Source organism: Marmota flaviventris, chromosome 4 (genome assembly GCF_047511675.1).
Source record: "Marmota flaviventris isolate mMarFla1 chromosome 4, mMarFla1.hap1, whole genome shotgun sequence".
In the NCBI taxonomy this organism is placed as follows: Eukaryota; Metazoa; Chordata; class Mammalia; order Rodentia; family Sciuridae; genus Marmota; species Marmota flaviventris.
Window position 1 is genome coordinate 23,101,003 of NC_092501.1, and position 1,153,433 is coordinate 24,254,435.

The 1,153,433-nt window shown below is 41.5% G+C and overlaps 7 protein-coding genes and 3 pseudogenes across 10 annotated transcripts; 4 read left to right on the top strand and 6 right to left on the bottom strand.

Moving 5' to 3' along the window:
- Positions 1-107,733: 107,733 nt before the first annotated feature.
- Positions 107,734-686,962, bottom strand: Sorcs3 (sortilin related VPS10 domain containing receptor 3). Its single transcript, XM_027930160.2, has 27 exons — positions 686,351-686,962; positions 511,892-511,959; positions 428,370-428,469; positions 380,227-380,385; positions 318,505-318,578; positions 274,394-274,458; positions 252,874-252,992; positions 223,268-223,357; positions 212,780-212,959; positions 204,328-204,474; positions 202,694-202,796; positions 197,115-197,191; positions 194,067-194,158; positions 184,793-184,900; positions 161,928-162,045; positions 160,787-160,920; positions 147,292-147,405; positions 144,392-144,563; positions 141,651-141,837; positions 136,979-137,112; positions 123,373-123,496; positions 121,877-121,989; positions 116,808-116,939; positions 114,904-115,003; positions 113,861-113,966; positions 108,570-108,730; positions 107,734-107,798 (listed from the first exon to the last, which is right to left on the bottom strand). The coding sequence occupies exons 1-27, from the start codon at positions 686,960-686,962 to the stop codon at positions 107,734-107,736; spliced, it is 3,654 nt and encodes a 1,217-aa protein (XP_027785961.2).
- Positions 686,963-817,161: 130,199 nt separating this feature from the next.
- Positions 817,162-821,245, top strand: LOC139705471 (large ribosomal subunit protein eL8 pseudogene; annotated as a pseudogene).
- A 19,911-nt stretch (positions 821,246-841,156) lies between these two features.
- Positions 841,157-969,064, bottom strand: Cfap58 (cilia and flagella associated protein 58). Its single transcript, XM_071611701.1, has 20 exons — positions 969,028-969,064; positions 952,129-952,360; positions 951,793-951,970; positions 935,172-935,453; positions 932,959-933,107; positions 931,195-931,351; positions 929,971-930,165; positions 926,993-927,130; positions 924,819-924,978; positions 915,107-915,189; positions 911,607-911,798; positions 901,039-901,200; positions 900,284-900,430; positions 894,292-894,432; positions 893,116-893,339; positions 890,243-890,354; positions 888,077-888,181; positions 847,533-847,652; positions 844,939-845,072; positions 841,157-841,268 (listed from the first exon to the last, which is right to left on the bottom strand). The coding sequence occupies exons 1-20, from the start codon at positions 969,062-969,064 to the stop codon at positions 841,157-841,159; spliced, it is 3,060 nt and encodes a 1,019-aa protein (XP_071467802.1).
- Itprip (inositol 1,4,5-trisphosphate receptor interacting protein) lies at positions 951,803-976,396 on the top strand. 3 transcript variants are annotated; one of them, XM_027930064.2, is made up of 3 exons: positions 951,803-951,985; positions 953,392-953,486; positions 972,616-976,396. In XM_027930064.2, the coding sequence occupies exon 3, from the start codon at positions 972,629-972,631 to the stop codon at positions 974,297-974,299; it is 1,671 nt and encodes a 556-aa protein (XP_027785865.2). In that variant the 5' UTR covers positions 951,803-951,985; positions 953,392-953,486; positions 972,616-972,628; the 3' UTR covers positions 974,300-976,396. The 3 variants fall into 3 exon arrangements, with proteins under 3 accessions (XP_027785865.2, XP_027785866.2, XP_071467037.1); XM_027930065.2 differs by lacking the exon at positions 953,392-953,486; XM_071610936.1 differs by lacking the exons at positions 951,803-951,985; positions 953,392-953,486 and adding an exon at positions 971,574-971,970.
- Positions 976,397-984,357: 7,961 nt separating this feature from the next.
- On the bottom strand, positions 984,358-1,001,362 carry Gsto2 (glutathione S-transferase omega 2). Its single transcript, XM_027930342.3, has 6 exons — positions 1,001,277-1,001,362; positions 1,000,915-1,001,023; positions 998,607-998,829; positions 997,590-997,691; positions 986,398-986,504; positions 984,358-984,605 (listed from the first exon to the last, which is right to left on the bottom strand). The coding sequence occupies exons 1-6, from the start codon at positions 1,001,308-1,001,310 to the stop codon at positions 984,446-984,448; spliced, it is 735 nt and encodes a 244-aa protein (XP_027786143.2). The 5' UTR covers positions 1,001,311-1,001,362; the 3' UTR covers positions 984,358-984,445.
- Positions 1,001,363-1,008,308: 6,946 nt separating this feature from the next.
- Gsto1 (glutathione S-transferase omega 1) lies at positions 1,008,309-1,018,894 on the bottom strand. The gene is made up of 6 exons (XM_027930344.2): positions 1,018,754-1,018,894; positions 1,018,440-1,018,548; positions 1,014,989-1,015,211; positions 1,011,968-1,012,066; positions 1,009,323-1,009,429; positions 1,008,309-1,008,548 (listed from the first exon to the last, which is right to left on the bottom strand). Exons 1-6 carry the CDS (start codon positions 1,018,785-1,018,787, stop codon positions 1,008,395-1,008,397), a joined length of 726 nt encoding a protein of 241 aa, XP_027786145.1. The 5' UTR covers positions 1,018,788-1,018,894; the 3' UTR covers positions 1,008,309-1,008,394.
- Positions 1,018,895-1,034,673: 15,779 nt separating this feature from the next.
- On the top strand, positions 1,034,674-1,123,175 carry Cfap43 (cilia and flagella associated protein 43). The gene is made up of 38 exons (XM_027929930.3): positions 1,034,674-1,034,804; positions 1,036,181-1,036,434; positions 1,040,383-1,040,479; positions 1,048,800-1,048,967; positions 1,051,036-1,051,186; positions 1,055,831-1,055,990; positions 1,059,175-1,059,239; positions 1,061,257-1,061,388; positions 1,064,986-1,065,102; positions 1,069,862-1,069,942; positions 1,072,891-1,073,039; positions 1,074,550-1,074,653; positions 1,078,375-1,078,515; positions 1,079,916-1,080,088; positions 1,081,475-1,081,624; positions 1,083,594-1,083,724; positions 1,085,970-1,086,114; positions 1,087,761-1,087,859; positions 1,088,588-1,088,665; positions 1,092,179-1,092,304; positions 1,094,101-1,094,205; positions 1,096,034-1,096,150; positions 1,097,270-1,097,500; positions 1,099,048-1,099,254; positions 1,100,871-1,100,960; positions 1,101,215-1,101,295; positions 1,102,012-1,102,137; positions 1,110,322-1,110,441; positions 1,112,027-1,112,134; positions 1,113,718-1,113,804; positions 1,114,472-1,114,560; positions 1,116,079-1,116,292; positions 1,117,249-1,117,361; positions 1,119,762-1,119,921; positions 1,120,158-1,120,322; positions 1,121,807-1,121,887; positions 1,122,602-1,122,755; positions 1,122,930-1,123,175. The coding sequence occupies exons 1-38, from the start codon at positions 1,034,731-1,034,733 to the stop codon at positions 1,123,094-1,123,096; spliced, it is 5,010 nt and encodes a 1,669-aa protein (XP_027785731.2). The 5' UTR covers positions 1,034,674-1,034,730; the 3' UTR covers positions 1,123,097-1,123,175.
- On the bottom strand, positions 1,102,321-1,104,947 carry LOC114088386 (serine/threonine-protein phosphatase PP1-beta catalytic subunit pseudogene; annotated as a pseudogene).
- On the top strand, positions 1,106,103-1,108,231 carry LOC114088497 (pre-mRNA-splicing factor SLU7-like; annotated as a pseudogene).
- Positions 1,116,296-1,130,191, bottom strand: Sfr1 (SWI5 dependent homologous recombination repair protein 1). 2 transcript variants are annotated; one of them, XM_027929931.2, is made up of 6 exons: positions 1,130,106-1,130,191; positions 1,129,780-1,129,945; positions 1,128,575-1,128,684; positions 1,127,593-1,127,964; positions 1,126,394-1,126,574; positions 1,116,296-1,118,600 (listed from the first exon to the last, which is right to left on the bottom strand). In XM_027929931.2, exons 2-6 carry the CDS (start codon positions 1,129,868-1,129,870, stop codon positions 1,118,452-1,118,454), a joined length of 903 nt encoding a protein of 300 aa, XP_027785732.2. In that variant the 5' UTR covers positions 1,129,871-1,129,945; positions 1,130,106-1,130,191; the 3' UTR covers positions 1,116,296-1,118,451. The 2 variants fall into 2 exon arrangements, with proteins under 2 accessions (XP_027785732.2, XP_027785733.2); XM_027929932.2 differs by lacking the exon at positions 1,116,296-1,118,600 and having other exon boundaries at positions 1,126,386-1,126,574.
- Between the last annotated feature and the right edge of the window lie 23,242 nt (positions 1,130,192-1,153,433).

Below are 1,153,433 nucleotides of genomic sequence, written 5' to 3' on the forward strand. Positions count from 1 at the left end.
TTAATGTGTACATATTTTGAGATTGTTCGGTTATTTTTTATTGATTTCCAGCTTAATTTCATTGTGTTCTAAGAAAAGACCTTTCATGATTTCTATCTTTTTGATTTGTGAAGGTGTCTTTTATGGCCCAGAATGTAGACTGTCTTGGTGACTGCTCCATGTGAGCTGGAGAAGCATGTGTACTCTGCCATTATTAGATGAACTTAGCTATAGACACCAATTATATCCAGGAGATTGATGGCTCTATTGAGTTCATCTATGTCCTTAATGATTTTCTGCCTGTTGGTTCTGCCCATTTCTAATACAAGGTTTGATGACTTCAACTATGGTAGTGGATTTATCTTTTACTCTTTGCAGTTCTATCAGTTTTGCTTGACATACTTTGATGCTCTGTTCTTAGGTGCATGTACATTAAGGATCATTATGTCTTATTGTAGAGTTTACCCCTTTATCACTGTGTAATGTCCTTCTTTATCCCTGCTAACTTTCCTTGCTCTGATGTGTGCCTTGTCCAAAATTGACAGAAAAACTTTTGCTTTCTTTTGATTAGGGTTATTATGGTATATTTTCTCCATCCATTTACTTTCACTCTATATATGTATTTATATTCAAAATGAGTTTCTCATAGACACTGCATGGTTGTTCTTGCTCTTTCATGCACTCTAACAACTCTGTGTTTTAACTGGTGCACTTAAACCACCAACATTCAAAGTTATTACGAACATAGTTGTATTAATATCTGCTGTACTTGTTGGCCTGTTCTTTTCCTATTTTTGTCTTCCATTTTTTCCTACCCTTTATGGTTTTTTTTTAAGAGAGAGAATTTTTTAATATTTATTTTTTAGTTTTCGGCGGACACAACATCTTTGTTTGTATGTGGTGCTGAAGATCGAACCCTGGCCGCACGCATGCCAGGCGAGCGCGCTACCGCTTGAGCCACATCCCCAGCTCCCCCTTTATGGTTTTTAACTGATTATTTTTTGGATTCCATTTTCTCTCCTTTCCTGGTATATAAGTACATATGTATTAAAATTGTCCTAAAATTTGCAATATATACAACTAATTCAAATCTAATTTAAAATAACACCCACCACTTCATGGATAGAGTACCTACCTTAAAATAACAAAACATTCATAATACCTCTCCCTCAATCATTGTCACATTTATGTGGCTCATTTCCCTAATATTTAAGTGTATATATATGTGTAATGCATACGAATATAAAGTGTATTCATAATTTAACACATTTTTGCTACTCTTATTTTGAACAAACTGCTATCTATTGAATCAATGAAATCTGGAAAATGAACATTTTTATTTAACCCTTACTTATCTTTTCAGTGCTCTTTCTTCCTTTAAGTAGATCTAAGACTCGAGGCCTAAGTCAACTTTCTTCTCTCTGAAGAACTTTTATTAGCCATTCTTGCAAGGTATATTAGCAACACATTTCCCCAATCTTTGTTTGTCTGAGAAAGACCTCATTTCTCCTTTACTTCTGAAGGAATTTCACTTAGGGTGCAGAATTCTATATCAGCAGTTTTACTCTCTTAATACTTTATATATGTCATTCTGCTTTCTACTTGAGTGCATGTTTCCTGAGAGGAAAGTGGACGCCACTGTTTTCTTCACCCTTCTCTTGGGTTCTTTCAGGATTCTTCTCTTTGTCTTTGATTTTCTGTGGCTTAAAAAAATGATATACCTACACACACTTTTCTTTTTCCTGACATTTATTCTGTATGGTGTTTTCTGAACGTCCTCAATCTTGGTGTCTCACACTGATTTGGAGAAATTCTCAGTTGTTCGTATTTCAAATATTTTATCTTTCTTCTCTTCTGGTATTCCCATCACAGGTATATTTACCTTTTGTGCTTGTTCCACTGTCCTTGGAGATGTGATCTGGTTGTTTTTGTTTTCCTTCAAGCATGACTTTTCAGTTTTGCTGGAATATCCTCAAGTTCATTGTGTATTTGGTTGGCTATTTCCAGTCTACTAATAAGCCCATCAAAGGCATCATTCATTTCTATTGCAGTGTTTTTGATCACAAAAATTTATTTTTCCATAGGATTTCTGTCTCTCTGATTACATTGTCCATCTGTTCTTATATGGCATCTTCTTTATCCATTAGCTCCCTTAGCATATTAATCTTATATGTTTTAAAATTTCACACTTGATAATGACAGACCATGCCAGGTCTGGTTCTGATGCTTGTTCTGTCCCTTCAATATTTTTTTTCTTTTTGTAATTTTATTTTCTTGTTAGTCAGGCCTGTGATACCAGGCAAAGGGAACTGCTGGAAATAGGTCTTTAGTGATGAGTTTTAGAAAGAGGAGAAATACTCTATAGTCCTATTATTAGGTCTCAGTCTTCTCATGTGTCTGTGCCTATGGACTTGAAGTTCACAAGTGCTTTTCAGTTTCCACCCACCACTTCAGGTCAAGTGTGACAGGATGGCTAGAGTAGACTGGAGCTGCATATTTTCCTTCCCCAGGTCAGCTAGGAACTGTTAATACACAATATATTGGAATATGGTTACCTGATCTTTCCTGAAATTGAGTCTTATTAAGATCAACAGAATTCTCTGATATATTTCATAAGAATTCTCTCTCTTTTCCCACTGATGGAAGCTGGGGGTTTCTTCCTCTGGTATTTACTATGAAAACCTGGTTGAACTCCTAGAGGTAACTCTTACAGAAGTGTGGGGCCCCTATGACTGGACCCCCTGGGGTATTAACATAGAGTTGTCCACACTGAGCCAGGTCCTCAATCACAGCGGATATTTCCTACCCCAGCACTGAATCCCTTGGCAATTTCCTCTCCTTAGTCTCTGCTTCTCGTATTTGCCTGTTACTCCTACATGGGGAATGTGGTTTACCCTGAACTCTCAACCCTCACTCACCAAGAATAGGTGTTGATTTTTCAGTCTGTTCATCTTCTTATTTGTTGTTAGGATGGTGTGGTGACTGCCAAGCTTTTAAAATATGGAACCAGAAATAGGAAGACAACTTGCATTTACTGTTACTTAGTTACAATAATGGTCATTGCTCTTTGCTTACTATTCTCCCAAGAAAACAGGCAGCTTTGGGCACTAGGTCGTATCTTACTTTTGTCTTCTGAATCTTGGACACATTTCAAGATTGTTTTGCTGTTTGTTCACTCTCCTTCCTCAACGAATCCCCATTTTCTATCTTCCTCAACTGATTTTATGTTAAAATAAATATTTATTGTTTCCCCTTTTAAACAAATGGATGCTGATATCCTTTTCTATTTTTATAAACTAATATTTTATAATATTGGTAAGTGAATTCATGGGCTACCTACCTCTGGGAATACCCATTTGTTTTGCTCCCAACAGACACCTCCTCCTTAGTTCATAGTAGAAAAGATATTTATTTTTCCTTTTCTTATAACTAGCTCTTTAACCTAAAGAATCATAGTTAGAGAGATGATTTGTAAGGACAGCCTAGTCTTTAGAAACTCACTTCCACACACAGAATAGGTAACTGCCCAGAACCAATTCATTTTTCATTATCTGTCATCACCGCTCTTAAATGGGCTAAGCTATCCTGCGTGTGTACAAAGTATCAGCTGACAGAGTCAGGAAATAGACCTGACTTCCCAGAATTGCCATGTGGAGGGCAGATAAAGGACTCAGATCCCTGGTCCAACTCTATCCCCTTCATCCTGGCAGTGACCTTGTCTTGGCTGTTTGCCATCATAGAGGGTCAGAAGCTAAAGTTAGCTCCTAAGTATGATGCCTGTGCTCAGTTTATAACATTTCACTTACCGTGACAAATGGAGCCTCTTAGCCTGTCTGTGTGCTGAACCATTCCTGGTAGGTTTCATCATTGTGTTCTTGGACCAAACGGGCAACTCTAAGTATATATCTGTCAGTACACATTCCTACAAAGGCACAGAAAATTTCACCCTAAGTTAGATACCTACAAGAAATGAACTAATAATATGAACTAATAATAAAACCCATTTTATAGGGTTATAGTCTAACTTTTTTCCCTTTCAAATGAAATTTTGGCTTGTTGATCTATAAGTGTTATATCATGCTTCTCAGATTGTTCTGGGTTTCTTCAATGATTTCCTCAATCCACACTTCATTAATATAGGCCTTTTTTTTTCCTTTTGTATATTTTACATCTGTCTTCCTGTATTAGAAGCTATTCTACTCCAGAATTCCATCTTAATTGACAGCCCTATGCTTTCTGGCACTCATCTTTAAACAACAACTATACAACTATATATATATATATATATATATATATACACACACACACACATACATACACACACACACACATATACACACACACACCTTTATTCTTTATTTTATTTATTTATTTTTATGTGGTGCTGAGGATCGAATCCAGCGCCTCGCACGTGCTAGGTGAGGGCTCTATGGCTGAGCCACAACCCCAGCCCTCTGGCACTCATCTTAAGCCTCTATCTTTTCTTCTGCTTTATCTTTTGAAAAAATGTCTTTTTAAAAAAATTCTTCCATTCAATAAGTATAAACTGATCATGTCTTTTTTTTCAAGTGAAAGTACTTCAAATTTTTTTTTAAAAAAATTACTTTTGTTGTTCTCATGACTCACAAGAGGTCATAGAATAGCTTCATATGTGGATATACCTGCAGTTTGGGTGAGAGGATTATAATGACCGTTTCTTGTGTGTTTGTCTCACTTTAACTCTGTCCCTTCTAATCCCTCATTGAGATTATAGATTTTGTTTGTTTTGAGTAATGGCCTCAAGGACTTATTAAAGATGGCTTTCTATGTGCAAGAGGGGGAAATATCCATAATTTTCAATGTTCTTCTATAAAGCTTTGTATTCTTAGAATAAGATAACATTTCTCCCACAGCTCTCTCAAAAAGGTCTTAGGGAGGATTCTGTTTAACCAGCTTCATGTTATGCTCATCACCAAATTAAGAGGGTTCAACATCAGACACACCAGAATCATATAGAAGTCCCACGTGGCTCCTGAAATAAATTATTCTCTTCAACACACTACAAGTGGGACAGTCATCAGATTAGACACTGGGAATACAGAGGTGAAAGACATGCCTATTAGGAGGCAGACCAAAGATAATTCTAATTCAGTGTGACAAATATTTAATATCCTTACACCCAGGGTGTTCTGGAAACACAGATGATACAAGCCAGAGAGGGGTTACAAAAGGGTTTCCTGGAGGAGCTAAGTCTTGCAGAGTGCTTATGGGCTTGCAAATTATGAAGATTGATAAGAAAGTTGCAAATAATTGTAAGGACATGAGGAAAATACTGCACACAAGAGAGACTTATGTAGTTTAGGATATATATGTAGTTTTTAGGGAGTAAGAAGAAGAACAAAGAGAAAATAGAGAGATGAGACTGAAGAGTCCAACTAAAGTTAGATCCCTGAGACTAAAACTTAAGGATCAAAACCTGATATGTTAGAGGAAACCACTAAAATTTACAACGTAATGCACGGGGCATGGTGGTGAACAGCAGTAATCCCAGCTACTACTCAGAGGCTGAGGCAGGAGGATAACAAGTGCAAGGCCAGCCTGGACAATGTAGCAAGACCCTGCCTCAAAAAAAAAAAAAAATCGGGGGTGGGGAGACCTGGGCATATAGCTCAGTGCTAAAGTGCCCCTAGATTTATTCTCCAGTACTGCCAAAAACAATTTATAATGTAATTGTATTTGTGTATTACTTAAAAATAAGTCTAGGAACAGTGGGAAGAATGATCCTGGAGCTGGCACAAAAGAGAGGCAGAGAAAACTGTCAAAGAGCATCTTCTCTGATCTCATGAGGGTTGAGAGGTAAAGGGAGGGAATGGGAATGGAAGGGCCACAGAGGAGTGCAAGGGGACAATGCTGTGTGACAAATTGGACAGGTCAGAAGAATGGCTAGATTTGTTTCCATCTTTCTGACCCAGTATACAGGGACAATAGGATGAAATCAAGATATGAAAGTCTGGAAAAGAACCAATCTTGACCAATTCTTTACTGTAAGTGTACTCTACAACCCACTCACCTCAAACATTGCTGTTCAAAGGTCCTCTACTTTAGGTAGTTAATATCCCATTTTTTTCTTCCTCTTCTAGAAATTTACTGAAATTCAATATTTTTGAGTCTAGGAGAAAGTCAATTTCACCTGATTTAATCTAAACCTGAAGCCATGGTTGGATCCGACAGTCAGTGCCACCCAAAGTGGTATGATTTGTAGGTGGATTTAATCCTGGGTATGATGTAGTCCTCTAACAGAGATTTCCACACACAAACAAGGACATCAAAGAATGCAAGTGGTCAGCAGAAGAGACTGTGCACTTTCGGTTGGCTTATAGCCAAAGATGCAGAATGGTGGCTGATGGTTTACAAAAGCAATCAGAAAAATGTAAAGCAGTCCAGCTTAAATTGTAGATTTTCTCATTAATTCATTTTTCTTTTATATGCATTTCACTCTTTCTTCTTTCCAAACTCTTCCTTCCATTTCAAAATGTCCTATTCCAAAATGTCAGGTTTCTGAGGAAAACTGAACACGAGACATCCACTTCTGATTCAGTTCCCGTTATTTAAAAAAAAAAAAAAAAAAGTTTCAATAAATGACGCCAAGAGTCTCTTTAACTTTACTTTTTTTCGTTTTTTCTCATTGTTTTTATTCCTGCTTCTCTTGTCCTTTTCTCAATTTTCCTCTCTGTCTTCTTGGTTCTTAGTCTACTTTGTGGCACCATAACAAAAAAGATGCTTATTTGGCTCATGGTTTGTAGAGCTGGAAAGTTCAAACAGCATGTCCCTAGCACCTGACTGTAGGACACCATGGCAAAGAAAAGGAACCGGCTGCGTGCAGAAGGCACATATGTGTAAATGAAGAAGCAAGAGAAGAGGTCAGGCTCTCTCTTTTAAGAAAAATCACTTTTGTGCGAACTAAACTGGTCCTGAGAAAACTACACTAATTGCTTCTAAGGGTGGTATCCCTAGGAGCTAATCATCTCCTAAAGCACCCCCCCACACACACACACACACATTGATACCATTACACTGGGAAACAAACTTTTACACATGAAACTTTGGGGACAAACCATATCCAAGCCATAAAATCCATCAAGATATTTGCTTTCTTTACAGAGTAAACAACTGAAATCCTCATAGTCTGACATCCATCCTTGACATTCTGTTGAAAAAGTAGTCTATAAATCATGAAGTAGAGTTATCCGAGCTGCTTCTCAAAGGTGAGCAAGAGAAAAAGGAAAGATTTTTAAGATGTTAGATCATTGTCATTTATCCCTGTCTGTGGGGACAGAGGACCCTACCACTCATGTGGGATATCATTGCAAAGGTAGCCAGGATAAGATTAACCTAATCTTCAGCTGACATTCTCAGAGTGAAAACTAATAACACTAGGGGGAAAACAGCATCCTCAGCCCCAGTGGTCCAGAATAGTCTCCCTTCCTCCAGATCCTAGACTTTCTTATCCATATTCTGTCTGATGTACTTCATTCATCCTCAGCTTCTCTTGGGGTGTTCACATACTCAGTCTTCTTCCCTTTGATTATTCCAACAGAGTTCCTTTTTCCTGCCATATGCTTTGATCAAGCCAAGCTCAATGTGCAGGCAATATTCCCTGATCAACTTAACCCCTACAGAATTTTTCCAAGTTAATACCTTGCGTTCTTATGTACGAAACCACAACTTTCTATATATAAATGTTTGTCTAGTATTCTGCATTATTTTTGTAGCTCTTCATTCAACAGCCATTAAATAAAGCATTGGTATATGTACAGCAGACCTCTGTGACTCACAAGTGTTTCAAAACTCAAGGGATTCACAGCCTAGTGAGGGAGACACTGAGCAAATCAACAGTATCTATATAACAAGATTAATTCTAGCTGAGGATTTGTACAAGATGCTATGAGTGCATAGAAGAGAGGAATGGATTACAGACTGGGGAGTAAAGAGAGGCTTCCCGGAAGATATGGTGCCTTAGCCAAGTTTATGAGGAATATGAAGTGCTAGCTACATGGGAGAAAAGGGTGGAACATTCCAGAATATTTGAAACAGCCAAAGATATTGAGGGAATTGTAAAGAGTTTGACATGCCTGCAGCAGACAATACATACAATCAATAGGGAGAAAGAGGCCAGGAAAAAATCTCACATAGAAAGTCTCAAAAAATTTTAGTGGTTTATTTTTTATTTTTTATTTTTTTGAGAGAGAGAGAAAGAATTTTAATATTAAATTTATTTATTTATTTTTTTAGTTTTCAGCGGACACAACATCTTTGTTTGTATGTGGTGCTGAGGATCGAACCCGGGCCACACACATGCCAGGCGAGCGCGCTACCGCTTGAGCCACATCCCCAGCCCAAATTTTAGTGGTTTTATTAGGCATTATAGTTATACCTGATAGTGGGGTTCAGCGTGACATAGTCATATATGCATGTGACTTGAAATTTTGAAGTGCATCATCTAGAGAATTACTATGAAATACATCCCTGACCAGGTCCAGGAAACACAATTTAATGGGGTTCAGTAATCTACATGTGTAATAAACTCTCTTTATGAGTCATTGTTCTGGATCTTGAAAAGTCTTGAATAGAGAACAAAGATTTCTGAAATGGATGCTGAATGAGTAAATCTACAACTTAAGCTAGACTGCTTTACATTTTACTGATTACCACAAAGTAGACCAAGAACCCATGGAAGGCTTCTAAGTAGAAGGACAAGATTCGGCCATTAAGAAGTTGACCCAGAGGGGAATAAGATTGGAGACTGTTCCAAAGGCAATTTCAGTGTTCCTTTTAATAACATCTATGCACACTAGAGAGTATATCTTTTTGTTCGGTTGGTTTTTCTTTCAATCCCCCAGAGGAATATTTCTAAATTATTATATTACAAAGACCTGGGATATTCAAAAATAGAAATTCCTGGGCCTCATTCCTTCCATATCAGAAATGCCTAGGTGAGACCCAGTGATCTGCATTTTATCAAGTTTCTGAAATGAGTGTCATGTGCAACAAGTATCTCCAGAGTACACTAAGAGGGCTGGTGCATTTCAGACCAACCCTGTAACTGACCCTGGCGGGCTCCAAACTGAACACTCTCTTACAGCTGAAAGATGCAATTCAATGCTGCTGCATCATCCTGAAAAATCCCTGCACCATGATATTCTGTCAGTGCATTAGTCTCTCTCTCAACACAACAAAAAAGCCATCCTGCAAACTTCCTAGGATCAGGGTAAAAGAACAACAGTTTCTAAAAGTTAGCTGGAAATAACCACATATTAAGATGTGTCTTTGAAAAAAAGCTGCCAAAGCTTCTGTGAAGCTTAAGGAGCTTTTCACTAAAAAGAAACCAGGTAATTCGTTTTGAATTAAAGTTAAGCACTTGGCTTAGTTCTCTTTCATTTTTCTTCTTGTAAATCTCTGACTAAATTAATTAAGTGGGTATTTAAAACTGGCAGCCATCCTGACACGGGAGGTCATGCAGCAAGTCAGTTTTGACAGTGAAATTAGAACAAAAGTTGGAATCTGCAGCTTGCAAAGAGCTTTCCTCTTTTCCCCTGCTTACCCCCTGCTCAACATGCACATAACTGGCTGCCACCACCTCCCTTGTGAAATGCTTCTTCCCTGAGTCCCACAGCTGACTCATTTTCTTTTCCATTATAGATAAACTATGACAAATGCATAGACAATAAAAAAGGAAGCTCTGCCATTTTCCATGCATAAGCTTAACCGAACAACAATCACCAGTGATCCTGCAGTCAAATGCTAGATCAAGGGAGAACATTCAGGCCACTGACAGCACTGACAGCGGACAGCCTGGCCACTGCAGAATAGCAGGTGGTTCTGGGATTCTACCAATACCAGGCGCTAAGTCAAAATGCATGTGCTAAAATTGATCTATTTTCCCTTTTCCGGTCTTCCCTTTCTCCCTCCTTTCCTTCTTTCAATGTAGGCAAAATCTCTGCCTCCCAGCGGAGTTTGCATTTTATTTAAGAAAACAAATCATATGTAATTTTTAGAACAATTAATGAGCAGAACCACAGATTGGAATACATATTATAAAGTAACAAAAGGGATGTTGTTGAGGACCTTTGAGATGGAGAGGATACTTTTGAACTGAGACAGAAAGCATGAGAAGGAGCCAAGAATACTGGAGGAAAAGGGTTCTGGCACATGCTCTGAGGATTTGGGTGGAACTTAGTTGTCCCGAAAAGACCTCCCTCCTCCATTGGTTTTAATTCTCAGGAAATCACAGCTTTTAATTCTAAGTGGAAATTTTGCAAGGATATGCAAGGGAATCTCTACAATGAAGAAGTTGCTATCCTAGTCCATCCTCTGCTTCCAAGTTTAAGACACGACTAACTTCAATGCATGAGGATAAAGGACCCACCCTAAAAAAAATAACAACAATAAAAATACCAATGGAAGAAAACTTGGGAAAAGCAGAGCTGCTCCATTTCCACAGAGCCCCTTTATTCTAAGTTCTGCATTCTGCACAATTCCTCCTAGGATTGACTACCAGAAAGAGGAAGGCCATCCTAACATCTGCGGCAATTATTTGGAACTCTTGAGATTTATTTTACCTGAAGATTAAGACAATTTTAAGCATACACTGTTTTGGTTCTGGGATAGAGGGGTGGTGGTCCTAGATAAAATACTAGATGGACACTGGTCCTTTGCGGCTCCGATTCACACCTGTCACGGCAGTGCAAGGTGATATGATTTGACACCAATTAGCTGGCATGCACAAAAGTTGTCCCTTTCTCCAGTTAGCAGTAACTGTAAAGTGTCATGCACCTCTTCAAACATGACAAGCAGCATACAAGCCATTGCCTTCATTAATGCACATCAGGGTTGACAGGCAGTGAGTTACTGGGAGATATGGTAGACAGAAGCGGAAAATGTGATTGGCCACAAAGAAAATCAGGAAGGATGAAACCTCCTGATGTCTGGACCAGATAAAATAACCAAGCAGAATTTAAGTTTATCATTGCCCCAAAGCATGAATTTGTACAGTGTCTGCAAACATCCTGAACCTCTCAGGGGACTCTTCAGTCCAGGAAGAGAAAAGATGCTTCCCAGCAGATTTCCCAGACTGAACTTTCACACAGAGAACACTGACATGTGAGCTGACTTCCTAGGAACAGCAAACTTGCAAACTTCAAATACTTTTAAAAATGGACAGCATTCTCCAAACAACCATGACCAACAACAACAAAAATACAGAAATCAAAGAATGACTTTGGCCATTACTTTAGAATTTATAAAGGTATTTGTGTAAAACATGACCCATAGTGCAGAAAGGCCTGACTATGTATTAGAAACATTATCTCATTGTTTTTCCTCACTGCTAGAGTTGGTTGAAAACTCTGCTGCTTCTTATTTTTTCCTGGCCTAGAAACTATTGCTTGTTCCCAATTACTATAAAATCCCCAAATTCCTCATTCCAGAATTCTTTTCACTTCTCGCCTCCCTATGCAAACTTTTCTTTATGAAATCACCCCTTAAAGTTATACTGTTCTTCTTTTTTGTCTATAAAATAACATCTCTTATGAAATTTTATATAGTTTTAAATGGAATATCTGTGTGTGTGTGTGTGTGTGTGTGTGTGTGTGTATGTGTATGAAAGACACTGAAAGATCCCAAGGAGACACTTAAAAGTTTAAAAAAAAAAGGTGTGTGTGTGTGGGTGGGGGGCGGTCCAGGTGTAGAACAGCAATGTGATATCCTGTTTTTATTTTGAATACATATTCTGTTCATGGTATAAACAGAAATTTTCCAAATTTGGACTTTGAACAATTAGCTTGTATATAGATTCACTGAGGATCTTAACTTGGATGGTGTATTTCAGAAAGAGGAAGAACTCAGGAGCAATAATGTGTCTCCAAGGTTCATAAGGAAGTCTGCATTTTGCCTGTTCATTGTTCTAGCTAAATGAACCAAAGCCAATGAGACACAAAACTGAGCAAAATGGGACACAGGGAAGAAGAGAGTGTCAGGTGTTGCCAGTGTAAGGTTCATAAGCCCCCAGAAAAGTCCCAGAGATCCAGTGCCTAGGGAAAAAAAATTATTTGCATTTCCAATCCAAAGCAGTGTGTTGGTTTTAAGAGAGTCTATTCAATGGCATGGCCCCCCTGCCCCTTAAATATCTACAGGAGAATGTCCATCCTTTATTCCAACCAGGCTAAGCAAGGGTGTATTTATATGAAGTTAGACCAGCAGTGTTCCAACTCTTAAATTCAAATTCAAAAGCTGTTGATAGCAAAGATATTTATGATAGATTGCCTGAAGGAATGGCAGTTCTACCATCTGCTTCAACCAGTGGTTCCTAAGTGTGTCTTTTGGGACATAAATTCTACAGGAAGTCTGATGAAGAAGAATTCCTTGAGATTTTGTTAACTTAAAATTTCCCGAGCCTCTTTGGTAAAGAACTATCTTTTTTCAAGATCCTAAGAAACGTAGTCAGAAAACTGTTCTAGTCAGTTTCAAAGGTACTCCTAGTTTACACCCCCAAAATATCAAACTCAGTCCTCATTGCTCCTCCCGTACTCCCTGCAACTCTGAGGGAATGGAAATCACTGGACTGACCTCTGCTTGATGCTCTCTACCTCTTTATGGAGTTTGCAACTCATTATTTTGATTACTGGGGACAATTTTTACTTGCACTAAAAATAAAGAGCCACTAGTATTTAGCTAGGTCTGTGAATAGGCACAATGCTGAGTATCATTCATGGATCATCAACAGTAATCCCCCCAATCCTACAAACCGAACACTGTTGTTCCCAATTATTGATAAGGAAAAGGACCCCAAGGAGGCCAGAGAGCCTTGGTCAAAATAACACCGTGAACAAATCGCCAAGCTTGGATTCAGACCTGAGCTCCTGGGCTCACATACGTAGCCACCATAATAAGGTCTATGTGCAAGACAATCCATGGAGAATAGTTCCTAGTGTTTTCTCTACCACAAATCATTTGAATGCCAAACACTGCTTTTCGATTTTTTATGGTAACGGTTTGTTCACTTATGTGCTGTGAAATGGATCTATTTCCCTATTCCCGTTAGTTTCCAAATACCTACAGACCAAAGTGTGCCCTTCCAGACTTTCAGGAGTTCAAGGCAGGTGTGTGATAGACCATCCTTACATTGGCTCCCTCTGAAATTTCCATTCTTATTTATCATCTCCCTCAATGAAATTTTGCTTCATTTGGTGTCTCATCATCTTTAATTCTTTTGCTATCATCGTTACATTATGCAGAGGATGTACAAGTACAAGTTGGCAAGGTAGAAAAATACTGCGTCTTTTGCATTTCCTCTACATCCCCTCATGGTCACAAGCCTCTTTTCTCTGGCTGCATCTTCATAAAATATCATTATGAAAATGAGCTGGAATTGAGTTCCAGTAAAAAACACCACTTTCTTTACTGGAGAGCTTTAACACAAGACATTCATTTAGCATACAGTTTGTCGCACTGGAGAAAAAAAAAAAATTGTCAAGAGCTCAGTTTGTCATCTACAGATAAGTAAAAGGTGGTTAATGTAAATTGTATTTCCAGAACTCATTGCCCTAAGCACAACAGTTCAGGAAGGACCTTGAGACTGTACTGTGAAGATTGCAAGGAGAGGGACGTGGCAGCACTTTGCATTTATGTGAGCATCTTTCTCCAGAGAGCACTTTGCAGTTGTCCTATTTCCTCCTCCTCGTCACACTTGTTTGGTTGCTCTGATGTGTCACAGACAAGAGCACGGAAACCAGAGCAACCTTAGCTACAGCTCCCCAGAGCACGTAGCTTAGACTGTGCTGAGAGACAACTCAAACCAGGCTCATACAGAGCTCGCTTGCCCCCATGTAAGGACAGGCCCCCATTTCAAAGTTGGCTGATCATGTCAGAAGCTGGATTTATTCACCCAGGGTAGCAACATACCTGATGACCACATGGCTCATCTGTTTTAGTTATTGTGATAACCAAGGCAAAGATCAGAATTAAGGTTCAGATATTCACACTGTTAGTTTTAAAACAATGTAAAAAAATTTATAAAGACTTGAAACAAACCTGGCGTGGTGGCACACATCTGTACCCCAGAGGCTTGGGAGGCTGAGGCAGGAGGATCCCAAGTTCAAACCAACCTCAGCAACTTAGCAAGATCCTGTCTCAAAATATAAAGAGTTGGGGATGTGGCTCAGTGGTAAAGTACCCCTTCTTTTTCAATCCCCAGTCCCTTCTCACCCCAAAGACAAAGCAATATGAAAAGTTTCATTACAGAAAACACTTAAAATACAGATGTTCAAAAAGAAAATTCAGGCTGGGGTTGTAGTTCATTGGTAGAGCACTTGCCTCATGTGTGTGAGGTCCTGGTTTTAATCCTCAGCACCACATAAAAATAAATAAATAGTGTGCCCATTTACAACTAAAAAATATTTAAAAAAGAAAATCATAGCATCAAAATGATCCTTTGGACCATGGTAATATGAGCAAATTATTTCTGGATTTGTATATGTGTGTGTGTGTGTGTGTGTGTGTGTGTGTGTGTGTGTATGTGTATATATATATAACACACACATATGTTGGTGGTTTTACAAATCAGGCCAAGCAGTCAGGATTCTAAACTTCCACTTACATACCTGGCATGCTATGACTATTTATTCACATGAGGAAACTGTTGGGAGACACTCCCAAATGGAGATGAGAAGAGCTTATTCATGACTCACCACATTCTTTTTTTTCCTTTTCCACAACAATTGCTCTGTCATCCTAGAGGTCAAAATGATGACAAAGATGACACAGTTTCAGGACACCCAGCTGACCTTTTGTGGACTTATATAGTGAGAAAGAAAGAAATATATTCTTTAAAATCACTGATAATGGGTGAGGTAGTGCATGCCTGTAATCCCAGGCACTCAAGAGGCTAAGACAGGAGGATCAAGGGTTCAAAGCCAGTATCAGCAACTTAGCCAGGCACTAAGCAACTCCATGGGACCCTGTCTCTAAATAAAATACAAAAAAGGGCTGGGGATGTTGCTCAGTGGTCGAGTGCACCTGAGTTCAATCACTGGTACATCCCCCCAAAAGAAAAACAAAATAAAACACTGGGGTTTGGGAGTTGTGATCACAGCATGATCTAGCCCATGCCACCACACTACCTTAAAATAAAGCAGTAAAAATCTACTCTGGGTGGTCAGGTCCTAGCTCAGCCCTTTCAGTCCTTCAATTGGGAGTCCTCAAAAAAAATCCAAAGAGCCAGAAAGCCATCTTTAGATCCCTTTGCAATTCTAGTCTGCAAAATAATTGAAGCACACTGTTTGTATGCATTTGGCCTATGTGTGAGCAGTCTTTCTGATAAACAAAACTATATTAAATATTAAAGAGTTGAACAGAAAAATATTTATAAAGATGTGTCCTACTTAGCATAACTATTCACATCTCTCTGTATGTACATGTGACATCACATGGTTGGAATCAGGGTTTACATAATTGTGTGACATTTTTTATTAATGTCTTTTATAAGTGTTTTTCATGCTTTTATAGTTTTTATGTTTTTCATTTTTATGGCTATAAACTACTAGTAGATATATTATCATCATTTAATTCTTAGCTAAAAATAATACATACATACATACACACACACACACACACACACACACATGACCCATAAATTTTCCTACTACAAATTGGTTCCAGAACCCTTCTCAGTGTATTTCATGGTTCTGAGCCACTTGTAACCTCTTTAAATAAAAATGAAATTTAAGGACAAATTATCTTCTAAGCTGTTTTTATATATTCCTGACATTCAAAGTAGTTTTCCTCCCTAACTCCCTAATTTAGAAAAAGTTTTTATTTTTACTAACTGCAACTTCATCTAACTTACTCCATTAGCTTTTCTAGCTTATTGCTAAAACCCCTACTGTGTCTTTTCCCCTCTCATTAATCTTGACTCTTTCTTTGGTTCCATTTTCATGACACTGAAAGCCCGGGACAGCTCATACACTTGATTGTATTTCCTCATGCCTTTGTAGTTTGATTCTGTTCCTCTAGGGCCTGAATTTTGCTTAGACTTTTTCCTTTTGAAAAATAAGCATGGTTGCTGTTTCTTTTTATTTTATTTCTCTATTTTTTTTAAAGCAGAATTAGGGTAGATTGCCCTTTAAAGAGAATTTGGAACATCTGGGAAATTTTAAAAAGGTAATAAATATGGAGTGCCACTCCCTAACTAAACCTGGATTTAATTTGTTAGTGTAGAGTCACCCTTTTCTATGCATGAATTTCTCCTAGCTGTAATCATATTACCTTTTGAATTTTATATCACATTCCCATGTACACCATGACCTAATAGGTACTTTTTATACTATTACAATTTTTTCATAACCAGTGTTTTTAATGGCTACATAAAATTCCACTGATTGGTGATATTGCAGTTCTGTTAACCAATTCCATATCACCTTTTCTAAATTTGCATGGAAATTTGCAAGAAGCAGAGAACATCTTTACAGACTCTTACATCAGGCTTTCTATTGTCTCCCCTGTTGATGCTGTGTTTCAAGTGTTGGCAACTTATTTACTAGACAGCATTTTCACCTTCTCCCAGCTATTCCTCTTCTCGCATGCCCTTTCTGCCTTCCAACAGAGCTTGGAATTCCCTGTGACAAGCATTTGATTTGATTTTCCCCTTGTTACAAAGCACCTTCTAATCTGTCAGGAAAGCTCAAACCTTACATTGCTTATTCCATGAGCCGAAGCCTAGGAAGGCATCAATGATTGTCAAACACATCATAAGCCATGTAAAGATGAGCCCACAGGGCCTTCATTCAGAGAGAGAGGAGGGGGAGAAAGAGGGCAGGTGCACCTCCTCAGTGAGAGAGGGAAAGAGTGATGATAAAGAGAAGCGGAAGGGCAGCTTTGGTTTCTAGAAGAAACATTCTGCAATGAGAAATGCCTAGGAATGAAATTGACTTCCAAGATGGATTATTACACGTTGATAAGGGAGACCTGGAAATGGCATCAGTTAAACACCACTATCCATTCAGTGCATTAATGAGACAGCTTTCAGAATTCACTTGTACAAAGAGGGCTATCAATATTGAAGAAGTCCAGAGGTACTGTGGCAGATTGGAGCAGGATGAATGTTTGCCAAGGGGACGGGGATTTTTCATACTGTTCCTCATTTTCCAGGATACCACCATCAAAAGTCGGCAAAGCTTAGAACTCTGAGTAATCCAACCTCATGCTTTTAATAACTGTATGATAATTTCCTTATACCAAACATGAAAAACACCAGGGAGCATTCATTCTGCTCAGATCCTAAAGCTAACTTGACATTCTTGTGACACAGGCTCCAGAAAGCCCTGAGAGCCAAGACATTTACTGCTCAGATGTTCAAAGACCACACTGAATTTGATGAAAAACCTTTTCATTTTGTTTTGTTTTGTTGTTCCTTTCTTTTTGCTTTTGGTACTTGGGATTGAATGCAGAGGTGCTTTACCACTAAGCTACATCCTCGGCCCTTTTAAATTTCTTGTCTTGAAACAGGGTCTCACCCTGTCCTCAAAATTGCAATCTTTACTCCTCAGCCTCCCAAGTGGTGTCACTGGGATTATAAGCATAAACCACCTTGCACATTGGAAAACTTTATTTCAATTGCTGATGAACGATAATAAACAACAGGCATTCATTTATTGTTCATTGATTCATTCATTTACATATACTCTACTACAAATTCCACAAAGGATTTGAGGCAGTTATTATACTACTATTAGAGAACTCAGTAAACTGAGTAAAACTCAGTTTTCTCAACAGAGTAAAAACAAAACAAGACCATATTGAAATTGTACTCACTGTGATCAGATGCATTTTATTGATAGTGATCACTGTGTTTCTTCTACCAGGTTAAAATAGATCCTATTATATATATCATAAAAGTAAATTCTTCTATCAGATCAATGTGTATGTTACTGGCTATTTATGAAACAGTTACCAATTAAGAAATAAGAGAAGTTTAAAGACTTGTAATTGCACATTGGCAATTACATCTATGGAGTAATATTTCTACTATCATGAAACCCCACCAAACATGAGAAAATAAATTAAAAACTTAGCCCAAAATGCAAAATATTTCAGAAAATTTTGGAATATTTTAACCCACCATGTCCCATTATCCCATTTATGGAACACCTAAAACACTTAAGTAGAACAATAAATATAACACTTACACAATAAATATCTACGTTTATAGAGTTCTATTCTTTTTATAAAATTAACAAGTGAATGATTAGTGACAATATTTGTACTATTAATGCTATCACTAATATTACTAATGATAATAAGATATGTGATAACTTCTAGATTGTGATTTTCAACCTGTTTTAATGCACCTATTTCAATTTCATTGAAATATTTTCAGAATCAAAAACTTGGAATTTAATAGTTTATTTACGTGGATGAGGATATTCACTTTTCTAAGTCTAAAACCTAAAGGAAGGCATCCAGAAAGGACCACATCAATTAAAACTCTGGAACTATGGGGCATCAGTACCACTGAAGGTAGGTAACTGTGAATCTCTAGAATTAACAAAAGTAGGGGACATTGATAGCTCCACTCTCTATTCCACCTATCAGTCAGTCAACCTCACCTTGTCTACCCTAACATGAGGTTTATCTGTAAAGAATTTAAGTCATTGAGGTTCCATTTCAGGGGACACTTGCCACCGTAGACAGTGAGCCCAAGATGGTATGGTAAAACCAAGGAGGTTATCCCAGCCATCATCTACAAATTATTTCTAAAAATTCTTAGAGTGACTCCCATACCTAATAATCACTACCCACCCAAAACTTGGGGCCTGGCCTTGGCTAAAGATAAAACTTTTCTTTCACAAAAAAAGAAAAAAAAAAGAATACATGAGAAAAAAGAAAGTCTATCAGACACAGCCACTGAGGATATCCACAGTGCAGTTTCCAGAGCTCGTATCAATCACTAAGTCCCACGCACATACCAGAGCTTCCCATCTATTATTAAGTGCTCAGTTCCTAATATAAATTTTTGAACACCAAGGATAAAAATAAGTTCCTAAAATATCTCTAAGAGCAAACAAAAAAAAAGCAAACAAGGCCAAACACAAAAGAACAGGTATAAGACTGACGTACGATTTTTCAATGGCAATGCTAAAGGCTGAATGGAAATGAAGCAATATTTTCAGAATTCCAGGGGAGAATTGTTTCTGACATGTGGCTATACCTGGTGAGACTGTCAATCAAGTGTGAGGACAGCACATAAGAAATGCAAGACCTCAAGATTCCCTCTCACGCATCATTCTCAGAAATCTCTTGAATGTGTGCTCCTCTAAAACTAGGCCATCGACCCACAAAGACAAAAAAAGCACTTCCTCAGGAAACATGGGACCCATAGGTTAGTTGTGTGGCTCAGATGCAACCAGTTTAGAGGAATGGTGGAGGATGGATGGGCCTGAGTGGAGGACTGTTTCGAAGAGAAAAAAGAAAGTAGCTCAGCTGCTATAGATAAAAGATTCTACCCTTCTTTAGTATAATTTGGTGGCTAAGTGATATATTGAAAACTAAGCAAATTTTTGTATGCTAGAACTTTAATATAAAAAGGGATACCAGGAGGAATATATTATCATAGCACTCCCCTGTTGAACAATGCCTATGTAGTCATGTAATGTGACAAATAAATATAAATTGAGCTAAAATGGTTTACAATTATGGTTTATAAATGGAAGGAAGAAAGTAGGTGTGCAGAGAAGGATGAGGCCATAAGTAAGGGTACTGATTCCTTATTCATCACGGTATGATATGATGGGGAGCCCAGGTCAGCAAATACTAATTGGAGCCTATTATTTAGAAAAATGGAAATACATGATAGATGGATAGATAGATAACTGATTCTGATGAGCAAGATTCAGGGATAAGTGTAAGTAAAAGGGAAAACTGTGTTTCATGGAAGCTTTGTAATATTTACTATTTAATTCTTACTCTGCACGTTCTTTCATGAATAATTTTTGGAAAAAAACAAAACTTGTTTTTTTTTTAAATGGGGCTGATACATTTAGATAAAAGACTAGTAAAACAGACATTTGTGCTGGTTACACTATTCCTGTGCAATTCTGATTGTTTGAAGTTTATTGAAACTTTAAGAGTTATAGGGGAGTTCTGCGAGAACTCATTGACAATTTGTATGAATTGTTTAGAGAAAAGGAAATAAACAAGTTCCTCATTATGAGGGCAGAAATAATGTGTAGAAAGAATTAAATGTATGAAAAAATTCAAGTGATGCATTTGTCAGGCCCTTTTTGAAAGTTTCTTTTTAATTTTAAGGTTTCAAGTCTTTTCCACTTGGCCTAAGAAACATACCTTAACAAAGATGGTGCACAACTCAACACAACTTTCCATTCTTCTTTAAAAAAATAGGACCTTTCTTGTCTATGCCTCCCTTCAGAATTGAACAATTTGATTTTTCTTGATTATTCACATGAATAGGGTATACACACAGGAACCCACATACATGCCTGCTGATGTTCCAGGTGCAGATTTAGACACATTAAACTTGTACTCTGAAGCTTCAAATGATAGTAACTGGAAGTTTTATCTTTCTCCATAGAGTATTGAAATAACAAAACAGAAAATAGCCCTGGCCGCCAGGGCTGGTTAATACTTAAGCTCATTGTTTCTAGAAGCTGGCTTGATACAGATGGACCATGTTATTCTCCTATAAAACAAACAATCTCACACAGCATTCACATCAGACAAAATCACTCAGACCAAGGCAAAGCAAGACCACTTCATAACTCTAGCCATTTCATAATTTTGTCTAAGCAAAGATCAAATCACAAAGATCAGATCATTAAACAACCCAAAACATGACACACATTCCCCCATTCCAGCTTATCTGAGCAGCAGACACTTCTTAATTCAGTTACATATTTGTCTTTGCTTTAGTTTGCTTTCCCCAAAGATTAAATTTTCATAGTGTTTCCCCCCACTTCCTTAAAGCATTCAATTTAGAGTAAATTCTTGCTTCTTGAAATTCTTTACAAAATTGCTCAACCAAAGGTCAAATCTCTTAACAGATTATTTTTAATACCATTTTACTGAGACAACCTACATTTCCCCATGGTATCTGCTGTCTATCACTAAGACATGTAATATCAACTACCAGTGTGCTCTGAGTGGGCTTTGGCTGGCAGGCATTGATGCTGTGGTGTTTGTGCATTTCTTAGACTTGGTAGAGAAGAACAAGTTTCCATGTGAACAAGAATCACTTTTCTCCTATTACATAGTATGACTTGGGTGAGGAGTGTTTCAGCCCCAAAACATGTCCAACAACATGAAGATATACTTGTTTCTTCCATAATACTTAGGAACTTGGTTTCTGGATTCAGATTGTCAGGATTTAATACCTCATTCGCCCCCACACCTACTATGTGGTAGGCACTATGTGCCCTAATTCCATCTTGGACGAATACCTTTCACAGGCTTTCAACTTTGTTCTATTATTGTTGTGTAAGACCAAGCCATAAGTTTAAAGGATTTAAATTTATCTATTTTTTTTTCTAATTACTTCATCTCCCTGTAGTTGTCTCATCCTTCATCCGTGCAGAGTTGCCATGACAACCAAAGAGATGATGGTCATTAAAGGACCCAGCACATTGTCAGCCACATTTCAGTTTTCAACAAATATTTATAATTATTAACATCACCCTTTGCATTCAATAGAATTATCTTGCATAAAGGCAGTTTAAAGGGGAGAGAGAGGAAGGGAAGGGGTCTGGGGGTAGGAAAGATGGTAGAATTAGATGGACATCATTATCCTAAGTACATGTATGAAGACATGAATGGTGTGACTCTACTTTGTGTACAACCAGAGAAATGAAAATTTGTGCTCTATATGTGTAGTACGAATTGAAATTAATTGTGTTGTTATGTATAACAAAATAGAATAAATAAATTTGAAAAAAAAAGATTGTGTAGAGGATAAGTTTAGGACTCTTAAGAGTACCTAGCACATAGTAGGCATTCAATAAATATTTTGAATGCATGCATGAGTAACACTGTTTTTTTTCATCATTTTGCTTATTGAGTTTGGTATCAATTCAGTTTTTAAAAGATGAAAACATACCAGGCATATTCAAAACCATCTTGTGGCCTATTGCTAGTCACTATGAATAAGTAACATTTTTTATTTATTTTTAAACTTGATGTTTTCTTCACAAGGAGTGTATCTATAGTATTGTCAACCACTGAATTTTTTTAGAGAATGAAGCATCAACAAATGACTTTTATTGAAAAAAAATATATTTTTTGCTTAAAACAGGAATAAAAATATTCACCCTGATGATATGCCACAATTGTTTTTAATGATGAAACTCCCAAAAAGATTCTTCATGGATCTTACCAGTAGGTGGAATATTTTCACACATGTCCACCCACAAAAGTGTCACTTGTTTCTAAATAAATTCCATGTTTACATTTTGAAAAGAATGTGTCCATCTATCATTCTTTTGAGATTTGGGGAGAAAGATGCAAAAGTCAGCAAGATCCACCCCTGGCAGCCATGATTTAGAACATATTGGAACAATCAGATTTGACATTGTTAACAATCTATCTGGCTCAACCTTAATTCTGATATACTGACAAGTAAAAATCTGGTGATGCGGAAACACGGTGAGCAGATTCCCTAATGTTTCAAATGCTCAGTGAAGCTTCTTTCCAAACTATTTCAGCGTCAATCTGCACCCTAACTCCATTTTGGAATAATATTTTTCACAGGTTTTCAACTTTGTTATTGTGGTACCCAACCAAGCCAGGAGTTAAAAGGATTTAAATTGATCTATATGTCTGTATGTGTGTACATATCTATGTTTGCTTTTTTTTATGTCAAAATATCTCTAATAAAATCTCAATGATTTAATATTTTAAAATTATGATTTGTACAGTGTCTTGGTTAAAATTCTACTTTTGATTTATGGATGAGAAAAATTCCAACCAAATTAATCTTCCAAAGTGAATCTTTTCCATGTAGTAAAATAAGCTACAGAGTTTTAAAGTTCTCATGCTGAGGCTGTACTCTGTTCCAATTAATCCCTTGCAATGGAAACCAATCATCCTATTTTTGGAAGGCCCCTCCCAAGTTGATTCCAATGTGCAGCCAAGTTTGGGATTGGTGGCCTAAACGGGCTACTCACAGAAGGGTTCTTCGGTTAACAATACAGGGACACCAGAGAGTTTGTCAAATAGGCAAAGTCTCAGGTCCTTGGCTTGACCTACTAATTCATAAACTGCTGTAGACCAATAATTTCCAAACTTTAATGTGTCTTCTAAAGACCTAAAGTTTCTTACAAAATGTACATTTGAATTAAGCTGTTTGGCTGTGGGGCCTGACACCCAATCTCTAATGAGTTGTTTGAGGATTACCTAAGCAACTGGCACAAAGACTCTAGTGATGAGAATCTAGCTACTGTAGGAGGAGTAATTCTCCTTGGAGCAGAGTGACAGGAATGTTCTGATCCAAGGACAATCATCATATTCTCCTGTTTAACAAGAATAATAACAAATACTACTCTTACACCAACTGCTGCATGACAATAGGCTAAGAGCTTTCCCTACAACTTCTATGAGGAAACACTGTAATAAACCATTTTAAAAAATAAATTGATGTTCAGAGGGGAGAGTGGTACATCTCAGAGCTGAGACCCCAGTTCTGGAACTTTGATGTTTTCTCTGATATATTAAAGGATCTGAGACTTCATGGTGATTGTAAATCAGTGGATGTGCCCATTCCATGCAGAATTAGGAGACATTGTGATTGCATGTGGTTGAGATGAATATTATCACCCCAAGAGATGATTCGATTCCCTTCTTACATTTCAGATAGTGAAATCAAAGCAACGGTTTAATTCTATGAATGTGCCAGATTCAATGAATGTGCCAGATTCACTCAGAAGATTCCTACCTAGAAACATCTATTATTTGGTTATTATATCATTATTACTGTGCACTGAAAGTAACAAGACAAACTACCAAAATACATTTTTTCGAAGGATGAGATTTTTAAGTTTTTAATAAATAGTAAGACACCATCACGGTGCTACCACTCTGGGATATAAAAAAATAAATAAAATATACAGCTCATCCATGAAAGCTACTTTTTGAGGAGACAGATATAAAACCATGAATTAGTTAAACAGTAACACAAGGTGGCATATGCTGGATGCCAAATGAGCAACACAGGCAGTGCTCATAATGATAGTAGCTCCCACTTATTGAATGCCTATTATGCAGCAGATGCTTTATATAAAGTGCCTCATTCGATTGTAACAGTCTATGTAGGTTATAATTAATATTCCTATTTTATGGATCAAAGAAAGAGAAGCTTAAGAAGCTAAGTGACTTCCCAAGGACTCGTTGGTATTAAATACTAATTCGGTGTTCTGAGCCCAGGTTGTGTGATTCCAGATGTGGTGCTCCTTCCCTATCACCTCACTGTCTTTTCTGCATTGCCAGCTCCTCTGTATTCTTAGAGGTCAATGAAGGAAAACACTCAGTGATGGAGAAGCCTTCATGGGGAGATTTTACAAGAGCTATTTGCATAAAGACTGCTGGGATTTAGGTAAGTGGAGAAGGGACAGGGAGAAAAATAAAATCAGGAGAGAAAATGAGCAGGGCGTAGCATCTGGAAGCATGCGGTGTTCAAGGTTGATGGCCATAACTTATTTAGGGGAGAAGTGAGGGGTGGAAAGTCAGTTGTTAAAGACCTTAAAAATCAATCTCAGGGATATTGGTCTAAGGACGATGTGGTTTCACAGAGATTTCTGGAGAGGGAGAGAAATAATAACTAGGGTTTTTTTAAAAAAATGTTTAAAACTCCAAGGTCATGAGTAGTTTGTAGAATGGAACAGGATGGAGTTTGTGAAGTATTCTCCTTGAAGCTCTGAGGTCCTAGTCTGAGACAGTGGCAACAGGGCAGGAAATAAAGAGGCAGGCATAAGGGAGACCTCAAATATAGAAATTGTGAGGAAAATGTCACCAATGATATTGGGTGAATCTGATATGTTTCATACTCTCCTGTTCAACACATGAGTTTACCTTCCACTGCACCAGGGACTATGATAGGTTCCAAACACACATGTGCAGGTACATGCACACACATACACAATATAGAACATAACAGTTAAAATAATGGGCCAGATGTACACAAAACAGTGCAAATGAACCTTTAAAGGATTCTAAAGTGGGGAAAATTAAAATACAATAATAATTTGTAATATAATACTCTATTTATGTAAACTAAGAATGCATGTCGATTTTTCAAAATCACACAAAACAAAGGTAAAAATATCCAATATATGAGTTAGAGTTGCTGTGTATGGAAGGTGGAAGAAAAACATAAATGGAGTGGGGGATGGGCATCCAAGGGAATTAATAGAGAAAGGCCTTACACAGACAACTAATGATACACCATGAACCAAAGAGCATGATTAATTTATCCCTTGGTCCCACTAGAGTCCAATCTCTACTCCCCAATGGGTAAGATTTTGATCACATGTTTAAAGCGTTCATAGTCTGCAGTAGAAAAAGAAATGCTCATCCATTCAATAGACATAATTAACTGCTTCCTATTTTGCCAAAAAAAATCTCTGCAGGATTCTGGATATTCAATGACAGGATAAAGAAGCACAGAGTCATGATAAAATGTGAAAAACGATAATATTCATTTATCACTCACTCATGATGTCACAGAAGAGAGTCACCTGAAAAAGCCTTCCAAGAACAGTTACTCTTGAACCCAGTTTTTAAAAGAACACATTTGTTTCCTAGGGCTGCCATAACAAAGTATCACAGACTAATGATTAAACAAAAAAAAATATCTGTTTTCTCACAATTCTTGAGGCTATAAGTCTGAGATCAAAATATCAGCACCTCATTGGTATCTTCTGAGGCCCCTCTCCTGGTCTTCTAGATGTCCGTCTTCTCTTCAGGGCTTCCCATGGTCTTCTCTTTGTGAGAGTCTATATCCTCATCTTCTTCTTCTAAGGACACCAGGGATTAGGGCCTGTCCTGACAACCTCATATTAACTAAGTTGCCACTTACAACACTCCTAGTTCACATTCTGAGGATCTGGGGGTTAGTATTTCAATGTATGAATTTTGGGGAACACATTGAAGTCAATAACAGATGAGTAGGAATTCACAGTTTACTAGAAAGCTTGAAGTGGGATAGATCATTAAGACTCAGGAAGCTGGGTTTGGAGCAAGGGCAGCAATATTGAAGGCAAATATGGAAAGGGCTCTTGAGGATGCAGAACAGGAGTTCTGGGATCTGAGTGTTTAAAATTAGTGGATGAAAAAAAGAACAAATGGAATCAGTGAAAAAAAAGAAAATAGATGACTGGAGAAATTCAAGCTCCATTTGACTGCATTAAGATATGTCATGTTACAGAAACCTGGAAGTTTTACTAAAAAGATTTTTGACCAAAGAAGCAAAGATGATATGAAATATATATTAAAATGGTGTATCATAAATTCAAAGGGCATAATAAGGAGGAGGACATCTGAAACCAACAAAAGAGAGAAAATTTTGTTGAAAGGATTTGATGCAGTAAGAACTTAAAAGTATGTTTGCAGAATGTTTGGAATGAGCTTTTTTTTCAGTACTAGAAACTTTTGGAAATTTGCATTCCCCATAACTGCCTCCAAAGTTGAATTGACTCAATTAGGCTGAGGTATGTAGAGACAGAAAAATATCCCTGACACCTTGTATCAAAAGAATTAGTTGTGACTTAATCTTACATGTATTCGAATATTCATTTTGATTAATTACTCTCAATTTACATGTTTCTGTGTGAGTCCATGAAATAGGGAAATTTCAGAATTTAGTGGCATCAAACTTGAATAAGATGGTTTGCAGAGGTATTCTGCATCTATGGTTATTGTTGCTGCAGAGAACATTGGTCCCATCCTAAAACTAAGGGAGGGGGACGTAGATATTTGCAGACATAATTTTTTAGCCCATCAGAAAGTTGAGTCCAAAGACGTCAAGACCCACTGAGGAGATATGGGACACACAAACTCTTTTAGTTTTAGCAGAAAATGCAACAGCCACCAAAAAGACTAAAAACAAAAATAGTATTGGTATCTGATAGACCTGATAAGCTCACTCCCTACCTGAATATGTTTGCACTCTAATACCCAGATTAGTTTACATGTCAAATGAGAATTACGGTTGCAGATGAAATCAAGATTACTAATCAGTTGACTTTGACATGAGATTATCCTGCATTATGTGGTAGTCCCAAGTGTCGTAATTGGAAGAGTAAGGCAGAAGAGTCAAGGTCAGAGAGAGGGATTAGAAGATGTTACTGACCTGGACAAGAAGATTGATGGGCAAAGACAATAAATGAATTCTTACTTAAGAACTCCAAAAGGATATAGCCCTGATAACCTCTTGATTTTAAGGAAGTGAGACACATTTCAGACGTCTTATCCTCAGAACTGTAAGATATTAAATTTGCATTGTTTAAAAGTACTATGTTTGGGTATTTTTTTGCAGCAACAATAACAATAGTAAACTAATAGGCCCACTACAGGTTGGTATGACAGGACAGACTCTTAGAATCTCAAACCTAAGGAGAGTCCATACCCACTTACCAGTTATTTCCATAGACCTCCACTGCATTTTCCTATGAAATATTAGAGACATGTAGGAGGGCTGCAAAAACCTCCTTGTGTAGGTTTTCACCAGGTTTGTGGCATAGTAGAAATGGAGAAACTCCATTGTACCCAGGACTTGTATGGGTTCAAAGTAGTGATGGGCTATTGCTGAGGATAGATACAAAACATGAACTATCCCTGGCCATCACAAATGCCTGTGTGTCGTGGGAATAGAGAAAGTCCTGATAGTACTATGGATTTAAGTCCACTTTGACACAAAGAAAAAGTATTCATTGGTGGGGACAGGGTAGAAAAATCCTCCTGTCCTCAATCCAGGTAGAGTTGGCTGCTACTAGGGGCAAGACAAAAAATACCACCCAACACCCTACATCAACACTAGGGAAAAAAAAATCTCAGTCAGTAGAGAGAGAGAGAGAGATAGGAAAGTGACACATGCCCAGAATCCTTCTCTGAGAAAATGAGGTCTGCTACTGTTGAGGAAGGCCAAGAATCTTATTATCCCCCTCATCCTTCCAACAACAGGAGGCAGAGTTTCACTGTCACAAAGAACATAAAGAACCTTTTCTGTGCTGTACAGCCTGAAATCATTTGGGAAAGAGGCTGTAATATTGAGAAAGTCCCACTCCTAAGAGTTAGGCACATAGAGCCTACCTAGGAAAGAGGCCAACTACAGAGACAATCAAGAAAACTTTGCTTCCTGTTAGGAGGTTTTCACTGAGAGATAATTAACTGCAGATTACCACTGGAGGGTTAGCAAAAGCTTCCAAAGAGACAGAGTCTACTGGAAGCTGAGCATAGAGAAGGAACACAAAGAAAAAATTTTAGCACTTTAGATCCCAAATGAAGATGTTAGCTTGTATTACTCTCCAACTAGAGGAACTGGAAACCTGAGAAGCACTGAAGACAACTGAAGCAACCACAAAACCCAAACATGATCCAACTACCAATTGGATTGCCTCAAACACTGTACTAATAATCAAAGAAAAAGCATGATAATTTTATCACTTCTGAATGTAAGTAAAATTTAACTCAGTTTTTTTTTCTATTGTTTTAGAAAACAATGTCTGTTTTAGAAACAATTTTTGGCCTTCAATAAAATGTTGACACATGACATACACCAACTCAAAAATTCCCATTGCAAAGAAATAAAGCACTTGACATCTCTCAGACTCAGAGATGGTATAGTTGTTCCAATTATTGGAAAGAGATTTTTTTTTATTTTTATGATTAATATTATAATAAATATGATTAAAGGATGTAGTGGGAGAAGTAGGCAAGGGGAAATTTACCAGATAAATAAAAAGTATATATTTTTAAAAAGAGTTAAATGGTTAAATTTAAATTCTTGGAAATGAAAATTATTATCTTTATGACAATGAGTATAACAATTTAGAAAATATTTTTAAAAACTTTCTTTAAAGACATAAACTAACAAAGCTAACTCCAGAAGAATTTGATAACATAAATAGTCCTATGTCTATTTAAGAAATGGAATTTATTGTGAAAAATCTTCCCATAAAGAAAACTGTAAGCCCAAATGGCTTCATTGGTGAAAAGACAAGCATTTGGTTAAGAAACAACCCAGGCTTCACTCAAGCATTCTACAAAACTGAAAAGGAAGAAAGGCATCCAATTCATTTTACTGGGCCACTATTGCCTTGATATAAAATGTAAATATCACTTGAAAAAAGAAAATTACAGAACAATATTCTCTATAAATGAAGATTTAAAAATCTCTATAAAGCTTTTAGCAAGTTGAATGTAATAATACATAAAAAGAAGCATTCATCATGATCAAGTGGACTTCCTTATAATAATATGAGATTGCTTCCTCATTTAAAATCAAACATGTCTTTCTCTGTATGTGCAAACTGAACAGAAAATGTGTCAAATAAACAGAGGGCAAATTAGCACATGAAAGAGGCTAATCATCTGATTAACCAGGAAAAGTCAAATTTAAAGTACAATGAGATTCTGGTTCAGGCCTACAACATGGCTAAGATGAAAGAGATTGAAAACACAAAGGGTTGGCAAGGCTGTGGACCAACTATAACTCTGATACACTGACTTAAAAAAAAAACTCTCTTCTGAAAAGAAGACACAGAAATATACAAAGAACTCAAAAAATTTAACACTCCCCCAAAATAAATAACCCAATCAGTAAGTGGGCTAAGAAATAGGCACTATTCAGAAGAAATAAAATTGATCAACAAATATATGAAAAAAAATGTTCAACATTAGAGAAATGCAAATTAAAACTAGACTGATATTTCATCTCACTCCAGTCAGAATGGCAATTATCAAAAATGCTAGTAACAACAAATGTTGGTGAGGATACGGGGGAAAAATGTACACCCATACATTTCTGGTAGGATTGCAAATTGGTGCAACCACTCTGGAAAGCAATATGGAGATTCCTTAGAAAACATGAAATGGAACCATCATTTGACCCAGTTATCTCACTCCTTGGCACATACCCGAAGGACTTAACGTCAGCATACTATAGTGAAAAGAGCGTATCAATGTTATAGCAGCTCAAGGCACAGTAGCTAAGTGATGGAACCAGCCTAGGTGCCCCTCAATAGATGAATGGATAAAGAAAAGGAGGTATCTATACACAATGGAATATTACTCAGCCATAAAGAAGAATGAAATTATGGCATTTGCCAATACATGGAAGGAACTGGAAGCTATCATGCTAAGTAAAATAAGCCAATCCCCATAAACCAAAGGCCAAATGTTTTCTCTCATATGCGGATTCTGACTCACAATAGGCAGGGGGTAGGGAGGAGTAGAGGTTCACTATATTGAACAAGAGGGATGGGGGAAAAGAGTAGACATGGGAATGGGAAAGACAGTAGAATAAATCAGACATAACTGTCCTATGTCCTACTCTGGAAAAGAGTGAATTTTATTATGTGTTACTTATACCATAATTATACATACATGAATACACAACTGCTCTAACTCCACATCATATACAACCACAAGAATGGGAAATTATACTCTATGTATGTACAATATGTTAAAATACATTCTACTGTCATGTATAGCTAAGAAAAACATATAAAAATGTGAAAACTTTAAAAAATCTGTTTAATTTTGTATTCATACACATAATTCCTTATAAAACAAACATGATTCAGCAATTACACTCCTAGGTATTTATCTAAGACTAATGAAAACATGTTTCTACAAAAAGATATTTACATAAATATTCAGAGCAGCTGTATTTGTAATGGCCAAGAAATAAAAACTCCAATTGTCTATCAATTGGTAGAATATCCATACCGTGGAATACTAATCAGAAAAAAAATTGGTTATTTCCAGAGGATTCTGGTGGGAGGAAAGTGGAAACATTGCACGTGTGAAATGCAGTGATTGTTATATAGTTGTACACATTTGTCAAAACAGATGGAGCTCTACTCTGGAAAAGAGTGAATTTTATTATGTGTGATTTATACCACAATTATAAAATAATAAACATACATTGGCTGAATGGCATTTTATGTTTTAAGGCAAATTATTTTCCTGCCTCTGTTTTCTGAAGTGTAGAAATTGCGGATCAGATAAAGAAAATGGATGTTATAGGCATCTATTAATCAACCACCTACAACATGCCAGTCACCTTGCTGGATTTGTGGATGCCATGGTGTGTGACAGATAAGTTCAGATTCCCAAAACACATTCACAAACATGGTGGCATCTAGTTAGTGCAATTTACTCAACAAGAGGGTCGGTCACTCTGCTGTCAAGTGATGGACAAAGGTTCCAAGTAAAAGTGGAAAGATTTGGGGGGTGAGGGAGTTGCTAGGGATGAAATTCAGTACCTCAAATATGCTAAGCACACACTCTATCCCTGAGTTACAATCCTAGCCCCAAAGTGGAAGTTTGTTTTTGTTTTTTTCTTTTGGTACTGGGGATTGGACCCAGAGGGGCTTAACCACTGAGCCATATCCATTTCCCCAGGCCATTTTTTAATATTTTATTTAGGGTCTTGCTAAGTTGTTTGGGGCCTCACTAAGTTGCTGAGATTGAATTTGAACTTGTGATTCTCCAACGTCAGCCTCCTGAGCTGCTGGGATTACTGGCATGTGCCACTGTGCCTGGCCCAAAGTCCAAAGATTTTTAAGTGGAGAAGGGCAAAGCGCGGCATTAAGTAGGCCTAACATAAACAAGGTATACCGTTGGAAACTGACGAAGTTGTTTTTGAGAACAGTGAAACTAAAAATTTTCTGGGGCAGAGCGTTTCTTTATAGAAACTAGAAATGTAAAGCTGTAAGTTTTGATAGATCCAAACTGAGGAGAGCTATGGGATTTGGAACTTTCTCCAGGAAACAGAAAGCCATTATGAAGATCAGTCTAAAAAAGTGAAGAAACAAGTGTGCTGAGGGGAAAAGCTAGATCTTGAAATGTGACAAGCAATGAAAATGGGAATATGAGTCAGAGGAACCTAGAAGTGAAGTTAAGAGGTGACCGACTGGACTTTTGGCAGTCACAGAGAAGGCGCAAAAGAAGGTATCCCTGGGAGAATGGGTTTGATTCGTTATTTACTTGTACTTAAAATCTAGACTTTGAATTTAAATACAAAGGACACTCTACCACCCAGGACATATTTTCCTTTATATATATATAAATAATTCAATGTAACAATAGTAATAATGTGTTTGGACACATTCTAGCTTTCTATGTATATGTTTCATTGTGTAATTCAGATGATTCTAACATAAATCGCCTCATTGAAATCTCACTTACCTAGGAAGGAGTCAGGGTAGTATAGTTTGCTCATGAGGAAGATGAGACAGAGAGAGGTGTAGCTCTTTACCCAAGGTCACTCAGTGGAAAAGCAGTCAAATCAGAGTTAGTCCCATGCATCAATTCCGAAGTTCAAGTCTGGTCTCCTAGAGCCAGACACTGGAGGCAGGGAGAGGCAGGAGGAGACAGGAGGGGCAGTGCTGCCTAGGGATGAGCACACCAATTTCTTTAACAATGTGTCATTCCTTCAATCAGTCCATTACATACAAGGCAATTCAGTACAATGGGGGAATGACTTTGCAGTTTAATTGTTATTAGTCCTAAATTACTAAATTTCCTGAGGCACTTATTAGTTTCCATGAAAGTGAAGAAATTGGGAGGAATGTGACTTGGAGAAAAGTGTGGCTTTTTTTTTTTTTTTTTTTTTTTTTGCTTTGCTTTTTGCAGTGAGGTTGGGTGTGTCTTAGTGTGGAATCTCTTTGCAAGAATCAATGACCTGTTAATTACTAATTTCCAAAGCTCCCAGGCACTATCAGGCCTCAGGTACAGAAGCCAGGCATCAAGGGCCATGTCATTCTCCCCCAGAATTTTCTTTGAAGTTTCTTAGTCTCCAACTGGGTGGAGAGACAGAGAGCATCTTAAGATTTCATATGTCTCTGCTGACATCCAATATTATTTTTTCTGGAAGAAAAAAAAAAAGGTGGAATATCAGGAGACCTGAATACATTAGTCTATACTTGCCCATAAATTGTTTATATCTAGAGCTTGTCATTTAATCACACTGTGCCTCAGTTTCTCACCTATCAACTGAGAATAAAGACATTAATTTCTAAATATATTCAATGATTCATTGAATGAACTGAATACCTTACTACATACCAGGAGCCAATGTTGATCTGCCATTATGATACTGCAAATCCAAACCACAATGAGATATCACCTCACACCTATTCCTGTAGATATAATTAAAAGACGGACAGTAATTCTGAAAAAAAGTTTCACATTTTAGTGAAACCAAACAAAATCTATGAGGTTTTTCTATATGGAACAAAACTCAGTTATACAACATTTATTCTAACTCTTTCGCTATTTGTAATAGTAGGTGATGTGATGGCTAATTTTATGTGTCAACTTGACTAGATACTGGTGCCCAGTTGTTGGGGCAAACACCAGGCAAGGTACCCCTCCTGTGAAGGATCAATTTTTTTTTTAATCTGTTTGCCATGATTAACATTTAAATCAGTAGATTTTGAGTAGAACAGATTATCCTACATAAACCAAGTGGGCTTCACACAATGAGTTCAAGGTCTAAGAACAAAGGCTGAGAGTTCCTGAGGAAGGAAGCATTCAGCCTCAACATTACAACCATCACCCGAACCTTGCACTGCCAGTACTCTCGTCCTGCCCTGTGGATTTTGGACTCTGCAGCCCTCATGATAAGCTGGAGCCCACTGGTTCTGTTTCCCTGGTGACCCTGATTAATGCAGGAGGCAAATCCTGAATGTGACTCCAACTCTGATGGCCAAGGTCAGCTCTTTCCTGGATGGTGTATTCCCTCGAAGGTCAAGTGTGTCCAATTCGTGTGACCCTCTTTCACCAATTGGTTTAAAAAACAAACAAATGTTTCACTGAACAAGGCAATGGAGTCCAGATGGAAAGAGCCCCTACTGTAGGTCTTTCCTCTTCCTCGTCCAGAATGTTCCTTCCCCGAGGACTCTGTCCTGGTGAGCAGGGCCACATCTGACAAGCCATATTTCTTTCATAATGGAGAGAAAAGTTTAAAATGAGATCCGAGACTTTCATTAGTTTTTGTGCTGCCCTAATTTCTTTTTCTCTTTGCTTTCACACCAGCTGCAGACTTTAATTAAACTGTGGCAAGTCTCCTACACTTGGCGGGCTTTCCAGAGAAAACAAGGACATCTCCTCCCGGGGCAGATTTTTCCCGAGACCTCCAGCTTGCATTTATTTATTTATCCCAACTATCTGAATCAGTGGCCGGACACCTTGCACGTTCCCAAAGGCGCATTTCCTCTGCCCCTTTGTTCTCTTCCACCTCAGAGCTCTCACTGTAAGTTTCCGATCCGTGTGCTACTGCCATGACTAATTCGAAGTAATATTTCATTGCTGTAATTACGGTAAATTACTACACTGGTTTATCATTTTGCTTTTTCATTGTAAAGTACCATTCATAGCCACGGGATAAAACGATCTATCTGTATTTATGGATTAAATTAATGCATCCCTTTATGATAGACAGTGATAAAATGAAAGGTGAAAAGAAAGTGTAATCTTATTAGGCTGTAGACAATGACAAATAAATTACGGAGCATCTCAAAATGCTCCTGGAACCCAGTGTGGCTCAGCGCACTGGGCTGTTTTCTCCACCTGTGTTCTCGTGGTCAAGCTGTGCAATACAAACAGCCCAGACTCACAGGTAACCGCCACGCTGTTTGTGTGATGGCGTTATTTAAACAAACCAGTATCTTGTCTTTGATTAAAAGATTATTTTCTGCTGCAAGTGGTATCATTGTCTCCCTTACACCTTTAAATAATTTGAACCAGTTTTAGGAGAATCACAGAAAATGATGATGCAAAGACAACATGAGCTGAATAAATAAGGAGGAAGACAGGGGAAGAAATCAAGACGCAGAAGCTAGGGGTGAATACGTCCATATGGATGACTGAGGAGTCACCATCAAGGAGAGAGCACTAGAAGCCAAAGGATACTGGGAAATGATGGCCAAAAACCAGGTTTGCAACCCAAAAAGGTGAGATTCATAAGCTCCAGAAAAACAAGCAAGAGGAGAAATGAAGACTAAAGCTTCTGAAACCCATCCTGGATTTGCCTGTACCAAAGGCTGTTTTTACCAAAAACTCTGCTGCAAGTAGTTGGTGCAAACCTAGCCTAAAGCACACTGGGCACTGTATGTAATTAATTCAATAAATATTTTCGAAAAGTGATCGTCTATCAGGCCCTTAACTAGGGCCCAGAGTATGGCTAAGAATGAGAGAGCTGCAGCCTGCCTGACTCATGTTTAAATAGCTCCCGGTTTTTAGAACCAAGTTCTAGAAAAGGAGAACTATGGACGGTCAGGAAAGCACATCACAGAATGGAGGCTGTTCTAGCTCAGGGAAAACTCCCTAGAAGTGACAATTTCAAGTCAGACTATGTATGAGTCAGGCTTCGGACAGGCTGATCCCCTTGCCTGGAACTCCTCCGTTCCCTTCACCTGGCCAAGGATCTACAGTGGAAAGAAACTTGGGGTCAGAATGAGGAGCAGCCACGTGGAAGACATGAGCGAGAAGACAAGGGGCTCAGGGCCCAGGTCCAGGGGGCCAGGGGAAGACCGGGGCAGGGATTCACGGACCACATGAAGACTTGGAACTTTAGTTTTTTGGAACAAAGACAAGCCACTGAAACAATTTAAGCAGAGAAACAGCATGACTGGGTTTGCATTTTAAAAGACGTCTTCTTCTGAGAACCAGACACTGGTAGAAGAGCAGGTTGGGGGGCGGTTTGAAGATAACCTCAGTCACCAGCTTGTCTGGAGAGCCTATTGTGCAACGGGTGAGGCACTTCATGGACATGAGCTCACTTCACCTCTGCCTCCGCTCTGTGCAGCATATTCAAGGCAGGTTTCAAGGGCTGGCTTGCTACCAGCTCAGCTGCTAGGTGTGTGTACTCTGAGGGCCTCAAACCTGGGGCTTAAGGCCCTGCGATCTCTGTCTTGAAACTCGTAATAATTTGATTGTTGGCTATGCTTTATAAACTGTGCTAGATGGAAAGCAAAGTGCGCTCTGGGTTCTACCTCCCCTGGCCTGCCCACCTCCCTGGGATGGTTCTCAGCTGACCATTCCCAGGCACCCCAGGCACGTGGCATCCTCAGCCCACCCATCCTCCTCTGCTGCACCCCTGCCCCATGACCACTGCTTCTCTGCCCTGGGTAATGAAGGAGTCACTTGCTGGGAAAGGCTTGCATTCCATGGTCACCCTGTGCCCCAAGAACACCCTCTACATCAGTAAGTATAAAATAGAGGCCAGGCTTATGGGGCAGCCCCTGCCTGGAGTCAGCAGCACCATAATGTGTTGGTGGGTGACTTTTCTGGACTAGTCTCTCTCCTACCTTGATCTAGATGTCATGCATACCTTGGCACTAAGGTTGAAAACCCTTGGGGGGTCACCCATTTGGTGTGGGGTGGGGTAGCAGAACCCCAGACAAGGGGAACAACTTCTCTGACTTGGGCAGGTTGTGGAGTCCTGCTGTGGAAGATGGATGACCATCTGCACCTGATACTGCAGGGTGACACCTCTGGGCACCTGAGAGAGCACTTCCACACTAAGGCAGTATGCCATTGAAAACCAAGCAATGACAGAGACACTGGAAAAGTTTATGTTTTAGGGCCATAAATGATGCCTTTATTCTGCATTTTGACCAAGGGGCCTTGAAGTCCACCTTTTACTAGACTCCACGAATTATATGGCCTGCCCTGCATGTTATTGTCACTTTATTTTATGGCTATGAAAACTATTCTGTATGGCTGAGTGACACCAGTCATTTAAAATCTCAGGCTTTTAGCTACCATGAACAACTCCCTTTCTAGAAAGGATAGTTTTAGCTGTGTTTATTTAAGGTGCTATGGAAGCATCTAAGTGGAAATGACATATAAATATAAATATGCCATGTGTACAGAAGAATGTGTGTGCATATATATGCACACACATTTTAATTTTTTTTCTCAATATGAAATTTAGATTTATAATTCTATATGTGGCTTTTTCCTTGATATATGCAAGAATGAAGCTCTGTAAGCAATCAAAGGACTGAGCCTCACCCTTTCCTGAGGCAGACAGTTTCAGGATGCAATGCAGCAAGAGCAAAGGTCCTGAGGCAGAAGCTTATTTGTCATATGCAAGGAACAGCAAGGATGCCAGGGTGGCTGGAGCCGAGTGAGCAGGTGGAAGAGGAGGAGGACTGGAGCCAGACAAGCCGTGGCAGGGGCACAAGGAAATCACACAAGGTCAAAGCAAGGACTTTGCCTTGTACTCTGAGAGAAAATCATCCAAAGGTTTCAAGCAGAGAGTCATGGTTGAACTTGCATCTTTACGGGCTCACTCTGGCCTCTGTGCAGCAAATGGATTGAACTGAGCTGCAAGATCATAGAGGGAGAGGAAGGGAAGCCAGCTAAGAACAAGCCAGGATGAAACGGTGGCAGCTTGGCCCAGAGAGGTGGTGTTGGGGGTGGTAACAAGGGGACAGGTTGGAGTACATTTTGAAGATGGAGCCACAAGGATTTGCTCACAGAATGGTTGTGAGAAGTATGAGAATGACTCTCACTTCAGGACTTGGGGCCTGAGCCATCCACAGTGACAAAAAAGATGAGTGAACGAGCAGATTTGGGAACAGAATGCCAGGAGCTCATTTGTACACATGTTAAATTTGAGATGCCTGCTAGGCATTGAGCAGGAGTTATGGAGGAGACAGGTTTATATATAGTTTGGGTTGAAGTGGGGGGGGGTCCTTACTATAGCTAAAAATTTGTAGACTTTAGCATATTGGTAGTTATTTAAAGTCACACCTCTGGGATGAAATGTCCTAGGGAAAGTATACAGAGAAAGAAAATATAATTAAAATAGGAATAGCACACAATATGAATAATATACATTAGTTTAAGGAATTTTTTGTTATCTCAGCATGATGGATGGCACTAGTCTTATTTCACAGGTAGGAAATACAGGAAGATTACATGGCTTTACCTAACTCAATTCAAGGAGGAAATGACAGAGCAGGTCCCCAAGTCAACACACCTGGTTTCAAACCACACTCAGCGCTACTGCTTTGATTCTGCGTGCTCTGGCCACACGATTTTTCCAAAGTGTATGTTCTTTTCTGTCTCAGAGATGGAAGTGTTTATAGGCACCTCTGGTGTGTAGAGCCTCCAGGAGAGGCTGGGAAGGATAATGACTTCTGTTTCAACATCCTCAGTCCTCTTTATGGGCAGAGTTAGTTGCCTTCAGCTCGAGTCTCCTGCCTTGCAAAGTATCCCAGAGTGACTTAGAGAAAGGAGGCCACAGGACTCAAGTGAGTTTGGTGCAGGACTGAGGAGTTATATGCGTACTCCAAACATCAACGTTTCCAAAGTTTGTAGCAGATGCTAGGACTGGCTCGCCTTAGAGGCTGCTGTGAGAACAGGAATGAGGCTGGTAGGAGCTTGTAGGACAATCAGTGCCCATTTGAGGCAGGACACCATCCAACCAAAAGTCTCCAGGGGTGGCTCCCTGTGCCTCCTAACCAAGAAAGCCTTATGAGATTTTTTTGCATTTGGTTATTTTTAACTGCTCGTCTCTCTCTTTCCTGAATGCACCAGTTTTTGCAGTGTTCACCAGTGTTAATTAATATAGACCTCAATCCCTGAACAGCCACTGGCATCTTTAGTGAAGTTATGGATTTTCTTTCTCAATTGCTCTGGAGTCACCCTGAGGCTATTAATTTGGGCTATTAGCCATGGGTGATTTCAAAATCCATATTGATAAGTCCAAGGCTGTGCTGGCCGCCTGCTGCATGGGCTGTAAGTAAACATGTGGTAGCCTCTGTTATTTCAGCTGCAGGCTGTGTCTTCAAGGATGCTATATAGAAGCTAAGGGGGCTCAGGTCACTACTGTAGAAATCCTGTTTGGGCAGTAGGCTTGGAGACATTGACTGACTTTCATGCTGGTAAAAATTATAATAATAATAATGATGATAAGTAATTATATTAAATTAAAAATACTTATATGATTGTTAAAATTAATTAAAAAATTGATGCTGATGTCAAAGAAAAACAATTTTGATTAATAAAAATGATAATTTGCTATTATAACTAATTTATTAAGTTTTTCAAGGCACCCTACAAAGCAATTTTTTAAATTGAATCCTCACCCTTTCCCAATAAGAGTTTCTGTTAATATCACCATTTTACAGATGCAAAATCTAAAGTTTGTAACTATATGTAAGTTCTCCCATTCTTTAGTAAATGCTCAAGAATAAAACCTTTATCTGAATTCCAAGATAACACTTTTAACCCATGGTTTCAAATATTAGTCTTAAGATTGGACAATCCCCAAACACTTGGAGGCACAGATTCATTACCATAGAGATGATCGAAGTCCAATCTAGACCCTGGGTCAGACCCCAAAATGATGGTAGGAACAAAGTCCCCAAATGACACTGATGGGTAGCCCAGGCTGGAAACCAGTGTCACTGCTCAGCCACCACATTTTATGAATGTGAATTTTGAACCTGCACCACCCATGAATGGACCTACATCCATCACTTATTTCTTAAGTAGCATTGGCGTTTACTGAATCTGTGCTGTATCTCAGTTTCCTCATTTGCTAAGGAAGAATAATACTAAACCCCACTTCAAAATGTTATCCACTGCCCAATTTATGAGCACATTTTAGGTGCCAGGCTGGATGTGGTCAGGAAGAAGTAAACGACACAGCATCAGGCATATGACAAGTCTTTGCTGTCAATACACCAGACTCTGGGGATCCAAGGGTAGAGCAGGGTGTGGGCCTAAACACATGCCTTTGTATTTCTAATCCTTAACCATAGTTTCAAAAGTGGGCACCATCAATGCCTTCTACCTTGATCATTGAGTAGGATTTCAAGTTGAAAGCAGAGCAGACTCCCCTATGTAGGATGTCTGTGCCCTTCTGATGCAAGGCCTGCTCTAATGGCTTCAGAACCCAGTAGGCTGAATGTATTATTGGGAGGGAAGGTGCAATTTCTGGTTAGAATGTAAACAACAGGCATCTCTCACACCTGAGCGCCTGCTTACTGACGTGTACCAACACGGGCGTGGATTGCTGGAAGGTTCAGATTCAACTTCCACCCAATTTACTTATCTTAGATCACAGAGGGCCTATCAGTGTAGACGGCATGCAGAGAGGCACAGTCACAGTCTCCAAGGAGAGTTGCGCAGTAAATAATGTGCTCCACGTTTTAAAAGCAAGAAGTCAAATGTCCCATTTTTTCCCCCTTATTTGCTTTTCAAAATGATTATGCTCTTTATTTGTGCAAAAGAATTCCTAAGTGTTCATTAGTTTTGTTGTTGTTTTCACTTGGTTTGTTGTTAGGGCATGCCTGGTGTGGAAGTTGATAAATGGGATTATGGAAAATCTAAACAAAGGAAGTCAAACACATCCATAAAGCGGCACCCACAGATCAAGCATATTGATGTATTTTCTTTCGAATATTTTCTGTGACAGCTTTTTGTGATGCCTAATGCTTTGTTCCTCATATTTCACTTGATATTCGTATCATAAACTTTCCCCCATGTTATTCCAACACATCACTTTATTGACATTCACCATATAGATGTGCTATAATTTACTCAAAACAACCTGCTATTATTTGACATTTCAATGATTTTGAATTTTCACTCATTGTAAAAATGGTTGCATTGTGTGTAATAATATATGGGTCTTTACTTTTATCTGCATTTCTGATTATAGTATTTACCTAGAAAAGATTCGTCTAAATGGGATGATCAGGTCCCACTTCTTTAAGGGCACGGATATTCCCAGGCTATTTCCTAAGAAGGCAGCACCAATAGCCAGTCCACCAGCAGTCTATTAAAGGGCTCAGTCAGTCCTACCCTTCAGGAAACCTTCTTTTTATAAACATTGAAAAGGTCAGGATCATCATGCATTTTGGACTAGCAAATTGGAAATTAATTGTGTTATATATTTGTTGTCTGGTTACATATTATGCACATTGCCCAGTTTAATTCTAATCCCAGGCACAGATTTGAGGTTAGAAATAAATGACTATGAGAATCAGACTGAAATACCTCCACGTTCTCCTGTCTGGAGGCTATCCAAACCACCTGATTTTTATTGGTTCTTTGCTAATACCACACATTAATCCATTCACTTATTCCATAAATATTTAATGAGCACCTACTAGAAGCACCTGCTGATTCAGTAAATAATTATAGGCATCTTGCTGTCAACGAGATTCTAACTTAACATGGAAAAGCTTCTGGGTACTGAAACCAAAGGTACTGAACAAGTAATACTAAGTATGGTAAATGTCAGGCAAGTTAAAGACAGTATGCGCCCAGAACTTTAAATGGGGCCATCAAATCTATCTGAGATATGAAGGATGAGTGATAGTGAGATACTGGAAAAGGAGGCAGAGGAGCCTATTCCATGAAGAGGGAACAGCCTATGCAGAGAACTTGGGAAAGAAAGGCCCATGACACACTTGGGGAACTGAAAGAACACCAATGTGGTTAGACCCAGGCAGAGGAAAGGGCTGGGATGAACAGAAAGGATATTGGCATAGTCAGATTCTGTGAGCTGTTGATAACTCAATCTGCCACCTAAACTCTGAAAATAATCAGAGTTTAGGGTTTTAAGAAAAGAAATGAAATGAAATGACCACATTTCATTGTCAAAAGACAATTCTCCCTGCGTAGAGAACCGGAAAAGAGAAAAGGCAGAAAACTAGAGGCCAGTTAGCAGGTTATGGAAGTCCAAGAGAGAGACAGTGTCACCTTGGATTCCAGGAAGTGGAAATGATGATGGAGAAGTGGGAATGTTAATCTTAATAACTATAGTGGCAAAGCTTGTGGTCATTTGAATTCCTTAGACACTTACTTGCTGAAGAAATCTTTCTTGTCTCTTGCTCAGTGAGGATAAAAGATTGCTGGTTGCCATTAATTCTGTAAGATCTTTCTCCACATTAGACCATATAAATTTTCTGCTCTTGTTTTTTTTTTCCTCCTCTGGCTAAATAATTATATTTTTATCTTAAATCTCAAGGTACACCAATTCAAGTGTTTTCCCCAGTGCTGGGGATTGCATCTACGGCTTTGTGCAGGGTGGGCAAGTGCTCTACCTCTGAGCTATCTCCCCAGCCCTCTAGTAGAAATTATTTAAATGGCTGCTAAAAATTATTTTGGAGGAATGGGAAAAGGAAAACCCCAAAGCTTTAAGAGGCAAATGTGTATTTGCATTTCCCTATTAGACTAAAGGTACTTATAGGATATTTTCCTTGGTTATTGTAGAAATGTTGCATCTACTTAATAATCTATGCATGAAATAGTAGTGTGTTATTGTTTATAACACAGTATTGGAAGGAGTATTTGAAATTCTATTTGCCACAATTTGAAAAAAATAAAATAAAATAAACTCTTATGGGAGAGGAGAAAGATGCCTATAAATACATTTCTTTTGAGGTAGGAACACGGGAGTTCCTGTAGGTGGGGATGGAAGAGAGAAAACCCATCCACTTGTTTTTTGCTCTGATGTTAGGGACAGTGATAGGTCCTCAGACACTTCCAGTGCCTTGATCTTCAATACGATGGCCCATTTCTGCCAGTTACCTCATCTCACATGAGAGAGAACTAAGGATTAAGGAAACTCCCTGGGTAACTTTATGTAGCTCCTCAAAATAGCAGGGATATATATAAATTCAATGCATTATGAATCTGATTATATTTGTATTCATGATTTTTTTGCAAGCATTGACTTAGCCTCAAAAGCTTCTTGTTTTCTAATTCTGCATTAGGATAATAATCTAGTATCAACCCCCCTGGCAAGATGTTTTTGTTAGACTAGAAGTAACAGGAGGCAGGAAGCCTTCATTCATGATTTATCTTTTCAACAGCCAATTCCTTTCTCTTTTACCAAAATGTCAATCTCCATGTCTTGCTCTCATCTCAGGCAGACACAGCTCAGCCTCTTAGTGGCTTCACAAAGTAATTGTGTAACTCTTAGCCATCCCTTTATGCCCTCCCTTGATCCACGCCCTATAGTTAGCTTTGACTCTCTCAATTACATACGAGCTTGTGTATTAAGAGAAGCAGATGCAATGAAAACCAAAGGGAAGGGTTTTATTTCCACCACTTGCCCCATGCATTTGTACACTGACCCCTTATCACAGACTCCTGTACTGTGTCTGATATGGTCTGTTATGTTACTTTTGATGGAAGTTCCCGGCTGAGGGTGACATTCAGCCCACCTACACCAGGCAGGTAGGTACAGCATGAGGTTGTTTCCTACAATTTCACAAAGACACCTCAACTCTGATCTTTAATTGGTTCTTCAGTCCTCAGAACAAATACCTATAATTTATGACAATTATTAAAATGCCCAAGACCCAGGGATTTTGTCAGACTCAAAGAGGATCCAAACACGCCTCATGCGCTTCTCTCTAAACTGTTGGCAAGATTTTCAATGCTGCCCAACATAAGACCATGGAGAAACCAGGAGCAGGTGGGGGGGGGGATGAAACTGAGCTTCTCCAATATCCCTGCCTTGAGTAGCATTTATACCTGTAATGATGAGGCCGGCCAGAGTTCTGCAAACCTGCAGCCACTTGTGTCACCTCCTGTGACCTGCACCGCAGCTTGAACTCTACTTGTTCATCCTCCTGCATGAAACTCTTGTGTGTTTATTTATTTGTGATTTATAAAATTGCACTTTTGGCAAACTGCTGGCTTTGGGGAGCAAGCAGACACACTGCTGGAACCAGACAGTAAGTCACATAAAGACCTGTACAGCAATCAACTGCCGCTGTCAGCAGGAACTAACTTAATGACCCCACTTCCTCCGCACCAATCAGGACTGGACCACTCACCAAGATGGGGCCTCCTCTAAACCCTGAGAGGAGGGAGGTCAGGCTTGCTTCTCTTAAGGCTCACAAATCCTCTTACAGCAATTCTGTGTTCTTTGTCCTCCTGAGACTTAATTCTTGACAGCCAAGAGAGGAAATGCTCTTCCTAAAATGTCTGGGAAAAATCTCTTAAACTCTGCACAACCTTGTTAATAAAGAGTCTCCTGTGCCTAGCCCAGTGTGGGGAATGGGGCAGAGGTGCATTTTTAACTCTTATTGAATCAGCATCTTCTGAGTAAAGAATAGAAATGACATCTCCTTCTAAACCTTGTGTCAAGGACGTGAAAAGGGCAGTTCCCCTGGCCTCTTTTGCTGTAAAGATGCAGGAGCAGGGGAACCAGCCCCAATCAGGCAATCAGCTTTGTGAATGAAGGAAAATAGCAAGGCTGTTGCCAGAGGAAGGGTGGTTAGGGAATCCATGACATTTTCAGAATGTGCTTTTGCTCTGCTCTTTGTTTAAAGAACACTACACAAAAGCTGGCTTACGATAAGCCCCCTCTGTATGTGTTTTCCATCATGATTGTCATTAGGGCTGAAGAGTGGCCATGGACACCCCCTCTTCCTGATTTAGCTTCCCAGCCTCACCAGCCACACACACACTGTCTCTTATCATTCTCCTCTTTAAAGTTGAGGATGATGGGATCAAGTATATGTTTAGAGCCAGGTACCCCATTAATTCAAGTCTAGACTTCCTACCTCTCTGGCTCTGTGCTTTTCAACATTTCTTTGAGGCATGTAAGGGGTCTGATGAATAAAGAATGGTGATAGATAGCTCTTGCTGTTCTTATTATGGATACGACATTCTCTGCACCTTGGGTTCCTCATCTGTAAAAAATAGGTTTAAAAATTAGCATGTAGGAGACGTATGAAGGTTAAATAAAATAAACTACGTGACTTTCCTTATTTCCTCAGAACTACATGGCAAGGCACCCACTTCATGCATCCTCATAAACCCCTCTCCCAGTGATAGTTATTTCCATTTTTTTCTTATTGTTATCCACAAACTTTTGATCTCAACCATGAGACTAGGCTCCCCAAGGGCAGGGGATTTGGGTGTTTTTCAACTGGACTCTCAGATATTCAAAAATATTTGAGGAATGAGTGGGTGGATGGGTGGGTGGATGAGCTGGTGGGTGGATGGATGAATGGCTGGGTGGGTAAATGGATGCGTGGGTGGGTGAATGGGTGGGTGGATAGATGGGTGAATGCATGGGTGGATAGATGAATAGGTGGATCAAGAAGGAATAGATGTATGGATGGACTGACAGATGAGGAACCAGTAAACTGACACTTAACACAATTGGAATAAATCATGTTCCAGTCTTCCCTTTTAACGTTTTCCCAGGAACTCCATAAATGAGCTCACACTATTTTCTTGCACAGGGCTCCATTTTTGTTCCTGTCTTTCTCTTTCTCACAGTCATCAGACCTGATATGTACCTTATTACTAATAGAAAGCTAATGGCATTTATCTAGCTGTCTAGGTGGAGAAATAATAGCAATCACGTAATCACATTAGCACTAAATCACTAATGACCAGCACAGTTTAATCTATTTCCCCATTTGGAAATATTTGCATTTTAATGAGCTACAGTGCCATAGCTGAAAAAGGGTACACAAAAGTGGCTTTTCAGAACTGGGAGCATTTAGAAGTTAGAACTTTCTGTAGTATCCAGCAGTCACAACCATCCACCCACCTATATGTGAGACATTCAAATATAAAGTTAGCTATGAACAAAAACACCCATAAAAAGTCTCCTTTATTCCTCCCTCGATCAAAAAGAAACCTGTCACCAAGCTGTAGCACACCCCTGCTAACTTGAAATGTGCCACACTGAGATGGATTTGAATTTTGCCCATATAAGGGAAGGCTGGGGGGAGCCCTCCCTCCTGGTTCTCCATTCCTGCAGTCAAACTTTCAGCCCTACCCTGACCAGGATCAGCCTAGCTGCGATGGTGCATTCACTATAACTGTGAGCATGGCAGGACCCAAGCCAGGCCACATGGTTTGACAAGTAGAAGCAGACTTACAGGACATAGAAATGGGGTAGTTAACATCCAGACTTCCCTGGTAGATGTTGAATGTGCAATTCTTGCCTGTGTGTGTGTGTGTGTGTGTGTGTGTGTGTGTGTGTATAAAGAGACTGCCTTACCCCTACCTGTTCAGCTCCTGGAAAGACATCTCTTTGTGTGCAATCAGCCCACAGAGAGGCTTAGTATGCAAACGCATCTTCTTACTCACAGATATCAGTAAATATCTCAGCAAAGGTCACTTAACAAAGGCATGTTCTTCCCCCAACCATGCTGAAGGAGGGAAAGAGAATTTTCAAATATTCAAGAGTGGTTTTATCTTCATAGTCCATCAGTAAGTGATTTGTCCAAGGACACTCATCTAAAGTCCTCTGTTAACGCTTTTAAAGTGTGTACATGGCTTTGCCTTTAAAAATACTTATTACATTGGATCATGAACACATTTAAAACACAAGGCAGGGCAAAGGCATACCTTCCAGTTTATATGTACATTATATATAAAATGAGGATCAGGGTGACTATCACATAGAAGGCACTGATGAATCCAATGCAGAAATGTTACCCTGGCTGCCAATTCGCTGGGGGTTTTGTGGGTTTTCTGGTTTCTTTGTTTAATTGCTTATTTGTTTCTATCATTTCACACACCACATTCTCTCCTCTTTTTGAAAGAAGCGTGGGGCATCAGTGAGTCATGAGCTGACACATCAGAGCTGCTCCCTCTGCCAGTGTTACCAACATCTCCATTGGTGGCTCTGGGCTCAGACTCTCCATCTCAACATGGGGATCAGAGAGCAGGGATGGAGAAGTCAGGCCACACAGTACATGGTCTCCAAGAAACTCCCCAGCATCCTTTAAAGAGCTGCCTCAACTCTTGGTTCAGACTTGTTGCTAGGCAATGCTCAGGCAGTGAAATTATGCAGGGATCTGCCCACAGCCCTCCCAGGGCTCTGAGGTCTGTGCCTTCCTTTCTGGTCCCAGCAGACAGAAGGCAAAGGACTCACCATCACAGCTCCAACTTCCCAATGAAGTGTTCTTTATTTTTGCTTCGGATGCCCAAAATGATCCTATCAAGAAGTCGCCACAAAATCATTTCCCAAAATTGCAGGTGCTTTAGTAAACTGATTAAAAATATGGGTCCAGAGTGGCACAGGCCTGGAATTGAGTCCTAGGCTTCCTAAAATCTGAGTGGCCTCTAAGTTGCAGTATTAGAGTAGCACTAGTACTAGTAATCAGAAACTGAGACCTGGAGCATTTAACTTCCCTTCACAGCTAAGATCAGGCCAAAGCTCAGTACTTTGGTACAATAAGAGTATAGAATATTAAATATAAGGGTAATAGGGAGAGAGATAGAAAGGAGCATATTCAATGTTATAATTATAACTAGATTATAATTTATTATTAGAAAATATACATTTTTATAAATATATAATAGAAGGAAAAACTCTGCCAAATGTTTGTATTTTCTTCGGATAAGGGCACCAATCAGATTTTGCAAAAGGGAAGGAGTTTGCTGTGTTTTTCGGATATTAGCATCAAGTTTCAAAACTGAGCTACCAAGGGTGGCTTTGCCACTATGGGGCCTTTCACAAGCTGCTTCACCTCTGTGGCCTGTTACCTCCCTTGCGAAATGAGCACTTGTACTCTGGCCTTGCAGAACAGGGAGGGGAGGGGAGGAAGATATGGGAGGCGAAGTACCAGGTGGGAAAGGTGCTGCTCATGGTCCCCCTCCCAGGCTGAGGGCTCAGCACCCCTGGCTGCCTTCACATTCGCCCCTGCCCCCTACCCCCGCCCAGCCTGCTTGCCTCCTACCACTGGTGTTCTGGCTGCCCAGACAGAGGAGGTGCTGCTAATTGCTGCCTGTCTTACTTCTTCCCGAAGCAGGCACCAGGGATGCCTGCTTCCAAGCTCTGACCTTGCTCTGGCAGCCTGCGTTTTCTCAAGCCTGGCTGAGAACAGCACCCCTCATCTCAGAAATTTTTGACCTTTTCCCAATGTCTCTTTGTTGGTTGCCTCTGTCCTTTCTAAAAGCTTCATATTGATGTTTGGCCCTAATAGAGAAACGTAAACAAGAGATAGATAAAGGTTAACAATACCCAATCAATGCTGCAGAGAGAGGAGGCACAGGAGGGGGACACATTGAAAGGCCAAATGTAAGCAGAGCTCTATTGACAGTTTAATTGCATTTATCCCTCTTCGCCTGTATGTTGAATGAATAACAGCACTGCCCAGAGTCTTTCATTTCAGCTATGGTGGTTTTTTTTTTTTTTTCTTTTCTTTTCTTTTCTTTGTCTTTTAACTAGATGGGAAGAAACACATGTGAATAGATACGGTATTGTTTTCTGTGGTCTCCCCATCTCTCATCTCCTCTTCTGTTAGAGTCTCCAGCTGAGCAACACCAACCCCTGCAGCCTTCCCTATGAAGCATTCATGGAGGCCCTGATTTGCAAGGGCTACCCTTTCCTCTAATTCCAGCCAGCCTATAGGAGCCTCTTTGACATCTGTCTCTCTCAAGCCAAAATTCTCACCCAAACTCATAATATATGCAAGGGAGATATTATTAAACCATTGAGAGGCGAGGGAACTGAGATTGAAAGGAATTACAAGCATTTCCTGTGGTTATATAAAATGTCACAAGATTTGGAGTTAGATGTTAGTCTTAAGATCTAAATCCTACTTCATTTTTCTAATGCTTTAAGTTCTTCATTTAGTTTATTACACAAACAGCTTCAAATGAATTACCCAGTAGACATTACATTTCTTTAATCCCCCCTATCCCCCCAAAAAAATGTTTTTTAAAGGGGAGGGAGGGAGGGAGGAAGGAAGGAATGAAAAGGAGGGAGGAAGAAAAGAAAGGAGGGAGGAAGGAGGAAATCTCTCCATAACAATGAATCAATCAATCATTGGCAAAATCCTATGGATGAGGATGAAACTTTTCTAATTCATTACAATATTACTTTTTATTTGTAATAATTTATTTTACCCCATCCCTTGTTTTCCCATGTCTGCTACTTTGTACCCAGCTTATAGCATTCCAGAAACAATATATGAACATTTTCTTCCTTATAACCATCTAGTAGATAAAAACCTGCAATTAAAGAAGAAACTGTGAGCAGCAACAGGAGTATCACCTAGCAGCACAAAACAAAATTTATGTCTAAATATTTCCTCTTTTGTTCTCTATTTATATTATTGAAATTCCCAACATTTGATTTGTCAATTTCAATTATACAAACACCTATTTTGTAAAACAATCAGATTGTCTGGACAGGAAGGAAGGAAAGAAAGAAAAAAAAAGAAAACTCTGTCTGTTCTTTCTACCTCATCCATCATGAGCTTACACATTTTTGTATGAAGTGAAAATAAAATAATGCAGTCTAAGAGTTGCAGACCCATATTTTATATTATTTTTTTTACACATCCATAAAATAAAGGCTGCATTTGAGCAGAGATTCTGCAAACCAGTAGCTTCCTGGTTCTTTCCAAATGTGGAAAGAGGGAAACTAACACCTCTGTTCCCTTCAAAGTTGATGAAGAAGGCAGAGGGTGCCAACAACTAGAAAGGCAACCCACATTCTGTGTTCACCTCCATTTATATACTCAGAGAAAGAAACAGGGAAATACTGTTGCATCAAAGAAAATTGCATCAATTTTTAATTATGCACTTAATCATTGTCTTCCAGAAGGGCAAGCTGTCTTTCCTGACATTTTTACATATTTGAAGGCAGCACTGTGTGAACACAGGGCACAATGTTTGTTTTATTAGATGTCACAGACAATTTCTACTGACACTGATAAGTTGATTCAAGGAACATGAGCCTTATAAGGACCCGGAGAGTCAGATACAAAAGAGCCATGTCCAGTCTCAGAACATTTTTCCTTTCATTTATTCACTCAATAAATTTGCTAAGAAATTTTCTGAGGTATATATCCAAAGTGGTAAAATGTAGACATGATAATACCTATTCTGAAAGAAATCACAGTGTAACTGTTGAAGTAAGAATGCCAACATCTAAATTAATAAGTACTAAGATAAGAGCAATATATTAGCCGAGGTTCAGGGCCGGTTGCCATTGTCTTAATCCAGGGGAAGTAACTGTGAGGATTTCTGACTTACCAGTAAATATGTGAAATATTCTGAACACAGTTTTGACAGATAAATCTGTGCATGGAAAACAGGTGGTATTGCATTATTTCTGTGTTTCTGGGGGTCCATTCAAATGCCCAAGGATACAGTTTCAAAGAAAAGTAGGTGACTTCCAGTTAGAACAATAACTGAAAGGATCTGAAAGTATTTTATAATCTAACATATACTTTTCATGGAAGGAGTGACCAATGACAGACACAGCATATAAATGTTGAATATTTTGTCCATTTTTCTGTCAACACAGGGTCTTTGTTTCTGCAATGCAACTGAATACAATTGAGGTAAGTTCTTGGGGATGAAGCTGGAATTTTTGTGGTTGATGTGGATTTGATTCTCGAAGTGTATTGAATTCTTAAAGTGCCTTAACTTCTTTTTTGTTCCTAGATTGTCTTTACTTTTTAAACTGTAGCCAAATATGGACCATATGAAACAATTTTAAGTATACAATTCGGTGCCTTTAAGTATATTCACATTGCTGTTCTACCGACACCACCATCAACCACACAACCCTTCTCATCTTGCAAAATTGAAATTTTGTACCCAGAAAAACAACAACTCCTCAATAACTTTCTTCCAGGTTGCTGGAAGCCACCATTCTACCTTCTTTCTCTATGAATGTGACTATTCCAGGTGCCCTAGATATGTAAAATTTTATAATATTTACCCTTTTATAACTATCTTTTTAAAATTTAGCACAATATCCTCTAGGCTTATTAATGTGGTACTATGTATCATATTATCCTTTCTTTTAAGGATGAGTAGTACTGCATTGTACAGATACTCTACAGTTTGGTTGTTCACTTATCCATTGATGGACACACAGGTCACTTCTATATTTTGACTACTGTGAACAATACCGCTATGAACTTAGGTGTTAGAATTTCTCTTCAAGACTCTGCCATTGATTCTTTGCGGGTATATACTCAGAATTGAATTTGCTGGATTATATGGTTCTGTGTAACAGTAGACCTTAGTGTACATCTAAGATAGCTAAATGGAGAAAAATCTTAATATCCAACTCAGGAAACATAAATTCTTATCCAATTTGTGTCAACATCCCACATAAACTCAAGTCACTCTACCTCTTTAGACTTAGCTTCCTTATTTGATAAAAGAGTAAGTTATGCTAAATATTGTCTGAATCCATTTTAGCACTCACATTCCATAGTTCTAGGTTGTTGGTATTGGGTTTCTGTTTGGTTGATTGGTTTTGTTTTGCAATGCTGCTGATCAAACCCAAATCTTTACACATGCTAGGTAAGCCCTGAACCACTGAGCCATATCCCCAGCCCTCCATGGTTGGGTGCACGTGGTATCTGTGTCTCCCCTTAAGCTGCTAAACAAACTGAACCCAGTTTACCTATTATGATTACACTGCACACTCACCCTCCACTTCATCCTTGGTAAGGTAGAATAGCACAGAGTCTGATGGTTCAGGAAGGCAAGTATCATGAACAGTCTATTTAGAAACACAAATATTTTAACATGCCATACATTGTGTTGCCATATATTATGTAATCAGGTTATGGGTTCTGGACCCTGCAGACCCTGGAACATTGACCTTGGTTCAAAGTACAGCTTCTGGAACCAGGTCACTGGGTCTGAATTCTAGACTTCCACTGACTGCCTATATGACCGGAGCCAAGTCATTTAATCACCCTATGTCTCAGTTTCCCAGTACAAAGAACAATAATCCAAGGTATTATTTTCAGTGTTAAATAAAAGAAAGCACCTAGAAAATGAAATGCCTGCCTCTTGATTATGTTCTGCTTTTTGGCCTTGTTCATGCTTCTCACTTCTTATCTTAACCCTTCTTCTCTTGCAAATAATAAAAGCTAGGAAATTGTATTCTGGAACACTCAGATTCTTTGCTTTTGCCTTTATTTCAACCTCAATTTCTTGTCCTCTTGCTCCCTAATATTTCCCCCTCACTCCTCTCATGTTTTTCAACATTCATGTTATTTTTTTAGGTAGTTTTGTCTCCTCACTTCTCCACTCCTTCTTCCCACCCCTCCTGTCACCTTCTGGTCTTTCTCCCATTTTCTTTATCTTTCTTCTGGCTCCAACAGTGAGATAAGCTCTTCTCTACAGGTAAAGCATTTAAGATTCTCAAATAAAATGTGGTTACAGATAAGATGCTGGCTCCTATAAAGGCCCAGGATACTCAGTGGGATTTCTTTGGGGTCTTGAGGAAAGGGCAGGAGAAGCTTAATTCTAAAATAGCTCCAACCGCTTCTCAAATCCTGTATCACTCAATTTTACTTTTATCAATTTAGTCTCTTGAGTTTTTAAAAAAATAATAAAAAAGTGTGCTTTATTCAAGGCTTCCCTTTTTCCCAAAAGAAAGATTTTATTATGTAACTACAAGGCCATTTTTAAACCCAATAGCATTAGCAGTTGTGTTAGTCGACTTTTTGTCACTGTGACCAAAATGCCCGACATGAGCAACTTAGAGGAGGAAAAGTTTATTTTGGAGAGTTCTCAGTCCATGATTGTTCAACTCCATTGCTCTGGGCCTCAGGCAAGGCTGAGCATCATGGCAGAAGGGTGTGTCAGGAAAACTGCTCAGCTCATGACAGACAGGAAGCAGAAAGTCAGGAAACAGCCAGGGACAGGTAGTCCCCAGTGCCACAGCCTCAAAGACCTACATCCTCCAGCCACACCCAACCTACCTACCATTACCATCCAGTTGTCTATTCATATTATTAATCCATCAAATGGATTAATCCACTGATGAGGATATAGCCCTCCTGATCCAATCATTTTCTAAAAGCCCCACCTCTAAACCTTGCTCTACTGGGGACCATGATTTCAACATGTGAGTTTTTGAGGGGCGAGCCTAGATCCAAACAAAACAGTAGCATTTTTAAAGTATCATTTACTATCCATGGTTATCCATGGCTGCTTACACAATGTCTTTTTTTTTTTTTTTCAAGTGATCAGTTCAATTGGTAAGAAGAGTTTCATCATCGCAAGCGGTTGTTGTGTCTCTAAAATCTCTTTTAGCCACTTTGAATCTAAAACAATCCCTCTTTGCTATTCTGTTTTCACATTCATTGTGTGTTGGATAAATTGGATTAGCTGTCTTAGAGTAAGTTTTACATCCTTCATGTAGTTAATTATTTCCTTATAGTGTCATTTATATGTCCCTCTATCTCCTTTGTTTACTACATGGATTATAGACTGTAAATTTATCCTAAAGGCTTCATCAGATTCAGGTTAAATGATTTTAGCAAGAATTTTGGCAAGTGGGGCTGTGTAGTTGGGATTACATCACAGCGGGTATGCGTGATGTCTATCTCACTTAGGGACACGGCGATGGATCAATGGGTTCAGATGGTGGCAGCCAGATCTCTGCCTTGTTCTGTGATTTTTGCCCACAGAGCTTCGATTAAGCCATTTATATAGGTACCATGGACAGGGCCCTGCCTAGCCTTCATGTGGATTTTCAAAAACCTGGGTAGCTGAAGAAACAAATACCTCTCTCCTGCAGCTGGCCGTCTCCTTAGATATTCACAATGATGCCATCATTTACTGAGAGTGGACAATTGCCAGGGTCTGTTCTCAATGCTTTATTAATCTTAACCCATTTATTCTCAGAGTAGTGATCTACATTTTACAGATGAGATATCTGAGCTACAGAAAAAGTTAAAAGTTAATTAACTTGCCAAGGTCACATCACTGAAAAGTGGCAGTGATAAAGTTTAAATCCAAGCTGTCTGGCCTCAAAACCACACTCATCCACTCCTCCCACCTCCTTTTCTCGCACAGGTCACCTCAAATCTCACTTTTTTCAAGAAACCATCCTTGACAACACCAATCCTTTTCTGTGTCCCCTATGACATAATGTGGCACCTAAATCATGGAAGTTTCTCTACTCTGTATTCATATGTAGCAGTGAGCACCAGCCACCTGAACCCTTGTAATGGGGACCCAGGAGAAAAACGTTATTTCAGGCTCTCTCTTTCTAGCCATTTATCTTGGGGCAACTTAACTTCCTTTGGTATAGTTTCCAACCCTAACAATATTTTTCCTTGAAGTTCTTATGAAGATTCAATGAAAAATATATAAAAGGACTTTGGAAATGTAAGGCACCATCCTAATATTTTTCTTTCTTTTAACAGAATATTTGTGTGTGTGTGTGTGTGTGTGGTGTGTGTGTGTGTGTGTGTGTCTGTGTGTGTGTGTATACTTTGGAAAAGTGGTCTTGACCCAGTTTTTAGCCCTAGTCCTAATATATTTCACTCCTCTCATTCAGGTATTCATGTTTTTTATTGAGTTTTTTTTTTTTTAAATGACAGAATGCATTACAATTCTTATTACACATCTACAGCACGATTTTTCATATCTCTGGTTGTACATAAAGTATGTTGACACCAATTCGTGTCTTCATACATGTACTTTGGGTAATGATGTCAATCACATTTCACCATCCTTGCTAATCCCCTACCCCTTTCCTGACCTCCCACCCCTCTTCCCTATCTAGAATTCCTCTATTTCTCCCATGCTTCCCCTCCCTACCCCATTATGACTCAGCTTCCTTATATCAGAGAAAACATTTGGCATTTTTTTAATTTTTGTATTCATTAATATTCTGTGTGTGTGTGTGTCATATACACACACATACATGCACACACGGGTGCCCACACATTTTCCATAAATAGTTTGTATCATTCTCAAAGTCAGGGAATCTTTTCCTTTTTATCTACCACAACTTTCAGGATCTATTTGCTTAGGAATTTTGCTTGCACATCACTTGGTAACCATATTTGCTGAATACTGAAATAGCCACACTTCTTGTCCTTATTAACTACCAAAGTCTTATTTTCAAGTAGACTCCCAGCCAAAGATGACTTAGGAACCCAACAGGTCTTTTGATCCTGGGGTATTGCCAAGTCTTGTATTCTGACAGCATTACATAGGAGGCAAAGAACATCATTTACATTAAAGTCACATTGATTTAGATTCTATTTACTGACATCATTCAGACATGGCAAATGTGCTTCTAATTCAGAACCAGCCATGGACAACATGATGAGATTGCTGGACCCTTTAGTGTCTAAATTTCATTCCTCCCTCTCCAAATCCACATGTAGAACTCTCTTGATCTTCTTTACCATGAATTAGTCTTTTGATGTGTGTGTATTACTATAAAATGTAGGTTTATGTTTTATTTATCCCTAATGAGGATGATTGATTTAGCAGAGATCTTTGAATGACTATAATCTTCCATAAGAGAGTTTAGTGGGGTGTGATGGAGCATGCCTTTAATCCCGGTAATTCAGGAGGCTGAGGCAAAAGGAGGCTCACAAATTTGAGGCCAGCCTGGGCAACTTAACAAAACCTTGTCTCAAAATAAAAAGGACTGGGGATGTAGGGCAATGGCAGAGCTTCCCTGGGTTCAACCCCGAGTATTAGAAAAGAAGAAAAAGAAAAAGGAAACCAGATAAAAAAAAAAATAAAACGTTTACTAGTATAAATTTTAGGCAAGCTATTGGTGTTAAGGTTATATGAGAAACTTTAAGAGTTTTAGACATGTAGACATTTCAGAACTCGTCAAAATGGCTAAGAAACAGATGACATGTATTCTACTTGTCTCTAAGGAAAATCTATTCTTCATGTAAAGATTGCATCCTGAATAATTATATCTCTTACAAATTTTCAGGGATTGTCTACCCAATGAACTGATTACAATCCAAAGTTCATTGTTGTATTTTGATTTGGATAAAGTTTCTAGTTTAGTGTTTTTGTCTTCACCTTGCAACATGACACACCAAATTGCTATTGGTTCCCTAGAGTCGAGTTAATAAGGCTTCATTGAACATCTACTCAATACAGTAGGTCATTTCACTTGACAAAGATATTAGTTACCTCCCCCTAAATACATATATGGAGTGCCTTACAGAGAAATTGGTATAGACAAAGTTCAGATTCTGGCATTGAAATTCACTAATTAAGAGCACACTTAACAACTTACACCTCAAAGCTTCTTTTAAAACAGGAAAAAGTAAAATATCCCAGATATTCTGTTTTTTTGAGTATCTTAAGAAGCAATCTAAGAAGGTACCTGGCATGGCATGATCTCTCAACAAATACTGGTTCTTTCTCTGTCTATGATATAATGTAGACTGTGGTAAGTTTCATGACATAAGTGCAAAGTACCACGAGCCTATGGGGGACAGATTAATTCTGGCTGAAAGATTTTTTATCATCAGGTTGTATCATATGTCTCCTGGGGTTTGTATTACATTATGCTTTTTAAAACTCACTTTATTTTCTGGTATCTATTAAGCTTTTAATTTCAAATGCATAGAGTGTAGTTTTTGAAAATTATCTTCAAAAGAAAAAAGGAAGTTCTAATTCAAAATAACAGGTCAGAGAATCTCACATTGGCTCGGGAAATGGAGTTTTTCCCAATCAGCATTATCTCTTTTTCTCTCAATCATTCCATTTCTCAGCCATAGGTAGCTAGAATGATGGGCTCTCTGGGAATTCCTAAATGCTATCATGTATCTGCCACAATTAAAGCCTCTGAAGCTTTATGGACTAGCTTCATTTCAAAGAAAGGACTACACACACACACACACACACACACACACACAATTTCTAAGAAGATTTGTTATTTGTCTTACTTTGGGAACAGTAATCCCTAAGTCCCGAGTTCTCAGTTGGTTAATATTTGGAAAATAGCGTAAGTCTTGTATTAACCTCACACACATTCTTCCTTATGCTTTTGTGCATTACAAACTGTAATTCCTGTCTAACTTATATTTTTGTCTTTTCCCCCCTTACTTCTGCTTTTTCTTTTCCTTTTTGATTAAACTCTCTCCCTGAATATCTGCATTCTTCTCTTGAGTTTCAGATCAATGAACGAATGGCTGGTTGAAGTGGAGGTTGGTGCAGACGTCAACAAGAAAGATTCCAAAGCTTACAAGGATGCTCAGAGCCAAAGTTACACTACTAGAAAAGGCCCACCTGCATTCTGTCATGCACACAGATGTTTATTTGTTCCTTATAAAAACAAGGTAAGTGAGTGAACATTTGGTTTCCTGGCACAGATGCAAACACTTGATGGCCAACTCTGCATTGCAGATGGGTCCTAGGGAGAGATCTAAGCATGTCCCATGAACAGACTTTTGCCATTTTGAAAAGTTTTGCAGTGCAGATCAGAATTTATAATTATGTGCCTTGAAAAAAAAATGAATCAGGGTAATTGTTTTCACTTTTGCCCCCAGTGCCAGAATTTATTTAACACTTAACCTATGCATGGTTTGTTTTTTGTTGTGTGTGTGAATACAAATTTGATTTTTGCACATAAAACCTTGGACCGAACAATTTGAAATACAATTTTCTACATTTTTTTAAAATTTTGCTTCCTATTTACTAATTGGTTAACTGATTGCTTCATAAATAGATATGCAGTATAGAATTTTAAAAAATATTGTCTTTTTGTATGTTATTTTAACCTCATTACCAACCAGTTACCCCTTCATCAGCTGCAACCCTAAAGGAACAATCAGGCTATGATGATACAGAGTGAGTAAAATATTTTCTTAGTGTCTGTTGACTTTCTGTGTGGGAACCTGTACAGTCAGAGGAGATATGAGGCCAGGTAATACACTTTAAATCCTTGAGCAATAATGTATTCTTCTGTGCAGTGGGGACAATTATTTGGAACCCTCTGCGTTAGAATGAGGACTTATAGATTTTTGTAAATCCACAAATTATGTAAATTCATCAATGTTGACATTTTCTTTCTCACCTTATTCTTTACTTATTCATCTTTTAAAGGCCCAGACCTGAAGACTTTTCAAATCTGTTTTTTTTGTTGTTTTTTGTTTGTTTGTTTTTTTAATGAATGCCACAACCACATTCTTTAGTTTTCATGGTCTGAAAAAATGTGCAAACTGTAATTTCTGTCTAACTTATTTTTGGTTGCAAGCAAAAAAGATGTTTTCAAAGAAGTTTAAGCAAATAATGAGGTATGTGTTTGTGTGCCTAGGTTTTTAAGATAAAGTGACTATCTCACAAAGCCCAAGGGCAGAGAGGGTTGCAGGACTTAGCAAAGGACAGAAGCCAGGAATGAAAAGATTTCAGAAACAAGCCTGAGGCCTCTTAGCTTTGCTCTTGGATCTCTGGTTTCTGCTTCTCTGTGTGTGTCTACTGCTTTTTTCTCCCCTCTTCTTCAAGCCTATGCTGGAAGATAATGCTTCATAATTCCAAACTACATTTAACCACCATGGAAACAAGTACATTTCAAAATTCCACGGGGATTTATTCTGACTGAGCTTGGGCCAGATATCCCTTATATGTGGCTTCCCCTGATGATCCTTGCTGGTGGGTAGGGTAGATGTGGTGTACCATTCTTTCCAGAAGATGGCTTCTGTATGTTAGATAAATACTTCAAAAGTTGTCTTGCACAGTTACATTCTCTTCTATAATATTTTAGAGTTACTTTTAGTTCCCAGAGATATTGTGAGTTTGTACAGCACCACGTGTGACTAGTCAATAAACCTGTATCTCTGGCTTATGTGAACTCTACACCTACCACAACACATACAAGTAGTGGAGAAATATTTCCTTATTTAATGAAAACTCTGCATGTTAAAAAGACACGACTAGTATGCACGTTTGTGTGTGTATACGTATGTATATATGAAACTAGATATATATTAACATTTTTATATAGCTATATTAATACATAGTAGTGTGTATACACACATAATATTGTATATATAACATATATACAATATTTTATAGTTAAGCCAAGACATAAATGGAAGTAAACCATGAATTATTTACTTATTAGTATTTTTGAAAAGAGGGAGGAAGATTCATGTGAGGGTCCTGATGAAAAGGGTCAGGGAAACATAGTGGATGACTTTCAATGGACCACATGTGAAACTCCTTATATAGTGTGTTTTATCATGATAAGTCCTTAGATTGGGAAGAATTTAAGATCAAAGCACTGCTTCTACCTAGGAAAATGAGGAATCCTGAACTAAGGCGAAGGGAGACAAAGATTTGGAGAGAGGATGTGATTTCATTTTTTTTTAATCAATTTTCCAAAGAAAAACATATCACTCCAAAGGGAAATTGTAAATACTTCAGTTTTGCTCTTCATTTTAATTGACTTGGGAATCTGTCATGATACATTTATAAGACTTTAAATATTTAGCATCATAACCCATGCCTTAAAGAAGCATTATTATTTTTTAACTAACATTAAAGTTTAAAAACTAAATAAAAGCTTTGCTCTATGATTGACCAGATTTTCTCTCAGAACAAAGCAATGTAAGAACAAATCATGTAGCAAGACTTAGAGCTCATGGGGGACACACTTTACATTACTTCTTTCAAGAGAGTATTTGTATTTCTGTTTCTCTACACTAGAAGCAAGTTCTGTTCTAGGTTTTATAGTTAGCTACCTTTGGGATATTTAAGTTCCAGGAATGGGAAACCACCTGCAAATGAAATCAGATTGCTATCTACTAGCTCTTGGATGAAGTCAAATGTGCATAGTGTTGGCTTATTCTGCATCTTTAAAAACTGAAATTTTTCCTTTAAAATTTTTCTGCTCACCATGATTATTCTGAGTGGTGAAAGTACTGATGATGTTTTTATTCACAATTTTTTGAATTTTCTAAGTTTGTTTAATGAATATCATTAGGTTAATATTTTATGTGAAGGAAATAGAACCTTGTAAAAATTTAAAAATTGGAATTGTCAATATTTAAAAATCATGCATCATTAATTTTTTGATTTCTTGCTTTTTATTAAAAATACAAGAGATCCTATGCAACAATTTGTTGAATTAAGAAGAATTTATTCTCTTTAGTTTTCCTACATTCTATCATCAGAGTTCCAGATCTCTGTGGTCTTGGGAACATTGAGATTGCATGCCAGGGATCATTCGATGGATGTCACATTCTTTTTGTTTTTATTATGGTGCTATTAAGATAAAGGTGGTTTTGATCATGTTACAGCACTCTATTCAAAGAAAGTAGTCCTTCAAAGGAAGGACTAAGACACTACACATTTCAATGAAGGTGTAAGAGTGCAGAGGTCTTTGTGGAAATAAAGAACACTCTTCCATATGTATACAAGGACATAAGGCAAGAACATAAGATAATTTAAATTCCCCCTGATAAAATATAGGAAAACTGGTTCATTCACTTTTTATTAAACACCCATAGGGTAAGGTATTTAATTTATGGACTTACTAAGTCTGTTTTTGTTCTAATATGCTATTTTACCATTCTAAATATTTAAGACACCATTTAGACAGATGTAGCAAAATAATTTCCATATGGACATATGAAAATGAATAGTAGGGAAAAAGATAATAGGACTGTATGAAAAGAAGAGAAAACTAGAGATTGGAACCCAAGGCTGGAACTCAGATAACCTGGATCACAGCCCAGGACTCTTTTTTGCATAATAGCTCTTAGACTTAGCAACCAACTGTATTACTGAGATCTGCGAGTCTCCAAGTCTCTTAACTTAAAAAAAAAAAAAAAGTACTAATCTCATGAACTTCACAGAAATCTCTTTCATTTTATTTCATGACTTTGCATTTTGTAATGAGCACATTTATTTTTTCCTCTCCTCAACAAACATTTATCAAATTCTTTTGGAACAACCTTCTTTCTCTTGAGCCCTTACAGTATTTAATTTCTACTGTCACCAAAACTAGAAATGAATACGTTCTTACTGTACCAATAGGGTGGGCTTGGTTTCCAAGACACATAGTAATAGCATTTGGTGCAAAATTGCCTACTGCATTGTGACCTTAGCATTTCATGATTTTTTTTTTTTTTTTTTTTTATAATTCCTCTGCCTAATGTCAAATTTTAGACTTTCCAGGAAAGTCAAGAGCTTCCTCTTTTCCAGTTTGGAGAAATTACTTAGGTAGTACACACAGCGACTCATAGTTCACCAGTGTCATGAATGAACAGAAGAGTGTACATTTTAGAAGTAAGGTATTTGAAGAACTCAAGGGAACGTTCTAGAAAGTGTTCGTTCTCTCTCTCTCTCTCTCTCTCTCTCTCTCTGTGTGTGTGTGTGTGTGAGAGAGAGAGAGAGAGAGAGAGAGAGAGAGAGAGAGAGAGAGACAGCTCAGAATGAGGCTCCCCGAGAGAAGAAAACACTGAAAGTTTAGTGCAACAAGAGCCCATCCTCAGTTTCATATTGTAATGATGCTTTGTGAAACAGGATGACAGTGTAAGAAACACTTTAAGAAATCCTGATCAATTTGCTCTAGATCTTCAGACAGCAATTACTAAAAGGTTCTCAAAAACTAAGTGTGGAACTAAAAAATGCAATAAAAGAAAAAAAAAAAAAAAACAGATTCCTGTCCGAATTTTCTTTAAGTCTTCATGCATTTGTAGAAGGAAAGCAAAGTTGAACAGAGCCCAAAATCTTAGTGCTGCTACAGAAAATGTACCTTATTTCTTCCAGAGGGACAATTAATAAAAGGCATGTGATTTCATTTACAGTTTAAGTGAAAAATTCCATTTCTCAAAATAAACACATTATTCAAGTGAAGGGTATGGTGTTTCAAAAGCCAGGTGAAATTTTAAGAATACTGTATATTTAGCATATTTAATAAATAAAAACCCATGAGTCAATAATAATAATAATAATAGAGAAAAACTCACTACCTTTGGAGGCTATGATTATACCAATGAAGAATAATCTGTTCAACAACCATGTAAAGGGAATAATAATAAAAATCATTACATAAAAGTTGATACAGAACAGGATATTTGAAGTTTAGATGTCTCATTCCAAAGATGTATTCATTTTCTAAAGCTATAAAACTAATTAGCACAAATTTGGTGGCTTATAATGGCTTACGACATATAACACAGAGCCTCACAAGAGTGCAGTCTAGATGTCTGCTAGGTTCCAAACTGTCAGAAGCCACCTGCAAGCCATTAAAACCTGCTCACAAAATGGTGGTTTATTTGCAAATACAGCAAGGAGCTAGGGGAAGGGAGAAGTGAAGAGTTGCTGCCCAATAGATATAGAGTTTCAATTTTGCAAGATGGAAAAGTTCTGGGGATAGGTGTATTCACATGGTTGTGCAACCTAACACAACTCTATTCTTAAAATGGTTATGATGGCCAGGCGCCATGGAGCATGTCTGTAATCCCAGTAACTCAGGAGCCTGAGGAAGGAGGTTCACAGGTTCAAAGCCAGCCTCAGCAACTTTGCATGGCCCCAAGCAACTTAGCAAGAACCTGTTTCAAAAAAAAAAAAAAAATAGAAAGGGATGAGGATGTGACTCTGTGGCTAAGCACCTCTGGGTTCAGTTCCCAGTACCCCCCCCCCAAAAAAAAAAAAGAAAAGAAAAAGTAATGGTCATGATGGTAAATTTTGCATTACTTGTTTTTTTATCACAATTTTTTAAAAATCATAAAGGGAGGAAACACAAAACACCTTTTGATTTGTGGGATTGGCATTATAGAAATCAATTAATACCAGTCCTGGAAACATTAGCTCTTGGCAGTCTATGTTGCAACTGGTGGCTCAGTTCTAAAATACATTCAAAGATGCTGACCATTCAGGGAAGAAGATGGTTTCTATATTTTAAATAATCACAATTGCTGAGAAGTAGAAAATCTCTCCTGTGAAAGAGCTTTCCTTACCGCTGACCATGTCCAAGAACAGGTAGAAATGACTTAGGCTGGCACTCTACAACATTTAATATGTGTAAATTCACATGGGGTCTTGTTAAACTGCTGATTTGAATACAGGAAATATGGGATGGGAACTGAGGTTCCACAGTTTTAACACTCCTGGGTGATGTGGATGCTACTGATTCAAAGACGACACTTTGCGTAGCAAGAACTTCAAGAGATTCAAATAACCAGCAAAAGCTAGCTATGCAGCATTTAGCAGTTTCATCTGTCAAGAGATTCACCTGGCACTCTTTTTCATAATAATATCCAGGGCCCTTCCCTGGATAGTATGCTTAATTGTTCTTCAAGGCAAGTCTAGAATCTTTTTGTTTTTTGCTTCCTTTGAGATATACATGACACTAGAGTGTACTCTGACATAGTATACATAAATGGAGTATAATTTTTCATTCTTGTGGTTGTGCATGAGAAGTTTCACTAGTCATATGTTCATATATGAACATAGTAGAATGATTGGACATAACTTTCCTGTTTTTTTTTTTTTAATCTCATCTCCTCTCCTTTTCCTTCATTCCCCTTTGTCTAATCCAGTGAACTTCTATTCCTCCTCCCTTATTTTGTGTTAGTATTTGCATATCAGAGAACAGTCAGCTGTTGGTTTTGGGGGATTGTCTTATTTCATTTAGCATGATAGTCTCTAGTTCCATCCATTTACCAGCAAAGGCTGAGTCTTATTTATGGCTGAGTAATATTCCATGTGTACATATACCACATTTTCTTTATTTATCCATTCATCTGTTGAAGGTCATCTAGGTTGGTTCCATAGCTTAGCTTTTGTGCCTTGAGTTGCTATAAACATTGATATGGCCACATCACTATAATATGCTGATTTTAAATCTTTTGGGTTAATGCCAAGGAGTGGGATAACTGGATCAAATTATGGTTCCATTCCAAGTTATTTGTGTGTGTGTGTGTGTGTAATCTCCATACTTCTTTCCAGAATGGTTGCACCAATTTTTAGTCCTACCAGCAAAATATGAGTGCACTTTTCCCTCACATCCTCACCAACATTTATTGTCCCTTGTATTCTTAATAATTGCCAAGGGATCTGTATTTTTAACCTGATAATTATAACAATCACCCCATTTTGGGAAACACTAAGTGAATGATCTGCAAGACAGTTTTCAAAGTTGATTTTCCATGATTCTGATGTGCATGCACACACATATATATGAAAAGGCATGTCCTACTCACTGATAGAAAAAAACTGTTACACATGGATTTTGAAATATCAGAAGAGTATATTATGTCAGTTTTATAAAAGAGTTCATATAGAATATTATTCTAAATTTATACATTCAGGGCCCATGTGATTCTATTCATAAGAAACCATGTTTAAAAGCCCTTCATACAAAAAATTAATCATAAACTAATTTAATTTTTTAACATTCGTAGATTATGAAGGTGAATTATAGTATGGTTAATGTTTGAAAAATCCCCCCTTTCATTCCCTCTTCAATATATTACTATTCAAAACAAACTAACCATTTTGGCTTTTTGCCTAATCTTCTACCTCAAAAATCCTAAAAATTGATCTGGCACCATAGAGTTCTTCAGATGGTTAAATTAAAAAAAAAAAAAAAAAAAAAAAAAAAAAAAGACTTGGGACTTGGCACACTAGGCCACCTATTTCAAGAAAAGAGAAAGCCTGGGATTATCATAGATTATAGTTCACTTTTCCCATCACAAGTCTTGCTGAGTCTGCATTGAGTATTCAAGACTGATGGTGCTCAGGGCTCTACCTGTCATATTGCCAGTGAAAGGGGACACCGGGAAAGGCCCTCAATGGAATTGAATGGGGGGCAAGCTAGCCCACAAAGCTTATTTAATTTTGAGTTCAGAAACATCTAGAAAGAATGACATTAAAAACCCTTTTTAAAACTTGTAGGTTTTGAGCTGTCTTTCCCTTCCCTTTATCTTGCACTCATTAATTCACTTGGAATGTTGTGTTCACTATCGAGGAAGTTAAGTAACATGCTTAGTAAGTAACATGCTTAGTCCTTGATGTCACCGGCTCTTGTCAATAATGGGTCTGAGGTCCTTTGTTTCCCACCCAGTCTTCTAGCAGCCACATTACTAGTCCTCCTTCACTACTTAGCCTGATTCTTTGAATAGTCCCTTGCAAGAATTAAGAGCCTTGTGAATGACAAGTAATTATATCATCTTTGTTTTGTTTTTAAGCTGCTACTTAATTTTTGTTTCTATCCTTGCGACCACTTTTTGATTTATTAACATATGCTTATCAGTATTCCCAGAGGCAAATGCTGATTATTGCTTGGAATTACAACTGTTTAAATTCTAAAAGGGCCCAATTAAGCCTCATGCAAAAGTCTGAGCACAGGGCTCATCCCTGGGCGGGATTCTGTATGTTGCTGGGCTCACCAGCCATTCTGGTTTTCCTTGGACAAAGTATGTGTGTGTGCAAGAAGGAGGATTGTGGCTTGAGGGACCTTCTGGGATAAATCCAGGACAATCCTAGTTAAAGGGGTATGGTTGGCCACCATGTCAGTTGGATTTCCATCACTATGATAAAACAACTGATGAAAACAACTTAGAGGAGGAAATATTTATTTTGGCTCAGGTTTTCAGAGGTTTCTGTCAGTGGTGGATTGACTCCATTGCTTTAGGCATGAGGTGAGTCAGAGCATCATGACAGAAGAGCATGGTAAAGAAAAGCTGCTCACTCCCTGGAAGCCAAGTAGCAGAGACAGGGGAAGGTTGGGTGTGGCAGAGGTGCTGAGAAGACAGATCCTTCAAGGACTTGCCCAGTACCTACCTCTTCCAATTAGGCGCCATCTCTTAACATTTCTACTACCTTCCAATAGTTCCACAAGCAAGGTACCAAGTCTTTAACACATGAGATCTGGGGGGACCCTCCAGATCCAGTCTATAAGAGTTGCATGTAATTGGCTGCAATCATTCATCCCAAAGAGCCCTGGCATTTTGCTGCCCTGCCCAGCATTCATGTTCTTGGGAAGGGGAGGTTGTGTTCTCGAACGTCTTGGTTGTGATTTCTATTCTTGAATGGCTACTGTGGATCAGAAGGGATCTGTTCTCAAAACCTGCTGGGCCTGTAATAGAGGGACCTTGCTTTTTGTTTATAGGTCCTTGAGATATACAAGCTAGATTCTCATTTACACAGAGAAATTCATGAGAGAGGAAAACACCAGGGAGCTAGAGTGCCAACTACATCAGAAACACGGTCCACATTGTTGAATAGAGGGTTACAGGGCAGTCCCATGGCTTTGCCAGAGGTGAGGTATGAACTCAGGGAAATATGAACTCAGCAGATCATAGAGCCCATTGGTTTACCTTTTTGAACTTGAGATGGGTTCTGTGCCCTCTCATAGGTAGGCAGGTTATAGATTCAGGTCTTAAGAAGCTAGACAAAAGATCTGAGACTTAGTCTTAACTTTGTGTCTATTTGGATGATTTAGAATAACTAAATTCTTTCTGGGCATCTATAGCTGCACTTGTCAAATGAAGATATCAGAGCAGGCCATGCTGAGTTCACCTCAACTCTAGAGTTATACAAGAGCTGATCATGTGACCAGTATCAATTTCATCATTTTTCAGATTTTCATTCATGTGATGCTTTGCACAGCTCTCCAAGGGAGTTATTAGCATCATCCCCATCTGCAGATGTGTGCTTGTAGTTCTAGATCCACTGTCTATTAGCCCCATCCTGCTGTAACACTTAGAAAATGTTCCTTCTGTCTGGTTTCTCTTCAGTTATTCCAATGAGGAGCAGAAAACTGGAAAAAAAAGGTTAGGAATGAGTTGGAGCTTATTCTCCAGCTCCCATCCCATGAGGTTCCTTTGCATGGATGTATGTACACTTGATGGAAGCCTGTAGCATCTGCAAGGCAGCCCTGGCCACACAGCTCTCCCTTTTTCTATGAGGTCTAACATCCTCCACTGGCCTTTTTAGCCTGTAGGAAGTAACAGCTCCTTGCACTTGGTATTCTTGTTAGGGAGTACCAAGAATTTCCTTGTCTTGAGGAATCTGTCCATCAACTTACTAAACATTCCTCAAATTGTGTATCATTTTTTTCCTAACAAAAACCAAACAATACAATGGGGAAACAGACTCTGATGAAATATCATGCTTATAGCACAGAGCCAGCAAGTGGCTGAACTAGGATTCAATATCACAAGGATGGATTTCAGAGCTTGGGTTGATAACCCCTATATTGTGCTGCCCTACAAAGTCAGTAAGAACTTGATTTAGAATTAAGCTTGACTCACATCTTATACACTACACTCTGCTCTCACATTTTGATACTTCTGGGAATTGATTAAGTCCTACCAATGAACAATGTATGCAGGCGATGGGAAGTTTTGGGCTTCGGAATCAGATAAACCTGAATCCCAACCCTAGACTCATTCTCTAGCAGTGAGACCATGAGAAAGTTAGTTAATGTGATTAAGCTTTTCCACATTAAAAACCATGTGAAGTTAGTTTCATAAATGGAAATATTATGCTGTTAGTAAAGCATTCACCACAGTGACTGAGACAGAGTTGGGGCTCATCTGATTTTAATCACTTCCTGCCTAAACTTTAATTCTAGAATTTCTTCATAGGTCATGGTGGCATGATTGTGACCTGTTTACATTTTATCTACCCTCACCAAATTTAAGATTTTGTACAAGCCATTTGTCAACCAATATGAAGACACATACCATACACCTAGTAGTTCTCAAACACAACTTGCTCAGTGAATAATGAAATCGTGGCATGGTTTTAGATCAGGATCTAGATTTCAAATGCTTCCTAGGTCTTCTGCTATTCCACAAGGAATCGTTTTCAAACAATGGTCACTGATAAATACTTCTCAACTTTTATCTCCCTCTGGGTATTGCCACTGCCACCATAGACAGAAAATATTCTCTTAACAAAATATTGACATGAAACCCTAACTTACTCATCTCCCAATAGGCATTTCTACCTTTTTATAAACAAAATGATTCTAGAGATCGATAATAAAAGCCGAGTTAGATAGATATGGAACTTTGAGTCACATCATCTGGGGTGACCATCAACCTCCTGTACATCCTCTTGCCTGGAAAAGGCACAAAGAAGATCACAATTTCATGAATGTAGCTTTCTCATCTCATATCTGTTGGGGATGACACTGATGGGCCCTTCAAAAGCCCTGGTCTTTTCCCAACTATTATCTTAAATGGGAATTGCACATCTTATTTTCCTATTAAATAGTTAGATTACTTCAGAGGTTTCTCACTTGACACTGTGTAAGTCCACCAAGTCTGTGTTGCTATAAAGGCAACTGAACTGACAAAGATGATATAAAAGTGAAAAGAAAAAAATAATAAAGTGGACAACTATATCACTTTTCTATGGTGAATATGGGATAGTGAGGCAACTGAAAGCAATAAGATAAATATTTCCTGATTTACATTCAGTGTGACAGCATGATAGGTAAATTACCTTCTCTGAACCTCAGTTTCCCTCTTTATAAAAATGCAAGAGTTGGGCTGGGGATGTATCTCAAGCGGTAGCGCGCTCGCCTAGCACGCGTGCGGCCTAGGTTCGATCCTCAGCACCACATACAAACAAAGATGTGTCCGCCGATAACTGAAAAATAAATATTAAAAAGAAATTCTCTCTCTCTCTCTCTCTCTCAAAAAAAAAAAATACAAGAGTTGTGTTCTATAGCATCTTCCCTGACTCCCATTTGGGAGTACATGATTCTTGCAGATGCAGCCTGATGAATTGTTAGAATACCATAAAATAGGCACAATACAGGCCCTCCCACCAGCTTGCTCTGAAGATTAAAAGAACTTCAGCAGTAACTTTCCTCAAAAATGTTGCACATTTAAAATCACTACTCTTGTGAGGAAAGTTATGTGGATTGTGATCAGAGGCTGGAGGAAAGACTCTAGACCCCCTGCAAACTGTCCTCTGCAAGAGAAAACTCACAGGTGTTAGGCTGAAATCATCTCCACGGTCCCACTCTTAAGACGCTCCCCGAGTGTTGAGACCTGGCTAGTACATTTAAAGGACCCTCTTGTTCTCCTCTGGCTCCTTCTCCTCCCTCACCTCTATACTTCTCACACTGGAGTTTCCAATGACAAAATTAATGTCATTACAAGGTGGTGTCATCTCACATCCAAAGGTTCCACTGAGGATGTATTTCCAAATCTCTTACAACCTAAGGGAGTGGTGGGTAATTGTTGCTACAAAGCAAGGCACTGCTATAACCTTGGGAATTTGAAATCACTACAGGAAATTGAAGAGTAAATTCCTCTTAATAAAGCAATGCACAGCAAGATGCCGAGGAACAAGAAATTAACTCACGAAGCAGTTGTTGCTTAGCAGGGGAGAGAGATCTCCAGCTGCAAGAACCAATCAGGGCAGGCTTGAAATACTTCTTTTACCAATAGTCCCCTGGCCTGTTCCAGAAGTGGGCATAATACATTCTGGGTGAAGAATTTAGATAAGAATTATTTCTCTGCCTTAAGCAGAAGAGGCAGCAAGGTAGGCAGAATAAAGACTCAGAAGCCGAGTCTAGCCTAGGGTTATTCTCAGTGGCTTGCCCATGGATGTTGAGGTCTCAGATCACATACCACCAGCCTCGGTTTCCCCAGAAGGGTCTAACATTAAAGGGCATGGTGATTTTCCTCCCAGCTCCTGGAGAAAAAGATAATGCCTGCCATGCTATGTGTGTGAAGTGTACATGAGGGAAAATGCATACACCTTTGTCAGGGAAGCACTACATCAGTACGCACTGCAATGTCGGTGTGATAGCTCTGCTGTTGGAAGCACTTTGTATGTGTCCTATTCGTCCTTAATGATTTTTTTTTCCATTAAAAACTGAGAGCAGACAACCTGTCTAGTTAAAAGAAGGTGAACACAGCACTCAAGCAGAGTGGTATCTCCCTGAAAGGAAAAGGACATCCTGGATGCATTTGTCCAAGAATTTTTTGATATATTGTGGGTAAAGATTCACTACCAGGGAACACGGACATTGGCAGATTGTGTGGCCCTTGCTCTGTAGGGACTGTCACACTCTTGATTATTCCACTGACTTCATCTAGTCAAACCAGACCTGGGTCTGCACACTCTGCATTACTGGATACTGTCAATCTTTCTCCCTGAGCAAATGGCACTTTTTTTCCCAGCCCCAGCGTCCTTTTTCCTGCAGCTCCAACCCCTTGAATTTTACTTTCTCTATGCTTTAAGAGCCAACAGAGAGTGGGCTCTCAGCATAGACTCTGCAGATAAGCCCCCTGCTGCTGAGTCTTAGATCTACTATGTACAAGCGAGTAATTTGATTTTCCCCACCCTTAGTCTTTTCATCTTTACGTTGGGAACAGGATTACTAGAAATATTAAATAAGACCAAGTATTTCAAGCATATAATAGAGTGGCTGGCGTACAATAAGATCAAAACTCTTATCTATGATTCTTTTTTTTTAAGATAACTATTTGGACTTTTTTCTTATTTGCTTTCTAAAATATTCCCTAAAGACTTGACATTTTTACTCCTCCTTTCTTGATTTTTCCAACAAGTTCTTCACTCTGAAGTTATTTGATGTGGAAGACCTCTCTTTTCTCATCTATACAATGGGAAACAATAGCAATTATTTCTCCAAAGCTTCCTCTTGCTGTGTTCAGTGGGGTCATCCAACACCTCCATGCCGCACCAGTGCCATGTCACCTCTCCTAAGAGAGTCCAAACGCAAAACAGATCGTCAGCTACCCTGAATCTTGAATTCTGTAAACAACTTTGTTGTTTTTATCCATTTAATTTTTGACTGCTCTTCACATGGAATTATTCCTAATTATTTCCCATCCTTAGATGACTTGGTTGGTCTGTGTGTAGCATTTCTATAAGGTACCAAAGGCACATATAATTGTGTCTTAGCCTGTTTCACTCTCCTGTAAGAAAAACGCCATAGACTGCAGAATTCATAAATGGCAGAAATATGTTGCTCCTAGTTCTGGAGAGTGGAAAGTCCAAAATCAAAACATCAGCAGATACAGTGAGTAGTGAGGGCCTGTTGCTCATGGATGGGTGCTTCCTATGTATATTTACATGGCCGAAGGAGCAAATAGGCTCACTCAAAAACCTGTTTCATAAGGGTGTTAATCCCATTCACAAGGGCAGAGCCCTCAGGACCTATTCACCTCCTAAAGTCTCACCTCTTAACACTACTGCATTGAAGAAAAGTTCCAACATATAATGAGCTGATGCAAACTCTCAGACCATAGCAAATACATCTTTCCCATAAATGACCAGCCTAGGTAAAGCAACACGGTCTCCTAGCAGCTGTTCCTAAATGTTCTCCTTGCACCCAGTTCTACACATCTCATGAAGCATTGATGCCATTAAGGTTTTTAGATGCCATCGTTGCTTCATTTTAAGTTTCTACTCACAAATATTCTTAAAGGAAAATGTTAAGTTTTATCTTCCCAGTTCTGGATTTGTGCAGTCGAAGATTTCAATTTAACCTCATTAAATTTTATATTGCTGGATTCAGACCTTCATTTCAGTTGGTGGGGATTTTGTGAATACTGATTTTTTTTTTCAATCAATGAATTAGCTCCCCTCTCCATACTTTTTAAACCATAAGTATAACGAAGCTTCCTTGTCTACATCCATTTAGGTCTACTGACTAACTATTGTAGATAGAACCAAGGACAGAGCACTGAGTCATGCTATTAGGAAACTTCCTCCTATTGGTCAGCTCTCAAACAATCCTGTTAGGGTCTGTTTGTTCAGACAGTTATCAATCTACCTGTTCGCCTTTACATTTTGCTAACATTTTTCCATCATAGCCCCATTAGGATATTAGACAACTTGTTATAACTCTGGTTCTTTGTACATCATGCCTACATGTTTCCCTAAGGTGGTAATCCACAATTTTATAAAACTGAGTACTTGAATAGACAGACTTGTCTTCAACTCAGAGGATGCTGAATGCTCCATCCAAGGAAGAAACAGACGTTTAATAATAGGAGCCCCTTTGTAGGGCTACTACGGTTTATGTGTAGATGTAACGTGGTGAAGCATATCACAGACTTACAAGAAACTACTTGCACATAATAAGGCCTCAATAGATATTAACTCTTTATATGCAAAAACATTATTAGTGCATGCAAGAGAAAGAAAAACCAAGGTCACATGGACACATTGTTGCTGACTTCTATGGCTCTTTTGCTATTTTTTTCTAATATCTTTGTTCCTTCACTTCATGGTTTTTATCTCTAATTGTAATCACATATTCATTGTTGTGACTATTTAATTAAAATTATCTCCTTCACTGAATCATAAGCTCCATGGGGACAACATCTATGTCAACTTTAGCTCATCACTGCCTCTCCAATACCCTGCATAATGCCAAGAAGCTCCTCATAACATATTTCTGAAATAAACAAACAAATGCTCTCCATGGACTTGTACTAATAATTACTCAGACACAAGAAAAACCATTGAAAAACCATTATTAAACTAATAAAGAAGACTAATTTCCCCACTTCCCAAACCCCACCATGTGACTCTATAAAGAACAGCTGGTTCTGATTGTAGAATAGTCAAGGGAATAAATTTTACTGCAGTGCTAAAGGGCACAAGATTGGGAACCTTACTATATCACACTTTGGATTTTTCTCCAGATTGAGGGGAATGTAGATATTTGTGAAGACCAGAGACAGTGGGTTGAGCAACTCTGAATCTGACCCTGGTCAAAGTAGAGCTGATCTTCAGTGCTAGAAGGCCTGGAGGGTGCAGGTACTAAACTGACAGCACAAAATTCTGCACAGAAGACATAAATGAAGACATGAAGGAGAGAAAAGCAGACACTTCCCACACTCTGCCAGCCCTGAGCCACCCCACCCCACACACACCTGAGGCGGTACCTGCAGGCATCCCATGTCTCCCAGACCATGCTTTGGACTGAGACAAAAGCCAAATACCAATTCCACAATGAACTCCACCTCTGAGACCTTGACCAAATCTTTTGTCCACCGTCAACATCTGCTTTCTAGTCCCCACAAAGAGGGAGCAAATATAAACCTCATAGAGTTGTGTAAATAAATTATCAGTTCACTGAATCCCTTACCCCCAGATAATAAAATGATGATAGCAGATTCATACATTGAGTGCTTATTTTTAAAAATAAGAGGGAAACATTTACCTCTTATAATAATCTTACTGTCTCTGGGATCAGTGAAAATACAAAGAAAGAAAAAATTAAAAGAACAAATATCAGCCAAAAACATCATTTTTTGGGGAAAAAAGTAATTAAAAGTTTTTGTTTTATAGGAGATAGTTCCATGATTCTGTTTTTCTCTATCATAAAGATCATCTAGTTAGTCTTTCCCAGATTATACCTTATTTTAAGAATATTTTTGCTAAACACACAATTTCTAGACTTTCTCCCAAGATCAACTGAATCACAGACTTCAGGGGACACACCCAGAGAATTGTATTCATAAGGATACCAGATGAGTCTTAGAACCAAAGTGGAAAAACCTTGTTCTAGTTCAAGCTCCTCTAATACCTGAGAGCCCTCAGGGGCAGTCAATGTGCTGGCACATCACCACCACCTGGACAGTGTGGAACTTGACTCTCAGCCTACTCCATGGGTCTGCAGACCACGCTTTAAAAACTGCTGCAGTGATTTGCCCCCGAGGACATCTTTCCCCTTCCCCCAGATCCTCTTTTTTATTTTCGAGAGTTAAACTCTTTGCCTTGTCTTGGTGTCTAGCATCTTTCCTTTCTCCATAATTTGACCATAATAGGGTTTATTAAATGTTCTGATCAGTATCAAATGATCTTTGCATCCATGACACCCTTCAGGAGCTCAATAATCCATTACTTTTATAATTGCACTAAAGTTTCACCTACAACGATTGAATAATCTAATGTGAAAGCTGTCAGTAACCTAAAAATGAAAGACATTTCTAGAAATGTAATGAGTTTGTAATGTTTTACTATTATCCCTATGTATCAGATAGGGTCCTTCCATGAAAAGGGAAATCACTTTAGGTATTTAGAATTTTAATAGGGGCAGTTAATGGCAAAGGTGACATCGAAATTAGAGTCACGTGGAACAGTGGGACCACCTGGACTTTAGTAGAGAAAAAAGCCTTGACCAGAGTACAAGGGGAACATAGGGAGCTGGTATTGCCCTTTTCTGGGGCTGACGCTATCCAGTGAAAATGGAAAGTGTAGCAGACCTTTACAACACAGGCCAGCAAGAGCAGGGAGATACAGTCCCCGCCAGAGGCACTGACCAAACAATAGTCAATAAAATAGAAAAGTCATACCAAGAAGAAGTAGAAATAATCAACAGAATAAAATTAGTTTGGCTCTGAAGTTAACTATCCATAGCAGAAATTTCCTGAACTATAACTGAGAGAAACAGGCTCAATTGAGTGAATAGGTAAGAGAGAAAACAAGTCAAGGATTGGCACATCTTAGCTGTGGTGTAATAAAAGTGTAGAAGGATGCCATTCATTAATTTGTCAATGAGTTTATTGAGTTTTCCATGTGTTGACCCCTGTTCTGGTGAGAGAGATAAGTGGTGAGCAAGACAAGAAGATTATGACATGGAGTTGATATTCTAATGAGTAAAGACAGACAAATGACAAATCTACAAGTGAAAGTAACATTAGTTATGCAAAATTAAAACAGGATGATCCAATAGTGATCACATGACTCAGATCTTGCCTATGTGGGGTAGACACAGAAGACAGTATTTAAAGTAAGATAATGACAACAAGAGAGGCCAGACCTGCGAAGACATGAGCCTGGAACCTTTCAGATGACAAAGGTAGAAGTAAGTTTGACGTGTTAGGGAACAGAAGGTAGCCCGCATAGCAAGATTTGTGGGTAGAAAGGAGAGTAAGGGGGAGAGATAGAAAGAAGCCCGTTTGTATATGGGTTTATAGGTCTAAAAGGCTTCCATTCTAGAGTTGTAATAATTTGCCTTTATTCTAAATGCAATGAAATGTCACTGAGGGTTTCTGCCTGGGAACAACATGACATGACTTATTTTAAAATCTCTGTGGGTGACAAGTGTGAAAGAGAGAGTGAAGCAGATTCTGCACTCAGGGCCTTGGTGTGAGCTGGCCATCCAGGAGGTGGGGCTTGGCCAGATATGGGAAAGGACTGCAGGAAGACCCTGCAGCAACTGCAAGCATGTTCTCCCTGAAAGGTCAGGAGCCTGAGGAATCAAGGTATGGGAGATGGAGGTGGCTGGAATAGTGAGCTCATGCATTCTCGGTGGGGTTGATCTTCCCCCACAGGGAGGTGAAAATGACTTCTTTTTGAGGGTGGCAATCATCTCTCACACTCTTATAAGTGTAAAGCATAGATAGATACACATACAGTAAATTAAGAGGGGTGCAATATATCTCTGGTATTAAGATTTTATAGGGGAAGCCAATTAGGAAAAATAACTCTAAAATTCCCCTTGTGGGTAGATGTGATGATGGAAAGGCAAGTTTAGAAATGCCAGTCTAAGTAGATGATGGCACCACTTCCTGAGATGGGGACACCTGGGCAGAATGGCAGTTCCCCTTTGGACATGGTAAATTTGAGAAGCCTATGAGATATCCATGTGCAGATGCCAAGTATACCATGAGATGTGCATGATGAGTTTTCTCAGGAGAATAAAAGGGTGGATTTTCAGATTTGTGAGATATATGAACAAGGGTGACTAAAGATATGCCACTGAAGCATGAAAAAACTAGGAACAAGAAGCACGCTCAGGCAATATCTGGGAGAGCCTCTAACATTTAGAAGTTAAGGAGAGTTGAAAATATCTCAAGAATGAGGGAGAAATTAAGTTGAATGAGGCAGAGATCAAACAATAACAAAGCATAGAAGGTTCCCGAGCAGTGGCCGTGTGGACATCCAGGCTACTCTGACAATGGCCATCCCACTGTAGTAGGAACTAAAATCTGAGTGCACAGAAGGAGAGAGGGGACATGAAGGGAAAAGACTGAAACAGCGTAAATATGTACATCATTGTAGAACATCACTCTGAATGGGAGCACAGATGGACCTTTAAGCAAAATGAAAGGTAGCATCAAGATTCTTCCTGAATTCTAGGATGGAAGATGCTAGAATAAGTGTGGAGAGTATGTTAAGAATGCTTGAGTAGAGAGAGACATTCAAGATGCAGGAGGAAGAAGGGGAAATGCCCGTTACATTGCAGCTTTTGGTGAGAACAAGACAAAAAAAAAATTAGAAATAGGTGGCCACCATGGGCTGGAAGGATCAAGAGAAAAAGAGGAAATCCACTAGAGGTGCATTGAGATCACTAGTAATAGTCTCAGAAGTAGAGATGGTAAACGTGACAGTGATCCAGGAATGGACACGTTACCAGCAAATGAAGGAGTAAGGGGGTTTCAGCAGGATGTGAGGCAAGGTCCAAGGGCATGAATGCCACTCAAGCAGAGTTTCTGAAGGAGGTAAAAGGTGGTTTGTATGTGGCCATCTTCACATTCTGAGGTTCTTAGGGTAAAACAGAAGTAATGGCACATATACAGCCATCTCTAGTGGAGACAATATGTGATACCCAGATTACTGTTAAGGCAAGTTTAGAGAAAGGGACCCAGATATTTGGTAGTTCACAGTTAATGGATCATGGATTCAGAGGGCACAAGGGTAAGTTCTGCAGGAAATCAGAAATACCTTGGTGGCCCTAGAAAGTAGTATGAATACAGGGATCATTGGAGTGAATGGTTTGGACCAAAGACAACAGGGATGTGAGGTATGAACTGTGGACTCTGTTGTGGAAACATAGGAACAAGGGCAGGTGGGATATCTACTGGTTATGGATGAGCAGGGGAAATGGCCAGCACAGGGTGAGCCAGAGCCATTCAGGGTGTCTGTTAGCTGTGATAAGGCAGGGAGCACAGAGATGCTGTGGGGCTGGTGCTGTGGGTGCGGTAACTCTGAAGTCCTGGAGTTGTGGCAGCGCACGTTGCTCTAGTGATCTCTCCCTACTAAGAGGTGCTCATGGCAGAAAAACACTGGAAATAAATGAGTGGGCTTCAGGTATTCAGCTATGGAATGCTTTCTCCAAATGGAAGTTGATGCAAAGGCCCAGCACAAAGAAGAGAACAAAACAGGCACCCTGGGACACTGCATGCACGCACATACACACACACACACACACACACACACACACACACACCTACCTCCAGGACTCCAGAGAGAATTCCTCAGATCCTTTGGGGAATCCAAAGGCAGGGTTCACACACCCCTAGACAGTTTGCTCCTTAAACTCCAAACCTCCCATTCAGTGTTGATATCATCTAGGCCATTCTGGCTAGCGTCTGCAGCCATGACACTTGTGGTAAAGCCTCACTAATTTTGAATAATGAGGCTAATATGATTCAGTAACAAGACCAAATTATAGACGTTTTGTTAGCAAAATGCGATTTTATTAGTCTCAAGTAGAGAATATATTATACACTGAGCTATAAATGGATATTATTAAGCTAAATGGAATAAGTTTGTTTAAAATTACAACTCACAATAGACCTACATAATATTGTGATGTATCGCAACCATGTAAATCCTGAAGCATAAGGGAAATAATTGCTGTGCTTGAGAAACTGAGGGAAGAAATTAAAGGGTCTTTAATTTATTGAGCTTCTATTTGTAGTTTAAAATCTGCCTTAGATGGAAGACCCTGAAGAATCAAAGGTAAAGAAATTACTGAAATGTTTACTTGGAAAACAAAATTATTGAGAGTCTCAAGTGAATAGGACTGGAGGTAAGGAAAGACAATTGTATATTTAGGTTTATGTCCTCCATGATATGTTAAGTGCATTAAAGCAGAATTGGCAGATGCCAAGTTAAATAAAAGCAGATAATTTATATGGGTTCGAGGCTCCTTAAAAGTCTGATTTTAAAAAGAGCATATCAAATGTTAATGTGACTATGAATCACCCGGGGACTTTGTAAAAATGCAGATTCTGATGTGTAGGAATAGGGTGGGACCTGTGATTCTGAATTTTCTATGTGACATCAGTGCTGCAGGTGCAGGGACCACACAATGAATGGAAAGGGGCTAAAGTGTAACCAAGCTTTACACAGAAAGGTGAATGGATGTAGTATGGCGTTTTTCATATTGTATATCTTTTACGAGAAGAGAAAGGAAAATTTTAAAAATTATTTTATTGCAAAATTGTGGGATATAATGTACCCTTACTAAGTAGAAGGATCCCTTAATTTCAGCTCCTTGTCTGTTTTTTCATCCACATTTCCCCTAAGGACTTAGTAGGTCTCTCATTATAGGATATTAAGTCAATTACATGGAGAAATCAACTACAGAATTCCATAACCCAGATACTCTAGTGCTGGGATAGGGGCCTTGCAATTGGCTCTTTTTACATTAAAAAAGAAAAGTTCTCTATGTAAGATTATTTCAGTTCACTGAAGTCCTTTAATTAGTGGTTTTAACCAAAAAAAAATGCTTTCACAAAATTAGCGCTTTGGTGTACACAAAATAGGCAAGTATAGAGTTTCTCAACTTTTCTGAGCACACATTCCCTTTTGATCATCATAAATACCTGTATCTATGCGAAATTCCTATAAATAGCATGACATTTAAAAAACAAGCAAGCAAACAAAAAGATTAAAGCCAGTAATTGCTTTCAGTTCACAAACTCATAGAATTTTAGCTATGCCAGTCATTAGGGTGTGTGTCATCCAAAACTCTTGCTTTCCAGTCAAAGAGACAGAGATCCTAGTTATACCTTATGCCTATTATCACAAGAGAAGGTTCTGACAGACCCAGGATTAGCACTGCTGTCTTCAATCCTTCTTTGAAATTGTAAGTAAAAATGTGAGCCCTACTTCCTTGATCATAAACCCAGAGAGTGTTTATCTTGTGGACTTCTGACTAATTAAAATCAGCATATTTATAAATATATTATCAATGTAGAATACTTGAGTTTCATATGCCTGTTTGTGACATTTCCCTTAACTGTTTCCCAGATGCTAAAAAATACATGCCTTGAACTGTGTTAGGATGAGCAGCTCAAAGGTCATTTGCTCTTGGTTGTCCTTGTTCATGATTTGGGACAGGAGCCTTTATTTCCAAACAGCTTTAACCAAATGGCTGTAGCAGCCTAGAAAGAGATGTGTTCAGGGGAGGTGTAATGTAGGAGCAGTATCGCAGACTTACACAGCCTCTGATTATTGTCCACACAGGGCACTGAACGTCCCTAGTAATCTGTGAAATATGCAGAAGCCAAGCTCTCCAGCTTGAGCTGCTTGCCACTTAGCCCTGGTGAGCTGGCTGGGCTCCAGCTCAGGTAATTGCATCCTGTCTGCTCAAATTTCCTTTGCAATTTCAATCAGATATGTTATCCTCCTTAGCGTAGCTGCCCAGAATGATAGTTCAGGATTCCCTTACAGCTGCTAAACAGCTGTTGTGTTCAACCCAAGAGGTGACTACCTTTCAGTAGTGGGTAAAATGATTCCTTGTTATTTTTTTTTTTTTTGCCATCACAGAGGCATTGTGAGGCTTAATTAATTAAAATGTATACAGCTTCCAAGGAGCAAGATAATGGTATAGATAGCAGACATTCACTGTTAAGCATTTTAAAAGAGAGATGCATCCGATTTCATCTGGAAGTGGAGTCTAGGCATAAAATTAGATTATAGAAATGAGAGAGCCCTTAAACCATGGTATAGCCCATTTAAATTTAATAGGAAGTCATTAGAACCTGAAAATGGTTAAATATAATATTTTGCCTCATTTTATCACTCTAAATGAAATTCAGTACTAATGAATCGAGCTTGTACTTAGAACTGCATGAATAAACTTTCCACTGATGGTTTCACCTTACTAATTATAGATACTAGAAAGGTGTTGACCTTTTGTGTATCATTTCCCCAATTCTGCCATATAACTTTCTATGTATGCACCTTGCTCATGGAAATGTGTTAGATAAAAACCTACCCTGAAATCTAACTGCTTAACCCACTTGCCATTTTATTACATCTTGTGATTTTTTTTTGTAGGCCAGGAATTTGGGAATTGCTGGGAAGTTCTCTTTCTCTCCCTGATATTGATGGGGGTTCATTGGTAATGTTCAGCTGGTGACTACACTGGTCTAGAGGATCTAAGACTGGTTTATTTACATGTGCAGTTCCTTGGCAGAGTTATGTGAAAACTGGACACAGTGGAGTCCTTCTTCACTTAGTGTCCAGGCCTGATAACATGAGCTTCTCGGCAGGCAGACTATTACATAGAGATTCAGGACTCTAAGAGCCAAAAGCAGGAGCTGCCTGTTCTCTTAAATGCTGCATCTGGAAAAGCTACTGCATCCCTTTCATTCTATTTCCTAGGAGAAAGCAGTCACAAGCCAGTCCAGATTCAAGGGGAACAACAGGCCTACTTCTTGAGAAGAATGTTCCAGAATTATGAGTCTCTTTCACCCACCATAATAGCCACATTACTAATGTTCTTATCCATGAAAGTTTCAAAGAGATCTGAGTTTTCCACAAGGGCTCCCATGCTTGGAGACAGACTCAATACCATCCTTTTTGCCTTAACATTGGCCTAACATACCTTTGGAAACACAGCAAATTAATTATTTCTTCATCATTGGCACATGCTAAAAGGTGCTAACCACAATAATTTCTACTTCTCTTATCTCAAGGAAAAGTACCAATGCCCCCAAACAATCGCAAATAAAACTGAAAATATTGTTAAGTATTCCAAATACCTGTGAGAGTCTCGAGTGGTTTGATAATATATGGTTTACTCTGCTTAGCCACCGTTACTGGCAAAGGTGCAAGACCAAGCCAGGACTCTTTTTTCTCATCTAAAGAAAAACACATTGCCATAGTTTTTCATTGATGTACTTTTTAAAAAAAAAAAAAAAAACATCACAGAGAAGAAAATTAGAGTTGTGAGAATATTCTTTATCATGATTGTGGTGGTCATCTTATGAATGTATACATTTGTTGAAATTCACTGAACTGCACAATGAAAATGAATATGTTTTATTATTTAAAAGGAAACAAAGAAAATTGCATTATTTGCATTATTTTTTCTCCCTTTCTTTATACTTTGGGTCTTTCTCAACCTTAAAGGGAACCAGAGTTTTCTCAATTCCTTTGAAAGATTCTTCCCACAATTCTAGCCCACATTTGCCTCTTACCATGAACTCAGAATTTTATGGTCTGGAACATGCATTATCAGATAGCCATCATATTTATACTTTCACTCATCAGAAAGGTTTAATCACCAACCCTGTCATATAAGTCTAGGTTAGAACTCACTCTGCTGATATAAAACAAAGCAAATAGGAATTATGCTCTAAAGAATTGACAGCATTTTAAAGGAAATTCACTGAGAAATCACTAAACCATGCACTGTAGGATTCATACTAGGACCTCACACACATGATCTCATTGATACTTCACAGCAATCCCAGAGGACCTTATAGATAGCAAAAGTGAATTCTGCAAGATGAAGTCCCTTGCTCAAGGTCATATCACTAGTGACAGAAACAGAACTTAAGTCCAGATTTGTCTAACTACAAAGGCAAAGTGCTTGTCCATTAGCCCATATTGTGTCTGGACAATTGTATTATATTTATATACTTCTGTGCATGATTATGTGTTTGGCTATAGTCATTCAGGGAGATGCAGTGATATTTATGCTTCAGATCTCACGTATAATGTAAGAAAGGCACAAATAAGGTGCCCAGGGCTGAAATTCTAGAAACAGATGGATGGACAATATGGAGTAGGACTGTAAGTTGAGACCTGCCTTTTAAACTCTTTCCAAAGGAATTATAAGCCTATTACTCATAATATTATCAAGTAAAGCAAGGAATTGGCAGTTTGATTCTATTATATAAATAATTTTTGCTTGTTTGTGGATGGTTTTAAGAGTCCGCTTACTGAACTTTCAATTATAAATAATAATAGTAACCAACATTATTTCATTAGACATTTGTATTAATTACCTGTTGAATTTTAAATAGGCCACAGACTCCATAAAACTGAGAAACATAAGGTAAAAATGTACTGGATATATAGTTGCCTTTCAAAATATTTGCTTAATTTACTAATGAATCCATTCCCTGCCATTCTTCTTCTAGTCTCAGAACCATCCTCTGAGGTGTCTTTACTCAGTTATCAAAGCACCAATAATGATCACAAAATATCAACATTTTCGATAAGTTATTTTAATTCTCAACATGAATAAAATGATTTAAGTACAATTTATGTAAATTAGTATTCCCAGTTGATGCATAAAGAGACAGGCAGAGAAGGTTAAAAAGTTGTTCCAGCTTAAGTATCCATGAGGCAGGGGTCTGGTGCTCTCATTCAGGATGATTATTCTTAAACCTGAGTATATTTAATCAACTGTCTCCCAGTATAGAATCTCTAGTCTTGATTCCCGAGATTCTATGAAGCAAGATATCTTTTCATTAACAGACTCAGAAAGAAAAGACATGGAACACAAAGATAAATTTTAATATTTTTGGATGCCCTAATTTAAATAAGGATATTTGGGATTTACATTGAGGATCTAATTTAAGGACCCTCTGCATTGTAAATTATGAGTTTAAATCTGACTGAGTTCTCCAGAGTTTAGCAAGTTGAATAGCAAAAATGGGAAGGTGAAAACTAGTAGGTGGGAAGAATCCAAACTCTCTAATCCAAAATGAGACTGGCTTTCTAAATCCCCACAGGTTCCCTTCCTCTTAGCAGCTGGCTGCCAGTAACGGAGCGCCTTCACCATAGTCCTGCACAAGATTTAATGGGGTAATTAAGAAGTGTGCTGAGAATTTGGCCCAGGACTTGGTTTTGTTTTTGCTCTGTGGATTTCGTGTTGGTGGAAGCAGCTCAGGCAATCCATCATTTGTGCTTGGCAATGCCAGTGACAAAGTCAGTTCCTGGAATGCAATAAGGGACAATGGTACCAAGTGAGGAGCCAGGGTCTGGCAAGAACCTATGGAGGCTTTAAGGGCCCTTTGGCTATGGTTAGTGTTCTTCTCAGATAACTGTTAGCAGAAAGTGACAGGGGAGAATGTAACAGCTATTCCCCCCAGCTGCACAGTGTGATTGCATATTTTCCCTTTTTTTTTCTGTTTATTCTTTCTATATCTGTATGAAGTCGCACATTTATAAGAAAACTCATGATATTACTAATGTGATATAAAAGTGAGAAATGGTATCTTCAGAGTATGTGAATGCTATGAGTCAGATGGATCACCTTTTCAAACATTGAAGAGCCATTTCTATTTCCTTTTCCATGAATTATCTGTTCATTCTATTAAGTAAAGATCTACAAACTCCTATGGCAAACTAGGAAATGTGTCCATGCATGATGATTGTGGAATTATAAATTCTACAGTGATGTGTCAGTCTCTAGTAAAATTTTAAAGTGATGAATAACAACTATTACACCCCTATGTAGTTATCTTACAGATAACACTGTCATATGTGCAGTACAGCACACTTATAAGATCTTCATTGCAATACTTTAGGTCAAAAATAAGAGACAGCAAAATCACTATTAAAAAGATATCTGGCTAGGGCTGGGGATGTGGCTCAAGCGGTAGTGTGCTCGCCTGGCATGCGTGCGGCCTGGGTTCAATCCTCAGCACCACATACAAACAAAGATGTTGGGTCCGCTGAAAACTAAAAAAAAAAAAAAAAAAAAAAAAATTAAAATTCTCTCTCTTAAAAAAAAAAAAAACAAGATACCTGGCTAAATAAACCATGGAAGAGATCTGCTTCTAGCCACGATGGAGCAACTAAAATGAACCACTTCTCCAACCCTAAATAACTATGGAAGTGGGAAAAATACTTTAGGCAACATTTTTCCACATTGGACAACAGATATCACAAAATGATGATCTCTGAGAGAAAGGAAACTAAAAAGGTGAGACCCATGATTGCTTTGCCTTCTACCTGGGAATAATTATCTGGCCATGGAACAAAGAGCTGGAGTCAAAGCAGGCCACAGCAGTCCTGCCAAGTTGGGGAGGCAGAGGTCAGAATTTTCAGCTGTTAAAGTGGATAGAAACTACAGGATAGGGTATCATAAAGGAAGGAGGAAATACAAAAAGAGGGAGTCCTTGAGAATCTATAAAAAAGCTGCATATCCACCTACACATTCAAGGAATAATTGGGAGCTGAAATTAAAACCACTATCATGTATAAAAGCACAGAAATCTTGAAACATTTAGGTAAAATACTCCAAATATTGAATGTTATAGACACAAATCTAAGAATACTTAGAAAACAAAAAAGATATATCACATTAATATATCAAAGATTAATTTTGTTAAGATGCCATTCTTCCATATTTGAGCAATACATCCAGTGTCATTTCAGTCATGTTAGTATGTGAGCATACTAAAATTTGTATGTAAAAGCAAAGGAAAATAACCTAAACAATTTTGATAAAGAACAAAGTTGGAAGCCTCACACTATCTGGGTTTAAGATTAATATAAAGCTGAAGCCATCAAAATATGAATTAAGGGAACAAAACATGATACATATCTCTCTATGTGTGTATGTACATATATATCACATGTAGATATGATACATGTGTATCATATATAGAGAGATGATATATGGATATACATATATGATCAGTTAACTTTTGATAAAGAGGCTAATATTATCTGATTAAGACATTATGATTATTTTTCAAAAATGATGCTAAAGCAAATTGATGTCCATGTGTAAAGAAATAAAGAAGATAAAATTAAACTGAGCCTATAATTTACATTATTATAAAATTTAATTTAGAGTAAATTATAGGCCTAAATATAATGCTTAAACCATACAACTTTCCATAACAGAAGAAACCTTGGGTTAGGCAAAGATTTCTTAGATGAGAAACAAAAAGCATCAACCTTAATAGAAAAAAAATGATATTTCATCAAAACTTTGAAAAATGTGAAAAAAAATGTAAAGAAGTCAGAGACTAACAAAAACAATATGTGAAAAACATCTGGTAAGTATCTGGCACACAGTATATATATAAGGAACAGTCACAACACAATAATAAGCAAAGATCCTAATTCTATTCAAGAGGAAAATGGAAGTATTTTCAACTAATAGTCCTGGGTCAACTGCATATTGATACAGAAGGGAGCAAAACTTAACTTGAAAGATGCATGGGCCTCATACGTAATATATAAAACTATAGAACTTCTAGAACAAAGCATAGGCAAAAACATCTTTGCAACCTTGAAGAAGATAAATATTTCTTTTTTTTTTTAGAGAGAGAGAGAGAGAATGAGAGAATTTTTTAATATTTATTTTTTAGTTTTCAGCAGACACAACATCTTTGTTTTTGTATGTGGTGCTGAGGATCGAACCCGGGCCACACGCATGCCAGGCGAGTGCGCTACCGCTTGAGCCACATCCCAGCCCCAGATAAGTATTTCCAAGAGCTCAAAAAAGAAAAGTGGTAGTGTTGGAGTCTGTAAACAAGTCAAAATAACACCTGGCATTTTGCCAGGGGAATGTTAGAGTTCGTAAACAAGTCTGGATGGTGCCTGGCAAAATGCCAGAGGGAGTGGTTTGAGAAGTAACAAAAGCGAGCCATTAAGTGTGGAGATTCCTGATTGGTTGACTGCTGTATCTAGTTTATGTTAATTAGATAAGCTGTGTGGAATGTATAAATACTGCTCCTGTCCTGCAATAAATGGCTCCTACTCCTGCTGTATCAATCTACACAAGTTATTCGTCACCCCCCCACCCCCCCCCACCCCCCCCACCCCCCCCCCCCACCCCCCGGTTATTTTGCTGCAGCCGGACTGCGGCAGATGGTGGCCCGTTATGGGGAGCCCCGGGACACTCGGGGGTAAGTGACGAGAAAAAGCTGCCTGTCCATAGATAGGACGGGAGCAATCTGCTCGTCCCTAGGCAGATAGGGCGAGAGGAAAAATGGCCATTTCGAGAAAATGGAGAAGATTGATACAGTATGTTTGTGTCTTGTTTTGTCTTAAAATGTTGTATTGTCTTTGTGATGAAAATATGGAAGGGGTGTTAAGTAAATTACTAAGGGAAGAAGGCACCCCAGTGGAACCAAGAATAGTTAGGGCATGTGTTGATAGAAGCCCAGGAACTCTAGTCAGAAAGAAACACAAAGTTCAGAAGAAGAAAGATTATCAGAGGAGGAAGGATTATCAGGAAAAAAGTTGCAGCAAAAGGCTATTACTGAATACTTTTCGTTACCGGAGGGTGCGTGAAGCGGAGAGGCGGCTGCCGAGTGTGCAAGCTGGTCACAGCACAGCAAGGATTTTCCAAGAGGTGGCGGCGACTGGCCCTTCCCCGCCTCCTGGCCGGGGAGCTGGCTCTTCCACTGCCGCGAGCCCAAATCTAGACCTGACCTGGAGGCACAGTCTCGCAGGCTCTTGCTCCCTGTGCCCAGTAGCAGTTTGAGTCCGGGACACTCCCCAGGGCCATCTGGGGCTGCCCAGGCACTACAGCCAGCAGAAGAAGCTACTGGTGTCCCTGATGTTTGGTCATTTTCAATGCTAATAACTAAGCTACAATGGTTCTCCCACACCTGGAAGCTGATGAGTAATGAGCACTATTAATGCTTATTTCAAATGCAAAAAAACCTTGAGATAATGTACTAAATTGTTCAGAAGGTTGTTTTCTTAGTGGAATACTACAGGATTTTCTTTAGCCATCTGGAGTTCCTGCCTTTGTCCCAGTGCCGGTGAAAACGAAAGTGGAAGAATTTCCAGTGTTGCTGAAAACCGGAGGAGACTTCGGCTGAAAAACAGAGGAGACTTCGGAGCTGTTGCTGTTTCTGCTACTACAGCTTAGGCTAACTGCCTGCAGAACTTACCTGGACTGTGATTTAAGCTAGCTGCCTGCAGAACTTACCTGGACTGTGATTTACCTGGACTGTGAGTTAATCTATTGAGACACTGCTTTACCTGGACTGAGACAACAAACTGTAATCTATAACAAATTGTAACTCGGTATCTTTGCTAACAGTGTCATTGCTGGTATAATTTTTCCAAGGGCTTCTTGCATGGAGCCATCAATTGGCTTGGTATTGTGGCATTTTGTATCCTCCCTTTCTGTTTGTAGCAGGTTATTTATGGTGTTTCTGTAAAAACCACTATGGTCCTTATTTAAATTAAACAAAAGGGGGAAATGTTGGAGTCTGTAAACAAGTCAAAATAACACCTGGCATTTTGCCAGGGGAATGTTAGAGTTCGTAAACAAGTCTGGATGGTGCCTGGCAAAATGCCAGAGGGAGTGGTTTGAGAAGTAACAAAAGTGAGCCATTAAGTGTGGAGATTCCTGATTGGTTGACTGCTGTATCTAGTTTATGTTAATTAGATAAGCTGTGTGGAATGTATAAATACTGCTCCTGTCCTGCAATAAACGGCTCCTACTCCTGCTGTATCAATGCACACAAGTTGTTCGTCACCCCCCGGTTATTTTGCTGCAGCCGGACTGCGGCATGGTAGTTTGGACCTCGTATAGAATATACTTTTCTCTTGGGAAAACTCTGTAGGAAATAGAATTGTAATATCCCTCACCCCCCAAAAGATGTAAAATGGTTTGGCAGTGTATTATAAAGATAAACATACAAGTGCCCTCTTACCCTGATATTTCATTCCTAGGAATGAAATAGGCAATTAAAAATCCATGTCTACACAATATTAGTATACAAATGTTTATGGCAGATTCATGATAGCAAAAACCAATGAAAATCAAGTGCTCATTGACAATTGAATGGTTTAAAAATTATACATAATAAATTATGGCACATAATCCCTATATAACTAATATATATGGTCTATTAATACAATGGGATACTAGTCAAAAACAAAAGAATGGTCTACTAAAACATAGCATCATACTTTTGGGATTAAACTAAGTGAAATAAGCCATACAAAAACCAGCACATAAAAGATTATAGATATGTAAATTTGTATAAAATGCAAATACATCTATATTGATGGAAGTGGGTCAATGGTTGCCTTGCAATGGGGTTGGAGGGAAAGATAAATTAATAGGCATTGTTATTATTAAAGATAATATTAATAGGCATTGTTATTTATTAAAGATAATAAATATGTCTTAATAATTTATCTAAATAGACACAATAGACATTATATAAATGTGAAGATGGCTTCACATTTTTTCACTTTTGAAATTGTAGATCTATATATGTACAGTTTATTGAACTTCAATTATGCCTCCATAAAGTAGTTTAAACAATTATATGCCCTACAAAGAATGCCTTCCAGCCAAGGCCTGGCTATGTTCCAACAGTTTGATTCTCAGATGTCATGATTACCATAAACACCAGAAGGACACCATGAAATAATTAGGATTCGGTCACTGAATGAACCAAGCTGAGGTACCTGAGAGAGACTGAGAGGAAAGGGGGACTTTTCCTTCTTGGTCTTTTGGGACTGAGGAGTTCACCTCTGCAGAACTGCTCTGCTGTGGCTGATGGTATTAATCCATATTGCCATAGGTCATCCAGATCTAATTTCCCAGATCTGAGTCCTGCAAAGCCAAGGGCCCTCTCAGACTCAGGACTCAGTTCCTTCGGATTCAGAAGACTTTCTATTTGGGCCCCTGCCATTATTAGTCACTGCATGGGAGTTTGTTAGGGGTGTCAATAAACAAACAAATCTCAGGATTCCCCTGGTTTAAGGTAAAGTAAATCTCCTGAGGAATATTTTAGCTAGCTCCAGAATAGTGAGATAACTATCATATCTGGGATAGAAGGAAAATGGTTCTAATAGCATTTTTAAAAAAATTTGTAATTCCAGGGTCCACTTAGAGACCTTTTCTGTCTTGGCTTCCTGCCTTGTGGAGCTGGTTTCCCAGCCCAGGGCTTTCATGAAGCCATATCTGATAGCAGGCAGAAATCTAGGAGGTGCCAAAGAAGCAGAGAATCTGCTCCTCCTGATAGAGGAGCACAGCACAGCAATGCAGACTGGCCTCTATCCCTCAGGCAATGTGCCTCAGCCCTGGCACAGAGAATAGCCAGCTGCAGAGGCTTTGACCCTTTCTCTACGGACAGAATCCATGCCAGTTTGTGGAACCAAAGAGGATTTAATCTCCTCTGTCACTGGCAGCCAGATTAGCAGGTACCTCCAATAAAGGTCCTCATGTGACATCATTTGCATTAGCTTCAAGACATCTTCTTAAGAACTGTTATTCTCCAGAAAAAGCATTTCATTGTTACTTAGAACAGGCCATTTAACTTCTCAGTGCCCCATTTTCCAGTGATTCATTCATTTACTCCTTCAATAAACAGTCAATTTTTACCTACTATGTGCAAGTCACTCGCACTCTCAGTAGGAATAAGATTAAATCTAGGTTTGCTAGAGACCAGGACTTTCTTCTTACATTATATAATTTATAATATAAACTATCAGAGATCAGGACGATTCCCTTTTCTTTCTATCATTAGTAATATAAACTATCTTGTTTTGAACCACTATAAAGCATGAACTCCCTCATGTACATCATTCCTTTCCTCAAAAGGCAAATTAGATATTATAATAAGCATTGTACAGTTGCAAAAACAAAGGATAAACCATTTGCCAGAGGCCCTAGCTTCCTAACTGTCCAAGTTGGAATTAGAACACAGTAATACCTCAGACTCAGTCACTTTCTATTCTAGGAGGCAGCTCATAGACACCCCAGGCTGTTTCAGTGATTTTAATATGGTGATTCTTCTCTATTTTAGCACTTCAGCAAACCTGCTTACCTCTCTGGCACGTTTTATAGAAGAATTACAATAGTAGGTGATGTGCGACTACACAGGGCCTTGGTGGATTCTCGGCCTATAGTTTTGGGTTCCTAACCTTAAAGTTCAGAAATCAATTTTAGTTTGTTATCAGAAAACAATTTGCTAAATGCACAGGAACTTGGTCTATGAAGAGGAATTCTACTTCGTCATCTAAAAACCAAAAGAGGCCCACAAAAAAAGAGTTGAATATTGAGCATGATGTTTCATTTACTTCCCAATATTCATTGCTCACTAGGTGCCAGGGTGATTCTAAGCACCAAAGATAAGACTACGGTGAAGATCAGCAGAACTCCAGCTACAATGGTGGTGACACTCTCAGTGCGATGGTTCAGATTGCTAGCTGGAAGGAAAACGAGCACACAAGCCATGAGGCGGTCAGCTTTGGCGACACAGAGTTTGAGGTATCAATGGGCTAATGAAGTGGACGTTTCTAGGAGAAGCAAGGGTATATGGAGCTGGCTCACATTATCTTTGACAAGTCAATCATTTCAATTTTCAGGATTTTCTTGAGTTCCTTGATGTCCGGTTGATAGCTAAAAATTAGCCACAGTTGATACACTTATACCAGTTGAATCAGGACCCTTCATGTCAGGGCTGCTGCTCCTTCTCCCCATCAGAACTGGTTGTTAGAGATTTACCAGAATATCACTAGGTAAAGAAGAGGAATGGGTATGCAGACCAGATAGAAGATTCTGTTTTCCTTCCATTCTAAATCCTGTTTTTAAGGTTGAGGTTATTAGAATACAGATGGTAGTTAATGCCTTGGGATGGATGTGGCAGCCTTGGGGAGAGTGATTAAAGCAGAGAACGAAGAAAAGAGCTTAAAAACATTGGAATAAATCTAGTCTGAAGTACCAGGAAGGAATTTCACAAGAGAAGGGTAATAAGAAATTTCCAGAAAGAAGTATTCTACTTTGCTCTACGAAACCTCAAAAACTTACCTGATATTTTGAAACTGTCTGGGCAAGATCACTGATCTCACTTGGACAAAGCATCTCCTAAGAGTGAGGGGGAATGAAGCCAGAACAGAAAGATGAAGGGTGGGTGGGAACCAAGGTTGAGGAATCAAGGACCAGAGAGCTCACGTCTGCCGATCGGCAATTTCCCTTCAGAAGAGAGGAGAGAGAGGTCTTCTTTTCCCAAGCTTCACCCTTAGATTACGGTTTTCTTTTCTTTGTAAAGGATACACGCTTCTGTTAGCACGTTCCTTTTTCACATAGGAGATGAAGAAGGCAACAGCTTTAGCTCTGCTGAGCAGCCATACTCTCCCGAGATTGATGGCACCCAAATCATTGAACCTGCAAGTTCAACTGCTTATTGTTTAGGATGGGTTTTTCTACAGATGGCTAATTTAATTTCCCACATGTTGGATTTTTCCTAGCTTTCTTCTCTGAAAGCAATCTAAATTTCATGCTTAGGGACTGCCTTACTCTTACCCCATGATCATAGGCTCCATTTGGGAATATTCTCTGCTCCTCTTTAATTCATAAAAGTTACAGCAGTCTTGTAGGAGAGGAGGAAGAAGAAAAGAGTACACAACTCACACTCCCTATCTGTAGTAACTGTCCCATCCCATCTCAGAGAAGCTGCCTCGTCCACAGGCACTCTGAGAGGGTTGGTTAAGCCCTCTACCATGGTTCTCCATCCTCAAGGTATCAGCCAACTGGGCCAGAGATGGGCAAATACTCAATAGATGGTCATTCCATTGGAATAGTCCCTGTTTTACAGAGATTGATTTGCCAGCTCAAATAAAGCTAGAATAATCAGATTCCCAATCCCTTAAAGCTCCCTCAAGAACTCTTAGCTTGAATCCATTTATAGGACTGTGGGCCGAAGGCAAGTAAAAATAGATAGGAGAGTGGACAGAAAGGCATAGGAGAGATGACCACATGGTTCCTGAGAGATGTCAATAGTGTTTGAGGATATAACAGCCTCACAAAAACTGGAACTTCTTTTTCTTTCTTTTGGTACCAGGGATTGAGCCCAGGGGTGCTTTATCATTGGGCCACATTCCCAGCCCTTTTTAAAATATTTTGAGACAGGGCCTTGCTAAGTTGCTGAGGCTGGCTTTCAATTGGCAATTCTCCTGCCTCAACCTCCAGAGCTAGTGCGATTACAGGTGTGCCCCACTAAGCCCAGCAAAAACTGGAACTTTGAAACAGGAAAGTTCTAGGTCTCAAAGTCACAGTTCCTTACAACAACAACAAAGCCCTAATTAGCTCTAATTAACATGGACATGGATTTTATTCAAGAAACTATCTTTTCATTATTATAACTTCATTCCTACTACAAATATTTAACAAATACCTATTCTATACCAGATGGATGAGAATAAAGGGCTTTCTTGTCCTTAAATAGTTCTCTGAGTCAAAAATAGAAGAAAAGATAAGTAAAGGTTCATTGGGAAAAAAGGAAAGTTAGAAACACAGCAAAAGTCACAGTTTGTCGGGGAGCATTTCTGCAGTCATTGTAGGGCAGCTTTACTTTCTGTGAGCACATTGAGAGAAGCTCAGACTCAAATAGCTGACCACAGAATACTCGTAGCTCATCTGTGTTTAGCACCATTGATGCATCTTGTCAGAAAGCCTAGGTGTTTTAGCCTATTTGACAGTCTAGTTGGTTTCTCTCTTCTACAAAGCCACACTCTAAGCATTATTTCTTGATTTTGCCAAGAGGAATGTCTCGAGTTGGCTTGTCTAATTCATAAAAAATGCAAACCTATTTTTCTTTACTGAGAACCCCAAAGCAAGTAACAAGCACAAAGCACCCAGATTAGCATTTGATAAATGGGAGCTGGGCTGGATGCAGGAATTACCTCACATAATCCTCAATTAATACCATGAATAATTAACTATTCTTATTTACAATTTGAGATGAGAGGAAGCTAAGGGTTAGTGATGTTACCTGGTACCAGATGATACCCAATTCTCTTTCCATGATCTTTGTTATTACATGGTGTGGAAGGCATCAAACAGAAGATGTCTTATCCAAATTAACCCATATAATCAACAGCAGCAAGATAATGAACAGGTTAAATTTCACTTTTACTTATCAGCCTCAAGAGTTGTTATGGTCTATAGGAAGAACAGGGCAAATAATAAAATAAAAAGTAACAAAAATGAATATTCAATGTCTTCATCTATTTAACATTAATATACTAGATAACTACGTCTGTACACACACACACACACACAAATGTGGTGTGTGAAAATATATCAGATTTATTAAAAAACAGTAAGAAAGGAAAGGAATAAATCTAAGGACTTACAGCAACAGTTAGGAATGGTGAGCTGATCCTATTAATTAGTAATAATTGAATAAGTTAAAGTGTTAATATTTGGCAAACAGAGATGTCAAAAACTTTTAATTAGCAAGAAATTCTTGCCAGTTGTGGCTCATACCTCCTCCCACCAGGCAAGGCCTCCATAAAACAATTTGCACAGTAATGGAAATACAGAGCTAAATAATGAAGCAGTTCTCCAGCTTTGGGGAGGAAAACAGGGCAGCTTTTAAAGTATTCACTTAGTGTTGACTAGAGGGAGGAAGGAGAAAAAAAAATATATAGGTCTTCCATTCACACACCAGATGCTCCCATTAAACAATGACTTTCAAGAAGGCTTGGCTGTGTGGATGATAATTGTTGTTGAGTTTGGGAGTTTAACAGCCGCAGGAGAAAATTCCTGGGTGAAGGAGAGTTGGCTATTGCTGTGACAGGCTGCCGGGTTCTAGTCCTGGTGGAGCTCCCCTGGGTTGTGGTCTCAAGGGTGACAAGAACCCCCACTGCCCTCCTCTATGCGAAAGAGCTTTGCTCTTGCCCACTCCTGGACAGACCCCGGGACTAGGGAACCCAGGTATACACATTTGTGAGTGGTCAGGGGAACTGACTTGCTTGGTCTTGGAGTCTTTATATGGAGGAAGAAATAGATAGAAGGTAGGTAGGAAGTAGGAAGGCTATCTGCAGGAACGCTTTTAATCACAGGGATGAAAATGTAAACTGACCACCATTGGATGATGTCATAGATCAGGTTTCCTAGAAGCAAGGGCCTGATACAGGGGTCTGGGGCATGTGTGGCATTCATTAAAGGATCTCTCGAAGGGAAAGAGGGAAGGCAGGGAGAAGCCAGAATGTAGTCACAGAGTTCCGATTTGGTTTGGTGGAGGCTGGGGGTGGCACTCTAACAACTTGCCCTATCCAGGGTTTAGGGCATTGCTTCTGGGAGAGATGGGGTCTCCTCTGGGGCAGGAGCTCTGTGAGATCATCAGCCCACTCTCAGAGACTCTGGTATTGGCTGCAGTCAAAGAAGTGTGAACATAGGTGGACAGAGAAGCCAGGAAATTGCCTTCTTCTCTGCTCCTTGTTGTGACAGCTGTGAGCTGGCATATTAAATTTACTGCAGAGTATGTGATCTCATTTGATCCATATAATGACCTGATAAGATAGACAGGACAGACACTATGTTTCTCTGTGCAGACTCCTGTTTTATAGAGGAGTTAATGTGCTCAGAGCGATTTTTTGTTTGTTTGTTTGTTTCCTAGCCTAAGGAAGCCAGATCTGGCTCAGAAATTTGGAACTAGAACTGAAGACACCTTGACTTGAAGTTCCCTATCCTCTCTCCTATCACACTCTTGTCTCTCATCTGGTAAAAGATGAGAAAAAAAAAATCAAATGGTGACAGCAAGCCTAGAAATGGAAGAACCTGCAAACACCATAGAAGGGAGGGAAGGTGAGAGGTGAGCAGGGCTCCTCCAGTAAGGCTCTGGGGGGAACCACACGTGTCCTGGGTCTACTCTGTGGTGGTTTGAATGTAGGTCGATAGGAGGTGAGAACTTTCCAGGCTCAGGTAGATTAGAGACATCTGAGCACGGCAGGCAGAAAGGGGCTGGTTCAGCATAAACAAAGGTAAGCTGTATGTCTGTGCAGGGAAGAAGGTCCTGGACTGTTTCAGCCTGTTTTCTCAGTCATTTCTACATGGGTTTCTCTCCATCTCTCCACTCAAGGCCTCCTCTAGTTTCTAAGTCAGACATCAGTTTCTGGTTGTGTTAACTCTTCTTTCCTCTATTAGATGAAGATCAGTGAAGTCCTTTTAAAGTGAAGATGCATTTTCTATGAAGCAACAGTAGGTTTTCATTGAATGAAGATGGTTTGGGAGAGATCAAGGTATAAAAAATTTCCCAGTCTTATCTTAAATGCCCTTATCCACAGGATTCCCTTGAGATAGTTAGAAAGAAAAAAAAACCACAAATGGCCAATCTCTTGTTCCTAAGACCAGGGTCACAAAAGCTAAAGCAGGATGTTTTAAGAAAACTACATGATTCATGCAGCCCCACCTACATAACTGTGAGGCTTCTTTGCCAATCTCCCCTCTCCTGTAAGCTCTGATAAAAATCACAGGACAGAATGACTCCGTCTATTTCATAACAGAACAGAAAGCTGCAAGAGTGCATCTGAAAGAGAACTGCCTTCTTTTCTGAGGATGGCCCCATCACTAACAGTACAGGGGCCCCAATAACTAGCAAATGAATCCCAGTCCATGTCCTAGAATCCAAGAAATCAGATCACTCTCTTTTTCATTTAGAAGTGGGGGTGGGAGCATTGGTGGAAGATTTCCTATAATAGGCCACTAGGTTTGTGGGATTAAAGAGTTTGTACAATTAAGGCACCCCAAAATAATAATTTATAAAATGAAAAACAGATAGCCCAGATTCACTCTAGTGAGAGGACTGGGAAATAGACCTGGTGTGTTTTATAGGGGAAAAAAATTGTCAAAGAAAACAATGGATCAGGTTCCTGGCTGTGGATGCTGCTAGTTAGGAATGGGGTGGGGGTGGGGGCGATAAATGTCGTGGGCTCTCATACAGGCACTGCTTAACTCAATTTCTAGCCTCTTGTTTTCCTATTTGTTTTGTCTTTTATTTATCAAGTATCGGCTTGCATAGAGAGTTAAAGACAGATATGCCACTCAGAGATGGTGAAAATGGCCGATTTCTTATTTGGAAAAGAATCTTTGCAGATATAATTAAGGACTTGAGCTGAGATTATTGTGGATTAACCGGGTAGACCCTAAATCCAAGATACATGTCCTTAGGAGAGGGAGAACCCACTGAGAAGATGATGCATCGACAACCAAGGAATGCCAAGAATGACCAGCATCAGGCAGAATCTAGGAGAGAGAAACAGAATGGATTTCCCCTCGGAGTCTGCAGAAGGAGCCAAGCCTAGCAACTCCTTAGTGTGGGACTCTTTCCTTTAGCCCTGTGAGAAATAAATGCTTATTGCTTTTATTTTTATTTTTTATGCAGTGCTGAGGATCAAACCCAGTGCCTCTCATGTGCAAGGCAAGCACTCTACTATTATAAGCTATACATGTTAGGTGATTTGTTATATCAGCCTTAAGAAACTAATACAGTCTGTTAGTTCCTTGGAAACAAGATCTGAGAGTAACAGTGTGGAAGTATGAACCACCAGGCTGGCCCCAGCCCAGGTACCTCAGCTATAAGGAAACAAGGCCACCAAACTGCATGCTAGTCTGTGCTGGAACTAGGGAGCTCCCCGTAGTCCCCTGAGACCAGTGACCCCACATAGGAGCTTCTGCCCTGGGCCCATCAGGGGGTATCATAGCTCAAAGACATCCTATTAAGCCCAACTCAAGCCCAACTCAGAACCCCTGGGGAACAAGCTTAAATGACAGAACTACTCTTCTTTTTGGCAAAGGCCTTTTATCTAGCATTACAGGGTATATTTTCAATCATCCCCCTATCACAACAAAGAGACAAACCTGTTAGTGTGTGCTCATTGAGAAATGAAAAAAAAAAAAAGTAAAGAAAGAAGCCAATGTAGAACTCTGTGGCTTGGTGCACCCAGGGACTAACTGAGGCTTTGAGTCTCCATGAATCTTAGCAGTTAGGCAACAAAATGTAATTCAATCTTTTTAACTTCGTGATATATATTTGTGTCGGTGGCTTTAAGATAAGGAAAAGACTTTAGTAAAAAATGAAACTTCTGTTGAATAACTTAGAGAACATTGAATAATATACAAATATTTCTTTCCCCTCTGTCAGAGAGATTCCAAGCCCTGCCATTCTTTCATACAGAAAATAAATTGGAAGGAGGAAAGAAAAAACAGTGAGGCTTGCAGTAGGAAGAGGGAGGAGTGGAAGGGGTGGGGAAAGAGGCCAGGAGGAAAGGAGGGAGGAGAAAAGACCCCAGCATGTAATAATGGAAGGATCCTAAAAGATGCCAGGAAATTGGCACATAGTTGATAATAACCATAATAACAAAGCTAATGATAGGCTCTTGCAGAGGGAGGACCCTGCCTGGTCTTATATTTGTTGTAAAGAAAAGGAGCCGCTCAGCTGGCAGGGTTGGCTGCATTTAGTAATTCAGCATTCATCCTCCAAAAGCCCACCAGCCACGTCACAGGCCTGGCCTCTTGTCTCCTACAGGGTCCCAGCCCTGATTTTGCTTCTACAAAATTATTGGTATTGCAGCTCTTCTCTGAGGCTTGACAAAAGAACAGGTGTAGACATTAGTGGGGTTGTGGGGTTGACTTAGGGGCTGTCTTTTCTATATTTGTCTGTTTCCTCCCAAATGGAGGGGAGGCACAACTGGATTGTTGGAGGGGTTCAAGCAGGGTCCATGTGGCTGAGGAGGCCAAGAGGCAGCCTTGAGATCTGAGCCTTCCTGTGATTCTGCCCTAGCAAGGACTTGCTGTGCTCTTCCATACAGACATTCCAGAAGAACAGACGCAAGGTGGGGCAGAAGCAGTCATGGTGAACCCATCCTACTCTAGACGCCATACGGTTATTATTTTATTTTCTCCATGAAAACAAAAGAGAAAGTTGAGTCTTGGCAGGAGGAAGAGATTTTCCAAAACTCATCCAGCTAATAGATGCAGAAACTGGAATGGATCCAGGTCTGCAGCCCTTTGAAGCTCCAATACTTGTTACAACATCATGCTCCTGCCCCTAAATGAGTCTGGGGTGGGGAGTACCAATATTAATTCCAAGAACTCAGAGAGAGATGTCATTTGAAGGAAAGAAAATTGCCAACACATTAATAAATGCTCATTAAATGTGTATTCTGTAAATGGAAACTTGTTTAGAGAGTATAATCCTTTTGTAAAGCAAGTAGGGCTAGTTTGAGTCTGCTGACCTCCCATTTGGTGTCTTCCCTGGATGATAACCCAGGTCCAAGGGTCCACAGTTCTAAATCACAGTCTCCAGCCTTACATTATATCGGGGCATCAGGTAGGTGCTAAAGCTCAGGGGAGAAGTTTAATGGGAAGTTTTCCTTCTGTCTGCAATGTTTCCTCATCACCAGAAATGCCTTCCTCCAATCTAGGTCCTGCACCTCAGTTCATGCAGAATCTCCTGCCATGTCTGATAACCATTTAAAGCCTTAATTGGTGTTGTTCTGTTCCAACATTTGTTAACAATAGCAAATTACTTATGGACGTGATGTTGCCAACAAAATTGCTAAACAGAAAGTTTTTCTACTTTTGTGAAAAGAATAATACAAAAGAGTAGCAGAGAGCAACATAGGAGCCATATCCTTTGCCAAGAATCTTGAGTAATGATTTCCTGTATCCTTAATACTCATTGTGAAGGACTTAAGTAATTACAGTTTCGTTTTTCATTTATAGAATCCAATAAACTATTCTCTAGCAGATATCATGCTACCACAAGTCTCATTTGAAATTACTGTCCATCTTTGACCTATGGATGTTCCTATTTCAACTATAGTTAATAATCAGTATTGCAGAACAATCTCATTATGTTTTTTTAAAAGTTTATTAAAAAGGACTCTATGGCAATACCCGGAAATCTACTAAGCCTGAGAACCATTATGGACATTTGATGTGAATTTTACTTTTTTTCCCCCCCATAATTATGAAACCAATATGTGCTCATTCTAAAAACTTGAAACAATATATAAAATACAAATGTTATTGCAGACTAGAGGTCACTAAATCCAAAACCTGATTTTAATTTTTTTTATATCATTCATCATCTTTCCAGCTCATTTTTGACCATTTCCCCAGCCTCATCCAACCTCCAGTTCTGCCACTTTCTCCCCTTTCATAATTCCATCATTTGCCTCTGAAAAGGGAAAGGTTCATTCTAGATGAAAAAAAACTAGGAAAGATGCCAACATTTTAATGCCATGTGTAAATATACTGTCCTTTGCAAATTTCTCCTTAACTCTCATTATAACCCTTTCTCTAAAGAAAAAAAAAATTACCTTTTTCCCCTATTCTGTTACCTTTTCCTAAATTATCAAAACACATTGTCCCTTGAAAGAGTAGAAATGTGATAAGGATTGAATACTTAGTTATAAGAATGTTTCTTAAATTATAAATTCCCCAAGGTAGGAATGGGGTCCTACATTCATATCTGAAATTCCAACACCAGCACAGAACCAGACCTTTAGTTCATTTCTTAGTTTAGGCTCAATAAATGTTCAAAGGACAGTAATTTAAAAAAAAAATCCCTTGAATAGTTTCTTTAGCAGACATCCAAGGTTCTACGTCCATTTCATCTTTATAACCACTGACTTATTTTCTTTGGTGTTTTGGGGGGGGTAAATTTCCCCCTAGTTAGTAGTTGTTTTAGTCAGTTGTTTTGCTGCTGCAACTAAAGGACCCAACCAGCAGAATTATAGAGGAGGAAGGGTTTGAGGGCTCACTGTTTCAGAGGCTTTAGTCCATAGAAGGTCGGCTCCAATCCTCGGGGGGCTCAAGGTGAGGCAGAACATCAGGGTGGAAGAGTGTGGTGGAGGGAAGCAGCTCACATAATGATCAGGAAGCAGAGAGACTCCCCTCTCCAGATACAAAATATATACCCCATAGCCACCCCCCAATGAACCATTTCCTTCAGCCACACCCCACCTGCCTCCAGTTAATCCCAGCAGGGATTAATTCATTGATTACGTCAAGGCTATAACCCAATCATTTTTCCTCCAAGCCTTCTGGCATTGTCTCACACATGGGCTTTGGGGGGACACCTCCCATCCAAACCATAACAGTATCTGAAAAGAAAAATACCAGGAAAATATTCCCAATCTTCCCGAGTCCCATCTTTTCAAAACTGACTTAACGCTTGCCTCTTTCATAGCCCGGTTCTGCACACTTGGCTTTACCCCACAAGCTCCTGATAGCCTTCTCATAAATTTCTTTTTGCTTGAATTAGTCAAGGTCAGTGTCTGTTTTCTGCTAGTAAGAACCTTAACGGATATGATATTTTTAAATATCCTTTAAAAACCTATGTGAAGCTATCCTCACTGGTTCTGATGATAGGAGTTCACCACTCCCATAAGAGCCATTCAGATGACATTTAAGCTGATGAAGGAGCCCCACAAACATAGCTGTTGGCCTCAGGGAATTGACCATCCGTTCATGGGCCAGGATTTGAAAAGGGAAAAACAATTCTAGAGTATATGGAGCACAATCTCTGACGTGGACAAATGCTTCCTCTGGGTTTTGAATTACTGACCATATAACCTGTTTGGAACGCTTGAAACGCTCCTTTTATCATGCTAGTTTTCCCAAATCAATTGTTACTAGGGCATTCTGCAGCCCATGGGTGTCCCCTTTAGAAAATAATTTATACGGTTACCCTAGTTTAAGTGTATCTTGTTGATTGATGTATTCCTAAGGTCCAGAATACAACCTAACAAAGAGTAGGTATTTAATAAACATTTGTTTAAAAAAAATAAATGTAGGAGGAAAGAAAGCAACCTTGACCCATTATTAGCTACAGATGCATATTTAATTATTGCTTTTTCTTTAATGTGAGCTAAGAGGTTTGGGAAAGGACGCATCTCACTCTCGACAGCTCCTGTAGAGAGTGGAGATAAGTGTTTGGAGGCCCACCATGCTCCTGTAGTACCCATGTAAATGGTGGCTACCTGTTAAAAGAGGATGAATATCAAGGTAGGGCGTGAAGCCCACTTGTTGTTAGAAAGTCTGCCAAGATCCGAGCTCCACTGGGCTCAGTTCTTTCTCTCCCTACCTGCCCTTCCCATGCCTCTTGCATAGATGAGGCTCCAACTTGATCAGTAAGCAACCAACATACCACTAATTAGGAGTCACAAGGCATAGCTGAGGATGATTAGCTCATGATGAGCACACGCTGCCTCGAGTTGCCTTGTTACCATTATAAATAGATTAGAAATCTGGGGAGCATCTGTATTTTCCCCTCACAGAGGAGACTCTAAAATTGACATGTTGAAATGAGAATGTGTCGAATGGAGCTTTGTAATTGACAAAGATTAACTTTATTTCTCTAGATCCCCCCTCTCCCATGGTCTTTGCTTGCTGCTCCTCCCTTGCAAAGTTCCAGCTGCTGATGGAAGGAACCCAGAAATTCTCTAATTGAACCATAAGATTTTGAAAGGACTGTGAGGAAACCATTTTGGCACCCCAAGGACCAGGTGTGTTGTTTATGGAGGCAATGATATGCTTCCCAGGTGATGATACATAGAAACCAAACAGGACACATTGGTGACAAGAACAATCCTGTTTTCTCTAGTTTGCTGCCCTAGTGGCCTCCTTTCTCTGCTAATCCAGCATGGTTAGACAGAGTGTTAATTGCACCCAGCTCCTGGGACACTGACAGCAACAACCCTTTGCAGATGAGAGGAAGTGAACAACAAAAGATGCTACACCTTAGGAAGAGTCTTCTGGGATGGGCCCTAGGGAGGAGAAGTAGGAGCTTCTTGGTGGTACGAAATCTCTGGAGCCCTACGGCTTTCTGCACATAGGACAATTTGGACACAAGCATTTCAGTGAATGAAATCTCTATTCTTTGGGGGACCAGACAGACATCTGATCTTCTCAGGAGCAAATCACTGAAGGCCCCACTTTATTTGGTTCATTTCCAGTAGAGCTGCAAACAATGTTGTTCCCCAGAGACTAGGCTGTAATGACTGATAGCATGTGTGCCTGTCATGATCAATTTTCCTGTCCTCACTGACATTTTGAAAAGAATCTGCATTTTTCCATGCACTCTCTAGAGCAGATCTCCTTGACTGTGACCAAGCTGAAGGCACTCTGGAACCAGGAATTCAGATCCCCTGAGTGCCTAGCAGGTATATGTCCACAAATAATGTTTTTATCAGATTGTTTTTCATTGAGTGTGCACAAAGGAACCTAAGTCAGTGACTCTCAGAGAAACTCTGTGGGTCTTCAGAACCTGGAAATGCATGTCATCCCAAAAGCATTGTTTGAGAAAGGGGAGTAAATGGGATGCAAGTTAGACTTGAAAACACCTGAGACAAGTTGCCTGGTCAGGCAAAGCCAAACCCATTGGCAAAACTGTATCCAGGGCAGCCCCACGTGGTAAGAGTGAGCAGGTTTCAGAGACTGAGAGCCTCCAGTCTTCGGTTTAATGAGGCATTCCTGGCAGCCCAGAAGATAGGAGCCCATCTCTTGTCCCTTCCTTATAGCCCAAGCAAAATTAGACCAGTTACATTAGGAAAGAAATCAATAAAAGCAGCACTGATGTTTGGGATCCACATGTAAGTAGTACATTTTAACCAAAATGCTCTTCCTTGAAAGGGAGCTGGAATCTCTCTCCAGTCATTCTGATTTATTTTCCTCCATGGAGATACAGCCCTAAGAGAGAGGCTGATTGCATCATTTTTAAACTCGAGGTCAGATACTGTGTTGTATGAACAAGGAGACAGTGCAACCTACAGAGAGCTTTTCAGAACCCATTCATTATTTGTATGTGTTTACCCAAATGGTTTCGTTTAATCCAGGTTCCAACCCTGTGAATTAGATGTCATTATAATCAATTTATAAATAGAGATATGGACCCTGATTATGTCATTGTACCCCTCTGGGACTCAGATAATTGAAAAAGGAGTGAATCCAACTATTATTGAGACTTTAGTTTCCAAATGAATTGAATTCCTTCAGACAGTTTGCACCTTTAAAAAAAAAAATACAATGTTCCATTGTTTCCTCTCTGAATAAACTTGTATCTCATCATGATATATGTTCTGAAAACACAGTGTTAACTCTCCAAAAACAAAAAAAGTAATTGAAGTTTGTTTAGAAGTCACCAAGATGTGGTAGAGCTTTGGGAGGTAATTGTTGGGCCACCTCTGGTCCCCTTTGGCTATACTGTGGGACAGACAGGAGGATTTGGAAAAACCTGATACATGTCAGGATGAGGAAATTCCATTGTGTGCATTTGCTCTCTGGCCATCTTCCCTCTGAACAATGTCAATAGCTTTCAAAGGCGAGCAGCCCTGTCCATGAGCTGGGGCCCAGCAGCTGTCTTTTGAACAGCCTATTTCAGTGCAAAGGGGGAAGAGGGCAATCAGGTCATGGGCTGCAAAGCAGGAAGAGGGCTTTGAGCCACTGAATGATGAGCATACATTGGATGTTACGTTCTTATCCCTTCTGGACATTATAAGTGTGGGAGACATATTGGCACAACCATTGGGCTCTCTAGTGACTCTCAATGACCTGCAGTCAGTTTTGCATTTCTAAAGAGTTATGTGGTAGAAAGAGCCTTGCTTTATCATAAAGAATACATGGATTCTATCTTTAGCTCTGCAGTGATTTGCTGTATAATATCAGGGAAGTCACATTCCTCTCTACGTCTCATTTACCCCTCTGCAGAGGGAGGATGTTCCCCTTAGGACACCTAGTAGCTCTCAATGCTTTTGAAATTGGCAATGTGATTCTCACATCTCTGGAAATCAAAACAGGCCAGTAAGTCAGGCCATAGAGTAAATAGGGTCCAGAACAACTTGCTGAAACTCAGAGAACTCCTAATTCTGGGCTCGATTTTCTTTCCAAGGCATGATCCATCACCTCCTTGACTAGTAGTGTGCTTTTGTCCCAGATAACACAGTTGGGTGACTCTCAAAATTCTGTAGCTATTGCCCAGGAGGAAATGAGCACATCTGGAAGCTGTTCTCACTTCTCCACATGAAAGTGCCTGTCTCATGGTAATAGAGTTGGGGAAGGTGACTTCTGCCCAACCTCTCTTCCTGAGCTATTTTAGTGGTGGATAAAGCAGTTATCCTCAAATTTCCATGCATGTGAGAATCATGGGAGAATCTATTTATGGTGCTGACAAGGTGGCTCCAGCCACAGCGTGTGTCTGCAGGCTTAGTTATCAGGTCTAGAATTGCCTTAGAGAAGGGTCCTCACTGGTGAGAACCCTGCATAGTGAATATACTTTGTATACAACCAGAGATATGAAAAATTGTGCTCTATATGTGTAATATGAATTGTATTGTATTCTGCTGTCATATATAACAAATTAGAATAAAAAATTTAATAAAAAAGAAAAGAAATAGAAACAAAGCCAATCTCTACCCTCTGCCTTTGCCTCTGTCCACTACCGGTAAATATGACAGACTCCTGCTGGTGGTGGACACAGAGTCTATATTCTTAGCCATGACTTGGCTCAAATGATCCAGCTGACTCAGACTGTTCTACTTACTGCTTTATTTCCCTTTCATTATCTTTAATCTGGTGCAGCACCTTTGCCAACCCAGACATTAAATTAGTAGGAGAACTGAGATCCCACTGGGAAGCTAAATCTTATGTACTTAAAAAATTCATCTTTACCTTGAGATAGGAATATTAGATATTTTACATTATTACTTAGGAAATTCCAAATTAAAAATTCATTAAAGTAGTATAGGTACTTTGAGTTATGAATCATTAGACCAAAAAAGTCTACTACATCTTTCTTGAGATATCTAAATAACCTTTTCAATATCTGAGAAAGAAACTTGTAGACTGTAAAAATTTGAAAAGGTGACGATAGCACAAAGAAAGTTAGGCCAAGAATCATCCATAATTTCTATATAATGTCCTAAATGGAAATAAAAATACCTGTTTTATCTTCAGTTTGAGTTTAGAAAACAGGATTCTAGCCTGTAATCCCAGCAGCTCGGGAAGTTGAGGCAGGTGGATCCTGAGTTCAAAGCCAGCCTCAGTAAAAGTGAGGCACTAAGCAAATCAGTGAGATCCTCTCTCTAAATAAAAAATAAAATAGGGATAGGGATGTGGCTCAGTGGTTTAGTCCTTCTCAGTTCAATCTCCAGTAATCCCCCCAGAAAAAAAAAAAAAAGAAAGAAACATTATTCCAGAATAGTTTACTAGTTTCCAAAACATAATATCAAATTATTGAACAAAACTTTCTGGCTTATTGGGTTTCTGGGATCTAAGGACATTTATCATGTATTTTAAACATGAAATGAATAAAAATCATCCAACTTACAGACCTTGTTCTGAACGCTTTGTCCACATCCCCTTACTACCTAGTGTGGAGAGGAGCTGCCCATTCAGCAAAGGCCTAAAGGCGGAGATTTGCTGTTGGTTTTATTCATCAAACAGCAGGAAGAAGAGGGTCAAATTTGTTGGTTTCCTCTCCTGTTTTCATTTCCCCCACTTACATCTTCACTGCCTGAACTGGAGTTCGGTCTCTACCACTCACTGGTAACTGGTACCTGACTCCAAGGCCCTGCAGTTGCCAAGAGTTCTGCTCAGAAAGCCAGGATACACACATTTGGTTGGGAAACTTGGACACTGGTTCAAGTGGGTCATTTATTAAAAACTCTTCCTAGAGCTGTAGAACATGAACAGGTATAATAAGTTGAATTGGGGTTCTCGATTTTTCATGCACTCCATATATTAGGACTATTCATCTCTACCTTTTGCTATGAAATTTTTTAGAAGAATTGTGCCATGCACCAGAGGAGGAAAACCTATTTCCCTAGCTACTGATGTTGGACTTGGCCATGTGATTTTCTTTTGTCAATGTAATGCGAGTAAAGGGAAATGGAATGACTGGGTTGAGCAAGTCTCTTGAGGCCTCAGGGGTTTTGCTGGCCCCATTTGGAACTCTACCATCCATCCTCAGATAGATCCTGGTCCCAGAGTGATGATGACTCATGGACTGAACTCAAACTACCCAAATCCTGAATTCAGGCTGGCCCAGTGAGCCTTACTGAGTTCACCCCAGCCACAGCCAACCTGAGGATGGAATCATGAGTGAAAGATAAATATCTGTTTTTACAAGCCTTTTTTTTTTTTTTTGCATATAACAGTATTGCAGCAATGTTTGTGGACAGAATAGGTAAACTGCCCAAAGAGAGACAGCTCAGTCAAGTGTGTAGCTTTGATGTACAAAAATACATTTATTTTCAACAATTTCAAAACCACTGTCTTTTTTTTTACAGTAGAAATATTCAAATGGAACAATAAAACCAAGAACAGTATATGTACATATACTGTATATATAGATATGACTCATGCATTCGTATTCCAGTGTTTAGTACAAGTATTGCAATTGTCTGCCCATTTAACCCCTGAAACAAAGAAGTGGGATCTTCAGAAGCACTCCCAATACTGATCTGTGCCGTCGCCAGCTGAGATTCTCTATGTTGCATTCTCCCTGTATCTCACAAAGAGAAATGCAAACGACATCCCACAAAAATGAACAGGTATAAAACGTGGCCTTTCCTTCCATATATATATACAGTATATCCTTCTTTAAACAAATGTGCTCAGGCTGAGCCTGAAACTAAAAACAGTCTAACAGCATGGCTTACAGTGACCTACTGAAAAGAACTGGTATGTCGAATGTGTGAAGGGGCTGAGGAGCTGGAAAAGCAAATAGGGGCTTGGAAAGCCGCTCACCCCAGAGGCAAGAACTACCTTAAGGGAACTGAAGGCAGACATTTTAAGGAAGTTGTGTACATCTGACAAGCAAATAGCACAGCTTTGCTAAAATCGTCTTTGACTAATATCATTAAAGGCTAGACCTCTATTTGGCCTGCAGGGTTCGCATGGACTCGGGATTCCACAAACGCTTCCTCCCTTCCAATCTCTCTACTCTCCTCATGCCAAGAGGCACTCACTGGGTTCAATTATTGCCCAGGGGACTTTTCGCAGCCAAGAGTAGCCTGAGGATTTGCCGTAAGCATCATACATTCCATGGGATCTAATGAGAAAACAAGATCCACTGTGTGGCTTCTTTCAAGAGGACCGTTTTCTCAGGCTGATCAATATGCTCAACCTTTTTCTTTTTAGAAAGGAAGCCTCACCATCTGGATCTCGTTTGCAGTCTCTCGTGGACCTCATCTTGCAACTTCTTCCATGTCATTCTTTCATGGTGTCACTAGAGTCCTTCCTTTATCAATTACCCCAAAGAAGCCCTCCCCCCGCCCCCCTTTATATACATAAGTAGAAACCAGCTATGGTGCGGACACGGAGGTGCAAGAGTTAAGTGTGACAGACAGCTGAAGAGCATCCAGAACCCAACACATCGAGCAGGCCTGGGGTGGGGCAGCTCCAAGGGTGAGTGCGTAAGCCAACACGCGCATCTTTCTTTTTTCTGTTTTCTTTTTTACTAAACATTAAATTATTTCTCAGGAAATAAAAAGCTATTTACACTGTATGTTATGTACAATAAGCCATCTGCAGCCTCGCTATGGACATGCACGAGGCAGGGCCTCTTTAGAAAGGTGTGCACGCTTCCTGCAGCTAAGTCCACTCCCCACCAACCTACCTCCTGCAGATCGAACTGGGAAATGATTTGTGTTTTATGAGTGTGTGCCAGGGCATGGGAGTGTTGGTGACCTTGGGGGGGGGGGTAATAGCAGATTAATGAAAAGCCAAAACCCAACTTGAATTTTAAAAAGAGAGCGCGAGAGAGACACCACAAGGAAAAAGAGAGTCTTTGCGTTACAAATGGCAGAATAAAGCGAGGAGGCTGTGGGAAGATGCATCCTTTGCCTTTAGCACAAATACAGCCATTGATTCTTTTTGTCTCGTTTTAATCAGCTAAGAATGCCTTTTTCTCCAAAGCTAAGCATCTGCCTGGGATTTATGAGGGGGCCCTTGGTAAACAAAAGGTAAAAAAGACATTTTTCATTTTTCTATAATAATAGTAATAATAGTCATCAAAAATAAAAAGTCAGAAAGGTGGTTGACCACGTGGCTTGTTGGTGTTAAACACTAGTACAGTTGGGGATCTCCTTTGTGCTTTCGCTGTTCGCAATGGTTGCGATGCCTCCTGCAGGGGAGAGAAGACAGACAGAAAGGATGTAAGTTCAACAAGGGTGGGGACCTTCGTTTTATTCATTATTAAATATTAAGCCACGTGGAATAGGTACTTATTAGGTACTTAATAAACAGGGCTCCTAGATATTCCCCTCAGCTCACCAATTCATCTCATCCATATGTAGTACCCACCACCTCTCACACAATCACAGGGAGAACCCACACATGGGCTGCCATGTTTACGCTCTATGGAGAACAATAGCAATAGGTAGCATGTAGCAACACTCACTGTGGGGCAGTGAGCATTTGACAGCAGCATTTGATGATCACAGCAATCTCAAAATAGATTCTCAGACACTAGATAGAAATTCCATAGAATCTTAGGTCCTGTTATTCCCATTTCACAGTTGAGGAATACGTGGCACAGAGAGGCCCCAGAGATAGTGCAGTGGCAAAGCAAGGGCTATCCGATGTCAGATTCTGCATTCACGTGACTATTAACAAGGACATATAATGCTTTTGCTTTATAGGAAACAAACAAAAAAGTCCAACAGTCATGGATAATTGGCTTTATCCCTGCCCTGCAGCAACCCCAGAACTTCTAATCTTGATTGAATTCTAAGGGGAAAAAGTCTGTCAATTTTATGTGGCCAAAAGTGCCAGACAAATTCTTCTCTAGCCTTCCAGTCCATAGTGTCTAGGGGACAGGTAATATGCACTGGCTGACCAAGTGTTTGGAGGACAGAGGACTCAGGCCCTTGATGGCACAGGGACACATACATACCTAGGACCCGAGTGTCCAACTCTTTTTCCAGCAGTTCCTCGGGCTCAGTGAAGTCACTGAGTGTGATTTTGGGGGCATTTTCACTTTGGCTCACTGACCCGATCATCTCCTGCTCCTTGTCATGTTGGACTTGGGCATAGATGTTAATCCAAGGAATTTTCCTATAAGGGTTAGGAACAAAATCAGAGTAAGATCATAGGCATGCCAAACTTGGGCTATTGTAAATGTTGGGTGATGAAGGAAATGTGAACAGGAAGAGCCAATGTCAGGGAAAAGTACTAGTCACCTAAAGACACTGTGGCCATGAGGCTAAGGATACAAAGCCAGTCAGAGACACAGGTGCCCAGGGAAGATGTAAACCACTGTGCTTTGAGGAATGCATCCTATTCTGGGGCGAAAAGCAAGCAGAGATAAACCAGTTATTCATTTAGACCCTTAAAACGTTTTCTTGTTACTAAGTTTTCAAAAGAGTTGGACTTTGAGACTCTTAAGTTTGTATAGAAAAAGACTTTTTTTTTCTAAAATTGCATTAATTTAACCAATTTGCTTGTTTTATGAATAACTGAGAAATAATAGACTCTTAATCCAACATTACAATTTTCAGAGCAACACTCATTGACCAATCTTCAACATTTGGATAGTTAGTTTCCTCATCTATTCAACAAGGTCAACGATAGCTTCCTTTTATGAGTAGGGCGAATATTAAAGGAAGAATTAAGAGAAGCTAAATAACTTCCTTTAAAAACAGAAATACAAACAAGACCAGTTTGGGGATAGAAGAGTGGGCAGGTCCAGATCTGAATCTTTAGGGGACATTCAAATCCTGACCCTTCTCTGTTATGTCTTGACCCATTGTGCTCTGGAGCCTCCTTCACGTTCCTCTAATCTAGAGCTTCTCAGCTCATAGTGCTCAGGTTCCACCCAAAGCCCTGTAAAATGTCCACTGTGTCTTTATAGGTGTGGATGGGGTGAGATTCCACATTTCTGCCAAGCTCTCAGGTGATGCTCATGTCTTTGGAAAGCTACAAACCCAAACTCTGAACTCCAAGAAACTAATAGAGAAAGCTCTTCCCCATCTGGGGGACTTGGCATTGAACCAACTGTTCCCTCTGTCTGTAGCAGGCCTCCCTCTGCTCCTCTCATGGTGGTTTCTTCCTTGTTCTTCAGAACTTGGCTTATGCACCATCCCTGAGAAACCTCCCCTGTTAAAATCCCATGATTATGGATGATTTCTATAAAAGCAATAAATAAGACTCTGGCTTAGGATGATATAATAGGCAGCATGTATTGACTTGTTTTTGGTCTTTGTCTCCCACTAGACTAAAAGCCCCATGTGGACAAAGTCTATGTTTTCTATATTCACTGCTCTATATCTGACTTAGTAAGTGCTTGACACATGGTTTACATTCACTAAGCCTTTATTGAGTCAATGACTAAATGGTTCAAAGCCTGTTCTCCATCTATTTTTTTAAGTAACAGTCTTCAAAAAAAAGCGACAGTTTTTTCTTGGATTATCATATCCAGAAGATACTCTTCTCACCTGACCAGTTGGCGAGGAAATTAGACTAAAGTCTAGATGCTTTATGAAGCCAATTACTGTGAAATACACCATTAGACTTAGGACATCTAATTCCCACCTTACACAAAATATTCACGCATTTCTAAAAAGAATCTCTCTGTTGTCTAAGTACCAAGCAGTACTATTTTCAAGTTTCTACATTCCCTCCCCTCTTTACCCTCAAATGAGGCACAATGTGGTGGCACTTAGTAAGGTCCTTCTGTAGCTAACACTGAAAGAAAACTCTGAAAATAGGTTTAAAACTTGCAGCGTTTTCTATCTTTTCTTTAAGCTCAGTTTCCATGTCTTTAGTGTTTGTTTTCCATACATTAGGAGAGGTGCCCCCATGACTCCTAAACCAGTTTAATATAATTTACAAGGCCCTAAATGTACAGCAGCTCTGTGAGAACCACAGCCTCTGCAAAGGTGTAGAATCAAAAATTCATGCTGGCTCTTACTTCTTAGCTAAATAGACATGCAGCCTAATGACTTAGATTTCTTCTGATCATAAAACTACATGTTATTCATGAATGTTGGCATCAACTATTATATTGAACTAGGTGCTGGGGGCAGTCATACCCTTCCTGCACTTTGGAGTTGTTAACACAATTCATTGCCTCCCCTCTTGCTTGACAAAAGACCCCCTAAGAGGATTTGGATGAATTAGCCCTTATGATGATTGTTCACTTTATTTCAATCCCTAGAAAAGACATCAGAAAAATAGGCATATTTTCACCATTCCAACTAGATGGTTGTAAGGGACTGACTTTTTTCTAACACAATTTGCAGAATTCTAAAAAGCTGTCAAGTTGCTTTTCATTTCTTAACATATCTGTTTGTAGGACTTTCAAGGATATAAGTTGAATCGGAACCCCGCTTTTGCATAAAGAGATCAAGGGATAGGTCCTGGGCCACACATTCAGACAGGTTTAAAAAGGAGAGTAAGATGGATAAGCCCAAGTCTTCTACAAAAGCAAGCAAACAAATAAAAAAAAACAACTGTGGTTTATATTCATTTGCTCCAGCTATGAAGCACGCTGGAAGCCTCTGAGAGCAAAGTAGACTTTGAACTATAATGAAAGCCCCACCGAAAAAAAAAGATAGGAGCAAATATAAAGGCTCAAACATTTTCTTGGATAACCAGAAAAAGTGTATCTAGAGTTTTTTTTTTTTTTTTAAAGGGGTCTTGTTACGCAGTTTTCAGAAAGCAAAAGCCATCTCACAGTGATTTTTAATTATATTGGTAAGACATATGGCGTTCACTGAGAACAAGATGCAGTGTAAGAGGCAGGGTGATATTTACTTGAAGGAGGTCTGGGGATTGGGGTGATTGTCCTCCTAAGTGACTAGTTGGGACAAGGAGATGGTTTTTCAGTGCTTGGCACATAGTAGGAACTCAATAAATGTTTGTTGAATATTACATGTTTAAATTCATTACAGAGGGGAAGTTTTGGTTCTGAAAACTCAGCATAGCAAATATTCTGGAAACAGAAATAGAATTGCCCTTTACCTAGACTAGGCTGTTCAACAGGATGTTTACTAACCAGGTAAAGCTACTCACATTTCAATTAATTAGACTTAAAATTTAAAATTCAGTTCACAACCACACTAGTGGCCATTAGAGTAGAGCACAGATTACAGAACATTTTCATTGTTGCAGAACATTCTATTAGACAGGGAACCCAGGAGTAAGAACCTGACCTTATTTGCCTGCAAGCTGGGCATCCTCCACATAGCCATCAATGGGGTTCTATATGATGAAGAAGGGGAAAAAGATAAAAAAAAAAATCCAACCAACTCTCAACCAAATGGCTTGAGCCCTAGGAGGAAAACATCCAGTAAAAAGAGGATAGAAAAGTCAAGGTTAACCAGTTACTGGTTACTTGTAGCTGACTCTGCTGTTTATCCAGCTGGACTGGTATGTGTTTCCTGTAGACTTAGCTGCATGATCCACTGTCAGTGACTTAGAAAGGACTGGCCAATAATTGGGAACTACAAAGGGAAAGAGTTCAGAGATGTCATTACCTGGCATGGGCTCATGTATTAAAGTGTGCAAATTTAGAGATGCCTACAGTAATAAGTTGACTGTCTAGGGAGTACAGCCGCATTTATAAAAGAACAGAGGCTTTTTAAATCACAGGGTAAGTCTGGCTTTAATTTGGAGATGCATGCCAGACACAAATGCCTCTTATCAGGACTCCTATTGGCACTTGTCCTCAGCAACCACTGAGGTCTAGGAGGCAGAGGCAATAAATTTGGTTTAGCTGCTCTTCAAATCCCAGCAATCACCAGGCTTCCCCACAATCAAATCCTTGGATGAGTCAAAGTCTTGTTTGCATAGAATGGAAGTAATGCATAAATGGGTAGCTGCCTTCACCAGACCATTTCCATATTGAACCTTTTCTCTTGACTTATGAAGTGCAGGTTTTACCTCTCTTCAAAGGGAACAGGGTACATGGGTTGACCCTTCTCCATCCAGAAGGACATGAACTCACACACAGGTCTATAAACTGACTACCAAGGTAAATTATACTCTGCACTTCTGGTGGGTATGAGTGGGTATTGAAGGCTTCTTGCCAGTGTGGCTAATATTGAGAGGTATATTGATTTTTTTTGAGATAACCACTAGGGGAGGATATGGCGTGAGAAAAGATGTCAGAAGAGGAAAGCACCTTTTCCACTAATCTCTTCCAAAATCTGAAAGTCTACCTCCCAGGTACAATCCTAGAGCAAAGCCAGGCATTCAGAAGTCATGTGATAATAAATGACATTTTCATTTTACCTAGGCTTCATGAGAAGCACATATCCATGCCACAGATATGTTTTTTGAGAGCCTACTGTGTGCCAGTTGATGACACAAGAAGCATCTTTGGAAGACATGCCCTTTGTTATTTACAAGTCCTTAGCCTTCTTTTATAGTAAAATATGCATCAGTTATAGCTATTATTACATGTCAACCATATAGCAAAACCATATTTTACAGATAAGAAAACTAAGGCTTAGAGAGACAAACACAATTGCCCAAGGTTATAAACGGTAAAAGTTGATTATCAGTTTAGAGTTCACACTCTTAACCTATACCCGTCCTAGGAGGAGTATTGCATAACTTGAATATTAGTATAGGTTTGTTAATTTCAATTTCATATTTTCAGTAAGTACCCTGTTATATCTCCCCTCCTGTGGGCTTTAAAAAGGATTTCTGAACACATGCTGAGTTTAGTTTCCCTGATCAATTTCCTTAGAAAAAGGAAGAAGTGAGAAAAGGTTGAAGGCAAATTTAAGTAGAGATATTGGATGGCTACAACCTGAGAAAAGAAAATGAGTGTGTGTCTGTCCATATGCATATCAGATTTCAGCTGCAATGTCTCTTCTTAACCACTCTGAATGGGTGTTGATCTGCATAAAAGGATCTGTTGAGTACTTGGGACCTCACTTGAAAAATCTGTGTGAGGTCTGAAAACTTCTTACACTTTTTCTATTAAGCAGAGTAAATGGATGTCAAGGCTAGCCTTTATTTGCCTAACTCCATATACCTCTAAAGTGGAGAGAAGTCAGATTCTTAAAACCATATAATCCCTCACCCCCAACCATTCCTGTTTTCCCCCAATGTCAGACACTACTTCAAGGAGAATTAAGGACAGACTCTTGAGATGAGTTTAGGAAAGTTGGTTAACAGAAAAATCATCTGCAGTAAACCTGGTCCTGAGATAAAGTGAGTGAAAATCCAACATACCTTTTAAACTTGTAGATCAAAAACACAGCCAGGCCAACAAACACCACTGACAAGAGCATCAACATGGCGGAGCTGCTGTGACCAGCACTGGAATCCACTAGTGGAGCTAGGAGGGAAGAAGAATGCTCAGTTGGAAGTTAGTAACTGGGCAGATGCCAAGCAGCCAACTATCTGCTCTCCACCCTTACGTCCAGTCCCCAATCACCCTGCATGCAATCTGCGTACAGGAAGCCTGGCTTCAAAAATGAGAATGGTACCCTTGATCACAGATTTCAAGGGAAAGTGAACTCCTTGGCTGTGCCTGGGGCACCTTGCCATTCTTGATATAAATTGAGTAAAGTGTGTCCAGATGAGGGAGAAGAAGGACTTGTATGCTTTTTCTTTGCAACAGCCTGTGTGCCAATGCGGCAGTCCACCTGGAACTTTGGCTAAACACTAAAGCCATGTTTCACTCTCTTCCTCTGCAAGGTTCTGGTGAAGCACCCCTGGATGAACACACATGGAGCCTGTACGTTGAGAAGTCTTAGATTAACAAGAGAGCTAGCAGCAAATGCCCACTGTGACATGCTTTTTATTCCTTTCATAAATCAACCAAGTAGAGCTAGTCTCCATTTCTACCAGATTCATACATTTTAAATTGGATGTTTGATGATTCTAAAGTTTTCTAATCTTACATTCCCACTAAAATTCATGGGATCATAGAATCTAAGAAATTAAGGGAGCCCAATGAATATCCATTGCAATCCTAATTGTTGCAAAGAAAAATAATTAAGTAAATACATCAAGTCAAGATCCAAGGAAATCGTATGCTTTCTCCAGTAACAAACAAGATTGATGGCAAAGGCACTCCTAAGAAGGTCTTCCTGCTACCCACTCGGAACTCCTCAAGAGACACATGATTAATCTTTCTGAACTGTCAAATAAGTGCTTCATTACAACACCAAACTTTCAGGCATTTATGGCAAAACTTTTGGGTGATTATCTCTTTCCTTTTCTCTGCATGGTACCCATGTCCCCCTGACTCCCAACAGACACTCACTCACCTAATGTCAGCTGTGTGACATACACAATGACCTGGACCCCTGGTTTCAGCTCAAACTGGACCAAGTTCTGGTTTAGAGCATTAAACAGTATCTCTACAATCTGAAAGAAAGGAGAGAGAGGCTGTAGAGAAAGCTGTGAAATGCAACAATGCTCCTTCATGGGTGAACTGACCAAAAATGACCACGTTCATTCTGGGAACTGGATATAGGAACATCTTTATCAACTTTTTTCTCCAGCCATCAGAGCCCTGTGCAGCCAATGAAGTGAGTGGTATCATTTGCTTATGCTGGAGAGGGGAGAGGCAGAAGGCGGTGTGCCCACGGTCACCCCATGTATTAGAGCCCGGACAGATGGGGGTTTGCCACTCCACTCCTTGCTCAGCGCTCTTTCATCCCTGCCTTCAGAACCAGACCTGTTGAGGGTTCCAATGAAAGAAAGTCAACTCATCATTAGCTCTTTAATCTGATCAAGTAACACGCACAGGGTACCGAGGACCCTGCTGGGATTAAAGCAGGCACGTACATCCCCAGCCCACTCCTCCCTCGTTTCCATCTCAGAGACAATGGGAGGCAAACATCAAAGCAGAAGCTGCCTCGTTTTTATGGGATAATTTTTCCTCTTTACTTTTCTCCAGCAAGTCTCAGAACACATAACATCGATTTAATCACTCTGTAATTCCCACATGAAAGCTGAGGCGGACTTAGGCTGTTGTCCCTAACTCTTATCTCGCTGTATGCGCCTTAATATCACAGCTGCTATTCATCACCGTAATTACCTATTTATCTAAATGGATGGATATTGTAGCTTCCAAATATAGTTCACACATGCCACTTGCTATTTCAGAATAAAGAGGTCTTATAAAAGTGATGTGTGCGTTGAGAAGCTGAATGTATTTCTGGCCAACTTCAACACGCAACCCTGCAACGTAAGGGAACTGTTTCTTCTTCCAGAGAAGTGGACTGTGATGCCATTTATACTGCTCAAGGCTGTGGATGGGTGTAGTGATGGGTGACAGCTGGGCCAGGTGAGTACCTGAGGGACACAGAAGGGTCTGTACAATGGTTACTGCACACAGGAGCAAACGTCGTTTGATTCACACTGACCTTCAGCAGCCTGGTCCTTGCTCTCTTTCACGTCCCCTGATTTAGCACCATGGGAAGGCAGGGAAGGGTGACACAGAGTACAGCCAATGAGACCCCAATAGGAACAGTGAGTGGCGGGAGAAACTCGAGACCTGCCCCTCCTTTGCTCCCAGGATGATGCGTAGATCACAGGACCAAGAGCCCATTTGATAAAGACAGTGTATCACATTCCCTCTTGGAAATACTGCTTCTTTAGTCAAAGTAAGATGAGGCCATCCATCTCTCTCCAAGAGACATGTTTAAAAGCAGTTCATTCTCTCTCCAGAAGGGAAACTTAAATTAACCAGGACCTCCAGAGCCAGCACAGTTTAAAGACAAGAAACATATTTTTCCATGAGCACATAGGGGAACTCAAAGCCCTTTGCCTCTGTACGCCTTTCTCTGTGTATCTTTCTATCTGACTTTCTCTGCCACCGCTCTGCCATACCAGGATGAGTCACTGTAGGGAGATATGAGCAAAGTGCAGGGGCACCATATTGGAAGACTCAGTTCCACCTGACTCATTCACCTTGGTGCCAAGGTCAGTGTCCCTGTTTCAGAGGTGCTGTTCCTTCCGGTGTGGCAGAGTGCTCCGTGCTATTTGCATTTTGCTCATTCTGGGCAAGACTGATGGCTGGTTCTTCCAAACCCTGGGTGTTGGGCAAAGAGCTACACCCTGGTGGGTCAATGGGTGATAGCTTCTCTCCCTTTTTGGCTGGAAACAACTTATGCCCCTCAGAGCTTGGGCTGCAGGCAAGTGTCCCGGCCAAGTTTTCGCTTACTTGTTCTAGGTCTCCTTCGTGGCCTTTCCTCCTCTCTGTCAAGTTCTTGGGTGGGAGGATGAAAAGCTCTGCTGAGGTGGGGAGGCCAGGGAACACAGCAACAAGGACCTGGTCTTCTGGGACACTGGTCACCTGCAAAGTATACAGACCAAAGAGTGAGGTCCTGGGGAGAGACGTGCACAAATAGCAGCCAGAAGCAGAGGACACACAGCTTTGGGGCTTGTACGGATGTTTTAAATTCACCATCTTAGGCTTGCTTTCTCTTTTTCTCTAAAACTGCTAGGTAAAGAGTTATTAGTTTCCCCTCTTGCTATGCTCTTTTTCTTTTCTAACTGAAACTAAAATAGTATTATAAATGATCTTCAAAACATTGCTGGGAGCATTTGCAATCCCATATTTTCCATTTTTTTCTGCACTAAGGACTAGGGCTTCTGGCTAAAACACGAACAGACTGGCTGCAAATGAGGAATAAGCAGTTATACACAAACACGGGAAAATGCAAATTTAAAAAATAGCCGAGCACTACTTGTTTTCACTTCTTAAAGCAGGATTTTAAAAAAGTTTAATGGCTAATGTTGGTGTGGCTGCAGCGGAGGAGGCTGCCTCATTTCTTGCTGGCAGCACTAAAAATTGATACATATCACCAATTTGTTTTCTAAAAGACTCACATTAAGTCCATGAAAACATGCATAACCTTCATCTGGTAGCTTTAACACTTTGTGGGTGAGTCCTGAAGACGTGATCCAGAATGTAGGGAAAGGCCATAGGCAGGAAAAAGTAGTACATTACATCGAATAGTAAATAAAGAGGAAAAACTCAAATATTCAAAAAACATGAAGTAAATTCCAGTACAATCACCTGATACAATATTATTCTAGCTTTAAGATGATAATCAACACCAGGAGGCAACATGGAAAAACACTTCAGATGGCTGCATTTTGGTCTATTTCCTTTGGTTACAAGTCTATAAAAATACAAATGTACTGAAAAAAAAGATCCCGAATACTAAAAGTTAAGAGGCTGAGATGATGAGTGAATTGTTCTATTCCTGAGTGTTTAATAAAAGGATTATATTGTTTTTGTGATAAAAAACTAAACATTAGCTTCTATCTTAAGGCCAATTCCTGGAGACCAAAGAGAAAAGAAAAAAGAAAAAAAAAAGTGAGAACAAACAAATAGTGTGCCCACTGCTATTCTTTCTTTTGTGTCTCTTGAAGGTCATTTTTTTTGGGGGGGTGCATGGAGCGGGTACCAGAGATTGAACTCAGTGACATTCAACCACTGAGTCACATCCCCAGTCCTATTTTGTGTTAATTTAGAAAAAGGGTCTCACTGAGTTGCTTAGCACCTCACTTTTGCTGAGGCTGGCTTTGAATTCTTAATCCTCCTGCCTCAGCCTCCCAAGCCATTGAGATTACAGGCATGTGCCACTGCGCCTGGCTCTTGAAGTTCTTTTGTCCAGAACAACACTGACTGCTTCTTCTAATCATACAATATGAGTGATAATTAGATGCAGCTGAATTACCGCCTTGACAGTTTCCCTTGACTGTATCTGCCTATGATGATTTCCACTTCAGCCTCCCAACCAAGGTCCTTCAAAGACAATTCCCACCCACCCCCCCCCGAAAAAAATGGAGGGACAGTGTAGCTCAGGAGGAAGGAGGGGGAAATTAGCAAACTTTCATTCCTTCCAGGGTTCATCCCCAGCATCTCCACCAAAAGCAAACATTTACCCCTTCCCAACCACAGTGGGTCCTAAACGGGAAGAGGTGATACTGAAATGCTGGGCCTTCGACTCTTACCCTTTCCCATTGCAGATGAGTCCTGGAAGGAGAAAAGCAAATAGTGAAGCTCCAGGTATCAATGGGTCCCAGAGGAAGGAAGATAAGCAGTGAACACCAAGTTCTGAGCTGTTCCCAGTGACAATGAGTTTCAAACTTTTTACAACTGCCTTCCTGAGTTAAAATTTTAACCTGCACAAGTAGGTCCCCGACTGGCCAAACAGCACATATGCAGTCTCCAATGATTAATTCACCCTCATTGTAAAGTATAAAACCCAGACACCTTCTGTAACCTGGGGGCCATTTCTGTATCCAGAAAATGAGCCCTTCCATGCCTGATGGATTGACTTTGCTGCAGAATGAAGAAAAGCTGGCTGATCCATTTGAGATCTGCTTCTGTCCAGGTTATTTGTATTTTCACTATGGTGCTGAAGCCATATTGCCCATCATCATGCCCATCACATTTCAAGAACAGAGACCATGTCCACTGTGGCATGTGATTACATCTATATGGCACAGTGTTGCCCCCGATAGGTTCCTAGTGTGCTGTTGCCCAAACATTCCTGGAGTTCTTTGAGGCTACCTAGCTGCTCTGAAAGATCCCTGACAGAGGAGAAAATCAATTAATAGCTGCTGAATTGAATAGAAGCAGAGGATAGGTCGTTTCCCATTTGCTCAGCTCTGATTCCTATTTGGAACGTGGTTTCCAGATTGGAGTTAACGTTCAGGGTTGTGATAAACAAAAGCAAGAGAGCCAGCCTACAGGAGAGTAAGAAGCAGCACAGAAGCCTAAAAATCCCATCCATCAGAGAAGCATCCACTTGAAATGCCAGATGCCTCACTGTCCTGCTCTGAGGCACGCCCTGGAGTAGCTGGAAGTCTCAGTGACCTAGTATGTTGGGTAGAAGACTTTATCCTAAACAGCCAGGGGTAGCAAGTCTCAGGAGACCAGAAGAAGAAGCAAAATGTTGAGAACCACACAATGGAGTCAAGTGGGAGGAGCCTCTCCATGTCTTGGTTACTATGATGCTTTTGACCCTTTGTCTCTAGGATCAAAACTATGCATCTAGATTCACTGAATCCTGTGTAGAGGGACATGCAAGTGATTTGTCCTCATGAAACTTAAGGGCTAGGCATCAATGACATGGATAATTATTATTATTTAGTAGTAGCACTGTTGTAATTACCAAGTTATTTCTAAAAAATGTGTAAGTTTTTAATAAATGCAACCCTATAAAATGCTGCCCAATTTGGGTGCCTCACAATCAAAAACATATGCTACAATGTGATTGTTTCTCTTCCTATAATTCATATGCTTAAAACCTGGCCACTCCTGTGTTGGAGTAGGAGGTGGGGCCTTTGGAAGGTGATTAAATCATGGGGGTGGTGCCCTTGTGAATAGAGTTAGTGCACTGAGGTCACAAAGAGCTGCTTTGCCTTTTTTCTACCACATGAACCTAGTAAGAAAGTGTCATCTTTGAATCAGGGAACAGGCTCTTACTAGACATCAGATAGGCTGGTGCCTCCATCTTGGACTTTCTGGTCTCCAGAACTGTGAGAAGTAATTTCTGTTGCTTATGAACCATCTAATCTATGGTGCCTCGTTACAGCAACCTGAACAGATGAAGAGAAGACAGCACACATAGCAGTCTCTTTTTCACTTCTTCTTAAGAACAATCTTTTAATAAAAGGTTTAATGTTCCTCTTGTAGTCAGTTCCTACAGGAATGCTTTTATATCCTTCTCATTGATGCAGGCTGCTCCTTTTCCATGTTTTTCCTGGGGTCTTTCATTTCTCCCTTGGGAGCATGAGCAGTCATGACTTCCTTGACCCCCACTCCCCTTAGGCCTCAGCTCCAAAATGTCTGCTTCTGGTATGACCCTCTGCTTGGCTTTCAGACCCCCATTTTCAACTCTCTTGTGCACTTTACGTAAACACTTTTCATGTGCTCCAAACTCATAAAAACATCATTGTTCCCTGAGTATATTTCTCCTAAACAGTCCCTATCTTGGTTAATGCAAGGCCATCTCCTACTTACTCTAGTAACCAAAAGGCTTCTCCCTCTGTTTCATTGCATTTATTAATCAGTAACCCAACTGTTCAACTTCCTAAGTAGGCTTGGACTCCTTTTCGGGATCTTATTATTCCTGGTTGAGGTAACTGAGTACTGCAGTGGCCTTTCAACGGGTCATCTTTGGTGAAATATCTTCCCTACTCTGTACCCTCCCTGATTTCCCAGCAGGCTTTCCTCTGCATTGCCACCAGAAGGGGAGCCTGACATATAAACCTATTGACAGCATCTTGTTACCTAAAGAAAAAAATAATACTTTTCACACTCTCCACTGCCTGAAGAACAGACGGCAACTACCAGTTAGCTTCAGACACTTCACAGTCCATCCTAACCATTTAGCTCAACTTTAGCCAGGCTTGTTCTCTAAGTAATAGACTGAGGACACAAACCCAATGCCATTTCCCAACAGGGCATACTCCTCAGAAGTCCATGGATTTCATGCTACCTGAAAGATGCTTTCCCCTCCCTGTTAACTGACATATATCCTTATATGTATAATAGCTCAAATATCCCCTCCAAAATGATTCCAATAGTTCAGTGAGCTTTTTGTTGAATCACAAATCCATCCATGTCAGGCTTGCACTTTACTGGCTGGTACAAATCACACGTTTCTCTATACTCCATGGAGACTCTGGTTACAAACTACACATCAGACATGTTTTTACATTTGAACTAACCGTGTTTTGTTTGTCAGATTCTAGTACCTAGTTTTGACAGAGGCTAACAGAATTCTTACTTTCTCTAAGGCAATTGTGACCCTGGGATAAATCTTCAGCTCTGTCTCTCTGGTAGAACGCTGTTTCCTGGCCCGTAGTCTCCTGAGAGCCATGAATGGCCAAGGGTGGTCTGGGGATTCTATATATCTGTGAATATCTATTCATGGTCAAAGATATACCTAAGTGCATGCTATTAGTATGGACTCACTAAATGGTCCATCCACTAGTCCTCTAAAAAGGTCAAGCCCCTGTCTCAGAAATGTTTGGATAAGCAGTGGGTCAATTTACATCTTCAAACACTAGACTGAACTCTCTCCTTCTCTCTCCTCTTTTTCTCCCCTCTTTCCTCCTTCCTCCCTGCTACTCCACCCATTCTTTCCCTCTTTCTCTCTTTTCATAGAGAAACAAAACTTATCTATCTGCAGAATAGTGTTTTCAGTTCTTATGGATTCCATCAAGTTCTCTTGTTCACAAACTTAAACAAAGATAAACCCAACTTACTTTAACCAGGGCTTTCTTGATGACATTGCCAATGTCTTGCCTCCACTCGGGAATGTCAGGGTTGTGAAAATCCAGATTGGGAGAGAAGGACAAGAGCTGGGACTGGAAGTATTCTGAGAGGAGAAGAAACACACAAGTGAAGCTGGCAGAGTGAGATGAGAGGGGGTCTGGGGGGTAAGGGGCTCTGCAAGGCTTGGCTCTTCCCTGAGGATTCAACTGTAAATCCTTATTTTTAGTCTATGTCTTGGCTTCTGAAATAAAATGGAATTTGAGAGTTGGAAGTAGCTTTCGGCTTCTGCTGGTATTTTCAGTTCCTAGGATCTTAAGCCTTTCTTCTCGTAAAGAGTAGTAATGAAATGAATCACAAGCATGGGACTCCAGAAAGAGGCTTCTGCTCCTGTAGGTGGTATCTGTCACACAGGGCCAACCAAAGGCACTAACCCTTTGGGCTGGGTTGGGATGGAGGCTAGAAACTGCCTCAGAGGATGAGAGAGTAGGTTGAAATCTTGTCTCTAGGGTGTGTGTAACCTTCAGTGTCTTGACCTGGTTGGGGAGTACAACTGCTTTATTCACTTTGGGGTAATTCATGAAGCTAAACATTTGTGGTCCATATATTTTTTCTGTATACAATTTATACTCCAATAAAAATGTTTACTTAAAAATAAAACTTCTATGTACCCAAAAAAGAGACTGAGCAGCAGATTTGCAGAGAGGTAGGAAAAGCAACTCACCTAGATGAGCCTGAAGAAATATAGTCTGAGTCAGAGGCTCACATACCTTAGAACAACTTTCCATAAAAATACAATGATAGTGGCTATATCCAGGGGACTGCGGGCGGGTTGTGTGATGTGGTAGTGGTAGCATAATCAATTTGATTTAAAAAAATTTAGTGATTAGGAGTGGTTCTGCAAGAATGAGAAGAAAAGGGGGATCCTGTTTATCACTTTCTTCAAGCTTATATTCTTAGCCGTATAATCAAGCCTTTCCAGGCAATATTGTTAGAACCTCCAACAACCTAGAAAACACATCAGTTCTGGGTAGGCCATCTCATTACTGGGGCTATGAGTTCTGCAAGGGGAGGGATAGTGACTCCCCCAGCTTTGGAAATCACTGGTCCCCTCTCACAGACAATGGGTGTTGCATGTGCATTATGGATACCTCAGCAGGACATCAGCACTAGCTCCTTCTATGACAGTCTTCCAGCTGAGCATTCTCTCAACTTATGATACATGAATCTGTCTAATGAGAACCTCAAACAGATTGCAGTGCAGACACACACTGCTGTGGAAAACACATACGTGCCTGTGATCTCCTTCCCTGATAGCCTGAATCCTCTATCTGGGAACAAGTTAGGAGGTAGATCCGAATGCCTCTGTGAACCTCCTTCATTTTCCTTAGGCCTGGGGAGGTTCTAACAGTCAGTGACTGCTACAAGGGTGGGTACAGGGAGTTGGCTGGGCAGGATGGGGCATCCGAAGACAATTCTTAGGGCTTACCATGAACTGCAATATCTTTAGTGTCCTGGATGAGGGCATTCCCGGCAGCCACCTGGACAGTGATGGTGTTGGTTCCCTCTGCCAGGAATGTGAAGGAAGTGCTGCTGTCCAAGGTGATGAGGGGCTGCGGAAAAGAGAAGTAACAGCACCCATTTAATCTCTGTGGGATAGAAGGTTTCCTTCCTTTTCTGTAAATCTCGGAATGACACAGATCTGTACAGCAGACTAGATCCCAGGTGATCCTAACTTGGAAATGGTGGGGTGGGAGGCAGTTTTATACAACTTCCTAAAACTGTAATAATTCTTTCAGGATCCTGGATGAATATTAAGAGACACGAAACACATTATAAAATGTTAATCCAGAGAAATGGGGGTAAGACTGGACACTCATGAGTTCTTACGTCACTCTATTCTTTCTCCTAGGGGAAGGCAGAAGCAGTGTTTGCAATGTGTTTCAAAAGGAAGAGTATCTGCTGTCACTTATGTTTTCATTCTGATTTCCATTGGACTATGTGACCTTTCGGGAGAGTGATCACATTTTACTTATTTGGTATCACCTGCCCTCAGCACCTGTCCTTCATATAACAGGTAAGTTGGATGCATAGTCATGCTATTGACTATTCATTTTATTATATGTATCTTCTATCCTAAGGCAGTAGGTAAGAAAATATATAAACATGCATATCTGTGATCATGTTTTTAATCTTTTATTTTTTCCTTTTGTCTTTCCTGATGATCATCATAGATAGGGACATCTCAAAGATAAAAAGAAAAGTACCATAATTGTGCTTTTTTCCTCTGAGAATTAGGATCTTGATAAGAGCAGGTGCTTTTTGGAGAGAAAAGGCAGATCCTGAGATTGAAGAGTCATTATCCAGTGGTCATCTGAAAGCACAGGCCTCTCTTGTTTGGAAAGTAAGACATAACAGTAGGAGACTGAGCTAAGGCAGCTGATAAATAAAGAGACTCCACAAGCAGAGAGGAGAGGACTTGCTTTTCTTCTCTGTGTGCCAGGACAACTGGATAGAGAATAATAATGTAGATGGTTGGAGAGTGCACAGAGCTGCACTTTAAGGAGTGGACATGGACCAGCACTCACCCAGCATACCCGTGCATGGCTGGATGCCGGCACAGAGCCCCACAGAAGCTTTAAGGTGCAACTTTCAGGTAGTGTTTCCTCTGCAAGGCTTAAATTTCATTCCAGATCACAATTTTTGACTGAGCCCCAGAAACAATAATTTGATTTTTTTCTCTGCTTTAAAATTCTATAGCTCTATTTTATGACCAGGCTTATGGTTAGAGCTGAGCAGAATTAGAGATATTGCCCTAAATTTCTGACACCCTTTCTTCTCCGCTTGCTAAATAATAAGAAGAAAAGAAGCACATAAAGAGGCACATTCTTTTCCTCAATTAAGGGTAAGCCACAGGGTTCAGGTATTCATCCATATTTATGGCTCCCTGATGATGCACACAGGGTATGTCCTGCTGGATTAAATAAGGGATGAGGTGCAAGTAGGTCTGTCATGTGCACCACTGTGACACCATGACTGTTTAAGTCCTGTGAAGTCTAGTTGAGCTATCTCATGGAACAAGAGAATAACATGGGTACCAGATGGTTGCCATCTCTAGTTGACAAGAACAGTGACTTCAAACTCTGGCTCTGTTTAATGTTTAATGAAATGACCTTGGTTAAAATGGTCCCCATTCTCAGCCTTCTTTATCTGTTAAATAAATGGATTGGTTTAAAGATTGGTGATGATTTTTATTCAGCATGCAGAATCTGAGGTTTAGGCAAAATATGTAGTTTCTACTGGTCGTAGCTTATCTATCAGAAGTTGCTTAATTACCTTAGTTACCAACCTTTAAAAACAAGATGGCTCCAAACATTTAGCAGAATGGCTAATATTTTGAAATGATAATAAGGAATAAGGCTGAAGAGGGAAGAGTAAACTAGAACTCTCCTATAACATACAAAGAGTAAGCTAGAATGCTCATACAGAGGAATGCAAAACACTACAACCATGTGGAACAAAGTTAGATTTTTATAAGAATTTGCAAGAACTTTTTTTCAAAGAGGTTGTATCATTTAACATGTTTTGATTTGGCAATTGCCATTCTGGAAATTTCGTGAAGAGAAAACAGATATCCAAAATAATAATTTGAAAAAGTTCACAGCAGCTCATTCATGACAGCTGAAAACTGGGAATAGGCAAGGAATTCCTCCATAGGAAAATAAATGAATCAGAGTACATTCACATAATGAAAAGAACAAATAACGAGGTATTTTATGTATACATGTGTATAAGTGTATTTATATCTACAAGAGAAGGAACGTTTTATTACTCATTTTATGCTCACCTGGGAGAAAGTATGTCAAGAAATCTTGAACTACATTTAACAATTTGCAAGTTGAATCACTTAGGATAAAGTATATAGGTTTCTTACATTTACATTGAAATGAATCAAAAAATCTAGAAACAGAGATGGACGGACAGATTGACATGTGACAAAACAAGCAGACTGTTAATGGCAGACTACAGTAGGTGGTGGATATGTGGATGCTCACTGAAAAATTCTCTTAACTCCATTGTATGTCTGAAATTGTTCATAATAAAATACTAGGAAAAAAAATTATCCAAGGAATATCCATGTGATTTTATTTTCCCTGACTCCTTTGAATGACCCTCTGACCCTGACTGTACTACATTGCCCTTCCATATTGGTTTGCTAAGCTGTCCTTCATCCCACCCCACCTCTCACCACCAGGCGTTTGTCTCTCTTAAGAGATTTTAGGAAACATTCATCCTTCCATGTCATCCTCCTCAGCTCTGAGTGGCGTACATGGCCCTCTTCCCCTTTTCCTGCACACTCTTCTTATCTCAAGACTCAGGTGGTGGTGCTCTGCTAGGCCATGGTACCTACTCTGAGAGGAGTGGAACTCCTCCTGTCCCAGCAGATTTGATCTTGTCTCCATCTGGCTGCTTCCCTAGGAGATGGTTGGCCAAGTGAGTAGGAAGGGCTGCGGGACAGAGGGAATGCCAGCTGAGGTGGGGAGCGCAGGCCATCCTGCCAGCCAGTCAGGGCTCAGAGCCACAGCAAACAAACTGTGCTCAATGCAAACGCTTGGTCTCCGGGTGGCAGGCCGCAGACTTCTGTGCTGGGGAAATGGCAGAAGCTAATTTTGTTTTCCAAATTGCTTTTGTTTTTCATCAGTGGTTATGGCATCATGGCTGAATTCACCTTCCTTACAAAGTAGGAACCCTCCGCAGGATTCTTGAGTTCTTCATTGGTCACTGATATCGGGTGCCCAATGCTAAATTAAATCAAGTATTTTAAGGTTCATTTACTCAAATCTATTAGGCAAGCAGACACATTTATTAAGCCAGACCTCTGCTAATCCTAGCAAATTGGCCATTCAGAGTCCCACAAATCCAGCAGGCAGCCGAATGACTTCTCTTTCTCTGCTTAGTCCAGGCTGCAGGGCCAACTCACAGTGAAACCCCTTAGAATAAAGTCTCATGCCCAGCCTCAGCTGTGGGTCATATCCTCCCTGTGAAGAATCTCTCAGGTGCAACAGGTAACCTGTTATCCTCTGAGTCCAGCAAGAAATCAACAAGGCTCTGAGAAACTATTTAGTTATGAGATTTCCACTTAACTAATGGAAGAGGGAGTCACAGGGAAATATTTCGATGCAGACTACACCAATTTCCCAGAAACAGTAAGTCATATTAATATTGTATATTGCCATCTGGGCGCAGTGGTGCATGCCTGTAATCCCAGTGACTCGGGAGGCTGAGGCAGGAGTATAATGAGTTCAAAGGTAGCCTCAGGAAAAGTGAGGCACTAAGCAACTCAGTGAGACCCTATCTCTAAATAAAATGCAAAAGAAGGCTAGGGATGGTGGTCAAGTGTCCCTGAGTTTAATCCCCAGTATCAAAAACAAACCAAAAAAAATTATTGCATATTGCCAAATTCCCACAGTTCAGAATGTACACCTTGATAAAAGCTGCCTTTCCCAAATCGGAAAGACTATGAAGTCACAATGCTTGCCTTACTTAAAACCCTCAGCAGTTTATATGGCAATGTATGAAGGGGGATTATCTTATGAAGCAAAAAGGCAAAATATATAACACATGCTTAGAACTATGTAAAAATACTTTAATATATGCAAAGATAATGAAGAAATACAGCAAAATAGCCCTTAAAACTGTTAATACTATAGGATAACTGTGAAAACTCTCAGGTAAAAAAATAACTGTCCTGTCCCCCCTTCAAATGCACATGCACAAATATATCCAGAAAAATCTTTGCATAAAGTATCACTGGCAATGTATCTGGTTCTAGCCCTTATCATACTATACTAAATCTGGGTTTCTATGGCAAAATGCATACACTGGTGACATTCAAAGCCATCTATCCTCTCCTCTCATCTTTCAGCTTTTTCCTCCATCTTCCGCCCAATTGAATCTTCCACTTTGGCTGGATTAGCCCACACAGAACACAACCATTCCCAAAGCCTTACCTTTACAAATAGATCCCTCTCCTCTATGCTTCAAATATACTGCTCCTTCAATGCCAGCTTAGGACCAATTTCATACATGACTCACTCCATGACCCACAAAGCCCACATTCATCACTTCCCAGGCTGCTTGACTTGGTCAATAATAGTACATTCCTATTGCCTCGCCTTCTAGTGTCTTTTCTTGGATGTTAACCTCATATTCCCAAATATGTTTCTTGAAGGCAACAAATAGAATTTACACTGTTTTGTATTCCTCACAACATCTAGTGCAAAATACAGTTCCTGAAAAAAAATCCATGTAGGTACTGACGCCAGTTCACCTCCCCCACTGATAGGCCTTTAGGTATGAAATCCAACAGCTGGATTTCAGGAATGCTTGCTCTTTCCTATTTGCTTATACCTCATGCCTGCTCACCAATTACTGAATGCATATTTATCTCACCTTCTCTTCTGGAATGTGATTGCTTTCAAGGTAGGAATAATGTTATATGTGCCCTTCTACCTGACAAGGCATAGTTACAAAGTAGGGGCCAATTCATTCTTAGCAATAGATTTTTAAAATTCCAACCACTTGGTTAAACCTTTCCATTTCACCAAGACAGTCTCTCCCCATGCCCTCTCTCACACATATACAAATATCCATCCATAAACACTACCTTGCAAGGTTATTAGCCTAAGTGTATTTGTGTATTCTCTGTAAAAGGTGATAATTTCTCTTTCATCAGTGAAATTCTGATGCTTAAATAATACGTATTGAGAAGCTAATACAAAGCCAGTACTAGGAATAAACATTTAAAATTAGTATTGGACCCTTTCCTTTCACAAGCCAGTTTACTAGTCAAAGGGAATCAAATAGCTCCAAAGTCACAGCACTCACCAGGACACCCAAGGGCATTCATTTCTTTGCCAGTCAAATATGGTGCTCGCTAGATCAATAATTGAGCACAATACACCGATACCTTGATGTAATTCTGGCACGGTGTTAGATAAAAGCACTGAAAATATACTCCTTTCAAATGGAGCAAATAACCATTTTGTAGACAGGAATATAATCCATATAACCAACTCAGATTTGTCACCTAGATATAGATGCTATTAGTGCCAATGATGAGCACAACCGTGTCTGATATTTCTAACTGCTTAGATGTGTTCAAAATGATTCACATAACAGTATTTACTTAATCCTCACTGCAATAATCAATTACACTTGCTACTGTTATTATTCAAACATTACAATTAATAAAACCAGATTCAAGAAAATTAAATGGTTTGACTAAAGGCATACAGCAAAAAAATAATCTATTTGGACTCCAACCTAAATTTGTCTTATTCTGAAGCTATTTTATTCTACTGCCTATCATGTATCTTGGTTCTTTGAGAACAAAACTGACTATAAAGACATTCAGGGACTGGGTATCTGTGTGGTACTTCATGCTCCAACTTGTAGATTGGAACTTCCTAACCAAAGGATAACTCTGGTCATCAATTACAAAAACAAAACTATAATGCCAACACATAATTTAAAAGTCACCCTCTCATAATAAGGTGTAAGTGTATGGGTGTTTGTGTGTATGAGAGAGTTCAATTAATAACTCAATTAGGTCTATGTATTAGGTGTTAGTATCATTACTTTAGACAAAAGGAAATAGAGATCAAGTGATCTATTCAAGTTGGCACAGATAATTATTAGGGAAATAAAAAGTAGAATCCTCAATCACTTTGTCCATTTGTATGTTTTTTAATCAGATACTTGTTAAACCCTTTATGGCACTTCAGTTCTTAAAATCAGCACTCAAATGAAAAAATGGTACTGTGGAGGAACCTTGTGTCTTCCTTGCCAGTTGCTGAGTACATCACTGTGTTGGTAATAGCCAAGAACTGGGGCCCCTGCACACAGAAGAATCTCAGTAAAGATCACAAGGTAAGTGACCAGAAAAGGATGGAAAAGAATTCCTTGATTTAGAAGCCAAACCCTCACAACCTCAGAAGAAAAATAAGTTTAAATCCTCCTATTTCCAAACTCTTTTCCACAAATGACTTTCAAGTTCCTATTTATTATTTATATCTCTTGCTTTTGAAGCAAGACCTAGTGTTGTAGGAATGGGTCCTGGAACTCAAAGATAGTGCCTGGTGGATGGGAACTATGAGCCCTGGACTTGAGCTATGGCTCTGCAACTAATCACGTGTTTGGACTTTGGTTGCATATCGTGCACAGAGAACTTTACTTCTCTGTTATACTAAACAGGGGTCTTACTAAATGCCCTGCCTATATATTATACTGGGAAATAATAATCCCAGAAATGCAAAGGCATTGGTCATCCACACTAAGAACTTAATTTACACTAAAAAAATAATTTAAAGGCAAAAGACATAATTAATGCAAACTGAAAGAGGCCCCAGGTCCATGAATACTCTTCTTTTATCAACCCATCCTAAAAATAACTTTCAAGAACATAATTAAAATCATGCATTTGCTAAGAACCTAGCATGTACAAGTAAATATATAATCAGAATTTTCACAAAAATCAAGGTGAGATTGGCATTATTCTCTCAAGTTTACAATAAGTGAATGACCTATTGGAAAAAATAACTTGATTGAGTTATACGAATCTTTGATTGGTTCTTAAGATCCATGTTTCCTTCAAACACAATGCTGCCTCCCTAGGAAAGATCAAGGATGAATTGGCCCCACTTTTAATACTCAGGGGTGAGGCTAGGGACAAAGTTCTCTCTGCTCATTACTAACCAATAATTAGATATTTGTTTCCCCTCTTTTTATATCCTGCATCTCAAAATATGATGTGCTGTCTCAGATTATTTTTTACTTATTTTTTTTCTCCCAAATAAGCACTACCAACCACATCATGAGCTTTCAAGAAAAACACAAGTATCAGAATTACAAACTCTAGGGGGATCAGTCAGTCACAGGAGGCCATTATAACTTTTCAAATTTCATAACCACTATAACTTGGAGCTTACCAGGTTCTTCCAATAAATATTAGAAAAAAAATTTCCTTGTGTCAGGGAAAGATAAAAAGAATAATTATTCAATACATCAACATACTCTGACTTTTTTTTTAAAAAAAAGGCCTGCCCTCAAAAGAAACTAGTAAATCAAAGTCTAATCTTCTTGGGTTTTATCATAATCTAATTGCCCTGGGGAAGGGAGATATCCAAATCTAGCTCCCTCTACCCATCCTATCCTTCCTTGGGTAGGGAACCATAAAACACCTGTGAAATGCATAATTCAGAGTCACAGGCTTATTAAAATATTGAGACCTAATTATAGGTCTATAGAAAATATTTCTTTCCACTACACCTTACGACCACATTACTAAAGTCCTATTAATGGCAGATCTTTTCACCCAGTACACCATGTCCAGTTATCAAGAAAGTTACAAAGCATACTAAAAGGCAAACAGTTTGAAGAAACAGAACAAGTATCAGAGACAGATATGGCAGATATGTTAAAATAATCAGACTGGGAATTTAAAACAACCACGATTAATAAACTAAGGGCTCCAACTGATAAAGTAGACAACACGCTGGAAAAGCTGGCTGCTATAAATGGAGAGATAAAAATCCTAAGAAATAACCAAAAAGAATGTCAGAAACACAGTAAAAGAAATGAAGAAGGCCTTTGATGGGCTTGTTAGTAGACTGGACACAGCTCAGGAAAGACCCTAATATCAAGGATATCTCAATAGAAACCTCCAAGATGAAAAGGAAAGAACAAAAAAATGAGAAAAGAAAACAATAACAACCGAGGACATTATCCATATTCACTGTGCCCAATTTCTTGTGAGGACAGGCTTAAAAAAAAAAAGCCAGATGCATGGATGTATTGCAAAATGATTCCTTTTTCTCTTTTCCTGCTCGAGCACAAGAATGTGGGACAATTACAAAAAGTACAGATATGTGTAATGTGAATACCAGAAAGAAAAGAGAGAAAAGAACTGGAGAAATATCTGAAACAGTAATGAGAATCCCTCCAAGGTAAAGTCAGATGAGCCACAGACACAGGAAGCTCAGAGAAATGCTGAAAATTCTACATCGGGGCACATCACTTTCAAACTACAGGAGATCAGATTTTTTTTTTTTTTTTAATCCTGAAAGAAGAACGATGAACCAAACACTTTATCAATGAGAGAAGAAAAGAAACATCCATCCAGTTTCTCCTCAGGAACTATGTGGTTAAGAAGAATGGACAGTGCTGAGAGAAAACTCCCACAAATCTGTTTTTTTTTTTTTAAGAGGGAAAAAAAACCCACTAAGCTTCTAACTCTGTACCTTAAAAAATTATCCTTCAAAACTGAAGGAAAAAAAAAAAACTTTCTCAAATAAACATAGGTGGAATTTGTTGTCAGAACATCTATCCTGCAAGATTTGTTAAAAGAAGTTCTTCAGAGAGAAGGAAAATGATGTAGGTCAGAAACTGAACCACAGAAAGAATTCAACAACACCAAAGAAAGAGTGCATGAAGGTAAAATAATGATGATGTTTCTTGTTTTAATTATTAAATATTATTTTAATTATTAAACAGATAACAATTTATTCAAAACAATAATAGCAACAATGTATTTGATTAAACATGCTTACTCAAATAACTTATATACTTACACACACCTAAGAGAAATGACTGACACTGGTGACACAAGAAGCAGAAGGGAGGAATTATGATTTTTTTTATTATTAAGTATTCAGACTAACCATGGAAACATACAATGTTACTTATTATAAGTTTGGATTAATTGTAAAAGTGTATTTCAATTCTAGGGTTACCACTAAATAAAGCTTAAATAAATAAATAAGAAATAGGGCTAAGAATGGAGGAAATCAATAAGGACATAGTTGAACTCAAGACTCTCATCAATCAACTGTATGTAGCTGACATCTACAGATTACTTAATCAAAAAACAGCAGAATACACATTATTCTCAAATCCATACAGAACATTCACCAAGGTAGACCACATTCTGAGCCATAAAACACACTCTAACAAACTAAAAGGATAAAATCATCTAATGTCTTCTTTCAAACTACAATGAAATTAAATTATAAATCAATAGCAGAAAGATATCTGGAAAATGCCAAAATATGTGAATTTTAAACAACACACTTCTTTCTAAATAGCACGAATCAAAAATAAATCTCGGGTGATATTAAAAAGTATTTTGAAAAAAATAAAAATGAAAACACAACTTATCAAAATGTACAGGATGCAGTAAAAGCATGCTTGGAGGAAAATTTATAGCATTGAGGACATATATTAGAAAACAAGAAAGAATTAAAATTGATCATATAGGCTTCTGCCTTAGGAAACTAGACAAAGAACAAATTAAGTTCAAGGCAACCAGAAGAAAAATAAAATAAAATTTGAACAGGAGTCAATGAAATTGAAAATAGGAAATCAATAAACAAAATCAATAAAACTAAAAGCTAGTACTTTAAAAAAAAATCAATAAAGTTGATATGCTTTTAGTTAGGCTAAGAAAGGAGAGAGGATACACAAACAAATCAATCTCCCTAAAGAAGGACAAGACTTCACTACAGATCCCCTGAATATCAAAAGGTCAATAAAGGAGTTCAATGAACAATTCTAAGCATATAAATTTAATAACCTAAATACAATGAATCAATTCCTTGAAAGATGTAATCTGCAAAAACTCACACAAAATGTAACCTAAAATCCAAATGAGTCTATATCTCTAAAGATATAGAGAATCAGTAATTAATCACCTTGTAACAGAGAAAGCAAAGGTTCAGATGGTTTTACAGATAGATTCTACCAAACATTTAAGGAAGAAATTGTGCTAATTCTCAACATCCAAAAAAAGAAAAGAAATGCCACAAAATCCAAAGTATTAACAGGAAATAAACTCCTGTGACGAATAATTGGTTATAGTAAGGTTTCAGTATACAAAGTTAACATGCAAATTTAATCATTTTTATTTATATCAGTAACGAACAAGTGGGATTTGAATTAAAAACCCCAAATCATTTATGTTACCATTACCAAAAATAAAAATCTTATGTATAGCCCTAAAAAGTATGTGCAAGATCTATATAAGGAACATTATAAAACTTTGTTGAAAGAAAGTAAGGAATATATAAATAAATTGATAGATATTCTATATTCATTGAGAGAAAGCCTTAATATTGTCAACATGTCAGATCTTACCAACTTGATCTATAAATCTGATTCATTCCCAATAACTTGTCAAATTATTCTCAGTTTATATGGAGAGACAAAAGACTCAGAATACTCAATACAGTGTTAAAAAAGAACAATGTTGAATGACTAAATATAACTGACTTCAAGATATATTATTAAACTACAGTAATCAAGGCAGTGTGACACCGGTGCCAAGGACCTGAACAGACACTTCTCAGAAGAGGATACACAATCAACAAATATATGAAAAAATGTTCAACATCTCTAGCAATTAGAGAAATGCAAATCAAAACTACTCTAAGATTTCATCTCACTCCAGAATGGCAGCTATTAAGAATACAAACAACAATAAGTGTGGGTGAGGATGTAGGGAAAAAGGTACACTCTTACATTGCTGGTGGGGCTGCAAATTGGTGCAGCCAATATGGAAAGCAGTATGGAGAATCCTTGGAAAAATGGGAATGCAACCATCATTTGACCCAGCTCCCACTCCTTGGTCTTTACCCAAAGGACTTAAAAACAGCATTCTACTGTGACACAGCCACATCAATGTTTATAGCAGCACAATTCATAACAGTTAAACTGTGGAACCAACCTAGATGCCCTTTAGTAGATGAATGGATAAAGAAAATGTGGTATATATACACAATGGAATATTACTCAGCATTAAAAGAGAATAAAATAATGGCATTTCCAGGCAAATGGATGGAGCTGGAGAATAAAATGCTAAGTGAAATTAGCCAATCCTCAAAAAACAAATGCTGAATGATTTCTCAGATTTAAGGATGCTGATTCACAATATGCTGGGGGGAATGGGAGGATGAAATGAACTCTAGATAAGGCAAAGCGGAAAAGGGGAGAGAAGGTTAGGTAGGGGGCATGGGGTAGAAAAGACAGTGGAATGCGATGGTCATCATTACCCTAAGTACATGTATGAAGACATGAAGGATGTGACTCTACTTTGTGTACTACCAGAGATATGAAAAATTGTGCTCTATATATGTAATATGATTTGTAATGCATTCTGTTTGTTGTCATCTATAACAAATTAAAATTTAAAAAGAATGAACTATTGAAAAAAAAAGAAAGAAAAGAATGTACCCATCTGATCTTCAACAATGGAGCAAAGGCAACACTACAGAACAAAGATACTTCTTTCATAAAATGGTGCTGGATATCTAGACATCCACATGCAAGAGAATGAATCTAGCTCTTAAAGACCCTTCATCAAAGATGATGTATAACTGACAAATGAGAATATGACATATTCTCCATATGCTATGTCATCAGGGAAATGGAACGTCAAACAATGAGTTTCCACCAAATGCCTATAAAAATGGCCAAAATACAGAAGGTGAGGCCACAGAACACTGAGGAGCATCTCTCACGTGCATTCCTAGTGGGAATGCAAAATGTTCCAAACCTGGAAAACAGTTTGGTAGTTTCTTTCTTTTTTAAAACATGTTTTTTAGTTGTAGTTGGACACAATACCTTTATTTCACTTATTTATTTTTATGCGGTGCTGAGGATTGAACCCAGGGTCTCGCACGTGTCGGGCGAGCTCTGTATTGCTGAGCCACAACCCCAGCTCCTGGCTTGGTAATTTCTTAAAAAAAAAAAAAAATATGCTATTATCATATGAACTGGCAATCATGCTCTTGGTATTTATCAACTTATGTCTATATAAAAACCTGAACATGGATGTCTATAACCCTTCTACTTATATTGTCAAGACTTGGAAGTGACCCAGATGTCCTTCAGTGAGTGAATAGATAAGTAAACTGTGGTACTTCCAGATAGTGAAATATTATTGTGCACTAAAAAGCAATGAGCTATGAAGCCATGAAAAGACAGGAAGGAAACTTGAGTGACAAAAGTCCATCTGTAAAGCTATGTACAGCTATGTGCTATGGAATTCCAACCACATGACATTCTGGAAGAGGTGAAATATAGAGACAGTAAAAAGATCAGTGACTAGAAATTACAAGGGAAGGAAGGAAGAGGAGGAGGACTAGGTAGCAGTTAAACTGTTTTGTCTTACATTACAATGGTAGATACATATCATCATATATTTTTCCAAACCCCCAGAATGTGTTCATCAAGAGTGAATCCCAATGAAAACTAGGTATTCTGGGTGGTGATGGATCAGTATAGGTTTATCAGTTGTAACAAATGCACCAGAATGGTAGGGATATTGATGATGAGGGAGGCTATGCATTTCTTGGGGACAGGGATATATGGGAAATCTCTGTAGTGTCCTCTCTATTCTGCTGAGAACCTAAAAGTGCTCTAAAAAAAAGTTAAGGGAAGAGAAAACTAGGAATAGAGAAGAACATCAAGAAGATTAGTTCAATCAAGGAGTCTTCAGCCTGATTACTTCCAGCTTCTATCATACAGTTGTGGTAATTCTTCCTCACCAGTTGCTGGGAGTAAAAAGTTATCTGTAAAGTTCAGATTTGCCCATTAATTTCTTACTTTGAGACATGGTGATCTCAGTACCTTGCCTAAGAAGGTTAGGAGTGCAGAACAAACATCTAGTAGGAGTTGAAGAGGATTCTTTTACATGTGTCATCCCACTTAATTTCCATATATGTACTTGGGTTATAGTTCACATCCAACAGTTGAGACCACATATCTCAGAGAGGCTGAGTAACTTCCTCGGTATTATATAGTTGGTGAGTGGAAAGGCCAGAATTAAAGCAGAATGGAGCACTCTTTCTTAGAATTAAACTTTCCTTGTGAAAATAATGAACTTGGTGTGGGAGGTATGTTTTATTCAAATCTGGGTTCTCAGTCCATGAAGTACTTCTCATTACTGCACCCCCAGTGACCCCAGTTCCTCTGCAGAAGCTGGAGCCCAGAAGCACTTGGCACATGTCTCATTTGATACTGATCAGGAAGAGCCAAACCTTTGTGCTGTTGCCGAACCACCAGAAATAGGTAAGTGTCCCCAGTTGACTGGGCCACACAACGGCACTGATGTTGACCTCTTTATTTCTTATGGCAACAAATGGAACTCGGAGGTGAACATGCTCCACAGGACCTAAAGGAACAGGAGGAAAAGAGTTAGTTTTTATATTCATAGAAGAAACCATCAAACTTTATCACACTCCTAGATTCTTTTTTAAGGCATTTTTTTATATTTATTTTTTAGTTATAGGTAGACATAATAGGTAGATAAAATAATTTTTAAATTATTTTTATATGGTGCCGAGGATCGAACCCAGTGCCTCATACATGCTAGGCAAACACTCTACCTCTCAGCTACAACCCCAGCCCTTAGATTCTTAACCTTAATCCCTATCAAGCATTCCCTATGATAAAGCAATAATCACAACCCACAAATGTTGGGAAGGGTCTCTACACTTGAACTGAAGTACCTGGTAAAACAGGGAACTTAACTCAGGTTTCAGATTTCTTGAGTGATAACCAAATTGAATTTACATCTGATAAACACAACTTATGAAACAAATGCTTATGAATTTCCAATCCAAGGACAAAGCTAGTTTACTACACACTTGGCCATTGAAAAGGAAGATAAACAGCAGTCTGTTTCATTTCTAACGATTAGCATGTTTTGTGATTTGGGGTCAATGCATTATATGGAGGGCTCTCCCATTATCCTCAATTGTTAATTGGTTTCCATCTTCTTCAACAATGGGCCATTGTGTCTCATCATCTGTAGGACACAGTGAGTGTCGGAAGCTGGCAAGGCCTTTTACAAAGAGAGAAAAGTACATCTCCCTAATTTGAAGGAGAAACAAATGCCAGGTTCTCAAATAATAAAAATGCTGTATTTCTCCTTTTTTTTTCCAGAAAACTGGTATAACCAGCATTGAGCTCTATATTAGCAAATAAAAAAATATACGCAGACACGCCCTAGGCAGGAGATGTGAGGAAGTTAATGCATTCATTTCCAAAAAAAAAAAAAGAAGAAGAGAAAAAACACTGATGAAAAATTATTAATACATTAGTGATGTATTGTACGGGGGCGGGTAGATTCATTATTTTTCAACTCCGTGGCATTTTCTCCTCCTTTCATTTCTGACAACATGGACCACCCAGAGAGCATTGCATTAAGTGAAAGAAATCCAAGCACAGAACAATTTCTATCAGATGATCCCATTTATATGTGAAATCTTAAACTGTTAGAAATTACAGAAGCAGAGGGTACCTTCGTGGTTGACAAGGGATGGCAGAAGTGGGGTGGGGTAGATGCTGATCAAAGAAAACCAAGTGTGCAGAAGATAGGAGGAAGAAAGTCAAGAGGTCTATTGTACCATGGTGACTATGGTTAATAAGATTGCATTGGATTTTGAAAATCACTAGAACAATAGATATAAGTGTTCTTACCACAAAAACTAAGTTGGTGAGGTGATGCCTATGATAATTGGTCTGATTGAGCCATTCCACAGTGAATGTTTATTTCAAAACATCATGTTGTACATGATAAACTTGTATAATTTTTGTCAGGTTAAAAAATTAATGAAGAAAAAAAAATAGAGGAATCTGTGTATGTGCAGTCTGAAAATGTTTTCTGCCTACAGTTCTATGCCCTGACTCCAGGCATATGGCACTGCAAGATTTTTTCTAGCAAATAATTTCAACCTTGTCACTTCATGTGCACATTTGGCTGAACATTTAATTATTTTAAATAAGCAAATCTGTATTATTTCTGTATGGTTTGCTCAATGTCAGTCAAAGAACACAAGAGTGGGGAAACAATATTGGCTACTTCTGTTTATTTACTCATTTTCCTAGGAGCTTACCTGACTAATGTCTTTAGCTCTTGAGCTTTACTGGTCAACAAGGATACAGAAGCTGGGGCCAGGGGCCCCTGCTATCCCCTCCCAGGCAGAAGATGAAGACTGGCTTCCCCCTTCCTGCATTGACACTGAGGTCTTTCCCAACCTGGGTTCCAATGACTTATTCTTCCATCAATGGGGGGAAAAAATTCTTTTTCATCACTGAGTTTGCTCCAACACCTACTTCACCAAATAGAGTGAAACCCTTCCCCAAGATGCCTCATGGGAACCCTGGGCTTTCCCACAGCTCAGCATTGTGCACAATGCCTTAAGAACCTGGAAATTCTCAGCTTTCTGTCACTTGAGAAACTTGGTTTAGTCAGGGTAGATGCTGAAGGTTACTGTGATGCCCAAAATCATAAAGGAAGATCTCCTTCACCTTGAACTCACTCCAGAAACAAAAGGGGGTGGAGCTTACATAATTGGAATACCACCCAACATGGTTACATTTATTACAGTTTTGGATCAAGAATATTTAGTTAAAAACAATCTTAAGAAACAATACCATGTAGGAGACAAAACATGGGTCAGTGAGGAGAGAAGAGAAGGGAGGGATTGAGGAGGAACACAGAAAAGTTCCAATATCCTCACTGTCAAATAGTGACCTTTCTGATAAAAATCTAATAATCTGTGTGAAGTTGACTATTATGGGTGAGTAGCAATACTTTTGTTAGTTAAAGGCCCAGGGTGGGGCCAAGAGCAGGTTCCACTGGTAAATATGGCCATGATTGATTTGGAGGGAATTAGGAGCTGATAAAAGTTTCAAGAAATATTTCCGTTTTCATGCACATAACCCACAGCACAAACCTGGCCCTTGCTATCATGTTTTTGGCACTAAGATATGGTGGTCTTCACACCTGCAGTCAAGGCTCACCCTTGGCAGAATCAGGAACAACCTGGGTGGGGCAAGTTCTTGGAACAGAGGAATGTAAAGTTATTTTTCTTTCTTTGTCTTCATTTTGGAAGACAGCAGAAGTGTCAGGGAGGAAGCTAACAGGAAATCCTAGTAATTGCTATAATAACAGGTAACATTCATCATGTGCCAAGCTGGGTGCAAAGCAGCATTCTGCCCACTGCAGAAGACAGAACTGAAACTGCTATCATTTAGAAAGGTCTATGGTGCAAGGCTGGCCCTTGGCCAGTGTCTGGGAACTTGGCTCTGGGAGTGTTCCCAATCAACAGTTAACTAACTAGGAGGAGTGGTTCACTTTGCCTAAATTGGCTTTGCAAACAGTGTGGATTTTTGTGAACACCCACTTTCCACAGGGAGTTGGGAGGTTTGGAATATGCCAGGCTGACCGTGCTCATGTGATCAGCTTCCAATAAAAACTACGGGCACTGAGCCCCTAATGAGTTTCTCTGGCAGACAGCCTTTATGTTGTTACCTCCCACCCCAAGAGGAATCGGCACATCCTGTGTGATTCCACAGGGAAAGGGCCTGTGGGAGTTGATGCCTGGTTTTCTCTGGGCTTTGTCCCCTGCAACCTTTTCTTGATTTTGCTTTGTATCTTTTTGCTGGAATAAATCATAGCCATGGATGAGGATGAAGCTACATGCTGAGTCCTAAGAGTTTCCCCAGTTTATCATCAAGCCTTGGGGTGGTCTTGGGGCCCCGACACACACACACACACACACACACACACACACACACACTATCCAATGACTCTCTCAGATTCCTTATGAACTTTGTTTTAAAGATGAGGAATCAGAGGTTTAAAAGGTGAAAAAGTTGACCTAAGTTAGACATTTCACAAAGAAATAGGATGGATTCAAGTGCAGGTCTCCCTTGCTCTAAAAACTGCACTCATAAATACTGTGCACACTAACCCACCTATTCAGGCTCCTGCCTTGGTGTTTCCAGTCCAGAGTGATTATAGTCCATATCTGTTTTACCAAAAAAGGCCCATTTCTTGCTTCACCTCCCCTTCCTCAACAGATGTAAATCCTGCAGAGCAAGACCATATTGTGGTCTGCCCAGTGCCTGGCAGAATGTCTTGTATGTATTAAGAACTCAGCAAATACTTGTTGAATGAACCAATAAATGACTAGGTGCTTTATTTATTTTTTTCATTTGTACTATTGTAAGAACCCTATGAGGTAAAGTAGCAGAATTAAACCATTGTAAAATGGGAATTTTAAATTAAATTATACCATTTTAAAAAGTGTAGAAAGCCCCAAAAAGAAATCATTTATCTCAGTGTCACATGTTTTTAGGGACATAATTGCTCTACAGTCCAGGTCTCCACCTACATGCTCCACATTCCTCACTGTTGCTCCTTGTACTAGGGGACTAGGTCGCTTCCTGTTAATCAGGGACCTCTTAGATGTGGATTGCTTATACAGTGGAAATCATACCATCATTGTGTTGTTAATACACAATGAATACAGGGAGTTCCTTGTATTCACTTCAACACTTTGAAAACTCGTAATTTCCACCTAAATGACATGTAATGTGAAAACTATCATGGGGTATAAAGTGGTCCCTGCTTATCCACAGTTTGCTTTCTGCTATTTTATGACCCACAGGCAATGGTACTCTGAAACTCTTAAAGGGAAAATTCCATAAATAAACAACTCATAAATTTTAAATTGCATGTCATTCTGAGTAGCATTACAAGTAGCATTACAAGTCTCTAAATTCCACATGGGTAGACGCCTCAATCTTCTGGTTTGAATCACTATTAGACATATGGAACCCAGTCTCAGCTCTGAATTCCAGGAAGAAGGAGTTGCCACCGGGAGGAAAGAGAGAAAGGGGCTGGCTCATGCCACTTACAAACCACATGCAGGAAGAGGACGGCTGTGTCGGAGCCAAGGCTGTTCTCTGCATAGGCCGTCACCTGGAAGATCCCTGCACTCTTGTACACGTGCTTGATGCCATCTTCAATTGGGCTGAAGTTAGCATAGGACACGGCAATGCCATCCCCAAAGTCAAGCTGGATGTTTGTCCTTTGGAGATCACCCTGCAAGGGAAGAGCCATCGGCCTGGGTCCATTCACATAGTCCTGCCTGACTTCCAATGCGATGCTTCCTCCTGTTGATCCTTCAGCATCACCTTCTTAAGACCTATAGTCTTTCCCAGGAGGCAGAATCACCTTACTACAACCATCAGACTCCTCTCTGGAAGCCACTAGGCACTGTGGGCAGGCACTGTGGACCTATTGTCCCTGTATGTGCAACCTTGGGACAGCCGGAATTGCTGTGATACTGGCCACAGTGGGCAAGGTACAGCCTTTCTGAACTCTGAAGTAGGGAAGCCAAGGGCTTTCCTAATCCCTCACACATGGTTTAATTCTTCATAAAAATAATAGCAATAATAGGAACAGCTAGCACCAAGGTTTGTATCAGTGCCAAGCAATTAATCTCCTCATAACCCTGTATTGTAGAAAGTATCATTGTCCCCATTTGTAAATGAGGACAAAATCATCAGACTAATGTCACATAGGCAATAGTGGAAGACTCAAGTTTTGAAAGCAGTCTAACTTTAATGCTAATACTCCCAACCACAATTCTATAGCTATCATTGTTTCTATTTCTGAGCATTTATTGTTGCATTCTAAAAGCTAGGTTAATCACTTACACATCTCCTATAATGCCATCTTCAAAATTACAATATAAGGTAAGATGATCATTCCCATCCAGATGAATACTCCATACTATTCTAAATTACATATGTGTTCCCTTGTCCTTGGAATTCTTGAAAACTACCTAAGCCCCCTGTTCTCTGAAGCCTCTACTGAATATCGTGGCTCACAGGTATCTCTGCCTCTTGGAAGGCTAAGAGCATCTTGGGTGCTGGCTGGTGATGTGATGTTGATGGTTCAGGTGTGTACCTGGTACCCTCTTAAGCCAGCACTTATCTTCTTGAGGAATGATGCTGAACCCCACCCTTCCTGTCTTACCCTTTGGATAAATGTAGTCAACCTGAGTCCCGAGCAGAGATGCTGGATAAAGAAGAACAGGGTACTTCTGTTCATATTCAAAGATGGATGATGGAATAAAAAGAGAAATACATCATTTTGGAATAATGAGCCAATATTCTGCCCAGTATTTGTGAACTGGCCACAGGTTCACTTTCCATCTTCCTCCATGGCAACTTAGATGTGAGTGAAATATTGATAGTTGCTCTCTTGACCCCTACACAATGTCAACTACCCTTGAGTTTATAAATATAAATTAAAGTGGAAATGAATCCAAGGTAATTCAAATGGATAAGATCATGGCTCTTCAAGTCCATTCAAGAAAAGGTTTTTATAGCTCTATTCCTGAAAACTCCCTAATGAAAATGTAATAATGACCTCCTCTGAATCTTAAAGTCCTTTAATTCAAGCAACTGGTGTGGAAGAGGCCAAGGAATCTGTCAACCTAGGATAAGAAACCTTCACCATAAAGTCTAGTGTGGTCCTGACTTTAAAGACTCTAAAATGCTCATACATGTGAAAAAAAAAAAAAAAACAAAACCCCTCCTGGCTGGCTTTGCTCTCTTTCCATGCTATCAAGAGCACAGAGCAATTTGCATGTAAATTTAGAGGGCTTTGTCAATCAGGGAACCTTCCTGCTCCACCACCTCAGCAGAGTGCCTGAGAAGGCCCTGGTTTGGGAAGAAGCTAAACAGCCCCCACAGAGAACAAGAAGCAGACAGCAGTGCTTCTTCTACCCTAGAATGAATACACGCATCTGATTTTACTGCTCGGGTTGCAAAAGACACTAAAAATCTAATGGTGCAGGTAGCTGATGTGAAAGCAACTAATAAAATATTCTTTACAAAGGTAAGTCTAAGGCATTTCAATCATCTTTCCACTCACATACTTCTAAGACTCTCAAAGCGTTGTGGGCTTTTCTAATCAGCTAAGGGTGCACTGACCACAGGTTCACTTTCCATCTTCCTCCACGGAAACTTAGATGTGAGTAGTGTTAGTTAATGCTACATCAATCTATGCTTGGTGCTTGGTCATTTATTATAGATCCAGTGGCAGGAAGAATTACCATAGTGATTTGTATAACAATATGTTGTTTATTAATAAAGTTATATTGCAAGGCACATTCTAGTTTAGTTGTTTCTCATAAATTTGTCAGGGTGATATGATAGCATTCTTTGAAAAAAAAGGCTATTATCTGTTTCTTTAGTTTCTGCTTTTTCCAGATAATATTTCCTCTATTATGTAAAAAGAGACTCCTAAAAGCAATGGATGCATTTGAATTTCCTTTTCCTGGCAGTTTACAGTTTATGACCTACTGGTGATAAACATTTCCTAAGCAGACCCTAAGGAGGACCCTGAAAATATTTCCAGAGCTGCAGGCTTCAGAGGCAAGTGGGGTCCCACTGCAGACAGGTCTTCATTGTGGAATGAAAGGAAATGGATCTCAAAACACCCCAAGCTTTCTTTCCGGCCACTCTCTTCTGCAGAAGTCTCTGATTCACACTCTAGACTGTGGTACAGGAGCCTCTGGAAATGGCAGGTCTTTGTTTTCTTCCCTTTCCGAGTTTAGACCTCAGAGACCCCGGTAGGCTCCTACCTCTTCCATGAGGATGATGAAGGTTGCATTGTGTCCCTGCTCTGCCACCAGGCGCCCATCAGTCGTCACCACATGGAGGCCCCGAGGGGCTTTTCCAGGACACAACTGGGCCTTGGCGGAGTATTTGTCCCTTACTCCATCAGTGCAGTTATTGGACACAATCCTCCGGTACCTAAGAGGAATTGACAATTGACAGTACTGAGCTTTGTGTCAAGCATGTGAGCAAGTGTGCACATTAGAAAGAGAGCTAAAGCAAGAGAGATGCTCCCCGCAGCTGCCCCTAAAACCAAGTCTCCAAAAAAGACAGCCATTTATGAAGATAAACAAACGTGGAGGAACTGCTATCCTTCCATCTCCGGGAGAGTAGCTCCTTAAACATTACTATTGATCCTACCCGGTGAGCTGCGGATCGGATCAGTGTCTGAACCAGCCAAGAAAAATCAATGTCTGACTCACATACAGCAGTAGAGGAGGCAGACCATTGGACAAGAGAAGCAGGAAAAGTCAGTGCATCTGTCTGTCAGGGAAGAGCCAGCTGTATTTACCCAAGCCACCTCCAGCTTTCCCCATACCAGAGAGCAGCTAGAACATCAGACTTCAAACTCTCATTAATCAGGAGGCCTCTTCCTGCCTTCCTTTCATGTCCCAGATGACATTTCTTCTCCTAATACCTATGGCTCTTACTCTGGAGCCAACTGAGCTATTTCATAGCATATTTTCTCTCTTTGATAATATTTCATTTCCTACTCAACACAAATGTCAGATTAGAAGCACAGGTTTAAGACACCGGTTTAATCCTGGTAAATTTACCTCAAGGAAGAGAAAACTTCCCTACAAAAACAATCAGTGTTCTGACAAAACCACATTACATAAATGTACCTCCATCACCAACCACCACCATCACCATTATCGTTACCACCACATCTTAGCTTCTTTCACCCTCTCTGTCAGGAATAATTAACCACTCCATCCATGTTGCCGTCTTCTGGCAGTCTCAAATACAGGGGAATACAAATTCTTCTGGAGTGATATTGGTCCTCCATTAGACCTGACTTTCCCCATAGGTTCTCCACTACTGCACTACCTACTGCATAGCCCATCCAGAGATCTCAAGGAGACGTTAAGCAAATGTTTTCCATAGTTGTTTTCTCAGATGAGAAGACAATGCACCCTCTTGCAAATGTGCATCATTATTGTTCACTGTCAATTGAGCTCATGCCAGGAGTTCTGCTTCCCAGCACGGCAGTCGCTTTCTACAGGTGACTACTGTGCACTTGAAGTGTGGTTAATGTGGCATATTGCAATGATAATTTTTATATATCAGGTTAAATTATACATATTATCAAAATTAATTTTACTTTTTAAAAAACTTTAATGTGTGACTATTAGAAAATTTTTAACTACATAGCTGGTTCACACTATTGTTCTTTTGGTCATTACTGATCAAGATAATCAAATATTCTAATCATATTAGACTTTCTCTCTGATCTTTAGTCACAAGATATTTAATTTTTACTCTTAATACATATTTCAGTAGTCTTAACTCAAGTCTTAACTCAAACTTGCTATCATCTATCCTCCCTCTTTAACCTCAACTAGCCATCAGCTCAAGCTGGTTGGTGATTTGTAATATCAGCCAACACTAAAGAAACTCGAAGAGTGAATCCCTGAGGGGAGGGTGCAAATAGACTTTCCCTTTCATTTGTGTGATTTATTTGGTTAGCTATTTGTTGTTTTGCTCACCAGAATTACTTAAATTGGACCTACTTACACCCAACACATGTATATTAAGACATACAAGATGTCCTAATGCGATTATTTTCTAGTGATGTGTAAAGAATGGTGTGGTTGTCAGTTGGATGGTCCACCTGATTCTTTGTAACTATATAGTCCCCTTCCTTAAACTTCCTAGAGTTTTGTTCTCTGACACCACATCTCCTTAAATGCAAGCTGTTGGATTTGCAGTTTCAGTGGCTTAAATCCCTAATCCAGGCTCTTATAATAGCCTAACATCAAAGACTCTCCAGACTGGAATCCAGAAATAGCCCTCTCAAATCTTTAGAAGAGGTGATAATTGAGAGGACACCTTAGACTTTTGACACTCATAGCGTCTTCTGGAGACCAACATCATTCACATCAGGCAGGATACACTTAAAAATGAAGGGTCTCTACCTTACCCCGGATCTCTCAAATCAAGTTGCATTTAATCAAGATTATCAGATGCTATGTAGCCACATTGGAATGTGAGAAGTGCTATCAGTGCATCCATGTACTTGACAAAATCTCTTCTGCATCATAGAGGCAGCAAAAAAAGGCCAGACAACAAATCTCCAAGGAAATTGTTTTCAAGCATCTGAGAGATAACTAATAAGTGAGCAAAGAGAGAAACACACATCTAATTGGAGAATTCCCAAGAGTGGAACATGACCTTCTTATCCCAGGAGCTCCTAGGATGAGACTTAGGAATTCTCATTTGAAGTTTTCAGCATTGATGTATGAGAACATCCATTTCCCCTCTCCCCCGAGAGCACTGTAATAGCTGCACATCGCCTGTATCAATTTATTTTACTGGAGGCCCAAGGTACAAGGCAGCATCCCTTTCCAGAAGAGATATTTTGACCAAATAACAAGGAGGGTCTGCCAGAGGGAAATGGTAGCCAGTACTGAAGTGTGGGTGATCACAAATCTCTTCTGAGGCTTTCAAAAAGAAGCACTCTTAGCTAAATCACTCTTTTGTTTCCCTTACCTACTTGGCTAAAAACAAAACAAACAAACAAACAACAACAACAACAAAAAAACAACTCTATATTCTCTCTTCCCCAACAGCCAGGCATTCCCTTTGATGCCACCATCAAAGTAAGGGGAAAACAATGAATCCAGTCTTCAGGTGTTTGACTTACCCAGTGCTGTTCAGGTAGCTCTGGCCAAGACTGCAGTCCTTTGATGGGGATGCTGGATTGTACCAGAAAGCTGGGACACACTGGCTTTCCCCATGTCTCTCATAGCCATAGTCGCTGTGGGGAGAATGAATATTACAGAATGATGCGCATGTATAAATGCGACAACACCACAGACCCATAAAAACATACATATGTCCTAATGCTATCTAAAAAGTCACAACATGTGGTTTTAAGCATTTCCAGTGAAGGCAGATACTCATACTTTCAAATGGAGTTTTAGATTTAGAAATAGTTCTGAGTCATTTGGAGTTGGTCAAGAGGGAGAAAAATGTGGATAATCCAATGGAAATTCTAGGTTAGAAAGGTATGGATTTAAATGATGTGACAGGTACACTGATTTGGAGGTGGATGGAGGATGATATATATACACACACACATACATACATACATATTTGGATCCAGAGATTGAATCCAGGGACACTTAACCACTGAGCCACATGCTTATCCCCCCGCCTTTTTTTTTTTCTTTTAAATTTTGAGACAGGGTCTCACTAAGTTGATTAGGGCCTTGCTAAGATGCTGAGGCTATTTAAATTTAAAAGTATATTTGGGTCACAGTAGAATGAATCAGATAGGTAGATGACAACCAAGATGACATTAAAGATCAAGTTTTATGCTGTGATTTAATATATGCTGTTCCAAAATAAGTTTCATTGATTTTCATTTTTTCCTGAAAATTCAGTCTTTCTCAAATACTACATGTGCATTCACATATATACACATAGCCATTTAAATTTTCCTGATTCAATATTTAAAGGCTTTCACATTTCCCTAAAAATATAAGTGTAGTTCTTTCCATGTTACTATAAAATTTCAGTAAGAATAAAGTGAAGAAAGTCAGGTATGATTTCCTTCCTTTCTCCCATGTGCAAAATGAGGAAGTAAAAGACCATTGCAGGAGGGGAAGGCCAAAGGCTATCTCCCTGCTTCTTGGTGTTTCATAAGGTTCCCAGGTGTGTAAATGTCAAAGTAAAAGGAGAGCAATGAAGTAGGTAAATGTGATCATTGCTCTCGTAACGAGCCAGAGGTCACTGAGGGTGGCTCCTCTTGGCAGCAGAATTTATGCTTCCAAGTGCAGCATCCAAGGGTGTCCTGAAGCCCACAGACTGGACAGCACAATCTGGGCATTTGAATATTGATCCACTGAGTGTTAAGAAAACATAGAAGAGCAAGGAAAGACACTGTCTCTGCACTGCCCCTGCTTTCTGCTGCTCTTATATTCTTTGAGCCAAAACTTTGTCAAATTTTAATGAAAACACAGGCAAATGATCTGTGTGTATCTATGGAGAGGTGAGAGGAACACCAACGTAATTCCACACTTATCACCCAATGTATGCCCTGACCTTTAGAATAAATATAACAAGTCTGTCCTCAATTGATTTTCAGTCCTCTGGGGAGAGAGACACAACATACCCCAAATCCAGTTAAAGAGTAAATTAACAGCAAGAGACCAAGCACAAACTCATACAGTTCAGAAGTGGTAACTGACCAATGAGATCTCGTACACTATCTGCCCACCTCATCCCATGTTCTTACCCATCTTCTTCCCCCAAACCCATAACTGGACACTTCTGGTCCTCTTTATCTTTGTGTTTATGCTTTGTTTGAAGCACTCTATCCTTTGCCTGTGTTTTGTGGTTTCCTACTTCTTCTTTAATATCTAGGCTGTATGAGTCTGTCTCTACTTCCCTAGACAAAAATCTTTGGAAACTGAAATGGAAACTACAAAAGAGCAAGGATCTTTGTCATTGTTTTCCACCAATTTGAGAGTCAACAACCAGCAGTACCTAGAAACTTCAGGTATTGAATAAATGCACATTATGTGAATGAATATGCCAACCACCTCATAAATTACACCATTGAGTTGCATCTATTTCTGCAGGAAGATTGTGAGTCCACATGGATATTCTGGTATTAACCACAGAGAGTACCCTGAGTGCTCAGGAGGTAACTGTGGAGTGAATGTGAGTAGAAGATCTCTGCATGGAAAGGTAGAACTCAACATCAGCTTTGGCTGAAACTGGAAGGAAGGATAAAGGAACATCTCTGACAAGTAAATCCTTTGCTAAGCATCCTCACCGACTATTATACATAACCCAACACACAATTTATTAATTGCTTCACTTCATTCTATTGCTACTATCTATGATATCACTATCTATGATATATACTGCTAGGAAACTCTATAGTAACATATTTGATGTGATTTTTTATTTGGGCAGTAGGGGCTGGACCCAGGTTGCTATACCACTGAGCTATCTGCCCCCAGTTCTTTTTATTTTATTTGATACAGGGTTTCACTAAGTTACTTAGGGTCTTGCTGAGTTGCTCAGGCTGGCCTCAAACTTGCAATCCTTCTGCATCAGCCTCCTGAATGGCTGGAATTGTAGGCCTGAAACACTGTGCCTGGTTTGTCAATGTCCTTAAAGTCATTTGTATCTATTTGTAAGTATGGTAGTAATTATCTACAATAGAGATCCACTACCTCTCTCTTCCTATTCTACATTCACTGATGTCATGTTGGTGGCTTTCAACCTGCCGTGGTGGCAATATATACAACAATCAGTATTTGTTAGTTCCCAGAGAGCTGGGAGTTAAATATTTAACAGCACACCACCGAATATCTGATGCTAAGCATTATTTATGTGTGACTACACTGGGCTGTAGTATGGCTGTACTACGTCTAGAAAATTCTGCAACTGCTTTTTAAGGTGAAGCTATTGGCATGTCCAGCTAACCCTAGGAAATATTAGTAATCTGTAAAGGAAGGATGCTCTCTTAAGCAGCTCTGGGAAGGAGAGAGATGTTTTAATACTCTTTGCTAAATGTAACCATCTCTGGCAGTTCTGTTCAGCTCTGATACCTGTTAGTGATGCAGTAATTAAAGAAAGGTGCATCAGGCTTGCTGCTTTGCCCCAAAGAGCAAGAGCACCTCATTAATATTTAACAACTTTAGCAGAAACTGGCTGCCCCCAAGCTGTGGACTTCTTCATTAATTTCTGCTAAATGTATATTAAAATCTCCCATACTGTCCAACCTCCCTCCCCGCGCAGGAGTCTGCATGATTTAGACAAACAAGCAGCTCCAGCAGCTACTCCAGCTTCCTGGGGAAAGGTGTTCTGTTAAATTGTGAGGTTTGGACAGAATGCACCAGAAAGTTGGATTTGCCTCAGGGAAGTGTGCTGCCGCAGATTCTGCAAACACACAAGCAGTTTCCTTCAAGAAATAAGTCACGTATGTGTCCTTCTTGATTATAAAAGGGTTCGAACATCTCTGAGTTTAGGAAAAAATTTCCTCATTTCCAGGAACCTATATATCTTCCTTTGATTCTGAAAGAGGACCAGCTGGGATGGTCCAGAAATCCCAAACCCTCTGCCTATCAGAACAGGAAGGGATGCCCAGGCAGGCCCCATCCCCTCAGTTGGTGGATTGGAAAGGAAAACTTAAAAGTAACCAAAAAATGCCAAAGATTGTACGTAACTGGGCATGGCAGATAGAGCTGACAATCAAGACTCTTGATCCCTGTTGAACATTAGAATGATCCTAGGTGACACCCCTTTAATCATCAGGCAGGGTCCCTGGTCCCCAAGAATGATGTTGTGAAACTCTTGGAACCAGTCAAATAGGCATGGTCTCTTCTACACAAGCTCCAAGCATCGTCCAAGCCTCAGACGATGAAGCGCTGTCGTTTCCTCCTGGACCCCTCCCTTCCGTCCTCTGTACCCTCATCTAGCAGTTGAGATTCAAGGGCTAATGTCCTACCGGCACATCTATCCCATTTTAGTTATTAGTGTAATAATGAGGATTTGGGATCTGGCAATTCTTACCAGGCACAGAGCAAGCACCCACAAAACAGACACAGAAAACCATCACCATCAAAACAAAGTATTAATTAATGTTGCGATCGTTTAGCTGAGGCAGATGCTTAAGTATGGCCATAGAGAAAGATAGACAATTATATCCAAGCCAATGCAGAAATTATGTGCAAGACTCAACAAATCATTCCTCAAACATCTCTCCTGATCAAATCTCACTCTATCCATCTGCCTTATCCCCCTGCTTACCAACAACCTTATCCTCTCTCTGCTCTGTCAGTTCCTTATTCCCATCTTTGAAAGTCTGGTTATTTTTATTTAGCTCTTCAACAGCAAGTGCTTATGGCTCCACCTCTGCCTCTTGCAGAGAGCTTTCCTGGATTATGTCAGCCTTCCATGGTCTCTTCCAACATCCCTAGCAGGTGTAGTCAGAACCAGTGCTGACTTTTCTCCAATGTACGCTTTTGGCACCTTTGTCAAATATAAGATGACTGTAATTATGTGGGTTAGTCTCTGTGTCTTCTGTTCTGTGCCATTAGTCTACCAGTCTATTTTGCTGCCAATACCATGCTGTTTTTGTTACTATTGCTCTGTAGTATAGTTTAAGGTTGTATACTGATGCCACCTGCTTCACTCTTCTTGCTAAGGATTGCTTTGGCTATTCTGGGTCTCTTATTTTTTCAGATGAATTTCATGACTGCTTTTTCTATTTCTATGAGAAATTCCATTGGGATTTTGATTGGAATTGCATTAAATCTGTATAGTGCTTTTGGTAGTATGGTCATTTTGACAATATTAATTCTGCCTATCCAAGAATAAGGGAGATCTTTCCATCTTCTAAGGTCTTCTTTCTTTAGCATTCTGTAGTTTTCATTGTAGAGGTCTTTCAATTCTTTCATTAAGTTGATTCTCAAGTATATTTTTTATGCTATTTTAAATGGGGTAGTTTTCTTCATTTCCCTTTCAGAGGATTTGTCACTGATATACAGAAATGCCTTTGCTTTATGGGTGTTGATTTTGTAACCTGCTATTTTGCTGAATTCATTTACTAGTGCTAAAAGTTTTCTGGTGGAATTTTTTTGGGTCTTTTAGGTATAGAATCATATCATCAGCAAATAGTGCTAATTTGAGTTCTTCTTTACCTAACTGTATCCCTATAATTTCTTTCATCTCTCTAATTGCTCTGACCAGTGTTTCAAGAACTATGTTAAATAGAAGTGGTGAAAGAGGGCATCCCTGTCTTGTTCCAGTTTTTAGAGGGAATGCTTTCAATTTTTTCTCCATTTAGAATGATGTTGGCCTTGGGCCTAGCTTTTACCATGTTGAGATATGTTCCTGTTATCCTCAAAGTGGATCAAGGACCTAGGAATTAAACCAGAGACACTGCCCATCTATTAAAAGAAAAAGTAGGCTCAAATCTCCATCATGTCGGATTAGGCCCCAACTTCCTTAATAAGACTCCTATAGTGTAAGAATTAATATCAAGAATCAATAAATAGGATGGATTCAAACTAAAAAGCTTCTTCTCAGTACAAGAAACAATCAGTGAGGTGAATAGAGAGCATACTAATCGGTAACAAATTCTTACCACATGCATGTCAGATATAATACTAATCTCTAGAAAATATAAAGAACTCAAAAATCTTAACACCAAAAAACAAAATAAAAATAAAAATAACCCAAACAATAAATAGCCAAGGAACTGAATATACACTTCTCAGAAGAGGATATGCAATCAATCAACAAATATATGAAAAAATGTTCAACATCTCTATCAATTAGAGAAATGCAAATCAAAACTACTCTAAGATTTTATTTCACTCCAGTCAGAATGAGAGCTATTAAGAATACAAAGGGCAATAAGTATGGGCGAGGTTGTGGGGGAAAAGGCACACTCATAATTTGCTAGTGGGACTGCAAATTGGTGCAGCCAATATGAAAAGCAATCTGGAGATTCCTTGGAAATATGGGAATGGAACCACCATTTGACCTAGCTTTCCCTCTCCTTGGTCTATACCCAAAGGACTTAAAAACAGCATATTACAGGGACACAACCACATCAGTATAGATGAAAAAAATTGTGCTTTATAGCAGTACGATTCACAATAGCTAAACTGTGGAACCAATCTAGATGCCTTTCAGTAGATGAATGGAAAAGAAACTGTGGTATATATACACAATGGAATATTACTCAGCATTAAAAGAAAAGAAAATCATGGTATTTGCAGGTAAATGGATGGAGCTGGAGAATAAAATGCTAGGTGAAATTAGCCAATCCCCCAAAAACAAATGCTAAATGATTTCTCTGATTTAAGGATGCTGATCCATAATATGCTGTGAGTAGTGGGGGGGGGATGGGAGGATTAAATGAACTCTAGGTAGGGCAAAGGGGAAAAGTGGAGGGAGGGGAAGGGAGTGGACACAGGGGTGGGAAAGATGGTGGAATGCTATGCTCATCCTTACCCTAAGCACATGTATGAAGACACGAAGGATGTGACTCTACTTTGTGTACAACCAGAGATTTGAAAAATTGTGCTCTATATGTGTAATATGAATTGTAATAAATCCTACTGTCATATGTAACAAATTAAAATTAAAAATAAAAATAAATAAATAAAGAACCATTGCTCTACAATAGATCTTGCTACAAAAATGGAAATGTTTTATAGCTATGCTGTTCAATATGGTAGACACTAACCAGTATAACAATGGAATTTATTTTTAAATTTGATTTCATTTTAATGTGAATCATCACGTGACTAGTGATTACTATAATGGGCACTGTCGTTTTGGCCCACAAAATTTAGCTCTCAATGATATGCTTTATTATTCTCTGTTATGCCTTCTTTTAGTATAATAACTCTTGTTTATGCATTGTTTATTGTCTTATTTATACTTTGGCTTGTCCACTATAGAAAAATCATTCTTGCTTGTGCTTCATATGTATAATACTGAAGGTTGAATAATTTTAGACCCACCTGAATTTATGTGGCCCACCAAAATCTCTTTCCCTCTGTCTTCTACATCAACACTGGGCAACCTTGCTCCGAGGATTTGGCCCCATACTAGATAAGAAAAGTAGCCACCACAACATACTAAGACTCAGGATCTGAAGTCATATTATTATCTTGAGTGAATTAACCTCTCTGTTCATGTCCATTATAAAATGCCCATAATAGCAAACTCTCTTCCCAGGAGTTGGTTGAGATGATTAAGAAAGAAAATGGATGCATAAGACTTGGTGCAACACCTGGTACATAGTAGGTGCTCAGCAAAAGTTCTTGTCAAGTAAGCAGATGGGTAAATAGGAAAGAAGAGGACTACATACCATAACCTGGTTTATGGGTCTAACCTGGTTTCTCACTGAAAAAATACATTTGGGTCTCCCAGAGGGCTGCTTACAAGGGAGCCCTCATTTCAGAGCAAGCCCCTTATGCTCCCCTTTCTAACTACCTGCTAGTCTCTAACACCCCTAATTCTCAGTGAGAATTTGGTCCTGGCTCATCACCTGCATCATGATGGAGGTTGCTGCAGAACTGCTCTCTAGAGTAAGTTCAAGGCAGGGGGAGTTATGAGGCTCTTATTTTGAAACATCCATATTGGTGCCATGTTCATGCTTATTATTGACACCTGCTTGGCTGCAAGTTGTGAAAGTCAATGATGCCCTACAAATAAAGCTCCTCTCTTCAAGAAGAGGGGGGACACAGGTAGAAACTACCTTCCCTTTGTGAATCCAGGTTGTGTTCCTCAACTCTTCCACACAGTGAAGATAATCAACCTGCTCTCTCCAGCCTCCAACCCAACTAAACTAAGTTACATCCTCTTCCTGCTGTCTCTGAGAATTACACTGTGCCTGGACCAACCAAATGACTATGTCCTGATTTGGTTTGGGGAAACAACTAAATGGAAAGTGCATAATTGCTTCTGCTAACCAAGCTGGGCACTTCACATTCCTTAGCTAATCATACTTCCTGGTAGGGGGTACCATTGAGAAGGAGACAAAGCTATGAAATGGTTGCCTTGCACTGATCTCTAGCATCACCTTAAACACAAAGAGTCAAACTACATTTGTTGAAAAAACTAAATTTCAAAACCTGACCTATGTTAATTGAAAATGACTTAAAGACACAGAAGATAATTTCAAATATTCAGACCTAGTGTTTCCCCAAACCACTGTAAATAACCCAGAACTTTCAGAAATCAAAAAACTACTTCTCCCACACACAGAAATGGTGGAAAGCATACTTTTTAGTCATATTACATATTGTTACTATTCTCTGATTATGAAGGATGTCGAACATTTTTTCAACGTTTGTTGGCCATTTTTTTTGCGAAGTGTCTATTTAAATTATTGCTATTTACTGATGACATTATCTCTTATATAGAAGACTCCCAAAACTTCACCAGAATACTTCTAGAGCTAATAAACAAATTTAGCAAAAGGAGCAGGATACAAGATCAACATACATAAATCAATCACTTTGCTATAATCCAATAATGAATGTGCTGAGAAAGAAATCAGGTAGACTGTCCCATTCATAGTAACTTCAAAAAAGAAAAAAAAATATCTAAGAATAAATGTAATCAAAAAGGTGAAAACCTTCATAACGAAAACTAGAACACTGAAGAAAGACATCAAATATCTTAGAAGACGAGAAGACATCCCATGTTCTTGGATAGGCAGAATTAATACATCAAAATAGCCACGTACCAAAAGTGTTTCACAGATTCAATGCAATCACCATCAAAATACCAATGACATTCTTCACAGAACTAGAAAAAATAGTACTAAAATTGTTTGAAAGAGTAAGAGGCCCAGAATTGTTATGGGATATATATATATATATATATATATATATATATATATATATTTACATGTCTGTGGTCAATCATACTTCATATTAAAAAAGTAGAAGAATGGTGTCAATCTCAAGCAATGTAAACAAGCATCCAAGACTTGATGCTCTTAATGATAATAATCATCAATCATATCTCATATAAAAAAACTGTAGTGAGATGAAATCTCAATGTAGTTTTTATTTGCATTTTCATCTCATTCCAGTCAGAATGGCAATCATCAAGAACACAAATAATAAAAAATGCTGATGAGGATGTGTGTCAAAAGGCACTCCCATCATCATTGGTGGTACTGAAAATTAGTACAACCACTTTGGAAAGCAGCCTGGAGATTCCTAAAAAGACTAGGAATGGAATCACCATATTACCCAGCTTTCCTACTCCTTGGTATTTATTCTAAAGAACTAAAATCAATGTGATACAAGCACATCAATGTTTATAGCAGTGCAATTTACAATAGCCAAGTTATGGAACCAGCCCTCATGCCCATCAATGGATGAATGAATAAAGAAGATTATACACACACACACACACACAAACACACAAACACACACAAACACAAATGGAGTTTTACTCAGTAATAAAGAAGAATTAAATTATGGCATTTGTTGCTAAAAGGATAGAACTAGAGAACATCATGCTAAGTGAAATAAACCAGACTCAGGAAGTCAAGGGTTGACTGTTTTCTCATATGCAGAAGCTAGAGCAAAATAAGGGAATATAAAAGGTGGAATCCTGTGGAAATAAAAGGTAGATCAGTGGATCACAGGAAGGTGATTGAGGGGGAGAGACCAGGGAAAGGAAAAAGAGGTAGAATGAAATTGACCAAATTATGCTATGTACATATATGATATCGATATACCAGAGTGAACTTCACATTTATGTATATCTACAAAGTACTAATTAAAATAAAACTCTAAATAAATTGAAGACAGACAGTAAGGTAGAGGAAGGGGCATAGGGGTAGGGAAGTGGGAAGAGAAAGGGGAAATTGGGGGGCTAAAGAGGAACAAATTATATTCCACGCTTTTATGATTGTGTCAGAATGAACCCCAATATTATATATGACTATAACACAATAATAAAAACATAAAAATGAAATAAACAAAAAAGAAAAAGAAATAAGTGATAGAGGCTTCTTGGAGACCATATACCTCTTAAAATTCTATCACTAAAGGTCAAAACTACTGTATTTGAAATTGTTTTACAATTAATGAAACATTCCATAAGAACTTTCATCAAGAGTGGTAAACCTAGGTTGCTTGGAGATGAATTTTGATTTTAGAGTAGCTGAACATGGATACCCTGTTTCTTCTGAAACCTAAAGTAAATATGAAAGAATAAGACTTGTTTGATTTCTTGAGAAATGGTTGAAATAGAGGCAAGAACAAGAGATTTAGCTAGTCCTGCATTATTTGAAGCCCAGCTATGTAAGCTTGGTCAAGTAACTTATGGTCAAGATGCTTAATCTCTCCTCATTAAAAGCCAATAGTGAAGGTCCTGATGATACAGGGCCTTGGATCCAGGTGGAATTTCTATGCAAAGGTGAGAACCACAGGATGCCTTGCAAGAGCTGCCCTCCCCACCCACCAGACTTCATTTAGAGATGGATTATGACAGTAATCTCTAAATAATGATTTAGAAACAATGCCACCAGCATTAAAATAAATAGGTAATACCCAAAAGTACTACTCTGAAGACTGTGTTTAAGTGGATGTGTAAGCTCTAGCTCAGTTGCTAAGGATACAACAGGGACCACTTAACCCTGGGGTCGGTCCAAGATTCACAACAGCAGCAGCACCACCAATAGCAACTATGTGTTGTATGGTCATCACTTGGATGAATGCCTTATCTATATTCATGATGCATATTTATCCATCCATCCATTCATTCATTCAGTTCTCCCTAGGACCCAATGGGTCCTACATATAATCTATTTTTATTTTGTGCTAGGAGACAAAGACACAGAGATTAAGAAAAAAAAAATCCCAAGATCAGCACTGGAATTTTTATCCACACCAATAAATGTTAATGGAATTACTAATGGAAATATATGTTAGAGTTCTTGTTCCTTCTCACTTCTGTGGCCTCCCAACAATGGGTGAGCATCTATTGTGTCTGGAGAGATACAGGATATAAATATGGAATACATCTCTATAGGTTGAGGCAGAGATAGGGTGCTTCAATGGAACTAGTTTGCAGAAAGACAAAAGTTGCCCGAAACATTCGGTTGCTGATTATTCAAGTTGACATCAATCTGTCACAAGCCATAATTCTGAGTGAACTACAGTACACACTGCTTTGACTGTTTTAATTGATTGTGGTTAATAATTAAAATTATTTATTCTAACTGTGAAAAATAGTCTTTCTTCCCAAAGGATCAAAATTGCCACAGAAGGGACCCAGCTACTGAAGTTTAAATTCTGTTTAGTACCTTCCATTTGATAAAATCTCACTAAAGTCAAGCTTTCTAAAGAACGAAAGCAGGTAGGGAGAAGTCAGTCACCCACTTGGCTTGCACTTGTCAGTTATTTTCCTAGTAGAAAGTGGGAAACAGAGCAAGCTTCTTGTTTCAAATCCGTGAGGACAGAAGGAGGAAGGCTATTGGTCAGGGGCAGCTGTTCTGCACCCATGGATTGACAGTTAAATCCCTTGTTCTCTACATCATCCATTTCTCTGGACTGACCTTTGTTATTCAGCTCAGAAAAGCCCCAATGCAACTGTATCATTGTTCAGCCCCTTCCATGTTCATAGGCTCACGCTTGAGCCCTTAGCTTTGTCTTTTAACCTGGGATGAGCTATAATCAAATAAAACACTAGCTTTTGACTTGGACACAAAGGAAGAATTCATCCAACTGGGATCAGAGGGATATCCACACATTCCCAGCTCTGGAGAGGTTTTTGACCCTTCTGAAAAGAACATTCAGAAACATGTTACAACTCTTCACCGACTGTTTACTGTGTGCTAGACACTGAATTCCACAATGAGGAAAGTCAAAAGTTCCTGCATTCAGAGCACTTGCATTCTACTGGGGAAAGATGGGTGATAATAAAACATTCAAAAACATGATCATTTCAAATGGTGTTTAATAATAAGGAGACATCGAAATACAACAATGTGTTAGAGAGTGCTAGGGCACAGGTGAGATTAGGTGGTCTCAGAAGACATTTCTGAGAAGCTGATAATTTTGCTGAGACATGACATATTCAAAGGTGCCAGCCATCATGAGATTTGGGAAAAATTCGTATACTTCTTGTTCCTTCTTCTATGAATGAGTCTGGATTAATTAAGTTCAAGGAAATGGTATGACTGCAATGCAGGGAAAGAGGGAAGTATAGTAAGAAATATCGACCCAGGTAAGCCAAAGCCAAATGACCTACAACAGAGCAGGCCAGAAGAAGACTGGATTATAATTTAAGGAGGGAGGGAAACCATTGGAGCACTTTAGTCATAGGAGTTATGAGATCTGACTTGGATTTATTCAAGTATAATTTGATAAATGGATTTTAGGGTGGCAATGCTGGAGGGAGAAAGAGAGTAACTCTTGGAAGCATCCATATTTTTGGAGACGGTGGAAGAACTTTGGGACATAGTGCATTGTGGACATAGAACTTCAAGGACTCAGTGTCCTGGGTCTGAGGATGAGGAGAAGGAGATTTTTACTTCAGCTTCTGAGTGGATAGCTGTGTGCTCTATCAAGACTGGAAACACTGAACAGGAACTTCTTCCACTAAGAGGATTTAAGAACAGTTTTCCTTGGGCCACATCAAGTTTGACTTCCCTCACTTTTTTTTGGGGGGGGGATGGGGTATTACCAGGAATGTAACTCACTCTGCCACTGAGCCACATCCCCAGCTCCATTTTGTATTTTATTAGAGACAGGGTTTCACTGAGTTGCTTAGCACCTCGCTTTTGCTGAGGCTGGCTCTGAACTCACAATCCTCCTGCCTCAATCTCCTGAACCACTGGGATTACAGGCATGTGCCACCGTTCCCAGCTTGACTTTCCTCTTAAAAACTAAAGAGATGTATGCTGAGGAGATAGCTAGAGACATATCTGTCCAAAAGGAGAGGGAGGCCAGGTCTGGAGGTAAGTGTTTAAATATTTGGGAGTCATGGGCTGTAGGGTGAGGATGCGATCTGAACAGGTGAGATTAAAAGTTATTCTTTGTCATTGTCATTGGAGAATTACAGTCTACAACATTTTATTCAATATTTCAAAATAACTAGAAGAGTCCAAAGACTCCCAACCCAAACTATGATCAATGTTTGAGCAGAAGGAAGTGCTAATTATCCTGAGTTGATCATCATCTATTGCATACACATGCACATTATCACACTGCACCCTATAAATGTATACAAATATTATATATCAATGAAAATGAAAAGCAAAGGAAAGCATGGCAGACAGTTCACATGAAGCACAGTTTGAGGAAACAGGCCTGCAGGCCAACATCCAAGGCTCTCTAAGCTCCCTCTGTGCCCAGTCCAACCCCTCTATGACTGTCCAATACATCTGCTCACTGAAGATGAGGGAAGCCTTGGAGATGCTGCTCTGATACAGCAGTGACCATCCCTGTTAAAATGCCTTGGCCTGCCTTCTTCCCAGCAGCGCAGCGCTCCCACATGGCTTCATAACCTGACCAGGGGACATACATCCTGTCTCTGGAACATGCCTTTTTCTCCTACCTCCTTCTTCAACCCCATTCCACAGACAGGTAAAAATCAGGTTGTAATTGGTGATAAAATGCCAAAGGACTCACCACTCGAAGTCCCAATCGGCACAGACACAGGGTTCTGAGACCACTGACCCCGAGTAGTCTCGGCCCAGGGCACACTGAGCTCCTGGCTTGCGTTTCTTGAATATTTTTCTTTCTCCCATGACGCAAGGCTCTCCCTTAGAGAGAAAGTCCATAGTGAGAGAGGCAGAAAAATATAAAGGAGCTGAAATAAGCCAGCTTCTCAGCAAGAGACACTGGCCTTGTCCTTCTCTGCTCTACCTTTTGTGCTACTCAGTATAGCAAATCTATCCTCAGGAACCATCCAGTAATTTCAAGAATAAACTGCTACCCCACAAAAGGATCACTGTGGGAGGCTGGCCCACGCCATCCCTCCACCCACCCCATCCCTCCATCCACCCCATCCCCTGATATCCACATCACCCTGTTTCTTCTCCTTGTCTATAGAGACTGCAAAGACTCCTGGCATCCCCGTGAACCACCAGGGCACAAGCCATGTGGCTTCAGCAGAATATCAGGTGGAACGAAGCCCACATGTGGCACGCAATATCCTGTCATCTTCACAGTAAAATTGAAGTTGACCCCCAAATTCCCTCCATCTGCCAAATGACAGTACCCAACTCCTAATTCTTAAGCTAGAGATTAAAAGAGAAGTTGCTACAAGTTACATAGCCACAGGGTTCTAAAGAGTGCAGACACCTGCCCCTATTACACAGTAACGGGTATCAGTCATCGGCAGACCCATCCACCTTGCACTCTGTGATCCTCTTCCTGACACCCCAGGGCCCTTACTTCAGTCTGGCCTAAGATATATTCTCACTCTCCACAGTGGCAGGGCAGATGAGCAAGCCAAAGGAGGGCCTCCTAGTGAATATGCCTGATGCTCACTTCTCTGCACATAGAGATAAATCCCCAGGTTATCATCACCTCCTCTCCCCAGGTAGCTGAGACATCTCAATGATCACATACATAGGATCCCAGGGGCCAAATGGTCCCTAAATATCTTGTACCCGTGCTAGGCCTGGTATGTCCCCTGAACCCACACCCACTGCTCAGATATCCTGCTACCTTCCTCCTCTGATAGGAAGGCCCCAGGCTAAATACTGACCCAAGCTTGCAGGAGCTCCTCTCCCTAGAGGCCAGCATGCCCCACCCTCGGCTGTACCTGATTGAGCAGGTGCCAGGTCTGATAGTCCTCCTTGGTGCAGCGCCGGCTGAAGATAGACTTGTAGTCCACTTTCACTAACTGCCATTCAGAGCGGAGGCTGAAGTGGCCAAAGACTCTAAGTGTTTGGGGAAGGGCAGGAAAGACAAGCAGAGAAGGCCCATTGTCAGTAATGCACCAGAACTAAGGATAGAGGACTGGACCGCAGCCTGGACTTTTCCTGTCCTTCCAAAATGAACTCTTGGAAGGCCACTGAAGGAGTCCACTGTCCTCAGAGTTCCAGCTAATCAGCATGGCATTCCCAGTGAGTTTAACATTAAACATTTTTTCCTAATTGCAAAAGTCATATATGTGCTTTCCAGGAAGATTTAAAATGTAGAAAAGTTGTACAACAATCCAAACCCCAGGTAAAACCATTGTTCACATTTGGAACTATAGCCTTCCCATTTCTCCTTAATGCAAACACTGGGATTTCACCTATCCATGTGCATTGACAGGGACTCAGTTTCCTCATCTGTAAATTGGTGTGTGTGTGTGTGTGTGTATGTGTGTGTATTGAAAGAGGAGTGGATTAGCTAATCTAAAGTATGACTGCCATTCCTCAAATTCTGTGACTGTATCTAAATGTGTTGTAGGTGAAATTTCTATTGCCTAACTCACATGAATGCCCTCTCCCCTCTCCTCCTCTGAAAAATCATAGCAGTCTCATAAAAGGAACTCATATTTATGTATAGTAAAGAAGCACACCATCAGCATGACTTAGATAATCAATACTGACCTTTTCAAAGCCCAGCAGTTGAGAGCCCTATGAATGATCAATCATCTCTAGAAAAATAGGGGGAAAAAAAGACGGATCATCCATACTCAACTCGGGTGGCACGTCTTGCAATTACAAAGCAAGACATCTATCACCTTGATGTAAAGGGTGACTAATCATGCCAGGAGCTTAGAACAAGTCTGAAGGAACTGGAGTCCTTCAGACACTGGATGGTTTCCATTTCTTGAAACTAAGTCACACTACAGCCCTGGAATGTCCTCTGCCCAGGCTCACATACTGTCATGATGAAAACTAAGAGAATAACTCTCTCATAGGACAGTTCCTTCAGTGGTTTGAAAGACAAGGAGAAATGGGATTTAAAAACAATTGTGAAATGGGGAAAGAAACAGGATTATCTTTGTAGATCATAAACTGAAAATATATCTCAAGAAACAACTTTGAATGTGTTATCAGATAAAACTAAAATAAAAACTTTATGTCAAGTAAGATTAAACAGACTTCGAGGGAGCAACTGAGGGGTCTCTCCTTTAGTAAAACTGTAGAGTCTTTGTACGAGTATCAGCATCTGCTCAGCTTTGGGTAGAAGCCCTGAGCCTAGAACACTCTGCATATATGGTACACCCTGTGGGGAGTGAACTTGACTGTCTCTCCTGGTTCTTGGTTTTGTTGCATTCTTGCTAGATCCAGTGGTTTCCAGATCCCACACATCAATGCCAGGCCATCCACCAAGGTATTTCTATCTTTTCATTCTGAATTCATTCAGAGGTTACAAATCTCTACATTTCAAATCTTTAACAAAACAGCTTTCTCCTATCATAAATGTCTACTTGTTTGAAGAGAGATGAATTCAACTGATAACTCATCAAGAAAAAAATGAAAGGATGTGAGAGGACCTTGACAAATGTCTCCTTCCTTCTCTATCCAGCCTATCAAAATTCTCCCACATTCAAAAGACACCTCCTCTTGTGAGTCCTCCCTGATTGGAGCTCTCTGAGTTGCAGGATGTTTGTGATGCTAAACCGAAAACTTCTGCCTACTCCAAAGAGTTTAGTAATTTCATGGATCACAAAATACATCACCATGGATTAATCTCATGCCTTTCTATGAAACGTTGGCTAGGCAGACAGAAGAGGGAAATATGAAGCACACGATTTACCTGGATGTCAGCAGGGTAACTGGCAGGGCTGCCATAGCAATTAAAAAAAAATGAAAAGCAAAAAAAGAGTCAGGTGCTAGTAAAATTATGAGGCTGAACAACACCTAATTAGAGTATTAAAAATAACCAGGAGGGAGGTATAAATAGTTAGCTGTAAGTTTCTATTGTCTATTGTCTTGTTCATCATTTTTTATTAATGATTTGAAGACATGGAAATAATGGTCATCAATGAAAACTGAACTTTCTGATGATATAATGCTGGAAGAAACAGTCGATATGCTTGCTGGAAGAATCGGACCCAATAAGGTCCTGACAGTCTAAGGAGATAGGCTGAATTTAATAAGATGTGACGCAACCATGAGAAATGTCAGTTTCTCCTCCTGGTAATGACATAAGTATCGGATAAAAGAAACAGGCTTGGTACAGCTGAGGTTGAATAGCAATAACAGCAGCTCAAGAGTTTCTATATACAATGTGATCAATACCAACAAACACTTCAGGGAGAGAAGTAAAAGACTCAAGATGATCTTAAAATGAGTTAACAAAATTGTACACATTATCTAGAACAAAAAAGGGGCAATATCAGGGGCTATTTACATTAGCCAGATAACAAAGAAAACCTGTGGTTAATGTTGGATGTTACCATTCAGAAATTGTATTTCAACCTATAGTACACATTTGGGCTTTGGTGTTGGTGGTGGATTTTGAATTCCTTGAAATTTTAAACAGAAATTCATATTCATTGGAACATGTATATTTATCTATAAATAAATTTCATATATTTTATCAAGTTATTCAGGGTGATTCACAGTCCTCGAAGTTTAAGACATGGAAATAGAATGGCTGATGGTACACTGGGTTGAAAGGTGGCTTCCAATACGATATGATCATGCCCCATTCTCTGGAACTACAAACATTACCTCATTTGGGAAATAGGTCTTTGCAGATATAGATAAGTTATTATTCCAAAGATGAGATGGTTCTGGATTGGTTATGAGGTGTCCCCCACTCCCAGAGCTCACGTAATAGACAATGCAGGAATGTTCATAGGTAAAGTGCTTACGTTAGGAGAGCTGTAGCCTAATCAGTGGACTAGTTCATTTAATCAACTAAAAATTTGAATGGACTATTGGATAGTAACTAAGCAGCTTTCCTCCACTGCACTCTTCTCCCAGGATGCTCCGCCTCACCTCTGGCTCAGAGCAATGGTGTCAGTCAGCCATGGACTGAACCTCCGAAACTGAAACCTTGAGCCCCAAATAAACCTTTCCTTCTCTGAGTTGCTCTTGTCAGATATTTTGGTCACAGCAATTACAAGGTGACTAACAAAAGAGATCCCCCTGGATTATCAAGATGGGCCCTAAATCCAATGACAAGTATCCTTGTAACTGACACAAAGAAGAGGGACATGCAGTGAGAAGAAGGCTGTGAAGACAAACAGAAATTGGAGTTATGTAGCCACAAGCCAAGAAATGCCTGGAGCCATTGGAAGAAGGAAGAAGAAAGGGATAAATTCTCCTCTAAAGACCCAAAGGGAGCTCCGTCCTGCTGACCCTTTGATTTCAAATTCTGTCCTCCAAAACTATAAAAGAATTCATTTCCGTTCTTGTAAGTCATCCAATTTATGGTAATTTGTTACAGAAGCAACAGGAAACTAACACAGATGACCATATGACTCAAAAGCATTCTTCATCTCCCTGTCCAAGAAGTGGTTCCACAAATAGTAAACCTGAACATATATCAGGAAGGGATGGGGAGAGAAGAGTAACTGGCAGACATTCTAGGGGTCTCTGACATGTGAATCTCTAAAAGCTGTGAGATAACTTTCTCACAGACAAAGTTGTCCAGAAGGCAAGGGATGCTCTAGGGTTAGGAAGAACAGAACTCCACCCTCAGGCTTGATTGTTCCCCGGGGGCTAGAGTAAACTGGATGCAAGGATGATCTAGGTTCACAGTCCAGCTGATTACAGATGTCCACTACAATTGAGCCACTACAGATGTCCATGTTGGTCTTCCCAACTCTTTGGGATGTCTGTTTCTTTAACTCAGAGTGCTCATTTCAGGATTGAACACAAGATTATATGCTCAGTTAGAACTTGTGGACCGGTGTAGATTCTTCTCTTCTGCAATCTTGGCAGGTATATTCCTTTCATCTCATTTCTTTGGCTTCTATCCCAGATTTCTTTATACTATGATTCCTAAGTTTTTCCCCAAACTGTAAATTGATAAACACTAATATTTTCACTTGGGAGTATGCTAGTCTGATTTCCCATGAGGTTATTTTCATATGCCAGACAGAAAATTATAATCACTTAAATTGCTGGTAGGATTATAAGCTTTGTTCTGCTCTCGATGGGCCCCAACTCAGATCAGTGGGGTAAACCCCATTAACCACTTTCAGACATTAACACATTCCCCATGCTTCCAATCAGTCTCATTCTGGGAAGATCACAGTTCACTGTGAGTCCCCTCCTGTGATGTATTAGTGGCTCAGACATTTGCTTTTGTTTCTGCATGGATGTGGCTTTCCTAATTCTGTTCAACATCACATTCTTTTTCTGCTCATCTGATTAGAGCTGCAGACGCTGAAGAAATGACAAACAGCAAGCATAACAAAATAAACAGGAGATAAAATAAGGACTAATTCATATTCAAATATTTCTCTTCCCATTTCATAAACACAAATGGGAGAGATGTTGAAATTCATAATATGATCTGTGGAAATGAGACTCCAACAGAGAAATCAGGATGACCATCAACAGAAAATAGGTGCTTCATTGGGGATGACAAACATGGAAAAGGTCCTCTTGGTCATGAACTGGAAAAAAAAAAAAGAAATCCCAGACTGCTTCTAATAAATAATAATGAGAAACAAACATCAAGGGCAGGGTTTCTTAACAGCTGTAAATATTCTTCTAAAGTCAAGGAGCCCACTGCCAACAAAGTGGATGCAACTTCTTCATACTGGTATCATTTTTTAGAAGAATAAAGTGTATATCAATTCAATTAGTATATCAGTTGAAGACAGACTACCAAGAGATGGGTAAGGTGAAGGAGCGAAAGGTGTGGGAAATCTTTCAAAGGATAATGTGATTCCTAAACCATGTGCTATTTCTTTCAGAAAATCTGTGATATTTCTGGCAACACTGAGCTCTCTTACGTAAGAAGTTCAAGTGTGCCTGTTACCAGAGGTGCCTTTAGAGGGCTTATTACACATAGATTTTTCTCACACAGAAAGCTTCTCATTTGTACATGTGGGGTGCCTGATTATTTGCATTTCTCATAAGTTCCAGGTGAATTTGATGTTACTGACCCCAGGACCACACATTGAGCAGCATTGCTCCAAACCACTGATCCAGAACTTCTTAATTTTCTTGTATCTTTGATTAATTTTTTTCATTATTCAATCAGAAATCTCCTTAAGTACAATTCTTGTACTTCTTTGTGTCCTATAAAGAAGAGTAATACCTAGCCATGGTAGTTGTGTAGCAGAGAATGGCTAATTGATCACTGTGGGCCAATGGAAGGAACAAAAGAATTTGAGAGGGTGGAGTTTTAATTCTCCGTCTGTGGCAAAGAGGAGCTAGTTCTTGCAGGGCAAGTCCTCTGTTACCAACAGTCCCATTTGCTTACAATTGCCAAGTTGAACTGTTTTGCTCTCCTCCTTGAAAAATGTAACCCTATCCCTCTTTCTTAATGCAAAGAAATATAATCACTAATGTAATCAAAACTCCACCAAGTGAGATAATGTAGCATGTGAAAAATCTTTTTAAATCCCTACAGACAACCAATGTTCATTGCCATCATTGCCACCATCATCATTGTCATTGTTGGAATCCCTGCAGGCCCATCCAATCCTTTTCTCATCAAGGACTTTCAATAGATTTGGCTGAAATCCCTTTTCAAAGTACTTAATAACCCCCAGTGCTCTAGTGAGTCTCTCTCTCTCTCTCTCTCTCTCTCTCTCTCTCTCTCTCTCTCTCTGTGTGTGTGTGTGAAGAGAGACAGAGACAGAGACAGACACAGAGAGAGATATCTCCCTCTTGAGCCTTGGAGAAAGTGAACACCTCCTTCATCAACATAGATGACTGCTGTCTGGAAATGGGTAGCCTACCCTTTGGTTTCTCAGAGGAAGTAACTCCTAACCACAGGAACAAAATAAATGAATTCTCTAAGTCATTTCTCACTATATGGATTTTCAGGAAAAAAAATCAATTAGAATTTATTACTTCTGTTTTTCTTTTTCCTTTTACTTTGCCACATGGATTTTTTTCATGAGAGTCTTTGTCTCCACTTCAGATTCATCTTCTTGGATTCTATATACCTACGGAGCCATCTCTCTCTTTCTTTTGTTTTTTAAACCTCCTCCAGTGCTAAGTGTCCACACTGCTAATGTGACTCTGGTCACAGATAGTCCTCTTGTGGTCTGTGTTGTTGTTTAATGTGCAGGTGGTCTGGACATAGTGGCAAGAACTATGCAGGGAAGTAGAAGGTTTGGCTTTTCCTATTTCTCCTCTGCCACAAAATTAGTTAGGTGACCTTGAACAAATTACTTCCCTCAAGCCTTTAGTTTTCTGATAAAAGGTACTTTATAATCAGTGAAATATGCTAAAAAAATGAGATGCAGAAAATGGCCCTTTTAGAAAGACAGCTTCTAGGTTTATTTTCTTTTATTCCCCATGTCTACCTTCAGGGGTACAAGTTAACTATTTTCTGGCGACCCTCCACACGAAGGATTTATGTATCTCAGTCACTCATCTTTTTCTCCATGGGCACTTCTTTCATATAACAGTTGCTCAGTCAATATAGGTCTGAGTTGATTAATACAGAGACTTGATCTAACAAAAGAATTCACTTCTTCCAAAATTGGGGTAATGGCTTTATGTGCCTTTTTTTTTGGGGGGGGGGCTTCAAGAACGTGGCAAGAAGGGTGTTTAGAAAGCTAAAAGCAATCTCGAGGGACGGTGGATGAGGAAAAGCAGCAGCTCTGTCCCTTGTCATCCTGGACTGTGCTAGGATTTCCATAGACAAATGTGATTTCCTGGGATGCTAAAGAACACACCTCTAATCCACTATTCAGACCTGAGTAAGTCTTTCTGGAAAGAGAGTGATTAATTTGAGGGAGGGAGGTGGCTCACAAAAATAAAAGACTTCATTAGAATTCCATCTACAGAAAGGGTTAGCTACTCATTAATTAAATGATTTCAAATGGGATCTCGGTATATAATTGCTATAATTTAGGTGGAAACAATGCCACCCTAAATGTAATTAGAGAAGTAGGCTCTGTAAAGATGTTTACCTCTTTCTAGGAGCAAAGCTCTGGGTCACCTAACTCCCCCGCCACCCCGGTCACTTGATTCTTTTTCCTACCCCAAGTTATACCAGCTTTACAGATAGCTATGAAAGCTGAAAGCTGCTTCAAAGAAATATGGTTGACCATGATCCTTTAAGAAGAGAAAGGACAAAGAGTCATTCCAGGAAGCTACTATAAATATCAAAAAGGAAGAATAAACAATTCTTGGGAGACAAATTAGGTGGACTTTGCTACAGAATGACTTCGGAAGGAACTTTTGAATGAACTCAACTAAGACAAGATCAGGTTGTCACAACTTAACACCAGGACATTCCCTTTCCCTTCCTCAGTGACTTCACCTGCATCTTGAACTTTTCCAGCCACCAACTCCCATTGTAATCTGCCCAAATGACATCTTCAGAAGCAAAGCAAGGCCAAAGCTGACTCTGTTAGCTCCTTCCAGACTTTCTTCTTTCTCAAATGCCTCCACTGAATTGCCCAACTGCATTAGGACCCCCTTCCATGCCCTGATAATGAAAATGGCCACCAGTCTTATTCACTTCTGCAACTTCAGCCGCTGTGTTGAAGATATCCAAGGTGTCTTCTCTTGTTCCTGAACTGTCACAAGACCTAGTCATGAATATCATGTAAAGAACTTGGAACGTGAGCTCCCTGAATTAGCTTTTCATTTCCCTCTGTGTGTTGTATCATCTCTCACAACTTTAAGTTAAAACAAAATTCCATTGATTTCCAATAACAGAAGCATGATTTCCGGTTTCTGCCTTTCTTCTGTTTGGCATGGCTTTCCACACACCTTGTCTTATCCAACTCCTACTCATTCCACAAGCCTCAAATAATAGACTGTACTTGGCTGGGGAAGAATGGGGCAGAAGGAAATCTTTCCAACTGAAATATTTCACAGTGACCATTATGATTGCCTCTTTAAGAAACTAAACTACTCCTAAATAACTCATGGTTTTGTTTCCAAACATATGTATTTATATTTACTTTCCTTATGATTCTTTAATTTAAAATATTTTATTTAATTGCAATGCATAGAGAGAACATAGCCTTAGTGATATCAGTCTTCCAAAAGTAGTTTAGACTTTATATGTGGCGTAATGAATGATTAATCTTAAAAAATATTAAGTGTTTGCTTGGAAAGAACGTTCATTCTCGGTTGTTATGTGGAGGGTTCTATGTAGGACCTTTAAATGAAGCTTTCTAATAATGTTATTCATATTCAAAATCATACTAACTTTGTGACTACTTAATCTATTGGTTTCTAATTGAGGTTTATTAACATATTTTCCTGATTGCAAATATTCCATTTCTCCTTGTGTTTTTGAAAGTTTGCATATGACATAATTACAAAACAGGTTTTGAAATTATTCAGTCCTTCTTAAGTAATTTTCCTTCTAATTGTAATTCAAATGGTAACTTCTTCTGTTTTGTCCTCCACTATCTTCCATCTTCCTTGCTTTATTTCCTTCTTGGGAAGAAAACACTCACTCCTCTGAATTTCCACAGCACTTTATCTGTATTTGGGGTAGGACTGGTAGCAAGTGCATATCAAAACTCACGGGATGTTCCGGTGTCCTACCCGCTTTGCTAGAGTAAACAATCATGGGAGTTGGCAACTCATGGAAGCAGCACATAAATAGCATATAGTCATCATCTCAAAGGTATGGAATGGAGTAGGGAAGCGCAAGGGTGTTCACATCAGGCCAGGATGTGAGCCCAGTCTCGTGGACCCCTGGAGAATTCCTCACAGGTATTAAGACATCAGTTTCCTCACATTCAAAATGAGGATAATGGCAGTGTTTAACACAGTTCTGAGGTCAAAATGTACTGTATATTTAGCATAAATCAAAAAGTCTGTACTTTTAAACTATTATATTGGTACCTAACAGTATTTAATTATAATTATTTACTTTGTATATTTTGTCAGATGCCTGAGAATTTTAGGACAGTGAGAATGTTTTTGTACTCCCATGATTTCTGCTACAAGACTTTGCCAAAGATGGGCACTCGGTAGAAGCTAATCAAGTAAGACAATATTAATTAATAATACCCATATCAGGGAGAACTTATTGAACTCTGAGAGCATGCTAACCATTTCACACAGATTTCACTTATTATCATTATTTCTTTTATTGTTCCCATTTAACAGGAGAGGAAACTGAAGCTAAAGAAGTTACATGATGCATCCAACAAGGTGACACAGCAAGGAAATGAGGAAGTCAGGAGTCAAATAGAGGCAGCTGTGGCCACTCTTCTAACAAAATTGGCAGCACTGTGCTTTTAGCAAGCCTCATAGTCCTTTCTAAGTGTTTCAAGATTCATTTGCAATCATTGAACACACAGTTTGTTACTGAGGCTCAGACATAAGCAGTTCTCTTACCTCCAGCTCTATATAGCCTGTTTGGACAAAATTAGCAAAAACAACATGAAATATATGAAACTAGAGGAAGAAAGGAGAAATCTGGGGAGAAGTTATAACCAGAATGTTTCAATTATGTCCTATTTGTCTCAAGATCTACAGCATCTACTATCTGGAGAGTTATGCATTTGACCCTGAACAGTCTTTGTGGCTTGGTCTACAGTCAGGAATTCCTATGGCATGAAAGAGAACAAACAGGATTATAAAGACTTAGTGCTGGAAGGGTCTTTAGGGATGAGATTTGGCCTAATTCCTTCATATGCTAGCTATAAACCAAGGTCCAGATAAAATACTGAGTGCTCGAGAACACAAAGCACTGGAACCCAAGTTTCCTGACACCCAGTTTTCATCCGTGCTGACAGCTTTTCAGGGGAAACTTGTTCATCTTGCAGGTTGAGTCACAGAGTGCCACATGCCCCATGAATACTTGCTTGCTTGAGACACACAGTAATGATCTCATCCAGTGCTGCTGTAAACTAGGGAGGGCTCCAGCCAAGACCTCCTTTCCAGATTTTACTTGCTTTCCTTCCAAACTCCAGTGTCCACAGGGTCCCCTGAGTTTTCTAAATTCTAGCCTGCCACCCTGGAAGTACAGCTGTAGGCTATCAGTCTCTTCTGAGACAGAGGATCTCCTTTGGTGTGCTGTAAATGGGGCATTCCTCTGCACTGCCCGGTCTTCCTCCTCACTTTATTGGAGCGAGTTAATCAGCAGAATGCACAGACCATGATAATAGTCAGCTTTCTGTGGAAAGAATCTGCTCCCACAGAGATAGCTTAGCTGTTCTCCGTGAGCTTCTGAGGTCAGGGAAAGTCAGAGATACAAGAGTGATGGAATTGAACTTAGGCGTTGCAGGTTGCCAGCAAGCTTGGGGGTAGGCATAGACTTGATTTACAAATAAAGGAGAACCTCTGTGGTGTCCAGGAAGGAAGGGGAGTTCTGTCATTGATCCAGGTGTCACATCACATTCACATATAGTTAAATGTGCCCTAAACCAACTGCTCTGCAATGACCTAGTCTGGCTACATGCAATTTCTCCCTATTGACACACTGGATATATTTCTCATTCCTCTAAGTAAATACTTAAACCTGCTGTGCATTCAGGAAAGTCACACACCATCTTCTCTGATACCTCCTTCCAGGACTCCGAATGAGCTATTGCTAGGAAACCACAATTCCAATGCAATCCTTTTACCCAACCTCAACTCCTTCACTGGCTGGATAACATTAATTTGAGAGCAAATTATTAGAATCCTGGAAAACAGTTCTGAAATGCCTGCAGATTTATGATGAAGTCATTTCACAAAAGGTCACAGGCAACCCTGCCATAATTAAATCTTTCATTAATTTTTAAAATACACAATAACTTACAAATGCAGCATAAATTAACCACATGACCTTGAAGAAATTATTGAGAGTGCTGCTTCATCCAAAGTCACTATCTAGCAATTTTCTTCAATTTTTATTTTGTGAGTAGGATTTGCCCATTTCCCATTCTTATCTTTCATAGCTTCCAGTAGTATGTTTATCTGAAATGATGTAGTATTAAGATACTCAGGGCATTGGTTACCGCTGGGAAGTGATGGTGGATAGCAAGACTCTCTTCTGCTAGGTCACAAGCTCAAAGGTGGAGTAAGTGTGACCCACACAACCCCCAGCACAAATTTACACGCAGACCCTCCCTTGTTTTTTTTTTTAATCAGGAAGATGATTTTTTTATGTGTACATTTTGATAAATGATTTTCATTTTGCTCATTATAAAAGGAATGAATTCTCATTATAAATAATTTGAAAACAACAAAAAATATCTATAAATGAATTACTGTTTTTAATAGTCTGTGATATTCCTTTCCATTTCATTACAGTGTTATTCTTTCTCATACGAGATGATAAGCAATAATCAGAAACTTCAGCCAGGATTAGAACCTTGGGGGTTAGAGGTACCCTGAACTCTAGGCAATATCTAAAGATCTATCTCCAAAACTTTCTCTCTCTCTCCTATGCACATATACATACACACCCACCACCACTATGAATGTTCAGAATCGAATTAAAGAACAGATAACCAAAAACATTAGAGCTGAAATAAGCCTCTTAAAAAACTGATTTTCCCTCCACAATGGACGGAAAAAGCTTTTAGAATACAAACCTCCTCTCAGTAGAAATCTTGGCTATTTGTTCATGCCCCAGCCAGCTTCTAGAACTCTTAGAACACTGCCTATTCTGTAGCTAGCTATCAGTACACATTGTCAAATAAAGAAATAATAAAAGTTCTTGTAATAGCAACTCCCAAGTCCTCTATTTAATGTTCCTGCAAGAGTTCGATTCCCTCTGAAAGACCTGGGCACCCCAGGCCTCCTCTTGCCTCTGCCTCAAGAAGCCCCCTGCAACCTTGCACCCTGATCCCTGTTTCCATGGAGGAATCTGCTAAGAATAGATTTCAAATCAAAGCAGAAAGACCAGTGTTCTGGCAAGTCCAGCCATCGGCAGACAGCAGTAGTTGGTCTCTAGAAATTCAGGCCACATCCCTGGCTACTGGTGGGCATCCATACCACCTGATTGTTTTCCCATTAGGGAGTAATGGGATTAGCAGTAAAAGAGGTCAGTGGCCACAACAGAAATTGCATCCAGCAAAGGCAAGACATGAGCTAGATGTTAATAGAAATAGGCAGGGGATCAACAGCAAGAATCCTGCAAGTGGAACTGGTGTTAGTCGCAAGACATGGTGAATGATAAGAGGTGGAAAGAAGTAGGGGTTACAAAAGGTTTGAAAATAAACATAGGGAAAGTAAGAGAGCAAAAGAAAGATAGAGAAAGAGATTAAAATTAGTGGAAGTGAAGAGATAAAAGAAAGCTGACTTTTTTTCAATGAATTTACAGAAGTCATTTTCATGCCAAACAATGTCAATTCTTTTCTCAAAAATGACAAAGTCCTGTTAATGGGTTTGAAAGTTTAAAGTTTATTGTGGTGAATCAGAAAATGTGATCTCTAAACCTCTAGAAGACAAGCTGGGGATTGAGTGAGGAAGGATAAACCTCCAAGATGGAATTGAGGGAGAAGATGGATTTTGAGGTGAGATTTAAGAGAGGAACAAAGGCAAAAAAATACTAAAAAGATAGTATAAGAGATGGAGGGGAAGGGGCCCCATGCTTTCCCTATGTCCTTATAATGCCATCACATTTTCCCTCTTCTTGTGACAAATCCTGAGTCAAGAAAGAAAAAGAAAAAGTGTAAAAATCAGCGCCTGTTCTTAAATAGCCTTCAGTCCAATCCAATAGCATTACTCATACCACGCATCTGCTGAGCACCAGTTACTCACAAGCACAATCATGTTCAGTGCTGTGGAGGAGGAGAAGGCATAGCTGTGAACATTCTGGCTCATAGAAACCATAAGAGGACCTCATACCTTAACTGCAAAGATGGCTGATGAATAAAGAATTAGAAAATAGTGCAAGAATTATTATTGCATTATTGCTGTGGGTTTTTTTAAACAATGCATTATTGGTGATAGTGCTAATTCATCATGACTCCAAAATTCCATTTTCAGGTATGAAGTTCATAGAACTTCCATGTATTTAGCTAGAGGCACATGCAAAGATAAGCTAAAACTGTGGTAATAGTGTAAAACTAGAAATAACCTAAATACCTATTGAAATTCTAGAGAATGGATAAATAAATTGTGCTTGTTCATTTCATGACAGAAGGCCATGTAGCACTAAAAGTGCCTGGACCAAATGAATATGTCCCAAGTTAGATACTGAGTTAAAGAAGCATGTAAAAGAAGGACACAATTTAAATAAATTATACATTTCAAAAACACAATGTAACACAAGATGTGGTGGAGCACATCTGTAATCCCAGTGACTCAGGAGGCTGAGGCAAGAGTATTGCAAGTTTAAGGCTAGCCTCAGCAATTTAGTGAAGTCCTAAACAACAAAGCAAGACCCTGTCTCAAAATAAAAAATAAAAAGATCAGGGATGTAGGGCAGTGGTAAAGCACCTCTGGGTTCAATTTCCAGTACCAAAACAAAAACAAAACAGAAAACAATATCACATGTATTTGTATGAATGACTAAATACTAATAGAGTCAATATCTATTTCAAAAGGCTCTGTGAAAAGAGTTAGGGGAATGGGTTTGAGATGGAAAATAATGAGAAGATCAGCTCTGTCTTAGATGCCCTATATATTTCATTTAAAAATCTGAATCCAAAATGAAAGTATGTAAATTTTTATTAATTTCAGGTAGTGGGTACCCAGATATTGATGACATTCTCTGTACTTTTCTGTATTTTTAAATGCCAAACTGTAAGAAAATAAAATGGTTATAAAACTATGGATATGGAATCTAAATTGGGGAATTGAAATTTTCAAAATTCTTACCAGAGGCAGGAGTGTCCCTCTGATGAACAAAGGTGAACTGCAACATCTGGAATGAACATGTGTATATCAGGTGAAGAGTGGAGCAGAAAATTAACATGCTCTGTTTATAATGGGTTCCATGTGGCTCCAGAAAATTGTTGGAGTGTATAGGCATTTGGGTTTTATGCTACCAAGCATTTCTGATTGTGCAATTTTGATTCATGAGAAAAAGTGCAGACCAAATTAAATAGATTTGTGAGTCAAACAATATAGCTCACAGAAGAAACTCAATAAAAGGAAATGAATAAGAAGTCACTGAGTAGGGCTTCCTAAAAGAGGTGAGATTTTTTGGATGTGGAATTTGGATAAAAAATGAAGAGACTTGAAAAAGAATTAAATGTACCACTTATGACCACACTGATAAACTTAGGGGACATTCTAGTCAGTGATATTTGTATGTTATTTATGCCCCAGTAAAACTTTTTAAAAATGAGGAAACATCTAAGCCATATCATGGAAAATATTTCACAAGGGCGTGCAATTGGAGAGGTAATTCATAGGTTGAGGCAGTGCAGAAACTGCATCCAAAACCCAGGTGATATTCGTAACATAGCTGTGAAGGATTAAGTCCTGTGCACACTTTTGTTCAGGGTCAAATTCCAAGCCAGGGACCAAGTCTGAAGCTCTACCTGTTTCAGATGGCCCACAAGATAATAATTGTCTTTAAATTATAAATGGAGAGAAAAAGCAAATGAAGACCTGGATTTTCTGACATGTGAAAACTGCATAAAATTTGAATTTGCACCCATAATAAAATTTTATTGGAATGCACAGGCATTCATTGGTCTGTATATTGTCTTTGGCTTTCACACCCTTGATTGGGATGGCTGAGCGGTTGCAGTGGAAACCCTGTGGCCAGCAAAGCCTCAAATCACTGTATGGACCTTTACAGTGAGTTTTTTTGGCTCCTGCTCTAGTTAGCCAAAATTCTTCCCTGCAGGTGGCCAATTTCTTGATGACTGGACCCTGGAGAATAAAAACATCTCTAATGCCCATCAATGCTTCACTTTATCTTTTCATCCAGGTGAGTAATCTGGAGCTTAGAGGGAGCTTAAGCAAGGTAGCTAAAGTCACATAGATGGTGAGTGGTCAGCTGAATGCTGACATGGAGAAGGGACTTCCAAAACTCATCATCTCAGCCATGGCATGGCCCGACTCCTGAGCCTACAGCATGATCTGTTGGTCAAAATAAGCCTTTCCTTCCAGGTTGTGACCAGCACCCCCCACCCGCCCCTGCCTCAGTATATCTCAGCATCATCCAAAAGGCCCTCTGAGCGCATGTGTTTTACTTTCAGGTTCCTTGGTGCAAATGAGAGTGTGTCTTGAGTGCAGAGCAAACTTGATGACAAGCAGAAAGTTATGAATCAGGCAGTCAGCCCGGGAGGCGATGACTTTAGAGTTCCACTGGATTTGCCGATTACTCAAATGACTTACTTTGGGCAAAGTAAAATCAGGCTCTTCCAGCAAACAACAGAAAATTGAAAAACAGATCAATGGAAGCAGCTCTGGTTCATTTCCAACGACTTTATCGGATGCAGTTACTAGAAGCTAAACAATGCATTTGAGCTTAGGCTGGGACTCTGAGTTGTGCTGAGGCTGAACTTAAAAGGATGCTCCCTGCTAAGCACATGGTCACAGTCTCTTAAGTGGAAAGAAGGTCTTCACTTTTTTTTCTTTTTGTTTTTAGAAACCTCTGCAGCTTTGGGGTTTGCATAATTTTCTAGACAAAATGTTATCTCGCCTCTTCACTTTGACTATTAGTTCTGCTTGTGGAACAATGGATCAGAGATTTACGCCAATTAGAATGGGATTTATAAAGGGAGCCAGTAAGACAATTGCTCTGTCCAATTTGCTGAAGGCATCCCCATCCTTGCCCACTCTCACTCTCTTCTCTCCAGGCCAGGCACATTCCTACCATCCATTCTCTCACATTGTGCCATCCACCTGGAATGACCTCTTTCCCTCTTCTCTGTATAACCATTATACCCCTTTTAGCTACTCTGTCCTTAATCACTTCTTTCATATCCAATGGCAGCTATAATTTGTTCCATATCTTACCATTTAATTCTTCCTTATTTCTTTCATGTCTTTATCATATTTTTTCAGATTGTGAACTGCAATCCTGGGATGGGTCTGTTGTGACTATGTAACTCTGTGGTCATGCACCCAGTGGGCACTCATCAATACACAGGGGATTAACAAATATCCTGCTGTTCTTTCCCTACATTCCTTCATGGTTCTTTATTGAACAAACTTTGGAGGGTTCTAGAACCTTTCCTTAAATTTTAGCTCACATTTCTTACTCTTATCTTGCCTCCTTCTAAACATGTAGGCTGAACATTTAATTTCTCTGAGTCTTGGCATCTTCACCCACCCAATGGTGATAATCCTATGTAGCTTGCAGGGTTGTTGGGAGATTCCAAGGAAATAAAGTTTGAGAATCTTCTTGGCTTTAGAAGAGGATGAAAGGACACAAACTGACTGTAAAATCTTCCCTGGTTTTCTGCAGATCAGATTGAGCTCTCCTAAGAGATTTTGTTGCTCATTCTTCAAAGTTATCTGCTTTTTTAAGGAAAGCTGTCCTTCCTTCTGGATTTTTTTTTCCTCTAAGAAGCTACTTGGTTCTCTCTGACTCTTGTAAAGGATCAGATAAATCTCAAGCAATTGATTTGAAAATTGCATATTAGAAAAGTATTGTTAACAGAGTTTTGAGGATGTAGGAAAGCGGTTTACATTGGATTCTACATCTGAGTTAAGCAAAACCAACAACAACAACAAAAAAAACCCTCTACTTAAATAGCTACTTTAGAGACAAACAATATTTCAAGAAATAGTGGACCAAAGGGGTCCAAATGCTCTGCAGCCACAGGCAGTTCATCAGTCGAAGAGCCACAGTCTGAGACTCACAATAGGCCCTCTGGCTTGTCAATCATCCAGCATTGTCCTTAGCTTTAAGTAATAAGAATGGTCACATTTCATTGTGAATTAGGCTACACTAGATGGTTCCTCTCAAGGTTACCAAGGAGACGTTGAAATAATAACATTTGAAAAGACTGTTTAAAAAAAAAAAAGAGCAATAAAAGCAAGCAAATATCAGACCTCCAAGCTGGGCACTGTCTCTATCATGTATATCCCTCTGCATAGCTACAGTGAGACGCTGGGCAGATTTGTTTTGTGTGGCAGGATGAGGAAATCAGAAGTCATTCCCAGAAGGACCCTCATTCTATAGCTATCCTTCTGTGCCCACATAGCATTCTGCTCCCATGCTTTATAACCTCTGTGTTCACACCTCTGCACAGAGATACCCTTTTCTCTGATACTCTGACTGTGAACTGCAATCCTGCATCCTTTCTCCTCTCCTCATAACTTGCAACTATTGGATTCTGATCATGGAATTTTAGAATCTCTGTGGATCTAGAATCAATTTCCTAAAATGCTGGAGCTATGAGCCAGAGCATAAATGAAAATCATGAAACAGATATTATTCTTAGAATTCACAAGATCATTACTTATTCATTTAATTATTCCTTCATCCAATACATGTATGCTGTCAAATTCTGTGTTAACACAAGCTTGGTAAATATGTGGCATTCAACAGATAAGAAACAAAAAGATCTTCCCTTTGGGGAACTTAAACCTATATGTGAGTATAGCTGGACATAATGTACACATGTATGCCTCTGTCTGTCATAAGGGTGAATAAAAGTGTGTGGGGGGGCTATTAATGGCATGAGGACTGAAAGTTCAAAGCTAGCCTCAGCAACTTAGTGAGACCCTGTCTCAAAATTAAAAAGAAAAAGAGCTGCAACATGTATGGTTGCACAAATGGTATGACTCTACTTTGTGTACAACCAAAGAAGTAAAAAATTATGCCCCATTTGTGTACAATTAATCAAAAAGCTTTCTGCTGTCATCTATAATGGATTAAAATGAATAAAAATAAATTAAAAAAAAGAGTTGGAGATGTGGCTCAGTGATTAAGTGCCCCTGGGTTCAATTCCCAGTACGAAAACAAAAACATCCCTCGGGATACAGTTCAAATTCCTAAACATGACCTGCAGCCCTTTATAGTCTCACCCCTTAACACCAAGCCAAGGTCTTTCCTGGTTCTTGCCTTTGTGTTCTTTCCTTTATCTTGAAATCCTTCTATCCCTCCTACTGACTTACTATGTGCCAGTCACTTTTGGGGGGAAGAGTTTCTATTAGTGAATAAACTGTCAAAAATCTCTGTTTTCTTGAAAGCTATATTTTATTGTCTATTATTTGGTTTTCTCCTCTTGAAATTTCCAAACTCAATTTTCACCTGCTGCATGTATGAAGTCCTCACTTCCTTCTGTCATCTCCTGACTGTGGAAGGAGGGCTTCTTGACGGGTACTGTTTCCCTATGTAGCAACCCTCCACTTAGGTCTGAGGGCTCCTTAAAGGGAAATAATTGTATTCGCCTCTTCAGTACCTGTGAAGATCTAGCAGGGTCTGATGCATTTAAGAAGCTCATGACATAGTTTTACATGAATGAACTAATAAATATTAATTCTTCAAATCAAGGTGACAAGATAAGATAATAGGACTTTACTGTGGTCCCATTTTTCCCCTGGCCACAGCTAAGCCCAAGAGAAAATTATGAGTAAGAGTAAATTCACTTAATTCAAATATCCCACTTTATTAATGAGTTCTCAGTTCAATAGCAATGCTAAGCCTCCATGTCCCCACATAGACACCCTCTTCTCATAGCACCTAAGAAATACGCATGCTTTCTTGAATCCCTGCTTCAAAAGAAAAACACTGATCAACCCTAGTTGACTACTTAGGCTTAAAATCCTTTCAAGTCTAGAATGCAGATAGAAATTGTCTCTTGGCAACCTTTCCAGGGGTCATCTTTCTGGTTGTCTGGAGTCCCCACAAAACTCTTGTTTTCATACAAGAAAAAGTCTGATTTAATAAAAATGAAACACAAGAAAAATAAATTGTTTATATTTATTTTGATGAATGCTTCCAAGACTCATATTAATTTCATAAAAAGGCAAATCTCTCTTCCCCCGACCCCTGAACCCTTACCTAAAATAATTATACTGTATTCTTTAGAGTATCTCTATAAGCAAGATAGAGGAGGTACAGAAGTTCTGGAAGCTCTTGTGAGTTCTAGTGGGAAGGAAAGGGAAACTGAAGTGCTATCTCATCTCTTCAATAAATGGGTTGGCCCTGAGGTCAATCTCCCTCATACTCATGTGGCCAGCTAAACTCCATACGAAGCTGAGAAAAAAATTATTACCATTTAAGATTAGATGAAAACAGATTTTAAACCATGGCCTTAAACTTTCCAGGGAATGCCAGGTCATGCAGAGATTAGTGTGCATGTAGTATTGTTCAGAGTAATGCCCAACAGAAGCATGCAAGGAGTTCAAATTGGCCTCACACAAGAGAATGCAGAGTAAATCAGGCTCTGAGATGAGGCGAAGAAGGAGGCAGTCTAGGAAGTCTCTTTGGTAAATTGGGCATGGCTGATGTTGGGACCATTGCCCACGATTCTAGGGCCATGTCAGGTTTGGATGGTATAGGCACCTACATCTGGCTTGAATATATGTACCTCTTGAATTTATAAAAACTTCTTGCATCTACCTTTTAGAATTCAGAACTCAATAATTAAAACTCTTTCGTGGCCATATCAGAGAAAATCCTAGAAAGGTAGAAGCTTTTCCTCTTGTGTATAGTAAATAAGTGAAGGATGGGAAATAATTTGAAAAAGTCAGCTCATGGACAGAGAATCTCATGGAAAAGATGGTATGGTTCCTAGTATTCTATTCACTTCCTGGAATTCATAAGAAAAATTTGAATCTCTTGGCAGAGTATTCTGGGTCCCAAGGCAAAATAATTTGCTTCCTATGTTTATCTAATGTAGTAGCATACAGATTCCCAAGGGAAGGGGTTCCTTTCTGGTTTATCCATCTGGAACAGTACCTGGCATACAGCAGACACCACTAAAAACCCTCCTGTTATCATGTAACTATGCAAAGATATTGCAAGGAACCTAGAATCTAGAAGTTTCTAACTCTATTGTATCTAATTTCATGTGTGTGCACGTACATGTGTGTATATAATTTCATGTGTGTGCATGTACATGTGTGTATATATAGATAAGCAAATATGTGTATATATGTCTATATATACATGCACTGTGCACACACACACTATACGTATCTACAAATTTACCAACTTATTCGTAATTCAGAAATAAAATTTATACTACAATACCATCTTTGAACATCGAGGACTTTTATCAATGCTACATATGGTTGGTGTACAGCCAAAAAATGATGAAGCCTTAGACCCTACACATTCATAACATTCTCCATTTTAAATAGTGTTTAAAACAAAACTTAAAGCAAAACTTTCCTACCATGTTGTTGACCCTAAATTAGCAAAATAATTTAACAGCCTAACAAGAGAACCTATTTTGTTAACATGGGAACATTAATTGGAAATTTGGATTGTGAGCTAATTCTGTTTGAGGGTTTAAGAGAGTAAAAGAAATTACTGGACAAAACTGAACTCAGAGACTTACCTCCTGAGCAACACATTATAGGGGATATCCTCATTGATGTTTGACAGCAGATGTGGATAGAAAAGTCCTATCATATACCATCAGTTCACATCTAAAGTCATCAGGTATGGATATGGCATACTGCTAGTGTAGACTGTAGCAGCTCTTCATAAGGTTTGACATCTTGTCTTTCAATCTCTGACTAGAGTACTGGGGTCCAGCCCAGTGCCTAACACAAAGTAGATGCTGATACATAAGTGTTAAGTCCTTTAAAGACATAGTTCATTGCCCTTGGAGATGGAGAAAAGACTTCACTAGCAATTGGAAAATTCAGAAAGAATTAAGAAAATTTAAAATCACTCCTTTTGGTGCCTGTCCCAAGAAACTCTAAAGTTGTTCTTTGGACTCTCCCAATTTTTCTGTTATGAATATTTTTCAATAGCAATATACTGGGAATCCGCGGACTCTTTTGAAAGACCCTATATAAATTCTATAGCCACCAGACTCCTTTGCAGTGCTTCTGCTGAATTTCCAAATAAGGGAGAGATTTTTAGAATAACAACATTTTATTAAGAAGGAGGAGATTTGGGTTTACAAATGAAGAAGTGGAGGTCCCGCTAAGTGAGCTACTAGACAGGCATTCCACAGCCATAGGACTATACAGTAGCCTAACTCAGCTCCCCTAGTCCCAATACTGAGATCCTGCAATTTTTAATCTGTCTCTTTTGTTTTTCCCTAGTTCCTGCACCATCTCCATTTTTTATCATGTCTGGGTCCTTTCTCAGAAAGTGCAGAGGAGCAGCCAGTCTACCTTCTGGAGGTAAGGATGGATAAAGATGGGTGGAGCATGGCAAAGTTGTCTAGTCTGGGGCCAGACTACAAGACCTGATCAGATTGCATAGCTGCAGTTAGAGAGGATTTTCCACATCTGATCACCCTGAGAAAGACAGAACACAGCAACTAGCTATTTGTCCTCATTGAAGTTCCTTGAAGTCTATCAGTGTTGGGAAAAGACTCACTCCAACTACAGAGAAATCCACAAGTATAAAAGTTTGAAAAGCAGTGTACCTTAGAATTAGAAGACCATACTTTCCCCAGCACAGACACATGCTCTTATTTCTTCTGTGTTGCTACTGATAGGATGCAAAGTGTCCCTCAAAGGCCTAAAGAAGGTGGTAAAACCTTAAAGAAGTGGAGCCTCATGATGGGAAGTTGGGTTTCTGGGGTGTACTCTCAGAGGAAATTGTGGAACTACATCCTGTCTTCATACTGTCTTTGTTTTCTGGCTGCCATAGGCCCAAAGTAATAGGGCCAACTGACCATGGACTGAAACTTCTGAAACCATGAGCCAAAACAAACCCTTTATCTTTTTAAGTTAATCATCTCAAGCATTTTTTATAGTAATGGAAAACTAACTAATATACATTCCAACCCCACAAAAGAGTAAATGCTCCCCAATCCTGCTTAACAGGCTACCTTTGAAGATGTAAGGTATTTCAGTTAACTGGGACATGGGCAGATATGAGCAGTACTGGCTGGAGAAGAATTATCAAAATCACCCACCCCTACACACATAAACATCAATTTTTTGATCAATTTTTGAAGCATTGTTAATATTTTATATACATTTTTAAAAAACAGTAGAAAATTATTATTATTTTCTTTAATATTCAGAAAGTACTCTAGGGATTCTTATAGCTTTAAGGCTTATATCCCAATCCTCTACTCTCATTTTAAAACAGTGTGCAAAATCTTTTTTCAGCAAATTAATATGAAGTACAGCAACAAGAAATGTGTGTGGGGTGTGTATGTGTGTGTGTTTGTGTGTGTGTGTGTTTGTGGGAGAGATGAGACTCTGGAAGTTTCTCTTGAAGCAGTCCCTGATTACGGTTTGTTGACTGCTCTATTCCTCCAATTTCTACACCCTGCCTCTTTCTAGACCGCTTTGGAAAGAGAAAAGGCATAGCCAATGATTTAAATTTCTGCTTTCTTGGGTTGGAATAAATGAGTATGTGTTCTGATATTTTAAATTCCATAGAAACCTTGACTGTTGAATCCTGTTGGTTGCTTTTTGAGTTGGGGTGGTGTAAATGTAAATACTTCCATTTTATAGATGAGGAAACTTTGACCCACAGATGAAATACTTTGGTGAAGTGTTCCCAGAAAAACTCAGAGGCACCAGTAAAAGTAGAACCAAGGTCTCGGGCCTCTATTCCATCAGCAAAAGAGATACTCACGTCATGATGTGGGTCTCTACTCCTGCCTCCACCAGAGCCCCATCCACGAAGAGAGGAAGCAAAGTGAAGCTATACTTGTCCCAGGAGTGGCCCTCGTCAAAACTCACCCTGGGGTGGAAACAAATGCAGGGAAGAGTCAGCTGGAAATAAAGCCATGCTCTTTGCCAACCATTTTTCAAGTTATTAAATTTTCTTCTCTATCTCGCTGTCTGGCAGTTTGGATTATCAATAGGTATTAATCTTCAACATCTCCCCATATTATTAGGAGATTTGATCAAAACTGCATTTCCCATCCCAGGGAGAGACAGCACCAGAGCTGCAGAAATATTTCAACACATTAGAATTGAAAAAGCAACCCAAGCAGGAGGGCTTGGTGGAGGAATGTCACGTTTCAAGTGCTCAGAATGAAACCTGAGGTTCAATTCACAGCACAATCAATTCGCCCTCAGAGTTTCTGACACAGATAAATTGAGTAGTGCGGGGTGCACCCTATGAGAAGGGGGGTGTGTGTCTTTCAGATCAAACTTTTTAAAAAAGCAATTTCCTACTTGTTCAGAATGGATGTTGGGATGATTTCCCCTCCCCAATGTCACTCTAGGGGCCTTTTAGGAACAGCTACTGAGTATCTGAGGTGTTCTGAGCAAGACTGCTCCATCTTGCACCTAGTGGCAGGAGGGAAGGTCTGATCCCTGGTGGACGTGGAACTGCCCCTCTTTAAAGGATGAACCAGTGCAGGAAACCAGAGCAATGCTGATGCTTGCTTCCTTCCCTTTCTTGAGGGCACCCAGTACCTCTCTGCCCCTTGATTTAACAAGGGGACACAGCCCAAAGACTGCCTCCTCTGAGAAGCTTTTCCAGGCACCTCTTCTTTGCCAGTGAAGCTTTGCTTTCTTCAACTTCTGTGATCCTTCTTGTCCTGTCTGATTCTTAATCCTTCTCCAACTCCACACTTCAGGGTTTGGAATCCCTCCTCAATGTTCCTATCACAAATAGGGCTTCTCCTGTTGCAGTCCTGAGCAGTGACTTCCTACCTCATCTTGACCCTCTCAGTTCAGGATTAAAGACCTCAGGAGTATGCATGTTTTATTCATTAAATGGCCCTGTAACATCACATGTGGATCTTTATTACAAGCCTTTATATATATATATATATATATATATATATATATATATATATATTTTTTTTTTTTTTTTTTTTAGAAAATATGACTCCTGCTAAAATAGAAGATGTTTGAGGTCAAGGACCATATGGTTGATTTTTATATTCTTAATACTTAGCAGAATACCTGACCATAGTTGTTACTATATCAGTGGTAAATGAATAAATGAATGAAAAAAGTAAAGAATGATGAAGGGCCCTCTTGTAATTCATTCATTCAATCACTTTTTCACGTATGACTTGGGTAAGCATCCAGAAACTGTAGGAGCCAATTGCTCAGTCCAGTCTCAACTATCTCTCTGTTTGACTCTGCCTTCTCTTTCCTAATATATAGATTTTAAAAAGTCAATCTCTTTACTCAGCTAGGGTAACATAGGGCAACAAATCTCTCAGAAAACAATTTTTGCATTTATGCTATACCTGGATCCCTGACCATAAATGAAAAGCAGACTACCATAAAAGCCTTTATGAGTTCCTAAGTTGTCAGCATCTGTCTTGAATTTTAAGGGTTTGGTCATTTCATCCTTTTTAAAAATAAGCTGAAGGCTAAGTAATCATTTAAGATTGTATAATGAAAGTTGGGAAGATCTGAATTGCTTTTCATAGAAATGGGTTTCTCCTTGTTTTAAAAGTGAAAACAAAAGCATGATTGGAAACAGAATTTTGCCCATCTTGCTCTATACCCCATTGGTCCCTAAAATAACCGTAGTTGTTTCAGCATACACCATGGCCACTAACTAGTTAAATGTATCTGCTAAGTCCAGGAGATATGGAAGTATTAGTTTAGGGTTTTGTTGCAGAAGCTACAAGGCCTTTCCCCTAGTCTCATTCTCATAGTCTTCTTAGTGATAAAGGTCATTTATTAGCATTAGCAGAGGAAGCTGCAGTATCCCAGGGAAGGCGAGTCCTTTAACCCACTGTCCTTAGTAGAGGGCATGTGACAGACATCTTCGTACTATACAATGAGGAGAAGACACCACAAAGTAGACAATGAGGGCCCATCAGAGCCATCTAGTATCAAGCTAGGAGTTCCAAGGGAGAGAAATTGTAGGACCAGAGCCTCTATTGGAAAGGGGTCCATATGGAAGTTACAGAATCCTAGGCCAGAGGGAAGAATGGGACCAGCAGATGCCTAAGAGATGTTGAGACAGGCCAAAGTCAAGATAGGAAAGGTAGCTATGTCACCGAAGTTCAAGGATGGCAATAAGCACAAGCAAGTGGGCAGATCTCCAGAGCCAGGATGAGGAATGAATCCTGTTGCCTTTGTGGTCAATGGTCCACATGAAAGCTCAGGATGGTACTATCAAGGGTGACCCTCTGAGATAATCAGTTTCTAAAACTTGACTCTCTCAAGCTAAGGCAGTTACTAAGAAACAAAGAGCCTTAAAGAAGCTTCCCAAAATACGTGTTTAATAAATGTATTAATACATGTTCTAGAACAATCTCTTGGTTATTGCTATTTGGGTCTGGTTGGTCTGCCATTTGTGAGTGCTATTCTTTTTCATTACTAGGGCTTTAAAAATGATCTGAGGTAACTATATTGAATGGTATTCCCAAGGGATCCATATTCTCCTCCTCAGGTCAATAGCTCATTAATGACCAAGCTAAAGAAATCGGGAATTCCTCACTAGGTCTATAGGTGAAATTGAAATCAGTACGATTGCCAATACTCCAGGAGACAGGAATAAAATTCCAGTTGACCTCCAAGTAGCATGTACAAGACTAAAGAATCCAAATAAAATGAACTTGAATTCTCAAGCATTTATATGCCTACTATGTTCTTGACCTAAGAGTGGCATTAGTTCTAGGGGCAGAAGGAACAAGAAAGGAGAATCCCTTGCTGCAATGAAACTTACATTCTAGTTTGAAAAGGCAAAAACATGCAAATGAATTGATACAAGTTTAAGAGAAATAATAATCAGACCCAAAGAGATGATTTGGGGCTGGGAGTAAGCTTTGGAAATTATAAAAGACCAAGTAAAAGATGGGGGTTAGATGAAAGACTTAGGATAGTTTTAGAAGTGATGTCAATATGATTTGGTGATGGAATGTATCTTGGATACATAAGCAATAGAAAAAATATTGTAGAAAACATTGATTAAGGTGTTAAGCAATTGATGGAAATGCAGAAGAAGCAACACTTTTTATTTATCTATTTGTTTCTGTTTTGTTCCATGTCAAAATTTAGATTCTTTTTGGGGTTTCCATATGTGACATGTCAAGAAGACATTTGATGGATGGATCTGGATTCCTGATCATAATTGCAGATATAGATTTGGAAGTCACTTAACAAGCTAGGGTCAATATAAAGCAGAATGCTTAATAGGAAAATAAAGCACTTCAGATGAGGAAAGGAGAAGATTAACTAATGAAATGAGAAGTTCAAGCCCAAAAGGAACTGGTGTCATTGTGAATCACAAGTTAAATATTTTCTGACAATGGTATTCCTGTGAGTGCTAATTAAACCAGTCTGAGTCTGGTACATGGTTACAGATAGGTTACATGTATAAGAAAAGAAATCATCTTTTAGCCAGATCCTAAATACTATGTTCAATTTCCATCATTGTGATTTAAAGTAAAAAACAAATTGTCGTAGAAACAGGTTTTATAAATTTTAAACAGCTTACTTGGGGAAAAGAAGACTAAGAACTCAATTAATTACTTTGAACATTGCTTTTAGTGAGGGGGTTTCCAAATACTAAAACAATAATAACAACAAGAAAAACCATTTTTTTAAACAACCAAAATGGGGTAAAAAAAGCTTGTGAATGAAATTGGGGGGAAATGTAGTTAGATACACAGAACTATCAATTTCTTTAAAATGCAGGCAGAATAAAGGAGAAAATATTTCCATTTTTTTTGTGATTCTTCTAAAGAGAATAATCAAATACTTGTGCATAAGAATGTAAGCTTTCAAATTCATTGTCCTGCTCAACATATCCCAGCCCCTATGCTAATACTGGAAAAATAGTACAGGCTAAATATGTGCGGAAATAGTGATCAAATAGATAAAAGCTGTTTTGAATTGCATATCTGATCATTTCCCAGAACTTAGGAAGGCTAGATAAAGAAATATCTTGAGGTTCTTTCCAGTTACACAATTCTAAAACTCACATACAATTCTGGTAGACGTATTCTGCACACAGGAGTCAGTAGGCAGAAATTATAAGTAGATTCATTATTGCTCAGCACGAACAACAATTTTTACAACAACTAAAGCTATTATACAAGATGAGACTCTGTTGTGGGAATTTGCAAGCTTCAGTGAAGCAGGGTGACCCTTGGAGGTATCACAAAAGTACCTACTATACCAAGCGTGACACCAAATTACATGACCTCTAGGACCCTTCCTATTCCACTTATCTACGACTTTATGATACTGAGATGAGAGAAATAAAATGAATAGAATATTTCAAGAACAAACAGAGCCCTTCCCAAAAGTATCTGGCACAAAAATAGAAAGTTATAATGTACGTTGAGAATCATTATAAATTCCCCTGGTGAGGTGGAACCCCTGTGTCCCTCTCTTCTCTCTCTCTCTCTCTCTCTCTCTCTCTTGCTCTCTCTCTCGCTCTCAGTCTCACTCTTGCTCTCTCGATTCTTTTTAGTTATATAAAATGTTAGGATACATTTTGACACAATCACAAAAATATGGAATCTAATTTGTTCTAATTCAATCTCCATCACTTCCCCCTGCCCCCCCCCCCATTTACTTTAATCCAAATGGCAGGTGGTGGCTAAACCGTGGAAGTTATTCAGAGTAGCACTTTCCCTTCTTGGAGGTTTGCATTGGGTGGAACTATTGTTTTCACAGGAATGTTTCTCTGAACAAAACAAACTCGAGTACCCACAACTATTTATGGTTGAACAAAGGAAAACAAAGACCAGGGGATGTTTTCCTTTTTGTTTCCAAGAACATCCCATTGAAAGGAGATGCTGACAGCTTGTCAGGGAGAAGCAGTTGTAGCCCACTCTACCTGCAGATGAGGCACTCTGTCTACTGTGAAGTTTCATTAAAGGTCTATATTCCATGGGGCTCTATTGTTCTTTTCCCTCTAAAGCTTCCTAGGTACAAAGGTAATAGTCGGGGGAGGGCTTACCTGCAAGAGCACTTAGGTGCTAATCTCTATGCATTCAAATGTACACAGTCACAAATGGATGGGTTCATTTGTATCCTTTTTTATCCTCAGGCCTATCTAGCATTTCAATTTGTAGGAAACAGCACGCCTTGTTAGCCTAGCTAAAGTCTCCCCAACTTTTCAATTATGACTCCTATTTCTCTGAAAAGTAATGTAACTATTATTTAAATATGAGAGCCACTATACCCTTGTGTGAGAGTGAATAAGCTGGTGTCTTTTTTTTTGAGCATATATACACCTAAACACCCACACACAAATATATATAAACATATATATACAGATATACATATACACAGAAATACATATACAATTATATATACAAAATAATGTCATATGAGATCTACAACAGAAAATAACAGTGAACTGATTATTTAACTTTTTCCTCTTAAAATTACCTATCTGTTTACCTTGAATGTTGTGACTTAATTAGAAGCTACTAGGAATAAAGAAACTGTGTTTGAGTTCAAGAAGCTTGCACATAAGCAGGAGACAAAACCAATCAGCCATTTCATAAGAAAACACTGATGATAATTACATGGTCAAGCCCTTACAAAGCGTTCACTTAGCCTTTGACAGAGAAGCACTAAGAATTCCTGAAGGTTGCTCGTTGGTGGTGCTGCTAACAAACATACTAAATTTCTGCCATTTAACCATTCACAGGGATTGATTCTGAAACTAGCATTGATACACTAGCAGGTAAACATAAACCACATTTCTATTTGATTGACACACAAAATTTGTATGATTTATGAGGCACAATGTGATGTTTTGTTTCATGTATACACTGGGAGGTGATCTATTCAGGGCAATTATCATATACATCATCAATTCTTAACAGTGAGTACATTAAAATTCCTCTCTTCAAACCATATATATATAAGATTCATTGTTGGTAATCATATTTTTCACCAGGAAAAAAATATTTTATGGAACAAGGAAAAACTCAAATTTTGTGTTGATTACTTTAGCAGAATGATTTGGTCCTACCTAGATATCCTTGTGTGGCTATTGAATAATTTTGCCTACCTGGATAGTCTCCCAGGCTTACCAGACATGTGTTCTTTATGAAAAGGTACAAAGAAGACTCTGGAGAGAAACCACTGTAGATCAGACTGAATGGCCAGATGTCTTTCTGTCCATGAACTCCTTCTACACCAAACATACTCTTTTCTACCACCAACAGGAAACACAACAAACTCTTCCTTTACTCGACACAAGGAAACTTTTCTGCAGAAAGTTCTAAAAGCAGCCAGTAAGTAAGTATTAGATTCTGACCATACCAAAGGAGAAAGAGCAAGAGGATGGTGGCCAAGTGCAAGGTGGGGTTGCTACTCTCTTCTCTCAGAGGAAGGGAAAAGACCTGTCCAGCTATGTCTCTTTACAAGGCATACATCAATCATCTTATTGAGATTTAGATGGAGGCCCCTAGACAATAATGACAAGGGCTAAGAAAGGTTGCTTTTCTTAGAAAACAAGCTTGTTTCAAGACTCGTCCTCAGCAAAAGTCCTACTCAGTCCTCCACAGGGAATGAATCTTGGTAACCAGCTCAAGCTTAACCTCAAAATCTGGCATTCAACTTCTTCTTGGTCCTACCTGCCTTCACATACACATATTCTTGGCTCTAATCAAATATAGGTTTATGACACTGCCTACATTTCCTGAATTTCAGGCTTTGGTCAGTTTTCTTTTTTCTTGGCTTGTCCTCCTGCAACATTCAACATCATCCTTTCTTCAAAGATCAACCCTCATGCAACCTGCTACAGGAGGATCCCTTTTTAATAACACATAAAACCAACATACTGTAGCATGCATTGCTTTGATTTTTGGTGATAAATGCACTGTCTAAACTCTTTATCTTGACTCTGCTCTAACTCTGCAAGGACCATGACAAAAGCCTCTGTGTGCTCCTTACAGTATCTAGAACATTGGCAGGTAAAAACAGGATCACCCTTGACAGGGACCCAGCTTAGCACTTTCAAATATGAGCAGTGTATCCTTGAACAAAGTATTTAATATGGTTGCATTTCAATGTTGTTATGAAATGGGTGATAAGAAAACGTATCCATGTACACAGGGTTGGTTTAAGAATTAAATTAGCCAGACGCAGTGGCAGATGCCTGTAATCCCAGCAGTTCAGTAGGCTGAGACAGGAGGATCATGAGTTCAAAGCCAGTCTCAGCAAAAAGCAAGGCATAAGCAACTCAATAAGACTCTGTCTCTAAATAAAATACAAAATAGGGCTGGGGATATAGCTCAGTGGTAGAGTGCCCCTAAGTTCAATCCCTGGTATCCTCCCTAAAAATAATTAAATTAGATAATTCATTTAAGTGGTTTAAATCAGAACCTGCAATAAAATAATTATAGCATTACTATAATGATAGTAATGCTATCATTACTATTAAGTAATTCCAGTCTTCTGATACTACCTAAAATTACAAACTGTTTGTAAAAGAATAATAAGGAATTATATTGAAAAATTTTACCAGCTCATCCTTGGACTAGTAAAGTAATTGCCTTACAAATGGCTTCATGTGCCTTTGCAAATTTTATTTTCATAATCTGTCTACAAAATGATATAGTGATAAGTATAACTATTATACTTTTTACTAGACTGATCTCAAAGAAGCTGACATTTGACCATTTTATAGCTTAAAAATGTCAATTTCCTGTGAATTAATCTAAAACAATCAAACTGAGAGAAACTCTTCACTGATATGGCAGACATTTGGATTTGGCACAGAAAACCCTAAGCCTTTTGCTGATGACAATCTGATGCTTCCTGGTAAGACTCTCACGATGAAAGCATGTGTCTCCCCATAACAAGGGTCTGCTGTTAAAGCCAGGATTCATTTTCCTGCCCATGCCAAATCCCACAAACTGTACTATAGACAGCACACCCTCCGCCTCCAAATATTTGCTCTTGAAAGTGATCACTTCAATGAATCTGAAGACTGAAATTCTTTTCCTTCAGGATATAAGCACACAAGAGGCTCATCTCTGCCAAAAACATTAACAAAACAATATCAACAAATCTTCATCATCCTTACAAACACCATCATAATATATTCTTACTCAGCTCCATTCCATAATTTACTTTGTTGAAAAGAACATACTGTCTATTCTTCATTTCATTGTCTATCACTCAGTCATTCATTCACTTATAAAGCTACGGCAATCTCACTTCCAATTCCACCTTTGTTTTAAATCTACTCTGATGAAGATCCTGACTTCTAATATCACATAATCTAGTATTACCACACTGGTTTTCACTGCATAACTGACCTGATCTGATTAGAACCAGATGCTAATGACCACCCTTTCCTTTGGCATCCAAGAAAACATGGTCCCCGGGTTTCCATCTTTCTGGCTATTTTCTTTCCTCCGTTGCATAGTTTCTTCTTCCATTCTGAATACTGGTTTTTACCAATTCTCCACAGGGATCCTTTGTTCCTCCTCACAATACCCACTCTGAAGCATTGATCCCACAGCCCTGGCTTCAACTAGTTCCTAATTCTTAATGGCTACAAATCTAGTGTGTCATCCCAGACCTCTCCCCTGATCTTCAGATGAATACACCTGACAACTAATGGTTATTTCTGATAGAATACCACAAATCAACTTACCTAAAACTGAACTCAGGATCTGTTATATGAATCTAACCATCCTTTGGTAGTAATTTCCATCTCTTATTTTTGGATTCCTAATTTTTGCAGGGTAAACTTGCAGGTCCTTCCTGTTCTCTTCCACCTTAAGAAACCACCCATGCCTACTAACCATCCCATTCATCACACTTCCTCATCTCAACTATTGGGCCTATTATTCCTGCTATAAGCTAGATGAAGTAAAGGGTCAATGGATGGACTGATGAATATATGGATGAAGAAATGGATAAATGAGTACAAAACCATGCAGAATAACTTGTCCCAACCTCTTACTAATAATCTGCTCATTAATAGGGTAGGGAGCTGTCCTTACCACAAATGCCTGACTGGCAGAGGTGTGTGTTTCATGGCTACGAGGGCGCCACCCCAGTCTAGGAACCAGACATTGTACTCTTCATCAAAGATCTGGAACAACAACAACAACAACAACAATCATAGCAACACCTTACATTTGCATTGTGCTGAACAGTTTACACTCTTTCACATACATTGTTTCATCTCCATTCTGAGCCTTCCATCTTCCCTGTCTCATAGCTTGGAAAGTGTTATTCCCATTGGATAGATGAGGAATTGGGCTCATAGAGAACAAAAAACTCACCTCTGGGCCACTTGAATGGCCCTTCCAGTAGCATGAACCAGGGGGCCGCAGGGAGGTGAGACAGTAAGAGGCATGCTCAACTAGACAACCCAGAGAAAAGTAGGACTTCAAAGGAACTCCCCCATCTTTTCATCTTAGTCAGTTACTACACAGCTCTTTCTTTCTCCTCATTCATTCAGATGTTTGCTAGTTTGTCCATGTTCTGTGTTGCACACTGTGATTCATAATTTACCTAGAAACTTCAAAGGCAATTTCCCTAGACACTAGGATAACTGAGTACTTAGATATAGCCATTGCATCCTAGACTGTCCCACAAGCTGGATGAAGACCTAACTTTGGGTCCTGTGAACCCCCCACGCTACATATCCGTTAGAACTCAGTACTTTGTGGGACTTAAAACAAATCATTCTTTGATTCATTTATCTATAACCTATTCATCCACCCACTCACTCATTCACCCATTCAGTGATCCATCCATCCATCTACTCACAGAGATTTTCTAAACACCGTCTCCAATACAAGGCTCTGAACTAAGAGTGCTTCAGAACTAACACCACATAAATCAATGCCTATGCCATGTATGACTCCAGCCTCAGAAAGGAAAAACAGTTCTCCAGCCTCAACTTTAGAACTTCCAGAGGAATTTGGCTTAGGAACTTCCTTGAGCACTTTACCCCTGATGGTTCCTGTTGCCGCCTGGATGGAGAGACTAGGAGGGTGGTTAAGTAAAGAGGGCTGGGAGCAAGTAAGGAGGGAGAGGCAGACTTAACAGGGGAATGAGCAGGAGGAGCAGAGCTTCCTGTACATATGCCTCACTGAACACTATTGAGAGAAAGTAAACAGCATCTCAGCCCTCCGCTTCCTAATAATTTCCTGTTTCACATTTAAATAAAAAGAAAGCTATCCCTACTAACAGTGACTCCTAACACAGAAGGGGCCAAGGGAAATCCACTGATATTTCTGATACGGACATAGCAATGCTCGGCTTTTCTCTCCAGACCGTAAAGGATGGCTCTGTGATAAGCCACATACTAGCGATGCAGGATTGAAGCGTGAGAATGAGGAAGGTAGGAAGAGACCAGGTGCTGGAGAGGTTGGAGAAGCTATCCTCACACTTTCCTCTCTACACTCTCATTCCGGCCACTGATAACTGTTGTTCTGTCCAGCACTAGAGTGTGAAGTGGAAGTATTGGCTCTTTGGGAAAAGGAAACCAAAGTAGTGATAACCCGGGGAAAGAATGTTGCAGTGGTCACCTGGCCAGGTGAGCTATTTCTTGAGGTAGACAGAATTCTATCAGAAATTTAGTTCCAAATGAGTTTGTATTCCAGTTTCCACCATCTTTTGGTACTTGCGACAGATTATTTTATATTTTGAAGGCATGATCTTATTTGTGGGTCTGCTCCCCATTCACCCGATCATGGTCTTCTGAGTGGGAAGCTTGATTTATCCTTCACTGTATGCCTTATGCTATTTAAGACTGCTGTTCCACCTGTTAGGTGTGTGGTGATGTGAATGATGGTTATAGTGACAGAGGTGGCAATGGGGGTGATGATGATACTTGTGATGGTGATGAAAATTTTGGCTAGGTCATCCAAATAGGAACTTGTTCAACTAGACCAAAGGTGGGGCCTTCACCTTTATTAACAATATATCCATGGGGCTGTGGTTGTGGCTCAGCGTTAGAGCACTTGCCTAGCACATACGAGGCCCTGGGTTTTATCCTCAGCACCACATAAAAAATAAACAAATAAAATAAAGATATTTTATAAAAATTAAAAAAAAAAAACAACATATTCAGTGTTCTTCCCTCTACTTCTCCAGGTAGAAACATTCTCACCTCCAAGACTGAGTGAAACATCATCTCCTCTTCTGAAGTCTGTCCTAGTTCCCCAATGGAATCAACCTTCCCCTTTCCTTTGCATGCCAATAAATGCCACTAAAATAATACAATCACCCTGGACTATAATCAGTTTGTTGTGAACCTGTTACCTGTATTTAATTTTCAGCTTTTTGAGGAAAGAAATTGCAAATACTGAGGCTTCTGCCTACTTGATATTGGATAAATCTGTGTTGTAGCCCCATGAGACTACTCACATTTGAACTATTTAAAATAATAAAGAAGTCACCTCCTCTGTCACACTAGCCACAACTAAGTGCCCAGGACCCATGCGAGACAGCATAGATTCAGCACACTTCCTCCACTGCTGAAAGTTCTATTAGGCAGTATTGCTGTTTGTAAAACTGAATTAATTTTTCATGTAGTCATGTATTTATTATTCTTTCTTATATTTACTGAGAGATGGGTCTACACAATACTTAAACAACCACTGACTTCTACTACTGTGTCAGTTTTAAATTGCTAATCTTTCACTTTGTAGATAAAAAAACAACAACAATAATAAATGGATGCAGAAAGGTGAAGAGACCTGCTTGCCAAGATCCCTTGGCACATTAATGAGAGGAATAGTTTTGTTGGTTGTATCCCCACAACCAGCATAGTGGTTAGCATCCACTGGCAACTACATACATACTGCAGAAGGAAAGAATGAACCAGCCTGGAAAGTGCTAGTTCTTCCCAATCCCTGCCCAATGCTCTTCCAACTGCCCCCTAAACTTCCAGCTACATTGACCAAACTAAAGAGCGACTTCATTTTTTTTTTTCAACCTCAAAGTCAAACAAACCTGAGGATCAGTAGGAAGGGGTGATATTGGTAGAACTCACCCTACAGGCCTCTTCCCTCTTCCTGAATCATCCCAGTTACCTGTCTCCATGTGTTGCCCCCGTCAGAGGAGATGAACACACCGATATCAGTATAGGAGAGCTCTGGGCCAATGTTGCCTGAAATACAAGCAGATCGCAGATCATTTGAAATTGCCAGGCAGTTTACAGATGAAGTGTGCTCAGGAGTGGAGGAGGGAGTATCAGAGGGTAAAGCTGTCCTAAGTGACGCTTGCAGTTGATTTGTGCAGGCTACCCTGATGTCATATCAAAAACCCAGCAGGAAGAAAAACCCAATATGGGGGATAAAGTAAATAGTATGACAGGAGTTCATCTTTAAATGGTGAGACTCAAGACTGAAAATTGATCAGGGTGGGTCTCTTGAATTATTTATTCCATACACCAATGCTGTTGTAAATTGCTCTTGACAGGTGTCCTCTGAAGTTGGCAACAAGAGTAAATATGCATGGAGAGGCTGGCATAGTGGTCCCTCAGATATAATTTTATCCTAAGAAAAACTGGTATGTTTGAGTGTGTGTGTGTGTGTGTGTGTGTTATGGACATGTGTGTTTGTATGTATATTTCCAACATATATTTCCAGCATGTCTCTTAGGTGCCAGGCAGTTGAGTGACCCAATGGTATAGACTACATGAGCTAAATCAGAAATTTCCCACAATACGATGACCACACTCAGCATGCATGGCCTTTGACCCTGGATCAGTTAGCATCCACCTTTATAGATGTCTGGACGAACCACATTTACTGCTTTTACCCACCATATTCTCTTCTCTCTGCCCATTTTTATCTTCCCCTTGTGTTCCATCACCTTGTATATTAATTGAAAAAACAATAATCAATATTTTCTACTCTGCCTGTCTTGCCCTGGTCTCCCCAGTGGATAGTCCTTATCTCAAAGCCTAGAACAAGACTCCAAACTTAGTAGCTAGTGCTCATTTAAAAACTGTGGGGGAAAAAAAAAGCATGATTTAAATAAATGATTGAATGGTGTTCTCATGTTGATGTGCACTTGGGGACATATTGAAAAACAGAAAGGTACCCTAAACATGTAAGAATTTTTCACATTGGCTGGTATTTTTTTCCTTTAAAAATAGCAGGAAGGGAATGTTAGCTCCCACACATCTGTAGCCTAAATAAGAGCACAATAAAAATGCAATAATGAAAATGTTAATTGAGCTCCTGACATTTAATGCTTCAAAATGAGAAATTAAAGCCAGGCTACAGCTTGTCAAGCTCCCGTCAGCTTTAGGGAGCACACCGCTAGGCAACTTGTTTTGACACTCAGGGTTCCAAAAATAACCCCAGGGCTCAGGGCTCAGGCGGTAGGTGTTAGAAGAGTGGGGAGAGGCTCTTGGGAGATCTGTCTAGAATTTGGAATTCAACTCTCCAAATACAGGTAAAGAAGATATAGATGGCAAAAGTAAAGAGGGCTGGGACAGAGCATGTCAGCTAGAGTTTGGTGGTGGCTTCCTGGAATTGTTGGGAGAGAAACAACAACAAAAAAGGATTGGGAACTCTATGTGATTCCCACAGAATACAGTGTGGTGATCCGTTAGTAATACTGAGCAAGGACCTCAGAGAGGCCGGTGGGGTGCAGCAACAGCAGAGTTGCACTAGAGCCACATACCTGCCATCCCTGGAGTGGCTTCTTAGGATCTGATCCCCCAGAAGCTGGTTCTGCTAACATTTTCAGCTTCTCTTTCAAAGCCTGACTAGACTAATTTGGAGGCTTCCTGGTGGCAAGAACCCCAGGTTCCTAGTGAGGTCTCTTTTTGGAAATATGTTCTGTCAATCTACGGGCACCGTCAAAGATATGCTGGTGATCCCAGGGACCAGAAAGTTGGTTCCCAGATGAAGGGACAGAAAAGATGTATCCTGGATAGTTTGATCTTTGAACTTGTTCAGTGGCTCTGTGGCCCTGTGGGCAATCTCTGATAGGAAGAGCTTAGGTGATGGTGTCCGAGAAGGAAGATTTGAATAACGAGCCTCATGGGATAACACGGAACTGGGGAGGCCCAACAAAAGTAGCCAAGGGGAAGGTTGGAAGGAGGGAGCTATAGCCACTTGGGTTGTGTGGCAGGAGACAGGGAGGAGGATTGGGTGTAGGTCACCGAGCTTTTCTCACCAACAGCCCAGGTGATAAATGAGAAGGGTTCCATGGCCCTTTCTGGAATCATTAAACAACTTGCTTTTACACCTATCTCATCCCTGTGATACCCCTCTATGCTTCTTAGAGAGAGGGAGAGAGGGAATACTCTGGAGACTTCTGGAGTTAGAGAGGTTTCTTTCTTATCACTACTGATATCAGAATGAGAACCTGCCCATACAGGGAGCTTGGGGCCCACTGGAGAAAGGACATATGGTGGACAGTGAGACGCAGTAGGTGAAGATTCTCCAGGGAAGGGAGTAACATGAGGTGAGGACACTCTGAGTTTATAGGAAGCAGGGCAGAGACAAGTTAGCTGTGGAAGAGGCACGTGTGGCTAGATGGCTACAGGATCAAGCACTATCCTGCAGTCAGAGGGAGAGTAGGCTTGGGCATAAAACTTGTCCCCACCTGCCCTATGTCTCTTCATCTATAAATTGGCGAGAATTGTGGCTGCCTTTTCTATATCACAGGGTCCCTGTGCACCTAAGGGCATGGAGGTGCTTTGTACACAGTAGGGCACCATGAGGACGTGAAGTCTTTACTACTAGCTGGAAAGTAGTGCTCAGGACAGTGGCCACCCTAGTTGCCAAACTCCAGCCTGGAATTCAATCTGCCTTCTGAGATGTCCTCATTGAGAGCCAGAAATTAAGCCCAGGACACACATTCATACACACAGCCTCCCTGAGACCATTTCTCAAGGCAACGTGGGAAATGGGAGTGAGAAGGGAGAATGAAAGAGAGAGGTCCAAGGGCCCCTGAAAGGAGGTAGGGGAATGAATGTAGGAAAGGTCCTACAGGTCACTGAAGGCATACTTGAGTGATGTCCTAGTTATTTTCCTGATGGCACAAAACCTTGCAGAGAGACCAGGTGTGCAGGGTGAGGAAAGGCTGAGCACGAAGAGCCATGTGCCAGTGATTCAGCTCTAGCTTTCCAGCAGGATCTTGTCAGCAGTGCTATAACCCTTCCAATACCCCAAGTGTGTGGTTTGCATCTGGAATGTCCCCCAAAGGCTCTTGTATTGAAGGCTTGGTTCCCAGTATAGCAGTGTTGGAAGGTGGGGATTTGGGAAAGTGATTGCATCACTAGGGTCTGACCTCATCATTGGATTAATCCATTGAGCTGAGTAGTTTTCCTTGGCCACACCCCTCTGTCATGATGTTCCGCTCACCTCAGGCCCAAAGCAATGGTTGGAGCCAGCCAACCATGAACTGAAACCTCTGAAACCATGAGCCTCAATAAACCCTTCCTCCTTTAAATTCTTTTTCTTAGGTATTTGTCACAGATGAAATGGTGACTACTACACCAGGGCTGGCAGAAAGCCTCAGAAGTTACACGGGAGAGGGAAAAGGAATTCACCAATTTTGATGTATAAGGACAAAAAAAAAGTTCAAGAACAAATCTTTAATGTCTGCATGTTAGTTAATTCACAAGAATTAACAGACCAATTTAGAAGCTATACAGTTCGCAGATAATAACAGCTAGAACTAACCCCACCTCAATAAGCTCTGAGCACTCTGTCCAGTCCTGTCGACACGCTATCCCATCTCTAATCCTCACAACGCCCTTGCAAGGTAGAAAATATCCCTGTTTTACAGATGAGGGAAACGAAGCTCAGATGTTAAAACCTATGCCAACTTCACAAGCCCAGTAAGTGTCAGAGCTAAGCTTAGAAAGAAGGGCGACAGGGTTCCTGAGTTTCATTTTATGCATAATGTGTGCATATTATTTATGGATTCTATTGAAGGAGATGAACAAATTGTATTCTTCTGAATGTGAGAAGAACAGCCTTAGCTTCTATAATACTAATGCCAATGACAGGTAGCATGTACCGAGCATTCTGTATGTGCTGAGCACAGTCCTCAGCATTTGAAACTCGTCGCTTCATTTAATCCTGCATTTCTATCATGTCAGTACTATTATTCTCACTTTGCCAATGAAAACACTGAAGTTCAGAGTGGTTATACCACATTGAACAATGCCTGGCTACCTCATAAGCATTCAAATAATATTAACTTTTGTTACTGATTGCTGTTTTCCAGTGATGCTTCTACTTCAGCTCTGGGACTCCTGCAGCCCTTGAGGAGAGGCAGGAGTAGCAGCTCCTGAGTTAGAAGGACCAATTCACATGGGTTATGGAGTGCGGGGATCATTCCTCAAGTCAGGAACACAACAACAGAGCCTGCCTTCATCTCTCACTGTCCTGGGCTCCTAAGGCCAGCAGTGAATCCTGTCTATATCTAGTTGAAAGGACCTGATTGAGAAGCCAGCAGGCTACCCTAAGCTGTCAATGTGATTAAAGTGGTGGTATTCAAAGTTGACTCAGTTGGAGGATTAGAGAAAGCAGCCAGATCTAGTATTGCAGGAAATCTAGAGGCCAGAACTTTGGGCTGATGAGAGAAAACAGAATGTACCTACCTCCTCAGAAAGTCACTGTGAATTCACCAGCTTTCATTAGGAAAAAAGCTGCCTGACACCAGAGCTCTACCTTCCAAGATTAGAAACCTAACTTGCATTACGCCATCAATGTATTCCTGAAAAGGTGTATGCAAATCAAATGCATGCTAATCAGCACACTCCCCGGAGACTTTCGTTTTCATTTCAGAGTTGCTTTATCTTCATTTCTGATTGATGCTCAGTGGACAGTAGTTCCAGCAACACAACCTCAAGTTTTTCTGCCCTTTCCCCCAGGCTCTCAGCTAAGTGTTTAATCATGTGTAAATAAACCTTTACATGCACCAGAGACCTCCTGATTAAAAACAGCTCTGGGGTGAAACCCTTTGTAAAGTATCCTCCGTGTAAAGAGAAAACTGCCCCAACTTTTATTTGGAGAGCTCGGAAGTTCATACATCATGTTTTCTTAAAGTGAGAATTCCCTTTTATAAACAACCTTTCTGACCAGTCTCTTTAACAGGAATTTTGGCCTCTTGCTAAACACAGGGGACCGCTCTGTTACTGGGAGAGGATGCATTAACCTAGAAGTCACAAAATACAATGATTCAGCTCTGGCTTTCCAACAGAATCTTGTCAGCAGTGTTATATCCCTCCCAACATCTCAGCTGTTATGGTTTGGATCTGAAATATCTACCAAAGCTTCGTGTATTGAGGTTTCATTCCCAATACAGCAATGTTCAGAGGAGAGGATTTGGGGAAGGAATTGTATCATGAGGATTCTGCCCACATCAGTGGATTAATCCATTGAGTTGAGCAGCTTTTCCCCACCACACTTTTCTTCCTAATGTTCTGCTTTCCTTCAGGCCCAAAGCAATAGAGCCCGGTCTTTGCACCCTAGACTCTTAAGATGAGCTTTGAGGATCCAAGAATCCTGCATATTTTCTGGGGAGGGTTCCAATAGCTTTCATCTAATGCCCAAATGTGTCCATGATCCAACAATAGACGGCAAACTTATTCCAAAAGCCTGTGGTGAGGAAAAAGCACAGGGAATGTTTTCCTTACCTGTGGCCACCACCAGTCCTGGGGCTGTCTCCTTACTTGAGATTCTGCCTGAGGAATATGGATTCTCTGAGAGCTGCAAGTGCAGGTGTAAGGAACAGAAGGGCTGAAATGAAGAAGAAGAAGAAGAAGAAGAGAGCTTTATCCAGGGACTCCTGACCTACACACTCCCCTGCAGAGATGTGGCCTCCAGAAATGGAAAGGTAGTGAATGACGAGCCCCATGCTTAGTTTTGGGCGGGAGTCATGTCTCACTGCCAAGGTCAGCATTTCACATTAGAGCTGCCTTGAGCCCTTTCATAGTCCCTTTCCACCTCTGTGCCCACCCACAGTCCCACACATTCTCCTTTCTTCCTCACTGATACGTCACCCATCCATCAAGGTCCAGCTCATGGGTCACTTTAGGAAGCCTACCTCCCCATCCCTTCCCTTCCCACAGGATGACAGTGACCTCCCGTGTCTGATTTTGACCATGGAACTCTGATTCTTAGAGCTCTAAGGGGCCACCAGGAGCAGTGAAGAGGAGAACCTAAGTGAATCCAGGCCCTCTATCCTTGTCCTTCAACTGGACTGTCTTTGTTTCTGTCTTATTTATTTTTGTTCCTGTCATAATTTTACTTAAAATATTTGGTGTTATTATATGAAACTCATATATATTTATATTCTCCATTTATTTACTTATGTATCCCCATGGGGGCATTTTTAAAAGGACATGGAAATTTATAGAGATATATCCTATACAAATAACTACAAATAAGACAATGAAGTTAAAGAAATGAAATTTAAAAAAAAATAAAGTGAAGCTATAGGTAAGATGTGAGGGGAAAAAACATGCTGTGATCTGTTCTCAGAGTTGGGCAGCCATTTGTCTCTGACCTTCCTGCTACTCAAAGCAAAGCAGAGCAAAAAAAAGCCAAAAACATTAGACTGGAAACTATAAAAGGATCAGGACCCTATCTGTCCTATCTTCCATTCTAGACTCAGTTTTTAACACAATATAGACTATGACAAATGGTTAATAAACCTTTCTTAGTATGTGGTGAAAGTCAACTCTCTGCTCGGAACAAAAAAAAATCACTTCTCAGAACTTGGAATAATTTCTGGTACAGGTCCCCATTAAGAGGGCATTGAAGGTCACAAGTGTTATTGAAAGTTAACTGTCTTCCTTGCCACCCGGGATGGCAGCACCTAGAAGCAGAGATGTCCTCCATGGTGCCTACCCAGTGTTCCTTACAGAAGGTAGCTGGGAAAGCCGATGGGTTAACTGCTATCCCACGAAGACATACCAATCTCACTTTTCCTTGCTTCAAAGGCAACTTTTGCTTATCTTGTCATCTATGAGCACTCACTAACCTGCATCTTATATTGTACTGGTCAACAGGTGTGTTAGTTCTACTGCCTGTAACTTGTTTCTTTATTTTACTATGAGCTGGGGCACACGTGGATTCTCAGTAATAGAATATACAATTCAACTGAGGCTTCCACCCAAGTGGTGTGGCCATCTGAGCCTAAGGGAACAATTCCTGAGAGTTGTAGGGCACTGATGCTCAATACCAGCCAAGCTCCCAAGACACCTTCATGGAAGAAAGCCCTCGACACAGGTTCCACAGGAAACTGGCCTGCCCAGGGATGACTGACCAGCAAGCAGTGCACTGGGCTTCCTCTCAGGTCCACATCCGGAGCTTGCAGTAGGCGCCAATCTCTGCCTTTGTTGTAAGTGATGTAAGTCTTCACCTGGTCATCCACCTTCTTGTTTGCCAGGAATATCCCTTTGATACCTGCTACCTAGGAAAAAAGGTGAGAGATGGAGAACTGTGTTGGGCCAAAATGCCTGTACTCTTGAAGAAGCCCTGCATGAGGCCCCAGCACTCTTTATGGAGTGTTAGGGATACAGAAGAGAGGAGGAAGAACCTGGTGAGAAATGGTATAGGCCCTGTGGTCTCTGAAAGAAGTTGAAGTTCATCTTTGCACTCTACACTCGCTCCTCAGATGCTCTATCCCCTACTTACTCAGTTGCTTTCCCCATCTTATGTTGCTCCATACTTTGTTCCATAGGACCTTACCTTTCATTAACTTTTAACAGTCTCTGGTAACAAGTGAAGAGTTGCATCTTCCAGAGAACACATGCTTCAGCTCAAGTGGGACTTACAGATGAATTTTTAAGGCATCAAAGGACAATCTTTAATGCAGAAGTCCAGGAATCCCAATTAGTAGTAAGGTAGACGCTTTTGGTATTGGTATTGATTTCTGTCTATGCCACTAGCTCCCCCCTGTGACTTTGGACAACTCACATACCATCTTTGGGTCTCAGGCAATGGTCATTTTTAAATTGGTGGAATAACCCTGGTTTCCTCTTCCTTTCCCCAGTTGGCTGGCAAAGGCTCCATGAGATAGATAATGCAGAGCACTCTTGCCAGAGTTCCTGATGTGTTGGAATTTGCCTGACCTTGATATTTTGAAGGGAAAAGAGCATCAGTGCAAGGCAAGTGGCTGAAGTAATAAAGGAGATGTGTCACACCAGAAGGGTTCTAGGCTAACCAAAACTCTACTCCTTCTATTTGATGTGCTAGATAAGAGCAAATATTTAGAATAATAATGTTCTGAACCCAAGAAAGATTCCTGTTACCTTATGTGTAAGTTTCAGCATTTTCAAAGGTCAAAAGGTAATTCCAATAGTATAAATACATGTAAACAAGAGGTCGAACGGCAAGTTTGCTGGAAAATACTGAGGTCCATCAAAATTTCAGTTCCATTTATCCCTTATACTTTGAGGATGGCTAATTGGGGTTCTTTGTCTCTCTGGAAGAATATCAATGGGAAAAGCTTCACAGGAGGTTTCCTCCCTATACTACATGACAAACTTTAGTTGACGAAACAAGAAATATTTTTGTTGCTGTTGTTCATTTGTTTTTGTAGTAACCTGACTGGCCTTGAACGAGAATGTCAGCCCAAATAAAATAAACAAAATAAAACACACAAAATAATAAAACAAATGGACAGAGAATGTCATAGAATAGAATTATCAGGGAAGGACATTGCTTGGGGAATTTGAGAAATGGCCAGCAATAAAATTGATTAGATTCCTACCTTGAACAGAGGGGTGGGCAAAGAGAGAAGCCCGAGCCAGGGAGGAGCCGTTGACCAGATTCACCCTGCCCAGAGTCAGTGCCATTTTAGGAAAGCTGCTCACCTAGAGACCCCTTTAAAGACCCCCATTAGTCTCAGTTTTTAAGATCAAGTACAGTGGTATTGGACATGGGTATTGGTTCAGCATGATTGCCAATTATTTCTCACAGAGAATGGAATGTGGGTTTCTCTTCTGCCAGATGGAATCCCTTTTTCTGGTGTTCTCTTTGGCCACAGAGCTGGTGCCTTTGTTGAGGGACCATCAGTGAACCCTCTCTCCTAAATCAATTGGAACACCCCCAACATATACCTAGGGCCTTCCAATTTACTTCCTAGGAGAAAAATATGCAGGTCAGCCTCCGATTTCTGGGCCCATGACCAGTATTCCTGAGAGGCTCCTGTCACCTGACCCCTGCTTCCTTGCTGGGTACATTAGAGCAGGAATATGTACTTTCAGATGAGCAGGTTCAGCAAATGGAATGGTCATTAACCAATTTTCCCACTGAGAGTTCTGCTACTCAGAGGAACATTTTCTGTGCATCCCACAGAAACTTTGTGATGGAAAAATCAGGAAAAGGGGGTTCTGAAAAGATGAAGAGAAGATATTCCATGGAATTCATGGTAGCTCTGAAGGCATTTCTTCTGCACTTGAACATAATGCCACAGCCACCTCCCTCCTCTCTGAAAGAATCAGAACACTTCCCATTTGTATTTGGACAGTTCAGAGCCCTTGCATTATTACTAAATCGCTTCTTGGCTCCATGTCTTATACAAATGGACTGTAAGTTGAGAGGGCACTTTGATTTTGTGTATTCCAGGCCAAGGGCTTTCACTTTTTCATTGTAATGCAAGTTAGAAATATGCTTGGGTTGCAACCTAGTAGACTCATGGTCATGAGTGTCCATATATGTGCACATGTATGGACACGTGTTTCTGACATAAGGGTACCACGGAGTATGGCTCAGCCTCACTACCCAAGATGTAAGGAAAAGAGAGAGAAACACACATTTTTAGTCCTCTTCATCCAAGGAAGTAATTAACATTTAATAAACTTTAAACACACTTTTGTCCTTGCCTGAACTTGAACAGTGACTGCTGCTGATAGTTCCAAGCAGTCTAGGGAAAGGGGTACTAGCTTTCAATGATACTCAAAAAGAAGGTACAAGGTATCAGGTCTGAGTGGCCCATTTTTCCCTTGGGAAGCAATTTGAGGTGCAGAGGGAAACTGACAGCAGGCCGCTTGGCAGAGCACTGTGTCCAGGTGGCATGGTCATCTGTTGGTCACATTCTTGAGACCTCAGGACAAAGAAGCCAAGGTTCTGCTGAGAAAAGCAATTACCATAATCTGCCTTAGGCTGTCCCTAGAGTCGGACCTGTGGTGAGGGTCTGATGAAGGTCAGTTCAGGAAAAATGTCCCTGTGGAGCTTATAAAGCAGCTGTCCATCTGGCCCAAGAAGGATCACTGAAGGTCATGATAAAGCAGAGGGTGGAAGGCAGACACTAAGGACAGAGAAAGCAAGGAAACGTCAATAAGATGAGCAGAGACCAGAACACTGAGGCCAGAGAGTTTCATTTTATCCATCCAAGTATAGTGGGGTCAACACAGTCACTAGAGAGATCCACACTAAGCCCATAATGAAGTATCACTAGGTACTCATCAGAATGGTTCAACACACACATGCACAAACATACTCTCCAAAGTGGATAGTAAGGCACGTTATTGAAGATGTGAAGCAACTGCCACACACACCTTGCTGTGAGGGTGCAAAATAGAATTTCCACCATGGAAACATTTTGATGGCTTCTGAAAAACATATCCTGATGTTCAACCCAGAAATCCTACTCCTAGATATTCATCCATGCGAAATAAAAATTTATGTTCATGTGAATGTTTGCCGACATTTTTTTCATAATCACACAAAACTGTAAATGTTTCTTCCAACTGGTGAATAATAAATATTCATGCAATAGAAGAGTACTCAGCCACCAAAAAAGAGTATCTATTGATATGTTCAACAAGGTGGACAGGTCTTCTAAGTGGATGAAAGTCAGACCTCAAAGATTACCTATTAAATAATTCTATTTATGTAAACCAGTGAAAAGGCAAGGAGAAGTCAGGTGGATGCTGTCATGATAATGAGTGGGATAGGGGGTGACTACAAAAGGGCTGTAAGAGGGAATATTCTGAGGAACTGAGCTCTTCTGTATCAATTGTGGTGGTAACACACAACTGTATGTACCTATCAAAATTAGAACCATATGCCCAAAAGGGTAAGTCTTACTGCACATGGGTTATTTCAAATATAAAAGCACAGTTCATTAACCATGTCATCTGAGTCATGTTACTGACTCCTATGACTTTATAGGCACAAAGGGAAATTATGCTTTTCATACAGAAATAATGTGAGAGATAATAAGAAATAGTACTTAAGTTATTTTGGTCTATCCAATCCAAGATGGTAACCACTTGGATGGCAACATATAGCTACAAGAAATATGACTAGTGAGATGAAGAAACTGATTTTTAATTTTATTTAATTTTAACCAATACAAACTTAAATTTAAGAACTGAAATTCAATTTTGTTGGAAGTACATGACATGTGAATTTCCTTTTTTCACACTGGAGATTTTATGAAATGTAACTACTGATCAAGTATTTCAGTTGAAAATTTAGCACATGAGTGCAAATGTGGGGGAAATGTAATATATATCCAGGATTCTGCAGACTTCATATAGGAAAAATACAAAATATCTTATTAGTTACTTTTCATATTGAGCACATACTAAAATGATAATATTTTACATATATCATTTAAATAAAAATATTGTCATAATTAATTTTGTCTGTTCTTTACTTTTTAAAATGAGTGTAGCAAAAATGTATCAGTATATATGTAGCTCACGTTACATATTTTTGATATTTGACAGTGCTGGTCGAAAGCATTGTTGCTAAGCTGTTGTTCCTGTAAGAAGTTACAACTGGAATGCTTAATATCCAGTAGAGCACTGAAGAAAATTCATCAGACCTGCAGCTCAGAGCATGTTTCTATAGAATAACTGTGGGTGTTGAAAAGAATATCTGTTTCTTGATTTATTAGTGCAAGGTAACGAAAAAGAAATGTAGTTTATTGTCAGAGATGTGGAAAGAAAACCCACAAGAGTTCTGTATGAAAAAAAACTGTCATAAGAATAATGGTAAGCACACACAATAGACTATTTTCACTGTCAACACCAGCCTTGTTTTGAAGGAGCAGGCTTCTGACACCTTAAGAAGAGATCAATTATTATTTGGCCTTCTAGTGCTATTTTCTCTCCTAATTATGTAATTACAGCCATGACAATATTGTACTTTGAAGTAGGGATTAGACAATGAACAAGCCAGAGAATCTCTCCACAGCAGGAGAATTCTCCAATAGATTAGAGACAGAAATTGTCTCGGCCTTATAAGATTTGGGGGAATTCAGTAGGGTTGATCTACTTCACTCTCCAAGGACTGTCAGAGCTGAGGCTTGCAAGTTGAATTCCTGAGTAAGCTCTAGCTTTCTTTGTCTCCTTTCCATTGTCAGTAAGAGGCTTGAGAAGATGTGGAAATGGACAGATACACCAGCAGCCTGAAGTGGTCAAAATCAACCCAAGCCACAGACAGCTGACTATTACCTAGGGGTCCCTGACCTTTCAGACAAGGGAAATTGGTATAATGTCATATTACATTATGAAGTTATAAATTATCCCAGGACTGTGGATGACATTACACATGCAAAAATTATTTCCTGGGTATGCAAAGGTGGGTGAGGAGAGAGAAACACTAACCCACAGAATGAACGCCCGACTCTCCCGTCAAGTTCTTCTGCAGTATCTTCACAATCTTCATCTCTGCCACTCAGCATTCTGTGAGCACAGGCCTCTACTCATCTGACTCTGTTCTCTTTTCCCCACCTCCAGCAGTGAGTTATCTAAGCAGCTCATCTATAAGGTTCCCCCATTCCTTAAGTTAGAGTTAATTTTTCTCTTTTGTGATCACGCAACATGGTAGAATTGAACTTCTAATGCCAGTTGGACTGTGATCACTACCCTCACAGGATCACGTATCTGTTTCCAGTAGATTTTGTGTCTCACACAACAGTCCTCCCATCACCAAACAAAATGTCCTGTGAAAGTGTGTGAACTCAGCTGAGTGGCATGTGAAAACTTAATGAATTTTCCCAGTCATGTTACTCAAAAGCACTTGGAGTCCAGAATAATTGGAGTCTCTTTGCTAACTGGCCATCTGGCACATAATCTCAATTTGTATGAGAATCTCCAGTTAAGAAGGATAAATTCTAATGACCCCTAGAGACCAATTAAACTGAGCTCTCTCTCCAAACCACAGAATGTATATGTGTCCAGGTGCAAAACAGTATCACTCACTAAACATCTTCAATATGTCATGGTCTAGATGATGTCAGCTTGCAATTTAGTTACTTTATTAAATGCCTTCTAGAATCTGAAACCTAGCTACTTATCCAGTCCTCATTCTTGTACCTGAAAAGCATCCATTTTATATCATTAGACTGGCTAGCTTACTTCCTCCAAAATCTACACCATCTGCTTAGTCCTTGGTTCATGCCATTCTTAATATTTGGGATGACTCTCATTTTTCACTTCTTCCATCCCAGTGCAAAAGGACTGATAATAAGATCAGGAACTTTGAGAAAAAGAGCTGGGCATGTACAGCTTATTCCCAACTCCCCTGTTTTGTGTTCCTCCTGAATAAATCACATGTTCTTATACCTCAATATTGTGTTTTTAGAGGAAAAAGCTTCTAAAGGAGAATGTTTGATTAATCATGTCTGCCTATGACTAAATGGATGAATCCATCTCCAAATCATAGGATTAGCACCCTACTTTCTCTTATGTAATTATTAAAGTGATAAAGTTGTGTTTGATATCCATTTGTCTCACTCTTTCTCTCTGTCTCAATTGGTTACAGCTTTGGGTGGGTAAAAAAAGCAACAGTGATATTGACCTCTTAAACTCAACAAGCTAGGTTATAAGCTCCCAGACAACAAGAACCAGAGATCTCTACAGACTACCTGTGGGCTTAAACACAGTGTTTGTGCACAAACAACTCTGGTAAATTAGAATGGAGATAGGCTCACAGAGCGGGCTTTAAAGAAGTTGCCCTGACTGGTATGTCTTGCTTCTCTATAATGCAATGATACCATACATACCTTACTTTTTTTTTTTCCTCCCAAGCAAGACTGAAAACACAAGACTGACTTCAGCAGGAAGAAAAAAAATTACATGTATCTGGCACATTCTTTATATTGATTCATGTTCCAATTCAGGTCGCAGTGTCTCAAGGTTCTAAATGACCTGGAGTTGCCAGCTCTCTTTCTTATGAAAGAAACAACACAGCGGCAAACTCACCCGATGTGTCAAGGAGGCCAGAGATACAAGGACTCCTTGATTTCTGGACTGGAAGTTCACCTACAGCACTTACTCTCTCCTCTTTGGGTCTGACCACGGAGGCATGAATAATCAATCACCTTATCCCTATAGATCTACATATGCAAATAGTACTTGAATGGCCTCATTTTGGCAATAGGCATCCAAACATGACTTACTGCCACTAACAAAGGTGTATTTCTGCCTCCTGTTTGATTATGAGCATGGGAATGCAAGTCACCAGAGTTATTCACACCCCTTAATTATCTATGCCAGACTTCTCAACTCTGGGAAGAAATCTGGAACATTTCCCCAACTGAGACTTTGTTAAGAGAATCATTTCAGCACTTGTCAGTTATACTATAGAGACATGGGGTATTTCTACTGATTTTGCTTTCTACCTAATGACATCTATTCTTCTTTGTAAAAGGCAGGTACTTCCATGTTCCCCATGTCTTTGTGTGTTCTTCTTTCTTCCTAACAGAAACAGCAAGTTGTTTCTACCCCTCTCAGTAATTGAGTAGTCTACTTTGATATCACTGTAAGGATGCCTCAGAGGAGACCACTCTAAATCAGAAGCCCATGTATGGCTTCTCTGTTCTAAAAGCCACTACCACTCCACAAAGAGGAAAATACACAAGGGAACATCTCACCCGGGGCATCAGGGGTCACCATCCAGAATAAATAATTTATCTTTCCATGAATAAATAATCTTGATCATCACAACCTGTATGGGCTTCACTACCAGCCACTGGTTAATGTTGGATAGTAAGACACACTTTCCTTGCTTAAATCAATCCATCACATATCCATGTGCTCAGTCATCTCTTCACTGACACCAGGACTGTCCATGGTTACACACTGTCACTAGAGGTATAAAAAAGCATCACATCTTTAGAGTCACTGAAATTAGTTTATTCTCTGGTTCCTATATGGAATCACTTGGTTTCCTTTGGAAATTATTTCTTATCTGGTGACCACATTTAAAAAGAAAACCTGCATCATGAGTGCCATACTCATGTCAAGGCCAATTCTTCACCCTGCATAGATGTAAACATCTGGTGGCATCTTAATAAAAACCTCACTGTTATGAGTGATAATTGCTTTTTCATTTCATATAAAACATTTTATAAACATGATTTTTCCAGATACCTTAAGCAATAACTAACCAGTACTACTCTTTCTACCTAGGAATAATAAGAAAAACTAGAGTTTAAAAAGCTACTTAAGAGATTACTTGAGCCATGTACCTTCATTTCTGGCTTGTAATCAGGCTAATACGTACAAGAATGTGAATTCTACTGAGGCAGCCACCACACTAAATGCATTACATACACTATCTCTCATCTCCCTATAATTTCATTGGGTAAATTTATCTCTAATTTCCTGGAGTCAAGATATATCCCTTTCCCCAAGTCACAACTGCTAATTGACACACTGAGATCTCAACCCAGGACCCTAATACTTGCTTTTATACCACTGAGATTCATGAAAAAGAGAAGTCAGGCCAGGAGAGGGGCAATTTTGGCTACATACCTCATACAATTCAATAATGATGTTTCCCATTAGACCTCGGCTGCTTTTAATGTTCTCCATAGCCAGGGTAAAGTAGATCCCACGTGTGTCTGAGATGTAGAGGTTGTAGGTGTCATTCTGGTTCCACTCTTGGACGGCTGCAAACACTTGGTTCTCATCTGTACTGATGATGTGCATGTCCTGTAAGAAGATGGAAAGCCTGTAAAGCAGTAGATCTCCATCTCTCTCTGCCCAGTGGGAACCCCAGTAATTACCATGACTTATGAAATGGTTGAGAAAAAGCTTGAGTTATAGGCAATGTTAACCAATTCTATGTTGGACCAAGGCAATAAATTACACACTTCATGATTTCTGTTCCTTACTTAGTGACAGCAAGATAGGTGTAAGGGGCTTTGGTGGATATCATTCTCCATGGCTTTGAGGAATTCACCTACTTTCATTTTTTTTATTTTTAAATCTGAAAGTTAGTGTTAATGCTAACAGGGAGTTGTGCAGCTTACAAGAAGAAGCTCACACATGCAAAGAAGCAGGACCTATCCTATCAATTGTCCTTCACATATGTTTTTAAATTTTGTAGTATAGTGGCTCACATACTTTTCTCTAGAGTCTACAGCATCCAGAAGAGTGACTTGGAGGGCATAGCCAATGCAGGCTCTAGGCCTTCAATTCTGCTTTAACCATAGAAACCATCACTAGAATCCATTACACATACAGGAGTTTTGTGCAGTTTTTAAAAAGTAAAGTATAAGAGAAGATCTCCTTCTAATAAAGCAGAATTATATTTGAAAATCACCAGTAGATAAAAAAGAACGCTCAACCTAGAATTTAGTGCTCTGGATCCTAATAGAAGCTCTGTTATGTCAGTTATATTATTGTTGAATGTGTCAGTCTCCCTGTATTTCATTTTCTGTACTAAATATTGAAAAAAGGTAGAATACCAAGAAAAACACTCAGTACTTGGTCACTATTTTAAGTTGTCTAAATATATTTTTAAAATTGAAAATCAAAGTTATTCTGTGATGGAGGTAGTAGGACTATTTCCATTTTACTGAAGAGTAAACTAAGGCACAGTGGGGTTCAACAATTTGCTTTAGTTTACATAGCTACTAAAGTACACAACTAGGTTCTTAAATCCTGAGGTTTGATTCTAAGCTGGGGATTGGATTCTAAACACTGCATAGGTAGCCTCAAATCAGGGTTTTCAAACTGATGATTGGTGAAGTGAACAATGACCATAAATGCTCATTTTGGCCATATCCTCTATTAAATATCTGAATTTCTGGCCATTAGATGAAGTTGGCATCTTTCAACCTCAGTCCTGCACACCTCCACATTCTTAAGAGCTACCACTGACATACTGGCATTAATTTCCTGGTCCCTGAGATCACTTTAGTTTATAATTCTTTAGTATGGATAATTTCTAAAATCACAATTCAAAATAATTTACAAAATTCAGTTTGCATATATGTTTAGACACGATACCAAGATTACCACAAGTTCAAGACCTTATCAAGGGAACTCATATTGTCAGGAAGACATGATGGCATGGAAAAATCTGTTAAAATAGCTGTTCTTTATGCATGTACACATAGCTGGGTACAGTGTTACATGTCTGCAATCCCAGGTATTTGGGTGGCTGAAGTAGGAGGATTTCAAGGCCAGACTTGGCAACTTAAGCAAGATCCTGTCTCAAAATTTTTAAAAAATTAACAAAGTACTAAGGGTCCAGTTGTAGAGTGCTCCTAGGTTAAATTTCCAGTACTGGAAAACAAAAACAAAACAAAATCCCCCCAAATTTATCAATCAATCTACAATTGTGTTGTCAAAATGTAATAGCAGAGGGAGAATCATCCTTGTACCTGTGGTGGAATGTGCTCACAATAGGATCTTGAACAATTGGAGATGACAATAATAATCAGACTGGGTCTAATTTTTCCTTATGTGACCAACCTATCCCCAAAACTGTTCAAGTAAAAAGTGGCAGCAGTATCTTCAACATTAGCACCATGGACAGGTCCTTCAAGATGAACAAGTCCATTTGATTTGGACTACTGGGAGATGGGAGGAGTAGGAAAAGAAATTCTGGATCTTTTTTGGAGATCTTTTGTCCCAAACTTCCTGGCCTTGAACCCTCTGGGTCACCTTGACTAAAACCTCACTTTCTCATTTGTGCTTATGTATTTTGTAGAATTATAGGTTCTTGCTGAGCTGCTTGAAAATAGAAAGAATCTTCCTCTTAAAAACCATGTGATGGAATTGTTTTGTGTTGGTATGGAATGAATACCCAAGAACCCAGTAGGGGGGGAAAGAGCAGCTGCAGGAAATACAGATTAAATTCACTTATCCTGTTAAAAATGCAATAGAAATTCCAGGTTTTTCCCAGATGTTTTGGTCATAAAAATGAATGAGCTAACTTATTTTAGAGAAAGTTAATGTAAAAGAAGTGGGAACAAAACAACGTAAAACACCAGGGCATGGTCAGGATTAGAGGCAGCCAACTTTACTGCAAGTACATGTTAGGTAAATACTATTCTGGGAATAGGTAGCGAGTCGCTGGGGTGAGAGACTTCTCTCTAGTATCTAGGATTCAGGGATGTCTGCCTGAAAATATCCTTTATCCAAAGTTACACAGCTAACAAATGGCATCACTAATATTTAAACTCAAGATTTTCTTAACCAAGAAGATAACATTTTAAACAATTTTATCAGTGAGGATATAATTTCAGTATGCATCCAAATGACTTGGAGATCTTGGTCAGTTTCTTTTTATTCTTTTCTTTTTAAGAGATGGGTTTTGCTAATTGTTCAGATTGGCTTCAAATTTCTGGGCTCAAGCAATCTTACTGCCTTGGTCTCTCAAGTAGCCAGGGTTACAGGCAGGCACCACAGGGATCAACTAAATCTGGAGATCTCAATAACATGCAGATCATGGGAACCACCAACTGAGCTCATGATTCAGTGTGTCTGGTATACAGCCTTATATTTTACCAGCAGATAAAACCCTCCAAATGATTCTTGTGCTTCTAAGTCTGAAGAATCATTCTTCAAAAATTGTGAACTTTGTGACCTCTCTCCAAATAAATCTTATGATTAAATTGGGGTCAACCAATAATAACCAGAATATCAAATCTTCAAGAAAAAAAATAGAACTATTATGAATTTAAATTGGTCCAATAGAGTTCTAGACAATAACAGCTTTTGCTTAAATCCAATTATTTCAATCAAACTCCAGAGCATGTGCCCCTTCCTTATATGCTGGTCTTGAGAATGTGCAGAAAGAAATTTGGTGATGAAGAGAGAAGATGGAGGAAGAAAATATTAAGTAAAACTATATCCAGATTGATACTCTACCACAGTTGGAATTCAAAGAGCATCAGACATACTACATAGATGCTTCTATTTGTAAAACAAATAGAAGTGATAAATAACACTCCTCCTCTGCCCTCCCAACAATGATTTAGGAGATTCAAAATTGATTTTTGAAAAAACAAAACCTATGACTTCTATGTGAACAATGTTGTAATACTTTCTTGCTCTTGAAATATTTTCTTATAATCTGGGCCTGCCATAATTATATAATCACCTATATCATCAAAAATTTGCCATGTACAAGATACTGTGTGTGTGTGTGTGTGTGTGTGTGAGAGAGAGAGAGAGAGAGAGAGAGAGAGAGAGAGAGAGAGAGAGAGAACCTGGCCCCAAGGAGATGCCTCCTGATGATGGAGATAGTACATATCTTGTGGTCTTTTTTGACTAAATGCTATAATAGAGGCACAGAATGTAGTGACTGGAATACAAGGCTTACAGACAGGGGGTACATTCAAGGAAATAAATGTGTGTAACTCAGTACAGTTTGAAGTGCAGCTTCCTCTGCAGGAGGTGAGTGTATAGGGGCCACATCACAATGGGATCTATGTGGCATACCTAACCTTTAGTTAGGTAGCACAGAGCTCCCACAAGGTTTCAAGTGGGAGAAAGGCAGTTATTTGGTTGGAGAGAATCAGGTCCCTGTGTGATCAAATGCACCGTGGAATCAGTGTGAAGGGTGGATGGATTTAAGTGGGGTAATGCTAGAGGCAAGGGAGTAAGGCTTAAAAGGTCACTTCAGTCATCTAGAAAGAATGTCAGAGAGCCTCAACTAAGGAAGTAGGTCTTTCTGAAGGCTACTATGAAATAGACTGGTAAGATGTTAAGGAGGCAAAATTTATAGGGCACAGGGAAAAGTACCCATCTACAAAGCTTCAGATATCTGACTTACAAACTCTCTGCTTTTCCTTTCCATCATTCATTACAGTCATACTTTTGATTTTTTTGTGTGTGATGTCTTTCACTCACATTTGATGTCTTTGAAATTCTAGAGAGCAGAAAATGTCTTTCTTATCACTCTGTCTCCAGTACTTATCAGATTGTCTAGCACATGGTACACATCCAACCAAAGCTTACTGCATAAATAAATGGAGTATGCAAATATATATCAGAGAAGGGTGAGACACAAGAAATACAAGGTGTAGACAGGAGCTCCGGTATGGACTAAATACATGGGTCTTTAAGAGCATGTACTTCAAACTACATGGTTTAGAGTTCTAAGTGTAGGGGTGGTATGAGGTTTGGTATGTAGGTAGACACTGGTAACAAGACCTGCAGGATTTTTAGTGAAACCATGGATAGCTGGACATGAAGGCAGAGGGCAACTAGCACTGAGATGAAGAACAAACAGGAAGTAAGAACAGATTACAATTACAGTTGATAGCGGAGAAGGATAAATCAGGAATTTCAGAAATGTACAAACTAAGGAGACCAAAGGTTAATATCATTTTCACTATTATTATAAAACATTTTATAAGACGTATCACTTTCTTCTATTATTCAAAATAGGATTCACTATATTCTATTGTCAAAGAGCAACAAACCCAGACCTGGGCAGAAGGAGACTATTGAAGGGAGAATATCCTGACTATGATATTTGCAAGCATCTCAGAAAGAAAGCAGAAAAATAATTATTTTTATAAGCAAAGTAAAATAATCCTAGGAAGAACTGGGCATGGGGAGTCTCGTAAGCAGGTGGCTTGATGGAACAAATCAAATGACTTGAAGTCAAGTGATCCTTAGAAGGCCTGTGAAGGAGGACTGTTTCTCCCTTGCACTGTTTGCTGAAGCATCCAGTGCTTGCACAAACTCAAGAGTAGGGCAAAGTTCAAGGACTGAGGGGAGGGGAAAAGTCACATTTAATTTTGGTCAACACAAATTTTCAGGTATTTTGTCCAGATTAGCCAATAGAACAAAAGTTCAGCTATTCATTTATAAGACAAAAAAAGAGACTGCTCTTGTTGTAGGTAAACAAGGCAGACATCTAAGTCTTATCAAGTCATGGGGGTAGATAGCAGCAAACCACTTCCCAAACACAAAACAGTGGGTAATTTCTTTTTTTTTTTGGACTAAATTCATTTTTTTAATTTATTTTTTTTATTGTTGGCTGTTCAAAACATTACATAGTTCTTGATATATCATATTTCACACTTTGATTCAAGTGGGTTATGAGCTCCCATTTTTACCCCATATACAGATTGCAGAATCACATCAGTTACACATCCATTGATTTACATATTGCCATACTAGTGTCTGTTGTGTTCTGCTGCCTTTCCCCTCCTCTACTATCCCCCCTCCCCTCCCCTCCCCTCCCCTCTTCTCTCTCTGCCCCCTCTACTGACATTCATTTGTCCCCCTTGTATTATTTTTCCCTTTCCCCTCACTTCCTCTTGTATGTACTTTTGTATAACTCTGAGGGTCTCCTTGCATTTCCATGCAATTTCCCTTCTCTCTCCCTTTCCCTCCCACCTCTCATCCCTGTTTAATGTTAATCTTCTTCTCCTGCTCTTCGACCCTACTCTGTTCTTAGTTACTCTCCTTATATCAAAGAAGACATTTGGCATTTGTTTTTTAGGGATTGGCTAGCTTCACTTAGCATAATCTGCTCTAATGCCATCCATTTCCCTGTAAATTCTATGATTTTGTCATTTTTTAATGCAGAGTAATACTCCATTGTGTATAAATGCCACATTTTTTTTATCCATTCATCTATTGAAGGGCATCTAGGTTGGTTCCACAGTCTTGCTATTGTGAATTGTGCTGCTATGAACATCGATGTAGCAGTGTCCCTGTAGCATGCTCTTTTTAGGTCTTTAGGGAATAGACCGAGAAGGGGAATAGCTGGGTCAAATGGTGGCTCCATTCCCAGCTTTCCAAGAAATCTCCATACTGCTTTCCAAATTGGCTGCACCAATTTGCAGTCCCACCAGCAATGTACAAGTGTACCCTTTTCCCCACATCCTCGCCAGCACTTGTTGTTTGACTTCATAATGGCTGCCAATCTAACTGGAGTGAGATGGTATCTTAGGGTGGTTTTGATTTGCATTTCTCTGACTGCTAGAGATAGTGAGCATTTTTTCATGTACTTGTTGATTGATTGTATGTCCTCCTCTGAGAAGTGTCTGTTCAGGTCAGGTCTATAGGTTTAATGCAATGCCAATCAAAATCCCAACGGCATTTCTTGTAGAAATAGAGAAAGCAATCATGAAATTCATATGGAAAAATAAACGACCCAGAATAGCAAAAACAACTCTAAGCAGGAAGTGTGAATCAGGCGGTATAGCGATGCCAGACTTCAAACTATACTACAGAGCAATAGTAACAAAAACAGCATGGTACTGGTACCAAAACAGGCGGGTGGACCAATGGTACAGAATAGAGGACACAGAAACCAATCCAAAAAACTACAACTACCTTATATTTGATAAAGTGGCTAAAAGCATGCAATGGAGGAAGGATAGCATCTTCAACAAATGGTGCTGGGAAAACTGGAAATCCATATGCAACAAAATGAAACTGAATCCCTTTCTCTCGCCATGCACAAAAGTGAATTCAAAATGGATCAAGGAGCTTGATATCAAATCAGAGATACGCCGTCTGATAGAAGAAAAAGTTGGCTACGATCTACATACTGTGGGGTCGGGCTCCAAATTCCTCAATAGGACACCCATAGCACAAAAGTTAATAACTAGAATCAACAAATGGGACTTACTCAAACTAAAAAGTTTTTTCTCAGCAAAAGAAACAATAAGAGAGGTAAATAGAGAGCCTACATCCTGGGAACAAATCTTTACTCCTCACACTTCAGATAGAGCCCTAATATCCATAGTATACAAAGAACTCAAAAAATTAGACAATAAGAGAACAAACAACCCAATCAACAAATGGGCCAAGGACCTGAACAGACACTTCTCAGAGGAGGGTAATTTCTTAACCTTGGCCATTTTTCCAGGAACATGGGGCTCAGGCAAAGTTCAACACACTACCAACCTGAATCCCCTACTGAAAAAGAAAAAACCCAAAATTTTTCTGTTGTAGAAATGATTAGTAGAATAGCAAGTTAAAAATGAATGCAGAATCTAAGTGCTGGGAAATGATATTGGCCAAATGTATTGTTATAGCATATACTTGTGTGAATATATAACAATAAATCTTACCATTATGTACAACTATAATGCACAATGAAATTTTTTAAAAAAAAAAAAATAATGTAGAATCTAAGAGACAAAACAGGGTATATCAGACCCAGAGTGGTAAAGTGGGAGCCTTAGGCAATATGGAGCCCAAAGTCAACTGAGATGTGTTCCCCTCAGAATCTCCATGCCAGGAAAATTAAGACATCAGTATTATTTCCTTTTGAATCAGAATCATTCTTGAGATATATCAAGCATTTTCTACTGGACCAGCAGAAAAGCATTCATTGAATCATCACAACCTTGTCCATTTCACAGACAAGAAGATTAGGTAAGTGGCAGAGCCAGAATGAAAGTTCAGGGTCTCTACTCATAAGCTCAACTGGCTTTTCTCTAGGACACCATGCTCCCCATCATCTGCCACCATGCTTTCCACTGGCACATGCTCTTCATACCTAGAGACTGAAAGTGCCAATCCAATGCCCAGGGACTGAGTTATGTTGGGTCCAGCACAAGCTACTTCTCCTTATAATGCTACATATCCTAATGACACTAATTTTACACTGCAAAACACTCCAAAACGTGGAGTGCATATTCTGAGCAGACAGGCTGGGATCAGAAATACAAGGGCATTGGTGACAGGGAGCTTTCCCATGCTTTTATTCTTAAGTAAGACTCCTAAGGGGGACCACAGTGACGCCATATGGAACAGAAAGACTTGCTTAAAATCCATTTCCATTTTCAAACAATGGAAAGAACCAGTCTCCCTTTCCCCCTCTGTTCCTACCTCCTTATCCCTGACTCTGAAAATCTGGGCCAACACCAGCTAATAAAGGGGGTCGATAACCATCCAGTTACTTTCACAGCAGCCCGCATATCAATGAGAAGCAACTCCAGGTGAAGTTCTATAAGGGGGCTGCATGGATCAACTGATATGCCCCCACAATACTATGTCACTGGCTTACAAATCATTAATGGAGCTCTTAGGTGGTAATCAATTCGAGGCCTCATTTTTTTCCCACCTGCAGCCACATTGCTCAGGGTAGTAAACTATTTGTTTTCCTAAGAAGGTTAAAAATACATAAAATTCACACATCTACCGAGATGGAAGGAGCCTATGTTGAAGTGATGGTTTGGAAAGTTTCTGGAACTCATTTATTAGGCCAATAGATGAGGACCTTCTGGCTACTATGAGGAAAGCATTCTCCTTTAGGAAGAGCATGATTATGAATTTTCCCTTTCCAATCTTCTCTAGGCCAGGATAACTCTACTCTGCTTGGGTTTAGAATATCTGATGGGCATGTCTTGCAGTCACAATCCTAGACAATGGCCCTATGAAGGCCAGTCATCGTTAAGGTAGGGGAGATGAAAAATCAGTTCTCACTGCCCTGTAGGGTATTTAGTATGGGCCCTACCCATCTCCTCAGCCCCAATCGCTCTCTGCAGTCTTGTCTTTTAAGATGGCTTTTTAGTTAGTAAAATGAACCATGCTTTCTCTTAAAATAAGGACCATGCACATCAGTTAGCCTTCCAGATCCATGGGTTCCATGGATTCGACTAGCTACAAACTGTAGTTAGGCCTGCATCTGTACCACACAAATACAAATTTTTTGTTCTTGTCATTATTCTCTGAACAATACAGTACAACAACAACTTATACAGCATTTACATTGCATTAGGTATTATAAGTAGTTTACAGATGATTTAAAGTTTATGGGAGAAAGTGCACATGCAAACACCATGCCATTTTACATAAGGAACTTGAGTATCCATGAAGTTTGGGATCTGTGAGGATCCTGAAACCAATCCCCTACAGATCACAAGGAACAACTATATTTTCTATCAGCTTTTCTTTACCCGTGTGTTAGTTTATACTTCACTTCCTCTAGGAAACTGCTCTTTCCACTCATATTCATCTATCTTCACCTCCCTGAACTCTGAATCCCCTACACTACACCTACAATTGGTTGCTTAATGCCTCTATTCTCTACCAGACCCTATGATTCAGGAAAGTAGGATCATTTGTGTTTTAATCACTACTCTACCCATAGAGTTTAGTTCAGTGTTTGGTGTGGAATAACCATTTATGTGGAAGAAAAAACAGCTAAAGGGAAATATCAAAAGAAGAACCAAATGGATGGATGGATGGATGCAAGAAAACCAGAATGAATAGAAACACAAGTGGATAGGAGATTATCCACCTTTTTATACCATAATTCTCCATCTCTGCACTCATTTAGTCTTTCAGCATTTCTACTGCTAGCTTAGAGGCCCATGTCTTTGCCACATTACACAAGCTGGAGACTTGCCTCTCTGCAGCCTCATTAAGTGATGCAATTATACCCTGTCCTTGTTCAAACTAAGGTTGTAAGACCCATTTCCCCACAGAAGCCAGTGTTCACAAGAAATGGGGTTCACGGAGTAAGTTTTATGATTTTCAAAAGATGAGTTAAAATGTCACCATTTGATGCTAACATTCCAGCAGGTGACCCCATTTTAATTACTCAGAGTGGCTGAGAAGAGTGGAAATATGGAAGTCCCTTTATATTTAGCCTTAAAATGTAAAGAGAAGCAAGAAAACCACCAGACTTATCTGTGCACTTTAATGCACACACACACGTAGCATCTGTGCTCCTGCCTGAACTTGACCTTCTACTTGGCAATAAGGACTTTGCAAAAGGGAAAGGCCTCAGAAGAGATTTCAAAGCCAGTGCTCCTTTCATTATCACCCCTGGGAAATGACCCAAGGTTACACCAGATGTTTGAGTCACAGGAAATCAAAGTTCAGGCCTGGCAACCTGCTCAGAATGGGAATATAGAACCCAGGTTTGGGAACATCAGCAGTGGCCAAACCACCCAGGGCTAAGTGAGGCCAATGACCCGTGGGCCTCCCAGTCGAGGTCAGACCTCTGAGCAGCCTGGCAAGGCAGCCTCTCCAGCCCTCACTTTGTCTGGTGGGTCTCAGGACAGCAGGTGGTATGTGCTGTACCTTCGGCAAGGAGTACTTGGGCAGCTTGATCTGAGCAAAGGCCTCTCTTCGATAGGATACATAGTAGCTGGCTCTTCCACCCGTTGTTACCTGGATTGGGGAAAACATAAAAGAGATCAGATGGGATCACAAATCATGGCACAATTGGAAAGTACTAGCCTCTCCATTGACAACCACAATAGGTTTATAATTACCTTTTAAAGACTACCTTGCTGGCTCTGAGTGTCCAACCCCACCACACCCTGAGCTGCTCCCATGTCGTGGTACTTAGACAATAAATGGGCAATTAAAGCCATTGTTCCCATTACCTGACAGCTGCTGTGAGAGCAGGGACTGATTCTGTATTTGGTTACTGTGTTCTGCACCAGGTACATATCTAATAAGTACTTTTAACTGAAAACAGAGACACCATCTATCAACATAGACTTCACTCATAACATACTTGTTCTGCCTTTTTTTTTTTTTATTTCCAGCAGTTTATTACTCCTCTGAAACCACGACACAATTGTCAAAAGTATATGTTCTTTATGGATTGGAATAATTACTCTTGCTCAAAACTCATTACTTTAAAATTTAATTTTACTTCTGATCTGAGCACATTTCATTTTTTACCTTCACATTTACAAATCTAGGTGTTCAGCAGATCTTTATTGATTCTTTCCATTACCAGTTGATTAAAGGTATCCAAAGTTAGAGGGAAAACTCCAAATCCAAAATTCAGAAATCCTAGGTTTAAGTCCCATTTCTGCTATCTCATAGCTGGTGGGGAGTCAGGGTCAGGGAGAAGCCCTGTCACCTCGCTTGGGAAAGAACGGACTCTTCGCTGGATGACTTGGACACCACTCCAAGAAAATGGTCCTCTGGCCTGGGTTTGTTGAAAAGTCCTGCCAACATGGCACAGCCCTGCTGATGGCTGCTCTCAGCCCAATTATCGTAGCTCAGGGGAAATTAATATTCACAGGAGAAGATAACATGGCCTGTTCAGAGAAAATAGCAGGACAACAATAGCAACCAGACTGCTGTGCTGAGGAGGCAATTATTCGAGGCACATGTTCCATTCTCCGCTAAGGTCCAAGCACATGCTGGAGGCCTGCCAGTCCTCCCACTTTCGCTCAAACCTGGCGCCCATCCATAGCAACTGCTGGGAGCAGAAGGGGCGGAACATCTCTATTGAAAGCCACCCATCACTCCTCACTCCAAGAGATAGCCTCTCCCATGGCTCCCCCTTGCTCCACATAGATCAGAAGCCCACATAGCATGTACCCAAGCTGCCAGGTGAAGCAGATGTCAGAATCAGCATGAAGGCAGAACCTTGCAAAAAAATTTTGGGGCAGAGGCTCAGGCTGTGAATCTTTCTGCCTGATATTCAGCACTATCCTGGGTCTCTATTTTCCAATTAGAAGCACTCTTGTGTTTTAAAACTTCTATTTCTATTCTGGTAAGACACCTGTTATGAATCCATATTGTTCTGTGTTGGCCAAGGGGTGGGTATCGGCATACTCAGATCAATGGGTTGCTTAAAGTCTTTTTTTTTTCTTTTAAAAAGGAAACTCAAATGCATAGAATCAGATTAAAATATAATCCCTGAACCTGGACACAGAGTCACTCTTAGTTCTTGCATGATCCTACTTATGTATTTGTTTAATTTGGTTTTATTTTTAATTATAAAATCAACACATACAAATGTCTCTACCAATCCAAGAACTGGATCAATAGTTTTAAATTTTAGCAGCCATCAGGATCACCTGGAAAGCTTAGTAGAGCTCAAACTGCTGGTCACTTATCTCTGATTCAACAGAGCCAGGTTGGGGTTTAAGAATTTTCTTTCTAGTAGTTTCCAGGTGAGGCTGATGCTGCTAGTCCAGGGACTACACTTTGAACACAATGGGTTTATACCTTTTAACAACAATTTACACCCACCTTCTGCTCCTCACATGTCCTGGCCCCTGCCTCCTTCCCAGAGTCTGTGTTTACAATGGTGACAGAGACCTTTTTTTTAAAAAATTAAGGTGAAATTCACGTAACTAAATCATAACCATTTAAAATTGTATTATTCAATAGCACTTAGTACATTTACAATGTTGTCCGATCATCTTCTCTATTTTGTTCTAAAATATTTTAATTTTCCCAAAAGGAGAAATAAAATAAAGATATTATGTCCATCTACAACTACAAAATTTTTTTTTTTTTAAATCTAGTTCTTTACAGGACACTCTGAACATCACCAAACACACTCTTCGAAAGTATACCAGCATTGTATTTCAAACCACATACCTTGTTTGATTTCACAAGCTCACAGCTGGAGAGCGATTTCTCTGAGGATGAATCATAACTTGGGTCTCACCATATCTGACTAAATGATATTATATAAAACTTCAGGCTTAAGACTTTACAGTTGATGTTGGCACAGGACTTTGGGTGCTTTGAGGATAGAATGCATATATTTTGTATGTGAGGATGATAGAAACTTTGGAGAGCCAGTGGTGGAACCCTGTGGTGAAAATGTTTGTATTTTCTCCAAATTCATGTTGAAACTAAATCCCCAATGCAACAATATTAAAAGGTAGGGGCTTTTAGGAAATGATTGGAACAGGAGGGCTACTCCCTCATGAAAGGATCAGTGGAAGAGCTGGAAGGAGCTACCTAGACCCCTTCTTTCCTTCCTGCCTTGTGAGGATACAGTGTTCAAGGCACCATCTTGGAATTAAGAGACCAGGGCCCTCACCAGACATCAGCCCTGCCCAGGCCCTGCCTTGATCTTGGACTTCCTCATCTATACAATTGGGAAAAATAAATTTCTGCTATTTATAAACTATTTAACCTAAGGTATTTTGTTACTGAAGGAGAAATAGATTGAGACAGCTCATCTCCTGGCAGATGGTTAGTGGGTACACAAAAATAATAACACAACTAACATTTGTAGAGTTCACGTTCCATGATGCAGAACTACCCAATAGCCCACATGTAAACTATCTAGTTGATCCTCATGGCAACCCTACAGAGGCTACAGGGTACTAAGTGACTTGCCCAAGACAAAACTGAATTCAGAAATTTTGACTCTAAACCTGTATTCCTACTCCTGTGGTAGACTTAGAAGAGTCCTCTATCCATCTTACTCCTCTCACCTTGACTACACATTTCCTTGATTTTGACACCTTTTGAAAAAGCATTTATGAAGCCTTGTAATTGGGCATGTGTACATATGTTTATTTGCATTCCCAGAAAAATCTATTATGATGTTGATATTGCATTTCAAAAACAATGTCTTCTTAGAAGAGGCAAAGTAATACAAACAAGAGTAATAACTACTCCCATGCAGTGAGTGTCTATTACATAAAATATAGTATGATACATAGTTTATATAGCACACCTTATTTGATTTTACATATATCTCTGTGTGAGGGAGATAGATAGATAGATAGATAGAAAGAAAGAATATCTATATCTATATCTATATCACATATATACTTCCAAATCTACAGGTTTACAGGTCAGAAAAATGAGGCTGAGAAAAAATGAGGCTGAGAGAGATTGACCAAACTTGCCCAACATTACACAGCCTTTCACTGTTACTGCTCTAAAATGAAGTTGGACCTTGTTAATCCTGCTCATGCCTGAACCCTTAACTAGCAATAAGCACACCCCCATAGAGCAAGGAGTCAATACCTAGTGACTAACTGAATAATGGGTCATTGGGATCAATCTGCTGAACTGAAGAGATTTTGAGTTTGGGACTCTCCATTGTTTCCTGATTAAATAATGGATGGGATGCCGAGCTCTCCATTTCTGCCCAGTCCCTGGATGGCTGGATGAGCATCCTTCCAGCCAGAAGCTTCCCCTGGTGGTGGGCGGTACCAGGCCAATGCATTTGCTGCTTCTCCACAATCATTTGTGTGGCTCTCTGGCAACCACACAAGTAAGGAATACAGTTTAGTGACTATTAATCTATTTTGATGAACTTTTCTCTTCCTTACAAGCAAATTCACTGGCATTGTAAATCCCAGAGATTATTACCACTTTCCCTTTCAGTGACACCTTTTATTTTACGTTTGATGAATGTCATCCAATTATTTGCTCTGGGCCCATCCGTCATGCTAAACACAGAATTAGCTGGGTCTTTTCCTTACTAATGACTGGCTCGTTAATCTGATTTTCTGTATTTCCATTTTACAGGTTTAATTGGGCTCCTGGCCAGTGAAAATGATTCCTTTGGACAAATGCATTGACCATTAAACACATCTGTCTCTTCTGACTTGTTCTCGCTTTCACCGTGACCAAGTCTAACCTGACATAGCCTTTATTTTTTTTTTCATTCATCCTATTTCTGAATGATGGCTCACCATGGAAAATAAAGAAAAATATGCCTGAAAACTGAAACCAAAGGCCTTAGGTCACTTCCTAGCCCTGTTGGAGATTCAGAAGTTGAGTCTTTTTTTGCCATAGATAAAAGAAAAGCAGCAGTGTCTCTAGAATTTATAAGTAGACATAAGGAACCCAAGAAGAGGGACAGAAACCAACATTTTTGAGTATCTATTTTATGTTGAGTGCTGTGCTTCCATGGTATTATTTCATATCCACAATAATAATTGTGGTATTATTATTGTTATTGCTAATAATATTCCTAGCATCCTGTTAAGTAAAAATGTTAACAGCAGATAAAATTTTTGAGTACTTCATACACCAAGCACCATTCCTGTGCACCCACTAGCCTTCTATTTTATGTTCAGAGTTCATATTAGGAAATTGACACATAGGGAAGTCACACAACATACTCAAGAGACACACAGCGAGAAAACAGTAGAGCCAGAATTTGAACCCGAACTTATTTGTTTTCACAGCTTATGTAGGGTCCTCAGGCTGTGTGAGAGAGGTATGGATTCCATGTCACTCAGCTCCCAATTTCCTAGATAAGATGCCTACCAACAAGGCAGATCTTTCTACAGGAGGGCTCCTGTCAATTTCTCAGTCCTGAGAAATCAATGCCCTATTGTTGCACGGGAGTGAATAGTGCTGCTGTTGGAGTTCGTGAATAAGAAGGACTATAATGGAAATAAATTCAGCTTGTCCAAGAGCTGTTGCCTTCATAGGGAATGACATTTAGAAGCATTTCCATTTAGAGACCCAAGCAGGGTCCAACACAATGTGGATAATCTCTCTAAGCCAAGAAAAAATGGCCACCTTTGAAGCATACCTGAGTTACCTCTCACATAGCCTTCGCTCTGTTTCCCCCACCCAGACTCTTAAAGAGGTGAAAACAACAGCCAAGCTGTTATGATGCACAATTAACTTTCCAATTTCCTTGCTCATTAATTCTATTCAGATTATTTAAAATAAATCTTGATGCTGTTAGGCTTTTCTCGCCCTCTCCACCTACATAATTCCTTCAAAGATCACGTTTCTCTTTTAAGAACAAAGAAACAGGCTAATGACTACTGTGCCACAAGAGTAAATACACTTGTGCACCTGTAGTCCCAGCTACTTTTCAGGGTAAAGCCTGGAGACCACTTGATCCCAGAAGTTCAAGGACAGCCTGTGCAACATAGGGACACCCTAGATAGAAAAACACCAGCCATAGGTCTCATGAGGAAGTTACTATAATTTCTGGAAGGTCAAGAGGCCCTGGTGACATTGTTATGGAAAGTTAGATTGCCTTTGCCAACTTGAGCTCATCATCCAAAACTGCTTTGCTGAGGTACCACACCATGCATCTGAACCAAAACTGTGGTGAAGCATTTGGAAAAACATGGTATGCTATCACCAAGCTGTCTCCTGTGCTAGGCTGTTTGACTTTGAATTTAGTGTCTATCTAACTGATATTTGCTCATTTTATGTCCTGGAGGCTCTGTGATATTAATGTAATATGCAGTTTTATCTTCCTGTGTCTAGAAACAGTGGGTCTATTACCTTACACAGAGCATTGCACTAAGGCTGGACCTCCTTTGAAACAGATTTGCACATAAAATGTTTTATTGGTACCCAAACATAATAGCCAACAAATAGCATCACCAAGAATAGATCTGGGATAAAAGAGTTGATATTGAAGCCAATATTGCACATACTTTCTCTTTCTCTTTGTGTGTGTGTGTTCTCCCGCATGTGCAGGGGAGATGTTGTAGGGAAGACACATACTGAGATTGCTGGTGCACTCACTGGCCAAAAAAAATACTAATGAAGCAGCTGGCACCATCATAGCTCTGCCAAGCAACTCATTGTGTCCTTCATTGCCTTTTGGAAATGTCAGTGAGGCAGAGATAAGGTGACAAGTTAGAAAACCACGGGGCAATGAGTTTATGGCTAGACCACACATGGCTAAACCAAGAATTAGTATACCTAACTCCTGACTGCATTTCTTCAAATACAAAAAGGCATTTTATCAATTTCCAATTATATATTTCTATAGATACATATATATAATGAATATATATCATATATGCTACATATACTATATATTATATATATAAATATAATATAATATATATCAATATATAAATATACTATGAATATACATTTTTTTTCAAAGAAGACTCCTTATCTGATTTTTAAGCACTTAAATACATTAGTTGGGATCTCAGAACTGTATTTGACTCTGGCTTCTACCTCTTGCTGGCTTGGTGACTTTGGACAGGTAATTTAACCTTCTTACTTTCCTCTTCTAGAAAACAGAGATAGTACTACTACCTGTGGACAAGCTGATCATGAGGATTAAGTGATACAGCGTTAAGGAGCAGCTGATGCTCAGTAAGTTGCTCACTGTGTATCACCCATGGCTGCAGAGCAAGAGGCCAAGATGCCTGCCACCGTGTCCACTGGAAAATAACAGACTGGGGACAGAGGTTTGAAACTCTTCTTGCCCTCAGCCAGGATGACTTCCTGGAGCAAACCACGTACAGAGACCAAAAGCCCAAGTGATTTCTGGGAGAGATTTACCACTAATGCCAGCAAGCCTGACCTTTGGGTGCTGGCTTCCATGACACAGATGAAAGGGAAGTACTAGGGATGCTGCCTGACTTCTCGAAATGGAAGGTCCTTGCTGCAAATCCTCTCTTAGGTTTTGTCTTGTGTGTGTGTGTGTGTGTGTGTGTGTGTGTGAGAGAGAGAGAGAGAGAGAGAGAGAGAGAGAGAGAGAGAGATAAGTGCAAAAATAAAAATAGAACACACCAGTCACAGATTTGAATAACTTCCTAGAATCCATTATTTATTAGCACCTGAATACTCTCAAATAATAATACCTAAAACAACTCTATTTTAGTGTCATAGAAGGATTACAGAGCTTCAAACACACACACCACCGCCACTGCTATCACCACATATACCACCTATGAAACCTCTAGGAGCAAAATTGCTATCACAATACTTCCATTCTGCTCTCAAAAACTGTTCTATTCCTTGTGAAGTGAGGGTTCAAATGGTTTTGTAAAAGATGGGACTGAGGGGGGTTAGATATTATATTACAAGGGGTCTAGCTTATACGGTGTTTCTTACATATTTTCTATACAACTTAATATATTTACATATTTAGATTATCTTCTTTTTTACCAGTGGGCATTATTAGGTCAATTATTTGAGTGAAATCTTCCTAAGCTAGATGCTAGTCACTCTCATTTCTACAAAATCTCAGAACTTCAGAAAATAAAAAGTGAAATGTTGGGAGAGAAGAAAGAAGGAAGGAGCCTGCTTCTGTCACATCTGTGGCTTGATTTTAAGCTCAGCCATTTAATTGTCATGCCATTTTAGGCCTGGTCACTATTCTCTTAGAGCTTAACATATAATATTTATCCTCTGTCACAGGTTCTTGTGATAAACGAAATTAGATAATAAAATGCTTTCATGAAACTATAAAATGCTCTAAAAATGGAATGATTAGGATGTTATGATAGTCCTGTGGTGCACACCCAGGAACCTGCAGCTTTGGGAAGTGTCTTCACTGACAAGTCCAGTGTTTGATCCAGGTGTGTCCATGCTGAGTTGAGAGGCACTGCCGTCTGCCAGGGAGGCTACCCAGAGGCACAGAATGAAGGGCCAGAGACCACAGGGAGGGGAGCCAGAAGTGGATGGGCACAAGTACCTAACACAAGGGTCTTTCACCACAGGGATGACGAGCAGGCGCCTACAGCTGCCTACAGAAGAACTTATTGGTATTTTCAAGATATTCTAAATATCCTGAAAGGGCAAGGCAAACAAAATCATTAATTTTCTGGAGAAGTAGAGATGCTTCCACGAGATGTGGGCTTTCCAGATGGCTTGGAGATCCATGTGGCTTGCTAGATAGGACAGCAGAGCTTCGCCAACATGGGGTTTGCCTGCCTCGTGAGTGAATTTCAGGACAGCGTACATGGATTTAAACCATCTGTCGAGCTCTTTCTCCAGCAGCACTGTCACCTCCCCAGGAGGGTCCTGGATATTAGTGAAATGCCAACTGCTGCTTCTTGGAGCTCCCCCACTATACTCCCTGTGTCAGCACCCCACCGCCCGCTCAATCCCCATCCTCCACCAGCACAAGCATCAACACTGGATGTGCTTTACATGTGCTGTCTGTGACCCACAATGGCCCTGTGGAAGAGGGACTGCTAGGCAGCTCTGCTTTACTGACAAGTTAACTGATGTGCAGAAGGCTTTCAGCTCCAAAGTGGCAGAGCCCAGATTTAAACTTGGTTTTCTAAATTTCAACCAAGTCCATTACACTGTGCAGCCTGAATGAGTCTAAAGTGTCCACTCCAGAGCTTTTTCAAAGAATGATTAGTTTTGGACAAGTTTTCTAAACCCAGATCCAGCATCAAATTCACAGTGGCTTGCATAAAAAGCTACCTCCTTGGGCTGAGGATAACACTCACTGGTGGAGTATTGCCCAGCAAGTAAAGGGACCTAGGTTTGATCCTCATCGCTATAATTAAAAACAACAACAAGAAAATTACACTCCACCTCCCAATGAATTTCCTATGGAATTCATCTTTTTTTTTTTCCTCTGAATCTCAGAGCCTCCTGTTTCGTGTGCTAGTTGATGTCTTAAATTACACGAAATGGGTATATCTTGGGTTTCTTGCTACATTGTAATGATTTTGAGGGTTGATAATGTGTCTTGTTTTTAATCCTCTCTTAGTGGCCAGCACCCATGTTTTAGCAACTAGTATCTGTGCACTACTCTATTCTATTAGTTTTACTGTTGCACTTAATCTCATTTGATCTGAGCACAATCTTGCAAGTTAGATCTAATTACAACCTCATTTTGGCATCAAAGGGCCTGAGGCCCAGATAGGCCACTTGAGGTCACTCTGTTACTTAGAGGTGAGATGCACAGTTGACCTCAGAATTTAGAACTCGTACTCCCAGGGTCTTTTCACTTTGTGAGGCTTCTAAAATTGGTGCTTTCGGGGCTGGGGATGTGGCTCAAGCGGTAGCGCGCTTGCCTGGCATGCGTGCGGCCTGGGTTCGATACTCAGCACCACATACAAACAAAGATGTTGTGTCCGCCGATAACTAAAAAATATTTAAAAATTCTCTCTCTCTCTCTCTCTCTTTAAAAAAAATAAAAAAATAAAATTGGTGCTTTCTCAGAATCAGAAAAACATAAAGGGGAGATAATTTCATAGATGTTTATAAGTGAGTAGTCACATTACATCAAATAAGTGGTTGACAGGACTGTAACACGGAAAACATGGGGATCTGAGAGAGCTGCTCACCTTCTGGTGGGAAACAGAGAAGAAGATTACAAGATGTTCTGCCCCCACCCACTGTTGAATCCACATGTTAATTAAAGGTAGAGTCGAATTCACATCATCCCCTGCACATTCATCATGCTTAAACATCTCATATAGTCACGGCCCCGATTCCACTCTCTGGTACATTCATCATCTGACAAGAACTTATTCAGCATTTCTGTGCCCAGGCTGTGTCAGGCACTGTGGAGTCACAGGGCTGTGACCCTAAGGAGTTCATCATCTCTATGGGAAAACAAACCTAAGATACAAGATATATGAATGACAATGTAAGACCAGCAATAATGCCATGGTCCCCTGAGCAGAGAGGAGGCCGGGTGCCATCAGATCCCCTCCTCAGAGCCAACAAAGTTCACTCAACCTGTTCTCATGTTCATTCTACGATTATAATAAAATCAGTGCTGGGCACAGTGCAGTCCACACCCATCCTGTCTGCATTTTGCAGATGAGATAATGAAGGCATATCTGGCAAAGGGCTGAGATGGAATTGACACTCATGTTTGTCAGTCCAGTGACCATGGGCAGAACCCCTCTCTTCCATTGTTCTCCGCAGTGACACACACACAGGCACAGGCATGTGGGGACACACGGTGTCACATGAACTATACCAACAGGTGCAACCTGTATTTCCACTATCTTGAGAGGAGAAGAGGTCCTCAATGCCAAAGGTCATTTTGCTTGCTGAATGTCAGGATGGACTTGAGGATGGAAGACTATGGAAATCGCAACAGGCTGATGCCCAACATGGTAAAGAGAGAGCTGGCCAGGAAAGCGGGGGTGGGGGGGCATGGAGCTTGGAGGAAGAAAAGCTCCCCAACAAAGCTGGAGAGGATGCAAGAAGGGAGAACCACAAAGTGAGTCACTAGTTGCTGGTTTGAGAAGACATAGTTTTGGGTGGTGGAAAGAAATAGCGGATATGTGTAAAAGACTCAGATTTTTTTTTTTCTGTGAAAAGCATGGCAAAGACACTACTTCATTGCTATTTGGCATCTTTAATAAAAAGTCTATACTACACTGCTCAATAATCTTATTGTAATTTTATTTATTGGTTTATTTACTTTTGCAGAGGTGGTCCATATCACAAATGAAGTTCTGCTTTAAGAAAATGCTCTAGAAATTCCAGTAGGGATCCCAGGATTTCTCTTTGTGCACCCTTTAGGCTACTTATATAGTTCTTTGTGGTGAAAATTAACAGAAACTTGGAACTAAGCTTACAATGGATTCCAAATCTCCTCTGCCCCTATTGGCTATTTTGTCCTTGGGAAAAGCACTTAGGCTTCAGTTTCATCTTAAAATAGACAGCCACCCTCACTATGTGAGGCCTAACACATGGCTCATGCAAAGGAGGTACTAAAGATATCCCACCCCCTGTGTGACACACTCCTTCACTTGCTCAGCGTGAAGTTCTTCTTCAACCACAATATCTTAAATTCTGTGCTTCTATTTTCTTTTGTGGCCATTCAATGGCTCAACAAACATGTTTTAAGCACCCATTCTGTGTAAAAGCTTTGTGTTCTTATTCACTGTCTCTTACACAGTTCTTGACCCAATTTAACTCAAGCAAATAAAATTTAGGTTGTGGTGACTCTCATTTAAGGAGCTGAACCTTGTAGTGGTTGAAAAGAAGGATTGGTGCATCTAAACTCTTGGGTCAAACTTTTCACACCACAGTTAGCAGTAGGCTGTGTGACCTTGGGAAATGGTTGACCTTTTTGAGCCTTTTCTTCAAAATGGAAGAGCCATACTTAATTCATAGGGTGTCATTGCAATTAAATTTATTCACATATAAGCCTAGTTCATGCTCCCCTTCCCATGAGCATTAGTTATTACTATTATAGGCAATAGATTCTCCAAGAAGCACAGAGTATTCAGTAATAAAGAAAATTAGCCAGGCTGTAAAAACTATGGAAGGAAGCTGAGGAGAAATCTTTTGGAAATAAAATGCTGATAAGTATATTTTGTCTTCTATGGAAGAGTGATGTCTGATCAACTGGACAAGGACTCGTATCAGTGAATGAAGCAGTCATTCCTTCCATCTCTTCCCTCCCACACATCCCAAGAACACCTCAGAAGCAATTACACTACACAATGAAATAATAAATACAATCATATTAAGAACACTGTGGTTATTTCTCCACACTGCAATCTAGACACAACTGCCACCTGGTGTAGGCGGCAAGACTGCGAGTGTTTATCCCAGAGAAGTGGACAGAAGGCCTTGGGTAGGGCAGACTGTTCTAATTGTGTTCTATGGAATTAGCACTGCCCATCATTCCAAGGTGTGCATCCCTTCTGTAAACATTTTTCACAGAAGAAACCGGAAGCAATCATGCCTGGCCTTGAGGGTAATGAGGCTCCTGGAGAGGTAGAAATGTCTAATTTCATGTTCCTATTAAACCACAAGCTGAATTAGAAGAAAATAAGGAAGGAGGAGATGAGAATGGAGATGAAAGAATCAGACCATTTTGAAGCCCAAGAAGCTCAGAGAGGGAACAGTCAATCTTTTTTTTTTTTTTTTTTTTTTTTTTTTTTTTGGTAACAGATGTTTCGCTTGCAGTTCCCAAATCTAACAGCAGTTGATACTGTAAAGATTAAATACTAAGAAGAAGAAAAAGAGATAGCTAAGAGGGGAGGGAAGGAGTCAGGTTGTCCAAATACTAATCCCCATGCTGGCTCCTGCACTGTTCATTGTGTTACATCCATTGCTGGGATCGGTGGTGTGCCCTAGGACCCTGCGCTCCTGGGTTCTGGTTCTTGCTTACAGCAGCCTCCTGTCTGCAAACACTCCTCCCCAGAAAAGCAGGGGTAATCAGGCCCATCCTTTAAACATCTTCATTCTATTACTTTCATAATCAGCTTCTAATGTCCTGCTCAATAGACGTGGGACCGACAGGACCAAGTGCTTGAACAGCTGCCTGGGACCAGGAGCTATTCTCTGTGCCATTGATCACAAAGACAAAAATCAATCCTGGCTAAGGAGAAAGAAGTTAAAAATAAATTGCAGGGATTGATTTCTGTACAGACCTTCTGACTCCCAGTTTAGGAAGGGGGTGGGGGAAAGAGTATGTGCATCCAGCAGTCAAGGAATGCTTCATGTGTCCAAGTCTCAAAAGCACAATCTGGAGATAGTGTATACACACATGCACACACCTGCTTTTCTTTTAATGTAGGCTTTTTATATTATTTATCTTTACATTCCAATAACTATCAGAAATGAGGATTCATCTAAAGCACAAGTTCCCATTAGAGGAGAAGTGAGGTTTACCTGATTCCGCTAACAAAAATCTCCAATGGGTGGCCCCATGCTTTGTAGTAGTAGGAACTCCAGAAATATTTGTGGAGGGACTTACTGAATAAATGAATAAAATCCTATTATTGTCTCTCACCATTATGTATGTTTGCTCCTAGATTTATCACAACATGCAATTACTGTTCTTATTTATTGCTTTGCTAGTGAATTCTCTCTCTCTCCCCAGACTATAAACCCTCCTATGGCAGGAACTCCATTTTTCTTATTTGCATATTTATTTCTTAGATATGTTTCATCTCCAGGGATCATAACCTTCTTATTTGCTTTTTTTGGCTTTTTATTTCTTATTTACTGCATGCTCTCCCCATTATGTCCCCAGAAGATGCAGGTAGAACTAGGAAGGAAGGAGGAGTCCGCAATGTTGCAGAGGATATAACTACATCCCAAGTTACCTTTTTCAAAAGCATCGTTCTGCCATGGAAGAAGTGAGTTGTAGCAATACCTCTGAATAACAGCCCCCTTTTCTTCTCTGACTAAATGGAGTGGCCTGAAGAGTGATCTGACTTGTGGAACTGCAGAGTTAGAAACTTCTAGAAGGGAATTCCTGCAGTTATATATCCTACTTCTTTTCAGGCTGGATTCCCTGGGGCTCTAAGTTCTACAGAGGTGTGGTCAGCAGTGTCCATAGGGAAATGAAGAGGCTGGCTGGGTGCTGAGGTAGTCAGCCCCTCACTTCTAAATAGGCTCCCATCCACCTGGATTGGATGTGTCTGCTGGAATTCCTTCAGCCACTGTGTCTGAAAGGCAGTTCTCAGTCCACAACGGGAGATTTGTGAGCCCTTCTTGAATGCAGCCCTTTCCTTCTGTAATAAAGTAACTGAGCATTGGGGAGGAAAGGATCATGGCCCAAGACTGCAGAATGAGCCAAGACTTAAACCCGGGAGTGCTGTCCCCTTACCTGCCCCTTCTACCTGTGGCACACTGTCTACTGCCACCTAGGGGGCTCTTGGCCTGGAGCTCTGGCTGGTCCTCAAATGGACCCCTCATGTAAATCCTTGTGGATCTCCCCCAGTCCGGAAAGCAGTCTGTCCCTCAGAGACTAGAGCTTCTGTTTTTGAGTACTACTCAATGTTTCTGAGTACCACTGAAGGACGGTATCAGACCAAAGAGTTCCATCTCCTCATCAAGATTGAACACAAAATGAGAAGAACCACTTTGTCAGTCCTGTTTACCATCATGGGACCTTTTCTCCACACAGAGCATAAGCATTAAGTGCTCAATAAATGACCATTAAATGAATGGATAAATGAGTGAGGGAATCAATCAATCAATCAATCAATCAAACAGTACTTCTGTCTCACACTGAAACTCTCACAGCTCTGGGTATATAGAAGGTCCTCAATTAAAGGCAGTTGATTGATAAATCAATGTCTCTGCTACTATAGAGTGTCAAGAAGTTCTTATTTGGGTTGACCATGAGGGGTTTCAAAGTCAAATCCTTAAAAGCAGCTTGCGGAAATCCAATATGTTTGTTTACCCCGTTAACTATGTAGGGAGTTAACAGGCAGAGTGATTAAAATTTTAAAAGCTGAAACTCTGAAATTAATAGACAGATATACCCTAGTTAGAATGGCAATGAGAAGAGAACTGGACTTAATAGTCTACTTCTCAGTCAACAACCAACTGCCTTCATTATCAGTGCTGCTGCTTTTATGGCAATATAATTATCTATAATAGGAGGAGGCTCCAGAAAAGAGGCTCTCTGGGGAGCTGGGTATAGCAGAGTGGGTGTCACAGACTAGCAGGGACATGGCAAGGAAGTGGAGTGAGAACACACACAGCCAAGTCACAAGAGCTCCTCTGTGTCCTGGAATAGGGCTCTAAATGAGCCCCTCTCCTGCCCCAAATGTATCACAGAAATTGGATAATGTGTAAAAAGAGATACAAGAAAAGGGATGAAGAGCTGGAGAAGAGCAGAGATGTGGATGATAGTGACAGTGACCCACGCTGCCCCTCTGTCCCCACCTGGCACCCCAATGATGTGTGTTTGAGTCAATCTTCACAGTGCATCTGAGGGGCAGCTCTCAGAGGTACGGGCATGACTGCACTACATTGAATCCCATTAAACCTTTCTTGGGTTAATGATGCAGAAAGTTTCTGATATGAAACAAAATTGAAAGAGAGCTTGATAAAAAGTCCACTTGTCAGGGAGTGGAAGAGGTTCCCCTGCCTCACCATCTACCAAAATTGGGCAATGTCCCTCTATTTTGCTCTTACGCTCATCCTGGAAAGTGTCCGCAATTCAGTACTCATGTGAAAAAAGATACAATAAGCAGCAGACCATTGCCCGTTTTTTGTCATTGTTTAGGAACCCAGACATCCTTGAAGTCACATCCTCGACCCTGCCATTTCCTGAGATATAGAACAAAGGGTAACTCTGAACAGTACTGAAGTGGTTTCCTCCACGGAAAAATAAAGAAGATAATATCTACCACATGGAGATCACAATTTTATTAAATAAAATAAAATGCACAGGTGCTAAGACATTTTATTTAGTAGCACTAAATAAAAATTCAGACCTTTCCCTATGGGGATAAAAATTCTTTTAATCTGCTGATGGTTGGGTAGAACTGGTGGTGTGGCCAGGTGGAAAAAACATTCTGAAGGATCATCATTTTAGAAAGACAAAATTGTAGATTTCCAAACAGTAGAAGAGATTGAGAGTTGTGTAGCCTCTGAGCTGACAAGAGAAATATTTGTGGTCCTCTGTATAATACATCTTCCTTCCTGATGAGGGCTCAGAGGCTGCTTCTAACAATATGAGGCTCCTGGATAATTAAACACCATCAGTACTTACTTTTCCTGCAAGATGCATGGCACAGCATATCTAAACCCAAGACTCCCTCTCAGGTGCATGGAGACACTACTAACTAGCAGTAGCAGCTTTCCTACCAAACCGCAATAATGCAGGTTCTATGTAGCTATTATCAATTAGAGGTAAAACACAAAATGAAAACAATATAAAGTCCACATACTACTTGAAAGACAAATTTTATATCCTGTAATGAAATGCAGAATCATTTTCTGAGATTAAAGGAAAACACCCCTCGCTATGCTGGCTTGGTAAACAACAGGTATTGTAACTTGCATGGAGCCTCATTAGACCTGTCAGCGAAGAAACAAGTCTGAATAATTTACTAGGGACTTGCAACAGTGAAGTTCTGAATGGAGTGAGGAGATCGCCATGTCTACAGGATTGATGGGCTCCCTGAGAATAAACAGCCTCCCTGGAGCCTCTCTGTCTCTGCATTATGCTGAGAGGAGCAAGAGACACAGGAGAGTCACGGGCATGTGGATGGTAATTGACACTGCCAGAGGAGATGGAATGGGATTGCTTAGGGTAGGAAGCGAACAGAGAAAAGGAACAAGAAGGCCACTGAGAACACCCAGGCGTAAATGAAGGGCAGAGGAAGAGGCAACTCCGTGGGCCAGCAGGACAGCCCTGGAGAGGTAGTGTGGCCAGAGAAATGACAGGATGAGAGTGCTCCGGGACAGAGGGGCAGTCAAGAGATCCGAGTGCTGCAGACAGGTCAACTAAGCTAATTATTGAGAGGCGTAGTCTGGATATAATTCAAAGACATCAGTGATGAACTCAGCAAAAGCAATTTCAGTGGAGTGGCAGAGGCAGAAGTCAGTCTCAAGTGGGTTAGAGAGAGAGGGAAATGAGAAGATGGGGAAGGATACCGATGGCACTCGAGAAATTGGTTGTGAATGAAAGATGGGACATTTAGAGATAAGAGTGGTGGGGAGCTCCAAAGAGAGTTCTGTTTTGCTTTGTTTTGTTCTGTTAGTTAAGGAGGGTATAAGTCTTAAATATGTAAAGGTGGATGGAAAGTCATGAGTAAAAAGGTACAGGGGAAAAGAGGGTGATCAATAAGCCTCCTCTCTGAAAGGATGGGAGGAATGGGAACCAATTGCTTAGATTGAGAAGCAGATGCCTCTGCTTTTTTTGCACAGTTCACTGTAGCCCTAGTACTGATACATAGTAAGAGACTGTGCATTTTTGAGTCTTTCAAGTTTGCTTTGAGATGAGTTGCCCCCAAACAGAGCCCAAATAAGGACTTTTATACAGGTGATTTTTGTTATTTGTTTGCAAGAAAATATCCGGGAATAGAGTGGCACAATTAGGAAGTAGGAAATGGGGAGGCAGAAGAAGCCATCCCCAGGATGCGTTGCTGAACCAACTACTACTATAAGTACCTGGGGCTCATCACACTGAGGTGCCCATGAGAACATACAGAATGGGGCCTGGAACTTTCCGCCTGACACAGGAAGCGAAGAGCACTAATCTTACTGGTCAGGACCTGGAGGCCCTGGACGTCCTCAAAATTTGTATCTGCATCAGAATGGCCAGGGGGTCTCCTGTGAGAATCCCAATTGGGGATAAATCATGGCCAGAACAAAGAGCAAGAGATCCGCAGTGCAGCTGAGGCCAAATGATTGCCAGCTGCCTCTTAGCACGGCCAGTTTCTGAGGCAAACGTGAGCTGGAAAGATGTGAGTTGGAACTCCTGAGATGTTGTGCACAAAGGTCAACAAAACATCATCATTTCACAACCAACTCACTAATTTATTCATGGAAGTATTCCAGATACTAATAGCAACACCAAGCCACTAAAATCACCACGGGTATAGGAGACTCAACCCAGCAGCATGGTATGTGAACAATCTCTATTTGTATGGCTGTTGAAAAGGTTTTAAGATTCTGAAAGTGTTGGAAGAATGCACACCTGAAGATGTCTTTATTGGATTTCTTTTAAAGATTGTCTCTATAATGCTTTCATTTTCCTTTCAACTTCTGTGTTGTAATTGTGTCCCTAATGATGAAATTGATATTTATTTAACATTCGAAATCTCTCCCATTAAGAACAAATTAACATCATTTAAAATATTCCCCAATAGTTTTTCTTTGAATAATTACACTTGATTAATTTCTGCCTCAGGGCTTTTTTCTTTCAGAAAGATAACAATTTATTAGGGATACAGTAGCCACACCACAGAGACTTCTCTATAGACCTCCCAGGATGGTGCATAAATCAGAATCTTCAATGAAGTACCAATATCCAGGTGAGGTGGGGACCAAGAGGCTACAAGTCTGGAAGGATAATTAAACTCCTCTATATCTACAGTCCCATAAAGATCATGAGAAGCTGATTTCTTTGATAACTAGCACAATGTAGGAAGGCTTTATCATGCACATACGTTAATCTATGAATTGAAGCCTTGAATAATTAAAAAATGAATTTGGAGCAGAGATTTAGTAATCTTTTATGTGACAGGCTTATAAAAATGCTTAAAAGAGGATGTGAATGCACAAAATATTGAGGCTGATTTTTGCTTGTGGATTAGTTCTTGCATTTTGTAGGGCTTTGGAGTTTTCAAAGCATTTCAAAGCCATTATTATCTCCCTTGATCCTCGCCACAACCTTCCAATTTGCACAGGGCAAGTATCGTGATTCTATTCTACAGAGATGAAGAAATTAGTGCTCTGAGAGTCTACATGATTTGTCCAGTGTTCCCTGGTTGGTGGGTGGTAGATCCCAGATTACAGCCCACGTCTTAAACTAAGGACTCTTTCCCCAACATCAGAACATGAGCTACTTGCAGTGCAGACTGTTTGAGAACAGGGACAATGTCTTCCGTCATCTCCTACTGCACCTGCCAAACTTCTACGGCTAAACAAATACCTGTTAATCCACTGTGCACACTCATTAATTGCTAGTAACATTTTCTGTAACAGTACTAGTTTTCTATGTTTATATACAGAACTCTTAAAAACTAATAGCGATTTGTATGCAAGCTGCCAACTGGCTTCATTGTGGCACTGAAATCATCCTAGAACCATTTTGTGGATGCTATTGCCCCATCCTCAGAAGTCCTGATTAGAGAAGGGGCTTCCCTCCTGATTACATCCATGGAATGTTCCTAGGAGTTGGAAGCAGCACTGGGTATTGGATGGATCTGCACAGGGTTACCCGTCCCATTGGCAATTTTGCAAAAGTTTGCAAAGGGTCAGGGAGAGACTACCTGTTCCAGATTTAGTGTGAGTGATTAAACAATACTACAGGTTCTGGGGCCTGAATCTGTGCAGTCTTCCAAGCTCAAGGGCCAGGTATATTTTTAGAATTCCTGCCCTGACCCTGTGTTCAGAACAAAAAAACAAACAACAACAACAACAAAAACCACTTCTTTTTCTGAGTATTCAAGCTGCTGTGTGTCTCCTCCCAGGGCAATATAAGGCTCACAAAAAAAAAAAAAAAAAGTGAGAGCAAACTTTCCCTGTGCTGAGGCTACAAGGACAAAAGGGGGAATTGGACAAGGATTTGGCAGAGTCAGGATGACCTTCCTTGCTCCAAACTGCCATTCTCTCTGCCTCTTGAGTACTTTATGGGTTTCTTAATTAGGATCTGATTTTTTTTTCTGTTGTATTTATAATGTATGAAGATAAGTTGGCATCACATCCTTGTGTAGTGCACAGAGTTGCACTCACAAGGAAACTTGATTCAAGGAGTGAATGAACGCTTTCTGCACAGAGGCTATCTCACGTGCCACCATGAGAGGAGGGAACTGGGCGCCCTGTAATCTAACTCGGACACACACACCTATGGTAATGGCTTCCTCAGGTCCTGCTCTTGTTTCTTCATCACACTCCCCAGGAGCCAAGCCCTGCAGAAGTACTGCAGAAGGAGTTTCACCCCAACTCCTGCGGCACCACCTACTCCCTAGGAGGATCATTAGGAAAGCTACTCCATAAAGGAGAAAAGGTAGGATTTTCAACCACCTTGCTTCAAAAGGTAGAAATCCACTTAGTGCTCTCTCCTGCCCTACAAAGGAAAGCCTATTTCTCTTTTATCCATGTGGAACGGAAGCATTTCAGGCAGACACTTTCCCATTAAGACAAGGCTCTTCTGGGAAGGATTAGCTCCTTTTGATTTCACCATGAAACCCCAGACCCCCTGCACAGAAGAGGCACTGACAGATTAACAAATTTCACAGCTTTCTGTACATCTCCAGTCTCACCTGCTCAACAGCAGGCTATCAAACTTGAGGTCCCTGCAAGCAAAACCATCAAGATGGGGACCTGCACCTCTTTGTCAAAAGGAAAACCAAAGGTTAGGTAGAATCCTTGGGGCTTCTCTAAATTGCAGGATCTGTGTGGGTACTTTATAGACCCTCCTACCACACACAGCATATAGGATTAAAATTAATATATCCAGTAAATGCGAACCATAGAGGGCAACTTTAGAGGGCAAATGAGAAGGGATGAGATTTTCATGCAAAATTAATATTCATCAGGAGAAGCTTAATTAATTTGAATTAATGAATATCGTTATTTAGAGGTTTCTGCTTAAACTATATGGTCAAATGCATATACACTTATAAATGATGACATGTTCATAGGTACATCATGAGCAAATAATTAAGAATAAATACATACATTGTGCTTATTCATTATTCAGAGAAAAGACACAGGCCTGAATATCACCTGCATTCCTTGTGGTTTTAGTGACCACACATGAAGAAGTCTGACCTCTGACCCACGGATCCAGCAGTTCTACAAAAGGTCAGTGATTTTCAAACATTTATTAGCATTAGAATCCTCTTGTCAAATGAAAGAGTATTAAGAAACCCAATAGATTGAACAAATAAAACCAGAGTTGCTCTGTTAAAGGAAGTCCTAAGAAGATGGCAGACCCACCCTCCTAGGCATCCTCATCCATTTTTTCAAAACTTACTAATTTTAAAAAAATTATATATAAAGGGGCTGGGGCTGTAACTCAGTGGTAAAGCGCTTGCCTCACATGTGTGAGGCACTGGGTTCGATCCTCAGCACCACATAAAAATAAATAAAGATACTGGGTGTTCATCTACAGCTAAGTAAATGTTTTAAAAGTTATACATAAAAACATAAAAATTACACATATTTATGGTATAGCAAGTGATATTTCACTACATATACATGTATGTGTATGTGTGTGTTTGTGTGTGTGTGTGTGTGTGTTTGCATGTATAGTAGGCTGTTCAAATCAGAGTACCATATCTGCCTCCTCAAGCATTTGTCATTTCTCTATGGTAGAATATTCAAAGTATTCCCTCCACATTTTGGAACATATACTACCTTATTACTATATCACCTTACAGTGCAAGAGCAACAAGAACTTCTTATTCCTATCTACCTATAACTTAGTTCCCGTCACTCCATCTCTCCACAGTTTCCTCTTCCCTATTCTCTCCAGCCTCTGGTCACCATTGTGTATGAGATCAATGTTCTATTATATATTTATTTAGTCTTCAAATCTTTTGTCCATTTTATTTTTAGTTCAATAATATTTTTTAAAAAGTTATTTATATATTTTGAAAAGAGTCATCAAATATATTTATATATTTTGGTCAGATGTATTTATTGTAGTATATTTACCAGTCGTGGCTGACGTCTTTCTCATTTCTAAAAAGGATTTTATGGGTGCATTACAATTATAGGTAGTAGTGGGATTAACGGTGACATAGTCACACATTCTCATAAAGATCATTTTTTTAGGTTCTACTTATGAATGAGATCATGTAGTGCTTGCTTTTCTGTGCCTGGGTACTTTCACTTAACATAATGATCTCCAGCTATATCCACATTAGTGCAAATGATGAATTCCATTATTTTTTTATGACTGAATAGTACTCTGCTCCAATCATAGGCACAAAAGAAGACAGCCCCCATCTACAAGGTTCCCCTTTCAAAACTGAACTCCTGAGGAACAGAAGACACCCTCCAGGGGAATGCTTAATCCCCAGGGTCCAGCTCTGCCTTCCAGACACTCCCTGGAGACACTGATCTCAAGCTTTAGTGCCCTATGTAGCTTCTCCCATGATTTTCTTTGTAGACTGAAAGTCAGGGTCAATGGATTGCTACCCACCTTGATGCCCTGATGTTAGAGGTATATGTGTTTAAACTCTGGAAGAGAAGGTGCTCTGCTGGTTTGTGAGTTTTTAGCTTTGACCAAACCTTCTGAATCAGCTTTATTTCAATGAACAGAATGAAGAATCTTGCCCTTTCCTTTCTGTAGAGGCAGAAACTGATCGCCAAAGTACAAATCTGACTTCTCCATAAATCCTATCCCGATCATCATTTCAAATTTCAAAACTCATACTTTCCCAAAAGATAAAACCCCACAAATGTTTCAGTAAATGCTTTGGGATGGCTCCCAAATATTTTTTTTTAATAGACACATACAAAATAAGGAGCAATAATGAAAATTAAAAAAAAAAAAACTAGCTGAGAGGTTACTATGGACCAATGGTACAGGAGAAAGAGGTAGAAAGAATACCCACGCCAGGAAGCTTAAAGCAGAGAGTTGCTAAAATTGACCCCAAAATTAGTTCTGAGCTTCTCACAATCATAAAGAGAGGAACAAAAAACTATCCAGACTTAATGAAAGTGTTTACCTCTCCAGGAAAAAATTCCTAGCTTATGCCACTGCACGTCATCCCACCACTAGAGATTTCCTTGGGTAGAGAGGTCCTGGTGCCCTCTTGCTGCCTTCACCTCATCCATGCCGTCCCCTCTGTGCAGAACACCCTTGTTTCCCTGTTTCCATTGTCCTCACTGCCACCCCTTAGGACTTCCGGGCTGACCCTCCTACCAGGGCAGGGTGAAGAGCTCTTCTTCCTGCAGCTAAGGGCGACATATGCTTCCACTAATACAGCTCTCATCACGCTGCATTATAATTGTTTAGTCGTCTGTGTGCCCCACTGGGATGAATGTATTTTAATATATTTAAATGAATGAATATAAAAAGGGCACTGAATAATACACTGGGTAATTCCTGGATGGCAGATATAGAAAAAACACAGAGACATTCTACACACGGGCATTTCTTATGCAGTGAGCAATTGCCAATTACCCTAAGTTGTCTTATATTGTTAGCTGCAAAAACAAGATTTCCTTGCTTGAAAAAGATAACTAGCTACACTCCCTGAAAATAAGGGTGGTGTCTTATCTTCTCAGTTCAGTTCAGCTCAACAAACATTTATTGAGTACCAGTCATTACACTAAGTGCAGGGGAAACAATGATAAATAAGACATAGTCCTGTTCCTCTTAGATTTTACAGACCTGGCTGGGGAGACCTCATACAAATGGATAAGTCGTCAGTCAGTGCTGGAACTTGATCCAGTCCCCACAGAGGATGTCAGAGAAGACTGGCTAGGGGTGCAGCCTAAACTCAAATGATAAAGGGACACCCCAAGCAGAAAGAAACATAAGAAAGGCCTCGGAGGCAAGAAATGGCATGCTATATGCAAGGAGACTAGAGAAGACTAGGTTTATTGAAGAGTAAATTGAAACAAGGAAGGTAGGTGGGAAGCGGCAATGGGTTTGGAATCCACAGGAGGCTGATGGGTTTGGCAGGATCTGGACTGCAGAGGTTCTTGTAAGCAATGCTAAGGAGTTAGATTTCATCCTATAGAGGATGAGCCATCACTCAAGATAGGAACATTGATTTGAATTTTAACTAAATGACCTTGGAGACAGCAGTGTGATTGGGCAGGGGATCGGTGTGAAATCAGTTAGCAAACTATTGCAATATTTCAGAACATGCATGATATAAATATATAAATATATAAAAGCTAAGTAAGGCAAGTGCTTCCTCTTTTTCCACTCATAAGTCACTCCAAAGCAATAAGGAAAACAAAAAGGAGAAATACACTCTCTATACTTAATGAATATTTAATCCAGAAATACAGTATTTGTGGAAAAGAAGTCATATTGATCACATTCCAAGTGGTTCCCACTTACGAGAAGAACTCAGAAAAATATACCAGTGTTACAGGGAACGGCACTGAGAACCAAGGAGGGGCACTGATAAGCAGAGACAGAGCCATGATCTATCACCAAAAAGACCTCCTCAAACAGTATATGAAGGCAGAGATCAGATCATTAAAAAATTAGCCATGGTCAGTAGCCAAGCTTTGGAACCAACCTAGCTAAGAGCCCTTCCACTGATGAATGGATAAAGAAAATGTGATATATGTACACAATTGAACATTACTCAGCCATAAAGAAGAATGAAATTAAGACATTTGCTGGTAAATGAATGTAATTGGAGACCTTCATGCTAAGTGAAATAAGCCAATCCCCAAACACCAAATGTCCTCTCAGATATGCAGATGCTAACACACAATAAAGGGAGGGGGAGGGAAGAATAGAAGTTCATTGAATTAGATAAAGGGGAATAAAGGAAAGGGTGAGGGGATGGACATAGTAAAGACAGTAGAATGAACTGCACCTAACTTTCCTAAGTTCATCTATGAATACACAACCAGTGTAGCTCCACATCATGTACATCCATAAGAATGGGATCCTAATTAGAATAAGTTATACTCCATATATGCCTAATATGTCAAAATACAGTCTACTTTCATGTATATCTAAAGAGAACAAAAACAAATAAATAAATAAATAAATTGTAGAAGCCTCAAAAACAAATTCGGAAAAAAAAATTTAAAAAAGAGAAGGAGCATGGAAAAAAGATAGCAGACATAGAACAAAATGCAATTCTTCAGAGCAAATGAAAACTGTTCCACATTGCTACAGTTAAAAATTACCTGTATCGGGGGACTGCCTATAAGAGTTTAAAACAGAAATACATGAACCCAGGGAAGATATATTGAGACAACGGGAAGGGATACAAGATAAAATAAAAGCTGGCAAATGTCAGGAAGGAAGTTAAAACAGAAAAAGAAGTCAAAAGCAAGCAGCCTGAACATGGCCAAACACTCATTCAAGGACTGTTTTTATCTCGTTTCGGTCAGTTTTCTCAAATTGGGGATGGAATGAAATAATGTCTCTCTTTTTGTCTTTCTTGTCTCTTATACATTCTGGGTTCTGAATGAAGAGCACCAACACAATGAAACTGAAATAAAACATGTTTCAAGAGATGTCACAGGAAATTTTGAGAAATTAAAAAAGAAGGAGAAATAATCTACTGAATGACAGACTCATGTTCCTAGCAGAAGTAATAACACAGGATGCCAAGCATAAGGTACACACTAATAAGAAACTGGCATTCAAATGTAGAGGGGAAAGGACTTTTTGTTATCAAAAGTAACGAAAATAGCAACACCTCCCCCCACACACCAACACCCCCTCAAAAAGAAAAGACCGAACAAGACATCTAAAGAAGGAAATCTCAGACTGGCCTGACACTGTAACTTTCAGGAAGTTAATGGAGCCACATTCTCACAGTAAAAAATAGCACGTCAATTTTAGCCCCTGAGAAATTATATGCAGGCATAGAGGGCTAAACACCTTCCCAATATTCAAGGGTTAGCTAGCCCTGAAGACATTACTAAAGGACAAACAAACTTCAGACAACCAAGAGCTAAATGGTGGGGACAGTTGCCCACACACATCTGTAAAACTAAGATCAAAATATAAGATAAATGCAGGGCTAACGGGCAGAGCAGAATGCACGTGCTCTAAATGTCTTAGCTGATGGAGAAGCGCTGGGAAAGGGAGCAGGGCGGAGGTCACAAAGGTTCATGATGTTTTTTCACCTTTCTTCAGCAATGCTTCATAAAATATTTAGGTCTAAAAGAATTATATTTTAAGATAGTAAGGCAAACACCAGGAAATAATACAGTCAGTCAAAACTGGGTAGTGGAAGAATTAAACAGAGGGAAGGAAACACACTAATTGTCTAATTGCTCACAGGAGGAAATCAATAGATGTACAAAAATAGAAGATTCAGTATGTTATACATTTGGTTCTTAAAGTGAAGCAGTTAGAAGAAACACGCAGATATTCGACATCACCAAAGGAACACAGGCAAAGCAAAGAGAACAGACTGTATAATAATAGTTAAAGAAAAAGTTTTTGTAATTGAACATTAAACACACATGATCAGAACCAAGGTACAGGTGTCCTAGCTACCAACGCAAATGCCAAACTCACCTGTGAGGAGGGAAGGGCTGATTCAACACCAGTGGCTAACTAGTCTTATTTGTGCCTATTTATCTGCAATCCTCTGCTATTGTTTCATTCAATGCCAATCTTGGGTATTTGATCGTTGCAAATAATAGTATTTAATTTGTGTTTATTTGGTGATTAATAAAACCTGGAGTGTATTTTTTGCACTATTTTAGGCATAATTAATCCTTGCTTTCCTATTTTATTGATAGTAAAACCTGAAGTCCTTAAGACAGGCTTCAAGGGCCTGTGGGATCCAGCACCCCACCACCTTTCTGACCTTATCTCTCAATGCTCAGTTAGGGTCTCATTTGCTGGCTCCTACTCATCTCCCCAAACCCTTCATACAGGATGCCCCAGGGGCCCAGTGCTGGTATTGTTTCTCTTTTCTGTCTATAGGAAAGTCCCTTGATGACTTCCGTATGCTGACAACCTTCCAGTTTATACAGTCAGCCACGACCTCCCGGACCACCCTTGCTCTTGAATGCAGCCTCTCATCTCTAACTGCTCAATCCACATGCCCATGAGGGCTCAAGGGAGCTCCGGCCCAACACACTTGGCTCCCTGCTGACTGTACTGTCGTCTGCTACCCCATTCCTTGTTCCCAATTGATAAGGCCTCCTTAGTCCTCCTAATAAAATGGCAAGACCTTTTGGGGCCCCAACATTTGTACTATGTGATTTATTTTTATCCACAACACTTGTCATCACCGGATATATTCTGTGGGTAGATAAATAGATAATAGTAAAGGAGAGAGATAGAGAGCAAATGTTCATATGATAGAATCTTTGGAGTGCTGGACACTCGAAAGTAAGTGACAAAAGAAATCCTCCCGGCAATCTATGAAGGAGGTGCTGCAAGTATCTTCTTTTTATAGATAAGTGAAGTGCAGCTCAAGGTCACACAGCTGAGTGTGGCAAGCCACAGGCTCAAGAGCTGCTGGTCATCAGGCTCTGCCCAACATGCCCCGATTAGCATTACACTTCACAGCTTTTCATATCTCTGTGTGTGTATGTGTGTGTATGTGTGTGTATTTTTTTTCCCCTGATCCCCACTAGACTTAGTTTTACTAAGGCAAGAACTTTCTCACGTTCACTATCCTAACCACTGCTCATAGAACAGGGGCTTCACAGATACCAGGTAAGGAACCCCATATCCCTTTTAAACAAAATGAAAATGATGCTGATTGAAAAAAATAACACCTCTACTTGCTTCCAGTATAATAAATGAAATAAAAATTTTTCAGGGGAATTATTTTTTAAAATATTAGTTATCTGCCCGTAGAGTTATTGAAAACTTCACACCACACAAGGAAAACAAATATTGGAGATTTAAAATTTTAAGTCATGTTTCCCAGAAATAATTCTGCCATGTTCATCATTATATACAGCTTTAGCATTGAGGAAGGGGCAATCAAATTGGTAAATTCATAAATCATTCCTGCGCTTCTATTAAAAAAAAAAAAAAAACCTTCTCTAAAGAGGATAAGAAAATAGCCTTATGTGGTATTTTAGTCAGCTTTGCATTGCCATAACCAATAGACCTGAGGAAAAGGTTATTTTGGTTCAAAGTTTCAGAGGTTTAGTCCTGGGTTGGCCAAAACCACGTCTCTGGGTCTGAGATGAGGCAGAACATCATGGTGGAAGTATGCAATCAAGGAAAGCAGCTCAGAATATGGCAATCAGGAAGTAGAGAGCTCCTGCTCACCAGGGATGAAATATAAACCCTAAAGGCACAGACATACTTCCTCTTGCCTCACCCTTCCTGCCTAGAGTTACCACCTAGTTAATCCATATCAGTGGATTAATCCACTGATGAGGTTACAGCTCTCATAATCATTTCACCTCTGAGCATTTTTGCATTGTCTCACACATGAGCTTTGCGGGGGACACCTCATATCTAACTATAACACATGGGGACCATAACAATGGGAATGGAATGAAAAGAAACATCTGAGAAATAACTGAGTGGAACCAGCAGAGGCAGTGGATTCACTCAATTTTACAACATATTCGTGGGTTTCTACTTTGAGTGACCTAGTAGAAGATCATGTCAGGGGGTCAAGTTGGTTTTACATTCCTGTGGAATATACAGATTTGGATATTGAGGTGGCTATTAGATATTGATGTCTACAGTGCATGAGACTCACTGAGTTGAAAGTCATCCAAACCATGAGACTGCTCAGGCAGAGAATCCTGGGTGCAAAGGGAAACAGGCCAGAGGTAGAAGTCTGGGGAGCAGTGAATAGCATTGTGTATTTTGCAGTGTACGTGTTCAATAAACAACTGTGATTAAGATAATGAGAGTGATAATGATCTGCCAGGATTTAGAGAAATGATCCTGAGATTCTGGTTTTTAAATCAAGCTGAGACACAGGGATTTTTTTTTTCCCCTTGAAGTCACACAGACTTCCGCTTTCATTCCTTCCTTCAAATTGGTTTCTGAGTGTTTGGATACTTTTTGTGTATTTTACTAGACCTTAAAAAAAAAATCCACGCAACTAATTTGTAGGATGGAGTAACTGCTGCACCAAAAATCTATCTACATGACAAGTGTTCGATGAGCAATGAGTACCCTGATTTGCAAAGACATCCTGGTAGGGCCAAGAGCGAAGAATAAAATGTCGTGTAAAATACTCCCTGCCCTAAGTGTAAAAAGCAATTTGGAAAGAAGGAAACAAATACATTCTGATTTAGGAAGCAATGGCTCCAAATGGCATGTGTGCTAGAGAGACCACAGCACTGCAAGAGTGGGCAGGAGGGAGGAAAGTTCATAGAAAGTCTCAGGGGAGAAAGTGTGGGCTGCACTTTCAGGTCAGGAGACAGAAAAAGAAAGCCATTCAGATGCTTAGGTCTGAGCAAACACAGGGAGCTGCCAAAGTTCAGGTTTCCTGTGGGAAATAGTTTACAGAACAACTGAGAGGAGAATGATGGAGAAATGCAAGGTGGTTATCAAAGCCCAGGTTTGATCTGTCACATGCACAGTGTCAGTCATCAGGTGGAGCATCACGTGTAATTCTCCCTCATTCTTGTTCTACTTTGTACTTCCTTCAGTACATAGTAAAACTCAAAGCACAAAACAAAGATTCCTTTGCATGTCTGATATTGTGAGTTCCACCTGGTTTTCTCTATGGGATCTGGGACTTGGATGTTTGCAAGGGTAGTAAACAGTGGGAAGAGAGGGGGAAATTTAGTGAGTTCTTGATTTTTCCAGAAAGAAAATCCTAGAGAGGCTAAATGTACTGTGGATTTTCATTCCCAAGTTTGACAAGTCACTTTGGACAGAAATAGAATGCAACACTGATAAATTACTTAAAGTCAAAACCCATTAGACATTTGACTTTAAATAACCTCAAACCCCAGCCCAAGACCTAATCATTTCAAGAAAATTCTGTTAGCATGAAATGTCAATCCAACCAAGGGTTTTAGTGGGCCCCTTAAATACCTTGGGCTATGTAATATCTTTGTCTTGCATCAGAGGCCTGGAATATTTCAAGGGGGCTTGGGCCCCTCAGTGAAGGAGGGATAATGGCCTAACTCCCACATCCTCACAACCTCATTTCCCAGCCAGCAGCCAGCTTCTCTCACATAGTCTCTTCCTATGTGGCTGCACTATCTGTACTCACCTGAATGAAGATATATTCGTCCTGGACAACCAGAGAGCTGATGTCAATGGAGCGGGCAAAGGGACCACTCCGAGTTGTCTCTGCACATTCCTGGATCCTGCAGGTGAGGTAGTGAGCATCTGAAACAGGAGGACAGAGCAATGCTTAGACACAGGGAGAAATGGTGAGCTGAGCTCCCATCAGCACTCCAAGCTCTACTTCATGGGAATCCATGATGTAAGTTAAAATAACCGTGAGTGCATAAAATTTGAAATTATTTTTTAAAAATGTCAATACCTAGAGTGGGGAAAGAGTTAATCACATAGTCTACTGGCAAAAGAGTAAATTGGTATAGTTTTTGGAAGAATGAATTTGAAGTACCTATTAGAATTTTACATGTCCATATTTTATGCCAGCAATTCTAATTCAAGGGATTTTCTTTTTCTACAGAAATATTCATATATTTTCACAGAGAGGAAGGGCAAAGATGTTCATTGTGGCATTATTCAGAGAAGGGAAAATTGAAAACAGGCTAAATATCTATGAATTAAAAAACATTTAAATAAACTAAGTTGCATACATATGACAGAGTGCCAGGGGGAAATTGAAAGATTAGGCTGATACACATGCACCCACATGCACTTCTCCAAGATGCACCTGTCTGCAATCTTTTGAGAAACTATTTAGCATTATATTTAGCATGATCCCACTTATGGTTTTAAAAAAACTCTTGTCTTCATAGATATATACTTCTATGCTATAAATGCATAGAAAAAAATTTAAATGGTACATATAAAAATTAACTATGGTTACTTTGGGGAAAAGAATGGACTTAAGGAAATAGAACTAGAGTGGGGACTTGATTTTCACCTTGTGCACACCTTTATTATTTTTATAGAAAGAATGCAATCCTTATTTCTTATGTAAAATCCTTAAATCTTATGTAATTACCCACAAAATCTTCTATAGATCTCACAGCTGATCACTTTCAATCCCCTCATGGTGGCAGTGGTAGCTGAATAGGAAAGCCTGGACCTCAAAGGTGTTCTGTTATGACAAAAGGGTTGCCCCCGAAAGACAATCCATTGGGTTATTTGGTCCCTAAGAAACACTACAGATGATTCTCTGTGAAAAAATACTGTGTAAATTTGCTTTAAAAGTGATTATTGCTCATTTCCTGGAATTTAGAAGCAGATGGTCCAAATGAAACATAGAGATCATTTGAAGATTGAAAGTGAGGAAATCTTTATCATCTAAAGATAAAAATGCACATGCATTATTGTATGCATCTATCTAATGCAACTGGTTCCTTGGATGTATGTATTTGATTGTGTAAGTGTCAGAGGCTACAATTCAGGGGCTGGTAGGCAGTAGAGACAAAGAGCAAAGGCTTGAATAAGAAAAAAATTGCAGTTATTGAGTTAAAATAAGGGTAGATTAAATTATTCCTGTTTAACTATAATTAATTAATTAAATGAATAATTATTTCTTGTGCACATACTATGTACTAGGCATCACTGACATACTAGGAATATATTAATTAATGAGACAGATTTTTCTATTCTAAGAAAGCCTGGTATCTAGTAAGGGGCTTACTTCTATTTATGTTGCTAGCTATTACACATATTAATTTATAAACGTGATACTAATTTAACAAATAAACATTTTGGTGGGAAATGCTACATAATATGCTATGCATTCCTGCTTCTTGAGGGTTCTTATTTGAGCAAAGTCTATTTGCTTTGGTAGTCACAATCCAAATATGTCTAACTAACATTTATTTCATTCTCTCCATCAGCAGACCTACCATCTGCCAGTAACCTTAGCCCCTTAACTTTTCTTTCTTTCACATTCCCTATAATACAATTGGTTCTGAAGCCTGGGCAGTCAGGCCTCTGAAGCATGTCCAGATTATCTCCCCTTCAGTTTATTATCTGTGCCTCTTGCTGAGAACACACTCTTCTCACCTGTGTTGCCTAGTGTCCTCATGACAAGGGTTCATGTGGATGTGTGCTTGGAAGCCAGAAGGGCCAGGGAGGACCAGCTAAAGTCACCTTTAAAACCTAAGCCTCAGTTAATGTTTCCCATTGCCAAAATCACCAAAAGTTCTGAGAACCACAGGACAAGACCTAGATATCTTTCTATGAAAACAGAAGGCCTTTGATAACTACTCTAATAAATGCAAATGCCCAAGGTGCCAAGCAAATTATGTGTAAGAGATGAGCCACAGTAAGCTAAACCATGGTGGCTGGTTCATGGTTTGGCTTGAGGAACACTAAGGCACAGAAAGGATCACCATGAAAGGATAAATACTTGCTCATTAAGGGACAGCTCCAGTTCATCATTGACATGCAGGTATAAAACCTTCTGAGTTTTACAAGTGAAGATAAGTATCTCTGTTTTTAATGCAAAATTTACTGATTTCAAAAAGTTAGCCAGGCCTGGTGGTGTACGCCTGTAATCCCTGCTTGCTCCAGAGGCTGAGGCAGAAGGATTGAGAGTTCAAAGCCAGTCTCATCAAAAGTTGGGCACTAAGCAATTCAGTGAGACCCCGTTTCTACATAAAATACAAAATATGGCTGGGGATGTGGCTCAGTGGTCGAGTGCCTCGAGTTCAATCCAAGTATGAAAAGCAAAAAAAAAAAAAAAAAAAAGATAGTGTGTTAGAAAATTTCAGTTTACTCATTACCCTTTATGCTACATGCATTTCATTTAACTTTGCTGTAACACATATTGTATATATACTGGTCAAAGGAGCTCTAATTTTATAATATCTATTCTGTATATATTAAAGAGGTTGCCCATGTAGGACAAAAATAGAGTTAGTAAACTAACACATTTTGAATATTTTGTGTTAAAATTCATGGAAAGGCAATCTTCTGAAAAGGATTTTTGGAAGCGATATTGTAATATCATATCTGAGTGACACATGTTCCTGTATCACATGTGAAATAGGCGGGAAGGAAATGGAAGAAGATTCTAGGCTAGAATGATCTTACTTATAAGACACTTTCATATATAACACTCATTACACATGTGTAGTGTATTCAGCACTCCTATGTACAAACTTAAGTCCTTATTTGGAACATCTTAATCTTTTAGATGTTTAGAAATGCACAAAGTATGTTAAAATTAGAGGCAGAAAATTAAAAAAAAATTGTAGGAAATTGACAGCTAATTTGCATTTTCAGTATGGCGCAAGACAACACCATAAGGCCAAACAAACAAGTCTATAGTCCAAATGAGACTCAGGGATCCACTTATTTCCAACCTCTCAGTAATTTGATCCCAATCTATCTCTCCAGGGAAGAGAAGACCTTCTTAAGCATTCTCCAACCCTGCAGCAAGAACAGCATGCCCAACATTCTCTAAGTATGGCAGGCAGGTGTCTCTTTCTTTGTTTTTGTGCACAGAGAAAGCTAAGAGTGGCCTGGCTTTCCACCCTGGCTGAGAGGAGAGAGAAGGCAGGGAGCCCAGGCTCTGCTTTGGAGCACACTGCCTGCCCACCAGGGATATTCTTGGACCTGCACAGCCCTACTAATTTGCTCCTAGAATAAAGCACCAAAGCACAACAAAACACTGCAGTAAATACGTGTAAAGAAACCACAGATGTTGACATGACAACCTGTGTCCTTGTTGTCATTGTCTCAGAAAGCTTCTTAAACTGGTAATCAAAGGTGCACACAAGGACACAAGGGGACACCTGCTTATTCCCCACACACGGGCTCATTCTCCACATGGCTATTTCCTATTGTGTCTCTCATTTGCACACTTTGAAAAAAGAATGAGGGGTATTCAAGACCACCCCAAACAAAATCAAATCCTACCTAAACTTTGGCTCATGGCAAGTGGGATCTTGTGCCCAACTCATCCTATTTCTTGGCATTCTCTCAGTCTGCCACTGCCCAGCATGGAATTAAAAGTCCAATTTAACAGGAAAGCAGCACTAAAATGGTTTCTGAAATCTACTTAAAATTCAGGGGCCATGCAGTCTTTAGCTGGACTCAAATATTCAAAGTCTCAATGTTTTTATTTTTCAAAACACAGAGATATGATAATAAGTACCATGGTGCCCACTGCCTGATGAGAACCCAGAGTCGGGGCAGAGTGAGTTACCAGGCAGACTTTTCTAGCAAGTTAAAGTGGCTGAGGGTGATGGGGGATGTGGGAGTCAAAGGTGAGCAGGGGACACCACTTGGCTCAAGCTCTACATTTCTTAAAAGATCTCAAATCTGAGCTATAGACCTTATCTCCAAATGAGGCTGGATACATTTGTAAGGATTCCATGATGAAACTCCAGACAGATATTTATTACATAATTATCTTGAAATCCCCAAACAGATTTCTACCAAGTATGGCCTTTGGGTTTGGTTTTAATAATACCAATAAAATAATACCAGATAAAATAGAAGTGACCTAGATATCTTGAGTATATTGTACTTGAGAGAAAAACCTCTGAAGCTGGAATGTACTGAGTTCAAATCCTGGCCTGACTCTGTGTTGACTGCCCTTGGCTGAGTAGCAGCACAACTTTTCATCTGTGAGGTGTAGACAATTTAGTATGTGCCTCTGAGAGCTGTTGTCAGGATTAAATAAATTTATGCATGAAAAATGCTTAGCAAATTGCTGAATACATTTAAAGGATCAATGAATGTTAGCTCTTTTTTTTTTTTACTTATAAATAGAGAAGGAAAAGAGACTTAACTCTTAGCATCCCTTTATATTAAGTTAAATAGTTTTGTTATTAGGAATCAAAAGTTTATGCTATTACAGGTCCTATTATAAAGTCATATTCTGAGTTCATATCACTGCTTACTTTCCTTAAGTGCTATGGGTATTCAGAAAAGAAAAAAAAAAACCACAATGGTCTGAGCTGGAAAAATCAAGAAGTCTTCAGGGAAGAGGCAGCCCTTGAGAATTTAGCCTGGATGGACAATTGTGCCTGGTGAGAAAACAATTAAAGCTTTTTTTTTTTTTTCCTTAATGGTACCAGGGATTGAACCCAGATATGCTTTACCACTGAGCTACATCCCCAGCCCTTTTTTAATTATTTATTTTTATTTTAAGACAGAGTCTTGCTAAATTGCTGAGGCCAGCCTCAAACTTGCAATTCTCCTGCCTCAATATCAGTTCTGGGATTGTAGGCTTGCACAATCCGCTCCTAGCTAAGAAGGGAATTCTTGAACTAGAGAGTGAAAGAAAAAAAAAAAAAAAACTAAACATGAATTTTTATGAGGCAGAGCTCATAGAACATACTACATAATTATGTATTAAAGGACTGACTTTGTGTAATCATTATTTTTGAACTTTTATTTTCCATTCAATCCTCTGAAACATCCTCAAAAAACTAGGTAGACCAAACTATAGAAGATCTCATTTAGATGTTCCCATGGGAAAGCCACAGTGATTTCCTAAATGGTTAATCCTTATGACTCATACATTTATAATTGTAAAAAGTCTTCCTCATACATTTCTAGGAGCTGGTGTGGTGACTACTCCACTTACAAAAACTGGGAGTGAAAAGCTTTGTCCCTGCAACAGGAATGGATGGATCTGCTCGGTCACTTGGAAATAGCAGGCCCTGTTTCAAAAGCAGCTCTACAGTAGCAGGATATTTAGGGAAGGCAGTAGTATGTCCCACTTGGGGCCAGCCTCCATGCCTTCTTACCCTAGAGATGATAGACCAAGGCTCTGGTAAGGTGAGCAGGGCTGCTTCAAATATACCGATTCACTTCTTTTGTATTAGATCAAGGGGCCTAGAGAGGCTGCAGGTGTCCGACACTCCCTGCCATTCTAGGAAACAGAGAACATAAAATGAATTCTTTTCTCAGAAGATTTTGGACCCATGACAGCACACTCACAAATGAATTTCCTTGAGATCCATGCTGGGTACAGCACACTCAAAGCATCAGGGAATGGGGACAGAGAGACCCAGACAGTCGAATGCACTTCACCTTCATTTCTTCTAAAGGGGTTTCACTCCTGCCAAGAGTTTTGCAGGACTCAGGGAAGCAGCTTTTAATTCTTCAGCTTCTAATCCTAATCATTCCACAAGGAAATATTTTCATCTGTATCAACAATTTTCACCCTAAAGTCCCGTTTGGGCCTCACCAAACCTTTCCAAAAGAATTACCTACTTGCTAGCAGGAATAAAGTCTTAACCATCATTTTCTCTCCTCAAAAGCTGGTTTTATCAAGCCCCAGTAAATGCTAGTTAACCTGAATTGAATTCCATTAAAAGCCTAGACATTTTGGTTATGTTGAATTATATGGTGACTTGCGATCATGTTTTACCTCTGAGATCACTAAATATTCAAACCTCCTAGGCATCATGTTTTTTGCCACCTCAGAGGAAAGAATTTTCCATGATTCGCTCAACTGCCATCCCTCTGGGTAATATGCACATCGTCAGAAATTGAAAAAGAGAATTAAAACTGTGAACAAAAAGCGAATTCAGCTCTTCAGGTCTGTTCTTAGAGAAATACCCAGGAGCTGTTTATTTTAAATAACAACATTAACTTCCAAATGTGAATAGGTAAAAGCAAAAGATACAAAGGAACTCTGAAAAGTTACTTAGCCTCCCTAAGCCCCTTCTTGAATGGGGAATGAGGTGACCTATCTGCAGACACAGGGCAAAAAAAGATGACAGTGCTGCCGATGCCTAATGCAGCACTTAAATTGTAGTGGATCCTAAAAATAAACAAAATCAACAAGCACAAATAAAAGGAAAGAAAAAGGGGAAAAAAAGGCAGTTTTCACTCCTTCCCCTTATGGACTCAAAGTGTTGGTGACACTTCTAATATCTCATAGGAAAATCCCCACATTCTCCATCTTCTTAAAGCACAAGAGACAGTCTGGCAAAATTAGGGACATTCAGAATTCAAAATTAGGGACATTCAGGACTCCTTCCATTCCACCTGCCAAACGTATTATCTGCCCCTGACTGTGATGACCATATGATAATGCGGATGGTGACAAAGATGACAACAGTGACAGTTTTGAGAGGCCACTCTGTTCCCTAGTGTTCTAAGAACTACAGGCATCCAGTTGTTTAGTCCCTGAAGCAATCCAGTGAGAAATTACAATCATTCTCAACCCCATGTTATAAATGATGAAATTGAGGAAGCCGAGACACAGGATGATTAACAAATTTGCCTAAGATCCTGAGCTTAAGGAAGTAGCAGAGCTGAGATTTGAACTCAGGAAATTTGGTACAAGAACCTGTGATCCTAATCACTATGCATTTGAAATACAGAAGGAAATCAGGCTGTAAATTAGATAAGAACCCACATTCAGGTTCGGTTCCTGTCACTGGCTGACTATGTCACCTCAGGCATGTTCTCACACATGTTGACCTTTTTTTGAAGAAAATGCAATTTGAAAAACTTTTATCTGTTCCAAAAGAAAAAAAAATCTGGAATCTTTTTATCAAAGATGATCTTATCCCCTTAATACACAGAGTTTCCTGCACATGCTGTACTTGAAGGGAAGGCAACAGTCCTTAGTTCCACTGCTCAGCGCCCTCTTGATCTTGGCCTCTGAGTTCTGAGCTGCTAGAACTCTGAGTTACACAGTCTGAAAATTGTTGAACTAATCAATAATCCAAGGGCCTTTACAAGTCAATAATCTACATTTCTGGAGCCTGGAGTTCGGTTCTGCAGGGCTAATCATTTTACCTGCATGGCAGGCCCATTTGCTTACTTACACCTGCCTGGACATTCTGTTAAGAAGAATCGGGTGTCGTCTTGACTTAGCAAGAAAGTAGAGCGATTGACTAATGAGGATTGAGGAGGGCACAAGGACAAGGAATGGTGGCACATGTATTAGGGGTTTTGATTCTAGAAAATTCAGGAATATCCGGATGTTTTAAAACTTGCCCACATCCAGGTTCACTTACCACAGTGTCCCTAGAAGACATCCATCTGACTTGCGCTTGGGGAATTTCCAGTGAAGAAGAGCTCACAGTATTCCAAAGCAGCCTGTGTCAGTTTTAGTTTTTCTTAATTATGAATCTTTTGTTTATGAACTGAAATCTCCCTTGCTGTAATTTTTTTCTATAATAAGACTTTTGTTATGAAAGTGATGAAAAAAATATATTATAAAAATAATTCTTATATTTGTTAGTATTTTTCAAATAGGAAAACACTAAATGAGGGATTGTGGAAAAGCTAAGAGATGTGTCCAAGGTCAAATAACTTCTAAGGAAGAGTTCATTCTCCGACTCTACTCATGTCACCAAGTGATTGCTCTTTCTACTTACACTCAATTGCCTCTTGGATGGATTGTGTGTGTGTGCTCGTGTGTGTGTGTGTGTGTGTGTGTCTGTGACTGAATAAATGAGTGTCAGAAAAAGAAGAATGCACAAGAGACATTCAGAGAAAGATGGTTTTCAGAAGAGAATGAAGGGAAAGGCCATTTCAATACTGAATCTCATGGCAGAAACAGATTTATACTGTTGTTAACCAAACTAGTTGGCTTTGCCCTGTTTAAACTCTGCCAGGGCAAGGGATAATTCAATGGTTTTAGCTTCATCTGGAAGTCTGACTCCCATTGAGGCGGGCCAGGACTGGGACAGAGTGGAGATTGGTGTATCTAAACAAGGACAGGCACAGCTCATGCCAGGTTTGCTCCAGACTGTGGGAGTCAGGCATTAGGACAGGGTTGTCAGTGCTGCTCTGCTGGCTGGAGTTGCTGCTCCAGGATTCGTGGGTCTAGAGCAGCACTGTCCAACAGACATATGATGAGTCACAAGGGACCTTTTAAACTTGCCTGTAGCCATGTTTAAAAGTAAATATAGGATGCTGCAGGAAGCCACTGCCCCAGACACCGCTGCCATGCCTGGACGTCTCTTCTCTGGGCAAGGCCTGGTTACCTCAGATGCAAATTCCAAGGCTACCTCTGTGGTCGCTGCAACTGAACTGGAAGTCTCCTGTCAATCAACTGCTGCCTGCACCGCTATCGCCATGGCTGCTGCCTCTGATTCCTCTGCTGCCAGCCTGAGATCTCCTGGAGGTCTTCTTTCTGGATGCTGCTGCCACTGAAGAAACCATTGTCCTGGATGCAACTGAAGCCAACACTGCTGGTGATCGCTGGAGATCGCCTGGTGACGCTGCCCCAACAGCTGCAGTTGCAGCCGCCTTTACTGCTGCTAACCTGCTGCCTGCTGCCAACAACTACCACCACTACCGCTGCTACCACAGCCCAGAGGACTGCTTCAGAGGGGACTCCAGGTTTGGTTGCACATGGCTGCACTCATTTGGGGACACCAGCCAGGGCCTGGGGCCTGGGTGTCAGCAGGTTTACCACCACAAGAGCCTCTGTATGGGGACTCCAGCTGGAACCTACAGGTCTGGTGTGGGTGTGCCTTTAGGTTTGGAGGAGCCTGGGGTCTTCCTGCTGAGAGTGCTGGTGGCCCTTGTCTTGCTGCTGCATTTGGAGGTTGCTCCTTTGCATGAGTGTATCCCAGGTGGTCTCTCTACAAGTAGGAGCAGCATTGAGATCTTGGGACTGCAGCGTGGCCAAGCCTTAGATATCTGAAGCCCAGATCGGTGGATAGAGACTGGGTTCGCGAGGGCTGATCTGGGTTTGGTGATCCAAAAAGATGTCAGAGACATCTGAGAAACTGTTGAACACTGACAGAGACAGTTCAACTTTCCATCAAGACTTATTTTATTTTATTTTTTGGTTCACTAATCTCTGTACCATATTTGGAACAGGGTGTTTTCTATGCATCAGTGTCAGACAATGATATTCATGAATGGTGTTTTGTATTTTTGTTGTATTCTTATGTCTTTAATTTTTTTCTCTTTTTCTTATTTTTCCTCTCTTGTCTACTTTCTTGGATATTCTTTCCAACTTTTCTCCAACCCATAGCAATCTCTGTTGGCTCCTCTTCCACTCTTCCTGTGAATTTTTACTTCTAGCTCTCTCTTCCTCCCTCGCAAATATTGCATATTACACTACCTCTGTTCTCTCATCTACCATTTGAAATTGTAAATTGTTTTAACAAATATTCTGTTTGTACTATGGATAGTTATTGAACTCATTATTTTGATTTAATGTGAGAAAGCAGCAGATGCCCTAGTGGGAGCTATTAGGTTTAAGGCTATATATTGTGTACACTGTATGCTGTTGATATTGGTCCCACCAGTAAAGGCGAAGCTCTGGAAACCTTCAGGGACACTATAGGTCTACAGGATAAAATTTATCCTGTCTTGAATCCATACTTTTAGATGGAAAAACACACTAACAAAATGAAAAAAAAGGGGGAATAAAACACCCCAAACAAACCAAGATGCTTCAACAACAGAAGCCACCGATTACACAGTACAAGAAATGTCCAAGAAGGAGTTCAGATTGTATATAGTTACACTGATATGTGAAGTAAAGGATAGTATAAGGAGTGAAATCAAAGAAAAAAATGCAGGAAGTGAAAGATCACTTCTATGAAGAGTTAAAGATAGTTAAGAATAAAAAAATAAAAAACAAGCAGAAATCCTTGAAATGAAGGAATCAGTACACCAAATTATAAAACCAATAGAAAGCATCACCAACAGACTAGACCACTTGGAAGACAGAACCTCAGACAATGAGGACAAAATATAAAATATTGTAAGTAGAATTTAACTTGTGGAGAAGATGGTAAGAAACCATGAACAGAACATCCAAGAATTATGGGATAACATGAAAAGACCAAGTTTAAGAGTCATCAGAATAGATGAAGGAGCAGAGATACAAACCAAAGGAATAAATTTCCCAAACCTAAAGTATGGAATAGAAAATCAAATACAAGAGGCTTACAGGACCCCTAATGTACAAAATTACAGCAGACCCACACCAAGACACATTTTAATGAGTATGACTAATACACAGAATAAAGATAAAATTTTAAAGGCTGTGAGAGGAAAAAAATCAAATTACACATAGGGGGAAACCAATTCAGATTTCAATTGTTTTCTCAGCCCAGACCCTCAAAAGCTAAGAGGTCCTAGAATACTATATTTCAAGCTCTGAAAAAAAAATGGATGCCAACCAAGAATTTTATGTCCAGCAAAATTAAGTATCAGATTTTAAGATGAAATTAAAACATTCCATGATAAGCAAAAGTAAAATAAGTCACTACTAGTAAGCCTACACTACAGAGCATTCTCAACGAAATATTCCATGAGGATTAAATGGGAAAAAAGTGAAAACCGGCAAAAGAAATATCTGCACTAAAGGGAAATTCAACCAAATGAGAAACTAAGACAAACCCAAACCCAGAAATAAATCAAAATGACAGAGAATACAAATCATAACTCAATAGTAACCTTGAATGTTAACAGCCTAAACTCATCAATCCAAAGAGACAGACTGGCAGATTGGATTGAAAGCAAGACCCAATAATATGTTGTCTTCAAGAGACTCACCTCATGGGCAAAGACATCCACAGGCTGAAGGTGAAAGGATAGGAAAAAACTTATCACTCATACAGATTGTGAAACAAGCAGGGGTTTCCATTCTCATTTCATATAAAGTAGATTTCAAGCCAAAGTTAATCAGAAGAGACAAATAAGGACATTTCATACTCCTTAAGGGAAGCATATGTAAGCAGGACATAACAATTATAAATATTTATGCTCCAAACAATGGAGCATCTATGTACATTAAACAAACCCTTCTCATCAAACAGACCACAATACAATAATACTGGGTGACTTTAACACACCTCTCATAATGGACAAGTCTTCCAAACAAAACCTAAACAAGGAAACTATAGAACTAAATAATACAATCAATAATTTAGACTTAACAGATATATATCGAATATTTCATCCATCAACAAGCAAATATTATTTCTTCTCAGTAGCACATGGCTCCTTCTCTAAAATAGACCATATCTTGTCCCACAAAGCAACTCTTAGTAAATACAAAAAAAAAAAAAAAAACAGAGATAATACTCTACGCACTATGAGACCACAATGGAATGAAATTAGAAATCAACAATAAAATAAAAAATAGAAGATACTGCAACAAATGGAGATTAAATAATACACAATTGAATGATGAATGGATACTAGAAGAAATTAAAGATGAAATAAAAAATTCTTAGAGGTAAATGAGAACACTGATACAACATATCAAAATCTCTGGGACACTATGAAAGCTGTACTAAGAGGAAAGTTTATTGTATTGAGTGCATTCATTGAAAGCATAAAAAGTCAACAAATAAATAACCTAACACTACATCTCAAAGCCCTAGAAAAAGAAAAACAAATCAACACCAAAAACAGTAGAAAACAGGAAATAAATAAAAACAAAGCTGAAATTAATGAAATCAAAACAAAAAAAAAACAATTGAAAATATTGATAAAACAAAAAGTTATTTATTTGAACAAATAAATAAAATAGATAAACCCCTGGCCATGCTAATGAAGTGAAAAAGAGAGAAAACTCAAATTACTAAAATACAAGATGAAGAAGGAAATATCACAATGGACATGTCTGAAATACAGAAGGTAATTAGAAACTATTTTGAAAATTTATGCTTTAATAAAATAGAAAATATCAAAACATTGACAAATTCCTAGAGTCATATGACCTACCCCAACTGAAAGAGGAGGTCATGTATGCTTTCAACAAATCAATTTCAAGTAATGAAATTAAAAAGGATATCAAAAGCCTACCAACCAAGAAAAGCCCAGGACCAGATGGATTCTCAGCCAAGTTCCACAAGACTTGCAAAGAAGAATTAACACCAATGCTCCTCAAAGTATTCCATGAATTAGAAAAGAAGGAAACCCTTCCAAACCCGTTCTATGGGGCTAATATCACCCTGATACCAAAGCCAGACAAAGACATATCAAGGAAAGAAAACTTCAGACCAATATCTCTGATGAACCTAAATGCAAAAATTTTCAATAAAATTCTAGCAAATCCCATACAAAAACATATTAAAAAGATAGTACACTACAATCAAGTGGGATTCATTCTAGGGATTCAGGGTTGGTTCAACATACAGAAATCAATAAATGTAATGCATTTTAATAATAAACTTAAAAACAAAAATTCTATTATCATCTCAATAGATGCAGAAAAAACATTTAACAAAATATATCACACCTTCATTTCAAAAGACTAGAAAAACTAGGGATAGTAGGAACATAACTAAAATTGTAAAAGGTATATATGGTAAACCCAAGGCCAACATCATTCTAAATGGAGAAAAATTGAAAGCATTCTTGCTAAAAACTGGAACAAGACAAGGATATCCTCTTTCACCACTTCTATTCAACATCATCCTTGAAACTCTAGCCAGAGAAATTAGACAAAAGAACAAAATTAAAGGGATACAAATAGGTAAAGAAAAACTCAAACTATCACTATTTGTGGATTACATGATTCTATATATAGAAGATCCAAAAAAAATTCCACCAGAAAGCTTCTAGAACTCCTACATGAATTCAGCAAAGTAGCAGGATATAAAATCTAAGACCCATAAATCAAACACATTTCTTTAAATCAGCAATGAATCCACTGAAAGAGAAATTAGGAAAACTACTCATTCACAATAGCTTAAAATATATATATAGGAATCAATCTAACAAAAGAGGTGAAAAACCTCTACAGTGATAACAACAGAATACTAAAGAAAGAAATTGAAGAAAACTTCAGAAGATGGAAAGATGTCCCATGCTCCTGGATAGGCAGAATTAATATTGTCAAGATGGCCATACTACCAAAAGTGTTATACATATTTAATACAATTCCTATTAAAATGCCAATGACATTCTTAATAGAAATAGCAAAAGCAATCATGAAATTTATTTGGAAAAATAAGAGACCCAGAATAGCTAAATCCTTAGCAAGAAAAGTGAAGCAGGAAGCATCACAATACCAGACCTTAAACTATACTACAGAGCTATAGTATACTACAGAGCTATAGTAACAAAAATGGCATGGTATTGTCACCAAAATAAACTGTAGGCCAATGGAACAGAATAGAGGACACCGAGACCAACCCACGTAAATATGGTTATCTCATACTAGACAAGGGTGCCAAAAACATTCACTGGAGAAAAGATAGCCTATTTAACAAATGGTGCTGGCAAAACTGGAAATCCATATGTAGCAAAATAAAACTAAACCTGTATCTCTCACCCTACACAAAAATCAACTAATGGTGGATCCAAGACTTAGGCACTAGAACAGAGACCCGGAGCCTAACAGAAGAGAAAATAAACCCAAATCTTCACCACGTCGGCCTAGGATCTGATTTCCTTAATAAGACTCTTAAAGCGCAAGAAGTAAAATCAAGAATCAATAAATTGGATGGATTCAAATTAAAAGCTATTTCTCAGCAAATGAAACAATTAATAACATGAAAACACATCAAGGAGAGAGCCTACAGATTGGGAGAAAATCTTTGCCACATGCACCTCCAATAAAGCATTAATCTCTAGAATATATAAAGAACTCAAAAAACTTAACACCAAAAAACCCAAATAACCTAATTAAAAAATGAACAATAAAGGAACTGAACAGACACTCCACTGAAGAAATACGATTGATCAACAAATATATGAAAAAGTGTTCAACATCTCTAGCAATTAGAGAAATGCAAGTCAAAACCACTCTAAGATTTCATCTCACTCCTGTCCAAATGGCAATCATCAAGAATACAGGCAACAATAATGTTGGAAAGGATGTGGTAAAAGAGGTACACTCATACATTTGCTGGTGGGACTGCAAATTGGTGTAACCACTATGGAAAACAGTATGGAGATTCCTCAGAAAATTGGGAATGGAACCACCATTTGACCCAACTATCCCACCCTTGGTTTATACCCAAAGGACTTAAAATCAGCATGCTACAGTGATGTAGCCACATCAATATTTATAGTAGCTCAATTCACAATAGCTAGACTATGGAACCAACCTAGGTGTCCCTCAATAGATGAATGGATAAAGAAAATATGGTATATACATTCAATGGAATATTACTCAGCTTTAAAGAAGAGTAAAATTATGGCATTTGCCATAAATGGTTGGAGAATACCATGCTAAGCAAAATAAGCCAATCCTACAAAACCAAAGGCCGAATGTTTTCTCAAATATGCGAATGCTAATTCACAATAAGGTGGGGGGGCGCATTAGGGAAAAATAGCATTACCTTAGATTAGGTAGAGAGAAGTGATGGGAGGGGAGGGGAGAGGATGTGGGGATAGGAAAGATAGTAGAATGAAACAGACATTATTACTGTATGTAAGTATGTGACTACATGACCAATATGATTCTGCAACATGTACACTAGAAAAGTGAGAAATTATATACCATCTTTGTATGAGATATCAAAGTGCGTAAATGCATTCTACTCTCATGTATAACTAATTAAAACAAATTAAAAAATTAAAAAAAAAACAGAAAAGAAACCAACTCTTAAAATGGCAAAAAAGAGTAAACACTAAAGTGAACTTTAATGTTTTGCTTAACTTAATATACCCCCAGATATAATCATTGCATGATGTCCTCAATATAAAAATTATTAAGAAGCTATTTTTCATTCTTTGATTCATAGTAAGTCTTTGAAACCTGGTACCTATTTTTTGCTTAGAGCATACCTCCATTTGGACAACACATTTCAAGACTCCATAACCACGTATGACTAAAGGGCTCTCCTGTTGGACAGAGCAGGTCTAGTGTAGTTCTCCCACTCTCACTTTCTCCCTGAGAATCTCATTCAAGCCATAAGAAGACTTCCTAAGAAGTCTTCTTCTCTAAAGCCTTCCATCACCGGCAGACGAACAAGCTTTCCTTCCAATTCCCATAGCACTCTGTCCATGAGACTCACATCAGAGTCTCTGTGGAACTCAGCACATTAGGTCACAGCAGTGATCTATGCATGCATCTGGGTCTCCCATCAGCTTGGAGCTCCTTGATGCTCATCATGTCCTGTTTATCTATATATCCCCCTTAACACAGCCCAGCATACTGCTGGTCAAATTGTGGTCCCTGGACCCTAAGAAGCACCTGAGAGCTTGTCAGAAATATGGAATGTATTTTTTCACAAGTTCTGATGGAGCATGAGCAGGAGCTTGTTAAAGTTTGAGAAGTTCAGATCTAGTGCAGTCATTCTCACTCCTGTACTTTAGAATCACCAGGACAATTGTAGAGGGCCAATTTCCAGAAACTTTCCCTAGGAATTTCTCACTCATTGATTTGTGGAGGGGCTGTGTGTGTCTGTGTGTGTGTGTGTGAGAGAGAGAGAGAGAGAGAGAAATAGAGAATAAGTTCCTCCAGTCAGTATAAGGCTTAATCTGAGAATCATTTGTCTTCCTTACCTAGAAAGTGTTTCAGCACAGTGGAGAGAATTGAGAGGGGAGGAATAAATACAGGGGAAACACCAATTTCTATATTGATATTCACATGGACTCCAGTATCCCTGCCTTGCTCTGGGAACTATAAAGAGCAACATTTAATTGTCCTTTTGAGAGCATATCTTGTTTTCTGTTCCCCGAACAAATAAATAAATCATTAATTCTGTTTCATTTTACAGTAAGGGAAAAGGAATCTAGACAGGTTTAGTTGCTTCTCTGGACCACATGGCCTTTCAATGGGAAAACGAAAATTATAGGTTTCCACGCTTCCAGTCTTCCTGCTTATACACACCTAAAAGATCACTTCTCCCCACTCCTCAAAAAAAAAATACACACAAACTTCAAATGTGGCTCTCATTTTGATGAAGCAGGAGAGGTGTGCAGAACAGCAGCAGGTGCCTACCCTGGGTCCAAAGCAATCTAACCCTCCACCAGGCCCTGGAGAATCTGCTTATTACAGCCCTTCTGCTGTGTGTCTTGGCAGATAACACAGGTGCACTCAGCAAGTCCAGTGTGGCCTACAAGTTCTCACTGAGTCCTCCCAACCCTCTCTACTGGCTCTGTCTCCCTTCATTCTGCCCCAAGTCATAACTTACAGCCTTGCACACACTACCTCTCCTAATTCTGGGAACTTGTGAGGTTCTTCTCTCCATCCAAATGCTCTAATAAATTCCTACTAATCTCTTCAGCATCAAATCAAACATGCATTCTTTCTGAGAAGTGTTCCCCCAATTTACTTAGGTTAACAGTCATGATCTCATTTATGATTCAATGTAATATATGCCCAACTCTATTAAAGACTTTGAAGCAAAGCATGCTAGAATCATTTAAATACTTGTCCATCTCCCCAATAAATCTAAGCTTCTTGATGAGAGGGATGCTATCATATACACGTGAATGTCCCCTCAGTACCTCTCATATGTCAATTTTAAATAAGTAGTGATAATATTGATTAGATAAAAGAGGAATCAGATGGATGGATGAATGAATGAGAAAGGTAGGAAGCTAAGAACTCTGCCTTCTATTCCTTTTTCACCACGGATTTTTAATTTCAGTATTATTTTTTAGTGCAGTCTTAATTTTCCAATGTATACATAATGAGTCTTTTGGTATACAGTTCTATAAGTATGAGCAAATGTGTATATTTATGTGACTACCACCACAATCAGGTCACAGAACAGTTACATCATCTTGTAAAATACTCCCATGAAGGCCTTTCTGGTCAAACACTTTCTCTACCCTGGAAACCACATATATTCTCCATATCTTTAGCTTGTCTATCCCATAAGATCATACACATGGAATTATACAATATGTAACTCTTTGAAACCAGCTTATTTCACTCAGCATAATGTCTTTGAAATTCATCTGTGTTGTTGCAAATATCAATAGTACTGAGTAATATTCTATATTATGGATGGAACACAGCTTGTTAATCCATTAATCACTGAAGCATAATTAGGTTTGTTTCCAGTTTCTGGAGATCATTAATAAATCTGCTACTGACATTTGTGTACAGGCATTGTGTGAATATAATTTCTCATTTCTCTAGGTTAAGTATGTAGGAGTGGAACTGATGAATAATAAAGTGTGTGCAACTTATAAGAAACTATATGCCAAAATATTTTTTTTCCAGAATGATTGTACCATTTTACATTCCTGGAAACAATGGTATGAGAGTGTTATTTGCTTACATGCTTGCCAGCAATTGGTGTTGTCAATTTTCCTAATGTTAGTGATTCTTATGGGTATGTGGTGACATATGTTTTGGTTGTTGTGGGGTTTTTTGCTATTGTTGTTGTTTTGTACCAGAGATTAAATCCAGCGGTGCTTAACCACTGAGCCACATCCCCAGCCCTTCTTTATATTTTATTTATAGAAAGAGACTAGCTAAGTTGCCGAGGGTCTTACTAAGTTGTTGAGGCTACCTTTGAACTCAAGATCCTCCTGCCTCAACCTCTGGTGCTGCTGTGATTACAGGTGTGTGCCACCATGCCCTGCTCATGTGGTAATTTACATTTCCCTAAGGTCTAATGATGTTGAACATTGTTTCATGTGCTTATCTGTCATCCTTTATCTTCTCTACTAAATGATATGCTCAAATGTTAGCCAATTGTTTAAAAAGTGGTGTTTTGTTTACTTTTTATTCTTATGTTTCGAGAATTCTTGGTATGTCTGGCTATAAGTTCTTTGTTGGATATATATTTGCAAATATTTTTATTCCAGTGTTTTAATGGTTAATTTTTAAGAGCAAACATTTCTAATTTTGATGAAGCCATTTTTTTATGATGTATTTTATCTATTTTGTTCTTAGCATCTTATCTATACTGGACTCTTTGCCTAATCCAAGGAAATGAAGATTTTTTTTTTCCTCCTGTTTTCTTCTAAAATTTTTGTAATTTTATGTTTTATACTTAGATCTATTTTCCATTCTGAGTTAAATTTTGTATAAATTGTAATCATTGTTGAAGTTAATTTTTTCCCTGGATGGTGCCATAATTGTTCCAATACCATTTGCTGGAAATAATAGCCTTTCTCCACTTAAGTAACTATATAATGCAACCTTGCTTAACTCAATTATTAGTTCTAAGAGGGTTTTGTGTAGATTCCATGGTTTTTTTTTTATAAAAACTATCATCTCTTTGAGAATAACAAGCTTTATTTTTCCCTTTGCAATCGAGATGATTTGCATTTCATTTTTCTTGCTTTATTGCAGTGGCTAGAACTTTCATCATATGGTCGAACAGGAGTGGTAAGAGTGACTATCCCCATCTTTTTCCTGCTCTTTGGTATCTTATCATTAAGTATGAAGCTATTATAGATCTTTTGTAGAGGACCTTGATCCGAAGTTTCCTTCTATTCCAAGTTTTATTTAAGAAGTTTTTGCTCCAGACATGTCCCCCCATCAAAAACTAGCTGTGTGAATTTCAGAAACTTTGAATTTAAACTCCTTTGTCACATCCTTTCTGTTATGATGAGGTATTGTATATGTATGACTTCATGAGTGTGAGAAAGCATTCAGTACATGCCCCAAAGGAATGAGATAATGCATTTCCTTAGGGGAGGTAAAATAAAATATCTTTGTAAAATAAAATATTTTTTTTGGAAAATATCTAAAAACTGTAATTTTTCTATGTGTATTTTCTAAATAAAGCTGGGAGAGAGACAACTCAGTAGGATGAGAGAAATTCTTTTATCTATTGAAAACCTTACTTTTAAAATCTAAAAAAAAAAAATGGAACAGAACAAAGTGTAATACCTGATATTTATTCCCATTATATTTCTGACTGATTTTTTTTTTCAATTCATGACTTCTAACAATAGGCCAGGCAATGTTCTAAGTGTTCTGAATTTTTTGTCTCACAAAATTTTACAGAGATTCTACACCATAGGCCTTGTGCCCATTTGAACCAGAATTCTTGAATTTCAGAAAATAAATTTGAGCGTCATGTAAGAAATTACTTTTTCAAATAAACAATAAATAAATGAGCTGCCCAGCAGTAGAAAAGGATGGTTCTTAAGTCTCAAGGAACCTGAAAACACATGGGAAGTTTTGGGAGAAGTTTCCCCCAACTCTGAAAATATGATGACTGCTGTACATCACATATATGTGACATATGTGGCTTAAAGGTTGACACAGAAAGCAAAGCCAAGATAAGAGTGCACCCAAAAATGGCCTGTGGGTCTTCTCCTGAGACCAACACTCTGCTCTCTGCTTTCCTGATGGACTCCTCCAACCCCACAGCTCAATCATACTCCTCCATTACTTTCTCAGCAGCAGGAGTCAAATTATACAATTTTTGAATCCAGGCTTTTCTACTCTCACAATAATTGGCTTTAAGTATGTGACCTTATCTTTTTATATCTAAAGAGCTCTGCTGTTGAAAAAAACAAGTTAAAAAGAGTTTGGGTCATAGCTGCCTACCTTAAAGACTATACTTATTTAAGGATTAAAAGACAGAAAGGAAAGTGGAAGGGAGGGAGAATGGGAGATAGGCAGAGTGTCAGATACATAGTAACAGGTACTGATTTCCTTCAGACTCTGAAAAGAAAAGAAAAAAAAAAGCATATGCAACATATTTGCCAAATGTCTGTTTTGGGCATGCATCTATGGTTGGCCTGGAATGGAATTCTTCTGGAGGGAGCACACATGGTTTTACTTAATGTATTCTGAATGATACAGCAACACCCACAGCCAGGTCAAAGCAGAAATCTTCTTACAAGATTTGTACGTTTCCTAGTTTCTCTTAAAAGTCCTTTTCTATTTAGTCAACCCAGAACCTTGTGAGCTGAATTGGGCTAAAGGAATGTTCTCAGATCACAGAGGAAGTTACAGCCCAGAGAGGTTAGGGAATTTTCTCCTGGTCTCAACAGCTACAAAGTGGCAAAGCCCACTTATTAGATTATTTGATTCTATTTTTATCCTTGGAGATGCTAATTATATTTTCATATATTTTTTTAAGTTGGTTTTATTTTTCCTTTGATAATGAAGAGTCCTACAATTATGATCATTTCCAGGAGGAGTGAAATGTTGGTACAAAATAATGCTTTTTCAGCTAAATTCTGTGTAAGAAGTCTACAGCCACACAAGACAGCAAGGAGGTCATTTGTTTGAAATCTCAGTGTTCCATGGCTAGAAAAGAGATCTTTATCTGTAGGGACAATACAAGCCTTGCTTACCTCTGTGTCTCCAGGGCCTAGAGCAATGCCTGACACATAGTAGGTCATCCCTAAAAATCTGCTGCATGGATGAAAGAGCCCTTTTGCAAATAATTGCTTGGTTACTTTTTCTGGTAAGCCTGACCCCCTAAAAGGAATTGTTTATTTAAATCAAGCAGCCCCTGCAATTCACCATGTGGATGTAAAATACCTGTAATGAGCTACAGACATCTCTGTTCAAATTACACTAAAAGATGCCAAGGAAATTACTAACAGGAGTCTCAAAATTCATCACATTAACTCACATCCCCAGAAAATTCATTCCTGAGGGTTTATTTCAATGAAATGTCTCCCTTGGGACTGGAAGTCTCTTCCCCCACTGTGGGAAATAAGGATGGATGTGGCATTAATGGAGCTAGGGGCTTTTCATCTTCCCAAACCATTAAAATGCAAATTGGGGGAGGAGAGAGACCTGCAGGCAGATCTGGGGGTGGGGGGGGGGCTAGCCTGAGCTGCAGGGCACTCACATCCGTCAGCAGTCCGCACCTCCATGTGCACCAGGTCCGCCTCCTTATCCAGTCCAGCCACCGACCTGGGGAAGGAAGGGAGAGATAGAGGCTCAGTAAGGATGGGGACAGCAGCCGACAAAGTGGAAGTACCTGGGGTCCTTACTTGGCATTCGGCTCTCTCAAACAGGACTGTCCTGCACCATGGGAGCTCAGGCAACACAGCAGTGTGGCTGGCCTTAGAAACTTGTCACCTGTAATGGTCATAATGCCTGAGTCCTAGGTAGTGTTAGTGAGTTAAAAACTCAAGGAAACAAAAAAAGAAGAAGGAGGAGGTGGTGATGATGATGATGATGGAGGAGGAGGAGGAGGAGGAGGAGGAGGAGGAGGAGGAGGAGGAGGAGGAGACGACAGACTCCACTGATGGTGGTCTAAACCTCTGTCCTTGGCCCTTCTCCACCACCCACCCCCTTCTGTGAGGTCCTCTTTTCTCCTTGGTCTTGACACTCCTGATTACCTCCACACTGTTTCCTGCCCTGTTCTGTGGGTTTCAATGTGTGCCCTCCTGATTTGATCCCATTTACCCTTCCTCTCTCCTTTCTTGCAAACAACAACATTTAAACCTGGTCTGGCAGAGACAGAATTCTCCCAGTAACTGGATTGAGAAAACTTAGTGATCTCTGGCCAATAGCTAGAAGAAGGAAGGCTGAGAATCCCTACAAATAACCTTGTGGATCTCTAAACTTCCCCATTAAAAGCCCAAGTAGCTGTCTCCCACCTTAGGTATGCAGCCACAGTGAGGCCCAGAAAGTCAACTAAAAGTGCCCACAGGCATTACCCCATCGTGTGCTAAAGAGCACATTCTCTCCAGCAAGCTCAGCTCATAGTCTATTTATTCCTATTTTAAACACCATCTTAAGATTGGTTTCCTGGATTGCCAGAACTCAGTAGGTAGAAAACAGCAAGTTAGAAATCAAGTAGATTAATGGTGAGAATCAACAACTGATACCTAGGTGGCAAGACAAATAGAAAATAGATGAGAAACAGACCTAAGAACTCCAAGCCCAATCTTCCACACCATAAACACCTACACTTCTCAATAGCCCTGGGCATTACTATATTAGAGCATGGTTCAGGGTCTGACATCTATGGCAAGGAATTGAAGGCACAGAGAAAAAAGGAGTGGGGGCTAGCGATATCCACCCATGCTCTCTGTTTAAGAAACCAGGTTGGCGAATGATATCTTTTAAAGGGAAAAAAATCATTTTCTGTTAAAATGACGATGTCTTGAAAGATCATACTTCAGTCATCTAAAAAGTTTACTTATACAAATTACTTTTTTCTGGGCTGGGATGTGGCTCAAGCGGTAGCGCGCTCGCCTGGCATGCGTGCGGCCCAGGTTCAATCCTCAGCACCACATACAAACAAAGATGTTGTGTCTGCAAAAAACTAAACAAATAAATAAATTCTTTCTCTCTTAAAAAAAAAAAACAAATTACTTTTTTCCCCTAAAGAAGCTGAATAAATGAGGCGTTACTCTAATGGGTTATTTTTCCCAATGGTCATTGACACACTATCTTTTTGTTTTTCTTTACCTCATTGGATCCTAACAGCAAACCCCTAAGGTAAGGAGAGCAGGTATCATTAGACATATTTGACTGGAGGAGAAACTGAGGCGTGGAGAAGTTTATGTTTGTCTAATGTCACACGGAGATTAGTTCAGAAATAGACAGATGTCTTGACTTCCTGTCCCAGAGCAGCTCTGATGTGCGCCTTATCTTACCATCTCCTTCCTGCTTTTCTCCAGCCAAGTCTCAGATCTCCTTCTGAGCAAGCCCGGCCTCACCCCTGCAGCAGTCCTGCCTTCCCTCATCTCACTCACGAGCCTTTCTCTGCGAAACCATGGCATCCTTACCTCAGTGGTCCTCCCACTTGGCTGCCCATGAGAACCACTAGTAGGGGGGCTTTGAAATATACTGATGCCTGGTCCGCCTCCCTAGACCAAGAAAGCTAGAACCTGTGAGGACAGAGCCAGGCCATCAGTGTTCTTTTAAATCTCCATGGGAATTTCCATGTGCAGCCAAGTTTGAGGATCTTTGTTTGCATAAGTCAATCATATCCCTTATGTTATTACCATTTCTGTCTTTCCTACTTAGATATAAATCTTAAAGAGGTAGGACCCTGGCTTATTTATCTTGGAAACATTGACACTAACATGCCTTGTACCTATTATGTGCTCCCTGTGTTGACTAATGTAACAACTCAGTCTCCCTGTGTCGAGGCCAAAATTCCTATGTGAAACTCACTTGAGGTCAGACACACAGGGACAGAGGGCACCAGAAAGGACTATACTGACACTTCCTCTGCTCAGCAGTCTCCTGTTTCTTTATGATAGAGTTGGTATTCTCAGGATTACAGGCTTCTCGGTTGTCATTCTTCTACCCTTTCCCCATGACCACAGGCAGGGTGGCATGGACACAGTTGGAACCATAATGGCTCAGCCTGACTGTGGTCATCAAATGCTGTGCTCTGCTAATAAAGGAAGAAAGTCCTTGCCTCTGCAGAGCTTGAAAAAAGGCAAATAAACCAGAGAAGTGGTTCTCTTATTCAGGTCTTCTCACTCCCTCCCATCTAACTAAATCCTACTCAACCTCAAGTCTGTACCAAGAATCAAGTTCTCCTGGAAGCTCTCCTAGATGACAACAGCTCACGTTCACCTCTCTCCTTCACACATGCAGAGAACTCAGAGTCTTGATGGTGCACCCTCCCACAGTTACACGGTGATGAAACTGGTCTCCCTTTGAGCTGAGCTTGGCTCACTAGAATGAACACCTGTGGTTTTGTTGGCTCAATGCCCTTTCCCTCCCATCCTGTATGTTCTACCCACTCAATCTGTGCTTTGGCTAGTTTGGCCTAGCTCAGTGGCCCAACCCTCTGCACCCCTAGGATGTCCTGTGATTCCTCATGACCATGAGGTAGGTGGGCTTGAGAAATCAGGACATGTCAGGAAAACTGAGATCTCCATGGGATTCCTCCAATTGCAGGAGAGAGGAAAGAATTCTATTTCTTCTCTGGTTACCCCGACAAATGTTTCCAGTCCAATAGGAAGACCAAGTCTAAAAGAATGATGTGGACATACAGGGACAAAGAGAATGGACAGTGGGTAAGAGACAGGGAGAGGAGATGAAATGAGGACTGTGGTCAAGACAAGAAGTAGAGAAACAAAAACACAAACCAAGATACAGAAAGAAACAGAACAGTACATAGGTACATACACACACACACACCTTAGAGATCACACAAATGGAAGCATGCTGAGAAATAGATGGATATACAGGTAGGTACCATCGAGAGCCTTCAGATCTGAATCCATTCATGTCCAGCCCACCCAGATGGAGCAGCTTGCTTGGACACAAGAGTCAACAGGCTGCTTTATGGATGAGGGTGTTAGTGCATTTATTTGTTTACACCATCAGTTGCAAATATAATAGCTCATTGATATGCAGTCCATTAGACAGTAAGCTTCCTGAAGGCAGGGAGTATATTTCTCCAACGGTTGCTACATCACACAGCTCAAGATTAGGCATTTCTTTGGATTGAATGATAGGAGTAAGAAATCTCAAAGCAATTCTGTCCCTGGGTCCACAGGGGAAGAAATATGCCAATCAGAGAGGTAACAAAATAACTTAGATATCTAGGGAAGGAGAACATTCTTCCCCATACTCAGAGCTGTGGCCCACAGACCCTCATCCAGCACAGAGATGGCACTGCCCACTTGGAAGTACTGGCAGCAGTAGCCTTGAGTTATCAATGTTATCACTGTTGACATTTTTGCCCAGATAATTCTTCCTTGTTGGGGCTGTTCTGTGCATCACAAAATATTTAGCAGTAACCCAGGTCTCTACTAGATATAGTAGCATTCTTGCAGTCATGACAACCTGAAGTGCCTCTAGACATTGCTAAGTATCTCCTATTGGGGGAAAAAATCACAGCTTTACCTGGATACATTTAATCACTTCCTGGACTCTATGCAGTCCCTGCTAACAAGGTAGCAAATAAGCATTCAGAAACTGCACTTCCTCTCCCAGTATAAACACCAACGCTGCAGAGAAGCCCATCAACTACTGATTTTCTGGACCACACTATGGTATCAAGAAACTACCTGACACTCATCAAGCAGAAACAATCAGGTCCAAAACCTTAAAGCCCTTAATTCTGGAAACTTACTGTAAGAAATATGCACACACACACAGACCAATCAAAGAAACACACGATAGAAATATTTGGTGGGTTTTTGTGGGGTGGGGAAGGGGAGAAGTTAGAAGGGATACACTTGTAGAAATGTTTGGGAAAGTGCATATAATAATGATGACAAATGCTAATGGGTATTGAGACCATTTCTGTGTCAGGCATTGTGTTTAGTATTTATAAGCATTATCTTAATTAATCCTCAAAATGAGTTTTTAAGGAAGGTACCATTTATCTAATTTTCCTCCTTGGTAAAATGAGGATAATAAGAGAGATTAAGTAATGTGCCTAAAGCCACATGATAATAACAGTTCTCAGATACTGAGAGTACACCATGTTCCAAGGCACTATTTTACATACAGATGCTGATCTCTTTTAATCCTTACATCAACTATGAGTTAGAAATCAATCTTTCCCCCTATTTTAAAAGGGCATAATCAGCCATAGAGAGCTTAAGCTACTTGCTCAAAGTCACGTAGCTAAGAAGCAGTAAAATTAGGATTTGAACAGAGTGGGTGGCTTGGAGCCAGGTGCTTAACTTTCCCTGTAAACTGTCCCACCCATGATGAAGAATTGGATTTGGGTCCATACATCCTTCCCAGAGTTGAGGATCCCATCAACATGCCTCTTGTCCGCTTCCCTCAAACCAAAGTCCCTCATAGCAGCACCGTAAGGAATACGAGGGCATTTTGTACATGTTTTCAAAATCACGGAACATCTTGGTTCTCACTACAGCAATTGAGAGTCACTCATATTGGTGATAATTGGTGAAAAGGGAAAGTTGGGAATAGAAAAAGAGATTGGGTCAATGGTAAAAGAGTAGTGAGTAGAGATTTTTGCAAAGAAAGATAAAAACCATTCAGGAAAAAGGAATTTTGGGGCTTGAGCTTGACTCTTGAGATCTGTGAGGGTGGAAGGAGCTGAGATGTGTAAGAGGGGATGGAGAATTGCCAAGGCTGGTGGGAAGGAGATGAGAGGCTGGCTTAGGTGTGCCAAGAAGCACCTTCATGAATGCCTTGGCACCTCTTCCATCTCAAGCATTCACCTATTTTAGGGCTAACATTAGACCAGGATGGAGCAGATGGCCAGTAGCAGTATCCAATGTATAACCAAACATAGGACAGGTAAGGCTCCCTGTGGTAGTGTGTGCAACAAAGAAAAGGTGTATTTATATGCATCCCATTGAAAAATGCATGGAAGAGAGCTTCTAGAAAGTATCAGATGGTGCAGAGAAATTGTGTCCACATGCTACTGCTGATACAAAATGTAAGCTGTCCTCCATGGTGCCTGTTTTGGATGTGCTATATTTCTGGTTTTAATTAAGCGATTTTAAAACAAAGTTTTGTGGGAAGAAATAGAGTTAAGATATTACAATCAGACATCAGTCTAAGAAAACCCTTATGAACATTTTTAAATTCCTCCATCACGAATTCTTCTACCACAGGGATTTCCTGAACACTAATTGTGGAAAAACTAATGTTTCCTAGTAGATTTTACCAGGCTTCTTCAAGAAAGAAATAGTCAGGGCCTTTATTAAAAACTCCCAATCACAGTTTAGCTATTGTATAAATTAAAAATATAAATAAATAAATAAAACTCCCAATCACATTTTACACATATGTGCCAACAAAAGTTCTTAGTTTCTACATCTGTCAAACAGGAGGAGCATAATACCTACTTCATAGAGTAACGAGAGTTGAATGAGCTGAGCGGTAGACACTTTGAACAGTTCTTGGCACAAAGGAAGAGTTCTGTACATTTTAGCTATCATTAGCTTTAATTTGAAGGGCAAGATAGGCTGATCCATCCTCCTGACTGCCTTCCTCTCTCCCACATCTCAGTCCCACACTGGGTGAGGCCTACTGATGACCATGTGACTCTAGATGCTGGGTACTGAACTCCATGCCCCAATAGGGTTCAGTTCAGATGCCTTCTCCCTCTCTAGACTGATTGTACACCACAAATCCCAGGAAGGAGCTCTTGATAAGGTCTCCAGTGACACCCTGTTCTCCTCTGCAGTGCAGAAATCATGCCTGTGTTGAAATCATCTTCTTTCCCCTATTAGATGTGATCCTTGACCTCAGGGGGCTTTTATAGGATAATATATCAGTTTATTCAATCACAGTGTTTGGCAAATGATGAAAACACTTTCATTCAGTTGGACAAATTTCACATGCCTACAGCATTTCAGAATGCCTACAGCATTCTGGGGTCCTAAAGAGATTTAACAGGCCTTCTTATGCTCCAGATGATGTTTATATTGTGGACTTCTCACCTGGTGTGGAGAAAGGAGAGGGAAAAGAACTACCCAGAGCTGAATGATGTGTGGGATAGTCTTCACTTGGGGGAATTTATTGTTGCTAATTTGATAACAATTAATGAGCCCAATAATAGCACAAGGATCATCTGAAACCTTGAAGAGGGAAAGGACATTGGTTATTCTTCAAAATAGGGAGCACCTCTGAGTTCTGAGACCAAGGGCATAGGGAACAAAGGGAAATAGAGAACCATCATCAAACCTCCAGGGAAGAAACTAGAATCCCCTCCTAGAACCACACACTCACAGATGTTACTGACAGGAGAACATGAAAAAGGTGGAGTGGTTTCCAGCTTATTTTTGGCAACCATGCCCTCTGTACAAACAGTCTTCAAGTCCTGTCACGTAAAATAGGTCAGACAGGGACTTCTCAGGAACCAAGACAGCTCGCTCAGACCCGACAGTCCCCAAGGCAGCCAGATACAGAAACTTTTGAAACATTATCATTTCATCCAAGCCCTTCACTTCCAAAATCAGAAAACTGAGCCTCTGCAACTGCCCAGAGATATGGCTTGTCTGTGTCAAGTGGCCCTAGAATCTAACTTGGAACTTCAGTCCCGGCCTCTTCAGAACACACTCAGCTGTCAGGAGGGAGTGGAAGGGCCAAATCCAGTGCATTTCCTCTGTGTGGATGTGGATTCCAGGGTAAAAACTGGGTAAGGGGAGGAAGATACTGTGAGTAAGCTACAATAAAGTCAAAGTACTCAACCAACTAGTCAGCTAGGCATGGTAACCACAAAATAATCTTTTTAAATGAATATAATTTTAATTGATGAGTCAAACATGTATACATTAATGGGGTATAATGTAATGTTTTGATATATGTACACAATGTGGGATGATTTAAATCAAGTTAATTACCATATCACCCACCCATCATTTCTGTGTTGTGGTGATCATTTTCTCTTTGTTATTTTGGAATATATAATACACTGTTGTTGACTGGTGTCACCCTGTCGTACCTCAACACATCTCTCCAATTCATCCTACAAGTTGTCCTTCCACTGGGGATATCCATTCCAATTCCCTCTGCATTGGCCTTGCTATGGTTCCACTCAGCTTAGGACCCACTTCCCAAGAAAGCTTCTTACCCTGGCTGAACATTAGAATTTCTTTAGGAAAGAAAGTCTCTAAAATATTAAATACCAATGTGTAGGCCCTCCTTCCAAGAATTCTGGTTTAACTGATCTGGAGTAACAGTCCTTTCATTCCCATAGTGATTTTAGTACAACAGAATCTCCTGGCATGCTTGTTAAGACAGGGATAGATGCTGGGATGTATCTCCAGCACCATTCATTTGATAGGTCTGGGTGGGGGCCAAGAACATGCATGGATCTTAGGAAATATTCAGATGACATAATGATGATGGTTACGAGTCACACTTGTAGAACTGCCAGCTGGGAGTGAAGCCCGCACAGGATTCAGCACCTTGTAGATAGTCAGAATGGAGAATCACTTCTCAAAGCCCAAAACATAACCTCAGACCACAATGGCATCTCCTCCCAGGCACCAGAGATACAAGGAAGAGCATAAATTCTGCTGCTAGAAGCTAGGTCAGGGGCTTGGCTCCATCCCTCACTAACTGTGGGATCATGAGCAATTTACTTCACCATTCCATGCCTCAAACTCTTTCATCTGCACAACAGGGAGATAATAATAGCACTCTTGTCATTATTTTTTATGAGAAGTAAGTGAATTAAATATATTTAAAATATTTAGACAAGAGAGGCATGTGTTAACACTTTATATGATGTTATGTGTTCATGTTATCTTAAATGCAATTAATATTCATTGAACACCTCTGCTGTACCAAGGTTTTAAATATCAGTTTAAACATATTAACGCACTTAATCCTAAGCAAACTTTGAGATCAACAAAGCATAATCTTTTTTGTTTTCTCTTTTCAAAAGAGAAAAAAGGAGGTGTTCAGTTATCAGATTGTCCAATCGTTGAGTGAGAAATGAGGACACAGAGAGGGAATCTGGATTTTGTACATCTAAATTTTTCCTCCTTCTTGATTATGTTCTCCTTAAAGACAGACTCTAGATCCAATTAAACTCTTCCTTCGGCTAGTGCCAAGCAACATGTCTTACACTGCATCTATTAAATATCTGTTGAGTAGATGAATAAATACATGAATGCAAATAATAATAATAATAACCCTGGCAGTACGTGTAGGATAAATGTTGAAAATATTTCTAGAATATAATGAAACAGATTTTATTCATTTAATTAATCTCTAGGCAATTAAGTGAATAAAGTCTTCATTTTATATTATTATGCAGCTATTTCCCCCATTTATCCTCAAAGCAATATTGGGCCTGTCAAACACAGTCATTTGTGATTTGCCTGACAAATGTGATCCTCCTGTGAAAATGCTGGGGCAGCAAAACCTCGGGGATGCCATCCAGCTCAAGTGCGCAGGGCTCCTCTGGCGGCCACTTCGAGAGTGTCTCTTCCAAATCGCACACATGCCGGCCACCACTATCAAATGCCCACTAGTTCCAGATTACAGATTTTAGGTGCAGACTTCCACATCCTGTCTGTACTGTGTGTACCTGCCCCTCCCTGTCCACAGCTGAACAGATCAGGGCTAGCATCCCCCCAAACTGGGTCAAGGGGATTCGTTTTGCAGACTTTGGGATTGGTCTGAGAGACTGTAACATGAGACTTGGAGGAACCTGTCTTGGATACTTTGAGCTGGTCTGCCAGAGACAAGAGAGGAGAGGCAAATAGAGGACAGAGGAGATTCTGGGATAGGGTTCTTCCTGAGGTCTAACTGCATTTCTTCTCTTGTTTGTCTTGCTCTTTAACTAAGTGACATTTGGGTAGCCAAAGAGTCATTACTAATACACCTACAGTGAGGTTGCTCTGCATGAACTGGGCCTTCTCATGGGACCTGGATAACTATTGTCCCTTCAACCTCTGGTTCTCCCTGCAAAGGGCTACTAATACGAACAACGTTTTGCAAGCTATATAGTTCAAACTATATATTTAGTGGATCAGAGCAAAAATTCTTCTCATAAAATGGAAGACACTGGAAAAGAAAGCATCAGACTACAGTTTGCATGGCAGACTAAAGTATTTCTCACGTAACTTTTGCTTAAGTTATATATATAAAACATGTAGGTTTATACTGGTTCACAAGTGTGATGTAATGCTACCAGGGAAGCAGTTAGAAAAAGAAAGAAACAGTATGTTCTAATTTAATATAGCACGTTTTCAAGCTCTGGATGGTTGGAATCAAATCGAGCAGCCACATGAAATATTTCCAGGACAAACCATACATATACATCGGGAGGTCCCTCCCAATGATAAGGAAGTTCTTCAGCTGAAGAACTTCAGTGAATAGGAGCCAAGACAGTTTTAATGTTAAGCTGAGCTTTGGTCACTGGGATTTCATGATTGTGTTAACGCAGAGAATCCATGAAAACTTACCTAAAGACAATGGAATGACTGCTCAACTAGGAATCAGACCAGCAATCCCTTGGCAACTAACTACTGAATACCTACTATGTGTGAGTTGCTAGACAGCCACCATGTGGCAAATTTGTTTACTACATACATGTGGGTTACAGCCTGTCATCGCTCCTGTGAACGCTTCCATATTTCTAAACAAGACCTTGTTACATAACACACCCTACAAAAGACAGTTGGCACATAGAAGATGCATTAATCCTATTAAACAGACCAAGCACATTGCAGCATTTGAAGAATGGTAGCACAGAACTGGCACAGTCCTTGTTAGGAGCCATTTGATTTGGGAGTATTTCAGTTCCCATTATCTCCCTCCTGAGCATGCACTGTCCCTTTAATAGACATTTTTGAGGCCACAGGTAGAGAGGCTTTCAAAAAGCCTGTAGTCTTGTTGGATCAGGAAGGGCTTCACAGAGATGGGAAGACCGGGGCTAGGCTTGAAGAATGCATGGGATCAGAGAATCAGGATGGCAGAGGGTGATAGGATCTAAGGGATGTGGTATGATGGGCAGGCTGCAGGGCAGGATATTTGGGCAGAAGCCATAAGGATCACTCTAGAGACAGAGGAAGCAAGAATAAAGAGATAATGAAAAGCCACTATTGGTTGCTGAAAATTTTACATTGTCCCTTCCATTCTGCTTGTACCATTAGACAAATTTATCTGTTTCTGAATATGTATTCATCCTGTTTCTTTAGAAACAAATTTATGTAAAGATAACCTTTATTGTACAGTCATTTAGAAAGTCTATGATTTTTTAAAATTATATATGTGTGTGTGTGTGTGTGTATACATAAAAGTCACAGTCTGGAGCTCATGTGACTCCTAAACAGCACTGCTTTATGGAGGTACTCTCACACTGTTGTTCACCTAGTGTCTCTTCATGGCCACTCACGCAGGATAAAGCCAAAGGACAAGAATATGACTCAGGACAAAGCAGTACCCACTAAAATGTCCTAAAGTCTTACACATAAGAGGAACCGAGGGAGACATTTAGATTGGCAAGACGTTCTGCAAGAGCTTGAATGGAGAAGGAGGTCTCCCAATCATCCCCCTCATCACAATGCTGTATCTCTCCTGGACAGATCAGCACTAACTGCCCACCAACTAAACAATTCATCTCACTTACTCATATACAGGTACTTAGCATCTAATATTTGTCCAGTACCAAAAGGGAAACCAGGAGAGAAAAAACCAGGATGGGTAAGAGCATGTTCCAGCTCTCTAGAAGTGCTCAGACTGGTATGGTAACCAGCTCTGCAGGGAAGATACTGGTAAGAAAATGTGGCATGCACTCCAACAGTGGACATACTGCTCAGAGTGCAGTGGAGTCCTCAAAAGTGGGTGTGTCTTCAATGGTGAGTAGAAAAGAGGAATATGTGGATGAGGCACAGTGAATCCTGTGGGCACAGTGGTTTGGCCCTGTGGCTCCTAAAACAAGTATTTCCCAAGAGTTGCCTGTGCATCCACATAAAGACTAGAAATAAGATAAATATCAGGATGCCAGAGGTGGTGGAGGGATTACTAAAGTTAGGTAGGATGCAATCTGAGAAAGAAGCAGGTTCATAAATGGAGAGATATTCTCAATAGTGTGAGAATATCTCCATAAATGTAGTGAGAGTTATGTTCATCCTCAGTTGTTCAGGAAAACAACTGGGGATGAACAGAACTCTCACTGCCCATCATCTTTTGAGCTTGGGCTTGGGGTGATACACTTAGTCTTTTTGAGATCTCACTTATCACACTGGGGACTGTTTTTGGCTCAGAATGAATTTTTTAGACAATATTTTTGTCTCTTACAGAGTTGGTTAAGAGAGAAGCCAGGAGTCCTGGGTCCTAGATCCTAACTTTGATTCTATACTTAATGTGTGACCTTGGGCAAATTAGTTCTCTAAACCTCCAAATTTTCATAACGTTCAGAACTTCCTCTCTTGATCTTGGGGAGTGTGTTATGTTAGTATAACAAACACCTGAGATTATCAACCATAAGGAGGTAAAGCTTATTCTGTTTTGAAGGTTTCAGTCTATGGTCAGCCCCATTGCTTTTTGAGATACGGCAGGAGAGCACATCTTGGCTGAAGCAGGTGGCAAAGCAAAACCACTCGCTATGTGGTTGGAAACAGAGAGAGCAAGAGAAACTGGCTAGAGTTCCACAATCCCTGTTCAGAACATGCCCCAATGACTTGAAGACCTCCCAATAGGGCCAGCCTCTTCATGTTTCCACCACCTCTCAGCAGCACCACCCTGAGATCCCAGCCTGGAACACAAGTGCCTTTGGGAGACAAGTAAGGTCCAAACCACAGCAAGCAAGATGGAATGAAAAGATACAGGCCACACTTAATGAACATGCACCTAGGCTTCCAGAACTTTATGGGGCATACAGAAACACATCTGCATGCACACACACATTTATTTCAATATATAGATTATTTAGAATGTGTCCAATACAAACTTGTGTTGTAATGTAGTAGAAAGAGCACTGGATTGAGATGAAGACCTTGATTCTAATCACAATGACTAGCTGTGGTGGCCTAAACTAGGCCACTTGACCTTTCTGGGCACAGTATCTTCCTCTGCAAATTGAAGAGTGTGCCAGGGCTGGTGATCTGGGGGAGATAGGGACCCTTTCCATTTCTGGACTCTGATGTTTGTTAACTCCACAGCTGTGGAAGAAGAAGGCCTCGTGAGCTCCCATCTGCTCTGACAATCCCTTCAATTCTGATTGTCAAGGATCCTCCTATGCTGCCCCACCTTGACCTTAATCAAGTGATTGCATGAGAAGGCAGAGGAACTTCCCAGTAGTGAGGGCCCCAAGGCGTCTGTTACCACCTGCATGGCCTGCTCCCTGCAGGACAGGGCTTCTCTTAGAGTTGCCAGAACCTGCCTACAGCTGCACCTCAGCAAGGACCAGAGACAGAATAGGTCACAGGCAGATGAAGGAGCTGCTGGAAGGAAACAGGCAGGAGACCTCAGCACTTAGTGGTTTGCACACATCGTTGTCTAATTTTAAGGGCCTCAGCCTCAGACTTGGGGGTAGACATCATTGTTGCCATTCCACAGAAGGACACACTCAGAAAGCTGAGGTCACTAAAGATCCTCCAGTAGTTAAGGCAGAGCTAGAACTCATGCTCGGTTCTGCTGACACTGAGCCTGGTGCTCTCAGTACTGCAGACTTCTACTGCTCCCTCTCAGATCAGCCACGAGGCCACAAGTAATTAGATGCAAGATTATGTGGTACCATTTGGAAGTGCTAGAAGAATTCAGAGAGTTAATTAAAAAGGCAAAGGGCATTAAGGAGACAGCTTGGGAGGATGGGGAGGACATTTGTGGAAGTTCTAGAGAAGAAAGAGAGAGAGAGGAACCAGGTGTATTTATAGACTAATAATGTGCAAAAGGGGGAAAATGTGCTGCCTCGGGCAATTCTCATCAAGTTAATGGATGTTGCCAATTACCGTGGTAACATTTTTAATTGTATCTCTGCTCTGAAGAGAATAAAATCAGAATTTCCTAGTCTTTGCCTCAGGACTATTAGGGACACACATTCTGCTGCATTATTCCAGAGTAGATATAACCCATCCCGAGTCTACACTGACGGACTACTCACAGCTATCTCAGACCCTAATTGGGGTTGGAATAAGTGGTTGCAAAAAGGGCATCTTATGAGTTCAGGTGTAGAAATGAGCCTGGAAAACAACAGGCCCATGTCTAGGAACAGACTGTAGCCACATGGGACCCATGAAGAAGACAGCAACCACTGCACCCCCTTTGGTAATCTAATGATACCTGGTATCTGTGAACTATTTCAGGGTGAGTTGTCCCCTATAATAATATAATCTCTGGGCATGTCTCCTTATTTGACACTCATAACAACTCATGTATTTGAACAATGATGCCTCACCTCTACATTGTAAGTTTCTTGAAAGGAGGGGTCATGCTTGCTGGGCCCAACCTGGTAACTCCACTTCCTAGCACAAGCCTGGCACTTAATGATGCCATCAGAAAAATGATGAAAACTTCTACAAGGAAGGTACAGTTTTGTGTGCATTTTGCCAACAAGGAACTGGAGGTTCCGACAAACTAGGGAACTTGTGTAAGTCACCACAGCTAATAAACAGCAGCTACCCATTCAAACTCTGGTCAGATGGACTTGGCTTCAGAGTAGACCCTGAAAGACACAGTCTAGGCCACCCTTGTAGAGTAGAAAAGGAAGAGAGGGAAGGACTGGCCAATCTGTGTCCATCACAGACTGTGCCAGGCACCTGTTCCTTTATATCTTTTAATCCTGAGAGGGAATCTATGAGGTAGGTTTTGGCCATAGACTGAAAATGTAGAAAAAGAGGTCCTGACTAAAGGAGAGCTGAAGTGACTCACTTAATGTTCCTCGTGTAGCAAAGAGAAGTGATGGAATTCAGACGACTATGATTCGGTAACCCAACTTTGACAGAGCTCACCTTGACGTCATGGCTTCTTGGAGAACGATACATAGATCAAAACTACAACATGGAAACACAAGGCTTTGAGGAGAAGAAAATAAAAGTGCTAGTTCTCTGTTCCCTCAATCAAATCCTTTAGGGACAACTTGGGGACAAATTGTGACATAGTTATCCTTCTCTGATGCTCCCTCCACCCCAAGCCCGGGCCCCGTCTCTCCTAGTACTTACCTCTCTGGTTGCTACATCCCGTGGTCTCATGCTTCTCACCCTTATGCCTCCACCTCCTGCCCCAGCACCCAAGACAGCCCCCCACATAGTCTGGCCCTTGCCAGCTGATATTCTAGGCTCTAGAAGCAACCAGCAGCAGCCTGAGGGAATGCCAAGGCCTTTAACCAACAGGAGCCAAAGAAAAGTACTGGAATGAATGAGAAGATCTCCTTCAGTGGCAAGCAAGGGCATTTTGGGGATGTGCAATGCAGACGAATGTCAACCAGCCATAACTCCTATACATGGACCAGTCACTCAATATTTTGTGCCTAGCCTCACTAACAGGGGACATGTGGGAGAAATACCCGCTTTGCCAAAGTCTGGAAAGGATCACAGTCCAAGTGAACACAGGTGTGAAAAATGCTCTCGGGATCTCCACACTTAGGATCTGCAGATAGCTCATGCCCAAGTCCAAGTTCCCCAGTGTAGAAAGCCAACCGTGTTTCAGTTCAAAGCCAGCACAGTTCCCCTCCTTTCTCTTCCTCCCTCCCACCTTGTTCAGTACATTGGTTTATGAGGTGGTGGTAGCCTACCGTGGAGTAAACCATGGATTTTACACTCAGAGACCTGAGTTCAAACCCCAGTCCCACCACCAACGGTGACATGGCCCTCACGTGCTCTGACAACTCTGAAACTTAGAATCTTCATCTCTGAAAAGAGAATAAAGGTAATACTTTTTCACACAGTTGTCATGAGAATTAACCCAGATAATGGTGTGACATTCATAATACAGGCTAAGGAGCATCCATATATGTCAGCCATGTACAGTCTTCGTGAGGGAACATCAGTCCTTGACCCCCATTGCTGTTACATACCCTTCACCCCAGTTTACCTGCACATACACTGCTGTTGATACATCTCTTGGCTAAGGGAATAAATAGGCAAATTCACCAGATCCATTCTACAGGTAAAGCCTGTGACCTGTCCCTTACCCCCCATAAGAGCTTTCCACCAAAGCCCCAGCATATCCAGAGGCAATTTGTAAAACATCCCAGGCCCTGAGAAATCTAGTGTAGGATGAACATGCACAGCCCTGGCACAGAGCAGCTGTCTCCCGTGAGAGACTGCTCACACCTGCATGCATCAGCCTGGGAAGGGCTGCCCAGGGGAAGAGCAAGAAGTCAGACCCTCTGGGACAATTAAAATTAAACTGAACCAGACACTCTGGAATTGTCTCTTGGGAGCCATTCTGCCTAGTCCGGGGCTGGGGCAAGATCACTTAATAGGCCCTTTTTCATCTTTAATTTCTCTGATTCAGAAAGTTTACAAGATCAATTGCTAAGAGGGCTAATGTGAGGAGATGAGGCAGCAAGTTGCTCAGGGCCCAGAGTCAGCTAATTCCTTAGCTTCTAACTAGAGCCCACAGGGACCCACTTATATAAAGCCTGAGAGCTCATCGCCTCGCTCCATCACCCCTCCCATCCCCAACACCCTCTAAATAAAGGATTTGAATTGCAACCCAGCAAGAATAGCACATCAACCTCAAGCCAGCCAGCACATGCCAGGAATCTGTCATATCTTGCTTAATACTTTTATACTTTCACCCAGGGCAGGACTCATGAGTTCAGAGTCTTTTCTGCTCAGTCTTCACACCAAGGAACCCAGGGACCTTGCATCTTCAAAGACTATTTGAAGTGATGCAACCTCATGATCAAATTAGAGGGTTCTCAGAATATGTGGATTGAAATTCTACCTCTTTCTAGCTATATGACTTTGGGCAAGTTACATAAACCTAAGCATGGGTTTCTTTATCAATAGATGGGGCAATATAAAGCTTCCTGAGCATGTAATTAAAGAATGTCAGTAATATGCTTAGCATGTCATTTGCATTCAGAAAATACTACCTGTCATTTGCTGCTCATTATGCTTGGGTCTCTGGATCAAATTTTATGGATAGTGAAGGATTAGGGATCAAGGATTAATTTAAGATGGACCAACACTATGAAGCTCTTGGGTATCATGTGAAAAACAGGGGCACACCCACACTTCATCTTTATACTGTCCTAGTCGCTTTTGCATCCTTTGAGAGAAGACACAGCCTCTTCATTTTGCTATTCTTCTCACTGTCTCCTTGGTTCCTGTAGGATGTTAAATCCCCACCCTCACTCCCCGCCCCTTGCTACACAGGAAGCCACAGGAACAATGATGGCTGATCACAGTTTTACCAAATAGCTTCAGTAAACAGCATGAAAAAGTTACCTCCCATGCAGGAGACTTACATTCTCCAAATGGAAACAAAACCCAGAAAGGGAATAGCACACTCCAATTGCCCTGGACAATGCATCCCCCAGGATGCCTCAATGACCATAGCAGGACATTGGCTTGTTCTCGTCCCCATCATTATCTGCATGTTTTCCTTAATGATGGAAGAATTAAACTGAACTCCTGCACAACTGGCTCTAGGGGATTCTGGAAAGCCTAGAAAAGAAGTTTCAATTTATTCACTTGCTGAGAATGAATTCTGCCTCATATAACTCCTGACAAATTGCCATTTTTAAAGGGTTTGTTAATTTCCAATGAGCAAATGGCACATCAGATATCTTGTTTATTCAACAGATGCTCCTGAACTAAACAAATGCTTCTTGTTTAACAAACATGGAAACATCTTGTCAGCTTTGCCGAGATCATCCTGTTTAACTATCAAGGGAAGGTCCTGTGGTTTCATGAGAAAATATGAGCAGCCTCCCTCCCTTGTAGGTTCCCCCAAAAGGCCTGGGGATGGTGATTCCATTGAAAGAAATGGTGTGAAGCTCCTAAGTCCCAGACTGGGGGGCAGCTCTTAGATAAAGGACCTGGAATCATTCCTTTGTCTGATTCAGGTCTACTTTATCCAGAAATCTCCTTGATGCTGAATCTGAACTGAGCATCGAAGGAGACACTATCTGAGACACAGAGGTGGTGTGAAAGTGTGATTAAAATCAATTTCAGGGTAAGCCTGGGTCAGATCCTAGCTCTGCCATTCGCTACCTCTGTGAACTTGAACTGGTTACTTAAACGCTCACAACTTAAGTTTCCTCAGCTAAGTTACAGGTCTACTAATGACATGAAGGGCAAAGAAGCTGATGGTAGCAATATATGCTCATACTCTTCATCCTAATTATATTTCAGGGTATTTTAAATGGAGCTGAACCTAGGAATGAGTCTCAGGAGCAGAGAGAGAGGGTCTTGGAAAGAGCCCCATTCCTATGTCCTCCATTATTCGGAAGAAGTGAATGTGACATGTTTGATAATGTGATGGCTCAGCGACTCCAGTCGGAAATGAACCTGAACAGACAGTGGAGCCCTTCCAAGCCTCACAACTTCAGCCTGATATCATAATTACTTTTAGCCAGCGGGCTAAAGATCTGGCTAGACTGCGAGGTGGGGTGGGGTGGGGAGGGCTGGAAAGAAAGGAAGGAGGCCAGCTTGCCGGGAGCACATAAGGACACATGGAGAGAGAGGATGGCTGACCTCTGTCAAGTCTGAATGTGTGGTGATAAATCCATCTGCCGATGGGTGCAACAGTACAATGTATTAATTATATGAGGGAATGCATCTCAAAGCCTCCCTGCTGGAAAGCATCACAGAGAATTACCTTGGGACAATATCTAACTCACTGAAAATTAATTTACTCCACGATTTAGATGCTTGGAAGGGGTGCAAAGAGAAGCTGACCCCAGCTGAGCATGACACCGTCTGAAGGAGCTGCAGACTTATCTGAACTGGTGGAAGGGCTGCGGAAGACCTCCCACCCAGGCACGGCTCATTTTCTGATGGAATCTTCTTAGCAACCGCATGAGGTGGACAGCATTATTATCACCATTAGGCTGATGAGGACACGGAGGCTTAGAAAATCTGCCCAGAATGTTAGCACTTTTAATAAAAGAGCCAAGAGGTCTGTCTCCAGAAATGTGCCCTTAGCCACTAGGAAAGAGTACGAGAGAGGGTTCAGGGAGCTTCAAAAGTGGGTAATTTCTGAGCAGAACTTCAAAAGATAATAAATTGATTGCCTGGAATTGCTCAGAATTGCATGCCCTGCCTCTCTCACCTGGCAACAGATGGTGTGATGGAAGACCTGGAGATACACAGCGCCTGTGCCTATTTATTCCCTTAGCCAAGAGATGATCAGGATAGGGTGTGGGTGGAGAAAAAAGGATCAGAAGATGTCTGTGATTTCCCAGCACTCTGGTGTAAGAAAGCACTTCCTGCCATGCTCAGGGGGTAGGACTTTCATCTTAAGTATGTTTTTTTTTTTTTAATCAATCTTGGATCCCCTGAAAAAATCCATGGTAGGTGCTATTCACATGTAAGACTCAATCGGTGGGCAAACCCCAAATTTGAGCCAATTCCAAATGATCTTTAACAAAAATTCTGCAGATCAATGGTTTACATTCACCACCTCTCTTTATGGTCTCTCTGAAAAGGCAGCTTAATGTGGTCAGTAAGAGATGGAGATAAGAGGCTGGGGACACATTCATGGCCGTTCCATTGATTTCTGTTCATTTAGAAATACAGATATGTAAGTGACATAATTTTACTGACAACCTTGAATTGCCTCAAAATTACCAAAAAATTAAAAAAAAATTACAAAAGAAGGGAGATAACTCATCAAGAGCCATTCTTTATTACTGGCCACAAAATTTCTGTGACATCTTCACAAGTAATCATGGCTCACCAGCATGTCATTATTCTTTTATTTAAAATAGTTGATAGTTCTCTCTTGATTTCAGCTGCAGCCATTTTGACAAAAGACTAACCTCATTTAACCCGAGTTTCAGAAAACCAACAAGGCAATACAGAGCTGCTTCAATGGGGACAACCTAGAGGCTGAAAGACAAGAGAGGGAACTGGTCCAAGAGAGGATGAGGAGGACCTGGTTGAAGGAGGAGCCTAGGGGGACAACAAAGGTGCATCTGGAGCAGTGCTTTTGCAGGAGATAAGCAGGCAGGGGAGCTAGGCCTGTTGGAGTAGATGGTGAGCAGTTCAGAGCAATTTGACTCTTGTAGGTCAGAGAAGTAGATGGATGGTGGGAAGGTTAACTAAGTTCATCAGAGAAATAAATTTACCAGTTTGGGGAAAGATCATACTGTTTCCATACATTTGGGAAATAGCAATATATTCAGTTAAGAATAGTTTAGGGTTTTTTTTTTTTTCCATTTAAATTTTTATTCTTTTGATAACAACATTACAGAATAGAGAACAGCTTCATGGCTGCCTGTGGGGAGTCTGGCCAGGACAAGGGGAGGCAGGAGGGGCTTGGTATCAGAGCAACTGCAAGTCCTTGTGTCTCAATATTATCAATGTCAAGATCCTAGCTCTGATCCTGCACTAGTTTTCTAAGATGTTACCATTGGGGGAATAGGTTTTGAGTATGAAAAAAAAAAAAAAAAATCACAGGGGAGCTATTTGGCAGTTGCTGAACAGTATCAGAATATTAGAATAGAGGTGGTGAGTGGGGCTTGGGACATGAGTGTCTGAAATTCTGGAAAGAGGTAAGACATAGGGCTTCCTTATTTTTAGAGGAACTAGATATGCTGTGTGTGTGGGGGGGTGTATGTGTGCTTGTGTAAATAACTTTGTTGGGGTGATGGGGCTTCATGCATTGGGCACCTAAGGCCTGATGCATGGGTTACTTGGGACCTCAGGTATGCTAGGCAAGCACTCTACCACTCAGTAAGTTTCCCCGTTCAAGAGAAGTTATGTTTTATTGGGAAAGTGTGTCTCCTTTTGCAAACAAAGGGAAAGATGAAGGATAAAACTGTATATATTTCCTGTGTACATCATGATGTTTTGAAGTACATATGTACAAACTGTGGAATGGCCTTTTCCCTTTCCTTTTCAAGGTAAGTGAGAACTGGTGCTGTTTTTAGTGAAAGGGAATACAGAGTTTGCTGATACCAAGCCAAGGAAGAATAAATAATGAAGCTAAATCCCTAAAGTCGGATAGGGACAGGATCAAAAGCACAACTGGAAATTTAAGAAAGTACCACTATTCTTCCAACATGGCAAAGAAATGTGGGGAAAGAGAAAGAACTTGGAGAGGTGAAGGGGAAAGAAAAGTCAGACGCACATATACACTGAAGTCTATTTGAGAGGGAACATGAGAGCCTCTGTGACTGCCTAAAGTCAAAGGCAGGAAGGGACAGGGGCTAAGGTGAGTGGTAAACATGGGGTAATGGTGTGGAGGGGCCCCTGTAAGGGACAGGAGGGGAGGCCCACTAGGATAACTCTAGATAACAAAAGCAAATGTTGCTTGGCTAATCAAGGGGGGAAGTGAGCAGGTGTGGCTGCTGCTGACCTGTTATGGCATGGTATGCAGTGGGTGTCTAACAAGTTCATGGCCAGCAGTGATGAAAAATACAATCAGGCCTGTGGATGTAATCATCCAAATGCTGTGCAGCAATCCCGCCACTCCATGACAGCTCTGCTACTTGCAAGGTATAAGGAGCCCTTTGCCGCCAGTAGGTGGTAGCCCAGCCTGTCTCTAATCCATATTCAGCTTGTCCAAAACCAGCCCTCCCACCTCTAAGCTGAGATCCCTCTCCACCCATCCATTCTGCACCGCCTCAAATCTACTGTTTGCTAGCAAGATATATGTGCACCTTGAAAGTCATAAGAGGAAGAGCCACATCTCAGGGAATGATTTCATTGCTATGGAACATGGGAGGGTCCCTTCTTAATGTTAATGCAGCTCTTTTGTGCAACAGGGTCACAAAATGTCAGCTATGGAGTGTTCCACAGAATGGCTCATGAATTAAAATTAATTTTTAATGACTCTTTCCGAGTATGAGCTGCTTGTAAAGCACATGTTGATCCAGGGGGGTCATCGATAACAGGAGTCAAACAGGCACACTCCAAATCATTGTGTTTCTGGGGTCTTGGGAAAGAGAAAGCCTTTAAGGACTTTTTCTGTGCTTCGTGGAACTATCTTTCAAAATTCAAATCATTTATATTTCAGACTCGTCACTTCGTAAATTTAATTCATAAATCAAAGTAGTGTTTGAGCAATTTGATGGGAGTGAACTGGATTATACATTGGATCATTGGAGTTTATTGGATTTTTCTTTCTGTTTTCTTTTACCTTTTTAAGAAAGATATCCTGAGTTAGGTCTGGTCTCTACAGTTTTTGCCTGGAGATCAGATTTTTTGCTAAGAAGGACACAGGGTGGTTGTGTTCTCAGAATCATCAACTCCTGACTCTGTTAGTATAATGAGTTCTGTCCTAGAAGCGGGCTGACAAAAGGGTTCTGAGTTAACATCTAGATTTCTCTCTAGAATAACATCTAATTTATAGCCATTCAGCTCCAAGCTTGAGAGCTCACATTGGGTATTTCTTAACACCGCTCTAGAAGTTTTTTCCTTTATCCAGTTGGAATCAGAGTCAGACCTCTGCAAAATTTCTCAGAGGTGATACTGTACAGCTGGTTTTCAAGCTGAGATGAATTAATTTTCCCAAAACATCACAGACTTACATTTTGTTAAAATATTCCTTGTTTAAAAATCTGCTAAATGCAATAAAACAGCAGAGAATGTCAAACTGCTATACAAATTTCTGAACACTCCATGGATGCTGGTCTATGTATTTATTGCAGATCACCGGCGGTTTGTGGGTCAGCCCCAGTTCTCCGACTGCTCTGTGAGTAGCAAACTTCCCATTCTCCAGGGGAGGAAGCAGGAGTGCAGGGAGGAGCCAGTCAACCACAAGCAGTGTGGTAGATCAGTTAGGACGACTGATGCCAGCCACCACTACTGCCATACTCACATAAGCATGGACTAAGACAGACGTGAAGATGCCTCATTCCCTGCTCCCTACAGTTTGCACTTTATTAAAGACCCTGGTGTATTTGTCTGGGACAGGACTGTTGTGACATATACACTATCAATTCAGGCAATTCAGGTTTCCAGAATATGCCAGATTCCTTGATTTTATACTCAACGTGGCAAAGTTCAATGATCTTAAATGGCTCTATCCATAGGTAGTACTTACTTTTTTGTTTGAAAATGATTTAATGACTGTTTTCCCTGTTGCACAGTAGGTGCCAAGAGGGCAGAGGCCTCTTAGTTCTGTTTTGTCCATCATTGCATCCTCGTGCCTAATACAGTGCCTGGCTCCTAGTAGAGCTTCAATAAATATTCTGAGAAAGAATTAATGAATGGAGAAGTGACACTCTGGGGCCATCTGCAGGTCCTTTGGGGAGCCAGCAGCAGGTTCAGAGGCCATGCTACAGAGCCACGCCTGGGTTCACAGGCCACAGGCAGACTTGCTAAATTCTCTTTCGGGCAGCTCTGCCACACAAGCCTAGCAACTCCTCCAGGCTTATATCATGTAGCCCTTTATCAGTACAATAGGCACAAGAGTTCTTCTCTCCTGTCTTCCTTCCCTACCTCCCTTTCTTCCACCAAGTATTTATCTACTTAATACCGTGTGAGGTAATATATACAGAGATAATCTGGCAGGATTTCTGCCTAGAAAGAGCTTATAATCTAGTTAGGGAGAGAGATAAGTACACTGAGCAGTTAATAAGGGAAGTCAGCAAAACTAACCGTGAAGACAGCACGAGCTCCGGGAGGTTTGACTCACTCCCCTGCCTGGATTTTCAGCAGCTCCCAATCAGATAGCCTCCTACCTGGCTACGGCTTACCCAGCATGCATCAGAAAGCCCACCCTCCTCCGTACCTCCAGATCATCACGCTCTTTTCTGCCTCTGAGCCTTCAGCTCCTGCTGCTTCTCTGATAGAAACATTCCCTCCCTCCTTTTGGCTAAGTGAAATCTCACTTTGCTACACCTAGCTCAAGTGCCACCACTGTTGGGACACCCATGACACAAGCCATCAGTATTCTTCTAGGACAAAAGTGATCTGTATCACAGAGGGGGACACTGGGGCATGTGACACCTGATGAGCACTCCCCACTGGATTACAAGCTCCTTGAAGGAGGGACTGTGGCTGGGGCCCACACAGTGTGCCCAAAGTGCTCCTGGTGTGCAGTTGCAAACGTTCTCTGGGAAACACACTGCAAGGCCCAAACCATTCACTAGGCCATCTACTACTTCAAACCCCGTGCAGAATGTGTAGAAGCAAACGCAGGACAACAACCACAAACAGGTGTCGCTGAAAAACACCACATCTTATCTCAGAAGTGGTCATGTTTGGGGTTATGTATAAAAGAGTTTTCTAAGATTTGATTTGCCTTTTCTTGAAAGGGGACAGTAAGAATGGCTGAGAATAACAGGAAAAATATACAATTAATAGTAACAGCAGCATGACAGATACAGTACTGCCACTCTGTCTACACGGTGATCCTGGTGAAGTCATGTTCCCTCTCTGGGCCTGTTTCCTTATCTCTAAAATGAGAGTTCAGGGTTTGTTTCCTCAAGATTCCCTTTTGACTCTAATTGTCCAGGTGTCTCTTAGAAACCAGCGTATTTCTTGGGTTCCCAGGGTCAATGGCTGTTCCAGAAATGGCTGCAGGTTTCCTGTGAGCAGCTGGAAGGAAAGGTTCTTATTCATTACATCGCCTCATAAATCATCTGGAGTCCATAGGATGTTTAATACGGAATCACTTAATTTAATAGTCATTTTGACATAAGGAATTGTTTTCTTAAAGCTAGAACTGGCTGTAAAACCTCAAGTGATATTTTATGGCTGCCATATAATAAAATCATTCAGTAATTAGTGATTAATGACATACAACAGTAAGTTTCTCCATGGCCACCTTCCCCAGCTGCTCTGTCTCTCTGGTTTCATTCACTTCCCAGTTCAGCAATCACACCTGCAGGTGACGAGGCTCTCTATAGAACCAGGGTAGATATCTGAGCCTAAAAGACCATCACTTCCATCAAACAGTGTCTGATGGAGCCAGGTACTGAGATGGAACTATATGAAAGTACTTAAGTAAGTGCAATCCATGGCACAGAGGAAAGTCCAAAACTCCATGGCAGGGAGCTTCTTGGACAAAACACGGATGGTGGTGTCAGTACAAAGGGGATGAAGTGCTGACTGGCTGGGCTTTGTCCTTTTTATGAGAGGGTTAGCCCTCGCTGGCAAAGGCATATAAACCCCGTGTGCGGGCCTGACGGTCTCCACCCCCTCCTGCCTGTTCCCTTCTGTCCTTCATTGAATTTTCAGCCTTGATTTCTCTTGCCTCCGAGTCTCTGAAATGACTGACACCCTCTCACAGAGCAGGGTCCCTTATGTGGTGTCTTGCTCTTGCCTAACCTCCCACCAGTACCAGCAATTAGACTCGACAACATGAACTTTGAAATCAAAGAAAACAACAAAACACCAGCCTTCAATCTCCTAGTCCAAAAGCCAGCTGCACTCTCTTCTGATCTGCACGATATTCACACAACCTTTATGAGATCCATCGTAGAAGAGGGCCCAAGATCACACAGCTAATAAGCAGTACCACCTTGTTGGCCAAACCCATTCATGATGCCACAACATTATTCTGCCTCATGTGTGTGAAAAAGACAATTGCAGTGACACATACCTTTGACTTGGCACATGGTCTGAGAGAGAGCAGCCCTCAACAAGCACCTCCATGCCACCTGCACCCCCACTCTAGGTATTCACTCCTCGATGTTGAGGGGTGAAAGGCTGATGACACCCTCGGGTTTATCAGCTGATGACATCCATCCCACTAAGGTCTCACTCTTTCCTGTGGTGACCACATTTGTGGCTGGTCAATGTGGAGGTATAAAGACCTAAACCCTCTGAAGGGCCATCCTAGCTACAAGCTTCCAGAAAACCAGCTGCTACAACTTCATAGTAGCCCAACTTCTCCCTGGGTCCCAAACTGCCTCCCCCACCCCTCAAAGGTGCTGGTGTTCCTTAGAGCCCCCTAGTAAACCTCCTGCATACCACACTCTATTTCAAAGTTTATTGACCAAGGGAAAAATGCCTACATCACCCACTCCACCCCAAAAAGCAAACAGATAAAAACCACTCAGAGAACTTTCTTCAGTCCTTTCTACCCTGGGGGGAATTACACTTGCATCCAGAGCACACTTTCCAAGAGGTGTGTAAATAACATGCTGAATTTGAACCCTTATTTTAAAAATTCATCTGTAAAGACTATAAATCTGTGGTCACTACAACTTGTTGATTTCTTTCCTCGTGGACATAATACACTCTAGGCAATAACAGTTTGAGATTGGAGAAGGACTTAGATTTATTTTCTATTCCTTAAGATGTCCTTTCACTTTTCTAATTGCAAAGTGCATTTTCTAGAATTTCCCAGAGTTCCAGCCCCTCTTTCCAGGACTCACTGCCCGCCAGTAATGGCCTTTGAATCAGCCACTTCAAACTCTTCTTTCTATGGTTTGTCCTTCACCCAGCTGCAAGAATGCCTTTCTAAAGGCCAGTCCCGAGCATGCTTCACCCCTGAGTAGAACCCTTCAAGGGTACACACTGGATTATTGTCAAAATAGTCAACCTAGAATTTGACACTGCAGAATTATCATTTTCGTCTTCTTTTTAGGCTTACCAGCTTCTCTCCCCCCAGGCACAGACCCTAGGTTTCATGATAAACTGATCTAACACACCTCATGGCTCTCCAATCTTTGAGCTCTTTTCCTTCTTCCTCTGTATGAGATGTTGCCACTGTTGGCCACACTAGTGGACCACCCCCACCCCCCGCCCTGGCACACATACACACACACACAGGCCCTGCCTATTGCAACTGAAACCATTTTTCAGAGAAATCGACACTAAAATGCCGACTTGGAAGACTTTCCTGATGCTGACTCCCCACATCTTCCCTCCCAGGCTGTACCTGTATCCTGAATGTCACCGTCACCCTTTGCCTCAAATTCTCTTTATCCTACTGTATATCCGTATAGCGTTTGCTGCATAAGAAACCATGCCACGACTCAGTGGTTTAAAACAGCAGTTGTTTGTTTTGCTGTCACATCTAAGAGCCAGCTGAGGACAAGTTCCTGTGGCCTGGGCTTGAGGGGAGGCTCCACTTTACTCTGATTCCAGCAGAGCAAGGCTGTTCACAGAGGTGCAGCTCAGGTGGGCTCTATAGTTCCTTATGGGGCTTGGGGTGTGAGGGTTGCAGCTTCAATGCAATGATAGAGGCAAGAGAGGTGGGCCCAACTGTGCACACATATTAGAAGCAGTTGCTTGTGTCAAGTTGCTAAACTTGGTCAAAACAAGCCACAGGAATCATCAGTCAAGGGGTTGAGTTAAGTGCCCAATGAGTAGAGTGGAAAGGCATAAATCAGGAAGCCATGTGGCAATGTGTTTGGATGGATGATTCTAATGCTTCAGACAGAGACAGGAGCTACAACAACAGCCCACCTAAAGGTCTACTGCCCTTTAGACTGCTTTGCATATATGCACTATTCACTGAAGGGGGGGGCTCAAAACTGCTTCTGGAATGGAAATCCTCAGTAAGTACATCAAAACAGACATGGATAAAAACAATAAGTTTGTTCATGCTATGAGTTCATAAAAACTACAGACATTATTTTAATAGATGTAAGTGGCTTATATCTTTACAACATTTTATAGTTACAAAGCATTTTAATAACCCTTTGCAACTTTTGAAGCACACTAAAATATACTATCTCATTTAGCAATAATGTATGCATTTTAAAAAGATGTCTGGAGGTGGCAATGTCTTCATTGGTTGGAAGAACTCATTTTAGTATGATCTCAAGTACTGTTGGGAAGGAGAGGGATTTGGTTAGAGAGTTTGGTTAGTCTGGTTAGTGCCTGGTAGCATATTATCTTGTTCCTGATTTTCAAAACTACCTCCACATCACCTCCCTTGACTCAGAAATCTAACCTGCTACAGAATTGCTGTGACAGCATATTAAAAATGCAGATTCCTGAAGCCAAGGTCCAGAGATCCACCTTGGGCATTTCCTGGTGGAGCCCAAGATTCTGCAAACAGAAATCTGATTTTTACGAGCACCTCAGGTCAAATGCACTGCACCTCTGCCTTGGCCATCATCTGAGAACAAGGTCCCCTCTGACTGTTGAAGGCCTGGACAAGAATTCCTGTACCATCATCATCAGACATTGGAGATCAACACCCAGTCTGCACAGAACCAGAGACTTCTAGGATGTAATCATAAGAGCAGAGCTCCGATACCTTCTAGTCAGTCCTTTGAATTGTACAGATGAGGACGCAGAAAGCCAGGGAAATCCTATGAGCACCCAAAGGCCCTGCTGATATTTCACTAGCAGAAGTAAAATTAGCAGCAAGGAGCCTTGACTCCCATTCAAATGTTGCTCCCGCTACACTTCCGAGGACATGGATTTTTTTTCTTCTTGGGTTTCAATTCTGGAAAAATCCTAATAAATCTCACATTACATAGAAAATAGAAAAGAAACAAACAAACAAACAAAAAAAAAAAAACAAGGAGGAAGGCATGTCTCCCCCAGTCATGTAATCTTTGTACCAAATCTCCTCTTCCACCAAAGTGAGAAAAAGTCATGAAACCCATCTCTGTTCATACCATAGTTGGCGCTCCATATCCACAGGCTCTGCATTTACAGATTCAATCAACTTCAGGTTGAAAATATTTGAGGGGAAATAACTGTGTCTGTTCTGAATATGTGCAAACATTTTTCCTTGTCATTATTCCCTAAACAATACAATAACTATTTATATTGTCTTAGGTGTAAGTAATCTAGAGGTGATTTGAAGTATACAGGAGTGTGTCATTATGTGCATTTTATATACAGGTCTTGAGCATCCTCAGATATGAGCATCCTCAGTAGTCATTGCAGGTACTGAGGAACAACTGTCTTTCACTGTTACTTCTTTTAATGACACTTGCTAAGACATGTATAAAACAGAACCTTGGAGCTCTCATTCCCAGCATCACTTGAAAAAAAAGCATGAACATCCCACTTTAAAATCCCGGTGCTTTGGGTCCACTCTGACAACTACTGCACACTTTGGAGCCTTTTATAGATCAGACTGGTTCCAGGGTATGACCTTTTCAATTCTTTCATCTCCTTACATCTACCCAAATTGCTGAGTTGGCAGGGCTGGAATCCCCCAGAGGCCCCCTCTCTCTCTCCTCTCTGCATCCATTGTACCCAGTGCTGCCCAAATTACTTGACAGCTCTCCAGAACACTGTTAGGAAAAAAGGTTGGAGCATGTCTAACTATGACAGGACTGGCCATCAGGCACAGAAGAGGGGGCTGGGCAAGTCCTTAATCCATCATCTGGGCTGTCTTTTCAAGCAGCCGATGTGGATGAGATACCTAAAGGAGGAGACTGTGTTCTGATTTGCAGAGAAGCACCATGGATTCCCAAATTGAATTTTTTTTTCCCTGATTGTAGGCAGAAGTGGTCAAACTGATAGAACCTGCCAGTTGCTAGACATGTACATACACAAACATGCAAAGAGAAGGAAAACTGTTGTGTTTGAAAAGCAATGTGCTGGCAGCTGAAAAACCTGAAGGAATCTCCTGTTTGAGGTGTTCCTATAAAAACAGCACAAGCTAGAATGACTCAAAGATGCTGGGGCCATTTGCCAGCAAGTAAATGAAAAGGCCCATTTCCTCTAATCCAACCACCATACATAGCCTTTCATCCTGTGTCAGCCTTGGATCTACAGATTAGTGCTAACCTTGCCCAAACCATGTCAATGTAAGTGTGGGCAGTTATCTTCTCAACAAATCCTGGGAGTCCATTGGTAGAAGCGTGGATCACTGGGTAGTGTCCTTCCTACACAATGGGGTAGGTAGTTTAGCAAAGACTTCAACCATTCAAGCAGCATCTATGCTGCAAAATCAGACAATGCATGTATGAAAGGGCTAAGGAAGACAGCCTAGAGACCGCTGTACCTGTATGCAGCTTCTAGAAAAACTAAATGACTTGCTTAAATCAATGGATGTTTTAAATATTTTCATTGTTTTTTAATGAATGGACCTCTGTGTTTGAAAGAAAGCTCATGCAGAAACCTAAAATACAAGATGAATAAAATACAAACTTGAGTTGATCTGGCTGGAGCAAAAAAAAAGGGGCGGGGGAACAAGGACCTAATCACTAAGCAACCCACAGGCATCTGTGCACCTCATGTAGCCCCTAAAGGCATTTATCATTTATCAGACCCCACAGAGAGCTTCCAAGAACACTGCTGGAGAAATCATTAGAGCAGAAAATCTCCCTGGGTCCTTCCCACTTTCACCCTGCCATCATTCTTTAGTGTAAACAAGAATACATCAACTCGGTGGACTATTCTGCCACCATCAAAACCATCTTTAGAATACTGTGTACAGGTATAGAAAATTGTTTAGAGTAAGATTTTAAAAAGATATGAATAGGCACAATCATTTATAATTTGGTGAAAAATTATTTTCATGTATACAAAATAATTGAAAGAGAATAAAAAAGTGTTGTGTTAAAATGACTGGTTTAATAAAAACCTTTGATGCTTTATCAAATAAACTGTAATCAAAAATGTGTTATTTTTAAAAAAGTATATTTGAAATACAGAAAGTCTACAACTGTGCAATTTTTTGATGAAGAATGGAACTGGGATCAGGATGCTTCTGATGATTTGCACATGTCCTGAGGAAAACTGGGAGGTTTTATTGACAGAGACTTGGACAAAGCTGTACTTAAGCATCTCAAGAAAGTGCCAAGTGCTAATAAATCTTCATAAAACATGAATATCATGCCATTCCATAGCACAAAAGACGAATGTTCCCAATTAACGAGGGAGACACATCCATACCATTATCTGGTGTTTGGGATACTTCACAATTCAGATCTGGTCTATGTCTCTAGTTTGATTTCTCACTGCCCATCAACATAAACTCTTTTTTTCTAACACATTAACTATAACACAATGACAGACTAGGAGCAGGGAGGGAAAATATTTTGCCTCTCAAGAGAAAATTTAGCAATGACTGGATATATTATTGGATTGTCACGACTGGAGGGGTGCAGCCTGCACTTAGGTAGCAACCATGGATCTGAGCAAACGACTTATAATGCACAGGGCAAGTAAGCACCCCAAAAGGTCAATGTGTGGAGGCTAAGAAACTGTAGCCTAGTGGACCTACTGGCAGCTCTCCAACACACCATGATTGCCCCTTGTTCCAATTATTCTCTCTTCCCAGGGAAATCTTCCTCTTTATCTTACTTGACAAACCTATTCCAGGATTTTTCAATTCTAACCCCTCTAAGGAGCCTTCCCTGGGTACACCAGGCTAAATTGAGCCCTTCAACCCTTGAACAATCATAACAGTTCCTCAGATATTCTCTTGGTGCTCCCCTGTCTGGCCCTGGTCCTTGGGCACTCTGTAAGCTTTTGTCTCAACATTTGTATCATAACTGCTAAAAGTTCATGCCATCTGATATCACACAAGCTTCAATATGATTTTCTGGGCTTTGTTACTTTATTAACATCAAGCCAAAAATAATTTCCTCTAAAAACAGTAGCTTTAAAAGTATCATAATAAGCCATATGCTGATCACTGGAAAAACAGGTCAGAAATACAAACTCTATTTGGCAATAAGTTTTGAAGGATTTTGAATGTTGGGGGGAAAAATACTGGAAGTACCCTAACTTACTTAGCTTCAAGGAGATGCTGAGTACAATTTGTCAGCAAATTAACGAGGGTGACAGTTTCTTCCAATTACCCTCTCATGTTTTAATTTGTTTTATTATTAATTTTATAGCTCATACTTATGGAGCATTTGTGTGCCAAGCTGAGAAGACTGACATTCAGGCAGGAGGCCACAGCTGGATGTACCAGCTGGTGTCCTTTCTGACTAGTGGTGTACTGGTCACAGAGGTCAAGTGCAACTGTCCAATGACACACAGCTACTAAAGACAGCACTCTCTTCCTATTTAGAGCCCAAGTATCCCCACAGGTGAATGTCTTCCCACATCACACTCTCTGAGTCACTTAATGTCCTAGCAATATATTTCTTTACCATGGGAAGAAACTTAGGGCATCAACTACATATGAACATAAGCAAATTACAGATATGCCTCATGGTTACTTAGTTTGGTCATGCCAATCAGAATAAAGAGGCTATGTGCAAAATATCTTTATTTATAATAAACAAAGGTGAATATAGCTAAGAATAACGTTAACTAAAAATGCATAGGGCTAATATAAAGGAACCTATACAACTTTATTGAAGAACCCACAGAAATGAAATAAAAGAGACAAATTGGGTGATCAAAAATGAAGGCTGGATATTGAAAATAGCTTCAATTCCTTCCAAATGATTCACTGCAATTCTAATCAATAGTCTAATCAATTGCTTTATTGAGGGAATTTGGAACATGACAAGGTGCTTCCAAATTCATTTAGATGAATAAATGAGTAAGATAAGCAGTGAATATTTTGAAAAGGAAAAAAGGCTCTATTTTTGTTTTGTTTGTTATGTTTTGTAGGAGAGTTCTGCCAAGCTAGACACTACATTCATTATGAGCAATAATTAAATTCAGTGTGGTCTGACCACAGGGCACATAGGACTGACCAACCTAGTAGAATAAAAGATGACAAATGCCACCAACCTCAAGAGTCCCTATGGCTAGTTTCCTCTACAAGAAAACATCAGTCAAATTAAATGGGAAGGCATTCATCATACTTCATTTTACTTAACAAAATAGAAATGTTATAAATCTTAAAAATATCCCTCAATAGGGAAAATTATTAAATTATTAAAATGATTAAATGAGTATATAGACAAAGGATGAAACAGATAACTATTCAGATCGTTATCTAAAGCATGTCTTATGTATTATCAAATATATATTATATAATATATAAAATATATATATATATACCATTTAATAAAGCAGCATTACAAATGAAAACACTTTAGTTAATAATTATATGACCACAATTTAAAGGCATTATCTAAAAATAAAGTAATGGAAAAAAATTATACTTGAAAAAAATAAAGATTTGAGAACATGACTTTTTCAATTTAAAAAAGTATGTTAAAATCATGATGTAATTAAAAATCAAAGAATAAACTTGGGATAATATTGAAACAAAGTGACAGACTGTAAAAAGAACCCAGTAAAAAGAGAACAAAAACAAATGGTCACATAAAAGATATACAGTGGCTAATAAATATATGAAATGTCTAAATTCATGGTATAATAAGAAATGCAAATTAAAACAAAGAAAAAAATCCATCTTTTCATATTAAATAAGATGACTTTCTTAAATTTGTATAAGATGTAAGAAAAAAGCATTTTAGAATAGAAACAGATATGAATTTCCTGGAGAACAATTTGGTGTGTGTGTGTGTGTGTGTGTGTATTCCTTAAAATATTGCAATATCATTTTGGACAAATAAGTAAAATATTGCAATATCATTTTGGACAAATAAGTAACATTTTCAAAACAATATGACAATGCCTTCTTTAGTAGTAAAACTTTAAAAGAAAAATCAATGTCAAATAACAAAAGATGGTTAAATTATTATATTGTCATCAGTTAGAATACAATGTGAGTAATGTGAATTTTAAATCATGTTTAGGAAGAATAAAGGTTGGCACAGCACAATGTTCAATTTCATTTTTATAAGATGTAAAATTTTGTAAATAGCATGACCTCAATTCTGATTAAAAATTTTTAAATGCTTTAAACTATATTATATTATTATAGGAAAAAAATGTCTATTTAAAAATACTTGACTTTTCCCCAAGAGGTATTTTCTGAACAGTAAAATTATAGGCAATAATTTTCCTTTTATTTTTCTGCCTTTCCTTGAGTGTCATCAACAAACTGTACCATGCCTACAACCAGGTTTAAAATGGTTAAAATGCATTTGTGTCTTTTAAAAATTATATTTGTAGTTCTGGCATTGTTCCTCTGTCTTTTCCTATATGATTTTGCAATTTCTGCCCTGGGATTTTTCTCTTTTTTTTTAATTTGTTGGTTTTAGATATACATAACAGTAGAATATATTTTAACAATCTATACATACATGGAGTATAACCCATTCCAAATAGGATCCTGTTCTTTTGGATGTACATAATATGGAATTGCACTGGTTATGTATCCATATACAAACATAGGAAAGTTACGTCTGATTCATTGTATTGTATTTCCTATTCTCATCCCCACTCCCTTCCCTTCATTCCCCTTTTTCTAATACAATAAAATTCTATTCTTCTCTCCCCCACATCCTATTGTGTGTTAGTGTCTGTATATCAGAGAGAACATTTGGTTTGGGGGGACTGACTTATTGAACTTAGCATGATAGTCTCTAATTTCATCCATTTACCAGCAAATGCTGTAATTTCATTCTTCTTTATGTCTGAGTAACAGCCCATTGTGTATATATATCACATCTTCTTCATCCATTCATCTGTTAAGGGCACCTAGGTTGGTTCCATATTTTAGCTATTGTGAATTAAGCTGCTATAAACATTGATGTGGCTGCATCACTTTAGTATGCTGATTTTAAGTTCTTTGGATATAAACCAAGAAGTTGGATAACTGGGTCAAATGATGGTTTTATTCCCAGTTTTCCATAGTGGTTGCACCAAATTTCAGCATATGAGTGAATCTTTTGCCCATATCCTCACCAACATTTATTGTTACTCGTATTCTTGATAATTGTCATTTTAATTGGAGTGAGATGGAATCTCAGTGTAGTTTTAATTTGCATTTCTCTAATTGCTAGAGATGTTGAACATTTTTTCATATACTTTTTGATAATTCATATTTCTTTTTCTGTGAAGCAACTGTTCAGTTTCTTTGCCCATTTAGTAATTGAGTTATTTGATTTTTGTGTGTGTTAAGGTTTTGAGTTCTTTGTATATCCTGGATTATTAATGCTCTATATAACATTCAGGTGGCAAAAACTTTTCTCCCTTTCTGTATGCTCTCTGTTCACATTCTTGATTGTTCCCTTTGCTGTGAAGAACCTTTTTAGTTTGACACAATCCCATTTATTGATTATTGATTGTCTTTCTTGCACTTTAGGAGTCTTACTGAGGAAGTTGGTTCCCAAGCTGACATGATGGAAAGTTGGGCCTACTTTTTCTTCTAGTAGGTACAGGGTCTCTGGTCTAATGTTTAGGTCCTTCATGGATTTTGAGTTGAATTTTGTGTAGAGTGAGAGATAGGGGTCTAACTTAATTTTGTTAAATACAAATTTCCAATTTTCTCAGCACAATTTGTTGAAGAGGCTATCTTTCTGATGTCTTTGTCAAGTATGAGACAACTGTATTTATGTAGCTATGTCTCTGTGTCTTCTATTCCATTCCATTGGTCTTCATGTCTGTTTTTGCCAATACTGTGTTGTTTTTGTTACTATGGCTCTGTAGTATAGTTTAAAGTCTGATATTGTGATGCCGCCTCATCACTGTTCTCACAGGATTGTTTTGGCTATTCTGAGCCTCTTATTTTTCCAAATGAACCTCATGATTGCTTTTTCTATTTCTATGAAGAATATCATTGTGATTTTAATAGGAATTTCATTAAATCTGTATAATGCTTTTGGTAGTATGGCCATTTTGACAATATTAATTTTGCCTATCCAGGAGCATGGGAGATCTTTCCATCTTCTGAGGTTTTCTTGAATTTCTTTCTTTAGTGTTCTGTAGTTTTCATTGTAGAGGTCTTTCACTTGTTTTGTTAGATTGATTCCCAGGGTTTTGTTGTTATTGTTGTTGTTTGGGGGGTTTTGAGGCTATTTTGAATGAAGTAGTTTTCCTAATTTGTCTTTCAGTGGATTCACCGCTAATGTATAAGAATGTATTTGATTTGGGGCGTTGATTTTATATCCTGCTACTTTGCTGAATTCATTTATGAGTTCTAGAAGCTTTCTGGTGGAGTTTTTCAGGTCTTCTAAATATAGAATCATGTCTTTGGCAAATAGACACAGTTTGAACTCTTCTTTTCCTTTTTGTATCCCTTTAATTTCTTTCTTTTTTCTAATTTATCTGGCTAAGGTTTCAAGGACTATGTTGAATAGGAATGGTAAAAGAAGGCATCCCTGTCTTGTTCCAGTTTTTAGAAGGAATGCTTTCAATTTTTCTCCGTTTAGAATGATATTGACCTTGGGTTTAACATATATAGTTTTTAAAATGTTGAGCTATGTTTCTACTAACCCTAGTTTTTTAGTGTTTTAAGTATGAATAGATGTTGAATTTTTCAAGTGCTTTTTCTGCATCTGTTGAGATAATCATGTGGTTCTTGTCTTTAAGTCTATTAATGTGATGCATTATGTTAATTGATTTCTGTATGTTGAAACAACCTTGCATCCTGGAATGAACCCCACTTGATCAGGGTGCACTCTCATTTTAATGTGTTTTTATATGTGGTTTGCCAGTATTTCATTTAGAAGTTTTGCATCTGTGCTCATCAGGGATATTGGTCTGAAGTTTTCTTACTCTGATGTGTCTTTGTGTAGTTTTGGTGTCAGAGTGATACTAGCTTCATAGAATGAGTTTGATAGGGTTCCCTCCTTTTCTATTTCATGGAATAATTTAAAGAGTATTGGTATAAATTCTTCTCTGAAGGTCTGGTAAAAGTAGGTTGAGAATCCATCTGGTCCTGGACTTTTCTTTGTTGATGAATGTTTCTTTAGAAAATTTGCATTCCTTCCCAGGCAGAGGGTCTTCCTTCCCTAGTCCCTTCCTATTTTACATCCTTTTATGAACTGAATTGTGTCTCCCTAAAATAAATATGTTGAAGCCTTACCTTCCAATGTGATAGCATTTGCTGATGAACCTTTTAAGAGGTAATTAGGTTTTAATGAGGGTGGGGTGCTCAAAATGGGATTAGTGCCCTTACCAGAAGGGATATCAGAGAGCTTATGCTCCCTCTACACCATCTTAATCAGAAACCCACCATGTTGGATACCTGATTTGAGATTTCCAGCTTCTAGAACTGTGAGAAAGTAAGTTTCTGCTGTTTAAACCACATAGTCTATAGTGTTTTATAAGAACAGCCTAAGCAGACACTGCATAGCCCTAGACCACACAAGAGCAGGACACTCAGATTTTCTTAGTGGCAAGAAGTGTGATCCCTCCTGCCTGTACCCTGGTTTCCAACCTGCATTTTAAACACTCTCCAAGTCATCACTTTGTACTTGCTTCTTGAGCTTCTCATCTTAACATCTTCCTTTTCTTTCCTCTCTAAAATTCACATAGTCCCTACTCATGAGACTAGAGATCAACTCATTACTATCAGTATATTCAGCCCTCCTCACTTCTTTGTGTACCATGCAATCACTAAATAAGCAATCTGAGTTTTCCAGGAAGCCATCAGGGGTCAAAAGCACTCTACTCTTTGCAGTGGCTTTCTTCACCACTGCCCTTATAGGACAATAACAGGTTCAAGTATTCCCAACTGTGAGAATAATCAAATTTTCTTCCCTATGAACATTTATTATCAGTGGGATTCCAGTATCTCTGAGCAAAAAGAGTATTTCTCCTGTCCTCTGCAGAAATGTCTGAGTGTAATAAGAATTTGGAAGCCATGCATCTATAACTCTGGAGACACTGGCCACTGATAAAGATTAAGTGAGTGGATGTGACTGTCTTTTGAGATCCATATTTAACCATGTCACTCTTTCCAAGGAAGGGTGAAACATGAACTCAGATGCACTGATCATGGTATTAGGAACCCAACACATCTTAATTTCATCCTAAGAGTTGAGCATGCTCTCTTGCTTGGTGCATTGGTGATTACCATGAACATCCTCTGAACACCACATTTTGTCTACCTCTTCCATAGCCAAGATTTACCGGCCATACAGCTTGGGTGGCCCCAATCAGCAAAGTAAAACTCAGTTTGTTTGCAAGCTGAGCTTTCACTTCTCCCCTCCTGACCTTGCATGTATTATTTTGAATGTAATGTATTTTTAAATTGCTGCACCACTTTAAATATGTAAGGTAAAGAGGAATTAAATATTATTTGTGGCATACCCTGGTTTGCAAAGGGCCTCTAAATCTGATCCCTTATATCAGGTTGATGCCTAAATCCCATTACTTGAGATTGTAAATGACTATGTTTGCAAAATTGTGGATGCACATTTGGAGACAGCATCAAAAATTCAGCGCATAATGTTAACTTTGTTTGAAAAGATCTTGATTTTTCCAGGAAGCAATCTCAAGCCATTCTGCCTGTTCCTTAACTTCTGTCTCTGTTGTAGATAATGCATTAATAGTCAAAGGATGAGTTGGCAATTGGTTCTTCAGGAACTGTCATCTAGAATCAAAGTGAGTTCTTGGCTCAGTCAAAAGAGACCAACCTTCCCCCTCCCCACTTAAGCAAAACACAGGAAAAATTCCAGAAAATTTGAGTCCCACAAAGTTCAAGTTCAGGTGAGACGTACCAGAGAATTCACTCCAGCTACATTACTACAAGGTAATTACTCCCTATTTTCACTTCCACCCTATATCTTCCACACCCACAGATGCTACCTGGCCAAGATGGGTGTCCAGGACAGAGATATATGAGATTCTTCTTATACTTTAAGTGAAATTGGCACTTCTCTGAAAACACATGTGTGTACCCATGGTTCATGTGTATGTGTGCACACATACACATTCACATACACACACCCACTCACAATCTACAATATTCTTAGAAAATGCAGTCCTATCCAAATGCTATCAAAATATAAAATAAAATAACACAGAACAAGGCAAGAAAACCTTACTGCATTGAATGAGCCTCACTCAAGCTAAGGATATGGCTCTTAGGTCTGTAATCAATCACTAAATCCCATAGAGTCTGAGGATTGGGTGGCCAGAAATTCCAAAGCACAGTGATATTTCTCTACAACAAGGGTAGACCCAAACAAGAGGTAAAACACAACACAAGGGCTTGATGGCAATGATGAGAAAACAGAAGAAGTATGTATAGATAGGAGGTTGTGTGTAGACAGAAGAAGAGCTTTAAATTCTAAAACCCATCATCAAGAAATAAGAGATCAGAAGGAAGTGTATTGGTTTTCTATTTCTGTGTAACAAGTTGCCACAAAATGTAGGAGCTAAAAACCAATAAATATTTACCTCTCTATCTCTGGGAGTAAGGATCTGGGCCCAAACAAAGGGTGCCTCTGTGATCAGAGCCTCTCATAAGGCTTCTCTCAAAGTGTTCTCAGGGCTGCGGCCACATACAAAGGCTTGGCTGGGGAAGGATCTGTTTCCAGACCCAGCTCACTCACACGACTGATGGTAGGAGTCAGTTCCTCACTGAAGCTAAACTGCTAAACTGAGGCCTCTGCTCCTTTTGACTAGAGATATCCCTGGCACAGGGGCCTCTCCATAGCACAGCTGATAACATGACAGCCTACTCTTCACAAGTAAACAAGATGGTACACCCATGACAAAAATCATTGTCTTCTTATAACTAAACCTCCCAAGTGAAATCTCATTACCTCTTTCTCATTCTCTTCAAGAATAGCAAGCCACTAAATCCAGCCTGCTCTCATGGAAAAGGGGACTATAGAATGTCATCATTTCCAGAAGGTAGACATCATTGGAGGCCATCTTGAAGACTTTCTACCACAAGAAGAAACTGTATATTAAGTATAAAAGGGCTGGTACTGTCATATACTATAGATTGGAAGAGACAATAACAGGTGATTTCTGTGACAGATTTTAAGATACTTCAAATGTACAATTTTTGATGTAACAACTTCTCTTCTAGTCATAATTAAACCAGGAATATTAAACTCTATTACCAATATCTCACCCCCTATATCCCAAGGAATATGCATATAAGGAATATTATATTGATTTTCTGGGGATGGGTGAGTGTGATAAATGGGGAGTAAAGGAGAGATGGAAGGTGGTTCTATATTTAAAAAGCTATGATACTTGAGGGAAAGGACATAGGTGTACTAGGAACTCTGGAAGGGAATAGACAGTAGACAATAAAACCCTATAACAAAATTGTGTTAGAGCCCATGAAAAATGGTGAGAAGGTAACTCTTAATGACAATAGGACATAGAAGAGATAGATGTGGATGGAGGAGTTTCAGGAAGAGTCATGAATTGTGTGATATCATGTTTTTTTGCAACTCCCTAAAGAAAATATTCAGTAAAAACTACATTACTCAGAAATTCTTTCAGTGTTGAATGTAGAGACCGCACCAATGGAATCTAATACTCTGCTGATGCTAGGAAAAACACAATCAAGTTTTTATTTGGGCTACCTAGGAGAGTGGCCCAAGAAAGCAATTCTAGATAAGAAAGAACTATGCATAAAAATATCCATGAAACCATTACTTATGATAATGAAAACTGAGAATTTTCAGTGTCCAATAAAAATAAGCCAGAGTAATAAAGGATGTATCTTTGCATCATGAAATGTTGCACGGATAATTAAAAGTGATGATTATAAAGATTTTATAAGGACATAAAATCACTGTAATAGAAGATTAAGAGGGGAAAGGCAGATTGTACAAGTTCACATGTAATAGTATTATGCACATAAAAAGGAGACTTGGAAAATAAAAACAATGTAAGATAAGACTTCTGCTATATACTTTTATTCCAGGCCACCCCTTTCTCTGTTAAAGGACTTTTTCCAGGACCTCCTGTCTACACACACCAAGATGGACACACTTTGCCTTTCTGTTCTTACCATTGACTCTGTAGCCTTTCTTAAAGAGCAGATTAGAAGCTGTTGATCCAACCACCACTAGAAATCTACAATTCTGCAGGCTGGCCTTGAGAAAAGTACAACAGAGACCGAGAGCCCATTCTGAATGTCACTACACATCAGCCACTCTATAGTAGTGATATAGCCTCAGAGCAGATCAAAGAGCAGTCTTCAAGACACCCTTGTCCTACATCTTCTAACATGTCAGATCTGGAACTTCTACACCCCTTGACATTTTAGAGGGTTTCTAACTCTCAAGACTATCCATGTTGCAATCCAAGTGCCCCAGAAATTAGGTAAGGGGGGTAAAAATTGAAGTTCCTGACATCAGAGGGGATATTACTTTATCAAAACACTTTCTTGTAATAATGATAAGAAGGATCTCCTCCCCTTTCAGTAGAGAGAATAATTAAGAAGAGATTGAAAATAACTATCTTTGCAAAAGAGAACACTTGAGATATTCTTTTTCCCATTTCACAATTCTATAGTAATGAATGCCATTAGAAATCAGAGGCACTAGGAGGAAATTCCAGTTTTATAGGGACTTCAAGAAGACCTGATCTCTCTGTGATGTAATTGAAAAGAATTCCCAAAGAGGGCAAACACCTGGGAAGAGTGCAGGACAATAGGGGTAAAGCTGTGAGCCACAATTGTTCAGATTGGATGTGCAGAGAAAACACTCTCCACTTGCAGAGTGTGCCTGCCTGGTAAAGATCTTCCAAGGGAAAGGTGGGAATATTATTCATTTGCAGCTCAGTAGGATTATAAAGAGGGGGGGAGAACAGAATACCCCTCCCCATGACTACCACTCTACCCAAGCAAAGTATAGCAAGAGTGAAGGGGAAATGTTAGGATATTTATTCTACTCACATGCTCTCCCTACAAATTCTTACTTCTGAAGCAATTGGGGTAATGAATGGGAGTACGTGCTAACCCAGTACCAGGTGTGTGGAAGGATCACACATAAACTAGGAACTTTTAGGTCAGCTGTCCCTTTTCCTGAGACATGAGATTGATGGCTGAGTCATTTCAGGGTGAAAGAGTCCTAGGTGACCTCTGGATGGTGTTAGAACGGTTAGAATTCATAAAAACAAAATATTTTCTACAGATGAAGCTTTTATTACTGATGTTGATGGATACCATACCCCACACCCTGCCTACCCCATAAGCACTCTGGGGCACAAACAAAAAGTGAAAAAAAAATAATGATAATGATAATGATGATAGCACCTCTCTATTCCCAATGTATTTCCATTACATTGTATATTACAGCAATTACCACAACAGACAAGAGATTAGAGAACAACGTTAGGGTGAGGTGTAGATTCTTGACAATAAATTAGACCCATTCAGAAGTTATCAGGGGTCCACAGGCACATTGCCCAACCATGTGAATGCCATTCACATTTGTGGCCCAGAAAAAGATTCATTTATAAGTTATGTTCTTAAGGATTGCTAATCAACATAGTACTTCAAGTACTTCAAGTACTTCAGTACAGCATACTTAAAGACCTATAATTTACAGATTGTAAGTCTAAAGTAGAGAAGTGAAATTGCCAAGTCTCCAATTGATCACATCTGATTCTGTCAAAAACCTTATGCAATTGATGGAAAAGCATTATTCCCATTACAGAATGAGGAAAACATAGGTTAAATAAGTTCCACTGAAGCTGAACTTTGCTCTACCCTCAGATAGATGGACATTTTGTCTTTACTTAAGGTGATATAAAACATATCCCTAATGTACAGCACCATGTCTTCACTGCATAAATGGTTTAGAACTTTAGACAACCCTGGATTCTGTCTTTGGGGAAAAAAAAAAAACAAACAGATTACATAAAATAAGTTCTTCCTCTGTGACTCCTATGACACCTAAAAGAATAATCTCAGCAATTATACATCAGAAAGAGAGAAGTGATAATTACAAAAATGGGATGTTCAGCTACCCCTTGGCTAGCCAGCACGGGCACTAACTTTTATATTTCCCCATGGGGCATATATGAAAGAATCACAGAGTGGAGGAGAGATGAAATACAATTATCAGGACCTGGGGATTTATTCTTCCTGCTACACAAAGAAAGGGGGTGGGGCAGGGGGCAACAGCTGCAGCATTCTCATCTTGTTCTTTGCAAAAGATAGGAAAATGCAGCCCTTCATCCACTTAATCTAATTTCCTTTAGAAATGATGACAAGGCTCATGCAGTCTACTGTGCTTTCCTTCTCCATCAACTTGACTCCCGAGTTGGCCGACTGCCTTATCATCAGAAGAGTTTGTTCCAGAAACAGCAGAAGCCCTTTTCCTCTATTTGGAGGGAATTTTGAGCACACTGAGAATGGCACAATGAGAAATTGGTCCATCTCAGCTGAGCAAAGGCTATAGTTAGTTGTCTGGTATATCAGAAAAACAAATATTACCTTATTCTGCCTTAGTCTATTGAAAAATCTGGAGTACCAAACATGGACCAAATAATAGCTATAATAAGAGTTATAGATAAAATAATAGTTGGCCCATAGGAACAAAAGTACTGAGAATAGACCAGGTGTTGAGTGGAGAGCAATACTCCCAGATTCTCTTTCTCTTCCAGGCACTCTGAACTGTGTACTATAAAACAGTTGATTTTTACAGTAGGCATAGGCAATCACCATTTATAATTATGGACATAGTTCTGTGGATGCAGAGGGGACCAGGTGAAACCACTGCTTCCAAAGATGTGAGGGTGAATGTATATGTACACAAGATACTTGTCACCATTGTCCCCCAGCATACACACATAACAGCCCTATGTTGTGCAAGGCATAAATAGCTATTGTGTGATTTTTTTAAGGGAATAGAAATAAGCTGTTTGAAAAATGCATTAATAGGTGTTACTTTCAGACATGGTAAATTTTGGGTTTGAATTAAATGTATAATTAAGTATAGTAGATACTTTGGTCTGTGATTTATCCTATCCCTTTGTCTGTTCCTTTTTCTGCTGAAATGAAAGCAAGATACAGGTGAGAAGCATTTTCACAGTAGAGCAAGGATTTGCACAAGACAAATTTATAGTGAACTTGTTATAACCAAGGTAAAAAGCAATCGTAGGCACCTAAGAATTGATGCACCTATTAATGAAAACACTTTCTGATTAAGAGGAAGGGCTAATTTTTCATTGGAAACATGGAGTCACACTTATAAAAATGTGTTTTCAAATGCTGCACCATGGAGGTAGTTCTGAGGAATTATCAGGTGTGACGGGAGGGCAGGATTGTATGCAATGAATTCAAGAATCGGTGATGCCAGGTTGGCAGGCTTCTTTCCTCATGCTCCTCCAGTGTCTTTAATGTCCTAATATGAATTGTGAGTCTCCAGGAATGTAGACCTGGGTAATCATGACCTAAATTTATTTGACCACAAAATCTCCTATGAAAGGAGAAGACTTTAGTATGATTACTATTCTTCAATGTACATTTGGGGAAATACTGGTTATTTTAAGAATAGGTACATAAAATATATGCTTTTTGAAAAAGAAGGGAGCTTAGAATGTCCCTAACAGCACCCGATCTTGACCCTTTTCTAATCTAGAACTTCTCAAATTTTCATGGGCACAAGAATCCTCAAGGGATCATATTAAATGCCGATTTCAGTTCCACAAATCTCAATGCAGCCTGTGATTCTGCACTTCTAACAAGTTCCCCAGTGATGCTGTTGCTGCTGATCCATGAATTCCTCTTTGAGTACCAAAGGGCTAGAACACATTTGATTTCAAGTGCTAAAGGTGTCCAGGGCTACCCACAGTACTCTGCTCTCTCATAGTTCTTTACCAAGAGTGTGACGCGTGTGGGGAAGTGGCTTACCAGTAAAACCTGTTGGGTGTGATGCGCTCATGCATGAGCTGCCACCGTCTTCCAAAGTCCATGGAGCTGTAGAGCTGCAAAACAATGAAATGAGGAGAAGGTAAGCACCACTGTTAAACAGGAACACAGGTGTCCTCCCCGGACCATCCCAACACCAAAGTGCTAACACCCAAGCTAGCATCCACTGTACCCAACTAAAACCCCAGAATATGACCTGCTGAGAGCCACGGCTGAGTATTGATTGACAGGCGCCTCTGCCTGTCCGCCTCTGCCGCAACTTTTGAGTTCTCGCACTATTTTGGAGTTCTCGTGGGGATTTCCGGGGATTCCCCGAGAGTTCCCATTGGTTGGGGAAGTGCAGGAGGAGGGATTTCCGGGAGATATAGTTCCGGCTGGGGGTTCCTGGACAAGCCTCGTGGCGTGTTCGGGAGGATTTCCCCGGGAGCTGTGTGAAGTGTTTTTCTGCGTTTTAAAAATAAAGTTTGTTCCTGCTTCAGTGGCTCGTGATTTGTGCCCAGCCAGACTGTGGCATTTGGTGGCCCGTACGGGGAACGTCTGAAGCTTCGGGGTAAGTGAAATTGATTGCCCCTAAGGGAAGGCGAGAGAATGGGTGACCATTTTAAAAAACAATGTGTTCTTGTTTTGATTTGTTTTGTGTTTGTTTCAAGCTGCCTATCCCTAGAATTTTATCAGGCAGATTGGGAAAAATGGTTGGCTCAAGGTTTGAAGTTGTTCGCCCCTGAGGAAGAGATAGAAATAGACCACAAATGCACATATCAAGAAAATAGGAAAATTGATACAACGATTTTTTGTTCCGTTTTTGTTTCATTCTGTTTCGGTTTTGTTTTGTGTTATCTTATTGGGTTGCGTTATCTTTATAACAGATTAGAAATTAGTAAAAAACAAACTGAAAGAGTGTTAAGTAAATTGTTAGAGGTTCAGACCATGGAGAAAGACATTTTAGATCAAGCAAAAGAGAAGGTCTCTCAAGCTAGTCAGACAGAGGAAGAAAATTTAAAGGAAGAAAGCTTAGAGGAGAAACAGGTATTAGGGAAAAAGCTACAACAGGAGGCTGACGCCTAAAGGTCAGTTTTCCGATGACGGGTAAGAACCATATGTTGAATTGGACAACCTACCAGGCACGGTCCTTAAGCCACATTAACCTCACTCCCCCACTGGCACCAAGGCCAAATTTGGGGGCCAACAGAGGTGAGGCAAAGAACCTCACCCCCCCACTGGTGCATAGACCTATCCACAAGTATGGCTGTATGCTGGACCGGTAGTCAGTGACGGGTATGATCCAATTGCAGTGGTACCAACCTAAGACAGGAGGCTGACGCCTAGAGGTCAGTTCATCCGATGACGGGTAAGGACCATATGTTGAATTGGACTGCCTAACAGGCACGGTCCCTAAGCCACATTGCTTGTTGTTTAATTAAACAAAAAGGGGGAGATGCTGAGAGCCACGGCTGAGTATTGATTGACAGGCGCCTCTGCCTGTCCGCCTCTGCCGCAACTTTTGAGTTCTCGCACTATTTTGGAGTTCTCGTGGGGATTTCCGGGGATTCCCCGAGAGTTCCCATTGGTTGGGGAAGTGCAGGAGGAGGGATTTCCGGGAGATATAGTTCCGGCTGGGGGTTCCTGGACAAGCCTCGTGGCGTGTTCGGGAGGATTTCCCCGGGAGCTGTGTGAAGTGTTTTTCTGCGTTTTAAAAATAAAGTTTGTTCCTGCTTCAGTGGCTCGTGATTTGTGCCCAGCCAGACTGTGGCAATGACCAACTAAAAATGCAGCCATGTTTGGCTATCTTAGCAAAGAAGATGCCAGATCAACGAGTGTTTCTGAGCTGGGTATAAATCCACTTCCAATGGCCATCACTGCCTGTTTTAGGGATAAATCCCTTCATAAAATTATGTCTTTTTTTCTTCAAACTCCATGTAGTCTCTAGTTACACTTCAAACAATCCAGCAACATTTACTAAAAAGCAATTTACTGAACAACTCCTACACACAAGATACTCTGAGGGACATGAAGATAAAGAAAAGTCAGATTCCTTACTCCCAGGAAAAGCAGAACATATGTGTAAAAATGTTCACTAGCTAATATCTGAGCCAATATTAAATGCAAAATGTTGTGCTCTTTCACTGTTTTCTATTACTGCTTTGCTATGGATGATGCAAAATGGAATGCCTCAATGCCACCAGAGACATCAGGCTCATTTATACTCCCACATCTTTGCAAGACAGCAAGGATAGGCCACCCTTATGTTTAAATAAAATTTACCCACCCATGAAAGCGAGCGCAAATCTGGCCTTCACAAAAAGCATTTTCTAAGCACTCCAGCCCACTCATCTCTCATCTTTCTCATCTTTTGATTCTACCGAGCACTGAACATGGTGTGATATATGAGGATGTCTTTCAAATTTGTCTGTTGTTTAGTTGTGTCTACATTCCTTGAATACATACAACGCGTTCATGAAATATCTGTCTCATAAATATCTGTAATTAAAAATAAACAGGTCAGGATGGATCGCAACTCATGGGATGAGAAAAAATTCCAGAGAATACCTTGGACTCTGGGAAAATTAAAGAGAACCTTCTGGATAACTGATGGAGTCTGAATCCATGTTCACTTATTTTAAGGAGGTAGATTCTAACCCCTTTATATCCAGGACAGGACAACAACTTGTAAGAGACTAAGAAGGGATTTCTTTCATTTACATAAGTGAACTGAAGTATAATATCTGAATCAAACTACAATTAAATAATAATAATAATAATTATATTATTAATTAATTAATATATATATTATATAATATATATAATAATATATTATTAATTAATATAATTAATAATAATTATATTATTAATTATTAATAATTATATAATTAATTTAATAAAATAATATTAACAATTATTATTAATAATAATAATTGTTAGTATTATTTTATAATATATAATAATAATTTATTACTATAAAAATAATAATAATTATTATTATTCTGACTTGTGGCTTATTCACATACATTTGAAACTTACAATAATCCAGAAAGGAAAGTAGGGTGGCCATTACTAACTTAAACACATGCCCTTAAGCAACCTCTGATCTTTGTAGGCAGAGTTGATCCATGCCTGATTCACCTTTGTGTATCAGTGGTTGGCATATAACAGGTGAGCACACCCACCTCCTATTTCATGAAACTCAGTTTTGGAGAAGTTAAGTTTTGACCAAAGGAACTAGGATTTCGGTTTTCTGATGCTTGGTTCAAGTCTCCTTCCATGGAACTGGTGCTAGCATATCATGATAATCCCCCCATGTTTACGTTTCTTTTCCACAAACGTTTACAGGTTGTGAAATAAACGAAGCCAGAAATAAAGGGTGCTTAAGTTCATAGAAAGAGGGCAGGTAAAGTATAGTCCTGAAATAACCTTCCCAGTATCTCTTAACTGTAGGGCTGTGCTCTCCCGAACATCACCATTTGTGAAGTTCTAAGTCATAAAAGTTCCAACCTTACAATTCAGAGAAAAATCCTTTTCTGTATGACCTTCTGAAAATCTCAAAGTTTTACAGAGCTTGCATAAACTTTGATGCATTTCAATTTAATCCAGCAATTTTTAAAATTCTGGCAGCATGAAAAATCATCTCTTTGTATAGTAAGTGACATTTATATAGATAGGTATATAGATACACAATCATATACAGAAAGTTAGTAAGTTATGCATTTACATGCATGTACATGTGAGGAGAGAGAGAAAGGGAGAGAGAGAGAGAATCAATTTGAACCATTTCTTTCAGTCTTCAATATAGCCTATAAGATAGTGAAGTGTACACATAAATTAGTATTTGCATTTGAAGGCATCAACTATTGGTGCTGAAAAGTGTCAATAGGAACTATCTGCAAAATCAGGATGCCAATCACAAGTTTCTACCATCACACATAAACTCTACCATCACACATAAACACATAAAGTCTCAAACTATCTATGCAAACTGGGTTCTCACTTTCATAAATAAGACTAACTTCTATGTGTGTCCAACTCTGAACATGAGGAAAACAGACAAAACTATCCCCCAATTGTCTCCAAGTCCCTTTCTTTATTTACCAACTTAGTGAATAAGGCAATACTGGCTCTAAACCCAATAAGTTATGTACGTACAAGACCACTTCTAATTATTTTAAAATGAAAAATAATAACTAGATATTATATTTATGAAGTATAATGTGATGTCTTGACATATGCTTCGGAATATATTTTGGAATGACTAAATCATGTTCATTAACAAATCCATCACCTCACATAACTTATCTTTTTGTATGTGGTGAAATACTTGTCTATTCTTTTAGAAATTTTGAAATATATGATGAATTTATTATAGTTAACCATTCTGTGAAATGGAACACAGGGCTTATTCTTCCTGTATAACTGAAACATTGTACTGTATGATTAACATCTCCCTTTTTCCAATTCTTTCAACCCTAAACTATATTCTTCAGACCCCAAACCCAATCATCTACTCTTAACTTCTATGAGGTTCACTTTTTCTAGATCTCACATACATGTGAGTCATGTTCGATTTGTCTTTCTGTGCTTCACATCTAGTTTTTTAGAAAGAGACCAGTGTAACTTTTCCCTGACCTTCAGATACACATACAGAGAAGCCACATCAAGGGGGCAACAGAGTAAAAGTTGATATTCTGGAAAGACTGATGGGTAGAAATAGAACAATAAGGTTTCCTGAGAAATATGTCTTGAGCAAAGCCCTTAGAGCTAGGTGGTGTGGATAGGAGAGAAGGTGTGTGGAGACTTACTGGGTGGAAAACGCAGTAAGAGCAAAGGTGACAATGTGGCCAATGTCTTGAGCTTGGATGCTGGGAGAGCGCCTAGGAGGAAGCTGGGATATGACGACTATTGCTGGTCAAAGGAGGAAGAGACTGACCACCTGTCCATCTATCTATGTATCTATTTGTGAATGTCTGTCTATATATACTTACATGTATATTTACACTGGCGGGGAGAGGAAAGAGAGACTTTGCAAGGACCATATCATACCACTTGGAAGAATACATCCATACATTTAATTGCAAGGACTGAGTTATCCATGTAGAGTTTAAAGAAATGGTTCCCTCTCCTTCCCATGGCAGGTGTCTGAGAGACAGATGCTCAGACTTAAGGCACATGTTTTCCAATTCATGTAGAAGAAACTTTGGAACCTCCTATAACTCAAAAGATCTCTCTGTCAACCCTGATTTCAAACGTAGCAAGTCGAGGCCCCCAAATTCCTTCAAATAAAACCCAACAGGATTGCATCTTCTTCTGCTTCAAACAGGCCAAAACCATGAGGGTCACAAAACACTGTTGGGGTCCCTGTCCTCTAGGAAAGCGATCAGTCCTTCCACCAGGGAGAGTGCTTCCTGGGCCCACCCCTGGGGGAAGCATAGATCCTCTCATCCTAGGCTCTTCCCAACACAGAAAGGATGGTGCTGATCTCATACAAGCCTGTTCCACCTGCTGCCTCCCTTGTCTTTGGTTTTGCTTTTTCAGCTCTTCGGTTTGACTGATGGGGAAAAAATTAAATTGAATTCTCTGCCTAGAGGCTGATTCAGACGAACAGAAAGAGCAAGCTGCAATTCATTAAGGGCCTTGGGTTAGCTACCTTGTCTCTCAATCTATAGCAAGTTGCTGAGTCTGAAATGTATTTTTATTCTCCCACAAGCTAGATTTTGCAGTCTCTTAACTTACAACATTTGTTCTTCCCCTTCATTTAAATGTTCATTCAGTCATTCATGCGTTCATTCATTCACTAAAAGTTAAACAGTCACCAGACTCTTGGCACGAAACTAAATGCTAGGGTTATAAAAATAAATAAATAAATAAGCCCAGGTCAGTGGAAGATAGCAATGCCTATATTTACCCAACAATGCATTTGTGCCATGATATTAATATGATTTATGACTATAATGGAAAAACTGTGGGCAACCAGTATTTCCTTCTTTTGTTCATCAAGATTTTTAAAAATTATTATGTACATGTATTACTTTTGTAACTAAAATATTAAAGTTTGAACATTCAGATGAAAATGAAACACATACTGAACATTCAGTAGTAAGATTTAGAAGATGATTTAATGGTATGAAAATGCTCATGATATATTTATTGTTCATTTAAATTACAAATATATCTATTGTCATCAATTTTACTTAGATATTATAAAAATTTCTTGAAACATATTAGAAGGGACTATGTCCAAATATTAGCAGTGGTTATCTCTGAATTGTAAGATTATGAGTAATTTACAGGTTTTTAAAAGAGTTTCATCATTTCCAGATTTTATAGTGAATATGTATTATAATTTGATGGTAATATAAACTAACATTTTATTGTATTTATATGCTTATTATTTTATTGTAAGTTTCTGATTATAATGTATATGTTACTATATTTTCTCTCAAGTCACTTCTTAAAAGGTTGGAAATGGAAGAAACTGAGGAATAAAATTGACAAAATTATGCTATGTTCATACTTAACTGTATCACAATAAATTTTATTTTATGTATAATTTTAATGCACTAACTAAAATTTTTAAAAATTTAAAGGCCAAGAATTAAAACTTCAAAATTTTGATGAGGTGACTAGAATTAGACAAAGAAAATGAGATTTTCCATGGAACAGTAGCATATCACAGAAACTGTCATGGACACTGGTGAATCCTTCCTTGGACAGGTACTGTGTGGGTGCCCATGATGCTTATAATATATCCCTTCATACCTTCAACCCAATGCATTTATTGTGCCTTCCAAACAATAAACATCTTTAAAAATGCCCCTTTTTTATACAAAGCTTCCTATATGAGGCCATATTCTGCTCCACATCCTGCCTCATGATGCCCATCCCTGCAAAGACATCATCCCTGAACATTACCAGAGAACAAACCAGATCACAGCCCTCATATCCTTAACAAGCTCATATGCAGCAGCAACACACATGGAGAATCCTAAATGAATCATCAGAACAAGTGGAAAATATGAAAGAACCTGATCTTTTCCTTATTGATTCAGTTATTAGTTCCCTAATTACATCAGCCTGCCAGGGGGAAAGCATCTGATAGCTGGCGAACTAAAAAGGCAATTTAATCAATGGCATATTCTACAGAAAGAACAAGGGATTGTACCTGGAAAGTTTAAGTACAAAAAAATAATATGAGGTCATTAGGAGCATTGGGCACTGCTATGAGGTCAATATACATCTTGCCGACAAGCCATGCTGAAGTCCAAACTCCCCACATTTCTCAATGTGATCTTACAGAGATATTTGAGAAATAGTGTCGTTGCAAATATAATCAGGCTAAGATGAGGTCATTAGGGTGGACCTTAGTTCATATGATTGCCGTCCTTATAAGGAGACAGGCAGCCACCAAGGAAAGACAAGGTGAAGACACACAGGGAGAAGGTCATGTGAAAACAGAGGATTGGAGATTCACCTACACACAAACAGGATGTCTCAGATTGATGCAACCCACCAGACGCCAGGGAGAGGCCAGGAAGGAATCCTCCACGAGTCTCAGAGGAAGTCTGGCTCTCCCAACATCTTGGTTTTATCTTTCCAGCCTCCAGGACTGTGAAACAATAACTTTCTGTTGTTAAGTCAGCTGGTATAGGGCACTTTGTCATCCCAGCCCCAGGAAACCACAGGCATCCCATACCCACCACAGGGAGCAGGCAGCTGGAGCCAGCTGATGGTGACAGATCTTGCTTCGTTTCTCTGTTGCTTCCCTGTCTTTACCTAGGTATTTCATTGTAAGGCCAGAAGTCCAGCTCAGGGCCAGATTGTTGAATCTGTGGTTCAAAGTCAAACCTTCATCTGCTTATATTTCTCTGTCCTATATACCCCACCCCCCAAAGATACTGTCTAAGAAATAGAAATGCATAATAATCTTACAGAGATAATAAGACAGAGTCAGAAAAGACAGCAAAATACACACTTTGCTGGTGTCTTACATTTAGGGGATCTTTTAGTACTCAGGTCAGATACCCTTGAGTCATCCCATCTCCATCTTAGAAAGGAAGGAGGAGTGGGAATACATTTATATAAAAGCTCTTCCCTGTAGGAAAGCTCCAACTTGATGTATAACTCCCTGAGTTTTTCTAAAAAAATCTATAGGTTTCCAGGTAGCATTTTGCTGAATTATGCTCATGATGGTTGTTGACTTCAAATAAAATGACGCCGACTGCGGGTGTAGCTCACGGGTAGAGCACTTCCCTGGTATGTGCAAGGCCCTGAGTTTCATTTCCAGTGCTGCAAATCAAGGAAGCAAACAAAACAAAACAAAGAAAGCAGGGAAAAGCCCACGGATTGTAGCAGTGCTCACAAGAGAGAAAAGAGAAACCAGGGCCACACAGCAGCAACATCTGTGTGGGTTCCTTCCTCTGGCATTCTCTAAAGATTCCCTTTCTTCATTACTGGGGAGGACACACCCACCCACTATTACCCTGTGTTCTGAGGACTCAGACAAGAGCTTTGTCCCTCAGCTGCCATCTTCCTTGACCTTGGGAAATAGATAGAAGAGAGCTACACCATAAAGACATTTATTTTTTAAAGACACACTATTCACCTAGTTCTGCCATTCTTTTTCAGACAGCAGCATGTTTCCTTCTTTTTTGAAGATATCTATCCATTGAGTTCATTCATTTCTCTCTCTCTCTCTCTCAGCTTATTCATGTTCAATTTAACAAATATTGATCACATGCTCATTAAGAACCAAGTGCTGTTCTATGGGCTTAGGATCCATCAGTGGACAGACACAGACAGAAAGTGTCTGCCTTCAAGGATCTCACATTCTAGTGAAGATCAAGAACTCAAATCCTCCAAGACCATGGTAGGAAAACTTGAGGGAAGTGTAAGAATAGTAAACATTATTTGTATTCTTTAGATGCAGGTTCATTTTGCAAGCACTTAACACAGGTAGAAAGATTAGTGAGATTTTCTCCCCATTTTTATTGAAACACTTGATCCTCTAGGGATATCTTTTGTTTTCCTGTTTTTGACAGAGACAAAACTTCAAAAAATGTTTCACTTTCCTCTCAGCTCTAAGAAACCAGAGTACAAATGTGAGGATGCTTAACAGGTGGCATTTCACCATAGTGAGGGGGAGAAAGAAGAGACTCAGGGAGTTCATGCTCCAGCTAAAAGGGGCCTAAGCTATTCCACAGATAGAGAGCAGAGCTGATCCAGTGTCATCAGATTTTATCATTTTTCAAGGGAACTTGAAAATTCAGATTTTTCTGTGAAATCTGTACATTTTTCATTTTGGTAACAAATTCAAAATACACTTCAGATGAGATATACAAGGTATATCTTGATCCAGATCACCAGATGATCTATAAGGACCAAGACTTAATGTCCTATCTCTCAGTGTAGATGTACACCTGCCTCAAGAAGAGAGTAGGGCTATTTGACATTGAAATAGCATTGCTAGATTTAGCAAATAAAAATACATAATTCCAAACTAATTTGTATTTCACGAAAAAAAATTAATAACGTTTTGTATGTCTCATGCAATATTAAGGACACACAGATTCTATTTTTTAATTTAAAAATCAAATTTAACTAGGAATCCTGTATTTTATCTGGAAACCCTACCTTGAAGTCACTTCCATTCCATTTCTAAAACTCTGCATTATGAAATGCAACAACTTATATTCTGAGTTTTTGATCTCTGGCATTAGACTTGTTCTTTGGCCAAATGAATAAAAGAATCTTGGAACTATAAATTACTCCTTGTAGTCAGTGAACTGAAATAATTTCATTCATTCATTAATTCAGTATTAAGTGAGCACCTAGCATATGCTAGCCTCAGTGTTATGAATTATAACAAAGAAGAATAACACAATCTTCCCTGATTGGCAGAAACTCAAGGCCTCCCTAGGAATAGATATATGTCGAGAGATAAGCACAACACACGAGGTCCATGCCAATGGAGGCAGAGCTGGAATGCTGAGCGTCCACAGGAAGGAGTCACCAGTTCTGTTGTCTTGGGTAGGGTCCATTGGCTAAGTCAAAATGGATGAGTAGAAGCTGGCCTGAAGAATAAGTTCCACCCCCAAATTGTAGATATCCAAGATGAAAAATTATGGTCATTACAAAAGATGTTGGAGATAAACAGAAAACATTATTTCATCTTCCTTCAAGAGTGCTCTTCACTTGGCCCTAGATTACTGCTCTTTGGTGTAACTGGGCACAATGGAAAAGAGGATAAGGCAGAGTCGGAAAGGGTTCCAAACAAGGAAATCTCAAGGATTCAAGAGGAAGGAAGAGACACTCCCACAAGAAGGTAGATAAAACAAAAACTTGAAGATTGGCAAAGTGGAGGCTACAAAAGCAGAATAATGTACATAGATATATATTGTTTATGAAATTTCAAAACACTTCCCCTTGAAACCTAAAAGAGGAAAGTTCCAACACACACACACACACACATACACAAAAAAAAAAAAAACCTTTCCCCAAATTCTCCTTTTACAGCAAATTCATGAAATTCATTATGAAGTTGATACAAAAAAAAACAGGTGTCCTATAAACAGTATCAAAAAAAAAGAAGATGACAAAAAAAATTTAAAAAAAAACAATTTAAGACCTACTGCTTCTCAAAGATTTCCATCAAAGCATGTGCAATTGCCAAAGGGAATCAAACACCCCTCTAGAAATCTGGAGATTTGACCTTAAGCAGTGTGATATGAGGGCAGGTATGTTTCACCTGTTTAATTCTCATCTTAAAATTCCATAGATATTTTGTAGTCTTCTCTAAAATAAATCTGCTTAAAATAAATGATGCCCTTCTTCCAAATTCTTTAAGTGAAGTGGACTCTCCATAAAAATACTCTGTATCTATCCTGCTTCATTTTCAACCCCATACAGTGCAGTGGGAGTCCTAATTTGAGGAAGAGGGAGCAAGAATGCCTGACATATAATTCAGGGCTGGATGCAATTGCTGGGGTCAACATTTAATTGTCTCAAGTGTTTTTTGTGCTGGGTGACTGCAAGGGGGGACTGGGGATCATTCCTTGATACTGATGTCTATGAAGATTGGAATCCTAGACTTCGTATAAGGAGACATCCAAGGTCAGGGTTTTCATTTAGTGTTCCTTAAATATAATGAACAAAGGAAAGGGAAACATGTAGTCTTGGATGTGTTACACTTGCAAGAAAGCAATTCAAGCAGACTGTGACAGCTGACATATTTTTGTCATAGTTCTGTATGACCTTCAGACTTAGCCCTATAACTATGCCTCCGATTCCATACACTTCATGTTTACCTTTGGATGATCAAAGCTCTATTTCCCGACACAGTGTCCTACTCCCTGGGAGAGATGCTTGTGCCTCTAAAGGCCCATTTGAGGACACAAAGCTTAGATGAGGCTAGCCCCATAACCCAATGTCCACCCTATGGTATAGAGTGCCCTTCTCCAATGGAGCAGGCAGAAACTGGCTCATACTGACACTGATGTCTACATTTTGGCAATTAGTAACATCAAGTTCATTTTCCATCTGCCTTTGCCCTTAGGAGTCTCCCCTCTCCCCTTATTTTCCAAATCCCATTCACATTAGCTCCCTTTTGGTTTCTCAAACATGCCATGGACCTCTCTGGTCTCAGGGTCATTCCACATGATGCCCCTCTCTACCCAGAACACTCTTCTTCCGCTCCACATGTCTCCTTCTTTCCCTTCATGTACTTAGATTCTACTCACACTTCAGGCATCAGCAGAAATAGTACATCTTAAGAGAAGCACCAAATCCAATGTCACTTCCTTTTGGGGCTCTCTCTTCTTTTATTTCATAACAGTCATCAAAGTATGAAAATACTTGTACAGTTACATTAACAACATCTAGCTTCCTTTCTTTAATAGTGCTTATCAAGTGTCAGGTGTAAGAAAGTAAATGCTCAATGAATATTTGTGAATGAACTCATGACTAGCTCTTTTCAGGTCTTTTGAAGTACAATCCTCTCTTACCTTCCCAAGTTTGCCTAAATTCTACTCTTATTTCAACATCAGCTCTAATTCTCTTTCCTTGAAGCCATCCTTGGCCGCACTTGGCTCAATGAGGCAAGCTTACAAAACTAAAAATTTGGAATTACTTTTAAAAGGAAACTCATAAAATGCCCTACTATAAGAAACTGATGAGAAAAAGAGTATTCTGCATGATATCTCTCTTTTTGCATATTTAACACCAGCATACAGTCAACTCCTAATAGGTTTCACTTATATCTCTTTAAATGTATTTGTTTAATCCTTCCAAACATTGGTTCATTTAGTTATGCCCCCAAACTTCAAGTTGTCTTATCAAACATATAGAAAGTCCTGGAAGAGAGGAACCCCATCCAAAATCCTTAGTTGTTGGCACAAACTACCACTGGGCTTCCCGACCACATAGGATCACAGAATCATGTTTTCATCACTGAAAGTATCCTCAGGGATCATCTGGGCAGTTCTCTGAGGCTCACAGAACCTAGGAGAATTGCTAGTAGCACACAGGTAGTTGGTCATGAAGCTGGAAGTCAAGCCCAGGGGCCTCAACTCCAACTCAATGCTATTTTCACTAAACTCTGCTGCAGTTTTTGTTAGCTGCTTGATTTTAAAAGAAAAACAAGTTAATATAACCTCACAGGAATAATGGCTCATTTGGATATGCTGTGCATGAATGACACTCTACTTTGAGTTTGTCTAGCACCTTTTATTTACAAATCATTTTCATGATTCATTTTATCCTCTTTTATACCGGAAAGTATTTTCTGAACTAATAGTAACATAAGACAATCTGACAAACAATTTGCATAGTATTTACTAAAATCCATTCCTTTGTCTCCACAGTCCTATTTCCTTGACCGTTTTCCTCTGCAATCAGAGTCTATTCATTTCCGTACACGATGCTTCAGAAAAGTCTCATATTGAGCTCTTCCCTCTGAACAAAACCCAGGTTCCCGTGGGAGCTGACTTCATGTGTTCTGATCCATGTGACCCCACCCTTCACCTGTGATGGCTCTGGCTTCACATCACATCCTATTGTGAACATCCCCCACCTTCTTGGCCTTTCGCTATGTCCAATTTGTCCCTAACTCTTTTCCAAGTTCAGGTTTGGTTTTTTCCCCTTACAAAGGTCTGCATCTAAAAGAGGTGAGAAGAGCTTATCTCCCTTAGTGTTGGTGGTTTATTCAATCTAAATTTACTCTCTCTGCATATTAAAACAATAATAGCAACCTTTAATTGGGAAGAAATGAAGACTTTGCTATTCCTGCCATAGGAAACATCCTTTGAAACATATTTCCACATAAAAATACGAAAATTTGTATGTGCTCATGATCTTAGTATTAAGAGTAGGCCAGAAAAAATCTAAGAGTTCTTTCAAACTCCTAAAGTCAAAGAAAAAAATAATGTGTACCTCAAAGTCATTCTTTCATAAGAAAAAGAAAGGAACAAAATTAACATGTATGGAGGGTTGGCCCCTGACAGACCTTCCTGGATATGTTGTCTGGTTTAATTAACACAAAATAAACTTTAATGACGATTTCTGTCCAGGCTTCCTGAAGCAGAACATCAAAGCTCAAGATACCTGAGCAAATCTCAGAGCACCTGAGTCCAAAACTGGGCTGCCACGCAGACGTGTTTTCAAGGAAGAAGAGGAATTGTGAGGGAGCTCAAAACTGTATCCTGGAGGAAAACAGTGCAGAAACTTGGGATGGAAAATTGACCCATGAAAAAAGAGGTTTATACCTGTTTTCAAATGTGAGAAAAGGTTGCTTGGGGCGGCAGAGGGTGGCAATGAGACTATCTTCTGTACAGCATCAGAGGGCAGAAGCGGGACCAAAAGCTGAAATCAAGGCAGAAGCTAATTCTGGCTTTATATTAGAAATAACATTCTAATGATAACAACTCTCTGAGGCTGGAAGGAGCTGCTTCAGATCACGGCAAGCTCTCCAGGGAGTTACGTGATGTGTTTGAGCAGAAGATGGATGCACACTTTGATTAAGGTGATATTATCAGGAAATTAAAGTGTCAGATGAGGTTTAAACTTGATGAGTTCTTTGGTCCCTTCAGATACAGGATTTTTGATTTTTTCATCCAAGAGCAATGATCCTAGGAATAGAATCCGAGGGAATATTCACTACAGGTGCCCCCTAACCATCTGTAAAAGACTTTTGTAAAGGCATTCAAGTGTCCTGCACAGGGCAGTCTTCTCAGAGTCAGCCTCCCTGTTTCTACGACTGCTGTGAGGAGATTTTTCAGCACCTGTCGGGTGAGTAGAGAGAGAATTCATTTCCTCATCTCTGAATCTAGGAGTCTTTGTTCCTTGTTCTCGCACCAGAATGCGGTGTAAGAGACAGTGTCCCCCACTCTTTGTAGTCCCTGAGAAGCCTTGGACACTCCCAATCCTTCAAAATACTGTCACCACCAGTACAGCATACCAGTGGTCACCTGCCACAGGGAAAAGACCATCTAAAGAGAACCTAAGCACAGGAGCAAATCCAGCTGAGATCTGGAAAATCATCCAGTTGAACCACACAGCTCTGAATGCTAATGAATGTACCGTTTTCTAAGGCCCCTAAGTTTGGGGAAATTGGTTACACAGCATTAACTAGCTGATACACAGACCTAGATTCAAGTGCTAGTTCCATCAGTAGCCCATCTGTAATACATAAAGGAATACTTTAAATTCCTCAGTTTTCTTATATAAGAAAGAATGAAGGGCTAGCTCTCGAATAGAGGCTCTCAGATTTTAGATTTTTTCCAGATACCTGGTTAAATATGTAAATTCCAGTCCCCGCTCCAGATATTCTAATTTAGCAAGCAAGGCCCATAACTCAGAAGTCTATAATTTAATTAGCTCCCATATGAGTCTAATGTGAATGCAGAGGAACCACACAGTAAGAAACTCTGATCATTCTTGAGTAAACTTGACAGACAAAACCAAGCACTTCCACTATCTCTAGCCACCTATACCCACATCTCAGGTGGATGATGGCCAGTTGAATATTCGGAGCTCCTTACAGATGGGAGTGTCTCATGCTTTTTCTAGTACCTTTTGAGAGTCAGAGACTTGACCTTAAGCCAAAGATCTTCTGATCCCGGGGACCCACTCCTAGCTCTACAAGAGAAGCCAGGACCTTGAGCAAGGAGAGGGACAGACAGCTTCTGCTCAGAACCATTCTGTCCACCCACCAATGCTGGAACATAGTGAGACAGCAAAAGCACAGCCTTGGCTAAATACAGAGCAACAGCTGGACGGTATGCCCGGGAAGCACAACCTATTCATTACACAGATAATCAGCTTCCCTCCAGATACAAAAGTGATATGGTCTGTGCATTAAACAAAGGGAACTCACTGCAGTCTGGCAATCCCTGCCCGAAAGCCTCAAATGGTGCTGATCCCTGAATTCGAAAATGGGCTGAGGAAGGAGCTGAGGTCGGGGCAGGAAGACAGCATATGCTTACAGGTTCTCCTGTTCATGGCTATGATGATCCAAATCAGTGGCTCTCAACTCTGTGTTCAGGTACTGGAAGTTTAAACAATCCTGATGCTTGAACCCCATACCCAAAAAAATAAAGTTAGAAGCTCTGGGAAGAGAGCACCTGGGCACAGGTGTCTCTAATGTTCCCAGTTAATCCTAATGCAGAGGCAGTATTGAGCAGCATTGGTCTAGAGCAGTGGTTGACAAACTATGACCCAGCTGTTTCTGTAAATAAAGGTTGATGGAAACAACCACACTCATTTGTTTAAAGTTAAATTGTTGGAAGAGGAATCACATAGCCAGGAAAATATAAAATATTTGGTGCCTGGTCCTTTGCAGAAAAAAGCTGGCTGAGCACTGCTCTTAGGTGCTGATCTTGAGCCCTGGATAAGGGCTTCTGATGAAGGGATTTTAATCTTAAATGTCTCCTGGGTTTGACATCCCTTTCACCTGTTTCTCTGCATTAGGAACCCAAAGCACAATAACAATAAGATCTGCCATCCTAAAAGCACGTTTGCATTCAACTCTTGGTTACATGGTTCCATCATTTCCTTTAACCCTCAAAACCACCCTGCAGAGGTCGTCTAGTTAAATTCATTTTAAGGAACAAATAAATAAATAAATAAATAAAGGTTTGGAGAAGAGCAAGTCACCTTTCCTAAAACAAAGAGTCTTACACTACAAAGAGTAAGTGTGGCTGGGACTCAAATCAGGCTGTCTGACTTCCCAGCTCAAGTGCTCAAAGCCACACTGACCAAGGTTCATATCGTGGATATATGGAGCTTCTGAGCCAGAATTAGTGTGAGCTTGACTGGATCATGTCAAGGGGGTAGGGAGCTGCTGATGATCCCAACCTCACAGGGCCACAGCAAGAGGAGGGAATGCCATGATGCCTAGTGACATGAAATTCCCTGGAAGATGGAAACTTATTTTGTTGGGATTTTTCCCATGAGACATTCTGGACTCGATTTCACTTATTTATCTATTTAATCATTCAGTTATTTAGTGAGCACCTTCCATCAGCAAGGCCTGGTTCCAGATCACACAGATCATGATCCCTGGCTCTTTGGAGCTAATGTGGCAGTGGGGGAATGAGTAACAGTCAAATATATTTTTATATAGACATGAGTAAGCAAACACGCAAACAGAGTTGACCTTTGTTTCTCATGACAGTAGGGTTCTATAAAATCGCCATAAATAACGGATGTAGGTAATAATGATACACTGATTTTAGAGGAAATACAGGGTTAAGTTCTGGGAGTCTCTGGTCACAACATTTTCATCTAACAATAAGCATAGCACCTTTTTTTTCCAGGTGTGTTCCTATTAAAAGACACCTGTTTAAGATACATTGCTGATGCATTAATACTGGAGTCAAGGCCAACAGCTCTGTAACACATGCTTCAGGAAGGCCTCCCCAACATGGTTTTTCCATAAAGCACATCAAGGTCTTCTTGTGCTTAGATGGCCCTTCAGCACTACGCCTGGGGGTCATGTTGAACACAAAAATTACGAAGGAAAAGTAAAAAAATTTGGAAAATGTGGCATAAAATAGACCATAGAAAGAACCCTTGTTTATAGCCCAAGAGCTGAGACCAAAACACAGAGCTTGGCCTCTTTGCACCTCAGCTGGAATTAAGCACATCAGGTGACACTTTTGCCACTCTTTGCATGACCACAAAAACACTGTGAGTATTGTTTTGGGGATTACAAATATATTTTAGCAAGTCAGCAAACTGGTAAATATGAATCTGTGAATAATGAAGATCAACTGCACAACACCATGCAGAGAGCACTGCTGAGAAGAATATGAAAGCAGGACCCGGGGACGGGGCTTACATGGTACTCTTTTTGTTAAGGTGGCCAGGGAAGACCTTTCTGAGGAGCGAACATCTGAACAGAAATCTGAGTGAAATGAAAGAGCAAGAGACGTGAGCATCTGAAAAAAACAGCCATTCAGGAGGTAAGAACAGCAAGAGGGAGGCCCTGAAGCAGGTGTTTCTATGGTGCTCTTAAGGAACACTGAAGATCCAAGATCCAGGAGGTGACAGTGACATTACAGAGAAAACTAGGGACAAGATCATGCAGAAGGCGTATTTTCCCTTGTATTCCATCCTTGCACTGTGGGAATCTTCCTAGGGCTTTGGAGGACAAGGCTGTGGTTGCAGGTGTAACAATCAGTGCTTCCTCTGTGAGGGCAAAACATGGGGACCCATGGGGTTTGCAGCCAGATTGGAGAAGCAGTGACCACATTCACCCAGGGAAGACAGAGGAGATGACCTGCACTAGTGTATTAGTGGGAAGTTAGGGAGGGACTGCAGAACACTCTGGAAGGAACACCCCCAAGACTTGGTAAGAGGAAAGGACAGCTGTGAGCCACAGACAGCTCTGAGATTTGGGCCCCATCCATGGAGTCGTGGAGGGGATGAGGGAACTGACCATATTGGCCATGTATTTTGAAAGTAATAGTAGTGAGACTTCCTGCTGCACTGCCCCACCGTGGGGTTGGAGAGAAAGTGACCACTCAGGGTTAGGACTCCAGGATTCTGAGCCTATGAGAAGTGTTGCTGCTCCCCTACCAATCAGGGAAAGGAATAAGTCTCTGGGTGTCACCAGTTGCTTGAATTAACTTATTTTTCAGATATGTGTGTTTGTGTGTGTGTGTGTGTGTGTGTGTAGAGAAAAACATAAAGAAGTATCGGGTAGTCAACCACTATGTGTAAATTTTCTATCTTGCGTGCTCTGCCAAGTGCTAAAGAAAGGCAGAAACAAAACCCAGCCTCCCTGCAGGCGTGTGGGGTCTACTGGGGGAAACAGACATGGAAACAGGTGGCTTTTCAAAGAAAAAAAAATGTCAAAACAAGTTCTAAAGCCAGAAAATTTCAGGCAGTGCTCAAGCCTGTATGGAAAGAACACTGCAGTGACACCCCAAAGTTCCAGTTGTCTGCTCTCCGCTTCTCTAAAGGAAAACCTGAGAAAGTGTAACTTTGCTGGCCTCAGAAATGCACAGCCAAATGTGTCCAGCTCAGATGGTCTGGAGGATAATGAAATGGCTTGTAGGATCTCCATGGGAAAACAGGCTTAGGAAAAAGCCAACCTGGCAGGCCAATAGCCACCATAAAATTAAGTGCCACATGAATCTCTCCTTGCTCAAAGGACAGCCCGCAGCTATTACTGCCAGAGTTCCAGATTCACCCAACCTGCAGATCTTGCCTCCAGATGTACCTGTTGTTTTTAAGAATAATCAAGAGTCACTCTGGGGGAGAGATGCCAACAAAGCTCCAAGCCAATCTGCAAGGAGGATCGTCTCCACACACACAAAAAAATCACAACTCCTGCCAAGGATTAGCAAGGAAAAAACAGCTCTCTGGAGGAATATCTCTGTTGAAGGCATGGTACTTTTTCCTCTACCTTTCTCTCTGGTCCCAGCACTGACAGACAAAAGTGAGAAATGAGACCCAATCCCCTCCATTAGTCCCCTCAGTGTGGCTGTTAGAGGCTAGCATTTTCAAAAAGAACTTATTCTAGAAATCCAACAGGGGAATAAACAAAGAAGATATAAAAACTGTGAAGTCATTGTGCTCACAAAGCAAGGGTTCCTGATCCTACAATAGCTAAGAATGTTGCTTACTAGGCACACAGGCCCTGTTTCATTGCACATTTTCTCTGAAAGTCCCACATTCAGAAACTCTGAGGCAGTCAGGTGACATGCATAAGCATGGCATGGCTGCCTCTTTTCTGGATGTTGTCTGGATTGAAAAGCCCAATACAATGGCTGCTTTGGAGAAAAATGAGTAGGTGTCTGGGTTTTTTAAGTCCCTCTTGGCAAACAGAGCATGACTCAGATTCCTTCAAAGCAAAGACGGGGTCAAGCAAAGACCTGACTTTCTCTCCTTTACTCTCCTGCCTCTATTCCATCCAAAGTTCATGAAATCTTTGCATTTCTGGGGCTGGGAGAGTCCCAGGAAATCAATGCTGGATTTCCCTCTGAACACAATACCTTGACAGATGGACTGTAAAGTGTTCCCATGCCCCTCCAGTGTGACAGCGTATACCCAAAGAACAGTGAGAGATGAAAGTCAAATGCATTTCCTACTGATTTAGTCAATACAAGAACAGGAACGGAACGTATGCACAACCCTTTGAGGAAAACCAATAAGCTCACCCACAGTTTAACCACTGTTGTATTTTCAATGTCCCTTCTCTAACCTCTCGATGTCCCAAAATGATAGTCTGGGTAAAATCTGTAAGATGTCACCTTTTGACTACTGGAATTTTCTATATTTATATTGCCTTAATTACCAAAATTAAGGATTTCTATTTTTTAAAATAGGCTTTTATAGAGAGGTTTTCAGTTTACAAAAAAAGAAGAAGAATACAATAAAATAAAATAGTATATAAAGAAAGGGTTCCCATGTACCCTCTCACCTCTCACAGAATTTATCAACATCTTGCAACAGAATTTACTCTCACCTAGAGCTTTGCTCTGTTTGACTTCATATCATACATGGAGTGGGTATCACATGTAGATACAGGTGCTTCCTGCCACCATTTTGGTTTGGGGGACTTTAACGTTATTGTACAAAGAACACGAAATCCTGACAATGTTTTCATGAGAGAACCAAATACAAAGACCAAATAAGGGGAGGCTGGCTTCTCTTTAAGTCAGTGCCTTCCTTTCTCCTGACCTGCACAGGTAGGGGATTGGAACTCCTCTGCATGTGAGCTTGCCCTCCTGTTTCCAACTGGATCATAAACACATCTCAATAATTTCTTATTCTTTGTCTCCTCACCATCTTCTCCCCACCTAGAGCTTATAATTTTGCCAGAAAACTGAAGACTTTATTTTCTATTTCTTCCTCAGTGCATTGCTCAGCAACCACAGAGAGATGCCTCGACTGATTTTCTAATACCCCCTACTGCTGTCCCCAGGCAAGAGACACAAGTTTCTATTGGACCCAACATTTGGACGTGCTCACTCTCTGTGGCATGATTTATAGAAAGGCAGCCTCAATTATGATTTCTCTTACTCCTTGCATTGACTAAAATGCTGAAAATACAGAATTTCCAAGATGGCATGGTACACAGCCTCCAACTCAAACAGCTTTTGTGCAGACAGCCCCGGGCACAAAAAGAACTGAACTGCCAAAAACAATGACTCAATCCATCAGTGCCAGAGATGGGAAGACCGGGTCTGCTTTCCTAAGTGGGCCCCCACCACAGCGCCCTTCTCTCCCCTCTGTACTGGGAACCCCGCTCTTTCTTCTGCCTGGGAGCTCAGGCAGTCAGCGTTATGGGCCAAGCAATTGCAGGAAGAGCAGCCAGCAGACAGGAATTGGGGGATTAAAAACTAAATCTGCATATGTGCTTCTATTTGCAGTCCTTGTTTACGCACAGTAATAAAAAAAATGAAACCAGTAACTGAAATGAAAATAAATAGACCTATTTATCTGCTGGCTTAGGTTTCAGTTTTCTACTGTGGATTTGAGACTGGTGAGAATTTCAAAGCCATGTTCCACCCAACAGAGGAGTCCATAGAAGTCGCTTTGCCCCAAGGCATAGCCAAGTTCTCCTATCAGGAGTGAGACTGGGGAGGAGACAGGCAGAGGACAGGGACCTAAACATGTCACTGGTGGTAGAAGAGGGAGCACATGAAAAACCAGGCCACCCTTGGACTACCTCACCACAGATCTCCTGATCTTACCGTCAAATCCCTTTTCTTCTAATGTCTTGTTTATCACTAGCTTAATGATTATCATGGCACCTTAGAAGGTGTTGTTTCAAAAGGCCCAAGTTTGGAACAGGTGCTCAGAGGGAGTAACCATCATGTTTGGCCTATCCATCTACTTCTGATCAGTTTAGCCACTGTTGTATTTTCAGTGACCTTTCTCTAATCTCTCACTGTCCCAAAATAAGAGTCTGGGTAAAATCTCTGAGATGTCATCTTTTGACCATTGGAATTTTCTGTATTTATATTACCTTAATTACCAAAATTAAGAATTTCTATTTTTTAAAATAGTCTTTTGTAGCAAGGTTTTCAATTGACAAAAAAAAAAAAGTAGTATATAAAGAAAGAGTTCCCATGTACCCTTTCACCTCCCACAGCATTATCAACATCTTGCAACAATGAGTACATTTGATATAATTGATGAACCAATATTGATAATTGTGACTGCAGCCTACAGTTTGCGTTAGTCCACTCCTTGTACAAAGACATGCTTCCACCATTGTACTATGAAACGAAGCAATTTCACTGACCTAAAAATCTGTGCTCTGTTTCTTTCTCATTTCCCCAACCCCTGATTACCATTGATCTTTTTACTGTCCCCACCATTTTGCCTTTTCCAAAATGTCATATATTTGGAATTATAAATTATATAGCTTTCTCAGAATGACTTCTTTCACTAAGAAATCAACATTGGAAGTTTCTTCTGGGTCTCTTCATGGAAGAATTACTTTCTGTTTCTTTGCTTGGTGGTTAGAACTAGATGCTTGTAAACACAAGGCTGGAATAACAGTTTGTAAAATTGGAAAATGTCTCCCCCAACTTTCCCCTCTCTTGACTGCATTCTCTGAAGCAGAACAGGGACATCATGAAAAATCACTCAGACAGACAAACGTTTGGAGCTTCCTAACACTTGTAAGGGTAAAACTACGAAGATGAATTTTATATTACCCAGCATGTGTTTATAGATGGGCCCAGTGAGTGAACCAAAATTATCCCATCTTGGGGAATTACTAGCTATTAAAATTATTCATTATTAAAATTGGAATGAGTCAGAGTTCAAAAGGGTTAAAAAAAAAAAAGAGTACTGAATCCTAAAACAGACCAGAAGAGGTATTCATTCAATTGACTGGTTAATTCCATTTTAGCATGTGTTTTGAGTTTGAAAATGTCCCCCAAAATCGTGTGTTGATGATGTAGTAATCTCCCATGCAACAGAGTTGAGAGCTGGGGGCCTAATGAAAGGTATTTAGGTTAAGAGGCCTCCACCCTCATGAATGGAGTAATGCTCATCACAGAAGAACTTCAAGTTTCAACTTCCGGTCCCTTGTGCTCTCTCTCCCCTCACTTTGCCCTTCTGCTATGGGATGACAAAGCAAGAAGGTGCTCACCAAATGCTGGCTCCTCAGTCTTAAGACTTCCTAGCCTCTAGAACCACAAGCCAATAAACTTTTGTTCATAATAAATCACCCAGGCTCAGATATTGTTATAGCAGCACAAAACACAGTGTGGCTCAAGTGGTAGCGCGCTCGCCTCGCATGCGCGCGACCCGGGTTCGATCCTCAGCACCACATACAAACAAAGATGTTGTGTCTGCCGATAACTAAAAAATAAATATTAAAATTCTCTCTCTCTCTCTCTCTCTCTCTCTCTCTCTCTCTCTCTCTAAAAAAACAACAACAACAACAACAAAAAAAAAAAAAAACAGATGCCTGTGTTATACACAGATGATATGGATCAAGCGCCAGCCAATGGGTGTCATCTGAGAATCTAGGAATGGCAAAGTTTTGTGCAATGTACCTTGGCCATGTGGATACATGAGACACACATCCTGAATATTAAGTATGTGATCTCCAGGAGGAGCGTGGTGCTTAATAACTACAATGTTAGACATTATGGGTTAGACCAATGAGGTACAGATAGGTGTCATGGGAACTTCGAAAAGGAAGGGAAACCCTTGTGCCTGGGTGATATGTAATGTGGTGGCTCATCATAGATAGAAGAAAGTCCCCCACAAACAGTGGCAGGACAGCCTACAGTCAAGGGATGTGACAATGAAAGCCAAGTGCCCTGCCACAGGTGCAGGGTTTTCAACTTTGTGATGCATGGCCAAGTCCAGAATTTATTATTTGTCTCTGGTATTTGGGGGGAGGAGAAAAGAGAGATTTTTGTTTTGCTTTGTTTTGCTTGTTAACACATTTGTAATGAGTTTCAATGTCTTGAGGCAGGACATGTGCTCTCCAATTTACCATAGTACAAAATATTCCTATTTATATGATCTGCCTATGCTCAAAGTTAATCTAAGGTAAACCCAGAGGACATAGTTTGCATAGAGAATCAGGTGGTGATACATTTATGGTACAAACTGTGGAAGATGTTGAATTGTATGTTTATAAGCTTGCAGTTTATCCTGACAGCAATGGAGAGCCAATGAAGATGTAGTAACTTCATTTGCAAGAAACTATTTTATATGGCCAGTATTTATGAAGCCCTTGACATAAAGACTCTCTTCCCATAAATAACAAATCCCAGGTCTTGAATGTTCAGTGACAAATAAATGTTGATAGCCAATAGCAGAGCCAGGAAGTTTCTCAGTGTAGCAACAAGACCAAAGCCCACTGGGATTTAGAAACAAGACACTGTATTCCTAGAGAGAGCAAACTTGGGTGCTGGTTTAGTCACCTGGATTAAGTAAGCTATAAAGCATTGGAACTCCAAGATGTCAAAATTCAAATGTTAGTGGCTGAAACTTCTATAAACTTCAGGAAAGGGAAGAAAAGATCAAGGAATGCATTTCTATGGTAATGGGTACACTTGTGATATGCAATAGAAAAAATCATCTATAACTTTAACTTTAGGAAATGTGAGCCCCTGTATCCAGTTGATCTTTAATTCAATAATACATCCATTTCTTCTTTTCCCTATTTATTCACCATCTCAACAAATGCCTATTCATGGGTCTTATGTGAGCAGGGCATTGTATTGGGTGAGGAAATGGTCACTAAATTTAAGACATCTTCTTTACAACGTGGTTGTAGGTGCAAAAAGAGAGTGTGCATCACAGAACAAAGCAGATGATTTGTATACCAGAGGTAGATTAATAGTACACACTTGATAAATGCTACTCTCGACATTCCTGAGTTGAAAGGAAGAAATGTTGAGGGATGTAATCAAATTTGTTGGATGACTAAAGGAAGCATCATGGAAAAGCATCATTTGATTATGAAATGATATTAGCATGAGGGCCGGGGAGATAAGAAATGGAAGGAGGAAATACATGTTCCAAAAGGGACATATTCAAACATGTCTACAACATAAAGCATATGAAGAGAAGTAGCAATGGCAGGTGGCATCTAGCCTGGAAGACCGGATGGCAATCTTGAAATATGAGCAATGGAGAACAGCTGGGCTTTCTTCTTTAAGGGAACAGCACACTACATTGTATAGAAATCTACACACCGATTTAATGACCTTAATCTCTCTTCAGTTTCATCATCTGTAAAATGAAAAATTAGTAGAGATGATTTCCAAAGAATGAGCAGATATATCATTCTGTAGGATCCTTAATCTGGTATCAGCATATGGGAAGTGTAAGGAAGAGGCAAGGAGAGCTTTAGCTAATGAAGCGTTTATTGGGCACTGCAAGTAATATGTAAGATGACCTCAACACCGGTCCTGCTAATCAGGGATCTCATGATTTCAAGTAGCAAACAAGAGTAAGCCTAGAACCAACAAAAATGCAAACAATGTTCAAGGGGACAAAAGGGGATGTGAAAAGAGAAGGAGTCTTCCTTGCAGAGCAAATGAAAAGTGAGAACTATAGCCCTTTAAAATGCAGCATTTATAAAACAACATTCTATGTATAGAACTTCTTGCATTTACTATCTCTGTATTCTGTTCTCAATCATAATAATATTAATAACAGACATAAAGCCCATGACTGCCCAGGTTTTTTTTAAGACTGTTCTGTGTAATCTAAAAGTTCATGCTTCAACCATATGCTCTACTGCTAGCAAACCCTTGCCCACTGGCTGACCCAACTCAATGTTGCAGATACTTGATCCTCTTTTGTATCCCTGAAACTGCGGAGAAGACTCTTTATTCGCTTGATACCAGTTGGAAGTGGGAGCTAACGTCCCGTACATTGTTTGCCTCTTGGAGTTCTGTGAATCAATTAAACAAAACTACCCCTGTAAGGAAGAATATTGTCACTGCTGCCACCATAACTGTGGTAGACCCACCCGAGCCACACACACCCTCACAACACAGCCACACAGAGAGCAGCAGAGAAGCAGATGGCTCCCTCCAAATATCCCCTTCATTACAACAACAAATAGCCTTGATAATTACCCGAAGTCGCAGAAGAAAATATTACTAGCACGGGAGAACAAGCAAAACTTAATCTTTAAATGAGACGTAACAGAGATCTTGCACTGCATCACAGTCACAGTTAAAAATGCTGTCCTCCAAAGGAGAACACTGCTCTCCAGATTCCAAGAGGCAAATCAGTTTAAACACATCTTTCCCCCAAGGCGGTTTTCAAGATTAATAATATAGCATACGTTGTTTTAGGATAGAGGTGTTCTTTTTTTTTTCGCCACATCTCTGTCTCTCTGCAACTCGAAATAACATTTATTTTGTGAGTTTCCAGCACACCAGCCATCCATTCCCCATAGACACGGTGAGTGGAGAGAGAAAGCAAACTTTGCCAGGAACAAGAAGAGACTGGAAACAGCATGCAGAGACCCCTGTCTGCAGACAAGCTCCCCCTTCTAGCCAACATGAGCATCCTCCGCAGCCTTCATCTTCTATGAGAAACTTTTATATAAGAAGGAGCACAAAACCGTGATCACCATTTGAAAAAGTAGTTACGGTTATTAAAGCGATAGCTGGTATTGTGTTGTTGGGCTATAAGACTATAGATGTGGTTGCTGACCCCTGCTACCTCTACAATTACTGCAGTGCCATGCTTCAGCTTTTATAAAGATCCCTGTAATATTTTATGTTTAGGAAACATATGTGTAATATTTGTCATATTCAGTAGACAGCATGACTTTTAAGTGCAAAGCACAGCAAAAGAATCAGTTGTGACGCCACCACCAACCTTTAAGAAATAGAAACCCGCCTCTTTCATCACAGGTATCTCGGCCACTCTTTCCAAAGCCAAAAGGTAAGGATTCACCAGAATTTGGTGTATTTACAATCAACCTGCTTTTAAAAAGAATTTGAGCTCCAAATAATGTCAGGCATTGATAAAAATGTCATCAGACTCTATAAAGTCTATTTTAATATGATTTTTTTCCCCATCCAAGATTATTTTTCTAAGATCTAGTCTTGGTATTCAATGCAGTTTCACTTCATTAATTTTCATGGCTGCATAGCATTCCACTATGTCAATGTAGCACAATGTACCTATTCTCTTATCAATGGAGATCTGAGTTCTTCCACCTTGTTTGGTGAATATATGAACATTCATCCATACATACATCTTCTGGCAAGTGTTTTCCTGAATCTATATTCAGGAGAAGGTTGTCCAGTTTTAAGAATGGCCCTTATTTGGCATTAAAGGTACTGCTAGCTTGTTTCTCAAATGGTTGTTTGAATTTACATTGCTACTCTCTGAAGTTCCCACTGAACTTCAACGTCCACACTGAAATTACCAAGTTCCTAATTTTTCCAGACTAGGGCATAATATGGTACCGCCCTATAATCTTAATTGGCATTGCATTGGTTACAAATGAGGTACAGCATTTATTTAAAATGTTTATTTTCTTACTCTTTTTTTGGTTGTTACCATAAAATATAATGAATGCTGTAGTTTATAAATAATAGACATTTATTTCCCACAGTTCTGGAGACTGGGAAGTCCAACTGCAAGTCACCGACAGATTTGGGGTTTGGTGAGGATCCACACTCTGGTTAACAGATGGCACCTTTGAGCTGTGTCCTCAAAGTGGAAGAAAAGCACTTCAGCCAAGTTCAGTCCTTTAGGCATTAATGACATTGATGAGGCTCCAACCCTGAGCAAATCATCTCTCAATGTCCCCACCTCCCTAGCACCAGCACATTAGAAATTTGGGTTAAAAATATGAATCTGGGGAACACAAAAATTCAGACCACAGCACTTTCCAATTACTATTTCCAATGGAATATCTTTCCACTTTGAAAATTATTTTGACTGTTTACTTAACTTTTCGCTTATAATTTTTTCATATTTTTATATTAAATAGATCCTATCCTTTCATAGGGACAAGTGTTGCAAATATCATCTTCAAGTTTGTGGCTTATATTTTACATACCATTTGGGGCATGTTTTTGTGAACAACTATTCTTTATTATTATGAACATTAATTAATACGACCTATTTATCCACCTTGTAGTTGGGATTTTTTCACATCTTAATGCAGACACTCTTGTCATAAGGTATAGTCTGCCAACATTTTCTTCTTAAAGGTTAATATTTGTGTTAACTATTAAATATTAAGTATTAAATCGACATAGAATTTTATTTTTATGTGTAATAAGAAGTTCAGATTCACATTTATGTCTTCCCTGTGCATAACTAATTATCCCAACAAAATAATTAATCTATCCCATATCCACTGTTTCGCTATGTCAAATTTTGTTATATCAAGTTGTCAGACACGTTTTATGTGGATCTGTTCTGGACTCTCCATTCTGCACCACTCTTCAATTTGTCCATTCCTGTGTGTGTGTGTGTGTGTGTGTGTGTGTGTGTTTTCAATTGAATGAGAGTATAAAATAAAACTATCACTTCTGATATTTGACTCATCCCAGCCCAACAACAAATACATCATTACCCTTGAGGTGAGTCTGGCTTGGTTTGGGACATTTTGCTGTATGTCATACATTAGAAAATCAGATGGATAAGTTCCTAGATGCACCTTTTGCCATTTTGATTGAATTGTATTGAAACAGAGAAATCTGTAGAGAATTGATGTTTTCATGCTCTTGAGGACTCCAGCAAATACACATGGTGAATTTCTCCATTGAATTTGGTTTTCTTTGGTGTTCTTTCATAAAGTTTCAAATTTTCTCCCTACATGTCTTATACAATTTTCATTGTATCTATTCTTGTTGGACATTGGAACAAGATACATGGAATAAATTATATTGTAATTGGCTTTGGAACTCATTATTGCTGGAGAATAAATTACAATTTTATTTTGTTTATAAAAACTTAAAATTATTAAGTTTAATAACTTATCTGTACTTTATTTTGAGTTTATATATAGAAAATCATATTATCTATGGAGAATGATCTTTTTTTCCTTTATTCATTGTCATGAGTAAGAATCCCAGTGTAATGTTGACTGGAAGCTATTAGTATAGTAGTGAGTGTCCTTGTCTTACTCCTGATTTTAAATAAAATGCCACTGATATTTTATATGAAAACTATGTTCATTGTATTTTTAGTGGATAATCTTAGTTTAAGAAGCACTTATCTCCTAATTTTCTAAGATTTAAAAAAAAATTTTAATTTGTTTTGTTTTCCTATTTTTATTTTGTAAGTCATTAGGGGTTATTGAGTTTCATACAATAATTTTATGAGTCAATTGAAATGTTCATGTAGAATTTCACTTTTAGATTTTTCTTATATCAAACTATCATGCATTCTAGAAATAAATCTACTCAATCAAAATGCCTTCCCTTTTGTGGACATTGCTGAGGTCAGTTTATCACCCTTAGTATTCACATTATGAAGCAGGTGCTTCACAGTCTCTGTACAGATTGTCATTGAGTGGTGATATGACCAGGAGCAGAGACAGAGGGGGCTTCTTACTCCCTTTTCATCTAGGCTTAAGGTCATTTGCTGTCAGATCTGCTTGCACAAGCCCACCTCCACATAATTTCATATTTCCCTGTCAGGACTCTTGTTTTGTCAATCACTCAACAGGAAACATCAGGGCAGAGACTATTCACCTGAAAAAAAAAATTGCCAACCCCTCACCTAATCATCCACGTCAAGAAGTCCATTTGGATTTCCCCCCTCAGCATGACTTCCCTTCACTTTCAACATGTTTTCTCAGCCTGCTCCAGTTTCTCTGCATGCTTTTGTAAATGCAGTCACCAAAACCAAATACTTAAGAGAACTTAAATGAACCAGAGAGAATACACAGCACTAGGGAGACATAAGCCCTGGGAAACTCAAGGATGCCTTTCAGGAGGTGCACTCATTCTGTGCTGGTAAAAGCTGGCCATATTCAAGAAATCATGATGCAAATATCAATGTTATGATGGAGACCCAGAGAACTTGCCAAGACTCTACTTTGGAACTCTGCTCCCCTGGAATGTCACTGTCTTGATGAGGCTTTTCCTGAGCACCAAGCTAAGGTACAGTTTTCTTATCTTGGCTTTTCCTATTTTGCTTTCTTCATTTATTTTCGTTTCAGTATTCATGACAGACTAACAAAGTGTGTTGTTGTTAGACCAACTATAACGATACTTGGACAATTACATACGACCAACCATAATAAGAAATGTTATAATTTATTTATTTGACAGCCATAGCAAATTTCACCATAGGAGGGATTTTTGTTATTTGCTGATGTCTCCCAAGTGCTGAGAGCAGTATCTAGCACATTTTCCATGTTCAATAAATATTGATGAGAAGAGGAATGAGGCAAACAGAGGCCACCCTCAGTCTCTGACTGTGCAACCCACTGGGAAATGCTGATCACTGCTGGTTACTACAGCAGCCCCTGTACCCCCAAAATATGGTGACAAATTACCTCAGCTCAGATATGCACAGAAACCAGGTACAGAAACCAGCAATAAGAGCCATGCCATCAAGTATTGTGCTTTACCTTAAAACATCCCAGCCTACTTGGTAATGAAAAAGAACAAACTGCTGGCATGCACCAAATAGGGAGGAGTCCGAGAATCACTGCTTGGTGGAAAAAGACGGACACACAAAAGAAATGCATATTGTATAGTTTGTAGAAAATGCAAAGCATTCTACAGGGACAAAAGGCAGACTGGTGAGAGTCTGAGGCCAGAGGTGGACAGAGGGGTGAACACAGTGGGGTCTGAGAAGCCTTTGGTAAAAGTGACAGAAATGATCTGCATCTTGGTGGTCTGACAGGTGTTTATGACTATCAAAACTCACTGAGCTCTACATTTTAAATAAATGCAGTTTATTATATGTAAATTACTTTAAATAAAGTTATAAGAAAAAAATACAATCCAAGGCACAAAGAGGGACAGATAGACTCATCTGCCTGGTTTCTTACCAACCGAAGGGACAACCACAGTCAGGCTTTTCATAAAGCCCTTCGGCTGCTGGCTGACAAAGTACAGTGTCAACCTGGATGTAAGTTGATTTTCTCTGCCTTTCTCCTTCCTCCAGCCATTCCTCCTCCTCCTGAGACTAAGAAATCCTCTGACAGCATCTGATGCACACACCAGCTGCATTCATCAGCCTCACTTTGTGGTCGCATTAGATGCTGTTTGTATCGCCAGTCACTATATGAGGTTTAACTAATACTCCATCTCGGCCAATGCGGCCATAACCTCCATTATGTCCCTGGAGAATCTCACCCTGACCCTAGCCTGCCCTGCATTTCCATGAGAAGTGTTTAACCATCAGAAAAGTACCACGGAAGAGAAAAAAAAAAGAAGAAACTGTACTTCCAATGGAAAGATTTTTCATTTAAATGCACTTTATTGTGTGATGTATTCCTTTAATTAAAGCGTGTGTCTGGGTGCATTGGTTGCTATTACAGTGCAATTCCTCATGTTTATTGAATGCAAGAGTAGCTGGGGCCAGGCAGTGGAAACTCACATAATAGCCAGAGCACGACTTAAAGCTATAGTTTCCTGATCTTTGGAGCTTCTAAGGAGCAGATAATATTCAGGGTGATTTTGGTTAATGGCCAAAAGTGATGAGATGCCCTCTGTCAATTTGAGTAGGTCTGGTCTCAAAACCAGATTCTTATTTCCAAATGAGCTCATATGGCGATGCTGTCTAACTCAGAGTGCAGCTTTTACTTCCAGCCAAAACGTAGAGGTGGACAGAGGAACATCACATCCTACAATGACCAATGCCTTCAAGGTGGTGTGAACAGGGCCCTGCCATTCACGCTACTTTATGTCTTACAAAGCACTTTTATGTTTCTTCATAGGCTCCTCTTAAGCGACCTATAAAATATTACACCCCCTATCCTGATCCAGGAACTGAGACTCAGTAAGTGAGGTAACCGAGGTGCACAGAAGCAGTAGAGCTGTGCTTGGGGGACATCTCTGAGTCTCAGCCTGTACTCCTTCCACTGACTCAGTGCAGGGGAAAAGGAGTCTTCTGAGTGTTCCACAAGTTACAATGACTTAGGGACAAATCCTAGAACCAAAGGTTTTAGTCTCCTCATCTGTAAAACGAGGAGATATTTTAACATTCCTTCAATTGCCAAATTCTGAGAGTCTAGATATTTCTATAAGCTGAGAAGTGAGAAGTCAGGGAAAGGGAGCTTCACTCCATGGCCATTCAGGAAAATGGTTAATTTTCTTTCTAGCCAAGGCCCTGAAGTGCTGCAATGAGAAGCTAGCCTTTCCTTTGTTTATTACTCCTGTCTTTTTCCTCCAAGTTTCTGAAAAAAAAATCATCATAAAATATAAGATGTAAAATATAGTCAATCATTAATCAATAATTCTGATAGATAAACTGTCTTCATTTCCCTGTGACCTCTGCCAGGCAGGGCTAATACAATCATGCATTTTTTACATGTGATGTATTATCCCTCTGCAGTTTCTCACAAGGAAAAAGGTCCCACCTTTTGTTGTTCTTCTCTCCAAATAAATGTCCCTAAATCTCTGGGATACCCTTTCTCTCCAACTAGATTATTGAAGGCAAGGACCCAAAATAACACCCCTTCGGATGTGGCTCAGCATTTAGTGTTTACTGCTAGGATATAATATCATTGAAAGTGTTTTCACTGTTAATCACGTTGAAAGCATATGCCTCTGCCTCTTGGATTCTTCCCTCAACAATTTAAGCTCTTCAGTCTTTTCCAGATTCTTCTAAAAAAAAATTAAAGTCTCATTTGGCTCTAGCACATACTGGCTCCTTATAATGGCATAAATCACTGACTTCTCAATGCCACGTTTTAAATTCTTCCACTTGAACATTAAAAAAAGAACCAAACTCACTAGGGGTATTGTGATATAAAAAGGGACAATGCACATGTTTAAAACACTTAGCACAAAGTCTGGCATTCACCCTGTTCAATACAATGCATTAGACCTGAGAATCTGAAAACTATATCTATATGCATAGTTCTCCTTCCAGTTAAAGGGGAAGAAAGGAAGATAACATGCAGGCAAAATTCAACTCCATCTTACCCTCTCAAAACTACCTTCGTTTTTCTTTTAGTAACGTTCAGTTGGATGGATGGCACCCTTTAAATACACTGTGGCTAGGAAGTACTTCACCACAGACCTCTTCTCATGAGTCAGTATAATGAAAACCATAGCCCAGGCACCAAATGATAGCTTAAAGCCACTTCAGGATGACAGATGCATACAGAATGGTGCTACAGCCTTCAAGTTCTTCCAGGTTGGAATGCATTTTCTTGGTTAGAGACTGTTAAAATGAAAGAGATCCCTTCATGGGGAATTTCTACAGATATCAGTGAAATGCAGAACTCCATCCAAGAGCTGATTACTGGATATTCACTATGTGATGGGTACTAGGGATTCACAGAAGAGACAAGATGTCTTCTCCACTGTTGATCGCAATCTTGTGAAAAAAAAAAAAAAAAAAATGACTGCCTGGTAGAGACCAAAAGACTTCCCAAGATATATAAACCAAGTGAAAAGTGCTAAACAGAAATAAAACTATGCAAACAGAGTTATGCTTTGCCAAGTAATTTCTCTGTTCTTTATTTCTCATTCCTCTTGAACTACATGAAAACATTTCCCATCTTTTGGGTCAAAGGTAAGACTTCCTCCTTCTTTGTGATATATCAAAAAATTCCAGCCCAGAGGGACTTCTTCCTTGGATGGAGATTCCCATACTTCCCATTCTCCAGCTAATGTCCTGATTTCTAATTTTTAAACTTCAACTTTCTGAGCTCCTAAAAGTCAGGGAATGCTTGGAACTGTTCATCATTTTATACCCAGCACAAAGCACCAATCCCGGTACCTAGTAACAACACTCCTAATAAATACACCACCAATGAACAATCATCTCAACCATTATTTGTGTTATGATGATTCAGAAGCCATGGTCTATAACTATTGCCCTGAGTGTCATAGTGTCCAGCTTCTGCCACTTCATTCACTTTCCCTACCCTCACTAACTCACACTCACCTTGGAAAAGTTAGCTATCTTCTCTAGACCTACTTTACTCCTTTGTTTCTTTGAGGTGAGGACCACCAGAGTTGGGGATAACAATGGTTATTTCTCATAGTATTAAAAGGATTCAATGACACTCTGAATGCAAAAATTTGATGAAGTGCCTGGAACTTAACTATTGATATTACTGCCGATGCCGTGTATTGTTAATTACTGTGTGCGTGCATGCGTGCGTGCATGCGTTCGTGCGTGTGTGTATGTGTGCGTGTGTGTGTGTGTGTGTGTGTGTGTTTCACCTCAATTAGACTATAAAGATCCTTTTTATGTCTCATAACAACCAACACAGAACTGCACAGAAGGCAGATTCCTAACAAATGCTAACTGACCAACTGGTTAGAATACCCAACCTCTATCTGGGATTTCAGGAGGAAAGGAAGCCACAGATCCTCCACTGGATTGAGTCCCTTCCTTCTTTGGGGAAGGAGCTTTCAAGGATAAGTCATAATCTGAGGAAGGATCTAAGGCTAAGATTATTTCACGCTCACTCACCTATTGATCCACAGGTGAGTCTACATACAGCACCTGTCCTACATAGCCAAAGATGACAGAGACAAAGTTCTCATCTTCATAGATCTTTAATTCTAGTGGAAAAGACAGGAAATAGATAAAAATTGATACGCTGGATGGTTGTAAATTTTTGTGAAGAAAAATAAAGCAGGATAAATGGTTACCAGGAGTGGTAGGGAGGAAGCTGAATTTTTCAGAGTAGTTAGGGAAGGCATTTCTAAAATGATGGGATTTGAGCAGAGTACAGTCAGCTAGAACCGGAGCCTGGTGTATAACCTGCATGCCCAATGGAGTGCAAGATAAAGAAGGACTGAGCCAGGACTACATTTGGAAATTGGAAGCATAGCAAAAACTGAGTTGTGGGAGCACCACCAGTGAGTGGAAGAATAGTGGGAAATGACTTAAAAGAAGTGACAAGGGTAGAGAGAGCTAGAAAGATTGTGCATGATACATGAGCCATGGAAGACTTTCGGTTTTGTTCTGAGTGAGATGGGACGACTAGATGTTTTTAAGCAGAGATGACACAATGTGACTTACATGTTAGTGAACTACTCTGGCTGCATGATAGGTGGATGAAGGAGGAAGAGGATGTTACAATAACCTGTGTCTGTGTGTGTCTGTGTGTGTGTGTGTGTGTGTGTGTGTGTGTGTGTGTGTGATTCTGGGAGTCTAGGACATGTTTTAAGAATACAGCCAAAATGACTTTCTTAGGAACTGATCATAGAGTATGAAATAAGAGAAGAGCCAAGACTCCAAAGCATTTGCCCTGAAATATTCAAAGAATTGTAAGAGGAACAAATTTACGAACAGAATGAATAGAAACCAGATGCTTCATTTTAGAATGGAATATTTGGCATATTTATGAAATATTCATGTTAGGATATCGAGTAGCAATTTGATGGATAAGTGCAGTATACAAGGGAGCGATCTGGGCTAATGATTAGGACAAATACGTGGTATTGAAAAGCAGGAGCCTTGATGAGATCAGGAAGGGAGTGAGGACAGGTGGAAGAACTATTCCCAAGGGCTCTGTAATATTTGGAGAGATCAGAAAGATGAAGTAGAGCCATGAAAGGCTTCTGAGAAAGAGCAGCCAATGAGGGAAAAGACCCAAACCATGGGGTTCCATGGTCCACACAGTTCTACTTCTCCTCTCCCCATTCCGTTCCCCAGACTTCTCTTCCTCCTCATTTCCCCTGCTTCTTCTTCCTCCTCCTCTTCTCTCTACTGCCACTGATTTCCCTCTCTCTGGCTTTTTTGACTAGATTCTCCTCCTTCTCCAAGCCTCAGCCTTTGTACTTCTTCAGGGAGAACTTCCCTGATCCCCAACATAAACTTCAAAGTAAGGGTCCTGTCTAAGTCCATTCACCTCAGGGTCCCTTTGATCCTTAAGTGCAAGAATGATGTTTTAGTTAGCTTTTCAATCACTGTGATCAAAAGACCTGACAAGACCAATTAAGAGGAGGAAAAGTTTATTTTGGTGCACCATTTCAAAGGTGTATTCCATGGTCCGCTGAGGTGAGACAGAACATGATGGCAGAAGGGCAGGGCAGAGGAGAGCAGCTGAGGACATGGCAGCAGGAAGCAGAAAGAGCTCTGCTCATCAGGGACAAAATATAAACCCCAAAGGTATATCCCAAGGGGCCTATCTCCTCTAGCCACACCCTATCTACCTACAGTTACCACCCAGTTAATACATATCAGTGGGTTAATCCAGTGACCCTGGTCATACCTCCTAATCCTGCATGGTCTTGCACATGAGCTCAGTGGGACACCTCACATCTAAATCATAGCAAACAAACACCAGGTCCAGGCCTAGGCAAATTACACCCATTATCTAATTTCAACGTAAATGCAATTCTTTGATGTTTGTAGAATCAGTCCCACTTTACATACGAAAACTGAGGATGAGAAAGTTTGAGTAACTGGTCGAAGGCCATCTAGCTAATAAGCAATGACACCAGGACTGAATAGAAAACCCAAATCTGTCTAATTCAAAGCAGACGCCCTTTCCATATTCCCTGTCACCCCTACACAGTGATGGTTCAGTAAATATTTGAAGCTGGTCTGTTTAGAGGACTGCCACTGAATCCTTCTCCCATGATGGGAGGGGTGGTAGCGCTTGATCAGACTGAACCTCCTCTCTTGGTGCACGCCCCGCCTCTCCCACTTTCTTACCCCTTAGTCCATTACCTCCCATCCACATCTGTCTGTGCAGCATAGTGCCCATCTGTCCTTACTCATTAGCCCATTTTCTCCCCTTCTCTTCCCTACTCTATGCCCTTGCAGGGCTTGTCCATAGACCTGCAGGATCCATGTGGCTTCCTTGTCTCTTGCCTTCTAACTACAGTCAGCCAAAAGAAGGCAGTAGCAGGAGTTTGGTGGCTGAGAAGAGGGAAGGGTCAAGGTTTGCCTTCCCCACTCCCCCACTTCCCACCATATTTCAGCTATCAGTGCCCCTTAATCCCACTACTCTAGCTCTCTCCAGATCTCAGGAGAATGGTATCCTCGACTACCCAGCCAGTCTCCAGATTCAGATAGCTTCCTACTGCTGCTATCTCTGGAGCCTTGACACACTGGATTAACTCCTCTCTGTAAAGAGTTCCTTCACTCAGTTATCATGGAATTCCAGCTCAGGCCAACCCTCTTCTCCTCGCCGAAGCCCAGCTTATACAGCATCAAAGGCAACCCCTCTCTGCACCATCCTGCTCTGGCCTCAGCCCCTCCTGGCTCCCTGCACAATCCATGCTGTCAAGTAGATGACTGTACTGTGCCCACTGTGATTTTACAGCTCTCCACCCTCCCATAAAAATCAATGGAACAAAAACCCAGATAATCTTTATCACACCTGAGAAATTCCCATTAACTGCGCTCAAGTTGTCCTGAATTTTCTGAGGTATAACTTGAGAAAAAAGTAAAATGGGGGTTGGGGGGAGAAGGAGGTTTGACATCCAGGTGTTAACTAGTGGTAATTTCTATCTTTTTCCCTGACTTCATAAAACATGAAGCGCCCGCAAGGAGCTCACCCTGTCTGAAGACACAGATAACACCTCGTAAGCCTCCAATTCTTAGGATTGTTTGCATAAACATTTTCAAAATCCTAGTTCCCAAGTGAATGGAAGACAGCCCACAGCATAAATCAAAACCAGGTGGGAAGGCAAAGTTAGGGAGACAGGTGCCCACATCAAGTTCTCTGCCTCAACACACTCATGCCAGCGGGCTGGATAAGCACAATTAATGACAAAATGGTTTGTACAGTTTGTGTAAACATATTAAACACCTTGCTCTGCACATTTATCTGACATTAAGTGATTAACCAATTGCATAAGCTAATATTTATACATGACTTATAATTGTGCAATGCAAATTAGGCCCCATTTATCATGGAATCAGAGACTCTGGAAAAGTAAACAGCCCAGGGACTTTCTACCTCAATCCCCACATTAAAGACCAGGAAACTAAGTCAGAGAAAGGAAGTAGCATATCCAAGGTTAAAAAAAGAAAAAAGAGCAAGGGAAAAGGGGGCTGTCTGTCGCTGCAATTCTTTTCTGCCATACTTTGATATTTTCCATCAACTAAGAGGAAGTGTGTACTTCTCCTGGATTTAAGAAGAGAATAAAAATAAGGGTATCTCTAGCTTCCTTAAAGACTAGAATAATAATAACTAACCTTTCTTGAACTCCATGCCAACAAAGATCCTAGTATAGTAAGTGATTTAATTTTCCCCACATCACTCTAACATTTACGCCATTATTAGGAATTATATAGACGGAGAGTCCTAATTCTTGATTCCACCTGCCTGGGTTTACAGTCCAGAAGCAACATTAACTAGCTACAGGAACTTCTCTGTTCCTGTATCTACATGTATGCAGAGGGGATAATAATAGCACTTACCATGGAGGAAGGTTGTAAATACTACATTAATTAATGCAAATAAAGTCATTACACTGGTGCCAGGGACATAGTAAGTGCCCTGTAAGATGTTGCCTTGTGCTGTTCCAATTATGCTCCCTATTTTGTTCATAAGAGAAGGAATGCAGAGAGATGTCAAAGGACTTGCTCAAGTGTGCACAAATACACAGATGCTAAGGGACTGAGCCAGGCTCCAACCTGGGCCTTTTGGCCAACACTCCCTGTCACTGTCATTATCTACTAGGACTTTCTTCAGTGATGGAAAGGGTCTCCACCTGTGCAACCCAGTAGAGTAGAAACCAGCCCCATGTGGCTGTGAAGCCCGTGAAATGTGGCTAGGTGGCATGGAGGAATGGAATTCTTAAATGTTGTTTACTTTTAATTGATTAAATTTGATTTATAGCCACGTATGGGTAATAGTTACTGACTTGGTCAGCTCAGTTCTTCACTACCTCATTCCTTCTGTGATCCTTACACCCAGCTCAGTGTGGGATGGAGGTGTAGACACTTTGTGTCATTCTCTGAGATATTAATCCTTCTTCTCTCTGAAGTTATTCCCATCATAAGTCTATCCTCAGTAAAGAGTATTTCTTCTAAAATGAACCCTTAAGTGTTTATAAGAAGAATGAATAAATAAAGGACTGAACCTGTCACCTTCACCTAGGTTGAGGATTGGCCTCCTATGCAACAAGGTGGGTACCCAGGCGGCACTCCTGTATCCTCATGCAGATGCCCCTTCTCCAGCCTGTATATGTCCTTAAAGAGAGATGATGAGCCCAAATCAGAGGCTATCAAGATCCTTAATGTTCCATTGCCTGGGTTCCCCTGGACACACAACGTCTGGAAGAGAATTTGGAACACACTGCCCCAAAATGTCATTTTGATTCTGGCAGTCACATTCCTCTGTGTGTCCAGAGAAATTTCAAGTACCTCTTACAACTGATCCCACTCTGGGATTAAAGAATTAAGATGCTTTGCTATAGAGACAGATAAGCCTGTGGATCTCAATGGTGTCATTTCTAGCTCTGGTAACCTGGGCCACTTAGATGCTCTAAAACTCTTGGCTTCTTGTCTCTATAATGGAAATAACAGTACACTTTTCCAAAGGATGGAAAGGGAGTGTAGTAGTCAGTTTTTTTGCTGCTGTGACCAAAGATCTGACAAGAATTTTATAGGGTAAATGTTTATTTGAGGCTGATGGGTTCAGAGGTCTTAGTCCATCAATAGCCAGCTCCATTCCTCAGGGCCTGAGATGAGTCTGAACATCATGGCAGAAGTGTGTGGTGCACAGAAGCAGCTCACACACATGATGATCAGAGCAGAGAAAGAGAGAGACTAAACTCAGCTCACCAAATACATATATATCCTAAAGGCATGCCTCCAGGGACCCACCTCCTCCAGCCACACCCTACCAGCCTACAGTCACCATTCAGTTAATCCCTACCAGGGGATTAATTCACTGATTAGATTAAGGCTCTCATAACCCAATTATGTCATCTCTGAATGTTCTTGTGTTGTCTCATACATGAGCTAATATCTAAAACATAACAGAGATGCTGTGTCTGAAGAGCTTAGTACCTTTCACAATAAATTGTACATTATGAGAATTGTACATTCTAAAAGAATGTCCCACCTCTTCCTTCAAGAGCTGAACTTCTAATTGGCCTGTCACTAACAGATAATCCCTTTCTGTGTTTTTTTTTCCTAAGGAGGTCCTACAGACATCTTCCCAGAGGATAAGTGTAAGCACTAAGCTGGATGTGGTCCCACATTTTTGCATAAATTTTCCAAGTGGGAAGTGCTACATGAAGAATTTTTGGATAACCACCATCACCATCAAAAACCACTTAAGTATATATTTGCAAGTGCTTCTAAAAGCAGCAGACAGGACAACACAATCCCCATCCTCCAGGCACTCTTCAAAGAATCACTTAGATACAATCTGTTCTCTTTAGAAAATTGCCAAACCCCATGATTTTCTCAGTTTGCCCCTCTAAAGCAGTTAATTCTTGTCCAAATTTCAAACAACTTTCTTCCCCTAAATTTCATGGCATTGTTTATTCCTGGTTTTCTTCCTGCTTCCAGGAACATTCTTCCTCTGTCCCTATTGTTGGTTCCAGTGTATCTCTGCTCTACCACTTACTGGCTGTGTGACCTCCGAAAGCTCAACCATCCTGAACCTTGGTATCATTAACCCTAAAGTCAGGCTGATGCTAACCTACTTTATATGGTTAGTTTGAAGGTTATGTAGGAGAAAGAGGAGAGCCACATTTCCAACTGGCTGGGATTGCTCCTCCCAACAATTTAATATTACAGACAAAACATAATTTTAAAATCTTTCATAATTTCTAACCGTGGAATTAAATCTTTCAAAGTCAAACTCAGAACCCAAAACCTCCATGGTTTGTGGGAGCTGACTCAGTAATGATCCCTCGTGTTTGGGGAAGCAAATATAGGCTCTGGAAACTTAGAGGTGGGTTACAACACTACACAAGAAAAATACACTTGCCTTTGTGCTTTATGCAGTCAATAGCTGTAAATAGTCTAATATTTAAAAGTGGAAGTATCATGTGATATGTGATTCTTTTGAATTGAGTTGGCCACTATGTGGGCAAGCAGTGATAAGCTGTCTTCTGATAAGCCTTGGGTTGGGATTTGGGAAGTGTTACAGTTTGGATATAGAAAGTCCCTTAAAGACTTACGTGTGAAGAGCTTGGTCCCCAAAGCAGCCATGTATAAAGGTGGGGCTGTTAGGAAATGATTGAATCATGAGGACACTGAGCTCATCAAAGGATTAATCCATCGTGGCTGAATGGATGACAGGGAGTTGCAAGAAACTGTAGGAGGTAGGACCTAGTTGGTGGAAATAGATCACTGGGAAGGGTTTATCTTGACCCTGGTGTCTCTCTCCCCCTCTCTCTCTCCCTTTCTCTCAGGGAAAATGGGCTCAGTCACCTAAAACAAAACAAAACCCCAGTGTAGCTTCAGCCGTGGATATGAAATTTGAATTCACATAACCTGCACAATGGATGTAGGAATCCCCAGTAGGTAAATACAAATAAAATGGTCCCTGTCCATTGATGTTTTCAGGCCTCCAGTTGAAGCAAATGAAAACCACCTTTGAGGGATATTTTATAATCCAAGGTACCTTCTGACAAAACAGGACAGGTGTCCCTATAAAGATAAGCTAATACTTAAAACACGTACATAACCGCAACACACATACACAAACACACGCTTAGATGCTCTCACACACTAACACACACAAATAAACCACTGCAAGGTTTGGAATTAATGAACAGAGACAACTAGAAAATTATATTTTACAGCAAAATGCAACCCTTATTACAGTGCTTAGCATATATTAGGAAGAATTTAAAAGTTTCTATTCCTATCTTTTTTTTCTATACCCTACGTAAGTTCCAAGATTCTGTTCTCTCTTTGGTGGTTTGGGACTTTCGCTTTTGTTTTTTGTATTTTAATCATAGCAAGGGAGAGTGCATAACCACAGCTGAGCATTAGAAAGAGAGTATTTTATGCTAACACTGTACTGAATTGCTCACCATTAAAAAAGACAAAGAGGAACTAAGAGAACAAAAGGCAAAGATGAAGGATCAGCAAGAGGCAGAAGTTCCAGCAAGAGAAGTCATCTGCCCACTGTAAGAGGAGGCCAAGTGGCAACATGTGGCATAAGGAACTAGTAGAATAGAACAGAGAAACCACTTTGGAGTCTCCAGTCACTGATGAGCTCTAGTAGGCTGGACCATGACTTAAACCCAGAGAAAAAATATGGGGCTTTGTTCCAAATTCTCTGTGTGTGCCTGCAAGGCCCATAGGTGGAGCACTGAGACAGGAGCCCTCTCCTTCCCCTTATGCAGTACAGCTGTGGTCCAGGGCTTTCAGAAGTGACCCCGTGGAGCTGAGATGTTCATCCTGGAGAGGACAAGTAGAGCAGAACAGATGTGGAAGCCATGTCACCCCTATGAATGGCCTCCATATGGGGGTGTGGGGGCTGCTGTTTATAGATTCAGAAGAACAAATTAATATTTGAACAAGGTAGTGAATAAAGAAAAATTATTTGCAGTAGGCAGAAGAGTAAGGAATACATCTTATTTTATTGTGATAAGGCCTTAGATAATAGCTAGAGTTCTCTAAAACTGGAATTGTCTGCTTTCTGAGGAACTGAGCTCTCTGGAACTGGAAGTATGTAAATCACAGCAATGTGTTAGCTACTTAGAGCTGATATATGAAGGATATGGGATTGGATCACAGAGCTGTCCAGCTCCTTTTGTAAGGGTTAATTAAGAAAAGGAAAAGTAGGGATCAGATTAAAAACAATAGCAAAACAATGAGAGTATATGAAATGAGTTCCACACCTAGAAACATTTATAAAAATGAAAAGGAATTTTGTGAATAAATAATTATACATATTTTTCTCTTCCCCTTTCCAGTTTTATTATAGAACATGGGTATGTGCAAACACACAAGCAATCCAAAGGAACATCACTAAGTGTCATTGGCACCATTAAAATGCTAAAAATGTAGTTTGCACATGGTCATAACTTCACCCTCTGCATTTCCATTGCACAAAGAGCTGGATAATCTGAGTTTTCCTGTCTTCCTCTCTGTAATTAAAGAACATGGGTCCTAATGAATTGCAAATGGAGTTAGACCCCCAGTTTGTGATTTAATGGATAAAGATGAGCCAGTCACAGACATCCACACTCCATATTAATCAAGGGCTGATGATTCTCCCATGGGAAAATGTCCTCGGTGATGTATGGTCCCATTAACCTACTATTACCTAGTCGACCTCCTTTGCCTGAGACCCCTGGCCTTTCTAGTTGCTAATCTGAACAACTAGGTATTAAGGCAACTGATGGTCCAAAAAAATCTTAGCAGATGGCTTAAGAAGATGCACACCCTGACGTCTTAACAAAGTGATAGTTCAAAGTAGCAAGAGAAGAAGAGATGCACACGTAAATAATTGCTCTAAAGGAGAAGAAAATCTGAGTTACCTCAGCCAATTCAGAGGTCAAATCATACGAAAATCTGGGTTGTCTGCTTAGCTGTGAGGCCTCATAGCAAAAGTTTGCACAGCTGGTTTATGGCCAAGTAAAGATCTCATAACAAAAAGATCTCAGTACACCTCTGCACCTTCTCCCACAGGATTCTCAACACACCTGTCAGCTTCCCATCATTGCTGTCATAGTACAGAATGAAAAGGTTCAGAGAGGTTAAGCCATCCACCCCATGTAATACAACTGGAAAAAAAACAGATTCAGGGATTATTCAAAGCTTCTCAATGTGAGGCTGATTTTCTCTTCAGAGCTTGGCACTGCCTCTTTCACAGAAGTTCACTTTCAGCTTGTTATTACCATAGGTTTTCCTTAAGTTACATATGCTTAACTGAGCCTCTTCTTCTGTGAGTATCATCACATATGTGTTGAGCACCTAATGAATACTGGGTAGGTCACTTTCCCTATTGAAATCCTCTTAGCCTCCCACATCCAGCTCATCCTCTCCCCATTCTGTCCTATCTACAAAGACCCTGACTTGCTGATGACCTCAGAGTCACCATATCCCTAAGGCTCCTAGGGCATCATATGTGATTAACAGTTCATTATTTTTCCCTCCTCCCAGATTGGGGTGAATGTAATTTACCATTACATTCACCCAAGCACTGTGTACAATTATTTAAACATCATCAAACATTTAGTAAAATTTTGCTGAATGAAAAAGGAGGCTTTGGCATGAGGAAATTTGTCTTATTACAGAGCTATGAAATACACAGAAACAAACAGTGAAGAACAGAAGACTAGTGAAGACTATACTGGATGTTGCATAATTTAAAGACTATAGAGATAATCTGAAGGGACAGAAGGCAAGACAACAAAATATACACCTATCCGTCTTTCTCGCCCTCAGTCCTTGATGTGCCCTCTCTTTTTCCCAAGGACTGGAAACATCTACAAAGAGATGTTCTCTATGACTAACTGTAACAGCAGAGGTGTTGGAGTCAGTATTGCTTGCAGTACTTTTGATTTCCTAATTGTGGTATCAATGGAAAACGGTATCAATGGAAAAGTCAAGTCCAGCACAACGGAAACTCTGTCAGAGAGAAACTTTCACACCCAACGTTCCAAAACAAGTGAAGAATTCACATGAAAGAAATGAAAAGTAAAAGTGAAGATGCCCTTTAGGTATTCAAGGATGAGTTCATGGGAAATAAATTATTTACTCAAATAGCCCTTGGTATTTTAATGTAGAGTTCCTAACTTCCAGGTGGACCATTTTAAGAGAAATGTTTAAGGAAATGGAAACATTTAAAACCCTAATTTGACCTTTACACACTGTGCACATGTATCGAATTATCATACTTTGCCCTTTGTACAATTGCAATAATAACTAATTTTAAAAATCAAAAAAAGAACTATTTGCCATCTCTGTAAAACAAAGCACATTTTCCCCAGAATAGTGCCCAAATACCCATCATCAGACTGTCAGATATCTCAGACTCTCTGACCACATTTTGCTTTTACCATCATGTACTTTGTGCCAAAGTAAACTACTTGCTAATCTAAGGATACCAGTTTTTCTCACTTGGGCTATGTGCACTGCCAGAATATCTTTGTTATGTGCTAATTTGACTTTGTCCAGGGATAAGCTAAAAGAGTTTTAAAAAGTTGAGTTTTTTTGGATACATACCTAGGAGTAGGATAGCTGGGTCATATGGTGGTTCCATTCCTAGTTTTTTGAGGAATTTCCATATTTCTTTCTAATGTGGTTATACTAATTTACAGACTCATTAACAATGTATGAGTATGACTTTTTCTACACATCCTTGCCAATATTTATTATTCGTATTCTTGATAATTGTTTCTAACTGGAATGAATGAAACCTCAGTGTAATTTTGATTTGCAGTTCCCTGATTGCTAGGGACGTTGAACACTTTTTCATATATTTGTTGGCCATTTGTGTTTCTTCTTTTGATAATGTCAATTTAGCTCTTTTGCACATTTATTGATTGGGTTACTTGGGTTTTTTGGTGTTAAGCTTCTTGGGTTCTTCATATATTCTGCATATTAATCCCCCGTCAGAGTACTAGCTGCTAAATATTTTCTCCCATTCTGAAGAATCTTTCTTCATGCTCTTCATCATTTCCTTTTCTGTGCAGAAATTTTTTTATTAAATGCCCTCTTACTTATTGATTCTTAGTTTTATTTCTTGAGTTTTCAGGGTCTTGTGGAAGAAGTTGGTGCCTGCACAATATGTTACATAGTGTTGCAAAGTTTTTTTCTAGTAGTCACATAGTTTCTGCTGCCATTCCTACATCTTTGATTAATTTTGATTTGACTTTTGTACAGGGTGAGAGACAGGAATTCCATTCTTCTACATATGATTATCAGTTTTCCCAGTACTATTTGTTAAAAAGACTGTCTTTTCCCCAACATATGTGTGTGTGTGTATATATATATGTGTGTGTGTGTGTGTGTATGTGTATATATATGTGTGTGTATGTGTATATATATGTGTGTGTATGTGTATATATATGTATGTGTGTGTATATATATGTATGTGTGTGTGTGTGTGTGTGTGTATATATATATATATATATATATATATATATATATATATATAATGTATATGTGTGTGTATACATATTTATACTGGCTTCATAGAATATATACATATACATATGTTTGTGTGTGTATATATATATATACACACACACACACATATATATATATGTATATTTGGCATCTTTGTCAAATATCAGATGGGTTTGTTTCTATGTCCTCTATTATGCTGCACTGGTCTTCATGTCTATTTTTTATTAATTAATTTATTTATTTATCCTAATTAGTTATTTATGACAGAATAATGCATTTTGATTCATTGTACACAATTGCAGCACAACTTTTCATTTCTCTGATTATATATGATGTAGCGTCACACTATATGTGCAGTCATACATGTATCTAGGGTAATAATGTCCATCTCATGAGACTTGCAAAAATGAGATGGACATTATTACCCTAGGTACATGTATGACTGCACATATAATGTGACGCTACATCATATACAATCCTGCCCCTATACCCCCTCACCTTTGTCTAATCAAAGTTCCTCCATTTTTCCCATGCCTCACCCCCTGCTCCTATCATGGATCAGCATCCACCTGTCAGAAAGAACATTCAGCCTTTGGTTTTTTGGGATTGGCTTACTTCACTTAACATACTATTCTCCAACTCCATCCATTTACCTGCAAATGCCATAATTTTATTCTCTTTTAAGGTTGAGTACTATCCCATTGTGTATATATACCACAGTTTCTTTATCCATTCATTTATTAAAAGGATGTGGTTGCTTCCACAGTTTTGATGCCATTACCATGCTGATTTTGTTACTTTAGTTCTAGAGTGTATTTTGAGATTGTGTATTGTGATGCGTCCAATATCACTCTTCTTGTTCAAGATGGCTTTGCTATTTGGGATCTTTTTTTCCTCTGAATGAATTTTAGGATCCTTTTTTCTAGTTCTCTGAAGAATGTTATTGGCATTTTAGTGGAGATTGTATTGAATCTGTGCAATGCTTTTGGAAGTATGTCCATTTTAACAATATTGATTCTGCCTAGCCAAGAACATGGGAGGTCTTTCTATCTTCTAAGGTTTTCTTTAATTTCTTCAGTGTTCTGTAGTTTTTATTGTAAAGATCTTTTATCTACTTAGTTAGACTAATTTCCAAGTATTTTATTTCATTGTATCAGGCTTTTGTGAATGGAATGGTTTTCCTGATTTCTTTCTTAGCAGAATCACTATTGGAGTATAGGAAAGCTTGATTTGTGAATATCTGTCTTCTATCCTGCTATTTCGGTGAACTTGCCTATCAGCTTTAGAAGTCTTCTAGTGGAGTTTTGGGGTCTTCTAGATATAGGATCATGTCATTAGCAAATGGATAAGTAAACATCTTCCTTTCCTTTTTGTATCCTTTATTTCCTTCTCTTGCCTGATTGCTCTGGCTAGTCTCAAGGACTATATTGAATAGGAGTTGTGAGAGTGGACATCCTTATCTTCTTCCTGATTTTAGAAAAAAATTTGCTTTCAGTTTTTCTCCAGTATAACATTGGCTGTGGGCTTCCATATATAACCTTCATTATGTTGAGGTTAGCTCTTCCTATGCCTGGTTTCTCCATTGTTTTTAACATAAATGAATGCTGGATTTTATCAGAGGTCTTTCTTCATCTATTGAGATAATCATATGAATCTTGTCCTTAATTCTAATTACTTAGAGAATGATATTTATTGATGTGAATATTTTGAACCAACCTTGCATCCCTGGGAAGAACCTCACTTGATCATGGTGTATTATCTTCTTGAGCTGTTTTTGAATGTAGTTTGCTAATATTTTATTAAGGAAGGAGAGCAGAATAAAATAGACATTATTATTGCTGTATGTATATACGTGACTGCATGACCAATGTGATTCTGCAACCTGTACACTCAGAAAAATGAGAAATTATACCCCATCTGATTCAAATGTATGATACGTCAAGATCATTGTACTGGCATGTGTAACTAATTAAACAAATATTTTAAAAAAAAAAATGCTAGAGAGCAGGAAAAAAAAGAATGTTTTTATTTAGGTTCATAAAGAATCCTGTAGGTTTTATTCCTTAATTCCTTTTATTTTTTTAATCTGGTTTTTGTATCAAGGTTATAGTGGCTTCATAGAATTTATTGTGGAGTGTTATCTTCCTTTTAATTTTATGGAATAATTTTAGTAAGACTGGTGATATTTCTTCTTTAAAGGTTTGGTAGAATTCATCTGAGAATCCATCCAGTCCTAGTCTTTTCTTTTTTTGAAGGTTTTTAATTGCTGTTTTAATTTCATTTTGTTTTATATTCTTTGATATTGGTCTGTTTAGGTTCTCTATGTATTCCTGGTTCAATTTGGGCAGGTCATGTATGTCTACAGATTTGTCAATATCTTCTAGATTTTCCAGTTTATCAGAGTAAATGCAAGTCTTAGCAAATACCAAGAATTGATATAATCCCATGAATTATATAAGATAATAATGAAATAAACTAGAATTAATTAGCAAGAAAAAAGATAGAAATTACATAAACATGTGAAGACTGAATAATACCCTTAAATGAGAAATTGGTCAAAGAAGAAATGAGAGGAGAAATTAAGAAGTACTTAGAAACAAATGCGAACAGAGATACAACATATCAAAATCTCTGAGACAGCATGAAGGCAGTTTTAAGAGGAAAATTTATAGTGTTGAGTGCCTACATTAAAAAAAAATAGATCTCAAAAAATCTAATGCCAAACCTCAAAACCTTAGTAAAGGAAGAGCAAACTAATGGCAAAATCAGTAGAAGGCGGGAAATAATTAAGATGAGAGCTTAACTTAATGAAATTCAGAATAAAAAATATATATACAGGGGGATGGAGTTATGGCTCAGTGGTAGAGTGCTTGCCTAGCATGTGTGAGGCACTGGGTTTAATTCCCAGCATCACATAAAAAACTAAATAAACACAATAAAGGTATAAAGGTATTGTGTCCATCTACAACTAAAAATATTATATATATATATATATATATATATATATATATATATATATATATATGTGTGTGTGTGTATGTGTGTGAATGAAAATTAAAACCATATTAAAATTAAAACCACACACATATATATGTATATAAATATATAATCATATATATATATATAATCATATATATATATATATATATATATATATATATATATATATATAATCATATATATATATAAAATCAATGCAACAAAGAGTTGGTTCTTTGGACAGATAAAAACGATTGATAAACTCCTAGCCAAACCAATCAAAAGAAAGTTAACAAAATCCCAGATCAACAAAATTTGAGATGAAAAAGGAAATAACACCATAGTCACTTCTGAAATCCAGAGGATCATTAGAAATTATTTTGAAGTAAACTTTTTCTCTTCAATGGAATGGGAAATCATAGGTCTTTAGAACTGAAGTCACATTTTGGTAGTAAATATTCTTTTCTGTGCTTAATTCTTATCTGTCAAAATACCTCTATCAGCTTCAAAATAGTTTCTCACATATCAGATAATTTCCACACATCTCTGAAATTAGTAAAATCATTCTCTTTTACAACTTAAGAGATATAATATTTGTACTGAGTCACAAGTGTTCAGAATATGGCCTATCTTGGTAAATGTTCCCAAAGCTTTAGGAAGTAAGTGTGCTCTGTTGCTGGAGGTGTTCTAGAGAAAACGTTTAAGTCAAGCTAGTTCACTACATCGTACAATTCTCTTATATCATTATTGACTTTTCTTTCTATTTGTTATATGTACTAGCAACAAAAAAAAATCAGGACCTTTTAAAATTATCACTCAAAAAATCAAATTTGTGAAATGCTTAGGGATAAATCTGGCAAAAGAGGTACAAGATCTATAAAGTGAAAAGAATAAAATATTACTGTGTAATATTTCTTAGTAATAAACTGAAGGAAACCTAAACAAAGAGGAAGATAAACTGTGTTCATAGATCAGATGACTTCATAACTTTAAAATGTCAGTTCCTCTCAAATTGGTCTATATACTTAATGCAATCCAAATAAAAATTTCAGGATGCTTTTGGTGGTAACAGAAATTGAAAAATTGATTCCCAAATTCATTTGAAAATGCAAATTACCACAATGGCCAAGAAATCAAGATAATGTGACACTGGTGTCAAGCTAAGCAAATAGATCAATGGAAGAGAATAGAGTCCAGAAATAGTTCTTCAAATATATGGCCAATTGATTTTTTGACAAAAGTATAGAAGTTATTCAATGATGAAAGAATAGTCTTTTCAAGAAATGATGTTGGAACAATTTGCTATCCATATGCAATAATAATAATAAACCTCGATCCATACTTCACATCATATATAAAATGGATAATAGATATAAATATAAACATGAAACTATAGCAGTATCTAGTAAAAAGCAAAAAAGAAAATCTCTATGACAGTAAATTAGTAAAGTATTTTTCAAATCTAACACCAAAAATATGAACCAAAAAATTGACAATTTGTACTTTATGACATTGAAATACTCTCTTAAGAGAATCAGAAGACAAGCTGTGATACTGGAGAAAATATTGTATACTACATATTTGGTAAAAGACTTTTATCTAGAATAAAGAAAGACTCTCAATACTCAATAAGAATACCAGCAACCCAATTTTAAATTGGGCAAAATCTTCACTAAAGGAAGTATATAAATAGCAAATAAACACATGATTCTCAAATAAACACATGATTTTCAAGGTCTTCAGTCAGTGGGAGAATGAAAATTAAAACCACAATGAGATATCACTACTATATTAGAAAGGTTCAAATTATAAAGATTAGCATTCCAAGCATTGGTGAGGATATACAAAAACTGCATCTCTCACACACTCCTGGTAGAAATGAAAAGTGTACAACCACTTTAGAATACAGTATAAACTTTTGTTAAAAATTCGTAACTACATCTAGCATACAGTCCAGTCATTCCACTACACCAACTTGCCTTAGACAAATAAAAACATAAGCCCATACAAGAACCTGTTCATGAATTTTTCATAGCAACTTTATTTTTAATAGCCAAAACTTAGATTCAATTCAAATATTCTCTCACACGTGACTAGATAAACCAATTGTAGTATATCTGTGCAATTTAATACTACCAAAAAAATAAAAATAAAAGAAACTATTGATATGCATGACATAGACGAATCTCAAAATAATTATAAGAAAAAGAAAACACGCAGGAATACAGTGCCTGTATGTAAAATTCTAGAGAATGCAAACTGGCTTCTAGTGCCTGAAATTAAATCCCCAACTGTGAATATGGTGAGGGGATAGAGAAGGGGGAGGAAAGAACCAGGAAGGAGCACAAGGAAACTTTGGGGTGACAGATTTGCTCACATTCTTTAATGCAATGATGACCTCACGTAAGCATTCGTGTCAAGACTTTATCAAATTTGTATACTATAACTTGTGCAGTCTCGGGATGCTAATTAGATTTCAATAAAATTGTTTATAAGAATCTGAAGTCAACTCATAAAGTGACCCTTGTTTTATTTTAATCAATATTTATAAGACTCAAACTGTGTAGCTCCAAGAGAATACCTTTATTCTTTGATACAGTAATTAGAGCAAACATTTTTTAAGCTAGGTCAGACCTACTCCCCAATGCACACAGATAATCCATCCTTCTATTTGGTGGCACTTATCCCAATTGCCATCATTGGCTCACATGATGGGGCTTTCTCTTTGCACTAATGCACTGATGAGTATCAGTATCCATTACTGCACATTATCTCCTGGTATATGGTTAGTGCTTGATACGTTTTTGTTGAATACAATATTCACTTGGTATGTAGGTAACAAAGGATAAGGGCTCTTTTTGTTTTGTTTTGGTGCTGGGTATCAAACCCAATGCCTCTGCATGCTAAGCACACACTCTGTCACTGAGCCTCACCTCTAGCCAAGGGCAAGTTTTTGACACTCTCAATGCTATGTAACAAAAAGTAGGAGATGGGTTTTGCTTTCTATTTTTCTTTCTTCTTTATTCCATGTATTTTACTAATATTCACTCAGAGAAAAAAAAAATCTTTTGAGGTTTTAATGTAAATATTTGTTAGGATTTGTTAGACTCTGATAATGAGAAGTGAGTTACTTGGGGGGAAATGTGGCATGATTTTCGGTTATTTTGAGTGATTACACTGGAACATCTGTAAAAAGAATTAAATGAATGATATCAGCTTTTTACCTGCTGATTAACCTCACATTTTCAGCATCATGAAAGGGAAAGTGACTGTCTGAACCTTAGGGCATGTAGATCAGAGTAATGATCTACTGGTAAAACCTGGATGCTTCCTTCAGGGACTGGATTCTTGGAGCCATAATGCCCAGGAGACCATCCAGGCTAAGATCAATGAGAGAAAGAGTGGACTTCTCAGCCACCTTTCAGCATCTTAATTATGAAAACATTCAAGCCCAATATTAGCACAACAGTGTTGAAGAAAGAAAAGTTAATATATCTTTTTTTCCCCCTCACTCACTCCCCAGCCACCTATTACAAAGCTTCTAGATTACAACCCTGGTATCTCTAGCAACTACTTCAAATTAAAAAGTCTTCATTTTAAAAAGCCTTGTTTCAATAACTTACTTAGACAGCCACTGCTGGCTGCTGCCTCCGGCACTTGGAGCAGCCAAGGGTGGCGTGGGGCAAAATGTCAGGAAAGCAGCTAACGGAAAAGCAGCCACAAAAAGGATTATCCCCTCTCTAGTACACCCTGGCAACAGGCCTACCAGGGCTTGCCCTCAACCACTCAGTGCATGTGGGAAATAAGCAACTCTTCTGTCGGTAAAGAAATGGGCCATGGGCAGAGCCCCGGGCCATAGGCAATCAGACTGTGCGATCAATGGTATCCTTCTGGGTTTTGTCACAGTCAGGGTTAGTAGTTGCCTCCCCTCCTCTGGGACTTCTGGGCAATCGAGAAATCTGATTCTATTTTCAAATCACTCTAAGGTTTCTCCCTTTGCTTTTCAACCCGACAATTATTACCTTTATCTCTTGCCCAGGGACAATTTAAGATCTTTAGATGCCCTAAACAGAGAAAAATCTCGTTGCCTCTAATGTACTTAAAAAATAATAATAATAAAAGGTAAAACTACAAAACAAAAATTTTCTGAGTATGCTAAAAAGGAAAATAGCTTCTTTCTAAATTTTCTTTTTTAAATATAAGAAGTGTAGTTAAGGTTCCATAGAGTTTGCCTAGGTAAATTTTTCTCTAGAAAGTCTTATTTGCTTTGAGTTATGAAAGGCAAATAGGGTTAGCCAGATGAAGAGGGGGAAAGGACTGCCTAAGGGAAGCATTTACGCCAGGGCGTTTCAGTGCCAAACAGGAAGACATAGTCCTTCTCCTATGAGTGAAATGAGTACTTGAGAAGAGGAGGTAGAAAGTTAGGATCCAAGCTACAACCGTCTATGTGCTGAGCTGTAGGTTTTCACTTCATCCTGCAAGTTAAGGGGAAGCCAATGATGCCAAAGACTGAGCCAATGATTAAGAAGACCTGGAACACGATCAAGTCAATCGAACTTTTTCCTGTAACTTCTGGCACATCTGAGATCTTACTGACATTTTCAAATGCAAAGGAACGACAAAAATAAAACACAAAAAAATCAAAACAAATCTAGTTTCTAAAATCAAATAGTCAGGCAAAAATAAGTTGCCGTCTGAGTCTTCTTTTAGGTTCTTTCTATTCCCTCAAAGTCCTTTCCAGTGGCCTCCGTGGTTTGGGTGGCATCTTTTCTCTTGTGCCACCCTGTCCCCTGATTTCAGAGTTATCCCACACAAGAGCGAGGGAGCTGGGGTATTTACACACCAAATTCTGTTAGACATTTGTTAAGGGCTGTTCCCAGATGTTAATTCCCTGGCACATCTAAAGCTTGCTGTACAGAGGGATGGAGAAGCTTCAAGAGGCTTTGGGGAAAGAAGTGCAAATATTGGCAATCAGAAGTCCCTGGGAGCACACAAGAGTGAAAATACCAAATGGATATAAGCAGAGCATTAATATTGTCTGCTAAAATTGGATTTCTGATGGAAGTCAGTGATATGGCTGAGTATTACATCTTTGTTGATGTAGGGCCAAAAAAAGCCATAAATATGAGGCAACAGCTGACATCTGGATAAACATCAATGGAACACCACCCCATATCTTATGCCCACAGAACTGCCACTATTACCACCCATCCCATAGCCTCTTCGATGGAAACACTGGCCTTGAACTCCCTGCTATCTGGTCCCAGTGTAGGATTTCTGTGATTCCTCCTGCAGCATTTCCCTAGGCGGAAGCCAGTTTCCTCCCTCTCTCCCACTTTTACCACATTTTCCTTAGACAGAACAACAATCTGCACTTCTACACATCTCTATTGCTCTTTTGAGTAGATGAAAATATATTGGATGGAGTTTCTCTCCACCTACTACCTCCTCCCTTGATTAAAAAAGAATCACAAAAAGAGAAATCCCCAACTGTTATTTTCTCCTTTTATTCCACTCCTATTCCTTTGCGAGGTCCTCCCCCTCCCTTCCCAGCCACAAATCAAACAATTCTGGACATCCCACGTCAAAATTCACGAGAACAATGTGCATGCGGGTACTGTTAAATAAGGAGTCAATGTTCTATAATTTAATTTTCTCCTCTCACATTAAACCTGCCATTCTTTGCATAATCAGAGTGATAAATGCAGAGTCAGACTTCGTCTTCCTGACATTAATACCCATCAGTACTTCACATGCAAACAATTGTGACTTTCGACTTTATAAAAATTACCAAGAGCACAAACTCTGCTTAATTAAACCATTTAAAAGTTGCTTTTGTTACATTTAATGAATGATATATTATACTGCAATGAAACATGCAGCAATACAAATACTTCACAATGCTTCCAATTAAGACTCACTTCACTTATGCCAATTGACAACACTAGTGTTCCACACTTCATTCAGTTTGTGCATTTTAAATGAACTGGTTAGTGAGAAGGGTGCTTCTTTGCTAATGAGTTTTGTAATCAAGGCATCTATTTTAATTTCAAATTGGCTAGATTGGGGGAAATTGCTAGACTAAATGACTGGTACTAATTAGGATTATAAAAATATTCATCATGCCATGGAATTAACATGGGGGTCTGATTTTCTTACATTTGCATATTGCTTGAGTTTTGAGGGAAAAAAATCTTGACAAATTGTCTTCTCTTTAGCAAATTGAACAAACACTATATCTGTTTTAGTCCTTCTTTTCATTTAAAGCATAATACATATTCATGATTTGTAAATGAAGTTAAATGATTTCAACTTCTATCTTCATTACCATATTAAAGATGTTGTCTCCATAAGCTTCCTTAAAAAACTTCAGATCATAGTATTACCTTTTTAAATGACAAATGCTTTGGTTTAATCTATATAATAACCCAAAGACTGGAGCAAATTAATGGGAAGAAACACAACTGCCGTGATGTGGATTTTTTTTGTTTTTTTTTTGCCCTAGGAAGAATTAACTAGTCCTATGCCTTGTCATCGGTCAGCCATCTGGTAGGTTCTCTCCTCAAGGTTCCATCCAGACAACATCAGTTGAGAAGTGAGCCAAATGAACACTGCGTTCATTGGAAGGTTTGATTGGGGGCCTGGCTGATTTTATTGTGTGGCTATAGCAATGCTTCCCAGGTCTGTGATTCAGTATAAAGGGGCCCATAGAGGTCGGTTCCAAGGCAACTGCAAGGCTGTCTATCTACCAGGGAGAGCGGTGTGGTGGTCACAACACAGCCACACCCAGGAGAGAGAGCAGAGAGCAGGCCAGGCCTCTCACCTGGCTGTGTGTCCTTGAGCAAGTTAGCATCACCTTTTAGAGTCATCTGTTCATCTGTAACTTGGAAATAATATCCACCTTGCTGACACCTAGGAGAATTCAATGTAATAATGTATATGAAAACACTTCAGCACTCACAAAACAGAAGGTACTTAAGGACATATATCTCATTTCCAAGAAAAACCTATATGCCCAACTCTGCATAATGCAACACAGGGCAGGTGCAGCTATAAGGTACAAGCCTCAACTCACTGGCTGTGTCTACACCCCTTGGCTGCCACAGTATATTCCCGTTACACCTGTCACATCCAATAAGCAAACGCTAATTCAATTTTGGGATACAGCTGGAAAATTCATCTGAAAAACCTCCAAAATAAATCACTTCCTTAACATCTATCTATACTGGGTGCCTTGTAAATAATAAAACGTGTATCTATTGCTGAGTTGTAAATAATACAGATGGAGGTTATAACCAACAAAAGCATACTCTTTGTTAGGAGGGGGAAAAAAACTCCTATAGTTTCATAGTTCTAAAGGGACCATAGTAAAAAACAAAGAGGAGGAAAAGATATACCCCAGACTTGGTATATTCCAACTTCAGGGAAATCTTCCTCTACAACATGCTGCCTCTTGAGATGGGATTTCAATAATGAGTTCAAATGATTTTACCCAAATCAATCCTATTCACACCTAAAATCTTCTGAAGAGCACAGCTTTATAATTAGAACGAATATAAACTATTCATGGTAGATTAGATTGTAGATTTTTTAAAATTATAAATGCAATCTAATGAAATCAAAGAAAATTTGAAAACAAATAGTATGAAAAAATTCACGAATTTAATTCCATCACCCTAATAAATCCAATTAATACTTGAATATTTCCTTACTTTTAAAAAATTCTTTCCTTCCTTCTTTTGTCTTATTTTTTTTATTTGTACACTTGTATTCAAAGAGTACTTCTTACTTACTATTTATTATTTATGCATTTGTACATATCATGGATGTAATATGAAACATGTATATATTTAATAGGTATTAATACACGTCCATGTTGATACATGGTCATCGTGACCACTGTTTTAATGTCATGTTCCATGATTTAAATTCCTTCAATAGTGAGCATTCAGTTAAAAGTCCCTTAGTTGTTCCCATTATAAATGACTGTGATAAGCATCATTATTCCTAGAGCTTCAGGGTATTATTCCACAGGTATAGTCTCAGAAGTGAGTAACTGAACCAATGGATCAAGTTATGAATATGTACATCTTCTGATACACCTTGCCAAGATATTTTCCAGGAAGGAAAACTAATTTGCATGCCCATCAATACTATTTCAGAACATGAGTTTCACCAAAATTTTGCCAAAACTGGTATAAAAAAAGAACACATTTTTAAAAATTAAATCTGTTAAATTAATTTCAAATGGATAATTTTGAAAGTTTTCTTATAAATTTTCTAATTAGCTAAGCTAATCTGCATTTGGCTTAAACAAATTCTCTAATGTTTAATGTTTAATGCTTTTCAGTTGAAACATTTCTTCTTTTCAATTTGCCTTACTTGCTACTTTCTAACCTTTATTCTGAGGAATTGATCTTATCTGTTCCCTTGCCAGATTAGCCAGTCATAAGTCATATGCATGAAATTAAACATGACCCTAATTGATGGTGGCTCCAGTAAGGTCGAGATTTTGACGATGTGAGAAGCAACAGGGAGTTCAGAAAGTTTCTTGCTCAGGTAGCTAGTTTCCTCAGGCTCATGGTAATACATTCACTTTTCTGCACTTACACTACAACTTGCTATAAAAAGCTTAAAACATAACCCAGACTCCAACCAGCTGCTACCCCAACAGAGTGAGAGGTAAAAATGCTTCAGAGAATGGAGGCCAAAAAAAAAAAAAGAAAGAATAAAAATTAAAAGACATTTCCTGTAGATAGAATAGAGCCTAAGGCCAGAAACATTTGCAAAGGAAGGGGCTAGCAAAACAATTCCTGAGTCCAACTAGAAAACCAGAAATCTGGAGTCAGGATTTGGCCAAAGAAGTGGGAGTTAGGGTGGTGGAATGAGCACAAAGAGGCTGCACACACAATTAAACAAAGTCAGGGTGGAAGCAGGTGGGTGACAAGGAGAAACCATGACGCCACACTGCTCTACTTCTGGACCTACCTGTGGCTGTAGCTCCCTGTCCCAAAACTCTGCCATGGTTGAATTTCTATCCTGAGAGCATTAGGAGGCAGAAGGTCATTGGGGATGACACTTTTTTCGCTCTCTGCTTCCTTGTTACCATGTCCTGAGCCTTCTTCCTCTGTGGTGCCCTTGCGCCATGATGTTCTGCCTCACCTTGGCCCCAGAGCTAGAGTCAACTGACCATGGACTAAATCTCTGAAACCAAGAGGCCCTAAATAAACTTTTCCTCTGTTAAGTTGTTATTGTTGGGTCCTTGGGTTTTCAAAGAATGGAAGAGGACCTCAGGAAAATGCAATGTTTTGTTTTGTTTTTGTTTTTGTTTTTGTTTCCAATTAAAGGTGCCCTTCCATTCTATCCCTACCCCAAGAATGACAAGTTCCAAACCTATGATCATCCCTAGTTAATCCCCAACAGCTTTGTCTCCAACAGGTAGGGAGAGACAAAGCCTATTTCCGCGAGTAGCTACCAAGAAAGTTATCATCACATACCAATCCAGGAGCATCTGACTACAATTATTAGTCTGACTGTTGAGAATGAGAATATAAATGAAAGGCACAGCTTCACCTGTGTCCAGCATTCCAGAAGGACAATTTTGAATTCTGAGGCCCTTCACAAGACACATACACTCTTGTTCACCAGTGCCTTGCTCAGGTATGGTCCAATCAGCAAAGCCTGCGCTGGACCATCCACCTCTCTCTGCTGGGCCCAGCACTGCCAGTCACCATCCTAAAAACCATACATCAGCTTCTTAGCCAGCTTGTCAATCCACCAGCTACTATTGAATTTGGCTAGTGATCAGCAAAAAATCCCAGAGTTCACAAAGAAATGAGAAATTATCAAAGTGATGGCTATGCTAATTGCCTTGATTTGATCATGACACAATGTATACACGAATAGAGACATTACACTGTACCAAATAAACATGCGCGATTATGAAAGGTCAATCAAAAATAAATTTGTATTTTAAAATACCCTGAGCTGCATGCACCACCCCCCACAACTCCTATAAAAGCAACCCTTCATTATACATGCTGGTGTTTCAGAAAGTGTGTTTGGCCATTGAAATGATGGGCTGTTCTAGAGCAGTCTAGACCAGAAGGGCCTGCAAACAATGGAACCTGGAATCCCATTGAGTTCCTCACCTCTGACCTCCAAAATCTGCTGTATTGGTAAAAATATCATTTTGTCAAGAAGATAAATGATAACAATTGCTTTGAAATCCCACCTTTCATGCAGAAAAATAGCTATTTTCAACTCTTTATCCTTGGAAGGCCCCTTGTACTAGAATGTATACATCTGTGAATACAGGAGCGTGTACCCTTTGAAAAAAAAAAAAACTGCACCACATCCCTTATTAAAAGGAGGAGTATTTAAACAATCAGCCTTCTATAGCAATGAAAATAGAAACTATCTTTTCTAGGATTTCTTTGTCTTCAAAACTCATCTCAAAATCTTTCAAAACAATCTGTTTTTAATAAGATCATTGGGTCCTCCAGATAATCCAAAACATCACAATGTAAGCTGTTTTAGTTATCAATGAGGACAGAGGCTGATGGAAACAATGGAGTAACCCACCTCTTAAATAACTGATAGATGCACAACAGTCTTTAGGAAAAAAAAAAAGTTAGCTTTGATTCCAAAATTAGGGGAGAAGGGTCGCTTTTCTTATATCATTTCCAATTCGGTCAACAATAGCCTTCCACTGCTTTTTCCTTTTAGAGCGCAAAGATTCTTATAAAACATCTCCAAAGATTCCTGTAGCCAAGAAGCCAAGAATAAATGTCTTGTCTTCACTAAGTAAAGAATTTGATGGGCAGAGCAGGAACTGGCACAGAAATTAACAGGAAATGGAAAGCTCATGAAGATGGCCAGAAAGGAAGGAACTAATCAAAGGCCCAAGTCAAACTGGTCAGGAAAGACAGGACTTTGGAAGGTTGGGATGCATCAAGAGTTAGAGGCAAGCCCCTCCTGTGGGGTCAGATGCAAAGCATCTTTGCCCCCCACTCCAATCTCATACCCCCATACCCCTCAACTGGCATCCTAAGACCCGCTTAACTCACAACCTACCACCCAGCACTTCAATTAACAGACCATTATGGGCATCTCTCAGTTTCTAGCTGCAATTCTGCCTTATCCAGAAGATAGTCCCTTAATTTTCCAGCAGTGTCTTTTCTGAGCGAGATCTACTGGCAAGTCTCCTGCAGCTTTGGGGTAGCAGTTTGAAAAGTAAAGCAATTGGATATTATCCCTTTAAAAATATCATTCAATTAGGTCTTTTGTAATACATACAACATAACGAGATAGCCTTGCCGATTCTAAAGAAATTGCTAGTGCATTTCATCAAAGGCACAATAATGGAAACATCGATTCACTCCTCACCACAAACATCTTCCTTTGATGCTGCAGTTACCTTAATACTAGCACTTTTCATTTTCCCAAGAAGAAAACAGCTGCCTAGATACATGCACATCAGAGAAGGCTCTAGTCTGAAATAACACATTTGTATATCAATCTCAACTACACTTACATCTTCATTTGCTGCTGCATAACATCACTCTCCTTGACTCTAAACCACTAAATTACTCCCAGAATAAAGAAAAACTCCTCTGCAACCTGGATAGTTGGGGCTAGGTGTTTTATGCCATCTCTGCAAACATTGCCAGGGACTTCGTCTCCCTCCTCACACAATTTATTTAAAAGAAGAATGGGCAGGCACTGGCTAGAAACTTTATGGATCTGAAGAACATTCAGCCACTTTTAGCAAAAGATGTCAACAAGAAAGAGTACCGAAGGAATAATATATTTGAAAATGTGCAGTGTGATTAGGAAAATCCATCAACACCCACGGCCACATTTCCAAATATTTTTACTAAGTGAAAAAGGAGCCATCAAGTCTGAAAGGATTTTGAAGGCATTATATCCACAAGGGTACTTCATGAGCGATGGTCCAGAAGTTCTTGGTGCTGTGGAAATGGAGGAAAAGGATATGCCTGGATATACATGAGGCACTGCATTTGGATTATCAATCACTTGGTATGAGAGTTCTATTGCCCCTAATCTAGCTTGTCCTTAGAAAAAAAAATATGGTTCTGAGCTAAGAGTTCTGAGCTTCATCTAAATACATTATCATCCAACCATTTAATAGCATCCAAATAATTTACTTTTTTTTTCAATATAGCTTCAAAATTTCTGGCTCTACTAAGCATCTAAACCCACAGACTATCTGACATTTGGCTAAGTCTTTCATACAATATCCACTTGATGCCATGAAAGAAGTGTATTTGCAATGGCTTTTGCTCTGCAAATGTCATGTGGGTGTCCTTAGGGGATTGCCTTAAGCACCTGATGCCCACCATGAGGCTCTATTAATGAGAGATATAAAGGTTATGTTGAAATTATTGTTTAAAGGTCCTGACATATCACACCCACACAAACACACACACACACACACAAATTCACAATCACAATCACATATTCAAATACACACTGAAGAATAACTATTTTAGGATTTGAGAGTGCAGAAAGAAGCTATTTCAACCAAGGTGATTCTGTGGATATCTCTATGCAAGACAGTGCTTGTATTTATCTCTTCCCTTTCACTAATTGATTCTGCAAAATTATTACATAAAAGCTTGGCATCTGTACGAAGGTTCTGGAGACAGCAGGAAATACAATGAAGAATAATCTAAAGTCCCTGTTCTTGTGCTTCTTACATGCTAGCTTCTCCAGCTACACAACTGAGATTTTGGAACAAACTCCTTTGCCTTACTGCACCTCTGTTGACCATAGTCAAAATCAAACTATTATAATAACATATCTCCTACACAGAGCTAGTTGAAATAAGGTCAAATTAGTATATTTTAGAGAAAATCATTTTACAACTGTGAAATTATTTTAAAAAAGCATTGCCAATATACAAAATATAATAATCTGCATATTTTGATATTTAAGACTAGAAAGGAAGGTTGTTTGCTGCAGACAAAATCAACTTGATTGGAATGGAGAAATGTCATTGACTCCTCTCCAAAATCTGAATTGAGCCAACAAGTGCTTTTCACAGGGTGAGACCCGGGTGACAAGATGAGAATGAAAACAGTATTTGTTCACCTTTTGATCCAAACTGTAGGCCAGCACCCAGTCCTCTTGCTTGGGATGAAAGAGCAGGCTCTGGATGTAGAAGGTGAGGCGGTACTTTTGATACGTGGCCCCTTCGTCTGAGCTGATCAATATGCTGCTTTCCATTTCAGGATCACTAAGAAGCATGATCTGATGAAAGGACAGAGGACAAAATACAGATAGAATTCATAGGACGGAATAAGTACAAGATTAAATAAATATAAAATACATCTGTATTGGCATATCAAAGCACATAAAGGGGCACCTGAGCCTCTATAGGAAATATGGGTCCTTTTTTATTTCCAGTTTTAGTTTTTCTTTAGTGATGAATTGGGCTGAAATAGGGTACAAGGCTAAATCTGTTTACGAAGATAGGCCTTATGCTTGCTTTTTTCTTTTTCTTTTTCTTTTTTTGGGTGCTGGGGATAGATAGAACCTAGGGGTGGTTTACCACTGAGCTGCATTACCAGTAGTTTTTATTTTTAATTTTGAAACAGGGTATTGCTAAATTGCTAAAGTTGGCCTCAAATTTATGATCCTCCTGCCTTAGCCTCCTCCATTGCTGGGATTATAGGTAGCACCATTACTCCTGGCTGGGAAGTTTTGGTTTTTGAAGTCTACCACCAAATCTCTGAGCGAATATTATGGTCCTCTGTCCCCTGATCTAGGGATACTCTACCAAAACTCTCAGTCTTTCTGTCTCTGTCTTCATCTTGCTGTTACTTCTTATTATAGTATTATTCTTTAGTCATGGAAAGAACCCCGCTCCTAGGATACAGTTATGTATTCTGTTCTTTCTGAATTGATTTAACTGGTTGTATGACCCCTTTTTATTTTCTAAAGCATATATTCCCAAAGGTTTCTAGGCAAAAACCATTTCCACCTAAGGTTTTCTATCCCCAAACCACGAGGACAGAAGTGGTGTGTTAAAAAGGCTTTGGAATCAGAGCAGGTTCACATCTCAATAGTTCTCTCTTCTCTATTTGGAAAGTTACTTAAACCACCACTAGGGTCTGAATCTACCCAAGCTGGATTTGAGCCTATGGCATAACATGTTCTAGAATACTGTTGAAATTTCACCCTTCACCTGATGCAACCAGGCATCCACTCATAGTACCTCAATAACAATGGTGCCACCAATGGATGATCAGCTTTCCAGTATTTAACACAACAGACACAGCCTTGGATACAATGAGCTACTCCATCCTTCTTGAAGCCTTCTCTTCTGGTTTTTTTTTTTTTTCATAATATCATACTCATATGGTTTTCCTTTTCATCTCTTTTGGATACTCACACTTTCTTTGATTTTCTTTAAATATGACCATTCCTGAACCCTCCATTTGGACCTTCTGTTTTCACTCACCAAATTGTTACTCAGTGACTCCTTTCGATTCTGATTTATGTTTTTTTAATCACCATCTGAGACAACTCAAAATTTAAATCCCCAAATGAACCCATTTGCCTCCAAAGATTCAGACTTGAAATTTCAACTATTGGGATTCTTCCACTTGGATGTTCCACCTAAAACACAAGATGCCCCATAGTGCTGCCTTATCCCGGCCCTGTTAGTCCCCAATTGTTCCCCAACTCAGTGAGTGTTTCCATTTACTAATAATATGAAACAAAATGCCCATGATTCATTTTTGAATTTGCTTTCTCCCTCACCTCTGTAAATCCCTTCAACTCTGAAGCCTGTGTATTTACCTCCTAATTCACTCCAAAATCAAGTCCCTTCTATCTGTTGTGATTGCCTTAGTCCAAACACGGTCCTCTCTCTACTGGGTTACTACTGTAATACACCTAATCCCTTGTAGCCATGTGGGCCTTGTCCCTCCAATCCACTTTGCACACTTGCCCAGAACAATCATCCTCTAACACAAACCTGATTCAGACATTCTCCCACCTAAAACCATGTTACCACTAATCATCATAACATCACCATGACATCTCCATACTCCAAAACCCTTAAAATCCTGCCCCCTTTTTTATTTTGAGCTTCATCTGCAGCCCATATGCAGCCCGATTCAACAACTTTTGAGTTCTGGAATGTTATCAAAGTGACTGAAGGAACAAGTGAGTTTATTTCCTATTGTAGTTCTTCCTGTCTTTAGAGATACTGATGTCAAATTATAAGGATAACTTCTATCACATGTTCTGAACCACAGGGCCTGAAGCAAAAAAATGAAATAAATAAACAAACAACTCCACACATTTATAAAATAAAACTATTATCAAGCAAGATTTTAAAAATGCTACCCAGAGCATATATTAGTACTATAAAGTCAGCTTTAAAACAAATTTAGGCCTGTTAACTGCCAAGATTCATAGTTCTTTCTCATTTATTCCCTCACAGCTTCCCAGGCAAGCTTACTTTCTTCCTTCAAATATTTGCTTTGGCTTCATTGAAATAAGTCATCATTAGTTATCAGAACAGTTTTAAGAAATGGATGCAGTATAATAATTTTATTCATTCATGTGTGAATAACCCAGGGAAAAGCTCTTATGTGAGTTATTTGTAGACAAAGAATAACCTCCTCCTCCCCTGGCACAGTGAAGGGATGAGGGAACCAGAGGAAGCACCCAGCTGCCCTTGAGAAGACCTCAGGGGAGGTATCCGTGGGGCTTGCAGACATTGAAAGCACAAATATACTGGGTAAGAATGAAGCTCTCATAACCAGCCTCGCCTGCTCCACACTATGCACCGACAGGCTACATAACAGGCAATGAAATCGTTTTTCCCCTGGTGCAGAGAAATTAAACTGCTTATTTTATGCAGGTATAAAGAAGCTTCATGGCTATGATTTTAATTAGAAGATAAGACCAACATCATAAATGGACTTTATTTTATATACCACGAGTTACAATATACTGAAGAAGGGTTACCATCAAATATGTATACAATGTGTTCTCTTCCTCTAGCCGTTTATTTCAGACTTGCATACACCACTTGCATATACCAACCCACTAATCCACACACAAACACCACATGGATATGTGTGCACACATGCATTAACATGAACACAGATGCCTCATGTATGTGTAGGCACACATACAGAAATGAATTAATATATAGTAAGGCATGTTGACATTGTGTGGCCGTTTCATGGAGCTATTGTTTGCGAGAGTAGATTTTTTATTGCAACCTTTCTCTGACATTCTCATTGGAAATCCTTTTATATACTTTGATATCCCTGGCAATGTCTCTACTCAATCCTACTTTCTAAGCAGAAGGAAAAGAAGAGAAACAGACACCTACATATTCTGGGTTTCTAACCTATGCAAGGTACTTTCCCTGATATTTTATATAAACCTCATACAAATCATGTAAAGTATCATTATTTGCATTTTATAGATAAGGAAACTAAGGCTCCGGAGGAAAGCAATTTGCCTAATACTCCTCTGATTGATTCAAAACCTACCTAAATTCCCACTGGCTACACACACACACACACACACACACACACACACACACAGTCAGATGCCTTTTTAAAGTACCTCTAAGAAATCCATCCAAGAAAAAATAATAGCTTTAAGAAAGCTCTTTTCTTCCTCTGACTACCTCTGACCAAGAATCTACTTCTGACCAAAAGAATATCAAGAATTAAATGAATAGGAATCAAAGAGGGAACTACAATTTAACTGCTAATGTTAAAAAAGGAGGGTACCATAATATCAATGTAAACATTATAAGAAAATGCTTTGTCACAAGTTAAGCCTCAAAGCAAACTATGTCCTGTATATTAATATACCAAACATATAAAGAAAATCATCTTATGCCTGCCCAAATATTTATTAAGCCAGGATTTTCATTTGAATGCTTACAGGGACAAAGCAGGTAAAATCAAACGAGTGAAGCAGAAAAGACAAAGTAAGAAGTGGGAAAGACTGCACCAAACTGGAGAATACATATTGTTTAAAATATTTAAAATTGTATTGTAGAAACATTAGGCCTCAATGAAATATATCTGTGGATTAGGCATTATGGACTAGGCATGTGACTCTTGGTAAAAAATACAATAGGTTGTTTCTAAAAAACAAGGAAATTTACAAGCTTTATCTTTCAGTTTTAATTGTCAGCATACAGGTGCATAATTTATGGCAATGGCTATTCAGATGTTTGTGAGTTCTGCATTTACATGATCTGACAATCAATAGGGCAGAGATCGCACTGGAGATTTTTGTTTTCTCTTTACTTCATTCTACTTTGATTTTTTTTTATCCAGCTTGTCCTTATGTAAGATGTGCAATAGGCACAGATGTGTCCAGGAAGGGGAGTATTTCAAATATAGTCTAGTGGGTTACCAACAGTGAAGATGCTGGATGCAGGTGTCCTGGGTTCAAATCTTCAGGCAGCTTCTTTATGTGTAAGCAAAAGGAAGTGAGTCAGCATGCCCAAGTCTGTTATCTAAGCTGTAGAAGAAGACAAGCAACTGCACCTCCTCCCTCAGTTTTGTTCAAAGGGGTAAATGAGATAATGATTAGGGGGCTTGTGATAGTGCCAGCTGCACACCTGCTAAGTACAGGTTGACCTTCATCTCTAAATCACCCAGAAAAGCCAAGCAAAGCCAGAAGTGGGGCCAGGCAGGGTGGAGATAAACGGAGGTGATTTGATTCCCTTTGCTCCTGACCTGAGTGGATAAAAACCAAAGGGTAGAGGTAGAGAAACCAGGGAATTGCTTTCCAATAAGTAAAGTTACTGTCCTACATGGTAAGAATGCTCCAGAGATATGGTGAACAGCAGTGAGCACACACTTAACAATACTGGTTTGTATAATTGGAATTTTAAGATCTCATGGGGTATGTGTATGTGTGTGTTCACCATATTTAAAAAAAAAATAAAATAAAAAGTAAAAGGGTCAGGGAGAAAAATACTACATTTCATATTCATTTACATGCATTTTGCATTCCTGGTAGTATTGTAAGACAAACATACCCTATTAGCAAATATCAGCATTGCCACAGTGAACACCAGTCAGTAGGCAATTGTCAATTTGCTAAATATAGTTTGCTGCTTAGTTGCAGTCATCTGTTCAATGGGAAATTCCGGACCAGGATAGAAGGAGCATGCTGCTGCCTTAGGGGTGAGACTCTCACACAACCAGTCTCTAAGAATGTGGCCAGTCACAGTCAATGAATTATCTCAGATTAGAAATGGATAAGCTTTAGAGTTTACCAACAAATGAATGGCATAATCTCTTTTCTTTTTTTTTTCATTTTTTATTTTTATTTATTTTTTGTTTGCTTGTTTCAATGCCTTCTTTGGTGAATCCCTGGTAAAAATAAATAATAACAGCAGTCCTAATTTTAGGGTGTAAAGCACAATGCAAGTTAGGAACCAGGCAGGGATTCTGCTTGGTCAGCTTGCTTTCAAAATCCTTTTAGCTTCTCTACATCTAAGCCAGTCAGAATTAGCATTGGAAATGTCAATATCCTACCCAGAAATCTTTCCAGAGTACCCCCTCTCCTGGTGTTGGATGAGCCTAATGATATCATTGATGAATAAGTTACTTTGTTTCATTACTTATTCTCTCTGTTTCTCCTTGCAATCTATCAACATGAGGGAAAAGTTAAAGGTTTCTTAGTCTCTAGCTCTGTCAGAGATCCCAGAAAGGCAAGGAAATAAACTCTAGCCCAATGAATAGAAAAGGAGAAATGCTATAATTCACCATGTAATTGAGTCCTAATGGTACACCCTTAGCACAGTTAGTGTTCAATAAGAAAAAGCGATAATATCAATATAGATTTTCAAAGAGTATAACAGATGCCAGCATGGCCGGCCCCTAAACCAATGGATATAATTGATATGTTGTTGAATATTGACTTCCACGCAAATGGGGCCTGCTATAGGTAAGGCTTTTAATCTCAATATACTAGTACATTCTCTCTCTCTCTCTCTCTCTCTCATCCCTCCTTCCCCCTCCCTCCCTCCCTCCTTTCCTCCTTCCCTCTCTCTTTATCATCTCTTTCTCCTTCTTTCTTTCTATCCATTTATCATCACCTCTTCTAACAGTGGGCAAGAAGAAGTTGTCTCAAGGGGATAATTTACAATGCATGTAAACATTTTAAGTGTCACAATTTGGACAGAGGAGTGAGTTCCTGGAATCCAGAAAATAGAGGCCAGGGATTCAGCTAAGCATGTGGCATTGTACAGGAAAGAACCCCCTAAAAAAGAATTATTCAACACAAAATATCAATGGTGCCACTGTCAAGTATTGAGAAATAATATATATATATATATATACACATACACATATATGATACATGCCCTATATATATTTACTTAGGGCTAAAATATGTAAAACACATCTAAATTTTAAAGATAGAACACCAATAAACATTTATGATTATGCGCATGTTCTCTATCACTGCTGCTATTATACATGCCACTCTCTTTGTGCAGATGAAATTCCCCACCTCTCTATCTATCCCAACACACTCTACTAAGCTCCTTCCTACTTGTCCTTCAGGATTTCACATAAGCATCAACAAGAAAGCAATATTCACTGAGGCAAGTCAGGATAAAAAAAATAAAAAGTGCAAACAACTCAGCATTTAAACAAACATCCCTCTTTAAAAAAAAAAAAATAGGCAAAGGACATTGTATAGACATTTCTCTAAACAATAAATACCAATGGCCAATAAACACATGAATAAGATGTTCAACATTACTATCCTCATTAATGGTTAAACAAATATACAAACAAAAAACCACAATGAGATACTATCTCACACCCATAAATTCTGTTAAAGAAAAATGACAAGTGTTGGCAAGGATGTGGAGAAATGAACCCTTTTGCACTGTGGCTGGAAATGTAAAATGTGCAGCCACTATGAAAAGCAATATGGTGGTTTACCAAGTTATTAAAAATAGAATTACTATGTGGTCCAGTAATTTCATTTGTGGGGGTTTATCCCAAAGAACTGAAGCAGAATCTCAAATACATACATATAAGCTAACATTTGCAGCAGTATTTTTTTTTTACAATATTCAAAAGGAGAAAGCAACCAAAGTGCCCATCAATGGATGAACGAATGAACAGCAGCACATGTATGCACATACAGTGGAACATTATTCAGCTATAAATGGAAGAAAATTCTGACACATACTACAGCATGAATGAACTTTGAAGATATTATACAAAGTGAAATATGCAAGTCACTAAAAGAGAAATACTATATAATTCTATTTATAATTCTATTTATAGCTGATACAGACAGAAAGTACAGTGATCATTGCCAGGACTGCAGGTAGGGAAGAATGAGGAGTTACATGTTATTAGGTTTAGTGTTTAGTTTTACAAAATAAAAGGACTTCTAGAGGTTGGTTGTGCAATAATGTGAATATACTTACTGCTGAACTATATACAGAAAGATGGCTAAGATGGCAAGTTCCATTTTATGTCTATATCACCACAACTATTAGAAAACACAAAAACAATATACAAAACTAGACATGAGATTGGAGATAAAATAATGTGTTGAAGAAATTTCCAAACACCATTTATTCATCCAAGCAATATTAGCTGGGTTTTGATGACGTTCCAGGTTCAATTCAAAGGATTTGGACAAGAGCAATAATCAAAGCAGAATGAAAATCCCTTTCCTCATAGAGCTTCCACTTCTGTGAGAAAAGAGTAAACAATAAACCAACACATGAGAAAAGTATGTGGTCTAATAAATCCTTTAGACTGAAGGTAAACAGAAGAGGAAATACAAGTGCTAAGAGGAAACAAGACACTGGCTTTATCCTAAGTGATGTGGAAGCATCTGGTACACACAATGACTGGGCACTGGTAGGCTAGGGCTTATATTTTAATCACTTCACTCTGAGAGCCATGGAAAGTATCAGGGAGACCAGGTGGAGGCCAGAAGGGACAGACTGATGGTCTATACCAAACGGAGCACTGGTGTGCTAAGAGGTGGCCAGTTTCTGGGTATATTCTGAAATAAAAAAAAAAAAAGGTCTGCTTATAGACTATATGGTGGGTGTCAGAGAAAGTGAGGTGACTCATTACATGGTTTTGTGTCTGTGTGTTCATCTTGGCATTGCTTATGCTAATTCATTATTTAAAATAACCCAAATTGACTGATTTCTGGACTGAATGACCAAAAAAATAGAATCAGCATTTATGAGATAGAAAAAAAAATGAGAGAAGCAGGTTGTGGGATTTGAATATAAGGAATTGATTCCAACATGCCTGATACACATCCAAATGGAGATGTGAGAGGACGGGGGTACAAGGCACATTTTCAGCTGAGGGGGCTGGTCTACAGGTAAGAATTTAGGGGAGGCCAGTGTTTGAATAGCACTAAAAAGTGTGTGTTCATGGTCACCATGACAGAACTGAAGCAGAATCTCAAATACATACATACAAACTAACATAATCTCAAATACATACACATAAACAAACAGAGGTAAGAACTGTCTGGAGAACTCTTCTCTAGAAATGGAGTTCTAGAGCACCATTTAAGGGTCAAAGAGATAAGGAGGCACAAAAGAAGACTGAGTAGCAGGTGCCTGAGAAGCAAGAAAACTCAAAGAATGAGGTATCTTTGAAGCCAAGGAGAATGCAGGGAAGAGAGTATCCTACTACATCAGAGGCAGTCGATGGTCAGTAAGATGATTATAGTCATCACCCCTAGCCCTCAATTTCACTTTCCACAATTTCAGCTGTAGTCAACAAAGGTCCAAAAATATTAAATGGAAAAATCCAGAAATAAACAACTTGCAAGTTTTAAATACCATTCTGAGTAGCATGATGAAATCTCACACTGTCTGGCTTCATCCCACCCAGAATGTGAGTCATCCTTTTGTCCAAAGTATCCACGCTGTATACACTACCCACTCATTAGTCACAGAATTCAGCCTCAGAATTCAGACTACTAGGGGCTTGTGTTTAAGTAACCTTGATTTTACTTAATAATGACCCCAAACACAAGAATAATATTGCAGTATATTGTTACAATTGTTCTATTTTATTTTTATTATTATTTTTATCCTCTTACTATGCCTCATTTATAAATTAAACCTTATTATAAGTATAGGTATAAGTAAAAACATGTATATAGAGAGTTTGATACTATCTGCAGCTTCAGATTTCCACTGGGTGGTCTTGGAAATTTACCGCCTCATATAAGAGGGAAATCCTATGGAGAACTGACCACTTAAATTAGAAACAGAGGATGATAGTGACCACAGAAAAGGCTGTGGAGTGAAGCAGGCAGACATTCAGTGTTGATGCAAGTATAAATTGGCATGATCACTTTGGAAAGCAACATTGTAATACAGAACAAGACTCATAAATATTCATATTTTTGACCTTGTAAATTCTCTTCTAGGAATTGGTCCAAGGAAGCCATCAGGGACCCAATAAAAGGTTTATGCACCTGTATGTCCATCTTGTGTTATTTATAATAATACAAAATTGGAAATAACCCAAATATCTGATAGCAGAATGATTAAGTAGACTAAATACATTTAATGGAATATTACGCAGCTATTAAACATAAATTCAAATAGTTTCTTGACACATGAAAAATAATCATATGCCTGAACAGTGCATTAAAAGCAGGCTGGACACTCTTGAGGCATAAACTTAATTTTGTTAAAAATTGCTTACATTTCATTCTAGTATTTATGCATTAATATCTTGAGACACACATGTTAACAGTGGTTATTCCTGAATAGCAACATCATGAGTGTTTTTCATTTTCTTCTCCCACTTCTGTTTTTCCTAAATATTCTGAAATGAGCATATATTACCTTGATCATCACAAATCATTCTCTGTCTCCACACACACTCACACATACACACACCCTTTCCCAACACTGGCCCTTTTTCAAGAATGTCAGTAAGACAGAGCTACTACTTCCCGCTCTTAGAAAACTCCACAGGTGAGATTATGACCTATCCACAACCAAGGGCAGTAGTCAGAGTGTGGGACAGGGGTGGCGTGAGGCTGGGGTAGTGATGTGTCCAGCCACCGGAGCACTTTCCAACTCAGGGGAGTCACATTCCTGATTTCCTCTTGGGAATCAGAGTCTTCTGCCTTGACCTCTAATTCTCTGAACTTTCCCATCACCAATGGCTGTTCTCCAGTCCAGCTCTGACCATGGCATCTCCTTCTATGTGTGGTAAGAATCATACCTGGCACCTCAGATACTTCCCAAGTGGGTCCCCCAGGTTGTTCTCAGGCTCAACTTTTTCAGCATAACAACCTGCTAGAGCTGAGCAGCACCTCTGGGTGTTTTAATGACTATGATTCTTCTAACATGTCTATTTTTTGCTTTTAATCAAGTGGATGCTAGCAACTTGAATGCCTGAAATAGCCAACACCTTATGTGACCTTGAGTCAACTGGTTTGATAGTTCTCAAAACCAGCATTCTTCCAGCCTTCCTTCAAGGCCCAATTGAATTCCCTCCCCTCTGTGACACCTCTCAAATTCTCCAGAAGAATGATCTCTGCTTTGATGAACCACACCAGCAAATCTGCTATCACATTGAGCTCTAATTTTCTGTTTAAATATATTTGAAAATATTGATGCATCGATCAATATATCTTAAGATATCAGTTATCTCGCATTTCACTTGCATTTGCCTTCTTTGTCACTGCGATCCCTAGAGGCAGGGAGCTTTGGTTCTATCGCTCTCTGGTCCCCTTTGCTGCAGGGAGTGAAGCACGTGCTCCATCAACACATGACGCCTGACAGAGTGAAGGCCACTTTAGGGTTTCTCAGTTTGCTTGACCAAATAGGACATTCTATTTGTGGCTTACCAGTGTTCTGGACAGGGAGCTAGTTCCTTCTCCATAAGAGAAGTCAGCAAAACCCTGACCACAGGCATGGCTCCTCTGCCAGCCCAGCCGTCACCAGCTCACTGGCACTAACTGTCACTTGGCAGTACTTCTCTGCCACCTCCCGTTCCTCTTTTGTAAAAGGACAAATTTAACCAATTTGGTGGTCATATGATTTCTCAGTAAGATGCTTACTTCCAGTATTTAAAAAAGAAAAAAGGCAAGCGTATCCATAAGAGAGAAGGAGAAATGAAGCTTCATTGTTTTAAAAACTTGCAAGGACTGGGGATGTGGCTCAAGTGGTAGCATGCTTGCCTGGCATGCGTGGGGCACTGGGTTCGATCCTCAGCACCACATAAAATAAAATGAAGATGTTGTGTCCACCGAAAACTAAAAAATAAATATTTAAAAATTCTCTCTCTCTCTCTCTCTCTCTCTCTCTCTCTCTCTCTCTCTTAAAAAAAAAAAAAAAAAAAAAAAAAACTTGCAAGACACAGGACTGGGTTGGAAGGAATCTTGCTTATTTTTGATGTTTTGTCATGGTTTGATTTGAGGCTTTTGTTTGTTTGATGTGACTTTCTCCAGGTTAGGTGACCGAAGGAAGATGCAAACCCAGACAGGTGTTTCTGTGAGCAGATTCAGGACCTGAGATACAGCTTAGGCAGGTTGAAAGCATGTGGCTTTTGGCACAACCTTGTGGTAGGCACAGGTATGTGACCAGGTGTGTTTGGTGTTGAGAAATATCTAATCAGTGAAATCAAGATCATCCAAGGTGTTGGCTTTCTCAGGCATCCAAGCTGCCACACACACGTCTGGGACCCCAGCAGGAGCCCAGAGTCGAGAACACTGTTTCAAAGCTGAAAATCAAAAAGGCAATGATGATATGGAAAGATCAAGAAAAAAGAAAATGCTATTATCTACCACAAAACAAATTTAATTTATAAGCATCTTGTTGAAGCTGTGTGGGAGGAAGATCCTGAAAAGATTTGAGTGCACGAGGGATGGTAAGCGGAAATTAATTGCATAGTACCCATTATGACTAATTTAAGAATTGCAGATTGTCACCGATACAGTATTTATTTAGTGTGCTATCTTTAGGGGTTCCTCTAGTGAACATTATAAAAAGAAAAAAAGAAAAGAGCTTTCATAGGTTCACCTGCTAACCCTATTTTTCTCATTGGATCTTAAGTTCTCTGTAGGAGAAGACTCCAATTGAGGCTGTTTTCAGGGACTTAACTCTAAATATTTAGGAAAGATTATTGTATTGAGGAGAGGCAAGGTAAGTTTTAGGGAGAACAATCAGGGGAACACATGTGCTTGGCTTATCCTATGTCCAGGGCTAGTTGAGCAAGTCTATGACACCAAGAGCTTCATTAGTGTTGGTCACAATGTCACTGAATCCTGGGGGCACCGCCTTGCCCAGCAAGAGTGAGCATCGCACGAATGTGCATTAGAGCTCAACTACACATCGCCAGCAAGTGCCCTCAAGACTGAGGGCAAGGACAGGCCCCCTACAGCCACATGCCAGATCTGGTGAACCCAGAGCCACAGCAACTTCCAGCTGCTGCCATGACTCCCATCAGCCCACATAAAAGAAGAGGCTGATAGAGCCATGGGACCTTGGGGTCCTTTCACCAGTGCAGGAACTGTCGTGATAATGGGACAAATAAGCTGCAGGGGAGAGACATTTAGATCCCAGAAAGAGTGAAATAAAAAGGACACAGACCACACAGGGAGCTGGGTGGATGCTTGCAGCGCTGGGGGGCTGTGCTTCCTAACCCCAGCTCAAGATACAGGCTCTGCGCACCCTCACACAGGTCACGTGAAATACTTACTACCAAAGCCTTTGAGCTGTGCTGCCTTTGACAGTTTACCAAGTCCTTCCACAGCTCTCTCCTCCTGGGGTCCTCCCTCCACTCTGTGAGGGAGGCAGGACAGGCATTATTACTCCTGTCTTAGCCCATTCAGACCCTACCACAAAATGCCCCAGGCTGGACGGCTTGCAACCAACAAGCATTTATTTCTCACAGTTCTGGAAGCGGGAAGTCCAAGACGGAGGTGTGCAGGTTCTCTGGGGTCCCTCACATGAGGACACTCATCCTATTTGTTAGTGTGCCACCTACATTATCTGATCACCTCTCAAAGACCTCGCCTCCTAGTGCTATCGCATTGGGGGTTAGGATTCCAAATATGAACTTTTGGGGGAAGGGAGGCACACAAACATTTACGAGCCTCTTATATTAGACTCCTGCTGTTGCCATAATAAGTTGCCATCAATGTCATGGCTTAAATAACGTGATTTTATTATCTTACATATTTGGACTTCAGAGACCCCCAAATGGGTTTTACTTGGCTAAACTCAAGGTGTTCACAGGGCTGTGATCCTTTCTGAAGGATCCAAGTGAGGATCTGTGCTCTTTCTTGTCTTTTTCAGGTTCATAGGTTGCCCACGTTGGTGTTGTTTGGTTTGGTTTGGCTCCTGATTCTTTTCCATCTTCAAATACAGGCACAGCCCGTCCAAGTCTCTGTCCTAGGACATCATCACACTGCCCTTCTTCCTCTCTCTTTCCCATTTTTAAGGACCCTTATGATCACAGCTCAATCATCCAGGGTACCCTCTTTATTTTTAGGTCAGCTGACTTACATAGGAATTCCATCCAGAACTAGAATTCTCCTTTGCCTCATAACCTAACAAACTTGCAGATTCTGGGGATTGGAATATCTTTGAACCGTCATTGTTCTGCCAGCCAAGATCCCACTCTGCAGCGAAGGAAACCCAGGGCTCAGAGACTTGCTGGAGGTTACAACTGGTTTCCAAGGGTTAAACTAGCGCCCCAGCTCTGAACTTTACCTCCCAAGTTGGGTGTTTTTTCTCTCATGCCGAGCTCTGTATTGGTGAGTCGGTGAAGGAGAAAGAGGACACAGCAAGGCCGTGAGGAGTTCCTGCAGACAGAGGCAGGAGACAGCCAGGGGGGAGAGGAGCATGGCTTTTACTCCAAGCCCTTTCTCCATGGGTGTGCTCTGGTCCTGCCCTACCCTACCCGCTACCATCCCACCTCTGTGGGATCATCCCTTCGGCAGCAAATTGAACCCCAAACCAAACAGCCTGTGACGGTCTGTGTGATTCTTTCATGCTGGGATTTTACAGTGTTGGTGTTGTTTGGTTTTGCTTCCTCTTTCTCAACGTGAAGCAGAAGGGGAGGGGACAGAGAGGTAGCAATTTTGCCAGGCAGGTACTCGCTGTAATGATCCACCATCCCATGCTAGGTGGTCCCGAGACCAGCAGGGAAGAAAAAACCACAATAACAGTAATAAAAGGAGAAAAGGACCTTCCAGGTAACGACATAATGAGGATCCCCAGCTGCTTCTGCCAGGGAGGGTGGGAAGAGGCAGGAGAGCAGAGACCAGAGGGGTAGAGATGGAAGTGCCCAAAGGTTGCAAATCTATATTCTGCCACTGTGACTGCTCTGAGTGTGTGTTCCTATTTGTGTGTGTGTGTGTTTCCTTTCCTCATTGCACAAAGAAAGAAAACGACACATGCACACCCCCGCTAACTTTTTGTTGTTGTTAAGGGGAGAGCAGCACATTTGTCAAAAAGGTCCAACTGCCACTTCTGATTCCAGAGCTCTGCAAAGGATCCACCCTACGGTGATTTAGATTAATCGCTTCTCATTAAGAGCCAATAAACACACTGTATTCGGAGAGCTCCTTGCTGCCACAACCCACTGTCACCATGCATAACTGCCGAAAGGGAAAGCAGAGGCACACCAGAGAGTTGTCAAACGTAATTTATAGGTTTTTAAGATCTAATCATTTTCTATAATATTAGATTAAATGACAGTCTATATTGAAGAGGAAATTGCATTTCACCTGGCTTTCTTCCCCTTTCCCCCTTTTACTAACTAGGGTTTAAGAAAAGCTCTAATCCCATAGCAAAAGGCCAGAGAATGTCCTTGATAACGTGCTTGGGAAGAATCACCCAAGGGACTCCTTTGCACCCAGCAGGCTGCCCCGAGAAGCCGGGGAGAGATAAGTGGACGATTCTCTCAGCTGAGCCAACTCCATCCAGGAGCCCCTGGGAGTCAGCCCTTCTCTTTCCAAACACAGCTGCTTTATCATACCCTGACACAACATCCACAGCTCCAGGGTATTTATTTTGGAGTTTGTGATGGCAGAGAGCCCTGGAGAAAAGGAAGTCTTACAGAATCTCATCACCTTTGGATCTGGAATCACACAGGCCTGGTTTTGGCAGCTGGTGGTTCAGCCGTAAGTGGGTCCTTCACCTGCACTCAGTTATTACAGGTCTAACTGTGATGGGAGTCTGGGATAAAAAGATAATGAGGCAATAGTCAAAACCCTCCTCCCTCATTTATTGCTCCTTGTCTTTGGAGCTTTGGTTTTTCTCAACTGTAAAATCCAAAGCAGCTTCTACCACCACCACCACCACCGTGGTGGGGCTGGGAGGAGAGGAGAAAGAGAAATAGCACTTGGCAACCTCTTGACACATGCTGCATTCACAAACTCCAGGCTTTGCTTTCCCTTCTGCACCTACTGGGTTTCCAAATAGGTTTTCTCAATTGAGATGTGGGCAAAAAGTAGAAACCAGTTTGTATAAGAAGCATTATCACTGGGATTGCACAATTAAGAACAAAAGTGTAAAGTCTGATAACTATAGTAGAAGGATATGCATGATCCCCAAAGCACAAGAAAGGAGTGGTCGGTGGTAACCCACTACTGTGCTTTACATTCAGCACCTCAGATGACAGAAAACCAACTCTTCCATCTGGAGCTCACAAACCTTTCCTCGCTGATTCCAACAGAACTTTCCATTCCCATGCCCCTGGAGTGCCTATATTGCTAGAAAGAATCACCCAGTTCAATGACCCAAATATCCCACTTTTCCACCTGAATGTCAATGCTGAGGTTATTTCTCTTCCTGGAATGACTTTTTATTAATTTTTTTTCTTTCCATATTGTCTTGTTGGTGCATTGTAGTTGTACATAATGGTGGAATTCATTTTTACATATTCATCTATGCACACAATGTAACAGTAAGATTTGGCCAATAGCACTCCCCAATATTTCCCCTTTCCTTTCCTTCCTCTCTCTCCCTGGTTCCTTTCCTCTACTCTACTGATTTCCCTTCAAGTTTCTTGAGATGCCCCCACACAACTTTCTTTTTCTATTTTCTCTCCAGCTTCCGTGTCTGAGAAAAAAACATACAACCCTTGACTTTCTGAGGTTGGCTTATTTTGCTTAGCATAATGGTCTCAAGTTCCATCCATTTTCCTGCAAACAACATAATCTAATTCTTCTTTATGACCGAATAAAGTCCATTGTGTAGATGTACCACATTTTTCTCTATCCCATTCATCCACCGATGGGTACCTAGGCCGGTTCCATAGTTTGACTATTGTGGATTATGTTGCTATAAACATGGGTACGCATTAGAATGCTTTGGAACCAACTAGAACACTACTCACAACATGTAGCCCAAACAACTATTTCTACTATCATTATAGTGTTTAAACTTTAACTAAAGTAAATACTGAGGAGTGATGTGGCTGGGTCCTGTGGTGGTTCCATGCCTAGCTTTCTGAGAAGCACCCCCATACTGATTTCCATAGTGGTTGTACTAATCCCATCAACAGTGTAAAAGTGTTCCTTTCCCCTACATTCTCTCCAGCATCTATTGTTATCTTTATTCTGGATGACTGCCATTCTAACTGGAGTGAGATGAAATCTCAGTGTAGTTTTGATTTGCATTTTCCTAATTATTAAAGATGTTGAATGTCTTCAAATATTTATTGGCCACTTGCATTTCTTCTTTTAAGAAGTGTTTGTTCAGTTCATTTGCCTATTGATTTCTAGGATTTTATTTATCTATTGGGTTATTTGCTTTTTTTCTTTTTTGGTGTTAAATGTTTACATAGGAAATGTTCCTCTTTATACTCCATATCCTTAAACTCATATCACTCCCTCAAGTCCATCCCTAAATGCAACCATCTCCAAGAAAGCTCCGTGGACTCTCCCTCAGGATTCTCAGTACTTTGTAGAGCTTACAAGACCTGCTTAATTTAACAGTAAAATTCTAAGCTCTTTTGTGGCAAGGAGATTTCCCATCATCCTATGTCCCCCACCCCCACATAAAGCCCAATTTAGTGCTTTTAAATGGAGACTCAAAAGACCTATGGCTCTGCTTCCTGGTGGCTGCATTCATGGTGCCATCCTGAAGGAGAAGTCCTGCCTTCCCTGCAGGACTCTTGGATGAGGGAGAGGAGTAACAGTAAAACCTGAAGGTGGCTTCTATGGTTTCCGATCATAAGAGACACCACTCATCTCCACTCTCACTACATTCACTGGCCAAAGTCATTCATGCAGCCAACCCTGTTCCTGTTGAGGGTGAGGTGTCAATCTTCTCAAAGGGAGAATCACAGTGGCAAGGAATATTTTTGTACAATTTATACACATGAATTCCACTCTTTCCTATACAAACCCAATCAAAACCAGATAAACAAATACATGTGCACTTATTCATAGCAACACTACTCACAACATGTAGCCCAAACATGTGGAAACAGCACAGGTGTCATCAATGGATGAGTGGGTAAACAAATTTTGGTACCCACAACGGGACATTATTCAACCATAAAGAGAAATGAAGTACTGACACATGCTACAATACAGAGGAAGCTTAAAAACATTATGTTCAATGGAAAGAAGCCAAACACCAAAGGTCACATATTATATGGCCCCATTTATATGAAATATCAAGAATAGATAAATGCACAGAGACATAATGCAGATTGGTATTTGCCAGAAAAATGATGATATCAATAATGGGAAGTGACTGCTTAATGGTTTCAGAATTTCTTAGGGGGGAGTTGATGACAAAAAATTTTGGAAATAGGTAGAGGTGGTGGTTGCACAACACTGGACATGTACTAAGTGCCCCTGAATTGTTCACTTCAAAAAGTGTTAATTTTATGTTACATAAATTTTTTTTAAAAAAGCAAAAGAACTGGGGCTAACACCAGTTGGCTCCAGCCTCTCTCTTGTTTTGCAAGAAAACCCAGGATGATTATGTTAAGTTAAAGATACCAGTTAACACAAAACTGCCTTCTGACTAGTTTTCTAATACATCCCCCAGCTTACTGGAAAATAAGAATAATAATACAGTTGACCTAAGCAGATAGCAAGTACCGACCAACATCAGGACAGTCTGAGCTGTGGTACTAACCCTGTGTCAACTACTCTTGTTAGGGTCTGCTTTCTTCTCGTGGTGCCCAATTCTGACTCAGGCTAAGGTATCCTGCTGATGTAAGCCACAGTTCCAGGTGGGTTGCTCTTTCTAGGAACAAATCCTACTCTAATTGCCTTAAGCCTCTTCGTATTTCTTAAAAACTACCATTACCAACAGGTTTAATTAACAAGCAGGGCCCCTCATACCTAAATGCTGAGCTTGAATGCTTTCATTTTAAAAGAATGGTGTACTAGCACTTACTTTATACAGCTTTATGAAGCATGTGTTATAAAAGTATCTCACCCATACGGCTCTTTAATACCATGGCAGTCCATTGAATTCAATCCCATAAAATCCCAGCAATATGTAAGTGTTAAAGGTGACTTTCACTATGATATTTATTATTGGATCATGAAAAATGGGACAGATAGCCTTCAAAACCCCAGGCAATGGAGTGAGCCACATCTTTTCTAAGCTTTTAATAACAGGACCACCATATTTCCTGGAAATGATACAGATCACCAGAGTCACTTTTGAGATTCCCTCTTGGAAGCATGATTTTTTTTTTAAATTTTTGCTTCTTAGTGACCAAACCTCATATCAGTTCATGGAAAGTTAGTTGATAGAATAATTGTATCTGACATCTCCATCAGACTGAAAATATTCTTATGATAACCTTTGACCTCCCCCTCTGATCTAGAGACCCTAAGATCCTTAGTTCCCCTTCCTCTAGAGATCCCTATAGAACCTAAATAAAAAGCTATCAGAACTCAGTGAGAATATACTCCCTGCCACTTGTCCCATCGCATCCTGTGTCCTATTGCTGTTTTACCAGCCAGCAAGCTCAGTGCCATTTATTGCTCTGTATATTTGTGTCTTCAGCAGACTGTGATATCTGTGAAAACAGTGACTGTGTCTGATTTATCTTTTATATCCCCAGCATCCAGCACAATGTCTGCTACATTGTAGGTGTTCACACATACATCTGAGTGAAATAATAATTAACTAGTTCTGAGAAAACTACTACAGAATTAAAGGGAACTCCAAGGTCATATATTCCAACATCTCAATATACAGTGGAGGGCACATGAGAGATTCAATCACCTCCATAATTGTTAGCCAATGGTAGCACCTTGGAGGAGACCATCAGTATCATCCAAAATGCTTGTTAAACATTGCATTTTTCCTGGATCTTTCCACAACCTAAATTGGAATTTCTGACTCAGGGAGCAGGGCCCAGCATCTGCCTTTTAACAAGCAATCCGATTATTCTAATGTAACCAGAAGAGCAAGCACCACCAATTTGAGTGTCTGCAGCAAGGAAATGATTCTTGCTTCCAGCTTTTTGCAAAATAGAAGCAAACTTCCAGTGCCTAATAGCCCCCTGTCAAGGATGTGGTTACCAAGAGTCCAGAGGACTCGTACTAATTAAAATGAAGTGTTGAATGCAGATTCAGCCTTCATCAGAATAAGCCACTGTCTTTCACCCAATGAGAGGTCAAGGGCTGCTGGAGAACATGATTATGGTATCAAGGCAAAAAAAAAAAATTACATAGGAATCAGGACACCATTTGGTCAACTGTCCTTCTGTGAGTGACCTTTGATTCCCCAGTGCTCTGTCAGAGGTGGGGTCCTAGATCTTTTTTGTAACTTCACTGCATAATAACCTCCCAGAAGGTGACTGTCTTTCCCTCTGAAGAACCCACATTTTAAGTTTTCTGAACACCCCCTAGGCTGTATAACACGGTTGGGAAGTAATTAGTATCAGCTATGGAACAAGGAGCTGCTTCTTTCAGGTCCTACATTAGTTTCTAGAATAGAAATGAGTAGGAATTAGCCATTCTTTTCCCTCATTTATAGGCAATTGTTACCATTCCTGCTAGTTTACAACATGTTGATACAACTCCATCTACTCCCTTGCTATTGTGCCTGATTTAAGGTGACCTCAAAGGAGAACAAAGAAAATCATTTGGGCTGGAAAAGCAAACATGTGGAGAAGGAAACTGGAATCAAATTGAAAAAGAGTGGGCACAGCTCTCAACTTGAGCACAAGGTTTAGCAGATGCAAGGACCTCCAGCATTTGTTCCTGAGAGATGAAAACTCCAAGTATCCTGGACAGTGAGACTAGGAAAAGTCAATTTAAGACAGTGAATACCAGTACTTTTCTACCTGAAATATGTGCCTGAATCAATGAAGATCTTAGAAAACACAGATCTGATTCAGTGTGTATGGAGAAGGATATGAGATTCTGCATTTCCAACAGCCTCCCAAGTCAAGCCAATGCCTCTGGTTGTGCTAAATACTTCATGTGCATCATCTCCTTTCCCTTGTACCAAAACCAGTGAACTAACCAATAGATACCATCTCTTACTTAAGTCTTCACTACGCAAAGCATGATCATGCTTAAGTAAGAAATATTAGAAACAGCAGGTGTAGTACAAATTTTAGTCTGCGTCAGAATCTGAAGGGTTGGCTTAACCACACATTGCCATATTCCACCCAAGGGGTCTAGTTTAGAAATTCTGAGGACAATTTGAGAATGTGCATTTCCAACAAGGTACATAGGATGCTGATGCACCCAGTCCAGGAACCACACCTCAGAATGACTGGCATAGCCAACACTAGACTTGGAAACAGGGGAATCTGGACTTGCGACCTCACTTTGTCGCTAACTTGCTCAATGAATTGGGCAAGCCAACTCAGCTCTCTGAATCTAAATAATGGGAATGATAATATCTGTTAGTTAGTTCACTAGTTTGGTAAAAGTGAAAAAAGATGAGGTATGTGAAGTATTTAGCACAATCCTTAAAAGTAGCCTTTATTGAGATTCCTTCCTATAGTTATATTACCCAAATGAAGAACGGCTGAATGGTAAGAATGCTCTGGTATTAGAATTCATTATAATAGACTTCACATCAAAAGCCAGTTTGGTTCAGGATTTAAGATAATCACAATAAGTCTAGCGTTTGGTACATCCACCACTTGAGTCTTCCAGTGAGCATGGCCTGGGACTGGGAATTGAGCAACCCCTAGTTTCTTGTCCTCAAGAAACTTACAATATAGTTAGGGGAGGGGAAATTCTGTCCCAATTAGCATGCATTTAAGGGCCTTCTGTGTGCTAGAAAATTCACAGGGAACATATAAAACAGAATATACACATAATACTTTTCATTAGAGAAAATTAAGTAAATAATCTGTAAAGTAAAGATAAACAGAAAATTAAATATATTGCTAATGTCCACTTTAGATACCTAAAAGAGTAGGTATAAGAATAATTATTCCTCTAGCAGACATGCAACTCAAAATCAATCGTAGACTTGCTTCAGAACAACATTCAACTTAAAGTGCTCCTGCTGATAAAATTACTTTGCTGAAATAATTCGCATCTAGGACTCAGTCTATCAGTTGGAACACACAGAGGCAACAGCCAGTTACATATAAGCTTGTGGGTTTCAACTTTAGCATGCATAAGAATCACCTAGACATTTGATAGAACACTCAGAATTATTGCCATGTGCTCCAGAGACTAAAAATGTACCCTTCCCCCCTTTTTAAGAGAAATCGTCCCCAGTCTGTGTTGGAGGAGCTTGTGGCTTCCCTCCAAGCCACTTGTGCTAACACTTCTATTCAAATGCAAATTTCCAGTGGTTTTTCTCCAACATCAATTTATAAACCAGTCTATTTTTTTGTAACTGAACTAGATCCATAAAAACAGCCCTAAAATAATAATCACGATCATAACAGCTAATATTCCCTACATTTGCTATGTGCTAAGCTGAAGGCTAAGAATATTTTTAGATGCATTACTTCATTTAACCCTCACAAAGACCCTATGTGGTTAACCACAGTTTTCTAAAAAAACTCCAGAGAGGTTGACTAGCATATCAATGATCATACATATAGTAAGTAACATTACAGGATTTTCCTAACCCCAAAATTTACTATCATGTACTGTCCTGAAATTAGAAAAATTTTGCCAAAAGTCAATAGGCAATAATAACTCATTGGTTATGGGCACTGATCACATGTGGCTTCATTTCAGAGGGTGACATTTTGAAAAGGACCTTGATTGGGACAGAAGGTTAACAGAAAATAGAGCAGAAGGGTGTTGCAAAGAGAAGAACCAAAATGTCAAGATAGAAAAGCTCAGAAGAATCCTGATCTCGACTCTGCTTGCTGCTTTGCTCCATTTTTTTTTTTCCACAACTCCATCTTAACGCTGGTTATGCTGGCTTCAGTTGTAAGTCTGGGATTGATGCTGCTTGTGACTCGCCTGACACCTGGATAGGTGGGCTCATGTGGCTTAAACGGAAACTGCACTTCTGTAAATCGAATCTTAGTCCTCCATTAACTCATTACCGTTTCCCTTTAAATTGATATTCAATGTGCAATTTAAAGTTTCTGCTCTCAGTTCTCTGCCAAGTGGCTAATGATCTGCAACTGCATGTGAAATACACCAAGGAACTGACCAATAAATTTGCTATTTTATCTACTCCTCCCTCCTCTATCCACACAGAAACTCGAAACCTACATACTTTACAAATCAAAATGTTTAGGTAGGGGTTCTGTTACAGGAAATCATACACTTGGTTCCACTCAAAAAGTCACATTGAACAAAGACCCAAACCTAGTTTAAGTACAGTGGCTGCTCTATGGTTGTTTTTATTATCTATCTTGGCTTAAGGAAAAGAGAACGTCCTTATGAGAAGCTATAAGGAGTTCCAAGAGATGGCATCAAATTCCGTCAGAAGTAGAAGATGGAAGTCATATTTCACTTCTTTTCTTAATACTACAGACTTTGAGCCTCTTTAAAAAAAATGCCTTCTCTGTTAAAGTGTTTTACTCTTTTACTGGGAAAAAAACACTTCAGTTCATCTATCATTCTCTTGAACTGCCAATTCAAACCCAAAGTCTGAATTCCCAGGCTCAAGCCACTTTCAACACTATTTCTCTTTTCCCATGGCATAAAAGCAAACGTTCCTTCCATCACCCATGTCTCCCCACTGATGTCCAAATGCAAACATAGTATCTGGGAGAAACATTGCAATTTAAAAGCAAAACAAACATAGCAATTTTAAATAAAGCTAACTTTCAATTTTCTGCCTCTGGAGTGGGGTGGGAATTACGTGTGCTGTAGGCACCTACTGATTTAAAAAAAAAAAAAAAAAAACAGAAGAAAAAAACCAACATGTCTGTTACTGTCAAAGCTTGGTTAGTCCTACAATGGGGAAGACCTGGAGGGTTGTAATCCCAAATGGTGACTAATCAAAGCCTTTGTTTTCTATATGTTCTGGAGGGTGTCTTTTCGGCAACCAATTAGCTTGAGTTAGGTTGGGTTACTATTAGCATGAATTTGTTGTATTCCTTGACAAACTATTATTTAGTGGGTAGCGGGGAAGAACAAGGGTGGTGGCAAAGAGACTGAGAGATCCAGTTGCCTATAATTAAATACTTCCCCTAGAAACCCTACTGGGAATAATTAACAGGGGGGTGATGGTGGGCATGCTGTGTTCAATAACCCCCAAGAAGAGGCAAATCCAATGTTCATTCATTCACTTTTTCAGGTTTCTTCCCTTGAAGACTCTTCTTTGGACACACAATGGATGTATGGGCCAAAAAAAAGAAAGACATTGACAGATATCTAACTAGAATGCTCGCTCCATGGAGTAGACCTCTATTTGGGTTTAAGCACTGTATCTTCAGGGTCTAGTGTCCCTGAAGATGCTATGAAGCTAGTTAATCCATTTGCAAATTCAGTTCTCAAAGCTGAACCACTTCTTGATAAATTCCTCAACCCATTCCAATTAACCTCCACGCTGACTCTTCTTACCTATTTTTCTAAAATCACCCCCATGCCTAACCAGTTTTCTCAGTTGCATGTCTAATGAGAAGCCCATGTGATGTCTGAGTCTGGCCCCTTGATGCTCCTTCTACATCAGGCTTGAGGTAGCCATATGGAAGTATCTTGTCAATGACCCACTAAGAAGGTGCAGCCATCACGTGCACAATTTGCATGCTGCCTTTTGTTGCTTCTGTCAGGTGCAGTGTTAACAGTGAATAAACTGAAAAGGTGATTGGGCACAGCTGATACTCCTCTGAGGTCAGCAGGATCCAGGGAAATCAAGTCATGGCCAGGGAGGCACCAGTATCCATGAAGTCTGGGTCAGACAGAGAGATGGATAATGTAGAATTGGGGAAAGGCATGAGGTTGCAATCAATTCTAGGTCCACTCTTGTGCTTTTACCATGACAAAAAGAGTGCTGGTGTCCAGAGAGAAGCAGTCTTGTTTCAGAATACATAAGCCCAAGATCTTTCAAAACCATAGACCAGTGTTGAGTGATGGGGTCAATCTGTTAAGCACTGCTGTTGTAGCTGATGTATTCCAGCAGGGCAGGGCAGTCTCCCAGTCCATGGAGGGACCCCACCTGTATGTTCAGAGAGCCTTTATGGTTTTGTACATGCTGCGATACCTCAAAAGGAAAAAGAATAAAGATCTTTTCTTTAAATCCAAGCACTTCCTGAGCCTCCCTCTGCCCCAGGTGAAGGATAGTTTTTCCTAAAGATCCTTCTTTCTGATAACCAGAAAGAAGGGGAAATCTCCCTCTGCCTACAGAAACCACAGCATCCAGGGACCCTATTGCCTTTCACTGACATGGAAACTTCTTTGTTTGAAGTGAACCTCTCTCCAATAGAGCCCTTCCTGGGCTGATCACATCCCTTCTCCCCACAAGAAGGAGAAAGGGAAGAGCACTTTATATTATATGTGAGCAAAAGAAAAATCGAGGGGGCAGTGAGGGTGGAATAGCAGATTAGATCAGGTATGAGTGCTGATGTCAATATGTGGTTAAGATAGGCCTAGACCTCAGGTCTTCATGAAATCAGGGTGGGAGCTCTTAATCATATGAGGTGCCACCTACACTCTCAACCTCCCAAGCTGGGGACTGCAACAACCCCGAGCTGCCCCACTCAGAGTCAGGTTTAGTCTGAGCACAGACTCATCTTCCCTGCCATCCTCATTTCCATTGCATTTCCACACTGACAAACCAAAGGCACAGGCCAGGAACTCAGAGAGTAGGGGCTCTCTAGGCTTGGAAATCCCACTAAGGAAATATAAACCTATTGACTCCAAGGAAAGAGAAGCATGTTCTGATGCCTGCACTCCCTTGGGCCACAAGTGATGGCCTTTTATGCAGAAGGAGAGGAGGGAAAGAATATCAGTTAACTTCACACCCAAGGGCAAGGGAGGGCAGGGGTGCAGAGATGAGTGACTCCGGGTATGGGAACACTCTCTGCTGCTAGAAACAGCTTCTGGTTTCACTTGAAACCCTGCGGTGGGTTGAGTGCCTACCTCCATATCAAAGCTCCTGTGCTAGTCTGGCCATGACAGAGGGCTGATCAAATAATTTTGGCTTCTGCTGGCAACAGAGAATCAGTCCAGTTCCCCAGCATTTCCACACATGGCATGCAAGGGAGAGGAGTGAGAGACTGGAGAGCAGCAAGGCACAGACTGCTGGGACTCACAGAGCAAATAAAACAGCAGGGGAGGAGGGTGAAGAAGTGTCCCTAAGGAATTGGCAAGGGACGATGCCAAAAGAAGAAACAGATTGGCAGTCCTACACTTGTGACTCTATTGGCAACACCTATAGGGCTCTTAAACTGTCCTTCACCCCCTCTATAATTATTACTAATTGTAATAGCTGTCACCACCACCACTACCAAACCTTCCATCTATTGTGCTACTTGATATGGCTGACACTGAGCTAAGGACTCTCACAGATATGTCACTCAACATCCAGCCAGGTAAGAATTAGTATTTTCCCCATTTTACCAGAAAAAAAAAAAAAAAAAAGATAAGCTGATCATTGAACTCAAACTACTCACCCAAAACAAATGTCAATATGTGGTTAAGCTAGGACTAGAACTCAGGTCTTCATGAAATCAGGGTGGGAGCTCTTAATTATATCAATAGCAACCACATGAATCAGAGTCCAACCCCACAGCATCTTGAGGTATCCACTAAAACACCTCAACCTCCCCAATGTGGAGACAAGTCCACTATGGGGCAGACACAATTCTAAAAATCATTTTGGTATGTATCTTTGTGCATGGTTTTGTCCAAAAGTTTATGCTGCTAAACAGAGCAGTTATATGCTTTTTGAATTGACATACATCCTTAGCATTAAAAATATAAAATAGCTTAAGGTAAACATTGTATTAAAGTCAACAAACCTAAAGTGCACTAATCAGAATGGTATAGCTTAATGGATTTTCACAGGTGAATTTCTTTGTGTATTCCGTCTAGTAACATTGATTAGTTTTGACTACTTTTAAATGTTAGACAAACAGGGTCATATCATATGTTTTCTTTTTCTGTCTCAATGCTATAACTTTTTATGGCTCAGTACTCCATGAAATTAATCCACTTTGTTTCTTGCTCAAAGTGATAATACACTCATTCTCATTAACGTGTGGTATTCCATTGTATGAATATTCCAGGATTTGTCTATTCTACTGTTGATGGATGCTGGGGTTCCTAATTTGTGACTTCTATTGCTATAAAAATTTTTACACAATTCATTTGGTGCCCATGTTGCCTGCATTTCTGTATGATTCAAAGCTAAGGGTAGAATCAGTTGGTTCATAGGTTGTTGTGTAGATTCAGAATTAGTAGATACTTCCTGTTTTCCAAAGAGGTTATAATCATTTACATTCTTCTCAGCAGTGCTTGAAACTTCCAGGTTCACATTCTTGTCAACACCAAGTACAATACAACATTTCACCATTAAGTGTGATGTTTACTGTAGGATTTTTTAAAGTATTTTATTTCATTTTAGTCTTTCCATTTTGGCTAATATCTTAGTTACATAAAGCCATTTCAAAGTAGTTTCATTTTGCATTTCCTAATAACCAGTGAAACTGATCACCATTCATTACTCTATTCATTATTTTATTGGCCAAAATTCAGATATCTTCTTTGGGGAAAGATCAGTTCTAGGCCTCTTTGTTTTTGTGTTGTTTTCTTAATCAGTAATTTGTGAGGAGTTATTCATAAACCCTAGGCAGGTGTCCTTTGCCAGATATACACACAACTCTCCTGTCTTATTAAATGGCTTATCTTATTGCTCTTTTACAATGCTTTTGCTGAACGTTTCTTCATTTCATTTAAGTCCAACGTATTGATTTTTTTTTCCTTTACAGTTCAAACTTTTAGTGGCCTGCATGAGAAATCATTGCTGATACAGAAGTCAGAAGGATAATAGCTTATGCTCTTGTTAAGATGCTTTATGCCTTCAACTTTCATATTGATATCTGCAATCTATCAGCAATGGGTTTGTGAGAGTAAGATAAGATTCTTTTTTTCTAATATTAGTATATTCAGTAAACAAGGTTGATTTGGTTTTTCCTAGTATATTCAATAATGCAAGTTTATTGGGTAGGTAATTACATTTGTACACTTTTATCACTGTGTTTCTATGTTACTGTTTGTTATAGATCATACTTGTATGTACTTCTGTTTCTATTTCTAGAACTCTAATCTGTCCCACTGGTCTACACTTCTGTCTTTGGGCTAATGCCATGCTGTTTTAATTACTGCACCTTTCCAAGTCTTGATATCTAGAATGCAATTCCTCCAACTCTTTTTCCAAGATTGTCTATTACCAGGGTTTGTAGCTCAGTGGTAGAGCACATACTTAGCATTCAAGTGGCCCTAGGTTCTATCCCCAGTACCAAAACCAAAACCAAAACATTGTCATCTATCCTTGACCCCTCACATTTCTCTATAAATTTTAGAGTCGGCTTTCAAATTCCAAAGATAAAGTCCACTGGAATTTCTATTGGGATTGTTTTGAATCAACAGATGAGTTTGGAGAAAAATTATTAAGTTTACAAGGCTAAGTCTTTCTACCTGTAAACATGACTTTCTCTCCATTTAGACCTTCTTTAATTTCTCCCCACAGCATTTTGTAGTCTTTTATAGTGAGGTCTTGATTGCCATTCATTACTCTATTCATTATTTTATCATATTATTTCCATATTTAATCATGTAATATTTGATATCACCATAAACAGGACCATTTCATATTTGTTTGTTACCATCATATAGAATTTTTTTCTCATATGTTATCATGGTATCCAGTATCTTCATATTCTTTTATTAATTCCAGTGAATTGTTTATATGCTCTTTAATTTTTTCCGTAAAAACAGTATGTTACCATTTCTTTCTTACCAATCCTTATACATTTTATTTATTACTTGCCTTTTGCAAGGGTGAATAAAAGAGGTGGGTACCCTTATCCGGTTCCTGATCCTAGGAGGAAACTTTCTAAATTTCACCACAAACTGAGATGTTTGCTGTAGGTTTCAGAAAATATTTTATCTCATTAAAATAACTGTCTTCTAGCTGGCTAGGATTTATTATCACAAATGTGAATTGAGCATTATCAAATACTAGTTCTGCATCAATTGAGATAATCATGATTTCCTCCTTTATTACATAATTGTTGTCAATTACATTCGATATTTAAATGTTAAAGTAATCTTGTCTTCCTGGAATAAACTCCAATTGGTCATAATATCCTATCCTCTTTTAATATATTGGTGGGTTTAATTAGCTAATGCTTTGTTAAGTATTTTGCATCTGTATTTATGAAAGAATTAATATTTAATTTTTATTTCTTTTAATGTCATTCTCAGGTTTTGGTGTCAAGGTTAAACTGTCCTCGTGATAAGCTGGAAAAATCTCTCTTTTTCTATTCTGAAAGAACTTTGGGAGGATCCATGTTACTTTTCTTTAACATTTGGAAGAATTCACTGGTGAGGCCATCTGGGCCTGGTGATTTCTTGGTAGGAAGAGTTTTAATCACAGATTCACTTCAGCTAATAAATACTGGACTACAAATTATCAGTATTCCAAAATACTTAAGCAGTTCCTCCAGGAAACTGTGGTGTTTGACTTTGAAAAGTCCATGGAAAATGCTGCAAACCACATCACTGGTCAGATTCCGTCTACGTGCCTCCTCCCAAAGCCCTGGCCTTTCACAGCCAGGTCTCCTGGATCCTCCCTGTCAACACGTAGCCTCTCCAATGAACACAAGATGGTTCTGGAGAAAAGAAACAAAATGAAAAGAAAACCCCTGTCCCTATAGCAGGGTGATTTGCAGAGAATTTAACACAGAGGATACCTAGTAAGACATTACACTTTTTTTTTCTTCGTATGCCAGATTCATCAAGGCAAAATAAAAGTGAAGTCTCAATTCTCCACATAATCCTTCTAAACCCACAGCCAAGCTTTGTTTCCAAGGCCTGGGCTCTCTCCCCCATGGGGATTTAGCCTTTTTGTTACTTGGAGTCAGGGCCAGAAAAGAAGAGAAATAGGCTTTCCAGTGCTGCAATCATCATTGCTTCTCCACAGTCTAGACCCATCCAGGGAATGTAGCCAGACAGTCCAAATTTGGTACTGTGGTTGAAAAGAAGAGTCCAAATCCTTAAACTTTCAGTTGTAGTTCTCTAAGAAGGAAAAACAGCATCTGGATGGCAGAAACTCAAAAGGGGGTGCCTCTGCAAATAGAGTAGTGGCCTTGGGAACCTGGAGGAGCTGTGCACAGCCCAGCTCAACACTGAGGGGTAATGTGCTTGTAATTCTAGCCACTAAGGAGGCTGGAGCAGGAGGATCACAAGTTCAAAGCCAGCCTCAGCAATAGTGAGGATCTAAAGCAATTTAGTGAGATCCCCAACTCAAAATAAAAAATAAAAGGGGTTTGGGATGTAGCTCAGGGGTAAAGGGCCCTAGTTCAATCCCTAGGAAAGAGAGAGAGAGAGAGAGAGAGAGAGAGAGAGATGTCTTCAGCATCACCCACCTCTGACAGGACCAGATAGTCACTTGGAAAGGCCAAGTTCAGCAAAGACCTTCCCCAAATTAAGTCAAAGCCCATTCTTCACCAGATTGGATAAAAAATCCAGCAATTGTACACGACCCAGGAGCATAGGGAAGTGAGGCAGAAAGAATAACTGATATAAAATAAATCAATATGTTGGTGATTAAGGGCTCAAGCTCCCAATTTCTTGTCTCAGTTTTCATTTAAAAAATACATCTATGTGGCCTATCTTTTATACCCTGAAAGTTGTAGCACAAGAGAAAATCATGCCCAAATCGTTTATAGTCTATCTTTGGGCTATTTAGAATAATATCACTCTGAAATCTACCAGAAAACTAACTTTCTGCATAGGCCTTTGGAGAGAGTTGTTGCTTGACAGAGTCTTGGAGACAATCTGGCCTGTTTTGACAATGTTTTTCCCCCGTATCACAATTGCAAGAACTGAAAATGTATAGGAGCTTCAGGGCCAATCAGACACCCAAAGATTTTAAGAAGAGCACATAATCTGAAGGCACACAACATGGGGTTGAGATGGTTACCTGCTTTGATTGGGCACGTTGGGGCTGTTCCCACTTTGTAATTGCTTATCGATTTCAACTTAGTTGAAATGAATATCAACCCAGTGCCAAGCACTGTGTTAGGTACCAGGGAGTCAGGGCAGATGATGCATGGTCCTTGCCCCAGGGCACTCACTGTTTAGCAAGGGAGACAGAGAAATAAATGGCTTAACTGCAGGGAGACACACGCTAGGGCAGGAGATAAACGCAGTACTATGAAAGCTCCACGGGGGAAGTAATCAATTCCAGCATAAATGTCCCTCTGCCTGTCCCTCCCCCAGCAAAAGGAACTAGGCTCTGGATCCTGGCAGAGGATGCTATAGGAAGACTATAAGCTGTCACAGCTGGAAGCCATTAGTCCTGCTGCAGTGATAGGAGAGGCCAGCAGAATGCTGAACACAGAAGGTGAGTTCAGGACAGAGCCGCCAAGCCCAGGTGCCATCTGGACCAGGAAAGCAGATCTGGCAAGCAGGGATAAAGCCTGAAGCAAAACCTCCTGCGTCCGTGAGCCTTTCACAGGCCTTGCCTGGGGAAAGCTTGAGAACCATCCACAGGTGGCGATGATCCAGCCATCCTGGAACTGCCTTGAACACCTGCATCACCCCCTCCTTACCCAGGACAGCAAGAAGAATGCTGGGCTCTAGACCCTGCAAGACCTCATGCCAGGTGCTATGACGGGTACAAGAATGGAAGAAACCCAGTGCCTTCCACAAAAGAGCTCCAGCCATAATAATTATATAAATGGAAATGTTGCAAGATAATACATAAAGTAGAAAAGCCAGCAAATGTGGGAAGGAACACTGAGTCCAGGTGATGAGGAAGACCCTCATGGGAGAGGTGACTTCTGCACAGGACTTTGAAGAGGGTTAGAATTTCAGAAAGTGGAGAGAGGACAGAGAGGTACAATCTGAGGACAGAGAAGTGCAATAGGGGAAGATACCAGGGCCATAAGTCAGAGTTGTAGGGAAAATGGAGGAAGATGGCTCAGACAGTCCAAATTCAAAAAGGATAGAAGAATGTGAGTGAGATAAGGCAGGAGAAACTGGCTGTCACAGGCTATGGGGGACAGTCAGTTCCACACAATGAAGTTTGCCCTGAATCCTGCAGGTGATGGGTATTGCTGCCAGACTTTAAGCAGGGTAGGGACTAAATAAAAGCAAATGCTCTCACATAACACTTCTCCTGATGAAGGCCGTTCAATTGGAAGATGTCAAAGCACAGCCTAGTCCCAGGTTATAAATTTACTTGCCAACTACTGAGAGGCATATCAGCTTGAGAAGCTTTGGGTCTCTCTGCTATATTTATTTCCCAGTCAAAACTTTCAGGCACGAACAACAACAGAGGAAAAGGCAAGCTGAGGTTGAATGGGTTCCTGATGCATAGGGAGTCCTGGAAGTGCACAAAACGTATTAAGCTGCCACAGAATCAAAGGGTGATCCTGGAGTCTAACCTCTGCCAATCAGTCATCTTTCACCACCAGGTCAAGCATCTACCACTTGGCTGACTTCCATCCCCACTGGCACCTGAATCCAAACCACTAAACACTGCTGTGCCTCGTAATTAAACGTAAAAGTACACTACAGTGCTGCCAAAGGAGAAAGGCCAAACGTGGAGAAGCGGCTCTGGGAAGTGCCCATCAGTGTGGGGAGGGACATACAGCCATAGGATTCTGGCACAACTTTGCTGAGTGACCTTCAACAAGCCCCCTTGGGGTAAGCACCCACCCACCCATTCCTATTGTCTAAGAAGCCCTGGAGATGGACATCTGCCTGGAGTCTGGGGGAGGGCATCCTTCCAAGACCCAAGCTTGACTTGTCCACTGTAGCTTAAAGGAAAACACTGTGTCCTTCTTGACTCTGATTTCAATGTTGCCTTGCCTTCTGGAGAGCGAAGGTAATCTGAGCTTCCAGTCAAGCTGGAAGTGAACTTGAACTGACTTACAAAACCCTTCTTCAGTGTTAGTTAGCTCTTATCATAAAACTGTTTGGATTTTATAGTGAACTCTTCCAAGGAATTTAATGTTTGGCTTCCTGGCATTGAAATTAATGCCATGTTTTCCGAAGGAAGTTTGATGTCTAAGACGAAATCCAACTGCAAGTGCGATGCATAAAAATCATTGGTCCACCTGGCAAAAACTCCAGTTCATCTTTTGAAGCCTGGTCACACTTCAAAAGAGTGTGTCCTCCTCTAACCATTTATGCTACAATGAACCACTCCTCTGCTACATTTTGTTTCCTTGGACACAGTCGGAGTCTTGTTCCTCTTTGGATTCCAGTGCCTGGGACCATGCTGACCACAGAGTAAGTTTTCAATAAATGTTTGCTGGATTGGTAGCAAGCTGGGCTTATTTGCACTTGATCCCATGTTCAACAACAAGAATCCCAAACAGCTTTCATGGTTAAATTTGTCTTTGTTTGCCAAGGAGACTTATGTGTGCTCTTAAGCTCAAGCCAGTCTCCTAAGATCTAGACCATAAATCCAGCTGCCAGACGGTCTTCTCACCTGAATGAGATGCCCCAAACAGACTGATTATCTTTTGTCAAAAATCTCTACTTTCTCTGCAGTTCATCTATGCCTTATTGACACACCCAGTTCCCCCTTCCCCACTCACGTGCCAGCTTAAAGCCTAGAAGCCACCCTAACATTTTTTTTTCTTATCAGGAAAAAAAAATTCCAACTTCCAACCCAGTACATAGCCCAGGAGACCCTCACTCATGTGACCCCTCACCACCTCTTTCCTCCTGAGCCACCACCTCACACATGATTTTGCTCTACTCCCACCAAACTTGTTAGGGTTCCCTGAGCCCATCTCACTGTCTCTCAACTCTATGCAGGGAAGATATCACCCACATACTCCACCCTTAGTCCCCAGCAACACCCTAATAATGTGCCACCACAGCTTGAATATCAGCTTCCCCCTGAGCTTCCAGGACCTGCCAGGCAGAATCAACACCCCCTTCCTTCCTTCTAGGACCTGGGGCACCCGTCACTCTTCTGCCTCATGATAGCAAAGGCCCATGACACAAGAGACATCAAAAAATATTAAATGGATGAGTGAATTTTTCTTCACCCCAACTAGTCTAGTGTTCTCGATACTGGCAAAACAACAGAATCATTCTGAAACCTTTAAAAAATTACAGGTTATGTATCCCTGACACAAACATCTAAAATCTGAAATGCTCCAAAATCCAAAATTTTTTGAGGGTTGATGTGACACCACGAGTGGAAAATTCCACACCAACCTCCTGTCATGGTCAGCACACAGGCACATGGTAATTATTGTATAGACTTCCTTCAGGCAGTATGTATAAGATATACATACAACACAATTTTTTTTGTTTAGAATTAGGTCCCATTCCCAAAATAATTCATCATGTAATAAATAAACAAATACCTCAAAACCAGAAAGAAACCTGAAATCCAAATATTTTGGACAAGGGATACTCAACCTGTGTAAATCCAGGGCCCCAGCGTAGGTCTATTTAAACAGTTCCTTAGGCGAGGCCTAGTGGGTATGTTTTAAAATTCCTCCAGGTAATCCTGAAGGGCAGCCAGAGTTGAGAATCAATAAAATCAATTCCAAGCCCTTTGAAAATAGTGATACATGTTTTCCAGAACTCAGTAGAGTACTATGGGTCCTGGTAAAGAATCTGAGTCAAACTTCATTTCAAACTTAGGTCACCAACTTTCCCTCCGCCTCAATTCACACAACTGCAAAATGGGGGTAATCATAGTATTAGCTAATAAAGATCAAAGGACTATGTTAAGAGTTAATCATATAATTAGCCCTGCCCTGGTACATAGTAAGCATGTTATGGGCTGTTACTTATTATTTCTTGTTAGTGCCCTTCAGTACCCAGATCATTTTCCATAGGCACAGAGAATGCTCTGCTCATAGACCAGCTGAATGTTCTGCTGCTCAGAATATCCATTGGCTCCCTGCAATTCTAACTGGAAGTGCTGTGACATACTGCTAATATCATACTAGTAGAAAGATAAAGGTACAAAAAATGTGCTTTCAAGGTCTTGGCGGCTTTCAGGGTTATATGAAGTTGATTTTGACCTCTTCCATTTCTACAAGCTGAAAAGAAACCACACTCAGGCCTTCAGAAATGCTAACTATCAAAGCAGGATGCAAATGCCAGTCCACAAACCTGGAAAAGAGGCATATCCACCTCTTTGGCAGGAATTAACAGAAGGGTAAGCCAGCAAACTTCTTTTGGTTTTTAGGTTTTAGAGAGGTATAGACAGAATGAGTGTGTTTACCTGCATGATCCCTGCCCCCACCCCCAAAAAAGTGGGAAAATTTTAAAATATTCTCTCATTCAAAAGACTCATTAAAACACAATCATTTTCAAACTACTGATACCATATATATGTCCAGGCTGTGTGTTAGGCAACACTCAGGGACCCCCCAAAATAGTCCCAGTTCCACACTGAAGGACTTGGAAAGCTATCCATTATCTGAAGGAAGTGATGAAGGCCAGAGGTTAGTTCTAGATATTATTCCAAACCTAACTGTCCATCAGGAATGCTTAGGAGACCTCCTGTCTAGCACATATCCCAAGTCTTCTCTAGCCATATAGAACCAAGATAAGAGTTCTGTTAGGAAGAAAGAGGAGCATGGGGTAAGTAAAGTCTGGGATCCAGTATTTTTTCAAGTTCCCTTAGGTTATTTAATGCTATATAGGCTGCTGTAGAGTTTCACAAACTGGGAGAAGATGCTCCATTTAGGAATTTTTTAAAGTGAGGCATTAAGATATTGGAGTGGAAAGCTCCATGGAAAAAGGAAGACTGAAACCCAATGTTGAAAGAAGAATAAGATTTAATACATGGAGTGCACATTTACCCATGAGAGGCAAGACACAAAGACAGGAAATAGGAAAGATACTAACATTTACAGGATTTGCATGGCTTATCTCACTGATGCTCAAAAGACCCCAGGAGGCCGTCTGGCAGGCTTCATTAGTTGCCAACACAATTTCTATTTGCGTCACTCCTTTTTCCTTCCTAACAATACTTACTTTGTTGCAGTATCCCACTCCGTGTGGACATGTGTGTGGCCCACACTGACTCCCCAGCCTGCATGGCAAGTCCTAGCCTGGGCATGAGGCACTGCTGGGAACTGTGGGCTTCTGGAAAGCCCTTCTTTATTTGAAACTAAGCTGTCTCATTATTCCAGATGTTTTCATTTCTGGGTAGGATGCTAGATCCTCTGCAACAATCCCATACACCCATAACATATCCATTGTATGGAAATCAGCCTGAGGACAAGGACCAAAGAGTAAAAGGAGTCAAAGAACGATGTCCTTGACAATGACACTGAACCAAAGAATTATCCACCTGCAGCTACCTGCCTTTCAACTTTATCATGAAAAGTAACATATTTCCCCTGCTTCTGCCAGGTACAGCAGGGTTTTCTGTATGACTTAGCATCAAAGCATCTCAGCTGGTATTAGGAGGTATCATCCCCTTTGAAAGAAAAATGGCCAAAGATTTGGAGCAATTAAAACTTGTCCATTGCCCCGAAGTGATGCTATTGAGAAGGTCAAACAAAATCCTGGACAGGTAAGCTCAGGACCACATGCTCTACCAGACAAATCATGCAGATTTTCTCCCATAGACACTGGGGAGTGTTGCAAGGTACCTAAGTAAGGACTGACATGATCAAAGTGACAATTCTTGAAGATAAATGAAATGTTCTGACTGTATCATTTTTAAAAGAATAACTGGGTGGCAGCCCACCTCCTCGTCCTTCCTTTCTCCTCATTTCCAGGGGTTGAGGGTTCAGGCCCTAAATACCCGCCCTGAGACTCCACGGTAAACTCAACATGCATAGATCCAAGTGCAAGCAGCTGGGAGACTGTAACGATTCCGACAGCCACTCAAGAGAAGAGCATGGCGCAGATGCCCCAAACCATTTACAATATGGCTTAGGGTCCAGCTGAAGCCAGATGAGTTTTCCAAACAGCCATGTCAAGAAGCCATTAATGCCAAGAAATCTCAGAGAAATAACTTTTTACAGCCTTATGTCTACAAGGCAGGTCTCCCTTGAGCTCTGAAATGCTAATGCTCTATGATCTGCAATCAAGGTGGGGCAACTGAGATCAGGAAGCCAGCAGTTCCATTTTTTCCAAGTCCAGTTTCCAGAACTAATCTGTGTGCTAAGTTTCTCCTCCATTATCAGTTCCCTCCTCTCCAAAGGTCCAGAGTGGAGTCAGGGAATCTTGTGTGTGTGTGTGTGTGTGTGTGTGTGTGTGTGTGTGTGTGTGTGTTCTGCTGCTTCCTCTGAGATGATTGAAGAGCTAAGATTCAGGCCAAAGACCACTTTGGATAATTGCATCCCATCTCTCCACTACTCTTCCTATGTGACTGTCCTTCTTGTCTGGTCCCACCTGGCTGTTTTAATCAGTCAAGTGCCTCTCTGCTACCATCCTCCAAAAGCAAAAGGTGCCAGTGACCTCAGTCTCAGTCCTGAGCCCTGGCCTGGGCCTGCCTTGATCTCTCCCTGACATGGTTCCCATCCCAGCAGTCTCTTACCTTCAGGCTGGTCTTCCTGTTTGGGGCCTTTTATCTCACCCTTTGCATGTAAACAGACCCTCTCCAATTTGGATATTCTCTCCATCTTCAACCTTGACTCCGACTTTCTTTATATCTTGCTGCCTATGGCTGCTCTGAGTCCACTTTGACTTTGGGGACCTTATTTATCCATGATTCCATGTCCATGGGTAGGTTCCCCAACAGGGCTAACCCAATGCAAAAGCTTGACCTGGCCTCTTCTAATTCCATTGTCCTGGAAACTCTAGGCTTACTGGACAACATAAGGAGCACATCAAAGCTTCTAGCTGTGACTGCCTTCTGCCCAGGTTTGCCTATGCTGTGCGGTGCCTTTCTGTGTGATTTCATAGGAAGAGGCCTAAGCTTGAAAGCAGAAATCTGATTTCCAAAACCACAGTTATACCCTTAAGTGGCTCTGAAACCTTGATAAGTGGCTCCCCCAACTGGGACATGATCTCTTCATCTGTGAAAGATGGGAGATTTGAACCCAACAGGCTTGGAGTCATCTGCTTGCTCCATATTCCTCCAGGCAGACCACTGGATGCCAAGAGAGGGTCACAAGTGCCCAGGCTGAGTGTCTATCCCAAATGAGCAGATCCAACGTGAAATGATTCTTCTTCATAGTGGCTTGTTGTCTTTTGAGATTACTTACGATGTAGATAAAAGTGATATTAAGGAGTATTTACTAGCTGGGTACCACGGTCATCATGGCTAAGCACTTGCAAATACTTCTCATTTAATCCTCCCACCAGCCTGAGGTGGCTACTAGTATCATCTTGATTGCACAGATGAGGAAGAGAAGCTTGGGAATACTTAATAATGTGCCCAGGCCACACCTTCTGAAAGGCAGAGCGAGGATCTCTACACAGTAGCCTCCTGACCAAGTGGAAAGGGACCCTCCAGAACCCAGCCAGCCCCCTCCCTGTAGGGCTAACAAATAGAAATGCCAGAGCATGGCATTCACTCTTACCAGTTACCGAAAGCTGAGGCTTTCCCCACAGGCTATTTACTACTCCTGTTCACCACACTCAATTGTTTGTCCTATGATTCAGAAAACTCAGCAGCACTTTGGACATCTTTTCTCAGCAAGGAACATTTTTCATAACTTCACAGCACAGGATCATAACGTTATTGGACTAGAAGGAAGCGCATCCCTTCCCATATCTAACCTCCTTTTATAGATACATAAAGAGGCTCTGGAAGGTCAGGGTACCCATCTATGTCATAGGAGGCCAAGAAGACACAGTCTTCAGAACATACTGCTCCAAAGATAGGCAATCAGCATGGGTGTCCTGGCCTGCTGCTGCCCAGCTGGGAGGGCTGAGTCTTCTTGCTTCCATGGGTCTCTTTCTCTCTCTGGTTCTTCTATCTCTGTCTCTTTCTCTTTCTCTCTTGTATAACAAGGAGAGCAGCATTTACCTATATGCTTTTTGTATGGGAAAAGTGTTCAATATATGCGAGCAACTATTGATCTTTCTCATGTCTGACTAGGTATGAGTCCTGGTCCCCATGTCTGGTCAGTCGTTGCTGCCATAACTGCAGGTCCCTCAGAGTCTCCAGCCACCACCTCTCTCCTAGCTCTCACTCCCAAATGAACATCCAGTTAAATATGTCTTCCAGTGCAGGGTCCGGCCTTAAATGCCTGCACGGTGCCCTCCACCCCACAAGAAGATCCATGAATGTGTGCTGTCAAGGAGGCTAATCTACACCAAGAAGTAGCAATGAACCTGAGGTGACTCCTCATGTGGAGGTGGGGTGTCATGGGTATTCGATGGTGGAGGGACTGTCTGCTTTCTGGAGCAGACAGACCTGGATGGGAGTTCTTGTCCTACCAGCTCTACCTGCCTCATGGAGCTTGGGAGAATATGGGTGGAAACTTGCTGGTTTTGCAGACTGAGACACATACTGCACAGGGCTTGGCAACCATCTTTTTAAATTAAATGAGATATAAACTATTAATAGATTCCTGAGAAGGGTGGATAGAGACCTAAATAAAAAGATGCAGAGGGGGCAATTTTCATTTGGAAAAACTTTGCCTGATGCTGATTTGAGGGAGAAGATAGACAGGTATGAGGTGCCTGGAAATGAAGACATCGTTCAGCAGAGGAAAAAGCCAGAGAGGTGCATTTAACTGGGGGAAAGGAAGTCAGATTGCTGAGCACCTCCTCTGTGTCAGGCCTTCTGTCTGCATTGCATTATTTAATTCTTAAAACTGTTTTAAAATAATAGTAGTAATAATCCCATTTGCAGCCAAGAAAGACTAAGGCTTAGACAAGTTAAATAATAGTTTCAAGGTCACACAGTGAGGTATGGGATGCCCTGTGAAGCTCTTTCTTCCACATCCTTCTACCTCGCTGGGCACTAGCGAGGAACCAGAAATGGCTATCAAGTTCTAAACTGACCACCACTCTTTCCCATCTTTGGCAGCCCAGCAGGGGAGATAATCATGTGCATTTCTCATACTTTCATCCTCTCTAGATCATTTCTTTCCTCTGTTTGGTCATCACAAGACAGTCGGAGCCATTTCTCTGAGTTAAACTCGTGTTGTGGAATGTCAGGGCTGACTGTCCGCATCTGCTCTCAGGAGGCCCTCCACATGGGACTGCTGGCACCAACTCAGGCCTCCATTCATCACGGAGGCCAGTGTCACAGTCTGCAAAACCAGCCCAGACCCCAGTGTGGAGGAAAGAGCCTCACTGGCTCCAAATCTGCCTCCGAGCCATTTGGCAGACCTGTGGCTCCCAGGATGCTTGCCCCTCATTACCCAGAAATGCTCCCCAGCAGCATGTGTGCTGAGAGCTGACTTCCATCATTCTGACCTTGGACCCGTAATGGGGGGACGGGCCAGGGGCAAAATGTGCTTGCCAGTAGCAATCTCTCTGCTTGGTTGAGCTCACCAAGGAAGAAAAAAATAGAGTCATTTCTTTCTCTGGTGGTGGTGGTTGTTATCGTTACAGCGAGATCTACCTCAGGGGCAGTGAGTTCCATTTGCTATATAAGTGAGCGCCGGAACATTAGGAAGAACACAACACTCTGCCTTCTCAAGCTCTGTGCTAAAATTGCTCCAGTCTGTGATGCTCAGAAAACATGCCCGGAAGGTCCAGCAAGGCTGGGGTGGAATGCTTCACTAGGGTTCTTCCCAGCCCAGGAGGCTGTCGGCGGCCTTCCTGACACAAGGTTCTGGTGCTATGAAGCCCCTCCTTTGAAGCCCACTTCGGCTCCCATGCCTTCTTCCCTGAGTACCAACTCCAGCTCTGAGCTTTAGGTGACCTACACTGTCTAGCCCTGCTGCATCTCTCTTCCAACTTGTAATTGTCAACCCCAACATGCGCACTAAAACTCCCCTGCCTTCATTTATCTATGGGATCATTCTTTCTTCTCCCTCCTTCTCCAAATCCCAGACTTCCTTTCAAAGTCTGCTCAATTTTTACCTCGGCCTTTCAAAGGCTCTGACTATGCTCAGTGCCACATCCATTCTTTCAGATGGAGGTGTGCTACCTTCCTGCCTTCGGAGTATGGAATTCCCATGATCTCTACTGGTGATCAGGTGTGCTTTGCTATCTTCTCCCTCAACTGCAGTACAACGTCCTCTCCTTTGGGTAGTTTCTTCATCTTCCTGCTCCTACTACCAGCTCTGTCCTAGTCCCTGTGCCCCAGACTGACATCTAACCCAGAACAGAATCCCTTTTCCTAGGACATTGAGCAATGAAGTCCATTAAATGACCCCATCAGTGAAATGGGACTAGCATCCCAGGTGCCAGCAAATGTTTTCTACATTCTTGCTTCAGCTCAAACCAGAGTTTAGAAGGGGTTTTCTTTCCTTACTTTTTAGCTCTGATGCTTCCATAATATTCTTTATGGAAAAATCTTCTATACACATGCATACCGACACACATAAAACCTCAAATCAATAAAAAACCAATTAAAAAAATATGTTGGACAAACAAACTTCTAAAAAGTATAGTAAGTGGTTAATTTTTATTATTCCTCTTAAACGCATGGATAATCTTAGTGCAAATTCTATCTTTATTTTTAAAAATATGATATACTCGATGCAAATCCTAAAGGGCACTTTGGAGAAAAGCCAGGCTATAGGTTTATATTCTCCCCATTTTCAAATAAAATGCAAAAGAAAAAACTAGTAATCATTTTAATGAGCCTTTAAATAAATTCTTGGCTAGCGCATGCTGCAGTAATTTATACAGGGAACCACATACATATATTTGCTGAGAAAGGGACTTTGTGACTAAAGAGTGAATTTCCAAGAATTACTCTAGATTCCTTTTCCTTTAAGTGATTAGTTTGAATCGAACCAGGCTTCATGGCCTCTCCATCACTGGGTCACACTCGCAAAGGCAGATGGAAACTTCTGAACCAAGTGTCTTTCCCTCATTGATTCTCCTTTCTTCTGACTTCTTAGCCCCTGATGAGGTCTGATTCTTTCCCTTTTGGGGAACAAGGGAGGTGGTGGACATGCCAAGAAGAAAAACATTGGGGCTAGGAATCGGTAAACAAAGGAGGTTTGATCCAAGTATAATTTGTTTATTTCTTCCGTTCTTCTTTTCACACATTTTCCTCTAAACACATCTCCTGACACGTTGCTCTAGCCTCTTGTATAACTATGTTAATTTATGAGGCAAGAAAAGCGAGATGGCTGTGAATTAACAAGAGTGGGACCATTTCTCTCCATCAGTGGAACAATCAATCTCTGAGGCAGGCAGCAGGTTTCGTTTTAAGAGACAGGGAAGAAGATGGAAAAAGAGGAGGTGGCAGCGTGCCTCCCGGGCGAGGCAGGATGAGAGGCTCCTGAAAGTCCAAAGGCTCTTGGAGCCACATCCTCCCCACCAACGTCTGGAAGCAGGCAGCTGGGCAGCAGAGGCCAAGCCCCCTGTGGTCAGCACCAGAGGCAGAGTCAGGTAAGGCTCATGGGGAGCCTGGATTCTAATCTATAATCAGGATGCCAGCAAGTAGGCCAATCAGCACTGGTCCCCAGCAAGCAAGTCTATGCAGTGTTATCCTTTGGCCCTAAAGAACACTTTTGCAAATACCAAACTTTCACCCATAGACCGACTTATTACCCAGAATATGGGATCAAAGTAGATCTGATATAGGCTTCCAGACCCAAACCCTGATCTCCACATCCTAATCTATTGAAAATATTTCAAAATACAGAAATTTTTTTTAATCAAAATCTACATAGAAAAATCTCTTATTAAAATTAGAATATAATAAGGATGTCCAATAAAACTGGCTACCCCAGGGCCTCATTTTCACATCATGGCTATCTGGAACTTTATGGTGGAAGGGCTTTATGGAAGGGCTTCCCGAGCCCCTGCCTGGCCCACATCCTCCCTGGTAGTACCCTCTGGCCCCTGCATGCGCGGAACTTGAAGTTGCGGGTCTACGTATGTAATCATTTTACCATGTGCATTTTGTCTGCCCAGGTAGATTGCACATTTCTGAAAGCTGGAACCTCCCCCTCAAAACACTTTGCTCAGAGTTACACACTTAACAGATTGCTTAACAGCCTCAAATTACCTTTCCATGTACAGTTTTTTTCCCCTGCATTGACTTGCATAAGAGACTTCAATATCTGTGGGTGGAAGGAGTACTAGCCTGCTGTTTACTCTCCCCGACCCTCCAACAATCCTGGGAAACATGGATCAGAGAAAGCGGGAGTCCAACACTTTAAAATTCTGCGTTATGTTTTGTTCAGAGGTTTCCCTGAGGTGTTAAAGAGAGCTCAGGTTTTCACTGCCGTACCTGGAGAACCACACAGGCAACAACCAGCACCGACCCCACACGCAGCACTCCGTCAACAGCTTGACAGAGGAGGCTTGCTCATGGAAGAAATCTGACTGGTAATTCCCACTGTATTTCTGCAGGGTAGCCTGGAAGTAATTATCCTTCTCATGGCAAATCAATTAGGAATGGAGGATCTCACACTCCCTCCTCCTCTGAGAAGCTGCTAATCCTCTATCACTAATGAGCAGAAGATGCCAGGCAATAGGTGACTCCTAATAGCAGGATGACTACAACTCACCTGCTCTTGGTACCTGTGCTGTGGCAGCTAGCTTCTACAGTCAGTGATGAATGAGGATCCTGGACCCCCATTTGACTAAGAGTTTTACAAAAAGCAAGTGGGCTACCTGTTGAGCCTCAGTATCCTCATCTGTCAAAGGAAGATGAAGCTACAGGCTCAAGGAACTCACAGTGAAATTTAAGAGTATATAGTGGGGCTGGGGTTGTGGCTCAGTGGTAGAGTGCTTGCCTAGCGTGCATGAGGGACTGGGTTCAATCCTCAGCACCACATAAACGTAAAATAAAGATACTGTGTCTACCTAAAACTAAGAAATAAAATAAATATTATTTTTTAAAAAATAGTATATAGTAGTGACAATTTAAAAAAAAAAAAAGAGTATAGATTAGTGAACTTAGCACTATGTCTGGAACATATCAGAGCTCAGCCAAAAGAAGGCATCATTCTAATCTGATGGCACACCATGCAGTCCCCACCGCACATACCCAGAGGCAACACACTTCTACTCTGCCACACTCCACTCACATTCCTTGGCAGTCAGACCTGTGCATTCTCTCTGCCATTTCCAACGCATTGTTTCCAAAGCTGCAGATGGCAGTCACCTTTGAGCCAGAGCAAATAGACCACAACATGCCTTCATTTCCCTGCCCACTCATGGATTCTTTCTCAAAAAGATTCACTCCTGGGAATCAAGCCCCTCCATGGTAGAGGCCACAGTCCTCACCCTGACTGTACAAACCACAACTCTGGTCATCACAGACTTGACGTTGACACTTGCCATTCTGCAGGAGCTTGAGGACAAGACTCAAACGGGAGTAATGAATTCTTTGGACCCAGGGATGTTTATCTCCTTCAAAGAGAAGAAACCGGTCAGCCCCGATCAAAACAGGGTCCTTCCTCCAGGAGGCAAACCCTACACGCTCCTGCTTCCAGAACTAATACACTGCTCTTCATCTTTAAAGTGCCAAGCTCAGAAACATCCAGAAATGCTGGGCTCTCTTAACAAAGTTGGGCTCAAACCCAGGTGATGAGCTAATAGGCTGATGACCAGAGAAAGGCAACAAGCCAGGGTTGCAGAATTCACGTCAAATACAGTCAGGCCAGGTCAAGGTCATTAAAATAAAGCTGATGCCACCACACTATGAGATGGTCTAGAACAACTCCAACTGGAGCAGCTCTGAGCATTTCATATCAATACCCTCATTTAGAAATATGATAATATAGCATGCTCATTGCCTGTGAGAAAGACAGTAGCCACTAGCCCACACCCCGATTCCCATAAGGAAGCCCAGCGTTACAGAATGTATCTTGATTAATTTGTCCCGCCCCAAAAAAACGCCACTGGGAAAGCTTGTTTCAAATCCATCGTGTATGGTAATAGGGCCCAGGACTAATTTACTGGAGTCCATTTCCTTATCGAGCCTGCTTTCTAAAGTGGATGAGAGATTAGAGAACAATGTAGCTAAACCTCCTAAAAAGGAGTTTAGTGAAGTAGGTGCTCTTATTGCTAACTGAAAGTATTACTGGTGGAAAGAAACTACATGAATGTAAACACTTCTGTTCCTACCTAATGGCTTATTAGCTATCTGTATTTGGAGATTTTATGTTGTCAAAAAAAAAAAGTGTTAAGAAAGTCAACAGTTAGCTTTGGGAGCAACTATATAAATACAAGCACAATTTACTGTTTTGCCAGGGGCAACAGATCTCATCTGATGTATTCATAGCCTCCAAGGAAAGCAGCAGCCATCTGTTAAATAAATAACTCATTAGGTGAAAAGCAACTGCTTCCACAAGATTAACTGAAAAATCTGCTGGAGTCCACTGCCATTAGCGGCTGGTGAACATGGGGAGCTAAAGATAATGTGGGTACTGAAAGAATCAAAAGAATCCAGGTGACCACAGTTTACCCTTCCAGATAAATATAAGAAGGATTTTTTTTAAAGTGCACTGTAAAGTCATAATGATGCAAAGCTCTCGATTAATAAATGAGAACATTTTCATTTCTATCAACCTGTCATTTTGCCTAAGAGGGTGGAGAAAGGGGAGTTCTGCTAAACCCAACACTCTAAGACAAAGCTATCATGTAGATTGTATGTGTCATTCTCATCCTGAGTCTCCAAATACGATCTAAGCTACTTGGTGCAATGAAACAGATCTAATTTCATCTTTCCTTGGATGATTCAGAAAATACTTTAGTATCACACAGGGTCCTTATGAACATCAATATATATAGCATTTGTCTTTTCCCAATCTGAGAGTGTGTGTGTGTGTGTGTGTATACTTTCAACTTTCTGGGTGGCAGTGTCTCCTAGGTGGCAGTTCGCTGTACTTTAGTGATGTTGCTCAGATTAGATGAATAAAATAGACCTGAATTCTGTTTACTGGGCAATAATCCCTGTGAGAAATTGCTTCAGAAAGCCCATTGCCTGGTTGTCACTTTGAAGAAGGACAAATGGGGACTGCATTTCTGTGCTGGTCATTTCCAGACCACAGCACCAGACTTTACTTGTCCTTCCTCTCTCTCACTTCTAAGAACTTCTAAGTTGCACTAAGGAGAGTTGACAGTCGGGAGCAGAAGAAAAGAGCAAAAGACCAAAAGAGGCATCAGTATGATTGTTTCCAAGAGGCGACACACAGGACAGATGGAAACTAAACTAGATGTAAGCAGGAGTGACCCTACCTGTGTCACAGAGAAACATCCTCCAAAAACAGCTCATCTGTCACCTCCATGAAAATATGACTGGCCTTTCTGTTGTCCAGATAGAGGTTAGAGATCAGGGCTAATGGGCATCACCATGTACCAAACACCCAGTTCCTGCTCCCTGAGAAAGGTACACTCCCCCTGGGGCTCCATTTGACCCCAAGTCACTCATGAAAAGATGGGAAGAAAAACAGAGTGGGAGTCATGAGATGAGCTGCCACTAATGAGTTGAGTAACCTGGGTGGACCTCAGCTTCCTCCTCATTGAGGAGATGAGGGTGGAGGGAGAATTAATACAGATTATCACTGACTCTATTCAGTCAACTTTCATCATGTGTCCATCATAAACTAGTACCAGCTGCTAGTTCTAGATCACAGAGCAATTTTGACCCCTTGGGTCAAAAGAAAGAAAAGGTGAAAAGTATAGGCTTATGTGAATAACTCTTTGCTGAGAATCAAGAGTTTTGAGTTCAGATACTGGTTCTTTTTTCTACCTAGACACATGGGCATTCTGGATTTAGTTTTCTCATCTGTAAAATGAGGCTGTTATTATAGACAAATGATTCTTTTTTTTTTTTCTTTTGGTACTGGGGATTTAACCTAGAGGTACTTTACCACTGAGCCATATCCCTGGCCCCACCTACCCCACCCCCTTTTTTTTTTCCATTATGAGACAGGGTCTCCCTAAGTCATGTAGGGCCTTAGTAAGTTGCTGAGGCTGTCTTGAACTTGTGATCCTCCTGCCTCAGCCTCTCGAGCTGCAGAGATTACAGGTGTTCACCACCATGCCCAGCCTAGATAGGTGATCCTTAACCAAGACTCCATTGACATCTTGGACTCTTGGTTGGGATTTGGGGTGTTCACAAACTCCTCATTATATATGAAAACTTGTGTGGCAGAGACAAGTTTCTAAGAGGAGGCCTAGAACTTGACTCACATTTGTAACATGGTCACAGTTCACAAACGAATAGATGAAATGTATAATCCCTCCCAGCTCTAAATCCTGTAACTCAAATAACAATACTGAAAATGTAAACATGACAACCCTTTGAGACCCGGAAAACTAACTGCTCAACTAAACCCAGTAACAGGGGTCTCCACAGCCATCCTAATAATCAAGGCTTTGGTATTTGGCCAATGGCATAGTCTGGGGGTCTGGGAAGCCCTGAAGCTGGCTGGACCTTTAGGCTAATCCATCATTGGTGTTGAACCAGGAGCCAGCAATTCTGCTTCCTCTCCTTGCTGTGGGGATGTAGGGGGCACTGAGGGGAGAAGAGATGGGATGTATGTTAAGATGCTAAGGGTTGGAGTCAGAGCTGCTCTGTGTTGAACTGCATAAGTAATCATTCTCAGCCACAGTCTGGACTCTTCCATGTTGGAATCAGGGGTCAGATATATGTGCACTGTGTGAGGAAGTTCACTCCTGAGCTGACCTAGATGAAGGAAGGGTTTGCAAAACTACTGAGAAATGAGATTGAACTGCAAGAGGAAAGCCTGAAAGTGTAATTATTTTTTTAGCTTTTTAGAAAAATTGAAATAACCTTTAAATGGCCATTTTGGTGCAGGTTTGCCTAAATTTCTAAACAGGAGAGCTTTCCTAGCTGGGAAAGATTACATTTACCCAAATTCAATACATGGTACAGTGTTTGTTTGCTATAACCAACCATTGCTCCATGGAATCCAGGCCTCCTCCTCCTAGTAGGTCCCCATGGCCAAGGCCTGACCTTAGATGATGTCACCCTGCTTGCTAGTCCCAAAGAAAGAAAGAAGCAAAGGATCCAGAGAACCAGCACTGCCCTCTGGCTCAGAACTAACTCAGGATAAAGTTGCAGATCCAAAAGTCACCTCTCCTTCCCCTGGCAAGAAGGGGCTCCCTATGAATAAGTTTCTTTCAGAAACTAGACCAAGGTGGAGGCTGTGCAAAGACTCAATCAGAATCCAGCAGACCCATGCTTGAATTCTAGGTCTGCTGCTTAGTACTGTCTGATTCAAGCTGGAGTATTACTTAGTGTCTCTGAGCTTCAGCTTCTTTACCTGTGAAGTGGGATAAGAATCACGTCTTCTCCATAGATTCCTTGTTAGCATAAATGAGGTAAGACATGCAAAGCACTCAGCAGTGAGCCTGGCACAGGGGAACCCTTTACATGCTATATAATTTCACAGGTGGCTGTTCTGCTGCTGTTGATATTATTATTATTGTTCCTCTCCAGGCTGTTAGAATTACACTGTACGTGAAGTTCTGGGCATATAAATCAGGCACTCTGTAAGTGACTCCATGATTACTGGGCTTTTTCTAAACTCCTGGCCCTAAGCAGCCCTGCAACTCAGCAGGAGAGTCCAGGGCCTCCTGACCCTGCCTCTTACCTTCCTTTTGTTGGTGGGATTGACGTAGAGGTAACTGAGGACAGTCTTTAAACCCACTTTGTCATTCAGCTTTTCATAGGTGGTGCCGTAATCTGTTGACCTGCAGTAAAAGAGAGAAAAAGAGAGAGAGAGAGATTGTTTTATCAAATGGGGTTTGTGTTTAAAGGGGAGCCAGGCTGTCCCCTGACCTGTATCTTTGTTCCCAAATCACATGAGTGCTTAAAAGTGTTCTTTAGAGATAAAAAGCCCCATTAATTTGAGAAGAGCAATTAGACTAATGCACCTGCTTACTACCTGAGCCTGCTCCCCTTCACTCCTAGTCTTTCAGAGAGACCTACTTTTTTGCCCTTTGTGAAGTTGTACGATAAAAGGAGCCACTGGAGACTGCCTGCCTCCCATGAGGCTCACTCTGTGGCTCTCTATAGGGTGCTGAGCAGGGGCATAAATTCCCTCCAACCAGCCCCCATACAAGGATGGGGAGTGAAAACCATAGGGAAAGAGGCCAGACTGTCTCCTGAGGTCACAGAGTGCAAACAACTTTACACCTCCTCTACCAATCCTGAAATAAGGGGTCCCTCATAGAAACAGGAAGTGCTCGCTCAAGACTCTGTGCAGTCCAATGGCCCAATAAGACCCTGCTGGGCAGAAGGTCCGATGCTTTAGAGACCTTTAGGAACAATGGTCCATGGTGGTCCACAGTGAAAAGTCAATGGCATGGAATTGCTTCTAGCAGTTCATCATCCTAGCCCAGTTATCCTTTGGGCTACCTGCTCCTCCTTTAAGCCTAATTTCTAGTGGATCGGCCTCACTGCTGAAAACATAGGTAAAGGCTCAAGGAGTAAAGGCAGGCAAACCTCTGTTGGCTCTTTCTCTCCCATGGTGGAGAAAGGAGAAAAGGTGGCAAACAGTGGGATGTGACTGGCCACCGATCCAGCCACACTTTCCACCTAGTCCTGCTCCCACCCACCACACGCCTCCCTCTTCCCAGACCACCCATGTCTTCAGTTTCCCACCTCCTTTGACTCAACTTGACACACTTCTCCAACTCAGGCTTTAGCGATCCACTTAGTTTTTCTGGAATCAAATGACCATGTGACCATCTGCATCGTGCCTCTCTTTCAGTTCCTGACTCTGGCTCTGAGCCTCCCCTGATGTTGGCTCCACCTGATGTTGGAACCACCCACTCCTGCCCTTTCTTTGAGACTTTATCCACCTTACCTCTCTACTGTGATCCCGCTTTAGGCCACGGTTAGCTGGAGAAGACTAGTTAGCAGAATTACATGATGACTTATCTCCACCTCCATGCAACCTGGCGGATTCCTTGTCTTCAAGCATGAAGCTAAAGTGCCCACCTTCACCTTCCCTGCTGAGGAAGGCTTCCCTAGCCCTCTTCCCATACCATTCACCTCTCTCCTGTACCAGCACACATTTCCCCCATCCTTCTGCGTCTTTGCTAACTCTGCAACAGGGTCATGATCATTTCCTTTACTTTCTGTTTCCCCAACCACAAGGTAGACTCCTCAAGGATAAGGAGCATCACTGAGGACTAGGATAAGGAGGAATGTGAATGTCGGCTACAGCAAATCTATTTCATTCCTAGAGCTGCAGCTCTCTTCTCATGACCAGATGCAAGTTACTTAACCTGCTGGCGCCTCAGGTTACCTGAAAGATGGGAATACTTTAATCTCACATGACACTCATAAGGATGCAAAAAAAATAAATAAATACGTACATAAATAAATAATTCTTAAAAAATTTTGAAAGGATAAAAAATAAAACAAACACCACACATGACAAAGCTCCTAACAGGATGCAGATAAATGGAAATGACTGAAATGTTAAAATAATAAATGAAAATTAAAAGGCACTTGTTCATTTCTTTTTTTTCCCCAAAAGGTACAGAAGGCCTTATGCATCACACACAGCCAGCTCACTCACTGAATAAACAAATTTCAGGATCTCCAATTCCTTCCTTAAGCTACTGGTTCCACAGGGGCATCAGTTCTGCTAATAATCAGACCCCCAAAAGCTGAATCCTCATGCTCTGTCTCCTGCATACATCAGGCACAGGGCTCTGGGAACCACTCCCAATCTTGCTTTTTGCCTTTATCTCTCAAAACCAGCTCAGACTCTGACTCTTAAAGCTTCTGTCTTCTAAATAACTTCAGTCCCTAGTGTCCTTTCCATTTTCATGCCATTGGTCTTGCAACAACCCCCAACTCAGGTGTTCTCCCTCTCCATCCTCATGCTGTGAACAGGTTGTATTTCAATGGCCCAGATCTGTCCACCCTGCTTCGTGGGAGTAATCAACTACTACATGTGTGCAGTCCAGCTTCATCTTACAAGCACTGTCGTGTAAAATTTGGCTTTGACCTCTCTCACTAGACCCATTTCCAGCCACCTGCTTCTCTACATCTCTCTCAGAAGCCTCACTAAACTCTTCTAAACATGTCCTGTGTTTCCACTGCCCTCCACCTCTGCACCTCTCATTCCCTTTGCCGGAACCAGCCATCCCCCCACTTCCTCTTCTTGGCAAATTTCTCTCCAGCTTTCAACATCTAACTCTAACCCTGTGGCCCTTCTCACTTTCCTCCTAGGAGCTTAAACACAATTTCCTGTGTGTTCTCATGGCCCTTGGCACATATTTCTATTTTAGCACTTATCCTGTCATTTGAGTGGCACTATCTTTATTCTGAGACCTCCCCCTTGACTGTGACTCCCTTACATGCAAAGAAAATACAAAATAAGTTGGCTTTTGTATTGTTTGCTTAGTCTTTGTTTATGAGAGCAAATAAATGAATGAATGAAGTTTTCCAAACATACTCACAAGTTTTAACCCAACTACTAAAGTTAGTGGTAACTCAACAAATAGCCACACCTAGGAAACACACTTGATACTTTGGATGCTGGCACAACTGGTGCAGAATGGTACAATCCAGCAGTGTCTACTGCCAAGGAAGGCTCTATAATTCACTCATACTAGAATTAATGTTAAATGACCAATCAACCACCGCCCCGGGGCAAATGGTGTTCGCCGCGGCAGTGCAGGAGACAAACCATAATCTTTAGAGGCTGTCAGTTGCATACTTTTATTAATCCAAATAAAATCTTTTATAGAATGAATTATTTTTTGATTTATGTTCCTTAAGGCATAAAGACAGCAAGTATGGAGAAGGAACATGGAACATTAAATCTGAAAATCCGACTCTAGGGCTGATTCTAAAATGACTCAAAGTGTCTCCCTGGACAAGCCCCTTCTCTAAACCTGTAGAAGAAAAAATTATTCTGACATTGTTAAAATGGTAAGGTAGGCTTCATTCAAGACCACTGCAACACGTATAAGGCCCACTGCAATGGGGTTTTGCAGTAGAGGAGAGAGATTGGACTCAACTCTAAATACAACAAGGAAAAGTGAAATTTATAGTCAAGGAATGGGGGGCAGAAAATTACGGACAGGGTGGGGTACTTCTTTGTTAATAATCCTAATAGGATTCTTGTTAAACACAAGCCAGGGTGATCAGATGTTACCTGGGGGACAGTGGAGGATGAGGACTTTGATCAGATATCAAGGCTAGGGGATTCTCAGACAAACCTGACTTAGCAGGATTCTTGCTAAAATTGGGCTCTTGAGAACATGCCCAAGGTTGGGGCCTCATTAAAAAAAGAGCTCAGAAGAGCCTGACCAGAATTTGGAGGAGAGAATCTTTGTCAAGTCCCATTCTATCATTACTGCAGGAGGTTTAACTCAGATAATCATACAGCCCCTTCGGTACCTTAAATTTTATTATCTCACCAACAGAGTGCTAAGCTGTTTTCCAATGAAGAGACTTTCCTCATACTATCTATAGCAAACATCTTGTAAGAGCTAAATTCTCAGGGCTCCCTGCATGACTGATGTCACAACAAACTTTCTTCTAGAATCTAAATAACCCTCATCAAAGGAAGTATGCTTAGCACCAAGTGTATGCTCTCTCTTGCTGCAAGCTGCACGACAGACTCACACTGACTTTGCTATTTTCCAAAAGTGGCTGCTGAGAGTCGGGACTTCCCAATAAAGGAAGCTCTCTCTGTCTCAGCCTCCTCCAGGCCTCCGGCAGTTTCTGCTCATTCATTCTGACAGAAGCAAGTGCTGTTCACTGAACCCACCTCAAGGAGCCAGTGAGCCTGTGGAATCAAAGGTGCCCTTGACTCTGTCCTTTCCAGCACGGACACCACACAGCGCTTTGACCACAGCGTCCTGTGGACCCACTTGGCCTGAGGTGAGGGGCAGATGGCAGAGAGGTGTGGCCTCATAGCCAGAGACAACTGTACCTGCAGAATTCACCCTAACAAAAAAAAGCAAACTATCCTCTACTTGGGGATCCAGGCATCTGCCAGGAAAAGGGGGTCACTTAGAGAAGAAATAGCTCATCCTGCCTATTGTAAAACTACAGCCTCACAAACCTTGACAGTAGGTTCATAAACCTGAAATGTTCAGATGGCTAAATCCGTGACACACATGCATAGGGCACCCCCCACCCCATGAGCCCGGCACTATGCCAGGTTCCATTTTGAATTGCTCAGTGCACACAGGTGACCTGGAAGACAGTGCGAGATGCACACAGACACAGGGCTCTGGCTTCTGAGCTTTGGCTCTGATTCCTCCAGCTCCGTTCCACTGCCCTGCGTGCCTGTGCACGTACACGTGTGTCCCCCTCTCTCTTTCTTTCTGTATTTTTTATGAATTATTTCAAACACACAGAAAAGCACAATGAGTTGGCAATTACATGGCATTGACAAGATTTAACAATTGATTGTGTTCACCTGAAAAATAACCTTTCTGAGTACTTTTACATTTTCGTAAGTGATATTGCATAGGATCTATGTGCTGCAGCGCGGTCGTTTAACCCAACATTCAATATTTGCAATTCACCCATGTTGACACACCTAACAATAATTCATTCATTTAAACTCCTGTATAGCATTTCAGCTTGTGAATAAACTGTCTACTTCTCCATTCAACCACTTAGAAATGTTTTGGTTTTTTTTTTTTCCTTTTTAAAATTTGCTATTATATGGACATGGGAGAGTTATGTCAGATTCATTCCACTGTTTTTCCTTTTTCCATACCTAAAAAAAGGCGCTGGGGTAGTGGCTCAGCGATAGAGCGCTTGCCTAGCACGTGCAAGGCCCTGGGTTTGATCCTCAGCACCACATAAAAATAACTAAATAAATAAATAGAGGTATTGTGTCCAACTATAACTGAAAAATAAGTATTTTAAAAAGAAAGAAGAACCAATGAAAAAATAAATAAATAAAATTAAAAAATAAAAATTTCTGAAAAAATTTGCTATTACAAATGATGTTACAATGAACATCATGGCTACACAAGACTTCTTATGCGTTTGTGTAAATAAGTTTTTCTGAGGAGACACCTTCATGTGAAATCATGGTGTCACACTGAATGTGAAACTACTCCCCTGCTGGTTATCGACAACATTTTCTCCAAAAGAGGTGGCAACTCCAAAGAGACAATTCTCCTCCTTGGCTCCTTTCCCTGCTCAGGGGCCTGTGTATCTTCTGGCTGATCACTCACACTATTCAGGGACTTGACATTGCCCCGTGGATGGGATGTCCGTCCACCCACCTCTCCAACTTTTCAGGGATGCATGGGGCTATTCTGGGATCCTGGCTCCTAGTCTGAGCCACCTAAGCCCTTGTCTCCTCCTGACAGGCATTCAGAAGGCCTCAGCACTTGTCAGTCTACAATGGCCCTGCCCAGCCCCTGGTTCCTCTACTAGGCTCCCAGTGACATTAGCAGAAATTGAGGTATGAACATGGGCTACTTTTTATCTACCCAGCAAGCTCCCACTCCCCTTATGAACTTCTGATGAAGATGGTGGGCTGGCAACCAGCATATGGCTGCTATTTAAAACAAGAAAAACTTTCTGCCTTTGTACCCCAGTCAGCCTGTTGATGGAGCTGAGCTGCAGCCCAGCACCCCTGCTCCCAGTGCCACGTTCCTGCCAGAGGTGAGAGGGCTCTGGAAGGCTCTCTGCCAGTTCTCAGGGGGCTGCCAGATGTTCTGCATCGGAGTGAGCACACTGTTCCTCAGAACCCGTTATCACTCTCCTTGCTTACATCTGAGCCCTTCAGCCCCCTTCTCTCTCTCCTCCTCTTGACCCTGAACTCTGGAAAACTAAGTCATCCTCACCGCTTAAGTCTCTTATTAGTCTCTTTGCTTCTTCTATTGGACTCCTTTCTGTGTGATGGACTCTAAAACTAGCAAGTGACCACAGCCGTGATAGTTCCCCTTCCTGTTAGCATTTTTTTTTTGTTCATTTTGTGCATTTGTTATCTCATATCTATCAGTTAAAACAACTACCACATACTAGGCTTCTCCTTTCTGGTATTTATGAGTAGATGTAACTCAGGTTGGCAAAGATTTTTTTTTTTTTTTCTGTAAAAGAACCAGATTGTAAATATTTTAGGTTTTGTAAACCTCTGCCACAACTACAGTGGTCCCTGGCTTACAATGATTTGATTTACTATTTTTTTACTTCACAATGGAGCAAAAGAGACTCACATTTAAAAGAACCCTTACTTAGAGTTGAAATCTGACCTATTCCCAGCCATGTGCTCACATACTCTCTCCTGGGGCTGAGCACTAGCAGCCAGCTATGGCACCCAGTCCTCACAAGGGGAAACAAATGGCATTGTGTCCCACCACTTTTTGGAGATTTCATTTGTGTTTTGCATGCCATCCTATATACAACATACCTATCTGTGCCTCCTGCATTTGGTGTATTCAATGAACTTTTTGCTTATGACATTTTCCACTTACAATGAATTTATCATGATGTGACCCCATGGTAAACTGAGAAGCTTTTATCCTCAACTGTATCTTGTAACCCAAAACAAACGTAACATAATTCATGAGTGAACAGGTATGGCTGTGTTCCAGGGAGACTGCATGTGCAAGAACAGAGAGGTATGATTTGACAGCCACCACTCTAGCTGACTGCAATGACAGCCCCTACCTCTATCCAGCCCCAGCAGGGCCCCAACACTGCTTTGACTCTAAGACAAATTCCCAAGAGTCTTTCCAGGATCACTGAGGCCCTAGTTCTTCCATCCCTGCCTGGATACCACATCAGGTCAAATGCCTGTCCTGCCTAGTGTTCGAGACTACCATGGTCTGTCTGCCTTCTCTGCCTCCCATTTCCCTCTCTCATGGAGGCTATTGTCAGGACTTTCTCCTTTATGACTCCCAACACCAGCACTGATTGCATTGTGAAGACTCTTCCTACAACTCCAGCCCACATCCTCTTTTGCATTTATATCAACAGCACCTAGGAGTTCCCTATTTATTCTCTGAAAATGTGTTGAGTGCTTCTGCTCTTTTCTGCAATTTTAAAAGCAAAATAAGAAATGAAATTCTTTTAGGGTCTGGGACTACAGGGCTCTAAGAAGAGAAAGCAAGACTGGAGTGGACTCACAACTGTGCACATCTCTGAACCTCAACTCAGACATCAAAGTTGCAGCTCGTATTCAATAGTGAGGAGTCAGACACCTCACCTTGCATCTGTCAAAAGCCCCATTCCATAAATCCCTATGGCTGTCATTTTTATGAATACCTCAGATTATATTATTCTTAGGGCAATCACCTTGTTTTCTTTTTCTGATTTATTATACTCCTTATACTTAATCAGAGGTTAGGCACATGGATGCTCAATAAATCATTAGAGGACTGTTGGCCACTGTTTCCAATTGTGAACATGAAAGAACAATATGGTCCAGCTCCTGGGAATCAAGACAGAATAATGCTTAAAAGTACCAGGTCTTGAGAAGCAGCCCCCAGCCACTCTGCTGTGTGCACTGCACTAAGATACAACAATCCAAGCCCACAGTCAATTAGGGGCTCCAGTGTGTGGCAAGCCACAGCCCACTCCAAGGTCAGGGTCAAGAGTATCCACAGCATAGTGCCAGACAAACACTGCCCAGAGATTATTTGTGATGGAAAACCACTGATACTTCCCTCTGGCCTGCTCCCTCTCCATCTGAGGGCCAGTGCCCAAAGCCACATTCAACTGTATCTTTGCAATGGCAGAAGCCCAGCTTGACCACAGATAACTAATTCCAGACCTCAAGCCAAAAGCAAGCGATTGAAACAGCTTCATTCCCCAAATGTGTACTAGTCCCACTCTGCTTTAGAAAAACCACAGGCGGGCTGTTGCCAGGACAGAGCTCACACAGCTCCCAGGAACCTCCTCTCACGTAGGACTCCATGGCCGCATTATCTAGTCTCACAAAGAGCAGCACAATGATATAAGATAATTAATTCACCTCTATTTCCTCCTGCCCCAGCTAGTGGAATGAGAGCCATCACCATGTTCTAAATGAAGAAAATTGGAGGTTAGCCTTCTAGAATCCTGCAGAATTCCTGGTTTAGATCAGATAAAATGTGGACCCAACAGTAGCACCATCACAGATTGTACCTCATCTGTAACAGAAGACAGAGGTCTATGGGGTGAGACCAACATGTAGATCCCTGTGTGAACCCATCCAAACTCACTAAAGCAGCTTAGTTCAGAAAACAGGCTTCCTGGGTTGTTATATTTCATAGGATTCAAGAAGGTCAAAAGAACCCAACCTGGAAGCCAAGAGGCCTGTCTATATCATATAGGGAAGGAAGGAATCCCTACTGTAGAGAGAAAAAGAAAGAAAGAAACTGACTTCTAAGAAGGCATGACATCCTATAAATCACTACAGGTTTGTTCATGTGAAATGGAATGAAAGTCATTAGGGGAAAGACCAGATAAAATCTATTGTGTGTGCACAGACATACACACACACACACACACACACTATATATATATATATATATATATATATATATATATCTTAGCATTCAAGAATACGGTAAATACCAAAGTTACTAAGTTACTGACCTGGAAAAAACCCAAAGATATATTCTTAAAATTTTCAAAAAGCCTCCTGAAGAAGAATAATATATTGAGCACATACACAGTATATTTGGATGTGACAAAACAACATATTTCCACTAAGTATTATGTAGGTGTACATAAAAATGCATATAAAAATCTAGATAAAAACACAAATAATAGAGAACTGGGTTGGGGTGGCTATAAGAACTTGAGTTTGTTTGTAACATCGAAATGTTTTAAAACAAAAATGTATCCATGTAACACTGGTGTAGTTAAAAATCACAGCAATAAAGCGATTGTTACTGAGTAGTCACAATGCAGATCAGTAAATTAACACATCTGCAAGGGAATCCTATTATAGATAAGCATTTGGATTCAAAAAGGCAGAGCAACATAATCATAAGAGGATTCATTTCAGAGTCAAGCAGATTTGGTTTCAAATCCAGCCTGTGGAACCTCAGGCTAATTACATAAGTCTCATGTTTCATATCTGCTCAAAGGGAATATAAATATTGTTCCATAGGATTTCTGTGATGCTTAAATAGCCCTAATATCAGGGAATTCATTTCACTGTCAGTTGTTGGGAGACCCCTGATCGACCAACAATATCATCACCAGAGGACAATGTCCATGCATTTCCGGGCAGACAGCAGCTGCATTATAGACACATAACCACCAGTGGACAGGCATCCACCATCTCATTCCCCAAGGCATCAGCAACAAGCTTCCAAAAGGCACAGGAGGGGGAGAAGGATTGCAAGCTACACATAATCAAAGACAGCCTCCAGCAGGTGGTCGGCACTTACAAATTAAAGTCTAGGGAAAATGGACTCAACTTTATTCACCAAGTTTTCCTGAGGAAAAAAATAATGAGGCTCACACTAGAAGGTTCCAGACAGTTTCAGGAAGGCATCCCTGTCTAGAGAGTAGATGTTTACCATTTTCCTCTAAGAATCCCTGCAGCCAGCCGGGGCCCTAGACCACATGTGTAATTATGTCTGTGTGCACATCCAGAAGCCTCCAGGACAAAAGGCAGAGCTTCCTCCCTCATAGAGGAACAGGAATGGAGGCAGTCTTCACATCACCTCCCTACCAACCCTCTGTCCCATTCATTTTTCAGTATTTTTCTCCTTGGTGATAAGCAAAATGTCTTGCACACACTTGGTGCTTTCATAAATTACGTGATGCACTGATGCAAGCCCCTCCCTTCCCAAAGCAGCCAGCCCTGCGGAGAAGAGTGTCTCTGTTCATTGTGCCCTCCTCCATGAGGCCTCTGTCCCTCCAGCCTGTGGTTTCCCAGCTCCCAGCAGGCCCTGTGTGTCACTCTCACAGAGCACTGTATCTGTTCTTTGGAGACATAATCTCTTCTGCCGTTGTCTTATGCCATTATTTAGCTTCGTGTATGCAGGCTTCTTTCTAGAGTCTTCTGAGGCCAAGGGACTAAGTTGGATGTCTATTTTAAGTCCTCCAATGTGCCAAGTAATGCCATGTAGGGTTGATACTAAGCTGAGACATGCATTTCAGGAACTGAGAGAGTCACACAGACAGATTCCCTTCTGACTGCGAAAATGCTCCAGAGACTAAGAGAAAAGCAGATGTTCCTCTCTGCTGGGCCAATTCTATCAGAATCCTACTGGTCAACAAGGGGAGAACAAAGACTGAGGGCTTCAATACCTGACTCCTCCTAACCCAGGAGGGAAGCAGTGGAAAGCCCCCCGCACAAGAGTGAACTGTTGCTGCTCCCCTTTGTGAGGCTGAAATACCCCTGTTGTTCCATCTCTTTATGGACCTGAAGCCCCAAGTTTCATTCATCCCGTCCTTTAAAAGAATTATTGAGTGACTGCCATGTCCCCTGCACTGTGTCAGTTACACGACATTATTTAAATAAACAATTACCCTGTTGGACCCTATGTTCCTCACTCCAGATGCTCTTGACAATGGATTATAGCTGTAAAGCATGAAAAAACAATCTCAGTTTTTAAAAGCTTTCCTTGGAAAGGCTAAGCAAGAAAAAGATATTAGCTAAAAAGTGGATTTATTCTCAAGTCACAGAGGATTCCTTAAACCAACACTGTGGCCCATAGAGAACGTTCCCCTCCAGGATCAGAAGCAGCGCTCACCCGAGCCCAGGTGACCTGGCTGGTTCAGTAGATGGATTCCCATGGCCTTGTTTAAAAGGAATGTCATACCCTAGGGTCTTTTTGAAAAACTAAAGTACTGAAAATTTATAGCAGCAACATCTTAAAATACAGAAAAATAATAATAATGATGTGCAACACAGATGTCAGCTATGAGTGCACCATCCAGAGAAAATCTTGGTTAACATTTGGTATGTTTTCTCTCTTAATCTGTATGTGTTTACAAAATTTGAGATCATTCTTTGTATGTAGTTTGGGTCCAGCTTTTCCACTTAACATAATATTATAAGCATTCCCCCCATGATGCTCTCTTATTTTTCAAAAATATCATTTCAAAAATATGACAACACTCCAGGGTATGAATGCATCATAATTTACTCTAACTATCCTCTTTGGCTAGTTGGTCAATTTCTGGCCAAAATTTTACATTAAATAACTTTAATGAGCATTGCTGTAAATAAATCTTTGTGGGTATCTTTGTTTGTTTCCTTGGACTAGATTCACATAAGTGCAATTACTAGTTCAAAGGGTAAAAATTATCATTAAGGCTCTTGTTATTAACTGCCCTATAGAAAGACATATTCTGGTCAGTCTACAATTTCCACTAATAATGTATATAAGTACCAGTTTCACTGCACACTTGCCAATACTGTTTTATCATTTTGGAGTTCCTAGACATGGGTAGTTTAAGACACCAAAGGGAAATGCACTTTTGATGCCAAAGCATAATAAAAATCTGTGAGACCTTTACTATGTCTTCACATAGAATATACATTACGAACTTTTATGACTTGGGACTCCTTTGTACTTTTAAAAGCTACTGAAAACCCCAAGGGGTTTAATTCACATGAGTTATATCTAATAATATGTGTCATATTAGGAATTACCTCTGAGAAAATTCCATGTTACTTCTAAATTTATTTTAAAATAACAATAATAACCCTACTAAGTGTTAACATAAATAATGTCATTTTATGAAGAACACCAACATTCCCCAAAGAAAATCAAGGTAATAAAAGAAAACTTGGATTCTCTTACATTTTTTATTTGTGTATACAAAAGCTCTTTAACATCTGGCTTCATAAAAGACAACTAGATTCTCCTATCTGTTTCAGCATTCAATCTGTTATGAGAATACATGTGTCATGTAGCTTCCAAAAAACTAAACTGTATGCTACTTGTGAGAAAATGAGAGTTAAAGTGAAAAATCACATTTTATTACTAGAAAAATAATTTTTTTCTTCATAATCTCCTGAAAAGAGTCACGGAGACTCCCAGGTATCCCAGAGTAGATCACAATGTGGGAACTAATGCTCTATGCTCATCCACCTCCAGGACCCGAGAAAAATGGAACTTAGTCTTTTTTTCTTTAATCTATGGAATTCTCACAAATCTCCCCTCACTTCAAATATTCTTCTCCAGACCCTTTAAAGTCCATCTGCAGCATCCTGCATGAAGCTTTGAATCTACCCTGCCCTCAAGGGACCTTTGCTTTCTCTGATTCCCTTGGTCTCTTCTATCTCTGCAGAACACTTAGGCCTGTACCCTCTGATTTCCACAGTCTCTTGCCCCCACCCAAATTGTCAGCTTCTTGAAGTCAAGGGTCAAGATTCTGGCACATACTCAGACTAAGTAAATGATTGCCCAGAAGATGGTCACCCTAAATCACGGTGGCATTTAAGTAACTAACATTTGCATAGTGTTTTACACAGAACACTTTCTCTGGAAATATTTCACTTTATTCTCAGAATGACCCTCTGACATAGGTATTTCATCTCTGTCATAAAAGTGAAAAAAATAGAGACTCAAAGAGGCTAAGTGGCAGTGCTAGAACCTGAATCCAGGTCATCTGATTTTAAATCCCACATGCTCTACTTCAATATTTGGTCATTGGTATAAGCAGCAGCCATTGAGCATCTGTTTCACAAGATATCACAAAATAGGGTTTCATTGACTCTCTGTTTAGGGCACCTACATGGGGCATTTCCTATAAGGTGGCATGTCACAGGTAGTACAAAGAGAACATCCAGAGTCAAAATTAGGATAGAATTCCTACTCTCACACTTAGTAGCAACATGACACCAGGAACATCGACTGACTGTCTTTTCTGAGCCTCAGTTTCCCTAGCTGTAATAGGGATGATAATTGCCACCCAGCAGGGTTATTAGGAGGAGTACATTGGAAAATCCACACAATGTAAAGTTCAAGAGCCGGTGTAGTTCCAGGCTCTATTTCCATTCCTTCCAATGCCTGTCTTGCCTCATCCTCTATTTATCCTGTCTCCCCAGGGAAACAAGAATGGTTTGATGAAATGTAGAATGGCATTACCTAGAGTCTGAACAATCTTACCATTAAATAGAAATATTTTATCCCAGGTACCTGAATCTGGTACCTTTGGAACATAGATACTATGGAAGTCCAAGCGAAAAGTATAATTGGAAAAATAGGATGAATATTTTTACCTAAAGACCTTCACTGCAAAGCTGTACAAAAGCCTGCAGGGGCCTTGACACTGAAAGCCGGTCTTCACAGCCACTCTCCTGGACACTCACAGAGTCACTGGAACTCAGCACCTATCATGATAGTACGGACTGGTCCCCTGAGGGAAGGTTGTACTAAATCAGGCAAGTCAAGGGGCTGAGAGGGATCAGAGGCCTCAAAAACAGAGTTCCTCTCAGATAGTTAACACAGCAGGGATGGCAGGAATGTGACCCTATTGTGATCCTATTCCCTAGAGAGCCTGGTGGTGAGGGTGCAGCATGGAGAGGAAGATGGGCAAAGGAGCTCAAGAATGCTATGAAACAAAACTCTAACTTGAGCATTCTGAAGCCCCATTAAGTTCCGTTCTATTAGGTTTTGGGAGTCTTGTTACAGACCCTCTTTTGTTTCCAACTAAAAACAATGCTTCACGGTTTCTCATTCCAATGAGAGGTTTGGAATCAATGACCTCAAAAGTTCCTGCCATCCCAACACTCTGTGCATCTAATTCAACTCCAAATGGCTTCTGGCTAATTCCAAAATGCAGAGTTATGCTCCCACAATGCAGACCCCTCATTACTGAGAGGCTACCAAGGTACTGCAAAAACTGTATAAGCTAGAGTAATGTTTCTGGAGTAAGCACACAGCTGCCCAAAGGTTGGCCAGCCTGGGGACCATATAATCTAGACACCAACAGGAACACTGTCAGAAAGAATCACAAGGTTTGGGGGAGACATGGCCATTTCTCATTAAATAGCTAGAAAGCAGGACACGAGCGAGTCCTGAAGGCCAAGGGCTAAAACACATCATTCAAAACCCCCAAACTGGGGCACCAGGAAATGGTGCTCAAAATGACATAGCACATCAGTGACATTTTGATGTAGCCTTTCCCTGGAGAGCCTGGAGGTGAGGGAGCAGCGTGGAGAGGAAGATGGGGAAGGGAGCTCAAGAATGCTATTAAACAAAACTCTGTGAGGACAAGAACCCTAGGAAGTCTCCACTGCTTACTCCCTGGCACATGGCAGGAATTCAATCACTATTTTAAAATAAATAAACACTAGATAAGTAGGAAGCCATTAGACCAACTGCAGTAGACTAGTAGTTAACAAGTTTTAAAGTCGAAGACAGGATTTCAAGACCTGGATCCACCCTTTACTAGTCTTGTGGTCACTTAACCTCTTCAAACTTCAGTGTTCTCAACTGTAAAGTGTGCACAGCTGCCTAAACTAAGCACCACATGAGGCTGTTGGAGAATTCAGTGAGGACATGCATACAAAGCAATTATCTCCACGTCAGGCATATCACAGGTACTTCATAAGTAGTGGCCATTATGAAGATGAGGACAATGACGGCCACAGAGCCAATGGTAAAGGTGATGACAACAATTATTAGCAACAGAGAAGATTAAAGGAAAGAAAATGAAGAGGTGGGCTTTGAAGAAAAGCCTGATTATTAGAAAGCCAAAGGAAGACAACGAATGTGTCCAAAGGCTTGGAACCTGGAAAATGCAAATATTTTCAGGAGATAATTAAGGAAAATGGCCAGATCTGAATGAAATGTTCTTACATAGGGGAAATAAGTTCAGATAAGCGGAAAAGACTAGGTGGAAGCTCTCAAATGCCTGCTAATGAGTGTGAGCTATAAAAAATGAAGACCTCAAAGCTCTTTCCTAAATTTTGTATTGGTATATCATAATTATACATAATGGCTAGATTTATTATACAGTATTTGTACATGCAAATAACACAATTTGATCAACTTCATTCCCCTCTATATTCTTTTTGCCTCCCCTCCTCTCTCTCTCCCCTGATCCACTTGCTTGGCTCTATTGATCTTTTTTATTATTATCATTATCATTATTTTACTTAGTGCATTATAATTCTGCGTAAAGTGAGATCCATTGTGGTATATTTGTACATAAACAAAGAACTTAGAAGATGGAAAGACATTCCATTTTCTTGGATACACAGAATCAATATTATCAACATGGCCATATTACCAAAAACCAATATACACATTCAATGCAATCCTCATTGAAATATCAAAGATATTCTCCACAGAACTAGAAAAAAAAATCTGTCTTAAAATTTATATGGGAGAATAAAAGACTCAGAATAGACAAAATGATTATTAAGCAGTAAGAGTGATGCTGGAGGTATCTCAATAACTGCTCTCAAATTATATTACAGAGCTACTGTAATAAAAACAGCATGATATTAGCATAAAAACAGACAAAAAGACAAATAGAGTAGAATAGATGACACAGAGACAAATCCACATAATTACAATTATCTGATCCTTGAGAAAGGTGTCAACAACATATGTTAGATAAAAGATAGCTTCTGAAACACATGGTGCTATCCATACGTAGAAGAACAATACTAGATCCCTATCTCACTCTGCACAAAAATCAACTCAAAGTGGATCAAAGACCTAGGAATTAGGCATCAACTTCCTTAATAAGATCTCAAAATGTCTTGAATAGGGAACACAGAACCTGTGTGGAAAGACTAACCTGTCGAAGGTGTGTATGATGGTTTGGTGATGCATGTCCTCCCGGAAGTAGAAAGATTGGTCAGGGATACATCTCATTAGCCCAAGAAACAATAGATTGTAAGAAATGAAAATGCATGAGAGAGAAGAAATGCCATCTGTTCACTAGACTTGGGCAGAGATGAAGGAGGAGGGGGAAAATAATTTCCAGAAGCCAAGCCCGAGTGCCTGGGAGAACAGTGTCACCATTAACAGAAACAAGAGTGGAGCCAACATCTTGGTGGCTGATGATAAACTGACTTTGAGGACAGAGAAAAATGTCCTGGGCTGGGATTCCTAAAATCAAAGGCTGAGTCTGAGATTGGGAAGCTCAAGAATCACTGATGGAGTACTCTCAGGCAGAAGCTACAAGGAGAGAGGGAGGCAAGACAGGGAGGCCACATGGATGTGGCTTCCTGTAAAGTCATGCCCACAGGGAACTCAGGGCATATAGCCTCCCCACACGCTTCTCCCACTGCAAGGAGAGGGGCCCAGGGCTTTTGTGGCTCATTTCAACTACTGATTGGTCATCCTAGATAGAGGAAAGTGGTGACCTCTGGAGAAGGTCACAGCACTCACAGCAGCTGACAGATGAGTAAAGAGAACATTAACCTAAGGCAGTGCAACTAAAACACAACATGATTCTATTGTTATTATGACGGTCAGCATTAGGATGATGGCGAGATGTTCCAAGATACTGGATGGATGGAAGAAATCAACTGTGGGCAACTACAGTTCTCAGCTGCGGTACAACCTCTGTCCAGGAGTGTAATTCCCTGCCCCTCCATTTCCTGACCTACTTTGTAGAAGCAGCCGAAAGCTAAGTAGTTGTCATTTTCTGGGTTATCAACATGGGCCATGCAATTCATCAGAGGTGCAAGAGCATAAAAGAAAAGTTAGGTGAGGCTTTCTAAAAATGGGAAAAGTTAGGCAGTTTCTATATTAAGCACTTGAATATGGATGAGAAAACCTGGAACGGATGCTCCATTTCTTCCGGCTCCTAACATTCACTGCTAACTCATGTATCCCTGGACTGGGCCCCTCTCTACCCGATGTGGCCTACCTGAAATGCTATTCTAACATATCTAGGATGAGATGAGTCAAGGCTTCCTTATTATATGGCAGGAGTCTCCCTCAAAATGCATATGTAAATCTGCAAGTTTTAATGTGCCAGGTAAGCTGCACTATCTATTTAAGAGCTAAATACTAAAACCCATAATAAAGAATCACATCCCAACGTGCATTTCCTCTGAAATATCAGGCCTGTGCCACATAAAACATGCTTATATTTTATTTTATTTTATACATGCTTTGACCCAAAAATCCATCAACAGATGTTTAGTGAGTGTCTACAGTGTGAAGGGCACTATGCTAGATGCTAGAAAAATTCAGCACATCTTGAGAATAGTAAATAGACATTCTGGCTTGAGAACGAGGTGAAGGCAGGAGGGGGACTGCAAGTGCATTTCAGAGACTGGGTGCGTTTCACTGGGGTAGCTAACTGCAGTAGCCAACACCACCAGCACTTCAGTGGCCTAGCGCCATGTTGGCGTGTTTTTCACATTTAATACGGGCCAGTGGGGCAAGGGGAGCAGAGAGAGGCATGATGCCATGCAGCGCTTCAGAGACCCAGGCTCCTTTCTTAATCAGGGTTCTGTCTGCTTCCACTAGATCTGAGGAATTCCCAGCTGGAATTGTGGATGGGAAAATAAGTGAACATGAAGAATGATAAAGTGTTAGGGCCAGGTATAAAAGTGGCATCGATCAGGTTGAGCCTCCTTCCATCAGCCAGATTTCAGTCACATGGCCACACCTAAGTCAAGGAGGCTGACAAACAAGTCTAGTTGTTTTCCCTGAGTGAAGGGGAAACAGGTTTAGGGATTATCTTGATGGGTCTCCACCACAGGAACATATTGTTAAGATTCCAGAATTTTGAAGTTAGAATTTTGTATTACACATAATAAAGCAGCTCATGATTTACTGTCCCCCAAGAGATTTTGAAATAATACAAGACACCCGGAAATACATCCCACCCACCAATAGAAGAGAAACTATGATCTGTGGAATATATACAACTCATTCATTCACTAAATATTTATGCAGTGCCTGCAAATTGCCTTATACTACTCTGTTTAATTTTTTTTTAGTTGTAGATGGATGCAATCCTCTTATTTTATTTATTTATTTTTATGTAGCACTGAGGATCGAACCCAGTGTTTCACATGTGCTAAGCAAGCACTCTACCACTGAGCCACAACCCCAGCACCCTGACACTATTCTTGATGTTCAGAATGCCACCCTAAAAGAAAACAAAGAATGTCTTGGGCACTTTGTATTAAGTATTTTTACTTTTATCTCAATATTTCAAGTAAAGAACTGGGTCAGAGAGGCCAAGTGATGTGCTAAGGTTTACTTATTCATAAAGGCCAAAATGAGTGTCTGAAACCAGGTCTCCTTGCCTTCAGAACTCAGTCAGACATACTGACTCTCAGGAAATTCTTTACAGAGCCAGCAAGACTGGCTGCCTGAAAGAAAGAACAACAACCCAGCACTAAGGCAGGCTCTTAATGGAGCTAAGAAGCAGAAGTACAACTAAGGAGATGGACCCTCTGATTCCCTCCTGTACCAGAAGCCTCACATGGGACTAAGGGAGTATGAGAAGTCAGCATGGGCTACAGATCCCTGCACCCCTGCTCTCAGTGGCTGAGGAACCATTCAAATCACAGGGGCCAGAGCAAACCTTGCTCAAAGCACTCCATTACCTCAACCTTGTCGCCTGCAAGGAACATCATGTTCTGCACTCACAGAGGAAGATAAAACAGAGTGCTCTCTCTAGCTCTGTCACCAACCTCTAAAATTACCCTGTTGTTCCATAATTCACCAAACCATAAATGGATGAGAAAGTCATTTGGTTGGATATACAGGATTAGTTCCAAAGCAATTAAAATCCTAGATGAAAATACATCTATTCAATGTGAAAATTCTCTTGCCCTTCTATTTTTTTAATTGATTTTATTTTTTAAATACATGACAGCAGAATGCATTGCAATTCTTATTATACATATAGAGCACAATTTTTCATATCTCTGTATATAAAGTATGTTCACATCAATTCATGTCTTCATACATGTACTTTAGATAATGATATCCATCACATTCCACCATCATTGCTAAATCCCTGCCCCCTCTCTTCCCCTCCCACCCCTCTACCCTATCTAGAGTTTGTCTATTATATATACACAATGGAATATTACTCAGCAATAAAAGAGAATAAAATTATGGCATTTGCAGGTAAATGGTTGGAGTTGTAGAAGATAATGCTAAGTGAAGTTAGCCAATCCCCAAAAGACAAATGTTTTCTCTGATATAAGGTGACTGACTCATAGTGGGGTAGGAGGGGAAGCATGGGAAGAATAGACAAACTCTCTTGCCCTTCTAGAAAAAAAATACCTTTATAACTTCAGGTCTTTGTGAATAGCCTTTTGAAGCATTTAGTAGAGCTGTTCTTAATGGATAGATATGCTAAAGTTTCTGATCTCAAAAATGTTCCCCAATAGCCTGTCAGGGCCCCAAACTTCTTGTCTAAATATTCATTCCTTCCAGTTAAGCAATATGCATTCCTTGAACTCATTATTGTTACCATTTTGGTGGCAAACCCCCAGAAGGAAGTTAAATGTTCAATGCCTTCATGTGAATTATTTTATTAGAGAACTGTTTTATATGAGGACAGGAACTTAGAATGGAATGCAATATGATAGACTCAGACTTTTCCATCTTGGACAAACTGTCTGAAAGAGTTAATTTATTCCTGTTCCTAAGGCCCAACAAAGCTGTGAGTGCTTTGACGTCCTCAGGAATGAGAGTTCAGCTCAGCTTTGCACATTAAATGTACCAGCCAGCCTTTAATTGGCCTCACTGTGTGGGCAGCATCCAATAAAGAGCCCTGCATACTACAGAGCCCAGTGCTAAACCATCACCTCCCGTAAACTTGCTTTTCATAATTGCAGGCATAATCCCTGGTACCTCAGACCAGGGTAGAATAAACCTTTTCTGTACAGGGCAGATAGTGCACTTTTAGGCTCTGTGGGGTCTATGGTCTCTGTGAGAGGAATTCAGCTCTGCCACTGTAGCACAAAAGCAGCCATAGACAAATGTAAACAAAGGAGGATGGCTGAGTTTCAACCCAAGTTTGAGCTCATCTTCATTTTAAAGTGTTACAATGTACTATTCGCGTATTATTCCAACCATTTAAAAACATGAAAACTATTCTGAGCCCACTGGGGGATACATAAACAAGAGTTAGGCTAGAGTTGGCCTCTGGGCCACAGTCTGCTGAAGCCTGCCTTCAGGCCCTGCCTACTTGCTTCATCCCTGAGATGGGCTCCCATTACCTCTTGGATCACACAACTGCTCTCACTGAAGTGGCAGCACCAACACTCCACTTTCCTCTTAGACCAAAATCTGCGCTCACACATGCTCACAGACTTCTGTCTTCCTAAAGCTGCCTCTCCCCTCAGCCCAGGGCCTTTATCCTGCTTGGCATCTGTCCTTGGTGGCTGGCATGCTCCCTTGATTTAGTGGCAGTACATCAAACAAAAGAGCTGCCAAATGCTGTGACTCTTCATGCCTTAAAAGATCTGCAGCGTAAGGATGGCCAAGCTGCACTTACCCAATAGCTGAGCACTCCAACTCCCACATGGATGATACCCAAGCTGGGCTTCTTCCAGAAGAGGATGGGAAGGATCCACCACTTTATTTCCATTGCCACAGACCAGTGAGGTACCATGTGTCCTACAAAGAAGAGACTAACACCCCCAGCAGGGGAAGAGGCACCAAATCCATCCAGTCAGTGCAATCTGGCGAGGCCCAGGGGGTTATAATCATGCTGCCTAAAGCAACAGTTTACCTCCAGGTTGGAAAATGGCAACAATTTTAAAAAAAGAAAAGAAAGAAAAAATGAGATCCCACTAGATAGATGACTCCCAGCATAAAGGGATTCTATTTAAGGGGAAATGGAAGAAAAAATACTTATGTATTATATAGAGAGATATTATCTTCTTCTCCATCACATATTTTGAAGTTACCCATCTATGGGTTCTATTTATTCCCATTGGAGGAAAAAACAAAAACCACTGAGATTGATGAGCAGTGTTGTTTATTTATAATCCAGGAACTCTCCTCATACCATATGGTTGGGAAATTTACAGAGAGACAAAGTGAGAGGAAATTGCCTGCTTAATTCAATGGCCTTGGTAAAGCTAGCAGGCAGGAAAAGCACCCAAATTCTGCCCCCGACACATGTGTAAGCCTGTCCAGAGTTGGAGGCATGCTCACAGAGGAGCAGAGGGAGCCCCTGTCTGGGCAGCAAAGCCACAGCTCAGTGCAATGGAATGAGAACAGCAATAAGTCCAGTGGAGGGGTCTGTGTCTTTGCTCAGCACGGAGATGCAGACACAGAGAAACAGAATGGAATGGAGAGTGGAGCTGAAAACTGCCCAAACAGTAATGTTCAGGCCAGTAAGCAAGACACACAAGGTTTGAGAACTCACAGGAAGGAAGCTCACACCAGTCTCGCAAATACCTTTGCTTCATTTTCTCATCCCAGTGTCAAAGGGAAGTAGAAAGGAGTTTCTGAGTCAGTCTCCATTGCCCAGTCTTGGAGCTTTGCAAACACAGGCTACTACTCACTGCCCTTAAGGGGACAAATACATACAAGTACATACTGGGTGGTCACTTTCTTCTGTTAATTTCAGTTTAATGACGAATGGGAAGGAAGGAAAACGCTGGGATTAAAGACTATAAATCAAATGAAAACAGTGTCCCGATGTGGAAATGGAGAAGAATCAAACAATAAAAATGACACCATGGAGCTGGAGATGCAGCCCAGTGGTAGAACCCTTGCTTAGCACCTGTGAGGCCCTGGGTCACATCTCCAGCACTGGGGGGAAATGGCATGGTTCGTCAAAGTAGAGGGAAGCCCCAGCCCAAGTACAACCTCTTTGAGGAAGCCCTCCCTGACAGCTCCTGTGCAAGAAGTTCCACCATGCCCTAAGTATCCAGAGCCCAGGGGACGATCCATGCCACATCCAGGTCCTGAAACTGCTGCCTATGGAGTTAGTTACCTTTTATTGCTGTTTTTTGTTTTTGTTTTTTTTCTCTTTTTTTTCTTTTTGATTGTTTTTGGTTTTGCCTTTGGGGTTTGGGGCTTGTTTGTTTGTTTTGAGATGGGATCTCATGTTACCCAGGCTGATCTGGAGCTTCTAGGATCAAGTTATCATCTTGCCTCAGTCTCCCAAGTAGCTGGGACCACTGGCCTGTGCCACCACATCAAGCTGCCTTTTAATATGCATGTGGCTGCCCCTCTGTTTCACCTCCCAAAATATGTGGATGACTCCCAGAATTTATCCAGCCCTAGCCTTTCCATGAGCTACAGTCCTACATTTCCAAATACTATACAATGAACTGCTGCTGTTTCAATTCCAGGATGCTCAAACAGAGCTCATCACTTCTCCCATCACAGCTCTCTGGCAACTTCTTCCCCCTCCCTTCCTCCCTCTTCCTCTTCCACTCCCTACTTCTGATAATGGGGCCAAACCCTACATTTCCCTCTAGTACAAAGCATTAGAATTATCATGACTATTCTCCTCTCCCTTACCTCTGATATCTTCCAAATCCTCTTAGCTGTCAAACTAAAATACCTTGTGCATTGGTCTTTCTCTGTCCCCCACACAGCCCAAGTTCAGTACGACTGGCTGTGGGACAGGCTGTCTTGGAATGCTCTGATGCTCCCCTCACTTGTTGTCCCATCCTTGAACATCCTCCTCCTCAGTGCAGGCTTCGCCGTGGTGCCAAATCTGCCTTCCTAAAGCACAGCTATGAGCAGAAAGTCATTTTCCAGCTCAAGAATTTTCATGGTTCCATATTTCCTGTAAAATATAACCCTGTGAAGCAATACCCTGGCTTTCCTCTCCATCACCACCTCTCATTCCCAGCCCAGGATGCTGCACACAGCTGAATCTCACCCACCGTTAAGTGACTAAAGGAATGGTGGATGAGAGTAGTGAGAAGAGCCATGCTTTTATTCTTTTCTTCTATGGCTTTTTGAGAGAAACACTGCAATCGAGAGGAAGCTGTGGGCTTATAAAACTGACCTGATTTGACAGTTACAAGTGTGTAAAACAATGATAAGAAAGCAAGAGGTAGAGGGAAGAAAGATTACACCAGAGTTCATTGAGAAAAGAGAAGAAGCCCTATAAGTCAGCAATCATAATAATTAAGAGCAACTTCCCCAAAAAGTCTATGGACAGAATGGGCAAGTTGTGCAGAAGTAATTTATGGACAGGGAGTAGACACAGCTAAACAATGAAATGAACTCGTCGGTTAGGAGTGTTGCAGAAAGGGAGGAGGGAACAGGTGCTGGAGAGAGGCATAAATTTGCTACAGGAGAAAACCCAGGTCCTTATCAGAACGGATGAGGAAGAATCTCAGAAGAGCAGAAGGCTGACCAGACTACTAAGTGTGGCAGGGCTTGCCTGAAAAGGAAATAATTGGAAAAGCAAGGAGCTGCTCATCCTGCCATTGAGACTTCCTTTCAAAATGCAGAGCAGGTACAGCAAGGAGCCTTAGGCATCTAGAAAGAAAGGAGCCCTAATTCATAAAAGCAGACTCTCCAAGAGTACCAGTTAAAGGTCCCACATCAGAGGACTGGTAACCAAAATCAGTCAAGGCACAAAAGAGAGTAAGTAGGACAAAAGATGTTGGAAACAGCAGCACGTGCCATTGATATAATAGTTCCGAAGTCAGAAAATCATACTACAAGTTGTATCAAATTGCAGTGAACAGGGGTGATTGTTCTGATCATCAAAGGTGACAAGGCAGACAGCATGAGGATTGGATGGAAGAAGACATTGTCATGTACCATGCCATGCCCAGAATGAGGTTATCCTTTGTACTTAGCAATGCTCAAGAGGCTGACTCACTGCCCTTGATGAGTATTTCCATCAGTCTTGGGTTATGAAACTATCTTATCAATGTGAATCCCAGCAAGTGTAAACTGAATACCTGCCCATTGTTCTTGGGACCCAAATCAACTCGTCCATGAGTGATGAAGCAAACAAAGTCCAGGCTCTGATGAGACTCACATTGAAAAGTAGGAGATAGACAATGAACTAGTGCACTAATAAGTGAGTTCAAATCCTAGAAGCACAATGAAGGAAGTAAGCAGGAATTCTGATGGGCTCCTTTCTTTCCAGGAATTATGATGGAGACAAGGAGAGGGCCACTTCTTCTAAGAAGAGAAGCCTTCCAGGCTGGACCTGAGAAACGGAATCCTGCAGAGAGTGAATCAAAGAGCTCTGCAGTGGGAAAGGTGTGTGGAAGGGTCCTGAAACAGGAAAGAGGTCTCCTGGATTAAAGGAAGGCAGAAAGGCTGGGTGTAGTGTCGGACACCTGTAATCCCAATAACTCATGAGGCTGAGGCATTAGGATCACAAGTTCAAAACCAGCCTCAGCACATTCCACTGATATAATAGTACTGAGAAAAGCCATGATTCCAAAAGATGTGTGTGTGTGTGCAGGGGTAGGGGAGGGCGGTTGGAGGTGTATCTCAGTTGAAGAATGCCCTGGGTTCAATTCCCAGTCTCTCAAAAAATGCATGAATGGAAGGCAGGTAAGAAGGTAGGCAGGAAGGCTGGTTACAGGGATCAAGGTGGAGGGAGGCAAGTGATGAGAACTCACTATGTGGCACAGCCTGGAGTTCTGAAACAGGAGAACACAAATCAGGAGGAAGGAACTGGCATGTACAAGGTGACTTCTTTGTCTCAAGCATTTGGAGAGATACTTTTCAATCACAGCCTCTGTCTTGGCCTACAGAAGATTACAGAAAGAACTAACATGCATGAAACAGAATATTCAGTCATGGTGGAGATTGAGTTTATTTTTCTTTGTTTACTTTTTTTACATTTTTATTGATGTATTTTATATATATATATATATATATATATATATATGTGTGTGTGTGTGTGTGTGTGTGTGTGTGTGTGTGTGTAAAGTTGTTACCTGTTCATAATATACACAATATAATTCGGCCAGTATCACTCCCCAGCACTTCCCCCCTCCTTCCCACCTCCCATTGCCAGGTCCCTTTCCTCTAGTGATCTCCTTTGATTTTCATTAGATTACCCCCTCTCATCTTTCTTTTCATTTTTTCCTCTCTATCTTCCACACATGAGAGAAAACATACGATCCCTGATCTGACTTTGGAGTATTTCACTTAACACAATGCTCTCAAGTTCCATTCATTTTCCTGCAAATGACATAATTCCATTCTTCTTTATGGATAAATAAAACTTCATTGTGTACATATACCACATTTTTTTTAATCCATCAATCTGTTGATGGATATCTAGGCTGGTTCCATTTGGCTACTGTGAATTGTGCTGCTATAAACATCAATATGCATATATCATTATAGTATTGTGACTTTAATTCTTTGCGATAAATACCAAGGAATGGTATAAGTGGGTCATATGGTGGTTCCATCTCTAGTCTTTTAAGGAGTCGCCATACAGATTTCCATAGGGGTTGTCTAATTTACAATCCTACCCAACAGTTTAAAAGAGTTGCTTTTTCCTCCACATCCTCTTTATCCAGAAGAAATGGAGATAATTTTCTTGGTCTTGGTTTGGTAAGAATTTGGGGATAAGGTACAATTTCACTTTGCAACCTCAGCCAAAATAATATCTAATCCCACTACCCTGGTGCATCTCCCTGAACAGCTGCACTGAGCTGACTCACTGTTACCAAGTTCCTGGTATACTTAAACTCTAGGTTTCAGGACTGTACAGTTGGGCAGGACCTTGAAGGGATATTTTTAACCAAACTGGATTTCTCTTAAAGGGATACACCAATAACTCAGTACCTTTTTAAAACTTTAAACAATACAAAGTTGTAAAACTGAAAATAAGAATCTTCACAAATATTCATGTAGACACTCTGCATCTTCTTTCCAGGGTTTACCACCCCATGTACCCCCCACCAAAAAAATGTATTTAACAAATAAGGATGAAGAGAAGAGGCAGGAATTCCCTGAGATTCTTCCTTGTATGATTTAAATCCTGCCTTTGACAACCCAAGAGTCTAATCATGACCTTTGTTTTGTTTGTTATAATTTTACTAATTTCTTTCATAAAACATTTGTTCACACACTGATAGGTGTTCTGAAATGACAATTCTGAAAGTCCTTCTAATTAGAACATTTTCTAACATTTCCTTCTTGGTCTCTTGGATTTTAATTTCATCTGAATTCTTACAGACTTTATGTGCAACAAATATAATTTTGACAGTCTTGCTTTTTAAAACATGCTTTTATTAGTGCTTTACAGTTATACCTAAAAGTTGAGTTCATTTTGATCTAATCATACATGGAATAGTACCTTTGGGGGTAGGAATCTCCGAGTGTGATATGACTGAAAATACCCCAAGATGGAAAAAAGAGATATGGAGCCTATTGCCAGTTCTGTCATTAATATGTTCAAGTAAGTTTTAGGTATTACAATCACCCTTCTTGACCTTGGTTTTATCAGTATGAAATAAGGCATAGTTATTTCTGATTCTATACAAGATGGAGACTGAATTTACCTTCCCACATGAAACAACATCAGATAAAGTATATGAAACAATAATTTTTGGGTCTTTAAGCAACAGGCAATCAAAGAGAGGGACTTCCAGGGATGGGAAATAAAAGAAGTAGGCCTTAGTGCCCCAGACCACTGCATGGAGCAGGTTTTTAGGCTGCAAGCATGGAAAGAAAATTAAGTAAAACCCTATAATCTCTCCAAGTGCAGTAGACGGTACAGAGAAGACTGGGCAGGAAAAGGTAACAGTTTGCAAAGGCAAATAAGTTTTCAAGAAATAGCACCAGAGAAGAGACAACAGCAAAAGTGCAGAGAACTCTGCACACATGAGAAGATCCCCCCCCATAAGTTTCCAGCTGAGTATTAATCAATGCATGCATATGAAAATTACCCAAGGTCAGGGCAGAGGGTCACTTGAAAAAATTAAAGAGAACAACTGAAGAAGCTCACACAGGGCCAATAACAGTTACTGTTTCCATCAACCAGAATGGTAACCCTCATAAATCATGGTGAATCAGAGAGAAAACCTCAGGAAAGTTCTGTCTGTGGGGTAAAATTAACCCTAAACAAAAAATACTTTCCTGATGCCACTTTTAAATCGCTTAACATAACACCTAAAAGAACTCAACTATTTCCAAGTTGTTTAACTTGTAACTTAACAAAATCAATTAACTTTATATCACAGAGCAAAGCTAATCATATTTATAAGAATTCAAAAATGTCCAGTATCTACCAAGATATTTAATCACATTTAATAAAAAAAAAATTATATGGCATGCACAGAAACAGAAAAATTCAAGCATAATGAGAAGAAAAATCAATCAATCTAAACCAGTAATTCTCAACTGAGGCTAATTTTCCACCACCTCTAACCTAGGAACATTAGTCAAATTCTGGAGAAACTTTTAATTGTCATGACAGAAGATGCTACTGTATCTAGTGGGTGGAAGTTAGAAATTTTACTAAGTATCCTATAATTAGTCATTCCAAAATGTCAGTATTTCCACTGCTGAAAAATCTTATTCTAAACCAATTAAGAAATGATACAGGTCATTAGTTTAAAAAAATAAAAGTTATCATAAATTTATATGCTCCAGAAGAATACACATATGTTCAAGATATAGAACATATTTATGTTTGAGGACCTAGAGAAAAAGTATACATGTTAAGTAGAGATATGAAAAATATAAAAAGGACACAAACCCAACTTCCAGAGGTAAAAATTATAATGCATGAGATGAAAAATACACTAAATGGGATTAATGGCAAATTGGACATTGCAGAAGAAAGTTAAGAGAAATGAAAGCAAAGCAATAAAAACTATCCAAAATGGAACATAGGAAAAAAAATGGGAAAGAATTAACAAAAGTTAAATGTGCTGTAGAACAACATCAAGAGTAATCAGAGTCTCCAAAAGAGGGAGGAGGGAAAACAGAAAAAATATACGAAGGAAATAATGGTTGATCATTTTCAAAATACAGTGAAAACAATAAGATGAAGTCCAATAAGTACAAAAAAAATTCCAAGCACAAGAATCATGAATAAAACATCAAAGCACATCATAATCAAATTTCTTAACACCCGTGATAAAGACATAAAGATGCAGGAAAAAAAAAGATATGTTACATAGAGTGGAACAAAGATAAGATGACAGCAAGAAATAATGCAAATGAAAAGAAAGAACATTTTTTAAATAGTGAAAGGAAAGAAAAACTGTCTATCAAATTCTATACCTAGCAAAAATCTCTTTGATAAACAAAGGCAAAATCAAGGCTTTCTCAAAAATAGCTGAATTTACCACGTGCATACCTACACTACAAGAAGTTTAAAAGAAGTCCTTCAGACAGAAGTAGAATGGAGGCAGATAAAAATCTGGATCTAAACAAAGGGAAGAAAAGCACCAGAAATGGTAACTGCATGGGTAAACAGAAGTTTTTCTTTAAAAGAAAAACAATGGTTTAAATAAAAAGTAATAACAATGTTTGTGAGGTTTGATATGCATGGAAACAAAGTGCATGCCTATAATGGCCCAAGGACTGGAAAGGGAAAATGTCAATATATTTTCCAAGGTCCCTGTACCATATGAGAGGTGGTAAATGTGATGTGAATCTAATCTATGACAAGTTAAAAATAAGTCTCACAAACCTGAAAGCAACCCCTAAACTAATATAATAAAGTTATATTCCAGTAAGCCAAAAAGTAGAATGGAATAACAAAAATATTCTATTCAAAAAGAAGGCAGAAAAAAATGAAATATAAAAATAAAGAAAAAGGCAATATACTTGAATCCAAACCCATCAATAATCAAATTATATATAAATGGTCTCAACATTTCAATTAAAAGGCAAAGACTGTCAGTTTGGAGAAAAAGGAATGACCCAATTATATGGTGTTTACAAGAAGCACACTTGAAATATAAAAAACACAAATAGGTTAAAAGCAAAAGAATGGAAAAAGATGTACCTATCAAAAAAAAAAAAAAAAGCCATAGTGGCTATACCAATATCAAGAAAGAGTTCATGATGATAACATGTTCAATTTGTACAGAAGACATAAACTTAACATGAATGCATCATCTACTAACAGATCTTCAGAAAACATGAAGTAGAATCAGGCAGAGGCAAGGTGAATATTCAGCCATAATCATTTTAAATAATTGAGTTTGGCAAATGGCTATTGTTTCAAGGCCCTCAAATGTCTCCCAGATGATCTCAGTAACTCCCTCCAAATTTTCCCAAAACTCGGAAGCTGAAATCTAGCACCTATACATACTGAGCCTCTGACACTGTTCTTATCCTTTAACTATTCACTGCTTTGATTGATTGGTATGATACCATACATATGGTTCAGTTTTTAAATATAACTTCTGGGTTTAGATGAATGTAATGTCCAGGTTTCCTTCCATTTCCAAGGTTTTATCATAGCGTTTATTCCAGTTGGCTCAACATAGGAAAAAAAAATTGTGTACTAAGTGGAGATGGTTAAAAATAAATAAGAACAAATAACATCCTTCCATTGGTAGTACATGTAGAAAACATGGGCCTCTTGCAATGGAACTCGTGGCATTTCTTATTGCACACCAAATTCTAATGTTTGGCAGAGAAACAGAATTAAGCTCAGTTCTTGGCATCAGCCAGCATGTGAGTCTCTTAGTCCAACTACTTGGCCAGTCACTTTGTTCCAGTGGTAGGTTGGGATTTATGGATTTGATTTCAACGTTTAATTTTCAGTTTTATTCTCAGCAGCAGGGGAATAAAAGTCAAAGTAAAAGCATTTAAAAGAGGTTAACTGTTACAATTGTATGAGACTCTAAAAAGTGAAAGTAAGGGGACTGGTTTTTACAATGCTCACTAAAAGAAATCTATGATGTCTCAATGCTGCAAGCAAGAGGAAAAGAGGTCCCAGGGGAGAGCCCAGTTTCCCAGCTGCCTTCAAACCAGCAGACCATCAACCTGCTCTCTTAGAAGCACTCTCACTCATCTCACACTGTCTCCATGGTCTTGGGCTCCCCATCCCCCTGGAAGGCACAGGGGATAAGGAAGGTAGCTGGCCTTGGGGTGAAATGTACCAGCATCTGCCCTTGGACACTTGGTACAGATGTGGCCATTGCAAATCATGACAGATGTGGCAGAGCTTAAAACATCCTCAGAAGCATGAGCAAAAGAATAAAGGAACAATAATGAGAAATTAGTGAGCATAATTCTCAAAAGTTTGGTACAAGGTGGGAGCAATCCAGCTCTCTGTGAGATCCAGTTGCAATTTTGGAGAGAACTGCCACCACCAGCCCTTGGGATCTGAGGCAGACAGGATCCCAGAGTGAGCATCAACCCTGATTCAGCATGGCAATTCCACACTTACCTACACTGGACTCTTGTCTGGGGGCTGCAGTCTCTGCAAATGCTCAAATAAGAAACTCTAAACCCTCAAGGGAATCTTTAAAGCCCTCTGACATCTCCGTTTTCCCACCTCCATGCCAGTAACTGCGCTTTTGACTATTCCTCTGCACTTCCTGCTTATTTCTGACCTCAAGTCTTGGCTCGTCATTTCTCCTTCTAGAATTTCCTCCATGCCTGCTCTATGTCCAGCTCTTTCCTATCCATCCTTTCAGGCTTAGTTCAAACTACCTGTATCCAAGGATCCACCTAGCCATTTCATCTCACAATTATCATTTTTTATACTGAGGTCTTTTCACAGTTACGAACTAAAAAGTGGCTATGCCAATTGTGCACAAAGAGTTTTAAATTTTCATATAAGCACCACTTATGCGAATCTTTTGTCTCCCCAACTAAATCATAAATTCATGTAAAAGAGACACTCTAAAAATGAGTTATTTTCCCTACTATGTCGAGCAAGGTATTCACTAAATTACTTGCTGAATGATAAAATGTGAATCCCTAAGAAACCCAAATACTCCCACATAAATATTCCTTTTGGAAAACTTTCTTGCAACTAGTACTGCAACTGAGCTCACAGATAGGAAAGTGAATAACTTGCATATGTTCCAATGAGATTACTCAAAAGAGTGGAACCAAGAAGTTGGTGAGGAAACTGGGAAAAAAGAAAAATGTATCAAAGCCTGAAAACTGTCACCATCGATAAAAGAAAAGCATTTTATTCAGGAAGTCTATGGACAAATATTTTCCCTGCTTTCTTATAAATTTTACATATTAATTTAAATGAATAATAAGATGGCAAGCAGGTTCTGCCTTGCAAGACGTTTCCCATTAATGTGCTGGTGACTTTGAAAAAGAAAGAGTCTAATTCCACATCTGTGTTTAGGAGGGAATATTTATATGTATATAAATATACAGATGTATATGTATACATAGCAATGTGAATATGCATATAGTTAAATATTATTACATATTATGTGCCTACTGTATATACTATTGTATAAACTGCTTGTTATATGTATACATATAAATTTTTATGATTTATTTATAATGCTTACGTGACATCAAGAGAAATTCCATGCATCTGCCTATTCTGAACACATATGAACATATATAAAACTGTCCATGGGTTTACCGTTATTCTTATGATAAAGATATTCAAATGCAATTTCTAGGAGATTTGAAGAGATAAACATGCCTTAAATAAGAAAATTTCAGAATGTCTGCTGAGAGTTAAGAGATCAAATAGATTCTCCTGTTTCTGTTCATGGATGACCAATCATTGTGTCTGACACTCTCCCAAATAACAGCCTCCATCCTCATCACCTTGAAAAAAGCCATTGACCAAGTTAGTCTTACTAGAAAAAAATATTAAAGGTGAGTTTAAAGATCAAGGAACATGGAACCAAGAGGTACAAATTCTAATCCTGACTCAGACACTGTCCAGCCATATATCTATCACCTGACACTTCTGGTACCCCAGTTTTCCAATCTGTCAAAAGGAATAGCTACAATGTCTTTTCTGGCTCTGATATTCTTGCTGTACTCTGAGTATCACCAAATCCTCACTAATAAAGAACATACTAAACTATGTTGTCTCTTTATTTCTTTCCCTCCACCATTCCGTTGACATTGCTGGCTTTATTGTTCAGCTTCAGATCATGTGAATGGACAGAAATTCTCCAAACTAATAAGAAAAAAGTAGAAATCCTAAAAAATTCAGATAGTATTTATGTGCACCCACACCTTTCCTAGGAAAATGATATACTCATCATATGCACGTTCTACTGGGGGCACAGTCATGTGCTTTAGAGTAAGTGCTTCACACAAGCAGGATGGTATAGGTAGAAAAGTTGAACAAAACAAAAAAGATTTTCTTGGTTATACATTTTACCAGATTCTCTGAGTGAGAATCTTTTTGTCCTAAGGCTCAGTGATACCCTGCAAGCATTTTAAAAGATTATGACAAATTCCACTGGTATTTACAACTATAATGCACCCATAAAAAATATGAAAAAAAAAAAGATCATGACCATTAACATTACTCTAATCCTAACAAATTTAAAGACATGCTTTAAAAGTACTTAAGACCATATTGCCACAAGGAGCCCCTACACAGCAGGGTCCCTGGGATGGAAAGGAATATTTTAAGCATTCTTAAAGTACTTCTCACCTACTTGAAACACAAGTTCGTATGTTCTCTAAAGTCTACTAACTCTTCCTGACAACATAAACTGAAATCTGCTGTTCTTGAGATCTCTGTTGACAAGGCCTCAATAAAGGGAAAGCTTGCAATTCCAGAAAGTTCAGGAGAGGTACTGTTGACATAGGAGGCAGTGCTCCACTTGGCTGTGACCATGTGGATCGTCAAGAGGTCCCTGAGATGATGTCTCCAGCACAGCTGAGCAGCAGCACAATCCCTCTTCCATCATCTTGGCTTCCGGGCAGAGATCAGCCTGTCCGCTGTATTTCTAGCCCTTGGCATGATGCCTGGCACTTGGTGGATTCTCAGGAACTCTGTTAAACACTGAATTGGGAATTTACTGCTAGTCCACCCACACTTTCCTGACTTCCTATCAGCTTCAATGCAGCAAAAGAAATGGCTTAGGAAACAATCTGGAAGCAAGAATATAAAAAACAATCTGGGCAGAAGAATAACTAGTCTAGGTTACTAGAACTGGTAGTACACAACCCTGGAGGGACATGGAATGAGGAAAAGCTAGGACAGTTCAGAGGACCAGAGCTGTGCTTTTTCACCCAGATAGCTACCTGTAGGAACTGAAAACTTCATTTGGAAATGTCTTTTCTTCCCTTAAACTCAAGTGTTGTATTAAGTGAAATGGCTTTGTATCCATAATCTCTCTCAAAAAAGGTCAACTCCTGTCTTTACCTAGTGGAACCTGGTCCCTCCTCTCTAGACCAAACTGTCCCACACATCTCATGCAGCATACCCTGATTGTTCTTCCGGAATGCTCAGACACTCAGCTCAAAGCCTTCAGCAACTCCCCATGGTCGGCTGATTGCTTCCGCTACCAACGCCTAAAGCCCACTATCCTATGTTCTCCCTGAACTTTACAGTATCACATTTAAAGATCTCTAATAGAACATACTGATTTTTATATCGCATACCCTCGGTGTTTGGTTGCTTTATAGCACTAGTTAGTTCCTATTTTTCTTTCTGCCTCCTCTAGGGTAACCTGGCAACTGGCAGTCCTTCCCTATTTGAGGAATGAATGAATGAAGAATGAGTGAAGTGACAAAAGCATATGCTAAATATTTCCTCTCTTCTCCAAAGACATGTATCACTTGTAGGGCTGCAAACTAGGAAGTGATGGGGAAAGTCCTTCCAAAAAACATTTGATGGGGCCTGCCAAAAGATATTTTAAATTTTGAATCCAAATTACTTCTGAGAGGGATACAAATGTTTCTATTAACCCATAAGCCAACCCCTCTCTACTCCCTTCCCTGATTCAGTATTGTACTTGACTCTGTTTATCTGATCCTGCATTCCCTGAATTCAAATTTATACACAATTGAATCTTAATAGTAATTGACTTTTGTTAAATGTTAACTTTGAGCCAGAATTCATTCCAGGTACTTTACATGTACTATCCCCTTATACATGTTCCTGCTCAAAAGGAAGGGCCTGGTGTTCCTAGTCTAAAGGTGTCAACCATTATCACCAGCAACTGATAGTAGGATCCACAGAAGTAGAGAGCCCTGTTTCCCCTGTGGTTTGCATACAGAAAGAATGAAAGGTGAAGTTGTTAGATCCATACCTCTGTAAGAACTCCATGAAAGTCCTGAGAAAGGTAGAGTATCAGACTCAGGATACTCTAACAAATCCATCCCCAGACTCCTTGGAGGACAAGAAGGTGAACTGGCCCAATCCAACTCACTAAGACTTAAGGCACTCCAAATAAAAAGACCCCCACTTCCTTCCAGAGATCAGAAAAGCTTTGAAGGGGCACAGAGTAAGACCATCGATAAGAAACAAGACATTCCTGCTAGACACTAGCCCTGGTTAGTTGTTTCATGCAATATCCTAAAGACTTGACCCACAGGGGTATTTATCTTAGCTCAGACTCTCCACCAAGCTTTTTATCATGCTAATAAATGAGGCAAAGTCTAAGGTTTTTGCCTTTAAAAATACACATTTTGGAGTTTGCTTTATCTTTCCTCCATTCTCAGTGAATCACTCACAGTCCTTTCTTAGCCACTGAGCAAAGGCACTTAATCTTCTCATCTAATGACACCATCTATGGAAAGAAGCCGCAGTGTCTCCATTCACCAATAGCCAGATCAATCATGTGTCTCTAAGAAAATGAAGTCATACCAAGCTGGGTTTTAACATTACTGAGGGGTGTCGTTAAGACCTCAGGGACTCTTGCTGCTGAAGGGCTCTGAGAGATGGTGATTAATTGAGCAGTCCTTTCCCGTAGACTCTCTGCCTCTGCTGTCAAACCCGCTCGCCCCAACTCAGAGACTCCTGGGCTCCTCCGACCCTGTAGCAACCAGCTTGAATGAAGTTCAAGAACCTTTTCCACACCCACTGCTCTGCTCGGGAATAGAAAAATGAAGGTCTACTCTCTATGGAGAATTGATGCTGGTCTCCTGAGACAGGGATGCCTTCTCCTACATCTCACTGTGAATCAGCAGCCATTTCCCTGAATTCCAAGGTCAAGAGAGAAAACACAGTATAGTGATGAAATGGGGGATTAGCATTCCTTTCTCCAGTTTAAATGTTCACTAGCTTTTTGGACACCTGCAAGGATTCTCATCCCAAGCTGTGGCTGGAAGGGGATGCTGGGATGGGGAGGTTGGAATAGGCAAGGGGTCTGGGTGGCATCAAGTTGGAATGTCATCCAAGGTAATAAGAAATCATAGGGTCCCTTATGGGCCAATGAGTGGCCATATGGATGGTTCTTCCTCAAATAGGAGTGTTGGGTCAAATTTGTGAACTCATTCTCATTCATTCTCATATTCTCTCTCTCTCTCTCTCTCTCTCTCTCTCTCTCTCTCTCTCTCTCTCTCTCTCTCTCTCTCTCTCTCCCCCTCCCTTCCCGCCCCCCTCTCAAATTCTGTGATTCCAAGCAGCCATGCTCCTTCCTTTTTCCTCATCACACATGATAAGCAACTTCTTGGGGTTACCCTTCAACACCTTAACCATCCTAGGATACCTGCTTCCTAAGCACATGCACTTATAGTCATTTTTCCTTGCTTCTTCCAAATACTGAGTCTGCCTTAAAAATGTCTGGAGCCAGGAGATTTCTTTCAACCAAGAAAATACTCACTTGTTTTATCATGTATCAAAGTCAAATCACACCCCACCCCCAAATGTAACTTGGGAACTATATTTTTTTTAAAAAATCGATATTTCAAAAGCAACTAAATGGTTCACTGCCAGATGAGTCAAGAACAAAAGGTATCAGGTAAATCAGGTGGATCTTTACCCACAATTTTTTGCCAAAAGAAAATTCAGATCTGTCCTCCAAAGAACTGAGGTATGGAGCAGTGGTTGGTGAGAAAATGGACAGAATCAAAACAGAGTTGATTATGTCAAATTCTAACAAGTGGTAGGCAGGAGACCATGAAGGTATGGGGTAGAGTTTCAAAAATATTTTCCTAATAATAAGAACCATCACAAAGACTCAGCCAAAACCATAACCTTACACAAAGTCGACTGCAACCTTGCACAAAAACAATGCTTCTACGTGCACACAATTCTGGCAGATGCCCATTCAACTTTGTTGTACCTTGTAGCCAGTGATAATCACTTCGGAACAACCTGTGTAATTTTCTTCATTTTATCTTTATTTTTTTTTATAACTTTTTATTTTTTTTTTAATTTTTTATTGTTGGTTGTTCAAAACATTACAAATTTCTTGACATATCATATTCCACACTTTGATTCAAGTGGGTTATGAACTCCCACCTTCACCCCATACACAGATTGCAGAATCACATCAGTTACACATCCATTGATTTACATATTGCCATACTAGTGTCTGTTGTGCTCCGCTGCCTTTCCCATCCTCCACCCTCCCCCCTCCCCACCTCTCCCCTCCCCTCCCCTCCTCTCTCTCTACCCCCTCCACTGTATAACCCTGAGGGTCTCCTTCCATTTCCATGCAATTTCCCTTCTCTCTCCCCTTCCCTCCCACCTCTCATCCTGTTAAATGTTAATCTTCTTCTCATGCTCTTCGTCCCTACTCTGTTCTTAGTTACTCTCCTTATATCAAAGAAGACATTTGGCATTTGTTTTTTAGGGATTGGCTAGCTTCACTTAGCATAATCTGCTCTAATGCCATCCATTTCCCTGTAAATTCTATGATTTTGTCATTTTTTAATGCAGAGTAATACTCCATTGTGTATAAATGCCACATTTTTTTTATCCATTCGTCTATTGAAGGGCATCTAGGTTGGTTCCACAGTCTTGCTATTGTGAATTGTGCTGCTATGAACATCGATGTAGCAGTGTCCCTGTAGCATGCTCTTTTTAGGTCTTTAGGGAATAGACCTAGAAGGGGAATAGCTGGGTCAAATGGTGGCTCCATTCCCAGCTTTCCAAGAAATCTCCATACTGCTTTCCAAATTGGCTGCACCAATTTGTAGTCCCACCAGCAATGTACAAGTGTACCCTTTTCCCCACATCCTCGCCAGCACTTGTTGTTGTTTGACTTCATAATGGCTGCCAATCTTACTGGAGTGAGATGGTATCTTAGGGTGGTTTTGATTTGCATTTCTCTGACAGCTAGAGATGTTGAGCATTTTTTCATATACTTGTTGATTGACTGTATGTCCTCCTCTGAGAAGTGTCTGTTCAGGTCCTTGGCCCATTTGTTGATTGGGTTGTTTGTTCTCTTATTGTCTAATTTTTTGAGTTCTTTGTATACTCTGGATATTAGGGCTCTATCTGAAGTGTGAGGAGTAAAGATTTGTTCCCAGGGTGTAGGCTCCCTATTTACCTCTCTTATTGTTTCTTTTGCTTAGAAAAAACTTTTTAGTTTGAGTAATTCCCATTTGTTGATTCTAGTTATTAACTTTTGTGCTATGGGTGTCCTATTGAGGAATTTGGAGCCAAACCCCACCGAATGTAGATCGTAGCCAACTTTTTCTTCTGTCAGACGGCGTGTCTCTGATTTGATATCAAGCTCCTTGATCCATTTCGAATTAACTTTTGTGCATGGCGAGAGAAAGGGATTCAGTTTCATTTTGTTGCATATGGATTTCCAGTTTTCCCAGCACCATTTGTTGAAGATGCTATCCTTCCTCCATTGCATGCTTTTAGCCCCTTTATCAAATATAAGATAATTGTAGTTTTGTGGACTGGTTTCTGTGTCCTCTATTCTGTACCATTGGTCCACCCGCCTGTTTTGGTACCAGTACCATGCTGTTTTTGTTACTATTCCTCTGTAGTATAGTTTGAAGTCTGGTATCGCTATACCGCCTGATTCACACTTCCTGCTTAGCATTGTTTTTGCTATTCTGGGTCTTTTATTTTTCCATATGAATTTCATGATGGCTTTCTCTATTTCTACAAGAAATGCCGTTGGGATTTTGATTGGCATTGCATTAAACCTATAGAGAACTTTTGGTAATATCGCCACTTTGATGATGTTAGTTCTGCCTATCCATGAACAGGGTATATTTTTCCATCTTCTAAGATCTTCTCCTATTTCTCTCTTTAGGTTTCTGTAGTTTTCATTGTATAAGTCTTTCACCTCTTTTGTTAGGTTGATTCCCAAGTATTTTATTTTTTTTGAAGATATTGTGAATGGAGTGGTTGTCCTCATTTCCATTTCAGAGGATTTGTCGCTGATATACAGGAATGCCTTTGATTTATGCGTGTTGATTTTATATCCTGCCACTTTTCTGAATTCATTTATTAGCTCTAATAGTTTCTTTGTAGACCCTTTTGGGTCTGCTAGGTATAGAATCATGTCACCTGCAAATAGTGATAATTTAAGTTCTTCTTTTCCTATTTTTCTGCCTTTAATTTCTTTCATCTGTCTAATTGCTCTGGCCAGTGTTTCGAGAACTATGTTGAACAGAAGTGGAGAGAGAGGGCATCCCTGTCTTGTTCCAGATTTTAGAGGGAATGCCTTCAGTTTTTCTCCATTCAGAATGATGCTAGCCTGAGTCTTAGCATAGATTGCTTTTACAATATTGAGGTATGTTCCTGTTATCCCTAGTTTTTCTAGAGTTTTGAACATAAAGGGATGCTGTACTTTGTCGAATGCTTTTTCCGCATCTATCGAGATGATCATATGGTTCTTATTTTTAAGTCTATTGATGTGGTGAATAACATTTATTGATTTCCGTATATTGAACCAGCCTTGCATCCCAGGGATGATTCCTACTTGATCATGGTGCACAATTTTTTTGATATGTTTTTGTATCCGATTCGCCAGAATTTTATTGAGGATTTTTGCATCTAGGTTCATTAGAGATATTGGTCTGTAGTTTTCTTTCTTTGAAGTGTCTTTGTCTGGTTTAGGTATCAGGGTGATGTTGGCCTCATAGAATGAATTTGGAAGTTCTCCCTCTTTTTCTATTTCCTGAAGTAGCTTGAAAAGTATTGGTTTTAGTTCCTCTTTAAAGGTTTTGTAAAACTCTGCTGTATACCCATCCGGTCCTGGGCTTTTCTTAGTTGGTAGTCTTTTTATGGTTTCTTCTATTTCCTCAATTGATATTGGTCTGTTTAGGTTGTCTATATCCTCCTGACTCAATCTGGGCAGATCATATGACTTAAGAAATTTATCTATGCCTTCACTATCTTCTAATTTATTGGAGTATAAGGATTCAAAATAGTTTTTGATTATCTTCTGTATTTCTGAAGTGTCTGTTGTGATATTGCCTTTTTCATCCTGTATGCTAGTAATTTGAGTTCTCTCTCTTCTTCTCTTCGCTAGCATGGCTAAGGGTCTGTCAATTTTGTTTATTTTTTCAAAGAACCAACTTTTAGTTTTGTCAATTTTTTCAATTGTTTCTTTTGTTTCAATTTCATTAATTTCAGCTCTGATTTTAATTATTTCTTGTCTTCTACTTCTTTTGCTGTTGTTTTGCTCTTCTTTTTCTAGGATTTTGAGATGAAGTATGAGATCATTTATTTGTTGGTTTTTTCTTTTTTTAAGGAATGAACTCCAAGCATTGAATTTTCCTCTTAGAACTGCTTTCAATGTGTCCCATAGATTCCGATATGTTGTGTCTGTGTTTTCATTTATCTCTAAGAATTTTTTAATTTCCTCCTTGATGTCTTCTATAACCCATTGATCATTCAGTAACCTATTGTTCATTCTCCAAGTGATGTATGCTTTTTCCTTCCTTCTTTTATCATTGATTTTCAGTTTCATTCCATTATGATCAGATAAGATGCATGGTATTATCTCTACTCCTTTATATTGTCTAAGAGTTGCCCTGTGACATAATATATGATCTATTTTTGAGAAGGATCCATGTGCTGCTGAGAAAAAAGTGTAACTGCTTGATGTTGGGTGGTATATTCTATATATGTCAATTAAGTCTAGGTTATTAATTGTGTTATTGAGTTCTATAGTTTCCTTATTCAACTTTTGTTTGGAAGATCTATCCAGTGGCGAGAGAGGTGTGTTGAAGTCTCCCATGATTATTGTATGGTGGTCTATTAGACTCTTGAACTTGAGAAGAGTTTGTTTGATGAACATAGCTGCACCATTGTTTGGGGCATATATATTTATGATTGTTATGTCTTGTTGGTGTATGGTTCCCTTAAGCAGTATGTAGTGTCCCTCTTTATCCCTTTTGATTAACTTTGGCTTGAAATCTATTTTATTTGATATGAGTATGGACACTCCTGCTTGTTTCCGAAGTCCATATGAGTGATATGATTTTTCCCAACCTTTCACCTTCAGCCTATGTATGTCTTTTCCTATCAAATGTGTCTCCTGTAGGCAGCATATTGTTGGGTCTTGTTTTGTGATCCATTCTACTAGCCTGTGTCTCTTAATTGGTGAGTTTGAGCCATTAACATTTAGGGTTATTATTGAGATATGGGTTGTTCTTCCAGCCATATTTGTTTATTTATGTTACTAAACATGGTTTGTTTTCCTCTTTGATTATTTTCCCCCCCTTTACTGTCCTACCTCCCACTGTTGGTTTTCATTCTTATTTTCCATTTCCTCTTCCTGTAATGTTTTGCTGAGGATGTTTTGAAGAGATGGTTTTCTAGCTGCGAATTCTTTAAACTTTTGTTTATCGTGGAAGGTTTTAATTTCATCTTCCATCCTGAAGCTTAATTTTGCTGGATACACAATTCTTGGTTGGAACCCATTTTGTTTTAGTGTTTGAAATATGTTATTCCAGGATCTTCTAGCTTTCAGAGTCTGTGTTGAAAGATCAGCTGTTATCCTGATTGGCTTACCCCTAAATGTAATCTGCTTCATTTCTCTTGTAGCTTTTAAAATTCTCTCCTTATTCTGTATGTTGGGCATCTTCATTATAATGTGTCTGGGTGTGGATCTCTTATGATTTTGCACATTCGGCGTCCTGTAGGCTTCTAGGATTTGGGATTCTGTCTCATTCTTCAAGTCTGGGAAGTTTTCTCGTATTATTTCATTGAATAGACTGCTCATTCCTTTGGTTTGGAGTTCTGTACCTTCCTGTATCCCAATGACTCTTAAGTTTGGTCTCTTAATGTTATCCCATATTTCTTGGATGTTCTGCTCATGGTTTCTTAACAGTCTTGCTGAGCTGTCTATGTTCTTTTCAAGTTGAAATACTTTGTCTTCATTGTCTGATGTTCTATCTTCTAAGTGTTCTACTCTGCTGGTAGTATTCTCCATTGAGTTTTTAAGTTGGTTTATTGCTTCCTGCATTTCTAGGATTTCTATTTGTTTGTTTTTTATAACCTCTATCTCCCTGTATGGTTGATCCTTTGCTTCCTGGATTTGTTTGCATAATTCATTGTCGAAGTGATCTTTCATTGTCTGATTTTGCTGTTTAATGTCTTCCTTGATACTCCAGATCATCTGAAGCATGTATATCCTGAATTCTTTATCTGACATTCCATCTGCTGCAGCTGTTACCTCTTCTAAAGTTGCGTTGACCTGCATTGCTTGTGGTCCTTTCTTTCCTTGTCTTTTCATACTGCTTGCGTTTCTTTCCTGCAGGCGCGGGCGGCGGCTCTGCTCTCTCCTTATTCCAATTGGGGTGTCGTGACTACCACACTGGCAGGTCACTGGGCCTGTTCTGGGCGCTGGCGGCGGCTCTGTTCTGCCCCTACTCCAATTGGGGTGACGAGTGTACCACGCCGGGAGGCCACCGGGCCTGATCCGCCGGTCTGTCGCAGGTTTGCCTACCCTGCAGGCGCGAGCGGCGGCTCTGCTCTGCCCCTACTCCAAATGGGGTGATGTGTCTGTCGTACCGGCAGGCCACTGGGCCTGTCCCGCTGGTCGGTGGCACGTCTGCCCACCTTTCGGGCACGGGTGGTGGCTCTGCTCTGCCCCTACTCCAATTGGGGTGTCGTGACTACCCCGCCGGCAGGTCGCTGGGCCTGTTCCTGGCACGGGCAGCGACTCTGCTCTGCCCCTACTCCAATTAGGGTGATGTGTGTACCACACCAGCAGGCTCCTGGGCCTGATCCGCCGGTCTGTCGCAGGTCTGCCTACCTTGCAGGCGCGGGCGGCGGCTCTGCCCTGCCCCTCCTACCACGCCTGCGGACCACTGGGCCTGATCTGCAGGTTGGTCACAGGTCTGCTCACCCTGCGGGCACGGGTGGCAGTTCCGCTCCGCCCCCACTCCAATTGGGGTCACGTGACCACCACACTGGCAGGGCCTGATCTGGGCGCGGGCGAAGGCTCTGCTCTGCCCCTACTCCAGTTGGGTGACGTGTGTACCACGCTGGCAGGCCGCTGGGCCTGACCCGCCAGTCTGTCACAAGTCTGCTTACCTTGCCGGCGCGGGCGGCGGCTCTGCCCTGCCCCTCCTACCACGCCCGTGTATCCCTGGGTCGCGGGTCTGCCCACCTTGTGGGCACGGGTGGCAGCTCCGCTCCGCCCCCTCTCCAATTGGGGTCACGCGATCACCACGCCGGCGAGCCTCTGGGCCTGCTCCGGGTGCTGGTAGCGGCCCGGCTCCTCCCCTTCATTTTATCTTTAAAACACCCTTGTCTTCTTTCATCTTCCTGGATGTGCCTACAGTCTACCACAGTACACATATCCCAGATGGCAATCCCTCCCTGTCCTTATTGAAGACAATCTTTGTTTTGGAGAGTCATTCTCTCTGCCATTCATTTCAGGTGGACAAGTCAAGGGTCAAAATCCTTCAAAAAAAAAAAAAAATCTTCCCTCTAAATTGTAGTCTGTATCCACTGATTTGCTCTTCACCTTGCCTTCTGATCCCACTTGGGGATTTCTTCTTTTCCAGTGAGGAGTAGAGATGCCCATCAACAGCTGAAGATACAAAGAGCTTTCATCCCATTCAATCCACTTGAAAACCATGTGATTCCTTAAGATGAGAGTCACTGCCTCTGTTTGACTAGTGGGAAAAACTGAGTCTAAGATAGTAAAGTGGCTTGTCAAGGTCCCATGGCTAGTCAGGGATGGAGCTGACATCTACAGCTGATATCACACTATATTCCATATGATCTGTCACACCATAAGATCATAGGTCACACCACATGATCTTTCTCTTCTGCTATTCTGCATCTTTTTTTCCAAGTAATAATATAGGTTTATTAAAATATTCACTTGCACACATACATACCAACCCTATTTTTAATAAAGAGATTTATTTTCTGCTTCATTTTTGATACAAACAACTACACTTCTGCACCCATCAGTAGATCAAAGCCTCTGTGTTTATAACTGTCAATGTGTGCATTTATCTATATTTAAATATAAGACACTGAGAAATGAACAGTGCCCTCCCTCCCATTTTTAATATGAGGTTCCTTAGTCTGTTACTTTTTTCTGTATCAAAAGAATTCTCTTTAATCAAGGGGAAAAGGCTCAGACTCTATGTGCATGTTGTAGGTTTCCTCCCAAGCTAGGTCTTGGCAATTGAATATTTCCATTTAAATGCTCCATCAATTCAATCAAAATGTTAATATTCTGATTACAAAGCATTGCTCTATGCATTACTAACACATTTCCTTCCTACCGCTTTCCCCAGCAAAGCTCTGAGCTGGAGTTCACAAATAGGCAGGCCATTTTGATTTAAAGAGGACAATTGCATACCACAATGCTACAGTAATTGATCAGCAGAAATATTTCAGGAGATTAAACTACAATCTATATGCACTCACCCATATTTGTATCTCTTATTGTACTGTGCACATAGCTCTCGCACAGCTGCTAAACCTCTGTGTGTTTGTAATAATCAGGGGGACCAGTAAACTAGCAGCTGTCTTTTAAAATCTGCATTAAATTTGGATTTAGTGATGTTATCGAGTAGCATAACTCTTTTTTCATACTTTGCTGCATAAATGATGCTGAAGTTGTAGCAAATAAATAACCATGGTTTCAACTTCAAGGCATTATCTCTCAGGCTTCAGAGATTATATATTTTAACAAGTCGGATACACAGAACCATCTCAGGAATTTTGAAATATTAATCTCTCTCCCGCCTGGATGTGGAGTGACAAACATGTGGTTTTGAAATCCAATTGTGACTCACATCATGACATTCCCACCGTAAAATGGATGGCTTGTGAAGCAGGATCAGCCCAGTAATGACCCCATCAACATGCGCTACCTATGTGCTTCCCTGCATTGTAATACTATAGAGAAAAGGGAGGCCAGGCTTAGGGGGAGCAGAATTTCTAATCTGGGGCTGGAGAATGTGCTTGGAATGTTCTGCAGAATGGCTCTTCCCAGAGGAGGCAGAAGGAGGGTCCTCTGGAGGCACCCATGGAGGAGAGGCCAAGAGAGGATGTGAGAGGTACCAAGCAAGCCTCTGACCCCAATATGCTTCTACCAACTCAGATAATTCCTTTAACACCACACACAGACTTTAAATCCTATAACTAGGGAACAAAGGCATGTATAGTGGTAAACTCTTGACCATGGAGACTAGCTAGCAGACTCTTTTTTTTTTCAGTGTTGGGGATCAAACCCAGGTTCTTACACATGTGAGGCATGTGCTCTATCATGGAGCTGTGTTCCCAGCCCTTGACTAGAAGATTTTGACAAAGGAATGGAAAGGCACAGAGTACAGAGCAGCCAAATGGGAAGAACAGAGGTCCCATGGAGGAAAGGATTGTTTAAGGAATGGGGAGACAGAAAGGAAAATAAGCTTTTTTTGTTGCTACTTTTTCCTCTGTACTGCTATAGTAGCAAGATAATGATGGCTTGCATTGTTAAATCTCAAAAGGCTTTTACAACTCCCATCACACTTTATTTCAGTCCTTGGTTCATTAATGCCAAACATGTCATAAAGCATTTTATAATGAGCTATAAGGAACATAAGAGGAAGACAGTGTAGGAAGATGGCCTGTAGGGTAGCCTGGTCAGAGGGGAAGGCATGTATGTAAAAGCATGAATTAAAGTATGAGTAAGTGAGTCCAGGTAGCTTTATCCTGGGGATGGGAATAGAGCTATGAAAGTCGCCTATCCAAGGTGTCACTCAGATGTACCATCACAGCCATATCCTGAGAAAGAGATGACATTCACTGGACTTCTATACTCCTCTTCTACATGTTTCCACCATTCGACTCCACCCAAGCCCTCCATGTAATATTCTGCAGGTCATGGCACCCAGCCAAGGAAGAGGGGATCTGAAACCCAGCCTCTATACTAGTAAAAAGGCAACTCATGGTGGCATCTGCCCAGAGGAAGAGATGCTGTTGTGGTTTAGATATGAGGCGTTCCCCAAAAGCTCATGTGTGAGGCAATACAAGAAGGTTTAAAGGTGAAATGATTGGGTTATGAGAGTTTTAACTTAATTGGTGCAGTAATCCCTTGATAGGGATTAAGGTGGCAACTGTAGACAGGTAAGGTGTGACTAGAGTAGGTGAGTCACTGGAGCGTGCCTTGGGGGTATATATTTTGTCCTTGGTGAGAGAAGTCTCTCTATTTCTTAAGTGGTCATGTCTGAGCTGCTTTCCTCCACCACACTCTTCCACCATGATGTTCTGCCTCACCTTGGGCCCATAGCAATGGAGCCAGCCATTTATAGGCTGAAACTTCTGAAAATGTGAGCCCCTAAATAAACTTTTCTTTCTTCTAAAATTGTTCTTGTCAGGTCTTTTGGTCACAATAATGAAAAAGCTGACTAAAAGCATCCCTTTTCAGTGCAGTCTCCATCTGTTCACCAAAGGACTATGTTCAACCAGAAGAACTCCTTTGTCTAGCTTGCACAAAGGTAATCAGTGGGCTAGTGGTGCCCAGACCCACTGCCTTTATGAATTATAATCCCAAAAGGTGTTCACACCCTAATCTCTACAACCTGCAAATACATCACATGTCAGAGGGAATTTGCAGAAGTGTTTGAGAGTATAGACACTGAGATGGGGAGATTATTATGGGCTACACAGCTGGGCCTAATGTAATCGTATGAGAAATCAGAGAACTTTTCCCTGCTGCAGGTCAGAGAGGTAGTAAATGAGAAGGACATGACCAGCCATCACTGCCTTCCAATACAGAGAAAGGCATCATAAGCCAAGAGAAGCAAGCAGCCTTCAGAAGCCAGAAAAAGGAGGAAACAAATTACCCCTTAGTGATGCTGTCGCCATTAGCCTAGTCAAACTTGCGTCCTCAGACTTTAAACCTACAAAATTTCAATATAATAAACTTGTGTTGTTTTAAGCCACTAAGATTGTGGTGATTTGTCAGGATATTAATAGAAAACTAAAATGTATGTGATCCATCATAGTCTATCCATCCTAAAGAGCCCCTGAACTAAATCCATTAGGACACTGCAGGCTGGCGTAGATGGCAGTATCCAAGACCTCTCTTCCCCAGCACATCCAACAGGATGTGCTAGTTCTTCTAATCCACTGCATTAAAACCCTCTACGCTTAGAAAACAGACTGTGTTCCCCAGAGACTGAAACATGACTGATATGGTTTAGTTCTATGTATTAATATTTTAATTTTATTTTATTTTGGGGGGATACCAGGGATTGAATTTCAGGGTTACTCTACCACAGAGCCACATCCCCAGCCCTATTTTGTATTTTATTTAGAGACAGTATCTCACTGAATTGCTTAGCACCTCACTTTTGCTAAGGCTGGCTTTGAACTCACAATCCTCCTGCCTTACCTTCCCAAGCTACCGGGATTACAGGTGTATCCCACTGTGGCTGTCTGTATTCATATTTTAAGCCACATAATTTTATTACTTTTTCACACAAGTATTAGATCACGGTATTTAAAAAGCTTTTGTAAAACCATTTACATGCTCACAAAGTATTTCATCATAAAAATAAGTTACTTAACCCCAGGTGAAAAATTCCTTTTTACTCCTGTCAACATGTTTTCATAAATAATACACACACCTGTGTTCCCATGCACATACACATGCATACACACTTATAAAGACGAAAAATTCAGAAAGCAATGGCTCAAATTCTGTGCCATTTTATGTAAATCTTCTGGATCATCAAGTCCCTTCCATAACCCATCAAGCCCTTTCCCAGAAATGTTCAACTAATGGAGTTTCCCACAGCCCCGCTCCTCCTCCTCCTTTCCCTATCACAACATCTTTTTATTTCCTTCATAACATTTATTACCAGCTACAATTCTGTTGCTTATTAGTTTATGTGACTGTTTGTTACCTGCTTTCCCACTAGCAGCTTGTCAGCTTGGCAAGGTCTGGGACATGACTGTCGTCAAGGGCTTACATAGCACAGCCTCTGGACTGGAGTATGGATTTGGCAAATATTTGTGGACCGATTGAATATAGTTCCCTGTGAAAATCTCCAAGGCTATTCCCTTATTCCTGAGCTACTGCTCAATAAAAGGACAAGAGAACTTCATGAACAAATGTGGCTGAACAACCTGTGTATTGTTTGCTAAAAACTGGACTCAACATACGCCGTGGGATGAGAGTCAAATTATTCAGAAAAGCCTCACCTGAAATCCTTTCTGGAAATGGATATGGTATTACATGTGAATAAGTTTTTAAAAAAAATATCTCAAAATATAAATGCTGCTCCCAAAGAGTCTCCATAATAAAACTACTTTTATAATGCAAAGACTAGAGAAGACTTTCAAAGTCATAATGTTAAAGACACAATTTTCTATGGTTTGAACTAGAGAAAACTGAAGATAAGAGTAGAGAGGAACACCCTATATGGTATCTTGATTCCTTCTCTGGAGACCTTTGCCTTTATCACTCTGTTCATTAACCTTTCCTCTCCTATCTTGGCTTGTTTTCTGACTCTCCTAAGGCATTTGCTTAAATGGCCTTGAACTGAAATTAATCTTGTACACCCTTCCTTATTTGATTCTGAGCCTCTTGAGGCTATGGCCAGGACCCAGATTCACAGGACTTAAAGGAGTAAATGACAAGGAGGAACATGAATAGTGGTGGGAAGTTCTATTTGTGGATAAGATACCTTTGTACTGGCTAATTGAATTCTCAAGAAAATTATTGTGATTGTATTCAATTTTCAGACAAGGAAACCATTTCCAAGGGGTAAATAAGATTGCACAAGATCACACCAATCATCAGGGGCTGGAAGGAATGGGTACTGAAAGGTGATGAAAGTTAAAATGCAAAGAAAAGGATGAGAAGAGAGGCGTTTAAGAGCCAATAATACCGTGGGAAACTAGAGGGCGTGCGGGATGGTAGTGGGTGGATTCACCAATATGGGTCACAGGTACTGAGAAACAGTAGGTGAGGGAATAAAATGAGATTCAGATCAGCATGTGGTACACATGATGTGCTGGCATTTGACGTCTGTGAGAAGTTGAGGAGGCAAGAAAAGGAGGTGTCCCACCATCCCACAGTCAACAAGGGTCAGGGCCATGCAAAATCCTATCCCAAACTTCTAACATCCAACACAGACTCCTTCTTTTATATCATACTAAAGTAGTAATAGTTGCAGGAAGGATCAGAAAGCCTACGGAGGTCTCTGGCACTGTGCTCATGTAGCAGATCTATATATTCTGTACCATCTCTATGCTTCTACCAATTAATATGGAAGCTGTGTATCCACAAAATATTTTGGAACCTGGCTCGCATTGCTAATTGGTTAAAAGAAAAGGAGAAATCCAACATGAGGATGATCATATTAAAATAAGCAGCATCCTCCAAAAGCCAGAAAAATCAAGGCAAGTAATTAGCATCTGATGACAGGTTTATCCAACACAAACTGGCTGCAAGAGGAAATGTCTGCAGCCCTCTGAATGCAATTCCTTTCAGGAATGTTTATTGCTCTTAGTGACTCACAACATTAAAGTCATACACACACACACACTCTCCTTGTCAGCAGGCTTTGCTGTTTTCCTTGAGAAATGTCAAGTCCAACAACTGCACCAAGGTGAGAAATATGATTTGCTACTTATTGGCATTTGACCTTGATGTATGGAGTAATAGTAACTGGGGAGAAAAGACAAGGTTCAGAAACTCCCAAATAAACTTTAAGAGCCTGCGGATTCATGTCTGGCAGTGTTGTGTGAAAAAGAGTCACTTTATTTTTGCCATGTGAATCTATTCAGCCATTCTAAGGCCTGCCCACCAGTGTGATGGGGTCTAGAGATTCAAAAACATGAATAATTATATCCATTGTAAAGCTTTGCATTGACCATCAGCTTGGCACTTATTCAGCCAAGACAGGTGTGCAGATTTTACAATTTAGAAACATTTTCAATATGCATCATTGAGCCTGTGAGACCACCCATTTTTTCATAGACAGGGGCAGGCCAGTGGCAACAACTAATCAGGAATTTCATTAAAGCATCTGGGTCTCGCCCACAATTTCTAGACTCAAAGTCTCATTGCTTCATAGCTGAACTTAGCAATTCAAAAGTTCATCTTAAACAAATACTGATCTGAAACTTTAGCAAGTCAATGACTCCTGATAGTACTAATTACCAACTGTTGTTCAAGACCTCATTAAGCTCCAGGTATATATGCTAATCATTTTATAAATATTATCACAGTTACTTAATAAGTTGGACCCTGTCATTATGCTCCACTTTGCAGATGACAAAATTCAAACCAAGAGAAGTAACTTGCCTGAGATCACACAGCTATTTAGTGACACAGCCAGGACTCGAATTCAAGATAAACTTTTCATGTAAACCACCCGTGTAAAACCAAAGCACAAATAATGGCACACATCCCAAGACGGCATCCTTGATCCAATGCATCTCTCAAGACCTAAACCAGGGTACAATTTTCTTCTTGATTGACTAAACACTCTTTCTTGACTTGGAAACATCTACCATCTGGCAAATATTCACCAAGCATCTCTATTTCTGTAAAAGGTTTGCTTTCTTGACTTTGAAGGACACACCATTTTTTAAGGAAGATAAGACATGTGTCTTGAGGACTTGTGAGTAGGGGTAAAGTGGAAAACTGCAAGACATCATGTACTCAAAAATACAAATTCAGCAAATATAAGAGCGTGAGAAAATTAGATCAGAGAATGTGATTAGATCGGGGAATCTCAGGGTTTAAGTTATACAGGTGAGGTAGTTCCAAAGGATGAGAAAGTCAAAGACTTAGTAATGCAGGCGATTGCAGAATAGAACCGAAGACTATGAGATCAGAGTATTAAAGGCATCTTCTAATACTGATGGAGAGGTTATCAAGAAGGATAACAGAGGACACGAGACAGAAGAAAGCTAGAAGCTGGAGACATGGTAAAGAACAGAGCAGAAGAACTTGAGGCACTCACGGAACAAACAGTCCTTGGGACAATAGTTGTCCCCCTTCATGAGATCGTCTCAGGGCTGGAATACACTGCCAATTTCATTCATCCAAATTACAAAGAAAGTTTACCGCCATTTACTTTAAAACAAAAAATCCTCTTAGGAGTTTTGAGAGGGGCCTCCATGATTCAGATATCCTGAAACTTGGTGCACTATTCAGTAAGCACAAATCAGAAGGTGCAAAAGACAAACCACAGAAAAACAGCAGCATATACAACTCCGAGGGCAATAAGGCCTGGAAAATATTTCCTACAACATTCAAAAACTAGCTCTTGGCAGCGGATATTCCTAATGTCAACCAGAATGGCAACGTGTGCTAGAAACAAGATAGCAAAGAAAAAACAGAGGTAAAAGAGAAACCCTGCTGGCTGACTGTGCCTCTTCCTGGCAGATATCTAAAACCCAACCAAAGACTATCTGGAAATGCCCACTATTTTGCCATTTATCAAAATGTGTCAGCAGGACCAAATCCTCTCACTCAAACAAAGGAGGGGGAGTGTGAAGGAAGCAAACAAGATAAGTACACTGCATTTTCACCCCTATTAATGGGATTTCGTTGCTTGGCCATGTTCAGGATAAGCTCCCTTAACTGTGTTAGCCTCACCATGGCAGTGAATTTTTAATGGAAATCAACTGTCTAACAGTATTTGTATTACAATAATAACCTGGGAGAACTTGTTTAATATCAGAAGACTTAGTGGAGCAGATGAATAGTTTCAACATGATATCCATGGGATAGAAATTCAATTAAAACCTGCAAGTAGTGCTGGAGAAAGGTAGTTATTGTTCAGCACATACCACGGGGCCCTTTGCCGAAGCACGGCTATTAGCTGGACTGGTTGAGAAATTCTGTTTTCCTTTATGGCAATCTGTTAGCTTGTATAAAGTTAAATTAATAAAAAACACCAAGCTGCCTCTATGGTGGGAGAGCAGAATGAGGCCAAAGGCTAGTTGCATATTTTATAATTATGGATTAAGTGCATTATGCCAAGCAAATTAAAGATATGCCACAATTATAATAAAAATGAGAGACTGCGCATCTCCAAACAGTGATTGTATGACTACTGCATCCAAAAGAGAATTCTGGTGCTCTGCCTCAAAAGGCAATTGTTTCCACCATAAAAAAAAAAGAAGAAGAAGAGGAAATTACCTGTCACATTTACACATTCCTTCTGAACAGGTAGAACAGTACTTCTTCTACAGTCAGCTGAAAACTGAATGGGGCTGTTGACTCTCTGTGCTCAGTGCTCAGAACTGGACCCATGGCTCAAGAATGGTGCACATTCGAAGGCGGAGTACTTTGGAGCAGGGGGAAGCTGCCGTGCCTATTTAGGAACAAATGTTCCCCAGCAAGGAGGAATCTCATCAGCCACTAAGGAAGAATGCAAAACCAGTGAAAATCCTACTGGCTGACGAAAAGGGAAGTAGGTCCCAGATGAGGAAATCCAGCATCCTGTACCCCTTACTGCACTCTGATTTGGAAGCCTTTGCTATGTTTCTATTTTCTGCTGGTTCTGCAGATAGGAAACAAAAACCCTTCTTGTGAAAATGACTGACACATTGGCTGCCCTGCTTTGTGTTGCAGAAAGGGCAGGGATTCTTCATATCTTTCTTTGCCCTTTTCTTAACACAATTATTGTAAGAACTCATGCGTGTATGTGCGTGCATTTGTGTGTGTGTATATGTGTGTCTGTGTACATGATTATAAATCATGCCCTGCAAATGGAATATCCATCCTTCCAGCCATAAGCTTTCACGCATAGCAAATGATGATGCTTTCAGCACATAACACAATTTCCCTTCTGCCAAGACTCCAGCATATTGTGCTTTTCAGAAAACAAACTTTTCAACCCATATTGTTTGTAATGGTGCGTGGGAGTGGGCAGGAGCGTGCACATTTGGGCAAGCTCTCCAGACACACAGGAGGAAAGAGCGCTAAAGAAAGGGAGCTCATCAAAAACCCAGAACCCCAAAGGAGGGGTCATTGCAAGGGGCTCTTTCCTTCACTCTCCTTTGATATTCATCTCTATTTCAGGGGTTTCTAAATTATAGTTCAAGGACTAACTGCTTCAGAATCTCTTTGGTGGCTGAAAATAAAAACTGAGTATCCTGAAGCCCAATCTCTAACTTCCTTTACCAAGTTCCCTAGAGAATGGGACCCAAAACCTGGCATTTGAGCAGAACTGCGGTCTGTTGTAGACATGTTATTCTGAGGCACACTGAAATTGAGACAGAGCCCTCTATTCCCTTCCCCTGGCCAAAGACTCCAGCATGCAAATGGGTTCTCAAAAACACTAGTCAGACACAACCCCCTCAGATTCCTGACAATGAAGCTAAAAGCCAGGAAGCAAAACCAACCTGCCAAAGGTCACCCAGGAGTTGCTGCTGCAATTCAACCCAGGCTTATGGCAGTGCCCGCCATTTATGATTTAAAATTTAAAATTCAAAAGCATATCCCCAATAAGTATCTGGTGCATTCCTCACAGGATACAGTTGGGTCCTCTGTATCTGTGGGTTCTGCATCCTTCCATTCAACTGAACACATATCCAAAGCAGTCACAAAAAAATAAAGAAAGAAAAAAAAAAGAAGAAGAAGAAGTCTGTACTGAACAGACTTTGTCCTTGCCATTATTACCTAAAAAAAAAAAAAAAAAAAAAAACTGAAGAGCAACTATCTACATAGCATTTATAAAGTGTTAGGTATCATAAGTAATCTAGTGATCATTTAACCTATTTAGGTGCATATGAATGGGTAGGTTATATGAAAATACCATACCATTTTATATGAGACTTTAGCATCCACAGATATAAATATCTGTGGGGGTCCTGGAACCAATTCCCCATGGATACTGAGGGACAACAGTGTCACAAGCTTCATGCAACAGCTATTGCTACACTTACATTTCTGTCTTGGGCATAGAGGAATGGAGTAGGATTTGGTTGACAGGATGAAAGCTTTGTGTGCTTTATTCAGCCACGTCGATGTGAATCAGGCTACATTTGTGACTGGCTGATGGTAGAGCCGAGCAGACTGGGTAGGAGACAGAGTAGAAGTCACCTCTGCATAAAGTACAACTGGGCTCCAATCAGTTCAATAGCAGAAATAAGATGCAGAGGAGTGAAATCAAGACCTCTCAGTGCAAGCACACCCCACAGTCCAGGGCCTGCCATTGTCCAGGGAACTCCTTGTTCTCACTTCAACATGTTTCCAGGAAGGACCCCAACAAGGCCCTGGGTTCTAATCCCCAGCACCAAAAAAAAAAAAATCCAACAAGACAACTCCAAGAAAAACGGATTGAGGATTCAAAACCAATTACAAAAACATAATCTCACTCAGACGGGCACGCTAAGAATAATTACTCTCCATAAGAAAAATGTCTGTTGTAGACATGTTGCAGAAGCCTGCTTAATTAAATACAGCTGCCAATTCTCATTCATCTTTCTGTCAATTTGCATTTGAGGGTCCACCTGGATTGCCAAAGGTACACACAGTGGGGCTGAAAGCCAAGGGCTCAAGATTTCTAAAGTAATAGAATTCTAATAAAGATGCTGCACCGTTGATGGATCCCAACTCTTACAGTTGGTTTGCACCCTGAGTTTACTTCAGAAGGGACCACGTGCCTTTCTTCCTCTCCTTCTTGCTCTTGATATAACTAAACCCTGGGCTTCCTTCCAGGCCTGATTCACAACGAATCCCTTTTTGAAGACTTCTTTTTTTGTCTCAACTCCTTCATCTGCAAAACAGGGATAATTATCCACCTCTTTGGATTGCCATGAGAATTTATGAAGTTAATTCATGTGGAATTCAAACAACGCATGGGATATAGTAATCTCTTGATAGACATATAATATTACTTTATCTTCTGGCTCCTCTGGCCAACTCTGGTTTGCTTCTTCTCCAGTTGGTCCTATCCTCAAGTACAGGGTCACCCCTGCTCCCCATGAGTACACAGGGCTGTTCTGTCCACTGTTTTTCATGCTTCCTGTGCTCTGCACTCTCCTAGGCTCCTTGAGGGCTAACAGCTTTAAATCATTTGGTCTCCAACTATAAAAGATGTTCAAGTGACTGGTTAAGAATATAAAGATGTCTCAGAGATGGACTCGTTGTAAGAGGCCTTCCAAGGAGGACATCAAAGTGCAGTAACAGCATATAGGAGCAATCATGGAAAAAATAAAAATATGATTTTGTTTATATACATATTAGCCACATGATAAAAATACAATAAAATGTGCACCATCTTTAAAGAGCTATTAACACTTACAATGTGCATTAATTTGTGAGAACAGAAATATGATAATGATGGTGGCCATGATCACAATGATAAAAACAGAGAGCATTTCTAGACTTCTTATGATATGGCAGACAGTATTCCAAGAACTCTCTGTGCATGAGCTCATTTACTCCTCACAACTCTATGTGAGAGATGCCATCACACATTACAGTGGGGAAATGAAAGGAGAGGGGAAATTTGGATGGACTATGCCATTCAAATCTGTCTGGGCACAGGCCCTGTGGGCTCACTATCACTTCAAGGGAATCTCCAACCCATGGCCAGCCTCTCCCTTACTAGGGGAGCTTGTATCTCATTTCTGCACTCCCCTGATCACCCTGAAGCCTACCCTCCCAGACAACCTGCCCTTTGCCCTTTGCTGTCCTCAGGCCCGAGATAATCTGAGCCCTAATACCTTCCACAGAGCCCCTCAAAATAATCTCTCACAGAGGTGTCAGGAGTCAATGGCAATTTTAGGTGTTACCTTTCTTGGAAGCAATACAACAGTTTTCAATAAGAACAAAAACATTGATTAAACAGAATATAGATATGTCAGTTTCATGAAGGGCTGGCAAAGATCCTGCACAAAGTGGGATCAATAAATATCTATTGAATAAGCATATGCAGGAATGGATGGACTACTCTCCACTTACTGCCACTTACTTAAAGTGTCTCAGTTTCTCCTTCCTAAGGATTTAGACTGGCCCAGAGGGGCAGTACTAGTGTATAGGGGTAATAATGAAAAATAAATAAATATTAATTTAAACGTGTGTTTTTTTGTGTACATACATTTCATCTGAAGAATAAAAAAATACAGTGAAATGTGCACCCTCTTATAATAGCTGTGAACACTTATAATATGCATTAATTTGTGAGAACAGAAACATGGTGGTGGTGATGATGACCAGGATCATGATGATAGCAACAAAGCATTTCCAGAGCTCTCATGATATGACAGACGTTATTCTGAGAACTTTCTGTGTATGAGCTCATTTACTCCTGGCAATTCTATGTGAGAGAGAGCATCATTACATTCATTTTGAAGATGACAAAACCAAGGTCCAGTGATGGCAAGTCATGTGACACAGGTAACAATGATGAAGGCAGTAAGAGAAAAAAACAGGTGCTGCAATCACATTCTAGCACAGCCACTGATTCCTGACTTCCAACATTTAATCTAGCACATTTAAATACAGTGCACAGTGAACTGTTTTGGTTTGACAAGACATGGTTGGTGGCTGTACTAGAAGATGATTGATTCTATAATGCTTAATTTTATGTCTACCTGTGATAAAATATTTAGGCCATGGGATGCCTAAGTATTGGATTAAATAGTCTTTCTGGGTGTGTATATAAGGGTATTTCCAGAAAAGATTAGCATTTTAAGTTGTTATGATTTGGATCTAAAATGTCCCACAAAAACCATGTGCTAAAGGCTTAGTCATCCGCCTGCTGTGCTATTGGGAGGTGGTGAAAATTTGAGGAGGTGAGAATGCCCTGGAAGAATATATCTTACCACTGGCCTCTCTCACTTGCTCTTTGTTTCCTGGCTACCATGAAGTCAGCAGCTTTGTTCTGCCACACCCTCCCTCCCATGATGTTCCACCTCACCAGAGGCCCCAAAACAATGAAACCAAGTGAGCAAGGACTAAAACCTCTGAAACTGTGAGCCAAAATTAATCTTTTATTCTTTAATTTGTTTTTCTTGGGTATTTTGTCACAGTGGTGGAAAGCTAACACTGAATTTGGTACTAAGTGAAATGGATGGTGTGACTTTATCTCTGACTAAGTGGTTCAGAAGCCTTTGGAACTGATTTTCAGGAGGAGCTTGGAAAGGTTTAAAGATGCAGGCTGGAGAAGGCTTAAAATGTTGTGTAGAACTTAAGGAATGAATCTTGTGTGATCCCAAAAGATTGGAAGGCTAATAGGAATGCAGGCGGTAAAGACAGTGCTCTTGAGTTTTCAGATGGGAATGAGGACTATACTGGAAATTGGAGTGGCAAACGTTACCTTCTGGCAAAGAACATGACTACATTTTTGCCCATGCCCTGAGACTTTGTGTGAGTCTCAGTATAAAAGTGATGGACTAATTAATATGGCATCCACAGCATTCAGGTGGTGGCATGAGTATTACTGGCTGATTATATCCAGGTTTAACGTGAGAATTGAGAACAAATAACAGAACAGAAAGATCTGGAAACCTTGAAATTTGGTCAGAAAAGGAGCTTACTTAAAGGAAGGAAGGTGTGACTGCTGAAGAGAGTAGAAAAGAAGCCAAGGACAATAGGAGAGACACCTTGAGGGAATCTCAGGAATTGTCTAGACTCCACCAATAACAGGCTTAATGGTATACAAGTGAAAACTTGTTTGAAAGACTTTGCTTTGAGAAGAAAGTGCTGGGTGCCCAGCTTCCACAGGACCTCTAGGAATTTGCTTCCTCCAAGATTTGCTTCACTATACTCAGCCATCCAGGCACTCAGAGACTGTCCAAGTGACCCCAGATACTGCTCAAGCTGGTAGCAGATATGGACATCCTAAACATGGTGCTGCTGTTCCAGGCATGAAGAAATATAAGAGTTACGAGGTCATGGAGACTTCTACTGAGAACTTCAAAGGAAGGCCTCGGTAATGTGTGGCAGGGTCAAAATCCCTGTGGGAAGTCCCTGAGATGGCATATATGAAGCTGTGGGAGTGAAGCCAAAGCTACAGTGGAAATCCAAGAAAGTTAGAGATGCCAGGAATTGGGAATGTCTGTTGAAAAAAGTCACAGGCAATGAGCAAAGCTAGCCTAAGGGAGGGGCCATATGGGCTGCAACCATCAAGGCGAATGGAGGGATAATGGAATGGGGCTGCCCAAGACCTTTGAAGTTCACATCAAAGCACCAAATGCCCTGGATGTCTGGACATGGAGCTGCAGGATTTAATATTTGCACTGTTGAGTTTCTGTCTTGCTTTGGTCAAATTTCTTCTTTCTGGTCTCCTATTCTTCCATTTTGGAAGGAAATGTGTTCATAATGTGTTTATACTGTTATGTTGGAAGTATATATTTTCTTTATAGGAGCTCACAGCTAAGAGTTTGCCTTGAATCTCAGAAGAGACTTTGGTCTTGCACTTTTTTGGCAATGCTAGAACATTTAAGACTTTGGGAACTTTTGGAAATGGAATGACTACACTTTGCATTGGGAGACGGACATGAGCCTTTGGGAAACAGGGGTAGAATGCTATGGACTGGATCTAAAATGTCTCCCAAAGGCCATGTGCTAAAGGTTTGATTGTCACCCTGTGATGCTATTGGGAGGTGGTGAAAACTTTATGATATATCAGGAGGATATATGAGGTACAGCCCACTGGCTCTAATTCTCTAGAGAACACTGACTCATACTAATATTTTGGTACCAGAGATACAGTCATTCTAGAAGAACTGAATCTTAAGGATTAATTTTCTGAATTGATTCTGAAGTTCCTGAAATTTGCTCTCTAATCAGATTAGATTTAAAGGGGTTACTATATCTATCACCAGTAGTAAAGAGAGCACTGATACTCCATGACATGAACTAGTAATAGAGATACGCAAAATATCTTCATTATATCCTCTTAACCAACCATATTATAAGAAGCACAGAGCTTGGTGATAACTTCAAAGATTTTTGGAAAACTAATGAATATAATGAGGTTGACTAGTTGTTCCTAATGTTGCTAGACAATGGGTGACAGAAAGAATGAGTTCAAGAATCTGAATTCCCAGATAAGTGCAGTTTGCCTTCAAGGTGTCTGTGTTTGACCTTAAAGAGGAACTTATCTCTGATAGTCATAAGGGCTGAGCCTGCTGAAAATCACACACAGAATCTTATCCTGCAACTGGCTGAGATGCTATTATGAAAACAGCATGGATAAATATCATTGGACTAGTTAGACAAAGTCCAGCCTGAAAGCCATGAATGCTGGCTAGCTAGATTGAGGAATCCTCTATCTAAAATGAAAGATGTGAGTATCCCTGGAAAACTACATGAAGCATAGCAGGTGGTTGGTGTCATGAGAACACAGCTTTACAATAGAACAAGATTCTGCCAGGCAACCTCTCCTGCAGTCCACACTAGAAAGAGCAATATATCCATCATATACTGCTCAGGAGTCAGAACTTTGCCCATAGTTTTGAAACTTTTAAAATGTGATATTTTTAATCACATGTTAATATCATTGATATGCTTTTAATTAATGGTTATAGTTTTATGTGTTATTTAAAAAAAAAAGACACCCCCCCCCACTCCCACCCCAGGAAGGCAGTCAAGAAGCCCAAAAGCTTTCTGATGTTAGAGGAAAGGAGGAAATAGAACCACCTGAGCTGAACCACAAGGCTCCTTGGCCACTAAAAACAACTGAATGTGAAAATATGAAGCAAGTATGGGGGGTTGTGTTTCTAAGAACAACAGAGTAAGATTCCTGCATGCTAATGAATACAGAAAAGCTCAGGGTTGTAAAATAAGATGAATACCACCCCTCATTAGTGCTGCATTTGATAGCTGTGTAAAAGGAAGAAAATGATCCACTTAAAAGGGTCTTTAACATTGATGGGTCAATTTTGGCAATTACAGGATTTATGCAGATATCTTTGCTCCACATTGAAATGAGGCACAGCAAACACAATCTTCACTTTTTAGCTGATGCCCAAGCAGCTCTTTGAAGCTCTGGATCCGCTTTATCTTTAAGGCCCCAGCTTAGATGTCACCTTCCAGGTGACAGGAGGGGCTGAAGCTAAGATGAAGCAGGCAGGCAAGGCATCTAGGATGCAAAATTGAGGGGCACCTAGAGGACCCTAAGCATGAACGCTTCCTTACACTGGTGTGTCGCTTGCCTCACTAGAGGCCCAGACCTGCTTCCAGCCAGGTATCCCCTAACCACTTGAAGAAAAGCACCCCCCTTCACCTCTCCTCTCCCATGTCCACCTAGTTCCTGTCGAACCACACTGAGGCTCTGCACACATTGTTTCACTTGGTTTGTTGTGTGCTTATCAATGGTCTCTTGTCCCCACTGATTTGTCTACTCCCTGAGACAGAGAGATGATCTCCCTGGCCCTCATGCCCCTAGTGACTCACATGGCGTCTAGCCCACATCAGGCTCCCAGAAATCTATCTGTTGGATGACAGTGAAACAAAGATGGGAAAGCCTCCCTTGAGAATGGTATTCAATGGCTCTAGACAATCCAAGAAAATCCTCCTGAATGTTCATGTTAAAGTATACAAAACTAGTGTTGTGGCTGAATAGTCAGAATTTAAGAAACCCTAACAGAGACTTCAGGCAAAAGGAAAGCACCTGAGTTGGTAAAGAGTAAACCAGAAATATGAACTTCACAAGTATCCAGGACACCTTAAGTCACTGAGAGAAAAAAGAAATGAGCAAAGTATATTCACATAAAATAGTATTTCCAGATAAATTTTAATTAACTTCCGCTTTAACCCTCTGAAGTAAACTTTGTTCCCATTTTCCAAATGAAGACATTAACATGAGGATTAAAGAAGTTACATAATTTGCATATGAATTTACCATGAATAATGGAGGCAACTAATGTTCAAACCCAGGTCTCTCCAGGCAGCAATATTATTCCATTACATGGCCTAACAAAGCACCTAGATTTATTAACTTGACTCAGAGTATAAACATAACAATTACTGATGGTTCTGACTAATCCTCCCAACTCTGGTTATTCTAAAAAAAAAAAAAAAAAAAAAAAAAAAAAAGTCCTATATCAACAAATCCCAGTAAGTCTGTTTCTCAGAATAGTCAACATAATTAGAAAATTCGCTTTTTCAGAAATACATATCTTTTTATATATTCATCCTATTTTCCACCATAATAGTCCTAACTTCTGTTACATAAACCTCTCTCTTGCCTGAATCTGTATTTATTTCTTCTTGTTCAGAATAAATCCCTGAATGCAAAAATTAAGTCCACCTTCAGCTCATTTCCTCAACAATCACACAGATCCTGTCCCTATTTGCTCTTCGACTTTTTTTCTAATTCTTTGGTCCACTTTGTTTAGCTCTGTTCTAAATGTGCTTCCTCTTTCCCTCCCTTTCTAAATTCCAAGGATAATACAGAGGAGATGTCAAACCCAAGCTAATGCACCTTGGAATTCAACAGAGAACTGTTCCCTGTCCTCTACACACCTCCCTCTCATGACAACTCATAAACAAGGACAGAAGCACTGAAAAGTCAGCCTCTGGGTGTAGAGCACTGTCCTGCGCATATAGGACCTAAAGCATGAGTCTTCCCCTCACCCCGCCCTTGGAGGCACAGCCCAGTTTTCATTGTCAGATGCACTGCATTCAACTTATAGCTTCACCTTGAAAATAAAAAGTCCTTTCCAGGTCCTGCCTGGAGAATGGCTTTGCAGATTCACAAATTTCTCCTGGTGTAAGCCCAGCATTTGATTGTCTTCAAACCTTAAGTCTCCTACCTCCTCTATTCTTCTTCTAAAAAGCAAAAGGTTTAGTTGCAAATCCCTGAAGATTGGACTTGAGATCTTCCTGGGTTGTCCATCTTCCTGTCTGAAAAAATGTGCTATTTTTTTTTTTGTTGTTGTTGTTGTTTTGGTTCAAACTCTTTTCCTAGCCAAGAAATATTGAGCAAGACATTTCCATTCTCCAAGTCTCACTCTCTTCATCCCTAAAATCTTTACGGAAGGCTTGGTAATCTACATTTCTTCTAGCATCCAATATCAGCCATCTAGCTGAGAACTTTAAAAAGGAGAAATTTACAAGGTGTCAGGTGAAGATCTGCCATCCTGGAAATTGGGAGTCTCACCTGAAGCATGTCTTTCCACCCGCCCTGACTCCTGCCTATGGAGTTCCTGCTGGATCTTCCTGCTTTCCTGTCTTCCTTCCTCCTTTCCTTCCACTGCACGGATCCTACCATTGCCAAGCACAGCACATGGCGGTGAGGAATCAGAGTGGGGCAAACACAGTCCCCACTCTCAATGAATCTATGTTTAGTGGGAACGGTAAAACAGTAGGGAAAAAAAAATCCTGAATAAGTCATAAAATAAAATGATTGCAAGTTGTACAATTATAAGTGCTCACTAAGGGACTGAGACCATCACAGAAACCTCTCTTAGACAGGATGCCAGATGTCCAGGTGATGTCTCTCTGGAGAAGGGATAAAAGGTAAAAAATAAATAAAATTAAATTAAAAAAAAAAAACAACACTAAGCTTCTGAAAAAAAAAAATATAATTGGAGGTTGAGGGAGAAAGGAGGTAAGCGGTAAGGAGAAGAATTAGAATGTTCCGGTCAGGTATAAAACCTGCAGGCAAGAAAGTGTGGTTTGTTCCACAGACACTGAAAGAGCCCCTATTTGCCTTTGGTGATCTGAATTCTCCCAGTATCTCACATTCTCACCCTATTACTTGCTCTTCTGGTCTATGCAAACTTGGCATGTTCACCTCATCACTTATACCTTAATAGTGGACAATGAGGAGTAGCTACAAGGCTGTGGGGAACCGTGGCAGAGCACTCACTCATGTATGCTGCCTGTAACAGCACACCAAACAGCCATAAAAGGAAGGTAGAATCCCACTGAGAGCTTCATGAACACTTTTTTGACATTAAGTGCCAGGCACTGCCCCAGGTGTGCACTGGAAGTAGGAGTGAGCTGAATCCTGAGGGACTGAGAGTGGCTTTGGTTCCAGTGTACAAAAGGTTCTCAGAAAAGATATCCATTCAATCAACAAATATAGGAAAAAATGTTTCGGGCTGGGGATGTGGCTCAAGCGGTAGCGCACTCGCCTGGCATGCGTGTGGCCCGGGTTCGATCCTCAGCATCACATACAAACAAAAATGTTGTGTCCACCGAAAACTAAAATAATAATAATAATAATAATAAATATTAAAAATTCTCTTTCTCTCTCTCTCTATAAAAAAATGTTCAACATCTCTAGTAATTAGAGAAATGGAAATCAAAACTACTCTAAGATTTCATCTCACACCAGTTAGAATGGCAGTTATCAAGAATACAGATAACAATAAATGTTGGCAAGGATGTGAGGGAAAAGGCACATGCATACATTGCTGGTGGGACTGCAAATTGGTGCACCCAATCTGGAAAGCAGTATGGAGATTCCTTGGAAAACCTGGAATGGAACCACCATTTGACCTAGCGATCCCACTCCTCAGTTTATACCCAAAGTACTTAAAAATCAGCATTCTACTGTGACACAGCCACATCAATGTTTATAGCAGCTCAATTCAATATAGCTAAACTGTGGAAGCAAACTAGATGCCCTTCAGTAGATGAATGGATAAAGAAACTGTGGTATATACACACAATGGAATATTATTCAGATTTAAAAGAGAATAAAATTATGCCATTTGCCGGTAAGTAGATAGAGTTAGAGAATATCATGCTACGTGAAATAAGCCAATCCTGAAAAACCAAAGGTCAAATGTTCTCTCTGATAAGCAGATGCTGATCCATAATGGTGGGGAGTGGGGCATGGGAAAAATTGAGAAACTCTGATGGAGCAAAGGGGAGAGAAGAATGGGGAGGGGTGCAGGGGCAGGAAAGATGGTGGAATGAGATGGACATCATTACCCTAGGTACATGTATGACTGCACATATGGTGTGATGCTACATCATGTACAACCATAGAAATGTGAAGTTGTTCTGCAATTGTGTTCAATGAATCAAAATGCATTCTGCTGTCATATATGTTTAATTAAAATAAATCTTTAAAAAAGACTCAATATGGCCTCCTAACATGCCCAAGGCTAGATAGGTCCTTCTGTGACTGCATTCATTCAGTGATCCCAGGGAGGCCATGCTCATTGGAGAACTGGGGCCATGGATACACTAACACTAATCTCTTCCCAACCCCCAGGAGTTTCTAGCACAGAAAAATCTTTTAAATTTTTTTAATTAACATTTTTATTGACATATAACAATTGCTGACAACTTTAGGCAAGGTAAAGCCAGAAAGATATACAATAGTCCCATACAGTCACAATATCATGCTCAGCTCATACCATACCACTTTTCCAAACATCTTTCCCATTAGGATGTTTAGATTAGAGATAATAGTGAAAAGTAACTATTTCTGGCACATACTAGCTGTTCAATATATGTTAGAAATTATGATAACTCTCCTCAAACACACATTGCCCCTACTTATCCTCTGATCTCTTGGAAATGTCCCTTTTGTCAACTACGATAAGCAATCTGGCAACTGCCTCAAAACAGCCAGTGAGTTTTGATAACTGTGGCATTCTGTATGTGCCACTCTCAGTCATCAGCTGGCTGGCTCCTGACATATGCCATCACTCCAAAATGTCCATTTAGCCCATCGTACTCCATCCAGCTGTGACAGAATGCATGCTACCAAGCAGGAAACATTGTCACTGCAAAACTAGTGACAGGAGCAGAAAGGGCACCAAGAACCAAGTGTCCATAGGAGTCTGCCCAAGACTTAGTGCACCTGCAAGGCTTGCCAGCCAGGTTCTCAACAACCCCCAACATCAAGCAAGGAGATTCAAATTCATCCTGCTCCTCTGTCTACTGAAAAGACATTTACAGAGCACAGAGCCAGGTTGGGTGACTCCAAGAAGCTCCCCATGTTCAGACCAAGAAGCAGAAGAGTGGGTATAAAAGCAGATTCTAAGGGACCCAAAAGAAATAAAAAGAGAGAGAGTGGTGGGCTGGGGTGTTCAAGAAAGGTTGTCACTGGAGGAAAGAATACATTCTGGGCCCTAAAATGAGTGGAAGGAGAGAAGAAATTCCAGAATGCAATGTGGCATCAGTAAAGGCAGAGATGATGGAAAAGGAGGCAGTAGCCTGGCTAGAATGGCTCCGGGTAAGCATCTCCTCTACCAAGAATTTCCTAGTCTCTATCTGAGAAGTGGGTACCAAGCTCTAAAGTGACAGAATGGAGTGGAAGTCACTCAAGAAACCAACAAACGTTTCCAGCTGAGAAATCCCTCGGTTTTAAGTCATGGGTCTGCCATCTGCATTAATAGCTCAAATTTAACCTATGTGACCTTCAGAAGATTAGCCGTTTTATTAAAATCTCAGCCTGCCCATCTGCAAAGTGGAAGAGTATACTACCTACTTCTTAAGTTTCAGGGAACTATTCGATGAGATAATTCAGCAAGGAACAAGCAGATGTTTCCCCCAAGCGAATGTCACTGCTCACTTGACAATTGTTGGCACACATTTTCCATAAAAGCAAAAATATATTTTCTGATAATAAGTGTACGTAAAAGGTGACAACTCTTCAAATTTAAATAAGACTAAAAAATGTATTTTTCAAGATAAAATTTGTATATTTGATTATTTGCATAAGGTAAAACTCCTACATTATGAAAAACAAAACTATGTTAACAGATACAAAACAGAATGGGGAAAATATTGGCATCCAACTCAACAACGTTTCCAGTTTACATATTACATTTAAAAATGTGTACAAAATGATAAGGAAATCACCAACAGATAAATGTAAGAAATGCATATAAAGAAAAAGCATGCGAAGAAATAGAACACAGAGGGGGAAATGTTCTATTCTCAATAATAAAGATCAATGATAAAAATAAATAAAATTTCAACAATTATGAATCTCTGAAACATTCATTAAATGATGTCACTTCTCTACTTAAGGTCCTTTAATTATTTCCCCTTATGCTCAAGTTAAAACCAAAATTGGCTGTGTGTGGTGGTATATACCTATAATCTCAGTGGCTCTAGAGGCTAAAGCAGGAGAATTTGAGTTCAAAGGCAGCCTCAGCAATTTAGCAAGGTCCTAACCAACTCAGCAAGACCTTGTAAAATATAAAAAAACAAAATATAAAAAAGACTGGGGATATGGCTCAGTGTTCGAGCTGGTAGCCCCTAGGTTCAATCCCTAGTACCAAAGAAACACATAAAAATAATTGCTGGTAATGGCTGGCAAGAAACCGCAGGGCTTGCCATCTGGCCCTTCTCCCATCCCTATGGACCCCTCTCTTTTCACCCAGTGACTCAGTCTAGCTCTTATAACAGCAAGCTTCCAGGTGCCACAAGATCTTTGCACAGCCCTGCCTAAAATCCTTTCCTTCTCTTTTCTCCAACACTTGGCTCCTGCTAACTCTCCTTCATCCATCAATCACAGTTTTGGGAACTTCACCAATGCAATATTGCAGCACGAGTTATGTCTCTGAAAAGCATTCATATGTCGAAGCCTTTTATTCCAGAACCTCAGAATTGACCTTATTTGGAAACAAAGTTGCTGCAAATGCATTAGTTAGGATGAGGGCTTACTGTAACAGGGCAGCTCCCAATCCAATAAGATTGCTGTAAGAGGGAAATTCGGACACAGATACACACAAAGAGAACATGGTGGGAAAAAGAAGGCAAAGATGGGCAATGCTTCTATAAGCCAAGGAAGGCCAAGGACTGCAGCAAGCCGTGAGAGGCTGGTGGCATGGGATTATCCTCAGGAGGAAGCAACCCTGCTGATACCTTAGCCTTGGACTTCCAGCCTCCAGAACTATGAAACACACATTTCTGTTGTTGAAGTCCAGTTTACAGGACTATGCTACAGAAGCCCTAATACACTTATGTCCCAGGAAAGTCCTCCCTGATCCCGCCTTGTTACTCTCAGGAAGCCTGTGCCTTCCCCGCAGCCCCTTCAGAGGGCACCTGAGTAATGGCTGCCTCTGCTGTGCATTGAAGCACTGAAGAAGCAGGCACAAGAGGGGCACTCTGTGAGTGTCCATAATGTCAAGAAAACATGGGGATAACCCCCACAGGTATGCAACCTGATTAGAGGGATGAGCACTGAAGGCAGAGTAATTCTGACAGACATTGAAGCAAACCCTAAGAGAGCACATATTTATGTGAACCTGCACCACCCCTATTACCACCATTAACACAGGGTATCCTCTCAGCTTCCCAGGTAGGTACCATCCTCATCCACCCTTCAGCTATGAGAAAGTGGGCCCAGAGGAGTTACTGCTCAAAGCTCTGTCCAAAGTGACACAGTTAGGATTTGAACCCAGGCAATATGCACCAGAGCACCTGCATTTAACCTCTCTGAACATGACTCTCAAGAGTGCACAGGTAAGCAGTCCAGGTAACAGGTAAGACAGGTACTTGTTCCACAAATACCTCTGTAGTTATTAAAAGAATTAAGAAGTTAAGATCAACTCTAAATCTTTAAGGAGAAAAAAAAGAGGCCAGACCCTCCGTGGGCCACCCCTTGATAGTAACATAACACACAGTGCCTTGAATTGGAGGAGACATAGCTCTAACACAGGAAAGATTTCACTGACATCTTAGTCCTTCACCTGTTATTGTACCAGGGCCTCACACTAAGGGGATTATAGATTTTGGACTCTCAGGAATCCCAATGACAACTTCCACCATAGGTGAGGCCTTACTCAAGGAGTATCTAGAATAAGGTCAAGTGCATAATCAGAGGGCTTAGATCAAATCCCAGCTTTACCACCTACTAAGTGCATATCCTCTGGAAGTTATTTAAACTCTCTGGTCCAACTGTTAAATGGGGATGATAGTAGTGTTTGCCCAACTGGCCTCATAAAGATAAGTTAAACATATGTAAGGCACTTCAAATAGCACCTGGCACATAGTTATTGTTCAATAAGTTTTAGCAACTATTATCATTGTTGTGGATCTCATTTTACAGATCAGATGAGCCCAGATATTCTCAGTAGACAGGAGATATGTATGCTCTTCTTTGAATCTGGGGATGCATCATTTTAAGGGATCTGATTATCTAAGTCTCAGGCCAATAATCTTGCAAAACTTTTAGATATATCAATTACCCTAAAGCATGTAAATGCATAGGAACTACATACACACGTCCCATGCATATGTACACACAGCAAACTATGTCTACACTTCTCCTTAAATCTCAGAGTTTGGCTTTTTAAGCATAAGAGTTTCAGAAATATACCTTTCTCATTATCAACTTGATGATGCATGCTAAGAGTCTTAAATTCCTCCTCTGGAAGCCTATCCTAAGGAAAGACTCAAAATGCAGATAAAAACAAGGATTTATGTATCTAGATATGCAATACAACATTTTTAAATAGTGAAAAAAAAGTAAAGTGATCTAGACTTCAAAAACAGAGGAATAAATTGTTGAGTAAATTATGGAACAGCAATGTAATACACTATTATGCCAACATTACAATTATGTTTGCAAAACATTTTGAATAACGTAGAAGGATGCTTAGTGGAACTTTATATGAAATGGGAAAGAAAATTGGTTAAACAAGTGGATCTCAATTATGTAAAGATGTACAAGTTAAAAAAATATGTAGGTATGCATATACTAAAACTTCACAATGTTTTTTAATAAGATTTAGATGATTGGTATTCTTAAGAATACTCTTCATTTTTCAAACTTTGAGAAATTATTTCTACTAGTGAAGTTATTATATAAAAACTAAATATGAAAAAAATATTTAAATCTTAGGAAACTCATTGATTCTTTCAGGATAGCCAGATGAAACCTTGTAAAGCATTCTAATACGTCTTAATTCTCAAGTCTTAGGAAATGCAGGTTAGATGTGTTTCAATAAGATGACAATATGAAACCTCAAAACACCTCAGAGTTAGGTCCAATCCCAAATTCTCCAGTTTGCACGGTAACTACCACCCCACTGCCTATATCTCCACAGGAAGCACATGTTGAGGGATGCAATGGAGGACATTAAAGCAGACACATCACTTCCTTTATCCTCTGCCTTGTGTCCCCCAGAGGGTCCCACACGTAGGCTTCCAGAATGTTGAAGTCTGACCTTTTTCTGAGTTCAGCAAACCCATAAAGCCTGGACCCTAACTACGCTTCCAGGTAGAACTCACTGAGGCCAGTCAGCTCACCTAGTCCCGAGGGGTACAACCCATGTTTACACAGCTGAAATTCAAGGGGAAGAAAAGTCAGTATCTGGTTTCCCTCAACACAAAGGCTTCAAACTTAGGCTTTCTGCCTTCCTCATACTGGATGAATTAGAGATCAGGTCACTGGACATTCTGCAGGGATTAGCAGATAAATAAACAAAGCAAAGGAATCAATGAATAAGTAAGAAGAGAAAAGCAGTAAGGCTGTCATAGTCTCCAACTGTTCCTTTCTGCCTATAATTTCTCCCACATTAAATCACCCTTGGTAAACACATCTTTTAAAAATATGTTTTATTCTACAATCTGTTCACAAACCATTGTTCCTTCCTCTTTACCCCATCCAAAATGTTCCAAACTGTTCCACCTGGCATCAAAGTCTTTCCCAATATGACTTTCATTTTCTGTCCAGTTACCTCCTTTGTCACCTTCACTGAATTGCACGCACACTTCAACTCCATTGTCTCATACCATTTTCTGAATATTCTCTGGTCCTTCTCACCTCCTGGGTTTAATCTATTTAACTAGCAAGTCTGTCCCCTCAAAATGGCCAACAAATTCCTTCCCTCCCTTCCAGGCCCACTTCTTACCTAAGCACCCTCCAATTTCCCAAGTCAGAATCAATATCTTCATTTTAAACTTATAATAATAATCATTCTTACAGAATATCATATGAAAGATTCCTATTCTCTATTTTTCTTTCTTTAGTGCCCCCTTCTCTTCCTTTATCTCTCTCAGTCTTCCTATCTCTATCTTCATTTCTCACTCCTCATTAAAGGTTCTTGGACAAGAAAATCTTTTCTGTGTCCTTGAATGGCTCACAGTGCCTTGCACAGGTATTGTACAATGTAGGTCTCATTGAATGAATTGAGTCAATACATGGGCCTAGTGGAGTAAAATCTCCTATATTCAGAGACTTCATTCAGGAAACTCACTCTGTTCCAGGATAAATTACAAAAGTACTTATCTTAGTGCTGTGTCCACAATAAGCATTTAAAGGCAAATACAAAGTTAATTGAGAAAAATCACAGCATACAAGATCATCAACAACAGAAATCTCACATATATTTCTATTCAATGAAAATAAACATATGAAAACTGAAATTAAAAATAATATTTCAGAATTGCTTCAAAGAAAATGAAATACTGAAGTATACTTAACAAAACATGCATAGATTTTATATGATGAAAATTACAAAATTCTGATGAAAGAAAATGAAGACCTAAATAAATGAAAGAGATGTCCCATGTTCATGAATCCAAAGCCTTAACATATTAAAGATGTTAATCCTCCACATATGTATCTATAGTTTTAACATAAATCTTTTCAAAATATCAGTAAGGTTTTTTTTGTATTATTTTTTTTTATTTGTTTTTTGTTTTGGCAAACCAAAGTAAGCTTATTCATCTAAAATACATATGCAAAAGTATAGATCATAGAATAACTTTTTAAAATGTTAACAGAAGAATTAAATGGGGAATAAATATTCTACCTAATACTAAGACTAAATCACTATAGTATTAAGAGTATGATATTAGCAGAGAGATGGATGAAGTCCAGTGGAACAGAGCCCAGAAATAGTTCCATATAAATATGTTCAACAAATTGTTGATAAAGGGTCAGAAATTATTCAATGTAGGAAGAAGAGACTTTTCAAAAAATGGTGCTGGAGCTACTGGACATGCATAGGCAAAGAGATGAATCTCAACATACACGTTATGCCTTAGACAAAAATGAACTCAAAATGGACCAAAGTCTTAAATGTAAACCATAAAACTATAAAATACTTAGAAAAAAAAAATAAGAGAAAAATCTTTGAAATCTAGGACGATACAAGAAGTTCTTAGACTTGATCCAAAAACATAAAACATAAAAGGACATTTTACAAAGTGGACCTCATCAAAATTAAAAGTTTGCTCTACAAAAGCCCATAAGAAGAGGATAAAAGTACAAGCTAAAGTTTGGAAGGAAATAATTACCAACTGATCCAACAAAGACTAGCATCTGGGGTACACAAAGAGTTCTTAAAACTCTGTGGTAAAAAAAAAAAAAAAATCCAATTTGAAAATGGGCAAAAGACATGAACAAGACAAGACTATGAGAACAACAAAGACTGAGAAGCTTGCAAAGAAACCGGATCTCCCGTACATTGCTGGTAGGACTGCAAAACGCTACAGCCACTCTGGAAAACAGTTTGTAAGCTTCTTATAAAACAAAATGGACAACTACCACGTCACCTAAGAATCACATTCTTATATTTTGATTAAAAAAAATGTTTGCACAAAAACCTGTATTCAAGCATTCACAAAAGCATTACTTGCAATAGATGAAAACTGGAAACAACAGAAACAGCCTTTCAAGAAGTAAGCAGGTACACAAACTATGGTGCTTCCATGCCATAGAATACTCTTCAGTCACATTAACAAACTAATTATAAATATGCAAAAACCTGTATGAATCTCCAGGGAATTATGTGAACTAGAAAAGGCCAATTTGAAATGTTACACACTGTATGATTCCATTTCTCAATAACATTTTTTAAATAACAACATTTTAGAAATGAAGACCAGATGAGTGGTTTCCAGCTTATTGCAACTAAGGTTAGAGGTAAGGGAGGTAGAGGTAAATAGAGAAAAACAACATGTGAATATGAGACAGCCCTATGGTGATGGGACCACTGGGGGAGTCTGGGTGACGTATACATAGAATCTCCCTGTGCTGTCTTTTGAAACTCCCTACCAATCTTAAATTATGTCATGGAAAACTCATATTAAAAATGTATATGAAATGGCACAGTCTAGATAATAGTTGTGTTAGTCAACTTTTTATCCCTGTGACCAAAATACCTGATCAAAACAACATAGGGGAAGAAAAGTTTAATTCGGGCTCATGATTTCAAAGGCTTCAGTCCATGGAGAGCCAACTCCATTACTCTGGGCTTGAGGTGAAGGAGAAATATGGTGGTGGAAGGGTGTGGTGGCAGAAAGCTGCTTGGCTCAAGGCAGCCAAGAAACAAAGAAAAGGAGAGTATAGGATGAGCCAGGGACAAAATATTGTAATCCCCAAGGGTTATGCTTCCATTGACCTATTCATCTAGCCATGCCCCACCTGCCTACAGTTACCACCCAGTAATCCATTGAAATTATTAACCCATCAAATTAATCAATCCACCAGTGAGATTTTATCTCTCATAATCTAATCATTTCACCTCTGAACATTCTGCATTACCTAATACCTAATATTTTGGGGTACACTTCATATCCAAGCCATAACGATATTCAGTGATCAACAACCACTCTTCAAAAGAGGCATGGAGATAACGTGGATGCCTAAGAGCATTCCTGCATCTCTGGGTAAATGGGGCAGCAAGTGGAGGGGTGTCACAAGAAGAAATAAAAATTTTCAAGAATTTTATATATAAATAAATTCCAGTTTCATTTATCACCTTCATTTATGAAAGTCTTATTAAAACTATGGCACATTGTCTAAGGTGAAGCAAAACAGATGTGGAAATTCAGCATCCAGAACTGAAAAGGTGCTCACTACATTAGGCAGTTATCCATTCACTATAACAAATTACCTTAGATGTTCAATTTATAAAGAGAAAAATGCTTATTTCAGCTTTTAGTATTGGAAACTTTGGTTGGCCTGGTTGCTTGTAGGTTTGTAGCAAGGCAGCACATCATGTCAGAAGCATTTGGCAGAGCAAAATCATTCACCACATAGCCAGGAAGAAAAACAGAGGAAGAAGAAGGTGCCATGGTCCCCCCACCCCCTTCGTGGGCACACCCCCAATGCTCTAAGGAGCTGCTACTGGGCTCTACCTTTTGAGGATTTCACCCCCTTCCAATAGTGCCAGAGGGTAGGGGCCAAGCATTTAACTCATGGGCCTTTGGGGGCCACTTATCAAAAAGATAACCACTAACAAAACCCTGAATTAAAAACTATTTGAGAAAGCCGCAATGACCAAGTGAGACAAGCATGAACTTTGCAGTTTTACAGACCTGAAGCCAAACTTCATCTCTATTTTAGTCAGCTTTTTCATGGCTAGGACAAAAAGATCCAAAATGAATAATTTTAGAGAAGAAAAATTTTATGTGGGGTCTCACTGTTTCAAAGATCTCAGTCCATAGACAGCTATCACCACTCCTCAGGGCTCAAGGTGAGGAAGAACATCGTGGCAAAAGAGTAAGGTGGAGGGAAGTGGCCCAGGACATCACATCAGGAAGCAGAGAGAGACTCTACTATCAGATACAAAATATAAGCCCCAAAGGCATGCCCCCCCTAATGCCCACCTCCTCCAGCCACACCCTACCTGCCTTTCGTTACCACTCAGGTAACCTCCATCTCATAACGTCATTATTTCACCTCTGAATGTTCTTGCAGTGTCTCATACATGAGCTTTTGGAGGACACCTAATTGCTAAACCATAATAATCTCCATTACCCACTGGCTATCAGAATCTCAGGTTCATCATCCACCAATGTGGGACAAAATCCTTGCAAGGTTGTTTATGTAGACAGCTCCTAGTACATTCCTTGACACAAAACATAAGACAACTTTTTAAATCAGTAGTATCATTGAAGGGATGTTCTTTAACATTTTGCATATTTTCAGTCACCTCTGTGTTAGAATCCAAAGGAACCATGCAATCTGCAAAGACTTTTGGTCTGGTATTTCCAGTTTCATTTCTTACCTTTCTTCTGGTGGTTTCAGCCTCTTTGTGCATAGGAATGACCAAGGGAGCTCAGGTAGTCAGAAATGCCCAAACCCTGAACACAGCTGGAGCTTTGGCTACTTGACCCAACTGGTCCCTTCAATTATCTCTGGCAGCAACTTAAACCACAGAGAAGACAGCTGACACCTGCTGTCAATTCATAAGAATAGAGACATGACATCCAGTAGAGCTACTATGGTGCCTGGAGAGACCCAGAATGTTCTTTCTGGAGTTTCATTTTTCATCTCTTCCTCCAAATGCTGAGTTATCTCAGTGTTCTTCTAATGCATCCTATACCTCGCTTAAGATAGTGATGAATTCTGTTACTTGTGACCAAAAATGCTTTATGATGAAAAAAAAAAAAAGCTTTCTGATGTCACCTACAAACCAATTCCCTAATTTCTGTGCTCTGCTACTGTATGGAGCCTAGAATCCCAGCTCCCAATTCAACCCTCAAAGGTTTCTTTCAAGATGGAAAGCAAGATTTTGATTGAATCAAATGTATGGAAGATGATATGTCATGAGCTGTGTAATGTTTTGAACAACCAATAAAAAAAAAAAAAGATGGAAAGCAAGACCTTAGAACCACTATTGTCATAGCACTCTCTAAGATCAATGCTAATTGCCCAATTAGACAGGCCTGATGTTGACATAATGTGAGCTAATTAGTAAGTGCCAGAGCTCATTCTAATTATTAACCTTTATGGTTGTCATTTGTAAAGATGAAGGTGCAGCTACGGAGTTTTGCACGAATGACTGCACTTGTCACTCTGAGTCAGCTGTAAGGAAAATGGGTAGAGGGGAAGGTAGCATGTACCCTTTTCAGGGATCTTTTAGAAGCCCTGGTGGCCATCAAGTCTCAGGTCAGTGTCTATGTCAGAATCAAGAAGGGAGCTCTTTAAAACTGTAAGTTCCTAGCTCTTCATCCCCCAAAATTGATCCAGTAAGGTTTGGAATAAAGCCCAGAAAACTGACTTTTCTTAAATTTCCCAGGTGATTCTCATGATTCACCTGAAGTGAAAACCACTTAGACAAATATCCAAGGAAACCCATTCATAATCACCATAGGAGTCCCTTGGCCATAGATCTCTTATGAAATATGAATGGCTGCTAAGCAAGAGAGGCCAGAAGAGATTGCTAATACAGCTGCTGGGAATCGAGAGACTTAGATTTGGGTCCCAGATCAGAAATCAATCACCACCAATCCACATGGAACCAGAGTTTACCCATCTGTGAAATGGATTAGCCAACTACCCAGGCTTTACCTTTCTCCCAGAAATGACAAGTGCCAAGCATTCATGTGAGCAATGACTACAAACATACAAGGGTAAGACATTAGCATCTTTGAAAGGCCAATGTTTTAAAGATAAACCTTATGGATTGCACTTGAAAACTTGACTCAAACTTGAACTTGGGCACCTCTGGAAGAAACAGCAAGATATAAAATGCTTCCTCCATAAGTTCAGTGATTCCTGGAAGAACCCTCACAGACTCAGGACACAGAAGAGAGGTCTTCTTACCAGTTTATTGCTCCCCAAATAATGTCGATGACAGTGGTGTTTGTGGGGAAGCTGCCAGAAGCCTCCTAATGACAACGTAATTGGCCACCAAATGATGAAAAAGTAACAATGAAAGCTTGACTGCCTAATCTTTATAGTCGTTATCCATATAAGTAGGAATGGGGTACATAAAATCCACTTTCCTATAAATGTGGAAATAAATAGGCTCTCTGTGAATTTAAAAAAAAAATTGGCTTCCAACCACATTCAAAGGGCCCACCTATCATAGTTTTACACATGTGGACATCTGGCAGGGAAAGAAATTAAGGCCTACCTTAGAGAGAAGGGGAATACATCCATTTATAAATGTTATTTTAGAAGGGACTGTCTGGTCCTGTGCACTTATTAACTTCATTAGAAGGCTAATGAATCTACTGCTGGGAAAATGAGAGGGAGCTCAGGCTGCAGAAAGGGATGGGGAGAATTTCACACCCCTTCTCCAACTGGCGGGGTTATTTATGATCGTGATAAAATGGCACTGCATTTGGAGGAAAGGGAAAACAACATAAAATAACAATCAACAGACACAATCCATACAAAAGTGTTACATTCTCTCAGCCACTGGACAAAAATCAAGATTTATGCATGTCGGGGTCCTGTCTAGTGGAAGGGGAAAAAAAAATGACTAGACCATAAAAAGAAACCCTCTTTCCCATAATAAATAGGAGAACATTAAATCTATAATCCAGATCGGCTTTTCCAGCGTTCTCATTTCTCTGTTCTCTAGCAAAGTAAGATGTCTGATGACCTAATATTTAGAGCAAACTCTTTTCTTATTCTATCTTTTAGGAACAAAGACTTTCATAGATTGATGGTCCTTATGTTTAATGAATTTAAACTAAGTAGTCTGGACAGGTGTTCTGGCTAATGCCTTCCAACTGGCTCACACCCCTCAGTGAACAGCAAGTTAACAGAGTATGCTAAGCTGTTGACACTTAGATTGCAACTTCACCACCTATTTTAAGGAGAATGGCAACAATTAGGGTAATGCTGCTAGCTCATAAAATGTTGGGCATCATAATCTGTTGAGCATCATAAATTCTGTCTCTGCTTCCTATTTGATGTGGGAGGGTCTTAGATTCAGAGTCAAAAGAGATTTGAGAGATCATTTCATCTTATATCTTTATTTATGAGGAAAGAGATGGATGCACAGTAATCCAATTAATTACTAACAGAAATGGACCTAAATCCCAAGTATCTGAGTGGTTCCCAATTCTATACAAAAATTGGAAATTATAAATGCCTAAGTAATAAATGCCTTCCTAAGTCAGAGTCTCTTGGGAAGTCCCCAGATATCTGGATTTTTTTAAACATATTCCACAAGTAATTTGGTGGATACACCAAATTTGAAAAACATTAATGACCCCACCCTGATTTGTTAATCGCTTGAGAAGTAGCCAAGCTTTTCAGTGAGTTTAGTTCCCCAAAAAGTGCATTAAGAAAAAACCTGTAAAAGACAAAGTAACTCAGCCCTAGGTTGGAGGAATCGAAAATAAGGTAGTGCTTTGCATCTTACATCAAAAACCATCATCGTTGTCAATGTCATCCTCATTTTGTGATTTTAAAAACCAAGAATTGGGGCTGGGGTTATGGCTCAGTGGTAGAGTGCTCACCTCACATGTGCAAGGCCCTGGGTTCGATCCTCAGCACCACATAAAAATAAATAAAAGTTATTGTGTACAACTACAAAAAAATAAATACTAAAAAAAAGAATTATATTAATCTGTATGTTGTTCCAAAGGAAAAGCCTTTGGAAATACTCAAGTAAAAAATACAGAATTTCTAGGCACTGTGTGTCTAGGAGTCCATATTTGTTCTATATACTACCCTTCTGATGATATGATTGCAGTTGTCATCTGGAACCTGTCAAAACTGCTGGTCTAAGAGGAGATGGATCTACAAACAAAAAATAAGCATTCTTATATTAAGTAACTTGCTAGATTGCTAGCATTCTGCATTCTATGCAGTATCTCACTGAATCTTCACAACCTCTATAAAATAGGTCTAGTTACCATCCCAGTATATAGATAAGCAAACTGAGGCTTCAAGAGATCAAAAGATAGCTTATTCATATAGTGAAGCCAGTAGGCAGCCTAGCTCTGATTCATATCCAGGAAAATTGAACACAGGACTCACCCTTTCTTCATACAGTACATACTTAATCCCATTTGTCACCAGGTATTTCTGAAAACTATGGGAACTATTATCATAGGAAGTATAGTCAGTCCTTCACATCTGTAATTCTACATCTGACAACTCAGCCAAAAGTAAATCAAAGCTATTTGGAAAAAAATGATCACATATGAATTGAACATGTCCAGATTTTTTGTCATTATTCCCTAAATAATATAGTAGAACAACTATTTACACCACACTTTTACTTTGTATTAAGAATTATGAGTAATCTAGAGATAATTTAAAGTATAACAGAAGATGAGTATATGGTCTATACAAAAAGTACACCCTTTTCTATAAGGGATTTAAGCATCCACAGATATGGTATCTATGAGGGATCCAGCATCCAATAAATTCCCCACAGACACCAAGGGATGACTGGGGTCATTCCTCTTAAGAGGCACACATTCTAGTGGAGAAGTAAGATGTGTTGTGTTAAACAAAATGTATGTGCCAGATTAAATGCTTCTCCTACTGTTTCCTAGAACTGTTTTGCATTCTTTATGGAATGAGGTGGGGTGACAATAATAAAAATAGAAGTATCTCTAGACCAGTGCCACTCATGGCAGAATGCACTGCACTTTGCATATATATACATATTCTTGTATACATTTGCTGATGTTTCCCACATACATTAATCTCATCTTTCAGCCAAACTAAGTGTTGCTTGAGGATATCGCTTATGACACACTTATTCTGCACCTCCCAGCCACGAGTGCGAGATGCTCAATTAATATCTGTTCAATTGGCTGTTCTGTTACCCATTCCGTTTTCACTAGATTCATAACCACTGAAAGCAAATAGAAGGTCCCAGTCCTTGAGGGAGGATTGCACAGTCTGTATCAGCCCAGCCTTCGGGACCTCACATGTGAAGAGCCTAGCGGATGGGATGGAAAGCTTTTAATTAACAGCTGAACAAAAAAATGTCATTCCAATCTGCAGTTTTGTTTCCATTAATTCACTCAGATTCAGTAGGAATTCCACTAAGAATTGGGGTGAGCAGCTGTAGAGGGAGGGAAGCACATAAATAAATCATGAGTGTCATTAAAATTTGTAAACTAATAACTTCTGGGAAGTCTTAGCAATTATTATCAGGGTTTTCTTGGCAAACAAAAAATTAATAAATCCAAAAGGTCTCCATTTTCTATTAAAAAAGGCAGCATCCCTGAGAAAGGTCACTGACAGAACAATTAGGGAGAAAATAAATGGTTCAGACAACAGCTTGTGAACCAGATGAAAAGTCAAAGGATTCCCAAGTGGCAGGAGAATAAGACAACTCAATACAATGAAAGGGACAGGGTGAGGCAGGGCTGGTGCTGAGATTGGTTTGGGGATATTGGAAACTTCCATTCAATTCTCTAAACCCTTATGAGATGTAGCCTAAAGGCTAGGCATTGTAGGTCCAGAAACAACTCAGACATGTGGTCCCTAGCTTGAAAAGCTCCCAGGCGGAGAACAAATCTCAACACTGCTTAAGGATGTGAAGCTATGGCTGAGCAGAGAAGGGACATCCCACCTGGGGAGGAGGATCAAAGCAGGCCTCCAACAGCGTGTACCTGGGAATCTGTCTGCTCTAGAAACACCCTAACCAAGAAGGCCCTTTGCTCTGTGGGCTCTGAAGCCAGGAATCCAGAGGAACATCTGTGCAAACTGGATGCTTTGCTTAAATCAGAATGCCTCCCATACTGCTGGGCTAGGGTTAGGGTTAGGGTATACCAAATGAGGGGAACCATTCATTGTGAAGAATTCCTGCTTCCTCTTATGCCTAGATAGTTGCAAATTCATTACCTTTGTGAGGACCCTAATCTAGTAGCCAAAGAAAAGCTCCTGTGGAGACCACACACTCACGCATAGTCTCTTTTGATCTGAAGATGTTCCATTCAGGAACCTCTACTAGAGACAAGCTCTTGTCATGGGGAAGGTGGAAGCTAAAACAATTGCTTGATAACTCATCACTCTCCAGAAAACAATATATTTTTTTTGAGAGAGAGAGAGAGAAAGGTAATGTGTTCATTATCCCAACTGCTAATGTCTAAGGCATAAAGAACTGAGTCCAAGAAATGATTTGCCAGTCAGAAACATAAATCTTGACCATGACTTATGTTCAAGGCTAATACTTCAGCCACAAGCTGTGGATTAACTGGCTTTATTTGAGTTTCCATTTCCCTAATGGAGGACCGTGAATGCCACTAAAGGAGGTGGAGACCCACAGAGCACCATGTGTGCAGAGGGGCATAATAATGGCACCGGAGCAAGGGGGCTGCATGGAGTCTGCACAGAATGCAGCCCTTCCTTGGAGTCCACAGTCCCGGTGCACCACATGACAGTGGCCTATGTTTGGTGAGAATGAAGGAGACGTGAATGGGAAGGTTGTCTCTATTTAGCTGCAGAGTTTTCATTTAGGAGAGTGCAGAATATAGGAGTCTCAGATCACAGCTTGGAAGACCTCATAATCTCTGCCTTATGACCTAAGTAACACAGGGAAGGGCTGGGTCCTTTAGAAAAGCCAGTCCTACCCCCTTAATTCTCTAAACCTGAAAGCCTATGTGTGTAGTATTCTTGGACGAAGGGATGCCACCAGGTGGTTGTGCTAAATGACAAACTTGCACAGCCATCCTGGGTAACAGCGCCAAAGAGTCCCAGAAAGAATGTCACAAGGACACAGAGACTGCCGCACTATTTGATGTCTCAGTCTTTTGTCTATTTAGAAGACCTCTGAATTATTAATCCAGTGAGGCAAATAATTATATCACACTGAAACCTGGCAGGGGGTGTCATCTTGTCATGACAGCTGCTGCTCCGGGGCTTCTCCTGTTGTACAGAAAATTGAAGAAGAATCACCAAGTTCAATTTCAAGTTGGTTAAGCATGTTGGGCCAAATCACAAAGCGAAAGGGGTGCATGTTTAATTCAGCTTCTTTTCTCAGCCCACTGTATTAGGAAGGAAAATCATACTGCTCCAGTGGTAAAATGTCATCGTTATCAGTACAGAAAAAGAGGATGGGAGATAGAGAACTTTAGGGGAAGCATGGGGAAGACAATGAAAAGAAGACTCCCTGTGAGGCCCTAGCAAGGTGGGAAAACCCACAAGATGTAGGAGTAGTCTCTTCCCTCATTCCTACACCCAGAGCCCTTAATCTGGGCTTTATCAGACCCATGAACACCTTCAAACCTAACACAAAACTGCATTCATAGATGACATTTATCCAGAGGCAAAGCCCATAATACCCGCCAGCTTTGCATACCACGTGGAACCTGTTTTCGATAAAGTGCACTTTGAGGACCACCTCTGGCTGGGCCTCTCCTATAAAATGTGGGGTCCCTGCACCCTCCTACCCAGTCCAGCCTTCATCTGCTCTCTACCTCCTCCGTGGCTCCCCTCTCTCTTGCAGGCCAGCACAGTCTGGTCTTTGCCCTGCTGTACTCGGGACAGTTTTCCACTTTTGCCATTTGCCAATCCCTCCCATTATTCAACACCTTTTCAACATAAGGTGTTGACCCAGTAGAAAGTGATATTCCAATTCCCCCCAGGTGGCACAGGGGACAGCATTCTAATTCACCTCCTGCCCTACTTCATCCTCAAAGTCTCTGCTAACTCCCACAGAACACAGAATGTACCTTAGTATCCTCCAGTTTCCCCTCACACAGACCTCTGCAGCAATGGATCCTTAAAAACAAAGTCAATAATGGAACAAAAACCCTATACAAACACCCAGTTTCTAATAAGCATTAATAATTACAATGAAGTAAGCACTTGCTACGTGAGTTACTGTGCTAAGTGTTTTCACATTTATTATTTAATCCTTCTAAGAAGCCATTCATCAAGCAAACACTTATTAAGCACCTCTTGTGTGCCAGCTTCTCTTCTAGGTGCTGAGGGCACAGCATTGAATTAAAATGCAAAAAAAAAAATTCGCTTTCTAGAAGACTTAAATACTGGTGGGTTATAGGTAGACAATAAATAAATCAATAAGTAAAGACCTAGCATGCCAGATGGGGATAAGTACTAAGAAGGGAAACGTAGTCAAGTGATGAACAGTGAAGTCCTGGGGAAAGGTCTCACTGATTAGGAGACCTGTGAGCAGAAGGGAAGGAAGCAAAGTATCTGCCTGAACCCTGGGGGCTCTAGATGGACGGAGATGAGCATAAAGACTCCAGGGAGCAGTATGGTGGGTGCATCAGAAGAATTGCAAGGAAAATATGGCAAAGGCAAAGGTATGTTCTGTGCTATCCCCAATTTACAGACAGGGAAACTAAGGTGTAGAGAGTGAAATGAAAGTTTGGTCTCCCCTAAAAGGTATGACCACACCCCAACCCCCAGAACCTGTAACAGGACCTTATTGAAAAAATGAGTCTTTGAAGATGCCATCAAGTTAAGGATCTCGTAATGAGATCATCCCAGATTATCAGGGTGGGGGGGCTGAGTCCAATGTCAAGTGTCATCATAAGAGACAGAAGAGGGGAAGACACAGAGCAGGTGTTTTAAAATCAAAGGCAGGAAGGGAGGGATGCATTTGCAAGGGCTGCCAGAAGCCACCAGAGGCTGGAAGAGGCCATAGAGGATTCTCCCCGAGAGCCTCCACAGGGATTGTGGCCTCCATAGCACCTTGTCCACAGACTTTGGGACTCCAGAACTCTGAGAGAATAAATATCTGCTGCTTTAAGCCCCCTGGTTTGTGGGACTTTGTTATAGTAGCCCCAGGAAACTAATACAGAGAGGTTAAGTAAAGTGGACAGAGTTACAGAGCTCCTGGGGGGACAAACAGGCACTTGAATCCTGGCTAGTGGACACGGGGAGCCCTGGAGCCACCACACTGCCTACCACGAGTCAGTGAATTCATGGGTCTCTGTGACTGTGGGCACCCCCTTCTCAGCTTCTAGACTAAGGCACACAGCAACTAGTCCAAGATCCCTGTGTTTGCCTGGTTTATTCCCAGAATTGGTTGAACTTCTTCTGAAGCATGGGATGCCAGGACAGCTGTTTTCCAATATAAGGATAGGACTTTCTGGCTTATTTCATGATTTGGCCAAGCAGACTACACAGAAGTGAAGCTTAAAGTATCACACAGCATCACTGGGCATGAGGGAAGGTTTCTGAGCTCTAATTCTCTGGGAAGTACTGTGCGAGTGGAAATAGTCAAGCTTTCCTCTGCTAGAGGCATGCTGGTTACTTACACCTCTGCCCATTTTCACTGAGCAGCAAAATTAGATCCGAGACATCCTGTGCAGAGAGGCAGGCCTCGATCAATATGAGCAGTTAGCCCCCAAATATATAATAGATGCCGTGACTGTCCCCCTTCCTGCGGAGAGAGGCTATTTCTCTGCAAACAAGCAGGTCAGGTGAAGAGGCATCTCGCACCCCAGACCCCTCATATTTAAGACCCAAGGAAATTCTTAGGACGTAGCACAGAGATAAGGAAGCAGCTAGAAAAAAAAAAATGGCCTTTTATGACAGTGTTCTCCAGTGTTAACACCTGAGAGAGAAAACAGGAGAAAATGGTCAACCCCTTGAGTCCCACAGCCATGAGCACAGAGTGTAAAGCACCAAGTCACCCTGGCTGGTGGAACTTGCTGCAGCCCAGTGTGACTGGACATCAGCATGTCTGAGTGTGAATGTAGGTAACCAGGTGTGTAAAGAGGTATATATATGGGCACATAGTTTCCTGGCCAGAGGATCTCCTAGTGTCACAGCTTCATTAAAGTCCTTCTTAACTCACCCATATTGCTCTCTTCCCTCGTCCCCTGGTAGCACTGCTACCAGGGTGGTCTTATCAACTAGGCATAGAAGGTACAGTGTCTAGCAATCACAGTACTTTCAGGGGCCTCAAAATATTTTAAGTTCTTTTGAATTAAAAAGAAAAAAATGAATTTTAGGCTGAAATTTTAATCCACGATATTAAGGTATTTGTCTTGCTACCAATTATTATTAAATTTTATTTTTAATAAAATGATATTATTTTAATATTATTTTATGGGAAAAGGGCCCCTTAAGGTAAAAGTGCCTAGGAACCATGAAAGTGACCACACAGACTTAGATCTGGGTCTCCAGAACCACAACACCTTCCACATGCAAAGGCCTGGACACCGTCCCTAGGCCAAGGCTGACACCCATGGCAAGACTTCCTCGGGCAGCAGAGGGCCCCCTTGTCGAGGGTCTCTACCTGTTGAAGCTGTGGTCATCTGACCTCTCTGGCCAGACCTCTCCTTCTTCAGCAGAATGACACTATAGAAGTGCCAAGGTGCCAAGGTGCGGAGAATGTATGCTGGACTCAGAAGATAGAAACAGAGGGAATTAATTCAGAGGAGGAGGTGCTTGGGTCCGCCCATGCATTAAAATGGGCTTCCAGGAGGAGGCCAATCTTCAGCTCCTTCTGAAACTGGCTTCCCAGCTGTTCAGCCTGCATTTCTCCAGAGCCAAAGCGATGCACCTCCTTAAGAATCTCTAATCCACTTACCGCCAAAGAGAACTCTCAGTCACGCTCCCCAGGTTGAAGTCGTACAGCTTCGTCAGGATCAGTATGACCTGCAAGGGGTGGGATGGGGGCAGAGGAGAGGGACAAAGAGGGACAAAGGAAGCTGACTTTAGTTTGTGTAGCAGTATACAGTGCATCTCCTATCACCCAGAGGAGGGCTTAGTATTTATCCGTTAAGTTGAGGGGATCAAGCAAGGGGGAAAATTATTAATTTAATGCATCTCTGTAACTGGTGGCATATATTTTAATCCTGGAAGTTCTCTGCATTTGAAATAAAACATGCCAACAGGAATTAATTGGGCATTGACAGTTGTTTCTCCACATCTGTCCCCCCTCAAGGTCAGGCCCAGGCCAGCTGGCTTTGTTCAATACCAAGGTCACCCAGAGATCAGGGACAGACTTGCTTTTGATCTCAAGATGACTCTGATGTACAGAACTGGATCTAAAGGGGGAAGAAGGAACTGGGTCTGCTTCTGTCTGTCTACAGAAGGGCTTCAAAGAGACTCTGTGTTTCCATCAGTAGGGCCTTCGCAGGCATAAATACTTGAATGGCAGTAGGCTCAGTCCCCACCATCCTCTGATGCCATTTGCCATTGATCATGTGGCATCTGCCCCACCATGCAGTAAGCAGGTCATTGGACTTCACAGGACTCCAGGACCGCTCCCCTGACTGCAGCTGAAGTGAAAAACCCAGAAGTAGCTCTATGTGCCAGAGAGTTCGACTTAGTGGTGTTCTGAACTACTCTTGGGCTGGTGAGTGTGTTCCTGGGCCCTTTAGTGTCCTCCCGCTGGGACTCAAATATAAGCGATTGCCCTGCCCGCCCCTCAAGTGCCCTGGACAGTGGCTTAGGTACAACCTTCTACCTCTGAGTATGCTAAGTGCCCGCACCTGAGTCTGCTTTAATCAAAACGCAGGTGGGTAATACACAGCGCCTGCCTGCACGCGTGATAATCCAGTTACACATAATCGTGTTTATCTAAATTTAATGCACAACTCATTTCACTCTTCTCAGCTCCTTCCCATTCCACAATTTAACTTCCTCCAGTTCATTTGCACAGAAGCCATTAAACTCTTTCCAAGATAATGAATTTCTGCTACCAAGATGGGACTTTCCCATTCTAGGTATCCATTTAAGATTAAAGAAAAATAATCAGCCATTATATTGAACATTTTTATGGCACTTAACTAACAACAAAATGCTCACTTTTGAGATTTATTCTCATCTCGCACTCCATGGGGTCAATCAGCCCCATTTCTATTTCTCCTATGTAAACTAAGAAAAAGATGCGAGCCTGGGATGGGATCCATTATAGATCAAAAGGAGTCCATGGCAAATTGGGCTTAGGACATTTAACTTTTGTGGGAGGCCATTCCCAGAGGGCTCAGATTTCTCCCCAGATTGTGTCCTATGACTGGAATAACAGGCTGGCGAGAAACATCATCAATGGCATGGCTATCTGCAAAGTAGCAGAATCCACCAAGCTGCCTTATTACTAGAGCACACAGCAAGGAGGGTTTAATCTATGCAGTGAATTATCCTTTTTTGTTTTTTATAATACCAAATATTTGATGTCATATGGATATTCTAAAGTAAGGAATAAATAATTTGTATATGCATAAAAATTAAAAATGTATGATACATTGAGATGCCCTGTTAATATGTAGATTTCAAAGTGATGAATTAGAGCTTCCTATTCATTTCATATGTTCCTATGAAAAATTATGAGATTGTGAAAAACTGGGTATACAGTTTTAATTAGTTGGCTTAGTTGTTGGTGATGGTTCTTTTACAGTTTTTTTTTCTTGTTTTGTTTTGTTCTTTTTAGATGTACATGACAGTAGGGTGTATTTTGACATATTAAACATACTTGGAGTATAGCTTATTCTAATTAGGATCCCATTCTTGTGGTTGTATATAATGTGGAGTTTCACTGGTTTTGTATTTATATATGAACATAGGAAAGCTATGTCCAGTTCATTCTACTGTCTTTCCTATTCCCTTCATTCCCCTTTGTCTAATCCAATGAATCTAATCCATTCCCCTCCCTTCCCTTCATTCCCCTTTGTCTAATCCAATGAATTTCTGTTCTTCCCTCCCTTCCCCTATCATGTGTTAGCATCCACATATCAGGGAGAACATTTGGCTTTTGGTTTGGGGGAATTGGCTTATTTCACTTGCATGGTATTCTCCAGCTCCATCCATTCCCTGGCAAATGCCATAATTTCATGCTATTTTATGGCTCATGGTGTATATTTACCACATTTTCTTTATCCATTCATCTATTGAAGGGAACCTAGGTTGGTTCCATGACTTAGCTATTGTGAACTGAGCTGCTATAAATATTGATGTGGTTGCATCATTATAGTATGCTGATTTTAAGTCGTTTAGGTATAAACTGAGAAGTGGGAAAACCGGGTCAAATGGTGGTTCCATTCCAGATTTTCTAAGGAATCTCCATACATGAAGTGAATTATTCTTATCCATAATCTCCCCAACCATACAGGGAACAACAAGCAGATAATTGTATATACACACAGACAAACAAACAAACAGACCCTTGTACACACATCTAACAGAGTTCTTCTGCCTTTCATTTGGTGACCTTTCATCTACCAAGTCATTCTCAGAGTTACCTTGTAAAAGCTCAGGTATCTGAGTGTAGGACAGCCCAAGTTTTAAAAGAACAAGCTCCAAACTATGCTAATCTATTAGGAATGAGTCAGAACGGTCATCTAGGCCCTTGCAGGAACAAGTCAAATCACTCCATTTTTCTCCAAATATATCAAGCCTTCAGGGACCTCAAACAGTCTCTAAAAAGCACGAAATTCAGGTCAAAAGAGAAGATGTTGGGGATAAGGTTTCCAATTAACCAACAAAGCTTCTAACAACTAGATCTAGAAAATTCTTCTTATCCAAAACCTAAAGCACCCATCTTCTTTCCCTCTCTCCTTTCCTTCTCTCTTCTTTATTGAGTAACTGAAATTCTGGCCACGAGTCTACACACTGGAGATACACAAAGAAAGGATCCGGGTCTTGCCCTTGTAGAGCTCACAGTCTCCTAAGGGTGACTCCACAAATGAGCAGACAATTCCGTGCTCCCAGGCAAGGTTTCCTAATCCAAACTGATACCTAAGAGCAGAAACTACCAAGTCACAGGGGGCTGGGGAAGACCTCTACTTAGAGGCAGCACCACCACAAACACTCAGACATGCTGGAGGCCATCCATCCGAAAGGATGTTATTAGAGTCTCCTTAGTTCGTCCTTCCTCTCAGTGGCTGCCATGAGATTGCATCATGACAATTTCCTGACTGAAGACCACAGCTGTGTGCTCCAAAATTCATTGCTTCCTGTTTGTCAAGTCTGTACCTCCCAAGAGCTGCTTCCAGCTAATGAAGGGATACTAAAGCAGACCATTTCTGGATGACAGGTGACTCCTCGGATGGGTGACAATGACTTGAAGATTCCCTTTCCGTGTTTCTGAACTTCCGGCCTGCTTTCCTGCCTTCCTGCCTGTCTCCTTCACGTGGGGTCAGGCCTGCATCTCGGTCTAGCAGCTGTTCCAATCTCTTCTGGCTCCTTTCCATTCTCATTCACGGGCATATTTTTTCTAATAATTTTCTTGGACATGGGGTCTTATCTTGGTGCCTGCTTCTTGGAGGATCCAGACTAACACATTCTTTCATACTTGTGTGAATATTATTTCTGCCTTCATGACAGATTGTTTCAGTTTTGCCTGTTAATTCATGAATGTTCTCGGTCAGAACCTTTACCGGTGCCTTCTGCTTAAGGAAGAAATCCAGGCCCAGTCATTTTACTAGGATTCAAAATCCTGTCCCTTTGCCTTAAGCAATCTAACTTTCCTTCAGGTTTTCCAAACATACTCATTTCCACTTTCTTCCATGTGGTATTGCCATATCATCACTTTATGTCACCCGCCTGTGCTGACCAGCCTATTGTTCAAAGGCCACCTCTTTCAGGTAGCCTCCCTGAACTACCCCAGCCTTCACAGTGATCTCTTCCTCTGAAGTTCCACTTTTCTAAAACTGAGTCACATAATGTAGCACTTAAGCACGATTTTTAAAGTTTCTGATGTGACCCGAGTTGCTGCCTCAAGCAGACTGTGAACGACTTGAGGGTGGATCGTGTGTTGTTCCTCTGTCTTCTTCACAGACAGACTCAGCATATTGAAGTTTCTTACAAAAGAATCACTTTGGAGTCAATAAAAGATACTGATGATGTTTGGTGGGAACTCACAGACTGCAGCAGGAGGCAGTGTCAAGTTAGTTGACGGCCATCACTTTGGAGATAAGGAAATGAAACAGAGGTGCACAACGGGGTCCTGGTTCAAGGTTAAGTCTCAGCAGTATCTGGCCTTGATTAAGTGCCCCAGTGTCATGTTCTGCTAGTTCCCTGAGTAGGTTGGAGCCGAAAAGTCACTGTAAGGCTGGTTAAGTGCAAGTTCCCTGCACAAGTTGGACTCAGTGGAGCCTGGGCAGAGTCCAGAAATCTTCCTGTGGTGACCAGGGGACCACGCTTTGAGAAAGATTCCATCCCACCACACAATTCTTCTCCTTCCTCTGAGCAATGGCACCCTGGTGAGATCCTGATCTGGCCAAGCACCCCTTCCTCTAACTTTAATGTAATTTTATGAACAAGACAAACGGCTGGGGAGGCCTGAGAAAAATATTTCAGTGAAATCACACCAGCCTTCCCCAGAAGAAAGGTCAAAGTGCTGAGAATTAAGTACCAATGCTTCCTTTCCCGGAGTCCAGTACAGAAGGACGTTAATAGAGTCATGAAGAGATGATAATGTAACCTTTAGGCTTAAGACATTCTGTACTGAGCAAACGAAATCGAGAAGAAAAGAAATCTTGCCCACCCAGCTTCCCTCACCACTCCGAGCCCCCCAAAGGCCATCAGTGAGCCGGGAATTACCAGGGAAGAAAACTAAATGCAGATGTCCCCAAACTCACCTAACAAGGCCCAGACTACTGAGCAAGTACTCAAATCAGAAACAAGAAATGTGGCCCAGGAACACCAGCAGCTGCATGTAGCATGCAGAAAGCGGGAGGGTTGGTCCTGGATCCAGAGCAAAGCCAGGCTGATGTCCCCAGAATGAAAGCAGACAGTAAATTCAAATAAGGAAAAGCAGAGAGCAAATATTAAATGAACCCCTACTATGTGCTAAATACTACATTGAGTAGTGCTCAGTCCTCACAACAAGCCTTTGGAACAGAATAGACACTATATTTTATCTCCATCCTGCAGAGGAGGAAACAGAGGCATGAGGTTAAATAAACTGCACCCAACCAGCAAGAGGCAGAGTCAGCATCCCACCTGGGCTTCTCTGACACGGCCTTGCTGATTTTTCTCCAAACTAGCGCTCCTCTGTGCAGCCAGGTAGGCCTGTGTGCAAGGTAACGAGCATGACGTGGCGAAGAGAAAAACCCCTTGCCGTCAAGGACTTTTTCCTTCTTTCATGAATTCCACAAATATTTACTGAGTGCCACTTATGTGAATTGCAAAGGCCCCTGCTAAACTCTGAGATTTAGGGAAAGATCCAGAGCTCAAGGCCCAGGGATGATGATAACTTTGGTTTTCTTTGTTCTTGGGTAAAGAAACAGAAAACAGAGGTGTCTGGTGAGAAATGAACCAGACAAATTGTTAGGAGACCCAGGTTTGTCAAATAAGCTTTATCAAATAAGTACCTATTGGACCTAACTGGCTGCAGGCCTGGGGGGATTTTAGACAGTAAGAGAAATGAAAATAAATTGGAATAATTCATGAGTAAATAGCACTTCTCTGTTCTCATAGTTCTACACACACATACATACACACGGAATGGGAAAGAAGCCCACGTGTGTGGATATGTGTGTGTCTAAATGCAGTTGGAAAAGCTCATACATATTTACAAAAATATAGACGTAGGCATATACAACCCTATTTTAAATTGGCATCTCACATCTCCTCTAGAATAACACTTCTGGCTCTTATCACTCTGAGTCAATGTGATGCCTCCGTATGACTGTCTTCTCTGTGAGACTGAGACCTCTTTGAGGTCAGAATCAGGTCTCATTCAACTCTGTGTTCCCCATGCCACGCACGGTGCTTCATACACAGCAGGAACTATACAAGGTCTTCAAATGAATTATAAATAGATGACAGTTTTTTAAAAAGGGGGGGATGAGATGATAAGTGCATGAGCGAGGTATAGATGATGTGCCGTATGAGTTGAGAAGAGGAAGCAATTAAGTCCAGAAATGTGATCAGCAGAGTCTTCATGAAGGAGGGGTGTGTGGGCTGGCCTTTGAGCGTGGTCAGAATTTGGATCCGCTGAGACAGAGTTGGCTTGTTCACCAGCCTTATGTATTTTTCTTTCTTTTAAAGTTGGATAGAGGTAAACAGAAAAGAGCAGAGGAAGAAATTCCATTCCAGGAATGAGAAACAGCACAGAGCTGTCCATGCACTGGAGAAGGGAGAGCAATTGTGTGTTGGGTGCTGTCAATCAGGCTGTGCCAAGGTGGGAAGGGAGGCAGAAGGGAAGCAGAAGGGAACCGGTAGAACAGAGGAATCTCCACTTGGTGTGGCCAATTATGGGTTAACAAAAGTTTTAAAATGTAAAGAAGGTGTACAATAAAGGAATGTGAAATGGAGGGATAATTATAAAGTAAGGTGACAATAAAGGACGCAGCTGGCCTCTTACAAAATCAGTTGTCACTATCTATGTTGACCATCCACCTCCAACTGTCTTGTCCCTAAACATCTAGTGTCTTCTGCTGCCCCCAGAGGCTCAGGCCAGCTACAGAGACAATACCAGCAACTAATGCTTTGTTTCTTCTTCCCCTTCTCTCATTCATCTATGTATTCCCTCCCTGTGCCATGCACAATACGTTCTGTACTCAAAAGAGAAAAAGTTCTTGTTGCCATCAAATGTACAGTCAGTCATCTTTCCCTGCTGCCTTTCAGGATCATCGAGGTGGGGAAGAGTGATATTCAGAGGGAGGGGCTTCCTATATGAGGAAATTTCAGTTTCTATTTCACCCAAGAATCCTTCTAAATTTCCCAGTATCTAAGTTCACTGACCCTGTTGGTCCCAGTCCTCTGACTCCTGTTTGGGGCCTGCCCAGCCACATGGAAATAACTTGAACCAGAGGGTTGCATGCAAGACCCAGCCCGATTCCCTGAAAATGGAATAATGATACACTTTATTTGGTGGGAAGGGGAGTCTGTTCCAGAGTTGAAGCTTTGAAAAAAAAATGCCCCTCTGCTCTAGACCCAGCTGCAAAACAGGGGGCTGCAAATCAGAGCTGGTGTGTTCACCAGCTCCACTCAGCTGGGGAAGGAAGGCAGGCAGGAAGCCCGGGGGGATTCCTGTCCTCTGAAAGGATAATGCATAATCTGCAAATTCATAAATCACTAGGATGCTCCTGCCCGTGAGCACATTCAGTGAAGTGAGGACCTTTAAGGCCTGTAAAATTTTACTCTGAAGGAAAATTACTTTAGTTCATTAAACCTTTCTGAAATCTAGGTGCCTTTAAATCCATGGAGCTCTCTGCAATCCCCCTCCAGTTCCCCTTCTCTCTCTCTCTCTCTCTCTCTCTCTCTCTCTCTCTCTCTCTCTCTCGATTAACATACAATAATTGTACATATTTATGGAATACAGCATGGTATTTCAACACATGTGTACAGCACATACTAATCAGGGTAGTAAATATCCTTCTCTTTATCACTTCTCTCTGTGGTAGGCCTTTGAGCTAAAATCCTAGCAGGTCATAGCATGATCAAGGCAATCAGAAAGGAAGGGACACTACCTCCTTGATCCTGCCCCAACTCCACAGTTCTTTGCCCCTTGCCAGTTGACTGGCTTTCTCTATCAAGAGTAGTCAACAATGTAGTGAGGTCCTAAGCAACTTAGTGAAAACCTCTCTCAAAATATAACTAAAAAACAGTCTAGGGATGTAGCTCAGGAGTTAAGTGCCCCTGCATTCAATCCCCAGTATGACAAAAAAAAAAAAATGTCAACAATGGCAACATAAACAAGATGCTAAAATAACATCTCAGCATAGGTCTGTGAATCCTGGTATCCTCTCCCACTTAGGAGCCTCCCCATTGACGGAGTAGTAATTGAACATTTATAATCCCAAGCCCAACTGACTCATGGTACAAAGACGTTTAGGTACCCACTTGGTGTCCAGAATAATCTAAACAGTGCTCCCTGCCCACCCAGACTTTACAGTCCATTGGGGACAAGACATTAAATAGTGGAAAAGATACCAGCTGAAGCAGAGCAGGGGAAGAGTCTTTGGAGGTGAGGTTAAGGAGAGATTGGGAGGTTTCAATCTTGCTGGGCCTTATGTACCACTTTAAGAACCTCGTGGGTTGGAACACAGAAACACCAATGGGGCAGGGTGAATAAAAAGGGTGGGGATCTAAATATATTTGAGGACAAGGCCAAGAAGATTTGCTGATAAACTAGATTCAGGGTGTGAACAGAAGAGAACAGACAAAGATGCTCCTCTGTGTTTCAGCCTAAGAAAGTGGAAACATGGAGCTTCCCCTCCATGAGACGAAGAGGGTAGGAGAAGAGGGTTTTGAGGAAAGATCAGAAGTCGAGCTTTGGACATGATGTCTGAGATGCCTAAGAGATATTCAAATGGACAAGTCAAAGAGTGAGCTAAACTCAGGTCAGGGAAGACAACCTGGGCTAGAACTATCCTTTGAGAGTTTTCAGTGACTAGATGGAATTTAAGGACATGAGACTAGACTCAGTCACTAGGCTTAGAGACAGAGTAAGGACACAGTAGAGATGTGAGGACTGAAACTAGGGGCATTAATGCAGGAAGACAATGTGTTTGGACACTGAAATGGTGCAGTGGGTGTCTGTGTCCTGTGTGGATGCTCCCCAGTGGTATTCATCGCACAGAAAACTCTCAACCAGGTGCTCAAATGGCTTCTTCTCTGGAGGTCCACAGCATCTTTCCCCAGCTACCCCTTGCTTGCTCTGTGGGTTCCTGATGAAGTGGTCATGGTGGCAGAGATGGAGGCTTTGCCTAGGCTCTGTGAGGACACACCTCACCAAAGCTGACATGGATATTATCACTGCTGTGTCCCCAAGCTGCTAACATGAGAAACCAATGGGGGGCCTCAATATGGCACCTGGTGGCAAGGTGGTTATCCTGCACCCCTCCATGTCATAGAAGGAGGAACTTCTTGCTGGAATTGCTTTCTCTGCCCAAATATCTCCATTTCAGAAAGCTTTATTCAGTGCCACAGTGTCCCACCCAACGTCACTTCTGACAAGGAGCTCCTTTTACAGCAGACAAAGTTCAGTAATGGGCATATTCCAGGAATTCAGACCTTCCCAAACCTGATCTCCTAGGAGCAGCTGGCCCGATACAATAGTTGGAGGGATTTTTGAAGACTCCAAAGCAGTACTCGCCTTTGTGGGATTGTAGGAGCTGTCTTCCAGGATGGAGATGTGATCAAAATATGATCAAAACATGAAGGTCTGATTATCCAGGGTCAAAAGTAGGGTTGCTCCTCTCAATGTCATGCCCAATAAGCCATCACAGAATACTGGTGTCAGGACCCCAACTCTGGCCTCTATTGATATAGCAGTTTTGGTTACCAAATAGGAACTGTCACCAGAAGACAAGGCCTCTGTCCCACTGAACTAAAGGCATTCATCTGCTTTTGGCTTCTCATGCTACAAGTGGACAAAGAATAGCGTTCATACTGGCTGGGGTGATTTGTCCCTATTATCAAGAGGACACAGATGGACATATAATGAGGACACACAATGAGGACAGGGAGAATGGTGTTTGAAACCTCTCATTGCTGAACCTCTCATCAATTTCAGGTCATCTTATTATTTTCATGTCCCAAAGTAAAAGTTAATGGAAGACTAAGGAATGCAAAATTATTAGGGACTCAGACCCTTCAGGAATAAAGGTCTGGATTGTTCCATCACACTATCAGATGAAAACCCTCAGCATCTGAGGCACTTGCAAGGGGTATAGGAGATAGGAGATGAGTAGCTCAAAAGAAAGTCAAGCTGGCCTGTCAACTACGGCCTCATGACTAGTATCAGAAATGAGCATACAGCAATTACGCATCTTTTCCTTGTTTGTTTTATGTGTATGTGTAATATACAGATGATAAAGATAGATGTTTGATAGGTAGGTAGGCAGGCAGGCAGGAAGGTAGGTAGGTAGGTAGATGGATAGAAAGAGAGAGAAGGAGAGAGAGAGAGAGAAAAATGATAGGTGGAAACAGAGAATGTACCCATTAATTATTCTCTTTCCTCCTACTCTCCATGCTTTTTATTAAAAAAAAAAATGTTCATGTTGGTTAATTTCACACTAGTTTAGGTTGCAGAATATCTACACAGGACTGTGACAGGACTACAAAAATAATTGCCATCACCCAGAGAAGGTGCAGTGACGAATGAGACCCTGTGTGTCACTTTCTTAGAAGAGAGTGAAAGCATCTTCATTGGATAGGAAGCTGGTCCTTTACATTAGGCAGAACCACAGTGTCAATATGAGCAGAGGGATGGAGAAGATGCTCACAGCAGCCGAAGGGCACCCTGTGCTGTCTGTGGACTCTCAGCCCATGGTCCCTCCTGTGCATGGTAGGTTGCCAGGCCTGCAGGTTGCCTTCGGAGACTCTCCCATAGGCCAGTTTCCAGTTTCTTTCTGCCAAGGAAAGGGATCCATGTGGCCTGTAGAGAGACGCACTCCTTCCCTGGGTCTGGTTTCTGGTGACAGCAAAGAGCAGTGCACAAGAGATGGTGTAAGCAACAGCAGTGGGGGCTCCTGAGTTCCTTGCATGCACCTCAGCACACACAGCAGGAATCTAGGTTGGGGTTCCTGGGTAAGGGAGATCCTTGGCCCTCTGCCCTGTTTGCTCTCCTCCTGTGTGGGGTACCATGTCTCCTGCTGTTACTACTCTCTGAGCAACTTTGCCTTTCTTTTTCTTGTTCCTCTGGCCTTTTGAGTACCCTCATAATTAATTCCTATGTTCAGTCTCTTATTTTAGAAATATCCAGAGTCAGAGACCCTGGTGGACCCAGCAGAGTCTGTGCAATCCGGGGAAGCCCCAGCTGAGTGTGGATTCTAGAAGCCAAGTGAAGAAAGCATTTCAAGAGAAGGGAGTGGCCAGCCGTGTGAGAAGCAGCGATAGCTCACATGCAAGGGAGACTGAGAATGGACCACTGGATTCAGTCGCTAGATGACCTGGAGGCCTTCAAAATAACTCACTTAATTTCTGATCCTCACTCTTTTGTCCTTTCTTACACCAGAATGACCTGTCTACTGTAAAGATCAGTCCAAATATTCTCTAGTGGCTCTTTGCTGCCTTCAGGATCAAAGCCAAATTCCTCAGCATAGCATAAAGTATTTTTTTTTTTTTTCTTTTTCTTTTTTTTTTTTTTTCTTTTTTATTGTTGGCTGTTCAAAACATTACATAGTTCTTGATATATCATATTTCACAATTTGATTCAAGTGGGTTATGAGCTCCCATTTTTACCCCATATACAGATTGCAGAATCACATCAGTTACACATCCATTGATTTACATATTGCCATACTAGTGTCTGTTGTATTCTGCTGTGGGGGGATAGTAGAGGATAGGAAAGACAGCATAAAGTATTTTTTAACCTGGACCCCACTGTCATTTTAAACGTCTTCTAGAGCCACTGTCCCAAAATGACCTCTAAATTCCAGTCACACTGGAATGCCCATTCTTCTCCCAGTTCATCCCCCATTCCCTTGAACACACTCCTCTGAAACCACCCGAGGCTCTCCTTCTCACCCTTCGAGCTCCAGCTCAAAGATTAGCCATGCCCTGTTGTCTCCCGAGACAGGACTGAACTCCCCTTGATCTAAGTTCCCCTAATCTGGAATCAGTTCCAATTATGCTATTCATCATCTTATAATTTTCTACTTGCATCTACATTCCCACCATTAGACAATATGTCCCTTCAGGACAGAAATGCTAAGAGTATTATCATACACTTCCTTGACATGGCACCTGCTAATAAGAGAGACACACGTATTGAATTGAAACAGGTCTCATAGGAGATGATAAACCTGGGCCTGGCTGACCAAGACATCCCAATGGAGGATCAGAAGACATGGGAAAATTTAAATTCTCAGCCCTTTCTTTGCTGGGAATACTGTTTTTCGAGGATGTCTTTTCCTTAGATAAGCTAGTCTGCCTACCCTCTCTAAAAGGGAGGGTTCAAGGTGGCCTATTGAAAGGACTTCAAGAATGTTCACAAGAGGGAAAAAGAAAGATCATACAGGGAAGAAGGGAAAATAAGGACCCATGACTGTATTAAGTTGCAAGGAGTTGTTATTGTCTAGGGACTTCTAGAAAAGACAAAGGTATATACCAGTATTTGATGGGATGTTAAAGAAAACACTAGGTCTCTAGACAAAAGCATGACTTGATAGAAAAGAGTCATTTAGACAAGAGCAGAACAAATACAGAAAGGCTGAACTAACATTTACTAAGCACCCAAAGTGCCAACCACCATGCTTGGTGCTCTATGTGAGCTTGGTGCTCATAGAAAATGCGTGCGTCCATGATAAAAGGTAGCTAGCATTATCAAATACTGCCCAGATGAGAAAAGGTGCACATTTTATAACAGGAAGAATTAGGAGTCAGTACCAAACACAGGTATATCTTTTCCTACATGATTCAAGGAAGGGATAAGAAATATAGAAATTAAGAAGCATTAGTCATCCTTAAAAGCTGAACCTTTGTTAAGAAAGTACTTTTCAGAATTTGGTGACTGATAAAATGCAAGTGACGGATTAAGGAAATGGTGGCTTTGAAACAAGGAGCTTGTGGGAAAATGGATGTTGAATAGTGGCGGGGGTGCTGTTCCGGTTTTGTGTAACAAGCCATTAAAAATGAATTAAAAATCCATTCACTCTCATTCCCCAAGGGACTTAGAAAATGAGAAAGACAGCCATCTCTTGGAAATGATTTAGGTAGCATGCAGCCCAGAAACAGAGGTGAAACAAAATGACCCCAGAATTCCCTGCCACTTTCTATATTCCATGATGATAGCTCACCAGAACATGGGTTAATTAGCTACAAAGGTGGACCGCTAAGCAGGAATCTGAGCTCCTATCCTCCTATCTGCCCATCACTCCCTCCATCTGACCACCTCCTGTACCACCCTGTGGGGAGGCCAAGGGCAGAAACAGGAATGGATGAAACTGTGATTCTGATGCACTAAGTAAAGCTTCCAAAGATAATCATCAATGCAGAAGAAAATACAAGCCACCTGATTCTTTGGGAAAAGAGTAAAAAGCTTTAAACCAGACATTCTTGGTGTGGAATCCAGGCTCTGTCACTTACTCTCTGTGACCTTAGGCCGGAGCTTTACCCTGCAAAGCCTCAGTGGCCTCATCTAGAAAAGGAGGCAGTCTGTCTTCCTCCATTGGGTTGTAGTGAGGACAGGATGAAAGGTCTCTCACTGCAGGGCACACAGAAAGCCCCAGAGTACAAAATATACATAATATGTATCTCTGAGCAGAGCAGGTGATCTGCCACCTGAGGAGGGAAATGCCATGTCCCCAAGAAGGGACATGTCACTTCTTCAGTGATGACAACTTAGAGCTCATAAAACAGAGAGCAGCCTTGCCAGGCTGATGTAGAGATGAAAGCCAAGAATTCCCCATGCGATGATGCTTGCTTTGCAGGGACACGCACTGACAGGCTCTGCAATGGAAGATCACAGTTCCATCCAAGCACACGTTGCCTGGTGTGTGATCCTTCCACATGTCTCTTTTATTTCTGGGGCTCTCTCTGCAGGCACTCATTCCCCTTCCTTCTCCCACTCCATACAGGAGCAGCACTACCTCTTGAGTCCCCAAACCTGAAAGAGCTCTCAGCCAAACACTGTTGGCCACTGATCCCATTGGATTTTCTGGGTATCAGCAATTCCCCAGATTGGAAATGGCTGCTAGTTTGAGATGAGATCAAGGGCAGGGTCTTGGCTAGATTGTAAAATGCCTCAGGGCCAACACCACATCTGTTCCATTTGCTATTATATCTCCTGACCTGAGTCAGTGCCCAGCAGCTTGGGGATCCCTTGTAAACAAAGGTGGAATGAAGGACCATCGCCTACTCTGTGATCTGGCATTGATCACAACCCATCTCTTATTCAATCCTCAAATGACTAGAGTCTTTCTGAGGGGCAGCATACCATGGCAGGCACTGTGGGAGACGTAGATGAGAGACACAAAGTCCTGATCCAATGTACTCTGAGGGCAAGGGTGGAAACCAAAATTCAATAATTTCTACAAGCCATACCAGGATTGGTATGGCTTATGCTCAGTTGGAGACACTGTACCCATGGTTCCATGGTCTCAGGTGAGCCTCACTGGAAGGGCTCAAGGTACACATAGGACAGTAGAAGTGATTTCCTAATTAGGGTGAGGCTAAGCATTTCTCTTCTTGAATATTTCTATGAGAAGTGATATTTGAATTGCTCCTCTTAGTAAATGAAAAAGGATAAAGGCTTTTCTGGCTCAGAATGCAGCATGAGCATAAACAAGGAGGCTAGAATAACCTGATGTGGTCCAGGAGCAGGGAGCAGTCTGCAGAGCCTAGAGCTTCAGATGCACAGAGAAGAGTGAGGTGGACTACAGCCAAATGGTAATGGTTTTAAATACTGGATGTATCAGTGTCTCGTTGCTGCTATAACAGATGACCACAAATTGAAAACAACACAAATGCCCCATCTTATATTTCTGGAGATCAAAAGTCCAAAATGAGCTTCACTGGCTAGAAGGTGTGGAAGGGCTTTGCTCCTACATTCCTGCTGGAGGTCCTAGGGGAGAATCCATTGTCTCAAATTCATAGCTTCTAGAGGCTGCCCCCACTCCTTGTTCATGACCTCCTCTCCATCTTCAAAGCCTGCACTGGCTGGTTGAAGTTTTTTCACCCTGCATACTTCTGTCTATTGGGCCTTCTTCTTCTCCATAAAAGGATAACTAGGATTATAGTGGGCCCAGCCATTTAACTCAGGAGAATCACTTTTCTTAAATTCAGGTGATTACAACCTTACTTCCATTGACTATCTTCATTTTCCTCTGCCATGTGACCTAACATATTCACAGGTCCCAGGGATCAGAGTGTGGGAATCTTTGGGAGACCACTATTCTACCTACATTAGGTTAAAGGGCTTCAGTTTCACTCAACAAATATCATGGAGAGGTCTAGTGTGCTTGAGCAAGTCACTATGGGGAATGCGAAGAGTGCACCATTAAAAACAAAAGCGGGATCTCGTGAGAGGAAGACTGCAATGGTCCAAGAATAAGAGATGTGTGATCTGAACTAAGGCAATTATAGTGGGAAAGGAAGGAAGCAAAAGAAAAAATAAAAAGCCTATGAAAGTGGTTGCTAAAACTTGAAAGTATGGCATAATAGAAAAAAAAAAAAAAAACAGAGCTGCCTCTGAAGTCTCCAGAAGCTTCCTTGCAATCCTAAGGCTGGGCTTGAAATTCAGCTCCAACACTCAGAGGATGCCCATCCACATGTCCCCACAGCCTAACAACCTTAATTTCCAGATCTTCCAGATCCACCTATTGACCTGATCCTATGCTCCCTCCCCTGGAAACCTGCTCATGGCCCCAGGTCTTCCCCTGCCCCATGGCCCAGGGGATGATGGGCATGTTTGTTACTGCGCAGCGGCCCCACCTCCTGGGACCCTCCTTCTCTGGGTTAACATTTCTTGGCCTTGCCCACATGTGTGGTCACATCTTCAACTCCTTTCACAAACGGGCCTGGGTCTCACCTTACCTAGCTAGATTCCATGGTCTCCTCACATCAGCTTTGGTCTAGGTCTTAATGCAGAATGGCAGAGAAATGGACCATGAAGGCCACATCCCAAGTCAAATGGATGAAGGAACACCCACTTGTTTTGGGACAGGTATAGATTTTAATCTGCTCAAGCTCTTAAAAGCCATGCCATACCCTGAGAGGAACATGTCTCCTCCAGTCTTCTATGGAGAAAGCACTCCTCTAGTAGACTGACATAGATTCCCACTAGAAAGCTCCTGGAATTGCCTATAATAACAGGCCTGGGCTTATAACTCCTTGGGAAGGAGGGGAATCTCCAGCAGCTGACGGTGGATGATTTAAGAGTCCTCTCTGGTGTAGCCCAGGACACAATAACAAAGAACACATAATTTATGTGTATTGATTCACCAGCACACACTTGATAATATCTCCTTGTCCTTCTTTTCCTAAGAATCCATGGCCACAGTCCTGAGAAATTCATCTTTTGCAAAATATCTCTGTAAAAATAAGTTCCTCACATATCTTAGCTACCGCGAGAGAGTCCAGGCCAGGGAAACTTGCCAAGAAAAGGAGGAAAGAGACACGGCAGTCCTTCTTGTATGTTGACTCTGGTCTAAACAATCTCCCTCGGTGATGTGACGCAGACAAGGTGTGCTTGGGAATTAACGCCTCAGATCTGAGACCTGGACTGTCAGATACGAAAATGAAAATTTGAGCACAGTGTTGCTGGTCAGATTTTGAGACAAAGAAAAAGAATTAAAAATAGGGGGCAAAAATAAGTTGGGGCCTCATTCTAGACTGGAATGGCGTAAAAATGCCAGGCTTCAGCACTGCTCTCATTCAGCTTCCAATGAGCACAGCCATTCAGGTCATAACCTTGCACCGAGCATCTACTAAGCACCTGGTTCTGCTCTAGAAGCTGGATAGGATAGACCTAGTTTCTTCTCTCCAGAGACTCTCAGTTGAAAGGTGGGTGGGGAGGCAAAAGAGCATAAGTTTTGATTCGATGTGATTTTCACACCAAGAAGGGCACTTCCTATGCTAACTCAAGGACATTGGTGGGTCCTCCCACCCCAGAACACAAAGGGACAAGTCAAGAGAAATGGCTCTAAAATGCAACAGGCCTGATCAGCCTGGGGGACTCAGGGGACTTCACCCCGGGGTTGAGTGTGTTTGTAGAGAGGACATCTGGAAAGGAGTCATTTGCTTTAAAACTGCTGAATGCCTTGGTATTCCCCAAAATTGTGGCAATAACAAACTCCTCTATTCCCTATTCAGCCAACTTTGGCATTAAAAAGGAGACTGATGTAGAAGACCCAAGAAGGAACATAAAAAAGCCCTCCATTCTGACCTGAAGTACGTGGGCATTGCCTTCCTCTCACCCCTCTCTGCCTGCTAGTGTCCAGCCACCCTCTCTCCAACCACAGCTCAAGCCCTGCTCCCAGCAGGAAGTCACCCCCACTGCTCAGGTCCACCCTCTTCTCTCCATCTCCAGTCCACTCTATGTCCCAGTATCCCCCATCCCACATGCTTATCTCACAGTCCAACCTCGACACATTCTTCATCCGGTCAGGGGTTCCATTCATTCCTTCAAAACTGAGCAGATCTCATGACCGTCTCAACCAAAAGAGTCTAGGGAAAGGCTGAAGGGTCACAATGTGGAACCCAACGCAGCCAATACTGCACAAGCCAAAGTACAAATACTAAAGGAATCTAAGAACTTGATGAAATCATGTGAGCTACTGGATCAAGCCTGAACTGAAGGCATAAGTCTCTGTAGTCTTTCCTGTCAAATCAGCCAAAAAATTCTCCCTTTTGTTTGCCTTTAAGCCTCAGATCAAAATTCCTTCCTCTGCAAGGCCTACCCTGATTATACCATGGATTCTGTTGCTCCTTCTCTTATGTGACCCTGGAGGCATCCTAACATTGCAACTCTCTCTTGCACCATGATATTGATATTTTATCTTCTCACAATACTTTGAGATACTAGAAAGCAAGTTTTGAACCTCCATATTTTTTTTTACCAGTAAAAAACAAGCCTGACCTTGTCTAATCCATAAGAGGTGTTTCTAAACTATGCATAAGATGAATAGTAATCAATTGGCACATTCCAGATAAAAGCAACAATGACATAAGACAAAAAAACTCAGCGACTGCATTATCTCCCATAACCCCCATGACAGGCCTATGAAACGTGACTACTGGTATTCCCATTTCTTTCAGAGATGAAGCAGAGTCTTAGATTAAGTAAGCAAAATCCCACAATATGTAAAGGGAAGCATCTAAAATATTCTTACTTTAAAAAGCTGTTTCCTCCCAATGTTTCAAATTCCACCTCCTTCCCGATTCCAAAGCGTCAATTAACTCAGCAATTTCAGCACGGCTGGAGTTACCATAGCAGCTTGGTGTGTGCCAGAGCATCCACTGGCATCTTAAGTTCAAAGAAAACCCAACCTGATCCTCAAGACAGGATCACAACCTCCAGCCAATGTTGTTTTCTAAACCCAGCACATCAAGAGGACAGGAAACCACAGGTCTGATTGATGACTGTAGGAGTGATCTCGGCTCTTTGGGAGTGACAGCATGACATTCTCTTCTGTTTCTCCCCCTTCCTTCCACGCCCCTGAAACCTGAGTCCCAGGTGTTGAGTCACACACAGTTTCTCTTCCTCCAGGCCACCTACCTGGTAGGCCCCAGATAGGGGTTGTTCTCTAACATTAAAACTTTGACTCAAAAAAACTAGGTTCCATGTGAACAGGGGGTGGACCTGGGGGAGGGAGTGTATACCCACTCCTCGGTATACAGAAGGGTCCAAGTGGACAATGTGGGATTTGGTTCATCCAACTTACTCTTAAACACACTGGAGTGCATGCTTCAGGATTCGTAAATGACAATGTTAGAAACTCTTGCAGATCCACAAACTCTTTTTTTTTATTAATTTTTTTATTTGTTTGAGTTAGTTATATAGGACAGTAGAATGCATTTATGCACTTTGATATCTCATACATAGATGGGATATAATTTCTCATTTTTCTGAGCATACATGTTGCAGAATCATATTGGTCATGCAGTCACGTATATACAGACTGTAATAATGTCTGTTTCATTCTACTATCTTTCCTATCCCCACATCCCTTCCCCTCCTTTCCCATCACTTCCCTCTACCTAATCTAATGTCACTCTATTCTTCTCTAGTGCCCCACACCTTACTGTGAATTAGCATCCGCATATTACAGAAAACATTCGGTTTTGTGGGATTGGCTTATTTCACTTAGCATAATATTTTCCAACCATTTACTGGAAAATGCCATAATTTTACTCTTCTTTAAAGCTGGGTAATATTCCATTGAGTGTATATACCACAGTTTCTTTATCCACTCATCTACTGAGGGACACCTAGGTCGGTTCCATGGTTTAGTTATTGTGAATTGAGCTGCTATACATTGATGCAGATCCACAAACTTTTAAATACAAAAAAAGCCTGTCACCTCCTGGCTTTCCAATCACATTCCTACCAAGAATTGGCTCACCACTATCAACTTCCCAATTTGTACACAGTATCTCCAGCTTGGATGGATTTTCTACACAGATACTAAGTTTGAGTTTTGTTTTGTTTCCTTCTATTTTAATCACATCCCAAAAAGCTACCACATAAACATCCACCAGTAGCAAGCCAGAGTCCCCCGTGGCTGTGGATGACCCCCTGAGCCAAGCCCACTGTGGATGTACTCAGAGGTGTGGTCAGATCTCTCACATCAGCAAAACTCCAAATTCAAACACATGATTGTTATTTGGGCAAGCTGAGAAGAATTAGAACACTCCATATTAAATTGATTAATGTCAAGGGCATCATGGGTTAGAATCTTTCTGGAAACATGCAAAGGCCCTGTGGGACCAACATAAACGAGCCCAGAGTACAGGGAAGCAGAGGACACTTTAGAGCCTGCACCTGCGACCCAGGACAAGCCAGGAGTAGGGGCTGGAGCCTGCAGGCATGTCTCTGTTTCATCTTGCTGCTGTTGGAGGGAAGGTCCTGTCCCCCTCCCCACCCCAGACCACATGGTGCCCCTTGGGCCCTCCCACCTCTCCAGGTTCACATGCCCCAGGACCAGCTCCCCACACCATGTGCTCTCTCTTGCTCCCAATCCCCAGTTCCTGGCAAGGGATTCTGATCAGCTTCACTGAGATCAGTCAACCACTTCTGGGGACATAAACCTTTGCCAAGAGGATGGGCCACATGGACAAGCAATTTCCACAAACTCAGCACAGTAATCACAGAAAAGAGACGAGGAAAGAAAAGCCAAAGAAGGTCGCCCACAGGCAGACATCATGGCAGAGGTCCCAACCAACCACCTGTGCCCAGGTGAGCATGCATACACACCCAGGAGGACGGGGGGACCTGCGTGTGCAACATGTTGCATTATCCAAGGTATGAGAAATATAAATATTAAATGTGAGAAATAGTAAATCAATGAAAAAACAAATCTCAAAAAGTTTAGATGGAGGAAGGAGGGACAGAGGCAAAGTGGGGTAACATGTGCTGGAAAGTTCAGGGAAAGCTAAGAGGTGACAAAAGACAACCTCACTGTGGACAATGGTGGCTTGATGGGAAAATGTGGACTTTGGATTCAGATGGACTCAGTTCCAGTCTTAGCCCCATGCTTTCTACTGTGACCAGGGGCAAGACAATTGTCCTCACTGACTGCATTTTATCAAACACTCCTTACTCCTGCCCCCATCCCTCCCCTCCACCCCCCCCCCCTGCAAAAAATGCAAGGAGGATAAGGCACAAGAAAGAGGAAGGAGAGGACAGGCCCGCTGCAATTGCCACCTGGGATTTCACTTCATCCTGGAAAGAGCCCAGGAGCCAAGTGTCACACGGCTCCTCCTGGTCCAGATCTTGCATGAAGTGCACTCAGCAGCAATACTGGCGCCTTGGAGGTGGCAAAGGGACCACTGCTTCCTTCAGTGGATGAAAAGTACTGAGACTGCCCGAGGATCTTGGAAACAGCACGCTCCTTTTGGGTTTGGGTGGACCTGGACAGATGCTGTCCCAGAAGACAGGGAGTTGCCCCCTAAAGGGTTAGAGTGCCTGGGCAAGGTGAAAGCCTAGGGGCCTGGACTGCAGGCTGAGTCTCCCTCCTCACAGGTCCACAGCTGCAGGGTGGACCTATGTCGGAGGTGGCTTCCCCATTACTGCAAAGGGACACTCTCCCTACACAGACCTGAGTCATCCTCAGGCACATTGGCCTTGTGGAAAACTGGATTTGTTTCCAGAAATCCAGTGACTCAAGGCCATCAAGAACTGCACAAGAAGCCTGTGTATGGCGGCGCACACCTGTAATCCCAGTGGCTCTAGACGTTGTGGCAGAAGGATTATGAGTTCAAAGCCAGCCTCAGCAACTTAGCGAGGCTCTAAGCAACACAGTGAGACACTGTTTCTAAATAAAATACAAAAAAAGTGGTAGGGATGTTGCTCAGTGGTTAAGCACCCCTGGGTTCAATCCCTAGGACCCCCCAAAATTTTTTTAAATAATTTTTTTAAAGTGAACCTTACAGGAGTCTCTCCAGAAGTTTGTGGGGGGGGGCAAGGGGAGGCACACTTTCAGAACAAAGCTGACAGAAATGTGGGAGCAGGGTTAGGGCAGCAGGAGCCACACTGTGTCTCCTTATGACCCCCAAATACTTGCATCCAAGATCTGTGGCTCTGCTGGGGCCAGGCAGGCTATATGCATGAGAGCCAAAACTCTCCAATTGCTTCTAATCAGCCCAGCCCTGAGCAGCATGGACTGCAGCACAGAAAAAGCCCCACTTGGGGTGGAATCAACCCCCACCAGGGTGGGTTGGACACCCAGCATGGCACAGCCAAGGGGGCCTGCTGTCACAGCTGAGGACACATTCTTGCAAGGCAGAGAGGACCAGCCTCCTTTCCCTCCTACACTCAACTCCCCCAGACAGCCAATGCCACATAGACAGTGCCCTGGGAGGTGAGGAGCACTGTGGGGTGCCAGCCAGGGCCCTGACCTCCCAGGTTCTCCCATCATCAGGAGGGAGTCAGCAGGAAGCACTCAGTGCCATTCTGCTGTGACCCCATCACCTACATTAGGAACTAGCACCCTGTACCAAGGAGGTGCTCCATAATATCTGCTGGCTGAATGAAATCTACCAAGTGGTTGATGAGCTCCTGGCACATATACTAATTAAAGGATAAGAAATACCCTAAAGGTTAAATATATTGTAGTCAATTAAAAAAAAAAAAATCCCAAGTCACTGACATTACCAGACACTGGCCAGAATTCCAGCACCACCACTTACTGTGTGCCCTCAAGCAAGTGACTTAACCTCCCTAAGCCTCCCTTCTGCCCATGTAAATAGATACACCCACCTCACAGAGCTGTAATGAGGAATAAGGAAGAAAAACATCCTAAACCAGTATTAGCTGGGTTTAGAAGAAGCTCCAAAAGTTTCCATTTATCTTAAAAGGTAGAGAAGAGAAGAAGGGTCAGGTAAGTAGGAGGAGGTGAAGTGTAGGAGAGATCACTCCAAACAGACTGGGTTAGGTTCCAAAGGACCCTCCAAGCTAGAGTCTGTTCTCCCTTTACCAGCTCAGAGAGGCTGAGGCGCTTCCCCAGGTCTCAAGGCACGGGGATAGAAGCCTGGCTCTCTGATGGGTCTAGCCGGCAGGCTGAACAGAAGCCTGTCCCTGACTGGCCCCACAGGAATAGCTAGCAATCCCCTACACCCACAAACTTCCACGCTTGGGTGAATCTGCGAGAGAAATCATTTGTGGAAAGTGAAAGTAGGTTTTGGGGTAAAGGACAAATACAGGAAAACAACTGGTGAAGGGATAAAGCACAGTCTGCTTTTCCTTCTGTCGGAAAGGATGACCATGTGTCCATGCAAGACGCTAAGCCATGCCTACAGGCCCTGAGCGGACAGGGGTGCCTGGAGGAGGAAGAGGACGGGCAGCGCAGACATGTGGAGTACCCAGGAACCAGCCCTGGAAACGTGCCCAGCACCTCGCCTGCAGCAGATTAAAGAAAAGCAAATCAACTCGCTTCTGAAAAGCCAGATACCATTTGAATTAGTGAAAATTAATTCTGAAGTTGTGAGATGTGAGGATATTCTAAAGAAACAGGTATCCTCCTGTCCTCCTGGGGATACTACATGCAGGGCTCAGGCTTGCCGGGGAATGTTCTGGCAAAATGACAAAGCTACTTATGCCCATTAACCGGCTAATTCCATGTTGGGTAATATACTCTTCCATTCCATGGAAATCATTCAAAAGGAAAAAAGAAATAAAGCTATTTTTATGGAAATGTTTATAACAGTACTATCCCTTCTGGGGGGAAAAAAAGCAATTAAACATCCTGTAACACTCAATGGCAGAAAATATTCAAGCAATTAATAGCATATTCTATGATGGATCTCATATTGTTACTAAAAAATTGAACACTGAGACTACATGATCTGTATTAATACAGGGGGAAATGTACAGACATGCTTACTTTACAACTTAGAGCAAAAAGTGTGCCCACTCCTATTCAGGCTGTATGTAAATATATACACATAAACTGACACTGGGTAGTGATGAGTTTATACCCTATAACGTTTTTGTTTTATACAGTGCCGTAACCTAGAGACCTGTCTTTTTAAAAAGGTGCCTGTTTCATATGTAACTGTGGAAATGTAAATACCTAGGTGACAATCAGGACAGAATAATATTTTTAAACAAAGGATTATGGTGAATCTACTCAGTATCTCAATGTCACATCTTATTTACATTTAAATGTGGCAAGAATGTTAAGTTCCCAGGATCCCCACAGCTGACTTTGAAACTGCTCTTCACAGCTGTGGCTAGCGACTAGCACAGGGTCTGGGCTGGGGGATCTGGGATAGTCACACACACGGGGCCCTCTTCCCTCAGACTGCAGGCGCCCTGAGAACAGGGGCTGCCTCTTCCTCTTCCCCTTCCACCCACACAGAGAATATCTGAAGCCCTCATTTCCACAATGGGGCTCAACTAGGATTTGACCGTGAAGATACAGAGAAAAAGAAGATCATGACCCACAACAACTGCAAGATATGATAATGTTGGGAGACTCCAACATCAACAGAGCCACAGTCCAGAGGGAGGAACTCGCAGTGCTTCGTTTTGGTATATCTTGATGCAAATAAAACGCTTTCCAAACACAATTAATTAGCAAGTGGTATTCAGCTTGTCCTATTGGTGCAAAGATAAACGAGGCCCAGGCCTGCCCCGCCCCCAGAGTATTTCATGTTCAGTGAGTTAGATCCATGGAAACATGAGAGTGTTGCTGACAGAGGGGAGAACCTGGTGCTGCTGTCAGGGAACCCAGGGTGGCAATCAAGGCCGGCTTGGGGGAAGGAAGTGACAAGGAGGATGCATAGGGTCTGCCATTGGTGGAGGGATGGGAAGGGGACAGAATTCAGGCAAAGGGGGCAATATCAACAAAGTCACATGGGAAAGGCCAACAGAAAAGACCTGAATCTCAGGCTCAAGTTCAGGTAGCTGAGGTTGGGGGCATAGAAAAGCCTGGCTTTCAAGGACGGTCTGGGAAGGCAGGAAGAATTACAGAAAAGTGCAGCCACTCCCCTCACCAAAGGCTGGGAGAGATCAAGGCAGCAGAAGGCCCATCTCCAAACACCATCTCCAAGGGCTGAGCAGAGCTGACCTCACCAATGGGCTGTGCCTGAGACCCAGAACCCTCGCCCCAAACAGTGGAACACAACTGGCTCCTTGGAAACTGATCTAGTGAGAAATATTCTCTTAGAATCTGTGCATGATTAAAAGAGGAGAGGAAATACCCCACTGGGTAAGCAACAAAGTGACTGCAATAGGGTGAAAAAAAAAATCCTGATTCCATAAACTACTGGTAGAAACCGAAAGAGGAAAAATAAGACTCCCCAAGTATGTTCTCAGTGAGAATGTTTCCTTCCTGCTTGAAGAAATAGCTTTTAGAATTTTACAGGATGATCACAACAATGATTGAAGAAAAACACTTTTCCTTTTCTCAACAAGCCCATGAAAAGGTTGCTGTCCTGGTTGCTATTTTTGTTTCATTGCAGGGATAGAGCAAGACTCTTTTTAGGTCCCAGAGCATCTTCAGTAGAATCTTCTCATTGGAAGCCCACCCAGCCCATGGACAGAGGCCAACAGGTACTGAAGGACTGATGGACACAACCTGGAAGATGGGGGGCCTCTCTGCTCCCCAGATGTATGCTGTGCTTGTACCCAGGCATGCTGCACAGAAGGAATGACTGAGGCTCAGTCTTTCCACAAATACCATTGAAGCCCCTTCTAGGCTCTATCACTGAGCCAGGTGTGTAGGGTAGTATGCTCTAGCACATAAAAAAGGCTGTCCCTGTCATCATGGGATATGAAATCCAGTAATAGCCGTGAGACTTGTAAACTAAACAAGGAAATGAATATATTACTCCTAATTTGAAGGAAGTTCCTGAATTGGAGGACAATAAAGTAGGGATGCCATTCACATAGGGAAGTCAAAAGTCTCCTCTCTCAGTGGTGACAGGTCATGAGAGGTGGCTGGTCACTTGAAGAAGAAGATAGGGAACGTCATTGCATTCACAGGGAATAGTAAAGGTGAAGGCGCTGAGGCTGGAAAGATTGGGGCACATTTTAAAAAGCAAAAGCAAGTCAGGGAGGTTGGGAGGTTGGAGGTCTTAACAAAGGTTAAGACGAAATGGGAAGGAGATGAAGCACGCAGGGGCTTTGCAAGAACTGGAGAAAGAAAACCATGTTAAGATGATTGGGAAGCCGAAGACCAAGGGCCTAAGAAGTAGAGTTAGGGTTGGGGCCAACCACTGTGCTGCAGGAAAGAAACAGGCAGCTTCACTTTCTGGTGCCAGAAATCCACACGCACAGAACACTCTTCATAAACCACCAATGGGGCTGAAACTGGTCCATACTTCTTTCAAATACTATTGTGGTTATCCTCTGAGTACTGCTCCAAGCTCCTCTGCCTTTGCCTTCCCAAGATGAGATTCCTGGGAGCTCGGCAGCCCCGCCTGGACATCTCCTGCCCCAGTTCCTGCTCATAAGCCACTCATGGGCCTGAATTCCATCCAAAGAGCAAGATCTGGTTCAGACACGGAAAGCTTCTGTTGACAGCTGAGACTTCTAGGCCAAAGCATTTCTCCTTCTTATGCACCAGGACTACCACCTGACTTGCCAGAATATTTCAACAATGTAGCATTGTTGTTATTTAAGAAAACAAAGCCTTTTATTTTTGGAAATGCAAGCTGGGAGTAGAGATGGAAAATGAAGAGAAAATGATATTTGACTAGAAGAGGTTCTGTTGATTTGCTTTGCTTTTAACTGAAATAATACAACAAAATCTGGGTCAGAGTGCTTCCACTATTTTATGAATTCATAAGAGAATTTGTATAGCAAACCAAATCTTGCCGTAACTAGGATGGGCCTAACTAGTCCAGAAGTGATCATCGGGCTAAGATGCAATGGCTTCCTGATTCTGACAGCTACTGCTGGAACCAGGACAGGTCTCCAAGGAAGATGGAAGTCTCCACCCACCTCTTATCAAATTCTTTAAGGATGCCACTACCAGATTAATCTTTTCTGACTACACCTCTTGAAAGGCCACTCTTTTGTTCTGAAAACATCAATCATTTCCCTGCCTCCTTACTACAGCCTCTAATCCTTAGTTTGGGATGCATGGCCCTCCCAGGTCTGCTGCCTTCCCCCCTCATCTTTCCTAACCCCTCCCCTAAATGAACCTCTGCTCCATCCAACCGCCCCCCCGCCCCCCCTACCCCAGCCCTAGCTTTTCCCATGAGATGCCTCCTTTTAGTTCCCCCAACTCTATCCATCCTTCGGGTCTCATCCTAAATCCCAGTTCCTCTCTAGAGATCCAGTGACTAGGACACAGATCACAGATCTGGGAGAATCTGTGGCTCTGGTGCTTTTGAGCTGCGTGCCCTTGGGCAAGTCCAGAAACCTCTATAAGCCTCAGTTATCCTCCTAGTCTGAGGCCCCTGCCTTTGCAGGCAATCGTCAGGCATAAATGAGAGAAAGCACTGCTTTCTTTCATGTCTCCTGTCAAACGCCCTCTCTTCCCAGAAGCTGGCCTTACCTCCCCCAGGCCAAGTCTGGTCTCTTGAATGTGCAATTTACAGTAATTATCATGTCAGTGGTTTCTGTTCACTGGTCTGACTCCCCTGACGCTGGGATTTCTTTGAGAGCAGGCACTCTGGCTTTTCATCTTTGTTTTCCCAGGAAATGAACAAATGAATGAATGTGTAAAACACCAGGTCCACTTCTTGCTACAAAATCTGTTTCAATAAACACTTTTCCCTTGCTAGATGTATTTTAATAGGTTGTCCTGCATTGTAATTATTTTTGCATGTTTCATGTCTTTCCCTGGATTTTAAGTTCCTTGGAGCTATGGGTCTGTCTTAGTCATTCTCTTTCTGGTGTATCATTCCATGAGCTTGGACAAATGCAACAAGCTACATAACCACTTGTCTTAGACATTTCTATTCTTCCCGAGGTACTTGATCATTCTGTAAATATTTACCGAATAAACAAATGTATAACAGAATGAAGGAAACAATGAATAGACATATACTTGCTGGAAAAGTTTTCAGAACAGCTGCCTAGATGATTCCAAGTGAAAGAAAATACAGAAAATGAGATTATAACTGCTATACTTCCTTTCCACAGAGCAATTTCTCAATATCTATCAGAAATTGTTAAGAAACGCTTATACCCTCTGGCCAAGTATTTCTACTTCTAAGGTAATATTCACAGGAAACAATCAGGGACTCAGAATGATTTAGGTTCCAGGAAGGTCACAGAGCATTTCTGTAACAGCCAGCCATCAGGAACAACCTAAATGCCCAACAGTGGCCAGATAGATGGGTGGCTCAGGAAACTCTGGTACTTCAATATCGTGAGATTAACATTGTCATATTCTGATTTGATAATATTGAACACAGCAAATAATTGAACAATGTCAACTTTTGATACAACCTATAAAGCCGCATATACATTAACAAAATTTTGAAAAATAAACATGTACCTGCATGTACTTTATGAACACAATGCTAACTGGAAATTTTTTATATAAATTCTTAAACCTAATATTATGAAATAAATGTACTTATATGTTAAGATGATGACAAGTCATTTCTCTTTCCTTCATTATATGTTTTCAGATTTTCTAATTTCTTACAATAGATACTCCACAAAAAATTATAAAAATAGAACTGAAAGGGTTTTTTTTTAATTTTTTTTTTTGCTTTAAAAAAATCTCATAACCTTTATTTCATCTCTAGATGATTCAGTGGTGGCTAAATTTTAACGTTCGAGATGTGGCATATGGCTCTGCTTGCACGAGAACGTGCTTGCTGTCGGAAGCATGTTCAGAAATAATCCATCCCTGGAGGATGACACATTTCATGCAAACCTCCAGGAAGCAGCCCCATCCCAGGGGCGGAGGCTCCAACATGGTGACATCAGGAGAACATCCGGTAAAGGACGCTGAGCAGGGCCCAGGCTCCAAGGGTGGCCATGACTTCACCAGAAGAGGCTCCAAGACTTCCTTAACTTCTGAGGCTGGGACACTTGACTTTCATTTCTGTGTTCCCAACAACTAGCAGAGTGTGCGCCCACAGCAGGCAAGCCAGTAATGCTTGTTGGCCAAGGATGGGTAAGACGAGCAAGGGCTGAATGAGCAAGCACTGGAAGGATTGGAGGGTGTGCGGACAAGCCCGGAACTGTGAAATAGCCCCACTGCCTAAAGGACAAGTGAGGCCAACTGCACCCATGGCCCCAGATGTCACATTTCCCTGTACCCACATTCATTTCCAGTTGTGACTTGAGGCTTTTCTTGTTAAGAGGCACAGTCTATCACCCCCATCTCTGAATCGAGGCTGGCTTTAGTCTTGTTTCACCCTGTAGAATATGACGATGTTGTTCAATGTGTCCATTGCTCAGCCCAGGCCTCCAGAGACCCTGCACGTTTCTACTTGCTTTATGAAACACCACTCAACCACCATGAGAAAAAGCCTTGGCTAGCCTGCTAGAGGATGGGACAGAGGGCCCAAGTGCACTAGCACACAGCAGAGAGAGAGGCGACCCTCAAGAGCAGGGCCACCTATCTGACATGTGCACGACTGATATGAAGAAGCTCAGCCATGACTTTGACAACTGGCCACCTGAACCCAGCCCAAGTTGCAGATTTAACAGGATCCCAAGTCAATTAAATATCATTTTAAGTCACTAACTCTTGGGTGATAAATGGTGAACGGGCTTTTATTCAGTTTTTAAATCTCTATTAGATATCTTCAAGGTATCTAAAACTTAGCACCTTTAAAACTGAACTCCTGTTCTCCCTCCCCAAACCTAAAATGTTCTGTAAATGACATGACTATCCTCCAAGAAGACAAAAATCTAGAAATTATCCTCAACTCCTCATCTGCCTTCCTCCTCATTCTTCTATATCTAATACGTTGTTAGTTTCTGTTGATTTTGTCATCTAATTATTTTTCAAATCCATTTACTTCTACTTCAAAGTTACAGGAATCCATTTCTGCCCTGTGACCTCTGACAAGTCTCTTGACTTCTCTGAGCCTCGGTTTCCTTGAGTGTTAAATGGTGTTAATGTTGGTGTCTGCTTTCCAGTGTTACATACATCAAGTAAGACAGTGTATCAAAAATGCTCAATAGAAGATCAGCTACAGAGTAAATACTTAGTCAATGTTAGTTAATTTTTCTTAATATGATGGCACATACATAAAATATTTATGATGGACCCCAGCTTCTCATCTCCTGACGGTTCCCACCCTCTCCTCACCTGGAAGCAACAGGACACTGCCTTCACCCAGCGTCTCACTCTCCTGATTCCAGGCCTTCACACACACTTTTCCCTCCCTCCATCGGGAAAGTCCTGCCCACCCTCCATTACAGGTGAAGTCCTATCTACCCTCCAAAACCCAAGTTGTATTTTACCTCCATATTTTCACTGTCACTGCTCCCTGTGGCCTGGATATAATGTCAACGTCTCCCTCTTTCATGCTGTCTCTGCGCTGTCTGCACACACATAAGGGGCTGCACATTATCATCCCTCACTTATTTTTATCCATCTTGATTTCACTGTTGGAGCAGAGGCCATGCCTTTATATCACCAGCACCTACAGTACCTCCCAGGACCTTGTACGTGCTCAATAAATGGTTGATAAATGGATAAATGAGTCAAGATCCAGTCTTCTGCCTTCCACCAATTCACAAAGACAGGAACATATCAACACGACCAACCTCCTCTGCTTCCAAAGCCCTCGTTCTTTTGGTGCCAAAGCAACTGGCACTCAATTGGGAAAATATTTGCTATCACTCCCCCACCCAGATTCCAAATTCCAGTTCAAAGCCAAGTGCCTGTCTTCCCGCCAGGGCAGCCCACAGCTTTACTCGGAGTGTTTCCCTCAGCTCTTCCCTGTGCATAACCTTAGCTATATTGTTTACTGCTGGAACACCATAATATACATTTAAATATGCTGGAAAGGTCAGACGGCAGAGCCATGTGCCCTTTCCCAGGAATCCATTTCACACCATGGCAGAGTCGGGCCATGGAAGCGCGGATCTAAAGGTAAATTATGAAGCCTTTCTCTCTGGTGTGAGGACGACCCCATCACGCATCATATTCTATGGAATAATAGCTATAAATCCATCTGTTACAAGCTGGGAAAGCATAAGTGTTGGGAGCCACAGTAGAATCTTAACTTCTGAGCCATCACCCTCATAGTCAGAAAGTTCAGCTGTGAAAATCAGGATCACCTTTCAAAAAAAAAAACACAGAGAAGGAGAGAAATCACTTGGCCAGCAGCTGCAGCTTCCCTGTCATCACCAGGAAATACTCCAAACACAGGATCCTTGAACCTACAGAAAGCTTCCCCATCCCCACTTCTTCAGCTCTCCTTCAAAGTAGTGACCCCTTATCTTCCCTTACCTGGCCACCTTAAATTTAGTGGCTCAAAGAGCTCTTAGAGAAAATCATTAAATGAGAAAGCCTCTCCCCACAGAAGCACACAACACTAGATGTCACATAAAACTTTCTACTCGGTATCAAGATGTTCCTGGATCCCCAAAGTCTCTCCAGGGACCAAGGAACCCTCCCAAAGAATTTGTTCTACATTGTTCCTCAGCTGAGATTGAGAATAAATAGTAGTAGGTGGAAGTCTCCAAAGAATATGACTGAGAAGAGAGCAAAACGCGTGTACACACACACACACACACACACACACACACACGTGCAGGAAATTCAGTGGAGAGATGAAGGAGCAGCCCAGACGGTGGACAAATGCTGATGGGAATGCACACTCAGGATTTTCCCAGGGTCATTTAGGATGCAAGAAGAACAAAAGTTGGGGGTATGCTGGAAAGTGGGCTGTATGTCACCTGTCCTTGCCCAAAAAGCTTCCCAGCGTTCATAGCCATACAAAGTGGAAAGGAACAAACCCTAAGTCAGCAAAGATACTTTGGTTCTCCTCCACATTCCTACATTATGAAAATGATAGAACACCAAAGACTATGTACTGGGGGCGGGGAGTCACCGTGATCACACTAGCCTCTTGCACACTGTTCTTTATGACTTCTTGGCCATGGGATGAAATGTCGGCCTGTGTGCAGGGCTATGATCCAGAGCACAAACCATTCTGAACCAACTCTTGTTTATACCTAACCTATTATAAATATACAAAGTCATCATATTTGATCACTATTCTCATCATAGAACAAGACTTACTATGTTTCCCTCTTTAAAAATATGATCTTTACCATTAACCTCTTTTTAAACAAATCCTTAGGATAAATTCCAAGGCACAACATTACTGAGTGAAAGGTCATGAACAATGCCATGGCTTTGGGTACATCTTGCCATACTGCCATTCAGAGCAGCTGTTCTCCTTTACAATGCCACTAGCATGCTAATTCCAGTTTCACACCAACTGAAGAGGGGTCTAGAGCTGATGGAACCATTAGTCGCATTCAGAGATGTTATGATGCTGTAATCTGAGGTCACTATTTGTACGTAATCTTATGATGTCACCTGTAAGTAGTATTCACACGTCTATTGGCCTAGACTTACTTTCTGGACACAGGACATAAACTCAGAGGAAAATGCTGGAAAGACCTAGTACAGGTATCTAGTCATAAATATCCTGTTTAGTTTCCCGCCTCTACTAATTACTAGCTGTATGGTCTTAGGTCTGTGTGTGTGTTACAACATAGATTGGGGTAATCTGTAGGAAGAAAAGCAAGATATTTGAAACAGAGGTTAAATTTAAAAAAAAAGAAAGATATACCCAAGAAAGGGGGGTTGTTAAGTGGAGAGGGGAATGTGGGAACAGGAGGATAAAATTCTATGAGAGGACGGAGTACGGTGTGGGAAGAGGTGGTCCTGGGATTGCATGGAAAATACGGAACCTGAGAAGTTTGTAAAATGACAGGCATTGAGGGCCAGTGCAGAGGGAAGGGGATCAGGAATGGGTGGTGTCCCCTGGGTTCTGTCTACTTCTAGAAGAAAAGTGGTGCTAACCTATGAGTCCTGAAGCCTCCCAAGTCCAACATCCCCTCCTTCCCCCTGTTCCCTCCCAGGGAGGCCTAATTCCTCAGCGTGAACCTTTAGCCACTCCCAACGTCATGAATGGACCCCAGCCCAGCTTCATTTTAAATGTCTTCCACATCCTTTGGGCCAAAACTGCTTGCAAACAACATGTGACACTTTGAGACATCCTGACCATTCCTTGCATGTTCCACTCTGAGCCTCTGCTCATGTTCCTTCGGTCTCCCTCTCAGAGTCAGCCAAGCTACGTGATGTGGCTCTTCCTCCAGGACAGTTTCCCCAAGTGCCCCTCCTGGAATTACTCTCATCCTGTGTTCTTAAGGCTATTTGTCTCCCTCTCCCCTGCAACCCAAATCATATTCTATTAGATCAGTGTTCCTGTGTCTCTTTCTACTCAAAAGTTAGCAACTGAAGCACAGGGCCAAGCCTTCAGGCCTCAAAGATTCACCCAGGGTGGGCATTCATCAGAGTGGGTGAGCTCTGCAGAGGACTGAATCAGTCTGGTCAATACCTGAGAATCAACCGAGGGCAACACTGGTGAAGCCAGAATTAGACAGGCAGTCAGTGTAGATAGGTAAATCGAGTCAGGTCGGATCGAGGAGGCCAATTTTGAGTGAGTCTGGGAAGTTGAAGACTGCTCCCTGTTATGCAGAACCTGCCCCTGCTCCAACCTGTTTCCAAGGTAACCTGTCCCAGGAATCGCCCCTCCCTACAGGGAGCTATAAGGTTGTTAGTGTGTCCTTGGCTACTCCATCCTGCCCTTCCCCCTTCAGCCCACCTGTGTCCCACCAAGCATTCCTGGGCCTAGTCACTAAGCAGGAAGGAGAAAGATAAGGGGGAAAGGCAGGAGAACAAAGGAATCCTAGGACATATAAAAAGGGCAGAACACCTCGCTTCTGGGGATGTCAGGATACCAGCTATGGCCCCCTTCTCCCTCCCCAGAGAAGTCTATGTTACCCCTTTTTAAATAAACCCTGCTTTATATGCTTGCCTCGGCGTGCTTCTCTAACATTCAAACTTCACCATGTGAGGATGCAGGACTCGTCACCAATAACCAGCGGTATCACTGGTAGCCCATCTTCTCCTGTTAATCAATCAATTACCTAAACCCCACCTGTTTGAATGAATGAATACATACACACACAGATGAGTGAATGAAACTCATGGAGGGCAGGGAGTCCCCTCCTAAGGCACTCGGGAGGTGCAGACCCATCAGCAAGCCATCTCCAGTCTTTCCAGGAGAAACAAAATAACTTTGCTCAACTGGTGATTTGGCACCTACTCTGTTTTTCTGCAATGGCACTAATTCTGCAAGCCTTCTCCTGTCTATGCCAAGGAGCTTTGTTGAGTTCTGAGAACTGAACTGTACATCATTACATTAAATTATTAAGATCCCATTTCCATGATATAAATACATTTTCATCCACCTCTTATCCTCTGTACAATTCAAAAAACCAAGAGTTAATGAAAGAAGAAGTCAGGAGAACTGAGGTCGAATCCTGGTTCGGCTAGTTGGTGGTTATGTGGCCTTGGGCTGGGGTTTCTTGAACCTCAATGAGACCCTGTCTCCCCATCTTTAGAATTTAAATTTAATGGTGCTCATCTCCTGGGTGCTTCTCAGAATCCCAATGAGATGCTCTGTGTGAAAACACTGTGGGAACCGTGAAGCCCCGGGTGATGTCAAGGTATTATTACAAAAATAACAGAAGCCTTTGTGCCTACAAGGTAATTAGATAATTGCAGATAAGTGGGTGATGTACACCCACCAATGTGGGGAATAAAACCCCAAAACAGTTCCCTGGGGTTGAGCTGGGTCCCAGCCTTAGGTGGTAGACAAGGACAGGCTGCTCTCTGAAGCCTGCCGCAGCCTTCAGGGTGGAGCTGGGGAAGATTCTGACAGTGGTAAAGGTAACCCAGGAGAGAGATCTGGAGCCCTGGAGAAGGCAGAGGTCCCTCCCCACCAAGGGAGGGCTGGAGGAGCAAAGGACCAGGAAAAATAGACTGCCTTATGTGAGAATCCAGAGGCAAAAACGGGGTCACTTACTTGAGTGAGTAAATGAGCCTGGGGACTCTCAACAGAAACACTGAACACCTCCTCTCTAAACAGCCGGGAGACACCCAGAGAGGGAAGAAGGATAAAGCAGAGGTAAAGAAGTGCAGGTGAAGGGCTTGTTCAAAGGGCTTACAGTGGTGGTTTTCAAGAGTATTTCAGCCTAGGAAATGTTTCTTTAAAGGAAAGTTATGCAAACCCAATGCAAAAACGCAGAAAAACTCAAGGTGAGCTAGCAGAGGACAGGTCCCAGCCCTGCTCCGCCCCACTGCCTCTCCACTGCCCAGAGGCAGCTTCTGAGAGGAATGGGAGGGACCAGACAGCAGAAGTAGGACACTGACCTGCGAAGGCACAGGATCTGCAACACACCCCAGGTCCCCTTCACTACCCGTCCCCCTTTCTTCCTTTTAAAAATAGAATGACTCCTACCAAGTTTCAGTCTCCTCTCAGCTACAGACTTGTATCCCAACCTCTGGTGAAACTAGAAGTGACCTTGGGACTAAGTTTTGGTCCCCTCCCTACAAAGGAATGTTAGTAGAAATTGTGGATGTAATTTCTGAATTGCTTCCTTAAAAGGAATCTTTCTTAGGGTTGGTGTCTCATATCTGTAACCCCAGCAGCTCCAGAGGCTGAGGCAGGAGGATCACAAGTTCAAGGTCAGCCTCAGCAATCTAGCAGGTTCTAAGCAAATAAGTGAGACCCTGCCTCAAATTTTTAAATATTTTTTTTTTAAAAAAAGGGGGAACTGTGGATGTGACTTAGTGGTAAAGCAGCCCTGGGTTCAATCCCCAGAATCAAAAGAAAAAAAGAATCTTTCTCTTTTACCACCAGCATGCACAGGACAATGACTAGCTTCAAGGACACAGAAAGGACAAACTCAAAGCAGATGAGAAAGGAATCTTCATCTTGTTCAAGCTTCAATACTCTTGGTGTAATGACAACAGACATCTAGCCTCTGTCCCATTCAGGGCTAGGAAAGGGAAAGGGAACAAGTGAAAAAACTCAATTTGGTGCCTCCCACCCTCCCTCCAAGGTCTTCTTCCTTCATTCCTCCTTGGTGCTGGGGACTGTCCCCAGGGCTGTGCCTGCTCATTACATGACCTACATGAAGCTACACTATCAGTCCCCAAGATCTTTCCTGACATCACTCCTAATCCCAATAACAGAATAATGAGCTCTCTTGACCTCCAGAAGCTTTGAATGGTAACAGATTCTGTTTATGCTTCAATTTTCAGGGGGAAAGGATCCTATAGATGCTCAACAGGTCCCAAATGGACCCAAGGACCAAACTGTGACATTATGGGTTTTTTTCTTCCTTTTCTTTCTCTCTGTCCAACCAGGACGCAGGATTTCACAGTCCCGCCAACTCTCCCCTTTCCCAGCAACTCCCAGGAAGTGCCTTCTGGAGGAGACTATGGTCTAGTATCTCCTTTTTAAAATCCCACTGAGATCTATTGGCTCAAGCTGAGAAGTGCTATCTCAATTCCAAAACCTGTTATGTTGGAGAAAAAAAAAAAAACTGCATTAAAGCCATGAGGTTCCACCTTTCCTGTGGCTGTTTTTCAGTTCTTCTCTGCTATCTTCTTAATGTTGGATTTTTTTTTTCATCGTCTAACACAACCAGAATAAGGAGCTATTCGAACCGCCATTCCCATCACCGGTTTTCTTGACTTCAGGGATCCAGAATCTTTACAAAAACCATTGTTAAATACTGAACTAGGCCATTACTGAAAATGATGATGTTGAGGTGTAGAAAAGAAACTTAAGGCCTTGGAACATAAAAGCTATTCTAATCACTACATCTAATTACCAAAAAAGAATGACTCACCAAAATATTTTAAATGTCTTAAAATATAACAAAGTAAAAAAGAGGAAATGTGAGCAATTGCTTAGTGAGCTGGCAATGGGAAGTAGGTCTCAGAGAATACAATTCCCATTTTAACATCAAAGATGCCAGGATCTTTCAAAATCATTGTAAGTTCTATTCTTATCAGTGTTTAAACTTAAGACCTTCAAAAGTGGTAGAACTTTCCACTCTTTTCATGAAATCTGAAGCCTGCCCTTGCTGTCTACTACAATGACAGTTGTGAGCTTTTACATATCTGTAAACTCACGTTAAGATTTTGGTGTTAGAATTAAATGCATCCCTCAATGCTTTAGTTCCTTCTTTTAGGACCTGCTTCAAAACATGCGTGCTTAGATGAAAGCCCAGAGACCTAAAATTTACGTTGGCAACAGATTCATATCTTACCTTCAAAGATCTCACTGGAGCTGAATCATGGCACATAATTTATTCATTCTCATACTTATTGGGTCCTCACTGTGACCTCGGCACGCAGGTGACAATTAAAAAAGGGATGTTCTCACCAATCGGGCATTGCCACGCCTAGCACAGAACTGACCCTCTTGCAGAGATGAAATCCTTCACCCTCCAAATTATACCGAGAGGTAGGCCTTCTTACTTCTATTTTATAAATGAGGAAATTAGGGCTTGAATAATTCTTCCAAGGAGGTAATCAAAGATCTGCTCAGCTACAAAGTCTGTCCATTCCCATAGACCATCTCCCTCTACGGGTGCCGAAGAAATAGAAAGCTAATAAAGGAAATTGTACCCTAACCTGGCAGCTCAAACTTCTCTATGAAATAAGCCCTCTTTACTCCCCTATCTTTACAGATAAGGAAACCTGGACACAGAGAGATTAAATTATATTCTCGAAATTACACCAAGTGGCAAAATGGCATCTGAACTAAAAAATGGCAGAACAGGCTGGGTGAGGTGATATTACCTGTAATCCCTGGGGCTCAGGAAGCGGAGGTAGGAGGATTGCAAGTTCAAAGCCAGCTTCAGCAACTTAGGGAGGCCCTAAGCAACTCAACAAGACCTTGTTTCTAAATAAAATATTTAAAAAGGGGGCTAGGGATGTGGCTCCGTGGTTAAGCACCCCTGGGTTCAATCCCTGATACCAAAAGAAGAAATGGCAGAACAGGGATGAGCTCTTTATCAATACATTGATGCTTTTTCTCTCTACTAGAAGTTAAAATATATGCATGGAAAAATAGCAACAAAATAGTGACTAATTTCTACAAATTTGGGAGTAGGAAGACTCAGTCCTGGCTTGCTGAAAAACGGGACACTTCATAAAGCAGCAATTTGTGGAACTGGTGGCCTAAGGGGAAGGTCAATGCACCATCAAGGGAACCAGGAAAGGAGAAGGTGGGGATGGGAAGGAAATTTATTTGCTCAACATTTTGTGAGCAAGCAACTCATCCTATCCACCAGTTCCCAGCTATCAGTGAGTTTAAGAATCCTTTGTAAGTAAGTGTAAGGCCCTGGCTTCAATTCCCAGTGCCACAAAAAAAAAAAAAATTAAAATTAAAGATGATGAAATAAAATAATAATGAAAAAAAATCCTTTGAGGAGCTTGTTGAAAATATAGGTTCATCCAGATTCATTGGAACTAGAGCTAAACCCTTGAAGCTGAATTTTTGCTTTTTTAAATTATGTCTCAATAGATCTTATTTTTAGAGCAAATTTAGGTTTACAGCAATCCCAAAGAAACCCCCACCCCAACACACAGCCTGCCTCACAATGGCTTCCTTGTAGCACCAGGTGGAACATTGGTTACAATAGATGAGCCCACACACCATTATACCCAAAGCCCATGGCTTACACTGGGACTCACTCTTGGAATTGTACATTGAGTTTTGACAAGTGTGTGATGTGCAGCCCCCATTATAGTATCATACACAATAGATTTTTGCTGCCATAAAAATCATCTGTGTTCTACTTTTTCATCGCTCTCTTCCCCTACCCTCACCAAACCCCTGAAAACCACTGATCCCTTTATTGTCTCCATAGTTTTGCCTTTTCCAGAATGTTGTCTGTATGAAATCATACGATATGTATCCCTTCCCCTACATACTTTCACTAGTATGTATTTAAGGTTTTTTCATACTTTTTCATGGTTTTATTTTTTAACACTGCATAATATTCCACTGGGTGGCTATACCACCGTTTGCCCTTTCACCTAATGAGAGATACCTTGACTGCTTCCAAATTTTGCCAGTTACAAATAAAATTGTTATAAATAGCCATGTACAGGATTTTGTGTCACATACATTTTCAACTCATTTGGTTAAATACCAAAAGAGCACATTTTCTGCATCATGTGATAAGAAGGTGTTTAACTTTGTAGGAAATTGCCAAACTGTCTTCCAAAGTAGCTGTAACGTTTTGCATTTCTACTGGCAATGAATAAGAGTTCCTGACACTACAACCTTGTCAGTATTTGGTGTTGTCCCTTGGTTGGGAATTTTTGCCATTTTGATGTACATGTCGTGCTATTGAAGTTGCATTTTTGAAAAACAGCATCCCTGTGATTTTCATGCACATAATTAGAGCCTTTCAGAATATGGGCCTCATGAAGAGGGGAAGCCAGCCCTAACACCAGCTTGCTGTTTCTCACAGGAGGGTTGCCAAGACTGGCACACAACTGGCATCACCGCTTCAGCCTCAGAAGTTAAAATATTGACATATCCCAATACCTGTTAAGAACAAGCCTCTACTACAAGCCCCACACATGTCCTGGACTGCTAAGCAGCCACAGATCCACTGCTCAGACCTCCAAATTTCCTAGTGTCCTGTCCCTACAGAGGTAAGTCTTGGCACTAAAGGGGTCTCAGGACCCTGCCTTCAGCTATGGCCAGCATCCTTTCTGACTGAGCAGCACCCAGGCCCTTTATTGCTTGTTAAATATTTTAAACATCATCCCTGGAATTACCTTATGGGAATATTCACCATCTCCCAGCCCCCAGATGACCCCAACACTTGCTGGGCTTAACAGATGTGATGGAGCCTCACTCTCAGAAATGCTGTCTGGGTGTGTTCTCTGTTTAGTTCATCATACTTTCAAAGCACCTAACATGCTTTTCTCTTTTTTGTTTTGTTTTCAATCTTCCAAGATTATTCTTTGGGAGCATCTTGCAATTCAGAGAGGGAAATGACATTTCAACTGAGGTTAGAACGATTCTTCTAAGAAAAATGCATTTATGTCCAAAATCAGGGACTGTGGATACAGAGACATCACTCAGAGATGTGAAATGCAAATCCTAGTCCCATTTTATGGGTCACCTGACTTTAGGAAACTGGCATTACCTATTCCTTCTGGAGCTACTATACAGGTTGCTTAGATTAAACACATGCATGAGGCATATAGAAGTTACTCAAATAATTGTAAACAATACTGTAAGCACATAGTACATGCATTCACTATCCCTCAATTAAAAAAAAAAAAAAGCCCTGTTTCAGGATTGTAACTTTGTGTTACAAGGGTGAATGGGTCTGGAGAGCTGATTTACAACTTGAGAACTATAAGTCATCAATTGCTCTGCTTATGGGATTCATACTAAATGAGTGGATTTTAGCTGTTCCTGTCACTGAAACAACAATAAAAACGGTAACTCTGAGATGATGAGCACATTTCTTTGCCTCACTATAGTAACTTTTTTACTGTCTATATGAACCCCATAACATCATGTTGTATATTTTTAAATATACACAATCAAATTTATGTAAAAATAGGGAAAAAAATGTGTTACTTTTTTCAGAGCTACTAAACTGTCCAAGGTTGGTTTAGCAAACGGTTCAGCCCCATCAAACCAATGGCAAATGTGGTTCCTCTGATCTTATCTATTTGGTGAGCAACCAGTCAATATCAATGCTTGCTGGGAAAATCATATTTGGGGGAAAAAGAAACTCCATTCTGATTTAGAAAACATTTAACTCAAACACTATCATTAGTCACTAAAGGTGTCATTTTATAGACCTCTTTCTTCTCTATTTTTGCAACAGCAAATATTCTCAGCCCAGCTCCCTGATTTATTCTAAAGCAGGGGTGTGGGTGGGAAATGCCTGCTTTCGTGGAATGTCACCCCTCCTAAAGGCAGAAGGGTTCTAGGGAATCCTGGCCCACCCCATGTCATTAGGGATGGATGCCACTTTGTCATAAGTGCTAGGCTGCAAAGAGTAGAGAAATGGGTAGATAATGAAATTACTGAACACTCAAAGTGTCAGAGACTGACAGGCTGAGGCTATCCATCAGCGATTACATGAGGCATTAACATGCTCCTTCCCATCCAGGGACAGAGGCAACGAGAATAGTAAATAGTCTGGAGTGGGTCTATGCAAGAAACCAATAATTTAATGAACTGACAACCAGCCAATACCCAGAGTAGGTGGCCTGCCCCTGCCCCACTAGTTGTTTTACACCAGGCACCTGCCCCTTGCATGACACAAAACAGCAACGTCACCCAAACTTCAATCTTTCCCTCACAATCTCCTTTCCTATAACTCCTATACTAAATTTGATGTATTTCTTTTTTTTTTTAGAGAGAGAGAGAGAGAAGAGAGAGAATTTTTTAATATTTATTTTTCAGTTTTTGGTGGACACAACATCTTTATTTTATTTGTATGTGGTGCTGAGGATCAAACCCAGCGCCCCACGCATGCCAGGCGAGCGCATTACCACTTGAGCCACATCCCAGCCCCTAAATTTGATGTATTTCTTTCAACTGCCTCATCTTTTTTTTTTCTAAAATTAGTTGATTTGGAAAGAAAACTAGATATTACTACCAAAATGGAAAATAGTATCACCTGCCATAAATGCAGAGTAATCATAAAAATAATTGCAAAGCAGGGAAAACAAGGCTATTAAAGTGCAGCCAATACTCTACTATGTTCCCTGCTGGGGGCTGGCAGCCTGAGGCCTGCTCTTTCTCTGAAAACAGAAGATTTTCAAGTATTAGAAAGGTGTCAAAGACACACTAGCCCCAAACTGAGGTTCCTCCTTAATGTCCTAAAGGGATCAATTAAAAAAAAAAAAAAGAATTCAATCAGCATATGAGCCATTGTTATTTTATTGTCACATCTATGAACTCCTGCAGTTCTTACACTTGGGAAAATACCATTAAGATCTTTGGTTACAGAGGATATATAGAGCATCGACAGTCTTTTCACAAATACAGAAAAAATTATGGAATTCCCTGGCCCTACTAAACCCAAATGTAAGAAAACCACTGTGCTCCACCAAGCTGAAAGATAGACCACACACAAGATCCCTCTGTGAAGACTCATAGAAGAAACCATTTGGTCCCTTCAAAGGGTTGAATTCAGAGGCACAAGGCTGCTCAGGAAGGTCTCCAGTCCACAGCAGGGCAAGGTGACCTCACGCGATTCAGTGTGGAGAAGGATAAAACTGGTAACTAGAGTCTTGGATCAGAGAGCCAGGACCAAAGAAGTACCATGGTGGCACATGGGACGTGGAATTGGTCAAATCAGTAGGAATCAAATTAGGCTGTGCCAAAGTCTAACCAGCCCCAGGGACAACTCCCCACAGGAACCAAGAACGGACTATAGAGAATAACTGACCCTCTTCTGTTCTTCACATCTCTCGTCTTTTCTGGCCACCATCATCTCTAAAACAGTGTCATCAGAGGGAAAGTTTCAGTCCCTTGGGGAGCATTTTGAGAAAATGTGGTGGGGTAAGGCAATACTGAATTTAGGGCAGGAATGCTGATAATTCCATACTATGCTATACCACGAAAAACTGCCTGACGTCCCACACAACTTGAAGATATCCTACCAGACATTCCCGTAGGAAAGAACCTGTCTGTCGTGAACTATGCCTAGAATCTATATTCATTGTACACAGAAGCATAAAATACATTTTCATGATCTTTGTAGATTCTGACTTTTCTAAGAATGCAGCTACCAAGTAGACTGAGAGGGAAGATTGTCTTTTGTTTTATAAAGAACTTTACAAAAAGTTATTCACCATTTTAGGAAATCACACAATAAATTGCAGTGCCATTCCTAGCATATGAATTTCCAATACCACACACCTGATAGTCTGCCTTTATGGCTGTCTTATTCATAGCGATTCTATGTATAGGAGCGAGCATCTGGCGACTTCATTATACCTTCAACTGCAGTCATACCTGAGCATTTATTGAAATGCATACTATTTTGTTATAAATTATACTCCCTTTATTTCTTCTTTGTATTACAGTTAGGGCATTATGTTGATTTAATTATGTGTGTAGGCAGGTTAGATTACCTCTGAATGTCATTTCGGTATTTTAAAGTAAATATTTCAATTTTTTTAATAAAAAAAGGAAACTGATTCTAACACTCCTAAGAAGACTGTTCTAAAGAGACTACTATGGTGGGTCTCACTATGTTTCCTCATGGAGTTCATCTAGGGTCTTCCTCAGGGTAGAGAAAGGCAGGCTGCTCATCCTCCCCAACCCCTTAGTGTACCTGGCCATGAAGTCCTAAGTAGTGGTGTGTTTTCCAAGGGGCTCATCTCTGATGTATCCCTCCTGCATCTCATTCTTCCTACAGAAATCCCCTTGTCCTGAAAGAAAAACTGGCAAGTAACTGTGGAGGTGTATTGTGTATTATTTATTGAAGTAATTGTCCCTATGTCCTCCTCTTCAACCATGCTGTATAATAATCTATCTCTACTTGTCTGTCCACGTTTTGGTCCATTTATTCTTCCTCTGGGTTCCTGAAAGTCTCTCCATCCCATCCTAAAGGCATCTTCTTTGAGCACCTAAACTTCCTTTATCATGGTTTCCCATCCACAGAACCACTTGGCTCTTTATGGCTTCATGATAGGAAATGGCCCAAGCACCAACCCTTGAAGGAAAACAGGTCCCTGGGTAATGCCTTGGGCTTTACTCTATGGAGCCAAGGATTGTCACACATCCTAGATTTTCCAAACCAAAAGCAGACACAAAGTCTGGCAAAAATATGGACATAAAATCTGACAACAGTACAAAGTATTTGGAGTCATGACTGCTCCAGACATTCAGGGATAAATGACTCCATAATGGTCAACTTAGAACTCTTTGGAAGGAGCTCTCAAAGTGGTTGGATGTGACCTCTCTCTCCCTTGGAAACCGAGAAGAAAGGAAAACCCAGACATTTGCTGACATCGTCTTGGGATTTGCCATTACTGACTGCCTCACTCTGCTCCTTACTTAAATTTTGGTCATTAACAAAGTTCCATCTTCAACCCTCCAAATATAACCCACTCTAACAGCTTTATACCAGTTAAATGCCAATGGACCCCAGCTCTCCCTCTCTAATACAGACCTTCTTCCTGATCTTCAGTCCTATAAAGCTAACTGCCTCTTGGAAGATACCAACCTCCTGAGCTACAGGGATACTTCAGTAACATGTCAAATCATGCTCTTTCTTCTCCCTTCTCACCTGCTAAATAAAGTCGTTGTTCCTCTGTCTTTTTTCCTGTCTTTGCTTCATGGTGAACCTGCCCATCCCAGAATCCCAGAATCCATACCAAAATCCTGAAGGTCTTATTGACCTCATGGTCACCCACAATCATTCTATCACTGTTATATCTTAACAATTCTATCTTTGCAATGGCAATTTGTCGTCCTGCCCTCTGTATACCCACAACTTGAGTCCACATTTCCATCCTCTCCTACCTGGAATATTATAATACCTGGACCTGACCCAATCCCTCCTCCTTCTCACAGCCTCCTACCTATTCCCCAACTTCCTAGCAATGCCATCATGTCAAATCTAACATTTAGCTCCCCAACAAGCTTTCAGTGGTCACTTGTGATGCAGAATATAAATTCCTAAATGTAGCCCCCCTCCATTATTATTACCTTTCAATCAGAAAGGGCTGGAAGCATTTGAATCAGGCAGACCTGAGATTAAATTATAGGTTCACAGATTACTGGCTGCATGACCTTGGACAAGAACAAGAGTATAGGCTCATTATTTTAATTACCCTAATTGTAGAGTCTGTGATTATTGTACATAGAGTTCAAGTTCCTATCCAGCCACTCTATGTAAAAAAAATATTCACCCGTGTGAAATGGGGTCGCACTTTCTGACATTCAAAATAACTCACTTCTAGAGTGGCAAGAATCTCTTTTTCTCAAAATTGGAGATAATGACAATTTACCCCAGCTTTGTTTAAAATGATTTAAACGCGGGAAAAAAAATACAGTTATATACACCGTGTCTGACTCAAGTTCCAATGATCCTCTCCTCCTTTGCCCAGCCCTGGTACGAATGCAATAGAACGCCTTATCAAGGGATAAAATTGGAAAACCAATGACCCCAAAACCACTCAGTCCCAGTAAGGACACAGCCATTATAGAAGACCCCCTTGGGTCCACGTATGTACCTGGAATACAAGAATGGAACACAGTCACAAAGGTGCAGGAATTTAGAGAAGGTGATTCCTTGTAAATCAAGAGTCATTTGACATTTCAGGAAGGAGGCTGCTTTTGAAGACAACAATGATACAAAGAAAAAATTCTAACCACCTTGATACCAAGAATACTTAAAATCACACTTCCCAAAGCAGGAAATGCTCCAAAGACCATAAGGATAAATGTTCCCTGCATTTCTTCCAACCGCCAGGAACCGAGCAAGCACTGTGAGCCATCCAGGGGAATGAGACACTCATGGCCGTGAAGGGCCAAATGGTCTTATCAAGTCATTGACATGCTTAACTAGCGAAGCAAAGCAGAATGGAAAGCAGCCTAAGAGAGGAGCTGACCGGGTGCCACAGGACGATGAGACTAAGTGGCACCGGAGCCGAACTGGATAAGCAGGCCGTGCCCTACCTCAGGTCCTGCACCTCCTCCCCACCCAGCCCTGCTGCTCAGACACCTCTGACCAGAGGCCAACATAATGTTGTGGAGTTTTTCAGATAACTGTGCCTTTTCTGAACCCTGACTTTTTTTAATCCAGGCCAGAACCACCCCCTGAAACAGGACTGTCTACGTTTCAAAGACTGTAGACACTGAGCCAGAGTTCCCTCCATCCTCATGCCTCCAGACCATCCCCCTCCTTTCAAAATACAACAACCCTGCTCTTACCAGGAGACTTCCATCACTGACTTTATGAGGGAAGAATGATGGCAAATGTTAATGTCTGTTTTAACCACGTCTAAAGATTGCTAACTCATAAACAATCGGTCCCGTACTCCCAGAGGGGCAGAGAATGGTAGATGACACAACAGTGCCACTAGAAGTCCTGATTTGCCTATGAATGAAGAGAGCAGAGCTGAGGGGACACCAAGACCTCACCTGAAACACGGGCCCGATTCTGCCAGAATCTTAGGTGGAATGTTCATAAACAGATCCACTAATGGGTCACCACTGGGTTACCAGCAACGACAGAGCTCTCATGGATGGTTTTAGAGCTTCCAACCCCACTGGGCCTCTTGGCGGCACCTGTTAAGTGGAGATAATGGCTTACCTGTGTAAAGGCAGGGGGATGGACCAGATGGCTTCCTAAGTTAACTTTCAGCTTCAACTCCCCCTGTGTGGCAACCAGGAAGGGAAAAGGCTGCTTTCCAAGCTTGACAAGGGATTGACGGAAGCTAAGTTTGCACAGACATATATTTGTTTACAGGGCTTGGAGTCCATAGTCCCTCCAGGAGCCCACAACAAGATAAAGAGGAGGCTGTCCATGACTATGACTTCATCAGTCATCTCAGACCAGCATAGGCCAAGCCTCTCTCATTCCACCATGAGCTTCCTCCCTAGCTCAGGAAACCCTTTTCTCCTTGCTTTCTGACAAGCTCACAACTCGACTGGTCTTGCTTTGAACAACTCCTGCATGCTCTCTCCCTAGCTCCCAGTATCCTCTGGAAGTTGCATTCCCAACTGTGGGGTTCTCCCAGTTCCACTACTTCACCAATTGAGACACTGATCAGGAAATGGTGCTGTTTGGAGACTATAAAACAGAGCAAGAAAGGAGTAGCCTAAGTTTCAGGCCTGGTGCAAGCTAGGAATGTCATCTTCTGAAGGTCAAGTAGCCACTGGACCTCAATTTCCTCATAGTTTAAAACAGGGAAGAGAGGGTTGAGCCAGTTTCATACAGTGGAGATTGCTCTTTTGTTATGCAAAGAACAGTACTTGATTCTGCAAGGTAGATGCCATTAGTACAGAGACCATGTTCTGCTCATCTCAGAATGCCTGGGGAGCACTGAGCTTGGCACATTTGAAACAGTAAGACAGCTGCTGAACTGTCAATCACCAGCATAATCTGTGCCTTTGGGGAGCTTAGACACTTGGGGGGCCATAGACACAAATAATCCTATTAGGGTAGAAAGTCAGCATTAAGAGAAAGACAAGCTGTGTGATGGAGTGAGTCTTAGAGGGGAGCTTTGTTTTGATCTGAGGCATTGGGGAAGGCTCCAGGGAGAAGGGGGGTATTTGAGCCATGAGATGAGATCTATGTGACAGCAGAGGTAGGCGCTTCCAGGGGTCATCAGTTCACATGGAATTCTAACCCAGGCCCGGAGATTTTCCTCTTCACCTTCTAGGAAAAGATGTCCACCTTTCTTCTTCCTTTGCTCTCACCGTCTTTTCAATGCAGCTTATATTTTGCCTCCCCCCACCCCCACCATCTTTCACTTTCCCATCTTCTAAAAACTCCCACCAGGAAATGGTCCTTCCTTTCTTTTTTTGTGTGCCCTAAGTTAACGGGATTTCGGCTAAATACTTGAATTTATGCACCCTACACGGTATTTTCAGCACCGTTTCTGGTAGTTTATAGGAACCGCTGTCTGCTGCGAGGTTATTTTGCTTGGTGGTGGCTTTTAGCTGAAGACTGCACCCAGGTGCTCCGCAGGGGACAGAAGCAATGTCACATGGAACCTAGATGGGCTCTTGCTCTCCTGTTCAGGAAAGGAAACCCCCCATACCCATGAGCTACTGGGCAGAGTTAGGGACGTGTTCACACAGACTCGCCTGAGTCATTCCGACCAAGTTGAGCACTGGGACCGTCAACATCCCTGCTAGTCAAAGAAAGCCAGGTGGGAAAAGCAGTGCCCCGAGAGACACACAGCAAGATACAGATTCTTATTACATGGGGTGGTGGCAGGGAGCTGCAGGGGGACAGACTGTGCTCACCCCCACACACGGCTAGGGTTTCACAAGGCAACCATTTTTTCTGAGTGTGTATCAAGTTCGATCCTCTGAACAGACATTGTGCTAAGGATGGTTCCATTCATTCATCTAATTTTCTCAGCAATTCCAGTTTTTACATTTCCTGTCGGAGAAATATACCCCGGGGAGAGAGCCTCCTGGTGGCCACGCGGTACCCCAGAGATACGCGGGCCTGACCTGAGTTCTCAAAGACAGACCCAAAGCAAGATGTGTTAACCTCTGCCCCGAGAAAGGAGATGAAAACATCTCAGCGCGCTCCAAAGAAGGAGATAAAATGGTTTCTCAGCCCTTTGGGGCAGAATCCCCAGAGATGCAGAGAGCTGGAGCGGCCTCCTGGCTGTCTGGCCAATGCTCCCCATGGGTCCCCAGGACCAACCCAGGATGATGGCTTCTGACTCAAAAAGCACCTGTCGGACACACAGGAGCCCTGTAGATGAAAAGAGGAAGGCAGGACATCAAAGAAAGTTCCTAAAAAGGCGTTGCAGAATACTGCACCTTGACCAAGCTGTGAACCCCAGGTGTTTTCTAAGCTGAAATTGTTTTCAGGAGGGACACATACACACTTGATGTCATAGCCTCCCCACTTCTTTCTCTCTCCTGTTTGGAGTTGCAGGCACTTGCATTAACTCTATGACCCCTGATTCCCAGTCAAGAAATGCTGAGTGTCCCCGAAACCAGACTGCCCACCCTCTACCTGCTGCTGAAGGATAGTAAGATCTCAGCTGAGCAGGCTGGGAGCCCTGGTGGTAGGAGACAATGATGTCATTAGAGGGAGGTTCTAAATCCTAATAGATGGCACAGAAGGAATCGGTGTAGTATAAATGCAATTTATGTGGACCATAATGTACTCCATCCATCCCCATAAATGAAGGTAAAACCGTCCCTCACCTGACAAGTTCTAGTTCATACTTATCATTAGCAGTGATAAATCCCACACAGTAATGGAGCTCCTGGAGTCAACCTTTCATTTCTGGGTAGCTTCAGTGTCACAGTCAAACCACAATTTGCTCATCCATCCAAAAGGAAACCTTGCCGGGCCTGGCTCCATTTGTAACTCATTTTTTAACCTTAAGTGATTTTTGAGAAAGTAAAGTAATCACATAGTAAAAGAGAAAAAAAAGAAAGATAAAAGAAAAACACAAACCTAGAAACACAAAAGGGTTTTCTATAAAAAGCTACCCTACCTTCTCTGTCCCTCAGTCAAGAGCTTTCTTAGCAGTAAATACCATTACAAGTTTCTCATGCACCCTCCTAGAGATCACCAGCCCTGTAGACGCAAGGTACATATCTACACATCATTCTTATTTTTGTGCAAATGAAGGCATACTATGGACTATGCACTGTACATTTTTCCCTCATTTTATATTACACATTCAGATAAGTCCTTATCAGTAGGAATAAATCATTCCTTTTAACAGCTATATAGTATTCCATTTTATAGATGGTCCATTATTGATTTAGTCAGTTCCTAACTGACAGACATTATGGCTATTGTTTCAGTCTTCCATTCCCACAATGTGAAAATAAATGGCCTTTGGTTTCATTTTATTTTGCTTTCAACTCAGCCACTGCCTATTTCAGTTTCTCTGCCTTCCTCACCTAGATTCTGGGACTTACCCTGGGAGACAGAACAAATGTCTCCACAGAGCTGTGGTTCCCGGCAAAATGAAATAAAGTAAAAGCCTCCCTCCCTAGGCCCATCTGGGGGGAGTTGCTATGAGCAGAGTCTATAAGAATAATAAATCTCTCTTGACACGGGAGTTGGAGGAAGCTGCCCAGGACACAGCAATGGGCTTCTCAGTTGGAGATGTCGACAGGCTATATTGAAAGCAGAAAATTGAGCCATATAAATCTGTAATTGTAAACCCCGCTTTCGCAGGCAAAGCGCTGCCTGCTTGTGGCTGGTTCTCATTATCTGCTTACAACTGTAATTTCTGTGTGGTCTTTTCCCTCCACTGCAGTTCTCTGGGGATTCAGAGCTGGGATAGTGGGATGGGCATTTTTTTAAAAGGAAAATGAAAAGGTACCAATTATACGAAAGCGATTTCTTCTTTTGATTCCACCTGCTGTGGACTTCACTGTCCCTCTTCAGGGGAGACTATCACCATCTTGTGCAGACATAAATTGTTTCTGGAAAAAGAAATCCTACCTGCCCACCCTGCTGTATGAAGCGCATCAGACAGACCGGCTGGACTCACAGGTAAGTTCAAAGTTTTCACCAGTGCAAACTAACAGACCAGCTCAGCTTCTCCCCAGACTTCCTGAAGCACGTGTCCTCGTCAGAAGGGAGTTGTTGGATTCTGTAGGAGTCATCGTGGAGCCCAAACAGTGCAGACAGACAGAGGGAACCGTGGCATTCACATGATCCATTGCAAACGTGTTCATCGTTTGGCAAAATTACCACCACTATCCTCAACAGAGGCTCCAGCATCAGGGAACTCCATCAGTGAGGACACAGAGATCAGAAAAATCAGCTGTGTCCCCTACCAGTGTCATTGATGAGACAAGGGTGTGACTGAACTCCCCATGCCAGCTGCCTCCCATCCTCCACCTTCAGTAAAAACATGAAGACAACTGAGGAGTCAGTCCTAAAATCCTGACATGGGGACTGTGTCCTCCTGTTTGTTGCCTAAAATAAAGATGAGAAGTCCTTCAAGCGGCCCACCACTGCGCTGGTCTGTTTGTGCTGCTGAGTACTTTGGATGTAGTTTTAAGTTTAGCCTAACCACCTGATGTCGCTGAAACAGGATGGGCATGTGGGATTTCTGTGATGCTTTGCAGAGAACACTGGAGAGCGGGAATGAGTGGAGCTACTTTGGAATGGTGGAAGGTTCTAGATGGTTTCCTAAAATGCACTTAAAGTGCTTCCCAAGCCAAACTCGAGGTCATGACCAAGTGTCAAACACCAAGGCAGACCCTGCCTGATCCTGCACAGTTTTTTCAATCCCAGCAGGTGGGTTGCAGATGGGGGATCCAGGGCCCACAGAAACAAGGTCCTGGGCCTGAAGGGCTTGCTGTCACCCAAATCATGGTCTGTGCCTGAACCTGAAGCATGCCCCGCGGCCTCTGCCTTCAGGACTCCACTTCCTTCTCTCCTCCCTTTCATTCGTGTGTGTGTGTGTGTGTGTGTGTGTGTGTGTGTGTGTACACGCACGCACCTTCCAATCCCTAGACCCTTTGTCACTAAAAGAAATGAAGACTGTTTTTTTTTACCCCCTTCGACTCCCCGCTGGTCAAAACAGAATGTGACACGCAGAAACTGCATAAATATATGCTGAGTGAATGCACAAATGCACTAAAACACAAGGAGATAACTAATTCATTCACAAGGAGGCACACAGTCATGGCCAAGAACAGTGGTGCTTTGAGGTCAGAGGCTGGGGCGACTCCTTCCCTTGTGCATCCCCATGTGATTCTCCCTGAAGAGTCACCAAAACAATCCCAGCCCTCGAGAGGTGTCCTGCCAATCGGTCAACGGCATGCATTTCTTCTGCAGAAGTTCCATTAGTTTCATCACATTTTCAAAGGGATCCATGGTCCCAAAGAACTTTATGTTCACTGACATGGAGAATCAGAACATCTGAGAACTGGAATGGTCCCCACTGCCCTCCCTGAAATGGAGCAGGATGGAATGGAGGCGGCTGCAGGTGTGAGTTCTGCTGACTAACAAGCATCATTGCTCTGCTTTATGGAGATAGATAAATCACCGAGACTTTAAGAACCCCCCACCCCAGGAATGCTCTCGCGCTTGACAGCAAGCACATTTTTTTCCACACAGTCAACATCATCTACAGAATGAGCAGCAAAGCCCTGTCAGTCCAAGAAAAAGAAAAGAGGCTTGGGGCAAGATTAAAGAAATAAATAAAGCTCCATCTGCAAGCCAGAAAACAGACTCCTCCTCAGATGGTGCTAAACCTCTTGATTCTGGAAAGAGAACACAAGATCGAGGTGATGGACCCGTGGGCCCTGATCCCAGACGCTGGGCAGTGAGAGCAGCCTCTCTTTCCTGCCCACATGGTGGAAGCCAGGGAAACGGAATCTTGCCTCTGAGCATGAAGAACAGCCCATGATTTGTCATGGCTGTGCTCAGGGAGATATTACCTGGGTAAATTCCTCCACATTGTCCAGAAAATCTCTCTCATTATAAAAAGCCTAGCTTGAGCACCTGATTTTGCACGGCTTTGTGCCCTATGTAAACAGATCCTGTGTCTCCCTGTCTCTGGAATAGTTTCTCCACCTCTGTCCTGTGTAGGGGATGGACGGCAGCCTCCCTGGCCCCTACTCAATAGATGTCAGAAGCAATCCCCACCCTAAGCTGTGACAACCAAAAAGGCCTCAAGATTTGGCAAAATGTCCCCAGCTGGGGAGCTAAACTGCTCCTGGGTGAGAACCACAGCTCTGGAAATATCCTAACTGTGCTCCAGGGAACATGGGTTCTAGGGGATTTTAACAGTTATTACTTAGAAGAAAATAGGAGACGGTGGTCCAAGCATCTGGGAAACCCTGGATTAAACAAGGTAAACAGGACTCTTCCCTGATGGATTTCTCAGCACCCAAAATAGATAAGGGTGCACCGTGAATCTCTAAGAGGAAAACATAATACCCAGCATTTTCCCAAAGGCATGTAGCCACAGAATCCTTTTATCTCAGAGCATTTAGGATTAGTATTCTGAGGATTTACTTCTGGAACAACTTCTATAAAATAAAATTGCAAATACACCTCTAAGGCAAACACGACCTGAGAAGAAAGAGATGAAAGATGCCGAGGCACGGTCCCTACATACACGACCTCCTGTGACACAAGTGATCTCAGGACCTGGGACCTCGTCACTAGAGATTCATTTTTTGAGAACATTCGAGGTTCATTTGGGGTTTGGTCTTTCAAGCTTGAGAAGTACAGATACTTGGGAAGATACTAAAACTCAATATCAGTATCAACCAACACTTCAGCCAGGGTAGGGTTATCAGATAACTTCCTCACCGCCAGGGGCCCTGGGATTGTAGCTCAGCGGTAGAGCGCTCACCTAGCACGAGCGGGACCCGGGTTCAATTCTCAGCATCCCATAAAAACAAAGACAATGTATTGTTTCCATCTACACCTAAAAAATAAATATTAAAAAATTTTTTCCTCACTGCGAACACCACCAGGCCCAAGAGTCTATTAAGAATAGAAAATGACAGAAGCACATGAAGTATACAACAAGGTAATCCTGGAGAGAAAATGGAGAAACAGAAAAAGACAACAAAACCAACCTCTCTTTTTTCATTATTTTGGCCAGGGACTGTTGTCATATCCACATACACAATCTGAAGCTCTGGACTTCAGGAAACTTTAAGGACATCAGGAAGGTTGTCTTCCAATTATAATCACTATATGTAAAACTGATTTGAAATATGGTGTTGTTCTACCAACTAGACTGCTGTAATTGCCACAGATTTCAAAGATCATAAATAACTGGAATGGCAAAGAACCTTGAACGACCCAATCCTCCTGTTCTGTGAATTGTTGGACCTACAAAAATCATTGAACGCAAAGCCTAACATGTAAAACAACTGTTTTGTGTCTATTCTCGATACAAATAGTTGTATCTATTCTCATTTACTATGGCTGGATTCCTACCCAACAACACTTGACCTAAGGAACCTTCTAGAAACTCACATCTCCCCAGAGCACCATTTGAAGCCAATCTTCCCATTTCCTTGTGAGAGGAGCTGAACCCCAGAGAGATGATGTGGCTCCCTGAAGTTCCGTGGTTTATCAGTAAGAGATTCAGGAGCAGAAGCCAGGTGCTTAGCCTGATGCACTTCCCATCTCACCACGTGGTGACCAGCCTAATAAGAAGCGTTCTAACCCCACAGTAGATGAGCTGCCTTGGAACAAGGTGATCCCATTCTGCAGGATCCAAGACCTAGCTGACGACCAGTTGTAGGGTGTGGTGACTGCACTGAGGGGAACGATGAACTAGATGTCTTTACAATCTCTTCTTATTTAAAGTCTCACTAGTGAGTCCTTCTTCCAGTTTTCAGTGACGGGATGCTTAGGCACTTCTGCCCTTGGAAAGCCACATAGCCCCTAAGGGTGAACCCCTGTCCATTCCACCAAGTTCCCAAGCTCCCTGCCTTCCCTTGAAGGGAGCAGTTCAGCTGAAATGAACGCCGGCTCAGCATGGGTGAGCAATGCTAGACGGCCAGGTGACATATCCCTAAGCCAAGTCAACAACTCCAGGCTCAGTGTGTATCAGGCAGAAATATGACAGTGACTGTCAGTCACCCAAAGTATCCTAAGGGAGGTTGAGAATACTAAAGCTGCCTCAGAACTGGCAATACAAGTGATCCATGCTCAAGATGGCAGCTCCTGCTCCAGGTTATTGAGTGCGGAGAGCAAATTCAGCCCAAGGGTGCTTGGGAACCTGTCTGTAAGTCACATGAACACCGACACACACACACCCTCACACAGCACCACACCATCAGGGTGTCCGCCAAGCTCCATGACCCCACCTTCCTTCTGTCTCCGTTCTTCATCTGAAGGACCCCCAGGGGCAAATGCCTGCAGGAGAATAGAGAAGTACCCAGGGCAGAGGAAGAGGAAGATGTGCCCGGACACCAAAAGAACAGGACAACTGCAAATGTCCACTTGGGCCTGAGGAACAGTAGGAACTGGGGGCCCTGGATGAACGCCACTCAGTAAGATCTGCTGTCACCTCCCTGGAATACAGAAAAGGACACCTGACATTTGGCAACTAGTAAGGTACAGTGACAAGTTTAAATGTTCATTTCAGCTGCAGACTCCCGTCATTATATTTTTGTTTGCTCCGTGTGGTTTTTCTCTTTGTTTCTGTGTGTGTGTGTGTGTGTGTGTGTGTGTATTCATTTTGTGTGTTCTCTCCCCAGTAGCCAATGCATCCTCCTCAAACATCAGCTAGTGGGTGGTTCCAGTCCTCGTCCTCCATGAGGCCATTGCCTCTGAAATGCCCAGAATAAATCTGACCTACCTTCTATACTCCACCTCTGTAAGGATCAAAGGAGATGAATGATGTAAAAGAGCTTTGAAAACATAAAAAAGCCCGGTGACACACGTACCACATATAGATACGTAACATTCTGTGGGCTAGGCAGCTGCCATGGGGTGGGACAAGTCCTGGCCTTAGCATCACAAGGGGTTTGAGTCTCAGATCTTTCACCTACCAGCTGTGTGACACAAGCAAGCTACTTAACTTCTCTGGGCTTCTGATGACTCACAGTGGAGGCTGCGAAGATCAAATGCGATACAAAGGTGAGATCTGAGCCATCAAGCGTTCTGCAGATGTCAGATATCAGCATTACTACTGCACCTGCCTGCAGAGTTTTCCGCCACCTGTAATCTCCAGTGATACCCATTTTCTGTGCAAAATACGTCTGCAGTGCTTCCCATCCATTACCATTATCAGTCAGTAAAGCAATATAATGAACTCATAACCGTGTCACTCTCCGCTGTTTGAGAATATGGTTCCTAGCAGTGCTGTTGATAGTAAAAATAGCATCCTATAGCTAGTACCTGTGTGTTATTAGTTTTTCTCTAAGACAGTAAAGTCCTAAAGAAAGACCTTATTTGACACTGCCACATCCCCCCAAAGACAAGGAGCATTCAGCAGACATTAAACAAATGTTTGATGGCTGACAAAAGACACAGGTAACTCTTCTGTGATGCACAACTCTCACCTGGCCTCTTTCTAAAGGTAATTCATTGAAGAGCCCTCCTTCAGCATATTCTAGAAGAAACAGTCCTTAGCTATCCTCCCACCCACCCAGAACTCTGATTTCAATGCCTCCCAAAAGGAAAGCATGCTTTTGCATCAGAGACTCCTCCAGATCCAAATAGAGGCAGGAACCAGAACTGGCCTGCCCACTTAACAAAGCAGGCCATGTGGAAATAAGAGCAGTCACCCCAGAGCCCGTGGTGCCAGACCAGTGGGCTCAAAGGTCATCAGAATATGGCCCCCAGGGCTGCTATGAATGGCTCAGTGCTGGAAAGGGAGGAGAACCCTGAGTGTTGTGTCTCCGGTTTATTAATAGCTTCCCTTTCCACCTCCTTCCTCTTCACTGTCTCCTCTCAGGGTGACCTCCGCAAGTCACACCGCGAGAGAACATTTATTATTATTATAATTATAGTGATCATATTGGTATGTATGCTCACAGATGCCTCTGAATGTGTGACGTGCCACTTCTCCTGCATTTCCAATTCGCAGTATCTTGGATCCAAAAATATTCTATCAAATTACCCTCAGTTATTATTATTATTTTTTTTATCTGCCTTTCTCAGGGTAACTCTTTCCAGCCTTCCACGATGCAGCCAGTTCGATTCTCTGTCCCACCCTCAGCCACCCCTGCGTCCACCTCCTACTCCACCCTCCATTTCCTTCCTCTTCCCCATAAATAAAATAGCCACGTGCACAGCATTGAGCCTCCCTTGGGTGAGTGGTGGGTTAATGACGCGCACATATCCTTAAATAATTCACACTTCTAATAAGCATGTCACTCAGCACTTACTCCACCCTCATCAATCCATGGGAGGAAGCACAGGGTGGGGCCGGCAGAGATGGGAATAAAGAGGGGCCTCACCTGCCAGCCTCTGTGCTTAGAGTCTCAGAGGAGGCAAAGCTGATCCTGGGATGTGCCAACCAGTGGCAGGAGCTTCCCATGTGCAGAAAGGAGAGGGCGAGAGACCAGGCTGTAAGATGGGCATGGAAAGGAGCAACGAATCGCTGGGCAAGAGAGAAGCCTGCGTTTCCAGGTGACTGAGTGTATTCACAAGACATCAACTTCAGGCCCCGCAGCCCTGCCACTGGCTCTGTGGAGTTCCCCTCCGTGAACAGCAGCAGTCGAGGAAGATACTCTCAACTTTCTTCTCATCTATTTATCTGGCTTCTTAATGTGAAGTCTCCCAGCTTCTTTCAGCTCTGTGTATGTCTCCTCTAATCGGTTAGAAAGCAGGTGTCTGGCTTCCAGTTACCACGTGGCAATGCCTGGCACAGGGCTCAGAATCTCCAGATATGAGACCACAGGAAGTGTATTAGTTTTCTATAGCTGCTATAACAAAAGACCACAACTCGGAGCTTTAAAACAACTCAGATTTATTTTCTTACTGTTCTAGAAACTGGGAGTCTGAAATGGGTCTTAGGGAGCTGAAACCAAGATGTCAGCAGGGCCTCCTCTTAGAGGCTCCAGGGCAGAATCCCTCTCCTTGTTTGTCCCCCTTCTGGAAATTGGCAGCATTCTCTGGCTCATGAGACCCCTTCCTTGAACCTCTCCAGTAACTGGCTTCCACCGCTACATCTCCCAGTTCTTCTGATCCACTGCCTCCCCATTATGAAGACCCCTGCAATTATACTCGGCCTACACAGATAACCCAGAATAATCTCCCCATCTCAAGATCCTTAACTCCACCACAGCTGCAAAGTCCCTGATGTCATGTGGGTAACCTTCACAGATTCCAGGCATGAGGATGCAGACGTCCCTGGGGTGAGTGCATTAATCTGCCTACCAAAGAGTACCTGCACCTACAATGGGCTCCAGCTCTGGAACAAGGTTGCCATGAAGCTAAAGACACCATAAAAGCTTTTTTAAAGGTGCCTGTAATCTAAGTGGTTGATGGCTATTAGGTCTCACTATTGCCAAACACAGTAGGCTCATCAGACTGGTACGAACACCCACTGCTAACCAGGAGCTGAGCCAGGCTGACGGTGATGGGATCATCCCTCTCTGTAGTTATGAGACAACACAGACTCGAAGAATAACTGAAGTGCCCAAGGTCACACAGAGTTGATAAATGGCAGACCTGCAGTTAACATCCAGATTTATTTGAAAAATCAAATAACAAGTATACAACCAATGCTGCTACTGAATCCATCATTTGCCAAAACAGGCTCAGTGTCAGCATCACCTTCAAGCCAAGTTACAATACAGATTCCCAGGGCTACTCCTGGAGATCTGATTCACTATAAATGAAGTGGGGCCTGGGAATATATCTTTTTTAGCAAGCTAAATATACAATTCAGATGCTTGGGCTGGTTTGGAAAACAGGAACTTAATCCACCTTCAGAATGACATCAATATTCTCACTGTAATCGCAGTCACACTGAACCCTGGTCTCTTTCAAATACCCCCCACCGTGCACGCTCACATGAGGTCCCACAGGCAGTTTCTGACTTCAGCCCTATTGACATTTGGGGCCAACAACTCTTTGCTGCAGGGGCTGTCTTGTGCATTGCGAGACGTGGGCAGCGTTCCTGGCCTCCACCCACTGACACCACAGCACTCCCTTCCCAGTTGTGACAAATATCTCCAGATATTTCTGAATGTCCCCTGAGAAGCAAAAATACTCCTGACCCTGTGACGGGGTAAGAAAGAAGAGGCTTGAAAGCAAAGTCATTGAGTACAGAAGTCTGGGTCCCCATTCAGATCCCACCCTTCCCTGAGCTATAGCCCCTCAAGAGCAGTCAGTGGGAGGTGGACAGCTGGGGACCAAGAGTGCAGAGCCCTCGTCCCACTCAGTGGCAGCCCTGCTTCCTGAGGACCACCACAGAGCCCACGCACAGGCCTTATCTGTGGACAGTGAGCAGCTGCTGAACTTCCCCTTGTCTGGGCCTCAGTTTCCTCATTTGCAAAATGATTAAGTATCTCTGGAGTCACCTTGACCTTCTATGTTCATTACAGGTGAGTCCCTTCCCAGCCAGCTTTTCTAACTATGAGAAGGTACCACCAGAGAGATACTTGCCTCTGGGCTCCCAGAGGGAGGGGACCAGTCAAGACATCTGCAGTTCCCAGGGACTTGGAAATGGGCGTGCCCCCAAGAGCCTGGTCCCAGCACCCTCACCTCCATCCTCAACCCCAGGAGCTTCTCCCTTTCCTGCTCCTCATGCCTTTTCCATCCGTCTTCCTCTCTCCCTGCTGCTGCCTAATGAACAGGAGCTATGCAGGCTTCGGGAGGTTTTATTTATTTTTTCCTTGCTGCTGAATAAGCTCAGGTGTTTTTATCTTTATTAAAGCTGAAACCTTCAGTGAAGATGGTACAGAGAGGTTCTCTGAGTCCTGAGACATAAGATTATTACAATTTTTCCTAACCCGGGTTCTTGGAGGAGGATGAGCTGAAACAGAGCTCTTGTGTGAAGACCCAAGAACAGTATGTAAGGTGGCCCTGAGAGGCAGGCATGAAGGATGTTTGGATTCCGCGTTGCCCTTTAAGAGAAGATAAAAAGACAACCTTCCCTGCAAACTACATTTGATGTAATTATTTGGCAAGGGTGTCCTGCCCAGAACAGACATTTAATTCCATCGGAAATTAATCGTAATTCACTTGCAGAGTGTGACCTGAAAAAAAAAATATTTTTAAAAAGCCAACAACAAAAATACCCAAATATTAAGCATAAATGTCCTGTCCCATTTTCAAAAGGCAAATGTAATTGACTTTCAGATAAGGGCTTCCTGCCAACCCCAACTACCCTTGCAATGTCTGGCAACAGTGGAGCTAGCCTAGCAGAAAGAACTCAAAATAGACCTAAGAACCCTCATCCTTGGGGAGAGTTAGCGAGCCGTGCCATGGCCTGGAGAAGACCCTAACAGCGCAGAGCTCACCTGCCCCAGGTCGCCTGCCCAGACCACCACAGACTCCCCAAAACCCTACTCTTTTGTGCCTTCTTGAGATCACAGGTCCCTCACATTCAGGCAGACTGTTACCCTGTGCCTCTACCCTGTGCCCATACTCTGTTCCAACGTCCCTGGCACACTGACACTTTGATGAGAATACTTGTTTACAAGTCTGCATCCCCAGAACCTTCCAGAGGCAAGTACAGGGTCATTCACTCCAAGACCCTTAACATTGACACCAAGGCCTTGTTATCTGTCTCTTTAATGAAAGAAAAAGAAAGGAAAGAAGGACAAGAGTGAAACTGCCACATGCTCAAGCCCCTGCCAGGGGTCAGAAGCACTTCTGCATCTCCACATCTCCTTCCCGTCCTGCTCTTCAAGGGAGCACAGTCTCCCAGCAAAACAAGAATCCCCCCTTGGCTCCGGGGGCTGTTTCTTGTCATGTGTGGACTCCCAGCCCCATGGTGTAATCCAGCACTGGGACATAAATGATGTGATGTTCTGTCTGGAAGGCTCCGGGGGTGATGCTGCCAACAGGGCATGGTCCCAACGTCATTCCCAAGCCCCGAGCATCACTCAAGTCTGTCTTCTGTTTGAGCTGAACTGGCTCCAGCTGTAGTGTATTTCCATTTCCTGAGAGTCCCTAGGAACCCAGTGGTCACTGGTTTTCTAGCTTAAGATGTTGGGAGATGAGCACTTTCCTGGGCACCTGGCTCATCAGTTCCTTACTGCAGTACCGATGCCTTCTCACAGACGGGGGCTCTGTGGGCTGGTCAGCAGGTGTCTCTCAGGCAGGAGCCTGACCTACACACATCTTCGTATTCCTAGCAGCTAAACAAGTCCTGGTGCCTGGAATAGAACCCTGGGCTTTACATGCCTCAAGCACTGTGTGCTATGGCTTCTACACACATTTCCTCTTTTATTCCACAAAGAGGAGGGGACTCACTCTCTCCCCATTTTACTGATGAATAAACTCAGACTTAAGGGCTCAGGTCACTATATGCCTGAGGTCATGGCTAACAGCAAATCTCAAACTGAGATTCGGCTTTCCATCTCCAAATCCCATATGGCTTCCAGCACACCATGCTTTATCCCAGGAGTGGACATTCAAAAATTGCCAGTTGGGTTAAACCGAATTCCCAGAGCACCATAAAATGGAACATACACATATGAGACTCCTTGTGGCTTAATGCTGCCTGCTAAAATTATTCTTGGCTAACAAGAAATAATTAGAGTCTCTGGAGTACAGTCCATTAGAAATATGTCCTTGGGAATTAGAACATAAAACAAGCACAGATAGGAATGTCCCTACTTGTTGATGAAGTTCATAAAAATCTTCATGGTAAGAGGGATCAGCTAGTCCAAGTCCCTCCTTTCACTGAGAGGCAAACTAAGGCTTAGGTGAAAAATGACTTGCTCAAGGTCACACATCAAGTTTCAGCAATGATGGGACAGGGATCCATGTTGGTCACCCGGTGTCCCCTTCTGGTTCTCAGATCCCAGTTCTAAATGCCCTGCATGTCACTTCTCACTGCGGACAACCCTCAGAGTCAAGGCGCACACAAGACCTCCTGGTCCAATCTCTTTCTTGTCAGGTAATTGAGACTCACGGCCACAGACAGAAACTGCCACATCATCTCAGCATTTAATCACCCGCAAAAGCCATTTCCCGCCTCGTTTGTTCCACTGCCAGAAATATTATCCTTAAATAATCAACACACAGCAGACGCCCTGCAAGGGACAACACAGGCTTCCCTTTTCCTAGGGAAACAGCGATGCTTCCACAGGCTACAGGGAGAAGAAGGGGCAGCTGCTGGGCCTCGAGTGCTCAGAGACATGGGGGTGACAGTGCAGTGCCTCATGTCCAATTCTAAATCCCAGGGAGTCTCCTAAATGAGGCGAACCCTCCTCCTACTGTCCCAGGGAAGGGCTGGGAGTCTGTTCAGTCCAAAGTACAGGCCAATCCCATTGAGGGCCATGAGGAGAGCCAGGGGAAGGGCAGAGGCGACTGCAGTGAACCCCTCCACTACTGGCTGGGTGTATTTACAGGGAGGCACATGTCCCATCTTCTTCCAGAAAGGATAGGAGAGGGCTTGTGCAATTAAATACAGAGAATATCATATTCTATAAGGTGACATTTAAGGCTATTAATTCAATTTAAGGCTAAAAACAATTCAAAAGGAATGGGACTAGGTATTTCTAACTCTCAAGGACCCTTGGGTAACAATTTAAGAGATGGAGGAAAGCCGCGTAGACTGGTTTGTCTGACCTAAGCTGGGCTTTCTCTTGTCATATCCATCTTTTCGAATCTGTCTCAACATCCCATTTGATAAATGAAGGAAATGAGGCTCAGAGAAGCTAAATAACTTGACTGGCAACCCACAGCTAGTGTCCATCTTTCAATTCTGAGTTACCTTCTTCTCTGCTTCCTGCTCCTCATTCCAAGCACTGTGCCAGCAGCTGTGGTGAGCTGGGAAATGTTTAAACACTAGTTCAATGAAGGGAAAAATGAAAAATCCCAGATATATAGCGTTCGCCAATTTCCATGGTGTCAATATTCTCATTGTGGCCCTTTTCTACCAACTGAAATGCATTAACCTGCTCACAATACACCCCCAAATTTACCAACCAGCTCTCAAAGTCACCAGGCACCAGCACAGCACTGCTGTTGGGGAGGGGCTGGAGGCCCCTCTGTGGAGGCCCTGCCTGGCTCATAATATGTGCCAGAATGTGGTTCTGCAAAAACTTGTAGCCTAACCAGGAGGACAAGGACAGATGAAGGCACATATATAAACCAAGAGGATGACATGCTTGCAGGATTTGACTCCTGTCACTCCTCCAGCCTCACTGACCTCCAGCCTTCCCTGAAGTGAGGCCTCCCTGTGAGACACTCCCTGGTACCCTGAGCTCCTTCTTCCAGTGCATTTACACTTGAAATTAACTGGTCATGGTGGTCATGATTTACTCAGAGGATTATCTTCCTCCCTAGACTGAAAGCCAGAGATCATTCCCATCTGGTCCACCTCTGTGTCCTCAGCATCTCTTCAGGCTCATAATATGTGCCAAAAGGTGGGTTCTGAACAACCGACTTACTGCATAGTGCATCAGAAGGCTGGCAGGTCCTAGAATGATCGGGAAAGGCTTCCGAGTAAGGGTGAGAACAGAGCTGAGCTTCCTGGCAGAGGGCAGAGGCAGAAAGAGACGAGGAGCAGGACACTGGGTGAACAGCAGGAGAGGATGGCTCCAAGGGGCAGAGGGTGAGTCCAAGGGAATGGGAGAGAACAATGTTGAGTGGGGCAAGAAGAGAAGCATTGAGAGCAAAAGGAAAGCTTGATGTGGGCTACTGGAAGCCAACAGTCCCCCAAGTGCCCAGCAGACATTGCGGGGAGGGACAAGAGAATGGCTGAGCATCAGACTCCAGGAAATCAGAGATGCCAGAGAAGCAAGAAGGAAGTAGATCTTGGGATCGATGCCACCACCGTGACTCCAAAGGGGCCCCCTGTGGGAGAAAGAACATCTGGGAGTGTGGGAGGAGCAAGGAAGGCAGCTGGGGAGGTGGAAGGAGAGCCTTACAGGCTCTGGATCCTTGTCCCCCATCCTGTTGCAGGACTCGACATTGCAACACCCCCCACTCCTCCTCCACAGGACGCAGTTTCTAAAAGGATGGAAAGAAGATTCTGGAAAGTGAGTGAAAGTGACCAGCAGCAGGAAGGGTTCCTGCAATACCAAAGACATCTACTCTGGGAGTGCCTCTTGCCCCAATCCCCTGGGGGACACAAATCTTAGCCTGGGGGTTAGCTCCTTCCTCCTACCCAAGTCCAAGGAATGAACCTGAGCATACCAGAAAACCTTTGAGAGGACAACAGAAAAAGGCAGCCATCAAATGTGTGACCCCAGAGGAAGCCCCTGCAGCTGGGCCTCTCTGAGAAGAGCAGGGCATCCTGGAGTGAGGAATCAGCCTCTGTCAGTCAGCTCGCCTCCCATCCTCCAAGACACTTCTCATCCCATCAGGCGGGATGCAGGGTGCTCCAAAAGGAGTAAAGGAGCACCTGCTACAGATGTGAGAACCTCAGTGGGTCCTGGCCTAGTCCTTTGCTACCCTGGTGTTACTGCTGCACCCACCATCATCTCCTCCCTCTAGGAGGCATCAGGGCATTTTACATGCAGGGCATAGTGAGTAGAGAGAAAGGTGAGGCCAAACGTGTGCTCAAGGTTCTCTGTCGCCTGGTTGGGCTCAGTCTCAGCAGCAGCCTGCAGTCCTGTAATCATCAGCACATTTAGGTCCAGGGATCAACCCTGGCCAAGATTCAAATTACAACATTCATTACAGTGTGATGTGTCCATCCTCTGCCCAGGGATCCCAGGGCCCCTTTACAGGGTCAGGGGCCATGCATTCATTCCATGAGCCAAACTGCTTCTACTTTTGCACACAGGGACCCCTAGGCCTCACGTCAGCAGTCCTCACTGGTTAACTGCATCCACAAAGAATTTGAGGAATAGGAAATCTTGAAATTGGAAAAAGAGGTCACCTCACATAACATTTCTCAATTTGAATATATGTGCAGAATTCCGTGGGATGGCAGTGACTGCAAATTCTGATTCAGTCAATCAGGGTGGGGCCTGAGATTCTGCATTTCTTACCAGCTCCCAGGCGATGCTGGGTTTTGGACCACACATTAAGTAAAAAAATATCTCACAGATCTGCACTGTCCAATATGGAACCTACCAGCCACATATGGTTCCTGAGCACTTGGATTGTGGCCAGTCCAAATTGAGATGGTCTTCAAAGGCAACTATGCACCAGATTCCAAAGGCTTCATAGAAGAGAGAAAGAATGCACAATATTGCAAGAACAACTTTATATTGACTACATGTTTAGATAATATTTTTATATACTTGGTTAAGTCAAATAAATTATTAAAAGATGCTTTTAACTGCTTACCTTTCACTTGTTTAACATGGTGACCAGAAATGTTCAAGTTTCACTTGTGGTTCACATTGTGATCATTCGGAGCAGCACTGCCACTGAGCCTCCCATGGCAGAGTTCCCTGGATATCCCTCTGTGCCTCAAAACAGGAGCACCCTCCCCCTGGCGGACACAGGAAACTCCATGCTCAACTTTGAAAACACTGGGTTGCTCAGGATCAAGTAGACGCCTTCTCTATCAGATTTCTCAGCATCTTGATCCCTCCCCTGTGCTTTGCGAAGTTCCAGAAAAAAGAGGGCACACAAGGCTCCTAAACTTCTTTGACTTCTCTATTGAAGCACAAAGATCCAGACTTACTGAGGCAAATTCTCGGGCTGTCCCAACCCTGACAAATTATAGTCCCTGGGGACTAGGGTGGAAGCCCACCGATGTAACTTTTCAATAATCAGATGATTTTGAAGAAATTATCTTGGAATCAATTTATATGATTTTTGATAGCTACTTGGATACCTCTACTGATGAGGAGCTCATCCCTTCCTGAGTCAGCCTGTTTCTCTATTGGACGACTATTGTAACTGTTCTCATCATCATCGTTATTCCAAATGGCCCCCAAAAGAGCAGCCATGTGTAAGATCAAGGTGCAGCTTTGGGCTCAGCAATTCCAAACCCTTCATGGTACAGATAAGGAGCCGTCCACACCTTCAGACAGAAGAGACTTAAGCCCCCTATTCAGCGCTGGCCCCTGGCAGTCCCTTCACAGACTCAGAGATAAATGCCTCTGGGCTCTGCCCAGATGTCCAGCCTCCCCATTCTAACAAGTTGTCCTGAAGACTATAGATATCAAAATGGGACCCTGTTAATGCCTATCAGCCTCTTCCATTCAATGCTGTCCTGCACCTGGGTCTCCAGTTCCTTGGCAGGCACCTCCCCACACCTGGACACACTCCCCAGTGCTAGGGCCACATTGGCCTCACTGCAAGGTATAGGAAGGTCCACTAGGGTGCTCAGATAGCTCCCCAGATACTCAGTTTGGAAACTGTCTCCAGAAACAGCCAGCAGCCCTGCTGTGGCTCAGCACCAGAGAGGGGCCCCAGAGCCAGCCCCACGCACTGGCCTCACTGAGGCAGTTGGCTGGCAGGGACCCAACATGCAGCAGTCTAGAGCCCCTGAGAAGGTCAACCTTCCCTCTCTCAGCTCATCCCTGTGTAGTTGTAAGAACCCATAGTCAGGTGACTTCCTCATCCAAGGAGAAACATTTCTCACACCACTACAGGTCCACTACCTTAAAGGAAATAAATGGGTGATTCTCTGACCCTCTCTGCCACTCATAAAAACAGAAGAGCTAAGAGGTTTGGAAAACAAATGGTTGGAAAGAGGAGACACTGAAGCCAGACAGAAACACAGGAAAACTTGGTGTCAATATTCTGCAGACAGGATGCCAAAAGGCAGAGTGACTCTCTCAGGGCATCCAGATTCTGTTTGCATAGCCAGCGCCACATGCTGTCCTGACCCCCGCACCTGCCTGGTTGCCCAGCCTTTGCACACTTGTCCACACTCTCTGTGTGCTCCTCACTATGTCTCCGTGTCAGGTCAGTCCAGTGCCAGACAGAAGGAGAAGCACCTCCAATTAGCAGAGCAAGCAGATGCTTCCAGCATAGAAAATCGGTTGGCAGGAGCAAGGAGTGACCCTTGATTGAGAAGCTCCTGGATAACAAATGCTCCATCAACCAGAGCTCAGTAAACACAGCACGGTGAACAGGCACCACAATAACACAAAACTTCAGTATCTCCTCCTAGAACCAGGGACTTGGGAGAGGTGCTCTGCTTGATGCCAATGGGTACCACACTGTCAAGGAAAATAAAATTTATTACATAAGCAAAAAAAAATTGTTTTTTCTCTATATCAAGAATTCCCTCTCCTCCTTGAGTTTTCCCTGGTCCAATCTCAAGCACAATAATCCTTTAAATATATCTTACATTATAAAATATAATTTGCAGACAGAAAAAGTAAGGTAGTATTTTTTTTAATATAACACACTCAGATTTCTCAAAGACTGCCTATTCTCCACCTCCTCACAACTGAACCATGATGCAGTATGCCTACTTATCTCCTGCTGAAGAAGGAAGAAGGACTTCTCCAGATGTTCTCCAACTTTAACACACACAAGATTCACCAGGGAGCCTGGTGCAGCTTCACAGGAGCTTCTGGATAGACTTGGATTCTATGCACTGACCTTGGAGGTCAGCAAACCTCAGTGAGGTATGGAGGTGATTCTGAGGCTGTTCTGGGAACCACACCTTGGGAAGCTCAGCTGGCACAGGGTTGACCAGGTAAGAAGACACTGAGAGGCTCATTTTCAGAAAGCATTTGACTTAAGTGCTAACTCTGCTTATCCAGTTAAGCAGCTGGGTTCTAGGTCCCTTGGTCTGTCCGACCCTGAAAGCTGATGAACAACGCTAGAAAAATGATTCAGAGAGCGGCACCTACTGGCCATCTTTTATACTAAAGGCTAGCTCTAATAGACTTCAAAATTTTTAGGAGGAAGAGAAGGAGGAGGACAAGGAGGAGGACACCTGAAATTCCAAAAAGAAGTGTTGACATTCACCTTCCAGAATAGAGTCTTTAATCTTGCCTCAGTCAAGTTCTCCCTGGTGGGCATTACCAAAAGGTGTTGCTCCTCGGGCCTGTGAGGTAGGGTTTCACCTCTATCTTTAGCTGGAATGTCACTGAACATGTAGAAGAGAAATCCCCAAGCTCTTTGGTGCTATTCGTTTACTGAGTGATTCAGAATGCAAATCTTGCAACATTCTTGGGAAGTTCATTTTCTCAACCCCTCCAGCACAGGTTAAGTGTACAAACATTGCCCACTAACTCAATAAGTACTCACTGATCATTTTTTCCATGTAAATCCTGAATATAGTCTCAACATCTGGAATCCAGAAAGCCTGGCCAGCCAATTAGAGTTGGTTACTAGATAAATTCGATTTTCCATCCCTTCTCTTCACCATGCTGCCATGGAGTTTAAGAAGACCCCTGCCTTCAAAGGGTGGGAAATCTACTTAAGGAAATGAGTCACATCGTGGGACACAGGAAACAAGTGAAAAATATATCCTTAGAACCTACTGGATGAATCTTAATTAAGTGTTCTGGGGGAAAATTGACCCTTCTACAATGGTCTAGGCAATGCAGAACAATTAACTATGCTCTGAGAAGCTAATAATTCATTACTTTCTAAGCTTAAATGTCTAGAATACTTATGATTTACAAATTACCATGACATGACCCCCAGAACTACCTCATCAAGTAGCTAGGTGCCTTATAATATGCAAAGCATTAAACTCTTTTTACTTGTAGTGGTTTGCAATTTGTTCTGAAATAATTTTTGCAAATAATTTCCTTTGTCATTGTCGTACCCCTACTTTCTTCTGCACATCAATTGGAACCTGACAGCCTTGCTACTCAGTTTGTGGTCTATTAACCAGCAATTCTGGCATCACCTGGAAACTAGCTAGAAATGCAGAATCTCAGGCCCCACCTCAAACCTTTTCAAAAGAATCTGCATTGTAACAGGATCCTCAAGTGATATATATGCATGCTGCCCTACTACCTGTTGAAAAACAGAAGTCTTAAAGGGCATCAGATATGAGAATATGTCTTGTTTTCATCATTATTTATGAGCTTAATATAAGTTTTTGATAGATTTCCTGTGTCAGGTTAAACCAGAAAACTCTATGTAAATATTAATAACTATGAAAATATTAAGGTCTAAAGAAGTTAATTATATACCAGAAGATCATACAGCTTGTAAGTCACAGATCAAGCACAAAAGTCCATGCCTCCTCTACCTGGATACAGAGGGGCCATTATAAAGGCAAATGGACTAATAACAAATTATTCCCAGCCATCAATACATATTTGTTGAATGGATGAAGGAATTTCATCATACTTTGTTTAATGTCAAAGGTGTGTTTCTGCATAGCTGAATGAACATTAAATCTTAGATCCTTGGATATTTGTAACCACATGATTCAATATGCAAGAAGAAATCTCTATTTTAAGGTACTCTGCACTAAATTCTCTCACAAAGAGGTAAAAATAGCTTGCTTCATGAAAATGTACTCCCTTCGAGATTTTTAATCAACAAGTGTTGATTGGGCACAGCTGTGTGCCTATAACTGTCTTTAGTTCTAATAAGGATTCAGAAGATATAAGATAATGGAACTAAAATTTTGTATGCACTAGAATCACCTGAAGGACTTATTAAACCACATACTGCTGGTCTAACCCACTTCTCAAAGTTTCTCCGTCCAGTAGATTTGGAGTGTGGCCAATATTAGCATTTCTACTAAGTCCCAGGATGATCCCAGGAACACACTTTGAGAAGCACTGACAGAAAATATCCTCCCTGTGTCTAAGACAGTGGCTTGCTCCCCTCCACTCACCTGGGAAGCTCCTTAAAAATACTGATGCACATGTCCCTGCCATGACCCACTGAATCAGAATCTCTGGGGGTGGAACATGAGTACTGAGATATTCCACAGGCACTCAGAGGTTTTCCAATATAAAGCCAGAGTTGAGCCCCACTGCAACTTAGATTTTAGTTGGGGAGGTAAGATGGATATGCAAGAAGAGTTCCAGAGCAATACCCACAGCAGTGTACAGCAGACAGCAGGAACCAGCTGGAGAAAGTCAATTGTGCATGTTGCTTCCCAGTTTTGCATTCAGTGACATCATGTTTCTAGCTTGAAATTGACCACAGTAGGAGTATTTACACTACAGAAACTGGTGAATGCTGCAAATCAGAGCTCTTCCTGCTCCACCTAGAAAACTGGTTATTAAATATTACACCAGCACATCACTGAATAGAAAGCAGATGTGTCGAGTAGCAAACAAAAAAGGTCAGGCAAAAAGTGCCAGGAAAGACTAAAAGAAACAGAAATCCCCTGGGACTGAACTCGACAGGGAAGACTTCTCAGAGGAAGCAGGGACAGTGATGGACAGGAAGGATGAACAGGATTTATGTACAAAGAAGGCCATCTTACTGGGAGAAACTATGACTGTATGTGGGAGATGGGACAAGACCAGATGCCTCTGGGCACAGTGAAGAGCCTGAATTCCCATAAAAGAAGAGTTCTCATTGTAGAGGAATTTTTCTATGCAAACTTCATTTCAGAAGTACAGAATATGATAGAATGGGTCTCCACAGAGAAGGACACATGACGGCAGGCCCATATATTGACCAAACTTATCTATAACAATTATTAACAGAGAAACTCAGACCTCTGAACAACTGCAGCTTGCTGATATATTCCAGCCCCATCTGTGCTCCTGGGGGACCTGACTTTGAATAAGACAACAGCTTGCAGGTAGCACCTAAGAGCCACTCTGGACCAGTCCACTTAGCCCCCATTTTCTCATTCTGAAGATGCCAATCTGCTTGAGCCTGTCCACCTTCTCTCAAAAGCCTTTAGGGAGAAGGTCTGCATCTTCAAAATCCTCCCCTAATTCCCAAGGGAAAATGGAGGCGTCAAAACCATCAAGGTCTCAGGTCCTCTGTAAGAAGCAGATGTATCTCAGCTGTCTGGAAAATCAAGATGCCAGGAAAAGGAAAAAAAAAAAAAAACTTAAAAGTTGGAGAGTGGATAGAAGAGCTTTGTTTATCCCTCCCCAAAGGTCAAAGGGAGGCCTGCAGGAGCCATTCTACATACATCCTAAATCAGAACTTTAGGCCTGCATGTCTCTCCCTCCTGTATCTGGGGAGAAAGGAGGCAAGAAAAGGAAAAATACCCATGAATATTTCATGTGGTGCCTCTGCTGACTTCTTCGTTCCCTGAACACCCATTAAAATGCCACTGTAATAATGTCATTGTTTTCTCGTCATTTCCTACCTGGTTCTTAGGGTGGGAAAAGAAAAAAACAGAAATAATAATCCCTTGCTCTGATTGGGAGGTCACAGGAAATCATCCACCACTTGTACTAAGGCTCTTGAAGATCACGGGGCTAAACAATCACATTTTCATTTATTTGGCATCATTCAGGGAGATATAATGCCATAGAAGTACATTTTCCAGATAAATGAAGCTTATCCTAAAGCACTGGATTTGTTTTTGAATTTTAACCATTTCAAATGGAAATTATTATAGAATGGTACCCACTTCCCTGGTTTCTTAGACACAACGATAGAACACAATGTAACCTTGCTCACAGTATTTCAGCATCCCCATTATAAAGAGCCTGTATTTTGACCATGCTATCATGCACCATGGTCTCAGGCTTATTGTGACATTTATAAGACTGCTTGTCTCTGAATGAACAGCCTCACAGGGATGAGCTTGTTGAATTCTTAGCTGTTTTTCACCCTCTCCTATTTACTTTCTTATTGTCATATAATCTGTCTGCCCATGAGTCATGCTATAGAATTGATTCTCCACTTTCCCAGTGTTGATTTGTTGCTCTGAATTTGCGGTGATCTGAGAAAATTAACAACCAAATTCATTACAATAGTATATATTTTTAAAAAAATTGATAGGCTCTGAACAAGGACTAAAGGCAGTATTCCTTAAGAAAAAGGTACAACTTTCAATGAATAAAAACTCTCAGCATTTTGTCTTCGCCTCTCTGAATGGTGTCTGTTTGTTGCTTCTTGATAGCAGAGTTTGCCCAAGAAGCAATTGTTGGTAAACTGGTGCCATTGTTCAATGATGTCTAATTAAAATGTGTACATCCAAGCGCTTATGGTTATTCATGTATACACTAAGCACTGACCCTACGCTAGGTATTATAGTGACAAAGCTTTCAAAATCCTTTCTCCAGAAATCTCACCATCTGGCAGGAAGACAATGCCCATGTGACTCATTCCTTCTCATTTCTCCGACCTCACTCTCATCTCTCCATTGCTGAGCTGCCGTTTTCCAACCACTGCCCGTTCTGTGGCCTCTCTGGTCCTTTGTACTTTGCTCTTGCCTCTCCCTGGGATTCACTTCCTGCATATCTTTGCATGGCTGGCTCCTATTCTTTCCAATTTCAGATTAGCTCTTGCCCCTCCGAGAGGCTTCCTGACCTCTTTATCACCGGCGATCCCCCTACTTCCTCTCTCGTACCTGATCTTATTTTGTTTCTTTCTAGAATTCCATGATCTGAAATTATTCTGTCCACTAACACACTTAATATCCTCTTACCCAACCACTGCACAAGTTCCCCAAGTGCCTATGTGTCAGTCACCACCTCAGATCCCCAGGCAGCAGCAGACCTTCCATGGAACATCTGCTGAACCAACACACAGGTAAATTATAGCAAAGGAGAACAGAAAACACCTATTTAAGATTGGATACAGGAGAAAATATCCAAAGGAGATGAGGCCTGAGCTGGATCTCAAACAATGCCTTAGGCACATGAGTTTAAAAAGCCAGAGTGTTCCAGAAAAAAGGCAGCATCTAATAAATGTTATATATATATATATATATATATATATATATATATATATATATATATATATACACACACATTATATGTATATATAATATATTATATATACATACTATATATTATATATAATGCATGTATATAAAATACTAAAATATATATAATCTTAAAATATTCCTTCACAAAACCTCAGACTAATGATTTAAACATTATTCTTTTTTTTTTTCTGTGAGAATATTTGATGCAAACTACCTTAAAAACAGAGATTTCTTCTTGTATATTGAATCATGTGGTTTAAACACATCCAGTGACCCAAGGTTTCATGTTCATTTAACTATGCTGAAACACACCTTTCACATTAGACAAAGCACACTGCATTGTTGGAATGGCAGTGAGAGAGAAGCTGCTCTTCTGTTCTGTCATCTCCCCTCTCCAGGGGATTATTTTGCCCTCTGCAACTCCTGGAGAACACTCAAAATACTTTCTTTGCAGCCTGTATCTAGTTTGCTAAGACTGTTATAACATAGTACCACAAACTGGGTGGCCTAAACTACAGACATTTGTTATATCTCTGTTCTAGAAGCTAGAAGTCCAAGATCAAGGTGTGAGCAGAGTTGCCCCCGCTTAGGGCTGTGATGGAGAATCTGTTTTGGGCCTCTTCCAATTTCTAGGGGTTTCCTGGCAATCTTGGTTATTCCTTGGCCTGTAGATGCTCCACTCTGACCTCTGCCTTCACATTCAGATGGCATCCATCCGCATATGTCTATCTATGTCCAAATTCTTCCTTTTTATAAGGACACCAGTCATATTGTATCAGGGTCCACTCTACTCCACTATGACCTCAGCTTATCTAATCACATCTGCCATGAACCTGTTTCCAAATAAGGTCACATTCTGAGGTTCTGGAGGTTAGGATTTCAACATTTGAACTTTAGGGAACACAATTCAAGCCATATCTCAGAACCTGAAATTTGAAATCTGTTTTCCTAGCAGGGTAAAGCCATGCCTGGGGTCAGTTTGTGAGTACTGTGGAGGCAGATTAGCCCTGTCAGGTGGTAGGGGTGGGGGGGGGGAGTAGGGCACAAAATACTGGGTCCCTGAGCAGGAAAAGCAACTTAGGAGGAGAACCAGAGGAGAGATGGGAGCCGGTTCCTCCTCAGAGGGGGACCACAACACCCCCAGCACTGGCTGCATTGCCTCATCAGTTCCACAGGTTTCTGGCTATCATTTCAAAGTGGCGAGGCACAGAGCATCCCAGAAATGAGATATCCCAGCCAGAATGTTTAAGAGAACTGGGCCTCACTGCACAGATGAGGAAACCGAGTTTGAGTTTCCTTATCTGCAAAATGAGAGGTCAGACCATGGCCCCCCGCGGATCCTTACTGCCATCAGAATCAATGGTTCCAAGTTGGGTCACACTTCAGAGCTAGTAGCCACTAAAGGAACATGTATCAAGTAACTGAATGAAGTAATAAAGGAGTGAGTCCCCAACCATAGAGGATAAGATTCAAATCCTGCCCCCCACTATTTAAAAGAGGGGCCAGGAAAGAATCTGGGTTAAAGATCTCTGCCCTCAGGAAGTAGTTAAAATGGAATAATATCATAGCCTTTTCAACAGAGCAGTGCAAATACACCAAGGGCCTAATTAGACCTCAGAATACATATGCACACAGGTGCTCCCAGAATTTTCCTTGCTTCAAAACACAGATCTCAGACCTTTTCTCTCCAACAAAGTCCTATCCATTGTCGGGGCTCACTCTCAAAGCATTCCTCAGCATTGAGACTCTCAAACAATCTCCTCCAAGAAGCAATTATTTCTGGAGCTGAGAATTCTCCTGTTTCCACGTGCCAGCCTGATGTGAGTTCCTCCTGCAAAAGGCTGAGATGCTACAGCCAAGAATACAATCAAAGAGAGGGACAACCTATAATCTTGACTTCCCTTTGTACTTCAGACAGCCGCCATCAGCATCAAGGCAGAGGGAGAGAAGCTGCAAGTGGAGAATGAAGCACACACCTGTGCAGTGAGACTTCTCCCAGAGAAAATGAAAACACCTCTTTTTAATGCCAGCGTTGGAAAAATCTCTCCAGAAATAAGAACTCAAAAGAAAGAAAAGAGAAATGGGGAAAGTTCCTGCCCCCCTCCCCCCTCCCCCCCCCCGAACTGAATTTCAAACCTCTATCACAAGCAATATCCAGTTAAGAAAAAGCCTATTCCCCTGACAAGAACGCCACAGTCCTCCAAACAAACAGGAACAGGGACAGCAGGCAGCAGCTCTGTGGTTGAAGTGCAAGGGAGAGTGCAAACTCGCCACAGCACCTTTAAAGAGCAAAAGCAGCCTGAGAATGTGGCCTTGCAAGAGCCAGCTGTGACCCTGGACCTGCCTGTATCTGAAGGACAACATCCCCAGCTCTGCACTGGAGAGCTTTGCAAACAAGATAAAAATCAGCTCGCAGTGAGACTCAGGATGCACTGAGGACAAGAGCTAATGGCAATTATTTAGTTTTAATAACTGGATAATTGCTGACCAGACCAGCAGAAGCCAAAAGGTCAATGTCTTTGCTTTGCCAAGAAAACCAAGGGTTAGGTGTTAACTGCATAAAATTAAGTGGGCTGCTGCCCTGGTCACTTCTAATTGGGTTGTGCTGCCACATGACATGGGAACAGACTATTTGGGTCAGGGGGGTCTCTGGCAGACCACCTGGACAGAGTAAGAATAAACTTTTGTGAGTTGTGATTGGCTAAAAAAAAAAAGAAAAAAAAAAAAAACCCTTAACTTGGATAGTAGCAGCTGGAATGGGTCATGAGTCCAAGGGTAAGAGTTGATTTTGTACATGGACACAGACCTTTCAGTTCCACAAGAAGCCAAGGGATATCTCAAGGGGTCCTGAAAGCAGGTGGAACTGTTAGAAAGTCAAGCCCTTAGCATTCAGTCCTAGAAATCACTGATATGAAAATCAGGACAGTTTCCCCAGGTGCCGGTACAGATCATGAACATCCAGGATCCCAGCCAACATGCTGCCCAGAGCTTAGAAGGAAGGTACCTAAGATCAAAAGCAATTTGTCTGAAATTGTCACCCTCATCACTGTCTGAGGGTCAGTACGACATGAGGGCCACCCCAATTCCACCAGCAGCCTCCATTCTGCAGGCTCATTTCTTTTCCCTTACCTCTGACTGTCTGCTCCTGAGATGCTCTCTCCTCTCCTATTCAAATCCTGCCTAGCACCTTCCAAGTTCAACCTTATCCCCACCTTTACTCTACCAAGAAAAGTAGAGTTCATGAGGAAGCTGCTAAATAAGCATTCCCTGTCCTTCACAATTAGTGACCCCTGCTGAACTCCAAGTTCTGGACCAATTTCAAGTTCAAAGGACCCTTAGCAACCATCAGGTCCAACTTTAAAGATAAAAATAAACCAATGCCTAGGCTGGCTGCAGGGACTATTTGGACATTATTTCTATTGCATGAAGGGAATCTCATGTATCTAGTGTGTTGTACCCATTTGAAAGAGGGCTACTGTATGACCCTCTTTGCTAGTGTTTTGTGTATCCCCAGAATAACTTGACACAGAAGTAAACAGGAGTAGATCCTTAGTAAATATTAGTTCTCCAGTACTGGTCCCTTTTCTCTGTGATCCACTGATGACCTAACTCTAATATCAGTACTTTGGGGCTCAAGGTAACCTCGACTTCCTCTAGCCACACTGATGATGAGTCACATAAAAACCTAATGTTACAGAAGAGCAAACCACTTTGGCTGATGTTGGACATGTAGCAACCAGAAAGGAAAGGAAGCAGGGGTTGGTTCCTCACCCTTTAATCCAGCTGTATCACCATGCAGTCTACACACTAATTGGTTACACATCACTTACCATTTTCGTGTAAATAAGGATGCTCAAAAGTCACAAAAAAAAAGATGGTCCTTTCTCTTAAGGAGTTTCAATATAATGAGGAGGACAGATCATTATATGACTGAGGATGACAAGAATGAATACAGACGAGGCAAAAGGGCACCATGATAGATCCTTATATGAAACTCTGCATCTGATGACTCACCAACATGTTCCCCAGAAACACAATCCAGTCCACTTGGTTATTTTACAAAGCCCCAGCATTCCTTTGCTTCTAGGTTTTGGCTCACATCATTCTTCCTACCTAGAATGTCCCAAATCTTATGTCAATCTAACCACCTTTGAGACTCCAGCTTCAGATCAAATCCTCAGTCTTCAGGATTATTCTTAACAAGTAGTCTCTCTTTAACTACTTTGCCAATTACTTTCTGAAACACTTACTTGATCTGTTACAATGTTTCTTATGTAATCTCAACTCTCACCTAATCTTATTATTGAGCTGAATCTTCAGTTTTTGAATGGTGAGTCCAAGTTTTCTCCTGTAGAAAATTCACACATGAACAAATTCCAGAGGATACACAGCCAATACTCAATATATCTCCCTGCAGAATTAATGTAGGAATGAGTGAATGAATGGATGAATGGGTGGATGAGTGAATGAATGAATGAATGTCATTATTGGTCAGGTTTCAATTATCATTCAATAAGTCCAGATGAATCTATCCTCTGCCCATCTCCTCTCCTCCCCCATACACAAACACACACACACACACAGTAAATTTTCATTCAATCAGAATGAGTTCACCTGGAATGCACTAGCCACAGAGCCCTTCTAAGATTAGCCAGGTTATTTCAATAGCACCTTTTCTAATTTAATTTTTTCTTTGGCATCCTACTCCAACCCACCCTGGCTCCATCTGGATTATTTTAGTGCTTGGGGGAAAGGAGAAAATGAATAAATGAGCTGGCAGGAATGTGGCATAATTCTGTGGTTCAAATTGCCATCCTCTAATAAGTAGAATAAATCTTGATCAATGTTAATAAACAAAATGCCAATATATGGGTACACAGGTCAAGGACCAGCCTGATAGGGCCCCAGCAGGGACTGATTTCTGCAATCAGCTTCATTTTTCTATGAACATCCCAAGTTACAAACAGGCTATATGGGAATAATTTCCTAAGTAAATTCTTGTGTCCTAGAACAAGACACAAGGCCTTAAATCCAAATATTGATTTTGACTGCAAAGCTCAGGGAAGTTTATCTATTTCTCTTGACTTTTCCCAAAATCAAGAGTGTCAAAGTATGCAGTTCCCCCCACCACCACCATTAGTTTAGGCTTTGCCTCTAACATCTGCTGATACCTAGGGGTGGATGGCAAAATTCTTCCCCTTTTCTGGGTTAGAGTCTAAAGCAGGCAATAATGCACAAAGGAGGCCATGATTCCCAAACCTAGTCACATAATCAAATCTTGTGGAGAGCAGACTAGCAGAAGGAGAGATGGGCTTCAGTTTAAGGTGGAGTCTGATAATCTGATGTTTAATAAGGGCCTCCGTAATTTCAATGCAGTAAACTCACATGACAAACTGGTGAACAAAATGGAAATAGCATGTGCATTTGAGACAGGAAAGCTTAGTTGAATCCAAGTTCTGCTATGAACTGCAGAAAGAGTTAACCTCTGGATAAGAAAGCCTTCTTCAATGAGAGGCTGTAGGGATTTAAGCACATAGGGCCCTAGCACAAAACTAGTAGCACAGCGCCTGGTAGAATTTTAGCAATTAGAAACGATCCACAATTAGAGCCCCTGAACTCATATCTGGCCTATTTCCTGACTTAGTCTGAATTCCACTAAATCACATTAGGTCTACTAAATTAAGACCTTTTATTAGGATTTAAGTATCATTTCATCGTTCAGTACATGTAAATTCTCAATTAGGGGGGAAAAAAAGTATATTTGAGGTTTCTGAAAACATGCTTCACCAGAATGATGCCTCAGAATTCCTTAGCTATAAGTGAGCCTTGGATATTTGGGGCATCGATCTCTGAAGAATGTCATGATAACACTGCCTCATTCATAACATGGCACCACAATACAAACCTCAAGGGCAATGTCATGCTAGAAAATAAGATCGTGGATGAGTAAGTCCTTTGAAAAGTCTACTCCAAAGTAATGAAAGTTACTGGATTATCTTTTAAAATGAGGTTTGGAGGGAATAGAGGGGAAATACATCAGAAATTCGCATATCAGGATGCTCCTCTTGTCAAGGACGATCATTCTCGTAGCATTAGAAAATGGGCTTTTGATTAAAAGCTAAGTGTTGCTAACAGCAAACCCTTCATTCTCGTTCTTTCTAGTCTTCCTTTCTTCACACATTTTATATGCAGTATGTCTTTCAGAAGCTAACCTTAATGGAAGCTTTCATGCAGGGTTTCAGCCTATAAGTTCTCCTCTTGATATAACCTGGCCCAATCACTCTACATAAATGTAGATCACTTTCCCTTTTATATTTCTTGGCAAGAAAAATTGCTAGTAAATATCATTTAACCTTTCTCAAACAGTGAAGGTGGCCCTGGTTCTATCCATCAAATGGATTCCTCACTCTTAATTTAAAAAATTAGAAGGTGCTCTAAACCTTTTTCTATGGGAAAGACCCAAGCAAATCTTATTTGGATAGATTCCCCATGGTTGTCAAAAAGTCAATGGCAGATTCTTAAAAGATACCTAGCCAGGTATGACATTTAATTAAAAGAAGTTCAGTCAATAGGGTGGACACACTCTTACCAGAGTGGCTAATTGCTAGAAAGAGTTTTATAAATCATTTTTGAAGCCAAAGTTTCACTCTACATAAAGCATTTTTGTCATTGTTGTTTTGAGTTTTTAATTCCTTTGTTTTTTTCAATATCCACACAAAATTCCACTGGCAAATTCTTCCCAAGGTTATTGAGCAGCCCTGGACGAGTGACTATCTATAAGCATTCAGAATACACAGCAATACTTAAAACTCCCTATTTTTAAGTCCACAGGAACTATCAGAACCCTCACATTAACTTCCATATTATATCCTGCCTCCGATTATAATCCTTCACTTTTAAAATGAAATATTCAAATGAGAGTAATTAATTCCATTTAAAGGAATTAAGTGCTGATGAGAGGAAGTTATATTTCCATGATGGTGCAGAAACACCAACAATCACAATGGGACACATTTAAGATCCTATTCTCGAAGATGTGGAAGAGGAGGTGAAATGAGCCTGTGATCAGACCACAGTGAAACTGAGAAATGATTTCAAGGTGCCCCTGAAGTCCTTGCACTTTTCTTTAGCAAGGTTTCCCCCTTCCACAGTATGCCCCCCCTGTGCCAAATTTGTCAGTGGCAGCAATCCTCCTCAGCTTTGCAACCCAACACTGCCCTACGTGCCAAAAAACATCTTTCTTTTTCTTAACACCAAAGATTTCTTAACACCTTAGGCTTAGCTAGAGCTTCTGGAGGAAACTAATTAGAAAACCTAATTCCTGCTAGAGTTAAACGATGGTTTTGTACGTGTGCCTTCCATTGGCATCTGTACTGTTTAAGCAAGAAGATGAGAACTTAAACTAGATTGAATAAAATCCGAGTGATGAAATTCTAGTCACTGTTAATGTCACCATGAGAGAATATCTCTGGGTAGGAGCCACCTCCATTTCCCTCCTCATGTCACACCATTCAGGTGGGCAGGCACACAGCTATAAATGCATCTTTCCTGAGAAGAAATTATTTTAGCTCATTTCATCACAAAATGTTATGAATGAGAGAAATCCTCAGATTTCACAGTTGAGAAAGTTAAAGACCATAGCCATTTAACAATCTGCCCCAGAAGCACAGCAAGCAGCGGCCATCTCTATTTCATTCTCTGTGCTTTGCAAGGCTTTGGAACAATGGAACTATCCTAGGCTCTTCTGTGTCTACTTAACTCTTCCATCCAATAAGTTTCCAAGTTTTGGTTCACCTGGACTCTAGTAATTGCCTCTTACCTAGTCTCCCTGATTGCAAACTAGCATGTCTCTTACAGGATGGTAAGAACCTCTGTCCTTCATCTGCTCAAAATGTTGAGTCTCCCCACTGAAGGATACATCAGGAATTGACAGGAATGTCATTTGAGGGTCATCTTATGTGGTTCTTCAGCCTACAAAGTCCAGTATCTCCAAGAAAAACTCATCTCATGATTTGACCTTTCTATTAGGAGTTTATCCTTTATTTTACCTGAAAGCTGTCTTCCTGTGGCTGCTGTATACTAGCACCAGTTCTGTAATTTGATACCACGTTAAGCCATCCTAATAACTCTTGTGCATGACACCCCCTCCTATACCAATGTCCCTTCTTTGCTTTCTTTCCTTGCCACAATCCTCCCTCTCTTCTATGTCTTCCAACTTGTGTATGTCCCACTATGAACCCACCAAAGCCAAAAAATTATTCCAAATTAAGATATCACAAACACAAAATTTTAAACTAAAAAGTGCATAATACAGAGAAAGTATCCCCATCCTCATTCTAGAACCTGCATCGATTAACACAGAATAATGCTTCATGAGCTTTCTTGGCTTGTATCACAGAGTTGACTCATAGTGAACCTTGAGCTTACTGCCTCCCAAGCCTTTTAATAATATTTTACTCATGCTACTAATTCTCTGAAACATCTCCCTCATCCTATTTTGTGCAGTTTAATTTTGGGATTTGTAGAATTTTACATTTATCCCTGCTACATTTTGTTCTGTTAGACTTGGCCCAGATCTCTAGTCTATAAATATCATTTTATATCCTGCTTCTATCTTAGTATTCAGTGTCCCTCCTGCCTTTGTATTATTTGCACATCGGATGAATTCGCCATCAATATCTTCCCAACAAGAGACAAGCAATGCCTGCATCTTTTCGGTAGACTGGAGGACAGGACCAAGGACAGCACCTGCAAGTAGGCTACCAGAGGACAATTTCCAGGTTCACTTTCAACCACTGGGCAGGATCCTTTGAGTACAATTGTTTGACCACCTTCAAATCCATTCAGTTTCCCTTAAGTATATTTTCTATTGATCACAAAGATACTACCAGAAAGTTATTCAAGTATGTTGCTGAGATCCTTTCTGCTTGTGTTATTATTATTACATTTTTTTTTTTTTTTGCTCACCTCATTGATGGGTGACCATTTCAAAAGCAGTAAGATTTATGCCATCAGGAATGGCATGTCTCAGACCCTCACTGCATCTCTGTGATCACCGCCTCCTCCTCATTATTTTAACTTCTCCTTCTAAACTCTTTCCCAGTTATTTTCAATCCCACTGTTCCAGCATCATGACATTCATCACCTGACATCTGTCTACCTCATTCTTGGAGGTCCTCTGAGTCCTTATGTCGTCTCCTAGCCAATTCTGTAAGATTGCTGGCATAGTGGAATTAACTTAGATCAACATGATATTCTATCAGAGTCACCCACACGCTTTGTGTGGTTTTTCTCACTTATCCATGTTCATTTGCATAGGTTGAGCCTGAAGATCATCTTCCTTGACACAGAAGATAAATAAGAGTGAGAACTCAGGGGCTCTGCCTCCCTGTCATCCATCACTCTAAAGGAGCTTCTTTGATTTCCTTATTCCAAATATGTATAAAAATTTTTGTTCTTGGTATTATTTTTAATACTATAAAATATTCTTAAATGTTCCCTTCCATATTCTATTCTTGAAGGTAAGTGCCTTCCACTAGCTTATATTGTATACACCTTGTCTGATGCTGATCAAGAAAAAATAAAATTAGTCATTTAATAGTTTAATTTTTATCATTTATTGATTTCCAGAAAACAGTATTGATTTTCATTGTTTGGAAAGGGATATATAACTAAACAGTGTAGACTCAAGAGATTATTGGTTGTGGCTCAGTGGTAGAGCACTTGCCTAGCATGTGTGAGGCACTGCGTTCAATTCTCAGCACCACGTATAATCAAATAAATAATAAAGGTCCATCAATAACTAATAAAAATATTTTTAAAATAAATGAAAATCTTTCCATAAGGAAAGCAAAGAAATAAAATGAAAAATTTAAATATATGAAAAATAAGCAGTGAAAGACTGACTGACAACCTTTAAAGATGAGGGAATGCAGAGATTAAGATATGCAGTTTCATGACCAGCAAGCAGCAGATCCCCACTTGCAACCAAATGTCTTCACAATGCACACGTGGGCCTCCTGCAAGCTCCCTGTGTCCCCATTTGCAGGTAATGTGGTGCATTCATGCAGAGGCAGAGGGAAAACTGTTGTGCAAGAGTTGTTTCATACTTTCCCTGTGCACATGTCCATTCCTTCAACAGATATGTACTGAAGCATCTTCCACAGGAGGAACTAAGAGCTGAGAACTGTTCTAACAGAACCTCCCTACTAAACACAAACCCCCAGGGTTTGGACCCCTAGAGTTACAGGACCTATGAACAGAGTGTGGCATGGTATCTTGAACCATGCTGAAAGACAATGATCTTCAAGATTCAACCTCAGCACCACATAAGGGAAGCATTTCTTAACTCTCTGCAATGCATAGGTTTGATTAGCACCCCTCAGGGACTCTCCAGGAACCCCATGCTTCATTCATAGATCTCTTACAGCATGCTGGAAGTTTATGTATGTCTCCTTTATAAGTATCAGCTATTTGTGCATGTGACTGTGCTATATTAATCTATCTCACTAGAGCTGGGAAGTGTTCCCAACACAGGCAGATGCTTGAACAGTATTTGCTGAAGGGACGCTTGAGTATAACCCATTGGCTCTCAGAAGCCCATTCTTTGAAAACAAAAGTAACAAAGGACAAAGACTTTGAGCATCTGGTTCACTGGCAGAATTGGGTTTGTCCTAAACCAATCTTTCCTCTGGCCTCTACCCATCTTGGAGGCAACCAGTCAGATGACAGTTTCACACCAAGCCACAGGATAATGGAGCAAAGTGCCCTGGAGATCGCGCCCTCTTAGGAGGAAGTGGGCACTCTTAGTGGGCAAGCATGGATTCAAGATCACACAGACTTGGAGATGAATTCCTGCTCTCCACCCAGTAGCTGTGTAACCTTGAGCACATAAACTTTTCTGATCCAGGGTCTTCTTATTTTACTACTAGCTTCAGAGTCGTTCTGAAGATTAAGTGAGGATTACATGAATGCAGGTGTCAGAACATAGTACATTTCAATAAATGTCCCACACCTTAGCTAATGCAACATATGTATTTTAAAAGTATATACAGGTCCTTTTGGCATGGATGCACCTAAATTCTATTCATTGATGGATGAAAGAATAAAGAACATTTCTTGTATGTATATAATGGAATATTCTTCAGTCTTAATGAAGGAAATCCTGCCCCTTGTGATAACATAGATGAACCTGGAAGACATTATACAGAATGAAATAAGACAGACAAAGAAGGACAGATAAGACAGACAAAGAAGGACATGATCTCATTTATATGATGAATCAAAAATAGCCAAATTAAAAGGAGCAGAGAGTGGAATACTGGTTGCCAGGACTCGGGTGAGGAGGCAACAGTGAGGTATCAGTAAAAGGTATCACAAATGTGAGTTAGACAAGATGAGCAATAGAGATCTACTGTTCATCATGTGTCTACACAATACTGTATTATATACTTAAAATTTGGTAAAAGGGTACATCTTACATTGTTATTATAAAATACTAATAATAGTAAATGAAGAGGGCAGGACTTTGGGAGGTGATAGATAGGTCTACAGCATAGATCATGGTAATGATTTCATGAATGTATACTTATTTCCAAATTTAACATACATTAAATGTGTACAGCTTGCTGCATATAAATTATACCTGATTAAATAGTTTCTTTTAAACTATATACTGATCCTTTTATATATTTTGGAGTCTACTTTTCTACTTCCATTTTATCTTGTGCATTGGTATGCTTTTTAATGTAGGTGTGATCAAAGAGAACAGCTGTGAGATACAAATAATTAAGAAAGGAAAGCCACATCTTTAATTGAGGATGAGAGTCTCATTAACTCAGTTTTCGATAAAATCTTGTGTGGGAAAACCCCCTCAAAACCTTCCAATTCACACAGACCTAAGGCTTGCAGCCACATTCCCCATGCAAATGGAACATTGCTCCTTAAACCTCGACTAATTTTATGTTTAACTTTTTTAAACAAACCGTAACAAATACTAAGTGTAGCTAATCATTCCCTGATTCCTTTGGTATTCATTGTAATAGCACTAATTACGATAAACACATTCAGAATTAATGTGCATGTCTTATGCATATATCAATTCCGTTCTAATTTGCCATTGATTAACGCCCGGGAAGTGAACAACGAGTCTTCAGTTTTAATACGCCACTCACATCTTGGGCAGCACAGCCTAAAATGGGTCCCAGGAATGCAACATCAAACCAGCATCCTGCAGAGGCAAAGGAAACTGCAAGAAGATTCAGCCTGTCCATCACCTCTCAGAGTCCATGGTGCAGTCTGAATGTGCATGCTGAGTCCAGATTCTGCAAACCCAGCCTTTGTGTGGGAGAAAACGAGGTTTGGGGGTTAAAAAACGGGGGCTTATGAAATGACCTAGTTTCAAATCCTAGTTCTTCCTAGGTTTGCTGTAGTATTTTAGGCCTGTGACTCAATGACTCTAACCTTCAAATCCTTCATCTGTAGCAGTCGAGATAATAACATGTTCTGATGGGATTGTTGGGAGGATTACAAAAGAGAAAGCAAATACTTTGCTATTCCCTACAAACGGCTCGTATTTTAGTGAAAAATAGCATTATTGTATTGAATAACAATCACTGTTGTTACAATAGAAAAATTACTATCACAAGCTAGAAATCTCACTCAACAGGTTGCACTGTTATAAATATCACCCAAGCAGGCCCTGCCTAACAAAGGGCCAAGAGGGGGAGAAGAGGAGAGGCCAAACAAAGGGATCTTCTGACAGTCTATTAGTTTTTGGTTTTTAGTTTTGATGATGGTGGTTGTTTTATTAAAAGGCTATTTTAGAGGCTTGCGCATTGAGCAAAGCAATGAATGGAAAGGAGAGCTCTGGGAGGAGAAGGCATCATCTTGCTGACAGCCACCATGGGCAGGCCCACCAAGCTTTTATGAGTCCATCGGCTCACTTGCAATATGGAGGTGATAACCCCCTCCCCACAGTGTTGAGGGAATCAAATGAGGTGAGGATCTGGGTAGATGCAAGAGCAACACCAGAGTTTATTTTTTATCAGAATAATTATCATTGTTATTATTCATGAATGAATGTTTAAAGAAGCCCATCTTTGCTATTGCAGCCCTAGCCTCTAAACCGATGCCTGAATAAACCAAGCAGATTCCTCTGTTTCTAGACTCAGCCTAGAATTACACAGAAACATGCTCAATTTCATAATGAGGCTTAGGGAAGGATGTAAGAAAAGTAGTCTGCACGCCATCCTGAAAGTGGGTCAGTAGCACTGATAGATAACTAAAGGGCACCCAGAAACTTACCTCCCTCATCCCCACAATTATTCATCTTATCCAGGAACCCCTAGCAAAAGGCACATGCTTCCAACAGCACATCTTCCCCTTGCCTTCAACTGTAACATGTAAGCATTGAATCTGGCCTGCCACACTGGACCATGAGAACCTGCAGAGGAAAGCTGATTTGAACAAAGAAGAAATGCATTCCCAGCATCAGTTATTGGCATATACTATAGTAGATGCTTAATACATATCTCCTGAATGAGGGACAGTAGCCTGCAAGGGCAGCAATATATTTTCTAAGACATGCAAAAGTATGATTCCATCCCCCTATGGCAAGACAGTCAGCCATCACATGGTGGCTCTGGTATACAGATACAGACACTGAGAATTAGATACCAGGTGCTTATGAGAAGCTTCAAAGACTCTGATACACAGCACAACCCTTGGAAGCATTAGATTTCAAAGTCTGAAGATCCCATTCCAATCCTAACTCCACTGCATGTATCACTTAATCTCTCTGAGCTCCAGTTTCATCCTCAATAAATGGAACAACAATGCAGGTTCTACCTACCTCACAGTGTTATCATGAAATCTTAAAAAGGTAATATATATAAATTCTCTGCATGTGTGTGTATGTATCACTGAGGGGACTTAAGGAGTTGTTAATATTTATTTACATCTAAGCTTCTTACACAAATGGAATTCCTAGAACATGAAGTAAGAAAAAAAAATGAGTCCTCCTGGTCTCTTCATGAATAGACTTATGGAATCAAAGCCTTAAGCCAAATCATGGCAATGGGATAATAGCTCTCTTCCTTCCATTAGACTCAGTGTCACTGACTCCTGAGCCCATGGTATGTCTGTCTCCCTACACTCTCTAAGCTATGCTTCCTGTGTCTGCCTGGTTCCACAGTCTAAAGAATTTTGCATCTACATGTAGTGTCCAGATGCCTGCTAGATGGGGCTCAGATCAGGCCAAGATGCTAATATCTGAGAGCCCAAATCCAGCTGCCTGAGGGCTAGATCTCTGTGTCTTACACATGATCCCCTGACATGGGCCTGCATCAAAATGAGTGTCAGATTTATGGAATCACATCACCAGTATTCATTGCAAAACAACTCTAGTCACGACCTGCTGGCAATGTCCTTTCACCAAATTGCTTAAGGGTCAATGTCAGACTAAATGGAACCTGAATTTTCCATGGCTCCTTCCACTTTCTAATTCAAGGAAACCAGTCCCACGTCTCACGGGTTCACCTTCTATGCTGCCCTCTGGCTTCCACTCAGCACACCACTGACTTGTTTGTCACCAAGCACCACGTGGATTACAAATGCAAACAGGTGCACACCTTTTCAATCAGGAGATGGGAGAAAACAATTTTCCAAGTAAATCTGCGAGAGATGGTTTCAGTCCTTTTGCATGTACTGCTGCCATCCCTTCTCGGGTGTCAATTTGGACTTGTACAGAACCGCACCTGGCAGTAAGGGCAGTAAGGAGATGAAACCTTCCCTCCCCAAAACCTCCATCAGCATAAAATCAGAGAAAGCTTTCTAATACAAAAGATCCATAGAAGATTCAAAATTATATAAGATAGTACCCCAAATGTCCACACTCAGCTTAAAAAAAAAAAATCACATCAAGAACAAATAATGGCCAGGGATGTAGCTTAGCCAAATTTGGTAGGGCACTTGCCTAAGGCTCTGGGTTCAATCACCAGCATGGGACAGGGGACATGACAAACAAGGAGTAAATTTAAATGAAAATTCTTGAATGAAAAATGGTAATACATGCCAACACTGAGATGACACAGATGTTGGAATTATCTAACAAGGAGTTTAACATAACCGTCATTAAAAAAAAATACTTCAATGAGCAATCACAGATACACATGAAACACATGAAGAAATAGAAAAAGATTCAAGAAAAGAATGGGAGATATAAAAAAGAACCAGATGGCAATTTTAGAATCCACAAATACATTAGCCAAAATTAAAAACTCAAGAGCTTGGCTACACAACATATTGGAGAGGAAAGAGGAATGAAAAATGAATTTGAAGATAGAAAAATGAAATTATTCTTCACAAGAGAGGAAAAATAGATTGATGAAAAAACTGACCAGAATATGGTCAGAGATCTATGAAAATATTCAAGTATTCAACAAAAACGTTCTTGAGATCCTAGGAGGAGAAAAAGGAGAAGATGGAGCTGACAAATGATAACTGACATTTTCCAAAATTTGGCAAAAGATACAAACAAGATGTAAGGTTGGCAAATCCCATACAGGATTAAACCCAAAGAAATCTACACCAAGATGTTTTCCAACCAAAATTTTGAAAATCAAAGACAAAAATCTCGGTTTTTGCATAGAAGGGAAAAAACAATTTGAGTAACAGTGAATTTCTCATCGGAAATCTGGGAGGCCAGAAGGAAGAGGAACAACATTTTTCAAGTACTGAAAGGAAATACCTATCAACCCAGAATTTTATATCCAGCCAAGATATCCTTCAGGAATGAAAGAGTATACCAAACATGTTCCAATGAAAGGAAATTTATCTGTTTCTCCTTATCCTAAAGACAAAAGGCAGATCTTGAGGGAAATGACAAAAGAAGGAACCCCGCAAAATCAGGAAGGAAAGCAGACCTGCACTATCAAATGAAGGAAAAAGGAGACTAAATTGAAGCTGCATAGCCAATAAATCAGAAATACAGCATGAATTCAGAGGATATGAGGATCGATAAAAGCGCCTTCTACTATCCCCACAAAGGATGCTCCCCCCACCCCATGCACCAGATTCTCATCTTTTCAAGACATGAGCTACAAGTGCTCTGGAACCACTCATTTGATTTCAGGAATGGTGTTAAATCATGGGCACATCTGGTCCTTTGTTTCCTCTCCTTAAATCCAATAATTCTCCCTTCCCTTGTGATGAGTGCCTCCAAACATAATGTCAGTCCCTGAGGCACAGGCTACCCTGTGTGGTCCCCACTGTTTCTTGGCAGACTATGAGAAGAATGACACTTTCGTCACTAAAACCATACACTTTCATGGAGTCATAAAATATATAAGAAAAAAAATGCTATGTGTTCAAGGGCCACTCATTTCCCTTCCACTCAGCCTTCACTCCGCCCCTATGGCTGAGAACTTTTTTTGGCGGGGAGAATCCCAGAGGCTGAAATTTTACATATAAAGGGAATATCTATAATGTGACTGGCTCCATTTGCCCTCCATTGCAGACAGAGGACAGGACAGTTTTCTAGCCAACACTAGAAATTCCTGAATATTGTAAGGCAACTCTATCTCCCCTGGATGCAGGGATCCCACCCCTCCACTGCATCTGTACTCCATTACAGGCCGCACAAGAGTCAGAGGTGGGAATCACAGGGTTTAAATTCCAAGCGAACATCTTTTCTTGGCATGAATCTGCTGTCTTAGTGGATATGCAGACAGGAACAGGAGTGTGGAGCCCAATGGGGATAAGGCTGGATCCGGACCTCAGAGGCCTCTGCTCTGTGTGACTACAATGGTCTCAGAAAGCACCCACACAACTTCTGTTTCTCCTTGTCTCCAGCACTTGGCAAAAGACTACCAAGTTAATCTTTTCGCTTGTCCTCAGTGTCCTGACATTGCACAAACACAGAGGATTCAGATCAATGTGACCCGGCTGCAGCGGGTAGCTGAGATTGAGGGGCCAGGCCTGTGCTAATCACGCACAGCTGGAGGTTGAGGTTTTGTGTACGTGAGTCTGGATACCACCACAGCCAAAGGCTTCCTCATCCTTCCTAGTGTTATGGGTCAGCCTCTATGGGCAATGACCAAACAGACCCCATCTTACCCTGAGACTCCATATCATGTAAGAAGTGCTTCTCCCATGGGAAAGCCCCTCCTCTGTACCCATTAATAGTTAACAAACCTAGCATAACATACTTGGCAACACAAAATAGCAATTCTTATACAATGTAAAATTGTTCTCTTGGTTTTCCATTTTTCTTGGGCAATGTACCTTGTCAGAGATTGATTGTCTAGAGGTTAGCAACCATTCTCTAACTTGTACTCAACTAGGGTCATTTTTACCCACTTCCCTTCTGCTTGCTTGCTGCTATGCCAACCTGAAAAGTCCTGTGGGAAATACCAATGTACCCATTGCATTGCCTCGCTAACTGCCCAATTCAGCTTCTGTACCTGCTTGCTTATAGCTATGTCAACCCAGATGTGGTTTTTGCCTTTAAATATCCTAAAATGCTCAGGCTTGGGGCAGTTTCTTGCAGAGACAGTTATGGGACCTGCGCAGGGCAGTTGCCAGCTGGCCACCTAAATAAAGACTCTTCAATTTGGACAAAACTGGGACTTGGCGTGTTTTCTGAGCGACCTGCCCCACAACACTAATGACATGTTGTGTCACAGGTGTGAATGACCAAGAGAGGCCACCGGAGAACCTTGAGACATTCATCTCTGCACCTTGTGTCCTGGGTTACCCTGATTTCCCTTCTGGCTGGGAGGATGAGCTGGGATAGTCAGTTCAGTGGTCTGTGGGAGTTTGCAGAGAATTTGCATATTGCCAAGAAAGTTGACCTGTATCTTCAGACCTTGGATTCTGGGCTGTGAGTCTCAGGTAAAATGTGAAGTTACTGCCAGTTCTAAGTAACTGGATCCAAATTTGCAGAAAGTAAGGATTTTCCCAGGCTGTGACCTGAAAGCCATTTCATTTGTCTGTGCCTCTGATGGTCATCCTCTACGTACACTCACAAATGTGTGCGCCTCGGACGGAGCTTTTCCATCCACTCTTCTTCCCCAGATCCCATGAAGACCTGTCACAAGGAAGCAATGGACCTTGAAATTCAGCCGCAGTCCCCACAAGAAGGCCTGCAAATTCTATCCAAACCGAAGAGCAAACAGGAGAAAACTACTGGTTCATCTGTTCCTGAGGTCTTGTGATATTACCAAGTGCTTCTGAGAGGTTATGTCCATGAAATGCTGCTTCAAGAGGAATCAACACCCTATTTCTGGAGAGTGACCCCTGGGTGGGGTCAAGGTGAGAAGTCAGGATGCCCAGGGAAGTTGTGAACAAAGAACAAGCCATTCCATTCAAAATCTCAACTATCAAGCAAGGAAGACAACAAAGAGCCCAATCAAGCTTACGACTGAAAAAGTCAAAGGCTTGGGGACTGAAGCATTTTGAAAAGAAAAGGAAAAGTTCACTTGCCAAGAGTATAAGGCAAACAGACTGTAAAAGGACTCACTCCTCAATGAGAAACCAGCTATCTGAGTAAACCACAAAATCATCAAGGTAATAAGAAATTACCATAACACCATAGATCTTTGGAGATGTGGATGATAATATCCAAAATCACAAATGTTAAATTCATCATTGTCGATTAAAATATATTCCTGAATCTTGACAGATGAATGATGTGTCACTACACTCTAAAAGAGTACTCACATGCAATAAAACACAGGTACACACATTCTTGCTACTTGCATTTTTCTCTCAGGTAGACACTGGACTATTAAGAAAAAAAGATCCCCTTCCACCACCAGAATGTGAAGTCACTTTTTTTTTTGGTACCAGAGATTGAATTCAGGGTCAGTCAACCACTGAGCCACATCCCCAGCCCTATTTTGTATTTTATTTAGAGACAGGGTCTCACTGAGTTGTTTAGCACCTCACCATTGCTGAGGCTGGCTTTGAACTCACAATCCTCCTGCCTCAGCCTCCCAAGCCACTGGGATTACAGGTGTGTGCCACCGTGCCTGGATGAAACCACTTTGATTTTAACCACCTCACTTCCTCCCAAGGCTTTCCAATGCCATCCAATCTATTCCCACAAGGACCTGCCAGAGAGCAAACAACTGGCCAAATTCAAGGATGACACTCAGAGGCCCGAGGCTGAGGAACTCAGAATTAGCACTCAAGAATTAGGACGACAAATTTAGTCTAGTCACAGGAGGACAATTAAGAAGCCTGGCTGGTTTGTTTCATAAGTGGATTCCTGGGCAGCCCAAGTATGACAGCTGTTTAACATCAGCCCAAGGGAAAGAGCCAAGATGAAAGAAAGTGAGTTCACAAGAGCCTTATTCGCTATTAAAAAGAAGAGGAGGAGGAGGAGGAAAAGAGATTCAGACATTTGGCTTCACCTTGGGCTTCTACTGTATTGTGTTGGGAGGGCTAGATTGTTTTCTTGGGAGATGAGGTGGTCAGATTAAAGGGAAAGAGGTCCCATTTTGAAAGAAAAGCAGGTGGGTTATTAGTGAGCAAATCAGAACCAGTTCCAAGAAACCTGAGGCCTGGCTAGACCCCCATGGCATGTGTAATAACTGTATCCCAAACAAAAATCCTTATCGGAATGCTCATCCCCAAAGCCGACTTCAATTGCTGTCTTTTCATCTCAGCAGCCACCAACAGGCCAGAAGCTCAGCAGCAGCCGTCATTAATTTCCGCTATCACTGCTGATCTCCGAGCTTCAGCCAGGAAGGGAGCCAAGGGCTTTGTCTTTTTCATAGGTAATTTACAATTACAAGGGCCAGGTTTCCTTGAACCCTACCGTGGGGCACAGGAGATTGGGGAGCAAGCTTCTTTCTCTCCCAAAGAAACAAAGGGATTGGTTTTAAAAAAGAAAGAAAGAAAGAAAGAAATCAGACAGTGAGAGCTCATGAATACCCAGCTCTGGCTCCAGCCAGAAATAAACATGAAAAATAATGAAAGTCCCGAAAGTGAGCAGCTGAGGACGCATCTCTGGCTGCATTTGGGGGCAGCTCTCAAAAGCCACCTGGAGTTTCCTGAATCCCAAGTAATAACTTTCAAACTATTTCCTAAGCCAATTTTTGAGAGCCCTGAACGGTTGGCATAAGTGCCAAGAACAATGCAGAGGAGCAGCTTCCTCGGGAGCAGCCCGGCCCCCTGCCCGCCAGCATTCACCAGCAGGAGGACCTAGTGAAAGGGAATCCGCGGGGGACATCCCCTCTGGGAGCCCTGCTCTTTCCTGAGGTTCTTCCCCAACTCTTCAATTTACATTTCACTCATCCTAGGGAAAGAATTTCTAAACTAAATACCTTACAGAGTAGATTTTTAAAAATTAATTGCAAAAAAAAAATTTTTTTAAGGAAGAAACAACTAACTTGCCAGGTATATTCAATATATTGTTAATAAGAGATCCTCAAGGATATGGGGGAAAGGGCACACTCTACATTACTGGTGGGACTGAGAAATGATGCAGCCAAAATGGAAAGCAGTATGGAGATTCCTTGGAAAACTTGGAATGGAACCACCATTTGACACAGCTATCCCACTCCTTGGTTTATACCCAAAAGGATTTTAAAACAGCATACTATAGAGACACAGCCATAGCAATGTTTATAGCAGCACAATTCACAATAGCAAAATTGTGGAACCAACATAGATGCCCTTCAGTAGATGAATAGATAAAGAAACTGTGGCATATATACACAATGGAATATTACTCAGCAATAACATAGAACAAAATCATAGCATTTGCAGGTAAATGTATGGAGTTGGAGAATATAATGCTAAGTGAAGTAAGCCAATCCCAAAAAACCAAATGCAGAATGTTTTCTCTGATATGAGGATGCTAATCCATAATAGGGTTGCGGGGGCGGGGGAGCATGGGAGGAATGGAGGAACTTCAAATAGGGCAAAGGGGATGGAGGGGAAGGGAGAGGGTATGCAGGTAGGAAAGATGGTGGAATGAGATAGACATCATTACCCCAAGTACATGTATGAATGCACAAATGGTGTGACTCTACTTTGGGTACAATCAGGGACACAAAAAATTGTGCTCTATATGTGTAATATGAATTGAAATGCATTCTGCTGTCATGTATAACAAATTAGAACTTTTTTAAAAAAGAATAAGAGATCCTGCATACATGTCATCTCATTTAATAGTCCCATTACTAATGGAAGAACAGTTTGGGTTTTAGCACAGGTGATTAGAGGGGGGTTAAATCATTCAGTCAAGACCACAAAGTGCCGAAGCTGAGGGGGACCTCCAGTATTGCTTGCTCTGTCTAAAGCCTGCAGATGTACTTTACACTGCAAGATGTAGCCTCTCCTCCAAGGGAGGGCGATAATGGTGCAGGCTATGGAGAGGGGTTGCAAAGATGAGCCCCTGCCCACCTATGCACCTCTCATGACTCCTTCTGACTGTGATGGTTGCTAAAGCCATCGTGTCCACATGAGACTGTGACCCACAGACAAGTAAGGACAGCATGCAAGGCCCTGCTGAGCTCCCCTGCATGGCCACAGTGTCTTCTGTGCCCTTGGTGCTTAGCAACTGCTTCCAAGGGAGATATGCATCATGCATCTCTGAAACTCTTTGAGTCTACTTGGAAGATAGGAACAAGCTCTTCTCCCAACCAATTGTATAGTAAGTTAGTCTTTGGTTCATGAGCGTTTTCTGTTGCTTTCTCTGCCCTTTCCCCTCTGAGGTCTCCTCTAAGGGCTCCAGCCTCCCTCCCCACCCCCCGCCCCCCACTCTCTCTCTCACTACTGTAATTTCTCCCAGAGCTAAAAGAACAGAACACTGGGTAAATCATACTAAAGTGTATGGAACTACAGATGTCCATACTCTCATTTCTATGAAGTACATTTCTAATGATAAAAATGAGAGCACACTGGACTAGGAAACACGACATATTTCTAAGGACTAGCATCCCTGAAATCAAATCATAAAAGCAGACAAATTTTTTTTTTGCATTTTAGATGAAGCTAACCCAACACACATATGCAAGTATTCTCTCTCTCTCTCTCTCTCACACACACACACACACACACACACACACAAAACCTAAAAATAGTAATATCTCAACAAACCCAACCCAGTTATTGCATGCTGAGTGCCTACTATTGTGTGAATGCAGGAGACCAAAATAAGCAGGACACCATGACCCTTAAGAAACATAAGGCATTCTGAGTCAGACCGGCCTCTAATGGCATCACTGGGGAATACCATAGCCCAGTCTCTAGGTTCCAAAAAATACAGCAGCCCCATGTGAATGGGGGCAGGTTTGCAGGCTTACTCAACAAAGGGGTCCCCTCCTCCTCTTGTACCACAAAACTAGGATTGAGGAAAAATAAAATAAGATCTCTAGGCATTACGGCAATGCACAAAACATGGTGTTTCTCAGAGGAAAAGATGACAAACAAACATCCCAAAGCTACTTTATCGAAACACATAAGCTTTGGATATTATTTTGAAGGCAAGTCTCTGTTTCCTATATTTCTTAAATATAACTCAATGCTTGGCACCAAAAAGTGCCCCAAAATTTGATGATTGAATGAATGAATGAATGTATAAATTAGGGTGAATCAGGTCCAACTCTTTGGGGACTAGCTGGGTGACCTTGTGCATGCCCTGAGCCCTCTGTAATTCTGTTGAGGGAAGAACAGTGCCACCCCCAACACCACCCCTCTAAGTTCCTGGGAGCATCAGAGGAACTCATAGATACAGAACATTTTGAGAAGCATAAAGCAGTCTGCAAGTTCAAGGGCAGTTATTCTTCTTTTGGTGATGCCCATGACAGTCCACAGTTCTGGTAGAGAAACTGAAACCATTCCTGATTCACCAGCCTGTTTCCTGTAGCCTGACTTGCCCTTGCTAGATCGGGGATCCCTTCTCCCCTGTCTGCTTAATGTCTTGACCTTCAGACCCCAGAGCCCAGGAAGAGGACCTGAGGACAGGGCCTGGGTCCACCTCTAGCCCCTCTACCATTTTAAGTATACCAGGCTGTACTCGGTGTACCTACACAAAGCACCCCAGCTAAACTGCTTTTCCAGATGTCAAAGTAGTGCTATAACCCCTGCCTTTCCAAATCTGCTTGTATTCTAGATTATTTTTAAGAGCAGTGAAAAGATACTTCAGCTCCATAATGTGCACATTTTAGCAAAAGATACAGGTTTTGAAACAACAGCAAGAGCGTGCTTGCATGCAAAAGCAGAGTCTGACTCCAGTTATGGAGGCTGAGATGGGATTCATCCTTCTTGTAATTTGCTACTGCCCCCACCCCTTCTGGGGAACCTCAAAGGCACTTGCCATTTGGCATTTTTCTTCCTACAGCACAGCCTGGTTCTGAGTGCTTCTCTCTCACCATCATTTGTGATGATCTTTAAAAGCAGTGTCATCCTAAAGTGACTTTCCTTTCAAACCCAAGCACCACAGTTTAGAACATCATGTCCAGAGACAACAGAGGACACTGGTGTGACAATGGAATTGACCTCATGTTTGTTTCTCTCTTTGTACCCAAAATGTCTCTCAAGCCTCTGTGCTAGCACAGCCTTGTTTTATTGATGTGTCAGGCCTCTCTGCTGAGCCTTCACTTGTCTTCTTTGAATAGGCACATAGATCCTTAATAATAGCCATAAGCACTCAAAACGGATTTATTAAGGGTCAATTTAACAGCAGACCAGTAGTAGTCATACAAGGCAGTGTCCTGTTCTCCTGATATCTACACTAGAACTACTACTATTTTCCGAGGGCTTGCTATTAGTAAGGACATTGCATCCAAAGTCTCATCCAACCTTCCCCAAAACCCTCTGAGATCATTTCCAGAGCTGAAGAAACTGGGTTGAGAGAATTTAATTAATGTGTCCAAGTTAATGGAAGGGCAGGAATTTGAACCCAGGTCTTTGATTGCTAAGCCCACAGCCTGAAGGCAGATCAATAAGTCACCAACATGAAACAAGCAGGAATAGATGAAGGGCTCCATGGTGCCATTTCATCTCATCCATTGATATAGCAGTATTGACTGAGTGAGGGAGGTGGGGTGACACCAGATATCCAGGCACATGCTACAGACAGGTATCCGTGTGCCAGCCCTTCAATTGCTCATAGTTCATTAAAGATGTATAATTAATAATCTAGGCAGATCCAAGGAGCAGGCAGGCTACAAAGCATTTAAGTTCTAGAAGTACAGAACACAGACGAGACCCATGACAGTGGACAAAGCAGCAGGGACTGGATCCTAGAGTGTGGACAAAAGGTGACAGGGAAACTGAGGCTCTTGAGCAAGTTAAAGAGGCCATCAGAGTTGGTTAGGTCATGTTTTCTTCTAGAAAAGAAAACTCTCCAGCAGTGACTCCTGTACTAAGATGATTTAGAACCCTGATCTTTCTCCCAAATGGAACATAACTCAATAAATGAAGATTCCAACAAAGAAAACATTCATTTGCATCCCTGCCCCTGGTTGGGAGCCATTTGAAAGGGTCACCATGATATTCCAGGGGTCATTTCTTACTCTCTATCCTAGAGAAGCAACTGACTGTACAGTAGTGGGGGGTGTTTCTCAGAAGAATCCTCCAGGCCATCTCACCAGGCAGCCACGTCATCAGGAACAAGGGCAAGGGAAACAGGGAGGGGGGATGACACCAGATATCCAGGCAGCTTCAGCTGTCACTGGGAATGCTTTCATTCACTCCACCATCCGCTCACCCTTGGCACCTTGGTCCCTTGGTCCCTTGGCCAGGCCATCCTCAGCATAGACTAGATGCCAATGGTCACTTCTCTCAACCTGAAATGGATGTTGGCAATTGTCCAGCAAAATGCCCTAAGGTCCAGCTGAGGATCACTGGTAGTGAGGGTGGAGAAGGGAACGTAGAGATGTCCCTGCCAGTCAGTGGTAGTACTGCACTCACACTGACATCTGGAGCCCAGTGCAGGTGGATCTCTCCACTTACCACTAACACCTTCCCCTCACCCCTTGCCAATTTGCAAGATCCTTCCAGAATGAAAAGGCTGCAACAGGGTAGTACAGAGAGGCAGAAGATAAGGTTCTAGTTCCAGGTGGGCTGCTGATTAACTGTGGAGCCTTGGCCAAGGCACACCCCCCTGCAGTCTCAGCTCCTTCACCTACAAACTGCTGACAAAAAGATAATACCAACTTCAAAGGACAATTCAGAGGGGTAAATGAGACAATCCACGTGAATTCCCCAGAACAGTGCCTGGTAGATAGTATGCACGTAGTTCACATGCTCCCAAATCTACCTTTCTCCAGACAGCACACCTTCACTTGACCTGCAGATTAACCTTTCCCTGAATCTTATTCATTCCCCGTTAGCAGAGATAACATAAACAAATTCAAGATCTACTGAGTACCAAGTTTAAACAAGAGCCTGTTGCTCAAAGCAATGTCCATAAATTTTATTATCCTCATAGAGCTTGATAAAGTATTATTGCTCCATTTTACTGATGAGTAAACTGAGGTTTGGAAAGATTGAGTACATTCCCCAAGGTGCACACAGCCTGTACTGGCAGATGTGAAAGTTGCCATGTTCTTTCCCCTACCATTGTCAGCCTTTTGTTTTATTTCAGAGTGCTGTGCAGAGAACAAGTCACCTCATTCCAGGTGTGACAGGGAGAAGGACTCTCTCTATCATCCTAGATCCTGTAGTTCCATTCATGCAACCGGACACATACTTCACTTGACACTTAATTTCTTCTGAAATATGAGTAAGCTGAACCTTCCCATTGTGCACTTGAGCAGTTGTTTTATTCTTTTAATGCAAGGATAAAACCTAGCATATGACCCTATTAACCATCATTTTGATAAATTAAATTCGTTTTCTCAAGCCTGAGCTAATCAATTTGGATCTCAATTCTTTCATCCAACATATCCATTATCTCTCCCATCTTCATGTCACCTACATATTTCTTTCTTTGTCATTGATTAAAGGAAATGTTAACAGCGTGGGATCAAGAGTAGAACCTTGTAGTTCTAGAAACCTGACTCTGGCTTAAGAATGCTTCATTAAAAAGTACTCTGGGCATATCATTCCATGAATAACTCATCCAGTCCAAAGCTCTCCACCTTGAGTCCGAGGTTATCCTGAAAGACTTTTCAAACACCTTGTTGAAATTAGGATACACACATCTACCACCCAAAAAGAGGGGGATGGGGGATGGAGCTAGCTGAACTAGCTGACCGAAACTTGCTCCTTTATTTGACCAATGATGATTGCTTATGATTACTATTTGCTCTTCCAAGGTTATACAAACCATCTTTTAAAATCATCTATTTTAGAATCTTGCTCAGGATTTTAAACTGGCTCACAAGCCTGTAGTTCAGAAAACTATTTTGAAAATAGGAACAAGTGTCTGTCTCCAGTCTTCTAAAACAATCCCACTCTGCAACGATATTCTCAAATATTCAGCAATATTATATTATATCAACATGTGACATCTGACCTAGGATGTAACGGTCAAGATCAAGAGACTTTTAATCTGGCTAAAGGAAGATGGAATACTCTTGAAACCAGGTCACCAGACCTGGTCATTTGTACTCATTAGCCCTAAGTCGCCTTGGGTTGTGACCTGCAGAACTAGCCTCCAGGGAGTTTCTGCCATCACTTGCTGAGCTCCAACAAGCTAGAGCTGGGAAAGACCAGCCAGACACTATAATATATCCAGGGCTTCTTCAGAGATGCTCTTTGAGTCTGTAGGTCACAGGGAAGCCCATCACAGAAGACAAACTTCAAGTTATGGAGCACAAGTGTAAAGAAACCTCATGCCTGAAGCAGTATTCATCATTTCCAAGGTCCTCATGTTTAATATGATATATCCCCAAATGCAAGGGTCTTTGTCCTGACATTACCTAGCCTGGCCTTTCACACTGCCCTAACCCAGTACCCAAACACCACCTAGCTTAGATGATCCTCCTAGCACCCTCTCAAGAACACACGGACTCCCAGAATCCAGAGCAACCATAAACCAAGTTCATCCTCAGCCTTGCCTGGATTTTCTCAGCCCTGCAGCAGAACCCAGCCTCCTCAAACCTTCACTTCCCAAGTCTTAGCACAGCACTAGACTTTAATCATGGCTAAAGTCAAGGTCTAAGCAAAGGTTTAGTCAGGAGGATGGCAAGTTCAAAGCTAGCCTCAGCAACTCAGTAAGGTTCTAAGCAACTTAGTGAGAGCCTGCCTCAAAATAAAAAATAAAAAGGGCTGAGGATGTGGTTCAGTTAAGAGCCCCTGTGTTCAAACTCTGGTACCAAAAAAAAAAAAAAAAAAAAAAAGAATTAGGGAAATAATCAGGGATGGAACAAACACAGAACCATGACAGCCAGATCTCTGAACCAAACTTAATGCCCAACAATAGGGGAATGGCTACAAAAGGAACCAAAAGTGGTGGTGTAGCCACAGATTGAATGAGACAGGTCCATAGGCAGGTAGGCAGGTAGATAGATAGGAAGAACTTTCATATAAAGAACATGCATAAGAATATATGTAAATGTGTATATGAAAGATACATAGATATAGATCCCTTTTTATAATTATATACAGCTATATGTACTATAAGACCCAAGTATTTCTTAAAAGATTATAGACATATGGTAATTGGAATAGACAGATGGAAAGGAGGGTGGGAAGATATTGGATAAACAGACACAATATATTAGTACTAGTTACTTTTGGATGGTGTGTACTTTTCCATTTTGTTCCAATTTTGGGGCAAAAGCATAGTTGATTATTTTTTGTAATCAAAGAAAACTAATTAAAATCCATCAGTGTAGTTATGATACATCCTCTCACCACAAGGATATGACCCACTCGTCACTCACTCATGCATCTAAAAAAGATCTGAACGCATGCAAGGCCCTGTGCCAGTGGTCCAAAGAATCCAAAGGGTAACACATGTTCCTTGTCCTCACATTGGTTACACTGTAGATGAGCAAACAGGAAGTGAACACAAACACTATGACAAAAGACAATGTAAATAGTCTGCACCATATGAATGCACAATGAGAGCTATGGCTCAGAAGCCCAGTGGGAATTCAGCAAAAACGAACAAAGTAGCAATGGGTGGATATGGTATGAGACAGGGGTGACTCTCCTGGTTGGCCAAGGACTTACCAGTTTGAGCACCAAGAGTCCTGTGTCCCAGGAAAACTGAGACTGTTGGTCACTCTCTGTGGGAGAAGCTCTAGATTAGAAAAGGCAAAGGCATGGTGATGGGATTGGGCAAAACTTGTCCAATGGAAGGAGGAAGGCAGGTGACCTAGAGGAAATGTAAACGGGAGGCAGATGGCTCCAAAATCAGCCGGGGGGATACCTTCACTCCAGTGGCACAGAGCTACTGGAAATTTAAAAGGAGAAGCAACTTTAAAACATCAATCCATCCTTAGCCTACTTGGCAAACTAGAGGGATATAGAAGAAGAGGTGCCCAGGGGGAGAGCCCCAGGAACAGTGGAGAGGCAGTATGGCACTCAGGCCACTTGGAGCAAAATCCCTGAGAGAAGCTCCATGTCCCACTTGAGGTTACGTCAGATAGACCCACTCTTACTGAGCACAGAGGTTCTCATGTCCACCCACCATCTCACCTCCTCAGCACGACTGCCTAAAGCATGATGTCGTGGTGTAGGTCTGGAACATTCCCCAAATACTCGTGTGTTAGGCAAGGCAGCAAATGTTCAGAGGTGAGGCGATTAGATCATAAGGGCTAAATCCCATCCACGGACTTACCCACTTGATGGATTAATAATTTCAGTGGACTGCTTGGTGGTAACTGTAGGCAGATAGGGAATGGCCAGAGGAAGTTGTTCACTGGGGGCCTGGCCTTGGGAACTAAATCTGTCCCAGAGCCCTCCCTGTCTCTCTTTCTCTGCCTCCTCGCTGCCTGGCCCTTCCAACGTGATGTTTCTGCAATGGAGTCGGCAACTGTGGACTGAGACCTGTGAAACCATGAGCCAAAATAAACCTTTCTTCCTCGAAGTTGTTTTGTCAGATCTTTGAGTCACCGTGGCAAAAAGCTGACTCACACCAGATAAAAAGGCACAGGTTTAAGTCCAAGCAAAAACTGATGGCCTGGCCAAGTAACAACCCCACGCAAGCAAGTGCCTTCATAGCAGTGGGGAAACACAGGCACAGGGATCGCAGGCAAGGATGAGGCCAGATGTTCCCGAGTCTCCCCAGGGAGAGGCCCAGGCTGCACAGATTGGTAGCACACTGCAGTGAGCCTTTTTCTTTTTTATTTTTTTTTTTAGAATTTGAAGCCACCAAACACATGAATAAGGGAAATGCGCCTCTGATGGTTCTAACTGCCAGACTTGTTTACTTTAAAGACCTCTCTGAGCAGAAAGCTCTGCTGGCTAATTGGCTTTCTGACGGCCTTACACACTAAGGGGGGCATCTTTTTCAAACAGCTTTAAGATCCAATTCCATGTTTCCTTCACCCCCACACAGACCTTAACCCCCCCCCCCTCCAAACTCACTGTCAGCATGATCCTCATGAGTATATTTCCCAAGGCTTCCTGCTGTCCACAGGGTCATCTTGATGCCAGGGATCGTACAAAAGTGGGAAGAGGAACCAGCTGATTTCAGGGAACGTAAAATCATAACTACACCTTGCCTGCCATGGGCCCTTGTTTCACCTTTGCAAATGTCCTTTACATCCAGTGTTCCTTCATTCTCATTAAAATCCCGGAGGCTGGTATAAATGAGCCCAATACTCCCATTTAATGAAGAAGGAAACAGTAATGGAGAGGTAAAGTGATCTGGCCTAATGTCAGACAATGACACATAATAATGTCTTTTTGTTGCATCTACCATCTATTCTCCACACCCTGCCAAGGGCCTGAGTCAAGGAATACAGAGGTAAAGGACTGTAGCTCATCCTCAGATTCCTTCCATTCAATTACAGTGGCCAGCCTGCATTCCTGAAACCATTACCCCAATCCGTCCATGAGCACCTAGACGCTAGACATGCAGGCCCAGAAGGGGAAGCAAAACCAGTGAATCCTTATAACAAGGAAAGAATAAAAGAACAAGGATTGTACAGAAGGAAATAGACCTTCTAGGCCTGTGCTGTCCAATATGGTCACCGTTAGCTACACATAACTACCAAGCACTTGAAATGTCACAAGTCAGAAATGAGGTGGTCTATGGATACCACATAGACAACGGAGTTCAGTATGAGAAAAAAATATATATAAATTAATATTTGAATGTGGATTGCATGTTAAAATGGTAACATTTAGGCTGTACTGGGTAACTTAAAATACATCATTAAAACTAATTTTACCTGTTTCTTTTTAAAAATTATTTTTTTAGTTGTAGTTGGACACAATATTTTATTTATTTATTTTTATGTGGTGCTGAGGATCGAACCCAAGGCCTCGCACATGGTAGGCGAGCGCTCTACCGCTGAGCCACAATCCCAGCCCCTGTTTCTTTTTTAACTATAATTTCTGAACTTGGCGTTTAGAAAACTGTAAGTTACATATGGGGCTTCACATTGTATTTCCATTGGACAGTACTGTTCCAGACAATTTTCTAACTTATTTTTATGAAATAAAACCAGAATTTCCTACTTTGCCAATGCTCATAATAATGTTAGGTAAACAGATATTTCCACCATGGGATATTACTGACATTTTCCCCACTTCTCTGAATGTCACCAAGGCTCTTTGGCCTACTTTGTTTATCGTGTCTACCACCTTCCCAGACAATCTGGGTTTCCTTTCGTTATGGTCTTTACTGAAATTCCACACCCAGCCCACCAATTCTTCAAGTGGAAGTCCATTAGTGAAGCCTGCGCCTCCCTTGATGGGCTCGAGATTTCCTTCCTAGGGCAGAAGGTGCTGGGCAGAGCTAGCACAGGGCCAGACTTTTCAGACTCTAATTATACTTTAGAGGCAAACTCCCAAAGTTTTATGCTTTAGTGACATCATTCAGTGTCCCAAGACTTGTGTATCTTAAATTTCATGAGACTGCCCAGCTCCTTTTTCTGCTGCAATAGCTTTCAGTCAACAGTGTGACCATCCCACAAGCCCAATATGCAGACAGTGCCCTCAAGGGCCTCCTCACTGTCCCTGTCCCTGGGTTTGGCATGTGACCATCAGGTAGAAGATGCTCCTAAGCAAAGGAAGCACTGAAAGGAAGAAAAGGACATCTAAAGGGCCCAGTGAGGGGACCAGATCCCAGACAGCAGGCAGCAAAGCTGGGTCAGCAAAGGACTGAAAAGGAAGAAGGTAGGCCCCTGTAAGGGAGAAGACCTGGGGCAGGAGGAAACGGGGGCAAGCCAAGACACCTTCTCTTCCCTTTCATTTTACTGGGTGCTGCATTGTCAGGGCTAGCACATACCTTTTTGGTGGAGGAGGGGATCTTCTCTGACTCCTTATCAGAGAAAACATTTGGCGTTTGATGTTTGGGGATTGACTTACTTCACTTAACATGATATTCTCTAATTACACCCATTTACCCATTATTGCCATAATTTCATTCATCTTTAAGGCCAAGTAGTATTCCATTGTGTATATATAACACATTTTCTTATCCACTCATCTATTGAAAAGCATGTAGGCTGTTTCCACAGTTTAGCTATTGTGAATTGAGCTGCTATAAACATTGAGGTGGCTGCATCTCTGTAGCATGCTGATTTTAAGTCCTTCGGGTATAGACTGAGGAGTGAGATAGCTGGGTCCAATGGTGGTTCCATTCCAAGTTTTCTCAGGTATCTCCATATTGTTTCCCAAAGTGGTTGTACCATTTTGCAATCCCACCAGCAATGAATGAATCAGCGTACCTTTTCCTCCACATCCTCACCAGAACTTACTGTTGCTTGATTTTTTGATAACTGCCATCTGACTGGAGTGAGATGAAATCTTACAGTAGTTTTGATTTGCATTTCTATAATTGCTAGAGATGTTGAACATTTTTTCATAAATTTCTTGGTTGATTGTATGTCTTCTTCTGTGAAGTATTCGCTCATTTCCTTACCCCATTTATTGATGGGGTGGGGAAGATGGTAGAATGATATGGGCATTATCACCCCTATGTATGGGTATGCATACATGAATGAGGCAACTCTACATTCTGTACAACCAGAGAAATGAAAAGTTGTGCTCCATTTGTGTAAAGAAATTAAAATTATTTAAAAAGAAAAGAAGTTGAAAAAGTAAAGGTATAGAAATAAATGTATAACTGGTTAAAAAAAAAAAATGACTCCTCTCCCAATGGCAGGGAGGGTTTCAAGTGCTTTCTCCTTTCCAGTACTCAGACGGTAGTGTCAACTGACTTATCACTCATCGAAAGAAACTGTCCAATAAAAATGACGATGGTCACGGTACAGAGGGTAGCTGGGGGAACTCGCTCCACTGACCTGAGACTTAACTTTAGAGAACTTGGGTGAGCTAAGTAACCCCAAACTTATTCCCAAACACCCCCAGAGAATAGATTTCAAAGACCCCAAAGGAATGAAGATGACATCTTGTCCCCAAAGGACTACCTAGTGCCTGTGTGTCCACTCTTGGCTCTCCTTCACCCTGATGATTTAAGTTCGGGAGAGAACATAGGCACTAAGAGCTCTGGTTTTGCGTGGTATGAGAAGGGAAGCCAGAGGAAGAGGTGACATGGCCTGACTGTGTGCAGCAGGGTCACCTGGTGTGGTCACACTGAGAAGAGGATGAAAGTAGGGAGAATGGATTTGAGACTATTGCAATAACCCTAGTGAGAGATCCTGGTGACTCGACTGAGGTTTCAGCAGCAGAGGTGATAAGAACTAGCTTTTATCTGCTTTATCGTTCTATACTGGTATGTTCCATTTATCTAAAAATATCTGCCAAAATAGAAACAGAGAAAGGATGAGTTTCAAAAACAAAGATAGAAGATCTAACATTTTGTTCTATCCATCCAGTGGAATGCCGTGTCCCCTTTCTGAGAAACAGAATCAGTGGAATATACCAAGATGTGGAAGAGGAGATTTATTATGAGAATTAACTCATACAATCATGAAGACCACAAAGTCCAGAGATCTGCCACTTTCAAGCTAGAGAACCAATAAAGCTTGAGGTACAATTCAGTTCAAGTCCAGGGGAGAACCAGAGGAGCCAATAGAATAACTCCAGGAGCCCAAAGCTAAAGATTCAGAAGCTCCAATGTCCAAGGAAAGGAATAAAAGGAAGTCCCGTTTCAAGAAGAGAGGGCATGTTTCCAATCTTCCTCTGCCTTTTCCTTTATTAGTATCCTCAGCGCAACTGGATGAGGACCACCAGTATTAATGAGAGCAGATCTTCCTTACTCAGCCTACTGATTGAAATGCTAATCTCTTCCAGGCATATCCTCACAAACACACACAGAAATAATGTTTTGCTAGCTATCTGGGCGTCCTTTAGCCCAGTCAAGATGACACATAAAATTAACCATCATACCTACTTTGGAACATGCTGGTGTAGATGACACAAAATTATGTGTGAAAACCCCAAAGTACAAGTGTGAGAACACAGAATAAGTTTAATGACATGGGCTCCTCCCATCCACAATCCTTATGTACCTAGGCCTAGGACCCATCACCCAACTCCTTCCTGGCCTCCTAACTGGTCTTCCCAATGCTGTCTGTAAGATGGTTGCTTATCTGATTAAAAGTTACCCTAATGTGACTCAGCCATTCTAGGAGCTTCTCTCCTGGGAAGGCACCAACTTCTGGGCTGGGAGGGAAAGTGAAGAAATTGCCAGTTTGGGCCTAACTTTAAAACTGACATCACACTCCACCCAATAACAGCTGACACATTCTTTCCCAGCTGGCAGTGCACATTTGCCAAGATGGAACACATTTCATCGACCTTAACCATTTTAATGTACCTTAATTCATGCTCCTCAACAAATTTCAAAAAGCTAAAATTAGAAATCATACAAAGTATCTTCTCAAACCACATGGAATCAGACTACAAAACACTAACAACAACAACAACAAAAAAGATGACTGAAAGAATTCCCAACTAGCTGTAAATTAAACAACATACTTTTAAATAACACTGGATTCAAAATGAAGAATTAATACATATTTAAATATTTCTAACTAAATTAAAATGGCAATATAACTTTTAAAAATTTATCCAATGAAACCAAAGTTGTGCTTCAAGGGAAATTTACAGCATTAAATGTCTATGTTTGAAAACAGAAAAGACCTAAAATCAATAATCTAAGTTTATATCTGATGAAACTAGGGAAAGAGCGAGTTTTAAACAAGCAGGAAACAAGGAAATAAAAATTAGAACAGAAATCAATGAACAGGAAAAAAAAAAACAGAAAATTAAACCTGATTCTTTAAAAAGTCAATAAAAATTATAAACTTTTAGTGAGGAGAGCCAAATAGTAAAAGAAAAACCACAAATGACCATATGAAAAATAAAACAGTGGTCAGTGATCACTACTGATCCTACTGACATTAAGAAAATAATACACAAATATTAAAAATAACTCTATGTCCACAAATTTGACATTTAATATAAATGGACTCATCCCTGAAAAGACACAAACTAGCAATTTCCCAAAAAACTTAAAAATAACACTGGGTCAAATATGATTGGTCAACAAATATATGAAAAAATGTTCAACATCTCTAGCAATTAGAGAAATACAAATTAAAACTACACAGAGATTTCATCTCATTCCTGTCAAATGGCAATTACCAAGCACAGACATAACAATAAAGGTTGGCAAGGATGTGGGGGGGAAATGTACACTCATACCCTGCTGGTGGGACTGCAAATTGGTGCAACCACTCTGGAAAGCAATATGGAGATTCCCCAGAAAACTTGAAATAGAACCACCATTTGATCCAGTTATCCCACTTCTAGGCTTATACCCAAAGGACTTAAAATCAGCATACTATAGTAATGCAGCCACATCAATGTTTATAGTAGCTCAATTCACAATAGCTAAACTATGAAACCAGCATAGGTATCCTCCAACAAATGAACGGATAAAGAAAATGTGGTATATATACACACAATGGAATATTACTCAACCTTAAAGAAAAATGAAATTATGGCATTTGCCAGTAAATGAATGGAACTGAAGACTATCATGCTAAGTGAAATAAGCCAGTCCCCAAAAAAACAAAGGCCAAATTTTCTCTCTGATATATGGATACTGATTCGCAATAAGCTCAGGGGCAGGGAGGGGGTGTGTCACCGGATTGGACAGGGCAGAGTGCGGGGAAGGGAGGGAGGAATGGAAACGGGATAAACAGTAAAATTAAACAGACATAACTTTCCTGTGTTCCTCTAAGAACACACGACAGTGTAACTCCACATCACGTACAACCACAAAAATGGAAGTTATACTCCATGTATGTATATATCTCAAAATATATTCTACTGTCATGTATAAGTAAACAGAACAAATTTTTAAAAATTAAAAAAAAAAACACTGAGTCAAAAATGAAGACTAGGAAAACTCACGCAAGGACAAATAAGTCACTTAGCAGTGTTTCTATTAAATAAATTAGATCAATAATTAATAACCTTCTAACAAAGAAATCACCAAACCTGGAGGTTTCACCAGTGAATTCTACCAGTCATGTAAGGAAGAAATGAAACCAGTTCTCTGCAATCTCTCCCTGAAAACAATCTATGAGACCACAATTCCCCTAGTGTCCCAAACCAGACATTACAACAAAGGAAAATGACAGACTGTTCCTCTCATGAGCACAGAGGCAAAAGCTCTCAGTGAATCCAACAATGTATAAAAAGAATTATACAATGCACCACATGGGATCTGTCTCATGTATGTAAGACTCATTCGATATGAGACCATCAATCAACGTAAGCTATTACAGCAATATAGAAAGAAGAAAAATCCTCTGATCAAATCGATCGATGAGGAAAAAGCATTTGACAAAGGCCAACATCTATTCCTGATTAAGAAAAAAAAAAAAGCCCTCAGCAACCTGGAAATAGAGGGGAACTTCCTCAATTTAATAAAGACTATCTACCCCCCAAAAGCCTACAACCAACATGGTGCTATGAGCTACAGTGAAGAGACAGAAAGCTGTCCCATGAGAAAGGACAAACGTGAAAGCTGCTTTTCCCCTCAGGTTTGAAGAGGGTTACAGAGGCTGAGCAGGTACCTTCCTTGGTATCCTTGCAAGGAAGATAATGCCCTTGTTGGTTTAGGATAGGGCTGAGAGTCAGAAAAGAAAAAAAAAAAAAAGGTGTCAGAACACTTGCCTGGGTCAAAGCTCTCTTGTGGCTTTGAAATTTTTATTTTACACAAGCTCACACATGTTAGCCTGTTAACATGACTACAGCTAAGTCAAGCTGACCCCCTTTCTGCCCAGACACCTTACCCTGCTCCCCCTCCCCTTCCCTTCTCCTGCAAGAGCCCACTCACCCAGAGGCTGACACCTCCACCCACCTGCACCCCGACCACAGCGCTCAGAGTTTCTGAGTACAGACAGGGGCCTGCCAATTCCCGGAGCCCGTGGCAATGTGCCTGCTCCTCCTGCCCACTGCCCTTTGTGTTTCTTGAGGTTTTGAAGCTTGCTCTCCACCTGCCAGAGCAAGGGCTAAGCCCACCCTCAATGCATAACCCTGGCTCTAACTTATAAAAGTTTACTTCAGAGAAGTCTGCTGCTGTTCTCTCTGCACAGAAGAATCCTTGTCAGATTTCCTGACAATAAACTTGCTTCTGCTTAGCCTAGGTGTGTGAGAGTGATTTCATCCTACGCCACTTTCCTAACAGCACACATACACTCACACTCCCAGGGAAGGCTTGGAAGGCACAGCTCAAGGAAGGCACAGCTCTGTCTGCCCCTGTGCAGGTTTTAGTGGTAGGTTTTTGTTTTGTTTTTTAACTGAATGTGCATCTTGGAAAATAAATAAAATCCTGCCAAGCTACTGTGAACCCAGTATAAACTGCAAACCCACCCATAGCTCATTCCCATACCCTTTCTGGGTTTTTTTTTTTTTTTCCTGCCTGGCACTTTCTAACATGATGTTTAATTCACTTTGTTTACTGATTCTCACCCAATAGAAAGGAAACTCCCTGAAGCCAGGGGTTATTACCTGCTGAATCCCGACACACTATAGGGGGATATTAACACCTGTAAATTCTCCTTGACTGGATGATGCAGTTTGTCTTCATGGAGACAAACTGCTTAGGGCAAGACTGCTGGTATAGAGGGTCACAGTGCTGGGAACTGTTAAGTCAACAACTATCCTTTAACTGTGGGCATTTTCCAAAAAAGAGGAGCACTTACTACTACATGACGGAGGCGCCCTCTGTCTCCTTCCCCAGACCCACTCACCCTGCAAGGGACATGCAGCCAGGCTCCAGGATTTCTAAGTGGCTCACCTGTGACAAGAAAGAAAACCCTCCTCCGCCTCCGCGGCCCTCCCCAAACCTGGAGTGGCTTTCTGAGCCAAGATACCCATATGTGAGGATGGCTCAGAAAATAGCATCGTGCAAATGTTTTCATTCAACAGCAATATCATTTGATTTCACTCAAGCTTGTCTTTACGAGGGCAACTGAAGCCAGCTTGACAGAGAGTCCTTAAATAGACTAATTAGGAGATGATTTGGAGAGGCAGTGCAGAATGGGGCAGAGTCAAGTAACTGGGATTGGGGTCTGGCACTATAACTCAGTAACTGTGTGACTTGAGGCAGGACAAGGAATTTCTCTGAGCCACCAATTAGTTGCCCAAAATAATGATCTTTCATAAGACTATGTTGATCCAAGAAAATGATAAATGTGAAGTGGGAAGAATTATCCAAATCTATTAGTATTACTGTGCTTTTAATAGTAGTAGGAGTAGTATTTGGAAGAATCACAAGAGTAGGAAAGGGGAGAAACTCATGAATAGAAGATACAGTAGAAGGGGAGAAGTCTACATTCATTATATGAACCAAACCACAGAAACATCAAGAAGTACAGAAAAACAGGGCGAGCAGTGGAGATTAATGTGCCTAAACTAACTAGCTCCTTTCTGTGTCCTTCCCAATTCTTCTGAGCACAGAATTAATATCTCACTACCCTTACCTCCAATATCCTCATCTCTGAACTGCACTCATGGTATCCCAGAGCCAAACTGCCCTGTCACAGTAGCCTGTGACACTCCCCCAAATCATGCCAGCACAACTCAACCATCATCCCAACAGGCTTGGACCTCAGTGTCTGAAGAAACTCAAGGGCTAAACAGGCACAGCTTGATACTCCGGAATTACCAAAGGCTGGTGCTAGAGCTGGTTCTCTCTGCACCCAAGAAGAGCTGTTACGCGAGGGCCAGCTTAGCCACACTGTTAAGAACACAACTTTCTGGTGGAAAGAATGTTTCATGTTAGATTCTGAGCTCTGCAGCTAGTTGACTATGTGACTCCAGGAAGATGCCTGACATCTCTGAGCCTCCTTTTCTCATATGAGGATGACAGCACTTAGCCCACAACTCCTACCACAGTATTCCGCCTGCAGAAAGCTGTAGATATTCACTCTGGGGCTACTTGGATTTACATCTTGGACCGGAAGTCAATGTGCAACCCTGGGCCAATGACCAACTTCACTGTGCTTCTGTTTCCTCAATCATGAAATGTGGACAATGAAAAGGACCCATTTCTTAGGCGCGGTGTGAGAATTCAATTACTCCATGTGAAGTGTTCAGAACGATACCTGGCCTACTGTAAATGCTCCGTGATAATGAAAGCTAATATTTATTTATTAATAAATGGTAATAATAAAGTACTGCTGCAGGGGCTAGAATACCAAAGCAATCCCACACCTACCCCACAGCCTCTAGCACAAAACATGAAAAAAACAAATATTTATAGTGAATGATCTGGAAAACCTCCATCTAATCTCTCAACATTCAAATTCTGCTTCTTGGCCAACAGAGGTAGCAAGTACAAACCCAAATTGCTGTCACCCCTTCAAATGTACTTCACATATTCCCTACTCATGTCTATTTCCTCAATAGACTTCTTAGTGATGGGGAGATAGAATACACATTCTCCAAAGGAGCTCCCACGACTTGTGAGCATGGACAGAGAGCTCCAGAGCATTTAGTTCAGGTCAGTTCACTGTGCCAAATACTGTGGGCATGGGGTGATTTGGTCTGAAGCATCAACTCCCAGGTCTGCTGTTCCCTCTGGCTACAATGCTTTTCCTTATTTCCTTTGGGCTTTTCTCAACTATTACATCCTCAGAGAAACTCTCTCAAAAGCATCCCCAACATTTTATATCCATTATCCTGCTTGGCCTTTCTTCATCAGATTTTATGCTGCACTTGTTCATTAGTTGATCATCTGCCTCCCCTAGCAGAACAGCACAGAGACTTGTCTGTTTTGTTCCCTCCTGAACCAGAACAGTGCCCTGGACCTGCATGACAGACACCCAAGACATATTTGACAAATGAATAAACGAAACCAACAGAGGTCTCCCCTGGCAAAGGTGACGGCCAGCAGTTCAGCTGTCTTGCAGGTTTGACACTTCTCTGCCGAATGACTTTTTTCAAGCCCAGGAGGATGGGCCGGGCTGGGTTATAGTGCAAAAGGGAAACAACAAACCCACATCCCAGCTCTGTTCTTTCTGATGGATGGCAAGACTTCAGCTGCCTTTTATCTGTAAAACACACTCAGTGACATTCCATCATTCAATTAGAATGTTAAAGAGTTACAACAAAATTAATTTGCTATCACCAGGGAAATTAAAATGTCTGCAAATAAATTCTACCCCTGCAGCCCAATTTCAGGTGGTTGATACATCTGATGTGTTGGCAGCAGTGAGAACCAAGAGGGGAGTGTTGGGAAAACTAGTTTCTAGCTGCAAGGGAAAATTCAGCAAAGGTAAGAACAAAACACTATACACACACACACACACACACACACTGCTGCCTGAGTCTGTTTTTAATGCCTTCTCCAAAATGAGCAGGTGATTTAAAGAACTAAAATACAGACTACACAGATAACATCTCACACTTGAGCAAGATTTAAATCCAGGGTTTAATCCCCAAAGGACTGGAGTCCTGCACCTTAGCACAGGGTGTGAGAGTGTGGGCTTTGCAATTGAATAAATCTCAGTTTGGACTCCATCTCTGTCACTTTCTAGCTGTATGACCTTGAAATATTTGCCAACTTCTCTGAATCTGAGTTCCTCATCTGTAAAATGGGAATCATAAGATTAAATCTCATTTATTGTTAAAAGGATGTGTCATTACAACATCAAAGTAAGTGTTCAATATAGGAAATACATTTTTATTCTGTTACCAATGCTAAATAATAGTAATGTAAAAATTATGCTAATAATAAACATAAAAATAATGTATGCCATGTTTATAAAGGAATGGTATTAAATAAATAAAAAAATAGAAGAACTGACTTCTATTGCTCTGGGTCTTTTCTCAAAGAGCTTCTGTTCAAGATCCAAGATGACATTCCTATTCTATGTAGGGACAAAGTGAAATGACTCCCAAGAACTGAAAGAATTCCATATGACCCATTTATATACCCAAAAGCCCAGCTCAAATCTCCCTTCTACTCAGCCTTTTCAAACTCACTCTCCTTCCAACACAATAGGAGAAAGGGAAGGTTACACAATAAGGAAAGCTAGGAAGAGTGTGCAAACCTGCAGAATAAGAGTGGGACTGGAGAGGTGGACAAGACTGCTATCAAACCCAAAGCTAAAGTGAGGGGACAGACCAGAAGGCCAAGCAGAGGAAGTAGCTGCGGTGAGCACCACTGCATACTAAGGAGTCTCTATGGGGAACAATAGCACGAATGCACAAGCCCACTTGACACTCTCTCTTTGGTACTGTTTCTCCATCTGTTTCCCTGGAGTCATCAGCGATTACACAAACAACCCAGATACCTCAAAAGGGTGATGTGATGGCCTGAGAGACAGAAGTCAAGAATGAGCTGGAAAAGACACCCTATTCAGCCAGGTATCCAAAAGAAATAAAATTCTAAGGAAAAAGAGATTCATATGTGGCTGCTGTAGGGAAATCCAACTCAATGCCAGGAACAAAAATAAATTGATGACAGGGACAAAAAAAAAAAAAAAAAAGTGAGTGCAGAGTCAGCAAGTTTTAGAGGATTTATAGAAAAACAGGATATATAACTCAACTCCTTTTTTCCCCATCCCAGAATCCAACATGAATTTTTGCTGGCTATGTGCACCAAACAAGTTGTCATGAGCAATTTAGCAATGGGCTAAGCCAGCGTAAGTGGACTTACTCTCCCTTTACCAAATTCTCTGGCCCAGTATCTCTCCCTTTACAATGACCACAAGGAACCTCATTTGCTTTGCTACTCTGTATACCCTGGGAGGAAGAAGGGCCAGCACATGGGCTGGTAAAGTCTGAGCTTAATTGCAAGGCTGTAGTAGCATGCAGTATCATCAGGAAGGCTGCACCAGGTGACACTTGTGCAGTCCATATTCATTCACAGCTGCAGGCGGGTTGATCCAGGGCACCAATTATCTAATTGCTGCTAATGTTCCATATATTTACTCAGCTGCAAATTTGCAAGATGGGACCTGACTCACAAGAAGAGTATAATAATGGAAGATATATTTCCATTTGAAATTTCATGAATAAACAACGAGAGCCCCGATTATAAAAATTCAGATGCAGATAAACAATGAGTATAGTTCCAGGAATAATTGCAGGGTTTTCACAGTTACAGAAAACCAGGCCTTTTGTCAACACTCCATTGTTCTATTTATACCTTAGGAGATATTGCACCAAGCTTCTATAAATACAATGGAAACTCATTCATCTAACCGTTCTCACATGTCAAGTCCCAACCTTCTCTGCAATAAAAGAGCCACATCCCGAGTGTATCTGACAGGAGGTCTCAAGACTGTCATGGGCGAATCCTTCCTAATATAAGGGATAAAAAGAACAGGCTTGGATTGGGCTGGGCAGGGGGAAGAGGGAGCAACAGGCATTCTATTCTGGTTTCTAGAATAAGTATGGAGCAGCTACATTGTAGCAAGGTCTCAGCCCCTGAGTTTTAGGAATCTCAGCGATTAAAAGCAGATGAAACAAACTGCCCCAGGTGTCTGGACCCCTGCAAGGCATGGGATTTCATCCGTGATATTCATTTAGATATTTTCTTTGAATGTGACTCACATCCCCCTCTACAGATCTTAGGCCCCTCTCTCCTATCATATTGCAAACCTATATCCTGACAATCATAAATCTACTACTTTGATCTCCCCATCCCCAAATGACTTAGCACTACACTTTGTACTTCCTCCGCTCTATCAGATAGCCTGATTCATAGAACCAATGAGCCCCCAAAGAGTGCCCCCAAAGCAGGCTCCCTGTGTTATTTCCAGATACAATTAATATTTATAGGGATATCACATTCTTATGCATTTTACTGTGTGGCAGGCACCGTGTGAATTTCATTCCATATAAAAATTTAATCATCACACCAGCTCTGTGAAGGAGACCCTGTTACCCCTACACACACACACACACACACACACACACACACTTTTATTTATAAACCAAAACATGAAGGAGTAAGTTTCCCAGACACATAGCTAGTGAGTAGCAAGGCCAGAACTAGAACTCAGAACTATCTAAATATAAATATAAAATTTTAGCATCTACATCACCACATTTTTCTGCCTCTTGGACCCAATTCCATATTGCTGTTTTGTGGACAGGTTGGTCCCCAAGTGTCTTGTCTCTGCACCATGGCTCAGACAGAATTGGCTTCTCTCTGTGAACTCATTACCTGAACCACCCTGCATGTACGCATGATGTGCTTTAGTCTCTGTCTCTCCACAGTCTCTAGAGTTCATAAGAGCTGAGAGTTTTAGTCAACTTTTTTGCTGCTGTGACAAAAAGATCTGACCAGAACAATTTTAGGGAAGAAAAGTTTATTTGAGGGCTCATGGTTTCAGAGGTCTTAGCTCATAGAAGACCAGCTCCTTCCTCAGGGCTTGAGGTAAAGCAGAACTTCAAGGCAGAAGATTGGGGTGGAGAGAAGCAGCTCACATGATGATCAGGAAGCAGAGAGACCCTACTCTCCAGATACAAAGTACATACCCCATGGCCGTGCCCCCAATTAATCACTTTCTCCAGTCACACCCCACCTGCTTCCAATTGCCACTCAGTTAATCCCACCAGGGATTAATTCACTGATTAGATTAAGGTGATAATCCAATCATTTCTCCTCCAGACCTTCTTGCATTGTCTCACACCTGAGTTTTGCGGGACGCCACATCTAAACCCTCCATCCACAACAATCTTTCCTGTGATCACACTTTATCTCTGGTTTAGAAGGAAAATACCATCATAGATATATAGCTTATATACATATATATACACATGTGCATGTATATGTATGTTTATGTATATATTTGTGTATATTTGTAGGAATATATATGTATTTGTGCATGTATATATATAAGCTTCTTGTCACTGCCTCCTTACAGGTAAGATAAAAAATATCCACAGGGAAGTAAGACAATATCCGAAACAGGCCCTGGGTATGTGTGTAACACTCTCACCAGCTGACATTCCATATGCTGCTGTGGAATCAGATTCATCAAAGGGCTTCATACATACTGAATTTTAATACAAATGGCTTCCTTCAGTGGTGTATCTCTCCAGAAACTCTAGTCCGTGAGAATTCTTGGTTTCAGAGCCAAAAGGGAAGGGACTGAAACAAGAAGCAGTGGCAGGGAGGATACCCAGGGAGAAAAGAGCATTTTACAACTTCACTCATCAGCCACAGCTGGCAGGCTCATTCCGGAAAACTGTGCACTGTTCATGGGAGGGAGATTTCTCTTCACGGTATGTGGCAGATGATAGTAAAAAGTCTAGCCTTTTGATTTGGACCCAGCATCCCTACAGATAGAAGAGGTGGTCATTTATGAGTTGGAATACTGGTGATCCTGAAAGTGATAGCACCAAAAGTTTCTCTCTTTCACTTCCTGGATGGTTCATGCATCTCTTTAACATATAGTTAAACAGACAATAGTTAAACTGAGTATGTGTTCCCTTAACAGAACCTTGCTCAGCTGACCTGCTAGATTACCTGGTGTTCTCCATCATTTCTGATGCCCACCTCATGCTACTCCTACCAACTGGGTCACCTGTTACTCTACTATCTATATCCAACCATTGGTCCTCCCAACAGGTGAGTTATGTGTTTATAAGAACCAACTGTGTTTGTTCTCAAAGCAATTTATGGTCATCAGCTTTGTTATTATAATCACATTATTTAATTCAGTTGTGTATCAATCAATAATACAAAAAGGTCCATGTTTCTATAAAAGCTTAGTCATATGTTTTACAAAGACTTGATAAAAAGAGTCATTTTTAAAAATGCAGTTGAATTAGGTATGAATGGGAAAAGTACAAAATCCTGGGAAAGGAGAAGTATTCAGAACCTTTGAATTGCATTTCCAGTGCTTTCTACTTTACACACAAACACAAAGAAAAAAATCAGGAATCGAAAATTATAAATCATGTGTTTGAGGTGTGATAAAACATAATAAGTAATCTGGAACTCCAATCAGCAGATCATTATGCACAGAAAAGAACTAGATCATGCCGTATCCAAAGAGGGATAAATACATATACCTCCAAGTCTGAAGTTAAAATAATCTGTTCAGGTTATTACATATTTTCTTCATGATCCACCCAAATTTCAGAAAAACTTTTTGATTACCGACAACTGGTCTCCATTGTGATACCAACCCAAATAAGTAAGTCATGGGGTGTCCAAAAATACATCTGTAGGGTGGGGGTGGGGAGAGGGGAAAGGTGGAGCACTGGAATCAGACTTCTTGTGAGGGAAGAGAAGGAGGAGGAGAGGAAAAACCTTGCAGAAGGAGGGGATATCTGTGTACATTCTCACAGTAAGAGCTAGCAAGTCGAAGTAGGGGTGCAGGAAATGCCAGGCACTAAAAAAGTTCCAGCACACTAATTGGTATGGCTGAACCCTGAACATATGATGGCAAAGGTGACCCTTTCCACCATTATCTACACATCTGCTGATGTCAGGCACCACAGAAAGATCTGCACTGATAGGGTACACATTCCCTAGAGCACTAAAAAAGTTAGCCCAGGACACTCTGCAAAGCCTTTTCATGTTTATTCTCCAGAAAGACTCCCTCAGAAGTCTGTAAGCTATGGGGTAAAAATGGGAGTTCATAACCCACTTGAATCAAAGTGTGAAATATGATATATCAAGAACTATGTAATGTTTTGAACAACCAACAATAAAAAATTAAAAAAAAAGAAGTCTGTAAGCAAGTCTCCCCTGCCTCCTTCCTACCCTACCCCAAGTTTCTAGTCCCTCATAGGACCTAAAGTTACAGATTAGTGAATATCACTGAAGTTAACTGAGATGGGCTGTCTGATCTGACAGAAAAGAAATTCACCACTGGCCCAGAGACCTCAAGAGTTTCCAATTACCACATCATTTTCCTTCCTGTATGGTGATATTTCCTTACACAATGCAATGCTTCTCCAGCCCCCTAAATGCCACTGAAGTAGGTGATAGATTGGATTACCTGATCCACTTCTACACCTTCCAAGAAATTTCCTAGTAATCACAGGAGCTGCCATTTGTTCCAGCTGGTTGCTGACAACATTTCAAAATGAATCCTCCTACACTCTTATTTTTACCCTTGACTAGCTGACTTTAATGGTAATCTCCTTAGGTTTGGAGTCTAGATGGCATTGAAAAATCTTTCATTTCTTTCAGAAGGAAATTTTTGAAGGAAAGCAGTTCCATCAGTCCACTCTCTTTGCAGTGCTGGAAATTGAACCCGTGGGAGCTCTACCATTGAACTACATCCCCAGAACTATTTTATTTTTTATTTTGAGACAGAATCTCACTAAATGGCCAAGGCTGGCCTTGAACTTGTGATCCTCATGCCTCATACCTCTGAGTTGCTCGGATTACAGGCATGTACCACCGTGCCTGTCCAGCCACCCTGAAGCTTTGTTTTCATCTGCTCCCTGCCCCAACCCCTAAGCCTTATCATTTTACTATCCAATTAGCTTTCTTGAGAGGTTAACTCCTTAATAAAGAGGTCAAAGCATCCCTTGGACTTTAGGATAATCTTTGCCTTAAAAGGTCAGGAAAAATTCATGTCTTGTATAATTGATTGATATGAAGCTTTCTCTCCCTTACATTAATGAATATAATCCCCTGAAGATAAGCTTCATGAGGGTAGGTCTTTCCCTTTCTTTCACCATTCTATCCCCAATGGCTAGCAAAGGACATGGTACGGAGTAAGTTCTCACTAAGGCCAGAATGAACAAATGACCCTCCCAACAACGCCGTGGGCGGAGAGGGGTGACATTCTCACAGTTGAGGGCCTACTCAGTAAGGTTAAGTAGTTTGCTCAGCCATGCAGTCGAGTACTCCATTGTCATTTGTCTAGTACCATTCCACTAGACCGTGTACCTGAACTCCCAGCACTGGAGCAGAAAGGCTCTGCAAAACTAAAATCAGGCACTTGAGCCAGAACAAAGTCCATATATTTCTTAGAATAGAAATGCAGTCATTGGAAATGAGAAATATATAGAAACTTCACTTGAAAATTAAATCTTATAAAAGTTATGCAAGGAAAGGGGAGAGAACAGAAAGGAGGCTAGGAAACACTGGGGAAACAATGAGTTGCGGCTGTGGCCAATGTATTCAGACTCCAGAAAACTACACACCAAGGGTCTCTAAATACTGCCCATGGGCCAAATCTGGCCCTCCGCCTGTTTTACAAATAAAGTTTTATTGGAACATAGGTTTGGATTACCTTTTTAATCCCTAAATAATATTTTATTTACTGCTTATTGACAGTGCACATTCAAAATATTCTTAAGGGAATAGAAGAGATAGAAACAAAACATTGTGTTCAGAACACAGAGTAACACCTTTTCAGATGGACAATATTCGTCCATATTCTAGGACCAGTATTCTAGGACCATACTGGTATGGCTGTCTTTGCAGAACAGCAGAGTCTAGTAGTTCACTCTATGGCCCATAAAACCTATAATATTTACTATTTCACAAAATAAAGGGGTCCCTGTCCCTTTACAAAAGAAGTCTGCCAGCTCCTGGTGTAGTGTCATGTAATAACCACATCAACAATAGCAAGAGAAATGAAGCAAAATACTACTGGTATTCAAAGAGCTAGGAAGGATAATTTCTCTACCCCATACCAAAAAAAAAAAATAATCACAAAACCAATTACCTCAGCACTTGATACCTGCTTAGCAGCCTCTTGTCAATAATATCTACTCTTGCCTGAACTCTTGAACTAGTCTGCTACTTCCTTCATTACTGCTACATTTAGAATTAGCAATCAGTGGAAAAGCTACAGAAAACAAACTCTTTTTTTTTTACTCTCTTTTAAAAGAAAAATCAGAGAAATGCACATTTAATGTAGTGCTACAATAAAACTCAGCATGTCTTGTAAAATGGTCTAGATCTCATTAAATGATTTCTTGGTTATTATCCTTTGGGCTCACCAATGGATTTGAATGGACTTTTCAGTGAAAGTGAATGTTTAAGGTGCTATTCTTTTGAAAGGAAATAGCACACTGGAATAAGAAAAAGATGAAGACCAGTGTTACAAAAACTGATTTGAAATTAAGGGTGCCATTTTCTGTCTTTGGGCTTTACCACTAATATTCCCTTACAAGTCTCTTAACCATCCCTGAGTCTTACTTCCTAAATGTACTAAATGCAGAAAATCATATCCATCTCTCATCCCTTCTCCCTCTGCTCCAAACTAGTGATATGGAAAGCATACATTTTTAAGAGACCCTCATAGGTAAATGCCAAATACCACTTAAATATATTTTCTCCAAGTCCAGATTGCTTTCCAGGGAAGCAGAAACCACAGTAAATAGGAACATGTTGCTGTAGAACAGAAGTCAGAGATTCAAGGGCAAAGGATCTATTAACTCCTATGACAGCCTTACTCCAGTGCAGGATAGGAAATTCTCCATGGATTAAACAGTGGTAAGTTTTAAGAGAAGAAATTCAGCATCATCTTCCTATGAAGGCTAAGAAAGTGTAGCCTTCTTCTGGTCTGAACAACTCAAATTTAGGATGAAATTTCAAAGAATTAAGTCATGTTCTCCAGTCTTAACGATCTTGAGTTGGAGTTGGATGCAAGATGCAATTGGTTCCTGTCTCTAATAGTCACATCCTTTGTTGTCATCCAGCTGAAGTTAAGTCTTTGCCTTTTATTCTAGGCATCAGTACCATATGGGTCCAACCCAAGCCAGCCAGTATGACCTGGTATCACTTTGATCTGCCCTTACCCCTTACCTTCTCCCACTCCATTATATTCTGTTGTGTTTTTGTGTGGGGGGGGGGGGGGGCGGTTACTAGGGATTGAACTCAGGGGCATTCGGCCACTAAGCCACATCCCCAGCCTTATTTTGTATTTTATTTAGAGACAGGGTCTCAGTCATTTATTTAGCACCTGGCTTTTACAGTGGCTGGCTTTGAACTCAAAATCCTCCTGCCTCAGCCTCCCAAGCCACTGGGATTATAGGTGTGTGCCACCTCCCACTCCATTATATTCTGATGAGGCTGTCAATCAGAGAATTCTGCCTCCTCAAGTTGACCAATTAGTCCAGGGTTATGGACACATGAACCTAGGAGGGGCAAAGTTTTCAGGGACAAACCTGGAAATAGGGAAAGGTAAAGGAAATGGAGAGAGAGAGAGAAAAAGGACATCTGATTCCCCTTTGATTCATACAAGATCAAATCACCAGCAGTCACTCTTCCCACCACACAGAGCTCAATAGAAAACAAAGCTAACAAGGAAAGCAAAGCTGGAACTAGAAAGAGACAAGAGAGACTCCTAACCACACTGACCCTCCGGATCCAGCCATAATTGAAGCTACTTCTATTCTGGACTTCTTAGTTTTTAGTTTAGTTAACTTTTGGCTTGAGCCAGTTTGAGTTTTTGTTCACTTGCCACCCAAACCTTCTTAACCAATACAGGAAACAGATAGCTCAAGCCATCTTACTGACTTTAACAAAGTGATCAAGGGACAGAAATTGATGGCTCAGGGAAAACCACCCCACCCCTAAAATCACAGTTCAGCACATGCAACCCCTCAAGAATGTGAGGCACAACTTTAGGCAATGCTTCAACTTATCCGTGCTCGGTGGTATTCGCAATTTGTCATCAGCTCCCTTGGATGGGTATTTATTATAGTTTTTTAAATATTTTTATAACAGCATCATAATTATACATAGTAATTAGGTTCATTTTCACAAAATCATACGTGCAAGGAATTTGATTTCAAGTCCCATCTCCCCATTTCCTCCTCTCTTCCCCCACCCTATTCTCCATCCTCTACTCTATTGAACTTCCTTTCTTCTACATATACATAGAAGCAAAATTACCTTTGGTATCTTTATATATGACTATAACATGATTTTGTTAAATCCATTCCATTTATCTTCTCCTTTCCCTTTCTTCCTCCGTCTCATTCTCCTACATCTATTCCACTGATTTTCCCTATATCTTTATGATACCTGATCCCCTCCCCCACTGCCTTCTTTCCCTTATTTTGCTCTAGCTTCCACATGTAAGAAAAAGCATTCACCCTTTGGTTTTCTGAATCCGGCTTATTTCACTTAGAATGATTGTCTCCATTTCTGTCCGTTTATCACTCTTCTTTATGGCTGAGTAAAATTCCCTTGGTTGTATATATACCACATTTTCTTAATTCATCCACCTATTGATGGGCATCTGGGTTGATTCCATAATTTGGCTATTAATTGTGCTGTTATAAACGTTGTAGTGACTGGGTCACTATAGTATGCTGATTTTAGATCTTTTGGATAAACACTGAGGAATGGGTCAGCTGAGTCATACAGTGGTTCCATTCCTAGTTTTTGGAGGACTCTCCACATTGCTCTCCAGAGTGGTTGTACTAACTTTCAGTCTCACCAACAATGTATGAGTGTACCTTTTTCCCCACATTCTCACCAGCATTTATTATTATTTGTGTTCTTGATAATTGCCATTCTGACTAGAGTGACATAGAATCTTAGTGTAGTTTTGATTTGTATTTCCCTAATTGCTAGAGATGCTGAACATTTTTTCATATATTTCTTGGCCATTTATGTTTCTTCTTTGAAAATGTTTCTGCTTGGTTGTTGGTTTTTTTGGGGGGGCAATTTATTGATTGGGATATTGGAGGGCGGGTGTTTGTTTTGGCTTTTGGCATTAAGTTTTTTGAGGTCTTTATATATCCTGGATATTAGTCCCCTGTCAGAAGGGCAGCTGGTAAATATTTTCTCCCATTCCATAGGCTCTCTCTTCACTGTCTTAATCATTTCCTTTAATGCACAGAAGCAGCTTTTTAATTTGATGGCAATTATTTATTCTTAGTTCTATTTCTTGAGCTTCAGGAGTCTTTTTGAGGAAGCTGATGCCTGCATCTGTAGAATAGAGTTCTGACCCTGTGTTTTCTTCTAACAGTTTCAAGGTTTCTGCTCTACTTTCTAAGTCTTTGAACAATTTTGATTTCACTTTTGTGCACGGTGAAATATAGGGATCTAAATTCATTGTTCTACACATGGATATCCAGTTTTTCCAGCACCATTTGTTAAAAAGGCTGTCTTTTCTCCAGTATATATCTTTTGCACCTCTGCCCAGTATCAGATAGCTGTATAAAAATGGGTTTGTGTCTGTGTCTTCTATTCTATTGGACTTCATGTCTACTTTGATGCCAATATCATGCTGTTTTTGCTACTATAGTTTTTGCTACTTAGCTCTGTAGTATAATTTGAGATTGGGTACTGTGATGCTTCCTACATTACATGCTCGGAATTGCTGTGGCTATTCTGGGTCTCTCATTCTTCAGATAAATCTTAGGATTGTTTTTTCTAGTTCTGAGAAGATTGTCATTGGTATTTTGATGAGGATTGCATTAAATATATACATTGCTTTTGGTAAGTATAGCCATTTTGACAATGTTTTTTTCCTGCCTATCAAAGAACATGGGAGGTCTTTCCATCTGATGAGGTCTTCTTCAACCTCTTTCTTCAGTGCTCTATAGTTTTCACAATAGAGATCTTTCACCTCCTTGATTATATTAATTTCCAGGTTGTTGTTGTTTTGTTTTGTTTTTGAGACTATCGTGAAGACATGGTTTTCCTGATTTCTCTCACAGCTGAATCCCTATTGGAGTATAGAAAAGCAATTGACTTATGAGTGTTGACTTTGTATCCTGCTACTTTGCTAAATTCATTTATCAGCTCTAGAAGTCTTCTAGTGGAGCTTTTTGGGTCTTCTAGATATAGGATCATGAATAAGCAAAAGGTAATAGTTTGACTTCTTCTTTTCCAATTTGTATCCCTTTAACTTCTTCCTCTTGACTAATTGCCCCAGCTAGCATTTCAAGAACTATATTGAATAGAAGTGGTGAAAGTGGACATTCTTGTGTTGTTCCTGATTTTAGAGAAAAAGTTTCAGTTTTTCTCCACTCTGTATGATGTTGGCTATGGGTTTGTCATATATAGTCTTTATTATGTTGAGGTAAATGAACTCCTTCTATCCCTAATTTCTCTAGTGTTTTTTAATACCATTATTTTATTTATTTCTTTTTATTTGGTGCTAAGGCTCGAACCCAGTGCTTCACACATGCTAGGCAAGTGCTCTACTACTGAGCTAGACCCCCAGCCCCTCTCCAGTGTTTTTAATATGAGGGGTTGCTGTATTTTACCAGCATTTTTGAGATGATTGTATGATTCCAGTTCTTAATTATATTTCAGTGGTTAATTAAATTTATTGATTTGTAAATGTTGAACCAGCCTTGCATCCCTGGGATGAAGTCCACTTGATCATGGTGTATTATCTCTTAATATGTTCTTGGATGTGGTCTTTAAATATTTTATTGAGGATTTTTGTATCTGTGTTCATCAGGGATATTGGTCTTTAGATTTTTTCCTATATATATGGTCTTTGTCTGGTTTTGATATCAGGATTATACTGGATTCATAGAATGCATTTGGCAGTGTTTCTTCCTTTTTAATTTCATGGACTAATTTAAGGAAGACTGGATTTAGATCATCTTTGAAAGTCTGGTAGAACTCTGCTGAAAATCTATCTGGTCCTAAGCTTTTCATAGTTGTTAGGCTTTTAATTGTTGTTTCAATTTCATTACTTGAGATTAGTCTCTTTAGGCTATCTTCCTAGTTCAGGTTGGGCAAGTCCAATGTATCTTGAAAACTTCCAGATTTTTCAGTTTATTGTAGTATAAATTTTCAAAATAGTTTCTAATAATCCTCTGGATTTCAGAAGTGTCTGAAATAATAAATTCTTTTCACCTCTAATTGTTGATTTGGGTCTTCTCTCTTTTTCTTTTGGTTAATTTGGCTAAGGGTTTTTCAATATTATTTATCTTCCCAAAGAATGTTCATCCTGTGTATTCTTTTATTCTTAATTTCATTAATTTTGGCTCTGCTTATTACTTCTTGTCTTAAACTGACTTTGGAGTTATTATGTTCTTTTTTTTAAGGCTTTGAGATGGAGCATACATTGATTTATTTGGAATCTCTATTTTTAATGCAGGCACTCAAAGCAATGACATTTCCCTCTGTACTGCTTTCACACTGTTCCAGAGATTTTAATATGTTGTACCTTTGTTGTCATTTATCTCTAAGAATTTCTTGATTTATTTTCTCATTTCTTCTTTGACCCATTCTTCATTTTTTAAAATATTGTTTAATTGCCAAGTGTTTATATGGTTTCTATTTTTTTTCTTACTGTTGATTTCTAGTTTCATTCTGTTTGATCCAATAAATGCATGGGATCATATTGATCTTTTTGTATATGCTAAGATTTGTATTGTGACCTAGAATATGATCTATTTTGGAAAAGTTTCCATGAGCTGCTGAGAAGAAAGTGAATAAATTCATTTTTGGATGAAATACTCTGTAAATGTCTATTATGTGCATTTGATTTATAGTATTATTTAGGTTGGCTATATCTTTACTGATAGTATGCTTTGATGCACTTTCTATAGGTGATTAGGGTGTGTAGAAATCACCAAGTATGATTGTTTCTGGATCTATTTGGGATTGGATGTCAAAGCATATTTTTTAAAATGAAACTGGGTACATTGATATTTGGGGCATATATATTTGCTATCTTTATATCTTCTTGATGGACTGTTCCCCCTACCAGGATATAATGACTTTCTTTGTCTCTTTTGATTATTTTTTGAAGTCAGCTTTGTCAGATAGGAGAATAGCTACTCCGGCTTGTTTTCAGAGTCCATTTGCATGGAATACTTTTTTTCCATCCTTTCACCTTCTGCCTGTGAGCATCTTGGCCTATGAGATCAGTCTCTTGCAAATAGCATGTAGCTGGATCTTAGTTTTGATCCATTCTGCTAGCCATGTCTTTTAATTGGAGAATTCAGATCATTTATAGTCATTGTGATTATGGATATGTGTTTGTGGTTTGCTGCCATCTGGGTTTTTTATTATGTTTAATTCTGTCTTGAGTCTCATTTAGCTGATTAGTCTTCTATTGAATGTCACTTATTTGAGAGTTTGAGATTTTATTTTTGGATTCCTCTGTGTGCAATTTATCTTTGAGCATTCTTTGTAGTGCTGGCTTGGTTGTCATGTATTCTTTTAATTTATCTTTGTCATGGAAATCTTTATTTTTCCATCAATTCTGAAAGAGAGTTTTGCTGGGTATAGCAACCTTGGTTGCCAGTTGTTTTCCTTGATTTTAGTGTCTGTATTGTAAAGTCAGAAGTGAGACTTTCTGGTTTGCCTCTAAATGTGACCTCATGTTTCTCTCTTGCAGCTTTTAATATTCTTTATTTTCTACATTAATCATTTTGATTAAGATTTATCTTGGAGAACTTCTTTTTTGGTCCAGTCTATTTGGGGTCCTGTATGGCTTCTATATGTGGATGTCTTTCTCATTTCTGAGGCTTGGAAAAAATTTTGCAACAAACTTATTGAAAATGTTCTTAATGCCCTTAGCTTATATCTCCATGTTCTCTTCCATCCCAATGATTATCAGGTTTGGGCTCTTGAATTTCTCCCAGATTTCATGTATATTCTGATCATGTTCTATTTTTCCCCTTTATTGTATCCCATATACTCAAACTTATGCATTCTCTCTTCAAGGTATGAGGTTCTGTCTTCGAGGACTGAAATTCTGTATTCTATACAATCTAATCTTTGGGTGATGCTTTCAAGTGAATTTTTAATTTGATTCTTTGTGTCTTTCATTTCCAGTATTTTTCTCACTGGTTTCTTTTCACTTTTTCTATTTCTTTACGAAAATAGTTTTTAATTTCCTGAATTGCTTTCTTAATTTATTCTTTAGATCTTCTTTTAGTTCATTGAAAATTTTAATAATCAGTTTTTTTTGTAATCTTTCTCTGGAATCACATCAACTTCTGTATCTGTAGGATCCTTTGTTTGAGATCTTTATCTGTAGAATCCTGAGTTTTGAGAAGAGATTTGTTTGCCTGTTTCCTCATATTTTCAGAGGTCCTGGACTTGCACATCAATTGAAGTGGATTCTCCTTCCTCTTTAATTCACATGTCCTTACATATGTAGCTGTTTGTTTGTTTGTTTGTTTCAGAATTTCTATTTTTGATGGATGTGTGCTTTGATGTATGTGTCAAAGGGGGCAGGAACTGAAGTTCCCTTCTGGTTGTTTCTCCATATAGCCTGTTCTTGGTTTTTGCAATTTTGTCTCCCCACTTCCATGTGTTGAATTTATGCTCAGGCTCGTTTGAGGTTAGATCTTGTGTGAGGTGAGACTCATTATTGTTTGGCTAGATTATAATAATTTCTAGCATCAGGCTCTATTCTGTAGGCTTGAATTACCCCAGTCACTTTCCAGCCCTTCTTAGAGGGAAGGGTATCTAGGAATAGAACTAACATCAATAACTGATGTATGAAGATAAATGTCCAGAGTCTACTTTGACGTCTGCAACATTAATTGTCATTACTGAGATTTCCTCTTGCTTCGTGGGTCTGATGTTAAGGAACTGCTATGAGATGCTTCTTTCCTCTGAACTGCCATCTTCTCCACTCTTATTACATTTTTATTTAGGACTGGGTAAGAAAATAATTTTGATTATCCCAGAATGCACTGCTACTAAAAGCTCACATTGCATCCAGATGCAACTAACCTAATGGGTAACAGAAAATCATCCACCTTTTATAATTATATGTATTTATAAAAAATCTATTAGCACCTATTATTTTCTGAAAATCAAGAATTTCCTAATGATGGCTTTTTAACACTTTCTGTCTAAATTTTCAGAGGCTTTAAAGTGACATTGAAGATCCCTGTATTAGAACACTTTTCTCCTCCTTCTACCCAATTGCATGCAACTACTCACCTCCCCCAAAAAACTTGGCAACTCTTTCCTAAACATGTCATTACATTGCCACTTCTGTACATTTCCACAGGTAGTTCTCTTGACCTCTTCACTCATCTAGCAATCTCAATCCTAGATACTCTTTGTAGGCCAGTGGGTCCCATCTGTTCTTTGAAGCCATCCTAGATCTCTTACCCAAAGTTAACTCTCCTCTGTGAGCTGTGAGCTGTTTGCCAGTTGATATATATTCGGTGGAAGAGTGATCCATATGGAGGATAGTTTTGTATTCTTGAGGAGGCTCCCTGAAGAGAAGTCTTCCAACACCCTGGCAAACCCCATCAAGTGCTCTGCACACATGTCCAATGGTGATAATGACAAAAGGGCTGACACAGTGATGGTGACCAAGTAATCAGGTACTCTTTGAGCTAAAGCCCAAAGAATTAAATCTGCAAGTTATTTCAGTGGTCCAAGCTTTTACCTTTTATACCTACACACTTTGGCCTTTTCTGTGCAAAGGAAAACAGTGATTCAGGCACCCCATTAGCTCCCCTGGAAGCCAATAGACATGATATGACATGATATGAAGCAACTGCTTATGGCTGCCTGGACATTTCCTCGATGAAACCCAGACGTGTAGAGATCATTGTATGTGAGAATAGCCTTCCCTTTCCCTTTCCCTAAGACCATCCTGCTGTAAATGCAGGGATGTGTGCTGCTTCCCAGACTCCTCCATCCCATAGTGACCCTACTTTCTCCAAAATCCTAGAGAAGAAAAGGCTCCCATGGCTTCTGACGAACAGCTGGCTTCACATTTTGCCTGTGTTTTTAAATCATGTCTTCCAGACTCCCCAACAAGACTGCAAACTGCTCAGGGCAGGGATAATTCTTTGCATAGCTCTGTCCTTTTCTGTGTCCACCCCTGACTTGCACAGGATAAGCATTCAATATCCATTTATTTAATGAGGGGTCAAATTGTGTTCCTTTATAATGAAATTTCTCTTCTTTATTCCAAGACATTTTAATTTGCAAGAGCTGGTACACATTTGTGTGTATACATATCTCTGCTAAAGAGAATGGTTAGAAATGGGCTAAAACGCAGGTGCGGCCGTTAAAACACTATTCAATATCAAAAGCAAAACAAAATCTCAATAATTCTCCTCCACAAACTTGCACATATTAAACGTGTTTTGTGCAGAGGGATGGGTATAATTGTATGCAGTCTTGTGTGCACACTACTTTGATTTGTCCGATGGGTTGCTATTCACAGAAAAGAGAGTCGCGACTGCAAAACAGGAAATCTGCTCTTAGGTCCCAGACCTGTTACCAGCCCAGTGTGACTTTGCACAAACTGCTAAACTCTGATCCTCAGGATTCAGATCTGTAAAACGGGGCTTCTAAGGTCTGCCCTACTTCATAAGTGTTGTACAAAAGAAATAAGGAAATGCCTAATGGCCTCGCATGGACCACAACTTCCTAGAAAATAATTGTTCCAATTAATGGCCCTCAGAAAAACCTCTTCCTCTGAACATGCAGTAATGAGGTATGAAAAAACTTAAAAAGTCACCCATGGATAAGGCACAATGTGAACCAGCAGCACTGAGCATGCTCATCCTGCCTGGATTCCTGGATGGTGGAACTAAATCATAGGCAGGACCATGAATATCCCGAACAGCATCATTAAAGCAGACCCTTCACTTAGGTGCATTAATGGTGCTGTAGATCAACCACGATGTCACATAGTGTGTTCTGGATGCATTTTAAAATTAATTATTTATCCAATACATATTTACATGTTGGAGGCTCAGCACCCGGCAGTGCCACCTGTTGTCTTGGAATAGGCCCCTTGTCACGTAAAGCCTGAATCACCTGTGAACATTTTAACTGGCTGGAGTGATAACCTTGTGATAATCCATGAGTGCACTCAAATCAAAACCAGAGCCTAAAACTACAGGAAGAAAACACTGGTTGTGCTAAGCATTGGTGTGCAGGCAAATCCTGCTATACAGGAAAGGCTCCCTCTGTGACATGAAGAACGGCCAGGAGGACCAGTAACTTGATAATCAGGAGAAGAGACATTCTCCCCCAGGAGAACTTCAGCACACCAGAGCCTTTCCTTGTCCAAATCTATGTATATTGGTCAATCTTTCCTGAGAAATGAGTGCCTGTTTGTGGGCAAAAAGAGCTATGCCCTTGGACTCTCTCATCAAGCTGCACTTGGCCTTCCATTCAGTTCAACAGTTATTGATCCAGGCCCTAGTCAAGAGTCATGTATTTAAACACACAATGGGTGTGTGAACGGAGTTATTCACTGCACCAACATTTACTAAACAGAAAAGCTGGAAACAACCTGGATACCCATCACAGAGTAGTTTATTGATCTTAAAATAGTTTATTGAAAAAGATTGAATATACTCAAGAGGCACAATGTAATGATTTGACATATGTAGACTTTGCATAATGATTAACTAAATCAAATTAGATACATCCCTCACCACTCACGCGGTACATTGGATCCTCAAAACTTGTTCATCTTGTTCACTGAAAGCTTGGACCCTGGGACCAACAGCTTTCCATTTCCTCCCACTCTCCAGCCCCTGGCAACTGGTGTTCGACTCTCTGCTCTGTGAGTTCCACTTTTTTATATTCTCTCTATAAGTGAGATCATCTTTCTGCACCTGGCTTATTTCACTTAACAATGTCCTCCAGATTCATCCATCTTGTCACAGGTGGCAGGATTTCCTTCTATGTTATGGCTGGATAGTATTTCCTTCTATGTTATGGCTGGATAGTATATACAGTGGATATTCCACTGTATATATGTACCCCATTCTCTTTATCCATTCTCATCTGTTAACCAACACTTCAACTGCTTCTGTATCTTATCAATGGTGAATAAAGCAATGGTGGTCATTTTAACTCGAGTACAGCCTTTCACGGAATATTATGAACAAATATTAAGAAGAATGAAGTAGATTTGTATATGCATATACACATGGAAAGATGTTCAATTAAAGTAAGTGGAAAGAAATAAGTCACACAGAAGGTGTGATAGGATCCCATTAATTTAAATACACACACACATACACTTGATGTATGTGATCATACATGTATAAAGAAACACTGAGGAAGATAGACACTAAATTTGTGAATGTAGTCGCCTCTGAGGAATGGAATTTATGTTGGGAAGTACGGATGGAGAACGGCCTTTTGCTTTTGCTGTTATACATTTCAGTGATATATGAATTTCTTCCTATTCCTTTCCTGTTTCTTATAAGCACCTACAAAATATGTGATTTTAAAATGTTGTACAAGACCCCCTTCCTTTAATAGATCCTCCAGTATCCTAACCAGTCCCACTGGGAACTAGTAGCTAAGCTCCTTAATGCTCCAGCAAATAAGAAACCACAAACACATTCTTAGACACACACACACACACACACACACAGACTAGGTGTGAGCCATGCCACTGCATTCACAACTTTTCTCTCATTAATTCTTCACCCAAAGATCAAGCATGTTTAATCTCTTCCTATAAGTGACAATGTCTTTGGGAAGATTTTCCTTCCCAGGGTATATGATTTCTTGTAAAATAGAAAAAAAAATCACCATGATTAAATTCCATTACACAAAGCCTGTCTGAATGTCCCGAACCACTTCTGATAAAGAAGTTTGACATGAATCAATAGGTCTTCCTTCACAGAGCCAAAGAATTCCTATTTTCACTGAAATTTATTGAGCTCTGACTACGACTGCATACTCAATATTTTCTCAAAAATACAGAAAAAAGCTGCTTGCTCCAAGAGTTCCTATGAGATTTTTAAAGCAGATAAAACACAAGCCATGTATACAGAGTACAGGACAGTCAGTTTTCCAAGCAGGATGCCAGATACATACATCAATGGTCTCATTTACTCATCACAAAACCCTGTAGATGAGATGTCTCAGGATGGGTCCCCAGGACTGGGATAAGCTCTGCACAGAGGCCACTGGCTGATGTGGAGCACCTAAGCATGAGCATCTGTGGGGCAGCGAGGTCGCAGGACTGCACAGAGGAGGTGCACTGGGACGCAACCGGATCAGAGTGCCACCCACCCTTGGGGTGTCTGGGTTACCCTGCCCTAAGGCAAGATGGCCACTATACCCTGGCGTGGACTCGGGCTGCCCCAGGAGGCGGGCATGACCATAAGAAAGGCAGTTTTCTTAGGCAAGGGCAAATCTTCAAGAGCAACTCAGGTACCAACACTCCCAGCAACCAGAAAAATGAAAGTTCATCCTAAAGGGGGGGGGGGGTCTTGGGTGTGCTATGCAGGGTCTACCACACCCACAGTTCTGTTTCCCACAAAATAAGAGTGAGGACACAGCCCAAGGTACACTGGAGAGACACAATTTGAACACATACTTCCAAAGTTCCTTCTCTAATGCCCCAATCCAAATGCCCACTCAGGGAGCCCACCTGGAGTACCACATCTCACTCTTAAAACTTAACTCTTAAATTTCTATTTGTTCATCCAGAGAAAGGGGAGTGAAGAACTTCTGGATCTAATTTAATTTTAAAGGAATCTATCAAGCAGAAGGCATCCATCGCAAACACAGAAGAGGGACTTTGCTAACAACCACACTGATAATCAGGGCTCTGCTGTTTCGTAATCACTTCAACTATCCAGTGCCCTGCACACAGAAACCTCCACTCATCCTGTGGTCTTACTGATGAGAGGTTTAGTTTCAAATGGATGCTTTGAAAAACTTATTTATTCTATTCCATTTCCACACTCCATGTCCTATAATAAACTACCAAAAATAGAAGCAATATAGGATACATGGGATGAGAGAGAAATGCACATTTTGTCACATAGGGAAAGAGAACAAGAAAGAGGAGAGCGGAGGGGTAAATCAAAGAATCTCCTCATCGCATGACATTTCAAACCTAGGGCCTGGCGTCCAATCTGGGATCCACCTATTACCAGCACAAAACCACTGGACACTTTCACACCTGTTTCCTCAGCTGTTAATGGGAAGGATCATGAGGAAGAGATGGGATCATGAGCATTCAGTGCTCAGGACTGTGCAAGTACAGAGTGGGGGCTTCATAAACGTCAGCTCTCTTTGTTACTAACAGAGATGCCATCACAATCATTAATACCCACACCCCAGCAGCCACCTGCAGTTGGAAAAGTCAGAATGAAAAAGTGCCAAACAGGGGTTTTTTCTGCAAAGTAGGTTGCCTTATAAATGGTCTTGCTCTCCTAATCTTAAAGACACCCTCTAAAAGAGCAAGTTCCCCCCAATATTTTCTATCCTTTCTTGCATGCTGCAGCTTCCATTGTGTCTGCTGGAAATGGCCGCAGCTCACCCTCTTCATCTGCAAGCCTCCCCTCCCACTCCACACACTGGAGCTCAGCAGCCTGCCTCACCTCCTGCTCCCCAGTGACTGATAAAGAAGGACTGCACTGATGCTTTCTGCTCTGCTGGGGAAGGCGAGGGTCCTGATCCATCTTACCGTTTGTTAAAACTATTTGTGAATCCCCTAAGAATACCAAGCCCTGAAGCTCATGTGGCCCAGAGAGGCATCACTGAATGAGGACTGTCCCTGGTGTGCACTCCCCGCCGAGTTCCACCACAATCTGGGGAACTTGTTAAAAATGCTGATTCCCAGGACTGATGCATCAGAATCTTAGGGGTGGCCCTCAGAAGCTTCATGTTTTAAAAGATTTCCAGATAATTCTGATTTAACTAGAGTCTGAGAGTCCCAGGGATACACAGTTGTCTCACTGGACTACAATGACAGCCCTGCTTGGAGAATAGAGCGGGGCTTTCTTTATAGCCTAGACCACCAGCCTTGGTAATCACAACTTTTTTTAACTTCCTTGGTCCCAACTCCTGCCCCTATGTGCCCCAATTCAGTGGCCATTAACTCTGTGTTTTATACATGGAAATACATAGCCTATTAATGTTCCTGGAGTTTGATGATCCATGGAGAAATGTTCCATTTTCCCAGTCAGACTGTACACTGAGCAAGGACAAGAATAATGACTCATTCAGCAATATAGAACACCTACTGTATGCCCATCCCTGTGCAGGTGCTGTGGAGGATTGAGATGTATAAGTCACAGCCCAATGTTACAGGACCTTACTGTATAAACACACAGGAAACCCAAGCCATCTTGTGCCTAATAGCCTCAGAAACATTCTGCATCTTAAGCTGTCTTTACCACTGAGACACCTGTGGTTCAAGCACATGACTAGAAAGCTGAAATCCAGTGTTATTTCTCTGCTGCTTCAGGTACAGATCCTCCCCAGCCAACCTCCCCTCCATATTTCTCCCTAAGGCTTCCCATACCCTCCGTCCTCCTGACCTTCCCTAACTAAGGAAAATAAAAGCTCAACTCCTTCCCCAGATGAAAAGAGATGCTCCCATCTCATAAAGATTCCCAGGTTATTAAAACACACACACACACACGCACTGCATAATACCCAGTTACCTGACCCTAAATCAACGACTGATCAGCTCATGAATATCGGTATGTATCAAAATGCAGGGCAGAAAATTAAAAAAAAAAAAAAAAACAGACACTTGTCTGGGATGGAAATAAAACATAAAAAAGAAAGCAAATACACACCATGGTCCATTTACTTCACCAAAATGGACCCACATGGACACAATCAGAAGCCACACACAATGGAGGACACAAGTAGTAAGGGACAGAGCAGTGATCATAATTTTAGCATCAATTCCATCTCTTCAGTCAGCAAATGCAGCAGAAAACAACAAAGGAGCAAAAACCAGGAGTGAGTGTTGTGCACAAAGCCAGGGTCAGATGCTCCAGGCCCAACCAGGAATGGAAACCCCAGAGGGCTCAGGCAGGGGACATGAATCAGAAGACACCTCCCAGAGGCGGCGAGACCAGGCCTGATATTTTTCTTTTATTGATATTTATCCAGGGGAGAATTCTCCATTTGTTTCTTTTAATGATTTTTTTTTTTTTTTTAGTTTTCCAAACCCACACAAATAACTTCTTCCAACCCTCCCACTCCAGTCTTTTCAGCCCCCTCCCATCGCCACCCCCATCACCAGGAGCACAGTCTGGTTGCTAATGCAGTGGGCCAGCCCGCATCTGATAGGTCCAGGGGTCCCCTTGTCACCATGTGGATGGAATTCCTCCATTTGGTTGCTATGACACCATGGCGCTAGGGCTCTCTAGCCTTGTTACCATGGAATTCTTCCTTCCCCGTCCCTCACTGCAAGTCAGGAGGGCAATGACTCTGCAGGGCAAGCTGCCCACAGGATACTGGCCAAGCTCATCTCCCTGGACACCGCCCTAGAGGAGGCAACAGTGCGAGCCAGCTGCAATCACACACCTGGACCAAGGAGGTCTGCAGAAGTTTTCCAGTGGACCTCTCCAAAGGTTAAATACATAGAAACAGACTTTTAAAATCCATATCTGGAAAAAAACAAAGTGCTCTGAACACACGTGGGTGCTCTCTTCCATAAAGGAATCACTGGCTGTTATTACAGAGGGGAGCCCCCAGCAGTCGTGGCTGGTCCCTGGAGGTGCAGCCAGGGGTCAGCAGTGCCCTTTTAGACCATGGATCAGTGGGAAGAACCTATTGTCCTCTACCCTGGAACCCAAGACCTTGTCCTTATTAATTCAATGTCCTCGTGATGATGAACACAGAGAGACAAGAGGGGCTGTGAAGAAGGAAAGATGTATCTTTGTACACAGAAAGTAAATGTTAAGTTTGCTGTGGCACCAAAGTCCACATCTCTGAGTTAACACTCTGTTACATCAGAGTCCCACTGTAATTAAGGGCGCGGTACCCAGATAAGGTAGCAGGGGACCTGAGTGCCAGTTCTGCCTCAACCCTGTGACTTTGGACAAAGGACTTCTTATGCAGGAGCCTTGACTTCCTCTTCTGAATAGTATGGTGCTCTGAGCAGATAATCTCACCAGGCTTTTCCCAAACTGACATTCTTCACCTTTTAAGGGGTACTCCAGGGGACTTCTGAGTCAGCCTTTCTGTGAGGAGCAGGGCAGCAGAACCAGGCCACTAAGGACTGAGGTGTCCTGTGCCCCTGACTGGAGACATTCCAAGGTCCACAGAAAATGCTTCAGCTCCAAAAATTTAGGCCCCTGTGGGTGCTGCCACCCAGGAGCCCCCAAGGATACAGAACTCAGACCTGACTCGGTTGCTGTAGCTGTCCTTCCTCAAACATTCCATGCTTTCAGAAAATGAACTTCCTGTTGGCTAGACGGCAAGCAAACCTAAACAGATACACATTAAAACTAAAACGTGCAAAAGGAGAGGCGGGTGATGCCGCAGAGCAGAGGTATCTGCTCTCTGATGATGCCACCATCTTGATGGGATCCTGCTGGGTTCAGAGAAATCAGTCCATACATCCCCACTTCCCCACCAACCCCACCTAGGGAATCCTAGGCTGGAATTCCCTTTCTCCAGGCCTCAGTGTGCATGCTCCCCATGCCTCACTGTCCAGCCATCAGCAATGACGGTCGGCTTGGTGGGGGGGATACAACGTTGGAGCAGCTGAGAGGGCCCTTGTCTCATAGATTTTACTGTCCAGAGGGGAAGCCTGCACACTGTAACAAAGCACCAAGAAATCCAGCAAGGTCCTGCAATAAGTAAATGATTGTCCATGAGTCAGGGGAGTTTGAGAAGTTCCAGCTGAGAGGGCATATTTAGCTGAGATCTCATGAGCAATGAGAGGATGAGGGTGTTCCATGAAGAGCCAGCAGCATGTGCAAAGGTCCTAGGGCAGAAATTAAAGATAAAATTCCAGGAACTTCTGGTCTGTATAAAGAGACAGATGTGAAAACAAACAACCATATGTCCATAAGGTGTGGTGGGGCCAGGTGGCAACATGGACAGAGTGGGCAGATCGCAGGACAAAGAGGCCAAGTTGGCCAAGACTGGCAATGGGGGTCGGGGGTCCCTTTAAGATGAGTGGATCTTGTTAAGGCAGGAGAAACGCAGAACATACAAAGGTTTGAGGGCGTCGGGGACACAGAGCTTTTTAGAATCAGGAGCAGCTCCATTTACCTGGAACTTCAGGTGGGAGGTGCAGACTGATGAAGCTCGAGCATGAAGGGAATAAGGAGAAAAAATGAGAGGGACCTTGTGTACCAAGGCAGGAAAAATGGGCAGCTGGAGTTTCCATCCCCTCAGGAGGTGAAGCACAGAGTGTTCCCTGGACAGAGGCCACTCCCAGCTGCCCTCAAGCCCATGGCACTTCTAATGACGCTGCCCCTCCTGCTCCCACAGGTCACGCAGCACACTCTGGGCACATCCTCACCCCTGGGGACTCGAGGCCTTGTGGCCAAGGACTGGCCATGCTGAGGAGGCTCCTGGGAGAGGTCAGGAGCCTGTGGTAGTGACCAGCAGGTGACCAAGGACTCATCAGAATCCCACCGGGACCAGCGCCCTGGGAAAGGCTGGCACGAAGGGGATTCGAGGGAGAGGAAGAGGAAAGAGAAAGAGACAGGAGAAGAGGAAGAAAAAAGGGAAGAGAGCAGGAAAAAAGAAGAGGAACAAGGAAAACTGGAGTTGAGGCCCAGACGCAGCCGGGGATGGGAGAGCCCTGAGCTACGTGGGAGGTTTCTTTCAGGAAGGAAACAGGAGCTGTCCTGCGGCTGTTCCCCTGCCACCAGGAACCGCGGTGTGGCAGGTGTCCGCACACTTTGCCACTCTGCCCACGGCCAGCTGTCAGGAGCTGGAGTCTGCTGCTGATTCACAAGCCCCTCTGCCTGCGCCACGTCCCTGCTGCTGTGCCAGGGAGCTCCCCACACACAGCCTCTGCCTGGACGCGTCCCTGCCCGCCCCCCCCTCCAGCTTCCAGCCTGCAGGCTGCTGGGCAGGTGATGGGCCAGGCGGCTTCCCTGTGACGTCCCCCACCACTTCTGTGATTGTCCTACTTGGAACCAAGATGGGGGAGGCGATGGGGCCAGAGACTGATGAGGCTTAAGAGGCAAAGTACAAGGCACCCAGTTAAGTTCGAATTTCAGACAGACAAATCCACTGCCTTTTTTTGTTGTTGTATGTTTCTATTTTTGCTGAATCTGGCAGTGCTGTGACTGGTGGTCCCTGCCTTTGGTTCTAAGTCTCCCTCATGAAACTGCAGACAAGAAAGAGGACGATCACCAATATTTTTGAGCTGTTACATAGGTACCAGGTCCTGTGCAACAAAGTACCTGCCTTAGGTCATCAAGTTCTGCCAACGCCACATGGCATCATTGTGATTATACCCTCAGAACTTGTCTGAGGACACACAGCTAGGAAGTGAGGGGCTGAGATGGGATACAGAGTCAGACTCCAGAGCCTGTGCCCTCCAGCCCCAAGCTCCCCATACCCTCTTGAGACAGGCGGTGGGTGAAGGTAACAGTGAGCCAGAGAGGGCACATGCTCAAATTATTAGCAGGGAAGCCTCTCCCACCTGTCCTTAGTGTCCAGCCACACTGGGGAGAACTTCATAGAGACCCTGCACAACTCAATGTGTATTTACATTGGGGGTGGCCTCTCTTGGGCATTTGAATGTGGGATTATTACAGAGAGTAAAGGTATTGGTCATCATCAAAGGAACCTCAGCCACTGGTATTTGCTTTTGAGAAAGAGCTTTTCCAATTACCCCACTCCCTGATGCCTACAGGCATCAAAACAAGGTAAGGGACCCCAAGAGGAGTTACCAAGTATGTCAGGCAGCAGCCCACTCCACAGGCCAGATGGGCTGAGGGACTTTTACGGCCTTGGGAACTTACAATAGAGCTGGGAAGGAGAAGCTGTCTTGGTGGAAGGACTCAAGGCCAGGATGGGATGGATGGGTATCCATGGGGGGACGCATGGATGGGTGAATAGAGAGGCCACAAGGCAGGCCAAGAGAGACCACTGACTACCTGGAGCTCCTAGCAGGTGCCTGGGTCTTTTCCATCATGTGCAGGTCCCTGAATTCTGGGCAGTTACACCAGCATTGACACTGCCTGTGGGGACATTTTCCCAGAGGCAGACAGAGGCTCTGTAGAAGTGCTCTGGTGTCTCAGTTTGGGGAAGGGGTATTTCTGGATGAGGAGGGATGACAGGAGCAGTGGTGAGCAGTCGGTCGGAAGGGAACCACCAACTGCTGCAGACTCCGACTGCGGTGACTTCAGCCTCCTGACTCACTCCTGCACCAGCCTCCTGGATAAATAAAATGACAAATAACATTGTCGTGAGCTCTGGAACACCCACGACTGGTAAACCATGGAGAAGAAAATCCTTTGCCACAAAGATTGGCCTCGCTTCCCAAAGAGCTAATCATGCCCTGACTGAAAAACACTGGCAAGAGCCAGGCTTATTTCAAGGCATATATATGCATTTTTTTAAAAAAAAAAACTTAGTGGTGGTATGGTGGCCAGGGCTTGAGCCAGCAGACTAAGGAAATCCAATGAACTTGGAGGCACTGCTGGACCAAGGGACTTAGCAGAGGTGACAGATATGATATGGGTAAGGATGTGCCACTGTGCCTTGAGCAGGTGACCCTTGCAGCTGCTGCCTCTGGCTGGGCAAAGAGAGACAACCCCAGGCTGAGAGCACCATGATCTCACTCCAGAAGAGCACTGTTGGATGGCCCTAGACGCCTCTCTGTTCATTACGAGGATTCCCTTGGGGTCAGGTGGTGGCAGCCTGAGTGATAGAAGCAGCCCCAGGAGGAACCGTGAGCTCATCCTTGGGCAGCTGAGAGCACTTTCTTTGCCCTCCACCATGCAGATGGGTCCTGCTGGCATGATGCTTGCTTCAGTCCTCTTTCAGAGCTTCATGCACAGCATGCCCACTATCTATTCCCTAGTACATCACTCCACCTGTTTGTCATCGTTAACATCTATTGAGGGTTTTCAAAACAAATGCCTGGCACGCTGCTCTTTACATGTGGGAGCTCATTCAACCCCCCAACTACCTCAGATGATTTGTATTATCATCACCATCATTTTTCAGATCAGACACCTAAGGAACAAAATAGGTTAAAAAAAAAAAAAAAGAAAAACTATAGAGCGGTCCCTCAGGTGACCAGTGGTGGAGGAGCCCAGGCATCCTGAGTCCAGAAAGGAACCTCTGTGCCCCTCCACAGCCCACACCAGGGTGCGAGGTGAAGATCCAACATGATTTGCTTTGTGTCCCTGTGGTGGCTCCTGTGCCTGGCACATAGTGGGTGCCCAATAAATGATGCTCAAATAGAACAAATGAATCAGTGAGCATCACTGATGCCATGTGTCACTGTTCCAAAGAAGACAGGCATGTCACCACCCTAAGATAGGAAAAAGAAATGCAGGAATAAGAAGTGTTTCTCAAAGGAAACACCTTACCAATGTCACCATCTTTAATCCTCACAGCCCCCCTGTGAGGTGGGCACCATGACTCATGGGCTACAGCTGAGCATGAGGCTCACAATTCTTCATTTTTCTAGGATCATCCCCCTGGAGAATGGCAGGACCAGGCTCCCTGGCCCAATAGCAGGTCCTGGACCACTGTGAAAGAACCACTGTGACTCCTGCAGCCTTCCAGACCCAATCCCTGCATCCCCACTCCAGTGAACGTCCAGTGCCTGGCCGTGTCTCTTCTGCTCCCACAGGACCCTCAATAAGAGGCCCCATCATAAACTTCACAGGCTTTCCAAGGCACTCCTTCAGACTACTGTATCCCAACGAGAAAGCCAGCATCTTCCCATCATGCCTTCCCACACAGAGCCCTGAGCCCAGCATGGGATGATGTACCCTGGACACATGCTCATGAGGTAAGCCAACTGTCAAGCAGGACACTAAGACTGCTCCAGAAGGTAGAAGGGCCATCTCAGGCCTTGCTGGCCACTGGCATTGCCTAGCCTGTCGCTTCTGAATTCTGAGGCCAGCACAGCCCAGAAGTACCATATCTAGCTTCCCCCATCACCCTCCAAACTGCTGAGACAAAGAGTCAGGTGACAAACAGCAGCTGGCACTAAATATTACCCACAGCATCAATACAATGAGCCATCCTCCTGATAGTATCAAGGCAAAAGGGTGGAAATATTTTTCTCTTCTACTCGTTCCTCCCTTACTCCATCTTCACACTGAGGGCAAAAATCATCCTGAAGTTGCATGGCCCCCCGGATGGCTCTTGTCCAGCCCCTTCAGCTCCATATTCCCCATAAAGAGCAAGGGTGAGGACCAGCAGTGGCCAGGCAGCTAGGACTCATTTCCAAACCTCTGCTTTTTCTGAATTTGAAGCATTGAGAATCCTGGGCATTCTGGCTCTGAGAAGTATATTCTGTCTTTAAGGCCAAGAGGCAAACACAGACTTATTCTCAGACTTACTATTTGAGTACAGTGTCTCAAATAAAAAGATTCTCTCTTTACAAGTCTTCCTTGACTTCTTGGACTCTTCAAGACCCCAATTCAAAGTCAATCTATTGTAGGAGGTAGCAGAGATGCCTTAGGTATAAAGCAACTGTCCCTACCCCTAGGACATTTAAGGCCTTCCTCTCAGCTCCGTGAGAACTGGGCTGAGAACTGTGGCAGAGCCCCCAGAATGCTTGTGGAAAGCCAACAGCCCCAAACTGGCAACCATGCCAAGGAGGATCTGAATTATTAGATAAGACCCTGGACCAGGACTAAGCTAGCCTCAGGAATAGAAAGCAGAAATCTCCCTGGGCTGCTCTGTCTGCCTCAAAAGCAGCTCATGGCTTGCTTCAGTGACCAGAATCAGGTCCCTCCATCCCAAACTCCCTTCTGGTACCAAACAGAGGTCATCCGAGTTTCCTAACTCAAGTGTCATTTTGAAATTTTATTTTTCTGCCTGGATACCCATTTTCCAAAGATTTGCAGTAACATAAAAATGCCGATGAAAGGTTCATCTCATGCAATTTGTCCAAAAGTCCCCATCCTCCACCGGGGCAACCTCAGGAGGAAGGATACACTAACCATACCATTGCCCATGGGAGTTATGTCTTGAGGGCTTGACCCAAGTTCCATGGGAGGTATCCCCCTGCCTGGAACTGGAGCTGAAAGCATTTCTAAAAAGAAGAGCTAACCTGATGAGAGCTTACAAGATTCAGGCCTGTTGAGAGCCACAGCCGAAGGGGCCCCAGCAAACTTCCAGCTGCCGGCTGATGATTGGCTCACAGCGGCCCCAGCAACATCTAGCTGATTGGCTCCTCTTCGGTGATGCTCATTGGGCTGTTTCCCTGCCCTTTCAGACCACGGAGCTGCTCATTGGGGGACTTTTTTGGCTCTGCCCACGCGACCCAGCCAATTGGCCTCAAGAGCAGGAGGATTGTGGGAGGTGGAGAGGCTTGGGGTTGAGGGAGAGGCTTGTGGGAAGCCGGTGGTGGCAGTTGGGCTCTGAGGGTTTTTCCTGAGAGGCTGTTTTGTTTGGCGTGTGGGGTTCTAAAAATAAAGTTCGTTTCTTTTGACAAGTGGCTCCTGAATCGTGCCCAGCCAGACTGCGGCACAGGCCTTCTTCAGATTTGCACGGACTCCTACAAGCACCTCTCAAGGTAGTTACACAGTTGTCCCCTTTTTACAGGAAAGAGAATTACAGGCAGAGAAGGTACTGGCCCACTTCACTGAGTTGATACACCATGGGACCCCTGGCCTCACTTCCATTCATTCACCAAATAATCATCGGGTACTTACTTCCAGCCAGATAATGCAAGGTGAGATGCTCGTGAACCACATGAGGGCTTCTTCAAATAAACTACCTTCAGGGTAGGCCATTTCTTCTCACAGCTCTAGAGATAGGGGAAACCCAGGGGCTTGAGATCCCAAAGTGTCTCCATGCCCTAATTTTGCCAAGTTTCCCTACCTTTATCACACACCTAGTATCCGCCATAACCTATGGGGGCTGGAAACAGAATAGACAAAATATCTTCATGGAGCTTGCAATCTCATAAGGGAACAGATGGTAAATAAGTAGTAAAATGTATAAAGTAAAAGATACCTAAAGGAAGAAATTTAAAGCATGGAAAGAAGCCCACGTAGTTTTAATCTGGGTAGCCAAACCAGCCTCACTGAGAAGGGAAATTTAAGGTAAGCCAATGAACCATGCATCTATCTGGCAAGGAGCATCCCAGAGAGAGGGAGCAATCATTGAAAGGCCCCAAGGCAGGGCCTTGGCTTTGCTGGTTTGTTGGGGAACAAAGAGGCTGGACAGTGGGCTGAGTGAACCAGGGAGATGAGGGGAAGATAGTAACTTGGATTATGGGGCCTTGCTGATCAGAGCCTAGACTGGCTTTCACTCTGACTGGTCCCCTCGTGATGGATGGGGAACCCTCAAGCTCGAAAATTCAGTAAATGCCACCCAGAGAGGGAGTTTAAACCAATGCCCTGAAACATCAACCTGAGCATTCATCAGATCAAGCAGAACCCTGGGGCCTTTCCTCCTGCCCAGCCCCTGACAACCCCATCCATCTCAGACTTAAAACAGCTATGTGCAAACTGACGCAAAAAGGCAAGTATTGGCGGCTTTCAGCTCAGCAGCCCCCACGATGCAGTCAGGGACGGGGGAGGATGACGGAGATGCCTTCTGGCACCAGGAAAGGTTCGCCAGAGTGCCAGGAACCCAGCGGCATGGTAAGCCCCCTCCACTCGCCTTCATCTCTCTGGCTGTAAAAAGCAACCGCCCTTCCAGGAAGTGGGTTGGTTTACTTGGAGCAAGTCCCCTGTGCTGGTTCATGAGTGTCTCCCCATGTGTGCGCTACAGATAAGTAACTCGCATTTCCCATTTTAAAGTGGGAAACACGACCCACGGAGTGTGGCATGTGTTACACCCACACGTGAGCACGTCTTCTTCCCTAGAGAGAAGGGATTGCAGGAGGATCCAGGGCAAGGATTCGGGGCGGGGACTCGGAGGCTGGTCTTCTGGAAGACACATATTAAGTCTTTACCTCTTGCTGGTCCTTGAGAATGGCTCTCAGGACCAGTTCAGACTTCCCAAAGGGCTCACCTGCAGCTCACCTGCAGGACCAGTTCAGACTCTCAACAAAGGCTCACCTGCAGCTCACCTGCTTCCTCATGGAGCAAAACCTCCCAAGGTCCTTCCAGAGGACCGGGGACTACAAAAGTGAAAAGCGCCAGGAAGTCATGAACCAAAACCTCAAGGCAAATGACATGATAGCTGGTATAGCTCCCCTTCAACCCTTCCTTTCTAGGGCCAGGCACAGCTCTCAGTCTGCCCATGCATTAGCTAGGTTAGCCCCCAAAACCACCCTCTGAGGAAGCTTCTGTGATTATCTCCATTTGACAGATAAGGAAGTGAGGCAGAGGGAGGTGAAATGACCCCCAAGGTCATGCAGCTGTAAGTGTCTTGAACCTAAGTGTCTTGATTTCCACAGTCTACATTCTACACAGCCTCTCCAGGACAAGGTTGAGGGTCCACCCCATTCTGGGGCACACCCAGAGATGAGGCTCACTAGACTGAAAAAAAGATGCATTCAGGTCAGGACCCCCTTAACTACTAGTCCTGATGGAGACCACCACCTCTACAGCACCACTCTACCACCCCGAAGGTGACTCCCGCCCCCTGCCAGTGCTGTGTCGACCTGTTTTTGCTGTGTGACTCTGGCATGGCTAATTCATGCATCTGTCTCATCCATCACTAGACCCTGAGCTCCTTGGGCTCCCTGTTATAGTCCAACTGTTTCTCTCTGAGAGGTTCTACAGGAGCTCACAGTAGCAATCAATAAATATGTGCCAGGTGAATTAATAAATGCATTTGTGAACAAATGAAAGACTCTGGCCAGTTCAGATGTTTTAGGTGTCTCCTCGTCTCCTTTACAAACTTAATATTCAGGTAATCTTAATATCCAGGTCAACATTTCCTATATGTCTCTCACAAATCCCAGGGCAGGTCTGAAATATACATTTTATAAAGATCCATTTTATGTATTACTATATAGACATGTGTGTGTGTGTGTGTGTGTGTGTGTGTAGTCTATTCCTTTTATTGAACTTAATGCCATGTTTCAGTTTAATTTTAAAAAGCACAGTAGCTTAAAATGCTGGATATTCATGCACTATGTGATTCATGAATATTTATCAATCTAGGCTGTATAAAATTGAATAATTATTAGCAATTAAAAGAAGGTCAAAAGAAGGCTTTCTAGAACCCTCTACCAAAGGGAAAAGGTAGATATGAAATCCTGCCAATCCAGAGCCCTCAGCAAGGATTCTGCAGAAAACAGAAGAAAGTACTACCAAAACCCTGTGCTTAAAAGGCTGTTCAAGCCCCTGAAGAAAGTTCCAAAGGTTTTGAAGCAGGGATGTTCTACCCAAGAGTCATTTATTTTAATGGGAGAAAAACAGACTTGATGTGAACAGAATGTGATGAACAACTCAGGATTCTCAGAGACAATCATACAAAGAAAAGATGAGCTTGGTCAAGTTCCTCTACCTGAGTGAGTATGTTTCCTTCACTACTCACCTTACAGTGTCATGAGACAAGGCACGTCAAGAAAGCAATGCTCCTGACACATCCTACATGCTCAATAAGTGATGAGATCCTATTTTCCTCTTTCTAGATGACAAGGTTCCCAGCAGCCCTACTGGGCCTACACAGGCCATCCAACAGGTTTTACTTCTCTCCCCGTAAAAACAAGTTTTTACGGTTCTCATCTCACTTAATCCTGCACACATTAACTCCTCAACAACCATCCCAAAGGGACCCCCAAGACTGTGAATACTTTTTCCCATTGCAAATTTCTCCTTAACAAAAGTCAGCCTTCTGCTATTTCTAACCCCATCTGGCTTTTGTCCTCTTAAGACCACAGAGAACAAGTCTCATCCTTCTATATACAGGCCTTCTAAATATTTAGACTTCTTATACCCAAAGACTCGTCTTCTCTAAACAAAATGAACCTACATTTTTAATGTGTGTGTGTGTTTGTTTGTTTGTCCTGTGTCCTTCCTTGTCCTCATCTCCCACATCAAATGATTTCTCATTTGTCTTGAGCTCCCAGATCTGCACACTGCAGACAGGGCAAAGAAGGTATGACATGAACACATTGCTGTTATGTCTTCAAACTTCAGATCATGTTAACTTTGGGGGATACACGACTCATTAGGAGTTCATTTTTGAACACATCATTTAATTGTTTCAACACTATATTTTGAGCAGATTGTATTCCATAGGCCCTCGGGAGGCTAACACTGGGGACAGCAATCCTGAGCATGTCACCAAGAGGTTAGAACCAACGAAGACATCAAAGGGGCAGGAAAAATACTTAAAAGCAAGCGGTCACACTCGGTCTCCCTTACTTTCCAGCAACGGACACTTCCTTTCATCTTATATAGTGTCCTGGCCTCCAAATCCTGACCACAGGGATATGGTTACCAGGCACAGATGTTATTTGTTAATTTTCACTTGGTTTTCCATCAGTCATCCTATTCCTACTATTAGTGGAACACTTGCTATGTGCCAGGTACATGCAAGCGCTTCACATGTATGAACTCATTTAAGAGCTGCCTTTGCAACTCAGAACCCTGTGAAAGTCACTCACACAGACGAGGTCTGGTCTACACAACCAGTCAACCACGAGTAATGGGAACCTCATCACTCGGACAGGGTTTTCTATTACTAAAGTCTCCTGCCATCGTCACACATCACCATCCTGAACTCAATCCGCTGAGGACAGACTGCAGGAAGACACGGAAGGCTGAGATCCCTTCCATGCTTATTTTCAAACTGCACTCTATTTTTTGATTGAAGGGGTCTACATCCAGTTAAGAAATTTAAATCTGGAATTCTTGCAATTGCTTAGTTGTTTGAAAACCATGCACATGAGTGTGCAGCATTTACATTGGTTCTATCACTACTAGAATTCAAGCTCCTAGGAACTGGGAGTGCCCACTGCCTAAACACCATCCCTCATACTGTAAAATGTTGCATAAGGAGAAAAATTGAAAATATCAGAAATTTTGGTGTTCATGCACCCATGAATGTACATACACACACACACACACACACACACACACACACACGCACACTGAATGATTTGTTTCAGGGAATAGGATGGATCATTCTGAATCACACTTTCTCAAAGAGTCATATTCAATAGACAACTGGCTACACTGGGGGTACTGGCAGGTAGTGGCACTGACCTGAGGTGGTATAAAAGTTACTGTCTTATAGAACAATTGATAATGCAGATAATGGCCTCAGTCTCACCACATTTCACCTTCTGAGCCCACCCCTCTGATTGCCAGCCCAGGAGACCAGAGGGTGTTTAATATTTCAATAATGAAGGTGACAGGCTCAGAAGCCCTTGGACAGGCAACTTCTCAGCCCAAACTTCAGCCTTTTCCTCAACAAACTTTTTTGCCACAGAACAAATGAACCAGGTTCCTAGGCAGGATGTGACAGATGGGCTAGTGTTAAAGGAGCATCCAGAATATATTAAAACCCTGCAAAATTTGCATTCATCTTTCAGAGAGCAAAACACCTTCTTTATTCTGTTTTTTCTTCAGTTCTTTTTCATGGTTGTTTTGTTGTTGTTGTTTTATCCCCACCTTAAATGAAACCATCCTAATTCAGTCAGGACTAGAAAGCCAAATAATAGCCTCAGGATAGATTGGAAAAAGAGCAAGAAAAATAACACAGGAATTGGTCCAGCTGCAGCAAGCTCAGACAGCACAGAACGGCCTCCCTTCTAAACACTCCCAGGTTGGGTCCACAAGAGTCCTCAGACATGGGTGATAACCTTGGCTTATCATCACAAAAGCTTGGGTTCTCTGGGGTGAGGAAGAGCGGTTACAGCTTTCTCTCTAGACTCACCTCTCTTATTCCATGTGTACCCAATGACTGTTGGACAGCCATGATTTGCAGAGAGCTGACACCCCAAGACACCAAGGAGAATCCAGATGTGACCATTCATTTCATGCCCCCATCATTGTGATCTGACCAGTAACCAGGTCAACTAGCATTATGTAATGGGTGTCTCAAAAGCTGAATTAAAATAGAGGCATCCCAGAGCAAAGGAGCCTCATATGATCTGGGTGAAGCAGGAAGAAGGCATGCACCACCATTCTGCTACTGCAAAGAGAATGAGATCAAGGTAGAATCCAAAGTCAAGGTCAAGACCTAAATGGAAACAGATTAAGAAAGGGAAAGAAATAAAGACTGAGACAGCCTGAAAAGGAATGCATCCTCCTAAGCTTTTATGTTCTCTTCCTTACAGATCTTCCCTGTTGTTTATTCTTCCTGGGAGCAGAGTAGAAAGAATAAGGTCCTGGTTCCCAGCAGAACTGGGCTCTCAAGCAGTCTCTAGCCCCCCAGCCACATGCCCTATCTCGGGTTACCTCATCTCTCAGAGTGTCTGGAACACAAGAGACATCTGAGAAACTCTTCTTTTTCTCTCATTCTTAGCACACTCCTTCACTTTTTACTCCCCTTCCTCTCTTATTCTTATGCATGGTATCATTATGATTCCTTCTATATATTCATTTTTACTTTTTCCATACAGAGACAATCATCAAACATTAGGCCTGAAAAAAAGGCTTTTATCCCTAGCCACACAAAAGGTATCTATAACCACCTATAGTGAACGTGACGATTCACAGGGAAATGCTGAATGTTTTCCCCTGAACTCGGGAACAAGAGAAAAATGCCCAGGATTATTGCTTCTATTCAATACTGTGAGAGGGTCATAACCTGTGCAATAAGGCAAGAAAATGAAATAAAAGGTCTAAAGGAAAGAAAGGCACAAAACATCATTCATTATTCACAGATGACATGATGATATGCAAAAAAAAAAAAAAAATCCAGAGGAATCTAAAGATAATTTTAGCAACAAAAACTAGAGAATAAATTTTTTTAATTTCCACTTTAAAAGACATCAAAGAGTCTCAAATTTCTAGGAATAAATCTATTGAAATATTTTTAAGACCTTTACAATGAAAACTATGGAACTCTGCTGAAAGAAACTGAGAAAAACTAAGATATATCAGTTTCCCCAAAACTGACTGATTTATATAATGCACTTACAACCTAAAATCCTAACAGGCTTTTTTTGTGGAAATTGGCAAGCTGATTCTAAAATGTATGTGTAAATGCAAAAGATCAAAAAGAGCCAAGACAATCAGGAAGGGAAAAATAAAAATTAAAATGACAAGGCTGACAAATTACCATGTAATTACATCCATTACAAAGCTACAATATTAAAACAGTATGGGATTGGTGTTACAAAAGAAAAACAAGTCAATGGGGCCAAGAAGAAAATTCACTAACAGACACAAACAAGTAAAGATACCCAGCTTGCAGTAGAGATTTTCTTTAAGAGATGGTGCTGGATCATCTGGAGTTCTATAGGAGAAAAGAAAAACTGACTCCCTTCCTGGCATCAGAAACTCAACACATTAAAAAAGAAATGCAAAATGGATCATGAGCCTAAATGTAAAAGTTAAAACAATAAAACTTCTAGAATAAAACATGAGGAGAAACAACGGGCAAAAATTTTATAACTTTAAAAGAAATAATAAATTTTATTTCATTAAAATTAAGAACATCCCTTTATAAAAATATACTACTAATAGAAGGTGCATATTTTAAGATGATATCTACAATAAATACATATGGCAATGAACTTAACTCCAGAATCTAAAAACTCTTACCAAATCTAGTTTGAAAAATAGAAATGCAATATAAAATGGTCAAAATACTTGAAAAACAAGCATTTTGTTAAAGAGGATATCCAAATGGACATTAAGCATATTCAACAATGCTCAACATCCATCAATTATCAAACTAAAAATCTCAAGGGGATATATTACCACATCTACCAAAAGGACTTAAAATGAAAAAAAAAATAGAATATTAGGTATTGACAAGAAAAGTGGTATAACTGGACATCTACTACATTTCTGGAAGGAGTATAACTGATACAACCACTTTGGAAAATTAGTATCTACTAAAATCTACTCTACGGCCCAGCTACTAGGAATATATTCAAGAGAAATGAGTAACATATGTCCAAAAATGTTCTGCTTAATCAGAGCAAGTAAGAAGGGCCAGAGAGAAAGAAAGCAAAATAAAAACCAAAGTCTGTTTTTGTAACCTAACCTTGGAAATGAAAGCCCACCACTTTTGCCATATGGTACCAGAATATTCATATAGCCAAAAAAACAAAACTACCCTGATGTCCACCAATTATTGAATGGATAGACAATTTGGGTGTATTCCTATACTAAAATATTATACAGAAATAAAAACAAAGTAAAGCTACCTGCTAAAGGGATAAATTTCACAGATACAATGTTAATTTAGGGTGGGACAGGGAGACACACAAAAGAAAACACATCATGCATATCAGTTAGCTATTGCTGTATAACAAAGTACTCCAAAATTAAGTGCCTTAAAGTAACAGAACTTTATTGTCTCACAAACTTCTGTGAATCAGAAATCTAAGCACAGTGTATTTGAGTCTCCCAGCTCAGGGTTTCTCACAAGGCTTCTCTCAAGGTATCAGTCAGGCTACAATAATCTCAAGGTTCAACTGCAAGAAGATTTGCTTCCAAGCCCACTCATATGTCTATTGGGCAAGGGCCTCAATTCTTTATTGGATGTTGCCAATAGGAAATCTCAAAACCTTGCAGCAGTCTTCATCAGAGCAAGCAAGAAGAGCCAGAGAGAAAGAAAACAAAATAAAACCAAAGTCTTTTGTTGTAACCTAACCTTGGAAATGAAAGCCCACCACTTTGGCCATATTGTGCTTTCTATAAGCAGGTCAATGGGTCCAGTTAACACCTAAGGGGAGAAGATTTTAAAAGGGCATGAATATCAGGAGTCAGATACTGTTAGAGTCCTGTGTAGTCACTGCCCACCACACCTTATTATTCCATTTATATGAATCTCATAAACTGACAAAACTTAATAGAAGTCAAAATATTGATTACTTCTGGGGGAGAGGCTACTGATGTGAGGGGGCATGAAGGAGCCTAGTGGGGTGCTATGAAAGTTCTGCATGTAATACTTATGTAGGGCATGTTGTAACATCAGTATATCCAAGTATAAAAACTTTGCAGATATGCACACTTAAAATCTGTACACCTTAGCTAATGCATTTTAAAGAATTATTAATTTCCTCTGGCAGGGGGTCACACAACATGTAAAAGTTAGAGTTTTGTGACATCGACAACCAAAATGGCTAGAGATGGAGCAGTTAAAGGAGCAGAGTTTTTGTATGTTATTGAAGTTAAGCTGATATAAATTCAAGTTAAGAGTATTATAACTTTAGAATATTAAGAACACTCTGTCTGCATGGTAACCACAAATAAAAACTGCTACAGAATTCAGATTGCGTATCCATCCCTTGTATAAAGTGCTTGGGACCAGAACATTTGTTTTCAGATTTTGGAATATTTGCATGTACGTAATGAGATGTCTTGGAGATGGTTCCCAAGTCTAAACATGAAATTTATGTATGTTTCTTATGTACCTTATACACATACCCTGGAGAGTAAAAATACAATATTTTTAAATAATTTTGTGCATGGAACAAAGTTTCATGATGTGGCAACATGTCCACATTCAGAGAGTTTAGGATTTTGGAGCATTTTGGATTTCAGATAGATGGCAGTCATGATTTCACAATATTACGAATAAATTTAATATCACCAAACTGTACACTAAATAAGCTTTTAAATCTTTGCACTCCAGTACATACATATTATATATCAATTAAAATGTTGAGGGGAGAAAAGGATGTAGTGGCCACCATCCTCTCCTCTCCTATATCTAGCAGATGGGGGCCAAAAAAAATGAACCAGCTTTCAGAAGGTCACAGAGCCCATTATGATGGCAGGGCTGGCTTGTATCATTTGTCTCTGCTTCACGGAGCTGCGTCCCTCACGCAGTCAGTGTGTGGGCATGTCAGCTCACACACATCTGGCTGAGTCTCCCCTCTGCAGTAATATCTGAAGAGGACTGTGTGCTCTTAGAGGCATGGGGTTACATGCGCTTGATTTGCTTACACTTCTAAGGTCAGGATCACACTTGAAAAAAATATCTCTAATATCTGACAAAGCTCTCAGAAATCAATTTTATACTAGGAGTGAGTCTTCCTTGACCCCTTTACCTAGGGTGACTCTAAATGAGGAACAATTAAAACGCCAATTATTCTGATCCTTCTAATTCAAATTAGAGAAAATTTTGATATAATGTCTGTTATCATTGAAGTTTTGCACTCAGTTCAAAGGGTTTTCCTTAAGTTTGGGGGGTGGATACAAATAGCACATTTGGCCCATTTTATAGTTAACTTTGATGAGAAGACATCACAATGAGACTTTACAGGCGAGTCTCACTGAATCTGAACACCACTGTTATGGAGTGCATACCAAGACTCATGGCCTTCTTGTAAATAAAGACATGGAAATATAGAGAATATCGCTTGCCAAGATCAGATAGCTATGAGAGGCTCAAACCCTGTTTACTTCACACAAATCCTGTGATCTTAAATTCACATTCTATGATACATCCCCCCATGCATTATTTTTTTTATAAAAGAAAAAGCCACTCAGTAGTTCTGGGTGTGCCTGTCATAAATGGTTCTGATAGACTCAATAAAGCAGGTCCAGAAGGGCCCCTCAGCTGCCGAATTGAGTTACTCTAGGTCCTAGGCAAAAACAAGCAGGGGTGGCAAATGCATTTAATTTGGCTTACTAATTAGAAGGTGCACATGTGCCCAGACACACACACACACACACACACACACACACAAACACACACACACACAATGCACCCAACACAATAAAGTGCAACAGCAGAGCTCCAACCAGTAAGGTGCTTAGCTGAGTGATGTAGCAGCACTTTGGAGAGCAAATAGAGACCTGTCCACTCTAAGTCCCAGGAGTGCAATACAGGGGCCTTGAACTCAAAGCAGCAAACACTCCTGAAACCCAGAAGAGTCACAGAGAGCTCAGCAAGGCAACACAAATGGAGAGAAGCAGGCTTCCTTAGACCCAACCACTGCCAGGTGGAACAGCAGGTAGGGCACCAGGACAGCAGCTCCCAGAAGTGCTTGGTAGCAAAAGACAAGCAGCTCTTAGAATCCTGTGAAGCACCATGCTAAAGGATGCCATCCCACAGACTGGAGAAAACGGGGTTTGATCACACGAATTCAACATGGAAGCACAATCCAAGCAAGCCCATGCAGAGTGATGGCAAATAAGCTCTGCACACCCACGATATGAGCCTCTCGCTCTGGGCTGGGTTTGCCTTGGGTTTTTGGTGTTTGGGTTTGTAGTTTATATTAATGCTCAGTTGTTACTTGTTCATTTATAAACCAAGGTTTGTTAAGGAAAGTCTATGACAACATTTTTAACTATGAAAAAAAATAAGCTCTTAAATTTTTTTTTCCTGTAAAAAGAGACAATTCATTTATTTTACAGCAGACCTTCAAGCCTTGGATAAACTTGATTCTTGACTAAGTTACAAGATATAAAAACAGATGTGGGTTGAGGGTGTAGCTCAGTGGTGGAGAGCTTTCCTAGCATGCACCAAGCCCTGGGTTCAATCCTCAGCACCACACACACATAAAAAAGAAAGAAGTAGAGGAGAATGTCCTCTCTCAAAGGCTTATAGTCTAGAGGAAGAGAGGTGGGGGTCACTCAGGAAGAACCTAAATGGAAGGAAGAGGACTGGCAGCAAGAGCTTGGGAGGAGGGACCAGAGGGCACAGCAAGATAAGATCCAGGCAGAGGCAAAGTGGCAGGGGAAAGGGGTGCTAATGGCAGGGCCCAGCAGGGGAACTCTGGCAGATGGTGCATGTATGACCACAGAGCAGGGACTTATAAGCGCACACCTCCTGTCAGAGCTGGGTTCCAAAGTATTCTGTTCACTCTCCAGCCAGTCTCACGGATGCACCATGTGGATCCTCTTCATGACACCCACCACAGTCTTAACTATGTATATTCTATTTGATAACTGCCTCCAAAACACACACACACACACACACACTGTAACCTGCACAAAAGGACAGTTCACATCTCATGCTCCTGATTCCCTGCTCAGCCATTCTTCAGCTGTGTAACCTCAGGCAGGTTATTTAACCTCCCTGATTCAATAGTTCATAGAGATTTTATGAGGATCAAGTGAGAAATATAAAATAGAGGATAGCTCTCATTAAAATCATTCCAGTTCCTCTGATCAAAACTGAGTAAGAATAAAGAATTCAGGCTCCACAATCCATGAAAGCTCTTCTTTCTTATCCTCGGTCAGGTTTATTCAAGCAGTCCATGCTTAGGCTCTCCACTCGAGGATCCTACTAGGAAAATCCTATCTTTCTCCCGTTGGTGGCTATCTTACTGGCCTTTCATCTCTCCAGGCAGTTTCAGTCCTTTCCTATCCTCTCCTCCTCCCGCTGCCTGATCCTATGATGCCACAATCCAGTCTCTGTGACTCGGGGGAAATGTTTCCATGGTGATGAGCAGTGATGTCATAAAAGGGGGATTGTTACAGGATTGAATGAAATCTGGCACCAGATGCGCCCTGCCTCCTTATATAAGAGGGGGCGGGAAACGAGCCATGTGGGCACAACCAGAAAATGGGAAACCGAATCACTCAAGGGATGACAAGGAATGACCAGAAGGAGGGAAAGTTCCAGTCCGTTCCACCATACACTAGCAGCCCCATTTGGAAAAGAACAGATTTAATGGACCTCACCAAGACTAGGATCGTTTTTCACCAAAGGAAATCCGAGCCACGAGCAAGAAGCAGTGGCTCCTGGAGACTCCACCTTCTGGTCTAAGAAGACACCAGCAGACTATGGCTTCATCCACCAAAGCCCAAAAGATCAGATACTTATTGAATAAAAAGCCATGGACTCTTCCTTACCAGACCCTTAGATAGCAATGTGTGTCTGACTGTTCAAAACACAGATTGTTGTGATTTGGGACCCACAATGCATTTAGAGTAACATGTCTTACCAGAAAAATAGCAGCTAGCCCTAGCTTAATTCGTAAAAGTCAAACCACCTTGTTAAAATTCCTAGAGAGCACATGGTGCACACCTCTAATCCCAACAGCTCAGGAGGCTGAGGCAGGAGAATCACAAGTTTAAAGCCAGCCCTCAGCAAAAGCAAGGCAGTAAGCATCTCAGTGAGACTCTGTCTCTAAATAAAATACAAAATAGGGCTAGGGATGTGGCTCAGTGGTTGAGTGCCCCTGAATTCAATCCCTGATACCCAGGAAAAAAAAATTCCCAGAGATTTCATATTAGCAAGCACTGCATAATGCCATTTTCCATCTGTGGGCACTCGAAAAGGCAAGCCCAGCCTTGGGAAAAGAATGCCTGCCATCAGGTCAATCTGGCTGGATGGCTGGGGAAGAAGAACTTGTCACTGACTGGGAAGAACTTGACCCTGACAGGGAAGCTCAGAAATAAAGATGTGCTTGTTGCAGCAGCAAGGCCTGGTCAGGGAGATCCTTATCACCGTCTGGTTCTTTCTGTGTCCCTTGACATTGCAAAGTAATTGACTGCCACATTGCAAACACCAAGCAATGGGTCCCTTTCCCTACAAGGTTTCCCTTGGACCCACAGGAAGCTCTTGGGGCTGGGGCTTTACACAACACATGGTGCCTCTGTCTCTCTTAGGCAGCTGGCTCTCCTGAAGGCTCCACTCCCAAAGAGTGACGATCCACAGCAATAGCCAGGTACGCGTGCAATGTACGTACTTCATGGCCTTTGTTGCTATTTATGAACTGACTTCAAAAGGAAATAATTTCCACCCAGGAAACCTGACTTATGCTTGCCCATACTCAGACATGCACAGAGATAAGATAACTGCTTGCTTACGATTCCAGACAGCAGGAGGCAGTATCTTCAGATGTCAGGATGAGCTGTACCAAATCATCTACCATGTATCAGAGAAAAGCCAAGATGGCCTGAAGGCTCCATCCTCAGGCCAATCTCGAGCCCCTAACATGCCACCACCTTGCATGCCTCCTTACCTTGGCCCACACTGCCCCTTTGGCCTGGAATGTGCCCCCCCACCTTCCCACCCCACAGCTCCTTCACCATAAGAACTGAGCCCAGGTCAGGAAGCCCAGATCCACCTCTGAAGGCTTCCTTCCTGTTTCCTTCTCCTCTACCACAGTGAGAATTTTGAGGACAAGGGATCATTCCTTATTCACATTTGAACCTCGGGCCAGGCACATGCCCCTAGCAAAACACATATGCCAAGGTGAGGGACAGAAGCCAAGATCCTTGAGCTCCGCCAGTCTTCAGTACCAACTTCAACTATTACAAATAAAGGTTGATTTTTAAAAGTAATTTTGAGTGAGTGACTCAAGCAACTAACTTTCTGACCAAGGATCCCATGATAAGATCTAAAAGGAGCAATGTGACAAAATGAGGCACCTGGGACTCTGAAGAGTCCACTTCCCCGTCTATAAAAGCAGAAAAGGAGTCGGGGTTCCAGGTCCAGGTCTAACATTAACTTTCTAACTGCAGCATCCCCACATCCTTCACGTGGAGCACGGTTACCCTTCAAAGAGGAGTCCTCAAGGCTCTCTGTTGCCCTCCCCAATTGAAACTGTCCCTTTCAGTCTCACCTTAAAAATCCCCCCTCCTGCCGATTGTTCCAGATGCTCTGGAGGCTGAGACACACTGCAAAGACAAAGGGAACCAACCACTACCTAGTCAGGCTGCACTGGTTAATGCCATGTAACCTGAGGACACCTGACCCCTCTTTCCAAATACCTCTGAGCCCACCCTTTGCCAGGCCCCTGAAACAGCAAGCTTCTTCCCAAGTCCTGCCTCCCCGAGACTAATTTCACTATTTTGCAAATGCATCTCTGTGTACCTGTAAATTCCATCACTCTCTTTGTCCATGACAAATGCCTAGCATAAATTTACCTTGGGAAATGTTTTAAGGCAGACAGCAAGCACATTCAGAGAGGCCTGGGGAAGGTGAGAAGGCTGGGGAGTGCTGGAGATGTTCTTCATTACTGCACACCCATAAAAATAAAAGGAGAAAAGCAGGGAAGCCCAGAGTGAAGGGAAAAACGACTGGTTCATTCAGCAGCAGATGCATGTGTTGAAAGTCTATCCGAGTTGCTCAGCAACCAAGAGAAAGCATTTCAGAGAGCAAGGGGCTAATTGGACAAATGAATTAATTAGACATTTCCGGAGTCGTAGCTATAAATGACAATAGGCTTGGGTGGCCGGTTTTTTTGCTAGTGAAAGTGTCTTCCCATCCCTACCTGATCTTTGGTCCCGCAAATCTGAAGAGCTGGGGACGGTGGAGAGATGGGGAGCCATGTAACTAGGTGTCAGAGATACTGGGAGTGCAGGCAGTGAAGGGGACCCTGCCTTGGTGGAGAAGTTGAACTAAATGACCTTAAAGGTCTCTTTCAACTCTTAACATTTGATTGGTTTTGCACTGCAGGGTAGGGAGGACAAGAAAGGAGTAAGTCCCCCTCTCTGGCAGCCTGAAGGTAACTTAATAACCTGCTTTCCCCCACCATCTGTGGGGTTTCCCTTTGCTGTATTTAAAGCAAGCAGCTTCCCATGAAAGCAGATAGATGGCAGTTGTTAGGGAGTTTGTGTGGGAAATAAGATGTTTTGTTGGTGGTTGCTTTTTTCCCTTGCTCTGCTTTGCTTCCCCCGTTGGCTTCCTTTAATTACAGCAGAACCCCACTGGTTGCTCTAATGATGGAGAGGACCGCTACTGTGAAGATCATGGTGGAGAGGAGAGAGCAGGCAAGAGCCACTGCTGATGGAAAGGGAACAGGCAGAGGGAGAGGAAGGCAGCCAGCATCTGCCGAGCTGGAAGGAGAGGCAGCAGGGTGGGCTTCTGCTCCCAGTTGCAATTTGCTGGGTGTCCCTGAGTAAGTTGCCTCACCTCTCTGAGTCTTTGTTTCTCCTCTTCCAAAGTAGGGAGAATGAGTTTGCCAATGTTTTGAGAATGATTGACACCACTGCTAGTGACATGTTCCCCCTTGCTCAAAATTACTAACAGCTACCCATTGCCAACAAAATAAAACACAAGTTAGCCTGTTGGTCGTACAATGCCTCTGTAACCCGGCCACATCTAATCTCTGCCTCTCCCAGTTCCCAGACACACCTGGTTTCTCCTCCCCTGTGCCCTTTATTCAACCTGCTCCTTGTCTAGAAACACCAAAACTCAAGTGTGATCCTGGCAATCTAAACTCTCTTGCTCAGGGTTTCCTCACCTGTAAAATAGGGTTAATAACAAACCCAATTCCTAAAGGTGCAAAGAGGGGAAATGCAAAGCTCCCATGGTGGTACTGGCACACAGCAGGCCTTCAGTAGATGTGACACCCCGTCCCCAGAGGCTTCACTGTGGTTCCAATGTCAGGGTGAATCTCCATCCTTCTCTCTGCACATACTTCTCTCAGGTCTCAAGTTCCCAAAACTCCAAGTCTGAATGGCTCTTCATTCAGCTTCTATCCCAGTACTGAGGCACAATCAAGTATCTGTCCCCATGTTAAAGATCACTCCTCACAGGGGGACATGGGCAGGACAGGCGCCTAAACTATAAGGGCGTAGCTCCTCCTTCATGGCTCTTCATGACCACAACAATACTGAACATAGGAAATACCATCTCAAGTGAGGACCATGTTTGTTGCAGACCTCAGCTATCCAGGAGCCATCTCATCCCCAAGTCCAGGGGACCTCTGATCCAGGAAGAATGGGGAAAAGAGATGGAACCGGAGAAGGCAGAAGAGAAGGAAGAACTGGAAGTGCCCATACTTGCTCAGACACTGAAGAAGTGAAGCCAAATGTCTACAGAACAGAGCTGTGGGCAGTCACATGGCCAAGAGCTTCAGAATCCCACAGCAATGACTGCAAACAACTTCATCTACGGATAGAGCAGCTCTGCTTAGAAGCTTAGAGGTATGCACATCGGTGGCCTGCCCACTATTTTCTCTCCTTATCTCAGCTCCTGAACAGGCCTTGCTCACCAGACATGCTTCCTTCAACATCCCTCAATCAGCTCCTGTAAACTGACTGGGCTGAAGCAGTGGCTCATCCAGGAACCTGAGTTGTTTTGTTGTTGTTGTTGTTTTTCTGCTGCCTATGTTCAGTTACAGGTTGTAACGATGATGTTTCATACAATACAATCAACTCTGCCCCACCCATACCATTGCCTAAAAAATTCATAAGTGCACAAGAAAGGAAGGAAAACACAAAACAAAACCAGAAGGGGGGGAAAGGCAATCTTGAAATGAATTCGACTGCAGAAGCTTATGTTCCTGCAGGCACAGTAGATATTAATAATTCAACAAAATATTACAGTAATTACTATACTTTGCAAAATCACAACAGTGCACTTTAGCACAACTCCTACCAATCTCCCTGCAACTGCCATTAATAAATAAAACACAATTCCCTATATTAAATTTGTTGTTTAAAAGCTAAATATTTTATCAGAACTAAGATATTTTAAATAATCAGTCAAGACCAAGGAAATCCCTGGCCCTGCATTTCTCCCCCCTTTTAAGTGAAATTCCATCTTCCCAGTTAGAGCAAAAATTGACTTCAACTCTCACAAGAAAATACTGAGTATTAGGGCTTGAAGGCCCCTATTGAGAGACCTGAGGACCACTCAGCTTCAGTGCTCAGCAGGAATCCGATTAGGCTGCAGGGGAGAAAAAGTGAGAGGGGAAAAAGAGGGGAGGATTAATTCCTTTAGACCACAGATCTGATCTACCTCATTCAGAAAAAGCAGCCATGAATTGTAAGGAGAAGGGAGTGGCAGGCAATCACCAAAGGGACACACCTGAGGATAACCCTGAGTTTGTATATACGGTTAATGACCTTGAAACAGAGGTGAGCCTCGCTTTACACAGTAATTACATTCCCCCCAAATATGCTACACCCCATCTCTCAAGTTCTGTTGGTTTCACCTACTATCTCAGTTAGCTTTTGCTGCAAAAATGCTACAGAATCATCAACCCAAATCTCAATCAGTTCTGATTCTCACAATCATCACTTATTCTCACAAAGATTCAGGGCATCCAGGGGAGCTGGCTGATCACAGCTGGGCTCAGCTGGGTGGCTGTACCACTCCCAGCTGGGCTGAGCTGATCTGGGCTGGGCTTGCCTGGGAATGGCTATATACTCTTTGTCTCTTATCCTCCCCTGGAAACCAGTGGGCTAGCCTGGGCACGTTTTTCTCTTGTCCACTACAGAGGTGCAACACAGAGTACGAAACACACAATGCCTCTGGATCACTAAGCTTACAACTGACAGTGTCCCTTTTGCCTCGTCTCCTGTTAAAGCAAACTGCACTGCCAAACACAAAGTTAGCCAGTGGAGAAGACCCCTGCTCACCCAGAGAAGGCACTGCACAGGCCCAGTATGCAGGAGATTGCAGCAAGGAGTGGAGAACAGGGGCCACATGGGATCAGCTACAGCCCTTGCCAAGTAATCCCTCAGTGGGCTCCTTCCCGCCCACACCCACTTCCACCACCCAAGCCATCACCCTTTCCAGCTTCAGTATCAGTCCAGCCTCCCAGCCTCCATCCTTCTCTCCCTCCAACCCACAGGGCAGCCTTGGTGATTCTTTTTTATGTAAATGTATCACTCTCTTACTTTGAACCTTTTTACAACTTACCCCTTTGCCCATTAGGGCAAAGAACAAACCCATAAGCCCTGCTTGGTCCTACCTGTACCTGCCTGGCTGGCTGCACCTTTCAGTCCCCAGCCCCCACACTGTCCTTCTTTCTATCCCCTTCAGAGACTTTGCTCCCTCCTGCCACTGAAGTCTAGAACGCTCTGCTCTCTCCACTTCACCCAACAGGCACATCTTTTGGGATCTCAGTGCACCTGCTGCTTCCTCTACGCCTTCCCTAAGTTAGATGGCCCTTGTGCAATCTCTGACAGTATCACGGACCTCTCCTCCAGTAGGACCTCAGACACCAGCAGCACTGGTCACACAGAAGGCACTCCACAAACACATGTCTAGTATTGAGTACTGGCGTAGTTATAAATAAAAACAAATAACTAAAAGTATCTGACTACCTTTAATATAAAATTCAGCCAGAAAACCTTTAACAAATGTCAATGACAGATTGTTCGATTTCACCCCCCCACAACATATTGCAGATTTTGTTTCAACCTGGATTGAATGCTTCCGGGTTTCTTAAAGGAATGCACCTCACCCATTTGAACATCACAGGCTTCCCAGGTCAGGCACCCGCTTTCCTCACCCTCATCAGTCCCTGAGCAGGAAGGGAGACACACATAATCCAAAAATAGTAAATGGTACAAAACCAGCAAATCCAAGTAATTCACACATTCAAGGGAATTTTTTTTTTTTAAACCTGGATTCCTATGTCCATGGAGCCAGTATGAGAGCAAAGTAAGATTTTAGACAAGCTGAGAATGTTTTTTCCTAATGTATCTCCTAAGTTCTAGGTTTCTCTGTGATTTATCCTCCAAGCCAGAATCTTTTGAGAGTTAAAAGAAATCTATGTGTATTACATGGGGACAATAGATACAAACAAGGACAGTCCCATGTACTCTGTGAAGATGACGACTGAGGATGTAACACACAAAAATGCAAAACCCGCCCAACAGAGGAAGGGACGCCAAGAAACAGAAGCACAAAGCCAGGAGTGAAATAAATGGAAATCTCAAGAGGACAGAAGGGAAACAGACCTAGAAAGAAAGAAATCCGTAAAATTAGAATATCAACTAAAAAAGTCTTGAGTACTATGGTAAAAAGGCAGATGCTTCCTCTGCCTGTATAGAAAATAAGACAAGTAGAAACACAAAATTAAACAAAAAGCACTATGAGAAAGTTATAGGCCAAACCAAACTGGCAGAATTCTCAATAATTACCAGAGCACAGGATAAGCTATTTGACCTCAAAGGTCAGAACGTGTGTTGTCAAGTGTCCTGGGTTTAGTGGTACAGGTAACATCTATTTCCAATCACAGGACTAGATTTTGTTGCAGATAATAAAAACAACCACACTATTGTTAATATTTTTATTGCTTTTCATTCAACTATGGTTGAAATTCAATTTATTTCCTAAATATGTTTTAAAAGAGCATGTATTTTAGGCTGTCTTGCTCTGTCCTCTACAAAGCTGTCCAATATGTTTCCCAGGCATAAAACTGTAAGCTTTGGGATGTCCAGAGGCATCATATGGTTTTTCATATATGCTGCAATACCAGGCACATAGGAGGTACTCCCCAAATAAGTCGCATTATCTGAAAGGAATAAGGCAAAAACAATCAATACAGGTCAAGTTCTGGAACAAAATCTTTTTAAACATCAAATTCCACTCCCATCTGGGAATTTTATTATATTAGATGTGACTTGAAATAAATTGTACACCATGCCTGGAATAAGAAGTTGGGGCTTTTAATACTACTGCATGTGTGTTAACAGAAGTTTTTCATGTGTACTGAGAGAAGGCAAAAGAAGACAGGTGGTACATGTGGTCTCGAATCTGTCACCGAGGGAACCTCCAGCTCCTTAAGGAATAAAGGAGAGATCAAGTCAATGAACAAACACCTTGAGTTCATATCACCCCCGTTATTTTCAAAATGTTTCCAGGTGCACCATTTCATTATTTAACTGTGATACAAAGGGAGCAAATAGGATTGTCCCAAATTCACACATGCATAAATAACTAACCTGATATCATATCAAGTTTGTGATGAGATGGACTTGCATGAACCTAGACAACTCTTTCTTCTTAGAGACAGGGAAACTAAATCCCAGAAAATCCAAATAACTTAATTAGCACTGCCCTAAGCCAATGAATTATTGAATGAATCAGTTTATTTTTCCCCAAAACAACCAGTGTAATAACTTTATTTTTTCAGGCCAGAAAAATGTTCACTAAACTGTCACAAAGAAATAATGTGCATCCATTTGAACTAATATATATATATATATATATATATATATATATATATATATATATCTCCCATGCATCCTAATCTTGCACCAAAGACAGTGTAGTGATATATTATTTTTAAGTAATACTGGCATAATTTTTTAAAAAAACTTTATATAATAGATGGGTCCATTTGTTTGCAAATATATATATATATGTATATATATATATATATATGTATATATATATATATGTATATATATGTATATATACATATATATATGTATATATATATATATGTATATATATATATATATATATATATACATATATATATATATAAAACAACTATGTGGTAAAATATGGCATCCTAAAATTCATGTGAAAATTCAAGGGATTCAGAATGGCCAGAGCATTCTTTAAAAAGAAAAACAAATTTGGAGAATTCACACTTCCCAATTTCAAAAGCTACAAAAAAGCTACCACAAAGCTAAAAGACAGACATACAGATATGTGGGAGAGAACTGACAGTCTGGAAATAAACTGATATTTGTGATCCATTGATTTTTACAAGGATGCCAAAATAGTTCAATGGGGGAAGAATCTGTGTTTTAAACAAACAGGCAGAGATAGTGGGACATCCACATGCAGAAGAATGACACTAGAACCATCCAACCTCACATCATATACAAAAATTAATTCAAAGTCGACCAAAGACCTAAAGAGAAGAACTAAAACTATAAATCTCTTACAAAGAAATCATGCATGAATCTTATGACGTTGAATTAGGCAAGAGTTTCTTAACTATGACACCAAAAGCAAAAGCAACAACAAAAAACAGATAAACTTGGCTTCCCCAAAATTAAAACCTTTTGAACTTTAAAGGACACCATCAAAAAAAAATGGATCAGTTTTTTTAAGGAATGAAAATACATCTACTTAAGGTAAGAAAACACCTATACATGCTGGAAAGAAGTATTTTCCAATTTTTTTCATCACAATTCCAGATCTTCTTCTCACTAATAATGTACCCAAAATAACACACACTTGCAACTCTTCCTCATTTCTTTTCCATCTTCTCTACCTGGAAGGGTCTTCATTTCCTTACACCTAAGAAACAGTTAACTTGCTGAAGACATTTCATGTAAACCAAGAACACAGCTCAAGAAATTCCCAATCCCAGAACCAATATTCTTTCCAACATAATATGATGCCCCTCAAGGATGTTATCTTAGACCCATTTCCTTCTCCATTCCTAGTATTTACTATGGCAAGGCCCATAACAGGTTTTTAATATAATATTACAAAGGACTGAGGATATAGCTCAGTGGCAGAGTACTTGCCCGGCATGCAAGAGGCCCTGGGTTCCATGCCCAGCATCAAAAGAAAAGAGAGAGAGAGAAATTCCTGACTTGGTGTGATGGATAACTGGGTCATAGGGCACCCAGATATTTGGTTGAACATTCTTCTGTCTGTGTCTGTGTGTTTCTGGATAACATTTGAGCCAGTAGACTAAACAAAGTAGAATGCCCTCCCCAATATAGATGGGCCTCATCCAATCCTTTGAAGATTCAAATGGAATAAAAGGTTAAGTAAGAAAGAATCATTTCTGTCTGCCTCAATGTCATTAAGCTGGGATATTCATCTTCTCCTGCCCCTGGACTAGGACCCAGCCTAGAATTTACACCATTGTCTCTCCTGCTCCTCAGATCTTCTGACTCAGACTAGAATTATACTATGGGTTCTCTTTGGACTCCAGCTTGCCAACTACAGATCCTTGGTTTCTTAGTTACCATAATTGCATGAGCCAATCTCTTAGAGTAATCTATACCTACACACTATTGGTTCTTTTTCTCTAGAGAAACCAAACCAATACACTTGGAAATAACTAAGGATCTTAGTTGAGGTTCCTTCAGGAGCATACCCTGAAACAAAGATTAGCATTTACATAGTTTATATGGGGAGTCCACGGAAATACTCACAGGGAAGTGGAAAAATGAAATAGGGACAGAAGGCAGACATAAAAGCAAGCAAATTACCATGGTAAGCAAATGGGTCTTAATCTCAGACACAGTTTTGAAGACCAACCTCAGGTTCTGTTCACTCCAAAGGACAAGGGAGCTGGATACTTATCCACCAACTTCCCTCAGTCATTGATAAGTGGCTTCTCCCTTCTCTTTGAAAGGCACTGACTCTTCCAACCTGTGTGTTGTATAATCAAGTCAGCACACGGAGAAATGGAAAGTGTTTGGGAAATGGGCAGAGTGCCTAGAGGTCTGCTGGGAAAGAAGACATCCCAGCCTACCCCATCTCCCATCTGAGCACTCATATCCCCACGCAATAGTCTACTGTGCTAGTTAGACCCTTTATGTGTATCATTTCTGAAATTCACAACAATCTTACAAGTATTATTCAGTATTATTCTCATTTTGTAGGCAATGAAACTACGTTGTAGAGACTTGTTCAAGGTCATTGCTGTTCATGGGAACTTCTCATAAGAAAAAAAGACACTTTGGAGTTTTCAAAAATTTTCCAATAAAAAGTTTGCTTTCCAATTTTAAGCAAAAAAAAAAAAAAAAAAGATGCAATGTTGAAGGCATCACAATACCTAGCTCCAAATTATACTATAGAGATAGAGTAACAAAAATTGCATAGGACTGGCATAAAAAAAACATAGACTGATGATACAGAACAGAAAACACAGAAACAAACCCTCACATCTACAGTCATCTGATCTTTGACAAAGATGTCAACAATGTACACTGGAAAAAAAGACAGTCTTTTTAACAAACACTGCTGGGAAAACTGGTTATCCATATGTAGAAGAATGAAACCAAACCCTTATCTCTCACCCTGTACAAAAGTCAACTCAAAATAGATCAAAGACCTAGGAATTATCCCCAAAACTATGCAACTCCTGGAATAAAACATAGGGTCAACACTCCAATACACAGGTACAGGCAATAACTTTCTCTTTAGGAAAAGCTCAGGAAGTAATGCCAAGAGTTAATAAACGGGATGGCATCAAATTAAAAAGCTTCTGCACAGCAAAAGGAACAATTAGGAATGTAAAGAGAGAACCTATAATATGGGAGAAACTCTTTGCTAGCCACTCTTCTGAAAGAGTATTAATATCTAAAATGCATTTTAAAAAACTCAAAAAACCTAACACCAATAAACCCATTAATAAATGGGCAAATGAATTAAAGAAACTTCTCAAAACAAGAAATAAAAACAGCCAACAAATATATGAAAAAATGTTCACCATCATTAGCAATTAGGGAAATGCAAGTCAAAAATTACACTGAGATTTCATCTCACACCAGTCAGAATGGTAGTCATCAAGAATACAAATAATAACAAACACTGGAGAGGATGTAGAGAAAAAGGAACACTTTTACACTGTTGTAAATCAGTACAACCACTATGGAAATCAGTATGGAGGTTCTTAAAGGCCAGGCATGGAACCCCCGTATGACCCAGCTATAGCACTCTCGGGCATTTACCTAAAGAATTAAAGTCAACATACTAGAGTGCTACATGCATATCCATGTTTATAGCAGCACAATTCACAATAGCCAAACCATAGAACCAGACTAGGTATCCATCACTGGAAGAAAGGATAAAGAAAATGTGTTATATATACACAATGGAGTTTTATTCAGCCATAAAGAAAAATAAAATTGTGTCATTCATAGAAAACTAGATGGAACTTGAGACCATTATGTTAGGCAAAATAAGCCAAACTCAGAAAGTCAATGGTAGTACATTTTTCTCATATATGGAAGCTAGAAAGGAAAAAGAAAAAGAAAGGTGTGGGAGATCAGTAGAGGAAAGGGACAAGGGGGTGGGAGGCAGGGAAGAGAAGAAGGGCTAGAAGTGAATGATACTGGCCAAATTATATTGTTACATTGTGTGCATGTATGAATATGTAATAATAAATCCTATCGTTATGTACAACTATAACTCATCAATAAAAAATGTGAAGACAAAAATAAATAAAATTGGGGGTGGGGGGGGAGTTTGCTTTCCAGCCTGGCTAGTGCTAAAAGCAACACCTGAGATGAGCAACTCTTTCCTTCATTTCTAAGGATCCTCCCCCTTTCCACCATCACCCTAAAAACAAGCTTCTCTATATCCCCAATTTCAGGGACTCAAAACTCTTAGTGTAGCCAGGTTCCCCTACCTATCTAATCAATTAATTTGTTTTGTTTTTCTGGTGCTGGGGATTGAACCCAGGGCCTTGTACATGTGAGGCAAGCACTCTCCCAAATGAGCTATATCCCCAGCCCCAAACATTTTTATTTATTTTAGTTTTAGACAGACATGATAACTCTATTTTACCTATTTGTTTTTATGTGGTGCTGAGGATCAAATCCAGTGTCTCACATATATAAGGCAAACGCTCTACCAACTGAGCTAGAACCCCAGCCCCTGAGGTCTGACTTTTAAAGAATAGGCTCATTTCTCATGCAGTGTAATCTTTAACCTGGTTCTAACCATCCAGATGAGAAACTGCCAAGCTCACCATAGAGGTGAGAGGACCAGGTCAGACATGTGGGACCTAAGAAATGAAGAATGAAACACCTGTGATGTTTCAGTCGGTACAGACCCTAGGGACAGCTGGAGCAGACCAGACCTTCTGATCCACAAAACATTCTTCACCCCTACAGTGTTAGGCACTTAAGAAAGTACATATCCCATTCAACTGAATAGACTTCTATTGACCAACCACCAAACAAGAGAATGACGGGGGCATAAAAAAAGAATATGCAGAAGAGACAGAGGAACCAGCTGCACGTGATTTCTAGACGAATCTATTTGTAGGATATTAGTTCAGTCATTCATAGGTTGAATATCCCATCGCTGACTGGATGTAACTTGTACAACCTTTTTTTCTGCAGGAAGAGGAAGATTAGTCAACCCAGGCCTGATCCGCCCTCTTACCAACCAATCATTCATTGCCGAGTTGCCAAACAGCCCTCCACACAATGCATTTACAAGTTACTTTTTCTCATTTTCTCTCCTTTGGAACAATTCCTGGAACATTTTTTTTTCATGATTTCATCCTATTTATTTTCCTGTCTTTCCCAAGGCAACACTCCCTCTAGTGTCTGTGTATTCATCTCAGGTTCCATTCTTGGTGCACAGGGTGAAGGCCAAAAGGGAACCAAGCCTGAAACTCGGTGGGCGTGGGAGTAGATCACTGCAAAATAATTTGGCCACTGTGAACCTTCTGAGAAAGAGGCTGCAGATATGCTGCAGAGTTCCAGTCACGGATATTTACTATTCACACCAGACACAAACACACAGCTAGGAGCTCGGGAAGAAAAACAGCATCAAGGTCCATCCCATGACTTTGATGAAGGTTGAGTCCTGGGTACTGTGGGCTCTGCTTGCCTGGCCCCCAGTCATTCACTTGTAGATCTCTTCACTGTCCATCTCAGCACTACACAAAAGACAGACTCCCCTGACTGTGAACAGGGACCATAGGGATGTGTGAAATCAGCATCCTGATGATGTGTGGGTACCAAAATGGCCTTGACATCAGCTCACTGGGCAACTTTGGGCATGTAGCTCCTTCCTCTGTTGCAATATTTGAAAATAAAGAGAAGGCCCCTTCCAGACGTAAAAATAATAACTAAACCAACATACAAATTGGGCACTTCTTTTAAATACTATACAGTGTATAATCTCATTTAATCCTCACAGCTACCCAAGATAGGAGGTACTATTATCATCACCCCTTTTTACAGATGAAAAGATAGCAAAGAGAGAGTAAAAACATGCTCAGTGTCACACAGCTACTCAGAGATAGTGGGAGGATTTGAATCCAGGCCTCTGGCTCCAGACTCCACTGTCCTATTTAGTATGTGACCTTGTTCCATGTTCTCTGTCTATCCATTCTCAATAAATCCTGAACAGAACAGCATTCAGGATGTAAACCCTCTGCAAGTAAGAATTCACCCCTGCCATATATCCTGTCATACTATAAACCCATGCTCAATAATCCCACAATCCAAAGCCTAATAGGGTGCTTGCTTATCCTACATAATTCTATTTCTAGTTTTCCCCTTAAATAAGGTTTTCTCCAGAGTATGCCAAGTAACAGGCCCCTACTTAGCCATGGTACAGTTGTATTGACCAACATCCCTGAATGGTCAGTCCCTCTGTGCTCTCAGTCCCTCCCATCTCAGTCAAGAAGGAATGGTTTCCTCTGCTCCCTAACACAGACTTAATAGCAGAAATCTATCACGCAATCCTGAAGTTCTTAGACTCCATTACCTTTTACAAATTTACTATAGCACATTTATTAGTGTACCATAGAGAACAATGTTTCCATAAATAATTAAACTACACTGATCAAAATAAATAAGGAAAATGTTCTTGGTCATGTAACCGGACTTGATTTCCTCAGTAATTCAAATAATCAGGTGATTTACAGAGGTCCCCGTCAACAACGGTTAGCAAGACAGAGCTCACCCAACATTAAGGAGCTTGCTATTTATTGCCTGGAGTCACTGTGGTGGGTTGGATGGGTGGCTATGGGGCTCAACCCTGGAACAGGAGGAAGGAAGCTACTCCTAAGCCACTCTGGCTAGCCTTATGTACACCCATCCTGAGTCTTAATCTACTCTACCTGTAACTGGGCAGCACCCTACATGACAGAGTTAAAGAATATGAACCCTCTTGGAAGGAAAATGCTGTTAAGGAGAAAATAGGTATGAACAGGAGAGGGCTATTCTGAGAGAAAAGAGCAGCTGGGGTCCGGCTGTGGGGTGGCATGTTACTGCCTGAGCCTCACAGCCCTCCTCTATGCTGATGGTTTGATGAAGGCAACTCCCAAATGCACTTCCAGCCCCGACAATCTGAGTCTGAGGCCCACAGTGATCTCCTCTCCTCGGAGCTCACAGCCTCAAACGATCACTTGACAATTAACCACATATCACCCCATGGCATCTGTCTTGTTGTCATGTGTTATTTAACTTTACAGAACATCAGCCTCACATTCAAAGCACATTAGAAGCACCTGAGGCAAACACTGTCGTTTTCTTGGTTGTCTCCCCTCCATCACAACCTGCAGCCCCAGAACAACGCCACATACACAAGAAACGCCCGCCCAAAGGCTATCTTATGAGTATCCATCTGATCTCTGATGTGCATGAGAAGAAGCCAGGATCACTGCCTAGTCCTTATGTCTATCCTCCTGTTTAGTGGGATAAGGGTCTCTCTGAATCTTATGAATCTTATGTTAAAATAATAAACCAGGTGCATAAATTCAATGCTATTAAGAGATAGTGTTAAACTATTTGCCACCTAAGGCAGAAATGATCTCCCCTTCCCTCCCCTGCTCCACAGCTAAGGCAGGTCCTGCTGCCCAGGCTAGTGCAGTGTTCCTGAGCCAGGTCTCCCTCTCTGGGCCTCACTCCACAGGGTATCCATGAGAAGAGCAGAGGCCACATGGGGGGGGTGCTCATTTAAATATTTCATCCCTTGCCCTCAAAGTACTAAATAATATGGGATTAAAGTTACCAAATAGTAAACTAAAAATGACCAGACTTGTGTTACCATCTGTAAATTCCACAAACGACTAGAAAAATAAATGCTTCTCGGGAAGGTTTCATAGAGGCCTGTGTTGGAGACATGAACAGAGCTGTGAGTACTGGGTGCATCTTGATGGAGGAGGAAGGATGTCTCAACTGGAGGAGACTCAGGAGCAAAGGCCTGGAGACAAGCAGGGGCTCGAGACAACAAAGAGGCTGCCCTGGTGACAGTGGAGGACTGGATCAAGTGGAGGACCAGATCCAAAGCTGGAGAAGCAAACCCAGGACACATAAAATGAAAGGCCCTGAATGCAAGGACAAAGGACTCTGGATTTGAATTCAAGAAGCCATAGGCCCTCAAGCCAAAATGCAGACATCCCCGATGAAATATTTCTCATCACAGTAGCTATCAAGTGATGAAATCACCAATATCCCAAGCAACGACTTCCAATTCCTTTGTAGCCTCTGTGCTCCACGAAACAGGACTGTCACTCGTTCACGCACCTAGACAAACATTACTAAGTACCAGACCTCTCTCCCAACCATCAACACACCAGGGGGATAAACATGGTTAGCCTAATTCCATTCATCCCACAGAGCCAGTTCTGCTTACCAAAGGTGGCCTACTAGGCACTCACATTCTGTATTTTCTAGCTCCTCCACCACAAGACCTCTTTTCTCCCAAACCTGCTGCAGAATCATCCTTTGGCATTTTCTCCCTGTAAAGGTAGTGTCTCAAGCCAGTTGAGAACCCAAGGAACGCAGAAAGCAGGAAACCAACAGGAGGTCAAGCCACAGACCTCAAATGACTTGCCCATGTGCACCTCACCTTGGATGAGCCACCAGCCTTCAGAAAGACCTGCTCTCCCATGTCTCCCACCTCTGCTCCTCATGGGATGATTCAGGGCCCACAGATCATCCTGTTCCAGAACTCCCCCAGTGACAACAACAGATTTACAGAGCCCAAGGCAAGAGCCTCCCAAGACTTCTTCCCACTGGAGCCCCAACCCCCCTTCCCTTAAACCCTATGCAACAGGAGAAGCCACTTCCCAGTGTTCCAACCACTGCATCTCTGCAATCATTAAATCAGGCCTCCCAATTAAGGAGTTTGCAACTTCTGCTCACCTTGGAAATCACTGCAGGATCTGAGAAGCAAATCAGAGCCTGTAAGCCAGCTGTCAGAGGAAACACAGAGCAGACAAATAATCTCATCCAGCCCCCCCTTTCCTCACCATCCCCTGGCTGACAGTGACCAGGAGCAATTAGTGCTGTTATGTCCCAGTGCATTTCCCAGCTACATCTCAACTGAGATGGCTCTCCTTGTAATATTAATTAAAAACAGATTTTTTTTTTTGGCAAACCCCTGAAGAATGGCTTCTGTGGCAGGCTTCTTTATTAAGCCTCTGAGAAGGCAAAATGCATTAAGAAATTGTGACACAGGGGACTGTGAGTTGGGATGAGAAAGGCTGGGTGAGCCAGCCAAAAGCTATTTGAAAAATCTGTTTGGGAGCCACTATCAGATGCTTTAGTGAGTGAAATACAATTAATCTGACCAAATCTGTCACTATTTTGCACATTAGGAGTAAATATTTTAGAATACAGTTCAGCTACATTAGTTAAGGGTAGGAAATCTTGCCCTGGGGAATCTGAGTACTACACCTCCTAGCACATTCTGGAAAGGTGATCTGGCAAAGACCTGGAATGATAAGCATCTCCCCATTTCTCCCCACTGAGATACAATGTTGGGCACATTTATTCAAAACTACCTGGTAAGTCATTCCAAGCAGGCACACTGCAGGGACAGCAGCCTGCAAATTGCTGTCACTGAGAGTGAGTGGCTGGAAAGAAATGGAACCCATTCTCACCTCAGCACCAGGAATGAGGGACCCCCATCAAGGGGTTCACCCAAGAAGGAGAGGGCTCTCCAGAGCAATTGGCCATCTCACTGAAAAAGCAGGGAGGCTTCTTCCTTCATTGGAAGGGAAAGGACAGAATAATGTGTTTTTCTGTTCCTCTGTAAGCCACAGGGACTGTGCTCCCCCTGGGTGTTTGTGAAACACTCTCTAACCCATTAATCACCAGGATCCCAGCTGGAGACGAATGGTAAGAAAGAACAACAACAGCAAATCACTCCTCCAGAGTAAAGGTTCCAAGGCCAAGTCCACTCATCTCCCTCCACCTGGAACATCTAGCAGAGTGACATGGTCAGAGGTGGGACCCAGACTCCCTCCCCTTCCTGCTTCCTTCACCTCCAGCCTGCTGGGGACCTCCTCCTTTGTTCATCAAGCCATGCCATTCCAACCCTGGGACCAAAGCAAACACCTGCTCCAAGCCTCGGAGGAGGTTCTCCTCCTGCCTCTAAGGTCCTGGGGTGGGTGCTGCATTAGTTAAGGGTAGGAGATCTTGCCCTTAACTCTGTGGTGGGGTGAAGGCCCTTCTCTATGTCCAGCTCCACATCATGGCTGTAAACTACCAGAGTGGAATTCAATTTTCAGTTATATGAGTGACTAAAAACTCTCCCCATAGGGGGACTCTTGGGAAGTAACAAAGTTTGTCAAAGGCACCTGGGAGAAAAGCAGGAAAGCCCTAATTGTCCTAAAACTGAAACTGCTGTTCTTCCTGAAGGAGGACACACTTAATACCCCAGAAGCCAGAGGGAAAGATGGAATCATCTCTCCAAGCCAAAAGAGCCTGCTAGACCCCAAGGTCTCTGCCTTGTGACATCTCCTTCCATCCTGAAACAATGAAGGAATTCCTGAGGCTTCCTCATCCCCACAGCGACTCTTTTCTTCCCAGGGAACCCACCTGGGGAATGGTTTCCCAGCTCTTCTCACAGAGGGTGTTTCCTCAGAGTGTCTCAAAGACAATTTCCCCTTCTTCTTAAACAGCATCACAGACCTGATAATCAAGGACACCTTTCTCTCTGGTACTGCCAGCAAAATGTGGTCAGAAAAGGCAGGCACAGCATAGGGGATAATCATGTGGTTCCCTCTCCAGACTGGGGAGGGGACAGGATGGGCCCTGTGCTCACCCGGGCTGCCTTGCCTTTGCTGGGGTGGTGAAGTAGCCAAAAGCACAACCAATAAAGTCTCCAGGGGCTGCTCATGATGGCTTAAATCTCATCACTGTTACTAAGGCCTTCCAAACCCAACGGTCCACTGCCTAGACCCTTTGGCCCTGTTTGATTTCCCTAGGGGCAAAGGCCAGGCTGCCCCTTGCTTCCTTTGCTGCTCAATTGCCCCTAGGATAGGCAGAGAAGGCCATGCACATTTAACTATTTGCAAGAAGCATTTTCTCTCTAAAGTCTCATCTCCCGAGGCTTTGTCAGCACTCAAAAAATGAACCTTTAAAGCAGAAACATATGAAAACTCTATAGGCAGAATGAATTTATATTGTCTAAATATGGCAGTAATAAAGCCTCAGATATGCCAGGACATGGCCCCCTCTTCCTAGGATACATTTACTTCCATGCAGCCTACCCATCTTCCTCACCTAGTTAAAATGTGAACACACAATTCTTAATTACCAAACTAAAATGAAGTTAAGATTACAAGCCCTGCTGTTAGAGAATTCTCTCTCCACCTTCCCTACCTCTCACTTCCTCCCCCTTCTCCTTTTCTCTTTCTCTCCCCTTCCCTCTTTAACTTTCTCCCTCTCTTTCCCTTTTTCCCTCTAACACTCACACATATGTCCTCGGGGACTGGGAAATCTTCAATCACCCAGCCCAGCACAAGCACACCTTGCTCAACCAGAAAGCCCAGAACTGTCCAGCAGGAGGCTTTGGGGTGTTCATCCAAAGTAGATGAAACCAGCTACCGAGCTGCCCTGAACTGGACTCCACTTGTTCTTGGAACCCAGCATCTGGTATAGAGGCTGGGCTCCCTGCCCTGTGTTGGGCATCACTGAGAACCAGGAAATCTGCGCTGCTCTGCGGTACCCTGGCTTTCCTGTTACTACCCATTCCTGTGACACCCACAAGCTCTGTTAAAATAAGGAGAATATTTCCCAAGAAAATCTTTTCACACGCCAGTCAAGACGGGAAATACAAACGGGGGAGATGGGCAGCTTTTCCATCAAGTGATTTCCCCACAGCTGCTTGTACAGACATCCATCACCCCACGCCTGGAGTCCAGCTCTACCCCATGCCAAGTTCTCATCTGAACCGAGAACCAGACAAGAGCAAACGATTTGGATGGAGTGGGAAAGACTGTGAGATGAGTCCTTTGCCCTTCTTTGATTCGGCTCCCGGGCACCGGGTGGCAGTGAGGTGGGGAGAGCCCCTCGGGCAAGCGCTGCGGGCTGCTGCAGCTGCCCCGGCAGGCGATGCCCAGCACCGGAGCCCCAGTCCTGAGTGCAGGGGCCGCCAGAGTGGGCTCCACGGCGCCACCTCTCGGTACAGCAGCGTTCAGGGGACCTGGAGGGTGGAAAGGTGAACAGAAAGCAAAGGACCCAGCTTGACTCCGGGAGCAGGTCGCAGAGGTGAAAGCGAATCTTGTGCTAGGCCACTTGTGCGAGCTTGTGCAGGAGTGAGGGCGAGAGAGGTGGAGATTATGCTGATTTCTCTTCACGCTTTAAACTTTTTCTACTGCCTCTCCCATAGCCTTCCAGGGCAGTTGTCTGGGCTTTGAAGACGAAACTGGGTTTTCCTGAAGGCCAAGGATTGAGCTGACTTGGACAAGCCTCGCGCCTGGACCAGTAGCAGACCATGAGCCTAGAGCGAAGAGCAGCGACCCCAAAGCGAGCAGGAGTCTGGAAGTCCGAGCGGCATCAATCTCCCGGGTTCCCTTTCTCGTGATGGGTGCGGGCGGTTGGGTGTGGGGGAATTCGTTAGTCTATCCAGCCGCTTCTTCACATCAGCCCGTGTCCTCACCCACGAAGTCAAGCACCCCACAAACAGGAAAACTGACTCCAAGCGGAGTATGGGAGAAAGTGACCACAGATCCCTGCCCTGCTCATCTTTAAGACACCCACTGCTCCTCTCCTCTCCTCTCCGGACGGCCCCAGTCCTAGGGTCTCCAGTAAACAAATGCACACACCATCTTACAACAAACTCCGCTAACCTGTTGGGGGCAGGACAAACCTTCTCTAGAAGTCCAGGTGCTCCCCCATTTGTATGGACCCCCGAGCAACTACCTACCCCTCGCTCCTGTCCCCCATTCCCCCATGCTGTCAGGAGACAGATTCGCCGCCAGGTGGGTACTCACACTGCTGTTGTGTCCGGACCAGTGCACCATTGCTTGATTGTGGGCCGAGTCCCCGGTCAGCGCGAAAGAAGTGCTAGGCAGTCGGAGCTCTTCAGCCACTGATCCCCCAGTCCGAGGGGCCTTCACCTCCTCCCGGGAACCTTTAGCCAGAGGGCGGCTTCCTTTGGAACCTTCGGCAGAAGCCGTAGCCCGGGCGTCCCCGCGCTCCAGGGCGCTGGGGGGCTGTGCCCGGCGACTCCTCCTCGTGCCGCCAGGCTTGCCAGGAGCCGGGATGCCCTGGACCCACCGCTCGCCTTCAGGCGACGTACCCTCGGCTCCAACCTGCATCTCAATGCCCCGAGACTGGGGCGGCAGCTCTGGTCTGGGCCGGCGCCCCAGCGCGGCGGGTCTCCGTGCCGTCGCCAGCTCCTCCGGCCACTGGTTCGCCACTGCCCGCGGCAACAGAGGAGACAACGCCGGTGACCGAGAAGCCGTGAGGCGCCCGGGACCGCCCGTTGAGCCCCAAGTGATCTCGGCACCTGCCAGGACCCACGTTGACAGGAGTAGAAGCCCTGTCCGGGCGAGGGGCGCCCCTGGCCAGCCTGTGGGGCGCTCCGTGCGCGCCGCCTCCATCCCGCTGCGGCTACAGTGGCTCGGGCTGCCGAGTGTGTGGCGCCCGCCGAGGTGCGGGTCCGGCGCGGGGGGTGTGCGCGCGCCGGCGAGCGAGCGTGTCGGGGGAGTGGGGAGGGGGCGGCCGAGAAGGAGGTGGTTCAGGCTGGCGCGCCTCGCCGGTCCTCTGCACTCTTCTTCCCACCCCCAGCTCGCTTACTCGGTCTCTCGTCCAGAGGGGGACTCCAAATCCCAAGGAAAATTAATAAATGCTCCTTCAGTGCTTTTGTTGTTGTTAAAATAAGATCTCCTAAAATCGTTCCCCCTGAGCTCCTCCAGAAATTGTATAAAAATGAGTGTTCAAAGGTAATAAGAAAATCCTCTTTTTAAATATGAAAATCAAGCCGGATCCAGAGGGACTGGCAACGGATCCCAGTCCTGAGTCTCTGCGAAATCCAGCCTCCAACCTGCTCCGGGTGAAGAGTTGGGTGCCGCTTCTCGTCGCGTTTGGGGGTTTACTCTTCGGCCTGTTCCAGGAGCGGGAGATGGCGCACGGGGAGGTATAAGGGTCTCGGGGGAGGAGGAGGAGGAGTAAAGTGTTTTCAGCGCCAACTGTTCGCGTTTGATAGCTTAGGGGGAGCCCAGAGCCTCCGCGCAGGGAGGCAGCGCGCGGAAGCCAAGCGCGGGATGGACCCACCACTCTGCTCACGGCTCCCCGCCCCGCGAGGCCTGCGCCCCCGCCCGGTGCGGGGGCGCGAGGAGTGCGTGCGTGCGCGTGCGTGAGCGCTGGAGGGCGGGAGTGAGGCTAGGGGTGCGCCGGGGCTGGCGGGAGGGCGCCGCAGGGTGGGGGGGTACCTGACTGGGCTGATTAGGGGGCCGGCTGGGTGAGCGGGGGCGCGCGGCTCCGTGCGTGCGCGTTTACACAAGCTTGGGTGCGTGTGTGAGCAGCAGGGCTGGGCTAGGGGTGCGCTCGAGCCGTGGGCGCTCGCGCATCACGCACGGGCTGTGTTTGCATTTCCAGGAGCCTGTGAGTCGTCAGAAAGGCAATGTCGGGAACAAGGCAGGCTGCTCTCGGCAGCCCCCTCTCCCTCGCGCCGGGGGCACCCACGGCCCCCAGTCGCCCGCAGATGTAACCTGATTAAGCTTCTTAGGGGGCTAGGAAGGAGAACCGGAAAGCGTCGGCAGCGGGGGTAGGGATTGCCAGCTCCTCCAGTTCAGGGGCTCTCCTTCCTGGGACCCTCGGCCCAAAGTGGAGAGAGGAAATAAGTAGAGACCGTCAGCTTCCACGGGAAGATACAGGCCCCATCTTGTTGCCTAGGACTGCCGAGTCTTGCCCTCCCTTTCCCTACATCGGTTTCTGAGCCGGCTCAGTTGTTTCAAAGTGTCCGCCCAGTTGGAAGGTCCCGGCCCAGCGCTGCTTTGGGCTTATCGTGTCCCCAGGACCCCGCTGCAGGAGGGCAGCCTGGACACTTGGTGCTTCTGGGATCCCTCGTGACCACTAGAAGACGGAGAGTTCGGGTGATTTGGAGAGAGGGAGCTAAACCTGAGGATGATGCCGAGCCGCCGTTCATGGGCACATGGACAGGTGTAGCCGGCCGTCTCTGAGAATCTCTGGGATTTTTAGGGTGGGAAGTCCCAGAGATCGGAGGAGCAGGAGGAGGGACTACTGGGAAAGGAGTAGGATGGTGGGAGGGGGCTTGGCGAGGAAGAAGGCTCCCAGGCTCTTCCTTTCCTTTTGGGAACTGAAGAGTCCCTTTGGAGGAGGTGGTTAAAGCGGAACAAGAGAAAGGAAAATAAGCAAGAGGGCAGGAAAGAATTGTGACATAAGGTAAAAGAGAAAGGGAGAAGAGAGATGGCGAGGTGGAGAGAAGGATGCGAAAGAAAGAGGGAGATAGAAAGGGCGAAAAAGCGCCGGGGAAGAGCCAAGAGGGATGGAGGAAGCCGAGGACTCGCCCGGGAATCTGAGACCCCTGAGGAAGGGGGACAACCAGCGATTCCCAGAGCCCCTACCCTCGTGAACTTGCTTCCCCACCGAGCCAAAATGGAAATTGGAGGAGGAGGCTGGGCCGGAAAAAAAAGCCAGTGACAATGTCTGACCCAGAATGAAATGGTTCTTGGCGTCTTGTGGAGTCTTTTCCAGCCTCCGCAAGAAAAGTTCCAGCGCCGTGGGCCCAGGTGGGCACAGGATTCCGCGCGGTGTAGGAGCCGGCCATCTGCGTGTGCCCAGCGCCCCTGGCGGAGAAGGCCGGGTGCTGCAGCCTGAGCCGAAGCTCGGCGTTCTGGAGCTGAGAGGCACTTATTCACTCTCTGGAATATGCCTTCTGCACAATTTCCATCATGGTTTGATTTTAATGTCAGCTCCTCCATGAAGCCTTCCTCCACAACCTCATGGTACCTGATACCCTATCCATTATTATCCTCATCATCATCAAAGTTTTTGTCTTCTGCTGTAGGTTGGGAGCTGTTCATATCAATTTGGAATTTCAAAAAGAGCCAAGGTTAGAAGGAATTCCCATTTCCATTTCTGTTACTTCACCTGGGACAGGCCGGTTAAGGACTAGGATTAGCCCTCACTGTGTCCCCAGGGGAAAATAAAGAAGGTCATTTTCCTACCAGGGCTTCTGTCCCTGTTACAAACAACTGGAGAAAGCAAACTATATGTAATCCATGAGATTACACTAAATGTCACCAAATAAATCTTCTTTCGTGTGGTTGTTGTTTCTTAACCATCATAATGAAATAACACTTTAGGAAATTGTACTGCTTCTCCTACCACTGTATACATAACATAAATACACACATGCACTCACACACACACACCCTTCGAAACCCTTAATTGTCTGACAAATATCTTGCCATCAGCACCCATGGCAGATATATATAGGGAAGCATCCCAATTATGCCTATTTCCTGTATTTTATAAAATATCCATCACTCCTTATATGAAGACCAAAAGACAAATTCCTTAAAAAACTTGGAGCCAGGGAAAGGCAGATTTCTCCTGCAAAACCAACATCCTTTTGTAAAGGCTTTCTTTTTTTTATTAGTTGTTCAAAACATTGCAAAGCTCTTGACATATCATATTTCATACATTTGATTCAAGTGGGTTATGAACTCCCATTTTTACCACATATACAGATTGCAGAATCACATCGGTTACACATCCACGTTTATACATACTGTGTAAAAGCTTTCTTAAACTGGCTTTGTCTTCTCATTTTGCATTCTTCTTGTCTCAGTAGTTGAGCTGAGCACCTGGTTTACTTGCTTTAATGGTCTTTAGGACAAGACATAGCTTCTGCTTACTTTTTACTCAACACTGTTTATTTTCATCTTTTGATAGTCTGATCTTACTGTATCTATGCATTTTTGATAAGCCACTTTACAACCTTTGTAGAACTAAATAGGAAATTAATTAATTGATTAGTGTCAAAACAGCAGTCCACACTGCAATTCTCTGAATTTCTACAGAGGCCAAGGTTTATAATACAAAACCTGAAATGTCAGCAAGTTCAGCCAGGACTCCCTTCCACTGTGTGTCCATGAAGGTGAGAAGAATCTATTTTGCTCCATACTGTATCCTCAGCATCTGGCCTGATGCGTAGCACAGAATTGACCCTCTATAAATGTACAGTAAAAGACAAAACAGAAAAATGCAAATAGTCAAACTTCTGCTGCAACCACTAGCCACCTGTTCTTTCAAGCATAAAAATACTTTCAAAAGAGACAATCAAGCTAGTATTTGATTGATATTATCTTCCACCACACCTTGTTTTGTGGTATCAGTCAGTATTTGTATTGTAAGCAACAGAAAGCAATTCTATTTTAATCCAAAAATTATTTTAAGAAAGATATTAATCAATATTTCAGGGAGGACCTGAGAACTAAATTCAGGGGGTCTACAGGCAGAATGACACCTGAAATCACATTGTAAAATAGATCTTTTAGGGACGCTTTACCAGCATCACCAAGCCTGAGATGCTACAGCTTTGACCAATGCCACCAGAGTTGAATGCTGGATGTTCCTGCCAACAGCTGTCTCTGCTTCCTTTGGAATCTGAATGTGGCCACCTTCTCTATTACCACAAATTAACTTTCCATTTGTCTCTTTGTATCACTCACATTGATTGGCCAAGACATGCAATAAAAAGCCAGATCTACCTCCTAAGGTAGGAAATTCTCCAATACACAGGAAGAGAGGTCAGATGCTGGACAGTCACAAAAAGGAAACAAGATAAATGTCCGCTACAATCATTACCAAAAAATATTTCTTAGAGGAAAAAAAGAGAATCTGTTCAACCTCATTATGAACTTAGAGTGGACAAAACGGAAACAAATCCTGAGTAGATAACATTTTAAGCAGCCCTTATGTGGAATTCATGATTAACCAGCAAAACCCTTCTTCCCTACAAAAACCACAGGTTTTGGTAAGCATAGGTGGTATCATTACAAATCCCAACCACCAAATCACCCAAGAAGTCAAGTTGGAAAAAAAATAGGAGAGAAAGAGAAAAAGGTAGAAGAAATGAAGGAAGAGCAAAAAATAACTATCTAAAAACAGACATCTAAGAAGGGCTTCCTATAAGTCAAATACTATGTCTTTTATGGTCATTGCTTCATATTATTTGGACAAAGTGAATTTCTTGGTTTCAGTCAATAGATGGAGAAACAAAGGTATGTGCAGGTGAAGCAGTGGTGACTGGGGAGATGATGTTAAAGATAAGGATGAGTGTTTACATATGCAGTGCACTATCTCTGGGCAAGTCAGCCTAGCAGATTGAGAGTCCATACTTTGAAGCAAAATTACCTAAGTTCAAAACCCAACTCTACCAACCCACCAGCTCTGTGGACTTAAACAAATTATTTACTTGTGCTTCCAATTCCTCCTTTGCAAATGGAGATGGTGATAAAATGTATCACATAAGGTCACAGTAAAAGTTAAATGAATTAATGAATGTAAAGTACCTGGAACGGGGTCTGGTTTATACGCTAGGTACATTTGATCATACATGTTCTTACTATTCTTAATAGTCCTATGGAGGCCAGCACTTTATCCACATTTTACAGAATAGGAAATCTGACTCTGACAGGTTGGCCTTCTTCGCTTGTGAGGGACAGAACTAAAGGTTTGAATCTGGGTCTGTCTGACATTCCAGCTAAGTTCTAAGGTGCAGTCTAAACTGTTCTCCTACCCACATCACACAACACAACCCTGGGCAATATGGGCAATTAGATCTATCTGCTGTCCACCTGTCTTTCCTGGGGGAAAGGCACATGCCATGAGAACTAACATTGGTGACTAGTCCCCACTGGACATGTGGCTCTACTACATGCCTTACAATTTGAGAAGAGGATGGTGATTTAGTTGGTGACATCCTCATTTTTAGATGGCATAACCTCCCTTATAAGGGAGAGAAAATTGTGGCCACCAACTCCAAGCCTGTGTATAGGTAGCAAATTCAAGTTGAAAAAGCCAAGTCAAAAATGGAAACTTAAACTCTGGAAAGAACATGCTCATTAAGTTGCTGAGAGTCATCAGCAATTTTGTCAATATTTTTCTTTTAGTCATATTTCCAAAAAGAAAGGAGGGCATCCACCTAATGAGATGAATGCCATTGGAAAAGAAGTTTTGCAGGAAAATAGGTTTCGTTTTTACTCTTCTCTCTAATGATTCACAATGCAAAGCTGCATTTAGAGAAAAGGTTGTCTTTTCACAGTATGGGAACTGGAAGCATCCAACTGAGACCCTTCACGAGGGTGATAGGATGGGCGAGGAAAGATAAAACTCAGGAGGGCCAGCTTGAGAGGTAGGAGGAGAGCCAGAAAAGTATAGGGTCCCAGGAACAGGGAGACATGTATTTGTAAAGGAGGAGTGAACAGTGTGGTCATCCCACAAATGCCCACGCTCAGAAAAACAGGTTGCAACATCATCCCCAGAGAAGAGAGCCTTCTCTCTATCTTGGTCTCTTTACTCAAAGGCCATAAGTGGATTTTAAAATAAAATTAAAGAAGGAAGGAAGGGAGGGAGGGAGGGAAGAGGGGAAAAAAAGGCGTGGTTAATCTAGTTCCTCCGAGAAGCAGACACCCAGAAAGATGAGAAAAGGATGGTGAGGTATGAAGGTAAGTGTCCTATTAGTGGAAATGGGTAGGAGCAGGAGTGCTGGGAGAGCCGTCATGCTGAGACACGGAGCTGACTCTTGTGGAGGAGAGGGAAATAAGGAAGGAAATTTGGATAGAAGTGTCTTAGATGACCATGGCTTGTCATGTAGTTCTAAGAAAGTTTGGCAAGGCCAAGGCAGAGTCCTCCAGTCAGTCACCATGCAAGGAGTCCTCTGTCTCCCAGGAATGAGCCTGCATGGCCTTAGTGCTAACACATGATGGACCCTGAGCGCCACAGCAGGGGATATTGACCAACCAGGCAGAAAGAGACACATCATCCCCTTTTCCCATCTTAAAAGGAAGTATTCTAAAATCTTCCTCAAAGGATTGTTCTGAGAAGAAAAAAAAAAATGGAAGAATGTATGTAAAAGTTTAACCTGATCCCAGATCCCCCATAAATGTTTGTCAAGTAAATGAAAGAGTAATGGAATGAATGAAACTTTTCAGCAGACAGAAAGATTTGGGCAATTTGATTCAAATATCTTACAACAAAAACAGCAGGGGATTGTCTAGAAGAAGTAGATAGGAGGATAAGAGAGGATTGAAAGTCTAGTCCTGGCTTTGCCAGTGCTGGTTGAGAGATTCTGACAAGGCTCATGGTGGCCACAGGGTTATAACTGGTCCTGAGGATTAAAGAAGACATTTTGCAAGGAGACACTAAGCAAAATTTGAAGGGCTACACAAAAGCAAAGGCACAGGCTTGTTGATTTACTTGACATCAGTATTGTTACAGATCTCATCTTCTCATCTCCTTGGATATGGCATCATCTTGACCCAGGCAACTTGCGATTCTGATTTCTAGACTCCGGTGTATGTTAAGAGACAATCGTTGTTGCCCACAGCCTCCCTTTTCTGTTTTCCACTCCTTGTTCTGTGCTTCCCCAGCAAGCATTTCACACAGGAGTGTATCCAATTCATGCCTAACAGGTGACACCTAATGCACACCTTCCCAGGAGTACGACATTAACATTTAAAAAGGCACACTAGGCTGTTTCACCTGGTTAAACAGGGGGATTAGACAACCATGGGAAATGTGGGCAGGCTGATGCCATGACAGCGAGAGCCTCCCAGAGCTGCCCTGTTTCTCAGGGGTGCCAATGGCAGGTTAAACTGTAGGTAATAGAAAACAAAATGGGTCTGGGATAAAAAATAGTTAAAGAAGAGGGAAGGGAGAAGAGAGATGTAGTGGGGAGTAGGGATGTTGGGGACAAAAAAGAGAAGAGTGATGTGCTTTACTGGAATGGGAAATGGTCCCCCATCTCCAGAGACGCTGCACAGAATCCACACAGCGATGCTGGATTCCGATGGTGGAAGCTCTCCGTTAGATGGGTGGAATCTTAGGCAAGGTGCCTGGCCCTTCTGAGCTTCCGATTTAACATCTATTAAAATGAATATATTAATATCCATCTCTCAAAGAGTTTTGTGAGCATCCAGCGAGATAATGTTGGAAGCCTGGCACATAATAAGAACATAATAAATCACTCTTAGACCCCCTTTACCCCCTCTCTTCCCATCTCTCCTCCTCTTTTTACCACCACAGCCAAAGAAATATTATCTTCCATGTCCTGTGTTGCCTGGATTTCCTTCATGGCAGCTCAAAACTTTTAATTCCCCAAAACTAGATTAGATTTAAAGAGTAAATAACCTCACAGAAATAGCCTTGGTGGCAGACCTCAAGGCTATGACTCTGAATAGCTGTCCAAGAGTCAGAGTCTGCAAGTTACACACCCAGACCCTGGATGCTCAGAGAGAGCTTAACCCACAGTCCAAGGTGAGTAAGGGGAAGTGGGGAGGAGGTCCCAGGAGCAAGTTGGATTCCAGGAGGAACCTGGGTGGTGAAAGAGTGGAAGGAGCAAACTCCCCAGAGGGCAGGGATAGCCCAGTAAGGATGAGGCTACAGCTGCGAAGAGGTGACTTGCTGGGCAGAGGGTATGGGAAAACCCTCATGAACAGCCGGAGGCTGCTGAAGCTGCTATTAGATCATGGATGTGCCTGTGATCATCCACCCCTTCACTCAGGGAAGGGGACCCATTCATTCCAAACCAGAGTCAGAATCAAGAGCACTACAGGGGACTGAAGAGAGCTGGAATTCTTGGGAAATTGTTGAAGCATGGCAGAGAGAGCAAAGCAGGGAACTAAATATAGCCTTCAAACAAACATGCAGTCCACAACCTAACCCCGCTATCAGGGTGCAGGAGGAAGGGAGCTCGCAGATTAGAGCCAGAGAGGCCTCGCCTGCAGCCCAAGTGCTCCTACAGGCGGAGCAGAACTGGGAGCAGCCTGCACACTCAGCCTCACAGGGCTCCAGGTTCCCTCCATATCGCCATCTATCCTAGCTGGGTTCACAAAATCTATTCCAATAACTTAAGAAAATGACAAAGAAAGCACGCAAGCACACATAAGTACCTTTTCAATAATCCGGGGACAGCTCTGTGACCTTAAGGGTCTGTGGATAGAGAGCAAGCCACTCAGAATTCTTTATTCTTATATTGAAGACATTCATCAGGACTTAAAGATGTGTTCATCCAAGGCAGCTCCAACACCTCCAGCCAGGGGTCTTGGTCCTATTCTCTACCCTTCCCTGCCTGCCCAGTGAACTCTCACTCTTCCTTCTGATCCTAGGTCTACCTGCTCCTCCTGCAGTGAGCCTCCTTTGACCTCGCTCACCAGGTCCAGATATATCTCCCTTCATTATTAGGGTGACCCTACATCCCAGTGTAAACATTTCCCTGCTGTGATTACTAATAACACCTCCGTTGGTTCTCAGATGCGTTCCTATTTCAAACAATACGTTATGCATTCACCTCGTCCGCTGTATGTTCTCCTAGGACTATATACACCTCTTCTTTGAAACATTATAGTTGAATTTTTATGTATGTGTAGATGTTTAATTAATGATCCACTGGCTTATAAACTCCATCAGCAAAGGGATCACGTCTATTTTTAATTAAACTTTTTATGTTAAGATCATTGTAAATGCACATGCAGTTCTAAGAAATGACGTGAACAGATACCATTGTGTACCTTTTTACCCTGTTTTCCCCAATGCTACTATCTTGCAGAAGTACAGAACAATACCACAGTACACTGACATCAAGCTACAGTGCCTTTTCATCACCACCTGCTCCCCACAGGCTGTCTATAGCCACACCCACTTTCAGCCTGTCCACAATTGTGAATTGTGCTGCAATAAACATTGATGTGGCTGTGTCCCTGTAGTATGCTGTTTTTAAGTCCTTCTTATCCCCTGGCAACATCACTGCTCTCCATTTCTATAATTTTGCCATGTCGACGATGTTACAGGAATAGAATCACACAGTCTATAACTTTTAGGATTGGTTCTCACTCAACACGGTCCTCTAGAGATCCACGCAGGTTGTTGTGTGTATCAATAGTCCTGTTCTCCTTTTATTCCTGAATTATATTCTGTGGTATGGATGAAGCAGAGTTGGTTTGGCCTGTTGGAGGACATGTGGTATGTTTACAGTTTGGGGTCCACTCTGAATAAAGCTGCCATAAATGTTCATATATAGATTTTCATTTCTCTGGGATAAGTGCCCATAAGTGAATGCTGGGTCATACTGTATGGAGTTGAATGTTCTGTTTTTTGTTTTATTTTTGTTTTTGTTTTTAACAAACCACCCAACTGTTTTCCAGAATGGTGTACTATTTTACGTTTCTACCAGCAATATATGAGTGGTGGATTTTCTCTGAATCTAACGCAGCATTTATGTTATCACTATTTTTTATTTTACATTCTGGTGGGTGTGTAGTGAAATTGAAATGTGGCTTTAATTTGCATTTTCCTGATGGCTAATGATATTGAACATGTTTCTATGTTCTGTTATCCATCTATCCTCTGTATGAAATATCTCTTCATTCACTTCTTATACCATTGATTTTTTTAATCACTTTAATGATTTACTTAACAGAATACAATGAAGAATTTCTTAAATAGCAAAATACAATGTAATCTTCATCTGCAAATAAAATCATGTTTTTAAAATATTTTTATTCTAGATTTGTTATATATGACAGCAGAATGCATTGCAATTGACATTACACACATAGAGCGCAAATTTTCATACCTCTGGTTGTATACAAAGTATATTCACACCATTCATGTCTTCATACATGAACTTAGGGTAATGATGTCCATCTCATTCCACCATCTTTTATACACCCCTTGCCCTCTCCCTCCCCGCCCCGCCCCTTTGCCCTATCTAGAGTTCATCTAATCTTTCCATGCTTCCCCTCCTAACCTCACTATCAATCAGCCTCCTTATATCAGAGAAAACATTCGGCATTTGGTTTCTTGGGATTGACTAGCATTATATTCTCCAACTCCATCCATTTACCTGCAAATATCATGATTTTATTCTCTTTTATTGCTAAGTAATATTCTATTGTGTATATATACCATGTTTTTAATCCATTCATCTACTGACAGGCATCTAGGTTGGTTCCACAGTTTAGCTATTGTGAATTGTGCTGCAATAAATATTGATGTGGCTGTGTCTCTGTAGTATGCTGTTTTTAAGTCCTTTGGGTATAGATTGAGGAGTGAGATAGCTGGGTCAAATGGTGGTTCCATTCCCAGTTTTCCAAGGAATCTCCATACTGCTTTCCATATTGGCTGCACCATTTTGCAGTCCCACCAACAATGTATGAGTGTGCCTTTTTCCCCCACATCCTCACCAATGCTTATTGTTTGTATTCTTAATAGCTGCCATTCTGACTGGAGTGAGATGAAATCATAGAGTAGTTTTGATTTGCATTTCTCTAATAGCTAGAGATGTTGAACATTTTTTCATATATTTGTTGATTGATTGTATATATCACCTTCTGAGAAGGTCAGTTCAGTTCCTTGGCCAATTTATTGATTGGTTAATTTGTTATTTTGGTGTTTAGCTTTTTGAGTTCTTCAATATACCGTAGAGATTAGTGCTCTATCTGATGTTCAAGTGGTAAAAATTTGCTCCCAAGTGGTAGGCTCCCTATTCACCTAACTGATTGTTTCTTTTGCTGAGAAGTTTGAAACCATTCATTGTTAATTTATTAATTTATTTTAATTCTTGCACTATAACTGCTTATTAAGGAAGTAGGGGCCTAATCTGATACATTGGAGATTAGGGCCTACTTTTTCTTCTATTAGACACAGGGTCTCTGGTTTAATTCCCAGGTTCTTGATCCATTTTGAGTTAAGTTTTGTGCATGGTAAGAGATAGGGGCTTAATTTCATTTTGTTGCATATGGATTTCCAGTTTTCCCAGCACCATTTATTGAAGAGGCTATCTTTTCTTGTACACATTGGCATTGGTGGTAGAATGGCAGGCATAGCTGTTTTCCAATCCGTATGCCTTTTATTTTTTTTTCTTGCCTTTTCTACTGGCTAGAACTTCTAGCATTGTGTTGAATAAAACTGGGAGTGAACACCCTTGTTTCTGATCTTAGGGGGAAAGAACTCAGACTTTCGCCATTAAGTATAATGTACAGGTTTTTGTGGGTATTCTTAAGTAAAGAAAGCTCCCCTCAATTTCCATTTTTCAGAATTTTTATCCTAAAATGGTATAAACTTTTGTCAAATTCTTTTTCTGCATCCATTGACATGATCAGATTTAATTCTTCTTTAAACATTTATAGAATTCTCCAGTAAAACAATCTGGGCCTGAAATTTTCTTTTGGGGGGATTTTTTAAATTATGAATTTGACTTCCTTAAAAATCCTAGGGCTATTCAAACCATATATTTCATATTGGGTAAATTGTGATAATCAGTGTTTTTACAATTGTTTTGAAAAATCATTTCGTCAAAATTGAAAAATTGATGTGTGAAAATGTTAGTAGTGTTAATTTATTTATTTGTTTGTTTTTTATGTCTGAAGAATCTGTAGTTATTTCCCTCCTTCTTGGCATTGCTCTTTCTTTTTACTTTGTCAGTCTTAGAAGTTGGTTGACTTTATTGCTCTTTTCAAAAAGCCAGCACTTTGCTTTGTTAATTTTCTCTATTTTTCTGTTTGGGATATAACTGATTTCTTCTCTTTAGGTTTATTTTGCTTTTTTCCCCCTAGGTTCTTAAGGCAGTTCAAGTTATTAACTTGAGATTTTTTCCCCTCTTTTCTAATATTTGCAGTTGATGCTATAAATTGCCCTTTCAGCATTATTTTAGCGGTATCTCACCAATTATCATCTGTTATGTTTTATTTTCATTTGATTCAATTTTTTTTTTTAGTCTCCCTTGAAACTTCCTCTTTGGCCTGTGGATTCTTCAGGAGAATTCTTCTTTTGTTTCCAAGTATTTGGAGATTTTCCTCTCACCTGTTATGGATTCCTAGAATGGTTCCATTGTAGTGGACATTCTAGATGACTTCAATTTTCTCAAACATTTTGAGGTTTTTCCCTGACACCCAGGATGTGGTCTACCAAGTGAACACTGTAAAAAAAGTGTAGGCCATCATCACTGGGTGGAGTGTTCTAGAAACATCAACCAGAACCTGCTGGCTGATGACCTTGTGTTCTTCCATGGCCTTGGGGACTTTGGTCTTATTTTTCTATCAATTGTAGAAAGAGGAGTGTTGAAGTGTCTAACTATACTTGTGAATTTGTCTGATTCTCCCTTCACTTTTATTTGGTTTTACCTCATAAATTTGCAGCTTTATTGATTGATGCCTAAACACTTAAGATTTCTATGTCTTCTTGAAAAATTGATCCTTTCGGCATATATTTTTTTTTTATTTTTTGCAGTTTCTTTTGTTCTGAAGCCTACTTTATCTGCTATTAATAAAGCTTCTCCTGTTTTCTTTTGATTAATATTTGTGTAATGTATTTTCTAATTCATTTATAGTTACATTTAAAGTGAGTCTCTTTTAACCAGCATAGAGTTGGTTTGTGTTTCTTAATCTACTTTGCCAATCCCTATCTTTTGTTGTATATTTACAGTTAACATAATTAGTGATATATTTAAGTTTACCATTTTTGTTTATTTATTTTCTGTTGTTCTCTCTGTTTTTTATTTCTTTGTTGGGTTTTTCCTGCCCTCCTGTGGGTTACAATCATTTTTTTTTTAAATTCCATTTTGACTTATTGATAGTATTTCTTAATGTATCTCCTTGTACACCTTTTTTAGTGGTTACTGTAGGTATTGTATAAAATATACATCACATTTCATTGCTTGCTGGGCTTTTATTCTACCAGTTTCAGTGAAATACAGAAATCCTACCTTTATTTATAGCCCTTTGCTCTCCTCCATTTATGATTATCTTACTTTCTATACATACACTCAGAATCACATGAGACACTGTAATAACTTTTGCTTCAGCCATACAACAAGTTTGCAAAACTGAAGAGAAATATGAAAGTTTGTTTTATTTACCCTTATTTCTGTTTACCGTGTTCTTTCTTTCTTCCTGGTGTTCCAATGTTCCTTCCTTTATCATTTCTTTCCTTTTTAAAATACTTCCTGTAGCTATTCATTTAGGGTAGGTCTGCTGGTAGCAAATCTTGTTAGTTTCTCTTCACCCTTGAATGTCCTGATTTCTTCTTCATTCTTGAAGCATATTTTCCCTGACTATGGGATTTGGAGTTGGCATTTCTTTACTCTCAGCACTTGAAAAGCACTGTGCCAACTCCTGATGACCTCCATGGTTTTTGAGGAGAAATTGGTTGTCATTTGAATTGTTTTCCCCCTTACATAATGTGTTGTTTCTCTCTTGCTGCATTCAGGACATTTCTGTCTTCCGTTTTCAGAAATTTGATTGTGATTAGTCCCGTTGTCGATTTCTTTGAGTTCATTCTGTTTGGGCTTTGTGCAGCTTCTTGAATATGTAGTCTTTTATTCTTTCTTTTTCATCATCCTTTGAAATATATTTGACAAAAACTGTATATATTTAAGGTATATAATTTGACCATATGATACATACATATTATGAAATAATTACCTCAACTAATTTAATATCCATCACAGCAGATAATTATTACATTTTTGTAAGTACATCTTTTGTCAGATTTAGAAAATTTTCATCCATTATTTGTTTTATAAATACTTTTCCACCCTGTTCTTTTTCTCCTTTTCTTTTGTGACTCTGAGTTCATGAGTGTTAGATATTTTGCTGTAGTCCTGTGAGCCCTGAAACTCTGATCATTTTTTCCAGGGTATTTTCTCTCTGTTGTTCAGATTGGAAAATTTATGCTCTTCTGTCTTTAAGTTCAAGGATTATTTCCTCTGTCCCCTCTATTCTGCTGTTAAATCTATTCTGTGAGCTTTTTATTTTTAGTTATTATGGTTTCCAGTTCTAAAATCGCCATCTGGTTCTTCTTTGTATCTTATTTTTTTCGAGAGAACTTTCTCTATGTTCACTTATTTCAGGCATGTTTTTAATTATTTGTTGAAGTGTTTTGGTAATGACAGCTTTAATGTCTCTATCAGATAATCCTAACGTCAACATTGTCATCCCAGTGTTGGCATCTGTGATCACATTTTCACTTTCAGGTTGAGATCTAGCTGGTGTTTGGCATGACAAATGGTTTTGATTGACACCTGGGTATTTGGGGTATTATTTTATGAGACTGAGCCCTATTTGAACCCTCTGTTTTAGCTGGCTTCTTCTGATATAGCTCTGGCAAGAGAAAGTGGGGGGTGCCACCCCATTACTGCCAGGAGAGACTCTGAGCCCCTTTCCCTCTGAGCCTCCATCAACACTGGGGAAGTGAGACTGGGAAGAAGTAAAAGTTCTGCTGGACAAAAGTGAGAGTCTTCTGTCCCCACAAAGTCCCTGGCTGGAAGGGGCAGGAATGTGCCTCATCCCTGCCTCTCTGGTGACCTCCACCGATACAAAGTGAGATTCAGTTTCCTTACTACTGGGCAGTGGTGAAAGTCCTCACTGTCTGCTGTGCCCTCTGATGTCACCGCGGCAATGGGGAGAGGAATGTCTTCACTACTGCCAAGAGCTTTCTCCTGACACCACAGGTGGGGATCAGGGTGCTCATCACTGCCTGGAGCAAAGGGAAGTCTTGACTCCCTATTGGTCTCTTTAACACCCAACAGCACAGCACCTTGTCCAGCCTCAGGAGGCAGGAGCCTGGCTTACCCAAGCAACTTTGGGTAGGGTGAAGCCACAGTCTTCTCTGTGGTGTTGGCTGAAGTACAGACAGACACTACTGTCTAAAATCTTCTGTCTCGCTAGGCTGCACTTTCTTGATCCTTTGACTAGAGACAACAGAATTTTTATTTTCTGTGCCTACTGGTGTGTCTCCCAAGTCTGGGATATATGAGATGAAAGGAAAACCCAAATAACTCACCATTGCATCACTTTTTGGGCCCTAGGGTCTCTAGCCAATCTGCCTTCTTTCTATCTTTCAGAATTTTCTTTATTTTACATGTAATTTCTAGGGATTGTGTTTGTTTGTTTGTTTGTTTTGTATATAGTAGGAAGAATAAGGAAAAGTACATCTTCTCCATCTTCCCAGAAGCTGATCATACCTATTTTTGCTCACCACTGAATCTTCAACATTAAATCCAGTTTCTGGCACAAAGAAGACCTTATTTGAATAGTTGTTCAGTGACTGGATGAGTACTACTAAGTCAAATTCAAGTACGCCCCTCCCGTCTGTAAGCTTTGCAGTGGGTCTGTATTCTCCCAGGTTATATAGAGGCTTCCTTAAGAAGCAGGTGACCTTTCCCTATCTGTAGTGGGTGCGTCCCTGAAGAGTTGAGGATCTGTAAAGTTGTGAAAATCGTAGAATCAATCTTGTAGGTTGTAGTAAGGATTAAATGAGAAAAGCACTTAGAAACACCTCTGTCAAGTTGTAAGCTCTCAATACACACTATTATTGTGCAAAAAAAAAAACAAAACTGAATTTTTGTCTGTTAGATTCCATTTCTTACTGATTTGCCTTATCATTTCAGAGGTGATGTCACTTCATTTCTGATTCTTTTACAACCTGACAACGGTCCCCCATGCTTTGTTTCTCAGCCTCCCTCCCAGCCTTTATGACAAGCCATCAGTAATCTACAAATGGACTGACTGTCGGTGCAGCCAAGGGTCTGTAGGATTCATTGAATTCTGGTGTTCCTTCTTTTATCCAGCACTTACATCACCCTGTAGCTCACATGTTGGTTTCTTTAACTCTGTGTACTTGAATTCCAGCAAAATTAGCTCTCACATCTGCATGCTATCCTTTATGGGGATTTTCCACTGGACCCTCATGTGTGGCCCCGCCCCAGGGCTCTTGCCCAGGGAATGGGGTCCACCTTCTCCAGCAGCAATCACCACCTCGCTCTTCAACCCTAACAGGGGCTTCCTCTTTGGGGAAGTAAAGCAGTTTAAATTCCAAACAAACCTGGCTTATGGAAATGAAAAATTCAAACAGACTAACAGGAGGAGGTCTGAGTTCTGCTTAATTGACCCTGTATAATTATTTCCATTGAATTGCTCTACATCTGGGGATGGATATTTACCAAGCAGACTGGCCCAGTGGTTCCCTTCAGCACCTGCTTTAGTCTGGAGGAAGTTAATTGCATGGAAAGTTCTCACCTAAATCACTGAGTTGCTTATTCCTGCCAAAGCCAGAAACACATACATGTACACACACACACACACACACACACACACACACACATACACACACAGTGTCAAAGGGCTTTGCTAGAAGGACTTACCCTTTAGCTCAGAGCCTGTTTCTGAATGCGAAACTCAGCCTATTTGGAGGGTCTTGTTAACACAGTTTTTCCAAACATCCAGAACAGGATTCTCTGCACTACAGAGACTAAAGAGGAGTGAGCTTTGTGTCCCAATCCAAAGACCCCCGCCCCATCCCCCAAAAAGAAACAAACCAGGAATAGGAGGCAGGGAAACTACCCTTGGTCAATGTTGCATTTTTCTTCTTTATGAATTATCATTTTATAAAAAGAAGATAAATTACAGCTTCTGTTAGTAACATAATTACTTTAATTAAAATTTAGGTGGTCGGAAAGGCCAGTTCTGAATGTCAGATTTCCAATGATGTGTGTTAAGCCTGGGAGAACAGAAATACAACCCTGTAAATAACTAACATATTACAATTGGAGCAGCATGTGGTGCTGTGTTGGCTTAGTTAGGAGAGCAATTAAATGATAACCAGGACTCCATTCTCTACCCTCCCTGTCTCTGCCGTCCATTCACACTCAGGTAATCATTATACACACAAGATTGTGGTGGCTTTTCCCATGCCCCATCCAAGCAACAGTCACCCTCCAAGGCTCGGCTCAAATTCTTCCTTGAGACCTTTCCCCAAACCTCTGTCCCACATAAATCCTCCAGTCCTAATGAGCCACATGCTTGTTTTCTACACCAAGTGTTTTCTCTTTTAATTGAATTAATTTGGGCTTTGTGCTGAAGTCTTTCATACACAGACATCTAATTGTGTCATGCCTCCCTAACAAGATGATAAGCTCTCAGGAGGCACCAAACATGTCATGTGAAACCACAGACATTTAGAGCTGGAGGGATCTCAGAGACCACAGCATGAGAAAACAAGTCACAGAGCTGGGCAGAGGCTGGGCCAGAACTGACTCAAGGATTCGAACTCCTCGTTCAATGTGGATTCCAGCATGCCCAAGATCTGAGTGAGTTTCCAGCAAATATCATGAGGGAAAAGATATGGGAGGTGTGGTGGGGGGGACTTCCCCGATACCTGTTTAAGTAACACCTGTTTAAGTAACCTGGGTCCAATTTCCATTCCAGGGGACTAGTGCCATTGAATGGGATGGTAGGAAGGTGTGTCCACAGAAAGCAGGTTAGACAGAAGGTTGGGGAGAGAACCCCAGTCCAGATCAGTACAATGCTTTAGATCTGAAATGTTTTATTGAAGGCTTAGCCCCCAGTGCAGCCATGTCAAGACATAGGTCTTTGGGGAAGCAAATGGATCAGGAGGGCTCTGATCTCATCAGTAGATTAACCCATTTGATATATTAATAATTTGAATGGACTACTGGGAGGTGGTAAAAATGATAGGCAAGTTGGACATGGTTGGAGGAAGTAGGTCATTGTGAATGTGACTTTGGGGACTATATCTTGTTCTTCCCACACACGTTCCTCTCAGGATGCCAGATGCACACTCTTCCACCATGATGTTTTGCCTCACCTTGGGCCCTGAACAATGGAGCCAGCCAATGATGAACCAACATCTCTGAAACTATGAGCCAAAATAAACTTTTCCAAGTTGTCTGTGTCCTATATTTTGGTCACACTGATGAAAAACTAAATCAGTATGCTCATGGCTGAGGAATGACTAGCCAGCTGCTGTCACTTGGGGAGGGGAAAGGGTCCACTCTAAAGGACAATGAGAATCATCAGCCTGCCTCAGCGTCCCTGTCTCCCTTTGATCTGGCAAAGAACGGAGCTTGTCCTGAAGAGGACTCTTCAGTTCCCCGCTGCTTCTTTCCCATCCCAGGTGTCTCAACTCAGGTTCTCCAACAGCAGACTCTGAAGCCCAGGCACCCAGAGAAACCTGCAAGGGAGACAGGGAAGCAGGAGGACGGTGGGTTGGAAGCCAAGCAAAGGTGCAGTTCCAGGAAGAGTCCTACAGAGGGCTGCTTTGCTACCCTCAGAGTTGAAGACCTGGGTTCCCAGTTCCCTTATCTTCTCATACAGCTGGTGGAGTGGGCTCCACGTGCCCAAGGGCATGCCTTGGAAAAGCAGCTACTGGTGCTGACTGCTAGGAAATGCTGAAGGGGAGGCATGTAAAATGGATGAAAAGGAAACCAAGGACATCCAGACAAAACACCTGATGTCAGTCTCACTGAGATATTTTTAGTCAACATGCAACTTGGAAACTTAATAAACAAGTATCTGTGGCCTTTGCTTTCTGGTTTCATAAATTGGTGAATCATGTCTCATTATCTGGACCAGAAGAGGTAGGGAGCAGCCAGGGTCTTCCTGAGAGAAAGACCCTCGGGGCACAAGTGAAGGATGTGATGGTTTAAGGAGAAAAAGCATGCTGATTAATCCTTTGAAAAATTCTCCCACCACACTTAGTATGCATGGTAATGAGGGAGTCACTGAGAAGACTGGCTGACAGGCTTCCAGAAACTTCCCAAGGTAGCATTTATCTTGGTGCATCAGGAGGCATACTGTTTAAGAATGCCCATTAGTTTCCAAAAAACCAATCCTACAACTAGATGACTATAAGTCCCTGGAGAGATTATTTAAACTCTCTGAGCCTCAGTTTCATCATCTTTAAAAATGGGGAATTAGAAGAATTATCTTATGGATTTATTTTGAGGAATAAATAATGAGAGAGAGAGAGAGAGAAAGAGAGAGAGAGAGAGAGAGAGAGAGATTTGCAGCAGAGTGTATTTTGCAAAGAAAGCCACCCTTTATCTCCCATCCCACATGCTTTTGGGAACACTAGTGTTTTCTCATCAAGAAGTGGGTGCTATTTGCCCTCCCCTTGAGTATGGCTGGCCCAGGACTCAGTTGTAACAAATGCAAGGCAGTGGAAGTGACATGACTTCTGAGGCTAAATCAGAAAAGTTGATACAACTTACACCTGGTTCACTGGGAATCTTGGTTTTGGAGTCCTGGGTGACCATATGGTAAGCAGTCTTAATTAGTACACATGGAAAAAAACAAACAAAAATGCCATGTCTACATGAAGACAGATGCCAATCTTCCCTCAGCTGCTTCAATCATTTACCACAATCCAAGCCAGAGCTGTTTAGTCACACCCTCCCCAAATTCAGGGTGCACAGAAACAGTGGGAAATAATAAAATGATTGTTTTTGATTTAAGTTTCTAAGTGGTGATTTACTACAGACAATAGAAACAGTGCTTTATAAATGCCAGTTATTGCATTGCTATTCACCACAGTATTGGAATCTCACCCACAGCCTTGCAAGTTCTGAAATATGATTTTGTTTTATTCCACTAAGACTGAATTAGTATCTCAGCGATGAGGTCTCACTAATCAAGGTTACAGGGGACTGATATACAGCCCAGAATGCCAATTTACTACCATAATAGAATGGCAAGGGGGTTAAATAACCTATCCTCAGACCAGATTATTTCCTTCATATAAAAAAATTTACTTGGGAAACCAAATGAGAATTATATAGTTTGTCTAGGGAGCATAAAGTGAGAGCAAGAGAAATTAGTTGTCCAACTCAAATGATTTGATGGTAGCAGGTCAAGGGAGCATGCTGTGTTTATCTCCCTGGATGGATCCACCTGCTATCAGGACTCAGTAGCCCAGACCTCAGGTGAAGATGTCACCTCCTTCAAATGGCCCTTGGATAGAAATTGAAGCATTAGTCTCTCTGATTTTCCAGCTTCAATACAGACTAATGCCCCTTCTAATTAGCACAGTATTTCTTTAATTCAGCAATTATTGATAGTGTTCCATGAAAAATAAAGTCAGATAAGTTAGAGAAATCCTGGATTCAGAAAAGTGGAAGAAAAAGTTTTATTATTACAAATGTATCCTTGGCTGTCCTGGGTTTCCAGTTTGCCTACTGAAGATTTTAGAACTTCCCAGCCTCCATAGTTTTGTGTGTGTGTGTGTGTGTGTGTGTGTGTGTGTGTGTTGATACTTAATCAGTTGATACTTCTCAGGTTCTTGAATAGGCTAACTCCTGATGCAAACCTCCAAAAGGAAGATATAATAGAATAATAAATTCTCCCATACAAATATATCTCCCTTACCTCTGGATTACAGTGTGATGAGAGTTGCTCTGACAGAGTTGCTCTCCGAACCAGGAATCATTGTGACTACTAACATTGTCTTTACATATGACTTTTCTGGACCCTCAGGTTGATTTCATAAGTTAATTGTCAGAAGATTCATCTAATTTGCCTTTTGTCCAAAATCTCTTGACTACTATGTTCTCTTGCTCTTAAGGAGTTCTGGTCTAGGGGGAGGAAGGAAGGTCTAACTCAGGGGAGGTACTAAGATAGACATTCTTTAGTATTGTGATATCTACTGGAAATACCAGAAATGACTAGAGAAACATAGCACTCCAGGTGGGCTTTGAGGTCAGAATAGGAATTCAACCAGAACTCAACAAGCAGAGAAGAAGAAAAAAGTACCTCTGGCTGGAGAAGTAGGACGAGCAGGGACTTGGAAAGGAGTAGGGAACAGAATATTCAAGAAGTTGGGCAGAGCACACAATGAAGCTGGCCAGCAAGAGGAGTCTGCGAAGCCCTGTCAAAGAGCTCAGGCTTCAGATGAGGGTAGAGGGACCCAGAAATGAACTGTAAAAAATGAGGGGTGACATGAGAAGGCTCAGGTGAGCTGGGAGAAGAGCCAAAGGCACAGGTAAGTCAAGTGTGGGAGGTCAGTTAGGAAGTTCCTGCTGAATCCCCCAGGGACGTCAGCTGATACCCAGAAATGTGTGGCGGCTCCACAATTTCCTTGTACTTCTCCAGGCAATAGGAGACTGAGTACTAAAACATCTGCTCTTGGGAAAAAAATTAACAACCAAGCTCTGTGCAGAAGGCTTTTGGAAAGATCATCGTCAGATCATTTCAGGCATCGACTTCACATGATGACAAGGCAAAGAGAAAGTGTTTCGTGATGACAGCACATAAGCAAACCAGCCAGGATGGAAGAAGGGACTCATCCCGGCTCTCAATACAGGGAGACGTGAGATGTGACGGTTTATCCTATGTGTCAACTTGACTGGGCCACAGGGTGTCCACCCAAGTTCTATAATCCCGTAGGGCATCTGACTAGCACTATTCAGAAGCACCAGCATTCTTGTACATCCTAAATTTTTAGAGAGAAATCCTCTTGTCCTCTGCTCTCACTGAATACACCAGGTGATCCTGGTCCAAGCTAGACTAGTCATCCAAGGGGCAAATCCAGGCTTGAGCCCAAGATCTTCCATCACAAGAACAAAGTACCCAGCCTCCCAGGAATCTGTAAGCCACCTCACAGAAGTCCCAAAGTGGGGAGTGGAGCTGCTCCCCTTATAGGACCCGCAAAAAAAAACAGTCCTCTAGCTGCTTCTGAACCCTCTTCCCAAAGCACCAATTTAGCCCTGATTTACCTTTTAAAGGAGACAGCACCATTGCTAGCACTGCAAATGTGGGAAAGTATTGACTAAACATTTAATTTTCTGGGAAAGGCCTGAAATCTGGGTTTGTATGTAGGAATGCTTCCATTTTTTAACCTTAGCAAATATCAGACTTAAATTCTGTACTAAAACCATTCAGACCAAACCAGATTCTTTTCTTCATTGGCTTCATCCTGGGCTGTTTGTATGAGGCACCTCTATCTAGTCTGTTTCCCCTTTCACAGAACCTGAGCTTTCAAAAACAAAATACGGGTCTGCTTTATTTTATGGCACACAATGAGAAGTGATGTGATGTTATGAGATTGGGAGGCAGAAGAGGGGCAGTCAGGGCACTGCTCCCCATCTCTCTGCTTTAATTGGCATCTCCTCCGTGGTCCTGCCTAACATAGTAGGCAGTCTCTGTTACAGATCCAGCTCCTGCTGGCAAGTGACTCCTACATTGTCCTTCATTAGGCAATTATAGCCCAAACCCTATAGTTAGGCACATGACCAGATAGTCCAGTCAAAGAGTAACACACTCATGGCCACTTGTACAGGAATGAGCACATGACCTGATCCAAGCCAATCGGGTCAAGCAGAGCTAGCCCTGAGACTTTTGCAAGTAAGCATTGTATTTTTCTCAGGGGTTGGAGCTGTGAAGATATCATTCTGGAAATCCTACATGGAGGGAGACTGCTGCAGAGCCAAATCGGAGGGAAATAACACTGCAGAGAGATGAACAGAGACAGAATCAAAGTCCTAATGGCTTCATTTGAATTTCTACAGCTAGCAGAGTCTGAAGCTTGTCTGGCATTGAATCATTTCATGATATATTTCTTTTTTAAAAAAAAAAATGTTTTGTGGGTTTGAGTTGCACTTCTGTCCCTTACTAATATGCCTATAGCAAATAAGACATTGTCAAGCACTGAGCAAGTTCCCAAGTAGTTCAGAGAGTAAAGAATGGATCCATTACTTGAAGCAGATGGTATAGGAGACTAGGAGACAGGAAAAAAGCATAATAACTCCACTTCTGTTTTGCTTCCACCTTTTCAGGGAAAATAATCTTCATATGCAGAGAGTAGAACAAATGTTTTTTTTCAGGGTTCAGAAATCTGAGATAAATGAGGAGATAGAGGAAAGCTCATTGCTGCTTTGAGTCAGTCCAAATCGCTTGTCCCAACTGAGGCACCTTGAAGTGTACTTAAAGGATTTTAAAATGAGAATGCCAAGCCACTGTGGGGTACACTTTGAAGGATTGTGGGAAATTGGAAAATCATCTGGATTTTTAAAAATGGATTTTGTTATTTATAACCCAAAGAGATGTATGTAATCCTTGGAAAATTAAGCAGTTGGTTTTTGAAGACATTAGAGCAGGGCAAAACATGGATTCAAAAAGAATAATTCATCCCCAAATTACCCCCAATCTCTTTTATTTAATAGAATTATGAAATGGACATAAATAGAGATGTGACAGACATCATGTATCTAAATGGTGAAATGATTGACAGTCCTGTTTTTTGTTTTGAAAATTCTTGCATTCAAATGGAGAAAAAAAGACACATGAAAGTATAGCTTAGATGATTAATTGATCAGAGCCGAAGAGTGTTTGATCAATGGAGTAATGAAACGTGGAGGGTGGACCCAGGGAAATGCTATGAGGCTGTATCCTCACAGCAATATGTACTAGCATTATAATACCTATTGATTTTAAAACTACATACATCTGGGGGCTGGGGTTATGGCTCAGCAGTAGCGCACTTGCCAGGCATGTGTGAGGCACTGGGTTCGATTCTCAGCACCACATATAAATAAATAAAATAAAGGTATATCAACAACTAAAAAAGTAAAACAAAAACAAAACTTCGTACATCTGGAAGAAACATTCTGATAAAATCAAGATTGAAAAAATTTATTACAAGCTCTTATAATTTACCTTAAAAGCAACTAGATAATTTCTAATAATAAAACAGAGTTCTGTATTTACATTTTGAAAAATAACTTACAGAAATACAGGATGAAGAAGAACTGGCTCAACTGCACATTATACATAAAAAAAATAAAAATAAAAAAAAGATTAGATGTTTCACTTGACTGCAAAAATATGATGCGATGCCACACGATGAAAGATAATGTCAGAGATTTACTGATGTGGGGAAAATGCCTATAACACTGTGTTAAGTGGATAAAAACCAGTTTACAGAGCACACACACACACAGACACACACAGAGACACAGATATTAATAGAGAAGAGAGCAGAAGGATGGTAGTGGTTAGTTCTCAGTGGTGAGCATTCTAGCAAAATCATTTTTCACTTTGTATTGTTCCATCATTTACATGTTCTGCACTTATTTAGTATAATTAAAATGTCATTCAGGCTCAATGTGGATTAAAAATATAACATGCTTGATTTTTTAAAAAAGGAGTGCAGTGTTAGGCTGTACACACAGGATTAAATTTTCCAGAAAAGGGATATTGATAAATCCACTGCACTCTGCTCAGGAACAACCATGTCTGGAATCATGAATCAAACCCTGAATGCCATGTGTGAAGCAGGACCTCGGCAATGGGGGCTGGAGATGGGATTTTGGAAAGATGTGAATGATGTGAAGGTTAAAGGTACTGGTAAGGAGGACATGTTTAAAAAAAAAAAAGATACAATGGTGAATGTTTGTTTGTTTCCTTCATATGCATTAAAGGCTCTCTCATATGGAAGGAGCAGTATATTTATGATAGGTTACAGATACCCACAAATTTTTTGACACTCATTCCACCGAGAGGGAAAAGTCTCAATCTTTTGAAGGTGTATGGTCTCTAATACACTGAATGCAGCACAAGGGACACTGTACCATTTCTAGGACCAGGCTTTAAGAGGCTGGCAACTTCTGTTTCCTGTCCCTGGAACATCAGCTCTGATGAACACGGTGGCCATGTCAGAAGGCTGTCTGCACTGGGAGCATAGTGCACACCAGTGAAGAGACTGGGCAAAGAGAGACAGGTCTGAGCAGCCCCAGCTGATCCAGCCAACCCAGTCCAGGCACCAGATGGGGGAGTGAAGAATCTTCCAGATGATCTCTTCTGGCTGTATCCATACGAGGAAGCCGGACATCCAGATGAGTCCACCAAACCCTGAATCACTAGAGATATCGTAAATTGTTATTTGAAGTTTCTGAATACGGGGAGAGTTTGTTACCCAGCAATAAAAATTGGAACACTTGTTATATTTAGCCTGATAGCCAGTAGTGAGGGCCATGGAGGGATTTTTGCATTAAGAGAACAATATCATTGCTCTTTACGATAAGGACTCTCAGCATGCAGTGCAGGATGGATGAGGGGTGTGTGGTACCTGAAGCAAGTTCAGGGATGACACCTCAAAGCTTTGTAACTGTTAGCTGTGAGGTGAAAACAAACTATTGGGGACACTGGATCGAGTTCAGGGGCATTCTCTGTTGCATACATGAAAGAGTTCTGAATTAGTATCAAAGAAGAGAGAGAAGAACTCTGTAATTCCACAGCATCTTAACCTTAACAATCCCAAAAGAAAAGTCTAGAATGCTTTCTAGAGTTTTCCCTAGAATGTATTACTTATATACACTCAAAAATCCTTTCAATAAATCCTCTCAGAAAACTCGCCACAGGGTCATGGTATATTTCACTGCTAGGTCCACTAGTAGATCATCCAGAGGCAGCACCTACTTCAGCAGAGGGTCAGCTAAGAACTACTGGTGTAAGTTTGGGGGAATTACTGATGTCCGACTTCTCATCCATGAAATGAGGCCTTCCGGTGGATTTACCAGGTAACACCATGTGATCACTCTATACTTTGCTTTTGAAACATCCCTACTTTTTCTCTTCCAGGTATTGATCACAATGTGAAAAAAATATGCCTATATCTTTCTTGCTCTGCAACTGGCTTTTGCCCCACTAGCCAGTAGGTGTGTTAGGACAGGGGTTCTCTCCTCTTCACCATTATATTCTCAGCACCTCCCAATACACAGTTAAAACACTCACAAGTATTTGCTAATTAAATTAATAACTAAGGTGTGTTTTTTTTTTTTTTTTACCTCTGCCCACCTTTGAGTCCAGGATTCATTTACCGGGTACATATTTGAGAAACTTTCCACACACACATCAAGCTCAGAGGGAAGGGAGAAATAATAGAATGGCAAAAAACTAATTATCAAATATTCAGCGTTTTGGCTTGATACATATTCACAAATAACTAAGGGACAGCGCAGTGTTGTGGATTAAAAATAAATCGCTTTCACATGATGAATGTTGCTATCATTCCAAACATTGTCATTTAGTCTCTTTTGACAGGACATCATCAAGCAGAGAAGAATGCTATGACAACTGTTGTGGTTGGACAAAACATAACAAAGTTACAATTCTTTTGAGCTCTGAATATTTGTGTTCTCGGAATTCATATTTAAATCAGATTCTGAGGAGATGAAAGGAATGCACAAGAAGTCAGCTTGAGAAGAGAGACAGGCATTTTTGCCCCCTGGAAAACAGCCAGGTCTGTGGCAGATGCCAGTACTTTGGGAAAGTGGGGTGGGGGGGCGGCTGGCAAGACGGTGGGGAAAATAAGCTGTCATCCTGTGTACCACTTTCAGATCAACAGTAAGTACGATTCTGTGGCTTATTACAGCCTGGAGGAGTCAGGGATCTTGAAATGAAGATTTCCATATGGTGATGCAAATTAGGACCCCACTGCAGAGGTGTCTGAAAAGAACCAATAACCTGGGGAAATGTTTGGAAGCAGCTTGGAGAAAGGAAAGTTTGGAGAAGGAAGGAGGCAGAGTGTTTTTGCCTAAAAGGAAGTTGCTGTGGTTGATGGCCTTGTTGTTTTATTATTTGGGGGTTTGTCCACACTGCTGCTGCTGCTGAAGCCGTTTGATTAACATTGTGTTCTCTAAAGTCATGATCACAGATAATATTGAGCTGAGTCTGTTGCCTTTATCATTTAACACATTCAGCACTAAAAGAAATGTTCTCCTCTTGCACTCTGGTTTGAAGACCTCACCTGATTTCCCTTGCATCTCAAAGCTCACAGTTCTACTTTTAACCCCTCGCTGCCAGTGCATGGATCTCTACTCTGCACCTCTGAAGATACAACTTGCACAGTGATTTACAGTTGGACAAGCACAACCACATAATTTGTCTCACCAGATCTTCATGATAATCCTTTGAGGAACTCAATAAAGTAAGAGGGAAAACCATCTGTATCTACTATAGGTACGAGCACTGAAGCTCAACAGAACTGAGTTTGAGTATTGACTCTCAGTTCTCAGCTTTGTGGCTTCAGCAAGTTAGTTAACCTTTCTGTACTTCACTTTCAGCATCTGAGGCTGACTTAGTCAAGGAGGCATATAGAGTTTGGCTAAGAGCTTAGACCTGGGTGCCTGACTTCATGGGCAAAATCACTACCATTGACCAGCCGTGTGACCCTGGGCAAGTTAGTTCAGTTTCTGTGCCTCAGTGTTGACATCCAGAAACCTAGGATAATGACTGCATCCCCTTCTCAGAGGGTTGTCGTAAGGACTAAAGAACTTCAAACATGCAATGCATGTAAAACAAAGCCTGGTGTAACAGTGAACACTTGCAAACTTTACTGTGATTATCTTATTATTTTAAAAATATATGCATATTTTTAACCTGCTTATAAAATTAACACATTGGTGTTATAAAAATCCTGGAGAATTTCTATGTAGTTCTGCCTACCTAATGTTTTTTTTCAGATGTTCACTGAAATATATTCAGCCAATCCCTCCTCCCTGTGATACCATCCTCCCTTCCACTTGGCTGTAGTAAAATTATAACTGAGTTGGAGCCCGGGGATGAGGACACAGGGCAGTGCCATACTTCTCCATCAATCACTTTCCTCTTCCCCTGACAACAATAAACCACCACCATAGAACAGGACTGAAATTAAGGCCAGAAGTTTTTTCTTTAAGACTCTATGCTTATTTCATATAAGAGTTTTGTTGTTGTCATTTTAACCTGGCATCTCAGCATCATTCTCTCTCTAATAAGCAGCCAGCCGCTCGCTTTCAGAATCTAAGAAAATGGCAAAGTTCCCAGAATGTGTGCTGACCTGGAAAAGGAGAAGAAAGAATAAGCACCCACCTACACCTTTTCCAGGAGATGGAAATGTTCCCTCTGTGGCCGTCCCTCCTGAGACCTCTCTGGCAAGACCAGAATTCCCCTCACCTTCTCTATCCAATAAGATGACAGACCCCCCTTCTCAAATGCTACCCATGGCCAAATGGTACTTTTAGCTACACTTGAGCAAGGCAGCGTGTTTTTCCTAAGTAGGTCAAGGATTGGGAATCATACAATTTCACATCTAGCTCAGGACTGTTTTAAAGTGAAAGGGGGTACAGTTAAAAGCACCAAGATGGCTATTAACCAAGCACAGAGTGGGATGGGTGGCCACCTTACAAGCAAACATGGCCACTTACCTGTCAGCTACTCACTAGCTGCATGCCTGAGACCTCTTCCCAAGGCCTCTGACCCTGAGGCCAAGTCTCCTTTATAGGATTCAAGCCACCTTTGTCTCTTCTCCAGATTTTTTGTACATTACAGCGTTCTGACCAGGAGAGAAGAAGTAAATATTCCTCCCAAACAGAAAAGATGTGCATGCCTCCTCATCAGGAAAGAAGAGGTTTCATTCTAGCACCAGGCCCACACTCAGCTCAGGTTTCACAAAGATTCAATGAATGAGTGCTGTTCTTAGGATAGTAAGATGGATAGTGATGACTGAGTTCTCTCTGTGTGACAGGCATGACGCAAAATACTTTGCATGTGTTCTCTCATTTAATCCTCATAATAACCCTAGGAGGTAAGAGCTATCCCCAAATAGCAGATGAAGATGAAGAGGCTTAGAAAAGGTGAGTGGTTGTCTAAGGTCACAAACCTGATAGCAATTGGCAGAACCAAGATTCGAATCTAGATCTTTCTGCATTGAAGTCCACTCTCTTCATTATAACAGACAATAATTATGATAATGTTGATACTAATAAAATAAACTATGTACAAGGCACAGTTATAAGCATTTCACACACACACACACACACACACACACACACACACACACACACATTATTCCTAGGACATTCAAGTTATCATTATGCCCTTCTTACAGGTGAGGGACTACAACACAGAGAGGCTAAATGATATGTCTAAGGTCACATAGCTCTTAAAGTGCCTGAACTAGAAACACAAAGCCAAGAAGTGGGTTTTAAGGCCCCGTTATTCACCATTAATCTGCTGTCTATTTCTGCTCCATTACTTAGGATGACCCAAGGCAGCATTGTTAGGGGGGAAATTTTTCTCTGGGACTCTGAGAAAATTAAGATCCAGGTAGACTTTCAGCATGGTATGGCTGTAGACTGCACTGTTATTTATTTGACCCATAATTTCCTAGGAACTGTCAGGGGCATAGAAGAAAACAAATATATGCCTTAGCCATCAAGAACTTTGAGGTCCATTCAGGGCTGAGATAGCATCAGTGCTAGGAATCTACTCAGCTGGGCAGGAGCACCCTGCCAGGGCCTTTTGCATTCTCTGCTTCTCTTGTTCTACACAAACATCCTGGGATGAAAGCACTGTTTTCCCCCATTTCACAAATGAAGAAAGAGTGACTTTCAGGAGAGAAAAGGATCTTTAAGCTGTCAGCTCTGCTTCCACCTGAGCTTGAGTTCTCCTGGGCCTCGTCTTTGGATCAACCAGCTTCACATATCCTTGCAGCACTCACATCTAATTTTTTTCCTTAATATTCTGTGTGCATGCACACACGCACACGCACACACACACACACACACTCACTCACACACACAGAGGCCAGCTTTTAGGAACTAAATATAGAACTGATTGCTGGGTTCAGTGTTTATTCTAATCTGTGCAGGTTCATAAAGTCCACTTTAGACAAAAATAAGGCTGATGTGCATATGTAAAAGAAAATCAGTTCATATTTACAAGCCCCATAAAACCTGCTGCAAATACTTAGGTAGAAAGATACAGCAAATGCATTTACAACTTTACCCAAATGTCTCACTATCAGTGAGCTGGAGGAGGTTCAGAGAGGGCTGGAAACCCAGGGCTCTAGTAATCTATGAGGATAATATATTCTAATTACTAAATGAACAGGGTAATCTGAGAATATTGGATTCAAATGGATTTTCTTGTGTTTGCAAAACCACTGTAGAACATACCATAAATGGGGCTTATTACATATTTAGAGGGCCAGATTCATGACTACACACACACACACACACACACACACGGAGGAACAGAGGATATGCCCTCCTTGCTTGAATGTTCCAGCAATTTTGACATGTCTAGGGATAAATACACTCCCTGTGCCCAGCCTATGCTGCTAGGCTCGTAATTCCTTAAACCAATAGCTACTCTGCCTCCTGCCCTATTCTTTGCATTCAGAGGGAGATAAAAAAGCAAATGTGGTCGCACCCCAATTCTTGTCATGTGATCCCAGTAGATTTAAAGAAGAAAACAGTTGGGACCTATTGACAGGCACCAGGGCCCACTTAAAACAACTCTAGGAGAAAGGAGATTGTCATCAGGAAAAACAGAATGTTGAGGGACCCAAGTGCTGAGTGCATAGCCAGACTTCTATCAATTTCTCCTCTCCAGGACCACCTGATCTCACTCCCTCATCTCCACTCACTCTGAGGCTTCTCTCACCTCTTTGTTCTCTCTTCACCAGCCTCCTCTGCCTCCACTCATCAAATTATATATAGAGGGGCAAGTGCCCTTGATTTGACAACTAACCCCTGCTGCAAAGAAATCAGGAGACTGCTTAATGTTGAAAAATACTGAGCGCCTCTCAGAATCATGGTATCAGAGAGGAGGAGGTGCCACCATGGAGACTCTTTACTCCATTGGCTGTGCCTTCCAAGGAGGAAGCCGACTGGCTCATTTTGCATAGTCTTTGAAGTTAGCACCCCAATCTAATTCCTTCTTGGGAGAAGCCACTTCTATAAAAGAGTCACTTATGGAGATGTCCCACACCTATGGAGACTGGAGCTCCAGCAACTACACCTCCTAGGACACAGAAGGGAGAGAAACTTCCTAGGGCCTGAGTCCCTGAGCCTGCAGGAGCAAATGCAGAGCTATTTCATGGCTGCCTCAGGGACTAACAGATCAGCTTACATGCTACACTAGCGTCCACTCTACAAGCACTAATGGACCACCCCAGCAGCCTTCTGCTTGACACACGGATACGCAGGACTGGGAAATGCACTCATCAACCTCAAAATCCTACCCAGTGTCCCTCAGCAACACTGATGCAAGGCTGAGGCTGAACATGCCTCCAGATGAAGGGAAGAAGCTAGCTTGTCAACGACAGCCCTGTGCAGGCTCTTGAGCCTCACACTCTCCCTGCAAGTCAGGTGTTAATGCAGATGGGGAAACTCAGACTTAGGCAGGCTGAGGACCTTGTCCTAGCTATACTGTTAGGTAAAGAACCTGGAGCCTGCTCTTCCTGTGATGGTAAGTGGCTTGTTCCCAAAGCAATGCATTTCCTAATAGAGATAGAGAAGGCCTAGAGAATGTGAAGGTGAAAGGGGTGGCTCCCAAGGGGAGCATGCAAGACTGCTTGGCCTAAGACCACATTGCTGAGATTTTCCACAACTGGTTTGGAAAAACTGTTATGCAAAGTTAAAGGACTAACATGCTCTCCCAGTTAACAGTGTAAGGAAATAGATGTTGGAAGATTTGTTTGAGGCAGACACAATAAGCTATTAATGAAGATGAAGACAGCCTAAGATATACTAAGACCCCCAAAACAGCACTAAACAGGGCCACTTAGTGTAGGAGCAAATAGACCTCTACCCTCAACCAGCCCTCTATGACAATGTTATTTGAATTAGAACTCCTAATGATATCTCTGAATTATCAGGAAGTGAATAAATTACACTCACATACTGTCTAAGGTAAGTAGATTGTGCAGTTTGTACTCTACTTATTGAGACTGAGTGTGCCTTGGGCTAGCTGTGTGATCTTGGACAAATCAATCAACTCCTCTGGATCTCATCATCTCATGGGTAAAATGAGAAGTGAGCAACTCAAAATTTAAACAAGGTGATCCTAGGGAGAAATTATTCCTGCCCATCCCATTCCCACCATGCCAGCAGCCCTGGAGAGGTGACCCTGCTCTTCTGCCTTCTGTACCAGAGATTGTGAGGTGGAATGAGGCCTGGCCAGTCCACTTCTACTCTTCTGGGAGCCTTGGCAATGATGGGAGGGCCTGGGGTTTATTTTATTGCCTGTCCCAGTTGCCCTACCTCATGGTCAAATGCCAGAGCCAGACTAGATCAGGGAATGTGAGCTGAAGCCTCCAGCCCCCTGTTCGGTCCAAGGAGGGTACTTGAAGTGGCAACATCAGCACATCCTCGGAGCCTTGGGTTTCTTTAACCTCCGGAGCACACTGTTTAAACCAAATACCTCTGAGGGAGGTGAGACTTTAATCCAGGGATGATAAAAAGGCTTTATCCCAAGTACCAACTTTGATCAATTGGTAATGGCTATCTGGAGCATTGTACTGAGATTCTTAAACTGTACCCCAGGGTGATATTCAAAATATTTAAGAATCCACCAATCAACATGAACACAATCAGTAGACTGAAGCAAGGCTCTCAGACTCCCCCCAACCTCACCCTTCTAAGCTCTTCCAGGCCACCTGTTGATTTGGGGGTTAACCCATTAGTTTCTGGGTCACTCTGGGGAAGTCCAAGGGCAGGCTTCAAGTCCCCAGCTATTTACCAATTGATGCAGGAATGATTCCTTGTTTAAATCCTTGGATTCTAAGTTGAATATCAACTCCAGCTATCCCCTGGATTCTGGAGAAGTGGCAATAATGAAGCCGCATCAGCCTTAGGTGGGAGACAAAAAAGAGTACAGACCCTTGTCAAGTATTTTTCTGTCACTTTTACCTCCTGTAGTATCCATGTTTTCCTCAGTGGGTCATAGGACCAGACACTAGTCTGTATGGGCCTTGTGAATCTGTACTGCATACAACTAGAGCTTTGGAAGGGATGAAACTTAGACAAACACACTAGGCATGGGGTCCATTGACTTATTTTTCTACTGTTAGGAAGCTTCTTGTAGACATGAAACCAAAGTTGTCATTAGTCATGATGAAATTTTAGTGAAAGTAACCTTCTAAAGTTAAAATTCATAGAATTGTTTCTATTCAACATCAATCAAAAGTTAGGATAGGATCAAGCCTATTAGTCTAACACAGATGATGACTTTCAGATCCTAGGAACCCCAGAAAGGTGGTCAAGTTCTCCTGGACCTCTGTGGATGCTCACTAATTAAGGCTCTTAGGCAGAGGAGAGGGCAGCCCGGGTTTGCTTGGATGTCAAACACCACTACCCAGGTATAGCAGCTCACTACCCAGCCTTGTAAGACTCCTGAGTACAAAGGTCTAAGTCTCTCTGTACTTCAGTGTATACCAGACCACCTAGAGAGTGTATTAAAAAGCAGAGTCAGGGGCCCCACCCTAAGACTCTAGCAGCATAAATGTTCGTTTTAACAACTTTCCAAATTAACTATTATTCAGGTTGTGGATCCCACTTTGGGAAACCTTAGTCAGCAAGAATGAAAAAATCCAAGAGGCTTCTGGAGAAGATGGAAGCAGACCCTAAAATGGAAAAAGAGAACTCAGGGAGGACACAGGGGCATCTGATGAAAACACAACCACATCTAACTTCCTAAGGGGTAGCCAAGTTCTGCCTTCATCAAAATAATGAATTAGGTTCCTTCATTGACGCAAAGTGACTGGTGCTTGATTCATCTCACACAGTGGCATCCACCTTCCAAGTTGAGCACTGCTGTTATGTTTATTTTAAAATAAGGAAACTGAGGCCCAGGATCACCAAGCTTGAAGGTGATGAAGCCAGGATTTGATCAATCAGCCTGACACTGAAGCCCAGATACTTAATATTAGCCTGCTCTGCTCACATAGAAGAATAATTACAATATATATGAGGCTCCTACTCTAAACTAGCTAGACTATAAAACAACTATCAGATCTTATTCAATTTATAATGAATATTACTGGTGGAAAATAAAGAACGGAAAATAAAATTAACAATGGCTAAAAGTGCACATAATAAAATTTCATTATAATCAAAACTTGACTAAAGAATCATAGCTCTTTGAAAAATATTGACTTTCAAAATTAAACCTTAGAAAACTGAACCCCCCCCCCAAAAAAACAGTCATCCAAAAGCCAAAATTTGAAATGCTTCAAAATGGAACAAAATTGATAATGATGGCTGGATTCTATTGTATGCTTAAAGAAAAACTAGCAATCCTTCTCAAACTCTTGCAAAAAAAAAAAAATTGAAAAAGGAGAATGCTTTCAAAATCATTTTCTAACACTACCATCACTCTGGCACCAAACTCAGAAAAAGACTACAAGGAAAGAAAATTATAAGCTGATATCACTGATAATTGTAAATGCAAACGTACTGGCAAAATATTAGCAAGCTTAATTTAACAGCACATTAAAGACATCATCTTTACATCACCATGATCAAAGGGTGATGTAAAGAAGGCTCAACATATGCAAATCTATAAATGTGATGTACCATTTTGACAGAATGAAGCCCAAAACTTTATGGTCATCTGAATAGATTTTTTAAAAAACCCAACTGACAAAATTCAACATCTTTTCATGATAAAAACTCTCAAAAATTTAGGTATAGAAGGAATGTACCTCAATACAATAAATACCTTATAGGACAACCCCCTCCCCCAAAGCCATACTCAATAGCCAAAAGTTGAAAGCCTTTCCTCTACAATGGAACAAGACAACGATGCCTTCTCTATTGAGCACAATACTAGAAGTCCTAACCAGAACAATTAGGGAAGAAAAAGAAATAACAGGCACCCAAAATGGGAAAAGAAGAAATTAAACTGTTTCCGTTTGCAGATGACATGATCTTATATATAGAAAACCCTAAAAATTCTACCCAAACACTGTTAGAACTAAGAAACAAATTCACTAAAATTGCAGAATACAAAATGAACATACAAAAATCAGTAGTATTTCTGTACAGGAATAATGAGCTATTATTTTAAAAGCCAAGAAAATAATGCCAATTATAATAGCTGCAAAAAATACTTTAAATAAATTTAACCAAGGAGATGAAAGATTTGTCCATTGAAAACTATAACACATTAACAAAACAAATTAAAGGTACAAATAAATAAAAAGTTATTCCATGTTCATAGATTGGAAAAATTAGTATTATTAAAATGTCCATACTACACAAAGCTATATACAGATGTGAAGTAATCCTGTCAAAATTCCATTAACATTTTTTCTCAGAAATAAAAAAAGAAACTGTAAAATGTTTATGGAACCCTGAATAGCAAAAGCAATCTTGAGCAAAAGAAACAAAGCTGGAGGCATCATAGTATATAATTTTTAAATATACAATAAAGTGATAGTAACCAAAATGCATGGTACCGACATGAAAACAGATAAATAGACCCATGGAACAGAAGAGGGAGCCCAGAAATAAATGCATACATTTAGAGTCCATTGATTGTCAACAGGCATCAAGAACAGTCTCTTCAGTAATGGTGTTGAGATAACTGGATATCCACATGCAGAAGAATGAAATTAGACCCTTATCTCATACCACATACAAAAAATCAACCTGGAATTCAGTAAAGACTTAACTGTAAAACCAGAAACTGCAAATCTACCAGAAGAAAATATAGGAGGAAAACTTTATGGCATTGGTTTGGGCAATAATTTTTTGGATATAGTCCTCAAAGCATAGACAATGGAAGCAAATTTGACAAGTGGGATTATAACTACCTAAAGAGCTTTTACTCATCATGGGCTAGGGTTGTGGCTCAGTGGTAGAGCACTTGCCTGGCACATGTGAGGCACTGGGTTTGATTCTCAGCACTACTGAAAAATAAAACAAAGGTATTGTGTCCATCTACAACCAAATATATATATATATATATATATATATATATATATATATATATATATATATATATATATATATGGCTTTTACACATCAAAGGAAACAATCCACTGAGGAGATGACCTCAGTGAAAAAATATTTGCATACATCTGATAAAGAACTGGCATCCAAATGCATGCGGAACCCAAACAATTCAATAGTAAGACAACAAATGACCCAGTTGAAAAATGGGCAAAGGAGCCAGGCACAATGGCGTGTGCCTATAATCTCAGCTACTCAGAAGCCTGAGGCAGGGAGATTGCAAGTTTGAGGGCACCCTGGTCAACATAGCAAGACTCTGTCTCAAAAACTAAATAAATATGCTAGAGATTAATGCTTTATCGGAGGTGCATGTGGTGAAGATTTTCTCCCAATCTGTAGGCTCTCTCCTCACTTTATTAATTGTTTTCTTTGCTAAAAAAAAAAAAAGCTTTTTAATTTGAATCCATCCCATATATTAATTCTTGATTTTTACTTCTTGAGCTTTAGGAGTCTTGTTAAGGAAGTCAGAAGTAAGATCCTAGGCCGATGTGGTGAAGATTTAGGCCTATATTCTCTTCTATTAGGCAAAGGGTCTCTATTCTAGTGCCTAAGTCTTGGATCCACTTTGAGTTGATTTTTGTGCAGGGTAAGAGACAGAGGTTTAATTTCATTTTGTTACATATGGATTTCCAGTTTTGCCAGCTCCACTTGTTGAATAGGCTATCTTTTCTCCAGTGAATGTTTTTGGCACCTTTGTCTAGTATCAAATAACCATTTTATGTGGGTTTGTCTCTGTGTCCTCTATTCTGTACCATTGGTCTATAAGTCTATTTTGGTGCCAATATCATGCTGTTTTTATTACTGTAGCTCTGTAGTAGAGTTTAAGGTCTTGTATTGTGATGCTTCCTGCTTCACTTCTCTTGCTAAGTATTGCTTTAGCTATTCTAGGTCTCTTATTTTTCCAAATAAATTTCATGATTGCTTTTTCTATTTCTATGAAGAATGTAATTGGGATTTATAGGAATTGCATTAAATATGTATAATGCTTTTGGTAGTATGGCCATTTTGACAATATTAATTCTGCCTATCTTGGAGCATGGGAGATATTTCCATCTTCTGAGGTTTTTTTCAATTTCTTTCTTTAGTGTTCTATAATTTTCATTGTAGAGGTTTTTCACCTCTTTTGTTAGATTGATTCCCAGGTGTTTTTTTGTTGTTGTTTGTTTGTTTGTTTGTTTTGAGGCTATTGTGAATGGAGTAGTTTTCCCAATTTCTCTTTCAGTGGATTTATTGCTGATTTATAGGAATGTGTTTGATTTATGGATGTTGATTTTATATTCTGCTAATTTGCTGAATTCATTTAGAAGTTTTCTTGTGGAATTTTTTGGATCTTCTAGTCATAGAATCATGTCATTAACAAATAGTGATAATTTGAGTTCTTCTTTATCTATTTGTATCTCTTTAATTTCTTTCTTTTGTCTAATTGCTCTGGTTAGAGTTTCAAGGATGAAGCTGAATACAAGTAGTGAAAGAGGCCATCCTTGTCTTGTTCCAGTTTTTAGTGGGAAAGCTTTTAATTTTTCTCCATTTAGAATGATGCCGGCCTTGGGTTTGGTATATATAGCTTTTACAATGTTGAGGTATGTTCCTACTATCCCTAGTTTTTCTAGTGTTTTGAATATGAAGGTATGCTGTATTTTGTTAAATGTTTTTTCTGCATCTATTGAAATGGTCATATGATTCTTATAAAGCATTAATCTCTAGGATATATAAAGAACTCAAACAACTTAACACCAAAAAAAAAAAAAAAAACCAATCAATAAATGGGCTAAGGAACTGAAAAGACCCTTCACAGAAGAAGAAATAAAATTGATCAGATTATGCTAAGTGAAGCTAGCCAATCCCTAAAAAGCAAATGCAAAATGTCTTCTTTGATATAAGGAGAGTAACTAAGAACAGAGTAGGGACGAAGAGCATGAGAAGAAGATTAACATTAAACAGAGATGAGAGGTGGGAGGGAAAGGGAGAGAAAAAGGAAATTGCATGGAAATGGAAGGAGACCCTCAGGGTTATACAAAAGAACATACAAGAGGAAATGAGGGGAGAGGGAAAAATAATACAAGGGGGAGAAATGAAGGTCAGTAGAGGGGGTAGAGAGAGAAGAGGGGTGGGGAGGGGAGGGGAGGGGGGATAGTAGAGGATAGGAAATGTAGCAGAATACAACAGACACTAGTATGGCAATATGTAAATCAATGGATGTGTAATTGATGTGATTCTGCAATCTGTATATGGGCTAAAAATGGGAGTTCATAACCCACTTGAAGAAAAGTGTGAAAGATGATATATCAAGAACTATGTAATGTTTTGAACAACCAACAATAAAAAAAAATAAATAAATAAATAAATTAAAAAAAAAAAAAAAAAAAAAAAAAAAACAAATATATGAAAAGTGTTCAACATCTCTAGCAATTACAGAAATGCAAATCAAAATTACTCTAAGATTTCATCTCACTCCAGTCAGAATGGCAATCATCAAGAATAAAGGCAACAGTAAATGTTGGCAAGGATATGATGAAAAAGGTATGCTCATACATTGCTGGTGGGACTGCAAACTGGTACAACCACTATAGAAAGCAGTATGGAGATTCCTCAGAAAATTGGGAATGGAACCACCATTTGACCCAGCTATTCCACTCCTTGGTTTATACCCAAAGGACTTAAAATCAGGATACTGTGGTGATGCAGCCACATCAATGTTTATAGCAGTTCAATTCACAATAGCTAAACTATGGAACCAACCTAGGTGTCCCTCAATAGATGAGTAGATAAAGAAAATGTGGTATATATACTCAATGGAATATTACTCAGCTTTAAAGAAGAGTAAAATTATGGCATTTGCCAGTAAATGGTTGGAGCTGAAGAATATCATGCTAAGGGAAATAAGCCAATCCCACAAACCCAAAGGATGAATGTTTTCTCTAATATGCAGATACTAATTCACAATAAGGTGGGGGGCACTAGGGAAGAATAGCATTACCTTAGATTAGGTAGAGGGAAGTGATGGGAAGGGAGGGGAGAGGATGTGGGGATAGGAAAGACAGTAGAATGAAACAGACATTATTACTATATGTATATATGGGACTGCATGACCAATATGACTCTGCGACCTGTACACTCAGAAAAATGAGAAATTATATCCCATCTATGTATGAGATATCAAAGTGCATAAATCTATTCTACTGTCATGTATAACTAATTAAAATAAATTTTAAAAATTAAAAATAACTAAACAAATAGAGAAAGAAAAAGACAAAGGATCTAAATAGACATTTCTCAGAAGACATACAAATGGTCAATAGGTATATGAAAAAATGCTCAACATTAAAAAATAAATTTAATTTAAATTTTAAAAATTCCCAAGATCATTAATCATCAAAGAAAGGCAAATTAAATCCACTAATGAGTTATTGCCTCACTCTAGTTAGAAGTCTTTTTACTAAAAAGACAAAAGGTAACTAATGTCATAGAGGATGTAAGAAAAGGAAACACTTGTTCATGATTGGTGGGAATGTAAATTGGTGCAGCCATTGCAGAAAGAAGGGCGGCAGCCTCTTTAAAAATGAAAAACAGAACTGTTATGTGGTCTAGGACTCCACTTCTGGAAATGGAGTCCGTGTGCTGAGATATTTGCACACCCACATTCCCACAGTGCTGTAGCATTCTTCACAATAGCCGAGAAATGAAGTCAGCCTAAGTATCCATCAATGGGAGAATGGATAAAGAAAATGTGGTGTGTATGCACAGAGGAATACTATACAGTCTTTAAAAGAGGAAATTCTATCACTTGTAATAACATGGGTGTATCTGGAGGACACTTTATTTAATGAAACAAGCCAAGCACAGACAGACAGATACCACATGATCACACTTATTGTTGTGGAATCAAAAATGTCGGACTCATAAAAGAAGAGAGTAGAATGATAGTTACCAGGGGCTGAGAAAGGGGCCAGTTTGGGAAGATGTTAAACAAAGGATACGACATTTCAATTTGATAGGAATAGAAAGTTGAGGAGCTCAATTGTGTATCTTGTTGACTATGGTTAATCACTCTATGTTGTATTCTTGAAAAATGCCAAAAGAGTATATTTTAAATGTTCTCATCACAAAAAAAATACAAAGTATATGAGGCAATGCATACATTATTAGCTTGATTTAGTTATCCCACAATGTATGCATATTTCAAAATATATTATAAATGATAAACATATAAAATTTCATTGGTTAATTAAACATAAATCCATTTTAAAACTAAAGTCTGAGTGATAAATTAAATATTTATTGTAAAACATATGGGATAGAATTTATTAAAAAAAAGGAAATGAAAATCAAAATGAATGGAAATTTTTTTGCACCGGATAGAAGTTGAGCAAAAAAGTTAAATTTACTTAATAGAGTGCTCTATAAAATAATTTTTTACAAACAACTAGTGTCTTTATTATTCTAATAAAATTACTTTATGAACATGGAATCAAAATGTCCTTGGGGGTCAAAATAGCAAAGAAGAAACCCTCAGTACAGTGAACCAGCTGCACTTACAAATGCTTCCTGTTGCTTTGACCACGGATCCTAGGTCCTCATTCAGAGTTAGAATCTGTGTCATAAGGACACCATACACTCACATGGCAGTGGGTGGGGTACATGGCCCCCACATCCCTCCAGCAATACTGTGCTACTTCAGGGGAATCCCGCTGGGAACTGCTTCTGAACTGATAGACAATTGATTTTCCTATTAGGGCTCGAAAAAATGTTTGAGAAATATTGCTTTAAACATTGAGATCCTCCTTTATCTCCCATGCCAGGCTGTCCCCAAGCACGGTCCCCTGCTCCGCAGTCTATGCCATCGCCATCCTCACATGGACCACGGCGGGTGGTCCTCACCAGATGTCCTGCTTCTACTCCTGCCTCCTGGCCATCATTCTTCATTCTTCAGAAACCATGTTTCTCTCCCGAAAATCATTCATTGTTTTCCTATTGCACTTAGAACGAAGTATAAAAGCCTCCTCCTGGTCTGTGAAACCCTCCACAATCTGACTCCAGTCTACTTTGCTGGAGGTCTCGGACCCTCCTCTTGCCTCTCAGCTCTCTTCTCCAGCACGGCCTCGCTCTCCTTCCTGATCCCACCCAGACCCTGGGTGCTGGTAGATTCCTCTGCATGGAGCTCCCTCCCCTATCTTGTCCTGGTTGGCTACTCCTGGACTTTCATTGCTTGGCTTAAACACCAGCTCCTCAGAGAGATCTTTGTTCACCACTGCCTCCAGATCAAAGAAACCATTACGACTTCCTCCTATTTTGATTCTCTTTATAACACAGCATCTCATATTTTTGTTTGTTCAGTTTTAGTTCGATCCTCCATTACCATGATAAGCTCTACAAGAGCAGGGAATAATTTATCCTGTTCACTATTTGTAAGCACCCAGTACACATTCATGAATGGATAGATGAAGGAATGACTGAATGGGCAAATGTGAAGTAACCTGTGACCCACTGAAATTGTTGGAGCCACTGTGCTTGGAATATCAACAAGAAAAGAAAAGAAGCTCACTTTCTCTCTCTCAACGCAAGATCCTCCTCAAATTCTCCTTTCTCTTGGATCTTTACCCCATCCACAGAGGCTTGGCTTTGCTCTTAGTTTCCATAGGGTAGTTTACATTTGCAATTAACCCTTTATTCCACAGTGTTAGCGTTTTCCCCACTATATTGCATTATCTTCCCTATTATATTGCTCTGATTCTGTCCTGGTTTGGGTTTCACCAACAACAGTAATCACCTTGCGAGTCTGAGCTATGATTTTTTTTTTTTTGTCACCTGTAGCACCTAGTAGGCACCCAATAAATAATTCAAAAGTAATAGAAGTTCAGGGTTGGAACTAATCTCAGGGATCTCTTTCTTGAAACTCCCATCATAGAGATAGAAGAGCACTGAGACCTAGAGGCATGAAGGGACTTTCCTAAGCCTGGGAGACATCTATGCATAAGGCTGGTCCACAAGGACCTGGATTTCCTGTTCCCTGGCTAGTTCTCTTCTTACTATACCAGTGGAGAGGCCTTGTTAGAAATGCAGATGCTTCAGCACCTCTTGGACCTGGGATAATAATTGGAATCAGTGCCCTAAGACAGCGCTGCTTCTGTAACCTCATGATGGGTTGAGACACACAAAATCGCTGACATTCTGCAGTTTTTGACATTCAAAAACCACCATTTCATGTGGTCCAGCTTAATAATAATCTCTTGGGTATAAAGTGTTAAGTGTGAAAGAGGAAAAGTCTCAGTAAAGAGAGGATAGAACTCTGAGAGAAAAAATTGAAAATCTGAAAAGAAAAATGATAAGCAGGCCCCCCAGCCGAATGTTACAAAGACAGATAGAACTTCCTTGCTGGACAAAAGCTGCCCTGAGTTTATAGCATACAACTAACCATACTAAGGCCTTTGTCACTGGAAAAATTATAGCGGTAATGAGTTTTGCCCTTTATTGGGGGTTGCTCTTTACAGGACCACTTTAGCACAAGTGTTAACTATTCTTATAGCAATCCCATTCGGTAGATGCTCTCAGTGTTCCCACTTTACATATAAGGAAACTGAGGCAGGGAGAGGGCTGGGTACCAGGCTGTGGTTTGGAAAGTGGTCTAGACCAGGCCTATACCCTCCTCACTATTTCAAAGATGTTTTAGGGAAATTTGGATGATCGTTCAGCAGGGACCTTAAAAGGTTGTCACCTGCATGAAGTGGATAATTGAATAAAAGTCCTTTAAGGAAACTTATGACTCAGGGTTTTAGGATTCTAGTGTTAGGGGGGATTCTGGTGGAGGGATGCCTCCTCACCGTGGATGTTTTATTCCCAGAACACTCTGCTCCCCACCTTCCTCTTCCTCTCCTCTTGTTCTAGCACATGGAGTTCCTGGGAAGAACCAGGAATACAGGGTTAGGAATTCTTATTTATTATATGCCTCCTGTGTGCCAGGCATCTTCTATCCACATAAGATATTGTGTCTGAGAGAGTCTCCCTAACACCTTCCAAGTAGATATTTGCCCCCATTTTACAGATGAGGAGACTAAAGCATAGGACAGGGGCCTGGCTTGAGTTCATCAGTGACAGAGCACAGATGGGAACCCATGGCTGTGTGATTCTAGAAGTCGTTAACTTCCAATGCCTGCAGAATGTGGCTGCAGAAAAGAGCTGTATCTTTCTTCCCTATTCTTTCAGATGCTGTGGGGCCTGAGAGCAAGGGAAGCGACAGGGTAGGAAGGGAGTTTTAAAATGATCTGTCTGGCTGCAACAGGCCTACCCTCCTGCAGCCTCAGCCTGATCACATAAGCTGGCCACCCAGAGAAGCTTAGCCCAGGCTGTTTCCACGTACCGCATCCTATCAGAAGCCATAAGATGGGATACTCAAGGTGTGTCTCCTAACCTTAAATGATCCACCGCTTGGAAAACTGCAAGAGACTGTCCAGGCAATCCAGCCACACAAAAAAGAGAATCAAGACGCTCATTAAAGATTTAAAATCTAGACCTCACCCAGCCCTCAGGAACAATCCTCCTCATCAGGTGAGCTCAGTGGGGCCTTGGCGGAGCCGCGGCTCCCCTCTCCTGGGTGAGCTGTCCTGCATGGTCCAGGGAGCAGCCCCCTCCCCAGAATCCTAATGCTTGCTCCTGCCACAGCAGGGACAGATGCTGTTTCCTTTACTTGCCTGATAATGATATCATTTACCTTGCGGGTTCCTTTGGCTGGTTTTGTTTTATATGCTGCAGGAGTTCTCAATTAGCCTCACTCCTCCACCATCTGCTGGTGAGAATGATGGAGCGCTTGAAAAGCGGCCACACCCCCTCCTTCCTCTCTCTATGGGGAACCAAGGAGAAGGGGATGCAGGGCAGACCACAGTCACTGCTTCGCCATTAGGTGCTGGGGGTGGGGGCAGGGGAGGTAGGCAGAGAGGACCCAGAAGGTTAGAGTCTGAGGTTCTATTATTAGAGGGTGATCCAACCAGAGTGGTCACCTGCTCCAACTGGGACTTGTCCCTCTCTGACCGCCCAGCTCCTGAGGACCTGCCAAGGACCTGCTGAGGACCTGCCCAGCTCCTGAGGACCGCTCTGCCTAGTACACCCAGAATCACTCCACTCGCTTTCCTAAATGCCAGACTAGCTAGGGCCTGGTCCAGTGACCTCAACTTTGCCCCTAGTGAGCACAGCAGGGATAGCAGCCTAAATGATGCTGACCAGCCCAGCATGTAAGCCAAGTTTCTCAGACTGTATTTTTATGAATATTCATAAACACACGTTCAATTTAAGTGTCCCTTGATCAAACTGAATCAAATAATTCCAGCCCTAGGTGTTTACCCATGAGAAATGAAAACAGACATAACACAGGCACTTGGATGCAAATGCATAGAAGTTTTATTCTTAACTACCTAAAAATAAAACAATCCAAGTTGGCAACAGCTGAGGAGTGGATAAACAGTGGTACGTCCATACAGTGGAATATTACACTAAGAGGAACAAATTCCTGATAGGACATGACTGACTTCAAAAAACACTAGGTAAAGAGAAGGGAATCAGGGACCCAAAATCTACTTACGGTGACTCCATTTTTGTGAAATTCTAGAAAAGGTAAAACTCTAGTTACAGGAAGCCAAGCAGTGGTTGGCAGGGTTTGGTATTTGGTAAAGAAGACTGACTACAAAGGGTCATGAGGGAACTTTTTTTGGGAGGATGGAAATGTCCTGTTCATTCCATGAGTGTATACACCTGTCAATCCTCAATGAACTGCACCCTTAAAAATGAGTTAATCGTATTGTATATAAACCATGTCTCAAGAAGACTATTATTTTTAAAAAGTCAAACAGGTTAAAAAAAAAGAAAGACCCACAGGACTTTTCAAAGTCCTTAATATGCTAATGTGCATTTTAAGTCTTCAAGAAAGAACTTGTAATGTCCAAGGTTTCCCAAGTTCACTTGACAAAGGATTGAATAAAAATTTTTACAGAACATCAATTAAAATCTTGAGGAAACAGGTAGAGAAAATTTCATTAGAGAATTAGCAATCTGGATAAAGCAATGCTCTCTTCAGCAGCTTCTTTTAAAATTCAAGCACCCTTGAGAAAGGAAGTGTGTTCAGCTTGACATCTCCCTGGGAGCTGCTGTAGTAGGCAATTTCCTGCAGATTGGAGGGCCCGGTGTGAGCCTGAGTACACCAGGGCAGGAAGGGGGCATTGGGAAGGGAAGCAGCTCCCCGTAAGCTGTGGCCATTGTCCATTCATCCAACTGACCGTTCATCCTGCTCTGCCAAGTGCCAAAGAAGCAAGGCATGTTTGGACCCTGTCCTCCCTGAACTCACAACCTTGCTCATTCTAGTAAACAACTGTTCTGTTCCAGGGCTCCACTGGTCACCCCCACATCTGTGGTTTTCTTCTCTGGCTTCTCAATCCCTTTTCCTAGCAGGAGAAGAGGGTGATTCTCTGATGTTTGGCTTCTGCACATTTTTGCATCCCTCCAGCCAGAGTGGTCACCTGCTCTAACCAGGATTTGTCCCCAGGCTCATTCATTGATCAACAGAAAGGATTCAGATCTGACCTGAGGAGTTTGGGCACATAGCAGCAAAGGGAGAATCTTCCATCTCATCTCATCTCGAGCCACATCCAAATTCTCCCTACCCCTGCAGGGGCCTGCCCTGCTGCTCAGAGTCACGGAAAAAACAGACAAAACAGAGCATCGAAGAGGCGGCTGCGTGCAACATGCTCGCTTTGCTACGTGGATGAAGTCCTGGTCCCAGCAGCTCTGCTCCCTCTGCCTGTCTCCTTTTGCTTTTCACGCGGCTCCCTGACATGACCACCTGGCTCCTGTCCAAAAACCGCAATCTCCAGAGAAGCAGAGCACAGACCCGGCCTGTCTGATTCCAGAAACTGAGCTCTTAATTGCAGCACTGAACTGTTAAGCTTCTTCCTCCCTTTCACTAGGCAAGGAGGCAGGGCCTGTCACGTAGCAGACTCTCCTCTCCTCTTCTGTATTCCACGCATCTTGCCTGTCATCAAGCCACAAAAGGTCCCTAAGCCTCCAAGGCTTAAAAACAAAAGTGCACTGAAGACTGAGCCAGAATTGCTAACACACGCCTGCCCTCTATTGCTAGCTCCCCTGAGTTCTCAAGGGATGTGTTTAGAGAAGGCAACCAGAGCCCAGAGGAGTCCGAAGAAAGATGCCATGGTGCAGGGAACTTCATCGGCAGGTTCTCTGACTGCCCTTCACTCTCTCTATACACGGGGGTCTTGGTGTGAGACGGCGCCCACCTCCCTCTAACGTGTGAGCCCAAATGGTCACACTGGCTCCAGAGGCTCCACGGCTGCTGGGCCTTGGATGCAGAATCCAGACTCCACAATGGTGTGGTGTGTCCACTCCAGACCTCAGAGAGGAGCTGGGAACCCCAAGAACCAGGGATGGCAGAGAGCCTGACCACAGCAGCCTCCGCCAGTTTCTAGGGCAGCAAGTGCCTGCAGCAGTGGTGGACTGAACATCTTGGCATCCCATGGTAGCAGAGACAGGGGGTCCTCACCAGGCTGGCTCTGTGCCTCTTGCAGTAACTGAGCCCCCAGCTTCCCTTGATCCTGCTAGTTTTTGAAGGCTAGTTTTCTAGGGACTTCCTACAATTGTTCCCCTGATATCCTTTTAATAAATCCCATTGCTATTGGGAACGCTGACCAAGTGCACACTAATGACCCTAAACCAGCAGCTGTCAAGCATTTTTGTCTGAAGATTCTGTACACCTTAAAAATTAAAGACCCTGAAGAGTTTTTATTTATGTTGGTTATACTTTTTTTTTTTTTTTCAGTACTGAGGATTAAACCCTGGGGGTGCTCTAACACATCTCTAGCCCTCTTTCTTATTTTGAGAGAGGGTCTTGCTAAATTGCCCAGGCTGGTCTTGAACTTGCTCCTCCCACCTCAGCTTCCTGAGTAGATATTTACCACATTAGAAATTAAAACTGATATTTTAAAAGACATTAATTTATTTAAAAATAATAATGAACTTTTACGCCTTAACATAAGCTCATAACATGTTAACATAAATTAGGTGTTTTATGAATAATATAACCAAAATTGTTTTTAAATACAGAACCCAGGTACAGTGGCACATGTCTTTAATCCCAGTTACTCACAAAATGGGTCAGGAGGATCATAAATTCGAGGTCAGCCTAGGAAACTTAGTGAGATCCTGTCATAAAATAAAAGAAATAAAAAGGGCTGAGGATGTCGCTCAATGTTAGAGTGCTTGCCTAGCATGTGTGAGCTCCTAGGTTCAACCCCTAGTACTGAGATTTTAAAAAAAAGAAATGAGCAGCATTGTTTTGTATGTTTGCAAATCTGTTCAATAGCTAGCTTAATCAAAGACAGTTGGATTCACGTGTCTGCTCCTACATTCAATCTCTCTTTTTAAAAATATTTAGTTTTTTTTTTTTTTTTAGTTTTAGGTGGACACAATATCTTTATTTTATATTTATGTAATGCTGAGGATTGAACCCAGTGCCTCACACATGACAGGTAAGCACTCCACCACTGAGCCACAACCCCAGTCCCTCAATCTCTTTTAAAATCACGTATATCATGTAGCCTTTGGATAATTCTGCCATATATTCATGACAGAGATTTAAAAAGAGAACAAATGTTTCAGTGTATAAAAAATACATTTGGCCTCACGTACCCTTGTAAAGGTCTTGGAAATCCACAGGAGTGTCCAGGCCACACTTGGAGGAGCACTGATCAAAACCTTCCAAACTTGTTTGTGGGGTCAACAGGCTGGCAAAGGATTGGGGCTTGAGCTTGTGGAGGGACAAACAGCCTTGACACTCCTGCATTGCTGAAGGGAGTGGGACGCCAGTAGCAGACCAGTCAGACTGAAGGCAGAAGCAGTCACCACCCCGTCCCCCAGGACGGCAAATCCCACGGGGGCAGCTTATTGGTTCTGTTCACTGCTCCACTCCTAGAGCCTGGATTCCTAGTAGGGGCTTAAAAAATGGCATTAATTAATGAAGGAAGTGCATGAACATCTATGTGTATATGTACATATATATATGTGTATGTATATATGCATATGCGCTTAAAGGACTATTAAAATGTTTTACTGTTTTTAAGAAAGAAGAAATAAGGAAGAAAAGCACAGATGTCTCAGGTGATAAACCATACAAGGAGAACTCCCAGCTGTTCAGAAGAAGAACGGGGCAAGGATCATCTCAATGGCTGCGCTCCTCAGGGACTCAGAAAGAGCTCACCACCTTTAATCAGTTCTCTGGATGGTTGCAGAGCTAAGAGATGGGTTGTACTGACCACCGCCTGAGTTTGTTGTGAATATTGTATCCTTGTGATGCTTTCCCCAAGAATCTCCTGGAGGCAGATTCTTTAAAGCCACAAAATCTGTGAGGAGGCCAAGGCATTTTCCAGTTATTTCCAATGTCTTTATTCACAATTGAATCATTATTTCAAAAAGACTCCTAGGCCGCACAAGGCAGGAGAAGGGGTGTTGCTCCAGATAAGGCTGGAGGGGAGTCCAGAAGTTGGGGGAATGAACATCTGCTTATCTGCTCCTCTATTTACCTCCATGTAGCATACATCCCAGGAGATGTCGGTGGCCACAGCCTGCCCCAGGCACACCCAGGACATACCATGATTCTATACAGCATTGAGCTTCTACTTCCAAGTGAGCTAAGGTTCAACCTCATGCTCATCTCTGATGTGAGTGAGACGCCCCTTGCATTCTTAATCATTTTCTATTTGTTGCCTAGGCCAGTTTGAGGAAGGCTTTTGTCATTTGCAGCTCAAGTGGCTTACCTTGGTTAGTCTATCTACTGAGGTTGCTCTCACAGGCACCCGTACACCTATGCCTCTTCCCAGCATTTTCCCACGTGGGCCCAGTTGGGAGCCCACAGACTGAGGATGGAGAAGCAGCCGGCCATAACCTTCTAGAACTTTCTAGCTGACCAGCACATTTCCAGCCTACAGGGTGGGGGAACTTCACACTAGATGAAATCAAAGTTAATCCCCTTACCTTTCTTGTAGCGATTGAAAGAGGTGGGAGAAAATACTTGCATTGTTAGCAGGATCTAAATGCAATTATAGCTCAGTGGATTCATGAGAAAATTGACAAGAGCCAATCCTTTGCACAAGGCATGCTCTGATTTCATGCCATGAAATTATTTTTAAAGGGCATTAATATCACAAGCTGATGACTTTTAGCCCTGAGCAAATGATGCATTTTAATGTTTCTTTACACATAGCTCTCAGCCTGAGTGAAGCTGTCTTCAGCAAAGCATTAGCAAACATTTACATTTCAAAACTCAACAGAAGGGTTGTTGTTGGGTTTTTCTTTCTATTTTTTTCATATATGCCCAGGCAGATAAATCATATTTCACATGTTAAGTGGTGTGTAGCATTCCATTCCTAACCCCTGGCATACCTTTAGAAGATAGTGGCACCTGGTTCTCAAGCCTAGAATCTAAAGATTGATTATGAAAGGGAGAAAGAAATACAGTAGCATCATCAAACACCGTGACTTTTGTGGCAGGCCTGATCTTTCTGAAAGGTGATGTATTTTCAGGTTTTTTTATTCCTCTGCACGGGGAAGGGCACCTGATACCTTGTGCTGTGGGAGGGTTAGAGCAGGATCCTCTGAGCAAACCAAGCCCATTGGTTAGTGTTTATTTTTCCAGGTAGAAACAAAGTCAAAATGATCGTAAAGCCAGGGGGAGGTGAGAATTAGGATCCACGGCAGGTAGAGGAGGTAAGGACACATTTTCCATCTTAATAAGCTCAAAATTGATTAAGAGTCACAAAATTAGAGATCTTGGGCTTGCAGCCAGGATTTGCTGCATTTTTAAGTCCCTTCGAGGCCAAGACTGACTAAGATCTCCAAATGCTTCCTAGTGTAGTAGTTCACACATACAAACTCTGCAGTTAGAAAGGTATGGGTTCAAATCCCAGCTCAGCAACTTCCTAGGAGTAAAACCTTATACACGCTTCTCAGCTTCTATGAGTTTCAGCTTCTCCATCTGTAAAATGGGAATAAGATGATTGCCTGTCATGATGAGTTACTGATTTTTTCCAATATTTTTAATTGGTGCATTCTAAGTATATATAATAGGGGGATTTGTTATGCCGTATTCATACATGCACAAAACCTAATTAGATCAATCTCATTCCCTTCCCCTCTTCCCTGATCTACTTGTTCTGCTCTACTGATCTTCCTTCTATTATTATTTTAATTAGTACATTATAAATATACATACAGGATTCATTGTGGGGTATTCATACATAGCATTATTTGGTAGATTTTGCTCTCCAGTACTTCCCCATCCCTTCCTCTCCTCCCTCCCTTAGGTTACTGTTAAAAATAAATTTGATGATCCCTGGAACACAATTGGCATGGCCCCTGGCTTATTGTGTCTACACAGGGCAAATTGCCAACTGCTGTCCTTCCTTCCTAAAGGAAACTTCCCATCCAGGCTGCTCCACTATCCCCACTTTTTAGGTTTTTGAGATTCCTTTATTCCTCTGTGGAGAAGGGCACCTGGTACCTTGCGCTGTGTGAGAGTCAGAGCAGGATCCTCTGAGCAAACCAAACCCAAGATTGGCTATATATCCTCTACTACACTTTTTAATTCCTTCCAAGGAGCATTCAGCTAAATATGTAGAGAAACAGAATAATCAGTGGTATCCATGAGGATCTGGTTCCAACCCCCCACAAATACCAACATTTGCGATGTTCAAATTCCTTATATAAAATGACATAGTGTTTGCATGTAACCTATAACACATCCTCCTGTTTAAGTCATCTCTAAATTACTTAGAGTACCTAACACAATATCAAGGCTATGCAAATAGTTGTTATACTATACTGCTCACAGATTAAGGACAAGAAAACAAAGTGTGTACGTGTTCAGTACAGATGCAATTTTTTTTCTGAATATTTTCTCCCTGTGGTTGGTTGAATCTGTGGATGCAGGATTCACAGGATTTGGAATGCTCATCATACATTTACTGAAACTCATTGAATTGCACATGCACAGTGGATGAATTTATGGTATGTGAATTATATCTCACCAAAAATGTTAAAAATAGGCAAGAAATGAGACAGACATTATTACCCTATATACATGTATGATTACACTATTGGTGTGACTCTGCACCAGGTAGAGCCAGAAGAAGAAGAAGTTGTGCTCCATTTGTGTACAATGTGTCAAAATGCATTCTACTGTAATGTACAACTAATTAGAACAAATTAAAAAATTATATGAAAGAAAAAAAATAGACAAGTTGGGAAAGTTACAAAGATTCTAAAATGTGAGTTGATAAAAATGAACAAGTGGATTAACATCTTCCAAATTTCTGAGCAACAGTCTAGAGCAAATGTTCTTAATCCTCATATCTTTTAAAGACCACTTGACATGTTTGTTCCTCCCCTGGCCCCTACCCCTCTGCTCTGTGTCCCATGGTTGGGACCATTGTTCTAGACCCTGAAGGTAGGAGTTCCATCCCTTTTCCTTCCCTAGAGAATAGCTCTCCTGCTTTATCCCACCTTTCCCTTCCCAACTGACACTGATTAGGAAGAACTCTGAATGGTGTAGGGAGTCTCCACGATGCTTGCCCTGAATCCCACCCAGCCCAAGAGCCATCCTGCTACTGAACCTGTGAGAGCTACCAGGAAAAAGCAATCCTTTCCCCGGTGCTCACTGGCTCTGACAGCTCCTGCCTCCCACACATGCATCCCTCCAAATATTTCTCTCTCTTGCATCCTCTCAAGGTGCACAATGGAGATGGCTGTCATGAAGATAACATTGCCCTGGAAAATGCCTTTTGTGAGCTGGCTGTGCTCTTGTTATTTGGGGAGAGGCAGACTTTGGGCTGGGGGTGCAGCATAGCTCCTGAGGGTCCCCAGGACGTCCTTCAGGGCAATTTTTCTGCGCCCTCTTCCTCTGCATTCTCTGACCCACTGAGGTGGGCACAATTCAGCCTGTATCAAGGCGACTGTAAAACAAAGGAGGGGCACCCCTCAAGTGTCTGCAGAGCACACACCACCTTGTTCACCTTTTTAGAAGCTGCCTGTGACCCTACCTTCTCCTCGGGAACCCCTGCTCCTGTTCCTCTTCTTGGCGTGGAATTGCACCTTGGACCCCCCTCCCCACAGTTTCGCTCCTCATTTATTTGTGCTCTCAGGATAAACAGAGCGCAGTTTCTGGCTGTGGTTTTTCTAACAGTCTCTCTGCAAATTTAACATGAGGCAAAAGAAAAACACAAGTGAGAATCCCTCTGCAACCCCAGGAGAGGACGCGAGATGGGCAGATTGTAATTACCCTTGCTGGACTCGGGCCAGCGCTTGGGCCAGTGCCACCAACATGGATGATTAAACCAGTTCAGTGCTCCAAGGGCCACTCAAGGCCCAGGCTCCCACTGGGGACCTTGTTTTTATCTCTTACCCCAAATACATTAAGGAACTTGAGGACTTGGCCAGCAAGCTACAGCACAAGTGAAGAGTGACCGGGTATCCACCACGGACAGGGCAGCAGGCACCCAAGAGGAGCCCAGGGAAGTCCATGGCTATGACCCACCCAATCATCAGATAGGTTTTACAGGGACCAGTTTTAACAACCCCCGCTAACCTGCCGGTCCCCAAAAAGTCCACCACCAATTTCCTTTGCAGAATTTTTCACAATTCTGTGCCAGTTTGTTGAAGCCACTCTGCAAACCTCTGGGCCCAGAAATCACTCCTGGCTTCCTGCTCTCAGCCCTCAGGTGTTCTCTGAACCTGTTGTTCTGAAGCACATGCAGGTCTGGGGCTTCAAGACCAGCTCCATCCTTACAGCGTACCCCACTGACACCAGCCCCCTCATGCTTCAGGCTGCCTGCTACTGTCTAACACAGAGCAGGTGCACACCCCAGCTTCCTGGCTCCTCCTTAAGAGCCCACATACTTGATAACTGTGCTCCATTTTAGAAGCAGACAGAGATGGGAAAGGCCAACACTGGAAGTAGAAAGGACCATGGAAGCTGGCCTTGGATTCTAGCTGTCCAAACTCCTTTTCTGGGTGACCTCTTTATGAAATGACACCTAGCTATAGTACAGAGCTCTGCCCAGCAGCCCTCTCCTCCCTCAAGCCAGGTCTCTGCTCTCAACAAAACCCCTTGTTCAACAAATTGTCAGCCCATAGAGTGCCTAATGAGTTTCTGACTTCTGTGCCACTGACCAGGTCCACCCTGCCTTTGTTGACATCTACACCCCAAACTTGTGCCCCCATTTCCCAGAATCCTCTGACCAAGGAGCTTAGACATGTCCACGAATCACCCCTGGAACTTGGCATAAAACCCACACCCCCTCCAATGATCCACATCATCCTCCTGGGGTCCAACCAGACTTCAGACCTGGTGCCTACTACCTGCCCAGTGGTCAATATACATTAACCCCCATCTTCTTGTACTTCTTAAGGAAAGGTTCAAAACATTCACATGGAGCCTCTGGGTCATTCTGAGAGCCACCAGAAACCTACCCCACCCCAGAGCACTTTCCAACCTTCCCAACCAAAGTAAAAATTAGGGGCATCAGTTCCACGGTCTAATCACAGTTTTCAACCTAGGGGTGAAATCGTTTTCCGTCATATATATATTTTTTCTTTCGGTGTTGGCACTCTAACTCAGGCTTCACACATTGTAGGAAAGCGTTGTACCACTGAGCCACATCCTCAGCCCTCCATCATCCCTTCTAAATTCACAGTTCACAGTCTTTTCATTGTTTACCAATTTTCTACACAACCGAAAAAGCCAGCCAGCAAAGCCAGGCACCCAGAAGTAATGGAAACTCTTTGGTGCCCCCTTGTGGCCATGTCTAATCAGCCAGCTGAGAAGTGTCAGGGCCCCCAGAATTGCCTGCTTTTCTTGCAGCTTTGAAGGTGAAGGCAGCACCCAGGACTGTGCAAAGGGGAGCCTGAGGCTGGAAAGAGAAGTGCTTCAGGTGCCAATCTTAGAGATACTCCCACCCCTGGGAGAGGAATCCAGATTAAAATGCATACCAGCAAATACTTGGAGTCTCAGATTCCCATTTGTTAAATTGGGCAAAATCCCTCCTTGGCTGTCCTTCAGGGTATGGCAAAGTTGCTCCCAGATGAGGTGAAGTTACACCAAGACCATATGCACTTTGGGGGATTGCCTTTAAAACGGTGTATTCTGGTAACTCAATCTTGATCAAAGCCACATTGTATCTGCCCCTGCAGCCTGGACTATTCCTATGAACTTTCTGTAACCACCACATGAGTCAGGCAGGATGGAAATAAGGTGGATTTGAGATAATGTGTGTCTAACAAAGAGGTACCCATATGCCACTCATCATCATACAAAAATGTACTGGAGAAAATGTCAGTGACAAGAGTTTGCAAGTTGTGAAGCAGGAAGATGGGGGTGTTGTCATCTCTCCCAGAGGAACTCAAAGGCAGATGCTGGGTTCTGGCATTTGCAAAGGAACAGGAACCCAGGTCAAAAGGCACGTGTCTATGAGTAAGAGAACAAACCCTAACCTCTTATGTTTCCAAGCCTTTTGAAGGTCCTGCCTAAAAGATACTAATCTACATTTCTGGGCCTATTAAAGGGCTGGGCACTGAATTGGGTACTTAGTGAGTAGGCAATCTTGAAGGAGTTAATAAATGAACTTGATTTTGAAGAAACATTTGCAAGGTTGACAGCCTCACTCTGAAGCTGCTGGCTTGCTGGTCCTACCCAGGCTTGAGGACCCTGCTCCTGACTCCTGAAAGCCCCAGGTCTTCTCTCTTATTTTGAGTAGAGTGGAAACAGGAGCATAGCTAACTTCCTCATAAATCCTGCAGCCTCCCTCCCTATGCACAGCTCATTTTGCTTGGTCTGCCTATCACATCGTCTGAGTCTGATTAAAGAAATCTACCTAATTCTAATGGTAAAAAAAAAAAAAAAAAAAAAACGGACAAATTTTTCCTCTAAATCAGTAGTTCTTAACTCTGGCTGAACATTAACCTGGGAGGCTTGTATACATGCACGCTCGCACGCACCTACACACATCAGCATGCAGGTCCCATTCCAGGCCAATTAAATTCTTTAGGGATCAGAGCCTGGATATGAGTATTTTTTTTAAAGTTCCCCAGCTCGTTCTAATATGCATCTCTAGTTAAGAACCATGGCTATGAGCTGAGCTGGACCTTGCCCAGAGAACAGAGATCACTCACTATAAATGAAGCCAAAGCAAGAGCCTCTGTTGCTTCCCAGCACTCTCTTAAGACCCAGGCCAGAAAGAAGGGGAAGCTGTCAAGCCAGGAATGACGGAGAGATCACTTTCACTCTTTCTTGAGAACTTCAAATGTCAGTGGCCAAGAAGGGGATGGGACCCTAAAAAGCAGTGACACTGGGCTGGAGGAAGAGCCATGATGATGAAGGATGGGGTGTGGGGTGTGGCTTTCTCCCTTTTATGGCCCTAACTGGGAGGAAACAGAGCTTTTAATGCAAATAGATATTCAGGGGATGATGCCTGGGCCCTCCATTCACTTTCAATCATGTTTTCAAAAGCCACTCATATATTTCAAACACAGCACATGAGCCTAAATTCAATCTGCCACATTGTAATTTCTTGCTTTTAATTTAAGACCTCCAGGCTTCAACTAATTTAAGGGACAATCTGGTGATGAAAAGGAGAGCATCTTCATTCAAAAATGTCATTAACATAAAGCAAGGCTTCCCAAATTCCGTGCACAATTGAGACTTTCCAAATCGTACGTACACTTTGGGAGTCTTTTGAGCTATACACCGGAGCCCATAAAATAAAATAGCCTGTCTACTGGGTAGCAAATCATGCCTGTGCCCATCTCTTCTATTCTCTACCAAACCATTTGATCATTTAATATTTCAGTGCTCTTAACCATGAGATGTCTGCCTTTGAAATTCATCACTTTGCCATGTTCAAACAGTGATCCGACCAGGGTCCTGCTGGCTCTTGGTGAGATCAGCAGTCATCAGGTTCATCAACAAGCCCCAAGCTGAGATCAGAAGTCCCAGCCCAGCTCGGGGCACCAGCAGCTCATCACTGATGAATGGAAGCATCAGAAGATGGATAATGGAAACACGCTTGGAAGAGAGCTGTGTTTTAGGGCCCTTTGTAGGCAGCACTGGTTGACAGGCCCAGGGAACTGGGGGCACTAGCTCAAAAGCAGAGAATGCAGATTGGCATTTTCTTAATTGCATCTGCTAGATCCAAGCAGGTGCTCTGAGCTTGACACCCTGGGGTGTCCCACACAGAGCCTGGCCTCAAAGGAACTTTGTTCACAGCAGAAAGTAAGTTACAGCCACTGATGTTGACTTTGAGATCTCATCTCTGGGATCTGCAGCAATAAAAGCTTATGTTTTCAAAAGTCTTGACTTCCTCTGCCTCACCCTCCACCCACCTTCCTCACCTGCTTCCCACTCTGTCCTTATAAAGTACTTGCAGCAAGGGGTCACTCAGAGGATATTTATAGTAATGTTCCCAAAGAGCAAATAAGCAACCTCCCATTAAAAAGCTAATCCATAAGACAAGGAAATCCATGATATATTCTCTTTTATGAAAATTTTTGTTCAGAACTCTTCCACTTGTAACAATCTTAGAGCACTCAATCTTCACCCATCCTAAACTCCCCAAAGAGGGCAGAAAACAGAAGGTATTACTGAAAGGAGAATTAGATTTCTTCAGCATACCCTACTCTTTGGCAGAAAAGGCAATTGAAAGCCAGAGAATTATCAGGACTTACACTGACAAAGCTTGCAGTAAATGTTGGTTCAGTGGATAACTCAACAGCTGTAAGGCCCATGCCAACGTCTTGGTCCGCAAGCTCCCCATCTGTGCTCAGTCCAGCGTGCAATCCTGCAGGGAAGCAGGGCAGGGTGCAGTCTAACCCTCCTTCCTATTCCAGCACACTGGGAAACACGCTTGGGAGAGGGCTGTGTTTTAGGGCCCTTTGTAGGCAGCACTGGTTGACAAGCCCAGGAAACTGGGGGCACTGGCTCAAATGCAGAGAATGCAGATTGGCATTTTCTTAATTGCATCTGCTAGATCCAAGCAGGTGCTCTGAGCTCGACACCCTGGGGTGTCCCACACAGAGCCTGGCCTCAAAGGAACTTTGTTCCCAGCAGAAAGTAAGTCACAGCCTATGGGTGTCCACTGGAGCCACTTCTAATTCCCCCTCTGGAGCCTCAGCAGCTGTTCAGCCTTGATCGGGCAACGCCTCCAGCAGCTACACATAATGTTGCCAGTGGGGAAGCTGAGAGTGCCGAGTGCCGGGCATTTGAAAAGGGGGAAAGGGAACTAGTCCCCAGATTGGCCTGTGCTTGAAGAGGGTTGCTGCCTGAGAGGAAAAAGAAGGGACAGTTGATGAAGGGGAGAGGGCAGGAGTGCCAGTGAGCCATGAAATGCAAACTGAATGGTGGACCGGAAGGAGCTGGGACATGGGACCCTCCCGCCTCCAGCACTTACTACCCGAGTGACGCTGGGCACTTTAGAGCACTCCTTGTGGGTGGTGGAAATTTCCTGTGTGATTTTTCCAGGAAACCCTGCACTTCCTGGTCTTCTCCTGGGATGAGAGAGTCACAGCACATCTTGATATGACAAAGGCTCTGAGCATTTCTGCAGCAAGGGAGCCTGACTCACCCAGCATTGCCCACCCTTGGGTGACCACTCAACTCTTCTTCTGGGATCTCTAGGAATTAGATCTGTGGCAAACCAGTTTGGGGGTAATCCCTCCATCCCCAGGGAAACATTGAGTGATGTCCGGATACATTTGGGGCTGTCACACCTGGGGGTGGAGTCCTGCCGGATCTAATGAACAAAGGCCAGGGATGTGGTCAAACACCCCATGCCCAAGACAGCCCCCCACAACCAAGAATTGTCAAGTCCAAAATATCAACAGTGGTGAGTTTCGGGAATCCTGGTATAAGGTCATTTCTACACGTCCTCACCACGGACTCTCTCCTTCATCCCTGGTGACTGTCCCTGTTTGATCCCTCCATCCACCCACACGCCATCTTACCATACACACCCTGAAGCCTTCTCCCATTTTTCACCGATCTCCTGGTTCTTTAATCTCTCTGGTTTTCCTCCCTCCATGGGACATATCTGTCCCCCACAAAGCAACTTTCCCCACCTCTCTTATGACTCTGACTTTCCCTGGAGACTGCATCCCTCGTGACCACAAGATCCACCGACGGCTTCCACAAGGCCAGTGCTTTAGAGAACAGGGACCCAAAGATGGACGCGGGATCTGCTTTGGGAAAACTGATCTGGAAAAGAGGAAGACAGGCGTTTGTCTATTTCAATAAAGTACCTACTTAGTGTCTACTGGGTGCCAAGCACAAAAATAGACATGGTCTCTGCCCAGATGGGATTTAGAATCTAGTGGAAGACATGGGGGAAAATTGCTTTTCAGTTAAATGCTTCAAGGGAGAGCTTCCTGAAGTGCCTCTGACAGGGAGCTAGGATCTGGTCAGGCAAGTGACACTTGATTTATTGTCTGAAAGGATGAAGCAGAGATGACCTGGTGACGAGGGAAAGAGACACCGTTCCAGGTGGTGGGAATAGAATATGCAAAAACCCAACAGCAAGAAGGAGAGGCAGAGGAAGTCCAGGGCCACTAGAGCTGGGAGCATGGGGTGGGCGGGTCATGCCAGTGAGGCGGGAAAGCTCCTGAGATCCATATCTTGAAGAGCCCCATAGGTCCTGTAAAAGCAGATTGGAATTTTACCCTAAGTGGATCCATTTAGGGTTTTAATGTGGGCAAGGTGGAGAAATTAGGGGATGGGGATGACCTGGGCAGACGGTTTTGAGAGAGATCACTCTGTTGCTTACAGACTAGGTAGAAAGAGGCCACAGCAATGAGGGGTCCGTTAACACAGAAGAGGGAGCTGAGCATTTATGCAATCACTGAAGCTGACGGTCACACACACGTCATCGGCATTGTCCTCAAGAAATCCTTATGGAACCATGAAAAGTCAGTTCAGCCACAGATCCCAGTAAGCCCAGCCCGGGCAACATTGAAATCGATCCCCGACTCCTTGATGGAGCCTCAGATGAAGGAGTTGGCAGTGGTTAATGTTTTAAGAAATAGATCGGACAAGCCAGCTTCGCTAAACTTCAAATACTCGATTCTCATCTGGCCCATTCTTGGACGCCTGGGTGAACGGATCTGAACAGGAAATCGCAGATTGCCACCATCCCACACTGAATTCTGGGCTCACTCTGGCGGAATGTGGGGCCTGCTCAGGCTGCCATAGCCAAAGACCAAGACGGGGCGGTTCAGATAACAGACAATTTATTCCCTCCCAGTTCTAAAGGATGGAAGCCCAAGAACACAGTGGAGGCAGGGTCTGTTTCTCCTGAGGCCTCTTTCCTGGGCTGAACAATGTCTGTCTTCTCAGCGTGTCCCCACATGGTCTCTTCTCTGGGCATGTGCATCCCTGGTATCTCTCCACATTGCCAGTCAAACTGGATTAAGGTCTGCCCTAACATCCTCATTCTAACTTCAGTAGCTCTCTAAAGGCCCCATATGCAGACACAATCACATCCTGAAGTACTGGGGGTTGGGGGGTTCAACTTGGGAATGTGGGAGAGATGGGTGAATTCTCTGCATCCCTCTTCTGCCCTTTGTAGCAGACAGTGTCGAGTTTTCATAAGATCAATGCATACCCAGTAAACAGGAGCTGTTTTAAGGCACAGGATCCATGCTAAGTAGGTGGCAGGTTCAGTAAAGGGCTCAATTCAGAGGACAGTGAGTGTGGAGAGAACTGAGAAGTTCTACTGGTAGGAAAATGGGAGGTGTGACTTCTGAGGGCGCTTGTGGACCGGTTCCCGGGAAGGAAGCAGGTGTCTAACAAAGGGAAGTACAAAGAGAAGCACAAATGCCAATGGGGTCATGATGTGCCCAGTCATGTGCCACAGTGGCAGAGGGTTCAAACCTTAAAGGTGGGGAAAGAATGGGCCAGAGGTGAAGTCACATTGGATCAAAATCTTGGAGGGTATGTCAGTCAGCCTTTTGTTGCTGTGACAAAATACCTGAGGTAAACAACTGAAAAGAGGGAATAAAGATTTATTTGGGCTCTTGATTTCAGAGGTGTCAGTCACTTGATGCAGTCACTTGGCCCCATTGCTGGGGGCTAGGGGTGAGGAGAAGCATCATGGTGGGGAGGGTGCGGCAGAGAAAATCTGCTCACCTCATGGCAGTCAGGAAGTGGGGGTGGGGGTGGGAGCTGGAAACATGATAAAGTCCCCAAGAGCACTCCCCTAAGGACTTACGTACGCCCTTCAACTCCCACCTCCTATAGTTTCCACCACCTCCCAATAGTCCACTTAGCTATGAATCCTTCAATGGATTAATCCACTGATGAGGGCAGAGCCCTTATGATCCAGTCACTTCCCAAAAGCCCCACCTCTGAAAATTGCTGCACTGGGGACTAAGCCTTCAATATATGAAGTCTTTTGGGGAGAAAGACTCATGTGTTTGACCCAAACATAAGCAGAGCATCCTCAATGCTAAAACAATGAGTATAGAGTTTACCTTATAGGTGTTGTAAATCCATTCAGAACCTCACAACCTAGAAATGGTCCAGTGAGGGAGGCACGGGGGCTGCTCAACAGGAGAGATCAACCAGAGGAATCATAAGATTGCAAATAACCAGAGGCTTGGGGTGACATAAGGTTTCCCGAAATATTCTGCTCAAAGTCAAGGTCAGAAACAGCTATTATGATCTCAGTCTGACTACCTTGCCCCCAAATACCAGAACCCTCACATGACTCTCCATCTCCAAGCCACTAATCAAAGTACAAAAAAAGCCAACCTCATGCCTACAAAAATCAATTTCTGTTTCACCCTTTGCTTTATGAACGGGCTAGATTTTCCAAGTGCAGTAGAAGAAATAAGGTAACTTTTCCAATAAGATTACTTCATGCAAGAAACAGTCTCCTTTTCAATAAATAGTTTTAAGCCATTCTCCCTGGCTTCTGAATCACAGTACTCTCTGAAGATATATAAATATCAGGTAGCAGTTTTATTTCCTGTGAGTGGGGAGCTTCGGTTTAATAAGGAGAGAGGCAGGGGGATAGACTTCTGGAGACGGAGCGAGATCTATTAGATCATCTCAGCCATTTCGCTGCGAGCCTCCAAGATTGCTCCCAGCTGTGTTGGCCTCGTCACTACTGCCCAGGCTAGTCCAGTCTTAAATGATTTAAGGATCATATATTAAGTGCCCGTGACTTGCTAAGAAGAAGTGCTGTTTCCTGAGACATCAGCAAATGTCTGGCTGCAATTGTAGAAGGATACTCCTCCTCCTACCAAAAGGTGGTACTGGCACCTTGCTTTCCTCCAGCTAGTACCACACCAGGGTCAAGGAAGTCACACCTGTCTGGACAGTGGTCAGCACCCAAGGAAAAGAACAATAGCCAGGTGCATTTACCAAAGCCTGAAAGCAACCAGGGGTTAGGCTGTTGAAGAAAAAAAAACCAACTGCATTCTCGGCAGGGCATGGGGGTGCATTCCTGCAATCCCAGCAGCCTGAGAGGCTGAGGCAAGAGGATCTCAAGTTCCACATTAGCCTCAGCAAATTAAAGTGACCCTGTCTCAAAATTCAAAAGTGTGACTCAGTGGTGAAGCACCCCTAAGTTCAGTATCACAAAAATAAAACTGCCTCCTGAACATACCCAGCTCTCAGCGCTGAGATGGACATTCCTTCTTTGAAGCCTGCTTTGGTACAAGGAGAAGCTTGCCTTGAGCAGCTGGGCCTAGTCTTGGGATAGCAGGGAGGAGTGGGGCAGATGTCATGCCTCCTCTTCACCATGAAGTGTGTCTCACTGGGCCCTGGGGGTGACCTATCACAGGCCTGGGGTCTTCAGAACCAGGCAGATCAAGTGTCTCTCACATCCCCTCCCCACCTTGAGCTCACAGAATCAAAATGCTGTGAGCTTTTGCATTTGAGAGCCTTGGTGGCATGGTCCAGGTTTAGAAATAGAGGAGCAAGCAAAAAGAAATGGGGTCCCTCAACCAAGGGACCAGTGGCCATCAATAGTCTCTAAAAAAGACTTAGATTACAGTAATAACCACTATGTTTGTCAAGCTCTTGTTACACACCAGATACATACAATTTCTCCTTTATGGGTAGCATCCTTAGGTACTCACTATTATCAGCTAGGGAAGGTGAGATTTGGGGCAGTTAATTGATCTATCCCTATTTTCATAGCCCTGCCCCAATCCCCAAGTGGCAGTAGTTAGTCCCTCATAGATTTACTGTCACTACTGTCCTCTGGGATCACTGAGGCATTAGCCTCCCACGATATGCACACTAGAGAGGAGTGGGCTCCCTGCTGTGCGATTACTGACTGTGGGAACAGGAGATGTTACAAGTCACATCTTTCACTGATTGCAATAAGGCCTTCCCTCTGGTAACTATAGGAGCAAGTTCTTGGCAGCCTTTGTGAGGCAGATACAGCTGCATATCTACTGAGAAGTGGCCATTATATCCAGACCCTACAGAACATACAACTGATGATATTTCCCTTTTTGCATTTGCATTTGTGAAGCTGAGGGATGAATTTCTATCCCCCTCTAGCAAAGCATACAAGACATTGTACTATGAACTTGGCATGTAACAAAATAAAAAAGAAACAAGTTTTGTTTATTCTTTAGGGATAAATTTTCATGGTTTTGGATTTAGCAATAGTTTCTTAAATAGGACACTAAAAGTATGATCAAAAAAATAGATAAACCACAATCCATCAGAATTAAGAAGTTTTGTGCCTCAAAAGACATTATAGAGAAATAAAAAAACAACTTACAGAATGGGAGAAAATATTTTTAAATCATACTCTAAAGGAGATGTAGTATATAGAGCATGTAAAAAACTCTTACAGCTCAACCGCAAAAAGACAAAGAATCCAATTTTTTTAAATGGGCAAAAGATTTGAATAGATATTTCTCTAAAGATGATACACAAATAGCTAAAAAGTACATTAAAAGATGCTCACTATCACTAGTTATTAAGGAAATACAAATAAAAACCACAATGAGATATCACTTTGTATCCATTAAGATGACTGTAATTAAAAAATAATAATAATTTAAGAAGGGAAAATTACAAGTATTGGTGAAGATATAGACAAATTAGAACTCTTAAACATCGCTATTGGGAATGTAAAATGTTCAGTGACTGTGGAAAACAATTTGGCAGTTCCTCAAAAAGTTAAGTATAGAGATACTGTTAAGACCCAACAATCCTGCTCCTAGGTATATATCCAAAATAATTGAAAATAAGTACTCAGACAAACATGTATGTATGCATGGCCATAGCAGCTCTATGTCATAACACCCAAAAATAGTACCCCAAGAGTTCTTCAGGGGTTGCATGGATAAGCAATTGTGACATTTATATATGATAGTATATTATTAAATATACATACATATATATGGAAAGAAAGGAAATATTGACACATTTGCATTAGTCAGCTTTCCATTGCTGTGAAAAAATATCAGAGATAAATAACTTATAAGGAGGAAAGATTAATAGGAGCTTATAGTTTCAGGAGTTTTGGTCCACACGTGGTTGGTCCTGTGACTAGGCAGCACATCATGGTAGAAGAATGTGACCAGGGCCACTTGCTTCACTCATGAGAACTAAGAAGCAAAAAGAGATAGAGAAGAAGGGGCTGGAGCCCTAATATGCCCTTGAAGGGCACACCCTTGGTGACCTAACTTCTTCTACTAGACCCCACCTCCCTAAGGTTCTATTACCTCCCAGGAGGGGCAAGCCTGGCAACCAAGCCTTCAGCACATGGGCCTTTAGGAAATATTGAAGATCCAAACCACAACCGCGCTACATCTCGGATGAGCCTCTAAAACATGCCAAGTGCAAGAAACCAGATAGAAAACTCCACATATCATGTGACTCTATTTATGTGAAATGCCTGAACGGGTAAGCCATAGCATCAGAAAGCAGGTTGGTGGTTGCCAGGGTCTCCTGGGAGGGAGTAATAGGGTGTAACTGCTTTTTGGTTGGGGAGAAGGTGAAAATTTTTAGAACCAAATAGATGTGGTGGTTGTACCACATTGTGAATGCACTAACTGGCATTGTTCACTTTAAAACACTTACTTTTGTTTTATGTGAACATCACCTCAATGAAGAGGAAATCGAGTAAAACAGATAAGGCAACTTTTAAAAGTTTGTGAAAATAAAACAAAGCTACCCAAAAGTAGATATCAAGTCTCATTCATCTTATGTGATCTTTAGCACAGACTGGCACAGAGAGAGAGAGAGAGAGAGAGAGAGAGAGAGAGAGAGAGGACAGTGTTTGCCTGAATAAATGAATCGTTTAAAGAAAGGCCATATGTAAGTTTAGGGGATTCTGATGTCCTATAGGATACGTCTTTTTTTATCTGTTTGTTTGGGTGTCTCCTTAAATTTTCATTTCCAACTTCAAAAGCAAGACCCACAAGAAGCTACAAGCAGCAGAGGGACAAAGAAAGAATTCCCACCATCTGCCCACCCCATCCCCAAACACCATGCCTCTGTACTCACTAGATTCCTGATGTTAACAGATTAACCGTATGTTATGTGTCTTTCCACCACTTTCTTGTGCTTATTCAAATATCCCCCAAATGATGAAAGCAATCCTCCTCTTGTTTATTATCCCAGAATTAGTATTCTGAGGGCAAGTGGCTCTTGTGTGCTTTTATTCCCTCATCTCCTCCCCCGAGATGCTGGAAGCCAGAAGGAAATGATTAGGAAGCATTTTCCCGGGTCAAAGGACTGACATTTCCATTGCTACATGCGCTGTCTAATTACACAAAGTAGGAGTTTGATTTGAAACTTAAAACGAAGAAGCTTAAGTGGGTGAGACATTTGGCAACACCCTTTCTCCCACCCCTACGGCTGTGCATTATTCTGTAACCATCCCCATTCATCAGTAGCGACCGTCCACCTGGAGCATAGATTTTACTGGAAAGCATTCCGACTTGTAGTTGAAGATGGAATTTCATCACTTTCAAACATTTACTCATTTATTTACTCATTTTGTTCACCGTCTACCTCCCTCATTAGCCTGTTACCTCCACTGGGCAGAGACCTTAGTCTGTTCCCCTCACTGACAGATAACCAGCACCTACAATTCTGCCTGGCACATGGTACGTGGTTTGAGATATTTATTGAATGAAATTCTGGGTAATCTCATCTTGGGGCCTCTTGGGAAGGTCACTGCCTTCTAGAAAAAGTCAGGGCAGAAGTCTGGAACATTTCCTCTCCTCTCCTTCCTGGTTTCCCACGGAGATGGCACTTGCACGTGGCAATGGGGGCTGGTTGAGGCTCTGGCTGGTCTTGCCCCAGCTTCTCACCTTGTTAGATCCCCAGTAGAGGTCAGAGAGGCCCACCATGTGCATCGCCCTGTGAGAGTCCCTGAGCCTCACCACACAATCTCATCAGGTCCTTAGCCTCCTTTGGGAGAGGTGGGAGAAGGCTGTCCCATTTCACAGACGGACACTCAGGAGTTGACTCAGTGACAGGAGGGAGCTGATAGGAGAATCCAGATGCCCACCTTCCTGCTCAGGCTGATCTGCATCTCCATGGTCAAGGAGAAGCAGCTTTTCTCTCCTACAGGGCTGAATTTTGAAACTCCAATTCAGTGCCCCATTTTTCTTCCCCACCAGGGAGTCTCCTCCAGAAATATCCTGAGACCAATAAGATACAAAAGCAGAGGCTCAAATTGTCTTCAGAAAGTCTCGATTGATCCTCTGTTTTGTTGAATATCCCTCGATTTGGGTTTGTCTGATGTTTTGTCGTGATCTGACTGAGGTGATGCGTTTTGGGGAAAACTTCATCTTGATGAAGTTCTGTTCTTGGTGCAATACTCTTTAAAAGTATCAAGGTTGTAAAAGACAAGGAGAGAGTAAGGAATTGTTAGAGACTGCAGAAGAGGAGGGAGAATAATGAAAGGCAATATGAGATCTTGGACAGGATCCCCAGGACAGGGAAAGAACACCTGTGGACAGGCATTCAGAGGTGTGTGGTTTAGTTGACATACTGTGCCAATGTCAATTTCTTAGTCTTGATAATTGTGCAATGGCTGTGGAGGTGAATACGGGGAAGCTGGGAGAGGGTTCAGGGAGATAGTACTGTCTTGCAACTTTTTCTGTAAGACTAAAATTAGTTTGGAATAAAAGGCTTTAAAAAAAATGGATTTGGTCAGTCCTTGTTCTCCCCAAAGGGTTTGCCTGGAAAGAAAGGAAAAGACACCTGATCTTTCCAGCTGGTTTAGGGTCACAAAAATAGATGCACCTAGGTCCAAAGCAGAGACTCCAGATTGCTCCTGGACCCAGAATGGATGACCAGCAGGGAATGAGCTCCTCCCAGCGACCCAGGTGCCCCATCCCCCACAATTTGCTGGAATCTGTGTTCCTGCAGCTTAGTTATATCCTAAAGAGACCGAATTTATTTATTTATTTGTTTGTTTGTTTTGGCACCAGGGATTGAACCAAGGGGTGCTTAATCACTGAGCCACATCTCCAGCCCTTTTATATTTTTTTTTAGAGACAGGGTCTTGCTGAGTTACTTAGGGCCTGGCTAAGTTGCTCAGGCTGGCTTTGAACTCACGATCCTCTGGCCTCAGCCTCCCAAACCACTGGGATCACAGGCGTGTGCCAGTGCACCTGGCTAATAGTCCAACTCTTTACCCATGTGGAACACACCTGCTGCCCTGTCCGTCCACCTGCTCTTCTTCTCGTGGGCAAGCAGTTCTTGGCATCTTAAAAGCTTATTCCCCCTTACCTGTCCTCACACTAACTCTGCCATAACTTAAGGTTGACATTTTCTTCCACCATCCCAGCTATCAGTGGACTACTCTGTGTGTGTCTGTGAGTCTGTTATGGTTGAACTAGGTGGTATCCCCCAAAAGCACATGTGTGAAACAAAACAAGAAAGTTTAGAGGTAAAGTGATTGGGTTATGAGAGCCTAACCTAATCAGTGCATTAAGCCACCTGAATGGATTAACTGTGTGGTAGCTGTAGGCCCGTAGGGTGCGGCTGGAGGAGATGTGTCCCTGGGGGTGTGCCTTTGGAGTATATATGATTTTACCTGGTGAATGGAGCGCTCTCACTCTCTCTCTCCCTCTCCTCCCTCCTTCCCTCCCTCCCTCCCCCCTCTCTCCTTCCTGGTGCCATGTCCTGAGCTGCTTTCCTCTGCCATACCGTTCCTCCATGCTGTTCTGCCTCACCTCTAGGCCAGATCTATAGAATCCGCCATCTGTAGACTGAGACCTGTGCCACCTCTAAAATTGTTCTTGTCAGGTCTTTTGATTACAGTGACCAAAAAAAGCTGCCTACATCAGTGTTTATGTGTCTGTGTGTGAGCCTGTGTGTGTCTCTGGGTTTGTGTCTATGTGTGTCCCTGTGTGTCTCTGTGTGTGCCAATATGAGTAATTTTCTACTTCCACTATATAATTTCCATGCCAACAAGCCATACTTGGATTAATATTTTAGTAGTTTTTTGAAGTTGAAGTCGAATCAATTCTTAAGAGCAAAACAAGGTATTTCCAACAAACTCTGCCTACCACATCTCATTTATTCATTAAATACGTGTTGGAAACCTTCGAGTCAGGAGCTGCAGGGCATGGGCGTGACATTCCCAAGCCTGCTTTCCACAGCATAGAGCGTGAACCTCTTTGACCAGCCTGAGGCCATCTGTGACATCAAGAGGTCAAGTTTAGTCTGGACCCTGCAATGAGTGTGCCCACCGACAGAGAGAGCAAAGCACAGGATCCCCGTGCTAGACGTTTTCCAGGAATGAGCAAAGACACTTATTATTCATCGCTAACTCTTTTTAAAGGGCTCAGGCCAGCTTCTAGCAGGAGTCTCTTATCAACCAACCTCAGTGCCTATTTCTTCCTATAGTAGATTAAGTCCTGGGTTCATAAGCGGCAATGAAAAATAGGAATGACTTGAGTCCAGCCTGGGTTCTGGGGTTCTGGATCCCCCATAGGGCAGCAGAGGGAAGAACCCACGGACACACAGAAAACTGTCAGGCCCAGCCCACCTTTGCAGATATGAGCAGTGGTTCTTCAGAGGCCACTGACCACACACCCCCCAGCCCCTTATCCACTGTCACCCAGACCACAAGGCCTGCTGAGCTGGGGAGGTGACGCCACAAGAGTGCTCCAAACTACCTTCTCTGCCTGCTGAGAGGAGCCGCTTCTCATTTAGTCCCTTAAATGTCTCCCAGCGTGAGCGAGATGCGGCCAGATACCTTGTTGCCCCACACTTCGGGGAAGTGAGGCTGCCCCACATCTGCTCAGCCTGTATTTTTAATTGCTTAATAACACTGAGTGGGCTTCCCTCCTTCCCTCCAGCTCAGCAGCGTGGGGGGCTTTGACATTCAGGGCCTGGTGTGTGGGCAGGAAACACAGATGAGGCAGGGAAAATGTCAACCTCCTACAGCTTCTCTCCCAATTAATCACCACGCCATCTGACAGGGCACACCTCATCTGAGGAGCACTGGGCTGGCAGTCCGGAGAGCTGGGCTCCCACTCCAGCTCCACTACTAAATTAATTGTGTGACATGGAGCAAGTAGCTCACCCTCTGGGAGCCTCATGTTCCTAACGTTTTGCAACATTTTCAAGGCAATGGGAATTAGTCACGAGCATATTTAAGGGATTGTTTTATGGAATAGGGATAAGAGTATGGGCTTAGGATCTAGAGCATCGGGGGCCACTCCAGAACCCACCATTTGCCAATAGTAAGATCCTAAGAAAGTTAATTCACCTATCTGTGCCACGATTCTCTCAAGTGCAAAGTGAGCAGGAGGGTACCTATACGAGGTCACTGGAAGGGCTTGGAGCAATGCAGAGCAGGTTCGTGCACTCAGGAAACGGTCGTCCTGATTACTGCGACTCCAGTCATTTAATTTAATTGACTATTTAAAGTTCCAAGGGAAGTATTTTCGAAGATAAATAAAACATGGAGTTTGTCCCCCAGATACTTACAATCTTAAGAGGAAGATAAATAAATACGTGCATAAAACCACGGGGGAAGGTGTGGACTGCCTGCAATGTGGCCTGTGGCGGAAGTAAGTGATAACACCATGTGCCAGGAACCATGTTGAACGCCCTGCCCGAATGGCTCCCATGTAATCCTCACTCCCTGCCCTACCCCCAGACCTGTGAGGCTGGTCCCATTATATACAGTAGAAAGCAGTCACAGAGAAGTCAAATAACTTGCCTTAGGTCACACAGCTTCTAAGTGGCAAAAACAGGATTCAGACCTGGGTCTGAAGTTGCTGCTCTTCACTGTATCTCTGGGCACTGGTGGGGTGGGAGAAAGTTGCAGAGGAAAGGGTGTTTGAGCAGCCCTGGCCCCCACTCTTGTCATTAGGAAGAGGCAGGATTTCTAGAGCAGCTCTCAGCCAAGCTTATTTCTGAGCTCTGTGGGTGAGTTTGGTTAACTGATCCTCTGAGCCCCCATTTCTTCATTTTTGAATAATAATAGTGCCCTCTCTAGAGCTTCTGGGTGGTGCATAGAAAGCTCTTCACAAAGCATCTGGCACATGGCACACTTAATAGATGCTGGCTTGTATCGTCACAATCTTTGTCATCATTGTCGTCATCGTCATCATCTATGCTCAGTCCCCCATCAACTGACAGTGAAGATCACTGATGGTTAAAAAACAACCTCCGTTTTCAAAACGGGTTCTCAAGACCATTTCCAAACTACTTCCTAGCAGGTGCTTGAAAATATGACAATCAGCCACTTATTCCTCTGGTTAGGCATCTGTCTTATCCTGGACTCTCCTCCTGCACACAAAGCCACCGAGAGGAATGAGTAACACAGGCAGTTCCATATAGTGATCAGCTAGTTGAGAAAAGAATTTGTGCACCCATCAAGGGTAGGGCAAGGCAAGACTAGGAAGATGAAGCAGAGGAAGAGAAAAGCCATGACACTTGGGGACTAGAAAGTAGGGACTGGGAATGCTGAACACTGTCTTCTTTGCAAATCCTCCAAGGGATCCTTGTCCCTAACTGTGGAGAGGCTGAGCACCGGCCTCTGGGTAAGGGTGGTATAGGAGCTGCACCCTCATTAGCATGTGCCACTGGAGCTCAGTGGGTGAGTGATAGCTCCCCCAGGACTGAGGCGTGTTTGATGTTGGCTTGTCAGCTCTGCCATCCTTCACTGGGACCTGGGACCAAGATTCATATCCTCTGTCAGAGGCTCATCCAACACCCCGAGCGAGCCTCCACCACGGTCCAATTTTTATACTCTCTCCCTGAGGATGGCAGGCAATCTTTCAGTTCTTGGAGATGGAGAAACACACAATGATACTCCATTTTTTCCTGGGAATTTCTTAAGGATTGGAGTCAAGAAAAGCCAAGAGGAGGAAGAAGAGGAAGAGGATTCGAGGAATGTATTTAATTGAAGCTTTTTACGTGATTCCTGCCATTATTGCTCATGCCCTCACTCCCCCAGCTGATTCCAGGTTTTTCAGGCACTATCACCCTGCGTACTGGTTTATTATTCAGAATCCGTTCAGGATACTACTCTGTCACAACAGAGAGAAAATGAAGCCATGACATGCCAAGGTCAGATTCATCGGAGAAATAAAATTCTCAAATCAAGATGAAACTGTTTGAATATTTTAGTGGATGGTCTGTACTGCTTCTCCTCCATTCTGTGCCTCACTCAGGGTGCCATGTTTTAATCCAAGTCATTAAGTCCCCAGTGGGTGCTGAGGAGAGTGTTGGGGGCCAGGAGACGCTGGGCAATGAGTTTGGCCGGTCCCTCCTCCAGGCACTCACAGCCTTCAGTGAGTGGCAAGCCAGGGCAGGAACTAGGTCTTGTGTCCCTCGCTCTTTCCCGTGGCTTCCACAGTGACTGGCACATAGAAGGTGCTCAAGAGTTGCCTCTTCAGTGCTAAATTTCAGTAGCATCTTTCCCAGAAAAATGATGCAGAAACCAACAATAGTGAGATTTAATATTATTTTCCTTTATCTGATCTGTTCCAGGGGAAAGAGTGTTTTCCTCATTTTTCATTAAGATTGGACAACAGAAGAGATGCTACAAAAATTGATACCACACTCTCCGGCAATATCAGCCTTTGGTTTGTGTGGTCCTGGCAGAAAGAATCCTGGGCCAGAGCCCTATAGCTAATGCTGGCTCTGCCCTCATGTCGCCTTGGAACTGTGAAGCCCCTGGACTTGCCTGGGCCTCGTACCATGTTAGGTTCATGCTTCTTCTACTTCATAGATCAGGATGTGGGAGGCAACAGGAGCTTGGTGGCACTATCAAATAGGAGCCTGAGCTGGGTCTGTGGGTTCATTCTCACAGCCTACAGCTAAAGAAACAAAATAGTAGGCCCTGATGCGGTATTTTGGCCCATGCGGGGCTTTAAAGAAAATTAAATTCATTCCAGCATTTAAAAAATCAGGAAACTCTATATTTTAGAATCTAGATTTGAAGCTGCCCTTGAAAAATATCAGAAACACCAGACCAGAAGCTGAATATGAGAAGAGGCTTTTGTAGTTGAAGGTCAGGTTAGCTACATCCTTGAGAATGGACCTGTGCTCCCTGGGTCCCCACTGTCCCTACTCCAAGAGGCTTCTCTCTTTTGGGCCACCTCCTTAGACCCCATGGGCATCTGGTTGATTAATAAACCTGACCAGATTAACCAGTTGTCCAAGACTGCAAGTAATCCAGGGATTTAGAGATACCAGAACAAGTTCCTCCCAAAAATTCAGAGGAAAGAGAGCCCCAGGGTGTTGGGAAGTGGTCAAGGAACTGAAGCTGACTGAAATCAGGGTCGGGGGCTCTGAACTGGGAACAAATTGCTCCTACTGATAAAGGAAGCTGAAAGCCTGCAACCCCACCTTGACAGGCACCAAAGAAGCTGGGGGCAGAGAGCATCCCCTCCTTTGGCCTGTCTAACCAGGCATCTAAATCTTCATATATGTATTTCCTGCCCTTTGTCTGATTTCCCTGCCACTCCCTCTTCTCCCCCATCTCCTCTCCTTTAAAAGTTCTGCTCAATTTCAGGAAGTTTGAAGATAGAACCTTTGAAACAATTAAGTTGCTTCTAGCATCCTTCAAAGCTGGCTTAGAATAAAACCTATTTTCCTACCAATTTGATTCCAAGTATTTCTGGAGCAGCAAGCAGTGTAGCCCAGCCTCTTCCTTCCAGGGTGAAATTAGAGGCACGAGGTGACAGAACGTGTGCATGGTCCTATTGGATGGGGGTCCATAAGTAAATCATTCTGGTCAGAGTAGGGGTCTGTGCAGAAGAACAGGGAAGGGTGGGGGAACGTGGCTGAGAATGGTAAGTTGAGCCCACATTGTGGAAATGAGGGAAAGTAATATTATTCTCAGCTCTTCCTGCCCGAAACTCCAGATCTAATGTGGAACTGAGGGGCCAAGGTTGCCAAGCTCACCCCTGCACACCCTTCCGCCCTCACCTTCATGACAACAGTTGAAGTGGGAGTCCAGGCCTCAGGACACACAAGGCTGAATACACAGTTCTGAGAACCACCCCTTAGCCTTGCAAGCTCCTCCTTCTGCAGGTTTCCTAAGGCAGCGGGCAAAGACCCAGCCGTAGCAGGAGGCCCACATGCAGGTTGAGTCTTCCCAAAGCGCATCAGGGGTAAGAAGGGGAGAAAGAGAGACGGGGAAAACCTCCTTTCAGCCTCATTAGAGCCCCTGCTTAACTGAGCTAAAAATAAAACTAATTGCTTTTGCTATTCTAATGTGAAAAATCAGTTTTTAAAGGATCAAGATTCTCTCCCTGGCTGGAGAAATCATTGAATCTGTAATAGACTGACTGCCAATGAATTATGAATATCGTAATCAAGTCTTCTTGGAAGGCCAAAGTCTTGGTTACAAATGGGCACTATAATTAGAAATGTGCTGAAGCTGCCTAAAGCAGACCTCCTTTGTCTTTTTTTTCAGTTTGTTTTTTTTTCTTTTTTAAGAGGGAAGAGGCAGGGACCGCTCGCCATGAAGTATGTGGCTATTTGGCTTGTTCTTGAACTCTACCTTGTTCTCACCACTTAAGGAGACATTGACACGAAAGAGCTCAGGAACACCATCCCATTCCCCTTCCCTTCTAAAAATTCCCACCAGTGTCCCCCAACAGGAATTGGTAGAAAGCTTCAACTTGCTCCATCTCTCACTTGGGAATGCTATAAATGGAAGAGATATGAGGAGAGAAAGCAGCTCTTCAAATCCCAGAAGACTCGGATAGTGTCAGGGGTGTCATTCAGTCACAGCCTAATGGGAATTAGATGGGTTCGACCCTTTTGTCTGCACTAGCTGAGCTCTGCAGGGCTGGGAACTAGAGGGAATGGTGCATGGCCATCAATCAGGGAGGAAAATGAGAAAAGGAGGCCAACATGGACTGGTGAGGCTCAAGGGAGGATAAATGTGAATAGGGCTGCCTCTCAGCTCCAAGCCTTCAGTCAGGAAGGAGGAGCAGTCTCCGCCCACCCACCCCCAAATCCAGACAATGCAAAAAGCCGATGAAGATTGATAGAACTGATACTAACAGTAATATTCTTCTAAGAAATTCTCATGCCTAAAAATGGGTTATCTTACCTCATTTTTTGGAGGTTAGGTGGTTTTGAGCAAAAAATGCCCAGGAGTCGCTGTCTTTTCTCAAATGTTTGCCTCTAGAGATGGACTCGGCTATAATCAGAGAACTCCTTCAATAGGAGCTACTTCCAAGAACTTCCCTTACCTCGGCCCTGGGGTGGCCAGTTGGGAACAGGTCAGGGCTCTGTTTCTCTCTGAGTCCCCGATTGAAGGAGAACCAAGCTGCTCAATCTTTGTCCCCATTGGCTTAAGTGACTGATTTTCAGCCCTGAGTACATATTAGATTCTCCTGGGAGATTTTAAAATGTTGGTACTCCATCATTTCCAGAGACAAATTAAATGGAACATCTAGGGGTGGCTTTGAGCAACACCATTCATAAAAACATTCTAGTCATTATGAAGCACAGACATGGCTGGAAACCTCTTAGTTAATCATTCAATTCCTGCACCTGTTCTCTGATGTCTGCCTCTCCCCTCATTTCCCAGAGGCTGAGGGCATGAGAGGCTCTGGAGGCAGCCATGACTTCATCTCTTAGGTTCAGGGGCCTCTCTGTACCCAACCTCCACGTCATTCCATTAGAAAATCCCTTAGGGCACATCTTATCCAGGGTAACAAATACAACCCATATTTCCAGCCAACGCCGTTGGACCAGAGAAGCAGTTCTCTAGGGAACTCTACAGAGAAATCCTTCCCAACAGGATATGACCAACCTCTTATAAGAAAGAACACCATGATCAACTATGAATGTCAGCAAAAGGAGCAGGGGAAATGACACAAAAGCCTAGTGATTGTCAAGCCTCAAAAAATGGTCCCATCTAGCCTCTGGGAAAAGAGAGAGACAGACAAAGAACGAGGTATGCCCATTCAATAAATCAGGCCAGTTTTAAGCTTTTAAAGATTGGCTTTGCGTCCAATACTGCAGAATCTTCTTGCTCTAAGTGAGGTCCACAGACCAACAGCCATCGGCACCTACTGGAAGACCATGACAAATGCAGATTCTTGGGCTCCACTTGAGACTTACTGGATCCACATCTGCTCTTAAACAGGTTCACCAGGTAATTCATTCTCATAATGAATTTGGGAAAAAAAATTGCTAGGAAAGAGATAGAAGATGGCATACAGTGAGTTTGGTCCCAGTCTGGCTAAGGACAACTGGGGGAATAAAATCAAGTCAAGAACAATGATTGGAAGTGTAAGAGAAATGCTGTGTGAGCCCAGGGACTGAAGGGATTCATATGCAAAAGCAGAGAAGGCTTCTGAGAGTAGGACATGTTGGGGCCAGGTCCTAAATGGTGGGTAGATTTAAATAGGCAGGAAGGCACCTGCCACCCTCCGGCAGCTCTCTTGTCACTTCTGGACCCTCCATCTCTCATCGTTTCCCCTGCCATAGCTCTGGATATGAACCAGTTGTTTCTGGTGTGGGCCTTCTCTCCCTAACAGGCTTCGGAGCTTCTTGAGGCCAGGGATGGTGTGTGTCCCTCTGCCCAACCTGTCTCCTGTACACATCCACTTGGGATGAGGCTCATAAGGACAAGTTACATTTTTGAGGGCATACATTAGTAACAACAAACAAAGGACTGAAGTCGGGTTCACAGGGACACAGAGCCTGGCTCCATTCTATCTTGCCCTATTACCATCATCCCACAATGACCCAGTGGAATTCGAACTGTTGCCCCAAATTATTAGACTATGACTTTTAAAAATAAAAACTTCACCTAAAACTCCCAAGCTCTGGTGTTATTGCTAATTCACTGGGTCCTTTCATTCTTCAAGTGACCTCTCCAAACTCTGAGGTTCCCAACATTCTTGCTAAATCCCAGAGAGAGGCTTGAGAAGGGTGGAGGAGCCCTGCCTACAGTTTTATGGGAGGGTCAGCTCTCCCGTATTCAGAAGGTTTCTTCGGATACAGTAGGGCTCAAAGGGCCCCTCAGGTCAGTCCTGCAGACCTCACCTACCCCACCCATGCCATCCACAAGGTCAGCACATGTGGAAGGGCTATGTAAAGAGATATGCTATGTAAAGTATCATCATTGCTGTATGATGGGAAACTCAAATCAAATCTTAGAGTCACAGGTATTTTTCACACCTTTATTTATTCACATAGCCATGCACTTGTGAACTCTTTGGAAGAAAACTGTGCAGACTCTGGGGTGACACTACTTGTGCTTGAATCCTAACACTGGCATTTTTTTAAATGTGTGACCTTAAGAAAGTTGTTTAACTTCTGTCTGGCTCAGGATTCTCACCAATAAAATGAAGATAACAGTAATAAAAGCTACCTCACAGTAGTGCTCTGGGGATTACATGAGCTCTTGCAGATATATGTATGTGGCTTAATTCCTGGAACACACTACATATTCAGCAAATGGTAGCAATCACTCACCTGACCTTACAGGGTTCACCCTCACCAATTACCACCCATCTTACAACGCCATCCCATTACTCCTCTCTGCCTCGTGTCTTCTCTGTTAAGGCTGTTGCTGGTGGCCCAGGTCCTCCCACGGGTCCCACCCAATTCTGGTGTAGGGCAGTATCTCAGGCTTCAAAGGAATCAGAACCTTCTAACATTTGCACAATCTCTGTTCTCTCAGGGTCTGCTCAGCAAACTGGAAAGAAAGTATTTGATAATGTAATTGATGTGTTATAGACCTATAGGTGTTTACGGTCCTGTAAAGGCTTATGATACCTGCTTTTAAAAAGGAACCTAAAGATAGCAATGCCTCAACCAAAAGGGATGGAGCCGCCACTACTGAAATTTCAGGCACAGTCACAGATCGGGTGGGCAGGTGTTTTTAAGCTGAATGAGGAGAGAAACCTGAAAGCTCAATTGTGTGGACAATCCTTTTCCTAACATGATATCAGAAGACAAGAAGGCCCTAGGAAGAATTGCAAGGTAAATGAATGATTTGATTGATTTGCGTGGTTCCTGAATTTGGGATCATCCTGTTTTAGATAAGAATATAGGGAGACATCTGTGTCTATGTTATCCCCACCAACAGACCACCCTCCTACAACCACAGACTGCAGAAACTACCTCGGCCACTAATGTCAAAGTCCCCACTCTGGGAAAGTGAGTCCTAGGAGCTGATTCTCCTGAGCACTCTTCAAGCATAATCCAGAGAAACCTCTGCCATTTTCTCATCTCCATCCAAGGAAACCACCTTCCCTGAAGGTAGGACATGGGGCTAGGGCAGAAAGGCGGAACAGTGCTGGTCTCACCTTTTCTAGGGCAGATGGAGTGCATCAGCAAGCTGAGGAGGGAACACCTGGATGGGCAGAGAATGTGGTCCAGGAGTGGTTGCTGGGAACTTTCTCTACATTAGCAACTCAGGCTTCATTTAAGAGTTTTATAGGAGTCCAAAGGGAAGAGTTGGGACTTTATTTTCTAATTCTACTTTGCAGTTGGCATCTGAAGCTCTGGCATCACTTCCCCACTCCATCACATCAATGTTAGGATTCTTGCCATTTTTTACTTTATCCTGAGCCTCTTTATCCTGCAGCAGTAAAGTCTTGGTTATGTGCCTGCTTCCAGTCTTCCTGGCACTGTTGCCAATATGATTCCTGCTAGAGCGCAGCCTTTGCCCCTCCTCTGACAACAGACCAGCCCTCTTGGCTGCCTCTTCTCCCCAGTAGTAAAGGCCTGTTTGCCATCTGCAGATGTCCACAGTCGAGAAGCCTCTGTCCTGGTTAGAACATGCTAACAGTTCTGAGGGGTGGTCTTCACTTACATAGTCATACCTACCTACCGTTGGAGAAGAGGAGATGGCATAAATAGGAGGGGACTAGATCCTAACTCTCAGCCACCAACCATCCTCAAAAGAACAGCCAGAAGCCTCCACGTGTCCCTATATTTAAACATTCATCCTGTGCACAATCTACAAAAAGTCAAGACTGTTTAGGAGAAAGAATTCGTGATACAGGAAGAAAAATAGTGGAGTCTTATCTCAAATGTTGTCTCATTCGTATCCTCTATTAGTATCATCTGTGTTCCTGATGAGTGTGTCACTTGCATGCACAGATGCACCTTGACTTAGGATGTGGTTACATCCCAATAAACCCATTGCAAGTTGCAAATATTGTCAGTTGGAAATGCACTTAATAAATCTAACCTATCAAACATCAGAGCTCAGCAATACAGCACACTCCAGAGTGTCGCTGTTTACTTTGGTCATTACATGGCTGCCTGGGAGGTTCGGCTCACGGTGGGATGATGCTGCCGACCTGGGAACAGGCAAAGATTCAAAATCCAACTTACACTTTCTACTGAATGCCTTTTGCTTTTGCACCATTGTAAACAAACAAACAAAAAAAAAAACACCTAAGTTGAACCACTGTAAATTGGGGACCGTTTGCACTGTTCATTTTCTTTTCTATATAAAAAGAGAGTCACATACTCAAGAAGGAAACAAAGGTGGAGCTTAGAGGATGAAGTGGAAGAAATTGCTTCCATCCAGTGTTTAAATGCTGCCTAAGAAACAAAATGAGGGTTTCCTTTCAGACTGGAGAAAGAGAAGATGCAATAACTGAGCACTTAGGAAGGCTAGAATCTCACTTGGTAGTTGGCTGTTGAAGCCGGATGCTGAATGACAGGAAAGCTTACAGTAACAAAGAAAGAAAGAGTTTTGGAATCAGAGAGAGCCAGGTTTGAATTCCAGTCCCTCTGCTTTCTGTGTATCCTTGGACGAGGTTCTTAAACTGTGTGGAACTTTAAAATGGCATCATAAAATGTGACACATAGGACTGCTATTAAGATTAAGTGGGCCACTGAGTGTCAAGCCCCTGGAATTAAATAGACACTCAGTAAAAGGGGAAAGTGCATTGACTTTTCAGTTTTCCATAAGGATTTTCAATCTCTCCCAAATAAGAGTTGGCATGTTTTACTGAAGTGACTTTCAAATTTTTTAGAGAGAAAAATATTTTCTTCAAAATAAACCAAACAAATATAATTGGAACTCCTATGATCCCATCAAACCCCTCTCCTCCATAAGGATCCCCTGAGACACTACCCTACACCCTTACGAAACTAGGGGCAAAAGATGATCCAGGTAGAAATTGGAAGACCAGGATTCTGATACATGTTATGCCACTAACTTCCAGAGACACCTTGGACAAGACACTTTCCCTCCCTAAACCTCAGCTCCCTCATTGTTAAGATGAAAAATTTTGAGTATATTATCACTAAGGATTCTCTGATTTCTAGAACCCAAGGAAGACATTGATTAATGCATCTGATAATTGTTTTTTCTGTTTTTCCATATGCCTACTCCAAATTGTTACAATAAATATTTATGGGTGTTCTATGAGACAGCTATGTCTCATCACTAGAGTCTACCTATTTCTACTTAATGCAGCAATATTATCATGTGTTGTCTCACTCCACACCTGAGCATTTGCATGTGGCAGAATATGACATGCAACTACCATAATGAGAGTAAGCTAAAGGCTCTAGGGATGAGGCTGTGGCTTTGGTTGAAGAGGAAAAAGAAGCAAAAAGAGATAGATATGAAGACCCTGAAGTATCCTCCAGAGTGGGAAATCAGGAGCTGCAGTTCCACAGGATTTTTAAGACTACACCATTTCTCTTCAAAAGGGAATGCACTTAACCTCAGGACCTAAAAGGCAAGTTGCCCTGTGCTGAGTCAATAGCAAGAACTTGAACAGAAATCATGTGAAGGCTGGTTCTTAGTGGGAGACAGGCAGGAAAAGGGATTAGTGGAAGGACCTGGCTCAGGCAGGGTTTAAGGAGTCCAAGGAGTCAATTTTTGGTCTGGGCAAGATTACTGCCAGCATGAGGTCAAAGATCTAGTCATTCCAGAAAAGTCTGTCATATAGGATCTGCAGGCAGGGCATGAGGGGCCTAATGAAAAGTTAAAAATAAGCATAAATATGGAAAGACTTACAAGTAGGCAATGTCATGTGGTGTACAGTCAGGATCCTGAACTACTCCTAGCTCCTGCCTTTCACATACACAAATTATGACTTGTGTACCTCTCAGAAATTATAGTATAATCAAATCAAACCACACTTTGTAATTATTTGAAAACAAATGTCTGTCCACCATAAGATGCTTTTTACTAAGGAATTGGAATCAGAAAGAAGCAGCTTGCAGTCAGCACCGAGGACAGCTACCAGTAGGACTAAATGCTCTCCTGGTCTTCCCCGGATTGTTAGGATCCTCCTGTACAGACTTTTTCCCTGGGATAACTGTTGGGATTTTAAAAGCATAATTTTCTGGGGCCAAATTCTCCATAAATGATTCCCAACATATATGTTACATTTCAGTGCAGTGTTTCCCAGTAAAAGAGCAACACAACTGGGGAGATTAACCAATGGACTGCATCGAGTTACCTTCCATTGTCTTCTAAGGATGTGTTTCAAGGTCTTGAAGGGTGGGTTGGACCTGTAGGCTATAGTTTACTAACCCCTAACCTACAGGGTCAGCGGCAGATCATTTCAGGAAGGATTAGATAATCCTTACTGTTAAGTATTCAACGCGTGACCCAATTTGGTTCGACAATGAAGAATGTTTAAGAACCATCCTTTCATTATGCTGGACCTCAACTTTGACCTTTATTCCAGAAAATCATTTGAAAGAAATTAGGTAGTCCCAGCCAACAAATGGTGAATATAGAAAAGATCAAGAGAAGGAGAGAAAAAAAAGTTAAGCAGTCATGAAAATTTAGTGGGAAAGCAAACCATGGACACATGAAGTTTTAGAGTTGACCTTGCAAGAAACAGTGATTTAACTGGGAGAAGCATTTCCAAAATATAAGAGTGAACCACTGAGGACTGAATGAGAGGGGAAATCCATGATATAGTAGAGGCAATTTAAATCAGGAGGATTTAAGGAGAGGATAGATACGAGGAGAGGTTCCATCTCAATTAGGCATCTAATTCATGCTGGAACCCACACTGGGAGATCGTCCTCTGTTTTTGCATTTAAGTCCCCTCCAGTGGAATAGTACTCCTATTCAAACATGAGGAGCAGGAGGACATGAAGGGGAAACCAGATGAAATGGAAGACCATCCAACATCAGAGCCCATGCTCCACCGACCCCTGCTCTCTGACTGCCTTCAAATTCAAAGGTAATGAGTTGCTTGAAGAGGCTGAGGCACTTGTATCTGAGAGACTCAAGTCCACAGAGCTTGTGACACCTCTCTCCTCCACTACAGCCCCATTTCAACTGGGGACACTCCAACTCTTTCAACAGCCTTCTCCATGGAGTTACCCAAATTGGGAACAACTCTCCCACTCTCTTCCTAACATGCAAGGGGACTGCGGCCCTCGTGCAGCTTCTTGGACAAGGCAAGGGTCCACAAAATTGGGACCACTCAGAGGAGTCAGCTTGGAGCTGATGAGACTGTGTGGGGATCGGGGGCTCCTGGAGGTATTCTCTCACTGCACTCCCTGTTCAAAGAGGACCTGATTGGCAGCTGCAAACTGCATGTGAAATCCATCCCTCAGGGCTGCCAAGTTGGGGGGGTGTTTTAAGGCAAAGCTACAATATGCCTGCAATAAAAATTTATCAGCTTTTATATAGGTTCCCAATAATGAGAGGAGATATTTCAGCAGCTCGAATAGTGCTGTGAGAGGAAAAGCAATTCCCAGCACCATCTCTTTAAGGTGAGGCTATGCCTCCCCCACATGATTCATAACCAGGAGTTTTTCCCATTTAAAGGGGACTGCATCAACTTATGTGTCCCTTTTACTCCTTATCAGAATTTGTAATGGTTTCTCAAAACTTCTAAGTGAAAAGAGTTGAGAAACTGACTTTGCATTGACCAGGGTGGTGAATTTTCACGTCTCCACACTTTGGAAGAGTCAAGAGCTACTAAAACAGAGAGGTGAAGAGGTAAGGGATTGTGGAATGCTGCAGTCCAGGGAGGGGGGAGGAGTAGGAAGAGAAAGTGTGCCTTCAAGCCAGAGTCCTAGGAAATAAGATGGGGCTGTATCCAAGAGCTATAGCAAGGACTTTAAAAGGCCACATCCCCTGAAGTGGTCAGAAACTTAAGAGAAAGAGTGGAGAAGAGTCTCCCAAGGGTACAGGAAAGAAGGCACAAATGGAAGGCCAGAGAGAGGATGACTGGCCACTTGGAAGCAAAGAGACAAGGAAGGGTCAGAGAAGGCAAAGGCCAAGGTAAAGGGACAGCATGAGGGAAGCCAGGATGAAGGCAGATGAGCCAGCTGTGGGACCAGAGGGAGAGAAGCCTGCTCTCCACGGCACCCAGAGGGTGAGGACTCTTCTCCAGGGAGCCGAGTGCAGCCTGTGCCAAGATGTCCTTGGGATGTGATTCAGGCCTGTGGGGCCCCCTGGGATTCTCTGTCTGACGGGCATCTGTCAAAGCTCATTAACAGAGACATGCCCGAGTTCAAACTTGGGATCATGAGGACACAGACAAAACTCAAGTTGACATATGAGCTCTCAGGGAAAGTAGAGTTTGTTACACAAAATGGAGAGTGTGAAAGAATTGGGGGCAAAAGGGATAATTAACCTGCTTGGGGAAAAGAGCTAATTTCAAGAACTTGGCCTGACATTGGCTCCTCTCTCTTTGCATCCAAGCAGTGTCACTTACAAATGATTGCCGTGTCAGCTTGGCATATGTCCATCAGGTCTCTGCCTCCGACGCTTTGTTAGTCACTAATTGGTATTCTGCACATGCCTGAAATGTCCACAGTAACTCTTCTTTTAAGGTTCAGATCCAGTCACCCCTCCTCAAAAATGTCTTCTGAGACTTCTCAGCCCAAATAGCTTTTCCAAAGGTATCCAGTGTCTAGGCCACCTGTGTGCAGTTTATGGGTTACCTTAACTAACTTAACTTCTCCTGTCCTGGGCCCAATAGCCTGGAAGTACTTGAAGATCAAAAGTCGGCCTTATTTATGGCAATTTGCACCATTAGGCCACTAGGAACTATATTGGTTAATTGAAAATGACATGTAATTTTTCAGCAAAATCTTTATATATGGATACTATGAAACACTAAGAAGCAATTAAAAAGAATGAGTTGGAGCTATATGTATTGATTGACCTAGAAAGATCTTCATCTCACTTTTCGTGAAAAAAAAATTGATTGTAGGGCTATACACATTATATGATGCCACTTTTGAAGGAAAAAAATCCTTGTGAATATTTTATAAACATTTAAATAGGCTCGAGCAAGCACAGAGAGAAGGAAGGAAGGATATATACCAAACTGTTAATGCTGTGCTTGAATCGGGAGAGCGGGGGTGGGAAAGAGGAAGAAGCTTGGTTTTCCTCTGCCTCTGCGTGGCTGATCACATGGGTGTGTGTGTTGCTTTTTACTTTGCAGAGGAGTCGGTGAGCATTGCAAGTAGCACAGAGTCAAGCTTGGTCAACCTTTGCAGGAACCCAGACAATACTGTCTCTTCCCCATGTGACTGAAGGCCAAGCTCAAGGTGGGCAGAAGGGCCCTCAAAGACAATCCTTCCTCTTTCCATGTGGCACCCACACACAGGCTCCCTGGGGAGCTTTGTGAAGAGTCTTCATGAGCTGCACACCCCTCCCCAGCCCCCCTCAGGTTCCATACCCATCACAAGAAGGTATCTATCCCCTTCATCCGAGAAAGCCCTGTCTGAAAGGAGATAGCACTGAGATCTATGTTTGTCTGCTCTTTCTTCCAGAGCCACTGCAACCCTCTTCCACCCTCTTCCACCTGTTGGTGGCTTGAGGGGCCTGGCAGCCATGGACTATGCAAATAAGACTCCCTTACTGCCTTCCAGATCAGAGGATGGGAGAGAGAGCTCAGGTCTGTATCCTGGCCCAGCTATAAGCTGGCGATAGCTGGGTTCTCTGTTGAACATCATGGCTGATGCAAGGCAGCCCCTTCTGATCTGCAGCTGTCCCAGGTACAGTAAGCGGCAGGTACTTCGGATCTTTCAGAAATAACAGTTTCTCTCTGTTGCTAATCCCCAGGTGCTTCACCATCCCTTACTGGTCCCCTCAAACTTCCCTACACCCTTGGGACCTGTCCTCTTATTAAACTCTCCTCAGCTCCCCCCTTCTTTTTAAACATGCCATCTGTCCTTCAGGGCCCCTGAGCAGCTGCTCCACTCTCTGCCACCAGCGAAGGGCCCCAGACACTCCATCAGAGAGCAAGGGCTCTCAAATGCTGCCTGTGATGTGACAGCCTCTCCAAGTTGGGGACACCTCTCTCCAGCAGGCTTCTCAGGTTTCGCCCTGAGGGCGGGGGGGGGGGGGGGGCTTCAACAAGCACAGTGAAACTTCTTGTTTCTTTCACCCACCACCAGTGGAAGGAGTGACATGAGTCCAGTTTACCCCCTCGCAGTCCATTCGAACAAAGGAATCTAGATGAACTAAGGCATGGAGATCTCCCTGCCCCCTCAAGTGCTGGAAACAATCAGAGGGGTGCTGTGAAGTCAGCCACTGTAGCCAAATATCTCCCATAGCAAAGTCATGCTCTTGTGCCTCTTACCCAGCGGGTGTCAATCAGGCAAGGAACAGGGAGAGAACAGATGCAAACAAACCAACTAAAAATACCCCAGTTTCAGAATTCGTTAAATGTGCGGGAACATTCTTAGTCCCCAGGGGTGATGACTGGACCTCAAGATCTCAAGGGGCATAAGAGGAATGGCAACTAAAGTAAGACCCAGTATACAAACAACAGAAATGATGGCTCTGTGTGTGTGTGTGTGTGTGTGTGTGTGTGTTACTGATGGAGGAAAAATGTGTTCGTGCTCAAATGACCAGTTAGTTATTCATTAACCTGAGCAAGAATGAACTGTTCCCTCTAAATCAACTTCCTTCTGCTGTCAAAAGCCCATCATTCAATCTGGGTCTACTAGTAACCCCTTGAACTCTGGTGATGTGTGGAGGGGACCCATCCCAGGCCCAATCCAGATGCACCAGGAGACTCCAAACAAATAGGGCCTGAAGGGCAAACATAGGTAATACTGACAAGCAAACCGACCACCCCTCATGTGCTTCTAGCAGCAAGAGAGCTAAGGGTGCACTAGGCCCAGATTTAGAACAGCCAAGGGACAAAGATTTTTTTTTCACATCCATCAAGGCAGATGTGAGAACACTGATGGCATGTCCAGCTTAAATCAGCATCAGCAGAAATGGGGACTGACTGGCTCATGTAATTGAAAATTCCATGGGTAGTTCAGGCATGGCTGGATCTGGGTGCTTGGTGATGTCACCAGGAACCTCTGTCTCTCAGATCTCCTTATCCTTGCTGGTGTTGTGATTCTCACCACTGGTGAACCCTAGCAGCTCCAGGCTGGCACGTACTATTGACCATAAGAAATTTCACTCGCCTTCCCCAAGAGTTCCCACGTGAGTCTCAGGTTTGAGTTTCAGCAGCAGGCTTTGTTACTTGCCCCTCGGTAACTTGTCTCTGTAGCCAGGAGAATGGAATGCTCTCAGAGCCCAAGGAAAAGGGCTCTTCTAATTGACCAGGTCCGGGTCTTAGAGGTGAAAGAGTCTAACACATAGTCGTCACTCAATAAATGTATGCTGACTGCATGAGGGCATGAAGGGATGGATGGGAGGCCCAGAGATAGGCATGTTCATGGCACATGGAGGACAGCGAGCTGGTTACTGGGGGTAAAAGCATGTGACTGGAAGTCCAACAATGGACAGGTCTGAGGCAGTTGCCATGGGTAAAGCCCTTTACCAACCACAGCCACAGCTACCAGAGACACAGAAAAGCCCAGGGTGGCTATTCATCTACAGAGCTTCCAATCTAATAGAAGTGACATGCCAACCACATCAACGCCATGTGACAAGGTGAGATTTCCAGGAGCAGAGAGGGTGTCCTCCCACCTGGGGAGGGAATCCCGGGTCAGAGACTTTTCAGTGGAGGACCTAGGCAATCTGTTTGGACCTGGTGAGCATAGGTTGAACAGGTGAAAATCAAGAGGAGCTCTTTAGGCACAAGGGTACTCAGGCAGGTGGGCCAGGGGCCAGGGAAGGTAGGTCCATGGAGGTCAGGCCTGTGAGGGGCCCAGGTAGCAGGACGGTAGAGGACTCCAGAGTCCTGGAAGGCAGGCCAAGGCTCGGGGGCTTTGTTCCAATGGCTGTGTGGCCTCCAGGCTCCCGATAGGCTGCCTCTCTGCCTGGGCATGGAAGTGGGTGGGTCCTCTGTGGGGGTGACAGTGTCAGGCTGCGAGTCGCCCTCCCTCACTGTCCACTGTGTGCAGCAACACTGGCATAGCTCATGTTGGAGTGCCCATTTCCCGGCAGCGTGCTCAACTCGACTTTAAACTGATTATTGAAATCTACAAGCTGTTAATCCAGTGGCTGCCAGCAAAGCCCCATTCTCTCCAGAGTTTAATCTTTACTTATGATGACAGAATTCATCTGTCCTCTCGGCTGCTCTGGGCAGCCCCCACCGTGCCTGCCCGAGACCTCTCCTGCAACCACTCCACGCGGCAAACAGAGACAGAAAATCCACGCCCTGCACCCCACACACCCCCATCTCTATTCCTTTTTTCTAGGTTTAACCAAGGTGGATCTGGATGCATCTCAAATTAGTGATCAAAGCATGTTAAAAAAAAAAATCACCAAGGGGGAGGAAATTCTGTGCAGGGGGACTTAGCGCATTCTCAAGGGTTTTTACAAGGGCTTACCCACCTGATCAGGGGGTGCCCCTCTGGGTTGGCCCCCTCAGCTTTGGTGAGCCTTGCCCAGGGCCTTTTTGAGGTAACCCGGTAGCATCCCCTCCAGGTGGTGCTGACCCACTCCCCAAAATAATCAAATCATGCAGGACTGGCACTCACAGATGTCAGGGCCTGGTGTTCATCTGACCAAGTCACAGCTGCCTTCCTGTCCCCAGGCCGGGTGAACCACAAGCCCAGGGAAGGCCAGGGCCGCACATCCCCTTTCTCATTAGCCTTCAGTCTGACCCCACTTTCAGCCAATGAGGCAGCCTGAAGTGGCATGGATTCCTCTCCAGGATGAACCCACTTACTTCTCCAGCCTCCTCCTCCCCACTTCTCCTCCTAAACCCTTGCATCTAGTCAAACTGAGCTGCTGCTCTGCCCCCAAGTCCTCCTGCCCTTTTTCATCTCTCTGCCTTTGTTTCCTCTGACTCCACCATCATAGCACCCAGCCAGGAGCCGTCCCTCCATGATAAATAACCCAATTCCCAAAATCCTATTAACCTTCAAGCTCAAATGCCACTCTGCCACAAAGCCTTTCCAGGTTCCTGAGATCACATGGGCCCCCCTCCTCTGAATTCCTATGGCACTGATTGTATCAAATACACCGATTGCATTCGTGGACATTTATCCTGTTCTATTTCGTATTATAACCGTTCCGCACAGACTCAAAGCTTTGTTGTGTGCCCCTAAAAAAGCACCTTAGCCTCTCTGTACCTTGATTTCTTTTTTTTTTAATTTTTAAAAATTTTATTTATTTACTCTAGTTTGTTATATATGACAGCAGAGTGCATTCAAATTCATAGTACACATACAGAGCACCATTTTTCATGTCTCTGGTTGTTCACAAAGTAGAGTCACACCATTCATGTCTTTATACAAGTACTTAGATAATGATGTCCATCTCCTTGATTTCTTAATCAATAGGAATGATCTTCCTACCTCAGAGACTTGTTGACACACATGCCTTGGGAATGCTACGATATGGCTTCTATCAAGTACTCCTAGTCCTTCTCCTCTACATCCAGAGATTCCAATGGAAGAAACTTTTCTGTCATGCCATGAAAGTACCAGCAGTCACCTCTTCACTCTATCTCTTGCTTTTGTCCCAAACCAACATATCAAAGCACTTTGAAGGCCTTTGCTGTGGATTGTGCAAGAAAGAAAATAAGAGGAGAAACCTTTGTGAAATAAACTTGGGAAACACTGGATTCACTAAAGTTAACCAGGTTTCCTTGCTGCAGAGCCTCTCCGAGCCTTTTTGATGTTCACGAGTTTCTTGGGCCTATTTAACTACACAAGCCTTTCCCACAGAGCTTCCCCTGGGCTGCCGTGGTGCCCAGGGACCACCTCCACCCCTAACATCACATGAACTGGGCAGTGCTATAGCTTGGATCTAGAATGATGCCCAAAGGCCCACCTGTTAAAAGTTTGGTCCCCAGCTAGGTGCCACTGGGAGCTGGTAGAAACTTTAAGAGATGGAGCCTAGTGAGAGGTTTTAGATCCTTGAGTGTGCCCTCATAGGGGACCCTGGTCACTCCTTTCATTTTTGCTTCTCACCCATGAGATAAACTTTTGCTCTGCCTTCTAGTCCTGCTATGATGTGCCACAAAGGCCCAAAAGTATTGGGGCCAATTGCAAACTGAAACCTCTGAAACTGTGAACCAAAACAACAATAAAAAAAAAAAAACCTTTCTCTTTATAAATTTATGATCTCAGGCATTTTGTTACAGGAACAGAAAGTTGACTAGCACAAACAGCTCTGAAAAGACTGCTCCCTCACTTGGAGAGTTTGGACTATAGACTTGGACAAATGCCCTTGTTGGTCAAGAACAGTGGTTTTTATCCTTGGCTGTACACTTTAGTCACCCAGAGAGCTTTGAAAAAGGACTCTAACCCAGAGATTCTAGGTCCTTTCACTTGTGTAGAGCATTGCTGTTTTGCAATGCTTTCCTGGTGAATAGAACATGTATCTAGAAGAAAGAATGTAAATTAATTGAGTTAGGACTAGGCTCAACTGTGAGGATAAGAATAAATTGTTTAAATAAAATTGAAGTCTAAAGGTAAGTAGTCTAAGGCTGATATGGTAGTTCTGCTTTATAAAATTCTCAAGCACTAACACTCCTTACATCCTTAAAGTATGTTCCACATCCTCACAGTCCCATATGACAGCCAAAGCTCCAGTCATCACATCTTTGTCTCCCAAGCAGCAAGAAAAGCATAAAAAAGAGAAGAGGCAGAAACATATACCCACCTCCTTAGTGAAGATGCTCCTAAACTGAGAAGTGACACTTTCACTTACATCTCATTGACTAGAACTTAGACTCACACCATCCACAAAGAAGGTTGAGAAGGTCTTCATTCTAGTAGCCATGAGCCCAGATAAAAATCAGATGTTCTACCAAAGACAGAAAAACACATATTAGAGGATGGTCAGTAGGCTCTGCCACAGGTAACAAGAAGTTCACTGAGGCAGAGCACCCACCTGCCAAGCATCCCACCTGGCTACAGGTGACCACCAAGAGGCCAAATTAGTCTCCAAGTATGGCAGGGAAGGACTCACTTGGCAAGAGGGATTATCCAGGGGAAACGTTCTAGAAGCCTGCTTTCACTGATGAGCAAAGTGCGCCCCCTGGAGGCTGTACAACAGCCCAGAGGTGGCAGAGCTTGGCCCCAACCCCGGCCTGTTGGGTGGGAAGCTCTGAGGCTTGGTTGCCTGACAGAGGGAGGAGAAGGCAAGACAACCTTTATCTGAAGCAAAATGTATCCAGCTCCCCACCCCGCACCTTGCTTTATGTGTGTGAAGGCACCGAAAAATCTAGATGATTTTCTGGAGCAGGGACTCTAGCAGGCCCTCCAGGTGCCCATCCTCTTGCACCAGGGAGAGGCCAGGGAGAGGCATCAGGGCCTCACCAACACCAGTGCTGATGAGCATCTGGGCACCTTCTTCCCCAAACAGAGAAGCGGGGGTAGGGACGGAGCCAGGAACCTAGAGGGGAAAGTTCCCTGTGGGTGGAGTGGGGAGGGCTGGCATAGAAAAAGAAGCTGACCCCAGGGGTTGGTCTTCTGGGGCAGGGTGAGCTGCCCATCTCCCTTTGTCGACTCGACCCATTTGCTTTTCTCAACACGGGAGCTCCCTTCACTCAGGGGTGCTGGTGGTGGTGTCTGCTCCTATGGCTCCAGCCGTCCAGGGCCAGCAAGTTATGGCAGCAATGGTACCCAGAGCCCTGTGCTTGATCCCAGGCCAAACAAGGTTACAGAGAGGGGTCCATGTGCATCCAAATCCAACTCACACAAATAAAAATTACATATATTTACCCCATACAACATGGGGTTTCCATGTACATATACACTGTAGAATAATAAAATCATACTAGTTAACATATCTAATTGATAGGGGACAGATGGGAGCAGTGGAAACATGAGGTGAAGGGGATAGTTCTATAAATGGGGCCCACTGTGCTGACCCCCATATGCTTTTTTTTTTAAGCAATTTGCCTACAGCCCTGCCTGATTTAAGTAGAGAGGATATGTGACATTCCTCAGCAAACTACCTGTTATCTGCAGGAGAAATGCAGACCTAAAACGCTGGTAAGAACACAAGTTACATCAAGGGGTGGAGGGAAACTTTTGTGACCCTTAGGCCAGATCCCATAACTCAAGGAGATAAGGATAATTTCTCCCCGAACCATAAAATTGGTAAGAATGGGTCCACCACAGGCCAAAGTGACCTAGACATGGCATGCGCAACAAGGACTTGAAAATCAGATGTCATTCTGCTGTCAGTCAAAAGTCAAGAGGTATACTTCATGAACATTTCTGGAAATATTCCTGGGACACCCCCCCCCCCACAGTAAAACTGTAGAGGTCAGGAGAAGCACACTGTTCTTCTCTCTGAGGAGACCCAGTCTCTCCCATGAGAGTGTCCCCTTTTCCCCTTTCCTATGCCTTCTAGTAAACTCATGTCTGTCACTCTGAGCAACATGTTTGAAATTTTTCTGTCATGATTGCAAGAATTGGGGTTTAAAGAGGGGGCCTCTGAGGTCGCCTCAGTTTCACAGCAGGCCTCTGGCCTGTAACACAATCACCTCACCTACTTTATGTGTGTATCTGTGTGCATTGTGTGTATGTGTGTGTGTGATGAGAATACAAAATCTACTCTCTTAGCAATCCTCAAGTACACAATATTAGCTGTAGTCATCATAATGGACAGAGGAGCTCATGAACTTATTCCTCTGACAACAGAGATTTTTGTCTTCTTTAACCAATATCTCCCCAATCTCTCACCCCCAGCTTGATCTCACTTACATAGGAAAACTAAAAAAGTTGAACTCACAGAAACAGAGAGATAACCAATTTATTATGATGCAAGCATGAATGAGGGGCATCAGCCTCTGCACTTTGATAAGGGGCAAACTTCAACAATACATGAAAAAACATTCAGCATCATTAGCAATTAGGGAAATGCAAATCAAAACTACACTGAGATTTCATCTCACACCAGTCAGAATGGCAGCCATCAAGAACACAACTAATAATAAATGCCGGAGAGGATATGGAGAAAAAGAAACACTTTTACACTATTGGTGGGACTGTAAATTAGTACAACCACTATAGAAATCAGTATGGAGGGTCCTCAAAAGACTAGGCATGGAATCGGCATATGACCCAGCTACACCACTCCTTGGTATTTATCCTGAAAAATTAAAGTCATCACCCTCCAATGATTCATGCATACCCATGTTTATAGCAGCACAATTCACAATAGCCCAACTATGGAACCAACCTAAGTGTCCATCAAGGGATGAATGGATAAAGAAAATGTGGTGTATGTACACGAAGGAGTTTTATTTGGCTATAAAGAAAACTGAAATCATGGCATTTGCAGGAAAAATGGACGGAACTAGAGACCATCCATTTTTTCTGCAAATAAAGTCAAATGAAATAAGTCAAACTCAGAAGGTCAAGGGTCATATGTTTTCTCTCATATTCAGAAGCTAGAGTGGAAAAAGGAAAAGAAATGTGGGGGCGGATCTCCTAAAAATCAAAGGGCGATCAGGAAAGGTAAGGGACCAAGGCTTGGAGGTGGGGAAACATCCCTGGGACCCCCCAAAAAAATGAAGGGGGGAAGTGCTGAGGACTGATATTGGACAAATTATATTTTGTGCATAAACAAATATGTAACAATTAATCGAATCCAATCATTATGTACAACTATAAAAGACCAATAAAAATAGAAAAAAAAATGACAAACATCCTTCTCCAAACTAAATAAATTGGTGAAGCTTTAAAAAGAAAGAAAAAGCTTTAAAAGTGGGGGTGGGAAACTTAAGCCCTAGGCCTGGGGAGTGAAGAGGTGGGGGACTGGTTTGCGGGCAGCCTTTAAAAGCACCCCCTCTAAGGTTTGGACAGTGCTGAGCCAACCACTTTCATTATCTTGGTCCATCCTCATAACAATTCTGCAAAAGATACATTCTCCAGGCTTGTGTGAGAAAGGGAAACTGAGGCACAAGGGTAGGAAAAGCATTTGCCCAAAGTAACCCAGCAGTGGAGGAGGTGCTGCCTTTTCTACTATTTTATGCCTCAATAGGGAGAAAACATTGAGGCAGGGATGGAGACGGACGGGGGATATGCTCCTTGCTGTCCCCTGAGACAGCACACACAGAGCCCCCCTGAGGCTGACTCCACATCTGTCAGGCCCTAAGGCCTTCTAGACCCATGAGCCCAGCCCCAACCTCTCCCTGTTCCTTCCCTTCCCTGATCCTCCTCAGCCTCCCTCCCTCCCTCTCTCCTCTCCTCCTTCAGTTGGGAAGTAATTAACAAAGTGGGAGTACCCTGCCCTTGCATTCCCACCTCTCAAAATGGGGCACTGGTTTGGGGCCATCCCTAAGCAGTTTTTAAGAAAGCAGTCTCACATGAATAGAATGTACTTCCCCGCTTCAGATTTTAGCAACGGAGTCATTTCTCCTGGAAATAATGATAATGAAAAATGGCCTCCAATTATTCAAAGGCTGTTTCCATGAATAATTCAGGAGCAACTGAACTGGGCTCCTTACCTGCTTGCCACATCACCCCTCCTTCTCCCCCACCCCTCCCTTGCTCCTAGGATGTTTCTTAATTCCCCAGAGATGACTGTGACTCTCTGTGCATGAAGACACCTCCAAACTCTGTCACTTGGAAATGCCAGTTAAGAGAGCACCAGTGCTTCTAGAACCCATGCATGCGCTGAACACTAGGGAAACAGGATGTGCACACCTCACATCTACCCCTGCTAGACTCTGATGTTATCCGTATCTTATAGACAAGGAAGCAAAGGTTCAGAGGGGGCGAGATCTGTGCCCAATTCTACATATAAGGTAGAAAGCGATAGAGAAAGACCCAAGCCCTGGAGATGTGAGAGCCTGGCCTCTCGTGCAAACCCTCTGCTGATGTCCTTTGACTCAGAGGGGCGGGTCATTTCCTGGGCTGCCTTGCCAATGACCCCTTGTCTCATCCCAACTCTCACCTGCAAAGCAGGGAGGCTTCTTTCTTCACTCCTGGGCTTCCCGGCAGGTGGCGCACTGTATGAGGGCACCAAGTAGCCTGGGCACCCTTTTCTCACATGTGCAAAGCTCCATATGGAGTAAAAACGGTCCTGATAAGACGAAGGCAGCCTGGGGCTTCAGAAATCATCTTCCCTCCCTGATGCCCCAAAGTCAATCACCTCTACCACTTGCTCTGTAGCCCCTTCACCACCTTCCATTGTTACAAACTTTTATTTATGTGTGAGTTATATGTCCTTGTCTACCTTCCCCTGGGGGAAGCTTTTTATTTAAGTGAAAACGACTGTTCCAGCCAACGGCCACCACCAGATCCTGAAGGAGGTCATCCATGCCCCAATTCCTGGCCCCAGCACTGGGCTCTGTTTCCCTGGAGAACTGCTATGGACTAAAAGTGAGTGGGAAGGAACGTTGCCCTCTTGCCTGGCCATTGTCATCTCCGGTACCTCCAGATTTTTGAAGGGAGCCATTGTGTGAAGCTCTCCAGCCACAGCTAAGAGTGGAAACCTAATTAGGCTCCCTCACCTCTTGTGTCCCGTCCCGTATGCCAGCGATAATGCAATGCACTGCCCAGGAAATCCCATGACAGAATGATGGAAAAGTCCAATTTTCTAAAAGGCATCTAAGTCAGACTCTGTCTGAAACCCACACACCCTCGTGTGCGCACAGAGACATTATTTTAGGCTGCAGAGTAACAGCCGTCAGCAACAGGAAGCAATGTGCTTTGTAACTAGGGGGGAGAACGTGATGCTTTTCAAAGGAATCCAATTTCTTTTTTTTTTTTTTCCCCTCCATAAAAGTCATCACCCTTCAGGTTTAGACAGCAACAGGCTTGGCTTTCAGAGGAAGATCTTTGGGAAATTTTCTGTCTCCCCCACCTCCCTCTCGTCTTCCATTTGGATAATAACCAGCCAGTTCTTCCAGTCACTCCTTGATGTTCCATTCTTTCTAAAAGCTCCATGTCAGCCCTTAAAGACAGCCAGCGCCACAAGCCCTTGTGTGGTTTTCAGCCTACATTTGAGGTGAACAATTGCATTAAGCAATGATTGCTGCATAGCAAACCGCCTCCGAATCTCAATGGCATCCAACAATACACATTTATTTTTCTCTGAAAAGTATGCAGGTTGGCTGGGGCAGCTCCGCTCCAGTGTTTCTCATCCTCATCCTGAGTCAGGGGCAAGTCAGGTGACAGTGAAAGCACAGAGGGCAAGTCCCCATCACAAGAGCACAAAAGCAGTCTGAGCCTGTATTGCATCATGTCACATGTATCCATCCCATTGGCCAAAGCAAGTCCAATAGCCAAACCCAAAGTCAAGGGCAGGAAGTAGAATCCACCTTTGTGAGAGGAAATGCAAAGTGACATAGCACAGGGTGTGGATAGAGAGGGGACAACCCCGTCCCTGCAGCATGTGAACTGTTGGCTCTTTACCAACAACCACAATATATATGTCTGTGAATGTATGTGTGTGTGTGTACACACCCATACCATACACACACACACGTGCATGCATGTATACACCACTACACACATACAAGGCTACCACAATGAATTTGACAATCTCCACTGTCAAGGAATTCTGAATCCAATAAATGGATCCATAGAGGTATAATTTGATATACTCAAAGATCTTGGCAATAAGGGAGGGAATAATACATTTTGTCCATGAGAGTCAAGGATTACTTTGAAGGGAAGGAACTTCTTAGGTAAAAGGAAGATGTTAAAAAAGGAAACAACCCTCAGTTCACCAACCAAGAGCAAGAAATCTCAGATCTGAAATGATGGCCAATGCTGGGTTCTTTTATATTGTAAACTTAGTTAATAATACTGAATAACGAAAACCCAGAGAACACTGGAATCCCCACATGATTCCAGAGGTCACCTAATCCAAGCAGTATCAGGACCCCCACACTCAGCCAAGCCCTGGGAACACAAAGGAGAATGAGAAACAGTTCTCTGCTTTCTGCTGGGACAGTCAGGAGAACACTCAGCATAGATGGGAAAGGCTGGTGTGGGGGAGGAGGGGTGGCGGGTACGCGGCTTGAGATCATCAGAAATCAGCAGGGCCTGTTTTCAACTGCAAAACCACATGGCACCAACAGAGCCTAACGTGGCAGCCCCGGGGTCAGCAGAAATGCCAAGGGATGGCTCCTGGGGGCCCACATGCTGTCCCTTTCTCTGGAGGAGGATCTGAATTCCCTCTGCAGGTGCCTAGAAGGAAGTGACTTGAAGTCGCCAGACTCCAAAGAGTTCAGATGTAGCCGACAGCCTGGAGATTAGCGGCAAGACTGCTCTTCAGATCCACCTGTTCTCGGTCACACTGGGAAACCAAGGCAGCACGGTAGACCCTTCTCTCGCTGATGACCAAACTGACCGGTGTCCAGGGGCATCTAGAGGAATTCTCAATGTTTTGTGTCTTTTGGAGTAAGAATTCATAACTTCAATTTCACTTATGTTTTCAATGTAATTATGACCTACTGCTATAGTTTGGGTCTGGAATCCTCCCCAAATGTCCATGTGTTAAGAGACTTGGTCCCAAATTGGTCCCTGTTGGGAGGTGGTAGAAACTTCAGGAGATGGGAGCTTGTGGGAGAACAATGGGTTACTGGGGGCGGAACTTTGAAGGGCGTGTAGGATGCTATTTCTTCCCCTCTTGCTTCCCAGCCATGAGGGGAGTGAGTAGTTTTTCTCCATCACATGCTCCAGCCAAGATGGGCTGCCTCCCCCAAAGCAATGGGGCCGCGTGATCATGAACTGAAACCTCTGAAACTGTGAACCAAAATGAACCTTTTCTCTTGACCAGTTGATTATCTTAGGGATTTGTTACAGTAGCAGCAAGCTGACTAACACATCCCCACCTGAAGAAGTTAAAAAAATTTGGTCTGCTCATCGCTTCATTTGTTCTATTTATTCACCAAACACTATCAATGCCAACCATTGGGGATTCAGTGGGGATTCAGGGAGCATAAAACACCACCCCAATCTCCAGGAAGAATCTATACATCATTTTGGGTTTCCAAGGGGCCTGTTAGATCAGCAGAATTTTAAACCCTTTCAAAATGTGGGCCCACCCAGCCCACCTGACATTAGGCCTTATGATTCCCCATGTCCTTTCCCCTCTTCCCCACTCTTCCCCCACCCACCCTTCCCTTCCTGCCTTCAACTGACATCTAAGCAGCTCCCCTGTCCTGGCCCAGGCTGTACCTTAATGAAATGCCCTAGCCTTGCTTTGGACACAGTAGTGTTCAATGCAGTTCATCTCTACGGAGAAAAGTTCTAAGTCTCCTCTTCTCTTCCCCCGTCCTCGGGCCGCCCCACCGCCCCACCCCAGCCGTGGAGGGCTTTGCTTTCTCCCTGTAGAGGCTGTGATGAAGACTCCCACCTTCACGGTTTATGGAAGAACAGCAGAGAATCGCCATGGTTACAGGCCCGTCCTGCCTCCATCTGAGGACCAGAGGGAGCTGGAGGAAAGCCTGGCGGGGGCTCCCGGTGCGGATCAGCCCGGAATCATCATTTCCAAAAAATGTTTACATCAGAGGAGAAATTGCTTCTCAAATAGCGAAGGGAAAGCGCCGGGTTTGATGAAATTGTTACACGGAATCTTGGCCGGGTCGGTTCTCCCGCGCTCCCCTCCCCCGGCCCCATTATTATTTAAGGTTGTATTAAATCAGGCAAAGGGAGCTGATGACAAAATGCGAGTTCACGCTGGCTGTGCTGGCAGGACGCCCAGGCCTCGGCTGGCCCCGCATCCCGCCTCTTCATCTCCAGCAGCCGCGGAGACAGTGGCCTCTAGGATCCGCATCTCCCTGCAGGCCCTGTTCCTAGACCAGCCCAGGAGCCACAGAATCAACCCACTCCTGTCCCTGGAGGCTGAGAGGCTCAGGTGGACCACTCTAATACTGAAACAGAACGAGGCCAGGCTAGGGCCCCATGACCAGGGTCCGAATGCAGCCCTGCTCCTCACTAGCTCTGTGTCCTAGAGCAAGTTTCTTGACCTCTCTGAACTACACTATTCCTTTCTTTAAAAAAGAGCAGAGATAACCATCATGAGAGCAAAGCAGTTGGATGCTGAGTCTAAGAGTCAGGCTGCCTGGGGTCCCACCCATACTCTACCGCTTTGCTGGCTAGGTGACTCTGGGCAATGTACTAACCTCCTATGCCTCCACTTCCTCACCTGGAGGACAGGGTAGATGACAGGCCAGCAGCACTGTGAAGACACACAGCCGCGCTCAGAAGCAGATGCTTGGTAAATGGGCTTCGTCATTTCAGTAGCTATGTCATGTTCTGAGTGTCTCCATTTGTTCCTAAATCACAGAAACCTCAGATAGGAAGTGTCATTTGGGCTGCCAGATGGAGGAAGAGGCTGTTGGCATTAGGGTAGAAGGACTTTGCCTCCCACTGCTTTCCCCCTCCTCCCCAGCCTCTCCCTCTGAATGAATGCGTGGACATGCATGCGGGTAACCGTTGCCCTCTGAAGGGCTCATGCTAAGGGGAAGCTCTAGGAGGCCCCCCAGTTGTTGCAGGTGTGAGTGGCCTTGACCAGGAGCTCCCCTGGTGTCCAGCACCAGCTGGGGCCAGGATTTCTCCAGTCCAAGCCTGGAAGCAGAGATGACTTTGGGGTGCTGTTTGAAGTGGTAACTAGGAGCTGAGAGAGGGGACCCTGGGGGAAGCCATGAGCTACAGGTGAGGAACCTGGTCATGATCCTTAGTGACAAAGGGTGTGTTGGCTGCAGCAGACTCTGTGCAGGGCAGAGTGCTAGCCTCACCCTGCCGTAGCCCTTGCTGGCCATGCGAGGCTCCTGCCCCTGCTCTCCCTGCTTTGCACAAGCAAAGGGTAGTTTTTGCACATGCTCACACGGCTTCCATGTAGATGAGCCTGACCTTGACCCTGGGGTGGTTTGGGCCTGGCCCTTCACCCCTTTGCCTGATTTCCCAACAAAGAGTGGCTAGGAAAAGAGCCGTGGTCGTTGTACACAGTTCTACAGGCTGCAGACCCCGATGGCCAACCTTCGGACCTTTCTTTCTCTCTCACCCCTATTCTGTTCTGTTGTCTCCTTGGGATCTGCAAGAATTTAGTAAGGGAATGAAAACCCAGCCTTCTTGGACAGTGCAGAACCAGGAAGGGGAACTGGGCAAGACAAGAGATGGCCTAAGGGCGCCCACACCACCTGGGAAGCTTCACCGGAGCTGGTCTTAGACAACCAAGCTGGAGTCCTCCCAGGACAGGGGCTTCCTCACACAGGCCTGGGTGCCTTAGTCCATTTCATGGGTGTAGCAGCACAGTGCCAGGCCCCCAGGGCATGTGAGGAGCACACATAGCGGAGGCCTGGGCGCCATCTACCCTAGAGCCTCGTACCCTGGGCCAGGTGCTATATTAGAGTGGTTTACATAAATTATGGCACTCACTGTATCCCACAACCATCTGGTGAGATAAGCACTGCAGTGACACCCAGTATAGAAAAGAAGCATTAAGTGCCCACAGAAAGTGACCAAGTCAGGATTCCAACTCAGGGCTGTCCAAATTCTGAATCCAAAGTCCTTTCTCTGTTCCCACAGGATCCCCTACTCAAGGCAGACCCTGAGAAGAACGCCGAAAGAGCATAAGGCAGGTCTATCTGACCCCAAATCCCTGCTCTTAGCCATTAGAATAATGCCTCTTCTCGAGAAAATCCCACCTACTTGGAGGACAGGGGAGCTAACAGAAGCAGCTGCTATAGTTTGGGTCCCCAAAGGCCCATGTGTTAAAGGCTTGGTCCTTGGCTTGCCACAAATGAGATGGTAGAAACTTTAAGATGTGGGGCCTCGTGAAAGGTCTTCTGCTCATTGGGACTGGGCCCTCAAAGGGGATTGTGGGACCCCAGCCTCCTCCTCTTCCTCAGCCATGATATAAACTGTCTTCCTCCACCATGTTCTCCCACCATGAAGTACTGTCTCGCCATAGGCCCGAAAGCAATAAAGATGATTGGCCATGAACGGAAACCTCCCAGACTGTGAGCCAAAATAATTCCTTTCTCTTTTTAAGTTTATTGTCTTAGGTATTTTGTGTTATAATAACAGAAAGCTAACTAAAGCACCAGCAAAGTAGCACTCTGAAAAGATACACAGTGAGGAATGAGGCAGGAGGTGTGCTTGGGCTTCCAGGAGGAGATGCTCCTGAGGGCTGCCGGGAGGACTTCTGAGGAAAGATGAACTGGCGGAACTAACTCCTCAGAGCAGAGGTGGGACCCATCGGAGCAAAGGCAGAGATGGAGATTGAGGTGCATCTGGAAGTGGGGATGTCCAGGGGCTTTGAGTGATAAATGAGAGCCCAGCCACTCCCTGTGGGCAGTGATGGGTGGTGGGAGATTTGTGCGTCAGGTGTGTGGTGGACTTTATGGTCAAGAGCAGTCCTCTGCCTGTCCCACAGCATGGCCCTGCGAAGCTGAACTACGCAGCTTGGACCAGGAAGCCTAGGATCTGCAGCCCCTCCCACCCCAAGTCCCACTCAGAAGTAAAAGTCATTTTCCATATCAATATATCCAAGTCCAAACCTGCTGACCCAGGAAAAGACCTTCCAGCGATTGATTTGTCTTCTCTTTCTAAGACAACCACCTCGTTATTTTAAGTCACACACATGGCAGGGTCAGGCCGGGCTTGCAGAGAAGGCCACAGAAAGCCAGGAAAGGGTCCCTGGCCCAGGAAAGCATTGCTCAGCAGGCAGTACAGAGCACTTCGGGTCACAGATCATGAGCACCTGAAGCCCCCAGGTCTGTGATTGGGCCAGGAGAGGCCCCACCAAAAGGAAGTCTGGGTTCATGGTAATCATTGGTAAAACAACGTATGCAAATTTCGCTCTCCCTACCTCGGAAACAGGGTACCTGTGTCCTGGCAGACACCCCAGGAGAGCTTTTGTGGATTCTGCAGGAACTCGGGGGGATCAGAAACAATTTAAACTTTAAAATGCCTTGTATAGTCTCAGTAAAAAAAAAAAAATGACAAGTAACCCTCACACACAACACACACACACACACACACACACTTCGTCCTTTGCTGGAAAAGGATGTGTGCTTGAGATTAATCAGATCAAAACCAACTCAGAAATGGAAACCCAGTTCCAATGGGTCAAATGTTGATTCTGCACCTGGCACTTGGAGCTGGGATGGCCAGTGGGCCCTGGAAAGAAGCGCTGACCCACACAGGGGGTGAAGTCAAAGGCCTCCCAGCCACCTTAGGCCAGGCAGGCAGCTGACCAAAAAAGCACGAACTTGGGAGTCTGTGAGCATCTGGGCTCAAAGCCAGCTGCGCTCCGGCAGCACGGCCGCAGGTGTGCTATTGCAAAAAGGGGATTACTTCCCCTTCTTCTTAGGCCTCACTCTTCCCATTTGGTGAGGTCCTTCAAAGCTTGCCTGTGCCTGGAAATATGAGCTGACTACCCCCCTACCTCCCGTGACCTCCTGGCACCTCATGGACATTCAGCGTGTGGTCAACTATTTTCATGTCCTGCACTGCATTGTTTTCAGGGTGGATAGACTGACCACTCAATTATGGGAACCGTTGCTTGGAGATGAGGCTGTCTTTATACTTATTGTGGATTGTCTCTGGGATCTAGCACAGGGCTGGCATGGGACCGCAGAGGCAGGGGCAGAGGGGAGGACTCAAGCATGTGTTGTTTAACTAAGTGATCACGGAGGTGCAAGGGACTTGAGGGCCAGAAAACTTAGTCTGCTGAACTAGACGGGTAAGGACTGGCTCAGTGCACTGAGGATGTGGCCTCAACAGACGAGGAAAGGAAGAAAGGAAGGGAGGAAAGGAGGAAGAAAGGAAGGGGGAGGGAGAGGGAAGTGAGGAAGGAGGGAGGGAGAGAAGGGAGGGAGGAGGAGGGAAGGAAAGGAGGGAGGAAGGGAAGAGTTTGATGGGTGAGTAAATGCATATATGCATGTTGCACGGAGGTATGGATAGAATGACCTTATTCAGAAGAGATTTCTCTGGCTCTTAATCCATTCAAAGTTTACCCTGAATCTTTACCTTCTTTCCTCTTGCATGGACTCAGCTATTCCAGCCAGGCTTCGCCCAAAGCCTCCAGGGGCAAGCTGATTCGTTTTCTCACTTGCTTCGACATGGAAGTAAATAATATAAAAGCCAGTGTCATATCCCAAACATTTCTGCGAGTGTATCAGCCTCCTAATTAATGCCATTGCCTGGCAGGTGCTCAGCAGCCTGTCCCTCTGAGCTCCCCCTGGGCCCCAATAGTTCCTGCCAGGCCTGGTGCAGCCTGCATCCTCCCATACCCACTCTAGAGACAAAGACATTTCAGACAAGTTCAGCGAGAGGCGGCTGAATGCCATCCCGTTCCTAGAGACATGTCACAATGTCGTGTAAGAAAACACTTTGCCTTTGGGATTGTCCCACCAGAGCTTCCTTTCACAGCCTCAAGTCCGCCCCAGCCAGGAAGCCTTCCCTGGTTTCTCATCCCTCGTTAATCAGGTCCTCCTACCTCTAGCCTTCACCTATGGGGAAGGTGCAGCTAGCTCTTTCCCTGACTCTTATTTCAGCCTCGGCCCATGAGAAAAGGCATGTCTTACTAGTTTGTTCCCCAAAGGACAAGGAATTACAGATCAGAGTTGAGAACATTCACTGGACCACATTTTATTCTTGGGCAGTTACCAGGATCTTATTACTGACACAGGCCATATTCAACTTACTTGTCCATTAAATAAAGCAGGATGGGGTCTTAAGTTTGTGTGATCTGAGCAGCCCTCATTAAGAAAAAAAAATACAATGTTGCAAATACAAAATTAGGTTGAGGCCTAATTAGGTGAAGGCTAACCTTAGAAAGCTTCCTCTTTGCAACTCCTAGAAATACTATACACTCTGTCCACTTCCTGCTCTGGCCAACGAAATGGCTGCCTTTGGGTTTGGCCTAGATAGTGCTCTTGGAAGCATCCCTTTCAATCTCCAAGAGGCACAGCCATCCTGCCGGATGCAGGGCTGAGCTGGCCGTGCCCAGTGCTGGTCCAGGTGGCTGGAGGGATGAGTGGCGACAGGGGCTGCTTCACAGAACTTCTCGTTTCAAGGAAGCACCACTGATCACAAGTCCCACAGGGCATCCAGGACCAAGCCTCTTATACCTGATCTACCCAACTAATAGTATTTTGTGTATCTCCACTGGTAGGAAAAGTTAATAGAGGAGACTTTCACTTTCAACGAAATAAATAATCCCAAAGTATCAAATAAATATCCACAAGTCCATGCTGATATAAATAACTGAATCAATTTTATAATGGGAGGGAAAAGACAAAACTCCTGTGCTGAATAATTCCAAATGATTGATGTAAATACTCCACCCCCTCCCCCGGGGAAGGGAAGGAAGTACAACTTCCCGTTCTGTAAGTAGGAACTGTGCCTAGAGACTTTGGTTTAAAAATACAGTGTGGCAAAATGGGAAGTTTTACTCCATATATGTATGATATGTCAAAATGCATTCTACTGTCATGTATAACTAAAAAGAACAAAAAATATTTTAAAAAGATGAAGCATTAACTTTGGGCTCCATGGGTTGGGAGGGTTCTTGGGTTCATGATGAGAGTCTTTACAGCTAGGTCCTAGCAACTAAGATAGTTCATTGCACTTAATAGCTACTTAATTTGTTGAATTTAAATAAACAAATGTATGAATTATGAATGGATTAAAATGTTCTTGACTCAAAAACAAACAAACAAAAAAGTACAGTGTGGTAAGAGGGAGAAGTGTAACTTTATAGTAAAGAAATTCAACAAATGGTACCTAAGCTAGGTGATCAAGTCAAGACCAACAGGGATGAAAATGGTCCTTTACCAATGTGGTCTTCTTCCCCAGAACCCATAAACCAATCAAATCCTGAGGACATCAGACTCCCATAAAGGGCTGTCGTACGGAACATCTGACCAGTGCTCCTCCATAATGTCAAGGTCATTGAGAACAACAAAAGTCTGAGAATCTGTCACAGTCAAGAGAAATCTAAGGAGACGTGACTATTAAAGGTAACATGGTATCCTGCACAGGATCCTGGAAAAGAAATAGAATATTGGGTAAAAATTAAGAAAATCTGCAGAGACTTTAATTATATATAAATACTGATCCACCAGATACAAAAAGTGTATCATACTAAAATAAGATGTAATAGAAAAACTTGGAGTTTAATACATGAAACTCTCCGTACAATCTTTTTTTAACCTCTAAATATAAAACTGTTTTACAACTTTTTTAAGTTAATTGAATGATTTTGATTTAATTTTATTTTTTAAAAGTTAACAGAAAAGCCTGGGAGTGTAGCTCAGTGGCAGAATGTTTGCCTAGCATGCATGAGGCCCTGGGTCCAATACAAAACCCACCTATCCTGAAACCCTAACACATATACACCCAGGGGACATGTTCAAATATGGCCTCACATTGTCAGAGAGTGTCCTAGCACAGAACTAAGCATATAGTAGGTCCTCAATAAACATCTGATAATTTACCCCCTATGCAAGCAAGCTTTGGGGGTGAGAAGAGATGGTGAGCACTGCCCAATCTTGTATTAAGGGTGGTTATATTTTTCACAAGGAAGTCAACAGACTGTCAGAGCCTCAATGAGGCACATTAGCACAACTGCACAATCAACTGACTGCATGAATGATAATAAGGCACAAGTATTGAGCCTTCATAATATACCAGGTGTTATGCATCGCCTCATTTAATCCTTGCGAGAGCTCTAAGTAGAAGGTGGTTTCTATCATTATGATCCCCATGTTATAGATGAGGACACTGGAGCTAAGTAAGATGGTGGGACTTGCTCAGTGTTCTGGAACAACCTGGCCCCAGTGTATGCAAACTGGCCCCAAGGTGCAGTGAGACTGAAGAAGGAGGCAGATGGATCTAGGATTGCACAGAGTGCAATTTATTGGGGACTTACTGACAGAAGTGTCATCCTGAGTAACAGTAAGGTCAGTGGATCCCATGCTTTGGGTCAGAAGGAGGGGGCTTACAAAGTGGCCAAGACCAATTGGACTCTGCCTAAGCTGGAATATACCTAGTTTATCTTAAGTGAATATGAAGGACATCAGACACGTCTCTGGTGCTGTCGACACAGGTTCTAGTACTTGTTCTTCTTACCAACCCATGTTGTTCATTTCAACCTGTTTCTCAACATGGGCTCTGGGTGCCAAGTTCAAATGATTACAAATTCCCACTGAGCAGGTCAGAATAAACAAGGATGTTCAGAAATCTCTCTCCAGACTAACAGAGGGGAGGCCCAGAGCTTCTGGTTCAGCAGCTTCTCCTCCTTAGCAGAAGGCCTTAGGTCTTCCATTGGTGCTATAGTCTCCATTCAGGTCCTGCCTGTGCTACCCAGTGGCTGTGTCCCCTCAGCCTGACCTCAGTTTCCACCCTATGCAAAGAGAAGTTTGGACTAACAGGTCTCTGAGATCCTCTCCAACTGAGATATTCCAGGGCTCTTTAGACACAAAAGGGGTCCCTGAGAGGACAGTCCTGCCTATGTCAGAACACTGGGGTGGGGGGTACAGATGGGCTCACATACCAGACACATGGCCCTGCCCCATTCTTTCACTCCAAATAATCCCATACTAACCCCTCAAAAGCTGTAGCTCCATGATCTGTACTCCAAGGCCCAGATCTCAGCAGCAACCTGTCCACCATCTCTTCCTCTGGGACTAATTTTAGTTCCCACAAAATCCCCTACAACAGGGACACACTCAGCCCTAGTATAGGAATTCCCTTGAGTAAGTCGAACGAGAAGAGTTACCTTAAAGAATTCCCTCGCTCATCCCTGGTTTGCGTTTCCACCCATTCCTGCTGTCCCAGGGGGCTCACTCATTGTCAGGCTACTGGACATATCCGTAGTGTTTGCAACCTGCAGGCTGGCAGGTGCCACCAGTCTGCCCTCAACAGCCCCTGCTGATGCTGCTCAGGACCTCCTGGAGCTGCAGCTGATGGTGGCTCCCTCACCAAGGGACAGAAGCAAGGTACAGGCTCCCTGTCCAAATAGGCCAAGGCCTCCGTGTGCCTCCTGGCTCCAGCTAGTGTCTCTAGAAGCTGCCCCAGGAAGCGATAGCCTTACCTAGCCCTCTAAGAAAGCAAAACTACCTGGTGCCAAGTGTGAGGCTGTCGTGGACAGAGCACCCGGCTAGAGTTTCGGAGACCTGACATCCAGTCCCAACTTTGGCACTAGTAGTAAGCTGTGAGTTTTGGGGGCGATTGACCATCCCTCCCTGGGACTCTACTTCTATATTTAATTATCTTAAAACATATGACCTTTTTAATTAATATTTTACTGTAGAAGAATGATACACCCTCAACCAGGAGTCCACCACAGGGTAGCTGATCCCTCCTGACTCCTCATGCTGCTGAACGAATAGGCAGAAAAGGGAGCCAGAGAGAATATTGGGGCAATGGAACTGGAGGAAGGCTATGGAAGAAAAGGGAACTGGGTGGCTCTTCCACAATGGAGCAGGGAGACGGTGTCAGGAGCTCGGGGGGCCGTGGCGTACCTTTGGTATTCTTCTAAAAGTCCCGGTCAATGGAAAAGGCAGCAACCTAACCAACTCATATATCACAAGAAAAAGGCTTAGGACATGTGCCAGGTGAAGAGACCCACCCCCAGGAGCCTCCCCAGAAGCCTTTTCTACGCTTCTTTCTGTTTCTGAAAGGAAACCCCCAGGCCCAGTCATTATACATAGTTCTTTTTTGTTTGTCTGTTTTTGTTTTAATTTGCAGGAATACTCTGCTCTAAAGACCCAATCATAGGACCTCCCAATGGGCAGTCACTTCAAAAGTGGTTCAGTTCAGAGATACCCACGGTAGTCAGATTCACAGAGACGGAAAGTGGAATGGTACTGCTGGGTGGGAGGGGACAGGGAGTCAGCGCTTAATGCCTAGAGTTTCTGTTCTGCAAGATGAAGGGTTCTGGAGATAGCGTACAACAATGTGAATACACTGAGGTCCCTGAACCATGCATTTTTAAATGGATACAGTGATAAATGACATGTGTATTTTGCCACAATTAAAAAAAAATCAGTTCAAACAGTCACCACTATCACTCTGCAGCATCCTAAGAGGCCCATTCCATCCCCACCACTGACACATGGAGAGGGCAGAGGTCTGCCTGGGCACAGTGGGGAAAGGGAGCTCAGGGAGAAGGGCCAGGGCAGGAGGCAGGGGAAACAGACCTTTGTGACTCTGTGCTGGGGACACAGTAGAGGCTCACTCTACTGTGTACATACAAATGCAAACACTGGTGCATGCACACACACACAGTCCCTCACCTCACCCCTGCTTGCTCTTTCCCAGGAGAAGACCTGGGAAGCCAGCCTTTCTCTTTCCCCAGCTCCTGTTAGCTGACTTCTAGACTAGTAGAGTCATCAGCAGGAGTGGGAGGTGCCAGGGTATCGCTGCCTTCCCTGTGTGGCAGCAACAGCTTCCCTGCCCAGCTTCACTTCCATCCCAAGTGACCCCCTTCCCTTTGAACAGCCTTTCTGTTGTAGCTTGCCTCGCCCTCTCTTTTAGCTGGAAGATTCTCCATCACACAGCCTAAGTGCCCAGAGTCCTGAACACTCAGTGATGTCAGTCTCCCTGGCTAGGCTCTGCCTTCTGAAACCAGCCAGCTGTTTACGCCAGAGTCACACCCTGGAAGCAAATCACCTTTGCTCCCTTACACTGCAGGCAGCTCAGCAGCACCTGGGCTCTAGATGTGTGACCTTGAACCCCAAGATACCAAGGAAAGTGCTCCTACATCTCATGATCCCAAGAGATCCTGCCCTAGCAACTCCCTGCCCATGCTCTCCCTCATTGTGGGTCCTACCCCTGCCTCCAGATGTTCTGAGCACTCAGTAGCCAGCTGTGTTCAGAGTCCAAGAGGCTGGGAGCACCTGCTGATGACCTGAGAGTGGTGAGGTTAGAAGAGGGTGTTGGAGCAGCCCCGGGCTGTCTGCAAGGAAGCCAACCCCCTCCACCCTCCTCCTCTGCCCTTCCCAGGTGTTGGGGGTTCTGGGCAGCAGTATTTGGAGGCCATTCCCTTCTACCCAGGAGCAATGTCATTCCTAGACCTACATTGTCCATAACAGTGGCCATTAGCTACATGTGGCTTTTCAAACTTCACATTTAAAAGAATTAAATTTAAATAAAGTTCAAATTCAGTGCTTCTGTGGCTCCAGTCCTGTTTCAAAAGCTCAACTTGTGGCTAGCTGCGGCAGCAGATATGGAACATTCCCCTCAGCAGGGAAAGTCCTACCGAGCAGCTCTGTTTGTAGACAAAGCTGAATGTCAACACAGAAAGAAATGGAACCTGCATAATACAAATTAACCAATTACATTTTAACAACTAAACATTCCCCCTGCCATGTGTGTGACCAGGGGATGATTGGGATTTTATGCAGAAATGGCTTTCAGTCGGGCCGGATGGGTTCAGGCAGAGTGGAAGAGGCGGAGAGATTATCTTCTAATGTTTCTCCCAAAGATGCATGAATAGAAAGTTGATGGGATTTATGTAAGTGCATCAGCCCACCAGAGCAAGAGGAGCTTTTTAAAAACCAAACGAAAGATATTTAGTTAAATGGAAAAAAAGAAGAAATCACATGTTTACTCTTTGCTCGGTTCTCTAAAAGAAACAAAAGAGCATCGGTTCTTAAAACATCTTTGCCACCCAAGCTTAGCAGAGCAGGGCTCAGAAGACAAGGCTCACTGTGGTAAATGAGATATTTAAACTGTCTGCTCTGACAAGAAAATTAAACACATTTGACCAGGGCATTAAACTTAGAGAAATGGAGATGGCTCCTTTGGTTATACCTTTTCTCACTGCAGCCTTGGGTTAGAAAGCATAATCTTTCTTTCCAGTTCATTCAAAATATAATGGGGGGGGGGGGGCTCTGACCTGAAGAGAAAGACCCTTTCCCAGGAACTGGTCTCACTGGCAACTCACCGGGTACCTATGGTCACTGGTACCTATGATCCAGTATGTCTGGGGCCAGAGTCCAAGAATTCACATTTGAATAAGTTCTCGAGAAGCTGGTGCTGTGGGTGGGGGCTGCGTTTTGAGAATGACTTCCCAAAAGGCAGCCCAAGGGTGGGCTGAGGTTATGATTGTCCTTCCAACTCGTCTATGTTTGAAAGAGCAAGAGGGAGCACTTCCCCTTCAGAGAATGAGGTGCATTCAATTTGTTAAAAAGTCCCGTTAAAACATTTTTTATCTTGATTACTGAGGTGATCCAAAGTGATCCCTGTTTTCTCCCGCTCTGAGGCTCAGAGATGTGCAATGACTTGCCCAAGAACACACAATAAGTAGAGTCATCATCCAAAGCCCCAGGGCCTTTGCCTTTCAAAATCTAGGATTCCTTCCACTAAACACAGTAGATCCCAAATGAGTGCTGTTTGGGTCGACTGTACCTATCATGTGCCGCTTTTTTTCATGGTTAATGGTGGCCACCCCTTACACAATGCAAGAGGGAAAAAGCAAGGCCCATGCATCTGTATTAACCACATGCTCTGCGCAAGAATGTTTCCAATTTCTCATTTCCGCCAAAGACATTGCACACCTACTCAGTGCAGACAATAAGGAAAATTCAGAGCCTTAGGTCTCAGTTCCAACCCCCAGGATTTTGCATACTTATCTCTTTCAGGCAGACAGAGAAGCTGGTCCATCATGCATAAGGCCCAGATCATTTTTTCAAAAAAATAGAGAAAAACAATAGCTCATTTTTAGCAAGAGAGAAGATGCCAGAAGGTAATTGCTTTGCAAATGATTGTAAGTTATAAACAGATCAATGATTTTTTTTTCCAAAATCAGAATCAACTATAATTAGCAATATGCAAATCCCACCCTAAGCCTTTTGTAGCCCACAATGAAGTGGGAGGCACCCTCAGCTCTCAGTTATATTCATTCAGAGGGGGCCGGTGTGAACTGAAGGAAGCAGAGAGGAGCAGAGTGGAGTTGCCCGAAGGTTCTGCCTGAAGCTGGGGACCAGGCCTGAGGTGTGCATTGGAAATTACTTCCCTCCCATCCTTCCTATACAAGAAGGTTGGAAGAAAGGCAAGGAAACCATTGGGATTTAATTTCCTTGTGAAACCAACATGCCTGTCATCTGAACAAGGAAGCCGCCCAGGGGAGAGGAAGCACACTGCACAGGAGAGAAGCCTGGGCACACCTCCTCGCCAGCCACCTCGCCTGCTGGCACTAGGTTCTTTGTTCATAAAACAAGGGGGCTAGTCAGGTGTTCCTTGGGTCCCCTCCCTTCATTTTTTCACTCACTACAAGCACTTATTCTGCCTTCTAGTGCCAGGCACTGTCCCAAGCACAAGGGACAGAAACACAAACAAAACCTGTTCCCACTAGCAGGTGTTCACAGTTCTCCACATGATGTTCTGCCTCACCTGGGGCCCCAAGGAATGGAGCCAGCTATCTAGGATCTGAGACCTCTGAAACCGTGAGACCCAAAATAAACTTGTCCTCCTCCTCCAATTGTTCTGGTCAGGTCTTTTGGTCACAGCAGTGAAAACGCTGACTAACACTGATCCTCCTCCCTCCAGATTTCTCCTTCTGTTTCTCTCGCTCTGTGCAATAGAGGCTCTTCATCCAGCTTCTGCCTGGGGAGCAGAAGGCCAGGGGGACATTGTAAGAGAGAAGAAACACCTCTTGGCAACACTCACCCCCAGATCTTCACCTGGTAGGCTCCACACTGTCAATCAGGCCTCAGCCCACATGGCACCTCTCAGTCTTCCTGGACCACCCACCCCATTAATCTAACTACTGTCTGGTCTACCATCCCTGGGATAGTCCTTTAATCAGTGACCCCAAATATACCATTCCTCCCAATACATAATCCATACACAGTCCTGTCCCCTGGAATCTGTACTGGTCCTGTGAGTTTTATTTATTTGTTTGTTTGTTTGTTTGTTTATTCCAGGGATTGAACCCAGGGGTGTTTAACCACTGAGCCATATCTCCAGCCTTTTTTTAATCTTTTATTTTGAGACAGGGTCAAGTTAAGTTATCTAGGACCTCTCTAAGTTGCTGGGGCTGACCTTGATCCTCCTGTCACAGCCTCCCAAGCCTCTGGGATTACACGTGTATACCACCACACCTGGCTGAGCCTTTGTTTTTTAACCGTAGAATATACCAGAGGAATGATGGGCCTTAAGAAGGCCTGGAGGGTTCCATTTTGAGCTTGGAAGCTCTGGCCCCCAGGTAGGAAGTCTAGCATCACCCCTGCCAGAAAGACCATGTTGAGAAGTCACATGGAGAAGACAGCCTGCACTAGAGAGACAGGGGATGGGGGGTCCAGCTGATCTCCAATGATCCTAGATATCAACTGACCTGCAAGCTAAAAGCAGCCGCCCAGGCAACTAGCAAGGAACCATCATGGTGAGCCCAGCCTTGGTTGTGAGCAATGAATAGTTATTATTTTAAGCCACTGAGTCCTGGGGTGGTTTATTATTCAGCAATAGACACCGGGTACCCTATCACTCTGTTTCCTTTTCTTCATACCATCTAGCAAATAACCAAAGCCATTTGTTCCCTCCTTTAGAAGATCAGCTCCATGAAGTCAGGGGCTGTTTGCTCATTGCCATATCCCTGAATCTGATACTTGTGCAGAAGCTCCCTCATCTCGATAGAATGAATTCACCATCAGCTCATGCAAACCTTAGGCCAGACTAGAAGAAACTATAAGAAAATAATCAAAAGCCCAGCAGCCTCTTGGCCTGAGCTGGAGTCAGAGAGACATGTTGATTTTTCCATTAACAAACTTCACAGTAGTCAAAGCAAACTTTAAAGGATTTAAAAAAAAAACAGCTAGCAAGACATTTTATGCTTGTTCAGAGGTGCCATAAACAGCTGGCTTACAAGCAGCAAACGCTGCAGTTCCCTGGGGTCACAGGATGCAACAGCCGAGACCAAATGGCATTGGCGCCGATTCTTGCACATTTCCAGAGCTAACATCTGGCCTTCTGCGCTCCGGCTCACCCTGGCCACGCATGGAGCACACCACCCCCGACTAAGGACACTTTCCAAGAGGGGCCTGGCTGCCACTTCCTGCCCAGCACAGCCAGCTGCCAGTGCTGAAGGACACCAACGCCCCGTCTGGGGATGGCCAAGCTGCCTGCTCGAAGGACAGAGGCAAACAGAGAAGATGCTCGTCAGCTGCTTCCTGAATGACCCCTAGTGCTAAAATTTGGGTTATGCCCCCTTTGCTGCTCTCTGGCTGCCCCCACTTGCGTGCTGTTCTGGCCTCTCTCTTCTCTTCCTGTCTGCATTTGCAAAGGTTTGAAGGAAACTTGGAGAAAGTGCCTGCTAGACAAGAAAGTAAGGGAAAGTGCTACCTCTGGACGCTCCCAAATGCCCCAAAACAGTCATGGTGGGACTTCAGAAGAGACCTAGACAACCCTCTTTGGCCCTTCTAGGTGTCTGTACCTTCTTTTTAATGAGCAACATTTTTAGTATTTTCATGAGGGTTAAATTACACAATTTAACTAGTATGGCAGTAGGTAAAAAAGTGGATGTGTAACCGATGTGAATCTGCAATATGAATATAGGGTAAAAATGGGAGTTCATAATCCGCTTGAATCAAATGTATGAAATATGATATGTCAAGAACTTTGTAATGTTTTGAACAACTAATAAAAAAATTACACAATTTATTAAAAATAGCAGTTCTCAAAAGTTAGCCTGCATCAGAATCATCTGGAGGGCTTGTTAAGACACAGATGGCAAGGTCTCACTTCCAGCATTTCTGTAGATCAAGCAGGAGGCCCAAGAATCTGCATTTCTGACAAGTACCAGTCAACAGTGTTGCTGATGGTCCAGGGACCACACTTTGGGGACCACTGACACAACACAGGTGGAAACACAAATGTGAAAGCTAGAGACACACACATGCACACAGAAAGCCCAGATTTTCTGGAATTGTCCCAAATCTTAGTCAAGGGAAATACATAAATCACTTTAAACAGCCTCTACTATAGTCCTCAAGGGGCTGTCAAAGGAAAACAGCCTTCCCTGCCGCAGAGAAATTGTAAAGAATGCAGAGAGGAGGGGAGGACAATTTCATGAGCTTAGAAACTAGTGTTCCTCACACATTAAGAGAAGGGCCAGGGAGTGAAGGGAGAGGGAGGGGGACCACGCATCTTCTGAATCCATTGGTCAAGGAGGACTGCAAAGACAGAAGAGGGCTTGTGGGGCTGGGGGCATGCTGGGGTTCCAGGTTAGAGTGAACATCTCTTGCTAAGATCCACCTGCATAAGAACCACAGAGACACAGGTTCCCACCCTCACTCCAGACCTGTGAAACAAGAATCTATGAGGGGAAGACCTAGAAATCCTTATTTAAGCATGATCCCCAGTAAGACTTACACATCCTTTTTTTTTTTAGATGTTGATGGACCTTTATTTTATTCATTTATTTATATGCAATGCTGAGAATCGAACCCAGTGCCTCACACATGTTAGGCAAGTGCTCTACCACTGAGCCACAACTCCAGCCCCATTACATATCCTTTTTTTAAGGTGTCTCAAAGTTCCATCAAGAACATAAGGACTGCCGGCGCGTGGTGGCTTGTAATCCCAGTGGCTGAGGCAGGAGGATCATGAGTTTAAAGTCAGCATCAGCAAAGGTGAGGTGCTAAGCAACTCAGTGAGACCTTGTCTCTAAATAAAAATACAAAATAGGGCTGGGGAAGTGGCTCAGTGGTCAAGTGTGAAATGGGGAGTTATTGTTTGATGGGTACAGAGTTTCAACTTGGAGAAATTTAAAAAAAGTTCTGGAGAGGAACTATGGATGTAGCTCAGTGATAGAGTGCTGGCCCATTGCCTAGCATGTGTGAGGCCCTGGACTCAACCCTAGCACTGCAATGAATAATTAAATAATAAATAAGTAAATAAATAAAATTCTGGAGATGGATGGTACTGATGGTTGCACAACATGAATTTCCTTAATTCCCCTGAACCATACACTTAAAAATGGTTAAAATGGTCAATTTTATGTTATGTATATTTTATCCCAATAAAAAAATTAAGTCCCATCAAGGAGATAAAAGTGGAATATGTATCTGACCGACTAAAGTTATCTTGATAAAGTTGACATTGTGTATTGGGCATTGGATTGTTAGGGGGACTATCTGCAAATTCCCATATAAATCTCTGGGGTTTTTGGAAGTGAAGACAAAGTCTTTATTGCTAGCCATCAGTCAAGAGCACAAAGACCAAGCAGTTCTGCAACCCTCAACCCCCACTGAGGGTGGGAACAAGCTTATAAGGCTTAAAACCACAAAGAAGTGGGGTCAGGAGAAACAATCATAATCAAGAGATACATTTCATAAAAGTGGAAATTACCAGGTTGTTCCATTCTCGGAAATTTTTCAGAAGAGCAGAACTTCCATTCTCTGAAAAACAATCTTGCATTAGTCCCACAGAGTAAGGATATTGCAGTCAGGGTGCAAGTGGGTGGTGGTACAGGTGTCAGCCTTCTCTGCGAGGGGGCTCATGTGCAAAGGGGCCAATTTCACAAAGGGTGAGGTGTCTGAACAAAATGGAGTAAGTCTGGGCTGATTTTCAGATCAGCCCGTAACAGGATGAAGTATAGAAAGGCAAAAGCCCTGGAGGAATAATGTTTGGGGTACACTCTGTCCAGTAGATGGGTGGTTTGATTCTAATAACAAACACTTCCGAAGGAGCCAAAAGTATACAACCCGCCTTACTCCTATTCTGGGCTCCCTAGGCAATATGGCGATCTCCATGGGGGCCTTCTCAAGCACCCCTCTGAAGCCCTCAGGAGGCAGGGACCTCCCCAGCAGGTACCTGTGGCTGGCCTCTGACATCTAAAGGAGAAGGCCTTCAGCAGTAAATTTCCACACAGGCTGTGTGCCTCATTCCCCAGGGAGTAGAGGACTATTTGGTCCCAATAAATCCATTGCCTCGATGCCTGGCCAATTGAAAAAGCTGAAGTTCCAAAGCTATGAAGTTGAGGATGCAAATGGCCCCCAAGAGGGACACTTAAGTCCTGGAAGCTCCACCTGGGAAGGGAACTGCCAACTCTGAGCACCCCCACCCACCCCCACACACCTGTTCACAACCAAAGCTTAAGCCAGCTCTGGGAAAGGCTCTCATTTTGCCCAGCCATGGAAGAAGCATTATCTGCTTATGTTTTCCAAGCTCATCCCAGGGATCTGTGAAGTCCCACTTTAATCTTACCTCCTTAGCAAAATCTTGGCTGAATTCTCCAAACTCCACTGATCTCCCTCTCTCTCTCCTAATGACTGCAGAATTGGAATCAAGAACTTGGCATCTAATTATGCCTGGCCTTGTGTCTTTTCCTGGCATAAATAGCTTGATGGCGGTGGAAAAGGTATAAGTTTGGTAGACAGAGAAATTTTGGTTTGAAGCTAGCTCTCGCTAGGTGACCATTTGACGAAAGTGAACCTGCATCCGTGCTAAGGGAATTCAGAAGCTTGGTCAAGGTCACACAAGTAGGAAGGTGAATCAATGACTGCAAGAATTCCCAGAACTGGGCAGTACTCCGATGATGTCCGGAAGCTCCTGGGCGTCAGAACACTTCCCCCAAACCTGCTGTCAACCCTGGATGTGTATTAGAGTCTGGCAAATAGCTTTCGATGCCCAGAGACCCTGGGGTGGGGCTCCAGCATCTTTTCTTTGAAAGCTCCCCCAGCCACTCTCCTAAACTGAACAGCTCAATAAATGTTCCAAAAGAACTTAATAAATTGATGGAGACGCCGAGTTCTGGGACTAATGTGATTGGCAAGACGGGACCATGACTTGCAGGTGTCATTAGTATTAGGTTCCATTTTTAATATTGGAGAAAACCCTCCAGAATATTAGGTACATCCAGATGGCCGTGAATTGAGCTGCCAAACTCTCGGTGTTTAGGCCAACCATCTCAACAATATTCTTGTTGATGGTTCCCATTCAACATCAGTGTCTCCTCCCGTACTGAGTCTCCTTATTAGAGAAATAACCATCTTCTTCAGTTCATACTTTGCTGCGGTGGTGAAAAATAAAGAGGTCATGAAAGAACTTTGGGAGGCAGAGTTAAGAAGCCCAGCGGTGTATGAATAAATAGCTGGGTGGTTACTAAACTTGACCCCAGAGTCACATAATTAGAGAACTGGGGAAAACCTCATTAACTACAAAAATCATTATTGGAGAAAGAGAAGGGAAGGCTGGTGGTGGAATTATTGACTGCCAGGGAAAGCTACGCTGGAGGAGGCAGCCTGCAGCTGGGACCGGCTCTTTGGTGGGTACAGAAGTATGAGAGACACAAGGGAGTCCCAAGGGTGGACAGTAAACCCCCCACGCCCACCCTGGGGGTTTCCATGAGAAAAAATAGAAAGGGTTGAAAATGCCTAAGGCTTCTGCATGACCAGTCCCCACTTCCTGGTGTCTATGCCCAGGGTTCTACATAAACACTGTATAGGCACAAGGACCTGCAAAGGAGTCTCTGACCCTCTCAGCTCCATGCATGCTCACAAGGAGTCCTCTGTGATCTAGAGAGTAGCCAAAGCAGAACTCAGAAGGAGGCTGAGAACGCAGATGAGTCTGTTAGTTCCCAGCTAGTTAGTTCTGCCTGATGTCTGCTCCCCAAATCCCAGCTCCCACTTCCACTCCCCAAGCCTGGTGCCTGCCTCTACCCCAGCAGGGTGAGCACTGACCCCTGGATGTCCCATCACCTAAGGAAGGATTTGTTCCCTTTGACTCGATTCATTCAGCTAACACTGAGCTGAGCTCCTACTCTGAATCAGTGGCAGGAAGTATACACACAGGGGTTATGATGAATGGATGAATGAAAGGTAGCTATTACTAATAAAGATAATTAGCATTTATTGAGCATATGTCACATGCTAGGCACTATGCTAAGTGCCTTATGTTGTTATTGTATCCTTAAACAACCCTGAGGAAGGTAGTATTATTTCAGTTTTATCGATCGGAAAATTCAAGTTCCAAAAACAGGCAGGCAGCATAGTCAGGAATTGGTGGAGCTGAAATTCAAGTCTGCATCTGCTTGCCCCAGCACTGGAAGAGCTCAAAGCCTACTTGAGCATCAGGGGAAGTATTCAGAATGAAATGGTGAGGGAATCAGAACATCACACATGTCCAGCAGCCGAGCCGAACGGAGAGGAGAGAAAGACCAGAGCAAAGAGGCAGTGGGGCAAGGTGAGGGCCAGGAGACGGGAGGTTGGCCTACACATTTGTCCAGCCATTTCTTAAGGTTTCATTTGGATTCATATTGGATGTAGAATATGTACTACTCCCTAATGTCTTCCCACAGTCTGAAACACATGGGTCACATCCTACGGCCCAACACACATGGTCCAACTCCTATAATCATTCACTTTGAGGACCAGGAAGAAAATTGGAGCCCCCCTTAGCCAAAACCAGTTTCCCACAATAATGAAGTTACATGACAATACTCTTTCCTTTATTTTTAAAATACACAGCAACTATTTTTTTAACCTATTTGAAGGTGAGGTGTGTGCATGTGTGTATGTGTGTGTGTGTGTGAGAGAGAGAGAGAGAGAGAGACAGAGAGAGAGAGAGAGAGAGAGAGAGAGAGAGAAAGTGTGCCTAAACAGTGAAGCTCCAAGCATGGAATGTACAGAAATTCTCCATTCACCCTCAAAGCAGATATGCCTGCGACATAGAATGCACGGGCCCTGGCTTTCCTGTCAAAGAAAATAATCTTGACTTATTAGTATCCTCTGTACCCTTTAGAAAAGAAAAGTCCTTCACAGGGCCACGGCCAAGGATTTCAAATTCTCTATAGGATTTTCATAATGTGTACCCCTGTGCTCCCTGGCGCAGGAGAGCAGGAAAAGAATTACAGGCAGTGTCAAAGGCATGGCATCCCCACCATGGCCAATGTCATCTAGGAATGCTCAGGAGACAGTGTCAAGCACCCACACATTGTGAAAAATGACTGGAATGTGTTTCAGCAGACATGGCCGCTTCTCTGGAGCTTCTGCAGTTCCACTGTGCTTGAACTGTCAGCATCTGCAAGTAGGACAGCCCCTGGGTCTCAGGCAAGTGTCACTTGAGTACAAGCTGTAGGAAGGGGACAAGAGACCGTTTACAGCCTGACACCTCCATGTTGCTGCAGCCCACAAAGTACCACGTGTTCCCAGACGGTGCAGAAACCCCACCCACAAGCCAAGTGTCCTCGTGTGTGCCTGGGTTCCTTCTGATCCTGAGCCAGCTTCCTCCAACAGCAGAGCAGGGTCATTTGAATGATAGAAAGTTCTGTCCTGTGCAGAGGAGCGGGAGAGTGGAAGGAAATAGAACGTATGTTCATTGCCAGGAAAGTTGGAGTGAATAATGGGTCTGTTGGGGACTCCTCGTTCTGGGGAACATCAGCATATTCGCAGTGGCTCTCACAGATTGTTCAGGAAAATAAATCTTTCTCCTTCAAGAGAAGCAAGATCATGCCTTCGTTATCAGACTAGGCCTTCCAAGAGGCGAGCCCAGGTTTCCTCATGCTTTGTTCAAATAAATCTTCTTGAGTATGGGGAACCAAATCCTTCATCCTCACCTACTGTAAACCTCTGCTCACAAGGGGAATATTTTAAGTCAAAGTCAAAGAACTTAGTAGCTGTTATGGTTCGAATGTGTCCCTGAAAGTTCATGTGCTACAAATTTAATCCTCAATGCAACAGTGTTGAGAGGTGAGACCTTTACGAGCTGATAGGACGTGTGAATGGATTAATGCCCTTATCCTCAAGAATGGATTAATGTGTTGTCACAAGAGTAGATTTGTTATAAAAGCAAGTTCAACCCTCTATGCCCTCCCCCACACACCTGCTGTATGGACCTCCTCCCTTTTGCCTTGGGATGCACAGCAAGAAGGTACCTGCCAGATGTGGAAACCTCAACCTTAGACTTTCCAGGTTCTAGAACTGTAAGAAATAAATTTCTTTTCTTTATAAATTACCCAGTCTTTGGCAGGCTGCAACATAGCAACACCAATCAGATTAAGACAATACTCATAATGATATATTACACACACGTGCAGCAAATAGCCACTGTGCTTAGATGCATAGATTAATAGAACAGTCAGACGGATGGGGAAAGAGAAGGTGCCGATCCCATCTTGAGCCTAAGTGGTATCAGATCTGAGACTCAGACGTGTTTTCCACTGTTTGAAGCATTGGTGGCTCCCTTTAGATCACTGTAAGAAATGGTCAGCGTACTGGCTGTGAATGGCTCCGAGGATAAAGAGAGAAGCAAAGAAGTCTGATCTGGTGTCAAGTCCCCAGGATGAGAGGGGTGGTATGATTCTGCTGATAGCATGGACTCTATCACTTGTCCCGGAACTTGCCCAGGCTGTGCTGAATCATTTGGACCCTATTAGCTAATTAAAGCCAGTTAGAATTACAGGGCATTTACTATGTACCCCAAGCTTTGTATCCATTAGCTCATTTAGGCTCAAATGATCCTGAGTTACTCTTTCTTAGGGCTATTTCACAAATGAAGATTTTGAGGCTCAAGTAAGTAAAGAACATTCCCTAGCCCAGACCACTACTGATGGGAAGACTGGACTTTTGACCCCTAATCAATGGGACTTGTCACAGGGGTCTGACCTCCCACTTCCCTGATCTCCTGGGGGAGGGGACCTTAGCACTCTGTCTGCATATACTTTAAGGCAGCAGCTGCAGCCAGGGCTGCTCTGGGGAGCAAAAAGTGGGGAGAGCCATTCAGCTCTTCCCCCAACATTGCTGCAGATCACCACGCTCAGCACCTGGAAGCTTCTGAGGCATTGGTGATGCTTCATGCCAGGAATATGTTCATGGAGGGAGACTCTGGTCCTCTGGGGAAGATGACGGTGGGGTCCAGGAGAAGGAGCAGCACCCTGGGGATGTGGCGATGTGGGCAGAGGTACACAGAGGCTCAGGGGCACCTGTGACAGCTGTGCCCAGCAGACACCTGTGCCACCTGTCTACCCAGACCACTCCCTGTCTGCCCAGGACCACTTGAGGGGCTTTCGGCAAGGATTGGGGGTCTGTATTAGTGGAGGGCGAGAGGTAGGAAACCACAGGGTACCCATGGCACAGCCCGGGTTCTACCTCAGGCTCAAACAGTTTAGGTAACTTTCCTTGAAAGCATGAGAGAGAAAGAGCACGTATGTCAAGCTGGGATTTTTTTCAATGACCCTGATTTCTTTCAAATCAAAAGACCAAGTTAGACATTAAAAGTTTTTGGCACCACAATGAGGATAATAGTTTGAGTCATCCAACCCCATACCCGTTAGATATCCTCAATATTGATGAGAATCTTTGGCTTCAGTTTTTCCAACGTTCTGACTGGCCCTGACCATCCAGCCAAACAGCTACTAACCCCATGAGCAGAAGCCACACCCTGTGTCCCTCAAGCCCATCCATGTACCTATGAGCCTCAGGAAACCAGACCTCCGAGAGCCACTGCGGACCATGACTCCTGACAAGGATAGGGTTAAAGACTCAGCCTTGTTCTCCTCAGCAGATGCCATGTGGAAAAGTGCTGGCCTGGCAGTGCCCTGTGGCTGCAGCAATCAGGCAGCGGGGCTAATTAGTGAGTCAGACCCACAGGGGGAAATGCTGACAAACCAGCAAGCAGCAAGTGCCTGGTCCCACAGCGGGAGCCGGAGCCACAGAAGGCAGAGGAGCAGCAGGTCTGGGGCAGGGGAAGGGCAAACAGGTGTCCTCCAAAGAGCCCTGACCTGGTCGCCTCTTCAGCCTTGATTCCAGAGCTGAGTTTAGAGCAGCATCAAAGAAACCTTACCAAGCTCCAGGCACTGTGCCCATGCTCTCTCTCTCTCTGACACCTGTGCTCCTGGGAAGGACCAGGAGTGGGTTAGGGACAGGCAATTGATGCCAAGGGTCACAGGGTGTCACAGCATGCACACAATACACCAGAAACCTGGAATGTCAATTCTCTGCCCTAAAATGTGGAGGCAGAGAGCATCATTTTCTATCAAAACAAGTCTGGGCGTATTACAGAATGAAATGCTAACTCTGCAGGGATGTTTAAAACACAGCGACACTCCCAAACCCCCCACCAGCACATGGTCACTGTTGTCTGGAGTTAAAGGCACATCATTGGAAAACCAGGATTTTTTTCCCTCATTGTTATACAAAATTACATATAAGAGGTTGTGAGGGGAATGGGAAAATAAACAAGGAGAGAAATGAATTACAGTGGATGGGGTAGAGAGAGAAGATGGGAGGGGAGGGAGGGGGGATAGTAGAGGATAGGAAAGGTAGCAGAATACAACAGTTACTAATAGGGCATTATGTAAAAATGTGGATGTGTAACCGATGTGATTCTGCAATCTGTATTTGGGGTAAAATTGGGAGTTCATAACCAACTTGAATCTAATGTATGAAATATGATATGTCAATAGCTTTATAATGTTTTGAACAACCAATAAAAAAATAAATTAAAAAATAAATAAATAAAATAAAAAAACAGGATTTTCTTTTCTCTCTTCATCTTTGTCTAGCAACTCTAAGGGTTAGATTTCTATATCTCTTTCTCGGAAAAAAAAAAAAAAAAGCTTAACAACTTGTTCAAGTTCAACCAGATCACCATGAGCAGAAAGTATAAACTAAGTGTGTCTTGATGCCAACATCCCATATCAAGAGGGCACCTGGGAGAGTTTAAGTCTCCTTCCAGAAATCCCACAGGAATTGAAATCAGTATATCAGAGAGATATCTGCACTTCCATATTACTGCAGCTTCACTTAGCCCATGTACAAATATGACTATGTAATTGGTGTGATTCTACATCGTGTACAGCCAGAAGAATGAGAATATTCCTTTTATGTATGATCCATCAAAGTGCATTCTACTGTCATGTATAACTAATTAGAACAAATTTTTTAATGGAGAAAAAATAGACAGAATGTAGAATTAACCCAATGTCCATAAATGGATGAATGGACTTTTAAAATGTAATATATATACATACATTCTATGTTGTATATATTATACAACCTTGAAAAAGAAGACAATCCTCTAATCTGCAATAACTCTGATAAAACTAGAGGACACAATGTTAAGTGAAGTAAGCAACACATAGAAGGACAAATACCACATGATCTCATTTATTTATAGAATCTAAAAATACAGAACTCTCTTGAGAATAGAAAGGTGGTTACCAGGGGTTGGTACCAGCAAGAGGGAGTGGTCAGGGAGATGATTGTGAAGAGGTACACAATTTCAGTTTGATAAGAGGAATAAACCCAAAAGACCTATTGTATAACACTATGACAACAGTTAATAACAAGAGTATAATTTACAGTACTTGAGAATCATGGAGCAGATTTTAAGTGTTCCCACCACAAAAGAATTCTAAGTATTTGAGGTCATGCACATGTTAATTAGCTTGATTTAGCAATTCCACAGGTATACATATGTCAAAACAAGGTGTATACTGTAAATATAATTTTATCAATTAAGAAGCTTTTAAAAACATTTGAAAATCCCTATTCAGACTAGAATGGGGGCATTTAGGCACCTCAATTATTTCCCAGGTTTTCCTGAGAATACTGAGGGTACCCTGGCATGTAGAGAGAGATCACTGTCCAGAAAGAGGCACTGGACAGGCCCAGAGAGGATATGGTCACCCACACATACACAATACCCCAGGCATAACAGTACCAGGAGAGGGGTGAGCTGACCTCACTCCAGAGCACAAGGAAACGATGAAAGAAATAAACAAAAATTGTATCTTCCCTTGGAGAGCAGGTGTAGTACACATTGGGTTATATAGAGAATAAAATGTTTCTTAATTTTTCATTTCTTGTAATACATCTTCCTTTTGATGTGTTGTGGCTCAGGACTTCACAGAAGCATACCAGGTGTGAAAATCTGATTTTGATTTAATAAATATATTCACACACTTTCTGGACCTTGGTGGGAACATTAAATTATAGTGATTTCCAAGTATTTCTGAAGATTAAAATACATAAAGCTTGGGTGAGTTTTTATTTCACTGGCATATTCTTATTTCATTGATTTCCTTACACGTCTTCCAAATTGAAAGGTACATGGCAGAAAGTGAACATTAATTCTGGAGGCTGTGCAGCGAGGAGACACTTGCAGGGATGTGTCAGGTGCAGCAATGACCACTGCCTAGAGAACCTAGAGTCTTCCTATATGGGCAATCCTGTTTCATGGATGTAGCCCATCAGAGGAACAGAGGGTGCGCCATTTTGAAATTCGCTAGTTCAATAGATATTGTTGCAGGTAACTGTTGTAGATAGTAGGAACACCAGAGTGGCCAAAACAGTCAACAGTTTCAGGGAGCAACCCAACTGGTGCAGAACTGGAGATTCTCTGGTAATAGGAACAGTAACCCCAATAGTAGCAGGAGCTAAACACGTTGCTTCATTTATATAACCTGTTTGAACCTTAGTTACCTTAGTTTCCTAGCCAGAAGGTGGGAGTAACTAGCCATCATCATGAGACGATGATGACTACCTCATCTAAAACATATAAAAGAGAAAACTCAATATAGCCCAGTGACAATGACATGGGCTTGGGTCAGAGACCTGAGTTTGAGAATGTGATCTTGAAGTCAGTCATCCTTTGAATTGCAGAGGATGTAAACATATATGAGAAAAAGAATAATGCATGGCATATATAAACACACCACGAAATATCAGCTTTTATTTTGAACAACAGTAAAAACCAGAAGACACAGACAAAACTGCTCAGGGAATGGCATGTAGTAAGTGTTCAGTATATGACTCTGTGTTATTCCTCTTCTTCCTGTGCCCACCTGAGTGATTTGGGGACTGGGAACACATTGAATGATGCATTGAATGATGGTGAATATGTTTGTCTAACCTCCGACTTTCATACAAACCAAACAAAAAAGTGATTTTGAGCTTCCTTTGGTTTTTGTATCAGTTGAACCTGAGAAATACTAAACAGTGTTTGCGACTACATCACACTGGTCTGGTTGCTCAGGCACAGGAGCCCAGATCTAAGGGTTTTTTGGCTAAAATTTTGTTTTATTTATCTCCTTCAGTGATTCAGACCATGAGCTTGATTTCTCCCTTAGATGGGGCACTGGAAGTAGCTCACCCTACATGATAAAAAGACACAAATAAATGAAGGGGTAAAAGGGATGCTGTAAATTACCAAGTGGATAAAAAGAAAACCAGATCTGCGTGCTGTTCCCAAATAGAAATGGGACCAGCTCCACCAAATGTAATCATTATGTATAAAGCGCAGCTCCGGAGCATGCAGCTCCCACTGCCTGTCCCCGCTCCTCCTCTGCACCCCCACTGCCCTACTGCCAGGCTTCATGGGAGAGGGGCATTTTTACAAAGAAACAATGCTAGGCAACTTAGCAGGACCCTGTCTCAAAAAATAAAAAGGTCTGGGAGTGTAGCTCAGTGGTAGAACTTGCCTAGCATGTACAAGCTCCTGGGTTTGATCCCCAGCACTGAAAAGAAAAAAAAAGGAACCCATGAGGACCTGAAGGGAACAGATGTCTCCATTTTCTCTCTGGGCTTCTTAATGCTCCTTTCAGCTTAATTAGCCAGCTGTGCTGTCTCACACCTGGATGGGATTCTGGAGGGCTGAGCGAACACCCCTGGGCCCCTGAGGGGTGCCTCTGTCTCCTCTCTGCCCTCCAGCTCAACTGGAGTTCAGGAATCTAAACCAGTCAGCAGGTCTCTCCTAGGACTTGGGCGGTGCTCTGACTGTGAGGGCAGGATCTGAAGGGCAGCCGACTTTAAAGAAAGGCCCTCACTCCCCAGAACCCAGCCACGAGGGTCAAAGCAGGATGGTAGTGGGGGGAGATTGGATGATTTTAGTAAGTGAAAAGGCCGGCCCCATGCCCCAGCCGTACTCAGTATACAAAGGAAGACCCAGCCACCTTGCCCAGTATTTTGGTGGCAAGGACCTAAGAGTCCCGCTACCTTCATTCCAGACTAGCTGACACCTTAGGAAAATCATTTAATCTCTTTGAGCCTCATTTTCCTCATCTATAAAAACAGGGTAATCTTTACTTCCTACATCCTAGAATTGTGAATGTAACATAATACTTGTAAGATGCCTCTCACACAGTACTACCCCCCCCAAAAAAAAAGTGGATGGATCAATATCTAGTAGCTCCATTTTTATGATTACTAATATGGATAATTTTATATAAAACAGAGCTCCCAACCTCTTAGTCAATTTTCAGAAACTCCTTATCTCTCTGTTCATTGATTAAGATAAACACCTAAAGACAAAAAGCTTCTGTGAATTTAATAGATCTTTTTAACAAATTTTAAATCTAAATCAATCAAAATCTAAATAAGATCTAAATATGTAAGCTGTCTAATCTAAATAAATAAAATGTAACAATCTCAGTATTTATATCTAAAATAAAATGTATTCAACCTTTTTAATAAATTTGTCCTTTTAAATAAGTTTGTATTGCACGATCATAAAGCAGTTGCATATATTCAAACTATCAGTGAAAGTGTGGAACAGCCATGGAATTTAGTCAGTCCTCCTATCTGCCAGCATGTACATGGACTTGCAAGCACATCATGGGTAGCTCCAGGATCTCTCAGCCTCCCTGGCCACAGAGTGGGAGAGTCACTTCGGGAGTTCATCATCTGCAAGCCCATGATAAATGCCATCTGCATCTGCAGGGTGCAATCTCATGCTGAGACCACACAACACTGACTAATCACAGATGAGAAATGATGAGCATCCCATGTGTACTTTCTAGGTTGCTGAAAACTCTCATTTTAATGCCAATTTGTTAATGTGTTTTGATGGCAATCTATCTAACATATTTTACTAATTTCCCCTGTCTTCTTAAGAGCACTTTGAACACAGTTGAATATTTCTTCATTCAACCAGGATCAACAAAATCCAAATTTGATTATCCACGTAACCATGCTCAACTGTTGCGTGTAGTACTGGCTGCAGAGCCCACTCAGGTGTACTGAGATTTTTGCCACTGTGCTAAACATCTCCGACTCCTGTGTTTTTGTAGGTTTTCTACCTACCTTCCATGGGCTTGTCTCTTTCCTCCAGGTCACTTGCCTCTTCTTCATCACAGTCTGTGCATGGCTGATAAGAAGCCACTACTTCTGCCCCACACTAACTGGCTACACAGAGGACTTTTGTTTCACCCACTAGGTGCAGGCATCATTTAGGTAATGGAAGCAGATAATTTACTAGAGACTTCTAGGGCTCAGGAACTGTTTTCTAAGCACTGTACACATTGTATCTTATCTAATCAACACAATTACCTTCCAAGGATGGATAATAATATCCTCACTTAACTTTTGGAAATCTAGGTATGGAATATTGGAAAATATATCGAAGGTCACATGTAAAGAACAGGCAGTGACCAGAGATCCAGCTCACTCTGCCCCTTTGTCTCACCACATCAAGCCTATTGTACCAGAGACTTTTCTAATAATAAGGTTGGCTTCTGGATTTGCTCACTCTTTCATTCATTCCTAAACATTTCTCACAGACCAGCAATGAGGTAGTTAGAAGTCTTGACTTCTGAAATAAATAAATATAAACATATAAGTCACAGTTCCTATCTTTAAGAAGTTTGCCAACTGGAAGGAGAAATAGAGTCAGATACACAGAATTATACTCCTAGCTAGGAGATCCTGGAGCTATGTGTGTTAATTTGTTGTTTCTATAATCAAGTGCCACCAAATGGTGGTTCAAACCATGGGAGTGTATTGTCTCAAAGTTCTTGAAAGCTAAAATCTAAAATCAGGGTGTCATCTGGGTTGCTTCATTCTGAACCTAAGAGGGGTTACCTGTTCATGCCTATCTCTTAGTTTCTGGTGGTTTCTGGAAAGTCTTTGTTGTTCCTTGGCTTTTTAGATGCATGACCCTGAACTCTCCCTTCTGCTTTTCAGTGGATTCCTGTGTGCATGTGGCTGTCTCTGTGCAGTTTTCCTTTTCATAGGGACACAATCATATTGGATTAGGTCTCACCCTAATGGCCTCATGTTAACTTGATCATCTGCAAAGAGCCTTATTTCCAAATAAGGTAAAACTCACAAGTACTGGAGTTTAGGATGATGAGATCTTTTGCAGGGACACAATTCAATCCAGAGCACTGAAAGGCAGTTAAGGAGGGAACACCAGAGTTACGAGCAGTCTGCCCGTGTCTTTTACCCCTTCTTTTTAGACTTCACAGTCCCAACTATTTGCCAATTCCTTCATAAATATATATTGAACCTACTTATGATATCATAATAAGGCAAAATTACAAATGAAAGAGTCTTAGAGCACAGCAGATAACTAAAGAAGAAGTCATGAGCTGGGCCTCGAACTATTTGGGTTGGCTCTTACCATGATTTTAAAGTAATAAAGTGAGTTAGCCAATAATTAAAGATTGAGAGAGTTCATTTTTATATCTTGATTACCATCCTTTCTTGAAAAATCACACTCCGTCCGGTAGCAACAATCACCCGGGAAGTAGCTGCCCCCGTGGGCAGAACACACCACAGCCCACCACTCCCTGCTGCCTCCCTGGCCTAAAGCTGGATGTCAACACCAGTTAAGATCAAATGTGTGCTACAATTTTACGGACTGGATTGCTTCATTTATTTATATTATATGCCTGGCACATTTATGTTTGCAATCCCCTACACTAAAGGAATAGCAATTGGTACTAGCGAACTTCCATGCTGGACATTTTTCTCAATATTTTACACGTATGAGTTAATTTGCTCCTGAAAACATTGCTTAAAAGCAGAAGATATTACTCTTTTTAAACCAATGATGGACATGAGGTACAAAGAGATTAAATACACCTAATGCCTCACGGCTAATGAGTAGCAGACCTAGGGTTAAAACCCAGGCATTCTAGCTCTAGAATATGGATTCTTCACCACGACACTAGTGGCTTAGCAGATGAGTTCACCGGGCAGCATAAATGGTGAATTATATTAGATTTGAAAGCAAAATATAGATGGTACGTTTGAAAAGTTCAGGAAAAGCACAGCATGTCGGTATAGTGCTAAGCTGCCCCAGGCAGACGGACAGAGGCTGGAAATGCGGTTTCTGTTCGAGAGAGAGTCACTGTTTAATTACAGTGATAACATTGGTCAAGCAGTTACCCACATGCCTAACATGTTATTTCCATTCTACAGAAGAGGAAAACTGAGATTGGAGAAGGAATGTGTCCAAGATCACACAGCTAATGAGAACTGGTATCTGTCTGTCTTCTGAGGATGTAGGTTTATCCTAATGCCAGGCGAAAAGTCATCACTCAGGTCAGGCACAGGGGCCAGTCAGAAACAGGAGGAGCACTCCTCCACCCTTGCTTCATGCTGCAGGACCCCTTGGCCAAAGGAGATGAACTTGACCCTGTGCCCATCAGGCCCATCTTCAGCTCTCTTAGCTCCTTTGGGGAATAAAAGCACCTCAGCCTGTAACCCCCATCTCCTGCAATGCAGCCTCTCTCTACCAGGGGGCCTGGGCTTCCCTGTAGCCTGTCTTCAGCAAGGTTGTCTTCTCAAGCTCCCAGGAGAATGGACACAGGCTGGCGGCATCTGATCATCCTGGCCTTGGGCAACGCCTGAATCTACCTTGGAACTCTTGTCCAGCCTACTTGATCCCCACACCCACCCCAATCCATCTCCCCCAGGGACAAAAAAAATACTGTGAGAGCTTTTCCAAGGAAGTTCTCTGTGGTTTAGGTTTTTTGTAAGACTATTTTGCATGTTTTCTGAAGCTCTGAGCTTGGAAACCCATTGAGGTTTTTCTAACTCACCATTATCATTTATTTGGCATGTAATAGATTCCCTATCCTGCCCCCACCTCTCACTCTTCTCATGGGAGCATGTTAGTTAGCAGTGTCTCAAGGTGTGCTGAACCACCTTTTCCTCTGCTTCCTCCTCTATAAATAATCTTCAGCTGCATAACAGGACCTCACAAGGGCTGTTGTGAGGACCAAGGGTGGTCTTGAACCTGGATCCTTGCCTGTGGCAAGTGCCGAATAAACAGAGCTCTTCCTACTATTCCTCCTATCTCCCCTTCTCATTCAGAAACTAGAAACCCCAAAATACTTACGATCCCTGATCCTAATGGGGAACCAATGGGAGGGGCTAACCTGAAAGTGGTCTCCTTGCAATACGTCCAGCTTCAGGAAAAACAGACTATTGGAAGTTCATTGATTTGCACAAGGAACATAATTAGCTCAGATTCAGAAGGACTTCAAAACCAGTGGTTCTCAATCCTGGCTGTATTTTAAAATTACCCAATGGCCATTAAAAAAAAAAAAAAAGTACCCCAAGCCTTACCCCAGAAATTCTTAGCACTTAGTCTGTAGTGGCATCAACAGTGTCTTTTAATATGGAAAGCTCAGATCATTTCTTTTCTGCCCATCCAGGCTGCCTCTCTGTCCACGTGCCTCCTGTGCAAGCCCCCTTCTGTTCCAGGTGGGCCAGGGCACGTCATCAGTTCCTCAGTTGAAAACTTTACTTGATTTTTTACTTCCAGGTGCAAGGGCTGCAGCCCGTGCTGACCACAATCGACACGATCACTTACTGAGCTTCTATTGAGTGCCTGTCACTGTCCTGTCACTCAACCCCTTTATCACTAGTCCTGTGTCCGAGGTTGGCTGCAAAAAATGTTCTCCACCATTGACATTTTTTTTTCCAAAAGAGATGAGGACTGTCCAGGGTCCCATTTGAAATCTAACCCCCCCCCCCCCACTGCGACCTATTCTTTACAGATTAGGAACTGAACTCCCTGCCCTCCCAAATTCTTTTCTTTCTTTTTTTTTTTTTCTTTTTGGTCCCAAGGATGGGGTTTCACTTGGTGTCCAACCAGAAAGTGAATATTGTGATTTTTTAAATCAACATGTTAAGATGCCTAAGCGCTCAGAGCAGAAGTGTTCGCATCCAAACACTGAAAAAGAAAACACTAAAGATAGTCAAGTTTTATTGGAGGAAAGAAATTTCTCATGTTTGGGGGTGACTTCTAGATATTCTCACCTAATCTCAGTTATAGTAATAAAATTATTTACTCAATAAGGTAAGAGAATAGTGAGCCCCAAAACATTTTGTGACAGCCTATCCACGGTGATTTCATCACTGTGGCGTGGTCATGTACATGCCTCTCTCCTGTGTCTGAAACAGGGGACAGTTCAGACACACCACTGACACATGGAGTGAATCAAGTTAATGGCAGACAGCTCATGCCACCGTCAGGGCCCTGCTGCTGCTGTTGTCCTGGGAGTCGCCGGATTCTCTCCTTCCCTGTGGCCTAAACGAACATCCAGGTTTTACTTGGTTTCCAGCAGCTGCGTACTCTTCCAAGCTAACTGCCCGGCCCTTCCATTCCTAGAAAACATGTGATCTCTATAATAAATTGATTTTGCTTTAAAAAAGAAAATGTCCTTCCTTTGCAAAAAGTGCCTGACCTTCTAGCCTGAGTTCTAGATCACACACCCAGTGCAACAGACCCCCAGGCAGCCCGGTGTGGTTCTCCCCCGTCACCTCTGACCCTGTGCCAGGGCTTGTGCACAGCTGAAGAAGGATTCAAGTGTGGGGTGGGAGGCCCATCCCATCTTCTCATGGAGGGACAGGGATGAGTGCAGAGAGCCTGGCTCGGGCCCAGAGGAAAAGGGCAGGGAGGAAAAGGAGTCCACTTTTGTTCCATGACGCTTGCTGCCAGCTTTCCGGCTGCCATAAAGACAGCCTGGGTGGTTTCCCAGGCTGAGCACTTGTGCTCTGGGAGCTGGGAAAGGGAAGAGAGCCACCACCAAACTGGCAACCACCTTTGCCAAGGCAATAAACTGCAGTTCATGGGAAAGGTGACCTCAACCAAAGCCGTTACTCTAACGAAAAGCTGTGTGTGGTAGGAAGATGGCTATTGTATAAGAGGCCTGTGATCCAAAATGGAACAAGTTTTGAAAGTTGTATTTATCTATATATAGTGTGTGTAGTGTGTGTGTGTGTGTGTGTGTGTGTGTGCGCGCGCGTGGACCCACTGTACTGTGTGTCCTTGAACAAGTTACTTGTCTGAGTCTTCATTTCTTCATCCATTTACAAAACAAAGGATAATAATATCTGTGCCATGTGGTCATTCAGAGGCTTTCAGGACCTAATGTATAATGCCCAGCATGTATTAAGGACTCAATAGGCAGAAACTGATTTTTAAAAATTGTTGGTTTTTTTTCTTTCTCCTCTAGTTGTCCAAGATTATTAAAACAGAAGATGGAGGCCCTAGCCCTCACCATGAGGAAGAACCAGGAGGCCAAGAAGGTGGTGAGTCCCCTGTTTGAGAAAAGGCCTGAGAATTTTGGATTTGGACAGGACATCCAACCCAAAGGGAACCTTGACGGCTTTGTGGAGTGACCCCACCTAGTTCAGCTGCCAGAGCAAGAGCTCACTGGGCTCTGCAAGCAGCTGAGAGCGCCTCCAACGCTCACCAGTTCACCTAGACCTTGGACTGCCAAACCGCCACTCACCTGCCTGAGCTGGTCCATGACCTCAGCCCAGAGACACCGCAAGAGAAGAAGCAGAGGCTGCTGGCCCAGGCTGAGAAGAAAGCCGCAGGCAGAGGAGATGTCCTCGCCAAAGCAGCACCTGTCTTTCAATCTTGTCACCACCTGTGGGCAAACAGGAAGGCTCAGCTGGGGTTGGCTGCACCAGGTGGCTTCCATCCAGCTGATATCTTCCTGCCTGCCCTGGGTCCCTTCCACATCACAAAGGGGAGAGCCAGACTGGGGAGGCTACTCTACAGAAAGGCCTCGCCCTCATCCACCCCCACAAGATAACTCAGAAGACACAGGTGCCCCGTCTAAGCTGGTGGGACACCTTGGGAACTGCTGTCACTGGAGGGGCAATGTGCTGGATCCAAGTGCCGCAGTCTGGCTGGGCACAATCAGGAGCCACTTGTCAAAAGAAACTAACTTTATTTTTAGAACCACACACGCCAAACAAAACAGCCTCTCAGGAAAAACCCTCAGAGCCTCAACTGCCACCATCGGCTTCCCACAAGCCTCTCTCTCCCACACAAGCTTCTCTCCACCTCCCACAATCCTCCTGCTCTTGAGGCCGATTGGCTGGGTCACGTGGGCGGAGCCAAAAAAGTCCCCCAATGAGCAGCTCCATGGTCTGAAAGGGCAGGGAAACAGCCCAATGAGCATCACTGCAGAGGAGCCAATCAGCTAGATGTTGCTGGGGCCGCTGTGAGCCAATCATCAGCCGGCAGCTGGAAGTTTGCTGGCAGCTGGAAGTTTGCTGGGGCCCCTTCGGCTGTGGCTCTCAACATCCAAGGTCTGTGGCTCACACTGTCGGCAAAAGGCAAGGCCTAAAGAATTTTCCACGAAACTGGGTTAAAAATATACTAAGTTTTCTGTATGAAAAAAATTATAAAAATTCTCCTCTAACCCAGGTCCATTGGGCATTTTATGTTGAAGGAAAATTTTTTTATAAATTTAGCTGGACATAAGGAGTCCTTGTCCTACAACAAGCTCAGTCTCTTCTAACCCCTTGCTGGCTGGGTAGGATAGGAAGCTCCACCAGCATTCAACAGAGCCCCACCCCCACCCCACTACCTCTGACCCCACAACATTCTTCTGGGTAATCTCTTCTCCTTTACTGGAAAGTTGTAGAGGGAGCGAGACAGAAGAGGAAGCACCAGGGAACAGGCCAACACGCATGTCCATCAGGAGCCCTTCACTTCCATGTCCCTGTCCCCATCGCAGCAGCCAGGCCAGGCCACCCTAAGCCCTCCCTACTCTGTGTGGACAATAGGCTGGAGCACCAGTGGCTTCAGTTTGCAGCTGAATCCCCATTCCCCACTGCTGACCCCTGGCCTGCTGCCCTCATTTCCACTGCTTCCCTGAACCACGGGCATCTGCCCATCTGGTCTGGAGCCATGGGCCTGGATGCTTTGCCAGCCAAACCCCTCCTCTCCATCAGGCCTTGATTTGTAAAGACACTCACAGCACAGGTCCTGGTGGGGTCCCCAGTGTCCCAGGGCCTTAGAATCACGACACGAGAAACCAGGACAGCAGTGCCTTCTGGGCTTCTCTCTGCTTTACCAAGGGAAAGAGAGCCCTGGGCTAGGGTTTGGCCTCCAGGAGTGTGTGAGGTCATGGTCCCCTTGTCACCTATCTGGACTTGAGCCTGTCCTCTGATGGATCGGGAGGATGGGAGGAGAGGGGCTCAGAGGCTCATTTTGGTGCTAGCTGGTTATAAAGCAGTCAGACTCTGCGCTTGGGTTGGGAAGAAGCCACACGATGACTCCAGGGACCACAGTCACTGCTCGGAGCTGGCCATGCCCTGGGTTTCCCGTTAGCGACAGGCAGAGTTGAAAACCCCCAGGACTCTCAGCGTCCAGGACGATGAGCTAGAAACCCTTGTTTTCTGGCTTCCAGGACAGTTCATTTACAACCCAGAGATGCAGGGGGGTGGGGTCAGGAGAAGGGGACTCCTGGCTGGAGCCGGGCAGCAGTAAAAACTTTGAGAGAAGAAAACCTTTAGAGGAGGGGGGGATGGAACCAGAAAAAAGGGCGGAGGGAGAGGCGCCTCGCTGAGCCACATCATTCTGGACTACCACATTAGATTCCGAGAGGATAAACACACTGAAAAGGGCCATCAGTTCCCGGGGTGACTTAATCCGGTGCCACCAGAGCTCCTGGAGCCCTTTGCAGCCTGGCTCCTCCGTCCCGCCCTGTGGGCTGAGCTCCCTCTGCTCATAGGCCTCCCCCCCACCCTCTCCCCGGCCAGCCTGCTGCTTCCAAAGGAGCCCTCCGTTCTGTCAGCCGCTTTCTTAGATTGCATCTGATGTAAAACATTCCGCTAGAATAATTCTGTTTTTATTTCACCAAGCGAGAGAAAAGACCTGCGATGCTGGGAACAGCAGCCCAGCCCAGGCGGGTTCAATAGGCCAGCGGGCGGGGTGAGAAGAGGCAGAGCGTCTTAATACAGATGTAAAAGCAAAGTGAAAGCTGGGGTGGGGTGGATACCTGCAGTTCAGGGGAGTAGGTACATCCCCCCAAACTCTATCATTCACCGGCAATCCACGACAGGCTCTAGGAAAACAAACGGCCACTACCACGTCCTGCCACCACATCCACGAAGCAGCCCCTGGACTAGCAGAAGACCCCCCTCCCCGTTGTGCGGAGATGGGTGGCCTGATGGGAAGGCGCCCGTGCTAGCTGGCCTATGGGTGACACCTAGGGAGACCTACATGAGTTTTTTCCAGAATAGATATGAAGTCCTTGGTTTTTCAGGAAATCAGGCTAGGACTTCCCTTGTCCAGATGCTACATGACACAGGCCCCTGGCAACAAAAAAGGAGACTAGGCGAGATCTACCCCTGGCCAACTTATGTGTGGATGGTGGCTCTTCTCTAAACCTGAGGTCTGGAACTTTCTCTGGGAGACTCCAGTGAAAGGGAGTAGCTCCCTCCATGGTATTGACAGGCTTTACCTTATCATGAGCAGTCCATAGCTCTCCTGCACCCTCCACCCCTCCCACCCACCCTCCTACTGCAGCCAGAGTTACCTGAGAAACTGAATCTGGTTGTCTCAGAGGAGAATTTCACCTGCTGAAAACCAGGTAGGAACTTCCCATTTTTTAGGGTAAGAAATACCTCATCAGCGTAGCCTGAGAGGGGCTGAGGACTTTGCTCAATGGTAGAGTGTGTGCTTAGCATGCCCGAGGCCCTGGGTTCAATCTCCATCCAGTGCTGCAAATGTCAACAACATGGCCTAAAAGGGGGGACCATACATTGTGTCACCTAAACCAAGACAGCGTTGAGAGTAAAAGAGACTCTATTCCCAAATTGCTAAGGAAAGAGGGGTGAACAGGATCGTTCCCTACAAACTGAGATGCATGGTTTCCATCCATGCAGGCCCCGCATGGCCGCACCCCCCCCTGCCAATCCCTCACCAGTTTGGTCTGAGCTGCTTCCTGAGCTAGCTCTGCGTCGCATCCAGTCTGGTCTTCCCTTACTCCCCGGAACTCCTCTGGCTCTTTCCTACCATAGGACCTTTGCACACGCCAATCTTCTAACCGGATTCCCTTTGGCTCCTTCCATTCACCAGGTACCTCCAGTCCATCGCTCAATCTCATTTAAGCTAGGCTTTGAAGAGAGGTGTTCCCTGACCTCCTGTGCCCACCTGGGGCCTGCCAAGCTGTTATGTGTTCCCAGAAAAAGCTGGGCCTTCCCTTCAAATCCTTTGTGGTAATTTCCCCATTTGTGGAGTGATCTGACTGCTCTCTGTTTGCCTTACCAGACGATGAGCTCCATGAAGGAAGGCATTGAGTGTGTTCCGTTCACATAATGCTCCCAGTACCTGGCACAGTGCCTGGAGGAATTTTTTTAGTTTTTGAGACAGGATCTTGCTAAAGTGCTGAGGCTGGCCTCAAATTTGTGATCCTCCTGCCTTGGCCTCCTGAGTTGCTAGAATTACAGACAGGGGCCACCACACCCAGCCTGCTCTGGAACATTTTCGAGCAGCTACAATGGGTAGTATTCACATCTCCCTAGCAAATATAAGCTCAAGAAATGAGAAATGGAAGGAATCTCCAAGATCTTCCCACTCTCCTCTCAAGTGGTTCTCAGCCTTTTCTCTTCCTTCCTACCCCAACTGAGATGTGCATTCTCTCAGCAGACTTGAGCTCCATGATTAAGAGCACATAACAGAGGACAGCCTCTCTAGGTTCCAATTCTGGACATCCTTCATTGGCTGGGTGACCTTGAGCAAATTGCTTTACCTCTCTGGGTCCTCATCTGTAAATGATAATCGTACCACTCTAGTAGGATAGTTAAGAGTTTCAGTTTATGCGTACAAGATATCACAATAGGACCTGACACACACCAGCGTGCAACAAACCCCAGCTGCTATACCCAGCAACACTCCAACAATGACTCTCCAGATGGTGGAATGGTAAGCCTCAGAATGACCCCTAGTCATTTAAATACACATTCCCCTGGGAGAGGCCTGTCCCCATCCTACCCACATTGCCACCACAGAAAGCTCTGCCCTAGTGACTCTGTGAGCCATGCAGAGACTCTCTGCTGTCTTCCCCCACCCTCGCTCCAGGAGCTGCAAGCTCCAAGCACCACCTCCTGAGAGGGTTCATTTCTTCACATCTTCCGTCCCTGACTCCTTCCACGAGCATTCTGCAGGGCTCCAAGGACTGGGGAAACCCCCCAGAGCCAGAAACCACGTCTCCTTTGTCCACTAGTGGACTTCAGTTCCCAGTGAGGTGCACCGTGCATCCCATGTGGGAACCATTGACTCCTTTGCATCAGGCATTGACTGGACACAAGGAAACTGGATGGTGAGTAAAAAGACAGACTCTGCTCCAGAGCGTTATGTCTAGCCAGGGAGAGACCTCAGGACCAAGTGCCAGTTTGCTAAGGAAGCATCTGGACTCAGTCCTCTCCCCCAGGGAATTTAGTCTAGTGCAGGGAACAGACAAGAATCCAATAAGAAGTGAACAGTAGATGAGTAATCATAAAAGGAGATGATCCAGAACATGACTTTGGACCACAATTGCCCAGTGGCAGGTCCTGTTGATTATCTTGTCTTGATACCCCGCATGCTCAGAGGACTAAACGGGAACACACAGGATTTAGGTTCCCACCCCAGCTCAGTGTCTTAAAAGCTAAACAACGCATTCTTCAAGTCCCTGACTTGCTCTGAGCCTCAACTCCCTCATCTGTAAAACGGGAATAACTGCTCTACCGAATTCATAGAACTTTCGTGAGCATCAGGTGAAAGTATGTATGGAAAAAACAACCATGAATACTATGCAAATACAAGATATGGTTTTAATACATCTTTGTCTCCTAACAAAATATAAACCCATTATGGAAAATATAGACAAGCATAAAAACCTAAAGATAAATATTTGATCTGTCTTTTTAGTCATTATTTCTTTGCATATGTGTGTGTTTGTCATTTCGAATAAACACTGAGAGCTCACAGAATGCTGTTCTGTAGTCTTTTTTTCTTTTGGCTATAGATCATGATCCGTCCCCCAAGTCATCAGATGGTTTTTCTACAACATGGTTTTCAGTGGCAGCATAAGATGCTGTCATTTTACCTTCAGAGCCCATTACTTCCTTCATTAGCAGGTTGAGAGAGAGTTGAGGGAAGTCCCCAACTGCTTTCTCCCTGGCGCTGGGCCCACGGAAGCTGCCAGCACATTCAAACTCCAAAGTGCCAGGTTCCTAAAATCCATTGTCTGGATGCCTCTCAGCAGGCTGAACTAGGAACAAGAAAGGCCCCAGGGGGGTCACCAGATCCCACCCTGTGCCATCCCATCCCCTGCTATTAGGCCAAGTAAAGATGACAGCTTTGTCACGCAGCAGCAATGGGTAAGGAATTACCCATTGGGTGGTGGAATTCCCCAGGTGTGACCATCATGCTCCTCTTTCCAAACCACTCACATGTGGTTATTTGGGGGAATCTCACCCTTCCTTGGTCACTGTGAAGCTCCGCTGGGCTTTAATATTTTCCAAGTTCAGGTGGACCCGGACCTCGGAGCAGCACTTGTGTTGAATTGGTTTTCAGACTGTGCCACTTTAAACATGATTCAAGAAAAATTACCGGAGCCTCCACTCCATCTGTCTCTGGAAATGGTCTTTGTGCTCAGATCATTTGCCAGCGACACTCCATCTCCACAATTACCTCAGCTATTTTATCTTTATCTGTCTGGAACACTGAAGGGGAAGCAGCAGATGATGGTGTTGTTTAAAAGGCTCGTTCGGCTTGAACTCTTGGGTGCCTCCAGAGCGGCTAATACCCCCAGGCTGCACTGCTCTTTCTTGGGGAACCAGCCTCAGTCTGTCTTGGGGCTTTAAGGATGGTCAACCGGGTGGCCAGTGAAATGGCTGGATCATAATGAGGCAGTATCCCTTACAGACTCAGGGATGGGGCTGATCCCGGCTATCACTGAACTCTCTTCCTGTGTCTCCTGATTCTCAGCGAGGCCCTGTGGATAGGAGGGTATTTTAACAGCCCTTCAGTATTGGTGTGGCGTCTCTGCACCTGGAATTCTGCAGTGGGTGAAGCTCTAGCAAGCCCTGAAAGTCAAGAAGGAAGAGCAAGGTCCAGAGAGCCAGGATGCTAACCTGCCTGGTCTCTGTAGATGGATCCTCTCATACCTCTGCTATGTGCACAAACTACAGACACCAAGAGAAGAGAGATGCTGCTCTGGTGCCTTCAGGGAGATAAAATATCAAAAGATAATGAACAAAACCAGGCAGTACATGACAAGTTAATAATAACAGCTAGCATTTATTGAGCTCTTACTGTGTGCCGGGCATTCTGTTAAGCACTTCATCACATTTTCTTATTTACTCTTCGTAGCTATGCTATGAGGTGGTACATGATGAGCTTCATCCTTCAGATGAAGACACTGAGCTGTAATAGTGAGATTAAACAACATGCCCAATATCACACAAGCAGCAGATGCAGCCATGCCATTTGCCTTATAAGAAGACACTGCTGCTTTAGAAGGGAGCCCAGACTTGCTTTTTTTTTTTTTTTTTTTTTTTGTACTAGGGATTGAACCCAGAGGTGCTTTACCACTGAGCCACATCCCCAGCCCTTTGTATTTTTTATTTTGAAACAGGGTCTTGCTAAATTGCTGAGGTTGACCTCAAACTTGCAATCCTTCTGCCTCAGCCTCCAGAGAAATTGGAATTATAGGTGGGCACACAGAACCCAGACCAGCACCGCTTTTGATAAAACCAATCCATCGGTATTTCCAAGTTCCAGGAGCAGAAATCCAGAAAGAGCAGGCCTAGAAGTTTCCATGGATGGAGAACTCAACTGTCAGGGCCCATCTTGCTTGAGAGACACATCCTGTGCATCAAGTCCAAGGTGTGCTCCTTTCACTATTCTCTCCTCTCCTCCTTCTAGAGGGAGGCTTTCTCTTTCTTTCTGTTCATTTTCCCCTTAAAATGAGATTCTATTTCCTCCATCAAGTACTAGGCCAAAGCCAGCAAGAATTCTAGCCACATGGGCCACAAGAGGGTCCTGGGAGTCTACCCGGGTAATTGCCTAGAGGAACCTGGATAAGATACGATCCAAGAAGTCATATAAATACAGAATAAGAAAAGAGCAAGAAGAGCCGGTTGCAGTATAAGACAGAGTGAGTCAGGAACAGGAAATAAGCATGAGGCCTAGCCTGGGCTGGGTCCCCCACCCCCCATCTGAGACAAGGCTCTGAGAAAGGCTGGGTGTGTGTGGTTTGTTTGGCGGTGACTCTGAGGAGCAGTGGTGGGGAGTACAGAACTGAGACGTGGAAAGGAAGGACATGTAAAAAATAAGTTTGCCTTTGGGGGCAGTTGGGGCTCCATCCTACTGGGCAACTTGGGAGGCTCTGTAGAACATATCCCAGAGTTGTCCTACCTGGGGTTAGGGAGCTGGGTATCCACCTACCTCCTTCCCACTGATGGTTGAGGGCTGTTCCCATGTGTCTGCCATAACTCTCAGCATTTCAGCCAGCCCCGTCTGCTCAGGTGAAGCAAAATCTTCCTGCAGCTCCAGGAAGCCCACAGGCCTGCAGATAAAACCCAGGTTCTTCTGCCCGGGGACCTGGCAAGGTCAGAACCAGAGCCAACAATAACTGAAGGGAAAGAGTGTGAGGACCCAGTTAAGCCCTCAAGGTAGGAGCAGCAACAAGACTGTGAGCTCACAGGTGCACCAGGCTGATGACCAGGGCTGGGGGGCAAGGATCAAAGCTCAAGGGCAAGTGGCTTGGGCCTTCTGCCCCTCCCAGACCTGCTCTATGGTTCCTTCCCTGTCCCAGGGATGGGCTGGCCTCCCGCCTGGTCAGACTCCAGGGGCTCCTGCAAGTCCTTCTCCCCGCCCCCCCCAGCTTGCTCTAAGTCCCAGGCACTTGTTCTGTGGCAGAGGGCAGGGTGACTGCTGAGATGGTCCCTCCCTTCTCTCCAGTGGAGACCCACAGCCTGACACTGTGACAGTGGCACAGAGCCATCACTCTGTAAATAATTGTGGCTGGGGTGAGAGGTGAGGAAGCCAACTCGAGGATCCAAGACAGACACCTGTAATCTCACATTCTGAAAAGCCCAGACCTTCAAATCAAAGTGCTATTTCAATCTTCTCACTTCCATTTTTCTTTAACCTCAGACTAAAGGAGAATAAACCCTCCTTGATTTGTAGACTGAGTTCTTTAAAGAGACAGCTTGTTCTTTTCTAAATTTATTTTTTTCCTTTTCCTTGGGCCAGACACCAGGGACCTAAAATGGGACTTTGGTCAGATGGCTCAAAATGCAAAAGTGACTGTAGGGAATATTGTGCTACCAATCCATCTTTCCTATGAATCCAAAAGTCAAATAAGTCCACGAAGGGCTTTTTTTTTTTCCCCTAGAATTTCAGGCTCCCTGAGGGCTAATTTCTCTGAAAGCTGCATTAAACTAATAGCACCATAAAAGGCCCATTGTGAGATGTAATTGGTTTGCAGGACTTTCCTATAAAAATAATAAAAAGACTGCCAAAGGCAGTTTCCAAAGGTCAATTATCTTTGTGTGGCTTGAGTTGAGTGGAGGTCAGTCCCAGAATTCCATTTTATAGGCATATTAATCAAAATGGGTCCTGCCCTACCCATCTGACCCCATCAACTATGAGAGAAGTCACAGGTTCTACCCTTACGCTGATTGCCAAGAGGGTGCTTTGGGCTCCTCTTTTCCCAGGAAAAGACTGGCCCATTGTCACCAAAATGAATGCAGAGCTGGACGCTGAAACTTTCAAGGCAGAATAAAAGGCAGAAGAGCTATATCCTGAGCACAAAGAGGAGATGATAACTCAATGAGTCAAGCAGGCCGTGGGCCAGGCAGTGTGCACTTAGAGACTAGATCAGCTAGGCCCCATCCTAAACAGCTGGGGTAGCACATTAGCCATGACCCAAACCAATTCAACGAGCTTAAGCAAAAGTTAGTTGGTAAATGTAACTAGGCATCTTAATGGATCCAAGGGCTCAAACAGTATCAGCCACATTTTTGCTCGCTCACTCTCTCCCCCCCACTATCCCCACACACACACACACTATTTCTGCACCCCTAGTCCCTGCTCTCACACAAACTCACTGCCCACTTGGGTCATCTTTCCCATTGAGCTTCCTCATTATAAAATGAGACTTCTTCTCCTAGTGCTCACAAATCAATTCCAGGAAAAACTCTGGTTAGCCCTGTGTGGATCACATTCCACCCTGGACCAATCTCTATATCCAAGTGGTTGCAAGGATATGATTTGCTGAGATGGAGGTCAAGTGCTCATCCCTGTCACTAGGAGGTCTGGAGAAAGAAGAAATGCAGCACGTTTCACAACTAACTTGACCACATTGAGTGAGGGTGAAGTAGTTTCCCCCAAGGGCAGGATGCTGGCAAACAAAAACCTATCCTCCCAGCTCAAACATGTACCTGACCAGCTTAACATAAGCTGACTTGATTACAAATATCCAAATATTCCATTGACCAATCTAATCCTTCCCTCCAGACTACTGCGGCAGGTCAAGCCCGGCAGCCAAGATCTACCCACAGTGGCCTGCACGGGACCCAGGCTCACAGTAGGCCCAGGTACCCCCCCTCCTCTGGCAGGCACCCTAGAGAGCCCAGCCTCTTGCCTGCTTCCGACCAGCAGATTACCACAGGAGGTCAAGCCCAGCAGCACAGATCCCACCCACACCATCCTGCTCATGGCCCAGGCTCACAACTACTTCGGGAGCCCGGCCCAGATTTGCCCATACCAACTAGCACAGGACCCAAGTCCAGGGTAGGTCCAAGTTCCCACCCCCTTATCTGGGAGCCTAAGCCTAAACCACTTCCATCTTGGGACACTGCAGTCATAGCCATAGTCTTCACCACGCAGTAGCTCCTAACTTTTTGACAGCAGGCAGGGCCTAGAAGCAATGGCATCTCAGAGTAGGCATCCCAAAGAGAATGTGGGGCCCACCCTTTCAGCCCCATCTCTGTAAGACATTGCTTCTATCTTGGGGCACCTCAACTATTATCTCTAGTTACCTCGGCTATTGCCACCACCATCTTTAGGTGCAGTAGCATACATTGAGGGACACCAGCAGGGTGTGGAAGCCCAACATCAAGGTGAGGCACAGACAATCTGCATGGGTACTACAAGAATATAAGGAAGAAACCGCAAGAAAGGAAGACACATAGACAACATGAAAAAACAAGGGAGGAAAGTGCCCCAAACAAACCAGAACACTAAAATAACAGAACCCATGGAGAGCAAAGTTGATGAAATGTCAGAGAAGGAGTTCAGAAGGTTCATAATTAAAATGATCCATGAATTAAAGAATGACCTAAATGAGCAAATACAGGCAAAAATTGATCACTCCAACAAAGAGATAAGAGAGCAAATACAGATAGCAAAAGATTACTTCAAGAGAGAGATAGAGACTCTGAAAAAAAACAGAAATCCTTGAAATGAAGGATGCAATAAACCAAATAAAAAACTCAATAGAAAACATAACCAGCAGCCTAGATCACTTGGAAGAAAGGACGTCAGATAATGAAGACAAAGTATACAATCTGGAAAATAAAGTTGATCACACAGTGAAGATAGTAAGAAACCATGAACAGAACATCCAAGAATTATAAGGACAGCATCAAAAGACCAAATATAAGAGTTATTGGGATAGAGAAAGGCACAGAGTTTCAAACCAAAGGAATGCACAATCTCTTCAATGAGATAATATCAGAAAATTTCCCAAGCATGAAGAACAAATTGTAAAAGCAAATACAAGACGCTTACAGGACACCAAATGTACAAAATTATAACAGATCTACACCAAGGCACATCATAATGAAAACACCTAGCATACAGAATAAGAATAGAATCTTAAAAGCTGCAAGAGAGAGGAATCAGATCACATATAGGAGAAGACCAATTCGTATCTCAGCAGATTTTTCAACCCAGACCCTCAAAACCAGGAGATCATGGAACAACATATACCAAGCTCTGAAAGAAAATGAATGCCAACCAAGAATCTTAAATCTAGCAAAACTAAGCTTTAGATTTGATGGTGAAATAAAAACCTTCCATAATAAACAAGAGTGAAAAGAATTTACAACTAGAAAGCCTGCACTACAGAACATCTTCAGCAAAAATATTCCTTCTATCCATTCACCCATCCATCCATCTATCCATTTAATCAGCAAAAGACTGGTTTTATAGGAAGAAGTTTTCCTGCTTCTTGCTCTTATGTAAAAATTAATCTAAAACACAATTGCTCTTATAGATCCCTAAGTTGTTAAAAGAATGAACTATCCTCCAGCCCTAGAGTATGCAAATCTCAATAAGAAAACATAGAAAAGTATAGAAAAAGACACCAAAATATTAACAATGGTTGTCTCTAAGTGGTATATATGACTTCTTTTTGTCCCTTTAGTACATATCACATTTTCTAATCTTTCCACAATGAAAATTTTATAAAGAAAAAACAATGAGGGGCTGGGGATGTGGCTTAAGTGGTAGCGCGCTCACCTGGCATGCATGCAGCCCAGGTTCGATGCTCAGCACCACATACAAACAAAGATGTTGTGTCCGCCGAGAACTAAAAAATAAATACTAAAAAAAAATTCTCTCTCTCTCCCTCTCTCTCTCTCTCTCTCCCTCTCCTCTCTCTCTCTTAAAAAAGAAAGAAAGAAAGAAAGAAAAAACAATGATACAAATCCTCTCAATCTCATTACTCAGATTCTATATGCAACAGGCAACTCTCCAGGGACTTAACTTGGTTTCCAAAGTCACTTACCACTAAAGAGAGGATGGGCTGAACATTCAAAATTCTCAGTGACTATGTTTGTTTTAATAATAATGATACTCTGCTGTGCTAGTTTATCCAATCTTTTCTCTTGGTCTTGGATATAAATTTCTGGCTCACAAGGTGACAGCCCATCAGCTGGCCTCTCGTTGGCCCACTCAATGTCAACATGGCAAGGCCCCGGAGGATGACAGTGTCTGCCTACTCACAATAGCCCCGCTATGACTGGCCACACTTTTGGTGAGCCACAGTGCCAGCAAGTACTCATTAGCAGCTGAGCAAAAGCGAATGTACTTTCTATCATCTCCAAGAGGTGGGTGTCTGTTCTCCTGATGCAATCAGTGACCATCCACAGCAAGCATAGACGGGAATTGTCATCCCTGGGAGCAGCCGCAGAAAATTTTCCAGCAGGGGTCAGGAGCTCCATCATCATTTCTGTGTTGAGAATAAAAGCAGAAACTATCAGACCTTTTAAATAGCTTAAACTTAGATCTTAATATTTCAAATAGAATCAAAGGGCCCTTGGTATCATACATACTTTTTATGGAGTCCTTTGTCACACAGGTATGGCTGTCCACATGCATGTCAATCAAAAGTATTTTCAACTTCTATATCCAGAGTCATCTCAAAGAGGAAGGCTTGCTGGCCAGATAAGGAATGAAATTTTGAAAGGGTGTTGATGCTTCTTGGATGTGAAACTGTGGAGTGACTGAACACCAAGTTACATATGTAATATTCACAGGGACTCTAAATCAAATATGTTTCCCAGGGAAAATGGCTATTACTCAAACAGATACTAACATCACCATTCATCTTCTATGATTCATATGTGTAATTTCAAGAAGTCCCTTTCAACAAGCCTACAAGTTTTTAAAGATGAGAACTAGAAACTGGAAGAACCAGAATTTAACCCTAAGTGTGTCCCATCTCTCCTTCTAGGATACCTCTGTGCCCTTCTCAGCGACGCCCCAACTGTATCTATAGGCATCCCACTGTGATAAACTCATGCGACATCCCAAGGACCATGTTTTCTGCATCTTCTAACATTCAAATCATAGAAACAGTGGCAAAATGAGAAAATCTCAAATGAAAACAGGAACCCAGAAGGTAGAGTTAATTCGACCTTCGCTACCTCGAAAGAGGGGAATCCATTTAACTTGAAGGGTCCTGCTTCCCACTGCAGAGAAAGCAGCAGCTGGCCAGTGGATTCTGGGACAGCTTCGCCATTTCTGGCTTAAACACCCTTCCAAAGGAAATTTCTAAGTGTCAGGTGGACATACTTCTAAATGTGGCATTAGACATCAGCAGAGAAATAAACCTGCAGTTATAAATCCCATAAGGAAACAGTGAAATGTCCCCGACTAGATAACAGCATGGCACAACAATGTGTCCAGAAAAATAAACATAAATATAAGTTGCTGCTCACATTAAAGAGAAGCTGGTGACAGATTCACTCCAATCACTTTGCCAAGCCCTGCATAATTAGTGCTCAGAAAGTTCCAGGGCCCAGGAGCCTGTTGTCAGACCCCAGTTTCTGAGAGGGGTGCTGACCAACCTGGGTTTATTTCTTCTAACTCTCAGAGTAGGGAAAGTACAAATCTTTCCTTAGAGGTTTAGAGAAAACAAGACTGGCTTATTGAGAATATGGCTTTTTTTGTTGTTGTTCTTTACAATAACAAGAGGATTTGGATACACACTTGGGTTTATGAAGTATAAATCCTGTTTAAATCTGTAGCAGTTAAGATGGTTCTTTGGAGAAGAAAGCAGCTCCTGACTTGAATTGCACTGAGCAATATTCTTTGTTGTTGCAAGATATTGATAAATCTCCAGGTCTTCAACGAGGAGAGTCAAGAATAGGAAACTCATTTCAAATCATATCTCAGGTAGGCGTCTGAGCCGAAATAAGATGAAAGTCATTAATTTTTTTTTTCTATTAAGCCACCAAGCACAAGTGGAATAGTTCTCTGCTTTCCTTGCTTCGACTTGAAATCTGTTAAGGACATGAGCCAAGATTCCTATTCCAAATCTTCAGAGAACTGCCCAAAATTGTTCTTTTCCTTTTTCCTTAACAAAAACAACAAGGTGTGAACAAAACCGTCATTTAACATGGTAATTAATACAGGGAGACCTAATTAGCTGCTACAAGCATTCCTTTCTTGTCTCAAACATCACTGAAGCCAAGGAGATCTGTGTCTACTTATTGCTGTTAGGGTAATAAATGCACGTGATGGGTAGATGAGTTCTACCTGTCTTGATGTGGTAACGTGACATCTCAAATTAATTTCTAAATGATTTCCCAAATCCTCTTTATAGATAACAAGAGCTTCGGAGGCAAAGTGCTAGCTCAGGCAAATCCTTATGCCAAGATGCTTGACAACAGAAACGTGGGCAAGACTGCCCAAAGGTGACTTTGCAACTCAGGGCCATGCTAAAACAAGCTTGAAGGTAACAGCTAGACAGTTAGGGTCAGGTATTTACCCTCCAGTACCAAAAAAAAACATACTACGAGCAGCCCATGCAACATCCACAATACATCTGCAGTAGGCTGCGTTCAGAGGAGGTCATGCAAACTGCTCTAGACCTGGCTTCCCTTTTATTTCATGAAAGCCAAGGTTGTTTGAACAGAAAATAAAGCCGAGATTGCAGTTCACCAATGATGAGCCTGCTGCCCCTCTGCCCTGTTCCGCACCTCCAACCATGCTTCCTCCATCTCAAACAAGATGCAAGCTTCTAGTCTTCCTCCTACCTTTGCCCCAGGACCCTTTTTCTCCCACCTCTGCATCCATTTCTCACCATCTTCTGGAGTTCACATACTTCGGTCATTTCACTGCAGTCTGATATTTTTTTAAATCAGGAGTTTTAATGAGGTCTTCCCCATATAATCAGTTATTAGGTACAATTACTTCTTTATGGGTAGAATTACCATTCCATCAAGTCTATTAATTCTTCAAGAAAATGAGGTTGCATAATATTTGTGTTGGAAGTGCTTCCCCAGTGTCTCTGCTCCAAGTTTTCTCCAGTGAACAAGTCCTGTCTTTGCTAGCCCAGATCCATGATCTCCTCCCACCCCTCTTCAATACTTAGAAGGTCGCCATATTTGAGGCAGCCCTCTGCATTGCCAGTCTGAAAACCCATAGAACGTTCTGCCTTACAGTTGCTGGAGACTGTTTCCTATGACTTGAGTCTAGAAAACAGTCTCCCTCAGGAGCTCCCCAGAAAATGCCATTCCCCTTCTGAGCTGGTAACCCCCCAACCAATAGGGAACAGCAATCAGCAGGAGCATTGGGCTCATATATCCACAAAAGGCACAGATCACACTGGGTAGGCTACAAGGGAATGAGAGGACCCAGAGAGAAGAAGCTCATTCATGAGGAGCAGTCATGAGTTGGCACCATGTGACCACTGTCATAGATAGATGAAGATTCAATGCTGCCAGATCTTCCCAACCTACAAGAGAAGCCTTCAATCTGGATTTGTGTGTGAAATTTCTCTGTTTTTGAAAGTTGGCAATCAAATCAGAAAATAGATTTAAACACAATGCAAGCCAAATAAAACATATCTGCAAAGCGGACTCAAACCACAGAACATGAGTTGGAATCCACCTCTCTAAAATCTTCTTTTCTGCAATCCGGAGGTGTGTTGGTTTTGATGACAATGGTGAACATTGCTTGGAACCCATTTTTATTTTTATTGTCCCACACACTGGCCTGCAGAAGTGATTAAGCATCTTGCTGAGAGCATATATTTTTATTTGCCTGAAAGTTTTCTTTTTTAAAGCATTTCAGCCAAACTACCCTCCACCCAAAGCTTGTCTTTATAAATATAAGTAAGATGGCTATAAATTATTTAGGTAATAAGCCAACATTATTAGCATACAACGTGTTTGGTCTTTGGAAATTGATTTAGCATCCCTCAGCCTCCGTTTCCTCATCTGAAACAGGATACAAAAATATCTTCTTTGGTGGAGCGTAATCACTACCACCTCTTTCCAGGTGAAGGTTTTGCCAGAATTAGGAAAAGAGCTGGGAAAAGGGAAAAATCATAATTTTAGTGGAGAAACTTGGCAGATGCTACCTGAACCAAAAGATAAAGGTGAGCACCTCCAGTGGAGTCATGTGGCCATCACATATCTCCTGAAATGACAACCTTGACAAGTAAGGCCTTTGAGGCATGAGCAGGGTGCCCAGGAGGGGGACAGGTAGATGGATACAATCCAAAGGACTGGTGGGTGGTACAGCTGTATGGTCCAACTTCACACATACACCGCCGTTGAAAAGAAAAGAATAATATGAAGGCAGTAATGCCAAGCAAATGTGGCTGTCATCCCACATGGCTTCAATCTCAAGAGTGTGGTGCATGTGATATTTAATAAGAAAAAGGTCTCCATTCAGGGGGGCTCCAAGGAAGGCAAAGTCCATCCATGTCTCCATTAGGACAGCAGAGGAAGGGGAACTTCCCCTAAGAGAAAACTTCCATATGAGCAAATATGGAAGTTTGCTGACCATGGGGAAGAGTTCAGAGGGCACAGTGATAGAGAGGCAGGATGGGGGATTGGGTAAATCCAATTAGATTGGAGACTGAAATAAACTTTGATGTGGGTCATGGTGGGATTAATCAAAAAGTTTATCGGTTCAAGCCTTGCCTTGGGAAGTCAAGTTCTGTGACCCAGGAGGTTAGTTTCTCGCTCCCTAGTGATGCTGTGGGTATCTGAACAGGGCTTTCTCCCAGAATATACTGTACGGAAAAAAAAAGCCAGTGGTGCTCAAGTCTGGCTGAGCACCAGAACCACTGGGAGCTTTGGAAGTTCCTGATGTCCACACCACATCCAGGCCAGTGAAATCAGAATCTCTCAGGAGGGACTCAGACATCGGTATTTTATCAAAAGTTCCCCAGGTGATTCCCACATACAAACAGGTTTGAGAATGTAAATACCATCCCCAAAGATTCTGGAGTGTGTCTGGACATCAAGGTTTTTAAAGCTTCTGAGATGGTGGCTATTACTGCTATTATCATACTTATTAAATTCCATGGCACTGTCACAGTGAGAAGGAAGAAAGGGACTTTTTGTTTAAGCCATAGAAGAGAATGGTGTTATTTTGGAACCAGAAGAAAGAGTTCCTGGCATTCTGTCTCATATGAAGTGTAAAAAAGACTGATCACTTATGTGAAAGAGACAGAATTGACACAATATACTTTAATAGCCATTCAATCTTTTAATATCTATTTAAAGAGCATAATGCAAGGCCTTATTACCTAGGGAAGATTCTTGACCACAGCCATTCAGATAAGTTAAGCAGCTTCTCTGGTGTTTATTATCTATTCACCTGACCACTTGGAACAATACTTTAAAACCTCCCAGGCTACTCTTTAGGAGCAAGGAGATGACTTTGAGACAATAATAAACCTGACATTCACTGAGCACCTACTACATGTTGAGCATTGTGCAAATATCACTTATAGTTTCCTGTAATCCACATAACATTCTATGAAATGGGTACTTGCACATTTTACAAAATGATAATCCAAAAGCTGAAGAGGCTGCTTAACTTGCTTTTTTTTATTAAACAGCTATAATTTAAAGGGTGTGGGTTCAAATTAAAAAGAGATGTTTGCTCTCCTATATTCATTGCAACACCATTCGGAGTAGCCTACAGAGTTAACTGAAGTAGCCATCAGTGGATGGGTGGACAAAGGAAATGTGGTTCATACACACACGGAACACTGTTCAGCCTTAAAAAGGAAGGGAATCTGCCATTTGCAATGACATAGATGAACCTGGAGGATATTGTGCCAAGTGAAAGAAGCCAGGCGCAGAAAGACAAATGCCGTGTGATCTCACTTATATGTGAAATCTAAAAAAGTTGAACTCAGACTCATAAAAGTAGAAAGTAGAATAGTGGTTTTACCAGGGCTGGGGAGGGCAGGAAAAGGGAATTGGGAGTTGTTGATTAAAGGATACAAAGTTTCAATCAGACAGGAGGAATAGGGTTTATGATGTTCTATACAGCAGAGTAACTATAATAAAAAAAAAGGGATACTTCAAAAAAATTGAAATGAACCTCTGCTCAACCCTCACACCATACATAAAAGTAACTCCAAATGAATCATAAATATGATACAAAAGCCAAAACTGTAATAAACTTTTGGAGAAAAATACAGACAAAAAAATCATGACTGTCTCATAGTGGGCAAAAATTACTTAGGACAATAGAAGCACAAGCCACATAAGGGAAATAAGAACAAATTGCACCATATTAAAATTTAAAATGTCTGCTCTTCAAAATACATGAAAAGGTATTCAAAGTAATGAAAAGGTAAGCCACAGGGCTGGGGATGTAGCTCAGTAGGAGAGCACTTGCCAAGCATGTGGAAGGCCCCAGGTTCAATCCCCAGTACCACCAACAGAAAAAAAAAAAAAAAAGAAAAAGGAAAAGAAAGAAACTGAGTGGCTTGTTGTTTGCAGACTATGCAAAGAACTTTTATAATCTAAAAAGAAAATTTTAAAATGGACTAAATGCTGAAAAACCTGTCACAAAATAAATCTTATGAATGACCGAAATCACATGAAGAGAGGCGTAACATTGTTAGTCATCTGGAAATAGAAATTTAAACCACACTGAGATATCAATGTCCATCAATTGGCATGGCTCACACAATGCAAACACTGACAAGGATGTAGGGCAACTGGAGGCCACATGTTGTTGGAAGAATGCAAAATGGTACAATCAGGGAAATAGCCTGGCAGTTTCTTGTCGAGTTAAACATGCCTTCTCTCTCTGATCCAGAAATTCCATTCTTTCATAAATACCCAAGAGAGATGATAATACATGTCCACATAGGGACTTGTATATGAATGTTCATAGCAACTTTATTCATAATAGCTAAAAAAAAAAAACCCAGAGGCTACTCGAGTTCCCATCAACAGGTAAAATAAATAAATTGTGCTATTTCTATATGATAGAATATTGCTCTGCAATAAAAATGAGTGAATTGGTAATACACACAAAAACATGGATGAATTGCAAAAAGCATTGTACAACCTGAAAATAAAGCAGGCACAAGAGAGTACATAATGTATGATTCCATTTATGTGAAACTCCAGGAAAGACAAGTATAATCTATAATCATGAAAAACAGATCTAAGGTTCCTGGAGTTGGATGGGGCTCAGGATATTCACCTGCCCAGGCACAAAAGGGTATTCTGGGAGGTGGGTGCAGGGGATGGTTGTGTCAGAAGTTACTTTGGCATGTGCATTTGTCAGAACTTACCAAACTACACGTTTATCTATAAGCATGGGTATACTTATTAAAGGTCCAGAAAGATATACTTACAAGTAATAAAACAGTCGTATTTCAAAGGTGATATAGTAAAAATATTTAACACTTAAGAAACACAAGCACTGACCAGTCAGAACAAGTAAAGGGGTGTGAGCAATTGATACAGCCAACCTACAAGAGCAAAAACCATGTGTTAATCAGGAAACCAGAAGTTCCAATGTGTGTTGAGATTAATGAGGACTTTTTTCTTATTTTTGCTTATCTATATTTTCTAATTTTCTGTAACAATCAGGTCCTTTAAAATAAGAAAAAAAAATCTATTTTTAATTATAAAAAAGAATGGTACCCTGTTGATACCACAGTTCCTACTGTTATAAAATTCTAATGGATCACAAAACCCTAATGGAACTTTTAAATAATAGATATGAGAAATGGTATACTAAAACAGCATTGAATTAGAAGTTCAAAATGGATAATGCAATAAAAATATTTCCCACCTATTACAAAGAAAATGGTGAGATATATTTTAAGTTATGACAATTTTAATATTTTAAAATGCCTTCCCTTTGCTCCTATCCCATCCAGATCTCCACATAATTGATCATGTTTAAGGAAGAGACGGTATCTATTTTTTTTTTCAAATTGTCCCACCTCTGAAATGCCATCCCACTCAAAATTCATTATGTAGTATTTTCCTGTGGGTCTCTTGGACTAGTTCAACTTCAGAGTCTGTCTGAGCAAGTGAGGAAACCAAATGATAATTATCAACCCTGGATAAATTCTTAGAGCAGAATTACAGCCCTGACAGGGAGAATTGCAGCCATTGCTTCCTAGCACAACTACCATAGTCTCTGTGGCTTATCACAGCAACAAACCTTTGCTCTGAGCAATTTTTCAGAGGTAAGCACAATAACAACCTGGCTACAAGGGCAGTCGCTGAGAAGCTATGATCAGCAAATAATGATCAGGGAGTCCCTTTTATCATGCCTCTCTCCATTAACAGGGAAACCATACCAGCTTCCCACCAGCCCAATTGGGAGTCAATGGATGGTTTAGCAACAGGACTTCTTTCCGAAACTCAGAAAACCCCAGGGTAAAATCATGCTACTGTACCATCTCCTAATGTTGCTCTACAATGGAGCTCAAATTTGTGATTGTAAAAGCACCTCAGCCCACTGCGAGTTCACACTTAATCTTTCATGATTTGCAAATCCCAGTGTTTTTAACAGCGCTTTTTTGTCCATGGAAACACCTGCACCTAAACAGCTATTGCTTAGAACACCCTGGGCTATAGGGAGGTGCCATAAATGAGAGGCAGTGACATTACCTCCCCCCTCCCAGGCTTAACTCATTGCTCCTCCCTCTGAACAAAAGCAAATGCATCCACCAGAGCTCTTCTGTCAGCTCTCAGAGTCCTCTTGCATCCTGGCTCAGGGGACCTCTGACACAGCAGAAGCAGACCACCCTGCTCTGTTACATTCAGAGAAACAAGAAGAGGTAGCAGAGGCCACCAGGCTCTCTCCCTCTGGTGACTGGAGCTCTGACATCTGAAGGTGAAAGGAGCCAAGTCAGTGGCTCAGGCCTCTAAGGTCAGTTACTGGGGAGGCTAGATGGGTGGATGACAGATTAGAGGCCAGCAATTTAGTGAAATCCTATCACAAAATAAAACATTAAAGGGGCTGGAGATGTAACTCATAGGCAGAGCGTGTCTGGGTTTAATCCCCATTACTGGGGGAAAAAATTGAAGCTCAATGATCACTTTGTCCCCAGATCATATTATAAGAAATATAGATAGAATGTTTCATAAGGCACTCAACATGCCATTTCTGGAAGATATTCAATTATAAATTACATTACAAAATCCAGCTTCATCCAGACATTTTGGTGTCATCAACCCTATAATGAAAATCAGGCTCACCTTTATCGTTGATACATTGTATGTGACAAACAACCTTTCTTCTCTAATTTCAAAACATTAGGCATCTCTCAGGTAACGATAACTACGGCAGATGTTCATTGAGCAATCTCTGTGTGCCTGACACTGTTCTAAACTTACATGCATTAATTCATTCAATCTTCAAAACAATCTTTGCTATAATGAGCCAGGTTCTGAATCTAGAAGCAGTCTCCAGAGTCTTCACCATACTGAGATAAGTCAAGACTCCATTCCCCTAGAGAAGTGAATCCCTATGAAGCCACCCAAGAACTCAGAATGAAGTTGGCTTATGGTCCTACTTTAGAACATCTCCGGAAGGATGGGAAAATTGTCAGTGTTGTTTCTTTTATCTAAACAAAACACGGCTGGCTCAGGGATTACATCATCATTTGTTTTTCAGAATGGAAATGGCTCCACTGTGGTTTTCTTTTTCTTTTCTTTTCTTTTTTTTTTTTAGATTTAAAATACTCTTGGTAAATTCTCTAGGGGAAATCCCCATACTTCGTATATATCCTTGTATAGAGCCCAAATTGCTGATATCACATCTCACCACAGGGTCACCATGTACAATGGAGTTCTATTATAGAGTTCTATTACAGAGTTGTCTATTATAGAGTTGTCTGTTATAGAGTTCCTTCATGGGGCCCATTTGGGAGAAGCAGTAGAGGATGATGCTCCCTGACCCTTACCCACTTTCATTTCTAACAGTCACCACCTGCACTCTTTGTCCAATGGCTGCCATCAAGCTGACAGAACCTGCTTTGTCAGTAGGCAGAGAGAACCAGAGGGTCCCTCCAGAGCAGCAGTCCTTGGTCAATGATTGACAGCACGGGGATATAAATACTCCACCTTTCTTAACCCTGACGGGGAGAATTCTGGGATGTTATGACATGGCCTCTAGAGCTCCCTGCAAGATGAAGCCAAAGTCTCCCAAGATGGAACTCAACTCAAGATCACATCCTTGCTTGGCCTCCTTCCCTTGCCCGTCTCATCTTCCCACTCTCATAATGCATCACCTACATAGCCATCAATGTCTTTGGTCTGCTTCGGGAGAACCCCACCAGAGACAGGACACTGTCCTTGGTGGACTGAAGATGCTCCCCACTAAGTCCCACTTCCCTGTATAGTCTGAACAAACATCTTGGGCCATTAATACTCTTGCTTTCACAGGGGGAATCTTGGTCCCTTTGCACAAATGGAATGTTCTAAAGATCCACTGACACGGTTCTCATTCATCCTGAGCTACTTACTACTCAACACCTTTTTAAAGATTACAGAGATCAAGCTATTGTGAGAGAGGTGACCGGTAAGTCCTCAGTGTCCCCACATAATGTGAAACAGTGAGCTGGTGCCCAAATAAATGTGGTCTTGACAAAAATAAAACACAGTGGGTTCGATGGGTTAAAAAGTTTTCTGGAGCCTGAGAGCCAAACGGGTCCCTGTGCTAAACAACCCCATGCTCAAGCATGAGGTCTAGAAAGGCGAATCCAGGATGCCAGTCCTGCCCCCTCATTTTAGTCTTCATTCCTCTGAATCAAATCCTTATGTTAAATATTTCTCAAGGTAGTTTTAAACTTTAATTACATCCACTACTAAAGCAAAGATCAGAATCTCAATAAAGGTTCTTTTTTTATTTTTTATGCTTGTTTATTGGCATGTCTCTTTGGAATAGATTTTCCTACCCTAGGCCTGAAAAGAAATTCCACATGGATATCCTTCTCAAAACATTTTTAAAGATTGAGAGTCTGTTCTTCTTTCTCACGTCATGCAATGACTTGTTAATGAGGAATAATTAAAAATAGATTCTCAGTAATGAGAGGAGATACACTGCATCTCAAAAATATTTTAAAATATAAAACTTTCAATTGCACAGATATCTATAATAAATAAATGAAGATCTAAAGCTTCACTCATACAGAGTATCTAAATCTGGTACATTTCAAATCAATTGATGTGGTTGCAACAAAAAGATCACTTTGTGCAATATGGCAGCCTTATTGAGTAGAATAATGATCTGCCAATATCCTCACAGTCCAAGTGAAACATCTTCACTCTTTTATGTACATGACTACGACAGTTCTGCATTCCTTTCCATCCTGGAATCTGGGCACCTGATTTCTCTAAATATCTCTGATCCAAAGGATATAAAAAGAGATTCTGCCAAAATGTTCCAGAGCAAATTTCATGAGCTGTTTAACCTGACCCAGCCAACAGCTTCCAGTTAGGACTTCGTTTTGGATGTCTTGCTGAGAGGAAATCCACCCCCGGTGAAGCGAGGGCCTGTGGGTTCGGCCACTGAGATGCTGTTGTCTATGGGTATTCTGTTCTTGTTTCTGTAAGAGAGGAGGAGAGAGTTAGCTTCCTTAACATCTTTTTCCTCTTCTAAGTTTGATATTCTGGTAAGTTCCAAGGGTGAGTGAGTCACCAAAAACAATGTTGATTAAAGCTTCTAGTTTTAGATAAGGTGGTTGTATAAATCTAATTAGGTGTTTGCTGATAACACAAAGAATCAGTGGAAGACAATTAAATGTGAAATGTGCTCTCCTAGTGTTGATCTAAATATGGACAGAGGACCTCATTATAACTCTAACACTGTGAATTTGGTGGCTTTCTGACTTGTAAACATCTTTCTGTTTAAAAAAAAAACATTAGTTTAGTCCCAAAGATCAGTCAGAAGAATCTTTCTCTTGGCTCAATTATAATGGCAGAGTCATCATTTATCAACTGGTATATTCCAAAGTTCTGGTGAAACTTACAAATGAGTTATCTTCATCAAAACTGGACATTTATAAAAATAAAAACTTTCCTTAACTCTAGACAAGCAACAGTTATTACTAGAAATAACTTAAGACCCAAGAAAATTTGGGGGAGATAAATAAGGTAGGTTTTTTGTGTGTTTTTTTCCAACAGATCAAGGAATCATTCCCTAAAATCTACAATGTGTTTTCTATATGGATCTCCTCTGAACACACACACACACACACACACACACACAAACTGCATAATTAGCTCAGATTTACACAAGTTGCTTTTTGTGTCACTAAGGGTCTTATAGAAAACACCAATGGAATCCATTTTAAACAAAAATTAAGCGAATTAAACTACAGCTAAGACCAAAATCAATTAGATTGGACGACTATGGATGGTTTACCCTATGGGAACAAACTCTGTCTTTGGGGAAAGAATCTAACTGGTACAGCAAATTGTAGACCAGTTTGGGGGGCTGGGTTGGTGTGGGAGTAAGGAGCAGGAGGGGTGTAAGTGAGGACCAGTAAGTGACAAAAAGGGTGTTTGGGAAAAATGAGAGAAGGCAGAAAGGTAAAAAATGCTATGAGTAGCTATTTTATAAAGGGCATGTGTGGGGAGAACATCCACAGGGAGAAGTCTAAATTATTCCATTTGGAAAGATCCTGGAGAGGATTGGGTAATCAACCCAGCTGTCTCTTAGCAGAACTGATTTCATTATTGTGAAAAACCATCCTCCACAAATAGGACAAAAGCTTTCTCCCTGAGTGGATCCAGCAAAGAAGGCTCCTCCATGTACTTTGGCAACTTGTCCAGCTTGTGATTGGTCTTAGACGTGAGCAGTACCCGCTCCCCCTTCCCCTGCACTCTCTCGCCTTAAATAACCTAAATTTTCCTTTCTGAAGGAACTTGGGCTTAATGCTTCTGGCTTGGTCTAAGCTGACTAATGGGAATACTGTCTCCTTTGCATTATCCTCTTAATGTATTTATAGACCATTATAATGACTCCCTGCAGCCTTCCTCCTTCCAGTCTAAACTTTCTCAGCACTTTTGTTCTTGCCTCTGCATATTTTTCTGTAGCACCTTAATCTTTTTTTCACCGTGCTCCTATGCACTCATCTGTCTACCAGTGTATGGATCCCCCAACCAGATGGAAGTACCAGTGAAACCCTAAGCAGGTCAGAGTGCCTACAAACGGTGAACATTTAAGGACAAGAAGAGGACAAGTACAGGAAAAGATTCCAGAGCAGCACTAGCCAATAGGTCTTTCTGCAGTAATGGAAAAGCCCTGAATCTAACCCATAGGCACATGTGGCTACTGAGCATTTGAATTTTGGCTATAGCAACCGAAGAACCAAATTTTTAATCTGATTTAAGTGTGATTCATTTAAATTTAAATAACCATCAATGGCTGGGGCAGTTCTAGTGGACAGGCCATCGAGAAGGGTGGAGCCAGCAGGGAGGCCACTCAACATTGTGTAACCAGCTAACAATGGGGTGGTCAGTAAGGTCAAAGAAGACTAAGCCAAACCCCAGAGCAAAGGCAGGGAACTGAACCAGCTCTAGGAAGATGAATAACCATTTAGCCAAACCAGCTGTTTGGAACTGTGTCATCTAGACCACTGGTCTTCAGCTGAGCTCTGTGAGCCCTTGAAGATGAGTAAGATGACCCACTGGTGGTAGAAGGAAAGTATCAGAGATTCTACTTATGCTTTTATCTTTTAAAATTAAAAAAAAAAAAACTTTTTACCTTATTAACAGTTGCAAAATGATGATAGTACTTGCAAGTAATTTATAAATTAAAATATATAGGAGGTAAATTTAAAACTCTTCTAAGACAAAAAAATTTATTTAAAAAATATGTATACGAAGGAGAGAAACTGAAAGTTTTAAGAATCTTTTACTGACCAGTGAGAACCACTTCAAGACCACCGAGCTAGTCCGTGGGAACTGGCCATGTTGACATTTTATATGCAGCATTTCTATGTCCTTAAAGAAACCTACAGTGTTGCCACTGCACTGTTCGTTTAATTCACATCATTTATTTCAGTGATTCTCAAACTCCCGTGTACATGAAAATCACCTGCGGGGTTTGTAAAATCACAGATTGCAGAGGCCCATCCAGAGCCTGCTGGATCCAAACTTCTGGAAATGGAGCCTGGGAACCTGCATGTGTTTTAAAATGTCACTAGAGATTCTGATTCTCACTACAGTGGCTAGCCCACACGTGAAGAGAGACATGTCTGAATTACAGCAGTATTTTACTCCACCAAGAAGTTGGCATCTGAATGAGGAATGGGGGAATACTCTGATTTACAAGAAGGGCAGATCTTAACTGGCAAATGAATTTGCATCCAGTTACTTTATATGCTGTTTGCCACTAACGGATCACGGGCAGATGCAGTCAAACCGTATTTCACCATGTCCCTGAAACATCCATGTGGATGAAATACCAAACATGACTTTCAACCCATCATATGAGTCATGACAGAATTAACTGGATGGTTTCTGGCAATGTCATGCATTCAAATGAGTTTCAAACCTCTTGATTCATTCCCTCAGCCTTCACCCCTCACCCTAGAATCAGGCAAATGACAATAACAAAGTGAAGGGAAGGTTTACTTGTCAACATGCAAGTAAACCCATCAGAAAACCCATTTTCTGAACCCAAAATGCTAACCTCACGTTTGCATTATTATCTGCTAGGAGAAGACTAACTCATGGCAACCCCACCACAGATACTGAAATCTGTTACTAGACATAGGAGCTCTTCAGAGACAGTTGATCTAAAATGTAGGAACTATTAGAATTACAGTGGTAAAGCTGTATTACTTAAAAAGAACTCTTTTATTAAGCCCTGCTCCCTTGGCAAAAGTGCATGTGGTTTCAATTGTGAATATGCTTCAGCCTGTAAAAGGCTGATTTTGAACTTCATTTGCAAACATAGTCCTGGCTGGTTATCTCCATACTGTGACAGGGAGCCGGGGTGTCACAGTATGGCTCCCTGTGCCATGTTGGACCCACAGGTGAACAGATATTCGTGGATTCCTTTTAGGTCCTAAGAAGGGGCCTCAGGATTGGAAGAGACTCTGATCTTGCTCTGATCCAAACCCAGTTAGTGTCCCGTGGAACGTCATTTGTTCACCTTGCAACTTAGTTTACCCTAAAGAAAGCTGCAACTCTCTGAATATTCACCAAATATTTTCTTATGAGCAGCTAATTGGCACAACAAAATTAGAACATTTGATCAGTTCTTACTTCAGAATGAGTTCTTTACGTTTCTGAGCCAGGTATTTCTTCTTTAAATTCATCAGTTCATTGCCAAGTTTCTCGATCTCATACTTATATTCTTGGCTCTGTGACTCATACATATTCAGTTCTGAAGACAAAACCTAACGTGGCAAATAAAGCAGCATTAGTCAAAATATCCAAAATGAGACATCATCCTTTTCTGAAAAACCTTTTTAATCCGCTACCATTTACCTTAGTGGAGCTAAAGCACAAAACAATGCCCAGGTTTAACAGGGAAATGCTTCCCAGCGCAAGGTCCGTGACTGTGTCAACACCTGGCTGAGGGCTGAAGACTCATAATCAGGTGACAAACTGAAATGAAATGTCATTCCCCTGATTAAAAGGAGAACTCTCCAGAAACATTCAAACTGGCTCAGATGGATGGTATGTGTTTCAAGGAATATTGTGATTAGGGACAGAAAAACTCCCAGATACACTCTCTAAACCTGCTTTTAAAACCTTAAATAAAAGAAAAGAAGCTCGAGAAAAATATCACTTGGGAGTGTGATTCATTAGAGGATCATGTAAGAATTATTCTTTGGTGATTGAACCCGAGGGTGCCTAATCTCTGAGCCACATCCCCAGTCCTTTTTATATTTTATTTAGAGACAGAGTCTCCCTGAGTGGCTTAGGACCTCACTAAGTTGCTGAAGCTGGCTTTGAATCCTCCGGCCTCAGCCTCCCAAGCCACTGGGATTACAGGCACGTGCCACTGTGCCCAGCAAGAACTATTCTAAAATCATCCTGACACTGCCAACTAAGCATTCAGTCTATTTGTTTGCCAAATGTTTATGACCTCTTTACTGGGTCATAGACAGTATGTTGTTGATACGTCCCCCTTCATCGCAGTACTGGGACTCTTATCTCTAAGAAACAGAGCCATGATAAGTGCACAGGAGAGCCCAGTGCAAGACAGGCTGTGATACGAAGGCTGACTGCCCACCTGCCATGGCCATGCGCAATAGGGACTACTGGCCTCAGGCTGGACGAGAGCAGGAATCGACTCATCCAGATGGGACAGAAAGCATGTCCAAGCGAGGTGTGCTTCCCACCAAACCAAGCTAGGAAAGGCAGGTAGTTGTTCTAAGGGACATGCAATAGACTCCATTTAATTTTCCTCTTGCTTGCTATTTTTAAAGATTTGCACAAAAGAGACACATTCACCTTTTGAGCATTCATCTGCTTCCCAACTCTTTTCCTCTTTATTTCTGTGAAAATGGTTCTGACCTTGCTCTCATGAGCTCAAGAACACGTTTTCATGTTGGAAGAAAACCTGTCTCAATAGTTAAGTGTCTATAAACAAAGATCCTATTTCTAAATAACAAATGAGGAATTTCCTTGGAGTCCAGATGATGATGTTGAGCTGTCCAGACACCTGAGGTATACCACATCCCTGAGAACCTCTCCTGTAGAGTGTCACATTTCATTCTGAGCAAAAACAGGGATTTTCTGAGATAAAGGGTTAAAGTAACAAAAGGCCCCCGAGAGAGCCATTCACTGCCATCCAGAGCTAAGTGAGGATAAGACATTCAATTTTCTGATCTATATCCATCCTGAGAAAATGAGAAAATAATTTTCTATTTTGTTTGAAATATTCAATTGTTTCTAGGAACAAAAATAATCAAAAGTGTATGCCTTATGCAAAAAAAAAAAAAAACCCTCAAATTATGTCTCAGACTGTTCACTTGAAATGAACATTCAGAGTAATCTGGATATGAATGTTCTCATTAGACTTCTGTTTCATCTGCCCTTTTTACTAAAAGGACGTGATTGTACAAAGTCCTACTTTTGAAAGGCTCGGTGCTCTATCAGTAGGGAGGCATCTATTTTACCCCAAGAACAGAAATAATGACAGTTACCCTCCCTGGGCAGATAAGTGCCGGAAGTCAGCTGGCAGATGCTGCATCATGTGGTTGTGTGGGTGCAAAACTTCCCTGGCACACCAAGAACATGGAATACACCCTTAGGAGGTAAAGCTCAAATTATCCTGTGAGCACAGATGATTTTTGAAAAAATTTACCAAAGTCACATAGAATAGTGAAATATCCCATCTCTCCAACTGAGGTTCTTCTGTCAATCAGAAGGGAATTACACTAACAAAATTCTTGCATGATTTTATTTCCCTTTCATGAATACTTATCTGACACATGGTCATGAAGGGTGCTGGGGAGGAGCCTGAGCTTCGAGTTCATTCTTGATGGAACAGCAGAAACCTGCTTTGGCACAGGGGTCTGCTTTGGTTGTTAAAGGTCTCCCCTGCTTCTTTCCTCCATTCAAATTCTCTAAATCATCTTGCAATTATACACATAAATCCTGTCCCCACCAATTTCCATCCCATTGCTTTCATCCTCTCTCGCCACCCCACCCCCCAACCCTTTCCTCGAATGCTCACCTCCTTCTGGAAAGGAAGGTGTTTAATGAGCTCTGAGAAAGCTGATCTGCATGGAGCGTGGCATGTGGGAGACCAGCTCACTGTGCCACTGCAGTGGACAGGTCCAGGTGTGTCCCCTGAGTGTGGACGCCCTCTGACCAGTCAGCCAAGCGCAGAGCCTGCCACTTACTTTAAGCTGCTTGGTCTTCTCCCGCAGGGTGTGCCGGTAGATCTGGAGCTGTTCCGCAGCCTCGGGGCCAGGCTGCCGGGCCAGGATGTGCTTCAGTTCCACGTACAGTTTCTCCTTTTCCTGGTGGAGAGTGTAAACCCAGAGCAGGGATAAACACCCAGACCAAACAGGGAAAGCGACTTTCCCAGCTCGCCAGGAGGCTTCCAGGCCTAAACTACATTCAGCATGAGTCAAACCAGTCCATATCTAGGGTCCAGGATGTGCTCAGTACTTGGATACAAATAACAAGACAAATGAATAAGAGAAAGTCCCTCTCTACCTGGGCACAAGATCACACAACTGAGACATCTCAACAAAGTGCTGTAACCAATGAAAGCCAGCAGTGACTATGACTGCGGAGGTGGGGGGGGGTTGTAAAAATGTCATTTGAGTATCCCCTCTAAATATGAGTGTCCCCCAAGCTAAGAAAGAGAAGAAATTTTTAGGCCAAAGTTCTATGATAGGGCAGGGGTACAGTAGATCCAGCTCAGGCAAGAGCACAGAGCAGGAGCTGGGGAGAAGTGGAGAGAAGAGCCCAGCATGGGTGAGACCAGGCTGTGTATGGGACCACATTCTGCAGGCTACCGGAAGCCAAGATGAGCTGTGCCTGCACTTGTCTTTGGAAGAATAAGTCCAGCGGCAAAGCAGAGGGCGGGAGAATGTCAGGGGCCCCAGAACCAACAGAGGATGAAGAGAGCTGTACCTGAAGTGCCTAGGAAAGAAGAGAAGCAGATCAGAAGACACTGCCGAGGTAGAATCCCAGGGACGCGGTCAATGATCAGACAAGTGAGGAAGGACGGGACCGGGGCCAAAATGACCCCAAAGTCTCTAAGTGGGCCCCTGGGGTGAGGGAGGGGAGAGGTGATGGGGACAGATGCAGTGAGACTAGATGAGGAGCAGAAGTCCTTCAGAGAAAGGTGCCTGCCAATCAGAGGGTGAAGTCACGCTGAGCCCTCTGGGAGAGGAGCTAAAATGCCACCCATTACTGAGCAGCAACAGGCTAGCTGGGTCACAACAGCTGGGTCTTTGAGAGAACAAGAATAAAAGGGGCAGGTAAAGGAAAGAGATCAGAGAAAGAAAATGAGGGAGAGAAGTGAACATCCCCCCAAACCAAGAAAAGGCAGATGATTAAAAAGGAAGAATCACTTGAGTGGTCAGTGGCCTCAAGTGAGGGACAGAGAAGCAGCAGCAGGACTGCCGACAGCCTTTGACGTGGTCATCAGGACCTCATGGCTGACATCACTCAGAAAGGCTGCAGGAACATCTGGGGAGCAAAAAACCACAGGTTGAAGAAAGTGAGTCTTTTAAGAAATACGTGGGGGGAAGAAAAGAGATCCGGACACCTTTTAAAGGAAGAATTAGGTAAAAACCCAGGAAAACGAGGAGGCAAAGTTGGCAAATCTGTAGGACTATAAGAAAGGATTCCCTGGAACCTAAAAGCGGATCAGATTTCCATAATGTAACTTAAACAATAAGCAATACAGAATTCTCATTTGTATTCTAGAGTCTTCGGGTATCACATACAAGCAGATGTTTTCCTAATGCAGCTCGATTCTATGTTCCTAAATCTCTAAACATTGATGAAGACTCGTGTGGCTACTCATTACTCTTTGTACATACTTACTTCCTTAAGTTAATTACATTTTTTTTTAAAAAAAAACTATAAATATAAGCCCTCTTGTTAAATGAAACATCCAGTCAAATGGAAACTAATTTCTACCTGGAGCTAAGTAATCTTGGCATTGTCATCAAATAATCTTTTTTTTTTTTTTTTGCCATGGCACTTAAAAAACATTTTTTAAAAACAGGTAAAATTCATTAACGAGGCACTGTTACCATTTGTTTCAGTTTTTCCTCTCCCTCAGCCAAATTACAGAAACTTAATTATAAAGACAGCTCTACCTACAGAAGAGTGTTTGCAACTTAAAATGAGTTGGATAGAATAAGCTTCTAGAGAAACATATCTTTAAAAAAAAAATAGTACTTGCCATTTAAGACATAATTCCGCAAAAGGCGAGGAACCCCAAAAGCCTGTGCTGAAGAAAACCTGAACAAATAGAATTAGAAAGTGGTGGTTTTCCTTTGCTGTATGACACCTCTGTCACACCTCACAAAATCATCTTCACAGTAAGTGGGTATAGCAAGCAATGAGAAAGATATCAGGAGGTGAGTTTATTTTCTATAGCCACTTAACGCCTGCTCTGTTGAAAAAAATAACACTCTGACAAGGCTTCAAGATTCAATTTGGAGGGGGTAATACGTATGTGGAGAAGCCGGCGAAACTGTTTTGTCCAGTTCTTTCAGCCTGCCTGTCCTTATTCCAGAGTATAGAGAGACTTGAAAAGCAAAGCACCTCACAATGACAAAGAGGAAACAATCTAGTTTGGGATATGATAATGTCTTAAGCTGAAAAAAAAAAAAATCTTCCCATGAAATGTTTCTCTTGTGTGACTCCTTTCAATTACCTGGTAGGTAGGGAGCAGAGAGACATAGGGAAGAAAGTTTGGAGGAAGAGATTATGGTTGCCTCGCTTCATCGGTGAGTCTCCCGGTGTCAGTGGGAATTAAAGGTGTGAGTCTCCCGGTGTCAGTGGGAATTAAAGGTGCATCCAAGGTCCCTCGACCTGGATATTGCCTTGGCTGGGATATAGACAAGAATCACTTTTCTCATACAACACTTCCTCTGGGGCTTGAAGGTATGCAATCACCCTGAAAATCTGGATCCAATGGAGCTACAAAATTCCTGAAGACAACAGATAATATCAAAAGAAGACCTGAACCAGTTGGTGCCATCAGTTCAAAGTCAGTAATGGGTATAGGAAGTAAAAGATGACCAACTCCTCTCCTGACCACCTGAACCAGCCCTGCCCGTGTCTTCTAACAAGAAATGCAGTCTTGACACAGAGCGAACGATGCTGTCCTTCACTCTCCTGTCTTATTTCAACACTTCCATCTCCACCCCCACCAAATGTACTGAAACGGATTTATTCTAAAGAATAACTGAGCAACCCAACAGTGAGGGCCCACAATTATGGAGAAAAGTGAAGAAACTGAATGACCATTAAAACTGAGTATTCAAAGGGTGCTGAGAGCTAAATAACCCAGGACAGATGTTGTCCATGTGTCCATGATTGGGGAAAGAGAATGCCAAGTGAAGCTTCAGAGGCTAAGATGTGGGATACAGGAAAAGTTGTGGCAATGGTGGGCAGAGACCAGAGTGCTCAGCAGGCTTTAGTGTGGGTGGATTTGGGTCTATGTTTGCAGTGGAAACCCTAACTGATAAAACCAAAGTGAAGTCTGGTCAGCATTAACATTCTAACCACGTGTCTCATACAAATTTTTATTTTGGGAGAACGTGCTAGTAATTTAGATAAATATGGAGAACTTGATGGATTGAAGGTCTTAAGTACGATTGTCTTCCAATTTATTTCTCTTCTAACCCTCTACAAGGGCCAACCAAGCTCTTCAAACATTGTGCAATGGTGTGTATAATAACCCCATTTAGAGACAAAGCATGCAATTCTATTATAAAGAGAATCTATCTTATACAACAGAGACTCATTAGCTGTCCAATGTATATTGTCTCCATAAGCCAGCAGTGGCAGAACCAGCTGCCTCATAATACATATCCTGTCTTTCTTCATTAAGCCACATCCATTTCTCTTTAAACCCAGTCAATTAATTTGTCACTTGGTTAGAAGCACCATATGTCAATGAAACATCATAAGAAAATCATAAATAGTTTATTTCCTCACCAACAAAAGATTGCATCTTCAGGTTGGCATTTATTTATTCAGCATTTGTTCATAATACATGACCATATTACTTAGTAGCATGCTTTGGCTGAGCATGTGAGCACCGACCATAGTATGTCCATCCTTGAAGCAATTCTCTACCTAGGCTTTTCATTCTTTCCGTTAGACAGACTGTCAGACATGATTATGGATTCTTTAGTTGCTAGAGAGTCTGCCAAGGTACGCTGCATAATGGCACATCTTGTTGTAAGTCTGAGCTTGGTAAAATGGTAAGAAATTAATTCTAGTATTAGTTTCAAATAATGCTTGGTGACAGTCTACAATTCCAAAAGGAAATTTCAGATGCAAACTCATTCAGACTTTAGGTATTTGTATTTTACCTGACAAATTAAAAGTCTACACTGTAAAAAAAATTATGCAAATATGAATTCATGCTATGCTGGGAACAGTGCAGAGGAAGAAACTGAGGAGCTCAGAGAACTCCTTTCCCTACCAAACTGCAGTCTGATGATCATCGTCTGTTTAAACTTTCTGCCTTTTGCTTTGTATGTTCAGCTGAAAACAGAAGGTGGTTCATACTCAGCATGCACTTCAACACACCTTCTTCCTTGGCTTGCCTACTTGAAGCAATAACTGATCAAGAGGAACTAATTTATTCTGTTTTCATTTAAACCTATGTTTGGCAAATGCCAGTGTATTGATTCTGCTCACCCCAAAGTCAACAGTTTGCCCGGGCAAGGGTTGAGAATAATTGCCTCGCCCCTTGGGCCAGCTGACTCAAGGGAAATAGAGGCTCTCCTCCTGACCAGAGATGCTCACATAGCTAACCCACCAGGACAAAAGCCACCTGCTCAGATGCCAGAGCACTAGATACTCCTAGGAAAGACATTCTGTCTTACTTTCGCACTAGCCTCATCCAAGGGATTCACGATGAGGTTGATTAAAACATAAAGATCTTATAACCTTGCTTCTGGGGGGAAAAAAAGCTACTTCACGGAATCTACAGAAAAGCAGCTTTTTAGATTGTTAATACATCATCTATGGACCCACTACAGTATTTAATCTTTATTAATTCATTCTTTCTCTCCAATTGAATTATGAGCCTTTGCAGTCAGAGCTATGATGGATCTCCACATATACCTCTTACCTACTGTTGTGCTGGACTCAATCTGGGTACTCAATAAATTTAATGATTGCATTTATATTGACAGTAAACTACGCTCATTGTATTTTGGTAGCACATATATCAATAGAGTCACAGATTTATTTGTGTTAGGAACTTTTACTTGGATCAGACCAGTGGAAAACATCTTCCAACAAGCAGAATTTGCATAATCCACCCTAGAGAGCTGGTACTATGAGCCTCATCTCTTTAAACTAAATTTTCTCATTGTATCTTTCGTGGATAACTCAGGAAATCACTTGATGTACAACTTTGATCTTTTAGTCAAATGTTTTTGGAGGTTTTCTGATAGTTCAAGTGGTTCCAAATACTTTTTTCTAGTTCATCAGACTTGCAAATGAATTTAGGTTAATTGACTCTGAAACCAGTACCTGTACACACATGTACATACTGATCCATATAAATATGACAATGTAAGCATACCTCTGAAGCTATCTTCCTTAACTAAATAACACTTTGACTTTTTAAACAACTTCCTTAAACAGAAATCCTAATTGCACCCATAACTCAGTTCCAGAAGTTTTTTCATAAAGAATACATTTTTGCCTTTGCTTGATTTCTATTCCTTTTCCTTTCCCCCATGCCTGTCCATAATTCCAACTAAAAGTTAAAGCCAGATTTAAAATTTTAAGCAAATTACTCCCCCCATCCCATATCAGAGCAATTCCAGAACACTGCCTAATAACGTATCTGGAAGTACCTGTTTTTATTAGCAGAAAAATTAATTAGAAACTCTGTACATTTCTATCCATCTTTGGAAAAGGAAAAAAAAATAATGGCTGATACCATGGGGCCTTCTTGTTTATTGGCTTTATAACAAAAATGTCAGCTAAACTGAACCCTGGACCCATCTTATTTATGATGTCATGAAGCAGTAAAGCCCCCTGGAGAGGGTGGGAGATGCTGGAATTGGGGATGAAACTAAATTACACAGTTGAATTCTCTGTGAGCAGGGAACTAGTTGGTTACACAGTGGTTCTTGGCTCTGGATATAGATGATTAAGTGTTTTATGAGGCATAGGAGAAATTTGCATGCACTAACCTTCACCATTTTTGTAACAATAGGAAAAATGCTTCTGGCACTTTCTGATACAAGCAACACAAATTTTCTTGAGAGATCCTTTTGCAAGGGATTTTATTTCCAAAATGCAAATACATGTTTCTGAGATTCTGCACAAGTATATAATTCCCTAGACTAACCTAAACTTTGTTACTGAGACTGCTTGCTTCACCTTTGAACCTTATCTAGTAATGAGTGCATGTGAGGTATTCAATCATATTAAATCATGATAATGTTGACTTTTATTTATTTTTGGAACCAGATATTGAACCCATGGGTGCTTAACCACTGAGCCACATTCCAGCCTGATTTTTATTTTTTATTTTGAGACACATTCTCAATAAGTTACTTAGGACCTCATTAAATTGCTGAGTCTGGCTTTGAACTTGCAATCCTCCTCCGTCAGCTTTCCAAGTCACTGGGATTACAGGAACATGCCACCATACCTAGTTAGAGTTGACTTTTCTTAAAGCCATTAATTGAAACAGATCCAGAGTAATTACGTCAACTAAGTATTTATCTATGCTTTGTACTTATCATACAAACGTTAAATGAAGTCTGAAATTCTGAGGGGTTTACCATCCAGTTAAAGAAAACCAAACAACTAACTCATTGTAAGGACTGAGTAATGCCAGGTCCCCAAGGTATAATGTCCAGTACATGGGTAGGTTCAAAAGTAGAAATGATGTCAATTTGGTAGGCCAAGGAAAATATTTCAGATGGATCTTGGGGAGGACTAGTTAACAGTAACCGTTGCCTTCATGGGTCAGAAGAGGTCTCCATTATCAAAGGAAAGATTTAATAGATAAAGCCATTTGAAGCCAATCTCTGTGATGATTACTTTTCTAAAATGAAGTTTCTATGAATATACAAAAACAGGGCTGGGGTTGTGGCTCAGTAGTAGAGCACTTGCCTAGCACGTGCAAGGCCCTGGGTTTGATCCTCAGCATACATAAAAATAAATAAATAAAATAAAGGTATTGTGTTCAACTAAAACTAAAAAAATAAATAAATATTTTTAAAAATATATACAGAAACAGGTCTTGAGGAATTTTATAGTTATTGATGTATCTGTTAAACTGATGATAGATGTAACTCATCAGTCCCCAGAAACCTTTTCTGATGACAGTATCTAACACTTTGTCTCCTATTAGGTTTTGTTAATGATAGGGGTCTGGATTCCAACCCTTGGAGCTGGATCACTGGGTAGAAATCATAATATGATAGGATAGGGAGGGTAATTATGAAAATTCATGGATGGGGATCAGATTACCAGGGAGATGGGAATGGATTCCTGCCCAACCAAATAATATGCAGGTGGGATTTTTTTAAATTCAACTTAATTCTGTCGCTCAGTGACAGAGCACTTGCCTGGCACATGAAGACCCTGGGTTTGACCTCAGCACCACATAAAAATAAATAAAATAAATGATCCATTGACAACTAGAAAAATATTTTTTAAAAATGTCTTAATAGGATAAATTGGCATAACAGAATTGTATTTTGACTTTGTGTGTGTATGTGTGTGTAAAGGGAGGGAGCAAAACAAAGACCTAATGATATATGCTGTAGGAATCTCCTTGGAAAGAGTCAGATGAGCAGATAATAAACATTGAAAGATGTTTGGGATAGTAAATAAGTAACTCACTTCTTAAAGAAAACAGAACTGGAATTGGAGAATATGTTTCCAATTAACTATTATTGTTTTTCTTTGAAAATACTGGCTTTTTTAAAAAATGGAGGGAGAGCCTAGAGGAGAATAAGAGAGGATTAAAAGTAGACATGACTGAAGCATATATAGAAATGGAAATGCACAGAAAAATCCTATAAAGTTGTACAACTTATATGCACTAATAATTATAATTAAGGTAAGTGTCCAACTTTCATAAATGATAAAAAAAGATTTCCTTCTTTGTTTTTATTATTGTTTGTGTTTACTTTTGATTTTTGGTTTGGGGGGAGCCAATGTAGGGCCTTATACTCCCCCAGGCAAATGCTCCGTGACTAAGCTACATCCTAGCCCAGTAAAAGTGTCTTGATGGGCTGGGGCTAGGGCTCAGTGACAGAGCACTTGGCTGGCACATGTGAGGCCCAGCACCACATAAATAAAATAAATAAAAATAAATGATCCATTGACAACTAGAAAAATATTTTTTAAGAATGTCTTGATGGGATTTTTTTTCTTTGAAAAACAAAATTGGTCCAAAACTCATAAGAAGGTTGTTTTTTTAACAAAATTTACATCTTAATCATAATAAGGTATTACAAAGTGGAATAGACAATTGACGATAGTAGAAGTAGTAGTGATAATAATCAATACAAGTTAAAATGATTGAGATTTATTGACATAACTAACATTTATAGACTTCCTTCATATATCTTTCTACAACATTCTCTGAAATTTTTATTATGGATCATACAAAAGAACATATGTAACCCATACATTATAATAATAAGATAAATGCTCTTTATCTTAGAGTTGGGATCCCTCACCCAACTTGTAAAACAGAACATTATCAGTGCCATGAAGCTGCCTCTGTGCTTCCTCCTCCATCCCATCCCTGGGCCTACACACCTGCCACCATCATCCAGGGACATGCCATTCCAAATCCTGCTATTATCACTTTTTTTTTTTCATACCTTCCTATCATATATCCATTATTTAGTTTTGGCCCTTATAAAAATATATCCAAGTGAGTCTAGTTTTCTTTGACTTGCTTGTTTTCCTCAACATTATGGTTCTAAGATTTATTGAACCATAAATCTTATGGTTATTATGTGTTTCTATTCACGTAGTTCATTTGATACTTCATTGGGTAAGAATTCCACAAATTACCCATTCTCCTGTCAGTGGGTATTTGGGTTGCTTCCAGGGCTTTGTTTTTATGAACCGTGATGCTATGAATATTCTTATGCATGTTCTCAAGTTCACAAGAAAAACTCTTTCTAGAACATACACCAAGGGGTGGAATCACTGCATCTCAAAGATATATGAGTGTTCAACTTTACAAGATAAGGCAAAATTATTTTTCTGAAGTATTTTATTAAACAAATCCCACTGATCTGCATTGCTTAGTATTGTCAAGCATTCCTAAAGCAAAAGACTACCCAGACTCCAGATTCACTGAGATTACAAGATATGTGTTGTTTTAAGCTGCTTAAATGTGTGGGGTTTTTTAAATATATATTTTTTTAAGTTGTAGTTGGACACAATACCTTTATTTTATTTATTTATTTTTATGTGGTGCTGAGGATCAAACCCAGGGCTTCACACATGCTAGGCAAGCACTCTACCGCTGAGCCACAATCCCAGCCCAATGTGGTGGTTTTTTAATGGAGCAACAGATAACTAATATGGACATCCTCACTTTCATCCCTCTAGAACCAGTAAAATGGTACTTCAGCATGGTCATGCATTTCATCTGCCTGCTTCCAAAACAGGGTCGAGCATCTTCTTCCTGTTTGCTCACCATTTGCATTTCCTCTTCTGTGAAATGCCTCTTCACACACTTTGTCTTCCTGCTCAGAAATCTTTTGCTTATTGATTTGTAATTGTTTATATATTCTGGATATATAAAGTTTATGCCTTACCTTCTTTATGACTGATTTCTCTTAAGCAGCCAATGCTCTTCATTTGAATGAGGTTAGATCCATAATTTCTTTCATGGTTTAAAGCCTTCTGTGTTTTATTTAGGTACTCTGACCCAGTGTTTCATTTCAAAGATTTCTTTCAGCAGAAATATACAAAGGCTTCATTCACTCCTTGTAAATCTCCTGTTAATCCTCGGATATTTAGAACATTCTTTTTTGAGGTGCCTGCACTTATCCTGGTTCACTTTTCTCTTTCTTCCACCAGATCCATATTATCTATGATTCTGGCATTTTCCTAGGATTACCTGCATTGACTTCATGATGTCTGACATCTTCTGTAAGGTTTGCAATTTTATTTTGCAATTACCTTGCACTGTTTTTCCCTTGTATAGTTAAGATTTTAAACACAGTGGACAATCCTACTGAAAAAAAAAAAAAGAGAGAGAGACCAGTGATGTCAGATGGGCAGGAGTTAGTGACAGGCGGCTGGGGCAGGACCTCTCAGCAGGGAACAGCCATCACGCAGGCTCTTCAGCGAATGTTCAGCTGTGACCACCTTCATTTTCCCACACAATCTCACAAGGAGAGGAAAATAGACAAAGAATACTAGAAAAGACTCAGAGGAGCAGGAGCAGCAGCTCTCACATACAGAACAGGTATTATGAATGTACCAGGCAAGGTGCTAAGATCAACGCATGTTGTTTCAATAGCTCATCGAAGTAAACCTGTGAGCTGCTTATCATTATCTCTGTCCCCCAAGCCAATGAAATTGTGGCACAGAAGTAACAGTGGCACATCCCAACCCCACAAAAGGGAAAAAAAAAAAAAAACTAGAAAGTGGCAGTACCAACATTTGAACCTATATAAAATATATTTTAGAAAATGTGAGTGTGTGTAAACATATTTCCTGCTCTTCCCCACTACATGTACTACTTCTCATAGCAGGTGGCGCCTAAAGAGAATGACACGAACAGAGGCCTAGACACAGCAACTGACAGCATGTATGACCACCAAGCAGTCCAATTCGGCTCAGCCTGCAGTGTGTGCAGGGGAGGTCTTAAGGGATGGCCTTACTAGATGAAAAGAGGACTATGTGTGTCTTGAAGGACAGGCAGACGAGCTTGTTTTCAGTAACTTGCAATAGAAAGCCATTGAGGGTTTCCTGATGTATAATACTAATAATATTAAAAATATGATATTTTATATATATTACTCAAATTATTTATAATGTAAGACATATAAAACAGAACATTTCACAGACCGAGATTAAAATGCATATATGTGTAAAAGTTCTGGTATTTCCTCCATCACTCAGTGGATTGTGGGAAGAGTTCTGTTTTAGAGAACTGGTCTACCAATATAGGGAGACCTGAATGGGGACAATGCTGGCAGGGGTGGGAGTGGGGGTGGGGGCTAAGGGAAGCAAAAACAAAAGTTTGTAAAAAAAAAAAAAAAAAATGCAAGAGCATGGGAAGTTGGAATTGACATGATCCTTAACTGACGGGGACAGGGATAGGAGGAAGATGGAGGATTCAGAAGTGACTCTGGTATTTCAAGGTCTGGGGACCTGAAAAAGCCAGCCACTCTACGAATGTACATACTCAGGCCACAGAGGAGATGACTCAGGCAGAAGATGGTGAGTCCAATTTTTCTTTTTTTTCAATACTAGGAACTGAACTCAGGGTACTCTACCGCTGATCTACACCCCCAGCCCTTATTATGTTTTATTTTGAGACAGGCTGATCTCAAACTTACAATCTTCCTGCCTCAGCCTCCCAAATTGCTGAGATTACAGATGTGCACCACCATGCCCAGCAGTGAGTCCAATCTTAAAGAGCCAATAGGAGAGCTGGGGCAGTAGCTCAGTGGCAGAGCACTTGCCTCCCATGCGTGAGGCACTGGGTTTGATCCTTAGCACCGCATAAAGGTATGCTGTCCATTTACAACTACAAAATTTTTTTTTTTAAAAAAAGAGCCAATAGGACATCCTTTTGACAAGTATTAAGAAATCTGAGGCCAGAATGCAGGAGAGTCTAGAAGAACCATTTGGACTTTGTCTACCTAAAGGTGATAACTGAAGCCTTAATAAAGAATGAGATCCCTGAGAGCAAAAGCAATGTTCAAGGATATGCTCTGGAGAATGGTTAACATTTGGGGAATAGGAAAAGGTAAAAAGAAAATCTAGACAGACAATCAGCAGGGGGGAGAGAATCTATAAACTGCTGAGCCTTGAGAGATAAGAGGGGAGGTGAACATAGAGTGATGGCATCACATATGGTAAACCAAAAAGGGCAAGAGCTGAAATTGTTTATTCATCTACTTAAACATACATTCGTTCAACCAGTCGATCATCCAACTATCTATCCAGACAACACATGCTGATGACATGCCCAGCACTGTGCCACACCCCAGCCTTGTCACGGCTGCGTGGTGGCTGCCCTTGTAGTCACCAGCATTAAGTAACCACTGCCTGCCGGTCATTTTTTTATAAGTTATATTCAAGCCTTTTAACAATTCTGTAAATCACTGAGTTTCTTCACCTTACAGATGAGAAAACAGGTAAGTTGACCAAGGTCACTAGTCCTAGAGCTGTGAAGTAAACTCAATTCCAAAAGACCAGACTCCCTCCTGCAGAATGCACAGTTCTCAAGGAATTGAGTCCAATGGGCGAGACAGACGAATGACGCAAATTTATGTTGAGATAAGAACAACTTTTAAGTCACGAAAATCAGAGAAGGGATATTTTTGAAAAGAAAGGCCCCCTGAGATCCCATCACCATTACATCCAAGAGTCACCTGACAGTCCATGAGTTTGTTTTCCCTGAGTCAACCACTGTCCCTGCCCCCAGAAACCTTCCTTCTTGGTGATGTGTTCAGGAGTGGGATGAACTAAGCTGTATGAGTATTAGGATTCCAGAAAGAGCAAGCCTAGGGGCACGCTTCATTCAAATCCAATTTCCTTAGACCTAAAAGGGGTTCATTCCTCAGTCCCTGTTTAAATTGTCTAACTTAGTAGGAGACTGTGAGCCTCCGACGTATTGTTCCTTTAAACCTGGGGTCAAGAGTCAGCCCAGACAGTAGACTCCCAGCTTCCTCACACCAAGGTACCATTAGAGGCAGGAAATTCTACAATTCATAATATGAATGATTAATAAAAGGCAGGATGACAACAATTACTTTAAAATAGTAGTTAATCAGACACGGTGGCACATGCCTGTAATCCCAGTGGCTCGGGAGGCTGAGGCAAGATGATCGCCAGCCTCAGCAACTTAGTGAGGCCCTAACCAACTCAGCAAGACCCTGTCTCAAAATATAAATGGGCTGGGGATGTGGCTCAGTGGTTAAGCACCTCTGCTTTCAATCCCTGGTACCCTCCCCCCCCAAAAAAAATAGTAATTATAATAATAGTTAACATTTATTGAGCACATACCACAAGCTGAAAACCACTTTATAGACCTTATCCATGTCATCCTCACACACAAATTCCATTTTGCAAAAGAAGAAACAGGTTCACAGAGACTAAGGGATTTTTCCAAGACCATGTGCCTGTGGATTGCAGAGTAAAGATCTGAACCCAAGCCAGTGTGGCTTCTTTCAATCAGTGGCCAAGCACCCTCCCTCTACCACTCTCAGTCACCAGCCAAACAAGAGGGACAGCCACAGCGGTGAGTTCAGGAGAGAACAGAGCAACTACGGGTAACTACATGAACAATCACAGCTGCACAAGGAGAGGAGATTGTGAAATCAGCTTGTTAAAACATACAATGGAGCCCACGAAAGGCGGCTCCCTGAAATGTCATCACCTTGGAAAATCCTTTGGAATAGTACGCCAAGTTAAAATTTGAAAACAAGAAATATTCAGATGGAATTAAATGCTCAGAGTTGAAGTAACTCCAAGTAATTTTGTGATTAAATCCTAAAAGGCCTCCAAGCAACAGTGAACCGTGGCATCAGGGGAGGTGCCCAGAGCAGAAAGTGTGCCTTGGTGGCTTTGTTCCCTTGGCATCCCTGCCTGCCCATCACACTAGTCACTGCACTCCTCACCCACCAGGTTCTCTTAAGTCTAGTCATATCTTCATTGGTTTATTCAAGGCCATCTTCAACTTCTTAGCTCCATAACACTACGATAAACATCCTCGGTACAGGCATATACAACTTAATTTATTTATTTTCTCTGGATTCATTACTATGGTAGAATTTTTTTTAAAGATTTCACACTATAAGGACTTTAATATGTACTACCAAACATTTTGTTGTTCTTTTGAGTTATATGTGACAGCATATTTTGACATAATTATATAAACATGGAGTACATCTTATTCTAATTAGGACATCTTATGCTAATTAGGATCCCAGTCTTGTGGATGTACATGATGGTGAGATTCACAGTGGTGTATATTTTTCATTCTTTTGATTACTAACAAGATTATCATTTTTACAGGCTCACTAGTCATTCATGTTTCTTTCTTTGTGAACTGTGTGATTATGATATCCAATTTATTTACTGGAGTATTTTCTGCTGTCCTGAGGATGTTTCAAACTTTTTTACGTAGATAGAGCTATACTATTCTTCTCCTTTACGATTTCTGCCTTAGCGCTTCCCCTGCTTCTAGGTATGTACCAAGGAGAGATGCTCATATATACACAAGAAAACTTGTCCAGGAAGGCCCATTGAAACACTTTTGCAATAGTGAGAATTAGAAAGGAAAAAAAAAAGCCAAATTAAATGTTCATCATTAAAAAAAAATGTCTATGGTACATATGTACAATGGAAGTTTCTACAACTCTGATGTGTATCAACCTGGCTAGATCTCAAAAATACCATGTTGAGTGAGAATAAAAGGAAAGAAATGAAAAATAATGCATGCCATATAACACCATATGTAAAATATATTGAGTAATCCCAAACATTGTTTGTGGACGCATCCATCTGCAGTAAAAGCACCAAAATATAAGAGAGTATTACACATCAAATTCATGATCAACTTTGCCTCTAGGAATGCAAGGAATGAAACGAGACTTTGAAAGAGATACAAAGAAGTCTTCACCTAACCTGAAAATCTATGCACTCATTTTAAAAATCTGAAACCAAACATTAATATTTGCCATTTGGGGTGGAGAGAGGATGATATGTCACATTTTTCTGCATTAACATTTTATCAAATAAAACAAAAACCAAGAGAAAAATGAAGCTTTCTCCATCTCTAATAGTATATAAAAATTCTTTTCCATTTTAGACTATAACTTTTGCAATATTTCTTAGAATTTCACATACATATCTTTTTTCAAACATAAATCCCATAACATTTGGTCCATGTTTCTGTGTTTATCATACTGTGCTATATAGTTATTTGTTTACATGCTAGTCTCCTCCACTAGACTTTGTCCACATCATCTAAAAGGACTTTGTCCGGCTGGGGTTGTGGCTCAGTGCTAGAGTGCTTGCCTAGCATGTATAAGGGCTTGGGTTCAATTCTCAGCACTACATATAAGGAAAAATGAATGAACAAATAACTCATCTAAACAATTCTCTGCCAGTCCCATGAAGACTCATTTAGATAACAATAAACATTCTTATTAAGAACTTAGAAGCCAAGATAGTATCCAAATAATCACCATAAAATTAACCTGTGCTGGTCAATATAGTAGCCATTTGGCCACATGAGGCTATGAAGCACTTGAGTGTACATAGTGTGTTCACACATTGCTGGTGGGACTACAAATTAATGCAACCATTCTGGAAAGCAGTGTGGAGATTCCTCAGAAAACTTGGAATGGAACAGTCATTCAACCCAGTTATCCCACTCCTCGGCCTATACCCAAAGGACTTAAAATTGGCATATTATAGCGAGGAGGCCACATCAATGTTTATAGCAGCTCAATTCACAATAGCTAAGCTATGGAACCAACCTCGGTGCCCTTCACCAGATGAATGGATAAAGAAAATGTGGTATATAAAAAAAATGAAATTATGGTATTTGCCAGTAAATGGATGGAACTGAAGACTACCATGCTAAGTGAAATAAGCCAATCCTAAAAAATCAAAGGCCAAATGTTCTCTCTGATACGTGGGTGCTAACACACAATAAGACCCAGGGGCAGCGGGAGGATAGAAGTTCACTAGATTAGACAAAAGGGAATGACGGGAAGGGAGGGGAGATAGGAATAGGAAAGACAGTAGAATGAATTGGACGTAACTTTTCTATGTTCATATAGGAATATGTGACCAGTGTAACTCCACAACCTACAACCACAAGAATAGTATCCTAATTATAATAAGTCATACTCCACATGTGTATATGTCAAATATACTCTAGTGTCATGTATATCTTACAACAAAAAAATGTAGATAGTGTGAACTGTTATTTGCTGTCAGTCTTAATACACACCAGATAGTACAGACTTAGTAATGCAAAAAGGATTGTAAAATATCACATTAATAACGTAAAATTCATCCAATGTTGAAATGGCATTATTTTTAATGAATCAGGTTAATCCGTATATATTATTAAAATTAATTTCACCTGATTCTTTTTATGCTTCCTGATTGTGGCTGCCAGGAACTTGTAAATCACAGCTAGTGCTCACATTATGTATTTATTGGGCAGCTCTGAAATAGAGCAACGGGATTGCTTTGGACTGAAAACTACAGAAGGAAAAAAAAAAAACAGGTCTGGTTTTTCACACATGCCTAATTCGAATGCAAACCAACCACCTCTTTATATAAATAATGGCAAGAAACTAGATGGGAAAGCATGAGGTCATTACGTTGCACAGCCGACAACTTGGAAAATCAGAGCTTACGCAAATTGTTCCATAAAGCACTTAATAAAATTTTAGGGAAGTGGAAAATTGTGTAGCAAGTTCTGTATTACAAAGTAGATTTGTATCCAGAAGAAGAGCCTAAGGTGGGAAGGTAGAGTGGAAAACCACCACCATGAGGCAGTGGACTTTCACGGTCAAGGTCATGTTTCTCTTGCACGCACATTATCCCTGCACCAGCTCATGCTATTTCAGCGGCCCAGGGTTTATATGTTTTTTTAATGCCGTCTACTCTCAACACACCATGACCCCCGTGGTCCCACAGAGAAAGTGACCAACAAGCATCTATCTCTCAACCACTGTGAAGAGGCTACATTATCCACCTCAGTACTTAAAATTCCCCTTCCCTCATAACACACAGCGACTCTCACATCCTTGACTTCAAAAGTCCTAGGAAAACGCCTTTCATGTGCTGCCCCTCACTGTTACCATGATTATGTACCTCAAAAGCCACGAGAACTAGACTGGCAAAGACAGACCCCTGCCCTGAGCCAGGCAGAGGGGCTGGCAGAGAGAGTGCCGAGCCACAGCCCCCTCCAGCCAGCAGGAGACAAGGGCCTGCGAAGAAAAGATCAATTTTATATCTGAGGTCCTGTGCATGCCCGCCAAAGCCAGGCGCCTACAGTGAAAAAGTGGAGTGTTCTATGCATAACCCAAGGTTGACGGGCGGGGCTCAACAGATAACAAGAAAAAAAAATCTGTTTTTAGAAAACAAAAGCAAGGGATGGTCCCTTCGTGGTCTTGAGTCATTTTTGACTCAGAAGTTCAGGTTGTGTGAGATCTGGCGGAGAGAAAGGATTTCACAAGTCAGAGAGCAACAGTAATATCCGATATCAAGGAGAAATTGAGGCTTTTCCAAACAGGTGCCATTTGGATACATATCCATTTCAGAAATAACGCCAACAGGCCCTTATAAAACAAGGACATTGTGATAAACAAACGTTTTTTTTTTTTTTTCTTTTATCTGGTTGACATATGACACCTGAAACTCCACAGCCAGTTGAACATGAATGTCATTAATTCAAGAGCTGGCTGTGAAATGCTCCAACTCCATGTGCCCCCCTCTGATGCAGGCTGCTGACTGATCGTGGCCCTCCCGCCTCTGCTCTGTGCCCCGGCGGGGACCCGCCATCACTCAACCTCCCTCTCCATTCAATCCATCAGCCTCCTCCTGCCTTCCTTGTTCTGCTTCCCCACCTCAAGTCCACAGTCTGATACTTCCCGGTGCTATCCCTCCCTGGTCCCCACCTCTGTCACAGCTGCAGGGCACTATGCCAGCACCCCTGTCCAACTGCTCAGCTCTCAAGCTACCCTGTGCCGCAGGGGTGCCATGCGGAGCTGCACAGAGTGAGGCCTTTGCCACTCAGAGCTCCAAACACTGGTGTGTTCCCTCTGCTTAGCAGCTCTCACTGTCACTTCTTCAGCCCACCCAGACAGGTGTCCTCAGCAGGTGACCTGATCCAACCAGAGACAAGGCAGCTTAAGAGATCCTGACCTTTATCGAAAGACAGGGGTGTTCTGTCCATGTCAGATGAAGAACTAGTGATCTTCACCCTCTCTCCTGGGGTGTGTAAATGTGTGTGAATAAATATGTGTAGTCACACAGCCATGCCTGCCACACGGGTGCCTGTGCCTGCTTGCCTAATTTTTTTTTCCCTCTGGGCTCACTCCTTGGACTTGTGCCTGACATCATCATGAGTCTCACCTCCCTCTCTAAAATGTTTTCCAGCGATTAGAAGAGCACATTATAGTCCATTATAGTCACTCAGAGGAGCGGAACTAAGACTAGAAAAGACAAAGATCTTGCAAGGTTTATTCTCTATATTTCTAAATCATTTGAATCTTACAACAAGAAGGTATTTCTGTTTTGTATGTGTTTTTAAACTTTTGCCCTCAAATCTGACATAGCCAAATGTCTGACACAAGTAACCTAAGTCTGCTGCCTACATTCTTTCACCTCCTGTTCCTGGTAAGCCCTGGAAAGCTAGGCCTCCATTCCCAATAACCACAGAACCAGGCTTTCCAAGGTTCTCTTCGCAGAAGCTAACAGAGATGACCTGTTCCTTCCTGAAGTTCTCCAATGCCCTTGGAGTGCCATTGAAAAATCAGATACATTTCATGAAAGACCCTGCAAACAAATGAACTCTCCCCTTTCTTATCCTAAAATCAAAGGCAGTAGGTTTGTCCAATAAGCATTGGTGTGGATATGGGGAGAAAGGTACACTCATACACTGCTGGTGGGACTGCAAATTGGTGCAGCCAATATGGAAAGCAGTATGGAGATTTCTTGGAAAATTGGGAATGGACCCACCATTTGACCCAGCTATCCCTCTCCTCGGTTTATACCCAAAGGACTTAAAAACAGCATACTACAGGGACACAGCCACATCAATGTTTATAGCAGCACAATTCACAATAGCTACACTGTGGAACCAACCTAGATGCCCTTCAATAGATGAATGGATTAAAAAATGTGGCATATATACCCAATGGAATATTACTCAGCAATAAAAGAGAATAAAATCATGGCATTTGCAGGCAAATGGATGGAGTTAGAGAAGATAGTGAAGTTAGCCAATCCCAAAAAACCAAATGCCGAATGCTTTCTTTGCTATAAGGAGGCTGATTCATAGTGGGATAGGGAGAGGGAGCATGGAAGGAATAGACGAACTCTAGACAGGGCAGAGGGGTTGGAGGGGAAAGGAGGGGGCATGGGGTTATTAATGATGGTGGAATGTGATGATCATTATTATCCAAAGTACAGGTATGAAGACATGAATTGGTGTTAATATACTGTGTATACAACTAGAGATGTGAAAAAATGTGCTCTATATATGTAATAAGAATTGTAATGCATTCTGTTGTCATATATAAATTTTTAAAAAGATACATTTAGAGAGAGGAGCTGCAGAAGGGGAAGCCTCTAATGTGCTTATGTACATTTGCATGTGAAATGTCATCCTCTGAACAGCACACTCCACACACTCACACAATTACCTCCTTCTGCACTTTGGGAAAAGCCAAAGATGATAAAGCTATGCCGCAGTTTTCAGAACCCTCCATGGTTCAAGGGGCCTTCTGGTCAATCATTCTCTACATATATCCCCAAGGGCCACAGGACTGGGTCCCTTCTTTCTTCAGCTACCTAGCTCAGCCTCCCTCCTCACCACCTCTACTGTCCCCTTGGCCCCGTGGGGACAGGGCAATGTGACATCCCACCGGAACAGGATTTTGAATAGTGAAGAGGGGGTTCTGGTGCATAGACAAGGCAAAGACAACATTCTCTATGGGGAATTTCATCTGCAGAGAAGAAAAGGCAACCATCTGTGTTTAGAGAACCACAATTAGACCTATGTTTCAAATGTACATTAGGCATCAAAGTGTGTGGGCGTTAAATGAGGTGGTGTAGGTAGAAGGAGTTTTGCAGAATGTAACTTACTGGACAAATGTTAGATACTTCTGTCATCAACCACCTCACAGAGTTGCTGAAGACTAAATGGAACAACACAGGTAAGATTGCTTTGTCAACTGGGAAACCCATTTATAACTTGTAATTATTCTATGACATTTTGCCTCTAGCTAGATTAAGAGTCAGGTCATAGCCATATTGAAGGAAATTAAAATATCTGCTAATTTCTTTCAAATCCATGTTCCTGGAACTATTTATAAACTGAGAGTTCTAATTAATTTCCATCCTCTTGCCTCTCTTCTGATGAATAGAATGCAATAAACTTCAAACAATATTAACGGCATAGCCAAGTTCCTAGTGACTAGCCATTAAGCCACCAGACTCTGGATTCGAGATCTAAAATTCATCTTTTGTACCCTGCCTACAGTAACAAGGCCAGTCAATTTTCTCTTGTGACTCTTTCCATTTCCTCAATCTCCTTGAGCATTATAACATCACAATGCCCCTATAATAGCTTCCTGGCCATTCATTCTATCTTTTGCATCTCTGGTTTCCAATCCATCCTTCCTACCAGTGTTCAAAAGCCCAACATCATCACCTCCATCATTTCAACTAATTTTTTCTAAATAACTGATATCATAAACAAACAAAAAAAAGCAATGTGGGAGAATAAAAACAAATCAAATGATTATTTGGAAAACCTGCAGAAAAAAAAATCACTTAAAGGAGATATGATTATATACCTCAAAACCCCAGAAAATTATAATAACTGAGAAGGTATTTAGTACAAAACGCTGAATACAAATAAACATGCAAGAATCGGTGGCTTTCCAACATACCCACAGGATCCATCCAGAACACACCATGGGGCAGGTTTCTTTCCCCATAACTACTGATCCTTACCCCCAAGAGCAAAGTGAGGAGGAGTGAAATGGTATGAGGAATCCTGAAGTCTCGAGGTTTTCTCGTATTAAACACCAAACAAAAACAACAAAACATCTTTAGCCTTTATGCGCCATGTTTCCCCTCCTCCCTTGTTTGGTTTCTTTCTTCTTTCAGCTTCTGTTCATCAGGGTTTAAAGAGTCTTAAGGTCAAGTCTCAGCCCAGACAGCTGTGGCAGGGGGAGTAGCAGCTGGAGGAGGAGTTCAGTCCTGGGATGGGTCCCAAGACGGGGGATGAGCTTCACCAACACTGCAGGTGTCATGGACCAAGATGAAAACCAAAGCTACCTTTGACCCTTCTCCCTTGACCTTGGCAGACATTCAATTTCCAAGTCCCATAGCTTCAGTGCTTCTAAGACCTCTTGGGTCTCCTTCTTTCTCTTAATCCCCAGTGCCTGACCCCACCATGGTCCCCATCACCTTGAGTCCAAATTATGATCGCTCCTTCCACCCCACTCCCTGGCCTCTGCACCCTTTCAGTCTTTCTCTTTGCTTTTACTGCCACACCCATGAGTAGTTACTATCCTGCAGGACGTGGACTTGAAAGACCAACCAACCAAGGCTGGGATACAGGATTCGCGTCTCACCACAGACTACACAGGTTTCAGTCCCAACTTGGCCACTGAACAGCCATGTGGCCTTGACCATGTGATTTAATCACTGTGAACTTCAGTTTTCTTGTTTGTGAAATTGGCCTCATATCTTAAATAATAAAAAAAAAATTGAGAATAATTTATACAGTATCCTATAAAGGACCCATCATGAGATTGGGCATACAATAACATAACAGGTGTTCAACCTTGGAACTGCTACCATGGGAGTGGTGGTCATTATCATGATTGGAGTCCACAGGTGTCTAATGGAGCAAGGTCAATGCCTACCTTTGGTCTCCAAGACCATATCATTTGTCCCCAGCAGATATAACCAAAGGCATTTCCCCAAACAAAAGAGCTCTAGTTCCCTGCTATTCAATTTCATCCTCACCCATAAATGTACTCAGCTCTATTTTAGGACTTTGGCTCTTCATCTTCTCTCAGCCTAAGAATCCGTTTTTATTTGTTTCCAAATATATCTCCTTAAAAAAAAAAAAAGACTTTCCATTACCTTCCCATGTACTTCTATAGGGCCTCTTCTACACCAATACCACCACCATCAGATGGAGTCAGCTCTCACCACCTGCGTGTCTGGTTCTGTCCAAGGCAATTAAAATCACTTACCCTATTTGATGCTCACAACAGCCCTATGAATCAAGGACTGGTACTACACTTGGCACTTTATAACTGGAGACAGTGGAGCTCTGAGAGGTTGAGTTACTGGCTCAAGGTTCCAAAATTGGTTGTTGATTTAAAAAAAAAAAAAAACAAGACTTAAAAACTATATCTGCTGTGTAGTTTTAGGCAATACCTGGTGGAGTCATTTAAACACTTCAAGGTCCCGCCCAACCACACCTTTGTCCCTGAGTAAGCCAATTCTTCACCTGCCCTGCCCTTTTCCCTTTGGTTTCCACAGCTGTTCTGTACAACAAACACCTGTCCTAGACAGTGGCTTTACTGCATAATTAGGCATTCGCTATTGTCAGTATCCAGCATGATGTGACTATGTGTAATTGTATACTGTTCACTAAATGGAACCATAAAATAATGATCTAGATTTTCACACACTGTTCATGGAGACCAATCTCATTTCTTCCCAGACATACCTCAGGAATCTTCTCAAATAGACTATAAATTTCTTACAAGCAAATACCATGTCTTATATTCCTCTGTGTCTCACAAACTTTGGGAGACATTATAGATACCCCCAAATGCCTTCTGCTACATAGTTAGTCTTCCAAGTAGGCTCTCCTAATTGAAGGAGGGCAGGTCTCTGGAGGTATGCAGGACAGAAGGCTGTGAGGGAATGATCTCAGGCAACTGTCACTCATGACAGACAGCATGCTGAGTCCCCGTTGGAGTAAAATGTTCCCAATTGTCAGGAGTCGAAAGCAAACTAGGTTTGATGGCATCACTATAAGGCTTAATATGCTACATATTAGGCATCTGTTCCAGAAGAGACAGTGTGTCAGAAACTCAGAGAAGGTCTCCCAGGCATATAGGCAGCTCCCAGTCTGTCTCCTACATTAAATACACTCAGGGTAGGGAATATACACTTTTAAATGCATGAAACATGAGCCAGATTTGACATCCATCTATCAGAGCTGTTTTAAGGATAATAAAATCAGCACTGCCATTATAAGGAGGGGGAACTTGATGACCCACTGGAGATTTCTTCCAATCTAAGCGATTCTATAAATTCCCCTAAAATCATAAAAAAGCAGATTAAGGATTCATGTAGGTGTTTGCACTATAAATACAAATTAATTTCTGCTACTGCTGCAATTTTTCTCATCCTTGTAAGAAGCACCTCCATCCCTGAAATATTTCTGAGTAAAACACCAACAGAGGAGCTAAAGATAGTTAGGACTCCCCCAGGTCCTTGTTGGCAACTATTTTCTTCTAATTTCACAAATAAATCTGCATCTTGAAATGAACTGAATTGAATCTTGTTGCTGTCCAAAAACATTTATCACTGAAAATCTGTTTTGTTTGGGGAGTAAGATATAATCATACACAGATTCAATAAGAACCTAAATGTTCCACTGAGAAATTCCTTATTGAAATTGTTTGGACTCTAAGTAATCTGTTTATTTCCTTTTTCAGTTGCTAGTCATATTATTGCTGTTTGTTTTTACCAAAAAAAAAAATATTCTTGTTTAAATACTGCTCTTATAAAAAGCTTGAATAGTTTCTGAGATCAGAAACTTATATTGTTTTGCTTCTGGCCTGGTTTTATGCAACTTAATTCAAACTGATTCTTGTAGAAGAAACTAATTATTCCTCTTTTTTTTAACATTCCCTCACCTGTTACAGCTCAGTAACTAAAATTTTTTTTTAAAAAATCGTAATTGGTAACATTTTTAAAAGATTAATTTATCAACTAATACATTTTTGGTTCACATATTCTTTCTGATCCAATATGAAGTCAGAGATCAAAATAGAAATAACAAATGGATTGTGGGTCACATTTCCAAATGTGTGGTGGAAAATGCAGATCCCCAAGGAAATGTGCTCAGTTATGACATCACAGCTGTTTCTCCTATAAAAAGAACTGTGTCCTGCAGCAAACTATAATTTCCCAAATAAAGGGAATAAAAGATTAAAGGAAAGAAAAACATGTCAGCAATAAAATCCAAGGATAGCGACCAGATGCCAGGCATATTAAAATACCGTATCTGACAAAAGAGTAAAAAAAAGAAATCTGGTACCACTTGAATGCCTAAATACAAAGCATTTCCACATGAAATCACTTAAGAAAGGAGACTGCGGTATCTTGTTGCAATAATGGCCACTTGTCTCTATGATCCTGGAAAGCTCTCTTCCCCATTTTCTCTGGGTTTGGCTATGTGACTTGCTTTACCAATGGGACATCAGCAAATATGAAACAAATGGAGGCTCAAACAGTGCATGGACACTGGGATTTGCCTTTCTTGCTGTTCTTGGAAACCCAGAAAATATCATCATAAAAATAAACCTACACTAGCCTGATGCAGACTGTGATTGGGTCACTCCCACCAGCCCAGCATTACCAGTACAACCACTGCACAGGTAAGTGATGCCACATAGACCAACCAGCTCCTGGTCCGCCCAAAAAAGTCTGAGTCCCAGAAAGCCCAATAGAAAATCAAGCCAACTGGCCCAGCCCAAATGGCCACCTGACAGAATCTCCACCTCCCATGAAGTTGTTGACTGGTTTGCTCTATAGCAAAAGTTGATACAGATGTCCTCACAGAAAGATCTCAGGAGCACGGTAGTTTAATGGGCCAGCCACCAGAGAGGGAAGTAGGACCCGTCCAAGAATGGATGGGTCCAGGCCATTAGGCCTGAACCAGCTGACATATGAAATGTGGAGCAATACTAAGTAAGACCTTTAAAAGACACTATTTCAAACAACCCTTCAAGAATATTAATCTAAGGTGCAAAAACATTTATCACTGAAAATCTGTTTTGTTTGGGGAGTAAGATATCATCATATACAGATTCAATAAGAACCTAAATGTTCCACTATGGTAATAAGAGATAACATTTATTAAATGCAAATACTGTACTTGATAAAGATGGTCTTGTTTAATCTACACAAGATCTCATGTGAAAAATAACATTATTATCTGCCTTCCAAGTCAAGAACTAAGGTTTAGAGTACACTGGGAAGTTGTTCAGGGCCACACAACATCATGATTGAGTTTGGACTTGTTTGAGTTGGATTTCTCAATTGCTGTTTTTCTGTTGGACAGCACCTCGTGGAAGCCTTCTCTAGTGCATTAGGCTGGGGAATCTTCTGGCCTTGGAGACCCACTCTCTCTTCCTTGAATCTTAGATGGCCAGGAAGGACAGAACAATGAGGCCCACCCAGTCAGAGATACAGAGGAGCTGGAATGGACAGTGGACACACTGAGTCTTGCCCAACCCCACTGACCACTTGAAGACACTGAGGAGCAAGAGAGCCTCAGCACAAGGAAGGGGCTATTTAACACGCAATGGCCTGTCCCCAAGCATGGAGCGGCCAACCTGATTAGCAATGCCTCCTTTCCCATTCATGAGAGGGTTGGTAAGTTAAAGAATAATTAAAAAAAAAAAAAAAAAAAAAAAAAAATCTTAGAAAGGGGTTGGAAAAAGAGATGGAAAACTGGACAGAAATTTCTTTCTTCTTGTGGGCGTAGAAGGTGGAATCTACTGTTCTGCTAATACATGCCAGCCCTTCGCTCATTCAACCTCTGCAATCAGATGGGTCCTTTCCTGCACTGAGGACAGCTAAAAATATCTCAATCTTAGCTCTTAAAATTGAGATGAAAATGGGGGCAAAATAAGGAAGTCCATGAAGACAGCCCCTTCTGAAAACACCTGTTTCAAAACATACCATGAGCCAGACCCTGACTGACCAAATCAAAGATGGAGACCGGCAATCGTCTGTGTTTGCTGGTATCTCCTCAGGCTGTGAAATTACAAGCATTCAAGGTACTTAAGGTTTAAGGCATAAACCGGTTTTTAACCTCTATCTGCCTAATCGAGCCTAGCACAGCCCATCTCTTTTGAAGAAATTCCTAATGCTTGGGGGACTCTGACTCTATGGGGAGTTGTTCCTGGCCCATTTATAGAGAACTACTGAGAGGGAATCTGAGAAGGCACTTGATAATTGAGCACATTAAGTATACCTAGGCAAGTGTGAAGAGGCACAGGTTGAGAAAGTTATTCACCTTAAATGAAGCTGAACAGAGCAGTAAAAAAAGCCCCAAATATCTGCATATTAAAAACTTGCTCCCTTTGAGGAAACCAGGCAACAGGGCACTGTCACCCTTTCCTTAGGGCCACCAGTAATGGCAGCAACATTTTTTGAGGTCCCATAAACCTGTCTGAACTTTAGTTCCCTGATCTGTTGAACAGGGTTGTGGTGAAGATTAAGAGATAAAGTAGGCCTGTAATCCCAATGGTTCGGGAGGCTGAGGCAGGAGGATCACGAGTTCAAAGCCAACCTCAGCATAAGCGAAGTGCTAAGCAACTCAATGAGACCTTGTATCTAAATAAAAGACAAAATAGGGCTGGGGATGTGGCTCAGTGGTTGAGTGCCCCTGAGTTCAATACCCAGTAACCATCCCGCCCCACCCCCACGCCAAAAAAAAGAGATAGAGATAAAGTAGTAGCTTCTAGATGGCATATTTCTCCTCAGGAGAAAGGAGTAGTGAAGGGGTGTGCAATTCCCCTCAAGTCTTAGAGATATCAGCATGGTTTGCCAACATTTTTTGGCTAAGTTCTAACATGAAAAAGAAAAAAGAAACAATAATAGATAATATTAATACAGTGTTTACTATGTGCCAGGGACTAGTCTAAACGTTTTTATGTCCATTAATTTTTTTTTAAAGAGAGAGACAGAAAGAGAAATTTTTAATATTTATTTTTTAGTTTTTGGCAGACACAACATCTTTGTTTGTATGTGGTGCTGAGGATCGAACCCGGGCCGCATGCATGCCAGGCGAGCGTGCTACCACTTGAGCCACATCCCCAGCCCTATGTCCATTAATATTAACCTCCCAATAATCCTAGGAGAGAGGCATGATTTTCCATCCTACAGAGGAGAAAACTGAATTACCAGGGACACAGGGTCCATGCTCTTGGCTAACAGGAAATGGTCAGGTGCTCTCATCATTATTTCATAAAGGAAAGGAAGACACACACAAAAAGAGAGAGAGAGAGAGAGAGAGAGAGAGAAAGAGAGAGAACTGCCGCAGTCTGGCTGGGCACACAATCACGAGCCACCACACAGCTTGTAGATTCAAACAGCAACTCTTTATTCCCGAACTCACACCAGCCGTCTACAATCACGTTCTGGGGAAATCCACGTTCTCTGCCCAAACCCACCTCCACTGGGCTTCTATCTCCCAAAAATATACTGTCTGAATCCCGTGAGAACTCAAGGGGAACTCAGGCAGCAGGATACGCCCTATTTCCAGCAGGAATAATCTTAAACCTTAAACCTGGAACCTAAACCGGGAACGCCCTAATCCGCCTTGGTCCTTGAACAAGGTCACCTACATTCAATGTCACTGCAACATGGGGTACGCTGGCAAGGAAATTGTCATACCTACTTGGCTAATGGCTCCCAGCAGAGAACCATGTCCAAAAGTGAAAAAGAGAGACATGGGGGGAAAAAAGAGCCATCCCTAAAATTGAAAAGTAAACTGGCTTTATGCTCTGACAAACCCTGTGTGCTCATGTGGTTACCTACCACTGAGCATTACATTTGGGGCCACCTATTTTCTCCCCAGTCCCCAGATCAGCACTTGGGAATCAACGTGTAGAAAGTACTGCCTGCCGGGTGTTAAGGTTGCCTGGTGCTAGAAGATTCTGAGCAAGGGGACCAGAACTCATCTGCTTATAAAGTTCACACCCAAGCTCTCTGGAAAAAGCAAGGAGGTGTCGTGCCCCTCTGACAAGCCACATGGAAGTATACACTTGACCACTCGGGACTTGTGCCGCATTCTATTTTCAGAACAGTCCATCTCCCACGGCTCTTTCCTTCCTCCCTGGCAGGCAGGAGCACGCACAGGAGAGAAGGCATCCCCAGAAGCCCAGAGAGAAGTGGGGGAGAAGCCCCTGGGGAAGAGGCCTCCTTCACCCTTCCCCAGTCTTCGACATCCTCTGACTAGAACAGCCAGGCTAGAAGGGCAGAAGCTCTTCCCCCCTCATCTCATTCTTCTCCCCCATGACTCTAGAACAGAACAAAAACCCACAAGCAGGCTTCTGTTCAGTGGTTTCTCCTTACGAGGTGCCTCTCAGCGCCTCTCATCTCTCTAGTAAGGGAGCATCTCCAACCACTCCAGCTCAGCTTTGGGAAGGGCCATTACCCAGACACCACTCTGAGAGTTGGCAGGCATCAAGTTGAGTGCAATCTACACCACCAGCCAAGGCGTCGCGCTATTAGGATTCTGCCTTCCGAATCTTTTAATAACAGGTTTTTAATAACAGAACAATTACTTTGGAATTTTTTTAGGGAGGAACTAATCATGGAAATGATTTGTTTAATGACTCTATTTGAAGGCTCTATTGATAGAGAATGGCAGCTAGGGCTCTGTTCAGGATTCCAAGGACTAAAGTCCATCAGAGGGGTCGGCAAACATTTTCTGTCACAACTACTCAACTGGCCTTTGGTAGCATGAAAGCAGCCATATTCAACATGTGACTGATGTGTGCCAATAAAACTTGATTTATGGACACTACATTTTGAATTTCATCTATTTTTACATGCCATGATATATTATTTACCTTTTGATGTTTTTTCCCTAACCACTTAACTGAATAAACACCATTCTTAATGTAGGCCATATAAAAATAGGGGGTTGGCCAGATACAGCCCTCCATGGGCCATAGGGTCCTGCACCCTGGTTTATAACCACAGCTCTGGCCTTTCTAAGCTATGAACTTGGGCAAGATTTTCCCCCCTCCTCTAAGAGTTTACAGGGTAAGTTCAGTTCCTCCTCTGTGAACTGGAAATGGCAGAGTTAGCCTCGTCTGGGTTTCCTGCAGATGCAATAGGAGCAAAATGGTCAGCACAGGGCAGCTAGACATGTCCTGAGCATTCACTAAGTATGAGCCGTGTCTGCCATTTCCCTCCACTCTTCAAACTCGCTGCAGCTCCTGCCAAATCCATCCAGACTGCCATCAAATAGGATCAAGGATGATCATGTCCCTCTCTCTCTCTAAAGAAATATTCTAAACTTCCCACACTAACATCAGTAGACTTGAAGAGTTTGCCTGGCCCTAAAACATGTCTCAAGCCCCAAATGCACTCATTTGTCATTTTCCTCTTAACGTTCTCTGTCTCTGGAGTTCAAGAGCTGGGGGCCAGAGTGTGACCTCACGCTCGTAACTACTAATAACAATATTCTTTTTCAGCTCTGGCCAATTCTCAAGCATTCTACTAAGCACTTTGTGTAATGTTTTCACTTTGATTTTCACAGGAACCAAAGGATGCTGTTATGGTTTTTAGTTATAAGATGTCCCCAAAAAGTTCATGTGTAAAACAATGAAAGAATTCTCAGAAGTAAAATGGGGTTAAAGATTATGAGAGGTTAACACACTGATCTGGATTAATGGGGCAGTAACTGCAGGCAGGCAGGGTGTGGTTAGAGGAGGCAGGTCACTTGGGGAGGGGGGCCTTTGGGATTTATATTGTTGCCACGTCCTGACATGCTTTCGTCCACCACACTCTTCCGCCATGACGTTCTGCCTCACGTTAGGCCTAGAGCTACAGACAACTGACCACTGAATGAACCTGTGAAAACGTGAGCCTAAATAAACTTTTCCTCCTCTGTGTTGTTCTTGTCAGGACTTTTTGGTCACAGCAATGCAAAAGGAGAAGTGGAGGAGATATGAGTTCCAGGTTCCAGAAAAGGAAGCCACAAGTTAAGGGAGGTTAACCAACCAGTCAGGGCCCCGGGTCTGAAGCCAGGAGACAAAGGCATGGGGCTCCATCCTGGGCTCACTCTACTGCTCCTGCTTTGGAACACTGGAGGCTCCCACAGAGAAAGAGATGATCAGCTTCTAGGGCAACCATACTTCTTGGACCAAACCAGTAATCTCTGGGGGTCTTGTGAAGATAAAGATTTGGTGCATCAGACATAGGGTAGGCTGCGTCTGCATTTCTAAAGAGCTCTTGTGGGTTCCCAGTGCTGCTAGCCCTGGGGCCACACCTGCAATAGCAAAGCCTCCAGATGCCGTGACAAATGTGAATTTTCTCCATAAATGACCAAGGCAGTCTGAATACAACAAATTCAGTTCTTAGACCACATGTTATGGTGGTGAAGAGCCTTTGGTGGCAGACTGCCAAAGTTTAACTCCATGTTCTACCAGGACAAAGTCTTAACCTATCTGGGCCTTGTGTCTCCCCGTATGTAACAGGAAATGATAACGACTCTTTTTGGGTTTCTGTGACCGTTAAATGAAATAATACATATAAAACATTTAGAGCGATGTCTAAGACACGGTAGATAATAAACACAGAAATATCAGGAGGTCAAGAAAAAGGGAGACCCTTACTGGGGAATAATTTAAAAATAGGCTATGTGAGGTCCTTTCCCCTTGAACAGCTGATGAAACTTGCGCCCATCCATTCCCACCCTCCTATCATCCCAGCCATTTTACAGTTAAGTAAACCAGACTTCTATCCAGTCAATCATAAAATTAAATTAGAGAGAAAGTTCACCTTGAAAGAGCAGGACCCAGAGGTCAGCCAAGAAGCAGCAATTTCCGGTTCTGTTCATGATTTATGTATCTGAGAGCCACGCCCATTTCCTAGAATCGGATTGCCATGTCCTGAGCTGCTTTCGTCCACCACACCCTTCTGCCATGATGTTCTGCCATGATGAACTTCACCAGGTAGCGTTCTCACCTGGATCACTGCAGGTAGCGTGTTCCTAGCCATCATAACCCTCTAAGTAATACCCTGCAGTCCTTCATCACTACTTCTACACTGAAGGGGAGGGTCCTCAGTGTTCTCATCTGTATAATGAACGCTCAGGGTGAGATAACCCAGCACCAACATGCTAGGAGGTCATGTTCGTCTCTTTTTCTAAGGTAAATCACATTTCACCCCCCGACCTGGCACACTGGTGTTCACGGTGTGCTCGCCAGCAGCACCTGGGGTCTGAGCAGAGGGAAAGGAGTGGCTGGCACTCAGTGAGCAGTCAGTGAGGAAAGGCTGTGATTAGAACAAAATCGGGGTGATGCCTTTCAAACAAACTAGGTATGATCGTGTCATCTGGTTACTGGATATTAAGTGAACCTGCCGTCGGTGAGGGTGGGAGAGTGGAAGAAGACGAACCTGAGTTGCCTCTGCTTTTACCGTCAAGGCAATTTATAACTTAGGTGAGTAGCTAAGCAAGTGTGGGAGTCCACTGGTTGGTGGTCTTCAGGACTTGCCTGAAGCCTGATCTCATGTAGCAGACACTTCTGAGGCCAAGTCCCACCCCCTCAGCAGCTCCAAACTCATAATTTGAGCTGAGATGCCTGGCACACCCGGAGGGCACACCCGGACCACTCTGGCAATTTCTACCTCGAGTGTACACGGAGTGAGCTTTTCTGCCTCAAGCCAGGGCTTCTCTGATTTGAGGGTGGAGATAAGCAAAGGCCCTTCCATCTGCATTCAGAAGCAGCTCAACACCCCCCCACACCCTGGGCATCTCAACCAATGGGGAGTGGGGAACCATTGAGCACATGTCCGACCTCCCTCTCCTTGACAGCACAATTCTGCAGTAGTTTCTGTGGGTGGCCAGGGAGGAACACTCTCCTGCTCCCTTGATTCAGCTTGGGAGGGACCACCTCCCACAGGACTGGAACCCAAAACCTCACTTCAGTGTCTGATTTGAGGGAACCCAAACTAATACACATATGCAGGGCAAAGCCTCGATCAGGGTGCCCTGATGTCCTGTATGGAACACCACTCTTGTTACCCTGTGGTTACAGACTATAATGATCCTTCAAGGCCAGAACCAAGCCTGGTTCATTCACCCCGGGATCCTAAGCACACAGGTGACGCCCTGTAACTCTTGAGCAGATGCACATTCAGGGTTCTTCTGCTGTGGCCTGCATCACAGGCAGGAGGCCACTTTTGGTCTTTATGACAACTCAGGGAAACCCTTTTCAGTTTTAGAAAAGTGTATAAAATCAAGCTAGGGGTCATTAGCAAGGGGAAAGACATGTTAAGAAGGCATATCTCTGTGGAGCCCACCCGCCCTGTCTGTCTCCACTGTGGAGCCCAACCTGGGATTGCCATGCTGCCACATGGCCCGCGGCCTGCTCCTTCTCCTCCCTCCCCATCTCCTCTTTCCCTTTTGATTCTCAAGCTCTGCACTTCCATCAAAGAATCACAACAGAGAACCAGATCAAAGAAATCGAAACAAGTAAAGCTGATTGCATGGCTGCTCTTTCTTTACATCTCCTTCCCCCCAGGCCTTGAAGCTAGATACAGCAAAGTACCCACTTGTGGGCCAGGGGTCATTGACGACTTGTTTCTGGAAAGCTCATTCCGTGTTGTTAAGGTGGCCACTAGGTAAAACTCAATATATGAACATGAAAGTCCACATTTCCAGCTATTCTTGAAAAATGGGGGATTTGATAGCATAAGCCCACCTTCGGCTGGACCCAAGAGATGGGACCCAAGCCCCCCATGCTGAAGTTCCCCTCATATTCCCTCCTGCCTTTCACCCTGAAGCCCTGAGGAGTGGCCATTTCAGATTGGGATAAGCAAGTTTCATTTGGCTCTTTCTTGTTTGTTGCTTGGCTCTGAAGGTGAGGGTATTTGAGTTGCTTCCCTGTATTTAAGTGCTTGGGAAAAACAAGTTCCAGCTGTTTGGGTGTCCCTTGTGTTTCTAAGTGCTTCTAGCAGGAGGTTACAGCTTCCTATTCTCATGCTATCTTGCCAATGCCGTGTTGATGGTGAAGATGATGATGATGATGATGTCATGATACCTAGGTAATGAACAGCAGTCACTCAAGGCACAAGCCTGCCTCATCCTGCAGAGGCTTAAAAAGGAAGTAGTAAGCCAGGCATGGTGGCACAAGCCTTTCATCCCAGAGACTCGGGAGGCTGAAGCAGAAGGATTGCCAGTTCAAAGGCAGCCTCAGCAACTTAATAAGCGCCTCTCTCATAATAGTAAGGCTGGGAACGTAGCTCAGTGGTAGAGCATCCCTGGATTCAATCCCCAGTACCACAAAAAAAAAAAACTTAACCTTAAGGGTTTAGAAGAGAGGTAGAATACATGGAGCAATACCAGAGAGGAGAGGCCACCAGGTGATGCACCCCAAGTATGCTTTGTTTGCTCTTGTTTCTTTGAAGGGAAGAGTGGCCTGGAGGGAAAAAGAAGATACCATTTCCGGCAAAAAATACAGATGTCTTCATTTTCCCGCTGAAACTGCAAAGTGAGGAAGTGAGGCTCCAGAGCCATTTGCATGTTAACCCTGAGCAAGGGAGAACTGAGCACACGCACATGAATCAGCCTGCCTCAGCACACAGAGACACTGCAGTTTGCATTGAGTTTATAGATCCATAAACCCACTGTAAATTGCAGACTCCTGCAAAGTTAGAGTTAATAACAAAAATGCAAAGGCAACAAGAGGAATAATTCCCTAGCCTCTCAGTTTGAAGATAGGACATAAATGTGTCTAAGACATTACTTGCTGAAGGACTGCTGTTCTTCCAACAGGTCATCAATTCCTAGACAACATTAATAGGTGAGGTGCTAGGGCCTGCCTCTGTAAAGCTTATGTTCCAGAAGGAAAGAATCATTGAACACACAATTATGATGATTTCAAAAATTGCAAATGTCATGTGTGACGTAAAGGAGAAGCCAAGGTATAGGAACATGGACCAGGACACCTAACCTAGGAAGAAAGGGCTGCTTAAGTTACAAATCCTCTGCCAAACACAGTGGGGCACCCCTGTAATCCCAGCAGCTTGGGAGGCTGAGGCAGGAGGATCACGAGAGAAACCCCGTCTCTAAATAAAATTCAAAATAGGGCTAGGGATGTGGCTCAGTGACCGAGTGCCCCTGAGTTCAATCCCCAGTACCAAAAAGAAAAAAGAAACAAAGCATTTACACTATAGTCTGAAGAGGAAGAAGTGGTCCTGGCCAAAAGCCTGTCCACCTTTATTTGTCCTTTATTTTTATATACCTCATACTGCATCTGGCAGTGAAGTTGGAAACAAATTATAAAGTGTTCAAAGAGCTCAGAGACTAATGGGGAAAATAGGTTCCCATCTTATCTGCTGCTTGGAAATGATGGGGTCTCTTCCACACCTTAACACAGATTTAACAGTTAAAATTTAACTTTATTTTATAAAATTTAATAGTTAAAAATTATTCTGATGCTCAAAAAGAATTCAACCAAAATTTTTCATCATTGCAAACTGTCCTGTTGTGAATGAATGCCCAGGACTTCTCTAAAATTTAATAAAACACATGGAATTGAGAAACCATCCAATCCCATGGAGCATCTGGGACTTTGCTGAGATAGCAAGGTGTATTGTTTGGTGTAACACAAGCTACGGGGAATCTCACAGCAGGCATAGAGCAGCCCAATCACTCAGAAAAAAAGGGGGGGATAGCAGATTGAATGACAAATTGACCAAAGAAGAGTGAGACAGGATGCTAAACTTTGGAGACCTGGAAAAAATTCTTGGTGATTAATAATGTTATTGATAATAATAATAGTAATGTCAATGATAACACTCTTCTGAACTTCATATGCATCAATGTGCTCAATTCTTCAAGTAGGTACTACTATTGTCCCAATTTTGCATATGAGAACACTAGGGATTAGAACAAGAGGTTTCTGTTGACGGCAACATGTCAGGCAAAATAACCTGAAATCTAAAACCTACAGCAATGCCCATGTTAAATAAACCAACCCATCCCTTTCCTCACAGCAGAGTTTACAAGTAGTTTGCTCAAACGTCAAAATCAAAAGGTGACCTAAAGCAGTGAAGAGCTACAAATGGAGGTCATCCCTTGAAGGACCAGACTCACTGTAAAAAAGGGCCTGGCTTTCAGCAGCCACAAGAGGACAGAAGCTGAGGTGCTGGGCTGGTGTAGAGAGTTGGGACTGAAACTCCTCCACATAAAGAAGCTACACCCTCAGTGAAAAATACAACGGAAGGGACAGGAGGACCACAGGGAAACCCACCTAAGTCTCCTCTGTTCTGGGTGGGAAAAAAAGTTAATTCTCAGACAATTTGAATCCATGGTCCCCATCAGAAGAGGCTGGGGTTCTAATACAAGTTAACCAAGTGGTCTAAGAAGCCCCAAGATAAAGATTTAACATAAAAAAAAAATCCAAGCAAATGATGTCTCTTAGGATACCTAGTAGAAACAAGTAAGGGAGCTGCTCTTATCCTGGACCCTTCCCAAGTTCCTAAACAAAGAATTGTGTTGTTTTTTTTTTTTTGGTACCAGAGATTGAACTCAGGGGCACTTAACCACTGGGCCACATCCCCAGCCCTTTTTATTTATTTTTTTGAAAAAGGGTTTTGCTTGCTGAAGCTGGCTTTGAACTCATGATCCTCCTGCCTCAGCCTCCCCAGTTCATGCCCAGAAACAAAGGCTTTCTTAAAATGAGCTCACATTCTAGAATTAATCAATCTCTCTCTCTTTCTCTCTCTTTCTCTCTCTCTCTCTCTCTCTCTCTCTCTCTCTCTCACACACACACACACACACACACACACACACACACAAAATCCACCATGAAGGAAATCAGCAGTCACAACTAACAACAGAAAAAAAAATCTCAAGAACTTCAAATAATAAAATACTCAGATAAAGAATATACTATGTATTTTAAATTAAGTGAAGATATAAAGGAAGGAATAAAATATGAGGAAAGATCAACATAGTGTCAACAAAAATCAGACACATGTGAAAAAGAATCCCTAGAAAATAAAAATAAAATCATTGGAAATAAAACCTCAGTGACTATTAGCAGATAAGCACACTTTAAGAAAGAACCGATGAGCAAGAAGAGAAAGCTAAGAAAATGTGACACACACACACACAAAAAAAAAAGGGAGAGAGAGAGAGAAGGAAGATATCAACAAGGTCTGGAGGTAAGGAAAAAAATAAGAAAACCGAACATATCTAAAAAGGGCTCCAGAGGAATAAATAAATAAAGAGAATGAAGGAGAGACTGTAGAAGACAGAGGAATCCTCAGACTCAGGAAATCAAGTGAGTTCTGAGCTTAATAAGTAACATTAAGTTCACACCAAGATTCACTGTGCTGAAACTCAAAAGCACCGAAGGCAAAAAGAAGATTGAACAATCAAACCAAAGAAAAGGCAGGTTTCCTCAAAAGCAGCAATTATAATTAGATGTACAGCCAACTTCTCAATAGATCACTAGAAACTAGGACACGAAGGACCAATATCTTCAGAGTGCAAATAGAAAATAGAATCCCCAAGTAATCTTTTTACAAATAGGCCAAAAAAAATTTTTTTCAGAGAAGCTAAAGAGAGTGGTAACCATTGCAGAACAGATCACTGAAAGAAGGATGAAAAGATGTACTTCAAAAAGCAAAGAGGAGAAAACTGGAGATGTAGAGAAGGAGAAAACCAAAGAATCAGGGTACAACTTGGTAAATCTGAATACACCAATTCCATAAAATAATAATGACAATGACCAATGTTGGGAACACTGGGGTAACTGGCATTAAAGCACTGCATGTGCTACTTGTAAGAAGGGTAAAGATGCTGATCAATTTTAGATGTGTTAAAGTTTTAAGGGAATCCAAGAGAGAGACAGAGATAAAATTAGGAGAGCATATTTAATGGAATCCAAGAAAAAGAAATTTGCATGGAGTGATGGTGACTCTTTGGAAAAAGAAACAAATAGGATGAAGGCCTAGGCAGAAACACAGAGGAAAAGGAGACCAGAGGAGAGGGGAAGAGGGAATAAGGAGAACTCAATCTAATGAAAAGCAGGATTAGAGGATCTTTTTGAGCACTAAAAAACAAACAAACAAAAAAGTCAGGCTAAATAATACAAAATAAGAAGATAGAAAAACATCTAAGGTTCTCAATAAACATCAGTGAACTAAACACACCAATAAAAAGATAAAAATAGCCTAGCTGGATTTCTTTTTATTACAAGAGATTTACCTAAAATATAAGGACACTAAAATTATAAAAGTATAGAAAAAACATTTTTTAAATCCAACTGGTGGAGCTATACAAACACCAGATTCATTTTTAAGTTAATTTCTATTGGGAACGCTCTTTTTTAGTTTTTTATAATGCTGGTGCATTATAATTATATGTAGTAGTAGGATTTGTTGTTACATGTTTGTACGTGCAACAACATAACAATATAATTTAGTCAGTTTGAGTCCCCAGTACCTCCCCTGTTCCTCTCCCTGATCCCTTTCCTCTTCTCTACTGATCTCCTTTCTCTTTTCATGAGATTCCACCTCCTCCCACCCCACCCCCACCTCTGCATCTTTTTTTTCTTTCTCTCTCTCTCTCTCTCTTTCTCTCTCAAGCTCCAAATTTGAAAGAAAACATATGACCATTGACTTTCTGAGTTTGGCTTATTTCACTTAACATAAGGCTCTCAAATTCCATCCAAAGGGCGGGGCAGTGGGGGGAGAGGGGCACTGGTCTTGTAAAATACTAAAGGCACAATTCCAGAAAGAAATAAAATCTGTAAACCTTTACTCACTATTATGATCCTAATATAAAATGTACTTGAAGTTTAAAAATGACAGAAGTTCAAAGAGAAATAGACAAATCCTCAAACTTTTATTCAGTCATTCGGCAGACCAAAAATTGGGAAAAGTATGGATTTGGACAATACAATTAACAAGGTTGTTCTAATAAATAAATATAGAATCCTGACCCCTGAATATTTAGGAACTTTTTCAAACTCAAGGAACAGTTATAAAAACCAACCACTTAGCTCACACAACGCAAGTCTCAAAAATTTCAAAGAGCCGGGTGGTGGCACACGTCTGTAATCCTAGCAGAGGCTGAGGCAGGAAAATCTCGAATTCAAAGCCAGACTAAGAAAAGTGAGGTACTAAGCAACTCAGTGAGACCCTGTCTCTAAATAAAATACAAAATAGGGCTAGGGATGTGGCTCAGTGGTCACGTACTCCTGAGTTCAATTCTTGGTACCCGCCCAAAAAAGTTTCTTTTCAAAGAATCCACCTAATACAGACCACAATGAAAAAAAGTGAGAACACGTAGAAGATAACTTAAACACAAACATATTCAGAGACTCTTAATATGTATTTTTAATTATCGTAAAAGAAACTGCAGATAGTTTTTAAGACTTACTCTCAAAGGAGAAATAATTCTGAAAATAGGAAATGTTTAGAACTCAATGAAAACACCATTTATCAAAACCTGTGGGAAGGAACTAAAGAAATCACTTAAAGGATATTTTATAGCTTCAAATGCTTATATTTTTTAAAAAAGAAAAGACTGGGGATGGGGATGGGGATGTAGCTTAGTGGTAGAGTGCTTATCTAGCATGTGCAAGGGTTTGGGTTCCCTTCTAAGAAAGAAAGTGGGGAGGATAGGAAGGGAGGGAGGAGGGGAGGGAGAAGGGGAGGTCAGGGGAAGGAGGAGGAGAGAAAGCAGGGGAGGGGAGACTGAATGTTAATGATCTGGTTGTCAATCTTAAGAAGATAGAAGGATAGAGTAAACCCAAAGTATGTAGAAGGAACAAAATAATAAAGCTATAGCCCTGGTGAGATATAAAACACACTTACAACAGAGTTTTGACCAAACTCGAAATGTGATTCTTTTTAACATTTCTAAATGGTGATAACAGAAGAGGCAGGGTAGTGGAGTGGCAGGAAGTGCTGGCTCTAGAGCCACAGGCCTGGGCTGAATCCCAGCCCTGCCCCTTACCATTGCATGGCCTCAGGGCAGTGCCCTGTGGCTGGCATCTGAGGAGCCAGGCTCAGACTCTAGACAGCCAATGCCCTGTGCCCACACACCCATTGCTTTCCCCTACGGCAAGACTTCCCAAGTTGTGGACTCTGACCCAAGGATCATCTTCTCCTGATGAAAATGGGTATTACTATCTATCTCCACCTTGCAGAAGGGAGAACTGAGGTTTGGATAATATATGCAATTCCCCCCAAATCATGGAACCATCAAGTATTGGGACTGATTCAAAGCCAGATTCCCCCCAGTTTAAAAGTCTGCCCTCTCAGACATTCTGTGAGAGAAGACAAAAATCCCTGATGGCCACTCAGGGTGATAATGCTCAGGAAAACTTTACTGTAACAGCTCGGGAGGCTGAGACGGAAGGATCGTGAGTTCAAAGCCAGCCTCAGCAACTGTGGGGCACTAAGCAACTCAGTGAGACCCTGTCTCTAAATAAAATACAAAATAGGGCTGGGGATGTGGCTCAGTGGTCGAGTGCTCTTGAGCTCAATCCCTGGTACCCCCTAAAAAATTAACTAATTAATTAAAATTAAAACCAACTTTACTGTATACCCAATATTAGGGGAAAATCTCTCTTTTAAGATCAAAGGTAAAATAGCAGGGGGCAGATGCTGCTTAAAAATGTCTATAAGTCCCTACTTCTACTAGGTAGATTATGGGCTTGGGAATGAGAAATAATATGAATAATTCTCCTATTTATTAGACACCATGGGCTAAGGAGAATGGTAAGATCTTTCAACATCCCTCTCCAAAGGTTCTACTATTTTCCCATAACACAGATTCAGAACCTCCAGTGCAAAGAAGTTAAATTCAAATAGCGGGGCTGGGGATGTGGCTCAAGTGGTAGCGCGCTCGCCTGGCATGCGTGCAGCCCGGGTTCGATCCTCAGCACCACATACAAACAAAGATGTTGTTTGTGTCCACCGAAAAATAAATAAATAAAATATTAAAAAAAAAAAAAATTCAAATAGCTACAAATCCGTAGAGGCAGGATTCCCACCCAGGCCATCTGGCACGACACTGTCATTCTTATCCACGACAACCTCCTGGGCCCTGACTTCTCGGTCCATCCCTTGGAGATCACAGTACCCAAGCCCTGGACTGGGAAGAGCAGAGGAGACAGGCAGGCCAGCCCCCACCCAGCACAGCCTCTGGCAGGAGGTAAGCCAGGAGAAGAATGAAGAGGGCGGGGCTGAGAGTGAGGAGGGGTAGAAGTCACAGCAGGTGTCTCTACAAAGACACAGGCCAATCAGTTCAGGGAAAACTTCCTGCACCGGATCTCCAAAGGCAGCTTTCCATTTCCTGCACACAGACCTTCACGAGGACAGCTCATTGGTGCGGCACATGAAGGCTTGTTTTCAAAATCAAAATCACAGCATTTCATATTATAGGAAGATAGGAAGAAAAGTATTTAAAAGGATCTGTCAAATAGAGCTGCAGGGAAGCGAGGAAAAAGAAATGCTCACATTACCCGATTGCAGTGAGTCTAGCCTTGAACTTAATTTTCCAGAATTCTTGAAATATCAGTGATCGCAGCAGAAAAGAACAATTAATCAGGCCGCGTTTGTTCTCTAAGTGTGAGTCGCTGTTGCCACCTACAGGTAAACACGGGGTGTGCAGCGCTGCGGAACCGCTCAACCTCAGGACAGAGCCCTGGAGAAGGCGGCTCTGGGGAAGTGGTTTGTTTGCTGGATGCAGAAAACGCAATGCTACCTGAAGGAGCAGCTCTTTCTCAACCACCTCTTCGGTCTTGCTGATGAGGCGCTTCTGCAGGGTGTGAATTTTCTGTATCATCTCAAAGGTACTGGGGTCGCTGGCCTGTCCGAGGGGAAGAGCAAAAACCGGCTCAGAGATCATCAGTTTCAAAACACCAAGGTCCCTACGTAAAATAATTATTGTTTTATTGAGATCTCCTGCAAAGCCACAGCATCAATGTAAAGAGAATTAAAACAAAACAAAGCATGACAGGTGGGATAGTCGTAATTACCTGCCCACCACCCCACCATGGTTTTCCAATGTCTTATCTAGGGATCTAGTTCGCCAAGATATGGGAAATGGGTGTGTTGACTCCACCAGTAGGAATAATGAGAATAATGACAGGGACTGTATATGAGACCTGACTCTCTGTCACCATCGGTACACTGGGCTGCATTTCCTACAACTCATTTTAGCCACATAAGACAGTATTTGTCTTCCTTTCTTACAGATAACACAACTGGGGCTCAGAGAAGTTAGGTCATTTGCCCAGATTGGTGAAGGCCAGAGCTGAATTCAAGGCCCACACACACCAGGCTCCAAATGCTGCTGCTGTAGCTCAATTCCAAGGTCAGAGGCTGTCCCTCCCAGCTCCAGTTTCCATAGGAATGAGCTTTGTTCCCTCAGTTTTAGGATCCACTCCCCTTTGGTCACGGTCACCAAGAAGATTCAATACAGTTCCCCATGGGGATAGCTACAGGGTGGGGACCTCTGCTAATAACTGGCTGCAGAATACGGCCATGGTATTTCACTCCTGGATGGAGTTATCAACCTATACGGCTCTGATGTCTCTTCAATTGCTATCTGTGCACAACTTGAACAAGACCTATGGTTATAAATTGATCCATTGTCCTCCAGTCCGCCAGCCAAAACTTCCCTCTCAACTGTTCTGACGTTTTGAATTAATCTAGCAAGCTAAATATTTTTAACTGTCTCCCAGAGTCTTCATTTTCTAATTTTTTAAAATAGAAATTGACGCCGAGTTGGAAACTTGAAAGATCTGCTTGAAAACACACGGAATAAACGAATGTGATGGCAAATGGATTTAAACACTTCAGCTCCACTTCCCCGGACAGATCCACACGGTGGCTGAGCTAGTAAACGAGACACCACACTTGGCATGTGAAGAGGAATAAATGAGGGTCAAAAAAAAGGGAAATTAAAGAGATGTTGTTGACTCTGACTTTGAGAAGCACTGAGCAGTGCCAATTGATACCCATATATTGGGACTAGGTCTGGCACACATCTCTTGGCAGGACTGGATGTTATTAAAATTCAGGCCTCATGTTTACATAACAATTTATAATGCATTAGCCTTAATGCTTTCTTCATTAAAAGGAAAAAATAAAAATGAAAAACAAAAACCTAGTTAGCTGATTTTCCAGCCTGCCCTGATCTTTCTTGTATCATAGACTTATCTCTCTCAACACCCTAATTGTTCATTTACTGGAATCCTCTTCTGGCACCCACATTGCTTGGTACAACCAGGAGAGGGCCCTCTTTTTCTTGAATAAGAAGAGTTTATCTTTAACTGCTATTTGCAGTGCTGGTGGTGATATCCACCGGGAACTCATAAAATATCAAACGAAACTGATTGCCCATCTTCTACCTCTAAGACTTTGGCTATGTCCCCAGATCCTAAAGGGTTTGGCTAGAGCTTTGCAAAGAGGGCTCTTTCACAAAATCATTTTTCATGGAAGAAAGAAAAAAAAAATAGAATGCAAAGACCAATTGAAAGATGATTAAGATGCTGGTGGCCCACGTAGCTAAAGGCCATTAGCAATCCAAGATGGACAGGCAGTTGAGGGAAAACTGGTGGACCACAAACTCCCTAAACGAGAAAAAGAAATGGCAATTGGTGAAGCCAGTACACAGCTTCCACTGGGTCTTTTTTCAGGCAGAAAGGATTTCGTTCCAGACTTTTAAAACAAAACTCAAATGAATTCAAATGGAGCATCTGGTTCTGGAATAACCCAATTTGTATTGCAGCCAGTCTTACATGCTAGGTGACAATTTGCAGAGCATTAAATTAAAGGGCACTTCTTAATTGTGCTTTAGGTTAGAAGCCTCCAGCAGGGTAGGAGAGAAGATGGGGGAGGGGAAGAACATTCCAGTGGCTGTTACCTCGAGCTTCCTCCATCTGTGCACATTCATGGGGTTCTCCAGTTCCTCCTCCAGGGCTCTGCAGCGGGTTCTCTCCTTCAAGAATTCTCTTTGCATGTGAAAAAACTCCTGCCTGAATAACACAGACTTTCTTTTGCAAAGAAATTCTCTGCCCATTTGATCCCCCCCACACACACACACAAGCTAATGCCTAGTCTTTTTTATTTTTTACTTTGAGGTGGGGTCTTAAGTTATCCAGGCTAACTACAAATTTGCAATCTTTCTGCCTCTCAGAGTCTCTGGGATTACAGGCATGTGCTACTGTACCCAGCTGAACATCATCTCTTTAAATGGCTACATACATAACTACATCTTGGGTAGAAAGTTGGAATTCAGGGGACTTTTGTGAACACTGAGACCAGCCTCTCAAATCTGGTTAAGGCGTAAATGATATCAGTTCTTGCCTTCGCTTTAAACAACAACAAAAATGTGACAGGCTTTAGAATATTGATTCTGAATATTCACGGAATTTAGAAGTGTGTGAAATGAAGGAGGTGCAGAGGTGAATTACAAGAGCTTCAATATACTTTTCAATGTTTCTAAGTGTTTGTACAGTACAATGAATGAGCACACAGCCCCTAACAGAGCTATTGAGACTCAGGGGACCACCTGGCAGCAGTCAGGCCTCCACCTCCACCCTCACTGCACGCCACACATTGGGATCATGGGAGGGGCGGAGGGGAGAGCTCTGACAACATCCCTTTGCCTGAACCCAATTCCAGAGGGACTCCGCTTGGTCCGGTTTGATGCAGGGCTTGGACTTCATGGGGTTTATAGTTCTACTGGTAATGTTCCTGTGCAGCCAGGACCAGGAGACACTGAGTCAGGATTTGGGAGGATCTTCTACCTGGAATTCCCCAACCATAGCACACAGGTGACTGAAAAAGTCCCAGGCACCAGCTCTGCCTCAGACATACTTGCAAAATCTTCAGGAATCTCTAGTTAATAGGACTGTGCTGCAGCCGTCCTCGGGATCCTGTGAGATACCTGTCACCCTATCAACCAGAAGTTTGGTTGGGAGGTGGAGAAGCAGCAAGCACTTGCATTGACAGGAGCAATGAGGACATTAATATCTGTCCTTGTCTGCTCTGGGTGTGCAGATCACTAATACTAAGCCATTTCTTACTTAATTGCTTCATTTAAACCAATAATACAACTTCCCCTCATTAGCAAGACAAACCATTCGAATTAACTGCATGAGGTTCACATGAGATAGGGAGCCCAGAACAAGGTGCTTAGAATTAAAAGCATATTTGTAACACTTTGATTCTCTAGGGTGTCTTTGGAAGAAGAGGGCAAAATGTTGGCTACCATGTTTGATGTCTTGCTTTCTATTAGACTTTGTGCCAGGCACATTACATTTGTTTTCATATTTTATTGTAACTACAAGTCAAAAGCTCAGAGAAGTTTAGTGATTTGCCCAAGATCACACAAGGCTGAGATTAGAATTCATGACTGCTTGCTCCCAATCTGTATCAAGTTGTCTTCTCATTGAAAAGAAAAATAAAACCCATTGTCCACAAACTAGCACTATTGAATAGAAATGGGTAAAAGTTGGCCCTCTATGGGTGTCATAAAAATAACTGGTGGCTGATAGTACTGGAGATCTTTCAATAGCTACTTAGAATGAAGCCATTTGTCTCTACAATGTCAATGGTAGTAAAGGTATGAGTGATTCTCTAAGCTCTTCTTTAGATTTCTTTTCTGCATTTCCCATGTTTTCTACAATGAATTTACACTACTTTCATTACCCGAAATACAAGCAATTCTTTAAAAGATTAAAAAAAAAAAGTATTGATCCATCCCTGATGGTGGCTGTCTTAGTATTCCTGAATATATTCCCTGTGTCTAAATATCAAAACTATCTTCTAATTCAATTAAATTAAGAAGCAGATCCAAACTGTGTCCTTATCAGGAGTGGTCAAGGAGACTTCCTCTACAAGCCCCTGGAGAATACGGACAGCTACTGGGAAAAGATCAGATGCTCTTATTTGGTTTCCTGCAGCTCCCCATATAAAACAAAGCACTGTTTTCCCCAAGGAAAAGTAGATCTCAGGCACCCCAGATTAAAAAAAAAAAAGACGAAGATACACACTAAGCTAAAGTAAAGCTGCAAAAGATAAATCAAGAGTGAGAGAGAAAATCTGACTACCTTCTAAGAAAACAGATTTGCAAATAGTGATAGAATTAAAATTTCCACCTACCTCTTTTCATCCCATATGTAGTTCCAAGAGCAAAGTGTAAAGTTACCCGGATGAAATTTAAATATTGCTGCTCCACCCCCTACACACTGCCTTATTAAAGAAATCCACCTTTTTTCATTGGGGAAAGAAATTTTCCTGAATCATGACTAGTTGGTGTTTGTGATATGACTTGAAATGTCCTTTTTAAAAATCCAGAATCATTCTTTTAAATAATCTGTTTTCCTTTTTTTGGTACCAGGGATTGAACCCAGCAGCACTTTAACACTGAGCCACATCCCCAGACCTTTTTTCATTTTTTATTTTGAGACACAGTCTCGTTGAATTGCTTAGGGCCTCTCTAAGTCGCTGAAGCTGGCTTTGAACTCGTGACCCTCCTGCCTCAGCCTCCGAAGCCACTGGGATGACAGGCATGTGCCACCTTTTTGCACTTGCCCAAAATTCCTTGAAAGGAAACAAGTTCGTTTTCGTTTTGCCTGGTGGGCAATGTAGGGTGGATGGGAAAGTTCTTAATCTTTCTTGGCTGATAATTTCATCATGCAGAATACATTTATCCAGTTAATTTGATGAAGACTTTCAATGACCAACAATTGTGAGAAGCTCCCCGCAGAGTGCCATGCCCTTACCAGTTACCTGAGTTCCTCCACGTTAGCCACGCTCCTGGCGAGAATCCCCTTCTCCCTGCGAAGCTTCTTGATCTCAAGTTTGAGGATCCGCATGTCCTCCACCCTCTGGTTGTACTGGCTTTCGCCCTTATTCATCACCGACTGCTGGATCTTGATCTTCTCGTAGAGCAAAGCTAACTCGTCATTGCGCCGAACAAGCTGAGACCCCAGGATGTCTCTCTCACTGATGACCTAGAAACAAGGGCCCCCAGGAATGGAAAAGTCGCGCTTTTCATTGTGGCTGCAGCCTTCATTCAGCCCACGAATATCTAGCAAATGCCCATGTGGGCGCCACGTGCACCGGCCACTGGAATCGCCTGCTAGACCCTCAACACTGGGCTCCTTCCACTAGAGTCTGGGGTCCCTTTGCACAGAAACCACTGTGCAATAAATAATTTGTAATAATGTTAATAGCCCAGCGATCCAAAAATTCTTGGCCCGTGGGTGGATCATTTTATTTGATGGTATATTTTTTCCAACCCATTTGTCATTTTTTGTTTTGTGTTGTTTTGGTTTTTGTTTGTTTGTTTGTTTTGGTATTAGGGATTGAACCCAGGAGCACTTTACTACTGAACTATATACCCAATCCTTTTTATTTTAATTTTGAGACAGTCTGCTAGATTGCCCAGGCTGGCCTCAAAGTTGCAATCCTTCAGCCTCCAACTCCCAAGCCGCTTCAACCCGTTTGCTTTTTGATGTTTAAATTTCAACAGTCTGGTCAAGTACCACCACTTCTTAGCGTTCTTGTAGGGACTAACTTTCTCTGCTAGGTCCTTGAAATCATTTAAGTTTCTAAGCCCCACACTATGCATTTGAGTTTCTGGCTCCCAAATATGTAATTATTAATTGCAATTACATATGAGCTATTATGTTGCCCTAGAACGTAAGCTCATTGAGAACCGGGAACTCGTGCTTCTCTTGACCAAAGTGTCCCCTGTGCCTGGAGGAGGAACTGATGCCTAAGAAGTGCTTGTAAATACAAGCCCATCAAATGAGTGACTATTCCATCCCCAATCAACAAGAGATGGGCCTCTGCTGCTGACCTCCCAATAAGGCTGGCATTGCTGAAAGAGGACAGAGGAGTCATAAAAATTGGAATTGATCACTCGTGACTGCGGTTGAGAGTCTGATGAGGAGACTCTACCTGGTCTAACTCCTTCTTCTGCCTCAATCGTTCCCCGTCGGCCTCAGCAATGATTCGCAGGAGTTTTCTCTCCTCGGCCTCTTGCTTTTCAATGAAGTGTTTCGTCTCCAGGGCTTGTTGTCTCAGCTTCTGCAGCTCCGCCTGACAAAGAGTAAATGATTTGAACAAATTTCCTTCAACAGCAGCACAAACCAGGACGACAGGGCCCAGGTTTAGATGCCCAGTTAGGCTTATGCTTTCTTTGATGTTTCATTGAACATGATTTGATCACTCTCACAAGCCCAACAGAGACCTACAACACACACACACACACACACACACACACACACACATACACATACACACACACACATGCATGCAGGGCCACTGACAAGGAAATAGCAATGCCCATTACGGTGACCGTGTTTTTCTGTGAGTTGTGCCCTTGAGGGATTCCTATCACTTGTCTGTATACATGTAGCTTCATTGGTATTCCACAGCATGGCTTCTCTCACCAAGAGAATTCACTAAGAATGGAGCAGAGGAAGATGCAGGGGTGAGGACAGGCTTCCATTCCAGGCATGGTCCTAACGCCACCAGTACATTCACTGCAAAGAAAGAGCCCATTGCAAGCAGAAATCAAATTAGCCAAAGATAATTTGAACTACTACTATGTGTCTATCTAATGGAAGCAGCATGATGAGAAAGAAGGGCCAGACTCAGCTGTGAGCTCTCTGATAATGTGTCCCTGATAATGTGTCCCTGATGACCCAGCTAAAAAAAAAGATGTAAGCCACCAGGCACAGTGGCGCATGCCTACAATCCTAGTGGCTCAGGAGGCTGAGGCAGGAGGATCCAGAGTTCAAAGCTAGCCTCCACAACAGCGAGGCACTAAGCAACTCAGTGAGACCCTGTCTCTAAATAAAATACAAAATAGGGCTGGGCATGTGGCTCAGTGGCGAGCGCCCCTGAATTCAATCCCTGGTACCAAAAAAAAAAAAAAGATGTAAGTCTTAGTCCTAAGATATTTCCAACCCAGATGATACACAAATATTATGCAAATATTAATTAGCCCAGGCAACAATTTTTCAGTAGCTTTTTTTTTTATCATGAAGTAAATTTATGTCACAGGAGATCAAAGGAAAAGTCATCAGTGAACCAGGGTCATCAGGGACACATTATCAGAGAGCTCACAGCTGAGTGTGGCCCTTGAGGTTATATGGAAAGCACAGGAATGATGCGGAAGAGGTGCTATAAACTGAGAGAAATTCTTCTCATTGAAGGACAACCCACTTCTATTCCACAAGTAGGTTTGTGACTACATACCCTCGGCACAATGCTGCATGTTTTACCAACTCTTTTCTCCATTTTACTAACGCAATCACAGAGACAAAAAAGCAAATAAGTACAGCCAGTAAGTAGCAGAGCTGAGAGTCCAGCCAGGCGCTTTGGATGCCAAAGCCTGTGTTCCCTCTATTGTCACCACCCCATCGATCCCAGTGAAATCAGAAGTAAGAAGAAGGATCCCGCACCCACTGGAGACGATGAACAGAGCCACTGGGGTGAACACACCATCAACCTGTGTGAGGAGGACATGAGAAAACACAGGAAGGAGTTTCCACTTCTGCCTGGAGTAGAGAAGAAAGAACCAGTCAGGTCCCTGGCTGTCGAGAAGGAGGCAGACCAGGAAGCCACATTCCCCGTGGCTGGAGTAGAGAGCTAGGTAGGAACCAGCAGGAGGTAAGGCCGGTAAGCAGCTGGGCTGGACTGGGAAAGGCTTTGCACACCATGCACAGGATGGAGCACACACTGAGGAACCAAAATGTGTCTTTGAGAGGTTTCGTGCCCAGCTGAGGAGGACAAGTGACCCAATCGAATGAGGAGGGAGAGCTTTGCTTCCCCCAACCCATGCCTGAGCTCACAGGAGACGTGATAAGATGACATTAAGGCTTCAATGTGTCAATTGCTTGCAGGTTGCCAGATGACAGTGAAAGACTTGTAAGTTTTCCTTTCAAGTAAATATTGGGACTCACACACACACACATAAACACACACCCAGAAAGGTCACCAAGACAATAGACAACTCCATTCTTACACGTGTCTGTGAACCAACCCAACTCAGGTCAAGGTCTGCCTCTCACTCATGAACACCAAGAGTCATGAATGCCACACCTCAGCAGCAGTCATGAATGCCCCCCAAACCGCAGAAGATACCAAGATCCCAGCAAGAGATGTGCAAATTAAATGCAACCAGCTACTGTAATATAAAACCAGGGGTTTCTTTTATGACATTTTGTTTGTTCATTCATGAAATATGTTTTTTTCCAGGGATAAGCAAAAGGAAATGCTTATTGAGAAAAGATCTGGTCTAGTATTTACCACTTACAGGTTTTGCCTGATAGGAAAGTCAGGGAAGAACCAGCCTTTCTGTTTCTATAATCATTTAAGGTGACAGCAGAGACAGCAATAAAATACCTGTTTGGCTCCTGCTTCCTTTAATAAAACTTTTATTTTCCCATACCTGCAACACTCACTTCTCTGTTCCTAAGTGCTGAGAGCTGATCAGAATCCATCAGCAGAACAAAATGAAACCCCTGTTATATTAAAATGCAATCAACAGTGTGTAAAAGTATCTGTCTGGAATGTAAAACCGTTCGTGCGTTTGGCATTGCTAGGTGCTTTTTTCATAATATATCAAAATTCCGAGTGGTCTCCTTATGTCATAAATTTATGGGCTGTAAACAAGATGTGGCATTAGACGCTGGCAGCAAATGTGAACATCAACAAAATACCTTGGGTCTAATACATTTAGCAGTTATAAATCTGAGCTGTCTCACCCAGGAAAGATGGGAACAACTGCTGTGCACCCAAAATCACATCAAGCAGCATCTTGGAAGGGACCTGAGGTTTCTGCACCCATCAAAGTGCTACTGGTGGCAGGCAGTTGTAATGAGATGGCAGGACACACCATTCAGTCACTGCCCCTGTCATGGTATGATTTTGTGGAAGGTGTTTACAAACTACATACCATCTCATTTGCTTGGAGCATAAAACATATCTCAAGAGCTACCCTTGCAAGAACCTTGTCCATTCCTGCATGGACGACCTGAAGTCTTCTGGCCACAGAGGAAGTAGGCTGTCTCTCTTTCTCTCCCCACCTCGTCCCTGCCACCCTTTCTCAGATAACAGCTCCCCCTTTCTGTCATACTACAGAATCCATTAAGTAAAAGGATGTGGTGCCCTGGAGCGAGGTCCTAATGTAGTACTGAGCTCTGGACCCAAGAGAATTTGTCGTTGGATTATTCACCAAGAATCAAAGTGCTGTCAGATAGATGAGGGATGATTGGGAAGTGACGAGACAGAATCATGGACCTGTTAGGACTAGAAGACAGACACTGCAAACAAGATGGCCCCTTTGGTGCTGATGAAAACAGGACTGGCACAGACTGGGCAAGGGAACACGGATGCAGCAACATCTACAGAGAACATTGACATTGTCATAACCATGATATGCTGACAACGTCCAGAATCCCAAGAAGTCCAAAGAACCTGGTAGCAACTGGAGAAGGAATTTGGGAAGGAACAAAATTTTTCACTTGAGGAGGATACAAGAGGGTGACCGTGACATATGATGACAATTGTTTGTTTACAGGCTTGGAGAAGAAGATTGGGTTGTCCTATCGAGAGGTATATCATCCTAGCAAGCAGGCTAGGCTTGTCCCTCCATCGGGGATTATGTACACACACCACTTTGTAGACCTCACAAAAGTAAGATGAATGTGTCATGGGGCAAAGTTACTAGAATCAGTCCTCCCGCCCCCCCCCCCCGTGTTGGTTTGCAAACTTTAGATGCATGAAATCCAGAGACCTGTGTAGAATGTGATTCAAATTCTTAAGCTGAAAAAGTCAAGAGGCTGAAACTCAACACTGGAGCTGTCATATTTTTCTAAAGAATGTCAAACAGGCTTAATGATAGGCCGAAATTATCCAGTCGGAGCACCACTGCAAGTCATCCTTGGATAACCTCAAATAATAAATCAGGTGGGTATTCTTCCTCTGTTCCCCACTCTTGCCTTAATGGGAAATGCTGGAAGAAAAAGCATCCAGCTCCACAAAGCCTCCAACCAGTGACCCAAAGCCATCCCAACCAGGGATTCCCCATCTGGAGCTCACCCTCCAGAGCAGAAACCTTTTAATCACCCTTCATTCCACCAGCTACCAACTCTGCTGGTCCAGGGCCACAAAACAGGACCCTAATGCCCTTTATTTTATTTTATTTTGATGCTTTTTTTGGCGCTATACGTAGATGCCTGTTGGTGGAGGACATAATTGAAGTAAATACTAACTCACATCAAAGTATTGGTCTTTTGTACAGAAATCACTTATTCGAGAGCAGAATTTTACAGCAGGCAATTAATTCCACCCTGGACTCAGCTATAGGTAATAGTTAATCTCTTGGATAAAGCATCACTTGGGAAACAGAGAATCAATGTCATCCTCCAAGAGAAAGAAATGATTCACCCAATGGATTACCGGGAAGCCTTGATAACGTGGGCCATGAGGCCCCTGGTGAAGCAAGGTTTATAATGAGATCCTTCTGATTCATTCAGCAACAAATAAACCCCATCCCACTGCAGGTTCCAGGGTGGATGAACTGCTCCCATGAAACTGTTTTTGAACAGGGGATAAGGGCAAAGATTTAGGATATTTTCAAGTTTTAAAAAATGTATGTATATTTCTTTATATGTAAATAAAATTTAATGCAGAATTATTCTTTTTCTATCATAAGTTGCAGTTGGAGAAATAAAAGTCTCAGGTAAATATATCAATGACCGTATCTTTTTTTTTTAACCTTATCTCAGTAGTTCTATTTCCATGAAAACCTACCATTAGGTTGCCAAAACTACACATTATTAGATTGAGAGTGTATATTTCTATCTATGGCATCTTAGAATCAAGGAAATGTGATATTAAATCTGTCCAATGCTAGACATACTTTTTTAAGATAGGGACTACATTTGAAAGCTAATATAGCAAAAACTGAGGTGTTCAGTCTCTAATTTGTTATAAACGGTTCCTGTGAGCAGTTCTGAAGCATGCACATTTTCAAAGGAAAAAATACCACCATTGTCTCCTTTTTTAATTCCTTTAGTCACATGAAGTAAAAGGGAAATCCATTGGATCCAAGGGGGAAAGGAAATGATGTCAGGGTTAGTGATGTGTGCAGTGAAACATGTTTGGTTAGAGAATTTGAAATGGTTTAATTATTTGGTATATTTTCTCAGAGTCCTTATGTTAGTAGAAACAGAATATTCTACACTGGCAGATTTGAAGGATATGCCCTCGTAAGATCTATGGAGACAGGTGGTCCCTAGAAGAACAGCTGCAAAATTCTTAGACCCACAGAGGAAAGTGAACATGAACCTGGCTGGGAGCAAACCAAACAAAGCTCTCACACCTGGTAGTTAATGATTCTTCAGGCAGAAAATTCACACATACACAAAGGAACTTCACTAGGAACAGAGAGACAAACTGTCATCTTATAGAAAGACACAACCAGAGAAATGAAAGTTGTGCTCCCTTTGTGTCCAATGAATCAAAATGCATTCTGCTGTCATGTATAACTACCGAGAATAAATTTTAAAAAAAAAATTTTTTTAAAGGCCCAGAGGAGCTGGGAAGGGCTGGGTGAGCGCACAGAGCTGGACCAGGGCTGCAGATGGAAAATCCTGTGAGATCTGAGAGCTCAAGGACTTATTGGGCATCTGGGTATCTTCTCTTTCCATTGATGCAGGACGGCCAGCATAAACACGCTGTTCTGCCTATGTGCCACTCCCTCCCTTGTTCCACTGCAAGCCCTGATGCCTCTTGAGGATGGGTTGGGAAAACCGGCAGTGAAGACCATCAGCAGCCTGGGTTGTCATCCCCGCCCCTGGGTGCCTTCAGTGAGTGGAGACTGTCCCTAGTGGGTCAGTGGACCACTGGTCCACCGTGTCTCTTATAAGGTCTGTACCTTCAGTGTCTCCTTCTCCTTTTCTATTCGCTGCTGTTCCAGATTCAGCTTCACAAGCACAGACTCTTTGGCAGAGATTTCTTCTTTCAGCTGATCTACCTGATGGGTCATAATCTTTAACTTTCTCTTCATTTCTGTTATTTCATCCTAACAAAAAGAAAGAAGAAAGTGAATCAAATAAGCATCACCATCTCTATGGAAGTTCGAGACAAAGTTCTCTTGACCAATTACGATGGGCAATTCTTTTGTATCTTCAATGCCCGTCAACCTCAAAGTACTTCATAGCAATGACTCAAAACAGTCTCATGAGACATATACAAAGTATACATAATGAGTATCACACACACACACACATACAAACACAACCCTTTATTCCTCTCCTTATTAAAGGAACTGGAAGCACAACAAACATCATAGCTAAAATATTTCAAAGCAAAGCTCTGCAATTAAATGACAAGAGTGTACTGCTGCTTCTGATTCTCGGTTGCCATTAGCAGTTTTAAAAATAACAAAGAGGAGAAAGGTAATCCTACAGAATAATTAAAAGAAGGACCATGATCTCCACATCCTATGAAGTTGTGTCATTTCCATTTCCAACCACCTGACAGTTCTGTATGAATCAGTCTTCTTTCCCAGGTGAATTGCACAGGACTGCTTCTTAATCTCATCTTAACTCCTGCCACGAGGGCACCAGAACCTCTTTTAACCCAGGGTGAGCAAGAGTCAAAATGCAAACATATAAATATGTTCTTTACCTGCGCTTCAACCAGGTTTTTGCTGTACAGGTTCCTGTCTGACCTCACAGCTTCATACAGGTTCTGTTGCTGTTTTAACTTAGTCTCCGATTCAGCTATTTTTTTCCTATAGTCAAAAATCTGCATTTCACGGATTTTTATGTCTTCCATGTTCATGAGGACCTGGAGGAAACAGAAGTATAGGAATATGCTTGAATAGCCCATCTGTGCTTACGGTCATGGGACAAATAGAGTTTTGTTTTGTTTTTTTTTTAATCTAAAGGTGGCTGGTAGAGATGCCAGCCATCAGAAAATCTGACTGCGACAATAATCATGGCAGCACAACACAGAAATTCCACCCCGCTGATTAGGTGCAAGCATATATCTCATCTGCACTGCAGTTCTGCTCAATTATGAAGGCTTAACACAGTTATTCTGTGAACACAAGAAAGAAAAAGATGGAAAAATTCTTTCAATTCTGGAAAGTCTCTCCTGACTACCCCACCCACCAAAAACGAAAAGAAAAGAAAAAAAAGCCACAGGCTTATTATACAGAGCTTAAGGGAAAGCACTAGAAAGAGAAGAGATAATTTAGCTGTTTGGCCATACAGGCTACTTTATCACATCAACCACCAGAAAGAAAAGTGGCCTTTAGCCCTTGACAGCAATTGAAACTGTCCTGCCAATGTCAAGGCCATTCCAGCAAGGGAACTCAAAGGACTTCATAAAAATGCAATCTATTGTGCACACAACATTTTTAGGAAAACGGGAAGCCAGCAGGACCACCCCCTTTTGGCAAGTATGAAAATCAGGGCCTGAAATCCCGGCTTCAGTCAATTCCTCTCAACATCAGCTCATAGAGTAGAAAGTACGAGTCTCAGTTGCAAGTCCACAGAAATTCATTTTTTTTTTTTAAAGGACAGACTTCTTTAAAAATTCCTTAAGAAAGCTCAGCCTGGTGGCACACGCCTGTAATCCCAGTGACTTGGGAGGCTGAGGCAGGAGGAGCGTCAGTTCTAGTCCAGCCTCAGCAACTTAGCAAGACACCCTGTTTCAAAACAAAATAAAGAGGCCTAGGGTGTAGCACCCCTGGGTTCAACCCCCAGAAATGCCCAACCCAAAACAAAATCCATTAAGAAGAAAAATGTTAGTGAAGAAAACATTGAATCAATGAAACTAATGTGCCTAATTAATGTTCAATGACTAAAACACATAAGGAGAAAATTCTTATGGAGATTTCATGTCATTTTAGTGGATTTTTCTTAACTCATGGTTATAATTAGAGGAAATAGAGCAATGTGACAGAGAATGGAAGAATGAGGACATACTTGAAGTAACAGCCCTAAAAGGTTCCTCAGAGGAAGTGACATTATGCCTAGAAACTAAAGGTGGATAAGGACCATAGAAGTCTGTTGTTTAAAATATTTACCCTTTATGTCTTTATAGAAGCATCTTCCAAAGTTTTTGTATAAATATTTAAGGAAGGATGGGATTCAATTTTAGTAAATGTCTTTCAATACATATCATTTTGTATTATTTTCTTATTGGAGCAATTAATTTGATATACTTACCAATACATTTTCCATTTAAAAAATCTTAGTTCCTTTATACATAATACAAATTCCATAATTTAAAATAAATTCATAAATGGGAAAAGTACATTTCTTTTATTTGCTTGGCTTTTCCTTTTCCCTTGAACTCCCATAACCACCCCTCTCCATGTAGTATAACTTGGTTAACCATCTAATATGTACCTTTCATATTTTTCTTTTGAGTTTTGCATAATTTATTCAGGCCTACAAATATAACAATAAAAACTCATATTCATCAGGTGCTTCTTCTGAACATGGCATTTTATGGGTATTAACTCATTTAATCATTACAAAAATTCCTGTGAAATGTGATGATTCCTATGAAATGTGATGAAATGTGATGATTCACCTCCCAATTTTGCAAGGACAGAAACTGAGGTAAAAATTTAAAAAAAAAGAAGAAGAAGTAATATTCACCAAGTTGGTCAACGAGTAAGTATACAGCTGCAAGAATTTTTTTTCTTTGTCTTTTGTTTTGCTTTGCTTTGGAGGTTTTGTTTTCTTATTTTTAGGCAAATGGGATCTTGGAATACATGTTTGCACTCTGCTTCTTAGATGTAATAATGCCTTGGAGAAATCATCTGAAATAGCTCCAGTCCATTCCCTTCTAAAGGTGCATAATGTCCCACAATATGAGTGTGACACCCTCTCTTGGCTGTTTCTCTGTGACTATTCACTTGTTTCCACTTTTCTGCCACTTTGAACCAGGTCACAGGAAACACTTTGTACATGTGTTCTCCTTCACCTGTGCTTTTACTTCTGGGGGATGGATTCCCAGGAGTGGAATAGCTGGCTTGAAAAACATATATATTTTTAACTTTAACAATATTGTTAGATTGTTTTCCAAGATGGCAGTAACACTTTACATTTCCACACCACCAGCAAGAGTTTTCTTAATAGAAAACTACCCTCTCAGTTTCAGGATAAACCCTCTTTGGTCATACTGCATAATTCTTTTAATGTACTATTAGATTTGGTCTGACACAATTCCATTTAGGATTCTGCATACATATTCCCAAGTGATATAGCCTATAGCTTTCTTTTTAGTTTTATTTGAATGTCAAGGTCTGTGCAAATTTCATAAAGTGAATGAAGCGTCTTTCTGTTTACACATTCACTCACTCACTCATTTATTCACTCACGTAAGAACATGTACTGAAGACCTTCCTTTTGCAGAAGCTATAAAAGGACAGTTGTTACAAAGAGGAAAAGGACACACCTTCTACGCTCAGGCTCACCTCCAGTGAGTCTGCCAGGCACAGAAGGGTAATCAATGAATGGATACAACCAGTAATTCAGATATTCACATGGTGTTTTGGGAGAACCCAAAACTAGAAAATTAACAGGTAGTTTCTGAGGGTGGACCTATGCATCTTATCCAAGCAGTTAATATTAAAGATCTCCATCACTTGTGAAAACTACCTCTTCATTCTTAGCCCTCAACTATCCCAAGCAATGATTTAACATCAATAAAGCAATGCTTATTGGTGTACCCCCAAATAACATGACACAAAGCATACAATCAGCAGTTTTCTTGAATTCTCTCTCTCTCTCTCTCTCTCTCTCTCACACACACACACACACACACACACACACACACATACACACATAAATTATACCACTATAAGTTATATAGTTATCATCTTATGACAAGAGAATTATCTGATTCATACAAGTTTGAAGGAATTTAATTGTAAAGTAATTAGGTCCACAGTCAATGTTGAAGCTAATTATCTCTCAACTTTTCAGCGGCTTCCACAGGTATTGATTTGATTTTTTTTTTTCTTTTTGTTGGTACTGAGGATTGAACTCAGGGGCACTTAATCCCTGAGCCACATCCCTAACCCTCTTTTATTTTTATTTGAGACAGGGTTTTGGTAAGTTGCTGAGGCTGGCTTTGAAATCACAATTCTCCTGCCTCATCCTCCTGAGCTGCTGGGATATAGGTTGTGCACCACTGTGCCTGGCAGGTATTGATTTTTTTAAGTTTTCTATTTCCCTTTGAATTTGAAGCACATGTTTTCAAGAGAATCATCAACTTCAACCAATTTTTAAAATTTATGGAATTAGAGTTATATAAAATATTTTATAGCTTTTGCTATTATTGTTGTTGTTGTTGTTGTTATTGTTATTTTCTGTTATCATCCAATTGATGTGGAAAGAAAATGGCCTAAGGTAAGAACACATGGACTCAGAGGTGAATGGCTTTGAATTGGTTGATGAGGACCTGAAAGGAACAAGATTACAAAATCAAAGACCAGGAGGTCTGGGGGAAAGATGTATGGATGGAACCAAAAAAAAAAATTTTTTTAATTTTTTAGTTGTAGATGGACACAATATCTTTGTTTTATTTATTTAATTTTATGTGGTGCTGAGGATCGGACCCAGGGCCTCACATGTACTAGGCGAGTGCTCTACCACTGAGCCACAACCCCAGTCCTGGAACCAAAATTTTTAAAAATCTTGTATCTTGTTCCTTCTTCCATCATTTCTTTAATCCACATCTTCAGAATCCTAAAAAATGAGTAGCAGGCAGACCGTTAATGTATCAACACTGGTAATTATGTTAGAAATAAATAAAAAGCCTAAATAAGGTGCCCAACTCTGGATCTGTTGTTTGATTTTTTTTTAAGCACTATCTTAGCCTAAAATTTAGACTTTTTATGGAAAAGACATTGCCTTCTTTAGGGTCAGTGAAACAAATAGATGGAAAATACTTTGAACAGTGTCATCAGCATTCAGCATAGCAAGCAGCACATCAGAGAAGAGAAAAATTGCTTGTTCAGTCATTTTGAGAGATGTTATAACAAGAATAATCCTTTGCACAGGTAGAATAATGCTCCAGAGAAAAAGATGGAGGCAAGGACATTTCTTTTTTGAGCATCCAACTAGCATGGGCCATCTTTTCTGCATACAACAGTGCACAAAATCACACACTTGTTTCTGGTTTCCTGAAGCTGAGGGTAACAAGAACCCATCATGATACCAAGAAGATAGAGGGAATTTAAGTGGCAAATGAAAAAAAAATAACAAGTATTGAAACTAAGGGGAAAGACAATTTACGAGGCAATTTATTTCTAAGTGTCCGGACTCAATTTAGTTTGATGGAGATCATTCAAACCCACGGCACCCAGAAGTTCAAATCCTAAAAATTTAGAAAGCCTGTGGGGTGTTAGTTAAGTAGGGGTCAAATTCCTTATCAATAGACTGTCCCCTGTTAAAAGTGGTGCATCTGAGGCTGCAGGATTGTCAGGGGTGGAGCCGGAGCTTAATTAATTGATGACACTTCCAAATACTTCAAACCAGCTCATGAGATAAATCATACTCCAATATAGGAAGTTTTATTACAGCCAGAGATCTCCTAGCATTTATAGACCCACTTGAAAGAGTCCAGAGAATGCTTACAGTGCAAAATGTTAAAACCACCCGCCAATAGAAGTAAGAATGAAATTAAAAAATCAGTTGGGGCTGGGGCTGGGGCTCATTGCCCGGCATGTGTGAAGCACTGGGGTTGATCCTCAGCACCACATAAAAATAAATAATAAAATAAAAGTTTTGGGAAAAAAAAAAAAACAGTTAATGCCCCTTGGAGACTGTAGCACAGCCAAAACATCATAGAGACTGAGGCTGGATAAGAAAGTAGGTCATTGAATTTGGAACCCTTTAACTTAAATTTGATGAAATATCGGTACAGTGAACTTCTCTCGGAAGTTTTTCTGGCTCAAGGTCAATGGTATGAATGCTGACGATGCATTTACCTTCACGATGAAACTGGAAAACTCCTTCTTTGGAAACAGAAAACACCTATGTGTGCCCATGCATGTGAAATTTTGAAAGTCCCCAGTTTCCCTTGCTTCCTCTATTTATCCTCTATTTTAAATTTAGAGAGACCTATCTATGTTTTGATTTGAGAGAAAGAATACACATTCGTGTCATCATGTAAGTATTTAACATATGGTAATTGAGTCACTTACTAAATGTCAACAGACAATTGTGACAGGTCACATTACATCATACTATATAATACTAGTGCTGAACTAATCAATTTGATTTTCTAGGAATCAAATCCTGTTCTTCAGGAAAGTAGTTATGATGACACAAAAAGTTAAAAGTTGTGCATGTCCCCTTGCTGCCTTCTCCAGAGTGCTACCCGATTAAAGATGCTCTGCATAAAATTCCAATTAGCATCAAAGAAACAGGAGCTTTGTTTCATTATGAAGATATCTATTTATAGACAATATTTCTGCACTGAACATTTGCTTTCCTTGCTTATTTCTAAGACCTTGAAAGCACCACCTCACCTCACCCCTGCCCTGCCCCACAAAGCACAATAACATCTGTGGGGTTGATGCAACAGACTGTCACTGAAGGAGCATGGCACAGTGAAGAACTTGACATCACCATGGGCCATCCCAGTTCTCATGGATTCCTCCAGCCTTCCTGCCCCTGGAAACCCCACTGGTCAGCCTTCCAGAAGAGCCCAGCCCACTGCCTGATGCTGGTGTTTCCTTCCCCTGTCCTTCTGGCAGCCTTTCCCATCTCCTCTCACCTCCTGCTCACCACCCTCACCTCTCCTCCTCACCCCTAGGACTTTTCTTACCTAACTTCGTTTTGCTGTGGTTGATGGGGCCATGACATTCCAACCAAAGCAAGGAAACCCTTGATGGCAGGTTCCCATATTTATTCTCTTTGAGGGAAGCCAAACCTTTTCTCTGCATTTTCTTCTGTTAGGTTGAATCTCATGAAATCATGAATAGTGAGTTACGTTTTATTTACAAATAGCTCTTTCGGAGGGTTCAACTTAAAGGTCCTACCATCGATGTGTTTTATGAGTCAGGACTCTTGCCTGGGGCTCTCAGAAACTGGTCTCTCTCTTTCTGGTTCTAAGGCGTATTTCCCATAGGCTCCGTTAAGCTGTTCTTTCCTTTATTCATCCTTGAGCAACCTGGGAGTTGTTGCCATCTAAGAGCAACACCACAAAGGGTGGGTTTAGCTTGATCCAACTCTAGTAGAATCCACTCTCAAATCTACCACAGGAAACACAGTGAAGTGCAAGATCCCCAGTCCACCTCCCGATTTCTAGTATTCCTTCATTTAGAGAAATTGTAGGAGCCCATTCCAATTCCCTTTACTCTGAGCTGCTATAGCAAATGGATAACTGTCACTCCTAGAGTGCCCTCCATCCAAGGCGGCTTCTCTCCATCCTGTCACCCCTCTAAGCTGTGCTCCTCAAAACACCCTTAGCCACATCGATTCCCACACTTCCTGCCCACATGCTCTCTGGGCTGGCTACGGTCCTGTCTAGTTGGGCACAAACAGTTGAATCAAAGGAAGGTGGGACATGATGGCCAATTTCATGCGTCAACTTGACTAGCCACAAGGTGCCCAGATTAAACATCATTTCTGGGTGCATCTGTAAAGGGGAGGGGTTCCAGAGGAGATTCGCATTTTATTCAGTGGACTCAGTAAAGTAGGTTACCCTCCCCCATGTGGGTGGGCATCACCCAGTCCACTTGGTGGGCTGAACGGATCAGAAGGGAGATGAGTGAGGAGCTCTCCCTACCTGCCTGCTTGAGCTAGGACACCTCATCTCAACCTTGCTCACCCTCCTACTGGGGTTCAATATGGGCTCCCTGGTTTTCAGGCCTCAGGCTCAGACTGATCTACACCACCAGCTTTCCCGGGCCTCCGGCTTGCAGAGGGCACAGCTGGGGACTTCTCAGTCCCCATAATCACATGAACCAATCCTCCTATTTGTTCTGTTTCCCTGAAGATCCCTGACTCAAGCACAGAGTGACACCTGACCCACGCCCAATACAGACCCCGAGCTGGGGAAGGGGCAGATGGCAGGGGAAAGCTCTGGAGCACCTTCCCACCTCTTCTCAGGTCGTCTCTTTGATGAAGAAAATGCAAGGGACCATGAGTGGAGCCCTAGGCTTTTCTCAACTCACCTCTGTTGGCTTTCAAATTATCACCCGTCTCTTACATTTCAACATCAGGCTTTATGTGGTCCTAGTGTTCGATGCTGTTAAAAACGTCTCATTTACACCTGCACCTTATTGACATTTTATAAGGAGTTGAAATAGCTCCATTCAAATGCCACTCTGAGAAATAACTCTGGATTATTTATCAAACAAATTGATTTATCATTTACCTAACACTTACTATGTGCTAAAGATTCTTCTAAGCACTTTACAAATGTTACTTCATTTAACCTTCACGACCACCTCAATGACGTGTGCCTCCAACCCTTTTTGTGTGCATACACACAAAATTGGGGTTAAATTATATATGATTAAGTTTACACTGTATTTCTCATATTCATGTTATGAACAAGTTCTCCACTTAAACATATTTTCAAACAATGATTATAAGCAACTTAATATTGCATCAAATAAATGTAGCACAATTTAACTTAAAAAAAAAAAAACATTTGGGCTGATTCCTGTTTTTGATGACTATAAATTATGCTTTGAAGAATATTCTTTTTTTAAAACCTTTGCATTTCTTATTTTTTTCTCTTAGGTTTGGTTTTGATAACAGAAATTTACAGGTCAAAAGAATAAACTTGGAACAATGTATACTCATTTTAGAAGTAAATGAAAATGTCAGTTTCATTATTCCTCAATGTCCTACAAATAGAAAATATGAAAGAGAGCTTTTTATTTGCAGGAATGCAGGGATGTGTGTGTGTGTGTGTGTGTGTGTGTGTGTGTGTGTGTGTGTTGGTGTGTGTGGACGGTAAAAAAAAGAAAGATGGAGAGGGGGCAAAAAGTCCTTCGTAAGAAGTCCAGAGATGACATCAGTTGCTGCAGCAAATGATAGATGGTGTCAGGGGCTAAGGAAAAGATAGAACTATTGTAGTGGATTAGCAATATTGTAAGAACTTGTGCTTAAATTGTTCTGGTGTCCACTTCAACACCAGAAATTGTGAAAAACAGTTGACAGTAAAACTTGGTACCAGGACCTCATCTTTACAAGGAAGCAGGGGGAAAAACATGCAGTCCTGTATTCCAACTAGTAGCAGCATTCTTTTTACCTTTCATCATCTACCCATTTGTTTAATAAACACTTGTTTAGTGCCTACTATGTGCCAAGATGTTAGAAATAAAGAAATGAAGGAAATAAATTTATTGAGCTCAAGAGCCGATCATAAAGCAGAGGGAACAAAAATGCAGATAAGTAACTACTCTGGAGGTTGGTAGGTGCTAATCCAGAGACATCGGCAAACACATCAAGTAGGCAGTAACCAGCTGTCCCCAGAGAGTCAAAGGAGGATTGCTGAGCACTTGAGTTAGGTCTTGAGGGATGACTAGGAGTTTGCCATATAGAAAAGGGGAAAAAGGACTTTCAGGGAGAGCTTGGAGCTCTGTCCCATATTCAGAGTGCCTAACTGCTGTGCCACGTATGAGCTACAGGTGTGTGCCTAAATATTAGTCCACTCCACCCAAAGGACAGCCATGTGGGACTAGGCGGTTGGCGTCCCTGGGCTCGTCCCTCTGTCTCTGAACAACCCCTACTCCCATGAACCACAGACATGAAATTTTCTTCATGTGCTGTGATACGAAAAATGTTAGGTTCACAGCCCCAGGGAGCCAAGAGGTGACAGAGCTTGGCAGGGTAGCAGAGTAAGCCTGGAGTAAAGGGGACACGAAGCAGGGCTGCAGCTGACCCTCATGGGACATTAACATGAGCAAAAAATAAATAAATAAATAGACCTTTGTTGCTATAACCTAATGTAACTTAATGTAAACCAATGTCCTGGTCCAAGCTCTGGAACAGGAAGACCACAAGCTCTCTAGGAGTCACTAAATCAATCAACGGGGCTTATCAGATGATTAAGTAAGAAGCAAATACATTGTCCTCTAATGGCTCCTAATCAGAACTGCAAGAGTCTTCTGGGAATCTTGGTCCAGTTCTGCTGGAGCCAGACAGAGCACAGGTACCAGCACCATCCCCCCCAAGAAGCTTCTGTAAATGTCTGCCCAGCATTTGTTGAGCCTGAGTGGTAAGACATTGATTTCCTATCACTAAAGCTTGTTCCCCGCTTTCTTTGTGTCTGTAATTCAAATGCCGGCCATCCCCTGTCATCTTTGAGATTTCACTCCAAAAGACAAAACAAAGCTTAAATGCAAAAGCTTTGGTAGAATGCACTGTGGATTTCACTGGAGAGAAGGAGAGAGCTCACAATGCACAGCAGAGGTTTTGGTGGTGGGGGGGGGGGGATACTGCTCACATGAGTCTTTTCCCCACAATCTCTTCTCAGCCTCACAGCTATAACCCTCACTACTCCCCAGTCCGGCAACCCCATCTCCAGACCTCTGCCTGGAACATCTAGGAGTTTGGAGGGTACTAGTTAAACGACTCAGGCACAACACCCACCAGGTGCTAGGACAGTTGGTTAAAGCAAAACCCACATCCTGAAGTCCTTGTCATCCATATGGCCTTGAGCCTTCTCCCTTAAGTAGTTGACAAGAAAAGGAGTTCTAGAACTCAGTTACCACGTGTGCATCTCTACCCGTGGTGGGATTTTACAATTACAATGTTACTAAAATAAAAATGGCCCTTGAAAATGTGACCCACCTGGCTAATGCCAGTCATCAATGGGGTCTCAATTTGAGCCAGGAGAGTTCCGTGACAGATGGGGAGAAGAGAGGGTTGAGAGATGATGCTGCTGGCAGCCCTGGGATGGGGGACCAATTCGGGGTGGCTGCACAGGAGGACAACAGGAAAGAGGCAGATGCCCACAGGATGGAGGGGGGGTGTGGAGAGCCGAGGTGGGAGGACACCAAGCACGAGCACTTGTCCATTTCAAAATCTGGCCCAGGAGGGCTCCGGGGTGGCTTTTATTCTGTCCACATCCTTCCTCTTACAAGTGCGTGCAAGCCACGGCAGAAAGCTGAGCAAACCGTCCTTGCCGCCTCCTGTCAGGACCAGAGCTGCAGAGGGAGAACGCGCCCCGCGCCCCCGCTCGCCCCGCAGTGCCCAGGGGCTCACCTTTTGGGTCAGGTCGCTGGCCTCGTTGATGTACCGGTCGCGCTCCTTCTCCAGCTGGAAGATGATCTTCCTCTGCTTCTGGGCCTCGTCCTTGTAGCTCTGGATCTCCTCCTCCAGGTTCCTCTTGGTCTGCTCGTGGAGTTTCACCAGGTCTATCTGCTTCTGGGTGGCATTGACCGCCTTGAGCATGTTCTAAAATCGGGAGAGCGAAGCAGCCACGTCACTCCTGATGTTTGAGGATTCAGGGTTCCGTTCACCTCCTATCTCATCCCTGAAATAATTAGATGCCTTGTCTTTGGTATGAATGAAATAATCCTATTCTCTATGGACTATAAAGAGCCTACTGTGTTAATTTGGCCCAAGGCACTTTAAATACTCCTACAGATGCAGTAGGCAAACCAGCATCCCTAAGAAGCAGGCTCTATGTTTCTCCTATTTTAAGGGGAGAAGCAAAGACTGAGGGTGTTAAGCTACTTGTCTACAAGTTCATGTGACAGGGACGTGGCACGGCCACGTCCATAGCTGGCTGACCCCAAAGTCTATGCTTTTAACCCTCATCACAGCTCCAGTCTTTATCTAGCGAGGTTACAACAATTGAACCCAATCATATAACTCAGACTTTGACCATGAAGGGAAAAAAATCTGTTTTTAAAAATGCAGATGCCGGCCGGGTGGAGTGGCACAGGCCTATAATCCCAGCTGCTCAAGTGGCTGAGGCAGGAGGAGTTTAAGGCCAGCCTCAGCAAAAAGCAAGGCACTAAGCAATTCAGTGAGACCCTATCTCTAAATAAAATACAAAATAGAGCTGGAGATATGGCTCAGTGGTTGAGTGCCCCTGAGTTCAATCCCGGGTACCAAAAAAAAAAAAAAAATGCAGATGCCTAGAATTAGTATATATTAGTATATTTTACCACAATAAAAAATTATATGTGTGTGTGTGTGTGTGTGTGTGGTTGTGTGTGTGTATTTTTTTTTAAGCGTGGATGCCCATGTCCTAGCTCCAGCATTTCTGATTTGGTGGATCTAGAATGGGACACAGGCACCTACATTTTTAGGGGGGGAAGTTATGTGTTGATCTCCAGTACCAAAATGGAAACATGCCTCGGGGCTGCCCAATATCCTCTAATGTGGAGTGAACAGCCGTGCATCCCAGCAGCCATGCTCAACAGGAGGGTCCACCTCCTGGGAAGGGGACATGGGGGAGGTGCAGAGAAATGGAGGGCCAGACAGAGTCGAAAAGAGGGAAGATGTGATCCACGCAGGATACAGAGATGTGTGGAAATGTCACGGTGAAACCCATTAATTTGTACAATTAATACCAGTTAATGAATGAAAGAAAGGAGGGAAGGAGGGAGGAAAAAAGGAAGGGTGAGTTCATCACACTAGCCACAACTGAATGACCCTGCCAGGGACTTTTGAAATAGAGCCTTCATTAGTCTCTCTCTCTCTCTCTGCGCGTGTGTGTTTGTGTGGTGCTGGGGATCAGACCCAGTGCCTGTGCCTCTTAGGCAGACAATCTACCACTGAGCTGCACCCCCAGTCCTAGGCTTTCTCTGTAGAAGAGGAAAAATTGGCAGCTGTTGGTCATGGCCATATGGACTGGCAAACAGAGAGACAGTCTTCCCCGGGAGGAAGCAGGAACTCTGCAGGAAGTCTAGTGGTGAGGAGAGAAGCCTTTCTTCCCAAGAACTGGTTCCAGGCCAGGATCCTCTCATTTCCTGAGGCCCCTGTATCCTGAAGCTTCTTACAGTTCCTTCTCAAATCTGTAGCTAACCCAGACTTGCAGCTAGGTCCAAAATCCACTCCCCTCTAAACAGGTCAAATACCCGCCCATAAAACATTGGTTGTGTAATGACATAGAAAACAGAAAAGGTCAACTTTGTTTGCAGGTGTTTGATAGACATTTATTCTGTAAAAGACAGACACTTTGACACAACAATGAAAGAACCACAAAATCTCCATGTTGCTGCCTGTCAAAACTATGTCATTCATTCTTTCAGTGAAGATGGCATTTCAAATCAGTGAGGAAAGAATTTATTATCAATACAGGTTGATTGCATACCTGCAGAGCCCAGTGCTAAGATTACAATGGCCAGGAAAAATAATTAGAAAATACACCCTTCCCTAAAGGAGGAAACAACATTAATTAAAGCAAACAAATGAATGTAAAACTGCTGTTGTGCTACATGTCCTATTGTGACATAAAACCTATTAGTTGTTTACCAATATATAAAAAATAAAAATGAATTAAATGTTGTGCATGTTAAAAATTAATTTAAAAGCTGGTTATAGTGGTGCACACTTGTAATCCCAGCAACTCGGGAGGCTGAGGCAGGAGGATCACAAGTTTGGGGGCAGCCTCAGCAATTTAGCGAGATCAAAGGCAAATTATCAATACCCTGTCTCAAAATAAAAAATAAAAAGGACTGATGAGGTAGCTCAGTGGTAAAGCACCCACCAAGTGCAATCCTCAGTACCAAAATCAAAAATAATTAATTTAAAAATCTAAATCCAATAGTATGATTAATATGTATACATATATAGCTTAATGGAATAATTTCCAGGATTATAGGGGGAAAGAATTTGAATGATTTTCTTAATAAGAGCCTAGCATGAAAAGAAGCAATCTCCTGCTATTTCCGGAGATTTCCTAAGTAGTCTACTTTAAAGGGAAGCATAGTTTGTTTTGTTCACATTTATTCAATTCTGGGAAACCTAAAGGAAAGGAATGATTCAAGTCAGAGTGAACAAAGGCTACTTCTACTGTGATGAGGTCACACTGTCCTGGTCACCCCTGCACACCTGTGGCTTCCCAGGAAACCCTTGGGCAGGAAAGTTTGCCCTAAATCCTTGAAAGTAGTCCATCTAAATGACTGTCAGTGGACTCCTCTGGAAGGAAGAAAGAGAGGGCCCTGCCTTCAGTGGAGAGCCTCCAGGTCTTTAGGCTTCCCCAACCCCTCAGCTCTGGACCTCTACAATAACCTCAAGAGACCGGAGGGACAAGGCCCCAAAACAAAAACCTACAACAATCCAGCAAGGATAGATGGAGGAGAGGTTAGACTTTTTCTATAACTGTCTGCCATTTTCATCCCTAAGCCTTCAAAGTAAAAATCTAATTAGTCCTTGCACTTATAATTTTTGGATTAGCCTAAATTGTAGATTATAGATATTAAATTCAGAAATTTTGATCAACGGCTTAAGATGCCAAATAACACACCAGTAATGAAAACAGAATCTGCAAAACACTCTGAAATCCCCGCTGGTTTATATGCTAATTCTCCAAAGTCCCTTTGTGCTCTCCCCTGATAATGCAGTTTCCATTCAGGGCCAGAGAATGGTAGACTGTGAGCAGCTGCTTAGGGGGAAATTGAGCACTATTATTTAGTCTAATCTACCTTTGTTTGCCTCAGAGTTTTCTTTCCCCATTCAACTGGTTGCAGGCAGATATAATAGCACTAAAGAAAGACATTTATTCGCCATTGTTACTGTAACAAACTCACCTTATTTAGTATTTCCCTCTCTCTCAGAAGCTCATCCATGGCTTTCTTATCAAGTTCTGCTTGTTTCTTTGAAGCCTCCACCTCTAAATCGTCAGGGAGAAAAATAATAATAAATGCAGGGTCAGCTTAAGAGAGAATCTGCCAAAGTCGTACAAAAACAGCTTTATGTGTTTGTCTGTAGCTATAAAACCACTATTAGTTGAGTGATATGTGATCTTCATTTTAACTCAGTGAGGAGTCATCCCCACACACACACTAAAAAGAAAAAAAAAAATTGAGGCTTAGACAGATTAAGCCAGATGAGAAGATTCTCAGCCAAGAGGTGACAGGGTTAAGATGAGAAGCTTGGCTTCTCTGACTTCAAAAAGTCCTTGCTCTTTAAATCGTTTTTATTATATCAGTAAGTAGAAAAACAGGTAAACAAAAGGGAAAAAATATATTCAACCAGAATCTACTTAAGATTTTGGAATTTCACTTTTTCCTATGAAAATATGCATGTAAATGTAAACAAATATACAAACACACACGCTGAAAGGGAACCATACTAGACACGTTATTTTGTAGCTTGCTTTTATAATTAACAAATATAAACTAAATGCCTTTCCTTATTATACACATGCATTACACTTTTTTTAATAACTCCATGGTTTTTCATTACATAATAAAATGCATAATTTATTTTGCCAAGCCTCCATTTTAAAATTTAAGTTGTTTTTTTGTTTTTTTTAATGATTATAACCAATGACCTTGTTAAAGTGCTTGTTCATTTGCTCCTCTAATGGAGGAAGTCCTGGATTTTTTTTAAATTTCTTTTTTATATGTAGATGGACACAGTACCTTTATTTTATTTAGTTATATGTGGTGCTGAGGATCGAACCCAGTCCTGATACATGCTAGGCCAGCGCTCTACCACTGAGCTATAACGCTAGCCCTTGGATTTTTTTCTTTTTAAGATATTTCTCGATTTTACTGGGGAGATCCAACATGGCGGCGGGCGGGGAGGCAGCACTTTCAGTACCTCCTCAATAACAGGGTCAGAGAGACGCATGGATACGCTTAGATTCTACCTGCTGAGAAACTCCTAGCAAAATTCCACTGAAGAGAGACCGGCCGGGAATTAGTAGGATTTTTGGAGGTGACAGTTTGCCCCAGACAAGTGAATCTCCGCCACGCAGCGCAGAGGTCCAGACCTGCCAGCCGTTGCCCGCGCAACTCAGCGACCTTCGGCCGCTGGCCCCCACCTGCCCGCGGCCCCCGCGACTGGGCGGCTAGCCTCCGAGGCGCAGCTCAGCAGGAGCGGCACAGGGACTATAGGAAGAGGTCTCTAGCCAAGCCTTCATGAAATAGTGAACCGGGAACTGAAACCAACCAGAGACAGACCAGTCCCACCCCTCCCTTCCGACACTCCAGCAAGGAGCCTAGGGCCCGCCATAGCAGAGAGGTGACGTCACCGGAGTTCGGCCAATGGAATTCCTTCCCAGCGGAATCCACTTTAGCAGGTGTGTGACTCCCACCCCCTCCAGATACAAGCAGCCGGGAAACCTCGGGAATCTCTCTGGGGGCGTGTCTGTAGGGAAGCAGAGGGGATTCCCGATCCCCAACTCCCCTTACTACCAGCGGCGACACCCAAGGTCTTAGCTGCCAGTTTCCAGGGGCGTGCCCACCAAAGGGGTCCGGAAAAATTAAACTGTTGGTTCCCAGATCACAGCTCCCCAGCACTGGGGCTTAGATGAATGACAGAGAGAGTGCTCAGTCGTTCGGGAAATAGGACACGCGGTGGGGCTGCAAGTATAACCAGATCCTTGGGGAACCGCCTCAGGTGAACAGGACCTGGCTGGCTGGCTGGCAGGAGGAAGTGGGGGAGGGGCCGGAGAAGTGAAACAGCTCTGGACTAACAGGATTGAGAGACTCCCAGGAGCCGCCTTACAGGGATTGCGGTCGGCACATAGAGGGCAGAAGCTCGGCTCGGAGGGCACAGCTCCGCCTACTGGAAGAGAAGAAAATGGATCTCTAAGACTTCAATTTTTTTTTCTCTCTTTTTTCTTTTCTCCCCTTTTCCTTCTTTCTTTCTTTCCTGTTTCAAATTTTATTGTTCTTTCCATTCTCCTCTAATCTCTCTCTCTCTCTCCTTCTTTCTTTTTAAGAGCACCTTCCTTCCCCTACCCCCCAACTTTCATCCCTAGCATTATGTCTTCCATTAAGTGTAATTGTCTAAATGCAAATAGGTGAATGTTTCAAGGCTGTCTATAGGGCTCCTAAATACCTAGCTACTACCAAACACCCTGATCCAATCACCTGTTAATATCCCCCTTCAGTAGAGCAATCTTCCAAAGTAGCCAAGACATACTAACCCTCATACCATCATAGCACCTAACTTAAACATAAAGTCCTAAGACCAAACAACAGATCACTATATGCATACAGAATTCGGAAGCCTTTTATGAATTGAATGAATCAGCTTTAAAGTACAATAAAGCCCAACATTTCTAGGCATAGTCTCCCACCACAAAGGAGAGACCACAGAGATATACAAAACCAAAACAGATTTATAGGAGAAAACAGAAACACAGCAGTTAAACAGAGTTGGAAAGTAGCGTGAACAACATGAAAAAACAAGGGAAAAAAGGATTACAAACAATGCAGGACAACCTAAATCTACAGGAGAACCTAGGGGCATCAGAAAAATGGACAGAGAAAGAACTCAAGGCATACCTGACTGAGATGGAATGGAATCTAGGAGAAGTCATGAGACAGCAAGTCGAAACAATGAAAGAATACTTTGAAAACGAATTGCATAAGCAAATTCAAATTGCAAAGAAGGAACTCTACCAGGAGATAGAGATCCTAAAAAACAATCAAACAATAATCCTAGAAATGCAGGAAACCATAAACCATATTAAAAACTCAAACGAGAATATTACAAATAGACTAGATCAAGTAGAAGCCAGAACATCAGATAATGAAGACAAAGTTTATCAACTTGAAAAGAATATAGTCAACACAGAAAGGATGCTTAAAATTCACGAGCAATCTATCCAAGAGATATGGGATGTCATAAAAAAACCAAACTTGAGAGTCATTGGGATAGAAGAAGGCATAGAGGTTCAAACCAAAGGAATGAACAATCTATTGAATGAAATAATCCTAGAAAACTTCCCAGAGATGAAAGATGGAATGGATTTCCAAATCCTGGAAGCCTACAGGACCCCAAACATTCAAAACCGTAATAGACCAACTCCAAGACACATAATTATGAAGATAGCCAACATACAGAACAAGGAGAGAATATTAAAAGCTATGAGCGAAAGGAGGCAGATTACATTCAGGGGTAAACCAATTAGGTTAATGACTGATTTTTCATCACAGACATTGAAAGCGAGAAGATCCTGGAACAACGTATTTCAAACACTGAAAAATAATGGATTCCAACCAAGAATACTGTATCCAGCAAAATTAAGCTTCAGATTTGAAAATGAAATTAAAATGTTTCACGATAAACAAAAGTTAAAAGAATTTGCAGCCAGAAAACCAGCACTGCAAAGCATTTTGAGCAATATACTACAAGAAGAGGAATTGAAAAATAGCACCCAAAACTAACAGTGGGAGGTATCTCAGTAAAGGGGGAGAAAAATAACCAAAGAGGAAAAACTAGCCAAACTAAAATAAATAAATAAATAAACCTGACTGGAAGTACAAACCATATTTCAATAGTAACCTTAAATGTTAATGGCTTAAATTCACCAATCAAGAGACATAGGCTAGTAACCTGGATTACAAAAACAAATCCAACAAAACGCTGCCTTCAGGAGACTCATATGATAGGAAAAGACATACACAGGCTGAAGGTGAAAGGTTGGGAAAAATCATAGCACTCACATGGCCCTTGGAAGCAAGCAGGAGTGGCCATACTCATATTGAATAAAATCAACTTCAAACCTAAGTTAATCAAAAGGGATAAAGAAGGACACTATACACTGTTAAAAGGAACCATCCACCAACAAGACATAACAATTATCAATTTGTATGCACCAAACAATGGTGCTGCAACGTTCATAAAACAAACTCTCAAGTTCAAGAGTCAAATAGACCACAACACAATAATTATGGGTGACTTCAACACACCGCTCTCTCCATTAGACAGATCCTCCAGACAAAAGCTGAATAAAGAAACTATAGAACTCAATAACACAATCAATAACCTAGACTTAACCGACATATATAGAATATATCAACCATCATCAAGTGGATACATGTTCTTCTCAGCAGCACATGGATCTTACTCAAAGATAGACCATATATTATGCCATAGGGCAACTCTTAGTAAATATAAAGGTGTGGAGATAATACCATGCACCTTATCTGATCATAATGGAATGAAACTGGAAATCAATGATAAAAGAAGGAAGGGAAAATCCTGCATCACCTGGAAAATGAACAATATGTTACTGAATGATCAATGGGTTACAGAAGACATAAAGGAGGAAATCAAAAAATTCTTAGAGATAAACGACAATACAAACACAACATACCGGAATCTATGGGACACAATGAAAGCAGTTTTAAGAGGGAAACTCATTTCCTGGAGTTCATTCCTCAAAAAAAGAAAAAAAACAACAAATAAATGAACTCACACTACATCTCAAAACCCTAGAAAAGGAAGAGCAAAACAACAGCAAAGGTAGTAGAAGACAAGAAATAATTAAAATCAGAGCAGAAATCAACGAAATTGAAACAAAAAGAAACATTGAAAAAATTGATAAAACTAAAAGTTGGTTCTTTGAAAAAATAAATAAGATCGACAGACCCTTAGCCATGCTAACGAAGAGAAGAAGAGAGAGAACTCAAATTACTAACATACGGGATGAAAAAGGCAATATCACAACAGACACTACAGAAATACAGAAGATAATTAGAAAGTATTTTGAAACCCTATATTCCAATAAAATAGAAGATAGTGAAGATATCGATAAATTTCTTAAGTCATATGATCTGCCCAGATTGAGTCAGGAAGACACACACAATTTAAACAGACCAATAACAAAAGAAGAAATAGAAGAAGCCATCAAAAGTCTACCAACCAAGAAAAGCCCTGGACCGGATGGGTATACAGCGGAGTTTTACAAAACCTTCAAAGAAGAATTAATACCAATACTTTTCAAGCTATTTCAAGAAATAGAAAAAGAAGGAGCTCTTCCAAATTCATTCTATGAGGCCAACATCACCCTGATCCCGAAACCAGACAAAGACACTTCAAAGAAAGAAAACTACAGACCAATATCTCTAATGAACTTAGATGCAAAAATTCTCAATAAAATCCTGGCGAATCAAATACAAAAGCATATCAAAAAAATTGTGCACTATGATCAAGTAGGATTCATCCCTGGGATGCAAGGCTGGTTCAATATACGGAAATCAATAAATGTTATTCACCACATCAATAGACTTAAAGATAAGAACCATATGATCATCTCGATAGATGCAGAAAAAGCATTCGACAAAGTACAGCATCCCTTTATGTTCAAAACACTAGAAAAACTAGGGATAACAGGAACTTACCTCAACATTGTAAAAGCTATATATGCTAAGCCTCAGGCTAGCATCATTCTAAATGGAGAAAAACTGAAAGCATTCCCTCTAAAATCTGGAACAAGACAGGGATGCCCTCTCTCACCACTTCTATTCAATTTAGTTCTTGAAATACTAGCCAGAGCAATTAGACAGACAAAAGAAATTAAAGGCATAAAAATAGGAAAAGAAGAACTTAAATTATCACTATTTGCGGACAACATGATTCTATACCTAGAAGATCCAAAAGGGTCTACAAAGAAACTACTAGAACTAATAAATGAATTCAGCAAAGTGGCAGGATATAAAATCAACACGCATAAATCAAAGGCATTCCTGTATATCAGCAATAAAACTTCTGAAATGGAAATGAGGAAAACCACTCCATTCACAATATCCTCAAAAAAAAATAAAATACTTGGGAATCAACCTAACAAAAGAGGTGAAAGATTTATACAATGAAAACTACAGAACCCTAAAGAGAGAAATAGAAGAAGATCTTAGAAGATGGAAAAATATACCCTGTTCATGGATAGGCAGAACTAACATCATCAAAATGGCGATATTACCCAAAGTTCTCTACAGGTTTAATGCAATGCCAATCAAAATCCCAACGGCATTTCTTGTAGAAATAGATAAAGCAATCATGAAATTCATACGGAAAAACAAAAGACCCAGAATAGCAAAAGCAATTCTAAGCAGGAAGTGTGAATCTGGAGGTATAGCGATACCAGATTTCAAACTGTACTACAGAGCAATAGTAACAAAGACAGCATGGTACTGGTACCAAAACAGGCAGGTGGACCAATGGTACAGAATAGAGGACACAGAGACCAATCCACAAAATTACAACTTTCTTATATTTGATAAAGGGGCTAAAAGCATGCAATGGAGGAAGGATAGCATCTTCAACAAATGGTGCTGGGAAAACTGGAAATCCATATGCAACAAAATGAAGCTGAACCCCTTTCTCTCACCATGCACAAAAGTTAACTCAAAATGGATCAAAGAGCTTGATATCAAATCAGAGACTCTGCACCTGATGGAAGAAAAAGTTGGCTCCGATCTACATATTGTGGGGTCGGGCTCCAAATTCCTTAATAGGACGCCCATAGCCCAAGAGTTAATAACAAGAATAAACAAATGGGACTTACTTAAGATGTTTCTCTCTGACTGCCAAATTTCTTCTAGAAAATTAATAGCAATTTAAATAGACACCTAACCACCACTAGGTATTATCATTCTCTTTGATCTTTGACAGTGTGATAGATTGTTTTTGAAACCAGTATGTTGTCAGGCACAGTGAGTTACACCTATAATCCCAGAGATCTGGGAGTTTGAGGCAGGAGGATTACAAATTTGAGGCAAGCCTCAGCAACTTAGCAAGATAAGCAATTTATTGAGACCCTGTCTCAAACTAAAAAAATTAAAAGACCTAGCTCAGTGGTTAAGTACCCCAGGGCTCAATCCACAGTACCAAAAAAAAAAAAAGCCAGTATGTCAGTATTTCACTTACATTTACATTTCTGTGATGGGTACTAAAGTTGATCATTTTTTCACATTTAATAACTACTTATTTATATTTCTGCTTTTTCTTATTTCCCACATTTTCTCTAACAGTTTTTTCTCATAAAATTGCTTATATTTCTATGGATTTTTAAGAGCTCTTTATATACAATAAAGATATAAATGCTTTGACAATGTTTTGTCCAATTTGCCTTTATTTATACAGTCTTTTGCTAAAGTGATTTTTTTTTAAATTTTCTTCCTTTCTTTTCTTTTTGGTACCAGGGATTAAATCCAGAGCCATGCACCCCTATGCCTGGCTAAACAGAAATTTTTATTTCACTGAATCTCTCATCTTGGTTTTTATGGTCTCAACATATGGTATTAACTTTTTTTTTCCCAAAAAGTAGCTTTTTGCCATGCATACATTTTCAAAGTAATCCATATGGCATGATTAGTACAAAATACGACCTTATCTCTGATAATACTTTGGGGTATTTTCTGGCCTTTCCACCAATTTTTTCCATTGAAAAAATAATTGATCATGGAAGCTTTATAATATCATAATACATTTCAATATCCACACTTCTCAAAGATTTAAATGGTAATATGATACTTTAAAGTTGTGTTCCCTTGTCATTCTTGATTTCCAGAAATCTATAGCTGTTGTCAACATTTGCTTTTCTGGAGGAACTCTGGAATGTTTTCAAGTTCCATGTAACATAACTCATTGAAATTTAATACTGAAAGTATTAAATGCATGGATGGATTTGGATAGATTTATATCTTTATCATGTTAAGTATTCTTATCCACTAGGTATATCTCTCCATTTTTCAAGGCTTCTTTAATACCACCCCCCCCAGTAGAATTCTGCAGGTATCTTGGTAATTTTACTCAGATATTTTATTGCTCTAGTTGCTATTGTGAACGGGGATTTTCTATCATATATTCTGACTTTTTGACATAAAAAAACAATTGTTGCTATCTATATAGCTTATAACCTGCCACCCTACTGAACTCCTGTGTTAGTTCTAGTAGTTTTTCAGTTCATCGTGGAAGAAAATCCTAACACAGGGAGGACCCATGCTCCCAACCATTATGCTCAATGCTGCTTTTGTTTTTGGGGTACTAGGGATGGAACCCAGGGTTTCGCACATGCTAGGCAAGCGCTCAACCACTGAGCTACATTTTCAGCCTGCAATGCCACACTTTGGTCAAGTGCATCAAAAGAAAGAGATCTCACAGGGCTCAGTGGTGCACACTTGTAGTCCTAGCTACTTAGGAGGCTGGGGTGGGATCACTTCAGCCCAGAAGCTCAAGACCAGCCTGGGCAACATAGCAGGACGTGGTCTCAAAAAAAAAAAAAAAAAAAGTCCTTGAAAAAAAGTGACACTGTTAATATCTATGAAATAACCATAGAAGAGAACTTGACAACTTTTATAAATATGACTTCAGGATGAAAGACAGGTTTTGTTCTCAAAGTGCAGAACTATTGTAAGCAAAAATACAGAAATGGAGCCAGGCACGGTGGCGCAAACTTGTAATCCCAGCAGCTCAGGAGATGATGCAGGAGGATCATGAGTTCAAAGCCAGCCTCAGCAACGGCCAAGGCACTTAGCAACTCAGTGAGACCCTGTCTTTAAATAAAATACAAAATAGAGCTGGGGATATGGCTCAGTGGTTGAGTGCCCCTGAGTTCAATTCCCCAGTACCAAAAATAAAAAACAGAAATGGAAATGTGGGAGTGTTCTGATGGTCAGTCAACCAGTCACGTGCTCTAACAGTTCCATTTTTCTTCCTGTTACCAAAAACATTAGACTGCATAATTGTGCTGGACCATAGGTACCCTGAGGGCAGATGCTCTCTCTCACCGAAAGCCTGCCACAGCCTGCATTCAATTTATAGAATGGACGAATGGAGAAATGAAGATAATCCACAACTCCACCAACTCAATAAAAGATTATTTCCTAATGTTTTAGAAGGAAAAATATCTACACTTATCAAAGACTTAAATGATAAATATTTCCAGTAATCTTAACTGGAGATTTAGATCTTACCCCAATGGGGCATTGTAGACTTCTATGATTTTATATATGTTAACTCATTCAGAGCCCGTGAGAGGTCAGCAAGACACAGTGTTCCTGTTTCACATGGTCAGAATTCATACCGAGCCTCTGTCCCCAAGTCCACTGCTGTTTCTGCCATACCAAACTTGAGCAGGACACCATATTAGTAATTACATTCTTATCAGAAAATAGTCATGCATCCAGATGATAACACATGACATTTAATAAGTACTTACTATGTGCTGAGTGCTATCTACAATATTGTCCCAGATACTGTTAATGAAGGACATTGATTTTAACGTATCTCCTATCCTCTATGGACAGAACTGACAAGTGCTGAGTAATACTTTGGGCTGTTTTTACACTGGGACAATAGAACCTGTGGAAGAATTTATTGAGGTAAGAGAATTAAAGGTATTCAGAATGACGGCTCCTTCTTACTGCTGGTTGCCAGTTTGTCGTCTTGATTTCAATTGGCATGGTTTGTGTTTGTACGCACAGAGCCCTGGGCTGTGCGATGCCATCAGGCCCTAGTGAGATGTAAGTTAATAAGCCAAAGCACAAGATGGTTTACCTCTCTCTAATCCCAGGATCTGATTCTTTAGGGTTTCTTTGTGCTGTTCTACTTCTGCCTTTTGCTCTTCGATCTGGTGCAATTTCTTATGGATTTGTTCTCTGACTTTGTTGAGCTTCCCAATGTCAAGGCGCATCTGATGGACTTCTTCCTCTTTGGCCTGTCGTTAGTGAGAGAGAAATCAACTAGGACACAAAGTCCATAAAGGGCCAGCAGCTGAATTGGGGCAGAATCAATCAGAGAAGGTCTTCCAGTGTGAGTGCCAGCTTTTTCCTACGGGATCATATCAAAACACAGGCTGCTGGAGTTTGAGAGAAAGTGAAAAGTTCTTTTTTCTCAATAAAATATGTGGCCATATAAAATAAAAACAATGAAAAGACAGATAAAATCTGGTGCTGTCAGTTACCATCTAATTGTGCAATCAAATAAGAGGAGAATGCTGAACCATGCGTGTCACAAATATATAAATTTTGCGTACCGAGGCTGTATTTGATGAGCAATTTTCATGGATTTACAAAGTAGTCTCTCTGAGAAGGACATTAACATGCTATAAAATATTTAGAAATTCCTTTGGATCCATGGAGTTCACTCAGCCCAATCAGATCCACTAGGGGAGGGGTCTTTCTTCTTCATATTAGGCCAGTCTGTGGGCATACAGACAGACGCATGCAACAGCATACAGACACAAATCTACATCATGGGGAAAAAGGTAGCAAAAAAAAAAAAAATCCTAGCAAGGGAAATCTCCATATTTTTTGTTTATGGACCTCAAGTTTTATGGATTTTCACATTTTAAACTAAATTCACTTTAAAATTTTTCTTTTTCTATTAGAAATGGCTGGGAAAGAGTTGGGGATTCTTCTGCAAACAATGATGAGCAATTATCTTGGCTCTTGACAATGAAAAGCCTGAAATGAGCTGTGTATGTTATCCTTGGGGTATTACTAGATACCTAATCCCATTAGGTGTTATCAGATCCCATTAGGTTTAGGATCTGATAATAGAAATAGTCCATCTGTCAAGATGTCCCATTCACCTTATCAAAGGAGAAAATTAATGGCATACGTATTTTTTACTTTAATTTTCCCACAGAGGCCAATAGAGTATTCTGACTAACATGGTCATTTCACTTCTGCCTCACATACCACATTCTCATAAAGAATTGGTTTCAAGTCAACCCACTCTGGACTGCTTTAAAATGTTGCACAACCTTAGACCCCTAGAGGGTTCAAGTTAGTTGACCTTAAGTCCCTTTAATTCTAAGATTTTTCCATTTCTATGGTTATTAATCCAGACCCCACAGTTAGACTTCTGAAAAATTCTAGATAACTTTCATATTTCCAGCATGCATGCAAAATGAAATGCAGGATGCAAATAAAGTGTGTGTGTGTGTGTGTGTGTGTGTGTGCGTGCGCGTGCGCACATGTATGCACACATGTGTACTTTCATCAGATTCTCAAAAGAAACCATAATTCAAAGATGTTATGGCTCACTGTTCATATCTATATATTATTCTTGATAGGCTACTCATTTTATGCCCAATATGCTAATATAACCAAATAAGGAATCTGGATTTTTTTTTCAGAATTAAACATAAGGCTGCTCTGTTAATTACAAAGGCATGCAATATGTATTCGAGTATAAAAATGCTATCCAAATTTAATTTGCAAGCATTCTTCAATGAGGGAAAGGAAAACAGGAAACTATTGAAATATATATTAGTAGTAAAAATCATGATTCCCCAATCCTGGATATAAATACCCAATAGTGCCCGCCCAGGCCCCAGCCCTCCTACTCCACCTCTCCAGAACAAATCGTAAAATATAATCTGAATTCTTTTCCACTCACGCATGTGAATGGTTTCTAGCTCTCAGCAACTGGTTACTTGTGAGGCTCATTACTGAGATGAACATCTGAGCTTGCTTTGGAAAACATTTGCATAACCATATGACCAATAATCAGGTTTGCAATTTTATAAGTAAGAATGGGAGTTATCAAACTGTCTGCTTCCAGGCATAAAGCAATCACCATAGGCTCACACCTGCTTCTGATGTCCTGGGGCCCTTGGCAGAGCTAACAGTGTATCCGACCCAAGGCTCCAAGTGCAAAGGGAAACCTGTGCTCCAGGTAAAGAAGGTTCCTGCTAGGGAACAGACATGTCACTTAGCATTTACTTTGAGCTCTAAGGCCTTCTGCTGGTTCTCCTGGGACAACTGCTCACAAGCCAAAGTGTGTTGCTCGTTCTCTTGCTGAAGTTTAGCATTTCTCATCTGGAACTGCTCCAGTTCTTTCGCAGCTCTCTCATTCAGTATCTGAAAGAAACAGAACGAGCTGGTTAATGCTTTTTAATCTGATTACAGTGTCTGCATATACACGCGGGAGGCCCCACCAACCTCCTGGGAAGATAACAGCAATCGAACTTATTTGTCTTCGTAGAAATTGTTCTTTATCCCAGATGAAAACACAAACACACTCAAATATGATGAATGTTAAATGGCCAAGGAAAATGATGCCTTCTAATGAATAACAACACAGTGAGCATGATTTTTTTTCCTGAGAGCCTAGGGAAGTCTTGTTCACAGGTGGTGGATAAATATTTTAATGCCTGTTTGCCATTTGGCAGGCTTTGCATACGCAACAATTGCTATAATCATTGCAAATGAGCTAGAGATTCAAACGGGTTTTATCCGCTCTGGGGCTCAGAAGCTGCATCTCCAGAAGCGAATGAATCCTGCTTTGACATGCCTCCAACGTTCTCATGAGCAGACGCGTCCACCACCAACACAGAGACAACTCCCCTCTAATCCAACTTAAGCCAAAACCGTGGAGCAGAGTGAAATGATTCGTATCTACCTGATTTCAGTGTCAGCCGGATATCCCTACCTTGATCATTCTGAGCAGACATAAATTTATCAAAACAAAGGACTACATCTTAGGAAGTTCTTCTATTGCAGGAATATAAGGGAGGTAGAGAGATAGCAAATGAGCTGAAGGAAAAGGAAGAACAGAGAGAGAGAAAGAAATAGTTAAGATCTTCTTCCGAATATAACTCCCATGTATGCAGCAACTGAACATGGAAAGAATTCATCCAATCAACAGATGAATGGATAAAGAAAGTGGGGTATATATACACAATGGAGTTTTATTCAGTTGTAAAGAAAAAGGAAGTCATGTCATTTGCAGGAAAATGGATGAAACTTGAAACCATTGTGTTAAATCAAAATAAGCCAAACAGAAGGTCAAGGGTTATCTTTCATATGTGGAAGCTAGAGAGGAAAAAGGAAAAGAAAAGTGAGGGAGTGGGAATCTCATGAAAATCAAGGGGAGATCAGTAGAAGAAAGGGAGATGGGAGAAGAGGAAGGAGGGGAAAGTGCTAGGGAGTGATATTGGCCAAATTATATTGTTACATTGTGTTGTTTGTGCCAATATGTAACAACAAATCCCATCACTATGTACAACTGCAACACACCAATAAAAAATGTGAAAGAAAAACAAACAAACAAACAAAAAGTATCCAACCAAGTCCCATCAACAGGCACTAAACAAAATGTAACCAGCTAGGCTAAAACTGAAAAGTTTACATGCATACTAGATACTGCTATGCAAAGCACTGCAGTTTTATTCTGATTTCCAAAAGGCTTTCTCTTAATATTCATGTTCAAAGAAGTTTCCTGATTTTTCTCCTGGAGACTGCACATTGTGTATTATCTATTTGAATTCCGGCTTTATGAAAAATTAATAAAGCGACTGACAAAGAAATGTATTCTGACTTTATTTTATTTTTTTAAGTAGAAATGTGTTCTGTGGCTTTACATTTTTTAGATACAAATTTTCTGAGGGAAAATGTTTTTAAGAAAAGATTTAATTCTATAAACTGCTTGTGTCATAAATGAAAAAAGCAACTAGGGACATAACATATTGGTAGAGCACTTGCCTAGCATATACAAAAGCCCTGAATTTCATCACCAGCATTGAAAATAATAATAATAATAATAATAATAATAATAATAATAATAATAATAATAAAGAAAATGAGAAAAGACATAAAATTGCCAATATCTGTGTTACAATAAGTGGCTATAAAAGAAGAAATATTTAAAATAACACAATATTTAATATAGCAAGGATTGAGTATGGTTTTCTAAACTTGAAACGTAAAAATGAACCCATTAAGAATAAAAAATGTTTTGTTCACATAATGGAATACAGTACATCAATAAGAGCAAATGGTGGGCTAGGGTTGTGGCTCAGTGGTAGAGCGCTTGCCTAGCATGTGCGAGGCCTCAGCACCTAGTAAAAATAAATAAATAAAAATAAAGATATTGTGTTCAACTACAATATGAAAATATTTTTTTTTTAAAGTGAAAATGGTTTCCTGAACTCTGTTCAATAGGGTTTTCTGCAATGATGTCATGTTCTCTATCTTCACCAAGATAGTATCTACTAACCCAATGTGGCTATTGGGCACCTGAAAACCGTACTAGTGCATCTGAGGAACTGAATTTTTAATTTCACTTAGACTTAGTAAATGTAAGTAACCACAGGTGGCTTAATGGCTACCACACTAGACACTGCAGGTCTATAAATTCATGGCAATTACATGATCAACTCTAATCAACAGAATAGAACAGCAGTTAGATGCCAAAGAATACATCCAGTATCTATCTTGTTTCTGTGAAGCACAAAGACAGGCAAAACTAATGTCTGCTTAGAATTTAGGACAGAGGTGACCTTTGGGGAGGAAAGTGACTGAGAGAGGGCACGGGGGGCTTCTGGGATCTGGAAATGTTCTGCTTCCTGGGGTGGGTGCAGGTGAACAAGATGCGTGTTCAAGTGGTGAAAATGTATCAAGTTGCACACTTGTGACGTATCCACTTTTTAATGTGTATATCATACATCAATAAAAGGTTAAAAAGAATTCACCAACCTATCGGAGCTGGGAAGGGGGAGGAGTGCATAACTACCAGGAAGAACCATTCAAAGACCCAACTACAAAGTGATGTGCTGCCACCATCAGCAGAGAAAAATGTTGGCTGTTTTCCAAGACAACCCGAAATGCAAAACGGATAGGAAAGGGAGGCACCAGGGTGGGGGGCAGGGGGTGGGGGATACCAAGGTGGGGATGGGGGAGGGACAGTGCACCGGGCTCACCTTCTGCTCCTTCAGCTGCTGCTCCAGCCGCTGAAGCTCCTCCTTGCTCTTCTGCACGTACTGCTGCAGGGCCTTGATCTCCGACTGCCTGCTGTCCATGTCTGTCTGAATCTGCTTGAGCTCTTTCTCAAGTTTTTCCTTCTTCCGAGACTCCCGGGAAGCTTCATTCTGACGATGCTGGATTTCTTGTTGGAACTAGGGGGATGGGGGAGGGGGCACAAAGGACAAGGAGAAAAGAGATGACCCAATCACCAGGGCGGGTCTCAACTAGCCATGGTCCCCCTTCTCCCAGGCACGTCACTTTCGGGGCAATCACTTAGCAGTAGCTTTTCCGTGGGAGACAGTCATCCTTGAGCCCTAAAGTTCCAACTTTCAGGAATATTCTCTGCATCGTTCATCGGAGCCTTGCCACCAAAGCCCACGGGTGGGCAAGGGATTCCCAGAGGACGGTAGAAAATCAACTAAATATAGAAACCCAGGATTCTAGGGATGTTGGACATGGAAAGAATTCATCCAGATCTGCATCAATAGGGACTAAATAAAATGTAACCAGCTACACTAAATATGAACTTCTGCCTTACATGATCCTGGACGGTGCTAAACAAGCATTAAGATTTCAACTGGGGCCTGACTTGTGGCTCAGTGGTACAGCACTTGCCTGGCAGGTGTGAGGCCCTGGGTTCCATCCTCAGCACCACAAATAAATAAATAAATAAAGTAAATAATCCATCGACAGCTTAAAAAATATATATATTTAAGAAAAATATTTCATCTGGATGCCTAAACTCTATGAAAAGCCTTTCTCTTATCTCACACTCAAAGAAGTCTCATATTCTCCTCTTGGAGATTACACTTGCATATTATCTATTTGACTTCTGGCTTCAGGTGAGAGTGATCAGAGGGACCCAGGTGGCTTTCCTATAAAGAAGGGCTGAGGGGACTACGATGCCCAATGCCGTGGCCCCTGGCCTTCACGGGGACACCTGGGTGAGCTCCGACTATAAGCAGAGAGTCAGAGTCGTGCCTTGGTGACTTCTCAGACAGAACCTGGAGAAAAAGGAAAACTGTTCTTCAAAAAACAAACCAGGGAGACAAGCAGAGCAAGGAATGCCTCACTTAGGCACAAGGGGGACTTTGGAGAGAACAGACAGGAAGGGAGACGGAAGGACAGGACGTCCTTTGAAAGGGAGCTCTCCTTCATCCTGCCCAGATAGCAGAGCCCACCTGACTGATGGTCTGCTCCGCATCGTCCTTCACTCGCTCCATTTCCTGATGCTTCTCGGTGATGACAGCTAAGGACTCTCGTAATTTCACCACTTCTGACAAGAGCTGGTCCCGCTCCTTTGTCACTTCTTCTTTGAACTTTATTAAATCTCGAATACTGAAAATAAGCACCCGGGAGTCAGACTAAATGGCCACCTGCTCAGGAGTCCTTCCTATCATCCTGAGCCCATCTTCCTGGGAACGTCTACAGGCCCCAGTGGAGTCTATGGAGACGTAAACAGAAAGCCCTCTATGCCCTGACAAAGCAGTACCAAAAATAATGTATAGGAGATGACTCCTTCTTTAATTTTAAAGAAATGCACTGTCTATCCATGAGTGTGTATGTGTATGTGTGTATTCTGTACGCATTTTATAGAAGACCAGAAGAACAGACACTAGTCTGGTAACCAATTATCTCTGAAGAATTTAGGGTGGGAATGTAGGGAGAATGATACTTTCCACACCTCTGTGTTATTTAGATCTGTTATAAGAAGACTATATTACTCTTGTCAACTGTTGTAATTAACCTTAAGGAGGTGTCAACTTAGGAAATTATTTTTTTAATTTATCCTCCAGAGGGATATGATCACAGCTATAAAGTCTAAAGTGAAGCATAAACATGAGCCAATAATATGCATTGTCAGTTGCCTCTCCATTCACCCAAAGAGATTTGTTTCTCCCAAAGGAATGAGGCACAGATAAAATGTTCCCCAGGACAAAATTTGAAGAATCACTCATGATGCTGGTTTTTGGAGAGTTTGTGATAACATTCATTAATTTGAATTGCAAACCAGTTACCTCCACGTTTCAAAAACCATTCCATCTGGTTTGGAATGACTTTCTGCAGAATTACCACTTCACCAGTGGAAGTTCCGTATCTGACAGGACCTCAGCAGGAGAATGAATCTGGACTACAGTGGCTCTTACTAGAGGAAAACTTTGCCTGCAGACTTTTGCAGCTGACAGTCATCAAACAACTACTCAAAACACAGTAATTTGACGACGCTTATTTACCAACATCTTTTGATACAACATAAATGTTTAATAAGGAGCCTTCCAATCCACACTCGAGCACTTCTCCAGAAACAAAACCTCAATTCCAAGGTTTTTATGCAGAGAGACAGCAACATCTGAACACACCGTTGAAGGTAAAAACCTGGGCAGGATAGTTTGTCTTCAGTATTCTTCCTCTTCCATTCTCCTTAAAGCCTCCTCTCCAAATTAGTTCCCTCACCTTTCACTGGCTGCTCTGAAGAAGCTCGAATGAGATCAAATCTATCATGACAGTAATGACATCTTCTGTTTGTTTTTCCTGTCCCCTCCCCTAGCACCTCTACTTAAAACTGTCTATCAAAGTTGGACCAGTGCATCAAGAAAACATAAGAAACCAAGAGAGCAACATTAGATTTGGTTAAAGATGCCAAAGAAACTGGTCATAGTGGCACACGCTGTAATCCCAGCATCTCAAAATGCTGAGGCAGGAAGAGTACAAGTTCAAGGACAGTGTGGGAAACTAAGTGAGATCTTAGAATAAAAATAAAAAAGTGCCAGGATGTAACTCAGTGAAAAGAAGTACAGGCGGGGGGGGGGTTCAATTCCCAATACAGAAAAAAAGAAAAGAAAATCTTTATTATTATGTACATGTATGAATATGTCAAAACAAAGCCCACTATGATGTATAATATAATGTACTAATACATTTTTTTAAAGATGATTTTGACCTACTTGCTGTCATGGTCCAGTGATAGTCCAGACCCTTGCTCAACTAGTTTGGTAAGATTCACTATTTCTTCTTTCAGAGCAAGAATTGTCTCCTTGGCTTTCTGCTCTTTGTCATAGGCTGAGTCCACCATCTTCCAGGCCTTTTCTATTTCCTGAATGGGCCACAAGATATCAGTGAGAAAAACCAAACTGATGCCAGATGCAAGACTAACCAGCAAATCAAATAACATCATGATTACAATGTAGTAGTCATTTCTGGGGAAAGAATATTATACATTATACATTATGCATAAGTTTGTACTGACTTACAAATGGTTCAACATGAGCCAGTGAACAGCACAGTTAAAGAGGGAGACGGGCAAGGAGTATTTTTTTCTTATGTAGGTGGGTGTGGCTACAAGTTTTTGCAATCTACCTAGGAAGATTATTTCTAATAAAGAAGTTGATAGGTTTGCAGAATGTTAAAAATGAAAGTTTATGTGCTTTCCAAATCCAGCTTATTTACCAAAACAATAAGCTTTATCACATAAGGAATGATCACAGATCCAACACCTAAATTGATAGATTGAATAGAACCTCTTGATATTTGCAAATATAAAATACATTTGGTTCTCAGGTCCCAATGAGTTCCCAGATGGCAACGTAGACTTTAGAACCCTTCCTAGGGATGCCATTCTTCACTGTTTCCAAATTGTGCATGACCACTTTGCTAATTTCCATTCTCAGAAGCTCAAGTCCACATCTTATTATTAAACACTGGCAGGAAAAAAACAAACCCCATAGTTCGGAATGAAACAATGACTCCTACGGCTTCAACATCCTCACTGTTATAAAAGCAATGTGCAATATTATCCTATATACTTAAAAGTGAATTATAGCCATTTGAGTGGATAAGCAGCGTCTGCAACAGCCTTAACTTACTTGCAAAATTTTATCAAGGTGGTGGGTCCTTTAGACAGACAAGAACCAATATAGTTAAGGTGACGGTATTCCACTCTGATGTTGACAAAAAATAAGATGGGTAGAAGACAGGGTTTAACTTAATAAAATTCATGCTCACTATTATATTACAGAGATTACTCTTGAGTAACCACAGCACATAATTCAGTGACTCAAAACAAAAATATCAGTTTGTGGGATATGTTCTTAAGTAGCAACCCTATGTAGTATTTTTGGCAAAACAAATGGATATGTAAGTGAAAATATGATTACACAAAGTTTTATCCAAATCAGCTTCACCAATTAGATTTTAATCACCAATTCATGCCTTCAATTTTCAGTCTTTAAATTTATAATGAAAAGTGTTTTTCCTGTCATAGCATGAATTATAGCCTTCTTGTTTTGAGTTTTTCAACAAGGTTAAGAAGAAAATGGCAACTGAGAAAAAAAATTATTCTAAGGAAAAGAGTGGTTTCTAACAAAGATAAATCACATTCTGTACTGGTCTTAGAAGTTAATTTGAATTGGTTGATATCTGATTGCACACAATAAGGAAATTACCTAAAATGTTGAGAAATTATTTCTCATAATTAGGGTTTTAATTTTTTATTAATGTTTCAACCTGTTGTCTCCCTGAGATTAACAGGGAACATTTATGTTTTACCTTCAAAATGTTACAACACAGTGAAGAATGAAAAATACAGCATAAAGCATTGGGGACTTGGCTCAGTGGTGGAGCACTTGCTTCACACCATAGAGGCTCCACCTCAGTACTGGAAATAAATATGTAGTGTAAAATACAGTCATTCTTCCTCAGTGTTCCCCAAGACTGAATCCCTGGTTCTGAGGAACTGGGGAGGTCAAAGGGGAAGCAATGAGAAGCCAGGAGTTCTCAAAGTATTCACTCCTGGAATAGGAAGAAAAATAAAAATATAAAAATATCTTTAGCAAGCTATCAGATGTGTCATTACTCATTACTAAAACAAGACATCTTGGAACTTCTCAGATGGCATTTGCTTATCTCTAAGTCCTTTTACTAACCCATTATTTCCCAAAACCCAAGTCAGAAAGCTTCTCCATTATTTTCTGCATGGTGAAATTCACCCAGACTAATTTTTTTTCTTTGTGAATAAACATTATTCCCTAGAATATAATAAGCAAATACAGAGATCACGTATATTTTTACCTAGTCATTCGTTTGCTGCCGTCCTTGAGTTGACAAGACAATGAAAGAACAATATTTTAAATTCAGGTTCATCTATTTCTAGATCACTGACCTTCTTCAGGGAAGCGATGGTGGTCTGATCGTCCTGAGAGAGCTTCAGGGCAGTGGCAACCTTGGCGGAATTAACCACAATCTCTGCGTTCAGCTCTCTGCACTTGGCCATCAGACGCTTCTCATTGTCATAAGACTTTTTCATGATGGTATGAAGCCTCTCATATTCAACCCTAAATTTTTCCAGACCTTTTTCTCCTGAAAGTTCACTGAGAACCTCCTGAAAATCTCTTTCAATTTCCTCAAATGCTGTTTCTTCCATCACCAGTTTTTCACCCTTGTCCTGTGGCGGGGAATGGGGGGGAGTAAAGATGAGAATGGGAAGGCAACAGCTACTCCATGACTGTTTACGGATTATTCTGTATCTCTGAATGAACGATCTTCATCCACTGGCCAGCAGAAAAATTGAGACTGCATGTTGTGAAGGCTACTTTTTCATCCCGGGATGCATTTATATGAAATGCATGTAATGTAGGAAAATTAATAAACATGAGATCATACTGGAGTAAGGTGGGCTCTAATCCAATCAGACTCAGTGTTCTTATTAAAAGGAAAATTCTAGACGGACAGACATGCACACAGGGGAAACATGAAGAATGATTGGGCTGATGCAATCTCAGGAAGACTAAAGACTGTCAGCCTCTGCCAAAAATGAAAAAGAAGCTGGGCAGGATTAGACTCAAGGTCTCCACAGGAGCACAACCTTGCCCATGCTTTATTTTAGACTTCTATCCCTGAGAACTGTGAAACGAAAGAAAATTCTGCTGTTTAAAGCCATCGAGTTTGTGGTGGCTGCTCTAGCAAACTAGTGCAGCTACTTCTTACTAGGTACAAGACGATAATAAGTGTTAAAATATATGGTTAACATATTTATTCATTCATTCAGCAAATATTGATTGGTAAGTTCTGGAACGGAGCCTGGAGAAGATATCAAGGTAAAGAATAAATGGCCCATCCACAGAGAATTTACATTTGACTAGTTGGTGGAGGATGTTGTGCAGATAATGGAACTATAGAATTTGATCCCTGCCACAAAATGAATTCAAAGTTCTATAAGAATCTATAAGAAAAAAATTGCTCGCACCACGAATAATAATGCAAAATTCATGAAGGAAGTGGCATTTGAGCAGGCCTAGAAGAAAGGAAGGAATTTTCATAGGAGGATGTAGAGAAAAAGGCAATCCCAGTAGATGGAACTTGGAGCAAAACTTTTTGGCCAAGCAAGTATTTAAGTTGGCTAAAGTATAAAAGATATTACTGGGAGAAGGAAGGAAAAGATTAACTAGGAAGTCAGGTACAGACTGGAGGCCTGAGTGGCATTCTAAGGAGCATGGGTTGCATTGTTCTGTAGGCCACAGAGAACCACTCAAGACTTTTGTGCTTGCAACATTACACTTTGGTAGTCTATGCTGAGAAGGACTGAACCTCAACACCCTGCTGCTGATCCAAGAAACTAACCAATAATAGAGTAAACTTCCAACCCACCTTGAAGATTTTAGATAGATATTCTAGTTTACCTTCTGTTTTGACAAAGCTGTCTTGCCCAATTACATATTTTTAATTTTTAAAAACATATGTACTATTAATTAAATCCTAAAAATGATGTGCAAGCAAAACATAGTCTTCAGAGATTAAAACAGATAAAGAGTCACAAGCATATCTACAACATTTTCTGTAACAAGTGAACTATTAAGTTTAATGGAGCTTTTCTTCCTGACTAAAAGCAGATTATTACAAAGAAACCAATGTAGCAACTTCACAAAGAAGGGAAAAATCATATTTAGGAAATATGGTACCATTACTGCTCTATGCTTCCCCCTCGTTGATGCTAAACATGAGCACACACAAAAATTTATCATGACAATGTTCTCAGTTCTATCCCTGTAAAAGGAATTAATGTCAACACTTGATCAGCAGCCCAATGATTTGTTGCAGGCCAAGTTTTCCCTGTACACCTGGCTCTTAGCACAGGAATGGGAAAATATCAAAGAAAGAAAAAATTTTTAAAAACTTCTAGGAACAAGAGAGATTTTTTTCCATACTGACATTAAAAAATATACCATTATTAAAAGAAAAAAATAAAAGCAATCTCGTAGCTATGACCAGTAAGCAACTGACATATACATTGTTACAGTGCATAATGGTATTTCAGAAACACCATATCAAGGCGAACTGATCAGTGGAACTGTACCCATTCCTTCATTCATCACCTGTCCTGAGCATTTGTATGTACCAGGCACTATTCTAGGCACTTAGAGTACCAATTTGTGGAAAGAAGGGAAAGGAAAAGAGAGGCATAGTAGAAGAGACTGGCATGGAGATAGATAGCAAAAGCAGAAACTAGGTAAAGTTGTCCAAGGTGAAGCGAAGAAAAATAGAAGAAATGAGAAAAATTAATGAAAGGGAAGGAAAACTGAGAAACAATTATGTCCAGGTATTGGTACCTGGGGCTTGTTCATGGGGAATAAAGAATAATGAAATGAACCAAGATGACCAGTGAGGAAGAAAAGGAGGAAACACTCAAAAGCACACAATGGGAAATATAAAGGAAAACTAGAAAGACAAAGAGGAGGAAATGAGAAGCAAAGAGATGTGGATGAGAATAGGTGATGGGGAGAAGTGATGTGACCATAGCAACAGGGATGTCAAAGGGAGATGATAGTGATTGGGCCCAGGAGTGAGGAAAATGGGAAAAAGTTCAGAGTCATTCAACACAGGAAACAGAATTAATAAAGGAAGACCAGAGGCTGGGAATGGTGGTGCATGACTATAATCTCAGCATCTTGGAGGGGCTGAAGCTGGAGGGTCGCAAGTTCAAGACCAGCCTGGACAATTTAGAGAGAACCTGTCTCAAAATATTTTTTAAAGGGGAGAAAGGAAGAGGAGCAAGGGTATAGCTTGGAGGTAGAATGCACGCATCTGGGTTCAATCTCCAATAGTGAGAAAAGAAAATAGAAAGGAAGGCTAGGCATGGAGGAGATGGAATGCTGAGGGGTGGGAGATGGTGAAGAGGAGACAAGGAAAGCAACTGAGGTGGGAACATGCTGGTGCTAAGAGAAACTAGAACCAGGGCTGGCTTCATGGGTGTGAGAACTACTTAGGTACAAAAGGTTCAGTGCTCAGAAGAGCCCCATCCTTGGTTAATGCTCTGCTGTCAGGTTGTAAAATTCTTGATTTTTGAACAAGAAGCTTTGTGTTTTCATTTTGCACTGGGCCTCAAAAATCATGTAGCTGGTCCAGGCTGGAACTGACCATGTCATGGGGAGGGCTCTGGCAGGGCAATGAAGAATTTGAATTGGACCATGGCAGATGGAAACTGTGAATGTCAAGTGATGACAAGGTCTTAAGGCTGTTGAGGTTGTAAATGAGAAGGCTAATGGACAGGCAGAAGAGTCATTGAAGGACTGTGGAAATGACTCCTGACCAGTGAGGCTGAAGAGGGGATATACTGTAATGGGGGGGAGTGATTGGAGGCTATAGAATATAAACACAGGGGTCCATGACAACACAGAAGATGTGTGACTGCAGGTGATCATATGATAGGAAAACAGGATGTGACAAGTGGACACGAGTCAGTAATAGGGGTGACAATGAGTATCTGTGAAGCTTTTTTCCAGTTTCCATTGAGACATCTTCAATATTTGTATCACCCTAATGGTTCAAACTCTAGGCATGGGTGCTTGCCGTGTGTCTGGGAACTCATGAGGGAAGGACAGGAGGGGATGAGGCCAGAGAATGGCCAACGGGGAAAGGCCCGGGAAGGGAGGGTGCAGGTGGGGATAGGATGTTGATGGGAGAGTTTCAGAATCAGTGGATGCGGCAGGGCATCTAGCGGGAGAGCTGGGAGGAAGAGGTGGAGCGAGAGGTAATAGACAAGGGAGCCTGACCTCTGCCATCCTGACGCTCTCTCGGGGCGGCCTCAGAGGCTGCTGTGGAGACTGAAGAAACGGGCCGGAGTCTGGGGGAGGGGCTGTGCACCGCCCTCAGCGCCTAAAAGGGCGACACGTTATCTCTATCGCCTGAGGTGGGCTGAAACCCAGCGCTCGGCGCGTCCTCCCGTTGCCTGGCAACAGCCACGCCCACTAGGGGAGAACGGGCGTTCCAAAGGGGAGGGGCCTCAGAGGCTGGAGGTATTCCTCAAAGAAATATGCAAATGTTTCCTGAATGGGGCGGAACCAAGGAAATGAGTGGGCGGAGCTCGGAGTCTGGGAGGAGGCCCTGGAAGGTGCAGAAGTTAAGAGATTCCCAAGAGAAAGGCTCCCCTGATTAGCATTTCAGGTGCAGAGAGTTGAAATAAGGAAGTTCCTTCGTTCATGAAATGTGGGAGACCCCTCTCTGGCTTTGTTCCTTTTTTTCCTCTTTATCCCCATCCCTATTTCCAAGCCTCATCCTCAGCCCTAGCTGCATTCTTGCTGCTGTGCTTGGTTGTGTATTTTTTAAAAATGTAAACCGGGACGGTGGTGCAAGCCTGTAATCGCAGCGACTCAGGAGGCTGAGACAGGAGGATCGCCTGGGCAATATAGGGAGACCCTGTCTCAAAATAAAAAATGAAAAGATTGGGGATGTAGCTCAGTGGTAGAGCACGCTGGGTTCAGTCCCCAGGTAGAAGGGGAGGGAGGGAGGAAGATAGATAGCGTTTTTTTGTTTGGTTTGGTTTTGGTTTTGGTTTTAAAAAAATAGTATTGTTCCCATCCTCTCCCCCTTTCCTCTACACACACCTCTCCCTCTCTCTCCCTCCCTCTCTCTCTCTCTCTCTCTCTCTCTCTCTCTCTCTCTCTCTCTCTCCCCCTCTCCCCAGCCACTTTTATTCTTTTATTTTTTATTTTGAGATAGGGTCTGGCTAAATTGCTGAAGCTGTCTTCACACTTGCAATCCTCCTGCCTTAGCTTCCCTTGTTGTTGGGATTACAGGTGTGCACCACTGTGCCCAGGGAGATCATTTTATATTCTACTTTTTTCAGTCAACATTTTTCTTCTTTTTTCCCCCAACATCCTTTCTAAGGGTCTATCTTCGTTGCGATTGGTGTGGTAATCCCAGTTCATCACTTCTGATTGCTTCACAGCATTTCAGATCTGGCATCTACCACATTTTACTTCCATTCCCCAAATGTTAGCCAAACTGCCTCCAACTCTCCAATACCACAAACAATGTAGCCATATACATTTTGTCTGTGGTCCATTTAATAGACCCATGTAAACAAATTTCTCTGAAATACATGCCTAGGAGAAGGATTTGGAAGTCACAGGGGATGCAGGGGGCCATCACTCTTGAATAGGCAGATGTATGTATGAAGAGATCCAGCCAAGGTGTCAATGGATTGCAAAAATACTAAAATATTTTTTTTTAAATACAACCTCTACTCTCATCCAAGTCATGTCCCACTGGAGGAATATGTGTCCTGCCCATCCCACTTCTGTTACACACACACACACACACACACATACAGAGAGAGAGAGAGAGAGAGAGAGAGAGAGAGAGAGAGAGAGAGACTCTGTTCTCCATTCTCCACCCAATCCATAAACATGGCAGGCTGTGACTATCTAGAGAGGGCACCTTTTGAAATCCATCTGCTCAGAGGTGGACACTTTTTTCCAGCTGCACAAAGATGTCTACTAGCCTAATGGAAGCCCTGATTACTTAGCTGCACCAAGTACTGTTAAATCAAGTACCAGAATCACTGCCCTACATTCTATGCCCGTGTGTCATACAAGGGTTTCTGACCCACACTCCCCTCCTTGCCAGTATGTGCTAGTTTATTTATTCATAGACACTAATAAAGTGTTTACTAAGTATCAGACACTAACAAGTGCTTTGCAAACTCATCTAATAAGCCAATTTCTAGTTTTTGTCACTATAATGGAAAGAATGTCAGTCCGTTTTGCTTTCATTTTCACTTTATCTACCAGTGAAATTGAACATTTCTTCCTATATTCATAGGCCACTGAGGTTTTCTTCAATGAACTGCCTATTCATGGCCCTACTTTTCTATCAGTCCTTTTTTTTTTTTTTTTTTTTTTTGGACTAGGATTTGAACTCAGGAGCATTCTACCACTGAACTATATCCCCAGATCTTTTATATTATTTTATTTTATTTATTTTGCTTAGAAACAGGTTGCCCCAAGTTACCCAGCCTGGACTCACACTTGTGATCCTCCTGCTTCAACCTCCCGAGTCTCTGGGATTACCAGTGTGCACCACCATGCCAGCACCTTTCTATTTTTATAGGACAGTAATCCTTAATTTTGATCCTGTAGACCTTTGTCCTAATTATTCATTTATTTTTGCTTTTTAGGTGATTTTTCAGTGTGATTTTGTCCTTCTCAACTCCAGGGTCATAAAGATATTCTTCATCATTTTATTCTATAAACTGCATCATTTTACCTTTTCATACTCAATTCTCAGTCCATCTGCAGTTCACCTTTGTATTTGGCATGAAATAGGGGTCCACTTGTATTTTTCTCCATGGAGTGAGCAAATTTTCCAACATCCAATACCAAACAACCTATTGTTTCCCATGCGGTTTGGGAAAGTTCCCAAATAAACAAGAGTATGTTCTGAGTTCCTGGTTGGTTTCTGTGCCAGCACCATAAAACATGAATGCCACCCATTCCTCACATTTTATTACTATGGTGTCAGAGTCAAGACAAGCACCACCACCCCCATTCCTATTTCTATGTTAAATTGCTTTGGCTCTTCATCAACCTTTATCCTCTCATAATAATTGAGTAAGTTTGTGAAGTTCCTAATGACAAATTTTAATTGAATTTGCATTGAATTGTTTAATTCAGGGAAAATTGACATCTGTACAATGACATCTCATTCATGACCTGATACTATATCCCTGGTAGGCAAACAGGGTATAATGTGGCTGTCACAATGTACATGGCTCATATCTTGCACTGGTGTCAAATGTGGGGCTGTGTGTCTCCTTGTTTCCTAGGACTCTCCTAAAGGATCCTTTCAGGTGGCCTGCCAAGGTGACAGCAATGTGAAACAGCAAACATGTTTTTAAGGAACCCACTACATGACAGGCACCAAGCTGATCATAGGAACCACCAGCTGACTAAGGCAGAGTCTCTGACCTTTGCATTCACAATTTGACACTGAGGGAATACAGAAAGGAGCATTGACAATTAGTCCTAACACAATATGAGGCATCTTTTAGTGCATGTCATGCCAAGAGAAAGCACTATGGGAACTCAGGGACTCTAGACGCTGATTGATACCTGAAGGCATTCTTTATGATATGGGGACAGAAAGATTCCAATACAAAGAGGTGAAAAGACGCGTGACATGTTCATCTCATAGGAGTGAGATCCACATAGACATCAAATTAGATGGAAAATGGGTGAAAGGAGGAGCAGGTGGACAAATCCATTTATACTAATAAACAAGACAGATGTTGGATTTCCGATTTTCCAGACTATGAAAGACGAGTCACCACCCTGCTCCCTGTGTGGTTGTAATCAAAAGAAGCACTAGGTGGCATCATAATACCGATACTCCTTACCTCTCAGCGCCTCCAGGAAAAACCCCCACTAGGATTTTGTCAGCCCCTAATCTAGACAAGTAGGAGGGCTTCTATTAGTCTCATTTCTCATTATACCCACTTAATTTATTTGTTGGCTACCTACTATATGCCCAGATCTATGCTGTATACTGTGAAGAAAAAATACAAAAGGAGTTGAAGACAGGACCTCTGACCAAATGAGCCTATAGGGAAGCAAGCATGCGTCCCACCCATCCTCACCAAAGATGCTTTAACACAGTCAAAGTCAGGGTGCAGGGAGCATTGAGATAAGGATGTCAGGATGTAAGTTCCTGTGTGATCTGACACTTTAACATTAATTCTTTGGATATGTCATGTTCTTCCTTGCTGACTGGAATTCATAAATGTTGTCTGTCTGTCTAACATACTGAATCCTCCCTCTTCACCTAGATGACCTCACTCATTTTTCCTCAGGTATTTCCTGGCCTGCCCTCAATGCTCTGTGACCTTTCCACATACTGTGTATTCTACTTCTTGGACCATCCCCAATGGCAATGAACCATCTAGTCATAAATATGGTTTTTGTTATGTCTTTCCCCACCAGGTTGTCAATCAAGACAACAAGAATGACATGTGGCTAGTCCAGCCATGATCCGCTGGTGTTGGGCTTATGGGCAGAATTGTGTGCCCCTCCCCATTCATATGTTGAAGCTCTAACCTCATATCTCAGAAGGTGACTGTATTTGGAGATAGAGCTTTTAAAGAGGTGATTAAGTTAGAATAAGGCCGAGAAGGTGGACCCTAATCCAATATGACTGGTGTCCTTATAAGAAGAAAAACGTAGACACACAAAGAAACACCAGGAATGTGTGCACGCAGAGAGATGATGAGGAGGCTGTCTGCAAGCCTGGGAAAGACCTCCAGAGAAATCAAACTTGCAGACACCTTGATCTTAGAGTTTAAGCCTCCAGTGCAGCAAGGAAATAAATTTCTGTTTTTTAAGCCACATGGTAGTTTGTAATAGCAGCCCTAGCAAACTAATATAACTGGCCAACACTGCTCTCAGTAAACAACTATTGGGTGAATGACTATTGAATGAGTTCTAAAACATGGAAGTGAAGGATGGCATCTTAGGGAAAGGTCATTGGTAGACCTTGAACTTGAATTTAATATGTATTAGAGACATGGAAGAAAATAGAAGGTATCTCAAATACAGGAAATAGAACTGGGCAGATATCAAGTCAAGACTGCAAAAATCCTGCTAGAGGGAGGGTGAGGTCCCTACCAAGGAGCTGTAGAGTCTATCATTGATAAGAGGACAGGTGGATAGTAGAGTGCCTTGGAAGAATAGCAGAGAAGTGTCTGGAAATGCAAGGACCACAGACCACCAAGGCTACAGCCATTTGTTCTGCCAGATAACGCAAATATATGATCATGAGCTGTAATACCTCTTCAAAGCCCTTGTTTAAACCTGGATATAATAGCCTCTTATCAGCACCCTCCTAGGACATCCAAGCTGTGCGCTGTAATACAGGAGTGAGAGCAGCATTATGTACAGAGTGCTCATCTCTTCAACACCCAGTGAGAATATAAAGTAAACCTCTAGAAAAGCAGAAATACCCATTTGTACCCTCCAAGCAGATTCCCAGCCTGCAATGCAAAACAAGCGTGCCCTCAAAGAACCTACGTCTAATGGATCACAGAGATCCTGGAAGCTATTTGGGAGAACTCCGCACAATCCACAGTCTCTTCTGAGACTAGTAATTCCCATAGACAAGTATGTGCCTCTCAGGAGCCACATACTCTAAGTGGCCTTACCTGCCTCCCGAGGGCAGTGTTAGAGACCTGGACCCACGAGGCCAATTCTAGTATTTTTTTTCCCCTGGGAATTTATAACTAGGACCAACAGTTGTAAGTCAATCATTGCTGGGGCCTGAAACTGAGCATGTGAAGCCCAAGAGAGGGAGAGATGGCAGGCTGCATGGAGGGAAGAATAAAGCAGATCAATGAGGAGCGGACCCAAAAGAGGAAGACAGATCAGAGAGGGTTTTCTTCTTTGTTGCTGATGCCTCTTCAGATCCTGGGGAGGCCCACTAATATCTGCTCTCTTGGGTTCTGCTAGATACTTTGTATCACTCTAAAAAAATCACTGAGTCCCCATATGACACAGTAAAAACTGCTCCAGTCATCATGTCTAACGTTTCTCCTCCAGGCTACTGGGAAGATTAAAAGCCCACGTGTTACAGAAAATTGTTTTCATTTATCAGCCGACCCTATGGTCACCTTAGATGACAAAGCAGCCTGCCAGCTGGTTAGTGCTCTCCAAAACCATGCGGGCATATTTTATTCCTTTAATCTTCTCCTTTTCCAGCCTGCTACAGACCTAAGTTAACAGAACGTTTGTTGAGCATCTGACATTGATCCCCAAAGGGTCTCCAGACAAACTCCCCTCTCGATACCTGAAGAGGCAAGTAAGCTCAGGCAGATTTATTAGGAAGACTGGAAGGTCAGGCGCCAGGCAGGGGCGGGCGGTGCAGGAGCAGCCAGCAGGTGATCATTTCTGCCTGGAGGAGTCATGAGTGTCATAACCGCCCAGTAATCGTACCTGCTTGGAATGTTCTTGGCGCACCAGTAGCTGCTCTTCTTCCATCAGAGCACCTTTTGACACAATGCTCAGACCAGCTCATCCAGTCCATGCGTCTTGCCCAAGAGATCAAGGCTGCAGGTCCGTGTCCTCCTAGGACTGGTGAGAACTTGCACAAACCGACGAGCTGACCAGAGGGTTCAAAAGACTGACAGGCTACCACTGCTTATTCCCACCGCAGATAAATAAGTGAATAAACATTTTTAAACATCAAAGCACAAATATCTTTGATGATGAGTCAATGCCCTTATTTCTACTATCCCTAAAAAAAAAAAAAATTCTATTTTTAAACACCTCTAGACTTCCCATGTGTTCAATGCCATGTCCCCTTCATTGTCTAATTAGCTCCTTCAAGAGTCAGTTTAGGTGAAATGCCATGGTTCATGCAATCCCAGCAACTTGGGAGTAGAGGCAGCAGGATCACAAGTTCAGAGCCAGTCTCAGAAAATTTAGCAAGACTCTAAGCAATTTAGCAAGACCTTAACACAAAACAAAAGTAAAAAGGCTGGAGATGTATCTCCATGGTAAAACACCCCTGGGTTCAATCCCCGGTACCAAAAAAAGGAGAAAAAAAAGAAACAGTCAATTCTATGTGGCCTCCTCCAAGAAGTCTTCCTAGTTGGGCACCCTTCCTCCAAGCTGCTAGTAAACCAGAGCATCATTCTGTTCACATGCAGTATTGTACTTGTGTGCTGACTTGTGTCCTACCCCTCCCCCAGATTGGGAGGACCAGTTTGTTGTTGTTGTTTAAGTATCTGTGATGTGGATTCATACAAAGGAGACACTCAAAATAGAAAGTTCGATGAATAACGACTAGGAACATTATATGCATATATGCTCAGGCACACAGCAATTATTCTTGGGAGTGAGGAGTGACTTAGGTAAGTTGAAAGCAATTGGAACACAAACATTTAAGATTCTTAAGGTAATTAAACAAATTATGTCCAAGTACAAACCAGGGCCCCAAAGAGAAGTATTAAGGATTACAGTGAGATGCATTCATCTCTTTTCTCTGCCCATTCTAAGAAAGTACTGAAGAACTATTTTTTTGTCTTGTCCATAGGGCTGCACACATGGTAGATACTCAATAAAATTTGGTGAATGAATGGGAAAAAGTTGGTTGATAAATGAGTGGCTATATTCATTCATTCACTTCTGCAGCCATAGACAACACATAAATGAATGAGTCAATAAAACTTTATTTACAGAAACAGGTGGCCCTTGGCTTGGGTCTACCAGCCATAGTTTGCCACTTCCTGATTTAGCACAATGCCTGGCATAGAGTAGGTGCTGAAATATTTGTTGGATGAATAAACAAGGAAAGAAGGTCTTCCTAAAGTTATAACACTGTGATTTGTTTTAAAGCTCTGTGTACTGTCTTTAGACATTATCTACAGGGAAAGCAAAGAATGCCTAATGACCAGAAATAAGCTTGAGAGAAATTATCTGTCAGTTCTTTCCCACTCCAAGCATTGCATATAGATGGAACATTGGCATGCAGAAAACAGGAACGAACAGCCATCATAACTGAGATGTGAGCTACAAGAGTCCTTTAAAGAAGGATTTTTTTTAAAAAAATGTGAATCTTGATTTATTAATGAGCTGTGGCCTGCGTTTCTTTCACACACACACACACACAAAAAAAAAGATAAAACAGAGAAAAAAAAAGAGGACTGGGGGCATAGTTCAGTGGTAGAGTTCTTGCCCAGCTTGTATGAAACCCCAGGTTCAATATCCAATACTACAAAAAAAATAATAAAATAAATGAACATAATAGATTGTGTCACATGTAGTGTACATAAGGATTGTTCTGAAGGAATCTTTCAATTTTAATGCACTGACATGTAAAGGAAAAAGACACAGTATAGCAAGATTCTGGATCCCATGCCTGGTTCAAATCCTGGCTCTTGGAGCTGGGCAAGATGGTTCATGCCTGTAATTCCAGCTACTTGGGAGGCTGAGGCAAAAGAATCACAAGTTTGAGGCCAGCCTCTGCAACTTAGCAAGATCCTGCCTTAAAATAGAAAGACCTGGAGATGTAGCTCCATAGTAGGTGCCCCTGAGTTCAACCCCCAGTACCATAAAAAAAATAATAATAATAATCCTGGCTCTCCCATTTATTAGCTGTGTGACCTTGGACAAATTATTTAGCTTCTCTGGGCCTCAGTTTATTCATCTGTTAAATGGGAATCTAATGACACCTACTGTGTATGGTTATTATAGGAGTTAAATGAATTATTATGTGCAAAATGCTTAGCATAATACCTAGCACATAATTTAAGCATCAATTATTATTCTGCCACTAACCAACGATGTAACCCTGAGTGTATGACCTAACTTTTCTGGCTTCATCTTCATCAGTAAGTCAGCCCGATAGGCTCCAGCATTCCCAAGGGAGCAGTGTTGCCAGCACTCACCTTGAGGAAAGAAACAGCCAAACATAAATCATCCGTCTTGTTCAACTGACACCTTTGAGGTCTCAGCAAAGCAGCCTCTTCCAGAGAAACATCCTGTAAACTAGCGCTGTTATCTCTTCAAATTCCAGACAAAGTTGAATTCAGGGTGGTGAGAGATTGACCAAAGCAAGGAAAAGTGCCCTTGTCCCCCTCCATCAGACTCCTGATAACTAGCCATGGCTTCCTGTCCCTCCCATCGTCATGCATTCTGTTCCATATTCTGGGATAACCACAGATGGGGGAGAACGGGAAATCCCCATGTATTCAATGTAAAAATTTTTCCCCCTGTGTTCCTGACTGTGGAATGTCTGAAGCTATCCTGCAGTGGGGCCCAGGGCTTGCCGCCTTCCACAGTGAAATTTGAAACTTCATGTAATGCTGACCCTCTGCTCACGAAAACAATTCCATTTTCTTACACACACACACCAACACAAACAGACAAACCTGTGACTAGTTGTTCACAAATAAAGACATAAACATGTCCAATGATAATGTTCTGTTCTGCCTCATTCATAATTAAAGAAATGCAAATCAAGACATCTTTTTTTTTCCCCACCCAAAAAGAAGCAAACTAATTAGTAAAGACCCAAGACAGGCAAGGATGTGGGGAAACAGGCAATCTCATACTTTATTGACAAGGGATTAAAATTGAAAGGCAATTTTGCAATAACTATGAAAACAGTAGATGCACATAATATTTGACCAGCCCTGAAAAAAATCATGACATTGAACAGAAACAGCCACCGGTACACATGCTTTATATTTGAGAAAAATAAGCCCTTCTGTGTTTAAGCCTATAATCTTAGACATTTATAAAGTTACAGTTGTGCATTCTGTTACTTGCAGCCAAAAATATTCCTAATTAATGAGAAGTTTTTTAAAAAATAAATTAATGAGGAGTTTTTTAAAAAGAGGATATTCTTATTTTTCCCGGACTTTAACATGAAGGTTTCTAGTATTCTGCAGTAAGTATGATATAAATTTGGGGGCTGAACTTCACCCTTTGTACACATCATGTTACAGAAGCTTTTGTATCTGGATGCTGAATTGTATCTAATGATTTTCAGCATCTGTGGTGATGTTCTTTCAATTTTTCCCTTGTGATTTATTCATGTTGTTGTCATATTCTTTTCATGTGCTGCTGTGGTTCTCTTTGCCAATATTTTACAAATTATTTCAGATTTGACACAGAACTCAGAAAATGAAATTATTACTTTTCTTCCTTTCCCCTTTTAATGAGTTTTTGAATGTTTTGACTTACACCTTATTACTATATGATAAGAATCTCAACCACTAAAATTTTTTAAATGTAAATGACTAAATTTTTAATTTCTACATATTATATTTCTACTTTTTCAGATTTTTTCTTTTTTTCATAGTACTATGTTCTATCATCTTATCTTTGCATCTTGACCATTACTATTTTATAGACTTTTTCAAATTGCTCTATTATCTCAAGCACTTAAGGGGCTAATTCTCCTGTTCATTACGTATATGTATCTACTCCCTGGTGTGATTCATTTCCTAGTTTGGTTTATCATTTCTCAGGATAAGCTTGTCTTCAATGGGAGTTATTTCTTTCGGGGGAAAAAATAAATAAATAAACAACCAAGTTTTACATTTCCCTCTGACAGGCCAGGAGGATTCTCCATTTGGAAGCAGCTTTCCTCTGCTTCCCTGACTTCCAGATTCCCTCACCACATGAGGAATATAAATTGGGACTTCAGACCTACCCGTGGTGCAGGCCCACTAGGGGTTCTGATTTTTATAGCAGACATTCTTTAATTAAGTCAGGCCCCAGATAAACCACAAACTTCCTTGCTGAACCTAGACCAATAGAAGGAAGATTTTTTTTTTTTTTTCCATTCCACTACTACTAAAAGCCAGCTTCCCAAAGCCCCAGCTTTGGGCAGAAGGCTCAAATCTAGATCCCTATCTTTCTAATTTAAGGCTTGGATGGATCCTAATTCCCAATCACTGAGTAGGGACTCATCCCAGCCTTAACCGTTTGGACTTATATTCATATCATGCCTTTGCGTTCCCTCACACCTAGAGATCCCCCTCCACCACACCATTTTTTGTTTTTTTTTTTTCTTTTCTTTCTTTTTTTTTTTCTTTCAATTGTTGATATTCTATTCAGCAATACTGTGTTTGAAGCAGGGATTCCCTGACTTCTTTCCTCACTGGGTTCCTGGAAGCTTTTCCTATCTCTTAATAACCTTTTCAGGAGCAAGATTGATGTGATACAGGAACTACACAAGAGGGAAGTCCAACCCAGCAGGAGACTCAAAGAAGACTTCCTGGAGGAGTGATAGCCTGTCGGGGATGTGAAGACTGAACACACAAATTAGGCACAAATGGTGTGATTGTGCGTGGGGCTCACAGGTTGGAGAAAGAGGTGGGGTAAAGGTTGCAGGCAGAAGATAGAGCGCATGTGAACATCCTCAGGGGTAAAACACAGAGCAACCAGCTTATCACATTCTGTGAAGCAAAAGTTCCAAGAAGTGCAAGGAGTTTAGGGTGGAACTTGGACTGAGATAAGAGGTTGGGGAGATAAGAAGAGACCAATTCATAAGCAGTTTATGTGGAAGGATAGTATGATGAACCAAGTTCTGTGAGCAGACAGGAGCCCATGGAAGAGACCATCAGCCACAGAGGATGAAATCATTGGGTTTAAAAGAAAAACAAAATAAATCTTCTTATATAAATATACACAGCCAGTTAGAAATAACTAAAACAAATTTTGCTGACAAGATGGCAATCCCAGAGGGCATTCAAGCATTTAAGCACTACCTTGACATTCCAGCAAAACCCTCAACTCTTAGCCAAAGGATTATAGGGCTCAGGTCTGTGTGTCCTGCCTCCATCCCCCAGGAAATGTCCCCAGCCATGTTTGGAGGAGGGTGGGCCAGTGTCCCAGCCATTCAACTTGTAGACATTTTGGAAACACAAAGCTCTTTCAAAAATGTTTCCCAGTACCCACCTCTCTTCATTGGCCCCCGAAACTGCCACAGATAGATCCCTATTGTCAGGAAAGGGCTGCAGGAGCAGAAGCTCAAACATGAAAGTACCCTGGGCCAAGGGCCAGGGGGTCTATTTTTGGAAATTTTTCTCATTGCCTGTTTATCTTTCAGACTCCACCTAATGTATTCCAGGCGGGTGTTAAAAGTTACTTGGCTGGGCTGAGAAGGAAAGCAAGAAGGTGATCTAAGACCCAGTACCAGTAGCAATGGTGATAACCTCTGGACAGTGTTTTGATTTCCCCAATTTAACCTGACTACCTTTTGGCGCTGGTGAAGCACTCATTCAAACCCACTACTGGCGGTGGGATTTGGGCAGGTAACAAAAAGAAAGCGACAGAAGGTTATGGATTTCGTAATCTGTTAAGTACAAGCGGGGTTGCTGCTGACCTGCCTCCTGGACTCAGTTCTCTGGTCTCTAAAACAGGGTTAGAAATACTGCATCTAAGTTTAGAGCCTTAGCCAGGCCTTGGAGAGGAAAGCGCCCCCTACAGCATTTGGTCCTCGTCCTCCTTTGTGCAGGGTTACTTCGGAGATGGACAACAATGCATTCATCATAACATTTGGTTATGTTAATCCAACCGAAGCTGCAAAAGAAAAAAGACCGGCGTTGTGTCTCGATTTATATTTTCCTTAAAGGGACAAAATAGGTGGCCCCTGGAACTCCGCCACTCGTAAAACGCGCCACTGAAACACTCGGTGGACTTGCAGTGACAACCTCTTCCAGTCTGCGGCCTAAACCGGCTTTTAAGGGCGTCCTCCCCGCCCTCCTGTCCGCGCTCCCCACTTTACTCCAGTGGCCACATCCTGTCTCGCCAGGTCACTCTCCAGTTCTGCTGTGTCGTCTGGCCTTCCTGCGGGGGTCACTGGGCAGATCTCCGCGGCTGACCCTGGGCGGGGCCCCGCTAATCCGCGCGGTCCTCCTTAAGGAGCTTCCGCGGTGGCCCGTGGAGGCGGGTGTTTTGTTCTTATAAGGAGGGAAAAGTTTCCGTGACATCCAGGAAATGAGTAACTCCACAGCCTTGCAGAGCCCCGCCGTTGGAACTAGGAGGCGGGAGCCGGCCGCGGTCCCGCCGCCAGCGTCCCCCTAGCTGCACGGCCGCGCGCTCCGGCAGCCGCCCGCACAGCCCGACGCCCCCCTCGGAGCTGCGCGCCAAGCCCGGGTTGTCGCGGGCCTCCCGCGGGACAGCGCTACCAAGGCCAAACGTAAGTCGGGGACCCGCAGCTCCAGGCTGTGTTGCTTCCCAGGCCCCTCGTGAGTTACAAGAAGGGAGGGATGGGGACCCAGGACTCCGCCGAGCGGCGCCCGAGTCAGGAGCGGGGGTGCGCGGGGAGCGCTCCAGACTCGCCTGCGCCCACCCCAAGTAGGGGCCGACTTTGGGGACCGCTTAAAGTGCGCGCGCACGGGCGGGCGCCGTGGTCTCTTGTGGTCACACCTCCAGTTCCCGCAGCGCTGGAGATGCGCGCGGTCCCTCGGCTCCCAACCCCACCGCTGGGCGCTTGCTGCAGCCGGCGCGGCCCGCAGCCGCTCTTCCCGGCGCGCCGAGCCTCGGAGCCCCACGCGGGACCACGTGTAGGTTCCTAGTGCGGGACCATCCGTTACTTTGACTGGCTGAGCAGGGTGCTGCGGCACGAAAAAAAGCTGGGTCGCCCTGCTCCTTGGCCGTCCCTCTCTTCCAGCGAGAAAGGAGTTAGAAGTGAAGTTGGTTTCTTCTTGGTTATAGTATTTGCGCAATCAGGTTGCTTTGGGCCGGATGAAGCCCCCGCCACTTCCTCTTTCAAGACTTTTGGCGGAGTAGACCCCATGCTGAGGGAACTTTCTCTTGGCTCTGTAAATAGCCTTAGCCTCCTGACCCCTAACTCCATCCTCTACCTGGTCCCTGTCTCCGCCCGGTGGATGCCCGGTGAGCGGGTTCGAAAGCCTCAGACCAGACGCCCCATCCGAAATGCTCTTCTTTAAAAACAAAAATGCTGCCGAGCAAGAAAGGAAAATAATCGACCCAGGCCAGAACCTCACTGTGCCTTTGGCCCCTTTTGCCGTGAGAATCTTCCCTCCCTTCCAGACTAGAAGAGGACCAGATACTGGTAGCATCTAAATCAATCCAGGGCTCGCTTTTGTTTTCTTGTTCCTCTTTAGAAACTGACCAGGGCTCTTTCCTTTTACAAACCAGTTCTACCTCACAGAGGCTGCCAACTAAAGTCCAGGGCTGATGCAGTGACAGGTCCAGGTTAGCAGGAAAAATGGGGTGGCAGACACTGGTTGGGTTGATGTCATTCACGTTTTAGTTAATAACATAGTGGCTGTGTTGGGTACTCCCTCCAGCCTGATGCGCCTAAGTGGCTCTCATTGTTTGCTAATTCCTTGTGTGTTGCTGCTGCTCTAGGCCATTCTGCCCTCAGATTTTCCACTTGTGGGTAACCATGAGGTGGTTTTATTTAAAAAAAAAAAAAATTGACCCGCTCCCTGCTCTTCTTGGGTGGAGAAGCTTATTTTCAAGTCTGGGTAATTTTCAAGATGCAGCAATTTCAAGCTCTGGTTTCCAGGGGGCAACGATGTGGACTTTTAACCTGATGTTGTCCTCTCAGAAGTCGTTACCTCTCTGCTCTTGCAGCTCCCAGAAGAGAAACTAAAAGGGTGTGTAGGTGAACTTGATCAGAAGGCAAGAAGGAGCAGAAACTTCGGGGGAGAAAATTGCCCACTGAGAAGGTATTTTCTGGAAGGAACCTGGTTTTGTATTTTTACTTTTTTGGTTAATGAAGAGAAAGATGGTTGGGGGCTCCTGTTTGATGAAGAGGGTGCACAGTCTCAGGGGCAGACAGGGGTGAGCACGCTATGCATGGGCTGCACAGGGGTAGAGTCAAGCCAGTGTAGTGCACTAGCCCAGTTCCCAATGCCTCCTCTTGGAGGGACACCACTGCCAAGTAGAACTTGTCCAGAGGAGAACAGGAACAATCTGCAAAGTGTGTCTTGTGAGGGAGAAGATAGAACCACTGGTGTGCAGTCCAGAATGAGAAGCACAGGGGGACATGGCTGTATCCTTCAGATGTCCCAATCATGGAAACCTGAGGAAAGAAAATGGCTTACTGTTGGTTAGAAGAAACAACGACAGGTCTCAGTATAGCATGAGAAGGATCTTTTCACAACCAGAGCTCTGCTGGCCATGCTCTGGCCATTGGCCACAGGGGCCTTCAAGTCCAGGACTCTGGTTCTACATTTGGAGTCAAGAGTGAGGCAGCGCAGCAACCTGTGGGGCTTGAATGGAGACATGTACGAGGGAGGGGCCGGTGCTCCAAAGGAGCAGGACTTGAATTATGGCCAAGACCATCCGTCCATGTTGGACCTTCCTCGTTCATGGTTGTTGGGGAGGAGGGTAGAGCCACGAGGCTGAGATATCCTCGAGGACTGCTGCTAGCTTTTCCAGTCCCCTGTGTAATTTAGAATAAGTTTCTCCTCTCAGCAAGAGGGTGACATTTGGTGTCATTTAGAAATAAGGACCTTGGAGCCATGGAGTTGGGACTTATCCTCGGGTTACCCTGGCAGTGTGTCCTTGGGCAGTACACTATCTGTACAAACATTTACAGCAGCCCTGATAACCAATTATTGAGGGTGCAGGACCTTGACCTAACATTTCCAGAATGATGTTTTATCTATTTATTTATTTATTGGTTTCTCAAAAGCACTCTGCCTGTATCATTTAATCCTCACAGTTGTCCTATGAGGTCTTCTCAGCCCCACTTTACAGATAAAGAAACTGAGGGAAGCCAAGTGCTCAAGAGCCTGGGTTGCTGAGCATTCAGAGAAGCAGGTTAAACTTAAAGCCAGTTATGGGAACTTAAAGCTCCCTATGTGAAGGAGGAAAGAGCAGCTGCCTTTTACCCCGGGCAGTGGAAGGATGGGAAGCTCCTGATGATAAGAGGAGAGACGCAAGCCTGGCCTTGTGGCTGACTGGGGAGCCTAGCCCAAGCATCAGATGGCTTTCCATCTTCATTACTGGGCGAGGTGAGGTGGCAGATCCAGTTTGGGGCCTGGTACAAGGGTGATGTGTAATTGTCACCTGGGTGTGGTGCAGAGGGAAAAGGTGAAGCTGTGTGCAGGACGCGGAGTCTTCCTGGGGTGGAAGCAGGTGAGGGTGACCAAATATGCTGTCCTGACCTTCTAAACCCCTCTTCCCCCACCTCCAAGTAGATAATCACTTGGTTTCCACACTGTTCACCTCAGCACTTAGTGAGCTGGAACTGAGCACTGTAAATCGGGCTGTCCGTGGGCACTTATCAGAGGTTTCTGGCCACTGAGGAAGTCAAGTAGTGTCTTGGGAAGGCTGGCTGGAGCCCAGAAGTCACCTGTCCCAGGGGCTGGCTCTTAGCTACACCCACTTACAAATCGTATTTATATAATTTTCAGAGTGGTTTGCACTCAGGCTACTGAATCACCCTGAGAAAGCGGGTGTAGAAGTCAGAATGCTAGTTTATTAATTTGCAAGGAGACTTTGTGAACACCACACAGACTGAATGTCATCTTGTCCGTTCCTGCATCCTGGGGAAGCCACATGGGAAACTTGCTTTGCAAAGCTGGAGTCACAGCCAGGCAGGAGGGTGGGGGAGGGGCATTGATAGCCAGTGGTCCAGAACTCTGTCCACCTCTGTGGCCCTCTTGCCAACGATCCCTGGCTGTGCTTGTCTCCTTGGTTAGTGCCTCCAAGGCAGTGTTTACCTGGTAGGTTTTCTCCCTTTACTCTTGCATAATGTAGCGCTTTTTGTTATATTTGCTTATTTGTTTAGTGCTTTGTAAGCATTATCTCTCAGCTGCATAGATTTACATTTGCATATGTTAAATAACTACTGTAAAGTCCAGGGCTGTAGAACCAGGCTGCAGGAATAAATGCTATATGCAAATCAAGAGGGTAATCAGGTGAACTGTGGGGGAGGGAGTGAAGAAGAAGCCAAGCACAGAGCTAAGAAACAGTGTCCCTAATTAGCACTGAGACCCCAGGGAGTAGTAAAATCAAGACCAGCTTATTGCCATCCCTGTGTGAACCTAGGGATGAAGCAGTCCTTTGCAGTGTCTGCTCAAGCCACCTGTCCTGCCTAGCTGGCCTCTTGGAGTTTAAAGGGCTCCCTCTAGTCTCTGTCGGGCTCCCTCTAGTCTCTGTTGGGGCCCCCTCAGAACTCATCTTTAGAGAGTCCCTTCTCCAGCTGCCCCAGGAGGTGACCATATGGGCTTTGGGATGGGCAGATTTGGGTTGAGTTCTGGCTCCACTGCTTAGAAATTAGGTGTTGTTAGTAGCTGGGCAGGTGCCTTGACCATTCCAAGCCTCATTTTCACCATTAGTAAAATGGGGATGAGCTGTCAGGACCATCAGAGGGTTGAGTTGGGTGGTGCATAGGAAGTGCTAAGCCTTGCCCCACCGGCCTGCAGGCAGAGAGCTCTTCAGTGCTTAGTGGTCGTCCAGGAGATGCATCTCTGCTGGTCTGGGCATCCTTGTCAGGGTGCTGCTTCATCCTCTGAGGTCTGAATGAGGGGCAAAGCCACAAGGTCTAGACAGTCCCAGAGGGGCAGAAGGAGATCCTCAGTGTCCCACTCAATTGACTTTTTCAGAGACAAGGACAAAGCTGCTTGCCCTCACTTTTCAGGGGACTCTGGAGGAGGAGTCATATTTGAAGCATGGCCTATCTCAGGCATTGGGGAAGGGGAGAGGGACAGGGGGTCCTCTGGAGAGGAAGGGGGTCATTTGAGAGTACTCAAAAGGCCTCTAGGGACCTCTTGAACAGTTTGGGATCTCTGATGTTTTCCTGTAGAGAGTACATCTCCCCCCCATCCACATGGCCCATTCCAGTGACATCAGTGGAATAGAAGCACCTGGCAGGTAGCATCACTGTTGCCCAGGCAACACCTCCACCTTAAGGCAGACAGGAAGAGACAGACCAATGTCAACTGTAAGACGCATATTGAAGAGAAAGGGCGTAGACGTTGTGACCTCTCCACAGGTGTGTTTCTCAGAGGCCGGAGAGAGAGTGGGCTGTGGGGTTTGGGGTTATGGGGCTACAGTTTTGAGTTCTGGGCCATGAGCCAGTTGGTGGTAGGTCTTTAGGCCTTGGGTTCAGTCCCTGGTAAGGAACATAGTGCTGAGGGCCCTGGTCTCTTTAGTTCCCTCAGCGTGACTCCCTACAGGGGTTTCTGCTACCTAAATCTTTGAGGTGGGGAGGGGAGCTCAGGCCAGAGCAGTCATGGGCCAACCATTAGAAAAGGGAATTTCCAGCTTCCTCGCCCTCACCACCCAAAGAAAATGAGATGCAAGGACGCCCACATTCTTACTGTGGGAGCTACTCATTGACCCAGCCATCACTGTGCACCTGTGATAATAGGCATGGCACTGTGTTTAGGGACTCTGGCCTCATGGAGCTTCATGACCAAAAGCACAAACAAGAATGTGTGCAACCCACTACCCCAGAAGGTAGTAGTACCAGATGGAACTAGAAAGTCTCATAGAGCACCTGTCACTCAGCTCTGTTTCCCATCAAATTCTACATGGATTAAATTAAACCTGTGAAGTCCCTTGTCTCCACTAGCTCATGCAGAGCATTGGAGATCACGTTTGAGATAAACTTGGGTGTTTGGAGAGTGAGGTTAAAGAAGACAACTATGGCTGTCTAAGTGTCCCACCAAAGGGACACCCTGAAGACGGCACTTTTCTCAAAGCTAAGCTCATTTGGCAATTCTGAGGCCCTTAATTTGGCGACCTGTGGGTTCAGCCACATCTTCTAAGGTGCTTTAGAAGTTTTCCTTCAGGAAGAATTCCTAAGCAAGCACTACAAGCCAACATAAGGGATGAAGATGCAGGGAAGGGAGGTGGGAAACTCTGTCGGTCTCTACAAGGTCTCAGAACAGGAATTGCCTTGTCTTTCAACTTGATGGTGTCCCTTCAAGATCTTTGTTGTATGCTACTGGGCATCCCTCCAGCCTGTAAGTGGCTGAAGTAACTGTACAAACATGACTTTTTCAGAATCATAAGTGAAAATTAGTGTATGCTTAGTAGAGATTTTTAGCAGATAAGGCTTCCATTGACAAAACTGGTCCCAAATCAGTGGTCATGACCTTTTATTCCTAAAAGCAGAATAACCTTTATAAAAGGGATTGGCTTCCTTTACTGAGCAAAGCCCCATCCTCTGGATTTTACACGGTTGTTTCTCTGGCCGCGACATCCCTTCTGGGTAGGTATAGGCTGGGTAGAATAGGCTCTGAGAGGCCAAGTGATTTGCCCACAGTCCCAGAACTGAAAACCACAGAGCAAAATTCAAACCTAGATCTGTGCCTCCACAGCCTAACACACTTCCTGCCACCTCAGGCATCTGCCTGGATACCATAACCCAGTGACTATGAAAGAGGAGTAAAGAATCCCATGAGATTTGAGTAGCAAAGTGGAGAAGACATCAGGCAGATCACCAACTCCAGGCCAGAGCCCAGGTCCCCTCTTGCTGTGACTAGCTCTGGGGTATTGGCAGACAGAGCTCAGTTTCCCACTCTAAAATGGACAGGACCAACCAGTACCCAGATAGCATTCAGCATACTTTGAGATCCTCAGATGGAGTCCCTGGGGGAAATGCAAAGCCCAGGACTATGGAAGAACTCACTTGCATGTGGAAAACATGGCAGCCACTCACACCAGGGCAGAAGGTCAGCTTTGAAGCTGCCCCACATGTTGGCCACTGTGTCCTCCTCCTTTCCCTGATTGGGATGCATAAGCATCTCCAACCTGCATCCATCTGGCAGGAAGGGCGTAGTCATCATTTGGGGCCTGCCTTTTGGTGCACCAAGTGTGCTCTTAACACACGGGTCTCCCAGGAGCCTGTTTAATAGCCTTAGCAGCAGTCAGGGGACCCGCCTGAAGTTCATGAAAGGGGCCTTTGTTCTGGAGGGAGTTGCTGGAGGCTTGAGAGAAGGAGAGCAGAGGATGCCTGGGCCCCACCCCTATGTGCTGCTTCCAAATGTCCTCCTTCTATCCATGATAGTTCTTAGGGACTCACCCAACACTGACAAGCCCCCCAGGGTCAGAAGAGACCTTGTTCCCCTTTCCTATTCTGCTGTGGGTACTGGGGATTGAACTCAGGGGCACTCAACCATTGAGCCACATCCTCAGCCCTATTTTGAATTTTATTTAGAGACAGGGTGTCACTGAGTTGCTTAGCACCTCATCGTTGCTGAGGCTGGCTTTCAACTCGCAATCCTCCTATCTCAGCCTCCCTAGCTGCTGGGATTACAAGAATGTGTCATTGCACCCAACTCAAGTGCAGTCTTTATTCCCAAATTCCATCTCAATTGTCATCTACCCATCCCTAAACAGTGTGGGGAAGGGGAATCCACAGGAATGTATCTAATGTTCCAAGATGCCAGGTCACTGAGCAGTGCAGCATCATGGGAAGCCCATAGGCTTGAAAGACAGGACTGGGTTCAAATCCTAACTGTGTGCTGTTGGTAAGTGACCTCACTACTACATGCCTCCAGTTCCAAATCTGTACATGTAGATAAGTACCTGCCTTTGAGGTTCAACCTGAGGATGACACACATAAAGCACTTTGCCCAATGCTTAAGCCCCAAATATTATGTATTGGATGCAGAGGTTTCGGGCCAGGAGGCTTGTCCAGTCTTCTCCAGAAAGGGAGACTTGCTGCTCATTCTGCTTTACAATTGTATTGGACCCTGTAATCCTGCACTTATCTTGAATTTCTCTCTGACTCTTGAGCAAGAAGCTAGGTGTCAAAGGGCAAGGCAGCTAGGAGTCAGATAAGCCTATATCAGGGTTCATTCCTGGGACATTTCCTTGGAAAACACAGGTGGTCCCCAGGCAAAGGATTTTGCTCACATTGCCTAGGACACTTAGCGCTGTTGGTGTTTTGCTTTTCTGACTGCTCCTGGGAGTCCTGAGTCCATTCATTCATTCATTCAGCAAGCGTTCCTGGAATGATCCTCCTCCTAGTGCTGGGTGCTCAGAACCTAGTACTAGGAGGAGCTGTCAGTGACGCTGCTGACCCATGGGAGGGAGGGAGGGAGGGAGGGAGACTGCTGCTGAGCCTCCTAGGTCACCAGACTTCCTCCTCTCCCTCTCTGGCAGCCCCGGGACCTTTCAAAGACAGAGAGGTAGAGGAGACAACTTAGTAGTCATTGTCATTGGTCCTTGTCCCCAGCCTTCTAGAGGAGCTTCAAGCATATTGGTCATCTCCCTTCTTCCCGAGGAGTCCTTAAATTGCAAATAGAATAATTCAACAAATCAAAGGGACTCCTGACTTTATCACCACTGCCAGTGCCAACAAGAGCATGTCACTTACAAAGCACTGCATGTGATTGTGCACCACCTGGCTGATGTGCACAAAGCCATGGACTGGGTCATGATTGTCATGGCAATGGCAGAGCCAGGACTCAAAGCCAGACCATCGGATTGCAGAGTCGGCTCCTTAACTCCTCTTCTCTAAGCCTCTATAAATGGTTCAGCCTCCTCTGAGCTGAAGACTCTTGGGCTGTTTCTTTCCGGGTGGCCTTGAGGGCAGGAGTAGGTCCCAGTGAACTTGTGAACTTGACACTAGCAGTGGTTACTTGAGGACCAGCCATGGGATCATGAATTCACTGGGCATTATTTGGACGCATTCTCCATTCTCGGCAAAACTCCTGCATCAATGATATCACACCATCCCTGTGGCTGGGAAACAGTGTGGCTGTAGGTGGTTGTGGTTGTTGTTTGTTTGGGACAATTCACAAGGAGCGGGACTCCACGTAGTCGTAGGTAATTCTGGGAGCAGTTTTGCTAACTGTTCCAAGCCTTACCGTCTGCTCTCTGGGAGGAGGAGAACTGGTTTGCTGTGACTAACAGGTGTGGGAAGGCAGCAGGCAGCTGGCTCTATTGTTCAGACCAGGTCCCTGCAGCAGAGCTGGGGCAAAGAAGCCACCACAACTCTTAGTGTTTTATGACTGCTTGGCCTCCCTCTTGCTTTTGTGCTGCTTGTTCTTCCCCTTTACTAAGATGAAAGGGGTTTTAGATCTTTGCAGGCACGCAGAACTCTCTCTGTGTGTGTGTGTGTGTGTGTGTTGCTCTGGGAGCTCCTGAGCTGAGCTTCTCCTCCTCACCCCCTCTCCCCCTCCCTAGCCCAGCTGGGGCCAGGCTTTGTGTCAGGTACTGCCTAAGCCTCTGGGGACTAAGCCTGAAGGACCAGGGTGGAAGAACAAACTGGGATTTTGCTGTGGCCAGGACGTGAGTAAGAGAGGGTAGCTGGGGTGGCCAGGGGTAAGGGAACTGGCCTGTCTGTGGCTATGGAAAGCTTCTGGGGGGACATCCTCCCCCATGCCCTAGAAGCAGGTAGAGAATTCCAGCCAGGCTCCATTCCCATCCAGGGATCAAAAGGAAATGGCAGCTGGGTGCCTGAAGCCCTCTAATTCCTTCCATCCCCAGCTCATCTGTGGGAGGGGGAGGTGGGGCAGGGTGTGGCCCAGGGAGGGCTTTGTTTTCCTTTGTGCTTTCTCCCTGGTTGTGCCCAAGCCCTCCCGTCTAGCAGGCAGCCTGAGCCTGCATCCCACCCAGGGAGCCTGCCTGCCTGCCCTACCAACCAGTGCGACTTTGATAGAGGCTTGGCTTCTGCGCTTGGAAGCAGGACACATGTGGAATGTGGTGGGAGACAGAGGAAGGGGCACGATGTGGGAGCCCTGGCATGTTCTGCCCCGGTGGGTATTAACGCTCCCTCTGTACAGCACCCTGTGGGTGAGGTGAGGCCACAGGAGCTGGGAAATGCTCCTCTGAGGAACTTTCGCCCAGGCCAAGCCAATACCCAGCTGGGAAATGCTGAGTGCAGCGGTTCTGTAATAAATGCCTGCGTTGCACACACAGAAATCGGAGGCGGGATTGCAGGGGTCTTGGGAGGCCCTTCCGTGCCAGCTCACTGTGCCATGTTCACTCTCCTGGCCAATGAATGGTCGGTGTTTGTGGAGACCTTCTTTGAAGGTGGTGCCTCCATCCAGGATGGCGTGTCCATGGCCCTGTGAGCAGCTCTGTACCAGGTGCTTGGAGGACTGTAAAGATGAACAAAGACCCTTCCCTTGTCCTAGAGGAGCTCCAGCCCAGGAAGGTGATGGGTGAACAAGCAGGATGGGCCCACAGGGCAGACACAGCCTGGAGCACGGTCAGTTGGTGACCTTGAGCAGACTGCAGAACTGGGCTCCTGCTGCCTGTAACAGGGGCTGAGGTACCCTGCCTCAGGACTGCCTCAGAGGATAGTCACAGTAACTAGGGATGGAGGCCCAGGGAACCAGTTTTTGTTGGGTGCCTGCTATCTTCTGGTCACTTCCATGGAGATGCCTCTAGACACCAAATGTTTGCCTGCCTGCTTAATAAATAGGTCTCCCTCCCCTTATTTTTCCATCCCTTTCCAGAAAGAAGGATTTGGCTTAGGAGTTGGGGCATGGGGAGGGGCTGGGAAGGGTCCTTGCAGTGGTTTCTGGGAGGGCTTGTTATGAGAACAGATGGGTAGGGTTTTGGTCCAGAACTATGAGGCACGGGTGTTGCAGGAATGGTGGAGATGTGCAGGAGGGTTCAGGGGACTAGAGATGATCCAAAGTGACTGGGCCAGGCAGGGAGGAACCCAAGGGGTCCCCAAGGCTGGTTGGGGCAGGCCAGGCCCTGAACATCAGACTTGAAGTGCTGACCTGTGTTACATAGAAGCAGGATTCCACTGAAGAGGAACAGGGAAACTTTGGGGTTGCGTATAGGTGAGATGGGTATTAAGGAGAGCTCAGAGGAGCTGGTTCCCAAAGTCTCTGCTGGCCAGGTGGTGAGAGCCCTGTCTCACATGGAATTCCCAGGCTTTAGTGCAGAGTAAAGACCTGAGCAGAGAAGGCTGTGGAGACTAGAAGCACCACAGCAAAACAGGGAGAGTCGGTGGGGATCACTGGCTGGAAGAGAAGAGGGTGCATCATGCATTAGGGCTGTGTCGGTCTCCTGAGGCTGCTGGGACAAATTACCACAAACTGGGGCGCCTAAGACATTTATTCTCTCACAGTTCTGGAGGCCAGAAGTCTGAAACCTAGGCATCCACACAGCCATACTCCCTCCAAAAGCTCTTGGGGGATCCTTCCCCCATGGTGACAGCGTCCCATCCTCCATCTCTGCCTCCCCATCCCATTGCCTTCTCTGCTTTCTGTCTCTTCATGAGGACACTGGTCATTGGATTTAGGGCCCACCTGGGTAATCCAGGATGATCTCATCTCAGGACCCTTAATTTAAATGTATCTGCCAAGACACTTTTTCCAAATAAGGTCACATTCTTAGGGTCTGGGTATATTAGCACAGTGACACATCTTTTTGGTGGCTGCTGTTGAACCCTCACAATGACTGGGTGAAAGGAAAGGGACATGGGCCAGGACGCAGGCTTCAGGGAGTCTTTTCCTTGTCCCTTGACCATTTTGCTCCTCGTGTCCAGCCTCTCCCCGGCCCACAGCCCAGCCATTGACACCATCCTTGGTCTGTCCATCCCCAGACACTGGCTTCTGTGCTGTCCTGGGGTCAGGGCATCTGCTGCTGGGGAGTCAGCAGGGTGTCTGGATGGTGGACTCCCAGCCTTCCTGGGAGATGGATGGCTTCCTTTCTCCATCCTCTGCTCAGCAGGGGACAGGCATGAGCCAAAGGCAGGAGAACAGGAAGGATGTGGCTCTCCCACCCCGGGTTGGCCGGCAGAGTCCAGGCTGCTGTCCTTCCTGTGCCTTGGCTTCCCAGCCACCCTTATAGGAGTGAGCATCCTGGTGACTTGTTTGAAGCTCCTTCCTCTTCCAAGAACTTGTGACCAGGTACTTCCTGAGTCCAGCCAGTGCCCACCTGTGGACTGTGGAGGCCCCCTCCCCACCCAGTGTGTGTTCCCTTCAGCTCCTTAGTATTCCACCTGAGTGGGGGTCTCCTCTCTGCTCTCTCCCTCTCCTCTGTCCTATTATGCCACCCACACCTGGGACCAGTCTTGACCTCTGGGTCCGTGAGATCACGGTTCTGCTCAGTCTGGGGTCTGAGTTGGGGATGCAGGAGCCCTGGCTCTCTGGTCCTTGGGAACACAGACCTGACCCTGGAACACCAAGCACTCCTCAGTGAGTAACCCTTAGACTAGAGTCACCTCCTTCCAGTCCAGGGCCTTCCAGTCAGCCAAAGCTTTGGTTGTGGGAGGAAACCCACTCTGGCATTAGCCTCAAGTGCTGGTTGTGATTCTTCCCAGTGTGGCCACCAGGACCAACTGGAAGGCCCCAGAGTGGAGGCCAGACTGGGTTTGGGAGAAAAGGTTGAGTTAGGGGGTGCTTTAGGGAGTTCTGGACACAGGAAATGGTAGGTGTGCTCCGTGGTTGCTGAGGGGTAGGAGAGAGGAGAGCCCAGGCCTGGAGTCACCTGGAGGTGTGCTTCCTGAGGGCGGAGGCACTGGGCAGGAGAGGAGAGCTGGCAGTGGCACGTGGACAGCTATAGACGGGACCCTGGGTGGTCCACAGAAATATCTTAATGGGCTTATGTGGTTTTTAAAGAATTTTTGACATAGTAGCCAACACTTTAAAATTGGAGGATTTTGATAAAATCCAGGCTTACTGGCTTCGAAGGAAAAAAGAAAAAAGATCTTGCCCCTCTGGGTACACAAGGTGTGATGTGGTGGCTCTCCCTATAAGTGAACTGTGGGTCCTCCAGGTGACCAGTATCGCCCATGGCAGCCTGGCTCATTTTCCCTTGGGTCCCCCAAGGGACTTGATTTCACAGCCCCCATCCCTAGGAAGGATGACTGGGCATGGGGCTGCAGGATGCTGGGAAGAGCGCGAGCTGGCAGCTCAGAACTGCCCCCTCCTACCTACTTTCTCAACAGGTCCTCTCCCTTCCTCTTTCCTCACTTCCTTTCTTTGCCCTCCTCTTCCTCTCCTGCTGGGTCCTGAGGCCTGTCAGGGCCCAGCCCCTACAGATGCTCTTCCCTGGCCCCATGTGGGGTGCAGGTGAAGTGAGGTCCCCTCTAGGGACACCATGGTGATGGTGGTGGCGGCTCTGTGTCTCTGTGGCCCTTGCTGAGGCGTGGGCCAGCTCCTGGGCCTTTCTCCCTCCCTCCCTCCTCAGTCATGGTGAGCAGCTCTGCCTTCGGAGCTGCTGTGACCCAGCCATTGATGAGGTGCTGGCTGTCTTGAGTTAGGCAACAAGGAAGTTGTTGGTAGAGACATGTCACTTGCACAGCTGTATCTGCCCGGGCCATCTCCCCACAAAGGCATGGTAAATCCGCTGCCACTGACTTGTTGGCAGCTGCCTTGTGTCCAGCTCATGCTTGGTGCCCTGGGAGCTGCAGGACATTCAGGTTCATGACCATATAGGAAGTCAGGGTCCAGCAGGTAAACTGACACAGTGAAGAGCAGGAAGGTGGCCCAAGCTGGGGCAGTTCTGGGAAGGGCGAGGTCGGTCTGCTCCCAGGGCCAGTCTGCTCCCGGGGGCCAGCCCCTAGAGGAGTGTGATCTTGGCCTGACCGCGAAGCATAGGGCCTGGGCTCTGCTAGGGAGGAGCATGAGGGAGGAATGAGATGGTCACAGAGAGTCCCACTAGGGCTCACACTGCCCAGCCATGGGCTCAAAACCAAGGCTCAGGCCAAACACAGGCTCTGCGGTAAACCTGTCCTTTCTCCCTGTCCTGGAAACCTGGGGACAACCTACCTGGATGATTTTTGATGGTTATCTCTGACATTGCCCAAGTGGCACCCCCTGGCAGCATAAGGTGGCAGGGCTCACTCAGTTCCCAAGGGCCTGCTGAAGGGGACGGAGGGATAGCCGAGGGGGGAAGCGGGCTGCCAAGGTGCAGCCCACACACAGGCGTGTGCCGCCATCTTATAGGCCACACAGTGAAACTCCCTGTCCCTCAGTCTACCTGTTCTGAAAACTAAATGACAGACATACGCATAGTGCCTGGTGTTATGCCTGATGCGGAGTAACTTCTTCTTTGTAAATGGTTCTAAAGGAAAACATCCTCATCTTCAGCTTCCCTTCTGTGCACAAATTCCTGCCCAGAATCCCTGGGAGGGTCCATGGCGGATGGCCAGCCTGCCTCGACCATTCCTACTCGATCCTTGGGATCAAGCATGTCTCTTCTTTAGGCCTCAGTTTCCTCATCTGTGAGTGGGGTTTAGACAAGCACAACTAAATTCTGACTTTCTTGAATCTGTAGCTTTATTTCACTCCAAACACTGTGGATCTGATGAGCTGAGACACTCCGGGACAAGGCCAGGCTTGTGACAGTTTGGGTCTCCTTGATTCCCCTTTTCTTGGAGGCCCTAGAACCTAGACAGTGGGAGAGGGACCCAACTGACACCACCAGGCCTGGGCTACACAGCCCTCCTCTGCTGCCTCCTTAATTCTAGTTCATAGAGAAAACCAGCAACTGCTCCTTTTGGCTCTGAAGGTGACGCCGGGGCTGTGGCTACATTTGTTGTTGTAATTAGCAGAGCTAATTGCCTCTGACAGGCCTGGTGAGGGGCAAGCCCTTGGCAAGCTCCAGGACCCACCTGCTGACACCTAGGAGCCCCACCTCCCTCCCAGAGGATGCCTGACTTGGAAACCTGGCTCGGGAGGAACTGGTGCTCTCGGTGGCCCTCAGACCCCAGTGGGGAGAGCTCATTAAACATGCCCGCCAGCCCTGCCCCTGGAATTTCTCATCAGCAAGCCTGGGTTTGCCCCCAAAAATATACATTCAAGTTGCCAGGGGTGCTGTTACTGCAGGCGTTTGGGAACCACTATCCCAGAGGGAATTCGGGGCCATTGAGAAGTAGGACCTGGGCACTTCTATGGCTAAGCACAGGCCAGGCTGTCCTGGGGTGGGGGGTGGGGGATGAGCAGATGTGGGGCTGGACATGGGCTTGTAGAATTCTGTCTGCAAGGAGAGGAGAGGTGATTTGGAGCCAAGGAGTTACACCAACATCTTCCCAGCAGGTGGGGAGGTCTCTGGGCAAGGAGAGGACCCCAGAGAACAGAAATAAAACTCCCCTCCTCTGCGTTTTTGCAGCTGTAGGTCATTGCCTTTCATGATCCAGTGCTCCTTCTGTCTGTGAGAGAACTTCATGGCTGACTCCCCTGTGGTTTTTACTGCTGGGGCTCAGACCATCCTGAAGCATCCAGCATATTCCCAAGCTTAGCGGGGACAGAAGTGGGCAGAGGGGCCTGAGTTTCAGCCCGGCTATGTCTTTTGCTAGAAAATTCCTTAGTTCCTTGGGCTTTGGGGAAGCCATCTGGGAAGCAGGAATCTTCTTAGGTTATAGTGGTCCCTGTGTTCAGTGCCCAGTGCATCTAGGGAGGGCTCCGGGGGATGCTGTGGATATTAGACGCTCTTAGTGTATTTTTTGGATAGGGCTGTGGTGGGGAGTGCTGGAGGGCTCCAGGTGCAGGATGAGGGGACCCTCGTAAGGAGTATGGGATTTCTCCTCCAGGGTCTTGGACTTCTGATCAGCCTCAGAGTAAGGGTCTGGTAAAGCACTGGTCCTGGCCACCACTGTAGCCCTCTACCCAGGCACCCAGAGGTCAGCATCTCCCCCCAACCCCTGCTGCCTGTGACCTGGCCCTTTGCCAAGCTAAGTTTAGCTGTGAACCACATGAGCCACCCTCTCTGTGGGTGAGGCGTGGGTGGAGAGGAATTCACAGGCTTCCTGTCAGCTTCCTGACAAGTAGACAAAGCCACCAAATGACCCAGGTTTATTCTCAAGGCCAAACCCGCCAGCTGATGTCATGGACCACAGGTGTGAGACATCCCCAGAGAGGTGAGAGCTTTGGAGCAAGGCTGGACTGGGGGAAAGGAGCTCATGGGGAGGGATGCGTGTGCATAGGAGCACACGCGAGTGCACAGGAGCACATGCGAGTGCACGGGAGTGTATAAGTGCACATTATCTATGGTTTGCAAAAAGCCTGCCCCTCCCCCGCAGTCTCCAAATGTCAACATGCCTGCCCTCGGCCATCCCCTCTGACCTGGGACTCCTAAGGCGATGTCCTGTACAATTTGGTTTGGGTGGGAGAAGGAGCACCACATGGGCTTCAAATTCAGCTGCGTGTGATGGGCATGTGCAGCCACAGTCCAGTTCTCTGCCTCACCCTGGCCCACCCCACCCCTCCCCATCCCTCGGGTGCTGCAGATAAAGGCAGGCTGTGCAGAGTTCAGTGAGGAGCAGAGCACATTGGGTATGATCCCTGGACATGGTTAATGTGAGGAGGTGAGTCAGCAGGAGATCCCAGACTCCCAGGGCTTCTCCCCTTTTGCTGGGGGGCAGGGCGGACCCAGCCAAATGCCAGGGAACAGCAAGAACAGTGGAGCACTTTGTGCTCTCAGAGCACTTTTGAGCGTGCGTTCCTTCATGCCTCTGGCACTGGGGCAGGGCTAGTGTGCTTGGCTGGTGAGAAAACGGGCACTGTGCTGAGCACGGAAGATGCGTGATCTCACAGGAGGGACAGTTCTGAACTCCTCACAGGTAAAGCAGGTAGCCTAGAGGAGCTGAACGATCCACCTGAGATCCCGCAGCAAGGGGCAAGACCCAAGTTCAAGGCCAGGTCGACAGGCCAGGTACCTTCCATTTTGTGGCACGGTTTCCCAGGTGCTCCAGATGGAGTCCCGTTTGTGACTCTACTATTATCAGTGTCACTGGGGGCTGCCTAAATCCTGCCAGAGTTCCCATCAGGCAGGTTCAACTGTGTATTCCCATACCATCATAGCCACCCTTTAATAAGAAAACTCACGCAGGGGCAGACATTTCACTAAGTGTTTGATGTGCATTATCTTGTTTAGGCTTTACAACAGCAGGTATTATTCTTTCCATTTGACAGATGAAGAGACTGAGGTTCAGAGAAGTTGAGTGATTTGCCCAAGGTCACATCCAATAGATGTACATGCTGAGTTCTTATAACCCAGTCTGTTTCCTCCAAGTCTTGGCTTGGCATTCTGAACCTTGCCAGCCTCAATACAGAGAAGCTTCTAGAAGCCCATTCTCCTCCAGAAGGCACAGTGGAAGCCGTGGGTGGAGGGAAGAAGACTTCCCCATCTAGTCTAGGACTTGGTGATGGCACCAATTGGTGGCATCCTACCCTGAGTTGACAGAAACTGACTCCCTCCTGGGTTGGGAGTTGCCAGGGCTGTCCCTGTGTCTGGTCAAGGTCTCCTGTGCCCAAAAATCAGTGGCCCTGAAGGACATCCAAACCCCCAAATTATCATCTGTCTACTGCCAACGTCAACATTCCACGCCTTTACCTTCAAACTCGGAAACCTGTTCATCGGCCAGGCTCATGGCTCTGCTGTGGACCACCCCGGCAAACCTTCCATTACCATTTCTCTAATGTCAAAACCAGGGCTGACCTGTTTCTGCCATTATCCAGCATGCTGCTCCTTGGCGTGGGGACAAAACGCTGGCCAGCCGCCCTGTCTCCCTTTCAGTCTGACTTCCTCCACTTTCTCCTGTCCCCCATTTCCTGCTCTGCAGAAACCCATGCGTGAGCGCTTCAGAGCTCACCTCTGACTCTGGACTTGGGTCTCCACATGGAGGGCAGCTACCGCTGGACCTTCCTCTCCCAACCCTTTGGAATCCTCCTGACACACCCAGCTGTATACGGGGGTGGAGCTGAGTGTCACATCTGAGCAGCAGCTTGGCCCAAGTGTGGCTGGCAGCCAACTCAGGCAATTTACATCTTGCCCTTTGCTGGGGACATCCTGCCAAGGTATCCTTACCTGGTGACAAATCCCTGTTCTATGCACAGTAAAGGCAAGAATTCCATCATGCAAATCAGCGTCCAGGGCTCTAGCCAAAGGGAATGGGGCTCCCGCCCAGAGTCAACGCTGGAGCGGGGTGATGGGAGAAGCCCTCTGGGTTCTTTCTGTTGTCTGGTGACAACCTCATGACCTCACTGATTTGCATTTGGCCATTTCTCTCTTTGCTGAGGTCCCAGGAGGAAAAGAACAAGACTAGTGTGGAAAGAGAAAGGGCAGATTATTCCCAAGATTCCTGAGGAGAGGGTATAATATACAGAAGTGCCCCCACCTGAGGGGGATGTGTCCAAGACCCCCCTGGGTGCCTGAAACTCTATATGGATAGTACTGAATCCATCTACACTGTGCTTTCCCCATACACACACAAGTTCAATGCCTTTCCTATCTGAACTTACTCTGCTTATCACACACTGGGGCTATAACTTTTGCAGGTTGAGGTTCAATAGCAAAACACATTTCTTTTCCTCCTTCACAATTTCACAGGTAGAAGATTCACCCTTTTTTTATTTCAATCTTTTTTTGTTTGTTTTTTTGGTGGTACTGAGGATTGAACCCAGGGCCTCATGCATGCTTGGCAAGCTGAGTCACATACTCAGCCCTCACCCTTACCATAGACCTTAGCAATCTCAGTATATGATTTTTTTTTCTTTCCTTAAGTTGAGAACTTTCATCCTTTCACTTAAAAGAAGCACTTTACCACCTCTCTTTGGCATATCCAAATGGCCAGGGTCACTACTCTTGCACTTTGGGGCCACTATTAAGTAAAATAAGGGTAACTTGACCACAAGAACTGCATTACTGCCAGTCAATTTGATAACCCAGTGAGCTACTAAATGGCTAACAGGAGGGTAGTATATATAAGGTGGATATGCTGGACATATATGATTCATTCATTCCTGGACAGGAAAGAGTCAAACAACACAAGATTTCAACACACTACTCGGATAGCTGCAACTTAAAACTTATGAGTTGTTTATTATTTCTGGACATTTCCACTTAATATTTTCAGATCACAGTTGACTGCAGGTAGCAGAAACCTTGGGAAATGAAGCTGTGGCTGGCAGGGGTACTACTGTACTGTAAAATGATGCTTTCCAGACCTTAATGTGGATAGTGTTAAAATACAGATTTTGTGTTGGTGAGGATGGGGGGAAAAGGTACACTCATATGTTGCTGATGGGACTCCAAATTGGTGCAACCACTATGGAAAGCAGTATGGAGATTCCTCAGAAAACTTGGAATAGAACCACCATTTCCCGCCCCCCCCCAAAAAAAAAAAAACACTCCTCAATTTATTCCCAAAGGACTTAAAATCAGCATACTACAGAGATGCAGCCACATCAGTGTTTATAGCAGCTCAGTTCACAATAGCTAAACTATGGAACCAACCTAGGTGCCCTTCAGCAGATGAATGGATAAAGAAAATGTGGTTTATATGTACAATGGAATGTTATCAGCCTTAAAGAAGAATGAAATCGTGACATTTGCTGGTAAATGGATGGAGCTGGAGAATATCGTGATAAGTGAAATAAGCCAATCCCAAAGAATCAAAGGTCAAATGTTTTCTCTGATATGTGGATGCTAATTCATAATAAGGGGAGCTGCCTAGGGAAGAATAGAGGTACTTTGGATTAGAGTGGAATGAAGGGAGAGGAGGGGGTGTGAGGATAGGAAGGATAGTAGAATGAATCAGACATTATTACCCTATGTGTGTATATGATTACCCAAACAGTGTAGCTCTACACCATGTACAACCAGAAAATGAGAAATTATACTCCATTTATGTATGATATGTCATACATAAATGACATATACAAAAGCAAAAAAAAAAAAAAACAGATTTTGAAGGAGGCCTGGAGTACAGCTGACATTATGTATTTCTAACAAGCTCCAAAGAGATATTGCAACCAATAGTCTGTTGATCACAATTTGAATAGCAAAGATCGTTAGCCCTCCCCTGTAAGTCACTTAAAGCCTAAAAATTTAATGGGGGAATGGAATATTACCTTTCACAATTAAAAAATCAGATTCCAAGTTCAGATGTATTATGAAGGAAACTAGTGATATCCATACCATGACCCTGTGGGATACTTTTTCCTCTTGTACCAGGAAACCAAGATTCAGAGACATGAGTTAACATGCCCAGAGTCACACACAGCTTTTAGTGAGAAGGTTAGCTTTAGAGCCTCTTGTTCTTAACCACTAGACTTTACTTGTATTGCAGGAAGATGAATTCACTAGATGAAATCCACTGGGGTAGCAGTGAATATTTGATTGAGGACTATTTTGATTTTGAGGGATGGAAAAACAACTCAAACTTACTTAAAGAAAAAGGAATGGCAGCCAGGCACTGTGGCACACGTCTGTAATACCAGGACCTCAGGAGGCTGAGGCAGGAGGATCGCGAGTTCAAAGCCAGCCTCAGCAACGGTGAGGCACTAAGCAATCAGCGAGACCCTGTCTCTAAATAAAATACAAAATAGGGCTGGGATGTGGCTCAGTGGTCGAGTGACCCTGAGTTCAATCTCCAGTACCAAGAAAAAGGAATGGCTTTCATGCATAGCTGGATCCAGGAGTCTGCTTTCCTCTGTGTTGGCATCTTCCTCAGGCAGGCTCCCCCACCCCGCCCCCAGTGGCTGGAGAGCCACCAGCACTGCAGCTGTGACCCTGTCACCCAACCTAGCCATAAGGCATGTCTTTCTCCCAGTGCTCAGAGCAAGTCCTTCCTTTGGCTCAAGTTAGGCCACGTGTTCACTGAAGAACCCATCACAGGTGGCCGTAGCTGGGGATGAGTGTGGAATAGCCTGATGGTCTTGGGCCTGGGACGCCCACCCCATAAGGACCTAGAGCACAAAAGGGTTGGCTCCTAGGGTCAAGGAGGTGCTACCAACAGCAGAAAGAATATCCTGGAAGACAGATGTCCACCCCAGGAAGCCTTGAGTTCTTCCTCCTCAGCCAGGCTGAAGACACAGAAGGCAGCCGCAAGGGCCAGTGAGGTTGGGTGGGGCCGCGAGGGTCTGGGGACAAGTGCATTAGGGAGGCGTGGTGTGTGACCTGTGGTCTCTCTGTTCCCAGGAAACCTCCAGCCATGGCCCTGGGCCTCTTCCGGGTGTGTCTGGTAGTAGTGACGGCCATCGTCAACCACCCACTGCTGTTCCCGCGGGAGAACGCCACTGTCCCAGAGAACGACCAGGAAATCATCCGCAAGATGCAGGCCCACGAGGAGAAGATGCAGCTGGAGCGGCTGCGCCTGGAGGAGGAGGAGGCGCGGATGGCAGCCGAGAAGGAGGCCCTGGAGCAGGTGGCGGAGGAGGGCCAGCAGCAGCAGGAGACCCTGGCCTTGAACCTCTGGACCACTCTCTGCATGATCCTCTTCCTGATCATCGAGGTGTGGCGTCAGGACCACCTCGACGGGCCCTTGCCTGAGTGCCCGGGTGGGGATGAGGATGAGTTGCCGGTGCTGGGGAGCGCCCCGCTGCGGGGCGTCACCCTGCCCAGTCAGGCCATGCTGGGCCACTTTCACGAGCACGGTATCCGCGGCACCATGGCCGACGCTGCCCGCACCCGGGAGTTCGTGGAAGGCTTCGTGGACGACCTGCTGGGAGCCCTGAGGAGCCTCTGCAACCGGGACACTGACATGGAGGTGGAGGACTTCATCGGTGTGGGCAGCATGTACGAGAACTGGCCGGCGGACAGGCCTCTGCTGTGCCACCTGTTCGTGCCCTTCACGCCCCCGGAGCCCTACCGCTTCCACCTGGAGCTCTGTTGCTCCGGCCGCTCGGTGCCCTTGGACCGCCAGGGCTACGGCCAGGTCAAGGTGGGCCGGGCCGATGGGGACCCGCTGGGCTGCATCTGTGGCAAGACCAAGCTCGGAGAGGACATGCTGTGCCTCCTCCACGCCAAGCAGAGCGGGGCGCAGCCCTGCAGGGAGATGGAGGACCTGCTGTGTGCCCCAGAGTCTCCGTACCTGGACACCATGCGGGTCATGAAGTGGTTCCAGACGGCCCTCACTAAAGCCTGGCAGCGCATCGCCCATAAGTTCGACTTTGACCTTGCCTTTGGCCAGTTGGACACCCCCGGGTCCCTCAAAATCATGTTCCGCTCAGGCAAGGCCATACCCTTCAACCTGATTCCTGTGATCCAGAGTGACAACTCCGATCTGCACTTTGTCTCCCATCTTCCCAGGGAGCTCTCTGGGGAGACCCCGGCCTCCAGCACCGACTGGCTCCTGTCCTTTGCTGTCTTTGAGCAGCACTTCCTCAGGATAACTTCCAAGGGGCTGCCCGAGGGGGCCTGCCACCTCAGCTGCCTGCAGATCGCCTCCTTCCTGCTCTCCAAGCAGAGCGGCATGGAGGGCGCCTGCGGCCTCGGCGCCAGTGGGCTCAGCACCTACCACCTGAAGACGGCGCTGATGCACCTCCTGCTCTCCCGCAAGGCCTCCGACTGGAAGGCGGCGCAGCTGCACTCACGCCTGCAGGAGCTGCTCTGCTTCCTGGAGAAGAGCCTGCTGGAGAAGAAGCTCCTTCACTTCTTTGTGGGCAACCGCAAGGTCCCCGAGGCCCTGGGACTCCCCGAGGCCGTGCGCAGGGCAGAGCCTCTCAACCTCTTCCGGCCCTTTGTCCTGCAGCGGGGTCTCTACCGGAGGACAGTGGACTCCTTCTATAAGATGCTCGAGAATGCCCCAACCCTTGTCAGTGAATATTCCCTACGTGTCCCCTCCAGTCAGGCCAGCCTGTCCACCAAAGCTGTCGTCTTGTAGAGCATGTGGAATTTGAGAGCCAGGAGGGAGGGTGTCTCTCAAGTCCGAGTGGCCGGGGCTCTGCAGCGCACCCGGGGATCGCGGTAGGCTTGGCGGAGAGCCCAGGTGCAGCCTGCCGGGAAGCTGGGCCCCGCCGGCGGAGGAAACAGAATTCCAGTTGATTGCTGATTTGCTTCCCTGCCACTGAGGCCCAGTGGCAGAGTTATCATTTGGGTTTGGGGACTGGTTCTTCGCAGAGTGCTCTTGAATTACCACAGATGGACAAGAAAGTGACAGAACACTCCACGGAGACTGAGAAGGAGAGAGTGCCGACGTTGACCTTGAGCGTAATCCATTTCCATCTCGGCCCCGCCCATGCTCTGTATCAACAGATGCTCCACATGAATGCTGCCAGGGACCCGCGTTTAGATCCTGTACTCCATGTCCAGGAATGCTGGGCCCCAGCCATCTTCAGGCAAAATAAGAATAAGGACAGATGTGGGAATCTACAACCTGTGACCCACGGTGGCTGCCCCTTCTTATAGTGTTGGAAGAAGGGACCAGGTAGAAACCTGGGGCTCCAAGTAGCTCATGCTACACCCAGCTGGGTATTTGGTGGCAGAGGGTTTAAAGTTGGCTGATGCTTTGGCCACATTTCTCACTCAGGTGCACCCCTTCTCAGGCCTCTTTGCTAGCACTGAGTGTCCCAAGTGTCCCAATGGCACCTGGGTCCCATTTACCACGCTGGGCGCCTCTCACCTCTCTCCATCCTTTCAGCCCATCAGTGTGGTAGGGGGGTGGCAGATGCTGCAGGTGGAAACTGATCTTGAGACAAGAGAGGTACAGGCTGCCTGGGACAAGGGACAGAGCCTGGTTCCCAGGGAGGTAGGGTTGGGCTTGTAATCTGGACTAGTTCAGAGGAGGTTGCAGAGCCCTGGGTGGAGACTGCCATAGCCTTGCAGTGTCCTCAGGCTCTCAGTCCTAGGGCAGGGTGGGCTTGGAAGCTAGAACTCTGGAAACCCAGCTCTGGGCCACAGGCCCAAAGCCACCTCCTGCCCAGTTCCTCACTACAGGGGGACTCGCTTACTGCCCAGAGCCCACCCTTTCTGCGTGGGCCTTCCTGACCATACAGATAACCCAGACCTAAAAGCCTGGTGTTGGCTGGGCTGACTGGGGACCTGTGTGGGCACCAAGGACACAGCCCTCAGAATTCAGGGGCCACCTTGTCCTGCCGAGAGCTATGGGCCCTGAGTAGGCACCAGAGCCTGAGGCTAGACTGGGCTCCTCTGCAGGCCTGGTTCACAGGATTGAGGAACTCTTCTCCACTGGGCTTCAGTGGCCCTTTGAGACTTCCTCTCTGCATCACTTCAGGACAAAGAGGAATGGAGAACAAAGAGCCAGGCCACGCCCAGGTCCCTCTTCCAGGATTCATGCCATCCAGGCCTCCCAGATGGCATAACTAACTTGATGTGGGTGTCCGAGCTTACTGCGACCTGAAGAGAAGAGCTCCTCCCTGTGCCCAAGGAATGCTCTCTCACCTAGCCCCGGAAAGCTCGAGAAGGACCACTTGCCCACCAGCGTTAGATCCTGGTGGGAAGACGGCTGCAGTCAGGGCAGCAGATCCCATAGGAAGTGGCCTTGTGTGAGCAGGAGCTGGACTGAGCTCCTGCTTGGGCTCCCCGGGACTCCCAGCCACCACCTGGCACCCCAGGGAGTGACCCTGCTCAGGTGTGGCTCACAGCAACCCTGAGCCAGCCATCCCACTGGATTTCACTTCCAGAATCAGGGCAGATTTCCTTATTTATTGTAACCTCTGCCTTTTCTCCCTTCATCCTTATCCTGCTGTGCTATGAAGAGAACCCAGTCACCAAGAACCAGCCTCCAGAGGCCAAGGCCAAGCCTGCGTCTCCCTCAGGTTCCCCTTTGCTTTCGGGAGAAAGTTCACTCAAAAACTAGCTCCAGTGTCTTGTTTGTGCAGAACTCGGTGGAGAAACCGTGGTCTGTTGTGCACCGAAGCTGCTTCTGAAGCAGAACGCAGCGGGGCTCTCGGTGTTTCATGCTGCCTTATTTATATTAAAAATAAATAAATCAATAAATTCTCACATGGAGGAGAAACGGGCACAGAGTTTGTTTTTAACTTCAGGAAGTTTGTGTGGCTCCCCGGGCAGAGTTGGGGACGGGGGTGGATTTCTTATTGACAAGCAGAAGCTTTCGCTCCCCTTTTATTTTTACACTTTCAGGAAACTTTTAAAAATAACAAACTGGAAGATTTCTGTCTCTGAGGCTGTGTCTGCGCTGCCTGCGGAGGTCCAGAAAGGCCTTTGAAAGCCAGCTGGAGGGCAGATTCCAGCACCGGACCTTACTTCACAGAGCTCCTATGTGCAAAGAAATGGAGGCTCTGGAAGTCACTGGAAGCTTCCGATATTTAAAGAAAGAAACTGTCTTGTAACTGGAGGAGCTCTGGCCCTTTAGGGCACATGGACCTTTCCACTAAGGACACCCCCCTCCCTCCCTATGACTCTGAGGACTTTCATTTCTTTCCAAAGGATACTAACTGCACCTGGCCTCTGCCTACTTTCTGGGCAGGATGCCCCAGGCTGTGATGCACCTCTTGACAAGGGTGAACTGAGTAGAGCCAGCCTGAGGCCAGGAGTTTGCGTAGATTGGGGAAGTACACTGCATACTTCAAGGCCCCTGTCCCTATGTATTTTGTTACTATAATGAAATATCTGAGGCAGGCTACTTATGAAGAAAAGAGATTTATTTCCTGCAGTTTGGGAGGCTCGAACGTATTTATATGGCCTCTGGCTAGGTGTCACATTATGGTGGGGACATGCATATGAGAAAACACGTCTTGAACTAGGGATCAAAGAATTGAGCTTTTATAACAATCATTTTGTGAATACTAACCAGGGTCCCATGAGAAATGCCTCATTTCCTCCTGAGGGCACACACTGATTGACCTCAGGGCTTCCCACTAGGTGCCTGCCTCATAGTTTCTACCACCTCCCAACACCACCACCCTGAGGACCAAGCTTCCAACATGTGAATCTGTTTTGGGGGTGGGTGGGAGTACCAAGGATTGAACCCAGGGGCACTTGACTGAGCCACACTCCCAGCCCTATTTTGTATTTTATTTAGAGACAGGGTCTCACTGAGTTGCTTAGTGCCTCACTTTTGCTGAGGCTGGCTTTGAACTCACAATCCTCCTGCCTCAGCTGCTGGATTACAGGCAAGAGCCACTATGCCCTGCCAAACATGTGAATCTTTGAGGGGGACACAGAACTCCCAAATTACAGTTCTTGCCATGCTTTGCTGATGCACCGCCTGGGTGAGAACCTGGAACTAGCTAGCACATAGGTTCATTGTCAAGGGTGTCAGGGCCCCTGGACAGCTGGGCCATTTACCCAGATGCTACATGTTACCAGAATCCAATCTGGAGCAGTCAGGCAAGACTTATTTTTAAAGCTTTCTCCCAAGTGACTGGCAGTCCCCCTGGTTGAGGAAGGTTTCTCACTTCCTTTCCAAATGGACAGCTACAGGAAGCCCAAGTGGATAGCTATTGGGAGGTGGACCTGGGAGAATCTGATGAGCCTTCTAGGCATCTATGGTCCAGGGGGTATCAGCTATGCCAGACCTCTGCAGGAGGCAGCAGGTGGTGCTAATTCCTAGCAGGTCTTAAGGGTCCCTAAGCAGGCCAGGCATGGTGGCACACCCTTGTAATCCCAGGTACTTGGGAAGGTGAGGCAGTTCTAGACCAGCCTGGGCAACTTGTCTCAAATGTTAAAAGGACCTGGGTACAGTAGAGCACTTGCCTAGCATGTGCGAGGCCCCGGGTATAATTTTGGGAGGGACAGAGAGGTGACCTTCTAATTAATCGCCTATGAAAAGTGCCACAAGAAAGACTGAAATGCACACAGTGCTGGTAGGTTCCAAGAAGACCAGTGAGGACCTGTTTGCCCACATGTGGCCCCACACTACCCATATCACATGGATGCTGGCTCCCGGGCCACATCACAGGCTGCAGAGGTATCTCCAGGAATGGGGTCTAGGAATCTGCATTTCATCAGATTCCTCAGGTAATTCTGGAAGGCCTCTTGGTGGCTCTGAAGGACAGGTAGAACTGTGTGACCAAGAGAAACACGGCAGCCAGAACCACCCGACTCCACAGCAGCTCTTGCTTTGTGTGCCCCGACCTGTGAGCTCCAAGTCAGTCAGTCAGTCCTGAGGTGGCTGCAGTAACTGTCCTCCCATTTTCCTGATGAGGAAACTGAGGCACAGAGGGGTCATGTGATTTATCTAAGGTCACACAGGGGTAAGTGACTGTCAGTATTCTAACCAGGCAGTGCTGGTATATATGTTCCTGGGATGTTGTGGCAAATAAAGTTGAGAAGGTAGAGTGGGAGCTGAATCATGGGAAGCCTTAGATGCTAAGCTACAGCCAATTTGGTGATGAGCGATGAGCCATTGGCAGTTTTTGAGTGAGACAGTAGCTTGATTCACCCCTAAGCTATGGAGTTCTTAGTTACGTGCTCTGTGCCCCGTGGGGTGCCGAGATGGCAGGGTTGGCAGGGTTGGCACCCCCGGCAGCAGCCAGGGAACGAACATCTAGGAGATCCTGGATTCAGTCTCTCCGAGGCTTATTCAGAACATTCCCGCGTTCTGTCTTGTCTCCACCTCGTGGGACAGAGCTGGAAGGTTGTTTGGTTTGTTCCCAGGCAGAGCCGAGAACCGCCCAGGGAAGGTCAGGCCAGTCCCCATCTCACTGCACCCCTCCCCCGCCCACCCCCCCACCCCACCCCCAGGGGCAGTGTTTACAGTTGACTTTTCTCATTGCCATCTAAAGATAGCTTGTACTTTTAAGTAGTTTGTTTTAAAATAAAACAGTACTAGTCATGATTTAAACAAAAAAACAAAATCAACACAAAATCTCCTCCTCCTGACTTCTGAGTCCACTCCCCAGAGAGAACCAGTACTGTTTCTTGGGTATCCTTCCAAAATTTTTCTGTGTATGTTTATCACATCTGTGTTTGCCTTGCTTAAATGGCATGCCATCTAACTTTTCTTGGGCATCTTTTTGAACATTTTGCTGTCTTATTCTTTAAAACAGCTGTTCACTGTCAACTCTGTATGTGTGCTTGGGCCTCAGTTTACCAGCCTCCCCTACCGAGGATCACTCAGCTGCCTCCAGACATTTTTTTGCTGTTATAAACATCTCTGTGCACTTGGCCTGTTTTGAAGCCACCCTTCCTCTCCTGGTACTCACTGTATCCTGTACTTAGCAACTTGCTGCAGGTAGATTCACCACCAAGCTCTTTATACCGTCAAAAGCAACCATTGCCGGGGATTTCTGCAATCGAGGCCGCAGGGTAAAGGAAAGGCATTCGGCCAAGCCCTGAGCAACAGGTGTCAGACACTAGGTGAGGAACAGAGGTAAGAAGTCAGGGGTTCCGTGCCCAGGGAACTGGGTCTGTTAGGAAGCCAAGACCAATGGCTGCAGAATAAGTCAGAGATCCAGGAAGGGGTGGTAGTCACTGGCAGTGAAGTAGAGGCCACCCGAGGGTTGTGGGAAGAGCTGGGTCCGCCTTGAGTCTGAGCTCTCACAGTTTTAGCTCCCTCACAAAATATGAAGCACCTCCCCAAAGAAAACCAAAGCCACCTGATTGCCTTCCAAATGCCTGGACTCCACTCACCTGAGCCCAGGGCTGGCTGGTTTCCTCCTACACAACGTGAGGCCTTACTTTATAGGTGAAATCACATTTGTCATCACTCCAGTGTCCCTCTACAGCCCCAGAGAGAAACCAGAACATAAAATTATCAGCCACAAATTATCTCCCAGCAAGATGGACCCACACAGGCCTCAGAGATGTTCCAAGGCATTGATTGCTACTGTCCTTGGGAGGAAGAAGGGCTGAGCGAAGCTCTCAGGACAGGGAGAGCAGCGGGGGGTTGGTCCCCTCTGATTCTTTGAAACCCACTGGTCAGTGATACTTTTGGTTTCTATTAGGGTAAGTTAGTGTAAAATAGAAACAGAAAGCAATGATCCACTTCCTGCTTCCCCTTGGCTTTATTCACAGCTGGCCAGGGTGGACTCCCCCTGTACAGGACCCAGAGGTCTCACTGTCTACTCGGTGAGACAGAGGCTTCAGATACACGTAAAAGGCACAGGAGCGGAGAGCTGAGGCTCCGTGTTCAAATCCCAGGGGTGCCTCATCCCCGCACTGCAAGCAAGTCTCCTCATTTCTATAAGCGTTGATGTTACCTCAGTTTTCTCAACTGTAAAATGGGAATAATGCCACCCACTTCATGAGATTGACTGGAAGTGCATGTGTAAATCACTGAGGCTAGGGCCTGGAGAAAAATAAGCTCCACAACAAAACAGCATTCCGTTCATTGTTACCTTTGCACTTAGCAGAGCTCCTCACAGCCAATTCCCACCTCCCGGTTCCCCCAGGGCTGTCAGGGCTGTCAGGGCTGCGCCCCCAGCGCTTCCTTTCCCCGGACTCCCTCGGCACACAGGGTGGGACCTGCGAGGTCTGTTTCCTCTACACCTCCTTTGGGGACAGACACATGCCAGGTGCTCAGGAAATGTTTGTGGACCTCCTGGGGAGGGGTCTAGGGCATTGCCCCCCAGTTTGTGAGAATAATGAGGGGCTCTGTCCTCGGCCCTTCCGACTTCTCTGCTCTCCTAGGCTCTGTGCTGCAGGAGAACATCCAGAGCCCAGACCAGTATTTGCAGTAGTCAGGACAGACGGACGGAGCTGGGGTACCTGGCAGGACACCCCTGCTGCTCTGGAGACACAGGTTCTTCTTCACACGGCAGAGGCTGTGACAGCTGCCTCGTGAGGGGCTCCCTGGACACCCGTTTGTCCAGGCGACCATCTCGTCCTGTGCCCTGCATTCGCTCACTCACAGGACAGCAAGTGAGTGTCATCACCGTGTGCCCTGCATCCAGGCACTGAGCAGATACGAGGGAAACAAAGTCAAGAGGGCATTGTCCTGCTCGAGAAAGGCCCCGGTCCGGGGGAGCAGAAGAGGAAGGTCACAAGGACAGAGGCAAGGCGATTACTGGTGACAGGAAGACAGAGGAGCTTGGGGGTTGAGGGCACAGGCTCTGGAGTACACAAATCCCAGCCCTGCATGGTGCTAGCTGCGTGACGTTGGGGCAAGTTATCCACCTCCAAGTCTCAGTTCGCCCGTCTATAAAATGATTAGGACTCACAAGATCCGGAGGAGTAAGTCAGGTGTGTAGACTCCCTTGTATACAGCAGGCACTCAGTAAAGACAAGATGTGTTATTGCTCTGACTACCCCGTGCTCCCACCTTCACACCTGAAACCAAACCCCAGCAAACCCTTCCCCTGGCTCCCAGGTGAGCAACCCCTGCTGCCCCCATACCTAGGGCATCTGTGGGTCCCCCACACTTTTCCTCTCTCTGACTTTAGATCATTTGGGACAGTAGCTCAGAAAAAGTCCCCAAAGAAGACTTTTCTGACTAGCAAATGAACAGCCAATGACCATTACTTTAGAATGAAATTTTTAGCTGGCCATGGTAGCGCACGCCTATAATCCCAGCGGCTCAGGAGGCTGAGGCAGGAGGATTACAAGTTCAAGGTCAGTTTCAGCAATTTAGCAAGGCCCTGAGCAATTTAGTGAGTGCCTGTCTCAAAATAAAATATTAAAGCAAAGGGCTGAGGGTGGGACTCAGTGGTAGAGCACCCCTGGGTTCAATCCCTGGTTAAAAAAAAAAAAAAAAAGCTCGGGAAGAGGCAAGGAGACATTTGGTCAATCAACTAGCATTAAGGGAAGTCAAAGATGAGTTTCAACATAGAATGAAATTTCTAAAACACCTCTTGCCCCTATGATTATATATTTCCTCTTTATTCATCCCAATACCTGCTTCTTATGGCAGCTTTTGGAATATAACTAGGCTCAGTGGAGGCCAGGCTCCACTCAGACCCTCCCAGGAAGACCCCACAACCTGCTCTGGTTGTGCGTTCTGATGTTATCATCCTTTGTGACCCGAGGTTTTTCCAGAACTGTGGTTGCAACTCATTTTCCCCTTTTCCAGGGTGAGCTTTATCTCTTGCAAAGATAAAGATAACCTCTTGAATCCTGAGGTTAAAATGCTCCTTGTGAGACACGCACATGATGTTAAATGTGGTTCTCTCTGGACTTAAGATCACAGATGTCCTATTGTTGACATTATTGTGTTTTTGGCCTCTGTTTTGTCTCTGCCCTCCCCGCTCACGAGCTCTCCGTAGCACCCTTCAGTTGCTCTGCCCTCTTTCCACGTCCTCTTAGTTTCATCCGGAGGTCGATGACTTGGTTTCTCTGTATGTCAGTCCAATGACATAAAGAAATAAGGAGGAAGTATAGGGCAGGGCATGTGACCAGGACCTTGGCAACCTGCCGGGGGGCACTCAGACCCCAAGCGGGGCCGTGGGCCACCAGCCGGCAATCTTTCCCCCAAAGTACTTTTATCCATCCTTTATTTCCAGACTCTTCGAGTTTTCTATATTAGTAGTACGTGAGATCCTGAAAGAGACTACCTTCATTTTGGTCACCCAGAGAATGCCATTTTTGGTGACATCAAAAGCAATTGCGGTCCCATGCCAAAGAGTCACCAGTGAGGGCGATTTATATCTGCAAAGGCTGATCAGTCCCCTGAGTCCAGGAGAGGCCACGGGAGATGATGCCCCTGTTCCCAAGCACAGATCCCGGGAAACACTGATTCACACGCTCCACTCTGCATTCGCTCAGGTGCCATGGCAACGAGGCCCTTCAGAGCAGATGGTAGTGCCGACTGCCTGTCATGTGGCACCTCTTCTGGCAGGCCAGGCCGCCTCTCCAAGCAGGCTTGCCTCTGTCCAGCAGGCAGGGAGTGACTCCTGGTAACTATGTACACGGGGCAAAATATGCCCAGAGCCAGCAGATGGCAGGGCCCAGCCGAGATGTGGGAAGAGGGGAGGGCTGGTTTGGGCTGAGTCAGAGGCAGGGACAGCGGACAGCTCCTGAGGGGGCAGGAACAAGTCAAAACCTCACACACGCTGCTGCCTGGCCTCAGCTCGTCTGGGAGGCTGGGGAACAAACTGAGCAGGAGCCAAGCCAAAAACATCAGAAGCTTCGACAAATAACACTGGACAGTCTCAGCCTCCCTCCTCCGGGGGAGGCGATGGACACTCCCAGCAGAGGGCAACTGCTGGTGCCCCCAGCATCCTCAGCTCTCATTGTCTTTGTGCAAATCTCTGGTGGGGCCAAGCCAGAGCCTCTCACTGCAAAAGAAGCAGCTCCAAAGCTCCAGGGTAAACCCTCCACCAAGATGGCGGACAGGTGAGGGGCTCCTGAGGTGGGGAGCAGGGCCCACATCTTTGCCAACTGTATCCTTCACGTGACCCTGAGCTTGATACCCAACAGGCAAATGGAGGCATCTGTTGGGACAGATTGAAAGAGTACGTGACGCAAATCCAACAGAGTGACCTTTACCCGTGACTTGGGGTGTGTACGTTTTTTGCTACAGGATGCTGGTTACAGAACATTTGGTGAGACATCCCGAGCCATGACAGTGAAATTCTGACGTACTTAGCCCAGAGTGATAAACGGGTGTTTCATTTCCTGCTTTGGAATTCTTTCCAGTCACAAGACCCTCCGTGTCTCCCAGGCCCATGGCCAAAGTTTGAACAGAATGACAGGCACTCGTGCCCGCCCATAGGGATGGCAGCATTCACTTGTCCAAAGGAGGTATTTGGATTTGGAGTGTTTTCTTCTTCCCCTCCTTCTTCGCAAGATTTCCTCTCACCAGGGAGATTTTGAGAAGGTGCCCATCTGCAGTGACAAACGTCCATCCTAGGCAGGCCCTGAACACCAATATCAGCACTGTCACCAATAATCTGGAGATCCAATTGCACCAAAGGCCAAGAATCTGAGAGACACACTTGCTCCCAAAATGCACTAGGACATCAGGGTTGGGCACCTTCTGGAGAATCATTAGAAGCTACAGGCTAGAGAAGTCAGACAAATGATTACCAGAAAGAATACATTTTCTGTTTCCATTTTTATTGGGAACCTCAAAGAAAAGGAAGAGAGACGGATTGACTCCTGAGACAATCCCTGATGCAGAATCACAAAGCGCTGGGAATTCTGGGTGTTGAATGGGGGACCATGACCCTCAGCAAATTAGTCCAAAATCAAAGGCGTTAGGGTTGTTCTGGAAATAGAGATTCAAGAAGCCCAGGAAAACGTTCTTATCCATGAGCAGAGCACAGACTGTGGGGTCCTGCTTCATAGCTGATATCCAGAGCCGTAACGTTGGGGTGTGATTCACACAACTGCAAGACAGGAAAGAGGGGTCAGCACGTCCCACAGGGAAGACACTGGGAAGAGGGACACTTATTATTGCCTTTTAAATTTGCAAGAAAGCAGAAAAATGAGTTTCTTGGGGGAATATGGTTAATACAGTTATCATATTTAAAGTGAACATAATCACTTAACTGAAGAAAAATTTTCTTTTTTAAATAGTTGTACACGTTTTGGAATTGCAGAATCTGTTGCTTCTAACAATACAGGGGGATACTTGTGGACTGAGGCTCTGGGGAAATAAAGTGTCTATTTCCTTGTTTACTAACAAAAAATAGAAAACATTCTTAGGTCATTTGCAGATTTTACTTCAGGGAGTTTGAAAAAGATAAAAACAGTAGTTTCCAAAAATACTTTTTAAGTGAATAAAACAATCCTGAGACTTGAAATAATGGAGATACTGAGGGCCCTGTTATGGTTTGGATGTGAGGGGTCCCCAAATGCTCATGTGGGAGATAGTGCAAGAAGGTTCAGAGGAGAAGTGATTGGGTTGTAAGAGTCTTAACCCAATCAGTGATTTAATCCCCCATAGGGATTAACTGAAGTGGTGGGGTGTGGCTGGAGGAGGTGGGAATTGGGACATGGCCTTGGTGTATATATTTGTATCTAGAAAGTGAAGTCTCTCTCTCTCTCTCTGCTTCTGGATCACCATGTGAGCTGCTTCTCTCTGCTACACTCTTACATCATGATGTCCTGCCTCACCTCGAGCCCTGAGGAATGGAGCTGGCCTTCTATGGACTAAGACCTCTGAAACCAAGAGTCCTCAAATAAATTCTTCCTCCTCTACAGTTATGCTGGTCAGATCCTTTAGTCACAGCAGCAAAAGAGCTGACGAAAACAGGCCCTCTAAAGATGGATCACGGAATTTAGGTCGAGGGCAAGCAGGGTGACATACTATGGTAACATTTGGCTAGGGACAGTCCAGGACTGATGGTGAACCTTCCTGATCTAGAATTCAATGCTCTGTCTTTGGAGGAGACAGGTTCTTATCGTTTACATGTTGGAGTTGAGTTTGAATATCCAAGTTGGTTATGTTACTGATTTCCAAACATCAGAAATGTCCAGCACCCTCCCTGCATCTGGCAGGATTAACATGAGTCCTAAGCCTATCCAACATCTCTCTGAGCTTTGGGGTGACAAAGCCTGTGTTCTGCTCAGGATGCTACAGAGCTATTATTTCTTTGGCCTTAAACATCCCTACCCTTCTGTGGAATGTGGTTGTGATTTTGTACATGCATTTAAACATTAATCAGGTGTTCCTTTTAAAAGTTATATTCCTGGGCTGGGGTTGTGGCTTAGTGGTAGAGTGCTCGCCTAGCACACGTGAGGCACTGGGTTCAAACCTCAGCACCACATTAAAAAAATTAAATAAAATAAAGATATTAAAAATATATTAATAAATAAAAATGATATTCCTATCTGGGGGAAGATTCCTCATAGACATGAGATGTAACTCGGGTGTGTGGTAACTGCTGGGCAATGCAGCAGGACCAGATGGACTGGGCAGGACAGCAGGCTGTGAAGCGCTACAGGAGGCTTTTGCATACAGGGTCTCCCCACAGAGATGCAAGCAACACCTGAGTCTGCAGGTGGTGGGAGGAAAGCCCAGGTGCATCTGGAACAAGGACACGCACATGGGTAGCTTCAAAACCTGCTTTGGTTTTATACATCCTGGGACGCCCCCACAAGGGGAGGTACTGGCACATAGACCATCTCAAACATTGTCACTCAGTGTATATGCCACCACATGGTCGAGGGTCTTACTCAGCTATCCCATACACATCCAGCCGCTCAAACCAGGGCCAGAGGAGGTAATCGATCATGGATATGTGGTCCCCACCAAAGAAGGTGGTGTTCTGATAGTCCAGAATCTAGAAAGGCAAACGGAACAAAAGCACGTTAATTCACAGCTCTGCCGGCATATTTCTAGACATTAAATATAAATATCAGATACATCCCCAAAGAGGGAGATGGAGGATTCAATTCTTCTTCCCATTTTTAGGAGACTGTCTCTTCCCTTTTCCTGAGGTTTCTTCCACCTCCTCTAGGGCCACACTCCTGGCTGCATTCTGTCCCCTCCCTCCTTCCAACACTGGAATGACAGTGTAACTCAAGTGACTGGAGAATCTGGACAGACAACCAGTGGCTCCCCCAGTCTGGAGCAGGCTGCTCCAGGTGCTGGGCTTCCACACACCAGCTGGGTCCAGAGCGGGAGGCCCAGCCTCAGCCCAGAGCTGCCCGTGACCTGGAGGCCTGGGAGCCTCAGCCTGATGCTGAAGGCATCGTCAGGAACCCCACTTGCTGTAGTTCTGAACCCCATTCCCAGCATGCTCTTCTCTATGACAAAAGGCATACGTAGCCTTCCTACCGCTCACTCTTTCACCTTCTCAATCAGTTCAAAGCCACGGCAGGAAGAGCAGCTCCCTCAAATCCCAGCATTATCCATCATTCTTTTATTTGAGTTCTCTGAACTTCACACTCTGTTCCCTCAACATTATCAATATCTGCATTAAAATAAAATTTCTCTTTCCTAAATGGGACAAATCAACACAGGCAGATAGATTCTACTGAAAACAGATACCCTCTCAACAGACAGATCATCAAAGACAGATGAAAGAAAGCACCTGAAAACCCTAAAAAGCAAACACACTTGGCGAGGTTGTCATTGGGCCAGCTCTTCCTGGTGTCTGTTACCTGGCTGAATCAAGCAACCACTCGCTTTGGCCTACACAGCTCATAACCAGAGATCTGTCCCCCAGCTGGGGCTTAGAATGTGGCCCAGGTGACTCAAAGACGTAAGCTCTGTGGTGTTTCCATCTTGAGACGTTGGGGCTGTAGTGAGGGACAGAGGTTTACTAAGAGGCGTCCTGTAAATTAGGTACCTGGTATGAATGGCACCATCAAGGACACACTCCAGGCCTGCTTGCTCTCTTGGCTGGAGCATGGTGATGGCTTGTAGCTAAGAAGGGAAGCTCTAGAGCCCCCAGACCTTGTCCTGTAATAGGCTTTACCTCTGATCTAACATGGAACCCAGAGCAACTTACCTCCTTTCTCCTCTAAGCCTCAAAGTCCTCATCTATAAAATGGTGGGGATGTCAGAGGTTCTGGTGAGGGAATGACATAACATGCATGGAAACCCGCCTGACACTGCTCAGTGAATAAGAGCAAGACCCCTCATTCTGCATCCACAGAAATCAAGTAAATACCTCCTGCCAAAAGATCATGAGCTCTCTATATGCTGCCCCTTCTTAGAGGGAAAAGAAAGTCTTGATGCCCTAAAGTCTAAGTCTTGATATTTCCCAGTGGGCATAGAGAGATCCCCTGGATTGTTGTCCTGAAAGTCTGGATAAATGTTAGGTGGTAACACTTGTTCAAGGAGGCTAACAGAACAGCATGAAGACAGCAGAAGCTACGCAATGAAAAACCCAGAGGTGTCCTCGGTCACATATAAACAAGATCTGGCTTAGAGGGGAAAGAAGCAAATATATCAGTGTTTATAGATTCCAGCAGGCTCAAAACTCCCTTTGTGTCCAGGAATAGATAATAAGTGTCTAAACTCTGTGTGTGTGTGTGTGTGTGTGTTTTGTTTGTTTGTTTTAGGTACTGGGAATTGTACTCAGGGACACTTAACCCCATCCCTTTTAATGTTTTATTCTGAGACAGGGTCTCACTAAATTGCTCAGGGCCTCCCTCGATAAGTTGTTGAAGCTGGCCTTAGACTTGTGATCCTCCTGACTCAGCCTCCTTAGTCACTGGGTTTCAGGTATGCACCACTGCACCCAGCTAAATACCCAAACTTTTATCACTGATTTTGGAATGAAGAGCCACAACTTGTTATTGGACTCATGGCACAAATGAAAACCAAATATAAACCACTGGACTCTGGAACAACTGTATAATTCTTCTGCTTTACAGAGCAGGATGTTCTTGGAAAAGACCTTGTTAAGCAAATCAGACAAAGACATTTAATGGAATCAGGTGGGTCCTTTGATAAAATGATGATATAATTTCACAAATGAATTGCTGCTTAGTAATTGATAATTGTTCAATATATATTTCTAAAGCTTTCTATTTATTTACTCAGAGTAGGAGCATGCCTTGAAATATATGATCTTATAGACATTATATAAATACTCATAAAGTAATACAAGCAATAATCAAGCACTCAGCACAGTAAAGTCAACATGAGCCAGGCATGGTGGCACACTCCTATAATTCCAGTTACTTGGGAGGCTGAGAAGGCAGGACTACAAGTTTAAGCTGAGCCTAGGCGATTTAGTGACCCTGTCTCGAAATTTTAAAATGGCTGGGAACATGGCTCATTGGTAGAGGGCTGGCCTAGCATGTGCGAGGCCCTGGGTTCAATTCTCAGTACCAGGGAGGGTGGAATCCATGTGAGCTAATGGATAAAATAGATCAATTGCCCTTCACCCGGCCCTCAAAGGGCAATACACGTCCCCTCAGCTCTCTCGGAGCCAGCGATAACCTGACCCACCCACATCAAAACTGCTGGAACTCTCAATACAGTGCCAGATTATTTTTGTTTTTGTTTTTATTTTCTTTTTTAGTTCTGTGGACAGAAAAGGGCCTCATACATGCTGGGTAAGTGCTCTGCTACTGAGCCCCCCACTCCACTGCTGCAGACCCTTGAGCCCTGCCCCAGACAGCATTTCCCAATTTTAAGCAGATCTAAAAATTCCTACAGAAAACTGTCTCCCCATCAACTAGCACAGAGTTCTGCCTTCTTTACTGATGCATCTCAGGGTTGCAGAACACCCTGGCCAAGCCTCCTTGGAGGATTCTTGCAATTCTTTAGGACTCCCAATAGGAGAGCTCTCTTCTATACAAACCTGGTACTTTTCAGACGTTTAAAATTATCTTAGAGTCCCAGACATTGTGAGGGAAGCATTTTGCAAAAAAGGCATTTGAGGTTCTGGAATACTACAAAAATCTATTTTAAAATGTTCTGTTTTCCAAATCACTTAAAAATAAGGCTACAGACTTAATGAGGGAAAACTAGTGAGCAATACCCACAAAGAAGGAAGGCCTTTTTGGCATGAGGAAGGTGCACTCTTCCTTCCCACCCTCTGAACCTGAAAGGCCTGGCTGGAAAAGCCCCTGTCTTCTTCCAGGCCTCTCGGGCGCCCCCAGCGGGAGGAAGATTGAAAGTCAGTCCTTCGAGGTCCACAGGAGCAAGAGCGGAGGAGGAAGCACTCGGGTCTCCCTCTAGTGGTCATCAGTGGAGCGGCGCAGTGGCCGTGCCTCCCTCCCGAAGGTTCAAAGAAAGGAAAAAGAAATCTGCAATGCTTTCAAGACCGAAGCAAACTCATAAAAGAGAAGCGAACCCCAGACTTTTTAAATCAAGACAATGTTAAAAAAAGGAAAACCTCCAGATTAAGATCTCAGACTCTCAGTTGCAGCCTCAATAACTGAGCTTCAAACCTTGAAGGGGCTGCCTGCCCTTTACCATCATCATTGCCAGAAATCCGCAGCCTTATGGTCATTGTGGTAGGCTCTCCCTCCTCCTCCTCCTCCTCCTCCTCCTCCTCATCATCATCATCATCATCATCTTTGGTACAGGAGATTGAGCCCAGTGGAGCTTTACCACTGAGCCACATCCCCACCCAGCCCTTTTAAATTTTTTTTTTTTTTTTAAATTTTGAGACAAGGTCTGGATAAGTTGCTTAGGGCCTTGCTAAATTGCTGAGGCTGGCTTTGAACGTGTGATCCTCCTGCCTCAGCCTCCAGAGTCGCTGGGATTACAGGTGTGTACACCCAGCAGGAAATTATTCTTAAGAAGAAGCCCCCCCTCCCCAAAACATGAAGCCACCTACCAGTATGTGAGCAGTACAATACAAGCCCTTATCCAGATGCCGCAGCAAAGCACTCATTTTTTTTTTCCCATAAATCTTTTGAGTTCATAAAAGATAAGTGAAAATTCTCAAGATGTCAAATTCAGGTCCCTGCTACACTGAGACAGCTAAGGATCCAATGAACAGAGTCTCAGTAAAATGAATCATTTTCTCCTCTAGGAAACAGCCTTAGAAGTAGGGTTTATGCAGAACCTGCCCCTTCTGCTGCCCCTCAGTTACCATCAAGATTGTCCCATGAAGATGCAGAATACAACCTGTCAACATTTGGAGCTTAAAGGGGCACTGAAAATTCTATCCTGTAATCCTTTTAATGGCCCTAATTATTTTGTTCAAAAATCTGGATAAGGGCTTGTATTGTACTGTAACACTAGGTAATGCCAGTCAAATTCTGTAAAGTGATGAATAGCATATGCAAATTTGGCGAATATTTATCACCTCTCTGAAGGGGGAGGGATTTCTATGCATAATATCAGTGGAAAAAAGCATACCAGGAAAGACTTACAGCACAATATTTTTAAATGTTACATTTCTATATACATAAAAGAGATAAATTAAAAGTTAAAGTAAAAAACATGTTTTAAAACAAGTAGATTTTATACATAAGGAACTCTTTTAAAGGAACTACTACAAATCCACAAGGAAAATCAATAAGGTCTTGAGAGACAGATGGACAACATCCTGGAAGAGACAATCTTCACAAAACCAAACACAAAGCAATGACATACTTTGGGGAAACCTCCCACTTCAGACGCAATCAAAGTAATACAAAGGACTGAGAGTATAGCTAAAAGGTAGAGTGCTTGCCTTGAACGTGCAGGGCCCTGGGTTCATTTCCCCAGCACAGTGTGTGTGTGTGTGTGTGTGTGTGTGAGTGTACGTGCGTGTTTGTGTAAAGTCAAAAAAGGAGAAATTGCTATTTAGCTCTCTAAAACAAGCAAGTATCTTTGTGAATGAAATCTCCAAAGGAGATGGTACCTGGAGCATTCTCATATACTGCTTGGAGAGTGGTGTAAACGTCACACATCACAAGTCTTTTGAGAAGCCATTTAGTAATATATGGCTGGTACCCCCAAAGCATGCAGCCCCTTTGATCTGGTATTTCCATTCCCAAGAGTTTCGCCCAATGGTGTATTCTAAAACAGAAAACTATTTCTGAGCCAAGAAGCTGCACTCCCCATGGCCCCATTCATAATGGCAGAGGACTCAGAACATTTCGACACCCCTAATTCCAGGGTGTGGGATGAACAACTATTTGCTTTACACATATGGCAAATTATGGAGACACTAAAAGTGATTTTCTTCTATTTTAAAAATTACACATCTAACACAGAAATGCATTGTTATTACCTTTAAAAAATTCAAACACAAAAAATAGTATAAAAGCAAAGATCCTCCCTCCCCCACTCCCTGCCCTTGACCCACTTTTCTTTCCATCAGAGCTGTAATCAGTGCCCTTCCCAGTGGAAGCCACTATCAGGAGTTCAACATGTGTCCCTCCAGACACTTTCCTGGGCATTTGTTCACACGTATACATTCACATATATTGTGGGGGGTTTTGACTATTAAAATGGGACCATGCTACCTGTATTACTGTGTGATTTACTAAATGTTTCTGGGCAATCTTTTCATGTCAGTACACAGAGATACACTGTATTCTCCCCCCTACCATCCAGTGCTAGGGATTGAACCAGGACCCCAAACATGCTAGGCAAGCACCACCAATCTGTACCCCAAGCCCTTTTAAAATTTTTATTTTGAAACAGGGTCTTGCCAAGTTGCCCAGCTGGCCTTGAACTTGTAATCCTCTTGTCTCAGCCTCCCCAGTTGCTGGGATTACAGGTGACACCACGCCCAGCTCAACTGCATTCATTTCTTTTTCATATTTTTTATTGATGCATTTTGGCTGTAAATAGTAGCATTTGTTATTACATATTCATACATGCACATAATATAACAATATAATCTGGTTATTGTCATTCCCTAGTATCATTTGTAACTACTCCACAGAATTCCACAAAATGAATATAATTTATTTATCCATCCTCCACTTAATGGATACTATGATTTCTATTTTTTGTCATCATAAATAATTTTTCTCTAATAAGACCCTTACATATATAGATAAACATTTATAGAGGTTACAGAATATGAGGAAAATCCTTATGTAATGGTAAGTTTTATAGCAACACATTTTAAGTACATAAAAATATACATAGCAGAAAAGGATAGGGAAAAAAAGTATATTCATTTATAATTGGAGAAAAGTAAAATTAGCTTTTAAATAATAAAAATAATTATTATTCTATTATTTACATGGTGGGACATGGTATAGCAGAAGGCTATTAAAAAAAAAAAAAAAGGCCTATAATTCTAGCAACTAGGAAGGTTGAGGCAGGAAGATCACAAGTAGAGGCCAGCCTGGGCAACTTGGCAAGACTCTCAGCCACTTAATGAGACCCTTTCTCAAAATAAAAAATAAAAATGGCTGGAAATGTAGCTCATTGGTAAAGTGCTAAAGTGCCCTGGATTTAATCTCTACCCGCCCCACACACACAAAAGAAAAAAACAGGAAAAAAAATTTCATGATACATCAATTATATCTCAACAAAACTGTTATAAAAATAGCTAGTAACAATAGGTTTAGTTTGTAAATGTGTCAACCTAGTTGATAAAAAAATAACATTAGGTTGTAGATACTTTGTGGTAAAAGACTACAGATTATTTTCAATAAAGAATTAGCCAAGTATAAACTTTCTTTTCTTCCTATCTTAGTGATATTAAAGGAGAAACAAACAACATAAATAATTTCAACATTGAAATTAATAAAAATTAAAGAAGAACAACAATGAAATTTCACCAAGACAGCCAGGCATAGTGGTGCATGCCTGTAATCCCAGCAGCTCAGGAGGCTGAGGCAGGAGGATGGAGAGCTCAAAGTCAGCCTCAGCAAAAGCAAGGTGCTAAGCAACTCAGTGAGACCCCGTTTCTAAATTAAATACAAAGTGGGGCTGGGGATGTGGCTCATTATTCCAGTGCCCCTGAGTTCAATCCCCATACCAAACCCCTCCCCCCCCAAAAAAAAACAAGACAATAAAACCTAATGGGCTAAAATGTCTTTCTTTTGGAGAGGAAAAAGGACAGATTAAAAGTGAAGATTACAGGTAAAATTTAGAATCAACAAAGTATCGCCAGGCATGGTGGTGCACACCTATAACCCCAGCTGCTTGGGAAGCCAAGGGCAGGAACAATTGCAAGTTCAAGGCCAGTTTCTGCAATTCAGTGAGACTCGATCTCCAAATCAAGAATAAAAAGGGCAGGGATCTAATTCAGTGGGAGAGCATCCCTGGGTTCCATCCCTAGTATCTTCCCCTCCAAAAGAAAGTAACCACAGATGCTCCTGAATGATGCTCACACAAATTATGCAAACTTGACCTCATGTAAAGTCTATACCTAGGACTTGTAACCAGATTTGGCAGTGTGGAATGCAAAGGAACGTAGGACAAAGCGGGTTCATGAATGCTAAGAAGCAAAAGCATGGTGTCCTACGGCTTCCAGAAGGGGAAGGTTTCTGTTGCTGATGAGGTCCTCATTCCCAGTGCGATGTTTCAGGGTTATGTCACCTTCTCATTCCTCTCCTGATGATGACTGGGAAGGAACCAAGCAATAGCCAAAATGTGGACACTGAATGAAAGAAAGCATGTGAAGCGTCACAGAAATCCGGCCAAATCCTGCCCTTCAGTGCACTGGACTTGACTTCCATAAAACGTTCTGAATGAACTCCCTGGTGAAAAAGAGCTACTGAAAGGTCCTGTCAAACTGAAATCCACAAAGAAAAAACCAAGACTGGTCTAAATGCTATTTTGAAATGGAAAAGTCAGTAATACTGTAAAAAAAGAGAAGAAAGCTAAAAAATGTGTGCCACTTCAATTAATGATTCAAGAAAAGCTAGAAAATCTGTTTGAAGACAGATTTAAAGTGTGTTTAGCCCAGGGCATCCCAACAGTTTTAAAACTCATGCCAATGTTCAGTAGAGGAAAGCGAGCGGAGAGCCAGCTGGTTCAATAATAAAAGCAGTGGTAATAGATCTCAAAGAAATGTGAAAAATATTATAGAAAAAATGTGGCTATGTAATAATAAATCTTCAATCTTAATGAACTGGGTTTTTAAAGAAAAAAACTTTAAAACCAGACAGGTTACTTATTTCAAAAGAAAAAAAAGTGTCAGAGTTTAAAATTGCAAAATGTGAACAGCATTTTGCCTGGAGGTAACATGGCAGATTGTATATTGAAATCTTGGCCCATTTATCATTCAGAAAGACCATGGGTATTCAATATATTTCTAGCTCATATAAAATCCTGATTGTACAAAGCCATGTGAAAGAGTTATGTGTCAGGGGGTTGTTGCTATTAGAATTATTCTGACAAGTTTCAATTTCACTAGAGTCTCCTTAGAGTCAATACATTGATATTTAGAGGAATTAATCAAATAACACAAGTCCACTGGTCATGTTTTCAGATTCTGACATTGCCTTCATTGTAGCTAATATTCTTGTTAACATTCTATGGGACAAAAACCACATTCAAATCTGTTAGGATAACGCTACATATTTTGTGGTCCTTCAGTAACATCAGTGAAAGCTACCTGATCCTGGGGTGGTTAGCAACAGGTATTTCTGGGGCTCAGGTAAATAAAGATAAAGTGGAATGTGTTATTAGTGATGAACTGGAGCCAGCTGCCCACACCTCTTTCCAACTCTGAATTCAGAGGCAGCACATGGGTAGCTTAAAATCAGCCTTGGGAGGGGATTTACACCATTGAAATTGGCAAAAGCTAAAAATCAGGGACTTTCCCCCTTCTTTATTTCAGAGAGTTGGTTCTTAAACATTTATGACCACCCTACTGATTTGGGGTTAATGCTCCTAGCTAGTAAAATTGAACCATATCACTCTCCTAAGCTCTGTCTCCAGGAATATCCCATTAGTACCCCAAACAGAGCAAAATGAATCCGCCTTCCAACCCTCTTTCAGTGAAAAGCATCACATTTACTGGCTACAAACACAAACTTGAAAACCAACTTCCATGACTTCAGCTCCTTCACCAGGTTCCATCTCATCTTTAACTCTTAAAATCTCTCCCTCTCCAACCCTCTTGACTGTGGTCCTGTTGGCCCCCTTACCCATCCTCCTCACTGTTGCTGGGATGAGCATTTTAAAACACATGAAGATTGATGCATGCCTATAATCCCAGAGGCTTGGGAGGCTGAGGCAGGAGGATCACAAGTTCAAAGCCAGCCTCAGCAATTTAGTGAGCCCCTGAGAAACTAAGAAAGGCCCTGTCTCAAAATAAAAAATAAAAATGCTGGGGATGTGGCTCAATGATTAGGGATGAGGCCACTCTAATTTGCAAAGTAGGACTAGTACATTCAGGTTGAAATGATTGTTGAAAAGAGCAAATTATTTAAAGCAGTGAATGCCAAGTACCTGCAGCATTATGCAAGGCAAAAAATACATACAGGTTCCCTTGTGCTGAACAGAGCCCCAGGTGAAGGAAACCTGTTCCTCCACCATAATTTTATATATTCATTTAGCAACCTGCACTTTACAAAGTTCAGCCATCCTCTAAATGGAGAGTTGAGAGAAATAGATCTGGAGCCAGCACCAGGCCTCCTCTCGCTGAGGGTTCTGGAACCCAGTAAAGTCAGTCTAAGACCCAAGACTCCTTCTCCCATATCCCAGGCCTCTTTGGCGTCAAGGCCACAGCCCAGGACCCCAGAGAAAAGGTTGATATCGTTTACTCGTGACTTCATCATCTACAAGTACTGCAATTATGCAAATCTAAGATAAGGAATGAAGTGTGTATAAATTTATACTGCTTTCACTTGACAAAGGTCAAATGAAAGAGTATTAATAACCAGCCTTCCCTTCAGGGGCGAAAAATGCATTTTCTGGCTACCAATGAAGAAACAATGCATCCATCCAAGGTATTTATCAATTTCTGGAACAAAGATAAAGGAAGCCAAAATCCACCTTCCAGATTATTCTAGAGGTAAGGAATAAGTAGCTCCACTACTTAGAATCTACTGGCAGAGATTGCTCCTTGTCCACCCACACCCACTTTCTTTTTCTTCCTTAATTACACAACACTAACTTTATTCAGAGTGTCCCAGATAAAAGACAAATTTCTCAGCCTCCTCTGAAAATAGTTAGGACCCTACAACTAAATCCTGTTTAAGCAGTCACTTTTCAAGGAAAAGTCCTTTAAAGGAGCGTCGCCATTTGCCTTTTTTTTTTTTTTTTTCCTCTTTACTCTCCTTTCCAGAACCTGGAATTGGGATGTAATGACTGCAGTTCCAGCAGCAATCTTGTCATTTTGAGGATGAAAACCTTGCACTAAAGATGAGAAAACTGAAAGAGAGAAAGAGTCTCAGTACAGGGTAATTTTATAAGGAAGCCACCAAATGGCCCTGAACTGTCTACCTGTGGCTTTCCCCAGCGCCAGGGGGCTGAATTGAGGACACAATGCATGCTAGCCAAATGCTGTACCACTAAGCCTGAGCTACACCCCCAGTCTCCCATTTTTTTTTTTTTTTTTTTTTTTTGAGACAGGGTCTTGTTAAGTTGTCCAGGCTAGCCTCAAACTTGGTATCCTCCTGCCTCAGCCTCTCAAGCAGCTGGGATTACAGGTGTGTGCCATGATGCCAAGTTTACCTCTGGCTTTTTGATGTGAGAGAATAAACTTTTATAAGATAAATACAGAATAGTTAGGCCCACCAGCAGCCAAACACAATCCCTAGCTAATATCCTGGCCTCCCTGGCAGAAGCCAGAAAAGCTGTGCATTTTCTGAGATACTCAAGAAACATGGTGACTCCAGAAAAGAAAGCACTTGGTACAAACTGTACACTCCTACCAGATTTTTAAGAATAATTCCAAAGCATGTCAGTGGAAGGTGATGATCTGTGGGACTTAGCAGAGTCTGGCAAAAGGAATAAGCCTTTAAAGTAGAAGAAGTCAAAGTGACCAGGCCGGAGACCCTGCACGGCTTTCTCCAATCCACCTGACCATGAGAGGGGCCCCTTTTTGTACCTCCTCCAGGTTGCAGAATTCCTGACGCAGGGAGATCTTCAGATCAGCACATTCTCTCCCACATCTCAACGCTACCAGACACTCCTTAGTCAACTGTGGGACCTATTCGGAGGACACAGGTTCTTAGTGGAGCAGTCTGTGGGAACCATGTTCCTGACCTGCCTAAAACTGCAGCAAAGTTTTACAATGCAGAACAGACCAACACCCACACACCACGACCAGAGTGCTCCCTGCAAGGGGCTTGAGGTTATGCAGGAACCCACTTCTTACAGCACTCAGGAAAATAAAGTGCTTTAACGGGGGTTCAGCACTCCTTACTTGATTGGCTATTACTATCCTGTACACTGAGGCTTAGAGAAGACGCTTAACCCCTCTAAGCCTCAGTGTTCTCATCTGAAAAAATGGATACGATAAAAGTGCCCAACTCAAAGGCAGATGTGGAATGAAATAAGTTGGCCTCTGAAGTAGTTAGGGCAGTGCATGGACATCAATTTATATGTACTATTAATACCATTGTGTACTATTAACGCCATCATTTTCTTTCCAAAGAGAATTACCTTAAAATGACTCCATCACCTCTTCTTTCATTATCAATAGCTGCCCTCTTTTCTCCCTTCTTCATATTTCCTGGATAGCAGTATCCTTGCCCCATTTAAAGGGCAATTCCCTTTCATGCATAATCTTCTCACTCTATGATGTTTAGAAATACTCTCTTTAAAGGATCACCAGTTTTCACTCAGTATCCCTACTTCAATTCACATGGTCATTACCATGTGGCAGTCAGACCTGCCAAGACTGCCAGTTGAATGGAAATGCACCTAGGAGTTAATAAGCCTTCAACCTTTACTATCAGTGGTCAGACCCTACTCTAATTCCATGGCAATTATTCCCCTGAGGCTCAAATGGTATTAAAATAAAACCATTTCACCAATGATTTGACTTTATAATGGGTTGAAATTTGGCAAAGACATGCAAAGTAAAATAGACTGTTAAGTGGTTCTTTAAAATTAAATATACCTTACAGAATAGCTCCAATAACATCTTCTGGCGTGCTCGTTCATAAGGGTCATATGGGAAGAGCCTCCGTCCTGGGTAAGCGTCATCCAGGTATTCACATGTGATGACAGACTCATAGATCAGTTGACATTGGCTGGTCTCCAGGACAGGAACTTGGCCAAAAGGGTGTTTTGTAAAGTACCAATCAGGCTTGTTTCTCAGGTTAATGTTGATAACTTCGTGTCTTAAAAAGCAATGACAAAAGAAGACAGAATAAAAATGTGTATATAGGCAGATGCCCATCTTGAAATAATCAATTTATAAAATTAAACTTTGTGATTATAGTAGTTTTTTCAAAAAAGTTCAAGTTTTGTATAAACTATATTATATCATTGTCTTCATTCCTTCAGTAAAAGGTGTTAGATGTTTTCTATGCCTGATCCCATTTGTTCCTCGGGATTCCCCACTTCCTAGGAAATAAGACTGGAGGTTGAATCTGGTGCCCAATGCCTTGTGCTAAGAAGTCAAGATCAGAGCTAAGCAGACTGACTCAGTGTTTGTGACTCATGGCATTAGAGAGTTTAGGACATTTTAAAGCTTAAAAATACAAATCTGGTGTTAATATGTCATGATATGTTGTGGTAAATGTTAACAAAGAAGAGCACAAGTTCAGGCACCAAACTGGACAGACTAGCCCAAGACCTTGGCCACACTCCCTCACCTTCTGTGCTCTGTGTCCTTAATTATAAAAGGAGGGTGATAAACTGTCCCCATCTCTTGGCACTGTTGTGATGATCAAGGAAGTGACTATGAATTGTTTGGGACAGTGCTTTGTTCATTAGTATACAATAAGCTTTTAATTCTTATTTTTAATTATAATTATTAGAGGTTCAAGCCTATAAAGTTATCAGAGACAGTCACATAATGTTTAAAAAGATTAAAGGAAACAAATGAGTACATTCTTTGCTCAGTCTAATAAATTATATTAAAAGCAGCAGTGCTCAATCAGGTGACTTTTGCCACCACACCTCCCCAAGGAACATTTAGCAACCTTTGGAGACATTTTTTGGCAACAACTACTATAATCTAATAGGTAAAAGGCAGGGATGGTGCTAACTATCCAACTATTTTCAAAACAGCCCTTCCTCCCCCTCCTCAACAAAGAATCATCTGAATAAAAATTGTCAACAGCGCTAAGGTGAAGAAACTGCTTTAAAGAAATATTTACATCATCAGTTCCTAAGCTGCCAGTTTGTCCCCAAATAGGGAAATTATTGGGTTGCTATTATTTTTCTTTAAAAACAGGTAACCTTAGAGGCAATTAGATTTGAGCAAAAGGGAAGAATGTGCAAATACATGTCATAATAAAGCATCTCTGCACCTATCTCTGTATTCTCTGATGCAAATCTGAAAATGCTGTATGCCCCCTGTCCCCATGATGGACTCTTTGAGACAAGAGTCAGAGCCTGAAGTGACCCATTCTCTACGTTTGAACTTAAGGTTGGTGGACTCACAGTCCACATCCCAGCAAAGTTGCTTAACCTTCTCAACCCAAACCTGAAGGAGTTCATCTGCAAAATTCCTTCTAGAAGGATAGGTACCCACTTCTCAGGTATATCGGAACCTTAGAGACACCTGTTAGTAGCAGTTCTTTCTATTTCAATTTTTGGAATGGTTTATTCCTTCATTTAAGAAACACTTTTTTGAGTACCTACTATGTGCCGGGCTCTCTCCTAGGGTAGGTCCCTACCCTCCCAAGCTCACAGTTTTGGAGGACATGTTGCAGTAGTGTGGGGGCAGTGGCCGAAACGGAGGGACTAGGAGGAAAGATCGGTGTTGGATGCAGTAAGCACAATAAAGAACGAGAACAGGGTCCACCTAAGATGGCTGGGGTGGGGGTGGGGACCCCATGGAAGGGAGCAGCTGGAGAAGGCCTACATAGCCTTGGCTGTGCCCCTCCTAAACAAACATGGGGGAGGGAATCAGTTTGCCAAAGCCACCAAACATTCAGTTTGCTCTGCTTTGTCTGAAAGTTCCATGCAGGTTCAGGCCCCTGAAAAGAGCTCCGCCTTCCAGGAGGGTTGGAAAGGTACCCTTGCTTTGGACGTTTGGGTACCACAGGCGGTGTGGCCACCTCCACATCAAGAATCTGTGAAGAATGGGCATTTAAACCCCAACTTTCATTTTAAGGGTGTTTCATTTACTTTGCCTCCGGAGAAAAGGACAGGGAGCCCCGTCTAAAATCTGAGGGTGCCCTATATTTTAAATATTCCCCCCTGCCTGTGGAGCGCTGGGCTTTATCAGGGCAGCCTTGGCTCCAGCTCCTCACCTGATGCCTTTGGCTTTGAGGACGAGCCGTGTCCTGTGCGAGTAGGGGCAGAACCTCATGCTGTAGACGCGGATTGTACCTTCAGGTACTGGCCCTGGGGGACAGCTTCCTGCAGGGCGGGGAGGGGCAGAGGACGCAGAGGCGGGTTAGCTCAGTGAGGAGAGGGGCTCACTCCCCTCCAAAGCTCTGCGCTCAGCCCCCCAAGTCCCACAGGGACAGTTTCGCACGTGGCTTTGGGGCAGAGGAGCCCTCCAAGTTCCTCCTAGCTCCGCTGACCTACAGGTTAACGCCTGTCAGCCCTCCCCAGAACCAGTCACCTGGCTCCCCCTGTCCGCGGGCCAGGGTCGATCTGGAGGACTCACCTTTCCCCAAGGACCTGGTCGTATCCACAGACATGGCGTCTAGGTGTCTGCCCTGCGCCCAGCGCTCACAGTCGTAGCCAGGTGGCTCGCCGCCGCCGCCGGCTCCAGGGACAGCTGCGCTCAGGAGCCCTCCTGCCCCAAAGTCAATTTTTGAAAGGCTGGACTCCGGCGGGTTAGAAGGGGCGGTGATCTGGGGCAAGAGCTAGGATAACAACCGGGGGAGACAGAACCCCAGATTCGGAAGCCCAAGAATAAGGACAAAAGCGATTCCAAACCAAGCAAAACCCTGAAAAGTACCCACTTTGCTTTGAACATTCGAGTGCCATCTTTGGTGGGACCTCCTCCACGTCAAGAATCTGTGAAGGATGGACATTGAAGCCCCAACATGCATTGCAAGGGAGTTTGGTAAAAATCGACCAAGATAACACGTTTTTTTCTTTTCCACCCTCAATCCTCCCTTCTTTACTTAAGACAATTGGTCACATCTTTGGATAGTGAGTACAGAGTGAGTATGGCTTTTTTTTTTTTTTTCCTTTAATAGGGCCAAACTTTTTCATGATACAGCAGATAGGAAGAAAAAGTTACATATTCAGATCTTGCATCTCCTTGAGAGTGAGTGCCAGCTAAATTTTGCAAAACACTTCACTTTGCCTTGCCCTAGTCCTGGCCCTAACTGCGAGATTTTACCCAAGTTCTGGAAACTAGCAGTTAATAAGAACAGGATACCTAAAGGCAAAGAACAATTTGTGAGCTCTCCCCACTGCAACCCAAATTTCCAAGAAGACTCATTCTAGTGGTGAAGAACACATTACCCACAGCCCAGCAGCACAAAGGTCACTTGCACAGCAACCAGTCACATGAGGTAGAAGAGGTAGCTGGCCTGGGCTTTGACACTGATAAGCTGAGATCCTGAATTTCAGGATGGAAAAAGAATTTTTTTAATTTCCATGACTGAATTGAAATGGAAATTGCTTGCAAATCCATTTTATGGGATTGACAGGTAATGAAGGAAAGAAAAGCATTGTGTCTTACGCAAAACTAATTATTTCCATGGACTATTTGTTTGCTTCCTAAAACTGCTCAGTCAGGCAACTAGTATTATTCCTATTTTACAAAATAATAAATAGCCTCAGAAAAATAAAATTATTTGCCCAAAGTGACCAGCTAGTAGAGTTGAAGAAATTTAAAAATCCAAAGAATGACTCATTGTCTTGGCCCCTAAAATGGATAACAATGTAGAGGAAAGGGTATATGTTCAGGAAAAGATGTAACACATAATGGCTGTTATTTTAATCTAGCTATCTTATTAAATGAAATAACAGAACCTTATTAAGAGGTTTATGAACGGGCACTTTTTGGCCTTTGGAATTCTAATCTATTCTGAACTTCTTATTTAATAGTGCAAACATTTTTTTGTACAAAATAAAAATCTTCAGAATAGTGACTCAATCGCATTTTTTACTGTCATTCAGCAATTTTATGAAATAAGCTTAGATAACAATGTGGCTTTATAAGAATTTGGGAATAGCGAAAATGTTTGGATAAATGCATAGATACTTAGAAATGCATAAATGTCAGAAATCTGGTGTTGAAAAAGACAAATTGGTTCTTGACTTGCTATGTTGACAACTTTTCATTTTGGAAGATAAAGTTATATAGCTAATTTCTATCAAAAAGGATAAATTGGATGGTAAAACAGAAACAGGAAATAACCATATCATGTCAGAGCTCCTGGTAGATAAAGAGTCAGACAAATGTGTCCCTTGCATATTTCAAATAGATGAGAGAAGTATACCCAGAAGAAGAACAACATTTCCCATCCCTCTCTTTACTCACCTACCTACACCAAATTAGACCTAACTTCTCACATACAGGTATACTTTTAATAAACAACATTTTCCAATGGAAGGCCCTAGGAGGAAAGTGGAACCTCAAAATAAAAATAAATTATTGGTAACATGTATTTGGTGCTTTATGTGTATTAATCCACTTAACCCTTAAATGGTCCTAAAAGTATTCGTTCATTTTAAAAGTTGAAAAAAACTGATGCTAACAAAGTTATAAACTTGGCAAAATCTTCATAACTATTAAGTAGAAATGGAAGGATTAAAGAAACACTCTCAACCAGTAGCGTAATATATTCTAGATATGATGGACTGAATGGCTAGAAAACATTCTTCCCTAGATAAATATTTTAGGCTTTTGGGTCCTTCTGTTCTCAACTACTTTATTCTTGTAGGGTAAAAACAGCCATAAATGATATATAAATGAATGAGGGTGGCTGTTTTCCAATGCAACTTTATGGACACTGAATTTCAATTTCATTCATATTTTTAATAGCATTTATTTTCGGAGAAGTTTTAGTTTCACAGCAAAGCAGAGGGGCTATAAAGATTTTCATATATCCCCTACCCCACACATGCAAGCTTCCCAGACTGCCAACATCCCAACCAGAGTGGTACATTTGTTACAATTCATGAATACATACTGACAAATTATCATTAAAGGTCCTTGTATATGTACATTAGTTGTTCACTATTGATGAATTTCAAGTTATAAGTTATCATTTGTATTTTAATGTTTTAAAATGTAAAAAACATTCTTAGCCCTTTGGGCTGTAAAAAAAAAAAAAAAAAAAAACACCAACCAAACAAAAACAACAAAAAAACCCAAAACAGTTGGCTGGATCTGGATCTAGCTCAATGGCCTTAACTTGGACATCTGTGGTCTGTAGCACAATGATTGGATTAGCAATGGAGAAATTAATTGATTAATTAATTTGTAAATTAAAATGTTCTATGTCAGAGGATGTAGTTCCAAGTTCTTTCTCTTTATTCCCTCTTTAAAGGAAATAAAATCCTTTAGAAGAACATTTAGAAAATGTTGCTTATTAAAAGTGTACCTGTATGTGGGAAGTTAGGTCTACTTGGTGTAGGCAGGTGAGTAAAGAGAAGGATGGGAAATGTTCTTCTTCTTCAGATAGAAAGCAATACTTTTAGAGTTCTCAAAACCTGGAGCCAGAAAGGCAGACTGTGAGACCTGGCTTTGGCATTCAAGCCAGCTATAAAAGTTCTCTGACTTTCCCCTGTACAGTGAGAACATTAAAAATACCTACTAGATGGGTTCATTGTGAGTGTGGACTGCGATCATACAGGCATCATCAATATAGTAGTGCACCTCAAAATTAATTAAATACTAGTGACGAGGAACACATTTTCAATAGTATAGTACATTCCAGCTTTGTATCCCTATAGATGAGATATACTGTTATTCAGTTTTGCTAAGCATATTAGAATTAAAATTCAATCCACAATATTTGTTTCACCAGTTACCAGTTTAATGGCAATTGAGTAGGTTAAATGCTGCAGCTACATTTCAGTAATGTGGTTTTTGATCTTACCACTGAACATTATCGTTTCCCTAGAAAGATTTTAATTATGACCTTTAAGCTTACTTCTTTTTTAAAGATCCAGTAGGTACCTCTTTGGAATCCTCTTTGCAAACTTTCCTTCTATATTATTTCATGTTTATACTTCTATTATACCAATCCATTCAAGCATGAGACAAACTGTTATGAGGCCATCTTAAACCTGCTCCAAATTGGTTTCCAGCCACTTCAAATATAACTAAATCTGTTTTGAAAATGTAGGGATCCTTAATCATGGCTGATTAATGACTTAAGTCTTTTAGGAAAAGAATGCCACCACAAAAATAATTTCTTCAATTGTTTACATGATTTTACCTTGAGTAAAAGTAGAGTTCGTATTTTACAATTTTTCAAAAATTTTTGTCATGCCCACCACTGAGAGAAGAAACTAGAGGATTTTCCTTTTTAATATTTCAGAAGAGGGGTTGGAGTTGTGGCTCAGTGGTATAGTGCTCACCTAGCATGTGAGGCACTGGGTTTGATTCTCAGCATCACATAAACATAAATAAAATAAAGGTTCTGTGTCTATCTCTGATGAAACATTGGTGAAGGTTAAATAATTGGGCTTTAACTAAAAGCGTTAAAATGCAAAATTTTTAAAAAGTTCGCGATGCTATTAAAGAAATTTTAAAAAATATTTCAGAAGTGCTCTTCACATGTAAGATTATAATACTGGGTATTCAGTTATTGTTCATGGAGTTCATAGAGCAAGATAAATTAGGAAACAGGTTCTACCCTCAAATATATCTATAGTCATCACTTGTTTCTAGGAAGTGAGGGTCATAGGGAATTCTGTGCTTTAATGAATTTGTTTGGGGACATATTCAATAAGATCACTAAAATTATTAGAGGAAGAACGTCATCTTCCCACTTGGGAAAGTAGAGTCAAAGGAGACTTTTAAGTGTTTAAATATGTTTTCCTATACCTATGTCTCTACAACTTGAGGCATCAAAGAAAAAAAACTTAACATATAACATTCAAATAAGCTAAAGCAAAATTCAAGATTCTAACATGAGCAAGTCAAATATTTGTAAAAATCAAACAAAACACATTGAGTTTGGAAAAGAAATATCAATATCTCCTATTAAATTTCAGGCATAATAATGATGTGGCAAAAAAAAGTGATATAGTCATCCCTACATATTCACACAGATTTGGCCAAGGACTCTCTTGGATACCCAAATCCACAGCTGTTCAAGATTCTTAAATAATAAAATGGCATATTATTTTCACATAATCTTGCATATCCTCCTATATAAATTAAATCATTTTTAGTTATAATACCTAATACAATGCAAATGATATGTAAATAGTTGTTCTACTGTATTGCTTTTGAAATAATTATAAAAAGTCTGTCATATTCAGTACAGATTGAGGTCTTCCCCCCCCCCAAATATTTTTTATCCAAGGTTGGTTGATTCTGCAGATGTGGGGCTCGTGGATAAGGAGGGCTGACTGTGCTATCATCTCCTGACTCGACCTCCAAATGCTAAGTTGTTGAATAAAAAGAGTCTGGGGGCAGAGACATATGTAATCTGTTACATTAACAACAGTAGTACTGACTCTAAAGAGTACTGACTGAATTTGAATCTCCTCTTCAGCATTTAATAGCTGGGTGACCTTGGGCAAATTATAAAAACTTTCTATGCACTGGTATTCTAATCAGACACGGGATGAGAGCATTTAATACTTAGCACGCACCTGTCACCTAGTAAGAATTTAACATTAGCTATTATTTTTATTATCGTTTTCATGTAGCAGGAAAGACTTTCAGTCTTCAAAATGACAGGATAGTCCAAGAAATTAAATTCCCCTGCCTGCTTGTACCCTAATCATGCAGTGTAGCCCAACTAGAGATGCTCCATTTCAGATCTGAGTACCTAGTGATCTGGGGTCTTCTCCCATCTCCAGTCAAATGAGAAAAATAAGAACAAATTAACCTGACTTAAAAATATTTGATTTAAAGGCCTGTTCTTTATTCTTGGATTATAACCCTTGTATTTTTGTTTTGTTTTGTTTTTGTTTTACGTTAAATTCTCTGATGAAACACTGGTGAAGGTTAAATAATTGGGCTTTAACTAAAAGTTAAAGTGTTAAAATGCAAAATTTTTAAAAAGCTCGCGATGCTATTCTGGGTCCTAAAATTCATGAATATCTTAAAGTTCAGAAATGACCTCAGACCCCTCTGGTCTCCCAACACAACGAAGGCCACAGCCAACCCTCCCGGGAGAGGTGAGAGGAGAGACGCCCTCGCGGAACCTCAAGGCGCCTGACCGCCGGAAATGGATGGGGAGGGGTGATGGCGCAGAGGGAGGCGGGGCCCATGTGGGACACGCCCCTTCTCACTTGATCCTACCCGCCAACTGGCCGCAGGGTCCAGAGCTTTAGCCAATCCTCAGAGCTTTTGGAAGTGCCTGCCGAACAGTGCTGAGTAGAGCCAATGGGAGGCTGCGTTACAGCTCTGATACCGGAGTGGAGGGCCTAATCACTAGGGCTGGCCTAAGGTGAAACCGGGTAGTGGTTGTCTTGGCCCCACAGGACCCGGCTACACTTTGTTTGAAAACTCGCCGGAGCGGGCTGGCGACGGCGGCAGAGATGGATACGCCGGCGGCTGGAGCGTTGGAGCGGCTGGGGGCAGGAGTCAGAGGCCGTTTGTGAAGTCAACCGGTTCTCAGCTGCCTCTCAGGGTGCGGCCCCCACATCATCATGGGGCGGGGAACTCATTTCCAATGTAGAACTCGCGGCCCACCCTGAACCTATTAAATCGGAAATGCAGCGCTGAGTCGTGGGTGATTCTTAGGCACTCTTAAAAGACCTAATCATTCGGACATTTTCCTCACCAGCAAATCTGAGCCTGAGTACAGGAAACCAGACTTTGGGGCAGGTAGGCAGCCCCTTGATTGTGATGGTAAGAAAAGTGTCCTGGATGTGTTCTCCAGATCCTTCTGCCAGAGTCTTAAGACCTCATTTACCCTCGGGACTAGTTTAGAATAAAATGAGGCTCTCTGATCTGCCTTCTCCTGGCGGTGAAGTGGTGATAAAAATAGAAATCCACTGGACTCTGGAAACTATGGAAGACGTCATTAATATTTCTCAGTGGGGACATTACCTATTATTTATACAGCCTTATATAATGAATTGATCAATGTGGTCTTCCCACTATTTAACACCTACTGAGTGTCCAGTATGGGATTTGGAAGGATGGATTTGAAGGAGATTGGAGGCTGGGAGACCAAACAGGCCATTCAGTTACCTAACTTAAGGTGAGGTGGAGAGAGTGAGATTAAATGGATGATGGAAAGGAAAGAATGAGGGAGGTTTCTCAACTCAGAAACTAAAAGACAGGAAACTTGACAGGGCATCTCTTGAAATGACAATAGGTTGTCCCGTTGGAAATTTCCAATGAGCACATAGAAATCTAGATTATAAAGTCCAGATCTCACTGAAGATGTTAGTTTTGGGATTTTCAGCACAGATAATGATAGAACCCTCCAAGTCATTTGAGTATTTTGAGATAGGAAATGCATTTACATTTCTCTAGGAGGGCCTTGAGGAGACTCCTTAGTTAGATCATATGTCAAATAAGTCAAATGAGCCAAGGGAATGCACTTGATAAAATGAAAGCATGTTATTATACACATAGGTGAAGTAAAATATTAGACATAACTTCACTGTTGATTTTTGCCCACTTTAGAGCCCATAGTCAAAGGCCTCCAGGCTGTTCTGTAAGTAGAGGCCTAAGAATCCTTGATGAGTCTTCACATCATGGAGGAGGGCTGATACTGTGGGATCTTTCTTCATGGCTGCTATCCAGAGCTTAAGTTTTGGAGTGTGGGCTACACACCTGTGGAAGGAAGCCAGAAAAAGGTGTGAGCTAGGTAAACTAGATTGGCATCACAAAATCTTCTAAAGATCATTATCCTTGTCTGCAATTTAATTTTGTTTTCCTCTAACCTTTTTAAAGATTAAAAACATTTCCTTAAAGTGCATGTAATCACAGACTATTAGATTTTAAAGGTATCACAGAGCTCTTTGTTTTATAGAACAGGAATCTGAGAGTAAAGTGACTTGCTCAGTTTGCATAAGCACTTGTCCAAACTGAGAGACTGATAGCTTTTTAAGAGAGAATTTGGAAGACAAACAAGAATGTTAAATTTTAATTATTCTATCACCAGATTGTAACTAAAAAGTCATCCTAAATAGCTGTAGTCTCTAAGAAGTGGGAGAATGTCAGGGTGGCTGGCTGACAAAACTCAAAACATTTTAGAAAATAGCGTGGAAATCTTATTGGTAATTGGGAGGTTAACCCTGGTCATAGAATCCTGCAAAACATCCTTATAAAAATGTACATCCTATGGATTTTTAATCCAGAGGGAAGAAGTAAATTATGAAGCATTTTATTCCATGTCACAGAAATTTCCCACCCTCCAAGGAGTAGCAAATGTAAGTATATGACTTGCTTTAGATAGCATGGGACCCTCCTGTCTGTTTTCATGCATACCAGTTGTATTAAATATTTTAACTTTTTTTTTTTTTTAACTTTTATTTGTTCAGAAAAAGTACAATGTGTACTATTTCAACTATCCTAAATCATGGACATAATATTTGAAGGTCTTACTCATTTAGCTCCACTGCTTCCAGCCGTTCAAACCAGGGCCAGATGAGATAATCAATCATAGACACAGAATTGCCACCAAAGAAGGTTGTCTTCTTATTAGTCAGAACCTGAACATTAAAAACATAAAGAGTACTGGTAATTTGTGCATCTAGTAAGAATCATCATCAGAAACAATGAAGGCAAATTAAGTAAAGCATATGAGAGCAACATCTCTTATTTTGACATATCCAAGTTGGGTTTTTGTCTGATCAAAAGTTTAAACAGCTTTAGAGTCCATTGGATTGGCATAAAAAGAAACGATGAACAAAATAATCTGAAAAATGGAGAAAAACAGGTCACAAAGCATAAGATCCCTGTAAAATGCAGGACTTACATGCAGAATGTAGAAATAACTGGGAGTCAGTAAGAAAAATGGCAAAAAATTCATTAGAAAAATGAGCAAGAGGATGTCCAGATGGCCAATAATCATTTGAAAGGGGCTCAACTACATTAGTTGTCATGGAAATGCAATTAAAACTAAAAAGCAATTGCACTGTGTATCAGTTAGAATGGCTAAATGAACAAGATGGAACCACTGCTGGTAAGAGTATAAATTGGTATAACAGGTTTTAGCAGCACGCATACTCTGTAACCCGGCAGTTCTACTTGGAAATGTAACATAAGTCAATCAAAATTCTGTAATAGTTCAAATGTGAAAATGTTAATTGGGATTACATTAGATAAGTTGTGTTGTAGTCAAACTGTAGAACACTGTACAAAGAACAGGAAAGAACTACACAACGTAAACTTAATATTGAACGAAAGACATCAAATCCAAAAGAGTGTGTATGATATCATTCCATTTGTATAAAGCACAAAAAGAACCCAAACTGATATTCTGGTTCTTGATATGGGTCTGCTACCATGATTGTGTTCACTTTGAGAAAATCCATCATGTAGTACTCATATGCTTTGGGTGCTTCTCTGGTTGCAGTTTTTTCAATTAAGAAATGTCTTCAATATACCAGAAATAGACTGGATTAAACAAATGGAAATATACAGGAAAAATACTGTAAAACAGATGACAATTACTTGAAAACCAAGCACAAACAGGATGTTTCTGAAATTTAAGAAAGTGAATTGACATTAAGGTTTTGCCAAAGGGGAAAATTGAGACTCTTGTCTGGCTAACTAAACAAGCACCAAGAAATGTTTCCCTTTATAAATAAACTCCAGAATTTTTCTTAGGGCCCATGTAACATTATGCATTTTTGATTGATTATATCTACCCAACTATTCATCTCAGTAAATACTACTAAAATGCAATCATCTAAAGAATTATGTTCTGCATCTTTGCAGCTTTTACACTGTCCAACAGAAGAATATAAAATTATTCAGGAAGAAATATAACCCCTGCCCCCATCAGTTACCATTAAGAAAATTTAACTGGTAATGAAAAATCTACTTCTGTAAAAAAAGACACCAGGCTCAAATGTTTTACAGAAACAGCCAGATTAGAAAAAAATAGGGAACATTACCCAACTCATTTTAAGAGGTTAGATCAGCCTGTAATCCCAGCTGTTCAGGAGGTCGAGGTAAGATGGCATATACAAGGCCAGTACAGACTCTGTCTCAAACAAATAAAAAGGGCTGGAGATGTACCCCCCAGTGAGAAAGCACCCCTCTGGCTTCTATACCCAGTACAAGAAAAAAGAAGTTAGACTATTTCCAGACAACAAAACAATTGAAGATACTGTGAGAATAGATTATGGGTCAGTTCAGTTAGGAACACATGTACAAAACTTTATTAAGGATTATATTAACTTTATGAACTACAGTACATAGGAAAGTCCATTGAGAACAAGGTTTTATCTCAGTTATGTTAGTTTGGTTAGACACCAGAAAAATCTATCAGTAGCACCACATTCACCAGATAAAAGGGGAGAATTCTGTGAACATTCCAGTAGATGTAACAGATGCCAAAAAAATTAAACATGATTTTTTTAAAAATTAGCAAATTGAAACTCCATGAAAAAAGTTTCAGAAAAAACTCACAGTAAACTTCGGTACTCATTCCCATAAATGACAGCAAGTGTGAATTCTCTCAGTAAAACTTAAGGCTGTGTATGAATGGAATATCTCAAGGCTAAGAGGAAGGCTCTGTCTCAAGCCTATATTACAGCCTCTCCAAAAAAGACAAAACACATCTGGGCTTCCTCAAGTGTTTGTGTGGTTCATGGCAATCTTTTTGCAGTGAGAAAAGTTTTATTATATAATACCAAGTGGGGGAAAAACACAATGACATCCATGCTCTGATCACATTTTTTAAAAATATAGACAAAGACTGGAAACAAGAATGTAAAAATGGAAACAGGTGACAAATTGTGGAGATGTGTATAATATTTTTCTCTTTTCTTTGTTATTTTAATGTCAATTTAACAAAGTATTTTAAAAACAAACCTTTGACAGTGCTTTTGGGTGTTTGGGTTTATATCATAAGCAGAACATCTTACAGCAATCAACTTTAAATTAATTTTTTTATTTTGAATTCTTCCTAATTGCCATAAAGTGACTTGGGAAATGGAAGTATGAAAAAAAGAGTAAAAGGAAAAGGAGGTAGATATAGAGTATCTTGTATCATGATCAAAGCTATGAGAAATGATTACCTCCTCTAGCTTGCTGAATTCTTTCTTCAATTCTTCTTTTAGGCCAGACCAGTTTTCTTTATTTTGCCCTTTAATAAAGTTTGCCATCAAAGATGGTACCTAGGGAGAGAATGATTTCTTAGTGAATCAGTTTGAGGCTCACTACCTTAGCACTCCTACATAAAAACATGATTAATTTAGGCCCTAAGGAACTTAGTGAGAACCTGTCTCTAAATAAAAAAATCAAAAGGGCTGAGGATGGAGCTCATTGGTAAAGTGCCCCTGGCTTCAATCCCCAGTACAAAAACAAAAAAACAATAAAATTCTCATAGTATGATATTCCAAAAATGTCTCAGGTGCACCAAGTCCCTACATTAACAAAGGCCACAGAATGATCTTAGAAACAGTTTTGTAGACTAAGATGATATGTTGGTTAGGATTTTATGAATTGCTCATAGGATTATTGGGAGGCGGGGAGGGGAGGGGGGATAGTAGAGGATAGGAAAGGCAGCAGAATACAATAGAATAGTATGGCAGTATGTAAAAACGTGGATGTATAACCAATGTGATTCTGCAATCTGTATATGGGGTAAAAATGGGAGTTCATAACCCACTTGAATCAAATGTATGAAATATGATATGTTAAGAGCTATGTAATGTTTTGAACAACTAATAAAAAAAATAAAATTAAAAAAAAAAAAAAAAAAAGGATTGTTGGGAGGCCGAATAAACAGACCTGGATCTAAGAACATTCCAAAATCTGAGAACTGGCCTAATGGGAGGTGCCCACTGCTGCCAGTGCCAGCTGAGCATTAATGTTACAGCTCATGCTGCTGCCAGTAAGTGGATTCTGAGGTTATCACTAGTGCTACTAGCCCCCCGTGCCATTATTGTTCTGGAATTTAATCTTGTAACCTCCACTGCACCTGAGAGCTGGAAGCTCTGCCACCAGCAGCACCAGCGACCCTTACCAAGCTTCATATCATGTCTGAATTGAATGCTAACGTGTGTGATAGGAAGAACCTAGATCACAGGCAATGGCCCCAGTGGTAGAGGGAACTGGGGAAAGGGATTTTTCTGAGTTCTACCTTTCTACATAAAGAGGTGGTACAAACGGGATTACCTAAAGAAATGACAGGTGTAGTATCAGATGCTTCAATGCTTGTAGTGAAAGCACTGAATCTCCAATTTTACTTTTCATGCTCATTATTTCTGTATTTTAGTATTTGGTCTTTAAGATCTCATTCAGAGAAGCACACTTAATCCGATTTAAATAAACAGGTACTTGTAAAAACATTAGAATCTCATGAAATCCCATCAATGTCAGTACAGCTTGCCCTTTTGGAACTGAAGGTTTGCAGGCAACAGTTGTCTGCATTTCCATCTCTACCTGATTTACTGGTTCTGTCTGCATTTCCATCTTCACTTGCCTTACCTTTTGTCTCTTCTTGTTTTCCGTATATCAGTTTCCACTCAATGCTCTTCCATTTTTGCTTCCCCTAAAGATGAACTTCTGTGGCTTTGATTTTTCAAGTCTCCTTTATCTATTTTATACTGATTTATACTGACACACACACATCCACTTGTTTTTTCTCCTTAACACCTTTACTGAATTAGTTTCTGTGTCAAAATTTCTAAATTCCCAGGAGAGAAGATGACTAGCCAGGTATGGCAAGGCGGGATTGGGGTTTATTTCTGGACTAATGAGCTGTGGCCAGGAGAGCAGGATCATAAGCCATCTTTTTTTGAAAGTGATCAGGGAAATAATGGTGGGAATCTCCAGCTTTACTTTTCATGCTCATTTTCTTTTTGGATGGTACAATGAATTTTGGAACCAATTTTTAAACACCCCAACATTTCTTGTAAAAGTCACATTCCATTTCCACCAACTTTAACAGCAGCCACTCTGCTTTTCTTTGACCCTTATCCTGGGAAGCCACATGATTCTCTCCTCCCTTCCCTATACCTTTGCAATACTCCTAAAACAAGAAGATCTCCCTATAAATCTCTCAAATATTTTAAATATTTTTAAAATACATTCTTTCTTTAGAGGCAAAGCATTCCTTTATATACTAACCATGTTACCAAGGTAATAATGTTTAAAGGGATGTAGTAGGACATTGCTATTCTGGGTATCTACATACACATCCACTGGTTTTTCTTTGCTGATACTAATTGTTAACAAATCCACGTTGATGCTAATTAATGATGTAAACATTTCTTAAGGGATTCCATTTATTCAGTCAGCTGAGAGTTAGGGCCAACACAGAGTTGATGCTCACTGCTAGATGCTATGACTGTAACAAGAGCTAACACTGAGTAGGTCCCATGAGACAGACTCTGCTCTAGGTGTTTCATATTAATTGATTTTTACCTCATGAGATGGGAACAATTATACTTATTTGAAAATGATGAACTAACTAAATAAATAATTAAAAATGATGAACTTAAGAGGCAAAGTAACAAGTAACTTGCTCAGAGTCACACAATGTGCAAGTAGCCAAGCTGGTCACAAATGCAAGCAGTGGACCAAGAGTGATCAAAACACAGCCTCCACACTCACAGAGCTCACATTGCCAGTGCAATACATGGGCAAATGGTGGGTGATTACGAGGGCCAAGTGTCACAACAGGGAAGTGAGCATATCTGGGACACAGAGTAGAGCACTGACCAGCCCAGACAGACATCTGGAAGGTAGCAATACCCAGGCAGATATGTGAAAGATGCCTGGGGAATAACCAGGCCAGGTAAGACTGTGAGAGCCTTGTCCATCAGGAGTTGAGAAAGAGAAGGTTCCAAGTATGGGGAAAAGTGCAGAATGACTGGAAAACAAAATGTCAGAAGAGTGAAAAGAGAACACTTTGGAGAGGTAAGAGGGAACCAGATCATGGAAGGACTTATGGGACATATCAAGCTGACAAGAGCATATTGCTCTATTGTCTTCCACTCCCAAATCACCGAACCATCATAAATTACAGTGTTGATTTACTTAAAAAAAACAAAGCATTTTCAAATAGAAACTGAAATTCCTTGTATACCCACCTTAGAAAATAACTCAAAGACCATCTTTTGGCAAGCTTTTTCATAAGGGTCATCCGGCAACAGCTTCTTCCCGGGATATGCTTCATCCAGGTACTCACAAGTGATGGTAGATTCAGAGATCAACTGACCCTGACTGTTTTCCAGAACTGGCACTAAACCCAGGGGATTCTTCTTGAAATACCACTCAGGCTTATTTCTCAGGTTGATATTGATGATTTCATGCCTGAAAGATACAAGACTATGAAGAGACTGAACCATTTTCTGTATTTCTGTATAAATTTTTAAGTCCCACCATCTACTTAGTTCAGACCCCAATTTTAGGGGTTATTTCTGCCTTGATTTCCTCCATACCAGTTTTTTGTTGTTGTTTGTTTGTTTGTTTTAAGAATTTGAATATTTTAGCTGGCTGTGGTAGCACACATTTGTAATCCCAGCTATTTGAGAGGCAAAGGCAGGAGGATCACAAGTTTGAGCCAGCCTTGGCTACTTAGTGTGGGCCAGTCTCAAAATAAAAAAAATTAAAGAGAGCTGGGAATGTAACTCCATGGTAAAGCACCTGAGTTCAATCCCTAATACCTAAACAAATAAATAAAAATTAAAAATAAAAAGAATATGACTATTTTGACTATTCAACTGTTTTGACTATTCCACTTCCTATGAGTGGAATCATGTAGTATTTATCTGAGTGATTTATTTTACTTAGCATAACGTTCTCAGAGTCCATCTATGTTGTCACATATTGCATAATTCCCTTTTTAAAGGTGGAACAGTATGTACTTATCACATTTTCTTGATTTATTTATCTATGGATGGATATTGGCATTAGACCAATTGTGTAAGAGTGCTAATATCTCTTTGAGATCCTGATATTGATCTCGAAGAAATGGGCATCTAATTGAATTGTATCCACTACACACCATATAAGAATTAATATGAGGGCTGGGGATGTGGCTCAAGTGGTAGCGCGCTCGCCTGGCATGCATGCGGCCCGGGTTCAATCCTCAGCACCACAAACAAACAAAGATGTTGTGTCTGCCAATAACTAAAAAATAAATATTAAAAAAAATTCTCTCTCTCTCCCTCTCTCTCTCTCTTTAAAAATAAAAAAAGAATTAATATGATAAAATTCAGTTTCTTTCACTTTGATTCAATTACTCTGAATTTAACAACAACGACCAAAAAAAAAAAAAAAAAAAACTTGCTTTTTTTTCCCCCAAGAGTTATTAAGGGATCTTAAAAAATTCACTCACAAAATAAACTTTCAAATTAAATCCCCATAAATTGTTATGCTTTTTAAAATGTAACTAGTTTTAAAGCATTCAAGTTAAACCAAAAAAGGAAAAAAACAGGTGAAGTCCAGGCTATTTTCAGACTGTAATTAGAACTACCATGTATCTTGCTTGAGAGATTAAAGAAGAAATAAAAGAAGGGCAAATGTCATGTAATTGTTAAAACCAGATTTATATAATTGTCAAAGCTGGATCAGTGTCCAATAGAAGAATTACTCAAAAGTAATAGACACCAACATCTTTGTTTCCTGTTTCTCCATGCATAGCAGTAGCTAGAACAGTATTTGGTGTGAGATTTTAAATAAATAATCCTCTGTAGAAACACACGAATAATCAATTTGAACGTGTGTGTGTGTGTGTGTGTGTGTGTGTGTATTAAAAGGCTCATGTGCTGACACAATACTGAATGCATTCACATTCCAGCCAATTATGAAGAAAAACAGGAATCCCTGCCAAAGAATTATCAACATTTTTTAAAAATTTATATTATGAAAACAAAAGGTAGATCCTGGGCTTTTGCCATCAAGAAGTCTCTCAGAATACACATGCATTTTGGTAGCCTGGCATTTTGAGCCAACAATATACCAGTACCCCCACTCCCAAAGCTGGAAGATATACCTTTTAGGGAAAACCATAATTGAATAGTTACATCATGTGGTAAAAATCTAGTACTTCACCAGTAAAAGTTTCCTGGGGTTCAAAGTTAAAACTGATCCATGAACATAGTAGACCTCTATTGTATGCACTACCTCCCCCACTAGAGCCTCCCTCCCCACTATTATGGTAAAATAATTTCATTTTTCTTTAGAAAACTGTCTCAGTAAGATAGATGTTTCCAACCTAAGGTTCCAGAGGGAGTCACATAACTCATGACTTTGATCCCCTGAATCCATTATGTCCTACTCCTAGATTATCCATCACATAAGTATAAGAAATGTTTTTTAATCCAATTTGAATCTTACTTGGAATGAAAGATTACAGCAAAGATTACAGTGTTTTAGATAAGCATTACTAAATAATGAACATTTTATGTTCTCAAAATCATAATTTCATCCAAATGAAATGCAAGTCTTAGGGAAGTGGTAGCTAATCCAAAAATAATTTTTCTTCCAAAATCATCTTACATTTCTTTTCAGGAGAAGTGTCTACTTAACCAATTTTCCCCTTAGATGATTAAAATTACAAACTCTAAGCCCATAGAAGGAAAACTCCTTTAAGAACGTTGTTTTAAATTTCCACAGAGCCTTCTACACCACCGGTATCTAATAAAGGTTCAAAAGATTCCCCAGGTCACTGGAAGGGAAGTTGTTCCAATGGACACCAGGCATAAGAAAAACCAAGTGACCTGTCCATTATGAATAACCCATCAGTCAACAACTGATAGTTTCAATAATGAGGCTTCGCAAAAGACTGAATTTTTAGGCACAGACAATTCATATATATATATATATATATATATATATATATATATATATATATATATATATATATATATACTTTTAGTTGTCAATGGAACTTTATTTTACTTATTTATATGTGGTGCTAAGGATAGAACCCAGGGGTTCACACATGCTAGGCAAGCGCTTTATCACTGAGCTACTACCCCAGCCCCAGACACTTTATTTTATGTTGACTAAAGTAACAACACAATCTACCGGGGTGTAGCCAGGATATTTAACTCATTGCTCTTCCAAGGAGGGTCAACCCTGTACTAGGGCAAATTACTGTTTCGGAAGGCTCCATAGAGCACCCATGAGTAATAACCAGATAAGAATGAATAGTCACTAGGGTGTGAAAGCAGAAAACACGGAACCAGGAACCTGGGGCCTACCAGAGCTAAACTGCTGCCAATGATCGCCAGTGATCTTATCCAAGAGAGATCTTGGGCAAATCACTAACTTTACTGCACCTTTAGCTTCTCCAATTCTTTATAAAATGTTGGTTAATATGGAATGCGCTGTCCTAAACTAGGGGAGTCTGTGCCATTTTTCCCTCTTGAGGAAAGGGTCTGTAATTTGCCATATTCCCCACAAAAGGCTGACAATATACTGTCGTAAAACACAAAAAGATCTCCAAATGCCCTCTCCAAAATTCCCAGCCCTGCCGCCCGCCGCAGTCGCCTCTCTGCAGGATCCGGGAGTGCCTGGTGCCTCCGTTCTTACTCGATTCCTTTGGCCTTCAGGACCAACAGCGTCCTCTGGGCAAACGGACAGAACCTCATGCTGTAGACGCGGATCAAGCCTTCCGGGACCGGCCCTGGGGGCGCGCTTCCTGCCGGGGAGAAGCAGAGGCGGTTACGGTCCCGGCACCAGCGACCTTCAGCCTCCCCCGGTCCCCCCAGACGCCACGGAAAGAACCCCGCAACACGGCCCGGGCCCGTTCCCCATCCGCGCGACTCGGCTCCCGGAGTAGCCTCACCCAACACGCGGCTCGGGGGCACCGAGATCACCCGCTCCTGGCGGCAGGCAGGCCTCACCCTTTGCTAGGCTCCTGGCTGATCCCCCCGACATCGTGGCGCAGCGCCGGCCGAATTCTCCACGCCTCGGCTCTGGGGTTTGCAGGCGATTCAGGAAATAGGTAGCTCCTCCCTCCCAGCTCAAAAGTGCCTGCCCCCGGCTGCCGCCAACTCCGCCCGAACTCTGTCCCCCGACCCCGCGCAGCCTGCACTCTGGACAGAACGCACGCGCGCAGCGAGCCGAATAGGTGCCGGCGACCGACGTACGCAGTCCGTTTCCCAGCCTCACTAAGAAGAAAGCCGCGGCGATGCAGGCCGAGGGGCTAGAGGAGCAATGTAGTCAAACAGCCAGATGCGCCCCCATCCAGCCTCCTGGTTTTAAGAGATGTCCCTTAAAACACGGGAGGGGGTTGTCGTGTCAGTCTCCTACAGGCCAAGATCTTCTGCCACCGGGAATGCACAAAAGGAGATCAAAACGCTCAGACCAAAAGTGGTCTCCTGTCCGCCCTGTACCTATGACCTTGACCCTGCCCCTGACCTCCCTACCTCCCAGACCATCCTGACCCCAGACCAGGAAGGCGCTCCCAGGCGGTTTTCAAGGGGCATGGTCTTGGGACTGTTTCTCGCCCTGGGGGCCCTAGCCCGCATCACAGCGCCCCCTTGGTTCAAAGGCTTCCTACACTTAAGCACCTGTGGCAGGTACACATTCAATATTTCAGAGAGCTCTCTCCAAAGGCTCCTGTTCTCCAGACCCCCATGGCTTGTTGCAGGTCTCCGAGCCCCCTGGACAGTCTTTTCCTTTTTCTGCCAGTACTTGCTTGAAGTGACAACTGGGAGGGACACTGCCCCTACTCTCACCCACAGGACACCTTTTAACCTGAAAGAGTGCAAATGTGGATATTATTAACCTCCCAAGAGTGGTGCTGAAGCCAGATTTAAAATTAGGTAGTCAGTGTAGTTAGGTAAATCGGGTCTAATATCGAGTGAAATCTAAAATGGAGGCCGTGTGGAGAATGACTCGGGAAAACACAGGACAACTCATGGAATGTTAATGAAGTCCCAAAAGGCCCTAGGCCAAAGTCCACCTCAAAGAAATGTTAATGAACAGCCCCCATCAAAAAGGTGCTGACTCAGAAGTCCTTCCTGACCAGATTACTTTTTGGCCCACCTGTGTCCCACCCCTCGGGCCTTCCAACCCACATTCCATCCCCAAACCTATAAAAAGGGGATACAACATCCCTTCCACGGATTCCACCTCTTGGGTCCCCTTCTTCCTCCGGGAGAAGTCTTTTCTGCTGTCCTTTAATAAACTTCTAATTTTCTACTCTGACCTTGCCTCGGCGTGCTCTCTGGTGTTATTCTTCAACATTGGGGAAGCAAGGACTCGTCACCGGTCAACAGCGGTAACATATTGGAGGTCCCATACCGAGATTTTTCTACACCGAGGTAAGCGCCTCTCTATGCACCCCATGTCTGAGGTGCATCTTTCTCTCTCTTTCTTTCTGGAGGGTAAGGTGGGCACCCGACGGCTACTTAAACGCAATTAGTGCAGCCGCCACTCTTCAAGACTCGGGTGAGAGGTTTCCCGGCCTAGGCAGCTCTCAATCACCTGTTCTATACAGAGCAGGCATGTTGGGTTTTGCCAAAGCCGCTTCCAACTTTTCTGTCTGGGCCCGGAGAGCAATTGGCGTGAGTACACAGTGTCCCGAATCCCGATCTGCCTCGGATGCGTGGAGGTGGAGGAAAGAGTTTGGAACAACTGCGGAATTCCGGTCTGGGCTACACTCAGACGTATTCTTAAGGTTCCTTTCTCTTGAGCCCCCTCCCGACAGCCCTCAGGGGTATCTAGGGTGATCGGTAGATGAATGGCACTGAGGGAAAGCCCCAATCACATTTGCCTCCGTATGGGCCATGGGCCATGCAACACTCCCAACCCCGCATCCAATCCCTCCTGGATGCTCCCCTTCCTTCGTGGGTCAGAAACTTTAGCAATTCAGGTTGTAGGACTGAGAGAAAGGCATGGGATAATTAGTAAGATCTGCCCAGGTTCCCTAAGGTGCATAGGTAACTTTCACTAGCCTGTTTTACCACCCAGTGTTTAAAATGTGCTGCGTTCCTTAAGCTGCTAATAGAGGCATTTTTAGAGTCAACTCCTCCAGTAATATGCTAGTCTACAGAGCAAAGGCGACAAAAGTGCATGATTTTCTTTTTCTGTGGGTTTTAGTGGCCGGGAGGATAAGCAGTAAGGCCCTTAAGTCTGAATCCTCCCAGGGTCTCTGGCACAGGGCAAACTGAGACCCCAGCAGTTTGCTAAAGGGGACCAGAAACCCCTTGGCAAAAGCAAGGTGAGAGACGGGTTTTCTGGACCGTTTAGGAGGCTCAAACTTAGGGAGATCAACAGTTTTCTCCGGCGCGGGCGCCTGAGTTCTGTTTTTTTCTCTCCTTACTCAGATGGGAGCCTCACTCTCTAATACGTCAGGTACGCCACTTACCTGCGTATTGAAAAATTGGGATAAATTTGACCCTCAGACGCTCAAGAAAAAGCGCCTCATTTTCTTCTGCCGCCAGGCCTGGCCTCAATACAAACTCCCTGATAAATTTTGCAAAAAGGAAGGGAAATGGTGTGAGGTGCCATATGTTCAGGTTTTCTTTGCTCTAAGGGAAAATCCTGAATTATGCAAATTATGCCAACAGTGTAAAGTAGACTTAGCCATGATATCTGCCATGAAGAGAGAAAGTCTTGGGGACTCAACTACTGAGGAAAAAGAATCAGGAGAACCCACAAAATCCCCATCGGCTGTTGGTGCGCAACAACAGCCTTCCTGTCCTCCATATCCTGGCCCCCCTGTGTCTGCCCCAACAAGCAAACCAAATGTATTACCTCTCCAGGAGATGCCAGGAGGAGAATTTGGGCCAATCAAAGTACATACCCCCTTCTCCCTTCAAGACTTAAGGCAGATAAAAACTGAATTGGGGAGTTTTTCAGAGGACCCAGATAGATATATTGAGGTATTTCGAAACTTATGCCAGGTATTTGACCTTGCCTGGAAAGATATTATGCTATTACTCAACCAGACCTTGACTTTCAATGAGAAAGAAGCAACTCTAAGAGCAGCTGAGGAATTTGGGGATGAACTATACCTTGCTCCTTCCCCAGCAGAACAGACTAGGAGCAAACCTAATTACCCATCTGGAGCACAGGCAATTCCCAGAAATGATCCTGAGTGGGACCCAAATGATGAGCAAGATGCTTGGAAAATTAGCCATTTTCAAGTATTGATCCTTGAGGCCCTTAGGAGAATTAAGCAAAAGCCCATTAACTACTCTAAGATTTCAGAAATTATTCAGGGCCCCCAGGAAAGCCCTGTTGTTTTCATGGAGAAACTCAGAGAGGCAATGAGAAAACACACCACCGTGGATCCTGAATCCACAGAGGGCCAACTACTTTTAAAGGACAAATTTATCACTCAGTCAGCCCCAGACATCCGGAGGAAGTTACAAAAATTGGCATATGGCCCTGATCAATCTTTAGATAACATCCTCCGAATTGCTACTTCGGTTTTCTATAATAGAGATATAGAGGAAAAAAAGGAGAAAGAGCTTAGAGACAGAAAAAGAACTGAAACGCTGGTATTTGCTCTTAGAGGAGTAAGCTCCCAGGGTGCAGGAGGAAGACGAAATGCTCCTCAATCCACAAAAGGGACGTGTTTCCAATGTGGAGAGGAAGGACATTTCAAACGGGATTGCCCAAAGGCCAAGCGACCACCTCCACGGCCCTGCCCTAAATGTCAAGGCAATCACTGGAAGAGTGACTGTCCTCAGGGGCGTAAGTCCTTGAAGTCAGACCTCTCCACACAAGCCTGACGGGGCCCGGGCTCAACCTTGGCTCCCGTGACTCCTATCACCACATGTGAGCCCCGGGTATGCTTCTTCGTAGGGAGCCAAAAGGTCAACTTCCTTTTAGATACTGGTGCCAGTTATTCTGTGCTCACCTCTTATCCTGGATCTCTTTCCTCTAATACTGTAACCATACAAGGGGTGTCTGGACGGTCTATTACCAGAAGGCTTACTCCCCCACTGAGTTGTGAGTGGGACGGGGTGATGTTTTCTCATGCATTTCTGATAGTCCCAGAATGTCCTACCCCTTTATTGGGAAGAGACATACTTTCAAAACTTCAAGCGTCAGTTACAATGAATTTAAGACCAAGAGGACCATTATGTCTGCCTTTATTAGAATGTGATATAAACCCTGAAGTGTGGGCTACTGAAGGCAAAATTGGAAGGGCGAAAAGTGCAGTTCCAATCAAAATAGTCTTAAAGGACCCTTCTGTCTTTCCACATCAGAGACAATATCCCCTACGCCCAGAGGCAAAAAAGGGTTTATTGAAGATCATTCAGAACCTCAAAAGACAGGAACTTTTAGTGCCCTGCAATAGCCCATGTAACACACCCATTTTAGGAATTCAGAAACCCAATGGGGAATGGAGATTAGTTCAGGACCTGAGAATAATTAATGAGGCAGTTGTTCCTCTCCACCCTATGGTTCCTAATCCATACACTCTGTTATCTGAGATTCCAGCAGCTGCTGCCTGGTTCACGGTGTTAGATTTAAAAGATGCTTTTTTTTGTATACCCTTAGACTCCCAATCTCAGTATCTGTTTGCCTTTGAAGAGCCAGATAGTGGATCTCAACTAACTTGGACTGTATTACCCCAAGGGTTTAGAGACAGTCCCCATTTGTTTGGCCGAACCCTAGCTAAGGATTTAACAGAGTTCAGAGATAAGACATCTCTGACTGTCCTGCAATATGTAGATGATATACTTTTGTGTGCCTCCACTAAAAGGGAATGTCAAGAGGCTACTAAAGAGCTTTTAAACTTCTTAGCTGATAAAGGTTACAAAGTCTCAAAGAAAAAAGCTCAACTGTGTCAAAAACAAGTTCAATATTTAGGATTACAGCTGTCTCAAGGAACTCGCAAGCTAGGACCAGAAAGAATAACCCCCATAGGACAATATCCTCTACCTCAGACCATAAGACAACTTAGAGGCTTCCTAGGGATAACTGGATACTGTAGGCTTTGGATCCCTGGATATGGGGAAATAGCTAAACCTCTCTATAGCCTCCTCAAAGAAACACTACGCCAAGGAACGACTTCCCTCATATGGGAACCAGAACAGATTAAAGCCTTCAAGGCATTAAAGGGGGCCTTACTCCAAGCCCCTGCCCTCAGCTTACCCACTGAACAAGAATTCAACCTATTTGTTACTGAGAGAGGAGGGATAGCCCTAGGAGTGGTCACACAAAAGAAGGGACCAGCTCAACAGCCAGTAGCTTATCTCAGTAAGGAGCTTGATCTTGTGTCTCGAGGATGGCCTCATTGTTTGAGGGTAGTAGCAGCTGTGGCCTTGCTAGTTCCTGAGGCAATTAAAATCACCCTGGGAAGAGACCTTATTGTCTACACCTCCCATGATCTCTCAGGAATTTTAAATACAAAAGGTGAACTATGGCTCTCAGACAATCGCCTTCTAAAATATCAAACCCTACTTTTAGAAGGACCTGTAACTCAAATAAGGACTTGTTCTAATTTAAACCCAGCTACCTTCCTCCCAGAGAAATTAGAGGGAAATCCTGAACATGACTGCCAACAAGTCCTGTCTATAAATTACTCAGCTAGAAAGGACCTTCAAAACCTTCCCCTGTCCAATCCTGACCTTACCATGTTCACAGATGGGAGTTCCTTTATGGAACAAGGAGAACGCAAAGCTGGATATGCTGTGGTGACCTTGCATGACACCATAGAAGCACAGTCTTTGCCCCCAGGCACAAGCTCTCAACTAGCTGAATTGATAGCCCTAACAAGAGCATTAGAAATAGGGAAACAACAGAGAATTAATATTTATACTGACTCCAAATACGCCTACCTAATCCTGCATGCACATGCAGCAATTTGGAAGGAAAGAGGATTTCAAACTACTGGGGGAACTTCTATAAAGAACTATGAGCAAATCTTAAGACTGCTAGAGGCTGTCCATTTACCCAAAGAGGTAGCAGTAATTCATTGCCAAGGGCATCAAAAAGGAATAGATGAGATAGCAGAAGGGAACAGACTAGCAGACCAACAAGCCAAGGAGGCTGCTAAGGGTAATTCACAGATAACTACCTTAGCCCCTTTGATATGGACAGGCCCTCCCCCAGAGATAAGACCTCAATACACCCAGGAGGAAACTAACAAGGCACTATCTAAGGGAGGTATTCTTTTACCCTCTGGGTGGATTCAAATGGAAGATGACAAACTTTATTTACCTGCTAATTCCCAGTGGAAGATTTTACATACCTTACATCAATCTTTCCACCTAGGAGAAGAAAATACTCTCAAACTAACCCGAGAGATATTTGAAGGAAAGGATCTTTCAAAGACTATTCACCAAATAGTCAAAGCCTGTGGCACATGCCAAAGAAATAATCCACATAATTCTACCCAAAAGCCCCCAGGATTACAAAGAACGGGACAATTCCCTGGGGAAGACTGGCAACTTGATTTTACCCATATGCCTAAGAGTAATGGATTTCAATATTTATTAGTTATGATAGATACTTTTACTGGATGGACTGAAGCCTACCCCTCCCGAACTGAACAAGCAGGAGAGGTAGTCAAGGCATTATTACAGGAAATAATCCCACGATTTGGGTTGCCTCGAAGTCTACAGAGCGACAATGGAGCAGCCTTTAAGGCAGCTGTCACTCAGGGGATATCAAAAGCCTTAGGCATTAAATATCATCTCCATTGTGCTTGGAGACCTCAATCCTCAGGAAAGGTAGAGAAAACTAATGATATTTTAAAAAGACATCTAAGAAAGCTCACTCAAGAAACCCACTACCCATGGCCTAAGGTGCTTCCTTTAGCACTGCTCAGAATCAGGAACACCCCAAAGACATTAGGGCTCAGCCCATTTGAGCTCCTATATGGGAGACCATTCCTAAGAAATGATATTCTTAAAGACCAAGAAACTGCAGATCTAGTAACTCATATCACAAAGTTGGCCAAATTTCAGGCTGAAATTCGCAAGTATCCTATATCTGAGCCAGTTACTTCTCCACCTCTATATGAGCCTGGAGATCTAGTTATGATTAAGACCATTCCTTCAAACTCTCCAAACTTAGACCCTATTTGGAAAGGACCTTTTTCCGTAATCTTATCCACCCCTTCTGCAGTAAAGGTGCTGGGACAGGAGAATTGGATCCACCACTCTCGGATTAAGGCCTGCCATCCTGAGCCGATACCCAAAGAGACTTCTTCTTCCCAAGAAACTGAGGAACGATACTCCTGCACTCCAGTAGAGGACCTAAAGTATCTCTTCCACAGAGAAAATGGTGATATGTAAACTTTTCCTTCTCTTTCTCTTTGTTACCATAAACAGACCAACTGAAGCTAACTCTTTTCTAATGTGGGCTCAACAATATGCCATTAGGTTACAGAAAGATAATTGCTGGATATGTGGACTATTACCCCTTTCCAGCACTTCTGGACTACCTTGGTGGGTATCCCCATTACAAGGAAAGGACTGGATAAACTTACAATCCTTAATGTTACAACAAAAGAAAGAAAGACCCTATTTACAAAATGCCTCTCGTGCAGATGTTAATTTATGGCCTATAAATGAAACTTTATCACAACCTGGTCATGGAAAGATTTTCACTTTAAACCAGACTAACCTTCAGACGTCCTCTACTATTAAATCCCATATAGGCCCATCTAATTCTCTCCTTCCACTACCTGCACCATCAATATGTCACAGGTATAAAGATGGTTATTATCAGATTTGGGACGGAGATTTATGGCTCACTCCCACTATTGGGCACTTAAACCAAAAGGCCCCACTCTGTTGGGAACAGCGAAACCATACCTATGATACGTGGCCTAATGCTACTCGAGAATTAGGATGGACCCCAGAGTCACAATGTCAAAAAATTATAGTTTTACAAGCCAATGATTGGTTTGGAACAGATTGGCTTTCTAGACCTAAAACTATTTGGCCAGCACCCAATGGAACTCAATGGATATGTGGAACTAACCTATGGCCCTGGCTTCCCCCGGGCTGGATAGGAAAATGTACTATTGGGTACCCCTGGATGCAGGGGAGATGGACCCCAAATATAACACAGCCAGCAAACCTCCCCAATCTCAAACACAGATGGGGACGATCTGTGTTCCGTTGGTATGATCATCTAGCTTCTTTGTTTATCCCACAAATTGGTTTAGAAGATGTAATGTGGCATGTGGAGACTTTAAACAATTATACTCAAACTGCCCTCCATGATGTTGAGGAAAGTATCTCTCTCCTTAATACTGAAATAACACTTATGAGGAAGGCCATCTTACAAAATCGAATGGCTTTAGATGTCCTCACTGCAGCCCAAGGTGGTACTTGTGCTGTTATTAAAACTGAATGTTGTGTTTACATCCCTGACAATTCTGGCAATGTGACAAATATCCTTAAAGATTTACATACTCAGATAGAAGCCATGTCCTCACCAACTTTGTCATGGGGACAATATCTTAGCTCCTGGTTCTCTGGTACTTCCTGGTGGAAAACATTGTTAGTCTCTGTCTTTGGTATCATACTTATTGGCATATTCCTGTGCTGTGGTATTTATTGCTGCATCAATATGGTTCCAATATTAATGAATTCTTGTTTCTCTTATAGACCGCCCATCGCTCAAATGGCCCTCCAGCCTATTACTTCTCAATCGGACTTCTATCATGGACCACTCGATAGACCCGATTTTTAAAGGGGGACTCCAAACTGCTTGCCCAACATCGTCCCTTTTGTCAGCCTGAAGAAGCCAGAACGGTCTTCGCCCCCATTCCTTACAGCAGTAAGGAGTTCCCCAAATTAGAGGGGGGAATGAAGCCAGATTTAAAATTAGGTAGTCAGTGTAGTTAGGTAAATCGGGTCTAATATCGAGTGAAATCTAAAATGGAGGCCGTGTGGAGAATGACTCGGGAAAACACAGGACAACTCATGGAATGTTAATGAAGTCCCAAAAGGCCCTAGGCCAAAGTCCACCTCAAAGAAATGTTAATGAACAGCCCCCATCAAAAAGGTGCTGACTCAGAAGTCCTTCCTGACCAGATTACTTTTTGGCCCACCTGTGTCCCACCCCTCGGGCCTTCCAACCCACATTCCATCCCCAAACCTATAAAAAGGGGATACAACATCCCTTCCACGGATTCCACCTCTTGGGTCCCCTTCTTCCTCCGGGAGAAGTCTTTTCTGCTGTCCTTTAATAAACTTCTAATTTTCTACTCTGACCTTGCCTCGGCGTGCTCTCTGGTGTTATTCTTCAACATTGGGGAAGCAAGGACTCGTCACCGGTCAACAGCGGTAACAGTGCTGCTTCCAAAAATCAAATATTTGTATTTCGAAACCCTTATTACAGAACGGGATCAGAGTTAAAGAAGCCAACTGAGTGGATTTAGCCTTCTGGGTCTACGGAAAAAATGGTCTGGCCAGAGGATGCACTCAAACAGCCCCTTTAATTTAGAGATCAGGAAAGTTGGTTTCTGGGGCACCATGATACACGTAAGGGGGAAAAAAAAGACTATTCAATCATTTGCTTGCCTGCCTAGTTTTAAAAGCTGAAATCTCCTGGACTGGTCTGGAAGGGGATGTCTGTTGAATTTTGCTTGGCTCTGTTATGGGAGGGGCAGAGAATGAGATGATAAGCTTGCAGTCTTGGAGCTCCCTGCCTGTTTTGACCCTGGTTCTCCCCCTGTGTTAGTTTACTACAGTTAGAGTAACAAAGTACCAGCGTGGTTTAACCAGCAGAAACATGTCTCACATCTCTAGAGGCTAGAAGTCCAAGATGAAAGCGTCACCAAGGTAGCTTCCTTCTGAGGACTGTTAAGGAGTATTTGCTCTATGCTTCTACCAGCTTCTGGTGGTTGGAGGCAATCTTTGGTGTCCCTAGGTACAAAAGCCTCAGCCAGTCTCTTTCTTCATCTTCACAAGGAATCCTCTGTGCTCATGTCCATCAAATTTTTTTCTTTTTAATCAGGACCTCAGTCACACTGAGTTAGGGTCACACTCCAGTATGACCTCATCCTAATTTAACTAATTACATCTGCTACAGCCCTATTTCCAAATAAGGCCACATTCAGAGGTGCTGGGGATTAGGACATTACAGTATGTATGAAGTTGGTGGACACAGTTCAACCCATTGCCCCTTATTATCCCTGTGGAAGCAGGCAAGTCACTAACCTGTGTATTTCAGTTTCCTCGTATAAAATGGGATGGTAAAAACTTAATGCTTTTATAGAGTTCAAGGAAGGATTAAATTAGTTAATACATAGAAAGCATTTAAATATTACATGGCACAGAATAAATGTTAAATAAATAATATCATTACTACATATTTCTGTTTAATTAAATAGGCAAAAATAAAACTAAATTTAAAACATGAGCCTTGCTTTACTCTATTTAAGGAAATAAAAATTTTAGGAGCACCTTTTTTTATTAGTTGTAATCAGTTATACATGACAGTAGAAAGCTCTTCGATTCATTGTACACAAATGGAGCAGAATTTTTCACTTCTCTGTTTGTACATGAAATAGGTCACACCAGTTAACACTGTAAGGGTGTTTTGTAACTTTAGAATTAATCTGCCTGTAGTATCCTGTACACTCATTTAAAAATTTAGCACAGCCCGTTACTATGTATCCAGTCTGGACCAGGCAGTTCAGCCTGCATGTAAATCACCTTCCTTCCCAGGCCCCACAGGGAAGAGAAATGACTTGCAACTATGTAACAGGGTCAAATATCTGTATAGCCTGTTTTATATAAAAGTCCTTTCTATGTGCAGTATTTCATTTGATCTTCACAACACTCCTGGGAGCATAACCAGGAAAATATTATCTAATTTGCTTTACAGATGATGAAGCTAAGTGACCTTCCCAGTTACTGCATACCTACCAAGAGTCAGATTAAGAACCATGAAATTTTAGGCTGAAGGCTTTTTCCTCTAAATTTCATAACCTCTGAGAGTCTAATCTGAACTCAGATATGTTCAACACTTTAGTCACATATTCTTCTTGTTGACTCAAGTTTTTATTATAGACTATATCCCAACACCTGGTTCTTCATACCATGCCAGTTTCCTATCCATGAAAAAGCCACTAGCATGTAATATTTTGGGAAATGGTTTTTTTGTCTCTTATACAAAGGAACATAAGCAATAGGAAAAGTCCCTAGAAAGACCAAGGAAACTGATGGGAAATCAGAAGAAAAGGTATAAAATAAAATATACTGATGAACTGTATAACCGTTGAGCTTTGTCTTTTATGAGATGTTAAAACAGAGGAAACCTGAGCTCTTGAAGACATTTCAAGTCTTTATGAAATCATTCAATGTGGGATGAGGAATGATAGTGAACCAGGACCTTCAAATGCTTGTTTAGAGTTTAAATATGAAATGTCTCCCAAAGACTCATGAGTTGAAGGCTTGGTCCCCAGTGCGGCAAGGTTTAAATGTGGGGCAGGAAATGATTCCAACACAAGGGCTCTAACCTCATCAACATATTAATCCATTTGATGGATTAATAATTTGAATGGACCAGGCATGGTGGCACCCAAAAATCTGAGGTGGGAAATCCCAAGTTCAAAGCCAGCCTCAGCAATTTAGTGAGGTTGTAAGTAACTTAGCGAGAGCCTGTCTCAAAATCAAAATGGGCTGGGGATGTGCCTCAGTGGTAAGGCACCCCTGAGTTCAATCCCTGATACAAAATAATAATAATAATAATAATAATAATAATAATAATAATAATAATAATAATAATAATTTTTTAGAATGGATTATTAGGAAAGTGATGGAAACCGTAGGAGGTGGAATCTATTAGAGGAACTAAGTCTCTTGGGAACACATCCTAGAAGGGTATTTCCTATACCCTGTCCTTTCCTTGTTTTTTCTGCTTCCTGGCTTCTAGAAACTGAGCATATTTCTTCTTCTTCTCTTTCTTCTCCTTCTCCTTCTCCTCCTCCTCCTCCTCCTTCTTTTTCTTCTTTTAACTCAAAAAGTGTTAGTATTGAATTTAACAATTTAACAAGATTATTCTAAAAATTTAAATTTAACAACAATTTAACAATATTATTCTAAAACTTTACAAAGAATTCCAGAAATCCAAGAATATAGCCAAAACTTTCATGCAAAATCAGACACTTCTACCACGCTCTTCTTTATGATGTTCCACCTCACCTAGAGCAATGGAGTTGGCTGACCACAGACTGAGACCTCTGAAATTGTGAACCAAAATAAATCTTCCGTTCTTTGAGTTGTTTTTTCTCAGGTATTTGACACAGTGATGGAAAGACTGACTAATAGCTTGGTACTTGATGCTCTGCCAAAGTACTATTTTAAGTATTAAGTATGCCACAGTGCAAACTGACTTATGTTTTTATTCCCTAATGATCCTTGGATTAATTTAAATTAAGTCCATGTTAGAGTCCATGGATGTCAGTGTTCTGCAAAATTGGCTGGGATCCAATTTTGCAGAACACTGACATCTCAGAAATCATTCTACCCCACCCATCTCTGTTCCCTCTACAACTGCCACCAGGGGTAACTTCTGTCTGTTTTTAACTGTATTTTGTTACTCTTATAAGTTCCATTGTTTTTTCTTATTTTATCTTTCACTAGATACTATTTTGTCGAACTTTATTGGCGTAGTACCATTCATAGAACCTGTAACATGTATCCAGGGCAGGGGGCCATACTTTAGAGTGCCCATGCCTTTGCGGTGTGGGATCCGGCACTCAGCACTACTCCAGCATCACCATAACTGTAAAGGTCTTCTGCTGTGACTTCATATTTGCTTTATGTCCATGAGACAAGATTTCCTTGCATGAATGCTGTGAGATTTTGTGTGTTGAGCCCCTGCCAACATCTACTTAAGGAGTATGGGAGAGTCTAAATGGCAAAAGTGTTTGGATAACAGAAAAGATAGATTCAAGCATTTGTCATTCCTTCTTTTCAGAGAGCATGAATCATTCATTCAGTGTTCATTCCTGATAAACTAGGTATCGTTTCCCGTCAGGATCAAAATGACCAATTTTTTGCCTCTCTGTGGTTCTGGTTTTGTGATTCCAGGGGTTCTCATGGATTAGTGTGAAATTATAGAACAAATTCCATTATTTCCACATTTATAAATGCATGCATGTCTAAATATAACATGTATAAAGATTGATATTAATTCTTTCCTTTGATAATTAAATGAACACATAAAATTTGAATTATAAACGTTTTTGTTTATATAAAATATTTAACAAGATATAAATTAAATAAAATTTTTAGCTTTAAGCCATTTTGACTTGGATTCTTTATTTTCTATACTTATAATTGGTGTTTGATTTTTAAATTTTTTTGTATTTTTTTAATTTGTTTTAATTAGTTACACATGACAGTACAATGACCTTGACATATCATACATTTGATTTTTAAATTTTAAGAAACAGTTTTTGGGGGGTTGGACTCAGGAGCACTTGGTCACTGAGTCACATATTCAGACCTATTGTCTTTTATTTAGAGACAGGGTCTCACTGAGTTGCTTAGTGCCTTGTTTTTGCTGAGACTGGCTTTGAATTCTTGACCCTCCTGCCTTAGCCTCCCCAGCCACTGGGATAACAGGCATGCACCACCGTGCCTGGGGTTATTAAGAACCAATTTAAAACAGTTGAGCAAATGGTTTTTAGGTCTCCATTTATATTATTATTATTACTTTTTCTTGGTGGTACTAGGAATAGAACCCAAGGGTGATTTACCAGTGAGCTATGCCCCCAGTCCTTTTTCTTATTTAAAGACAGGGTCTCATTAAGTTGACCTAACTGTCCTTGAACTTGCTGTACTCCTGCCTGAGCCTCCTAAATCTTTAGGATTACAGATGTACACCATTGCCCCAAACTCCATTTATATTCTTTCCTTGGAATTAGGAGTGGGCCTGTTGCTACAAGCCTCTCTTGTGAACTTTCTTGGTCCCTTCCATTAAAGCACTAGAATCATATGTTTAAAATATTGTTTGCTTTCCATGTTTCAACCAAGTGCAGCCTCAAGAAAAGGTAAGAAACCTCAGAAAAGAAATTTCATGATAAGATTATGCTCCACAGAAACTATAAAAATATTCTAAAATGTACTCTGAATCTATTAGATTAAATGCACAAAACAATAACACTAAGTCATTCTTCCTAAGTGACTCAATATCTCCATATAAATGTAACTTCTTCCCATATTATTTGTTCTAAAACTTCTACAAGTCATGAAAGATTTTCTGTTCTTCCTCCTTTTCTGAAAAATGCTCAATTCAAATTAAAGGCCTAATTAAAATTTACAAGTTTACACATCTCCTGGAAACAATTCTTGAAGACAGTTAACACTGCCTTGGTTAAAATCCACTTGAAAGTTGTAAGCTTTGGGGTAAAAAGTTTAACTTTTCTGAGACTTGCTTTCACTATATGTACAGTAGGTCTAAATCAGTATATGCTTTAGAAGAACATAAGGTGGCAGGCACAGCATTATACAAGAAAGTACAAGGATGAGTCTAGGAGAAGACTCAAAAGGCTGGCTCAAGTTTGCCCAAGAGACAATGTCACTAGCAGAGGATGCCTATATAAGTACTCATAAGATCACATTCCTTTTCTTCCTGTATCAATTTCTAACTCTACAAATGTGTAATGAAATGATGCCTATCCCTCCATGGACCCCACCATTAAGGAAAGAATTTTATCTGTTTTTTTTTTCCTAAGTAACTAGCACAATGCAAGAATGCATGGGTGATGCTCTGTAAATGAAGGAGAGAAGGTGATGTAAAAGAAATGTGAAATTTGTCAAAATCAAAATAGAACCACTAGTATTGACCTTCTCAAAAAAAAGGGAGGGGAGTCTGGGGGTGATGAAGACAGCATTCTCATTCACAGGATTGCCTGATAATAACTAGCACAAAAGACTTTACCAAACCAACTTTGCAAGAGGCCACCACCTTATGCAAAATGTACTAGGACATCTGCTCATCAACAGTCTGTTCAACCTCAGACCAACACTGCTCTTGATATTAATAACAGGAGTAAAGGATTATTGTTTCAAAATGTCTGATGTAATCCTCCTTATTTTTATCTTTAAGATTTCTCCTTGCCTCAATCTCTTGGAATATGCCTATAGTTTATTATGATCCGTGTATTGTCATTGCCATTCTCACCTATTCTCAAATACATTTCACTTTCTTTGGAGAATTTCTCTCTTTGCTTTTTGTTTAAGTTGGTAATGGCAAGACGGAAAGAAGAGAAAGAATAAAGAAAAGAAGGAGGGTCAAGGAAAAAGGAGAAGAAAGGAGAGGATGAGAGAGGGAGTGGGGAAAGAAGAGAAGCAATGACAAGCTGCTGGCCGATTCATCAGCTTACTTCCTGAAGCTGTCTTCTTCCTTGAGGTAGCAGAAAGCACATTTGAAAGTGTTTTTCAGCAACTGAGGATTGGACATTCTGGATTTAGTCTAGCCCTGAATTTAAGTCCCACCAGCTTTTAGCCTTGGGTAAGTTCTCAGTTTCCTTGTGGGTAATACGGGCTGATGGGGCATATGAAGAGTCAATGAGATATTGTCTGTATGGCGCTCGAAACAAAGTTTGGCATGGTCAGCACTCAAAATAATAGCTGTTCGAGATTTATTCATATTGTAATTATTTGCTTAGGGTGGTACCACTTCAGCACCCGTCCCCAGGGGCCCGCCCTTCGCTTCGCTCGCGCTCGCCCATTGGCAGAAACGCGGAAGCACTTCCACCAATCCGCTTGACTCCGCAAGACCCGTGCAAAGGGCGGAGCCAATGGGCGCAGGGTTACAGTCTCCTGGATACGGCTGTAAACAGTGGAGGTTTCTCGAGCCTCGAAGCCCCAACAGCCGAGTAACCGTTACAGACCCCAACTCGGTCCGGCGCTTGCTGCCCGCCGCCCCGCCGAGGCTCATGGCACAAAACAGGGAAGGAGAAGAAAGTCCCTACGCTGTCTCTTCCCCCAGCGGCGCGACGCTGTCGGTGAGGTGCGGCGTCCACAGCCCCCGGCCGAAATTAAGTCTTGCGGAAACTCCTGACCTGCGTGTCTTCCCTACCCTCCGCTTCATCGCCTTCCGTAGACCCGTCCTCCCCGCAACTTCGCCTTCTTCTCCGCCACCCGCAACCCTCCTCACAGACTCAGTCCTGTGTGACCTTTTATGACCGCTCTTCCTCCCCCTTATTCAAGAAGGGACTCCAGGCCCCTACCGGTTTCCCGCCTCCCCCTACCCCTTCCATTTTTCTGCCATTCTGACCCTTGCGCGCTTGCCTTTTATTCCTCTGCACAACCTTTCATTTCTACTTCCTTTCTTTGGCTAAGTGTTGCCTGCAGTGACCTGGTTCCCCTGGCCTTTCATACATATCACCTGCCCCACCCCCCATCCCAGGGATAGCCCCCATTCCGTTCTTGCAATATTTGTCGACATTACCCCACCACCACCACCAAAAACAAAATTAGGACGTCAAATCCTGTTTTCTCTCATCCACTAACTGGATTGATGTGCATTCGTAGCTAGCCCTGAAAAGCATAAAGCGTCACACAGATGCAGGTGGTATTTATCTCCTCACCTACATTGGTACCCGGGGTCTATTCAATACAGCATCCTCTGTCCACCCTGCTGTCTCTTCACATTCCTTGAGGTCACTCAACAAACCAGTGCCCTTCACTTGCCTTCTCTGCGTCTTAAAGCTTATCTTAAATATTTAAATAAAAATAGAATCTCTCTTATCTCAGACTCTCCTTCCTTCCAGCATATACCTAACCACGCACTCCTCACTTAAAAGTACATTCCTTTTATATTCTAACCTATCATTTACATCGACTACACTCTTTGTTTTCTTCATTTATCTGTATTTTTAGGCCTAAATTATGGCTGCATATTCTTTATCTATGTAAAGAAGAAATTTTCCTATTTATCTTACAACCACAAAGAATGTTGCACTACCCCAAGTTTTTTTTTTTTTTTTTAAGTTTTAGAAATTACTGATTATAAAAGAAGGGCCCAGGATGCACCTTGTTTTCTATTAGAATCAAGTTCTTTTTCCTCTGTGTTGTTTTCACCTTTTTTCTTCCAAGTATAGAAAACCCCAGAAATCCTTCTGAGGCTTTCTTAGGCTCATTCAGAGAGGGTTGTTTGTTTTTTTTTTTTTTACTGAAAAAATTATCAATAAACAGCTCTTGAGAACTGTTCTCAAAGCTAGAAGATGTATGAATTTCTTTTTTAATCTTGCAGGTTATTTTGGCTAGGAAGGCAGTAAAAATAGATGTGTTTCAAACATTTTGATGAGTTTTTGTTCACTTTGTTAAAGAGAAGAAAATTATTTGAAATGTATTATATTGATGGTGACATATCTCTTCCCAAAGATGGGTGCAAGGATTCCCTAAGCAGAATGTTCATTTTGTTACCGAAGACACCATTTGCTACCCTAGTGGGAATTATGTAATATTTATTAATATTGAAACCAAGACAAAGACTGTACTCCAGTGTATTAATGGAATTGTGGGCGTCGTGGCAACTAACATTCCTTATGAAGTTGTGGCTTTTTCTGACCGGAAGCTAAAACCCAACATCTACATATACAACTTTCCTGGATTGACCAGAAGGACCAAATTAAAAGGTATCCAGGGGGAAGCGTCCTCTGTCCATAACTAAAGAATTTTTGTTATAATATAAGACCAAATATAGTTCTCATAAATGAAGGTAGTTTGTATTTTAAAGGTTTTTGTTTTAAATAGAAATCAAACTGAGCACTAAATTTTTAAGTGGGCTGAAACCCTGCTATTCAAAATGTGGTCTGATTGCCATCAATATTGGTGCTACCTAGGAATCATTTTAAAATTGCAGAAACTGGTTCCCACCCAGACCTACCAAATCAGAACCTGCATTTTTAAAAAATTTTTTTAGCTGTAGATGGACACAATGCCTTTATTTTATTTATTTATGTCTATGTGGTGCTGAGGATCGAACTCAGGGCCTTGCACACACAAGGCAGGCGCTCTGCCACTGAGCCACAACCTCAGCCCCCCAGAACCTGCATTTTTAACAAGACTTCCCAGGTGAATCATATGAACATTAAACTTTGAGAAGCACTGGGCTAGAACACTGTCCTTTTTCAGAGCAATGATTTTTTTCTTTCCTGATGATTTATTGAAAATTCAGGTGAATTGATGTTTGTATAATTTATAAGGACAAGTCTCACCCATTAAATTGGGATAATGTTAAGGCTGTGGTAATGAAGAAATACACACACACACACACACACACACACACTGTTCATCAGGGTTACCTACTTTTTGACCTACTCTTGACTTATTCATGGATACAGTTGACCAAATCTGAGCTGCTGTACATCTCCTGATCCTCCATGTAACAATTCTTGCATTTAATACACCATAGTCAGAAAGTTCATGCTGGCCTTAGTTCTGGAATCTTGTAGGTTGAATGAGTGTTTGGGTGACATCAGAAAATGGCACAATAACATTTATTTAAAATTAAAACATTTTATTTGTGGGTAAATATATCTGTGTTCTCAATAGATTAAGACAACTTTTTAAACATAATCCATTCACGTGTTAGGAACTGTCCATGTGGACTATAACCACTCTTCACCCTTAAAAATTCCCCAGCTTATTTATTTGTTCATAGCCCTCTGCAAGCAATCAGAAGTTAACTCAAGCTGGTGGCCAACGTACATACCAAAAAATGAAACCCTAAAAGAATTCACGATGAAAGTATGAATAAATCATCAAGGATACCTATCATTACCACTGTTATTTAATGGTGTAATAGCCAATTCTGATGTCCTACCCAATTCAACAAACTATAAAAATGAAAAAAATATAAATATGGGAAAGCAGCTTATGGGTGATGCAATAGTCTGCTATGACCAATAAAAGAATTCTCAGTAAAATGGTTTCAAAATACATATCCATGTAAGTATAAGATTTAAATACTTAGGAGTAATCCAAAGACATAACAGTGAACTAGATGAAGAAACAATAATCACTAAAGTATTTAACTCCATAGAGACATATATTCCTGGCTGGAAAACTTGGTTATTATAAACAAATATTATTTCTAATATTTGTTACAGAAAATAACTCATAGGTTTATCTTATTTTAGAAACAAGGAATACTGAAATGATCCAAAGTCAATCTGGGAAAAAAGAAAAGAGCATAATTTGAAAGAGGATGGAGGCAAGACAAAAGGTCTTTGTAGCATCTTGGTGCTATCATAATTAGTAGTGTGCTTTTGGTACAGGGACCTCCAGGTCTGTAAAGGAGTTATGGGCAAAATTTAGAAAAGCTAAGCATATGGTGAAGGAAACTCTCACACAAAAAGGACATGAATTATTCAACAATGATGTTAAGAAAAAATATTTCCCACTTGAATCAAAGTGTGAAATATGATATATCAAGAACTATGTAATGTTTTGAACAGCCAACAATAAAAAATTAAAAAAAAAAGAAAAAATATTTGAACAAAAGTATCAAATGGGATACTCGTTTAACATATTTAACTCATTTCACGTATATGCTCATTTAACGTATATACTCATTTAACATATATGCTATACGTTAAAGCATGTATCCATTTGAAAAGAAAATGTGGTAGAACACAGAAATGATTCAAACACAATTAAAAATAAAAGATTCACATATTACAAATTTAAAGCTTTTTGAACATCAAAAATACCTTGCAAAATTAAAAGACAACATGCCAAGGAAAATACTTGGAACAAATATAATCAAATATTTTCAGAGAATTTATGAAACTATAAGTAAGTAAAAAGACAAACATCTCTGGAGAAAGATGGAAAAGGAACTTGCCTAGACAAAAGATTACAAATGACCAAAGACATCGAAAAATTCTCAATATTCACTTTAAAAAGTGTAAACTGAGGTGCTGTTTTTATGCCAATTGAGGTCACAATTTTTTAAAGATCATGATTGCTAGGCAGAGTACAGTGAAATTGGTGGCATTCTTTTTTGCCAAAAGTGGGAGTATTAGCTGATAGAGTCTTTCTGGGAAATATTTATTTATGCTGTCTACAAGAAAAAAAAGTTCAAGTTTAAGGAAATACAGTAATCAGAAATGTGGTCAAAGATTTGCGCAAAGGAGTTTCGAGTAGTGTCATTATAGCTAAAGATGGAAAATAACCCACATGCCCATATGGATATGGTTAAATAAGTTAAAACCTCCCATAAAGGGGTATTATCACAAGCACTAAGGATTACATTTTTATAGAAACATTAAGAAAATGATCAAATGCTCACATAATATGAACAAAAAAAACAATAGAACTCAACTGTATGTATAACCCAAATTCCATTGTAAATGGAGTATTTATTATATATAGTATTCAAGCCATGATTATAGCTACAAAAGCTACATTTAAAGAACATGTACTTTTAAAGTGAATAAATAGAGGAAAATACCAGAAAGAAATTTTCCAAATTTGGTGATAGAATCACAGAGAATATATTTTTCTCCCCTCCTCCCCCTTTTTTGTATTTTCTTCAAAAAATCATATTTTTAATTTAAAATGTATATACAATTAATAGTTTTCAATTATCAGGGGCAACTGTCTGTATAGCAATCATTCTATTAAGGCCTCATCCACAGAAAAATTTTTATTTTTGCATGGATGCTTCATTAGTATATATTGCTTTCTTTGTTAATTAGACTATGCTAAATAGATTCAATTAATGGTAAATTTACATTTTAGGATTATATTATGGTCAGGTAAAATGAGAAAGGCAAAAAAATTGGAAACGGGGCCATTGAAAATACATAGACTAAGTGATGAATATAAAGACAGACCAGAGCACAGGTAAAACTTGTACCTGTAGACCCACCTGAGTAGAAAAAGCGAAGGAAATCACACCCCCAATCCTGGGAAGCAGAAACAGACACTACCCTTTCTCAGCATCCCCAGGGTGCACATTTTAAACACTGTTATTGTTGAGACTTTAATTTCATTAAGTCATTGAGGCTGGCCTTGAACTTGTGATCCTCCTGCCTCAGTTTCCCAAATTGCTGGGATTATAGGTGTGCACCACCACACCCAGCTCTTTTAAAGTAAAGTTGCATTTCTTTAACTTGATGTACAAATCAGAACAGAGCTTTTTGAAGTTCCAAGAATTGGAAAATATTAAGCTGAGGGGCTAAATATGGCCTCGAAATAGAACATGGAGATAAGCTAGAATTATTACTACCCCTCAAGGTAAAATTTGAATAACTGCTATTGATGGGATACTTCATGGCTCTTGGGTTATTTCAAATCATGCTGGGACATTTATGGTGCAGTATCCTCCATTCTGCACCAAAGTGTAGAGACAGTGACTGCTGGTTTTAATTCATTCTAATATCTTTTAAAAATGAATCTTAACTCTACTCCTAGCTTTCTGTTCATAGTCTTAGAAGTCAGCCAGGGGATCTCTTACTCCAGTTGTTTAAATGCTTTAGAATGATGTAAATATCACTAGAAAAGAGAAACAGCTATAAGACCATAGTTAATCCCAACATGCCAACCAAATCCTTGTAATGGATTTTATATTTTAGGCAACATTCTTCTGGACTACACTTTACTTACCTTCAGTTACTGTGGCACCTACTTGGCTAGTTACTCCTCTCTTCCAGAATTTGAACTGGCCCTCTGGTAAGTTTCAGCATCCTGAAGAATTCCTTTCACTGGATTACATTTAAATCTTCTCTTGGATTTTATCAAAGGAAATATACATTAGAATCTGAAATAAGGAAAATGGAATAAATAAAAATCCTGATTGTAAGATCTAATATAATTGTTACATTTAGGCATAAAATTAGGCAGAGCAAAAACTATAAAATAATTTAATGATTGATTTTCTCTTTTTATTAAGATGCTGCAATATTTCCTTTGTCAGGTAAAGAATATATATATATATATATATATATATATATATATATATATATATTATGTATGTATAAGTATATTCTTATAAATATGTATAATTATACACCTTTTCTTAACATATGATATTGCTGAGTTGTTAGCATGTTTTCAATGAATGCTGAATTTGAGATGGTCTCTGCATTACAGCTGCATTTGAAGTAATTGTGGAGACATTAGAACAATTATTTGCTGACAGTAGAATGATATCCTGCCACCTTTATAACAGTTGCCTGTGGATTAGACACATCTTGATCCACGCTGGCTCAACTCCCATGGCCAACTTCACAGCTGCATTCACTCTTCTATCATGATATAAATCCATGCAGGGGGGAATTTGTTTTATTAAGGGAAAGTACAAAATGTTCTAGAAATGACTGAGGACACTGGTACTTACCAGCATTTCTTGTACAAAAATGTAAGAATCTAGATTCAGAGAGACATATGTATTTAGTTTATGTAGAGTTTTACAGAACAGTTGAGATATAATTAACATATAACAAACTGCTCATATATAAAGCATACAATTTAAGTATCAAATTACATACACACCTATGAAGCTGTCACCATAAGACAATAAATGTATCCATCACCCCGCAAAATTTCCCTGCACTGCTTGAGATCCTCCTTATTGCAATATATACACTTATCCCTGTCTCTGTCCTGTCTCTACCCCATTCCCAAGAAATTACTGATGTGTTTCTACCATTGTAGATTATTTGCTTATTCTAGAATCTCACAGAGAGTTAGATAGTGTATATTCTATTTTGTCTGCCGCCTTTCATGCAGCATAGTTGCTTTGAAATTCACCCCTGCTGCTGTGTATCCAAGGTTGTTCCTTTCTAGTGTGTGGTACGGGGATACCATAATTTGTTTATCTTTGTATTTGCTTGCTAAGGCTTTTGTCATAAAGTACTGCAAATTGAGTGACTTTACCAATAGAAATGTGTTATCTTACAATTTAGGACAGAAAGCACGTGGGGAGAGAAGACAAGGGCATAGGTTCTGATGGCTCCCAAAGCAGAAGACTACACTTACCTTTCATACGTGCAACCTGTGAATGCTAAAAATAGCACTGACCAGGAATGAACAGGTCATTTAAAACAACAGACTTGGGCCTGAATCCTGGCCCCATAAATAGCTAGCTGTGTGATTTTGGAGAAGCTGAGCTTCAATTTCTCCTCTACTAAATATTTTCCAAGAATTCACTCAGTATAAGTATGCACAATATCTATCAAGGTATTTATTTAAGTCAGAGAATAAGAAGTCATCATCTTTAGGCTAATTCTGGCCTGGAATATGTTTTGTTTGGGCCACAGAATATTTTACAAATTGGAAACTTTTAGAGAATACATTATCTGGCTTCTCTTGAACACAGGCAACTCTGGACCTATGGTCCCACAAGGCAGTAGTCTCATATGTGTTATTGTGTGTGGTTGCTCACTCTTCTAGAAGGTCACAGTGGCTTCTACAATCCCAACGGGGGCCATAAACTGCCCATAAGGCAAGGATAGCTCTCCTCTTGTTTTTTTAATTAAAGTTTTATTGGAACATAGCCATGCTTAATTGCTTATATATTGTCTATGTCTGCTTTTGTTCTATAACACCAGAGTTGTGTTCTTATAGGAATCATATATGAACTACAAAACTTGGAAATATTTACTCTCTGGTTCTTTATAGAAAGAGTTTGCTACCCCCTGACTTAGAAGTGTATATTCAAGACATTTCATTCCTTTGCACTAGTTTCCTGGCCCCTATGGGCAGCTGCATTTGCTCACTGGAATCCAGTAAATGTTTATCCCCTGATTTCTGCTGGGTATATAATGTCTCTTTTCTTAGGCATCTTATAGCATAGTTTGGGGAAGCCTGAGACTTCTGTAATGGGTGAGGCATTTTGATAGACAAGGTGGGGCAGAGACTTAAGGGCAGTCTCTCCCCCACACTCCCGTTCCCCTTTAATTTTTGCATATCTCAATATTCATGAAAATATCTATTTAGAAAGATGCTGACTCAGAAGTCCTTCCTGACCAGATTACTTCTTTGGCCCACCTGTGTCCCACCCCTTGGGCCATCCCACCTACATTCCATCACTGAAAGAACTATAAAAAGGGGAGACAACATCCCTTCCATGGATTCCACCTCTTGGGTCCCCTTCTTCCTCCGGGAGAAGTCTTTTCTGCTGTCCTTTAATAAACTTCTAATTTCTACTCTGAAAAAAAAAAAGAAAGAAAGAAAATGTCTATTTAGGAGTCAGTGTTGGAGGAGAGAAACAAGAGGGCAGGGGTGAGGAGAGCAGAGGAGGACAGAGCAGCTGCTGAAGGGAGACCAGAGATGACTCTGTTGTGAGGAGATTCTTCTTGAGGCCAGGCACCAGCACAGATGCCCTAGGGCCCCATGAATGAAAGTAGGCAGAGCTGGGAGATGGACTTTTCTTTAAATTTCTGCTGTGGCACCACAGGTTCTGGAAGCTCTGGGAGCAGCCTTGTGGCACCTTAGGTTGTTGCATAGAATATGTGAGTGGGATTTAATCCTGTGATGGGGACTAAGAGCCTGAGGCTTCACCAAGAGGTTTTGCTGGGGCAAGAGGGAGCTGTAAGATGAACAGGGAGGAGGTGACAGCAGCTCACCAAAATAAATACATTACATTTTATTGGAACATGACCAGTCTTTGACCTTTATCTGACACTCCTTGGAATGGAACTTTGTTATCATAGTATCCTGATTGATAGCCCCATGTAATAAAGGCAGGCGTGACTTTATAAATTAAACTTGGGAACAGATATATGATGTTGCAATTGAACCCTGATTCAACCCCTGGAAGGAACTATGTCCAAGGAGAATTTCACCTTTACATTCTAATGTTTAAAGAGAAAACAGTGGATTCATGTATTATTTCTATAATTAAAAATGAGAATTTGAAAAAATACATTTCAAAATAAGAAAAGAATGACTTCATGCTATAGTCACAGGCTGGGGATGTCTGGGATATCTGGGATCCATCAGCAAAGGGCATTAGGAGGATCCACTGCTATGCTCATCACCAGTTTCATCAGAGAATGAGATTTCAAATGGATCAACCCATTTAATCCTCACAAAAATCCACGGGACATCCACACTGGTTAGGCCTCACTTTAAAGAAAGCAAGCTTCAGAGAGGTTAGACATTAAAACAGAATTTTCAAACAGTTGGTGAGCGTGCAGAGAAGTTTTATATTTTTCCCTAATAATGGAACCAGCAGGAAGACAAAAGAAGCTGTTCCTGTCACAGTCCCTTTAGGTTGGATGGCTTATAAACAACAGACATTTATTTCTCCCAATTTTAGAGAATGGAAAGTCTGAGATCAACACACTGGCAGCTTTTGTGTCTGGTGAGAGCCTAATTCCTGATTCGTAGATGGTGCCTTCTCCCTGTGTCCTCTCATGGTGGAAGGAATGAGCTAACTTTCTGTAATCTCTTTTATAAGGGTAACAATTGCTGGGCACACTAGCACAGGCCTGTAATCCCAGTGGCTCAGGAGGCTAAGGCAGGAGGATGGAGAGTTCAAAGCCATTCTCAGCAACTTGGTGAGGCCCTAAGCAACTTGGTGAGACCCTGTCTCAAAAAAGAAAAAGGGTTGGGAATGTGTGTTAAGTGCCCCTGGGTTCAATCCCCAGTACAAACAAAAAGAAGGTGGGGTAACAATCCCCTTCATGAAGGCTCTGTCTTTATGACCTAACTCTTCCCCCAAACCATCCCCTATCCACCCCCAACCAGAGTTAGCAAAAAGAATGACTCAAGAAAATTTCTAGGTTGCATGCAAGAATGGTTAACTTTCCAGAGGTCTCTATAACTGTAGCAACTTTAAACTGAATTACTCTATCAGGCAATATAGTCACAGCATTATATCTGTTCCAGAGTTAAACTCTAATTTATAAAATCATACCTGCCTTTATCACATGGGGGCTGTCAATCAGGATACTATGACAATAAAGTTCCATTCCTAGGAGTGTCAGATAATGGTGAAAGCAAGGCACAAAGTCTGTTTTATGCTCCTGTTATGTTGTAAAATGCTTTCTGGCATAATATGAGAAACTGAACCAATGCAATCTTTTCTTTCTCCAGTTCGAATTTTTTATGAGCCACTAGCTTAAATTTAAACAGCTGGTGAATTGCTGAGTGGGGTTAAAACCTGAAGGGGTCTGAACATTTTCATAGCTCCCCATGGGAGCACGGAGAAGGGGCCTCTCATCTGAGGATGGAATGGGTGGTCAGGGAAGGCTTCCTGGGGAAGGGAGATGATGTTCAGGTCAATACCTGTCTTAGTTTGCTAGACTCATCATAGCAAAGTACCACAAAAAAGAACAGAAATCCATTGTCTCAAGTTGAGAGACCAGAATTCCTAGATCAGAGTGTTGATTCCCTCTGAGGGCTGTGAGAGAACCTGTTCCATGCCTCTCACCAACTTCTGCTGGTTTTGGCCATCTTTGGTGTCACCCAGATCTCTTCTTCTCACATGGCATTCTCTCTCTCTCTCTCTCTCTCTCTCTCTCTGTGTGTGTGTGTGTGTGTGCATCTGTTTCTTAATGTCCCCTTTTTATAAAGACACCAGTCATTATATTAGGGCCTACACTAATGGCCTCAGTTTAGCTGGATTAACTCTGTAAAGACCCTGTTTCTAAATAAGATCACATTCTGAGGATACTGGGATCAGGACAGCAGCATATGAATGGGGGGTACAATTCAACTTAAAGCAACACCTAAATGTTGAGTAGGAATCAACCTTGAGTGGTGGGAAGGAAGAGGATTTCAAGCAGAAGGTTCTAATTAAGAGGGCATAATAAGGGAAATGAGATTAGACATGAAAGAGGCAAGTCTGGAGGGGTGGTCTGCAGCCAGCTCAGGAGCAGCCTTATAAATAGGTGATCATAGTTGGTCATGCAAACAAGACACTTTTGAGACTGAAAGGGTATGTTATCAATAATTAATATAGAGCACAGACACAAACTGGGTTATCCTGGGCATTCTGGGAAAGGGACTCACCTTACATATAAGCCATGCCAACGGGCACATCCTTTATCCTTAAGGCAATGGGAAGCTCTTATGAGGTTTTAAGCAGGGATGCAACATAAGCATATCTGCATTTAAGAAGACTGCTTCCAGCCATATTTTGGAAGGTATATTGCAGGCAACAAAGCATAAACATCAGTTTGGAGGCCTGCTGGTCCAGGGCAGAGATGAACATGGCGTGAGTGAGGAAGGGAGCAGTGGGGATGTTTGGGGGGTGTTTAGGAGTAGCATCATAAGACCTGGTGACCTACTGAATATTGGGTGTGGTGCTGAGGGGGAGGAATGGGTTGAGGGCTAAACCTAGAATTGTGACTTGGGCAATATGGAGACATTACTCAGAAAGATATTGAGGGCCTAGGAAGAGACAAGTTGAAAGAGGCAGGAGGGGAAGAAGAGTTGAGGGGGCAGGCAGAGTTGAAGGTGCATGAGGTATAAATGGAGATGTCCATTGGGTAGATATCAGTCAAGGTTGGGGCTGATTTGCTGAAACAGAAACACAAATCACCAACAGAAGTTTCTCTCCCATGCAGTTGTCTGGATTTGAGCTGCCCTTGGATAGTATTGGTAACTCCTCAGTGCTGGTGGCCAATCTCCTACTATCTTATTGCTCTGTCATTCCTAAGGTGTTGCCACCATCTCCAGTCTAAAATGGGGTGCTACTCATATATTTTGAGAAGCTAGAGAGAAGAGGAAAAGATGAGAGGGAGGGCACAGACTTTCTGTTGCACATACCACTGCCACCTAATCCCATTGGCAGCTCAGCCATAGCCAAAAGGGATGTTGGGAAATATGGTCCTCACTGTGGGAAACCATGTGCCTAGCTAAAATCCAGGGGTTCTGTTACTTAGAGGAAGAAATGGCTAACAGATATTGGAGGACACACATGTTTATGCAACGAAATATCCAGGACTAAAGCTCAGCAGGGAAGGCTAGAGATCATTTTGGGTATTGTTGAAGCAAATTGATCATTCAAATGTCACAAGTAGAGTACTAAAGAGAAACTAGAGGAACACCCATCGAAGGGACTAAACAGGGAAGAGGAACCCCTGAGGAGATTCATAAGGAGCAGACATAGAAGGAAGAGGAACACTAGTTGGGAAGGGTCCTAGAATATGCCGCCTCCTGGGTTCTACAGAAAGCATAGCTGAAGCAAAACCCACAAGCCCGTTCTTTGATAGGAATCACAACCCAGGGGGATGGTAGGAAAGGAGGAGAGCAAATATGAGAGAGAATTACTTTGCAGCCATCACTGGGTACCATGTGCAATTGATGCTTTATGAACTACTATAAATACAGACTGTCCCCAGGCAATGAAAATGACTGAAGAAGGGAAGAAAAAGAGACAAGAATTTATCTGCTGACTCCTGTACCCAGTTGATCAAAGCTTCACAACACAGCATGTTGATTCCTCTGCACTTTCAGTTTTCTTGCAACCTCTTACATCTCGTGCCCAGGTGTGCTGGCTGGGTAACATGAAGCTAATCAAAGCAGAATTGTCCACAGAATTGGAAAATCACTGGGTCAATTTAACAAAACCAGAGAGGTAGTCAAGCACAGCTGAGCCAAAGAGAATATGAAGTGCCCCGTATGAGGAATGTGAGAATCCACAAGGTAGCTGCAAGCAATGTCAAATTCTGCAGAGGTAGAGTTGAACAAAGGTGTGCCCGTAGGATTTGGGATGAAGGTAGACATCTGTGTAGACATCTCAAGCAGCGTCCAGGGAATGGTGGTGGGGGGAAACATACATCCTGGGATATGAGAGAGAGGGGCTAAGGGAGCAAGTTTAGCACAAATCACTTAAGAAGTTAGGCATGGATGCCTGGGATTGAAGGAAGCCTTTTTAAATGATGGTGCAACTGAGCACCTACATGTTGAGAGGAAGGAGTGGCTGGGGGCAGGGAGAGGCTGAAGATGCAGGAGAGAAGGAGTCATAGATAAATGAATGTTCTGAAGAATTCAAGACCTGTAGGATTCAGCACAGGTGGTGAAATTGGCCTTTGGTAGGAGGCAAGACACATCCTCCACTATAACAGGAGAGAAGATATAACCCTAACGGGTGTGGAAATTGACAGCAGGTATTGGTGTGTGTGTGGGGGGGAATTCTCAGGTAATGATCTCTGTTTTCTTTGTGGGAATCAAGACCACTTACTAAAACTGAGAAGAAGAGTTAGGGGCTCTAGGAGAGAGAGTATTCAAAATGCTTGCATGGGCAAGAGACCCAACCAGAGAAACAGCAGGATTGGAGTTTGTACCAAGGGTCCAGTGGGAGTGGTAATCACAAGTTCATGGTATCACTGACTGGCACAGCCCTGTGACCTTTGTTCCTATGTCCCCAGCTGTCCATGCATTGGTTGTATGCACCCAGGGTTGACAGGCTCTGCCCGGTATCTGAGGCAGAAAGTCAAAGAATCAAGGGAACCAAAGACTGTAGCAAGAGAGTAGTTGATATGGTGGTCGTGGAAGACAGTGAGAGCAGGACAGAGCTGATTGACAAATTTAGGAACTACTAGTTCCTGTTTCCTGATGAATCAATTTTAAAATGCTACAGTTTTGATTTTAAAATCTCAGTAAATGATCAATTAACATTGGTAAGTATGGTACACCCAAATCCATATGGGGTATTCATTCACAGTGCTTAGAGAGTTTGACACCACATTTATTTTGCAGCAAATGTGATGATATATTCCATTTTCTAGATTTGGCTGAGTTAAATGCAAACTGAATAAACAGAATAAAATATGCTTGCTGTAGCATAAGACAGTGTGACATTTTAAAAATAGTTATTTTGTTTCTTAAAGGGATTCAGTATAATGATAAGCATACTTACAAATTTTATATCAATGTCATAATATAACACATATATAAATATGATTATATTTTAGTTATATAAATTATATTATAAATTATGTCCCAATTTATGTATTTTATGTATTAAAATAATTAGATACATATTCTGAAAGCATGATTTAAACTAACTTTTCCTCAAATGTTATTTTCCTCTAAGGAACTGGGAATCTAATGTCATCTTGTGCAAGAAATCCCAGCCTGGTCTGGATGTGAGCCAGCTGTCTTTTAATCCCATGAACTGGCGCCAGCTCTGCTTATCAAGTCCAAGTACAGTGAATGTGTGGACCATCGAAAGAAGTAACCAGGAGCATTATATCAAAGCAAGGTAGGAGGCATTGTTACCACACAACCACCAAGTGGTGGTTTTTGTTTACATACATGTAATATGGCTGGGTCAACTGGATAAATCAAGTGGCTTTAAATACACATACATACACACATGCACATGCTCATGCATGTACATGCACACGGAGCTTAAGTTATAACATCTTTCAACATATATCATTACCTTAGAGTGGTTATTTGCAGTTCAAAAGATTCTCTTTTTCATTTCCCAATGAGTTTCTTTTAAGTATTGAGTCCTTTGAGAGCTTTTTCCAACATGGTTTAATTTAGCAAATTTTGATTTGTACCTCCTATTTTGAAATACTATGATTGTACACAAAGGACATTCATGATGCTCTAGTAAAACATCAAAAGTAAGAAACTGTTAGAGGAAATATACAGATTACAATCTACATTCAGCCATATTACCCACAAAGAAGTGGTTACATATAATGGAGTCACTATATGTTTAAAAGAAATGGATCAGGGCTGAGGTTGTGGCTCAGTGATAGAACACTTGCCTAGCATGCATGAGGCACTGGGTTCAATCCTCAGCACCATATTTTTTAAAAAGTAAATAAAGTTAAAAAAATAGGTCAAAGAAAAATTCTGGAACAAATTGTTGACAATGGCAATAGTTGATGATAATGGATGCCTCTGTCATAAAAAAAAAAGTCAAAGACTAAATGTGCCACTGAACTGACCACTTCCATCCTACTCCAAGAAGTCAAAAAAAACCAAGAGATATTTAACAGATGTAACCTTAAAATTGCAATTTTTGAAAAATTGCCTTAAGTGATGAGTACATCTACCCCCTCACATCCCCCTGCAGAAGTTTTCAAGCTGGAGAGCTCTAAGTAAGGCCCTTCTTTCTGCTCCCTACTCTGCATGTCCTAAGCCAAATCTACCTCTAGGCAGAGTCAACACACTGCTTCTCTTAACAAAGTAGGTGACGTCTCTATCAGGGCAGTCACTAATTTATCACACCTCTGTCTCCCTTTGCTTCCCTGGAATACACTACTCTAGTTGTGAATGTTAACTTGTATGATTTTTTGATAAGCAGATAAAGTGGGGATTGTCCTGATTCAGGTAGCAAGTGGGATTCTTAAAGCCTTACATTTAAGTACTAGGTACTTTATTTCTCAAAATAATTTTTCATTTATAACATATAATCAAGAAAATTTTAAATTTAGTGTATGAGGCCACAAATTCTCCAAACCCACTTTTATAACCATACTATGGATTAAAAGCTGACATATGATAAATTTAAAAATTAATTCTTAATATGAGAGGTTGCAATAGTAGCTGAATGCAGACTACACATGTTTATTTTAGCCCACAGTGTTTTTTATTTGTATTAGTTGCTAATGTTACATTTGAGACATTTCTCATAAACATTCAGGTTATGATATTGTCTTAAAAGTTCGGAATAAAATTTCACACAGGTCAACAACCCTCTTGGCTGGAACTAAGTGATACCTGCCACCTTTACAAGGAATATTTTCCTATTGGTTATAGTCCCTCCCCTGCCAAGTCACACACTCACCTGCCTGACCCGTTAGCATTAAAATTTACAATTCTTGCTTTAGATTATTAGCTTTGGAGCATTTTGATAATCCCTAGGTTCATAATTTATAACTGGGCATAACTTGTCCTTTATGACATATTATTTATTTTAAGATATACCATTTGGCTTTTATCTTCTTGTGTGATTTTAGGTATAAAAACTTCTGACTTCTGGCAGTCCACTTCCTCTCTGGCTTTTCCCTCTTCTCTCTTACTTTGGCTGTTCATCACACTCTCTCTTGGCTCTCTCATGTGCTGTCAATGAAAATGATGCCAGCATCTGCATCTCCTGACCCTGGATCTACTTGCCAACTTCCACCCAGCATCTCTACCTGGTTGCCTTCCCTGATCCTCATTAGTATGTCCAAAACCAAAACCACACCTGGGCTCCCTCCTCTGCCACCACCCTCCCAGTCATCCAGACTAGACACTGATAAACAGTGGTTGCATCAAAGATTAGTTTCTGTTAATCTGATAGTTCTGATGTTTCTTTTTTTGTACAGGTCGGTAAAACTGCCTCTAGAAGATGGCACATTTGTTAATGAAACAGATGTGCTTTTCCCCCACTCACTGCCCAAGGATCTCATCTACGGACCTGTGCTGCCACTGTCAGCCATTGCTGGGCTAGTAGGTGAAGAGGCAGAAACTTTCCGGGTAATGACCTTGTTTGCCCAACAGTTGAATGGCTCAGTGGATTGTCTAACTGTGGCATGAGGCATGTAGGATAGCTGGGATCCTCCTGGGTTCTAATACAGATTAGCCACAGAGAGTGCTAGAGACAAAGACTGGAGTTTCTAATCTGGATGACTGGGAGGGTGGTGGCAGAGCAGGGAGCCCAGGTGTGGTTTTGGTTTTGAACATAGTAATGAGGATCAGGGAAGGCAACCAGGTAGAGATGCTGGGTGGAAGTTGGCAAGTTGTTCCAGGGTCAGGAGATGCAGATGGTGGCATCATTTTCATAGACAGCACATGAGAGAGCCAAGAGGGAGTGTGATGAACAAAGTAAGAGGAAGAGGAAAAAGCCAGAGAGGAGGTGGACTGCCAGAAGTCAGGAGGAGAAAGAGGAGTCTGAGAAGGCCTGATCCCAGAAGTAAAAGCAAATCCAGGAGAGAGGAACATAGAAAAGAGTGGAGAAAACTTTCCAAAGGGAGAGTTTGTCAAAGGCTGCACACTGGTTCATTCCATCAAGTCCTTCTAAGTAGTGACAATGCTGTTGTAGGCAATGAGGATCACATGGTGACCAGCCAGGCATAATCCTCAGATGGTTGATGTCCTTGTCAGGAGAGACAGCATTAACAACTCAAGAGCAAAGACAGACATAAAATCCTTGCAAAATGTGATGATTGTGGTAACAGGATAAGTGGGGATGGGGTGGCAAGAAAGGGATTCCCATATGCTGGTTGAGAAAGGCCTTTGGGAAGATTTGTACACCAAGACTTGAAGTGTTACAAGCAGAGTTAGTGTATTGGGTAGAGGGAACTGCATGTGCAATGGCCCTAGGAGAGAAGAGGATTTGGCATGTTTGAGGAACTGACAAAAGACCTGTATGATGAGAGCATCAATGAGGACAAAGTGATAAATGAGATGTGTGGTGACGCTCAAGAGGGAGACAGGGCACAGTCAAAAGTGGTGCAAGACCTTTGGGGTGCAGGTAAGGAGCTTCACTCTTGGGATCCTTGTGTTATACTGATGCTTGTTTTAAACTGTAAGCGGAGGATAAAAGTGGTAGAAGTTTCCAAATGTTTTTGACCACTGCAGAAAATTGAGCTCTAAATATTAAAAATAGCTCAGTGTGAGAATTGTAAAATCTCTCTGACAAGTAAGAAAAAAGAATCAAACCCTTTGGGTTTCCTCGAATGAATGACAACGATTGGTTTTTTAAAATTAGATCAATTAGAAAATTGATCCAAGATATAATGACAAATTCCTTTGTTTAGATTGTCTTCACCTTGAAAATATGCCACAGGAGGGCAACAAAGGAAAAATAAATCGAGGAACCTCCATGGTTACAGGTTGTCTTTAGTATTTGGTGCCTAGTACCCGCAAATTCCAACTATCTCAAATGTTTTCTTTTTTCCTGCAGTGAATTTCTACAGGAGCCCTCATCTTTCACATTTTGCACCAATATGATAAATCCTACATAAACATTTAAAATCCAGGCAATTGTTCTTGTTATTGGAAAATGCTATGAAACACCTCCTTTAATTATTTTATGTGGAATTACTATTGCTAAAAATGTTCATAATAAATAGACATATTTATTTCCTAGGATTTTTGCACCCAGTGCATTTTAAACTTCTTCTGAAAGCAACAAGTTAAAGTTATAGTTTGACATCTCTTAGTCATACAGAGAATACCTTGCATTTGAGTTAGGAATTAATTTTCCCAGTAGTTTAGTTTTTTATTTTATAGTTAAATAAGTGAGGAAAATGGCTAAAAATTAATGGTTGTGCAGCAAGCAAAAAATAGATCTCAAGTGTCTTGATTTCATTCCTTCCTTTGAACGTCATTTCTTGTGACCTGAGTGCTAGTCACAGAGAAATTAATAATGACTTAATCTATATAACAATCTTAAAACTTACAAGCTGTGGACTTTTATAATATTACAAAAATTAAATAATCCCATTATCTTTCTAGTCGTTAATGCTAGAAAGTACACATTATAGGCCTTGAAATAGTCCCAAGTCACATTACATAACTTATTTAGGGCATTAAAAACATATCCCATTGTAGTGTGGGGAAATCTGAGGCAGAAAATTGATCCAAGATATAATGAATTTAATGTCAAGGATCCAGTGTCCTTTTTCCATCTACCCACCCCCACCCCAAGGGTTTTTTTTTTTTCTTTTTTCAGAAGTTGATCAATATAAATCTTTTTCTTATAACTTAAGTATTAAAACATATTTTGGAAAAATACATTTTCTTTTTTTTTTTAGTTGTAGATGAACACAATATCTTTATTTACTTATGTTTATGTGGTGCTGAGAATCAAACTCAGGGCCTCACACATTCGAGGCAAGCTCTATACCACAGTCCTAGAAAAATACATTTTCTAAAGCAGCATTAAGTTGGACTCCAACTTTTTATATTTAGTCTTCAAGTGATGAAAAAGGAGGTTATGTTATTAATAAATATTTTTAAGCATAATTGGTAGCTTTCCTTTTAAAACTTTCATAACTTTCACAATTGAAAATTATTACATCTGCTCACATAATCCATATAATATCACATTTATTTTAAGTGACAACAAATAGACTTATTAATGGAAAAGTAGTAAGACAAGTTCAGATTTATCTTAAGAAAGTAAATCCACATATAATACTAGTTTAATATACAAAGATTAGACAATTTCCATTTTAATCTTCATATTCTGCTTCATATGACAGATTCATTGGCTTTGGGAGAACCAGATTGGTGGTGGGTGTTTTGTTGTTGTTTTAAATATTTTTTTTTATTCTTTTAAATATTATTAAATTAAAATGGAAGTATACAGGGCTGGGATTGTCGCTCAGTGGCCGAGTGCTTGCCTCACACATAGGAGGCACTGTGTTTGATCTTCAACCCACATAAAAATAAATAAATAAGTAAATGTATTGTGTTCATCTACAACTAAAAAAATATTTTTAAAAAATGGAAGTATACACCTCAGGTGTTCAACTCTTGGGGTCCTCCGTGTTATCCTCTGTGTTATTCAATTACTCAGTGTTTTAGTCAGCTTTTTGGCTGCTTGTTTTAAAGATTTTAAGCCACTGCCTTGCCAAATAAGTTCTGTTTTAAGGTTTATAATCTAAGGTTAGATGTCATCCAACCAACTTAAAAATACTTTAAATAATGGTGACTCAGTGAATGACTATTTTCCCCTATGAGTCAAATCTCAGTCAGATACCACAGAAAAGTCATTGATTGGCAGCAGTTGAATTCTTTTGGATGGCTTTTTTTTTTTTTTTTTAATTCATTGGGGACCACATGATTACTTCAGCATTTATCTTCTAACTATCCAAGGCTAAGAGGCCATTAATAGTCCAATCATATCATTAAAGTCACTATCCTTTTTTAAAAATTGCCATGATGAGTCTTGCCATGTCTGGCTGCTGCCTTAGACATATTTCAAGGCATCTCGAATGATGATTTCTCTTGAACCCCAACCTCGCACGCACCAAGAAGAATCCATTGCTTTCAGTGACGCTTCTTAAACACCTCTTTACCATAACCTACCATGTCTTCTCATTCTGCTATTTGTCAACACTGCTTGTTCCATCAACAGGTGATTTTCCTCAGGACCTGGCTCGATGCCTGATGTATAACCAGTACCCAGTAAATATTTATTGAAATATCAATCTTGCTACAAATTTGTACCCCTCAGGAATCTTCTAGAAATAGTGACTTTGACAGAGCCACACTTGCCACTACCTTGTGAGGAGCATAATACTAAAGTGTTATCACCTAAGACAGGGATCAACAAACTCAGGTTTCTTTTTACATCCCAAGCTTAAGAATGTTTTTTGCATTTTTCCCATATTTTATTGGTGCATTATAGTTGTACATTTTGATCTGTTTTACATGTTGGTTTGACTTTTGCATTTTTTAAAGACTAAGAGAAATAAAAAGAAGATACAGACACATACCTATGTGGTCCACAAAGCCTAAAGTATTCACTGCTTACCAGTAAACATTTGGTTAGAACTTTGGTCCCCTTTATTTTCAGTCCCCAAAGTAAGCTTTTCTTCTAGGTATAACCTATAGATTTTGTGTATTTCCCTTTCCAGGAAATTAAATCACACAGGATGTCTCATGAACTAAATTTGAAAGGCCCTAGGTTCTTGTGTCCACTAAGAAGGGCCACAGAATCAGAACAAGCTCCTCACATTCTCCATGAACTGCAAGGCTGCTCCAAAGCAGCCTTTTACATTAACCACCTCCTGTAGAACAAGGAGAGGGGACTGCAGATGAAAGTCTTTCCCCCATGGTGATTTTAGCTAGATAATGGCTTTCTTAGATCCAAGACCAAAAAAGTCCACAAAGAAACATTTTAGAAGATATTCCTCAAAACTTCCATGAGAATCCCTGAGAATGGCAGAGCTCTGAATGTGTCAGCAGGAACAACTCTTTTTTTCTTAGTGAATTAAAAATGGAGAGAGGAAGAAGTTCGCTTAGCTCTTGGAATATGGTGAGACCAATTAAATTTATTATATGAGCGTAGTCATTGGTTTCTTTTTGGCAATTGTTTCGATGGGTATTTCTCTGACTCTTAGCCATGACTGCTGTCCTTAACATGAGGTTTTTATTCTTTCCCTGAAGCCAAAAGACGATTTATATCCTTTGCTTCACCCCACTATGCATTGCTGGACTCCATCAAGTGACCTGTATGTTGGCTGCGAAGAGGGTCATCTTTTAATGATTAATGGAGAAACCTTAAAGGTGACCGTGCTCCAAAAGATAGAAGACATGACACAATCAGGTGAGAAACTGCACTGCCAAGGAGTCCCAGAAGTGCAGCTCTGGCTTTAGCTTGGCGTGCACTTGAAGATGGGTGCTTTCCCCATTTCTCCTTTCTCAGACACATCTTTGATTCCTCCTTCTCTTTTGTCTTTTAATTATTTCAAAGTCCTACAGACACTCCTCACAGCCAGCTACTGTCTATATGAAGAGTTGCTATGCACTTGGCATTCTGCTTCCTATTTGTATGTGTGTTTCATGTACCTCACAAATAACATAAGCAGATGCTTTATGACCATACATAGATGAGGTTAAGAAATGTGCTCAAATTCATATATATCACGATGCTAATGTCAATCCAGGCAAGAAGACTTCAGTCTAAATTCTTAGCTGCCAACCTGCATCCTTTCCCATGTACATGCCCCTTCTGCTTAGACAGCTGATCATGCCTTTTCCTGTCCCCAACTCTTTTCAACCCATTCTGCATGGTGATCATCTCCTTTCTTTCCAACTTCTTCATACATATTACCTTATGTTGCCTGGTTATAATTTCAAAGAGAAACTTGGTATTCTCCCTTGGGTCCTTGGATATCCTTTCCTGGTCTCATCAGCTAAGGCCTCAGTTGGAACTGGGTCACAGGAGCCAGCATGTGCCCATTGAGGGCTGGGTGTAGACCCAGGGAAAAGTTCCCCAGGCCTGGCTGAGGTAGTCTCTGTTTCTATGGTTTTTATCATCTCACACCTTGATTTATGGAGCAAACTCAGGACTAACTTCACAGACTTTATCTGTCTGATCCCAACCAGGCAGCCCATTCCTGCCCAACTGCCCTTTTTGGGAACCATCTTCAGCACACGTCAAAGGCTGTGCCGCCTCGATTTCAAGCTCTCCTTACCCCAACTCTAGCTGCTCCATTAGTGTTATTCCCCACTCCTCCCCAGCAGGAGTTTTCTCAGCTAGCCAGCATTTCCTCCAGCCATTCCAGATATGCCTCCTAGCTCATCCACCTGCCACATCTCCTCTCTGAATCTCCCAGTGCCCAGCTCACATACCATCCCTCCATGCTCCCCCATCCCAGTGGACTTCACAGGTCCAGCCTTCCCACCCGCCCTTCCCTTTACTTCATCTGCACCCTCCAGCCTTGTTCTGTTCTCTACTCCAGCACCTGAAGTACCACCCCAGTGGCTGTTGAAAGAGCAAGCCCCTTCCTGCTTTGTCTTTCCAGCATCAGCATTTCCCTCATGAACCTTTTTTAAATTTTCTCATCGTTTGTGTGCTTTTTCCAAATTCTGTTGGCTGGCTTTTGTCATTAACTCGGTCTGGGGTGCCCCTCTCTTCTTTGTCTACTCGGTGAAACTTTCCTTCAGTGTGGCACCTTCCCTAGCCTCACACCAACCTTCAGGCACAATGAGGTGCCCTTGTCTGGGATTTCCTGGCCACAATCTTTTGTTGGAGCTTCATCCTGTGCTATTACTATGGCCCATGTGCATGTCTGTCTTTCCCATTAGTCATCAACTCTCTGAGGTCATTGAGAAACTTCATTCTTTGACTCCAAAACGGGATCCCAAGTATTGCCACAGAGTAAATTGGCACCTATATGCATTTTTAAAATAATTACAAAACAATGCTTCTCATTTCCAAACTTCTATCCCACTTTCAATGTATTTTGCACAATTTAGGATTTCATCGTAAATAGCCTTATATTATTCATTATTTTCTTCCTGCATATTATTTCTTATAATTTTCATACTTTATTGCAAGTAATGTTGAATACATGTTTATTGAGCCTCTATGATGTGGCAGACACTAAGCAAGTTACCTTAAAGGTTATAGAGATGACAAAGGGTCTTGTGATTTCCACCCTCAAGCGATTTAGGTTTTATTGAAGAGGATAAGAGCAGTGACCTCATTAAGAGCAAACTTCACAAGTGCCATGGGATCCACATAAGGAAAAGCATCCAAGCTAAGCCATGCTGAATGTTGCATTTGAACTGGCTCTTGAAGGCAGTGTTCACAGAGGGAGATGTGGCTAGATGGAATTTTTGGCCTTGTTATCTCCATGGATACAAAAACATGGGAAGGTTGAAAAATATTAAGTGCCCAGTTTGGTGCATTGAGTATTATAAAAGAATAGTGCAGAACGAGGGGGCATCATGCCACAACTCACCTTTATTGTTCACTCAAGGCATTTATATATATAGTTAATAACAGTAGGAAGACATCAAAATCCCTAGAATAGGGCCAGTGTGGTGGCACATGCCTGTAATCCCAGCAGCTCAGGAGGCTGAGGCAGGAGGATCTCAAGTTCAAAGTCAGCCTCAGCAACTGCAAGGTGCTAAGCAACTCGGTGAGACCCTGTATCTAAATAAAATACAAAATAGGGCTGGGGATGTGGCTCAGTGGTCAAGTGCCCCTGAGTTCAATCCTTGGTACCCACCCCCCCAGGGGAAAAAAAAAACTAGAATGGGGATGGACCTCAGTTGAAATTGTTCTTGTGAAGATTAATTTAGCCAATAGTTCTGGAAAGTAGGATCCTAGATGTGGGTGGCCATAAGCAGCAAGCACTCAGACCATGCCAGGACTCATAAGAACCTGGACTCCAGTGGCAGCTGAATTGGAAAGCAAGGACTCCTGTGCGGTGAGCAGTCTGAAGGAAAGAAAGGGCAGTGTGCTGCTCAGCCTCCAGCAAAATGGCAGACCACAGTAAGCAATAAGCAAATAACTGAATGGATGCCAACTTGAACCTTTGATTTTGTAGTTCCAGGTTGTCTATCTAAAAAGATAATGTGTTTTTGTTTTTCCTAAAAAGATAATATTTTATTTGTAACAAGGACAATATTTTATTAGTAACAAATGTTCTTATGGAACATTTTTTTCCTTTTTCCTTTCTTTTTACCCACTGTGCTTTATTTATTGACAAATAAATTTACATACTCTAGAATTCACAAATCTTAAGTATACATCTCCATCAATAATGTAGTTTTGGCTTATTTGGTTTTTTCCCCTCAACCTTTTCAACCTGAAAGTGCTTTCCTAAGAAATGAAATATATTTACTATATAATTCTATAATATTGATTACATAGATCTGAGGATGAAGACATTCAAAACACCTTGCTGGATTTAATTAGTGATCATTGCTGAGCAGCTTTTGTTAATTATTTACATTGCATTGTTAACTGTGTGTCCTCTACTTTACCTTTCTTTTAGAACCTCATCATATCAGCCCAGTCAGCCTGGTGTATCAGAAAGATGGAGTGTTTGCTTCTGGAATTGTAATGTATTTTACTTTTCAAAATCAATTGCTTTCAAGAAAAAAAATTCCCTTTTCATTTACTATTAGGAGCCATATTTAGGGATGTCAAGTTCTGCCATATTATTAATTAGTATTTTTCCCCTTTTGGATGCTATTAACAATTTTTATTATGAAGAATTTTAGTTAGATCCACAAGGTGAAAGAACAGTGTAATGCAGTATCATATAGCTATCTTACTCCAAAAAGCAAAATCAGTTAAAGAGTCCACTGCCTTTCCCCCAGGACAAAAACACATAGTCTATAACCCAATTCCGTGCTCCTTTCTGCAATAATGTGTTAGGGTGTCAAATATGAATCTGGAACATTTTCTCTAAGTTTTAGCTTAGACCTTGGGCATGACCACTTGCTTGCATATTGTCATGGTTGAGGTTAGGGTTAGGATCAATATTCTCCCCTGCCTGGAATTTACTTTGTACCAGGCACCACACTGAGTGCTTCACTTGTATTTTCTAATTGGTCCACACAACAACCTTATCACGTATAGACTGTTAACATCTTCCTCAATCACATGAAGGAAGCAAGACTCACAAAGAAAGTAACTCACCAGAAAATACGTGAAGGACCTTGGCTTGAACCCAGGGATATCAGACTTCACAGTCTAATCTTCTCATTCATTAAACATACAGCCTGAGGCTAAAGGATCATAAGCTGGAGGCCAGCTTGGGCAATTTAGTGAGTTCTTGTCTCAAAGTAAAATAAAAGGGCTGGGGGTTGTAGCTCAGTGGTAGAGCACTTGGCTGGTATGTGTGAGGCCATGGGTGAAATCCCCAGTACTACAAGGAGCAACCCCTGCAAAAGCCACAAAAATTCAAGCAAAACAAAACAAAGTAACAAAGAACCAAGCACAGCCCCAGTAACACAGCCATATCATGTGCCTTCATGATATTGTAATCAATGCTGAGGTTTTTAATTGACCTATACTAAAATCTCAGGTCTACTTGTAGCTGTCCCCAGTCCATCACATCTCCAGGACCCTGAGGGCATCTGGGCAATGACATCATGGTGACAGGTGCAGATCCACCTGCAAGAAGCAATCTGGAGCCCAAGCAACTAAGCTCAGCTTGTAACCCACCCCCACAACTTGACAAGTGGACTACCCACTCCTCTTCCCTATATTTAGTCTGCATTTGTGCCCTTTGTGACTTTTGTCCTTTTCAAGGCCATCCTCTGTGTTTATTTTAACTTACTTTACAGAAACAACAGCAGCATTTGCTCTGGTGAGGGATGCAGAATGGTGATGAACTTGAAGATTGCATCTGGCATTTCTCCCCCAATACCTAAGGCTCAAGCATCCCATGTCCAGCCATCTCGCAAACACCTGCTCTTGGTTATACCAGGGTTTAATTTAGGAAATGCAGGATACTTTTTCCCAAAGCCTCCTCACTGTTATAAAAATAACTCAAATTGTTTTTAAGGGTAGTGAAATTAACTCAAACCTATTTATAGCCAATCAGCCAACCAACTCATTTTTACTGGATGGCTGCCATTGTCTAGCACTGTGTGAGGAACTGGAGAAGAGGATGTGAAGGAAATAAAAGGCACCCCCACCCCATCCTTGGGTCATTTAGGAAACACACATAATAATGATTAAGAAATTTACTTAGGGCTGGTGTCCTTTGAAATAAGGAGATTGCTGCACACAAGCCAACAAACTGCCTCGTTTGTCCCACCTCCTTTACAGTGAAGAACATGGTGAGAGATAAATGCTAGACAAGCAATAAAGGAGTGATCAGCAAAATTTTAGGGAACTGAAAAGTGTGTCATAACAGAGATAAAACTGAAGAATGATCAAGGAACCTGGTTAAAAGTTGCCTGAATAAATATGAAAGAACAGTGTGTTCTAGAAAGTGTAAACACAGATGACCACGCCAAACAAACAGTGTTGGTAATCCACAGACTTTGCCTGATGAAGAAATTGTACCATGCATTGAGCAAGACTGACTTTCTGATTTTATCTCATTGTGTTTGGTCTGTAGGAAGGCTCTGTGTACTCCTTCATTATTAAAGATTCAAGTTATAAAGTGGAGACTTTTCTTGAGACTGAAGGGCCTGTAGAACATATGCTGTTTTCTCCCAGTTACAAAATGTTGCTGATTCAAACAGACAAGGTATGTGAGATGGTAATTTCTTGATATGCAATTTTCAGATAATATTATTGTCATCATTGCATGACAGGAATAAAAGACAGAGTGTGCCGCATAGTGATTTTCTACTACTCAGGAATCTTACAGTTACAAATGAAAAACTACCCAATTTCAAAGGCCCAAATGAAAAAGAAATGCTCATTTTTTTTCTTCTTTTTTTTTAATTTGTTCTTTTTAAGTAAGCATGGCAGTAAAGTATATTTTGACATATTAGACATACATGGAGTATAACTTATTCTAATTAGGATCCCATTCTTGAAGTTGTACATGATGTGGAGTTTCAGTGATTGTATACTCATATATAAACATAGAAAAGTTCTGTCCAGTTCATTCTACTGTCTTTCCTTTTCCCATACCCCTCCCTTCCTTTCATTCACCTTTGTCTAATCCAATGAATTTCTATTCTTCCCTCTCCCCCACTTTATTGTGTGTTAGCATCCAGATATATCAGAGAGAACATTCGGCCTTTGTTTTGGGGGATTGGCTTATTTCACTTAGCATGATAGTCTCCAGTTCCACCCATTTACCAGCAAATGCCATAATTTTATTTTTCTTTATGGCTGAGTAATATTCCATTATATATATATATATATATATATATATATATATATATATATATATATATATATATATCAGATTTTCTTTATTGATTCATCTGTTGAAGCTTGGTTCCATAGCTTAGCTATTGTGAATTGAGCTGCTTTAAATATTGATGTGTCACTGGAGTATGCTGATTTTAAGTCCTTTGAGTATAAACTGAGGAGTGGGATAACTGGGTCAATTTGTGGTTCCATTCTAAGTAGAAATGTTCATTTTCATTCATGTAACTGAAAGAACAAAGAGTGGATCTGAATCCAGGGGCTCCCATTGGGCCTTATTTCTTGAATCTCTTAACTGCTTCCCCTCTGCAATTTCCATTGCTATGCAGACTCTCCCCTTGTGGCACTGAGAGCCTCCTGCAGCTCTCATTTGTACTTCTGTCCTCGTGATGACTTTGGTAGAATGTTACCAGCTGGGGAAAAAATGCCCTGGAACATAGATTCAGGTAGACAAGTCTTGTCTACCCCTGGATCAGTCACTATTATCAGGGGGAGTCTAAGCTCTGATTGGCCAGACCTCATGTCTAGCCCTGGGCCCTAGGTAGAGTCAACCCATCCATATATGGTTTGACATTGGGGATATAGGTTGTTCTCTAAAGAAAACGAGATCTCTTAAGAGAAGAAGGGAGCTGAATCAATGCAGAGTAAAAACTCATGACTGAGTTATACTGTCAGGAAGACTCCTAATTTAATAGAATGACCCTCAAAGGTCAGGATTTGCATCCACTTACATTGCTAGGCAACAATTTTAGGTAGATTACAAATAAAGTTTAATAAACTTAAATTTGAATATGGAAAGACTTCAGTTTCTGGTGATTACCAGAAGTCAAAACAGCTATTTTAATAAATAAATGATAAACTTACAACATCTATGGAGGAGAAAAAACTATTTTTAAAATTATCATAACAGAAGAGGAAAAAGACCCAAATAAAGGTTCAAAAAAAAAAGAAAAATATACTAACAAAGCAAAAATTAAATGAACAAAAGTAACAGAAGTTTGGATATGGTTAAAAAGAGAATTTATAAACTGGAAGGTAAATCAGAAATTCTTTAGAATGTACCCCAGAGAAACAAAAGGGAGGGAAATACAGAAGGTAGAATAAGAGACACAAATAATACAGTGAAAAGATCTATTTGATTGGCATCCAGACAGAAGAGAGAGTGAGACAGGGGCAATACTTAGAAAGATACTGACTTGAAAATTTCCAGAACTGATTAGAGATGAATTTACAGATTAAAGAAGACCAGCAAAGCCCAAGCAAGATCCATAAAACAATATTCACATTTAGACTTCCCCAAGTGAAATTCTTGAAAAACAAGACAAAGAAAAATTTTTTAATTAGTCTAAGAGAAAAGACAGATTACTTCAAAGGAATTTCAATTTGACTAATAACTGATTTCTCTATGGTAATAATGTAAGTAAGAAATAATGGAATATCTTCAATGTGGCACAGGGGTCAGCAATTATAGCCTGGGTATACTAATATTAGACAAAATAGTCTTGGTTTTTTTTGTTGTTGTTGCTGGAGATCGAACCCAGGGCCTTGTGCATGCACTCTACCAATGCCTGGAATCCTTACCCAAAATAAATGGCTTTATTTATTTATCTATTTATTTATTTATTCAAATTTTTATTAGTTATTGACGGACTTTTTAATTTTTTTATTTATTTATATGTGGTGCTGAGAATCGAACCCAGTGCCTCACACATGCTAGGCAAGTGCTCTACCACTGAGCCACAACCCCAGCCTGAAAATGGCTTTATTTTGAAATAATAAAAAAATTAAGTTCACCAGGAATATATAAACATTTGAAATACTGAGGCTGGCCTTTGAACTTGTGATCCTCCTGCCTCAGCCTCCTGAGCCACTAAGATTACAAGCTTGCACCACCATGCCCAGCTTGGCTTAAATCTTTACTCCCTTATTTTGTCTTGTAGTATCCTCCTTCTCTGCTTTCTTCTTCTTTTTCTCTTCTTACGATTGTCTTTATTTAACTTTAAAGATTTGGGGGGATATATGATTTATTGTCTGAGTCTCCCAGTAAAACATAAGTGCCAGGAGAGCAGGGAATTTCTATCTATTTTGTCCTCTTACAGAGCCCCAGCATCCATTCAGTATTTGTTGACAGAATGAATGAGAGGTAAAATTAGCAAATACCTGCCAAATTTTGAACTACGCAGAGTTGTATTTTTTAGTTAAATAAGAACATTTTGTGTTTAGAGGCTGGGATGTGGCTCAGCAATATAATGCTCGCCTAGCACATGTGAGGCCCTGGGTTTGATCCTCAGCACCACATTAAAATAAAGGTATTATGTCCAATTACAACTAAAAAAATAAAAATTAAAAATTAAAAAATTGTGTTTCATTCAAGTAAACTTGAACCAGTTGAAACCAAGTTACTTATTGCTGACTAAGTGACCACATTATATCATAGCTGCTTGACAGAGATGCATACATTACAGATAGATTTTTCTAGTTTTGAGAAGTGAATCTGAGAGCTGAGAATGACAAACAAGTCATAAAGTAACCGCCTCAGCCACATTTTGAGGATTTTTACAAAGGCTTGAATTTTAAATCCATGCCTCCCCTCCCATTGTGTTTAACATGTGCCAGGATTTAGTTCATCTTAAAAACTTTTCTGTTTTTCCATGTTTTCCAACTTCTCTACATAAATACACATTATTTTTAAAATCAGAGAACGTGTTTTGTTATGTTTTATAAATTTAAAAAAAACAAATGCCTGGAATCAGGGAAGTCCTATTTATTATTTTAATTAGTGAAAATGTATCAATCAATCAATAAACAAATCAAGCATCTAGAGTTTAAGTTTTTTAAGATCAGTTCTGTGATTTTCCATCACCTATTCCTACAAGGTGCTTTGTTCATAGTAGGCATTAAATAAATATTTGTTGAACTACATACACAATGTTGTAAGATGTTTCCTTCTTTCTTTTATCAGGGATCTGTTTTTATCTACACTTTTGATGAGAAGCCAACCTTAGAAAAAGTCCTAGATGCTTGTGATGGGAAATTCCAAGCAATTGACTTTATCACACCTGGAACCAAATACTTCATGGTAAGGAATATCTTAATATGGCACAATAGGATTTAAAGATATGATGTTTCTGGCACTAAGGTTGTGGCTCAGCGGTAGAGCGTTCGCCTAGCGCATGTGAAGCCCTGGCTTAGATCCTCAGCACCACATAAAAATAAATAAATAAAAAGCAAAGATATTGTGTACAACTAAAAGAAATAAATACGTAAAAAAAAAGATGTGATGTTTCTAGATTAAATTCCTATCCATATCTAATTAGGTAACTTTGGAAATTCATGTACAAATAAGAGGCAGAGGGTATTTTTGAGTACTTGTAGAAAAGCCAAACACTTTCATAATCAAATCTTTTTTGCTCAGGCAGAATGATGTCATCCTATTGTGACTCCATAATATTATCTTAGAAGCCATCCTTTTAATATTCACCACCCAAGTCTGCAAGCAAGGATTTCAACACATTCATGCTAATGACTTGTCAGCACCCGGTAATCTGTTAGTATTTATCTCCTTCCAGAGTGATAAAACAGCACCACCCAAGAATGAAGATTAAATATGTGTCGTTCACACATCATTAATTCAGCCTATTTAGGGGAGAAAAGAAAACTGGTGCATTTAGAAACTGAGTATTTCTGGGCTAGGAATATACCTCAGTGGTTGGACACTTGGCTAGCATGTGTGAGGCCCTGGATTCAATCTCCAGGACCAGCAGGGGGAAAAAGAAAGAAAGAAAAGGAAGAAGGAAAGAGAGGGGAGGAGGGGAAAACTATGTACTTCTTTCCCAATGTCTATTGTTTATCCTTATTGATCTCAAGAAACATATTTCAGTTTTCATATGATTTATCAATGTTCTAAAAAATAAAACCATACAAGCCATGCAAGGCAGCAAAAACCAAGAGAAAAACTTGGAAGAAGCCGGAGGGGGGAAAAGGCAACTTACCCAAAGAAGAACCAGGATAAGAATTACATTGAACTTTTCTTCTGAAACCATGCAAACAAGAGAATACTTAAAATATTGAAAGAAAGAAAGAAAGAAAAAAAACCCTACTAACTTGGAAGTTCGTATCCAGTGAACTAGCCTTCAAAAGTAAAGAAGAAATTATTTCTCCAAAAAAAATGAAAATCAAGGAAATTTCTTGTCAGTAGACTTGCCTTGCAAGAATGGTTAAAAGGAATTCTTCAGAGACATAGATTTAGCAGGCAGAAAATCAAAATCAGTAGGGACATAGTGAAAATGAACTGCATCATTAATCTACTGCACATAACTGACATCTACAGAATGCTTCATCCAACAATAGCAGAATACATACTCCCCTCAAGCTCACATAGAACATTCATAGAGAGAGATCACAGCTGGTCCACAAAACACGTCTTAACAACTTTGAAAGAAAAATAAACCATACAAAGTATGTTGTTAGAACACAATGGCATTGATATATAATTAATTATAGGCTGGGTATTTCTGTAGTAGAGTACTTGTCTAGAATGTACAAGGCCTGGGGTTCAAGCCCTAGGACTGTTTAAAAAAAAAAAAAAAGTCAATAATAGAAACCCTCCCACACCTAAAAACTTGGAATTTGAGCAACACACTTTTAAATATCAGATAGGTTGAAGAAAATGTCTCAAGAAAAATTTTTAAATTTTAAATGAAAATTAAATACAACTTACCAAGTTTGGGGGATGCAGTGAAAGCAGTACTTAGAGGGAAATTTGTATAATATTGGATACCTTTATTTGAAAAGAAAAAGCTAAAATCAGTCATCTAAGCTACCACCTTTGGAAACTAGAAAAAGAAGAGCAAATTAGATCCAAGTAATTGGAAAAGAGAAAATAAAAATTATGGGATAAATCAATAAAATTACAAATAGGATATTGACCTAGAAAAAGTAGCCCAGAATCTGATTCTTTAAAAAGATTGATAAAATTGATAAAAATTTAGCCAGTTTAATTCATTTTAATTAAATAAAAATTACTAAAATCAGAAACGAAAGAAAGGTCATCAGAGCAAAACCATGATAGATATTAAATAGATAATAAATGAATATGATGAGTTACTCCATGCCCACAAATCTCATAATCAAGAACAAACGAACCACTTCCTTAGAAGACAATCTTCCAAAACTCACAGAGAAATAGTTATTCAGAAAGGGCCTAAAATCAAAGAAATTGAATAAATAATTAATAACTTTCCAAAATACAAAGCACCAGGCCCAGAGGGGTTCACTGGTGAACATTTGAATAAGAAATAATACCAATCTTACAATCCTTTTTAGAAAACAGAAGCAAAAGGAATACTTTCAAACTCTTTTCTCTGAAGCATTACCCTAATAATAAGACTATACAAAAACATTACAAGAAAACTGAACTATAGACCAATATCTCTCACGGTCACAGATGGAAAACATCCTCAACAAGTATTAGTAAACTGAGTGCAAAGATATGTAAAAAAGAATTTTATACCATGACCAAGTGTTTGGTTACACCATGGTTTGTTTCAGGTATACAAGGCTGATTCAACATTAAAAATCAATTAACCCATCACATCTAGGTTAAACATGATAACCTAAACAAGAAAAATCACATTACTTTATCATTACATGCAGAAAAAGTGTTTGGAAAAAAATCTATTTCCTATCTATGATTAAAAACTCTCTGAAAATAAAGGGTAGAAGGAAGCTCAGCCTGATAAAGAATACCTACAAAATACTTTCAGTTAACATCATACCTACTGGTACAAATTCCTATTCAGCATCAAACTGGATGTGTGATCTAATGCAATAAGAAAAAAGAAAAGACACAAAAGGTATATATATAGACTGGAAGGAAGAAATAACACTATCTTTGTTCTCAGTTGTCACGATTACCTTTGTAGAAAATCCTAAAGAATCAACAAAATGCTACTAGAACTAAAAGATTACACCAACATTTCAGGATACAAGCTTAACATGCAAAAAAAAGGACAATTGTTTTCTTATATACCAATAATGAGCAACTGGAATTTTTTTGTGTGTGTGTGTGTGTGTGTGTGTGTGTGTGTGTGTTGTGATGCTGGGGATTGAACTAGGGCCTCACACTTGCTAGGCAAGGGCTCTACCACTCAGCTGCATCCCTACCACACCATTGCCACCCCGACCCTACCTCACCCCCTTTTTTTTTTGTGGTACTGGTGATTAAAACTGAGGGAACTTAATCACTGAGCCATATCCCCAACTCTTTTTTATATTTTATTTAGAGATAGGGTCTCCCTAAGTTTTTTAGGGCCTCATTAAATTGCTGAGGCTGGCTTTGAACTTAAGATCTTTCTCCTGTCTTAGCCTCCCAAGTCACTGGGATTACAGCTATGCAGCACTATGCCTGGCCAAACAATTGGATTTTGACATTAAAAACAATACCATTTACATTAACATCACTAAAATGAACTAGGTGTAAATCAGACAAAAAGATGTATATGCTCTATATGAGGAAAGCTATCAACCCTGATGACAAATAAGATCTAAATAAATGAAGAGATAGTATACAGGACTAGATTCAGTATTGTCAAGTTGTCAGTTCTTCCCAATTTGATCTATAGATTCAGTGTAATGACAATTAAAATCTCAGTTAATTTGAAAATTGTCACACTGATTCTAAAATTTATTTAGAAAAGCAAAAGACCCAGAATAGTCATTACAATATTGAAAGATAAGAACAGTCAGAGAACTGACACTCTGACTTCAAGATTTAGAATAAAGCTATAAGAATACAGATAGTGTGATTGTGGTGAATGTACAGACCAGTGGAACAAAATAGAGAGCCCAGAAGTAGATCCACACAAAAATACTCAGTGGTCTTTAGCAAAGGAGCAAAGGCAGTTCAGTCAAGAATGGATAATCTTTTCAACAAATGGTGCTGGAACAACTAAACATTTACATGCAAAGGAAAAAACAAAGAATTTAGATACAGATCTTACAATTCTCTCTCTCTCTCTCTCTCTCTCTCACACACACACACACACACACACACACAATATCAAAAAACTCCTAGAAGACAACATAAGAGAAAATCCAAGTGACCTTAGGCATGGTGGTAACTATTTAAATACAATACCAAATCATAGGTGGAGCTCAGGGGATTTTAAGGCAGTGAAACCATTCTATATGATACCATGATGATGAACATGTGTCATTATACATTTGTCAAAACCCACAGAATGTATGATACAAAGAATGAATGAACCCTAATATAAATTACAGACTTTAGTCAATACTAGTAAATCAACATTGGCTCATCAATCATAACAATGAACCACACTAGGGAAGATGTTAATAATAGAAGAATTGTATATGTAGAGGGGGAGGGGAACACTATTTTCTGCTCACTGCTCTAAAAAATAAATTCGGTTAATTAAAAAAAAGAACAGTGTATGATTTCCTATTTTCTAGGCTTATTCATTAGGCAATAATTGCATTGACTTTCTAAGTAATTTTTATCTTAAATATATTACATGAAAAACTCTTTATTTTACTTTTCTAATCCTAGCTAGTTATTATATGTTACTTAAATTGTATTAAAGACATTTCTTCAGAAAAAAGTGTTGATGTTGAACTTGTAAAATAATTACGTAGAAGCTATATTAATATGATGACATTTTAAAATTTTGTTTTAATTGTAGATGGTTACAATACCTTTTATTTACTTATTTTTTTAATTGATTAATGCCTCACACTGATGTACTAGAAAGCGATTTAGAACATTCACCTGTAGAAAAGTCTTATTTTCCATTTAGAGTTGCCTTTTTCTTTTACAGACAGTCACACATTCGGGGGAAGTTTGTATTTGGTGGATGGAGGATTGTATTTGTGAAAGCAGGATTTATCTGAATACTCCAGTAAGTGTGCCTGATAGATTTTTTTTTAATTGAATTCTAATTTGGTCTGCCTTCTATATTCACATTTCAGTAGTCTGGACAAATACTTGCTACTGAAGGTTTATTACATTTTCACCTTATAGCTTTAGAGTAATCCTTGTGTACAGAGTCTATGCTGCATCCCAGAGAGTGAAACATAGCATGTTATTTCGTTGTATAGGAAAGGATAGTTTTTTCCCTGATAGCAGTTACTTCTGAAATCCTAGTTGTTTCTATCTCATTCATGCCACAGCTTCATTGTAGACCTGCAGGTGTCTCTTGTGTAGGCTCTTTGCAAGGCAAGCTGAGGTTCCACCAGCAAAAAGCTTTAGTGCCAGGGCAAGGGAGGAAGAGTATGCTGGGGTGGGAAGGAGGGCAGTCATTGCTTTTACTCAGAAAAGAAACAGCCCCTTAACCATAGATAGTTAAATGGCCCTGCTTTACAAGGAGATCAGTTAGAAATGAAAGAAAATTACCACTCTAACCAGATAAAGCCAAAATTAAAAAGTAAGGGCTATTGGTTCTGTCAATTATAAAGAACAAAACTTGTCCGGCCTCATGTGTGCCTCAGTCCAGTCGCTCAAATCATATTACCCAAGGACCTGTTTCTCTCTGTCTCCACCATATGCCTTTAGTTTTACTTTTGTCTCATTTAGTGGGCTGCAGATGCCACAGACTCCAATATTACACCTCATTGTCAGGGAAGAAGCTTCTCTTTTCTAACTATTGTTTTGATGATGTCCTTGAACTAATTAATATGGCTAAGGAAATGAGAAATGCTAATTGGCTTAAGCTCAACCCCAGAAATGGGAGTGAGATCCATTCCACTCAACCCTGAAAATAGGGAAGGGTGGTTTCTCAGTGCATATGCAAGAAATTTGCCAGGAGGAGAGTGTATTATTGCAATAGAACGAACCACAACCTCCACAGCACCTGTCTCAATGTGATACCAACATGATACTGCATGTTCATCGTGTATTTTGCATAAAATAATGTTTTAAAAAAGGACCAAGAAACAATTGTAATGGTGGGACTTTTGTATTAATTATCATCATTTGCTACATTATGCAGTTCTAGATATGCTATGGATCTTAGTAGGTCAGGAAGTCACAACCTTTCCCCTTTATAAAATTAAAATCTCAGTTATAAAAGACTAAGTATCATATCTTATGTTAGAATATTACAAGATGCATAGGACACATAATTCCATGGTATAAATGAAACTCTCCCTCAAAAGTAAAGTTAAAAACTCTGGACTAAAAGACCATAAAACAGAAGACTCTGTAATTTGTGCGGCAAATGCTTATCTGTATTCATTTCTAGAACTAGATAAGATCTTACAAGTTCATCTGATCACATCTCCATTTACAGATGAGAGACTCAAATGCTTACCAATACCCCCAGGGCCCTATTTAACCTGGTCCCATCCTGCTCCTCTTGGCCAAGGAGGGTCACAGGCACCATCAGAAGGCCTCCACCAACTTCACAGAGCTCCAAATCAGGCCTTGGACATTCATGAGATCCAGCCTGTGCTGTGGAGGGGCACTGGGTTGTCCCTTTTGGAGGACACTACTGCCCTACAGAGAATTGATCCAGACAAGCCCAGTGATGCTGGGGCCAGATCTGCCTGCCTGTGCCACTGTGAACCCAGTGGTCTTCAGGGAGCCTGGCTCAGCCCCACAATGGCTACACACCAGGAGCTTTCCTTGATGACACCTTCAAGGGTACAGAAGACTCCTCTGGCTAGTGCTATACTTCTTTAGATTAACCACTTTTGCCCTGGGATGGAGGAGAGTTTCAGGTGATTATTTGGGGAATACACACACACACACACACACACACACACACACACACGCATTAAGAAGTTTCATAAAATCTCTCAGGTAAAATTAAGATTAATAAAAGCCCACTAAAATTGCATTGTAATGGGGCAGGACACCAGGTACTCATATGAGCTTTGTCACAGCTATGGGATCCTAGGCAGTTGATGTACTCCTTGGCCTCTGTTTACTATTCTGCAAAATGATGATTTCTTAAGTTCGTTTTCAGTCCTAATATTCCACAAAGAATAATCATAGATAAGTTAAACATTTCTGAAATATTTAAAGATTCCTTAAATATTATAGGAGTTAATTTATTCTCTTAGACATTGTACTCTATATAAATAATTTGAAATAAACAGGGATCTCTTATGCCCTTCTTTGAACTGACATAGTTATCTTAAGTCTTCCTCCATCATACCAGCGCCCCAAGATCTACATTACTTGGAGAAAAACAGTTGTTTTTAAAAATCACATTCTACAAAAATGTCTAGAAGATTCTAGAAATTAATTTTAAATATTTTATTTTTATTATTTTGGTCTTTTTTTTTCACAATCATTTAGATAGATGATTGACATAATCATTTTAACATCATTTAGAGATTAAAATGATGCTATGGTTTAAAGTTCCAGAAACCTCTTTATATTCTATCATTCTAATTTTAGCAAAATAAGATGTACAAGGGCTGGGCTTGTGGCTCAGTGGTAGAGCACTTGCCTAGCATGTGTGAGGCACTGGGTTCAATTCTCAACACCACATATAAATCAATGAATAAAATAAAGGTCCATCAACAACTAAACTAAAAATTTTAAAAAATAATATGTACAGATTCCTTGACTGCTTATACAATTGGAGAGCTCAGGAGGCTTGAGTCTGTAATTTGAAATAAGTACCACACCACATACCACACTTACTACTCTCATTCTGCAGTATTTTCAAAAAATTGTAGACATTTTTTGTTTTGCTTGTGATTGTTTTTTGGTGCAGAGAATGGAACCCAGGGCCTTGCACACACTAAGCATAGCTCTCACAAGGAGCTGCACCCCAGCCCCGTAGACTTCCTACCTGCAGGAAAGCAAGCTTCATTTTGTGGGGTTTCTCTTCAACAGACCACAGCCCTGGCTTGCTCTCCCTCCTCCCACTCCGCTGTTGTGGGGACTGTGGATGGCTACGTGTACTTCCTGGATGTCCAAGAGGTGGACTCCCCTGGGGTGATCCACAAGGCCTTCCTCTCCAAGTCTGCTGTGCAGCACCTCATGTGAGCACCTCCTCCTCCTGGCACGCTTCTGTCAGCCTGTCTGTTGAGGATTCCAGCAAAACTATCACTGTTTTGAATCTTGAGTTTTGCGTGTTTCATTTGGTTTTCATATAAAACCTTCATTTGGTTCAGTGTTCACAAGGTACAGAGGGATGTGTATGGAAAGTTCCCCGAACACCAAGTTCTCTCCCTGGAGGCAGCCTGTTACGAATGTCCTGTGTCCCTTTCCAAAGGCATTTTATCCATAAACAATTGCAAAGATAAGCACTTCTTTGCATTTGTGAATAATTATTGAGCGCTCACTTGTGCCAGGTGCTTCTGTTATAGCTGCTCCTCCCTCCATTTTACAGGTGAGGATGATGAGGCATGAAGAGTTTAAACAGGCAGCGGCATGTGTTGGGATCAGAGACCAGGCCTCTGGGCCTCAGAGTCGCTGCCACTGCTCTTAAAGGGAGCAAACTACACAGTGTTCTGGACCTTGTTTTATTTTTCACTTATTTATTTTCACTACTCCCCAAATAGTCTATCTTAGAGAATTTTTATGTCCACATAAAGACCTTCCTCATTCTTCTTTATAGATAGCAGCATTGGATTCATTATATGAACATTTCAACATTAAAAAAAATAACAGTATGTTAATAGACATTCAGATTGTTTAAAGTCTTTTAAAGCATTATTTTTAAGAAGACAGTGTAGATACATTGTATTTGAACTTAAAAGCTGTTGTTATTATTGCTCTTTCTTTTTAAAATTTATCAAAACAGTAAATATTACACACTGACATTTGTGCCCTGCTTGACAGCTTACTGGAGTTCATTGGATGGGACTCTTAAGTAAGTCTGCTTGTCCCTGCTGGACAGATTAGGGGATTCAGGTCCAAAGAGGCACTGAGAAGACTTTGCTGAAGGTTTTGCAGGCAGCGTGGAGGAGCTGGTTTCTGCCCTCTGTGCTGTTGCTGCGGAGCATCCAGCCCGGCCTGCTGTCACCAGCCGGCTATCACCTCCCCACTCTACTCTGCTCTTCTATACACTTGGTATTTCCTGGGTGCCTCTTCTTTCTCAGACCCACTTCTCTTATTCTGATTTGTCTTTCCTCACTTTTTCTAATTTGAGGGACTAAAGAGATGTTTCACCACATCCTCCTCATCCTGCCACAGACCATTCATGGGGTACTGAATGTCACACCCAGCCCTAATTTGAGAATGGCTTATTCCCACTTGAAATAACAAGAAAGCTCTATTGACTTACTTTATTCATTTACAGTGACACAGTTGTCCATGTTTCGGGCATCTTCCTGTGTGGAAGGACATCTTCATGTCCTCTGTGGTATGGGTATAGAGCACAGTGGTTACGTCTACCTGTGATTGCTTGGCTTTCACAAGGTCAGAGACTTATTAACTACCATTGGTGATGGGTTTTGAGCATATCTCCTTGGCCACACATCCATATACTTGTTCACTATCTCTCTGATGAAGCAAGTAGGATCTGATAATTAGATTTCTTCTTTCTAGTTTTGATCAGCGAGGAATATTTCTGTTTGTTGGATCCTCAGAAGGAAACATCTTTATTATGAATGCCAATCCTTCAAGCTCATTTGAGATCCTAGGATTCGTAGGTATGACAGAATATGTATTAATTTAAAATACCATTCACTTTATTTCAAAGAATTTCAGGTTAGAAAAATAGAACTATAGCAAAATAATTATTTGTATTATGTTTTTAAAAAGAGAAACATTTAGATAACAGTCATTTAGGAGGATCCCCACATTATATGTAGAGGTATTTGCTGTGTTAGAGTTACCTGCTATCTGATGCTAAAGAAATTTCTTGAATCAAGTATTGAATGTGGCTGAATATTTCTGATGTATATTTTAAGGAGGAATAAGGATAGTTTCTCCCTGAAATACTTTTAAATGATATTTAGATGTTTAATATTTATTTAAGAACTAATTCTTTCCTCTCTGGCTTTAAGTACCAAACATGTATATATTCCCTCAAAAACATTTTCTAAATTCATTCATGAATTTCTAAGAATATCAAGTGCCTAGTAAGAGCAAAATGCTAAATCTAGGCCTGTGGGAAATGAAAAGGTCAAGGAGACAACTTAGTGAGGGGAGAACAAAGCAAAGTTCTGCATTGGCCCAGAGGCAGAGCAATTAATTCTCCCAGGTGTGAGGGAAGGAGGTAAAGCTGTGTACAGGTATGGAGGTGAAGATGGTAAAGGAAGGGTTTTCCAAAGAAAAGTAGTGAGCTCTGAGGATTCCATAGGTGTGGGATGGGATGTATTAATATTACAGCTCAAGATAAAAAAAAAATTTAATGAAGTCTGATGTAATAGGGAAATGGAAGAGTTTATTAGAAGGTGCCCATGACAATTAAGTGTAAAAGATGACAAAGGTCCCTGAATATCGTTCCAAGGACTCTGGAATTTATTCTGTGCTCAATGAGACATCATCAGAAATTTCAAGATGGAATTGACATTATTTGGCTTTGGCTTGGTCTTCAGAGGATGACTCAGGCATGCATGTGAAGGATATAGTAGAAAGAAAAGAGAATGGAATAAGAGAAATGAATAAGGAAGCTGTAATAGTAGTCAAGACAAGAGATAACAATACTCGATCATAATGGCAGCTGGTGTTTATTGAGGGGTGCCTTGCTATATGATAGCAAGTTTTCTACGGTGTGTGTTAACTCCATTAGCAACTCTTGTGAGATAGATGACTGTTGTTATTCACTTTTTATAGATGAGGCAATTGAGGCACAGCAGGGTTAAGTACTTGTTCAAGATCACACAGGTAGGTAGTGGAAGATTCAGGACTCAAAACTCAGAAAGACCAACTTCAGGTCATGTGCACAATGCACAAACCCATGCAGTGTCTTGGAAAGAGAGAAGAGGAAACAACTCTGAGTGATGGGATTGGTAGGACTTGGTATTTGATTATATGTGAAAAGGAGGTATGTTAGCTTCCCAGTCCTATAACAAATACCTGAGATAAATCAAGTTATAAGAGAAAAGGTTCATTTGGGCTCACAGTTTGGGAGGTTTCAGTCCATAGTCAGTCCCATAGCTTTTGGGCCTGTGGTAAGGCAGTACATTTTGGCCAAGAGCTGCTCACCTTAGGGTGTTTGGGAAGAAAAGGAAGACAGAGGAAAGAATTGGGGTCCCAATGTCCTCTTCAGGGCATGCCCCCAGCAACCTAACTTCCTTCCACTGAGCCCCACCTCCTAAAGATTCCACCCTTCCCAATAGCACCACAGGCTGGAAACCAGGACTTGACCCCAGAGTCTCTGGGGGAAACAATACAAACCACAGCAGGAGAGACCAGCATTTACTCCAAACTTTCTAACCTGGATAGTGGAAGTTTGTGGTGTCATTAATTTGAAGAAGAAAGGTTTTGAGGCTTCAATTCTGTATATTTGAAGCCAATAAGCAATTCATTTGGGGATATTTAGCATTAGTTTGGAGATAGAAATACACAGTTCAAGGCTTGATAATAGAATTCTGATCTTGAAAGCATGAACGTTGATTAGTGAAGCAAATCTGAATGTTTACTGGAGCCAAACAAGCAATCTCAATATGTCAATTAGATGGCACCTAGTGTGGTAGATCCTGTGACCAACCTCAGAGTGGACAGATACATGCTGCCTAAGTATCCCACTTCTTAACATCTTTCCTTGGCCAGTGGGTGGGATGAGAAACTGGGAATGGAACACTAGTCTGTTTTGCATTGAAGGTGTGGACAGAGGAAGAGGAGGCAGTGGAGAAAACTGAGGCTGGGTCAGAGTAATGAGAAAACCGGGAGTCACAGCCCTGCCCCACCAAAAAGCATGAGGAAGGCGGGCTGGGTGAAGGTGCAGCTGTGACTGGTGTGAGTGCTGCAAGGATGATCTGCAGGGAACCCCTGAGAGACAAAGAGGTCAGGGAGGGACTAGAGGTAAGAAAATGGAGTGATTAAATGCCAAGACTATTTTAGGAAGTTTACCCAGGATGGAAGAATCAGATACCAAACTGAAGGGAAGCAGAGTTGAAGGACAGTTCTTATCAGAAGACAGAGCAGAATAGAAGGAGACTTGGGGACACAAGACCAAAGAAGTGATTGAGCTTGGTGGGTGTGGGGGTGCCACTGTGGCACACACCTGTGATTTCAGCAACTCAGGAGGCTGAGACAAGAGGATTTCAGGCTCAAGGTCAGCCTAAGCAACATAGCAAGACCCTATCTCAAAATTAAAAATAAAAAAGGCTGGGGGTATAGCTCAGTGAAGGGGTATAGCTCATTGAAGGGGCTCCCCTGGGTTTAATCCCTACCACAGACAAACAAGAGGTGATTGATAGTGCAAGGTCCAATTGGGTTTGGAGGGGTAGTCTCAAAATCACAGATGGGGCCTGAGATTGATTCCTGCCTCATTATGGAAATAAAGGAGGAGGAACGAAACGGCAAGAAGATGAGGGAGTCAGGATAAGAATCTTGAGGCTGAGTTTGAGTGAGATGGCCTTGATCTTCCTGTTGAGGAACAGGTAAGGGCATGCATTACGTGCACATCTGGGGAAGGGGCTGAAAAGGGGGACAGCTGCAGTATCACCCCTCCGAGATGGAGAGGTAAGTGTGGAGTGAACCCACAGTGGGCTGCAGGCACAATATGCCTTGCTGATGTACAGACGCAAAGAACACCAGTGCCTGAGCTCATCCGATATTTAGAGTGGGCAAACTCGGCTGGGGCTGTAGCCCAGGGTAGAGTGCTTGCCTTGCATGTGTGAGGCACTGGGTTGGATCCTCAGCACCACATAAAAATAAATAAAGATATTTGTCCATCTACAACTTAAAAAGTTAAAAAAAGAGTGGGAAAACTGGCTGGAGTGCCTGTGCCAGGGCACAGGGCACACAGGGGGCAGATGGGTAGAGATGATAGACTCTGGAAGCCACCCCAGATGGGAAAGAAGCTAAACCAAGCTGGGGGCACTCTGCTGATCTAGATATAATCAGGGAAGATCTTCCATCAGTTCATCAAAAATGTTTTTTTTTTTTTAAAGGTGAGCATCTTTTTTTTTAATATTTACTTTTTAGGTGTGGATGGACACAACACAATGCTTTTATTTTTAATATGGTGCTGAGGATCGAATCCGGTCCCTGCCCGTGCTAGGCGAGCGCTCTACTGCTGAGCCACAATCCTAGCCCCATCAAAAATGTTCTTGTCACTTATGTTTAAAAGTCACTGGATATACTGATAAATAAATTTGGTTCTAAAGTTTGTATAAAGGCAAGTCTATAATGTGATATCATAATTGGGGATGGTAAGAAGTTCTGACCACAGGAGCATCGATTTCCATTTGCTTTCAGAGGTGAGCAAGGACATTCTACAAATATCCACGGTGTCTCTTTTGGAAGTAGACGTGGTACAAGTATTGGTGCTTTCTTCACTTCCAGAAGCAGAAAAAAGCAGGTTGGAATTATTTACTGTGCCCAAAATACTACCAACAGGTAAAGAAAAACCGACAACCCAACCTATTCTATCTTTGACTCAGCAAAAGTGTTGTTATAGTTGTTTTTTGGTCTTTTTTTTTTTTTCTCCTAATTAGGTCATTTGTGAAGAGGTAAAATGGTTATTTTTTGTGCATCTTTACAAAGTTAAACTGATGTGACTGTGGAACAACCTGAAATGTGCATTTCTCTCTAGACCTTGTAACTCATGAGTCTGCTTTATTAGCAAAGAAAAGAAAAAGGATCAACTGACACTATGTCATTTTGTGATGTCTCTTGTTTTTGTAGCTCTAAACATATATAGTTAAATTCAGACTCTTTACAGTATAGTTACCTTCACTGATAAAAATTTTTTTAAAGAGAGAGTGAGAGAGGGAGAGAGAGAAAGAGAGAGAATTTTAATATTTATTTTTTAGTTATCAGCGGACACAATATCTTTGTTTGTATGTGGTGCTGAGAATCGAACCCGGACCGCACGCATGCCAGGCAAGCGTGCTACTGCTTGAGCCACATCCCCAGCCCAATATAAATTATTTTTTAAAACAACAAAAAAGTTTTACTTCATCTTCTCATAGTTCCAAGAGCATTTCCTACTATGAGTTTATATTTGTATACCATTTAGAATAGTGTCTGAGATACACTAAATATTCCATAAGGGCTTGAGAAATAAAATAAAATACAGAGATAGTCTTTGCTTATACACTAATATACCCCTACTTACAAAATTCAGATTTATTGATGTCTCACTAATAAATTACAAAGAAAGTTATCTGGGTGAAAAATTATGAGAAAATAGATACTTTGTTTTAGATGACAAATATATTTGGGTAGCAATTTTACAAATAAATGATTATAGAGTATAAGAGAAAATCTCAAAGAATATTTTGTTTTAATTAGGAATCTCTATACTATGTACGTTTATTTTATTTTTAAAATTTATTTATCTATTTATTTTTTGGTGCTGGAGATTGAACCCATGGCACTTTAACACCGAGCTACATCCTCAGCCCTTTTTATTTTGAGACAGGTTCTCACTAAGCTGCTTAGGGTCTTGCTAATTTAGAGACTGGCCTCAAACTTGTGATCCTCCTGCCTCAGCCTCCTGAGTTGCTAAGATTACAGGGTGTGCCACCCTACATGGCTCATATATTTATTTACTGAGGTGTCTTTAAGTTAATTGACAAAATTAACTAAGACCAGCAAAAGAGATTTTACTCATCAGTCATCAGTATTTTTAGTGTAAATAAATTGTTTTAAAATCATTTTCATAAATGAATAGCCTCTGCAATATTAAGTGAGCACTTAAAACTTTTATTTTGCTTCTCATAATTGTTAATAATGATAAAGAATAAAATCAATATATGGTATAAATCAGTTCTCTTCTTCCTCAAATCCTATAGTTTCTGAAAGCTTCACTGATGAAAGAGGGAAACTGAAAGAGGAGCTGATTCATTTGTACCTGTATGAGATGGAGCACACTCTGTCCTCTGCAGTCTTGGACTTTCAAAGTAACCAAATATATGGCTTCTGTAATCAAGCACCATACGTCTGTAGCTATCTTCTTCCTGAAAAAGTATGCCAAAACTCTAGCATGCTATCACTCACCTTAGCAATCAACATTGACAATGTGCTATTTAGACATGATCCTCTTGTCTGCTTTAACAGAATAATTCAGTTAATAAAAGGCTTTATTGTATTAATACACTGCCCTTGAATTAGATAATATTAGTGTTACTTGTTAATCCAGCATAAAATACCTCTGAGCAAGCTCACACTCGTGCTGCATGTCACACTTGCCAGATAACCCAATGAAGATGACCTAATATTGGGTTAGTTGCTTAAAAAAATCTAGCATTAGAAAATCTATTCCATAGATTCCAAGGGCTAGAGGATGAGTAATTTTCAGTGGAACTCGGTGCCTGATCTGTAAGCAAAATAACTGAACTATGTTCCTAACATCCTTTCATCACTCTCTTTGAACTTCTTCCATGTTGTGTCACCTTCTGCTCTGCACACTGTCCCAGTGACCCTCTGCTTGCTGCCCCTTAGCTATTCAGTGTCCCACTGAATGGGTCCCAAGAGTATCTCCCGCCTCTCTCAATTCAATCAAAGCCCTTCTCTCTCAGAGTAGACAGCATTGGACATAGAAATTGCAAGAAGAAAGAAATGGTTCATGGAAAAGGGAATTCAAGAAAATTTCATGAGCAGTATTTGAACTGGACTTTGAAGAACAGGTCAGATTTAGACGTGGAGAAGTAATATGAGCTGTATAGGGGTAGATGCTGATGTAAGGAGATGGGCAGGACTGGCGGGGATAGGGTGGAAAAGGACATTTCAGACCAAAGAAGGACATGTGAAAGGCCTGGGGGGGAATGCAAGAGACACATAGGAGGTATAGCCACTACCTTATTTTATTCATGTATTTATACCAGGGATTTAACCCAGGCATGCTTAACCACTGAACCACATCACCAGCCCCCACCCCACCCCCTTTTTTTTTTTTGTATTTTATTTAGAGACAAGGTCTTGCTAAGTTGCTTAGGGCCTTGCTAAGTCGCTGAGGCTGCCTTTGAACTCACGATCCTCCTGTCTCAACCTCCTGAGCCACTGGGATTATAGATGTGTGCCACCACTTCTGGCCTCAACTACCTTATTTTGACTTTTACTAGGATGTATAAAAATTATTGGCAAAAATAAAGATTGTCAGTGTCAGCTGAATCTTTAGAAGCAGACTACATATGAAGACTTTCCTTAGCTAGCAAAACAAACTTTTATTTGCAAACAAAGTATGTGTTACATAGTACAAACATAAGCACCTACTTTATCCCATACTAATTCATTTCTAAGAACAGCATTTGTGATTTAAATATGAGCATGCATGCAAAATGCACATCTGTAAACATGAATTTGCTGTTCATCTAATCTTTTCTATAATATGGTTCTTTTCTTTGATTAGCAGGAAGATACCAAGGTTTGTATTCTTAAGCCACACCAAAAAGTGCAAAGCAAGCATTATGGAACTGGAATGCTCTATCTATCTTGGCATGGATTGTGGCTCATAACAATAGCTAAATGTGGAATTCTGTGTATCCGAGATATTTATACTTTGGTAAGCTCCTTTTAAAAAAAGTATGCAGTGTATATATTGTTTTCAGATAACTAACAAAAGTCCTTAGAAGACAAACCAGAACTTTTTCTTATGTTCATTGACTCAACTTTTTCTTATCATTGATGGAATTAATGACTTTGACTTTTTTTTTTCTTAGTACCAAGGATTGAACCCAGAGGTGCTTAACCACTAAGCCACATCCTCAGCACTTTTTATTTTTTATTTTGAGGCAAGGCCTCTCCAGGTTGCTTAGGGCCTTGCTGAATTGGTGATCTTTGAACTTGTGATCTTCCTGCCTTGGCCTCCCAAGCTGCTGGGATTACAGGTGTGCATCACCACACCTGGTGACTTTGCCATTTTTACAAGTGTCTTGATATACCCTGGTTTGAATCTTGAAGGGAAGAAACTCCCACCAGGAAAAGGAGATCTACAAACATAGAGCACTAGGCAGGGCACTACCTAACTCTGCAATCAGCTAGCTGTGTCTTAGAAATTCACTGAGCTCAAAGAAGTTCAGATGCTCAGACAGGAAATCAGGAAAGTCTCAAGGCTCTGCCCTAGCGGTAGTGGGGGGAACTGTTTTTGAAATGGCGAATTACTCTGCAAACATGCTACCCCCTGGCTTGAAGAGCCTTGGCTGGCTTGCTGCTGCCCCACTGTCCCTTCACGCTGGAATTGCACAAGGGAGCAGGGTTGGCCCTGATTCAGTCCTCCACCATCACTTGCAAACTCAATCACCACCACTACTATTTTTGATTTCCATTGTCCTTAGACCTCTGAAAAGGTAAAAGTAGTTGCCTTTCCCCAAAAGGTAGGGGATATTTTTCTAGGTTTTGGGACTGTGATTTTAAGGAATGATTTGCAAACTGCTACACTGTCAACTAGTGAAACAAGATATAATGTATGGTATATCTGACAGTGGCATGACATGGCAAGATATCAAGATGTTCTGAGTGACTGTATTGACTATTTTGAGTAAGGTCATCCTCGGCAGTACTATTTGTAAAACAGAGGGTTAAATAAATAAAGTTATGATGGTACAAAATTAGTTCATAAATAAAATATAGAATATTAAGCAGCTATGATACAGAATGAGGAGATCGCTACATAAGAACATGGAAAATATTCCAATATATATTGATCATTAAAGGGAAAAGCAACCTTGTATATATACATATTATAATTTATGTAAGAAAAATTCATATTGCATAAAAATCTGTTTGTATACATGTAAAAAAAAACTCTGAAAGAATATTGATGGTTCTTGTTACATTGATTGCCTTTGGAAGGAGGTTTTGGGACATGGGGATAGGAGGGAGATTCCATGTCATACACTTACAGTTTTAAAATTTTTGAACTATTGCCTATTCAAGAAATTAAATGAAAAATGGATCATTCTTGAGAATCAGCGTGAAAAATCATAGTTTTCAGACAGGGAGCTTAAATGGTTGTTCTGTGTGACACATTGGTGGGTTGTGTGTGTATTGTTGTTTTTGGATTTTTTTTTTCCCAATTGGTTTAATGAGAATCCTCCAAGGGCTATTGTGTATCTTCCAGCTTCTCACCCTCTCTCCTGGGTGCTCAACTGCTTTGCACATCAATGGAACCTGCCTGACTGTATTGACTATTTTGAAGGCTTCTGAATTTGCCACCTCTGCTTGCTCAAGGCCCCACCCCTGCCTGACTCCATAGCCTTCAGCAAGTTCCTTCACTTCCCAATGCCTCATTGCCAATCATAAATCTGTGACAATAATATCTCTCCTTCCACCCTACTGGGAGAATAAATCAGTGCTAATAAATGAGTTTAAACTAGGGACACATTACTATGAACTACATCCATACCAACTGAAGTGCTATTAGCAAATAGAAAAAGATTTACCCACAGGCTGAAGTACATATAAGCCTGTTAGGAAAGCCACGTATAGAAGTGCATTCCTAATTTCTCCACTTTGTTCCTAAAACTATTGAGGAAACATTTGCTCGGTGTCAGAGTCATTCTCATCAGGCGCATGGGATTCAGTCCATGAGAATTTCAATGGATGGACAAAGTATTCTGGTGAATGGGAAAGATGACGGCACCCTGGTTTACCTAAAATGGAAGTACGTATGGTATACAGTAAGCAATCCATTTGGTATGATGTTTTAAAATATGGATTTTATTATTAAGTACAGCAAGGCCAATGTAAAGGAATTTGGCTGCTATTGCAAAGATAGTCTCTTATGCTCACAGATTCCTAGAAGAAAGGGCACACCATGCTATAAGGCCATGCAGGAAGCACAAGGGTGGGCCAGGAGGCTGAGGGAGTGGAGAAAGGTGGGCAAGAGCCTTGGTTTCCAAAGTAAGAATCAGGCAGGTTTGGGACAGGCTAGTTTGAATAATATCAGCAGGTGCTGGGACCTAATAGCTGCCCCTAGGTGTCTGGGACTTGGTACTGGGGCTATTAGGAAAGGGAAATGATGACCCTGAGTGTGAGAGCCCCTGAGGGGGTGGCTGGGCTGTGGTGTCTACATTTGAAAGGCCTACTTCTGGCTAGTGGTTACTATCTCCAGGAATTAGATAGCCCTGGAAGAGGTATTCCCCAGCAGGGTAATCAAGGCCCCAGATATCAAAGCATTAAAATTCAAAACATAAAAATGGCATAATTAGGCAGCCAGGTGCAGTGGCGCATACCTGTAATCTTAGCAGCTCGGGAAGTTGAGGCAGTAGGATTGTAAGTTCAAAGCCAGCCTCAGCAAAAGCGAAATGCTAAAGCAACTCAGTGAGAGCCTGTCTCTAAATAAAATACAAAATAGGGCTGAGGATGTGGCTCAGGGAATCAGTGTCCCTGAGTTCAATCCCAAGTACAAAAACTAAAATAAATTAATTAAAAAATTAAAATAAAATAAATAAATAAAGGTATAGTTTTATTTAGATGACTTTAAAAACTCCTATTTGTCTCCCAAGAAACCTCACACGTGTGTATGTACACATACAAACACATTTACGTATCTTGCTTAGATGATATTAAATTATATAGAGTTAATTTGTTTATATTCAAGTTAAAATTCTAAATAAATATTACCCAAACATATGGATGATGACCAGGGGGTAGAAAACATGAAGTTGACACAAAAAAGACAGACTGGACTTTAAATGTTGCCTTGTTAGATCTGCTAATGGACATCATTCATTAATGTGCCATTGATCCTCATGATTAAAACTGTAATAAAACATAGTCTTTTGTGACAACATTGTGAAATGTTAACTATTGCAGAAGTTTGTATCATAACAATTTTGGTAGCCATTTATTTCAAGAGTTCATTTGAAGACTGTGTCTTCATGACCATTTTGTACATGGAAACCTGAGTAAAACATAAACTTGTATCTTGCTAAATGTTAAGTCCCACCAGGCCCACATGCTTGTAATTTCTGTGGTTTGGGAGGCTGAGGCAGGGGGATTGCAGGTTCAAAGCCAGACTCAGCAACTTAGCAAGATCCTGAGCAACTTATTGAGACCCTGTCTCAAAATAAATATAAAAAGGGTTGGGGATGTGGCTCAGTGGTTAAGAGCCCCTGGGTTCAATCCCTGTGTTAAAAAAAAAAAAAATCCTAACATATCCTTTATAGTCAGTGGGCAACAGCAGAGGGGTGTTCCCACTGTTCATAGAGGGAAGCTTCCATCTGTCAGTCATCACCTGAGCTCTGGCTCAGAACACAGCTGGATTTGAAACTTTAGTCCAGGACTAATGAGCTTATGACCTTAGACATGTGACATCTCCTCGAAGTCATCTATAAAAAATGTGACTGGAGGAAGGGTCTGTAGCTTCTACAAGATTGCTAGAAGTAGATGTTCTTGGGCCCATCTAGACTCTCTGAATCAACAGAGTCTGCAGATGCACCCAGGTATGCGTTTTTACAAGCCCTCAGGGTGAAGCTGATTTGCCCTGATGTGCTGCAGAAGTAATCCCCCACCCACCCAGGGAGTGGGCTCTGAGGGCCCAGAATGGTAACATGATATCATAAGTGGAGCAGTGCAGCACCTGGTGCTTTCTGAGGGCTCAGCAGATACAGTGGCTCTTCTGTGCAGTGGCCAGGGCAGGCTCAAGGGCCATGATGGGTGAGGTGATAGTGATAGGGAAAACATGAGGAAAAGTCACCTGAGAGAGGTCAAGAGACTTTTGTCCTGGAGCCTGCTGAAAGGCTTCTCCTCTAAGGAGTGGAGTCCTACTTATTACAGGACACTGTGGAGAATTATCTATGTTTCTTTGTGCCGAGATGATTTGGTATGTAGAAATAACATTGCTAAATATGAATTTTTTAAATTGTGATATTGTAACCTATGTGTTTTCTTTCTTCTTAATATAGGCGCACTGGAGGAATTTATGGCGATGAAAGTATTGATTATTTCCAGAAACTACTTACATTTCTGAGCAAGACCATAGCAGAGGAGAATTATTATTTAAACTCTCCAAGAGTTTCTTTAGATTTGGGACATGACTTTAAATATTCAGTTGAGTTCCTACTAGCTTGCTTGCTTGTTTCTTTCTTTGTAAATCATATAGAACTCTTCTATGTTTGCTTTCATGATGTTGACATTCCATTTAGGGACTGAATAAAACAAGAAAAAGTTAGGGCATGATAAGTGCTATTCAGTGAATAAAAAGAGGTTAGTATGATAGTGTTTGGCTAGCCAGCTTCTTCTCCAAGGAAAGACCTTTAAGCTGAGATCTGCACTGGAGGAGGGGCCAGGGACTGGGGGACAGCAGACCTCTGTGTAGAGGAGCAGAGCTTGGCATGAGGTGTGAGGACCTACAAAAAGTTTATGCCATTCAAGTGAGCAAGGGAGAAAGTAGTAAGAAAAGAGGTCCTTGGGGGCAGGGGGGTGGCAAGACCAGGTGAGGAAGCCCTTGTAAGCCAGGTAGAGTGTGATTTATTTTGCATGTAGTGAGAATCTATTGAACTGTTCTAAGCAGAGGATTAACAAGACCACCTTTACATTTTTTGAAATGATTAATTGCCTCTGCAAGGAGGTTTCCTGTAGGAGACAAGGATGGAAGTGGGGAAATTGCTCAGGAGGCCATGTAGGGGTCCAGTTAGCAGTGATGGCACAGAGGAGAGAAGTGATGGATTCTAGTCAGTTTCAGAAGTAGAGTTGATGGAACTCACCAAGGGGCTAGACTTAGGAGAAAAGAAAGGACCCAAGGACAAGTCAGATTATTTCCTTTGAACAATTATGTAGAAGATGGTACCATTCATGGGAATGGGGCAGACTGTGGGGAAGGGAGCAGCTGTAGGGAGAAAGATGGAGCTTGAGAAGCCTGTTCAACGCGTGAGTGGAGATGCCAAGCAGGCTGTTGGATAGATGAGCCTTGAGTTCTCAGGAGAGGCCAGGACTGGAGATGTCAATTGAGGGTCAAGGCATGTGGGTGGAATTAAAAGCCAAAAACTAGATCAAAGTCATGATGGGAAATGAATGGAGAGAAGCACAAGAGACCAGACAGGAGCAACTCCTAGAAAGTCAAGCCAAGGGAAGAGTACAGGGAAGCAAAGGAGAACAAGGGGGTGGCCAGTGAAGTCACAGGAGAACCAGGAGGGACAAATTTTGCTACAAAGAGGAGCATGAAAATGGGGTGACAGTCAAAAGGAAGCATGCCTGTCATTCAAGAGTAGTTTTCCTAAGAGATTATCTTTGGATACTGTTGGAAAAGATCCAATAGAAAGGAGAAATGGATGCTACAGGAAGATGGCAAGTAGAAAGTGTAAAGACCTCAAGGAGGAGAAGATCATAAGCACAGATGGCAGAGCTTGAGAACACATGGAACCACAGTAAAAGGAAGGAGACAAGAGCAGTGTGGTAACCCTGTGACCTGAGTGATTATTTCTGCCCTCAGTAACTTTCTCAGTCACTTGCAAAGTAGCAGTTAGACTAAAGCAAGGTGTCACAATGGTGTTATTTCACATACACTTCCTATTTTTTGTCTTTAGAATGTTTTAATTTCTGTAAATAAGGACAGACTGGTAGGAATTAAATGAATAAAACGTAGCATCTTTGTCAAGCAAATGTCTAGTTTTTTAATGCAACAAATGCAAAGGGATTCGATGCAGTTCTATGAAGTAAACTGGAAGGAGAAGAACTCAATGAGTTTTTAATATAAGAAACGTCTATCTTCTTCTAAGATTGACTCGTCACAAGAAGAATTAGCCACTGAGGAGAGTAAGAAGGAAATTCCCTGGATACAGTGGAAAAGCCAAGAGGTATTTATAAAATGTTGGACAGGTTTGAAATAATGCTCTGTGGTGTGCAAATAGATTAGGTTCTAATAGAAACCTGGTGGAAAGAAGACTGAATGAGACACCACTTGACAGGGTGTTGTATCACTGCAAGTGTAACTTTCCTAAAAACCAAGAGACCCCTAAACACAGCCCAGTCTTTTAGATTAAGTTCATGAGCTTTAGGGACTTGGCTAATATGAAACCTGACAAAAAGTGTCCAGGTAAGCTAAAACAGAATGAACTGTGGTGCCCCATTTCCATGGAAGTTTTTGGGGAGTGCCCACCTTGAAGCAATGGGGTAGGCTAGCAATAGAGGTGATGCTGGTGGCTTCTAGTGTCATAAGAGACTTAGGCAATGGGCAAAGGGTAGATTTTATCTGAATTCAGCCTGCTTGTCAATTTTCACTCAAGTTCCCAAAGAGCCCATCACTTTTCCTTGGTCAATTAGTCACTATTTAATTTTTCACTATTTAATTATTTTCTTTCCATTGGCATCAGTTTTGAGATGCTTCAATAGTCCCTTCATAGTACAGTTAGATTTAAGCAAAGTGTCACAATGGCTTTATTTCATGGATGTGTTTATTATTCATCTGGTAGTGTTTTATTTCTCTTTCTAGAGAAGGGCCATCTACCTATCTATCTAAGCATGTATCATTTTCCCCCCTACCATTTCTCTTGCTTTGTTGAGTGATGTTCTTGCTCCATTTCAGGCAGTTGAAAAGGAAATTAAAATGTTTTCCCAGAAAAGGAAAGAGATAAGAAGAGGAATCAAAGAACTTGCTAAAACTGTAAGTGCTGTGATTTCCTACACTAATCCACTTGACCTGTTGTCTAAGATCACTTTTCAAACTTCATTTTGTCTAGCACAATAGGAAGCCACACCCTTTTTTTCCTCTGCCTACAAGCTGAAGTTTCTGGGGTACTTTGACAGTTGAATTTTTCCCATATTACACTCTATCTAAATAGTGTCTTCCCCAAATGCCCTATTTTACATGATATTTTCATACTTATTTTTATCAAAGTTATACATATACATATTTGTAAGTTAGATAATAAGTAACATAATCAAAAATGTTTTAAAAGCAGCCTCTGCCCTGCTTCTCCCTGCTCTGATTCCTGTACTTCTGAGGTAGCTGTTTTTAATTTTTTCCACTTTTTCTTTTGGCTCTTTACCTCCAGGTTTCTAAATGGCCATCTTAATACTGCTGTTTCTTGAGATTTCAATTTGGATGCTAACTATGAGCTTGCTAGTATAAAAGAAGGTGGATTCTATTATACACACACACCCCCCATACAGATCAATCCAGCTCAGTATACAAACTATTACAGTTATGTAAATCTTCAAACATGAGCATGAGTTATACTGTATATTATGATTAGCCTATGCACTTATTACCTATTTAAACTCCTGACATGCTAAAAAAAAAAAAACAAAACTCTTCTCAATACAAATACCTGAGGTAATCAATCAGATGATAGTATGCTCTTATTTTTTTCAAACTCCCTTCTACAGCTTTCCATCTTCTGGCTCCAGTCTAAGCCCCTTGCTCTCAAGGCCAGGCACTCTCAAGGCCATCTTCCTGGGAAATTCTCTTATCTGCCTCCTGAGTTGGAAGCCTTATTTCCTGGGTCCTGAGTGTTTTGTTGGTTTTTTTTTTCCCCCCTTGGCATGCATCTTCCAGTAGTTTCCTCAGCAGGACCTCTGTTCCAGGCTTGGGAACATACTTTAGAGCAGAACTGTGCTTCTTGGATGCCATTCAAATGTAATCCAGCATGAATAGTGGCTGTCCCTAGCACTGTGCTTTGGTGCTGTTCTTGAAAAAACATACAGGTGAAAAATATTGTGTGAGATTTGGTTTTTCTTAAAATGTCTTTATCCTGCTCTCATATTTCTTCGGTGGTTTGCAAAGGTGCACAGTAATTTCCCCTCAGAATTTTGAAGGCCTACTCCATTGTCTCCTGACTTATAGTGTTTGCTTTAGAGAGTCTAGTGCCTTTTTTATTCCCAGTTCTTTGTAGGCAATAATATTTTTATCTCTGGAAACTCATAGGGTCCTCTTTTTATCCTGATGTTTAGAAATTTCAAGGTTATGAATCTCAACATGTTGATGGATTTTCTAGGTTTGCTGGTGTAGATATATATGAACTGTGCTACCATTTCCGCCATGCTCTGAACCCCCTAGAGGCTGGCCTTTCTGGCAGCAAGAATGCCCTCTTTTGCCATTTGACTTCCACTTTGGAAGTGGCAAGGTATGGTAACTATATGAGACTGAAGGGCAGGAGACTAAAGTCAGAGTTCTTATTTTCTCATAGGTTATGAGTTAGCAGTGACTACCAGCCCTCTCATGAAGGGCTAAGTTCCAGTAACTACTTCCAACCCTGGCCTTTCAGACAAGGAATGATAGCTTCCCACAGGTGCTAGCTCAGGATGCTTTATGGTACATTGCTGGTTTCTGTACCCTGCCACATCTATTTTAAAAGTGCCTCTCTTTAATCCTCCTATTTGAATGTATCCTCCAAGTCCTACCAGGTGCCTAGGTTTTTGGTTTTCTTTTCCCTTTTATATGCTAGACATTGGTCAGTCCTTTTAATAGGAAAACTTTATCTTTCAGTACCAGGAAATGTTCTAAAATTATTGCTTTGGTAATTTCCTCCCTGTTTTCTTTATGTTCCTGATTACTGATGAGGTCAGCACCTTTTCATGACTCTAAAGACTGAATCCTCTGTTCATGCCTTGCACATTTTGCTATTGTGTTGTTGGCCTTCTTGTTCTTGATTTTAGGAATTCTTAATTTTAAATTTATATATATATATATATATATATATATATATATATATATATATATAAATGATCATGATCATTAGGATTACCTACCCTGTGGTAACAAATAAACACAAAAAGTATAATGGCATAGAAGAATGAGAAGTTTATTTCATCCTCATGTAACAGTCTTGGGTGACCCTTCAGGTTGGCAGCTGCTCTGTTCCATGTAGTCATTCAGAGACCCAGGCTGCTGGAGACCCTGCCGTCTTTAGCATGTAATTTCTAAGGCTGTCTTGCTTTATCTTAACCTGATCAGGCAAAAAGGAAAAAAGAGCATGGAGGTGTACATGGGGAAAATCTAGAGGTAGTCATTATTAGGCTGAACTGCTTAAAACTACTATTTTATATAGTTCAACCTACAAATATTTTCTGTGAAAATATGTGGTTCAATCTACAAAAATGTTTACTGTCTTGTCTCTTAACCTTTCATAATGTGCCTTTTATTAATACAAAGGTTAAAAATTATGGCATGGTCTGGGTGTATGGATCATTTTCTATTTAGCTTTATATTTTTTGTGTCTGACTTAAAAAAGCCTTCCCAAGCCTGGGTGTGGTAATGTGTGCCAGAATTCCTACCTACTCAGGAGGCTGATGCAGGAAGATGGTTTGAGCCCAGAAGCTGGAGATCAACCTGGGAAGCATAAGTAAGACCCTATTAAAAGACAAAAAAGACTTCCAAAGTCTCACTTATTTCCTTCTGATGCTCCTTTACTTACTCGTATGATTTATTACGAGATAGTATATGAGGTCTGGTTCTAACTTGATTTTTTTTTCAAGTAAATAACCCATCTCCCCAAAGTTTTTTAACTGAATGTGCCATTCTTTTGCCACTGATTTGCAGTGAATTCTTTCTAAATCACTGGATTCCCAAGTGTACAGGAGTATCTCTGGATTCTCTTTTTCATTTTTTTTTCTTTGTGATTCTGGGGATTAAACCCAGGGGCGCTCTACCACTGAGATACATCCCCATCTCTTTTTATTTTTTTATTTTGAGACAGGGTCTTGCTAAGGTTGCGCAGGCTGGCCTTGAACTTTCAATCCTCCTACCTCAGCCTTTCAAGTTGCTGGGATCACTGGTATACACCACTATACCCAGCTTGTTTCTGGATTCTGGATTCTGAGATTGATTGATCTTTTCCTGAGCCAATACTAAAACATTTTAATTATTCTAATTTTATAATATAATTTTATATCTTGAGAGTAATTATCTTTTTGCTCTATTTTTAAATGGATTTTTATGCATATTTATTTTCCACTTGAATTTTAAAACTAGCTTGTGATGAGCTTGTTTATTTTGGGTGTTTTAGTTATTAGATAAATGAATTTCTAAGGATAAAACCTTAACACTTTAATAACCACAATAAGTCTATAAAGTGACTCTTTACTCAGTAGTATATTTAGATAAACAGAACATCTATTTTTTTATTGGTTGCCATCTACAATTCTTGTCATCATCCTTTCTTACTTGAAAATTTAGGTTCTGAATATGATGGAAGAAAATGAGAAACTGGATAATATTGCAAAATTAGAGCAACAGGAGTTCGGCCTGGATCTTGAGGAACTGGAAAGGCTCCATGAAGAAAGTGAAGAGGAGGTGGCCAAGGTAGGGAAAGAGTTCATCTAAGCACCCATGTTAGCCTACCTGAGCTCTTTGCTTTTGAAGAGATACCAGCCCTGAATTGGATGTGATAGGGATCCAGAAGAATGCTAGCAAATGGTACCCTAAACCCAGCTAGCTTTCCACATGTTGTCGGAGAGTTAGTGACACCTACCACTGAGGGATCCCAGTCCTAAACAGAGGAGGCTACTAGTCAGCCCCATCCTGGATCTCAACAACAGGGAGGAGACCAAAGCCCAACAATGATTATCTGAACATGGCCCCAGGGAGTGGAATAGTTAACTAGATAGCCCAGCAGTGGGGAGAGGAAGGCTGAGGGGCAGGGGTCGCACAGCTTCTGACAACGGATATGCCAAAATGGCTATATAAATCATTAAGTCAGGGGATCAGAATAAAAAAGAAATGAAATGCAAATTAATACAATTAAAAAGTACATAATAGGGGCTGGGGTTGTGGCTCAGCAGTAGAGTGCTCACCTAGCAGGTGCAAGGCCCTGGGTTTGATCCTCAGCACCACATAAAAATAAATAAACAAAATAAAGATATTGTATCCAGCTACAACTATTTTTTTTAAAAAGTACATAATAAAAAATAAAAGAAATAACAGAAAGATATTTTGGAGGAGGGCACTGGGAATTGAACTCAAGGATGCTCTACCTCTGAGCTATATCTCCATCCCTTTTCATTTTTTATTTTGAGACAGGGCCTTGCTAAGTTGCCCAGGCTGGACTTGAACTTGTGATCTTCCTGCCTCAGCATCCCAAGTCACTGGGATTATAGGCATATGCTACTGCACCTAGCTAAAAGGACATTTTTAAGTCTTAGAAATACTGTTCTTAGCTAGTTTATTAATCAACTTGCCAACCAAGTGAGATGCAAACAAAAGGTCTGGAGAAGATCTTTAGAACTAAGGGCTATGGGTTTCATGGTCATACCAGGTCTTTTCGCAAACTCCATTAAAATAGGGATATCTAATTACTTACCTGTTAAGTGATATCAGCAGATAAAACTAATTAAAGTAGGACATTTGATTCTAAATGGATAAATGTAAGTTATCTGATCTCTAAGAGTAAGTGGTAGATTTTTTTATTGTGGACATCAGTAGTATGGGAATTATATACAATAAAGACTCCCAGAGGTCACTGGCACTTCAAATATGTGTTAGAAAGAATTAAGCTGGCTTTTAGATCTCTGGTAATTCAGAGATATTTGTGGTGGGGCTATCCTATGTATTGGAGATGTTTAGTAACATCTCCAGGCTCTGTCTACAAGACAGGAGCATCCCATACCTCCAGTAATAAAAATTTAAAAATATATCCAGAGATCTAAAAGCCAGCTTAATTCATAATATGAATTTCAAACTCCTCTGAGAAAAAGTAGACTTGGCACAGTAGTGTCGCTTCCTGGCTATTCCAACCAGCCAGGTCTGTGAGCATCAGTAGTCCAGCTCCCCTGGGTGAGGGATCTGTCCTCAGAACCCCCTGTGCTCATGGGTATGACATGGCTGCCCTTGGAGGCATTTGTGTTGCCACCCCAGTCTTCAGGGAAGGGAATACAGCCTACAGATGTACCCTTCAGGAACTGTTTTCAGGGGCACGGCTTGCACTCCAGACGTTCATCTCTAGGCAATGTAGCTCAAAAAGTGTTGGGGAAAGATAATCAAACTGTCCCACCTCAAACATAGCCATGACTTACCTTGGTAGTGCATTTACGATAAGATGATTTTGTTCTAAGAGGCCACACTTTCATTTTTAACTTTTCCCTTCATCCATGTGCTTCAAGATAAGAAAGGATGTAGAGATGCACAATCTAGCCAAGGGCTACCTGACTGAGGTTATCAAAGAAGAATGCTGGAATGCCATGGCTGTGAAGGGCCGAGCACTTAAGGTAAAGGACACAACCCCAAAAACCTTGGCTGCTGAGAATTTTCAACCAAAGTCTCATGGCATAACATTTAACAACAGTTTTTAAAAAGAAAATCCACATGTAGCAAAGCATTTGAAGCATGCCCTGCCTCTTCCTACACTGACTTCCACCTAGAGGTATTGCTTTCTCTTAATGCTTTCTTCCCTCTGCTCAGTCCCCATGTGCTTCCAAACCAGCACCTCTTAAGATTGGCTTTAGCACCCCATCTTTCTTTCCGCTGCAACACTCCCTGTCTCCAGGTCTTAGTATTTGTCTACTCCAAAAGCCCACCTCATTCACGGTCCACACAGCTCAAAAGGTGGGATACAACGTATTGTTCACATCTATACCTCTGCCTGCCTTTGCATTTTCTAAGGAGCTATTTTTTTAAATTTTTTTATTCTGATTTGTTATACATGATGGCAGAATACAATTCATTTCATATCACACACATAGAACAAAATTTTTCAAGACACTGGTTGTATACAAAGTATTTTCACACCATTCACGTCTTATACTTAGGGTAATGATGCTAACTCATTCCCCATCATTCCTACCCTCTTGCCCCTTCCTTTCCCCTCCCTCCCCTTTGCCCTATCTAAAGATCCTCCATTCTTCCCATGCTCCTCCCTAATCGCCATTATGCATCTGCATCCTCATATCAAAGAAAACATTCAGCTTTTGGTTTTGGGGGATTGGCTTGCTTCACTTAGCATTATATTCTCCAACTTCATCCATTTACCTGCAAATGCCATGATTTTCTCTCTTTTAATGCTGAGTAATGTTCCATTGTGCATGTATACCAAGTTTCCCTGTCCATTGTCTACTGAAGGGCATCTAGGTCAGTTCCATAATTTAGCTATTGTGAATTGTGCTGCTACAAACATTGATATAGCTGTGTCCCTGTAGTATGCTGTTTTTAAGTCCTGTGGGTATAAAACAAAGAGTCGGATAGCTGGATCAAATGGTGGTTCCATTCCAAAATCTACTATTTTCCAGATTGGCTGCACCAATTTGCAGTCCCACCAGCAATGTATGAGTGTGCTCTTAAGAAGCTATTTTAATTTACCTCTTTATACAGTGTGACCAAAAGTCTTGAGTTTATGTCTGTGGACCTACAGTAACTATTTACAGCACCTTCTTCACTTTCAAATGTCACACACACAAAAACCCACACATATTTGGATAATGAAGCATGTATTGACCCTACCTTGACACGATTGAGTTTCTCTCTAGAACAAGGTTTCCCAAAAGTGGCATATTTGGGGCTGGACCATCACTTGTCATAGGACCATCCTATGTATTAGAGATGTTCAGCAACATTCCCGGTCTCTGACTACTAGATAAGAGCACCCCACACCTCCAGTAATAAAAATTTAAAAATGTCTCCAGACATTGCCAGGTGTGGGTGAGGGGAAGGGAGGCAGAATAGTTTTCTAGCTGAGAACCATTGCTCTAGAAAGAAATCCTTCAAAGTGTTATGTACAAAGTCTAACCAATACTAATGGCATGCCTCATTTTATTTTTAAAATTTCCAGTGCCAATTTTACTCATGGCATAATATCCCATGAGTTAATTTTAGTCAGAGAAAACACCCCACACCTCATCCCCACATACCCACAATTATACTCAAAATGAATTTATTGGGGCTGGGGCTGTAGCTCAGTGGCAGAGCACTTGCCTCTCACACATGTAAGGCACTGGGTTCGATCCTAGCACCACATAAAAATAAACAAATAAAATAAAGGCATGCTGTCCATCTACAACTATTTTAAAAAATGAATTTACTTCCTCTTGCTTGTTTCCCAAGTGCTTTCACATCCCTTATGTGGTCGAGAACTTCCCGATGAAAGAGCGCTCAAGTGAAGAGCTGAAGGAATTGAAGACAGTCTTGCAGCAAAAGAAGATTGAAGCAGAGTGTCTTAAAGTACAATTTTTATATAAGTGATGTGATTTATTTTAGGGTTTCCTTCATACAGACTTGAGTTAGGATACAATTTAGGATAATAAGTTAATATATTGTGTGCATTTTTATATATGTATTTTGTTCCATTTATATTTTTATTTCTAATTTGCAGGATACATTCTTTTATTCTTTTCTTTCTTTCTTTTTGGATACTAAAGGTTAGACCTAGAGGTGTTTTACCACTGAGCCACATCCCCAGCTCTTTTTACTTTTTATTTTGAGACACGGTTTCAGTAAGTTGCTTGGGACCTCATTAAATTGCTGAGGCTGGATTTGAACTCATGATCCTCCTGCCTCAGCCTCCCGAGCCCCTGGGATTACAGGTATGCGCCACCTCGCCCAGTTTACAGGATATATTCTAATAAACACAGGACCTATATCCATATAGTAAATCCAACACTGGCTAGCCATCAGATACCAAGGATATGCTTTTAAAAACAACAATTGGTGTTTTGTTCTTATTTTGCTCAGAGGTCTATACTCCCTTCTCACTCTACCTTACCATTTGGGGTTGTGTTTTAAATTAACCAACAAAGATGAACTAGAATCTATTTTGATGTAAATGCAGTTTCCCTAAAACAGCCCCACTTTTTTTTTAAAAAAATAATTTCTGTGAAATCAGTTTAAAAAAAAAAGAAAGAAAGAAAGAAAATGGTCCTTTGTTATAGCTTTGTTTTGGCCAGAACTTTGCATCTACTCTTTCTCCAAAACATAAAATGAAGGCTTATGTAAATCTTAACCTACACCCTCTAGTCCCATGTGAACAAGTTTGTTTACTTTTTAATGCTTACATACCAAGAAAAACTTGAAGTATTTACAAGTGGGTATCATCCTGACACACAAATATCAATATTATGTAGTGTTCAGGGTCATTTTTGTTCTTTGGTTTACAGTTTGTCAGTTTCTGGAGCTTTAATTTCTTCTGTGGTGGTTTCAGGATCCTATCACCTTGAATTAAATTGTTGGCAAGATGATTTAACCTCTTAAGATGGTTGTTAAAATAATTAAATTGTTGCAAAATTGTCCTTTAGAGAATTTTTCTTATTGCATGACTTCCATGTAATCTTTTTCTCTATTCAGTTACGGAAGGAAATTTCAGAGGTTCAATCTGCAGTCTCCTTGGTTAAAAAGCGTCATGAAGAAGATGATGAAGAAGAAGAAGATGAAGATAAGATAATCAGAGACTCCAACTTGCCCAATTACCTGCTTGGTAGTCTGAGTACTGATTTTGGGGTAGATACCTCTTTGTTATCAAGCCAATTGGAACTTCACTCCAGAGAGGAGAAGATCAACCAAATTACCTTACTAAAAGTGGGTGGCTTTTCTCTTTATTCTTAAAAATCTCTGAAACTCTTATGAGATGTCTTTAAAGTGCTCACATTGAAACCTAATTCCAATCAAATGATTTCATCAAAGTGCATAAAGAAACACACAGATGGCTACCATCCATGTCCACAGACAGAGCTTATGTACAAGAGTTGTCTCCATCCCTTCAAACTGGGTTCTGTGATCTCACATTTTCTAAAGAATACTTTACACTGGCTGATACCACAAACCATTCTTCTGTTTAGATCTTTAGTCAGTTCAAAGAAACTCTTGGATTCCATCTTCTCAGTAACTCAAGTTTCATTTAGGATCTCCTTTTAAGGTTGAGACACAACTGCTTATTTATCTGCTTAACTGAGGAAATATAATTTGTTCTCTAAGAATTTTGGTACATTCTGGGTTCTAGAATAAGTCCCTTCCTCTTTACTTCTCCACTAAACAAGTCAATCTCATAACACATCTGTCTATGGAGAAGACCCTAAGGTGCTCTAGAGGTTCCCGGTCATGGGAATTAGATAATTTTGAGGCTGTAGGCATAGGCATAATTTTTGAAAATGCAATGCCTGAGACTGTAGATAGTTTGAAATTTAATGTTAGCTATTCCTTTTCTTAAAAGTCCTTCAGCCATGTCTGCAATTCAAGTTCTAGCTTCCTGTCATGTTACTCAGCTCTCACTTCCTTTCCTTTCCTTCTTCTATTCTAACCCTTTATTCCTCAGAGAATAAGCCCTCAATTTATTCTAAGAACGGTTCAGTTACCTTTTGTGGCCCAGCTTCTGCAGACTCATGCCCCAGGCATCACCTTCTTGCTACTTTATTCCTACAAAGAGGTAATTTCAGCCCAAGAGAAACTCTGGGGCTAAGTGTTAAGATCATTTTTTTCCAATTTAATGGCTTCTTCCCCAATAACATAGAAGTATAGGCTGAACTCTGACAGTAACATAAAGGCCACTTTGAGTTGAGCCATTAGGAGTGGTAGCAACCCATCTGGACTCACTTTCTCTCTGGCTATTGACTGATCCTTCTGGTGAGCTCAGGTTCTCTCTTGCCTGAGAATGACCTGACCCTATAGCTACAGAAAGAATATTGTGCCTGGTGGACTTCTCTGGAAGCTTCTCTAAACACTCTGTATTGGCCATTTCTTCCTCTCTACATCTGCCACAAGATTCTAAAAAAGAGATTTTTTTTTTTAAAAAATTCATGCACAAAAGTAGAGAGAATTGCTCAATGAGCCTCTGTGTGCACATCACCCACCTGAACATTTATCATCATACTTGCACATTGAATGACAGCTTACATTTCAGAAAGTAGATTATGGAATATGGTTGCCTTAATCCTACCTATGGTTGGATGCCACTGTCAATTATCGAATCAAGAAATGGCTTGATACAAATGGCATTCCAGGAAGATTCATTTTACCTTCTTAAAAGATAATTTCAGGACTGACCTTGGAGGGAAAGTGTAACTTGGGATCATGTTACTAGTAAAGATATGAGATGTGGTGTGTTTTTCAGTAACATATTGATATTTCAGGATATCATTTACAAGGTAAAAACTGCTTTCAATAATGAGTTTGATGCTGCATATAAACAAAAAGAGTTTGAAATCACACGTGTGACGGAAAGAAATGTTAGAATTAGAGAAATTATTTCAGATCTGGAGTTGGAGGAAACAGTCTGGCAACCAGAATTTGAAGACTGTGAGAAACCAGAGAGAACCTTTGTTGTAGAGGATCATGAGGTATGGCTGGCCCCATCATCTCTTCCCTCTTTCTCAGATTTCTCCCAGATCCTATTTGTTCACCTTCTTCTTTATATTATTGCAAACAACTGTATTAGCTAGCATGCTCATTTATAGATAATAAAAACAGAGGATAGAGCTGCAGTATTGAGAATTTCTTTTATGGACCCCAGGGAGTCCAGGGAAGATTTGGACACTGCACCTAGGAAGAAACCGGCAGCAAAGACTAGAGCTTTATGGGGAGTCCAGGGCCCTCTTTCTTTATCTCCTAGCTTACTTATCTGAGCATATAAGATTCTTCTAGGAATTTCTACTTTGTATCTCCTCTACCAAGAGAGCAGCTGGTCTGAATTAGATTATCTTGGTCCCAGTTCTAGGCTTGCCTGGGAAGGGGCTCCTTGGCCCAGTGTTGGCCCAGTGCTTGAACCAGAGGGGTTGAACCACTCTGTGGGAAAAAGACCAATGGAGTCATTATCTAGATCTTTGGTGGGCAGTACAGATACCAAGGAAAGGGACTTGTGGACAGCCTTCTTCAAAGCATAGGCAGTTGCGAAAAGAATGCCTAAAGAAAACAAAATATGACCATATTTCATTTTTTTGAAAGAAAAAAATGCTGGAGAATACTCAAAGAAAAACTATTGTTCATATGAAACCAATTTGACTACTTTGGGGCAAAAGATAATACTGGTGTTTAGAAGAAATATTTTCACCGTCCCTATTAGCTGCTAGGCCCCATTCTAAGTGTCCTAGATAGATGAGAATGAATATATAATTCTACATCCATAGAAGGTAAGCCCTAACATTGCCTCTATTTCACAGATAAGGAAAGTGAGGGACAGAGAAATTAAGTAGCTTAGCCACAGTTTCTTGGCTAATTAGTAACAGACTGGACCCAAACCATTTGCTTCTGAGGACATTGTCCTAACCTTTGCACTTGTTTAACTTCTACAAGTCATTTTTCCCTGGTCTCTTTGCTATGTGACCTGGGAGCTGGAGCAAGGTGAAAACCAAGACCTCATTCTGCCACTGCTCAGGGCCCAGCTCAAGGCAATCCCTTTGCACGTGCAGTAAACCCCCATGCCTGCTTTTTCTTGAGCTCCCATCAGTCTATGTTCAGGAGAGAGATCTCTTTGCAAGTCAGATGTGACTTCCTGCTGTGCCTGACCCCCTGCAATGGCTGCCCAGGGCACTTGGGATACAACCCACCTTCCTGACCATCTCCCTGCCCTCGTCTTGTCCAGCTGCTCTCCCTCCCTTCTGCCCATGCTTTACTGCCCACAGTTCTTAGAATGCCCCAAGCTCTTGATCTCTTAGGACACCTTTCAGGATTTGACTTAGGTGACACTTCTTTGACCTCCCTTCCCCTCACCCTTCATCTAAATCAAATCTCTTCAGTGATGAGACAGAGCTGAAAACTAAGAGAAAAGTAAAGATCTATTCTTCTAGCCCTCTCATTTTAGACTTTATCTTCATTCCAAAACAGAAACTGAATGCAAAATATGGATTGTACTAATTTAATTCTCACAGTACTATTTAATTTCCTCCCAGTGTATAGAAGGAAAGTTTGGTTTGGATTTTGTAAGAATACCAGCAGAAAGCTGTATTTTCTCTTTTAGATTACAGCTCAAAAACATGTTTCTCCATGGCAAAAAGCCAAAACAGAATTGATTTCACCCCATGAAACAGAGCGATGGCTTCATTCACAGGTATGCAGCTCTGTCCAAATAATACCCAAGACCCTCTTTCCTTTAGAGATACTTGTATCCCAGTATAGAAGCACATAAAGATAATTGTCTTGGTCCAGAGGCCACTTGAACCTCATCTGGCTTCCTCCGTTCTCTCTTCCATACCACTGCCACCATTCCCTATCCTAAAGTGGTCATCCTAACACCAGGTGGGAGGTGCCCCTGGGGTCAGAGCACTGTCTCAGCTGCCCTCTCTGACCCTGGCTTTTTCTCAGGGTTTGGACGTTAGAAACAGAGCCCTGATGGACATGATGGGAGGTGTTCTGGAAGTCAAGAAGGAAGACATTTTGAAAATGGTGAGATATCTGGCCCTCCTTGTGAAAGGTATAGCAGAGTTGAAATACACTTACATTTCACCATTTTGTACAAATTCTATGGCAAAAAAATATTAGACAACCTTATAGTACCCTATAAACATACACAGTAGGCAAATAAGAAAAAAAATTGGCTTCCATTCTCACAAGAAGCAAATGAGCACCAACAAACCACAGTGGTTTTGTTCTCTACCAAAGGCAGGGATACCACTTCAACTCTAACACCTGCAGTACAGGTGTAGTTCTGCACACACCTCTGTCACCTAAGGGTCCAGGTATATCCTAAACTGCTCTCACTCTCCAGAGTCACAGAACAATAGTCATGATGTTCATACTCTTTAGTAAAAGTGTGTTAGGCTATTGTCCTTATCGACTTTTTGTTTGTCTTGTTTTGTTTGGTGGTACTGGGGACTGAACTCATGAGTGTTTTACCACTGAGCTACATCCATAGCCCTTTTCATGTTTCAATTTGAGACAAGGTCCAAAATTGCCCAGATTGGCCTTGAACTTGCAATCTATCTGCCTCAGGCTTCTGAATCTCTGGGATTATAGGTGTGTACTGCGGGACCTGGCCCTTGCCAACCCTATTAAAGGGCCTTTGCTTTTTTATTTCTTCAAACTGTAACCATACCTCTGAGCTTTTACAGTACTGATGCATTTCCATTTGAGCGAGCATGTGTGTTTCTTTCTATTGTCAGGTGATTCCTCAGCCTGCTTTCATGATAAAGCCCGATGCACTGTGGACAGAAGAGGAAAGGAAACAATTCAAAGAATATGAGAAAAAAGTCAAGGAGTTAAATGAAGAAAGAGATAAGTATAGAAAGGTCAGAAGATCCAAAAATCAACATAATCTACCATATCCAGGGTTTTGTTTCAATATTTTTTCTTTTTTCTTTTCTTTTTTTCATATCAATTAGACAACTTTTACTAAATGAGAAAACTACGTTTAAAATGTACTTTAAAACAAAATGGAATTAGGAAAAAAAGACATATGCATTTTAAAGAACTTTTGCACTGTGCTGAAAATCAAATATTTCTTGCAGTAATACAATGCGCCAATCCATAAAATGTAAGTTAACAGAATTCTCAATTTAACATTTTCAAAGACAATATTAAGGTCAAGAATTTCACGTCTATGGTAGCACATATAGAAGGGTATTATAAATATGATGTCCATCCCTGTGAAGCTTACAAATTTGACAATGCTCAATAAAAGATTTTAGAATCACATCCAATGAATCACAAACCTGTCCTATAAGTTCTCCTTCTAAAATCTTTATGTTGACTTTTCTACTCCTTGCCATTGTTAATTCTAACCCTTAAAACAAAACAAAACAAAACAAAAACAAGAAAAGAAATGCTGCAATAAACTCTTGATCATGTACAGAAATTATTGCTACTATAGTTCACTAAAAAGCATATCTATACAATATCATATGACCTTTGATTATGAAAAACCAGAATTAAATCTTTAGTGACACAGCCTTACAATCGTATACAACATTCACATGGCAATATTAGACAGTGAAGCACCCAATACCCATAGTTGACAATATGTCCCACTGACCAGCATCCATTTTAAATACATCCTTCGTACAGAGGGAGGAAAATAGTGTCAGCTTTCCAAGGCTTGTCAAAAAAAGGATTCTCATGTTCTGTGGATCTAAAAACAAACAACAACAAAAACCCCAAAAACAAAACTGATGCAGGTGAGGGTGTTATCAGGAAGTAGGCATGCCAAAAGGTGTTTCGTGCGAATTAAAACCTAAAGCCAAGGTACCACATAATCACATTACCAACTAGTTGGGTGATATACTATATGAGCCTTATCTTAAAATTAAATGAAATGCTACTGCACAATAGAGCATCAATAAGTTAAAAATTAGAGTGCACAAATCCAAATCAGTGGCAATTTCTGTAAAAAGCAAAATATTCACTATCAGCTGTATGTATACCCAAACTGTTTGATTAAAAATTATTGGATTGAATAGTTTGCATATTTTTAAAACTATCAATCTCTAAAATTCCTTTTACTGTAATGAGGCATGTTTTCTTAGTAAGAGCAAATAGATAAGTAAAGGAAAATAATAGTTGGTGAATGTCTTTAAAGCTCTTCCCATGTTTCACTTTTAAAAATGTTTCAGAAAAAAATTAAAAATAGTTTCCATTATTCTAGCAAAAACAAACAAACAAACAAAACAAGCCCAAAATAATTAAACAACCAAGCAACACTAAAACCACATTACACAGATGGATCATCATGCTTTCATCTGATTTAACTATCACATCTAGTTTAACTGGGATGCTTTTCAACTTTAAAAATTGTGGTACATGAAGATGTAACTTTAATGGATAATTTTGAATTTGGATTTAACTTCTTTTGTTGAATATTATAACAGAGTATACTTATTACAATACAGTGTAGCACATCTTTCTATTAGAAAAAAATTTAAGATCCTTTACCCGGCTCCTTAAGTTAAAGGTGTGACATCATAAAGGGTGTCAAATGGCTGGATGGTTTTACAGTGCACACTTATATATTATGAAGTATGTCCTTAACAAATCTGATGGTTTCTTTATAGAATTCCTTTCTTCACCTTTTCTTCGGAGGATTAGCTGTTCGAGGTGGAGTGACATGACGTCCAGAGTTCAGTCCACCATACTGGTACTTAGCTTTCTTTTCAGATAGTTTCAATATCTGAAATGAACACATCAAAGTTTCATCCACACTCATCATTCCACCAGCATTGTCAAACTCGCCACAGTAATTTGGGGCTGAAAATAGGGTCACCAATTGTCGTTTAGCAAAAAATTCATATCCATCTTCCACCACCTGATGAGCTCGACAAATCAAGTCTAAATCATGACGATTCAGAAATTTACTGACTACATCAGCTCCAAAAGTAAAGGAAACACCACGATCAGTTTCTCCCCAGCCTTGCACATCCTTATCTGGGTCAGACCACAGCAAATCACAGAGTAAACCTGTATCAGGGACATCAGTGGGTCTCATAATTCTCCGAATCTGCTCCATAGATTGCAAGTCTGGTGATAGTCCTCCATGACAACAGAAGATCTTCTCATCCACAATGGCAGCTATAGGCAGACAGTTAAAACAATCAGTGAAGGTCTTCCACAATTTAATATTAAACCTTCGTTTGCATTCATCATAGAATCCATAAATGCGATTGATGCTAGCACATTCATGATTTCCTCTTAAGAGAAAGAAGTTCTCTGGATATTTGATTTTATAAGCCAATAGCAAACAAATGGTTTCCAAAGACTGCTTTCCTCTGTCCACATAATCTCCTAAGAAAAGATAGTTGGCTTCTGGTAGGAAACCTCCATATTCAAATAATCTCAGTAAATCTGTATACTGTCCATGAATATCTCCACAAATTTTCAGTGGTGCCTCCAATTCCAAAAGAATAGGCTGGCTGAGGAAGATTTCACGAGACTTGATACACAAGCCCCGGACTTCTGCTTCAGTCATCTGCACAATCTTTCCTGGACGACATCCTGACATCCTCGTACCTCCAGCAGGCGGGTGATGAGGCTGTCCACGTTCAGCTCCCCGTCCGCCATCTTGTCGGCACCAGACTCTCCTTCCCGGCAGCGGGAACAAGGGCTTCTCGGCGGCCTTGTTTCAATATTTTTTCAATTTTTTTATTTCTCAGTGTCTTTAGTGGCTTAAGAATGGCATCTCAGCTTAAATTCTCAAGAATTTAGAAGATTTTAGAGAAGTAAATTTTAAATTTAGAGAACTTCAAAGAGAACAATTTAAAACAAAAAGAATTTTGAGCAGTGGTTTTTGAAAGTTCTTATTGATTTCAACATTTCCCACATTGTTACCATTTGTTTGTTCCATTCATTCTTGTTTAACAGACACCAATTCTGGCACATGCAAGTCACTGTGAGGGATTGTTCTCTCCTGTCTGTAGCCATCTGAGTTCAGTAATGTTTCTGCTTGATTTGTTCTCACAAGGAAAGGATTTGAGAAAAGAATGGTACAGACAATGGTGTAGCACTTAGTTTACAGTTCTTATTCCAAGTTTCTGCAGTGCAGTTCTGCTACTTTTTATCTTCTTCTATCACAAAGAAACATTCCCACATTAAAACTGCTTACCATTCTAATAGAGATATAAAAGACTATGGTGTATAACCAAGTGATGATATCTATGCTTCTGTGAGGGAAGTAAAATCATACTTCCCTCATTCAAGACAGGACTGATTTCTACCTTTTTTTGAAGCTGCATCTTATGAACAAGTTCTTTGAACCTTTTGTTAACCTGTTATATTTTTATTCACTGCAATTCTGACTTGTATTTTAACCTAAGATAGCACTTGCCTAAAACCTCAATCCATAATTCTACTCATTACCTATCTTGGTTCATCTCATACCTCCACTTCTTCCCTAACGCTGGTATTTTTTTCAGTGATATAAAAAAAATTAAATATAAAAATTATAATATAAAAAATAAAATAGTAGTCATCAGGAATACAAACAAAAATAAATCCTGGAGAAGATGTGGAGAAAAAGAAACACTTTTTCACTGTTGGGATTGTAAATTGGTACAACCACTAAGGAAATCAGTATGGAGGTTCCTCAAAAGACTAGGCATGGAACCACTGTAAAATCCATTCCTTGGTGTCTATCCTAAAGAATTACTATAGTGACATATACAGACCCATATTTATAGCAGCACAATTCACAATACCCAAACTATGAAACAAGTCTAGGTATCCATCAATGGATGAGTGGGTAAATAAAATGTGGTATATATACACAATGGCATTTTTATTCAACCGTAAGGAAAAATGAGAGTGCGCATGTGTTGGTTGTCCGGAAATTACCGCAGTGCCTCCCGGGAGGAGGCAGAAAGCCCAGAAGTAAACATTGCCGGACTATCGGATGGTTTTGGTGTAGGCTGCGGCCTGACCAGGCGAGGTCATTATCTCAGCCGCAGCAGTGGACACGGTTAATGCAGCACCCCTATCGGGATACAAAGAAATGAATTTGGAGGAACCAAAGAAGATGACTCGAGAGGACTAGAGAAAGAAGGAGGAGCTAGAAGAAAAGTGAAAACTGGGTAATGCTCCAGCAGAAGTTGATGAAGAGGGAAAAGACATCAGTCCTCATATTCCTCAGTATATTTCTTCAGTGCCATATGATACATTGATCCATCAAGAAGACCTATTTTAAATCATCAGAGACCACAACCAGAGAAACAAAAGTAATTCAGCTCATCTGGGGAATGGCACAAGAGGGGAGTAAAAGAGAATTCCATAACTACTAAGTACCGCAAAGGAGCATGTGAAAATTGTGGGGCCATGATACACAAAAAGAAAGACTGCTTTGAGAAACCTAGGCGAGTTGGAGCCAATTTTACAGGTTCTAATATAGCTCCAGATGAACATGTCCAGCCTCAACTGATGTTTGACTATGATGAAAAAAGAGATCGGTGGAATGGCTATAATCCAGAAGAACACATGAAAATTGTGGAAGAATATGCCAAAAGTTGATCTGGACAAACAAACTTTGAAAGCCCAGAAACTGTAAGAATTAGCCTCAGGAAAACTAGTGGAACAAGCTAATTCTCCAAAACACAGTGGGGAGAAGAGGAACCAAATTCCCAAAGGAGAAAGATCACAATAGTGAAGATGAGGATGAAGCAAATATGCAGATGATATTGACATGTCAGGACAGAATTTTGACTCTAAGAGACGAATTACTGCCCGAAATCTCAGGATTCGAGAAGATATTGCAAAATACTTGAGATAAGATCCAAATTCTGCCTACTATGATCCAAACACTAGAGCAATGAGAGAATCCTTATGCTAATGCAGGAAAGAATCCAGATGAAGTGAGTTTTGCAGGAGATAACTTCGTTAGATACACAGGAGATACCATCTCAATGGCTCAGACACAGTTGTTTGCTTGGGAAGCCTATGACAAAGGATCTGAAGTGCATCTACAGGCAGATCCTACAAAACTAGAGCTATTGTATAAGTCCTTCAAAGTCAAAAAAGAAGACTTTCAAAGAACAGCAGAAAGAAAACATTCTAGAAAAGTATGGTGGGGGCTGGGAATGTGGCTCAAGCGGTAGTGCACTCGCCTGGCATGCCTGTGGCCCGGGTTTGATCCTCAGCACCACATACAAAGAAAGATGTTGTGTCCACCGAAAACTAAAAAATAAATATTAAAATTCTCTCTCTCTCTCTCTCTTAAAAAAAAAAAGTATGGTGGCCAAGAACACTTGGGATGCTCCTCCAGCTGAATTACTTTTAGCCCAGACTGAAGACTATGTAAAATACTCAAGACATGGTACAGACATCAAAGGACAAGTGCGAGCTGCTGCCTGCTCCAAATAGGAGGAGGATGTAAAGATTCACAACCATACACTTCACAACCATACACTATCTTGGGATCTTACTGGAAGGATGGCTGATGGGGATACAAATGCTGTCACTCTTTTTTCAAGTATTCCTATTATACTGGAGAAGCTGGGAAGGATATTGTTAATTCAGATGAATGTATTATAAATGATGTAAGTGGAGAAGAATCTGTGAAAAAAACTCAAACCCTCATGGAAATGCATCAAGAAAAACTAAAAGAAGAGAAAAAGAAAAAGAAGAAACACCGAAAGAGCAGCTCAGATAGTGATGATGAAGAAACTTGAAAAAGGCACTGAATGCAGGGGAGGCACGCCTTCTTCATGTCAAGGAGATCATGCAGGTTGATGAGGGGAAACGGCCTTACAATAGCATATATGAAACTTGGGAACCCACCGAAGAGGAAATGGAGACCTACAGAATGAAACGGCAGAGGCCAGATGACTCCATGGCCTCTTTCCTTGGACAATAACTAGTCATAGAAATTCATCCAGGATGGATTCAGCTGACATGGTCTTTTCAACTTCTTGCTCATGATTGTAGACTGGAAAAATGCTTGTCTTCTCTTCTTTGCTATTTGACTTTAATAAAGCTTTCAGAAGTCCCAAAGTAAATTCCTTCTTTTCCACATTGAAGAAGTGAAGAACTCAAATAGAAGGTACATTAAGTGTGGAGTAAGATTGGAAATAGTCTAATTTTTATATTAGTTATATGGAAAAACCTTAACTCTCTACTTACCAAGAATGTTTTGTACTCAACAGTTGAGTACAAAACAGTTAAATATTTCCTCAATTTTTCTGGCCTTCTGTCTAGTATTAGCACACATTTTGAAAGTAGATTACTCTTCTCAAATCTAGGGCTTCATTTTTTTTAACAACTAGCAATTACAGTTGTAATTTAACTCTATAATTGCAGTTATTTTGTAATCATTTGTTTTTACCTTATCAGGTTTTCCTGGTCTGAAAGGAAAAAATTATTTTTACCTTGGTCTTTGGGTCACTATATTTTTCTCTTCCTTGAGTCAATACTAATAGTACTTTTACTACTATAGGAAAAATAGTAGTAAAAACATAGAAATTCTTTCATTTATCATAGTAGATATGGTTTGTAATATTTTGTTATTTTATTATGCCTTAATGTAATGATCATGATTTTTTTTGTTGTTGATGACATGATTCTCTATTTATTTATTTTTTTTATTGGTTGTTCAAAACATTACAAAGCTCTTGACATATCATATTTCATACATTTGTTTCAAGTGGGTTTTGAACTCCCAATTTTACCCCAAATACAGATTGCAGAATCACATCGGTTATGATATTAAGTTAGATTTTAAGAGAGTGTAGACTATCTGGGAGATACCTAATCTTCATAGCTAGCAGGTGTCGCTTTGTAAAATTTGCAGGGAGCAAAACCTGAAGTTGAAGGTTTCTTCAGAGAATTGTAAGATAGCTTGTATGGATCTTAGTAACTGAGATCACCATGATCCCCAGGACACTTTGTGAAAATAATGCTGACAGAGTAGAATCAATGAAAACAGACTAAAATCACCGACATGAATGCATCTACTTAACACCTTTCTAAACTACCAAAAAAAAGTGTGTAGTATACTGTGTTAAGTCAGAATCTCAGAAATAGTAGTTCTAGAAGAACAGCTGAGTCAAATTGGCAAATGAATATACATGGTGTCTGGATTCCAACTCATTGAAATTAAAATAGCAAGGCAGATCTTATTCTTAAGATGGTCAAAATTTTGTTTTCCTATTCCTACATTTAATAGGGTGGTTCAACGTCAAGTCTGACATTGGTGTCTGTCTTATATTTTTTTGTTATCAAAGATATGTAATTAAGAATAAAAAAAGAAAAATGAAATTATGTCATTTGCAGGAAAACAGATGACACTTGAAACCATTATGTTAAGTAAAATAAGCCAAACTCAGAAGTTCAAGGGTTGTATGTTTTCTTTCATACGTGGAAGCTAGAGAGAAAAAAAGGAAACGAAATGTGGCAGAATGGGGATCTCATGAAAAAAAAAAAAAAAGAGATCAATAGAGGAAAGGGACCAGGGGTTAGGTGGTAGAGAGGAAGGGAGAATGTGCAGGGGAGTGCATATTTACCAAATTATATTGTTCTATTTTGTGCATATTCAAATATTCAACAAATTCCAACATTATGTACAACTATAATGCACAATAAAATAATGTGGAAAAATATATAAAATTTTCATGAAAAGGAATTCAAAGCTTGGGGGAAAAATAAAAGCAAGAAAATTTTTTTTAGGGCCAAATTATATATCTGGAAATTACTATCCTATAAAGGGAGTCAGAGTTTTCTGAAAAAATTTACTGCAGTTTGTTTTACCAGGCCTACTTTTGGCTGTATCATTAGCTATCATTAGTGATTTTTATCCCTCCTCTGCAAAGTAATCATTTTAAAGCAAAAACCCCAGACACCCAGTATCCAAGTGGAGAATCTCTGGTTGAAGGGACTGAGGTTTCAGAACACCTCACAAGCTCTGCCTTCCTCCTGCCCCTCCCTAGGGGCAAAATGCAACATCCCATCCTGGGAGCACCCGATATTCCTAAACTCTAACTTCACTATGGCCTTCTTTTCAGTCATTAGAAACAGAATTGAAGAAACTTCAAAACTCAATTCAAGAAAGCACACAGAGCTTTGATGAACTTTTGAAAAAACTCTTTGAAAGGAGAGTGAAGGCCGAGATGGTTGTCAACCAGGTAAACAGAAGCTTTGCTTCTGTGACTTGTTCTTTTAAGGAACCTCCAGGGACCTGGCTGATGTTAGGATAATGACCAACACCCTTTACTGGTACCAAGGTCCTGCAAGCCTGAGTCCCTGGGTCCCTCTTCAGCCTCCTGTTGTTGCATGTCCTCCCTTTCACTTGGCAGACTTCCTCTTTGGGTGCCCTGAGAAGTAGCTGCCTTGCAGGGAGGAAGGAGGCTTCTGGGAGGTGCAGGGAAATGGGAAATGACAGCTAAACTGATGACATGTTCTAAAATTGATTGTGACAATGGTAACACAACCCTAAATATTCTGAAGACCACCCACTGACTCGTATACTATAAATGGTGAATTGTATGGTATGTGAATTATATACTTCAGTAAAGCTGTCATTTTGAAAAAACAGCTACACCTAGGTTACAACTAGTTAGAACACCTAGTTGTACAAGATAAAAAGGGTACTATCAGACTACTAGATAATATCCAAAGGATTCAAGAGCCACCCACATACATCTCCTTTAAATGAGAACATTTAAGATTCAAAGATGATATAATTGCAATTAAATGAAACCCATCAAATTTGTTTAAATTCACAAATTTGTGATTTTTTTTTAAACAGAAAGTGCCAATTGGTTATCTTCAGAGGATGATAACCAATTCTTATATAAAACTAATAAAGGAAAGCATAAAGTATCTATTTGGCCTTTCGTATATGAACTGTGCCCTCAGGTAACCAAACCAGTACATAAGTAGGAGCACTCTCTATGAAAGTATTTCAATTAATAAGTGAAAACGGAAAGTAAAAACAGACTATTACCATTTTTCAACTCTTGTTGAATCTATGGACCTAGGCATTGAGCAACTACAGCTGTGATCATTATAGAATGATGACCAGATACTGTGTCTCCTAATCACAGACCATAGTATCACCTATGGTCTTCCAAAAGGACCAAAGCTGGTTCTCATCAGGCCTCTGGATCCAGCTGGCAATTTTCAGGAAATACAAAGGCTGAAGAACCAGGAGTATGCACTGGGTAAAACGCAGGTGAGGTGGAATGACAAGCTCCCAGTTACTACAGATGAATTATGAGGAAAGAAAGGGAAAGAGGGGACATGAAGATTATAAGAGATTTAGAAGACATGACAAAAAAAATTTTTAATGGACAAGTTATACTGTAGTGTCTAGATAAACACACTTAAGCTTCAGAGAGGTTGTTACTATGAAAGTCAAAGCACTGGTTAGTAGTGGAGTTGAGATTTTGATGGGAACACCTGTAAGGAGCTTCTAGGGTGGCAAAATTCTATTTCTTGAATTGAGTGCTTATGACATAGATGTTGGCCCTTATAATAATTCATTAAACTATGAGTTCACATTGTGTATTTTTCTGTATGTTTTACCTTATAATGAAATGATGAAAGAAAAATAACCAGTTACTGTTAAGTCTCTATTCTTTAAGAGTTTTCTTATGTATATGTCATGAACTTGTTTGAGTAAAGTCTATGACCATCAGTAGTCTTTTCTCAGGAGTATCAATCATAACCCCCCCACACACAAACACACCTTTTAAAATATTTTTACAGGAGGAATTGAAAATAAATAACCTTGTGTTTTCTCTACTGTTGGAAGAGGAATTAACCTCCAGAGAAATATTCCTGAACAACTACCTTGTAAGGAAGCAGCAGGAGAAAGTAAGTACAGAGCCTGATCCCCGAGTGCCAGGCTTTCCTGACAGCCCTGCTCCTTGTTTAGCAAGAGCTCCCAGACCTCCTTAACCTGGAGCAGTCCTTGACCCCTGTCTAAGACTTTGCTCCAGGGCCAGGTGAAAAGTACCCATTCAAATTTGTTAATAGTTACGTGATCTAGCCTCTGGAATCATTTAGTCAAAAGAACCATGTAGGCTTCATATGAAGTGGTTTGTAAAATGAGGTTCATGGTTGAAAGCACAACTTTAAGCCATTGACTATGGGACCTAGAACATTTTAAGCTGCTTGCAAGCCATTCTTCAGGAAGCATTGTTCTCCCTGGACCACTGGATGCTCTTTTTTGTTTTCAATTTTGTTTATTTATTTATTTGCTGTACTAGGAATTGAACCCAGGGCTTCATACTAGGCAAGGGCTCTACCACCATATTATATCCCCAACCATTAAATTTTTTTTAAAATTTTGAGTCACAGCCTTACTAAGTTGCCCAGGCTGGCCTTGGCACTCTTAAAATTCACTAAGCATGGAAGAGTATTGGGTTAGCTCATATTCTGAAAACCATCTAAACACAACCATAAATAGGATACAAAATGTTTATTACACAGTAAGTTTTGACAGATGTTAGTATTAACGCAAATTTGCGAATGTGTGACTTATTGTATCATAAATGAAATATGTACTTTTTTCTAAGAGTCTATTAAACAGCAAATTTCTATATATATCCCTCCTCAGAACAACCCTGCATGATACTAGGTTTCTTTCACAAATGAGAAAGACTGTCTCTGTGAGGCTGGTAACATGCCTCAGACATCCAGTGGTAAGTTATAGAGCAGGAACTGAACTGTGGAAATAGATGAAGGCCACCCAAATGAGAATAAGCAGAGGCTATTTATTCTGAGCTTGGCATAGCAGAATGGTTGCCATCACAAGGACCACCCACACTCCCATGGGCATTGCTTTGCCAAGTCTGGAAGGCAGGCAGGGGAGCAGGAAAGACATAGGATGGAAGCAGGGAAGACACAAGCACACCTGGCTGGATGTTGTTGGCACAAGCAAACCAATTAGAAGCCACCTGGTTTGGGGGAACATATTTGGCCCTCTCTAGACGATCCTGAGTTGGAAGTAGGTACCAAAGTTAAACAGCTGGCAATTACTGACCAAGTCCTGACAGTTTGGGGCAATCACTGCAAAGGTTTTGGTTTAGTTTGCCAGGTGTTTGCTGCAGTGGATCAGAGTTCTGTTTCTACATATGGCTGGCCATTGTCCATATTGACATTCAGTCTCAGAACCCAGGTCCACGGAACTCTCAAGCCTGCGCACTTTCCTCATCCACACACTCTGTCACTGATGCTTATGCACTTACACAGTGCTGACTGTCCTTAGGAACAGGTGACTGGAGGTTTGTTCAAGTCTCCAAATGGTTTACTTCCTTCTATAAAAGTTTTCTGTAACAGATACTACACGGCACCTTTACTTTGTGTACTAGAAAATTCTTGATTCATCTTTGAATCTCCTGTATTTTTATACTGAAGTCTCCAGTTCCAATTAACTACTCCTGCTGTTATTCTAGAACCAGACTTCAGAAGCCATCCGGAAATCTAGAGAAGAATTGGATGCATTTAAGGAGCACTATGACAACTTAATGGCAGAAGACAAGGTGAGAATCATTGTCTCACCAACTGATAATGCAGTTGAGTTGTTGCTCTTGGGATTAGAGGAAAGCTGAATGACATATAACTCTTATAGATTTCTCTCCAACTATAATTACCATTTATGAATGAACTTCATTTTGTGCCATTGAACACTTCTGAAAATCTGTAAAAAGAATTTTTGTAAACTTCTCTCATCTAAGATTTCTTTTATGCAAAAATAGGGAGATCATTGAACTTCCAGCGCTTTTCAAACTTAAGAGTGCAGTCTCCATTAGTTGGTTATGAAATCAGTTTAGTAGGTCTGACCAGCAGCTTTCTAATGCAAAAGAATGGGATAGGATAGCACAAAAAAGCAGAATGGAATGGAAGGAGATGGAATAGAAAAAAATAGAGAAACTTGCATGTTTTGTCAATAAATATTATTTTGGAAAACTTATGAATGATTTCTAAGACCTCTCATATGAAATACACTTTTAATACACTGAGGTGCTTCCTATTCAAAAAAAGATCTTTGGGAAATACTTGCACTGTGAATCATCTTCAATTTTATAAAAAAAAGTTTTTGTGGATTTTTAACATCAAAGTGCTACAACCTGTATTTTAAAGAATATTGTCAACAAAAAAAGTTTTCTAAATAAAGTTACGTTCTTGCAATGATGTGTTTATCCTTAGGTTCTGGATCGAAGCTTTAAAAAGGAATTTTCTGAAATTCCCAGTCATCAGGTGGATCTACTCTACAAACTTTTTAAACGCCGACCAAGGTTTGTTTCTCCTTTGCTATTATGTTTCTAAAAAAGAAAGAAAGACCTTTAAATGAAGAGGAGGATTATAAGATTTTGCCTTTTTCTCTCAGAAATTGTCAGTGTAACTTTTAGGGAAAGATGTTCACCTTGATCATAATTCAGCATTTTTTGAGATTATGCCTACATCTTAAGGGAAGGAAATCTAGTATATTCCTTTTCATTATTTAAAAATAAAAATTTCTACGTAAGCAAGGTACTTACATAAGTGTCACAAGTGCATTAAGTGTCTTTCACTCATGAAAGTCTTTCCTTTTGAGTCATAGCATAAAAGTTCATAAACTGTTTTTTCCCCCAAGATGTGTTCCAACAAATACCAGCCCCTGATGGTATGAGTTGGATTTGCACCTAACAGGTTTCCAGGACTACGTAAATTGGGAAAAATACAAGATTTAAAAAAAAAAAAAAGTTAAAACAGTATTCCTTACTGCAGAACCTCTCAGAGATTATTATTGGCCTTTGGATCTCCAAGTATAAGAATAAGCAGTGTTTTTCAAACCTACATGATCAGAAATTTCTTTTCTTCAGATTATGTGATTATGCTCTGAACAAAGTTTGGGGAAAAAATGCCGTATAAATGGTTGAAAATAGTGATTATCAAAAGAGTTCTAGGCTGGGATATGGCTCTGTGGTAGAGTACTTGCCTAGAATACACAAGATCCTGGGTTCAATCCCCAGGACTATAAATAGCCCCCCACACTTTAACTGAGAGTAGCCTTAGAATTATATTTTGCTGATTTGTAGTCTAAAACTCATGAAGTTTGTCACAAGAGTAGACTAATTTGTGTTTGAGATACAAGATTATTCTCTCACTTGCAACCTAGAGATTTTACCTGTTTCACTCATGTCCTGGTTTCCCTATTTTTAAAAAGGTATGTTATCACAAGCCCAAGTACATACCCTTTCCTTAAGTCCCTAAGTCACCCATCTATCAGACCTGAAGCTAGCTGTTGGCCATCAGCTTCTCCCAGGACTGAACTTTCCTATCTAAGAGTTGGGACAGCAACACCAGTCTCACTGTGGATTACAAGGGTGCCTGCTGCAGTACAGGGAAACAAAGCTAATCTGTTTACGTGGATCAGAAGAGACACTTCCCCAGTTCACACAGATCTAAGCATTGTCTACTGCAAAAAAGGATACCAGCAGAGGACCTGCCATACAGACCCAAGGACCACCCACACTCCCATGGGCATTGCTTTGCCTGAAAGTTTCCCCGCAAAAGTAATGCTGCCAGAACTGACAACAGTTAGTCATCTGTAGTCCAGTCTAGGGTCACATCTGGGGACCCAGAGTTTGGAAGGACAAAGTGGGTGCTTCTCTCTTTGGACTAATGTGCCCACCAGTTCTCCAGTGCCTAAGAAAATTGCCATGCAGTATGTCCTATGAGCCTAGGCTGACAATCTTATTATTTTATAATGATTTTGTTGTTGTGTCTCGAGAGAATGTGAAAGGTTGACAGGCTTTTCTTGCTAATACCAGGATTCACAAACAGAAAGCGCACTCAGAGGCAGCCAGTAGTACCCCATTTGGAGAACGACCGGGATCTGGCAAGTTGAATAAGGACACTTTTGCCCACTTAATGAAAGCCATGGATGAGTTGGATAATATTAACAACATGCCAGAAGGCTTAGACCCTTCAGTTTGGGATCATTTCTGTGCAACCAGACGAGCAAAAGTTGAAAATGAACACAAAGTCTGTAATATCATTTTTTATTTCATTTTATTCTCAATATACTAATATCAACTATATAGTATCATTGACCAATGCATACAGAAAAGCTAACGATTTAGATATTAACAATAAAATTACGAAGTAAAATATTAACTTTGATGCTATCAAGGGCCTCAAGCAGGTCTGTTTATAGATCTACACTATCCAAAACTGGGCCACTAGTGATGTGCGGTTATTGTGCACTTGAAATAAATGTGGCCAGTCCTAATTGAGATGTGCTGAAGGTGGAAAATACACACATTTATAAGATTTAGTTTATGGAGGGGGGGGAGGAGAAATATCTCATTAATGTTTTTCATACAGATTTAAGTTCATCTGTTTCATTTTACTTTTAATTAAATGGCTATGGCTCACATTTCATTTCTGTTGGACAACACTGTTACAAATGACCCTGTTTTGCAGACTAGTTATATTAAGCTCACTAGACCAACTTTATAGTTTTTCTAGAAAAGATGTAGCAGAGGGCGGAAATTAGTTTTTCTGGAATAGAAAAGATGTAGCAAAGGGCAGAAATTTTGAGAGTATGAATCTGGGGAAAGAATCCTTTCTCTTGCTGATGCTCAAGGGGCTTCCTCCTCCCCTCCCCAGATTCCTACCTTAGTGCCACATAATCAGGCTGGCTTATTTTTGTTGAAGTATCTATGATCTGACAATTTTACCTAAGGGAACAAATGTCAAAAAGATATAAGAAAATTCTAGTTGCTTGCATACTTTTCAGCAAGAAGCCAATTACATACACTTTAAAATTTTCATGGAATGTGCCCCGCCAAGTTTTACACACCTTTTATTACATAATGGCAGGAATTTTAATTCTTTTTAATCTTAGAAAGATGGGCTTAAGATTTGGTGGTTTTTTAAAACAAAATTAAAGATGTATGTTTTCTGAATTCAAAGTTTCTGCTGTTGGGTTTCTTCAGGTGAAGCAGAAGGCAGCTGGCTTAGTTGAAATGATGGCTTTCCTCCGGAAGAGAGTTGAGGATGATGAACATGTGCAGCGCGAGATTGAAAAAGTGTTCCATGAACTCCTCCTGTAATGCAAACCTCTCATTCAGGTTTACCTATCCAGTCTTGAGCTGTCTCAGGTGGCAGTGCCCATGGGGAAAATGCCTACTGGCTGTTCACATCTGTGAAAATCCATCCCTCTGAATCCCTTTCAATCCTAGCATTGGGTTGAAAATTTCTATACTAAAGAGCACATTTTGTAAATTTACTCTAATTACTTATACATGAGAATACATGAGAATGCATTTTAGCACATCAAACATATATAACTTCTCATTTGTCTGGTTATACATGATAGAGTTACACAAGTCACGTAAATCATTTATGCACATAGGGTAATAATGTCAGATTCTTTCTACTATCATTCCAACCCCACGCCCCCTCCCCTCCCTTCACTCCTGAATACCACTATTCTCCCCCACCACCCCTTTGTTGTGAATTAGCATCAGCCTTTGGTTCTTTGGGATCGGCTTATTTTACTTGGCAGAATATTCTCCAGTTGCATCCATTTATTGGCAAATGCCATAATTTCATTCTTCTTTAAGACTAAGGAATATTCCACTGTGTATATATACCAATTTCTTTATCTGTTTAAAGGTTGATTCCATAGTTTAGCTGCTACAAACACTGATGTGGCTGCGTCGCTGTAGTAGGCTGCTGATTTTAAGTCTTTTGGGTATAAACCTAGGAGTGGGGTAACTGGGTCAAATGGTGGTTCCATTCCAAGTTTTCTGAGATATGGCCATACTGCTTTCTATAGTAGCTGCACCCATTTGCAGTCCCACCAGCAATATTTGAGTGTACCTAGACAACATTTATTGTTGCTTGTATTCTTGATGATTGCCATTCTTACTAGAAGAGATGTAATCTCAGTGTAGTTTTGCTTTTCTCTAATTGCTAGGATGTTAGAATATTTTTTCCATATATTTGTTGATTGATTGTATTTCTTCTTCTGTGAAGTGTCTGTTCAGTTCCTTAGCCCATTTATTGATAGGGTTATTTGGGGTTTTTTGAGTTCTTTATGTATCCTGGAGATTAATGCTGAGTTGAATGTGATAAATTTTTCCCATTCTGTAGGCTCTCTCTTCACATTGTTTCCTTTGCTGTGAAGAAGCTTTTTAAAGTTTGAGTCCATCCCATTTATTGATTTTTGATCTTATTTCTTTTACTCTGTGAGTCTTGCCAAGGTATTCAGTTCCTAAGCCGATATGGTAGAGATCTGTGCCTACTTTTCCTTCCAATAGGCGCAGGGTCTCTGCTCTATTGCCTAAGTGAAAAGAGCACATTTTGTCACATAAGACTTGTTTTAGTATAAAACATGCCACATTGTTCCATTGCTTTTAATATAAAGAAGCAAATTTTAGAAAAATCTTGGTTTTTCTTAAATCTGCCCTTTCCACATAAAATACAACCTGTCTCTACCAGTTGAGTGTGTGGGGGATTAAGACATATAAACTATGTGGAACATTAAGCACATGTCCAAGCAGTGACCACACAGACACCTCCCAGCTCCATGTTTTTCAGGGACAGTGTTGTTTTTTACTGAGTGATTTGCATACTCTTAAGTCCCTGCTTCAAAAGGTCACACTGAGGGCTGGGCTTGTGGCTCAGAGGTAGAGCGCTCGCCTAGCATGCGTGAGACACTGGGTTACGGGGTTGGATCCTCAGCACCACGTAAAGTAAAACAAAGACATTATGTCCATCTGTAACTTAAGAAAAAAAAAAAAGGCCATATTGATGACTTCATGGATAAATTTCATCTCTGATATTCCCAAATTCATCATCATTCACCATTTTTAGATCTAGACTTCTAGACTACCGGGAGAAATATGAATTTTGCACAATTAGATTTGATAAGTAGCACATGGATTAAATATTGTTAGTACAGTATCAGAAATCAACAAAGTCAACTTTAATGGACTCTAAACACTTGGCAGCATCTCTATATTTTCATTTTTATTATTTATTTATTGCACTAGGAATGAACCCCAAGGCTCTTTATCACTAAGTTCCATCCCTAGTCCTTTTTATTTTTTATTCTGAGACAGGATCTTGCTAAGTTGCTGAGGTTGGCCTTGAACTTGCAATCTTCCTGCTTCAGGCTCCCCCATCACTGGGATTACAGATATGCACCACTATGCCTGGCTTTACCTTTATTTTTATTACAATCAAAATCCTACCATCTTTTCTTAATCCTAAAGTAAAAATTTGTGGATGTATTTCTGTCCATAGTATTCTCTGAACAATTCAATTATATTGCAAATCAGTAGGATGGAGTATCACTGGGGTGTCCAGGAAAGCTAATCATTTGGGAAAATATTCTTCACACTAATCTCCAGGATGTTCTCTTTTAGCTGATCTGAATTTTATATTAAATTTGATATGTAAATGTACTATACCTACTTATTTAAAGCCTATTTCCATTTAGATTACAGGACGAGAAAGTGAAATTCCAGTTGAATTTGACCATCCAAATTCTTCTTAAACAAGGACAAGTAGAACTAGAGAATTTCCAACTAATCCTGGAGTATTCTGATGCAATTCTCATGAATAAGACCATAATTGAAGACTTGAATTCTGTAATTCGGGTAGTTATACTTTACATTATTCCCTCATTTCCACGACAAATAAATTTTTTATCTTTATTTTTATGTGGTGTTGAGGATCAAAATGAGCGTGCCACCTAGGTTCAATCTTCAGCACCACATTAAGAGAATTATCTCTGTGATTCAAGTATTTTCTGAGAATAACATTCAACTTCAAATCTTCTATAATTTCGCATGCAGAACCATGTTATATGAATATCAAATACTTTTTTTTTAAGACTCAAGGTCAAAAGAAAGTTGCTAGCATGATGGAAAGTAAAGAGGTACACAAAGGAATATATCAAATTGAGTGGGAACATAAGAAAATGGAGATGAAAATGGAAGACCTAAATCAGAAGGCCTGGGATATTCAGATGCTGTTTCTTTCAAGACAGCGTCAAAAGGCAAGTTCTCCCTGCCCTCTACACAGTTTTAATTTTATCCATTAATACATTTGTTCATTTAACTGGCATTTAATAAGAAGCCTCCATGATGTCAAGTATATTCTGAGCCAGAAGTCTTTCCTAGGTGAATATGTGAATGAGTTATTTTTCTTCCAGTAGTTATGTCTGTTGCCTACACATCTTCATGACCCATTCAGTAGCACAGTTCTCTTATAGTTCACTAAAGATTTCCTATTTGTTAAATCCAGGGCTTCTTTTCCCAGTCTCTATCAGCCTTCAATTCTTTGTAGCATTTGACCACCTTAATTACTCATTCCTTTGTCTTGTATGACCCCCATTTTCTCCTCTCTTTCCTCTAATGTCATTCTTTAAGAGTGTGCCTTAGTCTGGGCATAGTAAAACATGCCTGAATTTGAAGAGCTGGGGCAAGAGGACCCCAACCCCAAGTTGGAGGCCAGCATGACAAACTCAGCAAGATCCTATCTCAAAAATAAAAAGGACCTGGAGATGTAACTCAGTGGCATAGCACCCCTGGGTTCCTGGGTTCAATCCCCAATGCCACAAAGAAAGAGAAAGGAGAAGGAAAAAAAAAAATCAGCCTTAGCACTATTTCCCCCCATGTCCTCTCCTTTGAGGATCCACCTCTATATTTCTAACAGTGATCACATCTAAAGTTGAATCTAAGCTCTCTGGATTCCAATCTAACCCTCCATCCGTAACTTCCCTCAAATTCTGTTTTATTCCCCACTGACAGCTCCTCTACTTTCATTGGTTTTCACTGGTATACCACTATCAGATTTTTTCCCCATAGTTCTGGGTATTAATCTCATTTCCTACTATTAGTACTCTCAAACCAAATGGAGTACCAATTTTTTTTAGGCTTCTACCTCTGTGTCTTTGCTCATACCAATTCTTCTATCTGGAAAAACATTCTTTTTTTAAATTTTATCATCCCAAACCTACCACTTTTTTCCATGTTTTGTTTAAACATCACTTCCTTGTAAAGCCTCTCTTGATTTCCCAAGTGTGGAAAAATGCTGTGAATTTGCATAAATCTCTATCTTCTCATTTTTTTGAAGAGTAAGTCATGCTACATATCTTTTTTTTATTTCCCTCAGTATCTTTAACCGGAACACTGTTAATGTGGGTAACTTGTTTGATGAGCTGAAAGAAAATAGACTCAATCAACTCAATATTTGCTATGCAAAACAATAATTTTCAGAACTAAAAAAAAAAAAAAAAATCTTTATAAGGTCTGAAATAGTGGTACACTCCTATATAGGAGGCAAGAAGATCTAGCCTCAGCAACGTAGCAAAGACACTGTCCCAAAATAAAATAAAAGGACCTGGGAGTGTGGCTCATTGGTAGAGGGCCTCTAGGTTCACTCTCTAGTATTGTAAGGAAAACAAAAAATCTTTATGTATTTATCCATTCAAAGAAAGAGAAAAAATATCCTTATTTGTGGGTTTTTTTCCTCTTGAAGTACCTAAATGAATCGAACTACGAGACTCTGATTGCTATTCAGATTGGAATAATGGAGCAAACCATTCAAGTTATAGATAAGGTAAGTCTCAATGATATTGATCACTGTAATCCCAAGAGTTGTGGATTCTTTGAGCAAAGCAATCAGTGTTTCCGACAGAACCTAACAAAACCTTGCTTATTTCCCAGTTTTCAAAGTAATTACAGGTCTCTGAATAATAGTGTCTTTGCAACCATAACCAGTGGCATAGACTAAAGCATATATTTTTATATGTAGATGGACAATTAAATAAATACCTTTATTTAATTTATTTATCTTTATGTGGTGCTGAGGATTGAAACCAGGGCCTCAAGCACGCCACCACTGAGCCACAACCCCAGCCCCGAAGCACATTTTTAAAGATTAAAATTAACCTCTGGGGACATATCTGAGCAGTTAGGTTAGGTTATAATTTTACAATAAGTGTTGGTAATTTTCCTTGGCATTGTAAAAGCTTTGTCTTAACTGAAAAAAAATGCTTAATTTTGATTATGTAGTACGTGTAATATGAAAACAAAGTAATCTCAAATATTATCTCATTTTTAAGAACATACAAAAAGTTTTGTAAATTGTAGTATTAACATATCATTCTATCTTTAAACAAATAATTTGAGTGACTACTAGGGACAGACAGTACACCGGGCACTGGGGATATGGTGTAAGATGTTATCTTAGTGATGATAACTTTTTTTATATATAAATTACATTTTTTTTTCAAAATTATTTTGTGGGTCTTCATGGGAATAAAACTTTCAGACCCACAAAAAGAATGTCGAAAACTGCAAAAAACTACTCAAAAAATTGGAAAAATTCAGTAATCAAAAAGATATAGCAAATTACACTCTAAGCTGCAATCTACGAGAAGAGTTGGTAGCTGTGTCCGAGAGAAAAGACATCTGCAATGCAATGGGTAAGCTTTTTCCCTTTAATCAACAATAGATTTTCTTTAAAGTCTATACTCCTGAAAACTTTAGTTATAAAGCTACCAGTGTGTCTTCCACACAACTGACTTGAGTGCTGTTCCTATACCCTAAAGCATTAATAATAATCCAACTTATTCCTTCCTTCTTCACTTTTGGGATAGGGACGCAACTGACTTGTGAAAAGATTGTCAAAGAACGATATAAAAACATGGTGCAACAACAGAAGCTGACAAATATTTCAAAACAACAGGCTGAACAGATTTCAATACTACAAGCAGAAGTTGAAAGATTAAGGATGAAAACATTTCCTGCTCTTGTTCAAATGTAAAAGGCTAGCAAGAAAAACAAAGCCAAACTAATTATTGCAAAAATCAATTCATTTGGGTAAAATGATTTCTTTTTCTTTCATATTGGGAAACTTAAATTAGTCACTTCTTAGTTGCAGGTTTTCAATAGCAAATTGTTTGATTTTAGCCTTAATTAGCATATAAATTTTTGTCTTGCATGAATAAATGTGTAAAATACTGGAAATTGTTTTTATTCAAAAACAAGATTTTTTAAACCATAAAGTATTCGAGATTTATTTTAATTTTATTTAAAATTACTAAAAATGTGGAATTTTTCCCCATTCTATTAATAAAGATAAAACTGTTGACTTTTTCCAAGCTTTAACTCATTTGTAAATTATGACATATTTTGAGAATATAATTTTCAAACAGAGCTCTAATTTGTGCTCTATCCAATAAGCATTTAGTAAACAAAGAAAAAATGTTCTCATTTCCATTAAATAATTTTTATCATTTTACTCATGTAGATGATATGAAAACACTAACTGGCAGAAAACTTTTTCACCCTTCCACAGCCAGTAAACTGCTGCATTACAAGGTGATACCATTGGGATCACCGACCACATTCTCCAAGTGATATCACTGCTTCATTGTTCTGCAATTTATAAACTAAAGGTTAAGTTTAATCCACACTACCACTTCCAGAGAGCTATTATATAAAACCTTCCATTTAGGTTGGGTGTATTGGTTACCACCTCTAATCCTAGCAACTTGAGAGGCTAAGGCAACTTAGCAAGACCCCGTCTCAAAATAAAAAAAAATTAAAAGGTCTGGGGATGTAGTTCAGTGGTAGAATGTCCCTGGGTTCAATCCCCAGCACTGAAATAACAAGGAAAAAAATCCATTTAGAAAACAACTAAGGTTCAATTGATCACCCACATAGTGATTAGTGCTGGATAGTGATGGTGAAGTAAATGATTGAACCATCATCATTTTGGTGACTCTTTAAATTTGGCACAAAGCAAGGGTTTAGCCCTCTTTAATTTATAAAAATGTGGTATTCAGTGGTTTTCAATAAATGGAGGTAAAATTCACCAAAACGATAAAAAGTAAGACTACCCAAGAGCATCCTCAGACCTCAAACTATATTCCATAAGCCCCATTCATCCACCATAATCTACCTCCTATTTCTCAAGTGCCCATTGTGCTGTTGGGGTCCTCAGCTAGGGCTAGGTGCAAATGCCTTAAATTCCATTATCATTTCCTCAGCTCTCCCAGAACCAGAGTCCCGTTCATGCTATAATTCCCACCAGCAGACACATAATGGTGACTCCAGAAAATGGAAGCTACAGCCTCCAAGAGCTAATCAACACTACCACCAGCAACAACATGATTCCTCTGCCACATTTAGGCTGAATGAGAAGCAGTGATAGAAGCTGGCTAGTAGCCACTAGAATAGTACAGCTCCCCAGGAGTGTCCAACTAGAAATCCCAGGAGAGGCTCATGTGAGGCTGGGGCCAGTCCTCTAGGATTTACAAATGCCAATGGCAATGTCAGTATCAAGCAGGAATTTGTGTGTAGTGGTGATGGGGGATGGTATTGAAATGGATGCAAGAGTAGGGCCCTAGTTCCCCTGCTGTGCCAAACATTAAAAGATTTGTAGATCAAGACAGAGGGACCTAGGTTCAAAGTGAGGAACATTTGGGGGAGGGCTACTGTTTACCAACTAGCAGCCAAATACTTTTTTTCAAGTAAATAAAGCTGTTAGCCCCTAAAGGCAGAAATTCAAAAAACCTGTCAGAATAACTGGCAATTAGAACCAAGAAACTAATTCACAAAGATCTCTCTATCTCTATCCTTCGGTAAGCACACACCACCCTTCAAGAATGTCAGCTCTGCAGCTTCCAAGTTTATATATAATAGCTCCAGCCACAAATAGGTGAGGTTTCTTTCCCTGAGCTCAATTTTAAATTCTGTGACTGGGCCAGCTTGGGTCATATCTCCACATACAGCCAGGATGAAAAGGTACAGTTGTGAAACTTGGCAGCACAAATCCATCCCTGTGAAGATGGGTTTCTGGCTAAGGCACTGTGAACTGAATGGACACTCTCAGTTCATTTCACAGATGAAACTAGAAGGTAGATGAATATGAAGGACCTCATATGCCAGGATACCTTGATATAGTTTCCTAAGAAACAGTCATTTCACTAAAGGAGGAATATGAGAAATTTCAAAGACAAAAACAATATAATTTTGGACATATGTTTAATAACCCTATTAGAACAGCAGATGAAAAGATGTGGAAAATGAATGGAAACAAAGATTCATAAACTTAGAAGAGGGACTTTTTAACTACCAATATGTAGAGTGAATTAGATAATTTTCTTATGTTCACATATGACCACACAACCAATTTAACTCCACATCATGTTCAACCACAAGAATGGCATCTAATTAAAATGTTATACTCCATGTATGTATAATGTCAAAATAGTACACTCTACTGTCATGTATATCTAAAAAGAACAAATTAAAAAACAAAAACAATCCAACACTGCACCAGGAGCATGATTCCCCTAACACATTTAGCCACCATCACCACCACTCCCTGCCTGCCTGCCACCCGCCCCGCCCCCACTCAGACCCTCCTCCCACCGCTCCACCCTACAAAGCAGTAATGATTGACGGAGGCAGGCTGGTTAGCAGTACAATAATACAACTCCTCTGGGGTTCCCATCTAGAATGAACTATTTTTAAACATTGAAAATAAAACTTTTTGCTACTAAAAGCAAAATGATTTATTAAAACTAGTTGCCAAAACTATCCAAATTCCTTTTTAAATATGATTTTTTTTGAATGTCAAGTTTTCTTTACCAAATCTACCCTAAACATTGAATTTTCGAACTTAAAATTTATACATTTGGGCTGGGGTTGTGGCTCAGCAGTAGAGTGCTCGCCTCGCACGTGCGGGATCCTGGGTTCCATTCTCAGCACCACATAAAAATAAATAAGTGAAATAAAGTTATTGTATCCAACTACAACTAAAAAATAAATAATAAAAAAAATTTATACATTTCACAGGGCTGGGTTTGTGGCTCAGCGGTAGAACGCATGCCTTGCACGTGTGAGGCACTGGGTTCAATCCTCAGCACCACATAAAAATAAGTAAAGGTATTGTGACCATCTACAACGAAAAAAAAAAAAAAATTATAGATTGTCCTAAACTGATAGTCATCAAGATACCTTCCTCTAAGCCCTAATGTGCAAATCTCCCCTTTAAAATGTGCAAGTATCATTTTCAAAGATATTTCTCAAAAAAAAATTATGAATTAAACACCTGCAAATTCTTCTTCACTTCTATTAAAATGCAGCAGTGTATCATCCAACCCATAGAGGTCTATCAATTGAGTAAGGGTTATTTTCTTCTCTTCCGACATGAGTGACTGCAGCTCATAAAGCAACAGCTGGCTACAGTTTCTCCACTTTGATATTAATATCTCTAACTGAGACAGGTTATTCTGAAACAGAAAACAAAACAAATCAATGAATGTTAAGTCAATAATCAGATGATCATGCTATTTTAACTTACTTAATCAAAGCTGTTAAATGTAATGTACATCTAAGTTAAAGGCAATCATCATCCTGGGGATGAATAAGACATTTACCTAGCAAATGGTAGAATGGTTGTAAGCACAATGGTTACAGTGTCACTCCCTTGAGTTCTACGGCTATTCAGGATCTGGGCCAACCTTACCCTCTGGGAAAAACCGGATCATTAAACTATATAGAGAAATGATAACACACTTAAAAATAGTCCACTTTTTATAGTAGTTATACTTTTAAACTATGTCCTTATGATGCTGTACCTTCCACCTAATTTTGCTGCGAGCCCAAAAGTTCAAAAAACGACAATATATTAAGTTTTTTCAATTTGATATTTCATAAATGTCATGTTTAGGAAACTCCTAAAACTTCAAAAAGAGCAAATGATATGTTATTCCATCATTTATTCCACATTGTTGAGGAAACATGAATTATTACATATTCAGAAATTATCCAAGTAATAGAGGCTTCTTCCTTCTAAGAACCAGGGTTCTATACAATTCAACCTATCTGAGTTAAAACCTAAAATCTAATATATATTTTTTGTTGTTTTCAAACTGCCTAAGACATTTTAATTCCTTGGAAGAAACACAGTATCATTACTAAAAATATTTTTTATTATACTGTGAACACTTTTGATTTTATTCACTGTCAGTAGTCACTTCTGTTCCCATTATACTTTCATCTAACATTTGATACATCTAATATTGCTGTGGGTTGTAAACTAGAGAAAATCTCCTACTGCGTTACCAAATGAAAACTGGGACATTTTCTTTAAAAGTTTCATTGGTATTGGTCTCTCTTACTCAACCCTAAACTGATGACATTTTTGTTATTTATTATGCTAAAATAAATTTGCTTCCTATTTTTGAAATTACTTTTACACAATTTATGCAAAAACTTATGATTATGCAATGGTTCTTAAAATCTCACCTTTGATCTATACATTTTGACTAGTTTTAGCCTCCGAAGCAGCTCTTCTTTGTCACGAACCTGCTTCACCAATAGTGCTTTTTCTTCATTTAATCCTTGTTTAGGTTTCTCAATCACAGAATCAACGGGCTCAGATTTACATGCACTGACATTCTTGACTGTATTTTTCAATTGTGCATTTTCTTCAGATTCACTGCCTTTGTGTTTAGAACTTTGAGATTCCAAGCTGTTTTCTACTGTTGAAGATGCCGGTTTCTCTGAAAAATTCTGATCATTTTCTTTCTTCTCTACTTTAAGACGTTTTATCACACTGCAAGAATTAGATGAAATTCTTGTCTTCTTTACTTTGTCTTTAAGTGTTGCACTTGTAGGCTGAAAAGGGAACAAGACATTAAAAATAAAAACATTCATCAAGAGAAACACTTCCAAAGAAAATAAGCCAACTAGAAATAACAATCTTAACATTTCTATGGTAGGTACCACTAGCTGGTTTTTCTGTCTCCATGCATCTAAAGCAAGCATGACAAAATGTCTAATTTTCAGACACTCCGTTAGTTTCATTTTCTTTTACCTTAGCAAGATCAACACCTTTCTAAAACAGTGTTGAGACATTTATCCCAGTATTAGCTGGAGTTGCAGCTCAATGGTAGAGTGCTTGCCCAGCATGTGCAAAGCCCTGTGTTCAAACTTCAATACTACAAAAAAAAATTTTTAAAAACCAAGCATGGGCCTGACACTATTCCTGACGTTTTGGAATTACTGAGGAAAAGACATACTGCACCAAAGACTTTCATAAAGGTAATATTGTACAGATTCAAACTTCCTTGATTTGGATCATAATAACCTGAACTTAAACTAAGTGAAAGGGATTCAGAATGAAAATCTGTTAACCATCATGTTAATTACCACTCTTCAATAGACTTAAAACAATCACTGCTACAACACCAGAACCAATTCATTGAAAGAACCAAGACTGTCATACTTCTTTTTGTGAACTATCCGCATCAGGAGATGGTGGATCCACAGAGTCTTGTGGAGTCCTAGCTTTATCTGGTGAACTTTGCATTGTGGAAATGAGATCTTTACTCTCTTCTAAAAAAGAAAAATTATAAAATGAGAATCAGATTAACCATATCATTACAGTTCTCATCTTTTACCACGGCCTTTTTTCATAGTGTACAAAACACCCATAAATAAACTAGCAACTTCTAACTACATAGAGTTGTAATTCAATCTTGCTCCTTTTGCAGTTTCCCACACAGAAACTGTTTTTGGGTTTTTATTTTTATTTTGTGTGTGTGTGTGTGTGTGTATATTTCAGAGACCTTGTTTTCCTCTCTCAAAATATCAACATCTGCATTACGGAGAAGAAACAGGAGAGTGAACAACTATCCAGTCAGGAATTCCTTAATTTCATTAAGATCGCTTCATATTTGAATGGAGATACAGCCAAAATCATGACTTGAAAAACATCGGCGGGCCCATCAAGCATCCTGAACCCCGCCAGCTGCGTGATGAGAACCAGTTAACCCTCTAGGCCGGGGGCCTAAGAAATACAGGCCCAACAAACGGAGGTCTGTCCGCGCCGCTTTTAAGCACCAAAAAACTCTGAAAAGGAGACGACGTGGTCTCCTCCAACAAAGAAATCAACTTTAGCAGGGTAAAACAGAGGGGGGGGTCCTCCCCGCCTTCCCCCGGCTGCAGAAAGCCCACTACCCCTTCAGACACGAGCCCCCGTCGAAGGAAAGGCGGTACCCCACGACTCCACAGCACACTCCCGAAGCCCAGCTCCCAGGCGCCCCCCAGCCGAGGAGCCCGCCACCTCATCAGCCATCCCCCGCCCCCGCATGCGCGCGCAGCTGCGCCGGCAACCAATCCTGCCCCGGGGCGTGGCCGCGCGAGAAATGGAAGGACCAAACATTCGCGTGCGAGGGCGCGAACCTCCACCAGGGGGCGAGATGCGGCCACACGGGAGGCGCCAAGATGTGTGATAGGCAGGGTTGACGGGCGCGCGCGGCTATGCCCCGCCCAGCGCTCCAGGGCGGTGAACGCCGAGCGGGCACGAGCTTCGCGTGGCATCTGGGGCGGGCGGACGGGGCGGGGCTGGGCGTCTGGCCTACCCTGAGCAGGGCACGCTCCCTTTCGCGGCTCCGCTGGCCTTTTTTCCCCGTCAACCGCCTTCCCTACCTGCATCCTTGTTTGTGTCCCCAGCACCGTCCTCCCGGTTGATTTCGGGCTTGTCTGCGCGCTCACCACAGCACTTGCTTTCCTCAGACATGGCGGGACCCGAATTGTACAGCTCACAAACGCTCCAAAGGGCAGAGACCGCCAAAGAGCAGCGATGGGTTCCAACCTGTGGAGAATCAAACGTACAAGAAACCCACCGAGTCCCCACACGTTCTGCTGAGATAGTTTCTAGCTTTATTTTGCTGCCCAAAACTCAGCAGTCGCCTCACTACGCTTTCCACTGCGTCCACCTCAAAACTCACACCCCTTAGAACGTTGCTTCCTACCAGTTAGCCAAATGCGAGCTAAAATGAAGACAACGGAACTTGCCCTGGCGCAGTACCGGAAGGAGAATGAGCGCTGAGGACGATTGGGTGGGTCCAGAAGGAGGACGCTGGGGGTGCGCACGGCCCTTGCTGAGCCCTGGTTGGCTGCGCTCTTGGCTGGAAAACGCAGTTTCCGGTGTTGCGACGTGCTGTTGCCACGCAACTGCCAAGAGAGCGAACTTGGGTGGAGCGCTGGGCTGAGGAAAAGGCAGCTATGTAGCTTCTGAGTCATGGGGAAGTTGGGAATTTGAAGGAGCCAGTGTTTTCAGTCTTAGCGAGTGGCCATTTTGAGTCTTTATATTCTACTAGGTCTGATAATAATGGCTTAGAAGCAGCCAGAAGGAAGTAACTGGAGTCCTGAGCGGTCAGGTGTAAATACAGGACCCGAAGAAAACGTAATGCACTGATTTGGAGCGTAAATGTCGGCGTTGGACTGTGTAGGTCCAAGCCGAGGCTCCTCATTTTGTCTCCTTTGTTATGTAGTATCCGTTATTTCCCCCTGGGCAAAGGGAATTCGTGAGAGGCCACTAACAGTCAAGTTTATTCACCGGTCCCTGATTTAAAGGAATGGATCACGCAAACTTTCTTTCTCTTCTCTTTCCCCCGCCAAAAAAAAAAAAAAAAACACGGCCGGGGGGAGGGGGCGGAGGGCGCTAAAAAAGAAAAAAAAAAGGTGCTGTGATTGATTCTAAATCTCGGATTTGGCTAACTAGTGTGAAGCCACGTTCCCCACAGATCTCAATATGTACATTTTTTTTTTCCTTTACTTATCCCCTGGCATGCGTTCATCTCGTTGAATAAAGCAGAATGATTTGTCCTGACAATAGAAGCACAATGCAGACTCCGCATATTCTTTACACCTAGGGGCATAAGGGTGAGTTGTTTTTATGAGTCCTTAAAATCAGCTGCTCCCAAATCCTTTTATAGTTACAACCTAGAGCTGTGTTTTTGCTGGCTGCATAAAGAAAAACAACATCTTGCCTTGCAAATGTTCTGACTTGTTTTTTATATGAATTGGTATATTAAAACAAGATTGTTTGGCCCGAGTTTCAAAGCTTCAGAATGAGTCCTCAGAAAAATCTGAATTCAGAAATGTGCATTTGTTGACGCCCATCTCTGACTTGTACATGTTGTTAGGAAAAAAAAAAATGAACTCCCCTTTACTGAATTTGTATTACTCTTGTTACATACAAAATTGGAAATCCACTTTCCACTCTCAACTTAGTGTAAAATAAATGGATTTTAGACAGCCCCTGTAGCTTTCATGTACCTTTAGATAAAGCCTAACCAACGTCTCTGTGACTTTAGTGACCGGAAATCTATTTGACTGTGAAGAGTTTGGTATATCTGATACAGGATGTTGTATGTTTCAAATGGAACTTTTCAAGTAGGAAAGAACACTGCCCAATTGAGCCAGAAAGCAAAGACTCCATACCCTGCCATAGAGAACAATTTAAGCACTAGAATTAAAAGATAATTAATTGTGATTAATAGCAACCTAAGTCAGACTTTCTGCATGTTTTTAAATTTCTTCAATACCCTAGGCTACTGTTGGCCCTTTTGTTATTCACCAGGGAGTGGTAAAATGCTTCTTCCATTCTTGTCTATGATTACTGTTGGTGCGATGATGACATAGACCTAAAAATCTTTATGAGTTTATTTTATTATTCTTTTTTAATGACAAGAAAACAATAGTGAATAGTCTTCTCTTTCTCTCCTCCCCCTCAAGCATACACACACACACACACACACACACACACAAATGTACTTTTTGTCCACAATTTAAGTTTTCATTTTAGTAGAATTCTTTTTTTTTTTAAATTTCTCAGGTTTAGCATTAGTTTTTAAATCTTAATAATCTCAGGATGATATAAATCTATTCCACAGACTTCTTATATTGACAAAAAAAGGTGTCTTGTAGACATAGCTAGGATCTGTAGGAATTTTTTAAGACTATCAATTTTTAAGACCATTTTATTTTTAAAAATCCATTTGAGTGAGGAATTGTGCAAAATTCATATGATTAAGTTGATTTATAATGTCCGTGAGGATGAATTAAAGAAACTGAATTCAGATTCGTTACAGAGGAAAATCTGCTAAATTTCCTTAACTGGCTTTTTTAAAAAAAAAAAAAAAATTAGTTGTAGATGGATACAATACCTATATTTATTTATTTTTATGTGGTGCTAAGGATAGAACCCAGTGTCTCACACTTAACTAAGCAAGTGCTCTACCACAGAGCCACAACCCAGTCCCCCTTAACTGACTTTAAATATTAGTTATGACATTTTCTTTTTCTTGAAAATCATCTTCAAAAATTCTTCTGTAGTTTTCTCTTCCTGTGAATTCCAAATGTACTTACAGACCTATGCATGGAACAGAGGTGTTTTAGTGGTCTGTCATTTCATAGATGTCTCTTTGAGAATAATTAACAAATAATTTCTTCCTCTGTTACCTAAAAATCTCTTCTAGGATTCCAAAAGTGTAATTGCCTCACTTGTAGAGACTATTGAAGACTTAGTTACCAAATGGTGATCTTTGTGAGTTAACTGATTAATTTTTTTGCCAAGTTAAGCGAGAAAGGAGTCTTGCTTAACTTGGGATTGAAGCAATCCCAAAATGAAGGAGCTCTAGATTTAGTTCTTAGGCAAGCCTCAGAGATTGCCTTACTGAATAGAGTGGTTACTTAGAACACAGACATGGGGGGAGGCTCAATATTGTTAGTGTGATAAAAATCTTTCCATGATCAGGCATCCAGAACATTTATCTAATAACTAATATTCAGGATAACATAAAGAACAAAAACCTAAAGAGCTCGCCTCACTAAAGTTCCTATTCTTTTTATTCTACCAGATCTGGCTTTTTGTCAAGTCCATTGGAGACTAGAGAAGCAAAAGTGTCTATGATTCACTGCTGTTACTGGGTGTGTTCACTTGGAGAAGAAGAGAGTCATTCAGGTTAGATTAATAATGGTGAGAGAGGAGGTAGGCTGTGTGGGTGCCTAGGTGGGGGGATAGTGGCATAGGCACATAGAAAAAAGCTAATGAGTATAAAAGTATTGCTCAGGGCCACATCCTTCTCAGATCCTTTATTAACTCAGAAATGTCATCCTTGCATTCATTTGAAGAAAGAAAGGCATTAGATGTCAGCAAATCCTTCAGCAACAGAACTTGTCTTGTAATCATCTTTAACCACCTTGAAGTTTGATAACAACCCCCATGATAATTTCACAGCATTGAAATCTGTTTGAAGTTCCGGTAAACATACCAACTCAGTATTCTACTCTCTCTCTCATTACTGTTTCAGTCCTGAGGGTATAAAAGGTTTTTTCTTAGTGGGTTTTTGTTTGTTTGTTTGTTTGTTTTTTAAGATGGAGAAGCAAGATTTTCTTATAATGCCAGGAAAATAAGGAGTTAAGAGAGCATTCTACCAGGTTTTAGGATACTATTGGTAATTTCATTTCCAGTCTTGGAAAACTTCTTGGCAAATTTCTATAAGTATAATGGTACAGCAAATGTGTCACTTTAGCCTAACAAGAAATTTTCTGGTCTGATTCAGCTCTGAGAGCTAGATTGATTTTAACCCCTTTCCCAATCAGGAGAAAACATAGTTTGCCACTTCCAAAGGCAACGTAAAATATCTTACGTTTCTACCATCATTTCTACCAACATTATATAATGTTGGAAAAGAAGTATAGAATACAACTCCCTGTACTCTGATATGGTGCTGCAAGACTTTACCCAACTATTTAAACTTTGTCAGCACAAGATTAAGACTGATGATACTTTTCCTTCAACAAAATAAACCTCTAACTCAAATTCTTCCGAATTTTCCTTCCTCCCCAAATTTCTCCTTATGTGCCAGTCTAGTATTAACCTACCACCTATCAAGATGATGTGGGTTCATCATCTCAGTTTTTTTTTAACTTGATGTAAGTACCTAACTCTGAGTTAAACTGTCCTTTCTTTAAGCCACTTTCAATCTTGTTTTTTTTTTTTTAAAGAAAGAGAGAGAGAGAGAGAGAATTTTTTAATATTTATTTTTTAGTTTTCGGCAGGCACAACATCTTTGTTTGTATGTGGTGCTGAGGATCGAACCCGGGCCGCACGCATGCCACGGGAGCGCGCTACCGCTTGAGCCACATCCCCAGCCCCTCAATCTTGTTTTAACTTTCTTTTTTTTTTTAAATAAAGAAGGGTTACTTATACCTGTAATCCCAGCAGCTTGGCAGGCCGAGACAGGAGAATCCCAAGTTCAAAGCCAGCCTCAGTAAAAGCGAGGCACTAAGCAACTCAGTGAGACCCTGTCTTCTAAATAAAATACAAAATAAGGCTGCGGATGTGGCTCAGTGGTTGAGTGCCCCTGAGTACAATCCCTGGTACTCCCACTCCCCCCAAAAAAGAGAAGGGTTATTACTTAAATAATTCTCTCCCAACCCTCCTTGGCACATGGAAATAAAGACTTAGTCTATCTCCATTGTGTTGTTTACTCCCTTCTTTATGCTCTGTCATGACTTGTGAATCTTTGCCCTTTCATGAATTCTGGGTATTGAAAACGGAACCTCTATATTGCTGAAGGGCTGCTGTGAGTAGAATTCATGAAGTACAGGGACAACACCCACCCCAAAGATGGCCTTCTCGGGTTTCTGAAAAAACTTGTCATCTGACAGACAACATCCTAGGATATGAAGAAATATAGGTTTGGGTTTTGGAAGGCAGACAACTAACCACGTCCACATTTGTTAAGCAAATTCCTATGAAACTGTAAATTATAAGCTACTCACAGGTTAAAAAAAAAAAAAAAGCAAGCATTACTACAGTTGGCATTGTCTGAAACGCCTTCATAGCCTAACTCTGAGCCATTGAAATAGATTTTTTGAACTTGCACATACAAGTTTAAAATTTTTGTAAAGCTGCCAAATCTGTACAACAGTAATTAGCATAAAGCTTGTGCAATTAAGCTGCCCCAAAAGGAATGAGTTTGGCTCTTTGGCAAGATGTTCCACTTCTCCTAAAAAGAAGAAAAGAAAAAAAGCAGTTTAATCAATTCATATTATTTTAACTCAGAGCTCTTTCACCCAGAATCTGAAGAGCTGTCACGCTGACTTTGTCTCCTTCCAGTTACTTGTCTATAGGGATAGCAACTTATTTTCAGTCACTAGTTTTCAGAATGAATCCATTAAAAATTGGTATTTTAGTGACCAATACCACTTTGTCTGCTTATCAACGCTTTCTTTTTTTAACAGTTTGAAAGAATCGGTATTACTATTCCCCACCATCAGACAGAATTTTTCCTTCCTCAGAATAGGATTAAGTCCCCAAAACAAATTCAAGGAAGAAAATTCATTTCAGAAAAACAAATTCAGGGATATTGAACAGTAGATATGGTGAGTCAGTATCTGACTAGACTTTGATGAGTGAAAAATGGCATGTTATTACATGCATGAAAGACTACAAGTAAGAATTACGTGGACTAATGAGAGTACTTAGGAGGTTGATATTAACATTTGCATACTAATTAGCAGCTCTCAAGCCTTACAAACCCCTCAGCTTCCAGTCAGTAACTGCTGGAGCTGAGACTACAGACAGCATCCCTGGATCACTGTGTTCATACCGGAAATTGGGCCTCCTAAGTATTCAAATATTCAAACATTGTCTGCCAACAATTATGTAGAAGAGGAGTAGGGAAGTTGGAGGAGGAGAGGGAAAGAGTGGGGGTTGGGGGCAAGCTGTCTTTACTTCATGTTTCTTACACTTAAGCAGACCAACAACTCATGTTCTAAAACACTATTTTTTCATAACAAATTACTGATTACTAGACTTGTTTACTCCATACTACAAATTATTCTGCAGATTTAACTTGAGTTTTGAAATACAAGCAGCAAACTAAACGCCACAAATCCTGGGCACATTGACTCTGAGCTCAATTCTGAGAAAATAATGATTTCTTCCTAAATGAGAAACACAAGCTTCATGGTCTTAAGGCCTTTTGATAAATTAAAAGGGTTATGGAAGAACAAGATTTTGTGATTGATAAAGATGAAAGCCTGTATGACTGATACATGAGCACTCTCTTATTAGAACTGTGGGATATGATGATAATCAGGTTCAGCCTAATTATACCATGTGAGAGGCCATGTTTATAGTAGTTGAATTTTTGAATGGGTAAAACTGTAAAGCCACAGACCTTACTGATTTTTCTTTTGAATTCTAAACCTCATCTTTGTTGATTTTCGTTGCCATTCAGTTTAAATTGAGAAATGTGGGGAAGTCGTTTGGGGATTTTCACCTGGAATATAAGATTTGGTGGAAACAAATGCCACTCATGGACATTGACATCTTTTTTTTTCCCCTCTAATTTGCTCATTCTGATGGAAATATGGCTGTATCAGAGATAGCAGTAAAGGGGGTGGGTCTGAGTTCTTTATTGACCCTGCCATTTATAACTGAGTTATTGGGCTTTGGCAGGTTTGATGCAATTCTATGGTCTTGGTTTTCTCCTCTGTGAATATGGATAGAAAGGGTACTTTTTCCATCTCTGAATTTCTGTAATTCCAGTTTGTTTTCATTTTGGTACACCTGAAATTACCAGTTCCCACTAGAGAGTTAAATGAAGTCACAGGAAAATTTTCCTATAGAAATAGCCATTATGATAATACTATGGAAGATGTGCTAAGTGCTGTGGATGGAAAACTAAACACATTTTTAGGAGTTTACAAATTGGACACCAGTATTTATCTCATAGATTCAAACAGGGTCAGCCCTGGGGAAAATTGGCACATAAAGGATATTTTTTTCTTTAATGACCCCTCTTTCCTCTTAGACCTCCCACATTATATGAGCCCACCCTCCCAGCCCAGGACTTCAGGCTAAATCTCACTTCTTGCCACTGCCAAGCATACGTCTAGCTACTCTGCCTGCTTGTACTGTCATCTTCTGGAACTACACATCATCTTAATATCTGATGCATGCAATAAGTGCTCAATAAATGTTTTGAATGGAGGAATTCAAGAATGGATGGATTAATTATTTAATCAATGGAATTACTGGTCAAATCTATGCACTAACTGTACTTGCCTTTAAACAAAAATATGTGACAAAAAAATTAATATGGCCAACACAAACAAAAGGTCTAATGAATTTGATGACATGGTGAATAGAGTGAGTTTGGGGAGAAGCAATTGGAAACCCTCCAGGCAAAATTCTGGTGTATCTTTTTTAAATTTCTGTGTTGCTGGTGGGAATTTAAAATGACACAGCCACTGTGGAAAACAATACAGTGGTTTCTCAAAAAATTAAACATAGAATGACCATATTCCATTTCTGAGTATGTGCTGAATGAATTGAAGCAGAATTAAACAGATATTTGAATATCCATGTTCATAGCAGTTTTATTCCGTATCATCAAAAGGTGGAAGTGACCAAAGTCCATCAGCAGATAAATGGATAAACAAAATCTACATACATACCATGGAATAGTACTCAATATTACAAAGGAATGAAATTCTGACACATGCTACAATATGGATGAACTTTGAAAACATTAGGCCAAGTGAAATAAAGCAGACAGAGAAAGATAAATACTATATGATTCCACTTTACCTGAGGTTCTTAGAGTAAAGCAATTCATAGAAACAGAAAATAGAATGGTGATTACTGGTGGGATGAGGAGAATATTGTTTAATGGGGTCAGAGCTTCAGTTTGAGAGGATATAAAATCCTGGATAGGGATGGTGGTGATGGTTGCATAACAATGCGAATATATTTAATTTCACAGAATTATATATTTTAGAATGGTTAAAATGATAAATTTTATTTTGTGTATATTATCACAATTTTTAAAAAATCTCTTTTTGGGAGTAGTGGTGCTCCCAGCTACCTGGGAGGCTGAGGCAGGAGGATCAAAAGTTCAAGGCCAACTTATGCAACTCAGTGAGAACTTGTCTCAAAATAATTAAAAAGAGAGAGAGAGAGAGAGAGATGAAGCATTGAGGATGTATCTTAGTGCTAGAGCTCTTGCCTAGCACGTGTGAGACCCTGGGTTCAACTCTTAGCATTAAGCCTTTGCGCACGGGCACACACACACACATACAAAGGGCTGGGGATGTAGCTCAATGCTTGCCTACCATGTGCAAGACCCTGGATCCAAGCAGGTCTCTCTCTCTCTCTCTCTCTCTCTCTCTCTCTCACACACACACACACACACACACACACACACACACACACAATCTCCAAGGAGAATATTTTCAATGTAACTGATACCAGGATTGAACTGCTTCTCTAAGGCAAAAAGTATTCCTCCAATCTAATCTAAACATTTCAGCTGAATGTTTTCTTATTTCTTACAATTGCTTCATATTGTCCTGTCATTGGACCAAGGATGTTTACTCTCACCAGATTAGAAATATATACCAAACATGAGCTTCCTTTCTGGATGATGTCACTGGCCATCTTTGGAACAGGTGTCTTTTTTTCACAATTGGATGGGTTTTAACAGACTCATTTTCCTGTCTTCTTATCAGAGGCAGCAAAATCTGTGGTCTATGCAGCCAGGAGTAGAGTAAAGGTGAGTCACTTTCATGGAAATCAACCTATAATTTCAGCTTCAGGAGAACAAGTCGGATAAGGCAGCATGAAGTAAGTATATGGGGGGCAGCAACAAAGAATACTGAATATCATTCCACAATGTATATATGCATCAAAACATTACCTTGTACTGCATGAATATAAGCAACTATTATTTGTCAATTTAAAAATACAACTTAAAAAACCTTGATTTTATTAATTCTGCTAACTGTGCTCTATACCAATAGTATAACATTGAAAAAAGGCAGAGACATACAAATCCTTTCGGGAATGACCTCAGAAAATAAATAAATTTTATTTCTCTGAAAACAGATTGTGTTTTATTGGCCTCATTTATCTATTTTATTTCCCTAAATATGTCTTGCCTCTCACTTCTCTTCAACGTCAGCTCAGGTCTGGCCTGTGTGCAGAAATCATCTCCTGACTGGACTCCTGACTCCTGGAAGTGGACACTACTCTTCCTGTGCATCCCATTGCCCACACCCGTCCATTCTACACCTCCATGCAGGATGACTTTTAACGATCTTAAAATCTTCACATGACTGCCAATCCAAACTTCTCACCAACTCACTCATCATACTTTTCCAGCCTCATCTTGTACCCATCCCTGCACACACCCTGCACACCAGCCTCACGGCATGGCATTATGGACTGGAGTGGTATGTGAGTTCTATTTTATTGTCTTTACAATAATCCTGATAAATTTACTCCTCTTACTTTTCAATCAACTTTTTTTTTACAACTGATAAAACGAACTCTGAAAATAGATTCCACAATTATATAAGCCTGACTATAGAATACAGATGTTTCTTAGATAATATAGCAATAAACTTGTGATTGAAAAGTTTTGAAACACCTACCTCAGGACTCACTGACACACATGAAATATAATGGCTTGGGGTTTTCCACTCGTGTTGGGTCATAAAGAAGGAAGTACTCTTTAGGGTAGCATTTAAAAGAATGAATATTGGAGTCACACATGCCTGGATTTAAATCTCAACTCTTCCCTTATAAAATCTACTAATGATAATCTTACTAAATGTTTCCTCATACATAAAATGGAGTAATAATATCTACTCATTAATTGTAATGCTGCAGATAAAGCGATTGACATGGAACTTGGCAGATAGTGACATTCAGCATGGTGGTGGTGGACTCAAGGTGGCAGTGCTAGTGGATACCTTCAGATGGAGAAGATAGACAGATGGAGGCAGATGCACAGAGGCCATAGTAGAATGAGCTGCTTGAGTTTTCTCATCTCTTTCATTAAGACAGATTTCCTCAAACTGTGCTCCCATCAGACAACAGTGTCCTGGGAGCTGCTCCAAGGTGCTTTATAGGTAAAATCAAATTAAAGGGAACTTTTCCAAATTCATAGAAAAAAAATAAGTGGAATGCTTTCAATTTGAATTTTTTCCCTCTTTTTAAGGGAAAAATTGTCTGCTAGTGGATAATAGCAGATAACTGAATGAATAGCAAATAAATATTAAGCTTCTCAAATGTTTATTCAACAGATATTTTTTTTTTTTTTTTTTTTTTTTTTGCAGTACAGGGGATTAAACTCAAGGCCTTGTGCGTGCTAGGCAAGTGCTCTACCACCAAACTACCTCCCAGGCCAACAAATACTTGTTTTATAAGAGTTTTTTTTTTTCCTCCTAAAGACCATAAACGTGTAGTTTCATCAATTTCCTGCTAGCATGATTGCTCCTAGTTCATCTGGTAAAATTAAATATGACTTTATTTCATATTTTTCTGCAAAGAGCACCATGACATCCCCATCCCTGACCATCTGCAGAGGTACAGATCTGCTATTGCCATCAACCCTTTGACGCTTTGGAGCTCTGATTTTTAAGACAAACTTAAGACTTCACTACGATATTTATGAAGAGACTAACCCTCTTCTAACCCTTCAGAACTTAGAGGAGCGTTTCCTTATATATGCAAATTTTAAAAACAAGCAAATAAAATCTTGGTTGCCTCACACTTCTATTTTTTGTGGCCTAGTCTAGGAATAAAGGAGTACATCCACACCTCCTGGAGTAATAGTACATGAGGATGTCCCAAAGAGTGGGAATAAGAAATAGGAAATCCAGAGGAATCATGTCCTGCTCTGGCCTTGGGCTCAGCCAGTCACCAAGAGGGAAAAACTAAGCTGGACTGGGTGGCACATGACTGTAATCCCAGCAACTCAGGAGGCTAAGGGAGGACCACAAGTTCAAAGCCAGCCTCAGCAATCTAGCGAGGCCCTATCTTGAAATTAAATTTTCTTAAAATGGCTGGGGATGGAAGCTCAGTGGTAAAGTATTCCTGGATTCAATCCCCAGAACCAAAAAGAATAGGGTGGTCAAGGGTGGGGGTGGGAGTGGGGGTGGAGAATCAAGCTGTTCATAGCTAGTGACTAGGGAGCTATTCAGATTTTGGAAAACACAAGTGATTAACTCTTGACTCATCTTCCTCTCAGAAATCCCCAGAGGCTTAGAGTAACTTGTTTATTGCTTGTTCCTGATAAGTAAGAGTCTAGAACATGTCTAGGTATTGACAGGCACCTATGCTGTCACATAGCTTTGGGTAGCCCTCATCTCACGGTATGGCTCAGCACTACTTCCATGTTCATCCTTGTGCATCATCCATGGTTACTCAGAGGTGTAGAAGGAAAGGAATTTGGGGATCTTACTGTTCAGTCACAAACAGAAAGGCCCAAAGAACATGGCATGAATTTGGGGACCCAAATCCAGCTTTTCCAGGTGGTCTCACCCTGCTGAGAGTCTGGATGAACACATCAGTTTGAGCCAAATTTTATGTTTCACATTCAAGGAGCTATCATAATCATACATTTAATTCATATTTTATTAATTGTTCATCTTAATTCCTACATTTATTGCTGCGAAGTGAATCTGATATGCTCACAAAACAGCTAAATTTATAAGAAAAGTTTGAAAGGTAGCTTTAGTTTTAAATAAGGAGAATTCAGAAACTTCTTGGAAAAATTTCCTGAAAACTCCTACTTATCACTATAGCTACTGCACCAGGATATTATTAAAGATGCCACAAACAGATTGGGGTATAGTTCAATGGCAAAGTCTTTGCTTAGCATGCAGAAGGCCCTAGGTTCGAACCCCAGTACTGCGAAAGGAAGGAAGGGAAGGAGGGAGAGAGTGGGGGAGGGAGGGAGAAAAATAAACCACAAAGTCAAAATGGGTGCCACAGACTAGGAGAAGGTATTTATAATATGTATAACTCACGAAGAAAATGAATTAAGAAAAAGATAATCCCAAGTTTAAAATGGTCAAGAGATTTGAAAAGAGGATAACTAAATGTTAAGTAATGCATGAAAAGATAGGGAACTTCATTAGGAATCAGGGAAATTCAATTCAAACTGCAATGAGATACGACCACACACCTGCCAGAATGATACAAGGGTTAGTGTGAATTAGAGCGTCAGGAAGTCTCACAGTGGGATCAACCACTGGGAGATCTGGCATTGCTTACCAAGGTCAAGTGCACATACACTCTGTCATCCAGCCCGTGCCCCTGTAGGTGTACATCCTGCAGGAATTGTGTGCATGTGCTCAACAATGAGGTGTACAAAAAAGTTTATAGCAGCATTTTTTTGTTAGTCAAAGTCTAAAACAATTCAGACGCCAGAGTGCTCGCCTAGCACGTGTGAGGCCCTGGGTTCGATCCTCAGCATCATATAAAAATAAATAAATAAAGATATTGTGTCCAACTACAATTAAAAATATACATATTAAAAGAAAAGTAGGAAAAGTGTTTCAAGATGTGTTCCTTTATTTGTATTCAGGAATTCTGAGTCAGCAACAAACTTCTCTACACATTGTATGTTAGCTACATAATATACATGTATTGAAATTATTTTTCCTTTTTAAAATTAAGAATGTAATTTTTAGAGCACTTTTAAGTTTATAGAAAATTTGAAGAAAAAATACCAAGAGTTTCCACATATGCCTTTACCTGTAACCCATACACACACATACACACACACAATGGGCATCTTACATCATTAGTGTGGTACATTTGTTTCATTTGGTGAGTCAATATCGACATACTACTTTTAACTAAAGTCCATAGTTTGCATAAGGGTTCACTCTATGCTGTACATCATATGGATCTGTACAAATGTATAGTTATACGTGTTCTTCATCACAGCCAAATATGCCATTTAAATTTAACATGGTGTCTCACTGCTTACCTCCATACAGTTTGCTTTATGATTATTCTGCTTCATTGCTGTCCCATTGATTTTTTTTCCTTTAGAATTGGAGCTATTTCCAAGGAGGTTGCAAATTTCTTTTTATGTATTTAGCCATTGGCATAAGTTAAGTAACATCAAAATAAAGATTTAGGGCGAAGGACTAAGGCCAAAGATATTGGTTTCCAGGCCTAAAATTTCAGAACTAGCTCACCTTCTACCTGTCTTTGGCAGTTGAAAGATGTGTCCAAATTCCAGTGAAAGATTTTTTTGTAATGTTTCAGGGAAGACCTGCTATGGGCCATTCTATCCACAGCCCCCACACAGAGGTTCTCTGAGTCATGCTCTGAATCAACCTGAGGCTCGGGACAGGATGCGCCAGTTCCTGCTCCTGGCACAGTCATCCCAGAAGATTCAGTCTACCTTGCTGTGTGACCATGGACCACACTCAACCTGGACAGGATGCTCCCAGCACATCTGTCTTCCTCCTCCTTCTGGATTCCTCAGGGCAGAATCTCGGAAATGACGAATGCCCCCTCAAAATGGAAGGTAGCGGCACTCCCCTGCCCTATTCACAAAGAAGCAGCAGGAAGAGGTGGTTTCTAATCCCAGCTGCTCGGGAGACTGAGGTAGGAGGATTGTGAGTTCAAAGCCAGCCTCAGCAAATGCAAAGCACCAAGCAACTCAGTGAGGCCCTGTCTCTAAATAAAATATAGGGCTGGGGATGTGGCTCAGTGCCCCTGAGTTCAATCCCCAGTACCAAAAAAAAAAAAAAAAAGAAAAGAAAAGAAAATACTCAGGCTAAAGAGTAGTCCTACATTTTTGCACTTTGGTTTTAGAGTGAACTTTGTTGACTGTGTAACTATGAACACTAGATAAGAGAATATCTCACTATTTAGTCACTGAATAAAGAACAAATACGGGAGTATTGATTATATGTTAGAAGAAGAGAGAGCAGATATACTCAATATATTTTAAAAACAACCAAACAACATCACAGAAACAGAATTCATAAATAGAATAGATGAAATCCAAAGTTAAGAATAAAATCAAAAGCAACCCAGGGGTTGGGGGTATAGTTCAGTGGTAGTTTGCTTGAACAGCAGGCATGAAGTCCCGGTTTAATCCCCAGCAACTCCCACCCCCCCACACACAAAAAAAACACCTCAAAGTTGTTACAAAATGGGTTTACCAACTTATCAACATTGTAAATCACACAATATTTAAATCACCACTAGCATAACCTCTTTATAATTGTCTGGTTTACAATGTTGGTAAACCAATTTCAAAACAATTGAGCTGTCTTTGATATTATCCTTTATTTTGAATCTCATCAGAGCATTGGAAATGATTAGACTCATGCATACCCTAAGCTTAATAAGTTTTTTTCCTTCGTGGAAATAGTAAAGCAATAAGATTATGGAGGAATATCTAGGACTCTAGGAAATAAAACTACTTGCTGGGTACAAGGGTGCCTGTATTTCCAGCTACTTGGGAGGCTGAGGCAGGAGGATTGCAAGTTGAAGGCCAGCTTGGGCAATTTAGAGAGACCCTGTCTCAATTTTAAAAAAGAGGTGGGGATCTAGCTCAGTGGTAAAGCACCCCTGAGTTAAATCTTCACTACCAAGAGCAAAAAGAAAACTAAAGCAGATGAAAATTATTGTTGATAATTTTACTATGTATTTGTATGTCTACAATCATGATGATGATTACCTATTAATAAATAAAACAGCTCCTCCAGGAGCTATAATAAAGCAGTGTGTGTGTGTTCCATGACTTTGAGTTACGGTGAAAAGAACTTCACATTCTTTAACTCAGATTTTCTCCTGTATCATTTTCCTCTGCATGAAGTATACAGGAGTTTTTAAAGTAGTTCAAATTATATTTCTTTCCTCTGTCATTTACCTTTGTTGTTAGAGATTTGCATCTATCAGATCACAAGTCTTCTTTTAAAATAGACAATCTACAAATTATGCAAACTATGGACTTTTTAACTAAAGTTAAAAATCTACAAAATTACATTTCTTTTCTGAAAATGTTCTTACTTGATGGGACATCATGACCTGTGGGTTTAGGAGAAGTTGAAAGGCCTATGAGATACCAATAGGCTTCCCTGCTCTGGGGCCAATTCCAGTCTGTTCTCTGCTTTTTGAAGGGCAAACTCGTGCTTATTTAGGCACATAGAGCTGCACAAATATAAACTCCGGTAATGGAAAACAGGGTTCATCCATGGAGTCAGCATGATTTATAGATGTCAGAATATCTGAAAATGAGTCATGTGATCATTCAATTTGCCATGTGGTGGGTATCATTTGCTTTATTAGAATAGATGTGTTGAGCCGCGCGTGGTGATACCTGCCTGTAATTCCAGCAACTCAGTAGGCTGAGACAGGTGGATCATAAGTTCCAGACCAACCTGCACAACTTAATGACAGCTTGCTCAAAATAAAAATTTTAAAAAGGGCTAGGGATGTATGTTAGGTGTGACACATTCCTGTAATCCCAGTGACTTAAAAGACTGAGGCAGGAGAATGACAAGTTTGAGGCCAGCCTCAGCAATTTAGTGAGTCCCTAAGCAACTTAGCAAGACCCTGTCTCAAAACAAAAAGTGAAAAGGGTTGGGATAGGGCTCAGTGGTTAAGTGCCCTTGGGTTCAATCCTGATACCAAAAAAAAAAAAAAGACAGAGAAAGAAAGAATGCATTGGTCTTACATAAAAATGTTTCTTGGCTAAGAACTCCAATATTTTAGGACAATCCTTTGAGATGTATGGAGTAGTACTGAACCTGAATCTATACCATGGCTGAATTTCCTTGTGAGTACCATGCCCAAAGGCAACAAGCTGTGAATAAGCCGTGCTTTCAATATTCATTTATATTTAAAACTTATGGAAAACTTAATAGAGTTTGTACAGGTTAAATAATTTGTTCCACAAGTACTTTTACTGTTTTGTTTAAAATTGCCAAGAGGCTGGGGTTGTGGTTCAGTGGTAGGGCACTTGCCTAGCACATGTGAGGCACTGGGTTTGATCCTCAGCACCACATTAAATAAATAAATAAAGTTATAAAAAAAAACAATTGATGAAAAATATTTTTTAAAAAAATATTGCCCAAAAAACCACATGCCTCCAGTCTCTGCGCCATGGGTGTCAGTGGCGAGAGATCACCTGTGTTTGTTTTCACAGCCTGCTTCAGGTGCTGACTGAGGGCATTCCCACCGGAAAGGAAAAAAATCCAGGGGATCTCAGAAACCTGGGGTGTATAAATTGTTACTAAGCCAGGCACAGTGGCACAGACCTGTAATCTCAGCAAGGTTGAGGCAGGAGAACCCCAAGTTCCAGACAAGCATTGGCAACTTAAAAAGACTGTCTGAAAATAAAAAAAAAAATAAAAATGGTTGGGATGTAGCTCAGTGGTAAAACGCCCAGGGTTCAATCTCCAGTACTGAAAAACAAATTAAAAGTAGATCGGTGCTAAGCATGTGGCTACAGCTGCCTTAATGAATAGCAGGTACTTTTCCTGGTTTAAAAAAAATTGCAGCAGTCCTCTAAGCCTCTTTTTGGAACAAGTGTTGAAAAAGCGAATTTTTTTTCTGGAAAATGTTCTTATCATAGATCTAAGCACCCTTCAAAACTACCTGATGTCAGCATGGCTTTTCCAGTCCCTTACAAAGATGGAATAGTTGTTACAGCTTCCCCCGTGGGCTAAAATGTACCTCCCACAAATAAAATCAAGGAGTGTCTGCATCTTGCCTTTACCTGAAAATGTCTTAGGTTTACAGTCATGACATGTCATCCCTCAAAGAGATTAGAGCATCAAACTTAAAATAAGCTGGCAACAGAAGCCCAAAAAGAAACATACAATAAGTTACAAGACTACAAAAACTTCAGGACCAGCCGAGCAAGCTAGAGCTTGTTCCTTGACCTTCCTAAGGCAAAACAGGAAATCGTTCCCCGTGGGAAAAACAAATGAACCTCATTTCAGAGCCTCTTCTTTTAAGTACTATGAGTTTTGGAATGGGGGTATGGCTCAATGCTAGAGCACTTGCCCTGTATGCATGAGGCTCTGGGTTCCATTCCTAGCACCACAAAAATCAAAAGCATACAAAATAACCTATGAGGTTGGGAACAAGGAGATTATTCACACTTTTTATTTTCGCCAACTGCTGTACAGTTGGTCGTACTCCACAGTGGGAACTAACCCAGCTGTTGATATTATGCACAGGAATGGCTGGGGGAAAAAAAAAAACAGAAAATGTGCTCATCAGCCCTTTCTCTCATCACATCAACAAAACATTTAGAGTCTAATCCAAATTGCTTGCAGTTAAGAAAACACTGGAAGGGAGGTGGAATAAGATGAAAAAGGGCTCCAGCACTTTGGAGGGCTCTAGGTTCATTCTATCCCTTCCAATTTGAGAAAAAACTAACCTAAAATATTCTTCTGACTCTCTTAACTACCCTCTTCTTTGCCTCTCCTCAATTCCCTTCTCTTCTCTGTGGCCTTCATAATTTTCTTCTTTATTTTTCCCCCTTCATTCTTTCCTCTTCTTCCCTCTTCCCTCCTCTCCTCACTCCACCTTCAATGCACACTCAGAGGGAGCCCAGGACAGATCAGGCCCTGCAGATACAAAGACAATACAACAGCGGAGTCTCGGCCACTGGGAAGGGACAGAGGAGGAGAGAGAGGTCACAGGTTCTGATTTTCAACACGTTGAGTTCAAAGTACCAGCAGGTCATCCATGAAGGTAGCCAGAGGTTGGGAATGCTAATGAGGAGCTCAGGAGAGAGGATGTTTTATTGAATCTGATACATATTTTGTTTGGAATTGGGAATAGAGATAAAACCCATCCATTTCAAGCAAGAGTAAAGAGTTGGTAGCCGGGCGTGGTGGCGTACACCTGTAATCCCAGTAGTTTGGGAGGCTGAGGAAGGAGGATCGCAAGTTCAAAGCCAGGCTCAGCAAAATCGAGGTGCTAAGCAATTCAGTGAAAACTTATCTAAATAAAATGCAAAATAGAGCTGGGAGTGTGGCTCAGTGGTCAAGTGACCCTGACTTCAATCCACGGTAACCCCTACCCCCCAAAAAAAGAACTGGTGGTGGAGATGGTAAGTATGTGGAGATATTATTAAGAAAAGAGGTCAGATTTGCCCCAGATGGAGGAAAGGGACAAGTTAGCTCCTTGGCTTCACAGAGCAGACCTACCAGGTGGCTTCTAGGGGTTGGCCTCTTGAATCTCTGTCAAAGCCAAGATGTTCCTGCCAGTCTCACCCACAGAGTGGTAGCTTTTTTTTTAATATTTATTTTTTAGTTTTAGGTGGACACAATATCTTTATTTTATTTTTACATGGTGCTGAGAATCGAACCCAGTGCCTCACGCATGCTAGGCGCGCGCACTACCACTTGAGCCACATCCCCAGACCCAGAGTGGTAGCTTTTCTGATTTGTGTTTCCTTTACTCTAATTTGGTTTTGATCTTCGAGTAGCAGAACAATTTCCATTTCTTTATGAGAAGGGGAAATCCCTGGTTACCTTGCTATCTCATTTCCTTGAGGCTTAACGCTATACATACTCTGCAAAATAGCCATTGATCTCTTCCATTTCTTCCCATACATTTTGTGGTGCCAGAAACAAGGCCGGGGATGTTCTAGGATGAATGTGCAGACTTTAATGAAGGCTGGAGTACAGCAGACTGCAAGGATTTCCTGAGAATACAAGTAGATCCTCACTGCAGTCTTCTGTCCTATGCGATCTCAGGAAATTAGCTTTCTGCTCCAGAAACACTTCCCAGTTTTTGCAATAAAATCCCCTTTCTTAGCTCTTGGAAATTCCCTCCCACCCTGCTCTTTCCAACTGTATTTGTTTGAGCATCAGAGAAAACTCAGGTCTCTCTCGTCTAACCTAAAATAATCCATATAGGCTGATTAAATAGGTTAAAATTTACACAAATAACTTGACCCTCTCAGTCCTTTCTCAGATGCCTGAGTTCACCTACACAAACCCCAAATGGAAACCCAAAGGGCACATACTTGCATTTTTATTCCTTTAAAGGAAAAGTCCTCTTTTGTGCTTTCTCTGTGACAAGTTTCCATTAAGAAAACTGGGAGCTTTGAGCATTGGTGGGATTCCCCTGTAGTAAAGCAACATGGTCATGAGCAACTTGGATATTTCTTTTCAGTGATAGCTGGGTTTATTCTCCCAGGTCTTCAATTTAGGTTTTGCTTCCAAAATTACCTTTTCAAACATTTTAATTCAAATTATGAATTATCAGTCACCTCTCAAACCTTCTTTAGGATACTCTTGCAAGTTACATGGGATTATTAAAAATACTTACATTGAAGTTAATGCTGCTTCTTGTTTGTTTTAGAAGAGGAAGGATTATTTATTGGGTGTTTTTTCTTTTTAGCCATTTAAAAACTTGATTAGGTATTCTAGCTGAAGGCCCAGGAGGTGGAGGATTTGAGATCATCAGAAACGATAATATTTTCCTTTAAAGTTTAATACCTCACTTCATGTAATCTTCCTGCTGTGGCTGTTTTATCTAATGTAGATGAAATGACATAATCTGATACATGTAAGGTATATAAAAAAAAATCTTGTAAAATGCATTTGATTTTTTGCTTCCCTTTGAAGTATACTGTGATTTCAAGGAAATTTATGGTTTTGTGATTCATCTGGCTTTTTATTATTGCTAGTGTGGAAGCAGTGCTCATTTCAATCTTGTATATTCCATACACATGTAGAAAATCCCAATTAAAAAAAAAATCAATAGTACTGGGCACAGTGGTACATGCGTGTAATTCTAGCTACTCAGGAGACTGAGGCCGAAGGACAGCAGTTGAAGAACAGCCTGGGTAATTTAGGAATATTTGACTCAAAACAAAATAAAAAGGACTGGGGATTAGCTCAATGGTAAAGTGCTTGCCTAGCATGTACGAGGCCCTGGATTCAGTTTCCAGTACCTAAAAACAAACAAAAAATTGTTCCTTTATCCTGTCCTAATATTACAGCATTAAAAATCATTCAAAATTTACCTGTGCAGTAATAAAATTTCTTCTTTTTTTGGCTTACCTATTCTGGAATTCCCACTTTTAAACTAGGAAGAGATGCAGTGGGTTTTGTCTGTTATTAGGTGACTCTTTTCAGAAAGAAGTAGCCTGGCTCTTTTTATTACTACTTGTGTGACAAAAATGATTGACAATGGTAATATCCATCATAACCTCTGTGATCTCATTTGAGAATGTTCTGTGGGTAGATCTCTCCATTTCTTCCCCAGTAGCAACATTAAATAGTAAGAAAATATGATATGTTCTATATGTTGCAATATTTGAGATTTATCCTCTTGGAAAGATGAACATTACAAGTTAGGGTGATTCACTTCACAACCATGAATTTCATTTTTTCCCCATAGAATATAAATTATTAATGGTGTGGTGAGTGTTGATGAACTTTGGTCTTATACAGAAAAATTGACCAAAAATTTTCAGAATGTTTGGGGAAGTGCACAGTAGGGGTCTTTGCACAGCAATCTCTGTAGACTGAGAACATATTACACATTACTGTGGTTACAGTGGTTGCCTTCCTATTTTGACCCCAGAACTGTTCATCTTCATCCATTGTCCTTGTCAGTAATGGACGTAGGAAGATATGTGACCCATTTCTTGCCTAATGGTACATAAAGAAAAGTCAGCCAAGGGACTTTTGAGATAGGTTTATGGCTTTGAAGGAGTCAACAATGAGAATGCTCTGCTCTTTCCTCTCTCAGGACATGATTAGGTCTGTTTGCCATCTGACCTGCGGAAGCACTGCGGCCACAGGGGAATCTCCACAGTGAGGAGACGGGATTGGAAGTGTCTCTGCTCCTCAGTGACCACACCAAGAGCTGGAATAAACAGCCATGGAGCCCCCATACCTCTGGACACCATGTGTGTGAGATAACAAACTTATCAATTAAGCCAGTTTGAATTGATATTTTCAGCTATTGAAGTTGAAAGCAACCTCACTGATACATAATTAGCAACAGTGTTCTCCAAATACATGCTGGTGTTGTTGTAAAGAATAAATACATCCCTCCAGTCAGATGGCAATCACCAAGAATATGTTGGTGTATTTCCTCACATCCTTTGGTGAGGATGTGAGGAAAAGGCACACTCATACTTTGCTGGTGGGACTGCAAATTGTGCAACCACTCTGGAAAGCAGTACAGAAATTCCTCAGAAAGCCTGGAATGAAATCACCATTTGACCTAGCTATTCTACTCCTCGGCAAAGGAGTAAAAATCAGCATTCTACAGTGATGCAGCCATGTCAATGTTTATAGAAGCTCAATTCACAATAGCTAACCTAGGTGCCCTTCAGTAGATGAATGGATAAAGAAAATGTGGTAAATACATTCGATATAGTATTCTTCAGCTTTAAAGAAGAATAAAATTATGGCATTTGCCGGTAAATGGATGGAGTTGGAGAATATCATGCTAAGCGAAATAAGCCAATCCCCCCAAAAACAAAGACCAAATATTTTCTCTGATATGCAGATGCTAATTCACAATAAGGGTTGGGGAGCACTAGGTAAGAATAGAGTTGATTTAGATTACCAATAGGGGAATGAAGGGAGGGGAGGGGATATGAAGATAGGAAGGATAGTAGAATGAAACAGACATTATTACCTTATGTACATATATGACTGCATGACTGATGTGATTCTACAACATGTACAATCAGAAAATTGAGAAATTATACCCCATTTATGTATGATATATGAAAGTGCATAAATGCATTCTACGTCATGTATAACTAATTAAAACAAATTAAAAGTTTAAAAATATATAGAAATCTGTTGAAAATGTTATTGAAGTTAAAATAGCCACCTGGCATTGCTCAATTTTTCAACTAAATAATTTGAAATCATAGGAAAAAACATTCTTTTCTTTAAGGAGCCTGAATACAAGTGCTGGTTACCTGTGACAAAAACACAGAAGAAAGTTTCCAGCCCCCTTTCAGTGAGTAAAAAGAATTTGGGTAAAATTTTTGAACAAATTTCTAAAGTCTTCCTTCAAGTGTATATGAAATACTCATTAAGAACAATCGATCAACCAATATATGAAAAAATGTTCAACATCTCTAGTAATTAGAGAAATGAAAATCAAAACTACTTTAAGATTTCATTTCACAACAGTCAGAATGGCAGTTATCCAGAATATAGACAACAATAAATGTTGGTGAGGAAAGGCATACTCATACATTGCTAGTAGGTCTGCAAATTGGTGCAACAAATCTGGAAAGCTGTATGGAGATTCCTTAAAAAACTTGGAATGGAACCACCATTTGACCCAGCTATCCCACTCCTCAGTCTATGCCCAAAGGACTTAAAAATAGCATTCTACTGTGACACAGCCACATCAATGTTTTTAACAGCTCAATTCACAATAGCTAAACTGTGGAAGCAACTTAGATTCCCCTCAATAGATGAATAGATAAAGAAACTGTGGTATATATATACACAATGGAATATTATTCAGCATAAAATTATGGAGAATATCATGATAAGTGAAGTAAGCCAATCCCAAAAAACCAAAGGCTGATCCATAATGGGGCTGGGGAGGGGATATGGGAAAAATGGAGGAGCTTTGATGGGGCAAAGGGGAGGGAGAGGTAGGGAGGGGTAGGGAGGGGCATGGGGGCATAAAAGATGGTGGCATGAAATGGACATCATTACCCTAGGTGATGTATGACTGCATGTGTGGTACAACGCTACATCGTGTAGAATTAGAGAAATGAAAAGTTGTGCTGCAATTGTGAACCAAAATGCATTCTGCTGTCCTATAAACCTAGTTAAAATTAATTAATTAATTAATTTAAAAAAGACTATCTGGAATATAAACACACCTCAACATATTTAAAGGAATTAAAAGCAAACCAAGTATATTCTCTGACTACAATAAAATTAAACTAGAAATTAATAACAGAATATTTGGAAAGTCCCCCCAAATAGTTGAACATTAAATAACATATCCATGTGTTAAAGAGGAAGTCACAAGGAATATTACAAAATATCTTGAATCAAATGAAAATGAAAACAGTACATTAAAATTGCAATAAAAGCAAAGCTTAAAGATACATTTATAGCAGATGTTGTAGTAGAAAAGAACAAACATCTCAAATTAATTATCTAATTTGCCATCTTAAGAAGTAAAAACAAAAACAAGAACAAAAAAAGACCTTGTAGGAAATTTGCTAACAAAATAACAAAGAGAAAAGAAGAAATTGAGGACACCAAAATAGTAAGGGTCAATAATAGTAATAATAAATAATTAAACTTTGATAAAATCATTAAAACTCTAGTCTGACTTAATTTTAAAGGGGGACACAGAGTACAAACCCCAAGAATGAAAGAAATGACATCATCATAGCTTCTATAGATAGTATGAACACCTTTATATCTCTAAATTCCACAACTTCGATTAAATGAACAATTTTTTGAAAGGTATAAGCTATCAAACT

Bases quoted from the DNA above. Each gene is read 5' to 3' on its own strand.
- Gsto1 (XM_027930344.2), bottom strand. From the start codon at position 1,018,787: ATGTCGGGGGGATCAGCCAGGAGCCTAGCAAAGG. The intron at 1,018,549-1,018,753 runs GTGAGGCCTGCC...TCTCCCCGGCAG, and splicing joins AGCCAGGAGCCTAGCAAAGG to GAAGCGCGCCCCCAGGGCCG. The intron at 1,015,212-1,018,439 runs GTAAGAACGGAG...TGTATCTTTCAG, and splicing joins CTGAAGGCCAAAGGAATCGA to GCATGAAATCATCAATATCA.
- Gsto2 (XM_027930342.3), bottom strand. From the start codon at position 1,001,310: ATGTCTGTGGATACGACCAGGTCCTTGGGGAAAG. The intron at 1,001,024-1,001,276 runs GTGAGTCCTCCA...CCCGCCCTGCAG, and splicing joins GACCAGGTCCTTGGGGAAAG to GAAGCTGTCCCCCAGGGCCA. The intron at 998,830-1,000,914 runs GTGAGGAGCTGG...TTGCTTTTTAAG, and splicing joins CTCAAAGCCAAAGGCATCAG to ACACGAAGTTATCAACATTA.
- Cfap43 (XM_027929930.3), top strand. From the start codon at position 1,034,731: ATGGCACAAAACAGGGAAGGAGAAGAAAGTCCCTACGCTGTCTCTTCC. The intron at 1,051,187-1,055,830 runs GTAATGACCTTG...CTTTCCCTGAAG, and splicing joins AAGAGGCAGAAACTTTCCGG to CCAAAAGACGATTTATATCC. The intron at 1,101,296-1,102,011 runs GTGAGATATCTG...TTCTATTGTCAG, and splicing joins AGGAAGACATTTTGAAAATG to GTGATTCCTCAGCCTGCTTT.
- Itprip (XM_027930064.2), top strand. From the start codon at position 972,629: ATGGCCCTGGGCCTCTTCCGGGTGTGTCTGGTAGTAGTGACGGCCATC.
- Sorcs3 (XM_027930160.2), bottom strand. From the start codon at position 686,962: ATGGAGGCGGCGCGCACGGAGCGCCCCACAGGCTGGCCAGGGGCGCCC. The intron at 428,470-511,891 runs GTAAGTGGATTA...CTTTTACTGCAG, and splicing joins ACTGAGAGTTCTCTTTGGCG to GTCAACAGATTACGGCACCA. The intron at 162,046-184,792 runs GTGAGTATCTCT...CCAAACACTTAG, and splicing joins GTAGAGACCCACATCATGAC to AGTCTTTGGCCACTTCAGCC.
- Cfap58 (XM_071611701.1), bottom strand. From the start codon at position 969,064: ATGAGCCTGGCCGATGAACAGGTTTCCGAGTTTGAAG. The intron at 952,361-969,027 runs GTAAAGGCGTGG...GTCCCGCACTAG, and splicing joins ACAGGTTTCCGAGTTTGAAG to GAACCTACACGTGGTCCCGC. The intron at 924,979-926,992 runs GTAAATGCTAAG...CACTAACGACAG, and splicing joins AGAAGGCCTTAGAGCTCAAA to GCCAAAGAGGAAGAAGTCCA.
- Sfr1 (XM_027929931.2), bottom strand. From the start codon at position 1,129,870: ATGTCTGAGGAAAGCAAGTGCTGTGGTGAGCGCGCAGACAAGCCCGAA. The intron at 1,126,575-1,127,592 runs GTGAGATTTTAA...TTTCTGTTTCAG, and splicing joins TCAAAATGTATAGATCAAAG to AATAACCTGTCTCAGTTAGA. The intron at 1,118,601-1,126,393 runs GTGTTTAATTCA...CTTTTCACTTAG, and splicing joins AAGTGAAGAAGAATTTGCAG to GCAATAGAGCAGAGACCCTG.